This window comes from Stegodyphus dumicola, chromosome 5 (genome assembly GCF_044657685.1).
Source record: "Stegodyphus dumicola isolate Sdum_Otavi_A_Nest chromosome 5, ASM4465768v1".
NCBI lineage: Eukaryota > Metazoa > Arthropoda > Arachnida > Araneae > Eresidae > Stegodyphus > Stegodyphus dumicola.
This window is the reverse complement of record NC_140772.1, coordinates 19,668,835-20,707,952: the sequence shown is the minus strand read 5'-3', so window position 1 is coordinate 20,707,952 and position 1,039,118 is coordinate 19,668,835. Positions and strand designations below refer to the sequence as shown.

General features: G+C 34.0%; 7 protein-coding genes across 24 annotated transcripts; 5 read left to right on the top strand and 2 right to left on the bottom strand.

Moving 5' to 3' along the window:
* The first annotated feature begins 9,738 nt into the window (after positions 1-9,738).
* On the top strand, positions 9,739-226,386 carry LOC118182387 (NAD kinase-like). 8 transcript variants are annotated; one of them, XM_035351739.2, is made up of 13 exons: positions 9,739-10,009; positions 31,222-31,321; positions 146,205-146,288; positions 160,684-160,813; positions 164,699-164,807; positions 168,742-168,827; positions 176,117-176,219; positions 191,015-191,112; positions 200,525-200,624; positions 205,380-205,537; positions 208,516-208,598; positions 218,821-219,023; positions 225,996-226,386. In XM_035351739.2, the coding sequence occupies exons 2-12, from the start codon at positions 31,233-31,235 to the stop codon at positions 219,017-219,019; spliced, it is 1,239 nt and encodes a 412-aa protein (XP_035207630.1). In that variant the 5' UTR covers positions 9,739-10,009; positions 31,222-31,232; the 3' UTR covers positions 219,020-219,023; positions 225,996-226,386. The 8 variants fall into 8 exon arrangements, with proteins under 8 accessions (XP_035207630.1, XP_035207635.1, XP_035207649.2 ...); XM_035351744.2 differs by lacking the exon at positions 9,739-10,009 and adding an exon at positions 11,587-11,736; XM_035351758.2 differs by lacking the exons at positions 9,739-10,009; positions 31,222-31,321 and adding an exon at positions 44,869-44,892.
* A 20,052-nt stretch (positions 226,387-246,438) lies between these two features.
* On the top strand, positions 246,439-391,342 carry LOC118182432 (uncharacterized). Of its 3 annotated transcripts, none has more exons than XM_085816488.1 (16): positions 246,439-246,855; positions 266,107-266,294; positions 270,052-270,217; positions 283,275-283,427; positions 283,743-283,948; positions 288,436-288,636; positions 292,377-292,476; positions 304,857-305,165; positions 311,824-311,895; positions 313,339-313,494; positions 319,278-319,497; positions 326,230-326,346; positions 329,758-329,941; positions 346,915-347,115; positions 353,160-353,389; positions 391,193-391,342. In XM_085816488.1, exons 4-16 carry the CDS (start codon positions 283,326-283,328, stop codon positions 391,231-391,233), a joined length of 2,139 nt encoding a protein of 712 aa, XP_085672614.1. In that variant the 5' UTR covers positions 246,439-246,855; positions 266,107-266,294; positions 270,052-270,217; positions 283,275-283,325; the 3' UTR covers positions 391,234-391,342. The 3 variants fall into 3 exon arrangements, with proteins under 3 accessions (XP_085672614.1, XP_085672613.1, XP_085672615.1); XM_085816487.1 differs by lacking the exon at positions 391,193-391,342 and adding an exon at positions 362,545-362,824 and having other exon boundaries at positions 246,440-246,855; XM_085816489.1 differs by lacking the exons at positions 313,339-313,494; positions 391,193-391,342 and adding an exon at positions 362,545-362,824 and having other exon boundaries at positions 246,444-246,855.
* Positions 391,343-398,568: 7,226 nt separating this feature from the next.
* LOC118196090 (sodium/potassium/calcium exchanger Nckx30C-like) lies at positions 398,569-725,450 on the bottom strand. Of its 3 annotated transcripts, none has more exons than XM_035367485.2 (9): positions 725,319-725,450; positions 616,354-617,377; positions 516,106-516,208; positions 435,709-436,100; positions 430,592-430,795; positions 417,683-417,856; positions 412,576-412,695; positions 401,030-401,166; positions 398,569-399,350 (listed from the first exon to the last, which is right to left on the bottom strand). In XM_035367485.2, the coding sequence occupies exons 2-9, from the start codon at positions 617,191-617,193 to the stop codon at positions 399,089-399,091; spliced, it is 2,232 nt and encodes a 743-aa protein (XP_035223376.1). In that variant the 5' UTR covers positions 617,194-617,377; positions 725,319-725,450; the 3' UTR covers positions 398,569-399,088. The 3 variants fall into 3 exon arrangements, with proteins under 3 accessions (XP_035223376.1, XP_035223379.1, XP_035223378.1); XM_035367488.2 differs by having other exon boundaries at positions 616,363-617,377; XM_035367487.2 differs by lacking the exon at positions 725,319-725,450 and adding an exon at positions 691,169-691,349.
* Positions 725,451-752,897: 27,447 nt separating this feature from the next.
* LOC118196091 (ubiquitin-conjugating enzyme E2 J2-like) lies at positions 752,898-781,407 on the top strand. 4 transcript variants are annotated; one of them, XM_035367490.2, is made up of 8 exons: positions 752,898-753,093; positions 753,401-753,442; positions 756,285-756,416; positions 768,611-768,651; positions 768,735-768,928; positions 769,028-769,075; positions 776,808-776,888; positions 780,653-781,407. In XM_035367490.2, exons 3-8 carry the CDS (start codon positions 756,301-756,303, stop codon positions 780,857-780,859), a joined length of 687 nt encoding a protein of 228 aa, XP_035223381.1. In that variant the 5' UTR covers positions 752,898-753,093; positions 753,401-753,442; positions 756,285-756,300; the 3' UTR covers positions 780,860-781,407. The 4 variants fall into 4 exon arrangements, with proteins under 4 accessions (XP_035223381.1, XP_035223383.1, XP_035223380.1 ...); XM_035367492.2 differs by having other exon boundaries at positions 756,272-756,416; XM_035367489.2 differs by lacking the exon at positions 753,401-753,442 and having other exon boundaries at positions 752,899-753,093.
* An 11,306-nt stretch (positions 781,408-792,713) lies between these two features.
* On the bottom strand, positions 792,714-794,754 carry LOC118196094 ((3R)-3-hydroxyacyl-CoA dehydrogenase-like). The gene is made up of 2 exons (XM_035367495.2): positions 794,469-794,754; positions 792,714-794,356 (listed from the first exon to the last, which is right to left on the bottom strand). The coding sequence occupies exons 1-2, from the start codon at positions 794,623-794,625 to the stop codon at positions 793,764-793,766; spliced, it is 750 nt and encodes a 249-aa protein (XP_035223386.1). The 5' UTR covers positions 794,626-794,754; the 3' UTR covers positions 792,714-793,763.
* Positions 794,755-796,345: 1,591 nt separating this feature from the next.
* Fntb (Farnesyl transferase beta subunit) lies at positions 796,346-886,550 on the top strand. 2 transcript variants are annotated; one of them, XM_035367493.2, is made up of 13 exons: positions 796,355-796,610; positions 814,874-814,941; positions 819,652-819,727; positions 831,862-831,953; positions 835,955-836,004; positions 842,010-842,106; positions 864,890-864,973; positions 865,086-865,172; positions 866,242-866,371; positions 867,939-868,071; positions 873,867-873,978; positions 879,093-879,207; positions 886,378-886,550. In XM_035367493.2, the coding sequence occupies exons 1-13, from the start codon at positions 796,500-796,502 to the stop codon at positions 886,501-886,503; spliced, it is 1,281 nt and encodes a 426-aa protein (XP_035223384.1). In that variant the 5' UTR covers positions 796,355-796,499; the 3' UTR covers positions 886,504-886,550. The 2 variants fall into 2 exon arrangements, with proteins under 2 accessions (XP_085672612.1, XP_035223384.1); XM_085816486.1 differs by lacking the exons at positions 879,093-879,207; positions 886,378-886,550 and adding an exon at positions 874,328-874,541 and having other exon boundaries at positions 796,346-796,610.
* Positions 886,551-905,227: 18,677 nt separating this feature from the next.
* LOC118203698 (WD repeat-containing protein 48) lies at positions 905,228-1,019,162 on the top strand. 3 transcript variants are annotated; one of them, XM_085816485.1, is made up of 19 exons: positions 905,228-905,464; positions 910,910-911,050; positions 915,793-915,868; positions 923,608-923,690; positions 932,143-932,272; positions 939,467-939,657; positions 945,078-945,182; positions 949,773-949,892; positions 949,997-950,062; positions 955,590-955,677; positions 955,796-955,893; positions 969,187-969,294; positions 976,123-976,219; positions 978,861-978,950; positions 982,185-982,275; positions 991,309-991,423; positions 994,547-994,623; positions 999,912-1,000,119; positions 1,004,014-1,004,379. In XM_085816485.1, exons 1-19 carry the CDS (start codon positions 905,390-905,392, stop codon positions 1,004,044-1,004,046), a joined length of 1,992 nt encoding a protein of 663 aa, XP_085672611.1. In that variant the 5' UTR covers positions 905,228-905,389; the 3' UTR covers positions 1,004,047-1,004,379. The 3 variants fall into 3 exon arrangements, with proteins under 3 accessions (XP_085672611.1, XP_085672610.1, XP_085672609.1); XM_085816484.1 differs by lacking the exon at positions 1,004,014-1,004,379 and adding an exon at positions 1,009,250-1,019,162 and having other exon boundaries at positions 905,229-905,464; positions 978,861-978,941; XM_085816483.1 differs by lacking the exon at positions 1,004,014-1,004,379 and adding an exon at positions 1,009,250-1,019,162 and having other exon boundaries at positions 905,229-905,464.
* The last annotated feature ends 19,956 nt before the right edge of the window (positions 1,019,163-1,039,118 follow it).

The window sequence follows — 1,039,118 nt, the reverse complement described above, 5'->3', positions numbered from 1 at the left end:
GTTCTTAAGAATATTAATTTCTTACTTTTCAATTTCAAGAAAACTGATAATTGATATGGTGCATTGAAGAAAAGATTGGGGGGTCAGGAAGAAATGTGTATGCTATTACTTAACACTACATAGGCAATACCAAACAATGTTGAATTTAATTTTTATATGGTAAGTGCAAATAAAACAATGCTTAATAATAAAGTTAAAAATACCAGAAAAAAAAAGTTAGCAAGAATAAGTGCAACAGCAGACTGTTAAACAATGAGCTTAACAAAAGCTTTGAAGAAAAGGAAATAGTTAGAGCTTAAATGCAAGTTTACAGTGTTTTTCCCTATGAAGGTGCTAACCATTTTGTATCTCGAAGAAAGTCGTACACTTTTTTCATTTTCATGCACACATTTTAATTTTAATTCTAAAGATTAAATTGTTCTTGGCAGTTTGAATTAATTTTTTTTAAAGATTTTTTTCAGACTTTTTGAAGTTTCATTCTTTTTAAAGAAACTGATTTTGTCCTCACCAGTTTTTCTTCAGTGAATTTTAGAATGTTGATAAGAATTTTTTATAAAATTCTTTGATTATTGTAAGCAACCTTCTGTATTTGATTACGTTAGGTCTAGGGAGTTTTCCCTTTATGTTTTTTTTTTTTTTTTTTTTTTAATTCTTTGTAACTCTTGGGAGCTGCTTTTGTATCTTTATCAGCATTTAATATGATTTCGAGTAATCTCAGCAGCTTTTTGTTTCAAAGTTTATCTGCCCCCCCCCCCCGATTCAGATTAAAACTAATTTAACGCATTCAAGCCGTCCCTTTTTTGAGGATTCAAATTGTGACCTTTTTAATTTGATACTTGTTGTTCAGGGTTTACCCTAGTTGTATATGATTGTAATTAGTTCGTTTGGCCTTTTTGGCTTTCTACGCATATTGATTTTTCGGGTTTCCGGCTACAAATAAAAACTTGTTTTGTATTTTTGAATCTTAATTTGTATTCTTTTGTGTTTCTTCTTAAGTATTGTAATTTTGCTGTCTTAGAGGTTCCGAAGGCAAGTAGGGAAGAGATCTGAGCATTTGAGAGCCACTGAAAGTTATTTTAAATTGAAAATTTATTTTGAAAATTATGGTCATTACGAATTAAGTATTATTCGTAATTACTCAGATCAGATCAGATCAGTTGAATGGTAAGGACAGCGTATAGTAGCAGCTGCTACTTTAACTGTCTGTCGTGAAGGTTGCCCTAAGGCGTTGGTAGTGATTTTAAACTAAAACGATTAACGCCACGCCATGTAAGGCGAAGCTGGAATATGTACTTAATCAATCAATCAATGCACATTAAGCCGGGGTGAGCACGCGATGGCTCAATGATATTTACGCCGCTGGGGCACATAATAGTGCAGGTACAAGACGTGGTAGGAGAAATTTCGAATTTAGAAAAAGGAGGGTGTGATTACAGCAGAAGCAGTAATACTATCAAACTAGCTCAAAGACCAGGAGAGGCATTGTAAGAGAGGTGCATATGAAAGTGCATGTTCGTGACAAGTGGGTGGGAAACAAATCACATTACACACATGATAATGGAAATTTGATCAGGATAAGGTACATATAAATACAAATAAGATACTTTAAAATGCAATTAAATACATGAGAAATAATATAAAATAAAGAAGTAATCAAAATATCTACATATGTACAATGCTGTTGCATAGGAAATGTGTGAGTTAGGTAGGAAAATTTGAGTCACGGGTGAGTTGTTGGAACTTGTAATCTCAGGTAGAATCAAGTAATCGAACACATTTGAAAATTTGGAGGTGCGGGCAGTTGAGTGCCTTATGAAGGGACTTCTCCACATTGTCGATCTTTAAGTCCCTATGCAGGGTGTCATTCGAAACAAAGTAGTGCACGTTAGTAATTAAACACAAGAACTTATTTTGAGTAACTTGTCTTCCAGTCATTGTTTGTCAAAGTTGCCCAAGTAGGGGAGGTGTACGTGAATATCGGTCGTATTATGGCCGTATAAATATGTCTTTTCCGAGTCAGCTTCAATTTTGAAGTTCTGCCTATTAATGGGATAAGACTGTTAATTGCCGCGAGTGCTTTTCGTCTGGCATTATTATTTATGTGATCGTTCCATGTAAATCTGGTGTTGAGAGTGACTCCTAATAAGTAGCTTTTCTAACAATTGGAATGTCTTTGTTGAAGATTTTTATTGTATTGTCATATTAAGAGGAATTCTGGACTGTTTCTTTTTCATTACTATAAGCTGTGACTTTTGCCCGTTTATAGAGATCCGCCATTTGGCGCACCACTGTTTTATAGCAGGTATCATTTCTTGTAACTTTTTAATTGCGAATTCTCGGTTAATAGATTTCACGGCCAGAGCTGTGTAATCAGCATAGCATCCGAGATAAGTATTGTGGTCTGTACAAACCTTGCAAAAATCTGACACGTAAAATAAATAAAGTATTGGCCCTAAAATTGAGCTTTGTGTAACGCCGGCATTTAGACGTTTAGAATCAGAGTTATCATTACCGATACTTACCGGCTGGAAACCACTGTAGGCGGCGTCAACAGTGCGCGGGAGATCGTCGTAGGCAGTGGCGGAAGGCAGGAGACCCGGCGTTTGATCGAAGGGCAGGGGCTGTGGGAATGGTTTCAGGTTCTCCTGCTTGCGTCTCAAACAGCTCAGCCTCCTCGTGGCCCCGCTGAAAATATACGATGCCTTGGTCTAGGCCGTGGCTCGTATAGGCTAATGACGCTGAGCAAACCGATTCCAGGTGATAGACTAGTGGGAATTTCCGGAACCGACCATGTACGGGAGGAGACTCGGGGTTCTCCCAGACCACTGGCTGGACTTGTGTCCTGACAGCTTCGGTTTCTTGGGTATATAATCAAACTTCACAGGACTAGAACCATAGGTCCATCCTATGGTAGGCGCAGGCTTGGCAGGTACCGTACTGGTACTGTCGTGTTTGTTGCCTTCGCTGTGGGAACGCTCTCATGTAGATAAGTGCTGTTCCTTGGGGGGGGGGACGAACGGCTCTCTGCGCCATGGAGGTAGGAAAGGGAGGAGGGGCCATTCGACGCTAGAAGTGAAGCACTGCTTTGAAGCTTGGGTCACCAGACGGGGTTGTTCTTTGTTTACATTCAGAAGCTCGCTTGACAAGATTCTGATAGTATTTCGACACACGACAGTTCCATAGAAATCGAAAAAGGGACACTTTCGCATGAAAGAAACATTCATAGTGGGATGGATAATAGCAATTTGTATAGTTTAGTGACATTTACGCAAAAATCACATCTTGGTTATTTTTCGATAACTAACAACAGCGATTTTGATTATGAATTTGTTTTATAAAATTATAAGCTGTTGCACTACAAAAATATAGATTTTAAGAAAATTGCTAAAAGAGATCTGCCAAAATTTATTTTCTAGAAGATTTGAAAAGTTTGAAACTTGATGGCTAAATGTAAATATAAAATTATGTATGTTAAAATATTTGTAATTAGGCACATAGGTCAGATAAGTTTTTATTAAATAGAGTAACGCATGCAAGGGCTATCTGCCTAAAGAGAGAGATGCCATCGTGGAGGAATTTTGAAGAAAAACTGACCTTTGAGTGGGTATTAAAAATAATACTTATAATTTTCATTCAAATTATATTCATATATATTTTTATGTAAAACTTTCGGGTGTATGCTAAATTAGTGTAAATTACTTTACACGAAAAATATAGTGAATGCACAGAAATTAAAGATTTGCACATGCCGGAAATGATAAATAGGAAATATGTATGGGTATTTATGCATGTGCTTGCAAAAAGCATGTATCTGCCTTTGACAAAATACTTAAATATTCATTAAATTATTTATAAACGTATCTGAAATGAAGAATTTATTCACTTATAAACAACTGTAAAAGTACTGTGAAGAAATCTAATGATTAAATGTATCTAATTTATAATGATTATAAATGTTATCTAAATATATAATAACCTTAATATTGAATAGTAAACATAAATTGAAATCCTGTTGACAAATACGTTATAAAACTATTTAAGCAAAAATTGTTCGTATTGGAAAGCAATCTGTTAAAAGATATTGTAAAGCAAATGCTATGAGATGCGCACTTAAGAACGTAATAAAGAGTTTTGGAATATGTATTGTTGAAATGAAGGGTAAAAAAAAAAAATTCTGATAAGTATAATTAAAAGAATTATTCCCTTTACATTTTATAATAACTCAGTTACAAGTTTTAAATAATACTTAAAAAAAAACTTGTTTTATTCCCTTTCAGAAATGTTCAGAGAAAGTCAAATACTATTTAATTCCTAATAATTCTCTAATTTAAAATGAACCGAATAGAGCATTAATTATAAATTGACTTACATTTTTCTATTTAAAAGAAGCCAAAAAATCATGTCATATTTAAGAAAGTATTTTAGGAAGAAGCTCTATAAATAGAAAAGAAATAATGCATAATTTTAATATTAATAATACAATAAACTTTGATCTTAATTTTTGTACCTTAACCGAATAAAATCGTATTACCTTATTTTTTTTTTTTTTTTTTTTTTCTAATGTAATTAACGAAAACTTGTGAAAATATTTCATTCAAATTAAACCATTCTGAGAAAACTGTCCTGTGAAAAGTATAGCATTTAATTCCGTTCAGAATGAAATGTTGTTTAAAAATATGTTGTTTTCACATACTTAGGACTCTGAAGTGTTGTAAAAAAAGAAAATATATACATTTATATGTATATTTGCGACGTAATTACAAAATATTTATACCCGAACACGTCAAATCCCATAGAACTCAATGATAAATGACCCAATGTTTTGGTCACCACGTAGGGATCGCCGGTGCTTCAGAGCAGGGTACGGAGAAACTTGTTTAGGGCGACTCCTTCTTACTTCCTACCTCCATGCTCTGCGCAGTCCTCAGTGTGATGGATTGTGGCGATGAACATGAGAAGTCCCTGCGGGCTGTTCGGTGGGTTGGTGCCCCGCCGGCACAGTCGTCCAAGGGAGGCTGTGAATCATGTTAAGGCGCTCTAGAAGCAGCCAGGTAATGTAGCAGTCAGGCTTGGTAACGTCTTTGCCCAGTTTCGGCAGTAAGATAACTTTGGCCTTTTTTCAGTTGCTGGGGAAATAGTTATTTTCGAGACAGGCATTTAAGATGCTTGTAAACCTGGTGCTTTGCGATTTTTTATCCTTTTAATAATTTCTTTTATCTCGCTTTAGTGAAGTGAAATTCGTTTCGTTTTTGGCCCCAGGGCGGCAGATCCAATCTTTAATAAAATATCTTGTGTTAGAAGAAAAAAAATGATCACAGGGATCAAGATTAAGCATAAATAGTTTCTCTAGATGTTCCGCCATAACTGCGGCTTTGTCCTTGTTAGTAATTGCAATTTTAGCGTCACTATAAATAGGTTTATTGCAGTGCAGCTTTCTTCTGAGGTTCCTAGCGAATGACCAAAACGCGTTGTTAAGTTTATTAAAGCTAAGAATTTTATCATTCCAACATTCTTCTGTATGATTTTTAACCCTTTTTGCATACAAATAATATAGAGAAGTTAAACGAAAATGTTTGTATTTTTTCTACTTAAAATATCCTCAGTTATAATAAAAAAAATTAATTTTATTCAAATTTCGTTTTAAATAATTGATACAGTTTTTTTCACTACAGTGGACAGCATGTATATACGTACATGCATACAAATCTCTTCCCAACGATTTACGGTCATTGCATTTGAAATCATTTCCTGCCTTGTTTGCAGTGATCATTACCATCTTCTAAATGGTAATACTACAACTGACATACAGATCATATACATATACAGATCCCCCAAAATATCTCCATTTCGTCGATTATGATTGAATTCATTTTGCTACGATTTTGTAACCTGTACCTATTGGATTCAAATGTGAAATGTTCTAGAAATTCCTTGCCAAACATAAACATTTCCAGTGGTGTTTTGGCTTGATAAGCAGTACGTTTGGGTTTCAATTCACTCTTTTCGGTAGATTTTTATCTACCCACTCCATAATTTTCTCAAACTGACATTTAAAATAAAATGTCTAAAATCACTAATTATGAATAAAAAATGGCATTATAAGAAAATGTAAGCAATATTATATAATGTTTACTCTGAGAAATTGTACTAACTTGGAAATAGAAGTAGCAGCCATTTTCCAAATAACAATGCATTACATAGTGATGCTATCCAGCCGTCAATGATCGACAGTTGAAAGTTCTAATAATATAGAATGAATAAGCACATGAATGGAATCTGTTAAGGGGACTCATACACCTTAAACCCCTCATGATCTTCGAATATGTGACTATTGCAAGAATTGGGATATTTTATTTATTTTAAAAGCAATTACTTCCAACTTTTTACAGCTGACTTCATAATATAGCTGCTTTGGAAACTAGTAACCAGAAAATTTGTGTTGCCACAAATATTTTTGTAATTTAATCCTCTTTGTGACAAAATATTTCGCCATTTTAAACCTTGCGCGCATGATATTTTAAAAATGGCTAATGATACATACTTGAAATATGATGGAATTCTTTATATGGGCACTATTTTCTAACTGAACCAACAATCCGATGAACATTTTAATATTGAAAAATTTTATGGACGAAAACATTACAAATTTTTTTAATAAAATACATTTTATAAATCCAATTCAAAATAAAATGAAAATTTCTCATGAATTTTTTAGAATTTCAGGTTTACAGTAGTTTCGAGATGTTATGAAAGCTATATATTAAATATGGAATTAAATTATGAAACAGAATGTTTTAAACTGTGCACGCAAGTTGGAAACATGACGAAAAATGTTGTCACAAAGCGGATTAAATTATAAAAAAAATTGTGGCAACACAAACTTTCTGATTACTATTTCAGAAAGCAGCTATATTATGTAGTCATCTGTAAAAAGTTTAAAATTGCTTTTAAAATAAATAAGTTATCCCAGTTCTTACAGCAGTCCCCTATTCGAAGATCTTATGCGTTTTAAGGTGTATGAGTCCCCTTAAGGCATTTACAGAAGAATAAACAAATTACTTTTGTCTACTAGAGTGGACATGATGCAACAAAGGGTTAATACTCTCTTTAATTTTTCTTTTAAGTTTATTCATTTCTTTTTTAATCCTAGGGTTCCATGAGATGTTACAATGTTTGCATAGTGGAAGGTCTATCAGCGTTACTATCCATAGGAACCTTGTGAGTAGCCTTATTATAGGCGCTGAGAATAGCAGGATCAACGTCTTGGGGAGGAATTTCCTCTCAAAGTCTTCGATGTCCAGGTCTGGTTTGCTGTCTCTGAAATACTGTAGAACTGCTTCATATTCCTGCTTTCTCATGAGATGTTCGATTTCCGTATCTTTCATCTTTTAGACAATTATTCTGTTTAGCTTCTTTTAGCGTCTCGCTGGTTACTTCTATGGGAACACTGCTTTCCTGAGTGGAAATTTCTTATCGTTATGAATCGATATTTCCGATCGATCCGTATCCGTGATCTCGCTTAGTTCGTCATCAGAGTTGTCGCCAGGTGTCCTGTAAAAGGATATTTTTGTTTATCCGAAGGTAACTATACTGCATTCGAGAAATGTAATCACTGACCGCCTACTGGACTGGGTCAGCTCAGAACAAAGTAGGCTTAACCAAAGGGCGACCTGCTCGCTTGCTGTCACATCTCGAAATGAAAAATGTTCGTAATTACTAGTCAACGTATTCAGATTTTTTTATTAGCCCAATGGACGTTAGCCCAGAAGGGATATTAATATCGTTTGGGCATTTTGTGGCATTTCACTTTTCAAATTGTTGCCACCAAATATTATCGCCCTGTATTATATTTAAAGAAACTAAATAATGAAGAATCTGCATAAATGTACGTATGTTATGTTTCTCGTATTGTGATAAAACAACGGTACCTATCTAATTTTGAAAAACGTACGTCTCCACCCGAATATGGGCATCTGGAAGCCAAATTTGAAATTTGGAATCTGTTTCATTATCGATTTCATATTTTATAAAACATTTATGAGTTTTTGATTAAGAAACTCAACGATTTCAAAGCGAGCAATGGCAGCACTGTCTGGGAGGAATTATCTCCAACGCACGAGACAGTGTATGGGAAATTCTAAAGATATGCTGTTTTTAAATTACTTTGTGAAATTGCTGTTGAATTGAATTTTATAGTTTAAGTGCGAAGAACATGATATTTAATAAATAAAGGTAACACACAAAACATTAAAAAAAAAAAAAAGCTTCTTTAGACGTAATATGAAATCTGAAGAACTTGCACATTTTTTTATATACTTTTTCTTTGAATTTTATTTTAAAAAAAATTAATATTATTTTCAGCAGTGTTGAATTAAAAAAAAAGAACAGTAAAATGGTAGTCGCGCGAACTTTAGCTAGAGAAGCCGCGCAAACGTTAGTTTAAGGAAGCTAAAAAATGTGTTTAAATAAGCTATTTTCCTAGTGTTACAATTAAACGCAAGAGTATGAGATACACTTTTTGTCGAAGCACAGAAATATGATTTATCCTTCTCAAATGTCACCCTTCTTGATCAAGAACATTCGTATGGGAAATCTAATCCTGCACAAGGCGGCTTTGGTCTCAGAGAAGATTCAGTGTATTTCTCTTCGTAAATTGTAGAGATATTAGGTTATTTCGAAGCAGGAAAAATGAAAAATGAGCAATGCCTTCGCCGGGACTCGAACCACGGACCTCTCGAAAACGCGCCGAGCGTGCTGACCACTACACTACGAAGGCATGCTAAGAAGGCTGGAGAAATACCTTACATACTCTTCCTTCTAAAGGGCAACTGGGGATTTAGGGGACCCTATCGCCAAATTCTGTTGATGAAGAATCGTCATTCATCACCTTTTTAGTTCGGGCGCCATTGTAGAGACATTAGGTATTTTCTGAAAGGAGAGAATGTGAAAAATGGACAATGTCCTCGCCGGGACTCGAACCACGGACCTCTCGAATACGCGCCGAGCGTGCTGACCACTATACTACGAAGGCGGGAGAAATAACTTTTAAAATAATAACAGCATATACTGATATCATTTAATTATACTGAATATTTACCACCGAAAAAACCAAGGGGAGAAGAGAAAATTTTCAATTTTAGGAGGTTTTTCTACTTCAGTTGCTTCTTTAGAACTAAAAGAGCATGAAATAGAAAAAAATCAAAATTTTAAAAACTTACTATTTACATAAAACTTTAAAAATGGAATATATAGTGAGACTTGCAATCTGTTTGTGACTAGGAATCCTAGATTTATTTTTGATAGTCATCACAAAAAAGAAATTCTGCCGTCGAAGAATTTGCTCCTATTTAATTTCTGACACGCATGGTTTAAACTAACATTTATCAAAAATATTACTAAGAAGGGCAGATAAAAGAGCTTTCTAAGTTATTAAGGTATGCTATACTGAGCAACGCAGTTTTTATAACAATGAAAGGGGAAAAGAAAAGATCTTATCTACTACCATCGACTGGCAACAACCTGTATTTATCTCGGACATGCTTTTATGGAAAATGAAAACAGTAACACAAAGAAGAGGTTTTCTTCAACATTGTAAAAAAAAAGGGGGGAAGAGAGAGACAGAGAAAGATGAAAAAAATTTTCATAAGAGTAAAAGTAAACCTCAACGAGTGGCGGGGCTTCGAAGGGAGTGGATCGTCTGCTTCGCGGCGGTGCAGTGACCGCCGTTAGCAAGCCAGTTCCATCCGAAGTTATTTCCCGCCCGAGGCAATTTCTAACAGCGGGAAAGTTTTCATGTCTTTCCGGTGTTAGTAGTTCTTCGCACGCCTAGAGTGTATTCCATTTTAACAAAATGTGTCTGCGTAACTTTATTCGGATAATGCAGCTGTTGACGTCGAGATTCCTGTGAAATCGTCTGCAAGAAGTTCATTCTGAGTTAGACATCCAATGTTTTTAAGCATATTCTATTCGAGATTTATACAGTCCCACTCTCCAGTTTTCCAATTATCTGGTAAGTTAAGTGTTTTCATTTATTTATTATTTTTGTTTGTTTACTACGTATGACACACTAGACTAATATTTTGCTGATGGGGAATCTTCAGTTAGTCGAACTGAACTTTCACATAGTGCTTAATTATTAAAAATAAATTTTAGTTCGAAATTTGTTAAAAATTATTTTTTATTTTTCTCGGTGTATGCGCGAGTAAAACCACGTGTCTTTAAAATGTTGCTTTTTACATTTATGCTTTCATGTATTATTTCTACTAACTGGAAAGAAAGGAAATGTACTTAATGCAAAGATAACTTTAAAAAATATTTTTACTACCTTTTTTGAGTGGGCACATACCAACTTACGATTATCATCCTACATATTTTATTCTAATGCACAAATAAAATTAAAGCAGGTGTCTGTAAACTTTTTATAATGAGTCCTTTCAAGAATTTATCAACTCTGAATTTTTATTTTGATTCTGTTTTTGATTTCCGTTCTAATTTGATTGCATAATTATAACAGCCCAACAGCATCAAAATAAAATGCGGTTTTTAAAGTTTATTAGCTCAGAAGCGCTATTAATTTCGTTTTGGCATTTTGTGGCATTTCACTATAAACGACGTTTCATTTTTCAAATTGTTGCCACCAAATATTATTGCCCTGTATTATATTTAAGGGAATTAAATAATGATGAATCTGCATAAATATAGGTATATTTTACGCATTGTGATAAAACAACGGTACCAAGAGAAATTCAATTTTCAACAACGTACGTCTACACCGGAATATGAGCATCTGGAAGCCCAAATTTGGAATTTGTTTCGTCTACAATACAATGCAATTTGGAATTTGTATCGCATATTTTGTAAAGTATTTATGAGTATTTGATTAAGAAGCTCAACGATTTAAAAGCGAGCAATGGCAACAGTGTACGGGGAAAAAAAAAAAAAAAAGTATCTTTATCTCCAGCACGCGAGACTGTGTATCGGAAATTTCTAAAGATACGCTCTTTTTGAATTATTTTGGGCTATTGCTGTTGAATTGAATTTTATAGTTTAAGTGCGAAGAACATGATTTTTAATAAATAACAGGTAACACACAAAACGTTCAAAAAAGCCCCTTGGAAGTAATATAAAATCTGAAAACTTTCAGATTTTTTTTATTTATTTTATATTGTTTATTATTTTACAGATTACACGCATTGAATCTTAATTTTGTAAATTCTATTTTAATTTAACAGTTGTTTCTTCATTAAGAAAATGCTGTAATCTCTGAAGCAGAAATATCAAGCTATTTTAAGAATTAAACAAAACATTTCGATTCTAATAATCAATTTACCACAAGTTTATAATTTCGAAACAATAATTTAGTAAATCATGTATCTTAAAATTTAATAAAAACTTTCCGTAAAAAGAAGGCGAAGAAGTTGTTTGATTTATCGCCAAGTTGTTGTTTCATTTCTGGTAGCCTGAGTAGTTGAACGTTATGGAAACCCTATTGTGACGTAATCGGGTGCATGATTCTGGGAAATATTGAATCATGGGATGTTTCGTAAGTGTTTTTGTGGTGTGTGTTAAAACTGTTTAGATGGATTTAAATGGGTTTGTAGGAAGAAAGGTTCAGATGGTCACTATGTGAAGCGTTCGATCAGAAAGAGTACCTGGTTTGAAAAAAGTCATTTGAGTATGATTGATATTTTGGTTTTTACATGGCTCTGGGTGTACGAAGCGAACTCGAAAATCATGGTAAGTAAATATTTGCTTTCTGTAGTGCTTAAATGTGTAACATGTTTTTCCTTTTTTATGTTATTTTATTGTTTAGTTTAAAATGTATTTTATTGAGAATATGTATTTTTTGTTTGCCTATATTGTAGAATTTGGTATTCCATTGACTTTTTAAGTGAAAATCTATCGATGTGTACATGGACAAAGTAAAGGGAGTGCGCAATGCAAGTTTGTGCAATTCTGGGATTTCTTTAAGTGAAAATAGGTCGACGTGTACATGGATAAAGTCAGAGGAGTGCGCAATGCCATTTTTGTGCAATTCAGTTTTTTTTTTTTTTTTTTTTTGAGTGAAAATGAGTCGTGTACATGGATACCGAGTTTGTGCAATTGTTTGTCTTGTTATTTTGGCTTCGTGTAGCGGCGATTTTTGCCGCAAAAATCGCCGCTACACGAAGCCAAAATAACGAGTTAAAGAATTCGGTATCCATGTACCGCCAAAAATCGCCAAGTTTCGCCAAGGGGTACACTAAACTATACTTTTATCGGAAGAAATTTTAATCAGGTCTTTTTTAAAATAATTTGTTTTTAATATTTCTGGTTTACTTTCTCTCTTAGCCAACGGCTATTTACTCACTTCACAATAAAGTTTAATTATATTAATTTAAAGGCTTTTTATTTCAAAATTTTAAAATCTCTAATTTGCTTTAATTAATTATTGTATAAGAATCTTAGCAGTAAATGCTCTATAATTTTGAAAATCCTATTTACACACTTCCTTTATTATATACTAGAAAGCCCGGCGGTCATACGAAATGACCGCTGTTTTAGATATTATAAATTGTAATTAAAGTGATTTATGCAAAGGTGTCTGCTAATTCAAACTGAATTACCAGGGCAAGTTCCTCCTTCTACTTGCTTAATTGCTTAAAGTAGAGTGCAATGAAGGAAACCACTGGCGGTACATTTCTTAAGAGCCACCGCTAGCTCAATCAATAAAGGTGATCTAAATAATAAAATGTTAATTCACATGTCAAAGACACCTTTGTACGCAACATTTCTTGTGTAGATCTTTCCATCATTTTTAAGCTCGCCTTGCAGAGGACCATCCATTATTTTTACTTTTACGTCCGTTCTTTCACGAACTCTTGAACAGGCAACATAAAGTTGACCGTGTCCAAATGCAGGTTCAGTTAAAAAAATGCCGACACGCTTAAGCGTTTGGCCCTGAGACTTATTGATGCTCATAGCACAGGCAAGTTTTACAGGAAATTGTCTTGCTTGTGTCGAATGGAACGAAAGTGACAGCGCGCTGTTACTTTGCATCAGATAAAAGAATGTCTGGAACAAGGAAATTGTCTACGTCTCAATTGAAACGGCAACCCTGTGCCGTGTTAACTTCACCCCATTGGCTAGTACAGATACGCAAGCAACCAATAAACTATCGGCGACAAACAGACACTTAAGCCGCATATAATAAAGATATTTATTTATTTCATTTTATTTGTTTTTTCATCGTTGCCGGTTTTTGCCGGTTGCATATTTCCGCATTCTATTATATATAGATGTTAAATTTATTTATTAAATGTTAAATGCACGTGCTCTTGTATTTTTAATTTTTCCGGCTTAGCTTTCTTATAATATTCGTCATGCGCTGCACTGCACGGGGAATAAAACAATTTACAGTTACGCAAGCAACCAATAAACTGTCGGCGATAAACACTTAAGCCGCTTATATACATATAGGTATGTATCTGTAGGTTATAAACTATGAAAAAAAAGACTTCTACTTTTACTTTAGCTATATTCTTGTAGTTCCTCATTTTAATTTGGCCACCTCCCCTTTCTGTTCTAAACTGTTTGTAATAATTTGTCTGGACTGCGTCTTTCAAAATTAATTCGTTTCACGACTGTCTTTTAGCCATGCGGATGATAAATACTGTCGTATCGCAACTTTATATAACGGTTCCTTAATTGGAGAGACTCCGCCATTTCTTGCACCAAAATGTGCATTTTATTTCTTTAGATTCTACCTTACATTCCCTTTTTCCCAGTTTGCAATGTCTATATATACATCCCCTTCAAGAAAGCTGATTCTTCATGGGCTCCTCAATGGAGCCTTCAAGCACAGGTCCTTCAAGGAAGAAGCAGGATACAGGAGAATGAAATCCACATGTATGGGAGAATGTTCTCTAACCAGTGCATGGGAAAATGTTCTCTAACTCTGAGGAATTCCATAATTTCCTCAGAGTGATCCATAATTCTGTTGAATTAGGAGGTGTATGAATTTTGTATTCCGCAGAGCTTCGTATTAGGAGAAACCCAGATGTCTTCAATTGCGCTGAGATGTGGAGACTTTTAGACTCTCATGGCAAGACTTCCAGCTCAGGCGAGTGTTTCTCTAATCATGATTTGGTGTCTCTACATTCATATGATTACGCACTATCTTGTTTGAAGGAATTTACCAAAGTGAACACAGGACACGGAATAGTGTAACTCATCATAAAGGTCAGCTGCCAGAGACGTTTTGTAGATGTACTAGGGACTCTACTGAATACCAGCTGAATAAACTCCACCTCAGTGCGGAACCACCATAGCTTGAACTATTTACTGTTGAACTGTGCTATCTATAGATCTATTGAATTTTTTTCACGCATACATCTATCCATCTGCCAAAAATAGTCTGGAAAGCGACTTGTAAGACCAGGCTACTCATTTCCAGTCATCAAATGTCCAGTGTCTGAACTGCTGAGTCCAGATGAGCTGCATAACTCTAGGCTAGCATTCATCAGGTGCTTTTTAACTGGGTTCTTAAAGCTCATGTAATAAAGAGAAAGTTTCACTAGCTTAACTTTCTTGTAGTTTGCTTTAGCAATTCAAGAAGTATGAAAGATCCTATCAGATGACTTCTCCTCATCACGTGACAGTGCGCACCTACCTGCAGGCTTCGCGGACCAATCAAATGAAATGCACTGCTGCTTCTTACGTGACAATGGTCACGCCCTCTTGTCTACCTTCGCCTCTACGCCCAGCCAGGGCTCATTAGTTCGGAGCTTCCATCGTCATGTGTCGCATCGATATTACATCAGAGAGCCGGAACACGTTGTGTTTTCTCGCACAATAATCGCGGAATACAAGTGGAACAAGAAACAAGGAAAGTTTCACAGTCTTCGTGATGATGAATACTGTACCAACCCAGAAGCTGGAACTATCAGATAGCATTACTTAAAGTCGCTTAAATCACAAAATATTACCATTCTGCGAACAAAAATAGCTTTAGAAGCTTTCGAAGAAGTCTACAACGAGTATACGCTCTGGCAGTACGGTCGGCGCTAGAGCCAGGAGGCAGAGTCTAAGGCAGATAGCCCTTGTGTGCTTTGCTATAACTGAATAATCCTAATCCATCCCTTAGAACGTCCTTCACGAAGGCATCCCTCCTCTTAGCCAGATAGCCCTCGAGGCTTTGCTGTAATTAAATAACCTAACCTAACCTCAGGTACACAATATCACGCGCTGGAGATAATCCCCCCCCCGTACAGTGTTGCTATTACTGCAAACTTTGAAGGTACCGGTGAAGAGCTTTAACCAGTTTTAATGTCAGCACAATTATTGATGTACATAGGGATTTAGAACTTAACAAAAGCCGCTCTACAGATCAGGTATATTCCGAATGGTTTAACCTTAGGACGAGAGCCTGGTCTGTAGTGTGGTAGTAGTAGTCGTATAGTTCGACCGTCTGAAGCGCAACCCTGGTTGGCATTCTGCCAAAACACATAGACTCGTCCAAAAGGGGCGGTATTACTTGCTGCGACGTGAAAGGTCTTCTCTTCTCCAGAAAGAGCTATGCTGGAGGGAAAGAAAGTCTCCATCCTTCTACCCTATTTTGAGAATAATTCGGTCCGAATGGCGCATGCGTGTTTGCGCTCATGGTCGCGGATGAGGCGATCGAACTATAGTAGTAGTAGCGTTACGATGCATTCTGCATAGACTGAACTATCTTTTTCTGGAGGCCTACCAGCGGCCGAGCGGTAGGCCTCCAGAAAATGTCACTATACCCTGGTAGTTTGGTCCGAAGTTAAAAGCCCGCGAGCGGGCTGGCTGCATGGGTGTTTTCGTGGTTTTCCCTATATGTATTCCCCATACGTATAGGCGTATCTTGCGCTCCTGGCCACGAGGTACTTCGTGGGCTTATTCTGATGTTACTGTCAGACAAGTGAGATAAGCCACAAAAACAAATTATTACAACGAATCAGCTTTATAATTTATTTTAATTATAAAATAATAATTTATAGTTTAAAAGCGAAAAATACAGGATTTTATCTCATATGTAGCTGCTTTTTAATTTTATAGCCCAAAGGGCAAATTTGTCCAGAAGGGCTATTCATTTCATTTTGGCATTTTGCGTTGGTTTACCATAAACGGCGTTTCACTTTTCAAATTGTTGCCAACAAATATTAGAGCCCTGAATTATACAGAACTTATCTGGGAAGTAACTAGCTCCACTTGACTGTGAAGCGACTGTACAGCGCCGAGCGGTGCTACCGGTGAAGAGAGACCTTAAGCTTTTCAGCGGTAACGGGGTTAATCGCCTTCGTGCTCTTGGCAAATCAGGAAGTGCTGCGGCGTGAACAACTTTATAGTACCCTTGTCGTACTTACAATGTAGAAAAATTTAGAGCAAACGTCAGAGCAGGGTCGTCAGAATCCGAAAAAAAAAAAAAAAAAAATCAAAGGGTAATGGAAACTGCATCGTGGCATGACGTTCTACCTGAGCCGGATCGGCGTAGCAACGGTTCCCCACCCACCCTACAATCCCGACCTAGCCTCGGTGGACCTCTTTTTGGCCCCTCGATTGAAGCGGGTGTTTAAAGGACATCATCTGGGCACTGTGGACAACATCCCAGCAACCACGACGGCTCTTCTGAAGGACATCCCGGCGGAGGACTTTCAAAAGGCATATACAGCATGGGCAGAGCGCTGGCAAAAGTGTATCGATGCGGAAGGTATGTACTTTGAGGAATATTAAGTTGCTTTATGTGTACGGTCAATAAACTGTGAGAGAAAAAATGAGACTAGTGACTTTTCGGACAAACCCTGTATTAAAAGAAATTAAATTAGGAAGAATCTGCATGAATGTATGTATTTTTCTCACACTATAAAAAAACAACGGTACCTAGAGACATCAAATTATAAACAGCGTAGTCCTCCACACGAATGTGGACATCTGGAAGCCCAAATTTGCAATTTGTTTTATTATCTATCTCATACTTTGTAAAACTTTGACGAATTTTTGATTAACAAACTCAACAATTTCAAAGCGATAACAGTACAATAACAATACTGTACGGGAAAAAAAAAAAAAAAAAAAAAAAAGACTCCAGCGCGCGAGACTGTGTATCGGAAATTCTAAAGATATTCTCTTTTAAAATTATTTTGTGATATTGCTGTTGAATTGAATATTATGGTTTAAGTTCGAAGAACATGTTACTTAATAAATAAAGGTGACCATTAAAAGAACCACCCATTAAAAAAACGCCTTTTAAAATTTAGGCTAAAAAAAATTCTGAAAGCTTTTAGATTTTATATTACGCCCAAAGGGGTATTTTTTTAACGTTTTCTGTGTTATCTTTATTAATTATATATCATGCTTTTCGCACTTAGCTCATAAAATTCAATTCAATAGCAGTATCACAAAATAATATAAAAAGAGCATAATCTTTAGAATTTCAGGTACACAGGGCCCACCAGCGGCCGAGCGGTAAAATCGCTGCATAGTGGTAGCTCGGTCCGAGGTTCGAATCCCGCGAACGGGCTGGCTGCATGGCGTTTTCGTGGTTTTCCCCATGTGTAACGTGTATACGAGTCCGTTTCCCTTAGAAAGTTCTCCACGAAGGCATCCCTCCCTTTAGGCAGATAGCCCTTGTGTGCTTTGCCATAACTGAATAATCCTAATCCATCCCTTAGAAAGTCCTTCACGAAGGCATCCCTCCTCTTAGGCAGATAGCCCTCGAGGTTTTGCTGTAATTAAATAACCTAACCTAACCTCAGGTACACAATATCACGCGCTGGAGATAATTCCCCCCCCCCGGACAGTGTTGCTATTAATCGCTTTGAAATCGTTGAGTTTGTTAACCAAAAATTTGTTAAAGTTTTACAAAATATGAAATTGATACTAAAACATTTTCCGAATTTTAAATTTGGGTTTCCAGATGCCCATATTCGCAGGAGGATTACGTTATTCAAAATTGGATGGCTCTAGGTACCGTTGTTTTATCACAATAAGAGAAACATACATACATTTATGCAGATTCTTCATTATTTAATTCCTTTAAATATAACACAGGGCGAGAATATTTGGTGGCAACAGTTTGAAAAGTGAAACAACGCAAAATGCCAGAAAGAAATTAATAGTCCTTCTGAGCAAATTGGCTACTTTTGACTAATAATAAGCATTTACATTTTAGAAATCAATTCAACAGCCTCGAAACTGTTCTAAAAATGTTGTAATTGCATTTGTACATAGGGGGAACTGCATAAGAGAAATACTCCGTTCCGGATAAATATCCGTGTATGACAAAATAGTATTGCGTAATTGAGAAGTTTACTTCAAACTGTATAATGTCGCGTAAATTTATTGAAATCTGTATAATATTGCGTAACTGAAATTGACTGCATCTTATACGAATCCTTACACTTTGTTAAAGCAACTGGGCGGCACTTCTTGCTAAAACAAAACTTTCTGGAGCTGACAAGCGTCCTCTGTGAGCATCAGATCGCAACCGATTATCGGAAACCAGCGAAACCACTTTGCTCGTCTTTCGATGAGAGTTGTTATTTGCGAACTCCCTTCCCCTCCATCGGGACGAATAACCTGTAACTTTTTCTCCAAGCTCGAACAATTTTTAGAGATCACTCGCCTCACCACTTAATTTCTTACTTAATTCTGCCTTTGTGACCCCGACGGGCTTGCAGTGAAGACGGAAAGGGCAGCACACCGACCCCAAAAAAATCATTAAAATCTGAAACCTTTCAGATTACGTCTGAAAAGGGCGTTTTTTTTTAACGTTATGTGTGTTACCTTTATTTATTAAATATAATATTCTTTGCACTTAAACCATAAAATTCAAACTTTCTCGAGGTGTTTCACCATCAACACTAAAAAAAACCTGGAAATTTGCTGGAACGGCCCTCCATGGTTAGTCAAATCTCTAGAATATTGGCCCCATTCTGATACTATTTCTAAAGATTACAGTCATAACTTCGAGGCAAAGAAAGAAAAGGTTCAGACCCTTCACATCGTATCTACTCAACCAATCATAAAGGCTGGAAACTACAGTTCTTACATTCGATTGTTACGTGTAACATCTTGGATTCTTCGCTTTATTCACAGCTGTAGGAAACAAGAAAAGTTAGTTAGTGAGTTACATGCCACAGAACTGAATAAAGTTCGTATTTATTGGATACAGACCGTTCAGAAAGAATCCTTTCCTTCAGAATAGGAAGCTCTGTTGACAGGAAAATCACTCCCTAAGAAATCAAGGATAAAACAATTTAACCCTTTCTCCAAGAACAATATTATACTTCTTGGTGGTCGACTACAATTTTCTGATTTATCTCATGGTGAAAAACATCCCATATTATTGGAAAGTTCTCATCATTTTACAAGCCTACTGATACGCCAAACACATTTACGAATGCATCATCTCGGTGTTCGGATTGTACTTTCTCAGCTTCGTTCAGAATATTGGATATTAAGAGCAAGACAAGCCATTAAAAAGGGGACAAAGACTTGCCTTCCATGTAAAGTACTGAAACAAAAAAGAAGTGAACAGATAGAAGTTCCATTACCAGCTGAGCGAATTCAAAAGAATTTTGAAACTACCGGAATTGATTTTGCTGAACCACACTACGTAAAAAATAATATATCCGTTACAAAAGCTTACATTGACATCTTCACATGTGCTACAATTCGAGCTATCCACTTAGAATTGACGTCTTTCCACTTGCATTACAACGTTTTGTCTCTAGACGTTCACTTCCTCATACAGTGTACACTGATAATGCCACAACTTTCTGCGCTGCGGACAAAGAGTTGAAATTATTGTGGGATACTATATCCTCTGCCAAGGCACAATAGTTTTATGCCCACCACAACATCAAATGGAAATTCATCGCCCCCCGAGCGGCTTGGTGGGGAGGATGGTGGGAACGAATGATAGGCTCAATTAAGGGATGCCTTCGGAAAACATTAGGTAAGGCTCTTTTGGACGACGCTGGTTTGATCACTGTATTATGTGATATTGAAGCCGCTCTTAACAGTAGACCGATTGTCCACGTATACGGAATAAAAGGTGACTCTGAGGAAGCTTTAACCCACTCGCACTTCCTCATAGGAAAGAAATTAACTACTATTTCTTCCAGCCTCACAAATCCTGAAACAAATTTAAATCGTATGTGGAAGAATCGTCAAAATTTGATGGACTCCTTTTGGAAAAGATGGCAAAAGGAATATTTGATGGACTTGCGTACATTTCATCAAGTGCGGAATCCATCTGAAACAAATAAAATACTGAAAGGGGACATTGTCCTGCTACAAGAAGTTAGACTTCGCCACACCTGGGAAAAGGCCCGTGTTGAGAGCTAATCCTTGGCCGCGACAAGAAAGTCCGTACTTGTGTTCTGCGCACCAATGGACATACCATTACCCGACCTGTCCAGCTGGTCATTCCCCTGGAGGTTGACCAGGGTGGGGAGGTGTTGCGGCAAAGCCAACGAGCTATTAAAAATAACATTACCCTTTTTGTGAATGGCATCACTTACGTTTTTGTATTCATAAATGTCTTTTGCTTGTTCTGTACTTCATGTTTATGTTAGGAAATAAATAAGTATAAAATACTATCTCCTAATAGGAGCAATGTCGCAAAATAATTTTAAAATGAGCATATCTTTAGAATTTCCGATACACAATATCGCACCCGCTGGAGATAAAAAGGTTTCCCCCCCCACCCGTCATAGAGTGTTGCCATTGCTTGCTTTTAAATCGTTGAGTTTGTTACTCAAAAATTCGTTAAAGGTTTACAAAATATGTAATCGATAATAAAACGAATTTCAAATTCCAAATCTGGGCTTTCAGATGACCATATTCGATAGAAGATTACTTAATTCAGAAATAGATGGCTCTAGGTACCATTGTTTTATCCCATTGCGAGAAACATACATACATTTATGGAGATTCTTTATTATTTAATTTCTTTAAATATAACACAGGGCGATAATATTTGGTGGCTACAATTTGAAAAGTGAACCGGCATTTGTAGCGAAGCAACGCAAAATGCCAAAACGAAATTAATAACCCTTCAGGACAAATTGCCCCTTTGGGCTAAAAAAGCAAAATCTGAAAGGGTTTAGATTTTAACGATCGTCTAAAAGGGTTCATTAAGGTTCTTTTAGGCTTCTATCTTTTTAGCTTTATCATTAAGCATCATTTTCTTCACACTTATGCCATGTGAAATTCCACAATAAAAGTGAAAAAGTTTTAGAAGCAGCACAGCAACATATGTCTCATTAATGACAACATATCGTTTTCAGTCTTTTCTCACATTCGCCTATCAATATTCAGTTTACTTAGTAAGATGGCTTCCGAAATTATTTTTCTCTCTTTTTATTATTAATGTTTTGTGTGCCGTCCACCTGGGATAGTGATAAATTACTTTTACTATCGTACCGAAGGGCCTGGGTTCGAATCCCGGTGAAGGCATGGATGTTTGTAAATGTATAGTGTTTGTGAAGCATGTTTGCACTCTAAATATGCGGCGAAGTCCTCTCGAGAGCTGTGTGGCAGGGGGGAGAGAGGTGAGAGACCCTGTTAGCCCTCCCTTCGGAGTGCTCATGGAGGGAGGAAGTAAGATGGAGTCGCCCTAAACAAGTTTCTCCGTACCCTGCTCTGAAGCACCGGCGATCCCTACGTGGTGACCAAAACATTGGGTCATTTACCATTGAGTTCTATGGGATTTGACGCGTTCGGGTGTAAATATTTTGTAATTACGTCGCAAATATACGTATAAATGTATATATTTTCTTTTTCTACAACACTTCAGAGTCCTAAGTATATAAAAACAACATATTTTTAAACAACATTTCATTCTGAACGGAATTAAATGCTATACTTTTCACAGGACAGTTTTCTCAGAATGGTTTAATTTGAATGAAATATTTTCACAAGTTTTCGTTAATTACATTAGAAAAAAAAAAAAAAAAAAAAAAATAAGGTAATACGATTTTATTCGGTTAAGGTACAAAAATTAAGATCAAAGTTTATTGTATTATTAATATTAAAATTATGCATTATTTCTTTTCTATTTATAGAGCTTCTTCCTAAAATACTTTCTTAAATATGACATGATTTTTTGGCTTCTTTTAAATCGAAAAATGTAAGTCAATTTATAATTAATGCTCTATTCGGTTCATTTTAAATTAGAGAATTATTAGGAATTAGAGAAATACTTATTCCTAATAATTAAATAGGTATTAAATAGTATTTGAATTTCTCTGAACATTTCTGAAAGGGAATAAAATAAGTTTTTTTTTTTTTTTTTTTTTTTTTTTTTTTTTTTTAAGTATTATTTAAAACTTGTAACTGAGTTATTATAAAATGTAAAGGGAATAATTCTTTTAATTATACTTATCAGATTTTTTTTTTTACCCTTCATTTCAACAATACATATTCCAAAACTCTTTATTACGTTCTTAAGTGCGCATCTCATAGCATTTGCTTTACAATACCTTTTAACAGATTGCTTTCCAATACGAACAATTCTTGCTTAAATAGTTTTATAACGTATTTGTCAACAGGATTTGAATTTATGTTTACAATTCAATATTAAGGTTATTATATATTTAGATAACATTTATAATCATTATAAATTAGATACATTTAATCATTAGATTTCTTCACAGTACTTTCACAGTTGTTTATAAGTGAATAAATTCTTCATTTCAAATACATTTATAAATAATTTAATGAATATTTAAGTATTTTGTCAAAGGCAGATACATGCTTTTTGCAAGCACATGCATAAATACCCATACATATTTCCTATTTATCATTTCCGGCATGTGCAAATCTTTAATTTCTGTGCATTCACTATATTTTTCGTGTAAAGTAATTTACACTAATTTAGCATACACCCGAAAGTTTTACATAAAAATATATATGAATATAACTTGAATGAAAATTATAAGTATTATTTTTAATACCCACTCAAAGGTCAGTTTTTCTTCAAAATTCCTCCACGATGGCATCTCTCTCTTTAGGCAGATAGCCCTTGCATGCGTTACTCTATTTAATAAAAACTTAATCTGACCTATGTGCCTAATTACAAATATTTTAACATACATAATTTTATATTTACATTTAGCCATCAAGTTTCAAACTTTTCAAATCATCTAGAAAATAAATTTTGGCAGATCTCTTTTAGCAATTTTCTTAAAATCTATATTTTTGTAGTGCAACAGCTTATAATTTTATAAAACAAATTCATAATCAAAATCGCTGTTGTTAGTTATCGAAAAATAACCAAGATGTGATTTTTGCGTAAATGTCAGTAAACTATGCAAATTGCTATTATCCATCACACTATGAATGTTTCTTTCATGCGAGAGTGTCCCTTTTTCGATTTCTATGGAACTGTCGTGTGTCGAAATACTATCAGAATCTTGTCAAGCGAGCTTCTGAATGTAAACAAAGAACACCCCGTTTGGTGACCCAAGCTTCAAAGCAGTGCTAGCGCGGAATGGCCCCTCCTTCCTTTCCTACCTCCATTAGAGTGCTCTCTATCAAAACTGGGGGCGGAACGGAGCAAAGTCGTAATGTCACCTGCATGGTACCCAAAGCTAACGACAGGTGCCATGTTGCACTCCTTGCCATGATTTTTGTTGGCTTGTTCTGATGCTGCTGTCAGACAAATGAGATAAGTCACAACAACAATAACACTAATTCAGAAGGTCAAACAAAATCAGCATTATATTTTCGAAATTTTTACAGGACTAGTTTCGATGGTTTTACCGAACCACCATCCTCAGCTGCAAAACCGCAAATGAACAAGATAGGAAATAATGATTACATAAGATAAGAAAGCCTGAAAGAATAAGCAAGTGGCGCCATCTGTTGATGAAACCAGAACTAAACCATAATTTCTTTAAAGGCCGAAGGAAAAGTTGGATTGGAATTAGAATCGTTAACTAGAACAGAAAGATTTTTTTGAATGTGAAATGCCTCTAGAAAATCCAATTCGCCAATGGAAGATGTTTTTTGAATAATTTTGGCAGCAGAAAAATTGAAAGTGTGATTTTCGGACCCACAATGTTGAGCAACACAAGACTTCTGAGTTCCCTTTTTTCTAACATATACACCTCATGTTCCTTGACGCGAAATTTTAAGGCTCTCTTAGTTTGGCCAATGTAAATTAAACCACACTGGCAAGGAATCCTATAAATACACTAATTCAGAATTCATATCCGGAATGGGTTCCTTGAGTATGAAACTCGGAATTTTATTGATGGGAGAATAAACGACCCGAAAATTAAATTTCTGTAAATATGTGCAACTTTATAGCTAACAACAACACGTTTTGTGTGTTAAATTTATTAATTAAATATCGTGTTCTTACCCTGCACACAATTCAATGCAACTGCAAAATCACAAAATGTTTAAAAACACTATATCTTTAGAACTTCCGGTAGCAGGAACTTCTGTCTCAGGCGAAGATAAAAGTGCTTATTCCGTACACTGTTGCCACTGCTCGTTTCCAAACCTTTGAGTTTTTAGTAAAAAATTCATTGAAGTTTTACAAAATATGAAATATAAAATTCGAAATTCAAAATTTGAGTGTCCAGGTGCAAATGTTGAGGGGGAAGAAATTACCGGCTAATCTTTGGAATATGGTAACAGGTAGTTTGGCAATATTTTGGTAAGGCGATAAAGGTTACTAGGTAGGACTTTAGCAATAATCTGAGAAGTACACAGTTCGAATCACAGATTATTTTGTCTCGGAGAAATGAGAGATCGTGAGACATGTCATGTGACTTTTCCGGAAAATTCCAGACGTGATTTTAGCTAATAAGCCCTTAGAAACAATTTCGATGCTAAAGTGCAGAATCGTCCACTGATTTGTTTGACTCTTTTTACAAGAGTAAGAAGAATTGGATTTTTGTCAATTTTCTTTGACTTTTTAAGTGAAAATAGGTCAATGTGTACATGGATAAAGTCAAGAGTGTCCGCAATGCCATTTTTGTGCAATTCTGGGATGTTTTTTTAAGTGAAAATAGGTCGACGTGTACATGGATACCGCGTATGTGCAATTCTTAAAAACGCGCGAAGCAGTGGGCGATTGTGCACTTTCTCCCAATTTCGCACCTAATCTTCGGCATGATTAAGCAGTTTTGTTCCATAAAAGTTCTAGCATAAGCGTAATTCGGCTAACAAATTGTTGAAAAAAAAATGTTGAGTTAAAAAAAAAGAAAAAAAAAAAAAAAAAAAAAACATGCCTTTACTTTGTGAAAACAAAATGGCGTCCAAAAAAAGAGGGGAAAAAAAAAAAAAAACTAGCAGGTTGCTGTAGCAGGGTTGGTCGCCAATTTTTCGCGAAAAAATCGCCAAGTTACCATAACCCGAAGATTCACCGAATTACTTTGTTCAAAATTGGATGGCTTTAGGTTCCGTCGTTTTTTCGCAGTTGCGAAGAGCATACATAGATACATACATACTTCATTATTTTATTTCTTTAAAAATTATACAGGGCGATAATATCTGGTGGTAATAATTTGAAAAGTGATTCTCCGTTTATAGTGGACGACGCAAAATCTCATTTCGAGAATAATAGCCCATTCTGGCTAACGCCATTTTTTGACTTAAGAAAAGAGACTACTCGAATTATGTCAGAACTTGCTGTTAGTTTGAATTCACCTATTTCTGCAAAAATGGCTTGTCGAGAGCTGTAAAAGAGCCGCTGATAGCCAACGTCCACGTTTTGTTGGAATCAGGAGAGCAGAATTTGGAAAGTACACAGTATAAAATATGCACTTTTCAGTGATGAGTTCAACTTAACTCACCTTCTTATTCCTAGGAGCATTTAGTATGTGGAGAACTTGTTCGAAGACACGCGGATCACTCATGCCCTGAATAAAGCATGGAATTAATTGGATTAGTAACGGTTTACATTGTGAAGTTCTGTTAGAACACCTATTTCTATTGAGGCCAATATCATTTTAAAGGATCATTGATAGAGCACATTCATCACTTATTGAGTACATTATTTATTACCTTGTGTTAACTCTATAGTGTCTTTCTATTTGGTAACATAAACTACAATAACTTTTACTAAGACTTATTACTGTGGTCTTTAAAATTACGACAGAAACTCAGGAAAAGGGTTAAAAGGCCGTTTATTTAACTCAGATAAAACATTAACAATAGGCACAGATCGCGTATACAGAACCAGCTAGCATTTATGGCTGAACTCAAAACGTACGAGAATTTAAACTAGATTAAGCTCATCAAAAGGTAGTCGAAAGGGCTACACAGACAAAATATGTGCAAGTTGGCTCAAAAACCTAGTCTACTGTCGAGAATAATTCGACGCTGCAGATAACTAGCTCTCAAGAGAATGAAGAAGCAAACGTGGTCTTCAGCAGGCGAAACACGCTCTGATACTACAATCTCAAACCTTCCCTTAAATACCACCTTTTTCTACCTCGTTTGAATACGCGCGAACTAGTAACATTCTGGCAGGAAAATGGAAAGCAAGAAAGACAGTAAAGACAACCAACATAAAATAACTATGTTAGTAAAACTAAATGCATACTCTAAAACCTTGTAATTTATTTCAGTCATCTCTTCCGTGTATCAGGATGAAAATGTAGTACATTTTGTTTTAAATGTTGGTGTATTTAGCTGGGACATTTTGTTTTCAACCACAGTGTTTTAAAGAACATGAAAGTGAAATAGAACATTTTTTTTTGTATCCTGTGAAAATTCGGTGTCCGCCGATAACATCGCGGAAAAAACATCGGGGACGAAAACGTAGCAGAGAAAACAACGCAAGGCGAAAACGTCGTGCTACAAAACATCGTGGGAGAAAACATCGCAAAGAGAAAACATCGCAGTTTTAAAACATCGTGATACAAAACATCGACGTCGAAAATATCGTGGTAAAAAATAAAGAATCTACAAATCATCGTATGACGATAACATTGCAGACATGCTTTTTTCAGGCTTTTAATAATTGTAAATGGATATTCTCCCATAATGATTTATGAGCGCAAGATGTAAAGAAGGATAATTTTTACTTTCACATTTTTTTTATTAACTCATAAATTTTTGCTGAAAAATTCAGAAGGAAACTTAAGCATAGAAAATTAAATGCAGCTTATAGATTATACTTTTCATGAAAAATTACCAGTAAAAACTTTATAAAAATGATTTATTAATGGCCTTTGTTAGTTATCTATGTCGGTTTAAAATTCTATTAAGTGCTATAAGTTGCATTAACTTTCTATGTTTAAATTTCCTTCTTATTTTCTCAGCAAAAATTTATTAGTTAATAAAAAATATGAAAGTAAATATTATCCTTGTTTCCAGAATTATCAGTGGCTTTGACGGTTGAGGGTGTCTTTCGTTTTTGACTAATATCAGAAACAACTCCACTGAAATCTATCTAAAATGTCTGCATTATATTAGGTTGAAGTTACATTATATTATTTTATCATTTATTTATCAATCTATACCACTCGGTAACTGTTACTAATCCACGAATTTTTTTTTATTTATCTTGCATGTAAACAATGAGTTCTCAGAATGCCACTATTCCACACTGCAATTTATTTTTCACATTTAATTAGTCCATAATTGCATTACATGTTGAGCAACGTAAGATTTATAATCGTATTTCTTATAAGTTTATTCTTCCACACTGCACAAGTGACCGTCAACCCTTAAGTCGCCAACAAGCAATGATTTTAAAGGTCACCTACAGTTCAGTTTTACTTTAATTAAACGTATCCAATTTATATATTTTGAAAGCATTTAATACACTGACTACCAATAAGTATTTGGACGCCTGTGATAGAAAAGGAAAACTAGCTTTATTCAAAATCAATAGTTGGTAGGACCTCTACGAGAGGTAATTACAGCGTGGACCCTCCGGGGCATACTTTCCACAAGTCTTTGTATGATAGCTAGTGGTATTTTCTTCCACTCGGCTTGGTGAAGACATAGAAGTTCATTCACCGATTTTGCACGGGTAGTGAACCCCTGAATTCGGCGATGCAACTCGTCCCAGAGGTTCTCGATAGGGTTCAGGTCTGGATTTTGGGCAGGCCAGTCCATTCGATGAACTCCATTGGCACCATACCAATAACGTCGAAACATGACAACTGGCATTGTCATCCTGAAAGTAACAGGGGTCCAACCCGTAAAACTGCCACAACGTAGGAAGCACATTGTCATCCAAAATAGTGCAGTAGGCATCGGAGTTGAGCTTACCATGAATGGGGATCAAAGGTCCCAGCCCATACCAGGAGAAACACCCCCAGACCATAATTCCACCTTCGCCGAACTTGACTGTTGGCACAATCCAATCAGGCAAGAGATGTTCTCCAGGTAGACGCCAGACCCTGACCCTGCCATCCGAATGGTCAAGGGTGAACCTTGATTCGTCACTCCAAGGAACCCGTTTCCACTGATCAACGGTCCAATTTCGATGTGCTTTGTACCACATTAACCGAGCAGCGCGGTTGGACTTTGGGATCAAAGGCTTATGGGCAGCAGCACGGCCATGAAAACCAAGCAGATGTGCTTCCTTACGGATGGTATTCATTGAAAGAATATTCCCGGATGCCTGTTGAAACTCCTCGCGGATGAGGGCTATCGGTTGGGTGCGATTCTTCCGAATTTCTCTGAACAGCACTCGTCGGTCTCTATCCCCCAGTTTCGTTGGTCTGCCCCCAGTTTCGTTGGCTGCCCAGTCTTTCGTCGGGGCACATTCCGACAATCACCCCTCACCTCCCACTTCTTAATCACATAGGCCACTGTCGATATTGGGTACTTCAGATCGCTAGGTATGTCCCTTAAGGATCGGCCACATTTGTGATACCCGATAATTATACCTTTCTCGAAATCAGAGAGCTCCGAACTGCGAGGCATCTTGCATGCGACTAAAGTCGATGCTATTTCCTACACGATATATACCGGCGGAGTCCGTGGCGTACCTTGGGACCGCAAATATCGTCATTTGCATAGGTGTCCAAATACTTATTGGTAGTCAATGTATACGGCATATCTAACAAATGGTTGTGAATCAGGTGTGTACGACGAGGTATTTACGTACTACCCGTCGTCCATTGGCGGGAATTTCGGCAACATTCGCGAATCGCCTATTCGTTACTGCAGAATTTTGAATTTGCATAATTGACGCTAAATCGCGTAACTTGGGTGGTCGAATAGTACGTACTTTATACGTACCAATAGTACGTAAGAACTTACTTTTCATTTAATTAAATATGTTTTAATATAGTGAGTGGGTCAGCCTATCAGCTGCCGAGCGGTAGAACCCCCTAACCACTAGTAGTTCCGTTCGGGGTTCGAGTACCGGCTAACGGGTTGGCTGCATGGGACGTTTTGTGCTTTTACCGCGTGTGACCTGAATACGAGCCAGTTACCCCTGAAGAGTCCTCCACGAGGCATCGCTCCCTTTCGGTGCAGTGCCAAATGATCAAACACACAATAAATAAAATAAAAAATATAGCGGGTCTTCAAATTTTGCAGTGCCTACCAGCGGCCACGTAAATAAGAACGCTGAAATTTGGTAATTGCACACGTATTTAAATCCTAGTGAACCAACCAGCTGCATAGAAGTATAGTGGTTCTCCTCGTGTGTAACATAAATAAGACCTAGTTTGCCTTAATAAGTCTTCCTCAGAGGAAGTCCCTCCTTAGGTAGACAGCCTTGATTGAATTTGCCGTAACTATGAGGGCTACCTACATACGGGTAAACGTACGAGATACATAATGAAGCCAGACAAACTTTGTTAACTCGGAAATCCATAAAACCACTTTGTCAATTTACGGAGATAATAAAACTAATGCTCTTTTCATGGCGCCCTGCGATACTGAGAAAAGTAAAAGTTATAAACGTTGAAGTTAAACCTTAAAAATGTATCAATGTTGAGGACATTTTATAGGTAAAATAAAAAGAAAATGATTCTTTCTTTATGATTTTGCTCATGAAAAATGATTTATTTCGTATTAAGATAAAAGTAACAATAATAATGAACTAAATTTTATCAATGTTTTCAGGACATTTTTAGATAAAAAAAAAAATCTTTCTTTATGATTTTACTCATGAAAAATGATGCAAATCGTATTATTTTAGATAAAAAATAACAATATCAATGTTGAGGACATTTTAAAATAAAAAGAAAATCATTCTTTATCATTTTACTTAAAAAAATGATTTTTTTCTTTTACTTTAGATAAAAATGACAGTAATAATAAACAAAGTAATATTAATGATCAAGACATTTTAAAATAAAAAGAAATGATTCCTTATCATTTTACTTTACGAAAAAATTATTTATTTCGTACTATCCTAGACAAATAAATAACAATAACAATAAACAAAATATTATCAATATTCAGGACATTTTAAAATAAAAGAAAATGATTCTTTATCAACTTACGAAAAATTGATTTATATCGTATTATTTTAGATAAAAATAACAACAATAATAAACGAAATAATATTAATGTTCAAGACATTTTGAAATAAAATGAAAATGATTCTTTCTGTATGATTTTACTCATGAAAAATGATTTCTTTTGTATTATTTTAGATAAAAAGAACAATAATAAACAAAATATTATCAATGATAAGGATATTTTAAAATAAAAAGAAAATGATTATTTATGATTTACTTTACGAAAAAATGATTTATTTCGTACTATTCTGGACAAATAAATAACAATAACAATAAACAAAATATTATCAATGTTCAGGACATTTTAAAATAAAAGAAAAGGATTCTTTATCAACTTACGAAAAAATGATTTATTTCGTATTATTTTAGATAAAAAGAACAATAATAAACAAAATATTATCAATGATCAGGACATTTTTAAAATAAAAAGAAAATGATTCTTTATGATTTACTTACGAAAAATGATTTATTACGTATTATTTTAGATAAAAATGACAATAATAATAAACAAAATGTTATTTATTGAATTATTTTACATTCTATGTTTTGCGGTCTGCGTGGTATTCGAAATAAGTTTCGAAAAATTTGATGCTCTGAACGGGGGTTGCATGGAACTCCATGGCTCTGACGAACTGAGATGAAGACTACAGTTCTAGGCTAATACCTCTATACGGAATCGTTTGGTTATATTTTTCGTTGAAAAATTCTGGCTAATTTTGGAAATCTTTACTGACCAAGTTCTCATTATTTCTTTCAGATTAAAGTGCGATGGACGAGAATAATCACACAAACAACGAGCCCACGGACATAAAACTTTCTCCCGCTTCCGTGTTCAAGGAAAAATTCAAGGCTTTCCGGTAAGTATGATAACTGCTTTCCATTTTTTAAAGGTCTTTTAAAGGTCGGATTCGAAAGAATGAAGGGACAGCTTCTAAGACTTGTTTGTATAGCTAAAAATATTATGGAAACGAGAGGCTCAGGGGATAGAAATAATTAAATATAATTCTCCAAGTATGTTGACTAACTGGAACCTCAACTCACAAGGATATTCGAAAAATTGAATTGTGTTTCTTTCACATCCATGCTTGATTCGCCCTGCAGGCAGAAAGACTTAGCGGGTGAAAAACAGCCCATCTATCTTCTTTGTTTGCCTATCTGTCTCATAATGGTGTTGTTATTTATCTGTAGACTTACTTCAAATTTAGAGCAATGTAAATGAGGGAATTTAATTTTTGGATTTGTTGAACAATGAACCCTGTCTCAGGTGGCCACATATGGAATCAAAATTTGTTCTATGCAAGTGGTCGCTGCCTCATAGAAATGATGCGCAATACCAACATTTATTTATATCCTCAGAAATATAGTTCATTTTAAGGAATGTGTATTTTATTTAAAAAAAAACATCATATAACTGAAATAAACAAAATACTTTTATTCCCCTAAAACAAAATATAAAACATTTAAAAAGCAGTCTAAAAATTACTTTTCGAACATAATGTAACATCTCGAAGAAGCGTGTACAAATAATTTTTTTAGCATAAAATATACAAAAAGAAACCTTGAAATGTACAAGAGGAATAATATCTGTTGTTGCCAATACACAAAGATAAATTTTACTACTAAGCAAAATTAAAATTAAAAAAATAATTTGTTTTAAAAACTAGTTTTTGTTTCTATCGATATTTTTTGGACTGTGAATTGCTATAAATCAACGGTCTTAAGACTGCAATCCACAGCATGTTGGGGTTCGATGAAATTCCTCTAAAGATTCAGCAAATGAAAGGGAAGACTGTAGTTTTTTTTAATATTATGCGGACTGCAAAATGAATGGTCTCTAAAATAAAAAAAAATAATCACATTAAAAAAAACCATCTAGTAATATTGTTATCTAGAATACATAGTTTGAAGCCGTTTATAGTGATAGGGGATATATACATATACAAATTCCAAAATTTAAAAAAGGGAGGCTTTCTATTAAAATTTTAAATAACAATTATAATAATAAAAATTAAAATATTAAAAACATAAAAATCTTAATATATAAATGTTTAATATATATTAAATACATATTGAGATATATATCAAGTATAGTTAAATAATAAAAAGTACTACGGTAGCATTGCGTGTCAAGTTATGGCCACGTGTATACATATTTATCACAGAAAAGACTCCAATTGTTCGATCTTTTCAACGGATCGCTTGCGTTGAAGGTTTGCTACAAACATTTCTAGAAATGGAAATAATTTCTATTTTCCCAAGATAAGAAATAGGCGAATTAATCATAATAATTACCTTTTATAGCAACTTAAAAATACAATTTTATGGGTTTGGTGATTCGAGAATATCTGAGGACCATTCATTCAAGCTCCTCTCCTTCATATACAATATAGAAATGTTATTTTCTTTGTTTTTTTGGATTAATTACCATTCACCTGAAAAACATGGCTCATGTACGTGTACATGCTCCGAATATATGCGTGTATTTTAGAAGGGGAAAATGTATAATACGTTTACTTAAGGGGACTCATACACCTTAAACCCCTCATGATCTTCGAATATGTGACTGTTGCAAGAATTGGGATATTTTATTTATTTTAAAAGCAATTATTTCCAATTTTTTACAGCTGACTACATAATATAGCTGCTTTGGAAACTAGTAACCAGAAAGTTTGTGTTGCCACAAATATTTTTGTAATTTAATCCTCTTTGTGACAAAATATTTCGCCATGTTTCCACCTTGCGCGCATGATATTTTAAAAATGGCTAATGGTACATACTTGAAATTGGATGGAATTCTTTATATGGGCACTACTTTCTAACTGAACTAACAATTTGACGAATATTTTAATATTGAAAAAATTTATGGACGAAAACGTTACAAATTTTGTTAATAAAATACATTTTACATACCCCACTCAAAATAAAATAAAAATTTAACATGAAATTTTTAGAATTTTAGGTTTACAGTAGTTTCCACATGTTATAAAAGCTACATATTAAATATGGAATTAAATTATGAAACAGAATGTTTTAAACTGTGCGCGCAAGTTGGAAACATGACGAAAAATGTTGTCACAAACGAATTAAATTATAAAAATATTTGTGGCAACACAAACTTTCTGATTACTATTTCAGAAAGCAGCTATATTCTGTAGTCAGCTGTAAAACGTTGGTATTAATTGCTTTTAAAATAAATTAGTTATCGCAATTCTTGCACCAGTCACCTATTCGAACATCTTATGGGTTTTAAGGTGTATGAGTGTCCTTAAACGGAAATATACGTTTATTTTCGAAACTATATTTTTTTCACCTGTAGTTCACGTCCCGGACTCTTAAGTCCAATTTTGCAACTATTTAGAAAACTAAAAGAAATACTGTAGAACATTCGGCGTTCGAAATGTTTCCTTCTCCGAGTGCGAGCGCTGCCTCGAACAAAGATGACGTTTTGAAACGTCCCCGTTGCGAAAGATGCCTCTGAGGAACGACCTGTTTTTTCGGTAAGACACGCTGGCCCGTTACATAAGTTTCAGAAACTGGTGACGCATGTTACAAAACTCATTCACTTCTCGATTATCGGCCGTTGGAGCGAAAAGAAAAACAACAATAATAACAACAACTCTTCCCTCAATTTTCTCGGAAATTTCATTACCTGTGCTGTGATTGAAGCCAGTTTCAAACTGTGGAATGCGACCACACTTTCTTTGGATAAACTGTCACAATTTCAAGGTAAGGCCTTAGTATTACGTTTGAAGCGGAACGAATCAGGGCCCCTAATTGCTTCTAAATTTAATTAAATGTGTAAGTTTCTAGTATTTTTGCAGTTTTCGTAACTCTGAAAACAATCAGTTTTCTGTCTTACGTTAGACTGAATAACCTATGAGGTATTTCCCCCGCCTTCTTAGCATGCCTTCGTGGTGTAATAGTCAGCACGCTCGGCGCATATTCGAGAGGTCCGAGTTTTAAGTACCGGCGAGGGCATCGCTCGTTTTTCATAACCCCTGCTTAAAAAAAATTCTGATGTCTCTATAGTGATGCTCGAATGAAAAAAGGTGGTACATGATGATCCTCCTCCACCACTGGCGACTGGGTTCCGTAATCTCCAGTCGCCCTTTAAAAGGGGAAGTATATAAGGTATTCCTCCCCGTCTTCGTGGTGTAATGATCAGCACACTAGGCTAGTATTCGAGAGGTCCAAGGTTCGAGGGCATTGCTCATTTTTCATGACTCCTGCTTCAATAAAATAAATTCTGATGTCTCTACAAATTAACGAATAAACTTAAAACACTTAAGGTTTATAAGGGTAGGCATACTTTCTTGGAAGAGTTTCTAAGGAAAATTGGGTCATATTTATGCTACACATAGGAAAAAAAAAAAAAAAAAAAAAACTGAAAAGATCAGAACCAGGTTCGATATGATTTAATAGGCAGTACAAGGAAGTCATCATTTGAGATAGAGAATCTCCTGTGCTCCCATGAATAACATTCATATACACTAGCTAGAACAGAGGCAGTTTTTGGTCCCAGTTCTGATGATGCCTTGATGTGCATGCAGAAAGGTGGTTCTAATATTATTCGATTAAATCTCTCCGCCATGCCATCTGAGTCTGTACGTAAATGCGTGATTTGAATATTTTCCATACCGAGAATTAAACATAATCCTTGGAATATGATAATTGTTCCTTGGTCGGAGTGAATGTGAAGAGATATTGCAAATCGAAAAAAAAAAAAAAAAAAAAAAAAAAAAATATTTTTCTACTAGAACGTCTATGATAGTTAAAGCTTCTTGATTACGGATGGCATAAGCTTTTAGCCATTTGTTTTAACTGCCTGTGACAACTAAGTTGTACTTGCTACCATTAGTTGTACGTGATCAAGGTCTTAGAAATACTCATGGTTATCTTTTCGAAGGGTGATTCTACACTGTGATCTTCATCGTGTACGTGTTTGCGCAGCTTTTCTACATCTGTTTCAGCCGTGCCCCGGAAGAAACGCCTACGAACTCGCTTTTACACCAAAATGCCCTCTACTACGGTTATCGTGAAGTTTTAACAGAACAATAGATTCGACATCTCGATAACATGATTTGACATTTGATAGTCTTTCTCATTTGTGGCAGAGAAAACCCATCTCACATATAAAGTGAATATCATGAAACCTAGTATCTTTTTGTCGTTGGATTGCAGGTGTCAGACAACATATCTTGTCAAATGGTTTTTCAGTTTGCTGTTTCCATTAATTCAATTATTGGTCTCAAATCTTTAATTTGAGCCTCTCTCAGTTCTTCGCTTTTATCAGAGCTCTGAATGTTATATATTCTGTGTTGATTTGTTTAGCCACTGGGACTTCAATCTCAGTTGGTTGCTTGGCTTTCGAACAGTCTCAGCACTATTCTGCAGAAGGTCTGTTTGAAAGTACAACAGCATTCCCATGCGAAGTTCTTTTTCGATATCGAATTTCCATTACGTATTCGTAATAACTCTGTATCCATCTAACTATTCGACCTCTGAGACTTGTGAAACGAAGTAGCAAACTTGATGAAGTATGTTCACTACGCATTACCGAAAAGACAATGAAGGAGTTGTTCTGTTGTCTTTGCGATCGCTAACAATTCTTTCATTGTAACGCAGTAATTTCTTTTGACACAATAATATTTTTCTGGTTCTGAAAGGTTTTTAGTAATGCAGGCAATTACTACATGTACTTGGCAGTCAATTCCTTTCGCAAGAACATCTTCAATCCCTCCATTGCTATCGTCTATATCTAGAATAAAGTTGTATTCAGATTGGGGATCAACTGATATAGGAGCTGATTCAAGGATCTTTCAGAACTTTAAATACCTTTTCAAACTCATCAGACCATGAAAACGTTTGTTTTTCTTCTGTTAGAAGATGTAAAGATTGTGAAGGCATAGAAAAACCTTTAACCAATCTCCGATCATAAGTGCAGAGACCTAGAATTCGGAGCTGATGGAAGTATTGACGGCGAAACAACTCATGAAACGCTTTTATTTTCTCAGGATATGTACGTACATCTTTAGCAGAGGTAATTCGAGCACTGGCAGTTCGATTCATGTTCGAAAAATATCGATGTTAGGCCTACTTGCATGGGAGTTTTCATGGTTTTCCCAACGTACAATATCACTATCAGCCAGTTTCCTTTAAAACGAGCTATCTGCATGACTGGTTTCGCGACTTTACCGATGTATAATATCAATATTAATAAATTTTTTTAAAAAAGTCCTTTCCCTTTAGGCTGGGAGATTTTTATGCTTTGCTTTAAAAATTAACGTAACATTCCTGTGATAAAATTACTCTTCTTTTATAAGGTATTTCTCTCGCCTTCTTAGCATGCCTTTGGGGTGTAGTAATCAGCACGCTCGACGCGTATTCGAGAGGTCCGTGGTTCGAGTCCCGTCGAGAGCATTGTCCATTTTTCATGACTTCTGCTTCCAAAAAATCTTAATGTCTCTACAGTGGCGCCCGAATTAAAAACGGTGGTGAATGATGATTCTCCACCACCAGGATTTAACAATTGAGTCCCCTAATCTCCAGTCGCCTTTTAAAAGGGGGAGTATATAAGGTATTTCTCCCATCTTCTTAGCATGCCTTCGTGCTGTAGTGGTCAGCACGCTCGACGCGTATCGAGAGGTTCGTGGTTCGAGCCCCGGCGAGGGCACTACTCATTTTTCATGACTCCTGCTTCTAAAAAATCCTAGTGTCTCTACACTCTATGTTAGGGAGACTCTTTCAATAACAAAACAAGAGTTCCCACTTATAAAGGTTTTCTGCCTGAGAAGTCTAATTCAGCAGTATGGAAGGTATGGACATTAATTATGTATAATAATGTCCATACCCTCGGTACTGTTGAATTAATCCATTAACGTGAGGGTATGGGCAAAGACAATAAATTTTCTTTTACTGTTACATTAAACAAAGGCAATAAAATGAAATTTATTACCTTTCAAAATTTCGGTCGATGTAACCATCTGACCACATGCAGTTACTAATACAGCATTCCTGCCAACAGTCTGTACTCATGTTACCTGTAGACGAAGATTTTGTAACATTTGAATCTTGCGATTGATTTGAGATTAAAAAACTCGACAAATATTGAAATAGGATTCAAAATCAAAAAAATTAATTTTTGTATTATTCAAATCTCTCAAATCTTGACTTCAAACATCATAAACGATTTGACTCGATTTGACTCAAATGCACTGTTTTAACACTTTTCAAATATACTATAGCGATTTTATCATAATTAATTGAATGAAAATGAATGAATGTCAAATTTCAAGAGTTTTCATTATCTACTTCATTACTTCATTTACTAATATTTATTTGAAAAAAAAAAGAAAAAAAAAAAAAAAAAAACTGCATTTTAAAATTTGTTTTCTTTAGATATTCAAACTACGTAGGTTTGAAATTTTGTTTTAACTCAAATACTGTTAACCAGAGAACAGGGGCTTCATTACCTAGCTGACATGATGTTTGCCTTACACGGATTAAAGCCCCTGCCTCCAGAAGCTATTTATTATAACTAAGCAGAATAAGTTTACAGTGGCATACAAGGCCTTCAAGAACCCAAGAACATAAGTAATATAGTCATTAATAGACCCTAAAGAAAGCATGTTACAAGTAGTACCTATAGCATTCAAACAATAAACCGAGTATACTTTCATAATTTGTACTGAAAATAAGAAATACTTTCAAAACTGAGCCCAACTAATTTAAATAAAAAATATGGTACAAACAAACAAACAAAATATAATACATCCATTACTGTATTATACACAATTAATTTCAATTAGGTTCACAATTTCAAGAAGAACGATTCAATTTAGAAAAAATGCATAAAGATAAACTAAGACAATAATAAACTGCCAAATAAAATTTTTTCATATGAATTCAGAATTAAGAACCAATAACTTTGTTAACTGAACAATATTATCATAAAATACACTGAACCTGAGATTTTATTACAATACAAAACATAAATTTGGTTTTAAAAACAATAACTGAAATACTGAAATCTTTGGTTAAATAAAGTTTTGATTATTTTTTTTTTCTTTTTAGTATTACTGTTATGTGAAGGATTTGAGAAGTTCTCATTTCCACCTCTAGTCATATCCATCAGTCAGCCAATAAAATCTGTCAGCGCACAGGCGTTACCGTGTACTACAATATGTATAACATCTACGGATGTTACACGCATTGTACTTATACTAAATGTGGCATAACATCTACCTATGCCATACCTCCTAGAAAAGTATCTGAAATTTTAATTTATTGTAAAAGTAACACTATATTAAAAGTGTAGCTTTTTCACCAAATCTCTCGAATCTCAAAGCACGGATTTTTTAAAATAAATTTGTTATATAATCCTTACAAAATATACAAGTTGTATAACTGGCTGATTTCTGAGTCTTTAAATATTTATTAATAGTCCTTTGGATTTTAATAAGCTTTCTTGGTACTTACGTACTATCCCGGCGACCATAAAACTGTCGCCAAGCAGCGCGATTTATCTTCAGTTATGGATACGCGTGACATAATAGGACACTCATAACATCTACGCTTACATCTAATGTAACCTCGATTGGTTTTCGATAAGCCACATCTGTTTTTATGAACAAGGACATAAATAAACTATTGTACTTTTTCAAAGCATTTTGAAAGAAATGATTAAAATTTGAGACCTTCCTTCTACAGAACAGAAAGCAAAACACTTTCAAAGTTATGGAATCCTACCATAAAAAAAAAAAAAAAAAAAAAAAAAAAAAAAACAATGTGTACTAATGGACGCGGCATGGCCAGCGGAATGTGGCCGACCCCCCAATAATAATAATAATAATAATAATAATAATAATAATAATAATAATAATAATAAGATTGTAATAATTACCTGTGGCAGAAATGTACTAAAACCGTTCAAAACAATGCTTCCAAAAACCTGGAGGACTTAACAAAATAGCAGAAATGGACGAAAGCCTATTCACGAAACCCAAAAACGAATTGGCTGTAATATTGACTGTTTATTAATTAAAGATGTGTCAGTTCCTTCAGACTTCCGCAGGCGGTATCTCTGTCAACTTTCATGTTTCGATGGTAGACCGGGTAATACGCAAGTACTGCTTTCTCTCAATAAATATTTCTGAAAAACTTCTGCCACTAGTGGTCGAGCGACATAACCTTGGTAGTTCGACGTGGATCACAAACCCGGTGAATGGACTGGCTGCTGGAAAGATTTTATGTTTTCCCATATGGGGTAATATAAATGCAAGCCATTTTATCTTAAAAAGCCCTTCACGAAGGCATTCTTCCCTTAGGAAGATAGCGTTCGAATGTTTTGCCGTAATTTAAATAATCCGAATCTTTGAAAACTTTTTAATATGTTCTAATGCATACATTTCTCTATCTGTTTCTCTGTCCAGGCGCACGAGCTAGCTATTTGGGCTTTTTTCGTGGCTTTAGCTATGTGTAATGTAAATACAAGTCAGTTTCCTTTAGAAAGCCCTTCGACTCTCGTATGCCAGGTCGAACACAAATAACCTAACCTATCTTTATAATATCCTAGTTAATACTATTTCAGTTTTTTTTTTTTTTTTTTTTTTTTTTAATTTCCCGCTGAAACTTTTACAAATATGTACAACTCATAAACACAAAAATGTTCTGAATTATAGATTTGCATGTTTGGTAAATAAGTCAAACTTACTTGTATGCCATTGTGGAATATTAGGGATACAATATAAAAGTATCATTGAAAAAGGAAATGGCAATCTAAATCACTGTAATCTAAATGTATAGCATTAGAAGTATCTTTTTGTAAATTCCAATACTACTGAAATATTTTGTAAAAATTATAAAAGAGGTATATTATAAATCGCCTGAACTCTTTGCATTATAAATTACAACAGTTAGAAATATTTTTTAGCGTGATTTAACGATCACTTTTCTTTACAAAGAGTTTCGAATAGCTAATTTTACAAATAATTAAGCCTGGAATTAGATTGAAAAATAAGCTGCATGTGAAAGATTAATCTGTACCAAGGTGTTAGAAACATCTTTTCTCAACTAGAGTTATGATGCAAGACTTTATGAAAATTATCATTTAAATATAAATTTGCATCAATACAAGAAAACAATATATAAATTCGGCTAATCTTTAGAATATGGTAACAGGTAGTTTGGCTACATTTTGGTAAGGCGATAAAGGTTATTAGCTAGGACTTTAGCAATAATCTGAGAAGTACACAGTTTGAATCACAGATTATTTTGTCTCAGAGAAATGAGAGATTATAAGACATGTAATGTGACATTTTTCGGAAAATTCCGATCGTGATTTTAGCTAATAAGCACTTAGAAACAATTTCGCTGCTAAAGTGCAGAATCGCCCACTTATTTGTTTGGCGCTTTTTATAAGAGTAAGAGGAATTAGATTTTTGTCAATTTTCTTTGACTTTTTAAGTGAAAATAGGTCGATGTGTACATAGATAAAGTCAAGAGTGTGTGCAATGCCATTTTTGAGCAATTCTGGGATGTTTTTTTAGGTGAAAATAGGTCGACGTGTACATGGATACCGCGTATGTGCAATTCTTAAAAACGCGGGAAGCAGTTTGCGATTCTGCACTTTCTCCCAATTTCGCACCTAATCTTCGTCATGATTAAGCATTTTTGTTCCATAAAAGTTCTAGTATAAGCGTAGCAGAAGCAGATTGTTGGAAAAAAATAAAAAAAAAAAATAAAAAAAAAAAAAAAACATGCCTTTACTTCGTGAAAACAAAATGGCGTTTTAGGCATTTGTCTAAAACAGGTTGCTGTAGCAGGTTTGGTCGCCAAATTTTCGCTAAAAAATTGCCAAGTTACCTTTAAGATTCACCATAAATTCTGTAGATGCTCATCATTATCATCTATTATTAATTAAATGTGTCAAATCAAATATATTAAATATATGTCAGAGTAAGAGAAGAACAAAGTAAGCTCAAAATAGTTGGAAAACAATATAAATAGTTAAACGTTTTTAATATTTAAATAGGGAATTTGTAGGAAAGTTAAATAACTTTTTTTACCCAATGGCGTGCCCTTGCCCATGCCGGCATTGGCCACTCCTAAGCCCAGATATGGTGGTCTCTTTATAATGGAGACATCTAATAGGTGGACCACCATTGCCTTCTATGAAAGGACCGAAATTTTACATACATGCCTTCTCCGGGATGCATATTTCACAAGTGCACATCAGCATAGCCACTGAGGGAGGGCTTTGGAAAATGAACCAATGAGCTGCTATTGCTTTTGTGACGCTAAATCTTCGTGCATGTGAGCGTATGTTGTTTACACTTTAATTTGCATTTGTTTCGCAGTTATAAATATAGGGCATAATAGTACAAATCTTATTGCGCTTTCTTTTTCTGAGTTTAATTAATCGCTGACATTTCACTTTCGCGATTTTTATCGCGCATTAATATTTGGATTGATGTTCACGGCATGTTATGCGGATTAAGAGAATTCAAATGCATATTTTTTCAATTGAGCTGAGAATGACTGAAAGTGTTACAATGAAATTTTCTTATTTCAGTGCTTGCGTTCTTTTGATTTTTTAAAGTGTAAGATTCAGAATACATATAATCTGATTATATCCATTGTTAACATTAAAGGTTACATGCGAATAAATTGAATATACTCGTTGTGAATAAGATAAATTCACTTTGTTTGATGAGTATTTCTTGTGTAGACAGTACATTTAAGAGTGAGCATTTATTAAATGCGAAATTTAACGCACTAAATGTATACGAATGCAAATTAGTAAAGTTCACTTTGAATAAAATTCTGCATTGATTATTATTTTAGAACATCTTTTTCATATAGACTGCAATAAAAAGTGCTGACTTCTATTCTATCTAAAATTGGTGTAAATATTTTTCTCATGCGCATAGTTTTATGTAAAGATTGCATTTGGGCTCAGATGCTTATATCACATATTTCTTTCTTCATCTTATTTACCACTTATTAAGTAATATTTCACATTGATATTTTTGCGGAGTATCCAACGTGTGTTTGTATTTATTTCAACCAGATAGTGTAGTCTTCATAATTGCCTATATTTGATCTAACTTTGCAATGAACCTCTATTTGCAATATAGAAGTTACTATTTTTAGAATACAGAACGGAATTTAAGCTGCTAATTTAATCTTTTAAATATATATGTATATATACACTGCTGGCCACCGTAAATGCAACACCCTGAAAAAAGCATGCAAATAACATGAAATTTACGACATGCATTAGCGGAGGTGAGATATGCAAATGATTAGAATTTCAGCGCAGAAGCACATCACGCGCGCCTGTGGCGCCACTTCAAAGCGCTATTTAAGGCTTGAAGCTTTCGAAGATTTCACGTTCGGCAATTTGTGTTTTTCTTGTGGTTTTATATATATATATATATATATATATATACATATATAAAAGAGATCAATTATGCCTGGTAGTAAACAGCGATCATCGTTTGATCAAATATCCGAGTTCGATAGAGGAAAAATAGTGGCCTACCGAGAGTATGGATTATCTTTCAGAGAAATCGGTAGTCGTGTTGGACGAAAGCAAACAACTATCGTTGGATGCAGGAGGGTACGACGGACCAACGTGTTCGATCGCATCCACCTCAGTGCACCACTTCACATGATGACAGGAACATTTGTGCGCATGGTAGTGACGGATCGCTCAGTCACATCACGAACCATAGCACAGCATATTCAGTCTGTAACGCATCATCGAGTGTCTGCACGTACCATTCGACGCCACTTACAGCAGAGTGGTCTGTTCGCAAGACGTCCATTGCTTCGTCTAACCCTTGACGCAGGACCACAGACGTCTCTGCCGCCAGTGGTGCGATGAAAGAAGGATGTGGACGGCAGAATGGAATGAAATTGTCTTTACTGACGAGTCACGCTTCTGTCTGCAACACCATGATGGTCGGATTCGAGTCTGGAGACACCGTGGAGAGAGGATGCTGAACAGCTGCGTTATGCACCGCCACACTGGTCCTGCACCGGGTATTATGGTATGGGGCGGTATTGGATATCACTCTCGCACTCCTCTAATACGCATTGCCGGTACTTTAAATAGCCAGCGCTACATCTCCGAGGTGTTGGAGCCAGTTATCCTTCCTTACCCTCAGAGCTTGTCCACAGCCATATTTCAACAGGATAATGCGCGACCACACGTGGCACTCATTGTCCAAGGTTTCTTCGTCAATCGCCAGATTGAATTTCTTTCCTGACCGCTCGCTCTCCGGATCTTTTACCGATAGAAAACATGTGGTCCATGGTTGCTGAACGATTGACCCAGATTACATCCCAAGCTGCCACACCAGATCAACTTTGGCAACGTGTGGAAGCTGCTTGGTCTGCTGTACCCCAAGAACACATCCAAAGTCTCTTTGAATCAATGGCGAGGCGTGCGGCAGCGGTGATCTCCAACAAGCGGGGGGGGGGGGAGGGCTACTTTGGCTACTGATTCTGGAAGGAACCACACTTCACAAAAGTCTATAAATTTAATCATTTGGTACTTGGTTAACATGTTATCTACTAAATAAAGTTTGTTGTGATATCTCTTGTCTTTCTTGGTGTTACAATTTGGGTGGCCAGCAGTGTAATATATATGTCCACTTCCTTCACGCGGTTTAAAACCCTTACCCGGCATTTATTTTCCCAATCGTTGGTCGTAGTCATACGCTTTCAATTACAGAAATGTTTTAAATGACGAAAATGTTCATATTTTTGCAATGTCGAGTTAAAAAAAAAACCATTCTGGACAAATAACAAAATCTAACTCTTAAATGCGGTTACCCACTTTCTATACTTATACTTAGAAAAGTTTTATAATCGTTATGAAAAAATAAAATTATAAGAATTTTAACTCCCGTACGACAAAAATTGACAGGGGTGTTTAATTTCAAAATCTGCAATTTTTATTGTCATTTTCAACTTTCCTTGAGGGATCGGTTAATTAATTAAGAATAATTCAAGAAAATAAGTTTAAATGAAGTGCAGCAAAAATGTGTAAAATTTAATAGGGCGTGCAAGGAAGGTCATGTGGTGCATGCATCATTTTTTTATATTTATTTTTTGAGGTCCACTGAGGTTGATTGAAAAATTTCATTACCAAAACTTTGCAGACGTACTGTGTACAAATAAACACCGCGTTCGATCGATCAAAGAATGAGGGATGTCTGAGAGCAGTGACCCAAATATCACCACCCCCTTTTCGTTCTGCGTCGTTCGAAGCCATTCGATGACACAGATTTCGAAAAATGCGCGCCACGAGCGGTTTATTGTGCAATTCGCCTAGAGATGGGATGATCGCGAAGAGAACGCGACGCATGTCGGTAAACCGCGCGTTTCTGCAGGTCACAACAACGTTCGCCAGCCTCTGGTGAGTATTTTCGTTTTCATTCATTATTCGGTCTCGTGCTCTTTCATCCTTGTCTGAATTACTTTACATGTGATTAATACTTCAGTACACCTAACGTCATTCCTAAAATGTACGCTGGTGAATGGGATCCTAAGTTAAAGGGCGTCTGTTAGCTCGGTCTAAAAACATTACAGATTCGTACATAACAGAAAACCATTTATCAAAACTAATTAGGGCTAATTAATTTGGAATTATACTCTTTATTTCTGAATAACCCGTGATCAGGTATTTTTTTTTTAGTCCAATAAGGCTTTGTCCCTGAGGGACTATGGTTTTCGTTTTGCGATTTTGCGTCGAATCACTCTGAATGTCCGTTTCACTTTTCAAATTGTTGCCACCAAACATTATCGCCTTGTATTATACTTGAAGGAATTAAATAATGAAGAATCTGCATACATGTATATGTAAGAATCTACAAAGCGAAAGCATGTTTCCATGTACCGCTTCCGATAGTGAAGACAGTGACAGAGAGGTTATTGAAAACGAAAAAAATTTCGATTGACAAGTTAGTCGGTATTTTCGACACAGCAATTACAGGACTTGAACAGTGGAACTGAACAAGAAATTATGTCTGTTTATAGAATTAAAGAGGAAGTATCAGTACAAAAAACGAAGCAACTTAAACAACTTACACTGAAAGAAATGTTTAATAAAGTAAACAAATAAATATTAAGCTTTTTTTAAAAAAATTTGATACCCTTTAGATCATAATTGCTCTTTATTTCATAAATTACGGTTTCATATTTTTAATTTTATAATTTCTGCATGCCATCTTACCAGATTTAAATTGATGATCTATAATCCGGAAAACCCCCTAATCCGGAATCGCGACGAGTCCGGATTAAAGACTTTGTACTGTAAAACAAAATCGAAATTCAAATTCGGGCTTCCAGGTGATCACATTCTTGTAGAGTATTACGTTTTTCAAAATTTGATAGCTCTAAGCATCGTTGTTTTTTTAAAGTGCGAGAAACATACATACATTCATGCAGATTCTTCATTATTTAATTTCTTTAATTATAATACAGGGCGATAATATTTGGTGGCAACAAGCTGAAAAATGATACGCCGTTTTTAGTGATTCAACATAAAATGCCATTTCGAGACTAATATCCCATTCGGGGCTAACGTCCTTTTTGGGATAATAAAGATTATTAAATGCTGGCAACTAATTTATGAAATTATGGCTAACTTAATTCCCTCCCACTCCAGTCTGTTCCGTTTCCGGACTATCGAAGTTTGATCGGAATTAAAATGGATTTTGAACCAATGCAAAGTTCTTATTTTCCTGCGCTATTTGAAATCTTTCGAATCGCATTCGCTATCAGAATGCCCTTAATTGTCACTCAGTTATCGGCAATTCATGGCATCACAAACTTGACGAGTCATTCGAGTGCATATTCTAATGCATTGACGTAACCAGGTGATTAGGTAGTTGAATAAAATACACTTCTGTGATAACAAAATTTATTCTTGCTGCTAAAATTAGACCGTCGTCTGTCGGAACGGAAAATGCAACCAGTTTCAGTTTAAAATTTTTCTGTTTTTTCTACTACCCTGCAACTTTAGCTTGTTCAAAAGTATGACAATTTAAAATCAGTTTTTCGAAGAAGTGCTTGTCAAAGTATACAACTGCGTAACATATATGTCAGTAAAGAGCTCAAAGCATTGTGAATTTTGCTACCGTTTCTATACCTGTGCCTTAGCCATTCGAGGATTATAACGGATATCGCGCGAGCAAGGGTAAGTTACTTTAACCCTTTGCTGACAACTCAAGATGGATGCCGCGTATACATGGTAAATAAAAATTTAGGCTTTGATTATAACTGAATAATATATAGCAATTGTTCTTTGCATATGGCAATGTGTTTTTCTATTTTATTAACCCAAAAAGGACTATTAGTGTCGAATTGGGATTTTACGTCCGTTCACTTATAGAATCACTATTTAAATTGTTGCCACCATGCCCTGCATTAAAATAATGAAGAATCTGCATGAATGTATGTATGTTTCTCGCACTGTGAAAAAAACGACGGTATTTAGAGCCATCAAATTTTGAGAAACGTAGTCTTCCATCCGAATGTAGGCAACTGGAAACACGACTTTTGAATTTCGAGTTTGTTTTATTATTGATTTCGTATTTTTTAAAACGTTAACGAATTTGTTACTCACAAAATGATTTTAAAGCGAGCAGTGGCAACACTGTTCGAAAAAAAAACATTTTTAACTCCATTACGCGAGACGTTCTATTGAAAATTCTAAAGGCATGCCATTTTTGAATATTTTGTGATCTCTGATTTGATTCTTCGGGAATTTACAGCATACTTTGTCAGTGTGGTTTGCCATATTTCGCTATACTAAAATAGGGTTGAAATTTCTCATGAAAGTATACAGATGTGTTTTAAAGGAGCAATTAGCAAATCTTTGTTAACTAATCTTAGTTAAGCAAACCAAATCATAACCCTCTTTAGCAAAGCCAGCCATGATTTTAGATTGGGCTATCCGTAAAGTTACATCTATTTATGAACTCGTAAACTTCGGTCCTTGAAGCTTTTCATAGTCACAAACTACACTGGTGTGCAAAAATTAAGGACGAGACGGTTTTTTCAATGTAACTTTGTACAAAAGCTTTCCAAATCAACACATTTAATACGGTAAGATCCCCAATACGTAAGGACATGAGTAATGTAAGCAACACTTACTAAAAGAGAAATCAGAGGGATAAAAAGAAGCTTTATTGAAAAAGTAGCATGGAGCGCAATGCGACTGAAGGCCGAAACATCCCTGTGATGGGTGTCCAGCAAGAATGGATTGAGATCCGGAGATCGTGCCGGCCAATCCATACGTTCAATATCCTCACTCTCTAAGAGCTGTTGCAGCTACTGTGCGATGACATGGTGCATTGTCGTCCATGAAAAGGAACTGCGGACCCATAGCGCCTCTAAAAAGACGCACATATGGAAGAAGAATCTCGTTACAATAACGGGTCGAATCCCTGCGTCGAAGATGTGAAGGTCTGTACGACTACCAAGCATGATGCCTCCCCAAACGAGAACACCGCCACCTCCATACCTGTCCCTTTCAATGATGTTTGAGGGATGATTGCGGCTTCCCCGCTCTCCCCTGATGAGTATGCGATGAGAATCGCTACTCGGACTGAATCTGCTCTCATCTGTAAAGAGTACTCGTCTCCTTTCATTGTCTCTCGAATTCCGGTGTTCCCGGCACCACAGAGAACGCCTTCTCCGATGGGCAGGCTTTAGAGGTACACACCGTACAGGGCGTCGTGCAAACAGACCACCACCGCGCAGTCTTCTGGCCACGGTAAAACGCGATATCGGTCGTCCAGTCACCTGTGTCGTACGTCTAGCGATTTCTCCCGCTGTCTGCCGCCTGTTTCTTCTGGCCTGTAAGGCAATATACCGGTCATCTGCGGGTGTGGTTCCTCGTGGACGACCACTACTAAACCCCCGGATAGCTGTTCCTGTAGTTTGAAATTGTCTCCAAAGTCGTGAAACGATGCTGTGAGCAATTCCGAACTCTGCAGCCACACTTGTCACACTGCGGCCTTCCTCCAACTTCCCAATGATTCGACCTCGGGTAAAAGCATCCAGATGTCGTCTAACAGATTGATTATTCGCCATTTCTCGCCGAGGCAGCAACTCGGTGTGTTTTTAACTGCTATACTGCGTGCAATCTCTTTGCCAGAAATACTGATCTTACACCGACAACATGCTTTATACTACTCAGACACTCCCCCATTACGTCTACCTGCATATCTGCACATGTGCTACCGTACATCACCTTACTTAATCTCCTGATTGGTCTTTCTGTCCGCTCTGCCTCTTCGTTCAGCTAATATGCTAATTTTTCGACTTCGTCCTTAATTTTTGCACACCAGTGTATTCACCATCTTCTTCGTTTTACTTTTCTTTCTTTTGTTTTCTTCTTGCTTTTAATTCCCTCCTTTTGTTTCTTATTAATCACATTAATTCAAGTCCATTTTTTTCTTAAAGTTTTCAAAATTCTAAGAACTAACATTTCTCATATTTGAATGCCCACCAGCGGCAGAGCGATAAAGACGCTGAAAACTATAGTTCGGTCTATGGTTCAAATTCTGGCGAAGAGGCTGGCAGCATGGCCACTTTCGAGGTTTTTCCAGTGTTTAATGCGTATACGAGCCATTTTACCTTAGAAAGCCCTCCACGAAGACACCCCTTCTCTTAAGCAGATAGCCCTCGAGTGCTTTGGCATAATCAAAGAAACCTTCCAAATCAATTCTCATGTTTGATTCCTGTTTTCTTCGGCAGATGCTGATTCACTTTTAAACAGGCTCTGTCTAAGAAGCAATTTTAAATTCTTCATTAAGTAAAGCTGAAAAAATTTGAACTTACTTGAATAAATAAAATGATTAAGCTGTTATTTAGGAAAAGGCAATATCATTAGAATTATTATTTTTATCTCTTATGCTCAACGACAAATTAGGCCTTCTTTTAAATAACGTTACCAGTAGTCGCAAGTTCCCAATACACTAATTAAAAAAATCTGAAGTGTACACCACATGACTTCCTTGTACGGAATATTAAATTATACGCATTTTTTCTTGCATTTCATTTAAACTTATTGGATTGATTTAAATCGACTTCCCCGACAGCGCATAAATCGCAATAGAATAAATGCATTCTTTAAAAGTCACTCTGTTTGTTTACCATAGCGACACTCTGGCGCTAGGTTCACTAAACAGTATTATATTTCGTTCATAACTATGTCTGTGTCTATGTCTTATGACTTAGTAAGAGGTAATTGACCATTAACGGCCTTTACCAATATATTATATTATAACTCAGAATGCACAAAATTTATATGATTTAAAGAATTATCTAATCGTTGCCACATGTTCTATTCAAATACTATAATAAAGCTAGAACGATGTATAAAAGAAATTCAGCAAACAAAACAAAAAAGAAACAGTTTTTCACAGACGATTGAGTATTTCTCATTTAATTAATTCAGTTCTCACTTTGCGACAAGGCAAAAATACATAAAAACTCAAAATATCTGTATTAAAAATTACGAAGTAAATCTTAAACTCTTATCTCCTCGAAAAAATCCCAGAAAGGATTAAGCATGATTTAATTCGCAATAATAAACGAAGGCGTTATGTTTGTTGCTGCGAAGCTAAGTTTTTCTAAATTGGCAACAGCCCACCAACGGCCGAGTGGTAAAGTCGCTGAACACTGGTTGTTCGGTCACCGAGGTTCGAATCCCGCGAACGGGCTGGCTGCATGGGTGTTTTCGTGGTTTTCCCCACGTGTAACGTGTATACGAGCCAGTTTCCTTTAGAAAGTCCTCCACGAAGGCATTCCTCCCCTTAGGCAGATAGCCCTCGAGGCTTTGCCGTAATTGAATAACCTAATCTAACCTAAATTGGCAAAAAATCCACTATTCTCCTGTTTCACATGTAAACAAGCAATGACCAACATCAAAGAAATTATTAGGCTTAGCGGCACCTAAACAACTTTAAAATTGTTGATAATTCTAAAAATATTGCATACAGATTTACTAAAGGCATAAAAACCTTAGCCGGAAGATAAGAACAACATAACTCAATCGTTTTTAAAGCAAAAAATGTACAATTTACAAACATATAAGAGTAAAGAAACTGAGATCACTCAGCCGGGTAACAGAGTGGATATATTTATAAATATATTTATATACGTTTGTGCGGCCGATTACAAACAAAATACGAGGTGCACGTCTACATATTATAGTAGTCTTATTCACAAAATTTCAACGTTCTGAGGTTACTCGTTTTTGAGTTATGCGAGATACGTACGTACGTACGTACATACGTTCGTACAGACGCCACGAAAAATTCTCTTCAGAATTTATTTTAAAGCAGTTTTATATTTTTTTTGGAGGAAACGAGTATTTTATTCTGTCCTTACGTACAGATATCACGCAAAAACATCGTTAAATTGCATTCGATAGCCGTCAAAATGGATATTTTCGTTGAAATATGCTGCCTGAAAGTTTTCGCGATTACAATACTTCCTTTTTACTTCGTACAAGGATGTAAAAAACAAATATGACTTTTTGATCAATTTAATGTACATCACCGATGATAAATATTAGCTTAATTTAAAATGCACTCTAATATACTCAACTGATAATTCTCTCGAATATTTGCATCATTTTATAGCAAATGAACTACATAAAACGCTGCATATTATTACTGTGGTAGGGAATCATTTGACTTTTGTACATATCGTACGACGCCAGTGCGCATGAAATTTGTCTGTTTTGAATGAAACGCGTAGTTATAAATAAAGCGTTCGAAATTCCAAACAACTATTGATTTATTATTTGTGCATGCTAACCGGTGATGTACCGCATCGAATTTCCTTATCGGCTTCCGCGTTGCAAATCCGCTGTCAAACGAAGAAAAAAAAAAAAAAAGAAAAGAAAAGAAAAAAAAGAAAAACGATTAATGAGAGAAAAAAAAAAGGCAAGCTTGATAAGAGAAGGAAAGTTTGTATCGGCCTTGAGAAATTCCAGTTCTTTTATTACATTGGTAATTTTTCCCTCGTTGTCGTCTGCAGCACGCATGGAGGATCAGCCAGGGAACGAGAGTGAGAGGGTTGCGAGTTTGCATTCCGTGCGAAATTCCACAGTTTGGAGAAAATTAAGGTAAGTTCTTTATACCTGTGATGTTTTCTGAATGTCTGCTCCTCAAATTCGAAACAGTTCCTGTACTCACCAAAAGATATCCTACGCTTTTATTATAGTCCAACTCTTCCAATCGCTTAAGTTTGTATTTGTTAGAAACTGCACGTGGTAATTCCATAAATTCCCGTCAGATTGCAAAAGGAAAATGGCTTTTTCCCTAGTTGCAGTAAAATTTAACTGCTTAGCTGAGTGTCTGTAAATCACATAGCTCGCGATAACTAGCAATGCCCTCCATTGCCAGATGTAAAAGTTTATGTTAATAAATGATGAAATGACTTTAAATCGAGGTACGTAATATATGACGTCATACCAATAACAGTAGTGCCTTAAGTTCTCATAAATAATAAGTTCAATATATTTGAAATTATATCGATTATGCATTAATAAAAATACAATACAAATAAAAATTATTAAATATAGCATTTATTATTATTTTTTAAACTGCTGAGTTTGTTTAATGTATTGTTTTAATTTATTTAAGGTTAAATCAATGATTTTTATCTCTGCTTGAATGGCAGCATTTCATTCTGAAAAAAAGCCATTTGCAAGGTCGAGTAAGCGATAAAGGAAAACCTAATAGTTAAGCGATGTGCAAATGATTATTTTGTACTGCGGAACCGAGTATAGTTACGAACATTGGTTATTAATTTCAATAATCCCGTAAATATTTAAAAAACTAGTTAATTGCATATATTATAAACCACTTGAAGTAGATGCATTATAAAATACATGCCATTAGAGGTATTTTTTAAGGAATGAAGCTAAGTTATCACTTACTTAAAAGTTTGAATATTATTTTAATGCTCGATCTATTCAGCAGTTTAAAGTTTTAACTTGAGATATATACTTGCCAGCTAGTGGCTGAGTAGTAAAGTCGTTGAATACTGGTAGTTTGACCTAGGTTCGAATCCCAGTGAATGGGCTGGTTGGGTTTTTCTCATGTGGAACATGAATGCAAGCCAGTTCCTCTTAAAACGTTCTCCACGAAAGCATCCCTCTCCACCGGCAAATAGTCCTCGAGGGTATATTCCAACTGCGCGGATCAAAATTTCTCCCCCCCCCCCCGTTGCCTGCCGAAGAATTTAACGACCGCTTAAAGCAAACGTTTTCATTTCCCCTTAGAACACTACAGGGGGCCTTCACACTTTCCGAAGAAGACTTCCCTTTCAAAAAGGTTACAATTTTACTCTCCGAAGCCAAGGGGGGAAATAGTCAGATATTCTTTACTTGTTAGAACGAAGTAAAGAATGCCTAACAAGCAGGCTAATTACTTGAATAACACTAACAAATGCAAGAGCTAGCAAAGAAAATAAAATGTATTAGTAAAAACACATGTTAGGGTTAGACATATTTTTCATTAACGATTATTCAGTACTAAAGTTATAAGGTATTTCTCCCGCCTTCTTAGCGTGCCTTCGTGGTGTAGTCTGCACGCTCGTATTCGAGAGGCCGTGGTTCGATTCCCGGGGAGAACATTGCTCATTTTTCAAGTCTCCTGCTTCCAAAAAAAATCCTAATGTCTCTACAAGGTATGCTAAAGTGTACTAGAATTATTTTTTTAAATAAAGTAATCATATAATTTTTTACAGAAATCAGTAGTTAGTTAAAAAAGAAAACTTACAACAACATTATTATGCATTTGAAATATTGACGTATAATCTTAAATTTTAAATAAATTAAAATTATTATGCTAAGAAGAGTTTTCTAAAACTTATCTACAGTGTCTCACAAAAGTGATGGGACACTTGTGCTTTACAAAAGGAAACTGTAGTAAAATAAATTTAAAAAAAAAAATGTAAAAATTTTTTGTGGGTGTGTTTTATACTTAAATTTAGTTACAATTATTATATAACATATATTTTCTCAAAATATTAAAATATTAACTTAATAAAAATACAATTCTTTAGAACGGAGCAAAAAATGGCTCACATAAGTGATGGGACACTTACTTTTCCATCAAATATTTATCCAAAAATTTTACTTTTTAAAAGGTTTTAATATTTTGTTGAATTTCCTTTTACTTTTAAAACATGATTTAATCTTCTTGGGATGGATTCGACTAATTTGCTTGCGATTTCTGGAGTGATTTTACCCCATTCTTCTTGAAGCACCAATTTTAATTGTTGTTTTGAAGAAATGGTGTGTTTGCGAATTCTTGATTCCAATTCTTGCCAAATATTCGCTATGGGATTTTTTTTGCGCTTTCATTGCTTTGGCTTTATCAATTATCTTAACCTAAATTGAGAGATAAATTAAAGATGGTATATCTTGTTAAATGGGAATAATACGCTAGAAATTAGCTATTTGCTAAATCCCTAAAAATTAAGTCAAAGCTCTTTCTTTTGCAATGGCAATATCTGCCGAGTCGCGTAAAATGAATGACTGATGAATTGTGTAGTAGCATAATACAACCTAACGATACAAAAGATTTGGAGAGACGGTGTTAAAGACGTTTCTAACGTCAGTGTTTGAAAGTCAGTCACATGTCCTCTGTTTTGTTATTAACCATGTAAATTAAGTGTAAATAGATGTGTTGATATTTTAAGGAGAAAATATCCAGTGCAAAAGATGTGGCAGTTGCGAAATGATAAGATTGAAATGTTTCGTTAATTTTGAATTTATATTATTACTGTATTGCACTTTGATTTGAGCTATTGAAAAATACTGTACAATACTTGTTGATACTTTTTGATTTATGCGGTTTTTACATCCTGAAAATAAATATGAATACAAGCGCTCAGACTTTTAAAAATGAAAGTACTTTTTTTAAATAATTTCCTAATTTTAACGCCTTTTCTAAAATAATTTTGCGTAATAAGAAATATAAGAAATCATGTTTTAGTTGCCATAAGCTTGCTTTAAAATTATAGCAATTAGATATTTCATTTTTAACATCTAGTTCGAAGCTTCACAAATAATAAATTCTGAGTAATAAGTTTTGTACTTAACAAATGGCATCAGTTTTTATTCGTTTTAAATTAGTAGCATCTCTGGCTACATCAAGATCTGTTGAGAATCAACCTAACTTCTTTTCAGATTTTTAAACTTGAATTTCAATTACGTTTCAATTTTTGATACGATTATAGAGTTGGCTGTAACTGAAATAGCTAAAACGGATCTGAGGACGAATTCGAAATCTTCATACTAATCTGTGTCGAACGTCAACGAATTTTTGTTTTCGATTATTCCTAGCTATATCTGATAGCGCCAAAAATGTAAATAAACCGAACGTTCTTCAGAACGAAAACTGCCGTTACTTTTTTATATAGGGGAAGGTTGCTATCGATGAGCTACTTTTACAAAATGATCTTTAAAATCGTTAAATTTGGAAATTTTACAGATTTTAACATGTTAATGTGAATATTATTTTTCATACTACACATATTTTATAATAATGAAATGTTCAGTAAATATTAAAAAAATAAAAATAGGTTCCACTGGCCCAATGAAAGAAACCTGAGGTCATCATTGAGCCGGTGAGTTTCTATGAATGGGCCAGTAGCTATTTTCATTTTAATACGGTATCATTTTCATAAAACTCAATAAAATGTTTAAAACGTTTTTGAGCATGATTCGTAAGCATAAATTTCTGGTTAGAAACCATCACAGACCACTGAAAATACATTGAAATGCATTGACAGCTTCGCATTATTCACAAGGAATCAAGAGTTGGATTTTAGTTTAATCTTTATAATCACAAAATAGGCCTGACGTGGGAATCTATGAAATAACATTGAATTTCGTTTATCAGAAACAATTTAATAAAAAGGGGAATTTGAGGGTAATTTATAGTTAAACTAGCATAATAACCATAATTTTCAAATTTTCAAATAGCATAAAATAATTATTAAGCCTACTATTAATATTAGGCTATAAATTTTACACAAATTACTGCATCAATTATTCGTTCTTGATAAATTCAGTTGCATATTTTGAATTAATACATTTTGATCACCTTTTTGATGCCAGCACAATTCTCATGAACCCACTCTATACACCGCAGACTTTGAATCATATCTTTCTTGAAGTCATCATAGCAGATAGCACAGAACCATGAATCCTCGTTGGAATTGATAGACCTATTTACTGTTAACCAGAGAACAGGGGCTCCATTACCTAGCTGACATGATGTCTGCCTTACACGGATTAAAGCCCCTGCCTCCAGAAGCTATTTATTATGACTAAGCAGAATAAGTTTACAGTGGCATACAAGGCTTTCAAGAACACAAGAACATAAGTAACATAGTCATAATAGACCCTAAAGAAAGCATGTTACAAGTAGTACCTATAGCATTCAAACAATAAACCGAGTATACTTTCATAATTTGTATTGAAAATACGAAATACTTTCAAAACTGAGTCCAACTAATTTAAATAAAAACTATGGTACAAACAAAATATAATACATCCATTACTGTATTATACACAATTAATATTAATTAGATTCACAATTTCAAGAAGAACCATTCAATTTAGAAAAAAATTCATAAAGATAAACTAAGACAATAATAAACTGCCAAATAAAAATTTTTTCATATGAATTCAGAATTAAGAACCAATAACTTTGATAATTGAACAATATTATCATAAAATACACTGAACCTGAAATATTATTACAATACAAAACATAAATTTGGTTTAAAAACAAAACCACTCCAAGTAGTATAAAAACTCTACATCAGGTTTGCTGGCAGCGCTATAGAAATACAGTACAAGAATAATGCCAACCTAAAGATATGAAAAATTTCCAATTCCAAAAACCACATTCATTCAAAAATAAGTCAAACATTCAAAAATAAGTCAAAGAAAATTATTATAAAATACTGCCTTAAATGCACATTTTACAATAGAGAACTCAAGTAAAACCAATCAAATTCACAAAAACAGGTCAACTATTCAATTCAGAAAAGTGCAAAAAGGTATACAAAATAATTATTCTAGATTAGGTTTGCTGGCATCGCTAAGACAAATGCAAAACTAGAAAAATGCCGACATAAAATTTTATAGAATTTCAAAATCAAATACAAAATGCATTCAAGATTAAAATAAAGAAAATTAATATAAAATAACTATCATGAATGCAAATTTTTATAATAAAATGCACAATTAATGTCTATCAAATTCACCAAAGTGAATCAATTCAATTACAAAAGAACGCATTAAAAATATGCAAAATAATAAAATTGTCACAAAAATTTTCTGTTAAATTTAATTAACAAATACAAAACTGAACAAAATAATCATGATATATATATGATTAAGAACGATTTCAGTACCATACAACAAATACTATGTGCATCACAAATAAAACCGACTATTTGTACAATATAAGAAAGTAATAGGCTACAAGTAACCGTTACAATTTATAAGAGCATAGATGCATTCAATGTCAGATACGTCTGTTCTACGTAAAACCATTTCTAATTTTAAATCAGTAACATAAGTAGTGAAAACAACAAAACTGAACAATAATAAGCATCAAACACACAAAGTTAAACAATTACCATTATACAGTAAAAATCTAACAGTCGCTGAAAGTCAATTACTCACTCCCAATAGAGATGATCTGAGAGAATTATTTACTGAAGGCTGTAGGAAAAAGAGATAGAGGGTGCTGCGCCGCCCGTATGTTTAGCTAATTAAGAGTTTCGGCAGAGAGGGTTGAGAGGTTGATGAGAGTGGTTAAGAGTGACATAAACTAGATACTCTGTAATCTGTATATAATATTTGTACATAGTCTTCTCTTCATTAAATAGATTTAGTTAAAGGAAAGTGTCTTTGTTTGGCCAATAGAACACAAGAACCACCGATAAAGAAGATGTAAGTAAGTTATTACATACACCAAGTTTTGGTGCATCGGCCGGGAAGGTGAGTCATTTCATTTATCTGCATGCTATTTATCTTTGATAATGAGTTTTGAAGAAACCGTCGAGAGAAATAGAAAAATTAGAGGTTCGGTTCGTACCAGTATAACAAAATTAATAAGGAAATTAGATGAGGAATTGCAAAGCGAGAATCCGAACCTAGAAGTGTTGCAAGAATCACTTTCAGTGTTAATCGAGAGAGAAACTAGCTTGTTAAAATATGATGAAGTTATTAATGCTCAAAGCACTGTTCAGGAATTAGAGACAGAAGTAGAACATTGTTTAGAATACAGCGAATCCATCATTAGATGTAAATCTAAAGTCAATAGATATATTCAAAATGTGGGTAAAACCGGAACAACTTCACAAGTTTCGGAAATCAAAACTAATTATAATACTAAATTGCCTCGCATTACCTTAGAAACTTACAGCGGTGATTTATGTAAATTTACTGAATTTTGGGCTCAGTATAAAGCTGCCATTCACGAAAACAATACGCTTCAAGATGTTGAGAAGTTTAACTATCTTTACTCACCGGTTCAGCTGCAAAAGCCATAAGCGGATTGCCATTAATAGGAGAAAACTATATAAAGGCCATCGAAATCTTAACTGACAGATTTGGGAAAAAAGAAATATTAGTTAGCGCGCATATGAACATTCTCCTAGCTTTAGAGCCAGTACGCCGATCAAGTGATGTATCCAGTTTAAGAAAACTATATGATGAAATAACAGTTCAAACAAGAAGTTTAGAGACATTAGATATTAATTTTAATTCTTATGGCAATCTATTACTTCCTATTTTCTATAAGTGTATACCGCAAGATTTAGTGTTACAGTTTAGTAGGGAGCAAAAGGTCGACACAGAGTCAACAATGTCAGATTTATTGTTGTTTCTAAAGAGAGAAGTAGAAGCGCGCGAAAAGTCACTAACTCTGGGTCTTAAACAACAAACACTTTCGATAACCAGTGAAAGAAATACCGACAACTATCGTAAGAGTGTTGCTCCAATTAAAAAGAAAATGGTATCAGCGGCGACGCTTAATACATCAGTCGAAAATTATATGTGCGACTTTTGTCTTAAATCTCACCTTTCTAAAGACTGCGACTTAAGTATTTCAGAGAAAGGCAAAGCACTATACGATCAATTTAAGTGCAAGCGCTGTTTAAAAAAGGGTCACAAAAAACCATTTTGTAAGGCAAAATGGGTTAAATGTAATATTTACAAATCTTTGTCGCATTTAGAGAGCCTGTGTGATGCAGAAGGGTAAGAAAATAAATCCATTAAAAATACTGCGACCGCAGCAAAAGAGACAAACGTTAGTTTATCAGGTTCAATGTTTCTTCTAACCTTCTTCGGAAACATACAATGACCTGACTAGAACAGAGAGCTTACTAAAGCTATGTTCACTAATTGTAGTAAGTAGACATGATACAGACGAAGGGTATACAAAACCCTTTATTTTTTCTTTATATACAATGACTTCCGTACTTCGGAATACAATGACCCTCCACTCGGGGTCTAACTTAAAAGATATCAAAATAAAACTAAACTCTAATTTAACTTTAGAATAAGATTGGCCTTATAATAACAGGAAGCGTATGTAGCACAGAGACTGTGAACACTACAATACGTTTAATTTATCAAGAGGATTAAAACCTCTGGCCTGGAAGGCAAAGTAGCAACTGCGTAACTTCTAAGGTAAGCGGCCTGCTTCGAACTCACGACTTCCTCTCTTCTGCTTGGCAAAAAGGCCACACTTAAATACTTGGCGTTCGCCAGACAACTTTGCATAAACTCCTTCACGCTTATAATTCTGGCCGGAAGTAGAAAATAAGAAGTGATAGTAAAGATTTAAAATAAAATAAACGTTAGTAAAACTTAAGATCCTTACATACTTCCCGCCAGAGTTAATTAGTTTGAAACTGAGGTCTAAAACGACCTTGTTGAAAACTTTTAGCTCTAGAAACTAACGCGAGGCCAACCTTTTACAATCATAACTTAGCTAGAAACTAGAAAATTTTAAAAGAAAGAAATTTGTTACAATAGCAGCTCCCGGAATATACAACAATCTTTTTTCTTTTTCATCTGTACTGCATCTAAACAGGAGCTTTATTCAATTCTGGTTCCTTCCAGAGATCTGGAAGGAAAACTAGTTTAATGAAATGTTACAGAATGACATTGCAAATAACATATAGAATATACTTTTCTTAACATTCTTATTTCATTCATGACTATTTTAATTATCTCTCCCCGTGCTCTCTGACATGTGTTGTAAAAGAACACCAACCACGAATGTGTTTCTGTCTACGTGTGCCACACTTCCTCCTACAATCAAAACACTAACGTGTTAAAATTCAACATACGAGACCTCTTAACACACCCTAATTTCAACTCTAGACCCTGAGGTACTATTCTGAAAGTGGCTAACTCTAAAGTGTAGCGTCAGAGAGCCTAACTACATCATTCAACCTTTAACACATATTCACCATGATTTCATCTTTACAGTCACACGAATAACAAATTTTTAACATTACTTTCACTTTTACCATATCACGGTATTTCTTAACATTCAAAATAACAGTTCACATGTATACAAGAACATATCAACATGCCGTTAATTTTACACATTTGAAAACATACATTAGTAGTACATTGTTAACTTCTATTCTTTTCAAAGCAAGTGCCAATTCTTTCTACATTGAAATAATACTACATTTCAAAAAGTCTTTCAGACTAAAACTTCTTTCTTGTTAGAATGTTTTAAATAAAATTTATACAATAACTTTTTACAATATTTAAGTCTTTATACAACGCTATTATACATCAACTTTAGTTTTACGCGCGAGTAATTGAAAAACATAATAAGAAAATCGGTCACAACTCATTTCTCGCCCTTTTGGCGATAAAGGTAGACCTCGCATGAGGTAAAACTTCTTGAAATCTGCCACTTGCAGTAAGAATGAAAGATTAACTTAAGTTTGTAAAGTAACATAAAATTTTACTTATCTTTGTAATATTCAGACATCCTTTCCTGGGCCCAGTCTTTAAAGGTGCTGCAGACCGTAGCTTGGTTGATCCTCCTTCTTGTACAGGCTCGCCCTTCAGTGCTTTCCTCTGGAAGCTTCCGTTTTTCACCACTACGGCCACCCTTGAACATCTTCCTTTTGTGCTCTGCTTGTGGTCTTGGCCGTTTGAAGGCAGCTGGTCTTGGTGGAACCGGGAAACTTCTGTCGTGATCCTGCTTGGACCTCGTTGTTGGCCGTTCAAATTTTTCTTGTACTTTTTCCTCCGCCGCTGATGGCCCTTCCGCAGTTCGGCGACTTTTGCTGCGGAGAGTTCTGTCGGATGAGTCAATCTTCCGTTTCACAGCCGGGTTATAGTTGCCGTCCTTTCTCCCGGTCTTTTCCACATACGTCGTCCTTCTCCCTTCTTCATTCTGGGGGTGTTCGTGAACTCTGTTTTTTGGACGGTGGAACGGCTTCTTTTTCTTTTTACCTTCAGTTTTTCCGCGGGGCAATTTTCTTTTCACTTGCTTCTGTCTCTCATTGGCTTGCCCTTGTACTTGTCGTTTTCCCACCTCTGGAACTTGTACCTGCGGTGTCTGCCGTACCGGATCCTGCAAAAGATCTGAAAAGATTTTCATTTTATTACGATCGAAGTAGGGCTTAATTTGATCCATATTTGCGGAACAGGTTTCACCATTTCTTGCCTTTAACACTACAACAGCGTGAGTTATTTTTTCTATAACATATGGTCCTTCAAAGCGTGGAAAAAATTTGGCAGTTTTATCTTCTGGTGCTGAAGAAAGTGAATGCTTAATTTTTAAAACTTCATCCCCTACTTTATAAGTTACTCCCCGTCGTTTCAGATCATAGTATAACTTCTGTTTTCTTTGTGCTACTTCCGTATTCTTTTTTGCTTCTTTTATTAGTTTTTCTATATCACCCATTTTAAATTCTGGGGCTCTTTGTTGCACATAAAATAGTTTATCTAACGGTGTTATAACCTTTCTGCCTAGAAATAACTCAGCAGGAGTTTTGCCAGTTGTATCATGTTTTGCGGTCCTAAGGGCGAAAGCAAATTCATTGACATAGTTATCCCAGCTTTTATGAAAATTTTTAACATAAGTACGGATAATTTTCACTATATTTCTGTTGACCCGTTCCGCTATATTTGATTGCGGCCGATACGGGACCATTTTTAAATGACGTATGCCCAGTTTTTGGCACATGTCTTCAAATATATTACTTACAAATTGAGGACCATTATCCGATATAACTTTTAGGGGCGCCCCGTATTTTAAAATATATTTATTTAAAATAGAATCGGTAACTAATTTCGCGGAGGCTCGTTTTAAGGGAACAATTTCGGTCCATTTACTAAAATGATCAACTATAACAAGGAGATAGCGACTTTTGTTTAACTGACTTTTTGGGAAAGGGCCCAATAAATCGATGCCGATTATTTCATTTGGAAATTCGGATTTAATACTATTTAGAAACCCGGCCGGGCGGAAATTAATATAATTAACGGCTTGACATGTTGGGCAGGACTGGACATACGCCCTTGTTAACTTTTGCAGTTCAGGAAAGTAGACTGCCTCGCGTACGCGTTGAGTAGTTTTTCGCATACCAGCATGAGAAGCTAAAGGGCTGTCATGGAGCTCTTGCAGGATATTTAATCTAAGACTAGCTGGGATAACAGGTCGAAATTCGTTGTTGGAATTCGTAGTTTTTGTATAAAATAATAGACCATCTATTAGTTCGTAATGGGCCGCCCTATTTCTTATCGCCACAATATCTTGGTGGCTAAAATTTTCAGGATCCTTCAAATACTCATAAATACTTCCAAACTCAGGATCCTTACCCAGTTCGGTTATTACAGTTTCTCGGGAATTTATTGTACACGCTGTCAGCATTGCAACTTTTACGGTATTACCCTGTTCGTCTAATTTAATTCGTGACAGGGCATCTGCTACGATATTTTCCTTTCCGGGGGTATGCTTGATTACCAGATTATATTCTTGCAGCTTGAGTGCCCATCTTATTAACCTTGGGGATAAATTTTTCCCAGAGTACAATCTAGTTACCGCCGCATGATCAGAATATACTGTTATCGGCGCCTTTCCAAAATAGACTCGGAACTTTTGCACTGCTAACAGAACTGCAAGTGCCTCTCTCTCGGTCGCGGAATAGTTTCTTTGTGTTTGATTTAAAGTTCGGCTAAAAAATGCCACTGGCTGCTGATTTTGCGAAAGTACCGCTCCTACCGCATAATCCGAAGCATCCGCTGAAATTTCTAAATTTTCATCCTTTTCAGGAAATTTCAACACAGGGGCTTGCGTTAATGCTTGTTTTAATTTTTCGAAAGCACTATTGGCTTCGGCCGTCCACGAGAATCTTGCCTTTTTCCTTTTTAATTTTAACAATGGCTCAGCGATAGCCGCAAAATCTTTTATAAAGGACCTATAATATGAACAAAGTCCTAGAAAAGAAGAGAGCTTCTTTGCCGTGTTTGGAGTCGGATACTTTTGTACAGCGATTATTTTTGATTCATCTGTCTCGATCCCTTTTTGCGATATTTTGTAACCTAAATATTTTAATTCAGGGGCTGCAAATTTGCATTTTTCGACATTAACTTTTAGACCGGCCTCATTTAATAAAGAAAACACCTGTCTTAAATCCTGTACATGTTGGTCTAGATTATCACTAGTAATAATGATATCGTCTAAATAGATAAATGTGGACTTTCCGAGAACAGGTCTTAACACAATGTCCATGCATCGCTGAAATGTTGCTGGGGCGCCTGAAAGGCCAAACGGCATTCGCAAAAATGCATAAGTGCCAGACTTGGTTATAAAAGCAGTCTTAGACACGTCCTCAGGCCTGATCCCTATTTGAAAATAACCATTAAGTCTAAAGTCGTCATAAATTTGGTTGATTTTATGTTCCTTAAAATTTCTTCTATAATCGGTAACGGATATACCGGATATTTCGTTATGGAATTTAATTTACGGTAATCAATAGCGAATCTCCACCTTTTTGGATGCTCCAAAAGATAATCATTATTTTTCTTACATAAAACCACCGGACTAGCATAACTACTTGAGATAGGCGTTATGATCTTTTTACGTAGCATATCGGTAATATGCCATTCTATAATTTTTTCCTTATTCTTATCATACCGGTATGGTTTTTGACGAACCGGCAATGCATCTCCGGTGTCAATACTATGGATAGTAACCTGGGTAAATCCTGGAATATCACTAAATAAGGAAGCAAATTCACTTACCACTTGTCGGATTCTATCTTGCTCGTCATTAGGCAGGTGGTCAAAATTTAACCTTGGCGGTTCAACCTTTTTTTACACGCACTGGTTTCATCGTCAGCTTAAGAGACGCTTCATTAAAATCCAGTGTAGCTTGTGCGTCTGAAAGAAAGTCTATTCCTAGGATTAAGTGTACTTGCAAATTCTTTACTATAAAAAACATCACCTTTACTTGTTCGTCCTTGATACGGATGTACAAAGGTACTTTACCTACGCACTTACATTGTTCTCCTTGCGCCGCTAATACTGTTGTATTATCCGCATTATATATGCGGTATTTGCGAAAATACTTTCTAAAAAAGACTTCTGCCACACAGGAACACTGCGCGCCGGTATCCAGGAGTGCGGTGGCCGGGATATTATTTACCAAGACTTCAATCTTCGGAAGAGTTAAATTTTTCACCATTACTGTATTTAACTTGTAGGAAGAGGGGTTTTCGTGGCCTTCGGATTTCCGCACCCTCTCGTCAGCAGAAATCCGTTTTAGTTTAAATTATTTTTCCTTTCGGTGCTTTCCTTCTTTCTCCACTGGCCTTGAGACTTTTTTCCTGGGTTGCTATTGAACTGTCGACGTTCGCCGGCTGTTTTTGAATGCTCGGGTTTCCTTGCCCACTGATTCGCTTTTTCTCCGTAGCCATGTGCTTGAGTTTGCTGTAGTCTTGGCGTACCAAATTGGTTTCGCTGTTGATATTGGCGTCTTCTTTCGACGTCCGCCGTTTTTCTACTTTCAAACTGGATTGCTAGCTCAAATAACTTTTCCAGTGTAGTCGGATTTCGTAATTCAATAAAGTCTTGCACTTGGGGTAGTAACCTCGGCAAAATCACTTGAATTATTTCAGGATCCGGACGGTTTCCATACAAGAGCTTGAAAACGTGAATTTTTCTTAAAATAAAGCTCGAGAGGGGTTCCATTCTTTGTTGATATATACTGAAAAGTTCTGTTTCTAATTTCGCACGATCCCTTACAACAGGGAAGGCTTTTAGTAGGGCAGTCTTGAAATTTTCGTAAGTATAGGTGGGACTGCCTGCTTGACCCAAGAGACTTCTGCCGATACATTTGAACCAGTTAAGCGCTTGGCCCCTCAAAGCGCTGGTAGCTAAGGTAACTTTTTGAAACTCGTGCACGGGGTAGAGCATGAAGTGGTCCTCCAATTTTTCCAAAAAACTGGTTACCTGTGAGTTTCCATTAAACGTTGCTTCTGGTTTCATCGAAGCGCGCATGGTCTGGACGATGTACCCAAATCCTTCCAGGGCGGCAGCTGGCATTTCTGGATTCTGAGCCGTTTCTGCAGGCAGCACAGGTTCTTCCTGAAACTCGGCCATGGTTATTCTTCGTCGGGCGCCACTATCAGGTTCAATGTTTCTTCTAACCTTCTTCGGAAACATGCAGTGACCTGACTAGAACAGAGAGCTTACTAAAGCTATGTTCATTAATTGTAGTAAGTAGACAGGATACAGACGAAGGGTATACAAAACCCTTTATTTTTTCTTTATATACAATGACTTCCGTACTTCGGAATACAATGACCCTCCACTCGGGGTCTAACTTAAAAGATATCAAAATAAAACTAAACTCTAATTTAACTTTAGAATAAGATTGGCCTTATAATAACAGGAAGCGTATGTAGCACAGAGACTGTGAACACTACAATACGTTTAATTTATCAAGAGGATTAAAACCTCTGGCCTGGAAGGCAAAGTAGCAACTGCGTAACTTCTAAGGTAAGCGGCCTGCTTCGAACTCACGGCTTCCTCTCTTCTGCTTGGCAAAAAGGCCACACTTAAATACTTGGCGTTCGCCAGACAACTTTGCATAAACTCCTTCACGCTTATAATTCTGGCCGGAAGTAGAAAATAAGAAGTGATAGTAAAGATTTAAAATAAAATAAACGTTAGTAAAACTTAAGATCCTTACAAGTTCACTATTCCTCGAAACACTGAGCAAGCAAATTCCTAATGACGTGATTTATTATCAAACATTGAGAGGTCAACTGGTAGGAAATAATTCCACATTTAACGTTAGGTTGTTATGCGATTCTGCTTCCGAAAGATCTTATGTTTGTCAGTCTATTTCCAGAAAAGCAAGTTTACCAACTATTGGTAAAGAAAGATTAAGAATTCATACATTTGCATCTTCGAATCCTCCAGTACGAGAATTTAAAAGAAAAAGACTTTCTCTAAAAAATAAGACAGGGTTCACTCTAATCATCGAAGCACTCGAAGTAAAAACCATATGTTCCAATGCGTTACCCAGGCCATCTGCAGAAATTATAAACAATCTTCGCCAACAAGGATTTCACTTATCTGACAGCTGCGATAGTGAAGTGGCAGAGGTACAGATTTTAATTGGGAATGATTACTTGAACTGCATCTTAACGGGGAAAACACATCGGTTAACGGACTATTTAGTACTGCATGAAAGCATATTCGGTTGGACATTGAGTGGTAGAGTGGGGGGAGAGAGTAAGAAGTTAAGTTCAGGGTCAGACTCCACCGGCTTGTTTATACACATCGATTCGGAAGAGGAATTAAAAATATCGGAACAGATTCGTCAGCTTTGGAAGATTGAAAGTCTAGGAATCTCTGAGTGCGCGTCGGAAAGGGGTTCTGGCGATGAGCGAATAATTAAACAATTTGAAGAGGATTTGAAATATGTAGACGGGAGGTATGAGGCTCGCTTGTTGTGGAATAGGAGTCCAGAGCATTTGGAAAATAATTTTGGTTTAGCGAAAAGGCAGTTCGAAAGGGTGCAGCGAGAGTTAAAAGGTAACAGCTTTGTGAGGGAACAGTTTATGGAAATAATTAAATTTCAGACACAAAACAACATTATTCAAGAGTGTGAGGATACGAGAGAGGGATACTTTATTCCATTCCGAGCAGTGGTCCGTAAAGATAAAAAAAGCACTCAAGTTCGAATGGTATTTAATTGCAGCAGTTGCGAAAGAGGAAAGCTATCGTTAAACGATTGCTTAGAAAAGGGCCCAAACCTAAATCCGAATATTTTGGATATCATTCCTTTCGAAAATTTAAAATTGGATTCTGCGGTGACATAGAAAAGGCGTTTTTGATGATTGGGATAGCAAGGGAAGATAGGCAATATTTAAAATTTCTCTGGTATCCTGATAATGACAGTGAGGACTTTAAAATTATGCAAATGAACAGAGTATTATTTGGATGTAATTGTTCACCGTTTTTATTGAGTGCAACGATCAAACATCATTTAAAGAAATATACGGAAACAAACAAAAACTGTGTCGAGATGTTAAATAGCTCACTGTATGCAGACGATTTGTGTTATGGAGGGGAAAGTGTAGAATCAGCTTTCAGTCTTTCATCAGAGGCGGTATCTATTTTGAGAGACGCGAGTTTTAATTTGAGAAAGCTAAACACTAATTCTAAAGAGCTGTATGACTTGTGGGTTCAGGAAGGGTTGTGTGAAGAAAGTAGGTCTGAGACAGATAGTAAGTTGAAAGTGTTAGGTTTGGTGTGGAACTTAGAAGAGGATGGTTTGAAAGTAGACGTTACATCATTGTTGAGTAGTTTAAAATCGTTGAGAAATAGTAAAAGATCGGTGTTAAGCACAGCAGTTAAGGTGTTTGACCCAGTCGGATTTATTTCTCCATTTGTGGGGCGAGTTAAGAGACTGATGCAGGAAATATGGGAGAGAGGTTTGAAGTGGGATGCAGAGTTGCCAAAGGAGTTACGGTGCAAATGGATAAAGTGGTGCGCTGAAATTGAGGAATTAAACGCGTTGAAAATAGAGAGGTACTACTTTACAGAAGTTCTAAGTAAAGGTCAGTCGGTTGAAATTCATATTTTCAGTGATGCGTCAGTAGTGGCATATGGAGCGGTGGCATATTTTAAAGAATGAGAGAGGAGAGGTATGTACGTCGTTTATAATGTCGAAGAGTAGGATAGCTCCGTTAAAAAAGTTGTCCCTCCCTAGGTTGGAATTGATGGGGGCTGTAATTGCAGCTAGGTTAGGAAAATATTTATTGAAAATGTTTCAGGATTTGGTAGGTAGGTTAGTTCTGTGGACGGACTCCGAAATTTGCTTGTGGTGGATAAAGGGGTCAGCGCGTGAGTGGAAACAGTTCGTGTCGAATAGAGTTGCAGAAATACAAGACTGTACCTCGCCTGATAAGTGGAAATATTGTCCAGGGTCGGAAAACCCAGCAGATAAATTAACTCGTGGTGAAACAGCAAATGCATTGGTGAAAGATAATAACTGGTGGCATGGTCCATCATGGTTGAAAGATTCTGAAGATCAATGGCCTGAGCAGAAGTTTAAAGTAGAAACTGATACTCAAAATTTGGAACGTTTAAGCGCTTATGTTCAGGTGACTATTCCAGAAGAAGAAAATGCGTTAGACATTACCAAATTCAGCAGTCTCGAAAAATTGTTGAGAGTTACAGCTTGGGTAAAGCGGTTTGTCGCCAAGCTAAGAAAACGTGCCTGTGAAGAAGGTCCTCTTACTGTATTGGAGATCCAAGAAGCTGAGGAGTACTGGATAAAACAAGTACAGAGAGCGAATTACTTTTCGGATATTCAACAACTAGAGAGGAATAATCTAATAACACCAGATTCTAAGCTTTACAGTTTAGCACCATATCTGGACAGTAGAGGTATTTTGCGTGTCAGAGGTCGTTTGGAACAAGCAGAATTAATAGATGACGAAAAACATCCCATTATTCTGCCCAAAACGAAGTTCACCGAACTAGTGATATTTAGTGAACACATAAAAGTATTCCATTCAGGAGTCATGGCAACATTGTCCAAAGTAAGAAATAAATTTTGGATACCTAAAGGAAGACAAGTAGTAAAGAAAGTTATTAACGCTTGCCTGGTGTGTAAAAAGTTTGCAGTGAAGCCCGCCAAACAGTTAACGGGTCAGTTACCCAGAGATCGTGTAGTCCAAAGTAATCCTTTCACAGTTGTAGGCATCGACTTAACGGGAGCAGTTATTATTAGAGAAAAAGCGGGTAACCACAAAAAGGTGTATATAGCCTTATTTACATGCGCCGTCACTCGTGCTGTACACATTGAAGTGGTTTCAGATATGTCAGCAAAAAGTTTCATTTTTTCATTACGACGTTTTTTATCAAGAAGAGGGAGCTGCAAAGTGATTTATTCAGATAATGCCAAGAATTTCCGCATCACATGTGAAATAATTAAAGGATTTAAAAGAATCAAAGCAGATCCAAGTGTGAGTGATTTCTTGACATCCAAAGAGGTAACATGGAAATTCATACCTGAGCGTTCCCCATGGTGGGGAGGGTTCTGGGAGCGTTTGATGAGAAGCATCAAGGAACCTCTGAAGAAAATCTTAGGGAGAGCATTACTGACTTTCGAAGAGCTCTCTACAATATTACCTGAACTCGAGTGTGTGCTAAATAATAGACCTCTAACATATGAGAGCAACGAGCTGGGTGAACCTCGCCCGCTCACATCTTCACAGTTTTTATTGCCAGGACGTGGTACATTTAACTTTCCCGAGCATTTCTTGGAAATTTTTAACAAGGTATCCGACAAAGAGACTTTAACCAGAAGGAAGCTTTACCAATCTAAGCTCTTAAAATTAACATGGATCAAGTGGAAAGAGCAATATTTACTCCATCTTAGAAATGCGCATAACTTTGCTAATCCTAAAACTGAGCGGAACCTTAAGACTGGAGACGTTGTGTTGGTAGAAGGACCAAAACAATCCAAACTACTTTGGGACATGGGTGTAATTGAAAACGTGATTATAGGAAGAGATGGACATGTTCGAGCGTGCCTTGTTCGCACGCCCAAAGGACAATTCAGAAGATCGATCCAGATGTTTTATCCTTTCGAGATTTAATTTAGAACTTTTGATATTATTGAGTTTTATTATATTATTAATTATTATGTTCATTTGTGGCTTTGATATATACTAGTATAGATTATTCTTTTATATTATTCATTTATATATGTCATACCATTTAGTATTAATCCATTATTAATTAATGTTGATATTGTTATGTAAGTAAGTTTGTGTACTCTTGTTAAAGAGTACAGGTGGGGAGTGATGTAGGAAAAAGAGATAGAGGGCGCTGCGCCGCCCGTATGTTTAGCTAATTAAGAGTTTCGGCAGAGAGGGTTGAGAGGTTGATGAGAGTGGTTAAGAGTGACATAAACTAGATACTCTGTAATCTGTATATAATATTTGTACATAGTCTTCTCTTCATTAAATAGATTTAGTTAAAGGAAAGTGTCTTTGTTTGGCCAATAGAACACAAGAACCACCGATAAAGAAGATGTAAGTAAGTTATTACAAAGGCAATGGAAGTTTAGCCTTTAGTGTCTTCTCCGGTCCTGAAGTTTGGAATCGTCTGCCTGTTTTTGCTTTTGTTCTTTTAAGCCTCTTTCAGGATCTGCTTATATGGGGTTACTTGTTATCAGTATTGTTTTTTGAGCTTTGTTTGAGTCTTTTTCAGTTGAGAATTTAGATGGAATCGGAGAGATTTCACTCAAAGAAAGTTTAACTTTTGACAACCATGTTAATGCACCAGTTGTAAGCAGTTCTGATTCTATTCCACTGATGTTGCAACAGATTTTCTCCCTGGAGACTGCATGTCATGTAACAGTCCACTAGTTAGAAGTAGTTAGGCTTATGTCAGGAACTTCTACAACAGGAGCATCATTTGTCTCAAATTGCACTGCTGCGAAAAAATGAGAGCCTTGAAATACATCTCTGGTTCATTGGCCAAACCATTCATTGCCTTTCCTCCTGTTGCTGCTTATCCACATGCTTTCCCAAACAATCGTGCTATATGAAACCGAGTGACAACTTCTAATACTCCTTCTGTCTCTCTCTGTCGTGGAAACTTGTTGCTTAATGTTTCGGAATCTATTTATTATACAGAGACAATTTCAAATCTAGAAAAAATCATAAATTACGCAAGAAATAATTAAAATCATTAGATAATTTCAATAAAGTATTCATTTTACACTCGAGTTGAAGATACTCCGGTTTAGATTAAAATTAGATTAATAGCTTACAATTATTTTTGTAACAAAGACAATGAGGTCAGTGTCTAATTATAGATTTAATTACTCCTGATAGCTTTTTACTAAATCAGATACAGGGAAATTTTGTTCTTCAACTTGAAAAAGTTACAAAATATTTGCCTTGGTTTCCATGGTTGGGCCACCAGCTCAACCCTGGACCATTCATAGCACCACAGGCTGGCTTGCTTAAGGGGTGTTGGAACCCCAACATCTTCAAAAAATTGTGATTTCGGATTTTTGCATTTTCAAATTCTCTACACTTTTATCTTTCTAAAAATACCATTCTTTAATCTCTGTGAAAATTAGAACTGTAAAAAAAATCTAGTTTTAATTTGTCATCCACTGCTTTGATCAATGAGGATTTTTACATAAAAACGCGTTTTTCTCCAAACGTGATTTTTGTATACTCGATGTACCTTTTCTCAGAAACTACTGCTCACAGGTATCTAAACTTTTTATGGCTTATTTATTAGGTTCCCGAATATTTACTGAAATGAGCTTTTTGTAATAAACTTAGAAAAGAAAATTTTAATTTTTTTTTGTGTGAGAAAAGTGCTAAATTTTACTATGCCTAACAAAATATTCTGTAATTTACTCTAAAATTCAAAATGCTTCAAAAGCTCATTTCAGTATAATTAGATAGGTATACTTTAATTACAGAAAAATTTCAAGCTGGTATCTACTGCAGATTTTGAGAAAAGGTACATCGAAAATGTCCAATTTAACATTGTCGGTATAGGGGTTTCTGATACCCCTGAAGGCAACTTGCAGTTGGTATGCAGTACGTCCGAGATTTCGGTTATAACAAAGTAAATAACCATTGTTAATATAGCCAAATAATGCGGATTTAACACAGGTTTAAATGTTATCAGCAATAACTAAAACACTATTAACGTCTTACTGATATCTATATTTTCTTTACATTGATGAATTAAAAGAAAAGTACAACAATTTTACTTTCTTGTAAAGCAATATTGTTTGAGTGTGGATCTTCTCCTTGTCATGATGGTAGTTTTCAAGCTTCTTGTAGTATACTAAACAGTCAACAGGTATCGCCTACTGTCCAATAACTAGAAAATAATGGAGGTGGCTCCACGAGGGAGCCGGCCCATCGATAGCAATGACACCTATATACTATCCTTACCCTATATACTAACCTCGACTCCATCGATCCTATACTAGACCTAACTTTTCCAAATTCTAATTATCCTGAACTCTAACTATCCGGATTACTAGTTTTTTGTATGTCAAGTAAAATTAAGTTTGGTTGCTACAGTCCAGTATAATAAATGACATCAAGTCAGTTCAAAACTTAAATAAAAGACCACTTCTATTTATTCAATGTGAAGATATTTACTTAGAATTTATTATTCTTTTAGCTAAGAGAAATACATGATAAAAATGATGATGTTAATTTATTTATGTGTTTTCATTTTTTCTTTAAATAATTATTTTCGTAAAAAATTAAAATTTATTACAAACTCTAAATGCCAAACTTCAAATATATGTGTTATAATGTTAATTTTATAATTTGTTGCTGTAATTAATAAATAAAAACTATGTTTAAGTTAGGTCTTCATTGGAGAGAAAGAAGTTCGTATATTTTTCTTCATGCGAATGTATCAGAAGTTTTGTTTAATTTTAGCAGTATATACATAGTTAAAAAGATAAAAATTTGAAAGGATTCAGATTTTAACGTCGCACCAAAATGTCTGTGTTAAGGTCTTTTATGATGTTGTTGAGCATCCTCAGTTACCCATCTGCTCTTCGACAGATTCCTTCTAAAAAAAAAAAGTGTTTTTTTGGTTGTCTTTTTAGCTTTACTATTAAGCTTCGCTTTTTTCGCACTTATAAAATGCAATTCAACAGCAAAATTCCAAAAGTTTTTAAAGCACTTATATTTAGAGTTCCCGATAAAGCGTTACATTTCTCTGTTCTTTTTTAACTTCCTTGTATGAAGTAAAGGAAGTACTGTAATCGCGAAAATTCTCGGGTTTCGTATTTCAACGAAAATATCCATTTTGACGGCTATCTATTCCATTTGGACCATGTTTTTGCGTTACATCTGTATATACGAATAGAATAAAAGACTCTTTTACCAAAAAAGGATTGCGAAATGAATTTAAAATAGATTCAGAAGAGGGTTTTTTTGTGACATTATAAGGTATTTCCCCCGCATTCTTAGCATGCCTTCGTGGTGTAGTGGTCAGCATGATCGACGCGTGTTCGAGAGGTCCGTGGTTCGAGTCCCGGCGAGGGTATTGCTCATTTTTCACACCTCTCCTTCTTTCAAAAATATTCCTAATGTGTCTACAACGTCTGTACATTTGTATATATCTCGCATAACCTAAAAATGAGTAATCTCAGTACGTTGAAATTATGTATATGGGACTTCTGTAATATTTAGATATGCACCTACCCACTCCGTCACCCAGCTCGGTGAGCTAAGTTTTTTATTCGTATATGTTGGTAAATTGTGCAATGATTGAATTATACGGTTTTTATCCCTTTATTCAATCTGCATGCAATTGTTGTAGAATTATCAACAGTTTAAAAGTTGTTCAAGTTCCACTAAACCTAACGACGCTGCCATTTGGTTACATTTGAAACTTAGTTGCAGCATAGTGAATTAAGTCAGTTTCTGTACCAACTTCAGTGTCTTTTTGCCGTGTGGGGCCAACAGTGTTGCGCACCGAAAAATCTGTCTTTCTGCCTAATTTTAATTAATTTAAACTCTGATTGGTAATTGTAAAAACTGCTTTTATAACGGGTTTTAACTCTGTTGTTTTAGTTTTTCTGTGTTTTGCAATTTTTAATTTAGATGTTTAGAGTTTTTATGTATTTTTTCTTTGCCCCGAAGTGAGAACTGAATTGATTGAATGAGAAACATATCTCTAATGAAATTCGGTGAAATAAGTTTAAATGAAATGCTTCAAAAATGTGCATAACGTAATAGGCCGTACAAGGAAGTCATGTGGTATCCATATCAGATTTTTAAGTTTTTCCTGTTTTTCACATCAGTGTTAAGTTTTCTTAAAAAGATGACTTACAAAACGTTTCTTCTGTCTTTTTATTATTGACTTTTTGCGTGTTGAACATTATTTATTAATATCACTTTCCTCGCACTTAAACCACATAGAATTCAACAGCAAAATCACAAAATATTTTATCTTTATAATTCCCGATAGCGTGTTATGCGTTTGTATATACATTTTTTGCATTAACTATATATATTTTTTTTAAACTAGCCACTTGGGCGGTCAACTGAATGAAATAGTTATCATAAAAAAGTATATTCAATGAACCCAGCTAGTATAATAGTATTTCATAAAATAATATTTAATAATTCTAATTACACGTTTTATGATTTTCATGCATTTTTATTTAAATCAATCATATTAAAAAGTAGAAAAAATAATTACGACTTAAGAACTGCGTTTATAGCATTTAAAACTTATTATTTATTACTCTGTAACTTTCCACATTAAATTTGAAAGTAAAATGTTTTAGGTCTGGCTGAATGGGAATAATATGATAGAAGTATACGTATATATGTTACCGTGAAAGACCGAAATTGGAGAATGTCGACTTTCACCGGAGAATATCAACATTCACCAAATACGTCGGTGAAAGACCGAATATTTCACTACATTCTTGTATATTCGGACTCTCACCGGTGTATGTCGACAATCACAGATATGCTCTGGTGAAAGTCGAAAAGAGAGGTCATAAAGTGCCATAATAGTTTAAGTTGTTGCAATAAATAAGATTTGAATCACATAATTTAGTAAGTTTTTTATTACCGTTATTTTCTTTTCTCATTTAGAACGTACTGTATAATAACCTCGCATCCATCGATCCTGTACTAAGCCTAACTTTTCCAAATTCTAATTATCCTGAATTCTAACTATCCGGATTACTAGTTTTTTGTATGTCAAGTAAAATTAAGTTTGGTTGCTACGGTCCAGTATAATAAATGACATCAAGTCAGTTCAAAACTTAAGTAAAAGATCACTTCTATTTATTCAATGTGAAGATTTTTACTTAGAATTTATTATTCTTTTAGCTAAGAGAAATACATGATAAAAATGATGATAATTTATTTATGTGTTTTCATTTTTTCTTTAACCTTTTGAAGACGGGATGGCCATTATAGTGGCCATAGAGTCCTCTCTTTGAAAAGATGGGGTTGTCCACTTTAGTGGCCATGCTTTTTCCCCCATTTTCCAGGCTGAAAAGTAGGGTGAAATGTCAAATTTGATGTCCCTAGGGTTTTAACCACTTATCTCTTTCAAAGGTCTTTCTTTTGCGACATAGATGCACCCGTCTGAGAATCCATTAAACTACATACAAGAATCTTTGTTGCAAATAGGAGGTGATTTCTTAAAGGGGGGAAAGCATTCGGTTCAAGATTCCCTGTCCTTTGACAGCTTTTACTGCTACCAAAGCCGCGGCCTCAAAAAGTTAAATAATTATTTTCGTAAAAAATTAACAGGCATCCGGGAATATTCTTTCAATGAATACCATCCGTAAGGAAGCACATCTGCTTGGTTTTCATGGCCGTGCTGCTGCCCATAAGCCTTTGATCCCAAAGTCCAACCGCGCTGCTCGGTTAATGTGGTGCAAAGCACATCGAAATTGCACCATAGATTAGTGGAAACGGATTCTTTGGAGTGACGAATCAAGGTTACCCTTTACCGTTCGGATGGCAGGGTCTGGGTCTGGCGTCTACCTGGGGAACGTCTCCTGCCAGAATGCATTGTGCCAACAGTGAAGTTCGGGGGAGGTGGAATTATGGTCTGGGGGTGTTTCTCCTGGTATGGGCTGGGACCCTTGGTCCCCATTCATGGCAAGCTCAACTCCGATGCCTACTGCACTATTTTGGATGACAACGTGCTTCCTACATTGTGGCAGTTTTACGGGTTGAGTCCCTGTTACTTTCAGGACGACAATGCCAGTTGTCATGTTTCGACGTTAACCAAGGCTTGGTATGGTGCCAATGGAGTTCATCGAATGGACTGTCCTGCACAGAGTCCAGACCTGAACCCTATCGAGAACCTCTGGGACGAGTTGCATCGCCGAATTCAGGGGTGCACTACCCGTGCAAAATCTGTGAAGGAACTTCTGTGTCTTCTCCAAGCCGAGTGGAAGAAAATACCACTAGCTGTCAAAGAAAGACTTGTGGAAAGTATGCCCCGGAGGGTCCACGCTGTAATTAGCTCTCGTGGAGGCTCTACCAACTATTGATTTTGAATAAAGTTAGTTTTTCTCTTCTATCACAGGTGTCCAAATACTTATTGATAGTCAGTGTATTCTTCATACATATTTTTCATTATTTAATTTCTTTAAAGAAACAATGTGCGGCGATAACATTTGTTGGCAACAATATGAATAGTGATTACGACAAAAAGTGCGTTTCGAGACTAACAGCTCTTCTAGTGCTGAATAAAATAAAATAAAATAAAATAAAATAAAAGTTTTTCAGATTTTATATTACGTTCAAAGGGGATTTTTTTTAACGTTTTGTGTGTTACCTTTATTTATTAAATATCATGTTCTTCGCACTTAAACCATAAAATTCAGTTCAAAAGAAATATCGCAAAATAATTTTAAAATGAGCATATCTGTCGAATTTCCGATACACAGTCTTGCGCGCTGGAGATAAAAAAATTTTTTTTTTGGGGGGGGGTTTGTTTTGTTTTATTGTTGTTGTTGCTCGCTTTGAATTCGCAGTGTTTGTTAACCAAAAATTCGTTAAAGCTTTACATACATAAAATAGATAATAAAACAAATTAAAAATTCTAAACTTGGACACCCAGATGCCCTTATTCGAGTGGAGGACTAGGTTATTCATAATCTGATGGCTCTAGGTACCGTTATTTTTTCACAATGCGAGAAACATACATACATTTATGCACATTCTTCATAATTTAATTTCTTGAAATATAACGCAGGGCCCTGATATCTGGTGCCAACAATTTGAAATGTAAAACGCCGTTTTATAGTGGACAACGCAAAATGCTAAAACGAAATTAACAGCCATTCCGGGCAAATTGCCCCTTTGGGCTAATACAATCTGGAAACTTTCAGATTTTACATTATGTCCAAAAGGGCGTTTTGTGTGTTACGTTTACTTATTAAATAACATGTTCTTTGCACTCAAACAACATAAAATTCAGTTCAACCGCAATATCACAAAATATTTAAAAACATTATACCTTTAGAAGTTTCCATAAATAGTTATTCTCGCGGGCTGGACATAAAAATGTTCCCCCCCCCCGTATAGTGTTGCCATTGCTGGCTTTGAAATCATTGAATTTGTTAATCAAAAATTCATTAAGGGTTTACAAAATATGAAATAGATAATAAATGAAATTCGAAATTCAAAATACGGGATTCCATGTGCCCATGTTCGAGTGGAGGATTACGTTCAAAATTTTATGGCTCTAGGTACCGTTGTTTTATCACAATAAGAGAAACATAGATACATTTATGCCGATTCGTCATTATTTAATTTCTTTAAATTTAATACAGGGCGATAATATTTGGTGGCAACAATTTGAAAAGTGAATCAACGCGAAATGCTAAAACGAAATAAATGGTCCATCTGGGCAAATTGCCCTTTGGACTAAAAAGAAAAAACCGAGTTTATTAACTGGAAGTACTATTTAAAAGAGAAAAAGAGGAATTAAAAATGTTAGAGGAAAGGTAATTATGTAAAAAAATGTCTTCTTCTGTAGCGCACGCCTTCATGTAATCAGAAGTCTTACCTTTCCTGCTCCAGGTAATTCTAATGACACTTCAAGCAATGTCGTTGTGTTTTGTTTACTGATTTTAATAGTCTTTTTTTTTCTGTTCGTTGTTTGTAAAGTACAAGGGGTGATCGAATGAAAAGGTACGAAACCACACGTTGGGTACAAATGTAGACTTTATTCAAAATATACACCATAGGCCTGAGCACAATGATCCCACTGATAAACAAGCCGCAGGATTCCTTGTTCCTAGAATTCCTGTGGCCGTGACGAGGCCCAGTCCTTTACAGCGTTCTTGAGTACGTCGTCCGAGTTGAAGCGCTTCTCTTTCAGGTGTTTCTTCAGTGGACCAAACACATGGAAATCGCAAAGCGACATGTAAGGCGGATGGTCCAACGTCTCCCACTTGAACTTGGCCATTTCCATGTGTGTGACTCTGGAGACGTGTGGACGTGCGTTATCATGGAGCAGAACCACACCCTCCGCGAGCAGCCCCGGTTTTTTGTTCTTGATCGACCTGCGTAGGCGTCGAAGTGTCTCACAGTACACATCGGAGTTAATGGTTTTTTGTGCTCGAGGAATTCCACAAGTAGCGGACCTTGAACGTCGAAAAAGACGGTGAGCAACACCTTGCCTGGTGGCGGCACGGCTTTGAACTTTTTAGGGGGAGGTGACGACGCATGCTGCCACGGCATGCTGTCCTGCTTTGTCTCTGACTCGTAGTGATGGCACCAGGTCTCATCGCCTGTGACGGTCCGCTCCATGAAAGCGGGGTCTTCCTGATACCGAAACAGATGCTGCAGTACTAGCCCCATACGCAGTTCCTTTTGCTGGTCCGTGAGCTGCTTCGGAACCCAAGCGGCACACACCTTCCGATATCGCAACTCGTGAACAATTGTCCACACGATTCCATAGCTGAGATCCACCTTCACCGCCAACATTCGCAATGTGACACGCCGATCACTTCTCACTAGGTCGTTCACCTTGTCGATGAGATCGCTCGTGATGACAGTGTTTGCCTGGCCTGGCCTCAGGTCTTCCATCACCCACCCTCTCACGGCATGCACGAAAACGGGCACTCCATTTTCTGACAGACTTCTCAGAGACACATTTCTCCCCGTAAACTGTCACCATCCGGCGATGAATAGCTGTCGATTTCTCACCTTCCGCTGTCAGAAATCGGATAACATCTCGCTGCTCCTCAGTTGTCGAATTTTGCAATGCGAACGCCATCCTGTCCTCATACGGACTGCCGCATCATTTGGACGCCGCTTTTGATAAGAGCCTCAGCTTTCTCCTGCGCATGCTGCGATCCCAGTCAGAGACTCCAATCGCATCCCGAGATGTATCGCTACGTTCTTCCGTGGCGAAATATGCAAATATTTAACTGTTACGTTTTTACGTCGTTTCTACCTTTTCATTTGATCACCCCTTGTAAAATCTTTAAAGGAATTCCTGACCGATACCAGTGGACGAACGGCCAACATCGCTCGTTTACCGTCAATGGGTAATTCGCCCTGTATTCGAGTCCAGGAATAAGGTCTGACAACACAGCTGATTTTCGTGACAGCCTGGTTGGTTACCCCATGTGCAATGTTAATGCGAGCCAGTTTTCAACTTAGAACCCACAACAACAAAATTGCTAAAACGTTCCATGGTAAACAAAGGTCACTGGAAAATCATGTTATCAAAATTGCCACTCCTGATTTTAACGATCTTGAAAATATCAAAAGACCATTAGCAGTACTGAATACTTGGATATTGTAACCCCTGGGTTGGTGATTTCTTATTGTTGTATATATTATGCTCATTATTATTATATTTATTTATATTGCACTTTTGTTAAATACGTATTCGCAAGGTATTATTTCTATCATATTTTCCATATTTTATTTGTAAGTTACCTCTGCTGCATTGTTATCACTCTGTGTTCTCCCGCACAAACGGATCAAGGTGCCATTACCATTAACACTTGTAACATTAGGTACGCCCAGCATGCAAACCACTACATCACGAAGGCACGCTAGGAAGGCGGGAGAAATACCTTATATAATCCCCCTTTTAAAGGGCGACTGGAGTTTTTAAGGGACCCAATCGCCAAATTCCGGGTATGGAAAATTATCATATACCATCCTTTTAGTTCGGGCGCCACTGTAAAGACAACATTTATTTTTTTTTCAAGCAGGAAAAGTGAAAAATGAGCGACGCCTTCTCCGGGATTCGAACCACGGACCCCTGGAATACGCGCCCAACATGCAGACCACTAAACCACGAAGGCACGCTAAGAAGGCAGGCGAAATATCTTATACACTTGCATATTTATTTTAATTTCTGGTGGTTTTTCCAAAACAGCTCGACGGACTGCCAACAGTCATAGCTGCTGACAATGAAAGTGAAAACTATTCACAATCACATGCCATTAAATCAAATTTATGTAAAAGAAATTTTACTGAATTGAATGTAATCTTATATTATCAGATAGATCAAAAGACCTTGAAAGGAAAGTGATGTCATGTACTTGTTTGATATACTAATTTAATAAAGTAATTTTTCTTCGCGCAGGGGCAGTGATTTTCCTCCTTTATTATCTGCTTTTCTAGAAGGTAAAATCCCTTCTACCGACTAAAAAATATAAAATAAAGTATATATTTCAGAGTGTTTGAAATTCGGAAAGTTTTATTTAAATACATTAAAAGATAAAAGTGGTTTTTGGATATTATAGCATTCTTGATTTAGATGCATTACTAGATTTAGATTTAGATTCTTGATTTAGAATTTTAAAGAAAGTGAAACTGATAGCTTTTATACAGAAAAGGTAATTGCATTGAATTTCTTAATATTTTTCTTTGGCAATTTTCATTTAATACTTCTTATTGTCAGAAACTCATCGCCATTATCATTCTGATTTTATTTTAAATCCCATGTGATCGAAAACATTGGCTTATAATGTCTTATAATTTTTATTTATTTTGTTTAAAAGATAAAAGTGGTTTTTGGATATTATAGCATTCTTGATTTAGATGCATTACTAGATTTAGATTTAGATTCTTGATTTAGAATTTTAAAGAAAGTGAAACTGATAGCTTTTATACAGAAAAGGTAATTGCGTTGAATTTCTTAATATTTTTCTTTGGCAATTTTCATTTAATACCTCTTATTGTCAGAAACTCATCGCCATTATCATTCTGATTTTATTTTAAATCCCATGTGATCGAAAACATTGGCTTATAATGTCTTATAATTTTTATTTATTTTCTTTTACATTAATTAGATATATTATTAAAAGACAAATTTTTTAGTCTGTCATATAATATATAGTATTCAGAATAATTCAGTTTGAAATATGAATTAAAAATCTGAAATGTTGCGATGACATAGATCAGAAATCTTAAAAAATCTAAAATGTTGCAATTCTTAATGAATTGCAACATTTTGAGAAATAATACTGTGCGAGGCTTTTGGGAAAAAAATTAAACATCTTATATTTCCCGCAACGGCAAAAACGTTTGCCAAGAGAAGTATATTATATATATTCATGTTAACACATGGTAAAGCAACAGAACGGTTTGACAATTTCGGCGAAATTCCAATAAAGATATTTCTGCCGTCAAAAAGGATATATGCAATATTTGGCGTTCAAAACATGCTTTTGTTATTACATTAATGACGCAAATATCCAAAAAAAAGTAATCGACTTTGAGTAATGTAAATTAGACGCATTTTAATTTGTATTAATTATGTTTATATTAAAAATAAAATAAAATTCGAAATTATTAAAAATTATTTTTTAGCCTTGAAAGAGTTCTGTTTTGTTCACCTATTACAGACTAATTAAATTTGAAAGATTGTAGGGTTTCCCCTAGCTTGAATAACTAATTATTTAAATTTTGGAACATTTTCTGAACTTCTTATTTCCCTTCGCATTTCCTCGCCGGGAGCAAAGCATTTAAACAGACGAAACGAAAAGGTTTACACTAGTGATGGGCAACTTCGGTACATTCTTATACCCGGTACGAGAGTAACGGGTACAGACAAGTACCCGGTACAAAATACCCGTTACTCAAGTAACCGTTACTTTGAAAAGTACCGAAAACCGATTTCAAGTACCGAGTACCCAAGTAACGATTTGGAGTACCGAAGTAACGAAATACCGGAGTAACGATTTGCTGTACCGGAGTACCCTAGTAACGGTTTACTGTACCAGAGTACCCTAGTAACGATTTGGAGTACCGAAGTACCCTAGTAACGATTTGGAGTACCAAAGTACCCTAGTAACGATTTGGAGTACCGAAGTGCCCTAGTAACAATTTGGAGTACCGAAATACGCAGCTAACGATTTTGCGCACTGAAGGAACTCTGCCACGTCACACGTGTTTGATTTTATCGGTACGGAGTAAGATTTTGAATATGAGAAAACATGTCAACTACGGAAGTGTCTGAAGAGCAGACCATTCATGGACACAAGGACAGCATATCCACCATTTCGCAAATATAACCATATACTACTGTCCTCGTACCAAAACCGAAGTGAGCTGAACCCTCATCGATCCTCTAGTAACGGATACCGAGAAGAGACGCATATTTTCGTTACAAAGTAACGAATACCGAAAAGCACCCGTTTCGGTACAGAAGTAACGAATACCGAAAAGTACCCGTTTCGATACAGAAGTAAGGAATACCGAAAAGTGCCCGTTTCGGTACAGAAGTAACGAATACCGAAAAGTACCCGTTTCGGTACAGAAGTGACGAATACCGAAAAGTACCGATTTCGGTACTGAAGTAACGGGTACTTGGATGTACCGATTTTCAGTACCCGTTACAACTAAGTAGCCGTTACAAAATAGCCGGTTCGGTAGTACCGACTCATCACTAGTTTACACAGCGCATGATTTCGCTAGTGCAGTGCACGTTTGCTATTTTGTCTTCCATCTGTTAATCTTATTTACGGCCACGCGTTCTGGCCGTTTATTACGTCTGTTGTCGGTGTAGGTTGCTGAGTCAGGCTGTGAGATTAAATTAAATTGTGAAGTCTAGCACAACGTCTTATCTTTCGAATTTTTTGTTAAATTTATCTTAAGTTCTCACCGCAAGTTTGGTGTTTTTGTGAGCACGAAGTCCGTGCCGTTTTGTTAAAGACTTGTACTAAATAAAAAATCTGATGTGTACACCACATGACTTCCTTGTACGGAATATTAAATTATACGCATTTTTTTCTTGAAGTTCATTTAAATTGATTGGATTGAATTAAATCTCCTTCGCCGACAGCACATAAACCACAATAGAATAAATGCATTCTTTAAAATTCACTCTAGTATTTATTTATAATAGCGACACTCTGGCGCTAGATTCACTTAACAGTATTATATTTCGTTCATATTATAACTCATAATGCACAAAATTTATATCGTTTAAAGAATAGAATTATCTAATCGTTGCCACATGTTCTATTCAAATACTATAATAAAGCGAGAATGATGTATAAAAGAAATTAAGCAAACAAAAAAGAAACAGTTTTTCACAGACGATTGATTATTTCTCATTCAATTAATTCAGTTCTCACTGCCGGAGAAGGCAAAAAAACACTTATTTCCTGGAAAAAATTCCAGAAAGGATAAAGCATGATTTAATTGGCAATAATAAATGAAGGCGTCATCTTTGTTGTTGCGAAGCTATGTTTCTCTAGATTGGCAACAAATCCACTAGTCTGCTGTTTCAAATGTAAACAATCAATGGCCGCCATCATAAAAAAGGCTTAGCGGCACTTGAACAACTTTAAAATTGTTGATAATTCTAAATATATTGCATACAGATTTACTAAAGGCATAAAAACCTTAACCGGAAGATAAAAACAACATGATTCAATCATTTTTAAAGCAAAAAATGTACAATTTACAAACATATACGAGAAAAGAAACTGAGATCACTGAGCCGGGTAACAGAGTGCATATATATATAAATATATTTATATACGTTTGGTGAGGCCGATTGCAACGAAAATACGAGGTGCACATCTACATGTTATAGCAGTCCTATATACAAAATTTCAACGTTCTGAGGCTACTCGTTTTCGAGTTATGCGAGATACGTACGTACGTACATACGTTCGTACAGACGCCATTAAAAATTCTCTTCAGAATTTATTTTAAAGCAGTTTTATAATTTTTTTTGAAGGAAACGAGTCTTTTATTCTGTCCTTATATACATGTATCATGCAAAAACATCATTAAATTGCATTCGATAGCGGTCAAAATGGATATTTTCGATGAAATATGCTGCCTGAAACTTTTCGCGATTACAATACTTCCTTTTTACTTCGTACAAGGAAGTAAAAAGAAAAGAAAACCTTACAAGTTAGAATATTTTATTCTGACTTAGTAGGACTTCGAAACCGAACAGTTAATAGTAATAATGATTAACAGTTAATAGTAATAATAGTAGTAACAGCGATGGTTAATAGTAATAGTCAATAGAAACAACAGCGATAATTCGCCTCAGCTAAATCAGATTTAAGAGTTAGATTAAAAATGATAACTTTATAATACGACTTCGCAAAAGAAAATTAAATTACTCGTTTGCAGCGAATTGACGTTATGAATTTTTTTCTCGCGTTATTTACAATGAACGTCACTGTATCATAAGAAATTTACAGCGAGGCTATGAAGATTGGCCTCTCTCATCGGCTGAATTACAGATGAAACTTTATTTTCCAAAAAAGGTACAGATAAAGCACTGTCGTTCTTTCCTGTCTTAAAACATTCGATGAAAGAAGATAAATTCGAGCTTTATGACTTTGTTGTCAACAATATAACAAAGTAAGCATTGAAGTGGGTTGAAGACTGGTTGATGAACTTTTCTTCGAAGAATCAAACAAAAAGTTCTGTATGTGATGTCTTTTTTTCTCTAGTAAGGTATTCAGCTTACTTGGAAAGTTCTCAAATGTTTTTCTGTTTCGACAAATATTTAATTTATTTTTAGCTAAAATAAAACAAAATACTTAAATTTGATAATTTCAGATTTCAGTATAGCACTTCAAAAAAGAATCTTCGTTTAAAAATTAAATGAAATTAAACTAGATGAAAAATAGTAAAACATGTAAAATCACAGAAATACGCATTTGCTACGCTAGCGTACCGCTAAGAAGCACTGCTTAGTGTAATCTGAATAGCCCTGGACTGATAACATCTGATAGTAAGTTCGTATGAAAGAGGGTGAGCTGGTAAAAGGGGAAAGAAGTAGGCAAAAATACCAGCTAGACCCTACTGGAGAAAACTGAGGCATGACAATCAAAGTATACTGCAACTGGTGGAGACCAAAAAGTTGTGTGTTTTCTAACAGAAGTATAGCTTATGGGCATAAAAGGTAATCTTGAAGTATATTTTCATAGCCGAGAATCAGCATATAATCAAGCTTTTCACAATTTTTTTGCTTTTTGAGAGATTTTTGATGGATTCTGTAAAGGTGATTATTGAGGTATTCCACCCTTAAGTCTCTGCGGAGTGTTCAGTTTCTTGAGAAATAACGAACACCCATGACTCTTCCCAGGAATTTGTTTTGCTTTGCTTGCAGAGGATGTAATTATCCGTCGGAAATACAACCCCAAGCTGGAGATGCATATGTGATAACTGGACGAATCATCATCGTCATCCATGGTGTGACAGGCCAAGGTGGGCCAAGACTTTCTGGACTAGACGTTTCCAACTACCCCTACTAGCAGTCAAACTCCTCCAGTTCTTGTTTTTAAGGTCTAAACAATCCTTCTCTACAGCATCTCTCCATTGAAATCATGGTCTTCCTCTTGTGTTATTTAGCCTAACCGAAAAAAATTCCTTTTAGAATGTTACTGTCACTCATACCGATAATATATCCAGCCCAATTTGAGGTGGCTTATGTTAATGTAAGGAACAACATCTGGCTCTTTGAATATTCGTCATAATTCGATGTAATTCAGGAAAATAGTATTTTCTACGCCAGATACAATTTTCCTGAATTCCTCCGAAAACACTTCTCAAGACCTTGTGTTCGTTCCGAAGTACTCCAAATCCTTTCTTCCTTCACGGTCATAGTTCAGGTCTTCGAAGCTTAAATCAAGACAGAACAGATTAAGGTCTTGTAGAAATTGGACAAATCACTTATGTTCACAGATAAAATTTGTGCGCCAGTTCACGGAGATGTTTCGCTTTTCTTTTTAAACAGGAATAATATCTGTTGTTTCTAACTCATTTACCATTGAAAATATTGTTGCGTTTTTCTTTCCTTTGACACCACTTGTTACGTTATTTTCTTCCTTCACGTTCGTACGGGGTTCGTAGATTTGGAGTGAATAACGACGACACTGGATGTATCGAAACACACTTTATTGGCCGGTATTAATCAGGACAGCTCCAAAATCTCATTTACTGTCGTCGGACTGTTATAAACACGCTGATACGATCAGCGACACAGCTTTCATGTTATCAAGCTATCACGGTGGAGACAGCTTCACTGCAAAGCATCAGAATACAGCTCCCGACTCTGCTGGGTCGTTCTCGGAACTCCACGTACTCTCGAGACTCTCCACACTACAACTCGCGATGCACTCGACGACACACAGAGCACGGCTCCCGACTCTTCGGTACAGACGTTTCCGGAGCTCAACACGCTCTCTCGACGATGTACTAACCGCGATACACTAACAGACTCCTTCGGTGCACTCGACGACCCACTCGGCACTCGCTGCTCGGCTGTGAACTCGATCGACTCCGCAGGGATTGACTCGCTAGACGAGACACCAACTCGATAAACTAGACGAGGCACACTCACTCGCCCTCTCGATGAAGCACACACTAACTGACTGCAGACCAGCAGGGTTTATATAGCTTTCGGCTTCTGTTCGAGAACATTCTGGGCTAAACCGGTAGGAATTCGTTCCAGAAGGTTCTCCATCCGTCCATGGAATAGCGTCAATTTCGTCGCCAAATGGGCGATTTCTCGCCAAATGTGGCAACCCTGCTTCCTTTGCCATTTTATGGCAACCCTAAAACTGCTTTGCGGGGACGCTATCTCACTGCGCTTGTACATTTCGTAACAATATTAAAAATATAGGTGGTGGAAAAAACTGCGTTTTTAAAACTTTGGAGTTTTTTGCATTTACATTCTGGAATATAAAGAAGCATAAAACATATCGAAATATCTAAAATTATATTACTGTCTTACCAAAAAAAAAAAAAAAAGTAGAGAAAGCCATAACGAGACTTTTAATCTGTATATTAATTCAAAGTTTAATGAAAAACGTAAAATTATACTTTCAAAGCTAGTGTAGGCAAGAAGTAGAATTAGACACTTTACGATCGTCCTATTATAATTTACAGAAGCCTGTTTAACTTAGGACATTCATATTATAAAATAACAGTTGCTGCAAAATATTACCAAGAAGCCCATAAAAAATAAATTTTAAATGTTAATTAATCATGTGTTTAGGGAAACATTATTATAATGTTAAAGATAAAAAATATCTATCGTTGAATGGCAGCAGCAACCACTGATATTGAGCACGACTTTTTTATAGTAAAAACAATAATACCTTGAAAAATGTGAGTTAAAAACGTATTATAAGTGTTAAAAATTATAAAAAGTGTTTTGCGATGAATCTTTCAGATACTAGATTTAAGATAATATTGTTTATTTTAATTATGGAGACTGAATTTTTCTCCTTTTATCGCTCAAGATTTCAAGTTTCAAATGACTCTATAATGCATTTCTTGACAAAATAATTTTCACCCGCTATTTTTCTACAATAAGCAAAGTTTGGAGCCTTATCTTCTCTTATTCACATTCACGTTTAAATCTGGAAGGAAAAATAAAGTTTTATAAAAAAAAAAAGAGTTTTTCCTTTCCTAATTTTTTTAACAAATTCATAAAACAAATATATTAGAAAATTCTATAGATGTTTTTAAAAATAATATGATTTTTTTAAAATTTTACATTTAACTGATTTCTTAAAGAGGGATAAGTTTACGAGAGAATAATACTCGTAGAATTCTGTGAACACTTTTGTTACATTTGAAATACTTTCTTGACATATCTGCTTTTAAATAGAATGAAATATTTGATAATAGTTTGCTAGTCAGTTATGAATAGTTTTAAAATTTGAGTGGAGAAAGGAAAAAAGAGTTTTAGAATTTCCCATATATGTGCATGGCATTTCGTCATGGCATAAAAATGCCCTCAGGATATCGAAAGAATGTTGCTCACGGCCTCAGCGTACAAGGACATTTCGGAAAATACTCTAATTTTTCAAAAATATCACCCACTCCGACATTCTAACTGAAATGTGATATTATAAGGAGTTTAAAGTTTACTTAACTGCATCCTTAGGACATCCCTTAATATCCTCTAATTTTCAAAACTCCTCTTCCGTAGAATTTAATATCGCATTGATTTCTGCCTCCAGTGGAGCGGTGTTTGAGACACCAGGGTGCCTAGGCCAAAGGCCTTACCCCTTGTAGAACAATTAGTATCTTAGAATTATGTATCAGTAGCTAGCTAGTTGAATCAGCATATAAATTTCAGTTAGAATTTCATAGTTTTTTTTTTAATTACGAGGGTAAGTTGAAAAATAAGTTTCCCCTGTCGACTGTGGTCAGAGTTGTGTATGAAAGTCAAAAAATAGAATGAGACATTAAAGATATGACATACCTTTATTTTTCCACATAGGTACCAAGTACATTGAGACATTTGTCATATCGCTTGATAAGCTTCAAAAAGCTCTCCAGGAAAAAATCAGGGCTTTGCATATGGAAGAAGCGTTGAACGGCTTGTTTCACTTCAGTATTGCTTCCAAAGCGCCTTCCCCCGAGATTTTTCTTCAAAGCCGGAAACAGATGGAAGTCGCTTGGTGCGAGATCAGGATTGTATGGCGGATGGTGTAGGCGCTCCCAACCAAGAGTTGCAATATGGTTTTGCGTTGCCGTCGCCGAATGTGGTCTGGCATTGTCATCCAACAGCAGAACGCCAGATGTGAGAAGGCCAGGCCGCTTTTTAAATTTCGACAGGGTGTTACAGTAGCGCGTAGCATTGACGGTTCCAACCTCCAAAAAGTCCAGCAACAAAACTCCTTGGGCGTCCGAGAAAACCGTGGGGAGCACTTTACCTGCAGAGGGAGTTGTCTTGAACTTCTTTCGGACAGGTGATGATGGATGTTTCCATATGCAAAGCCCTGATTTTTTCCTGGAGGGCTTTTTGAAGCTTATCAAGCGATATAACAAATGTCTCAATGTACTTGGTACCTATGTGGAAAAATAAAGGTATGTCATATCTTTAATGTCTCATTCTATTTTTTGACTTTCATACACAACTCTGATCACAGTCGACAGGGGAAACTTATTTTTCAACTTACCTACGTATTTAGGATTAGATTTTGAATAAAAATCTTTGACTTAATGTATTGTTAGAATTCTGGGTAACGAGGCGAAAAAAGGCACAGTAAAGCAAGCCGTGACTTGGAGCATTAAGCCGTGACTTGGAGAGAAAACATGGTAAGTGACAAGTTCACAGTAGTCTGAATCCATAATAATGATATAAAAATTATTACATTATAAGGTATTTCTCCCACTTCCCTAGCGTGCCTTCGTAGTGTAACGGTAGCACGCTGGGCCGGTATTCTAGAGGTCCGTGGTTCGCTTCCCGGCGAAGGCGGTTGCATATTTTTCATCCTTTCTGCTTCCAATTAACCTAATGACCCTACAAATGACGCCCGAACTAAAAGGGTTGTGGATGATGATTCTCTGCACATAGGATTTGGCGACTAGTTCCCCTAAAACCCTAGTCGCCCTTTAAAACGGGGAGTACATAAGGTATTTCTCCCACTTCCCTAGCGTGCCTTCGTGGTGTAACGGTAGCACGCTGGGCCGGTATTCCAGAGGTCCGTGGTTCGATTCCCGGCGAAGGCGGTTGCATATTTTTCATCCTTTCTGCTTCCAATTAACCTAATGACTCTACAACATAAGATATACGCTGATAAAAATACGATAGGATACATGGTACAAGAAAACATTATATCCTCTAATTTTCCAAACTCCTCTTCCGTAGAATTTAATATCGCATTCTAGTGTATTCCCAGATCAACTTTGCCAGGTCATCTCGGCAGTGTACGGAATGTATCGAAGATTTATCACATCCTCAGGACATCTGAGAATATCCTTAATTTCCCAAACACATTCTCCCCAGAGCTTAATGTCCATCTCAGTATATCTGAAGGACATTCTTGTTATTTCTTTGTCCTATCGACAGTGTACGATAGCAGGGTTAAAGAGAAGGGCTAGGTCATTCTTTTGAGTGACCCCTCGTCGATGCGATCCGCGTAGGGGAAGTTAAAGGAAGTAGTCTGACGTCACTATGTTGCGTCAGCTCTGACTTCACCTGTTTAAAACCGTGGACCTTATAAGAGTCCATGTTTAAAACTGTACTTCCATTCTGCTGGGAAGCGGTATTCTCAGTGCAAGACTTATGTATAAGCTACACAAGCTATAGCTTAGGGCCCCAGCTTTTTGGGGGCCCATAAAACATTCTCTAGATATCCGAATATCATATTAGGCACTGACAAATAACATCTGGACTTATAAAGGGCCCCATATCTCAAATAGCTTAGGGCGTTATCAAGTCTAAATCCGGCCTTGGATATTCTAGCAATTTGGATGTCCCACTGTTTTTTCAGTAAAGCTGTGGTTTCGCACTGTCTGCCCATGAGCCTCGTGCGGCCCGTAAATACATTTCCCTTAACGTTATTAGCCTTATTATGACACGAATCTGAAGTAAAGGCTTACGATTTTAATGATTTGGAGTCCAGTTTTTTCAATTTGGATGTCCCACTGTTTTTTCAATAAAGCTGTGGTCTCGCACTGTCTGTCCATGAGTCCAGTTTTTCAATTTGTATGTCCCACTGTTTTTTCAATAAAGCTGTGGTCTCGCACTGTCTGCCCATGAGTCCAGTTTTTCAATTTGGATGTCCCACTGTTTTTTCAATAAAGCTGTGGTCTTGCACTGTCTGCCTATGAGGCTCGTGCGGCCCGTAAATACAGTTCCCTTAACGTTATTAGCATTATTATGACACGAACCTGAAGTAAAGGCTTACGATATTAATGGTTTGGAGTCCATTTTTTTCAATTTGGATGTCCCACTGTTTTTTCAATAAAGCTGTGCTCTCGCACTGTCTGCCCATGAGCCCAGTTTTTTCAATTCGGATGTTCCATTGTTTTTTCAATAAAGCCGTGGTCTCGCACTGTCTGCCCATGAATCTAGGTTTTCAATTTGGATGTCCCACTGTTTTTTCAATAAAGCTGTGGTCTCGCACTGTCTGCCCATGAGTCCAGTTTTTCAATTTGGATGTCCCACTGTTTTTTCAATAAAGCTGTGGTCTCGCACTGTCTGTCCATGAGTCCAGTTTTTCAATTTGGATGTCCCACTGTTTTTCAATAAAGCTGTGGTCTCGCACTGTCTGCCCATGAGTCCAGTTTTTTCAATTTGGATGTCCCACTGTTTTTTCAATAAAGCTGTGGTCTTGCACTGTCTGCCCATGAGGCTCGTGCGGCCCGTAAATACAGTTCCCTTAACGTTATTAGCATTATTATGACACGAACCTGAAGTAAAGGCTTACAATTTTAATGTTTTGGAGTCCATTTTTTTTCAATTTGGATGTCCCACTGTTTTTTCAATAAAGCTGTGGTCTCGCACTGTCTGCCCATGAGTCCAGTTTTTCAATTTGGATGTCCCACTGTTTTTTCAATAAAGCTGTGGTATCGCACTGTCTGCCCATGAGTCCAGTTTTTTCAATTTGGATGTCCCACTGTTTTTTCAATAAAGCTGTGGTCTTGCACTGTCTGCCCATGAGGCTCGTGCGGCCCGTAAATACAGTTCCCTTAACGTTATTAGCATTATGATGACACGAACCTGAAGTAAAAGCTTACGATTTTAATGGTTTGGAGTCCATTTTTTTCAATTTGGATGTCCCACTGTTTTTTCAATAAAGCTGTGGTCTCGCACTGTCTGCCCATGAGCCCAGTTTTTTCAATTTGGATGTCCCACTGTTTTTTTCAATAAAGCTGTGGTCTCGCACTGTCTGCCCATGAGCCCAGTTTTTTCAATTTGGATGTCCCACTGTTTTTTTCAATAAAGCTGTGCTCTCGCACTGTCTGCCCATGAGCCCAGTTTTTTCAATTCGGATGTTCCATTGTTTTTTCAATAAAGCCGTGGTCTCGCACTGTCTGCCCATGAATCCAGTTTTTCAATTTGGATGTCCCACTGTTTTTTCAATAAAGCTGTGGTCTCGCACTGTCTGTCCATGAGTCCAGTTTTTCAATTTGGATGTCCCACTGTTTTTTCAATAAAGCTGTGGTCTCGCACTGTCTGCCCATGAGTCCAGTTTTTCAATTTGGATGTCCCACTGTTTTTTCAATAAAGCTGTGGTCTCGCACTGTCTGCCCATGAGTCCAGTTTTTCAATTTGGATGTCCCACTGTTTTTTCAATAAATCTGTGGTCTCGCACTGTCTGTCCATGAGTCCAGTTTTTCAATTTGGATGTCCCACTGTTTTTTTAATAAAGCTGTGGTCTTGCACTGTCTGCCCATGAGTCCAGTTTTTTCAATTTGGATGTCCCACTGTTTTTTCAATAAAGCTGTGGTCTTGCACTGTCTGCCCATGAGGCTCGTGCGGCCCGTAAATACAGTTCCCTTAACGTTATTAGCATTATTATGACACGAACCTGAAGTAAAGGCTTACAATTTTAATGGTTTGGAGTCCATTTTTTTCAATTTGGATGTCCCACTGTTTTTTCAATAAAGCTGTGGTCTCGCACTGTCTGTCCATGAGCCCAGTTTTTTCAATTTGGATGTCCCACTGTTTTTTTAAATAAATCTGTGGTCTCGCACTGTCTGTCCATGAGTCCAGTTTTTCAATTTGGATGTCCCACTGTTTTTTCAATAAAGCTGTGGTCTTGCACTGTCTGCCCATGAGTCCAGTTTTTTCAATTTGGATGTCCCACTGTTTTTTCAATAAAGCTGTGGTCTTGCACTGTCTGCCCATGAGGCTCGTGCGGCCCGTAAATACAGTTCCCTTAACGTTATTAGCATTATTATGACACGAACCTGAAGTAAAGGCTTACAATTTTAATGGTTTGGAGTCCATTTTTTTCAATTTGGATGTCCCACTGTTTTTTCAATAAAGCTGTGGTCTCGCACTGTCTGTCCATGAGCCCAGTTTTTTTCAATTTGGATGTCCCACTGTTTTTTTAAATAAAGCTGTGGTCACGCACTGTCTGCCCATGAGCCCAGTTTTTTCAATTCGGATGTTCCATTGTTTTTTCAATAAAGCCGTGGTCTCGCACTGTCTGCCCATGAATCCAGTTTTTCAATTTGTATGTCCCACTGTTTTTTCAAGAAAGCTGTGGTCTCGCACTGTCTGCCCATGAGCTTCGTGCGGCCCGTAAATACATTTCCCTTAACTTTATTAGCATTATTATGACACGAATCTGAAGTAAAGGTTTACGATTTTAATGGTTTAGAGTCGAGTTTTACGTTAATTTTCATTACAAAAATCGAATGCGAGTAACTCTTCGGAAAATCTAGAAATACAGCAAATTAATTTACGCTGTGGTAAAAATCTTATTAAAAAATCAGAAGATACAAATTTGATTAACTTTTATTAATGCTTGTCAAACGATAAATATGTTCAGTTACGAATTTTGGCAATATGAATAGTCGCTTTGTTTTTGAGAAAAATTAACACCAGAACAGTGTTTTTTTTTTTTTTTTTTTTTTTCGTAGTTAAATTAAAGAAGTCAACGAAAAGAATCAGGCTGCCGATGAGTTTCTACAATGTGTGATGATTTTTTTCCCAATGGTGGGTCTGTGCCGGTTATTTTATACTAAGGATCACGCGTACCTCAATGGCATGCTTCTTGTAAACTTTAACTATCATGATAACTTATACGTATAGATGTATATATCAATATGACTGAGAGTATGTATACTTTTATTTGTTTCGGAATATATATGCAGTAAGTATGTATATATCTGTATCTGAGTTGGTATTTATATGTATACACATATACTTTGATTGTGCTCTTCTTCAAGTGCCTTTTATGCACATGTATATATTTCTTTGTACCTTGTTGTACTCTTCTTCAAGTGCCTTGTGTGTACACGTATATTTCTTTTTTGCATTTTATAAATGTCGTCTGCTCAACCGGGGCTGTCCAGGGCTGCGGCCTGGTAGCTAGTGGTTGACTCCCGCCGAGTTGGTAACCAATTCTGCATGTATATACTATCTATACCTGGGTCGGAAGCCAACTCAGCGGTTTACCTCTCCTAACCACTATACCGTTTGGACGACCCTTCTTTTATTAACAAAGGTTTTTCATTTATAATTTTATATTAGATTTAGTTATCAATTAAACAAGTTGATGAGTTAAATTTAGAAAGAAAGAAAGAAAACAGGAAGGGGGAAAAAGCCTTCTGTTTGGTATTTTTTTTTTTTTTTTTTTCTTATAAGCCTGGTAGCTAGTGGTTGACTCCCGCTGAGTTGGTAACCAATTCTGCATGAATATATCTATACCTGGGTCGGAAGCCAACTCAGCGGTTTACCTCTCCTAACCAATATACCGTTTGGACGACCCTTCTTTTATTAACAAAGGTTTTTCATTTATAATTTTATATTTGATTTAGTTATCAATTAAACAAGTTGATGAGTTAAATTTAGAAAGAAAGAAAGAAAACAGGAAGGGGGGAAAAACCCTTCTGTTTGGTATTTTTTTTTTTCTTATAAGCCTGGTAGCTAGTGGTTGACTCCCGCTGAGTTGGTAACCAATTCTGCATGTATATATCTATACCTGGGTCGGAAGCCAACTCAGCGGTTTACCTCCCCTAACCACTATACCGTTTGGACGACCCTTCTTTTATTAACAAAGGTTTTTTTTATTTATAATTTTATATTAGATTTAGTTATCAATTAAACAAGTTGATGAGTTAAATTTAAAAAGAAAGAAAGAAAACAGTAGAGGAAAAAAAACCCTTCCGCTTGGTATTTTTTTTCTCCCTTATAAGCCTGGTAGCTCGTGGTTGACTCCCGCTGAGTTGGTAACCAATTCTGCATGGATATATCTATACCTGGGTCGGAAGCCAACTCAGCGGTTTACCTCTCCTAACCACTATACAGTTTGGACGACCCTTCTTTCATTAACAAAGGTTTTTTTATTTATAATTTTATATTAGATTTAGTTATCAATTAAGCAAGTTGATGAGTTAAATTTAGAAAGAAAACAGGAAGGGGGGAAAAAACCCTTCTGTTTGGTATTTTTTTTTTTTTTTTTTTCTTATAAGCCTGGTAGCTAGTGGTTGACTCCCGGTGAGTTGGTAACCAATTCTGCATGGATATATCTATACCTGGGTCGGAAGCCAACTCAGCGGTGTACCTCCCCTAACCACAATACCGTCTGGGTGGCATAATCTGGTATGATACTTTCTAGTACAAAGCTGTGATGATACTTTTTAGTTATTTCCCTCCAAGATTACAAACTTCATGAGAATCGAACCGCCATGAGACGTTGCAGCTGTAAGGTGTAGTAAAGAACAAATGCGATTACAATAATTTATATACAATTACTTTTTTCTGTATGCGTCCTAGAAAAATCTAATGAATAAAAGAAAAAAATAATAGGCTGTCATTATTTATTCTCAAGTTTTGTCCCTCTTAGGAAGCTTTTTAGTTTGAGTTAAAAGTAAGTTATTTAGTAGGTACTTCAATCTATTATAATTAGTTGAATAATTAGTCCTCGAGATCAGTGTCACCATGATTACGTCATCACTCCTTCCTTTCAGGTGGAAAACTCTATGAGTACTAGCCCTTCTTTTCTAAGTCCTAGTACGACAGCGTATTGTGAAGACAAAGGCTTGCGTTGGGAAGGTCAGTAAGGGACAGAAGGTTTGTTCTGAGAATCTATGATGTCTCACATACGGCATCTCGGAATATCCTGAGGATTACATTGTAATATCCTACCGAACTTATGTGTTTTAGACCTTTTTCCTCTGAATAACAGTTTATTTCATGGAGGTAGGAAAGGGAGGAGGGGCCAACCCGCGCTAAAAGTGAAGCACTGCTTTGAAGCTTGGGTCACCAGATGGGGTGTTCTTTGTTTACATTCAGAAGCTCGCTTGACAAGATTCTGATAGTATTTCGACACACGACAGTTCCATAGAAATCGAACATTCATAGTGTGATGGATAACAGCAATTTGTATAGTTTAGTGACATTTACGCAAAAATCACATCTTGGTTATTTTTCGATAACTAACAACAGCGCTTTTGATTATGAATTTATTTTATAAAATTATAAGCTGTTGCACTACAAAAATATAGATTTTAAGAAAAATGTTATGCTTAAAGAATGAAAAATACCTTACGGTACATTTAAAATTGTATACGTCTTTCGATACCCTTGATAGAGTATTCTCTACTTTTATTTTATTTTCCAAACGTCAAAATGTTTTAAATAAAACAAATTTGTTTCACATCCATATATTATTGTAACATGTACCTTTTAAAATTTTTTAGAGGAGAGGTTTTACTGCTGCTCATTTTAAACCCATCGTTTTAATTTTATATATCTGAAAAATAATCACTTTGGGCTTACACGTTTTATAAATATAAAATTATGTATGCTAAAATATTTGTAATTAGGCTCATAGGTCAGATTAAGTTTTTATTAAATAGAGTAACGCATGCAAGGGCTATCTGCCTAAAGAGAGAGATGCCATCGTGGAGGAATTTTGAAGAAAAACTGACCTTTGAGTGGGTATTAAAAATAATACTTATAATTTTCATTCAAATTATATTCATATATATTTTTTATGTAAAACTTTCGGGTGTATGCTAAATTAGTGTAAATTACTTTACACGAAAAATATAGTGAATGCACAGAAATTAAAGATTTGCACATGCCGGAAATGATAAATAGGAAATATGTATAGGTATTTATGCATGTGCTTGCAAAAAGCATGTATCTGCCTTTGACAGAATACGTAAATATTCATTAAATTATTTATAAATGTATTTGAAATGAAGAATTTATTCACTTATAAACAACTGTGAAAGTACTGTGAAGAAATCTAATGATTAAATGTATCTAATTTATAATGATTATAAATGTTATCTAAATATATAATAACCTTAATATTGAATTGTAAACATAAATTGAAATCCTGTTGACAAATACGTTATAAAACTATTTAAGCAAGAATTGCTCGTATTGGAAAGCAATCTGTTAAAAGGTATTGTAAAGCAAATGCTATGAGATGCGCACTTAAGAACGTAATAAAGAGTTTTGGAATATGTATTGTTGAAATGAAGGGTAAAAAAAAAAATCTGATAAGTATAATTAAAAGAATTATTCCCCTTACATTTTATAATAACTCAGTTACAAGTTTTAAATAATACTTAAAAAAAAATATATATATATATATATATATATATATATATATATTTTATTCCCTTTCAGAAATGTTCAGAGAAAGTCAAGTACTATTTAATACCTATTTAATTATTAGGAATTAGCGAAATACTTATTTAAAGTATGACTTATTTAAAGTATTTCGCTAATTCCTAATAATTCTCTAATTTAAAATGAACCGAATAGAGCATTAATTATAAATTGACTTGCATTTTTCGATTTAAAAGATGCCTCAAAGCCAAAAAATCATGTCATATTTAAGAAAGTATTTTAGGAAGAAGCTCTATAGATAGAAAAGAAATAATGCATAATTTTAATATTAATAATACAATAAACTTTGATCTTAATTTTTGTACCTTAACCGAATAAAATCGAATTACCTTAATTTTTTTTTCTAATATAATTAACGAAAACTTGTGAAAATATTTCATTCAAATTAAACCATTCTGAAAAAACTGTTCTGTGAAAAGTATAGCATTTAATTCCGTTCAGAATGAAATGTTGTTTTCACATACTTAGGACTCTTAAGTGTTGTAGATTACGACGTAATTACAAAATATTTACATCCGAACGCGTCAAATCCCATAGAACTCAATGGTAAATGACCCAATGTTTTGGTCACCACGTAGGGATCGCCGGTGCTTCAGAGCAGGGTACGGGAGAAACTTGTTTAGGGCGACTCCAACTTACTTCCTACCTCAATGGTTTATTTAAGGGGGCTTATACACCTTAAACCCCTTATGATCTTCGAATATGTGACTGTTGCAAGAATTGGCATATTTTATTTATTTTAAAAGCAATTACTTCCAACTTTTTACAGCTGACTACATAATATAGCTGCTTTAGAAACTAGTAACCAGAAAGTGTGTGTTGCCACAAATATTTTTGTAATTTAATCCGCTTTGTGACAAAAGTTTTCATCATGTTTCTACCTTGCGCGCATGATATTTTAAAAATGGCTAATGGTACATACTTGAAATTTGATGGAATTCTTTATTTTCTAACTGAACCAAAAATTTGATGAATATTTTAGTACTAAAAAAAATTATACTCGAAAACATTACAGATTTTTTTAATAAAATACATTTTATAAACTCAACTCCAAATAAAATAAAAATTTAACATGAAATTCTTAGAATTTTAGGTTCACAGTAGTTTCCAAATGTTATAAAAGCTATATATTAAATATGGAATTAAATTATGCAACAGAATGTCTTAAACTATGAAAAAGAAGGTGGAAACTTGATGAAAAATTTTGTCACAAAGCGGATTAAATTATAAAAATATTTGTGGTAACAGAAACTTTCTGATTACTATTTCAGAAAGCAGCTATATTATGCAGTCAGCTGTAAAAAGTTGGAAGTAATTTCTTCTAAAATACATAAGTTATCCCAATTCTTGCAACAGTCACATATTCGAAGATCTTACGGGTTTTAAGGTGTATGAGTCCCCTTAATATAAGTGTATATTATATAAGTGTGCTACAAGCTTAAAATGAATCTTCAGTACGAAAGGCTACAAGTGGAGTTTGTGTACTTATTTATAAAAATCTACTGTTTGGGAATCATAATGATAAGATATCAAAGAGTAAACATTGATCAAGTTGGCACTGAAAGGGCCCTCGGAAATGTTTGTTTTGTTTATTTAAGAAAGAAAGAAAAAAAAAATAAGTAGAAGTGAAAGTTGTAGTGAGTTCGACTTGAATGCCCGGTTCTCTGGGGGCTGATTGACAGCTTTTTGGCTTCACCTCTGACCGCTGAGTGTATGCGCGTACTTTTTTTTTTTTTTTTTCTTTTCTGTTCCTGTTTTGTTAAAACTTGTTTCTTGAAAGATGTCCTCGTCTTGCGCGTTGCTTTACGTTAGGCGTTGAAAGTGATGAAAAGGGTGTTCGACGTCATCGCCTTATAACAAGTTTTAATCAAGGCGAAGCGACGACAGTATTTCATTTCTCCCCCCCCCCCCCTTCTTTTTTTTAGTCCAAAGGGATTTGAATCCCGAAGGACTATTAGTTTCGTTTTGGCATTTTGCGTCGGACTCATAAATGTCGGTTCACTTTTCAAACTGTTGCCACAAAATGTTAGAGTCCTGCATTATATTTGAAGAAATTAAATAATGAAAAATCTGCATAAATGTATGTATATTTCTCGTATTGTGATAAAACAACGGTACATAGAGTCATCGAATTTTGAATAACGTAATCCGCCAACGAATATGAGCATGTGGAAGACCAAATTTGAAATTTGAAATTTGTTTTATGATCGATTTCCTATTTTTTAAAACTTTGACGAATTTTGGTTAACAAACTCAAGGATTTCAAAGCCAGCAATGGCAACGTTGTGAAGAAAAAACATTTTTATCTTCAGCGCGTGAGTCTCTGTATCGGAAATTCTAAAGATATGCTCGTTTTAAAACTATTTTGCGATATTGCTGTTGCACTGGATCTTATGGTTTAAGTGCGAGGAACATGATATTTAATAAAGAAAGGTAACACACAAAATGTTAAAAAACGCCCCTTTGGACGTAATTTAAAATCTGAAACATTTCAGATTTTTTTTTTTTTTTTTAAATTTTATTTTTTTTTAGGATACACACGACTCTGTATGGAAGAAGTAATTTGCTTGTTTATTTAAAGGAATAAGGCAAAACATGTGAGGAGACTGCTTAAAAGAAAGTATGCTTTTGTCAATCGATTTAGAGGAAAACTGGTTCGTATTACATTATTAACAGGGAACATCTATGTAGCCATTGCATTCGTTTGTATTAGAAGCAGTGTTCAGTGGTATGCAGGAAGCAGATTTAGAAAATTTTGCATTTTTCTAACTACAATATGGCTATTTGAAACCTATTTTCTATGACATTTACGGTATGATACAGGGCTTTTATTAATAAAAAATTTTACCAGATAACTTGGTAGAAAGAAAACCCGGTACACCAACTTTCGAATTAACTTACGTCGATGAGTAAAGGCCCGTCCACACGAGTACGCTCGCGACGTAATTGCCACTACATTTTCTTCGCCGGCGTAGAGGTGCGTCCACACGACTATGTTAGCGACGTAAAATCACAGAACAAAACGTAATATCGCCGGCGAAAAGTAGTCCAAACGGAGACGCGAGCGAAGTCTGTGTTTAGCCAAAAGAATTATTGAAAAGAAGAAAATCATCTGTAAAACATATTTGTTATTACATATAAACCCATTAAAAAATCTGATGTGTACACCACATGACTTCCTTGTATTGGAATATTAAATTATACGCATTTTTTCTTGCATTTCATTTAAACTTATTGGATTGAATTAAATCTACTTCGCCGACAGCGCATAAGCCACAATAGAATAAATGCATTCTTTAAAATTCACTCTAGTATTTGTTTGCCATAGCGACACTCTGGCGCTAGATTCACTTAACAGTATTAATAATTATATAGCAGTTAACTTATATAATAATTATATAACGGAAACTAAGTTAACTGTTATATAATCCAATAATTATATAACAGTTAACGTATATATTTCGTTCATATTATAACTCATAATGCACACAATTTATATCATTTAAAGAATAGAATTATCTAATCGTTGCCGCATGTTCTATTCAAATACTATAATAAAGCTAGAATGATGCATAAAAGAAATTAAGCAAACAAAACAAAAAAGAAACAGTTTTTCACAGACGATCGAGTATTTCTCATTCAATTAATTTAGTTCTCACTTCGCGAGAAGGCAAAAATACATAACAACTCAAAATATCTATATTAAAAATTACGAAGTAAATCTCAAACACTTATTTCCTCGAAAAAATTCCAGAAAGAATTAAGCATGATTTAATTGGCAATAATAAATGAATGCGTTATCTTTGTTGTTGCGATGCTAAGTTTCTCTAGATTGGCAACAAATCCACTAGTCTCCTGTTATGTAAACATCAATGGCCGCCATTAAAAAAAGGCTTAGCGGCACTTAGACAACTTTAAAATGGTTGATAATTCTAAAAATATTGCACACAGATTTACTAAAGGCATAAGAACCTTAACCGGAAGATAAAAACAACATAATACAATCATTTTTAAAGCAAAAAATGTACAATTTACAAACATATAAGAGTAAAGAAACTGATATCACTGAGCCGGGTAACAGAGTGGATATATATAAATGTATTTATATACGTTTGGTGCCGCCGATTGCAACCAAAATACTAGGTACACATCTACATGTTATAGCAGTCCTATATACAAAATTGCAACGTTCTGAGGCTACTCGTTTTTTGAGTTATGAGAGATACGTACGTACGTACATACGTTCGTACAGACGCCACGAAAAATTCTCTTCAGAATTAATTTTAAAGCAGTTTTGTAATTTTTTTGAAGGAAAAGAGTATTTTATTCTGTCCTTACGTGCAGATATTACGCAAAAACATCGTTAAATCGCATTCGATAGCGGTCAAAATGTATATTTTCATTGAAATATGCTTCCTGAAACTTTTCGCGATTACATTACTTCCTTTTTACTTCGTACAAGGATGTAAAAAGGATTCTGATCCCATCAGTCGGCAACAATATGATTTTGTGCTCTTTATTTATAATGAATAGCACTTACTTGCCAGCTACCATACTTAGAATCGCTCTCACAGAACTACATCGCTCAACTCCTGATATCGCTCATCGAGAACAAATGTGTATGTGTGTGTGTGTATTTAATTATGGCAAAGCACACGAGGGCTATCTGCCTAAAGGGAGGGATGCCTTTCGTGGAGGACTTTCTAAGGGAAACTGGCTCGTATACACGTTACACATGGGGAAAACCACGAAAACGCCCATGCAGCCAGCCCGTTCGCGGGATTCGAACCTCAGACCGGTCTTTACTGCTCGGCCGCTGGTGGGCAGCGAGAACAAATGTCGCAAGTCTTTAGGTGTAGGTATTGATTTAACAGCAGCAAGATTTCTATCAAAGAATCTTTTTCGGGATTTATTGAAATACAAGCTAAAGATGCAGTCTCAGTTGAAAATATGATTTTGGAAATATTAAATTCCGATCAGAGTTCATTAATAAACTGTAAACCAAAGGGTTATAACAACGCTGCCGTGATGTCAGATCATATATGTAGCGTTCAGTAAAGAATTAAGGAAAAAAATGAAGCATTATTTGTAAACTGTGATAACTAGTCATTAAATTTGGTAGGATTTACTGCAGCTAAGCAAGGTCCAGTCATTGTAACATGTTCTGGAATAACTGGAAACATAAGGTCGTTCAGGGACATCTCGACACCTTAAGCGAAAATTATGAATAACTGGTTCACATTTAAGGATTTTATCATTTATTTTTACAGAAAATAATTATTCCTGTATTAGTAACACATTATGAAAAATTGGCTTACCTGAAAAACATCATAGGTCATATAAATGCAATGAAAAACATAAAAGCCAGATGTCCTCTTCTCCCTTAACTGCGGAAGATCTCGGCAGGTATCTACGGGGCGGCAGGTACAATTCAGAATAATGGTTTTTTTTTTAAGAAATAAGGACAACGCAGTATGGAAAAGAAAGATTGACGGACTAAATACAGATTAACAATGCAACAATATATAGCCTCCTTTTTAACTATGTACATTTGTTGCATGTAAACTGGGGTTGATTCCCATTTTGTACGCACGCCTCATGGAACCACGTACTACACTCTCCAACTCATTTCACCCACTTCTGTCCGACAGTATCATCAAAATTGTACCCACCGCACTCGCCACAGTAATTTTCACTGTCTTCGAGATCCCTCGAGGTACTGGGATGAGTTCCTCCTTGACGTGTAGGTCCCTGTGTTGGTTTTTTACTGCGCAGTTGACTCCTGTATTGTGCGGATGTTATAATGGCGGATTCTTTTTTTTTTTTCTCCTATTCCGTACACAGTGGTTGTCTTCTACTGGTACAGGAGATAATTCCGAAAATGATGTAGAAGCTGATGCGGTAGATGGTGATGATGACCTCTGGAGGTTATCGTCTTCCTCTACCATAACTGGAATGGTGCCATTTGTAGTAAATATGAGTTCGTATTCAAACACATTGTCTTCCAAAATATCGGGATTGTATGGATATATTCCACATTTTCGAAAGCCGTTGGCAAAATTGCCTGACTCGACTGTCGAGATCTCCCCGTAACCTATTGTCAAAATCTCCTCAAGTTACACATTTATATGAAAGATGGCAGCACCCCCCCCTCTGACTGGCTATGAAAACTTTTTGTGTAGACATCCAGGTTCCTGAATGCCTGATCTCACTAGCCAGTCATTTGGAAATCGCCAAAAATCGAAGCCACCGTCCACATTTATCATCGCTATCGAAGCCAATCTTATACTTTATGCATTGCAAACTATGAAGAACTTACCTGAAAGATTATTAATATTTATTTTCTTGATCACTCTGTGACTTTACAACACTTTCGATTCACAATGACGAAATACACTCTTAGGTTATTCCAATACAGTTGTTTCCATATGCGACAGCATGGTGTTGACCACTCTACTAAGGGACTTCCTTAAAAGTGTCGAGATCTCCCAAGTGTCGAGATGTCCCTGAGCGACTATATAGCTCTTTTACTCACATTCAACATTTCGAGGAAAATTTAAAAATGCTTTAAAGAAAATTGTTAAACATGAATCTGAAACAAGATGGAGTGCCAGAGAACAAACCGTTAGTGTTACTGTCGATGGATGGAAGAATTAGTAGAGTTATTAGAAAAAATAGCAGAGTCAGTTCTAATATAAATGACACCAGAAATGAAGCTTCGGTTTTATAGCAAAATATAATGAATTTTAATTTCATAACCATTTCAGACATGAACTCTTAAGTGAAATGGATCGAAAGAAGGCCAAATTACAAGATCCTAAAATGAAGTTTAAAGAAGCATGGGAAAAATGGATATTGATGCAGCAATCCGTGCTAGAAGACGCCGAAAAATGCTCGAAGAATTGGCTAGTGATGTTGAATTTTCCTCAGAAAGTGAAATTTCTCTCATTACAAAAAGCGTTCCTGATCGTCTGCAGCAGGAAATAAGTACACGATTAAGTGATCTTATTTCCAAATGTGGATATTTACTGTACGTTGAAAATTTATTAAACAAAGATAATGTTGATAACGATCTTGAAAAGAATTATAAAATTTTGGATGAATTTTATAATATAGATTTTAATGAGCCATAACTCTATGTCGAAATATGTGACTGCAAGATGTTACTCCACAGTAGAAAAGAAACTGAACCTAAAACTTCATTAGAGCTTCGTATTTCATAATGTCGTATGGATGCAATGTTTTTCAAAATCTGAGAATCGCACTTCAAATACTCTTTACTATTTCAGTGTCAATTGCTAGCTGTAAACGTTCGTTTAGCATGTAGGGTTTATATTTATTTTAACTAACATTTATTTTAAGTTTAAACTATCTTTCCTGTCAAGCCTTACTTTCCCCTGGAACTGCCAATGCCAGAGTATGTAAATTTTAGTAGAACGCGCAAGGATTCAAATTATCAGCGGAAGTATTCTGAGTTAAATAGAAAGGAAACGAGTTCAAGGTGTGCTGTTCTTACTTCACGAGCGCGGAGGTAGTTAGCCAGAAATTGAAGAACCCCGCGTTTCGGCCTGTGTGCTTGCCTGGAAGTATTGTTAATCGTTAAACGTGATCTTCAAGTTTGCTGAATTAGCAGCGGTATTATAAAACGCGGTGAGGTTAGTTACATTTAGAGAGCCTCGTAGTTAGAGTCTTGTCTTTAGTTTCTTTTCACGTTATTATTTTTATTTGACCGCCAAGTTGGCGCAGTTTGTGAGCGTCAAGAGCACGCACTTGTAATTTATTACGTTGAATAAAAAGGGACTTAAACCCTTAACAAGACTCTGTCTTTTATCCAGTTTTCACAGTCACCTCTTGGTTGCGTGCAAGTTGGAGGCGCGCAACGCTACAAGCAAATTAAGATTAATTTTGGCATATGTACGATCAACGATACGACAGCATCGCTTAAATGATCTAGCACTTTTAAATATGAAAAGAGAAAAATTTGAAATGATCGACTTTGGTTAAGAAACTGATAAACTGACTTCATCAAAGGCAGGAAAAATGTATGCATAGTGGTAAATTATATTAATGTATTATAGTATTATATTATCAAAATTAATAAATATAAATATATATTAACTTTTTTCATTGTTTGAAAACTGAATGTTTTTAAAACAATTGTATAAATATGCAAAATAAATAATGTGTTTTTAACTAATTCTAGATGAGCGTATGTCTGATTTTTGACACAGACACATATCTGAATCTATAGTCTTGATTTTTTTAACTAGAATTTGTTTTTGTCTCGAATAATCTTAGCCTGTCATCGCAGAAAACTGTATAGCATTTTGTAGAAGGTGTAGTTAGGTAGTGACTATTCGTATGTATTACTGGGTATTTTTAAGACAGAAAATGCATTTTATTGTTATTAGTCAAAAGGAGATTTGTCCCTGAAGGAATATCGTTTTCGTTTTGCGATTTTGCGTTGAAAACTTTAAAAGGCTGTATCACTTTTCAAATCGTTGCCACCAAATATTATCGCCTGTATTATATTTGAAGAAAGTAAATAATGAAGAATCTGCATAAATAAATGTTTGTATTGTTACGAAATGTCAAGGCGCGGTAAGATATCTTCCCCGGAAAGCAGTTTTAGGGTTGTCATAAAACGGCAAGGGAAGGCAGGGTTGCCATATTTGGCGAGAAAACGCCCATTTGGCGACAAAATTGGCGATATACCATGGACGGATGGAGAACCTTCTGGAACGAATTCTTACCGGTTTAGCCCAGAATGTTCTCGAACACAAGCCGAGAGCTATATAAACCCTGCCGGTTCGCACTCAGTTACTGTGTGTCTCGTCTAGCGAGCTGATAGTCAGTCATTGAGTGTCTCGAAGTCTAGCGCCGAGTTGGTCGTCGACTGCATCGAAGAGTCTCTTAGTATATCGCGGTTTGTGCATCGTCGAGAGCGTGTTGATCTCCGGGAACGACTGAACCGAAGAGTCGGGAGCCGTGCTCTATGTATGGCGAGCTGTAGCATGGAGAGTCTCGAGAGTACGTGGAGTTCCGAGAACGACCGAGCAGAGTCAGGAGCTGTAGTTTGCAGTGAAGCTGTCTCCACTGCGATAGCCTGATAAGCTGAAGGCTGTGTCGCTGATCGTGTCAGCATGTTTATAGTAATTTCATCGACGACTGTAAACCTGTTTTGGAGCTGTCCTGACAAATACTGACCAATAAAGCGTGCTTCGATACTTCATCAAGTGTCATCGTTATTCACTCCAGATCCACACGAACCCCGTACGAACGTGAAGGAAGAAAATAACGTAACAACTGCTGTCAGAGGAAAAGAAAAACGCAACATTGTGATAAAACAACGGTACCTAGAGTCATCCAGTTTTGAATGACGTAATCCTACTGCGAATATGGGCTTCTGAAAGTCCAGATTTGAAATTTGGAATTTGTTTTATTATCATTTTCATATTTTGTAAAACTTTAACAAAATTTTGATTGACAAACTCAACGATTTAAAAGCGAGCGAAAGCTTTAGCGCGCGGAACTGTGTATCGGAAATTCTAAAGATATGCTCATTTTAACATTATTTTGCGACATTGCTGTTGAACTGAATTTTATGGTTTAAGTGCAAAGAACATGATGTTTAATAAATAAAGGTAACACACAAAATTTTAAATAATGGCCCTTTGGACGTAATTTAAAATCTGAAACCTTTTTTCAGAAAACCTTCAAATTTTCTTTTCAACAAAACCTTCAGATTTTCTTTTTTTTCCTTTTCTCTTTCTTTTTTTTTTTTTTTTTTTTTTTTTTGTATTATTTTCTTATTACGGGTATATTCTATATATTATATTACTACATGTTTTTCGGAGGGGGACGCAAAAAAAGTATCAAGCCCTCGGCGCAAATTATGCTCGCTAAGCCACTGTACTTTACCTGAAAGTATCATAGAAAACATATCACATATTCTGATTTCGTGGCCAGGCCTTGGCCTACTTCCACCCAAGTTATTATTTGGCAGAAAAAAAAAAAAAAAAATCATCTCTCCCGCATTAAATAAATAAATAAAAAGGAAAAGACCTGGGGGGGGGGAAATTTCAAACTATTTTGTTCAGATAAACGTACTATACGGCATTAGAAATTTTTTTTTCCTCAATTAATTACGGTAATACTGATACTCCAACTAGGCGATTAATTCCAGCCAATATATGAATCAGTTTTCTACATGTAATCAGGAATTGACTTCTTCGAAATTTTGCAAATCGAATCTTCTCATTTTCTCGATCTTCATCAAATAACATTTAAAAAGCTCTAAAAGGAAAGTTCCTTCTGAGCCCTGAGCAGCTACGCCCATTCGAACTTATTCCATTAATGCTTTTCCTCGTCAGCTAATACTGCTTATTTTTTTTCCTCATCAGCCCTCTCTAATATTTACGTGTCGTTAATGAGGAATCGAACAGGCCTCTAGAAAACATCCCAATTTTCGATAGAGAATCTCGCCCGCTGGAGATAAAAATGTTTTTTCTGTACAACGTTGCCATTGCTCGCTTTGAAATCGTTGAGTTTCTTAATCAAAAATTTATTAAAGTTTTACAAAATATGAAATAGATAATAGAACATATACGAAATTCAAAATTCTGGCTTCTAGGTGCCCATATTCGAGTGGAAGATTACGTTCTTCAAAATTTGACGGCTCTAGACACTGTCGTTTCTTCACAATGCGCGAAACATACATACATTTATGCAGATTCTTCATTATTTAATTTCTTTAAATGTAGTACAGGGCGATAATGTTTGGTGGCAACAATTGAAAATGTGATACGCCATTGTAGTGAATCGAAGCAAAATGCCGCTTCGAGAATAATAGCCCTTCTAGGGCTGACGCTCCTTTGGACATACCAACAACAACAAATATATATTCCTTTTACAATTGAAATTTTGTTATTCCTGATTTAATTCCAGTCCCCGTTAAAACATTTTTAACAATTAACATTCAAGTTACTTCGAAACATCTTTTAAAATAGAACTTACTAGTATATATTCACTCTTTTAAGATAATTCTACTATAATTAAACTTAGGAGATAATATAATCAATTAATCAATATTATTTAGTAAATAAATTATATATATATATATATATATATATATATATATATATAATCTGAAAGGTTTCAGATTATATATATATATATATAATCTGAAAGGTTTCAGATTTTAAATTTCGTCCAAAGGAGCCTTTGTTTTTAACGTTTTATGAGTTACCTTTATTTATTAAATATCATCTTTTTCGAACTTAAACCATAAAATTCAGTTCAGCAGCAATATCGTAAAATAATTTTAAAATAAGCATATATTTAGAATTTCGGATACACAGTCTCGCGCGCTGGGGGTAAAAATGTTTTTTCTGTACAACGTTGCCATTGCTGGCTTTGAAATCCTCGAGTTTGTTAATCAAAAAGTCAAACGTTTTACAAAATATGAAACAGATAATAAAACAAATTCTAAATTAGGGCTACCAGATGCCTATATTCGGTGAAGGATTACGTTATTCAAATTTTGATGCCTCTAGGTACCTTTGTTTTATCACTACCGAAAAATTCGCCTCTTCACGTCAGTCAGTTGGGTTGCCATACAGGTTTACTGTTTCGCCAATTGGCGGTTTTCTCTAGAGTTTTTGAGTTTGTATCGCCTGTTTGGCGCTGCCGCTGCAGTGGCAACAATTTGAAAAATGAACGGACATTTATAGTGAACCAACGTTAAATGCCAAAACGAAATCAGTAGTGGTTTTGGGAAAATTGACTCTTTGGGTACTATTCGGTTTCGAGAGCCGTAAAAAATCGGCAAATTATTGCTGATGCCAATGCTGCCAAAAGAATTACGGTAACCCTAATAATTGCGGCAAGAAAGGAAGCATAATAGTAAATAACTACCTAAGATTGATGTTTTAATTTAGATGAAAGGTTAATTTCATATAATACATTTTTATTATTAAATTTATATAAAAAAGGCTAAACATGACTGAATGGAAGCATAAGAGTAAATAACTATTTTAAATCATTATTATAATTTATATAAAAATTGCTAAACATAAGTGAATGGATGCCTGCATCGCTATTTCGCTATCGACTTATCGCTAAAGCATAATTTCATCTCGTTGGTTGTTCAAACATAATTTTCTATTATGAATGATGCCTTTTCTTTGAAAATATTCTCGGTAAAGTGCAGAATCGCTCAGTTATTTGTTTGCCGCTTTTTTCAAGGGTAAAAACAATTGCATTTTTGTCAATTTTCTTTTACTTTAAAATAGGTCGATGTGTACATAGATAAAGTCAAGGGTGTGCGCAGTGCCATTTTTGCGTAATTCTAGGATTCTTTTTAAAGTGAAAATAGGTCTATGTGCACATGGATACCGAGTATCTGCAATTCTTAAAAACGCGTCAAGCAGTGGGTGATTCTGCACTTTACCCAAAATTCTATTGCCGACTTTTTGTCATAGTCAATTTCCAAATTGTTAAATTCATAGGATATCAAAAAAGGATTTAAAATAAAAAAAACTCAAAAAAAAAAAAAAAAAAAAAATCTGAAATGTTTCAGATTTTAAATTACGTCCAAAGGGGCGTTTTTTAACATTTTGTGTGTTACCTTTCTTTATTAAATATCATGTTCCTCGCACTTAAACCATAAGATCCAGTGCAACAGTAATATCGCAAAATAGTTTTAAAACGAGCATATCTTTAGAATTTCCGATAAGAGACTCACGCGCTGGAGATAAAAATGTTTTTTCTGCACAACGTTGCCATTGCTCGCTTTGAAATCCTCGAGTTTGTTAATCAAAAATTCGTCAAAGTTTTAAAAAATAGGAAATCGATCATAAAACAAATTTCAAATTTCAAAGTTGGTCTTCCACATGCTCATATTCGTTGGAGGATTACGTTATTCAAAATTCGATGACTCTATGTACCGTTGTTTTATCACAATACGAGAAATATACATACATTTATGCAGATTTTTCATTATTTAATTTCTTCAAATATAATGCAGGACTCTTAACATTTTGTGGCAACAGTTTGAAAAGTGAACCGACATTTATGAGTCCGACGCAAAATGCCAAAACGAAACTAATAGTCCTTCGGGATTCAAATCCCTTTGGACTAAAAAAGGATTTAAAAATTAAACTAATATTTCAATGGCGTCTTAAGAAATATAGAACTATATAAACTTACGCTTAATTTCACATTGCGTAAGTTTCGCTGCAATTTTCTTACGGCCCTCAAAATAAAATAGTACCACCCTTTGAAATAAAAATATGAAGCCTTTCAAATTTTATATTACGCCCAAAACGGCGTTTTTTTAAACGTTTTCTGCGTTAGCTTTATTTATTAAATATCATGTTTTTCGCACAAACCTTACTAAAATCCTTAACTTTTTGAGTGACCGTTAAAATCAGAATCATTTAAGATTTTATAATTGCTTTTTCATTAAGTTTTGAAGCTAATAATAGTAATTTAGAAAATACATATAATCAAATGTGATTACACTGGGCACGATGTTTGACTACTGGTCGCCGCCTCCGACCGGGTGTTAACCATGGGAAGCTTAGATGTCAGCTGGTCGGAAGTTACTAGGGCTATGATAGTGAGATGAGTATTAATAAACTGATCAAATGTAGCTTGGAACTTGTTAAAAGATGACAGTACACTTTGTTTTGTAGAAGACTTTGAGCACACAAATCACTTTGAACACACAGGGAGTGGCAAGACTATAACGGCGTTGTATGTGCAAAGTTAAATTTCAGCTGGGCATAAGCTAAAGACATATAATTTAAACATATGGGCAGGTGATAAATAATCAAATTGGAAGTATCGATTTAATACTGAATTGTGTAAAATGATGAAAATATTTTATTCCGTACAGTACTGCCACTGTTGCTTTCAAGTCGTTTAGTTTGTTAATCAAAAATAGTTTTACAAATTAGAAATTCAAAATTCGGACTTCCAGGCACCCATGTTAAGGTGGAGGACAATGTTATTCAAAACGTACCGTTGTTTTTTCACAGTACGATTAACATGCGTACTACATACATGCAGATTCTTCATTACCTCATTCAGTTTTTAAAGATAATGCGGAAAGATAGTTTGGACTAACAAGGAAAATTTAAAATTTATATATTTTGCTATTTTACTATTCAGCTGAATTTTATGCTGTGTAAGTTCGAAGAACATGATATTTAATTAATAAATTTCCCACACAAAACTTAAATAATAAAAAGATAAAAAAAAGTTCTGCAAGCCATCTTACTAAAAAAAACTGTACATTGATATTACAACCTGAGAAAAGACTGAAAAAGTAGAAAAATGCATTCTAGCACTTAACACTTCATCTGGAATTCTAAATACATGCTACTTTTAAAATTTTTGTAATTTTGCTATTGAATTGTATATGGGCGTGACTGAGATGAAAACAATTCTTAGTAATAAAGTAAAAAAGAAGAAAAAAAGAGGGAGGTTTAGCAGGAGTAAGTATAGCAGCAGATTGGTAGAGTGTGAACTCACCGAGAGACTCAAAAACTTAACAAACCCTTTTGGGCGACCGTTGAATCTGAAACCTTTCAGGTTTTTTTAAAATTTATTTTGATAAGCTCATTTACAGTGTCTTAGAAAGTCCTTCATGAAGGCATCCCTCCCATTAGGCAGATAGGCCTAGTGTGCTTTGCCATAGTTACATACACCAACACCATCTACAGTGCGACAGTGAGCAAAAAGTTTAATAAAAGCTCATAGCTGAACTTCAAAATCTAGCAAACGGCCTGGCTGCATGGACATTTTCGCAATCTTCTCTATCTGCAGCATAAATACGGTTACGAAATAGACAGGCGCGGTGGGATAATTTCCCCGCAAAGCAGTTTCAGGGTTGCTATAAAATGGCAAGGGAAGGCAGGCTTCCCACATTTGGCGAGAAATCGCCCATTTGGCGACAAAAGGGGCGATATGCCATGGACAGATGGAGAACCTTCTGGAACGAATTCTTAGCGGTTTAGCCCAGAATGTTCTCGAACACAAGCCGAAAGCTATATAAAGCCTGCCGGTTCTCACTCAGTTACTGTGTGTCTCGTCTAGCGAGCTGATAGTCAGTCATTGAGCGAGTGTCTCGAAGTCTAGCGCCGAGTGGGTCGTCGAGTGCATCGAAGAGTCTCTTAGGCTGCGTTCAGACGGCGACGTAAACGCCATAGAGGCATAGTCAAAAAAGCATAAAATACGGGAGTTCCGTTCACACCTGCGAGAACGATGTGTAAGGCGTGACCAATGCGAGAAGCTAAATTTGCGCATGCGTGAATGTGTCTATAACTTTCCAGCGCTCTTCTCCTGCTCGATTGATTTCCTGCCTTTGCTCTGCTTGTTTCGTGACAGGGAAATCTTCTGTAGAACACCGCTTCGTTTCAGCTTCGCTCTGATTGGTCAACGCTTATCCCAAACTTCGCGTAAAGTTGAAAACTTTGAACCCTATGCCACGAGCCCTAAACCAGATTTTGTGACGTAGCACAGACTGGTTGCCTTGGCAACGGAGTTCGGCTTTAACCACTTATGCCCTTTACGCCCCCGTCTGAACGCAGCTTTAGTGTATCGCGGTTAGTGCATCATCGAGAGAGTGTGTTAAGCTCCGGGAACGACTATACCGAAGAGTCGGGAGCTGTACTCTGAGTGTCGTCGAGTGCATCGCGAGTTGTAGCGTGGAGAGTCTCGAGAGTACGTGCAGCTCCGAGAACGACCAAGCAGAGTCGGGAGCTGTACTGTAGTGCTTTGCCGTGAAGCTGTCTCCACCGTGATAGCCTGATAACCTGGAGGCTGTGCCTCTGATCGTGTCAGCGTGTTTATAGTAGTTCATCGATGACTGGAAAACGTGTTTTGGAGCTTTTGGATCTTACTGGCCAATAAGTGTGTTTCGATACTTCATCAAGTGTCGTCGTTATTCACTCCAAATCTGCACGAATTCGTGAAGAAGAAAACGCAACAATACGAACGTTTCTCTTAGTCTTTCACGAAATCCAAAATCTTATGATTTTTATATTTCCTTAATCTTTAAATTTTGTAAAAATATTTTGGACATTTAGTTGTCAACTGTTTAAAGTTTTCAGATTTTAGTTTTGAGAAAAATTAATATTGCAAATTTTTGAATGGAATTTCACATAGGCTTTGACGAAATATCAGTTTACGTCAGTTTTCAGATTCCGAATTGTATATTGTTTTCTTTTGTTTTAAAACTATATGTTACGCAAGTAGACTTTGACAATTATTTATTTTTAAATCTATAGAATTATAGGATACGATTTTTCGTGTAGAACTTTCTACTCTGTAAAGGTGACAAATAATGACATCAACATCTAAATGGGATTCAACTACACAATTGACTGTTTCACTTATTTTTCAATCACCGTTTCACGTCACATCGCAGCGATAAAGCGATTGCTCATAAATTATTGTCGCTTCCTACCGGAAAATGCAGAAAATAAACAGAGTAATTTGCCTCGTTATAACTTTCTTTTTTAAAATTGCATTTTTTAGAAAATTAAAAATTTTATTTTATCCTTTGTTGCATATCACTTCCTTGTACGAAGTAAAACAAATATTGTAATCGCGAAAAGTTTCGGGTATCATTTCTCAACGAACATATCCATTTTAACCGCTCTCCAAACTATTTCAACATGTTTTTGTGTGATGTCTGTATTTACGGACGGAAGAAAAGATTGTTTTTGTCAAAAAGGATTGTAAAATGGATTCAGAAGATATTTTTTTTTTGACGCCTGTACACACGTACGTACGTAAGTATCTCGCATAACTCAACAACTAGTAGCCTTAGAACGTTAAAATTTTGCATATGGGCCCTGCTTTTAATATATAGCTGTACACTTCCCTTTTTCGTTGCAATCGACTGTACCAATCGCATATAGATTGGGAATATCTATATCTATATCTATATCTCTATATATATTTATTCCTATATGTTGGTGAATTGGGCATTTTATGCTTTAAAAGTGATTGAATTATGTGGTTTTTAATGTTCTGATTAAGGGTTTTATACCTTTAGTTAATCTGCATGCAATAGCTGTTGAATCATCAGTAATTTAAAAGTTTAGGTGACAAATAGTATCATTTGACTAAGCAAGTTTACAAGTTTCATCTCTGGAATTTGTCCTCTGATGTAGATTGGAAAACTTAATTGCAGAAAGTAAATGATATCGTGCTGATAATTAGAGGAATTCATGGCAGCAAACTCTAAAATTCTAGTTCTAAAACTCAGAATAAACATAATTTTCCTATGGAGTAGGGATTTTAGTTTGTGATATTGAATACATTTTTGAGATAACTGTATACAGTTTTAGTTAACGGTAACAAATGTTCCGCTTCCAAAAGTTGTTTTTCATTATGTGGAGAATTTAACAAATCGTTTAAAATATTCTGTTGTTTTATCAGAGTTCATTGCATGTTTGCAGTGAATGTGCCGCTTTCGTTATAATGGCTTCATGCTCTCCGGAATCAAATTTTTGTTGAAATTTACGCATTTTGTTTCACATCATTGTGATTATACCAACAACTGTATTTCGACAAGAATTTCCGTGATTACACTCATGGTCGGAAACACAGTTGCAGTTTGAAGGAAGGAAGTGTGGGATTAAAATGTTATTTGGAAGGGTAGAAGTCAGGAATAACAATACAAGATTAAAAAACAATAAATAGTGATGTGGTAAATATTTGTTGCACAATAAAAGTTGTACGACAAATAGTGTTTGTTACGTAACTTACCATAACGTTTATAACTCTTAATGGGACTTCGAGTCGCCATTATTTAGCTCGCGTTTTGCCGTATGTTGCGGCGGGGAATTGCAGAGGTTATTAACATAGTCTCCCGTTAACTGATCCTATGCAAATTGGCTTTTGGTTGTTATTTCTTGTAGATTTTGTGGTACAATTGAATCCAAACATAACACACATCCATCTGAACATGCGATGCGTGACAAAAGAACGTAGTTCATCTTCATCATCATCTTCATCTCATCATCATCAATTGTTTCGAATTACCTGCTACCATTCAGTATGACTACATGATACTCTCCAGAGTCACCAGTGCAGTTTGTTATGACTTTGCTGTGGTTTCAGGACCAGCCGACGTTACGATCTAAACACCTATGCTGCAGCGACATGCAACCGTCTGCTAATGTTACCAACACTCACAGAATGCTGCAAGGAAGAACTTACTGGCCTTTGAGTGTCCGCAACCGTGACAGATGGACGCTCGTACACGTTGGACAATTCTTCATTGTTCTCTCATTGTTTCTTGTAGAGGTCTCTGAGAGTCTATTTCCATGAAGGCGTATTTTCCTGAAGCCAATACCGTCAACAACATATTTACAGTAACATCCACCCTATTGATATGGACGCAGTACGATGACAGAACATTCACCTTAATGAAGTCCTACATTGTGACCTTTCTGGAAATCGTTAAGTTGCTCAAATTGCTGGCAGATTATCTCAAGTCTAATGACTTAAACAAAAAAACTAGTCACAATAAAAATAACGCACACCAGTACGACGTTTTAAATTGTGGCACGAATGATGACAATCTTTTGCCCTGCTTACGCCGTTTGCAGTAACATCCACCCTATTGATATGGACGCAGTACGATGAAAGAACATTCACCTTAATGAAGTTCTACATTGTGACCTTTCTGGTGGTGGTGTATTTAATTATGGCAAAGCACACTAGGGCTATCTGCCTAAGAGGCGGGATGCCTTTCGTGGAGGACTTTCCAAGGGAAACTGGCTCGTATACACGTTACACATGGGGAAAACCACGAAAACACCCATGCAGCCAGTCCGTTCGCGAGATTCGAACCTCGGACCGAACTACCAGTGTTCAGCGACTTTACCGCTCGGCCGCTGGTGGGCCGTGTGACCTTTCTGGAAATCGTTAAGTTGCTCAAATTGCTGGCAGATTATCTCAAGTCTAATGATTTAAACAAAAAAACTAGTCACAATAAAAATAACGCACACCAGTACGACGTTTTAAATTGTGGCACGAATGATGAGACAATCTTTTGCCCTGCTTACACCGTTTGCACGGATGAAGATGAAACTTAAATCTTTTGCTTGTCTAACAATGACAATGTCGCGTGTATTGCTGATTTTATTCAAGTAGGGATTTTTCTCTTGTGGGTTGGTTCACTTTATTTTGACAATGAGGTTATTTTCGCGAATATTAGGGTATTTTCTAAGATTTCGCCAATATAAGATCTTTCTAGGAATGCCAAAAAAAACCTGATAATCATGTATGTTTTGACTATTATTTTTAAAGTACTATTTTTTTTAAATAACTATATTATAATTTGACTATTATTTTTTAAATAACCATTAGATTGCTTTTGTATATAAATAATTTTTCTGTTAGATTTCATTAGAATCTCCGCTAAAATTCGCTACAAAGTAACCCTATTTTAAAATATCCAAATTGGAAATTTGAATTATAGTAAGTTTCGCAAGACTTCTGCACTAGAAGGGAAAGGAGTTTCTTGGAAGTATTGTAATCCCGAAAAACTTCAGGCAGCATATTTCAACGAAAATATCCACTTTGACCGCTTTCGAATGCAATTTAAAGATGTTTTTGCTTGATATCTGTACGTAAGGACAGATTAAAAGATTCTTTTCCTCCAAAAAAAACTAAAAAACTGCATTAAAATGGGTTCTGAAGAGAATTTTTCGTGGCGTCTGTACGAACGTATGTAAGTACGTGCGTACGAACGTACGTACATACAGGGGTTGGACAAAAATATGGAAACACTTTTAAAAAAACATGTTTCTTTGCTTAATATGGTGTAGGAAACCCGTTGGCATCCAAAACAGCTTGCAGTCTTCTCAGAATGGATAAATACAGTTTCTGTATGTTTGCCAAGGGAATATTATACCATTCTTCCTGCAAAACGGTGGCAAGTTCAGATAACGATGTTGGCGGTGGATAACGAGAACGCACTTTCCGTTCCAATGTAGACCACAAAGGTTCGCTAATATTCAGGTCTGGTGACTGTGGTGGCCAGGGGAGATGGGACAACTCATCCTCGTGCTCAGAAAACCAGTCCTGGACAATGTGAGCTGTGTGAACGGGGGTTTTGTCGTCTTAGAAGACACCATCACCATCGGGGAACAATGTTTGTACCATGGGATGGACTTGATCGGCCAAAATGTTCACATAAGTCTTGGCAGTCATGTGCCCTGACACAGTTATCATGGGGCTAGCAGAGAACCACGATATGGCTGCCCAAACCATAACAGAACCCCCACCATGTTTCACTCTTGGCAACAAGCAGTCTGTATTATAGGCTTGAGATGGCGTTCTCCAGACGTAAACTCGGCCAGAAGTGGGAAACAATGTGAAAGAAGACTCGTCAGACCATATTACTCGCTTCCACTGCTCTATAGTCCAGGCTTTATGACTTAAACACCACCTTTTCCTGTTACGGGCATTAGCATCACTGATGAATGGCTTTTCAATTGCAGCACGGCCAGCAATTCCCTGTTTATGAAGCTCCCTTCTAATTGTTTTGGTACTCACAGGGTTCGGTAACACAAGATTCATTTCAGCAGTAACTTTTGCAGCTGTGGTCTTCTTATTTTTCGTCACAATTGCCCTAAATGATCGTCTGTCACCATCACTCAGGACACACTTTCGTCCGCGCTGTGATTTAGCAGATGATGTTTTTCCGCTTTTCAAATATGCGTAATAAATCTTCGATACAGTACCTCTTGAAACACTAAACACCTCGGCTACCTTGCTTACGGAAGCACCTACCATACGTGCTCCAACAATTTGCCCACGTTCGAAGTCTGTTAACTCTGACATAATGCAATGACAACCTCACATAACAGTACTCCGACAACAACTGAACTGTTTAGCACATTTACGAAGTTGTATAGGTGGCGTCAGTAGTCAAAAACGCCAGCGCCACCTACATATTTCATTAAAATCAATCTTTCTTTTCAATCTTTCAATCAATCTTTTTTTTTTTGCATTTCACAAGGTGTTTCCATATTTTTGTCCATCCACTGTATCTCTCATAACTCAAAAACGAGTAGCCTCAGAATGTTGAAATTTTGTATATAGGACTACTATAACATGTAGATGTGCACCTCGTATTTTGGTTTCAATCGGCCGCTCCAAACGTATATAAATATATCCACTCTGTTACCCGGCTCAGTGATCTCAGTTTCTTTACTCTTAAATGTTTGTAAATTGTACATTTTCTGCTTTAAAAATGATTGAATTATGTTGTTTTTATCTTCCGGTTAAGCGTTTTATGCCTTTAGTAAATTTGTACGGAATATTTTTAGAATTATCAACAATTTAAAAGTTGTTTAAGTGCCGCTAAGCCTATTTTGATGGCGGCCATTGCTTGTTTACATTTGAAACAGCTGAGTAGTGAATTTGTTGCCAATCTAGAGAGACGTAGCTTCGCAACAACAAAGATAAACGCCTACATTTATTATTGCGATTTAAATCATGCTTAATCCTTTCTGGAATTTTTTCGAGGAAATAAGTGTTTAACATTTACTTAATTTTTAATAATTAGTAATTTAATTTTTAATAATTAGTAATTTTTAGTAGAAATATTTGAGTTTTTATGTATTTTGGCTTGTCGCCAAGTGAGAACTGAATTAATTGAATGAGAAATACTCAATCGTCTGTGAAAAACTGTTTCTTTTTTGTTTTGTTTGCTTAATTTCTTTTATACATCGTTCTAGCTTTATTATAGTACTTGAATAGAACATGTGGCAACAATTAGATAATTCTTTAAATGATACAAATTTTGTGCATTCTGGCTTATAATATGAACGAAATATAATACTGTTACGTGAACCTAGCGCCAGAGTGTCGCTATGGTAAACAAATAGAGTGAATTTTAAAGAATGCACTTATTCTATTGTGGTTTATGCGCTGTCGGCGAAGTAGATATAATTAAATCCAATAAGTTTAAACGAAATGCAAGAAAAAATGCGTATAAGTTAATATTCCGTACAAGAAAGTCATGTGGTGTACACCTCAGATTTTTTTCAAAACGTGATTTTTAACAAAGAAAATCTGTTTATGTACACTATAATGTACAAAAACGATCTGTATATGTATAATGTAAAAAAATTGTAGAAATAAATCGTAATATTTGTCTAAAATAATGGTATTGAATACGTTTCCGGCATTTTATGGGTTTATATCTGTAAACTTTTATTAAAAAATGTATAGAAGTATATTTATTTATTTGCATAACATTTCTTTAAATTTTATACTTTAGAGACATTAGGTATTTTTTATAAGCAGGAGAGATGAAAAATTAGCAATGTCTTCGCCGAGACTCGAACCACGAACCTCTCGAATATGCGCCGAGCATGCCGGCCATTACACCACGAAGGCATGCTAAGAAGGCGGGAGAAAAACCTTATGTATTCTGCGTTTGAAAGGAGGTAGGACGGGATTAGGAGATCCAGTCGCCAAATCCTGGTGGTTGAGAATCATCATCCACCACCTTTTTTAGTTCGGGCGCCACTGTAGAGTCATTAGGTTGTTTCGAAGCTGGAGACATGAAAAATGAGCAATGCCCTAGCCGGGACACGAACCACGGACCTTTCGAATACGCGCCGAGTGTGCTGAACCGAAGGTATACTAAGAAGGTGAGAGAAATACATTATAATATCTCTATTTGTTGTAGATATTATTCTGCATCCCATTTGAAATGTTAAAACAAATCCTCGAAAAATTTAAGCAAAGATTTTGTGTACTTTTTGTCTGTGTGGAAGGAGAGAGAAAATATCTCATCTCACGCTAAGAGTTACCAAAGCAAATTACACTGCTAACAACTTGTTGATTATTCAAAACATTACGCTACACCAAATCGCTCGTGCTGGCTGGTCCTACCGTAATGCAACTATACATGAAGAGCCTGGCATAAAACCTATTACTGTATTTATTGCAAATATTTCTAAAATAATGTTTAACAGAATTTCCAGGGTTAACAACCCCTCAATTCCAATGCTAAATTAGTTACAGTTAACAGAAGACCGCCTGGAGCCGTTGATAGACATTTAGACTGATTATTGTATTCATTTGTTGTGCTTCTATTCATTTTACTTGTATACTGTTATAAGCTGTTAAAACATGTGTTATTCCTGTTTGTGTTATTATTTGTGTTTTATTATTTGGAACAAGCTTGTAGTTTTCTGTGCTCTGCTGCTTTCTTTACTTTCAGCCAATAGTTAAGCTTCCACCTGCCAATCATTAAATCTTCAATCACGTATACCATTTGATCCATCTCATCGCTCTCACTTTTAGTGCATTTTATACAAGCTTCGACATTGATGGACATGCGTCATTTCGTATAGCCTTTATTATGAACATTTTGCCATAGTTTTTTTTTACCGTACATGGACTTGCTACAACGATTATTCCGCTTATTATACACTTATATTATTTATACGTTATGTTTTCATGCTACTTTTATCACATATCTTATTAGATTGAGATAGGGAACCCATGTTTCGTGGAATGCGGCCACTTAAGAAGCTAACGTTGATTCTTTGAGAATACAAAACTGCGGACGTAAATGCAAATATTATGGGAAAAAAAACTTGAAAAAACTTAGACATAATTCCTCCTAGTAGAAGAGGTTTCACAGAAGCAGTAAATGTAGGGTTTTGATAATATTTCTTCCGAAATCTTGGATAATACGTCCTGTATCATCTCAACAAGGTATTCTGGAAGAGATGAAAAACGTACTTTTCAGCTCACTCGTTTAGAGAAAGCAATGTTTCGCAGCCAAAGATCCTATATACAAGTTTAAAATTCAGGCACGAAATTAGTGAAAAATTCAGAAACATCTGAATACTCAAAGCAAAAATGCGCAATAATACACAGGCTGTTCGCACATTTTTTAGACGATTTTGGTAAGCGGTAATAAAAAATCGTTTGCTGCAAAGGAAGTAATTGCAATTGTACTATGTTTTTAAAAGTCAAAATTATCGTCTGTGGCTTGAAAGTTTTGTTTTTATTCAAAATGGCGAATTTAACAAAGCAGTGGTTCGAAGGCTACATTTACGCTCTTTCCGAAGAGAAATATGCATACTCCGTTATCCAAAAACGATGTGAGAGTCATGGTTTTGTGATATCTAAAGCGTCGATAGGTAATATCATCAACAAGAAAGAAAAAAAACGTCAAATTGGAGCCTCGAGTGGGACAAAAATTCCAAACAAGTATCCAAGGGAAAAACGGACATCTTCGACTATTGCAAAGGTACGTTGTTTAATGCTAAAAGAAAATCCCCCTAGTCAAAGGACAGTTGCAAAATCATTAAAATGCTCGGTGTCCACTGTAAACAAAATGATAAACGTTGATTTAAATCTTAAGAAAGCGAAAAAACGCAATGTGCATCGTCTTCTTCCAAAGCATATCGCTCAACGCAGGACACGCTGCAGAATTCTATATGAGAAACACTTATCCAAAGAAAAAAGGAAAACAATTGTCACAATAGATGTAGCATGGGCGTATTTAAATGATTGTAACAAAAAAAGAGCCATTTATTATCATAAAAGGGGAGAAAAAAATTTAAGTACATGGTTCAAAGAATCGAAAGAAAGTTTTTCTAAGGGATTCATGATTGTTGCTGGTTTTTCTTATAACAGCAAGTTAAAAATAAAGAGAGTGCAAAAAATGCCGATTAACTCCAAATACTATCAGGAACATATTTTATCGCCAATTTTTCTGAATGAAATACCATCGCTTTACCCACAGTGCCATCCATCTGTGAGACTCCATCAGAACAAAGCTAGCAGTCACACATCAAAATCCACTGTCAATTTCCTAAACGAAATGGAACAAAAATCTGGTATCAAGGCCATACCCTTCACTGATATCCCTACTAAATCTCCCGATGTGTCACGTATGAAGTTTTGTGCTTTCGGACTTTTAAAAACTGCATTATCCAATCGTTGTCCCAAAACCCTAACAGGACTGGAAAGCTGTTCGAGAGGAATGGAATAGAATACCTCTTCTGCCACTTCAAAAGGCATTATTATCCTGGAAATTGCGGTGTCGAAAGATAGTTCAGAATAAGGGATGTCAAATAGAACATTTAAAACACAAGAATTTTATGTAATTTAGTTTTGTGAATACAATATACATCGTCTAAAAAATGTGTGAACTGCCTCTGTATTTTTAATTTATTGTTTAATTTAATCTAGCTTCTGATAATAAATGTTGCATTATATATTAATTTTCTTTTGCTACTATTATTATGAAACAAATTAAATTCATCAACGGCTATTATTATTATGGGGCAGATGAAGTATTAAAGTTTTAATTTTCGATAATTAACCTGTTACTTTCTTTAAAATTCAAAACGTTTATGCAGTGACGTTTACGCATGTCGTGCAAACTGTGCATATTGCAACTGGTTTGTCCGGAAAAGTTTTTTTTCCACTATTCTGACTCAAATAAGGTGTTTTATAGCTTCTCAGCGGTTGGTAAGAGAAAGGAAATGACTAATTACGCTTACGTTTCGCTTTCGATTCTTATGGAAATGATTTGTAATTCTCAGAAATCGTGATGACTAATAGGGAAGACGTTTTTACATTTTTGCAGGATTCTGATGCAACAGAAATTAATTATATTATAAATATTATTTTCAAGGATGCAGTATAATAGGCCTTTCATTTTCTCACCAGCGGCAACTTTGTTTTCCTCATAAAAGACATTTTGAGATTTAGCATGAGGATTTTCCCATTGCTCTCGTATTGCTTTAATCATGTCTTTAGCTGGGGTGTAAAAAGTCCTTTTAATGCACATTTCTTTTAACCGCTCGAAATAGCAGCAGCCCATCGATGCTACAATAGGATACTTTTTCTGAATATATGAAAAAAGTAAAATAGAGAGACAGTATGGAAATTTGGAAAAGAATGTGATTCATGGCTTCCCGGAGAAGATCAGCTTTTTCTAGGTCGCGTAAACAAAGAAGTGCATCATCTATATTAAATATACTACACGAAACATTTTTTAACGGTATGTAAAGTTTACTTTTCTATTCTTTCGATTTTTTTTTAAATTATAATTTCCTTTTGCATGAAAAACCAGTTACATCCTTTGTCAGAAAATTTCTAGGACAATTTGTCTCATTTCTCAGTTTGCAGTACTAAAAAGGAACAAATGATGTATTTTGGCATGTATTCTTACTTGACATGACCTTGGTCATATTTCCACGCAAACTTATTAGGTGGTAGGGGCAGTGCTTAGCAACACGCTGTTTGGATTGTTGTCGCATTTGTTAAGGTTGTCAGGACTTGTGTTTCTCTTGATTTGACATGATGATCCTGAAACATGAATGATCCTGAATAGGAACAGGGAGCGTACTCAAGCTACGTTCAAGAAGGTGTGAAGTAGACAACACAAGCAGGAAGGGTATACGAAACCCTTTATTTTCTATCTTTTACAGGCACTTCCGACTTCGGAATACAGAGACCAACCACTTGTGGTCCAAACATAAGAATATAAAAACTACTAACTAAAACTCTAACTAAAAAGCTAACTTTGAATTAGTATACAAATGCCTAGCCCTAAGACTGGCCTTTATTTAAAAAAAGGTACGTATGTAGTACGCCGAGCTGCTGAAACTACGATACGTCTGCAAATATCAAGAGGGCTAAACCTCTGGCCTTAAAGGGCAACCAGCAACCGAGGGAAATCTCGTAAAACTACAGTGGCAAGCGGCTTGCTTCCTAAAACTCCTTCTCTCTCTTGCTTGGCAAAAAGCCACAACTTAAGTACTTGGGCGTTAGCAAGACAATTTGCACAAACAAGTTAATGCATTTAATTCTGGCCGGAAGTAGAAAATAAGAAGTGATAGTACAGTTTTAAAATAAAATAAACGTTAGTAAAACTTAGGATCCTTACAAGGGGAGGTGACACAATGGATGCTCATTGTGAGCAAAGAGTGAATATTAAGTTCTGCGTTAAGCTCGGGAAAACCCCTAGTAAAACGTGGAACATGATTAAGAAAGCATATGTTAAATAGGCACTTTCAAGAAGTCGTGTTTTCAAATGGCACAAAAGGTTCCGTGAAGGCAGAGATTCAATGAAAGACAATCCTAGAACGAGTCACCCATCTATAGCACATATCAACGCAAACCTGGAGCTCGTAAGGCAGTTATTGCTAGAAGACCGTCGTGTAACTGTGCGTACGATATCAGAAGAACTGAATTTGAATCGTGATGTTATCATAAGATTTTACACGAAGATTTAGAAAAACGGAAACTTAATGCAAAAATCATTCCTCGGTACTATTCGGTTTCGAGGGCTGTAAAAAATCGCCAAACTATTGTTGATGCCAGTGCTGCCAAAAATAATTGCGGCAACCCTAATAATTGCGGCAAGAAAGGAAGTATAATAGTAAATAACTATTTCACATTGATGTTTTAATTTAGATGAAAGGTTAATTTCATATAATACTTTTTTATTATTAAATTTATATGAAAAAGGCTAAACATGACTGAATGGAAGCATAAGAGTAAATAACTATTTCAGATCATCATTATAATTTATATAAAAATTGCTAAACATAACTGAATGGATGCCTGTATCGCTATTCCGCTACCGACTTATCGCTAAAGCATAATTTCATGTCGTTGGTTGTTCAAAAGTAATTTACTATAATGAATGATGCCTTTTCTTTGAAAATATTCTCGGTAAAGTGCTCACTTATTTGTTTACCGCTTTTTACAAGGGTAAAAACAATTGGATTTTTGTCAATTTTCTTTTACTTTTTAAGTGAAAATAGGTCGATGTGTACATAAATAAAGTCAAGGGTGTGCGCAGTGCCATTTTTGTGCAATTCTAGGATATTTTTTAAAGAGAAAATAGGTCGATATACACATGGATGTGCAATTCTTAAAAAACGCGTCAAGCAGTGGGGGATTCTGAACTTCACACAAAATTCTATTGCCGACTTTTCGTCATGGGCAATTCCCAGATTGTTAAATCCATAGGATATTAAAAAAGGATTAAAATTAAAAAATGATTTAAAAATTAAAGTAGTATTTCAATGGCATCTTAAGAAATATAGAACTATATAAACTTACGCAATCTGAAATCCGCGCTTACGCTAGATTTGGCGCGCTGTTAAATGGGCGCGTTTGCTAGATTTGGCGCTTTTGCGCGTACATTTTCGCTGCAATTTTTTTTACGGCCCTCGAAACCGAACAGTACCCATTTCTCACTCACTAACAGATGAATAGAAAGAGGAAAGACGAAGAATTTCTGCTAAACTATTGGATAGTGTCAGATGTGATACCATATTTGTGTCAAAGATTTGTTTCCGTGAGTGATAAAGGTGACTGAAAGGAAAACTTCACCAAGATTATTGCAGACATTCAACGGAATGTAACAAATGAGCTTGCAAGCATCGCAGTTGAAGATTTCTCTGCCTATTTCTAAGACCTTCATAAACGTCGGCAGCTGTGTATAGATAGCCTAGGGAACTGTTTTAATAGCATCTAGGATCATTATTTCATAAATGCAATTTGTCTATTTTTATGACCTATGTCCTGGAACTTTTCTGACAAAGGATGTACTATAATCAAAACCTTCTACTGAAAATTTCTTTACCCCTTTCAAAGTCTTTCTTTCCACTTTTACGAGAGTAAATTATTAGCAATTTCTGTTAAAATTATTCAAATGTAGCTATGCTTAACATTTAGACTGAGAAAATCTCAATTTTTCTCATGAAAGAGGCTTGTCGTAAAGAATGCTACACTTTTACACAGTAGCAAATGTTTCAGATGAAGATGATGAACATTACAGTTTTTGCTTCTTGAAATAATTTAAATCGTTGCTTTTTACTTCTTTGTAAGAAGTAAAAGAAATATCGTAATCGCGAAAAATTTTGGGTACTATATTTCAACAAAAATATCCATTTTGAGTGCTCTCTAATCCATTTGAACGATGTTTTCGCATGACATCTGTACGTTTGGACAGAATAAAGGACTCTTTTTTTTTTACTCAAAACGCATTTTAAAATGGATTCAGATGAGATTTTTTCGTGATGTCTGTATGTACGTATGTATGTATCTCGCATAACTCAAAAATATATATATGCTTTGTCACCCGGCTCAGTTTTTTTATTCTCTGTGTTGGTAAATTGTGCATTTTTTGCTTTAAAAGTGATTGAATTATTTGTTCTTATGCTCCGGTTAAATTTTTTATGCCTTTAGTTGATCTGCATGCAATAGTTGTAGAATTATCAACACATTGAAACTCTTAGTAGAACAGTGAATTAAGCCAGTCTGTGCACCAAATCCAGTGTCTTTTTGCCAGAAATTCAGTGGAAAAATGTTGAGATGTCATTTTAGAAAAAGTCCGGTTTTGAGTCAAAATACCTATATTAGAACAATGCTATATATAAATCTAATACATATACTAATTTGCGCTTTCGAGACATGAGAAATGCAATTTGAATTTCGTCAATCGGCCCAGTAGAACGGGAGATACAGAATCGTCCCCATTTTTTAAAACAACGGAAGCTTTTATGTGCAATCATCGTGTTTACATCCCACAGTTACATTTTGTTTACATCTCATAGTTTGGAAGACTTTCTTGTATGGCGTATTTACACATTTACCCTGCATTTCATTTAAACCTATTTCTTCTAATTTCATTAGAGATATATTCCTCATTCATTAATTCAGTTCTCCCTTCCTCACACAAGGCAAAAATATACAAAAACTCAAAAAATCTTTATTAAAAATTGAAAAATACAGAAAAACATAATACGTTAAAAATAGTTAAGGAAAACACATTTTACAATTAAAATCAGAGTTTCTATGCAAAAACAAGCAATTTGACCAGTGAGAAGAAGGTGTATTTTTCGTTGCTCAAAACGGAACATTTACTTTTAGTCCCACTCTGCAAAAAGGCACTGAATTTGGTGCAAAGATTGGCTTAATTCACTGTTCTACTAAGAGTTTCAATTTGTTGATAATTCTACAACTATTCCATTCAACTAGCATAAAAATTTTAACCGGAGCATAAGAACAAATAATTCAATCACTTTTAAAGCAAAAAATGCACAATTTACCAACACAGGGAATTAAAAAAACTGAGCTCACCGAGCCGGGTAACAAAGCGTATATATATTTTTGAGTTATGCGAGATACATACATACGTACATACAGACATCACGAAAAAAATCTCATCTGAAACCATTTTACAATGCGTTTCGGAAAAAAAGAGTTCTTTATTCTGTTTATATGTACAGATGTCATGCAAAAAGTTCGATTTTACGACTCAAATTATGCCAAACTGCCAAATTTTGTAAAAATGGCACCAGTAGTTTTTTAAAAATTAGATCTCAAAATTTTAGCTCCTGAATGTTAATTGAATTTGATATGTATTTATTAATACCTCTTTTTTAATTAAACTTACTTGGTTCTTTCTTCCAGAATTCGGAATTTAGGTTCATTCCAAATAATCCTATTTTTTACGATTTATTTTTAAAATTTGTATTTTAAATAATTTTTATAAATTTTTCGAAAAACATTTTGAATTATATCCTATAAAACGTTTACCAAAGATTAAAAAGTAGATGTATTTTTAAGCATATCTGCGAATTATTCTAGGAAATCCTAGGAAATTTTTATTCAAAATTTCCTTGGATATATGTGAATTTACGTACTGGCGCGTTTTGAAATCTGGCAAATTTGTTATAAGCGATAGTAACGCCAAATGTGTCTTATGGACTTTGTTAAAATTATTTGAAATAATGAACGATGACATTTCCCCCCTCGTTTACAATGAAAAAAAGGAAAGGAAAATAGGTTACTATAAATTAAGAATTCCACCAAGTGAATTATTCTTGGCGCAAACTGAAAAAAATCGGGCAAGATAAATTTTTAAATTTCTCCATAAATTTCTCACCAAAAATTACAAAATTTGAACAATTTGAGTCGTAGAATGGAAATATGAAAAAAAAAAATGATATGTTATTTCAGAAAAAGTCCAATTTTGTGTCAAAATACCTATGTTTGAAAAATGGTGTATAAAAATCTAATACATATCCTAAGTCGCGCTTTCGAGATATATAAAAAAGCAGTTTGAATTTCGTCAATCAAACCAGTACAATGGGAGATACAGAAGAACTGTCCCATTTTTTTTTCGCTGTGTAAATTGCATTACAGTTTCTACACCAGAAAGGAAAACAAAAGCAAAAATTGGTGGAAGGCAGTATTAAACTTGCAGGTGGTTTTGCACTAGGTGCAGGATGCAATATACAAAGTTGCCATGTCTGTCAGCAACAATGGCTTAATTCTGGGCTGGTCATTACGTCAAACTGAGCTTCGGTGATAAATACGGTTTCTTCATACCATGATTGGTGGAAGGCAGGATTAAACTTGCAGGTGGTTTTGCACTAGGTGCAGGATGCAATATACAAAGTTGCCATGTCTGTCAGCAACAATGGCTTAATTCTGGGCTGGTCATTATGTCAAACTGAGCTTCGGTGATAAATACGGTTTCTTCATACCATGATTGGTGGAAGGCAGGATTAAACTTGCAGGTGGTTTTGCACTAGGTGCAGGATGCAATATACAAAGTTGCCATGTCTGTCAGCAACAATGGCTTAATTCTGGGCTGGTCATTACGTCAAACTGAGCTTCGGTGATGAATACGGTTTCTTCATACCATGATTGGTGGAAGGCAGGATTAAACTTGCAGGTGGTTTTGCACTAGGTGCAGGATGCAATATACAAAGTTGCCATGTCTGTCAGCAACAATGGCTTAATTCTGGGCTGGTCATTATGTCAAACTGAGCTTCGGTGATAAATACGGTTTCTTCATACCATGATGCTTCAACTTTATGCTAGAATTCATAAATCGTAGCGTCTGGCTAGTCGTGGCGTGATACTCTTTCGCAATCCATGATTAGATGTTCTCAATCGGGGAGACAATGTGCTGGCAAGGCTACAGTCGATCACCTCTGTGTCGAGGAGCGTCAGGACAGCATGGGAAATACTCGGTCGCGCGTTGTCATGCTGAAAGATGGCGTCACACACTCAGAGATAGGGCACAACCACAAGCCTTAACACTTCGACAATGCAATGGTGTCTATCCATATTTTCGGGTATGCGAACTAAAGGTGGCCAGTATGTATATCTAATGACAGTCCATACCAGCAAATCAGGTGTTGAGCGCGTATGACGGTTACGAGTACAAGCTAGCAATGTTCGTTCGCCTCGGTGCCTTCTCACTCGGATACGATCAATTAAATTTGCCGGTTCCACAGTCTACTGTCCGAACTACCGGGTCTGAACCCCTAAATGCCTCCGTATGTGGCGGGAGGTGGTCATCAGACTAGATGCCCACGAAGAGCTTAGAAAAGTAACGATACACTGCCGCCTCGTCCCACACTTACGGGCGACGGATCAAAAATTTGCTCTCGCTCCTCACGGCTGAACGGGTCAACGGGGGTCACCACTCCCTGTAAACCGAGACCACAATGAGGTGTGGTACCTTTGAGCCTGGCCGCTCTACTGGTCGTTACTGCGCCCCCGCCAGTACTACACGGGGACTCCACCGGCAGAAGGTTTAACTTGGAATACCTGCGTCCGCTGCGGACTGGCCGCAGCATTGCCGCTACCGATATCATGGTCTTACACGGAATTCGGTTCAAGAGGCAAAGCCACGCCCGCTACCGATGCCACCTGCACGGTGGTCTATATAGCCTTCCCTCCCCCCTCGGTCCAACCCATTGAAGTAGGAAGTCTTTCTTGAAATCATCATTCCGTAGCCTCGCTCAAATTTCAAGCACCAATTAAAACACCTTGCTTCAAAATCTTGGCAAGATTTATGGAACAATGCTCCACAGGGAAGACGCACATATAATTTGATTCCCAATGTAAGCTTCGCATCTCTGAACTCGAATCCTTCACTAAGTTACTTTATAACAGGACATGGACCCTTCCCCACATACTTCTACGCAAGAAATTTGGCAAATTCTGCTACATGAATGCCACAGAAGACTACTGGTCGGTGGCGTAACGTGGCGGGGACGTGAGGGACGATCTGCTCCGGAACTAATTCAGAGAATTGATTCACTTTACCGAGTGATCTACGATCCAGCGAAAAATAGAGCGGTAGTTCTTTAACAGTTCACAGAGAGCTCTTGTTGGGAAGCGTGCCAAAAATTTGATTCCTCTTATATATAAACACTAGCATTCTTCGAAGGACATAGTGGCCATTTTGGTAATGATCAGGCAGATGAACTTGCCAAAGAAGCAGCTATTAATCAAGATGGTACTGAAATCATCATTCCGTGGCCTCGCTCAAATTTCAAGTACCAACTAGCTTCAAAATCTTGGCAAGATTTGTGGAACAATGCTCCACAGGGAAGACGCACATATAACTTGATGCCCAATGTAAGCTTAGCATCTCTGAACTCGAATCCTTCACTAAATTACTTTATAACAGGACATGGACTCTTCTCCACATATTTCTACGCAAGAAATTTGGCAAATTCTGATATCTGTATATGTGAGGAACAGGGAACTCCTGAGCATTACACTTTCTCATGCCCCTTAACTGAGGATACTCACATAAAATCCCCAAGAACTGACCTCCTGGCATTCCAAAGGTTTTTAATTAAAGATAAAAATCAATATCCAAAGTTTCAGAAAATTATGCAACGACTCTCTTCATACGGCCTAGATCTCTGTCAAGTGTAAGTCCACATACAGTTTAAACTTAGTGAACTTTTACATGCTGTGATTATGGACAAAATGGCTCCGCTCATGAACTTTATAAACTGCAATTAACCAATATATCTGAAATAACCAATGGACACCCTCTTTAGCATTATTATAACAATTCATTTTAACATTGTGTTGCCAGTACTAATTACAATTATCTCATTATGTTTATTTGTTTATTAATTATGTTTATCTCCTATTTTTGTTGCACCAAATCAGATGTTCAATTTATCTTGTGAATATCAAATTGTATTCCGACTATTTTGTAATCTATATATGCCCTATTCCATTATTTTTAATAAATACTGGATGCGGGGCGTACTGTGCAATTGCACGATGTACCATAATAGCAAAACTCTAGACCTTTTGGAAAGCTTCAGTCTATGCAAATTCTTATAAAACTTGCAATTACCCCCCTCTTTTTTTTTTTTTTTTTCAAAGTGTTAGTATGGGAAGGCATTACCAGTTGACCTATGGTACATCGCTGGTGTCCCCCATACTTTTACCTTTACTTCCATGGTCCAACCTTATAGATGGTCTTCCCTCAGGGGTTCTGGAATCGCGAAGCTCGTAATGCTTTTCCCCCAGAGTACTCCGTCAGGATATCGAATCCAGCCAGTTGCACCCCAGGGGGTTACACACACACTCGGATACGTCTATCATGACGCTGTATATAGAATCGTGATTCGTCTGAAAAGACGACGTGGTGCCAATTCTGTGTTTAGTATCGTCATTCGCCCCACCACTATCTCTGCTGCAGCATCAAGGGAAGCATCAACAATTACCGCTGTACTGGACGGGGTACTGAAGATGTCGTAGCACTGTCCGTGAAGACTCTTGTCGTCCTGTACAGGAACCAAGTTTCTGACTCAGTATACGTGACGTGTCTGTACGATCCCTCAAATCCTCTAGGACTTGCTGGATCTTGCTTGACGTCTGAATAATTTAAAATGTAAGTTGCCAGTATTCGTCCTCACGATATAGGTGGGAGAGAAACTAAGCTGTCCTTGAGGACACTTTGTCATACTGAACACGAACCAGGTTTCTGACTCAGGAAATGTGACGTTTTTGTACGATCAAGACTTGCTGGATCTTGCTGGATGTCTGAATAATTTAAAATGGGAGCTCCGAGTAATCGTCCTTCACGATATTGGTGGGAAAGAAACAAACTGTTACCTTTTGAGCAAAGACATAGGTTTAACTTAAGAGTTTATATTAAAATAATTTTAGTATTTCGATTTCAGTTTCATCTTAGTTATTTCAACGGATATAATTTTATTATTCGAGATGAGTGGATGTAAGTTAAGTGTCACTGGTTCTATTTTTAAAATTAATGCATCATTCTTCATTGACATGAGAAGCATTGTATATTCTTGTGAAGACCGCTTCGTTTTTTAAATTTAAATTTACATAATTACTACAGTAGAGATCGGTTGACAATTGTGATAAAAATAAATTACTTGGCTTTCTTCCAGGAGGAGAAGGTGCAGGAGAATGAATACCTTCTAGAAAAATTAATATTTATATAGTATGGACTTTTAAAACCACGCGCGGAACGAGAACTATTTATTCGTGTTTATAAATAGCCATATTATAGCAAAACTGCTTATTTAGTTTGGATGATTTTTGAAGAAACTCATCCAAATGAAGGCTACTTAAACGGGAACATCTTCTTTCAAAACATAATTAGTATTCACAAAACAGTCGAGTAAGTGTTTTGAAATTAAACATTTGCTTTTTATTTTTAAATAGAATTTAAATCATTCATGTCAAATTTTACTTTTAACTAAATTCCGATTTTAAAATATAATTCTGAATTTTAATTTCAGCAAATTGTTATTTTTTAAACTTAGTTAGTTAAATTTAACTTAAGTATGCAAAACAGAATCTGATTACAGGAATTTTATATCGGATTTTTATCATGTTCTCCCCGAAATCTTTGATTAATTGAAACTTTTATTCATTATTTAAAAGCTTTCATTACTTTAATCTTGTAAAAAAATTACTTAATATCTTAGAAATTGACCATACCAATATAAAGGCGATAGAAAAGGTGAACTAGTGGCTTTTTACTTCTTTGTACGAAATAAAAAGGAAGTATTGTAATCGCGAAAAGCTTCAGGCAGAATATTTCAACGAAAATATCCACTTTGACCGCTTTCGAATGCAATTTAACGATGTTTTTGCGTGATATCTGTACGTAAGGACAGAATAAAAGACTCTTTTCCTCCAAAAAACTAAAAAACTGCTTTAAAATGAATTCTGAAAAGAATTTTTCGTGGCGTCTGTACGAACGTATGTACGTACGTATCTCGCATAACTTAAAAGCGAGTAGCCTCAGAGCGTTGAAATTTTGTATATAGGACTCCTGTAACAAGCAGATGTGCACCTCATATTTTGGTTGCAATCGGCCGCGCCAAACGTATATAAATATATTTATAAATATATCCACTCTGACCCGGCTCAGTGATTTCAGTTTCTTTACACTTATATGCTTGTAAATTGTACATTTTTTGCTTTAAAAATGATTGAATTATGTTGTTTTTATCTTCCGGTTATGGGTTTTATGCCTTTAGTAAATCTGTATGCAATATGTTTAGAATTATCAAGAATTTAAAAGTTGTTTAAGTGCCGCTAAGCTTATTTTGATTGCCGCCATTGCTTGTTTACATTTGAAACAGCTGAGTAGTGAATTTGTTACCAATCTAGAGAAACGTAGCTTCCAAAAGAAAGATAAACGCCTTCATTTATTACTGTGAATTAAATCATGCTTAATCCTTTCTGGAATTTTTTCGAGGAAATAAGTGTTTAAGATTTATTACTTCGTAATTTTTAATATAGATATTTTGAGTTCTTATGTATTTTTGCCTTCTCGCGAAGTGAGAACTGAATTAATTGAATGAGAAATACTCAATCGTCTGTGAAAAACTGTTTCTTTTTTTGTTTTGTTTGCTTAATTTCTTTTATACATCGTTCTAGTTTTATTATAGTATTTGAATAGAACATGTGGCAACGATTTGATAATTCTTTAAATGATACAAATTTTGTGCATTCTGAGTTATAATATGAACGAAATATAATACTGTTAGTTGAACCTAGCGCCAAGTGTCGCTATGGTAAATAAATAGAGTGAATTTTAAAGAATGCACTTATTCTATTGTGGCTCATGTGCTGTGGGCGAAGTAGATATAAATAAATCCAATAAGTTTAAACAAAATGCAAGAAAAATGAGTATAATTTAATATTCCGTACAAGGATGTCATGTGGTGTACACAACAGATTTTTTAATTTCAGAAAGATCATCTTTTTTACGTTTTATACTGTAAAAAAGATGAAAAAAATATGACCAAAATTTAGCGGGCTTTCTCACTTTAATTGGCTAATTCATCTAAGGATCTTCCTAACCATTATGATGACAGGAACTGTTATGTTGTCAGTCGAGAGGTTATGATAGAAAAAAAAAGACGTCACTGTTCTAAAATGAAGATTGCTAACTTCCGTTTCTATTTCAAACTGGGTAAATAGTCACATTCAGTGATAATGTCTTGGTGTATCAAAATAAAAGAAAAATTCTGCTTTCTGAAAAATTAGTGAGAACTTCTCAAAAGGGAAAATATTTCAAGGTAGAACGTTTTACGAAAGAAAATTTAAGATTATTAAAAGTAGGAAAATATTTTCATGACTTTTTAAGAAGGGAGCATTTTAAGTGGGAAAACTGCTTTAACGGGAATATCGTAAATGGATTTATTTTGCTATGATTAAAAAACTACGAATTTCTTGTCACTTTCCTTGAAAGGTTTCTTTCTAAAAAATATTTACCATTTTTATAGAAAGATATAACTCCCCAGCTGCAGTTCCTGAAATTTCTGAATTTCCGCTTTTACGGATATAAAATTTGGCCACCTCTGCTATATACGGATTTTTACTCTTCGAAAGTATTATTGCACCTTAGACTAGTCTCCCTCTATCCAAGACGCATTTAGTCTGACGAAATATCTTCGCACAAGAGACAGGAGCGTTGTACCGTTTTCTGCGCCCCCTTCGGCAGATAGAACTGCGTGAGCTCATTTCCTCCTCCGCTCGTTATCTGTTGCTACACACCGTTGTTTTATCGTTACGTCACTGCCTCTCCAGAAGACATGGACCGGTGCCTTAGTGGAGCAACAGCGATCACTCCACTGACTCGCAGATATGCGTGACCGACACTCTTGTTTATTTCCCAGCTGCGTCGTGGAGCGGGTGGCATGTCGAGTAACTGCTCCGACTTTCGGCCAGCCTTCTGCTTGTCCAGCGTCAGCCCTTCTTCGCATTCTTCTTCCGAACAGGGGTAAGCTTTGTCACCTCCTCCATCTTCTTCTCATGCTATCTACGTGGAAGTACTCAGCTGACAAGTGACAACACTGATATATAGATATGCATCGAGCTCGGTAAAACCCCGCACTGATCCTTACGCATAATGGTTGGATGAAAAGGTTTCGTAAACAGTACGTTTATCTTCGATTGTGTAACGCTGATGCAAAGATTACAATTCTACTCAATCCGTATTGATTTGGGTAAAGCCATTTCGGATAGCACTTTATTCGGATAACTGCCGATCACGCCGATTTTCATAAAATAATGCAGATATTTTGCTTTTATTTATATCATTTTCAATAATAATGCTATTTTGTCTTTAGAAATATTTTAGCTATATATTTTAAATACTTTATGTTTTAACTATTTTAGCAAGTTTTTATAATTGTTAAGCTACGGTTAACAGTTTTTTAACTGTTAAGCCTCGGCAGGTACTGCCAAAGCCCGAAACGTAAGACTTTTTGTTTATCTTTCAAATTAGAATTGCTGAAACAAATTCAGTGATTTAAAAGCAATACATGTAGCATGAACTGCAATACAGAGGCTGTTCACACATTTTTTAGACGACGTATATTGTATTCACAAAACTAACTTATATACAATTTTTGTGTTTTAAATATTCTATTTGACATCCCTTATTCTGAACTATCTTTCGACACCGCAATTTCCAGGATAATAATGCCTTTTGAAGTGGCAAAAGAGGTATTCTATCCCATTCCTCCCGAACAGCTTTCCAAAGTCCTGTTAGGGTTTAAATTCTATCGCCTTTAATGCAGTTTTTAAAAGTCCGAAAGCACAAAAATCCATAGGTGACACATCGGGAGATTTAGTAGGGATATCAGTGAAGGGTATGGCCTTGATACCACTTTTTTGTTCCATTTCTTTTAGGAAATTTACAGTGCATTTTGATGTGTGACTGCTAGCTTTGTCCTGATGGAGTCTCACAGATGGATGGCACTGTGGGTAAAGCGATGGTATTTCATTCAGAAAAATTGGCGATAAAATATATTTCTCATAGTATTTGGAGTTAATCTTGACATTTTTTGCACTCTCTTTATTTTTCACTTGCCATTATAAGAAAAACCAGCAACAATCATGAATCCCTTAGAAAAACTTTCTTTCGATTCTTTGAACCATGTACTTAAATTTTTTTCTCCCCTTTTATTATAATAAATGGCTCTTTTTTTGTTACAATCATTTAAATACACCCATGCTTCATCTATTGTGACAATTGTTTTCCAGTTTTCTTTGGATAAGTGTTTCTCATATAGAATTCTGCAGCGTGTCCTGCGTTGAGCGACGTGCTTTGGAAGAAGACGATGCACATAGCGTTTTTTCGCTTTCTTAAGATTTAAATCAACGTGATATCTCTACGTAAGGACAGAATAAAAGACTCTTTTCCTCCAAAAAATTATAAAACTGCTTTAAAATTAATTCTGAAGAGAATTTTTCGTGGCGTCTGTACGAACGTATGTACGTACGTACGTATCTCGCATAACTCAAAAACGAGTAGCCTCAGAACGTTGAAATTTTGTATATAGGACTGCTATGACATGTAGATGTGCAACTCGTATTTCGGTTGCAATCGGCCGCACGAAACGTATATAAATATATTTATATATATATCCACTCTGTTACCCGGCTTAGTAATCTCAGCTTCTTTACTCTTATATGTTTGTATATTTTTTGCTTTAAAAATGATTGAATTATGTTGTTTTTATCTTCCGGTTAAGGTTTTTATGCCTTTCGTAATTCTGGAAGCAATATTTGTACAATTATCGACAATTTAAAAGCTGTTTCAGTGCGGTTAAGTTTTAAATAACATGGCGGACATATTTGTTTACATTTGAAACAGCAGAGTAGTGGATTTGTTGCCAATCTAGAGAAACGTAGCTTCGCAACAACAAAGATAACGTCTTCATTTATTATTGCGAATTAAATCATGCTTAATACTTTCTGGAATTCTTTCGAGGAAATAAGTGTTTAAGATTTACTTCGTAATTTTTAATACAGATATTTTGAGTTTTTATGCATTTTTGCCTTGTCGCGAAGTGAGAACTGAATTAGTTGAATGAGAAATACTCAATCGTCTCTGAAAAACTGTTTTTTTTTTTTTGTTTTGTTTTGTTTGCTTAATTTCTTTTATACATCGTTCTAGCTTTATTATAGTATTTGAATAGAAAATGTGGCAACGATTATATAATTCTTTAAATGATATAGATTTTGTGCATTCTGAATTATAATATGAACGAAATACGAGTATAATACTGTCAAATGAATCTAGCGCCAGAGTGTTGCTATGGTAAACAAATAGAGTGACTTTTAAAGAATGCATTTATTCTATTGTGGTTTATTATGCGTTGTTGGCGAAGTAGAGTTAATTCAATCCAATAATTAAAACGACATGCAAGAAAAAATTCACTGTATAATTTAATATTCCCTGCAAGGAAGTAATGTTGTGTACACATCAGATTTTTTTTTCCAAAATGCATTGTAAAGTGGATTTAAAATAGATTCAGAAGAGACATTTTCTGACGTCTGTACGTACGTATTTCGCGTAATTCAAAAACGAGTAACCGTAGAACTTTTAAATTTTGTATATCGGAGTGCTATAACATCTAACATCTAGTTATGCAACGTTTTTCGTTGCAATCGGCCGCACCAATAGTATATATAAATATGTACTTTGTTTTATAAGAATAAATAGTAAAATTAAATTAAATTTAAATAATTCTCTCGCGCCATTGCTTAAGCAATGAAATTTTAATTTAACAAACATTCTTTATTCGTATAAAGCTAATTTAAAGTTAATTAAAATTAAAATTTTAAATTATGAAATTTTAATTGCATACAAATAAAAGGTTAATTATTGATGCGAACATAATTTACAATATCAGTTAAATTCTGAGACTTAGGTTTGGAGGCAACTTCCCCTTGATAAGATCTGTCTCCTGTCTGCTCAACAATTATTCACTAATGCAAATTAATTTAGACTTAGAAATTTTTAGAAATATTTTAGGATTAATTTTTTTGGAATATTATATAATTTTTCATGGTTTTAGATACTTGCACTTAATTTACATATCTCAGAATTTAAATGATATTGTAAATTAGTTCGCAGCAATAATTAATCTTTTATTTGTATGCAATTAAAATTTCATAATTTAAATTTTAATTAACTTTAAGTTAGCTTTATGGCCTTTTATATCTTCATGTACATTCAATTTTCTTAGTATATATATTTTAAATTTAAATTTTTAGTCCAAAGGGACTTGAGTCCCGAAGGACTATTACTTTCGTTTTGGCATTTTGCGTCGGACGGATAAATGTCGGTTCACTTTTCAAACTGTTGCCATAAAATGTTAGAGTCCTGCATTATATTTGAAGAAATTAAATAATGAAAATCTGCGTAAATGTATGTATATTTCTCGCATTGTCATAAAACAACGGTACATAGAGTCATCGAATTTTGAATAACGTAATCCTCCAACGAATATGAGCATGTGGAAGACCAAATTTGAAATTTGAAATTTGTTTTATGATCGATTTCCTATTTTTTAAAACTTTGACGAATTTTTGATTAACAAACTCAAGGATTTCATAGCGAGCAATGGCAACGTTGTGCAGAAAAAACATTTTTATCTCCAGCGCGTGAGTCTCTGTATCGGAAATGCTAAAGATAGGCTCGTTTTAAAACTATTTTGCGATATTGCTGTTGCACTGGATCTTATGGTTTAAGTGCGAGGAACGTGATATTTAATAAAGAAAGGTAACACACAAAATGTTAAAAAACGCCCCTTTGGACGTAATTTAAAATCTGAAACATTTCAGATTTTTTATATATTTTTTATTTTTTGATTTGGTTTTGCAAAGATTGCATTATATTTCTTATATTTCGTAATTTTCTAATGTTTATTTCAATTACTTTGAGTTCTATTTCATAATGCCAATTTCCTATGTTTAATTTTTTACGAATAGTTTTGAATTAAAATGCATAAACACGAGGGTGTCGGGGGACAATTGCTCAAGTAATTTATCAATTTTACTGCGTGGATTGCTTTTCACTCAAAATTGAATTATCGAAAATGCTTAATCAGAATGAGTTCTTTGGTGCTCTGCATTGGTTCTTGATTCCTTCAATTCACGGAAATATTTGGCCTACTAAAATTGCCAGTTTGGCATCTCCTTATTACTTGAGTAAAGGACGAAACACCTTCGTATTTATTTCTTAATTATTGTTCATTGAACGGGAGTTGGTTTGTTCCCCTTGAAAAGTCAACTAATTTCCGATCAATGGCAAAGATTACTTGCTTTTAATTTAATTACTTGCTTTTAATTTAATTTCTTTTTACAACTGAAATTTTATTATTCATGATTTTCCCCTGTTAAACATTTTTAACAATTTACATACATTCAAGTTACTTTAAAACAATTTTCGGATTTAAATTTACTAACAATGAATTCACTCTTTTTAGATAATTACCAAAATTATATATATATATATAATTTATTTCCTAAACAGTATTGATTAACTGATTATATTATCTCCTAAGTTTAATTAAAGTAGAATTATTTTAAAAGTGTGCATCCATACTGGTAAGTTATATTTTGAAAGATGTTTTGAAGTAATTTGAAAGCAAAATGTTAATAATGTTTTAACGGGGACTGGAGTTAAATCATCACGAAGAATAATATTTCAATTGTAAAAGGAAAAATTAAAACATGTAATCATTGTCATTGATCGGAAATTAGTTGACTTTTCAAGGGGAACAAAGCAACTCCCGTTCAATGAACAATAATTGATAAAAATACGTAAATACGAAAGTGTTTCGTCTTTACTCGAGTTATAAGTTAAAGCCAAACCGGCAATTCTAGTCAGGCCAAATATTTCCGCGAATAGTAGGAATTATGAACTAATGCTGATACTCAAAGAACTTATTCTCATGAAGCATTTTAGTCAATTCAATTTGGAGTAAAAATCAATTACTGTAGAGAAATCCTGTAAAACTCGAGTAACCGTCCCCGACACTTTCATCGTTACGCATTTGAGTACTATATTATTTGTAGAAATTAAACATTGGAAATTGTCATTATGAAATCGAATTCAAAGTAAAGTTGAAATAAACATAGATTACAAAATAAGATAAATAAAGCAAACTTTGTAAAAACAAATAAAAAATAATATAAAAATAAAAAATATAATAAGAACAGTGAATGTACATGAAGATATAAAGGCCAGAAAAAGATAAAAGGCCATATATATATGGTTGAGAGGAATAGGAAGTGCATTAGTATTTGTAAATTGTGACAATTAATTGGTCTAAGTCAGAAAATAACCATTTTATGGTTAAAATGCCATTCAAGAGAAAATAATGTCTCATTATAAAAAAGATAAATAATGCAAACTTCGTAAAAACAAATCAAAGAAAATATAAAAATAATATAAAAATAATATAATATAAATAAGATCAGTGAATGTACATGAAGATATAAAGGCCAGAAAGGTATTAAGTAACTTACATTCTTTCTAGTGGGGGAGTTGGCAAAGTGTTCTCTTCGTGTCTGACTCAGAAGTGTAGGGTGTCCGAAAATTCTTAGCGGCAGTAGGGGCTTTGAATAATATCAGTCGGTAAGACTTGGGTGAAGTAATTTATGGTAGTGGGTGGGACTTGGAATTCTTGAGGGATGTATTTTGTGGAGTTCTTATCTGAGAGAGACCGTCTGTTAAGATTTTTTGAAAATACTAGTGAATGGAAATTAATTAATTTCTGGCTAATTGTCGTGTCGCAATGATTAAGAATTTAAGAAAAAGGCATATTCGCTGTCCAAGAGCTAATAGACAGTCTAAAGGCAGGAAATAGGCCCATTTTTTTAGTAACAGTATAGTAACAGTATATGTCTGAAGACAATTAGCTTTTTACAATATATACAATTGAGTATATATATATATATATATAATAGTAGGTAGAAACATTGCAGCGATCTTGCTAAAAGGTTACCAGGAGCTGTAGCTCCACGAAATAGTTCAACGCTGTATTACTAAAATATGAACTAAGAAGAATTTTTAAAAAAAATTTATCTGGAAAAACTGGAAAAAGACTGTAAACACGCGATGTGATTGATCTGAGCCTGTGAATCACATCGCGTGTTTACAGTTTTTTTCCAGTTTTTCCAGATAAAATTTTTAAAAAAAATTCTTCTTAGTTCATATTTTACTAATACAGCGTTGAACTATTTCGTGGAGCTACAGCTCCTGGTAACTTTTTAGCAAGATCGCTGCAATGTTTCTACCTACTATTATTTCGTATCTTTTTGCAGCATTATGCGCAAAAAAATTTTTGAGACCAAATAGGTCTTACGTCTCATTACTAGTTAGCTTTACATTTCTTTTTCAATTATGTATATATATATACATATTCCTAATTTGTTACCCGCCTCGGTGAGCTCAGGGTTTTACCTTATATATTGGTAAATTATGCATTTTTTGCTTTAAAAGTGATCGAATTATATTTTTCATATATTCCGGTTAAGGTTTTTATGCCTTTAGTTAACCTGAATGCAATAGTTGTAGAATAATCAACAGTTTAAAAATTTAAGTAGAGCTAGGCCTCACCAGGCCGCATTTCTTTATTGACCTCTTAGTAGAATAGTCAATAAAGTCAGTTGGTGCACCAACTGCAGTGTCGTTCTGCCAGTGAAAACAAACGTGTACTTTCAGTTTTGTCGTCCTGTCCGCTTGCCGAAGTGCTTGTTTTTGCGTGGAAACTCTAATTTTAATAGTAAAAGAAAATAATAATAATAGCTGTTTTTAACTGTATTTGGAATTTAAAGGTTTTTCTGTAGTTTACAAATTTTAAGGAAGATTGAGATTTTATGTATTTTTGCTTTGCCACGTAGTGAGAATTGAATTGATTGAATTAGAAGTATATCCTCTAATGGAATTCGAGGAAATAAGTTTAAGTGAAGTTCAGCAAAAATGTGTAAAATAGGCCGTACAGGGAAGTCATGTTGTGTCCGCATCAGATTCTGTATTTCGATGTGAGTCAATGGGAAACGAAAGATTAATGTTTGTATAAATAATTTATTTTTAAGATTTAGTAATTCAAATTTAATGCATGTTTTATTAATGTTTATGTCTTCTATGTTAAGTGCAATTTAAATACTTGCTGTCGTAGATAAAAACGGTTTATAAATACTGGTGATATCATCTTATATAATATCTGCTGTTACCTCCCTCATTACCATCTTTTTTTGTGCTTCCCGAAGGAATTTTCGTTTACTATGATGCTTTAGATTAGTAATTTTTGCATCTTTCCTGAATAAACAAAGTTAAATTTTTTAGACAAAGTCTGGTTAATTTGTTCCCGGTTAATCTGACGTTGACTGTGTGGCCCACCAGCGGCCGAGCGGTAAAATCGCTGAACACTGGTAGTTCGGTCCGAGGTTCGAATCCCGCGAACGGCCTGGCTGCATGGGCGGTTTCGTGGTTTTCCCCAAGTATAATGTGTATACGAGACGGTTTCCCTTAAAAAGTCCTCCATGAAGGCATTCCTCCCCTTAGGCAGATAGCCCTAGTGTGCTTTGCCGTATTCTCAATACACACACACACAAACACACTGACGTTGACTATACTATAGTATAAAATGCGTAAGTATTCACTGGAAGGAAAAACCTAAATTAGTATATAACACTGCAAGAAAGTGTTTAAAATTTTTAAAAATAAATTGAAAATGGTTAAAAAGTATACACAATCATGTAAAGTTTTATCAGATTTTGTAGGGAAAATCACAGGTATCCAGTCTTGAACCGAGATCTCAGGGCGAAAGTCTGAAGACCGTGGAGAATTCTTCGGCTTTCATCTTTCCGTCATAAGAATTGCAAAGGCAGCAACTTCATCCTAATTTCAGTATTGGAAACCTTGGGGTGTTATAAGTGGAGAGAGGCGTTTAAATCACTCTCCAAACGTGTGACGAAATTTCAGAATTGACCGTCTTCAATTATCCATTTTCGTGCCCCACTTTTCATTTTTGTGTTCACTGATGAGGGATTTGATCTTTCTCATGAGCCTATTAATGTCACTTTTGAGGTCAAGGTTCCATGTTTTGCAGTAAAGTTACCAGACTTTATTTCGTTTTGCGATTACACCTCTAATATGCTCAGGATAGATATTGTCCATGCGTATATTTTTGATTGGCAAAAGTCGTGGCTTGAGACTAGAGCTTGGAAGTGAAGTTAGGAATAGTTGTATCAATATCATACAGTTTTTAAGTTGCCACATTAAATGGGAAGGTCAAAGCGATATTGTGGAAAAGTTTCCAATTCACCATCTTCTTTTGGAGGGGGGGAGGAGTCTTTCCGCGTTGCTATGATCAGAATGTTATCCGATGATAAATCAATAATCATCTCTAGTTACATGGGAGTTCTAATGAACGTGAGGAAAAGAGCATATATTGATTTTACGACTCAAAATATGCCAAAGTGCCAAGTTTTATAAAATTCGCACGAGTAGGTTTTAAGAATTTAGCTCTAAACATTTTAGCGCCTTAATGCTAATTGAACTGGTATATATTTATTAATATCTGTTTTTTAACACGCTTATTAATTCCTTTTTTCACAGTTCGAAATTTAGGTACAGTCTAAATAAAGTTAGCATATATTTTCTGATTTATTTTTTAAAGTTTGTATTTCTTAGTAACTTTTATAATTTTTTCGAAAAAATTTTTAGGCCCACCAGCGGCCGAGCGGTAAAGTCGCTGAACACTGGTAGTTTGGTCCGAGGTTCGAATCCCGCGAACGGACTCGCTGCATGGGTGTTTTCGTGGTTTCCTCATGTGTAACGAGTATACGAGCCAGTTTCCTTTAGAAAGTCCTCCACGAAGGCGTCCCTCCCCTTAGGCAGATAGCCCTAGTGTGCTTTGCCATAATTAAATACACCACCAAACCACCGAAAAAATGTTTAAATTATAAACTATAAACATTTTACCATCACCTTAAAGTAGATGTATTTCTAGGCATACCTGAAAGAATCAGAGTTTTTTATTCAAAATTTCCAACGACACACGTGAATTTATATACTGACGCATTTTTAAATTTGCCACATTAGTTATAACGGATAATAACGCCAAATGTGCTTTACGCACTTTATTAAAATTGTATGAAAAAATGAACGATGCACTATTTTTCCGCTTGTGCATAATGAAAAAAATCTGATGTGTAGACCACATTACTTCCTTGTACGGAGTATTAAATTATATGCATTTTTTCTTGCATTTAAATTTATAGAATTGAATTAAATTTACTTCGTCGATAACGCAGAAACTACAATAGAATAAATGCACTCTTTAAAACTCACTATATTTGTTTACCATAGCGACACTCTGGACCCAGGTTCACTTAACAGCGTTATATTTCATTCATTTTTTTAAACTCAGAATGCACAAATTTTATATCATCTTAAGAATTATCTAATCGTTGCCACATGTTCTATTCAAATACTATAATAAATCTAAAACGATGTATAAAAGAAATTAAGCAAAAAACAACAACAAAAAAGAAACAGCTTTCACGGACGATTCAGTATTTCTCATTCAATTAATTCGGGTTTCACGTCGCGACAAGGCAAAAATACATGAAAACTCAAAATTATTTGTATTGAAAATTATGATACAATCTTAAACACTTATTTCCTCGAATAAATTCCAGAATGATTTAATTCGCAATAATAAAAGAAGGCGTTATCTTTGTTATTGCGAAGCTTCCTTTTCTAGATTGGCAACAAATCTACTATTCTGCTGTTTCAAATGTAAACAAACATGGCTGCCATGACAAAAATAATTATGCTTAGCGGCACTTAAACAACGTTTAAATTGTTGATAATTCTAAAAATATTGCATACAGATTTACTAAAGGCATAAAAACCTTAACCGGAAGATAAAAACAGCATAATTCAGTCATTGTTAAAGCAAAAAATGTACAATTTACAAACATATAAGAGTAAAGAAACTGAGATCACTGAGCCGGGTAACAGAGTGGATATATATATAAATATATTTATATACGTTTGGTGCGGCCGATTGCAACCAAAATACGAGGTGCACATGTTATAGCAGTCCTATAATACAAAATTTCAACGTTCTGAGGCTATTCGTTTTTGAGTTATGCGAGATACGTACGTACGTACATTCGTACAGACGCCACGAAAAGTTCTCTTCAGAATTCATTTTAAATCAGTTTTATAATTTTTTTGGGGGAAAAGAGTCCTTTATTCTGTCCTTACGTATAGATGTCACGCAAAAACATCGTTAAATTGCATTCGATAGCGGTCAAAATGGATATTTTCGTTGAAATATGCTGCCTGAAACTTTTCGCGATGACAATACTTCCTTTTTACTTCGTACAAGGGAGTAAAAAGGGAAAGGAAAATATATTTCTAAAATTAGGAATTTCAACAACTGAATTCATTTTTGGCGCAAGCTGAAAAAAGTGCGCCGAGAAACAATTTAAAATTTCTCGGTAAGTTTCTCACCACATTTTTCAAAATTTAATATTTGTGCATAGTTTGAGTCGTAGAATAGAAATATGGGGGTTGGGAAAAGGTGCGTAAATCTAATATATAATAATACTAAGTCGCACTTTTGAAGCATAAAAAATGCAAATTAAGTTTCTTCAGTCAGTCCAGTAGAACGGGAGGTGAAAACACTTTTTTTCTTTTTTCCCGTTCCTGGTACCAACTAATCTTAGAGTTTTTTTTTTTTTTTTTTTTTTTTTTTTTTTTTGTGTTTACTCATAAAACTGTTGTAAATGTTGGTTGTTATATGAATAATGTATAGCAAAAAAAGTGTTCATATGAATTTCTTCTCTGCTCCATAGACTGTTTTCTCTATTTTCAGGCGCACAAGGTCTTTAAATGCTCCGAGTCCTATCTGCCAGTTTGGACCTTGTGGTCGGATCATGAAAAATTCAGCCATGGTAATGTAAGTCATTTCATAACTTCATTCATTCAATACTTTCTTATGCTTACATTTAATACTTTATTATAATGCAGTATAGTGATCATAAAAATGAGTGAAATAGCATTTGTGTATCCAGAAGCAAGATATCCTAAACCTCAATTAGTAGAATCACTTATTGTTTCAATGCCGCTTAAAATTAAATAACGCAGCTATCGTCAGGAGTCTTTCACAAGTCTTTCTGATACGTTTGAAATTCATTACGTTTCGTTACGTTATGCTGTCATGCATTTATCATCCATGAAATTTAGCAAATATTACCCTTCCCCGAAACATTTCAATTCCTCATATAGGTGACTATTAATGTATATGGGTAACGTTTTCGACAGCCAGACAAGATGAAGCAATTACTTCAAGTGATAAAACAAGAGAGATATTAAATTAGCTAAGATTATAAAGTATTTCTCCCGCTTTCCTAGCGTGCCTTCGTGGTGTAGTGGTTCTGCACACTGGGCGTTATCCAGATGTCCGTGGTTAGAATCCCGGCGAAGGCGGTTGCTAATGTTTCATCTTGCCAGCTTCCAAAAAAAATGAATTTAAAATAGATTCAAATGAGATTTTTTTCGTGACATTATAAGGTATTTCCCCCGCATTCTTAGCATGCCTTCGTGATGTAGTGGTCAGCACGCTTGACGCGTATTCGAGAGGTCCGTGGTTCGAATCTCGGCAAGGGTATTGCTCATTTTTCACATATCTCCTGCTTTCAAAAAAATTCCTAATGTCTCTACAGTGGCGCCCGAACTAAAAGGATTGTGGATGATGATTTTCTACACCCAGGATATGGCGACTAGGTCCCCTAAAACTCTAGTCGCCCTTTAAAAAGGGGAGTATATAAAGTATTTCTCCCGCTCTCTGCCTTCGTGGTCTAGTGGTTCTGCACACTGGGCCGGTATCCAGAGGTCCGTGGTTCGAATCCCGGGGAAGGCGGATGCTAATGTTTCATCTTGCCTACTTCCAAAAAAAAATCCTAATGTCTCTACAAGATAAATAAGCATTTAATGTTAAAAGGGAAAAACAGATTAATAGATAAATAAACTAGGGTTGAAATAAAGTAATTAAAAAAAATGAGAGAGAGAAACAGTCTGAAAGATTTCAGATTTTATCGGTCACCCAAAATGCTTTGTTAAAGATTTTTTCGTTCTTGCTGAGCTTCGCAATCTACCAAATCTGCTGTTACATTCACTCCTATTAACCCCCCCCCTTTGTTTTTCGTTTTGGCTTTATAATTAAGCATAATTTTCTTCGCACTTAAACCATATACAATTCAACAGTAAAATTACAAAAATTCTAAAAGTAGCATAGCAGTATACGTTTAAAATTCGCGATGCAGCGTTAAGTATTGGAATACATTTTTCTGTTTTTTTTTTTTCCGGTCTTTTCTCAGTTAATCATATCAATGATCAGTTTTCTTACAAAGATGGCTTGCAAACATTTTTGTTTTTTTGTCTTTTTATTATTAGTGTTTAAGATTGTATGATAATTTTCAATACAAATAATTTTGAGTTTTTATGTATTTTTGCCATGTCGCGACGTGAAAGCCGAATTAATTGAATGAGAAATACTGAATCGTCCGTGAAAGTTTCTTTTCGTTGTTGTTTTGTTTGCTTAATTTCTTTTATACATCGTTTTAGATTTATTATAGTATTTGAACAGAACATGTGGCAACGATTAGATAATTCTTAAGATGATATAAAATTCGTGCATTCTGAGTTAAAAAAATGAACAAAATATGAAATAGACAGTAACACAGATTTGAAATTCAAAATTCGAACTTCCGGGTGGCGCATATTCGGGTGAAGGACTAAGTTATTTGAAATTTAATTACTCTAGGTACCGTGTTTTTTCCCCAGTGCGAGAAACATGTATACATTCATGCAGATTCTTTATTATTTAATTTCTTTAAATACAATACATTGCGATAATACTTGGTGGCAACAATTTGAAAAGTGATAAAAGGCATTTAAGTGTTTCGGCGTAAAACGCTGTTTCGAGACTTATATCCCATTCCGGATTAACATCTCCTTTAGGATAATAAGCTGGGGTTAAGATAAAATAATTACTAAAATGGTTAAAATAAGTGTTTTAAACAAGATTAATTTGCGTTATTAACTGGTGTTATAAATGTGTCAAAGAGCTAAAGTCATCTTTTTTTTTTAATAATAATTTTTCGATTATATAAAGAGTGCGTTAAAAATGTATGCTCATTTTCTCAGATAGTATTTGCTTATTTGTTTCGAGGTTGAATTGATTTATCACCACAATGTGTAGTAAGATGCTTGCTCATCACACGAGTGTGATATGGGACATATGACAAATGATAGGGAATCAAATGGTTTTGAGTTACCTTTAAGGACGACGTGTACTGCAGGCAGTCACTATACTGGATGTACTTTGACAACAAATACAGCTGTCCCTCCAGACACATTGACTGATGCTGTTCAGGAAACCCTCGTCGTTTTGCTATGCATCTGGCAGTTAACGGCCACCACTTTTTACACTTTAAACATTCTAAGTACTGTAAAGGTAATTATTTTCGCGATTTTCGCGAGCCCGTCGTAATCGCAAAAATTTAAGTCTCGCGAAATACTTTTTTTTTTTTTTTTTTTTGCGCCTCAAATAATAATAAAAAATCAAATTTTTCACTTAACCCAAAATTTAATGATTTATTGCACAGTTACAAGCTTTTCCTTGACAACTTTCTTTCTTATAACTATTTTTCGAATAATATACAACTATATTTCTCGAATATAAAACTATAAAATTAATAGAAGGCAGCTCATTCACTTCGAATACTATTTATACCAGCTTCTTTGAAGCCATTCAAAATTATCTCATGTTTGGCTTCAATACCGTTAAATACGCGCACAAGCTAAGAAGCGTGAATCGGTTTTAGTCGTAATATTCGCAAGTCCACAGATTCCTTTTCCTCTAGAAATTGAAGCTCATTAGAATACCACTCAATAAACTCATTCTTGAGCAAACGTTTGAACTCGCCATTTAGACGGGAACGGGGGAGGGGACGAACTTTTCGGACCAAAGGAAGTTTCTTAAAATGCTTTATGCTAAAGATGTACTTTTGGAATTTTTCAACTTTCACAACTTTACTTAGGTACTTTTGAAAATTTTCAACTTTCGGTTCTGCTCATATAAAATTCGCTAAATTTTCAGCTCGCGAGATCACCGATAAATTCATTTTCGCGAAAATTACGGCCCGCGAAAATAAGGGCCTTTACAGTAATTTTTTAAGTACAGGTGCAGGAAGGCTGTATTAAATTTAGCCTAATCTATGCTATGTATGCTTATATAAACCTATATATTTTATGAAGTTCGGTACAAACTCACAATAAATTCTTTTTATTAAAGCATCTGTACATTTTTTATATACCCTCTAGATATATTATAAGGCATTCCTCCCGCTTTCTTAGCATGCTTTCGTGGTGTAATGGTGAGCACACTCGACGCATATTCGAGAGGTCCGTGGTTCGAGTCTCGGCGATTGCATTGCACATTTTGAATCTCTCCTGCTTCAAAAATATCTGATAAATCTACAGTGGCTCCCGAAGTAAAAAAGTGGTGGATGATGATTCTCCACCACCAGGGTCCTCTAATCCCAAGTCACCCTTTAAAAGGGGGGATATGTAAGGTATTTTTCCGCCTTTTCGGCATGCCTTCGCGGTGTAATGGTCAGCACACTCGGCGCGTATTCGAGAGATTCGTGGTTCGAGTCCCGGCCAGGGCACTGCTCATTTCTCATGTCTTCGGGATCAAAATAACCTAATATCTCTACAATACAGTGCGATTAAGGGAATGTATAATTCAAAATTTTAGCGATATGGAAAGGCACGATCAATTAATAACATTAATTTATTGTTATAGTGACTGAAATTATTTTCTGCGATAGTATAAACAGGCTTTCTTGTAAAGTCTTTATATATACCTTTAATATCGATTGATGTGTTTTAAATTCGTAGAAACAATGTCTGCTGAGAGGAAAACAGCTATGCTTCGCCGACTCAAAGTTTCGAGTATTCTTAAAAGGTAACTGGGGGTAAGAAGAATATTCCTACCCGAAACGAAGCATGATAAAGGAAAATTTTTATTTAACAAAATTTTATAATGCTTTCTGTTTAGTATATGGAAAAGTGTAGTTCTCATTTAAACATGTGAACAGATGATAAAAAAACTAAGGTAAATTAAAAGCAATAAGTATGCAGTATCTGCTTTGCTAAAATGAGAATGGTAGTGGTATAGTGTGGTGTATTTAATTATGGCATAGCACACTAGGGCTATCTGCCTAATGGGGAGGGATGCCTTCGTGGAGGACTTTCTAAGGGAAACTGGCTCGTATACACGTTACACATGGGGAAAACCACGAAAACACCCATGCAGCCAGCCCGTTCGCGGGATCGAACCTCGGACCGAACTACCAGTGTTCAGCGACTTTACCGCTCGGCCGCTGGTGGGCCCTAAAATGAGAATGATGATGATGTATGAGAATAAAAAAAATATGAGAATAAAACATGTAGCGAAAAAGTAATATTTCATTTCATAAACTAATTTTAACTTACGGAAGTTTATTAGTATTAGGTAACAACAACTGCTGCATAAAAGTTATGGAAAATACATATAACCTCTCTGAAATATATAAAAAATGCATGCATAAGAAATATTTGCAAATTATCTCATTTGATGAATGAAAGCATACAAAATGCGCATAAAAATGCCCTCAAGATTTGATGATATTCTAATTCGGCGTCAAATAAAAGGGGGACATCAGCAAAGATTGAGTGTTGCAGAATAGCTTTTTATCCAATAAATTTCATCGAAAAAGTGTAATATGTATGCTGAAATTTTACAACCAAAAATACGATACCACAAAGTACTATATATTTTCTGAACGGTTTGTTTCTTTATTCTTTTGGGCACCTAAAATCTTGTTTCCAAGAGACGAAATCGTCGACAACAAAAGTCTACTGAGAATCCATAGCGCAAAAAACTTACAGATAAATCTATTTTTTATATGGTTCATTTCATATAGGTCACATATATCTAGATATTCTGTTCCGTCCGAAATCTGAGTTTCTTGGTGGGCTTTCCCTGTGGGTCTTGCTGGCTTATGGAATCAGTATGAAGGTACTACGTTGCACAAAAATGTTTCTACCTGTGATTTCCTTAGAGGCAAGATTTTGAGGTATGTATATATGCCCCTCGAAATGTTCTTAGTTTCTCCAGATGAGTCTCAGTCAAGAATCCATTGCACTGAGAAAAGATGTGATGCTTGCAATAGACTAGAAAGGCGTGATCGCTCTAATTCTTCACTGGATAGAACTAAAATATGTTTTATTTTTATTTTATTGCTTTATATTACATCTATTTTATGCTTTTTACTTCCTTGTACGAAGTAAAAAGGAAGTATTGTAAGCGCGAAAAGTTTCAGGCAGCATATTTCAACGAAAATATCCATTTTGACCGCTATCGAATGCAATTTAACGATGTTTTTGCGTGATATTTGAATAAAAGAGAGGAGGGAGGACAGAATAAAAGACTCGTTTCCTCCAAAAAAATTATAAAACTACTTTAAAATGAATTCTGAGGAGAATTTTTCGTGGCGTCTGTACGAACGTATGTACGTACGTACGTACGTATCTCGCATAACTCAAAAACGAGTAGCCTCAGAACGTTGAAATTTTGTATATAGCACTGCTATAACATGTGGATGTGCACTTCGTATTTTGGTTGCAATCGGCCGAGCCAAACGTATATAAATATATTTATATCTATATCCACTCTGTTACCCGTCTCAGTAATCTCAGTTTCTTCACTCTCATATGTTTGTAAATTGTACATTTTTGCTTTAACAATGATTGAATTATGTTGTTCTTATCTTCCGGTTAAGGTTTTTATGTCTTTAGTAAATTTCTAGGCAATAATTTTAGAATTATCAACAATTTTAAAGTTGTTTGGTGCTGCTAAGCCTAATAATTTTTTTGATGGCGGCCATTGCTTGTTTACATTTGAAAGAGCAGGATAGTGGATTTGTTGCCAATCTACAAAAACTTAGCTTCGCAACAACAAAGATAACACCTTCATTTGTTATTGTGAATTAAATTATGCTTAATCCTTTCTGGAATTTTTCTGGAAATAAGTGTTTAAGATTTAATTCGTAATTTTTAATACAGATATTTTGAGTTTTTATGTATTTTTGCCTTGTCGCGAAGTGAGAACTGAATTAATTGAATGAGAAATACACTGAATCGTCTGTGAAAAACTGTTTCTTTTTGTTTTGTATGCTTATTTTTCTATACATCATTTTAGCTTTATTATAGTAGTTGAATGGGATATGTGGCAACAATTAGATAATTCTTTAAATGATATAAATTTTGTGCATTCTGAGTTATAATATGAACGAAATATAATACTGTTAAGTGAACCTAGCACCAGAGTATCGCTATGGTAAACAAATACTAGAGTGAATTTTAAAGAATGCATTTTTTCTATTGTGGTTTATGCGGTGTCGGCGAAGTAGATTTAATTCAATCCAATACTTTTAAATGAAATGCAAAAAATAAAAAAATTTAAAAAATGTGTATAATTTAATATTCCGTACAAGGAAGTCATGTGGTGTACACATCAGATTTTTTATTCATTATTTTATACTTATTTTTGTTTACAAATTTTCTCGAGAATTATCATTCGGACATACTGTACATTAAATATATTGAAAATAATATCATTTATGTAGATTTTTAAAATAAAAAGTTGCCTCCTGTCATCTATGGATAGAAGGTCACCGGTGTAGGAATACTCAGGAAGTTTATATAAATTAATAAAATTAAATTAAACTAAAGATCAATAGTCGCTGGCGGTCGGATTATAGGCCATCGATATGATAAAGCGCAGTGAATTGAAATAAAGTTTTAAGAATTAAATTGAAAGTCACCGGTGACCTATAGACTATCAAAGGGTACCTGCACTCAACTATTGAGTGTGGGACGATGCAATAAATTTGGAGAATTAGCAAGGTAGCGGGTCATTGGTGTGCGGCGTTGCAATAAATTAAGTTAGTTAAGACACAATAACACGCCAAATAAATACTAATTCAGAAGTCAAACAACAAAAATCATCGTTATACCTACAAAATTTTCACAGGACTAGTTTCGATGGTTTTACCGAACCATCATCTTCAGCTGCAAAACCGCAAATGCGGTTGATGATGGTTCGGTAAAACCATCGAAACTAGTCCTGTGAAAATTTTGTAGGTATAACGCTGATTTTTGTTGTTTGACTTCTGAATTAGTAAACTAAGTTAGATTTAAAAAAAAAAAATTAAACTGATGGAACAGATCGCTGCTCGTATTGCAGCTTTCACAATGAGCAGCAGTGAACCATAGGTCAATAATGCGTAACCATGTAATAAATTTAGGGAAATTTTTAAATTAATATTAAATTTAAGGACAACAGTGCCCTTCAAAGCAGTTGAGATCGAAGTAAATTAAAATTAAACGAAGTAGATTCAAAAAATATTTTTAAAAAAATCTGAAAGGTTTCAGATTTTAAATTACGTCCAAAGGGGCGTTTTTTTAATGTTTTGTCTGTTACCTTTATTTATTAAATATCACGTTTTTTGCACTTAAACCATAAAATTCAGTTCAATTGCAATGTCGCAAAATAATTTAAAACGAACGAGCATATCTTTAGAACTTCCGATACACAGTCTCGTGTGCTGGAGATAAAAATGTTTTCTTTTTTTGTACGACGTTGCCATGGCTCGCTTTGAAATCCTTGAGTGTGTTACTCAAAAATTCGTTAAAGTTTTACAAAATATGAAATCGATCATAAAACAAATTCCAAATTTCAAATTTGGTCTTCCACATGCCCATATTCTTATAGGAGGATTACGTCATTCAAAATTCGAGGGCTCTATGTACCGTTGTTTTATCACAATGCGAGAAATATACATAAATTGATGAAGATTTTTCATTATTTAACTTCTTCAAACATAATGCAGGATTTTAACATTTGGTGGCAACAGTTTGAAAAGTGAAACGGACATTTATAGTGATTCAACGCAAAATCGCAAAGCGAAAACAATAGTCCTTCAGGGACAAAGCCCCTTTGAACTAATAATAAAGACCACAGCGATACCCATTCATAGTAGTTGGCCATTGATGACCTATATAGGCTGCTAGGGGCCGAAGACGGTTACTGGTCACTGATGGTCCGCACATATGTCATCACTGAGTGACGCTGCACTAAATTTAGAAATGTTATTTAAACGAAACTAAATATCTAGGTCCCGATGCCCATCGAATTGGTAACCAACTATAGTTAACTTACAGGTCAGCGTTGTTGAAGCAGGCAGTAAATTTAGCTAAATTATCTAAATTGAACAGTTACAAGGTAATTTTCACCGGTCACACATGGGTTGCCAATCACTGGCATTTATTTTATAGGTCACTAGTATACGGCACTTGAAAATGATTAGATTCTTAAAATTAAATTACATCGAAAGTCATGGGTAAATGTCAAACCTATTGATTGTCAGTGACCTGCGGATTTGCTGTCACTTGTCTGAGCAGAACATTGTTTCATAAAGCGGAAACTTTTGCCGAAGTGTATGGATGATAAATCATGATAGCGTAACAAAATGATGTAATGTAATAGCTTATAAAATTGATAAACATTAGTAAGGATATTTGTTACGTCAAACCTAAATTAAAATTAACCGATAAGGATCCAGTAAGGAAATCTGGAAACCTTACTGGATAAAATATCCAATAAGCATAAATTACCTTATCCTTGCTGGATAAATATGACCTTATATTTACTGGACAAATGGATAAATATGATATCTTAAGCTTACTGGATAAGAGTACTCTTGCTGAATAAAAGTATCCTTAATTATCCAGTAAAGTTATTTGTTACGTCAAACCCAAATTAAAGTTAACCTAATATAAATACTAGAAGCCTAAACAGAAACAAAAATATACATAAATATGATACAAAACTGCCAGTGAGTCTCTTTAGTGAGATTCCAGCTTAATACTTTAAAATACAAATAAGGCAAACAATTACACTGGTTATCATAAATTAAGGAAAAATCACAAAAATAGGGATAACTCCCTCAAAAATAAGCCAAACCGTGTAAAATTTGAATATGTTGCCAAGTAAGAGTAGCTGAATAAAACTGCAATATGCAAATTAGCGGCACTATACTCGGAATACGTCATCTGCGAGGAGAACGTCCATGTTTGAGAGCAAGCCCACATATTTCACTGTGATAGTGACATCAGAAATCTGAGATAGCCAATTCGTAACAATGACCTCCAGGCATCATTTGCCTGCAGAACTACGTAGGAGAGCCATTGGGAGACTAGAGGCAGGATAAAGTCAAACAGAAGTGACCAGATGGCTAAATGTGAATCCTTCTGTGGTTCATAGATTTTTGAGGCGATTCAAAACCACAGATTCGGCATCTAGGAGGTTCAGCCAAGGTCGGCCAATTGCTACAACTAGCGCCGATGACCGATATTTGACATTATGTGAACGCAGGAATAGAACCGCTACTCCGACTCTTCTTAGATCCTCCCTTGCTGCAGCCACCGGAAGGTTGGTGTCAATGTCAACTGTGCGTAGAAGGCTTCAGAAAGGTGGTCTGTATGCGAGGCGATCACCCATTTGCGTGCCGCTCACGTCACGCCATAGGAGGGACCATTTGCAGTAGGCACGACAACATGTCTACTGGACGCTTGAACAGTGGAGGGCTGTTCTCTTTACGAATGAGTCTAGGTTTACTCTAGAAAGCGATAGTAGGCGTTATTTGATATGGAGAGAACCTGGAACCCGTTATCATCCCTCAAACATCCGTGAAAGAGATGAATACGGAAGAGGCAGTGTCTGTGTTTGGGGTGGCATCTCTTTGGGTGGACGCACAGACCTCCATGTCTTTCCAACGGAAATTTTGAATGCTCCGGTTTATAGAGATGACATCCTTGATGCTTATATGCGCCCATGTGTGGGGCAATAGGTGATGCTTTCCTGTTACAGGACGATAACGCAAGACCACACAGGGCTCGCATCGTAAATGATTATCCTCAACAGGAAACAATTATGCGCATGGAGTGGCCAGCTCGATCCCCGGACTTGAATCCTATCGAGCACGTTTGGGATGCTTTAGAGAGACGTCTAACTGCTCTGAATCCGCCCCCTCAGACCCTTGCCGCGCTTGCAAGTGCTTTGCAAAGAGCAATGGCTCTCGCTTCTTATGGAACTGGTAGACCGTATAATTGAAAGCATCACGCATCGCTGTATGTCCTGTATTGCTTCTTGAGGCGACCATATTCCATATTGAAGGTACTTTTGCTATAGCAAACCGACACCTTCGATTTGTTCATTTTATACATGTGCTAATTTCTATACTACCATATTTGTCTCGTAATTTCTTTTTATGTTATTTGATATCTTACTATGTGTTGTATATTGTGGGTAAGTTTCATAAAATTCTACATGTAACCTTTTCAGTAATCGTGATTTTTGTGATTTTTCCTTAATTTATAACCAGTGTACTATAGTTCTACTAGTTAAGATTGAATCGTCAGATATTAAAGTTGAGAATATAAAATTATGCATTCAAAAAAGGGTTATTTAGAGAAGCTGTTCCAAATAATAAGAAAGATATATCTTGATTGGATAATATTCCATCCTCAAATAAGCAGAAAGAATTGAACAAGGAGTGGGATCGCTAGAATCAACTCAACCGCTCACTCCCTGGACTGATTTCTTTCAACTGTACTTTTTGGGATTCCTTTAAAAAAAACTTTCTACGTAGAACAGCGATAAAATTGTGGAATAAAAAAATGCTAAAAGTTAAAAATAGCGAAATCTAAACTCACTTTTGTTAAAGATTACATTATTTTATTACTGTAATTGATATCTTGTTGCTACTGCAAAGCACAGTGTAAAAATAAACTTTTAAATTGGAGGCAGATCCCAAAGAACAGGAAATTGTCTTCTGACAATTCCGGAATTTTTCTTTTTTTATTTAATTTTACAAAATGATACCCGATATCGCTTGAGGTTCGTCTATTAGACAGGATTCACATTTTGTTCTGCAACCTTGAAAAAATACATTAGATGAAAAGATTTATGTTTATAAATATATACTAATTCTAAAGAAGATTAAAGAGAAATTCAAAGCTCTTGATGTGTGAACGTAGTGCAAGAAAACTTGGCATTTACTCTTTAAATTACTCTTTAAACTTTAAATTACTTTTTACTCTTTAAACTTACTTTTGTTTATTCTTTAAGACGTTAGTAAAATAAGTAAATAAACAAAAATATAAGTTATTATTTTATATAAATATTACAATAATATTGAATAAAAAAGGTAATACCTAATTATACGTAGCTATACTACGACACAGACTCAAAGTATCGAACTGAAACTTAGAGGAGCACCTCCGACGCTTTCGAAAAAGCAATTTTATCTCAGCTAATTCCGAGACTGTTGCCACTCCGAAAAATGAATTAAAGTTTTCGCAGTTTTTAATTAATAACTCTACCGATTATTGTCGTACGAAGATGAGACCGGTATTGATGGATTCGTAGAATTTGGAATCCGGCGATATGCGTTTCGAATTCCAACTCCTCTCCCTTCCAAAGATATTCGAGAAAAACGAATTTGGCACTTCGCCAAATCCCTAAAATAGGGAAAACCCGTAAAACAAAGTGCAAAACATAGGGAAAGTAGGGAGAAAATCAGTTTTTAATTAATATCTCGGCTAATTAAAGTCGCACGAAGATGCCGATGGTCAAAATGGCTTCCCACCGACGCGACGAATCCAACGGTACCTTCCGCTAAGCTCAAAAGCACACATATATACTCTTACATACATAGCACACGTAAAAATATAAGTCAGAGGCGTTTCCGGTAAATAATAAAAGAAAAGACTTCTCATGTTTACAATAAAAGGAATCAATTTATCAGAGCGCTGATTCTTCTTCTGAGCTCTTTGAATCGGCTGAGTATGTTCTTTGAATCGGTTCCGGAGGGCGTAATGGCAAACCGCACATTGAGTTGATCAATGTTAACGAGTTTCGCTTACTGCGCATGCTCAATGGTCTACCGTTGGCGTGGGAGGAAATGCTGGCGACTAAGGCATAAGCAACCCTATACAAGCCTGTTCATCATGTAGGTCTTATCAACTGTTTACAATTGCAAAACTACTGAAATTTATTTGTGCTCAATGCATTTGCTTCTGTTTCATTTCATTTTGGTTAATTTTTTTCATAAACGTTATATTTAGTATCAGTTATTTATAATAATTTCCTTGACTTTAATTCAATAATTTAAACTGAATTTATTCTTTAATTTGTTAAAGTATATACGAATGGAACGTTTGGTAAATACGCAATTGCTTTTATCCGTCAGAAGTATGATCAATAAAGATTCAACTAATAATATCCTATCACGTTTCCTATTTTGTAATCATTCTTAAACGGAAATTTGCTTATTTTACAATCGATATTTACTCTCTAAGTAATGAAGCAACTTACAACCTAACAAGTTTGAAAACTCCGAACGCCCAGATGCGGCCCACTAGCGGCCGAGCGGTAGAGTCGCTGAACACTGGTAGTTCGGGCCGAGGTTCGAATCCCGCAACTGCTGGCTGCATGGGCGTTTTCGTGGTTTTCCCCAGGTGTAACGTGTATATGAGCCAGTTTCCCTCAGAAAGTCCTCCACGAAGGCATCCATCCCTTTAGGCAGATAGCCGTAGTGTGCTTTGCCATAATTAAGTACACCACACCACCGAACGCCCAGATAACAGAATTTCAACCACACACCGTATTTATCTTCTTTCAAAATCATACCAAAGCCATAATTGCGCCAAATTTTCTTCTGGGCATGCGCAGCATGAGAAATTCGTTTAACATTGATCAACTGAATGTGCTGTTTGCCATTACGCTTCCGGAGCGGCTCGTCCATTTCTATTGCATATCCCCTTTCTGCGAAGTGAGAACCTCTTGTGCTCCGAAAAAGAAAGGGCCTTCTTTAATAGAACTCCCTGAAAATAAAAGTTCAGGGTGACGGTTATTTTATTTATTTATTTATTTTCTTTTTGTTCTGTTTTTCTTACTTTCTGATTACTTGCGGTAGCTTTGATTGGGGGAGGGGAATTAAAGGGTTACAGCCGAAAACATCGCGGACAAAAACGTCGAGAATAAGGCAACGCAAGACGAAAATGTCGTGCTACAAAACATCATGGGAGAAAACATCGCAAAGAGAAAACATCACAGTTTTAAAACATCGTGGTACAAAATATCGTCGTCGAAAATAAAGCGGTTCAAAAACTTCGCAGTTTAAAAACATCGCCGTCGAAAATATCGTGGTAAAAAATACAGTATCTACAAATCATCGCATGACGATAACATAGCAGACATGCTTTTTTCAGAGTTTTTTTTTTAGATTATACTTTTCATGAAAAATTACCAGTAAAAACTTTAAAAAAATAATTTGTTAATGACTTTTGTTAGTTAACTATGTCGGTTAAAAGTTCTGTTAAGTGCTATAAGTTGCGTTAATTTTCTATGCTTAAGTTTCCTTCTTACTTTATCAGCAAAAATGTATTAGTTAATAAAAAATATGAAAGTAAAAATTATCCTTCTTTCCATCTTGCGTCCACAAATCATTCGAGGAATATCCATTTACAATTATTAAAGCCTGAAAAAAAGCATGTCTGCTATGTTATCTTCATGCGATGATTTGTAGATACGTTATTTTTTTCCACGATGTTTTTAAACTGCGAAGTTTTTGAACTGCTTTATTTTTGACGACGATATTTTGTACCACGATGTTTTAGAACTGCGATGTTTTCTCCCACGATGTTTTGTTAGCACGACGCTTTCTCCTTCCTTTGTTTTCTCCGCGACGTTTCAGTCCGCGATGTTTTTGCCGCGATGTTACCGGCGGACACCAGTTAAAGTATGCTTTAGAATGAAAACCGGAAGTACTTACCTCTACTCTGCTTGGGCTAATCATATGTTAAGTGTTTGAGGACACCGAATATAATCAGGCAAATCACTGTACGATGGTTTGTTTTCTCTTCCCGAGGTAACTCGGGTAAACCAGAGAAGGTCTTAAGTAGTAAAATTACAGATTTGTTATTTTCCCACTCTCAGTTGAAGAAGAAAGCTCTTTTGGGAAGAATAAATGGCAAGTTTTCTTGCTCTACATTTCCCACATTTACGTTTTTCTTAAGCCAAAAATCAATGTTTATGTTAAATTTATATATGTTATATCCATACAGATTATTTAGTGTTGATTAACATGCGAAGTGACGTCAATGTCTCTCTTTTATAGGACCATTCAAGATCCCGCTAGCCAGCGATTGACGTGGAATAAACCACCCCTGACGGTGCTGGTCATCAAGAAAATCCACGACTTGTCTGTCATTCAGCCTTTCATAAGCCTCGTCAAGTGGCTCATTTTTGTAAGAAATTCGATCATTTGAAATTACTTTATGAAGAAGAAAGGCCTTGTGTATTTATGGGGGATTTTAAAAAACAGATATTTATTTCTTATAATAATAGCTTTTATAGAGGAATCTTTTTTTAAAAAATTTTAAGCAAAATTTTAAATCTTTTCTTGGATTTTAAAAAATTTTATATGAATTCATGCTTTAACTAAGGTAGAAACCTTTGATATCATTCACAGTCGATTAAACAGCAAACACGAACATTTCCTTCTGGAAAAGTGGCTCCTAAAATTTCAACAATATGCTTTCTTTAAACTTGTTACCAGATTGTAAAAAATCACGAAATGTCACTTGTTGACAGAACTTTATCGCCAAAACAAGATAAGTATCAAAACATCGCATCTTCGTTTCTTTTTAAGTTATTTCCACAGTTCTATGGTCAAATTACTTAGAATTAATTATAAATAGTAGTTGAGTAATTAAACGTGTGAATAATTGCAATAAAATAGCGTAAAATATAAGTAATAAATAAAGAGAAAGAAATGGTTTTGTTCCATTAAGAGCTCATTTTTGTGACTGAGGAAAAATTATCTGTTATCTGGAGTTGTAAATATAAAACATTTTCAGTATACATAAGAAAGTAGCTAGTAAATAAAACAAAACAGTAAATGATGCTTCGTTGTAAGCCATAAATATATTTTAAAGTATTTGTATGAAGGAGTGGTATAAGATAATGAATACCCTATCACTACAAAAGTATACTTTAAAACTAATGTTTGATTTTTGGAGTAAATACTGCAGAAATTCTACTGCAGTTTACTATCAAAATTCATAATCTTCTGATTATTTTCTCACTTTTTTTACTATTCACTTTTTAACAATTTACACTTTTAAATTCTCCAAAACATTATTTTTTCGATAGTGCTTTATGAAACATTTTCTCTCACTAACTTTCAAAAGTGCCGCCCAGATGGGAAAGTAGTTAAACTCTTGACTGCCAATCTCGGAGGAGGCGTAGATCCAAATTGCCTGTCCCTTCACCGATGGCAACGATGGCCCACCTATTAGGTGCCTTAGATAAAGTGAATACCGCTTCCGGCACTTAAAAGTGGCCAGCGTCTATGACGACTTGTGCCCGCCACTGAAAAAAAAAAAAAAAAAGTGTTTCTTCATCACTAACTTCCTTCCAAAAGTAACAATATAACTTTTTTACAGAAAATTGATCGAGAATCTGGTAAAATCTGAAAACAATTTTTTTGTGTGCTTAAAGGCCAACTAATTAAAGGTCACCCGTGAACGGGCTGGCTGTTTGGCCGTTTTCGGGGTTTTGTAACAGGTGTACGAACCAGTTTCCTTTAGAAAGTTCTCAGGAAAGTTTGGTTTTGGTTTATTAGATTACGGCAAAGCACTCGAGGGCTATCTGCCTTAAGGGAGAAATGCCTTCGTGGAGGACTTTTTAAGGGAAACTGGCTCGTATACACGTTACACTTGGGGAAAACCACGAAGACACCCATGCAGCCAGCCCGTTCGCGGGATTCGAACCTCGGACCGAACTTCCAGTGTTCAGCGACGTTACCGCTCGGCCGCTGGTGGGCCTCTCCAGGAAAGCATCCCTTCCCTTAGGCAGATAGTCCTCAAGTTCTTTGGCATAATTAAATAAACCGAACCAAACCAACCTATTAGAAAACCAATAGGAAAATGGGTAGCTCACATTTGTCTGCCTTCTTAACTGAGTTGCTATCTGATGGCGTTGATTTCTATTCTTAGAATTTTTTTGACAAAATCTCAAAGATTATTTTCGAGCAAATTTTTGGGGAAAAACTTCTTTTCGCTTCAAGAAACAAATATATTTTTCACATTGCGAATTTGAATATTACTTGATAGTGAGCATCTCGGAATTGAATTAACAGGATATATTACATGGTCATAAAATAGGTCTTAATCAGCACCAAAACATTATGTCGTAAAATAAAAATGGTTATCTATTATGCGAGTAACCTTCTTATCTGTACATATCATTGAAACATCATTTAATTATTACTATAAGGCTGCAAATGTTCACAAAAGTTTTAAGCTGTATATTGTTACGAAATGTACTGGCGCGGTAAGATAGCTTCCCCGCAAAGCAGTTTTAGGGTTGCCATAAAATGGAAAGGGAAGGTAGGGTTGTCACATTTGGCGATAAATCGTCCATTTGGCGACATTTGGAGACAAAATTGGCGATATACCATGGACGGATGGAGAACCTTCTGGAACGAGTTCTTACTAGTTTAGCCCAGAACGCTCTCAAACACAAGCCGAAAGATATATAAACCCTGCTGGTCCGCAGTCAGTTAGTGTGTCTCAGAGAGTGTATGTCTCTCATCGAGAGTGTGTCTCGTCTAGCGAGTTAATCCCTGCAGAGTCCATCGAGTTGACAGCCGGGCAGCGAGTGCCGAGTGTGTCGTCGTCGAGTTCACCGAAGGAGTCTCTTAGTGTATCGCGGTTAGTGCATCGTCGAGAAAGCTCTGTGTGTCGTCGAGGGCATCGCGAGTTGTAGCGTGGAGAGTCTCGAGAGTACGTGGAGTTCCGAAAACGTCCAAGCAGAGTCGGGTGCTTTGCAGGAAGCTGTCTTCACCGTGATAGCCTATAAACTGAAGGCTGTGTCGCTGATCGTGTCAGCGTGCTTATAGTAGTTCATCGACGACTGTAAAACGTGTTTTGGAGCAGTCCTGACAATACCTGGTAAATAAAGTGTGTTTCGATACTTCATCAAGGGTCGTCGTTATTCACTCCATTTCTACGAACCCTGTACGAACGTGAGGGAAGAAAGTAACGCAACAACTGGTGTCAGAAGAATAAAAAAGCGTAACAACTGGTGTCAGAAGTGGAATAGAAAGAACGCAACAATATATTATTAATTAAATGTATTATAAAATGCATGATTTAGAGAGATTATTAAGTTAAATTGAATCAAAGGTGACCGAAAGGCTGTTGATCCCCAGAGACCTATAAATTGACGCTCTCAGTATGAGATAATGTAACAGACTCGGATAGATTTTTACCCTTTTGCATTGGAGAGCTGACTTTCGGGCACCACTTGATTTAAGGCGGCAACTTGATTTAAGGAGTTGACTCTCGATTAGCCAGTGAACAGCTTCCGGTTTTTTATCCTAAATAATTTTTAGATTTATCGGCCTTAGACGTTTAGTTCGAAGATTTAGATGCGTCTTCGACGTTAGTTCGAACTCGGCAGTCGTAGCTATAGGAATATTATTTTCAAAGTGACGGAGCCCACTAAGCATGGAATACGATGAAGGAATCAGTTCAAGTGAAGGTAAGTTTACTAATGAAGAACGAAATTACGTCTATGCATAATCTTCTTGACGACAGAGACAAGGAAAGTTATGATGAAGATGGCGATGAACTAAGAGGTGTTAGAAGGCAAAATATGTTTGTAAAAGTGCCGGTTATAATAAGTTTAACTTAAGTGCAATAAAAATGTGAATAATTTAATAGGCTGTACTAGGACGTCATGTAGTGTCCATATCATATTTTTTTGGAATAGGAGACGTAAAAAATCAGTTATGCCTTTAGAAGGGATTCGAACCAGAAAATCTTCCGGTACTAGCCAGACACATTATAAGTTTCACCATGTAAAGCAAGTATAGATTGTGTAGTATAGGTACTAATTAAGATTGTTTTAAATTCAAAGCAAGGTAAACCAAATCTTATACTATAACATTTCAAAATTTTCGAGGTTTCACTAACTGCATATCTAACTTGAAAACTACTGTAGAAACAAATAGGATCAAACAGATGGAAATATTTACGCAAAATATTTCGGAATTATTATCGCTTCGTGCAAGTTTAAAGTTTTGTGGATCTTTGTTCTTTATTGTTATGTTTATTTCTCCACAGGAGAAACACATGCTAGTGTTCGTCGAAGCCTCCGTATTGGACGAGGATTATCTTCAACTTTCTCCATCCTATTCATCCGTAAAAGACAAACTTTGCACCTTCAAAGAAGGTAAAATATTAAAATTTATGTAAATATTTATGCTTGCTTGTTTCTATTAGATTGTAATATATTTTATGAAATTGTGTTTTATTTAAATCCATATAAAGTAATGATAAAATACCTTTTTATGTCAGTCGACAAAAAATCTATGGTGACGTTATAGTTCTGAATTTGATGTATAAGAGACTAAATTATATCAAATTGGTACTTAACAAATTTTTGTGTTTTTACTTTAAGTACACTGCTGGCCACCCAAATTGCAATACCAAGAAAGACAAGAGATATCACAACAAAATTTATTTAGTAGATAACATGTTGACCCAGTATCAAATGATTAAATTTATAGACTTCTGTGAAGTGTGGTTCCTTTCAGAATCAGTAGCAGCCATTGTTGGAGATCAGCGTTGCCACACGCCTCGGCATTGATTCAAAGAGACTTTGGATGTGTTCTTGGGGTACAGCAGACCAAGCAGCTTCCACACGTTGCCAAAGTTGATCTGGTGTGGCAGCTTTTGATGTAATCTGGATCAATCGTTCAGCAACCATGGACCACATGTTTTCTATTGGCGAAAGATACGGACAGCGAGCCGGCCAGGGAAGCAATTCAATCTGGCGATTGACGAAGAACCCTTGGACAATGCGTGCCACGTGTGGTCGCGCATTATCCTGTTGAAATATGGCTGTGCGCAAGCCCTGAAGGTAAGGAAGGACAACTGGCTCCAACACCTCGGAGATGTAGCGCTGGCTGTTTAAAATACCGGCAATGCGTATTAGAGGAGTGCGAGAGTTATATCCAATACCGCCGCATACGATAATACTCGGTGCAGGACCAGTGTGGCGGTGCATAACGCAGCTGTTCAGCATCCTCTCTCCACGGTGTCTCCAGGCTCGAATCCGACCATCGTGGTGTTGCAGACAGAAGAGTGACTCGTCAGTAAAGATAATTTCATTCCATTCTGCCGTCCACATCCTTCTTTCATTGCACCATTGGCGGCAGAGACGTCTGTGGTTCTGCGTCAAGGGTAGACGAAGCAATGGACGTCTTGCGAACAGACCACTCTGCTGTAAGTGGCGTCGAATGGTACGCGCAGATACTGGATGATGCGTTACAGACTGAATGTGCTGTGCTATGGTTCGTGATATGACTGAGTGATCCGTCACTGCCATGCGCACAATGTTCCTGTCATCACGTGAAGTGGTGCACTGAGGTGGATGCGATCGAGCACGTTGGTCCGTCGTACCCTCCTGCATCCAATGGTAACATATCCACATTACAGTTGTTTGGTTTCGTCCAACACGATTACCGATTTCCCTGAAAGATAATCCACACTCTCGGTAGGCCACTATCCTTCCTCTGTCGAACTCGGATACTTGATCAAACGATGATCGCTGTTTACTACGAGGCATAATTGATCGTTTTTTTTTTTTTGAAAAAAAAAACCACAAGAAAAACACAATTGCTGAACTTGAAATCATTGAAATCTCCAAGCCTTAAATAGCGCTTTGAAGTGGCACCACAGGCGCGCGTGATGTGCATCTGCGCTGAAATTCTAATCATTTGCATATCTCACCTCCGCTAATGCATGTTGTAAATTTCATGTCATTTGCATGCTTCCTTCAGGGTGTTGCTTCCTTCAGGGTGGCCAGCAGTGTATGTTTAATTCTTTTAAATCGTTCAGCTTTTACGTAATACAACTATAATGCAAAATCTGAATTAATGATTTTATGTTACATCAAAAGGCAACGGTTTGGAAACTAGTTATTAGTCGGAGTGGGCGGTAAATCAAGGTATTGTGTTTCAAAACGGTAATAAAATTGACAGGTTACGTGTATGAGGGTTGTTTCCTTGACTGATTCATTTATTAATAAAAAAAAAAAATCCTAAAGTTATCTACCTGATGAATGGGATGGTTTCCCGGAGGTTTTTCTTGGGAATTGGACCTTACTGACGTTGGGATATTCGAATTCTGGCGAACGGGTTGGCTGCATGGGCGTTTTCGTGGTTCCCTCCCCCCATGTCTAACATGTATACAAGCCAGTTTACTTCAGGATACCTTCTACGAAGGCAACTCTCCTCTTAGGCAGATAGCCCTAGTCTACTTTGCCGTAACCTAATAAACCAAACCGAAACTTACAACAGAATCACCAAAAAGCCGATCAACGAGCTTCTGCACCTAGATCTACAGCCAGGTCGAAGTATTCAGCGTTCTTACTCATTCGATCACTGCTGACCCAAGTGGTTAAATAAATGACAATGTAGGTTTGGTTTATTTGATTAGGGCAAAGCGCTTGAGGGATATCAGACTAACAGGAGGGATGCCGTCGTGGAGGACTAAGGGAACTGGCTCGTATGTACGTTGTACATGGGGAAAATCACGAAGACGCTCATACAGCCAGCCCGTTCTCTGGGATTCAAATCCTGACTAAACTACCTGTGTTCAGCGACTTTACTGCGCGGCTGCTGGTGGGCCATGACCAGCAGTAGTATACTGTAACGTACTATAGTGTACTGTAACGTAATTTTAAAGACATTACGGCATTTCCTTGCGCGGCTTGCCGGATTTTAATTAATTTGAGTCGCAGAATCGAAACATGGATAACAGTTGGCTTGTCATTTTAGAAAAAGTTCGATTTTGTGTCAAAATGTCTATATTTGAACAATGTTATATATAAATATAATACATATCCTAATTAACGACATGAAAATGCTTTCGAGACATGAAAAACGCAAGTTGAATTTCGTCAATCGGTCCAGTAGAACGGGAGATATAGAACTGTCACCTTTCTTTTTTTTTTTTTACCATTTCAGAAAAAGTCTGATTTTGTATTGACGCACTGGGGAAACGGTGAAACACCAGAGTGCCTGGGTCAAGGACCCTAGCCCCTGTAGAACAGATATGTTATTTCGAATACTGCCATGAGTAACTAGTATATATTTAGAATTCTTTATATATATATGTGATGTATCAGCTTTAGTCGTAGCTTAAATAATCAGACGATAAGTTTAAAAAACAGGATCCATTTATTATTATTCAGGAGAAATAGCAGTTACAAAAATCAGATATCCGGAGTAAATAAAAAAAGAACTACTAATAACATTTTGTATGAAGGTTTACTGCATCGTGACATTTAAGAAAAAACCCCGATATTCCTTTTACGAGTCTTTTTATAGCCTCTGGAAAGGCGGAGCTTCCAAGAAATGACGTCAGCCTCGTCAGCCAATCCATTTCGCTTTAAATATCTCGAGAACATTCTATAACTGTACGTGTAGAAAAGGCGGGAAAAACAACTTGACTACGGGGCTGTGGATTTAATTCCACGTACTTTCAAATAAGAGAACGTCGCCATTAAAAATGAAAAGAACATACAATTAGAATTTCAAGCGTATTCTTGACTATGAAATTTTATTATATATATATATATATATAATTAAATCATGTTTTTAGCATTTTTTTTTTAAATTATAAGAATAGAGATAAGATAAGAGATAAATTTCTAAAAAGACTAAAGTGTGCGTCAAGTTTCAATAGACCTGAAGTGCTATTTGGGAAAACCGAGAAAGGAGGAATGAGCTGGCGATTTTGTATTAAAGGAGGGATAAGCGACTAGGATACTTGGAGGCCTGATGCTTGGAGTTTATTTATTATTATTTACGTGTTCCGCCCTAAGGCTCTACACGGAAGGTAGGGGTGCCTTCGTGGAGGACTTTCTAAGGAAACTGGCTCGTATTAACACGTTACGCATTCAAACCTCGGACTGAGCTGCCAGCGTTCAGGGATTTTACCGTTTGGCCGCCTGGTTGGCCATTATGCTTGAAGTTCTACTGCATTTTTATTTTTTAAAACAGGCGGGAGTGAGAAACTATACGAAGAGGTCGGAGAAGTGCGACGTTGTCTTGTGGCCTTAGTCAATGTGTGTTTCACCAAATTTTTTCGTTTTGCAGGTAAAGACGTGCTCACCGACAAGATAGATTTCATCATCTGCTTGGGAGGAGATGGAACGTTACTCTATGCATCTTCCCTTTTCCAGGTAACGAAATACTTTCTTTTTCATTCGCAAATAGCTCATGTTTTCTTTCTTTTTAACTTCTTTGAAAAAAATGTTATTGTTTTCAATGACCGAATTTCTTGTCATGGTGAAAGAGATATCAATGTGAAAATGAATACATTAAAAGCAAAAATTAACACAAATATGTAACAAGTTTTTCACCGACTGCTCTTTCATTGAGCTCGGTTTAACATGATCAAAGCTTGGCTGTTGCGATGGTGAACGCTGCAGATGTCGCAACCTTGAGGCAATCTTAATAATTAGTTGAAAGAAAAGAGGTGGAGATTTGAAACGCCTCAGACAGCAACGGAGCAGAAGTTGCATCATTCTTGATATTGCGCATTGGGAAAGTAACTCGATATCTGTTTTAGCAGCCGCATGATTTTATTTTCAGTCACATAGGGACAAAGATGGTATGGTGATAGAAGTACAGAGACTGTTCACACATTTTTAGACGATGTATATTATATTCACAAAACTAAATTACATAAAATTCTTGGGTTTTAAATGTTTTATTTAACATCCCTTATTCTGAATTATCTTTCGACACCGCAATTTCCAGGATAATAATGCCTTTTGAAGTGGTATTCTACCCCATTCGAGGTATTCTATCCCATTCCTACCGAACAGCTTTCCAGTCCTGTTAGGGTTTTGGAACAACATTTGGATAATGCAGTTTTTAAAAGTCCGAAAGCACAAAAATCTATAGGTAACACATCGGGAGATTTAGTAGGGATATCAGTGAAGGGTATGGCCTTGATACCAGTTTTTTGTTCCATTTCTTTTAGGAAATTTACAGTGGATTTTGATGACTGACTGCTAGCTTTGTTCTGATGGAGTCTCACAGATGGATGGCACTGTGGGTAAAGCGATGGTATTTCATTCAGAAAAATTGGCGATAAAATATGTTCCTGATAGTATTTGGAGTTAATCTTGACATTTTTTTGCACTATCTTTATTTTTAACTTGCCATTATAAGAAAAACCAGCAACAATCATGAATCCCTTCGGAAAACTTTCTTTCGATTCTTTGAACCATGTACTTACATTTTTTTCTCCCCTTTTATGATAATAAATGGCTCTTTTTTGTTACAATCATTTAAATACGCCCATGCTACATCTATTGTGACAATTGTTTTCCATTTTTCTTTGGATAGGTGTTTCTCATATAGAATTCTGCAGCGCGTCCTGCGTTGAGCGATATGCTTTGGAAGAAGACGATGCACATTGCGTTTTTTCGCTTTCGTAAGATTTAAATCAACGTTTATTATTTTGTTTACAGCGGACACCGAGCATTTTAATGATTTTGCAACTGTCTTATGACTAGGGGGATTTTCTTTTAACATTAAACAACGTACCTTTGCAATAGTCGAAGATGTCCGTTTTTTCCTTGGATACTTGTTTGGAATTTTTGTCTCACTTGAGGCTCCAATTTGACGTTTTTTCCTTTCTAGTTGATGATATTACCTATCGACGCTTTAGATATCACAAAACCATGACTCTCACATCGTTTTTGGGTAACGGAGTATGCATATTTCTCTTCGGAAAGAGCGTAAATTTAGCCTTCGAACCACTGCTTTGTTAAATTCGCCATTTTGAATAAAATCAAAACATTCAAGCCACTAACAATAATCTTGACTTTTAAAAACATAGTACAATTGCAATTTATTCTTTTGCAGGAAACGATTTTATATTACCGCTTACCAAAATCGTCTAAAAATGTGGGAACAGTTTCTGTATATTATTATTATTATTATTATTATTATTTGTGCAAATACAGTATAATATAAAAAATTTTAAGTGGCTTAGATAAACTAAACAGAAGTATTTAATAATATGAGCTTCTTTCACTAAGAACCTATTTTGGCAATAGAATCGTGTACATACCGAAATAAAAAGAGAAGTAATATATAAACATGCAAATGGAAGTTAAATACATAAAACACAGAAAAAAAGGAATATATATGAGGAAACTGCTGATGTATGAATGGTAAAGTAAATACTATCTCTCACACACACATAAATACAAAGTGAGGAAAGAAAATTTGGTTAATCTTTGGAATATGGTAACAGGTAGTTTGGCGACATTTTGGTAAGGCGATAAAGGTTACTAGCTAGGACTTTAGCAGTGTACATGGATAAAGTCAAGAGTGTGCGCAATGCCATTTTTGTGCAATTCTGAGATGTTTTTTATAAGTGAAAATATGTTGACGTGTACATGGATACCGTGTATGTGTAATTCTTAAAAACGCGGCAAGCAGTGGGCGATTCTGCACTTTCTCCCAATTTCGCACCTAATCTTCGTCATGATTAAGCACTTTTGTTCCATAAAAGTTCTAGCATAAGCGTAATTCGGCTAGCAGATTGTTGGAAAAAAAATGTTGAGTTTAAAAAAAAAAAAAAAAAAAAAAAAAAAGGCCTTTACTTCGTGAAAACAAAATGGCGTCCAAAAAAACTAGCAGGTTGCTGTAGTAGGGTTGGTCGCCAAATTTTCGCCAAAAAATCGCCAAGTTACCATAATTTGAAGATTAACCGAAAATTTGAAAGGATTCAGGTTTTAACGCCGCACTTGAGAGTTTGATAAGGTTTTTTAAGTTCTCGTTGCGCTTGCAGTTTATCTATTCGCTCTTGGACTCATTCTTGCGGGCACAACATTTTTTGTTTAATATAAACATGCAAATGGAAGTTAAATACATAAAATACAGGAAAAAAAAAAAGAGAACATATAAGAGGTACTATCTCTTATATGTTCTTTTTTTTTCCCTGTATTTTATGTATCACACAGAAATAGAATTCGAGGAAAGAAAATTTGAAAGGATTCAGGTTTTAACACCGCACCTGAGGATTTGATAAGGTTTATTAAGTTCTCGTTGTGCTTGCAGTTTATCTATTCTCTGTTTGACTCATTCTTGCGGATACAACTTTTTTTGTCAATTTAACTTTAATTATTAAACATTACTCTCTTTGCACATATATCACATACAATTAAACAACAAAATCACAAAATTCTTAAAAGCAGCATGTCCTTAGAATTTCTGCTACGGTGCAATATATGTTTTAGACCAAAAAGGCTATTATTCTGGAATTTCGTTTTTGGGTCGGATCTCATACTTTGCTCGCTTCAGTTTTCAAGCAGCCAATCGCCTAAAAGAGTTCTAATAAAAAGAAAAAAAAATAGATAATGCTTTTAATATATCCACCTAGTGTCATATCACAGGTCCATTTGATAATTAATATAAGAGATAAAGAACTGCATTTATTGCTATTAAATCGTTTAGCTTGCCAAACAGTGTCAGACAGATTAAATTGAGGAGAAAAATTAAATATGTTAAGCTTTGCCAAATGGCAACAAACTGGCTTGTGGAACTTCCACAAGCTTATTTAGTATCTTTAGAATTCTCGATAAAGTGTTAAATGTTGTCGTAAATATTTTTATAATCTTCATATTGGTTCTTTAAAAATAATACTTGGCTATACCATTTGGTGGCAACATTTGAAAAGTGATACGAACAAAAAATGAAGTTTGATACTAATAGCACTAAAAAAATGCTAACAATCGTTCTTAATTTTTAAAACTCAAAATAAAAACACTCTGTAAAAGCTAAGAAACAAAATCAATAGATAATTAATATGTCTCAAAAAGAGGCAGCACACGTACAGTGTCTCACAAAAGTGATGGGACACTTGTGCTTTATAAAAGGAAACTGTAGTAAAATAAATTAAAAAAAAAAAACATGTAAAAATTTTTTGTGGGTGTGTTTCATACTTAAATTTAGTAACAATTATTACACAACATACATTTCCTCAAAATATTAAAATATTAATTTAATAAAAATACAATTGTTTAGAACGGAGCAAAAAATGGCTCACATAAGTGATGGGACACTTACTTTTCAAATATTTATCGAAAAATTGTACCTTTTAAAAGGTTTTAATATTTTGTTGGATTTCCTTTTACTTTTAAAACATGATTTAATCTTCTTGGGATGGATTCGACTAATTTTTTTTTTGTGATTTCTGGAGTGATTTTACCCCATTCTTCTTGAAGCACCGATTTTAATTGTTGTTTTGAAGAAATGGTGTGTTTGCGAATTCTTGATTCCAATTTTTGCCAAATATTCTCTATGGGATTTAAGTCTGGAGATTGTGGTGGTGTTTTTATTATTTCAGGACAGTTATACAGCAGCCAGAGTCTAACGTTCAAAGCAGTGTGCTTGGGGTCATAGTCCTGGTAGAATTTAAAATCGTTATGAAAGTTCAATTTTCGTGCTGAAGATTTCAAATTTTGATTTAAAATGTCAATATACTGGTACTGATCCATTATACTGTCAATAAAAACAAGATTACCAACTCCAGCGGACGACATACACCCCCATACCATAACTCCTCCTCCACCATGTTGTACTGTTGGCACCAAGTTCTGTTTTCGAAATTCTTCCCTGGATTTTCTCCACACCAAGATTCTACCGTCAAACCCAAATATATTAAATTTACTCTCATCAGCAAATATAATTTCATTCCAGTAATCAGAATTCTTATTTATGTTGGATTTTGCGACCAGTCTGAGTTTTTCTATTCTTTTCATTTACAAAGAATTTTTTCCTGGCTGCTCTACCGTGATATCCAGCAGATCGAATTACTGTTCCAATAGTCTCAGGATTAACAATTACTCCATATAATGCTTGTAAATCAGCAGCAACTTTAGAAACACCCATTTTTGGAATTTTTTTAATATTTTGAACGATAATTCGCTTTATTCCATTCGATAGCTTTGATGGTCGTCCAGGTCTTCTTTTATCCTGAATCATATGATTCTTTTTATATCGTTTAATGATATTGACGATTCCGTTCTAGACAACTGTATTTTTATTAAATTAATATTTTAATATTTTGAGAAAATGTATGTGATGTAATAATTGTTACTAAATTTAAGTATGAAACACACCTACAAAAATTTTTTACATGTTTTATTAATTTATTTTATTACAGTTTCCTTTTGTAAAGCACAAGTGTCCCATCACTTTTGTGAGACACTGTATAATTAAATTAGCTGCCTTTTTGATCTCATCAAACGACTCATGAAGATGTTTTAGAAAATTTTAATAAAATAAAAGGCCAAAATTATTCATTAACGACAAATGAACTGATGAATCTACTCTATGCAGCTCTACAGCACATGGAATAAAAATTATTACAAGTCATTGAACATATCGAGAACAGCACGAGAGTTTATAACGTACAGTTTATAAAATCAAGAGCTTAATTTATGAGCTGATATAATTTTAAACTTATGATAAATATGTCCATTTACACCATTATAATTACTATTTATGAGAGATAATTATGACTATTTGCCGAGTATTACGATTAATAAAAATGTTTCTAATACAGTATATTATGCACTTGGTACAGAATCTTCATCTAATTCGTATGAGCAACACAGCCTTCAGGCTATCAGGATAAACAAAGCACTAAAGTACATCTCCCGACTGAGTCAGTCGCTCTGGATCTAATCTCTGAACAAGACAGAACTCAAGAATAACACCTACTCCGCGTATAGGCAGGGTATACGGCCTAATAGTGCTATAGCTTAGACCTGATAGTTATATTAATAGTCAAAAGATATGGGGTATATGTCAAATTATATTAATAGTCAAAAACTATAGGAATATTCTCGAAAAAACCGGTAAGAATTTCTTCTAAAATTTTCTCGTTCCGTCTATGTCGTATCGCCAATTTTGTCGCCAATTGGGCGATTTTGCTCCAAATCTGGTGCCCATGCCTTTCTTTGCTACTTTCTGGCAACCCTAAACACACTTTGCGGGAAAGCTATCTTACATTTCGTAACAATATATTAATATACAATTGTATTAAAAATCATTAAATGGGTCTTAAATTTAATTTTTCAAAGATTCGTAGCGTTTCTGTAATAAACAAAGATTGCTCCTTATGCCTATCTAATTCGTATCAAAATACACTGACTACTAATAAGTATTTGGACACCTGTGATAGAAAAGAAAAACTAACTTTATTCAAAATCAATAGTTCGTAGAGCCTCTACGAGAGGTAATTACAGCGTGGACACTCCGGGGCATACTTTCCACAAGTCTTTGTATGACAGCTAGTGGTATTTTCTTCCACTCGGCTTGGAGAAGACATAGAAGTTCCTTCACCGATTTTGCACGGGCAGTGCACCCCTGAACTCGGCGATGCAACTCGTCCCAGAGGTTCTCGATAGGGTTCAGGTCTGGACTCTGGGCAGGCCAGTCTATTGGATGAACTCCATTGGCACCATACCAAGCCTTGGTTAACGTCGAAACATTACAACTGGCATTGTCGTCCTGAAAGTAACAGGGGTCCAACTCGTAAAACTGCCACTACGTAGGAAGCACATTGTCATCCAAAATAGTGCAGTAGGCATCGGAGCTTACCATAAATGGGGACCAAGGGTCCCAGCCCATACCAGGAGAAACACCCCCAGACCATAATTCCACCTCCGCCGAACTTGACTGTTGGCACAATGTATTCTGGCAGGAGACGTTCTCCAGGTAGACGCCAGACCCAGACCCTGCCATCCGAACGGTAAAGGGTGAACTTTGATTCGTCACTCCAAAGAACCCATTTCCATTGATCTACGGTCCAATTTCGATGTGCTTTGCACCACATTAACCGAGCAGCGCGGTTGGACTTTTTGATCAAAGGCTTATGGGCAGCAGCACGACCATGAAAACCAAGCAGATGTGCTTCCTTACAGATGGTATTCATTGAAACAATATTTCCCGGATGCCTGTTGAAACTCCTCGCGGATGAGAGTCATCGGTTGGGTGCGGTTCTTCCGAATTTCTCTGAACAGCACTCGTTGGTCTCTATCTCCCAGTTTCGTTGGTCTGCCGACTCGGGGCACATTCCGACAATCACCGCTCATCTTCCACTTCTTAATCACATAGGTCACTGTCGATTTTGGGTACTTCAGATCGCTAGATATGTTCCTTAAGGATCGGCCACATTTGTGATACCCGATAATTAAACCTTTCTCGAAATCAAAGAGCTCCGAACTGCTAGGCATCTTGCATGCGACTAAAGCCGATGCTGTTTCCTACGCGATATATACCGGCGGAATCCGTGACGTTCCTTAGGACCGCAGATATCGTCATTTGCATAGGTGTCCAAATACTTATTGGTAGTCAGTGTATAATATAGTCTAAGTTTCATCTACGTGGGTTGAAATTTATTTTATGGTAAATCGAAGCTGATGTGACATTTTCGTTACAGGAAAGTGTTCCTCCCGTCATGGCATTCCATTTGGGATCTCTCGGCTTCCTAACCCCTTTCGAATTCGATAACTTCGAAGAACAAGTCACCAACGTTCTTGAAGGTAGGTTTTACAGCTATTTTTCACTAGCAAGATCATTTCTCTGAAACTTTGCCGAGTATTTTGTCTAGTAAGAGTAAAAATTGCTTAAGAGTAAAAACTGAAAAATTTCAAAACTTAGTAGGATTTTCTTTCTACTTCTTTATATCATTTTCTCGCAAGAAAAACAACTCTTAATTTTCAAAGAAAAGAATAAAATTATGAACTACACTTCGGAAACTTTAAAAATTTTTTAAATAGCAAGCTGATTTTGAGAAGTTTACAGAAAATCGACACTTAAAGCAAGATCGGTACAGGCAATAATTAGTGACACAATTAAGTAAAATGATCCCTTTATTATTTTAACCAAGTGATTAATTAATTATAATGATTCTTTTTAATGCAGTGTAAAATTTTTGATGAGGGTAATAAATTTGTTCTAAATCAGGTAACATTTTAAAAATAGACATGAAAAAATATACCTATTGCATTGAAATAAAAATTGGATGTAGGATTTGACATTCTGGATATATGATTGGAACCATTCATTTAAGTACTAAAACAATTCTGAGATTCATTCTGAGAAAATTTAGTTTTAGAGATGTGTCGGTTGCTGTTGTGTAAGTTGAAATTTCAAGATTAGGTTGTTCAGATACGGCAAAGCACGCGAAGGCTATCAGTCTATAGGGAGGATGCTTTCGTGTAGGGCTTTCGAAGGGAAAATGGCACATATTCGTATTACCCAAGGAAAAAACATCAGAAACCAATCATGCAGACAAACATTCTCGGGAAAACCGGTAAAAATTTCTTCTAGAATGTTCTCGCTCCGTCTGTTTCATATTGCCAATTTTGTCGCCAAATGAGCGATAGCTCAAAATCAAATGGGCGATTTTGCTGCATATCTGTTGACCTTCCTTGCTACTTTCTGGCAACCCCAAACACGCTCCAGTATATAGGACTATTAACAATTTGGTCATCAAAGATCCAAACAGTTCCGATTTTTGGTTACAGAAGATATCAGTACTTCTATAGCAGTTTAGAAAATATTTACGAAATAAAGTTTTTATTGAGAATGTCCGTCACTCTTTTGAAGCTTTCACAATATTGTAGGGCACGCGTAAATAATGCGCATTTTTTTTTATGCCAACAAAATCTTTTTATGCGGCCTTTAGGTTTTCAAACCATTGGCCCTAGATATGTAATTTTAATTGGTTACAAAATGTTTTGAATGACTTCAACTATTTATGTTTTTTGGATTTAAAAATTTAAAAGTCAGTTTTGTAAAAATGACGAAATCAAAATTTTTATATTGCCCACCGTTATAATTATTAAAATTTTATGACAATTAAAAAATTTGGCTGCAATAGTCTGATGTAGAGATAAATGGTCTTGAACCATAGGCACTCCGTAACACACAATCCTTGGTCTTGTATAATAAAAACTGATAGAAATATTTTATCTCAAAGTTTGCTATTTTCGCCTTTCTCTAAACTGATGTCTCAGATTTAGTTACGTATAAATGCAAAGATTTCACTGTTCAGTTTGTGTACACCTAAAAACTCGAAACCATTTGAACGATACTTTTGCGTAACATCTGTACTTACGGATAGAATAAAAAAACTAATTTTTGCCAAAATGAATTGCAAAATAGATTTAAAATGGATTCAGAAGAGTTTTCCGGCGTCTGTACGTATCTCGCATAAACATTATCACTGTATTACCTGGCTCGGTGAGCTTAATTTTTTATTCTTATATGTTGCTAACTTGTGCACTTTTTGCTTTAAAGTGGTTGAATAATGTTGTTCTTATATTTCGGTTAAGGTTTTATGTCTTTAATTAATCTGCATGCAATAGTTGTAGAATTATCAACAATTTAAAAGTAACGAGTTAAACCTGACGAACGTCATTTGTTTACATTTGAAATTCAGCAGAATAGTGAATTAAGTCAGTTTCTGCATCTTCAGTGTCTTTATGCCGAGTGGAACCAAAAGTAAATTTTTAGTTTTGTGCACAGAAATCTGCCTTTTTGCCCGCTGGCTGGATTGCTTGTTTTTGTTTAGAAACTCTAATTTTAATTGTAAAAATTGTTGTTTTTTAAAATTAAATTATACACATTTTTAACTGCATTACATTTAAACTTACTTTCCCGAATTTTGTTACATATATGTTTTATTTCTCATTAAATAAATTCAGTTCTCATTGAGCAGCAAGCCAAAAATATATAAAACTCAAAATATCTTCATTAAAAATTTCAAAATAGAGAAAAATCTAAAACAGCGAACACAGAAACGGTTAAAAGATCCATTTTTGGGATTCAAATTGGAGTTTTTACGCAAAAACAAGCAATTCGGCCAACGGGCAGGTAGACAAAATTTTCGATGCGTTAGAACTGACAATTAACTTTTTGTCCCATTGTACGTAACGACATTGAAGTTTGTGCGCCAACTGATTTAACCCTTTCCGGCACGCTACCTTTTAAAGTGCAGTTTTGATAAAAAAAAAAAAAAAAGAAAAAAAGAAAAAAAAAGAAAAAAAAAAGGCAGTCTAATTAGGCCTAGAGGAATACACAAGTAAAATTTTGTGAAGTTTAATCGTTTTATTTCTGTTTATTCTTACTTATCGTTTTAATTATGTGGGTGCGCCCAAAGTGGGCACACTGATTGAATAGAGCTTCGAAAAGAGTGCTGAAACGAGCATTATTATCAATGAACTGAACGATGAGATGCGGAGAAACAAAGAATACAGACTCTCAGTTGTCCTAGATGATCGGTGAGCCCGGTCTGGGGACATCTTGGGTTCGCCGTTTGATTTTAGGCAAGATTTCAAGGTAAAAATTTAAAACTAATATAGAATAAGGAGATTAGCATACAGCCACAAAAATAACATCGAAATTTCTTTTCAAACTATTCCTTTTATACCCTAAAAAAAATCTGGAAGATTTCTTTGAAAAATGAGGGTCTTAAAAAACTAAACATGGCTAAAATATAGGGGCTGGTTTGTGTTGAGCTGCCATCTACTATAAACAAAGAAGTTTCAGAGTAACCTATAGTAACCTATAAATCCTTTTTCATTCAATTTTTCTGTGCGTATAGAAGGAAATTTTTAGGTGAGTCCAGACCGGACACACTGTGCCGCAAAGGGTTAATTCACCGTACTACTAAGAATTTTAAACGTAAACAAATCGCTCTACATTAGGATTAGCTGTGCTTACACTTTTAAATCGTTGATAATTCAACACCTATTGCATGCAGATTAACTAAAGGTATAAAACTCTTAATCAGAACATAAGGACAATGTAATTCAATCAGCTTTGAAGCAAACAATGCACAATTTATCAACATATAAGAGTATAAAAACAAAGTTCACTTATTTGAGTAGTAGGGTGGTTTTTATACATATACACGTCTGTTGCGGCCGATTACAATAATTGAAGATGCTCAACTAGATATTATGACCATACCATAATTAAATTTTAACGCTGTGCTGCCAACGTTTTTGATACATATAATGGTGCCGATAAACAATCGCTTTTGAGATCATTTTAAATCCATTTTCGAAAGAAGGGTCTTTTACTCTGTCTGTATTTGCAGATGTCACGCAAAAAAGTCGTTTAAATTGATTCGGAAGTGGTCAAAATGGATATTTTCATTGTGATATGATAATCGAAATTTTTTGCGAGTACGATTCCTTTACTTCCGTACAAGGAAGTAACAATCCGTTGTTCCTCCTGCTGCTGTTGTTTCGAGATAAATCACTTATTTCGTCTTTTGTTTGCAGAAAAACAGGCAAGATTAGTAAAAATGAACGAATTAAATTGATGAATATAAATGAGGGTAAATAAAATTGCTTGCATTAACCCTTTGGCTGCTAACGGGATATATATGTCCCACCAAAAGTTTAAAAATTACTGCTGGATCGAAGATTGCTAAGAATCTTCTGAATGCTAGTGATCATCTTCTAACAGTAGGAAAATCAAGACACCGCTGTGCTTCTTGTACACAAATGAGCCTAGAGAATAGTATAGATATATGTATCCCACCATTAACTGGCTTGAAAACAAAACATTTGTCAAAAAATACCAAATTATCTTATGTACGACATATTTTGTTCACTTTTATAGAAAAAGGGTAAAAAAAAGTTTTTTTAGTCCAAAGGGATTTGAATCCCGAAGGACTATTAGTTTCGTTTTGGCATTTTGCGTCGGACGGATAAATGTCGGTTCACTTTTCAAACTGTTGCCATAAAATGTTAGAGTCCTGCGTTATATTTGAAGAAATTAAATAATGAAAATCTGCGTAAATGTATGTATATTTCTCACATTGTCATAAAATAACGGCTGTAATGTCATAAAATAACGACATAGAGTCATCGAATTTTGAATAACGTAATCCTCCAACGAATATGAGCATGTGGAAGACCAAATTTGAAATTTGAAATTTGTTTTATGATCGATTTCCTATTTTTTAAAACTTTGACGAATTTTTGATTAACAAACTCAAGGATTTCAAAGCGAGCAATGGCAACGTTGTGCAGAAAAAACATTTTTATCTCCAGCGCGTGAGTCTCTGTTTCGGAAATTCTAAAGATATGCTCGTTTTAAAACTATTTTGCGATATTGCTGTTGCACTGGATCTTATGGTTTAAGTGCGAGGAACATGATATTTAATAAAGAAAGGTAACACACAAAATGTTAAAAAACGCCCCTTTGGACGTAATTTAAAATCTGAAACATTTCAGATTTTTTTTTTTTAATTCGTAGTCAAAAGTGAAACATAAATAATAAGTGAATACATTGAAGGTATCCAACTGTGCTTATTAAAATTTCAAAGATTTCTATCCGGATGTATGCCATGCATTATGTTAGATATATCTTTCGTAAATTAAAATAGTGCTGCCGATATTCACAGAAGTTATGAATTAGATATGCCATAAAAATTCATTTTCATTTATATCAATTAGTTATTTTCAAAAAAATAATAATGTGTATATATTGTTACGTTATTTTCTTCCTTCACGTTCTTACGGGGTTTGTAGATTTAGAGTGAATAACGACGACACTTGATGAAGTATCAAAACACACTTTATTTACCAATATTAATCAGACAACTCCAAAACACTTTTACAGTCGTCGAAGATCTACTGTAAGCACGCTAGAACAATCAGCGACACAGTCTTCACGCTGTCAGGCTTCACTGCAAAGCACCAGAGTACAGCTCCTGACTCTACTCGGTCGTTCTCGGAACTTCACGTACTCTCGAGACTCTCCACGCTACAACTCGCGATGCACTCGACGACACAGCACAGCTTCCGAATCTTCGGTTCAGCCGTTGCCGGAGCTCAACACGCTTTCTCGACGATGCACTAGACGACCAACTCGGCACGGCCGTCTGTCAACTCGATCGTCTCCGCACGGACTAACTAGATGAGACACACACACACACACACTAGACGAGGCATACTGACACGCCCTCTCGACGAGGCAGTCTAACTTACCCTTTTGATGAAGCACACTCTCGATACTAACTCTCCGCGTACCAGCAGGGTTTATATAGCTTTCGGCTTGTGTTCGAGAACATTCTGGGTTAAACCGGTAAGAATTCGTTCCAGAAGGTTCTCCAACCGTCCATGGTATATCGCCAATTTTGTCGCCAAATGGGCGATTTCTCGCCAAATATGGCAACCCTGCCTTCCCTTGCCATTATATATATATATATATATGTGTGTGCGATATTTTCCAGCAGTTGTTACACGTGGCGCATGGTGGATTGGAACGGTCCGAATGCGTAACTACATTTTGCAAATTCAAAGAATCCCTTTATTGGGGATTACTAAGTGTTTTAGAACTGTTTCCACAGTAACTCTTCAGATTTTGGCTGGATGTCCTCCGATCAATATTTTAGCGGAAAAAGAATATGCTATCTTTAAATTAAAAGCTGGTAATAAAACTGTCGATTGTTTCAGTGAGATCTTCTCAGCTAGAGATTTTGACTTTTAGAAAGGTTTAGACATTCCTTCAGCTTTGTTGAAACCGTTAAATTGGCATAAAGGCCTCCCCAATATGACAGCCTACACACGTTTTTTACAGATGGATCTAAATTTAATGGTCATGTGGGGGAAGCCTTTTGTGTGTTCTCCGATGAGAAACTAAGCTTACAAATGAAATATAGACATACTTTCTGATAATGCTTCTGTCTATCAGGCAGAGTAGGTGGCCCTGCGAGAAGCCTTATATTGGCTTATATCTAATTCTGCGCTAGATCCTGTAGAAATCTATAGTGACTGCGAAAGCGCAATTGTTTCAATTACGGATGTTTGTCCAAGTAACGATCTAATTAAACAGATAAAAGATATGCTCATTTTTCTTAGCGCTTTCAGAGATATTAATCTCTTTTGGACGAAGAGTCATATTGGTACCATTGGTAACGAGTTAGGAGATAGATTGGCAAAGGATGCCACTGAAATTCAAATTATTGATTTTGAAGTAAAGACTTCCTTTGACAGTTTGAAATCCTTGTTCAAAATAGAAAGTTTGACTCTATGGCAAGCAAAGTGAAACGATCCAGACTCTAAAGGAAGATTCACATATAATTTTATCTCAACTGTAAGTGAGAGAAGATGCCTAAGTGACAAGTATCTAAACCAAGCTTTAACTAATCATGAACACTTTCCATTTTATTATAATAGGCTTTCTTTCGATTAAAAATTGTGCCTGTCCATGTGGCATGACTAATGTCGATATTGAGCACCTGTTGTTTAGAGGCTCTTCTATGAAAAATATTGTTCTAAGATTTATTCCAGATATTGCTAAATTTAATACTCTAAAGGATCTAAGTAAAAATAAAGTGACTAAATTTAAATTGTGAAATTTCATAAAATATGTATCTGTAAATGAAATGAATTTATATATTTATTGATTGTGTTTAAAATTTTACTGTCTGTTTTCAGAAAAACTAGGATGTTTATGATATTCTGCTATTTTATTTCTTTGTATATGTAAGTAACATATTGTTACAAAATGTACAGGCGCGATAAGATGGTTTCCCCGCAAAGCAGTTTTAGGGTTGCCATAAAATGGCGAGGGCAGGCAGGGTTGCCACATTTGGCATGAAATCGGGCATTTGGCAATAAAATTGGCGATATGCTATAGACGGATGGAGAACCGTCTGGAACGAATTTTTACCGGTTTAGCGCAGAATGTTCTTGAACACAATCCGAAAGCTATATAAACCCTGCTGGTCCGCAGTCAGTTAGTGTCTCAGAGTGTGTCTCGTCGAGAAGACGAGTGTGTGCGCCTCGTCTAGACTGCGAGATAGTTAGTATCGAGTGTGTGTGTCTCATCTAGCGAGTCAGTCCGTGCGGAGTCGATCCTGAGTTGACAGCCGAGTGGGTCGTCGAGTGCACCGAAGGAGTCTGTTAGTGTATCGCGGTTAGTGCAGCGTCGAGAGAGTGTGTTGAGCTCCGGGAACGAGTGAACCGAAGAGTCGGGAGCTGTGCTCATGTGTAGTCGAGTGCATCGCGAGTTGTAGCGTGGAGAGTCTCGAGAGTACGTGGAGTTCCGAGAACGACCAAGCCGAGTCGGGAGCTGTACTCTGCTGCTTTGCGGGAAGCTTGTCTCCACCGTTATCGCCTGACAGTGTAAAGGCTGTGTCGCTGATTGTTCCAGCGTGCTTAGAGTAGATTTTCGACGACTGTAAAAAGTGTTGTTGGAGCTGTCCTGATTAATATTGGCTAAGTAAAGTGTGTTTCGATATTTCGTCGTCGTCGTTACTCACACCAAATCTACGAACCCCGTACGAACGTGAAGAAAGAAAATTACATTACAACTGGTGTCAGAAGAAGAATAACGTAGCAATATTTTTATGCATGTAAGTAACATTTGTTATATTTTACAAAGTATGTAATAATGTGCTTTTGTTGGTGTAGCTGGTAAATCTAACCAGCTCTGTTAACTTTAAGTTCATATTTTAGTTGTTTATTCTATTTAAAGTTATTTCAGGTAGTATGGTGATAGTTCTACTGCTTAATGGGCCTGATTTAGGCCTTGTTTTAGATCTCAACGTTTTTTTAATTAAATAGCTCCACTAAGCCCTGTTAAGCTTCTAATGGCGGTACAGGAAGTTCGACAAGTCATACTATGTAGATGTGTGTCGTGTGACCAAAGGTGCACATATTGAAGGACTGTCATTAACGCGTCAAAAACGGACAGTTGCCTCCGTTTATGCTGAAGCTTTGTTCATATAAAGTGAAACATGGATTTGCTATTAATTTTTAAAACCGCAACATTCATTTTAAAACACCTTGTATTTCGCGTGTTACAGTTCTTTCTAGACTGCGTGCGGGAAAATTGGGTAATAGTTTAACGGATTGTAACTAACGGATTTTTTTCTAGATTCCTCTGATGACGTTTATAAATTCAAAATATTAAAATTAATTAATAAATAAATTATGTAAACTTAACCTGACATTGTCTCAAAGTAAGAATAAAAGTTACGGATATTCTGTCTCCTGGATAATTAGAATTTAACTGCACTTGAGGTGTTATAAATTTCTCCAAGAAATCCTATTCCGAAACAATTGGACCCAGTTTGAGACGGTGTGTTGTTTCTGCATTCACTGTGTTCGGTAAAAAATGCTGAGTGGTTTCATCACATGTTAGAAATGACGGCATTTGCAAGTTTGAACTTCTGACCGTGGCCCGAAATCATGAAGCGTGCAGCACACATAAGTGCGCAAGCTTCCAATAAAATTACAAATACAAGTATACGAATAAAAATAATAAATTTACAAGCTCAATTAATTCCGTATTTCGCTTAATGTAAATTAAAAAATCTGTTGTGTACACCACATGACTTCCTTGTACGGAATATTAAATTATACGCATTTGTTTCTTGCATTTCTTTTAAACTTATTGGATTTAATTAAATCTACTTCGCCGACAGCGCATAAACCACAATAGAATAAAGGTATTCTTTAAAATTCACTCCATTTGTTTAACATAGCGACACTCTGGCACTAGGTTCACTTAACAGTATTATATTTCCTTCATATTATAACTCAGAATGTACAAAATGTATATCATTTAAAGAATTATCTAATCGTTGCCAAATGTTCTTTTCAAATACTATAATAAAGCTAGAACGATGTAAAAAAGAAATTAAGTAAACAAAACAAAAAAGAAACAGTTTTTCACAGACGATTGAAAATTTCTCATTCAATTAATTCAGTTTTCACTTCGCGACAAGACAAAAATACATAAAAGCTCAAAATATCTGTATTAAAAATTACTAATTATCAAAAATTAAATTACTAATTATTAAAAATTAAGTAAATCTTAAACTCTTATTTCCTCGAAAAAATTCCAGAAAGGATTTAGCATGATTTAATTCGCAATAATAAATGAAGGCGTTTTTTTTTTTTTTGTTGTTGCGAAGCTTAGTCTCTCTAGATTGGCAACAAATCTACAATTCTGCTGTTTCAAATGTAAACAAATATGTCCGCCATGTTATTTAAAACTTAACCGCACTTAAACAGATTTTAAATTGTTGATAATTGTACAAATATTGCTTCCAGAATTACGAAAGGCATAAAAACCTTAACTGGAAGATAAGAACAACATAATTCAATCATTTTTAATGCAAAAAATGTACAATTTACAAACATATAAGAGTAAAGAAACTGAGATCACTGAGCCGGGGAACAGAGTGGGTATATATATAAATATATTTATATACATTTGGTGCGGCCAATTGCAACCAAAATACGAGGTGCACATCTACATGTTATAGTAGTCCTATATACAAAATTTCGACGTTCTGAGACTACTCCCTACTAGATTCACATAACAGTATTATATTTCGTTCATATAATAACTCATAATGCACAAAATTTATATCATTTAAAGAACAGAATTATCTAATTGTTGCCACACGTTCTATTCAAATACTATAATAAAGCTAGAATGATGTATAAAAGAAATTAAGCAAACAAAACAAAAAAGAAACAGCTTTTCAGAGACGATTGAGTATTTCTCATTCAATTAATTCACTTCTTACTTCGCGAGAAGGCAAAAATACATAAAAACTCAAAATATCTATATTAAAAATTACGAAGTAAATCTTAAACACTTATTTCCATGAAAAAATTCCAGAAAGGATTAAGCATGATTTAATTGGCAATAATAAATGAAGGCGTTATCTTGTTGTTGCGAAGATAAGTTTCTCTAGATTGGCAACAAATCCACTAGTCTGCTGTTTCAAATGTAAACAATCAATGGCCGCCGTAAAAAAAAAGGCTTAGCAGCACTTGAACAACTTTAAAATTGTTGATAATTCTAAAAATATTGCACACATATTTACTAAAGGCATAAAAACCTTAACCGGAAGATAAAAACAACATAATTCAATCATTTTTAAAGCAACAAATGTACAATTTACAAACATATACGAGGAAAACTGAGATCACTGATCCGGGTAATAGAGTGGATATATATATAAATATATTTATATACGTTTGGTGCGGCCGATTGCAACCAAAATACGAGGTGCACGTCTACAAGTTATAGCAGTCCTATATACAAAATTTCAACGTTCTGAGGCTACTCGTTTTTGAGTTATGCGAGATACGTACGTACGTACATACGTTCGTACAGACGCCACGAAAAATTCTCTTCAGAATTAATTTTAAAGCAGTTTTATAATTTTTTTGGAGGAAACGAGTCTTTTATTCTGTCCTTACGTACAGATATCACGCAAAAACATCGTTAAATTGCATTCGATAGCGGTCAAAATGGATATTTTCGTTGAAATATGCTGCCTGAAACTTTTCGCTATTACAATACTTCCTTTTTACTTCGTACAAGGAAGTAAAATGATCAATGGCTTTATGTTGCTGAGCTAAAATTTACCTCCGAATGTAGATCATATAAGGTTTCTTTAAAGTTTGTTTATTTATTATGGTAATGTTATCATTTGCTCCGCTTCAGCAAGCACAATAGTTTAAGATTTCGTTGTTTTTGTGCATTGCCTTGGATGGCTTTAATTAAGGAAAATACCTTATTTTTGCATTTGACAACACTTATAAAACGTCGTCTTTCGCAAAGCAGGGCTGTGCTTATTACCGAACGGCATTCTTCCTCGTGCAATTATATCGTCGTTTTGTTGGATAGATGTCGAGAACTCGAAATTATGACTTAGAAGCTGTAATAATTGCTTTCCTGTTCTCATACATTACTATGGGGAAAGTTTCAGTAACTCCCAAGTATCCGAATTAATTAGAATCAGAACTCATCTAGGTATTTAAAAATTTGGGATAATTCCCTCTCCACCCGCCTACATTTATTGTGATGGAACTGACGAAATTTTATTTTATTATTTATTGACGCTGCCAGGAAAATGTTACTTTTTTCTCTACGGCAATTTCGTATCCTGAAATAGAATTATTTTTGCATTTTATTTGCTGGAAATTTAAGGTGGTCGTGACGCGCAGACGATATAGTGGTTACGGGAGCTTACTACGGTACCAAAGGGCTCGGATTCGAATCCCCGAGAAGACATGGTTGTTTTTAAATGTATAGTGTTATCAGGACTGGTATTCTTCTTTACTTGCTTTGGAAACATGAACTGTCCTGACTCGGAGCAGGGAGCTTACTCAAGCTATGTTCGATAAATTGTGAAGTAGACAATACAATAAAGTAAATAACAATACAATAAAATAAAATAAACAATACAATACGGAAAATAAACAATACAATACAATACAATAAAGGGTTTCGTATACCCTTCCTGATCACAGGAAGGGTATTTTTTTTATTTTTCTATCTTTACAGAGCTTTCCGGAACTTCGGAATACAGAGACCAACCACTTGTGGTCTGAACGTAAGAATATAAAAATACTAACTAAAACTCTAACTAAACTAACTTTGGATTAATATACAAGTGCCTACTTTAAGATTGGCCGTTAATTAACAAAAAGCCGTATGTAGTACAGAGAGCTGCTAAAACTACGATACGTTTAAAATTATCAAGAGAATTAAACCTCTGGCCTTGAAGGCAACCAGCAAACGAGTAAAACTACTGTGGCCAGCGGCCTGCTTCTAATAACTCCTTCCTCTCTCTTGCTTGGCAAAAAGGCCACAACTTAAGTACTTGGCGTTAGCAAGACAAATTTGCATAAATAAGTTAAAAGCTTTTAATTCTGGCCGGAAGTAGAAAATAAGAAGTGATAGTAAAGATTTAAAATAAAATAAACGTTAGTAAAACTTAGGATCCTTACAGTGTCCGTGTGGCTGGAAATATAAGGTGGTCGTGACGCGCAGACGATATAGTGGTTACGGGAGCCTACTGCGGTACCAAAGGGTTCGGATTCGAATCCCCGAAAAGACTTTTGTTTTTTTTTAAATGTATAATATCCGTGTGGCATGAGGAACGCTCTAAATATGCGGCGAGCCGAAAGTCCTCTCGTGTGGTTTGGTGGAAGGGGAGAGGGGTGGGAGACCCCCGGGCCACCCCTCAAAGTTCTGGTGGAGTCCTCTCCCTTAAAAATTCTGGTGGAAAATAGAAGTCCAGCCTCTCTTTGCAGTCGGCTCTGGCAACCATTCTTCCATGTAATTTGAACAGGACAACAACACAACAACAATAGGGCGGTCATAAAAAATATTTCCCTACATATGAACCTCTAGCTGCCTGTCCGCAAAACCAACCGAAACGAAATTTCAGATATTGTTATCTGAATGTATATGCTCGAGATCGTAATGATTTTAAAGAAGAGAGCTCTCCCGGTTAAAGTTACAGTGAAAAAAAAATTGAAATTTTCGAATGCCAACACCCATTTTTTTCCTGTGCATATTAATTAGCGCATTTAAAAATCATAAGTGGCATTGGAATGATACACGAATTTATATATATATAAAGAAGAACATTGTAAACAACCAGTGACAGCAAAAGAAAGGAGAGATGTCGTCACATTTAATCGGGCGCCAGTGTATGATTCGAAACTCGAACCTTCCGATGCTTGACAGTCGCATTATCATCTGTACCATGAGAACACGAACGAGGAAAACGATTAACTTCTAATAAAATAATTGAAAAATACTGTAGTAAATTTCATTTAGGATGAGATCATATCATAGCAAGTATTTTTACCGACTGCTTAAGACTGCTATTTTAATGTATGATTTTTTTTTTTTTTTTTGCTTCGTGTCTTAAACTTCTATAGAATAAAACTTTTAAGCTCAGCATAGTCGTTTACTTCATTCCAGCATTGAGCTCGTATAGCGAATTTCTCGTATCTAGAAACAAGCTTCCCCATTCAAAATAATGAAAATCCAGTTAATCCGTTCCACCCCCCCCAAAAAAAAATATCAGCATAAAAATCAGTTTTTCTAATAAATGACACTGGTAAATAATATAGCCGTAGTTTAACTTTATGACTTTATGATGGCTTCCGACAAATGATAACTTCCGACATCGATTTTTTTTCCCTGCTTCTCGTTAATCCACAGCAACAATAGCTTATCAGCATCTAGGAGTTTTGGACGGTTCTTAGAAGAAACGGTAACTCTTTTGGCTACATCAAGTTTCTTAATTTCTTTTTGCTTCTTCAGAATAGTACAGATTGTTGATGTCGAAAGGCCGGAAGTCTTCGCCGATTCCGTGACTGTTACACCACGCTCATGTTTATCTATGATTAATTTCAACGGCTATAGCTTCCTTATTCTTCTTTGCAGCACTATCTGAGGCAACAATCTTCTTGGAAGACATCGTCAAACAATTATTTTCAGGTTAAATGTAATAAACAATTGACTCACAAGCGCACAAACACGTACATCAAAGAACACTGAGTGATCTGACGAGGAAATTTCCCCGAGTCGAGCCAAATCGGGAAATGGCCCCACGCATACCAACAGCCTTGCTCGTTGCTCTTTGCTCGATTCAGTTCTCGTATTTAGAGACAAATCTTTCGCTACTTTCCTCGTATCTCGTATATAGACGTGCTAGTATCTCGAGGCTCCACTGCATTAAACTGGAATCTGAATATGCAGATATTCTGTTAGTTTTAGTTTTTTTTTTTTTTTTTGTGCTTTTCTTTGTTTTGATAACTAACTCCACTCTGATTTTTAAAAGTGTTTCAAACGTTAAATTGGCGTGCTAAAATGTAGATCAAGTTGAAATGTTTTGTTTTGTTAGTATTCGTTTTTTAAATATTTTTAACCTTTTGAAGACGGGATGGCCATTATAGTAGCCATAGAGTCCTCTCTTTGAAAAGACGGAGTTGTCCACTTTAGTGGCCATGTCTTTTTTCCCCATTTTCCAGGCTGAAAAGTGGGGTGAAATGTCAAATTTGACGTCCCTAGGGTTTTAACCACGTATCTTGTAGGGTCATTAGGTTAATTGGTTGCAACCAATTAACCTAATGACCCTACAAGATACGTGAAACAAACAAAAGATGAAAAATATGCAACCGCCGGGAATCGAACCACGGACCTGTGAAATACCGGCTCAGTGTGGAGAACCACTACACCACGAAGGCTCGCTAGGGAAGTGCGAGATACACCTTATAACATCTTTCAAAGATCTTCCTTTTGCGACATAGATGCACCACTCTAGGATCCATTAAAGTACACACAAGAATCTTTGTTGCAAATAGGAGGTGATTTCTTAAAGGGGGGAAAGTATTCGTTTCCAGATTCCCCGTTCTTTGGTAGCTTTTACTGCTACCAAAGCCCCGGCCTCAAAAGGTTAACTACTACACTTGTTCTTGTTGTGTTAGAGTGTAATGCGAAGTTTTTAACTTGAAATTTATTTGTTCATTTGTTTCCACAGGTCATGCCGCTCTAACTTTACGTAGCCGGCTGCGGTGCATCATAGTACGACACAGCGAAACCGGGGAAAAAATTAACAAACCCCACGCAAGCTTCCTGGTAAATATTTTGCATGGCATTTTTTGATTTCGGTAATCTTTTGTAATTCATTTTTGACAAATATGTTAATTTATATTCTCTCATTTATAAGTTTTTCTCAGCTTTTATTACAAATATTTCATCTAAATTCACTGGTTATCATAAATTAAGGAAAAATCACAAAAATCACGATTACTGAAAAAGTTACATGTAGAATTTAATGAAACTTACCCACAATGTACAACACATAGTAAGGTATCAAATAACATAAAAAGAAATTACCAGACAAATATGGTATTATAAAAATTAGCACATGTATAAAATGAACAAATCGAAGGTGTCAGTTTGCTATAGGAAAAGTACCTTGAATATGGAATATGATCGCCTTTAGAAGCAATACAGCACATACAGCGATGTGTGATGCTTTCAATTATGCGGTCTATCAGTTCCATAGGAAGCGAGAGCCATTGCTCGTGCAAAGCAGTTGCAAGCCCGACAAGGGTCTGAGGGGCGGATTGAGAGCAGCTAGACGTCTCCCTAAAGCATCCCAAACGTGCTCGATAGGATTCAAGTCCGGGGATCGAGCTGGCCACTCCATTCGCATAATTGTTTCCTGTTGAAGATAATCATCTACGATGCGAGCCCTGTGTGGTCTTGCGTTGTCGTGCTGTAACAGGAAAGCATAACCTATTGCCCCGGCATATGGGCGCACATAAACATCAAGGATGTCATCTCTATAAATCTGAGCATTCACGGTTTCCCTTGGAAAGACATGGAAGTCTGTGCGTCTACCCAAAACAGATGCCACCCCAAACACAGACACTGCGCCTTCCGTATGCATGTCTTTCACGGATGTTTGACGGATGATAACGGGTTCCAGGTTCTCTCCATATCAAATAACGCCTACTATCGCTTTCTAGACTAAACCTGGACTCATCCGTAAAGATAACCGCCCTCCATTGATCAGGCGTCCAGTGGACATGTCGTGCCCACTGAAAACGGTCCCTCTATGGCGTGACGTGAGCGGGATACAAATGGCTGGTCGCCTCGCATACAGCCCACCTTCGTGAAGCCTTCTACGCACAGTTGACGTTGGCACAAACCTTTCGGTGGCTGCAGCAAGGGAGGATCTAAGAAGAGTTGGAGTAGCGGTTCTATTCCTGCGTGCACATAATATCAAATATCGGTCATCGAAGCTCGTCGTAGCAGTTGGCCGTCCTTGGCTGAACCTCCTAGATGCCGAATCTGTGGTTTGAAATTTCCTCCAAAGTCTATGAACCGCAGAAGGACTCACATTTAGCCATCTGGCCACTTCTGTTTGACTTTGTCCTGGCTCTAGTCTCCCAATGGCTCTGCATCGCAGTTCTGCAGGCAAATGATGTCTGGAGGTCATTGTTACGAATTGGCTATCTCAGATTTCTGATGTCACTGTGATAGTGAAATATGTGGGCTTGCTCTCAAACATGGACTTTTATGCTCCTCGCAGATGACGTATTCGGAAAGCAGCGCCACTAATTTGCATATCGCAGTTTTACTCAGCAACTCTTACTTGGTAACATATTCAAATTTTACACGGTTTGGCTTATTTTTGAGGGAGTTATCGATATTTTTGTGATTTTTTTCCCTTAATTTATGATAACCAGTGTTCTAACTCATCTAAAATAACCATAAATAAATAAATTCAAGTGCTGCAGTTGTGCCTACGCATCTGCGATTCAAAGTAGCAAAGAAAATAAATGCCAAGCACCATTTACAGTTATACAACTACACTAGTACTTAAAACATGGTCACATTTAATCGGGCGTTGCGAAAAGTGTCAAAGACAATATATCGTTGTGTGTCCGATGGTGACTTGCTATTCGCGTTGCGAAAGAACTCTACCTCAAAATAAATTTATAAAATGTTATAAATAGTCTCAGCTTATTGCAGAATAATTTTAAAAATTGTATTTGGGTTTTTCATAACGTTTTATGTTGATGTTATTCGTATGATGTTAAACAAATATAGAAACAGAATTGGGATTACTTTATTTCGTAATATGTTGCTTTTTAGAATTTTGTAAATATTATTCTTAGTTTGGTTTTTATGAGCTTTTCCCCAAACCTTAGCTCATGAAACTGGCCTGTTATTCCTGTACGTACGATACTTTCGCTAGGCACTAAAAGTGTCAACTCCTCTGATTTCGGCCGTAATTTAGCATGTAATGAATTGGAAGACATGAAATTTATATTACAGGGGCACAATGCAAAACTTACAGTATTAGGTAAGTGTAGTAAGCGATAAGCGACGGAGGACGTGGGTACTGTCCCTTTACCATTTGGGTTAATCAGTACAGCACCACGTCCACCTTTATCTTACATTTCGTATTACATTATATATTACGATACATGATTTACACATTGCATTATATGCTACATATCAAATTAATGCCTTACCCTAACATTACATTAACTTCACATCAACTTATTACATTAAAATTCTTTTCTAATAAACCCTATATTGGTACATTATAACAGGGTTATCTTGCACAAGATTCGCATTAGACACAGGATACGCATTATATCATTATTAAACACTGGGTACGCATTACATTATATACGGGGAAATTAATGATACATAGGAACATTATACACAATAGGGGGGTTATAAGCACGATACGGGTTAAATTATTCACAGGAAATTTGTTATACACAGATATTGCATTATACTGGATAAATTATACACATGATAGGCTTTATACATTGGATGCATATTGAATTGTCATCTGGACATGCCAATTGTAACCGTTACTCGATACACTGCCTACATCGTTATGCATAATACCATTATACAGTTTGCATTCACATTAACAAGATAGTTTATCAGTACATACTACATATTATATATTGCGATACATGGTTTACACATTACATTATATTCTACACATCAGATTGACAAGACGAAATAACGCCTTACCTTAACATTACATTAACTTCCCAATACTTATTACATTAATTTTTTTTCCTAATATACCGTATACTGGTAACAGATACATTATCATCAGATTGTAATAATGTTGTTTTGCACTGGCTGCGCATTAAACACAGGATGCGAATTAAATTATACACAGGGAAATTAGTGATACGTAGGAAAAACATTATGCACAGAAGGGGGTATATACATGATGCGTGTTAAGTTATACGCAGGGGAATTTGTTATGCACAGGTGAAACATTATGCAGGATAAATAGGAAAGTGTAGTAGCAAAAAAATGAATAGGACGCACACAGTACGAAACGAATAAAAAGGCTTGATTGGAAGAATGGCGTTGGTACAGTAAACTGTGTGGCCTACAGAAGCAACAACAAGCCAAAGGGGGATAAGGGATATGTCCTTCCTTAAGCTTCTGTCGGTATTCAACACCAGATTATCTAACAATTCTTGGGACATGAGTTCAGATTCTTCAAGGAATATTTCTTTCAGTTGTCTGATATTCCCTACACGGTAAGATCGTTCCATAAGGCGTCTCTTTAAACTACCCACACATGTTGGATGGAATTTAAATCAGAGGAGCACGCTGGTCGATCCATTGCGGATGTCTTCACTTTCCAGGAGCTCCACAACAGTATGAGTCTTGTGGGGCAGTGCAATGTTATCCATAAATACAAAATCGGGACCAATGGCACCTCGTAAAAGATGCAAGTAGGGGAGGATATAACTTTATCACAGCAATGATCTCCGGTAAGTAAATCTCTGTCGAAAATGTACAGCTTCGTCCGTCCGTTCATCATCATGCCTCCCCATACAAGCACGCCAGGATCACCCAGACGGTATCTTTCCCTTATGCTAGTGGTATGAAAGTGTGTCCCTATTTCTCTCCGCACCAGCTGGTGGCAAGAATCGTTTTGCACGCTGAAACGACTCTCATCTTAAAGAGAACAGGACTTCATTCAAGAGGTGTCCAGTCTTTGTGTTTCCTACACAAATGTAAATGGTGCCGCAGATAGGCTGCGGTAAACGGTATGCAGCATTCAGGACGGCGGACGAATAGGCCATCTTTATAAAGCTGTCTGCCACAGTAAACCGAAACAACTGTCGTTCGGATACTGTCCGCGACGTCTGAGCATGTTGCCCGCAGTGTTTGGTTTCGAACACTTTTCGCCTGCAGGATATATCGGTCATCAGTCACCGTTATTTTGCTCGGCCGATCACCACCAACTTTTTTTACATCTGTGTCTGTAGCCTCGAATGATTTTCAAGCTCGTCAAACAATACTTTTATCAATTTCAAACTCTTGGAGACAGACGTCAAACTACACCCATTTGAAGCTTACCAATCATACTACCTGAAATCCTGAAATCCGCTGAGTTGGCTTCCGTCCCAGAGTATTACATAATCCATACAGAATTGGTTACCAACTCAGCAGTTTAAGGCCCTTGATGATATTAATTGCACTGTACTTTTTAGGAAGCCGTAGCTCTTACCCATCGTACATAATACATGCATACTTACTAGTACATAATACAAAAATAAAATGTAAAACCAAAAATGTGATGCAATTACAGAATACAAATACATAAAACATTCTTAATACATTCTCGAATAAGTACTAAAACATAACTGAGTTATTAAAACATTATACAAAAGTGATTACATCTTATGCTAAAGTGCAGGATCGCCCACTTATTTGTTTGGCGCTTTTTACAAGAGTAAGAAGAATTGAATTTTGTCAATTTTCTTTGACTTTTTAAGTGAAAATAGGTCGATGTGTACATAGATAAAGTCAAGAGTGTGCGGAATGTCATTTTTGTGCAATTCTGGGATTTTTTTTAAGTGAAAATAGGTCGACGTGTACATGGATACCGTGTGTGTGCAATTCTTAAAAACGCGGGAAGCAGTTTGCGATTCTACACTTTCTCCCAATTTCGCACCTAATCTTCGTCATGATTAAGCATTTTTGTTCCATAAAAGTTCTAGTATAAGCGTTATTCGGCTAGCAGATTGTTGGAAAAAAATGTTGAGTTAAAAAAAAAAAAAAAAAAAAAAAAAAAAACATGCCTTTACTTCGTGAAAACAAAATGGCGTCCAAAACAAAACTAGCAGGTTGCTGTAGCAGGAGGTCACCAAATTTTCGCCAAAAAATCTCCAAGTTACCAAAATGTAAAGATTCACCCTATATTATTACAGAAATGCATTATACAGCATGTACAAATACAATATATTATCAATCTACTTCTTCACGAGTATTTTTACATAGTAATGCATTATACAGCAGGTACATGTACAGTGTTTTATCAATCTACTTCTTAACGAGTATTTTTTTGCATTAAGTAAATACTAAAACCTGTTTCAAGTACTGATACATTACACACATGCAAATTTACCTTACAGTATATAGTATCCAATCTCCTACACTTTACAATATTATTGGACATAATACAAAACAAAAACAAAAACAAAACTTCCAAGTATGTATATAATACAGTACATTATACAAATATGTTGTACCTGTACCATACATAGTTACCAATATTTAATACAATTGCAAGTATATTACAACTGGTACATTTGTGGATAAATGACAGAAGTGCATTAATTACAAATACATTTATGATATTTATTATCCACTTATTGATTAAATACTCATACATTACTAGATAATTGCACCTTACAATATCTAGTACATATTATAATCGCTATTACATTATACAATTACTATGCCCAATATTTCATCTACATATAACTTGAATAGATATGATTCTGATTACATACTAAAATTTTGTTCAGTTACCACTTCTTTTTGACATAAACTGAAACAAAAATACATATTCCATCTTACAAAATTCAGTACATTATACAATTGTAACAAGTCCATTACATTATGCAATTATACAACTGCTAATACTTAAACAGTTATTGTACCTTATAACGCAACCTCGGACTAATGATCTAACTACTAAATAATTACTCTAACTACTAAATAATTACTCTAACTACTAAATAATTACTTTAACTACTAAATAATTACTCTAACTACTAAATAATTACTTATATAATAGCTAAAATGTTAAAAGACCCTTACAAATGCCAATACTAATGTGCAATTTTCAAAAAAATAATTACCAACATATAATACATTATGCAGTGTATTGTACCAGAGTACAATACAAGTCTACTGCCATTGACATGGAGCATTCTAATTTTCTATAATTTTCGTACAATTATAAATGGACTATCTTTCATATTCATTTACAGTATTCCCTTAATGAACTGATTATGCTAAGATTGCTTGCCTATGCTAAGAGTATTTATCTACACACCAGTCAATAATGCTTTTGAGCCGAGTGGTTGCATATTTATTGTATTGGAAGCTTTTGTACCACATGGACTTATTATTATCACACGGCTGTCTGAGTCTCTGACATCTAAGTAGATTGCAGCTAAATGCAAAGAGGTCCGGGCTGCCTTCTTCACCACATTCACAAGAAGATCTCTAATCTTAAAGCGGTAGAGAGAAGAAGGAAAAGGGGCCGTGGCCTGTCAGAAAGGGAGTGGTATAGTAAGGCAGAATATGTCTGTCCAGGGAGACCCTAGGGATGTACTTATATACTCTTCGTCTCGTGGCGCTTCTATTCCATTCGTCTTGCCATAAGTTGAGACATAGTTCGTTGCTTGAGAAAAGAGACCGGTTTCAGAGCCGGTATTTCTGGGAGTGTGATAGAATATGCCGCTTCTTTGGCAATATGGTCAGCCATTTCATTGCCATATATGCCAACATGTGCGAGGATTCAGTGCAGATGAGGTCTATTGCCTGAGTGGAATACTTGTAACAGCAGATGTCTAATATTATTCACTAATGGACTGCGCGAAGCAGCCCCTGCTACTGCAGTTAAACTTGAAGCTGAATCCGTATAGATGTGATAAGATGCCAGACTTATTTTCGACAAATAAATTATGGCTGCTGTAATCGCTAGCAACTCTGCCTGAAAAGCTGAGTCAAAAGTACCCAGTTTCCTTTGCCACTGGTAAGTAACTCTATTGTTTTCGATATAGCAGATGCCACTGCCTGTTCCTTCTAGGGATTTAGAACCGTCTGTATATATACCATCTGCACTATTGAGGTCATTTGGTTTCGTAAGTGAGATGTACTCCTCCAGGCTATTTGCCGCTGGATGGCAGGGATCTTCTGGGCTATAATGTTCATAACCTGAATTGAAGTATTCTTGTCCCCATAGAGTAAATGTCATTCCAAGTCGGGACACCTTTACAGTGCCTCCGTCGGAGATGTGCGATATGCCCTGCAGACCATAAGGAGTTACTGACGCTGGATAGAATTAAGCATACGTCTCATGTGTGATGTGACATGTGTATCCCAGACCGCCGCTCCATATAAGACAATCCCTTCGGCCACAGTCGTGTACCAGATCTTAAGAAGCTTGCATGGGATTACCCATGCAAGCTTCTTAAGATCTGGTCAAGCTTTTTAAGATCTGGTAGTCATTTTCTGGTAGTAGTGAGGTAGTCATTTTCATGCTCTTAGTCAATGCAGTAATTCGTTGTTTCACGGACAATCATTCTACCACGTGTAAAAGCAGCTTGACATTTTCTTGTAGACATACCGCAGGTACAATCTCACTTTCACCTGCAGAAGAATGACTGAAAATTCGCCTTCATATCCTCGCGTTTTGTGTGCTCTGACGTATTCTCTGACGCCATGATGCTGATATTTGGCCACCTTTACGGATATGCATCACCTTTCTACTGCACATCATCTTCGTACGGATATGCATCACCTTTCTGCTGCACATCACCTTCCTACGGATATGCATCACCTTTCTACTGAGTTCTCGTTTCACTGTGCTGATCGCAAAAAGCTCTTACAATTTCATGGTTGTATGTTGGAAAATGAACTTGTTGCTTAAGGCTTAAGCTGTGCACACTAGTGTATAAGCGAAGCGGCAACAGTCCGTAACATAGCGGAAATATAACACTAAACACGCGCAATAGTATCCTTCCAAGTATATGTACGATTGTCTCGGGCCTATGAGAAGTACAAATGGTTACTGCGGAAATTATCTGTACCCTCAAGTTACAAGATAGCCCTGAAACTCCTAGCTCACACCGCAACTAGAAGTCATAAATGTGTTGATAGGGAATATTGGCTATCAATAACCAGACAGTATTTATTTCTGCACCCATATATATATGTGTGTGTGATGTACCAGCTTTTGTCAGGAATAAATAGATTGTTGAAGAAACATAAATGTAGTCGTAGCTTAAATTATTAGACGATAAGTTTAAAAAACAGGATCCATTTATTATTGGTCAGGAGAAATAGCAGTTACAAAATCAGATATCCGGAGTAAATAAAAAAAGAACTACTAATAACATTTTGTATGAAGTTTACTGCATCGTGACATTTAAGAAAAAGCCCCGATATTCTTAAGCGAGTCCTTTTATAGCCTCTGGAAATGCGGAGCTTCCAAGAAATGACATCAGCCTCGTCAGCCAATCCAGTTCGCTTTAAATATTTCCAGAACATTCTATAACAGTACGTGTAGAAAAGGCGGGAAAAACAACTTGACTACGGGGCTCTGGATTTAATTCCACGTACTTTCAAATAAGAGAACGTCGCCATTAAAAATGAAAAGAACATACAGTTAGAATTTTAAGTGTATTCTTGACTATGGAATTTTATTATTAGATATATATATATTTTTAAAAAATTTTTTAGCTGTTTTTTCTAGCAAACATTCTATTCCCATTGTAACACTTTGCTTAGTCTATTCTTAAAATTATATTATTCTAATGTTATTTTGCTAACGGTTATTTTCTAAATATATCCGAATTATATCGTATTTGAGAGAACTGTGTTTTTCATCATAGTCGTGTTTTAAATTTTGGGATTCATTTATGTACTAAAGTTGTCGATTTTAGTATAATGTTGGAACTTAGAATTTTGTTTTTCATATCTGCTCATACATCGTATATAAATTTTGGAACAAATTTTAAAACCGATTTTTTTAAATTTCTTTAAAAGCTTTTATTTATTTCTACTGTTTAAAAAACCAATATTTCTACATCGCCTCTTTGGCTTTGTAGTGAAATTTTTAAGTGAATTTCAAGCAAGATTTTTGATATGAAGGAAACTTTCTTACCGAGGGTGAAAGAATGGAAATTCTAAAACTTTCTACATTAAAAAAGACCAGTAGTTAAGAAAAGCAGAAAATATCTAAAATTATTTAATTATATACGCAATAAGTTATACATATAAGAATGCACATACAAAACATTTACACAAAATAAATGATACATATAAGAATATACATACAAAACATTTACGTAATATTTAATTCTAATAACGAACATGCGTCCATTGTTATTAGAGAAATTGTTACTAAGAATTTTTATTGTGAGTTTATTAAAATAATATAAATATCTCTTTATTAATTCAGGTGCTAAATGAAGTCGTTGTGGATCGGGGTCCTTCTCCCTATCTCTCCAACATCGACCTATACTTAGATGGAAAACACGTGACCACGGTGCAGGGCGATGGTATGAACATTACGTTTCACTCTGTGTGTCATTCAGTTGTAAAATCTGTTTATTTAAAACAAAGGGTTATTTGTTAAAAGCAAAGTACAAGAGCAACTGTAAAGTCAGTACGATTTCTGTGAACAAGGAAGCTTGTTAAATGAGCCATACCTTCGTTTAGTGTCGAGATCAGTTGCTAACAGAATATGCTGACCGTTTCACCATAAATTCTCACATGAGAAGAATGTCTTCAATTTCTTGCACGATGAGTTTTTAAAGCAAAGAGTTTTTGAAAGGAAAGCACAAGACTAACTGTAGAATCATTAAGATTTTTGTAAACAGGAAGCTTGTAAAATAAGCCATACCTTCGCTTAGAATCCAGCTCAGTTGCTAACAGAATGTGATGACCGTTACACCACAAAGAGTTTTTGAAAGGAAAGCGCAGGACCAAGTGTAGAATCATTAAGATTTTTGTAAACAGGAAGCTTGTAAAGTAAGCCATCATTCGCTTAGAATCCAGCTCAGTTGCTAACAGAATGTGCTGACCGTTACACCACAAAGAGTTTTTAAAAGAAAAGCACAAAACTGTAGAATCATTAAGATTTTTGTAAACAGGAAGCTTGTAAAGTAAGCCATACCTTCGCTTAGAAGCCAGCTCAGTTGCTAACAGAATGTGCTGACCGTTACACCACAAAGAGTTTTTAAAAGAAAAGCACAAAACTGTAGAATCATTAAGATTTTTGTAAACAGGAAGCTTGTAAAGTAAGCCATACCTTCGCTTAGAATCCAGCTCAGTTGCTAACAGAATGTGCTGACCGTTACACCACAAAGAGTTTTTTAAAGGAAAGCACAAGACCAACTGTAGAATTATTAAGATTTTTGTAAACAGGAAGCTTGTAAAATAAGCCATACCTTCGCTTAGAATCCAGCTCAGTTGCTAACAGAATGTGATGACCGTTACACCACAAAGAGTTTTTGAAACGAAAGCACAAGACCAACTGTAGAATCATTAAGATTTTTGTAAACAGGAAGCTTGTAAAGTAAGCCATCATTCGCTTAGAATCCAGCTCAGTTGCTAACAGAATGTGCTGACCGTTACACCACAAAGAGGTTTTAAAAGAAAAGCACAAAACTGTAGAATCATTAAGATTTTTGTAAACAGGAAGCTTGTAAAGTAAGCCATGCCTTCGCTTAGAATCCAGCTCAGTTGCTAACAGAATGTGCTGACCGTTACACCACAAAGAGTTTTTAAAAGAAAAGCACAAAACTGTAGAATCATTAAGATTTTTGTAAACAGGAAGCTTGTAAAGTAAGCCATACCTTCGCTTAGAATCCAGCTCAGTTGCTAACAGAATGTGCTGACCGTTACACCACAAAGAGTTTTTTAAAGGAAAGCACAAGACCAACTGTAGAATCATTAAGATTTTTGTAAACAGGAAGCTTGTAAAGTAAGCCATACCTTCGCTTAGAATCCAGCTCAGTTGCTAACAGAATGTGCTGACCGTTACACCACAAAGAGTTTTTTAAAGGAAAGCACAAGACCAACTGTAGAATCATTAAGATTTTTGTAAACAGGAAGCTTGTAATGTAAGCCATCATTCGCTTAGAATCCAGCTCAGTTGCTAACAGAATGTGCTGACCGTTACACCACAAAGAGTTTTTAAAAGAAAAGCACAAAACTGTAGAATCATTAAGATTTTTGTAAACAGGAAGCTTGTAAAGTAAGCCATCATTCGCTTAGAATCCAGCTCAGTTGCTAACAGAATGTGCTGACCGTTACACCACAAAGAGTTTTTAAAAGAAAAGCACAAAACTGTAGAATCATTAAGATTTTTGTAAACAGGAAGCTTGTAAAGTAAGCCATCATTCGCTTAGAATCCAGCTCAGTTGCTAACAGAATGTGCTGACCGTTACACCACAAAGAGTTTTTAAAAGAAAAGCACAAAACTGTAGAATCATTAAGATTTTTGTAAACAGGAAGCTTGTAAAGTAAGCCATACCTTCGCTTAGAATACAGCTCAGTTGCTAACAGGATGTGCTGACCGTTACACCACAAATCCACATGAGAAGAATGTCTTTAATTCCTTGCACAATGAGCATTTCCATACCTTTTACAAGTATTCGAGTGAAATGAAGGAATTTTCATTAATGCTCTTGAGTTTATTTTTTTCTTAATCAGGAGAATGTAGAATAAGATGATTTTCAAGAACAAATTCTAATGATGGTTCAGAACTAACATATATTATGTAAGCAGGAATTCATTCAGTTTGCTAAATTTCAGTTTGGAAATTTTTGATTTAAAATCGATTATTTTTAGTATCCCCTGGATTTTTAGTCGCATATAACCAGGAATATTCTGATAATTAAAACAAGTCTTCAAAAATTACTAAACTGTGAAAGTTTAGCCATTTGTTTAAAACAGTGTCTAAGTTAAGATTTTGATACGCATAATTTACTCCTTTTTTCAATTTTGATTTTTTTTTTGTTCTAAACCTATGAACTTTATGTTTTGTGTAGAAATATTTTCTTCCCTATCCCGAGTCAAGAATAGATATATTGTGAACGTCGTAATAAAATACAGACCCCGTGATTATTTTATTTTTCGATGCATATAAAATATAAATATAAATGCATATAAAAATTATAGTTGTATATGTATATAAAAATTATAGTTGTATATGCATATAAAAAATATAAATGCATATAAAAATTATAGTTGTATAAACGTTATCTAAACGTAAAAATTACGTTACATAAACCTTTTAACAAATAAGCCGTTGTAGGAAACAAAGCTAAATATGTGGAAAGGTGGTGGTTGCGCCATGAATTTTCATGATTATTGTACTAACTTTTAGAGGATATTTTCAGATTCCGCATGTATATTGTTTATCCAAATATTGTCAAAAGTAAATCAGCGAAATTCAAATGTATTTTATAAAAATTTCTATTATAAATGCTAAATTATTTTTTCGTATTTGAACAATTTTGATGCTAATTCCCGTTGTAGTTTAAAAGCAGACTGCAAAGTAATGCTGTGCTAAATTCCAGATTCAAACTTTGGATTTTTCTTAACGTTTTTAGACTTTTGTATCGGGAAAAAAGATAATTTTTCCGATTTATTATGAAGTCGCTTCCATTATTTATCAATACCAAAAGAAAATTTAGACGCGAAAGGCGCTTTTTCGGAATGTTAAAATGTGGTATCCAACGAAGATCATATTTAGAATGTGCAACACATTGGTGTGAGACTCCATGAGATTTCTGTAAAGTATGTATTAAGTAAAATTAATTAAAAGTGTTTTTATTTATTTGTTAATTTAAAAAACAAATTCCAGGTATAAAAATGAAAGAATTTCAGTATGTGCACTATTAACAGAAAGATATACGTCAAAGCGATACTCGGTTTCGGTTCATATCCCTGGTAAGATTGCCTGGCATTTGTAATTGCTCTTCTGATTTTGTCCTCGAAGATAGCCAAGGTTATTGTAAACCTCATTTACCACAAAGCCCTAGAAAAGGAGTCTTAGTGGGGTGTATTTTACCCAACGGATGCCGCTTGCCCTGATGGCAATGTATCATGAGCAATTCGCTTATTTCAACATCATTAAGCAAATCGAGAATATGCTAACTAAAGTATTAGAAAACTATTTCCTAGACCTCCCCCATCCCAAAGTAAATTAGTCGTTGTTTTCAAAACAGAAGAGTAGCACGCTAAAGTGAAACATAAAATTAGCAAAACAATAACCTTGTGTTTGGCGTAGATTTAGTCAAGATCTCAATGGTTTTCAAGGGCAAACAGGTAAGGTCCCTCTTTATCAGAAGCAAAGAAATATGCAACGAAGGAAAAACCATGTTTTATTTATACCCTGCAGGAGCAAAGCGAACGAGAAGGCAGCATAATCTGTAGGCAGAAATAGTAACGCAATTGAAAAATTAAGTTAATAGGATTTTAAAAGAACTTAATTTTTTTTCAATTCCGTTGCTATTTTTGCCGACAGAGGGAGCTACCTTCTCTTTCGTTTAGCTGCCATATACATAGCCCAACAGCTGCCGAGCGGTGAAGTCGCTGAACACCGGTAGCTCGATCCGAGGTTCAAATTTCGCGAACGGGCTGACTGCATGGGCGTTTTTGTGATTCTTCCCATATGTAACGTGTATACAAGCCAGTTTCCCTCATAAAGTCCTCCACAAAGGCATCTCGGTCTTCAGTTAGCCCTAGAGACTTTGCTGTAGTCACATAAACCAAACCAAGATATGGGCTATAATTACCGCCGTTGCACCTGCTTTCCAGTCTTGCGGATTTCCCTGCTCCTGACGAAGAGAGACCTGTGTTTGTTTGCCCCTGAAATCGATTGAGATCTTGACTAAATCTACGCCAAAAATAAGGTTGTTGCTTTGCTAATTTCATAGCCGTTGTTTTACAAAAGCAATGGCTAAAGTCTCATTCAGTGACTGAGTAAGACTTATATCTGTCATTTTTAGGAAGTGTTGAAGCAGGATTGGTTTGCAAAGAAACGCTTACTCATTATTAATAAAGTACTGCAAATAAAATACACATATGTTTCATTGTCCAGCGTGTTTAGAATTGCCGTTTAAAATTAGAAATTAATTTTACGCATCCATTTTTTCTTAATCAGGAGAATGTAGAATAAGATGATTTTCAAGAACAAGTTCTAATGATGGTTCAGAACTAACATATATTATTAAGATATATGCTTTAAGATCTCAAAAAGCAACGACTTAAATCAGTTATAAACGGCTGTCGATGTTTTCCAGGTTTAATCGTCTCTACGCCAACTGGCAGCACAGCATACGCCGTGGCAGCCGGGGCCTCTATGATCCACCCCAGCGTGCCTGCCATCATGATCACTCCTATCTGTCCACATTCCTTGTCCTTCAGGCCCATCGTCGTACCAGCGGGGGTCGAACTAAAGGTAATTTATTCATTTTTATGACGTATTTCATCATTCTTAGTGTGCCAAGAGTAGAAAACGATGAAAACATACTACATTTACTTGCATAATTTCCATTTTTTTCACTGATTTTAGTACAGTCTGTCTGTCATAAGAAAAGCTCTCGCCAGTTAGTCTGCAGCTGTCTGTTGTCGTAGAAACGAGCCTTGACCCATTTTCCGTAGGGGTGTCTTGAAGACGAATAACTCTTTTCCCCTCCGCCAACAGTCGCCGAAAACAAAATAACAATAAAGCAAGCTTTTGTCGCCCCTGTTTGAAAATTACTAGCCTTGTTGCTATAGCGACCACCGCCCGCCAGAGACTGTGGCGGGAGCTACTCTTCTCGTAGACAGACAGTACTCCTTTTTTAGTGGTTTTAGTTCTGTGGGCATTGCTTGTACATTCTAAGCGAGGAATCTGGCTATGCAGAGTTTGGACGGTCTTCATGGGACAGCCTGTATTGCCGAACCGATGCAAAAAAGACACAGATGTAATTACCAACAACGGATACCTGCCTTCAGTCTGTTTAGTCATGTGTGTCTGCGTTAAGAAAGAGTTTTGCACAAAATAAAATTGTGTTAAATCGGCAATCTTTGCTTCTACCATCCTTAGTTCACCGTCACTCTGTCATCAGTTTCTGCATCAGCAGCAGGTAAATCTTGCAAATATTGGGCGAAGGGGAGGCAACCCTAGCCCTTGGATTCTTATTGCAAATCTTCGTCGAAATGCTGACTTCTTTTCTCTTCCTCTTGTCTGAAGGCCGTGCTTAAGTGCCGTACTTAAATATGATAAAACACTCTGTGGAATACAAAGTAATCAAATTTAAAGCTAAGTATAAATAAATGAATGAATATAATCATTCTCATTCTTCTTCACTTTTCGGGACCACATTTTAATCTTAAATCGTATCAAAGAAAATTACATATATAAAATTTTTTTAAAAAATTAAAAAAATTTAAAATAAAAAAAAGGTTTCAGATTTTAAATTGTGTCCAAAGGGACGTTTTTTTAGCATTTTGTGTGTTACCTTTATTTATTAAATATCATGTTCTTCACACATAAACCACAAAATCCAGTTCAAGAGCAATATAAAAAAATAATTTTAAATTGAGCGTAATTCTTTAGAATTTCCGATACACAATCTCACGCACTGGAGATAATTTTTTTTTTTTTTTTTTTTCTGTACAACGTTGTTGCCATTGCTCGCTTTGGAATCCTTGAGTTTGCTAATCAAAAATTCGTTAAAGTTTTAGAAAATATGAAATCAACAATAAAACAAATTCCAAATTTCAAATTTGGGCTTTAAGATGCCCATATTCGTAGTATGATTGCGTCATTCAAAATTCAATAGTTCTAGCTACCGTTGTTTTATCACAATGCGAGAAAAATGCATACATTAATGCAGATTCTTCATTATTTAATTTCTTCAAATATAATACAGGGCGATAATATTTGGTGGCAACAGTTTGAAAAGTTAAGCGGACATCCAGAATGATTCGACTCAAATCGCAAAACGAAAACAATAATCCTTCAGGAACAAAGCTCCTTTGGAGTAATAGTTTTAGAGAAATGAAGCGCTGATAATAAAACAATTTAATATTTTGTTCTGATTTTATTCTAACTATTGTACAATTGTACTTTATTATATAATAATTAAATATTGTTTATAATTAAATTTATGTAACACAGCAAGATGCATTAGTTTTGTATTATGTACTAAACCACTGGCTATCAGGATATGACGCTTGTTGGGGTATAAACGAATATGAAAAGGTTATTTAAATGCTAAACAAAACACTTATGTAATTTCCATATCTATAGGTGAGCGATTACTAAAATTGAACTGGCTTAATTCTGAAATTTATTACTGAAATACTGACATAAATGACTAACAATTTACATTATTTACAATATAGTTGCTACCTACTGATTAATGCTGAAAATACTAAAAATACATAGGCAACAATTTATTTTATACTGAAAATAAATAAGTAACAATATTTAATACTGAAAATAATCCTTTGACCGCAACTAACAATGCTGCTATTTCAAGGTAATTCTGAACGTAGGAAACTAAAGAATAGGATTCTTTTTTGCGAAACTACTGCAAGACAAACTAAATATTCATCTATATTTCTTGAAAATTAATCATAAAATGTAAGAAGAGATTTTTATTTCCGAGTAAGTACGGTTATGAATATTTTGCCATGTAAGGATTATGTTAATTTTATTAACAGTTAAATTTTAAGTTAAAGTTCCTTTCCTGTCAAATTTTTAACTTCAACTACTACTTCCGGCTACTTCTACTTCCGGCCAGAACGTAGTTTTGGATTCTTGCTGAGTATTTAATGAGGAGAAGCGGTATTTAAACCACGAAGTTACTTACTGAGTCAGAGAGAATCAGAGTTTCTGATTTACGCGCGTCTGCCTTTTTGGCCACTCTCTCTCTCAAAGCTGTTATTACGCTCGGCCGTATTCAAGCCCTTGCTAAGCTTCGTAATCAAATAAGTTAAGGGGCAACTCGATTTGAACCTTGATAGCTTCGGCTATACTTCTTTAGTTAATCTTAGTTTTAGTTTAATTCTTAGTCTTTTAAGTTCAAGTCCAAGTGCGGGCTTTGCTTGTACACTCCCAGGCGGAGTTTTGTTAAATCTTATTCAAATAATAAAGAGTTAGTTACCCTTCTATCTTGTTGTTTCTTGTCACCGAACTCAAGCGATTATTCGCTTATCAGTTCTTAGATTCTTCACTTCCAACATTAATTTAGATTTCCAAAGTGAGGAACTCTACAGCCATAAAATGTCTATAACTACGATAGCAAAACTCTAATACTTTTAGTTTAATAAAGGTGCCGTATCAATCACAGGGAAAAAATCTATTGTGAAAAAGCTTTTTAAAACAATTGTTGGTATCTGATTTTAGATACATAAATTCATTAAAGTGCTGTTTTTCTATAACAGATCATGGTATCACCAGATTCTCGGAACCTAGCTTGGGTGTCTTTTGACGGCAGGAATCGACAAGAACTTCGTCACGGTGACAGGTAAGCTTTGACCACTTTATTTTCCGAATTTACATAGACAGCAAGACAAATAACACACTTGTATTATAGTTTTTATGTGCAACAAGAGTTCCACATAAACTAGAATAGACCCTATAAAAATGACCTGGCGAATTCTCGCACAGGCGTGAATAAAACTACCGACTCAGATGAAGGGTAAAACCTTCATCTGAGTCTTTATTAATTCAAAATACTTTATTAATTCAAAATAGTTAACAGAAAGGCACGGTTTTCGTGCGTTATAAAAGCACCGTCAACTTGCGGTAGAAACTAAACGTAAAATACGAGGGCTATCCAGAAAGTAGATTACGTTTTGGAATAAAAAAATAAACAAAGTATAGGAAACAAATTTTATTATATACAGATGAAAGCCACACTCAAATACTACTTTTCTACATAGTCACCATACAAATTAAGGCATTTATCGTAGCGATGTACGAGCTTGGAAATTCCTTCGTCGAAAAATTCGGCCGCCTGCGCCTTCAACCACTTCGTTACCTCTTCTTGCAGCTGTGCGTCGTCATCAAAACGCTGCATAGCCAGCCACTTCATCATTGCTGGGAATAGGTGGAAGTCGCTCGGTGCCAGGTCGGGACTGTACGGCGGATGAGGAAACAACTCCCACTTAAAAGATTCAAGAACTTTACGAGTGACATTTGCCGTGTGGGGCCGGGCGTTGTCGTGAATCAACAAGATCTTAGAGCTCAACATTCCTCTGCGCTTGTTTTGAATTGCTCTTCTGAGTTTTTGGAGAGTTTGGCAATACCTTTGAGAGTTTATTGTAGTGCCTCTTTCCAGGAAGTCCACCAAAATTACACCTTTTCTGTCCCAAAAAACAGTCGCCATCATCTTCCTTGCCGACATTGTTTGCATGCATTTCTTGGGTTTTTGGGGAGAACTTGTGTGCCCCCACTGCATTGATTGCAATTTCGTTTCACAGTTCACATGTTTCACCCATGTTTCGTCACCAGTAACGATGCGATCGAGTAAAGAGTCACCATCCTTATGGTAAGCGTCCAAAAAGTTCAACGCTGCAGCCATTCGCTGATTTTTGTGGTCCTCTGTCAAGATTTTTGGAATCCATCTTGCACAAAACTTGTGGTAACCAAGCTTTTCGCTGATGATTTCGTGCAACAAACTTCGCGAAATTTGTGGAAAACTCAAAGAAAGTTCCGTTATTGTGAAATTTCGATTTTCACGGACTTTAGCATCGACTTTTTCGAGAAGTTCGGCGGTCACTATGCTGGGTCTCCCACTTCGATCTTCGTCGTGAACATTGGTTCGGCCATTTTGAAATCTTATGACCCACTGACGCACTCCACCTTCAGTGATAATGTTGTCCCCATACACTTCACGAAGCTGCCGATAGATTTCTATCGGTTTACAGTTTTTTGCAGTCAGAAACCTTATTACTGAGCGCACCTCGCAGCTCGCGGGATTTTCAATTAACGCAGACATTTCAAACCGTCACAGTATCTGAACAGAGCACAGCACGAACCTCTCACTAGCACGGCTAGATGCAGACTGAGCTGCGCAACGCTCTGACCCCAAGATGGCCGCGCTAGCCCCGCCCCTAGCGGACACAGACGGAAACGTAATCTACTTCCTGGATGGCCCTCGTATAATTTAAGTCAAACCTAAATAGTGCAAGATAGCACTTAAGTTACGCCTAATACGTGGACTCACAGCAACCTAACCGGCGTGATACTAAATCTGATAAAGCCAACAGGCTTACTAGCACAACAGCGAAATAACAACGAAACGTGGGCTTGGCTATCGAAACTCGTTCTGAATAAACTGAGAGAATCACCCGTTTAAATAAGCACTTCACTTAACTTTAAATTTACATCCTGGCGAGAGAATGTGAGAGGAAGTTGAGAAGTCTAGAATAGGTATCAAACTTAAAATAAATTTGCTATGCAAAATACGGAAAACCCTACAGTATCCCGATTTAATGAACACTGATTTCGCGTTTTTCCAGATTAAAAAAAATTGTTCTCGAAAAACAAATTGATAAAAAATATTTCGATTCAATACATGTTTAGAACATACCATTCAAGCGGTATACAATTTAACGAATTGTCAAAGTGCTTCAAACTTTTTTCAGGTTATTACTCTTTAAAGAAACTCCCTGAAAGACAGAAAATTTAATAACTATCTTCAAACTGTTATACAGGGTGTCCCGTAAATGTTGCGACAAACTTCTAGGCGAGCTAGGGCACATCATAAGGATTAAGAATTGCATAGGAACCCATTGTCCAGAAATGTCAGGGGTAAGTGGTAGCAGAGGTAGAAGATAAGAAAGGAAACAAGCGAGTGATTAATTTGCGACAGTCGGAAAAACATGCGGAAATGATCTGTTCAAATGGCTAGGAACATCCAGTCCAAAATGAGCAGGCGCCCCATCATGTTCGCCCCATCATGTTGGAACCACATGATGGAACAAGCTCTCCGTTCGTATAGCGTTCCATGCTCTTCGTATGGGGCCTACCGCTCGAATCAGGCAATAGTGTACAGCAGCTTGAATGATACAACAGATGCTTGAAGTTTGCACCATCAGACGTCAAACATGCCTGACACCGACGGACCATTGACCGCCGGACGTGTTCAAACACACCGGGAGTTTCTTTGATTGTAGCATCTGCGCAGGCGAGTCTTGCCACGAGATCCATTTCAGACGCAACAGGATTCTGATACACGACACTTTTGGATAACCCCCCAAACACACACACACACAAAAATCAAGGTTTAATAAGTCCGCTGAGCGGGAGGGCCAAAGAACCGGTCCACCACGTTCCATCCATCGGTGGGGAAATGATCTGTTCAAATGGCTAGGAACTTCCAGTCCAAAATGAGCAGGCGTCCCATCATGTTGGAATCACATGTTCGCAAGCTCTCCGTTCGTATAGCGTTCCATGCTCTTCGTGTGGTGCCTACCGCTCGAATGAGTCAATCCTCACTTTCTACTAGCACTCTCCTATACAACACCCCGGTACAATGACGTTTCTGGGTAGGTGTTCCTAAGCAATTCTTAATTCTTATGACGTGCTCTACCTCCCCCAGAAGTTTGTCGCAATATTTACGGGACATCCTGTATTTCTACATTCATAAGCTTTAATGTAAAACTATTCGAGAAAAAATCATTTTATCGACGTAGAGTTTACGTAAAATTTACCGATTTCGAAGGCGATTTATAACAGTTATTTTCGTTCTGGAGAAAGAAAAAATATACATTCAACTACAAATCATCGCATGATGATACAACATCGCAGACATAAGAATGAACGAGAAATATCTTTACTTTTTCATATTTTTGAATTCACTAATAATTGTTTTACTGAAAAAAAAAAAAAACAGAAGGAAATTTAAGCACTCGAAAACTGAAAATGAGTAGAAAAATAATGCTAGATATATAGTAGTAGTTAATAGATTTTTAACTTACATAGTTAAATATTAAAGGTCATTAAATAATTAATTTTTTATAGAGATTTGCTGGTAATTTTTCGTGCAAAATATAGCCTAAAGATTAGAGAAAGGAAAACGACTAACTGCATTTCGTTTACTTCGCGAGCGTTTTCCATATATACGTGTAACCCTTCTTCGCATGCAAAATGCAGATAGGAATTATCCTCGTTTAGAGCTGTTTTTCTGCCACCAAACTGTACAAATTTACTATAATTTCTTGGTGCAGAAATAATTCCATCACCTAAAGGGATATATAGAATACAATTCGTCATGGTATATAGAAAACAATTCGTCATATGCATACGTATTTAACGATTTGAAATGAATATTATATTATACGATATTTAAGTTCAATGATAAATATGGAGAAAATCCTGAAGTTCTTTAAATCCGGTTTTGAAAGCTTGTCGTAGTTACTTCTCTTCTGCAAGCAAAAAAAAAAAAAAAAAAGAAAAGAAATATATATATATATATATGTGATGTATCAGCTTTAGTCGTAGCTTAAATAATCAGACGATAAGTTTGAAAAACAGGATCCATTTATTATTATTCAGGAGAAATAGCAGTTACAAAAATCAGATATCCGGAGTAAATAAAAAGAATTACTAATAACTTTTTGTATGAAGTTTACTGCATCGTGACATTTAAGAAAAAGCCCTGATATTCCTTTTGCGAGTCCTTTTATAGCCTCTGGAAAGGCGGAGCTTCCAAGAAATGACGTCAGCCTCGTCAGCCAATCCAGTTCGCTTTAAATATCTCCAGAACATTCTAAAACTATACGTGTAGAAAAGGCGGGAAAAACAACTTGACTACGGGGCTGTGGATTTAATTCCACGTACTTTCAAATAAGAGAACGTCGCCATTAAAAATGAACAGAACATACAGTTAGAATTTTAAGTGTATTCTTGATTATGGAATTTTATTACTACAAATATATATACATTTGCTAGTGTAAAAAAGTACTCCTTCATACTGCGGGAAAATATTTAGAAAACTTCAAGTTAATACTAAAAATTTTTAACGAAGTTTCAAACTTGTATTTAATGAAGAATAAATTTATGAATATAGAGCTAAGAATACGACTTATATTAAGTAAGAAAATATAAATCAAACTTAGCAATTGAAGTACATGGATCATGAGAATAATTTTTTCAACGTAGTCTGACAAAAAATAATTCAGTAAGAATTGAAATTTTTTGGCATTTTAAAATATTTTTTTAAAAATTATGTAATAAAAATAGAGTATTATTTCAAGAATTAATATGTATAAATTCTAAAAACACAGCTTTAATTCTGTGCAGAAAACTAAGAGGGTGGCTCCCAGACCCCATACGAAGATATCAATTAATTTGTACAGTCATTAGGGTTTTTGATGGGGGAGAAGTGAAAGATGAGCAATGCTGTCTCCGGGACTCGAACCTGGACATCTCGAATACGCGCCGAGTGTGCTACCGTTACACCACGAAGGCATGCAAGAAGGAGGGAGAAAATAACGTATATACTCTCTCTTTTAAGGGGCGATTGGGTATTAGGGGACTCAGTCGCCAAATCCCGGTGGTGAAGAGTCATCATCCACTACCGTTTAGATAGGTGTAAGTCATTAGGATATTTCGAAGCAGGAGACATGAAAAATTAGCAATGCCCTCACCGGGACTCGAACCTGGTCCTCTCGAATATGCGCCGAGTGTGCTATTGTTACACCACGAAGGCATACAGAAAGGAGGAAGAAAATATCTAGTAAGCTAGATCTAAAATTACAACATTCGCATTATTTTTTTAATGAACGTTCTTGTTGTAATCAATAAAACTAATCTTTCCAAAGTTTTGAATTAAAACATTTAATGGTTTTTTTAGATTAAAATTCGAAAGATGAAGACTGCGTTCGAATCCAAATCTTTTTCAAAATCGAGGGTGAATATCTCATCTTTGTTCAATGCTTTTGATGGGATGAATTTTCTTAGAAATTCATACCATAAAGATATATTTTCTTAGATATTCCTTCTTTTGCAATGTTTTCAAAATAATTCAAATAAAAAATCTCATGTGTACACCACATGACTTCCTTGTACGGAATATTAAATTATACGCATTTTTTCTTGCATTTCGTTTAAACTTATTGGATTGAATTAAATAAACTTCGTCAACAGCGGATAAACCACAATAGAATAAATGCACTCTATTTTACTACAGCGACTATTTAAAATTCACTCTATTTTACTACAGCGACACTCTGGCGCTAGGTTCACTTAACAGTATTATATTTCGTTCATATTATAACTCAGAATGCACAAAATTTATATCATTTAAAGAATTATCGAATCGTTGCCACATGTTCAATTCAAATACTATAATAAAGCTAGAACGATGTATAAAAGAAATTAAGCAAACAAAACAAAAAAGAAACCGTTTTTCACAGACGATTGAGTATTTCTCATTCAATTAATTCAGTTCTTACTTCGCGAGAAGGCAAAAATACATAAAACTTCAAACTATCTATATTAAAAATTACGAAGTAAATCTCAAACGCTTATTTCCTCGAAAAAATTCCAGAAAGAATTAAGCATGATTTAATTGGCAATAATAGATGAATGCGTTATCTTTGTTGTTGCGAAGTTTCTCTAGATTGGCAACAAATCCACTAGTCTCCTGTTTCAAATGTAAACATCAATGGCCGCCATTAAAACAGGCTTAGCGGCAATTAAACAACTTTAAAATTGCTGATAATTCTAAAAATATTGCACACAGATTTACTAAATGCATAAAATCCTTAACCGGAAGATAAAAACAATATAATTCAATCATTTTTAAAGAAAAAAATGTACAATTTACAAACATATAAGAGTAAAGAAACTGAGATCACTGAGCCGGGTAATAGAGTGGATATATATATAAATATATTTATATACGTTTGGTGCTGCCGATTGCAACCAAAATACGAGGTGCACATCTACATGTTATAGCAGTCCTATATACAAAATTTCAACGTTCTGAGGCTACTCGTTTTTGAGTTATGCGAGATACGTACGTACATACGTTCGTACAGACGCCACGAAAAATTCTCTTCAGAATTAATTTTAAAGCAGTTTTATAATTTTTTTGAAGGAAAAGAGTATTTTATTCTGTCCTTACGTACAGATATGACGCAAAAACATCGTTAAATTGCATTCGATAGCGGTCAAAATGGATATTTTCGTTGAAATATGCTGCCTGAAACTTTTCGCTATTACAATACTTCCTTTTTACTTCGTACAAGGAAGTAAAAAACCGGATAAGATGCCTTGTAACTGTATTCTTCCCGAAGCTTGCATCAGAAAGTTCCAAATAAACAAGGAGAATACAGGGACATACAGTAGGGTATGTTTTAATGCAATGTGTTAAAAGTACTTGAAACCTTGCTAAGCTGTTCTGCTTAATTAACTCATATAGCGGAACCAAAACATTTAAATTATGTAGAATAAAAAATGTTAATTCAAAATTAATTATCACTGGTGAGTTTATAGCTTTTGGTTTCAAATTTTATCAGTTCTACCATTCATAAATGCGTCACCGTGCTTGCTTACTGGTGAAGTAGCTGACTGGCGTATCGTCGGTTCTGGGTCCGAATCTCGGACAAGACAGGGATGTTTGTTATTGTATAATATCTTGGCAGCAGGGGACGCTTCAAATATTTTCGAATCGACTGTACTTTTGAGAGGCTGAAAGTAATGAATGACGGAGTTGGAGATCCTTAGATTTATCCTGCTGGGGGGGGTTCTCTCTCAAAGCTGGGACAGGTATGGTATTGGTATTATTCAATTATGGCAAAGCACACGAGAGCTATCTGCCTAAAGGGAATGATGTCTTCGTGGAGGACTTTCTAAGGGAAACTGTCTCGTATACACGTTACACATGGGGAAAACCACGAAAACACCCATGCAGCCAGCCCGTTCGCGGGATTCGAACGTCGGAGCGAACTACCAGTGTTCAGCGTCTTTACCGCTCGGCCGCTGGTGGGCCCCAAAGCTGGGACAGAGCTGAGCAAAAGGAATGTGTAAATTGTAAGGTTCCTAAGGTCAGACCAGCAATAGGCAGTTACTACGTCTAGTCCATGAGGAATTTCATGGATTTGAACAAAAGGTCCTCTTATATTAGGAGAATTCAAATATGAATGTATGGTAGTAGCATGTCTACGAAATGATGCTTATTCCTAAAAAGGTTAATGACTCTACATTGCCGATTGAACTTAAAATATGCTGGGAGATAATTCGTTATACCCATGTTTTGGTAACTGGGTCTCTTTTCTCCTCTATCGCTTTTAACTGGAGGGGAGGGAATTTAAAACATTTCTCCAATCTATCCTCTGACAGTACCCCCAGCTAACAGTCTAGAAGTTCGAACGTTAGTTTCCCAATGAGGTTCACCTGATTTTTTTTTGGTAATTCTTCACCGGCAAAACCTAATTATTTTACAAATTAATATAAAGCTCTATTCATAATTAATTTTATGACGGACTTTTATTACAAGGCAACTGAACGTGATATATCTTCTGTTATAAAGAATTGGAAAGAAGAAACTGTCGAAGGGTGGAAGATATTATTTTTTAAGGAAATATATTATGTATATCGTCATAGGATATGTGTCTACGTATTGCTCAGCAACGAGTTAGGGCCCACCAGCGGCCGAGCGGTGAACACTGGTAGTTCGGTCCGAGGTCCGAATCCCGCGAACGGGCTGGCTGCATGGGCGTTTTCGTGGTTTTCCTCATGTGTAACGTGTATACGAGCCAGTTTCCCTTAGAAAGTCCTCCACGAAGGCATCCCTCCCTGTAGGCAGATAGCCCTTGAGGCTTTGCCATAATCACACACACACAGCAACGAGTTATTACACAAGATTTTACCCTTTTTACTTCCTTGTACGAAGTAAAAGGGAAGTATTGTAATCGCGAAAAGTTTCAGGCAGCATATTTCAACGAAAATATCCAATTTGACCGCTATCGAATGCAATTTAACGATGTTTTTGCGTGATATCTGTACGTAAGAACAGAATAAAAGACTCGTTTCCTCCAAAAAAATTATAAAACTGCTTTAAAATAAATTCTGAAGAGAATTTTTCGTGGCGTCCGTACGAACGTATGTACGTACGCATTTCGCATAACTCAAAGACGAGTAGCCTCAGAACGTTGAAATTTTGTATATAAACCTCAGAACGTTGAAATTTTGTATATAGAACTGCTATAAGATGTTCATGTGCACCTCGTATTTTGGTTGCAATCGGCTGCACCAAGCGAATATAAATATATTTATATATATATCCACTCTGTTACCCGGCTCAGTGATCTCAGTTTCTTTATCCTTATATGTTTGTAAATTGTGCATTTTTTGCTTTAAAAATGATTGAATTATGTTGTTCTTATCTTCCGGTTAAGATTTTTATGCCTTTAGTAAACCTGTATGCAATATTTTTAGAATTATCAACAATTTTAAAGTTGTTTAAGTGCCGCTAAGCCTAATAATTTTTTTTTCATGGCGGCCATTGCTTGTTTACATTTGAAACAGCAGAATAGTATATTTGTTGCCAATCTAGAGAAACTTATCTTCGCAACAACAAAGATAACGCCTTCATTTATTATTGCGAATTAAATCATGCTTAATCCTTTCTGGAATTTTTTCGAGGAAATAAGTGTTTAAGTTTTATCTGAATTAACTGATTTTTAAGAACTGAATTTATTGAATGCGAAATACTCAATCGTCTGTGAAAAACATTTTCTTTTTTGTTTTGTTTGCTTAATTTTTTTTATGCATCGTTCTAGCTTTATAATAGTATTTGAATAGAACATGTGGCAACGATTAGATATTTCTTAAAATGATATAAATTTTGTGCATTCTGAGTTATAATATGAACGAAATATAATACTGTTAAGTGAACCCAGCGCCAGAGTGTCGCTATGATAAACAAATAGAGTTAATTTTAAAGAATGCATTTATTCTTGGTTTATGCGCTGTCGGCGAAGTAGATTTAATTCAATCCAATACGTTTAAATGAAATGGAACACAAAATGCGTATAATTTAATATTCCGTACAAGGAAGTCATGTTTTGTACACATCAGATTTTTTTTTCCTTACACGAAATAAAGAAAATACTGTAATCGCGAAAAATTTCATGTGTCATATTTAAACGAAAATAGTTATTTTGACCGCTCTAGAATCCATTTAAAAGATGTGTTTGCGTAATAGCTAAACTTAATTTTAAAGGAAAGCAGGCAATAATTATTATTTCGAATAATTCTAATCCTGACTATAAAAGTTCTACTTGGGATAAATGTGGTAAAATGTATTTTCCTTCCCCTAAAATGATGGGACATGGTATTAAAATGGTTCTACCCCTTTCAAAACGGGAATTTTGGTCAGGGTGCTATTTACCGACGTGGTCCATTAGTGACAAATTGTTAATTCCTTTCTATATTGATAGTTTATTCCGCTTTCTGTTCTTGGAGAAATGACTGATTTCATAAGGTTGTCATAATTTTCCGCAAATTTAATGCAAAACAATGACTTAAAAAGTCTTACACTCAGCTATTTCGCCTTTGTCAAATATCGTACTTTGCTTGAATTTATATCAACTAATTTTATCAATGTATTTAACAATGTATGAGTCAATTGATTTGTTAGACATCTGTAATAAAGGAATTCGGTATATATTTGTACGACCTGGAAAGGGATTTAAAAATATCTAACATTCGAAACTTTGTATCTGTTACAGCCTCCGCGTGACGATGTCCATTTACCCCATCCCGTCCATCTGCGCACAGGACCAGATCAGCGATTGGTTCGACAGTTTGGCCGAGTGCCTGCATTGGAACGTCCGTAAGAAGCAGAGGCAGCTCGACGAGTATTCAGATCTCGTCCATAGCTCTTCCAGCGACACCATCGATTCCCTGGACAGCAGACACGATTCCTAAAACGGTGAGTCCACTTCCTGCTTAATTTTATTTCTTTGCCAAAGACATTAATCTACCTGCCACAGATTTTTAGACATTCTCGGTTGGAGATAGTCTGAACTAAAGCCCTGAAATTTCGCGAAGCAGTCAGTGCTGGATTAAAATTCTATTAAGGGTGTCTCTTCTAGCTATATGCTGTTAAAACTCTTATTTTTAGGTGCCAAGGCCACAGACATACACGCATTATATGCCACTGTTGCGCCGAATACCATATATTGCCGGTATTAAAGGGGGAAGCATGCTGTGAAGTTAAGTTGCACTTAAGGGGTGGTCTATACGAGTGATCACCCAAGGTTCTATCCAAAATGGAGAGCCAAATCTATCAAAATTAATTTAAAGACGTCGTTTTACTTGTTCTAATATACGAATGAGTGAGCGAATGGGATCATTAAAGTCTAGTACCGGTGTCTTCCCCCCCCCGGCTGGTGGTCAAAATCAACCAACATATATGTATTAAGAAGAAGTTTCGGATCAGTGGTATTTTTATTTTCGAACATTCTATTAGTAAATAATAAAATAAATGCTGCAGGGAAATTTAGAACAAAAGTTTAAATCAAACTAAATTAATAAATCCAGTGTACCGTCTTTCTCACGCCTAGAAGGCTTCATAATAGAACACCATACAATTCATTTAAGATACTTAATTTAAGGATGCTGGAATTATCTGTCTTAATCCTGTGCTTTGTTTATATCTTTGGTATAAAACAAAAGATCATTTACAATTTCGAAGTTTTTTTGCTCTGTTCCTTATATTTACATGATACCATTCAAAATTATTGGAATCCTTTAAAGAAGCACAAACACTTTTAAACTCGAGATTCATCTTCAACTTATTAATTACCATCTTTTGAGTCTAAAATTTTTTAAGTCATGCTTTCCATTACCATATAACTTATTCTTGGCTGAGAATGAGCCACCACATTTTATTTACCAGGGGTATGTTCTGTATTTAAGTTGCACTCCTGATATTTGAATGCTTACCTTATCAGTCTTGACGACAGCTGATTCACGAATAGACTCGAATGATTATCGGCATGGTCTGTATACTCTGTTACGAAATTTCCTTTGAAATACACCTCGACTTCCTAACAGTTGGCAAGACGTCTAGTATTTCTCCTTCAGTAGCTGTGTCATTCCTTTGTCTTTGATTAAAAGACTTACTAAACCGTGCATCCTGCTAACCGTCCTGCATAAGCACAGCTTCTTCTGCTTAATCAGATGTATTGGCAGATAGATGTACGTTACCTTCAGGAACAGGAAATTTCGACGCCGAGGCTTGAATCAAAGCTGCCATTAGGTTCTCAGAAGGTGTATTTACTCCGCTGACCAATTAAAAGTGGACTTTTACTTCTTTAACTTCAACAAGGCTCTGCAATCTCTGCGAAATCTTTCGCAAAATTTCGCAGAGATTCAGAGCCATCTTGAAGCCTAACTAAGTTTAAATTCGCTCCCTGTAATGGTGTAAAATCTTCAGTGTGCTCATCAGTCGGGTTACTCATTACAATTGTGTCATTTAAGTAAATGAAAATTGACCATTCTACAGCAAGTCTCAAAATTATGCCCATTGTTGCTAAACCTTAGCTCGAGCTCTACGTAAAACCAGCTGGTAATCATCTTAGAAATACATGCACACTCGTTATGATGAATCCCATCTTTGGTACTTTCTTCAGGTCTTATATCAGCATGAAAGCATCCAAAAATTACTTCAAATGTCTTGTATCAAAATCCAAAAATCCAAAAATGACTTCAAATTACTTCAATGTCAAATAGTTGATATATATTTCCAAATTATTTCTTTAACTACTGGTTGGCGTAAACTGGGTATTTTTATGATATTAACCTCTTACAGTTGACAGCAAAATACCATGTTCTCTGTGCGTGTGTGGGGGGAGGGGCTACGTTATTCTTCTTCCGACATGAAACCACTAGAGTAGAAACTATTTTCAAGAGTTATCTTTATACGTTTCTCATTTATTTCCTTTTCAACGACATCTTACTCGTAGCCATATTTCATAAGTGCACATTTGTATCGCCACCGAGGAACGGGCTTCTAGAATGGACAAGTGGGCTTCCAGTAACATCTCCGTCATTTCACATGACTTTTGCCGCTCTTTTTAAGCAAGATGGTTAAAAATGTTTTGCCACACAACTTCCTGTGCAAAATAATTGAAGCAGCATGGATTTCTTGTGAAAATTTTCGGTGCGAAGTTAGATCAAATATAAACATATTATATACGTAAATAGTAGAAGTCTTATTCACATTAATAGCTGTTCACTCTTAAATGTATTACCTGCTTAAGAAGTACTCTTCAAACAGAATGACTTATTCACAACGAATATATTGAATTTATCCATATGCAACATTTAATGTTAACAATAGATATAATCAGATCATTTACAATATATATTGAGTCTTACACTTTCAAAATCAAAGGAATGGAAACATTGAGATAAGAAAATACTAGATTCATTACAATGCTTCCAGTTATTCTCAATAAAAAATTATACACTTGAATTCTCTTAATCCACAGGTGTTAGTAAATGCATAATATTCGTAGCTTAAAGTCATTTTCTCCATATAAAAAGCGATAATATCCCACAAACATTAATCTGAATATCTGCAAGTTTCGCCAAAGTGAAATGTTGACGATTAAATAAACTTATAAAATGAAGCATTACTATATTTTCTACTAAAATGGTTGTAGCATTTATACGTCATAGATTTGTAATTTCCAAACAAATACAAAATAAGTAAACAACAACATGCGCTCACATGCACAGTTTTAAAGTTTCAGCGTCACAAGAGCAATGGAAGCTCATTCGTTCATTTTTTAAACCCCTCCTTCAGTGCGATATTGATGTGCACTTGTGAATTATACTACCCGTAGAGATTGATCTTCAAAGAGAACTTTAACAGCGTTGTATAAAAATTTAAGGCATGGTTGATTAATCAAAGGGCAAATTTAACGCATGGTTGATTAATCAAAGGGCAAACTGCAGGTACGTTAATCTGAATATCAGTAATCAGAAGTGGGCGGAATATTAGAATTTTACGGTTTGTCTTACAGACGTAGTCCTATCTCACTGATTTCCCAGTTCCGCCTCAATTTTGATGCAAAATATTCCATTTACTTAAGGCGGCTTAACAATATCTGAGTGTACAGGTACAGGTAAAGGGACACGAGTGATGTACCATAAGTGCACATCTGTATCGCCACCGGGGGTCAACGGGTAATGCCTTCCCATACTAATAATTCCCATACTAATTAAAGAATAATTGCAAGATTTACGAGGGTTCACAAAGAAAATGTCGAGGAGATGCGCACCTGAAGTGGATGGAATATTAGAATTTTACAGTTTGTCTTACAGATGTAGTCCCATCTCACTGATTTCGCAGTTTCGCCTCAATTTTGATGCAAAATATCCCATTTACTTAAGGCGGCTTAACAACATCTGAGTGTACAGGTACAGGTAAAGGGAAAGAGTGATGTACCATAAGTGCACATCTGTATCGCCACCGGGGGGGTCAACGGGTCACCTGAAGCTTTCCAAAATGCGTAGAAATATGTGGAAAATGGTAGATGTCTTATTACGTAGTAATTTAATGAAAAATTCGAGTACAGAGATGAGAAGCTTACATTAGGGATCAATTTATATGTGCATCTTCCCTGTGAAGCATTATTCCACCAATCTTGCCTAAAATTTTGAAGCAAGTTATTTTAGTTGGTATTTGAAATTTGAGCGAAGCCATGGAAGGATGATTTCAGTATCATCTTGAATAAGAGGTACTTTTTTGGCTAATTCATCTGCCTGATTATTATCAAAATGGCTATTATGTCCTTTGGTCCATGGAATTTAAATACGTTGAAGTTTGGAATTAAAGCAGGAGGAGAATTTATGAATCTATGTCGGAAACTAATGGAGAGGAAGGTAAAAGATTCATAACCGCTAAGAAAGCAGCATGAGTCAGATTTTATGGTATATTTGTTGAGAGGTTTGAGAATGGCTTTTCAATTGCTGATTTTATGGCTGAGAATTCAGCGTGGGAAACACTGTTGCTAGTATAAAGATGACTTTTCCATTTGATGATATTTGAAAGTTTTGAAAGTGGTAGATAACTCGGCCAAAGGCCGAAATGACAGATTAAGGAAGTCAAGAAAACTGCCTAAGGATGTGGCCAACTATTTATGTTACACAAGTACTAGTACCAAATTAATAATACTATTCTAAAATACAGAGTAACTTAACAAATAACATTGAATGTACATGCAAACAAAATTAAATAAAATGTACAATAAAAAATACGTTGAGGAACAGAGTCTGAACCAAGTAACACAACAGAAATATGCGGAAAGCCAATCAAATGTTCAATGCAGAATGTAACGGAAACAATGCTTATGATATTGAGGTAAATGGCACTTACATATATTATACTACAACAGTTAACATATTTGTATATTATACTTGTTGCTACATCTAGTGCAGTTGCAAATAAAATACAATAAGGGAAGAAATATAATAAAAATAAATTATCTTCTGTCATAATATTGATGCAATAAACCAATCTATAAAAAATAAGGAATGCTATTGTAAAATATTAAATACAGTATTTAGAGATAGATTATACGGATAATTTGTTATGAATGTGAGTGGATACAAAACTACAAGCATTAAAAAGAATGAGCCTTAATATTAATTCACTTCACAGAATATGTTAAGAATGTTCCATATGCATTTTCACTATTTCACCACGTAATGTAGTAATGTATTGGCAGTATGTGTTGGTCAGTTGACTTCCAATGGTTTGGTCAGTGCCACCTTTTTGTCAAACAGCATTTAAACACAAAGTGATCCGCATTCACACTCACATATGTCATTGTCTCCTTAATAAAATGTGCACAAGCTGGGAAATAGTTTGGAATCCATTAGGAAGTAGGTTAGAGTTAATTTAGTGACTTCTAATTCTGTGCTAACTTTTGACATTAAGCGAAAAGTTTTCTTTCTGCGTCCACTGTATCGCAGAGTTCCTACCATTTATCTAGTAACTTGCACTCTGTAATTAGCTTCAACCTAGATATAGGAAACACCACTGTGACACTGTGCTTGCTGCTATTTTGGACACTGGCAGTTCGTTTGACTAGAATGTCAGGTATGGACAGCTCTAGGACAGCCAATAGTAACCTTTGAATTTGTAGAACTAACTGACTCCTGCAATGGTTGAGAACTTTTCTAAAGATGTCCAACATCTCCTGAGAACTTGTCTAAGGATTAGTCAGTTTGTTTGACTAGAATGTCGGCCTCTTCATTACCCATAATAAATATATGGATTATGGATTGAAATCTAGGATAGTTATGAACACATTTGCTCTAGGACAGCCAATAGTAACCTTTGAATTTGTGGAACTAACGGACTCCTGCAATGGTTCTCACCAATTGCTGTTAAACTGAAGGATTAGTCTGAATGGATAGAAAAGGCTATGGTAGCGGAGGTGGCATATTTAACATCTCCTGAGAACTTGTCTAAGGATCTTCCACCCTCTTCTCTTATCACCACAGAACTCAAGAAAACTTCCGGCTAGGGTCTTAAGACTGCACAGACACGGTACATTTACAAACATACGTTTCTTCTCCGGGATTCGATATCCAACGATACTAACCACTATACCGATTTCAACTATACCGAACCACTATACGAAACACTATACTATAACCACTATACCGAACGCAAAAGTACACTTCAGCCACCTGAAACGCTAGGCTAAGTGGAGCGTCAAAGACATAAAAAAAAATTAAATCGGTGGGTCTGATTTATTGTTCTGAAATTATACTTCTTCTGCTCTCGGGCATTTAGTAGAGTACAACTTGCAGAGCCCCTCGAGCCAGTTCTGTTTAAAGATATCTCCGATGAGTAGGCAGTAGCAACAACTTGGAAAAGAATATAAACATCCAAAGCATTAAGGGGACTCATACACCTTAAACCCCTTATGATCTTCGAATAGGTGACTGTTGCAAGAATTGGAATAACTTATTTATTTTAAAAGCAATTACTTCCAACTTTTTACAGCTGACTACATAATATAGCTGCTTTGGAAACTAGTAACCAGAAAGTTTGTGTTGCCACAAATATTTGTGTAATTTAATCTCTTTGTGACAAAATATTTCGCCATGTTTCCACCTTGCGCGCATGATATTCTAAAAATGGCTAACGGTACATACTTGAAATTGGATGGAATTCTTTATATGGGCACTATTTTCTAACTGAACCAAAAATCTGATGAATATTTTAATATTGAAAAATTTTATGGACGAAAACATTACAAATTTTTTTAATAAAATACATTTCATAAACTCAACGCAAAATAAAATAAAACTTTAACATGAAATTTTTAGAATTTTAGGTTCACAGTAGTTTCCAAATGTTATAAAAGCCATATATTAAATATGGAATTAAATTATGAAACAGAATATTTTAAACTGTGCGCGCAAGTTGGAAACTTGACGAAAAATGTTCTCACAAAGCGGATTTAATTATAAAAATATTTGTGGCAACACAAACTTTCTGATGACTATTTCAGAAAGCAGCTATATTTTGTAGTCAGCTGTAAAAAGTTGGTAGTAATTGCTTTTAAAATAAATAAGTTATCCCAATTCTTGCAACAGTCACCTATTCGGACATCTTATGGGTTTTAAGGTGTATGAGTCCCCTTAAGTAAAGAAGTCTGCTATTATGTGTTTTTAAGTGTAAGATGACATCTGTGTCTATAATGTTTAATAAAAATAACAAGCAAATAATAAATAATATGTACCTTTTTAACTGTCTTAAGTAGAGACAATCTCAATATTGAAAACAAGCAGAGTCAGAAAAATTTAATTAGACTTTTTTTATCGCTGTTCCTGTTTTTGATTACTTATTTATTGTTTTTATTCCTAATTTCAGGGGAAGCTGAACCAGCTTGTATCTCCCAAAGGTGTCTTTCCATCATAGAAACTTTATCACAGGTGTAAAAAGCGAATCATCCAGATCATTGTTTTGCAATGTTTACTATGCTTCGAAATAGTGTCGTGCTATCATACACTCTTACCATGGAACATTTCTTGCTGAAGGTGCTTGAGCACTCTGACGTAATTTCGAAGCCATATGAACATTCTCATTGCCTAAAATGTTGTATTTTTTTTAATGTATTCTGACTGTAATGGTAAATTCCTTCTTAATTTGAAGTCGCAATATCTTCAAGCTGAGAAAGATACATTTTTATTGCGTCTGTGATTTTCCAGTTGTTGTACTGAAGGATTTGAGACAATAATTAATAAAAATGATTAACAAAGAATATGGTGTTGCTCTGAAAGTCGAGGTAGGTTGTTTATTTTAGAATTACATTCTTAGATTACCTACTTTCTATAATTTTTTAAGCTCAGTGGTAACATTGGGAGGAGACTGAAAAGCAAGAGTGGAGAAATGAGACCGATGTCTCTTTGCTAAAGTTTTCTTAGATGATTTATTTCAGGTCCTTATGAATAAAAGTCACCGATTGTTAGTGACATCGTTTGAAAGGTAAAGCGATGCCGCAACCGGGAAGCAAACACAAACTAAAATAGAAAAAATACAATGAATACAAAAAGAAAAATGACCATGCATGCAAAAATCACCGCTTTTATTCCCGAGTCTGAAACTTTTCTCATATCAGTGCAATTGAAAAGGCGACATACAGGGGTTGGACAAAAATATGGAAACACCTTTAAAAAAACACGTTTCTTTCCTTAATATGGTGTAGGAAACCCGTTGGCATCCAAAACAGCTTGCAGTCTTCTCGGAATGGATAAATACAGTTCCTGTATGTTTGCCAAGAGAATATTATACCATTCTTCCTGCAAAACGGTGGCAAGTTCAGATAACGATGTTGGCGGTGGATAACGAGAACGCACTTTCCGTTCCAATGAAGACCACAAAGTGGTCTGGTGACTGTGGTGGCCAGGGGAGATGGGACAACTCATCCTCGTGCTCCGAAAACCAGTCCTGGACAATGTGAGCTGTGTGAACAGGGGCTTTGTCGTCTTGGAAGACACCATCACCATCGGGGAACAAAGTTTGTACCATGGGATGAACTTGATCGGCGAAAATGTTCACATAAGTCTTGGCTGTCATGTGCCCTGACACAGTTATCATGGGCCTAGCAGAGAACTGCCACGATATGGCTGCCCAAACCATAACAGAACTCCCGCCATGTTTCACTCTTGGCAACAAGCAGTCTGTATTATAGGCTTGAGATGGCGTTCTCCAGACGTAAACTCGGCCAGAAGTGGGAAACAGTGTGAAAGAAGACTCGTCAGACCATATTACTCGCTTCCACTGCTCTATAGTCCAGGCTTTATGACTTAAACACCACCTTTTCCTGTTACGGGCATTAGCATCACTGATGAGTGGCTTCTCAATTGCAGCACGGCCAGCAATTCCCTGTTCATGAAGCTCCCTTCTAATTGTTTTGGTACTCACAGGGTTCGGTAACACAACATTCATTAACAGTAACTTTTGCAGCTGTGGTCTTCTTATTTTTCGTCACAATTGCCCTTAATGATCGTCTGTCACGATCACTCAGGACACACTTTCGTCCGCGCTGTGATTTAGCAGATGATGTTTTTCCGCTTTTCAAATATGCGGAATAAATCTTCGATACAGTACCTCTTGAAACACTAAACTCCTCTGCTACCTTACTTACGGAAGCACCTACCATACGTGCTCCAACAATTTGCCCACGTTCGAAGTCTGTTAACTCTGACATAATGCAATGGCAACCTCACATAACAGTACTCCGACAACAACTGAACTGTTTAGCACATTTACGAAGTTGTATAGGTGGCGTCAGTAGTCAAAAGTACCAGCGCCACCTACATATTTCATTAAAATCAATCTTTCTTTTCAAACATGCATTTCACAAGGTGTTTCCATATTTTTGTCCATCCACTGTATGTGGTCGAACAAAAATTACCTAGTGTTACGTAACAGGTTAATATATGCCCTTACATTTAGAAAAGAAGCCTGTTCTTATTTGTCGTGTTCTATCATCCCTTAAAGTTTATTTTATTAATTTTGAAACACCTTGTATAAAAATTATATTAAATTTCTTCACATTTTGTAGCACTTATTCGTTTGATCTTTAACTTTCAGTATTTGCTGTATATTTATAATGGCCAATTAAAAAAAAGATTAAATAGGATCAGTTAAACACTGTTTATTCTTCACTACTCGATACTACTCTGTACTACAATTACAGGTACATGTTCTATGTTACAGTTACAGCTACATATATGACATCTTCCCTTTTAACAAAACTAAAAGTTTACACAAACTCTCGGTGCTACCCGATTGAGTAACATAGCTTTGTCCAGCTGTAGAATCTAGCAATACAACATCTCTTTCAGAATCTGGTGACATTTCTGTCAAGTGTAACCAGAGCTTATGTTCCAAAATTTAGAAGTGCCGGAGGCCTATGGAAGACTGTGAGGAAGGAAAGAAAAAAAAAAAAATTAAAATAATTAAATTATAAATTTAATTTAAAATTAATAATAATTAAATCAATTAATTGAATTTAAATTAAGAAAAACGTAAAGAGATAAAAAGAAATATAATTAATAATTAAATAAATTTTAAATAGTTAAATAGAAAAAAAAAGTATCGGACTTTGTCTTACTTGGGGGCGTTGGCTGGAATTACAATTCCACTTAGATGCTAAAAAGCAACTCAGCGATCTGCGTCTGAGTTTAAGCCCTGATTATACGTAAGATGTACTAATGCAAGGGATGACAGATACCATTTATTTTTGCAGCACACCAAGGAAAAAACATAAAACGGTTAAAGTTCCACTAATTGAGAATTCTGGAAACAGTAAGGAGGCTGTTCGCACAATTTTTTGACAATTTTGGTAAGCGGTAATAAAAAATCATTTGCAGCAAAAGAAGTAATTGCAATTGTACTATGTTTTTCAAACGCAAAATTATCGTCTGTGGCTTGAATGTTTTGCTTTTATTCAAAATGGCGAATTTAACAAAGCAGTGGTTCGAAGGCTACATTTACGCTCTTTCCGAAGAGAAATATGCATACTCCGTTATCCAAAAACGATGTGAGAGTCATGGTTTTGTGATATCTAAAGCGTCAATAGGTAATATCATCAACAAGAAAGAAAAAAAACGTCAAATTGGAGCCTCAAGTGGGACAAAAATTCCAAACAAGTAACCAAGGAAAAAAATGGACATCTTCGACTATTGCAAAGGTACGTTGTTTAATGTTAATAGTTCGGGAAAAAAGCTGTTCGGGAGGAATAGGATAGAATACCTCGTCTGCCACTTCAAAAGGCATTATTATCCTGGAAATTGCGGTGTCGAAAGATAGTTCAGAATAAGGAATGTCAAATAGAACATTTAAAACACAAGAATTTTATGTAATTTAGTTTTGTGAATACAATATACATCGTCTAAAAAATGTGAGAAGAGCCTCTGTATTTGCTCTTCTCGCTTTGTCGGAGGTGTTCCTTTGAGTTTCAATTCGATACTTTGAATTTGTGTCGTAGTATAGCTATGTATATTAGGTATTACCTTTTTTATACAATATTATTGTAATATTTATATAAAATAATAAATTATATTTTTGTTTATTCACTTATTTTAGTAACGTCTTAAAGAGTAAATAAAACTAAGTTTAAAGAGTAATTAAAAGAGTAAAGAGTAATTTAAAGTTTAAAGAGTAATTTTAAAAGTCTTAAAGAGTAAATAAAAGTAACTTTAAAGAGTAAATGCCAAGTTTTCTTGCACTACGTTCACACATCAAGAGCTGTGAATTTCTCTTTAATCTTTTTTAGAATTAGTATATATTTATAAACATAAATTTTTCCATCTAATGTATTTTTTCAAGGTTGCAGAACAAAATGCGAATCCTGTCTTATAGAAAAACCTCGAGCGATATCGGATATTATTTTGTCAAATTAAATAAAAAAATCTGATGTGTACACCACATGACTTCCTTGTACGGAATATTAAATTATACGCATTTTTTCTTGCATTTTATTTAAACTTATTAGATTGAATTAAACCTACTTCGCCGACACCCGCATAAACCACAATAGAATAAATGCATTCTTTAAAATTCACTTTGTTTACCATAGCGACACTCTGGCGCTAGGTTTACTTAACAGTATTATATTTCGTTCATATTATAACTCAGAATGCACAAAATGTACATCATTTAAAGAATTATCTAATCGTTGCCACATGTTCTATTCAAATACTATAATAAAGCTAGAACTATGTATAAAAGAAATTAAGCAAATAAAACAAAAAAAAAAAAAAAAACAGTTTTTCACAGATGATTGAGTATTTCTCATTCAATTAATTCACTTCTTACTTCGCGAGAAGGCAAAAATACATAAAAACTCAAAATATCTATATTAAAAATTACGAAGTAAATCTCAAACGCTTATTTCCTCGAAAAAATTCCAGAAAGAATTAAGCATGATTTAATTGGCAATAATAAATGAATGCGTTATCTTTGTTGTTGCGAAGCTAAGTTTCTGTAGATTGGCAACAAATTTTGCAACAAATCCACTAGTCTCCTGTTTCAAATGTAAACATCAATGGCCGCCATTAAAACAGGCTAAGCGGCAATTAAACAACTTTAAAATTGCTGATAATTCTAAAAATATTGCACACAGATTTACTAAAGGCATAAAATCCTTAACCGGAAGATAAAAACAATATAATTCAATCATTTTTAAAGAAAAAAATGTACAATTTACAAACATATAAGAGTAAAGAAACCGAGATCACTTAGCCGGGTAACAGAGTGGATATATATATAAATATATTTATATACGTTTGGTGCGGCCGATTGCAACCAAAATACGAGGTGCACGTCTACATGTTATAGCAGTCCTATATACAAAATTTCAACGTTCTGAGACTACTCGTTTTTGAGTTATGCGAGATACGTACGTACGTACAGACGCCACGAAAAATTCTCTTCAGAATTAATTTTAAAGCAGTTTTATAATTTTTTTGAAGGAAAAGAGTATTTTTTTCTGTCCTTACGTACAGATATCACGCAGAAACATCGTTAAACTGCATTCGATAGCGGTCAAAATGGATATTTTCGTTGAAATATGCTGCCTGAAACTTTTCGCGATTACAATACTTCCTTTTTACTTCGTACAAGGAAGTAAAAAGAAAAATTCCGGAATAGCATATGGAAAGTGTATCTTTGAAAATAAAGAGGGAAGAGTTCAAAACTTTCTGATTGCGATGCCCTGTCGCTATAATTCTAGCCGTCAAGCAGAAAGTTTTCCCGAATACCTTTCCTGAATAAATTTTCCTGAATACAATTTGAGAATAAACATAACACTTCTCTGTACAAGCGACAGCAGTACCCTCCTCGTTTGGTTACATCATTTAGAAAGTCTACAGCAGTTGTGTTGTAGGTAGTTAGTAGCGTGGAACGTGTACAGCCAGGGTATCACTTTTAGTTCTTTGAGGAATACAAAATTTACCCGCTGTCATAAATTCATTGCATATCCTGGAAAATAAGCCATTGACATATGATTGGAGAGCTTTTCTTTCTTTAAAAGTCTCAACCTCTTTTAAGGCTTGAGTGCGAGGGAAAGACAGGCCTTCATTAAGTTAGAATTGATTTTTAAGGCATGCTTACTATTGAAAGAAAATTTATGTGCTAACATTGTGGTTTACTTACATAAAAGAAGTGCCGGAGCCGTTTTACTTGGCTCCGTAGCACTCCTGCTGAAATTATAATTTAACCGAAAAACTGAGAAATACCGTAACCGGGCTCCAGCGCAATTTAAGCTCTGCGCGTTCCATACTTGCTCTGCGTAAACCATACCAACACGAACATTTATCTTTTCTTTGCATAAATCATATCCTTTATCAGTAAATAACCTTGATAAAGCTATAAAGAATTCATTCCCTGTTTTATATTTTATCTCAAATTGAAATAACTGCAGCAACATTTCTATGTACTGGTAAATTATTCCACAGTAAAGCTGCTTCCAATCTCCTTGAGATGCTGTGGTGTATATCTGTCATAATGCTATATAACTAGTTTATTTATTGAGACACTTTTTTGAGACACCTTAAAACCCATAAGATGTCCGAATAGGTGACTGTTGCAAGAATTGGGATAACTTATTTATTTTAAAAGCAATTACTACCAACTTTTTACAGCTGACTACAGAATATAGCTGCTTTCTGAAATAGTAAGCAGAAAGTTTGTGTTGCCACAAATATTTTTATAATTAAATCCGCTTTGTGAGAACATTTTTCGTCAAGTTTCCAACTTGCGCGCACAGTTTAAAATATTCTGTTTCATAATTTAATTCCATATTTAATATATAGCTTTTATAACATTTGGAAACTACTGTGAACCTAAAATTCTAAAAATTTCATGTTAAAGTTTTATTTTATTTTGCGTTGAGTTTATGAAATGTATTTTATTAAAAAAATTTGCAATGTTTTCGTCCATAAAATTTTTCAATATTAAAATATTCATCAGATTTTTGGTTCAGTTAGAAAATAGTACCCATATAAAGAATTCCATCCAATTTCAAATATGTACCGTTAGCCATTTTTAGAATATCATGCGCGCAAGGTGGAAACATGGCGAAATATTTTGTCACAAAGAGGATTAAATTACAAAAATATTTGTGGCAACACAAACTTTCTGGTTACTAGTTTCCAAAGCAGCTATATTATGTAGTCAGCTGTAAAAAGTTGGAAGTAATTGCTTTTAAAATAAATAAGTTATTCCAATTCTTGCAACAGTCACCTTTTCGAAGATCATAAGGGGTTTAAGGTGTATGAGTCCCCTTAACAGCTTTTTTCTTGACCTTTTTTCTACTTCTTTTCTGTTTCCTATTCCAAACCACTTGTTTTTTTCAACGAATTTCTTAAACAATATGTCAATTCTGATACGTTAGGCATGAATCAAGAACTATACGTAATCATTCCTTAGAACGATTCTAATTTTTGATATAGTTCAGAGCTTTTACATCTAGAATAGCTTTAATTTTATTTTCATTTGGGTTTAAATCTTTTTCGCGAAACACATGTCCCATATATTTGACTTCATTCAGTCCAATATTACATTTATTTAGATCAAACATTCTTTTCTCTGGTACTTTCCATCGCCTTCTTTAATCTTAAATCGTATTGTTTTTAATCTTTTCCCCAAACTAATAAGCCATCTATATACTTTGAACTCCCTCTGTATCTCCAAAAATTCCAAAAACCTTCTATGAAATACTTCCTTTGATGTATATCGTCCAAATAACTTTAAAAACAATCAAAGGGAGTATTTATGTAATGAGCTCATAATTTGAATTCGACACTTTAATTTGCCAAGATGTTTTGTTGGCATCTAAAATACTAAATAATTTTGTATTTGGCATTTTGAGATTACATTTCTTCGAAGGCTGGTATGTGATAATGTTTTCTCAGTATATTTTGGTTAAAATAAAGAAACCGAAATTCCTAAACTACAATATTTTTTCTCCCTTACTGCAACGAATAAATTCACAAATTCTATTGTTTGACTGACTGTCTTTATACTACTATCTTTTTTTTCATTCTTGCCAGCTCCTTTTCTAATGAATTAAATTTAATCAGGGAAATTTTCCTGCTGGTCTCTATCTCACCAATAGCTTATGGTTTTAAATTAATATAAGTATAACCAGTTAAATCCTTAATTACATTAAATAAGTCTTAATAACCATTTAAAGATTCTGGTAAATTTTCATTAAATTCAATATTTAGTGTACATATATTTTGCATTATACTTAATTTTCATAATGTAAGTAAATCTAAAACAACAGCAACAGATTTATCATATACTAGCAACTTCGCTGCCATCCTTCGTCTGGCTTTTAAATATACCGAGAAAATGGCTGAAGGGCACCAAATGTTAAATTTAAAAATTGCGTAGAATTTTACTCCGCAGAACAATCCATAAAAAAAAAGTTATTACATATAACAAAATTAAAATGAAATAAGCAATATACCTTAATACAAATATTAATTATCCTAACAAATAAATTAACCAACTTCCCTTTGCAAAATCTTAAGAACTCAAATGGTATAAAGGAGGTTAAGAACTTTGTTTCCTAAAAAAATCACTCGAAACTTTTCATTATCTTACAGACAGTGAAATGATCAATAAATAACATAAAAGAATACAAAAAACAAAAAATTCTGAAAAGCAAATTAATGATATTTTACCTTATATTTTCAAGAGAAAAAATTACAATGGAATAAGCTATATCCCTAATACAAATATTAATTATCCTGATTAAAAAATTAACCAACTTTCCGTTGAAGAAAAAAAAATCATGCAAAACTGTTCAATATCTTACAAATAGTAAAATAAGCAAAAAATAACATGAAAGAAACTCAAAAAACAAAAAAATCCGCGCAGAATTTTACGCTGCAGAACAAATTTATAAAAAAAAATTATTATATATATTAAAAAATGACAATGAAATATGCCAATCTCTTAAAAACAGTGACATAAGAAATACGATGAAAAATTGTTTCCAAACCCATATTTCTAAAAGAATGAAACTATTCAAAATGATGCGATTTCATTAAACATCTATCAACTACAATAAGAAAGGAAAATTGTTGCCAAAATCACATTTTTAAAGATGTGATATGTGAGAAGTGTACTCGGAAGCTTCATTTAATTTTTTTTTTTTTTTTAATACAAAATGTTATCATTTTTCCAAAATTCTTTTTGTAAAAGCAGTCACAAGGATGGAAGTTTAACGTGTCCAAAAATCAAAGAAAAATAAACTGGACATTTTTAAAAATAAACTTTTTTAGAAAAAATTCCTTAAAGGAAAAGGTGTTAAGCTCACTTTGTTAAATAAATTCGCATTTAATCGATTTATTGAAACACGAAATTAATTTTAAGTTCGTAAAATAGCCAAGTGCCTGCCTTTCATGACGATGTGAAAATGGAGTGTGTAGAGTAAAATCTCGCTTTCCTGTAGCCCATTATGTCTCAAAATGACGCGATTTCGTCACAAAACGTAAAATAAAAAAAATTCTAGTTCGAATTTCAGAAACATCGCTTCGAGGTGCACTGGCTCTTGTTTAGATACACCTACAGTTAGTCACAAAAGTCTGCGTACAGACTAAATTTGAAATTAAAAAAACACTTAAAGGATAGAAAAATGTATTTTAATCATTGCATTTTTTTCTTCTATTAGCTAAAATTGTAAGCTTAAATAAAAAGTAAATAATATCACTGTAATACTTTTTACATTTTTTCAAAAATATATTTTATCAAAAGAACTCAGAAATTCCTTCCAATAAGTCTGCGTACACTTTAAAAAAAAAGCAAAATATATGTTTTTTACATTACTTCAATACTTTGTAGGATATCCTTTATTCTTCAAAACAGCTTGCAAACGTCTGGGCATTGACTGAACTAGTTTTTCAGTGTCATCCGACGTAAATTTCGCCCATTCTTCCTGCAATTTACTAATTAGCTCATTTCACGACGTAATATTGTGTTTTCGAATTCGTTTCTTCAATTTGCCCACAAATGTTCAATTGGATTGAGGTCTGGTGACTGTGGAGGAGTACGCAACTGTATTGGAATGTGATAGAGGAGATATTCCTTCACAATTTTAGCTGTATGTTTCGGGTCGTTGTCTTGTTGAAAAATAAAGGTATTAGAAAGGTTTAAATTTCGGGCACTGTCGCGTAGATTTTTCTTCAGAATATCCAGATAAACATACTTATCCATGATTTTATCAATAATGTGAAAATTTCCAACTCCTTTCGACGACATACACCCCCATACTATCACACGGCCAGCTTCATGTTTGACAGTTGGATTTAAATTTCTCAGATTCAGTTCTGTTCTTGGTTTTCTCCATACAATAGAGTGGCCATTAACTTTAAATATTGTAAATTTACTTTCATCTGACCAAATTACATTGTTCCAGAAGTCCTGCGAAGAGTTTAAATGTGTTTTGGCAAAAGCAATTCTTTTCTTTCTATTTGTCTCGGAAATGTATGGCTTAGACCTAGGATTGCGTCCATGATAATCGGCCTTTCTCAGCACTTTTCGTACAGTTTCATTAGAAATTTCCTTGTTGTTAGTTAAAAAAATGTCTTTTGCAATGCTTGCAGCAGAAAATTTAGGATTTTGTTTAATTCGTAAAAGAGTTTTTCTTTCTTCTCTCTGCGTTAGCTTCTTCGGTCTCCCACATCTTGGTTTTACAGCAAGACTACCAGTGTCAAGATAGTTTTGAATAACTCTTTGCACACTAGAAAATGGTTTTCCAATGGTTTTACCAATATAACGAAGAGTTTTACCTTCATCTCCCAATTTGATAATTAGTTGTCTCGTAACTAAAGGAATTTCTTTATTGGTTGTCATTTTCGTCAAAGAAAATAGAAATAACAACTTCCAATCAACGTGAAATTCGCTTCGGAAGTCAATGACCTTGAAAGTGTAACCTTCTTTGCATTCTCAAGTTTGAAGTTTAAAAGTTAGATAAAAAATCCATCGCCTCCTTCGCGTTGTACGCAAACTTTATTGGCTTTGATTTCTGGCCACTTATCTTTTAAAAATTAGTGTGCATAAATTATTAGATATGAAAATATTACAGTTAAATAATTTCAAAGTCCCTTATTGAAATTAAATATTTAAAAAATAAAATTTTAAGAAATTACCCTTTTCGCACCTTAAAATTTGGATTTGATGTTACTTTTCTTGATGTACGCAGACTTTATTGACTAACTGTATGTACCAAATTTCGTAGCCGTGGATGTATTAGCTTACGCGCAGGGCGAACGAAAGACACACACACTGACACACTCTTTCTTTTATTTATATGTAGAGCTTACTGCTAGGTGATGGCAATGTATAACATTGAGCACCACTAGGTTTTCAAACTATTCTATTTCACATTTGAATAACAGATTCTATTCTATTATAGATCTTATTTCTATTATAGATCAGTATATTCAGTATTATTAAGTGACCCGTGTTCTAAATTATTCTCCGCAATATTAATATTTTTACTGATGCATTTTTTGGTAAAGTGATTTTTCCTTTTACAGTATAAATAAACCTTACTATAAATAGGACAATTATGCAAATTGTGGCAAGTTGCATATTTTCTATACAGTTTTGTATTACTGATCTGAATGTGAATTTTCTTTGGTTTGGTTAATCTTCGAATTATGGTAACTTGGCGATTTTTTGGCGACCAACCCTGCTACAGCAACCTGCTAGTTTTTCTTTTGGACGCCATTTTGTTTTCACGAAGTAAAGGCATTTTTTTTTTTTTTTAACTCAATATTTTTTTCCAACAATCTGCTAGCCGAATTACGCTTATGCTAGAACTTTTATGGAACAAAAGTGCTTAATCATGACGAAGATTAGATGCGAAATTGGGAGAAAGTGTAGAATCGCAAACTGCTTCCCGCGTTTTTAAGAATTGCACACACACGGTATCCATGTACACGTCGACCTATTTTCACTTGAAAAAACATCCCAGAATTGGACAAAAATGGCATTGCGCACACTCTTGACTTTATCCATGTTCACTGCTAAAGTCCTAGCTAGTAACCTTTATCGCCTTACCAAAATGTCGCCAAACTACCTGTTACCATATTCCAAAGATTAGCCTTTGGTTTTTATCACTTCTATTTTTTTTCCTTCACTTAAATTCCAGTTAAAGTTCTGCTGATTAGTATCTTAACACATTTTAATACATTTTTCTGTCGTTAACTGATCTTTCCGTAAAGAATTTTATCTAATATTTTGCTTATTATATCTCGAATAAAACTCTTGCATTATATCTCGAATAAAACTCTCTTTTACATCTGCAAATGCAGAATTGTCTCATAAAATCTATAACTCTATTACGAAATCATCGAACGATTCACCATCACCTTAGATTCAAGAGATGCCTATCAATATTTCATCTAACTTCGGTATGAAACAATTTTGGAAACTTTCAGTTCGCTTTCCTCCATCCAGTTTAATTTAAGACTTTATATAGTTTATACAGTTTATATAATCCAATTTAATTTAAGACTTAATATAGTTTATATAATCCAATTTAATTTAAGACTTAATATAGTTTATATAATCCAATTTAATTTAAGACTTTATACATTACGTCTTCATTAGCCATTCCAACTCATATTAAAAAACACACTTACTGTTGAATTTCGATTTCGACAGACATATTTAAACAATTTACAATAGTCACATATCAGCATTCACAGCGTCTTCAAGATTATTCACAAGCGACTGTTGAGTAGTTGATCTTCAAAATCTTTCCTGTACAGGAGCAATGGAGCATATTTATGAGTTAATAATAACTGGAAATAAGGTCACACAAGATAGTTAAACATTGTTTATTTGGTAAAAGTTTAAGATTGGGTGCCCCTTCTTTTCTGGCTATTCTTTTTTGACGCCAAGATCGGCGCCAGGAAGGCATAATTTCAAGATGGCCGCTACACAAAACCAAAATAGCAAGTCAAAGAATTGCACAAACGCGGTGCCCATGTACACATCGATCTATTTTCACTTAAAAAGACAACAGAGAATTGCACAAACTAGCCATTACGCACTGCCTTAACTTTGTCCATGTACACATCGATCTATTTTCAATTAAAAAATTCAAGAAACTAAAACAAAGTTAAAACTATCATGGTAACCAGAAATGGGATTTCATCCCTAAAATTAAACAAAATTTGTCGCTAATCGAAGGGGCACCCAATTTAATTTTTACTACTCGCTACTATTATATATTGCACTTACGTATTCTATGTTACAATTACAGCTACGTTTAAGCATTTTCACTAGATGCAACCAAATACTGAAGACCATGCCGACACAATTGCATGTTAAACATTGTTGGTGCACATTCTTCACAAACTCCAGTGCAAGTTGGCCATGTCTCAAAACTTTTCAATCACTCTTTTTAAATTATTTGTAGTTTTGTCCGGTAATTAGTTCAAAATGTAAAAAGGACGACAGAGAGAGAGAGAGAGAAAAATGTGTGTCTAGGAAAGGTGGATTTTATAGTGCACGAAAATCAATGGTTGCAAGTATTTAGAATTAGTTAGAACTGCTTGTTGATTGCGGCGAAGAGTTTTATTTGATATCGTACTAAAGTATTTAATTCTTGTCGAGTATTCTTGTTGATAAATATTTGTCTGAAATGATAATATTTTAAATATGAATGCTAGTTTTCTAAATTAATTCAAGCTCTGTTTTGTTCGGTTAATCGTGTTTTTAATATAATATTTTTCCAACAAAACATTATTTTAAAATATAGTTCCACACAAGAAGTAATTAAGATGCATTAATTTAGCCTGCTTCTTTGCTTACTGCGATATATCACCCTTTAATTTAAATTTAATTGATAAGAAAAATTAAAGTATGTAAGTAATTAACAACTACTTTAACAGATCGAACATAAAATGATGCAGATAACTTTAGTTGAAAAATAAATTTTCTGCTAAAATATTAGTTATATGTATTGGGGAAGAAGAGGGAATCATTCTAAATGAAATAAAAGATCGGAAGAAGATAGGAGGGGAAGAAAACTTCCATTTGTCAAAGCTCTAATTTTCAATTCATGCCTCGGGAGCTTTCACACGCTTATAATTTGGACACTAGATGGCAGCACCATATTGAATTTATCTTATTTGGAGGTTAGTGACCAGTTTTCGATCATTACTATGTTCCCGAAATTAATCCTAATCGGGGACGGCTCTAGCGTGACTTTCCAGAATGCCCTTAATATAAGACATAATTAAGATCGTCGGTGTGACTCATTGCCAAATGGCTGTCACGTGGTCAATTAACAGACGACTGTGGTTGTGATTATTTAGAATTTTGCTAATTCAATACAGTTCATGTTGTAAGGGACATAATCATTATACTCGTGAAATAACGACACATTTTCTGAATTTTGTGTCTCTCTCTTGCATGTTCCATCATTATTAAAAAATTTTATTGCCATTCCTGTCTCTTAAATCCTTAATTTATATTTGATTTAATAATAGATTTAAAAGGTTGAGATTTTGATTCTTAAATATAAGAAGAATATAAGAAAAAGAGTCATTTCCCATTAATACCTGGGTTGTGTCAGTCTCATGAATAAATTAAAACCTTCTTATAAGTATGTCTTATTCCACTTAGAAGGTAAGAAAGAAAGGTAAGCATTCTTAATATCTTTTTGACTCGAGGAGGTTGTTTGGAGTTATAGAACAGAACCGTAGAACTAGAAATGAGGGATTAAGGCTAATGATTCTACACGAGATAAGAGTCGTGAGAAATTCAGGGCGGAATTCGAGGATTGAAGTTTTACGACCACTTTCCAGAAGAAGATGGTATGGTTTCTCTTGAATAAATGCAATTTTTTGCATTTAAATAAATTAATAAATGCATATTCTTAAATATAATATGTGTGTAAATACAATTAAATACATAAATATATGTGTATAAATACATTTTTTTTAATTGGAAAGGCGTTTGATTATACATGCAACAAAGGTATTTTGAAATACATGCAATACATGAGATTGAAGCATGAAAAAAAATACAAAATTAAAATTACGAAGAGACAGAACAAGTCTCAATACACCAACAATAACTACACTGAAACTGGGAAATGAAAAAAAAAATTAGTCTCCGGATATCAACTGCATCAACTCTCTAGTCCGGCAATATCGACTATGCATGTTTTCTTCCTTCAACGAGGAACATTTTAGCAAATGATTCGCCTCAAAATTCTGGTTGCACAAAGGACTTTCATATAAACCAATATAGTGGAGAAGCTTATCGAGGCAATCATGTCCAATCTTCAAACGAAATGCCGCAACTGCGATAAATATTAGAGAGTTTCGAATATTACAAATCAAATCCCTCCACTTCTTATTCTTCCTTTCTTCATGTAACATCATAATTGTTTCCTCATGACATTTTCTACTATTCTTTTCAAAGCATTGCCTGTATTGGAGTGGTTTTCACAGCTCCAATAACAAACCTCACCCTCAGGCCCTCATTTTGGAAGACTTCAAGTTTCGAAATGTTTATATTGCTACAGGAAATTAGAGCCTCACAACAATTGTAAATTGGCTTGAAGTATAAATTATATGCTTTATTTAAAGTTTCTGTTCCTCTACCCCATTTTACCCCTGCGAGTCGTTTAAACACTGTTAGCTATTTTGAGCTCTATTATTCACGTTATCAATGCGACTGCCGTGCCGAAGGGCCAGGGTTCGAATCCCGGAGAGGACATGGATGTTTGTAAATGTATAATGTCGGTGCGGCATGGCGACACTCTAAATATGCGGCGAGCCACAAGTTCTGTGGTTTGCTGGAAGGTGAGAGGGATGGGAGATCCTCGGACCCGTCCCACCCCGGGGTGCTCTCCATCAAAATTGGGGGCAGAACTGAGCTAAATCTCACTGTCACGTGTACGGTGCTCAAGGCTGTTGCAATGCCAGGAGTGTGGGCTTGGGCTGATGTTACTGTCAGACAAGTGAGCATAAGTAACAAAAGGAACAACAACAACGTTATCAATATGTCTCTGCCAAGAGAGCTGTTTGGACCCGTCTCCTACCCGGGGTGCTCTCCATCAAAATTGGAGGCGGAACTGAGCTAAATCTCACTGTCACGTGTACGGTGCTCAAGGCTGTTGCAATGCCAGGAGTATCTTGCGCTCCTTGCCACGAGGAATTTCGTGGGCTTGGGCTGATGTTACTGTCAGACAAGTGAGCATAAGTAACAAAAGGAACAACAACAACGTTATCAATATGTCTCTGCCAAGAGAGCTGTTTGGACCCGTCTCCTACCCGGGGTGTTCTCCATCAAAATTGGAGGCGGAACTGAGCTAAATCTCACTGTCACGTGTACGGTGCTCAAGGCTGTTGCAATGCCAGGAGTATCTTGCGCTCCTTGCCACGAGGAATTTCGTGGGCTTGCGCTGATGTTACTGTCAGACAAGTGAGCATAAGTAACAAAAGGAACAACAACAACGTTATCAATATGTCTCTGCCAAGAGAGCTGTTTGGACCCGTCTCCTACCCGGGGTGGTGCTCTCCATCAAAATTGGAGGCGGAACTGAGCTAAATCTCACTGTCACGTGTGCGGTGCTCAAGGCTGTTGCAATGCCAGGAGTATCTTGCGCTCCTTGCCACGAAGAATTTCGTGGGCTTGGGCTGATGTTACTGTCAGACAAGTGAGCATAAGTAACAAAAGGAACAACAACAACGTTATCAATATGTCTCTGCCAAGAGAGCTGTTTGGACCTGTCTCCTACCCGGGGTGGTGCTCTCCGTCAAAATTGGAGGCGGAACTGAGCTAAATCTCACTATCACGTGTACGGTGCTCAAGGCTGTTGCAATGCCAGGAGTATCTTGCGCTCCTTGCCACGAGGAATTTCGTGGGCTTGGGCTGATGTTACTGTCAGACAAGTGAGCATAAGTAACAAAAGCAACAACAACAACGTTATCAATATGTCTCTGCCAAGAGAGCTTTTTGTCAAATTTCACTCCTAAATAAATAGTTTCCTCCGTCTCCCAAATGCTTCTACCATTAAACTTCATGTCCATTTCATTTGACTGATGATTCAGGGTAAAGGTTGACACATAGTATTGTCAACATTCTCTTCCATTTGATTTTCTGTAGACAATTCATATAAAGCTTTTAGAATCTGATTGATCCCAAGCACCATTTTATCAGCACGATTTTGCGTGCTAATGCCATAGTAACAAGTTATCAGCATGCAGAGCATATTAAAGGTCCTTTATTTTTTTAGTTCTGTCAGGAAGATCATTAACGTATGCATTAAAAGTCTTGTGCTAGTCAAAGCTCCCTGCGGTAGACCACAATGAATTTGTTTGTAACCAGAGATCCTGGATCCATACTGAACTGCACAATATCTTTGAGTAATGGTATTCTTTATCCATCGAAGCATTTTATCACCGATTGCCAATATTTAAATTTATAAATCAATTTAGTTCTCCAAATACTATCGTATGCTGCTCTGAAATCAACCAAAACTGCAGCTAAAGTTCCATATACAACCAAACTATCTTTAATTGCTTGTGACAGTCTTGTAATTTGTTGACTAGTAGGTTGTTGAATTCTAAATCCACTCTGAATATTTGTTAAAAGATAATGATGCTCTAAATTAAAAGAAAAAAGTCTCTCATGGACCATTCTTCCCATTACCTTAGCCATAATGGAGTTTAAGGTCTGTAAAATTATCAGGGCATCGTGCTGGTTTATCTATCGTTGCTGTGGGAATAAAAATAAAGTTTCACCAGGCTGCTGGAACGTAAGAATTCCAAGAGATATTGTAAAGAGTAAAAAGGGAATTCAAGACATTTGCACCTAACTGTTTAATAGCTTCTGCATGAATGCCATCAGGACCGGGACTCTTATTAATTTTTTGCTTCTGTATAGCATGACTCAGCTCTCTCATAGAGAATTCCATACAACATATATCTTCACCAATCGAATAATTACAATCAATTAATCTTTTCAAAGTTCCTTCATTTCTCTTCATTTCTGCAAACCTTTTCTGTTTGTCCGCGTAAAATTTCACAAACGCCTTCCCAATTTCTTTATCACCTGCTATTTGTTTATTGTTAAATAAAATTGGTTATGAAATAAATGCAATATTGTAAATGGATAAATGTTAATTGTCTTGTGCGAAAAAAAATTGTCATCTGAAATTAAGACCTAATGTGTGTTTTAAACAAAAAAAAAAAAAAAAAAAAAAAAAATATGGTCTTATTTTCCGGGAGGTAGTAAGTACTTTTGAACTAATAGCACAGTCTTGTGCAGGTGTGGAGTCACCAGCGGCTGGGCGGTAAAATCGCTAAACATTGGTAATTCCGATTCGGGTTAGTTAATAGTACTCCGAGAATATAATAAATAGGCAACTACCCATTTTCATATTTAAATATTAACCTCACTGTGATCAGATCGCAATTTTGGTTGCCTTATTCCAACTCTGTATGTATGAACTTTCCTTCATTTTTTTGAGACCATTGAAACAACTGATTAATTTAAATTCACAAACATAAGAAATTTCCACACTGCAAGGGTATCCAAAATATACCAAAATGCAAAATATATTGAAATGTCAATCAGTAACATTAAGGATGCATATTTTCATGTTTTGACACTGTTTCAAAATTAACAGAACACCTTTCAATTTTTCCTTCTTTTATTTTGTTGTTGTCTTGTCCATATTACATGGAACAGTGGTTGCCAGTGTCTACTCCAAAGAAAGGTTAGATTTCTATTTTCTACCCCAATTTTGAGGTAGAGCATCCCGAGGGGAGGGGTCCGGGTGTCTTTTCCTCCCATCCCTCTCCCCTTCCACCAATCCACACGACAGGACTTCCGGCTCGCCGCATATTTGGATTGCCGACATGCCACACCAACACTATACATTTAGAAACATCTATGTCTTCTCCCCGGTTCGAGTCTGGGCCATTCTGTACCGCAGTAGGCTCCCAGCGGATTCATCCACTTTGCGAGAAGTCCCGATCCTTAGCCCAATCTCGGACCTAAAGAGTCGGAAATTCCATGAGTATCTAAGAATATGGCAAGAAGGTTGGGATCATGCCTCCACAGGGAGAAGTGTTTACAATCTCATTCCCAAGGTCAAGACAACAATCCAAACTAATAGCAATTACATGACGTATTTCTTCACTGGTCATGGGCCCTCCCCTTCATACCTCTGCCGCTTTGGCTTCAGAGAGAATGGTAACTGTGAATGTGGCGAGGAGGTTCATCCAGATCATTTTGTGTTCTCCTGCCCACACACAGCACTTAACAGCCTCAAGCAACCAGGAGCCAGATTCTGGAGAAATTGGTTCCAGAATCTACAAAGCAACAGAGTTGCCCAGCGGAAACTGAAAACAATAATTGACTACTGTACTAGCAATTACTCTTCTGACGCTGGAAGAGAGTAGTCATAAAAGTCTATATAAGCTAGTTCAATATGTCAGCAACAGAGTTATGTGATATGTAGGCTCAATATGTAATTTTGTGTTTATGCTGTGCCAGGTTCTCATACATAAAGTTCGTACTGTATCTGAATGCTGCAATGTATCTGTACATGTTTATATCTTTTATTTATGGTACCTAATTTATACTAAGGATCACGCGTACCTCAATGGCATACTTCTTGTAAACGTTAACTTTCATGATAGCGTAATATATATAGATGTATATATCAATATGAGTGACAGTATGTATACTTTTATTTATTTCGGAATATATATGTATGTAAGTGTGTGTATACCTGTATACGAGTTGGTATTTATATATATATACCTATATTTTGATTGCACTCTTCTTCAAGTGCCTTGTATGCACATGTGTATATTTCTTTGTACATTGTTGTACTCTTCTTCAAGTGCCTTGTATGCACATGTATATATTTCTTTGTACATTGTTGCACTCTTCTTCAAGTGCCTTGTATGCACATGTATGTATCTTTTTTGCATTTTATAAATTTCGTCTGCTCAACCGGGGCTGCCCAGGGCTGCGGTCTGGTAGCTAGTTGTTGACTCCCGCCGAGATGGCAACCAATTCTGCATGGATATATCTATACTTGGGTCGGAAGCCAACTCAGCGGTTTACCTCCCCCTAACCACTATACCGTTTGGACGACCCTTCTTTTATTAACAAGGGTTTTTCATTTATAACTTTATATTAGATTTAGTTATCAATTAAACAAGTTGCTGAATTAAATTTAAAAAGAAGGAAAGAAAGAAAGAAAACGGGAGGGAAAAAAACCCCTTCTGCTTGATATTTTTTTTTCCTTATAACTCTATTAATTATTGTCCATGAAAGCAGATAAATTTTGTATAAAACTGATGCACTAATAGTGAATTATTTACAGTATTTTTGCAAAAGTAAGTTTATCTTATGTGCAAATATTGTTTGGCAACCAAGATTCTCTGCTGAAGTACCACTAAACTATAAAAATTGTTATTACCCATCCCATCAATAAATGTTTCTTTGTGCAGAACTGTCCTGATAAGTGATTAATGCGGAACCACGAAAACAGCATATTTAAATTTCTTTTTGACACATTTAATGCTCTATTAAAAAACGTCCACGGCGATCAACCGTAACTCAGCTGTGAACTTGTAATTGTGTAGGTTAAAAAACAATCCTACCAAGGGATCTTATGATGCAAAGGCCAGAGCGTTCAGCTAATTAAAAGATCTTTGATAAATTTAGGTTGTACAACTGACTCTTCAGTTTATTTACAGTTCTACCGATTTTGATAAAAAAAAGGTACGGTACAGTACTGACTCTTCAGTTTATTTCAGTATTTAGGTTGTTTATGTGAGTATCGTTTGCTTACTTTTATTGTTGCAAACAGCGTAAATTTCTTTTATTTTTCTTCCTTTAGTTTTGAACTTTATATGTGGCAACAAGATAATTGATTGATAGAATTGTGTTTGTGACAGCCATGTAGAATGGCTCGCTTATTTTGTATCAATTATTTCGCATTTCTGACATCTTATTTATAATTAGTGTAATGAAATAAAAGCGAAGGAATACAGCCCATGTGTTAAGTGATCATTGTTTGTGAAATATAGTTAGTAAATATAATTTATTATTGGTCAAAAGTCTAGCCGGAGTGCTAGTGAAGATAGTGACTATTCTAAGCGCATTGTAACAAGGCAAATATGCATATGGTTGGGGAAAAATTACTTCGCTTTGTGAGGTAAGTGGATTTTGAACATTTATATTCTACTAAAAATTCGTTTATAACTGATTTTAAGAACAATGTTGTGTAATACAGCATAGAAGTTTCGATTTCGTTTTAATAATAGTGTTAAGTGATTTAAGAACAATTATTGTTTTTGAATTGATCAATTATGAGGAACTTATAACTTTTAAAACAAAAAGAACTGTTTTACGCAGGAGTGTTACTAATTATGTAAAGAAAATTGAAACTACTTTATATGTAGATGAAATTAATTTAATAGAACTAGAGGAATGTGTCGAATTATTGAAACAAAAAGAAACTGAGTTAAGGAAGCTTGATTCTGAAATAGAAGTTTAATTACAGATACTAAAGAATTAGAAAACGAAATAGATAATGATTAGATAGAAATAGATAGATTTACAACTGACTCTTCAGTCAACTGACTTCTTGCTACTAGCAACTGACAACGGACTGTGTAATATAATACTCTTGCTGCCGTTGGACCTTGCCAGTCTTATGGCGCTATCAAATCTTATTTAGTAAATAAATTATTAGGTAATTATTGGTTTACGCAGCTTGAAGCTATTAATGAGGATATTTGCCGATAGGTGGCACCACTGTTGTCGATGTCTGTTGTATAACTGTGATTTCTGCGTTTATGAAGCAAAAGAGCGTTTTTGATTTTCCCATCGTTAACTATAGGGAAATATGAATACGGAATTTTCGAAAAGCTTAGTCGACTTATTCAGGCTTGTATGATGCAAGAATTTTGTTTCCATGTAACACCGCAAATTAATATTACTTACGAAACATATCTGGAAAAAAAAAAAAAAAAAAAAGATTTCTAAAGTAAAACTTTTAATGAAAAAAATTCTTATCTCTTTCTAAAGAAATTCTTAATCCTTTAAATAAAGCAAGGCAATTATTCAGAAATAAACATGCGAAGATTTCTGTACTATAGTAATAAGAGGAATATTCCTTAAATAAAGCTGACTCTTATTCAGAAATATTCCTTAGATGTATAGAAAAATAACGCATCGATTAAAGAAAACCTCACTTTTAACCTTCACATTAAAGTGGCATGGATTTATTTTAAACTATTCTTTTTAACAGATACAAAATTTACCTCAAAATCTCCCTGAGTAATTACACTGAATCTTTGCAAAGATTCGTTTATATATTATATCTGTTAATCTCAAGAACATAGACTTTATGTGCTTAACTGCATTCTAATTTAAGAAAATTATTTAAATTTCGGCATAAATGTGAGTATATTCACATTTCCTGAAATATATTATTTGATTAGATTGCATTAAAGTATATATCCCTCCGACTGTTTAAAGGCATTACTGCAAAATTAATATGTGTCTTTAGCATAAAGTCAAATTGGGGCCTTAAAATGTTTGGCAGGAGGCTCACTGTACACATTTGCCAGGGCCGCAGTGTCGTGAAAACCAACTCATGCTCTTTAGGTTTATGCTAGATTTCAACTTTGTTATGTAGTAATAATTAAGCAGTACTAGATGATAATTTACTAATCAGCCTTTACGAGCAATTCCAAGTTATTTTCAACATCTTTAACTATATATATATTTGTTCCAAATCATGTAAATACAACGAATGTTATTGTTTACGCTTTTTTAGTATTAATCTACTTTTTTTATTAACGTTAATAAGATTTTTGTTTATCATAATAACTAGTGTATATTTGCTATATGTTCCTCATTCATAATTATACACTGACGAGGCAAGACATTATGACCATCTCCAAATTTTTCAATGAACTCATTTGGATAATATGGATGGCACGTGACTAAGTAGGAATGGTATATAACTGTGGTACTACTTTGGTAGACGGTTGCACGGAATTTTGGCAATTTACGTTGGCGCAGTTGTTGGCGCGATTTTTACAAATGTCAGCCATCTTGAAAAACGCTGTTTTTACGAAAAGTAAAATATTCGAATATTAAAAAAAAAATAAATAAAATAAATAAATAAATAAATAAATAAATATCGTTAAAAGTAATGGATTAATTTTTTAATGAAAATGCTTCTTAAGATGGCAGGCAAGTGTAAATAAATACATTTACTATGAGTATAAAATACTAAAGTAAGGTTATTAGTACTTTCATATAGCAAAGACGAGAATAAAATTACCGCTATAAAAATATTGTGCCAACGTTTAATTAGATTAAAATATTACTGAAATTGAATATCGAATTAAAAACCATCATACCAACATTTAAAAGAATTAGAATATTATTAAATTCAAATACTTTAAAATAGGTTATATGGACAATAATTATCTCAGCAATTTTTGAAAATAGTGTATTAATTTTTTTAACAAAAATTGAAGTATAACAATTATAAAATAAAAGAAAAATATGTACTTACATTTTTTGAGTCATTTAACCTGTTGTTTAGTGATAAGTACCACAAAAAAATCGGAATCATAATTTAGATAACATCTTTGAAGTAATTCGAAGATACGAATTAAATTTTAAAACGGCGCGGAAATGCACAAATTGTCAGTAACCAATCAGGGAGCTGATTACAGCTCGTTAATGCACAAATATTCTATAACCAATCAGAGAGCTTATTACATCACGCCTAGAATTAAAATTATTTAAAAATTCATACATAATAAAATCATTTTTTAAAAAAATGCAAAATTAAATTGTATTTTGATATTTAACAGTCATAAATAATATTCAAAACATTAGATTAAATTTATACATATTAAAACTAATTACTTTTAAAGTAAGGGAACGTCATTGATTACATCATCCACAACATAAAATTTCTTAAAATATGATAAACAATAAAATTTTATTTCAAATAAAAATGCAAAATTAAATTGATTTTTAATATTTAGAAGCCATAAATAATATTTAAAACACGGAATTTATGCACAATAAAACACATTATTTTTTAAATACAATGACAACAAAGTATCGGTTACCATAAATAACTTATCCAGCAATAGGTTTACCATAGTTGTATTACTCGCGAAAAGAAAATCGCCAAAATCGTCTACCAAAGTAGCACCAAGGAATCATTCGTGCACTTATTTTTGCGAATGATGGGATAGGTTGCTGATCTACACGAATTTCGCGGAGGGCAGATTGTAATGGTCCTAAGACTCAGAACGAGATCTCCGAAACTACATGACTGGTAGGTTTCTCCTGATCTGTCGTTATTAGTATTTATACGAAATGGCTAAATGACGATGAAACCATTATTAGACGCAGGTCTTGGACGTCCACGCGTCATCAAAGAAAAATGACGTCGAAGATTATCTCGCTTGGTACAGCAAAATTGGCGTCGAACAGTTTCTCAGCTGACAGCCCAATACATTGCAGGTCCAAGCGCAACCTGTTGGTTATGGGAATGCGCAGCAGTTTTGGAACGTACAGTTCAGCGGACACTGTTGGATATGGGAATTCGCAGCAGACGTCCCACTCATGTTTCTCTGTTTACCAAGCTTCATTGTCGACTAGGTCTACAGTGGGCCTGTCTTGTGTGTGTGTGTGTGTTTGTTGTTTATTGTGTGTGTTTGTGTGTGTGTGTGTGTGTGTTTGTTGTTTATTGTTTTTGCTGTTTTTTAATTATATTTAATATTATGATTAATCCAGAACTCAGTTAATGTATTCCAAAATTTGTAATGTATTTGATCATCTTTACATCTGTACTTGATTACTATAGCACATCCTTAATATAACTGTATGCCTAACATGTACACTGCTCAAAAAAAAAAAAAAAAAAAAAGGGACAGTCCTATATCTCCCGATCTACTGGGCCGATTGACAAAATTCAAATTGCGTTCTTCATGTCTCGAAAGCGCGACTTAGGATATATATTACATTTATATATAACACTATTCTAACATAGGTATTTTGACACAAAATCGGACTTTTTCTGAAATAACATACCAACTTTTTTACATATTTCGATTCTACGACTCAAATTACGCCTAAATATGAAATTTTGTAAAATTTGGAGCGAAATTTACGGAGAAATTCACAAATTTATGTTGGCACTTTTTTGTCAGTTTGCGCCAAGAATACTTCACTTGGCGAACTTCTTAATATATGGCAACCTAGTTTCCTTAGGAAAAAAAGTCACCATCGTTCCTTTTTTCCTAATAATATTCTTTATATTATATTTTTAATTATAACTTATTATTTTAAGTAATTTTTTCTTTTCGAATTTCAATTTAATTGTTTAAGTTCCACGTTTTTTTTTTTTTTTTTTTTTTTCGAATAACTGTTTTAAAAATTTCTATTTACCTATTCGAACTGCGTAAATAAAGGTGCAGCGTTTATTTATTATTTTTTTTTTTCAAATAGTTTTCTTTATATATATTTTTCGTCATAGCTATTATTTTAGGTCATTTTAAATTTTTATACTTTTATTTTAATTGTTTGTGTTGCATTGTCTCTTCAGATAATTGTTTTAAAATTTTCTATTTATTCCTTCGAACTGAGCATTTTAAATATATTTATTAATATCAATTTTCCAGAATTTGATTTTATTTATTTGAACTGCGTTTTTTTCGGAAGAATACTTTGTAACCCAGACTACGATGCGTTTGAAAACTGCATACTATATTAAAAGAGAAAATACAATAAAGCACAGTTTTACACGCCTTTCAATGTTCCGTTCAGAAAAAATATATATAAATAAGAGAGATGTATAACCGATATTTTAACTTAGGATGACTTGCATACACTGCTTTAAACAGTTTTATCATTGTGCCCATTGCTTTACACAATTTTATCCTACATTTGGTTTCTTAAAATGTTATTCATATTTTAGTCAAATATTTTATTTTTGAAATCGCAAGAATCAAATATCATAAGATTGAAAAGTTTTAAATTTAAAAAAATACGAAAACTAAATTTTACGAAAAAATTTATTTTTCTTCTCTGTTTCTTTAAGCATTCTAAAAGTATATTGAAAAGTATCCAACTTTTCGAAACATTTTGGTATTTCTGACAATCATTTTAAATAAAGTTATCGCCTTCCATTTCATAAAGGCCCACAAACGGCCGAGCGGTAAAGTTGCTGAACACTGGTAGTTCACTCCGGGGTTCGAAGCCCGGTAAACGGGCTGGTTGCATAGGCGTTTTCGTGGATTTTCTCATGTGTACCGCGTATGACAGCTGGTTTCCCTTAGAAAGTTCTTCACGAAGTATTTCGTCAGAGCCTTTATCAGTCTTTAGAGGCTAAACATTTTGAAGCTATGAGATGAAAGGAAAGACTGGTTTCATCAAAAGGTTTTGATTTATTTTATTATGACAAAGCACACTACGGCTATTTGCCTAAGGGGAGGGATGCCTTCCTGGAGGACTTTCTAAGAAAAACTGGCTCACATACACGTTACACATGGGGAAAACCACGAAAACGCCCATGCAGCCAGCCCGTTCGCGGGATTCGAACCTCGGAATCGAACTACCAGTGTTCAGCGACTTTACCGCTCGGCCGCTAGTTCATCAGGAAGGGAAAAAAACATCTTTAAGTGACATCCACATGCATCACTGAATAAACTCCTGAATCTTCAAATAATTCGACTGAGGAAATCATGGGATTCACCATTTATGATACGATATGATGTTCTATAACGTAATTTACACAACCATATAGTTTAAAACCAGTCGCTCTTCACTTTAATCTGCAATGATATCGTTTTGTCTTTTCTGTTAACACAAGCTCCATTAATGGTATTTGCTGGTGTACTCGTCCAAGTGTTTTCTCTTTGAACACCTAAATTCTTTGAAGTATCCTGAAAGTATATTCGAAAGCGTCCAACTTTTTGAACATCTTGGTACGTCTGACAGCCAAATTTCCCTGCAAATGTTTGCTTACCTTTCTCCCTAATTTTCTTCTTTCCTTTCAGTGCTCACACAAGAAAATTAAGATTTTTCGACTGCTAAACTTCCATACATTTTGCATTCTTGTCAATTTTTTAAAATATCAATTATATGAATTGCGTTTCAGCTAAAGACAGCTTTTCATTTTCTAGTCATTTTAGCTATAAATAAATAAAGCGAAGTCCAAAGGATAAATAATTTAATTAAAAGTTTTTTGCTAAATGACAAAGAAATAAAACAGTCCAGCAGGGTTTATTCTGTACCACAGAGTAACCCGATTCTTATATCGGCTGAAACAATCTAAATCATATTAAAGATCATGTTTTTTTTTATACAATCTATAACGCGAGAGAAAAAATTAGCTTCTTAAAACATGCTTTCTAAGAGAATTAATATAAAAATTTATATTTATATATATATTTTTTAAAGTTGGGACTTGAACCAAACTGTCAGACTTTTAAAGCTTATTTTACATGGTGGTTATTATTAAAGTTCCACTTTGAAATGGTCATAAAAGGAAAACTACCGGACCAAATGTTATCAAACTTGGGAATCGTGTAAAGGAGGTTATGAGAATTTATTTTCGGCGGAAAAAAAAAAGAGTTCAAAAACTCACCACCAGTGGAAAAATGGCGCTGTATACAATATTGTTAAATGAAATAAGACACGAAAACATCTGTTTAAAATGTGTTTAATATTTTCCGAAACGTGTTACAAAGCATGTTCAATGTAGCGTCCAGCATTTTCCGAAAGCAAGTTAAATCATGTTACTGCATTCTCAACAGCAGCTCTTAGCATATCAGGTTTGGTTTTGGTTTGGTTTATTAGATTACGGCAAAGCACTCGAGGGCTATCTGCCTTAAGGGAGGGATGCCTTCATGGAGGACATTTTAAGGGAAACTGGCTCGTATACACGTTACACATAGCATATCAGGAGGAATGCTATCAGTGTATCACATTTTTCATTTCTGCCAAATTGTTTAGATTATCACCATAAACAGTGCTTTTGAGATAACCTCATAGACAAAAGTCACAGAGGTTGAGGTCTGGTGGGAAGAGGGGAAGTGTTGGCCTATAAGACGTTCATTTGTGAAATGTTGCCTAAGTAACTATGCGACACTCTTGAGGTGGTGCCCAGCCCTGCATAAAAATCGTAGTATCTAAAATGCCACGTTACTGCAGTTCATGTATCACGAAACATTTTAATATTGGCTCTAAGGAACTGCAATCGCAGTGGTCCAGCTGTCGACTGCTCTTCAGAAAAAAATGGTTCAGTTATAAAACTAGCTGTCATTCAACAGTAAACGGTGTGAAATGACTGTTATGCAATCGAATGCAGTAGGAGAATGCAATGGAACTAGATAGATAACATGAGAGATTTCTTTGGCCCAAATCGATTAAAAGCGATTTGAATCAGTATCTTCATGTTTTAGTGCCGAATTCAGGCTTAAAAAATTACAAATTAGCGATCTGTAAGAAAACGATTTCCAGATTGTACGCACTTGTGAGAGTGATTTTCGATTTCACATTTTCTAATCGCTAATTCATGGTTTTCACGGACGAAATTCTCACTTACAGGGATGGCGCACTCGACATTTATCGAATTTAACGTCTTTAAATAATAATTTGCCTACTTCAAAGTTTCTTAAGGGTATACAACATATTAAACCCGTTTAACAAAAGGTTAAGTTAGATTCCGACCCATATTTCGTTTAACAATATTGCATACAGCGCCATTTCCCTCCCTGGTGGTGAGGTTTCGAACTTCCTTTTTTTCGCGGAAAATAAATTCCCATGACCTCCTTTACACGATTTCCAAGTTTGATAACATTTGATCCAGTAGTTTTCCTTTTATGACCGTTTCAATGTGGAACTTTAATTATAACCACTCTGTATATTATTAAATTTTAATTTGAAGCTATGCGTTATATGTATACCATGCGTAAAATTTTCTCTTTTATGGAAAAATAAAAAATCGAAGCAAATATACTTAGTATAATGGACCAAAACTGAAAACATTTCCCCTCCCTCCGAAAATAAAATATTGAAATTTCGAACTTGAATTTACTGGGTTATCGAAATATTTAATTTGACTTATCTTCTAAGTCCTAGTTCCGACAACAATTCCGTCAAAAATTCCGAATTACTTAAGCTAAAGTAAAAGATTTAGTATATATTCACTGTATGTTAATAAAGTAATCAGAGTGTAATAAAAATAGATTATAGAATTTACGCTGATGTAACTTTTTGTCTGACTGCACAACATGTAATGGAAGAGAAGGTTTGTAGAGATCTGTTTTTCACATGCCTCTAAAAGTAGATGTCATATTAATTTCGTCTCTTCAATGTCAAAAAACTTTCCTTTGAGAGGCAACTTTAGTTTTTGAGAAAGAAAAAAAATCACAAGAAGACAAATTTGAAGAACATGCAGGACGATTGAATATACATACTTATTTTCCGAACACAAGCGGTTCTCCGACTGTTTATTGAATAATGAAAAGATGCATTGTCATGCAATACAAAACATTTGGAATACGTTTTCTGGCTGAATAACGTAAGATTAAAAGTCATCTGCTTAATTCACATCCATTTACAAGTCAACTACTCGGGCAATTGCAGAATCGTTTTGATCCTGAGCTTGTAAGACGAACCTAATATCACTGGATTTAAACACTTCTTTAATCTTCCGAGAACGTTCCTTCTTTAGCTCATATTCCAAGAATATTAAGTGAATACAATTATTGCCAAAGAAATTGAATATTCATTTGCACTACGGCTTGGTAGTTTACTAACGAGTTAACAAAAATTCTGCTTTTTGTGTCAAAGAATACAACAATATTTTAAATATTTACAAATAAAATATTAAATTGGAAATTTAATTGGAGCGTCATCAGTTGCCTAGCATTTGAAAAAGAAAATATTGTTAAATACTAATTGTTTGCTGCTCAGTCTAACCCAGGCTGCATGGTTGGTTTTCGTAGTTTTTTAGGTTCTCTTTACAAAGATTCTCTATGAAAGCATCTTAATCAAATAGCTCCCATGTTTTTTCTATGTTCAAATAACCAACTAACCTAGTTTAAGCGCGATTTCCGAGTGAAGTTACTAGTAAAATCCGAATACTCATTAAAAATCATGTAGCTAGCCAATCGGGAGTAACATGAAAGATACGGCGCCAATAATTGGAACGTTGTTACGGTACGCTGTTTCTTAACTTAGATGGTCATTCCTTAATTAAATAGCGCACCAACGGCCGAGCGTTAAAGAGGCTGAACTCTGGTAGTTCAGTCCGAGGTTCGAATCCCGCGAACGGGCTGGCCGCATGGGCGGTTTCGTGGTTTTCCCCATGTGTAACGTGTATGCGAGCCAGTTTCCCTTAGAAAGTCCTCCACGAAGGCATCCCTCAGGCAGATAGCCCTCGTGTGCTTTGCCATAATTAAATAATCCAATTCAATCCTTAATTAAATATAATTGATTTGTAAATTCTACTAGAACTGACGGTAAGAATTGAAGTGGAAATAAGTAATATGGTGTGCAATCTTGATTAATATAAAATTAAAAATATTTGCATAGAAAAATGTTTGCATTCAGACAGAAAGTTTTTTGAAATATTTGCAATTACTTTATAAGAAGGATTTATTAATAACAGCAATAATTACTTATTATATTACTGATGATTAGGATTCAGTTCTTGACAATTACATTCTAAATTAGAATTTTAAGGATATAATGAAAATACGCTACGCACAAAAATACATTTTAGGAAAAAAATGAGTTGATTTTTTATGTTTTAAAACTTCTTAATTCATTTAGTAAACATCGTATCCTCGTTGTTTACTGAATCCAGAATGTTGGTGTCGTTTATATAATTATTCTTACTTGTCCACAGAATCTGCTGACTTATCCAGCCATTAAGTAGCTGCAGATCATTTCTACATAACCATTGAACTTCCATTAATTCAGTCTCTAGAGGGTTGTATGTTTATATCATAATTTGACTTTTATAAAAAATGATTATTCTAAATATTATGTTTCTATAAAAATATATTGTGCTTTAAAAATATGGATAATAGTATCAGCCGCTCTTTCAGCCACTTCAAAAGCAACAGTTTGTTTAGAAATAAATTATGCAGTTAATGTCATAAAATTCAAATAAATATCAAACGAAAATTCTCAGTTTTAGACAATTCGATTTAAACGAAGTAAAGTAGCAGACGATAAAACGCCGAAGGTAAAAATTTACTCTTACAAAAACTTACTCTTAATTTTTTTAAAAAAAGAAAAGATACGAGAGAAATTTAAAAAAAAAATAGTTAAAAATTTGAATAATATCATCTATAATTTAAAAAATAGCCTTTCATATAGTATTAATAAATATTTATTACGCATCATTGAGGGAAAAAATGTCATATAATTAATTCTCCGTAAAATTTTACTTGAAGTTTAAGGTTAAAAATAGCTGTGGCAATTCAGTGTAACAAAAATCCATAGACCACATTTGGCGTTATTATCGCTCAAAGAAAAGGTGCCAAATTTCAAAACGCGAAATTATGTAAATTCGTGTATATCTTAGAAAATTTTGAGTAAAAAAGTCTAATTTTTTGCAGATATGCTTAAAAATACACCTACTTTAAGATGATGGTAAAAATTTTATAGGTTATAATTCAAAAATTTTTTCGAAAAAGCTATAGAAATTATTTAAAAATAAAAATTTAAAAAATAAAAGGCAAAAAATGGGTAAATTTTATTTGGAATGAACCAAAATTTCGAAATGTGAGAGAAAAAATCAAAAAAGTTTAATAAAAAAAGAGATATTAATAAATATTTGCCAAATTCAATTAACATCGAGGAGCTAAAATTTTGAGAGCTAATATTTTAAAAACTAACCGTACGATTTTTACAAAACTTGGTATTCTGGCATAATTTGAGTCGTAGAATCGAAATATGTAAAAAAATTGGTATGTTATTTCAGAAAAAGTCCAATTTTGTGTCAAAATACCTATGTTAGAATAGTACTATAAATAAATCTAATATATATCCTAAGTCGCGCTTTCGAGACATGAAAAACGTAGTTTGAATTTTGTCAATCGCCCCAGTAGAACGGGAGATATAGCACTGTCCCATTTTTTTTTGAGCAGTGTACCATAATAGTGAAAAGTGTTCCGCTTAGTTTCAGCAGTCCCCACATGCCCCTTCTTTCCCTGTTCTGGTTCTTATTTCAATGTACCTCGTTTCGTGACCATTCCCCGGAGGACACAGTAATAAGCTTCTTATTTATATTTATTCATATATTTATTTTTAATTCCATCGACGGGATCCAACAGGCTGAAAAGCACCTAACCCAGTGGGCCAGCTGTTCCGTCGATGGCGAAAAGAAAGAAAAGTGTGCCCGGGAACATCGAGACTGGACCATGGAAGTTTAAGTGGTCGAAGAATCACGAGTTGGAAGACAGTTACCTGGTCGAAGAATCACGATTTCTCATTCATCACGTCGGTGGTCAGGGTACGCCGTCTTCCAGGCGAACAGTTGCTCCCCCTTCCCGTACAGCGGGTCATATACAGGCTGATGGTAGCGGTGCTATGCTTTGAAGAACTTTCTCATGGGCGGCTGTGGTACCCTTAATTATAGTAAGACAGATCATGAAAGTTACGGGTTATCTGAGCATAACTGTGGATTAAATGCACCCTTACACAGAGTCTGTCTTCCCAACAAGAAATGGAATCTGCGAGCAGGACAACATCCCATGTCACAAGGCTCGAATTCTGCTGGAGTGGCTCGAGGGACATAAAGATGAATTTCAGTTAATGTCCTGACCTGACCAACGTTCCATATCGCAACCCGAGAGGGCAAATCTGGGACGTTCTGGAGCGGCAGCTCCGAGCTCAAACACCACCACGTCGGAATATCTCGACTTTGCTTGACCGGTGCTTAGACCATTTGATACAGCCCATCCACAGTCATTTACCAAGAACTTCTGGCATTTATGCCAAGGCAAGTTGAAGCTGTTTTGCAGACCAAACACGCGCATCACGTTATTGAGTAGATGGTCATAATGTTTTGAATCTTCAGTATTTATTATGTAGATAAATAAACCTGTTCAAGAAAGGATAGCATTGTTCATATATGTCTATATAGATGATACGATACATTAATATATAATCGAGCTTTCAGTGCTTTAAAACCAGCATACTGTAAAAGATTCAGCTTCTTGTAGGCTAACAATGAGTGACAACAATGTAAGTTATCATAACGAATGGTTCTTTAAAGCAAAAATAAGCTGTCATTATTGAATAAACTGTTCATTACGCAACACAAAGTTGGAATAAATTATCTGCAATAATTGAACTAATTTGTTGAGATACAGATTTCATTTCTCACCATTTTCTATTCTAAATTTTAATTCTGCATTAAAACTAGCTCATTTCAACGTAAGAAAATTAAAATTCTTCCCCGATTTTGATCAAAATGGACAAAGTATGTATAATTTTACATATATGTAGGTATATATTCTTTGCAAAGCTTAAATAGAAAACAAAAGTTTTCAACAACGCAAATTTTGAGCATGAAAACGATAAGATTTGAACATCTCTCCTTAACTGCAATGAGGCCTTTTACATGACTTTAAAGATGAAATATGTTCCCATTTATTATTGTAATAAAATAATATTTTTGCTTTATTTAATCTAAAGTGGATGGTAAAAATCAGTATAACTTAAATTCTGATCGATTCCTTTTTTATTTATATTTTTGTGGTGTGAGCTATATTTTTAAAACTGCAAAATTGTTATGTTACTTAAAGGATGTAAGACAACCAAATGAAAAGGATTTCAAAAGGAACTTATGCTTTGACAAATTTAGCTAGTAATACTAAATCAATAATTATATTTCTTTTCCACTTTTTATTATCTTTCCATTTAATGAACTTGATTAAATTTGAAACTATTATTGGTTTTACTTCGTATATCTATTCCACTATTAATCACTAACATGGAAAGCGAAACTATTGCCAAAGATTTCAAATAAATAAATTTATTGAAACAAAACATAAAAATTTCTGTGAAATTTACTTAGTTTTTGTTTCTAATCTTTGTATTGTTCCTAAGAATAAAATATTCACCCTAAAAATGAACACATAGTCTTTAAAAAGAGAAGTCATGTCACACGTCTTTGGAGTCTAATGAACAGTATCATCTCCTATAAATACATTTTAAAACTTATGACCTTTTTTTTCTTTTGCACTGAAGAAACAGGCAACATTTAAACATCTTTTTCTTGAATTCCTCAATTATCTTTTCTTGAACCTGTATTAATTTTTTTTGGTGTCTAGCTTGATGAAGATAGCATATGAAATTAAAAATTTATGTTAATTTTTAATTTTTATTTATAAAATAAATACATTAAACGGCATATACACATGAGTTAGTTTACAGAAGAGAGCATGTAGAATTTACATACTCTTAATCTCAGGTTATAGTGAAGAAAAGGGTGCCCTTTGATTTGGACGCCAAATACCGACGCTGATACCTGTTTTCTGGTAACACAGAATCGACTCTGTTTCCCCAATGTTATGGCAGCCACTTTGTTTTTTGTTATTATTGTTACGTACCAATGTTTTTCTGAAGTTTAATCTGATTGGAATTTCTTAGTTTAGTGATCGTATATGTATCACGTACTGCAAATCACGTATTTGGAATTATTGGAATTTTAATTGCCCTTAATTCCCTTTTGGATTTCGTCAGTTGGCTGGTTCTAATTAATCGTTGTCCCATCATTTTTAGAAGGAAGTATGACTGGTATGATAAATACTCTTTGCTTTTATTTTTTCGTGATTTGGAGTAAAATCATAAGAAAGCAACTGACTGGTGTGCGATTGAAGGTTCAATTAGCTGTCGTTATGAATGCCAAGTTTGTGCGAAGTAAATGCATCTGATTGAGCTTAAGGATCAATTGTATTGCTATGAGTGAGTTTGTCGCTAGAAAGGTGCCCGAAACTGGTGCTCATACCTAACCTACACCGTTGAGGGCATGTAGAGCCATATTGAGCAAGAGTTTCGCAAGTGGGGTCTTTGGCAATCGTTGAATGATATTTTGCATTACCAATTTGCGGAGTTTATGTGGAATCGTGTGTACCGGAATTGGGAGAAGGAGGATCATTTCCGGGATCACATGATTTCCATTATGTATGTGCAGCAGTCATCCGATGCTGACAATGAGACATAGCTAAGAACACATCAGGTGAAGTACTTTCATTGTTTCTGCAACATACGTTTTCGGCGTTGTTTTGAATGACGGCCATCTTTGAACATTGCTTCTTGCCGCAATAAAATCTTCCAAATATATCAAGGGGGCACGCGATTGTAAACTTTTGCCTGAGCTTAAATTATTTATTGATATTTATTAATCTTCAGTTAGAAAAGAAGACATGTATTAGAAATTTTGGGAGAAATTAAGGCTATCTTCTGCGCTGATGTGTTATAGGGCTTATGGCACATCGCAAGCAATTGTAAATTACGTGAGAAGTGCACAATTAATTTTTTTAATTTTCCCTGTGGAACGTAATTACCTTTGAAATTTGTAATGGTTAAACAGACGACATTTTGCATATAATAATACATTATTCAAAGTATGACAATATTAAAAGAAAAAATTCTAATGTGGGTACCACACGCCTTCCTTGTACGGCCTATTAAATTATACATATTTTTGGCTGCACTTTATTTAAACTCACTTCTTCAAACTTCATTTCAGATATATTTCTCATTCATTTCACGGCAAGGCAAAAAACTGGATACTTCTTCATTAAATATTGTAAAATACAGAAAAACTGCGAACACCAAATGCAGTTTAAAACAGTTAAAAAATAAAGCCTCGATTTAATCCTAAGCAAACAGATTTGATAAGCAATGGAATGTTAAGTTCTCAAACAGAATATTTTTATTAAACAGCAGTTACAATTTTTGATACAAAATGAGAGAATTCATGACAGAAAGATTAAACAGTTTTATTTTAATGAAAAATAATTCAAGCAGAATACTTCAATGATTTTATAAAAAAATGTGATTCGATTTTTGTCCAGTGGAACGGTCACTTTTGTCACATGATTTTCAATTCAAAAAACAAGTTTTTAATTTTTAATTTCAAGATTATATTCTTTATTTCACATCCGTATATATAGTATATAGAATGTTATAAGTAATCCAATAAGTTTAAATGAAATGCAATAAAAATGCGTATAATTTAATATTCCGTACAAGGAAGTCATGTGGTGTACACATCAGATTTTGTTTTCTGGTATCAATATACGACAGGTAAAATGCTTTAAAAAAATTTAAGTACATATTTTTCTTTTACTTTATAATTGTATACTTCAATTTTTATTAAAAAATTAATACATTCTTTTCAAAAATTCCTAAGATATTTATTGCCACATATGTTTTAATGTTAAATAATTATATCCTATAAAACGTATTTTAAAGGATTTGAATTTAAGTAATTGGAAAATTTTAATTCTTTTAAACGTTGGTATGATGTTTTTAATTCAATATTCAATTTAAATAATATTTTATTCGAATTAAATGTTGGTGCAATGTCTTTATAGCGGTGTTTTTATTCTATTATATGAAAGTAATAATTTAACCTTACTTTAGAATTTTATACTCTTAGTAAAGGTATTTATTTACATTTGCCAGCCATCGTAAAAAACAACGTTTTATACAAAAAAATGAATCCATTATTTTTAACGATATTTATTTCTTTAAAGTTTCGAATACTTAACTATGCGTGAAATACGTAAAAACAGCATTTTTCAAGATGGCTGACGACTGTAAAAACCGCGCCAACAATTGCGCAAACGTAAATCGCCAAAACTCCGTGCAACCGTCTACCAAAGTAGCATCTAAAAAAGTTAAAGTAATTGGTCTAAGAAGCAATAGAAATGAAAGTAACGATAGGTCAAAAGAGGCAACATATCTTGTAAAGTAAAGCAATTATAACAGTAGTGAGATTAAACAAGTTTAAGATCAGATTGGCTGCCTAAATAAGCAATAAAATTTACTCAAAATTATGTATATTTATATATTTCATGTTATTCTGTACTTCAGTTTAACTATGGTTGGTTATTTACGGCAAAGCATAAGAAGGCCTTCTATCTGAAGAGACATTTTGTTCATCCATCCAACGGCAGGACCTTTCAAAGGTCGTTATGTTGTAACTAAACAGGAAGATTCTCCAACTTTAACCTGCATTAATGCCGTGCGACCTTTGAATCGTCTATTGGCGACTTTGGGTCCTGCTGAAGGACAGGACACAATTCGTTGGCGGCGCCAACGAAACTAACAAGGAAGATTTTTCAACCTTAACCTGCATTCTGCTCCGACAGTAATAAGGATATTTCTAGAAAATGTAACAATATTAGGTAGCGTTTGCTGCTAAATTTCCCTAGGGTTGTAGGTCGCCAATCTTTTATCTTGGTAGCTAAATGTGTAGGAACCCTAGTGAACAGGTAAGAGAATATTTGCTTTAGTTCTCAAACAGATGCGTAAAACTCAAGAAGGGTTATTTACCCTTCATTTCTCAAAATAAACACTTCACAGATGGTCCTTTTTTCAGGACTTACAGTAAAGCCTCCACTTGGGCTTGAACTCAATGTAATAAGAAATAAAACTTAACTAAACTAAATGATATAGCCGAAGCTATCAAGATTTCTAAGTAGTTCGCCCCTAAATGTCAACTAAGCTGGCGAAGCTATCAAGGGCCCGACATACTGCCGAGTGTAGAAATAGCTTAAAGAGAGTATAGCCAAAAAGCAAACGCTCGCTACCCAGAATCTCTGGCTCTCTAACGAAGTCAGTGGAACTTCGACTTCAATACCGCTCTTACTCATTTGCATTAACCGCGATTCTTAAAACACTTTCTGGTAAGAAATTGTAAGCTGAAATTAAGAAGGATAGGAAAGAAGTAGCTTTCATTAAAGATAAATGTTAAAAACTTAGGATAAACCTTACACGGTAATCCTAAAAAAATAATTTAAAGTGAAGTTTTGTATCGTCAAAAGCTAATTTTATGATAAAATGTGGCAGCATTTTGAAATACCAGTTGTTCTATACCAGTTGGCGAAAAGGGAAAGGAAATAAAACTGCTTTGAAGCTTTGGAAAGTTGCAAAGTATGGCTGCTTCCGAAATACAGTTATATTATTAATACATTTATTTGTTTTTCTTGCTGTTGTGACTAATCTTGCTTGTCTAAAATCAGAACAAGCCCATGAAAGGCATTTTAAAAAAAGTGACAGAGTTTCAATAGAAAGGGACTTTTGAAATAAATTAATGAAACTTTCTCATTTTTTATAAATGCATTCAAATAAAATTAACCTAAGAAAAAATAGAGGGCATTGCTTTTTTAATTTCCTTCGTATTTGTACATTTTTTGTTGTCCCCACAACCACTATCTGCTTTAAAAACAGCACGGCCGTGTCAGTAATTGCCAGAAATGGAATTCTTTGCAATTTAATTTGTTACTCTGACGATAAGCGGACAGTATGAAATCAATTCAAGTATTACATATTTAATATAATTTAATTATTAAGAAATTGTGTTAGTAATTAATAAAGAAATCTGTCATTATATGGTTTCTATTTCGAAATGCAATTAAAATTAAAAAAATTAAACTACTATTTGTTGCATGCAAGTCGTAGTTAAGAGGCCAAAGAGGCTCGAGTACCTCGTGAACCACAGTTTGGCCATGTTATAGTATATTTCTAAACAAACAGAGTTGCTTACCGAGATTACATACCTTGTTTAGTTAGTCAGCATTGATAAAAAGAAAATAGTATATTTATCTATGCATGAACTGTTTAAAAGTGGGAGCTTGCATTCGCTGAAAACAGATATGTTAGTAATGAATATAGCATGAGTAAATAAAAATTACAAACGAATAAGATTTATGTAAATTAACAATTCGCTTGTAGCTATTTATTATCGTGTGCACTATTAACCGCTCAGTGTACTATTAGTGTCTTCGCATCATGTATCACCAACATCACCATTGCATCACGTATATATGAATGGACTATTGTGTGTACTATCAAGTTACGCGTGCCGTATCATCAACTGTATGCTACTACGAGTCTCATAATTTTATGTGCACCATATTAATGTTTATTTGCTTCATGTCTCTGCATCATTTAATCGTCTGTATCGTTTATATGTGTACTATTTGTCATCGAGTATACGTTTTGCATATATGTGTGTACTGTATCGTACAATGTAAACTATTAGCACCATTATGTCAAGTACTCTTGTCACTATGCTGTAACACGTACCTTTGTATGCTCACATGTGTTTACTATTACCTGTTATGTGAATTACTAACTTTATTGCATCATGTACTATTACCATTATGTTGCATCATGTATATCATTGTATCATGTACCTTACGTTGCATCTTGTATATCTGCGCGTTTTCTCGTGCGTACTATTATTATCATTGCTTCATGAACTACTGTCATCACATTGCTTCACGTATATATGCGTCCCCTATTGAGTGTCCTCTCAGTATCACGCCAGCTGTTTAAATAATTACGTGCTATTATGAGTCTCATAACATCATCAAGTGTTTCGCTTTTATGTGTCCGCATTATATAATTGTCTGCATCGTGTTTATCTATGTGTGTTCTGTGTTTAGTTCCGTGTATCTTAGTGTACCTTTTTGTATTTTTCTTTTTATATGTTTATGTCTTATTTTGTCCTACCTCTGTAACCATAACTTTCAGTTGTCTCACGTTCTTACAATGTACTTACATGTAGTCTAGTATGGCCATGTTAACTTTTGTTTTTTTAAGATCCTAATAAACTCCCAGGGCAGCCTCATGGGGCTCCAGGGAGTTGTTGCCTCTAGATAGTGGACGACGCGGGGCATATGCCTGTTTACCTATGTTAGACACCAGGTGCCCCCGTCCTCCGTCACCTATCACCTGTAAGCTACTTATTTATTATTTTATAATTTTGTTCGGAGAATTAGTCATCTGAAAATCAGCCGTCTGTCAGTCATACTTACGAACAACGTTCTGAAATTTAGAAATATTGCAATGCAACATTGAATCATCAGATACCATTGTTTCATTTACAGATATTATTTTTCAAATGCTTTCTTTGTCTACCTAAGTTTTAGCAGCCTTTTCTCTATCACATTATATCTTTAGATAAGCAGGTAAATGTATGTTGTTTTGTTAAAAAGTATTCAGAGTTCAAAACTGGAAGACCTTCCTTGTGAATTTGCATGCTTTTGGAACGGTGGTTGAGTCAGAAATGTGGCAAAATGGTTGAGAAAATTAAACCTTTAAATGTTTGTACAATTTGAAAGTACTGTACTGTGAACAGCTATGTTGATCTCTTTTACAGGCCTCAAATTCACAAGAGCAAAGCTGTAGGAAAACCAGCCGTGCTCTCTCATCGGCAGATCGAAATTCTTTCGCGAAGGCAAGAGAACGGGCTGAGACGCTGGCTGCCCTAATCGATGTTCCGAAGAATTTAAATGGCGTCAAGCAGCCCACACCCACCAATATCAGTGACGAAGAACACCACTCCAGGTAAGCTTTGGAAAACGGTATTATGATCTAGCCTATAATCATGCATGTTGTTATATATTCATTTGAATATAGTAGCGTATTAGTCATCCGTAATCCAGATGGGCCAGTTTTATTTAAAAAGTTCTTCACAAAGATATCCCTCCCCTTAAGCAGAAATCTTTCTTGTGTTTCATCATATTCAAGCAAAAAACAAATATATCCGGTTTATCAGTTATTCAGATGGCTTGTTCTTCTTTGCAATGGAGTTAAATACTCTGCTATTTTATTTACATTAGAAACGTCTCCAAAATCTTTGGAAAAGTAACCATAAGTTATGCTAAAACTTATTTATCATTCACTGACAAGCCTTGCCTTTGCTATAAATACAAGATCTTTAAATATCTTCTGTACGGTATGGAAAATAGCCATTTTTAGGAGTACTGATATTTGATGTGGTAAGAAGGTCTTTAACATACTTTCCAAATTTGAAATTTGAAACTTAAATCAACAATGCTCTGCCATTCGTCAAAATTCGACCTTGATACAAAAGTACAAATTCCATCAACACGCTACAAACTATATCTGGGGTTATATGTGATATACTGATGGGTCAAAGGGTCAACACGCTACAAACTATATCTGGGGTTATATGTGATATACTGATGAGTCAAAGGCACAAGGTGTAACTTCTCTATAATACTCTGTGACTAAATTTTGCCAATGGCGCGTTTCAGGCTGAGCTTGCAGCACTTAGAGTTGCAGTTCACTTTATCATTCTAGTCGAACAGCAATTGACTATATATTTTGATTCAGCACCAAACTTTCCTGCCATAGGGAGTTGGAAAAGAAGAATGACGTAGTCAAGGTGCTCTAGGGAATGATGCTCTTTCTGCTGGCAAATATCAGACAAAACCTCCAGTGGATCCGGGCACGCACTAGAGCACCCACCAATTAAAAATCAGATGAAATTACCAAATTGGTTGTCCCGGATGATTGTATGGAGATTTGTTGATGTTCACGCGTGGAGTCGCATATGAAAGTGACTACTAGGGCCCTTTTAAGGAAACAGTGTCAATGTAAATGGGAGAACGACGATACTAGCAGGAAAATCTATTGTTACCTTCTTCAAGATCAGAGGTAAATTAAGCAGTGGCACTTCTGACATGACTGGAATTCTCGACTTCCGGAACAGTGCGCAGTGCATTTGTGCTCAGAAACAAGAGCTTACTATTTTCGCCTTCCATCAGCTAAAAACAAACATATATGGGTAACATCTGCAGCAACACATACGTACTCTATTACCATAGAGTTCCTATTACCGGATATTTCCTATTCCTATTACCGGAACTGCACTGAAATAACAAATGGAATCGCATATGAAAGCGACTACTAGGGCCCTTTTAAGGAGACAGTGGCAATCTAAATGGGAGAACGACGATACTAGCAGGAAAATCTATTGTTACCTTCTTCAAGATCAGAGGTAAATTAAGCAGTGGCACTTCTGACATGACTGGAATTCTCGACTTCCGGAACAGTGCGCAGTGCATTTGTGCTCAGAAACAAGAGCTTACTATTTTCGCCTTCCATCAGCTAAAAACAAACATATATGGGTAACATCTGCAGCAACACATACGTACTCTATTACCATAGAGTTCCTATTACCGGATATTTCCTATTCCTATTACCGGAACTGCACTGAAATAACAAATGGAATCGCATATGAAAGCGACTACTAGGGCCCTTTTAAGGAGACAGTGGCAATCTAAATGGGAAAACGACGATAGTAGCAGGAAAATGTATTGTTACCTTCTTCAAGATCAGAGATAAATTAAGCAGTGACACTTTTGACATGACTGGAATTCTCGACTTCTGGAACAGTGCGCAGTGCATTTGTGCCCAGAAACAAGAGCTTACTATCTTCGCCTTCCATCAGCTGAAAACAAACATATATGGGTAAGTAACGTCTGAAGCAACACATACGTGCTCTATGGTATCCGGAACTGCACTGAAATAACGCATGGAACTTATAGTCGATTAATTAGCCAGATAATACCAGCAGCAATTCCGTTTTGTTGCAGCACATTGTTTTTAGCTTCTATCTATAATTAATAATTTATTAAAGAATCATGCATAATATATTCAGTATTTATGAATATATTATGTTATGTACCTCTGTCGAAATTCTATCATACCTGCAGATATGCTATCGATGGATGCTTAATATTTTCGATGTTGTGTGCTTGATTTAAGCATGCTAATTTGTGTAGTCATTGGCATTGTAAACCGCCTAGTGTATTTAGAAGTTTCAATATTAGTTCATTGTACGTATACTTTAGGCATAATACACATTGTTCTGCTTTTTTATATTGTATCTTTTATATTTTATCTTTCATAATGTACTTTTTATATTGAATTTTCCGTATCGTATCTTTTATCTTTTTCTAATATTGCAATATGCCATACATGCATACATATATAACATTTCTAATAGGGTAATATGCTATATTTTTCCACTTTTGTGTATAACTTTAAGATGAAAGTGTATGCCACCTCATGAAGCGTGCCACCCTTGCGATATATTATTTGTACAGCCGCGGTAGAGTTATTGGCTCATGCTCATGCTCAACGTTGTCTGTACTCGCTTTTTTTCTCTTTGCTTCGACTTAAAAAGCTCCCCATCATCACTTTGTCCTTCTCTAGCTGTACCTCCTTACAACTCCCTCTTGGCTGAATAGCTGTTCATTGCAAAAGTAGAGAATGTACCATGGCAGTCCATTGGCAATTCCTGGGAACTTAACTTTAAACGTTGACAGTCTCTGGAGACATATTCTTGACAAGCAAGGTAAATTAGAACAATCAACGTGACATAACTAGCTGAAATGCATATTTTACATGTGAAACAACCACCTCGTTAGCAGAGGAAACAGAAGAAAAGTAACAAAATACAGCAGAACTATACTGATCGGGCCTGTGGATGAGAAGAAACCTTCTGCGAGACTAAGTATACGTAAAATCTTTCTTACCTGTTTGGCTATAATTTACAGAACTTAATTCCTTAGAATTAACTGTGTGAAGGCTGTGATGATACATAGAACTTCTGCATGCATGAAAAGCACGATACTTTAATGAACATTAGTGATCATTAAGGATAGTTTGTAGAGTCCACTAGAGTAACTTCTGTGTGAAAAGTGTAAGAGTAGTAACTGCACGGAAGAAAGGTTAAAAGTTACCCTTTATTAACTCTTTAAAATTTGCAATGTGTCAACTCGACGCTAACAAACTACGCCTCTGCTTGGATATCAAAGAACTAGCCAAATATTTGAAGATATGCACAAGTCGTTGAACTAAACTACATGCCTCAGAATAATTCCTGTTTTTTAAGCCCCGTAGAAAACTAGTGGCAGAAAGTAAGTGTAATTAAGCCACGCGAACCAGCAATAGCCCTGGGGAGTAGACGTTTAAGCAACAGAGGTCACAGCAATAGTCTAACTCTTCCTCGTTGTTACTGAACCTCGGTTTTAAACTCTTTCTTCAAGGTAGAATTTGCATTCTTTCTTGCGCGCTACCAAATTTAAATATTCTAGCACTGACAATTAGAGGAGTGAATTCTTGTAGGAAAGAATAACAAATTAAATAAAATTGCTTATTTAAACTAAATATAAATCCCTACAAGTTATTCCACAGAATGATAGCAGTCTTAGGTAATTGCCGGAAAAGCGATCTAAGAAAATGTACTTCTCAAACGTATCATGCTTATAACTGTAACTGTCTATTGCAGACTAGGGGAGCACGCTGCCGCCCTCTGGAGGTACAATAAAATCACTGACGTAACTGTACGTTTGCGAGGAGTGGCATACCCTGCGCACAAGACAGTGTTGTCCTGCTATTCCAGGTACTTCAAGAATTTGCTTTTGGAAAGCAAAGGGTCGCCTTCTATTATTGACGTAAGTTCGCCACTGTCTTTTGATTGGTAGAGCAATTTTTAATATTATAAAAAACCTATAGAGGAATATTTCTTCGGAATATGTTTCTAAGAATATGTTCTTAGGCATTCATCAACTACGCGACTTGACAATTGCTGACATTGCTCAAGACGTACGCTCTTCAATTTATCATTTTACTTTAATAGATAACCGGTTTATAGAAAGCTACTAGCTTCATTCAAGTTTCCTAAAATCTTGAATTTCTTCTTCAAATTAAAAATATAGTGCATTAGGCTAAACTGTTTAAGAATAATAATTAAAATTATTAAAAAATTTATATTCCTTTTAATTCTTAATAATATATTTAATCTAGTAATATACTCAGCTCAGGGATTCTGAGTCAATAGAGAATTCTTTTCTGAAAGGTGAATTTCACACTTACGGGGAGGATGGGAGAGACTGGAGTAAATTTGTAGTAAAGACTAACAAAGGCATAGATTGACTAAAACGTGAGCACGTGAGCAAAACGGCTGAAAAAGATAAATTTAGGCACGTGAGCAAAACGGCTGGAAAAAGATAAATTTAGGCACGTGAGCAAAACGGCTGGAAAAGATAAATTTAGGCACGTGAGCAAAACGGCTGGAAAAGATAAATTTAGGCACGTGAGCAAAACGGCTGAAAAAGATAAATTTAAGAACGTGAACAAAGCGTCTGAAAAAGATAAATTTAGGCATGAGAGCAAAACGGCTGAAAAAGATAAATTTAGGCACCACGTCAATGTAATGAAATCAAGAGAAAATGTTTCTTTTTACATTCATTTAATATAATAATGAACCATAAATAAATAATTATTCAGTATTATAAGCTTTTCATGAATGTATTTATAGATACGTTTTATAATATCCTGTATTTCCAGTTTCAGTTTCATTCATCATTTGGTGTGCACCACTTTAATGCACTTGGGTTGAATAACATTCTATTAGTTAATGTGAAGTACTGCAATAAACGCTGAGAATCACTAATTTAATTCATTTAGTTAAGAACACATTAAATTTGCCATATTAGTCTGGAAATTTTAATGAATATTTGTTGAATTACTGATATTAATAAAAAGCACTTATCCCTTTAATTCAGTATAAAAACATTTTGTTCTTTTTAAATTTATTTTCCTTCATTATTATTTTACTCAATTTAATGAGTTATACCTTCTTATTGTAAAAAGACTCGATCTATTAAATTTTTAAAACCTTCCTCTTGCAGCAAATAGTAGAAGCTGCCTAACTTTTGCATTCCGCTGCGAAGTTAATGAGGAGGACCCAAATGGTTTTATATGAATAAAAACAATGATTTTATATAAATAAAATAAACATTCATACTGACTGCTTTGGAATTAATAAGAAAACCCCCTTCACTCAGGGTAAAGATGGAAAAATGTTATAGACCTTTTATTTATTTAGTTAGCTTCATTTATTTTAGTTGTCGTATTTCGGGAATGGCCAACAAGTTGATCGCGTAGAGTTTTGGTCGATCACGATCTACAAGAGACGATTCGAACACACAAGAGCCACTTAGTCATTCGTAAAAAACAAACTTTCATGGCTTATTTATTAGTTCACATTTCCTCGACAATCGAAAAACTCACATTTCCTGAGTTCACATTTAGCTCAGAGTAGAATTGAGTAATAAATGTGAGTTTAAACTCACATTTAGCTGAAACAACAGTCGAGTAATAAGGCAGATGTGGGCAACATGCATTTTTCGCCATCCTGTAAATCTGTTATGGATTTTTCTCCGTTCTTACCGCGGGACTTCATAGTGTAATTGGTAGCATGTCCGGCTGGCAATCGGAAGGTCTGGACTTCGAATGCCAGAGAGGGCATTGCTCATTATCTTACATTTCTTGATCCCGAAATTCCAAAACGACTCTACTGGTGGCGCCTGAAGTGAAGCGCCGAGAAGTCTCCTCCTTCCCAGCAGTCCTTTAATAGGGAAAAGTAAGTATTTTTTTTCTCTTTTTCGCCGAGTGTTTTCATGGTGTAATTCGAAAGCACGCTTAGCTAGCAACAGAAAGTTCTGGAGTTCTAATACCGCTGAGAGTATAGCCGATTTTTCCCGTTTCTTGCTCCAAAATGAAATTTAACGATTCTACAAGGATTTTATATTTTTGTTCTCTTATTTATGTAAAAAAATAGCATATATACAAAATAAACTCTATACACTTCTATAAATATATCTGCATGGGTTCGGATAAATGCATATCCAGCTAACTGTAAAAAGCATCCCAAATAAGAAGAGTAAGCACATGCGTGTTGAATTTGAAAATTAGAACTGATTAAATATTAGCGCGTATGTCTATTTACTTAGAGAAACTAAATATGTGCCTTTTAAGGTCAGTTGTAACTGAAATAATGACTAGACTCTAACTCAAGCTTGAAGTTGCAGAGCAAATTTTAAAACAACTAACTTAATTCATTGGAAACTCTGGTCTGCTCAAAGTCACGTAACATCGAAAAATATTCGGCATCGATTGGAGATTTAAATGAAGACTTTGAGGAAGATTTCAAGACTTCCCCCCCCCAAAAAAAAGAAATGCGTTTTGTTATATTTGTAATTCGATTTTATGGTGACATCAAATATGCTAACGAGCTTACAAATGCAATGTCCGTTGGGCGTAACGTAATGTCAATAACGTTAGGCAAATTTATTTAAACTGATTTGGTAAGCTGCAGCTACCTAAACAAAACTACCCGCGCCAAATGAGCCTTCTTTACAAAGAACGCACATTTGTGAATAACATTTCCTTTACGGGAAATAAAGTAATCACGAAACGTTCAGGCAAACAAACTGAATGTGCATTTCGCAAATGCGGGTACATTTATCTATGCAAACCTTTTTACTTCCTTATACGAAGTAAAAAAAATAAGTAAAGGAAGTGTTGTAACCGCGAAAAATTTCGGGTATCATATTTCAACGAAAAAATCCATTTTGACCGCTATCGAATGCAATTTAACGATGTTTTGGCGTGACATTTGTACGTAAGGACAGAATAAAGGACTCTTTATTCTGTCCTTACGTACAAATGTCAGAATAAAGGACTCTTTTCCCCCAAACCAATTATAAACCTGATTTAAAATCTATTCAGAAGAAATTTTTTCTTGGTGTCTGTATGTATCTATCTATTTATGTATGTATATCGCATAACTCAAGAATGAGTATCCTTAGAACATTGAAATTTTGTATATAGGACTGCTATAGCATGTGGTTGTGCACCTCCCTTTTTTGGTGGCAATCAGCAGCACCATATATATGTGTGTGTGTGTGTGTGTGTACCCACTTTGTTACTCGGCTCCGTCAGCCCAGTTTTTTTATTCTTATATGTTGGTAAATTGAGAACTTTTTTTTGCTTTAAAAATGATTAAATTATGTTGTTCTTCTCTTCCGGTTAAGGTTTTTATGCCTTTAGTTAACCCGAATGCAGTAGTTGTACAATTACCAACAATTTGAAAGTTATTTCAGGGCTGCTAAAGCTAAATTTTTTTTTTTTTATTTTTTTTTACCATGGCAGCCTTATTTGTTTACATTTGAAACTTAGCAGAATAGTGGATTTGTTGCAAATCTAGGGAAACTAAGCTTCGCAATAACAAAGATAATGGCTTCTTTTATTATTGCGAATCAAATCATGTTTAATCCATTCTGGAATTATCCTTTAAGTTATTATCCCATGTATAGACTTAGCATAGCATCCACAACAAATTAAGTCAGTTTCTGCGCCTTCACAGTCTTTTTGCCGAGTGAGACCAAAAGTAAACTTCAGTTTTGTTCACCGAAAAATCTGCCTTCTTGTCCGCTGGCTGAATTGCTTGTTTTTGCGTAGAAACTCCAATTTTAATTTTAAAAATCATTTCAAACTAAATGTAAATTGAAATAATTAATATAATGAAGCAAACGTGTATACGAAGAGACTGTGATTCAGATAGCACCTGTAGTAATAACTAACACAAACGTAATGTCGAAAAAGTTGAAAGAAATGCTCAAGAACATTCTGATTTAACTTGGCTTTGATTTGGTAAAACTAGCTAAGTACTGGGTTAGAAAGTTCTCGTAACCTTAAACCAAAAGGGGATCACTAGGAATAATCTAACTCTATATAAGATTCAGATTCAGGTAAATTTTGGACAACATTATTGCAGAGTTGAACAGGGCCTTCATGTAAAAAAAGGCTGCTAGTTACTTAGTCATCTTCGCTCTGTTGTAGAAAACCTACAGCTTACTTATGAGGCAGTGGAAGATATATGTATTCATTTGTTTACCATCAGAAGAGCAATTACGTCGCCCTGAGGACTATTCAGCTGTTATGAACAAGTGGTAGAAGTCCGGAATTGGTAGCAGTCCGTTTTATTGCAACCGCTAGAGTATGCAACAATAGTGCAAAATTTTCAGCTCTGCACTACTTTGCGGTTTCTTCGAGCCACATATTATGCACATTAGGTTTTGCATATTACGCAAACGTATTGTGCCACAATGGCATCTGCGGCAATTAAAACAAAACGTCTAGCTCCATTTCGGTTATTTCGGTAGACATTACTTCGGCTATGCCAAGTTGCATGAGTCAGGTGCCATACTTTTGCCACTATTTCGGGTAAACGAATTCAGATGATTCATTCTTCTTTGGTTTCCATAAGCTTCAGATTGCAGCCGTGTACCAAACTACATCCTCCGTGACAAAGAAACAGAATTAGACATTGGGTTGATTGTAGGATAAACAGAAGAAGGGACATTCTTATTTTGTCTATCAGTGGCTAGAGTTAACGAAGACCAGAGTTCCAAGGTCATCATCATCTTCTCTGACAGCAGATCAGCATTGCAAGCGATCCAGAAGGGCAAATGTCAACTCAGTCATCAGATCATCGAGCTCACAAACAAAATCATTGCTGCCCAGAAATCCTGCATCTTACAATGGATACCGGCTCATGTAAATATTTTTGGTAATGAGAAGGCCGATGAGCTTGCAAAGGCATCCCGTGATTCTCCTCAGCCATCCAACTGCCTGACCCTCGTTGATGCCAATGCAGTTGCCAGCCAAAGACTAATCGGTCAAGTTAAAGGAAACTCCATCCCGGAATTGAACTGTGACAGAGCCATATCGACTATCATAATTAGACTTAGGACAAATCACTTAAAAGGAATGAGGATTTCTGCAGACGGACAGCGTAGTTACACCAACATTTGTCCTCATTGCCCAGATGACATCCCCCTGTCTTGCCATCACATCTTCAGCTGCCCAGCAATCCAGGCCAAACTGTTTAGCATCGGCATTGAAGACCCAGTGGACCTACTTTATACTGATAGAGCTGCCGATATTGCAAAAGCTGTCTTTGACAGCTTTCGAGCTATATAATTGCACATTGCCATAGACACGACATCATCATCATCAGTGGCTAGAGTACTTTTTTCTAAAATTTGCTTTCCAAGCCAAATACATGCAAGTAGTAGAATGCACTTTGAGGTATCCTGGAACTTATTTACAGATGTACATGTAGATTTGCTGCTATGAAAAGCTAAATGCAGTTCTGTATATAGGTACATGTAGTACAGGTAGATTTGAAGCTATGAAAAGCAAAACGTTGCTTTAAATGCAGTCGATTTTCAAGGTCTGTAAGGATTTATTTTATTCTAAACAGTTATTTTTAGTTTAACTTTACTGTCGCTCCTGATTTTAGTTTCCTACCGGAATGTAAATTTTGTATGATGTAAATGCAAATTCTCAACCTGTTTCAGAAGCTGCGTTTCAAGAGTCCAAAATTAGTCGCAGCGGACATAGTTCCGATGTTTATGCTGCGAGTTTAAAATTAGCTCTCTATTTCGGTGTTCGACACCTTTTAGTTTACACTGATATTTCTCGGCTCGGCTTTGCTGTGAGCAGTAGATTTAGCGTTAGTTTATGCTAAAGAGTTAATCAATTAAATTATCTTAATTTACTAGTAATTTGTTACATTCTTATTTTCTGTTACGTAGCCACAAGTGGTGGTGATTTGTGAGCACGAAGCGGGTGCATCTTTTTTAATTTAGATTTCAATAAAAAGGTTATTTAAACCTTTCATCTGCAATATTTATTCTTAAAGATATAGCGAGAATTTGCTACTTTGTTTTCAACCGTAGAATTCAGGGCGTATACTACCAAAGAATACACAGACTCTATAAAGTCTAATTAGCGATATTTATTGGGGGAGAGACAAATTCTGCAGCTTGTAAATGATAGCTGTTCTCTACTGTTATCACCAAAAAATTTCAAAAGCAGTCTGCGATGCGTTCTTTCTCTGTTCAGCAATTGAATAACATACATGTTAAAGCGACTGATCTATATGAAAGCAGCAATCTCGGATTTGAAGCCCGGAAAGCAGAGCAGCTAAACAGGAGTTATTTAAAGGCACTTTATAACTCAGAATTCGCTTAAACTGAATATTTTTTTTTCTTTTCCTTACCCTGACCTTGATATTCAGCAGTAGCAGAAAGATTATGAATATTCGCTTGTTTTTCTAATGCTTTAAAGTCGTCAAAGCTTCCCGAACACTCTGATCATTTCAATAAAATGTATTAAAATTCAGACTCCAGTTAAAAATTCGCACTTCGTCTTTGTTCCCCACAGAAAGAAGATAATAGATGATAGTTACTTTTTGTAAGATAAGAATGTTATATTTCTTGTATAGGCAAGGGATTAAAATAATGTCGCTTTTTTCGCTAAGTATAATTTAAGAAAAGGTGTAAAACTCACTATGAGTTCAAAATAACTTTCCGATGTCTGTTACTGTAAAAGTTTACATTAGTTCTGTGTGGAGAATTATCATCACCAAAGAGATACCCGCAGAAAAACAAGCAAAGAATTAAAATACTAAGTTTATTCTACGCCACCACTTGAGAGGGGTTAAATTAAACTATACAAATAAATAAATAAATAAAAAGTCTGAAAGGTTTCAGATTTTAAATTCCGTCCAAAGAGACTTTTTTAACGTTTCCTATGTTACCTTTATTTATTAAATATCATGTTCTTCTTACTTAAATCATAAAATTCAGTTCAACAGCAGTATCACAAAATAATTTTAAAATGAGCATATCTTTAGACTCACGTGCTGGAGATAAAAATGTTTTTTCTGTACAACGTTGCCATTGCTAGCTTTGAAATCCTTGAATTTGTTAATAAAAAATTCGTTAAAGTTTTACAAAATATGAAATCGATCATAAACCAAATTCCAAATTAGGACTACCAGATGCCCAAATTCGCAGGAGGATTACGTCATTCAAAATTGGATGGCTCTAGGTACCGTTGTTTTATCACAATGCGAGAAACATACATACATTTATGCAGATTCTTCATTATTTAATTTCTTTAAATACAATACAGGGCGATAATATTTATTGGCAACAGTTTGAAAAGTGAAACAATGCAGAAAGTGAATCAACGCAAAATGCCAAAGCGAAATTAATAGTCCTTCTGGGAAAATTGCGCCTTTGGACTAAAAACAGGTTTACCTGTCAATTTGGACCTAGTTTAAAACTCAAAGCTTCCTTTCAAAAAGGATATAAATTTAGCAGGTTTGCTCTAAACCAAGCAGAGGCTACAAACTTAGCTATACCTCGACAAAATTCTGAACGCTCACACTTACCAAACTGGATTTAATCTCAGTTTAATGTGTTTCCAGCAAGACCAGCTTTAGTATGGTCTGTTTTCTTCGATTGGCAGGGCAGCAAGACGCAGGCCAAATTCAGACTAAACATTCTTATTTTTAAATCTCTAAACTTTATCATACAACTGCTTGCCACTCAAATCTACATAAATTATGAACTGAACGAATTTCAGGGCGAAAAGAGAGAGAAGAAAATAATTAAATTAAATAACATATACTTAGTAAACTTAAACGTAAATATCACAAAGGAGCAACTGTTGGTAATACGTAATGACTCTCGATATGTACACTAAATTGTAGTGTTTATATACAACACGTTAATTGTATTAATGTTTGTGTTATAGGCTGTATATCTGCTGAAAATTTTAATCAAGTGTACGCATTATGTGTGTTTATTTAAATTAATTTAATATAATCTTAAAAGATGCGTACTTTAAATGCATCATATTTTTATATAATTTCAAGAACAAAAAAAAAAAAAAAAAAAAAAAAAAAAAAAAATTAATAGGGAACTTAACTTCTTTTTGCACGAATAGATGAAAAATAGTACAGATGTTTTGGAGCTGTATGCTGCATTTTTTTACCTTAAAAAATCTCGAGCTTAAAAACCTGTCAAAACTGTTTTTGAAATCAATTAAGTAAATAGGATTTCGAAGACTTCTTATTGTACTTAAATACACACATAAAAAAATTAAATGTAGTGTTGAAGAGGTTCATCAAGCAAAAACTATTTTTTTTTATCTTCGAAAATCTGTTCGAAGACATAAAAATCATCGCTTTTATTTAATGCACGCATGCGCAATCGTCTCACCTTAAAAGAGGGAGGAATATGACTTCATGCGAAATTTGATTTTAAGTCCCTCGAATGAGATTACTGTAACACGCTTAAGGCCGAAATTCTTTTCTTTCATGTTGCCATTTTTTCGGAAAGAAATTCCATTATCTTTTGTCGTTGGCGAAAAGCCAAGGGCGTTGCTGGAATGCAATTCGATGTCAGAAGAGAAGGACTTCTTATTGAGCGAAATAACATTTATCCAGATTAGAAAAAAGTATTAGCAATAATAATAAAAGTATCAGAGGATAAACGCTATAATTTTCTTCGGAATGTCATCTATTGGTGAAAATTTGCGTTTTTGAGCTTTAGCCTTTCTTACTTTGGAAAGCCTTCATTTTTCCACGGAGCGAAAGTACATTAGACATTAATGGAAAAATGGAGGCTGTAGATTATACTTCTTTTAGAAAATCTGAGAAGTGTGTCTCAAAGGATTATTTAGGTACAATTAGCTTTACAATGAAGAAATAATACTTATGTTAGACAAACGTGACACTCTTGTGTGTAGTAAGTAATGTATTTGAAGGTTTTGCTTGTATAACAGAAAAATAAATAACGAATAAAACTGTTTTCAGAAACAGTTTCTTCTTTGTATTAACACTTGTAAAAATATTACCGTTTTCAGTTAGAGGTATGATCTTTGCTCATTAAAGCTGAAGGTCAAGAACAAAAAACACGTTATTTCCCATCCATGATGCAGAACATCTTTATTTTCGACACTGTAACAGTGTTGCTCTTCAGTATAACAAAGTAAATCACATAGAAAATGATATTACCTGTACTTCTTAAAAACAGCTTGCTACAAAAGTTATATTACACCAAAGTGTGGCAAATAAAATATATATTTAATACTTAAATTAATCGAAAATGCAGATTTAAATTGGGTGGGATACTGAATAAAACTATTGATTTCGAGGTTGATTATAGATCTCCCTACTTCGGTATAGGATAGATATTGCTTCAGGATAAGAAGATTCTTCAGCATATATTCATCTTCTTCAAGATAGATCCTTCGTTTTCAGGAAGCAAAAGTTTTGCATCTGAAGAAGAGGAGGATATATTTAATCGATCTCGAAATCAATTATCTATTAGCTATTATTATTCAAAATCTGGGCTAACCTAAGCCTGTTTTATTTACAAATTTGAAATTTTACCTTGTCGATGATAAAGTAACATTTTTTCCAAATTTATTTAAACAGTAATATTTTATGACAGTTTAAATATTTTGATGTTTTCCTATTATAAACAAGAACATTTCTTTCATTTTACATTCAACCAAAGGGGCCCACCAGCGGCCGAGCGGTAAAGTCACTGAACACTGGTAGTTCGGTCCGAGGTTCGTATCCCGCGAACGGGCTGGCTGCATGGGTGTTTTCGTGTTTTTCCCCATATGTAACGTGTATACGAGTCAGTTTGCCTTAGAAAGTCCTCCACAAAGGCATCCCTCCTCTTAGGCAGATAGCCCTCGAGGCTTTGCCATAATCACACACACACACATTCAACCAAATAAAGGAGAACCACATGTTTTTCAAATCGTAATTATGAAATTATATATTCGTTTTAAGAAAATAGATTAGAAGAAATACTATACTGAAGTCAAAAATCGTTAGACCGTTAAATATTTTTTTCTCTTAGATAGATGGAAATATCTTATAGTCGGAAATATTATAGGTGGAAGTATCTTTTAATTCTTCTTCTAATTATTTACATTTGTACATTACAGCCCTCAAGGATTTTCGTCTCAACAGTAAATTACTAAAAGTTTTCGTCGTAAAATTAACTCCAAAAATTGTAATAATAAATGAAGAAATAATTATTATTCTGAATTGTTTTGTTTGCACTTCAGAAGTTTTTCCCTCTTTGTTATTTTCCTCCTAGCATCACTGAGTTTATTAGTTAGTTATTTAATTTGGCTAAGCAGGCCAAAAGAGGAGTACGTTCGTGGAAGTCGTTTCGAAAGAAACATTCCGCGGAATGGTATGGCAAGTAGAGCAGGATTCATATATCATTAGGTGCAGATTTCATTCATTTTAAGACGCAGACATCTGCGAAAGTAGTGTTTTTAGAGACTGTATTCTGTCTCTAATTTTTGAGAGACGATCAAGGACTTGCTGAAGGCTCGATAATGTCGCTTTTTTGTAAGTCCTTTAGACGTTTTCCTACCTCTTCATGTTTGCCAATCAGCAGACGTCTTGGATGTGGCTGGACTGGTGAATTATCCAGCGTATCAATTTAATGCTGTGTGAAACCGCTGTGATCTACACCAGAAGATATGCGAAAGAAAACATCTTGAAATTCTTGAATGACACATTCTGCAGCATTCTTGTCTTCATCGCTTAGTTGTGCATTCAGCAGCAACTCCAATGTTAGCTTCTGCGAAGACACAGAGAAGGGAGGATTACTAGTTCGTTTAACGCAGGTCACTAAGGTACATGCTGCGACCACTTCGCCTTTCCTAAAGACTTTCACCTTATTATTTACGTTGTCAACTCTCAGAGGAATGAAAATGTTTGACAGGCCGACGAGTGCCAAAGCTGCTAGTAGCCATTTTGGGCTGTTACAGTTTAGAGGATATCCTATTATGTCATACCAAAAATTTCTATTTTCAGCTATGTATCCAGGTAGTAAAATATTTTTTGCTGGTACTGGGACATCATCTTGAGCAATTATTTGGTGGGCGGATTTAATTCCTTTCCCTGCTTTCGGGTGTTCTGTCATATGTGACCTTCCCCACTGCAGTTCCATCGATTTAGGATTGGGTTGCTGAAATTCATATTTAAGGATTCAGTTGCCTGGTTAAATCGTCTAGACGAGCAGTCAGTTGATCCACTACCTCTTGGACTTAAGCAGCCTTCCTTGAGTGGTGGTCCCTAAGAGTTACTTAAGGGATGCCTCGAATTTAATATCACACTCCAAAACGCGAGATGTGACAGCTTTCCAATATTTGAGCAAGTGTTTCCGTGAGCTTCTATTGGCGAAATTTCAACTTAAGCCTGCTATACTCTTTAAACACGTCTCACTAAAGCGAACTTTCATTGGGCCGGATAGATCTTTTAAGTCTAGCATTTGTTTTCCATGCAGAGTTTAAAGGACATCTGTAGCTTCTGCTCTCAGAGAAGCGGCGAAGTGGTTGACTTTAGTTTCTTAATCCCATACATTTGCGTTTGCCATTACAGAGAACTTAATCTTGTATTCCTGCCACGTGGCCTTCCCATCGTACGCGGAAAAAGGCCGGGACGACAGGACTTTGCACAGTTTTAGCAACAGTAGCAGAAAAATCAGCCATGGAATTGTTGTTCGGCAGCAGAACCTCTTTCTTCGATTTGTTGTTCGACAGCAGAAACACTTTCTTCAGTTTCTTTAGCTTTATTTTTAACTGCATCTATTCTGATTCCATACCCTCGAATTTAGTTTCTATTAAAGCTGTAATATCTCTTTGTATTTCCTCTTGATTCCCTTCAGTCCTTTCTTGATGTGATTTGACGGCCCCTTCCATCTTTTCTTGGTCTTCTTTAATCTCTACTTCTTCACCTCTTCTTTAACCTACTTGATGCTCCTTCCATCTTTCTTGAAATGCAGCAATGCTGTGACTAGATGTCTTGTTGCTTCTCTATTGTTATTGTCCTAATGTCATTGTCCTCCACTTCTGACGGGAAAATTTGTTACTTGCGTACAGGTTCGCAATAGATTGCATGCACAAAGTAAAGTGCTTCTTAGTATGACAGAGGACAATCAGCAGTTACCATTTCAAACTACTTAGAACACTAAACACAAGACCTCAATGCAAACTAACCCTAAAAAAAGCCTCAAATGCAATGATATCTCAATTCTTTCAATACTTTGAGCTAAACTCTGAACACAACACTGAGCCAGACTAAACTGATGCAGTCTCCGATTTTATATTGTTTTTCCGCTTCCACCAAGGATCTTCCATTACATTCGATTTCTCAAAACTGCTGGAAGGCTATACAATTACATTTAGGGCCGAATACAGTTGCTTCTTATATAGAGATATGACTAGTTACAGTTACGTACATATAGGACCAAACTGGCACCAATGTTGGCTACTTTTGGTTGCCATGTTGGCTACTTATGCTGACTTTTTGCCAATTATGGCGACAAAAGTAAGTCGTTAAAAGCATGACCATCTTGATTCGCCAATTTAGCGTTATCAGCCTGACTTTATCTCTCTATTCATCTCAAAGTTAAATGTACTTACCCCTGTAATCTTAAAAGACCATAGGGCGACGTAAAGTCTGCCAGGAGGGCCGGGCTGGTCCCTCATATCATATATCATTCCCTGTAATCTTATTTTTTCGGCAATGCTTCACACTTTTGAGGCCTTCATGTTGCATTATACAAGAAATACTACAAATCTGCATATAATTTCACTAACGTTACTTACATGTATAGAGAGTTTGTTACAGTATTTTGCATTTTACATTGCACATGAAGAAACATTTTATTTGCTTGTTTTATAGTATTGCATTCTCTACTTTATTTAGCGATAAAAATTAAATTTTTCGGCATGATTTCCTCTGAAATATGATTTTCTTCATTACAGTTGGAACTTGAATCTGTCACCAACGAAGCCTTTTCCGTTCTTTTGCAGTACATGTACACTGCTAATTTGAACTTGACATGCCAGAATATTGGAGAAGTGTACACAGCATCTAGGAAGCTCGGAATAGAAGGAGCACAACATCTCTGTACGGAAGTATGTACCGAATTCCTTACTGAGTATAAGAAAATTCATTACTGTTATACTCGTAGCAGATTTCCAATCAACCGATCTTCACAGAATAAGACCTTTAGCCGGATAAAAATAAATGCAAACAGTTTTGATCTCATTCACTGTTTATACCAGACAAGCAATGTTTCTCGGAGTACAAAATTCATCATCTAACATCAATGAATACAGCCTCAAATCAGTTATGATACACAGGATCGTTTTTGAATATTAAGAATATTTAGCGTATATAATTCTGTAACAAATTTGATCAGATTCAAAATTTTTTCCCCCATTTAATAGATTCTGACTGGCAAAACTAAACGTGAAGTTTATCCAGTCTACATCTACGTGACTGCTCGAAAACTGTGTTTGGACGATGCTGCAAAGAGGGCTCTGAAGACAATGACAGAACGATTCGAACACATTGTGGGAACCATCGAATTTTTGGATCTCTCTTGCGACCAAGTTATCGAGTACTTGAGTGCAGACATACTGGCTACCAGAAGGTAAGGTCGTTTTCCATGATATCTGTTATAACGAGTGATTAAATAATGCAGAATTTCAATCCTCCCAGACTTCGATATTTGGAATTTTTGATAAATGAAACTGAATATTTTTCCATCACCCGTGAAATTGATTAACCTTTTGTGTTCATTTCTGACAGATATGTTAATTTCCTAATAACTTAAATTTAATTTCACACTTTATTTTGCCTCTAATTCATTTTTAGTTCGGTGCTTCGAATTCCAGACAAAATGAAAATTTTCTAAATATTATTTAGTTGCACTATTTTTATTCTTTTTCTGTCGATAACTTGCTTTGAAATCTGTATAGTCTAAGTTAGGCCATTTGCTTAATTTCTGCTTATTGTTTGAGTACACCACTTACATGGCTTGACATGTATCCATGATAACTCCAAAGGAAATTTACCAATTGTAGGCTATATGATTGATTGATTTAGGTTTAGCAACATGGAAAAAATATGAATGGGAAAATTTTTAAACAAGGATAATTAAAAAAAAGAAGCAAAAATCTGTCCAATTAAAAACATTTTCTATTGATCACAGTAATGTTGCAAATTTTACTCGTTATGTTGCAAATATTATTAAAAATAACTCCAATTAAACCCTCATAACTTTGTTCTTTTTTTTTCTCACGAAACAAGCACTGGATTGCAAAAAGCGAACAGAGAGGGACCCGTGAAAACGGCGTAAGCCCAGAGCTTGATGTTGTCGTAAGTGGACATTGCAAATACTATTGAAAGTGGCTCACTATATTTAATTTCCAAATGCAGATTTCGAAAAGAGAAATTTTACATTAGAATGCCATAAATTAAGCAGCATTCATTTCAAATCACCATCTGAAGAAATAAGGAACTCTAAATTTTATGTTTAACGAAATTTAGCTATTTCCATACGATTTATAAAATTCGATACGTCTCGCACATTTTTTTGTTCATAAAATAAAAATGTTTTAAATTTAGTTAATTTAAACAACTTTCTCTGAATGACAATTTTGGATACCATATTCTTTCCTAAAAGGAACTTTAAGGGAAGAACTTTGTTAATCAGAATCTGTTCTGAAAACAGTGAAATTGTAGGTATTTTTTACTAAAAATTATTCAAATGACCAAACTTAGCTCAATCTGAAGGCCTAACTTATTTGATTTCTTAATCCGGAAGCAAGGCTATATAAGCAACTGTTCAATAATTATTTAGTCATGAAATCATTTTGAAATATTCTGTATAGCGGTAAATGACACACCAACTGAAACTGAAGGAAAACAATGGTTAGCAAGCAAGCAAATAAACTATCTATTACACAATATTGTTATTCTGCAAACCTAAAATTAAATTTTACTTCTGAAAAATCATGCAAAAATTTTCGTAAGCTAGTTAATGTTATGGAGGCATTATGGAGAATTTTCATATCCAAAAAACATTTTCTTTGTCAGTCAGTGATTTGAAATTTAACTGGTGCAGTTCTATAAACAGAACAGTTCTTAATCTGACTAGTTTTCCTCCTTGAATTATTTTTAGGGATATTATCATCCTTGCTTGTCAAATTATTATTACTAGCAAATAGCAGTATTTATTACTAGCAAATAGCACTGATTATTTATACTGAGTATTTCACAGTTTTCTATGATCTATCTATCTATATATCCTCTTATTCACATAAACACTGGTAATATAATTATAAAACAGAACATTCTATAATTTTGTAATTGGCGCGAACGTGTGCCAAAAAAAAATCTGACTTCCTTGTACGAATATTAAATTATACGCAATTTTCCTGCATTTCATTTAAACATATTGAATTAACAGTAAACGAATTTTAAATTAAATCTACTTCCTCGAGCGCATAAAACACAGTAGAATAAATGCACTCTTCTAGTTCTCAAATTCACTATATTTATTTACTATAGCGACACTTCGGCGCTACGTTTCACTTAACAGCATTAACATTCATTTTATAACTCAGAGTGCACAATACAAATCATTTGAAGAATTCTGATGAATTACCACAAGTTCTATTAAAACACTATAATAAAACTAAAACAATGTATAAAAGAAATTAAACAAATATAAAAAAGAAACAGATTTTCCCAAAGGGCTCAGCCTCAGCGTCGCTTACCTAATGCGCATGCGCTACACATTGATTCAGTTCTCACTTCTCGGCAAGGCAAAAATACATAAAAATTCAAAATATTTTCATTAAAATTTCAAAGCTGTAGAAAATCATAAAACACCAAATACAATTAAAACAAAAAAACAAACAAACAAACAAACAAAAAAAAAAAAAAAAAAAAAAAAAAACAGTTCTTACAATTAAAATTACAGTTTCTACTCCAAAACAAGCTAATAACTCAAATGTTAATTCCAGAAGGAATTAAGCATAATTTAATGCGCAATAATAATAAAGCCATTACTTTGTTGTTGCGAAGCTTAGTTTCTCTAGATTGGCAACAAATCCATTATTCCGCTAAGTTTGAAATGTAAACAAACATGGCTGCCATGGTAATCAAAAATTAGGCTTAACCGCACTTAAAAAAACTTTTAAAGTGTTGATAATTCCACAGTTATTGCATGAAGGTTAACTAAAGGCATAAAATTCTTAACCAGGACAGCATAATTCAATCATTTTTAAAGCAAAAAGTGCACAATTTACAAGCATACAAGGATAAAGAAACTGAGCTCACTGAGCCGAGCGACAGAGTGGATATATATACATTGCCGCAGATTGTAACCTAAATGGGAGGTGCACATCTACATGTTATAGCAGTTTTATGAACAAAATTTCAACGTTTTGAGGCTACTCGTTTTTGAGTTATGCGAGATAGACGCCACAAAGAAATCTCATCAGAATTCATTTTAAATCAGTTTTATAATTTTTTTTGGGTAAAAAGAGTCCTTTATTCTGTCCTTACTTACAGATGTCACGCAAAAACATCGTTAAATTGCATTCGATAACGTCAAAATGAATATTTTCGCTGAAATATGATACCCGAAATTTTTCACGATTACAATACCTCCTTTATGCTTCGTACAAGGAAGTTAAAAAGAACAAAAGAAGTTAGTTTATCAAGTCTTTTTATAAAAGTCTCGAGGTTCTTGTCGCATCAAATCAGAAGTAGTTAACTTCTCTTGTAATACACTTCTATAACTGACCTATTCAGAAATGCAGTTACTATTTGCTTTTGCTGTCAGAAAGTCCCCTTACACATCAAATTCCTTTATTTTTTGTGAAAAGATGATAATCGCTTAGGACAAGGTTGAAGTTCAGGACAAGTGTTTCCAAACCTCTTAGGCCTACCAGAGGCCGAGTGGTAAAGTCATTGGACACTGATAGTTCCACCCGGGTTGGAATTCTGGCAAACAGGATAGCCGTATCGGTGTTTTCCCCATGTGTAACGTGGATACGAGCTAGTTTCACTTACAAACTCCTCCAGGATGGAAATCCTTCACTTAGGCAAATAGCCCTCGTGTGCTTTGCTGTAATAAAGACCGGTTTCGGGCTCACGTTTTCGCGAAGATCTTTCTTTAGAATGTATAGTGTTTTCCATAGTTCAATTAACCGAATATTCAAATTTTTGTTATCCTTCCTGAACTCCTCAATTTCCTCTCCCATTTCCTCGCCAGGATGCTAATTTTAAATTAAGTGAAGTGAGTATTTAAACTGGTGACTCTTGGAGTTTATTCAGAGCGTGTTTTCTCTAGCCAGCGCACGTTACTCGTCTGTCCTTGCTGTTATGCAGAGTTGCTGATACGCCTTTTTGGACATTTGTGAAATTATCACGCCGAGTACGTTGTCGAGTCAGCCTTATTAGCCTTAACTTAAAGTCAACCGCAAGTTGTCGGTGTTATTGTCAAGCAAGAAGTATGAGCTCTTCTGTTCATAGTTGGGACTAGTAAAGGCTTATTTTCACGCTTCTTCTGTGCTGGTATTATTTTGAGCCTGTGCGAGAAGTCGCCAAGGTTCTTTGGTAGGATCTAGTAGAGTTTATGCGGCGAAAGAGAGTAAGATCCTATAAGAGGAGTGTGTTACCTCTAAGTCACGCAAAGTCAGTCTCATTATCTGTGGACTATGCGTGTTAGTTGGCATGTCCCTAGGGCCCCTGGTAGTTTTCTCAAAACGGAGATGAGCAACCATGTAGTTCAGCAATACCTTAAATACCTGTTGTACTACAGAAGTGCTGGACTAAATTCTATCTTATCTGTGACTGCTGTGTGATTGAAAGCAGGTCTAGGATTGATTACATAGGTCCTTTCTTATCTGCGTGATGGATTTAGCATTTTTATGTCAGCTGTTTTAATTGGCCAAATTTTGGTTAGTTGGAAGAGGGCATTTTGGAAGAGGCGGCTATTTTTATTTTTTAATTTTGATTTTTTTATAACTTAACTCGGTTGACGGTATAACAATGTAGCGTAGCATCTACTAGCGGCCCTTGTAATATTTGCCTTAAACTTAATACTTCTTTTCTCTTAAACAGTGAAGTCATCGTCTATCTGGCGGCACTGAAATGGTTGAGCGTTCGTTACTTGGAGCGCGAGAAACATGCCACCGATGTTATTAGCTGCGTCCGGTTTCCTTCCATGACCTTAAATGAGATCCTGGCCTGCTACTCACCACCATTATTGCCCGGCATTACAGAGATTCCCGAAGTCAGAGATTTGCTTTTGAAATCCACATGGTAAGTGTTTTTGATCTCTTAAATTTCCAACATAGCTCTAGGCATACCTTTCGAATTGTTTATAACGAAAGAACTTATGAAGTCCGAGTCTCATACTTATTATTAGATTAGTAATTAGTATTTTGTATACCAAAACAATTAGCAATAATCCGTAAAATAAGATCGACAATGATTTAGATTATCATAATGATATTATTTAAACCTGCTGAATGAGACCACCTAGAAAATCGCAGAATTTCCAGCAACAGTAACAAAGGGATCTCTGAAGAGCGTATGTTTACACTCGAAGTTATAACATCAGTCTCCTCTATTGTCAGTCTGTTTCTCCTCCGCTCTAACTGTGTCACCCCCTCTGCACTCTTGTGTTCATCCGCAGTGCGTTTCCATGCCGCCGCATGAGGCCAGTATCTCCAGTAACAGGCGCGATGGTTTTTTTATTACCACTTTATAAAATAGATAATAAAACAAATTCAAAAGTGGAGGACTAAGTTATTCAGAATTTGACGGTACCGTTGGTTTTTCACAATGTGAGGAACATGCATAAATTCATGCAGATTCTTCAATTTTTAATTTCTTTAAATATAATGCAGGGCTCTAATACTGGGTGGCAACAAATTGAAAAGTGAAACTCCGTTTGATAGACGCAAAAGCCGAGAAATGACGACTCAAAATGCCAAAACAAATTTAATAATCTTTTGGAGCAAATTACCCATTTGGGTTAAAAATGAAAATAGAAATAAAATTTTTAAAATAAGATTCCATATTTTAAGGTGATGACTCCACTTAAGCTCATCACAGCTGTAAAGCTCTGATCAACAAAGCGGATTGTCCCACAGTTAGAGCATGTCATAGAAAAGGAAAAGAAGAATCCTATAGGTCATAGCAAAGTTCGAAGTCTTATTTAGTGATAAGCTGGGGTTAAAGCACTAAAGGAAGAATAAAACCAGTATAGATCAGGGGTCGTCAACCTATTGAAATGGAAGAGCCAAAGTTTACAATTTACAAAATTTCCCAGTTTTTAAAGAGCCACTAAAATTTTCGTTTCAATATTAGAGTATATATTATTTCGTTTCAGTAAATACTATTTGAGGAACTTGGAACTTGAGCGCTGCAACTTTACATCAAAAGAGCCGCAAGTTGCCGATCTCTGGTATAGATGAATGGTGTGTGATTTGGTGGGGATACAGGCTCCTTATTTACTTTCTCCATTTCTATTGTTACTGTGCTTTCTTTAAAGTCTAATTTGGATTTAACTTTCTACATGAAAACTTCTTCCTATTTACAAATAACATTCATCTGCAAATCATTAAAGACTAAAAATCATCTGAGATTCATCTTTGAGCTTTATATTTAATGTTATGCTTCCGAGCGCAGTATATTGTACTCTTTGTGCTGCAACAATTTCTCCTCAAGATGAAATGAAGAAAATGCAGTTTGTTGCACCTAACGAAGAAGTGCTGTTATTTAATATGTCATGTTTAGCCTCTGATCGTTAACCCTTTGCGGCACAGTGTGTCCGGTCTGGACACACCTAAAAATTTCCTTCTGTACACACAGGAAAATTGAATGAAAAAGGATTTATAGGTTACTCTGAACCTTCTTTATTTATAGTAGATGGCAGCTCAACCCAAACCAGTCCATATATTTTAGCCATGTTTAGCTTTTTAAGATCCTCATTTTTCAAAGAAATCTTCCAGATTTTTTTAGGGTATAAAAGGAATTGTTTGAAAAGAAATTTCTATGTTATGTTTTTGGCTGTATGCTAATCTACTTATTCTATATTAGTTTTAAATTTTTACCTTGAAATCTTGCATAAAATCAAACGGCGAACCCTAGGTGTGCCCAGACCGGGCTCACCGATCGTCTAGGACAACGGAGAGTCTGTATTCTTTGTTTCTCCGCATCTCATCGGTCAGTTCATTGACAACAATGTTCGTTTCAACATTCTTTTTGAAGCACTATCCAATCAGTGTGCCCAGTTTGGGCACACGCACAGGATTAAAGGATAAGTGCTATCTTCACAAAATTTTACTTGTGTACTCCTCTAGGCCTAATTAGACTGCCTACTTTTTTTTAAAATCAAAACTCCAACTTTAAAAGGCAGTGTGCCGAAAAGGGTTCACAGATAAACAAAGTGAAGAAATTTTATGTGTTCGGAAACAATTAGCGTACGGAGAAGCTTGAGAAAGAGTAAATTGTGAAGTCTTTCGAGGCCAAATTTGGAAAGTATTCAATTTAGTAGCATCCATTCCGCTTCATTAAGTCCGTCGAGCATTTTTGGCTATTGAAATGAGATCGTTTTTACTTATGTCCGACCTGACAGCGGCGTAAATGGCAAACGCACAGGAAAGCCTAAATTTGACTCGTAAATTAGTAGTTTATCATTTGAAACAAGCAGTTTGTACCCCGATTAACTCTGGCAGACAAAATAAATTTCCAGCACCTTTATGCGACTCCACTAGCACAACGGTGCCATCACTATTATGCCTGTCATTCTAAATTGCTGAAAATGGCTTGGCTTTAAAAAAGTGAGTTATTCAGTGGAATGATTTGCAATTTTTATTTTTGATCATCTTTTATAAAAAAGCAGGATGGATGAATTTTTTTTTAAAATCAGTATGGTAATCCACCTCTTCTTGATTTAATCTTACTTTTTTTATACAATTAAGAATGTTATATTACCCAGAATTAGAATTAGAATCATTAGAAATTCTGTAAAATTAATTGTTTTTTATTTTCATTGCTCATCTTATTTTATTGCAAAAATGACTAAACAGTTATTACATTTTGTTCAACGAACAAACGCAAATTAAATTTATCTCATTCAAGTCATAAGCAAAAGAGTTCTTTTTTCACAAAACTGAATGATTTTGTACTTTTTTTAAATACACTATTAATTTCTATTATAATAAAAGTAAAACTGAAAACATATTTTTTTAAGGAAGTTCTAAATATAAAACAGTTTTGTTTTTGCTTTTACTACATTGAACTTAAACATAGAAATTGCTTTTAAAAACTATGTAAAAAATAAAATGCATAACTGTTTTTGGAAAATCAAAATTAGACTAAAACATTATGTTTTAATTTATTCAAAATAATATAATGCTTAATATTAAGAATTTTTAAACTTATCATTTAGGGTAAGTAATAAATGATTTTTGCGGAAAAACGTCATTCAGTTTTATTTAGTTTACACAGGAGAGTTTAATAATTACAACTAGACTCTAATTAAAATAATGTTAAGGAATACATACTCAATCATCTAGCATTTCAATTCTGCTTGACATAAAAAAGATAAAGCATCTGAAAGATTGAGTTTTCTGTCCGGATAGTTGCTCTTCGACTGCATTTAAGATGATATTAAAAATATTCAGTTCAAGGCTGCGTGAATCAATAAAAACGAATAAGAAATCCGGATAACTGAAATTCTGATCACCTGATTTATGAGGTTGTATAAACATTCGTTTACAAGAAAAGTGAGCTATTGGGAAAATTTCAGCTGCGGATATCTGATGCTCGGATAATTAGAGCTCAACTAGGTTTAAAAAATAATAAGTCTTCGCTTGATTTTAATTTTCTTTGACTTGAAAAGAAGAGCAGGTCATCCGGATAGTTGAAATTCTGGATATCTGAAATCCAAATAGGTAAATGGAGTTTGATAATATTAAAGGTTATGCTATGAAATGTAACCCTCATACCAAAACGTTGAGTTGTATTATTTTCTTCTCCTTTCTCTGTAGTTATGTGGCCTCGAAAACAGTTAATGAGGAGAAGCGATTCAAACAATATTCTTGTCCTCCTAGACAGTATCTCATAGAACGAGAGGCAACGATACTATGGGTAAGTACATAGAATTCATGCTCAACATTATGTTATGTAATAATTAGTGATAAATAGTATTCTTGCTATCATTAGGTAGCATTTAAACTTTACTGGTAGATGAATATAGAGGGCTTCATAATGTTCTACGGGACTTGACGATATAAAGTAAGGAATATTAGAGGGGCCGAAACCAGGAGGGAAAGCACATGATGGGAATACTGCTATTACAGTGTTATAGTATTGTTACGAAATGTACAGGCGCGGTGGGATGGCTTCCCCGCAAAGCAGTTTTAGGGTTGCCATATAATGGCAAGAGAAGGCAGGGTTGCCACATTTGGAAAGAAATCGCCCATTTAGCGATATTTGGCGACAAAATTGGCGATATACCATGGACGGTTGGAGAACCTTCTGGAACGAATTCTTACCGGTTTAGTCCAGAATGTTCCCGAACACAAGGCGAAAGCTATATAAGCCATGCTGGTTTGCAGTCAGGAAGAGTGTGTCTCTCATAGAGCGAGTCGATCGAGTTGACAACCGGGCAGCGAGTGCCGAGTGGGTCGTCGAGTGCACCGAAAGTGTCTCGTAGAGCATCGCGGTTAGTGCATCGTCGAGAGAGCGTGTTGAGCTCCGGAAACGACTGAACCGAGACTCAGGAGCTGTGCTCTGTGTGTCGTCGAGTGCAGCCATGCTGGTCTGCAGTCAGGGAGAGTGTGTCTCTCATAGAGCGAGTTGACAGCCGGGCAGCGAGTGCCGAGTGAGTCGTCGAGTGTACCGAAAGAGTCTCGCAGAGCATCGTGGTTAGTGCATCGTCGAGAGAGCGTGTTGAGCTCCGGAAACGACTGAACCGAGAGTCAGGAGCTGTGCTCAGTGTGTCGTCGAGTGCATCGCGAGTTGTAGCTTGGAGAGTCTCGAGAGTACGTGGAGTTCCGAGAACGACCAAGCAGAGTCGGGAGTTGTACTCCGGAAAGCAGAGTCGGGTGCTTTGCAGGAAGCTGTCTCTACCGTGATCCCCTGATAACCTGGAGACTGTGTCGCTGATCGGGTCAGCGTGTTTATAGTAGATCTTCGATGACTTTAAAAGTGTTTTGGAGCTGTCCTGACAATATTGTCTAAATAAAGTGTGTTTCGATACTTCATCAAGTGTCGTCGTTATTCACTCCATATCTACGAACCCCGTACGAACGTGAAGTGAAGGAAGAAAATAACGCAACAACTGAACTGTGAGAAGTAGTTTCAAAACATTACAGTGCGGCTGGCGGTATTGACAGATTACCAAAACTCTTGTTACCTTCTTATAGTGAGATTATGGGAAGTACAGGCTTGTATGTAGGATAATGCAAGTTTGTTTTTGAAAGTGTTTGCTGCCTATGCATGACAAAATTCAGCTACCTTTCGGAAATGATAGATGGAGGAAAATGGGCAATCAAATAAATGGTGTTCTCTGTCACGAATTCCGGAACATTTGCAAAGACCACTTTCTATTAAACCAAACTGATTAAGGTAGCTCACAAATGTTTCACGCAGAGCAAAGAAATGCGTGAGCTTTGTTATGCCACTTCTGAGAACTGCATCAACTTTTAGAAAGAACTGGAACACTCTTCTTCCTGTACCTTCACTGTTACAATCTACGTGACGTTTGTTATAAATAAGTTGACAAGTGGAAGATTTTAGATGAGAAGCTGGGAGTTTTATAACGAGAGTGCTAATTATTAATGTCTGATGCCGCTAATTTGGCCATCAGCTCAGCTATGACATTGCCAAAGGTTCCAGTAGGGACCGATACCCATTACTGCTTCCTTCTAATGTTACTGAGCAACGAGAGCGAAAGTGTTTTTTTAATGTGTTTCACGATGACATTTCTGGATTGATTTCCATTAATTGCCTTCAGGCTTAAGGCAAATTTCGTTTATATGTTGAAATAGGAAACTACAGATATGCAAAAGCTAGGTGGCATTCGCAAGACAGCCAGTCCCGCTTGAAAGACAGAGGTACTGTGGTTGAGATTTCTGGCGCATGTGCTTAGTATATTTGTACCATTCAGGACGCAATATCCTGTTCATGCTCATCTTTGGATCCATCGATGCATATATCCTTTAAAGTGAATGTAGCAGATGGCGCCCATTCTGCACAATAGCAAATTCAGCTGGGTAGCATGGTGGCAAAGGAATAATTTCTTCTTAATATCTATGAATAAATTTATTATTCCAGAGCTCACAATTCGCTTTCAGTTTGAGGGTGCACATGACAGCGCATTCTCTCTGAGCCACGAGCCACTAAATGTAGAGTGTTTTCAAGGACGTTCAGAGCACTGGTAGCAGCAGTACGAGAGCTTCAGCTAACGCCCGACGGGAAGGTGCTTTACGCAGATTTAGGATGATTCTACATCTGAGATGAGATGTGTGTTCCCCATACAGAGGGCCCCATATAATGCGATACTTTCTGCTACCATCTGATGCCAGATCGTGAGCATCCGCAATGACACCTCCTACGAAGGTGTTTAGTTCTATATAATGTGTCTGATATGTGGTTACCTCAATTGAGTTGCGTTGTCTGACAATTTTTTTAACTATTTGTTAGCGTAAAGTTTGACAGGAGTTCTTACATGTCACTTGCCTAGGCTTAATATCATTTCGCCGGGTTTGGCTGCAGAGGTCACTAGCTTGTGTTCCAGCGACCAGTTTATTCTAGAGTCATTGAGGTTATTTTTTAAGCAATAGACATGAAAAATGAACAATGTCCTCGCCGGGGATCAAATCTGGACCTCTCGAATACGCGCTGAGTATGCTACCTTTGCATCGAAATAGTAGGCTGAAAGGAGGAAGAAATACCTTATATACTCCCCTTTTCAAAGGGTGAATGGGGATTAGGGGATCTAATCGCCAACTCCTAGTGGTGACGAACTATATTCCACCACCTTTTAGTTCGGACGACATTAGAGTATTTAGGTTATTTTTGAAACAGATGAAGGGTAACGGTGAAATGCAGGAGGAATCATATCATATAGTCGATGCTTACTAGTTATAGTCATCCCTAACCTTTTTTTGGCATTAGTTACTTGCATATTTATCTGGACTGAGCTTTTGTGTTTGCGAAATGAAGGGTGCAGAATGCTTTTATGCTTGACCAACGAACAGAAACGCGAGTGTAAATAGTTAAAAAATGGCATTTTACGGAGTACTTAGTAAATATGGCTTGTGAAGCATCTTAAGTTAGTAAAAATAATTCTGAAAATTTGTTTTAAATTATTAGTTTTAAATTTGTTTAAATTACTACTTTCCTAGAAGGACTATTAATTTCGTTTTGGCATTTTGCGTAGTTTCACTTTTCAGATTGTTGCCGCCAAATATTACCGCCCTGTGTTATATTTAAAGAAATTAAATAATGAAAAATCTGCAGGTATGTGTGTATGTTTCTCACATTGTGATAAAACAACGGTACCTAAAGCCATCAAATTTTGAATAACGTAATCCTACGGCGAATATGGGTATCTGGAAGCAGAAATTTGAATTTTGGAATTTGTTTTATTATCAATTTCATGTTTTCTAAAACTTTAATAAATTTCTGATTAACAAACTCAAGGATTTCAAAGCTAGTAATGGCAACGTTGTACAGAAAAGAAAAAAAAACCATTTTATCTTCAGTGCGCGAGACTGTGTATCGGAAATTCTAATGATATGCACATTTTAAAATTATTTTGCGATATTTCTCTTGAACTGAATTTTATGGTTTAAGTGAGAAGAACATGATATTTAATAAATAAAAGTAACACACAAAATGTCAAAAAAAAAAAAAAAAAAAAAAAAAAAAAAAAAAAAAAAAAAAAAAACACCTTTTTCGAGTTAATTTAAAATCAGAAACATTCCAGATTTTGTTTTTTAAATAGTTTTTATTTTTTATTGTCAAGTTAAATTCATTTTGAGTTTCAGTACGTATACATTTTATTCTTAAGTTAAGCCTCAAGATTTTTGGAACGTATTTGTTGATTAACTGGCACCTTTTAAGGATTGCAATTTTCAAAAAGCACATTTATTGCTTTTAGTCTGCTTAGTTTAAGCAATTAATAGACTGAATAAATTTGAAAAGTAAATTTAAGCTCTTTTACCTTGCCGAGTGGCAACGCTCTAAGAAATGATTATTTGGTTGTCAGTCTGTGAAAGATTAATTGATTAAATTATGTCTCGTGCAGTGACAAAGTGACGGCGCAATTTAATATTACGACGTAAAATTTTGAAATCACTTCTCTGTAGATATTTTTACTTCCTTGTACAAAGTAAAAAGGAAGTATTGTAATCGCGAAAAGCTTCAGGCAGCATATTTCAACGAAAATATCCACTTTGACCGTTTTCGAATGCAATTTAACGACGTTTTGGCGTGATATCTGTACGTAAGGACAGAATAAAAGACTCTTTTCTCCAAAAAAAAAAAAAAAACTAAAAAGCTGCTTTAAAAGGAATTCTGAAGAGAATTTTTCGTGGCGTCTGTACGAACGTATGTACGTACGTGCCTCGCATAACTCAAAAACGAGTAGCCTCAGAATGTTGAAATTTTTTATATAAGACTACTATAACATGTAGATGTGCACCTCGTATTTTGGTTTCAATCGGCTCGCTAAACGTATAAAATATATTTATAAATATATCCACTCTGTAACCCGGCTCAGTGATCTCAGTTTCTTGACTCTTATATGTTTGTAAATTGTACATTTTTTGCTTTAAAAACGATTGAATTATGTGGTTTTTATCTTCCGGTTAAGGGTTTTATGCCTTTAGTAAATCTGTATGCAATAGTTTTAGAATTATCAACAATTTTAAAATTGTTTAAGTGCCGCTAAGCCTAATTTACATTTGAAACAGATGAGTAGCGGATTTGTTACCAATCTAAGATAAACTTAGCTTCGCAACAACAAAGATAACGCCTTCATTTATTATTTAAATCATGCTTAATCCTTTCTGGAATTTTTTCGCGGAAATAAGCGTTTAAGATTTACTTCGTATTTTTTAATACAGATATTTTGAGTTTTTATGTATTTTTGCCTTGTCGCGAAGTGAAAACTGAATTAATTGAATGAGAAATACTCAATTGTCTGTGAAAAACTGTTTCTTTTCTTTTCTTTTTTTTTTTTTTTTGTTTTGTTTGCTTAATTTCTTTTATGCATCGTTCTAGCTTTATTATAGTATTTGAATAGAACAAGTGGCAACGATTACATAATTCTTTAAATGATATAAATTTTGTGCATTCAGAGTTATAATATGAACGAAATATAATACTGTTAAGTGAATCTAGCGAAAGAGTGTCGCTATGGTAAACAAAGTGAATTTTAAAGAATGCATTTATTCTGTTGTGGTTTATGCGCTGTCGGCGAAGTAGGTTTAATTCAATCTAATAAGTTTAAATGAAATGCAAGAAAAAATGCGTATAATTTAATATTCCGTACAAGGAAGTCATGTGGTGTACACATCAGATTTTTTAAGTTCAAAGTAAAGATTTCGAATCGTCTTATAAGCTAACACTAACGCAATTAAAAGATTACAGATTGGTGTCTTCTAATTTGGCAGTATAATACTAAATCACCTTTTCATTTAAATAGTAAAACGAAATATTTTTTTAATATCTGAAACATCATGTAAGAAACAAATAGAAGATAAGAGACTTAGGAAAAGACGGTGATCTAGTTTGACACAAGTTGTGAAACCTGAAGTTTTTCGACAGTGTTTGACTTCACGATCCTTGATGGCTTGGAATTATCGCAGCTGAATTCATAGACGTTGTCACTTCAGAGGGATCATATCATAATTAGCCAGAAAACTTCCGACGGGAAAGTTTATACGTCTTATGCAAATGAGAGACTCTTAAGGAAGTGCAGACTTGGCTTTCTGTTTAAAATAGTTTGCTGAGAATTTCAGACAAATTTAATCCTACGGGTTTAATAAGACTGCTTTCCATTAAACATCGAGATTTCTATTCTCAAAGGGACTAAGATCATTTTCAAGCTAAACGGTTATACTGTAAAGAAGAATAAATGTATGGTGTTACGAAGATGAATCATCAACAATAATGGAGCGAATTTTCACGAAATTTATAGATTAAATATGTTATGAATTGCAAATATAAGCCAGGACGGTGTCCGCCGATAACATCGCGGACGAAAACGTCGCGGAGAAAACAACGCAAGGCGAAAACGTCGTGCTACAAAACATCGTGGGTGGAAACATCGCATAGAGACAACATCGCAGTTCTAAAACATCGCGATACAAAATATCGTCGTCGAAAATAAAGCGGTTCAAAAACTTCGCAGTTTAAAACCATCGTCGTCGAAAATATCGTGGTAAAAATAAAGTATCTACAAATCATCGCATGACGATAACATCGCAGACATACTTTTTTTCAGGTTTTAATAATTGTAAATGGATATTCCCGTAATGATTTGTGAGCGCAAGATGTAAAGAAGGATAATTTTTACTTTCACACTTTTTTATTAACTAATAAATTTTTGCTGAAAAAGTAAGAAGGAAACTTAAGTAAGCATAGAAAATTAAATGCAACTTATAGATTATACCTTTCATGAAAAATTACCAGTAAAAACTTTATAAAAAATGATTTATTAATGGCCTTTGTTAGTTAACTATGTCGGTTTAAAATTCTATTAAGTGCTATAAGTTGCATTTATTTTCTATGCTTAAGTTTCCTTATTTTCTCAGCAAAAATTTATTGATTAATAAGAAATATGAAAGTAAAAATTATCCTTCTTTCCATCTTGCGCTCACAAATCATTACGGGAATATCCATTTACAATTATTAAAACCTGAAAAAAGTATGTCTGCGATGTTATCGTCATGCGATGATTTGTAGATACTTTATTTTTTACCACGATATTTTCGACGACGATGTTTTATAACTGCGAAGTTTTTGAACCGGTTTATTTTCGACGACGATATTTTGTACCGCGATGTTTTAGAACTGCGATGTTTTCTCTTTGCGATGTTTTCTCCGACGATGTTTTGTAGCACGGCGTTTTCGCCTCGCGTTGTTTTCTCCGCGACGTTTTCGTCGGCGATGTTTTTGCCGCGATGTTTTCGGCTGTAACCAGCCATTTTAGTAAATGTTTTGTGAGGTCGATTTACATACGAGTTCCAAATGATTTAGAAATAATTCGATTACATAAATAATATCACAGAATTTACATATTATAGATCTCATAAATCATGTTTTAGGAAGAAAATATTTATATATTTTTCTCCAATATAAAATAAGCAATTTTCTTATAAGCCCAAAAAGGACGTTAGTCCCAAATGGGATATTTTGCGTTGAATCACTATAAACAGCGTATCACTTTTCAAACTGTTGCCACAAAATATTATCGCTTTGTATTATATTAAAAGAAATTAAATAATGAAGAATCTGCATCAGTGTATCTATGCTTATTGCATTGTCAAAAATCACTGGTACCTAGAGACCTCAAATTTCGAATAATGTAGGCCTACGGCCGAATTTGGGCATCTGGAAACCCGCATTTTGAATTTAAAATTTGTTTAATTACCTATTTTATATTTTGTAAAACTTTAACTAATTTTTTGTTAACAAACCCAACCATTTCAAGCGAGCAATGGCAACACTGAATAGAATGAAACATTTTAATCTCCAGCGGCCGAGACTGTCTATTTGAAATTCTAAAAATGCGTTGTTTTGAATACTTTGTAATTTTGCTGTTGAATTACATATGGCATAAGCGCGAAGAAAATAATGCTTAAAATAAAGCGAAAAAGGACAAAAAAAAAAAAAATAGATTACTAAAAGTGAGTGTATCAGCAGACTGGTAGACTGCGTGTTCAGAGAGAGCATAAGAAACATTAACAAACCATTTTGGGCGACAAGTTTAGTCAGAAACCTTACAGAATTTTTTTTTATTTGTATTTGACTGGAAATGTTTTAGCAATTCTCGTGTTGTGTATTATGTATTGAACAATATAACATATTTCATCTAACATTATGTGTACTAATTAACAACACTCGGAATTCTGGATGAATATTATCACGCGCTATTTCACTGTTGACGCTGCTGTCTTCCGACTCACAGATAATATCGTCTTCAGTTCCATTCACAGCACTGCTGGGAAAGAATTACTAATTAACAACACTTATAATATAATAGGCATAGCACTGAGTGTAAGTAAGTCACTAATTAATAAGGTAAATAGATGTTCAATATCTGTAAACAAATTTTCAGAGAGTAATTCATGTGTGCACAGTCAGTATAACAATTCGCTGTATAAGCCTTAAATGCGTTGTGGAAGTTTGCGATAACACAGTTAAATAGAAGTATATTGGTTCAGTGTCAAAGTCAAAAATTAATTAAATTTAAAACAATGCAAGTAAGTAAATAAAATCAACCTTACGTTTATTTAGTGACATCAAAAGTTTACAGTTACATTTTTAATTTGGTGGTGACGGGTCACAAAGTTAACATGGTTAGCTGACAAGACAAAATAAAGAGGCACGTACCTTCATAATTAATTAACATTCTAAAAATATTGGAAGGGCCCCTCTATTAGTACACTGGAGTTCTGTACATACAAATTTTTCATAGTTCAGTTGTTGGATACAATAAGCCGGAGAAGAAGTCTGTAAAGACAAAAGAAAAATAAGAGGAAATTATTTAAATGCTGGTCCCTGGAGCTGGGGCCTGGAACTCCGTCGTTCTGCAGTTTCTTTCAGGCAGACTCCTGGGCTGCTGGTTCCAAACAGTCGTTCTCATTTCGGTGAAAAAAATTAAACCTTCAGCTTAGCAGGGGTTTTCACGTTGGAGATAGTGTTTTAGCCTCCAAGGTTTGGCTTTCTTCTTTCACTGCTCCGCCATGCCATCTTTCACATCTCAGGAAGGAATTTTCCCGATTTTTTCAGTAGGTTCTATGACAATCCCGCTGCAAAGGTTTTTTTTTTTTTTTTGTTTGTTTTGTTTTTTCACCCTCCCTCTCTGTCCCAGCAATGCAGCACACTTTTTGTACACAAATAACACATAACAATTTTCCATAACACTCGGAATTCTGGATGAATATTATTAGGCTCTATTTCACTGTTGACGCTGCTGTCTTCCGACTCACAGATAATATCGTCTTCAGTTCCATTCACAGCACTGCTGGGAAAGAATGACAAGTTTTAATTTTAACCATCCTTCCTCCTCGCAAAAAATAATAATCCTCTGAGTTCCGCCATTTTCCACTTTAAGAATAAATAAAGAATTTTATTTTACTTGTTACAGCGAGAGGACAGCTTAGGAGGAAAAAAAAAAGAATATACGTCTTAGAAGTTGAATTGAAACTGAACCTTTATTTATTCTCAGAAATTGAACTTTTATTGAGAAAGTGAAATTTGCGCTGCTATTGCCAAAGCGCCAAATGATGCGCATGCTCGGAAGTTGAGAAGATTAAAAGAAACTGTTGACACCAAAACTGCCCTTACGAACTACAATGTTCTCATCCCTAATTTTGCCCACCGGCGGCCGAGCGGTAATGTGTCTGAACACTGATAGTTCTGTCCGGAACTACAATCGCTACGAACGACCTGGCTGTATGGGCGTTTTCATGGATTTTCCAATGCGTAGCTTGTGTACGAGCCAATTTTCCTTAGAAAGTCCTCCATGAAGGTTGTCTTTTCCTTAACCAGGAAAAAGGCACGAGCGTACCCCGTGCGTAAACCTTCATGGCATACGATTCATGAGACGTTTCCGCTACTTGGGTGTGATTATAGACGACAGATTCTCCTGGCTTCCTCGCATCAAGGATCTTAAAAAACGGCTACATAAATTGTCTAATACAATGCGGAGAACAGCTGCTGCTAACTGGGGAGTCTCCTCACAGATGCTTAAAATATGGTATGTCACAGTCGCTGAGCACATAGCTCTTCATGGCGTTTCCGTATGGGGCGTCAATGTCACAATTAATATGCAACATGCATTAAATTCCGCGCAAAGACCATTTCTTCTGGGCATCTGCAGAGAATTCCGTACCTCTCCTACAACTGCATTAAATGTATTGGCTGGGCTTCCGCCTCTGCACTTGATAGTACAGAGCGAGAGTGTTGTGTTGAAAGTGATCAGACTAAAACAAGACGTTACTATTTGGAGTAAGACTTATGTATCCTCGGACTACGAGAATCACATTGCCCACTCTCCTTGCCACCCTGCAGACTTCGATATAGAAGCAAACTGTAATCCTCTAAGTGCATTACAATCCTTAGCCGTATATACTGATGGCTCTAAAGGAGAATTCGGGACTGGCAGTGCCTGGTATGCAATGGAGGGTGACCACATAATCCATTCCTGGGCTAAGAAGCTTCATCCCAGTAACTCGGTGTTTCAGGCAGAACTTACAGCCCTAAAGGCAGCTCTGGACTTTACTGATTCCTTTGGGAGCTTCGCCAGAATCAAATAAAACAAACCAACCATCCATATTTTTCGAATGGTAATTCAAGGTGAACTGGAGTTAATCTTAAGCTCGTTTGATACATCTCGCGACATTATGTAACCGCAAATTATTTCCTCATGTGGTGATTTATAAAAATGGATTAAAAAGGTGATTTTGAAATCGCTTTATACGCGGCTTTTTAATTTTGGCTGAATTTTCTCAGCAAAGTCTTATCTATCGATTTGGATCGGTGTATATTCGGAATGTATGTCTTACAGATCAATTAAAAGTGCTGTTATAAATTATTAATTGTAACCCATGACTGCATTCATTCTATAAGAATTTCGGACGGCTGATACATTGTGGCAACACTCTGCAAATTAAAATCTGTCGTAAATTACATGAAACTATCGTAAAGATTAACACCACCGTTATGTCAAAGTGAACTAATTATTTAAATTTAGTTTTTTCTTATCTTTTCCTTCTTACTATTACTTTTAATTTAAATTTTGAAAGAACTAATAGCGAATTTAATCAATAGACCATTAAATGCTTTTAACTTAAGATGCATTCCATTGATATTTTATGAATATTTACCGCACTATTGTAAAAAGTAAAATGTGTCCTTAACGCCATATCTTACGTACGTCTGCGTAGAACAGTTCGCATTTTAAATAATACATGTAAGAGATGTAATTTAAATGCATTTGTTTATAATATAAACGTCTGATCATATTTTAGCCCAGCCAACTGCGAGTACTTAAGACTGCTGAACGCTTATAGTTTGACCCGGGTTCGATCCTAGGCGAAAGTGTTACCTGCATGGCTAGTTTTCGTCTTTCCTCCCATGTGTATCGTGAATACCTTATAAAGTCTTCTACGAAGGCATTTCTTCCCTTATCAGATAACCTTCGTTTGTTTTTCTGCATTCAAATAACCTAGCCTGATCATTTTTATAAACATTTATAAAGTTTATAATGTTCTTCAATGCTTTGTCTATGCTAAATGTAGAAGAGCCTAGTGAACTACGTAGCGACTTATCGCTGAGTTCGAGTATTTAAGACAGTGTTTAAAGAAGGGTTAAAATACTCTTTTGTTCACTCAGAGAAATAACAGCAGATGGCCCCTTCTCGGGCTTACAGAAAAGCCTCCAAGGGGGTTTTTAACTCAAGTTAAGAAAATAACAAACTAATCTAATACTGAACTAAGCAGACTTTGTCGAAGCTAGACACAAATACCTAACGTAGTTGACCCTTAATTTAACTTAGTCGGCGATTATCAGCAGGCACTTACAATACGGCCGAGTGCAGTAGATTTAAGAATGAAGTAGACAGACGGCAAACAAGCGCCACTAATGACTGCTAAGCACTCTCTCTCGAAGTAAGTTAAACTTTCCTTACATACTCCTAACTCATTTGGGTAAAACGCGGTACTAAAAACTCCTTCTGGTAGAGAATAGTAAATGGGAAACGAGAATAGGCAGTAAAGCTTGCTTAAACGTAAAATAATTGTTAGAAACTTAAAGTAACATCTACAATTAAGGTAAAATAATACGCCAGACGAGTATTAATTTAGAAGTCAAACAACAAGTTAGTTCTCGTTTCATCAATAGATGGCGCCAGTAGCTTAACTCCTGTCCTGTCATTCTGTTATTATCTTATCTAATCACTATATCTTATTTCGTTCATTTGCGCTTTGGCAGCTGAGGATGATGGTTCGGTAAAGCCATCGAAACTAGTCCTGTGAAAATTAGCAAATATAATTCGGGTTTTTCTTGTTTGGCTTCTAAATTAATAAACTCTACAAGTTATTATAATTAATATGATATTTTTATTACGAATATTTTCTAATTTGTCTCCCTTTAGACTCCTTCTATGCTTTTGTGTCATTTCTTGGACTCTCAATGAAAATTTTATTTATTTAAGCCATAGACAAATAATTTCCTGAATTTCTTCCTTTGGCACTCAGTTTTGATGACATTCTTACTAATATTTTCAGGACACGAATATCTTCGACGCCGAGCGACACGCCCTCTACGCAGAAGAGATGGCAGCTAAGACCATCCAGGCAGCTTACAGGGGCTACCAGGTTCGCAAAAGCATCCACGAGGCAGACTCGGCGGCCCGTACCATCCAAAAAGCCTATAGAATGTACTCGCAGAAAAGTCATCTTTCGGAAGAATCCTCAGAAGAAAGAGAAGCATCATATATCGGGCAGCCAGACAACGGAGTTCCATTTACGGAAAGATTCCGAAAATCTGTTGTGGGCATATTTAGACGGGCTATCGGAGTCGACGAAGAACAAGACGTAAGTTTCTCTTTCAACTTCTCTTTATCAGCGAGTAAATTCTTTAACTGCCGTCCTCGGATCCCATCGCTTAAGTTTCTTAAATGTGATTTTCCCATCCTTGTAAGCTTGTTTATTTCTCAAGATCCACTGGTATTGAACTACAGTTCTTGGACACTTGGGAGTTTATTTATTTCTCTAGTCTAGTAGGCTATTAACCCGCGAGCACACGCGGCGGGTATGTCATACCCATGTGCATTTTTCTTTTTGTATATTTCTCGACAATTCTTTCATAAAAGGATGAAACTTGGTGTAGCTGAGTTCAAGGTCACATACTTAAATGGGGGAAATTCCTGAGGTGGCAAGTGCAACGGTTTTTTAGGACCAGCATTGTTCGGGCATGTCATACCCGCGCGTGTACTGGCATTTCTCAGTGAGTCACTTCGCAACTTCTCGTTTTCAAGCTTTTAGTATAAGTTTGTCTTGAGTTGTAAGCATGGGGCCGTATATTCCTTACGATGAAGAGATGAAAAGATTGAGAAATCTCCTTGAAACAGTGTTTTCTGATGAGGATTCATTTAGTGAAGAAGAGGAAGAATATAATTAGTAATCATGATTCATCCATATAGAGTTAGTGATTCAGATACAGAAACATAAAATGAAACTCTGGAATGTAGCAATGAGTTTTATGTTGGAAAAAATGGAGTAAAATGGAACAAAAATAAATTCCGGACTAATGTTAGAATTGGGGCCAAAAATATAACTAAACTCTCTGGAAATACAAAGTATTCTAAAGACGTCTCAACACCTCTAGAGTTCTTGTCATTGCTTATCGATGAAGATATTTTAAAACACGTAGTTGATAATACAAATATTTATATTGATTCAATACGAGAAAATTTAACTCGTGAACGTGATGAGTACTTTTCTCAAAGCCTTAGGGATGCAGCTAATAGAAAATGTTCAAAATGAACGACGACGAGCATCTGTGGTTCCCGATTCTGGACGAACTCTGACCTAGATGAACATGTTAACAATGGACCGCCCTCCAAAAAACCTGAAATGACTTACAAGAGGTGTACACAGTGCTCCAAGAAAGACGATAGAAAGACTAGATTCATTTGTGAAAATTATAGCAAAAGTATATAAATGGAACATATGACCCCATTTTGTAAACAATGTTAAAAAAATTGTAAGTAAATAATTTTTCCTCTCCTTATTGTTTCCTATTTTATCTAAAATGAAGTATTAATTTGGTTTTACATTTTAATTTCTTTTAAAAAAACGATTAATGTTTTTCGGCAAATTTTTATTTACAATATTTTTATTCGGGTATGACATACCCGGCGCGTGTTCTCGTGTTCGTCGGATCAGTGCGTGTACTCGCGGGTTAATAGTGCTACAATTCTCTACACTTTAAGGTTTATTTCATTTCTTTAGATCATCCATTGAACTGCTATCCAGACCTCTCGGAATTTGTTCCTTTCTCTAGAATAGGAATGCTTAAGTTGTGATAGTCTGATCTCTATATGTGTCTTCATTTCTCTAGATCAGTCAGTCTTAAAGGATGAACTCTGGTAAGAAACACTGGAGACTGAGGGTTTATAGTCAGCAGTTAGCAACTGATTTTATTAAGTAAAATTTGATTCATTGTATTGAAGGTGTTTGAAATAGCATCAACTTTCCAATTTATATGTGAAGTTTTAAGCAGAATAATCTTCTCGATGCCCTAAAGTTTTGCGAAAGAATATAAACCCAGAACTTTTAGGTTAAACTTTCAAGACATTACTTTCCTTCTGCAAAATATATCTCCGCAAAAAGAAATTTTTTAGCGTACATATAAAACGCAAAATCATTTTGTTGCTTAACAAGATTTACGTACGTATTCACAAATATTCAATATTTCAATCATAAAACAGGTATCACGCATCCAATGAAAAACAATGACACTATCCTACCTTCAGCAGTAATAAATCATTTTACTTTACGTAAAATATGTTGTTATACATCAAAGCTTAGTACGACATTAATTTGCATACTTCGTATTCCTGAAAATATTTCCTTTTTTTTTACATTAAGAGAATGTACAAACTTTCGAGCATTATAGCGGCCGAGAGCTAGCTCTCGAGTGCAAAGGGTTAATTTGACGACTGTAAAAGATTAACGACAACAGAAAAAGAAAACATTTATACAGTATTATCTTAAAAATAAACTTTGCTTCACCTGGGTACTTTAAAAATTTAATTTATTAATAATTTTGTTTACGTATGTTAGACCAACCGCTAAGCGAGTATGCCACTTGTGGATTAAATTTTGCAACTGTATCCTTATCCTATCTCTTTAATACTTACGTTGTCACCCAGACGGTATAGTGGTTAGGGGAGTAAACTGCTGAGTTGGCTTCCGACCCAGGTATAGATATATCCATGCAGAATTGGTTACCAACTCAGCGGGACTCAACCACTAGCTGCCAGGCCGCAGACCTGGGCAGCCCCGGCATAGACGACATTTATAAAATGCAAAAAGGAGATATACATGTGCACACAAGGCACTTGAAGAAGAATACAACAATGTACAAAGAAATACACATGTGCATACAAGGCACTTGAAGAAGAGTACATTCAAAATATATGTATATGCATATAAATACAAACTCAGATATATACACACTTACATACATAGATATTCCGAAACAAATAAAAGTATACATACTCTAACTCATATTGATATATACACCCATATATATACGTTATCATGATAGTTAAAGTTTACAAGAAGCATGCCATTGAGGTACGCGGGATCCTTAGTATAAATTCGATACCATAAATAAAAGATATAAACATGTACAGATACATTACAGCATTTAGATACAGTACGAACTTTATGTATGAGAACCTGGCACAGCATAAATACAAAATTACATATTGAACATACATACACATACTCTGTTGCTGACATATTGAACTAGCTTATATAGACTTTTATGACTACTATCTTCCACTGTCAGAAGAGTAATTGCTAGTACAGTAGTTAATTATTGCTTTCAGTTTCTGCTGGGCAACTCTGAAGATTCTAGAACCAATTTGGCCAGAATCTGGCTCTTGGTTGCTTGAGGCTGTTAAGTGCTGTGCGTGGGCAGAAGAACACAAAATGATCTGGATGACCCTCCTTCCCGCATTCACAGTTACCATTCTCTCTCAAGCCAAAGCGGCAGAGGTATGAAGCAAAGGGCCCATGACCAGTGAAGAAATACGTCATGTAATTGCTATTAGTTTGGATTTTTGTCTTGACCTTGGGAATGAGATTGTAAACACGTCTCCCTGTGAAGGTTTGATCCCAACGTTCTTGCCATATTCTTAGGAGCTGATGGAATGACCGATTCTTTAGGTACGAGGCTGGCCTAAGGGTCGGGACTTCTCGCAAAGTGGATGAATCCGCTGCTTTCTATGCAGCAACATCTGCTCTCTCATTTCCTTCTATTCCCGTATGAGCGGGCACCCAGATGAGTGAGGATCTTGGCGAACATGTGGGTTAGAATGTTTCTAATGCTGCTGACGATAGGACTGCGAGGACTGCGACTGGTGGTTAGGGAAGCCTACTACGATACCGAACGCCCGGAATGAATTTCGGAGAAGACATGGATGCTTGTAAATGAATAGTTTCAGTGCGGCATGGCGGCACTCTAAATATTGTTATGATCAAAATCGTCATGGCTCCAATATGTTATGGTGAAATAATCACGGTACCAATAAGGTTTCCTACTCTGTTGACATAACACTTAAGATTTTTTTAACAGTAATATACTAACATCCATAAGCCCTGTACATTTGCGTTGTGTTTTCGGATTAACCCTGAAATCAATTTGAGAATGAGACGGGTGAAAATCATTGAGCACACACACAAAAGAAATAAATAAACATTGACTGATCTAGAAAAGTGAGCCTATTCATTAAAATTTTTAAGAGTTACTTAGTCCAGTAATTTGTAAGCAATTAATATTCAATCAGTACTGTTAACATATTGATTTTTACACAGTGCAGAATTAACTTAGTAAGCAAATCATATTCAAGCTGAACTGTAAAATATTGCTTTCTACAAAATGCATACCTCTACAGAGTAATATTACTTCTGTCTTAGACTCAATAATATCACACTATTATTGCTATTACATTCAGATAAATATGATTAGATAAAACTTTGGATAAATTAACAATACCCTCCCCGGGGAGAAAAAAAAAGAATAATTAACAAGTCATACATTCCAAAAAGAAAAAAACATTTCACACAGAGTAATCAATACCAATGTAATTCTGGTTATTGCACATAGTAACTTTCTATTTTCAAAAGAATGATTTAACCGGGTAATATGTTAATTAAATCAGGCTATTACATCCTACAAGCAATTTAACTCAGAATAATCAATACCAATGTAATTCAGGTTATTGCACATAGTAACTTTCTATTTTCAAAAGAATGATTTAACCGGGTAATATGTTAATTAAAATCAGCTATTACATCCTACAAGCAATTTAATCCCTAAGAGGAGCAAAGAAGCTCAACTAATGACACCTTTACCAATCAATCTTCACCAAGAAAGAAATTCACAAGTTCAATTAAATAATTTAATGAAGAATAAATTTCCTTAACCAATCTGACTAATTTACATTCACAGTTTCAATTAACTAATTTAAATAATGATATATTTCCTTGGCCAATCTAATAATTTACTTTATGGACAACAAAATGATTTCATTAGAATTAGGTTAGTTTACTCAACTACAAAATTTTTAATTCAACTAATTAAGTTATTTCAATCACTATTAACTATTTCAGTTGTTAGAATTACTTATTAGAAATGTCTAGTAAACTTTACTATAAGAATTACCTATTATAAATTTTTTCTTTTTTAAATATCCGACCAACAAATAAAAGAAAACAAATAAAAGGAACTTATGAAATACAAGCTGCAGATGAACAGGAGGAGGAGAAATGCCCTCATATTTAAAAATTATCAAGATGCCAAGGAGGACGGCTGCTGAGCGTAGTAGAAAATGAGAAGAGTTCGTAAGTGGATAGTTTTCAAAAAAGTCCGGCCATTTCCATTGATTTAAGAAGCACTACGGAGGTTCTCTTTGATGTCCAATCCAATATTGAAGTTAGCATTTTTGTCGTGGGACACCGGAACTAGCGATGCAGAAGACTCTTGATGGCGGCAATTAATTCTTAAAGATTAGGAAGGTCGAAGCAGATGGAAACTATTCATGGAGGAGAGACTGAAATTTCTTCTTAACGGCACTAGAACTAGGCATCACTAGCGATGCAGAAGACTCTTGATGGCGGCAATTAATTCTTAAAGATTTGGATTATCGATGTAGATGATACTCTATTCATGGAGGAGAGACTGAAATTTCTTCTTAACGGCACTAGAACTAGGCATCACTCTTCTTTGCAGTTTCCTATTTTAATTATCTTTGAGTAACTTACATATTAAGGCACGGCAATGAGGAGCCTATAATTTAGTCGAGGTCATAATTCGTGCAACTAAGTCCCTCGTTCAAAACTCCAGGGCAAGAGGCCCGTTAGATGCAAAGGCGGAAAAATGCATTTTCCGAGATGAAATTCTGCTGCCAACGAGACAGCGTCAGATGGTAAGTAGAAAGTGCAAAAAGTGTAAAAAAGAGCTCGTCCCCTAAAACAACCCGTTAAAAGGGAGAGCGCCGGACTGCCAAGTTGGCGCAACCCATTTTTCGCCGAAAGTTGAAATAGTTGCAACCACAGCATACCCTCATGTTATCAAACTCGCCAAAACCACTATTTTGAAACCTCAACGGAAAATCTATGTCGCCAAACCCTCGCCAAATAACCACCACCTGCGACCGGGGGAGATTAGGAATTTCAACAACCCTGCAAGGGTCCCAACGAAAGAACGCTGAAAACTCGCAAAAAGTGACTTTTCAACCGGAAAGAAGGCATTTCATCCCCCTTTAACTAAATCACAAGCGAAACGAAGAAAATCTACTAATTAAAAGCTCATAACTGAAATGCAATTAAAGTTAGAAAAATGAAAGTTATGCCAAATTAAAGAGCTAATTTTTCTGCAACTAATGATATTAAATACTAAGAAATCAAATTAATTTTTGACATGAAAAACTGAGTTTATTACGTAGAAACAAAAATACTTATCCATTGTTTGCGTGTACAAGATTGAAGACGCAGTTCGCGTAAACTCGGAAAGCCAAAATATATTACACTAGAATTAATAGGCCCAAAAAGAATATAACCAAACTTGTGTAGCTCAAATTTTGAATAATTACAAATTAAAATTTTGATTTTTATGAATCACTTAATTAAATTAAATTCGCTACACAACATCATGCGGCGAGCCGAAAGTCCTCTCGTGGGGATTGGTGGAAGGGGAGAGGGGCGGGAATCCTCCGGAATGCTCTTCCTCAAAATTGGGCTTGGAAAATCGAAGTCCAACCTCTCTTCGGAGTAGGCTCTGGCAACCATTGTTCCATGTAATATAGACAAGACAACAACAATAGTTGCGTTGCGATTCTTATTTGTTGTTTACACTGCAGTGATTTCATTTGTGATATTTTCGATGGTCCGTGACCGTTTCAACAAAATGTACAGTTCACTCTCTTTAGTAACACAAGAATTTTATTTCATTTTACAGGAGTCTAGGATGGAAGATGAAGAGCACGACGAGAAGCAGCCAAAGCGGAAAGTGTCTTCAACCGACCGATTGGTATGTTTAAAGCATTTTAAACCAAAATTTCTAGAACCTAAGTCTTCATTACTCTGAGAATAAATATGAAGGTTTAACTTTTAAATGTAGTTTGGCTACGCTTTCCTTTTCGCTTTAAACTTTAAGTCAGCGATGAATCTTCATTTCCAGACCTCAATATCTTTTAGTAACGGAATAGTTTTAGTAACTAAGCAGTTTTTAGTAACAAGCGATGTTTTTGTGTAATTTCATGTCAAAGATATATTAACGCCTCCAATTCTCAGTGCTTTACTAATAAGCATTCTCACTTATTGTGATGTCATTGTAACGACTTCGTAGTTATGAAGACACCGTTTGACAAAATAAAATAGAACATTTATTAACCTTTTGAAGACGGGACAGCCATTATAGTGGCCATAGAGTCCACTCTTTGAAAAGACGGGTTTGTCCACTTTAGAGGCCATGTCTTTTTCCCCCATTTTTCAGGCTGAAAAGTGTAGTGAAATGTCAAATTTGATGTCCCTAGGGTTTTAACCACTTATCTCTTTGCAAGGTCTTCCTTTTGCGACATAGATGCACCCCTCTGAGAATCCATTAAACTACACACAAGAATCTTTGTTGCAAATAGGAAGTGATTTCTTAAAGGGGGTAAAGCATTCAGTTCAAGATTCCCCGTCCTTTGGTAGCTTTTACTGCTACCAAAGCCCCGGCTTCAAAAGGTTAAAATAACGTTAAGGCATATAAATTTAACTCGGAGCAGAATATCGCTTTTACAGCACAGCAAAAGCGAGCACCTCGCTTCTCCGCGGTGAACGTTCAACTCCACTAAATGTAACAACCTTTTCGGGAAAAGAGGCGAGATGCACCAAGTGCGCTTTGTTGATCACCAAACAGTCGCCAGATATTACAGTCATGACGTTACCTTTACCAATTACCAAATTGTTAATAATATAAATGGACCTTATCGTCGTTACAATCACATACAAATACATGCAGTAACATTACTATTGCATTGGTTCATAGCTAACATGAATCTTAATTAAGTGAGTATTCCATAGTGAGTATTAAGTGAATATACCATTCATCCATTTTAGTAACTAAACTCCCTTTAATAATGGAGAAATCTGACATACTGAAAAGTTTCCTGTTGTCTGGAAACTTCATTTCAGCAATGAAAGTTCACCCTCTCTTTTGGGTAAAATTTCGGAACTAAGCAGTTTTATGTAGAGTGATATTGCTATCGTTAGAAAATTATATCAGCGATGAAACTGTGCTTTCCATTCTCTTTATCTCTTATTATAATACTCCGTAGTTTACCTGTCATAGCTGAAACACTAAGCGATGTCCAACATTACTGATGCCCCGGAGTTAGTACCAATAAACGTTTCTGTTCCATCTGTGAGACCACACTACGGCCTTACTCACTAAATGGTTGATGTGAAACTGGCACATTTTCTTCTCTAGGGTTTTATGAACTTCAAGAGAAGAGGAAGCTCAAGTGGATCATCGAGAGAAAGTGTCAGTTCTTTGAGCGGACAAGTTCCACAGAAGAGGAACAGTCTGGATGTTCTCTCTGCCAAACGCACTGCCAGGAAAGCTACTAAGCAATACCCATCCGATGTAATTATCACTTACATATTGTCTTCCATAAGGCTGATTTCTTTAAGTCTCGTATTTAGGAAGAAGATTGTTCAATGGCTCTATCTATTTAGAACGTACACTGCGGGGAGGGGGGGGAATAAAAATATTACAGTTCTGTATCTGCCGATTGGCAAAATTCAACTTGCGTTTTTCATGTCTCGAAAGCGCGACTTAGGATATGCATTAGATTTATATATAGCATTATTCTAATATAGGTATTTTGACACATAATCGGACTTTTTCTGAAATGGCATGCCAATTTTTTTTTCCATATTTCGATTCGACCATTCAAATTATGCCAAACTGCTAAGTTTTGTAAAAATGGCACGAGTAATTATAAAAAAAAATTAGCTCCTCAATGTTAAATGAGTTTGGTATATAGTATTTATTAATATCTCTGTTTTATTAAACTTATTTCATTCTTCCTTTCACATTTCAAAATTTAGGTTCATTCCATTTTTTCGAGAAAATTTAGGTTCCAGGAATTTTTATAAATTCGCTCGTTTTTACTTCCTTGTACGAAGTAAAAAGGAAGTATTGTAATCGCAAAAAGTTTCAGGCAGCATATTTCAACGAAAATATCCATTTTGACCGCTATCGAATGCAACTTAACGATGTTTTTGCGTGATATCTGTACGTAAGGACAGAATAAAAGACTCGTTTCCTCCAAAAAAATGATAAAACTACTTTAAAATTAATTCTGAAGAGAATTTTTCGTGACGTCTGTACGAACGTATGTACGTACGTACGTATCTCGCATAACTCAAAAACGAGTAGCCTCAGAACGTTGAAATTTTGTATATAGGACTGCTATAACTTGTAGACGTGCACCTCGTATTTTGGTTGCAATCGGCCGCACCAAACGTATATAAATATATTTATATATATATCCACTCTATTACCCGGATCAGTGATCTCAGTTTTCCTCGTATATGTTTGTAAATTGTACATTTGTTGCTTTAAAAATGATTGAATTATGTTGTTTTTATCTTCCGGTTAAGGTTTTTATGCCTTTAGTAAATATGTGTGCAATATTTTTAGAATTATCAACAATTTTAAAGTTGTTCAAGTGCTGCTAAGCCTTTTTTTTTACGGCGGCCATTGATTGTTTACATTTGAAACAGCAGAATTGTAGATTTGTTGCCAATCTAGAGAGACTAAGCTTCGCAACAACAAAAATAACGCCTTCATTTATTATTGCGAATTAAATCATGCTTAATCCTTTCTGGAATTTTTTTGAGGAAATAAGTGTTTAAAATTTACTTAATTTTTAATAATTAGTAATTTAATTTTTAATAGTTAGTAATTTTTAATACAGATATTTTGAGCTTTTCATGTATTTTTGTCTTGTCGCGAAGTGAAAACTGAATTAATTGAATGAGAAATACTCAATCGTCTGTGAAAAACTGTTTCTTTTTTGTTTTGTTTGCTTAATTTCTTTTATACATCATTCTAGCTTTATTATAGTATTTGAATAGAACATGTGGCAACGATTAGATAATTATATTCTTTAAATGGTATAAATTTTGTGTATTATGAGTTATAATATGAACGAAATATAATACTGTTAAGTGAATCTAGCGCCAGAGTGTCGCTATGGTAAACAAATACAAGAGTGAATTTTAAAGAATGCATTTATTCTATTGTGGTTTATGCGCAGTCGGCGAAGTAGATTTAATTCAATCCAATAAGTTTAAATGAAATGCAAGAAAAAATGCGTATAATTTAATATTCCGTACAAGGAAGTCATGTGGTGTACACATCAGATTTTTTATGATTTATTTTGGAAATTTGTATTTTTAAATAATTTTTATTAATTTTTCGAAGAACATTTTGAATTATAATCTATAAAATTTTTTACCATCATCTTGAAATAGATGTATCTCTGCTTAATACCTGAAAAAAAAAAAAAAAAAAAAAAAAAAAGAAAATTTTTTGTTCAAAATTTCCGAAGATATACGTGAATTTATATATTGGTGCGTTTTTAAGTTTGGCATATTTGTTGAAACCCATAATAACATCAAATGGGGCTTAGGCACTTTGTTAGAATTCTTTGAAATGAAAACGATGTGACATTTTTTCTGCTCATGCACAATGTCAAAAAGTAGGGAACGATGCGGCCTTTTTTTCCGGTCCTGCACAATGGAAGGGAAAAGAAAAATGGGTTGCCATATATTAAGAAATTCGTCAAGGAAATTATTCTTGGCGCAAACTGAAAAAAAAAAAAAAAAAAAAGACGCCAAGATAAATTTATGAATTTCTCCGTAAATTTCGCTCCAGATTTTACAACATTTAATATTTAGGCGTAATTTGAATCGTAGAATCGTAATACGTAAAAAATTGGTGTGTTATTTCAGAAAAAGTCCTGTTTTGTATAAAAATACCTATGCTAGAACAATACTATATATAAATCTAATATATATCCTAAGTCGCACTTTCGAGACATGATAAACGCAATTTGAATTTCGTCAATCGGCGCAGTAGAACGAAAGATATAAAACTGTCTCCCCCCCCCTTTTTTTTTTTTTCCAAATGTGCTTATCGTATGCGATTTCTGAATATTCTTAAGAAAAAGACAATTGCGTAGAAAGAGATTCTCATCATTTGAGAAATGCCATGTGTTATTTCATGTTTTTGAATCGTTCTTGGAATGTTGTAAAAAGATGTAATTTAGTGTGGAGGACTTTGGAAAGGAAATAAAGATGTAGGTCTATCGTCTGTGTTTGAATACAAATCAGCAACCTTAAAGTTTTTCAGCCAGCCTACATAAATTCTTAAAAACTCTTGAGAGCATTTTAGAGGTATATATTCCGTTTTAGATAAACTAAACGCATATATTCCGTGTTAGATAAACTAAACGTATATATTCCGATTTAGTATTTATTCCGTTTTAGATAAATTAAAGTATATATTCGGTTTATAGTAGTATATATTCCGTTTAAGATAAAGTAAACAGTATATATTCTGTTTAAGATAAATTAAACAGTATATATTCATTTTAAGATAAATTAAAGAGTATATATTCCGTTTATTACAAATTTATTACGTTTAGATAAACTAAACCGTAGTATTTATATTATGTTTTAGATGAATTAAACTTATATTCCGTTTTAGATAAATTAAACGTTGAAATGCGAAATAAACCAACATTTTCCTCTTAACATTTCTTTGGTTTATGCGGTTTTAGACTGACTTGTTTGGCATTACGTATTTATAACGTATAGTGCGTTGGTATATTGAACACAAAGGAATGGATAATTATCTTAGAAACGCAAAGAAAAAAATCATTAAATGCAAACGTGCTTTTATTCTACAATTGATTTGATTAAATAAAGGCATACTCTCCGTTAAGTGGCAGGCCTGGATCTTCTCATAACAAATACATAAATGGCCGGTTAATTTTGAAAAATCACATAATTTTGCATTTACGCGTTGTAAATCAGATACAAAATGTATGCATTATTATCATTCTTCTGTTGAGTTTTTCAGGAACAAACCTATGCTACTTTTTTTATAAAAGTAATAAATAGCAGATGAGATCTGTTGTACCCTTTGCTGGGCATTTTTCATTGTTCATTCAGTTGCCATGGCCGAATCCATCTATAAATAAAAAATTTGAGAATTTCCTAAATTCTCTTTTAGACAATTCAGATATGCGAAATTTTCAGTAGAAATTTCTCATAATCAGTTTTATCGTAAAAAGAAATTAATTTTGGAAAACTAGTTTCACATTACTGTTGGCAAAAATGCTAAAATTTGCAATTCCATACGTAATAAAATTAAAATTTATACTGTTCTGTATCGCCTTTCTCATTTGAATTCAACAGGCTAAACTGGGAAAGTTTTAGCAAGATTTTCCCATCCAAGGTTTCTTATTACCGACCAAAATTTTGGTTTTCCTAAGGAAGACTTAATTGGGTGATAGAGATGCTTACTTTTATCCTGTTAAATGAAATGTGGAGGGACCTAGTGAACTGGTAAGCGAAGAAGCGCTTAGTTCCAAAGAACAGAAAGCATAAACTCAAGAAGGGTTAATTACCCTTTATTCACTCAATATAAGATTAACAGTCGGCTCCTTTCTTCGGGCGTACAGCAAAGCCTCCACTTATGCTTAAACTCAATCGTAAGAAATGAGAACTTAACTAATGACCTACTAAGGGATTTAGCCGAAGCTAACACAGTTCTGTACTAGTTGGCCCGTAATCTTAAATTAGCCGGCGAACTATCAAAAGGTACAGGTACGTAATACGGCCGAGCGTAACAACAATGTAGATAGACGTAGCCCAAAGGCAAACGTTTCCTACTCAAAAATCCTCACTCGCTCTGTCGAAGTTATTAAACTTGACTTAAATACTATTCTTTTCCTCAAATGCATTCAACGAAATTCTAAAAATTCATTCTGGTAGGGAGTTTCAAGTTGAAGCGAGGTAAGACAGGAAAGGTTCGCTAAATTAAAATAATTGTTATAAAATTAAAATATATCTTACAGGGTAAAGAACAATGTACTGAAACTGCTTAGCCGGAGTAGTGGTTAGTGACTGTGACTATCGTACCGAAGGGTTTGGGATCGAATCCTGGAAAAGGCATGGATGTTTGGCAATGCATATAGAGTCTGAGTACAGAAGGCATGGATGTTGGACAATGCATGTAGTGTCTGAGCAGAGAAGGCACAGATGTTTGGCAATGCATATAGTGTCTGAGCAGACAAGGCATGGATGTTTGGCAGTGCATGTAGTGTCTGAGTAGAGAAGGCATGGATGTTTGACAATGCATGTAGTGTCTGAGCAGAGAAGGCATGGATGTTTGGCAATGCATGTAGTGTCTGAGCAGAGAAGGCATGGATGTTTGGCAATGCACGTAGTGTCGGAGCAGAGAAGGCATGGATGTTTGGCAATGCATGTAGTGTCTGAGCAGAGAAGGCATGGATGTTTGGCAATGTATGTAATGTCTGAGCAGAGAAGGCATGGATGTTTGGCAATGCATAGTATCTGTGCTGCATCTCGGCGAGTCGAAAGTCCTTTTGAGGATTTGATGGTAGAGGGAGAGGGGTGGCAGATCCTCAGACCTGTCCTCCCGGAGTGGGAGATTATTATCTCAAATTAATTAGTCTCAAAATTAGGGGGAGGGCGGAACTGAGCTAATGTCGGGCTGTCACCTATGTGGTACTCAAGGCTTTTGCCAATAACATGCGCATTTGACTCTTTACCACGATGATTGTCGTAGGTATGCGCTGACCATTGTCAGACAAGTGGTGGCAACAACAACACAATTTACTGATTGTAACATTTTTCGTAGACAACATGTGCAAAGGAGTAACTTTTGCAAAACGTTTTCTAAAAAGTGTCACATGGTGAAATGTATAGTGATTTGAGAGTCTTGTTTTATATAGGAATGCTTGCTTGAATGGGTTTCACTTTAAGGTGGTCAAGATTACTAATTCTTTCACTGTAAATCTCATTTTTGACAAAATTCCATAGTCATATCAGAACTTCTTGCGAGACAGAGAATAGGTTTATTTCTGTACCCTAGACATAGATGTTTAAGTCTGACGCATCGAATGTATAATAAAACGATTGCACTTAACCTTTTAAACTGACTGAATCAAATGAAGACACTCTCAGTCCATTGCAGATCATCTATATTTTATAAAGACCTTATAAAATCCCATTGTTCATTCTCGGAGACCCTGAACATTGCATACAATTTTCAAAAACGGATTTATAACACACCTGATACATAAATTTGATGATTTTTCATTTTAGGTCGGCATAGCAGAGGACGCCTCATTGAAACGGTCCCAAACAGTTCATCGAATCCAAGTCTATCCAACAGATGAAAAGGAGAACGGGCTCCAGGTTTCAGAATTCAAGCGATCGAAGAGTTACTCTCCTCGTCCATCCTTAACTGATGATGACATCCTTTACCGTGCCATTATCGTAACCGGAGGTTTCAACTCCCAAAGTGTTGAAGATGATAATTCCGGTGAGTAAGCTGCATTTTGTAATATTATTTATGACTCTCTCATAGAGTAATCTTAATGTCTGCTCTCGGGGTGTTGATCTCTGATTTCTCATGCATGTACTGAGCTCGTTAAACAAGAAAGTTCAAATTAGCCTATTAGATGAAATAGTTAAGAACGAATAGAAGAAACAGGCGCGTATTAACTGGGATTTGTATTGATTAATTGCCTGTGTGTAGTAAAAACACCGAATTTGTAGCACCAAGAAAAACGCAGAGCAATTTTTCATAAATTAATGGACTCGAATACTTGGGTAATAAATAGGATATGATTTAATTTTCTGAATATGATATAATTTTCTGAAGAAAGCGTATTTCGCCTGCATGACAGACATTTTAATACAGAAGTTATTAGTTTTGTAAAAATTTAATGTTTAAATATCTCATTAACAAACCATTTACTCTGAACAAATATTTTCTTCTATGATTCGACTGAAGTATATTGCAATTTGTAACACCTGTATTTGATTACACATCTTTCGTTGTACCTTACAAAAATGTATTGCTGTGCATAAGATGTACTTTTCACAGTGATATATATCACTCGCAAGGGATATTCGTCGTTCATATTTACGTACATATTTGTTGGAGATCTTTAGACCACCTGTAATACCATATTCAGGCACTTATAAGGAATTTTTAAAAAAATTAGCATTTTTATTTAATTAAATTTTCAGATTTCAATTCTTTTAATACATTCTTACTTCCTTGTACGAAGTAAAAGACTGTGACGATATCGTCCTGAAAGTAACATGAGTCCAACCCGCAAAACTGCCATAACGCATGAAGCACACTGTCATCCAAAATAATGCAGCAGGCATCGTTGTTGAGTTTACCATGGATTTGGACCAAGAGTTCAATCCATACCAGGAGAAACACTTCTAGATCATAATTTCACCTGCGCCGAACTTTACTGTGGGCACAGTGCATTCTGGAAGGAAGTGTTCTCCAGGGAGATGCTAGACCCAGACTTGTCTTCCGAATGGTAGAAGGTGAACCTTGATTCGTTGCTCCTGAGAACTCATTTCCATTGATCAAAGGTCCATTGTCGGCGTACTTTGTACCACATTAACCGAGCAGCGCGATTGGACTTTGTGATCAAACGCTTATGGGCAGCAGCACGACCATACAAACCACGCAGATATGCTTTCATACGGATGGTATTCATGGAAACAACACTCCTGATTGCTGTTGAAACTCCTGGAATATGTGGGTTATCGGTTGGGTGCCGTTCTTCCGAATTTCGCTGGACAGCATCCGTCGGTCCCTGTCTCTCCGCTACACGAGTCTGCTAACTCGAAGCACATTCAGATATTTACCGCTCACCTTTCACTTCTGAACCCCATAAACCATTGTTGAATTTGGATAATTCAGCTCATTAGACATGCCCTTTAAGGATCGGCCATTTTTGTGATACCCGACAATTAAAACTTTCTCGAAATCAGATAACTCTGCACTTCGTGGCAAGCCTGCCACGACGTGCATCCACCTCAGTGCACCACTTCACGTCATGACAGGAACATTATGCGCATGGCAGTGACGGATCGCTCAGTCACATCACGAACCACAGCACAGCACATTCAGTCTGTAACGCATCATCCAGTGTTTGCACGTACCATTCGACGCCGTTTACAGCAGGGTGGTCTGTCCGCAAGAAGTCCATGCTTCGTCTACCCTTGACGCAGAACCACAGACGTCTCTGCCGCCAATGGTGCGATGAAAGAAGGATGTCGACGGTAGAATGGAATGAAATTGTCTTTACTGACGAGTCACGCTTCTGTCTGCAACTCCAAGATGGTCGGATTCGAGTCTGGAGAACCGCGGAGAGAGGATGCTGAACAGCTGCGTTATGCACTGCCACACTGGTCCTGCACCGGGTATTATGGTATGAAGCGGTATTGGATATGACTCTCGCACTCCTCCAATACGCATCGCTGGTACTTTAAATAGCCAGCGCTACGTCTCCGAGGTGTTGGAGTCAGTTGTCCTTCCTTACATTCAGAGATTGCCCACAGCCATATTTGAACAGGATAATGCTCGACCACACGTGGCACGCATTGTTCAAGTGTTCTTCGTCATTCGCCAGATTGAATTGCTTCTCTGTCCGGCTGGCTCTCCGGATCGTTCGCCGATAGAAAACATGCGGTCCATGGTTGCTGAACGATTGACCCAGATTACATCCCAAGCTGCCAACCAGATCAAATTTGGCAACATGTGGAAGCTGCTTGGTCTGCTGTACCCCAAGAACACATACAAAATCTCTTTGAATGTGATCTCCAACAATGGCGGCTACTCTGGCTACTGATTCTGGAATGAACCACACTTCACTGAAATCTATAAATTTAATCATTTGATACTTGGTCCACATGTTATCTACTAAATAAATTTTGTTGTGATATCTCTTGTCTTTCTTGGTGTTGCAATTTGGGTAGCCAGCAGTGTATTTATAATTTATATACATATATTTTAATCTTTAAAAACTTTTAATGGATGCTCTTCTTAAATATTTAGACACTAATCGGAAGTTCTCAAACTGAAGATTTTTTTTCAGTTCATTCAACAATAAAATTTTAAATACGTACAAAAATCGATAGCAAGCTTTGCTTCGAACGAAAACCAAGTAACTGGGATAATTGGAATTTCAGATAACTCGAGTTTTACTGCAAACATAGAAGAGAAAAATCTACATTAAAAAAAGTCGAGGCGGAAGGTTCTTCAGCAGTGTTTTCACTATCGATTTTGATAGTTTCTTTTTACTTCATACGGTATCAGAAGAGGTCCTGTCAAATAGTCGACTTTGTATGACAAGATAAAGTTTCTTAGAATTTTATCAGTTTAGAGAGAACGTAGGAGAAAGCTTTTTTGCAAGAGACACGTATTGCAGTTTATGATAATAAATAAAATGCCGGGTATTATAAGATTCAGTTTAGAGCTACGATTTCGAAAGTAAAATCTAATCTATTTCAGCTATTACTATGATTAAATGCTTCAAGTTATAGAGAATGCTTTAATTCCTTTAATTAAATACTTATTTATTATTTTAATTAAATTTCTTTAACAATACTCCAATTTAATAGAGAGAGGTTGCTTTAAGAATGGAAGCATAAGTAGGTTTCGAAACATGCTTCCATTTCACGAAATGAATTCAGAAGTTTAATGGTCAGCCAATGATGTTTTTGGTCACATCAATACCACAAGAACTCGGTTTATTCGAATTAAATAGGTTTCGAATAACCATTATCCGGATCATTCATACCCAAACTAGTTCCATATATAAAAAGAAATGACTGGTTTTTGCATTCATCATCTATGGATTATTTTTTGGATGGATTCACCTATGGATATTTTTGTTGAAATTCGACAAAAATATTATTTTTTAAATTAATTGTAGTAACATTTCTGAACCCTTGTAGCAATCGGTATTTTTGTAAACCTTTTGTAGCAGGATTCAAGGTAATGGAAAAAGTGTTCCCATTCTTCTCAAGATAGCAAAATTACATTTGGGGTATAATGGATGATTTTAGAAAATGCTTTACTGGTTTCTTTAATGCTACAGTTTCTTGTAGTTTGTCTTTTATCAGAAAAATCTGTTATTGAGAGAAATTTTAATTGATATACAGCCAGTGATATACCGTCATTAACATGAAGTTAGCTATACAATCACTGTTTTACCATGAGTGCCAAAGATGACGTCCATAGTTGATTTAAAATCACCATAATTCAAAGGCAGTTAGAAAAACATGTGAAAGAGAAATAACCAATATTATAAGTAATACAGAAATACTACTGATAAACATTCATCTTCATGAAATTTAAACTATAGAATAGCTCATTTTGTACACTAATTAGATCTGTATTAAAAACAATACTGTTACAAATGGTAGAATTTATTAGAGGAGAAATAATCTTACTTATAAATAGCATGAAAGAACAGTTTTCTCTTTTTCGTTACCTTTTTGTATTTTGTATAGACAGTTTTGCTTTACGCTGATGATATATAATACTGCTTCCACTGTCTCGCAATAAATGAATTTAACACATTTTCTAGGCAGGGCACTGTTAATCCTGCCATGGTAAATCCATAATTAACTGTAATCCATCCACAAATCCTGGTACTTAAATGGGTCCTGTATTCGTCAACGGAGTCATCGATTTTCTGAGACGATGGTAATGTGAGGTACTAGAAAATCCTCCATGGTGACAGAATATGAGACGACGTGAATGTGATCTCATCGTCAAAGACCTGCTACGAGGAATACATTACAACAATAATGGGGAGTTATCCTTGTATAACTCTCCTTCATGTTAATTTAATCAGTTATTATGATTTAGATTAGTGGTGCCTAACCTTTAGTCTCTCGCAAGCACAATTTGGCCTATCGCGAGCTCATTTTGGCCTATGGCGAGAACATTCCAAAACATCAACATTTTTGTTGAACATATTTCCAATCTTATGTGATACATCTGAAATATTAATTCCGGCAAGTGGGTTTGAGATGAATAATAATATTGGTTGAACTTTATGGAAATCAGAGAAGCGGAGTTCAAAATTATTTGTCAGTGCATTTAGGTTTTCCGAGTATGGCTTGATGAATTCTGAAAAATGGGTGAAAATTCTTTCTTTCTTCTGATTTATCCACAAATTTAACTTTATCTGAAAAGCAGTTACAGTCCCAGTCAACTGTAAAAGGGTTTTTTTCCTCCCCTGGAGATTTTCGTTCAGCTTGTTCAGTTTAGCTGTTATATCCGTGAGAAAATACAGATCGGATAACCAATTATTATCGTCCAATTCTTTATAACTTTCGTTCTCGGATTCCCAAAACTGCTTTATTGGCGAAAGAAGTTATACAAATCGTTCAAATAGATTTCCCCTGCTGAGCCATCTAACATCGGAATGAAGCAATAAGATTCCATGTTCGCCATCAAGTTCGTCAGTCAACAATCAATTATTTTATAACGTCTTGCAAGATATCTTTTATGATTAATAACCATATCTAACAATTAAGAAATATAAATAACTTACCATATTTTAACAATTAAGAAATATAAATGAATAGTTATTTTTAAAATATTGTTTGTTCGTAGTACCTAATCGGGCTGGCGAGTGTATGCAAAACGATTGGCGATCACAAGGTTGGGCACCACTGATTTAGATTTTTATTTTCACTTACACCTTCCGTTTTTCTACCAGAATGCGAATTATTTTAGGGTATTTCAGCCTTCTGTTTTTCTACCAGAATGCAAATTAGCTTAGGGTAAGATCGTTGGTTTCTAAGACAGAGCATGTTCAGCCTCTCGAAGCCACGTTATAAGGTATTTCTCCCGCCTTCTTAGCATGCCTTTGTGGTGTGGTGGTCTGTACGCTGGGTGCGTATTCCAGAGGTCCGTGGTCCGATTTCCGGCAAAGGCGTTGCTCATTTTTCATGACCACTGCTTTACAAAAAAACCTAATGTCCCTACAACGTTACCGGGTTCTTGCTAGCTCGGACAGGATTTCATTCTTGGGCTTCGCAATATAGTGCCACCATTTAAATACTTACCCCGGTTAGATTTGCGAGCCAACTTAGCGTTAAATTGAACTGTGTAGTATCTGAATTAGTAGCTTAATCTTAAATTTGAACTTACCCTTACACTACGTTACATCGCCACAAGTGGTTGGCTGATTTGTAAGCATGAGTCGTGTGTTTATGTTCCAATTATGATTTAATAAAAGGTTTGTTTTAAAACCTTCTTAAGAATTTGTAGTTCTGTCCAGATACGGCTATAATTCGCTTAATGTCTGCTAGATGGCTGATGCTAGTTTATGTTACGAAAACATAGTTTATGCTACGAAAACATAGTTTATGCTACGAAAACATAGTTTATGCTACGAAAACATAGTTTATGCTTCGAAAACATAGTTTATGCTACGGAAACCTAATTTATGCTTCGAAACCCTAGTTTATGCTACGAAAACATAGTTTATGCTACGGAAACCTAATTTATGCTTCGAAACCCTAGTTTATGCTACGAAAACATAGTTTATGCTTCGAAAACATAGTTTATGCTACGAAAACATAGTTTATGCTACGAAAACATAGTTTATGCTACGAAAACCTAGTTTATGCTATGAAAACATAGTTTATGCTTCGAAAACATAGTTTATGCTTCGAAAATGCTTTGAAAACATAGTCTATCCTTCGAAAACATAGTTTATGCTACGAAGCTAAATTATGCTACATTTTATAGTGCAATATCTGCGCCACACCAACAGAAGTGGCTGTTCTGGTAGTGTATGGTGCCTTCAAGTAATTTGACAGATTGTGGCAGACACAGAAGGCAGTTATAATGAGTAACTCTAAAATTTACATCTACGGTAAACGTCAATTCAGAACTATTGATATCTTGCTACTACTTATTATCCAAACCATATTTACTGTTCAGACACTTTGTTGCGTGGAAATTCCATTCAAAGTTTAATCTTCTGTTTTTAGAACTTTTTCACACACTTGCTGGACATGTTCTCGATTTTGAGAAAATATATACAGTAAAATACAGAATAAATCATGTACTTAACTTTTTGGAGCGAGCTGTATCCTGAGTTTAACCTTCCTACGACATTATATGCGATGATTTTAACCTTTATTCAAAAGTGAGTGATCTAAGCTATAAATTTTTGTTGTGACTTAAAGCCCGAATTTGTTTCACCATTCATAGGTTGCGGCATGTACTTGTACGATCCAGCTCTTAACGAATGGAAAAGCATAGGACAAATGAAGAACCCTCGACATCATCACTGTATGGTTTACTTGAATGGATTTCTATATTGCATTGGTAAGCAATCTTTTTAATCAACAGATAGGTAATTACATTTCGTGTGTTTCAACAGATACCAACAGATAGGCTTAATCAACAGATATGAACATTTTCAGATGTTGAGTGCTCTGTGAGCCAAACGCTATGTCACGAAACTTTGATGCTAGAAATGCTTCTAGCGGAGCTTTTATAGAATCTTTAACCACTTAACTGTCCAATGCTTTGGAAATTGTTGTCACAGCGACAGCTATATTACGCTATATTGATGACTGAAAAGGTCACTGACAGTGACTAGTGGCCATGTTTTTGACGATGTATACTTGGGTTTCATTTTCATAAACATAAAGCGCACTCAATAATTAGCCAAAAATTTTTATGAAGTTTTAAGTTAAATTCTGTAACATTTAATAAGGTTAAATTAAGTTGTGAATTTTTAAATTGTCAGTTTTGGATTTTTCCTAAAATGCAGGCGATCTGTTCGCTGTTATAAAGAAAAATGAAATAGATACTTTCAAAGGGCCCAGTGGAAACTTCACAGAATGGCAGCTTTAAAGTTACATGTTTTACCGATATTTTGTTTATTACTTTTTATTTATTACTTCTGATTTATTTATGGTCAAATAGATAAAAACATCTGCCCACTGGTAGATCGATTTGCTGATATGGGTTAAAATATTCAGAACTAACTGGCAGCGTGGAATGTTTTCTCTTTTTTATGGTCACATATTTAACATAACTATGAGTAATTTATTCTTAGAAAGGCTTGCATGAAATCATTCCTCTACTTCGACCTCTACCTTGTTTACTCTTAATAAATTATTCTAATTTATCGACCTTCGAACTACAATAAAAAATAACAGAGCAATCGGTGGATTCTGTATTGATAATGAGAAATGTTTGGTTTATTTGACTATGGCAAAGCACTCGAAGGCTATCTGCCTAAGGGAGGAATACCTACATGGAGGACTTCCTAAGGGAAATTTGGCTCTTATACACGTTACACACGGAGAAGCCGCCGATAATGAGAAAGAGAGACAACAAGTCGTCTTTACAGGTTATTTTTTGGTCATTTTACCCTAATTTAGTACAAGAAAGCAGTACAGTAATATAGTCAAAAGCGCTTCTGAACAATACTTAATTCATGCTTCAGAGCGCTGAGTCAAAAGCGCTGATTAAATCATGCACTAACTTTATTGAGTTCATAAGTTTTATTAATTTTAATAGCTATAGCATTCTCCACTAATTTATTGGCCCTATATTGTATTGGATAAGGAAATATAAATCCTGTTCGCTGGTTCTTTCTTTCGGACTAGAAATAGCAACCTCTTTGATTAAAACTTTTTACCAAATGGCAACCATTTCAGCCATATCGGTTTAGGACATAGAAAACGATATTCTAAATAAGGGAAATTCAACTTTATTAAAGTTAACCCTTTGTTGCATCATGTCCATTGTAGTAGACAAAAGTTTAAATTTGTTTATTCTTCTGTAAATGCCTTAACAGATTCCATTCCTGTGTTTATTCATTCTATATTATTAGAACTTTCAACTGTCGATCCTAGATGGCTGTATAGCATCAATAAGTAAAGCATTGCTATTTGGAAAATGGCTGCTATACTTCTGTTTCCAAGTTAGTACCATTTCTCATAGTAAACATTATATAATACTGCTTACATTTTCTTATACTGCCATTGTTTTCCATAATTAGTCATTTTATACATTTTATTTTAAATGTCAGTTTGAGAAAATTATGGAGTGGGTAGATAAAGATCGACCGAAAAGGGTGAATTGAAACCCAAATGGACTGCTTATCAATCCAAAACACCACTGGAAATGTTTATGTTTGGCAAGGAATTTCCAGAACGTTTGACATTTGAATCCAATAGGTACAAGTTACAAAATCGTAGCAAAATGAATTCAATCACAATCGACAAAATGAAGGTATTTTGGAGAATGTGTATGTACATGTCAGTTGTAGATTTACCACTTAGAAGATGGTAATGATCCCTGCAAAGAAGGCAGGAAATGATTTCAAATGCAATGACCGTAAATCGTTGGGAAGAGATTTGTATGCATGTACGTATATGCATGCTGTCCACTGTAGTGAACAACAAACTGTAGCAATTATTTAAAACGAAATTTGAATAAAATTAAATTTTTTATTACTAAGGTTATTTTAAGTAGAAAAATACAAACATTTTTGTTTAACTTCTCTAGATTATCTGTATGTAACAAAACGTTAAGAATATAGTTGTTAAAGTTAGAATATATTTAGCCTTAGTTATCTAATTTTTTCAGCTAAAAATCTGAAAAGCTCTAAATGATAGGAGAATAAAAAATCCACCTTTAGTTAAAATTGTAATTAATGCTATAATTTTTAAAGGTTAACACGCTATGTTGTTTAATGCAAGTGCGTTATCTTGACGTATGTAATTAAAAAACAACAGCTTTGAATATTTTTTATGATTTAATTTTAAATGTGTTGCTAGAGGTGTTCAAAATGTTGATCTTCTGGTTACAACTAAAGAACAAAATTTGCGTTTATTATTGTTTTTTTAACATTATGAATTTAGTTATAATGCATACTATGTAATGAAATATGTTGAGTCTAATGTTTGTTTAAATTTTCGACTGGGAAGAATTATCTCCGGCGAAAAAATCAAATTTACTTTAGTATGGATTACATGATCTCCTTTGAACCAGATAACATTTTGCTATTTCAATAAATCTGCTGTTTATTGAAATAAGTTTATTTAGTGCAGATTCAATAATATCATATTCCTACAAGAGACACACACTTATAACTCTATTAGAAATTTACTAACAATGTCAGTTTGTATGACTGAGAAGTTCTTTTGTAGAATCTTCAGCCTACACAATTCTTGGTTTAACTTTAGTTGATTATTACAAAGAACGCGACAGCTATCGACCTAAGGAAAGGGATGTTTTCGTGAAGGAATTTCGAAGGGAAATTGGATCGAATTAACTTCACATGAAGGGAAAACATGAAAATACCCAAGCAGCCAGCCCATTCACCTGCAATAAAACTCATGTCGAACTACCAGTGACCAGTGAGTTTACCGTTTGGCGTCTGGTGAGGGCTTAAATTGTAATGGAAATTTTAAGGTCAGCATTTTTGACAGTATATTAAAATTTAGGAGAACGCCTGAAAATTTTTATTCGAGTTTATATGAGTTTCCATAATTGATTAACCAGTTATCCAGTTCTTACAGATCATTAGGTTGTAAATCTGAAAAACAGTTGCTTTCTATTGCTTTTTATTACATTTTAACTTACTGTAAAAATAGTGTTTAACGAAAGAGTGGCTTAACTCTTTCTTTCAATTGTTTAATCTTTTATTCCTCAATTTTCAGTCCTGTCTTTAGTTGCTTAATTTTGTGCCTTGTGATTTTTCTTCTTATCATACAGGCGGCTGCGATCCGAAGAATACGCAAAACGGGAAAATGGTTCCAACACAGTCTTGCTTCAGGTACGATATAGTCAACAAGAAGTGGCAGGGCGTGGCTCCCATGAAACGATGCCGAATGTATCATGGTGTTGCTATCGTCAAGGACAAGATCTACATCGTAGGCGGCAAAGACGAGACTGATAGGTAAGTGACTGGGGATAAAGGTGCTTCGTGAGTTACAAAAGACAGAACTTGCGACAATAACTGTAATATTCCCATTACTGGCACCTCAGAAAGTCCCTAAAATGTTGCAACATATGATTCAAAATTACGCATAAAGCAAACTTAGGTTACCCTATATTTTTAAATAATCCATTTCGAAAGCGATAGGACCCGCATTTTCAGGAGCGGAAAACATATTTTGCTCCTGGAGAAAAGGAACATATGTCGATCCGGCGTACAAATCAATACAATTTTATTCATAATCTATACCAACCTAATTTTGCTTTTTTTTGGCCAATTTTAAAATTTATAATAACGTGTTTCTCTTCTGATTTGATTTAACAAATGATTCGTCTGCTAATTATATTTAACTCTTGCTAAAGTGCATTAAGACATTTTCGCTTTTGATACGAGAGTTAAGGATAGAAGGGGATAAGGCGCCAATCCGTCTCCAACTGGCCACCAGGTAGCGCTTCTGACCACTAACCATCTTGGGCAGAGATGGGCAAAATACGGCGCGCGGGCCAACTCCGGCGCTCCCGGAAGGTTCTATCCGGCCCGCGCATAGAATTTTAATTTGCCGGTCCGAGGCAAATTAAAAGAAATATACAGATACAGGGTGATTATAATTACCCTGTATCTGTATATTTCTAATTATTATTAAACAAGTTTAAGTTTCAAAACGCTATAAAAAAGAACCACTCATGAAAATGACGTCAAATTTGAAAGGAATGTTATTGAAGAAGGCGGAAAGCGTATGGCAGAAGAAAAAATTTCGTTTCAAAAGTTAGCTACAGATGGCGCTGCAAGCGGAAGAAGACGTAAATTAAAATGTTAGTTAAATTTCAGTGTTATAAAGCCGCCAGGTACCAGGCTGTTCCTCATTTCGCGTCTCAGACGTTCGCCGTGGGTGTTTCACTGCAGGACCGCGCTCTGCTGGTAAAGCTGTATTACAAAAATTGTGCAAGAGTAGCTCTGCAAAAATTCAGGACACTGAACGGTATAAAAGAAGGCGTTGGTCCAATGAGTGTCGTAGGTCTAAAGAATATGATGCAAAAATTCGAAACGACAGGTTCGTTTAATGTGCAATCTGGTAGAGGGAGAAAACGAGTGCATTCGACGGTAGTTGAAGAAGTGGCCACAGCATTACAGGAGAGGTCGGCAGGTGGTGTGCAACCGTGCAGTGCACGAGGAATTGCCGAACATTGGACAGGCCTACGAGCACGGTGCTGAAAATTGTACGAAACATCCTGTAATGCTATCCGTACAAAATTGGCATGTGCAGGAGTTGCTTCCGTCTGACCTGACAGCTAGGGAGACGTTTGCGTTAGAATTCCTGTCTGTATATTTATATATTATATGTCCATCTCCTTTTCTAAACTTGTTTAAATATTATTTTTTCTTCTTTTTTTCAAAGGACTGATGATCTTTATACTTCCTTTATTTTTGTTCTACAAAACATAAATGGACGGAAATAGCAAGCACAAACAGCTTTCAATCGGTGAATTGTTAAAAGCGGAAGTTTTTTTTTATTAGTTATAGCTGTAGATTGGCACCAACAAGTGTTATCTCTTTCTCGGGGAGCAGACATATGGGAATCCAATATAGGTAAGCGCGCATTTTAAGCTCCAGCCAGCGGCATTTTCTTTTGGCGCGAGTTCTAATATTATTGATTGCGTATGGAAAGATTCTGGACATATAGCATTATTGTAAATAGTGGTGAAATTATTAAAAGTATAGCGTAGCTAGTGCTTGTTTGGGTTATTCGTAAAATATTTCAACCCAAAAATGGCTACTGAAAAACTCAAAGTTGATTCAGAGTGCCGTGCATTTAACGATGAATGGACCTGGAAATATTTTTTTACAGTTGTAAAAGATAAACCAGTGTGTCTCATCTGCAGTGAAGCTGCAGCAGTCTTCAAAGAAGCAAGTGAAAGAGGGTATTGTGTCGTTTATCCCATGAGGAACAGTGTTCTGCTGAGTGCGAAATGTTATAAGATGCAGAAGGGCTTTCGGGCATTGCATTTTTCACAGTTCTTCCTTTGTCATATGAGCAACTTGAACGTCAAGATACAAGGAAAAAATAAATTTACTGACAATACCTATGCCCATCTCAGAGCTTTCAAACTAAGTCTGTTTGCTGGACAGCTAGCTAAGCACGACTTGTCTAATTTACCGAGGTTAAATTCAATACACTCAGTAAATGAAGAGAAGCTTAAGAATTATGAATATGGCTTGACTCATTTGACAAAACTGCATTTTGCAAACTGCAACGCCAGATTTCAAATTTCAGGTGCCATTCAAACAAAATTGGATATTCTTACCATGCCTTTCAACGTAAATTGTGAAGCAATGAGGTGAGATCTGCAGCTTGAATTAATTGAGCTACAATGTAACAATCATCTCAAGCAGTTGTTTCTAAATATGCCAAAGTCAGAGTTTGGCAAATCATTATCAAAAGCAAGTATCCCAAATTTAATATCTCAAGCCCAGAAAATCAGTGCTATTTTTGCTTCATCTTATGTATATGAGCAAGTGTTTTCAACTATGAACCTTAGAAAGAATGATTTCAGAAGTAGACTGACAGATGAGCATTTAGCTTCGTTGCATAGCATCAGTACATCTCAATTCGAACCTCAATTTGAGGAACGTTTAAAAATGAAATCGCAGTTTCATTCATCTCATTAACGCATTTAAATTTAATACTTGCATATTGTTTTTAAAATTTTAGAAAAATTCATCTTGGCCCGCCAAACTTTTTTTTTTTTTTTTTTTTGTTTTTGGCCCGCGATCGAAAAGGTTTGCTCATCTCTGATCTTGGGCATCCAACGGCTGTTGTGAGCATCCGCACTCAACCAGACGCCTTGGTCCAGTCTTACTTGTCTGGTACTATATTACATAGCATATTGTTGAAATTTATTTGTTCTTTCCTATACATAAAATTTAATCTTAAAACAACTCAGGTTTAAACGCAGTCCTAATTACAGTCCTACTCTCCTGATACAAATATTTTTGAATGAAATACAATTTTAATGTAACTAATAATAAATAAAATAAATACAGTTCTAAATACAGTCCTAATACAAATATTTTTAAATAAATAAAATGATTTTAATGTAACTAATAATAAATAAAATAAAATACAGTACTAAATACAGTCTTAATGCAAATAGTTTTGAATAAATAATACAATTTTAATGTAATTAATAATAAATAAAATAACATAGAGTATTAATACTATCCTAATACAAATATTTTTGAATAAATAAAATGATTTTAATGTAACTAATAATAAGTAAAGTAAAATACAGTACTAAATACCAGTCCTAATGCAAATACTTTTGAATAAATAATGCGACAAATAGTAAACTCTGGCTGGCCTACTGATTCTGATGAGGCACGCCTGCGAGAACTTGCGGACAAATATCAGTATTATGTCGACATTAGTGACATGGCACTAACGTCTAATGTTAGTGCCATGTCCATTAGTCGCGCTACGCATCACATAAACTTGACGTACAAGTTCAGTCGATGAGTGTCACATGAGCGGAATAAAGTAGCTAAGGACAAATATATTCGGGCCTGCACTAATCTGCTGGAATATCAACGCAAGGAAACAATTCTGGATCAGATCGTCACTTGTGATGAAAAGTAATTTACTTCAACATCACAGGCCGAAACGGGCAGCGTCGCAAAGCTCAGTTTGATTAACAAAAAGATCATGCTTTGTATCTGGTGGGATTGCAGTGGCATTATCCTCAAAGAGCGTCTGGAAAAAAGATAAAACCTCGACAGTAAGGTGTACAGTGAGATGCTAGGCTGTTTTGACGCCACTGACAAGGAAAAGCATCGAACTTTATTCCGGCACAAAAAGATAATGTTCCATCAAGACCACATGTGTCTGCATTCGCCGGCTGTACTCTGCACAGACTCGAATGGGATATTTTGCTACACCCACCATATTGCGCCGGCATCTCTTATTCGGAGTTCTACCTTTTTTTCACATCTGTAGTTACATCTTTCTGGTGCTATCGTCCATTCCGCACAGGACGTCCAAAATGATGTTGATCTGTTTTTGGACTAGTGCCACCAAGTTTCTTCCCGAACCTGAAAGCTTTGAAAACTACCAAAACGTTAGCAGAACATCTTAGATTTGTGTCAAAATCATAGATTTGGGTGGTGACTTTCCGCACTAGACGTACTGCTTTCATGTTTCTTTTCTCTAACTTTATTAAAAGCATATTTGGTTTTGGCGGAAAACTTTCGTTACAAAAACGTTCGCTTTTAACGACAACTTTCGTTACTTTATGAGCGAATTAGCAGCTTTAGATAGCTGATAATTCACTCATAATAACCTTTGATTTCATGAATAAGATTAAATTTAATTTCAATTTGTTTAATGCTCAGACTGTAGTTGTCTACCTAGACTGTATGCCTAGACTGTAGATGAATTACCATTCGGTCTTAATTTAGAATCCAGTTTCACAAATATAATATAACAATACTGAAAGAGATTAAAGAGTTTATTTCTTCTTTGGTTGTAAATTGTGAAGGTCTATGTTACTCAGAATATGATGACTCCAGATACCGTTTTTTTTTCACAATGAGAGAAACATACATAAATTCATGTAGCGTTTTCATTATTTGATTTTTTTAAATATAATACAGGGTGATAATATTTGGTGGCAAAAGTTTGAAAAGTGATTCGGACTTTTAAATTGATTCGACACAAAATGCCGTTTCGCGATTAATAGCCATTCTGGGCTAACTCCCATTCCAGCTAATAGCATGTTTAAGTAAACCTTGTAACATGCATATTTACAAATAAAGATTCCCAATACCCAAAAATGAATTTTAACTTATGCAACGAATACAAAAGTACAAAAATGTGTGAAAAGCTTCCGCTGTGGCATAAACGTGTGTAGAATCAAAACCGTGAACTTTACAAAAAGAAAGAAACCGATAAATACTCCTAGCCCACTTACCAATCGTTCAGTATTATTGTTCAGTATTTAGTCTAAAATCATCAGAGAGAATTTCTTCTCTAAACTGTAGAATTAGATTTTCAGGCAGATTTTCGTATTTGCTGATAATTGATTGAGATAATTAAACCTAATAATAATCATAATGCTATGGCAAGCTCCTAATCACTTGCTTGGCTAAAAGCCACAACTTAAGTACTTGGCGTTCGCAAGACAAATTTGCATAAATAAGTTAAAGCTTTTAATTCTGGCCGGAAGTAGAAAATAAGAAGTGATAGTAAAGATTTAAAATAAAATAAACGTTAGTAAAACTTAAGATCCTTACAACCCTTCTATCTTGTTGTTTCTTGTCACCCGAACTCAAGCGATTATTCGCTTATTAGTTCTTAGATTCTTCACTTCCAACATTAACTTAGAATTCCAAAGTGAGGAACTCTACATTCTCACTCAAACCATAAAATTCAATCCAACAGCAATATAGCAAAGGATTTAAAAGAGCATATCTTTAGAAGTTCCGACACGCAGTCTCGCGCGCTGGAGATAATTTTTTTCCGTACAGTGTTGTGATTGTTCGCTTTGAAATCGTTGAGTTTCTTAATCAAAAACTTATAAATACTTTACAAAATATGAAACAGATAAAAAAAATTCCAGATTCCAAATTTGGGCTTCCAGATAGATGCCCATATTCGGGTAAAGACGTAAGTTTTTCAAAATTTGATGGCTCTATGTACCGTTGTTTCATCACAATGCGAGAGACATTTATGCAGATTCTTGATTATTTAATTTCTTTAAGTATAATACGGGGCGATAATATTTGGTGGCCAAAAGTGGTTAAAAGTGGTTCACCGTTTATAGTGAATCTACAAAAAATTCCAAAACTAAATTAATAGCCCTTGTGAGCTGACGCTTCTTTGGGCTAAAAAAAAGAGTGATTTGGATAACTGATGTACGGATAAAGAACTCCTTTCGCATTCGTTCATTCAGACACTTACACTTTTCATGAGCACCTGTAAAATTGGCGTTTCAACAAATGTACTGCCCATGTAAAGAAAATTACAACATTTCTTTCGTAAAATTACATTTTTAACGATATCTGTCTAAACATTCAGTTGCTAAGTGCAGTAAAAACGCTAATTAAAAATTTGTTAATTAAAATTATATGTAATTATTTCCCAGTTCCTCCTATATTCACTTGATATGTTTTGATATTAAAAATGGCTTTTATAAGACGTTTTCCAGATTTTTAGGATCGTTATATTGCATTACTACGCTGCTAAGTATTATGAATAGAAATAAGATCTTTAATTTATTTCCGTCGCAGCCTCGCTATTAGCCAGTTCTCAAAATGTTGCTTTTTAGTATACAGCTGTATAATTAATATTACTCACAAACTGAACAACTCAAAGACAATAAGTACACTTCCTAATAATTTAAACCTTTTTTTCGCTTTTAGTAACAAATTTATTTGATATAATGTAATAGATATTTGATCTATATTGCAGCCTGTTGATAATTATGAAATTTTTCAGGGTTATTGTAGTAATAAATGATGTTTTCATCTATACATATTACGTGCCTCAAGAAAGAATCATTTGGTTTTCTTTAGATTAGACTTTTGTATATGTCCTGAAATAAATCTTTATTAAGTTCATGATAAAAATATGTAGTATATTATTATCTTAAAGTTAAAACAAAAATAATGAAATTCTATACGCTTTTTCCTGGATTTTTTAGTCCAAAGAGTCAATTTGTCCTGCAGGACTATTAATTTCGTTTTGACATTTTGCGTATTATAAACGGCGAATCACTTTTCAATTTGTTGCCACGAAATATTATCGTCCTCTATTATATTTAGAGAAATTAAATAATGAAGAATCTGCCTGAACGTAAGAATGTTTCTCGCACTGTAATAAAACAACGATACTTGGAGCCATCAAAATTTGAATAGCGTAATATTCCATAGAATATGAGCATGTGGAAGCTCTAATTTGAATTTGAAATTTGTTTTATTATCGATTTCCTATTTTGTAACACTTCAACGAATTTTGATTAAAAAACTAAAAGATTTCAAAGCGAGCAATGGCAACACTGTAAGAAAAAAGAGAAAAAAAAAAAATTTTATCTCCAGCGCACGAGGCTCTGTATCGGAAATTCTAAAGATATGCTAATTTTAAAAAATTGTTTATTGATACTGCTGTTGAACTGAATATTTTGGTTTGAGTATGTAGAGCATGATATTTAATAAATAAAGGTAAGACACCAAAACGTTAAAAATACCTTTGGACGTAATTTAAAATCTGAAAACTTTCAGAATTTTTTTAAATTTGAATTTTTAAAAATTTTTATTTATTTATCTATCTATCTATCTATCTATTTATTTATTCATATTTTGATTTAATTTGAATTAATCTGACTTCGTTCGTGAGACTGCACCTTTAGTTTTACAAATACATGATCTTTTTTAACTTTGAGAACATGATTGCTTTGTCCATTGCTTTTGGCATAAAATAAGTTGCCGCATCTCTCGTTTTTACAATAGTTTTGTTGTTCCTGAAGAAGAGAAATTTGTGTGCGATCACTCTTGAAATCCAAAGTTTTATTTAAAATCTGCTCTAAACAAAATTTATCTGTTGCCTAATTTAAAATTTTATGTACGCGTATTTGTCTTCTAATTTGACATATTTAAAAGAAATTGTTCAGAATAGAAATGCTAAAAAAATTATATGGTATGTAGTCTATACTAGATTGACTGCTCATGAAAATTCTGCATTTTTTGAAAAATGGAAATATTTATTCAAGATATAACTTTTAATTTGGCACGAAACGTTTCACAAACAGTCTCTATAAGTAAAATGGTGAATCTTCTCTATTTTGGATGAACAACAGAACAACAAACATGTTTTCAGTAAAGTGTATTTTGGAGATTAAAATACTTTATTTTTTAATTGTATAATCTCTTAAATGAATCATGACAAAAATATAAAATTCCTTCTGTTACATTATAAACGAATTTTGTTAAGGTTATGAAGACAAGGGGATTGCTTTCTGTGGGCTTTTCCGCCACTCGTGCCATCAGAATCGTCTTTTATTAATTAAAAAATACTAATATTTGTAAAACATTTTAATTGGATATGTCGTAAGTAAAAACAGATTAACAAAGTAAAATCGTTTTTATAACAATATAAAATCGTCTAAGAAATGTGCGAACCGCCTTTGTACTATTAAAATCAATCAAAAAAATGTTGTTAACAAATAAGCCGTATTTTCCCATTAATTAAATTGGTGTTCGAAAACCAGAACTTTACAAATCATGGAAGAATAAATATCGATAGAGGTGAAGAGACTGAATTGTAATTGGCATTATTGAACAACAGTTATAAGAGAATTTAAGCAGCGTCTTTAAAAATCATATTCACGTGAAAGAGTGAGTCAAAATTATTCTTCCTGTTTTTCTTTTTCCTTTTCTTCTTCTTTCGAAAGTTTACCTGGCAAACATAATGTAATACTACTGATGTTGTCTGACTGATTTTTTAAACTTTTTTTTATCTAAAGTAGATATTTTTTTAATTCACGCAGAAGATTTGTGATTGTATACAGACTATTCTGTATGATATAGTATTATATCATACATATCGTTCATATTATAAATCAGAATGCACAAAATTTGTATCATTTAAAGAATTATCTAATAGTTGCCACGTGTTCTTTTCAAATACTATAATAAAGCTCGAACGATGCATGAAAAAAATCAAGCAAACAAAAAACGAAACAGTTTTTCACAGACGATTCAGTATTTCTCATTCAGTTAATTCAGTTCTCACTTCGCGACAAGGCAAAAATACATAAAAACTCAAAATATCTGCATTAAAAATTACGAAGTAAATCTTAAACACTTATTTCCCGAAAAAATTCCAGAAAGGATTAAGCATGATTTAATTCGCAATAATAAATGAAGGCGTTATTTTTTTGTTGCGAAGCTTAGTCTCTCTAGATTGGCAACAAATCTACAATTCTTCTTTTTCAAATGAAAACAAATATGTCCGCCATGTTATTTAAAACTTAACCGTACTTAAACAGCTTTTAAATTGTTAATAATTGTACAAATATTGCTTCCAGAATTACGAAAGGCATAAGAACCTTAACCGGAAGATAAGAACAACATAATTCAATCATTTTTAAAGCAAAAAAATGTACAATTTACAAACATATAAGAGTAAAGAAACTGAGATCACTGTGCCGGGTAACAGAGTGGATATATATATAAATATAGTATTTATATATATTTGGTGCGGCCGATTGCAAACAAAATGCGAGGTGCACATCTACATGTTATAGCAGTCCTATATACAAAATTTCAATGTTCTGAGGCTACTCGTTTTCGAGTTATGCGAGATACGTACGTACGTACGTACATACGTTCGTACAGACGCCACGAAAAATTCTTTTCAGAATTCATTTTAAAGCAGTTTTATAATTTTTTTGGAGGAAACGAGTCTTTTATTCTGTCCTTACGTACAGATATCACGCAAAAACATTGTTAAATTGCATTCGATAGCGGTCAAAATGGATATTTTCGTTGAAATATGCTGCCTGAAACTTTTCGCGATTACAATACTTACTTTTTACTTCGTACAAGGAAGTAAAAACGTAAGAATCCGGCCATGTTATTATGCCAAGTGAAAATGATGGTATCTGAAAATATGTCCAATCATAAGTACGGGTTTTTCCCTATGCGCATGGCGCGGTACAGAATGCTTATATGCGTTCTCGAACGCTGCATTAACGATATCTTCATGATGAAATCTTTCTGTTCAGCACTTGAAACCCTCTATCGGAAAATCCCTGCAATAAATGCTAAGTCGAACAATGGATTAAAACTTTAACAGAGCGTTAATATCCGACGACAGCCGGATCGATGTCTGTGCAAACATGCGTCCAAAGCAGCAGCGAGAAATTATTTGATGCATCACCGAGCGGTGAGATGCATCATCTCCAACATCGCCACCCTCTCGTCTGAAGGAGGAAGAGGGGAAGGAGCAGCAGAGCATTTTCGTATGATCTGAATTTCAGCGACGGTTAACCGTAACAACGACATTTCCTTCCTTTAGTTCAATCTTTTAGCGGTTATGAACAACTTAACTGTTTACTGTAGAATAGAATAGTTCTACGTTACCGCGTCGTAATTTTGAGGTTCATATTTTATTTCATGCATTAGTACTTTTTCAAATAAAATATGTAAAGCAACTTCTTCAAGAGTAGTTATTTGCAGAATATGAAAAAAAAAAAAAAAAAGACTTTTTCGGTGCTAATTTTTTTAAAATCTTATTTAAATAAGTTTTCTACTTTTCTCAGTTTATAATATCAATGTTAATTTTCATAATAAAATTCCTTTCAAACCTTTTTTACTTCCTTGTACGAAGTAAAAGGAAGTATTGTAATCGCGAAAAGTTTCAGGCAGCATATTTCAACGAAAATATCCAATTTTGACCTCTTTCAAATGCAATTTAACGATGTATTTCCGTGATATATGTACGTAAGGACAGAATAAAACACGCTTTTCCTCCAAAAAATTATAAAACTGCTTTAAAATTAATTCTGAAGAGAATTTTTCGTGGCGTCTGTACGAACGTATGTACGAACGTATCTCGCATAAGTCAAAAACGAGTAGCCTCAGAACGTTGAAATTTTGTATATAGGACTGCTATAACATGTAGATGTGCACCTCGTATTTTGGTTGCAATCGGCCGCACCAAACGTATATAAATATATTTATATATATATCCAGTCTGTTATCCGGCTCAGTGATCTCAGTTTCTTTACTCTTATATATTTGTAAATTGTAAATTTTTTGCTTTAAAAATGATTTAATTATGTGGTTTTTATCTTCCGGTTAAGGTTTTTATGCCTTTAGTAAATCTATATGCAATATTTTTAGAATTATCAACAATTTAAAAGCTGTTTAAGTGCGGTTAAGCCTAATTTTTAAGTAACATGGCGGACATATTTCATAGATAACGCCTTCATTTATTATTGCGAATTAAATCATGCTTAATCCTTTCTGGAAAATTTTTTCGAGGAAATAAGTGTTTGAGATTTTAATATAGATATTTTGAGTTTTTATGTATTTTTGCCTTCTCACGAAGTGAGAACTGAATTAATTCAATGAGAAATACTCAATCGTCTGTGAAAAACTGTTTCTTTTTTGTTTTGTTTGCTTAATTTCTTTTATACGTCATTCTAGCTTTATTATAGTATTTGAATAGAATATGTGGCAACGATTAGATAATTATATTCTTTAAATGGTATAAATTTTGTGTATTATGAGTTATAATATGAACGAAATATAATACTGTTAAGTGAATCTAGCGCCAGAGTGTCGCTATGGTAAACAAATACTAGAGTGAATTTTAAAGAATTCATTTATTCTATTGTGGTTTATGCGCAGTCGGCGAAGTAGATTTAGTTCAATCCAATAAGTTTAAATGAAATGCAAGAAAAAATGCGTATAATTTAATATTCCGTACAAGGAAGTCATGTGGTGTACACATCAGATTTTTTTCTCTTTTATTATCAACGTTTTGTGTATTAATTGTTGTAATTAAACATAATCAAACATGTTGTTCATACTTACTCCACATAAAATTCGGTTCAACAGCAAAATCACAAAATACTGAAAAAACCGCATATATTTAAAGTTTCACATAACATGTACAAATAAAGATTTATATTTAAGTAAGGCAAACTTATTAAACTGGCACGTAAACTGTTCTTCTTAGCAAGCCCTTCACGAAGGCATTAGTCCGTTTAGGTACATAGCCTTTCTGTACTTTGCCATTGTCAAACAAACAAACTGCGTCTTGCTTGTCAGAATTAACTCAAAATATAAATCAAACTTACTTTTTGACAAGTTATTATTTTACAATTTGTAATATTTTTTAAAATTTACTCTACAGTTTGTCAAACTATCTGATGTGGTCACCACATGTCTTCCTTGTACGGCTTATTAGGTGTTGTTGCGTGCGTATGGATTCATAATAGGTTAAATCTACATGTCTGATGAAAAGTTAATAAAATTTATTCTTATCACAAGAGATGAAAACAAAATGCTGAAATTTTTCCTCACAGATATTCATAGAATATCACAATATCACACAGTAGTTATATTTTTAGAAAGCTAATCCGATCACCCTGCGAATTCGCTACAATCAACAATAAAAACTTAGTGAACTACTGAACTGAGATGTTTTCCTCCGGCTTTAATAAGCTTTTTAATTAGTCACGAGAAGCTTCTCGTAATTTCTCGAGGTTTCTGGAAAGCAAAAGGGTAGAATTACAGTTACAGCTAACACACAAATGCATTATTTCAATTTAAATATAAATTATGATATATCTATTTATTAAATGCACCTGCTCCTGTATTTTTACTTTTTCGGCGTAGATTTCTCTTAAAATTCGTCACGCGCGCATGGGAAAATAAAACAATTTTCATTACAATTCTTCCAAAAAAATAGCTAGCTAAATACAAAATCCGTAACAATATACACATTTTTCCCTGAATTTCATGTAAACTTCACATAAAACTTCATTTCATTAAGGATATATTTCTTATTCAATTTTTTTCATTTCTCACTTAGCGACAAGACAAAAATACATAAAAACTCCAAAATATCTTCATTAAAAATTGAAAAATATGGAAAAACGTAAAACGCCACATACAGTTAAAATAATTAAAAAAACAATTTTTTACGATTAAAATTAGAGTTTCTACGCAAACGCAAGCAGTTTGACCAAAGGGCAGGAAGACAGATTTTTCGGCGCACAAGATTGGAAGTTTACTTTTGGTCCTACTCGGCAAAAATATACCGAAGTTGGTGCACAAACTGACTTAATTCACCCTCCTACTAAGAATTTCAAATGTACATAATTGGCAGCCTCATTAGGCATAGCACCACTTTTAAATTGTTGACAGTTCTACAACTATTGCATACACATTAACTAAAGCCATAGAACACTTAACAGGAAAATAAAAACAACATAATTCAAATATTTCGACAGCAAAAAAAGCACAATTTACCAACATATAGGGCTAAGAAACCTGAGCTCACGAAGCTAGATAACAGAGTGAGAATATATTATATATTCCTATACTTTTGGTGCGGCCGATTGCAACCAAAAATGAAGCTGCAGAACTACATATTATAGCAGTCCCATACACAAAATTTCAAAGTCCTAAGGCTATCCGTTTTTGAGTTATGCAAGATACATATATACGTACGTACGTAAATACGTATAGACATCACGAAAAGAATTATTGTCCACCACGTTTTTACTTCGGCCGTCACTGTAGAGAAATTAGGGTAATTTTTTTAAAGCAAGAACGTGGAAAATGTGCAAAGCCCTCACCGGGACTGGAACCTTGGATCTCTTGAGTGAAACCATTACACCACGAAGGCATGCTGGGAGGAGGGAAAAAATGCCTTATAAGGTCACCCAAGATAGCGGGATTTATTGGCGACCAGTAAATTTTTAAAGTCGTAGGTGCCTTTTGATTTAACAATCTCCCGAATTTTACTGCACCGGTGAACCATAGTTTGACTGCCATAGATAGACATCCTTCACTTGACCAGTGACTAACTGGCTAAACAATAAGTGACAACCTTCGGTTCTTTATTCGAATAATCTGTTCTAAGGTCAATGCACTACGTTTTACGTTTATTATTATCTGTCTACGTTTACTATTATCTGGCACTGACTACGCATATGTCATTGGTGAACAACGCTTTTCGCTGTTAGCTTCAGTTTAGTTTTATTTTATTAATATACTTGAAAGGTGAATGTTAAACACATGCCTTCTATATTACGAGATGAGTATTTTAACATCGGTCATCAGTAAGTTTCTTTTTTTTTGTCGCCATTCCGTAAAGTATAAAATGGTAATTTTTCAAATTTAATGAGGAACTTGGCGATATAAAAGAAGTCTGCTTCACTCACAATTTATTCGTTTTTTGAGTATACAAATTCAGCGATTGAAAAGAAATGTTTTCTCCCTATCCGAATTAAAATATTTTTATCTTCCACCCGGCAGTGCCTCATCGTTCAACAAAGTGGAAGATGTTTAATTTTTCTTTCGAATTTTTTCTCTTATTAGTTAACAAACTAAGCAATTTGAAAGCAATAAACGCGAATTAATTTCATCTATGACTAATTATTAGCTGTTCCCGTGAAATGTTCTTTAGTTAGATTCATTAAAATGCTCTCTAGGAACAAAGAAGAATATTTGTTTGTTTGTGTGTATATTCGCAGAAATATACATTCTTTTTTCGATCTTGATGAAATTTTGCACACGTAACCTTTGAAAGAAGAAGAAGGTCACTCACTGTCTGCATAAGATTTCGAAAAACTGCCTCAAGAGATAATCTGTCTGTTCACGTCGCCCATTGTGGTATTCCAGCATTCAGTTTCACTAAACTTTCGTTTACCCTTTAGAAATATAGAACTTTCCAGAAGGTGCAGAATTTCTAAGGAATTTAAGTGTTTGTTGGAGAGCTTAAAGAACAACAATCATATTTGTAAACTTTGTAGGAGTATAAGTGACAACAAGTACAATAAGAATGAAATACTGATATAAACTGCTCAAGCACATCCTATACATCGTCTTCCCACAGTATCCACTAACGTAACCAAATACGGGGGGGGGCGAAAAACGTAACCAGTAACTTTGCATTCCTTCTTAGGAATCAGATTCAGGACTCATTTTACCCCTGACACACATCCGCTTGATGTCTATAAATATATCAGCAAAGAACCGCAGTCAAAGAGAAGTTCTCTCTCACCAAGATTCCCCTCATTTTTTTGTTTCCACCCACTCATACAAATATGTTTCAATGGTTTTACTAAAATTACGTCCCTCAGCTGCCTAAGTAAAATGAACGAGATAAGCATTACAAATATAACGCTGATTTTTGTTGTTTGACTTATCCAATAATCATTATTCGGCGTGTTATTTTAACCTAAAGAATTTTAGTACTCAGTTTATCAGTTTTTCTTCAATATTTCAGAAACGGTAAAGAAATCGGCCATTTCGGAAAGCTCATTGCTGAAATAAGACACGAAAGATAACTAATCATGTAACAGATCTTACTAAAACCCTTACATAGAGCCGTGATAGTTTTACATTGATCTACCACTCATCAGTTTGTTCCGCAAAATTGATGACAGAGTGTTTAAAAAACATATTGAACTTAAACATTCCCCACTTCCAGCACAGCCATCACCATTACATATAATTACCAGAGAATCTGTATATGTGCTCTAGACAACAGAAATGGAAAAAAAGATTTCTTCTCCATCAGCGAAAAATAGCCGCTCTTTTGCTAGAAGAATGGCTATAAAGCTTTAATGACCAGAAAAGATCTGTATCTATGCTTTCTAAAAGGGCATCTCTGCAATATTTGTTTTCAAAAAAGGATGAATTTATGACGTATAAACCTACAACAAAGTATTACACTTCTATATGCAGATGTCTGAAATTAGTCTCATCATCCGTAATAAATCCACTGTCTTATGTATAAACCAGAAAGCCTGGCGGTCAAACGAAATGACCGATTGTAAATTGTAATTAAAATGATTTGCGCAAAGGTGTCCGCTAATTTAAACTGAATTACGAAGGGCAGACGGTGAGGACCCTCCTTTGCTTACTGCCTAACGGGGTTTGCCCCTTCTACTTGCTTAATTGCTTGAAGTAGAGTGCAATGAAGGAAACCACTGGCGGTACATTTCTTAAGAGCCACCGCTAGCTCAATAAATAAAGGGGATTTAAATAATAAAATGTTAATTCCCATGTCAAAGATCTCTTTGTACACAACATTTCTTGCATAGATCTTTCCACCACTTTAAAGCTCGCCTTGCAGAGGACCATCCATTACTTTTAATTTTACGTCAATTCTTTCACGAACATAGAGGCAACACAACGTTGACCGTGTCCAAATGCAGGCTCAGGTAAAAAAATGCCAACACGCTTAAGCGTTTGGCCCTTAGACTTGTGGTCATAGCAAAGGCAAGTTTTACAGGAAAACGTCTCAATTGAAACGGCAACCCTGTGCCGTGGCAACTTCACCCCATTGGCTAGTACAGTTACGCAAGCAACCCATAAACTATCGGCGACAAACAGACACTAAAGCCGGATATAATAAAGATATTTATTTATTTCATTTTACTTGTTTTTTCTTCGTTGCCGGATTTTGCCGGTTGCATATTTCCGAATTCTATTATATACAGATGTTAAATTTATTTATTGAATGTTAAATGCACGTGCTCTTGTATTTTTAATTTTTCCGGCTTAGCTTTCTCATAATATTCGTCACGCGTTGCACTGCACGAGAAATAAAACAATTCACAGTTACGCAAACAACCAATGAACTATCGGCGACAAACACTTAAGCAGCTTATATATATATATATTGTGGGTAGATGTATGTATTTCTGCTTTTCTCTGAAAAATAATCTTCTGCCCCCAAGAAATTATTTGAAAGCCGCCTTGAATCTGAACATATCACCAGAACCTTTTTTTAACTAAGTCCACAAGGCTTGGGTTTATGTCCTCAGATTTCAAGAAACCTTAAAATAATTAAATAACTCCTAATATAATTCCTTTTATCAAAAACATGGAAAGTTGAGACTTAAATTTCTGATAATCGGATCCTACAAATTATCTGTCTGAACTCTCTTAATTGGGTCCTACAAAATATCCATTTAAATTTGTCAAAGTTGTTTTCAGAACATGATACTGATAGAAAGTCCTGGATAGGATGCTGGTTTCAAATATATTTCACAGTGTAATGAGGTATGTCGAAAGGATTTACTAATTCCTGTAAGTGAGAATGGGTTGAATGCAATAGCGTTTACAAATTCCTGTAGATGTTGTATCTCAAGCTTGCCTTCCGCGATAAACTCCGACATTCTTTCCTCTTGCAGAATGCTTGATTCAGTAGAAGTGTACGACCCGGAGTCAAATTCCTGGGAAGAACTGAGCGAAGGTCTGAATACACCCACTATGGGCGTGGGAGCGAGCTCATACAAAGGAAAGTTGTGGGTATGTGGAGGTATGGTTCAAGACATGAATGGGAAGATATGCGTCGTTAAAGAAGTCCAATGCTACGATCCCAAAATAAAAGAGTGAGTATTCCTAGAACTGTTTATTCTAAAATGTTTTCTTACGATTTGCACTAAGTACACTGCGAAAAAAAAAATGGGACAGTTCTATATCTCCCGTTCTACAGGGCTGAATAACGAAATTCAACTTGCGTTTTTTATGTTTCAAAAGCGCGACTTTGGATATTATAAGATTTATATATATCATTGTTCTAATATAGGTATTTGGACACAAAATCGGACTTTTTGTGATATGACATACCAATGTTTTTCCATATTTCAATTCTGCGACAGTTATGCCAAACTGGCAAGTTTTGTAAAAATCGCACGAGTAGGTTTTTAAAAAATTAGCTTTCATAATTTTAGCTCCTCAATGTTAATTGAATTTGATACATATTTATTAATATCTGTTACTTTATTAAATTTACTTGTTTCCTTCTTCCAGAATTCAAAATTTAGGTTCATTTCAAATAAAATTCGTCCATTTTTTTATGATTTATTTTTTAAATTTGTATGTTTAGATAATTTTTATAAATTTTTCGAAAAACATTTTGAATTATGACCTACAAAATTTTTATCATCATCTTAAAGTAGATCTTAAAGTAGATTTTTTATTCAAAATTTTCTCGGTTGTACGTGAATTTACTTTTTGGCGCGTTTCGAAATTTGATATATTTGTTATAAGCGACAATAACGCCAAATGTGGTTTACGCTCTTTGTTAAAATTATTTGAAATAATGAACGAGGACTTTTTACCGTTCGTTTACAATAAAAAAAGGAAAGGAAACTAGGTTGCAATAAATTAAGAAGTTCGCCAAGTGAATTATTCTTGGCGCAAACTGAAAAAATTACGCCAATATATACTTTTACATTTCTCCATAAATTTCGCACCAAATTTTACAAAATTTAATATTTAGGCATAATTTGACTCGTAGAATCGAAAGATGGAAAACGATTGTCATGTCATTTCAGAAAAAGTCCGATTTTGTGTCACAATACCTATATTAGAATAGTGCTATGTAAAAATGTAGTACATATCCTAAGTCGCCCTTTCGAGGCATGAAAAACGCAATTTGAATTTCGTCAATTAATCCAGTAGAACGGGAGATATAGAACTGTCCTTTTTACTTCCTTGTACGAAGTAAAGAGGAAGTATTGTAATCGCGAAAAGTTTCAGGCAGCATATTTCAAAGAAAATATCCATTTTGACCTTATGGAATGCAATTTAACGATGTTTAGAGAATTTTTCGTGGTGTCTGTACGTACGTACGTACGTATGCATCTCGAATAACTCAAAGACGAGTAGCCTCAGAACAATGAAATTTTGTGTATAGGACTGCTATAACATGTAGATGTGCACCTCGTATTTTGGTTGCAATCGGTCGCACCAATCGTATATAAATATATTTATATATATATCCACGCTGTTACCCGGCTCAGAGATCTCTTTCTTTACTCTTATATGTTTGTAAATTGTGCATTTTTTGCTTTAAAAATGATTGAATTATGTTGTTCTTATCTTCCAATTAAGATTTTCATGCCTTTAGGAATTCCACAAGCAATATTTGTAGAATTATCATGAATTTAAAAGCTGTTTATGTTCAGTTAAGCCTAATTTTTAAGTAACATGACGGACATATTTGCTTACATTTGAAACAGCAGAATAGTAGATTTGTTGCCAATCTAGAGAGATTAAGCTTCGCAACAACAAAGATAACGCCTTCATTTATTATTGCGAATTAAATCATGATTAATCCTTTCTGGAATTTTTCGAGGAAATAAGTGCTTAGGATTTACTTCAAAATTTTTAATGCAGATATTTTGAGTTTTTATGTATTTTTGCCTTGTCGCAAAGTGAGAGCTTAATTAATTGAATGAGAAAACTGATTCTTTTCTGTTTTGTTTGCTTAATTTCTTTCATGCATCGTTTTAGCTTTATTATAGTATTTGAATAGAACATGTGGCAACGATAATTCTTGAAATGATATAAATTTTGTGCATTCAGAGTGCCGTTATAGTGAACAAATATAGTGAATTTTAAAGAGTGCATTTATTCTAATGTGGTTTATGCGCTGTCGACGAAGTAGATTTAATTCAATCCAATCAATTTAAATGAAATTCAAGAAAAAATGCGTATAATTTAATATTCCGTACAAGGAAGTCATATGGTGTACACATCAGATTTTTTTCCTTCTGTTTCATGGAATAATGAAATTATAAAATCTTTCAAAGATGCTGTTTATATCAAAAGCAATCTTAAGCGCTTAGATTTCATAAATAGCCGAGTTCATGAATTTAGTGCAAAAACCAAAACATGAAGATCTCGATCTAACCATAAAGGCATTGTGCACTAGTATGCGTATTATTATTATTGCAGTTTTGTTGCATTCTGTTCCTTTCATATTGCAGAAAATATTTCCTTTTCAAGTGTTACTTTTCGCCAGCTTGTACTCCAACGACGAGTTTATTGTAGAGTCATTAGGTTCTTTTTGAAGCAGTAGACATGGAAAATGAACAATACCTTCGCCGGTGCTCAAATCTGGACCTCTCGAATACGCGCGAGTATGCTACCTTTACATCGAGAAGGCAGGCTGAAAAGAGGGAGAAATTCCTTATATATACTCCCCCTTTCAAAGGGTGACTGGGAATAAGGGGACCAATAACCAAATCCTGAACCTTTTAGTTTGTCTACCACCTTTCAGTTTGGACGCCACTGTAGAGTATTTAGGTTATTTCTGAAGACACACCACGAAGGGTAACGGTGAAAGGGCTGGGGCAATACCTTCTAAGTTATATCGTATAGTCGATGCTTACTATTTATAGTCATCCCTAACCATTTCTCTGCATTAGTTGCTTGCATCTTTACCTGGACTGAGCTTTTGTGTTTGCGAAATGAAGGGTGCAGAATGCTTTTATGCTTGCCAGCGAAGAGAGACTCGAGTGTAAGTAGTTAACAGGGCATTTTACGGAGTACATAGTAAATTTAGCATATTAAGCATCTTAAGTTAATAAAAGTAATTCTGAAAATTTGCTTTAAATTATTAATTGGGATTATTAGTCCAAAGGGGCAACTTGCCCAGAAGGACTATTAATTTCGTTTTGGCATTTTGCGTTGATTCACTACAAGCGTTGTAACACTTTTCAAATTGCTGCCACCGTGTCTTTAACTTTTGAAACTTGCTTGCAAAACCATTTGAAAGTGTTAGGAGTGACTTGACCACTGAACGTATCTGTTTTCGTGAAATCCAAACTGCTGTTCTCTGCTTTTGTTCGTTTTATTTATGTATGCAACTTTTAATGTTTTAGTTAACTTACTTCTGTAAGCCCCGTGTTGTACATCTGTGTTTCACGGGGAATTTGTATGTTTCCAAATTAAAAAAAAAATTGTTGCCACCAAATATTATTGCCCTGTATTATATTTGAAGAAATTACATAATGAAGAATAATCATAAATGCATGTATTTTTCTCGAATTATGATAAAACAACGGTACTAGAGCCATCCAGTTATGAATAACGTAATCCTCCTGCGAGTACGGGCATGTGGAAGCCCAGATTTGAAATTTAGAATTTATTTTATTATCGATTTCATATTTTGTAAAACTTTAACGAATTTTTGATTAACAAACTCAAGGATTTCAAAGTAAGCCATGTCTTCGTTGTACAGAAAAAAACCTTTTTATCTCCAACGCGCGAGACTGTGTATCGGAAATTCTAATGATATGCAAATTTTAAAATTATTTTGCGATATTGCTCTTGAACTGAATTTTATGGTGAGAAGAACATGATATTTAATAAATAAAAGTAACAAACAAAACAAAATGTTAAAAAAATGCCCCTTTGGACTTAATTTAAAATCTGAAACATTTCAGATTTTTTTTTAAGTGTTTTTATTATTTATTGTTAAGTTAAATTTTTTTTGAGTTTCAGTGCTTATACATTTTATTCTAAAGTTAGCCTCAAGATTTTTGAGAACGTATTTGTTGATTAACTGGTACCGTTTAAGGCTCAGCCAATTTTCAAAGCGCATATTTATTGCTTTCAGTCTGCTTAGTTTAAGCAATTAATAGACTGAATAAATTTGAAAAGTAAATTTAAGCTCTTACCTTGCCGAGTGGCAACGCTCTAAGAAATGATTATTTGGTTGTCAGTGTGTGAAAGATTAATTGATAATGTCTCGTGCAGTGACAAAGTGACAGCGCAATTTAATATTACGACTTGAAATTTTGAAATCACTTCTCTGTAGATATTTTTACTTCCTTGTACGAAGTAAAAAGGAAGTATTGTAATCGCGAAAAACTTCAGGCAGCATATTTCAACGAAAATATCCACTTTGACCGTTTTCGAATGCAATTTAACGATGTTTTTGCGTGATATCTGTACGTAAGGAAAGAATAAAAGACTCTTTTCTCCAAAAAAAAGAAAAACTAAAAAACTGCTTTAAAAGGAATTCTGAAGAGAATTTTTCGTGGCGTCTGTATGAACGTATGTACGTACGTGCCTCGCATAACTCAAAAACGAGTAGCCTCAGAATGTTGAAATTTTGTATATAAGACTACTATAACATGTAGATGTGCATCTCGTATTTTGGTTTCAATCGGCCTCGCCAAACGTATAAAATATATTTATAAATATATCCACTCTGTAACCCGGCTCAGTGATCTCAGTTTCTTGACTCTTATATGTTTGTAAATTGTACATTTTTTGCTTTAAAAACGCTTGAATTATGTGGTTTTTATCTTCCGGTTAAGGGTTTTATGCCTTTAGTAAATCTGTATGCAATATTTTTAGAATTATCAACAATTTTAAAATTGTTTAAGTGTCGCTAAGCCTAATTTGATGGCGGCCATTGCTCTTGTTTACATTTGAAACAGATGAGTAGCGGATTTGTTACCAGTCTAGATAAACTTAGCTTCGCAACAACAAAGATAACGCCTTCATTTATTATTTAAATCATGCTTAATCCTTTCTGGAATTTTTTCGCGGAAATAAGCGTTTAAGATATACTTCGTAATTTTTAATACAGACATTTTGAGTTTTTATGTATTTTTGCCTTGTCGCGAAGTGAGAACTGAATTAATTGAATGGGAAACACTGAATTCGTCTGTGAAAAAGTTTCTTTTTTGTTTTGTTTGTTTAATTTCTTTTATATATCGTTCTAGATTTATTATAGTATTTGAATAGAACATGTGGTAACGATTAGATAATTCTTCAAATAATAAATTTTGTGCATTCTGAGTTAAAATACGAATGAAATATAACGCTGTTAATTTCATTCATATTACCTAGCGCTAGAGTGTCGCTATGGTAAACAAAAAGAGTGAATTTTGAAGAGTGCATTTATCTATTGTGGTTTATGCGCTATCGACGAAGTAAATTCAATTCAATCCAATACGTTTAAATGAAATGCAAGAAAAAATGCGCATAATTTAATATTCCGTTCAAGGAAGTCACGTGGTGTACACATCAGATTTTTTTAATTATTTATTTTTGTAATTGCATTTTTAATTTATATCTTTCTCTTTACATCGCAAATAGCCGGTTCTCAGAATTTTGCCATTCAGTAAAGAACAAATCTTTACCTTATCTTTCATACCTAATCAGTGTATAATTAACGACTAGACTAAACGACTTAATTTAAACTAGACTGAACGACTTAATTTAAACTCTCTTCTTAGTAATTTAAATATGAATCTTGTTTTCTAACTACTTCTCTAAGCGGTATAGCTAAAAGTATATTTAATCTATCCAACTGAATTCATTAATTAACTAAATCCTGTTAATAATGTTTATGAACATTTATAAATTATTGCAAATAATAAAAAATATATATTTCAAATCTGTAACAAACTAAGGCTGCTTTTTTTTTTTTTTACCTAAAATTAATAAAACGTATCGTTGGCGCCCGTGCTAGGTACTACAAAAAAGAATGACATTTTTTTCATTCGATGTTATCAGTTTTATATGGAATTAAGTCTTGAGGAAAAGCTTTGTGTGATTCGAGAAGTAGCAGAAGACTTAATACCCCCAAAGTTTAGTCATCTTTAGTGTCATTTATGCTACATTTCAGGTGGAGTTATGGAGTGAAGCAGCTGCCTTGCCCTCGCTCCTTTGCAACCGCCGTGCGATGCAAGAACCTTCTGTTCCTTGTAGGTGGAACATCTTATAAAAACGCAGAATGGGACTCAGAAGAGATGAAGAGTCTGTGCGATGTCATCTGCTATGACGACGCGCGACGAACGTGGTGCTCATCTACACCCCTGCCTTATCCGCGCCATTTTGTGGGAGCAGCTGTGATTGGTAAGATGACTTTTCTGCTCGCTTCTGCACGAGTAGTTATTATTATTTATCCTCTTGAACTAGAGATACCTACAGAAATCAGGTTCACATATTATTTATTAGTGGGCAAAAAGAAATAAGTATCTTGTAGGTTAAAGGTATGAATTCTGCCCAACTTCATCCTGATTCAAATGGACCAATCCATTTGAATTTGAATTTCAATTTTACTGCACTGGCAGGGCAGCGTCTTAGCGTATAGCTATTCTTTACCGGCAGTGGATTTTTCAAAATACAAAACCTATAACAGTCATATAATTCGGCTATGTTGAAATAAACTCGATGACAGGGCTGTGAAGTGAATCTCTGTTCACAATCAGTGTGAATATACACATGATACATAGGGTAACTGTTTGTAATAATCGGGACATCCTAGCAATAATATCCTTTAATTGCATTACAAAATATAATGGTGGCAGACCCCGAAAGCTTTGTAAGGTACATATTGGTCTGGTCTGGTAGAAATGTAATGGGACAACCAATGTTTACGATAAGTAATGTAGGTATAGTACCACAACACTTCGATCTAGAGAAAGCCCAAAAGATGACAGGGTTCACCAAGCTGTCGTGGCTCGAAACATTTATTTTATCTCACACTGACAGTCCCGAAACCTCTCGTGAACCTCGAGACTCGCAATGTTCACGGGAGGTCTCGGCACTGTCGGTGTATATTGGTGTCGTACAAAAACAACTTGATCAGTAATGCTCGATTTTGGTTTCTAAAGGCAGAATGAAGAATGGTTTTATGGCACTGTCAACTGGTATTTTAACCCTCTGAGAGGCCCGGGTTTTTGAATCTGTCATGAAGACCTGTATTTAAAGAGCCTTTATTAGATAAATATGTATATTTACCTATTTTAGTCTCTATTTTCATAAATTTACATTCATCCAGATGGCATTTATATTGTTAATGAAAGTAAGAAAGCAAACTATCTTAAATTATAAGCTAATGCATAACAAGTGAGAAAAAATCTCATGATCGGATAAAGCCGATCATGGGGCTCAGAGGAAACGCTCCAAATTTGTATAATGTCCTTTCTACATTGCACGAAAAGCTTCATCTTTCGATAGAAATTAACTAATATTTTTTACTGCAGTTTCCTTTTTCGTATGCTCCATATAACGTGAATACCAAGTTTCAACGAAATAGGTTTACCGGAACGTACTCTACATAGGTCTGAATAGAGAAACTTTAATTAGAACTATCCCGTATAGAAATATAGATTTAAGTATATAAACCCTTTAACTGCTTTTTTAAACGTTTTCGGAGTTTCCTTTAAAAATGCTTAAGACGTATTTACACGAATTTTAAATCGCACGAAAAATGTTTAAGACGTGTATACACAAAGCCCAAATTTCGCGAAAAATGCTTAAGACGTGTTTAGACGATGCAATCAGGTCTTCCTTCCCCTACCTTTCTGCAGGCGGCTGTCAGTTGACACAAATGTCTTAATAGGGTGTGAAGTCTGTTTGAAAAGAACACTTTACGGAAGGGTCCTGAGACTGAAGAATCACTGTCAGACAGCAGGTGCGCATTATATTTCCGACGACTGCAAGCTTGTGAATCGTTTTACAACAGTTTGCCTTGTGGTTATTTATACAAATAAAAGTCAAACAGAATCGTTCATTGTTATAGTACATTACCGAAATTTAGAAGAAACAGGAAAAAGTAACAATTCTAACGTAAAATGTACTTTTTAATAAATCATATATTATAACAATGTATTAAAAGTTGACTACAATTTCTGATTCGTCAAGAACAGGATAAAATGTAAAATGTTGCAAACACCTATTTTGTTTGCTCTCGTATTTCAAGTGCGGGTGTTTTTAATGATATATTTTTCCTTTTTACATTTTTAAATGTTAAAACTGTGCTTTCAGTATGCCTGATTTTTGTATTCGTATATGTGGCTGTGTCGTAAACGTGAACTGACATATAAAAATTTCTTGGATGTCGAAAGGAAGATATTCTACTCGGAAACTTCAATTAAATCGAATAAATTCACATGCTGAAAGAATTTCTAGAAATATTTGTTTTTAAAAATTTTATTATTAAGATTTGAAGTACAAAATAGTTTTAAAATCTAGGGAAAAAGTGCGCGTTTTTTGGAAAGAAATCTACCGGTATAAAATCGCATAAATTTAACGGAGTGTAAGTTAAGTAAAAAAGTTAGTGTATGAAAGGGTTACATATACTGCGCACAAATTTAGTCAGAGGAACAATACTCTGACTAGTAAGATAAAAGTAAGATAAAATTTTCTTTTTAATTTATGACAGTCTTAGTTTTATTTGGGTACCCCTCCATTCTGTATTAAAATTAGTGAAATATTTATAATACGCGTCATTTCAAAATTAATTCTGTAATGTGGTTCTTATACATCGCCTGATAGGAAACTTGCCACATTGCTAAGAAACAAACCTATTGCCACGCAAATTCGTACACTGCACATGTACATTATGAAAATGAATTCATTTGTAAGCCACCTAGACGATTAGATTACCGGATATTATGCATCCAAACAATGTATTGAGTCATCTCTTTTGGCATCATCACAGCTAAGATGTACGGGGGTTACCTGCTGTTTCTTGAGTATGGAAGTGCTACAAAACCTCGAGGTTACGAAGAACTTCATGTTAGGCCCTGTGTCTTTGTTTGGTCCTCGCTCCGTATTATAGAGGAAATTTTCGATTAATGTCAGAACTATTGATGTAAGTTGGGGACAATTGATTTAGAAAGGAAATGTGCAGCGCCATAGCTGTTCCGGAATAAGGAGACAGACATCAAAATGCACTAATCGACGCATACGACATCTGACCACGATCCACAACCGGAAATATTTTGCGAAATGTACAGGAGGGTGTATTGTTCGAATATCTACCGGGACACTTTCACAAGGACTGGCTGAAGCAGGTACGATTTCCAGCAGTCCTTAACAAATGGTATCATTAATAGTTAGCTATTGCAGGGTTCATTTGCAGTAGTGTCGCGTTGAGTGGATAGAATGTGCGTATTCAGCAACGAACCTCGCTTGCGTTATGTTTAGTACTCGTTGTGTCCACTTCTTCTCCTTTATCGTATCTTCATCTAGACATTCCAAATGTTATTCTTCAACAAGGTTAATACCTAGCCTCACACTCCTGCTTGGCTCACTTTGAATGCATTGCAAGGTTTGCAAATACACCTTTACTCAAATTAATTCCCGATGTGACCATTTGTGGACATGGGGCATCGGTTGAATTCCTCCCATCCCTTCCCAAACGAAGATGAATTACAAGATTACATAAGACACAGAATGCGCTTAATACCACACGTCAGGATTGGGAAACCACTCAGTGCAAAGATGTATTCATGACTGCATTGCATATGAAGCACTGAAGATTGTGGTACTTATCTTTCACTAGTAATGATGGTTTGTGCATACCCACAAGATTTGCACATATTATAAGGCCATTTTCTCCCTCCTTTCTGCATATCTTCGCAGCGTAACGGTAGCACAGTTGGCGCGTATTCGAGAGGTCCAAATTAGACTTAGCAAGGCATTGCTCATTTTTCCTGTAGTCCTGCTTCAAAAATACCTAATGCCTCTACAATATCATGATAGTCCACGGTCCTTCTTCTGCTTGAAAGTACAGTTTGAAATTGACATGGGAAGACCACTTCGTAATAATCCAGCCTCATTGACACCAGATATGTATGTTTTCTATAGTCACATTATTTTCGTCTGAAATTCTTTGAAACTGCACTATAAACTCGTTCGCAGACACTTCATCTGAAGTTCTCTGATCACTCAGCATATCTAACTTGCGAATTAGAGGCCTTTTTGGCCGGAAATATAAGATCTCACTCTGATCTTTTAAATGTAAACTATTCATATAATGTGATCTAATTCTTCCTGACGGGATTGGTGCATAGTTTTCCGACTTTCTGCAACTTTTGTACATTTTGTTCACATGAAAAAACTCCACAATGCCCACCTTTTTCTTTAGGTCATATAAAGTTCCAACTCTGTATTCGTCCACTAATTTCGTTCTGTTGATTCTTCTCTCCATTTTCTCGAACAATTCTAATTTTATCTTATTTAGCCCATTACCTATTTGTTTTATATGTGTAAGATAAAAAGTATGAAAGCAAACTTCTAAATTTAATTCACTATAACCTCTTTTATTTTCTATTTCATTTGGAAACTCCATCTCTCTGTTCTAAAAATAGCGCTTAAGTCTTAACTGCATCATTCAAATTAATCATGCAATCTTACGTAACCCTTAAGAGGGCTCATACACTTTAAACCCCTTATGATCTTAGAATATGTGACTGTTGCAGGAATTGGAATATTTTATTTATTTTAAAAGCAACTACTTCCAATTTCTTACAGCTGACTACAAAATATAGCTTCTTTGGAAACTAGTAACCAGAAAGTTTGTGTTGCCACAAATATTTTTTGTAATTTAATCCGCTTTGTGACAAAATGTTTCGTCATGTTTCCACCTTACACGCATAATATTTTAAAAATGGCTAATGGTATATAATTAAAATTGGATGGAATTCTTTATATGGGCACTATTCTCTAACTGAACTAAAACCCTGATGAATATTTTAGAATTAAAAAATTTTATGCACGAAAACATTACAGATTTTTTTTAATAAGAAACATTTTATAAAATCAACTCCAAATAAAATAAAAATTTAACATCAAATTCTTAGAATTTTTTGGTTTACAGTAGTTTCCAAATGTTATAAAAACTAGATATTAAATATGCAATTAAATTATGCAATAGAATGTTTTAAACTATGCGCGCAAGGTGAAAACATGACAAAACATTTTGTCACAAATCGTATTAAATTATAAAAATATTTGTATCAACATAACCTTTCTGATTACTATTTCAGAAAGCAGCTATATTATGTAGTCAGCTGTAAACGGTTGGAAGTAATTGCTTTTAAAATAAATAAGTTATCCCAATTCTTGTAACAGTCACATATTCGAAGTTCTTATGGGTTGTAAGATGTACAAGTCCCCTTAATGTAGATGCCTCTTGACCAATCACGAAATTGCAAACCAAAACTTTTCTCTTCGCGTGCTTCCATCTTGCATAACTACACAGTTCAGCTTTGCTCTCTACTGTGCTGAGATGTTATTTCGCTGGCTTGCTTTCTATCTCAACAATATAAAAAATGTAAATCTTCTGTGTAAAGGCACGACTAGACTGCCAAGTGATTGTGGCCACAAATACCAATTGCAAATAAAAATGGAATTAAAACTGCCTCGACAGCCAAGTTCTTTAGATATTACCAAGTTAACATTATGAGCATACTACGGAATCAAAATTCTTCTTCAGTATGGATCTAAGCACGCATCGACACTGCTCCGGCTTTTCCTTGTGCTTATATATATATATATATATATATATATGATGTGCCAGCTTTTGTCTGGAATAAATAGATTGGCAGATAATCATAAATATAGTCGTAGCTTAAATTATCAGACGATAAGTTTAAAAAACAGAATCCATTTATTATTATTCAGGAGAAATAGCAGTTACAAAATCAGATATCCGGAGTAAATAAAAAGAATTACTAATAACTTTTGTATGGAGTTTACTGCATCGTTACATTAAAGAAAAGCCCCCGATATTCCTTTGCGAGTCCTTTTATAGCCTCTGAAAAGGCGGAGCTTCCGAGAAATGACGTCAGCCTCGTCAGCCAATCCAGTTCGCTTTAAATATCTCGAGAACATTCTATAACTGTGCGTGTAGAAAAGGCGGGAAAAACAACTTGACTTCGGGGCTGTGGATTTAATTCCACGTACTTTCAAATAAGAGAACGTCGCCATTAAAAATGAAAAGAACATACAGTTAGACTTTTAAGTGTAATCTTGACTATGGAGTTTTATTATTACATATATACAGGCTTAGATTAGAAAAAAGACCGGAAGGTTGCTGTTAGAGGTGGATATGACTTGAAATCAAGATCTGGAGAATGTTTCAGTATAACAAGAAATCTCAGACTTGCAAACCGCCTTTATTTGGGCATAATTTGGGCATACTGAAGGAACGCGGCACATTGCTGCTGAAGGATTTCGAGCAGATGTTTCACGTATTGAGAATACTCCAAATAGTGATAAAGAAAAGGAGGCAGATTGCATGTTAGCGGGACAAAAATGCGCTTACGAACAGCACGATTATGTTATTTTATAGCATACTGAGGAAGGTTAAGTTACCTCATGTCTCAAATTGACATATTATCTGTTTACTATTGTTGTCTCAGTAAAAGATTCACTTGAATTATAACTTGACATAAAGTATTATGTCCAATTTTAAAATTATGCAAGCACATATGTCATTTGCTTTTCATAAGAATCATAAAGATAGCTCTCGAATTTAGGATGACGAACTTCATAATGTTTTCTTATAAGCAGTTTACTGTTTTTAGAACAGAAAAGGGGAAAGCCCCAAATCAAAACAAAGACTTTAGGAGCATAAATTAATGTTCAAATTTTATCTTACGCATTACTTTGATTTAATTTTATATATTTCTTGAAATATTTTACTTTTAGTATGCTATTAATTTCAGCAACTCTGATTGAGCTTTGAATGAAAACTTTTCCACTGACCTTTCAAATAATGTTTGGCTTATGCATAGATTGATGTTATTGATATAGAGCAATACTTTATTTTTAGACGTTCAGCTGTTTTCATTGTAAGGATTATGTTAATTTTATTAACAGTTAAATTTTGAGTTAAATTTCCTTTCCTATCGATTCTTAATTTCAACTTACCACTTCCGGCCAGAACGTAGTTTTAGAATCACGTCTGAATGCTAACGAGGAAGAGCGATATATAACCGCGAAGTTCTACAGTCTACAGTGAGAGAGATACCAGATATTCTGGCTGCACGCGTCCGCCATTTTAGGCTACTCTCTCGTAGGCTATTATTACGCTCGGCTGTACTTTAGGCTCTTGATAGCTTCGCAGTCAATTAGCATTAAGGGGAAAATTCTGTTAGAATTTTGATAGCGTCGGATATACCTCTTTAGTTAAGATTTAGTTTAATTCTTAGTCTCTTAAGTTCAAGCCCGTGTGTCGGCTTTATTGTACAACTCCAAGACGAAGTTAAGCTTTAATTGGAATGATAAAGGGTTATTTTACTCTTCTATCTTGTTGTTTCCTGTCACACGAACTCAAGCGATTATTCGCTTGTCAGTTCTTAAGATTCTTTACTTCCAACAGTAACTTAGAATTACACAGTGGAGAATTCTACATCATAAAATTTGTTGTTTTTCTGCTCATACCTCTTTGCGATCACAAAATACTACGACAAATAAACGCTAGAGCTGCCAAACTGATTTTTCAGTTGAATTTTAATTTTATTGAAAGTTAAGATTTAGTCTTAAAGGTTGGAAACATCAGGTATTATTAGCCCAAAAGAACAATCGTTTGCCCAAAGAGGGTCGTAGACTTAAAACGGGATTTTGCAAAGTCCATTATAAATGAAGTGTCACTTTTCAAATTGCTGCCATCCAATATTATCGCCCTGTTTTATTTTTAAAGAAATTAACTATTGAAGAATCTGCATATATGTATGTATGTATGTTTCTCATATTGTGAAAAAAACGAGAATAGCTGTGGCCATCCAATTTTGAATAACGTAATTCTCCACCTGAAGATACCTCGAAGCCCGAATTTTCAATTTCATATTTTATAAAATTTTAATGAATTTTTGATGAACTTGCGATCTGAAAGCGAGCAGTGCTAACTCTGTACGGAATTAAAAATTTATCTCTAGCGCGCGAGACTGCATATCAGAAATTCCAAATATATGATGTTTTCAGAAATTTTGTGATTTTTCCTTTGAATTGAATTTTATGTGGTGTTAAGTGCGAAGAATATGATATTTAATTAATAAATTTAATACAGAAATCGTTAATAATAAATAGACAAAAAAACGTTCTGCAAGCGATCTTACTAAGAAAACTGAACATTGATTTGATGAACTGACAAAAGAAAACTTAAAAAAATAAAAATGTGTAATGAAATTATGTGCCAGCACTTAGCATCCTAAACATATGCTGATATACTGCTTTTAAAAGTTTTGTAATTTTGCTGTTATATTATATATGGCGTAATAGCGAAGAACATGATGCTTAATAATAAAGCTAAAAATACAAAAAGAAATGGGTTAGTAGGGTTGAATGCAAGAGCAGAGCTCAGTGAAAGAAAAAGCGACCCTAGCAAATTCTTTTGGGAGACCGTTAAAATCTGAATCATTTCAGATTTAGTTATTTATTTATTTTATTTATTTCTTTAAAGCTTCCGTCACCTTATTAGAAAAGAATGCACTAGGAAATTTCGCAATCTCGCTTCTAAAATGCAATTCCTTTCTATTCATTTTCCTAAAACTGTAACTTAATATAAACTAAATTTAAGCTTAAGCAAGAAATGTTCATGAATATGCATTATTTATTTTTAAGCATTAAAATTTAATTTTAATTTAACAAAAGTTTGAACCTATTCTGCTATTTCTGAGTTCGGATAATCGAGTGCACATTTTATGTGAATTCATCCTGGTAAACTTGAGTTCGGATAATCGAGTAAACACTTTATATGAATCTGTGATAAGGTCGCATAAATCTATGACGAATGATTTCAAATTGCAAATTCAGAGTGCAATATAGGTGATGAAATCACGGGACTAAATGTAATTATTTAATTGTTATTAAAATAACATTAAGTTGCAAAAAAATAGTTTTTATTAAAATAATATTAAATTGCTGGCAATGTTAAAAACGCAGGCTCGAGAGCCACGTATGGCTCTCGCACGATTGATGTATAGAATTTGATTTTTTGAAAAAGATAAGTTAGTCTCTGCTTCTGAATTGTATGTAGCCATATTTTTAGCATTCAATAAATTTTTTATGCTGTGTTTGGTTTTCAACCTGATGTCACAACCCAGGGTTTGCATAGCGGTTTCAGCCACTACACCACAAACCCATTCGGGTAAACTTGAGTTCGGAAAATTGAATGTACACTGTGTACACTCTGGTATTTGTGTACTCGATTACTGTGGAGACAGTTTTCATTTCTTCTAAAAGTTAATCCTGAGGTATTTTTCAAATTTTAGGCAAGACCTTCTACGTCCTTGGCGGTTTGACATCATTCCAAAGGGACTTCATCGATGACGTCATCGTCCACGACGAAAGTAACGGCACCTGGCACGAATGTGCTCCCCTTCCAATCCCACTCTGTGGTTTCTCAGCTACCTCTGTTCCAAACGTAATATAGAATAAGTTTTGATCGAATAACAGTTAATACTTAGCATGAAAAGTACTCGTAAAATCTGAAATAATAAAAGCTGAATAAAATGTACCTTCCTTGTACGTGTGCTTGTTACGTTTATGATACTTCAAGAAAATAAATTCATCAGAGTTATATTGCACTCGACATGTCTAGAATTTAAACTCTTTTTATTATTACTTTCATTTATCCATTTTGCTCATTCTTTCTTCAGCGAACACATATCAGTTTTGTTTGGATTGGTTTAGTTGGTCATGGCAAAGCGCAGAACGGCTATCTGCCTAAAAGGCGGGTTATGAGAATTGTTTTCAATCGATGTAGCCAAAATGTCACATTTGTCTCTCGTGTTGTAAAAATATGTTGCTCGTGAGTTTCGCGACGGGAATGATGAAGTCATTTATTACTTTTGAATACTTTATTTAAAATAAGTTCGCCTAGCTAAATAAAATGTAATTTTAACTTTAGAAACAACTTCAGCAAGTGTTTTCAAATTTCAGGGCCACTCTATTACGTTACGCTAATATACCTTTTACCTTCCGCACATGATTCTTCAAGCGTTGGCATTTCAAGAAACACCAAATTTTAACTTTCACGCGGCAAGTAGCAAATTCTCATTGGGAATCCTAAGCATGTTTAGCATATTTTAGCCATTCGAGAAAGCAATAAATATATCAGTGGTTGCTCTTCCAAAAAAAGTGTAAAATCTTAAATTATTGCTTAAAATGTTTTTAAACTGTCACTAACAATTAAAAACAGTAAACGTGTTGTCACGAAATGTCTAGGCGCGGTAAGGTAGCTTACCCGCAAAGCAAGTTTAGGGTTGCCATAAAATAGCAGAGGGCAGGGTTCCCACATTTGGCGAGAAATCACACATTTGGCGATATTTGGCGACAAAATTGATGATAAACTATGGACGGTTGGAGAACCTTCTGGAACGAATTCCTACCGGTTTAGCCCAGAATGTTCCCGAACACAAGCCGAAAGCTATATAAACCCTGCTGGTCCACAGTCAGTTAGAGTGTGTGCCTCGCATAGAGTATCGAGAGAGTGCCTCGTCGAGAGGGCGAGTGCGAGATAGTTAGTATCGAGTTGGTGTTTCGTCTAGCGAGTGAATCCCTGCGGAGTCGATCGAGTTGACAGCCGGGCAGCGAGGGCCGAGTGGATCATCGAGTTCACCGAAGGAGTCTCTTAGTGTATCGCGGTTAGTGCATCATCGAGAGAGCGCGTTGAGCTCCGGGAACGACTGAACCGAAGAGTCGGGAGCCGTGCTCTGTGTCTCGTCGAGTTCATAGCGAGTTGTAGCGTGGAGAGTCTCGAGAACGACCAAGCAGAGTCGGGAGCTGTACTATAGTGCTTTGCAGTGAAGCTTTCTCCACAGGGATAGCCTAATAACCTGGAGGCTGTGTCGCTGATCGTGTCAGCGTGTTTATAGTAGTTCATCGACGACTGTAAGAAAGTGTTTTTCGAGCTATCCTGATTAATATTGGTAAATAAAGTGTGTTTCGATACTTCATCAAGTGTCGTCGTTATTCACTCCAAATCTACGAACCTTGTACGAACGTGAAGGAAGAAAATAACGTAACAACTGGTGACAGGAAAAGAAAACCGCAATAGTATTTTACTATAATATTTGAATTTTTATTTTCTCCTTCTTGAATAGTTCATCTAAAAACATTTTAAATACGTTTAATTTTTACCGTATCACATGATTTTTACGAACATGTAAACTGTGGTGGATTAATGACGAGGACTACCCTTTCACCTGAACTTTTGGCAGTTCTTAAAACACGCGGATTTGTTAAATAGTTAAGGTTTCGCAGACTCTTTAGAAAAAACAAGGTTTCTTTCAATTGTAATTTTCCTCAAATCTTTAAGCTTTAGATCATAAAAAATGCTTCCAGTGAGAGAATAATTTTTGAAGTCATGCAACAGAGAGATTTGTTTTCCAACAGAAACCTGAACTTAGACTAATTATTTTTTTAAAGTAATAATCATATGTTTCGCTTTAAAATGAGGGACTCTCAACTTTTCAAGTGACATGGATGAACTCAACTATATAAATCCGCCACTATTACGAACTTTGGTACAGAATAATTTTTTCTTTCCTTTTTAATATTGTTGTGTTCCTCGGGTTTGTGGATTTGGAGTGACTGATGACCCCAGTTTTATTCAGGACAGTTCCAAAAACACGTTAACAGTCGTCCAAAAGACTACGCTAAACACGCTGAAACAATCAGCAACACAGCCTTCAGCCTACAACTGTGACGACAGTTTCACGGCAAAGCACTAAAGATAGCTCTCGACTTTATTCGGTCACTCTCAAACTAATCTCTGAACTCAAAACGCTACTACTGAACTCAACATACTCTTAAGATACTTTGACGATAGGCTGCTACTCCATGTACAGGCTATTTATAGCTTTCGACCTGCCTTCGAGAATATTCTCCGGAAAACCGGTAAGAATTCGTTCTAGAATGATCTCGCTCTGTCTATAGCATATCGCCAATTCTGTTGCTAAATGTCCGATTACGCGCCATCGGGTAACCCTGCCTTTCTTTGCCACTTTCTGGCAACCCTAATCCCCGCTTTCCTGGGAGCATATTTCACAAGTGCACATCTGTGTAGCCACTGAGGGAATGGCTTCTAGGAAGGACCAATGAGTATCGAGTAATATTTCTGTCATGTCACATGACCTTCGCGTGCTTTAAGATTTAAGCAAGATGGTTGAAAATATTCTGCCACGCAATTTTCTGTACAAAATAATTAAAGAATCGTCGATTACTTCTGAAACTTTCCATTGCGAAGTTAGATCAAATATAGGCAATTATGAAGATTTCACTACCTGGTTGAAATAAATATACAAACACATGTTGGATACTTCGCACAAATATCGATGTGAAATATTACTTAATAAGTGGTAAATAAGATGAAGAAAGAAATATGTGATAAACATCTGAGCCCAAATGCAATCTTTACATAAAACTATGCGTATGAGAAAAAATATTTACACCAATTATGTAATTAGAAGGCAGCACTTTTTATTTCAGTCTATATGAAAAAGATGTTCTATAATAGTAACCGATGCAGAATTTTATTCAAAGTGAACTTTACTAATTTGCATTTAGTGCGTTAAATTTCACATTTAATAAATGCTCACTCTTAAATGTACTGTCTACACAAGAAATACTCATCAAAGTCATCAAAGAGAGTGAATTTATCGTATTCACAACGAGTATTTTCAATTTATTCACATATAATTTTTAATGTTAACAATGGATATAATCAGATCCATATGTATTCTGAATCTTACATTTTAAAAATCAAAAGAATGCACGCACTGAAGTAAGAAAACATTAGATTCATTGTAAAACTTTGTCATTCTCAGCTCAGTTTAAAAAAAATATACACTTCAATTCTCTTAATTCACATAATATGTCGTGAACATCAATCCTAATTAATATTAATGCGTGATAAAAATCGCGAAAGTGAAATGTCAGCGATTAATCAAACTCAGAAAACGAAATCACTACGAGATTTTCTACTATTACGCCATATATTTATAACTGTGAAACAAATGCAAATTAAGACGTAAACAACATACGCTGCTCACATGCACGAATATTTAGCGTCACAAGAGCAATAGCAGCTCATTGGTCCATTTTCGAAACCCCTCCCTCAGTGGCTACGCTGATGTGCACTTGTGAAATATGCTTCCGGGGAAGCTATCCTACCGCAGCTGGGCATTTCGCAACAACATACATAATAATGAATTTATAATAAATCTAAATGGAATTTTTGGAATATTTTCGAGTGTTATTATAATTAACAAAACACCTTTACTTTTGCCAAAAAAAAATAAATAAAATAAATAAATAAATAAAACATTTTTAGCGATTTTTTGGCCACATGGCATTGCAAAAATATGTGTTTTGTACTTTTTAAGGAAATAAAAAATTTATTTTCTTTTACTTGTGCAATATTTGTCAGAGTAAAACAAGCTGAACGAAAAAATCCGACTTTCTCCTTTGCGTTGCAATCAGTCCGTAGTTTGCTTGCAGAAAGGAAAAAGGCAAAGTAATTCTTTTGATATTCAGAAGCGATACACAGTAGTATTCCATCTTCGTTCTTAGAATATGATTGTGTTAAGTCAGAAAATGAAGAAATATGATTCTTTCAGTACTGCATTTTACGCTGCCTATTTCGTAATAAGGAATGTGGAAATTTCTGAAATAAAACTTGTTATGTATATTAATCATCAGTGAATTAAAAAAGGAAGCAGTCGGCTTTCTTCTTCCACACCCTTTCATTGACAAGCGCCATCTGAAGTGCGATACACAATCGAATTCCTACAACTGCTGCATCAACAAAATTGTCACCAGATTCAAATAAATGACAAGCAGGTGTTTCGGCGCTGAGTGTCGAGGAGACACAAACTGCATCTACCACTTGTTTTGTTCGGCGCTTTAAAGCGATCAAAATATGCCTATTGCTGAAAACATTTTTTTTTAAATCTTCATTTCTCATGAAAATATTCCGGAAACCTTTCTTAATACTGTTTAGTACGTGAATTTATTACAAAATTTTTAGATTAGTATTTGAATTCAAAGACAAACAATCATTGCCAGAAATTGAAAATAAAAGTGAAATAAATTTCAATATAATAGAGCCTAGATTATATGGAACTCTAGTTTCCAAAATTGCCGCCCAATCGGTATCGTGGTCAGGAAAGCTGACTGCGATGCCGAAGGACCTGGGTTCGAATCTCGGAGAAGGCATGGTTGTAACTGTCCGCTCCTTCATAGGTAAGGCGATAGTGGCCCACCTATTAGGTGCCTCCATGATAAATACACCACCACATCTGGCCTTGTATAGATTAACGAACTGGGTTACATTTGTAATTGTTGACAATCTGCCATTGGAAAAAAGAAAGTTTCCAAAATCGCTTCTTATTCTTTTGAACTAAACAAAAACACATTTGTTCTTAATTTATTCATATGTTTTAATATTAGAAACTTTTTGCTGGAGTCTCTAAAATGTGTGGATCCTTATTTTTATGTTACGAAACGCTTCCACGCATTTAACATGCAAATGTTAGCACTGGGCTAAATACAATCTCCTTAATGTTATCTTCTACTCAACTTAGCAAACATTACATTCTGAAAAATCTAGCCATTCGGGAAACAGTAAAATATTTATCTTGCAGATTTACAGTGCTTGCTAATGGCTGAATCTTCAAATTGCTGAACATTGATACTTCGCCAAAAAAGTTCCCACTCCGAGCTTGTTGTTAAGTGGTTTTGTCGATTTTCCGATTTATAACATAAATACTATACATAAATACATTTCCTTTTCTCTTAGAAAAGTCTTCCACAAGGGCAACGTTCTCTTACTCAGATAGCCCTCCTCTGCTCTACCATATACAATCGAAGAAACGAATATATACAGACTTAGTTACGTAATATGCTGACTGAAAAATATCGGATAACTTCGCCAAAGACGTTTAAAATTCAAAACATAACCACACGTGGTATTTACTCGTATTAAATGATTTAATTACTCAAAGCTTTCTTGAAGTAATTTTATGTGGTATGCTAAAAATCGAGATAAATTGTACTCTCTACTGCCGCACGAAATGCAATTTTAACAACTAAGCCATTGATAGACGAAAACAAATTTAATAAATACATTTTAGAAAATGCTATCAGTTTTGTAAGCCGATTAATTCATGCTGTCAATATTGTAAGCAGAAAAATCTCAGGTAATAACCCTGCTTCATAATCGAGGTCAAATCTCCTGATTTCGCATATTTTTTCAATTTGCAGTATTTTTGAAATGTAAGCGAAAACGAACTTACGAAATAATTGAATGTCAATGAATACACAGTGCAAATGATCATTGGTTAATTTACGAATCAACATGATAGTGGTGGTGTGGTGTATTTAATTATGGCAAAGCACACTAGGGCTATCTGCCTAAGAGGAGGGATGCCTTTCGTGGAGGACTTTCTAAGGGAAACTGGCTCGTATACACGTTACGCATGGGGAAAACCACGAAAACACCCATGCAGCCAGCCCGTTCGCGGGATTCGAACCTCGGACCGATTTACCAGTGTTCAGCGACTTTACCGCTAGGCCGCTGGTGGGCAAATCAACATGACAGAAACAAAGGAAAAAAGTTCTCTTTATTAGCTCAGTTAAATGTATATACATTTTAACCCATTTTTCTCACAATGTGTTACGACTGTGATGTGAGATAAAAATTTACGGGTTTGGGGCAAAAAAATGTAAACAATTCAAAAGAAATACATTCATTGATATAAAATGGTTTTCTATAAAGGATTCAGGATTTTTGTGGTATAATTTTGGACTTTGAAGTAGCTCCTGAATGTGTTTAGCGCATCTTTGTGGAAATTTTTGCTCTTCTCATGTGTACTTGTTGTCGTTATCTTAACTATGCATTATTAGTTATTCCGTTTTAATTTTTAATGCGATACGTTATTTAAATATGTATATTCAGCCGCATGCTGAGAAATCGAAATACATTATCATTCCACGCACTTCGCTGTCTTAACACATGCTGTCAGCGTCTTATTAGTCTAAAGGGCTTTGTCCCTGAAGGACTATTGTTTTCGTTTTGCGATTTTGCGTACTGAAAATGACTATAAATGTCCGTTTCACTTTGCAAACTGTTGCCACCCAATGTTAGAGTCCTGCAGTATATTTGAATAAATTAAACAATGAAAAATCTCCATAAATGTACGTATATTTCTCGCATTGTTATAAAACAACGTTACATAGAGCCACCGAATTTCGAATGAATTCGGAATTCCTCCTACGAATATGGGCATGCGGAAGCCCAAATTTGAAATTTGGAATTTGTTTTATTATCGATTTCCCGTTTTGTAACACTTTAACGAATTTTTGAGTAACAAACTCAACGATTTGAAAGCGAGCAATAGCAACAATCTACGGGGAAAAAACCTTTTTATCTCCAGCGCGCGAAACTCTGTATCGGAAATTCTAAAGATACGCTCATTTTAAAATTATTTTGCGACATTGCTATTGAACTGAAATTTATGGTTTAAGTGCGAAGAACATGATATTTAATAAATAAAGGTAACACACAAAACGTTAAAAAACGCCCCTTTGGACGTAATTTAAAATCTGAAAGCTTTCAGGTTTTTTTTATTTTATTTATTTATTTATTTATTAATTTTTGGTCTTATTTGGATACAAATACATGTAGAAAAAAGATCTGAACATTTGAAAACTACTAAAATGTTGTGTTAAAGTGAAGGTTTGATACTAAGAAGAAGTTTTGAGTCTCAAATAAAAGAGAGGAACGAAAGATGTATTTCGAACTAATTAATCAAGTTGGTTTAAGGCTTCAAAACACTTTTCCCTTGACAATTTCTGTTTGACTTAACATTTACTTAAACATTGCTTATTTACTTCATCCTTCGTTTATCTTGTACATCATATGTTAATGGTTATCTTGTACAAAATATGATTTAATCCTTCGTTTATCTTGTATATAGTTCGTCCGTCTTAAACGCAACTTTCTATATATATGTTACCGGCAAAATATGAAACGCCAGCATTCTATAGAACGCCTAGGCATTGTATAGAATGCCGGATGATATCTTAGGCAAAGTATGAAATAGCAGAATTGTTGCATACTTTACCTAGGCATTGTATATAATGCCTAGGCATTCTGAAGAATAAGCGTGCCATTAATAATTGTTCTTCGAAATATGTAACAAAAAAAGAGATAGTGAGGTGAAAAAAAGATAGTGAGGTCTTGAGACAGCGTAATTTTTTATTTTCTTTCCTATCTGGCTATGACTGGGAATCGGTAAGATCTACCTGAAACGGAAGTTAAATTCAGAAACAATCATAAGTTTCATATCCCTTTTTACTACCATTTTGTTTTTTCTGACAGGGCTTACAAAGGTGGTTGTTACAGCTTTTGTAATTGGTTGAAAGTTCTTTCGACATTCTGTCACATCGTTCCTTTACAGTACTCAAATGAGTTTTTGTGAAATACAGAAAATAACACAGCGTCCGTGACGCAGTACTGTATAGTAGTAACGCTTTCTTTAACAGGGTAAAATGAGTGCACTTTTGTTTTCTACAAACATCTCATCCTAGCGATTTGGAGGCCAGTAGTCCCGTGGGCGTAATGGCAAACCGCACATTGAGTTGATCAATGTTAAAGAATTTCGCTTACTGCGCATGCTCAATGGTGTACCGTTGGCGTGAGATTAAATTCTGGCGACTAAGCATAAGCAACCCTACACAAGCCTGTTTGTCATATTTGATTTACTGTTTACAATTGAAATACTCCGGAAATTTGTGTGTGCTTATTGCATGTGCTCCTGTTTCATTTCATTTTGGCTTATTTTATTCATAAACATTACATTTAATATCAGTTATTTGACTTTAATTCTGTAATTTAAGCTGAATTTATTCCTTAATTTGTTAAAGTATATAGAAATGGAACGTATGATAAATACTCAATTGCTTTTATTCCTCAGAATTATAATCAATAAGCATTCGGCTAATATATTTTGTAATCTTTCCTGTTTTGTAATCCTTTTTAAACTAAAATTTGCGTAGTATACAATCGATAGTTACATTCTATGTAATGAAGCAACTTACAACCTAACAAGTTTTAAAACCCCACACAGATAACACAATATCAACCATATTTATCTTCTTTAAGAACTGCGCCAAAGTTGCAATTGCACCAAATTATATTCTGGGCATGCGCAGTAAGCGAAATTCGCCTAACATTGATCAACTCAATGTGCGGTTTGCCATTACGCGTCCCGTGGTTCTTCCTTAGTAGTCACTTTAGCTTTTTTACGTCATTTACTAACTTCTGATAAGTAGTTTCGGTTCTTGAAACGAATCGGAAACGTATGTCATATTTGCCGGTTTGTCATTTGGCATTCTAGAGAATGCCTAGGAAATGTGTGAAATATGAGTCGTTTCATACATTGCCGGTTAGTTTTAGGCAATACATACAATGCCTAGGCATTCTATAGAATGCCGGATTTCGTACTTTGTCGGTAACATATGTTTAAACTAATAATTCAAAATAATTTATGATAAGAAAACTTTCCATGTACCAAACTCAATTTAAAGCCATGAATGAAAAAAACGTTTTAGTCAGAATTTAAATTAGCATTTTAAATGGTAATTTCAATCTCCTTGTTAAAAAAATAAAAACATATCTATCTATCTCTCTATCTATATATCTTTACATATATAAGCGGCTAAAGTGTGTGTCGCCGACAGTTTATTGTTGCCACTCGGAAAAATGAGCGCAGAAATTAACGTTTCCGCAGTTTTTAATTAATATCTCGGCCGATTTAAGTCGTACAAAGATGAAAACAGTATCGATAGATTCGGAGAATTTTTTTTAATCCGAGGATACACGTCTCGAATTTCAACTCGGCGCCTTTCCGTAGATATTCGAGAAAAAAGAATTTGACACGTAGCCAAATCCCACTAATAGGGAAAAACCCAAGAAAGAAAGGGGTAAATGTAGGGAAAACATAGGGGAAAATTAGTTCTTAATTAATATGTCGGCTAATTAAAGTCCCAAGATCACGCGAATGGTCAAAATGGCGTGCCACGGACCTGCGGAATCCAACGGTGTGTTTCGCTAAGCCCGAGAGCCAGCTGTTTCAGAGGAGATGATGTTACTTCACCCCATATATACATGCGGCTTAAGTGTGTGTTTGTCGCCGATAATATTGGTTGCTTGCGTAACTGTTCTAGCCAACGGGGTGAAGTTGCCACGGCACTGGGTTGCCGTTTCAATCGAGACGAACACAATTTATTGCCTTTGCTATGACCATCCATAATTCTCGGGGTCAAACGCTTAAGCGTGTTAGCATTTTTTTACCTGAGACTGCATTTGCACACGGTCCGCTTTTTGTTGCCTGTTCAAGAGTTCGTGAAAGAACGGACGTAAAATTAAAAATAATGGATGTTCCTCTGCAAAGCGAGCTTAAAATTGATGGAAAGATCTACACAAGAAATGTTGTGTACAAAGGGATCTTTGAAATGTGAATTAACATTTCATTATTTAAATCACCTTTATTTATTAAGAGCTAGCGGTGACTCTTAAGAAATGTACCGCCAGTGATTTCCTTCATTGCACTCTACTTTAAGCAATTAAGCAAGTAGAAGGGGGAAACTCCGTGGGGCAGTAAGCAAAGGGGCGTCCTCGCCGCCTGCCCTGAGTAATTCTATTTAAATTAGGATACACCTTTACATAAATCATTTCAATTACAATTTATAATATCTAGAACAGTGGTCATTTCGTATGACCGCCGGGCTTTCTAGTGTATAATATACATACCAGCCCATTTCATTACGATCCCGTATACATGTAACAATATCAATATAAAACGAAATGAAACATTTTATGTTATAAAATTTAGGGAAACATTTCTTTTTCCTAGAAAACATTTCTTCTGTTTTCATTAGATGTTAAATTATTAAATACAGTTGTTTAAATTAAACTATTGGTTGAGTTTTTTTAAAATAATTCCATACACATGTAACTAAAACTAGTTTGATATTTGTTACGTAAGCGAATTCAGGCTCATGAAATATGTTAGATCAGGGTTTCTTAAACTGTGGGTCGCGACCCTCAAGGAGGTTGCGGAACCTGCAGCAAGAGGTCGCCAAAACTTTTAGCACTTTTGATATTTCTTTAACGTATTATAATAATTTTACGATAACGATATTATTTAATTATTAATAATTTACGATAATATTAATAATTTACAATATTTTTGCAGCATGTATCTGAAAATAGATAAAGATAAGACAGTACAGACAAGGAAACAAATGAAAAAGTTTCGACGTATTCTTTTTATAATATAAACGTTCATTTTCCTTGCTTTGCACTTGACGCTGTCATTTCGTCTGTTACTTATTTAACATTTTCACATTGTTCTATTAATTAAATTAGAAATTAAAGTTAATGACCTAAAACTGCAAACGTACATTACAGTAATAATTAACAGTTTCACTCACGCGTGTGTCGGATTTGCGCAATACTTATGGGGTCGCACAAAATTTTTGTAAATATTATGGCGTCCTGAAAGTCGCGAAAAAATCTTAGTGATAAAAAGGGGTCGCGACTGAAAACGTTTAAGAAACCGTGTGTTAGATAATTATCGAATAATGAGTTTGGATTATATGAAAAGGTGGTAAAAGTACAGTTTAGGGTACCCCTTGGCGAAACTTGGCGATTTTTGGCCAAGTACATGAATACCGATTTTGTGCAATTCTTTGATTCGTTATTTTGGCTTGCGGAGCGTGTAACAGACCTATTTAAGGGTAATTGAACTATTTTATTCACGCCATGAACTCATGAACTGTAACCGAACTATATTATTTAAACGCCATCTCGTGGCGATATGAAAAAACGTAAGTCGACCTCCAGCCGCCATGATGATAGCTTACTATGTTATGTTATTCTCAATGTTTGATGTTCCATTTGGTATATGTTTCATTTTTATGTATATTTATTTTGTTTGTAACCGTTCCTGTGTGCTCTGTTAATAAATCCTTTAAAAGCTGCCCATACTACTGCTAAGGCTTCTTTTTCTATGGTGGAATAGTTTCGTTCTGATGCAGTCAGCAAGCGGCTGGCATATTCTATAGGGTGTTCTTCATTTTTCTCCCCTTGTAGCAACACTGCTCCAATGGCTACATTGCTAGCATCTGTGCGAATGATAAAAGGCTTCGTTCCATCAGCTTGCTTAAGAATCGGCGGGCTAATTAATTTGGATTTCAGCTCTTGGAAAGCATTTTCTTGTTGTGCTTCCCACTTCCACAGCGCTTTTTTCTTTGTTAAATCCGTTAACGGTTTGGCTATTTGAGAAAAATTTGGAATATATCGACGATACCAGGAACACGTTTGTACGAACGATTGCACTTGCTTAACAGTTTTCGGCGATGGCATGTCTGCAATGGCAGCAGTCTTGTGTGGATCAACAGCTATACCATGCTTAGTAATGTAATGCCCTAAATATTTCACTTTTTCACTACAGAAGTGGCACTTCTCACGATTAGCATTGAGCTTGAATAACGATAGACGTTGGAAAACTTGTTCTAAGTCAGAAAGGTGCTTTTCAAAGCTAGATGACAGCACGATGATATCATCTAAATATGTCAAAGCAAACACATTATTAAGTCCAGAACGGAACCTATCTATCAATCTAGAAAAAGTGGCAGGAGCGTTTCTCAATCCGAAGGGCATTCGCGTAAATTTATATGTACCAAAAGGGCAAACAAAAGCAGTCTTATTTTGATCTTCTTCAGCTACTCTCACCTGATGATAACCGGATCTCAAATCAATAGTTGACATATAAGGTGTCGGTTTTGCTTCACTCAACAAATCATCTATACGTGGCAAAGGATAAGTGTCTGGAACGGTTTGAGCATTTAGGTTACGATAATCAATGCATAACCGTACTTTTCCATTTGCCTTGGGAATCAGAACCACAGGAGAGGCATAGGGGCTTTCACATTCTTTTATGATACCTTGTTTTAGAAGGGAATCAAGTTCCTTTTTCAACAGTTCTTTCTTACTTGGGCTCATTCGATATGGAGGGACTGAAACAGGGGGGCTGTTTCTTGTGTTAATATGGTGTTCAATGAATGGAGTGGCTTCTCCCCCTACTTTGAAGACAGTGTGATATTTGTTAAGCAATGCATCAGTTGCAAGCCGTTGGGCTGCAGTTAATTGTTGTCCTTCATTTTCTCGTAGTTCGCAGTTGTTTACAACAACTGGGGTTTCTTCCAGTACTTGGGATTGATGAGGTTTCACGAAGCTATATTTTCTTCGAGGTTCATCAGAAAAGTTCCACCTATTTTCAGCAAGATTTAAAACAATTTTAGCTTTTTGAAGAAAGTCAGTTCCTAACAGAGTCGAGTTATTTTTGGCATCAGGCAACACAAGGAGCGGAGTTTTGAACTCTCTGCCTTCGAGAAGAATGATTTGTTCGGTGCGAAGTACCTCTTTTTCAGATACCAAACCATCAGCGAAAGACACCTCTAGTGTTGTCTTTTCAAATACTGCATCTTGTTTCTGCAGAATATGATAGAGGGATTCACTTGCAATTGAGTGACTAGCACCAGTGTCGGCGAAAGCTGTACCGGAAACACCACCAATACTAATTGGAAATACAGCAGTCCGAGTGGAAGATAAACAGGATCGGATTTGGATAGTGCCAAAATTTGATGAATTTGAAGTCTTTGGGGGGTTACAGTCTGGACATTTAGACTTGATAAAACCAGTTTTTCCGCACCCATAGCATATTAAAGGAGGTCGCGTTTCCTCTGTTTGTTGCTGACTACGATTTAAAAAGGTTTTATGAGTTCCCTGTATGTCACTTGTTCGATTTTCCACTTTGTGTTTGGATGGATTAGTCGATTTGTAAGAATAGTTCCGCCTGCCAGGAAGTTCAGTTTTATAGTTCGTATTTTTAACACGTACAGCTTCATAATCATCCAATTTCTGTACTAATTCAGATGAACTCTTTATTTTTCCCCAAGTATCAATAAAATGCTCCTTAACGTCACTACTGACTCTTCTTTTAAGCTGATCAGTCAGGACCAAGTCTTTGAGTGATTCAAAGTCTGTAACATCGAGACTATGGAGCCACTCTTCGAGATAATTGTTTAATTCGTAAGTAAAATCTTTCCATAAAGACCCAGGGTGTTTTTGGTGTGTAGTAAGTTTAATTCGAAATGATTCAGCATTTAATTTGAATCTTTGTAGCAGAATCTTCTTGATGTAAGAATAATCTTCTAATTTGTCTTTTGGTTCTCTTAAAATAATTTGCGAAATGTCTATAGGCAGAAGAGGTAGGAGATGAGTGATGTAATCTATTTGTTTTATATTAACTTTCTCACATTGTCTTTCAAAAATTTGCAGGTAGGTTGCAATGTCAGAAGTTCCTGTAAATTTAGGGATTAGGTGTTGAATATTTGTTCCAATAGCTGCATTTGAAGCAAAGGCGGCATAGTTAGGGTTTGAGCTAGCAGCTGCCAGGTTTAATTTTAAACGTTCCAATTCTAATAAAAGTTCTTGTTCTTTTCTTTGACGTGTCTCCAGATCGTTGCTTTCACGTTGTTTTTGTTGTCTAGTTTCGATTAAAGTTTCCAGAAGATTCCTGGTAAAAGCCTCATCATAAGTGTCAGAATTGACAATAAGATCTTTAAGATCTATTACTCGCATAGTGTCGTTTACAGTGAAACCCAGTTCTGCAGCGAGAGTTTTTAAATCCTCTTTTCGTGCTTTGGCAAGGTAAGCCATAATTATATGAGAGGTCAGGGGGGAGGGAAAAGATGAAGTTGAATTTGTTGCTATTTCGATTTTATTCACAATACAGTATTTTAGAATTAATAATTATACCTTTAAGTAAAATGTATATACCCCTATTAAACAGCATGTATGAATGTAAACAATATTACTCGTACATTTATATACCACAATTAAACAGTATTTATAAATGTAAACAATAATAATCACAAAGTTTATTATTTCGGAGTCGTAAAAATATCATAAAATGCCCTCATAAATTCAACTTGTATCAAGAAAATAACATATAATAAATTGCTCAAAAATTGTTTACTAGTTAGCAAAACATACAAAACATACATAAATGTCTTACCATAAGCTTTTATATTTAAGCTGAATTCTTCGAAATCTTAATCTTAACAAAATATTAAGCTGATTAAGCAATACACATTTAGTAACTCTTTTACTTTATTTAAATAGTCATTCGATTTTATTCATAATTATTTTCTTTCGCTTCAAGAAATATTTTCAAGACATGCATTCATTAAAGAAAAACAATCGTATTTTCTTAAAGTATTATACTATAATCATTTTCTCAAAATGTTCGTCGAAAGATAAATCAACAAGTACAATATTTTATTTTATGTAGAATAAAACATTTAATAAGGAACAACAGCACTCAAAGGAAATGAAAATAATAAAAGATTTGACGTAAACACATCATAAATCATCGCTAGTCTAAACATTTCCGCGGGGGGGAAAACATCTGCTGCTGTATGCAGAAGCGAAACTAATAAATTCTAATGAACAACGTCCATGAATATATTCAAACTTTAACATCAAAACATGTATTCAGTGAAACAATATTATCTACAAATTAATTTAATTTGCGCATTAACATTTTAAAATAACGCGCATTAACATTTTAAAATAACAAATTACAGTTCAAGAAATAACGTTTGGTTAACAGAAAGCCATTTGCTTTCGTTTAATATTCTTATGTAGTATCAATAAATGAGATTTCAGTAAAGAATTTACATTTGCTTTAAGAAGCAGCTTATAATAAATAATCAGTTTAAAAGAACTTTAAACTCAGATTAAACGATAATGTAAACGAAACTTATCTTTTCCGTTGAAATTGTCCAGTTGATGATTCGATGTGCTAGCAGCACGGTATGACAATTTTAATTCCAGAATTGGTTTCTAGAATTTTTGACCAGCAGTCCAAACCTGAAAAGAAACTGAGCCGATCTCCAGCAACTAAAAGTTAAATTCGGGAGTAAGAACTTGTTAAAGCCAAACAGAAATTCTAAACATTTTGTTGCGCCATTTTGGATTCAAATTTAGTTGGGCGCCAATGTGATGTAGCCGTTCCTCAATAGACACTAATGCCGGCTAGCTTTTAAAGGATTTATTAACAGAGCACACAGGAACGGTTACAAACAAAAGAAATATACATAAAAATGAAACATATACCAAATGGAACATCAAACATTGAGAATAACATAACATAGTAAGCTATCATCATGGCGGCTGGAGGTCGACTTACGTTTTTTCATATCGCCACGAGATGGCGTTTAAATAAAATAGTTCGGTTACAGTTCATGAGTTCATGGCGTGAATAAAATAGTTCAATTACCCTTAAATAGGTCTGTTACAAGCGGCAATTTTTGCGCCAAAAATCGCCGCTACACAAAGCCAAAATAACAATACAAACAATTGCACAAATTCGGTATCCGTGTACACATCGACTTATTTTCACTTCAAACCCCCCGCCAAATTGCACAAAAATGGCATTGCGCACTCCTTTGACTTTATCCATGTACACGTCGACCTATTTTCACTTAAAAAAAATCCCCGAATTGCACAAACTTGCATTGCGCACCCCCTTTACTTTCTTCACGTACACGTCGATATATTTTCACTTAAAAAGTCAAAGGAGCATCATATTTTTCGAGGACAATCGACTTCTTAGGGAAATGAAAGTTTTTAAAGTTTGGACAGTGAAACCCTTAGTTCATATCGGTTCTGTGCTTTGGGAAGAATTCGCTGTCTCGGCAAAATGAAAGTTCATAAAGTTTCTGGGTTTTTGAAGGATATCGAGTTTTTTATTGTTAAATCTCAAACTTTTATTTCTCGATTTTTAAGGACTCGATTTTTTGAATGGTACTTGTATTTGGAGGACACTCGATCTTTGATGGACATCGATTTATAGCTATTTGAATCTCGATCCTTAAGCATTCGATTTCTTAAAAATAGGAAAATTCACAAAGACTGTGTTTTTCAAAAACTCTCGATCTCTTTGCAAAATGAATGTTCATAATAAAGTTAAAGGTTGGGGAGAAATCAGATCTCTCAACAAAATGAAAGTTCATAAATTTTGGGTTTTAGAAGAACACTCGAACTTTAGAAGGACATCCATTCCTTGATCTCTGAATCTCGACCTTCGTTTTTGGAGAACATTCGATCTCTCCATTTTTTAATCTCCATCTCCGATCGCTGGATCTTTAAAATACTCCATTTTTGAAAGCAATCGGTCTTTCGAAAGTACTGTCTCTCGATCTTTTAAAGATACCGATCTCTTGATCTTCGATAAGTCACTCTTTTGCAGGACAGTCGATATCTTAGGAAAATGAACGTTCATGAAGAATCTAGGTATTTGGAGGACACTTGATCTCTTGAAAGACTTCGATCTCTAGAAATTTTGAAGAACACTCGTTTCTGGTAGAAACTCGATATCTTATAAAAATGAAAGTTCAAAAAAGATCTTTGTTTTTGGAGGACACACGATTCTTTAACAATATGAAGAAGACACTCTGTCTCTCAGCAGAATGAAAATTCACAAAGTTGGAGATTTTTGAAGGAATTCGATCTATCATCAAAATTAAAGTTCATAAAATTTCTGGGTTGTTAAAGGACAATCTATATCTTTATTTGTTCAAGGACATTCATTTCTCGGTCTTGAAATCTCGATTTTTTGAAAGACTCTTGTTTTTAGATTGCAATCGATCTCTATATTTTGAAGGAATTCGCTTGATCTTTTGAAAAACACTCGATCCTTTTGAAGGACAATTTTAGGAAAATGAAAGTTCATAAAGTTGGAGATTTTGGAGGAATTCGATCTCTCAGCAAAATGAAGGTTAATAAGGTTTCTTACCTTCAGAATCTTTTGAAGATCAATGATTTCTCGATCTTTTGGAGGACACTCTCTATTTTGCAAAATTTAAAGGACATTCATTTTCAAACGACACTTTATCTCTCGCTCTTTTGAAGGTCATTTTTCTTTCGATCTTTGAAACCCGATCTTCGATCCCTTGGTCTTTTGAAAGACATTCCATATCTTAATAAAATGAAAGTTCACAAAGAAACTGGGTTTTTGGACTGTCAATTTCTTAACAAAATACGAGTTTTATTTCTGGCTTTTTGGAAGAATCCCATCTCTTATAAAAAATGAAAGTACATAAAGTTTCTGTTTTTGAAGGTAACTCAGTATCTGGATCTCGCGTTTTCACACGAATTTTCTATTTTTGTAGGATCCATCTTTGAAGGACTCTCGATCTTTTGAAGAACATTTATTTCTTGTAACACTTATCGTCATGCGATGATTTATAGGTACTTTATTTTTTACGGCGATATTTCAACGACGATGTTTTTAAACAGCGAAATTTTTGAACCGCTTTATTTTCGATGACGATATTTTGTACCACGATGTTTTCTTTGTGCTTTATTTTTCCCAAGGACTTTCTTTTATTTTTTGTACCAGGACGTTTTGATCTTACTCTGCTTTCTCCAAGACGTTTTCGTCCACGATATTTTTGGCGCTATATTTTCGGCGGACACCTCACGAAACTTAAATAACCAGCGACGAATGTGTGTTAGCTAGCTGTATGTAATCTATTCACTGCGATAACGTCTGCTGCAGAAGGTACAGAATGATCTAATCAGAATTTGAGAAGAATCACCCTCAGCTAACAGCTAATCACTGTGTCCGCTCGTTGCAAGAGAAGACTTTTAACTCACAAAGCTATCAGCGCAACTTTTCAAAATATCAACTATTCTACCACAAAATCATGGGGCGAGTTAGAGATTATTTCCTACGTGTCTTCAGAGGTAGATGTCATTATTACTTGAAATCGATCATTTCTAATGCACCACTCAATATTTATGTTGCGCCGTCATAATCTCTACATATAATAAAACAAAGAGTCTGTCTGTGTGTATGTGTCTTTCGTTCGCGTTTTGCGTAAGCTAATAGACCCACGGCTACGAAATTTGGTACATAGGTGCATCTAGACAAGAGCCAGTGCACCTCGAAGCGACCTTTTCGAAATTCGAATTCGAATGTTTTTTATTTTATGTTTTGTGACGACATCGCGTCATTTTGAGACATAATGAGCTATAGGAAAGCGAGATTTTACTCTACGCACTCCATTTTCACATCGTCATGAAACGTAGGCACTAAGCTATTTTACGAACTTAAAATAAATTTCGTGTTTCAATAAATCGATTAAATACGAATTTATTTAACAAAGTGAGCTTAATATCTTTTCAACGGGATTTTTTCTAAAAACGTTTATGTTTAAAAATGTACAGTTTATTTTTCTTTGATTTTGGATACGTTAAACTTCATCCTTGCGGCTGCCTTTACAAAAGGAATTTTGGAAAAATGATAATATTTTGTATTTTTAAGAAATTTTTAAATGAAGCTTCCGAGCACACTTTTTCACATCTCACATCTTTAAGAATGTGATTTTGGCAACAATTTTTCTTTCTTATTGTTGTTGATAGATTTTTGATGAAATCGCATCATTTTGAATATTTTCATTCTTTTAGAAATATGGGTTTGGCAACAATTTTTCATCGTATTTCTTATGTCACTGTTTTTAAGAGATTGGCATATTTCATTGTCATTTTTACTTCCTTGTACGAAGTAAAAAGGAAGTATTGTAATTGCGAAAAGTTTCAGGCAACACATTTCAACGAAAATATCCATTTTGACCGCTATCGAATGCAATTTAACGATGTTTTTGCGTTATATCTGTACGTAAGGACAGAATAAAAGACACTTTTCCTCCAAAAAAAATTATAAAACAGCTTTAAAATTAATTCTGAAGAGAATTTTTCGGGGCGTCTGTACGAACGTATGTACGTACGTATCTCGCACAACTCAAAAACGAGTAGCCTCAGAACGTTGAAATTTTGTATATAGGACTGCTATAACATGTAGATGTGCACCTCGTGTTTGCATAAACCCAAACACTTTTTATCGGGAAAGATGCAGCCATAAGTTTCCAGAAACGTAAAATGTCCATGGCAACAGGAAGAAATACACAAATTTAATATTATAACGTTTTATTTTCAATAAATACACATAAATCTCAAACATAGGTGAACTAAGAAGTATTTATTCACAGTACATAGATTTTCAGTAGACTTTGTAATAAACAACAGAAGTATGATTGCAGTAACATCGATTTCCAACAAACAAAGTCATGATATACTTATGAAATATACAACTTGTTCCACACAGTATCGTTAAGTGGAGATAGATTCCTATTGCATTTGTATGTCTACAAAACATAGGCTTTGTGTGCAAATACATACAAAATAATCAGTCAACAGTCATAAATTCTTATATTACATAACTGCAGAAAGGTAAAGGGAAGAAAAGGGGCGAACGTGGTAGGTAATATGAATCCTAGATCTTAAATATTATTACACAGTAAAAAGTTTAAACAATCAACACTTAAATGTAAATTTTTTCGGCCGTTTAACCAGTAGTCAGGTTAAGATATTTCTAACAGCTGCAAAGTTAGAAATGTCTTTATCTCAGAGCAGTGGTTTCCAGAGTTTGGATTACGACCCGATAGTGAGTCAGGAAACAACGTTAGGTAGTAAATGGTGGTATGTTTTGAAGTTTTTGATCTTGTTACGTAGTTGCACATATATTTTTTAATTTACAATTAATTACTAACAATTGCATATATATTAATATATTTCATTTCTGTATCATACAATGGGTTCTGCATATATTTATTTTTTATTAACACCTAACAATAACATCAGTTTATATATCTTATTTCTGCATTATACATTGGAGATGATTCAGATTTCTAATAAAGAATTTGAAAATATATAAAAACATCTAACACAGATTTGCAGCGGATTTCGATTTCGATTCTCAAAAAATGGACACTTTCCATCTTCTGGCTGAAGGTAATTATATAACTCAACTTTTTAAGATAAAGAGCGTTGTATCATATCGCTAATATCAATCACTGGCAAAGAATAGTATTGAAACTTTTTCTTCGCACGTTGGAAGCCATTACGTTGTATAAAGGTTATGCAATATTATATTAAAAATATATTAAATTATATCCAGGGTATCTGCTACAGAAGATATTCAGTATCGTTTTTAAGGCGTGATATTTACTGTCGTTATAGAATAGCGGCCCTTTATCAGCGAAAACTTAAGTTACACAATTATCACCAGCCAAAACCAAATCAATTCCTTGAGATTAGTATCAGCTTCATTAAATCACAGTTCAATGAAACAAAAGCTAGATGTGCGACTATTTCCCCTTTTCACAACATTTCACATATCTAATATATATATTTTGGAACACAGCACCCATCTAATATCTTCCGTAAATTACAAAATAGCTCAAAACACTTAGAATACTTTATACCTTTTGCATAGTTTAGTTAAACTCCAAAGAAATGCATTTCGAACCATACACATTTAAAATGATGATATGACTGGGAATGTAAATGTAATCCCAGAAACTTACACATATATCTCAGCTAGAGAAATTATTTATAAAGACTAATTTATTCTTCGCAACTACGCACTTTGTACAAATAACTAACGAATGGGTACTTCATTGCACTAATATGTAAATAATGTTGCATATTTGTATGGACTTGCACTCATTCTTTATCACATGCCTCAAGAACTTATTTTGGAAACTATTTCTTTACCCCAGTTCCTTCAATTCTACAATATCTAGATTAAATAAAAGGAAACACAATTTTGCGAGAAATTTATCTATTATCTCAGTATTAAATGATTGAATTAATACTCCGAGCAGAGCAATTCTACCCCATAAGGAAGCTATCGAACTTCGTGCGATAATTATTCCGAAACTCTCGAGGTTGATGAAACACGTTAAAAAACCAACAACTGTAAAGTACGATATTTCCCAACCGTCCGCAACCTTCAGAACAAGGAATAAAGCGATGTGCAATCTGACAATATTTGCAGCCACCCGATTGATTAAATGTAATGTACCTGAGTTACAAGATCGATATATGATAAGGCACATTCCTGGCAGGTTGCATGAGTGCTATACGGCAGTGGCAATTGCTTATATCTTACCTAATTGTTCTCATTTCTTACTTAAATAGTGCGTATATAGTACTTAGTTAACCATCATACTGCGTATCAACAAACCCTGTAATGAGTTGATAAAAAACAAGTAACAAGTCATTAACATAAAAAACAAGTCATTTGTACGTATAGCTGTTAAATTTTCCGTATTTCACCGTGTTCGTAATTAATGAAACGATTCATTGATTGGCGCATTGTATACTGAATGGCGTATCGATTGTATATTTCCTGTAATTTAGTGTAATGCAATCCTTATTCTTGAATGCACGCCAGCTGTGCCACATCATGTGTTCTAAAGTATTCTCTTATATTGAAATTAACCGAGGTTTAAATCTACAGTCATCAGCCAATAATGTGATCTAGTTTTGTACAGAAGTTCATTACATCGTATAACAAATGTGGCATCGTATAGCTATTATTTTAATTAATTAGCTTGTGTATTCCGAATAACCGTCTCCTGAGTTACTGTTTTATTTAATTGTAAAACATTTCCCATATATCATTAATCAATATTAAGTTTCATTAGTGTCATCATTTGTCATCCCTAGAACACAGCCGGGCGTGTGATAACTGAACGTAAAACTTGTAGCTATGTAACCCTTTAGAAGCTGCCAATCAAAAGTCGAAGAATTTCTGGTATTGGAAGTATTCAGCTTCGACTAACAATTCTTATACAGAGTGCCATCTCGGCGGAATTCAGTGACTACTGCTTGGATAACGTGTCATGTTCGCCCGCTGGTGAATCTACTGTTGTGTAACAATAAATGTTCAGAGTGCGATTAATTTATTGGCGTTTAACTCCCATGCTATGATTCAAATATTGATGATGAAGATGACTACATAGACCTGGCAAACGACAGAGTTCTGACGTACAACTGAGAAGAGCTTCGCTTTGTGCGGAAGTTCTTTATCCAGGCCAATAATCCTTAGAAGCAATTGCTCGAAAACAAAACACCGCAGAAATGCAATAAATTGTCGCAGCTCTTGGAACAGATGATTCAATGAACACAAAGAAGCACGAATTTGGCAGCATATGTACATCAAACAGAAAAGGCGTAGCATGGGAATCATAATTCAAATACAAGCATTCAAACAACTGTGCCAAAGAAGCAGCTATTTCAAATTTAAATCCATCACATATTCTTCTTCAACACCTAAATGCCTTTTCGGTTCCAGACATAATTTTACTGTCTGTTATATATGTAACGCTCTTGCCTGTAAATCTAGTGTAGTCATTACCTACTAGTGGTTGCAGGAATGAACGTTTCTAGCAGCCCTGTCGTGCAGTAAGAATACCTTGTCGTGTAGTAAGAATGTATGTGTATATTATATGCAAATTTATGGTGAGTTACGTAATCTCTGTTGAGAACAAAATCCTTAAACGTCCTAGATACATTACGCTTGATCATAATTTATGGCTGCAAATCTTTCGAGCCCGCACCCCGCTTTATATGCCCTGTTCTTAGGGTTGCCAAATGTCATACTTGTTTTGCTCATACATTTAAACCATCCCTGAAAATTTCTTTGGGACTGTCGTCTGGAAGTTCGATCTCTTTTCTTGTTAGAAACAGACGTATATGTTGTGGCCAAAGAAGGAAGTGAAATCAGTTTTTGAAATGGGAGGCTATTTCGCGCTTTGGCAGTGGTTAAGCTGTTCAAAGTTCGAAATTCATAATAATTTGGCTAATCTTTGAATATGGTAACAGGTAGTTTGGCGACATTTTGGTAAGGTGATAAAGGTTGCTAGCTAGGACTTTAGCAGTGTACATATGTAAAGTCAAGAGTGTGCGCAATGCCATTTTTGTGCAATTCTGGGATGTTTTTTTAAGTGAAGGTCGACGTGTACATGAATACCGTGTATGTGCAATTCTTAAAAACGCCTCAAGCAGTGGGCGATTCTGCACTTTCTCCCAGTTTCGCACCTAATCTTCGTCATGATTAAGCACTTTTGTTCCATAAAAGTTCTAGCATAAGCGTAAATCGGCTAGCAAATTGTTGGAAAAAAATGTTGAGTAAAAAAAAAAAAAAAAAAAAAAAAAAAAAAAAAAAAAAAAAAAAAAAAAAACATGCCTTTACTTCGTGAAAACAAAATGGCGTCCAAACAAAAACTAGCAGGTTGCTGTAGGAGGGTTGGTTGCCAAATTTTCGCCAAAAAATCGCCAAGTTACCATAACATAATCTAAAGATTAACCAACAATGTAACAATAATTCGCAAAGCTACTACATAAATATTTTATCGAATATATAATATACTAAAATTAGAATATAAAGATGAATATTTTATAACATTGATTGAAGAAATGTAAAAATAATTCATCAGTACCCATTTCTTGTTCCCTTCGGGTTTGGGCCAGTTAGCAAACAAGGCTAAAAAGAATTAAACTTATCTATTTCTTTATAAAAATTTGAAACTGAGTTCATTTCGAGTGTACCATTTAGAATATCTTTCTCTAATAGACCAAAATAAATGTGTATGTGAAAATGTGGAGAATCAAATTTTCTTTCAACAAATTCAGAAATAAAGACGTCTTTGAAAAAAGTTTCTAAATAATAATAATTTAGATTACCAATTGCAAAATAGTATTTCTGTATAAACGGAGTCATTTTTAAAATGTTTATTCTAATTGGGAAATAACATACCATCGTTTAAAAAAGTGGACTTTTCAACTGCAAAAATATGAAATTTCGTTAATAGCATTCATTTAACATCCTTTTGGTAAATAATATTCATAGAAATACAATAATAAATATGTATATTATTTAAAACTTGGAAAATATTTAGCATGTTTTTGGCAAATCATTTCATGAGAAACTATATTTTGGTTTTGAGAGTAACATGCATATATACCTACATAAATGGGTTAGTCACTTTTAAAGCAAAAATACAGTAGAACTCCAACTATCTGAACTCCAAATATCTTGAGCCCATCTATCCAGAACTAGGTATCAAACTCGGTTGTTCTTTCTAGGCTCTGTTGATTCAGCGCATGCTTTTAATTTTTTTATTAATTACATTAATATGAAAAATAATACAGCACAGTCTAATACGCTTTTCAAATAATTTAAATGAATGAGCTTGATATGTATACTCAAGGATTTCAAAGCGAGCAATGGCAACACTCTACGGGTAAAAAAACCTTTCTAACTTCAGCGTGCGGAACTGTGTATCAAAAGTTTTAAAGATATGCTCATTTTAAAATTATTTTGCAACATTGCTGTTGAACTGAATTTTGTGGTTTTAGTGAGAAGAACATGATATTTAATAAATAAAGGTAGCACACAAAATGTTCAAAAACGCCCCTTTGGACGTAATTTAAAATTTGAGACCTTTCAGATTTTTTTAGATTATATTCTTTAATTTTCCTTGAATATTACTTTTTGTTTTTGTACACCATATTTTATTCTTCATGCTAGTGTCAAATTTTCAATACAAGATGTAATACATTTTAATTGTAATTTTTATAAATAGGATAAATGATAAAAAAAGTCGAAATTTCTATACTTGCAATACAGCAAATTTGTACTTGTTTTAAAGCAATTAAGACAATCTGATTATCTGGATGAACTTTCATGCCAGTCAGTGAGGATAGTTGGAGTTCTACTCTAAAACCAAAGTTCCTTGATGCTATTAGTATATAAAATTACCTACATCTTTCGAAACACTAATCAAAACATCTACGCACAGTAAAATGGAACGTTTTTACACCTAATTGATCAATACGATTGCTTTTAGTTATCACAAACTTTCCTTTACATACATTTTATCTCTTTCCTCATTATCATTATATTCCTGAATTTCATGTTTTGGTATTGAAGGCTGTTTCACAAAAAAGCAATAATTCGAAGATTGATCAGTACGAAAAAATTCTAATAATTTTTTGGACTCCAGGAAACTTTTGGACGCCTGATAATTATCGCTTTGTTTCATATTGTTTCTTCGTTTGATTTTAAAAGAGACAAATCTAAGGATTCCTCAACACCTTTGTTACAGAGCATTTTGACTTCAAATCGTGATATATGCTTTGCTGGCTATTACATCTGAAATTTTTATTCCCTCACCACTAAAATCAAAGAAACTTACACATCAAAGACAAAACGAATGAAATTATGTAACATATTTGTTACAAAATAGTTTTGCAACCAATCCTTTAACATGAACTGTTGGACTAACTGTGACAACAAGGCTGCCCTCTGGTGAGTAGCCAGAGAAGTACTTCAGTAAAAGCCAAGGCTCTAACTTGATAGGTCGTACCAGACTTGTGCTCTGTAATTTTCTTAAAGTTAAATGTAATGTTCGTGTGTAACTTAAACCTGTTAATAAATACTTGTTACATTATACAGGACTCTTCTATGACCCTATCTAAAACGACCCCTTCATAGTTCTTAGAAAAAACATACAAGATTTTATTGATGAAATTCTTTCAAATTATCGGACGAATTGTTCTGCTAACAGAATCAAGAATATCAAGGTGTAATACCAAGTAATGTCTGCAGCCATTTAGAAAACTCTTAGGTCGTTGTCAGCAGCACGTGGCTCGAATTTTCATAGAGTATATTGCCAAAGGGTCTTGTAAGCCATTTACGCTATCTCAAGTCACTTAACAGAAGCAAAATCTCCAATTTATCTCAAAACATTGAAAGCCATTTTCAAAATGTCAAGTTTCTAACATTAATATAATCTGTTGTTAACATTTCTTTAACATAAACTTTTAATTTATACTGAATATATAAAATAATTTCATTGTTTAAGAAATATATTCCAATATTTTACAAGAACGCCAAAGTTATGTACGTTTGAATCTAAAATATGCTACTGTCCTGGAAAACACGAAGAATTTCCAGCTTAAACGAGATGTTCAAATTATTTTCTCATTTAAAGGACTTATTTTTCCTTATTCTATTTTAATATATAGTTCAATATACAAATAAAAAGTGGGTAGCATAATCAACAGCGGGATCTGACGGTTTTCTGCAATTACTTAAATTCATCTATGACTTACTAAAAGTGATTGATATCACTCATAATTTCAGTCCCTATGAAAATAATCTTAATTTTCAAAGCAATCTTCAGTGGTTTGGTACGGATCCGAGTCACCCCCAACATTCTGCTTTACGAGTGATATTTTTAGTTAACTGGAGAACATGATACATATATCCTTGTCTTGATTATGCAGGGTGATCAGCGAATAAGCCCTGATTTCAAAATTAAATATCTCTACAACAAAGATCGATAGAATTATGCGGTAAACTGCATGTTTATTAGCAAAACTGTAAAAATGGTGTACAAAAGTTTAGAAAATTTAGTTACGAAAATCGTTAACAGATGGCGCTCTAATCGCAATGACCTATCAATAGCCTTTAAAAATGTGATTTGAATTCAAAAGTGATCAGTACGACTGTTAGCTAGTGAAAAAAGGCTCAATGTTCAATTGGCCCCGATTCAATGTTCCTATTGGCCCCGATGCGAAAGCCATTCGCATGTTCTTTGCGAAATTTGAACTGGCAGCGTGGCTGATGATCGAAAGGGAAATGTTGGGTCCAGGCAAACTGTAGTCACTCCTGAAAATTCAGCCAAAGTTTCTGGAATTGTTCAGCAAAATCCTAGGAAAAGCATCCGACGGATGGCATCAGAGACAGGTTTGAAGTACATAAGCACGCAAAAAATATTAAAAAATAGCCTACAGCTGTTTCCATACAAAATCCAAAGTCATCAGGCCATACCCATGAAAGCTGTGCAACAAAGGGTTGGCTTTGCGAATCAGATTCTAACAATGGTCGACAACCACAGATTTGATGTGAGCTGTATCTGGTTCACAGGTGAGGCACATTTTCATTTGAATGGAATCATTAATAAACAAAACTCATTTGTTTATTAACCGAAAATACTCATTTGTTTATTAACCGAAAATACTCATTTGTATGAAGATTGTGTGAAAGCACTGCATTCGCCTAAAATTACTGCATGGGCTACGGTATGCGCCAGAGGCATTATCGGATCATTTTTTGTACGAGAAATGATAACTACTGAACGTTACGTTACAATTTTGGAACAATTTGTCAGCACTTAACTAGCGTTGAAGGATCGACCAGGTATCGACTGGTTCATGCAAGATGGGGATCGACCACATCGAACAGTCAAAGGTTTTCGCTTTCTTCATGAATACTTTGGAAATAGTGTAATTGCGTTAGATTATCCGCAATTTACTGCAACAGGAATAACTTGGCTTCCATATTCTCCCGATCTGAGCCCTTGTGACTTCTTTCTGTTTGGCGCATTGAAAGACACTGTCTATCGAAACAATCCCGCTACTCTAGATGAGCTTGAATCGTTGATTGGTGTTGCATGTGACTCCATTTCCGTTGAGACATTGCAAAACGTGATGTCAAATTTCATTGTTCGTTTACGCCACCTCATTGTTTCGAACGGTGAACATTTTGAAAAAATTGTATTTTGATTGCAAAGTCTGCTTCACTTTATTGTTTCTTTTACTGCTTTCAGACAGTTTTCAGCGCAGAGCGCCATCTGTTAACGATTTTAGTAACTAAATTTTCTAAACTTTTGTACACCATTTTTACAGTTTTGCTAATGAACGTACAGTTTACCGCATAATTCTATCGATCTTTGTTGTAGAGATATTTAATTTTGAAATCAGGGCTTATTCGCTGATCACCCTGTATGTCAATGCTTCTCAAATTATTATTATTAATATTTTTGTTTACCTTAATAACATGTTTTCTTTCTTTGATTAAGCTGCTTTTAGTGGAGAAGCAGACATCAGAAAAACTGCTTAATCCTAAGATTGACACAACAGGTCAAATTGCATTTTGAGAAGATGAAACAGATATAATGGCTGACAAGAATGTACCCCTAAGTCAAAACTTCCTTCTCTTATTGGAATTACCTCACTGTAATAGAGTTGCTTTCTTCTACAATAAAAATAAGTTTTTAAGCTGATGCATTTTTTAACTAAGCTCTTCTGCCTTATCCACGTTTTTGCCGCCTAATGCCGATCTGGTCACATTTGAAGGCAAAGTTGTATGCTACCCTCTTTGTGTTAATTATTATCTCCCAATCTGGAGTATGAACGTTTAGGGGTACTTAAAAATCGCATATCGGAGAATAAAGGTATAAGCTTAAGTCGAGACGAGAGAATGCCCTAATTAATCCATGGAGTTTGGGTTTTTTATCAAAATAAAATATTCTAGTCCAATTCATAGATTTTTTTTCAATTAAGAAGGTGAGGTTTCCGCTAAATTCTAGTACTTAGTTCTGAGAAATGTTATCCACAGGTATTACAAGAACTTTCATTATTCCTGTGGTATTTATGACAAAACATACCAATGTTAGGAAAATTTTTTCAACGTCTAGTGAAACATGAGCATAGAAAGTATATCATTCTTTTTGCAGGTTAAGCGTTCTTAAACGCTGAAAAAAAGTATTATTCGAACGAGTTTTTAACATTAAGAGTCCCTCATATTTCCTGAAAAATATGTTTAAAGATCATGAAAGGTTTAAAAGTAGCATTTAGAGACGTGTTAAAAGTTTCCCAGTAGTAAATAAACCAAGAATACAAGAATTACAAAAAATGCACTAGCAATGCACCATTTTCTGTAATTTCCTTACATCCTTCGCGTTTTTTAATGCAAATATGTGTGTATATGTTACGGTGAAACACCGAAATCTGGAGAATGTCGACTTTCACCGGTGAATGTCAACATTCACATAGTCTCTTGGTGTATGTCCGAAATATTTTCCAAATACTCTTATTTCTGACTTACACAGGTCAATGTCGACATTCACCATGTACTAGTGGTGAATGTTGAACATATGACAATATTATATTTTCTTCTCCGTAATTCAGTCGCGAATAAACGCACTTGAAACTTGAAATAAGAACTTGAGAACATGAGAACCTAAAACATACAATACATTCAAAATGAGAAAGGAAAATAATAGAAGTTAAAAACTTACTTATTTATACAGTACGTTCTAAATGAGAAAATAAAATAACAGTAATAAAAAACTTATTAAATTATGTGATTCAAATCTTATTTATTGCAACAACTTAAACTATTATGGCACTTTATGACCTCTCTTTTCGACTTTCACCAGAGGATATCTGTGATTGTCGACATACACCGGTGAGGGTCCGAATAGACAAGAATGTAGTGCAATATTCGATCTGTCACCAACGTATTTGGTGAACGCTGACATTCTCCGGTGAAAGTCGACATTCTCCAATTTCGGTCTTTCACGGTAACATATACATACAGTCGGGTTTGCTTGTTATTCCATTGCGTTTTTTGATCTGCTCACCGAGTGTTTTTGACGACGTGATGGCAAATTTAAAATAGCAGCAAATATTGATTATAAATGTTTTTCTAACGCGACTGAAAAAGAGATGAAAATCTAATGTCTGATTAAATGAGAAAAGAGACACAAACATTTCTTTTGAACCCTTTAAAAATTACACACATTCTTTCTTTATTCACTACCATCTTATATCACTCATTTATCACAAGCAAAAATTCGTAATACGATAAACACATTTATGATTGCATCCATTTCAGCCTCTTAAGAAGTCCTTTATTTCTTAGTTCGCTCATAATAAGCTAGTAGAGCTATAAAGTAATTTTAATTGCATAGATATTGGGTACCTAATGTCCCATCTGAGGAGCTACCTGATTGTCAGAAATTTATTGAAAAATAATAACTCGAGGGATAATCTAAACGTAACGCATTTAATTTGTTTCCCTTTTTTTTTCTGATTTGCAAATAGCAAACTGGCAGATAACTGGTTTGACTGTCGCAGTACAGACCAGGTTTTTGATAAGCTGTCAGCCTCACAGAAAAAGCGCAAAACACTGTACAAAATATGTCATTTCTTAGTGTTATCGACAGTGCTGTCCTGAAAGATTAATGGAAGATAAATCTTCAAAACGGCTAAATAAATTCAATCGATCGTCCGCAAGCGCCTATATGGCCTGAAAATGGACTTTAATGAAAGCAGTATACTAAATATGTTACCTGTATGGAATAAATATCTTGAATGTTCTCGTGTACATTCAGAAGTTGAGTTTAAACATTTGGCAATAATAAATAAATATCTTTACGAGCCTGAGTTCTCTTCTCGTAATTAAAATTTGTTGAAAAATATATAATTTAAAAAATCAGTACTTTTTATTTATTCTTACGCTAGTTGAAAAATTTTTAATATATTTCATATCAAAAGTGAAAAAAATGCATATCGCCAAATAATATAAAATGTCAATTTTGGATCAGAAATATGCAAGACATGATTTGATGATACACGAATAATTTGGATTTATGGTTGCTGAAAGTAAGAAATGGAAATTAACTGTATGTATATATATTGCCTCTGTCTAAGAAACACGTGGAAGAGCTAATTTCAGTCAAGTAAGATGTTTTTTTATATTAAACCACCACGTCAGTCATGCCTTCCTTGAAGTTACTTTTCCAGATGCATTCGAAATAAAAAGATATACACAATAAATAACATTTATGAATATTTTTGCCTCTAGTTCTCTCTTTTGTTTCCCTTTTAGTTCATATACTAGGTTATAAAACATTTCAAATGAAATGAAAACACAAACTACTTGAAAATTCCTCACATTTTTAAACATTTACAGATGTAGTTACAAACGGAATTTTACTGATTTCTTCTTTTTACTCTTGTATTTTCTATCCCATTACTAATTAGTTAGAAGCAATATAGTCATTAGGGAATTCAAAATATATCGAACTCAAATTGTTTTAAACAATAGTGACGAAAGACACATTTTACCAAGTTATTGTCTGACGTTTCTAAACCTCTGGATGAAATGTGACCTCAGGTATACCAGATATTTTGACTTTTACGCTTCTGTTACAAAAACAAGTTTCATGTCACAGTAATAAATTTTTTTTAACTTCTTACAACTGCTGCAAAATAACAAGAGGAATGTAGTTTCGCAGAATACTGATAGACTGTAGATTAAGCATATTATCACACGCTTGAAAATGTTTTTCTTTCTTATGTACATATAAAATCAAATTATGCAGTCATTTCAATAACCCTTTGTGAAATTCGATGTTATTATCATAATTTGAAACAGACAAATGCAAACTTCTGGCCTCATACCAGTCCTATGCATGTGGCGTCATTCATGCCTTCATACATTCGACTTAATTATTTATATTCTCAGAATTCTATCGAATTTATGTCTGCGCATTCGACGTATTTTGGTCTTCGTATCGTAATCTTCGTTCATTAGACTTAATTTATGTCGTAGTAAATTAGTGCGTGTCGTCTGCATTCGACTTAATTCATATTCTCGTCGATTCGAATGCAATGCCTTAGATAAAAGGCCATGAACGACTCTTTTTATTACCACCCTCCCTCGAAGTACTTTATGACTTCGCACATAACAACATGTTCGTACGGATCTGGCGCAAAAGCAGAAGGTTGATACCCAGAAGATGGTATTTTATGCTGCTTTAAAGAAACTCAAATAGCTTATAAAACAACGATTCTCAAGCTAGAGACACAGTACGCCACAGATGGCTCTGTGATATTATTGGGGGTCACAAGAAAAAAAAATACATTAGGATGTATACAGAAATATATTTTAATGGGCCTTTAACGACTTTACTTTTAGAGGCATTAATTCTTCTTAATTTATAATATATATATATATATATATATATATATATCATAAAGCTATTCTATTCTAGGATGTAAAAGCATTTAAATGGAATATAACAGGACTCCAATTATTCACATTAATTGTTATTTTTAAAGGCATTTAATTGCTATTAGTTTACTTACTTAAAACTAATAATGAAAGATGTCATAATAATTCAATTTATATTTTTAAAAGCTACTATGTAAATTTCTATGAATGTACATATGTTTCGGCTTTAAAACGTAATCTATTTAAGGGGGCTCATACACCTTAAACCCCTTATGATCTTCGAATACGTGACCGTTGCAAGAATTGGGATATTTTATTTATTTTAAAAGCAATTACCTCCAAGTTTTTACAGCTGACTACATAATATAGCTGCTTTAGAAACTAGTAACCAGATAGTTTGTGTTGCCACAAATATTTTTGTAATTTAATCCGCTTTGTGACAAAATATTTCGCCATGCTTCCACCTTGCGCGCATGATATTTTAAAAATGGCTAATGATACGTACTTGAAATTTCATGGAATTCTTTATATGGGCACTATTTTCTAAGTGAACCAAAAATTTGATGAATATTTTAGTATTAAAAAACATTATGCACGAAAACTTTACAGATTTTTTTAATAAAATACATTTTATAAATTCAACTCCAAATAAAATAAAAATTTCACATGAAATTCTTAGAATTTTAGGTTCACAGTAGTTTACAAATGTTATAAAAGCTATATATTAAATATGGAATTAAATTATACAACAGAATGTTTAAAACTGTGCGCGCAAGGTGGAAACTTGACGAAAACTTTTGTCACGAAGCGGATTAAATTATAAAAATATTTGTGGCAACATAAACTTTCTGATTACTATTTCATATAGCAGCTATATTGTGTAGTCAGGTGTAAAAAGTTGGAAGTAATATCTTTTAAAATAAATAAGTTATCCTAATTTTTGCAACAGTCACATATTCGAAGATCTTATGAATTTTAAGGTGTATGAGTCCCCTAAAAACTATAAATGTCATGCACGTTTACATAATTTATTTCAGGAACATGTCATTAGTATCATTTGGGAAGTAGGTATGTTTTTAACGTTGCGTCATCATATGAAAATTTGGCAAGTATCTAACATACAAATGCTGGCTGACAAGAACTTTCATAATGTGTATAGGCATGTTCGTATCTATGTATATTTATGAATACCATAGGATTACATAATTAGAAGACTTTGCATCATATTATTAATTTCATTATTTTCCATGAATTAAAATAAACCCTTTGTTTTATTTTAATTGAACAGCAGTACGTTATACTTTCTGTTTAACATAAATAAAAAATCAATTTATTTAAATCTAATAAATTTTAGAGATTATTAAATTTTCAGAACCACAACAAATTGGAGAAGCCATCGCTTAGAATCGAACTACAAATCTTTCAACAGCTACGTGCATACGCTAGACATTACAGTACCAAAGCAAGAAACATGATTATAAAGAAAGGTGAAAACATAATTATGTGTATAGTTTTAGGGCCTATGGAAATCAAAATTAAATTGTTTGCTTAATGTTAGTTAAAAAGAATATGTTATGAGCTTAAGCAAATAAAAAATATTTCCTCGTTCAGGCTTTTGGTAAAGGGAGTCTTTTCTAGTTATTTTCAACAGTAATAAAAACCATTTTACTTATTTCAATTCCATAATCTACTCTAACGAAAGCAGGATAAGTAATATAACTCGCTCACTTTTATGATAGACAGTACACATGTGCACGGTAATAAAAAAGTCAGACCAGTTTTCCGAATTACTTAATCATATGCATGTCCCCAGTTAATATGGATAATTAGAGTCCTATTGGGCTACAGAATAAATATATTCTTTACTAATTCAGAAGACAAACAACAAAAATCAGCGTTATATTTACAAAATTTCCACAGGACTAGTTTCGATGGTTTTACCGAACCACCATCCTCAGCTGCAAAACCTCAAATGAACAAGATAGGAAACAATGATTAGATAAGATAAGAAAGCCTGGACAAGAATAAGCAAGTGGCGCCATCTGTTGGTGAAACCAGAACTAAAACATAATTTCTTTAAAGGCCGAGGGCAAATTTGGATTGGAATTAGGATCGTTAACTAGAACAGAAAGATTTTTATGAATGCGCAACATTGTTGGTCCGAAAATCACACTTTCAATTTTTCTGCTGCCAAAATTGTTCAAAAAACATCTTCCATTGGAGAACTGGATTTTCTAGAGGCATTTCACATTCATAAAAATCTTTCTGTTCTAGTTAACGATCCTAATTCCAATCCAAATTTGCCTTCGGCCTTTAAAGAAATTATGTTTTAGTTCTGGTTTCACCAAAAGATGGCGCCACTTGCTTATTCTTGTCCAGGCTTTCTTATCTTATCTAATTATTTTTTCCTATCTTGTTCATTTGCGGTTTTGCAGCTGAGGATGGTGGTTCGGTAAAACCATCGAAACTAGTCCTGTGGAAATTTAGTAAATATAACGCTGATTTTTGTTGTTTGTCTTCTGAATTAGTATTTATTCGGCGTGTTATTGTGTCTTAATTAAATATATTGTCTTTATAGAATGTTCATAAAATCTTTCCAATAAGAGTTTTAATACGAGGTAATATAATTACTTTAGGATCCGCAGTTATATGAAACGCTTAAATTTGTTTCAGCGTTCAAAGAAGATGCTTCTATATTTGCCAACATTGTTTCCCTTTCTATTTCCTCTTGAAATGTGTCATATTAATTAATTATGGAACGGAAAAGACTGAGAACCGTTGCTTCAAAAAGCTGAAATACTTTCTCTTAACCATAATGTTTTTAAAACTTCACGTACAGAAGTAGGATGAAAACCCTATGGATGCTTCGCTATGTAAATCGAAACTGAAATGAGACTGTATGATTTCTTAGAATGCAAATTGTATCCACTCAATTCCATTTCCAGTAAGCACATGTAAATTGGCTGAAGCTACGATCATTTGAATTCTGTTGATCTATATTCTATAAAATGAGCTTCAGCGTACTTTTTTTGTGAGGATGAAGTCTGGACACATCAAAGAGGAGGAATCTGAAGGGAACTTTGTGCACACATCCGATCGAGGAGGCACTCTTCCTCTCCTTACCTTCTTTCTCCATAATAATGATATATTGCTTCAAGATCAATAAAATTTAAACGATCACGATTACGGGATCAGAATCTCAACAGATGCTCTACGTATCAATACGTATAGAATCTCTACGTATAGAATATATACGTATAGAATCTCTACGTATCAATTCAATGTTTATTCATAGTGGCAAATCATTCTGCAACTCTGCACACATATACAGTCAGTTCTGAAGACTAGATATTTTTCCTGGACATTTATAGATAGATGAACTCTGAAAGTCTGGAATTCATAATATAAGATGAAAGCATAACAAACTTTCACTTTTTTCCCTTCGGACAGCTAAAGAATTTATTGAAAATCCCACCGGTATTCTAATTTCCAAAATAAAAATTTGCAATAGAGATCACCTGAGTGAGCGGCAGTTCGAAATAAAACGCTTTTGAAAACATTTTAACAAAGACCTTCCTAGATCAAATGTCAGTTTATTAATTAATTTAGAGGAGACGGTATCCTGCTACAAACAGTTATACGTTTGCATCTGCTGTCCAGCTATTTTTGCTCCAGTTGACCATTTCCATTCACCATTGCACTGAATTGTAATTCGCGCTCAAGTGCCGTTGCGCTAGATTGGTATCCACATTCAGTGGTCATTGCATCAACTCTTGTTCACGCCAACGTCACGTTGCAACAAACTGTTATCCACATTAAATAATCGTTGCATAACTGTTATCTATGGTAACAAGTTTGTACTAAACTGTTATTTATGGTCAATAGTCATTGCACTAAACTGTTGTGGAAGTCAACAACTAGTTGCTCCAAACTGTTGTCGACCGAAGGGTCATCATTGGCCAGTAACGTAGGCCATGATGATCTCACAGTCGACGATTCTGTACTCCAGTAAAAGACTCATGGCAACAAAAGCGAAGTAGAGGAGGAACATGACAAGAGCAAGACCGATGTTCATCTTCCACTTGAAGAGGGCAATAGACACTATGACGAAGATCAACATCAGGAAGAGGATGACGATGGAACAAGCCATACCGGAGCTGCTCACCTTCACGGGTCCGAACACAAGGGCCGACAAGAGCCACGGTAAAGGAAGCCTGCATGTAAATAAATATAAAAAAAATCATTTTTGTTATTAAAAATTATAATGAAATGAATTAAGAACACTTTCCTTGCACACTACACTTAAAATGTGTTATTTCTACCTTAATTCCTTTGGTACAGAATGTCTTCGAAGATTATGTTTCCAAGATTTATTTCTTTAAATAATGATTCCAGGCACATACCTCCATTGTAGAGTTTCACAAAATAAGACAAAGGTAAAAAATGCTTTTGAAAACAGATTTTAACAGATTTAATGGAAAAGAGTTTTAAAGTATGACCCCGTAAAGCAAAAATTCTAGCTAATATACTATTTATTCATAATTTTTGTAATGGATTATTAAATCTACAGTAGCAATATTTTCAATAAAGAATAATTTGTTGCACATTATTCTTGTTGTTAGTAATGCTCAATTATCTACATAGTTGTTGTTGTTGTTACTAACGCTCACTTGTCTACATTGTTGTGGTTGTTACTAATTGTCACTTGTCTACATAGTTGCTGTTGTTACTAATGCTCACTTGTCTACATAGTTGTTGTTGTTACTAATGCTCACTTGTCTACATTGTTGTTGTTGTTGTTACTAATGCTCACTTGTCTACATTGTTGTTGTTGTTGTTGTTACTAATGCTCACTTGTTTACATAGTTGTTGTTGTTACTAATGCTCACTTGTCTACATTATCGTTGTTGTTACTAATTGTCGCTGTCTACATAGTTGTTGTTGTTACTAATGCTCACTTGTCTACATCGTTGTTGTTACTAATGCTTACTTATCTGACATATAGTCAGCCCACGCCCACGAAATTCCTCGTGTCAAGAAGAGCACGTTACGTCTGCCTTTGGCAACAGCCTCGATACTGATCCAGTAGAACGGGAGATATAGAACTGTCACCTTTCTTTTTTTTTTTACCATTTCAGAAAAAGTCTGATTTTGTATTGACGCACTGGGGAAACGGTGAAACACCAGAGTGCCTGGGTCAAGGACCCTACCCCCTGTAGAACAGATATGTTATTTCGAATACTGCCATGAGTAACTAGTATATATTTAGAATTCTTTATATATATATGTGATGTATCAGCTTTAGTCGTAGCTTAAATAATCAGACGATAAGTTTAAAAAACATGATCCATTTTTTATTATTCAGGAGAAATAGCAGTTACAAAAATCAGATCTCCGGAGTAAAATAAAAAGAACTAATAATAGCTTTTTGTATGAAGTTTACTGTATCGTTACATTAAAGAAAAGACCCCGATATTCCTTTTCAAGTCCTTTTATAGCCTCTGGAAAGGCGGAGCTTCCAAGAAATGACGTCAGCTTCGTCAGCCATTCCAGTTCGCTTTAAATATCTCCAGAACATTCTAAAACTGTACGTGTAGAAAAAGGCGGGAAAAACAAATTGACTACGGGGCTGTGGATTTCATTCCACGTACTTTCAAATAAGAGACCGTCGCCATTAAAAATGAAAAGAACATACAGTTAGAATTTTAAGTGTATTTTTGACTATGGAATTTTATTATTACGTACTAAAATATACTCAATTAAAGATTTCATTTGAATTAAATAAATAAATAAGCTTTATATATGTATATACATTTAAGCGTGACTTGCATCCCCAAACGCGATAGCTATTCTACCAGAAAGGAGTTAAGAGGAAAAAAAAGAAGCAACTCACCCAACTGTGACGTCAAAGATATTACTGCCAATAGAACTGGAAACAGCCATGTCGCCGAACCCTTTTCTGGCGACCAGGACGCTGGTAATAAGGTCCGGAATACTGGTGCCAGCAGCCAGGAACGTCAGCCCCATTACCTGGAGAACAGTAATGTTTCAAAATCCAAAGGAAAAATACATTAAATCTGCCATGACAATCAGCAATGTCAATGTGCCAAGCTTTCCGTATGAATTTTAAGTCCTTACCAATGAGTGCCATGTGTTGTAACTATCACTAAAGATCTTTAAATTAAGATACCGTTGGCTAAAATTTGATTGGCTTTTAACTTTTCAGAAATATAAACCAGCTTTTTAGTTCTTCTATAGATAATTATAGGCAACATATAAACACAATATAAACACGTTAATTTTAATATAAAGGACACGAACTCATAAATAAACGTAAATGGGTAAATATCTCCTATGGCTCATATGGGTAAATATCACATATTTGGAAGCTTTTATTGGTATTTTGTATCATAAAAATTAAAATTTACAAGTAAATTTTATATATTTTAAACTTTTTTCTGTTGAACTTATAAGTATACAATAAAATCCAGATTTAATGAGATTCATAAAACAGAAATGTTTCGTTAATTTGGTAGAGATTAAAGCAGACATACAGATATGCAATGAATACACTGGCGTGCAAAAATTAAGGACGAGACGGTGTTTTCAGTATAACTTTGTACAAAAGCTTTCCAAATCAATACATTTAATACCGTAAGATCCCCAATACGTAAGGACATGAGTAATGTAAGCAACACTTACTAAAAGAGAAATCAGAGGGATAAAAAGAAGCTTTATTGAAAAAGTAGCATGGAGCGCAATGCGACTGAAGGCCGAAACATCCCTGTGATGGGTGTCCTGCAAGAAACATCCGGTCTTTAATAGGGGATATGATCTCCCCTGACTGCTAGGCAGGTTTCACAGCGTCGGCCCATGCTGAGAATGAGAGTGTCAATGAGTTGTTGAGGCATTGCTGCTCATTCGTCTTGCAGCGCCAATCGAAGCTCCGGAATCGTTACTGGTGGTAAGGTACGAACTGCCAAGCGTCTGCCTAGAAAATCCCATACATGCTCGATGGGATTGAGATCCGGAGATCGTGCCGGCCAATCCATACATTCAATATACTCACTCTCTAAGATCTGTTCGGCAGCTACTGTGCGATGACATGGTGCATTGTTGTCCATGAAAAGGAACTGCGGACCCATAGCGCCTCTAAAAAGACGCACATATGGAAGAAGAATCTCGTTACAATAACGGTCCCGTTGACTGAACCTGCGTCGAAATTGTGAAGGTCTGTACGACTACCACGCATGATTTCTCCCCAAACGAGAACACCGCCACCTCCATACCTGTCCCTTTCAATGACGTTCGAGGGATGATTGCGGCTTCCCCGCTCTCTCCAGATGAGTATGCGATGAGAATCGCTACTCAGACTGAATCTGCTCTCATCTGTAAAGAGTACTCGTCCCCATTCATTGTCTCTCCAATTCCGGTGTTCCCGGCACCACAGAGAACGCCTTCTCCGATGGGCAGGCGTTAGAGGTACACACCGTACAGGGCATCGTGCAAACAGACCACCACCGTGCAGTCTTCTGGCCACGGTAAAACGCGACATCGGTCGTCCAGTCGCCTGTGTCGTGTGTCTAGCGATTTCTCCCGCTGTCTACCGCCTGTTTCTTCTGGCCTGTAAGGCAATATACCGGTCATCTGCGGGTGTGGTTCCTCGTGGACGACCACTACTAAACCCCCGGTTAGCTGTTCCTGTAGTTTGAAATTGTCTCCAAAGTCGTGAAACGATGCTGTGAGCAATTCCGAACTCTGCAGCCACACTTGTCACACTGCGGCCTTCCTCCAACTTCCCAATAATTCGACCTCGGGTAAAAGCATCCAGATGTCGTCTAACAATTTGATTATTCGCCATTTCTCGCTGAGGCAGCAACTCGGTGTGATTTTAACTGTTATACGGCGTGCAATCTCTTTTCCAGAAATACTGATCTTACACCGACAACATGCTTTATACTACTCAGACACTCCCCCATTACGTCTACCTGCATATCTGCGCATGTGCTACCGTACATCACCTTACTTAATCTCCTGATTGGTCTTTCTGTCCTCTCTGCCTATTCGTTAAGCTGATATGCTAATTTTTCGACTTCGTCCTTAATTGTTGCACACCAGTGTATATCGGGTCAGTCCATAAGTTCGTGCGCATTAAGAGTATGCGTGGAATTCACTATGACGCATTTACTAAAACAATACAATTTGGAACCTGCTGAAAATTGTCATCGTTTGACTAACATATTATTCAGTTTATCACCAACTTTCGTAAATATCGAACGCATTTTAATACCCATAGAAGAGGAATATAGATAATCAGTATAAAAGTTCTGTGCTACATTTTTTATCTTCGTGTGGTGAATCTGCCATGTTTGCAGCGATGAATATTAATAGTGTACATAGTGAATACACCATTAGCGTAAGGACTGTCCAGAAATGGTTTAAAAAATTTAAAGTTGTAAAAAGCCGCATTGATGATGAACCCCATTCAGGACGTTTTGAACTGTTAGAATCAAATCAAACGATTCATTCAGAAGTTTATAGTGAACAACTTTGTCGTCTAAACTCAGAATGGATCAAAAAACGCCCACGATTGCTGAATATCAAGAAGTTGTTGTTTCATCGTGATAACGCTAGACCGCATACGACTCGAACAACGTTGCAAAAAATGAGTGAATTTAATTGGGAGCTTTTGCCACATCCTGCTTACTCCCCAGATATTGCCCCAAGGCATTTTCACTTATTTCATGCCTTACAAAATTTTTTACTGGGAAAAAATTAATTCTAAACAGGATGTACACAATGAACTTTCTGGTTTTTTGCATCAAAACTAGAGCCTTTCTACAGCAATGGCATAAAAAAGCTGGCTGTAAGATGGCGAGACATTGTAGATAATGGAGGAAAATATATAATTGATTAAAATGTTAAATTGTGTTTTTTTTATATTATTTAAAAATTTGTAGTGTTGCGTGGCCCCAACTTGTCAGCAACTATGGTAGTGACTGCTATGAACTGTAAATTACACAAACTCGTAAGAAGGGTTTAAATCCCTTTTTATTCTACTTTAGAAATAACAGCTGCGTTCACTTGACGCTCACAAACTACGCCGACCCGGCAGTTTAACAAAAACAGAACTGTGAAACTAAAAATTAATGACAGGATGAATAAACAACTGGATCCCTACCTACGTAGAGCCCACCAGCGGCCGAGCGGTAAAGTCGTTGAACACAGGTAGTTCGGTCCGAAGTTCGAATCCCGCGAACGGGCTGGTTGCATGGGCGTTTTCGTGGTTTTCTCCATGTGTAACGTGTATACGAGCCAGTTTCCCTTAGAAAGTCCTCCACGAAGGCATCCCTTCCCTTAGGCAGATAGCCCTAGTGTGCTTTGCCATAATTAAATACACCACCACCACCAATACACCACCTACCTACGAGGCTCTGAAATCGTAACTAACTTAACCGCGTTCTAAAATACAGCTGAGATTCAGCAAGCTTACTGATTAAGCAGTTGAAAGATTCAACGAACTGCCGAGATAGGCACACAGGCCGAAACGCGCAGTTCTTAAATTTCTACCTAGCAACCTTCACGTTAGCGATTCAAGAAGCACACACACAATCTCGTTTCTCTTCTAATTAAACTCATCTTACTTCTGCTAATAGCCCACCAGCGGCCGAGCGGTAAAGTCGCTGAACACTGGTAGTTCGGTCCGAGGTTCGAATCCCGCGAACGGGCTGGCTGCATGGGCGTTTTCGTGGTTTTCCCCACGTGTAGCGTGTATACGAGCCAGTTTCCCTTAGAAAGTCCTCCACGAAGGCATCCCTCCTTTTAGGCAGATAGCCCTAGTGTGCTTTGCCATAATTAAATACACACACATACACACACACTTACTTCTGCTAAAATTTGAATATACTGCGCGTTCTAAGCGATTTTGCAATTTTAAAGGTTTGCTTTCTGTGAGTCCGGTGCAATGTTTCTGCTCTGATTATTCCATGCATCAGCTTTACTATACTCCAGGATCCTAGCAATAGGACTCATTGCTTGCTTCACTTTCTTCACATTTCAACTAGAAGTCAACATTTCAGACAATAATGTTCCTAAATACTTTGTCTAGATATAAATCGAGGAACCTAGTCAATTATGTTGGGAATTATTACTGAGTTCCAATAGTTATTACAGATACGTGAGAAGGGTTAAAATACCCTTTATTCATACTCTGGCATTGGCAATTCTAGAGGAAAGTAAAGGCTTGACAGGAAAGATAGCTTAAACTTAAAATAAATGTTAGTTAAAGTAAATATAAACCCTACAAATTTACCAAAAAATGGACGCATTTTCTGCACCAAAATTTATGGACTGACGCAATAGATTTAGCAAATCTTTAGATGAACAAGAAATAAAATTTGTCTAAATCGAGATCTTTTATTGAGTCAGAAAGGAAGACTAGACAGACAAATATTAAAACAGACAAGCAAATATACTATGAATACAAAATTCACTCGGGGATGGATCAAAATTCATGAAATTGGGAGACGACGTTGAAATAGGTATGCAAATATGTACTGAGACACAAAATTTAAATCCTCTCACCAATGTCGCAGTCTCAGTTAGAACTGCAGTACTCGCGATGTCACTAAGAATTGTAAATCGAAAATACTTTATGCACAAAGAGAAACTTTTCGAAATTTAGTTTCAGCCATAGGCTATGGTCTAGGAAAGGATTCTAATACTCAGTCCACAATTGTTTCAGCGACTTTTTTCTTCAAATCAACGAATACTTTTATCAATATTTTGAAAAGCTGCACATGCTCTGTTTCCTAATTACGTACAATTACTACTGTTAATGCTTTTAAACACCTGTGGATATCATTGTATTTCCTTTTTCATATTCAACATGGGACCTATTGCATTGACAGAAAAATGGCATGATAATCAAAATTAGTATGATCTGTAAACTAGTACAATCTGAGAAAACAACGAAATGTAGATTAATTAGAATAGAAGCGATTTTGCAATTTTAAAGGTTTGCTTTCTGTGAGTCCGGTGCAATGTTTCTGCTCTGATTATTCCATGCATCAGCTTTACTATACTCCAGGATCCTAGCAATAGGACTCATTGCTTGCTTCACTTTCTTCACATTTCAACTAGAAGTCAACATTTCAGCCAATAATGTTCCTAAATACTTTGCCTAGATATAAGATCGAGGAACCTAGTCAATTAAGTAGGGAATTATCACTGAGTTTCAATAGTTACTATAGATACGTGAGAAGGGTTAAAATACCCTTTATTCACTCAAAGAAATAATAACGGATGGCCCCTTCTTGGGCTTAAAGGAAAGCCTCCAATCGGGCTTTTAAATCAGAATAAGAAAATAAGAAACTAAATTAACTATTATAGACTTAGCCGAAGCTAGACACAAATACCTAATGTAGTTGGCTCTTAATTTAAACTAACCGGCTATTCCCAAAAGGAACGTACAAAATGGCCGAGGGTAATAGATTCAAGAACGAAGTAGTCCTTAGTGGCCAGCGTTTGCCACTAAGGACTCCTAAGCACTCTCTTTCGAAGCAAGTTGAACTTCCTTTAAATACTTCTTCTAACTCTTTTGCATTTAACGCGATTCTAAAAGCACTCCGGTAGGGAAATTAGAGTTGAAAGGTTTCAAAATTAATAATAACTGTTACAAAATTAAAATACACCTTCCAAGGTTGATAACTAGACTTCATCAGATGATTAGATTGCACGACGGAATAAAAATCATTCATAATTCGATTACTCGCAGCATTAGACATCAATTTATGAGATTCTCTTTTAATTATTCTAACTAAATAACTCAATTTAACTCGTTTACATGAATTGTTATTGCCACAATTAAAATGATTTGCAATATCATCTTCAAAAATAATTACAAATAAATTTCAACTAGAGCTCTTTTGTCTACAACTCACTGGAGTGTACAATTCAGAACAAGGAAAAGTTACTCAACATAACTTTTTCTAGCTCTGAATTGTACGCTAGTAGTATAAAATAGGAGGTTCAGGACCAGAATCTTAGAGGGAGCCATCTGGACAGCGGCTCCTAGCGCATTTCCAACCTGCGCGCTATCATTGGTGGATTCGAATTGCTTGCAGCTCGAACGTTCTATAAACGTAAAAAAAAAAAAAAAAAAAAAAAAAAAAAAAAAAAAAAAAATTTTTTTTTTGCTTTTCAAGAAAAATATGCCAAGGTTCAATAGATTCCATTTTATCTTCTGCCTCATCAATCATCTAGTGCAAAAACTTTGAGAAAGTAAGTTTAATTTTTTAAAATTAAGTTTGTAACTGGGGGGATTACAAGGAATTATTGATTCAGTTAGGAAGTTTCTCTATACTTTATATTAAAAATAATAATAAAACTCAGTAGTTTTTTCTATCGTACCTATTTGTTATCTTTAAATTAAATATCATCATTGTGAAATGCTTCCGCACTTGATGACATGTTGTGTCGTCCAGAGAGTTCTGTGGTTTTTCAAATCGAAGTATATTTTCTTCTAATTATTTTATTACTGCTTATAAGAAGTGATCTTAATCGAGGCAAATGTTTAAATATAATCTTTTCTGCTTACATTCTGGAATTCTAGCATGTATTGCTGCATAATTTTTGTTTCAGGGCAGTGCTAAGAATGAAGAACCTAGAAGTTAATTTTTTTTTAGTCAAAGGCAATTTTTAAGGGACAATTAGCCCTGAAGGAATATTAATTTCGTTTTGGCATTTTGCGTTGAAACCTATAAACGCGAATCACTTTTCAAACTGTTGCCACCAAATATTATGGCCCTATATTATATTTAAAGAAATTCAACAATGAAGGATCTGCATGAATGTTACTGACAAAGACCGAACTTGGAGAATGTCGACTTTCACCGGAGAATGTCAACATTCACCAAATACGTCGGTGAAAGATCGAATATTGCATTGCATTCTTGTATATTCGGACCCTCACCGGTGTATGTCGACGATCACAGATATGCTCTGGTGTAGTTCGAAAAGAGAGGAGTTTATGTACGTGCTGTCATTGCAAAGGGAAGTGTTCCACAAATAAATGCAGTTGTAAAAGCAAGGACCTCTTGTGCAATTCAAAGTGTCCTAATAGTTTAAGTTGTTGCAGTAAATAAGATTTGAATCACATAATTTAGTAAGTTTTTAACTTTTATTATTTTCCTTTCTCATTTTGAATGTACTGTGTGTTTTAAGGTTTTATGTTCTTAAGTTCTCATTTTAAGTCTCAAGTGCGTTTTTTCGAGACTGAATTACGGAGAAGAATATATAATATTCTTATATGTTCAACATTCACCATTAGCACATGGTGAATGTCGACATTTACCGGTGTAAGTCAGAAATAAGAGTATTCGGAAAATATTTCGGACATGCACCAAGCGACAATGTGAATGTTGTCATTCACCGGTGAAAGTCGACATTCTCCAGATTTCGGTGTTTCACCGTAACATATATTTCTCGCACTGTGATAAAACAATGGTACCTAGAGCCATCAAAATTTGAATAACGTAATGTTCCATAGAATATGGGCATGTGTAAGCCCTAATTTGAATTTAAAATTTGTTTTATTATCGATTTTATATTTTTGTAACACTTCAACGAATGTTTAATTAACAAACTCAAAGATTTCAATACGAGCAATGGCAACGCTGTGCGAAAAAAAAAATTATCTCCAGCGCACGAGACTGTGTATCGAGAAATCTAAAGATATACTCATTTTAAAATTATTTTGCGATATTACTGTTGAACTGAATTTTATGGTTTGAGTACGTAGAACATGATATTTAATAAATAAATATAACACACAAAAGACTTTCATTTTAATTTTAGATGTAATTTTTAACTTCTTTCGTACATTTTAACCTTTTTAACTTTCAACATGCTTTGAATTTCAACCTGTTAAATTTTATGAGCGTAATTTTTCAGAAATAGGTTCTGTATTACATTATTTAAATTATTTAATTGTTAGGAAATTTATCTTTTGAATTTTTTCATACTTTCTAATCGGGCACACCAGCGGCCGAGCGGTAAAATCGCTGAACACTGGTAGTTCGGTCCGAGGTTCGAATCCCGCGAACGGGCTGACTGCATGGGCGTTTTCGTGGTTTCCCCCATGTGTAACGTGTACACGAGCCAGTTTCTCTTAGAAAGTCCTCCACGAAAGGTATCCCTCCCCTTAGGCAGATAGCCCTAGTGTGCTTTGCCGTATTCTCAATACACACAATACACACATACTTTCTAATCCTCAACACACTCTGAATTTAGAATTATTTCTTGCATATAACTTTAACTTAATGGTTGTAATTTTTAACTTCTTTTTTTATTTTTAATATCTGTAATTTTCTGCTCATTCTTAATTTTAACTCATTTCTTATAGTTTTCGATCATAATACCGCTTTTGATTTTACTTATTATATTTTTCACTTAATTTCCCATAGAATGTTTTCTCTCATTCTTAAACATTCCGAGATTTTTAAATACAATATTAAATTTTAATAGTTGTCAGTTACTATTCTTATGCTCTTCATTTAAGTCCTTAGGGGCTTATACTATTTTTGATTCCATAGTAACCTTGTCCTTTCCATCACTGCCATTTTAAATGCACTGACCATTGCTAATTATACATTATTACCTTTTTCGAAGCTAATTAACTAATAATATGTCTAATTTCTTATAAGGCAAACCAAGAGTCATCTACAATATTACATTTTTATTATTATTTATTATTTATCATTATGTACAAAGAAATTTCTAGGACCAGCACTTTCAGTACCGAACCAGAAGTGAGGAACCCAGTGTTCAACAATTTTACCCAGTTGGTCACCAATTCCTCTCTTTATAATTTATTTTATTGATATATTTTTATTAACCTCAGCTCAGAAGGGCTATTAATTTCGTTTTGGCATTTTGCGTCGATTCCCTTTCTGCGTTGATTCACATTTCAAACTGTTGCCACCAAATATTAGATTTAAGGAAATTAAATAATGAAGAATCTGCATGAATGTATATATGTTCCTCTCATTGTGATAAAGCAACGGTACCTAGAGCCATCCAATTTTGAATAACGTAATCTAATTTCTTATAAGGCAAACCAAAAGTCATCTACAATATTACATTTTTATTATTATTTATTATTTATCATTATGTACATTATTATTATTTATCATTATGTACAAAGAAATTTCTAGGACCAGCACTTTCAGTACCGAACCAGAAGTGAGGAACCCAGTGTTCAACAATTTTATCCAGTTGGTCTTCAATTCCTCTCTTTATAGTTTATTTTATTGATATATTTTTATTAGCCTCAGCTCAGAAGGGCGATTAATTTCGTTTTGGCATTTTGCGTCTATTCACTTTCTGCGTTGATTTACATTTCAAACTGTTGCCACCAAATATTAGATTTAAAGAAATTAAATAATGAAGAATCTGCATGAATGTATGTATGTTCCTCTCTATTGTGATAAAGCAACGGTACCTAGAGCCATCCAATTTTGAATAACGTAATCCATTATGGACATCTGGAAATTTGGAATTTGTTTTATTATCGATTTCATATTCTGTAACACTTAACGAATTTTTTATTAAGAAACTCAATGATTTCAAAGCGAGCAATGGCAACACTGTACGAAAAGAAAATATTTTTATCTCCAGCGCGCGATGCTGTGTATCCGAAATTCTAAAGAAATGCTCATTTTAAAATTATTTTGCGATATTGCTGTTGAATTGAATTTTATGGTTTGAGTGCGAATATATGATATTTAATAAATAAAGGTAACACAGAAAACGTTAAAAAAACGCCCCTTTGGGAGTAATGTAAAATCTGAAAGCATTCAGATTTTGTTTCCGAACTTATAATCATTTTAACCGTTTTAATTGCTTTTACTTTTAGCTCTGGTATACAATTTTAATCCTTTCATTTGAGCTTAATACAGCACCAACCTGATTCATTTAGCCAACTCCACTTACATTGTATTTTATAATCTCTCATACTATGATTTTCATTTACGAACGAAAGTGTAAATAATATTTTAATCCAATTCCGCAACACATATTCCAATATTTTAACTTTTAATAACTTTCCTCCACCTCGAACACAGAACTGCCTTCTTAAGATCCTGATTATATCAGTCTAAATGATTCTTAACAGCACCCATTTTCACGAGACATAACATCTTTTCAATAAAACATATCGCATAAATAATGTAACACGTTTTCATAACTAAAGATGTAAGTTTATATGATAGGAAACGTGTACATATTTTTGAGGATTGTAATTATTTAATGATGCTAAATAGTTAGCCTTTTTTAAAACTAAAATATCAAATGCGATCTTACGTACTGATTCCAACAATGCCTCCACTAACATAGCGTGCAGTTCCATTAGAAAAATCTGCTTAGTTTGGTTCCGTCTGTTTGCTTTTATATTCTGTCAGATACATTCATCTTGATTGAAATTTATGCATTTTTTTAGAAAAACCCTTAACCATTAGATTTAATTTTGATGCTAATTATATTAGACAGACGTAGAAGAGCTGAGATTATTGCAGCGCACAATTTAGGAGAGTAATTTATTTATCACACTCATGTTATAAAATAACACTTGTTGCCAAATTCTTTATGGTAAAATATCTTTTTAAATGATTCTTTATTATGCACTGAGCAGTGAATATTTATAACGCCGAAGTATAAATAAAAGGTATTCTGCTTCACTGATTGGCAATAACGTGAGGTTTGTTTCCGACAGATAAGTATTTACGTAACCGAAAACAGTAACACCATTTCGATGTGTTGAAAATTCATTTAAATTGAACGTAGATTATTACGCTGATTTTCTCCTTTTTCTGAAATTGGATAGACTTTTACCTAATTAAGCTACAGTCATATTATCTTACGGTATGACTCACTGCTAACCTTTTAGCTTACGGTATGACTCATTATTGTACATAATTCATTGCTATCATCTTAGCTTAGGGTATGACTCATTACTGTACATAATTCATTGCTATCATATTATCTTACGGTATGACTCATTGCTGTACATAATTCATTGCTATCATTTTAGCTTACGGTATGATTCATTACTGTACATAATTCATTGCTATCATTTTAGCTTACGGTATGATTCATTGTTGTACATAATTCATTGCTATCATTTTAGCTTACGGTATGACTCATTACTGTACATAATTCATTGCTATCCTCTTAGCTTAGGGTATGACTCATTATTGTTCATAATTCATTGCTATCATATTATCTTACGGTATGACTCACTGCTGTACATAATTCATTGCTATCATCTTAGCTTACGGTATGACTCATTCCTGTGCAAAATTCATTGCTATCATCTTAGTTTGCGGCATAACACGTTACTGCACACAACCTACACTACATGAGAGAGGCGTGAAAGCTTACCTCGTTTGGAATTCCAATGGTTTGTCCGACGACAGTTGCCCACCAAACCATTAAGTAAGAAAATATAGCAATCCATAGAATGCTCCCGAGGAAGGTAATGAAGAACCATTTCTTTTTTTCCTTGAGAAAAAGAAAATAGAACGAATTAACAGAAAGACAAACTACACTGAAATATGCTTCTACAGTAAACAGGTGGCGATGGATGAAGTCATTTGATCTTTACCACAATGCAACAACATTATTTAAAGATTTTATTCAAACAGAAATACGCGTAATTATTTCATGAAATTCCAAAACTTAGTATGTAATGTGCGCAAATGTATATGCTAATGAAGGACATTAAAAAAGATACAGAATCATGATTAAGGAAAAAAATTAAAAACTGATGATAGCAACTTCCTTTTCGGCAAGTTTCTGGGTGTGAACAAAATAGCACGTAATACAGAGGCTGTTCGCACATTTTTTAGACGATTTTGGTATGCGGTAATAAAACATCGTTTGCTTCAAAAGACGTAATTGCAATTGTACTATGTTTTTAAAAGTCAAAATTATCGTCTGTGGCTTGAAAGTTTTGTTTTTATTCAAAATGGCGAATTTAACAAAGTAGTGGTTCGAAGGCTACATTTACGCTCTTTCCGAAGAGAAATATGCACACTCCGTTATCCAAAAACGACGTGAGAGTCATGGTTTTGTGATATCTAAAGCGTCAATAGGTAATATCTTCAACAAGAAAGGAAACAAACGTCAAATTGGAGCCTCAAGTGGGACAAAAATTTCAAACAAGTACGCAAGGAAAAAACGGACATCTTCGACTATTGCAAAGGTACGTTGTTTAATGCTAAAAGAAAATCCCCCTAGTCAAAGGACAGTTGCAAAATCATTAAAACGCTCGGTGTCCACTGTAAACAAAATGATAAACGTTGATTTAAAACTTAAGAAAGCGAAAAAACTCAATGTGCATCGTCTTCTTCCAAAGCATATCGCTCAACGCAGGACACGCTGCAGAATTCTATATGAGAAACAGTTATCCAAAGAAAATGGAAAACAATTGTCACAATAGATGAAGCATGGGTGTATGTAAATGATTGTAACAAAAAAAGAGCCATTTATTATCATAAAAGGGGAGAAAAAATTTAAGTACATGGTTCAAAGAATCGAAAGAAAGTTTTTTAAAGAGATTCATGATTGTTGCGTGTTTTTCTTATAATGGCAAGTTAAAAATAAAGAGAGTGCAAAAAATGTCAAGATTAACTCCAAATACTATCAGGAACCTATTTTATCGCCAATGTTTCTGAATGAAATACCAACGGTTTACCCACAGTGCCATCCATCTGTGAGACTCCATCAGGACAAAGCTAGTAGTCACACAACAAAATCCACTGTAAACGAAATGTGGAACAAAAAACTGGTATCAAGGTCATACCCTTCATTGATATCCCTACTAAATCTCCCGATGTGTCGCCTATAGATTTTTGTGCTTTCGTACTTTTAAAACCTGCATTATCTAAACGTTGTCCCAAAACCCTAACAGGACTCTGGTAAGCTGTTCGGGAGGAATGGGATAGAATACCTCTTCTGCCACTTCAAAAGACATTATTATTCTGGAAATCGTGGTGTCGAAAGATAGTTCAGAATAAGGGATGTCAAATAGAACATTTAATACACAAGAATTTTTTGTAATTTAGTTTTGTGAATACAATATACCTCGTCTAAAAAATGTGTGAACAGCCTTTGTAAGCAGAAATACAGTAATAAGCGGACAGCTTCGTGCTACAAAAACAGAATCGCAGATGATGACTTTACGGGAAGTGCCTGAATGATATAATCGTACATCACACAGAAAGGACGTTATCGGAAGGGCCGCTGTGTTGAATAGCATTAGTAGTCTACATTTTTGTAACGTTTTATTTTTACCATGAAGGCGATGATGAAAACTGCGTCGTGTGACAAGTGTTAAGAGAAAGCTACGTCGAAAAAGTAAAAATACAGCAGCACGCGCATTTAATATTTAATAAATAGATATCTCTAATTGTACTCTTTTGCTCACAGAATCCTCGAGAAAATACAAGAAAGATCTCGTGCATGATTAAAAAGCTTATATAAAGCGGAGAAAAACATCTCAGTTCAGTTGTTTACTAAGTTTTATCGTTGCTGATTGTAGCGAATGCGCGTAGAGATCGGATTAGATTTCTCTGCGTTTTCGGATTGAGTTTTATTTAGCGTTTTATTAGGTTAAAATATAACTACTGTGTGATATTGTGATATTGTACGAATATCTGTGAGGAAACATTTCAGCATTTTGTTTTATTTCGTGGGATAAGAATAAATTTTATTAAATTTTCATCAGACTTGAGCATTCAATCTATTACGAACCAGTACGCACGCAACAATATTTTCTGAAGCCTCATTTTTGTTTTGTAGCAAAGCGATTTCCCACTTGAATCACGTGAATTTGAGGATGTTGACATTATCAATGTTCTGTTCATGCATGCATCGTTAGAAAAAGAAAAAACTTGTAAACGATTTTAGAAGACATATTCACTATAAGCTTATTACTCGTATTTACAAAGCAATACCCATTTTCAAATTCAGCGTCACATGTGCGTGCACGTTTGTACACTTTTAGGTCACACCCACTGGCACATCGAAGGTTTTCAGTGCTACGTTCCGAACGGGGGATAGAACAAGCCTATAACCACCTTTTGACCTTATAACACCTACCACTTAAAAATAAACCCAACTACAAGTTAAACAAATTTTGGAAATTATGTAAATTTTCTAACAATGCCACTTTGTTACTGTCTCTTTGGTTATAGTCGCGATAATTCATCCAGTTCAGAAGTTTACGAAAATCTTAGCTATGCAATACTGAAATTATTAGGTCTGAAACTTAAAATAAGAGATTGACTTTAAAATTGAGATAAACTGTTGATTTAATTACCTCCAACATTTGTTCCTCGGCGTTATATTTTGTAAGTTTGTAAGTTAAATGATTATGTTAATTTTATTAGCAGTTAAATTTTGAGTTAAGCTTCTTTCCTGTCAAATTCTTCCAGAACATAGTTTTAGAATCACGTCTGAATACATAATGAGGAGGAGCGGTATTTAACTGCAAAGTTCTACTTGCTGAGTTAGAGAGAATCAGAGTTTCTGATTAGCCGCGCGTCCGCCTTTTTGGCTACTCTCTCTCAAAGCTGTTATTACGCTCGGTCGTACTCAGGCTCTTGATAGCTTCGCAGTCAATTAGCGCTAAGGGGACAACTCTGTTAAAATCTTGATAGCTTCGACTATATCTCTTTGGTTTAGATTAGTTTTAATTAGTTCTTAGCCTCTTAAGCTCAAGCCCAAGTGTCGTCTTTTTGTACACTCCAAGACGGAGTTTTGTTAAATTTTATTTGAATAATAAAGGGTCATTTACCCTTTCATCTTGTTATTTCTTGTCACACGAACTCAAGCGATTATTTGCTTATCAGTTCTTAAGATTCCTCACGCTCAACTGTAACGTAGCATTTACAAGCGGGGAACTCTACAAGTTATACGAGTTTTGTTAAAGTCTCACAATATCGTGCCGCATTAATGGTTTCACCTCTGGGAAGAAATTCAGTAAGCAAAACGCCTTTCCTATCCCAGAAGACAGTGCACATGATTTTTTGTGAAGACATTGTCACTTTGAATTTTTGTTTTTTCGGAGAATGAGTGTGTCTCCACTCCATCGATTGTTGTTTCGATTCTGGTGTGAAATGACACACCCAAGTTTCATCACCTGTCACAATTTGGTACCGCGTGAGAAATGTCAGGGCACTACCAAGTCGCTTTGTTTTGTGAACATCAGTGAGCATTTTTGGAACCCATCGGGAACACAGTTTGCGATAATTCAAGCGGTCAGACACAATTTCGAACAAAACAGTACGTGAAATTTCTGGAAATGCCTCTGAAAGAGTTGTGATTGTGAAGCGTCTGTTCTCATGAATTGCTTCATCAACTTTCCTTACCAAATCATCGGTGACAACAGAAGGCCGACCACTCCGAGCCTCGGCGTGGACATTTGTTCTACCTGCATTAAACATTCTTACCCACTTTCTCACCATTCCATCACTTATCGCGTATTCAACTTAAACTTCTGTCACTTGACGATAAATTTCGGCCGGTTTAATATTCCTCGCGTTCAAAAATTTAGTCACGGCACGAATGTCACATCAGCGGGAGAACTAATTGTCTTAAACATTTTGAATGTGCATAGCAAACTGAAAACACAACATAGAGCAACCAAAGTGGCGACAATTGAAAGTCAGTGAACAAGAAAGACTAGTGCCCATGCGCGGGACGCCTACCACAGCGCTGCGACGGCGCTTGAATGAAACGGTTCTTAGCTTCCGAATACGCTACGTATTTTAGTTATTATTGTAACAGCTTTAAATAATATTAAAATCTTGTAGTTTAAACAATTTAAATAGATGAACATTAAGGTATTTGTGTATGGCAATATTTGAAACCAGACTCGAGTGCCACGTGCGACTATCGCACGAAAAATGTAATTTATTTTTAAATGATAGAATATGTTTTCTCTTCTTGTTTGTATGTCGCCATTTTTTTTTTGAGTGTTAAATAAAAGTTATTGCTGTGTTCCATCATTGGAGTTGCTTCATTTCGCCAAAGAAGTATCACATTATTAATGAGGTTCATTCTTTGATGCGAAAGTACTCGTCATTGTCGGAAGAATATTCCTGCGTCGCTAGTTGGTTGGGAATGAGCCTGTGTTTCCACGAGTAGGTTTAACTCCAAGAAACAGAGGACATTCAGGTATCTAACACACTACTGAGATAAAATTAGAAACTTCTTAGCCTGGGTAAGCCATTAAATATTACACATGTACGCAAGTTAACGAAATCTCCAAGTTTTATATTGCGCATTGTCCTAAGTTAAACCATCGGTTATGGTTTCACAGTTGTACACAATACTATAATTGTTAATTCCTGATAATTGCGTTAGCGATAACTCGTCTTGTGGTCTACGTTAGGATGCTGTATTCAAGAAAATCTGATATCTGGCAAATGTAAAGAGATTTAGAAGCTGCAGATTAACTCAAAACAGCTGAAAAGTGACTCACATCTCGTCTGACATCGGGAAGTGTGAGCCAAAGAGGGAAGATGATTGGAGCCATGAGGATGTACGTGATTCGTTTCTTGTTGGTTGTTGGCCATGAGATATCTAATGGTTCATCCACTTCGATCTCGGGTTCAGGTTTCGCCTGAAGGGCTGCGACAACTTCCTGGACGTCAGCCTGGAAAATAAAACAAAACTTACTTTATTCAACTCATATTTTTAACGGTTGTTGCACTAAAAATGTCACCAAACATTTCATGGGCTAAATTCTTTAACGGCATTTTATATCAGGTTTGTTGAGATGTCAGTTTATTGTTCTATATCTTACACTGGAAAATAGTCCGAGTTGTTGTAATTTAAAAAAAAAATGTTTAAGCAAATAATAATAGGGATACCAGAAAGTAATGTCGCTTTCTTACATTAAATTCAAACGAATACATTTTTAACAAGTTTTTTATATTTAATCAATAATATAATCACCCTCGTTATCAACAACCTTGTGCCATCCAATGTGCATATTTTCAATCCCGGACCGACAAAAATCAATTGGTTTTTGAGTAAAATATCTCGAGAGGACATTTTGGACGTCATCCAAATTTTCAAATTCTTTGCCACTAAGAAAATGTTCTAGGAATTCGAATGAATGGAAATCCAATGCTGCGATATCGGCCGAGGATGGCGGGTGAGTATGGCAGTACCCTTCCACCCCAATTCATTCATTTTTTTCCAGTGGTCGTCTTGCAGAGTGCGGTCTTGCATTGTCGTGTTGCAGAATGACGCCTTTTCTGTTGACAATTGATATTTTTCGATTAAAGATAGGTTCACTGCATCCAGTTGTCCACAATAAAGGTCTGCATTATTAGTTTGTCCAGGTTTCAACACTTCAAAATGAACAATTCCGCGACTACTCCATCAAACACCCAGAAACGCCTTTTCGGGATGTAAACCCTTTGTAACCCCTATTAAAACTGCCTTTTGAGCTTTGTATTATCATATAGGACTTATGATTTCGTCTCCATTAGTCAAACGATCAAAATAGGGTTCTGTAGGGTGCCGTTGAAGCAATACGTTGCATGTGATGGAAAGGTTGGCTTTGTTCTTTTCGGACAGATTATGGGGGACTCAAACACCTGCTTTGCTTATTTTTCCATTCTGCTTTAAATGTTCTTGGAGGATCGACCAAGGTTGGTTAAGAGTGTTTGACATGGATTGGCTTCCACTTCTGCTCTTAGAGCATGTTGTTGTCGGCATGCGCAGAAACGACATTACTTTCCGGTCCTCCTATTATATTTCAGTTTTTCAATCGAAATATTTTTACATCTTCCAACAGTTAAATGTCTCTAAATGTGCTTTTTAACACTGGTGCCAAATTTTCATTTATTTTCAACAGAAAACTCTTCATATTTTTGAAACACTGTCCTCTAATCTCTGCATTGTCCTAATCTAAACATTGTCTGTGGAATATAATGACCAGATGCCTAACTTTAAATAACGCATCGTAAATCCAAGAAGGTATATATTAGCTTCTTTAAGACAACGATGACATCTTCTAAACTGAAAATGGTTTGCAATCACATTTCAAAAAACAATTTTGAAGCGCAATCCTGTTTACAATCATTAAAATGTTTTTTAATTTCATTTTTTAACTCAAAAACTTTGGCTCAGGAGCTTTCCTTGAGGAAGCCAACGCACTTTTAAATATAGAAGCAAAGTGTTAAGGTCCACGGAAATTCACTTCACAACAAAATAAATAATCTTGAATTTGATTCTCTGAATTTAATAAATTTCACATATTTACTATATCATCTGAAACATTCTTTCATGTATTAGGTATTCATTTAACACGAGCGCATAACAATGTAAAAGGCAATGAGCATGCTTAATGTAATTGAAGTTTAGCCCCTTTGTTCGGACCCAGTACTGATTTACTTCTTATGTGCGAATATATACAGTGGTGGCCAAAATTGTGGACACTTTTGGAAATTTTTATGTTTTTGAACTTTGTATGCTTATAGAAAACGTTACGTTTCACAAAATGCAAACTTGTATAAATCATTTATTTTAAAGAGAATTTATTACTGAATTCAATACAAAACACAAAATTCAATTATTTGCAATACAAAAAAATTAAACGATAATAGTTATCGATATACATTAGATAGTGATGATTGCAGTGAGGTATCAGTACTTAGTAGGGTATCCTTTATTTTTGATTACAGATTCACATCGACGTTTCATTGAGCTGACAAGAGTTTTAAGCTCTTCTTTCGTTATTACATGATTCCAGGAAACAATTATAGCCTCAATTAGTTCCCGTTTATTTAATGGGCGCCTCATTCGGACAAGAGTTTTCAAACGGTGCCACAAATTTTCGATAGGATTGAGGTCAGGACTGTTTCCTGGCCATGATTACAATTTAATGCTCTTTGTACGAAACCACTCTTTCGATATTTTGCCCGTGTGGCAAGGAGCAGAATCCTGCTGAAAAATAAACGAAGCATTGTTGGAAAAGAGATCTCTGATGGAAGTTAGAAGTTTTGGTTCTAGAATAGTGTCAATGTATTTTCTGGCATTCAGTGTCCCATCGATGACATGAAGGTGACCAATACCATCTGCTGACATGCATGACCAAATTATAACACTAACTGGGTTCTTCACAGTTGCTTGAATGCAGTCAGGATGTAGCTCTTCTCCTATTCTAAGTCTTACATATTTTCGCCCATCACCACCGTATAACGATATCTTAGTTTCATCACTCCATATAACTTGTGACCACTGATCATCTGTCCAATTAATGTGTTCCTTTGCCCACTGTAGTCTTTTTTTTTCGTTGCTGAAAATTAATATAAGGCTTTTTTCGTGGAATCCAGTCCAACATTTGTTGATCTTCTCCTGATTGTTCTTGAACTGACACAAACACCAGCATCATTCAGATCACTTCTGATGGCCGCTGATGACATTTTTCTATCTTGGAGACATAGTCTTTTTATTCTTCTGTCATCAATAGATGTGATGCCCTTTTTCGGCCTTTTCCTTCTTTGTTTTTTATTGAATTTGTCTCCTGATATCGTAAACAAAACTTTCGGACTCCAGATGTAGTCAGTGAACCACCCACCTGTCTTGCAATTTCAGCATAGGAAAGACCACTTTCTCGTAACACAATAATATTACATCTCTTTCTAGGTGTCAAATCTACTCTTTTATTTGATGTCATTGCTTCTTGACTAAATATTAAAATTTTTACAAAAATTCCTACTTGTAATTGCATTGTATAAGAAACAGGTCCTCCTTCTACAGAACAAAGCAAAATAATGAATTGTTTCAAGTGTAAACATGATGTCAGCTTCTACTGGCAGTTACTAACATTTGATTGGTTCTCAGAAAAAGAACAGTGATTGGCCAGGAGAGCTAGACATTACAAACCACTTCATAACTGTGTTTTTTATTTATATTAAAATACATATAACTTTTTTTGTATTGCGAATAATTGAATTTTGTGTTTTGTATTGAATTCAATAATAAATTCTCTTTAAAATGATATATACAATTTGCATTGTGCGAAACGTAACATTTTCTATAAGCATACAAAGTTCAAAAACATAAAAATTTCCAAAAGTGTCCACAATTGTGGCCACCACTGTATATGAAATCCAATGGCGTGCACTTGCCTGATTTCAGCATTGGCCATTTCTAAGGTCAGAGAATTCTGTGCGAATATAAATACCAAGGAAGCTCGTATCTTTTTAGTCTAAAGGGGCTTTGTCCCTGAGGGACTATTGTTTTCGTTTTGCGATTTTGCGTCGAATCACCCTGAATGTCCGTTTCACTTTTGAAACTGTTGCCACCAAATATTATCGCCCTGTATTATATTTGAAAAAATTAAATAATGAAGAACCTGCATGAATGTATGAATGTTTCTCGCATTGTGCTAAAACAACGGTACCTAGAGCTATCCAGTTGTGAATGACGTAATCCTACTGTGAATATGGGCATCTGGAAAGCCAAATTTGAAATTTGGAATTTGGTTTATTATCCATTTCATATTTTGTAAAACTTTAACAAAGATCAAATATCAATCAATGTCAAATATCTTCTAATAAATGATCAAATGTCAAATATCTTCTATGATAAAAGGAATACAACACCTTCCACTGCGCTAGGAAAGATGCACTGCAATGCAACGTGGTTTCTTGAAATAGTGATATATTTTACAAGCATGCCTATTGCTTAGTACCATATTTGAAGGCTTTAGTACATATAATATGCAACAAGATATGCAGTATGATCTATTTCATAAACATTTGCAGTATTATGCAATTAATAAAAGATGATCGTACATGTCATACCTGGTACGAAACGTTTTTAATAACAATATACCTAATTGACTCATAGATCAACTAGCTATATAGGTTTATTTCCAAGCAAGTTAAACATTTTTAAGAACTCACGACAAATAAACCACACAACTGATACTAAATTTTGTAATAACATACTCATTAAATTTTTTTTTTACATACTCAAAAAGCTAAAAGTGTGCATCTTCATTAATACCGCAGACGTTTTTAAACATTTATTTGGGCATATTTAAAAGTTGGCTGATATTATAATTAAATTAAAAGAATGGGGATTATCTTTTTTTAACAAGGAATAATTTAGCTCACTACTACTCATAGTTTAGCTTACTGAAGACTATTATCAAGATTATATCTCAAACAAATTCTTCCAGAACGATAGAGACGATTTGCGGGAGTATCTCAATCCAAATTTGCCACTGAAGACATTCGTATCAGGCGGGACGTGAGACTGCCAGTCAAAAAGCACTTGAGAGGTTTAGAATGCCTCCCTTGCCGTACCCCGGGCCCCCACTTCCTGAAAGAGGAGACTTTTATCAATCCTTCTCTTGCCACACCGCTAAATTTGCCATCAGGGGTCACAACTTCTGCGGCACAAAGACCACGCTGAGGTGGACCTAAGAACCTGGAGCTGAACCACTAAACCACTGGTCTATGAACTGAGGTGAAGAGGGCGTACGGGACAAGGAGGATGACGTCTAAATGTGTAGGTCACAACAGTTTTCGGTTTTGATCTCATGTGATCTTTTGTGGGCATTTTTCAAAGATCTTGATATTTACCTTCTATTCTCACTTTTAGGACCTTTGCAACCACTTAACCGATACTGTGGTCGTGGGTGGTATACTGGCAGACGTGAGAGACGAAATGTTTTAATGGATAGAAGTTCACCATATGGGCAAAGATGGACATACTGAGCGTTTGTGAAACATGCGAAATAAAAACTCACTAAGCTAACTTTACTGAAGACACATTGAAGGCAATAACAGATACACAGTTCCCACAATTATTATCGAAATCAGATCTCTTATGGAGGAGGAGAAAATAGTAAACTCTTTTTGGATTTAAAGCCTTATGAGAATTAAAAGGAATGAGTGAACTGACTTAAGTATCAAACATGTAATATTTAAATGACGTTTCTTGAAAATTTAAACTACATCAGAAGACTATCAAGTCTTTTTAAAGAATTTTTACTTCCTTGTGCGAAGTAAAAAGGAAGTATTATAATCGCGAAAAGTTTCAGGCAGCATATTTCAACGAAAATATCCCATTTTGACCTCTTTCAAATGCAATTTAACGATGTATTTCCGTGATATATGTACGTAAGGACAGAATAAAACATGCTTTTCCTCCAAAAAAATACAAAACTGTTTTAAAATTAATTCTGAAGAGAATTTTGCGTGGCGTCTGTACGAACGTATGTACTTACGTACGTATCTCGCATAACTCAAAGACGAGTAGCCTCAGAACGTTGAAAGTTTGTATATAGGACTGCTATAACATGTAGATGTGCACCTTGCATATTTTGGTTGCAATCGGCCGCACCAAACGTATATAAATATATTTATATATATAATCCACTCTGTTACCCGGCTCAGTGATCTCAGGTTCTTTACTCTTATATGTTTGTAAATTATACTTTTTTTTGCTTTAAAAATGATTGAATTATGTTGTTCTTATCTTCCGGGTAAGATTTTTATGCCTTTAGAAAATCTGTATGCAATATTTTTAGAATTATCAACAATTTTAAAATTCTTTAAGTACCGCTAAGCCTAATAATGTTTTTGATGGCGGCCATTGCTTTTGTTTACATTTGAAACAGCAGGATAGCGGATTTGTTGCCAGTCTAGAGAAACTTAGCTTCGCAACAACAAAGATTACGCCTTCATTTATTATTTAAATCCTGCTTAATTCTTTCTGGAATTTTTTCGAGGAAATAAGCGTTTAAGATTTACTTCGTAATATTTAATACAGATATTTCGAGTTTTTACATATTTTTGCCTTGTCGCGAAGTGAAAACTGAATTAATTGAATGAGAAATACTCAATAGTCTTTGAAAAACTGTTTCTTTTTGTTTTGTTTGCTTAATTTCTTTTATACATCGTTCTAGCTTTATTATAGTATTTGAATAGAACATGTGGCAACGATTAGATAATTCTTTAAATGATATAAATTTTGTGCATTCTGAGTTATAATATGAACGAAATATAATACTGTTAAATGAACCTAGCGCCAGAGTTTCTCTATGGAAAACAAAGTGAATTTTAAAGAATGCATGTATTCTATTGTGGTTTATGCGGTGTCGGCGAAGTAGGTTTAATTCAATTTAATAAGTTTAAATGAAATGCGAGAAAAATGCGTATAATTTAATATTCCGTACAAGGAAGTCATGTGGTGTACACATCAAATTTTTTAGTATGTGAGAAGAGCTATGGGTGCAATAGGACAAAGGCATATAGACCTTTTTCTTCCCTGAAGTTAAGGTAAGAATATTGCGAAGTAAATATACTTTGGATTAAGTGCTAATAAACTCAGGATATTTTAATAATTTCAAGATTCAAAGTAGCTTGTACTTATGAGCCTTGAGTCAGTAGTCTGTCGCACCACCTTGTTCTCTTCTTTTGTGATGCTTTATATTATATACAAGGAAATATTTTCTTAGTTTGAATATTAAAGAATTTGTAAGGATTATGTTAATTTTATTAACAGTTAAATTTTAAGTTAAAGTTCCTTTCCTGTTAAATTCTTAACTTCAACTCACTACTTCCGTCCAGAACGTAGTTTGGAATCTTGCTGAATATTTAATGAGGAGGAGCGGTATTTAAACCACGAAGTTACTTACTGAGTCAGAGAGAATGAGAGTTTCTGATTTACGCGCGTCTGCCTTTTTGGCCACTTACTCTCTCAAAGCTGTTATTACGCTCGGCCTTACTCAGGCCCTTGATAAGCTTCGTTGTCAAATAAGTTAAGGGGCCAACTCGATTTGAATCTTGATAGCTTCTGCTATACTTCTTTAGTTAATCTTAGTTTTAGTTTAATTCTTAGTCTTTTATGTCCAAGTCCAAGTGCGGGCTTTGCTTGTACACTCCCAGGCGGAGTTTTGTTAAATCTTATTGGAATAATAAAGGGTTAGTTACCCTTCTATCTTGTTGTTTCTTGTCACCGAACTCAAGCGATTATTCGCTTATCAGTTCTTAGATTCTTCACTTCCAACATTAACTTAGAATTCCAAAGTGAGGAACTCTACAAATTATTAAGTATATTTTGCCATTTTCTAAATTACAAGTAAGCAGAAATTTAGGAACGTTATTTGATGTTTATGTTCTGGTAATGGTGCCATTTCCAAACTAATTTTTATGAACTTTTAAAGTATCACACAGATTAATGAATAATACTGGCGGGACAATAAAATATTTTCTCTGTCTTCACCGAATTTTGTAAACAGCCACACCTCTTCCCGACACTCAACATTTTTTGACGTTCGCCTATTCAAAACCCAAATGTGTGCCTGCGTTCACTTAACATGCTCTTCAATCACTTGTCTGCGTAGGTGGAAGACCATGATGCGACATTCCTTCCCAGCAGCTACCTTAAGAGCAAAGAGATAGTAATTCCCAATTAATGGAGTCCTAAAAGCGGCTATTAAAAGGGCGTTTCCAGATCCCGGGGTCGTTACCGGGGGCACTCAAGAAGCGGACACAATGAAAGTTTTCAGGATTCGATCGATTCATCGATGAGGCAGAAAAGTGGATTATCTGTCTGTCGAATGGCGGAATTCGATAAAAGGAAGGCTTTTCCTCAGGCTGTTAAAGAAAGATTGGATGAAGAAAACGTACTTGTGGTCTATTTTGACGCGAGTAATGTCTTTAGAGCAGTTTTGAATTTTGAAGGAATTTCGTTACGTTACGTTACCCTGTCATGCCATTTATCATTAACACAACCTAGCAAATATTTTCAGTGAAAGAGAAATTAACATCTCTTATCTTATCTTAACCCGGCGGAAGGTGCACCAAGAAAAGTTACTAGAACGGGCGCGTGGGGTATCACATACCCCAATATTTAAAATACAATAAAAATAGTATTATTTAGTTTTAAAACTTTTTTTTTTTTTTTTTTTTTTTTTTTTTTTTCTCGTGTATTATAAATAAGTGAATAATAATTGGGTTTCAAAAACTTAATTTCCGAAATAATCTTAGAGTTAAAATTAAGATAAATGAAAATAATAAACATCATGCCTCTAAGTTTCATTGCATCTCTAATACACCATGCTTTTTTTTATTTCTTCACACTTTGAACGAAATACATTCATGTGTTCTTGGCACAGAATGTTTTCACATTTTAAACATTGCATTCACGTTCTTCTGTCCTTGGCGCGAGGGCAAAAAATTTAACACATCTTTCATACTTAGTTGTTTCTAATTTCATGTATTCGTTTTAGTTCTTCATCGAAACTTCTGCTTTTGTTTTGCATGCAGTACGTCAATTTCTTGGAAAAGTATTAATCTCTGATCTTTGTTCAATACTTTTTTTCATTAATTGTAATGCTAAGTCTTTCAAAAACAGACTTCTGTTTCTTGTTGGTGGATTAGCAGTTGAATGTAATATAATTCAAGCATTTATTACAGCAACATTCAGTGCAAGAAAGAAAATTACCATTGGCCACCTTCTCGTTATTCTGGCAATTGACTAATTGGCTGATATTTCATCCTCCATATCCACTGCTCCTTTAGTCATATTATTAAAACATATAATTCCTAACGTTTTATTTTCTCCAATAGTATCATCTATAGTATGATCGTTATATAACGTTATAATGTTATAATGATCGTTATATAAAGCATAAGAACAGTTTTTCCTTTTTTAGGAACATCAGGAATTAATGTTTTATCTTTTTCGAAACCAAAACATTGTAGAAAATATTCTTAGTTTCATCTTCAGTTTCCGAAATGCAATCTTCATCGCTTTCAAATATTTCTAATAAATCTCACATGCGTTGCATCTCCAGTTCACAGGAACTCATTCTTTTTACCATAATGCAGTTAGAAATTTTTAAGAATTTAATGTCAAGAACTTTAAAATCACTTGCGAGTAGAAATATTTACTGCTACACTCTAGAAATAAATTTCTGAGCTAAATATTCGGTCAGAAAAACACTTACACGGACAGGCGCGTGGGGTGTGTCATACCCCAGTTCCAACAAAATACCAATAAATTTTTTTCTGAAACACACAGGCAAAGAAAAAGCGGTTCTGAAAGTCAACCACAACTAGAAACTCAGCTACTGAAAGCAGCACAGAATTTCAGTTTCACAAGTTAGGAATACTCCACTTTTATGTAAGGTTGGGGTATGATACACCCCACGCGCCTTCCCGCGTGTTAAATTCATATTCCATGCTGCATGACACGAAGCCAATTTTCAGGCAGTTGCCATTTCGTATAATATAAAATCATAAATTTACTTTTCAAATAATAATTGTATTGGTTAATAAACTGAAACATTTAAAAGCAGTAAATGCACTTCATAATAACTTCTTTAACTGGTATTTTAATTTCCTAGCACTTTACTTATCCGGTATAAATTGTGTATTATTTAATAGGCATACAACGAAATCATGTGGTGTCCGCATTACATTTGTTTCCTTATTATTCCTATATTAAATAATCCAGAACGTTTTAGAATTAAAATGTTAAACAAATGTGATAACGCTGCAATAAAAAATGATACAATCATTCGTAAGAGCATTCTCTCCGAAACAGAATAGACTGCAAGTAGTCCGTAAACAGATTCACATTTTTTTTTTTTTTTAAGTGGGATCAGTTTGGCAATTTATTCCAAATTATCACGAATTTTTTGACAGTATTAATTCATCTTTCTTGATGAAGGGCTTCCCCAAATCCCTCTGCTGCCAGATTACCAGTTACCTTGAAACCATAGACATTTACATAAAAAATTATGTTATCTTACCTCAAGCTGTGTAAAAAAGCTTAAAACAATTGAAACCAAACAAAAGCTTGCTGCAAAGATACACCTAACCTGCAGTCTCAATATGTGTCTTTTCTGTGGTGAAATAATCTGTTCACCTGAATGAAGTTGACTAGAATAGGACCGTATTACTGCATGTCAATAATTGTCGGAGTTTCTCTCTTTGCTGCAGCATTTTTACGGATGCATAAATTTTTCTAAATGTATTCCTTTAGGGTGAAAGTATGAAAGTATTTGTTTTTGTTTATTTCATTGGAAAGCTGTTTAGCTCTATCTTTCGAAAAGTTCCAGATAGTTAAGTTTCCTTTGATATTATGCATTTATCATTCCATATGACTCCTGAAATTTTACAGTTCTACGAAGCACAAGATATTTAACTTTTAACAGGCCTTGGGCATAGCCCAGAGTTATACCGTCGAAGTTAAGTGTAAAATTTTTAACTGAACTTTCACATTTAATCAATCTCTATTGCTTAAAACCTTAAGCAGTAAAAATATTCAAAACCAATAAAAAGTTAAAACAATAAAAGCATATATAAAAAAATCTGATATAGACACCACATAACTTCCTCGTACGGCTTATTAAAATTATACAGATTTTTCCTGCACTTCACTAATTCTTAGAATTTTATTAGAGATACATTTCTAGCTTAATTCAATTCGCTTTTCGGTTCACGGCAAGGCAAAAATATATACATATTCAAACTATCGTCATTAAAAATTGTTAAATACAGAAAAAAAAAAAAACTCTAAACACCAAATACAGTTAAAAACAATTTTTTTGGAATTAAAATCGGAGTTTTCTACTGAAAAAAAGCAATTCGGCAAGAAGACACAATTTCGGTGCACAAAATTGAAAGTTAACTTCTGGTCCCACTAGGAAAAAAGGCACTGAAGTCAGTGCATCAACTGTCTTAATTCACTACTCTACTAAGACTACTCTTATTAAGATTCACTACTCTACTAAGTACAAATGTTAAGAAAAGGCGCCTCCTTAGACCTAATGCCACTTTTAACATGTTGATAATTTACAACTACTGAATGCAGATTTAATTTACAACTATTGAATGCAGATTTAATTTACAACTATTGAATGCAGATTTAATTTACAACTATTGAATGCAGACTTACTATATCCATAAAAACCTTAACGGGAATATAACAACATAATTCAATCACTTTTAAAGCAAAAAATGCACAATTTGACAACATGTAAGAATAAAAATACTGAGCTCAGTAACGGGGTGGAAATATATGATATGCGTTTGGTGCAGCCTATTACAACGAGAAAGGCATGTGCACACCTACGTAGTATAGCCAGTTCCATATACAAAATTTCAACGTTCTACGGCTACTCGTTTTTGAATTTTGCGAGATATACACAGACGTCAGCAAAAAAATCTCTTTTGAATCCATTTCAAATTTAATTTACAATTTATTTCTGAAAACCAAGAGTCCTTTATACTGTCCATACGTACAGATATCGCGCAAAAAACATCGTTCAAATAGATTTTAAAGCGGACAAAACGGATATTTTCTTTGAAATATGATAACCGAAAATTTTCGCGATTACAATACATCCTTTAATGCGTACAAGGAAGTAAAAGCATTTCTATGTAATTTAAGTTTCTATTTTAATTGTTACTAATTAAGATACATTAATTTTGCAAAACATACGTTTGACAATTATGAACATTAAAATATTACTATAGTTAACCGAAAGTATTTCTGGCGACAGATATTGCGCATCGCGGCACTCAATCGTTTGGTTTACAGTTTCTGATATTCTTTCTTCAATAAAACTGCATATAATCAGGATTTTCTCCATCAATTATTTGCATATCTTTACTTAGTTATAAAGCCCTGAGATGAAGGCGCTGGCAAAAAATATCTGTGAAATTCTGAAAAGCCAATTTCATCAGAAATATTAAAATTATGTTTTCCAAATTTAATAATAATATTAGGATGTTTCCGTCTTCTGCAACTAACATAAAAGGGTCTGCATCTTTATGCGAAAATAGCGCACCAGCATAAAATTACCTGCACTGCTGCACAAGAGGAAGATAGTTTAATAAATGTGCCAGGTTGACTAGGCATAGAAAGGTGGTGTGGTGTGGTGTATTTAATTATGACAAAGCACACTAGGGCTATCTGCCTAAGGGAAGGAATGCCTTCGTGGAGGACTTTCTAAGGGAAACTGGCTCGTATACACGTTACACATGGGGAAAACCACGAAAACGCCCATGCAGCCAGCCCGTTCGCGGGATTCGAACCTCGGACCGAACTACCAGTGTTCAGCGACTTACCGCTCTTCCGCTGGTGGACCTAGGCATAGAAAGAAACTGACACCCTTGTGCAAGATGCCAACGTCATTTACAAGACAAGGATATCTTCTTAAATGTATAAGTACACCGAAGGTTCGAAATACGTATGTAAAAAATACCTGGCAGTGTTATAGGTTCTTCTGTATGTATGCTAAACTCTACACTCAAATCGTTCCCTAAATATTTGCCCTCACTGTTGGCTCGCAAACCATATCGAGACACTAATTAATTTTTACAAGAAAAATGGAAACTCTCACCGCAGGGTTGGTGCAAGGACTAACTCCAGGCTGTATGATGGTCACTGTGGGGCTTTCGCTCATGATGGTGCTGATGAGGGGTGGCGTAACGTTGCTTTTGACAGGTGACCTACAGGTGACGCTGTTGCTGCAGAAGGAGGTCTCCTCGTGCTTCTCCTTCTCGCCAGTGGACCCGTTGGCCAACGTGGTCGGAGACGTTGATGACTGCAAATAAAGTTACATACGATTTGCGGTCAAAGGAGGACATTAAATAAAAGACCAAGGTAAAAATTAGCACTGAGACATATAAAATTGAAACTCCGACTGCAGTTTTATTGGTAATCATTCTAACTTTAAGAAACTGCATTTGATTTTTCTGCTAAGGTTTTCAGTGAAAGCTGTAATTTTGTATTCACACTGTAAAGTAGCTTGTTTGGGAGAAAGTAGGTTATGGTTCAGACCGGAATTTCTACGCCTCCGACAGGAATGATGCAGGGCACACTTTATTCGCAGAAAAAATATTTCTTCCTCATTCCCTTCTCTTTCTGTATGGACTGATAATAATGAATTTGTTGTATCTTTGCCGTCTTGTGCTTGCTTTATTCATCCATATTAACAGAACCGCATGGCAACATAACGTAACATGTAACGTAAAGGTAAAAATTTAGAAAAGATCTTTTAACGTTAAAATTAATTATCAGTCTCTGTAAACCAAATGATTGTACAGAGATATGTAATATGTGATATGAAAAACTTACTTTTTCACTACATTAATAGCTACAATGTTTATAAAAATTAACGTGTACTATAAATAACGCGCCTTTTAAAACATATTAATTGCATATACTATTAAAAAATAAAATTTAAATTATTAAACAGAGGACATATTGCTTTTAAATCTAATAAATTATTAAGTAGTTACTGATAATTAAATCAAAAAAAATCTGAAAGTTTGCATATTTTATATTACGTCCAAAGGAACCTTTCTTTAACGTTTTGTGTGTTACATTTATTTATTACATATCATGTTCTTCGCACTTAAACCATAAAAATTTAGTTCAACATCAATATCACAAGCTATTTAAAAAGAGCATATCTTTAAAATTTCCGATACACAATCTCGCGCGCTGGAGATAAAGATGTTCTTTTTTCTTTGGGACAGTGTTGCCATTGCTCGCTTTTAAATCGTTAGTTTGTTAATCAAAAATGCGTTAAAGTTTTACAAAATATGAAATGGATAATAAAACAAATTTCAAATTAGGTCTTCCAAATGCCCATATTCGTGCGGAGGATTACGTTATTCAAAATTTGATGGCTATAGGTACCGTTGTTTTATCACAATGCGAGAAACATACATACATTTATTCAGATTCTTCATTATTTAATTTTTTTAAATATAATACAGGGCGATAATGTTTGATGGTAACAATTTGATAGGTGATACAGCCTTTTAATGTTTTCAACGCAAAATACCAAAACGAAACTGATACCCCTTCTGGGCTAACGACGTAATAAATTAAACCTATTAATTTGTTGAGATAACAACCCTCTGTCAACTGTCCAACTGTGATGCTTTCTGGAAGATAAATTTATAAGCTTGTGTTTCGTGAAACGAAAACTTTTTCCAAGTCGCATGTATGCAGAAGACATGAAAAATGAGCAATGCCCTCACCGGGCCTCGAACCACGGATCTCTCGAATACGCGCCGAGTGTGCTGACCATTACATCACGAAGGCATGTTAAGAAGGTGGGAGAAATACCTTACAACATAGCAAACGTAATGGTCTAAAATAGTCTAAACATTTTAATTGCTTAAGGGATGTTGAAACCCTAAAATCTTCAAAAAATTGCGATTGTGGAGTTTTGCATTTTCAAATTCTTTACACTTTTATCTTTCTAAAAATACCAATCTTTAATCTCTATGAAAATTAGAACTGCATAAAAATCTAGTTTTAATTTGTCATCGAATGCTTTGATCAATGAGGATTTTTACATAAAAACGCGTTTTTCTCCAAACGTGATTTTTTTACACTCGATGTGCCTCTTCTCAGGAACTACTGCTCACAGGTATCTAAAATTTTTATGGTTCATTTATTAGCTTTCCTAATATTTACTGAAATGAGCTCTTTGTTATAAACTTGCAAAAAAAAAAATTTAATTTTTTGTGTGAGAAAAGTGCTAAATTTTACTATGCCTAACAAAATATTCTGTAAATTACTCTAAAATTCAAAATGTTTTAAAAGCTCATTTCAGTATAATCAAATAAGTATACTTTAATTATTCAAAACATTTCAACCGTGTATCTACAACAGATTTTGAGAAAAGGTACATCGAAATTGGCCAATTTAACATTGTCGGTATAGAGGTTGCTGATGCCCCTTAATCCGGCTCACTATGAAATTCTATGTAACGACATTTTAATCTCTCTTCTACCTGATTTTGAGACAAATACTGAAATCAACAGCACGAGAGCTCATCTGTTCTTATAATGTATATGCCCATATATATGCATGACAATACTAGCGAGCAACCTTAGCTGATTGCCCTAGATATGCTATAAAGCAAATACATCCGCCGACGAAAACAGTTCTATAATTTCTAGCAACTGTAATCTTTGCCCTCGAGTGGTAACTATCGGTCACCACTAGAACTGATGTCGTGGTGATTCTCTATCACCACGTGGTTTAGCGTGATAATTCGAATGGTAACGATGTTTCAGATTTGGTTCGGACAATATTGCTTCACGAGTGTATTCAACAATAGATACGTTATAAGAAACTGCCAATCTTTAATCTTAAATATGTTTATTTAGATTTACTGCTATATACGTGTCTTCAGTATTAGTTCGAACTCAATAGGCGTGGCAATAGGAATATTATTTTCAATGTTATGCAGCCCAATATAGTACCTGGAACACGATGAAAGAATCAGTTTAAGTGAAGATGAGTTAGATTTTTGTTGATGGACTTACATCTATGCATAGATAGACTACAGAAAAACAGTGAAGAACTAATAGGTGAAGGAGAAAAAGATCAAGGTAATAGATACTGAACGTGAAAGCGACGGTGATTCCACAGAAGAGACAGAAAACTCAGAATGGGCAACGTGTACAGAATCCGAACAAGCACCGCGGAGAATACAGTTCGTATCAGGCGAAAGAGGCGTATAACCACAAGGTATAGTTAGACATAAAAAACCTTTAGACTTTTTTTAACTATGTGTGAAATCATTTTAAGTTTGGTTGTAGGAAAATCTTCTCCTGCTTCTAGTTCTTCCGAGCAATAAAGACCTGGAGTGCAAAACAAAGAAGTTGAAAGTGTTTTTAAGCTTTATCTTTTTGTAGTGAAATATGGAAATCTCTAAGGTTTCTACTGTTGTAGTTGGACACGTTTTTTTTTACTTCAGAAGGCCATTGAAAATGAAAGAAGGAAATTTATACTTCGTCTATAAAAATATTAGGCGGAATGTAAAAGTCAGCGAAAATTTAAGGAGGATCAAATACATGAACCTTTCCGTGTTGTGAGAATGGAAATTTCTCACACCACGCAGCTCATTCATCAGGGACAATATCCAAACAATAATCGGAATCGATAAACTGCACGTGCATATATAAACACCCACCAGACGGGATTTTCCCCTTTTCCATCTCTCTTGGCTGACTTCGGGTTCGCACGAGCATGCGAAGCTGTGGCCGTTGCATATCTCACACGCATGGAGTGACGTCGTTATTTTGGATGGAAAAGGAGGAGCTGCCTAAAACAAATTGCACGAATTAGCTGAAAATTATTAGGTTGAAAATTAATCCATATTGGAGAATCGTGCCAGATTTAACCTGCATAGAAGTAACGTGTTAATGTGTGTTTCGCATCAAGAATCTGTTACCATTTTGTCATCAGTTCGTCTCCTCGTGAATTTTACCTTGTGCTGAACAGAAAGAGGTGTGTGAAAGATATATCTGCACGTATCTCCATCTGCAATATGTGTGATGAACGTGAAAATATTTCCAGTAAGCATGTCAGGACTTGTGTTTCTCTTTATTTGCGTTGGAAACATGAATGATCCTGAATAGGAACAGGGAGCTTACCCAAGCTATGTTCAAGAAGGTGTGAAGTAGACAACACAAGCAGGAAGGGTATACGAAACCCTTTATTTTCAATACTTTACAGGTATTTCCGAACTTCGGAATACAGAGACTCGTGGTCTGAACGTAAGAATATAAAAACTACTAACTAAAACTTTAACTAAAAGCTAACTTTGAATTAGTATACAAGTGCCCAGCACTAAGACTGGCCTTTATTTAAAAAAGGTACGTATGTAGTACGCCGAGCTGCTGAAACTACGATACGTCTGCAAATATCAAGAGGGCTAAACCTCTGGTCTTAAAGGCAACCAGCAACCGAGTGAAAACTCGTAAAACTACAGTGGCAAGCGGCTTGCTTCCTAAAACACCTTCTCTCTCTCTTGGCAAAAAGCCACAACTTAAGTACTTGGACGTTAGCAAGAAAATTTGCATAAACAAAGTTAGTTTAAAGAGTTAAAGCATTTAATTCTGAACGGAAGTAGAAAATAAGAAGTTATAGTACAGTTTTAAAATAAAATAAACGTTAGTAAAACTTAGGATCCTAACAAGCAAAGTGCACGATGTCAACAGATTTGAATTTTGCTTTTGATCTTCGCTAAACGGCGCCGTCTTGCCGTTCTTCCGCCTATCCGTTCTAGTGTTCTTCCGTTTCTTGTGTTATTGTATTCCGTTATTGTGTTCTTCTACTTGTGTGTGCTATGTTCTCAAGTTGAATAATATCTAACCCACATTAAATATTAATAATTAATTCAATAAAGTCAGATTAAGCAAACAAGTTGTTCTCTGAAGTCCTTTTGACATGTTTATGGGTAAGTGAAGAATTGTGTTACTCTTTCAACGCAACCTTTCGTTTTTCAGGCGAGCAAATATTGGACACATGTAAATTGATTTGTTACTTATAGGTATCTAGTTAAGATAGATGGTTACCCACAACACCACACATGTTTAACATACAAATACCTTCCCATGTTTGCCTGGAGCTTCTTAAAATATACGATATTAGCGACACTTAATCCGTAATGTGAATGCAGTCTTACAGCTACATTGAACTACTCACCTGCAGGCTCTGAACATTGGTAAGCGGGTCCTGCTGTGGCAACTGCGGCGGCCGCTTGGCTCCTGTGCCAGGTACGCTTGTCCCTATGGCGGGCAAATGGGCGTTTGGTGTAGGATAATGAACAGGGCCTTCGTTGGCCGTGACAATGTAGGAGTTCAGTGTCACTGGATTGGAAGGGTCGGTGGTCTGAGGTGGGATAATGGGCCTCATGAGTGGCCTCTGGCACGTCGGGCACGACAGACATTGCTGGCATGATGCGCAAGAAGAGCAACAACCACCAGTGGGTGGGACAGGCACACCGCTGGGGTACCCGCCGTTTGCCTTGGCGGCATCTAGGAGAACCCTTAGGGATGCTATGGCGTGCAGCTGGGAAGCTTTCTCGTCCAGTTTACCTGTAAAAGGAAACAAATCTAATAAGATAATGAACCAAATTCGTAAGAAATGATTACAAAAATCTCCAGACACTACTTCTGTTATGTTCTTAAAAAAAACTGTATTGCGCGAATTTGTGTCATGCAAACCAGAAAACTGATACAAAAAAAAAAAGATTAAATTTAGAAAGGTAAAAAAATACTTTTTCGTTATGTAACTGAGAGAAATATATATATATAAAGAACAATCAGTCACAAATATTAGATTTTAGCATCACATAATATCTCCTACAATATTCCTACTGAACATCATTAAAAAAGGCGAGGACATATATCCATCTGAATCTTCTGCAGCCAAAGTCTTGACTTGACTGCTATTCCTTTCACACAAAAAAATTGCCATGAATTCTTTGGTTTCAGTCGAAAGATCTTTATGATTTTTGTTGTATGAAGCTAATTATCGCAGCGGTGGGAAGTTATGTGCCTCTCAGAAGAAGAATCTTCTTCGTTTAGGAAATGTTACTTTAGGTGTTAGGCTAAGGTAGCGTAATAACCTACTACTTCTACTTTCTTCTTGAATCACTTTAGTTTTGCCTTGATGATGATTTCATGATTTCTGAGTTATGTTGTGTTTTAATATGCCATGTTGTCCAAATAATGACTCTTTTGGGTTAAATACTCCAGAAGGGTAATTTGTTTCGTTTCCGGTCTTTCATTTTTAGGAAATAAACTAACAAAATATCTATAACCAATTAAGTTAATTGAATGATTTTGGCACGTTAATGATGCCATTACAAGATGTATAAAATTTACAAGATAAATTTTTAATTGAAACCAGATAAAATATGATGAACATGAAATACACTAAGCTATTGCAAAACAAGTTCAAAGTTTAAAATTCGAGCACTCTGTGAAAGTTTTGTACGCTAATAAAGAGCATATGGATTCTCTGTCGGCTTTTGAAAGTTACTTACGTGCCATTCGAAAGTACCTGATTCTAAGAAGAGATAAAATTTTTCCTATTCCGTTTTTCTGGCAGTCTTCCAATACCCCCTTTAAATTTTATGGTTCTAGGCTTATTATGGTGCTGAATATACCTTGTCTCTGCCATTTATTCTGAACTTGATGACAATAGCGATGTCTTCAGAAGGGCGAATCGATTTTACAATGCAGCACCAGACTTTGCTATGACGTCTGCTAGATCATTATTTCCCATCTTGAAATGGAAAACCAACAGTGAAAAATCTCATACGCATGGATGCTTAAGCTTAAATTTAACTTTATAGCTTCAACAGCTACCGGACTTTGCGAATCAGAAAATGTTTCTAAACCTTCTAGTTCTTTAAAGGTATAAATTATAAACTTTCTCCGACATACTAGTTCCCATGTGAACGAAAATTCACATTTTGCAGCAGTCCAGAAGACAGCACTAAACAAGCATCATTCAAACCGCTTGCCCTCCAAGCAGTTGCAAATCACAAAATATATTTCAGCAATTCTTTAGATCCACCTGTGTATATAGCAATATAATTGATGTATTTAGCTCTATTTATCGATTTTTTTTATTTCCGTGCTTAGTAAAAAAGATGCTTACACACGATCTCATTAGCATTTCTTTTGTTATGATAGTATAAAATTCCGAAAGCTGCATTTTCACAAATTCCCAAAATGGTATATTAAAATGGCATAGTGTTTGGATGCACGCATCAGGTATGGAGTTCTTCAGTGAGCGGACCCTTGAACAGAAAGATGGCCCAAAGAAATGCTCGGTAGAAGTATTTTTCAGCAGAAACGGCAGCCAATAATGTCTTCAATATCTTCTGTGATACTAACAACTCGCCCATCCTATGGAAAATGAATGCTCAGTCTACATTCCGAATGCTTTTCTAAAGCTTTCTAAATAATTTTAACTTGTGTAGAGGATGTTATTGGTGACATTAAGAATGTCCCCGACCTGCTGTGGCTTTGGTATTTCAATTTTCTTGCGTTTTCTTTGATTTTTAAAGGCTACGAGGTTTAACAAAACGAGGTATTACCGATAATCTCTTCAAGATTTCCTTTGTTCTCTCAGCGGTTCTTGGCATCCGAGATTACACCAAAACTTTCAGCATTTTAGAAGCTTACTGGCACACAGACTGTAGTTGTCTGAATCCAACTAATATCAGTAATATACTATATAATTGTCAGAAGCATTTTCATTGTTTCTTCTTTTGTAAATTCTGTAAAAGATGAGAGAATTTCATAGTTTGCTCTAACAATTATGAAAACAGGATATATTGATATGAGGTTTACACCTCTTCATGAGGACTTCAGAAATACAAAAATAGGGAATGATCTCTAAAATGCACAAAAAAACAAAGACGGTGAACAAATGGCAAGATCAAGAGCGTGGAAGGTTCTTGTAGGCTCAAGGAAGTAAGTATGCTATCTATTATCGAGGAGAGAAAGCTGTTACCTTCTATCATTTGCTCAATTTGTTCGCATCGATGATTTGTATCTTTACTTCCCGGAATGGAATATTGTCTTTAAAGTCTCCTATTATGGTAAATTGTTCAGGCAGCTGCTCTGTAAATCTCGTTGATCGCTGTGGTCATTTGGAGTCAAGTAAACAGCTGGTTTGATTTATTTGGTCATGCGAAAACAGATAAGACTTATCTGCCTTATATGAGGAATTAATTCAAGAAAGATGCTTTAAGAAAAACTGGCTTGTATTCAAGTTACACACGGGGGAAAACTGCAGAAATGCATATCTCTGATGTTAATAAAATTTTGGTGGAAGCCACAACATTTCCATGAGATTAGAGTGGTCATTATGCGGGATGTGTTTTCTTTAGGTGCAATTCTCTGGTTTTACGCGGAAGATGATGTTTTGAAATATCTAGTTCCTTTTCCATTCCATCCAGAACCTAAATGTTCTGAACTGATGCTATTTAAGAGACTTACGTTCTGGTTTCTGGTCGGTTTTGATTTTTTTTTTTTTGCTTAATGTTTTCGACTTTAGGGTCTTTTATTCTTACGTATGCCATAGTTTGTCAGTGGCCATCAAATTATAGCTTTTTTGTGTGGTCTCTTGAAGGTACCCTTCCTTCTAGGGTAGTCCGTGTTTTCCGTGAACCATACTAAAAATTAGTTTCCTATTATTTTCATTGATTTTGCAGCAAAGCCGTGTGCTTGTTTTTCCAGTTTCCACAACGCTGCTTGGTAACTGAAATTTTTCACTGTTGTGGCTTTTCAGATGACAACGAGCATATGTGAGTTGACCATGGTAAGACATATTTCAACTGTCAAAGTGCTGGCACTGAAATTATCCCAAACGGTTTGGCATGTCTTAATGGTCAAGATAAGAACTCAGCCTTAATACCTTTTGGTAGATAAAACGTGAGGAATACCTGCCTCGTAATGATGCCATTCAAGATGCCTCGCAATGATTAATTGCCTTAGGTGTCTTCATCCGCCTAGCAGAATGTGCATTCTGGTCAGACAACTCAGAGGGACTTTTCTTCTCTTCAACGAAGAAAACGTCGGCAATCACGACAACACTTTAGTGTTTTATGCCCTGACATACTTACATTGACTTTCCAAGGTTTTTTTTAAATCCCAGAGCAACAGAATGAGTTGCAGGAACTGTTTCAATTACATCTCCAAAGCTCAGCCGTTTGATGTTCTGTGGCTCGCCTGTACAGGAGTGTGATGATAATCATGCATGGTCATATTTTCTGATAACTGACTGTTGAATTCTTAATAAACAAATAATACGATTGTTTTTATTGGTATTTACATTCCTTTTTATTTAATCTAAGAAAGGAACATTTTCCTTAAAACAAGTTTAGTTTAGAAAATCTATAACTGACAGAAATAATGATAGGTAAATACGAAATGCAGGTTCTTGTGCCAGAGCTATCCGTGTCTACTCACTCACTCCAGCTCCATAGTCGGCATTCCCGAAAGCAGGAACTCTTGATTGGCGAAGCCACTGACCAGCCGATTGATAACATAGAGGAAAAGCAAAGCAGTTTGTTGGAGGCAGTAAATCGCCCAGTCGCCACACATGGACACTCGTACACTTGGTCAGCCACCCCACACACGCAAACATGTAGGACGTTTTCAGTCCATGAGAAGCTAGAAGCAATAGGGAAGTGATAACAACTCACGTGTAGCCAAAATTTCAGTAAAGGAAACCACTGGTAAGAAAACAGAGGAAAAAGCAAGATAAGACGAAAAGGAAAGATCACCGGGGGGCGGCGTAATACCTGTGCTAAGAAAGAAGGACATCCCTCGAGAGAACGATGTAGTTGGGGGGCTGTAAGTAATATTTTAAAGTTAAACGTCAGTAGGTTGTTTCCTATATTAATGCTTGAAGTCAAGGTTACTTTACTATAATAAGCTTCCTCTTTTTACTCAACTCACCTGGCCGCAGCGTATATATATGTCACTCAAAACTGACTGTAACATGTGTTTGTGCTCCCATAGTGCAAACCGTTATTTTTTTCATTTTTGGCAGTTATTTCACCATATAAGATATTTCTCCAGCCTTCTCAGCATGCCTTCGTAGTGGGGTGGCGCGTATTCCAGAGATCCGTGGTTCCATTTCCGACGAAGGCATCGCTCATTTTTTACATCTCCTGCTTCCAAAATACCTAATGTCTTTACAGTGGCGCCCGAACTAAGAGGGTGTTAGATGATAATTCTCCCCACACAGGATTTGGCAATTGGCTTCCCTATAAACCACAGTCGCTCTTTAAAAGGAGGAGTATATAAGATATTTCTCCTGCCTTCTTCGCATGCCTTCGTAGTGTGGTGGTCTGCACGCTAGGCGAGTCTTTCAGAGGTTCGTGGTTCGATTCCCGGTGAAGGTGTTGCTCATTTTTCCCATCTCTTGCTTACAAAATACCTAATGTCTCTACAACTATAATGTTTTAAAAGCATAAAATTCACCCTCAAATTAAATGCATATTTATAAAAAAGAAGCAAGAATGAGCATATATTTCTACCAAATTGCGTCTATGTATATTATTCCCAATTTTTTTTTTTTTTTTTTTCAAATTAAAGAGCTGTATAAAAGCCCCAATGCAGGAATTTTTCGCTAACCCCCAAACATTTGGGAGTGGAGGAATTTTATTTTTTCCACTTTTCCCTATATATATGTATATATAAATATATATATATGTATGTAATAATAAAATTCCATAGTCAAGAATACACTTAAAATTCTAACTGTATGTTCTTTTCATTTTTAATGGCGACGTTCTCTTATTTAAAAGTACGTGGAATTTAATCCACAGCCCCGTAGTCAAGTTGTTTTTCCCGCCTTTTCTACACGTACAGTTATAGAATGTTCTGGAACTATTTAAAGCGAACTGTATTGGCTGACGTCCTTTCTTGGAAGCTCCGCCTTTCCAGAGGCTATAAAAGGACTCGCAAAGGAATATCGCGGGCTTTTTCTTAAATGTCACGATGCAGTAAACTTCATACAAAAAGTTATTAATAATTCTTTTTATTTACTCCGGATATCTGATTTTGTAACTGCTATTTCTCCTGAATAATAATAAATGGATCCTGTTTTTTAAACTTATCGTCTGGTAATTTAAGCTACGACTACATCTATGATTCTTCATCGATCTATTTATTCTGGACAAAAGCTGATACATCATATATATATATTTAAAAAAAATTTCAGTATTTGATATCAACTCAAAAGATGAAATTTCCAATATTTTATACATAGGTGTTTGCTTATTCAATCTAAAAGAAACAATAATTACACCTTCGTTTCTGAACCAGATCCTGTTTGATATTTATACAAATGTTTAAATGCATTTAAAAAATATCAAAAATACAGTGGTGGGCAAAATTGTGGATACTTTCGGAAATTTTTATATTTTTGAACTTTGTATGCTTATAGAAAATATTACGTTTCGCAAAATCCAAACTTGTATATATCATTTTAAAGAGAATTTATTACTGAATTCAATGTACCCTTTATTTTTGATTACAGCTTCACGTCGACGTTTCATTGAGCTGACAAGAGTTTTAAGCTCTTCTTTCGTTATTACATGATGCCAGGAAACAATTATAGCCTCAATTAGTTCCCTTTTATTTGATGGGCGCCTCATCCGGACAAGAGTTTTCAAACGGTGCCACAAATTTTCGATAGGATTGAGGTCAGGACCGTTTCCCGGCCATGACAACAATTTAATGCTCTTTGTACGAAACCACTCTTTCGATATTTTGGCCGTGTGGCAAGAAGCAGAATCCTGCTGAAAAATAAACGAAGCATTGTTGGAAAAGAGATCTCTGATGGAAGGTAGAAGTTTTGGTTCTAGAATAGTGTCAATGTATTTTCTGGCATTCAGTGTCCCATCGATGACATGAAGGCGACCAATACCATCTGCTGACATGCATGACCAAATCATAACACTAACTGGGTTCTTCACAGTTGCTTGAATGCAGTCAGGATGTAGCTCTTCTCCTATTCTATGTCTTACATATTTTCGCCCATCACCGAATAACGATATCTTAGTTTCATCACTCCATATAACTTGTGACCACTGATCATCTTCCAATTAATACGTTCCTTTGCCCACTGTAGTCTTTTTTTTTTTTTTTTTTTTTTTTTTTGTTGCTAAAATTAAGATAAGGCTTTTTTTGTGGAATTCTACTTCCCAGTCCAATATCTGTTAATCTTCTCCTGATTGTTCTTGAACTGACACAAACACCAGCATCATTCAGATCACTTCTGATGGCCGCTGATGACATTTTTCTATCTTGGGGACATAGTCTTTTTATTCTACTGTCATCAATAGATGTGATGCACTTTTTCGGCCTTTTCCTTGTTTGTTTTTATTGAATTTGTCTCCTGATATCGTAAACAAAACTTTCGGACTCCAGATGTAGTCAGTGAACCACCCACCTGTCTTGCAGTTTCAGCATAGGAAAGACCACTTTCTCGTAACACAATAATATTACATCTCTTTCTAGGTGTCCAATCTACTCTTTTATTTGATGTTATTGCTTCTTGACTAAATATTAAAATTTTTACAAAAATTCCTACTTGTAATTGCATTGTATAAGAAACAGGTCCTCCTTCTACAGAACAAAGCAAAATAATGAATTGTTTCAAGTGTAAACATGATGTCAGCTTCTACTGGCAGTTACTAGCATTTGATTGGTTCTCAGAAAAAGAATAGTGATTAGCCAGGAAAGCTAGACATTACAAACCACTTCATAACTGTGTTTTTTATTTATATTAAAATACATATAACATTTTTTGTATTGCAAATAATTGAATTTTGTGTTTTGTATTGCATTCAGTAATAAATTCTCTTTAAAATTATATATACAAGTTTGCATTTTGCGAAACGTAATATTTTCTATAAGCATACAAAGTTCAAAAACATAAAAATTTCTAAAAGTGTCCACAATTTTGGCCACCACTGTGTATAAACATACACACAAAAAGTAAAATAAACTGAAGGCGCATAAAAGTTCAAAATGAAATTTAAATGGCAAAATAAAATATCAAGTAAGACGATGAGTCTACACTTACACAGCTTTATTGAAATATTGAAATCTGTGTCACGAGAGTCGATAACTACATGTTTCTTCAGTGTAATAGCCATCATTTTTAATGGATTTAACAAGATTGCTGCATTTAAGGGGACTCATACACCTTAAAACCCATAAGATATTCGAATAGGTGACTGTTGCAAGAATTGGGATAACTTATTTATTTTAAAAGCAATTACTACTAACCTTTTACAGCTGACTACATAATATAGCTGCTTTCTGAAATAGTCATCAGAAAGTTTGTGTTGCCACAAATATTTTTATAATTTAATCCCCTTTGTGACAACATTTTTTGTCATGTTTCCAACTTGCGCACACAGTTTAAAACATTCTGTTTCTTAATTTAATTCCATATTTAATATATAGCTTTTATAACATTTGGAAACTACTGTGAACCTAAAATTCTAAAAATTTCATGTTAAATTTTTATTTTATTTTGAGTTAAGTTTATAAAATGTATTTTATTAAAAAATTTTTTAATGTTTTCGTCCATAAAATTTTTCAATATTAAAATATTCATTAGATTGTTGGTTCAGTTAGAAAGTAGTGCCCGTATAAAGAATTCCATCCGATTTTAAGTATGTACCATTAGCCATTTTTAAAATATCATGCGCGCAAGGTGGAAACGTGGCGAAATATTTTGTCACAAAGAGGATTAAATTACAAAAATATTTGTGGCAACACAAACTTTCTGGTTACTATTTCCCAAAGCAGCTATATTATGTAGTCAGATGTAAAACGTTGGAAGTAATTGCTTTTAAAATAAATAAAATATCCCAATTCTTGCAACAGTCACATATTCGAAGATCATAAGGGGTTTAAGGTGTATGAGTCCCGTTAAACAAACGTATCGACACATAACAAAGGGCAACAATTTTCCATCTCATAAGAAATTGCATTAATTGACAAAGCGCTGACGTAAATTAGTGAACTTGTGATCCCAAGTTCATTAAAAAACATATTTTTAAAAGTTCTACTAACTCGTGGATCATGCAATAAAGTTAGGAAAAGTCTTACTCTCATTCAGCTACTATTACATTTTATTGTACATCCTGAAACTGGACTCCCTGAAAACATCTTCATGGAAACACTAACATTAACTATAACCTTTTTAAGAAATCGAATGGCTTACAAAGGAAGATCGTGTTGACACATAATGACGCAGCTGCAGAAATAAACGAACTTGCTATCAGCAGACATTTTTGTTCCTCTTTTTAAAAAGCAAATTCGTTTGATTGTTTAAAAACGTCTTCCTTTGCACCAAATCTGGATTGATGATCTGCGCAACACGCTGAAGCTTTCAAGTAATTTGGGGTTCGCTCGCGAGAACAAGGACTTTCCATAAAAACAGCTCTCTAGTAGACTTCTTAACTCCCAAGAGAAGAAAAATACAGAACAGAAAAAACGAAAGAGAAATTTTGCCATGCACTTAAAAACAAAAGAAGGACATAAACAATAGCCTCTTTTTACCTATCAAGACTCTTAGCACCGGAGAATATAAAAAGGTTACTTCAGTCTTCAATTTCGTTCAAATTGGGGATATTTAAAAATTTAAAATAAGTTTAATTTATGAACTTCGGTTTACACTTCAAAGAGAAGTCCAGCCCCAAAAATTCGAAATAGCTAACAAAATAATTTAATAAATAAATAAAAGAATTTTGACATATAAAATTTCATAAAAATTAAATATAATGAAAATTTTAAAACGGATCCGTAACAGATGTATTCTAAAACGGAGTTATAAACACGTTCTGTTAATGAGAGCAAAGGGGTAAATATTCAGGAAACTTATCATTTGGATATATTGTAAATTAAATCTATTTTAGCTTACATCGATCAGATACGATAGTAAAAAGAATGAAATAAATACCTAAAGTGTTAGAACTGTATTATTTGATTTTAGATCACTCTGTTTGCTTCAAAGTAAAGCTGATAAAATTTAAAGCCAAATTAAAGATCTTATTCTTGACAGAACAGCAGCTTTTTACAAATCAATTATACGGGAGCAAGATATACTCGTAGTGGTTACAGCCAAAAACATCGCGGACGAAAACGTCGCGGAGAAAACAATGCAAGGCGAAAACGTCGTGCTACAAAACATCGTGGGAGAAAACATCGCAACGAGAAAACATCGCAGTTCTAAAACATCGTGGTACAAAACATCGTCGTCGAAAATAAAGCGGTTCAAAAACTTCGCAGTTTAAAAACATCGTCGTCGAAAATATCGTGGTAAAAAATAAAGTATCTACAAATCATCGCATGACGATAACATCGCAGACATGCTTCTTTCAGGCTTTAATAACTGTAAATGGATATTCCCGTATTGATTTGTGATCGCAAGATCGCAAGGATAATTTTTACTTTCATACTTTTTATTAACTAATAAATTTTTGCTGAGAAAATAAGAATGAAACTTAAGCATAGAAAATTAATGCAATTTATAGCACTTAATAGAATTTTAAACCGACATAGTTAACTAACAAAGGCCATTAATAAATCATTTTTATAAAGTTTTTACTGGTAAATTTTTCATGAAAAGTATAATCTATAATTTGCCTTTAATTTTTTATGCTTAAGTTTCCTTCTTACGTTTTCCGCAAACATTTATTAGTTAATAAAATATGTGAAAATAAAAATTATCCTTCTTTACATACTGAGCTCACAGATCATTATGGGAATATCCATTTACAATAATTAAAACCTGAAAAAAGCATGTCTGCGAAGTTATCGTCATGCGATGATTTGTAGATACTTTATTTTTTACCACGATATTTTCGATGACGATGTTTTTAAACTGCGAAGTTTTTGAACCGCTTTTTTTTTCGACGACGATGTTTTGTAGCACGATGTTTTAGAACTGCGATGTTTTCTCTTTGCGATGTTTTCTCCCACGATGTTTTGTAGCACGACGTTTTCGCCTTGCGTTGTTTTCTCCGCGACGTTTTCGTCCGCGATGTTTTTGCCGCGATGTTATCGGCGGACACCACTCGTAGTAGGTGGCTTGGCAAGTGTGATCAAGAGCATGAGACTGACGTTAATTACAGAAGGGGAAAGTAAACGGCTGTGTTAGGGATCATACGAGGAGATATATTTTAAAAGAAAAGTGTTTTTAGGTCTCATTCAGTATCAGTATATCAGGAATATATATCGCGCGGTGGAGTTAAAAAAAATTTATTTTTGTACAGTGTTGCCATTGATCGCTTTGAAATCGCTGAGTTTGTTAATCGAAAATTCGTAAGTGTTATAAAATATGAAATCGATAATAAAACAAATTTTAAATTCAAATTAGGTCTTCCACATTCCGATATTCTATGGAAGATTACGTTATTCAAAATTTGATGGTTCTAGGTACCGTCGTTTTATCAAAACATACATACATTCATGCAGTCTCTTTATTATTTAATTTCTTTAAATATAATACAGGGCGATAATATTTGGTGGCAACAATTTGAAAAGTGATTCGCCGTTTATAGTTTTCAACGCAAAATGGCAAAATGAAATTAATAATCCTTCTGGGCAAATTGCCCCTTTTTACTAATAATGTATTCTAAGAGCGATGGGCTGATGCCTAGTAGTAAGGGTTTGGAATCAAGAATATATTTCGCAGAACCATTATATTACTTGCAAGTATTTCATTAACTGATATCGTTAAATTTTGAAATTTCATATAAACTAGAAAAGGGATATAAAAATTAGGAAATAATTTATTTTTAAGTAAACATTCAATTTATGTGTAGATAGCTGCAAATATTTTACTCGGTTGTTGTAGTAGAGCTGTAATTTTATTGAGGGAGGGGAAACTAGGAAAGTCCACTGGTTAAGTAATGAAAAATCGAGAAATTTTTGCGATCGAGGAGCAAAACGCTTTTTTCTGGGAGGGGGGTCTATACCAGAAACGAAGCAATAACGCAGATAACTAGCATGTAACTAAATAAAATATTATACATTTTTTTAAATTACAAATTTACATTTATTAATCAATTCAAGACTATTTTCTCAGATACTCAGCTACTTCGCATACATGGAACATAGCATTCGAAATGAAATATTCAATATTTACTACAAATTCATTGATGTAACAAATATCTTTCTACTCCTACTTTAAAAAAAGATGTTATTTGTCTTACAGTTTATAGTTCAATAATACATTTTCATTGTACAAAATTGTATTCATTCAAAGAATTCCATTTGTATTTTTCTATGTATAAAAACTGGGTGTAGAGAAGTTAGATGTTTAAACGACCCCCACATTTTCTCAAGACCAGGAGCAAGATTATCCCCTTCTTTTCAGCCCCCCCCCGTGAAAAAAGGGGTTCTAAATTTACGACCTGATCGCATATGAGGTGATTTCTCGTAGTAAGGTTCTATGTTTCGAGCAGTTGCAACCCTTGCCGAGCCGCGAGATGATAAATAGTGATTCTGGAATCTTTCTGATAATCGCTCTCAGTTATCAAGGAATTATCATATTCTAGGGTTCCTAACTTCTTGTCTAAGATGAAACATTAAGGAACCTAGTGAGCTAGGTATCAACTTATTGCTGAGTTCAAATACCTAATACGTAGACTCGAGGACGATTAAATTACCCTTATATTGATTCAGATAAGAATAACACTCAGCCCCTTCTCGGGTTTAGAGGAATGCCTCTACTCAGGCTCTAATTCAGAATAAGGAATAAGAGCTAAACCTAAAAATTTACTAAACGTGACTTAGCTGAAGCTAGACACAATTGCCCAACGTAGTTGGCCCTTATATTAAACTAGGCGGCGAATATCAGTAGACACGTATAATACGCCAGAGAGGAACAACTTCAAGAGTGACCTAGCCAGAAGGTAAACACACGCGCCACCAAGGAATCCTAGCAATCTCTATCGGAAGATGAACCTTTCTTAAATAAACGCGATTCTAAAAACTCATTCTGGTTGAGAGTTGTAAGGGGAAACAAGAACTGATAGGAGAGGGCTTAAAAATTAAAATAACTGTTATAAAATTAAAATAACTATGTATTTTATTTCACTGGGACGCGGTAAAATATGTTGCCTGAAAACAATATCAACTTGGAGGCGGCAAAAAAAACCTTGCTCAGATAAGAATTTTTATTTTCCCCTTCTAAGAAATGTTGTGTTCAAAGTGCCGAATTAAAACTCAAAAGAAGCAAATAAATTTTCTGGAGCTATTTAATCTACAATATTTTTTAACTCTTTGAAAACCGAAGTTTTCGCTAACCTGTACGCATAAAATACCGAACCGCCCGAAAAGGTTTTCGAGAGTCACAGTAATTTCCTCCCCTCCCCATCCAGTAACGCACAAAGAAGAGTGAAGATTTCAAATGTCATCCTGTCTGTTTCCTAGCAAATAAAGATAAGAAACCACAAATAAATCCTTTTAGAACAAGCTGTCTGCAATAAACTGATACAACGCATTTGGGGAAACTGCACCTGCTGCTGCAGACCTTAGGGAAGGGTAGAAAACAACATCGGAATTCCGGCCGTTTTGGGCGGTTGTGGTCGTTTGAGTGAAAGGCCGTCTGGGGCGTTATGGTCTTCAAAGAGTTAAAGCTTTTCCCTCGAAAAAGTCAAATTCCATGACACCTCCTTTAGGGTGTAATTGGAAGTTGACTTTAAAATTTTTATGAAACTCACTAAATTGGGTTTTTGAAAGTATGCAAACAAAATATTCATTTCCTTGTAGGGATTTATATTTATTTTAACTAACAATTTAAAGTTTGAGTTTAGACCTTTCCTGTAAGCCTTCATTTCTCCAATTGTCAGTGCCAGAATAGTTAAATGTTGTAGCGCGCGTGAACGAATACAAATTTTCTACTTTGAAGGAAGTAGTTAAAAGCCGAGTTTCGGTAGGATAAAGGAAGAGTTATGCTCTAGCCGCCGTCTCTGCCGTAGCTACGTTTGCTTATTGCTGCTTCAAGTGGCTTAATTGCAGTTATCTGCTGCCACTAGCTTCGAAGTGGATTTAAGTTACGGAATCTCGCTGAGCTCTGTAGTCTAGGTCTATCGTTTTTCAATCTTCAAATTTTAGTTTAATTATGTGATTTTCAGCTACCGCCCAAACAGAGGCGACGTTTATTAGCGCCGAGATGACGCATTGTAAATTTTTCAAAAATTTAATAAAGGGTACATCAAACCTTCTCCTGTGTAGTTTTCTGCTACTCCAGTATATACAGACAGAAGTTCATTCACTGGATTCTACATCCTTCTAAAATGGATAACGTTTTTCGGACTACCGAGTCGGAAGACAAGAACGTTAAGGTTGTAAGGTATTTCTCCAGCATTCCTAGCGTGCCTTGGTGGTGTAGTGATTCTGCACGCTGGGCCAGTATTCTACAGTTCCGTGGTTCGATTCCCGGCGAAGGCGATTTGCTTATTTTTCATCTTGCCTGCTTTCAAACCAATAGCTAATGTCTCTGCAGTGGCGCCCGAACTAAAAGGGTTGTGGATGATGACTGTCCACACCCAGGATTTGGTGATTGGGTCCCCTAAAAACCCCAGTCGTCCTTTAAAAGAGGGAGTATATAAGGTATTTCTGCCGCCTTCCTAGCGTGCCTTCGTGGTGTAGTGGTTCTGCACGCTGGGCCGGTATTCCAGAGGTCCGTGGTTCGATTCCCGTCGAAGGCGATTGCTATTTTTCATCTCTCCGGCTTTTTCAACTAACCTAATGTCTCTTATTATGTATGTTAATATGTATCTAATTATGTATGTTAATATGTATGTATTTAATTATGTATGTTAATATGTATGTATCTAATTATGTATGTTAATATGTATGTATCTAATTATGTATGTTAATATGTATGTATCTGATTATGTATGTTAATATGTATGTTAATATGTATCTAATTATGTATGTTAATATGTATGTATCTGATTATGAATGTTAATATGTATCTAATTATGTATGTTAATATGAATCTAATTATGTATGTTAATTAGTATCTAATTATGTATGTTAATATGAATCTAATTATGTATGTTAATATGTATCTAATTATGTATGTTAATATGTATGTATATGATTATTTATGTAAATATGTATGTATCTAATTATGTATGTTAATATGTATGTTAATATGTATGTAAATATGTGTATGTATCTAATTATGTATGTTAATATGTATGTATGTTAATATGTATGTATCTAAATATGTATGTTAATATGTATGTATCTAATTATGTATGTTAATATGTATGTTAATATGTATCTAATTATGTATGTTAATATGTATGTATCTGATTATGAATGTTAATATGTATCTAATTATGTATGTTAATATGAATCTAATTATGTATGTTAATTAGTATCTAATTATGTATGTTAATATGAATCTAATTATGTATGTTAATATGTATCTAATTATGTATGTTAATATGTATGTATATGATTATTTATGTAAATATGTATGTATCTAATTATGTATGTTAAATATGTATGTTAATATGTATGTATGTTAATATGTGTATGTATGTTAATATGTGTATGTATCTAATTATGTATGTTAATATGTATGTATGTTAATATGTATGTATGTTAATATGTATGTATCTAAATATGTATGTTAATATGTATGTATCTAATTATGTATGTTAATATGTATGTATCCAATTATCTATGTTAATATGTTTGTCAAGGTATGCATGCTTGCATTACTGTTGTCCATTGAAATGGAAAACCGGAAATCATGCATGATTCTGAAATTTACATGATCCATAAATTATATAAAGGCATCTAAGCGCAGCACAAAGGAAGTGATTAGTAGTGCAGCACAAATGAAAATCCTGTGGTCCTTATCTTCCCCTCCACTCTCCAACCAGTACTTCCGTTTTCTCTAAAACGGAAAACCGTAATCATAATATGAAGAATGTATGACACGGTGGGTAAGCACATTTAACCTGCAGCTGGAATATGGGTGGTTCGATTCCCGGCGAGGACATATTTGATCATATGTTTCTCGAAATGAATCTCTAATAACCTCTGCAGATGCACCCGAACTAAATGTGACAGGCGATAATCCAGTCTCGTCTTCTCTACCCAGTCACTCTTTGAATTAGGAAGACGCAAGGAATTATATTCTCCCTCTTGTGCGATCACCAATAGTGTGATGACGAGCACATCTAACTAGCAGTTGACCATTCAAGGGCAGGTGAAGTCAGGTGATTCCATTTACCATTCAAGGGCATAGATGATTTTTCTATGAACGATCCATGCCCGATGTGGACACAAGATGACTTCCTTGTACGGCTTGTTAAATTATACACAGTTTTTACTGCACTTCATTTAAACTTATTTCCTCGAATTATTCTAACGTAATCACTAATAATCAATAATTCTAACGTAATCAACCGATCTCTCAAGGCAAATTGAAAATGACTTCAAAAATTATCAAATTTTGAAATCTCGGTTAATCTTTGTCGTACGGAAACCAAACTTCTTCCAATTCAATATTCTCATAACGAGTATAAAACTTTCTCAAATATAAGCACAGGAACCTGGTGACCGCATCATAAATTATATTTCGCTGTTTGTCGAAAATTAAATTCCAATATTAATTTTTATTTGTATCTGACGTTACCAAACCATGACTATTTTCGTCACTTGAAACAGTTCTGTAATTGGAAGTATATGACTAACGATTAGACGTATATGACCAACGATTGCGAAATGAAAAGCTGGGTAAGGTCTTGGGGTAAGGCGATTGGCATATATACAATATATATACTTTTGGTATTGCCGATTGTAATGAAAACGGAAGGTGCACAACTAGATGTTGTAGCAGTCACATATGCAATTTCAACGTTCTAAGGCTAATCTTTTTTGAGTTATGCAGGATACATACGTACGTACGTACAGAAGTCATAAAAAGCCATTTTGAATCCAGTTTACGATTCGTTTTGGAAAAAAAAATAGTCCTTTATTCTGTCCGTATGTAGAGATTTCAACCAAACAAATAGTTAGAATGGTTTCAGAAGCGTTCAAAATGCCTATTTCCATTGAAATATCATGCCGAGCAATTTTTGCGATTACAATATTTTACTTCGTATAAGAAAACAAAAAAAGAAAAGATTATGTACCAGAGTTTGTAAAAGAGGCTGTTCGAAAACATATTTTGTTTATTACAGTCACGCTACGTCACCCAAAATTATTAGTTAAATATAACATAAATCATATCAATTAGATATTTTATTTTAAAACAACTTAAAGACTTGTGTCAACAAAAAGAATGTTTATCTATGGTTTTCAAATTGCTTACTTTTTTAAGATATTACACTGTGATTAAATCCGAAGATAGACATCTTACGTTTTGCTGAAAGGGAGCACTCTAAGAACTTGAGTTTCCACTTTGAAGCTGAATTAAAAATCTGACTTTTCGCGCCATGGCGGCAGTTGCGGAATCACGCGAGCCATAAATGCGCATAGCATAATGAGATACAAAGAATGTAGTGATCCAAACATTTTGTAAACTTTTCCAAAAATTTGTAACATCCCACCATCTGCAAAAACAGCAACCTTAAGACTTATCTTAACCACAAGACCTTTTTTCACCTACCAAAGGGTACTTACCACCAAGACGCATATTTTTAAAAGCAAACTTCTTAGCATTTCTAATAGCAGCAATGTTCAAGGTAGTAGATCATATTGTTACGAAATGTCAAGGCGCGGTGAGATGGCTTCCCTGCATAATATGGCAAATTAAGGCAAAGTTGCCACATTTGGCAAGAAATCGCGCATTTGACGACATTTGGCGACAAAATTGGCGATATCCCATGAACGGATGGAGAACCTTCTGGAACGTATTCTTACCGGTTTAGCCCAGAATGTTCTCGAACACAAGCGGAAAGCTATATAAACCCTGCTCGTCCGCAGTCAGTTAGTGTGTCTCGTCTAGCGAGTCAATCCCTGCGGAGTCGATCGAGTTGACAGCCGGGCAGCGAGTGCCGAGTGGGTCGTCGAGTGCACCGAAGGAGTCTGTTAGTGTATTGCAGTTAGTGCATCGTCGAGAGAGCGTGTTGAGCTCCGGGAACGACTGAACCGAAGAGTCGAGAGCCGTGCTCGTGTGTCATCGAGTGCATCGCGAGTTGTAGCGTGGAGAGTCTCGAGAGTACGTGGAGTTCCGAGAACGACCCAGCAGAGTCGGGAGCTGTACTCCGGAAAGCAGAGTCGGGTGCTTTGCAGGAAGCTGTCTCCACCGTGATAGCCTGATAACCTGAAGGCTGTGTCGCTGATCGTGTCAGCGTGTTTATAGTAGTTCATCGACGACTGTAAAACGTGTTTTGGAGCTGTCCTGATAATACTGGTAAATAAAGCGTGTTTCGATACTTCCTCAAGTGTCGTCGTTATTCACTCCAAATCTACGAACGTCGTAACAACTGGTGTCAGAAGAATTAAAAACGTAACAATATTATGCAAATTAATGTGTATAACTAATATATAAACTTCTTATATATTTCTATTGGGTAACACAAATGGACATCGTAAAATTATTCTTGTCTTAGTACAAAGAATGCAGGGACTATGTCTGAGAACCTTCTCATACTTTTCAAGTTACCTTTAGTTTAAGAGTTCGAATTTTAAAACGATTCAGTTAAAACATTGAAAATGATTAATAACCTTTATTAAGCTAATTTGTAAGACATTTATAGAGACTTTAGTTATTTGAAACCAAGAAATATCTTTCAACCGTTCTTTGAAATGTGAACAGTTTGTATCTATTTAAGAAACTGGGTAATTTCAAAACAACAAATGCATTTCTGAATAATTTAAATTTTTATTTACATGCTGATACATTTCACCATTTTTAGCATGTCAGTAGAGGACAGTGTGCCATTAAAGAATACCTTTCCAATTTCAGGAAACGATGCACATAAAATGGAACACAGCCAGAAGTACTGATTTAATACGACCTGTTTAGAGCAATGATGCTTACATATTTAATAGAGCTATCAGATCAGATCTAATAATGCTGAGTGTTTAAAAGTTATACGTAAATATAGTTGTGTGCTATAGGATCTTAGAGATCGCTTTAAATAACTGAATTCGATAATCAGAAAGGCCTTGAAACTTTATTGAAGCAAACAACAGTTCTTACTGGAAAGATGAGCAGATACAAACCACGCAAGCAGAAAACCTGATAGCAGAAAAAGAGATAAATTCTCCTTAACACACAAAGCTGAACGGTATAAAATAAGTTAGGTAAGATTATTTGGGTATGGCATACCACAGCAAAACTATCTGCCTAAGTAAACATAGCTTCGTGGAGAATCTTTTAAGGAAAACTAACTCGAGATTACTTTCGCATGAGAAAAGATTTGCATCCAGTACGGCTTCAGATCCGGTGTAGCTACCAATATTCAGGTTTCTTTAACTACTGAGACACTGGTGGAACCATCATAATAAAGACCAAGACATATGACCCAACACAATCCCAGCTGCTCAGAGCTTCGTGATTCATACCGCGGGTCAAGCGGATGAGTAAGCACTTCTTTCTGAAAGCTTCGAGAAAATTCGCTGTTATAGCTTCGAAAATTCATTTTCCTGAACTCCCAAAATAATCACCAAAGAAAAAAAATTATGTGATGAAAAATTTTGCCAAGGTCCGTTCAGAAGGTTTTTAACCAGCTGTTCGATTCGACCCGAGCTTCTCTTAAAATTCCAACATCTGTCGCGCAGAATTAATGTATCTACGATATTCTGTACAAAATAAATATACGCAAATGTAACATCATAAGTAGCTATAAATTCAAAATTAAATAGAATTAAACGTAAAATCACTATGCGAAATGCATTAAACAAATAAATGAGCGAACGCAAATGATACATAAAAACCAAATTAAAAGCGAGTAAATGTTCGAAAACATTTTGCAACAGTATTATGAACTTAAAATTAAGCAGTTTCTTATTCGTCTGCATGAATCCTTCATTATTTTACAGCATTTTTGTGACTAAAGGATGTTGTTTATGACGTCATATATTTCTTATCTGAATACAGAAATTTTTCGTCTTCCCCCCCCCCGTTTTCTTATTCCTTTTTTCTCTGTCATCTTGTAAACGATGGCCGGTTACGGAAGAGTTGCTTCACAGCCTAAAGAAGGCGGCGAGGGCTTTTGTGCGTCGGGCCAAGAGATGATAGCGCGGCCTATAAATCTCCAGGGGCTTTTAGGCATCCGAAAAATGACGATTGATTATCTGTTGAAGTGGGATGCCCTCCGCTGGGGAGTTGCATCAACATCGACCCGAAATCGATTCGCACCAGATCTTGCGAGAGCAGAACCTTTTCTCCCGACTCGGTCGACTCATAGTTTCTCAAAGTTACCGTCGTCTTTTCTGGAAGAAAAGAGTTATAGGCTCGTCTAGAGATGTTGCGATTAATCTTAAGCAAGGTCGCCGAAATCTCCACCGACTTCGCGGTTTATGTCATAAATTATTCACAGTAGTTTAAAGCATAGATGCATTCAATGTCAGATACGTCTGTTCTACGTAAAACCACTTCTAATTTTAAATCAGTAACATAAGTAGTGGAAACAACAAAACTGAACAATAATAAGCATCAAACACACAAAGTTAAACAATAATTAAAATTAACAATAATTAAATTTAACAGAAAATTTTTGTGACAATTTTATTATTTTGCATATTTTAATGCGTTCTTTTGTAATTGAATTGATTCACTTTGGTGAATTTGATAGGCATTAATTGTGCATTCTATTATAAAAATTTGCATTCATGATAGTTATTTTATATTAATTTTCTTTACTTTAATCTTGAATGCATTTTGTTTTTGATTTTGAAATTCTGTAAAATTTTGTGACGGCATTTTTCTAGTATTGCATTTGTCTTAGCGATGCCAGCAAACCTAATCTAGAATAATTATTTTGTATACCTTTTTGCACTTTTCTGAATTGAATAGTTGACCTGTTTTTGTGAATTTTATTGGTTTTACTTGAGTTCTCTATTGTAAAATGTGCATTTAAGGCAGTATTTTATAATAATTTTCTTTGACTTATTTTTGAATGTATGTGGTTTTTGGAATCGGAATTTTTCATATATTTATGTTGGCATTATTCTTGTACTGTATTTCTATCGCGTCGCCAGTAAACCTGATGTAGAGTTTTTATATTACTTGGAGTGGTTTTGTTTTTAAACCAAATTTATGTTTTGCATTGTAATAATATCTCAGGTTCAGTGTATTTTATGATAATATTGTTCAGGTATCAAAGTTACTGGTTCTTAATTCTGAATTCATATGAAAAAATTTTATTTGGCAGTTTATTATTGTCTTAGTTTATCTTTATGCATTTTTTCTAAATTGAATGGTTCTTCTTGAATTTGTGAATCTAATTGATATTAATTGTGTATAATGCAGTAATGGATGTATTATATTTTGTTTGTACTATAGTTTTTATTTAAATTAGTTGGACTCAGTTTTGAAAGTATTTCGTATTTTCAGTACAAATTATGAAAGTATACTCGGTTTATTGTTTGTATGCTATAGGTACTACTTGTAACATGCTTTCTTTAGGGTCTTTTATGACTATGTTACTTATGTTCTTGTGTTCTTGAAGGCCTTCTATGCCACTGTAAACTTATTCTGCTTAGTCATAATAAATAGCTTCTGGAGGCAGGGGCTTTAATCCGTGTAAGGCAGACATCATGTCAGCTAGCTAATGGAGCCCCTGTTCTCTGGTTAACAGTAGTTTAAAGCGGCGTTTGATGCTGTCGTAATCAACGTGTGTTTCGATCTTGTACGGCAGAACTGAAAGCATTTGAACTAACACGGATCACAGCTATAAACACATTCTAAAAATCTGGATAAATGGCTTGTTTTAATTGTGTGAGCAAAATACGTATTGATAAAACAACCAAGAAATTAACAACCGAAATAGGCGTGAGTATAATTTGTAGGCACTTGTTTCGAAATTACGATGAACTATAGTAGATAGCACATTTTAATTGTGTGGGTTACAGTGCGCTTTCTAAACTATAGTCCTACAAATTTACTCGTATTATATCTTCACAATTCCTATTGTTTATAATTACTTGATTTAACATTGGATGTGTTTGTTCTGTTTTCTTTTGATAAAATAATGCATATTTCTTTAATGCAGTCTGTGGATTTTATTTCTTCTATTGCGGTATTTCATTTCTAAATAAAAACAGCATAGTTAAAAGAAATTGCAGTCTAACGATTTGAGATTGTTCTAATATTTCAACAAAGCATTTACTTTAAAATGTGTATAAAAAATTTGCTGCGAGCACCAAATGGCTTCCTTGTATAGAATATAAAATGATATGCATTTCATTCAAAGTTATTTCCTCGAATTTCATTAGACATAGATTTGTCATTCAATTAATTCAGTTCTCATTTCGCCGTAAGGCAAAAATGCATAAAAACGTGAAAATATCTTCATTAAAATTTGAAAAATATATAGAAAAACATAAAACACCCAATACAGTTAAAAAACAACTTTTAAAATTAAAATTAGAATTCCTAAGCAAAAACAAGAAGTTCGGCCAACAAGCAACAGGCCAGCTATTTCGGTGCACAAAACCGAAAGCTGGGTTTAGGTTCCACTCAGCAAAATAATAATAATAATAATAATAATAAAAGGTGTTAAAGAAAGGGTAAAAAAAAGAAAAAACACATTGAAAGTGCAGAGAAGCTGAATTAAACTATTCTGCTAAGTTTAAAATGTTAACAAATATGGTTGCTATAATAAACAAAAATTAGGCTTAGACGTACTTAAAATACCTTTTAATTGTTGATAATTCTACCAATATCGCATGCAGATTAACTAAAGGCATAAAAACTTAACCGAAAGATAATAACAACATAATTCAACCATTTTTAAAGCAAAAAATGCACAATTTACCAAAATATAAGAATTTAAAAAAAAAACTGAACTCATAGAGCCGAGTAATAGAGTAGGTATATATACTTTTGATGTGACCGATTGCAATCAAAACGGAAGGTGCACAACTACATGTAATAGCAGCGCCATATACAAAATTTCAACGTCCAGAGGTGACTCGTTTTTGATTTATGCGAGATACCTATATACATAAACACATACGTAGGTAGAGACGTCACGAAAACATCTCTTCTCAATCCCTTTTAAATCAATTTTCTGATACGTTTGGAGAAAAAGAGTCTATTATTCTGTCTTTACGTACAGATATCACGCAAAAACATCGTTAAGTTACATTCGATAGCGGTCAAAATGGATATTTTCATTGAAATATGATACCTGGAATTTTTCGTGATTACAATACTTCCTTTACTTCGTACTAGGAAGTAAAAATGAGAAGATTAAAAAATAGGAAAAAATCGCAAAACTGCGATTTGAACTTTGAATTCAGTTTGCAGTTTAGTATCGTAAACTGAGGTTTTGGTTGAAGAACACAATGAGATACATTCCGCAAGAGAAGAAGAGGAAGAATGACCTTGCTTATTTGCATTAGCTGTACATAAGTCACGTGATCTCTGAGACCATCTGCATTGTTTATTTACAAAAGGTATACATAAGTCACGTGATCTATGAGGTCAGCGGAATGTATCTCATTTTAGATAAATAATTTGAGAATGAATCTCCAGAAATTCAAGGCCCAAAAAGTGAAATCATGGGTATCTAAAATGAGTTACTCAAACAAGTAATTCCAAACGATAAGGAAACCTCATGCTGTAATATTATTACATCATGAAGTAGAGCAACCTCAACTGCAATTTTGCGCTTATTTAATGAAGAAAAGGACGAATTAAGGACTTATTTATGCAATGTTTCTTGCTCTTGTCTTGCGCACGAGGCTTGCAATAATTATTTTCCGCAAATTCAAGTGATGGCAATTGCTAAGGCAACTCGCAAGACGCGAAATTCGCGTAGTGAAAGGACTAACACATTTCTCCGAGGTTGTTAAAAGAGGTCTCTGAATCTATATTCAGAGACCTAATTTATGACGTTAGAGACATATGCTTTTAGCTGCGTTATTATTGAAAATCACCTTATATATATGCAGCTTAAATGTTTGTCGCCGATAGTTTATTGGTTGCTTGCGTAATTGTAAACTGTTTTATTCCCCGTGCGGTGCAGCGCGTGACGAATATTATGAGAACGCTAAGCCGGAAAAATTCAAAATACAATAACACGTGCATTTAACATTTAATAGATAAATTTAACATCTATATATAATAGAATTCGGGAATATGCAACTGGCAAAACGGCACAGGGTTGCCGTTTCAGTTGAGATGTAGAAAATCTCCTGCAAAACTTGCCTTTGCTATGGCCATCCATAAGTCTCAGGGTCAAACGCTTAAGCGTGTTGGCATTTGTTTACCCGAGCCTGCATTTGGACACGGTCAACTTTATGTTGCCTGTTCAAGAGTTCATGAAAGAACGAACGTAAAATTAAAAATAATGGATGGTCCTTTGCAAGGCGAGCTTAAAAATGATGGAAAGATTTACACAAGGAATGTTGTGTACAAAGAGATCTTTGACATGTGAATTAACATTTTTATTACTTAAATCACCTTTATTTATTGAGCTAGCGGTGGCTCTTAAGAAATGTACCGCCAGTGGTTTCCTTTATTGCACTCTACTTTAAGCAGTTAAGCAAGTAGAAGGAGGAACTTGCCCTGGGTAATTCAGTTTGAATTGGCAGACATCTTTGCACAAATCATTTTAATTACAATTTATAATATCTAGAACAGTGGTCATTTCGTATGACCGCCGGGCTTTCTAGTGTTAGTTATAATCAACTGGACATGTTATGAATGAACTTCCCTTTCAATTATATAAATGAAAACACTGAAGTGACAAAAGTCATGGGATACCTCCTAATATTTTGCCCGCGAAGTGCAGCAACTTGACGTGGCATGGACTCAACAAGTCGTTGGAAGTCCCCTGCAGGAATATTGAGCCATGCTGCCTCTATAGACGTCCATAATTGTCAAAGTGTTGACGGTGCAGGGTTTTGGGCACGAACTGACCTCTCGATGATGTCCCATAAATGTTCGATGGGATTCATGTCGGGCGATCTAGGTGGCCAGATCATTCGCTGGAATTGTCCAGAATGTTCTAACCAATCGCGAACAATTGTGGCCCGGTGACATGGCGCATTGTCATCCATAAAAATCCCATCGTTGTTTGAGTACGTAAGTCCATGAATGGCTGTAAGTGATCTCAAAGTAGCTGAAGGTATCCATTTCCAGTCAATGATCGGTTCATTTGCACCAGAGGATCGAGTCGCTGCCATGTAAAAACAGCCCAGACCATTATGGAACCACCACCAGCTTGAACAGTGCCTTGTTGACAATTTGGGTCCATGGCTTCGTGGGGTCTGCGCCACACTCGAATACCATCAGCTCTTACCAACTGAAATCGTGACTCATCTGACCAAGCCACGGTTTTCCATTCGTTTAGGGACCAACCGATATGCTCACGAGCCCACGAGAGTCGCTGCAGGCGATATCGTGCTGTCAGTAAAGGCACTCGAGTCGGTCTTCTGTTGGCATAGGCCAAGGAAGACAAATTTCGGCGCACTGTCCTATCGGACACGTCCCTCGTACGTCCCACATTGATTTCTGCGGTTATTTGACGCAGTGTTGCTTGTCTGTGAACACTGAGAACTCTACGCAGACGTCTCTGGTCTCGGTCGTTAAGTGCAGGTGGTCGGCCACTGCGCTGTCCATGGTGGGATGTTATGCCTGAAATTAGATACTCTCGGCATACTCTTGACACTGTGGATCTCGGAATGTTGAATTCTCTAACGATATCCGAAATGGAATGACCCATGCGTCTAGCTCCAACTACCATTCCGCGTTCAAAGTCTGTTAATTCTCGTCGTGCGGCCATAATCACGTCAAAGCCTCTTCACGTGAATAACTTGAACACAAATGAAAGCCCTGCCAAAGCACTTCGCATTTATACATTTTCTACGCGATACTACTGCCATCTGTATATTTTCATATTGCTATCCCATGACTTTTGTCACTTCAGTGTATGTTGAAGATCTTATACCTTGATCTGAACAGTGAGTAACTTTCCTATACAGCTAGATGAAACCTCGTTCGATTTTACTTCCTTCTACGAAGTAAAAGGAAAGGAAGGGTATATATATATATACCCAGTCCCTTACCCGGCTGAAAAGTGCTTATCCGGCCTTTATATTCGCAGCCGTTAGTTATAGTCACATTATTTCTAGTTACAGAAGTATTTTAATTGACGAAAGTATTCATGTTTTGGCAACGTCATATTAAAAAAAATTAATTTTTGACAAATAGCGAAATCTAACTTTTAATGCGATCTCCCGGTTCCTATATTTATGTTTGGGAAAGTTTTAGATTCGTTGTGAAAAAATAAAACTACAAGAAGTTTGATTCTCGTGCGAAAAAAAAAATGGGCGAGATATTTAATAAAAAAATTTGCAAATTTTGATGGCATTTTCAACTGGCCTCGAAGAACCTGTTAACGAAATTTAAATAATTCTTTAAATAAGTTTCAATGAAGAGCAGCAAAAAATGTGTATATTTTAATAGGCCGTACAAGAGAGTCATGCGATGTTCACATCAGATTTTTTTCAGATTTTTTACTTAGAATCCGCGTATGATGACAACATAAAAGTGACTGGAGCAAGCATGAAAGTTATTATAATATTTTTCCTATTTTTTAAACATCTGTATTTACAATACTTAATCAAAGGTTATGAAACTAGCTTCTAACGTTTAGTGTCTTTTAACGTAACTACAGGTGAAAGCTAAACACACTATCTACCAGCAAATAAAAATCGCACATACGAAAAAAAAAAAAAAATCAATGTTACAGGCTTCTAACTGAAAACGCCAACGTTCTCTCACTTAACTTAGATGCTGCTTGTTATTTAAATTAAATTACTTTCCATTTCTGGTGGAGTCAACAGAAAATAGAAATGAGTAAAGATTTAAGATAAATTACGTGTTAATTAAAATAATCATTATAATGCCATTTCCATTTGCAACATTCTTAGAAATATTTGCCAGGTCGTGTAGAACAAGATTTTAAGTCCTTATGTTTGAAGAAATTATAAAAATTATAAAATGTAAACACCTTCTCTTCAACCTTTGTTAAATGCAGAATAACCTAACCTAATGAAACAGCCAAAAAATATTGAAAACACTAAGGTTACGTTAAAAAAAACAATTTCGGCGAAAAAATTTGATTTTCTTTTAATTGCCCAATTTGAAAGGTCAGTTTTGTAGGATTCCGAAAATGGTTCATTTTTACGTTTGTGATAGTTAGAAGAGAAGATATAGCCAATTAACTGCACTGAAAGTGAAAGCAGAAAGACCGGAAGTGCCATTTAAAAGGCTCCACATAAAGGTAAACAATGTTGTTATCCGTGTTTTTTTTTTACCCGTTTGTGTGTAAATTGTGCTAAAACATTTCATTTTATTCCTGGGTCCTTTTTTTTTTTTTTTTTTTTTTTTTTTTTGTTTCTAACAATAATTATTTGCCTTAATTTTTTGAACTGGGACTGGCAACATTGCGGTTTTTTGAATTGGGTCTGGCAACATTGCGATTAGGTATAAAGACTATGTTGCTGGGTGCATATATAGCAGTTTTACTTTTTAATTCAGGGTATCTTGGATTACTTCCTGTGTTTGAACATTTAGGCATATCAATTGAACAAGAAGTGATTAAAAATTACTTTGGAATTGATAACGAAAAAATAAAGAACTCGAAACGTCATTCGTCGCTCATTTCGAAAATAGCCAGAAAAAAATTAAAATCAAATAGGAAATCAAAATTACTGAAGTATAAAGATATGGAGGGTGTGATGTACAAATGCGGAGAATTTTAAGTGTGTAAATACAACTGAACAGTTTTTCTGTTAATGTGAAATCTTTAAATGCGTTTTCTGGAAAACTAATTTTTCTAGTGTTTTTACATACAAGAAATGTAATTACTCAAAATGTTCTAAAGGTATCTCTATTAAATTTCCCTATACTAGGTTTTAAGCTACAATCTAAGTTATATTTATTAATTTGATTGTTTTATAAGTATTTCTATATAAAACGATAAGAAATATTTTACAAAAAACTGTGTTTTTTCATGTAATTACACATATTTTAGTAAATTTTAGAAATATCATAAAAATTTTAGTTCATAACACAGATGAGTGTTGTAGTAGTATACAGTATAAATAAAACTGAAATATATACTGTGGGGAAAAATATACGACATTTAACGTAAGTGTTAAATTCTCCTAAAAATGTGCATAAAATTGCATATATCTCAAAAATTTATGAAAATATTCCTAAAAATTTACCTATTTTCATGATTTGATATCATATTTTGACTAAATAAATATATATTTCATCAGAATTCTATGTTTTTAAAAAAAAAGTGCTCCGAACGTAGGCAGATACCTTAAGAAAGTTTCGTAAGTCAAAACAGTGATTCTTTAAACAGTTACATCTTCGAAATAAGAGGTTCGAATCCCGCGAACGGGCTGGCTGCATGGGCGTTTTCGTGGTTTTCCCCATGTGTAACGTGTATACGAGCAGTTTCCCTTAGAAAGTCCTCCACGAAGGCATCCCTCCTCTTAGGCAGATAGCCCTAGTGTGCTTTGCCATAATTAAATAAACCAAACCAAACCAATCTTCGAAATAAAGAATCCTCGGAAGTCTACGACAAGGAATAAATGAAGTACCAAAATAATGTATTTTAAGCCTTCTTGGAGTTGCTACCATTACCTAAATTAATTTCTTATTTTGATTTCATTCAAACAGTCCCTTTTTATTCATATTTAGCACGTCGTATAATATTTACTGCTATTTTCCTGTTTATATCAGTCTACGCTCCGAAATAAAATGCGGAAACAGGCCCTGAAACTTCCAGAAATGAGTTTCTTTTATTTCGGGGGACAGAGCTGAATTCTAATTAACTGAATATATTTTCTTTAAATTACTGCTTGTTGGAATTTCGAAAATTCTTGAGACAATAATTTATATCTGAAAATTCGTGATTATTTTCTTTTCCAAAAATCACTGGAAATCTTAGAAAAATGAGAAAGGCTAGAAATGCTACTTAATAAATTATGCATATATAATATACACACTCCCGCATTTGAAATACATTTACTTTATATTAAATCCAAACGCTAGCTTTTAGTAACATTTGGACATTATTACAAGTAATGAAACATAAATTGTAAACTTGTATATTTGGCATCTCTTAAAATGTTTTTTACTATCTCAAAAAAAAAAAAATGTTTGTTTTCACTTGGAAATTTGTTGTCCAGGCAAAAGTAGAAACAACTGAGAGACAATAAACTTTTACGGGAAGTATTTGTTGTAAAATTTGTGTGTAAGAGATTTAGTTTAAAATAAATCACAGATGCATTGTAAGGAATTATCTCATTTTTCCGGGCTTGTTTCTACGAGTTCAGATAAGAACGAGAAGATTTATGGCTCGAATCCTGATGACGCTATAATAGATTTTCACATTTCTTGCCCCAGAATTATGGCCTCTACATTATCTTGAATGATTAAGTATTTTTTATTGAATAAGTGCAAGAGTCTATACATAGTGCTAATTAATTGGGAATTAACGTGATAATATGCCCACTATCGTTTATACTCCTTATTTGGAACTTTTAAATACATTAATTTACGTTGCGTATCTTTCATTTCTCGGAAAAGGTCTATAATGTAACTGTTTGGTACAAACTCTTTCAAAATTGAACCAAATTACTTTTACAAAATATCTGATGTGTACACCACATGACTTCCTTGTACGGAATATTAAATTATACGCATTTTTTTTCTTGAATTTCATTTAAATTGATTGGATTGAATTAAATGTACTTCGTCTACAGTGCATAAACCACAATAGATTAAATGCACTCTTTAAAATTCACTATATTTGTTTACTATAACGACACTCTGAATGCACAAAATTTATATCATTTGAAGAATTATCTTATCGTTGCCACATATTCTATTCAAATACTATAATAAAGCCAGAACGATGTATGAAAGAAATTAAGCAAACAAAACAGAAAAGAAACAGTTTTTCACAGACGATTGAGTATTTCTCATTCAATTAATTCAGTTCTCACTTCGCGAGAAGGCAAAAATACATAAAAACTCAAAATATCTATATTAAAAATTACGAAGTAAATCTCAAACGGTTATTTCCTCCAAAAAAATTCCAGAAAAAATTCAGCATGATTTAATTGGCAACAATAAATGACAGCGTTATCTTTGCTGTTGCGAAGCTAAGTTTCTCTATATTGGAAACAAATCTACTAGTCTCCTGTTTCAAATGTAAACATCAATGGCCGCCATCAAATTATACTTAGCGGCACTTAAACAATTTTAAAATTGTTGATAATTCTAAAAATATATATACAGATTTACTAAAGGCATAAAACCCTTAACCGGAAGATAAAAACAACATAATTCAATCATTTTTAAAGCAAAAAATGTACAATTTACAAACATATAAGAGTAAAGAAACTGAGATCACTGAGCCGGGTAACAGAGTGGATATATATATATATAAATATATTTATATACGTTTGGTGCGACCGATTGCAACCAAAATACGAGGTGCACATCTACATGTTATAGCAGTCCTATATACAAAATTTAAACGTTCTGAGGCGATTCGTTTTTGAGTTATGCGAGATACGTACGTACATACGTTCGTACAGACGCCACGAAAAATTCTCTTCAGAATTAATTTTAAAGCAGTTTTATAATTTTTTTGAAGGAAAAGAGTATTTTATTCTGCCCTTACGTACAGATATCACGCAAAAACATCGTTAAATTGCATTCGATAGCGGTCAAAATGGATGTTTTCGTTGAAATATGCTGCCTGAAACTTTTCGCGATTACAATACTTCCTTTTTACCTCTACAAGGAAGTAAAAACTTATGAATTTTGTTATATTTTATTGTTCTTAATTTTAATTCAATTTTTTAAATTTTCATCCTAATATGAAGTTTAGTTATATTTTGTTTGAAATCTAACGCTTAGCAATATTTTGTGCAAAATTCTGCTTCAACTTATTTCAGCAAGAATTGAAACTGATTTACCCAGCGTTACTAACTTTCTTAAGACCTTTCAAACGGAGAGTTTTTCACCTTATTTATCATGCCAAGCACATAATGCGCTTGACAGTTTAAATTTACTGCTCGGCAGAGAGGGCACAGAATGCTCTTTTTGTTCGGATAACGGAAAATAATTTCCTCTCGTGAAGTCTAGGATCTCCAAGCACCGCATAACCCAATCCCGTTCTTTCCATAAATAGAAGAGGGCACTGAGAATAAAAGTTGTTAAACGGACCAATAGCGCCTTACAGCTACAGTTTTTCTTTTTCTCCCCCTTTCTCTCTCACCCCCTTTTTTGTAAAGGGGGAGGGGTATTTGTGCGTGCATTGACAGGGATAATAAATTATACAGAATGATTCATACCAAATCAAAACCGAAGTTTTTGGTGTACATCAGGAAGAAACGGGGAGAAATGGCAAAAACTGTTTGGAAGCTTTCACTATAAGAAATTTCTGCCATTTTATGTGCACACTTTTATGGTTATTGTATTCATTTAACAGTTGAAAGTACTGTGGTTCAAATACCGGCAAACGCACAGCTGTTTCTTCGTGTTTTTCTGCTTTTACAGTATAGTGGTTAGTGAGACTGCTGCTGTACCTATGGGACCGGGTTCGAATCACAAAGAAAGCATAGATGTTTATAAGAGTAAAACGTCTGTGCAGCAGGGGAACACTCAGAATACATCGCGAGCCAACAGTCGTTTCGAGTGGTTGGTCATAAGGGAAGAGTATCACTCAGACCATCTAAACGGATGTTCTGCATTGAGGCAGATCTTCACAGCTAGTGCAATGGGACTCTACCTGAACAAATAGTGGTGAAATTCTGGTCTCCCGCCCACTTTTGCCTGTACTAAAAGGCATCATAATCATCTCTTGCCAAATACAGCAGAACCTGCTTAAAGATGTTTCGCTTGAATGTGGTCACACTTTTTCCTGGCATAAGAAGTTCATGCTTACTCAAGTTTTTCAGATTTAGAAGTCGATGTCGATTTCTTACAAGACTAAGCATTTTAATAAATACTTTAAAGTCGGCATTTCCGTCATTTCAGATGTGGTGGTAAGAGAAGGTGGTAATCATTGGACTTGGGTTCACATCCAGCAAAAGATACAGACGTTTGTATTTGCCTATGTTCTTTTACCTTTGCATATGTAGAGAAAGACGTGAGCTAGAGTTGTGGTTGATTTCCAGATTAAACCACCAGATTTCCACATAAAACTACAGGAATAAAGTATCTATCATAAAATTTGAAATAGAAACAAAACAATTAAAAACAATCTTGAAGGTTTTAAACAAAATTACGGCCATACAATTGCTTTCTAGTCGTGCATTAGTCCCGCATGCAATCTGAGTATGAGACCGCTAATATATAGCAACAGCATTAACTTTGATTAATTAAAGTAATTCGGTAGATGTTTGTAAAAATTACCACTTAGCCATGTCAAACATTTTAAAATTTATATAGATTACATAAATTGTTAACATTAAATTAAAAGAGAGATGATTATCAAGACCAATTTTGTAGAGGTCAACGGTCATCTGTGTAGGGCTGTTAAAATTCAGATACACTAATTAAAATATAATTAAACCGAGGAATATCGGTGGCCTTCGTTGACCACTCATAAAGTTTTGACAATTACAGTTATGGGTTACACAACAAATTTCGACACTTCCGAAGGTTTTGTATTTGCCATTGGTAAAGGGGTAATTAGTTAAGAAGTATTTCATTAGTAATTCATCAATGGCATTGGTTAGCGCTAGTCTACACTTTGACAATGAAAAGGTACAACGTACGTAATACGACACTAAGTGGTAAGACACAGTAAATTACCCCAAAATGCGTTTATTAGCTTTAAATATTTCATTTGTTAAATAATTATATAGGTTCATTTCATTTGAAAAACAGTGTACTGACTACATTATGTTTCCCAACGGCAACACTCTGAAGTTTGCGAGATCACGTGAAAGATAAATTAAAGTTCTCAAGGCAAATAAACGCATGGTAATATACACTCATGTCCATAAATTAAGGATAATGCAAACTCAGGCAAAGGAAGAGTCAGAAGCAAAACAAATTTGACTTATTTGTAAAGATCATTAATTAAACAAAAGGTAAAGAGCAAAAAAAGATGCTATATGTTTGATATTATTACAAAAATTAGCGATTTTTTCTCCCTGAAGCAAATTACAAAAAAAAAACCTATTTACAAAAAACCAATATTACATGGTTGGTATGATTGTTAATACATTGTATGTCTCCCAGACGATGCAATACAGTCCGTACAACGCCTAGTCATGCTGAGTATCAAATTATCGATCTGATCTTGGGGGATATTACACCACTCAAAAAGCAATGCTCTCCGAAGTTCCGGTAGACATGTAGGAGGAGGTTAACGGGCTGCAACTCGTCAGCCAAGCATGTCCCACACGTACTGTACTGGATTCAAGTCCGGTGAGAATGCTGTCCAGTCCATACGGGTGATATCCTCCGATTGAAGGCATTCACTTAGGATATTTGCACGATGAGGACGAGCGTTGTCATCCATAAACACAAAATTTGCGCCCATGGCGCCCCCAAACAAACGTACATGTTGTTCCAGAATGATGTTCCGATAGATTTGGCTTGTCATGGTTCCAATTTGAACATGCAGGTCAGTTCTGGAACCCAGAATAATTCCACCCCAAACAAGCACTCCTGAACCACCGTAACGGTGTCGTTCAATGATGTTTTCTTGGTGGTAACGGGTACCTGGAGCTCTCTATATGAAAGTCCGGCGAGAATCAGACTGCAAGCTAAATCTGGACTCGTCGGAAAACATCACACAAGCCCACTGTTATGATGTCCACAATGCATACTCTCTACTCCAGGCTAACCGCAGGCGACAGTGAGTTGCAGTAAGTGGGCAGCATCTGACAGGTCTACGAGCATATAGACCAATCTGCTCTAAGCGTCTGTACACGGTCTGCCTTGAAATTGTCGTACCAGTAGCTAAAGAGAGCTGAGGAGACAGGTCTGAGGCTGCGCTCCGCCTGTTTCTTTTGGCAGTAACTGCCAAATACCGGTCCTCATTCGGCGTTGTAACTCTGGGGCGACCTGTGCTGTAACGTCTACTCACATTACCATCATCTTGGAATCGTTGCCAAAGCCTGGAGATGACACTCTGGGCAATTCCAAGTTCGTCTGATACTTCCAGTTGGGTGTACGCCCACATTCCAGACGCCCGATAATTCTACCACGTAAAAAATCATCCAAATTCGTCCTTTGTGTCATAACTATTCGGTTATTGCACTGAAATGCTTATAAAGCGCCTGCGAACAATTTTACTTCTTTGCCTGTATTCCTTATATATCACTCTCTTACACTCTCGTCATTGTGACGTACCATCGGTGTCATCTGGTTACTTCCTGAAATTTGCATATGATTCTTGAAGATGTGTGTAGTGATTTTACAGATGATATATGTATTTTAGAGCTCGATTTCCGCGTGACTCCGAATTATCCTTAATTTATGGACATGAGTGTAGTTCAAAAACTTTGCAAAGAATGCACTGCATTTATTTTTAAGGACAAAATAGCAATAGAAAGCGAAGAACCTAAATAGAAAAAAACAAGGATATACAATTTTCCAACTTGTCTGTACTCGTAAATAAAAAGGAGATGAATTCGAGGCCTTTTCAAATACCTCTTCCATTGAAATGACAGCAGCAGACACTTTTATTCAAGATATATTTCTGAGTATGACGGGATAAACTTCAGTTATTGGCTGTTTGATGAAATTGAGAAGGTAGTTAGCTTCCTCGTCAAAACAGAAATAACCACAGACTAGAAAATCAAAATAATACTAGGTTGTGACTCTTTATAAAGGCCTTTGTTATCCTACATAGGTATCGAAAGACGAGTGTTCGCCAGCACAAGAATAAATAACTTGCAACGCACATAAGTTAATAATAACTAAAATCTTTCTGGAACCACAATTTGTGGTCTACATAGGTATCAATAGACGAGTGATCGCCAGCACAAGAATAAATAAATTACAAAGCACCTAAGTTAATAATAACTATAAGCTTTCTGGAACCACAATTTGGTGTCTAACGTAAAATAACGTGTAACACATAAGTTGCAGATTTCACTAACTTGTGAAAAATTGAATGAAGTCCTGGCCTAATATCTGACAGTTCATAAATCGAGGTGACAAAACAAGTGGAAACAAAAACTATTCTAGTTCTCTAATTTAAACTTCCATCATTCCATAAAAGATCGTCAGAGTAAACTCCCAAAAGAAACGAGCACTTCCTCGAACTGGAATAGTTTAAGATCGCAGTACCGCAGTAGCTTACGTTCGCATAATTCAGATCTGGGCAAAATTTCTGGCGAATTGTAGTGAAGGAACACAAGATGAACGGGACAGTGTAAAAACCTGAAACTTAATTATTACGAAAATAACGTTTCTCATGTTTGTGGTGAAATATTGCCAATGAATTTCAGGACTTTGCACTATATTAGAGACCCTATGGCATATCACAACTATGTTGACGACTTCTCAACTGCAGCATAAATGTAATCAAAAGCACTGATTTTTCAAAAGCAGTAATATGTTTGTGAAATTATTCTTCGCTTACAGGAATTGCATGCTGTTGAACTCAAACTTTTCGATGTATTTTTTTATTAGAAGCACATTAAAATGCATGTTGATTTCGGAGCACTTCAAAATGCATGTCGATTTCGGAGCACATCAAAATGCATGTGGACAGTGCAACACATGGGCATGCATGCAGAAAATTGACCAGTAAGCGATGCGTATGCAGTAGATAAGACAGCAAAGAACAATTCTAGACTTATTTTCTACAAAGAATGGTGTTAGTGATAAAATTCCTCTCATCACGAGGAAAAATTTTCGCATTGATACAAACACTCATAGCAGTGGTGCTGCATTTTAAAAATGTGAGTATTTTTATACGTGTCGGAAGAATTACCTGAGAAATCTTCACAACATTGTCTCTCCGTAAGGATGCCAGTATTTTTATAAAATATTTAACTTAAATAAGGTTGCCAGCTACCAAACTTTCAAACAAACTAAACAGCATCAATCCCTTAGCAGCCACTCGGGAATTTTAGAATCAATAGCGAAATACTTCTCTTTACTAATTTTGCATTTAGATAAATATACTATTCAATTTGGAAACAAAAATCTCTCTTCTTGTCCGGAGTTTGTGCACATTAGATAGGCTTTATATTCACCGACTAAGTATTCCGGTTTGGTACGTTAAATATCAAAAAGTGGTGTAATAGAGCGTTTTCTCTTGCTCATTTCCCACTGCAATTCACACTGGAAAAGTGTACACACCACTATTTTGACCTTCCTATTAAATAATCCATTGACGCAAAAACCTTGACAGAAAACCACGAGACACTGCAGCTAACTTAATAGCGCTACAATGGTCTTCAAAGATATATTTCCAAGATAAATCACTTGAATTCAATGAATTTGAATCAAATGATTTCCAGGATAAATCATTTGATTTCATGCGCACACTTGGCAGTTTTATTGGATTACTTGGCATAGAAATATATGCGTGCATTGTAGCAATCTCATTTTTCAAGCTAGTGTAAATAGATACAGGCATTGACTTAAAGGATGCTAAGTATGCCAACTCTATAATGTGGTAATCAAGCATTAACATCAAGTATTACCTATTTAGAACTACAGGAATTCAAGTAATATTCTTTGACGTAATGTGTTCACAGTATAAAGCCTTAGTGAAATGTGCATGAAATTCTTTTTTATAACTACCAATTTAATCTTCTTTCTATGAAACAGAGCTAAGAATCAAAAATGATATACATATTTTTGAGCACCAACACAACTTGAGCAGTTAAGCTTGAGTATCTTGAGAGCAAAGATGTCCATTTTCAGCAAAGTTTTAAAAACAGTGGCAGTGTCCAAGGTCCAGTGCTAAAAAGCTTAATTTCAAGTCTGAAGTCAATTCTAGAAAGCTTTGTGGCAATATCTGAAGATGTAAAGCAGAAGCCACAGACAAATCACAAGGACAAATGTCTGCTAAATTACCTACCTAAGAAAGCAAATATCATCATGCCAATTTTCTGTCTTTTAATCCTAAATCGGATCTACAGATTCAACAAATTCTTATTAAAAGAAGAATTCTTTAATAGAAAACTTCTGTAGAAATAAATAATCTTTCGTAGAAATTCTAAGAAAAATATTTATTGATTAATTTAACAAATCTTCAGACTGCTTGTAATCACTGTCTGACGCTTTAACATCAGACAAAGAAATGTTTAGAAACTAAGAGTGCCGAAAGGAGATAATTGATACACTCGTAGGTACTAGAAAGTAAGACATCCCATTAGTGGATATAGGCAAACAGTTAAAAGATAGCCGATAAAAAAAGATTGCTCTAGAATGGAATTATCTTTCCCATCAAAGGCTGACACTGAAATTAAAGAATATTTCCAAAAATTTTCCAAAACCTTATCCTGAAAATATCAAGCTGGAGCCAGCAGAATAAATGGTCTGGGAGAGTATTTTCTTGCAGATTTTTAAACTGATAAAATAATGGCAGCATCACGATCCCAGACACTTCCTTTTCAACATGTTGTGCAATCAAAGTTTCTAAATATTATGATAGCGCTGATAATTTAATTTTTATTTTTAAGTTTATGCATCTTTCCTATATCTCCTAGCTTCAGCTTACAATTCCTTACCAGAATGAGTTTTTAGAATCACGTTTAATGCATGTGAGAAGAAGTGGCATTTAAGCCACTAGCTTCGATAGAGAGAATCAGAAGTTCTGAATAGCGCGCTTTTGCCTTTTGTCTACGTCTCTCCAAGCTCTTACTACGCTCGGCTCTTATAGCTTCGCTAGATAATTCGATATTTAGGGGCCAACTAGGGTAGATTTGTGTTAGCTTCGGCTAAATCTCTTTAGTTATTCATTAGTTAGTTCTTATTTCTTACACTTTTGAGTTTAAGCCCAGGTGGAGGCTTAAGAAAGGCCTAAGAAAGGGGCCGCCTGTATATCTTTATTGGGAGCAATTAAGGGTAATTAAACCGTTGTACCATAGTTTTTATCTCCGTCAAAGAAACAAGACCTGTTCTAGGCTAAATATTTATCTTTATATACAACTACAGATTACAATTTAGAAAAACTTTAAAATACATTTTCACTACAGTAGAGCGCGCAAAACAGCGTCCGCTCCTTTCTCTTTCACATCTCAATCTCTTCTTTCTTTCTCCCACCTCCAACCAGGGGGGGAAAGTTCACTCCCCTCTTCCGGCCGAGGCGAGAAGAGGGTCCTCTGTCCCTTCTTTGAAGGTGGGTGACCAAGTGTTCTTCAGAGAAAGAAAACGTTACACCGTGTTGAGTTTACGTTTCTATTTCTGAACTCAAGCGATTATGAGCTTAGCTGTTCACTAGGTTCCTCAACATTGAGTTACCAATTAGGTACTATGAACAAAAAATATTTTAAAAATAAACATTCATTTATATTTCTTAATTGTTTTGCGAAGGAGCTCTTGAGTTTACGACAACGAGTTAGTATCCTCTAGAGCAGCGGTGCCCAACCTTGTGCTCACCGATCGTTTTGTATGTGCTCGCCAGCCCGATTAGGTACTATGAACAAAAAATATTTTTATAGTAACCATTCATTTATATTTCTTAATTGTTTTGCGAAGGAGCTCTTGAGTTTACGACAACGAGTTAGTATCCTCTAGAGCAGCGGTGCCCAACCTTGTGCTCACCGATCGTTTTGTATGTGCTCGCCAGCCCGATTAGGTACTATGAACAAAAAATATTTTTATAGTAACCATTCATTTATATTTCTTAATTGTTTTGCGAAGGAGCTCTTGAGTTTACGACAACGAGTTAGTATCCTCTAGAGCAGCGGTGCCCAACCTTGTGCTCACCGATCGTTTTGTATGTGCTCGCCAGCCCGATTAGGTACTATGAACAAAAAATATTTTTATAGTAACCATTCATTTATATTTCTTAATTGTTTTGCGAAGGAGCTCTTGAGTTTACGGCAACGAGTTAGTATCCTCTAGAGCAGCGGTGCCCAACCATGTGCTCGCCGATCGTTTTTGTATGTGCTCGCCAGCCCGATTAAGTACTATGAACAAAACATATTTTTAAAATAACCATTCATTTATATTTCTTAATTGTTAAACTATGTAAGCATTTATAGTCATAAGAGATATCTTGCAAGACGTTATAAAATAATTGATTGCTGACTGATGAACTTGATGGCGAACATGGAATCTTATTTCTTCATTCCGATGTTAGATGGCTCAGCAGGGGAAATGTACTTGAACGATTTGTAGAACTTCTTTCGCCAATAAAGCAATTTTTGGAATCCGGAAACGAAATTTATATGGAATTGGACGATAATAATTGTTATCCGATCTCTATTTTCTCACGGATATAACAGCTAAACTGAACGAAGATCTCCAGCGGAAAAAAAAAAAATCCTTCTTCAATTGACTGAGACTGTAACTGCTTTTCAGATAAAGTTAAATTTGTGGATGAATCACATGAAAGAAACAGATTTCACCCATTTTTCAGAATTTATCAAGGCATATTAATAACCGCACGGCAATTGAAGCAGAGATATACTCGAAAAGCCAAATGCACTGAAAAATAATTTTGAACTCCGAATCTCTGATTTCCATAAAGTTCAATCAATATTCATCTCAATCCCATTTGCCGAAATTAATATTTCAGATGTATCACGTAAGATTGGAAATATGTTTAAAAAAATTGTTGATGTTTTGAAAATGTTCTCGCCATATGCCAAAATGGGCTCCCGATAGGCCAAATTGTGCTTGCGAGAGACTAAAGGTTAGGCACCACTAATCTAAATCATAATAACTGATTAAATTAACATGAAGGAGAGTTATACAAGGATAACTCCTCATTATTGTTGTAATGGATTCCTCGTAGCAGGTCTTTGGCGATGAGATCACGTTCACGTCGTCTCATATTCTGTCACCATGGAGGATTTTCTAGTACCTCACATTACCATCGTCTCAGAAAATCGATGACTCCGTTCATGAATACAGGACCCATTTATGTACCAGAATTTGTGGATGGATTACAGTTAATTATGGATTTACCATGGCAGGATTAACAGTGCCCTGCCTAGAAAATGTGTTAAATTCATTTATTGCGAGACAGTGGAAGCAGTATTACATATCATCAGGGTAAAGCGAAACTGTCTATGGAAAATACAAAAACGTAACAAAAAAGAGAAAACTGTTCTTTCATGCTATTTATAAGTAAGTTTCTTTCTTCTCTAATGAATTCTACCATTTGTAAAATTTTAATACAGATCTAATTAGTGTACCAAATGAGCTATTCTCCAGTTTAAACTGCACGAAGATGAAGGTTTATCCGTAGTATTTCTGTATTACTTATAATATTGGTTATTTCTCTTTCAAGTGTTTTCTAACTGCCTTTGAATTATGGTGATTTTAAATCAAATATGGACGTCATCTTTGGCACTCATGGTAAAGCAATGATTGTATAGCTAACTGCATGTTAATGACGGTATATCGCTTGCTGTGTATCAATTAAAACTCTCAATAACAGATTTTTTTCTGAAAGAAGACAAACTACAAGAAACTGCAGCATTAAAGAAACCAGTAAAGCGTTTTCTAAAATCATCCATTATACCCTAAATGTCATTTTGCTATCCTGAGAAGAATGGGAACACTTTTTGCATCACCTTGAATCCTGCCACAAAAGGTTTACAAAAATATTGCTACAAGGGTTCAGAAATGTTACTACAATTAATTAAAAAAATAATATTTTTGTCGAAATTGATGAATGCAGAAACGAGTCATTTCTTTTTATATATGAAACGAGTTTGGGTATGAATGATCCGGATAATGGTTATCCGAAACCTATTCAATTCGAATCCACCTTATTTAATTCGAATAAAACGGGTTCTTGTGGTATTGATGTGACCAAAAACATCATTGGTGACCATTATCCTTCTGAATTCATTTTGTGAAATGGAAGCATGTGCTCGCTATAGGCCAAAATGTGCTCGCTATAGGCTAAAATGTGCTCGCGATAGGCCAAAGGTTGGGCATCACTGCTCTAGAGCAGCGTTCACAACCTTTTGACTAAGGCGTCGTACCATCTAAACAAAAATTTAAAAATTTTAGTACCACAACTACATTTTACAATAATTATTTTTTAACTTTTCAATAGAAATATTAAAACAAAATTTCGCCGTTTGCACAACAACTTATTAGCTATTTGTATTAAATATGCACACATAAAAATAACAGATTAAAAATTGGTTTTTTTAATCATCAAAATTTAAGTTGTAATACTTTAATTTCTGAAATTTAGCTTGAAATTTGGGCCTGTTTAAGAGAAATCAATTTCTTTGTCTGGTCTCATTTCACTTCGTTTCAACCGTAAATTCGGATCCACATTTAATTTTGTTTTGTATATATAATATGTAAGAAAATCCTTATTCAGATAAACAGGTTTTGCAAAAAGGCAATAAAAATTTAATAGCTTTATTTGAAATGCCTTTGAATTCTTTTTTTTCTTTTTCGGTTCAGCCAAAAGTTAGCAATGCTTTATTTTATAACTCTGCAGTTCGATCACAAGAAATTTCTATCAATTGTTGTTTTTCTTCACTAGATAAAATTTTAGGTACATTTGAACAAAATGGAGTTTTAATCCAATTTCCTTTTCCATAATCTTAGGAAAAATAAATGTTGAAATTATTTATCAACGAAAAATCATGATTTTTAATATCGAATGTTAATTCTCCCTTTATTTCCAAATTATTTCCGATTAGAAATCTTTCTAAAAGTGGTAAACGAATATTAAAAATTAAAATATCATCATCCAATTCGTTGATCACTAGCTAGCTTTTTTTTATCATTGTATTAATTTTATTTCTAATTGAAAACAAATTAACTCTTTTTCCTTGTAATCCTAAATTTGATTCATTTAGCCTTCCAAAAATATCAGCTAAATATGCTAAACGCGCCAACCATAATTCACTAAATAAGCACTTTTGCAATTTAAATTTTGAATCACAAAGGAAAATTTGAATTTCTGATCGAAGTTCAAAACAATTGTAGGTGATAGAGACATTAAATCGAGGTAAAAATATTAGTCTAATTGAAAACAGAGAACTATGAGCTTAAAAATATTGATGACATGAAGCTTAGACATATTAATAACTCGATCAACTCTAGAAGAATTAATGATCTTTATATAGGAACTCATTTTTATTTCTATTAAATACAAAGTGGATTTCTATTACTCTTTCAAAAAGTAGAATTTTATTATGTCTATGGCTAAAGGAATATTTGTGAAAATAAAAACGAATTATTTTGCTAAAGCCTAGCGGCTATTGACCTTGAACACAGCTCAGATAGCAAAAATGTGCGAGTGTCATAGAAGAAAACTTAAACAGGATGTTGGGGTATTAAGGTTTTGAATTTAGTAGTTAAAAATACTTGGTTTCTTTGTGTACTACATATTTTTCTCTTATGTACCACCACTGGTATTCTTCCACGGGCTGAGAATCGCTAATCTATAGGATTGAATCTAGGACTGAATTTCATTCAACACAAGAAACATTACCAACCTTAATTCCAAATTCTCCATAACGTCATTGCAACTTTCGAAGTGTCGGAGAACCGCTGCTCTATAGGATTAAATCCGGGAGATTGAATACAGGACTGAGCTTCATTCAACACAAGAAACATTACCAAACTTAATTCCAAATTCTCCATAACGTCATTGCAACGTTCGAAGTGTCGGAGAATCGCTGCGCTATAGGATTGAATCCGGGAGATTGAATCCAGGACTGAGTTTCATTCAACACAAGAAACATTACCAACCTTAATTAAAAATTCTCCATAACGTCATTGCAACTTTCGAAGTGTCGGAGAACCGCTGCTCTATAGGATTAAATCCCTGACATTGAATACAGGACTGAGCTTCATTCAACACAAGAAACATTACCAAACTTAATTCCAAATTCTCCATAACGTCATTGCAACGTTCGAAGAGTCGGAGAATCGCTGCGCTATAGGATTAAATCCGGGAGATTGAATCCAGGACTGAGTTTCATTCAACACAAGAAACATTACCAACCGTAATTAAAAATTCTCCATAACGTCATTGCAACTTTCGAAGTGTCGGAGAACCGCTGCTCTATAGGATTGAATCCGGAAGATTGAATCCAGGACTGAGTTTCATTCAACACAAGAAACATTACCAACCTTAATTCCAAATTCTCCATAACGTCATTGCAACGTTCGAAGTGTCGGAGAATCGCTGCTCTATAGGATTGAATCCGGAAGATTGAATCCAGGACTGAGTTTCATTCAACACAAGAAACATTACAACCGTAATTCCGAATTCTCCATAACGTCATTGCAACTTTCGAAGTGTCGGAGAATCCCTGCTCTATAGGATTGAATCCGGGAGATTGAATCCAGGACTGAGTTTCATTCAACACAAGAAACATTACCAACCTTAATTCCAAATTCTCATAACGTCATTGCAACGTTCGAAGCGTCGGAGAATCGCTGTTCTATAGAATTGAATCCGGGAGATTGAATCCAAGACTGAGTTTCATTCAACACTAGCAACATTACCAACCTTAATTCTAAATTCTCCATAACGTCATTGCAACGTTCGAAGTGTCGGAGAATCGCTGCTCTATAGGATTGAATCCGGGAGATTGAATCGACTGAGTTTCATTCAACACAAGCAACATTACTAACCTTAATTCCAAATTCTCCATAACGTCATTGCAACGTTCAAAGTGTCGGAGAATCGCTGCTCTATAAAATCCGGGAGATTGAATCCGGGACTGAGCTTTATTCAACACAAGAAACATGACCAACCTTAATTCCAAATTCTCATAACGTCATTGCAACGTTCGAAATATCGGAGAATCGCTGCTCTATAGGATTGAATCCGGGAGATTGAATCCAGGACTGAGTTTCATTCAACACAAGCAACATTACCAACCTTAATTCCAAATTCTCCATAACGTCATTGCAACGTTCGAAGTGTCGAAGAATCGCTGCTCTATAGGATTGAATCCGGGAGATTGAATCGACTGAGTTTCATTCAACACAAGCAACATTACTAACCTTAATTCCAAATTCTCCATAACGTCATTGCAACGTTCGAAGTGTCGGAGAATCGCTGCTCTACAGGATTGAATCCGGGAGATTGAATCCAGGATTGAGTTTCATTCAACACAAGCAACATTACCAATCTTAATTCCAAATTCTCCGTAACGTCACTGCAACGTTGGAAATGTCGATTTTTCAGCAAAACGTTTCAAAATGCCTAAAAAGCATCAATGGCAAAAAGACTATCAGTATGTTACTATTTTTATGTTTTCATCAAATACAGCTTTCATGGCCGATAGCATCGTTTACCTTTTTCTTCTCTTGGCCATCGACTGCATTGATGATTACTTAGGGTTTGAGCTGAAGAAAGTGAAATCCCTTTTGCCAAAGAGGCGCAAACGACGAAAAATTCAATAAGCGTATCTTATAGGAGCATAGGAATGCATTATGTACTTGACGAAACAAAATTTCCATTAGAAGAGGTGGAAGAGAAGAAGTAAAAAAATCTCAACTTCCCTTCGCCAGCAGAATTTACTTTCTGATTACAAGCTGTCAAAATGGAGGATAGATGTTATTTTGATGTTCATTTTATTGAAAAATCTAATGGTTCGTAGTCGCCCGTCTTGCTGTTCGATATTGACTTTTTAACCGGCTTTTCATAAAAGACTGATCGGCAGGTGCTCTTCCAAAGAAAATTTAATAATCCGGAATCCTGTGTAAGTTCCTATCAACCTTGGTAGAACTCAACAAGCTGAAGCCAAGCATAACCTTTTGGCTTTAGGAGAAGGATTTTTAATGTTCCTTTCAACATTTTAGTATCGCTTCGTTTTCATATAAACTGTCCCAATCGATAAAGAAATTAAATATTTAGTTTTAGTTTCATGGTGAGGGCATCAGGCTAACGCACGTAGGTCTGGGATTCGACTCCTGGAGTGCCTTTTTAATGGTAATATTTTTACTTTATTATTATATTTAATTTATATTTTATATTTATTTATATTTTATATTATATTTTATATAATATTTTATATATAATTTATATATATAAAATATTCTCCGGTATAAAATATATTTATACCGGTATAAAATATTCTCCGGTATAAAATATATTTATATTTTATATATATAAAATATATAAAATATTATATAAATTTATATAATTTATATATATAAAAAATCTGGGATTCGACTCCTGGAGTGCCTTTTTAATGGTAATATTTTTACTTTATTATTATATTTAATTTATATTTTATATTATATTTTATATTTATTTATATTTTATATAATATTTTATATTTATATTTTATATTTTATATAATATTTTATATTTATATTTTATATTATATTTTATATAATATTTTATATATAATTTATATATATAAAATATTATATTATATATTAATATATTATATATTTTATAATATATAATTTTATATAATATTTTATATTTATATTTTATATTATATTTATTATAATACTTAATTATATTTAATGGTAATATTTTTACTGGGTAGATAAAGTACGAAGCGCATTTTCTCGTCAGAAGTAAGACGATCTCCCATGGTTAATTTTAATCATCCGTAGAAGATGTTATCTTAGAGAGGTGAAGTTTATCATACCAATTTCACATCTCAGAAATGAGTTGCGATCGTTTATATGGAAGATAACTGCCGTAAAACGGTTCACATCACATTAAGATTCTATAGCTAACGTCTTATGAGAATCAACCGATGCTTGTGTAAAAAAACTGAAAGTTTTCAGATTTTATATTAACCCAAAGGGGCATTTTTTTAACGTTTCGTGTGTTACGTTTATTTATTAAACATCATGTTCTTCGCACTTAAACTACAAATTCAATCCAACAACAATATCACAAAATAGTTTTAGAGTTTATTAATATTTTTATAATAAAATAAAAGAATTTCCGATACATAGTCTCGCACGCTGGAGATAAAAATATTTTTTTTACAGTGTTGCCATTGCTCGCTTTGAAGTTGTTGAGTTTGTTAATCAAACATTCGTTAAAGTTTTACGAAACATGAAATCGATAAAGCAAATTCCGAATTCAAAATGTTCGGGTGGAGGATTACGTTACTCAGAATTTGGTGGCTCTGGGTACCATCGTTTTGTTCACAATGCGAGAAACATGCAGACATTTATGCAGATTTTTCATTATTTAATTTCTTTAAATATACTACAGGGCGATAATATTTGGTTGGAAAATTTTGAAAAGTGATTCAACGGATTTACATTTTCAACGCAAAATTCCAAAGTGAAATTAATAGCCCTTCTGGGCAAAATTGCCCCTTTGGGCTTTAAAAAAAAAAAAAAAATGTCAGAAAGCTTTCAAATTTTATATTACGCCTAAAGGGACTTTTTTTTACGGAGGATTCAAAACGGGATTTGAAAAGTGATACAGGCATTTAAAGGCATTCGAGGCAAAATAACGTTAGGCATTATAACGTCTTTGAGTTGCTACGCTACCAACATAATATCAGCAAGAAATGTTAAAGAAACATCGTGCTTAGAACATGTGTAGTTGAAGATGTACGCTATGTTAATGTTAATGTAACGCTTTGAAATTTTTGAGTTTGTTAATCCAAAATTCGTTAAAATCTTACAAAATATGAAATAGATAATAAAACGAATTCAAAATTTGGGCTTCCAGATGCCCATATTCGTGTGGAAGATTACGGTATTCAAAATTTGATATCTCCAGCTACCGTTGTTTTTTCACAGTGCGTGAAACATGCATACACTCGTTCAGATTCTTCATTATTTAATGTCTTTAAATATAATGCAGGACTCTAATATTTGGTGGCAACAATTTGAAAAGTGATTCAGACTTTGACAGTGAACCAATGCAAAATGCCAAAACGAAATTAATATAACCTCTCTAGACTAACGCCCGTTTGGGTTAAAAAAGGAAATCTTGCTTTTTGATAAACGATGGCGAAAAATTACTTCAAAATTACTGTCCTAAATCATTAATGTAAAACAAAAATGTCTTTAGGATATTAAAAAGGAGGAAAGAAAGATGCCTACAATGGGGGTTAGTTTGGTTTATTAGATTACGGCAAAGAACTCGAGGGCTATCTGCCTTAAGGGAGGGATGCCTTCGTGGAGGACTTTTTAAGGGAAACTGGCTCGTATACACGTTACACATGGGGAAAATCACGAAAACACCCATGCAGTCAGCCCGTCCTACGATGGGGGAAATATCTGTAATAGCAGATGATACTGTAGTATCTGAGAGCTCTGATTGACAGCAACACATTTAACTGTCCGTAAAATGTTATATATAAAGATTGCACAGCTAGAAATGAAGTTTCAATCCACTATTTTCTGCGATTTTGAATTTAGCGCTATTTTCCAAGCTATCTGGTACGTGTAATGCCATTTATAACTTAAGGTCATCCTTTCTATGTTTATTATTCAATTATTTGCAGTATTGTTTTGAATTTTAACACTAGTTTCCTCTACATTACAAAATTAGTTATTCTTTAGATTAAACTGCTTGAAAATAGAGGCAAATTAGTAGAGAAATTAGGATATTTTTGAAGCAGCAAAGAGGAAAAATTAGCAACCGCCTTCTTCGGGAATCGAACCACGGACCTCTGGAATACCGGCCCCGCGTGCAGAACCACTACACCACGAAGGCACGCTAGAAAAGTGGGAGAAAAACCTTATATACTTCCTTTTTTAAAGGGCGACTGGGGTTTTCAGGGGACCCAATCGTCAAATCCTGGGTGTGGAGAAACCTCAACCAACACCTTTGTAGTTCGGGCGCCACTGTAGAGACATTAAGTAATTTGGAAGCCCGAAAAATGAAAAATTAACAACGCCTTCGCCGGGAATCGAACCATGGATCTCTGAAATACCGGCTCAGTGTGTTGACCACTACACCACGAAGGCACGCTCGGAAAGTGGGAGAAATGACTTATAAATTATTGAGAGTATTTTTCTTTTAATTATAATAAAAGAGCTATTTGTCCTTTTTATGTTTACAATTGCCATAGGATTAATTGTGAATTTGAGTTAGAGTTGACTGCATGCAACGGATTCAAAGAACTCATTTATTGCCAAGGGAAAATAGTTTCAGAAGAACAATAAAAGCTAGCTGAAATTTAAAATACGATAAAATTGCTTCAAAATGACTACCCACGATTGCAGAGTATTTTGACATTTTGCGTAGGATATGCATTTTAATGTTGCAGTTGAATACCAATTCCCATTCAAGCTCTAAATGATATGCTAGCCACTTTCGGGTGTGGGCGTTTTACAAGAGCTGCTCATCATAAAAATTAAAAAAAAAATGATAAGAAATAAATACTTATTTATTTATATCTTTTCTCATTTTTCTTTCTTTTATAGTTCTCGTATACTATAAAATCTCGTAACAACAGGTGCCATCATTAAAAGAATAGCATCTAAAAATTTAGATATTCTAGGTTCGTCATTAAAATTTTCCTTAACAAATAATGGAATTTGTCAAAAGATGTATTGACTATTTAGTGTGTTCAATAATGTTTAAGAAAAAATTTTAATAAAATTAAATATAAATTTAATAAAGATATTTTGATTTCATATCAGATTTCAAAATTAATTATTTAACTGTAAAATCTTTAAAAACTTAAAATATGCATGGCTTTCGAATATAGCTACAGTTAATGAATCCGCTAAACACTTTTTATAATTAAAGTGGCTGGACATCCTTTTTGAAATAATTCTTTCCCTGTATCTACGTGCTTATCAAGCGTTAACCTAATTTATCTCAAGTAGTCATGGAACGCAGATCAATAATGCAAGTAATTACTTTAGTAATTATAAGTACTCTAAAAACAAAACAAAATAAGTTCAGATTTCTATTCAGCGCAAAAATAAAAATAGTAAGTTTTTAACAGTCATCGAAAGGTTATCAAATTAATTGCATTTAAAGAATTTCAGAATTTTAATACTTGGTATACTGTATTTTTAAACAAACCATCAAACTTTTTTTATGATTAGAAGAGAAAGCTTAGAATATATCATTATAATATATCCTTATTAATGAATTATTTTCAAAACCTTGTAATGTTCTTTAATTTATAAAAAGGATTTTACGCCCAAATGATGCTGTTAGTTTTGAAACGGGATTTGAAACGGTTCACTATATGGCAAATCACTTTTCAAATTGCTGCCACCAAAATCATCGCCCTATATGATATCTAAGGAAAATAAATAATTATGAATCTGCATGAATGCACGCATGCTTTTCGCATTGTGAAACATCGATGGTATAGCAATTAAATTTGAAGCAATTAACTTTTGAATAACGGTAATCCTTTATCAGAAAATCAGCATCTGGAAATCCAAATTTCGAATTTCAAATTCGTATTATTATTTAATTCTTATTTTATAAAACTTTAATGAATTTTTGATTAACAAACTTAACGATTAAGATAGAATAACGCGCCGAACAAATATTAATTTAGAAGTCAAACAACAAAAATCAGCGTTATATTTTCAAATTTTCACTGGACTAGTTTCGATGGTTTTACCGAACCACCATCCTCAGCTGCAAAAGCGCAAATGAACGAGATAAGATATTATGATTAGATAAAGATAAGAAAGCCTGGACAGGAGATAAGCCACTGGCGCCATCTGTTGATGAAACCAGAACTAAAACATAAATTCTTTAAAGGCTGAAGGCAAGGATTGGCTAAACTAAGATTTACATTTGCCAAACTAAGAGAGTCTTAAAATTTCGCGTTAAGGAACATGAGGCATATGTTAAGAAAAAGGAAACATAGAAATCTTCTGTTGCCCAATGTTGCTGGTCCGAAAATCACGCTTTCAATTTTTCTGCTGCCAAAATTATTCAAAAAGCATCTTCCATTGGTGAACTGGATTTTGACCAGTGTTCAGTGATTTTATCGCTCGGCCGCTGGTGGGCACTTGCGACGTAATCAAAGCGTAATTAACGCAAACAGGGCAAACCGGGCATTTGAACAGTACTTCAATTTCAGAAAGATTCATAATCCTCCTACAATATTTAAAACATGTAAAGCATTCCTACTTTTTTCAGTTCAAGTTTTGAAAACATAACATCAGAAGTAGAAAGCTTTTAAACTCCGTATTTCAGTTTCTTAAGTCTTTAAACATAAGCATTGCCTACTTATATCACATTCTTGCTAGAGCTATACCGTATTGTAAAGCCTCGATGAGAACACAAATTTTTATTATTCGCAACCTTGATTAATAAACTGCAGTTTAATTGCATAAATTTGGCAGTACCTTTGTAATTGAAATAGCTGTAGTTTATAATAAGTGTGAATTCTTTACGTTAAACTTTTCCCAATTTTCCCAAATAAAAGGAGCAACACCCTAGTTGAAAGTTTTTCTATATTTTATATAGACCCAAAATAAACTAAAATTATGAAAACACATATACTTGTTTTTGAATTACTTTGAAGAAAGAAGCACTGAATCGGTATATTATTTCTTGAAATACTTTACATTATTCGTATCAGTTGTAAGGATTATGTTAATTTTATTAACAGTTAAATTTTAAGTTCCTTTCCCGTCAAATTCTTAACTTCAACTTACTACTTCCGGCCAGAACGTAGTTTTAGAATCACGTCTGAATACATAATGAGGAAGAGCGTTATTTAACCGCGAAGTTCTTTGGTCTTAGCGAGAGAGAATCAGAGTTTCTGATATACGCGCGTCTGCCTTTTGGCCACTCTCTCTCTCAAAGCTGTTATTACGCTCGGCCGTACTCAGGCCCTTGATAAGCTTCGTAGTCAAACAGAGTTAAGGGGTCAACTAGTCCAGAATCTTCATAGTTTCGGCTATATTTCTTTAGTTAATCTTAGTTTTAGTTTATTTCTTAGTCTCTTACGTTCAAGCCCAAGTGTCGGCTTTGATTGTACACTCCAAAACGGAGTTTTGTTAAATCTTATTGGAATAATATAGGGTTAGTTACCCTTCCATCTTGTTGTTTCTTGTCACACGAGATTATTCGCTAACTAGTTCTTAAGATACAGTAACTGAGAACTACACTAAGTGAAAATCTTACACAGTGACGTCATGAGGGTAGGATTTTAATTCCTTATACTAGTATCCAATATATTCAGTCGCACATAACCTTTCCTGCGAGTTTACCGGGAATTACAATAAAAACTCAAGAGAATGTGTTTAGGAAACTAAGAGGATGTTACGTAATTCCTGAGAATATGGTAAGTAGGATTTAGGTCCTCATAACATCCCTAACTGGAACAAAGAACTAGCGAAAACGTTCTAAGAATATACTAGAATTTAACAGTAGATACTCGAGGGGATGTATTTCTGAGGATGTGGTAAGTAGAGATTTAAGTTCGTGCACTGCCCGAGAGGACTTTGTGAGGATGTCTGCGGAGATTCTGGGATATGACATTAAAAACCCTCTTACCGGCACGGAGCTTCGCTAAAAAAGCCCAAATGTCCCAAAACTGCCATGAAAAAAGGTATTTTCTTGATTTTAATGCCAAAGTCCCCTGTGAATTTATACTTTGATTTAAGTATTTTGAATATATTACCTTAATTTCTTGAGATTATAAGAAATTAAGATTAAATACTATAAGATACATGTAGATATATTTTCTTAAACGCCGCCCAGATGGTATAGTGGTTTCCGGAGCCGACTGTGATACCACACAGCCAAGTTTCAAATCCCAGAGAAGGCATGGTTGTAACTGCCCGTCTCTTCATAGGAGGCAAAGGTGGCCCACATATTAGGTGCCTCCATACTATACCCAGAAGTTCTCCTATAGCCAGAAGTTCTCTTATAGCCAGAAGGTGACCACCACTTAGTAGGAGCAAGCCGAAATCGGCTAAGTTAAGAGGATACTCCAAGATATCCTAAAAATATGCTGGTGTAATTGGCATCATAGAAAAGATATACAAATTTTATAATTTAATTTATCTAGAGCGCATAGCTGATGATTTTTACTTCCTTGTACGAAGTAGAAAGGAAGTATTGTAATCGCGAAAAGTTTCAGGTAGCATATTTCAACAAAAATATCCCATTTTGACCGCTTTCAAATGTAATTTAACGATGTATTTTCGTGATATCTCTATGTAAGCACAGAATAAAACACTCTTTTTCTCCAAAAAAATTATAAAACTGCTTTAAAATGAATTCTGAAGAGAATTTTTCGTGGCGTCTCTACGAACGTATGTACGTACGTACGTACGTATCTCGCATAACTCAAAAACGAGTAGCCTCAGAACGTTGAAATTTTCTATACAGGACTGCTACTCTTATATTTTGTAAATTGTACATTTTTTGCTTTAAAAATGATTGAATTATGTTGTTCTTATCTTCCGGTTAAAGTTTTTATGCCTTTAGTAAATCTGTATGCAATATTTTTAGAATTATCAACAATTTTAAAATTGTTTAAGTGTCACTAAGCCTAATAATGTTTTTGATGGCGGCCATTGCTCTTGTTTACATTTGAAACAGCAGGATAGCGCATTTGTTGCCAATCTAGAGAAACTTAGCTTCGCAACAACAAAGATAACGCCTTCATTTATTATTTAAATCATGCTTAATCCTTTCTGGAATTTTTTGGAGGAAATAAGCGTTTAAGATTTACTTCGTAATTTTTAATACAGATATTCTGAGTTTTTATGTATTTTTGCCTTGTCGCGAAGTGAGAACTGTATTAATTGAATGAGAAATACTCAATCGTCTGTGACAAACTGTTTCTTTTTTGTTTTGTTTGCTTAATTTCTTTTCTACATCGTTCTAGCTTCGTTATGGTATTTGAATAGAACATGTGGCAACGATTAGATAATTCTTTAAATGATATAAATTTTGTGCATTCTGAGTTATAATATGAACGAAATATAATACTGTTAAGTAAACCTAGCGCCAGAGTGTCGCTACGGTAAACAAAGTGAATTTTAAAGAATGCATTTATTCTATTGTGGTTTATGCGCTGTCGGCGAAGTAGGTTTTATTCAATCTAATAAGTTTAAATGAAATGCAAGAAAAAATGCGTATAATTTAATATTCCGTACAAGGAAGTTATGTGGTGTACACATCAGACTTTTTATTAACACCGTAATTGCTAAAAGTTATTTCTTATATACCACATATTACGTAAGGTAGTCTCCAGAACATCATTTGTGCACCGTCCAGTAAGAACTTTAGCTTTTCAACTTAATATTTTATGCACGTTGGCAAAAACCAGCATTCATTTACTATTAAAAAAGGCTAAGTTATAAAATTTAAGTGCTCGATGGGAACTCTAGCCCTCCCCTGTGCCCGTTCTCTCCTTCTGCATTTTGGCGCGCAATGCAGTAGCGGGCACAGCGATTGATTTCGAATTCTTTTTCCTCCCACTTGGCTCGTGACGTAATGGCATTGATCTTTCTTTCTCTCCCCCCCCCGCATTTGCTCTGTTCCCTGATCCCTGAGTCGAAACTTCCCGAATTCTTGTGGGAAAACGTGCCATGCAAACTCGCGATACGAGTTTACGTGAGAAAATGCCCCACGGATTGTGGATGGAGAATCTTTTACGTGATCATGAACGTCCTCGCCTTAAAGGGGGCGTTTCTGAGTTGAGAGCGAATTTCTTTCGGCAAATGATTACCCTTCGCGCCAGGGAACCACGAAGTTAAACTGAGAAGTCATTTGCATGAGGTGATTCGATATCACACTGGAACTGTTAAAAATTATGTACAATAAATTCCCATTTAACCTACCGTCATTTAATCCAGCGTTTCTCAATTTTCTCGATTTCTTTCATTTTGTGGGTTATCCCCCAAAATAATGATGAGTTAACAAGCATGTGTTCACTTATAGTACATATGGCAAGTACGCATATGTAAGTACGAAAAGTCCGTATACATAAATGCTCCTTAACACATCTTCGCCCACCAGTGGCCGAGCGGTAAAGTCGCTGAACACTGGTAGTTCGGACGGAGATTCGAATCCCGCGAACGGGCTGGCTGCATGGACGTTTTCGTGGTTTTCCCAATGTGTAACATGTATACGAGCCAGTTTCCCTTAGAAAGTCATCCACGAAGGCATCCCTCCCCTTAGGCAAATAGCCCGTGTGCTTTGCCGTAATTAAATACACCAACACCTTAACACATCTTCAAAATGTTATTTTTAGATGAAAGGAACTTAGTCCAGAAGGTGTATTAGTTCTCGAAACGAAATTTTGCGTCGGTTTACTATAAATGTCGTATCACTTTTTAAATTGTTGCCACCAAATATTACCGCCCTGTATTATATTTAAATAAATTAAATAATAAAAAATCTGCACGGACGTATGTATGTCTTTTGCACTGTGAAAAACGACGTTACATCAGATTTTGAATAACGTAATCCTCCACCCGAACATGTGCACATCGAAGCCCACATTTTGAATTTCGAATTTGGTTTATTATCTATTTCATAATATGTAAAACTTTAACGAACTTTTTATTAACAATCTCAATGATTTCAAAGCCAGCAACGGCAACACCGTACGAAAAGAAAATATCTTTATCTCCAGCGCGCGAGACTGTATATCGGAAATTCTAAAGTTACGATCTTTTTTAATATTTTGTGATATTTCTGTTGAATTGAATTTTATGATGTTTGAGTGCAAAGAATATGATATTTAATAAATAAAGGTAGCACACAAACAATTAAAACACGCTTCTTTGGACGTAATATAAAATCTGAAAGCTTTCAGTTTTTCTTTTCAGCTAATGATAAAATTCTGCCCATGAGATAAATACAAGTAGCTTGAAAAAAAATGTTTTTGCCAATAGAGGGTGCGTGAGATCTTTTACTGGCCTTTGGCATCAGAATTCTGAAATCATTTTTATGATATATGATTTCAGAATGTGTGAACAGCGAATATGAGCTAGCTAATGAGCTATTTATCAGTTGCGTAAGCATAGCGTTTAAAGAGGTAGAAGAAAAGAAACTCAAGTAGGTCATTTCAAATTGTAATGGAATAGAAATATAAATACGTAATAAACGCATAAGTGCAATTATCAGGACTACTGAGTCCTGTAGCACAGTATGTGAACTTGGTTATTTCGACAGCCATTTACAACGTAATGAGGGTTTGATTTTGCGAGATTCAAACTTCACCAGATGGAAAGCAGAAAGTCTTTGGGAAACAAAAAAATTAACGTTACGTTTTTAATAAGCGATGGGATCTCAGTTCCCCACAATTCGACCAAACCTTTCCTACGATGTAGAGAATAAAATTTACCACATATAGGTGGATGTGATATTCTTCCACATTCTTTTGCAGTCGGAGATTAACCTCCAGTGTCATTATAGTGCGTAAAATGTGGAAACGCATCCAAAGAAATACTTTCTTTGAAGATGAGTAAAGATTTTCGAAAATGTTCGGGATTGCAGAACATCGAAATTAACGAAACAATGACTTGATGTAGGATTTGGGATTATTATATTACTGCAAAAAATTCTAGGATTGCTTGTTTAAGGCAAGGGATGACATTATGGAGGACGTTTAAATGGAAACTGGCTATTATTTACTTTACACTTTTTATAATGTTCCTCGATACTTAGTCTAGGTTGAATGTAGAGGTAGCCAGTGAACTGGCTATCGACTTATCGTTCAAGTTTTTAAGTACAGAGTCCAAAGAAGGGTTAAAATGCCCTTTTATTCACTCAAAGAAATCATCATCACAGATGGCCCCCTTCTCGGGCTTACAGGGAAGTCTCTACTCGGGCTTCAAATCAAGATAAGAAAAATAAGAAACTAATCTAATACTAAACTTAAACTAACTTAGTCTAAGGTAAACACAAGAACTTAATCCTTAATTTAATTTAGCCGGCGATTATCAACGTACAACACGGGCGATCGTAGCAGATTTAAGGACGAAGTAGTCACGCGCCGCTAAGCACTCTTATGCTCGGCTTAATCCTAGTATACGGTGCACATGAGAGTTGGCGAAATTCGGGCTTAAGAGACTAATAAGCGCGCCAATTGTTGTAACCAAGCCGATTTTGCCTGCTCTGGAGGAGAGTGCATTTGATTTGGGAGCATTTTCGCGCATGCTAATTAAATATTTTAAAATGAGAAGTTTTGATTGGTGCAGATGGAAGAGAGGAATTATTTCAAACCATTGTTTGAAGTTCCGTTAATCTGTCTTCGGCTGAACTGAATGAGAAAGGATAACGTATGTTCAGGTAAAATTTATTTATCTTTTATTTTTTGTATTTTTTAAAATAATAGTAGTGGTTCCGCTGAGTTTCTGATTGGTTAATATTTTTTAATTAATCGGTTTTTGGTCAGATACTGAATATGATTTTAGTTTGGTAACGTCTTTTATTCTACAGTTCGAGTTGCTAACGTATTTTGTTCTACAGTTCTATTTGCTAACGTATTTTGTTCTAGAGTTGGATAACGTTACCTTTCGATTATGATGTGCAGTGCTATGAATTGCGAATATTTAAACACGAAATTTTTTTGGAAGTTAGAACTGGAAGGAAAGCTTGCTGTAATTCAATGGGCAGTAGATGCCGGATTGCTGCCGAATTTTAAAAATCGCGCCATGGGCGCACCGTATACTAGGATTTGGAAGGAACGTGGAGTGCTGTTAAGCATGGGATGAAGGGGACGAAAAAGGTAAGCGAAGAGTTTGACTCTTATTTCGTGGAATATATGTGGCGGCGCCTGAAAAATAATAAATCGTCATCCGAAAAAATGAAAGACTTTATATTTGCAATAAAAGCAATATATCCGCCGAGTTTGAGGGCCATGGCATTTAAGTTATGATATAGACCCTAAAACATATGTGACACTGAGCCATGGTATTTAATTTATTATATTTGATATGAAAATGTTTTGTATTTGTTGCGATGCATGTTGAAAGTTATATTTTTATTTGTTATAAAGTCTGTTAAAAATTATTTTCAATTTCTAAATGCTTGCTTTTTTTCTTGTGTCTCACCGTATGCTTAGAATTTATTATCTTATGATTATCATTTTGTTTACTTTTTTTGCCAACTCAAACTTGTGGTGACGCTTTACTTTGAGGTTGCCAAAAATTTGGCGACAAACGTAAACGCATCATTTTGGTGTTGGCGACAATTTTAAAAATCGCGCCAAGGCCGCACCGTATACTAGGATTTCTCTCTCGAAGTAAGTCGAACCTTCCTTAAATACTCCTTCTAACTCATTTGCGTAGAACGTGATACTGAAAACTCATTCTGGTAGGGAATAGTAGATGGGAAACGAGAATAGGCAATAAAGCATTTTTTAACATAAAATAACTGTTAGAAACTTAACCAGGTAACTGTGATTGACGAGTATACTCGTTATGAAGAAGCGATACGATTTTGTGTCTTGACGAATATACTCGTCATGCGTATATTATGTTAATGAAATGGAAAGATAAGAGGGAGGTTTATTTATTAAGTACTGTACATAATTACAACGTAATAAAAAGAGAGAAACGAAAAATAATAACAAAGAAACTGGAGCTAGGGATTGATTATAAAATTTTAAAAAAATAAAAAATGGGTGGAGTGGATACAAGCGATGGAATTATCATAGCGTGTTCCACAGAAAGAAAACGACTCAAAACGTACTACAAAAAATATTTCCCCATTTCTTAGATATGAAATGTGTCTGAATGCATTCATATTATATAAAAAAAAAGTAATGGAACATTATCGCGTATCAACTTTTTGCTTAAATTGGTTTAAGGGGTGTTGGAACCTCAAAATCTTCAAAAAATTGTGATTTCGGATTTTTGCATTTTCAAATTCTCTACACTTATGTTTCTAAAAATACCATTCTTTAATCTCTATGAAAATTAGAACTGTAAAAAATCTAGTTTTAATTTGTCATCTACTGCTTTGATCAATGAGGATGTTTACAAAAAAAAAAAAAAAAAAAGGCGTTTTTCTCCAAACGTGATTTTTTTATACTCGATGTACCTTTTCTCAGGAACTACTGCTCACAGGTATCTAAACTTTTTGTGGCTTATTTATTAGGTTCCCTAATACTTACTGAAATGAGCGTTTTGTAATTAACTTAGAAAAAAAAAATGTTTTAACATTTTTTGTGTGAGAACAGTGCTAAATTTTACTATGCCTAACAAAATATTCTGTAATTTACTCTAAAATTCAAAAAGTTTCAAAAGCTCATTTCAGTATAATCAGATGGGTATACTTTAATTACAGAAGAAATATTTCAAGCTTGTATCTGCAGCAGATTTTGAGAAAAGGTACATCGAAAATGGCCAATTTAACATTGTCGGTATAGGAGTTTCTGATACCCCTGAAGACACTTTTGCGACGTATCCAGTTGAAAGAAAGAAATCGACACAAACTCTGCCATTCAGACCTAATATAAGCCAATTAGGCGGGAATCGTGTTCCGGATCATATACCCGGAACATCAAAAAAAAAAAAAAAAAAAATTCCTACTCGAAGGTGTTCGCATGGCTACAAACGTAAGATCAGGAAGGAATCGCGTTACTGGTGTTCGATTTGCAAAGTCCCATTGTGTATAGTACCCTAGTTTGCTGAATATCACTCCACAGCAGGAATTTAAATTCTTACTTTCTTATATGTATAACATTTAATTTAATTAGTTGCGTTTTTAGTTTAATATCTGTGTAATATATGCTTATAACCAAATAAGAAATATTAGAATAAAATTTTCAATTTTGTAAAGTAAACCTATCTTTTTCATCCAGTATCTTACCAGAGCAACTTACTCTGTGATTGACGAATATACTCGCCATGGCTCCATTCTGGCGACACAAAACGGTGCGCACTCTTAAACGAGAGGGCTACAGTTAATTGGTTAACGTAACCTCTACAACATAATGACTTGAAGTAATTTTCTCTGCAGCCAAAAATACGAAAATTTTCCATTATGTAGAGGTATAGAATTTTTTCGTTTTCAGAAATTTTAGCACGCCACAGTTTCACACGTTTCATGATTTCAACAGTTGTCATATTTCAGTGGCCTATTTTTAAAACGTGCATACGTAAATGTGCTATGCAATATTTCTTATTTATTCATACCTTTAATTCACAAAATCATTTATCATCAGTTACTGAAAAGACTTGACATCCGAATTGGTTCTGCCACAAATAATAAAGGGACCGAAAAGTAATGTCGCTTTCTTACATTTAATTCAAACGAATACATTTTTAACAAGTTTTTATTTTTAATCAATAGTACAATCACCCTCGTTATCAACAACCTTTTGCCATCCAATGTGCATATTTTCAACCCCGGACCGATAAAAATCAATTGGTTTTTGAGTAAAATATCTCGAGAGGACATTTTGGACGTGATCCAAATTTTCAAATTCTTTGCCACTAAGAAAATGTTGTAGGGATTCGAATAAATGGAAATCGAATGCTGCGATATCGTCCGAGGATGGCGGGTGAGTATGGCAGTACCCTTCCACCCCAATTCATTCATTTTTTTCCAGTGATCGTCTTGCAGAGTGCGGTCTTGCATTGTCGTGTTGCAGAATGTCGCCTTTTCTGTTGACAATTGATGTTTTTCCATTAAAGATTGGTTCACTCCATCCAGTTGTCCACAATAAAGGTCTGCATTATTAGTTTGTCCAGGTTTCAACACTTCAAAATGAACAATTCCGCGAATACTCCATCAAACACACAGAAGAGCCTTTTCGGGATGTAAACCCTTTGTAACCACTATTACAACTGCCTTTTGAGTTTTGGATTATCATATAGGACTTATTCTTTTTGTCTCCACTCATCAAACGATCAAAATATGGTTCTGAATGGTGCCGTTGAAGCAATACGTTGCATGTCATGGATATCTTGGCTTTGTTCTTTTCGGACAGATTATGGGGTACTCAAACACCTGCTTTGCTTATTTTTCCATTCTACTTTAAATGTTCTTGGATGGTCGACCAAGGTTGGTTAAGAGTGTTTGACATGGATTTGCTTCCACTTCTGCCCTTAGTATGTTGTTGTCGACATGCGCAGAAACGACATTACTTTACGGTCGCCTATTAGTTTCCATAAACGCTTCCCTAATCATATGCATTCTGTTTTAAAGCGAGCTTAATGTTCGGTGCTTTCGTATTAAAAAATTAAAAACCCAGGCATGCCACTAAAATGATTCCTTCTACGTCATACTATACAAAGTGATTTCAGATATCTTACTTAAGCCAACTTTAATGGTAACCAGCAATGCAAAACGAACCATTTTTCCATAAAAATCTAATCTTCCAAATAAAAAAGATTAAGCACAGTTATTCTTACAGAACGTTTTAAAAGAATCTTTAGATTTTGTCTGTTATTGCGTATATAATATATACGAATTTCTGCATCGTACGATCAGTCATTCATAAGGTCTTGAAATTTTCATCTACTTAAAACTGACTGTGTACCTTCTTCTTACAGAATAACGATAAAAACATTCATTATATAATTGTAATTTACAGATCCTTTAATACATCACGTTGCTATTAAACAGCACTACATGTGCTGTTAATTCTTTTAGTGTTGGATTTCTTTTAGAGGGCCACTGATGGAAGAATGGACAAAGTAACTGAAACACCGTTAATTCATCACGAAGTTAATACCTTGTTAATGAAACGGATGCATGGTATTTTCAAGTTTTTCCTAATTTGCAACGTAAATAGGAACCGGTTTTACCTCGAAAATCCTCGATGAAACCATTCCTTTGTTAAATAGCCGTCGCGTGCCAAATAATCAAGCGCATCAGCAATTGAAAGGAGAGGACTTGAGCAGTGGCACTTCCACCCAGTTCAAATTCCTATGCGCAGTAAGGCCACATAAGAACTTTAATGATTTTCTTCATTTGCAACCTGACTACCAGATAATTTCTCTTAGAAAATGTTCCATGACATACTCTTTCCTCTTACGACTACGGCAAAGCATACTAGATAGCTCTATTGCACTTCGCCATAATTTAACAAATCTTGTCGCAACCGAAGAGCAAATTCTTCCTTCAACGGTCACATGATACCGCTTAAAAACTTCGAAACAATAGTAACATTATGTACGCCTCGCACAAGAAGAAAAATCTGATGTGTACACCACATGACTTCCTTGTACGGAATATTAAATTATACGCATTTTTTCTTGCATTTCATTTAAACTTATTGGATTGAATTAAATCGACTTCGCCGACAGCGCATAAACCACAATAGAATAAATGCATTCTTTAAACTTCACTCTAATATTTGTTTACCATAGCGACACTCTCGCACTAGATTCACTTAACAGTATTATATTTCGTTCATATTATAACTCATAATGCACAAAATTTATATCATTTAAAGAATTATCGAATCGTTGCCACATGTTCTATTCAAATACTATAATAAAGCTAGAAGGATGTATAAAAGAAATTAAGCAAACAAAACAAAAAAGAAACAGTTTTTCAAAGAAGATTCAGTATTTCTCATTTAGTTAATCCAGTTCTCACTTCGCGACAAGGCAAAAATACATAAAAACTCAAAACATCTGTATTAAAAATTACGAAGTAAATCTTAAACACTTATTTCCTCGGAAAAATTCCAGAAAGGATTAAGCGTGATTTAAATCGCAATAATAAATGAAGGCGTTTATCTTTGTTGTTGCGAAGCTACGTTTCTCTAGATTGGCAACAAATTCACTACTCAGCTGTTTCAAATGTAAACAAGCAATGGCCGCCATCAAAAACATTATTAGGCTTAGCGGCACTTAAGCAACTTTTAAATTGTTGATAATTTTAAAACTATTGCATACAGATTTATTAAAGGCATAAAAACCTTAATCGAAAGTTAAGAACAACCTAATTCAATCATTTTCAAAGCAAAAAATGTACAATTTACAAGCATATAAGAGTAAAGAACTTGAGATCACTGAGCCGGTTAACAGAGTGGATATATATATTTACATACGTTTCGTGCGGCCGATTGCAACCAATATACGAGGTGCACATCTACATGTTATAGCAGTCCTATATAGAAAATTTCAACGTTCTGAGGCTACTCGTTTTGGAGTTATGCGAGATGCGTACGTACTTACAGACACCACGATAAATTCTCTTCAGAATTCATTTTAAAGCAGTTTTATAATTTTTTTGTAGAGAAAGAGTCCTTTATTCTGTCCTTACGTACAGATGTCACGCAAAAACATCGTTAAATTGCATTGTATAGCGGTCAAAATGGATATTTTCATTGAACTATGCTGCCTGAAAGTTTTCGCGATTACAATACTTCCTTTTTACTTCGTACAAGTAAAAAAAGTTCGGGACAGGTCTATGTCTTCCGTTCTCCTAGAGCTATTCTCGAAATTTTACTTTAATTTCCCATGTCTCAAAAGCGCAACTTAGGAGATACATAACATTTATATATAGCATTGTTCTAACATAGGTATTTGGACAAAAAATAGGACCTTTTTCTGAAATAATATACACAGATTCTCCATAATTCGATTCTACGACTCAAATTATGTCAAAGTGCCAAGGTTTGTAAAAATCGCACCAGTAGTTTTTAAAAAATTAGCTCTCAAAATTTTACCTCCTCCATGTTAATTGAATTCGGTATATATTTATTAATATTTTTTATTAAACTTATTTGATTGTTCCTTTCAAATTTCGAAATTTAGGTTCATTACGAATAAAATTTGCCCATTCTTTGTGATTTATTTTTTTAATTTGTATTTTTAAGTAATTTTTATAAATTTTTCGAAAACAATTTTGAATTATAATCCATAAAACTTTTACCATAATATTAAAATAGCCGTATATCTAAGCATACCTGCAAACAAATAGAGTTCTTATTCAACATTTCCGAAGATATATATGAATTTACATATTGACGCGTTTTGAAATTTGCCATATTCGTTGAAAGTGATAATAACATCAAATGCGTTTTACGCCCTACGTATGAACGGTAACCTTTTTTCTGCTCATGCAGTATGTTAAAAGGGAAAGCAAAATAGTTGCCATAAATTAAGAACTTCGCCAAGTGAATCATTTTTGGCGCAAACTGATAAAAATTCGCCAAGATAAATATTTTAATTTCTCCATAAATTTCTCACGAAAAATTACTAAATGTAATATATAGGCATAATTTGAGACGTAGAAAGGAAATATGGAAAACAAATTGCAATGTTATTTCAGAAAATGTCAAATTTTGTGTCAAAATACCTATGTAAGAATAATACTATGTATAAATCTAATAATATATATCCTTAGCCGTGCTGTCGAGACTTGGATACATAAGTTTAATTTCAACAATCGGTCCAGTAGAACGGGAGATGATAGAACTGTCACTTTTTACTTCCTTGTACGAAGTAAAAAGAAAGTATTATAATCGCGAAAAGTTTCAGGCAACATATTTCAACGAAAATATCCATTTTGACCTCTATCGAATGCAATTTAACGATGTTTTTGCGTGATATCTGTGCGTAAGGACAGAATAAAGGACTCTTTTCCTCTAAAAAAATGCCCACCAGCGGCCGAGCGGTAATGTCGCTGAACACTGGTAGTTCGGTCCGAGGTTCGAATCCCGCGAACGGGCTGGCTGCATGGGTGTTTTCGTGGTTTTCCCCATGTGTAACGTGTATACGAGCCAGTTTCCCTTAGAAAGTCCTCCACGAAAGGCATCCCTCCCCTTAGGCAGATAGCCCTAGTGTGCTTTGCCATAATTAAATACACTACACTACACTACCTCTAAAAAAATTATAAAACTGCTTTAAAATTAATTCTGAAGAGAATTTTTCGTGACGTCTGTACGAACGTATGTACGTACCTGCGTGCGTACGTACGTATCTCGCATAACTCAAAATCGAGTAGCCTCAGAACGTTCAAATTTTGTATATAGGACTGCTATAACATGTAGATACACCTCGTATTTTGGTTGCAAATCTTCCGGTTAAGGGTTTTATGCCTTTCGTAATTCGGGAAGCAATATTTGTACAATTATCAACAATTTAAAAGTTGTTTAAGTGCGGTTAAGTTTTAAATAACATGGCGGACATATTTGTTTACATTTGAAGCAGCAGAATTGTAGATTTGTTGCCAATCTAGAGAGACAAAGCTTCGCAACACAAAAATAACGCCTTCATTTATTATTGCGAATTAAATCATGCTTAATCATTTCTTGATTTTTTTCGAGGAAATAAGTGTTTAAGATTTCCTTCGTAATTTTTAATGCAGATATTTTCAGTTTTTATGTATTTTTGTCTTGTCGCGAAGTGAGAGCTGAATTAATTGAATGAGAAATACTCAATCCTCTGTGAAAAACTGTTTCTTTTCTGTTTTGTTTGCTTAATTTTTTTCATACATCGTTTTCGCTTTATTATAGTATTTGAATAGAACATGTTTCAACGATAATTCTTCAAATGATATCAATTTTGTGCATTCAGAGTGTCGTTATAGTAAACAAATATAGTGTATTTTAAAGAGAGCATTTACCCTATTGTGGTTTATGCGTAATCGACGAAGTAGATTTAATTCAATCCAATCAATTTAAATGAAATTCAAGAAAAAAATTCGTATATTTTAATATTCCGTACAAGGAAGTCATGTGGTGTACACATCAGATTTTTTATGGTGTGTATGTCTGTTTAGGTGCACATTGTTATTAGAAAGGATAAGAAATAAGAGTAGAAATACCACAGCTTTAAATTGCTCAGTTAAGAAGCCCCACTAAATAGCAAAATAAATAAGTAAACAAAAGTAACATTTCGATTTTTACAGCACTTTTAATCACACATTATTGAAAAAAAATTAGGAGGAAGAGAGTAAAGTAGTGTATTGAGATATTAACGGAATATTGTAGAAGCAACATGACACAGAAAGATATGTATAAGAATTACTGAATTCTCCTACTTCAAATTTCTCTTTGACTATTCTGGTTAGCAGTCCTGAGCTTTTATCTTTAGGTGCATATAAATCAAGAATATTGTTATTGCGAAAAGCAATTGCTTTTAACTTTCAGTTCATATCATTAAAACTGTGTAACGATTTTTATCTTAGTTCATTTCGATAAAACTGTGCAATGCAAAAGCTTTTTCTTAAAATGTGGTACATTGAATTGCACTTTACCAAACAGTTTACGTACTACGCACATGTATTTTTTCTACCACTCTTTTCTTAAGAGGGGAAGCGAAGCAATATTTTGCCATTCTTTGACTGAAAATCCTAGCACGCATGATCTCGTGCTAAAAATCATGATCGCATGATCTCGTGTTCTTACCTTCTCGAAACATTTTCTTACTTATGCAGGAAAAGTTTGGACGCATTTTGAAGTGGATGTTAGTTAAATACTTAAGGTCTGCAACAGCTATCACATTTTATCTTATTCAGAACATTTCGGAAAAATTGCACTAATAAAGAAACTCTTAAGAGTTTATCTAAATCATCCAGTGCTACTTTGAGAAAGAGATCAAAGCTTTCACACTTCGGCAATTTGCTGACATTAAACTCTCAACAAAAATGTACAAAACTTAAATTTTTTTAACTTGTCTTCTACAGAAAAATCTTCATCTATTAAGTTATACCGTATACTTCTATTATACATCTTAGGTTTAGTTTGGAAGAGAAATTTCAATCTGGAAATTTCAGAGCACAGTGAAGCACTTCATTAAAGCGTTTAATAATAAATATTTTTAAATTTAAAAAATAACAAAAATATTTCGCTTCCTTTCTTAAATAAAAAAATATCTAGCATTGTCAACTCATGGCACTAAATCACTATTGTTAAATAAAATTTTAATTCGACTCAAAATAAATAAATAAACAAGAAAATGTTTTTAGCTTTAATTTTAAAAATTTCAATACCTCTTTAAGCCTTCCTGTTTTTAACAATAAATAATACAGGGAGAAAAGTATCAAAATATTAAATAAATATATTACCTTTTGAGGAAAATAAAAAGAAAGAAATATACGGAGAAGCTTGCAGTCTTACACTTACGACAAAATATCATTATCCCCGTTTGATTTTATAATTGATGCAGATAATTATAAGAAGAACAAAAAATGTTGCATTTGGTCTATAGTAGTGGTTTTGGAAACCACCCTTTACTTAGGATAGTCATAGTATAAAGCGAAGTCTGTTGCAGTGCACTATTACATCTTATATATATGCGGCTTAAGTGTTTGTCGCCGATAGTTTATTAGTTGCTTGCGTAACTGTAAATTGCTTTATTCCGCGTGCAGTGCAGCGCGTGACGAATATTATGAGAAAGTTAAGCCGGAAAAATTAAAAATACAAGAGCACGTGCATTTAACATTCAATAAATAAATTTAACATCTGTATATAATAGAATTCGGAAATATGCAACCGACAAAAACCGGTAACGATGAAAAAATAATGAAATGCGGCTTAAGTGTCTGTTTGTCACCGATAGTTTATGGGTTGCTTGCATAACTGTACTAGCCAATGGTGGTAAGTTGCCACAGCACAGGGTTGCCGTTTCAACTGAGAAGTAGACAATTTCCTGTAAAACTTGCCTTTGCTATGACCATCCATGAGTCTCAGGGCCAAACGCTTAAGCGTGTTGGCATTTTTTTACCTGAGCCTGCATTTGGACACGGTCAACTTTATGTTGTCTGTTCAAGAGTTCGTGAAAAAACGGACGTAAAACTAAAAATAATGGATGATCCTCTGCCAGGCGAGCTTAAAAATGATGGAAAGATCTACACAAGAAATGTTGTGTACAAAGAGATCTTTGACATCTGAATTAACATTTTATTATTTAAATCACCTTTATTTATTGAGCTAGCGGTGGCTCTTAAGAAATGTACCGCCAGTGGTTTTCTTCACTGCACTCTACTTTAAGCAATTAAGCAAGTAGAAGGGGGAAACCCTGTGGGGCACTAAGGAAAGGGGCGTCCTCGCCGCCTGCCCTGGGTAATTCAGTTTGTATTAGCAGACACTTTTGCACAAATCATTTTCATTACAATTTATAATATCTAGAACAGCGGTCATTTAATATGACCGCAGGGCTTTCTAGTTTACAGATAAACATCTTTTGAGTGAATGTCCAAACAAAATGACTGATTCTCTGATGCTGATGAACAACGCTCTTTTATAATATCGAAGATAAAAATGATCATATGCATCAACGATCGGTAAAATTGAGCTACTGTGTTTCTGTTTTTCATTTGCTAAGGACGGCATTTTTATGGTCAACTAAAAAAAACCCTTTTTTCAGGTCTTAAAAATGAATATATTTTTAGTTATTTTACTGTTTATTATAACAATCGAAAGTGAAAACACAACTACTATTGGCATGTAATCAAAAGCATGGTTTTGTTTAATAATGTAATATATAGAATAGAAGTTTATAATAAATATGTTTAATAATGTAATATATATACACTAAATGCAAGGTTGTTATTGCGATTTTGAATGAAACACATATTTATTTCTATTTTAAAACTGCTTTAGAATCCGCAAAAAAAAAAAAAAGGATTATTAGAAATTGTTTTGCCTAATAAGATAAATCGTGCCCTGCTGGAATTAATCGGCGAAAATAATTACTATGATTTCGGAAAAACAGTGTTATCCCAAACACCGTTTTCTAAAGTGATTCGGATTAACAAAGATTTACTGTAATTAACTATCGAAAATGACTGCTAGACTCCAAAAAAATTTGTATCGCAAATTACTTTTTCCAAATAATTTGGGTAAATGGGGACCTTTTGCTTCTAACTGCTAACATAATTACTATGGATGCGATAAAATATGTTATCCGAAACGACATTTTCTTAACTGGTTCTTATAAGCGACAATTTAATGTAATTAACTAATAACAACAATTGCTATGGATGTGAAAAAAATAAATGTTATTCGAAACGCTTTTTTTTTTTTTTTCAAAATAATTCAGATAAATGGAAAAATACTGTAACACACAGAAAAAATAATTATTTTTCACTCAAAATTAATGTTATCCGAAATGCCTTTTTCCAAAATAGTTCGCATTATTGGCTCTACTGTTCGCATTATTGGCTTATTACCGAGGAAAATTACCATAGCTCAGATGGAAGTGTTACTCGATGAAAGTTTGTTTCAAATAATTTGGATAAACGTATATTCACTAAGCCAAACCCAAAACAAATCCACAAATTCAATCGATTAATCGAATGTTGATAGGCGTAATGTTCTTTCCTCTTAATTAGTTAACCTAACCTAACTTACTGTGCCAACAGTGAGAGATCTCTTAGTTCAGAAAGGGCTTTGCAGTCGTCAATGTGACATTCGGTAATCAAATACAGCGGACTTTAGATTTGTTACAGGAAATAATAAAATATCTCCATAAAAAATTTCCAAACTTCTTAAAGTCCTGGTAATGAGTGAACGGTCCCCGCCTTCAAAGATGTAAAACGAAGTTGAGGGAAATACTATTTTAACGTAACTTTTCTTTTACTGAGAGAAAAATAATGCTGTAATAATAGCGTTACTTACACAGCCAAGGATTCCACGCACGCATCCTTTACCCTTTGCAAAACTACTTTGGTGAGCCGTTTATGATGTGCTTTAAAAAAATCCGATTCTAAAGATGCCACATTCTCACTAAATACGAGAACCATTATTTTCGATTTAAGAGCCTTTTTACTTCCTTGTACGAAGTAAAAAGGAAGTATTGTAATCGCGAAACGTTTCAGGCAGCATATTTCAACGAAAATATCCATTTTGACTGCTATCGAATGCAATTTAACGATCTTTTTGCGTGATATCTGTACGTAAGGACAGAATAAAATACTATTTTCCTTCAAAAAAATTATAAAACTGCTTTAAAATGAATTCTGAAGAGAATTTTTCGTGGCGTCTGTACGAACGTATGTACGTACGTACGTATCTCGCATAACTCCAAAACGAGTAGCCTCAGAACGTTGAAATTTTGTATATAGGACTGCTATAACATGTAGATGTGCACCTCGTATTTTGGTTGCAATCGGCCTCACCAAACGTATATAAATATATTTATATATATATCCACTGCGTTACCCGGCTCAGTAATCTCAGTTTCTTTACTCTTATATGTTGGTAAATTGTACATTTTTTGCTTTAAAAATGATTGAATTATGATGTTTTTATCTTCCGGTTAAAGATTTTATGCGTTTAGTAAATTTGTGTGCAATATTTTTAGAACTATCAGCAATTTTAAAGTTGTTTAATTGCCGCTAAGCCTGTTTTTAATGTCGGCCATTGATGTTTACATTTGAAACAGGAGACTAGTGGATTTGTTGCCAATCTAGAGAAACTTAGCTTCGCAACAACAAAGATAACGCATTCATTTATTATTGCCAATTAAATCATGCTTAATTCTTTCTGGAATTGTTTCGAGGAAATAAGCGTTTAAAATTTACTTCGTAATTTTTAATACAGATATTTTGAGTTTTTACGTATTTTTGCCTTCTCGCGAAGTGAGAACTGAATTAATTGAATGAGAAATACTCAATTGTGTGTGAAAACCTGTTTCTTTTTTGTTTTGTTTACTTAATTTCTTTTATACATCATTCTAGCTTTATTATAGTATTTGAATAGAACATGTGGCAACGATTAGATAATTCTATTCTTTAAATGATATAAATTTTGTGCATTATGAGTTATAATATGAACGAAATATATAAGTTAACTGCTGTTTAATTATTGGATTATATAACAGTTAACTTAGTTTCCGTTATATAATTATTATATAAGTTAACTGTTATATAATTATTAATACTGTGAAGTGAATCTAGCGCCAGAGTGTCGCTATGGTAAACAAATACTAGAGTGAATTTTAAAGAATGCATTTATTCTATTGTGGTTTATGCGCTTTCTGCGAAGTAGATTTAATTCAATTCAATAAGTTTAAATGAAATGCAAGAAAAAATGCGTATAATTTAATATTCCGTACAAGGAAGTCATGTGGTGTACACATAATATTTTTTAAATTTAATCTTAAATGCTCATGGAACAGATATTTAAAACAGAAATTGGGTTATTCGGTTCCGCAGCTAAAAAAAAAAACTGCGTTTTTTTTACAATCTGTTAATTTTCGGCATACGAGACGTCCTTATTGAAGTCTGTTCAAGAACCACTAAACTACTTTGCTACCAGGCATTCAGCATTCATGTGCGGTAGCTAATGTTGCCACTGCACAAAGGACTGTATCTTATCCCTTAAAAATTTTGATTCTATGTTATATTACGGTTATACTATGGTGTACTACGCCACTCTATATTTATTATCCGTATGACCTTTTTCAAAACGTAATATCTTTAATTTATCCATCACGCAGGATTGTTCACAGAGTACTACAATTTGTAGTACTCTGTGAACAATCCTGCGTGATGCTTTTATCCTGCGTGCTTTTATCCATCACGCAGGATTGTTCACAGAGTACTACAATTTGTACAAAACTGTGTTTTAAACTGTACTCAAGATCTCAATTCTCTGGCTCAGGCCCATAATACCATTAGTTTAGTCTGGGTCCCAGGTCATTGTGATTTTGCTGGAAATGAACTAGCTCATAAAGTAGGTAAAGATGCTTCGCAACTACCCATGTCTGGCCCAGAACCATTTTACCCAGTTTCATATCAAACGGTTAAAAAAGATGTAAGAAGCTGGATAAAGAACAAACATGATGATATATGGTCTAAACTACCAGACTGTGCTCATTCTAAATTGGTGCTCAGTACACTTAACTTTTCAGGTAAACTCATACACCTCAGTAGAACTAACTTACTCCAGGTAATTCAAATTGTTACTGGACATCCTTATCTAGCTAAGCATCTCCACAAATGTGGTCTTGCCGAATCTCCTCTCTGCCCAGCTTGTGGAGAAGAGGAAACACCTTTTCACTTTCTGGGACGATGTCCGGTGTTCTCTGTCCCTAGAAACAAATTCCTTGGGTTTCCCTATATTACCTTTGATCAAGCCCTTTTATACAAAGGGCTCTCTGGCATAATAGGGTTTCTGATGTATACTAAACACCTACAGGTAAGGTGAATATGAAACCACAAGAAACAAGCATTGAAACGCCCTATGAGTTCTTTTTTTTTTTTTTTTTTTTTTTTTTTTTTTTTGAAAAGAAACTATGCAGGGATTTCCCTCTCATAGCTGTGTTTTGGAATATAATGATACCAAATCTTTATACACTACCTGGCCATTTGGCTTGAGAATGCACCTCTGCCCTCCTTATTTATTTATTTATTTATTTATTTGACTCTCCATCGCACTCTTGTTTGGTCAAGAATTTGCGTTTGGTGGTTTGGGAGGGATTGAATCGGTTTTCCATCCAATAGGGAAGTTTTCACGATCCAGCCGACACCTTGAACTTAGAGATGGGATCTTTTGCTGATACTATAGATTTGGTGTCAGTTTGAGATCTTATCTATTTATTACTTACCTTTTACGGGAGTTACCATATAAATCCCTTGATCCCTTGATTTAAATGATCAAATGGCGGAAGAGTAATGGGCAATTTTGCCTAATTTCTTTTCCTTCTTTTCATAAGAAGGAAGCGCCCCAATTGTTATGTTATGTTACTACAATTTGTATCTCCGAATGCTGCTGGATGGAGTATAAGACCTTCGATTTACTTTCCAAATTTAATCATTTTATATTACTCAACAAAATGTCTCGTTTAAAAGGCAATATAAACGTATTTTAATTATATGCTCTGTTGTATCCGAGTGGCTCTTATTAGTTATTTCGTATTAGAGCTAGTACATTTTTAAAGTTGCAGTATTCTAATACATTTATTGTCTGATTTATTGTCTGATATATTCTTTCAGAATAATAACAATAGAACTAACATGACAGAGTTAAACATATGAATTTATACTTCATCTTGAGTTCAGTATGATATTTAGCAAGCATACTATTATATTTTTATATTATAAATTGAAAATACATAAAGAAGTTTGAGTTCAATACGTCACTTCGAAATTTCATCATAACCACTCAAGTTTATTAGGATGCAGTGTACAGAAAGCGTAGGGTTAGAAATTTTACAATAGATCTATTTGAATGGCGTTAGAAATGTATTTTATGCATAACACTCATTCTATAATATCTGTCAATAAGTATTTGAATACCCATGCAAGTGCGATCTTGATATACGTCACGCCCTCGGCCATTAAATATCGTGAAGGAAAGAACATAGGCATTACTCACATTCAAGGTGCCATGAAGTGCAGAGTTATCTGATTTCAAGAAAGGTGTAATCGTCAGGTATCACAGAAATGGCGGATCCTTAAGGGTCATATCTAGTAAGCTGAACTACCCAAAATCGACACAGAAGTGGAAGGTGAGCGGTGATTGTTGGAATGTGCCCCGGATCGGCAGACCCAAGAAACTGGGATATAGAGGCCTTCGGGTGATGTTCAGAGCATTTCGGAAGAACTGCACCCAACGGATGGCCAATATAATCCGAGAGTTTCAACAAGCATCCGGAAGTGTTGTTTTGATGAATACCATATGTAAGGAAGCACTTCTGATTGTTTTTAATGCTCATGCTACCGCCCTTAAAATTTTGATCACGAAGTCCAACCTCACTGTGCGAAGCACGTCGACAGTAGATGGTAAATCAGTAGAAACGGGTTCTCTGCGGGGCGACGAAACAAGATTTATCCTCTACCGTTCGGATGCCCGGTTCTGGGTCTGGCATCTTCCATGAGAACACTTTCTTTCTGCCAAAATGTACTGAACCCTAACGTTCGGCGGAGGTGGAATTATAGTCTGGGGTTTTTCTCTTGGTGTGCTCTGGTCCAGATTCATGGTGATCTCAACGCCGACACCTTTACCACACTATTTTGCATGACAGTGCTTCCTACGTTGTGGTACTTTTACGGGTTGAGCGCGTGTTACTTTCAGAATGATAATGCCAGCTGTCATGTTGCGAGGTCCACCATGGATTGGTAAGGTGGCAGTGGGGTTTACCGAATAGACTGGTCTGTGTCAGACTTGAATCCTATCAAGAATTTGTAACAATTTATAACAATAACAATCCAACATCAGTGAAAGAACTTGCATGTCTTCTCCAAATCGAATGGAAGAAAGTACCGATAGCCGTCATACAGGGACTTGCAGAAAGCATGCCCTGGAGGTCTGAAGAAGTAACTGCCTCCCGTGGAGGCTCTACCAGCCTATATAATATTAATAAACTTTGTTCTTCCCTCCTATCACATATGTCCAAATATTTATTGAGAGATAGTGTAATTAATTTGCTTTTATGAAATTTTCGTTATGAAGTTGTTGAGACATTAGGTATTTTGGAAGCAGGAAAGATGAAAAATATGCAACGCCTTCGTCGGGAACCACGGACCTCCGGAATACGCGCCCAGCGTGCAGACTAACACACCAAGAAGGCGGGAGAAATACCTTATATACTCCCCCTTTTAAAGGGCGACTGGGGATTTTAGGGGACCTAACCGCCCAAATCCTGGGTGAGGAGAATCATTATCCACAACCTTTTTAGATCGGACGCCACTGTAAAGACATTAGGTACTTTGGAAGCAGGAAAGATGAAAAATATGCAACGTCTTAGCCGGGAATTGAACCACGGACCTCTGGAATACGGACAGAGCGTGCAGACCACCCCATTACGAAGGCATGCCAAGAAGGCCGGAGAAGTGCCTTATATGTCTGATAAAAAGAATAATAAAGGTCTGATAAAAAGAATTTTTAAATGATTAATTAATATTGCACTTGTAAAGACACTTTAGTCATATTGGTGATAAATGAAAGGTATTATTCCTTACCCATTGGCAACAATATCTATTAAAGATGGACGCAATTTTTATCGAAAATGGAAAAAAAAAAAAAAAAAAAAAAAAGATGCTTTTTTTTAGGTTTGAAAAGTCTATTTGGTAAAGCTCATTTGCATCAAATTTACCTTTACATGAAGGTAGTTGCTATAAAAATGATTTCGGTAGGGCAAATTTTGAAGTTATGATGGAATTTGGCACTTGTCTTTTCATTTTCACAGTACAAATTACAGGAATGTTTAAAAATTTGCTCATATTTAAAAAGCGAAATTGCTATTGAGTGCGCTGATAGAATGCCTTTAGTTCTTTGATTTATATAAAAGCTTGTGACAATTAATGTAAGTTCCACTAGCAATTAAGTTGAAGTTAAATACTATCTTTTTTTTGTTCAGCTTCACATATATTCTTTCAGATTGGAACGTTATTGTAAGTGTAAAGCGCGTGCGGATAAGATAAAATACAAGTGACAGTTAACTGCAGCTCATACCACTTTGTACGAAACATTTCCGCGAAGTTCGCGCAGATCAAACTGACTAGATAAATCGGAATGAAAGAAGCAGCAATCGGCAAATAAAACGGCTATTTACATCCTTTTATAGAGTTTGTCTGCCTACTGTTAAAAACCTGAGGATAATTCCTCTACAGTCTTTCTAAAACTCGTAAATTTATGTTACCAAAGAATACAAGACTCTATAAAATAATAACTAAAATAAACGATAACTAAAGTAGGTAATAAATAAAGTAGTGCCATAAAGCTCATTTATCTTAACATCAAACCAGTTCACAGACTGCAAATAATAAAACTAGACCACATTAGTAAGGCTTATAACATCATATTGATTGTATTATTGGAATCTTAAAATTCACGATTTTAAATACATAAAATTAACATCTGACATGCTTTCCAAAATAAAAGTTAAGCTAACTTAAGTTTAAAGTTAACTTAAGCTTCCATTTTAAATTGCTTTAGTAATAGTCGCCATGCTCTGATCGAAACAAAAAAGTAATTAAATTAAACATTTTGATATTTTTTGAAAACACAAATAATATATATTTGTTTTTTTTTTTTTTTCAAATACTGAGTTAATATTTTTGCGCATTAATAATTCGCATAAACTTTATGAATAAACATTCAAGAAGAGAAAAGAAATGACCAAGAATTTGAACCTTTTTGTACAACTTCGAGCTATAACAGATTTTACAGATGAAAATATCCCAAGGAAATCTGGATATCTTCATCAGTTTGTGTCCTAAACATAACTAGCATAGAGAATATTAAAAACAGGATTGATACGCTTAACCCCTGTAAATGTAAACATTGATCAGTTGAGTGAATCCATATCACAGGCATTTTATACTTTTCGTCTTTTTCTAATATAATACAATCCACATATTTGGTTTTTGAATTGCAAGTTTGAGTTGCTTTTATATTTTTTAAAGCAGTGATCTGAATGTATTATCAATTTTTGTGTCGAATCGTTTCTTTAAAACCACATATTTTTCTCTTTGGTTGTAATCCACAAATCGTGAATCTACGTGTGTAGGCTGTTAGTTTATGTTGGAGGGGGATTGTTGGCTGTTAGTATGTGTTGTCTGATTTTAATCAAGGTTATTTAAGGGGGCTCATACACCTTAAACCCCTTATGATCTTCGAATATGTGACTGTTGCAAAAATTGGGATATTTTATTTATTTTAAAAGCAATTACTTCCAACTTTTTACAGCTGACTACATAATACAGCTACTTTAGAAACTAGTAATCAGAAAGTCTGTGTTGCCACAAATATTTTTGTAATTTAATCCGCTTTGTGACAAAAGTTTTCATCATGTTTCCACCTTGCGCGCATGATATTTTAAAAATGGCTAATGGTACATACTTGAAATTGGATGGAATTCTTTATATGGCCACTATTTTCTAACTGAACCAAAAATTTGATGAATATTTTAGTATTAAAAAAATTTATGTTCGAAAACATTACAGATTTTTTTAATAAAATACATTTTATAAACTCAACTCAAAACAAAATAAAAATTTAACGTGACATTTTTAGAATTTTAGGTTAACAGTAGTTTTCAAATGTTATAAAAGTTATATATTAAATATGGAATTAAATTATGCAACAGAATGTTTTAAACTGTGCGCGCAAGGTGGAAACATGACGAAAAATGTTGTCACAAAGCGGATTAAATTATCAAAATATTTGAGGCAACACAAACTTTCTGATTACTATTTCAGAAAGCAGCTATATTATATAGTCAGCTGTAAAACGTTGGAAGTCATTGCTTTTAAAATAAATAAGTTACTAATACTTAATACTAAAATATTCATCAAATTTTTGGTTCAGTTAGAAAATAGTGGCCATATAAAGAATTCCATCCAATTTCAAGTATGTACCATTAGCCATTTTTAAAATATCATGCGCGCAAGGTGGAAACATGATGAAAACTTTTGTCACAAAGCGGATTAAATTACAAAAATATTTGTGGCAACACAGACTTTCTGATTACTAGTTTCTAAAGTAGCTGTATTATGTAGTCAGCTGTAAAAAGTTGGAAGTAATTGCTTTTAAAATAAATAAAATATCCCAATTCTTGCAACAGTCACATATTCGAAGATCTTATGGGTTTTAAGGTGTATGAGTCCCCTTAAACAAGGTGATTTTAACACGCTGATATTTTTAAAGAAGCTCACAGACCATTAGAAAAGCAACTACATCAATATTGTCCTGGGAGTTAAAACACTAACAGTCTAATGGATTTAGCTCTAGTGGCTAACGTATCGTTGTATCCAGACCCGAATCTCGGAGAAGACATGGATATTTGCAAGTTTTAGTGTTTATGTGACAAAGAGTTCTTTTTTTATGAATTCTTATTATCTTTACGACCATTAGTGAGAGTCTGGTGTCCCATCCACTTTTACCTGTACCCGTAGATATCATATGTGTTGTTAATGCTAGGCAGCAAAAATGGAAAGATTTGTAATACATAAAAATGTTTGAAAAGCGTGCACTATATAGCAAGCAATCCAGCTCCTTTTCTGATAGTATATGGAAATAACTTTTAAGGATCCGTAAATGTTTAAAATTAGTTCAGCAAGTTTTGTATGAAACGACAAGAAGATAAATATCGCGAACCAGAGACAGGGACAGGGAAAAGTGGACGGAGCACCAGAACTTCGTCAGTGACTTTTACAGGTGTTGCCCCGCCGCACTACTGTACCCCGCTGGGCTTTTAGTTGGCCCATATCGGATGCTAGCCTACCAAGACATTTACATAGGAATTTTACATCAATACTAGACTTACGTATTGAATATACAATTACAAAGACACAGTATACAATTATTACAAAGAGATTGACCTATTAACAAAAGTTGGATTATGGCAGATTAATATAACCTAATTACTTCGAACATGCATACAAACTTTCATTTTACATTGTACTTCATACAAACAATATATTTACATTAGTATATCTAGTTATATCGAATTACAATAAACATCTTTTTAAGAAACTAATTAGGGAAGGATTTTTTTTTTTTTTTTTTTTTTTGTGTGTGTGTGTGTGTGTGTGTGTGTGTGTGTGTGTGCATCTTATTATACTTAGTTGAATTACTAAGGCGAAATATCTTATTAATACATTTCCTTTCATTTTTTAACTTGTTACACACAACTGCATCAGCACTGAAGTCTTACATTATTATTTTTGTATATTAATGTATCATAAACACAGAAAATATATATTAGAAGATCGCGAGTACTTACATTTACTTCCCCCAGGGGAAGTTATTAGCTCTTATAAAGTGATTGGAAGCGATATTTATTGAAAGTATTTTATTTACTTGCAAATTTTGATAAGCTAATTGAAGAAAACTTCCCAGGAGTTTGGAACCTTGTCGTGGTCTGGGGGCTCCTCCTCCTAAGGGGGGAGGTCTAATCCAAACTCCACATAGAGTGCTTGATAATGGATGAAAGTGTACAGACAGAGACTGCTGTTCAATCAGAACTTATTGAGGAGGCTCGTTCACTTATTAGTGAACTAGAAACTTGTCTAGAAGACGCCTCTAGAGTTACAATACCTCTTCGTAAGAGGATTTTTAAAGCACAAGAAGTGCTATTTGGTTATATTGTTTCACAAGCGTTGGAAATAGAGAACCTGAAAGGAAAATTAGAAGTTGTAAAGAAACCACAACCTATTATTGAAAAGTCCTTTGCTGAAATCGTTCAAGAACAAAGAGTTGAAAAGAAATTGATTCAAAAGAAGGATAAATTTAAGAAAAAAGAAGAACATGTAGCATTGTTATACCCTAAGGTGAAAGGGGTTTCATCTGAAGAAGTGAAAATGAAGGTGGTTGAAGCAATAGATCCGGCTCAGCTGAAGATTGGAATAAAAAATGTGAGAAAAATTAACAACGGAGGAATTGTTATTGAATGTGTAAATAAAAAAGAAGTTGAAATTTTAGAAGAAGAAATAAGATCAAATATATTGGTGAAAGAAGATGTTGAAACAAAGGCTCCAAAAAAGAAAAGTCCAAAGATAATATTGTATAATATAGAAGCTGATTTAAAAAAGAAAGAGATTCAAGAATCGGTGATTAAACAAAATCACATTTTTGAAAATGGAGGTTTTGAACTTTTGTTTTCAATTAAAGCAAAGAATAATAAGTTGCATTGGGTGGCTGAAGTTCAGCCTGCTAAGTTCAAATTTATTATAAATCAAGGAAAGATTAACTTAAAATGGTTCCGAATATCGATTAAAGAGTATTTGAATGTTGTTAAGTGCTTCAAGTGCCAAGAATTTGGCCATTTTCATAAAAATTGTATAAAAAGTCAGATTTGTGCTAGATGTGCTCGAGAAGGTCACAATCATTGGGATTGTAAAGAAGATCCAGAATGTATTAATTGTAAAGAAGCCAACAAAAAATATAAACTTGGGTTGGATTCTAGACATTCTAGTCTAGATAAAAATTGTGAATGTCTAAAAAGACAATATGACTTATTGATTAGAAGAACTGATTATGGTTAATGGTTCTATTAAATTAAAATATACAAAGGATTTGTATTTTTGTTTGAAAATGTAATAAGTTATTAATGAGATTAATAGTTTGTTTATTGAATTTGTAAGAAAAGAATATTTTTAGTCTCTGTTTTAATTATAAAATAATTTTTGTTATTTAAAGAAAATGATCTATTTATTTTATGGAACACAAATTGTATAAATGATTTATTTTATGTTTGAAATACAAGTTGTATAAATGTTTGTTTAAAAAGTCGTAATCCTAAATAGGATATTTTGTTATGTAAAATTTTATGTAAATATGTAAATTTAATTATTTGTATTTTTGATTTTGATTAATAAAAGAATATTTGTTGGCGGGGACAGTGGATCTTTCGGCCAGTGGAGAGTACGGTATGGTGATGTATTTATCCGAAATAGAAGTTCCATTAAACTCTGCATATACCAAAAGGTTCGCAGGATAGATTACCGGTCTTACCGGTCTTACATTTACACTAATATATCTAATAGAGTCGTATATTATTTTTTTAATTAATGATTTAATTATTACAAGATTTTCCCCCTCATGTCCTAATACAGTTCAAATTCTTAATGTAATTATTTTGTAAAAACTATTCATACCATATTTAGCCTGTTTCAGACATTTGCAATATTTCTGAAATCTTGCATTAATATTGCAAGTTATGGAATAAGAGGTATTTATACAGATGTGGTAGCATCTTGACATATGTCTTCTCTTTTATATGCAAAAAGTTTCTTCATAATCAAGGAAACCTTTTGTTGTAATTGAGGGATCGTTAGCATGCATTTAATTTACTCAGGCGTAATTTGTGACCTTCCCTTGCAGTGTAGCTCTTTTGTGAGCTGGCACTTGAAAATATAGTGTTCTGGGTCTCCCTTTTCCCCACATACGCACTTGTCTGAATCGCTCAAATTTCGTGCAAAGTAGTACGTGGGGAAAGGACCATGTCCAGATAAGAATGTATTGATGAAGAAGTTATATGAGATTGGATCATATGTGGGTTTCTTGTATAAGTTAAAAAGTCTTCTACCTACTTCTGCATTTTCCCATTCAGCTTGCCATTTCTTTAATGTAATTTTTTTCAACATGTGTTTCGCATACGATTTAGGTATCGCATACGATATCGGGAACCATAAGTATGATAATTATATCATTAGATTTTCGCTAATTAAAGTAGAGCAGACTACACTATATCATAATCCCCCTCAATATGTCTGCGGCGAATCACAGATTGTGGCAAAATGGTACAACTGAGTGTAGCTATGTCTATTAATTACTGTACAGCTGATTACATTCTACAAGAATGTTCAATTAATGTTGTGCTGAGAAATTATAAGCTATAACAAAACCCTACAGCTAAATATATTTATGCTCAAAACTTCCATGAGCAGTTAATGACAGTTACAATTACAGGCAATGCAAAAGACAATTACAGCGTGTAATGCAGATAAGGAAACTGACTCACCGTCATGCAGAGGGTCGATGGAATGTATCATGAGCTGTAGAAGACCGTGTCTGAATTTGCTGCCGGCATGCAGGATGGGTGTGCTGGCTCGTCGCTTCTTCATCTGTGGAAAAGAAAATAAACAAGTTGCACACACAAAGCTGAATAAAAAGGCGTAAACATTTAAGCAAAAATCTATCTAGAAACAAAAACTAAAATTCAGGCAATAAAAGGTGGCCAACAGAAACCAGGCGTTCATAACCTACAGATTTCAATTCTGAAAGTCATATTACACATAATCTCATAGATTTCAATTCTGAAATTCAGATTACACATACTCTTATCTCTCAAAACTTTTAGGAAAAATCTTTGTAGCCAAGAGAAAAGATAAGGAACAACATATCTAATAATATAAGCGATTCTGTACTAAGCACACAAACAAATGCAATTAGTAAATTTTTATCAATTACAAAACGTTGTAAGTGTTCTTGAACTTTACAATCTGGACAAATTATAAATTAAATGTCTTTTAAATTATGTAAATTGGCTAAATATTTAAATTTTGGTGTGTGTACCACATGACTTCTTTGAACAGCATAATAAATTATACATTTTTTGCTATACTTCATTTAAACTTATTTCATCAAATTAATCTTACTTAATTAACCAATCACTTAAGGCAAGTTGAAAATGATATCAAAAATCAAAAATTTTGAAATCAAATATCGGGTCGGTTTTTGTCATACGGGAGTCAAATTTCATCTACATTTACTTTTTCATAACAAGTATAAAACTTTCCCAAATATAAAAATAGGAACCGAGAGATAGCATTAAAAGTTAGGTTCAGTTATCTGCCAAAAATTAATTTATTTTAAATCTGACATTGCCAAATATGGATATTTTCGTAATTTGAAACATTTCTCTAATCGGAAGTATGTGACTACTACCAACGATAGCGAAAATGAAGACCGGTTAAGGATTTTTAGGCGAGGTAAGGAGGTGGATGTATACATATATGCGTTTTGTTTTGCTGATTGCAATAAAAAGGGGGAGGTGCACAACTAGCTGTTCTAGCAGTCATATAAACAAAATTTCAGCGTCCTACGGCTTACGATTTACGGGAAATACGTACATACAATACATATGTACATATGTCACAAAAAATTCTTTCCTCAATCCATTTTAAATGCATTTTACAATCCGTTTGGGGAAGAAAGAGACCTTTATTCCTATTGAAATATGATACCCGAAATTTTTCGCAATTACAATAATTTTTTTACTTTGTACAAGGAAGTAAAGAACGAGCTGAAACTGCCCATCAAGATCTTTGATCGCCTAAGAACTACTGTGTGACAATAACCGTCGGAAGACGCTGCAGTAAACTTATAACGGATGATCAAAGTGAAAATAAGCGTGATTTCAGAACTGGTAAAAGTCATTATTTGTTAACCATCAAGTGTAAGCGATCACTGGCGGCCAGTCCATAGTTCTCTAAATGAGGGGTAGGGGAAGTGAATTTAGGCAAGTAAAATTAAAACCAAAGGGAATTACTAATTCAGAAGTCAAGCAACAAAAATCAGCGTTATATTTTCAAAATTTTCACAGGACTAGTTTTGATGGTTTTACCGAACCACCATCCTCAGCTGCAAAACCGCAAATGAACAAGATAGGAAATAATGATTAGATAAGATAAGAAAGCCTGGACAAGAATAAGCAAGTGGCGCCATCTGTTGGTGAAACCAGAACTAAAACATAATTTCTTTAAAGGCCGAAGGCAGAGATGGATTGGAATTAGGATCGTTAACTAGAACGGAAAGACGTTTTGAATGTGAAATGCCTCTAGAAAATTCAGCTCTACAATGGAAGATGTTTTTGAATAATTTTGGCAGCAGAAAAATGGAAAGTGTGATTTTCGGACCAACAATGTTGAGCAACAGAAGACTTCTGTGTTTCCTTTTTTCTAACATATGCCTCATGTTCCTTGACGTAGTTTGTCCAATGTAAATTAATCCACACTGTAAAGGAATCCTATAAAATATCCAAGGAATTCATATCCGGAATGGGGTCCTTGAGTACGGAATTCGGAATTTTACTGATGGAAGAATAAACAACCCGAAAGTTAAATTTCTGTAAAATATGTGCAACTTTATAGCTAATTGAAATTAGTTAGCTGTCATAAAAGCCACTGTACTCAAGCGAACCGTTAAAGTCATTATCCATTACAAACCTATATATTGACAGATAAATAATATGAAAAAATACAATGTACAATGCAGCATGCAGCGGAAACGCTTCGCAAGGCACGTGCCATGATAAATGCACGTTAGCGTAGCAAAACGTAACGTAGCGTAAAAATGAGAGACGACTCTATTTATATTTTACAATATGCTATGAATTATACAAAGCAGTTGGCAATTTTTTAAAACCATATGACTTAATTTAGGCAAAGAGTACGAGGACTACATTCCTAATCTCCCATCCAAGTTTTGACCAAGGGCTTCCGGGAATGGAATCCGATAGCCTCGTACCTTTGTTTTCTTATCACTACCTTGCGAAAAAGGCTTTAGTCTGGACACGCTTTAACTGCTTCAAATCTTACGTCAAGGGAGAGTTATAATTAAGGGTCTGAGGTATATTATTTTGTTAGTAAGGAATGCATAACGTGCGTTTTAAGAGGCCAGAAGGGCTATTAATTTCATTTTGGCATTTTGCGTTGATTCACTATAAACAGCGAATCACCTTTTAAATTGTTGCCATCAAATATTAGAGCCCTATTTTATATTTAAAGAAATTAAATAATGAAGAATCTGCATAAATGTATGTAGGTTTCTCGCATTGTAATAAAACAACGGTCAAATTGCGAAAAATTTGGGTATCACATTTCAATGAAAATATCCAATTTGACCGTTCCCAGTTCCATTTGGACGATTTTCTTGCATGATGCTTGTACGCATGGACAGAATAAAGAACTCTTTTTTCCTCAAACGGATTGTAAAATAGATTAAAAAGAGAATTTTTCAGTACATATGTATGTACGTACGTAGTTTTCGTAAGCCGTAGGACGCTGAAAGTTTGTATATATGACTGCTAGAACAGCTAGTTATGCACCTCCCCTTTTTATTGCAATCAGCAAAACCAAACGCATATATATATATATATATATATATATACCTAGACCCATCGAATTTTGAATAACGTAATTGTCCACGCGAAAACTGGGTATCTGGAAGCCCTAATTTGGAATTTGTTTTATTATCTATTTCATATTTGGTAAAACTTTAATGAATTTTCGATTAACAAACTCGACGATTTAAAAGCGAGAAATAGCAACACTCTACAAGGGGGAAAAAAAACTTTTTATCTCCAGCGCACGGAACTGTATATCGGAAATTCTAAAGATATGCTCATTTTAAAATTATTTTGCAATTTTGCTGTTGAACTGAATTTTATGGTTTCATGGTAGCGAAGAACATGATATTTAATAAATAACGGTAACACACAAAACGTTAAAAAAAAAACGCCCCTTTGGACGTAATTTAAAATATGAAAACTTAATTTTTTTCAGATTTTTTTATCTTTTTTTAAATATTATTTATTCATTTTTTTTTTATTCTTTTGTGGAATTTCGTTCCTTGCTTTTATTTCACGTTCCAGTATGGATCGTGCAAGTATTACACGTGTGTAACGAAGTCCATGTCTCTACAAATTTTTTTTAAATACTTTCTTGCAAATATCACAAGACAAAAGCCTTCACAATTATTTTTATGGCAGAAGGAAACATTTTAAACAGAACTTGTAAAAATATCTAACATTATGTTATGCTGTCATATATCATCATTTATGCTAATTTGTAGGTATTACTGTGGAAAAAAAAATATGAAATAATTAATTAACCTTGCTTTGTCTTCGCGAAAGGGCAGTTTTAAGGCTATTTCTATTCGGCAAAGCATACTATCATTCTTTTCTTGTTTTATAATTAATCAATCTGTAACTTCTTATTAAACTCAGGGGTATGTTAGGTTAGGTTATTTTAATTACGGCAAAGCCTCGAGGGTTATCTGCCTAAGGGGAGGGATGCCTTCGTGGAGGACTTTCTAAGGAAAACTGGCTCATATACACGTTACACATGGGGAAAACCACGAAAACACCCATGCAGCCAGCCCGTTCGCGGGATTCGAACCTCGGACCGAACTACCAGTGTTCAGCGACTTCGGCGCTGGCCGCTGGTGGGCCTCTCAGGGGTATGAAAAAATTCAAAAACAATTCTCAATTATTTACACTTTCATTTTATTTTTCAAAAATCTTAGTTAAATGCTATAATTTAAAAAGAATTCTTATAATAATTATTATTTTAACAATTTGTATGAATATTTTGAGCGTCTTTTGTAATTTAAATTATATCTAATATCAGATATTACGTAAATCTCGGTACAGAACAATAGGTTTGTTTTTTTAGGTACATCAGAGGAAGCCTATTAATTTTACTTTGTGGTAAAATCGTCTTCGTGGTTAATAGACGTTATTGCCAATACGCGAAACTAAATTTTTCTTTTATTTTCAATATTATAAAACGTGTTAATCAATGCAGCATAAATTACAAGTCCTCCTACCTAGATTTCTTAACAATGTTTGATAAGAAAGTTATATACATTATAAACATTTCTAAGTCATTATAATAGGTGGAACTGCAAAATTTCTACTTGCATACATTATCACCTGCATTTAGAATAAAATCTACTGCTTATGATGCAATTTTATTGTAATCTATAGGTTGTAAACTCTTCAGTATATATTTTTGCTTTTAATTTGTTCAAAATTAATAACGTTTTGATATTTTTATGTATTTCTGTTTACACCTTTAAATGAAATGCAGAGACAAGAGCAGAAGTATTTATTTTTCAAATGAATTTTAATTACATTCTACAGACAAGATTCAGTTTCATGGTTCGGCAGCAGTAAATATTACTTTAATTTAAGGACAGAAGGGGAAATGCTCGAATGGTGTTTCGCGTGTATTTTATGTATGTTTTTATTTTTAAACTCTAATGTTAAACTACTCTTTAAAGTGTATGACTGTCATTTTTAGTTCAAATTGCTGGTTTTTCAAAAGCTTTTATTTAGATCAATTATGGTGTTTGTCGCTATGATCAAAAGTTTGTCATCGAATTTTAAATTACTTCCTTCTAACCTATCGCCCACCAGCCGCCGAGCGGTAAAGTCGCTGCACACTGGTAGTTCGGTCCGAGGTTCGAATCCCGGGAACGGGCTGGCTGCATGCACGTTTTAGTGGTTTTCCCCATGTGTAACGTGTATACGATTCAGTTTCCCTTAAAAAGTCCTTCACGAAGGCATCCATTCCCTTAGGGAGATAGCCCTAGTGTGCTTTGCCATAATTAAATAAACCAAACCAAACCAAACCTTCTAACCTATCTAGTTCAAATTCTGAGTACACACAGTTTCTCGATAAGAACACAATGTGGGGAACTAGCTGTTTCAAAATTTGATTTAGAAATTTTAAAATTTATTGTTGAAAAAATGTTTCACACATATTTTCCTTTTACGAAAACACTAAAATTCTCAGAATCTTACTGTTTGCATCATTGGATAGAAGAGGGACAAAAGTCTTTTTAATTAAATTTGTACAAAATTTTGTTACTAACACTGGTTGTTTTAAACTAAAAAATTAGTTAACCTAATTTCTGATTTTTTATCAAAAATAGCTGAAATAGCATCATTTGATGAAGACTATATTGCAAGTAAAAGAATGATTACTCATTCCTGGAAAATATTTTTCAATTGAACAATTTGAATATCATTGAGACTGAAAAGATGAAAATAAAATTAAGGGTAAAGATTTTATTAAATAAACTTTTATTTAAAACTCACATAATAATTAATAAACTAAAAGTAGAAAAAATATATACTTTAATGAAAGCAGAAGATAAAATAATGCTCTTTGTAAAATTCATCTACAATTTTACTAATAATCACTAATAATAAAAGAGTGAGAGTCTAAATAACGAATTCTAACAATCAAAATACACTCTCAGTCATTAAATTTACACATATATTATCTAGGCACCTCATTCTTTTGTTTTTCGTGATACAAAATTGTAGTTGAATATTGTAAAGAGAATTATTTAATATTAGCTTTCCTTAAATTGTGTGTTAAATTATTTTACTACTCATTCAAGAATAGGCCCACCAGCGGCCGAGCGGTAAAGTCGCTGAACACTGGTAGTTCGGTCCGAGGTTCGAATCCCGCGAACGGGCTGGCTACATGGGCGTTTTCGTGGTTTTCCCCATGTGTAACGTGTATACGAGCCAGTTTCCCTTAGAAAGTCCTCCACGAAAGGCATCCCTCCCCTTAGGCAGATAGCCCTCGTGTGCTTTGCCATAATTAAATACACCAACACCATTCAAGAATAATTTGTTCATTAAGAATTTGTGAGTTTTAAATAAAAGCTTATTTTATGAAAACTTTTAATTTTTATTGATACATATACTACTAGTAATACCTCAATTAAAACTCTTATCTACTCTCAGCGAAAATAATTTGCGGCTACATGTTAATACTTCTATAAAAATTAATAGAAGGAGAAAGCAAATATGTTTTCTTCTTTTCTAAGCAAAATACATCTTTTGATTTATTTTCTGTTTCAAAACGGGCAGATTCAGTTCCACCACTGTGAAACAACATTCTGATCTAAATCACAGTCCACGTCTTTTATTGACATATTAGATAATAACGCCCACATGCTTAATTTTTCACAACTACGACAAACAGCGAGTCGAACACACACAAAACCAAATGCATTACCGGAACTGTGTGTGCACTTCCTTTATAAGTACTCTATATTGACTTTGGAGAGTATATGTACACACTGAATCTGGGAAACAATCTCAGTAAAGCTGACAAAAGATAAATAGTAACAGTTTAGTTAGTGATACCTATCCCCTCTTTAACTTATATGAATTGAAAGTTTGCTGAATGATTGGAATAGCATTTATTAAATAACGAGAAAACACACTATAGTTATTTTCTAAGCACGCCTTCGTGGAAGACTTTGATCTTTCACGTAGTCTTCGCAAAAGTTTTGGATCGTTACATTACAAGCCCACCAGCGGCCGAGCGGTAAAGTCGCTGAACACTGGTAGTTCGGTCCGAGGTTCGAACCCCGCGAACAGGCTGGCTGCATGGGTGTTTTCGTGGTTTTCCCCATGTGTAACGTGTATACGAGCCAGTTTCCCTTAGAAAGTCGTCCACGAAGGCATCCGTCCCCTTAGGCAGATAGCCCTAGTGTGTTTTGCAATAATTAAATACACCAAACGTTACATTACAAAAGGCTATCATGAATTCCTACTCCAAGCACCTTGGCGAATTTTGCCACTGCACGAATTTACCCCACAACGTGTGCTGCCAAATCATTAGACACCTCACAGTGTGCACCCTCACAAGGTGTACAACTTCACAATGTGTATTGCCAAATCATCAGATAATGTATAGATGGAAAGTGCTTTAACAGTTGTCAATATTCTTAGTTTAATTTCACATTTTCGTGTATCTTAGCAAAATTTATAGCATTCATTAATTTAAAAATCTTTGTAATTGTTATGTTAACACTACCATACACTACTTCCTTTCCTACAGTTTCGAAGTTTTTCCTTTGCGCTAATGTAAAATCAAAAGGAAATAAAATCTGATGTGGACACCCTCATCACTTCTTACGGTTACAACCAAAAACACTGCGGCAAAAATATCGCGGACGACAACGTAGCGAAGAAAACAACGCAAGGCAAAAACGTCGTGGTACAAAACACCGTGGGAGAAAAGAAGCTGTGAGAAAACCTCGCAGTTCTAATACAATGTGGTACAAAATATCGTGGTTGAAAATAAAGCGGTTCAAAAACTTCGCAGTTTAAAAACATCGTAGTCGAAAATGTCGTGATAAAAAAATAAAATACTGTTACGAAATATACAGGCACCGTGAGATAGCTTCCCGCAAAGCAGTTTTAGGGTTGCCATAAATGACAAGCGAAGCAGGGTTGCCACATTTGGCGACAAAAATGGCGATATAAGATGGACGGATGGAGAACTTTCTGGAACGAATTCTTACCGGTTTAGCCCAGAATGTTCTCGAACACAAGTCGAAAGCTATATAAAGCAGTCAGTTAGAGTGTATACCTCGTCGAGCGAGCTGATAGTCAATCATTGAGCGAGTATCTCGAAGTCTAGCGCCGAGTGGCTCGTCGAGTGCACCGAATGAGTCTGTTAGTCTATCGCGGTTAGTGCATTGTCGAGAGAGCGTGTTGTGCGCCGGGAATGACTGAACCAAAGAGTCGGGCGCTGTGCTCATGTGTCGTCAAGTGCATCGCGAGTTGTAGCGTGGAGAGTCTCGAGAGTACGTGGAGTTCCGAGAACGACCAAGCAGAGTCGGGAGCTGCTCTCTGGTGCTTTGCAGAAAGCTGCCTCCACCGTTATTGCCTGACAGTGTGAAGGCTGTGTCGCTGAACGTGTCAGCGTGTCTATAGTAGTTCATCGACGACTGTAAAAACGTGTTTTGGAGCTGTCCTGACAATATTGGTAAATAAAGTGTGTTTCGATACTTCATCAAGTGTCGTCGTTATTCACTCCAAATCTATGAACCCCGTACGAACGTGGAGGAAGAAATGACGTAACAACTGGTATCAGAAAAAAAAAGAAAAAAATCGTAACAATACTTACAAATCATCGCACACATGAGTTTTTCGAATCTCATACTGACTAATAAGTCAGTATACGTAATAACGTAGCCAGTAATAACGTAGTCAGTATACGTAATACGTAATAACGTAGTCAGTATACGTAATAACTGACGTTCGTCATAAGTAACGAATCGACATCCAAAAATTGATTGCACACTATATATGAAAATGTTAACGACACTTTAATAATAAACGGGAACAAAACGAAATATAACTTTTTGTAAAACAATATCAGGTTAACAAATGTAAACGAATATAATTTAATAATTAACTAAGCAATTTTTATAAAGGTAGCCTTATGCAGTTATTTATCTTCTTTTTTTTCGAAGCAATTTCAGACTATATTTTTCATAAAAAAATATCAGAAAAACTTTATAAAAAAAGGTTAATTTATTAATGACCTTTGTTAATTAACTATGTAAATTTAAAATTCTGTCAAGTTCTATAAGTTGCATTAATTTTCTACTCATTTTCAGTTTTTAAATGCTTAAGTTTCCTTCTTATTTTTCTCAGCAAAAATTTATTTTGTTAATTCAACAATCTGAAATACAGAAGTAAACGAATCCCTCTTTCCTTCATACGCTCCCAATCCGTCATGCGAACATGCAATTTACAACTTTTAAAACCTGAAAACGCATGTGCACGATGTTATCGTCATGCGATTATTTGTAGGTACTTTATTTTTTACCACGATATTTTCGACTACAATGTTTTCAAACAGCGAAGATTTTGAATCGCTTTATATGCGACCACTATATTTTGTACCACGATTTTTTAGAACTGGGATGTTTTCTCTTTGCTTTCTTTTCTCCCACGATGATTTGCACCACGACGTTTTCGCCTTGCGACGTTTTCTCCGCGACGTTTCCGTCCGCGATGTTTTCGGTGGACACCCTTCCTACTATGATTATTAAATTATATGCATTTTTTGCTGCACTTCGTATAAACTTATTTCCTCGAATAATTCTAATTTACTTAGATCCATCAAGGCAAATTGAAAAAGACATTAAAAATTTCAAATTTTGAAACTAAATAAACCCAGCTAATTGTTGTCTTAAGGGAATCAAACTTCTTATAATTTTATTTTTTCATAACGAATATGAAACTTTACCGAATATAAATATAGGAACTGGTAGACTGCATTAGTCAGATTTAATTATTTGTCGAAACTCATTTTTTTTTTAATATGACACTGCCAAAGCATGAATATTTCGTCATTTAAGACACTTCTGTAAATGAAAGTATATTACTACGACCAATGATTACGAAAATAAATGCCCGGTAAGGGGATGGGCATATACATATACATATAAATATATATCATTTTGCGCTTTTTGCAGCTGAGGATGATGGTTCGGTAAAACCATCGAAACTAGTCCTGTAAAAATTTGAAAATATTACGTTGATTTTTGTGGTTTGACTTCTAAATTAATAATCACACTATGTTGAGCTAAGTATCCAGATTGCGCACGAAACGCGCCGTAGCTCTGCAATTCAGAATATATGCTATTTTGTTGATTAAAGTGGGGACAGCTCAGCCAGAGAAAGTCTTATATGACTTGGCAGATGTCCTGTCCCGCGGCTGCAATCGTAATGATAACCTGCAGCAAATCGAATTCTGGATTTCTCGACTGCAAGCCGGACGTGCTTCTATCTGCACCACAAAGCCAGGTGAAAAGCTGAGTGAAAGTACCTTATGTTTTTTCTCACTTAAAGGAAGACAGGGAAGAAAGGGACCCAGTCATCAAATCCAGATAGTGGCGAATTATCATTAAGCACATGATATTTTAAATGATTCATTAAATGATATTTTCTCAAAGTCGAGAAACGTGAAGAGTAACTATTCCCTTTCCGGGGATTTTAAATTCTACATGATTCGATCCTAGCCGGACGTGATTTCAGTTACACTACGAAGGCACCCGGTAAGGAAGGAGAAATTTCTTACAATCCTTAAATAGAATACCGCTCGAATCAACAATGTAAGCCTTTCTTTTACATTTAGCATTAGTGATCAGTCACTGCTATAAATATGTGCGCTTATTATAAAATTGCGTTCATGCATTAAAAGCGAACAAACATGTAATTTTGTGACCCAAATATCTACATTTAACAATAATAGCACTCCAAATATGCATGTTCTGCTGCCCACAGTATAACAATTTAGCAGTTAATGCTTCCCTCAAGAGAAACATCAGTTTGAAAACTTATGAATAATAGCTCAAAAATTCCTTCAGATCGATAGAAAACTCCAACAACTCAACGTAGAAGAATTTTAAGCTTTCACGTAAACAAAGGCTTAATTTTAAATCCATTTCAAATCCTAGAAGTCAAAAAAATAGAAATTCAGATGTGACCGTAATCATCTATCAAACCGTAATCGCCTCTCAAACAATTATTTCATCTGGTACACCAAATTCTATTCCTCGGCAACGTAATATTCCATCTATAATTTTTGATGATATTAAAAATACAAATAACTTTTTAGAACCGATTCATTAAATAACTGGATCAAAAGTTATCGGTATATTCAGTGAACAAAATCTAGTCTATTAGTCACTGCAAAGTCCAAAAAAATCATTCACGATCTCAGTGCGGCTGGATTAGAACAGACAGCGGGAATCTGTCTTTATATATATTATATCTCCTACCCACGGAAGGAAACAAGTATAATCGCATTGAGCTGACTACTTCAAAATCAAAACTGAAAACCCCAAGGAAAAGACATGCACCAACGCAGTGACGACGTCAGGAATTTCATCATAGCTCTGTCTCTCTACTGTACAATTAATCCACTGTGTGTCAGATGCTGAGAAGTCCATTTTCCAAATACATGTAAATTACCTAAAGACTCCCCAGAGAAGAGTCATGAATCAAACCTGGGATATTATACAGAATATCCTCACTATCTACGCCGGAATAACTCAGCTCCAGCAATCATCACATCAAATCAACTTTATTCCCAGGGCACCTGCGACCATGAAGCCTTGTACTGTAAGGAATACTCAACTATTTCCTTATTTCTTGGCATAAGTGGTCTTGCTTGCAGTGAAAACAAAGCTAAATGTAACTTCAGACATCCCAGGATCAACATTACAACGTAATACAGCACTATACATTGATAATACAATCATGCATGTTTAACCCTTTGACGCGCGAGATATTATTTTTATAATTTGTTTAACTAAAAACTCTAGAAATTGAATATTATGATCCTAGATACAAATAATATATGAATTTAAAAAAATCTACTCTTGCCCATTGTTCTGTGGGTGGTGGTCGCACTGTGAAACCACCGCGCGTCTAGGACTTTGAAACTTACCTAGGTAGTAGGAAAACAAAACTTACCTTTTTCCGTGCGCTTTTTCAATAAATGACGAAATTTACGAATTTTTTAAACCAAATGCATGTAAGAATTGCATAATATATATATTTTACATTATTTTGCAAACTAAATCGTCAGAAAAAAATTTAAAATAAACATTTATGTAATTTTTCTATAGCAGGGAAAATATAAGTATCTACATAATAAGGACGTTTGGCTACATGGATTAAAAAACTCAGTAAAATAAGGATAAAAAAAAGACTCAGTGTTTGTTTTTCTTTAATTTCAAAGAACAAATATTGTTGTGACACTGTTCAAAGCATGTTTTGTCTTTTTAGTACATGCATAGACCCACATTGCATGTTTCGCACATGTATCTTCCATGAGGTTTCTTCCTTGTACTACAAAATGTACACTGATTGGATCTAAATTTCCCCGATTTATATCCAGCGTTATTTAGTTTCTTTTTATCTGGCACATGACATTTGTGGTTTTTTTATGTTAATGAGGGGGAGGGCTTGGTCTTTTTGGATTTGGTATGGATCATTCGTTTCCCATTCATACTTATTTTATTCGTATTTCGTCTCAAAATATTCAGAAAATATTTTTAAATTAAATAAAACTTTACGCAGTTTCTATTTTTAATTACAGCAAAGTATATTTACATTAAATTTAAACCACAGAAAATAATTTATAAAATCACAATACTAGCTCTGGGAGCAAGTGTGTTGAGGTCAGAGAAAAGTTTCTGGAAAAGAAAGACCTTTTTACTGGGCAGGTGCATGTATTGTTTAGTAATAAAATAAGTCTCTGATTTCAAAACCCCTTATCTTTATCCGGGTAAAAATAAACATTCCTATTTGAGAAGCAAGCAAACGCCATTGTAAAGAGCAGTGGTTTCAAGGCGCGACCACCGAGAAGAGCACCAATCTAGAGCATTGTGATACAATGCTCTAGTGGGGCAGTGGTCGCGCCTGAAACCAGAAAGCAAATGCCATACATATAGGGTTTTTTTATATATATATATGCAATTTAATTATTGCTATTTTTTATTGTTTATGATCAGAAATCATGATGTGCGATGAATAACTTTTGAAATTTAAAGTTATTTATATTAATAAAAGTAAGTTATTTTGTCTCATTGAAAACGAATTTTAAAAGGCATCCGATTTGAAATACTAAGACCTAAAACATGTATGATTCTGTAGTCATTTTGTGTTATTTAGAGATCAAAGATCAGTAATCAATTGATTTTCACTCATAAATTTCCGAAGGAAGAGGAGAAAAAAATTCGAAAATTGGTGGTTTCAGGCAGCGACCACCGCGCGTCAAAGGGTTAAGCAAACAGATCGCGATTATCGATACACTCCTTCGTCAACAAATTTGCCTTTGTTGCTCCACCTTCTATAATAAGGAATACTATAAGCAAATTTAAAACTCGTAAAGTTGGTGGGCATGAAAAAAAAATGAACATAGTTTTAAAAAGTATGCCAAAAGTATCATAAGCATTACATATATTATAATTCCGTCCTCAGACTAAGTAACTTCCCTGGTTGTTCAAATCCTGCAATTTTAACTACTGTCTTTAAACCAAATCAAAATACTCGTTTTCCTCAAACTATCTACCAATCAGCGTACTTAGCTCTCTGTCTAAAATTGTCGAAAATGTCCTACTCTATTACATACAAACTAACATGCCACCTTCTTTCCTACCACAGAAGTGATCTGGATTTAGGGTAAAAACGCTAAACATTTCCAAATTTTCAACGCGATAAATATGAAATATCGAAAGTAAAAGAAATTATCACATTTCTCTATGCGTGTTCTTGTACTGTAAGTGGTTAGCCCCTTTATCTAGCAGTTGAAACAACCATGATTCGAATTCCTCATGAGAGCATAGGAGATTTTTTTCCGTCTCCTGTTACGGAAAACTGATGGCTAGTAGAATGGCTCTCGAAATAAACGTAGTGGACAATTAATATTGCATTGCCTGGACTTGGTTGGCTGGGATTCTTGCCTCTTCCCAATTATACTTTAAGTATGAAGGGGAAATAATAAGGAAGTTTTGCATTATCCTACGCAATGCTCTTAATGTATAACCGATTACCCCATCCAGCTAGAAAATGGAAAATGAGTCTTCCAGTTTCTAGCTACAACATTATTTTCTAAGCCTACATGGCTTCCAAACAGCACAGCTGTGCAGAAATTACAAGGCACCTTAGATAATCCATTGCATTGGATCATTTTTTTCTTAGCACAGGACTTGAAAGTTTTAAGCATGTCTTATGACATAACGATGTCTCATTATAGCAAGGAACTTTTACAAATCACTTGTGGTAGCTATGTCATAATGCGAATAGGCAGTTGCGGACATACGTCGATTGCCGACAAAGAGTTAAAAAGTGCCCGACATAGACACTCCTCGTCTCAAGTATTTAACCTTCGCTTGCACTGCGCTTGCGGGCAAAACTTCAGGAACGAGAAAGGTAAAATGAGTTTGAAGGAAGAGAACGCAAGGTGACGATTTTCATCGAACAATCGCCGTTCCATTACCCCTTTGACGTCAAGTATGTCATTCGAATGACGCAAGGAGAGCGTTTGATGGACGGTTCCGTGCCAAGAAGGTTCGACTTTCTTTTCTCCTTTACGAAGATCGGATGAGTCACGAAAGGGAAGAAAGTTTCACAGACAGACGATCGGGCAGAAGATCCCCCGGATCAATAATGTAACCCGGTATATTTTTTTCCTTGTTCCTCAGGAATAACGTAGCCTACGGCGCGGCCGAATCGTCTCGAATTGCTGCTGCGTGATTGGGTAAAAACTGACTAAGCCACTTTATTTGTTAGGTCTGCGAAATGTCTTCGTTGCAATTTGCGCCATTCCTTAAGTGCTGTATAGAAAATATCTTTTCCGAGAAACAAAAAGGGTAATTAAGATGTGCGGAAAACATAGATCAGTTTAACGCGTTGGAAAAAAAATTACCATAAATATTTAACTGGAGCGGAAATTTTTTAATTAGGCAAAGAAGCAAATTTAACTTGTCTTAGATTGGAGGGGAAGGGATTTTATTCATTTCAAAGACGATCAGACATGATAGTGATCAGAATAAGCTTTGATAAGTAACAATTGGTCACATGCTTCTAATTTCATTTTGACTCAGAATTATCCACAAAGTTTCTTCATTAGGCGAAGTGGATTTCCTTGAAATTCACATTCGCAAAAATTTAACTTCCTCCCAGTTAATGACTTTGATTCCAACATAATTCTTCTTGATACTTCCAAAATTCTAATTCCTTAACATTTTCACGCTTCAGACGCGGTTTTCTTCCATATAATAGCGCTACGTTCAGTCTGCTTCGCTGTGCCCATTCATTTCCATACATGGTAGTTTTCCCTCTCGCCCTTGAAAAATATTTCTTCTGGAAAAAGGGATCTTATGGAAAGTACGTAGCTAAACACACATTAGTCGTTCCTACACAATCGAAGGCCCTAAACTAGCGATGAAATTGAGGAAATCAATAAAATATCAATTCCTATGATGCAGCGAATATTCTCTCTGCAAAGCATGAAGACTGAGACTTTTGCTTAAGACCATCGCAAACTAAATGGTTGGCTGCTTAGGATTTCGAAGTTTTTCCTAAATATAACGCAAATATTAGGCAGCTTCTCTCAAAAAGTGCTCTACGAAGGCATCCTTTATCTAAGCACATAATTCATATGTATTTTGCCTTAATCCCTTAATATATTGCATGAAAGTTAAAGATGTAACTAACCTTTATCATACTCGCTTATTTCCGTTAATTGCTCTCGGAATGATATAGTTTTACTTAAAAACGAACTAGGAATTGTAGAATGAAGTTTTCGATATGTATTTTATTACGAAATATCGTCATCATTACACAGTCTTATTTTTTTAAGTAGCGGATGATGTGTAGGAGTCCTCAGAAATTTCTCAGTCCGAAATTCGAGACTGGCCCAACGTTATGGTATCCTACATACCGATCTGGGAGACGACGTATTACATAATGCCACAAAGCGCATTTTACACATGACGTTTATGATATACCGTATTTATGCGAATCTAATGTGCCACCGAATCTAACGCGCATCCCCATTTTAAAACTTTAAATAATAAAAAAATTGTTTGTCGGCGAATGTAATGCGCATCAGTGGTATGAGGAATTTATTGAATCTTATTTTATACAACAATGGATTTGTATATAAACTATCAGTCAATGGTATGATAATTTTATTTAAATTTAGATACCATATTTTATACAACAATGGATTTATACATAAAGTAGCAGAACATAGAATTAACCTATTAGTGGGCTATTGTGATGTGAAACAATCATTGTTAATTACCACTACCGTATATACGATACATATCGTAAAGTATGAACATTAAATCGTAACATTTCTATCTAGCTAACAGTTTCTACAATCAGTGATTAATAGTAAACGTCTTTATTCACTATTTTGATGATAACTTCCTTAGTCCCCTTCTCTGTAATCGTGTAGTTACGAGGCATATCAAACCAAATTGGCGTCGTCAGCGTTGCCAATTTGCCCCATTGAAAAATTCTTTTCCTTCCGAAGTGCGGTGACACCGCTAAAATGTTAGTAGTTTTCCCTCAAAATCTGCAGGAAGCTTTTGGCATATTGTTGTACGGCGTCTTAGAGATAAGCCCATCCGCTTCATAAACCGATCCACCCATCCACGACTAGCTTTAAACTCTGGTTTCGGTATTCCAAGAACTTCAGCCTCCTCTTTTGCTTTATTTCTTATGGTGTCGCTAGTGACAGGTTGTCCATTCTTCCTCCTTTCACGTACAGATTCCAAAACGTTTTCTTCAATTTTAGGGTGTCTTCCCTTGCGAGGGCCAGTGAATTTCTTTCTACTAATTTTAGTTACAAACAGTGCCAATTTCTGTTGCCGCCACAAACGAACATTGCTCTCAGCTACGTTTAACTCTCTCCCAGCTTTTCTATTGCCATTTCTTTCAGGATAAAGAATTACTTTACGTTTGAAAGTAGCGTCATATGACATTCTTCTCTGCTTGCCCTCCATTTCGTGACTACGTACTCTGCAGTTTGTATCCTCTATGCAATAATGTGTCAACGATAAATGTAACGGTAAATGTAGTCGAGAAATACAGTAATCCATTGTTACGATTTAAATTTGGTTGACGTCATCGGCGAACTGCTGAAGTCAACGGCGAACTTTGCACTCGAATCTAATGCGCACCCGAATTTTGAGTACTACATTTGGCCAAAAACGATGCGCATTAGATTCGCGTAAATACGGTAATATAAAAATTGTCCCGAAGGCCTAATAAACTATCCAAGCTAACAGCTTTTTAATGATTCATTGTTTTATGACAATGAGCAATGCAGATTCATAAATTTAAAATTTAAAAGATTTTCTTCATCACTGATGGTCAAAAATGCCCTTTTGTTTTTCTCAGGTTGTTGCAAATACTTGTTGTAGACAAAAGAATTTCGTGACTGTAAGCAATGATATGTCTCCGAAGTATTAAAAATTTATTAGGTAATAAATCTGATGATCCCAGTGGCCGATTCTGCGAACAAATGGCGTCGATTCTAGAAACAGATCCCCTCCATAGGTTGTAGAGGTCTTTCTAAGATTCCACGTAATATTTCTTATTGAATGTTATGAAAAATTTGTCGTTCTTTTTGCATAATAAATTACTGGGAGGCCTTTTCTTGTAAACCTTCGGTATTAATATTTTAGAAATTAATGTATAAAAAAGCAAATATCTTGTACAACTGCATTTTTAGCCCAAAGGGCGTTAGCCCAGAAGGGCTATTAATTTCTTTTTGGCATTTTGCGTTGAAAGCTTTAAAAACCTGTATTACTTTTCAAATTGCTGCCATCAAATATTATCGCCCTTTGTTATATTTAAAGAAATTAAATAATATAAAATCTGTATAAATGTATGCATGTTTCCCGCATTGTGATAAAACAACGGAACCTATGGCCATCAAATTTTGAATAACGTAATCCTACATCCGAATATAGGCATCTGAAAGACCTAATTTGGAATTTGTTTCATTATCTTCTCTATCTCTGCATATAATAAAAGAAAGAGTCTGTCTGTGTGTGTGTGTGTCTTTCGTTGGCGTTGTGCGTAAGCTAATAGACCCACGGCTACGAAATTTGGTACATAGGTGCATATAGACAAGAGCCAGTGCACCTCGAAGCAATGTTTTCGAAATTCGAATTATAATGTTTTTTATTTTATGTTTTGTGACGAAATCGCGTCATTTTGAGACATAAATGGGCTATAGGAAAGCGAGATTTTACTCTACACACTCCATTTTCACATCGTCATGAAACGTAGGCACTTAGCTATTTTACCAACTTAAAATAAATTTCGTGTTTCAATAAATCGATTCAATGCGAATTTATTTAACAAAGGGAGCTTAACACCTTTTCATTGGGATTTTTTCTAAAAAAGTTTATTTTTAAAAATGTACAGTTTATTTTTCTTTGATTTTTGGACACGTTAAACTTTCATCCTTGCGACTGCTTATACAAAAAGAATTTTGGAAAAATGATAATGTTTTGTATTTTAAAAAAATTTTTAAATGAAGCCTCCGAGTACATTTCTCACATCTCACATCTTTAAAAATGTGATTTTGGCAACAATTTTACTGTCTTATTGTTGTTGATAGATTTTTGATGAAATCGCGTCATTTTGAATAGTTTCATTCTTTTAGAAATATAGGTTTGGCAACAATTTTTCATCGTATTTCTAAAGTCACTGTTTTTAAGAGATTGGCATAGTTCATTGTCATTTTTACACAAATACATTTTATTGATTTTTTTTTTCATAAAGTTGTTCTGCAGAGTAAAATTCTACGCGAAATTTTATGTTTTTTGAGTTGCTTTCATGTTACTTTTCGCTTATTTCACTGTTTGTAAGATATTGAAAAGTTTTGCATGATTTTTTTCTTCAACGGAAAGTTGGTTAATTTTTATTATGATAATTAGTATTTGTATTAAGGGATATAGCTTATTTCATTGTAATTTTTTTCTCTTGAAAATATAAGATAAAATATCATTAATTATACTTTGCTTTTCTGAATTTTTTGCTCTTTTGTATTCTTTTATGTTATTTATTGCTCATCTCACTGTTTTTAAAATATTGAAAAGTTTTGAGTGATTTTTTTAGGAAACAAAGTTCTTAACCTCCATTATACCATTTGAGTTCTTAAGATTTTGCACAGGGAAGTTGATTAATTTATTTATTAGAATAATTAATATTTGTATTAAGGGATATTGCTTATTTCATTGTAATTTTGTTGTACGTAATAACTTTATTTTTATGAAGTTGTCCTGCAGAGTAAAATTCTACGCAGTTTTTAAATTTAACGTTTGGTGTTCCCTTCAGCCATTTTTCCGGTACGTTTAAAAGCCAGACGAAGGCTGGCAGCGAAGTTGCTAGTCTATTTCATATTTTGTAAAATTTTAACGAATTTTTGATTAACAAAATCAAGGATTTTAAAGCGAGCAATGGCAACACTGTACGGAAGAAAACATTTTTATCTCCAGCGCGCGAGGCTGTATATTGGAAATTCTAGTGATATGCTTTTTTTAAATTGTTTTGCGATATTGTAGATTAATTTTATAGTTTAAGTGCCAAGAGCATGATATTCAATAAATAAAAGTAACACACAAAAGATTAAAGAAAGCCCCTTTAGGCGTAATATAGTATCTGAAACCTTTTTTTCTTGTACCGTAGTTTTATTTTATTTTTTTATTTATTTGTATATAAAAACGCTTGAGCTCCAAACAATTTCATACACTCTTTTTCGGTGCAGAATACCTCATCCTAATAACAAGTGATAAAAGTGTTTCTGCGATTTTACAGATTTCCTGCTTTAATTACAGTCATTGTGCAATCACAAAATGATAGGCTAGTAATGGTCATCTATTACAGTGTAGCAGCAAACAACAAGCTCCGATCTGCCGTAACTAAAATGTGGTGTTGGAAAATGAAATAATCCCGAAATGTTCATAAACATATTAACTGGACATATTACAAATTAAATATATTTTAAATTTTAGTATTGACATAGATTATTAAAGTTAAACGGAAGTCGACGGTTTGAGGTAGTTAGAAATTTAAATAAATTACGGTGCTATTTTGGTAGACGGTTGCACGGATTTTGGCGATTTCTTGGCGATTTTCCTTTGGCGATTAATACAACTTATGGTAAACCCATTGCTGGATACGTTATTTATGGTAACCGATACTTTGTTGTCATTTTATTTAAAAAATAAGGCGTTTTATTGTGCATAAATTCCGTGTTTAAAATATTATTTATGGCTTTTAAATATTAAAAATCAATTTAATTTTGCATTTTATTTGAAATAAAAATTTTGTTTTATGAAATTTTATGATGTGGATGATGTAACCAATGACGTCACCTTACTTTAAAAGTAATTGGTTTTTATATGTATAAATTTAATCTAATGTTTTAAACATTATTTATGGCTGTTAAATATTAAAATACAATTTAATTTTGCATTTTTTTAAATGATTTTATTATGTATGAATTTTTAAATAATTTTAATTCTAGTCGTGATGTAATAAGCTCTCTGATTGGTTATAGAATATTTGTGCATTAACGAGCTGTAATCAGCTCCCTGATTGGTTACTGACAATTTGTGCATTTCCCCGCCGTTTTAAAATTTAATTCATATCTTCGAATTCCTTCAAAGATGTTATCTAAATTATGATTCTGATTTTTTTTGTGGTACTTATCAATAAACAACAGGTTAAATACTCAAAAAAATGCAAGTACATATTTTTCTTTTATTTTATAATTGTATACTTCACTTTTTGTTAAAAAAATTAATACACTATTTTCAGAAATTGCTGAGATAATTATTGTCCATATGTTTTAATGTTAATTATATTCTGTATAACGTATTTTAAAGTATTTGAATTTAATAATATTCTAATTCTTTTAAATGTTGGTGTGATGGTTTTTAATTCGAAATTCAATTTCAGTAATATTTTAAGCTAATTAAACGTTGGCCCAATGTTTTTATAGCGGTGTTTTTATTCTCTTCTTTGCTATATGAAAGCCTTACTTTAGTATTTTATACTCATAGTAAATGTATTTATTTACACTTGCCTTCCATCCTAAAAAACGACATTTTCAACAAAAAATTAATCCATTACTTTTAACGATATTTATTTATTTATTTTTTTAAGTTTCGAATACTTTACTATGCGTAAAAACAGCGTTTTCCAAGATGGCTGACGTTTGTAAAAATTGCGCCAACGTAAATCGCCAAAAATCCGTGCAACCGTCTACCAAAGTAGCACCTAAATTACAAAAATGGAATTAAACTTTAGGACATCGGTGACTGTCACCGGTGTCCTGTAAGATGCCAGTCGCCGGTGTTCTCCAGTAGTCTAATTTATGTATTCTATATGATGTATTCCAATATGATTTCTGACCAGTACAATTTGAGTCCAATATTCTAATTTCAGACTTTTATGAATCTAGGTTTCAGAGGACTTTGCATATAATTCTTACTCTACCTAGAAAAAGAATAACCTGAGGATTTCTACTGCCAGCTATCAAGTTCTCTACAGAATAATACTGCATGTAGACGGCTAAAAGACGGCTAACTAGGACATTGAGTCATTTTACCATCCCGGCGGAAGAAGGCGTTCGCGAAAATGACAAGATTCTGTCGGATCAATTTCTTTCGGACCAAGAAAAGAAAGAACATAAAAGAGATACTGTCTGTATGGAGCATAATGCCACAGAATGCTGCTTAGCGAGCAGAAGTGTCATATTTTTTACACGAGTTAATCAATGTCTTTTTTTTTTTTTTTTTTTTTTCTTTATATCTGTCTGTTTCGGTCATATTTCGAAATCAATTTTTGACCCATTTTTGTTCTTTTGTTCAGCGATTGACTTTTCTCGAAATTTAGCACACATGCGAATTTGCAATCGGACAAAATTTTTTAACGATATTTTTAAGATTCCGTACAGATTTTTTTATTTACTGTTGGAATAAAGTTATTTCTTGACTTTTTGCACATATCCTTGCTTAACGTTTTACTATTTAATCATCGAAAAAGTTTGAGAGTTGTAGCATAGTTTCTAGAAACCTGAAACGTAATTTAATAATCTTTTAGCAATTTTTCTGAACTTAAATCGATGGGCTACTATCAGTGACGGATTACTGAATCAAACTTACAGAACAATTCAGCAAAACTCAATGCATTTTTAACCATCGCATAGATCAGAAGACTTGAAAGTAAGCTGACCGGAAGTAATTTATTGCTACGCTGATTTGATGAAATATTTAAATATTATTATTATTTTCGGATATAGTAAATTGAATGTTTTTTTTCAGTTTTTTCCCTGTGATGACTAAAAGGTTGTAGAGACATTAGGTATTTTTGGAAGCAGGCAAGAGAGATTGCATAATTAGCAACGCCTTCGCCGGGAATAGAACCGCGGATCCTTTAATACGAGCCCAACGTGCAGACCACAATACCACGAAGGCGCGCCAAGAAGGCGGGAGAAATACCTTATATACTGCCCCTTTTAAAGGGCGACTGGGTTTTTTAAGGAACCCAATCGCCGAATTGGTGGTGTGGAGAATCATCATCCAATACCCTTTTAGTTCGGGCGCCACTGTAAAGACATTAGATATTTTTGGAAGCAGGCAAAAGAGATTGAAAAATTAGCAACGCCTTCGACAGGAATACGCGCCCAGCGTGCATACCATCACACCACGAAGGCACGTCAAGAAGACGGGAGAAATGCTTTATAAGGTATACAGCAAAATTAAGCTACACAGTTTTAGAAAAATATACTAAAATGTAAAAAGAAATTATCGAGCTAATGCAACGTTCTAAGTTATACATGACTAAAATGGAGTCATGATGACCCAAACCAATTATAGATTAACGGAATTTTAATGAACAGTAGAAGTAACATCATATAAAAGATATTTACAAGAATGATTAAATTCAATTCATCTAAGCTTATCAATAATCATTTGGATTTAATACCCATCATTATTAGTAGAGCCGTGATTTTATTCCAGTCGCAGATAACCAGAATATTTTCGCAGTTATTTTTACTTCCTTGTACGAAGTAAAAAGGAAGTATTGTAATCGCGAAAAGTTTCAAGCAGCATATTTCAACGAAAATATCCATTTTGACCGCTATCGAATGCAATTTAACGATGTTTTTTGCGTGATATCTGTACGTAAGGACAGAATAAAAGACTCTTTTCCTTCAAAAAAAATTATAAAACTGCTTTAAAATTAATTCTGAAGAGAATTTTTCGTGGCGTCTGTACAAATGTATGTATGTACAAATGTATGAGATACGTACGTATCTCGCATAACTCAAAAACGAGTAGCCTCAGAACGTTTAAATTTTGTATATAGGACTGCTATAACATGTAGATGTGCGCCTCGCATTTTGGTTGCAATCGGCAGCACCAAACGCATATAAATATATTTATATATATATCCACTCTAATACCCGGCTCAGTAATCTCAGTTTCGTTACTCTTATATGTTAGTAAATTGTACATTTTTTGCTTTAAAAATGATTGAATTATGTTGTTTTTATCTTCGGGTTAAGGATTTTATGCCTTTAGTAAATCTGTGTGCAATATTTTTAGAATTATCAGCAATTTTAAAGTTGTTTAATTGCCGCTAAGCCTGTTTTTAATGGCGGCCATTGATGTTTACATTTGAAACAGGAGACTAGCGGATTTGTTGCCAATCTAGAGAAACTTAGCTTCGCAACAACAAAGATAACGCATTCATTTATTATTGCCAATTAAATCATGCTTAATTCCTTCTGGAATTTTTTCGAGGAAATAAGTGTTTGAGATTTACTTCGTAATTTTTAATATAGATGTTTTGAGTTTATTTTTGTCTTCTCGCGAAGTGAGAACTGAATTAATTAAATGAGAAATGAACATGTGGCAACGATTAGATATTTCTATTCTTTAAATGATATAAATTTTGTGCATTATGAGTTATAATATGAACGAAATATATACGTTTACTGTTATATAATTATTGGATTATATAAAGTTAACTTAGTTTCCGTTATATAATTATTATATAAGTTAACTGTTAGATAATTATTAATACTGTTAAGTGAATCTAGCGCCAGAGTGTCGCTATGGTAAACAAATACTAGAGTGAATTTTAAAGAATGCGTGTATTCTATTGTGGTTTATGCGCTGTCGGCGAAGTAGATTTAATTCAATCCAATAAGTTTAAATGAAATGCAAGAAAAAACGCGTATAATTTAATATTCCAATACAAGGAAGTCATGTGCTGCACACATCAGATTTTTTTTTTTTTTTTTTTTCCCGTTTTGGTGCATATGATAAAAATCGTGTAGTTTGAAAAGACTTTTACATGTAAAACCAGGTAGTTTCTTTGTTTTATCGTCGAAACCAATAAACAGAAGCTCTCAAAAAGTTGGAACATTTTAAATCGTTCTGTAAAATTAGTATCCAAGAGAATTATCTTTAAATACTTGTGTCATATTATTTGATTCTCTTCATACTATACTACATAATTTAGTTCGTTTAGTTTTTTTTAATGAAAAATTCGTTGAAGTGTTACAAAATATGAAATCGATAATAAAACAAATTTCAAATTCACATTAGCGCTTCCACATGCCCATTTTCTATGGAAGATTACGTTATTCAAATTTTGATGGCTCTAGGTACCGTTCTTTTATCACAATGCGAGAAACATACATACATTCATGCAGATTCTTCACTATTTAATTTCTTTAAATATAATACAGGGCGATAATCTCATAGGGAATGAGAGGGTGGATTCCCTGGCAAAGGAATTGCTCTGGGGGATGGGATCTCTGATGGTGATCTGCAACATTCTAAAAAAGTTACAATTAGCAAAATGAAAGATCACATGTATAAAACCTGTGATCTGATCAATGGAATGTGTCTGATCAATGGAATGGGATCAATGGAATGTGTCTCCTAGACAATTCCATTGATTAGATAATCTGGTGTGATCAATGGAATGTGTCTCCTAGAAGATCAGAGGCCTTGTCAAATATAATAATTAAGAAGAATATGCCTATATTTTGCGATAAAGACTATAATCAATTAGTAACAGGGCATGGACGCTTTCCTATGTACTTACAGAGATTCTACCTCCAGGGGGTAAATTTATGCCTTAAATGTGATACTGCCGGTGACTGCATTCATTTTATTGAAAAATGTACACTCACAGGGGGGGGGGGGGTAAGAGCCTTACATGGAATCGGAAGTGTAAGAAAAATGATTCAAAATTATAAAAAAGGAGTAAAATTTGCACAAGACTTTATGAAAGTCAACAATTCTCATAAACTTGTCATCGGTATCTCTGATTGATCGAGCTAACATACTGAAAGCGTTCAATTTATGGAAACTACCCCTAAAGGGAGAGAAAGACTTTATATGCAAAGGTCCAGGGACAGCTTAAATGTTTTTGTGTTTTTATGTGCCGTGTTATTCTTTTTAGTATATTCACCTAATTTTCTTTTCTTTCTGTTAAGCTGCTAATTTTTTTTTTTTTTTTTTTTTTTTTTTTTTACACGGCCGGCTTGCCGGTCGTGTCGTTTGTTGTTGGAAGGGTTGCGCCTGCTTTTCTTCATAAGGTTCAACATTAACACCAAGTCGGGCCACATTCCCTGGCTGTCTCTTGGACTGCCTTAACATGATCATATAGCCTTCCTCAGACGACTGTGTCGACGGGGCGCCAACCCACCGAACAGCCCGCAGAGACTTTTCATCGCCACAATCCATCACTGGGGACTGCGCGGGGAGACGCCCCCCCCCGACACAGCGCATATATCTACATGAGTAACTCTCCCACAGCGAAGGCAACGGACACGACAGTACCAGTACGGTCCCTGCCAAGCCTGCGCCTACCATAGGATGGACCTATGGTTCTAGTCCTGTGAAGAATGATTATTTACCACGTCGAATCGAAGCTGACAGGATACAGATCCAGTCAGGGGTCTGGGAAAACCTCGGGTCTCCTCCCATAAATGGTCGGTTAATAAGGTTCAACAAACCAGGCGGAAGGGCTGCGCCCGTATATAAAAAAAAAAAAAAAAACAGGGCGATAATATTTGGGGACCAACAATTTGAAAAGTGATTCGCCGTTTATAGTTTTCAACCTAAAATGCCAAAACGAAATTAATATTCCTTCAGGGCAAATTTCCCCTTTGAACTAATATTACCAAAGTTAAATAAAATATAGTATGCATCGTAGACTGCCAGTCACGTTCTTTGGTAGTTTCTAAACCTTATCTGTAATGCAGCAAGAATCTGTAACCAAACCACAAAGAAATATTAATTAGTGCAAAGTTTCTGAAACACCTATTCATTCCCAGAATTAAACAGGTCGAAATGTGATATTTCTGTCCATTGTGGGCAATGCCATTATTATGATGTTTAGTGATGTGATATTATTATGGTAATTTTTTAAACAAACAAACTAAAACTGGAATGGTAAATTTCTAAATAATAGAAGTTTTGTATGGCTGAATCGAGAAAAGAAGTTTAATATCTAGGAATAATACTTCCGAGAAATTCTATTTAACCTTTAGAAATTGTACTTCCTAGAAATTATGCGTAAGTTTCGAAAGGAAACGTAAGCTATGTAAGTTTCGCTCTTGGATGTCTCCAAGGAGCCTACGTGAGCGCAGATCTCTAGAACATTACATTCAACGATATCATAAACTAGAAATGGACCAACTTAGCCAAACGTACAGCGTTGAAGACGATGTTGCTTTTCTGGCCAGCAGAGGAATACAAAAACGTCCTTCAGGAAAATTGCCAAGAAATAGTTAATGTACTCCAGCATCACTGCAAGAGACGTAAATTAGAAATCTTCATCCCAAAGTCGCAAATAATGATTATTAATAAACCGGGACAGAAAATTACAAAACAATTCTCAATAAAAATAGAAACATATCAAATTAAAAACGTCAAATCCTTAAAATATCTTGGGTTACTGCTCGACCAAAATTTCAACATCAAAAAAACAACTCCAGGATATAAAAGTTCGCACCCACCAAATTGGACAGGACCTTCGCATCATGCAAGGATCTAACTTGTAAATGAACCCTCACATCACCAAGATCCTACACAAAACCGTTAGCACGAAGATCGTCAGATTTGGAGCTGCGATATAGGCCCTACCGTCGATAGAAAGAACAAAGAGATTGCTAACATCTATACAGTGACACTTCATGTTAAACATCACTCGTGGCTTTCGGACCACCTCCAGCTCAGCCCTGAATGTCTTGGCAGGCATTATACCGCTACATCTTCAATCAATTGATGAGGGTATTTGTTCTTCAGTCCTTCAACTCAGAAAAAGCATAAGCTTTAAGGATACCATCTATTCTGCAGATGATTACGAATAACGACCTCCTCCATACAAAAGACATCCAGCCAAGCTCAATACCAAAATAAAAATCCACAGGACTTCGACCCAAGAAACAAAGAAATTGAAACTTTCACTTCACTTCAAAAATCGAAGGAAAAGTCGTTTTCAATGCAAAAACATCTGGACTCTGAAATAAAATGGAAAGGGTACTTAAACAAATAGAATAGCATAGATCAAGCGAAACTCTCAGAATTAAAAGCTGCCATCAACAATGCGTCAATAAAAGGTTTCCGAAAAATATCCATTAACTCAGACAGCTAAGCAGTCATACTCTCCATCCGAAATCCAGACAATCGTTCTCACCGGGCCCATGAAATTAATAAAATCGCTAAAGATCTCAATACTGAAATAGCATAACTTGGATGAAAGGGCACAGCAAAAACTTTGGCTACGACACCGCCGATAATCTGGTAAAAACAGCAACTCTTTCCCAAGAAGGCGATTTCCTCAACATCAAGCTTCCTAAATCGCAACTACGATAAACCTTAAACAAACATCTAAGCTACGAGGGGCAAAGAATAGCGGAATAACGCCCCAACAGGCCGGCGAACTCACTCGTTCTTCCCAAAACTCGGCACCGAAATCAGAAGCTCCAAATCCTTTCTAACTTATTACCTCACCGGTCGCGTTTGTCTCACCGTAAAGAAACCTCTCTAATAGCGACAACTGCGTCTATGGAGTCAAAGGAGATGGAGACCATAACCTATTCTTCTGCCCTCTTACAAGTGACCTACGCATTCGGAAACCCACCAATCTAGAACTTAACTTTAAAAGACTGGTGATATATCAACGCCACCTATATCCAAAAATTATGAAAATACACCAAAGGCTCAGTGCTGTAGGACTAGACATAAGCAAGCCACACCTTAGGACCCAAAACAAAAAAACGGAAAGAGCAATAACCAGGCTACACCCCAATAATTGATTCGGAGCATAATTAACAATTTCCACAATACTTTAAAACACCAGACATACTGAGCTGAGCCCATGAACTTTGGAATTTGGACTGATAGATCCGAGTAGAGTTTTATCTGTAACAAATATCCTCACATAACAAGAATCAGACTCCGAATATATTATCAAAATTAAATCCCATATGTTTATCAACTTACATAAAGATGCAAAAAATTCCAGGGCAACAATATCCAAAATATCAGCTCTACTTAATCGAATATTCTAATGAGTATACTCAATAGTTTGTGTTACATTGTGTAAATTTGCCTAATTTTATGTTATTATCCTCTTGCGATTAAATGTAACAACTCCAATGTATCCCTCCAGTCTTGCTTAACAGAAATATCATTCCAGGTTTTCATACTCTAGCTGGTTAGAGTATTGGGGGCCACACCTATACGATTCTGTAGTGAATTCTCTGGTGCTCCATGCACTTTTACCTATTTACCTGTAGGTTTCGAAAAAATACTCGAATGTTCGACGCAAATGCTTCCTGGATAGCTGGACATGCTCTAGCATGTCAAGCTTTTCCATATAGGACACGTAAGGCCACCGGACTGAGAGCACACGCTTTTATAAAATTTTAGGGTTTAGTTTCAAGGACATGTATGCAAAATATTTAATTTCTTTCCAAATGAAAAATTTTCCAAACTACCCCAGTCTGTTGCAATCCAATAAATGAATTTTGCTATGAGCTTAAACGTCTCTGCTTAAGCGACAGAAAAACGAAAGTTTCGGAAGATTCCACACTGTTTTTAATTGAAATGACAGAATTAACTTGGATGACAAGATGCTGCTTACATCATTTCATTGTCCTCTAATGGTTGTGTGCACTGACTACTGTAGATTGCTAAAAGCCTACCAGTGGTTGAGAGATAAGAACTAAACAATGATTGCTCAAGTTGATTCAAATACGGGCGAACAGGCTGGCTGTATTGTATTTTTTGTGGCTTTTCCCTATATGTAACATGTTCCCCGTTCTTCAGAATAGCCTCCATGAAGACCTCTTTTTCTTTAGACAGATAATCAAATTGTTTAGCCCGTTTGAATTCTGACAAAGGAGCTGGGGGACCCCTTTACTCAGACAAATTGATGTATTTCGCACGTTTTGCCTTATTCAGTCAAACAAACAAATGTAAGATCTTAATTATGCTGATATATCTGCCGTTGTTTATATTAATGCATATTTGTATAATATGTAAGTGAGTATATATTGAGTGGATGTGTTACAATCTGTGTAGATAGACTTTATTACTGAATTCTGTACGTCAGAAAATTAATGAAACTTCCATTAAGTTGCAAACATTATGCTAATGAACAGTTTGAGCTCCAACATTTCCTGTCTGTAAGCGATTAGTACATTTGGCACTCCATATAAATTATACATTAAGAATAAAATATGGCTTAAATTAATCGTCACATGCGACAAGACCTTAGCTGCTGCCCTCCAAAAATAGGCGCTTTGGTACTGCCTCTGTTAAAGAAAATACATTAATAAGGAGTTAATTCTATCGAATTAACTCACTGATTCTGCTCAAACTAGAATAAACACTGCCAGAGAAAACATAGACTAAATAAATTTACTGCAGATACTCGGAACAAGTCTATAAGTTTTCCCTTTTGCTGCTTTTAATGTTTTTTAAAAGTGTTCAGTAACTGTATGTTTTAATGCGCTTTTAGCCCTAGTGCCGGGGGAGAAGTTCCTAATCTCTTTCCCTAAGAATTGTTTTAAATTGAAGTCCTAGTGCCATATGACTAAATGTGACATCACCGCCAAATGTTGTCTTTAGTTCTTGGTAACAGCAAAAGTTTTATCACTTTCTTTATGCAATGGAATTTAATGCTTTAATTGTAATTCAGCCTTCTATTTTTCTGCAATCAAAAATGAAATTTTTAACTTTTGTGAAACACTAAGTTTCGTATCATCCTATTCTCTTATATCGCGCAAATGCTGGACACTTTAAAAGAATGCAGTCTAAAATCCTCAGGTTACAGTCTACCATCTCAAAAATACGTATCGTGTGTACGTACCTGTGGTACGTCAAAAATACGTACCGTGTGTATGTAAAAATACGTACCAGTGGCCGAGAGATAAGAACTAAACACTGATTGCTCAAGTTGATTCAAAAACCGACGAACAGGCTGGCTGCATTGTATTTTTTGTGGCTTTCCCCTATATGTAACGTGAATATGATCCCCGAAATTAAAAATATTCAAGGTTATAAAATTTAAATAGAAACATTTTTCTGCACCTGCTTCAAAATACATGGCGTCAGAATCATCTTTTACTAACGATAACATAACTTCATAACTTCAAATTTTCACAAAAATTAATAACTAGTTATATTATAAATATATACAATTAGACTAGAAGAGAAACACGCTAACGTGACAATCAAAATCGTAAAAGCAACCTTGTATTTAGCGTAGGTATAATGAAACATTCAATCGATTTCGAGTGCAGCTAAAGGTCCCTCCTCATCAGGAGAAAGAAATACATAGAAAGAAGAAAATAAAGTAGAAGTAGTCTCAGAAACACGTGGTCCTTATCAACACTGCACGTGGTTATAACTGGATTTTTAATCAGAGTTGCACTGGCCGCCTACTTTTACTGAGCCAGGCTATCTGATCAAGCCTGAAGGACAAGAAAAATTAGCGAAGTTAAACTAGGGAGCGAGGGGCAAATGCCCCTTCACGCTCGAAATCTGAACTTCAAATGAAATTGTTGCCACCAAACATTATCGCTGTGCGTTTTGTTAGTTTAACTTCGCTAATTTTTCTTGTCCTTCAGGCTTGATCAGATAGCCTGGCTCAGTAAAAGTAGGCGGCCAGTGCAACTCTGATTAAAAATCCAGTTATAACCACGTGCAGTGCTGATAAGGACCACGTGTTTCTGAGACTACTTCTACTTTATTTTCTTCTTTCTATGTATTTCTTTCTCCTGATGAGGAGGGACCTTTAGCTGCCCTCGAAATCGATTGAGTGTTTCATTATACCTACGCTAAATACAAGGTTATTTTTACGATTTTGATTGTATACAATTACTTAGAAAGATTATAAACACTTTTAAAAAACGTAAATTATTCAGATATGCGTTTATTTCTCTTACATCATTCAGTTCGTTAATCGATAATACACATAAAAATTCCGAAAGATAAGTTGAATTCTGAAAGATAAGTAATGAGCTTATCCTTCGCCAAACGTTAATATTTTGAGAACTGTCTACGTCTTACGGACCGTGCCAGATAAAGATATAATGTTTACTGCAACAGAAATATTTGCCAATAGTAATTCTTCAATATTTTACTTCTCGTCTCTCACTTTTCATGCATGGTCTTCTCTACGTATTTTATCCTGAGAGGACGTGTTTTTATTTTTTCCGCTCATTTTGACTTAAAAACTAATACCTCTTCGAAATGTTAACAAATAAATAAAGAAAAATGAAGTAAAGAAAAATCTGAAAGCTTTCGGATTTTGTTAAACTTTATACTGTATTAAACTTTATACTGTGTAAATTTTATATTAAACTTTATACAGATATTAGTAAACTTTTTATATTACACACAAAAGGGCGTTTTTAACAATTTGTGTGTTACCTTTACATATTCAATATCATGTTCTTCGAACTTAACCCATAAAATACAATTAAACAGCAATATCACAAAATATTTAACAGAGCATATCTTTAGAATTTCCGATACACAGTCTCGCGTGCTGGAGATAAAAGAGTTTTTTTTCGTACAGTGTTGCCATTTCTCGCTTTGAAATCTTTTATTTTGTTAATAAAAAATTCTTTAACGTCTGACAAAATGTGAAATAGATATTACAAATTCCAAATTCCAAATAAAGGCTTCCAGATGTCCATATTCGGTTGAGGATTACATTATTCAAAACTTGATGGGTCTAGGTTCCGTTGTTTTATCACAATGCGAGAAACATACATACATTTACGCAGACTCTTGATTATTGAATTTCTTTAAATATAACGCAGAGCGATAATGTTTGGTGGCAACAATTTGAAAAGTGCAAAGAACATTTAAAGATTTCAACGCAAAATGCCAAAACGAAATTAATAGCCCTTCTGGGCTAACGCCTTTTCGGCTAAAAATAATTTTTCTCTTACCCCAAAAATTGGAAGACTTGCGAGAAATATGTAATATTTATTTGCCTCTGCTAAGGTATTTGCAGGTAAGGTGAATTTTGGATTGGATTGGATTATTTAATTATGGCAAAGCACACGAGAGCTATCTGCCTAAAGGGAGGGATGCCTTCGTGGAGGACTTTCTAAGAGAAACTGGCTCGTATACACGTTACACATGGGGAAAACCACGAAAAAGCCCATGCAGCCAGCCCGTTCGCAAAAGGTGAATTTTGAACTGTTGAATAAGATTAATCAAAGTTTTACGATATATCATCGAGACTTAATATTTTAAATTTTCAGCATTTCTGAAATTTGTGATAATGTACCTTTTTCTCAAAATGAACAGATTTAGTAGAATTTTTGAAAGAAAGCTTAAGCCAGAAATTTAAAATTTAGGAGAAGGACTTAAAGACATTTTTTTATTTAATTTTATTTGTTTTATAAGTTTCTGTTCTCGTTTTCACTTTATTCTGTACAGACATTTATTATTTTGAAATCATCTTAAAGTTAATTAAAATAGCAATAATTGTAATAGTCAAAATGAACATATTCAGTGTTCAGATTCCCAGTATATGTCGTTAAAAATAACTTTTATTCATTACAGACACGCTGTAAATTTGCATAAAAATTATCTGTTAGCTATAAGATTAAGCTATAAATTTAATTATTTAAATACATTATTAAAAATAAAATTAATATTAAAATTCTTAACAAGTGAGTTTATTGCTTTTAAATCTCCCCGTTTATTAAGCAATATAATTTATATCTAAATGATAATTAATAACTACTGCATTATGTTTGAATGGCAATGTTGTAAAAACTGGTTGTTTCTCAAGCGACGTAAAAGATAAAATAAAGCGTTATGTTTCGCACAAAGCGAACAGTTACCAAACCGCTTAGGTGATATCCGAATACATAGTGGCATAACGTAACGTAACGTCTGAAGATTCTGAAGCGACTGCGCTAAGGTCGTTTCTAACGTCAGTATGCATTTAGTTCAAGTTCAGATTTAATGATGATGAACAGTGTGTTGTTTTGCTACACCGCTCAGATACTGAGAACCAAATTAAGATAGCTTCGAAATTCCATATTAATTCTTACATAATTAAGGGAAATTCAAAGAACGCAATTTCTGAAACATTCCAAAGAAACATTTTTCTGCGTTCAAATTTTCCGAAATCGAAGGTCACCCTTTTGTTTCTGTTTTGTATCGTGGGATATGTTCCGACGGTGAGCGTTGCGTAGAAACAACTATTCGAAGACAATTTTTCTGACCCAGTTTCTGCATTTTGCGAGAAATTGGAACAGATTCACCTACTGAAAACACTTAGTTGTCTCAAGTGTCATGTTTGGAATGGGGAAAGGTCATTGCCAAATGAAACAGGGTCGGCAATCACTCTAGAAGAGGGGAGGTATTGAGTCGAGATGTTTCTGCTTTTTTCCGCTTAATAGGACAAATCGAACCAGACATTCCGCCTACATACAAACACGCATACGCGAAAAAAATATATGAAAAAAATATGATCTGCTGAATTGACTTATTCGGAAGCTGCAGTAGTTAAAGGTATCCGAGTATGTTAGACACCCAAACTTTGGTACAAGCACAAAACTTTAGTACAAACAAAGCTATTATTGGCGTTATTTTTTAGCAGAATACTACCTAAAATAATAACAGAAGGTAAACATATTATTAAAGTAAAATTTTTAGTTCTTTCTTACATTTTGGGTTAAAGTACAGGTATTCTACATATATATTCCCCAAAAATGTTTATAAATATTTTTATTTTAATTTTGTCGCTTATATTTATTAAGGTATAGGGAATTAAACGGATTAAAATCCAAGTGATAAAGCAAAATGTCTATAAAATATAACTTTTTAAGTACATGCACTAGCTATTTTTCGAGAAATTTCTGTCATTTCATTTACAAAATCATCTGAAAAAATTTAGATACGTACCTAAACCTAAATTTTTAATTCACAATATTTCATAGAGTATTTGTGGAAAGTTTCATTAAATTACTATTGTAATATTTTAAGCTATTTATTTATTTTTTTGTTACAGAAAAGTTGAAAAAAATCAAGTTTTCAAAAAAGTAGGTTTAATGTAATGCAGACGCAAACAGAAGGAATAAAAAGTGTTGCCAAGTATGAAAATTAAATTGCAAAACTAATCGTGCCGAGCGCTTAATAACAAATATAAAAATTCAAAATCATGCTTTGAGCATCACCAAAAGCATTCAAATGAGTATTTTGACACAAAATCGGACTTTTTCTGAATCATATATCAAATTTTTTCCATATTTCGATTCTACGACTCATATTATGCCCAGATATTAAATTTTGTAAAATTTGGTGCGAAATTTACGGAAAAACTAAAAAAATTATCTTGGCGCATTTTTTTCAGTTTGCGCCAAGAATAATTCACTTGGCGAACTTCTTAATAATGTATGGCAGCCAATTTTCCTTTCCCTTCCATTATGCTAGAGCGGGGAAAAAATCACATCGTTTCTACTTTCAGATAATTTTATCAAAGTGTCTAAACCACACTTGATGTTTTATCGCTTTCAACAAATATGCTAAATTTTAAAACGCGCCAATTTCGAAATGTGAAAGGAAAAGATTCAAATAAGTTTGATAAAAAAAAAGAGAAATTAATAAATATATACCAAACTCAATTAACATTGAGGAACTAAACTTTTGAGAGCTAATTTTTTAAAAACTACGCGTGCGATTTTTACAAAACTTAGTAGTTTGGCGTAATTTGAGTTGTAAAATAGAAATATGGAAAAACAATTGGTATATTATTTCATAAAAAGTCCGATTTTTGTGTCAAAATACCTATATTAAAATAAGGCTATATATAAATCTAATACATATCCTAAGCTGCGCTTTTGAGACATAAAAAACGCAAGTTGAATTTCATCAATCGGCCCAATAGAACGGGAGATATAGAACTGTCCCAATTTTCCCCCTTTCCAAAGAGGCTTTGTCCCTGAAGGACTATTGTTTTCGTTTTGCGTTGGTTCACTAGAAATGTCCGTTTCACTTTGCAAATTGTTGCCATCAAATATTAGAGTCCTGCATTATATTTGAAGGAATTAAATAATGAAACATATGCATAAATGTATATATATTTCTGGCATTGTGATAAAATAACGGTACATACAGCCACTGAATTTTGAATGACGTTATCTTACTGCGAATATGGGCATGTGGAAGCCCAAATTTGAAATTTGGAATTTGTTTTATTATCGATTTCATATTTTGTAAAACTTTAACGAATTTTTGATTAACAAACTCAAGGATTTCAAAGCGAGCCATGGCATCGTAGTAAAGAAAAAAAAAATTTATCTCCAGCGTGCGAGACTGTGTGTCGGAAATTTTAAAAATATGTTCAATTTAAAACTATTTTGCAATATTGCTCTTGAACTGAATTTTATGGTTTAAGTGCGAAGAACGTGATATTTAATAAATAAATGTAACGCACAAAATGTTGAACAAAAGTCCCTTTGGACGTAATTTAAAATCTGAAACATTTCAGATTCCCCCCCCCGACACAGTGTTCAGACATCAACTTCGGAGTTTCTAAGCAGAAATTTCCAGTATAGAATAAGAATGGCCATAGTTCTGCTTCTAAAGACCGGAGAGACAAAATAAAAGTAGCTTTGCGAAACTAAATATATACGCTTTGAAAAAGAGTAATAAAAATATTTTTTGAAAAATTTCATCAAAATTGAAGATTAGAACGTAGTTGGATAGCTTAAGATAACGTAAGCAACATATAACTCTGCTACTCAACTATTTTTCCAACGTATACTTACCTCAGAGTATTTCATAAACATTTATTTATCTATCGAGTTATCATTCTCACTGTAATAACTCGCACACAACTCGATTTAAAATCAACAAAACTCTATTTGTCTATGACAGGTGTGCTATATCTAAAACTAGAATGGACATCTCAAGACGATTAAAGTCTGGACAGTAACGTCAACAAGAAGGCAACCTTCTTCGAAGTAATTACCGCAAAACAGTTTCTCTCAAAGGTGACATATATTTCTCCTCTCAACTAACCACTGATGAGTCACTCAAAAACCTCGAACGACAAAGAAAAAAATCTACGGCTTTTGACAAATACAGATTGGAGCTAAATTCTTTCAGGCAGCCTGACAGGCTTTTAATCCATTCGGTATGGTTTTGGTTACAGCAAACACCGGTAAGGCAAAATAATGATATATCAGGAAATAATCAATCATATTTAATACTTCTTCAGAGAATGCCATTATCGAACTCAATTTCATCAGTCTGTATCTAAACCCTAAATCCAAAACTGTGGCCAGCATCTTACTCAAAGTTACGTTTTCTTCTAACCCGTTCTAAACCTCAGGCTCTGATTTCAATACTTATTAAAGATAATTTTTAAGGCCACATTTGGAAGAATTTTTGAGCTAGAAATCTATCTCGGCTTAGAAATGCGGAACTCAACTATGCAGGGGAAATAGTTTAATGTTTAAAGACAGACGTTCTCTCCTCTTTCGAACAATTTTAAGATTTCTAAAGCTGCAGTGGAACAAGGTCATAGAAGAAAATAATTATTATCAGGAATGCTTTCCACCGGTCAGTGCATTTGCTTTAAGTTTCATTGCCAAGCACTCCATCTGTGCCCGCCACTATTACTTTTGTACCGTTTCGAAACTCTGTACGTAATTTTAATGAGAAAAGCCTACAGCAAAAAGCCAATGGTCTGAGTTTCATTGGCTTCACAAAAAATGAGAGCCAGTCTCAGCTGGCGCAAGTAAGATCTGAGTTGGAATTTAAAAATGGGTCCCTGTGGTCACTTCAGTGATGTTTCTACTTCAGATTAAAGTCTGATTTTATAGTGATTGATAACTATAGGGAACTTCCAAATTTGCGGCGGGCAGATATGATGATAAGGAACAAAATAATAATCTTGCATGTTTCTCCAAAGATATCCAGATGAGAATTTTAAACAAATGATAAGTACGTTTTTCAGACAGCATCTGGATTTGCCTTTCCTTTCAATAATGATAATATCATGCAATGCCACATTTAACGTACCTAGGTGATGTCATTAAGCGAATAAATTGGCCAATGAGATCTTTTGATTTGAACCTATAATTTATTGGACACTCTACGAAGAAATATCGCGCAGCTTTTAGAGAAGTGTTTGCTTAAATGTCTGCTTTTAAAAAACTCAGTGCATTGAAGGTTAATTTAAACTTATATATGTCGGAGGAGTGGAAATAATGCTCTGAAACTTGATGATCGCACCAGTTTGTTTTGTTCATTCGCTTGGCAAAACGCATTAGGGTATACTTTTATGTGAATGGATGTCTTCCTAAACAGCTTTCTAAGGAAAACAAGCTCGACGATCCACATAGAAAGAACACACCAAAAGCCTTCGTTCAGCCTATTCATCAATCGAGGATCGGATCCGAGGCGAACTACCAGTGTTCATAGGTCTTGATCACCTGGCCATTCTTCGACCGCATATGAGCTAACCCCTTAATCTACAATGACGGGCATAGCCCGCGTACGATGGTCGGGCCAAACCTAACTTTCACGGGCATAGCCCGCGTACGATGATCGGGCCAGGAATATTACGTGGAATATTTGATACGCAATTACAGTCTGATGCAATAATTGTGGTAGACGCAAGTATTACAAAACGTTTATTTATACAAAACTCCAAAATACAAAATTAGTAATCTGTAACGATATGATATATTTCAAAGCATTCTGGTACATGTAACGGAACTTTACACTTTTTACACTCGTGTTCTATGTGGATTTTCTCGTACTTGATCTGCATACTGATTCGTTTCGGTTACAATATTGTTCCAAAATATGTCATCAAATATTAGATTAAATATATCAAATTCTCCTCTGCTTCCTCCTAATTGGCATAAGGCTTCCTTTCTTATGCCAGGTCTCATCGTATAGTTCCAGATTTTTGGACTATTTCCTACTTCTTTCCAAAGCCAGGACTCTGGTAGTTGATCGTCATCGGATGTATCATCAATAATTATTCGCCTATACTTTCTTCGAAAAGTACATAATTCGTCATGTTTACGATTGCCCGGATTAACGTGTTACACAAGTCGTGCAAATGTCTCAAACGCTGCGCGAGCTTGTATACAATTTCGGCTCAACATCTTCGAATCTAAATCGTAGGTTAAGGGGTTAACCAGTTTCATTAGTTGATGTCAAATCTGCATTTGTTTCGGAGGTATTCACTTTTCTGTATAACTTCATCGTCAAACATTATTTTAATGTAATTGTTTCCATACACAGTTTTGTTTCGCAATTTTCAGTTCGTATCTGTTTTACGATCACCGAAATTAATTGATCGCATTTTATCTAATAGTTTTGGGAAATATTTATTTACGTTTGTAGAGATACCTATGGACTCTAGTGTAATATATCATTAAAGATTAATGTTTGCATATTTCCTTGCCTTCTCTTATCTTTATTTATTATGAACTAAATGTCCCCCATTCTCATGCTGCTTCGTTTAGGGATAAGTTTCCTAGAAGTACATGGTAAGTTTTGGACAAAAATTCCCGTGTTAATGGGTAAGGCAAAATTCCAAGTTCCTTGACGCTGGATCACTAACATAATTCACCTGTACCAGAAATAAAAGCAATAAGGCAAAAGGTTAACATCAAGGTCATCTGTTTATTAAACCTATCACTTGCGACAATGTTTAGCAGGTGGCCGTTATGTTGCTCAATTGATTATTCCTTTTCCAGTTTATGGGCTCCAAAGCTATTTGCAGGAAAGATATTCGACAAAGCTAACAAGTTGAACAATGTCTCCCCTCTCTTCTGCAAACATACCTCTCGGCAGGTGTGTCCACACCACCTCCCACGCTTACGAGAAGTTATCTGGACCTTTCCCTGCAGTGTCAACAACTGGAGCTCGTCTGTGTGTGTGTCTTCTAAGATTGGAGAGCGGATATTGCTTCCAGCCTCTTCAGAATGTTTTATATCCATTCTTTTGTTTAATGGAAGATCAACATCGCGGGTTAAGAGTAAACTCCATTCCAGGCGACTGTCTGGACACATCACTGGAAATGACTTCAAACGGGAAGGACGCGGGTGTGAAGACACTTTCGTGTAAACGACTTTCGATTTAAAAGATGTCGCCAATGGTAAATAACTATATCGCCCGACGAGACATTTCTTTCCATTCCATTTAAAGTGCCCATCGAGAAATGAGAGCCATATATTAGCACCATGTCCTGCAAAAAAAAAAGCAAGACTGCTGGGAACATTTTATTGCAGTCCTTCGAATTTAAGTGAATCTTCATTTAACAAATCCCGACTTTCTCGAGAGAATACGCTTTCCCTTTTTGTGACAAAAATAAGCCGCAAACGAAATCGATCTTAAAACTTTAGACTCCAATGTAAGCATCTCAAAAAATACTTTAACAATTAATACAAAAAAATTAATATTATAAACAGAAAAATTATGGAAAGAGATGCAAGTATTTCCTCTTTCCGTTAAACAAAAATGCAATATCTGTTCTTGCCAAAACATTTTTTTCAATATTAAGATAACTTAAAACTGCATACGAAAAGGGCGTCCATTTTGAAAGCTTCCGTACTGTTTCTAAATTTTACTTTAAAACAGAAAATAGTATCAACAGAATAACAGTATATTAAAAACATATACTGATATTTCAAAAATATTCAGAAATGAAATATTGAAGTGTTTCCGATTAAAATATCAATACAAAATTTAATCATAATTATTAGCAGAAAAGGACTACCTAGTCTTGAAACGGACTTTGCGTTGTTTCACTTTTCATTCAAGTCTTGCGATTTGGCAAAACGTAAGACATTTATTTTTTAATTTAATCTATGTATAACTTATCAATAAACTGTATTCTTTAAAAGAAATAGATGCAGTTCTTAAGAATAGTATTTTTTAGCTTTTTAATTTGATTGATTTAAATAAAAATGAATTTAATACATGATCTATCTAATTAAAAACATTAAATATTTTTATAGTATTTTATTAGTTTTTTTATTTTTTTATTTTTTAAATATATTTCTTCAGTTTAATCCTTTGTTTCAGTTTCCATTCGTGTCTATTGCCATTCAGGAAAACATAACATATTATTCTTTCACATTTAGTTTGTCTGCCATTAATTAGCGAATTAACTGTTTAAAAAACAATAGATGTAATTTTTGAAAATATTATTTTTTTGCATTTTAATCTGGTTGAGATAAATAAAAATGAATTTAATTCATGATATAGTGAATTAAAACATGAAATATTTTATAGAATTACGTAATTTACATCTATTGTATTTTTCATTTTATAAATATGAAGAAGATATATAACGTTCCCATGTTAGCCTAAATGCATATTCATCTAGCATCCTATGTTTCGCTATTCCACTTGTGTCATGTCTATTGATTATCTCTATTGATAAACCATATTAAACTTTAAAAGAGCCCTCCTTTTGGGAGATCATAAAAATCCGGGCCCTTTCAGATTTTATTTTTCTATTTTGGATTTTATTTTGGGTGCAATGAATAGCGGACATAAATTTGAAATTTTGCGATCAATATTCTAAAGCAGTGGGTTCCCAACTTTTTCCCCCCTCTAAAATACGAAAGAAATTAGAGAACCTCTTGTCGCAAGTTACAGAAAAGAACACAAAATTTGATAGAACATTTATTTTCCATCTTGCACAATAGTTAATAACAAGAAACGGAAACATAATCGTAAAACATCTAAATACAAGAAAATGAATACAAAATTAATTCAGCAAACCTACCTTAAGCATACATTAAATATGAAAAATCTTTCAATAAAATATTTTCGACTGTCAGATGGAATAAAGAAATTTAAAGTTTAGCTCAATGTTTCACAGTTTCTGCGTTTAATCTGTTTCTGTATTTGAATTTCACATAAATATGTGTAGAAAATCATTTCTCAAATAGACATATTGTGCAAAAAGGTAATAAAACTTTAATAGCTTTTTTCGATAAAACAGTACGCTTATGTAAGAGGGATCTTTCAAAATAGCTTTAAGCAACTGTCATAAGATAACTCAATGAGTTTCACCCTATAACTTGATGCTTGAGATACAATACAATAATATTGTATTAAACTTTAATATAATAATAATAATGTTTAATACAATGATATTGTATTAAACTTTAATATAATAATAATAATGTTTAATACAATGATATTGTATTAAACTTTATTTATTGTTTATAAACTTTATTTATTGTATTAAACTGGCCCCGAAAAGCTTTTAAGTTAAAATATTAAAACAAATATGATCTGAAAACTTCAGATTAATTTTTAACATTTCAGAGAACTCTCTCTTAAAAATTTCAAAAAATTTAAAAATGCTGTCAAAAAAATTCCAGACTTAAAAATAATGAGGTATCAGAAAACATAAAAAAGATTCTGTTCCATTTAAGTAACTTATGTCGGTAAAGACAGCGTTTTTTTTTAAATTTCTATCAAGTTGCAAGCGTTTATAAATATTAACAATCAGATACAAAGAGTTATTCATAATTCGGTGAAACATTTATAAAACTCCTAACATTCACAACCGATGCAGAATTTTATTGCTCTCAAAAATTAGATCAAATTGAATACGTCAACTGAAATATGAAAAAGTACAACCGCTTATTATGCGGATGGTTGAGAAAATAAAAGTACCCAAGAATAACAGCTGCAAAAGTTAATATTGAAAAATCTACTCGTAGGAGCTTTTCAGTGTAGAGACATTAGGTGTTTGTTGGAAGCAAGAGAGATTGAAATATGAGCAACACCTTCGCCGGAAATCGAACCACAGACCTCTGGAATACCCGCCCAGGGTGCAGATCACACCACGAAGGCATTCGAAGAAGGGGGGGAATACCTTATATCAGGACTAACAAAGGTTACAGACAAGAAACAATATTACTTCTTTCGGCTTGATAGAAAATGTGCCCATTTTTGGCAGCAAGAATATCGCCGTTGAATACCACAACTTCGACTTGGGGTTCATACTATAACAGTACGGCCAGGATGTATGGGTTTTCATTATTTTTACCCTATACGTGACGCAATGCTAATTATCATAGTTTCTTTTAAAAATTCTGTCTATTCTAAAATGATTGAAAGAAAATATTTCCGCAATTTTGAAGGAAGATAATAACTTAATTACTTTCCTTTAGGCAGCCAGATCTCGAAAATTTTGTCTTCAGTCAGGCATAAAGAGAAAATGTGCATGTATTTGTTTTCAGTTCTGCAAAGAAACTTTTGTTCAACCAACTCGAATCTTTTTCCCTTTTTACGTTTTTAAAACTGAGTTAAATTATTTTAATTACTTTTACCATACACAGTGAACCTAAACGCTTATTTTGATTTTAGCACGGTATGCTATTTCATTGGTGATACATTTGGAGACTCCGTTTTGCAGGTAAAGGTTTCTGCATTGTGATGTCTTAGGTAACGTTTTCCTCAAAAAGGAGCATTATATTATTCTTGCATTTCTTTCAAAAGGGATTCTTTACATATTGGCAACAAAAGGCTCTAAATCATTGTGAGTTTTGCAAGAATAAAATCCACATGTTTAGATTAAATTATAAAATGGAAGTGAAGCTAGTTATACAGAGGCTGTTCACACATTTTTTAGATGATGAGGGTTTTGGGACAACGTTTGGATAATGCAGCTTTTAAAAGTCCGAAAGCACAAAAATTCATAGGTGACACATCGGGAGATTTAGTAGGGATATCAGTGAAGGGTATGGCCTTGATACCAGTTTTTTGTTCCATTTCCTTTAGGAAATTTACAGTGGATTTTGATGTGTGACTGATAGCTTTGTCCTGATGGAGTCTCACAGATGGATGGCACTGTGGGTAAAGCGATGGTATTTCATTCAGAAACATTGGCCATAAAATATGTTCCTGATAGTATTTGGAGTTAATCTTGACATTTTTTTGCACTCTCTTTATTTTTAACTTGCCATTATAAGAAGAACCAGCAACAATCATGAATCCCTTCGAAAAACTTGCTTTCGATTCTTTGAACCATGTACTTAAATTTTTTCTCCCTTTTATGATAATAAATGGCTCTTTTTTTGTTACAATCATTTAAATACACCCATGCTTCATCTATTGTGACAATTGTTTTCCATTTTTCTTTGGATAAGTGTTTCTCATATAGAATTCTGCAGCGTGTCCTGCGTTGAGCGATATGCTTTGGAAGGAGACGATGCACATTGCGTTTTTTCGCTTTCTTAAGATTTAAACTAACGTTTATCATTTTGCTTACAGTGGACACCGAGCATTTTAATGATTTTGAAGCTGTCCTGTGACTAAAGGGATTTTCTTTTAACATTAAACAAAGTACCTCTGCAATAGTCGAAGATGTCCGTTTTTTCCTTGGATAATTGTTTGGAATTTTTGTCCCACTTGAGGCTCCAATTTGACGTTTTTTTTTCCTTTCTTGTTCATGATATTACCTACCGACGCTTTAGATATCACAAAACCATGACTCTCACGTCGTTTTTGTATAACGGAGTATGCATATTTCTCTTCGGAAAGAGCGTAAATGTAGCCTTCGAACCACTGCTTTGTTAATTCGCCATTTTGAATAAAAACAAAACTTTCAAGCCACAGACGATAATTTTGACTTTTAAAAACATAGTATAGTTGCAATTACTTCTTTTGCAGGAAACGAATTTTTATTACCGCTTACCAAAATTGTCTAAAAAATGTGCGAATAGCCTCTGTATTATAGATAAGTTTCTTATTTGTAATTTATGACTTAATATGGGTTCAAAGGTAAGAACCATAAATCCTATACTTCACACTATCCATTGAGTTTTGATATTAGGCTTATCTCTGTAGAAACTATCAGGATTTTCGGGCAGAGATATCTTAAAAATCAAATGTGCCCGACTTGAATTCGAACCACGGATGTTCCAGTTGTTATTTAGATTGTATATAAACTGGAATTTAGCTAATTCTCAGAACGCCGCCATTCGGCAAAACATAAGATGTTTGGCTTTCATCTACCTTGAAGCCATTAATTAATTAATTGATTTTAGAGGAACAAATACAAGTAATTTTAAACTTTTTTTCCTTAGTAATTTAGCTAATTAATATAAAGCAAAATACACATAATTTATAATATATTTAACTGTTAGTTTTAAAAACATTTGCAAAATTAATTAAATGAAATTTTTTTCTAGTGCTATGTGCTACTTATCACGATACATCATCTTATTATTTTCCAACTATGTTTCCCATAGTTTACAACACATATAATTCACGTTATTTACCCAACTAGTAGCTTTTATGAACATTATCAGCATTGTTATAATTAACAAAAGATGTTTCTAACGCCATATGTCACTGAATAATTGTTTACACGCCTCTTAAATGGGCTATTTTTAATCGAAAATAGTAATTTTTATGAAGCTAATTTCAAAGAAGATTGTGACGAGAATTACATCAAACGTGCTGAGATAAAGGTTTCAGATATATTCTACTGTCGACTGCTCTGAAACAATTAAAAATTTTCTGCCGAAGGTAGGCCTATACACTCTTCCTTTAATACGTTATAAATTATAGTTTCAAACTTTGGATAGTTCGGGTGAAGGGAAAAAAATGGCGGTAATGCAAATAAATAATACAAGCTGCCGTAAATCGAAGATATTGATTTAGTCATTAGCAAGGTTTCTTTTCGTTTCCGCTCAAGAATTCTCAGCTCGGAATTTTAAAAGACATAACATGCGTAAAACACATTTTCAAACACTTAATGGGTTTTTTGAAAGATTTATCTTTTAGGAACTTAAATTATCGTTTTTCTAACTCTTTTCCCTTAACGTGTGCCCCTAGCACTTCATAGCTAGATGCGAATACAATTTGTGTTTCAGGTTTAAATATGAATTAAATACTTGTATTTGTAAATCTTTAAATTATCTTTTTGCAGACTTAGAGATTCTTACTGATATTTTTGGTAACAGAAACGTCTTTTGTGGAGTCTCTAAAACATTTAAGTTACGTTACATGCTATGCATTTCTCTTCCCACGCACTATTGTTGCCACTACACGAAACTTTCAAACAATAATATGCCGGCGACCAACAGCCTTGACGGCCACCAATATCCTTCATTTAATTTTATTTCAATAATATATTTAAATCTGTTTCATCTCCCAAGCCGGCAACGGCAATCTGTGACCAATGGCTTTGACAGTGGTCCATGTCCTTTGGCATCCTTTAGACATTAGAAACTCCCCCAGGCGAAAGTTTAAAAGTTTTTCGTTAGCTAGTGCTTCAGCATTTCAATCTGTTATGAAACTTGCTTTTACCATAAGCGTGACTTGACGGTTTTTGACAATTCGAAACGTAAGATTAATTTATCTTTAAGTAGCCTGGTATATAGCCTAATAAGTAGTCTCCAGAGTGTCGCAGTTCGACCTTGCATGAGTTATTAAGTCTATATCATAAAATATAACTGCTAAACAAATTCATCAACTGAAAAGTAATGAATGAACTTTTCGATATAAAGTTTTAATTTTTTAATATCTAGGATATAATTTAGAATACATTTAATTTATTATAAATCTATTTAGATAATTAGGAATACTTGCAGTAGTACTACATTCAGTATAAGATGAATCGATCTCTGTGTACTAGGTACAATGAGAAACAATCATTTGAATTCTTCCTATTAAGCACGTACCCTTTTGTTTACCCACTTAAGCCCGATATATATCCTCTTACACACATAGCAGTCGTCTGCCTTACTGCATTCAAACGACCTAACTTCATTTTGTATCCGCCGCTTCACTTTACGACCCAATATTTAATTCAATTTTTCTCTTTCTATTAACCAAATTTGCGTTGAAAATTTTAAAATAAATGCACATTGCAGTGTACTGAAAGGACTTGCTTCTCGAGAAAGAAAGGAGAGATAAAGAGAGCAGATTCAAATAGGAAAATGTTAACTAATTTTATTTATTAGTAGCTACTAATTTCACTAATTCGTGCTTATAGTAAGTCGATCGCTACGTGTGGGACATAGTCTGTATCCCACCATTCAACTACGGCTGGGACGTATGTGTCCTAGCCTTTGGCTTGAAAGCCGTTTGTCAAAAAAATCCCAAATGTTAAATTTAACTTATTTAGGACATATTTTGTTCATTTGGATAGAAAGTGGGATAATTTTTAATTAGTTGTCAAAGGGTTAAGGCATCAGGTTTTTAAAGTTAATTTGAAGCAATGAACTTGAAAAAGTGGAAATGGAAAGTATTAACTATTCAAATAAATAATGAAACTGAAAAGGTGAAGAATGGGACATGAGACCCCAAACCTCGGTCTTAAATACTGTTTTAACGCAATTAAAAGTATTTTAAATGATATTTTACTTACAAATGAAATTTAAAAATCTGATGTGTACACCACATGACTTCCTTGTATTGGAATATTAAATTGGAATATTAAATTATACGCATTTTTTCTTGCATTTCATTTAAACTTATTGGATTGAATTAAATCTACTTCGCCGACAGCGCATGAACCACAATAGAATAAATGCATTCTTTAAAATTCACTCTAGTATTTGTTTACTAGAGCGACACTCTGGCGCTAGATTCACTTAACAGTATTAATAATTATATAACAGTTAACTTATATAATAATTTTATAACGGAAACTAAGTTAACTGTTACATAATCCAATAATTATATAACAGTTAACAGATATATTTCGTTCATATTATAACTCATAGTGCACAAAATTTATATCATTTAAAGAATAGAATTATCTAATCGTTGCCACATGTTCTATTCAAATACTATTATAAAGCTAGAATGATGAATAAAAAAAATTAAGCAAACAAAACAAAAAAGAAACAGTTTTTCACGGACGATTGAATATTTCTCATTTAATTAATTCAGTTCTCACTTCGCGAGAAGGCAAAAATACATAAAAACTCAAAATATCTATATTAAAAATTACAAAGTAAATCTTAAACGCTTATTTCCTCGAAAACATTCCAGAAAGGATTAAGCATGATTTAATTCGCAATAATAAATGAAGGCGTTATCTTTGTTGTTGCGAAGCTACGTTTCTCTAGATTGGCGACAAATCCACTAGGCTGCTGTTTCAAATGTAAACAATCAATTGCCGCCATAAAAAAAGGCTTAGCGGCACTAAACAACTTTAAAATTTTTGATAATTCTAAAAATATTGCATACAGATTTACTAAAGGCATAAAAACCTTAACCGGAAGATAAAAAAAAACATAATTCAATCATTTTTAAAGCAAAAAATGCACAATTTACAAACATATAAGAGTATAGATACTGAGATCACTGAGCCGGGTAGCAGTTATATATATAAATATATTTATATACGTTTGGTGCGGCCGATTGCAACCAAAATACGAGGTGCACATCTACATGTTATAGCAGTCCTATATACAAAATTTCAACATTCGGAGGCTACTCGTTTTTGAGTTATGCGAGTCGTAAAGACGCCACGAAAAATTCTCTTCAGAATTAATATTAAAGCAGTTTTTTTGGAGGAAACGAGTCTTTTATTCTGTCCTTACGTACGGATATGACGCAAAAACATCTCATATTTTAGCATATTTTATCGCACATTTTTATAATTTGTGTATTATATAGGTGTGTAATTCAAGTAATAAAAGTACAATATATAACTGTGGCTCGCTAAAATATAATTGTGGCTCGCTAAAATTTAGAACTTTTAAAGTTCTAAATTGGCTCTCGTCAAGGTAAACGTCGGCACCACTGCCCAGAACTAAAGGTTCCTATGCAACAGTAACAAGAATGGCCATTCCTGTTAATGCATGAGAAACATAATCAAATGATGGAATCCAAAACGTCCGTTTTCTTATGCTCCAAAGCATTAACTATGTATTATAACAGCAAATGCATTTATTGGGTTTCATTTTCCAACTAAAAGCCAATTTTTTAACCATCTTACTTATTGTGGATTAAAACATATGAATGATGAAAAACCAGTGAATCTGATATGCAGTGACCTAGATGCTGCAAAATATCATGGCAAAAACCGTAAATAGTTTTCAGTTACAAATTTCAGAAATTTTCGTAAGCAAACAGAATAGAAAACCAAACTCTCGAGAAAGCAGCATAAAAAGGCAAAAAGGAATTGCAGTTATTGATTTTGTATTACGGATTATATAGAGAAAAAATTAATCACCTGGCAATACTACTATATTTGTGAAAAAGTAATATGATTTTACTTTGCAATAAATATTTAAATTTAAAAAAAGGAATGAATATTAATGAAAATAAAAGCTTACTAAATATTTTATACTGCATATGTAGACTAAAATGCCAAAATAGAAATACCATTGAAGAAAGAATAGCAACACTTCGCGAAGTAGCAGAGTTTTGGATGACAAATACAAAATGAGGTTTCAGAACATGAAATATCAAGCAAATATTTTTGCCTGACTCTTAGTTCCCAATACGGCTAAACTTCGAGACCCATCTGGGTTTAAATATGCTATGAGTACATTTTCTAGAAGAGTGGTTTGCACAATTCAGATCAATTCAGCATGATCATTGATCCCGTTTCGCCAGCTCTAGCGAATGTCAAGAACATATTGTGAGAATTCTACGAATGATATTTCCACTCGTTGGAACCTGAAAAGCGGAATCAATGCTGCTTGGAACGACAAGTAATGAATCACATACAGATTAAAATGTCTAAAATTTCTGAAGATTTCAGTGTAGGCTGTTTCCGGAGTGTATCGGAAAGAACTGCTCTTCACTACCTACAGTCTTTGAAATTTAATAGTCATAATGCCGACTTTTGATGAAATGTCACAGAGATTTACATTGGCATAAATGCGGAATGGAGAATCTGGGCGGGAAACTAGATTATCACCAGTGGTTTTAAAGATAATATAATGTAATATACTAGTGTGCTGCAACCCTCCTGGGCGATGATAATCGGTCTTATGGTATGCGCAGCACATCCAACACAGACAAACAAAAATACGGTTAAAAGATTAAAACAAAAGATTAAAACACAGATTAAAGCAGAAAAACAGTCAAAAACACCAAACCAAAATTCCCAATACTGTTCTATTGCCATTCATAAAGTTCATCAAATGCTTTGCAAATCTAAACTATTTATTGCGGCAGTAGAATTCCCTTATGTTACCATGCTTTTCCCTAACATTTAGCAATAATACGCAGTCTTCGAAATGTCGTGCATTGTCTTCAGCACTACAAAAACTATAGAGACTATTATTTTGTAAATTAATTCTTTTCAGGTACGCCGGGAAGCACCCGTGTCCAGAATTTATTCAATTGTAATCAAAATCACATACCATTCTCATATTTTTACAGACTTCCCCAAAAGTTTAACAAATAATCCTTCCTTTTTCTCGAAATGTTCCATTTCTCTTTCCAGCAATCATAATAAAAGTCCTTGATGTTACCAATGACAATTCTTTTTTATGCTTGAATACTGAACGCATCCCCGGCATTACGCATAGCAGCCCATGGTGTAGTCTCACTGCACTTACTAAACAATGCCGTTCTAATTGTTTGGTACAACACCCCAGGTAACAGAACAGAGATTTTCTTTTGAAGTGTTGTCTTCGTTGAGAAATTTCTGTTACACACTTGCTCGCATGTTCACTCCATATATAAGAGAAAATACTAAAATAAACATGTAGTCAGTTCCTTCGACAGAATTTAATTCACTTAATTTTGAGCTACTAATTAATTAATTCGAAGAGAGCTATCACTTAATGGCTTACCTTAAATCAAAGCAAAGCATATGAAGGCCATCTGCTAAAGAAAAAATACCTTCCTGGAGGATGTTCTGTCCATTCCGCCAACTCATTCGCCAGGATCTGAGCTCAGATGCAGAGGTCATATCCATTCGACCACTAGTGAGATTGGCAGACCCAAGTATATATTAATCTTCAGTTGTATTTATTAATCTTCAATAATTTGGAGACATTTTCTCAAAAATGGATTGTGAATAAAAAGAAAGGAATGCCCCTCCGATATACAAGCGTTGCTGTAATTATTATTCTTTCAAAATTGCCTCAACAGATAGTGAGGAAGCGTTTGTGTATATAATAAATTAATAGATTGTTGTGTTGAAGGTACTTATCACGGATAATATGAAATTACCTTTTACGTCTTATTTACCCTAGTCAGTAACATGGCAGGTTCATCCAAATGGAATTGAATAAGCTATGAGAATTTAATAGAGGGGAATGGAATGAAGAAGAACTCTGAACAGAAAAATAATACCTCTTCCTTTTGCTTCCAATGACGAGCAACTTGGCATCGTTTCGGTGCATTTAACTGAAACGGCGATTCATATTTAATGCCCGCCCTGAAGTACCCCACCCTCGTGACGTCATCCTCTTCCTTTTGGCAAAGGATGCTAGTCCTCCAAATGGATATCTTCAGGGATGCCCTTTTCGATCCGAATTTCTCATGCATTTTATTTATATCGCGTGATTCCAGAAAGAACTTTTCTGAAGGCCTTAATCCTTTGCAATCAAAATATTCTTCCCACGCACAACAGTTGGCACCTGACTCTAAATGTATCTCAAAGTAAAACAGTAATATGCAGTGTAATAGTGTATTTTGAACCTCTTTGGCAGAAGTTTTCCAAATTTATCCTCAGTAACATTATAGAGCCTTTTGTTTTTTCAGAGTTGAAAATACAATAATTCACGTGTGCCCTCGCTAGGATATGAGTTACGCATCTTCCAGTTCCTAGTTGAATAGGCGAACCTCTAAAATCATGACACAACACACACGATAATTATTAAGTGTGTCATTACTATGCCATTTACCATCGAAGAGAACTATTAAATATTGCTGTTACATGAGAAGACCTTTTATCTATCTTCCAAGCGGGCTGATAAAAGGCCAGTTTTGACAATGCTGTATTTCGACCTGGTATAATATTTTAAAATGTTATAAGTATAATTTTAGTGCTGATACTTTGAATAGAAAGAGTTCCACCCTGAGAGAGATATTTAGAAATGTGATCATCCCTAAAATATTTTATGGAGTCGGAGCTTGGGGTTGCCTTGCAGAGGAGGTACTTTGGATTAGAATGAAATTGGACAACCTACAGAGAGGCTGGATGCTTTCCATTACAAGAGCCTTCAGAACCGTTTCGACTGAAGTTGCCTGCGTCCTTGCAGGTATTCCGACTCTCTCGATTCCATACAAATTTTACTACAAAATGTTTCTATTAGCTAATACAACTATTATAGATGCTGAAATTGGACAAAACGTACTCACAAATAAGGCCTTTCAACAAGAGAATGAGGATATTATTCACCCAATGACACGATTTGGATTATTTTATGATCTCGAGTTTCCTTCTGGTGGCGAAATAGACATTTTTACAGATGGTTCTGGAATTGATGAAGAAGTGGGTAGCGTTGTGGTAATTTATTTTCATAGAGTGCAAATAGACAATGAGAGAATACAATTTAAACAATGAATTCGGATTATCAAGCGGAACTATACGCGTTAGAGGCTTTGAATTGGATTAATAAAAAATTAACAGTTCGATGTTTTATAAATATTTATACTGATGCCCTGTCTGCGCTCCAGGCACTCTCCCAACCAGATCATAAAAATCTACTAGTTAATGAAATAAAAGACTTTTTAAAAAGGCTGAAAGAAAACCTGTTGTTAAATTGCACGGGGCGAAAGCACATAGTAGAATTATCGGAAATGAAAGAGCGGACACCCTTGCTAAAATGGCGGCACTTGGGGATGGGACTGATAATTTTGATATTCAAGATTCAAGAAAAAGACCATTGCTGAAATGGAAAACTGGATTTATACAGAATGGAATTTTTACTGGGAGTCGTCTAATAAGCAAAAAGGAGTTAATGAAAAATCTGAGGTTAAACAAGAAGATGAATATTATAAAGAATGCTGATATAAATCAGGTACTGATTAATTAATGGCGTTTCCCGGCTTATTTTAACCGGTTCCACCTACAGAATAATGCTAAATGCTTAATTTGTGATACGTGTGGAGACGCCAGGCACTTCGTCGATGAATGTACGCTTACCCGGAGTGCAAGAGAGAAATATAGAAAGAATTTTAAAGATTTTAAAAAGAACTGTTCAAATTTGAAACATTTTGCAGAGACAATAATGAAGATTATATATACGAACAAAGATAGAGTTGGAATTCGGCACTGAGACTCAGATTTTGGATTTTATATATTTGTAATAATAAAATTCCATAGTCAAGAATACACTTAAAATTCTAACTGTATGTTCTTTTCAATTTTAATGGCGACGGTCTCTTATTTGAAAGTACGTGGAATTAAATCCACAGCCCCGTAGTCAAGTTGTTTTTCCCACCTTTTCTACACGTACAGTTATAGAATGTTCTGGAAATATTTAAAGCGAACTGGATTGGCTGACGAGGCTGACGTCATTTCTTGGAAGCTCCGCCTTTCCAGAGGCTATAAAAGGACTCGCAAAAGAATATCGGGGCTTTTTCTTTAATGTCACGATGCAGTAAACTTCATACAAAAAGTTATTAGTAATTCTTTTTTATTTACTCCGGATATTTGATTTTGTAACTGCTATTTTCTCCTGAAATATAATAAATGGATCCTGTTTTTTAAAACTTATCGTCTGATAATTTAACCTACGACAAAAGCTGGTACATTACATATATATATTTTTTTTTTCTTTTTTTCCTTATATATATATATATATATTTTTTTTTTTTTTTTTTTGTGGCTAGTCCCATTTTTTGATCATACGGCCAGCTAGGAGGATCGGGGTTGTGCCCCTATAATTATAATAATAATAACAATTATTATTATTACTATTATTATCTTAAAATTATAGTTTACATAATAACTGCTTACTGAGCGATTTAAAATAAATAGCATATACTTCCTAGTATTCACCATTTTAATTTTTAACAATTTATCAAACTTCTTTGAAGTCTAGAAAAGAATCTAAACGAAGAATGTCTGTGCGTGTGTCTTTCGTACAAATCTACAGTTTCATTCCGATCTTGATAAAACTTGGCACATTCGACTTTCTAAACGAGAGGAAGTTAACTATCTACATAAAACTTTTCAAAAACCACACCATGGAGACTCCATTCTTTATATATACATATTTTTACCCTAATTTAACAAACCTTTGATTGAAAACTCTGCGATTTAAAAACTTTGTGTTGCTACTCTGCAAAGCGTTAGATATTTAGGTTTAGAATGTAATCAGAAACTTCATCTAGAAATACGTTGCCTTTCGGGAAAACGCAATATATGTATTTGTCTTTAGAATTTAAGAGAAATATTATGCCATTACCCAAATTAAAATATTTTAAGTGTGTTATCGTTAGGCAAACACTAAGTTAGTTAATGTTTTTTTAATGTACTATGTTATTGATAAATAAACTCTGCGATTTAAAAGCAATAAAGGCATATTAATATCAATTATTATTAATTACTAGCTGAAGCTGTGAATTTACATTAGCTTGATTCATTAAAACCACCTACATATATGTAAAATATAACAAAATACGATAGCTGCTTTAAAAAAATAACTGGCGACCTCAAAATTAGCATTCTAGGTTTGGTGATCTCCCCCTAAATTCTTCTGTTCTCCCAAATTCCAGATTTTTCTCTGTTACTTAAAGTTTTAATGCAGATACCCCTTTTTCAATCAAATTAATTGTAAACCAAAACTTTCTTTAACTCGAACTGAAACTATCAACTTCTCCCTTCTTCCCTCGAAATGATGCGTTCTCTTTCGCGTATGCTTTCCTGCTGGCAACACGTTATTTTTCCATGCCGCTGCTTATTTGCCTAAGATGACGTCGTACTTTAAAATGTAACTTATTGTATTCTACTTTAATTAAGAAATATCTTGTCTGCAAAAGTATGATTTGATATACGTAAAAAAATAAAGATTGTGATTCTTCAAGCTCAGTTGTGCTAAATGCGCCATTATGTTTTTCCACTCGGTCCTACCTTCAAGCCACTACGGTCTTCTCGGCCATCTACGCAATATCGAAAGCTGTTAAAAGTTTCAATGTTTTCATCTACACATTTTGAATCATTACATATATATAGATAGGTAGATAAATAAATAGATATTTATGTTTGTGTGTGTGTATATCATGAAGAATGTCCGTTTTTCATGCAAATCTACACTTTTATTTTATTGATGACATTTTGCGCACTTAACCCAGAGGAAGATCACTGTCTACATAAGATTTCGAAAAACCATCCCACGGTGTCTATAGGGCGTTTATATTATAACGGTGCCCTCACCGCATCCATCTTACACACACATCACCAGGCTTAGGTTCTCGTCCACTACTGTTATATTTCCGCTATCAGTAGAAGTCATACGTGTTAGGAAATGCATATTGTTTTTAAGACACAATAACACGCAAAATAAATACTAATTCAGAAGTCAAACAACAAAAATCAGCGTTATATTTACAAAATTTTCACAGGACTAGTTTCGATGGTTTTACCGAACCACCATCCTCAGCTGCAAAACCGCAAATGAACAAGATAAGAAAAAATGATTAGATAAGATAAGAAAGCCTGGACAAGAATAAGCAAGTGGCGCCATCTGTTGGTGAAACCAGAACTAAAACATAATTTCTTTAAAGGCCGAAGGCAAATTTGGATTGGAATTAGGATCGTTAACTAGAACAGAAAGATTTTTATGAATGTGAAATGCCTCTAGAAAATCCAGTTCTCCAATGGAAGATGTTTTTTTAATAATTTTGGCAGCAGAAAAATTGAAAGTGTGATTTTCGGACCAACAATGTTGGGCAACAGAAGACTTCTGTGTTTCCTTTTTTCTAACATATGCCTCATGTTCCTTGACGCGAAATTTTAAGGCTCTCTTAGTTTGGCCAATGTAAATTAAACCACACTGGCAAGGAATCCTATAAATACCCCAGGAATTCATATCCGGAATGGGGTCCTTGAGTATGGAACTCGGAATTTTATTGATGGGAGAATAAACAACCCGAAAGTTAAATTTCTGCAAAATATGTGCAACTTTATAGCTAATTGATGGAAAGAAACTGGAGAACTGGATTTTCTAGAGGCATTTCACATTCATAAAAATCTTTCTGTTCTAGTTAACGATCCTAATTCCAATCAAAATTTGCCTTCGGCCTTTAAAGAAATTATGTTTTAGTTCTGGTTTCACCAACAGATGGCGCCACTTGCTTATTCTTGTCCAGGCTTTCTTATCTTATCTAATCATTGTTTCCTATCTTGTTCATTTGCGGTTTTGCAGCTGAAGATGGTGGTTCGGTAAAACCATCGAAACTAGTCCTGTGAAAATTTTGTAAATATAACGCTGATTTTTGTTGTTTGACTTCTGAATTAGCATATTGTTTTTGTCAAATACAAATATTAACATTTGTACACAGTTTTGATTTTGAAATCACGTCACCCGTCCATAGGTTTCCATCCCCGTTTTTGCCTTTCCATTATCAGTTCTTATTAAAATCGTTAGATGGTGTCGGGTTAGTTTACTTTTTAGAACAGTGTAAAACATTTAACGGGCTGTATCAGTTTGAATAATTCGTGAAGAAACTGGCTATGGGTGGAATGCTGATTTTCAAAAAAAGGCAAAAAGGCGTGAAGGATAGGAAACTTAACTCAACTATTTGAACAATGGATCGAAGAAAGGATACTATTTCACAATTACAGTTATTTAACAAACTTATTAAGAGAAATGTTTACCGGCAACTTTGTCACTTTTTCGTCCTTTGTTTCAGTAATAGATACAAAGCAATCTGCCCATTGTCTGACAGAATTTTAAATGCTCTTTGAGCTCGAATTTAATACAGGCCACTATCATCACGGGGTATGCCGCAGTTGAAGATGTATTCATTCTTCGCATTCCGTTAATGCCCAGAATTTCAAATATGCTCCTCAATTTTAAGCGACTGCAGTTTCCGCTCCAGCTTGCATTTACTGTCGTTATCAACAAGGCACTAAGGCAATCATTTTGCGTAGTAGGTATTAGCTTGGAAGAACCATGTAATTTCGACACACTATATTTTTCACATGGCTTGCTTAAGAGTCGGCACGCCGAATTGTTTGTTTATTAATTCTCCGGGCGGAAAAACGAGATGTGTACCTTCAAGATTTGCGATGAAAGGTGAAAAAAAATAATCTTTGTTTTCTATCTAAATAATACCTAAAGCTTCTTTCGAGCTTGGTAAAATTTTTCTCAATTCTCCTTGAATCAAATTAAGGAGAGAATCACCGTCTACCTGATATCAAAAAACCTACGCTCATCGCCCTAAATGAAGCCTCTTCATTCGGCATAAAGACCGGGAAATGCTTGGTACATCAGCTAAGAAATAAATAAAATAAACAATGTTTCTAATAGCATTATGTATCTTGTTAAAAAATGACCTTTCTTTTTACTTCCTTCTACGAAGTAAAAAGGAAGTATTGTAATCGCGAAAAGTTTCAGGCAGCATATTTCACCGAAAATATCCATTTTGACCGCTATCGAATGCAATTTAACGATGTATTTCCGTGATATCTGTAAGTAAGGACCGAATAAAATATTCTTTTCCTTTAAAAAAACTATAAAACTGCTTTAAAATTAATTCTGAAGAGAATTTTTCGTGGCGTCTGTACGAACGTATGTACGTACGTGCGTACGTACGTATCTCGCATAGCTGAAAAACGAGTAGCCTCAGAACGTTGAAATTTTGTATATAGGACTGCTATAACATGTGGATGTGCACCTCGTATTTTGGTTACAATCGGCCGCACCAAACGTATATAAATATATTTATATACATACCCGGCTCGGTGATCGCAGGTTCTTTACTCTTATATGTTGGTAAATTGTACATTTTTGCTTTAAAAATGATTGAATTATGTTGTTCTTATATTCCGGTTAAGATTTTTATGCCTTTAGTAAATCTGTGTGCAATATTTTTAGAATTATCAGCAATTTTAAAGTTGTTTAATTGCCGCTAAGCCTTTTTTAATGGCGGCCATTGATGTTTACATTTGAAACAGGAGACTAGCGGATTTGTTGCCAATCTAGAGAAACTTAGCTTCGCAAGAACAAAGATAACGCATTCATTTATTATTGCCAATTAAATCATGCTTAATTCTTTCTGGAATTTTTTCGAGGAAATAAGCGTTTGAGATTTACTTCGTAATTTTTAATATAGATATTTTGAGTTTTTATGTATTTTTGCCTTCTCGCGAAGTGAGAACTGAATTAATTGAATGAGAAATACTCAATCGTCTGTGAAAAACTGTTTCTTTTTTTTTTTTTTTTTTTTTTTTTTTTTGTTTGCTTAATTTCTTTTATACATCATTCTAGCTTTATTATAGTATTTGAATAGAACATGTGGCAACGATTAGATAATTCTTTTCTTTAAATGATATAAATTTTGCGCATTATGAGTTATAATATGAACGAAATATATAAGTTAACTATTATATAATTATTAGATTATATAACAGTTAACTTAGCTTCCGTTATATAATTATTATATAAGTTAACTTTTATATATTTATTAATACTGTTAAGTGAATCTAGCGCCAGAGTGTCGCTATGGTAAACAAATACTAGAGTAAATTTTAAAGAATGCATTTATTCTATTGTGGTTTATGCGCTGTCGGCGAAGTAGATTTAATTCAATCTAATAAGTTTAAATGAAATGCAAGAAAAAATGCGTATAATTTAATATTCCAATACAAGGAAGTCATGTGGTGTACACATCAGATTTTTTATTTAAATACTTCGAAGGAAAACCCTTTTTAACGTTTAAAAATTAACAAAAATGCAATCTTGGATTTACTAAGATTTTGAACAAAACTCTATCAATTTCTAGGACCTACAGCTTCTTTTTCAGGAGCAAAAATGTTTTTTCAGTGGTAGGAGGAACGGAAAACAACCATTTTAGTAATGAAAGCATTAGGTGAAGCAAAGAGAAAACGAATGTGATATTATATGTCCACGAAATCTGTAATGAAATGTTCAAATGCTGAGGTGTTAGAATTGTTTCATAACTCTAACGCAATGTTCGTATTTTCTTTGCTCGTCCCCATTGTTTTTTTATTAATATAGCTGTTGTTTCTCTCACCTCTGCAAATACGTTTTTTTCTCTTGAAAGAGAACGTATGTCTGATAGCTCTGGAAATGGATAGAGTTTGTTTAAACATCTGGGACAAACTAAAGTTGCAATTTTTGCCTGATTTTAAGGTGTCCGCCGATAACATCGCGGCAAAAACATCGTGGACGAAAACGTCGCGGAGAAAACAACGCAAGGTGAAAACGTCGTGCTACAAAACATCGTGGGAGAAAACATCGCAGTTCTAAAACATCGTGGTACAAAACATCGTCGTAGAAAATAATGCGGTTCAAAAACATCGCAGTTTAAAAACATCGTCGTCGAAAATATCGTGGTAAAAAATAAAGTGTCTACAAATCATCGCATGACGATAACATCGCAGACATGCTTTTTTCAGGTTTTAATAATTGTAAATGGATGTTCCCATAATGATTTGTGAGGTGTAAAGAAGGATAAATTTTACTTTCACATATTTTATTAACTAATAAATTTTTGCTGAAAACGTAGGAAGGAAACTTAAGCATAGAAAATTAAATGTAACTTATAGATTATACTTTTCATGAAATATTACCAGTAAAAACTTTATAAAAATGATTTATTAATGGCCTTTGTTAGTTAACTATGTCGGTTTAAAATTCTATTAAGTGCTATAAGATGCATTAATTTTTTATGCTTAAGTTTCCTTTTTATTTTCTCAGCAAAAATTTATTAATTAATAAAAAATATGCAAGTAAAAATTATCCTTCTTTCCATCTTGCGCTCACAAATCATTATGGGAATATCCATTTACACTTATTAAAGCATGCTTGACAAAAGCATGTCTGCGATGTTATCGTCATGCGATGATTTGTATTTATTTTTTACCACGATATTTTCGACGACGATGTTTTTAAACTGCGATGTTTTTGAACGCTTTTTTTTCCACGACGATGTTTTGTACCACGATGTTTTAGAACTGCGATGTTTTCTCTTTGCGATGTTTTCTCCCACGATGTTTTGTAGCACGACGTTTTCGCCTTGCGTTGTTTTCTCCGCGACATTTTCGTGTGCGATGTTTTTGCCGCGATGTTTTCGGCTGTAACCGATTTTAAATTTTACATTGGAATACTTTGCTTTCAATTAAATTGTTGAGGCTTTTATTGTTATAAATTTGTCATAAATAGGTACTATTCTAAATTGGCCTCGCATAAGACTTTTCATTAATTTTCAACAATATACAGTGTCTGTCCAGAAAGTTATGAGACTGAATTTTCCCCGCCAAACGGGCAGCGTTTGCTGGTGGTACGGGTGGTGGGAGCTGTAAACTACAAAATTTGATGGAAGTCAGTTGGCTTGAGCCTTTGCAGTATAAGGATCAATCATGAAGCAGACACGAGTTTGAAAGTGGCGTTACGTTTCCAGAATGCAGTACAGTGTCGAGCAGTACAGTGTCGCCATAAGGTTTTGGGTAAAGCTAAACAAATCGTCTACTGAGACGTTTGTCATGTTGCAAGAAGCCTACAGGAAGAATTCTTTGTCCAAGGCTCAAGAGTGACATAAAGCCTTCAAAGATGGAAAGGGGGTTGTTGTTGACGAACAACGCCCTGGCCATCCATCAAGTTCCCAAACTCCAGACAGTGTGACTAAAATTAAGACTGTTTTTGGCTCTGTTCGTTGGATGAGTGTCTGTATGATTACGGAGACGTTGGGACTTACAAAATCGATTCTGCATCAAATCGTCAGGAAACAAGTTCAGCCGCAGAAAATTTCTGCTAAGCTGGATCCATGGATTTTGATGGATGGATAGAAAGAAAATCGTGAGTCAATTTCATGGGAATTGGACTGCGTAACAAGTGATCCTAACTTTTTGAAGTGAGTGATTAGTAGTCAAGAAACAGAGATCCCGAAACAGAGAGACAAAGTGGCATATATTCAATCTCCTCGTCAAAAGAAAGCTCGAGTGAGCAAATCGAGACTGAAATCCATGCTTATTGTCTTCTTCGACACCAAAGGAACAGTTCACAAAGTGATTGTGCCATCCAGAGAGACAGTTAGTCTATTTTACAATAAAGTGTTGAGGAATCGAATCGTGCTCGTCCACCCGTGCTCGTCAATCGAGCTCAAAAATAATTAGGTTCTGCAGAACGATAATGCATCAGTTCACACATCATTCACAAAGTGGCTCAGTTCCTGGCATAACACAGCGTTGCAACGCAGCTCCAACCACCGTACAATCCCGATCTGTCATCGCGAGACTTTTTTTTTTTTTTTTTTTTTTTTGTTAATTTAACTTAAAAGATCGTCTTTTTGACAATCTGGAGAACTTGCAGTAAACTTTAACGGAACGTTTTGAACAGCATTCTAGTTGAAGACTTCCCGGCGGGCATTAATGAGTGGCAGAGTCGTTGTCAACGGTATATAATGTAGAAGCCGGCTATTTTGAAGAATATTAAGTGTCTACAAAATTATCTTCAAATAAACAAATTTTATAGAATCAGTCTCATTACTATCTGCACAAAATCTGTATAAACGCGTTGCTCAATACAACATAAGTAAACGATTTTAATGATTACATAACTTCATTCTAAAAATTAATTTTTAAATCCATTACGTAAACTTCGCGACGGCTAGAGAAGACGTGCTGCGCAAGGCTCTCAATTACACTGCCGTCAATGAATGGAAGAATGAATTTGAATAATCATACTATCGCCCTAATATCCAAGATGTACGGCCAATAACATCTCGTGACAATCATGATTATTCATGGACTTGTCTCTGTTTATGGACTTGAAGGAACAGTAACGTAAAACTTTCTCTCAGAAATTCTGCAACATAACCTTATACAGAATAATTTTGCATTTTATACGAGCTGTGAATATTTGAAATACTATGTACCATCGTCATAAACATGCATTTCTGTTTAAACCTTCTTTTTTCCCAATTTACATTCTTTTCTACAATTCAAAAATTTCACATAACGACAGTTTTCGGTTGCAAAACTTTCTCCCTTCATCTCATTTTTTTTCTCTCGGCGAGACGATGGGCGTTCATTTGCCACAACTCAGTTTAAGTCGGTTTCAACGATAAATGGAAACAAATAAACCGCAAAATAAGAGCAGGAATGTTTCGGCAGCGAAAGTTGGCGAGATATGAAAAGATTTATCAAAAGATTTATCAAAAGATTTATCGTAAGATTTATCAAAAGCGTCAAGCAGTGGAATGCGATTTTGCAATCTGAAAAATTTAGATTTCACTTTAACACTAAAACTTCTAGGAATTCGAAGAAATGTCCAGGAATTTTAAGATATGGGACATAAAATCCTTGCACTTTAACACTAAAATTTCGAGGAATTCCAAGGAATCTCCCTTAATTTTGAGATACGAAACATAAAATCCTATATTTAAAATAAACTGTTTAAATTAACTTTATAAATGGTAAGAAAACAGAATTTACTACGATATTATCTTTTTAACTTATAACGTGCTCCGGCCTTCGGCACTACACGGAAAAGGAGGAATGCCCTTCGGAGGTCTTTTTAAGGGAAAGTAGCTCGTATCCACGTTATACTTAGGGAAAACCACGTAAACGCCCATGCAGCCAGCCCGTTTGCCCGGATTCGAACCCGGGACCGAACTACCAGTATACTTCGATATTATTGGATCATAAATTACGAGCACTTAGAGGAGTTTATGGTGTTAATAAAGAAAATACTTAATTATTGAAAATGTAGCTGTGCACTTCTTATAGACTTGTGTAACCCATGATGCTTAGAAAAACATTTTTTACAAGTGAAGTAATGATTGTTTTTTAGAGGCAAAAAAACTCGTAATGAAAATAATAACACATTACGGGAAAGTGTTATTGAAAGTATCGAATCACAGCCACCAGTTGTATTAACATAGGCTATATTTTGCCGAAAGTACTATCTTAATGTTTTAAGGATCAATGGGAAAGTCTGGATCAAAAGAATGTAAAGAAATGGTTAGTTTTTAACTTTATTTGGCAGCAGAATACTGTCGCAAATTGTAAACGACAAAAGAAAAGAAAAAAGGAGGAAAGAAGAAAGAAATTCTGAGAAAAATTCTTTTTATAGAACAACTTAATATCGGCAACTGATAAAACTAATCTCTGCTGTTGAGTGGCATTAAATCTCAACGAGAAGAAAAATTCACTTTCTAAAGCTCCGGTGTTTGCTTCTGCAATTCTTTTTTTATACAAAATCGCATAAATAGAAAAATATCAAATATTTAAAAGTGATACTATTCTTTGAACGAAGTCAAAAACACGAGATATATTTGCAATATATTAATTGCTGCAAAATTTCAACATAGACATCCGACCAAACAACCGTACGCATGGACGTAATCAGACTATACACAAAGGATCACAACCCACATTCCGCAGTTCACACCATTAGATCCGGCGCCTTTAACCTCCTGCAGATTTGCTCGTTTTATTATATTAGTTATATCATCAGACAAAAATATCTTACAGAACTAACTCGCATTCATCTTACATAAGGAGAAAACACTAAACAAAAAATCTGATGTGTACACCACATGACTTCCTTGAACGGAATATTCAATTATACGCATTTTTTCTTACATTTCATTTAAACTTATTGGATTGAATTAAATCCACTTCGCCGACAGCGCATAAACCACAATAGAATAAATTCATTCTTTAAAATTCACTCTAGCATTTGTTTAATATAGCGACACTCTGGCGCTAGATTCACTTAACAGTATTAATAATTATATGACAGTTAACTTATATAATAATTATATAACGGAAACTAAGTTAACTGTTATACAATCCAATAATTATATAATAGTTAACTTATATATTTCGTTCATATTATAACTCATAATGCACAAAATTTATATCATTTAAAGAATAGAATTATCTAATCTTTGCCACATGTTCTATTCAAATACTATAATAAAGCTAGAATGATGTATAAAAGAAATTAAGCAAACAAAACAAAAAAGAAACACTTTTTCATAGACGATTGAGTATTTCTCATTTAATTAATTCAGTTCTCACTTCGCGAGAAGGCAAAAATACATAAAAACTCAAAATATCTATATTAAAAATTACGAAGTAAATCTCAGACACTTATTTCCTCGAAAAAATTCCAGAAAGAATTAAGCATGATTTAATTGGCAATAATAAATGAATGCGTTATCTTTGTTCTTGCGAAGCTAAGTTTCTCTAGATTGGCAACAAATCCACTAGTCTCCTGTTTCAAATGTAAACATCAATGGCCGCCATTAGAAAAAGGCTTAGCGGCACCTAGACAACTTTAAAATTGTTGATAATTCTAAAAATATTGCGTACAGATTTACTAAAGGCATAAAAACCTTAACCGGAAGATAAAAACAACACAATACAATCATTTTTAAGCAAAAAATGTACAATTTACAAACATATAAGAGTAAAAAAAACTGAGTTCACTGAGCCGGGTAACAGAGTGGATATATATAAAAATATATTTATATACGTTTGGTGCGGCCGATTGCAACCAAAATACGAGATGCACATCTACATGTTATAGCAGTCCTATATACAAAATTTCAACGTCCTGAGACTACTCGTTTTCGAGGTATGCGAGATACGTACGTACGCACGTACGTACATACGTTCGTACAGACGCCACAAAAAATTCTCTTCAGAATTAATTTTAAAGCAGTTTTATAATTTTTTTGAAGGAAAAAAGTATTTTATTCTGTCCTTACGTACAGATATCACACAAAAACATCGTTAAATTGCATTCAATAGCGGTCAAAATGGATATTTTCGTTGAAATATGCTGCCTGAAACTTTTTGCGATTACAATACTTCCTTTTTACTTCGTACAAGGAAGTAAAAAAAAACTCTGCGCAGCAACCTTTTTTTACCCGGGTTTGAGTCCATAAGCCAGTACTGTTGAGTGGTTTTTATCCATTCTGACAGTGGATTTATCCATTTGTGAAAAAATTGGATTCTTTTCTTTATCATCGTCTGCATAATTTACCAAAAATTTTTCATCTATATTTTGTTTCAGCAAACAAATTTTTAAATGAATTAAATTTGTTATAACCCCAATCCCTTGCATTTACGTAAATTATGCGTATCTTTTTCCTTTTATAAAAGATTAGTAAAATTCATTTTAACAGTTAACAATAGTTTGTTAGCTACTGTTTCCTTATGTTTTGCATATTTGTTTTAGTCCTTAGATTATTTATTTTTGCATTGTTATTTTATCAAATTTATTTAATAAATCAAATCAGTGAAATATCTGATGTGGACATCACAAGACGTCCTTGTACGGCCTATTAAATTACACGCAATTTTTCCTGGACTTTATTTAAACGTATTTCCTTGAATTTCATCAGATATATATTTCTCATTCAATTAATTCAGTTCTCGCTTTGCAGTAAGGAAAAAATACCAAAAAAAAAAAAAAAAAATTGAAAACATCTTCGTTAAAAATTGTAAAATGCAGAAACATCTAACATACTAAATATAGCTATAAACAATTAATTTTTTTACAATTAAAATTAGAATTTCTACGCCGAAACAAAAAACTCGGCCAACGGGCAGGAAGGCAAATTTTTCGGTACACAAAACTGAAAGTTTACTACTACATGGTATATATACCATAACAAAATTTCAAAGTTCTACGGCTACTAGTTTTTGAATTATGCGAGATACATGCATACGTACGTACCTATGTACGTACATATGCATGTATGTCATGAAAAAATCTCTTCTGAATCTACTTTAAATCCATTTGAACAATCCGTTTTGAAAACAAGAGTCCTTTATTCTGTACGTATGTATAGATGTCTCGCAAAACCATAGATCAAATGGATTCGAGAGCGGTCATAATGGATATATTCGTTGAGTAACAAGAGTCCTTTATTCTTTACGTATGTATAGATGTCTCGCAAAACCATAGATCAAATGGATTCGAGAGCGGTCAAAATGGATATATTCTTTGAGTAACAAGAGTCCTTTATTCTGTACGTATGTATAGATGTCTCGCAAAACCATAGATCAAATGGATTCGAGAGCGGTCAAAATGGATATATTCGTTGAAATATGATACCCGATTTTTCGCGATTACAACACTTCCAAGAGGAAAGTCAAAAGAAATATTTAAAGGAAAAATTAAGAGAACAAATCAACATATTATGAAACAAATACTGCTCTGAAACTAAAGGATATTGCTAACAATCTATAAAAGCTCCACCTCAAGTTGTACGTTTTAAAAAAGATAGCAAAACCAAATTGCCACCGATACGTTTAGGCAAATATAAGCATAAAAAGAAATACTCTGATTGAGAAGAATTTATAAGAATGATTCTGGAAAATGTACATTTAAAATAATTAGAAGATAATCATACCACCCAGCATCAGTACGCCGTCTGAATCTTCTGTACGCTTTCTGTAAAAAGACGCCTTCTGAATGTTGGAATAAAAGCTTATAGACTATGTAAAAAATCTAAGCTTACGTTTCCATGATACAGAGTTGATTTTTTTTTTTTTTTTTTTTTTTTTTCCCCAGCTCAAAATGGAAGAAAGCCCAAAAGAACTATTATGGAAATGGGATTTTGCGTCTAATTTCTATAAATGCACCGTTTCATTTTTCATTCGAGTCTGGTGCCATTCGGCAAAATGTAAGGTATTTGTCTTCCAAACCGAATCTGCCTGTTATGGATTGACAAACTAATGTATTTGAAAACAATAGATGCAGTTATTAAGAATATTCGTTTCTTACTTTTGAATCAGATTGATTTAAATACTTAAATGGCGTTTAATTGACGATCTACCTAATTAAAAATATATGGCGTTATAAATGGCGTCCCACTTTTCAAATTGTTGCTACCAGATATTATCACCCTGTATTATAAAGAAATTAAATAATGAAAAATCTGTATTATCGTATATATATTTCTCGCATTGTGGAAAAACGACGGTATCTAGAGGTATCAAATTTTGAACAACGGAATCCTCCACCCGAATATGAGCACCTGTAAGCCCGAATTTTTGAATTTGTTTTATTATCTATTTCAAATTTTAGTTAAATTTTAACGAATTTTTAATACTCACATACTTAATGATACTTAAGAATGAAGCTAAAAAGACAAAATGAAATGAGTTATCAGGAGTTATCAGCAGAGTGGTAGATCGTAAACTAAGTAAGTTTGTAAAAAAAAAAAAAAAACCTTTTGGGTGACTGTTGAAACCTGAAACCTTTCAGAATATTTTCCTCCAAAATTGAATAATTTTTCATACTCAAACTAATTTTCCTCACTTTTTAATATTACTCTTAATCTATTGCTTACCAGTTGATTAATACTTCTATCATTATTCTTAACAATGTTTTTTGCTAATAGGTTGCCTTTCCCACTGAACTTCAGTCCAAATACTTAATAACAAATTTAAAGATATTTGTAAGGGCCAAAAAGCAGCAAACGCAGAAGTCTGCAGTTTCAAGATCAAATAGCTAGGAAATGCAAATCTTAAGCAACAGAAGATCTAAGAAAAATCCCAGTAAAAATAATACAAAAATATCTTTTAAAAAGGATGTTTCTAAGAAATGTATCGCTGTTCAAAAATTTCACAGAATCATACGAAAAAGGATAGGATATGCATTATTTAGTTTATGACACAGTACTCAAATCTACCTGCCTAAAGGAAGGAATGCCTTCCCTGAGTATTTTTAGAAGAAATAGGATAGTATTTATGATACACATGGGAAAGACCACGAAATCTCCTATGCAATAAGCCCTGTTACAAGGATCTGAATCCGGTAATAAGCAGTAAAGACGCTTAGCAATGCTCAGCTGGCTGCTGGTGGACAAGGGTAAAAGAAACAAATCAGCAAGATCAAAAGGTCTGTAATACAAGAAACACTCGAGAAATTGTTGATGCGCAACTTACCTGTGCGATTAACATACTTGAACTCCATGTTGCAGAGTTTATGTACAGGATTACGGGAGCAAGGGGTATGTTTAGCGTATGATTTCATAAATCCGTTACGCGCCACTGGTTGAATTCAGTCGGTTAGAACAACTGGTTTGCTTAAATTGTTCTTAAAACTTTTTTAACTCGTTCAAACCGTTGTTACAAGAGTTGTTCTCCGTCGCCTTCGTTAAAATTCAATACAACTATTGATTTGTGGAATTTATCGTATTTTTGCTATGAACAAATTTGCAATTTCAATCAAAACGTCAAAAGGATCCCGCTTGAAATAGTATATCTTCCATTAGGAATTCCGCATTGGTCCGGATAAATATTGGGTTGAAATATATCTAATGGCCGTTTGGACCGTGTTTAAAATTACATGATAAAATGTATTGACATAATGTTTTATGTTATTCGAAAGAAAATCTTTCCCTCTACAAGATGGCGTATTTGATGTATTTTGTCTGAGCTGATTCTAGTTATTTTTCTCATCATTAAAATGGAGTGTCAAGTCGACAAAAATAAGCATTTTTGACACCTTCTTTTTGCGTTTAATCGAGCTGCCAACGCTGCAGAAGCTGACCGAGAGATTTGTTAAGTGTAGGGAGAAGGTTCAATGCCTGATCGAACTATAAGAATTTGGAAATTCGACCTAAAAGACACTGCTCGTTCTGGACGACCAAATGAGTTTGATGAAGAGCATTTGAGTCAACTTCTGCACGAAGACGCGCGTCAAACCACTCGAGAATTAGCCGAACGAATCAATACGGTTGTAGTCGGTTGTAGTCAAATAACTATAGTTCGACGTCTATGGGGAAAGTCCAAAACTCGGATATTATTGACTAGTTTATTGTTTTTTGTTTTGTTAAAATAAAATGTTTTTAAATTAAAACAACGGCCATTACTTATGTTTCAACTCAATAGTTGGTAACCAGCTAAAAAAATACCGGGTGATCAAAAAGTCAGTATAAATTTGAAAACTTAATAAATCACGGAATAATGTAGATAGAGAGGTAAAAATTGACACACATACTTAGAATGACATGGGGTTTTATTAGAAAAGAAATAATTAGCATAACAAATTAGGACAAAGCAATGATGATGTTCTTTACAGGAAATGCTCAATATATTCACCATCATTCCTCAACAATTGCTGTAGTCGAGGAATAATGTTGTGAACAGCACTGTAAAGCATGTCCGGAGTTATGGTGAGGCATTGGCGTCGGACGTTGTCTTTCAGCATCCCTAGAGATGTCGGTCGATCACGATACACTTGCGACTTCATGTAACCCCAAAGCCAATAATCGCACGGACTGAGGCCTGGGGACCTGGGAGGCCAAGCATGACAAAAGTGGCGGCTGAGCACACGATCATCACCAAACAACGCGCGCAAGAGATCTTTCATATGTCTAGCAATATGGGGTAGAGCGCCATCCTGCATAAAAATCGTAAAATTTTTTGAACTTTTTTTTGATTCTAATAAAACCCCATGTCATTCTAAGGATGTGTGTCAATTTTTACCTCTCTATCTACATTATTCCGTGATTTATTAAGTTTTCAAATTTATATTGACTTTTTGATCACCCTGTACAAAGAAGATTTTTAACAGCACATCTGGTAGTTGCCAAGATAACTGCATTATATATTTTGTCCCTTATTATTCGTACAGGATATAATATGGAACAACTTTGAGCCTCTTATACTGGCAATTCTCAACCTGATTTTGTTAGAGGTTTACACATGCAGTCAGTCAGTGTCAGATACCGAAAAGATTTTCTTATAAAGTTGAAAATTTTCCATTTCTTTGCAAGCAATCTGTGCACAATTTTGTAAGTTTTCCCGTAAAAAGGAGGAAACGATGTAGGGAAAAATCTTAACTTTTCATGCCTCGCAAATTCATGACCCATTTAAAGTGAAATATTAAATTAAAATAAAAAACTGGCAACATTTTGGCAGCTTATATAACAGTCAATCGCAGAACGAAAGAGAGTGCGCAAATGAATAACAATATAACAATAGCGCGACTGTTAAATTCTTACTCTTTTAATATTATTATTATTTTTATTAAACCCTACGATTTTTCTCGAAGTGCCATTATGCGTGAACAAATGCTGCAAAAAAACACATAAATTTATAAACAACATTGCTTTTTATGGGTCAGGAGCAGAGATTTAAAATGTCACTTGAGCAGCGAACCGTTGTTAAATGATTCGAATCACAAAACTGGTACTTACTACGATCAGATGGATACAAGGATAAATTATTTATGGCGACAGCCGTGGTTTGAAGAGCTTAGCGTAAGATCCTCGTTTACAAAAGAACTGAAATGTCATATGGCAGTCCCATTGTTCTCTTTCATCCTACACGGATCGCACAAAGGAATAAAATTTATTTCCAGTATCGATGTAGGCAGAGCCGACATCATATATAATAAAAATCGGCATTGTAACTGAAAGCAATTCACTTTTACAATTTTGATCCGGAATTAAAATTTTGATTTAATGTCCAGAAAGATCAGGAAAAGTGAAAGATTTAAGCCTAGTAGAATCTTAACGGGATAAGTTCACATAATCAATTTTCAAGTTAAAAAAAGATGAATATTTCGGATAAAACGCTAGTTGTACTATACTTCAGTTTGACATTAAAATGGTCTTAACGGAATCTTTCCTAACTTTTAGGCTTTTACATTCCGTAACGCTACAATATCATTTATCCTCCGTGTTACATGATAACTTTTGCCATTCACTGCACTACATAAATGTATAGAAAAAATCTGATGTGGACACCACATGACTTCCTTGTACGGAATATTAAATTATACGCATTTTTTTCTTGAATTTCATTTAAATTGATTGGATTGAATTAAATCTACTTCGTCGACAGCGCATAAACCACAACAGAATAAATGCACTCTTTAAAATTCCCTATATTTGTTTACTATAACGACACTCTGAATGCACAAAATTTATATCATTTGAAGAATTATCTTATCGTTGCCACATGTTCTATTCAAATACTATAATAAAGCTAGAACGATGTATGAAAGACATTAAGCAAACAAAACAGAAAAGAAACAGTTTTTCACAGACGATTTAGTATTTCTCAATCAATTCATTCAGTTCTCACTTCGCGACAAGGCAAAAATACATAAAAACTCAAAATATCCGTATTAAAAATTACGAAGTAAATCTTAAACACTTATTTCCTCGAAAAAATTCCAGAAAGGATTAAGCATTATTTAATTCGCAATAATAAATGAAGGCGTTATTTTTGTTATTGCGAAGCTTAGTCTCTCTAGATTGGCAACAAATCTACAATTCTGCTGTTTCAAATGTAAACAAATATGTCCGCCATGTTAATTTAAAATTTAACCGCCCTTAAACAGCTTTTAAATTGTTGATAATTGTACAAATATTGCTTCCAGAATTACGAAAGGCATAAAAACCTTAACCGGAAGATAAGAACAACATAATTCAATCATTTTTAAAGCAAAATATGTACAATTTACAAACATATAAGAGTAAAGAAACTGAGATCACTGTGCCGAGTATCAAAGTGGATATATATATAAATATAGTATTTATATACGTTTGGTGCGGCCGATTGCAACCAAAATACGAGGTGCACATCTACATGTTATAGCAGTCCTATATACAAAATTTCAACGTTCTGATGCTACTCATTTTCGAGTTATGCGAGATACGTACGTACATACGTTCGTACAGACGCCACGAAAAATTCTCTTCAGAATTAATTTTAAAGCAGTTTTATAATTTTTTTGGAGGAAATGAGTCTTTTATTCTGTCCTTACGTACAGTTATCACGCAAAAACATCGTTAAATTGCATTTGAAAGAGAACAAAATGGGATATTTTCGTTGAAATATGCTGCCTGAAACTTTTCGCGATTACAATACTTCCTTCGTACAAGGAAGTAAAAATGACGGTTCCAAGAGACATCAAATTTTGAATAACGTAATCTTTCACCTGAACATGGGCAGCTAGAAGCCGGAACTCTGAATTTCGAATTTCTTTTCCTATCTGTTTCATATTTTGCAAACCTTTAACGAATTTTTGATTAACAGACTCAACGATTTCAAAGCGTGCAATAGCCAACACTGTACGGAGGAAAAAATATATTTTATCTCCAGCGCGCGAGACTTTCTAACGGAAATTCTAAAGATATGATGTTTTTTGTGATATTGCTGTTGAATTCAATTCTATGTGCTTTAAATGCGAAGAACATGATATTTAAAAAATAAAGGTAACACACAAAACTTTAAAAAAAAAACTCTTTTTTGTGTGTAATATAAAATCTGAAACTTTTAAACTTTTTCGGAGGGGGCGAAATTAGAAGGTGCTTCTTTGCAAATCCCTAAACAGGTAAACAGGAAGAGGCACTTGTCTGGGGTGTTTCAAGGAACAAAATTGTCGTTCAACTGCTTACTTTTGCCATGAAAACTTAAAATTGATTATTCTCACTGGTCACTGTTGGTATTCATGTTTTTAAAATGCTAAGGTCTTTTTACTTCCTTGTACAAAGTATCGATATAGACATTTATATACTGAATCAAAAAATATCCCGCCTGCGAAATGTAATAAAATTAAAATTAAAATTACATTTTTTTACTTCCTTGTACGAAATAAAAAGGAAGTATTGAAATCGCGAAAAGTTTCAGGCAGCATATTTAAACTAAAATATCCATTTTCGCCGCTATCGAATGAAATTTAAGGATGTTTTTGCGTGACATCTGTACGTAAAGACAGAATAAAGGACTCTTTTCTCCCCCAAAAAAAATTGCAAAACTAATTTAAAATGAATTCTGAAGAGACTTTTTCGGGGCGTCTGTACGAACGTATGTACGTTCGTATGTATCTCGCATAACTCAAAAACGAGTAGCCTCAGGACGTTGAAATTTTGTATATAGGACTGCTATAACATATAGATATGCACCTCGTATTTTGGTTGCAATCCGTCGCACCAAACGTATATAAATATATTTATATATATATCCACTCTGTTACCCGGCTCAGTGATCTCAGTCTCTTTACTCTTATATGTTTGTAAATTGTGCATTTATTTGCTTTAAAAATGATTGAATTATGTTGTTTTTATCTTCCGGTTAAGGCTTTTATGCCTGTAGGAAATCTGCATGCAATAGTCAACAATTTAAAAGTTGTTTAAGTGCATCTAAGCTTAATGAATTTTGCGATGGCGGACATGTTTGTTTAAATTTCAAACTTGGCAAAATAGCGGATTTGTTGACAATCGATAGAGACTAAGCTTCGCAACAACATTTATTATTGCGAATTAAATCATGCTTAATCCTTTTTGGAACTTCTGGAATCTATTGTGGTTTATGCGCTATCAGCGAAGTTGATTTAATTCAATCCAAAACGTTTAAACGAAATGCAAGAAAAAATAGGTGTAATTTAATATTCCGTACAAGGAAGTCATGTGGTGCACACATCAGATTTTTTAAAAGTGTCTTTATCGCTTTCACATCCTCAGCTTCCATAGCAGTTTATAACTTCAAAGAAATAAGTTACCTAACGTCACCTCGACAGGCAACAACATTCTACAGCCCGACTATTTGGAACATAAATTAAAGATGCTGACATTACATACAAAAGTAAGGTTTTCTAAGCCAACTGTGAAGCATAAAATGAAGCTACCAACATTACACACAAAAACAACATTTGCTAAGCCACCCAAATGATTAAGAGCATGACAGCATAATGTAATATGATGTTACTGTCTAAAATATTTGCTTGGATTCCCGTAAAATATTTCTGACTTCGATAAAAGCAACACCGGCAAAAGACCATTGTTCATTTGCTCATTGGTAAATGTTATGCTATCTTTAAGAGAGAACTCGGTTGAATTTAGTATTTAAACAACAATTGGTTGTTTGGCATTCCAATGACTAACGAAATTTCCTCACTTTGCAAACATTCGCTCTACGTAAATTGCTCTCACGAAAGATCTGGTTATACAGAGGCTGCTCACACATTTTTAGACGATGTATATTGTATTCACAAAACTAAATTACATAAAATTCTTGTGTTTTAAATGTTAGATTTGTCATTCCTTATTCTGAACTATCTTTCGACTCCGCAATTTCCAGGATAGTAATGCCTTTTGAAGTGGCAGAGGAGATATTCTATCCCATTCCTCCCGAACAGCTTTCCAGAGTCCTGTTAGGGTTTTGGGACAACGTTTGGATAATGCAGTTTTTAAAAGTCCGAAAGCACAAAACTCCATAGGTGACACATCGGGAGATTTAGTAGGGATATCAGTGCAGGGTATGGCCTTGATACCAGTTTTTTGTTCCATTTCTTTTAGGAAATTTACTGTGGATTTTGATGTGTGACTGCTAGCTTTGTCCTGATGGAGTCTCACAGATGGATGGCACTGTGGGCAAAGCGATGGTATTTCATTCAGAAACATTGGCCATAAAATATGTTCCTGATAGTATTTGGAGTTAATCTTGACATTTTTTTGCACTCTCTTTATTTTAAGTTGCCATAATTGTTGTTAACAACAATCATGAATCACATAGAAAAACTTTCTTTCGATTCTTTGAACCATGTACTTAAATTTTTCCCCACTTTTTATGATAATAAATGGCCCCTTTTTTTGTTACAATCATTTAAACCCATGCTTCCTCTGTTGTGACAATTGTTTTCCATTTTTGTTTTTGGATAAGTGTTTCTCATATAGAATTCTGCAGCGTGTCCTGCGTTGAGCGATATGCTTTGGAAGAAGACGATGCACATTGCGTTTTTTCGCTTTCTTAAGATTTAAATCAACGTTTATCATTTTGTTTACAGCGGACATCGAGCATTTTAACGATTTTGAAACTGTCCTTTGACTAGGGGGATTTTCTTTTAACATTAAACAACGTACCTTTGCAATAGTCGAAGTTGTCCGTTTTTTCCTTGGATACTTGTTTGGAATTTTGTCCCACTTGAGGCTCCAATTTGACGTTTTTCCCTTTCTTGTTGATGATATTACCTACCGACGCTTTAGATATCACAAAACCATGACTCTCACATCGTTTTTGGATAACGGAGTATGAATATTTCTCTTCGGAAAGAGCGTAAATGTAGCCTCCGAACCACTGCTTTGTTAAATTCGCCATTTTGAATAAAAACAAAACTTTCAAGCCACAGACGATAATTTTGACTTTTAAAAACATAGTACAATTGCAATTACTTCTTTTGAAGCAAACGAATTTTTATTACCGCTTACCAAAATCGTCTAAAAAATGTGCGATATTCGTAATTTTGCTGTTGCAGTGAGATTTAGCGAACTGAATGACAGACACGGATTATCACCAAACTGAAAGTGAAGTCTAGTAGCGAATGCAACAAAACTTGTAAATGTTGAGCAGAATATTCTGCATCACATTGTGACAAGTATACCTAGGATATGGCAGCAGAGTCTTCATTGTAAGAAGAAGTGAAGATACGTAACTGAAGAAGTGAGGGCGTTTCGTGAATCCAGCATACAACTAACCAATTGCCTTCAGCTGTATTTTTTTTTTTTTTTTTGTTCAATAATTCTGCTTTGAAAATTGGTAACCTTAAATGCTGCACCCTATAAATCACCTCTTTAATGTACTTTCATGAAGGAGAAGTAGAAAGAAAAGATACTGACGTAAGGACTTCAGCCCCCGAGTAAACTACGAAGGTGGACCGGAAGTCTGTATAAAAGAAAATTCTTCCTTACCATAGATAAAACCAGAAAATAAACCAAGGTTAGGATACCAAAAGTATTTTTCTCCTTCTCCGACTCTCTTTTTAAAAATAAAACTCCAATCGAGGCCATAAATTTCAGACCCAGAACAGAATTTCAATAACACTGATTTAATATATGGCCTGCTCTTGGAAAACACTTTCAACAGCAAGAAGTGGAAGAAACTCGATAAGACCAATACTCGAAATATGGAGCGATCCAAAGCCGATTCCTTAAAATATTATAAAAGCTGAGGTTTCTTGGTATTTACCCTTTTCCCCCAGTCTTTTCATACTTTTCTCTTTTCTTTAAATCTGGATGCTCCTGAACTGAATTTAAAAATCTCGATATTCCAATTTTCTTCGGCAAATTTCTAGAACACATAAACTGTGAAACATATTTTGCATTAAAACAAGATCTCTTTTGTTAAGAAAAAAACAATATGAAACAGACAAAATCATATCACCACATGACTTACTTGTACGGCTTATTAAATACACATTTCTCGCTGCATTTCATTTAAATTCATTTAATCTAATTTCATTAGAGATATATTTCTCACTCAACTAATTCAGTTCACAATTCTGAAAAAACATTTTTACAGTTAATATTAGAGTTTCTACGTAAAAACAAGCAATTCGGCCAGCGGGCAGGAAGACCGATTTTTCGGTACAAAAAACTGAAAGTTTATTTTTGGTCCCACTCGACAAAAAGACATCGAAATTGGTGCACAAACTGAGTTCATTATTCTTCTAACAGTTTCAAACGTAAACAAATGGTGACCTCGTTAGGCTTAGTACCACCTAAATAACTTTTAAATTGTCGATAATTCTACAACTATTGCATTCAGATTGACTAAAGTCATAAAAACTTTAATATAACCGTACGTAAAGATGTCATGAAAAAAATTTCAACAAAATCCATTTTAAATACACATTGCAATCCTTGTGGGAAAAAGGAGTGCAGATTATTTAACAACTCAATTTACACAGCTCAACCCGGATAGTGGTTAGCGACTCGGAATACCGAAAGGACGGGTTCGAATCCCGCAGAAAGCATGTAAATGTATTGTGTCTGTGTGCTAAGGAGCACTCAAAATATGCGGCAAGCCGAAAGCCCTTCCGAGAGTTTGATGGTAGGGTGAGAGGGGTGAAAGAATGTTAGCTCAATGCCCATGCGTGCTCTTCTTCAAAATTGGGAACGGAATTGACCAAAATTACACTGTCACCTGTATGTTGCCAAAGCTCTTGTCAACGACAGGCGCATTCTTGTCTGCTTGCCACCATGAATTTCGTACGCTTGTTCTGACCTTTGACAGACAAGAGAAAATTAGTAACAACAACAGCAATAATAATAACACCTGAATTTATTTCTATTCTGATCCAACAAATATACATTCATGACAGCACACAGTAAAACTAGAGAAATTAATATCGATTGTAAAGTTCAAGAATGATACGGAATTCGGAAAATTTTTCAGGACAAAATGTGAAGCGGACACTACAGTAAAATACGATACTGTTGTGCACAGGACCCCTTGATTATTTCAGTAAAAGTAAACTATATATTAGAGTTTCAGTGAGGTTGTTCTGTCAGCCATAAAATATGAAGTTTATCCAACCTTTCACTACTGCTAAACCCTCACTTTTCAGAATCTGGATAATCTAATGTCTATGTTATTCTCCTGTTGAACAGAGATTCAAAGTGCCTAAAAATCGCAGTTTGTCCGAAGAAAAACGAGAACTACTCTATTAATATATTCGCAGAACAGATGAAAAGAAGATAGTGTTAAAACTTCGTGAGCCTGCATAAAGCTAAATCCCCGCATACCATAACAAGCGTTTCTGAAAGATAATTTAAATTACTGTTCTAAGTCAAGCACATAATTTAAGTATTTTATTAAGCAATTATGTGTTTTAAAAACTTCAAAAGTTCTTAACAGAATTGGAGTCCCTAAACCTAAAACCGAAGACATCAAAGAAAGTTCGTAAATAAATAAAATAACGAGGAAAGCTTTACAGAACGGAATATTTTAACTGAATTACCATTTTAGCTCTTACAGGAAAATTTAAAATTCTTCAGAGATTTCCAAGACGAAGAGAAATCAGAATTTCAATCAATTGCATGGAAAATATTCCAAATTCATTATCATAAAGATAGCCTTCAAATTATTTTAAGGAAGTAAATTTTACTTTGTTTTTGAATTTTTAAGTCCTCGATTAAAGTACTTTTATATCAAAAGCAGAATGGGTCTCAAAGGATCTGCGGTTACATATTCAGCATGGAAATGAATTAGAAGTAATTCTGTAATTTTTATTAAAAGTGAGGATCCAAATTTGTATGCTGCCTTTTGGGAAATTTATTCCAGTTTAATTCAATGGGTTTCCTTCACGTTTCGAATAGAATCGTGCATAATAGTGATAATTAGAATTAGAACTGGAGTTAAGTTGTTTTGTCGCTAAAAGTGACTTTGGTGAAATGTTCTCAAAAATTCTTCGATCATCATGTTAACGTTACAATAGCAATATTTTTAATTTATCTCCTATGCGATCCAACACATAGATAGATCTCAAAGCAAATAAAAAAGCGTATCATTTTAATTTATCTTTCAAATTCAATCATTTCTACAATTACTTAATAAAACATGAGGCTTAAAAATACACTGAAGTGCCAAAAGTCATGGGATACCTCCCCCTGCAGGAATATTGAGCCATGCTGCCTCTATAGACGTCCATAATTGTGAAAGTGTTGACGGTGCAGGGTTTGGGGCACGAACTGACCTCTCGATGATGTCCCATAAATGCTCGATGGGATTCATGTCGGGCGATCTAGGTGCCCAGATCATTCGCTGGAATTGTCCAGAATGTTCTTCTAACCAATCGCGAACAATTGTGGCCCGGTGACATGGCGAATTATCATCCATAAAAATCCCATCGTTGTTTGAGTACGTGAAGTCCATGAATAGCTGTAAGTGATCTCCAAGTAGCTGTAGGTATCCATTTCCAGTCAGTGATCGGTTCAGTTGCACCAGAGGGCCGAGTCCATGCCATGTCAAAACAGCCCAGACCATTATGGAACCATCACCAGCTTGAACAGTGCCTTGTTGACAATTTGGGTCCATGGCTTCGTGGGGTCTCCGCCACACTCGAACCCTACCATCAGCTCTTACCAACTGAAATCGTGACTCATCTGACCAAGCCACGGTTTTCCATTCGTTTAGGGAACAACCGATAAGCTCACGAGCCCACGAGAGCCGCTGCAGGAGATGTCGTGCTGTCAGTAAAGGCACTCGAGTCGGTCTTTTGCTGGCATAGCCCAAGCAAAAGAAGAAGAAATTTCGCCGCACTGTTCTACCGGACACGTCCCTCGTACGTTCCACATTGATTTCTGCGGTTATTTAACGCAGTGTTGCTTGTCTGTGAACATTGACAACTTTACGCAGACGTCGCTGGTCTCGGTCGTTAAGTGCAGGTGGTCGGCTGGTCGGCCACTGCGCTGTCCACTGCGCAGCATATCTTTGTCAATGTATTTATAAAGGAAATTGTTTTGATTCATGTTGCATATGGGATAAAACGTGGAACGCTCATTCGATCTTTGGCATTTGAACACAGATGGAATTAATAGATAGTCAATGGTTTAGTCCAAAGAGTCATTAATAGCTCTCTAATTCATTGTCATCACAATTGTTGTTAGTGAAGTCTTTCGAGAATTTCCGTATTTAGGATTACCAACTGTCCTTTTTTTCTGGAAATCAGCTCTTTTGGAAAGGATCTTTAATCAACTTCCTTATCCTTGTCCTCTCTTGAGTTTAGAAAAAATGACAAATGTCCTTCATTTCGAAATTAAAATTCCCTTACGGCTATTGACACTCGGCGTTATAATATGAATAGTTGGTACAAAGAGGATGCTGAATATTATCGCCCTTACTGCTCTCTGTTCGACGTATTCTTTCACTTCGTAGTGATTCGATGAAAAGTTGCCACAATATTCATTTATTTCGGTTTTTTCCGCCAACTTATACCATGATCTTAGGATGCCAGAAAGCATTTTGATTGGCTAAAAGAGAAATCTGTACTTCCTTATATATAAGTATTTGCAATTGGCAACAATTCTTAATGCAATTAGGCCGATAATTAGGTATGCTTCTCGTGCGAGGGCAAAGGCTCTTACAGGGTTCATTCTCATTTTTCAAGGGTTGCAAAATAATCAACTGGTGCAAATCAGAAATCACATAGAAACATGAAACTGCCTACCACTCCTTAATTTATTAATGATGAAAGTAAAACATTGTAAGTAAAGCACGTCAAAGTAACCTCCTCAACCTTGTAGATAATTTGAACTGTGTAATTGAAGATTTCTACATGAGACCTTATGTGACTCCCATCTTCCTCAACTCCGTTCCGAGATAAGTATCTATTTCTTCCTTATATGTTATGTTATTATTCTAAGTTTATTATGATGAGAAATTTTAGTGGAACTTTTCTATCAAGATTCTTGTGTTCCATTAAGCACAAGTTCTTACGTAACAATTTACATCACGTTTCATTGCATTTATCTACCAATCTTGTATTTAGTGACGTCTGTTCATTAGTAATCATGTTGATACTGAATACTTTAAAACTTTGTACACGTACTGTACTGTTTTGAAATTTGTATCCCTTCACACATTCTCAACTCTGGCTTTTCGATCAGCATTTCTATAAATGTTTCATATTTGCGCAGGCAATGCCTACTCTTCTTTCACCAGCATCAGTTTTCCTCCTTTTGTGGCACCCACAGCTCAGGACTTTGCAACGTCAAGCCAGCCCATTCATGTGCAAGTTTAGTTGACCCTTTCCGGCACGCTCTTAAAGTCGGAGTTTTGATTTAAAAAAGGTAGGCAGTCTAATTAGGCCTAGAGGAGTACACAAGTAAAATTTTGTGAAGATAGCACTTATCGTTTTAATTCTGTGGGTGTGCCCAAAGTGGGCACACTGATTGTATAGAGCTTCGAAAAGAGTGCTGAAACGAGCATTGCTGTCAATGAACTGACCGACGAGATGCGGAGAAACAAAGAATACAGACTCTCAGTTGTCCTAGATTGTCGATAAGCCCGGTCTGGACACACCTAGGGTTCGCCGTTTGATTTTAGGCAAGATTTCAAGGTAAAAATTTAAAACTAATATAGAATAAGGAGATTAGCATACAGCCAAAAATATAACATAGAAATTTCTTTACAAACAATTCCTTCTATACCCTAAAAAAATCTGGAATATTTCTTTCAAAAATGACGGTCTTAAAAAACTAAACATGGCTAAATACTGACAGCACGACATCGCCTGCAGCGACTCTCGTGGGATTGTGAGCATATCGGTTGGTCCTTAAACGAATGGAAAACCGTGGCTTGGTCAGATGAGTCACGATTTCAGTTGGTAAGAGCTGATGGTAGGGTTCGAGTGTGGCGCAGACCCCACAAAGCCATGGACCCAAGTTGTCAACAAGGCACTGTTCAAGCTGGTGGTGGTTCCATAATGGTCTGGGCTGTTTTTACATGGCATGGACTCGGTCCTCTGATGCAACTGAACCGATCATTGACTGGAAATGGATACCTACAGCTACTTGGAGATCACTTACAGACATTCATGGACTTCACGTCCTCAAACAACGATGGGATTTTTATGGATGACAATGCGCCATGTCACCGGGCCACAATTGTTCGCGATTAGTTAGAAGAACATTCTGGACAATTCCAGCGAATGATCTGGGCACCTAGATCGCCCGACATGAATCCCATCGAACATTTATGGGACATCATGGAGAGATCAGTTCGTGCCCAAAACCTTGCACCGTCAACACTTTCACAATTATGGACGTCTATAGAGGCAGCATTGCTCAATATTCCTGCAGGGGACTTCCAACGACTTGTTGTGTCCATGCCACGTCGAGTTGCTGCAGTTCGCCGGGCAAAAGGAGGACCGACAAAATATTAGGAGGTATCCCATGACTTTTGTCATTTCAGTGTATAATGTTTACATTGTTCACAACAGAGCGAAATGTGCTATGGAAAACTTAAATGTGGATATAAAAACACTTCCTAAAACTCTCTGGCTATTTTTCAATGGCAACAGATTCGCGAAACACTTAAGGAGTTTCATTTATTTGTGGAAACAAAAGTTTTTCAAATTCTCAGTTATGTGCCTACTGGGTGGCTTTCTGTGAACGACACAGGAAGAATTTTAATTTCTCGGAAAATCTTGAGTACTTATTTTATAAGCAGACCAACTGGTTATTATAAATAGTTGTTCAAGCTGCTTTTAATTGATATGAATCCTGTAGAAATTACATCGGATACTAAAATATGTTTATTGTTCTCACAACATTTAGTGCCGATATTTTCAGCTCATCTGTTGATGAACTAGAGAAAAATGAGACTGCAGATGCAGATGTTTCCATTGTTTTGACCAAATTTTTAAGAAATAAACTTAAATCTTGATATACAAGGAAATTTTTCATTTTCTAATATTTCAAAATCAACATTTGAATCAATTATATAACTCAGATTATCCAAAGACTTAAAATTATTTCTTTCTTCAACCATTGCTTATTTAAGAGAAAACTTTGCCAAAAATTTTACATTTGGCAGATTGTCAAATCTAAGTCTATTTATGGATTCAATTCTAACATAAATAACAGAAATTTATTGAAGTTAGTAAAGTTTCGAAGCTAAAAAAAACTACATTTGAATATGGATGAGCTTCTTAAAGAAGTGACATTAATCCAAAAATCTCCGACCCTGTTGAAAGTTCTGAATATTTTACAAAATCCAAAACATCAAGAAACACATCATATTAAAAAGTCCTGATTATAAATTTCTGCAAATTCTAAAAATGGTTTCGTATATTTTTTCAAATCCAACATGTACTGTAAAGCAAATTTTAGTGCCCTTTCAAGTAAATAAAGAAATGAACGAAAGAGGTGTTCGATTGAATTTATAAGAATGAGTTATTTATTTAAAAGAAAGTTGTTCAGAATTTGCGAAAAAAAACTTGTTGCACATTTTCTCAAAACTACTAACAACCAAAATAAGTGTAATTTTAAAAATTAACAAAAGTTTGCTTTAATTTTAAAAGTTTCAAGTTTTTCTGCATTTTTATTACAATTTTTTAATGTTAATGATTATTCTAATAATGCATTTTTTTTGTTTAATGACTCGATATATTATTACATAAATTACTAAAGTAAACGTTTTTACTTCCTTGTATGAAGTAAAAAGGAAGTATTGTAATCGCGCAAAGTTTCAGGCAGCATATTTCAACGATATATCATAAAATATCCCATTTTGACCTCTTTCAGATGCAATTTAACGATGTATTTCCGTGATATATGTATGTAAGGACAGAATAAAACACTCTTTTCCTCCAAAAAAAACTAAAAAACTGCTTTAAAATTAATTCTGAAGAGAATATTTCGTGGCGTCTGTACGAACGTATATACGTACGTGCGTACATACGTATCTCGCATAACTCAAAAACGAGTAGCCTCAGAACGTTGAAATTTTGTATATAAGACTATTATAACATGTAGATGTGCACCTTGTATTTTGGTTTCAATCGGCCGCGCCAAACGTATATAAATATATTTATAAATATATCCACTCTGTTACCCGGCTCAGTGATCGCAGTTTCTTTACTCTTATATGTTGGTAAATTGTACGTTTTTTGCTTTAATAATGATTGAATTATGTTGTTTTTATCTTCCGGTTAAGGGTTTTATGCCTTTAGTAAATCTGTATGCAATATTTTTAGAATTATCAACAATTTTAAAATTGTTTAAGTGCCGCTAAGCCTAATAATGTTATTGATGGCGGCCATTGCTCTTGTTTACATTTGAAACAGCAGGATAGCGTATTTGTTGCCAATCTAGAGAAACTTAGCTTCGCAACAACAAAGATAAAGCCTTCGTTTATTATTTAAATCATGCTTAATCCTTTCTGAAATTTTTTCAAGGAAATAAGTGTTTAAGATTTACTTCCTAATTTTTAATACAGATATTTTGAGTTTTTATGTATTTTTGCCTTGTCGCGAAGTGAAAACTGAATTAATTGAATGAGAAATATTCAATCGTCTGTGAAAAACTGTTTCTTTTTTTGTTTTGTTTGCTTAATTTCTTTCATACATCGTTCTAGCTTTGTTATAGTATTTGAATAGAATATGTGGCAACGATTAGATAATTCTTTAAATGATATAAATTTTGTGCATTCTGATTTATAATATGAACGAAATATAATACTGTTAAGTGAACCTAGCGCCAGAGTGTCGCTATGGTAAACAAAGTGAATTTTAAAGAATTCATTTATTATATTGTGGTTTATGCGCTGTCGGCGAAGTAGGTTTAATTCAATCTAATAAGTTTAAATGAAATGCAAGAAAAAATGCGTATAATTTAATATTCCGTACAAGGAAGTCATGTGGTGTCCACATCAGATTTTTTTTATCGTTTTCGAAATATTAAGAAACTATTCGATCACATGAACATTTATTCTAAAATTAAATAATATACAATAATAATAAAAGAAATTAATATAAATATATTTTGCAGTATCCTTTATTGCGAATCAACAGAGTTTCCAACGCAACACGTATCTATCCTGCATGCGAGTCTGTAAGTGTTAGCATTAAGCAAAGCGTAAGATCGTCAGTTCATTTCCCCTTAGACTTACAAATAAATTAATCTTCCGAAATGCTCCATTGGGAGTGACATAACGTCTTCAGGTAACGTTTCAAGCTATAATTGTATTGCTTAATATAAAGTGGGATTTGGGACCATTAAATGCATTTTCTTAACTTAGGTTTTAAGAATATAATTATCTGATGCAATTTAAAATACGCTTCGTTTAAAATAATAGCCCTCCAAAAGTTTAGGAATAAATATATTTTACATCGTAACCATTAATATAAACAAGGTATAACTGAAAACCAGATAATATAATCGTTTACTGTATTTTACAAATCGTATGTTTTGAACTTCTGATAAAAAAATTATACTATTTTGAAAAAAAAAAAAAAAAAAAAAAAATCTGAAATGTTTCAGATTTTAAATTACGTCCAAAGGAGCGTTTTTTAACATTTTGTGTGTTACCTTTCTTTATTAAATATCATGTTCCTCGCACTTAAACCATAAGATCCAGTGCAACAGCAATATCGCAAAATAGTTTTAAAACGAGCATACCTTTAGAATTTCCGATACAGAGACTTACGCGCTGGAGATAAAAATGTTTTTTTCTGCACAACGTTGCCATTGCTCGCTTTGAAATCCTTAAGTTTGTTAATTAAAAATTCGTCAAAGTTTTAAAAAATAGGAAATCGATCATAAAACAAATTTCAAATTTCAAATTTGGTCTTCCACATGCTCATATTCGTTGGAGGATTACGTTATTCAAAATTCGATGACTCTATGTACCGTTATTTTATGACATTGCGAGAAATATACATACATTTACGCAGATTTTCATTATTTAATTTCTTCAAATATAATGCAGGACTCTAACATTTTATGGCAACAGTTTGAAAAGTGAACCGACATTTATGAGTCCGACGCAAAATGCCAAAACGAAACTAATAGTCCTTCGGGATTCAAATCCCTTTGGAGTAAAAAAAAAAAAAAAACATGAGATAAAAAGTGCACAAAATCAGTTTCATGAGTATAATAAAAAAAAAATATTATACCGAACATTTTCAACCATTGACGTGACCTCGTCTAGATTTTTCGACTTCCTCCTGAGAGCTCGCATCCAATTTCTATGCGTCTTTCTTGCACCATACACAGATAGAAAACTCGCTTCTTACTTGCTATTGAATCCTCACCGGCCTTCATCCTGATTTCTTACACTCTCCTAGCTTCCGTTTTCTTACACGCTCGTCCCGGCGCTTTATTTCGATTTCTGATTCGCTCCTGCAGCGCCTTGCTGCTTATTCTATTCCTTCATCCTGAATTCCATCCCGATCTCAGACTTAAATTTATAGATTCGTTCTGTTTCTTAATCTCTCATTTTGGTCTTCCATTCCAGTTTCTGACCCGCTGTGGTCCGATTCGCTCCCGATTTCTTACTCGATCCCCATGGGAGTCCATCCGCATGAATTTCCATCCAACTTATTCCTCCCGATTATCGCTTCTGATTTCTTCCTCACTCACTCCAGCACCCCATCCCGTTTCTGACTCGCTGCTCCTAGGCTCGCTTCTAACTTCTTAGTTGTTCTGTCTGGGAATCTATCCCGATCTCCCAAATTTTTATTCGATTTTTCACAGGCCTTCATCCAGATTTACGACTTTGAACGCCCTTTAACGACGGCGGAATTGATAGTCAAGCATCACCAATTAAAGGAGCATCTTGCTTAAGGCGCACTATATACCATAATGAGTATCTGGTTGGTGAATGCAGGATATACTTGGATTTAGGATTTATAAATTAAAGGATCATTTTGTTAAATGCGCACTATATACCATAATGAGTATCTGGTTGGTGAATGCCTTATATACTTGGATTTATGAATTAAAGGATCATTTTGTTAAATGTGCACTATATACCATAATGAGTATCTGGTTGGTGAATGCCGGATATACTTGGATTTAGCCACTGTTAAGAATGTAATGGTCATCGAATATATAGACGGCACACAGGAAAATATTGATTTTACAACAGGAAATATTGGTTTTAAATTATATAGAGATTCTATTGTAACACGGTGTGCTTTTGAAAAATTTGATTTAAATTTGATTCACTCTGCTGAAAGAGTTTTTATTCCGTATTATTTGGATGCTCCAAAAACAGGAGAAATTGACATTTATACAGACGGGTCAGGTCTGGAAGACGCCATTGCTTTCGCATATGTTATATATTATTATGGAACAGAGATGGAGAATAATAAATTTAAACTCAATATTTATAAACCAGTTTATCAAGCGGAAGCTATGGCTATTTTTTATTCACTGAAATGGATTAAGAAGACACTTAAAGGAAAATATGATATACATATTTATTCCGACAGCCTGACAGTTCTTCAAGCTCTCTCACGACCTGATCAAGACAACCCTTTAATGGTAGATATTAGACAATTATATAAAGACTTGAGAGAAGATCAAAATATTGTGTTTAATTGGGTGAAGGCACACGTTGGACATTTTGGAAATGAGAGAGCAGACGCACTGGCCATGGAGACAATTACCGATGTTAATGCTCGTGATATCAATGTACAGGGATCAACAAGGAAAGCTGTGACTATTATGAAAAATTATATTTATGATAAATGGAGGGAAGATTGGGAAAGGTCTGATCAAAATAAAGGTTATGTGAAATTTGTTAAACTTAAAAAAGGTTTATGTTATTCAGACATTGACGTTAACCAAACCATTACAGGTCATGGTCGTTTTCCTTTCTACTTTAAAAGGTTTAAATTACAAGAATCTGACCTGTGTGATATCTGTAAAGAACCGGGTACTGCGGAGCATTATGTGGAAACATGTCAATATTTTACTGCTATCAAGAACGAGTTTAAGGAAAAGGATGTTTTTAATATATATATGATATTTTAAATGATTTTAAAAGACTGAAAAAAATTTGCCAGGAAAATGGTGGAGAAGATTAATCATGATAAGCTTGCAGTAGGGATTTTAATTTTAATTTTGTTTTTTTAGTTATGTTCTTTATATCTGCTTGTTGGAAGTGTTTCTAGCTTGCTCTGGCGCAGCCCGCAAAAAGGTCATAGGGTGAGGTAAAGTCTGCCAGGAGGGTCGGGCTGCAACCCTCATCTCATATAGTCAGCACTAAAACACTCTGTGGATGCCAGATATTAACAGTGTTAGCCACTGTGAAACATTTTCAGTATATGAAATGTAGCCAGACAGTTATGAAAGATATGATTAAAAAACTTTTGTTCTAGTTTTTTATTTTATGTTAGCTGAAAAATATGAAATGTGGTAAAGGATTAGGAATGAAGGGAAGGATTAAAAACTCTTTGGAGACAATTGGTTCTTCGAGAAATCTATAAAGAAAAAAAAACCAGTCACAAGTCTTCCAATTGCCTTTGCAATACTAGAAACATTGGACACTCTATGCATCATCAGCGTGTTGAGAAACAAGCTCTCATGAAGTTTCACACCAAACTGACGTTCCATAGAAAACTATACGGAGGGCACTAATACTAGTTTTTGCAGATATTTTTACGAAATTCGACAGCTTTATGAAATTCATGTTATATTGCAAATGAGGTACAACCTATTGTACTTAACTATTGAATCAAATTTTATTAAAAATCATCTTAGAAAACAGCCCCATAACTTTATGCATTTCTAAGAAACCTGCTTTAAAATAATTTGTAAAATCCACTCGAATGTGATTTTTTTAAACGTATCTTACTTTTGAATCTCTTCGAAATTCTTTCTGAGTTTTAGGTTTGTAACGTGTGCAGACCTTTTGCAAATGTAAGAAATACCTATGTTATAATACCTAAATATAAGAAATACCTATGCCTATATATAAATATTTCAATCTGATTATTATTGAATACTTACCTTTGCTCTCACCCAAGTTTATTTCAATGTTCTACAACTGCAGAACAAAAACCAACGAACTTTATTTGCAGATTGTATAACTCAGTGTCAAATGAAATTATGCAAGTGACACTAAATCAACAAATGTAATATTATCATTTCCAGCAGGAAGAAAACTTTAAAAAACTAAGAATGTTAATGCAATTCATGCTCTATGTTAGCACTAAGCCTCCCTAGAGGAAGCACTATGTCGAAGTTACGATCAAGTCACCAGGCAAATGAAGTCAGTTATATAACAGCTAAATTATAGTTCCTAACTCTTTTTTAGTCACACTAGTTTGAATAATCAAGAGCTTCAAAGCAAGTTTTAATTACATTAAGCATGAAGATTAAATAACATTACGTCTGAGCTGCAAACCTATGGTACGCTTTCATAACTGTGCCCTGTCCAACAAATTTTAACTTGAAGACAATAACTTTCATAATGCCATTTTTATCTCACAAAGCAAATTAATAGTCATAGCAATAAGTAATAGTCATAGCATAATAAGTCAATAACAAATTAAAACACTATTGTAATAGCATAACTCAATAACGATGCCGATACTCTTATGAAGGTATAGGAAATTTAATTTCTACATATTACTCAAGTCTTTTATGTCTGAAATTAAGCAATCCTTGCTTCTATGCAAGTCTTGCGTAACAAAAACTAAATCAGATATTTCTTCAGTCTTCTGATTTAGTCTTGCGTAACAAAACTAAATCAGATATTTTCTGTTAGAAAGTAAAATGAATAAAAGATTTGGTATGGATTTTCTCACTTATGAAAACATGTACGAAAGAAATCAAGTAGTTTATAATTAACTAATTGTTCCGCTTCGTAAGCTGAACTATTTAGTTCTAAATTGTATTGTGAAAAATAGCTAAACGCTTCTCATTTCAATCGATATATCGAAAGTTCTTGGTTCGTAGTGATCCTCTTTTTATCGTTATAGTTCCTACAGACTATTTAAAAAAACATCCAAACATTGTTGTAAATGGCTGAGAACAGAATCATTAAAACAGATTAATACTACTGCTCATGTTTTATTCTGGCCATACGAATGATTTTCAAATACACTTGCAGACGGATACTTTAGTTAAATTAGGGACAGTGCTTTATACATGATTCCATACGAATATTGCTGTTCACAAAGGAACTGCTGTAGATACGTTTTGAGAAAAGAACTGGAATCGTGATTACCTTCTGTTTCCAATGGACAGTGAACTAGATAGCTTCCATCCATGTCAAGACAGATGAAAAACAAGCATTGTAGGACAATTTTAGCTACCGTAGTTCCTTGTACATCACAGGGTCTTTAACTACCTATTCAGATTCGATTTTTTTCCCTACAAGTGTTGAGAACAGGAAATATTTATTATTGAAGTGGTACTTATTGACACCTCAGTAACAGATTTTCAGGATTATTTGAAACTTCAGATCATTGAATGGCTACCGATGTTTTCTGGCCTTATTGGAAATTTTATATTAGAAAAGGCGAAGTGTGTGTGCTTTTGTAGGGTGTAGGGTGTTATAGAGTGCTTCCCTGCAACTTGTACGAACTTCTGGGAGAGGTAGGTTTCCAAAGACGAATCGAAATCATATAGCTCAGAAAACCGTGAATTGCTCACAGAGCTAGTAAAGTGAACGACTATACAGAAGATCAATTATATCAGCAGAATTAGGTGGTATGCATTTTGGCATACGGAGCTGTAGAATATAATGAGCATAGCACAGTGAAAGAATTATATCCGATGAAGCGTACTCTCAATCGTCAGATGTTACTCCTGCATCTGCGATCATGCAAAACTGGCTTCATTCAAAGATCCGCTATGAATCAAGAATGATGGATAGGGACCCGTGAAAGATTGTGCTCCGTGTCATGCAGAATACAAGTGCCAGCACTCGAGGAGTCGCATAGTCTAAGTCCTGGTCCAGCACTGTCGAGGACCTCGTAATAAGCTCATACCTTATGCCTGTTCGAAGACAGGATGAAGTTACAGAGTATTTCTGGAAGAGGTCTTGCAAAATATCTAAAATGAACTACATCGCAGAGCTCTGAAATGCGGTTCCAGACGCTTCCACCCATTTTTAACAATAGCGTTAGTCAATACTTAAACTTGACATCTGATGGTTGGTGGACCGATTGCAGTTGTCCCCTTCACTGACCTTTACCAGATTTCTTCTGGCTTGACTCCTTTTCTTGATATCACTTGAAAGCTCTAGAATACGACACCCTCGTGACCAGGGATGACGATCTCGTCTCACGCATCTCTGGAAGCTGTCACAATGAGAGATACGTGCAGAATCTTCCAGAATACTTGTGATTCCATGTGCAAATGATATCAGGCATCTGGAGCTAATCCAACACTTTGTGTGACTGTATTTCGAAAATATACCTATTGTTATTATTAAAATGCATTTTGTTCACGCTTTCATTTTTTGCGTTCTCTCTTTAGTAGTAAATAACTATGGCGTTTCAGATCCTACATAATTACAAAAACGAATGGACAGAAAATATCAAAATCTTTTCAACATTTGCTTCACGTCATGATAAAAAAGTATACCTCATATCGTATTCTGAAAAATACTTCTATCCACTTCAAACAGCGTGGTGATGCAGCGCTGGATGGAAAATGGGAATTGTGCCATAGCAGTCAATGTTTCCAGCCTCACCAGCAGTCTTCAGACTCAAGGTCTTCAAGTATCTTGACTTTAATAAAAATCTCTTTCTCTAATGAGAGTCAAACAGAAGTAAATCTGGCATTGGTCAGTTGGGGGTCATTGTGATGATAGTATTTCCTCCGCAGGAATTTTTTTAATTTTTATTTAACATTTTTGGGCATTTGCTGGGAAAATTAATTAGGATTTTCAGTGAAGCAATGTGCAATAATCTCAGGAAAAAGAAAGTGGAATAACTTCTTGCCTTTTGTAATTTTACCGACTGAAATACAAAATAAAGTGATCGAGAGATGATCGACAAGAGTGATCGATACCTCTTTCGGAAGACAGCTAATATAATGTTTTCAGTTGTTAATAACTGATAGAGATCAGAAGTTAATGTTCTAATTACGTCAGTTAATTAACTTCAAGAAATCAATTAAAACACTAATATTAATGAATACTAACTATAATGAGATATACATCAGCTGACTACTGAATCCTAAATTCCAAAAATTTGTTCGAATTTGCATTGTTATTGGCAATATGTTAAAAGGGTATCATTTTACAGTAAGTTAATTATACCAATACATAAATAAAGATCCCCTTAAAAACTTAATTATATTTAGAGCAATACATTTATAGCTGTGCGATATTCTCCGATTATTTACATGAATTTTATGGGATGTTATAAGATTTAACATGCATTAGAATTTTCTGAGAATATCGAATTGATTACTATTACTTTCTCATTGATAACATAATCCTTACCTAATTGTTATTTGTGTATGTACAGTAATAATTTGTAGAAACACAATCCAGTTAATTTTCATCTAAAACTATGGTGTCGAAAATATTCAGAATTTCATTCATTTATAAATGTAAACTTCGGTTAAAAAGCATATACAGTCGAATTCCACTCTAACGAATTTCAAGAGAACGAAAGTTTGGTTCGCTGTGTCTGGTCGTTAGTTATATTCGAAAAATGGACCCTTTCACAAAGACGTATAAGAATTGATTTTTCCTCTATGTTTATTCTATGTCTATGTCCTCTATGTTATCTCTAGCTTATGCTACCAAAGAGAAATAACTCTCTTTCTTGCATAAACTAGTATCGAATTCGTAACAGTTGTAAAGCGGCGTATCGCTCGTCTGAAGTAACAATAGTCTTGAAAAGGTTTAAACAACCTTTCTAGTAAAACAGAACTTGAACATAAATGCAGGTCTCGTGCTTAAAAGTCAGCATCAATTGGAGCGATGTAACTTATTTGACATTCAATTTCAAAAATTAAACCAAGTCTAGTAGTCAAAAACTACACAATTTTATTTACCATGGAGTTGGCTCAAAACTTCTCACCCGCGTAACAATTTAAATATAGGCAGCAATGTGCAATGCCGAAGAATTACAATCCTATCAGAGGTGGCGAACATAGAAACGTCGCCTCGAATGGCAGAAACATGCACAATCTTACAATCCAAAACCCTCGAATTGAATACCCTTAAACTGATTTACATTCAAAAGAGGAAAGGGAAAGAAGTGACGGTAAAAGCTGAAATTATAAATAACTGGTTAATTGAAATGATAATAACCCTACAAATTGTATAATGAACAAAGAAAAAACTTATTAACTTAGCTATATTTATCAAAATAATAACAAATGTAAATTAAAAGAAATCATTTTTAGATTTACTTGCAAATTTAATTGAAATTATTATTACACACCGTTATTATATTTGTTGCTCGTTCTTTTCCATACTTTAAAAGCTCTCTGACAGATTTATTGGCTTTGTCTCAACTATTTCGTTAGATATTGGAAGATTACTGCCTTTTATGAATGGTGAAGCTTTTCCGCAATACATCTTCTACATCTCTGGGCTCCATCTGTATCAATTTTTATTCTGTCCATATTCCATGAGCAAAACATTATTCGATTTGTTTTTTCTGAATAATGCTCACTTTATTTTCAACGCAGAAGCTTTGCTTTTATAGCTCGCCATATGAAAGAATTTTTTGTTGGTTTGTTGTTTGGTTGGTGCATTTTATGGTGCGTAAGGAAAACGTTATAATGCGCAAACATGTGATCAGTCCTTTCTACTTTGTTCAATGTGCCGATAATAATATAAAACTATAAAATTATATTAATGACGCTATCAGTATAACTTTACAGTTTTATATATGAATCTTTAGGGTTGATTATCTCACACAGAAACAGAGTGCAGGGAGCCTGGTCAAAGAGTACGTAAGAGTTTTGCTCTACTAGAACAGATAAAAATGGACGATAATGTCGTTCCCTAGCATTTTATTCACTGTCTAATGATAACACAGTCATTCCACCGAAGTTTTTCCGTTTACAACTCAAAGAGTCAATAACCATTATAAAGAATATTTTATGTCTTACAAAAGAACTAAAGAATACAAAACCCCTATTTGAAGGACAGAACATAGAAAGCATTTATACTAAAACGAAGCAAATCGAGAAGGATAAAAATTATCATTTTGTAAAAGAGGAGTGATCTCAGGCTGGTATGATTCTCCATTTCTTCTAAAACGAAGCAAATCGACAAGGATAAAAATTATCATTTTGTAAAAGAGCAGTGAACTCAAGCTGGTATGATTCTCCATTTCTTCTTTCTCTGAATAACAAAAAAAAAATTTAATTTCCGTTGTAGTGTCAGCTTTCAATAAAGTTCTATCTGACAGCGCAAAGAATCTGAATGCAATCAAAGAACCTATTTACAAATTTTGGTTCAGTATGTATACACCTCATGATATCTTAAAATATAGTTATTATATTCTCTTTCTCCTAGAATTAGATGTCATATCTGTCTCGCATAGCTTTGGTTTAGAACAGGGATTCCCAATCATTTTCTCGCATCGAGCCTTCCCTCTAGAATAGTTTCTTCATCGATCTCTACATTTTTCATACAGCATCCAACATAATCATGATAAAAATAACTGCGCATATGCATATAAAGACAGCAATAAGATTAAGTAAATAAATAAACGTTTTGGGAAAAAAAAGGATTTCTTAGGCTTACGTTTTATGATTTTTTTTATTATTATTTTTAATTTTACAAATAGAAACAAGTTATAAGATACAAAAATTCCAGATTCTTAAGCGTTCTCTGCTCAAACAGCCAGCATTTCTAGCAAAATCTGCAAGATAATGCAAAAACTGGAGGAATTGGGAACAGATTTTTACAGTGTGGAATAGTTCCTAGTCAATCTCTCTTCTCTCTTTTTTTTTCTTTTTCTTTTTTTTAATTGTATATATTATGAAACATGTATGTATTATGGCCCACTGTTTATATTATGAAACATGTATGTATTATGGTCAATGAAAATTATTATGAACTCTCTCTCTCTCTCTCTTTTTTTTCTTTTTCTTTTTTAATTGTATTATTATTTAATTGTAAATTTATGGCCAATGAAAATTTATGGCCAATGTATTATGGCCAATGAAAATTATTATGAATTATGTATGTATTATGTAACAGGCTCAATATATTATAAATTATCTAAGCAAGCATGAACTATCTAAGTATGTATATGTATGAACTATCTAAGCATGTATATGTATGAACTATGTAAGCACGTATCATGAAAGATCTATGTATTAGAACTACTTGTATATAAGCATGTACTATGAACTATGTCTGTTATGAACTACTATGTAACTATGTATGCATATATTAGGAACTATGTAAGCATATATACAGAATCAATATATGCCCTTATAGGGCCCATGATGTGTTGCCCCGAATAGTTACGGAACCTGGACTAGACCCGAATACAATCTGTTTCTTCTTTTCCGTAGCAAATTATTGACTTGACTAAACCCTGCTTCCACTGGGTAAGAAAAGAGAAAAGTTTAATAATGTTGGGCCTGTAACAACTTTAAACTGACGATCTTTCTGTTGGATAGCTTTTAAATTCCAAACTTAACATACCTATGTGTTTTGAATTAGACTTATTCATAGGAAGTTTGAAGAAGTTTTACATCAATTTTGTTAATATGCATTTTCTAATCAATGGAATCTTGATTATGTTTAATCAGTTACAGATGCACATTCGATTATTGACGCTCAGACGACTCCCTGATCACCATAGACCCCCTTTAAAATTGCGTCGAACCCCGGGGACCCATACCGACCCTGTTGGGAACCTCTGGTTTAGAACAAGAGAAAACTGAGAATAAAGGTAAAAGAAAAATAACGTAAAGCTGTTTTTTGTGGATGTGATGCGGATCCTAGTATCCAAAACGTGAATGTTTCTAACGGTCAATAATGTTTTTCGTTTAAACTAGCAGAAGTTCTAGAAAAATGTGAAAAATCCAAAAACATTTCAATCGAAGATATCCATATCATTCGCTATATTATATCCGATTTCCATATTCTTGGAGGTTCTTTATAACAATATAAAGTAACATTAAATGAATAAAAAACTGGACAAGTCTGATAGGATCTTTCGATGTATCCGGGAGTTCTTTATAAGCAGCGTTCGTTATAGCAGGATTCGACTCTAATTACCAACAGTTGCATAATATATTTGGGCTATTACTCTAGCTTTTGACATACATTCCTCCGAAATTTTAAATTGGTTCTTAATCGCGAAATTAGTAATTTTTTCTCCTACGAACGTTTTGCGAGTTTTCATTACTTACTCCGAGATTGGGCGTCTTTTTTTTAATGAAAATACATAAAATTATTGCCTATATATAAATAACTTCAACAATTTATAGTCGTCTCTAAGCACTCTTTCTGTTTTTGACTTATGATTATATCGTTTTTAATTTATTTTCAGTGTTAATATTTTTTTCTCGGCTATGAATTATATAATCCTTCGGAAGTTGTTTTTCATTGTATTACTTGATAATGAAACAGATTTTAAACAAACATGGCATGAATGCGTCTAGATATACGAACACTGACAATGAGCATGCAACCTCGGCATGCCATTTCATGCTCAATGAAAAATGTCCATAAAATTAATTCAAATAAGCCAGTTTCTGAATTTTTGAGATAATCAAACAAGACGATGAGGATGCATTTCCTTTCTGATGCCTGCATGAAAGTGTTATTTTTTTTCACTGCGCGAGGCAACAAAAAATAAATAATAAATAAAATAAAATTTCCGTTTTAGTTGCGCGACATATTTGTTGCAAGCCGGATTCGCAAGTTATCTATTAAAAGTAATGCACGGTGATTTCTTGAATAATTAAGTTCCCGATTGTATTAAGCAACTGAAATTGCCTCAGACGGAGTTTACTTATAATGAATTAATATCACAGCAAGTTCTTCTCTACCACCATCTGGGATTTTTATTTTCGAACTTCAGATATATAATAAATGATTTGACATTCTGTATTTTCAGTTTCAATGAGTTCTTTGTTGAGTCAGTAGGCTTATCGTTAACTGCTTAGAATTATATATTTTGAAATGTTTAATAGGAACCTGAAAATGAAGATAAGATTGCTATGATTTGATACTTTTTACATATTTTTAAATTTATTTAATATTTTTCAAGTTTCTTGAAACTTTAAACTCATTTTTATTGAAAAGATGTAACTTTGAACTGGACTTATGATATTAGGCAGATACAGATAGCTTAAAAATATTAACGGGAAAAATTATTTTGACCCATACAGAGGAGACACGTTTTCATGCAAAATAGTTTTCAGTTTCTGTAAATGAATTCGCAGTACAAAAGAGTTATTACAAGCAATTTCTAAAGGAGATAAATGCGAAAATAAAACTTACAGATTTGATCATTTGCCTGGTGACTTCAATGTAACTACTTTTGGAGGGCATTATGCAGAAACATTGTTTATAAATATCATAACATTCTAAGTTAATTTCAAAACATATCTTTGAAGGCTTCTGTACTTAAAGCAAAAAGCTGATGGAAATCAGATAAAAACATTAAAAAAAATAATAATTTAAAAAAAAAAAACGAAAATTTTTTTTTCGGAATTTTTCAGCGTGACTAATTTTGGCTCTATTTATCATTTTTAAATTTTGCAGTGATTTGTAATGCAGTCTGTGCAATTGAGGACAGATCTTGAGCCAAATTTCAAAACTCTGTTACATTTACGCTATTTTACGATAATTCACTACATAATATACCTTATACATTTCTGTTCATTTCAAATATCCCCAACTAAAATTTTTAAGATTTTGCTTAATACTTTGTAGTCCATTTCCTTGCAAAACCTGTATATTAATTCATCACTTACTACAAAACACAGTCCTATATGTTGAGCATTTCTAAACACCTTTGTCGGCATTCCCTTCCAACACCCACCACACATACAAAATTTTTTTTAAGTTTTATGTATTTTAAAATATTTTGTCGCCTGGATCTTTCTTTACCTCTGAATTTTGTTTTTGCAATTTCACCTTTTTTGTACCTGAATACAAAGTGTTTACGTGTATTATTTAATTTTAATAAAAACATGATATATCAGTTAACCTGTTCTTGATACGTTTACATTCGTCATGAAAATTTTCAGGACTAAAGACTTAAAACGCTTTCAACTTTACATTTAATTTATCGATCAGAATAGAAGCACTTTTGATCATTATTTCATAATTCTATTACGCTAAAGAAACCTTCTTAGGCTAGTCAACATCCTTTAGCGTGAAATTTGGAACTTACATGGAAGGTCTACCAATCTTACCTCCCAGCATTTCAGAGAAAAATATATATGAGCCTGCCTGTCTGAAAATGCATATGAATAAACCAATTAGGCACTAAAACGCTTTAAAAAATAAATAAAATTATGTAAATTATAACGATAATTGGCACTTTTCTAAAATTTCTGAACATTACTTCCTGAGTTCCCAGATAAAAGATTCTCCGAGCGAAACTATAGCATTGCTAACATGTAGATATAAGCAGAATCTTATTTTGCATGCATTAATTGCGTGCGTCTCATTCCTTTATATTACCAATAAGTATTTGGACACCTGTGATAGATAAGAAAAACTAACTTTATTCAAAATCAATAGTTGGTAGAGCCTCCACGAGAGGTAATTACAGCGTGCACCCTCCGGAGTATACTTTCCACAAGTCTTTGTATGACAGCTAGTGGTATTTTCTAGAAGACATAGAAGTTCCTTCACCGATTTTGCACGGGTAGTGCACCCCTGAATTCGGCGATGCAACTCGTCCCAGAGGTTCTCGATAGGGTTCAGGTCTGGACTTTGGGCAGGCCAGTCCATTCGATGAACTCCATTGGCACCATATCAATCCTTGGTTGACGTCGAAACTTGACAACTGGCATTGTCGTCCTGAAAGTAACAGGGGTCCAACCCGTAAAACTGCCACAACGTAGGAAGCACATTGTCATCCAAAATAGTGCAGCAGGCATCGGAGTTGAGGTTACCATGACTGGGGACCAAGGGTCCCAGCCCATACCATGAGAAACACCCCCAGACCATAATTCCACCTCCGCCGAACTTGACTGTTGGCACAATGCATTCTGGCAGGAGACGTTCTCCAGGTAGACGCCAGACCCAGACCTTGTCTTCTGAACGGTAAAGGGTGAACCTTGATTCGTCACTCCAAAGAACCCGTTTCCACTGATCTACGGTCCAATTTCGATGTGCTTTGCACCACATTAACCGAGCAGGGCGGTTGGACTTTGTGATCAAAGGCTTATGGGCAGCAGCACGACCAGGAAAACCAAGCAGATGTGCTTCCTTACGGATGGTATTCATTGAAACAATACTCCCGGATGCCTGTTGAAACTCCTCGCGGATGAGGGCCATCGGTTGGGTGCGGTTCTTCCGAATTTCTCTGGACAGCACTCGTCGGTCTCTATCTCCCAGTTTCGTTGGTCTGACGACTCGGGGCACATTCCGACAATCACCGCTCACTTTCCACTTCTTAATCACATAGGCCACTGTTGATTTTGGGTACTTCAGATTGCTAGATATGCCCCTTAAGGATCGGCCCTATTTGTGATACCCGATAATTATACCTTTCTCGAAATCAGAGAGCTCCGAACTGCGAGGCATCTTGCATGCGACTAAAGCCGATGCTGTTTCCTACACGATATATACCGGCGGAATCCGTGACGTACCTTAGGACCGCAGATATCGTCATTTGCATAGGTGTCCAAATACTTATTGGTAGTCAGTGTATGTTATTCAGTGAAGTTTATACATTTAAGGATGGTACATTCATGAGTGATCCATTCATTGATATGCATTCATATGCGATACAATAAACTGGTAAATACATATATTTAATGATATAGCGCTCTTTTTTTCGAATTTCGCACATTTTGCAAAAACGTTCATCTTTGGAGATCAAAATTTTAATCTTTCATATTTTTCTGGTTTATCTATTAACATTTAGCAGCTAATTTAAAGTAATGCCCTTCCTTTCTTAAATACAGACTCAATTATATTTTTCAAACCAGTTAGGAGTTCATGTTTGATAGATCATCCTTGTAAGGTTCCAAATTGTGTTTTCGTTTCGCTATTTTCCTTTCATTTTCACCTAACAACTCGTTTGATTTTCTAGTCCTTTACCATTATATTCTTGGTAGATTTTACATTATTTTTATGCTATTTTTGATAATTTATTTCATAGACTTAGTTAATATGTACGAAACCGGTTTTCTGTTATTAAATATAAGTAATTACAGTTTGAAAAATACATATTGTCACCAATTTTTGGAAAAGCTTTGCCTATTATGATGATTAATTTTGATAAAAAGAATTTGCCATTTTTTCATTATAAATTATAAAATAATACACATCATTTATTTTCATTTAAAAACCATTGTTGTTAGAAAAAATAGCATGATGTTAGAAGAGAAGTACTTAGCTTACAAGAAAATAAAAATGTAACCCAGAACCTATTACTGCCATTATATACGCTATTTATACTTCAATTAAGGTTCAGATAATTTAATTTCAGACTGGCCGCATTATGATCAAGCTAAATTTACCTTATATATATATATATATAAGTCTTCAGACCAAAGTAGACGAGTCCTTTAACTGATTAGGTTAAAGCAATTTCCTTGGGAAATCTCTAGAATTAATTTACTCTGTGCATTATTCTTTGCGCAAAAGTTTTGGTCCTCTTAAAGATTCTCAGACATTTCCTTATAATTCCTCTGAAATTAATTAAACCTTCATGTGTTTCATAATGCTACAATGTTTTTGTTGCTTAAAGAGGGTTGGTTCAAGAATTTTCCTTATTGCCCTACTAAACGCAATTTATCCTGGACATATTGCATTCCAGTAGAAACGGTTTGGTTCCTTAAAGTGGTTGAGTTCGATTAGAATCCAGTTTATGTAATACATTCATCCTACAGAAAAGTTTTAATTGCTTAGAGAAAGTTAATTTTAGACATTTTCCTTAATATCACTCTTATATCAATCGCATTTAAATAGATTTCATTAGCCGACAGTAGTCACTTTAGGCTGTTTAAACTAATTAAGTTTATAGAAGGTTCAGGCTTGAGCCCGAACATCTGCATAATACCTCCCAAGCAAAAGAGAACAACTTACGCTAGGTACCAGATGGTCTTTGCTGCCGACTCTGGTGAATCTGCTCCTATTGAGAAGCTTTCGGACTGCCTTTTCTGTAGGTTCATTGTACTTCATGAAGGTGACATAGGCGGCATAGCAGGCGAGCAAGACGGTGGCCTCGTACCAATAAATAATGTTGTCCTTGAAACAGACTATCAGCACAATAAGACTTACTGAATAGAAGGTCACGTCGCGAAACAATGGCCACCAAGTCAAGCTGAGAACAGTTTTGCTGAAGATGGCACACATTGAGATGACAAACAAGATGTTGAAGACGGCAGAGCCAACAATGGTTCCGATGCCGACATCATCATACGATATAAAGACACCGATGACACTAGTGAAGAGTTCCGGGGCACTACCTCCCGCCGCCATGAACGTCGCACCGGCCACATCTTCCGAAATGTCCAACTTAACGGTGATTACATCCAGAGCTGGCACGAAGAACTCATCACACACGATGGCCAGTGCGACAAACATATACACAAGACCAAAGACATGAAGGATAACAGCCCCGTGCCTCCGCTGTTGGGCAGTGAAGATGTCCTCCGGGAACTGGGCTTGGGGAGGTTCTTCTTCTTCGCTGCTGTTTGCCCTGCTTTCATTCCCGGCACTCTCCAAAAGGTGCCGCGTGACATGTCTCGCATAGGCATAAACAGATTCATCGTCTTCGAGGAGCAAGTGGCTGGTGGAAAAACGAGCACAAGTTCCTTTTCTTTTGTATCCAGCGAAGAGAGAGAAGTAAGTTATAACAAAAACAGCGGACAAGAAAACTAATTTCGGATCGCGCCATCTCTGACGATATAGCTGGGGCCGCATGATTCCTTCCGAGTCGAAATGTCTAATATTACGTCTGGATGTCGTAACTGCCGAGGAGGGACGTCCTGTCTTCAAAAGACTTGACGCGATGCCGACGAGAGGAGTCTTTTACATGGCCATGAGCTGCACAGGCCATTTGCTCCATATTTAGAAAACTTTCGGTGAGCTCAGATCACTGTCTTGCCTAAAAAAATAAAAAAGGTAAATAAGTAACTGCTCATTGATTTGTATCATACGCATATTAACTAGAAAAAACGGAAATTAATTTTCCTTTTGTAAATACATTTTTTTACAAAAGCCGAAATACAGTAAGCCCTCCTATGGACATCGTTTCCCTAAAATTGTCACTTCTAAAAATCACCAGTATTCCCAAGAACATAAATAGGCATAAAACATAGAAAAGGAAAGTATAACAAAAGACTTTTTTAAAAATCACAGAGAATGAAAGTTATCTGAAACCTGGAGTGTAGGGTCTCTCTATTTACGCTTTCATAACTAAGACATAAAATCTTAAAAAGAAACTTTTAAACCTCAGACCAGCTTCACAAAGCACAAACAGAAAGAATATTTTAGTTGTCTTTTCATACAAAAATATTCTCGCCACGTCATAAAATCATATCTTCAACCTTTAAATCAGGGACGTCCAACACGCGCTGCGTTAGTCCCAAAGCAAGTCCGAGTTGGAAAGAAATAAAATGTGTTTTGAATGGAGTAGAATTAATAGGGGGCAAGATACTGTGTGTTCTCAAAGTTTTCCAAGGTGTGTTTATTGAGGCGTGATGTTCTCAAAGCCTGTAAGGATCCTAAGTTTTACTAACGTTTATTTTATTTTAAAACTGTACTATCACTTCTTATTTTCTACTTCCGGCCAGAATTAAATGATTTAACTTGTTTATGCAAATTGTCTTGCTAACGCCAAGTACTTAAATTGTGGCTTTTGGCCAAGGAAGAGACAGGAAGGAGTTATTGGAAGCAAGCCACTTGCCATTGTAGTTTTACGAGTTTTCGCTCTGTTGCTGGTTGCCTTCAAGGCCAGAGGTTTAGTCCTCTTGATAATTCCAAACGTATCGTAGTTTTAGCAGCTCGGCGTACTACATACGGACCTTTGTTAAAATAAAGGCCAATCTTAATGCTAGGCACTTGTATACTAATTCAAAGTTAGTTTAGTTAAAGTTCTAGTTAGTAGTTTTTATATTCTTACGTTCAGATCACAAGTGGTTGGTCTCTGTATCCCGAAGTTCGGGAATACCTGTAGAGATAGAAAATAAAGGTTTTCGTATACTCTTCCTGCTTGTATTGTCTACTTCACAATTTCTTGAACATAGCTTGAGTAAGCTTCCTGTTCCGAGTCAGGACCATTCATGTTTCCAAAGCAAGTCAAAAGAAACACAAATCCTGATAATCTGTCAGGACTTGTGTTTCTCTTGATTTGCTTTGGAAACATGAATGATCCTGAATAAGAACAGGGAGCTTACTCAAGCTATGTTCAAGAAGGTGTGAAGAAGCTAACACAAGCAGGAAGGGTATACGAAACCCTTTATTTTCAATCTTTTACAGGCACTTCCGAACTTCGGAATACAGATACCAACCACTTGTGGTCTGAACGTAAGAATATAAAAACTACCAACTAAAACTCTAACTAAAAGCTAACTTTGAATTAGTATATAAATGCCTAGCACTAAGACTGGCGTTTATTTAAAAAAAGGTTCGTATGCAGTACGCCGAGCTGCTGAAACTACGATACGTTTGCAAATATCAAGAGGGCTAAACCTCTGGCCTTAAAGACAACCAGCAACCGAGTGAACATTCGTAAAACTACAGTGGCAAGCGGCTTGCTTCCAAAAACTCCTTCTCTCTCTCCCGCTTGGCAAAGGAGCCACAACTTAAGTACTTGGGCGTTAGCAAGACAATTTGCATAAACAAGTTAATGCATTTAATTCTGGCCGGAAGTAGAAAATAAGAAGTGATAATACAGTTTTAAAATAAAATAAACGTTAGTAAAACTTAGGATCCTTACAAGCCTATTTCAAGCTGTGTGCGAAATAATTTTATAAATTTTGTTATATTGTTTAACTAATTAAGTCATTTATTTATATATTTATTATTCCGAGTTCCGCCATTAGGCACTGCACGTAAAGGGGGGATACCCCATGAAGAACATTTTAAGGAAAACTGGCTCGTACCCATGTTACACATGGCGAAAACCATGAAGAAAATGCTCATGCATCCAGCCGATTCGTGAGGACTAGAACTCTGGGCTGGACTACCAGTATTCAGCGGCTTTTACCGTTCGGCTGGAATTTCGACATTGAATATGTAAATGAAAAATCAGTTTAGTGATTCAACGTTGTGTACATATGGATACCGTGGTGAATAATATTATTTCAACTGTGATTCTTAACTTTTTTAATTTTCTTTGTTCTGATTTTTATTGCTTTGGGGTTCCGCAAAATAAAGGTACGCCACATATTGCTATATATCGCGAAATGTATAATAGTAATAATAATATAATAATATATAATAATCGCAGAATATTGCTATATTCCGCGAAATCAATTCTTAAATGAACGTTCACGATTAAAATTGTCATTTTATCATCGTACTACTGAAGCTTGAATATATTATAAGGATTTACATCCTGCCTGGGTTTCTACGCATGCGTGCACACTAATGACAGCAGTTGTAATTATTGCTGTCTTCGCGGATACAGTAGTTTATGAGTGAAATTAATTTTGTTTTAGTAACTGTTGCTCTATTCATTTAGATACTGATCCAGTATTTTTAATTAATAGATTTTTCCTTTATGCATGTTATTTTTCCTTTAATATTAAAAAAATAGGAATTGTAAAAATCTTACAAAATTGGCTTTAAGTATACTTAAAATTATTTATTTTTATGTGTCTTCTGTCTTATGTGTCTTGTGTATCTACAGGGTGGTTATAAAAACACGTGAGGTATTTAGAGCCCTGTAGAGACTAAAATATTGAACGAAGCATAATGAAATCTGATGAGCGACCATGGGATTTCTTTTTCTAAATAATAATGATAATAGTAATGTAGTTGCTGATTACCGAATCAAATGCATTAATTTGTACAACCGCGTTCCGTGTAGCGATCATGAGGCCAAAAGGAAAAGCTGGGAGAATTTTTATCATTCTGAGGCCAACTGCCTTTCTATGGCTCTTACCTTACGTGCCCGTGCTTTGTTGGTCAAATCGTTTTTTTCAGTCCAACGAGAATACCAATACTAGTATTTAATCATTCATTATGCGTACTAATACACTTTTACAGCGCCAGTGTTTCCCCTAGTGACAAATTTTTGTACTATGTTTTTCAGAAATAAAAATCGCATGGTCGATTATGTGCGTCCATCAAAATTGGTTATGTTTCGTCTAATACTTTACTCGTTAGAGAGCTCTGAATACACTCGATACATCGAAAATTTCCTTATTTCTACGCAGTTCATCCACAGTTATATGGCAAGACAGTTGAATGGTGAAGTTTAATTGTACGACAAAACAGCTGATTTAGACTGTCTGTGTTTCTGTACATTAAGCGAAAATGGTTAACAGTGTATCGGAATTTAATTGTTTAAACTGTAAAATTTAATAAAAGTTTAATAAAAGTTTAATAAAAACTGTTATGTTACAGAAAGAATGTAACATAACAGTTTTTATTTAAGACAAGTAAGTAGGTATTTTTTACTTCATTATCGAGCATTTTTATCTGCATTCGTGTGGTTACTTAATAAAAATAAGAAACATTTAGCTCTATTATTAACTTAATGTTTGCATTTGCCAGATATATAGGCATGTAGTTTGAAAATCTTCCTTTCAACATGAACTTCGGGTCTCAACAAAAAGCCATATACAAAAAAGAAGATATATCTGTGAAAGAAAATCCTTCAATTAAAAATGGACAGATTTCTTTTACATGCTTCCAATTTCGATGCCTATCAAGGAATGTTTCGTAAGAACAAAGTAGCGATACCGAAAAAAGACATTATATTTCAGCATGCACAGAAAATGTGCCAGATATAACTTGCCATGATTAATACAGGTGATAGTTCTGAAATCAGTCTGTCTCATCAAACAATTATCAGAATAATTAACGAACTTGGGAACATTTGTCGAAAAGGGATTGAAAAATGAAAACTGTAGTTTTAAAATTTTATTCTTTGACGATGGATGAAGATACTGGTGCTACTGATATGGCTCAATTTGTTATAACTGAAGTAACGGTATCTTTAGTATCATTAAAAGATGATAACATAGACATACAAAGAGCATTATATTCCATAGGAGTATAGATTCTAAATGACTTACCGGAAATCAAATGCTCTCCGGACATCGTAAGTCTGCTACAAGACTATCAGAGATCGTTATCTCCAGTTCACAACGGATGCCGGTATAAGAATTTTCGTGATACTGGTGCTACTGATATGGCTCAATTTGTTAAAGATGGTAATAACGAATGTATTATAACTGAAGTAACGGTATCTTTAGTATCATTAAAAGATGATAACATAGACATACAAAGAGCATTATATTCCATAGGAGTATAGATTCTAAATGACTTACCGGAAATCAAATGCTCTCCGGACATCGTAAGTCTGCTACAAGACTATCAGAGATCGTTATCTCCAGTTCACAACGGATGCCGGTATAAGAATTTTCGTGATACTGGTGCTACTGATATGGCTCAATTTGTTAAAGATGGTAATAACGAATGTATTATAACTGAAGTAACGGTATCTTTAGTATCATTAAAAGATGATAACATAGACATACAAAGAGCATTATATTCCATAGAAGTATAGATTCTAAATGACTTACCGGAAATCAAATGCTCTCCGGACATCGTAAGTCTGCTACAAGACTATCAGAGATCGTTATCTCCAGTTCACAACGGATGCCGGTATAAGAATTTTCGTGATACTGGTGCTACTGATATGGCTCAATTTGTTAAAGATGGTAATAACGAATGTATTATAACTGAAGTAACGGTATCTTTAGTATCATTAAAAGATGATAACATAGACATACAAAGAGCATTATATTCCATAGGAGTACAGATTCTAAATGACTTACTGGAAATCAAATGCTCTCCGGACATCGTAAGTCTGCTACAAGACTATCAAGACAAGATCGTTATCTCCAGTTCACAACGGATGCCGGTATAACAATTTTCGCGACCTCAAGAGGTTGCCCATAAGGCCTCTTCTTAGGACAAAGCATTTTCGAATTTAATGGCTAATACAGCTTTAAAAATTTCAATGGAACTTCGCATACACAGACTCAGGCCTACGGGAACTATTGTCTGCTGGTGTTAAGTGATAAAAGCAGAATAATTCTGGAAGCAAACGCAAATAAAAGCATACAAAATTTCATGATTTTTCAAGCAAACATAAAGTCTTAACAGCAAAATTCCAAGCTTCCTTCGTCTCCTACTGAGGTTCTAGATATCGTCATCCAATAGGTTTTAGCAGGAGAAAAATTAAAATAGTCAACGAGCTAAAATATCTTGGCTTATTAATAAACAACCACTTCTTATGGCACCAATATATTAAATATCTAAAAGGAAATTGAACTTTTAGCTAACTATCTACGAAGAACGAATGCCCCTACATGGAACGTTCCCTCTAAGCTTTTCAAACTGCTGTACCAAGCAGTCATAGAAAAGATAGTAGTCCAGGGAACATCGGTTTGGGCCTTCGTATAAACGCTAATGTAAGACGTCAACCTGGGTTCTATACAGCAACTTTTTCGTTTCAAAATCACCAGAGTTTATGAAGCAAGCCAAACACTACAAAACCTCGCTGGTACGCCTCGTCTGTTTCTGGCACTACAAAAGGAAGCAACAATGAACCTAGTAACAAGAATAAGAAAAGCAACGTATGGGACTAACTTTATGTTAGCACTGACTATGAGCACCACAAGAAAAATTTGGTATTAATCCTTCCAAAACAGATTTCAAAGGCTCTCTTACTGAAAATGAGTACATATATGTAGACAGAGACAGCTCTCAATCATAAAATGGTACCGGAAGCGCTTATTGTGCGTATGAGAATGCAATTCTTGAACTGAAGTGGAAAACGGACGGCGTTCTGCAAATACAGTTTTTCAAGCAAAGCTGTTAATAATAAAGGAAGCTCTTAAATATGCAAAGCTTACAATAAAACGCACATCTATCCTAAGAGACAGTGAATCAAATCTAAAAGCAGTTCTTGGTTATTTTAAAGCTCCTGTGGTTTTAGATATCTGCAAACAGCTATTATCCTTTCCTTCAAATTATCTACCTTGTCTAACATGAATCCTTGCATTCGACGAAATAGATTTAATTCAATTCAGTAAATTTAAATGAAATGCAGGAAAAATGCGTGTAATTTAAGATTCCGTACAAGGAAGTCATGTGGTGCACACATCAGATTTTTTTTAATTAAAGTTACTTGATTCCTTCTTTCTAAAGTCCAAATTTAGGTTCAGTCAAATAAAATTCATAGCTACTTTTTTATTTTTTTCTAAAATTTTTATTTTTTAGTAATTTTTATAAATTTTTCAAAAACATTTTTGAATTATAACCCATAAAACTTCTGTCATCCTTTTACGGATGTGTAAGTAAAACATTATTTCTGTCCGAAATATTAATTAAACCTCTAAGGTACTATCTCCCTCCTTTCCGCATGTCTTCGTGGTGTAAGTGGAAGCATACCTGATGCATATTCGAGAGGCCCAGAGTTAAAGTGCCGGCGAGGGCACTCACGTCACCTGCTTCAAAAAAAAATCTAATATCTCTGCAAAAGGCATCTGAACTAAAAGGTGGTGGACGATGTTTTGTCATCAACAGGACATGGCTAGTGGATACCCTAATCCCCAGTCACCTCCCTCCTTTCTTTAGTGACATAATTGGAAGCAAACACGATACGTCTTCGAGAGGTCCAGGATTCGAGTCTCGGCGAGGGTAGTGCACATTTTTCATGTATCCTGATTCAAAATAATCTACTGACTCTACAAACCTTTGCAGTATGCAAAATATGTTTCTTTAACCCGCGAGAAAGCGCGTGGGGTGTACCATACCCCAACCCTACATAAAAGTGGAATATTCGTAACTTGTGAAACTGAAATTCTGTGCTGCTTTCAGTAGCTGAGTTTCTAGTTGTGGTTGACTTTCAGAACCACTTTTTCTTTGCCTGTGTGTTTCAGAAAAAGATTTATCGGTATTTTGTTGGAACTGGGGTATGACACACCCCACGCGCCTGTCCGTGTAAGTGTTTTTCTGACTGAATATTTAGTTCAGAAATTTATTTCTAGAGCGTAACAGTAAATATTTCTACTCGCAAGTGATTTTAAAGTACTTGACATTAAATTCTTAAAAATTTCTAACTGCATTATTGTAAAAAGAATGAGTCCCTGTGAACTGGAGATGCAACGCATGTGAGATTTATTAGAAATATTTGAAAGCGATGAAGATTGCATTTCGGAAACTGAAGATGAAACTAAGAATATTTTCTACAATGTTTTGGTTTCGAAAAAGATAAAACATTAATTCCTGATGTTCCTAAAAAAGGAAAAACTGTTCTTATGCTTTCAACATTATATAACGATCATACTATATATGATACTACTGGAGAAAATAAAACGTCAGGAATTATATGTTTTAATAATATGACTAAAGGAGCAGTGGATATGGGAGATGATATGTCAGCCAATTATTCAATTGCCAGAATAACAAGGAGGTGGCCAATGGTAATTTTCTTTCCTGCACTGAAGGTTGCTGTAATAAATGCTTGAATCATATTAAACTGCTAATCCACCAATCGGAAACAGAAGTCTGTTTTTGAAGGACTTAGCATTACAATTAATGAAAAAAAGTATTGAACTAAGAATCAGAGATTAATACTTTTTCAAGAAACTGACGTACTGAATGCAAAACAAAAGCAGAAGTTTCGACGAAGAATTAAAACGAATACATGAAATTCGAAACAACTAAGTATGAAAGATGTGATAAATTTTTTGCCCTCGCGCCAAGGACAGAAGAACGTGAATGCAATGTTTAAAATGTGAAAACATTCTGTGCCAAGAACACATGAATGTATTTCGTTCAAAGTGTGAAGAAATAAAATAAGCATGGTGTATTAGAGATGCAATGAAACTTAGAGGCATGATGTTTATTTTTTTATTATTTTCATTTATCTTAATTTTAACTCTAAGATTATGTCGGAAATTAATTTTTTGAAACCCAATTATTATTCACTTATTTATAATACACGAGAACAAAAAAAACAGTTTTAAAACTAAATAATACTATTTTTATTGTATTTTAAATATTGGAGTATGTGATACCCCACGCGCCTACTCTAGTAACTTTTCTTGGTGCGACTTCCGCCGGGTTAAATGTGAAATTAATTAATAATAGAAAACGTAAGCGGAATGTCTTATGTATCTTCTAGCTGCTCTATTCTTTTTACATGATTAAAAAATATTTAAAACTGTATTATGTAAGTAGAAAGGTGTAATTTGGGAAAGAATTAATACGATAATGAATATGCATTTATCATGTGTAAAATATGATTTTTTGATTGATATACTGTAATAATCAGTATATCTGTGTTATATAATGGTACGTAATAAAAGCTGTTAGCTTACAGTGGAACAGCTGCCTATTGCATGTTTACTGCAGTGCAGTTAATACAATGTACTGTAACGGGCAGACTCCGTTAAACTTCAAACTATATATAAATCTGACTCCCTGTCTATCCTCTATCAGATTTAATTGGCTGTCATATCTTTAACATATGTTTCACGAGATAATTTATCATTAACGAAGGTGTTAATTTGTCAAAAAATAATTTGCTCAACATATCAGCATTTATAGAAAATTTCTTAACCAAAATAAAAGTTACTTCAAGAAGAAACAACTCCTTACCTCTTTCTTCGACTCACCAACTAACTTCCTATAAAACGTTCTATCAAAGAAATCAAATTGAAAATATTTCGAAATTCTTCCCGCCAGAACAGAATCAATATTTGTACAATGAAATGGATAACGAGATACAGAGCTGTTTCAGCTAACAAAGAAGAATAAGACTTAAAAGCCTTAATGTTTATTTAACATTTCATTTTTATGTAATTCATGATATCAGTTAAAATGTTCATGTAAGTATTTTCTCAAATAGTGTACGCTGCAAATTTTTTAGTATAAATGCTATTGAATTATGGGGATTTTCAGTCATTAGAGAAGATCTCCCTATTTTTGAAGGTTAGCAGAATAAATAACAGTTACAAGTACTACACACTGAGAATCAATACATAATTTCATCTTCTTATGCCTATATCATTTCCTTATTAATATATAATTTTTTATCTTTATGTTACAATGTTGTAGCATCATTACACAATTTTGCAGCATCTTTAAGTAGTTTTATCTTTTCAACCCACGTCATTTTAAAATTATTACATTATTTAGCATTTCTTTATCTTTGCTACCGTAATTGTAAGTACGTAATTTTCTCTGTCTATTCTTTGTTGCATTATTACGTAATTATTACAATTAAACCATCACACTGCTCCCGAACTATTATGTAACTCTATACGCTTAGACTTGCATAATGTCAATATGAATAATTTCCTATGATATGAATTATTAAATATTATTCATTTCATAGAAAATTAAAATTAATACTGCTGCTATAATAGTTCAGGTGTAAAACAATCAGTTTCATCGTTTAATATTTATTTTACCATCGTTACAGTGCCAGTGCAATTTTATCTTTTTATGCCTAGACTAGCAGCTTCGCTGCCAGCCTTCGTCTAGCTTTAAAATGTACCGGAAAAATGGCTGAAGTGAACACCAATCGTTAAATTTAAAAACTGCGTAGAATTTTACTCTGCAGATCAACTTCATAAAAAAAGTTATTACGTATAACAAAATTACAATGAAATAAGCATATCCCTTAATACAAATATTAATTATTATAATAAATAAATTAACCAACTTCCCTTTGCAAAATCTTAAGAACTCGAGTGGTATAAAGGAGGTTAAGAACTTTGTTTCCTAAACAAATCACTCAAAACTTTTCAATACCTTAAAGACAGTGAAATGAGCAATAAATAACATAAAAGAATACAAAAAACAAAAAATTCTGAAAAGCAAAGTATAATTAATGATATTTTATATTATATTTTCGAGAGAAAAAATTACAATAAAATAAGCTATATTCCTTAATACAAATATTAATTATCTTAATAAAAAAATTAACCAACTCTTCGTTGAAGAAAAAAATCATGCAAAACTTTTCAATAGCTTACAAATGTGAAATAAACAAAAAATAACATGAAAGCAACTCGAAAAACATAAAATTCCGCGCAGAAGTTTACTCCACAGAACAACTTTATCCAAAAAAAAAATCAATAAAAATGTATTATATATATATATATATATATGTATATAAATGATAATGAAATATGCCAATCTCTTAAAAACAGTGACATAAGAAATACGATGCAAACCTTTTACCAAGCACACACTTCTAAAAGAATGAAACTATTCAAAATGATGCGATTTCATCAAAAATCTATCAACAACAATAAGACAGAAAAATTATTGCCAAAACAACATTTTTAAAGATGTTAGAAGTGTACTCGGAAGCTTCATTTAAATTTTTTTTTAAAAAAAATACAATATATTATCATATTTCCAAAATTCTTTTTGTAAAAGCAGTCGCAAGGATGAAAGTATAACGTTTCCAAAAATCAAAGAAAAATAAACTGTACATTTTTAAAAATAAACATTTTTCGAAAAAATCCCGTTGAAAAGGTGTTAAGCTCTATTATTAATATATTATATTTATCTCTCTCGTATTTAATCGATCCAGAATCCAGAGGTCCGTGGTTCGATTCCCGACGAAGGCGGTTGCATATTTTTCATCTCTCTGGCTTCCGATTAACCTAATGTCTCTACAAGTGGCGCCCGAACTAAAAAAGGGTTGTGGATGATGATTCTCCGCACCCAGGATTTGGCGACTAGGTCCCCTAAAACCCTAGTCGTCCTTTAAAAAGGGGAGTATATAAGGTATTTCTCCCACTTTCCTAGCGTGCCTTCGTGGTGTAACGGTAGCACGCTGGGCAGGTATTCCAGAGGTCCGTGGTTCGATTCCCGGCGAAGGGAATCTTTGTTGCTTCCAAAAAATCCTAATGACTCTACAAATTTATCAAAAAATGCAGCTCTTAAATTCTACGTTGGATTGAAGAAAATGAAAGCATATATTTCGGAATATAAAGACAATTGATTCTTTTCGGAGAAGCATCTTAACCTGCCAAAATATTATTCTAAAAAAATCTATAATTTCATATTATTGCATTAATTTATATTTAAGACTTATTCAAAACCTACAGATAGAACTGAACATTGAAATGCTTAACACACCGGCTGCAGCAGCAAAATCGGGTAAAATATTCTGTCGGTCCATACTTTAATTCTAGTGTTTTCTTGTCCCACTTATCTTAAAAATCACTTCTATATCTTGTTTGAATATACGTTTTTGAATATTTGATAAGTATATAAATAAATAGACAAACAGATAAATAAATAATAATAAATAGATGAATAGATTACAATTTAATTCATTGTAAAGTAACAGAAACGTTCACTGGCTTTATATTATAAAAATTAATATAAAACAATTAGCCAAATAATATGTTACAGTACAGCATATATAACCAAAAATAAATAACTTGTGTGTATAAACATCTTAAAACGTACCCTTAATCTCGTACTCCTTCAATAAACAACACAATCTCCTTTAATTACAACTTCGTTGTCTTATTTCCACATAAGAAATAATTAATTAAAAATTATTGCAGCTAAATATATATTAAAAATAATAAAATCATATATCAATTTATAAATAAAAGCTTCCTGAAGTCAGAAACAAGCATACGGAGCAACTTTCTGAGACCGTAGACACATTCGATGCACACAACTCCAAAAGGCAAGGCCGCTGTGAATGATAGGTGATGCAAATTGCAGTCAGTATGGTTAATGACGGTTATTAAATTGAATCCCGCGAACAAAACAAAAACATATTACCAACTGTCTTGGAGCAAGAGAAGACAGGCGCAAACTCTTAGCTAGTTATCGTTTTTTTCTTAGAGTCAATAATATTTCTACACACAGAAAATTGAACGTAATTTTATTTTTTCATTCCATACAAGATTATTCGGTTGGAAATTAAAAAAGGTCCATTACGAAATACATAAGGCGATTAAAGGAGAGGTAGAATATAGAAAATATATTTGGTGGGTAAAAGGTAATGTAGCAGAATCTTCCTTATCCAAACTCATTGCATAGGAGCCAATTATTTTCAAAACCCCATTATGCTTTGAAATATAAGAGGATATATAAATGCCCCTAACTACGTTAAATAAATATATATACCGGGCGGCCATAATTAAACTGACAGTGTTCTGTAGCGCGATCTATTTGCGAGAATGACGCCACATTTTGTAGGAAGATTAAACAAGACGGGGACGAAGGATTCCGCGAAAAAAAAATTAGTTTCAAAAGTCACCACTGGGGGAATATTTGGCGCTGTGTAATAGAAAATAGAGTGTTAACAAATGCAAAATAATACGGAATAAAATTACCTTTTATTATGGATATGCCTTATGGAATATGGATATGCCTTACAGTACGGTATGGAAAATCTTACGAAAGATTATCAATTTCTATCCGTACAAGATCAGCCGTGTACAGAAGTTACTGTACCCCGACCATGATAAGCAACTGACTTTTGCTCTCACCTTTTTTGCCAGAATGGAGGTGGATGATGCTTGGCCGTGATGGATGATCTTATGGGGTGACGAGGCCCACTTTTACCTGAATGGAACTGTGAATACCAAAAACTGCCGAATTTGGGACGACAAATCACCACATGCAGTCACAGCAATTCCCTTACATTCACCAAAGGTAACTGTTTGGTGTGGGTTCACAGCGGAATTTATCGTAGGTCCATTCTTCTATGAGAACATTACCCCGACAGGACCGGAAACCTGTTCTGTTACCGGAGAGAAATATGGCCACATGTTGAACAGCTTTGTCATTCCGCAAACTTCAGCAAAGACAATGTCTGGGGAAAATCATTTTCATGCAAGATGGAGCCCCTCCACACGTTGCTGTACGGGTGCAACAGATGCTACGACAGAAAGTCACAACAGAAAAAGTCATTAGCCGCTACTTTCCAACTGCATGGTCACGGTCGCCTGATCTTACTTCATGCGACTTCTGGCTATGAGGTTACCTTAAGTCCAAGGTCTATCAAGGAGTGGTCCAGGACCTGGCTACGTTGAAGGATAACATATCACAGACTGTACGGAAGATTCCTGCAGACATGTTACTTTCTGCTGTTGTGCATACTGTGCATAGAATGCAATATGTGGTCCACAACAACGACAGCCACATTGAGCCTCATTTGAATGCAAAATAAAAGGTAATTTCCGTATTGATTTGCATTTGTTAACACTCTATTTTCTATTACACAGCGCCAAATATTCCCCTAGCGGTAACTTTTGGAACTAATTGTTTTTTTTTTTTTTTTTTTTTTTTTCGGAATCCTTCGTCCCCCGTCTTGTTTAATCTTCCTACAAAATGTGGCGTCATTCTCGCAAATAGATCGCGCTACAGAACACTGTTAGCACTGTCAGTTTAATTATGGCCACCCGTTATATAATATTTAACTTTCCAACATCTATCGGATAATATTTCGATTACTTCCCAATCATCCGAAGCAATGATTGATCTGCAGATGTTTTGTCAGAACGCTTATTAGTAACTCTGATCGTCAAAGTTTTAAAAGAAACTAGTACAGATTCATTTCTGTCTTCAGAGAAACTTAAGGACAGTCTGAGTCCCAACAATGTTCGAAAGGATAAGACCGCTGAATATCCTTAGTTCGGATCGAATTCGAATTCCAGTGAACGAGTGTCTGCGTGCTGTTTTCACGGTTTTTCATACGTGTCTGTGCAACTGAGAAAGTCTTCCATGAAAGATCCCTTTCCTCAGATGAACAACTGTTGCGCGTGTTTTGCTGTAATCGGTTAAGCAATAGGTTAGGTTAGGTTATTTAATTATGACAAAGCCACGAGGGTTATCTACCTAAGGGGAGAGATGCCTTCGTGGAGGACTTTCTAAGGGAAACTGGCTCGTATACACGTTACACATGGGAAAAACCACGAAAACACCCATGCAGCCAGCCCGTTCGCGGGATTCGAACCTCGGACCGAACTGCCAGTGTTCAGCGACTTTACCGCTCGGCTGCTGGTGGGCCCAGTTAAGCAATAAACCATTCAATAAAGTATCAGTATACCAGAACCAATAACACAATTTCTTTCGTTGTTACAATCACCGAACTGCAATTTATGCTTTTTAATAAAATAGGTCTCTAAAAAGAAAGTTTCGGACCCCAATACATATTTTGATTACTTCTGCAATGAAAAAAAAAAAACAAAAAAAACTTTATGAGTTACAGGATCTTTGGGATCTCCTAAAATATGGTACTCTATTTCCGGCACTTTTGGCCTTTGGTGTTAACTAGGCCTTAGATGTAAAAAAAAAAAACTGAACATAAGTTCAGAACCTCAGAAACAACTATAAATTCTCAGAACAAACATCTCAGAAATTATTTTCAAATTTAAACCTCGCGGAAAAAAAAAAATGAAAGCTTTCAGATTTTATATTACGCCCAAAGGGTTTTTTAACATTTCGTGTATTACCTTTATTTATCAAATATCATATTCTTCGCACTTAAACCACACAAAATTCGATTCAGCAGCAATATCACAAAATATTTATAAAAAAGCATATCTTTAGAATTTCCAATAGGCAATTTCCCGCACTGGAGATAAATCTTTTTTCGTACAGTGTTGCCATTTCACGCTTCGAAATCGTTGAGTTTGCTAACCAAAAATCGTTAAATTTTTACAAAATATGAAATAGATAATAAAGCAAACTCAAAATTCGGGCTTCCAAGCGACCATGTTCGGTTGGAGGATTTCATAATTCAAAATTTGATGGCTTAACCTTCGCTTTTCACAACTCGAAAAACATGCGTACGTTCTTGCAGGTTCTTCATTATTTGATTTATTTAAATGCAATACATAGCGATAATATTTGTTAGCAACATTTTTAAAAGTGTTTCTCGGAGTGATTCAACGCAAAAGGCCCTTTTCGAGACTAATAGCCCTTCTGGGATAACTCTCTCTATTGGCCTAAAAAAAGAGGGGGACTGTTTTATATCTCCTATTCGATTGTTCCGATTGACAAACTTTTACCTGCGTTTTTCATATCTCGAAAGCGCTACTTACGATATATATTAGATTTATATTTAGCATTGTTCTAACATAGGTAATTTCATGTAAAATCGAACTTTTCGGAAGGGACATACCGATTTTGTTTTCCATATTTCGATTCTAAGACTCAAATTATGCCTAAATAATAAATTTTGTAAAATTTGGTGAGCAACTTACCGAGAAATTAAACAATTTATCTTGGCACACTTTTTCCAGTTTCCGCGAAGAAGAATTTACTTCGTGAATTCTTAATTTATAGAAACCTATTTTTCTGTCTACTTCTTTTTCATTATGCACGAGCGGAAGAAGAAACCGTATTGTTTATACTTTCAAATAATTTTAACAAAGTAAGTAAACCACATTTGGTGTCATTATCGCTTTTAACAAATATGCCAAACTTCAAAACGCCTAATACTCGTATGTAAATTCACGTATACCTTTGGAAATTTTCAATAAAGAAACTCTAATTTTGGAGGTATACCTAGAAATGCATCTACTTTAAGATGATGAAAAAATTTAAATTAAAAAATGTTTTCGAAAAATTTCTAAAAATTACTAAAAAATACAAATTTTTAAAAAAAATCAGAAAATAGCTGCGAATTTTATTTAGATTGAACCTAAGTTACGAACTTTGAAAGAAGGAATCAAGTAAGTTTAATAAAAAAAATCTGATGTGTACACCACGTGACTTCCTTGTACGGAATATTAAATTATACGCATTTTTTCTTGCATTTCATTTACACTTATTAGATTGAATTAAACCTACTTCGCCGACAGCGCATAAACCACAATAGAATAAATGCATTCTTTAAAATTCACTTTGTTTACCATAGCGACACTCTGGCGCTAGGTTTACTTAACAGTATTATATTTCGTTCATATTATAACTCAGAATGCACAAAATGTGTATCATTTAAAGAATTATCTAATCGTTGCCACATGTTCTATTCAAATACTATAATAAAGCTAGAACTATGTATAAAAGAAATGAAGCAAACAAAACAACAAAGAAACAGTTTTTCACAGAAGATTCAGTATTTCCCATTCAATTAATTCAGTTTTCACTTCGCGACAAGGCAAAAATACATAAAAATTGAAAATATCTGTATTAAAAATTACGAAGTAAATCTTAAACGCTTATTTCCTCGAAAACATTCCAGAAAGGATTAAGCATGATTTAAATAATAAATGAAGGCGTATTCTTTGTTGTTGCGAAGCTAAGTTTCTCTAGATTGGCAACAAATCCGCTACTCAGCTGTTTCAAATATAAACAAGAGCAATGGCCGCCATCAAATTCGGCTTAGCGGCACTTAAACAATTTTAAAATTGTTGATAATTCTAAAAATATTGCATACAGATTTACTAAAGGCATAAAACCCTTAACCGGAAGATAAAAACAACATAATTCAATCATTTTTAAAGCAAAAAATGTACAATTTACAAACATATAAGAGTAAAGAACCTGAGATCACTGACCCGGCTAACAGAGTAGATATATTTATAAATATATTTATATACGTTTGGGCGGGCAATTGAAACCAAAATACGAGGTGCACATCTTCATGTTATAGTAGTCTTATATACAAAATTTCAACGTTCTGAGGCTACTCGTTTTTGAGTTATGCGAGATACTACGTACTCACGTACGTACATACGTTCGTACAGACGCCACGAAAAATTCTCTTCAGAATTTATTTTAAAGTAGTTTTATAATTTTTTTTTTTTTTTTGAAGGAAAAGAGTACTTTGTTCTGTCCTTACGTACAGATATCACGCAAAAACATCGTTAAATTGCATTCGATAGCGGTCAAAATGGATATTTTCGTTGAAATATGCTGCCTGAAACTTTTCGCGATTGCAATACTTCCTTTTTACTTCGTACAAGGAAGTAAAAACTACTCATGCTATTTTTAGAAAACTTAAGCAGTTTGGCAAAATTTGAGTCGTAGAATCGAAATATGGAAAAAAACGTTATGTTATTTCAAAAGAGACCGATTTTGTGTCGGAGTACCTATGTTACAACAATGCTATATACCTAAGTACTAACCAATGCTATATGTCTCCATGTGTAAAATGCATAAAGGCTATTTTGCCTTAGAAAGTCCTTCACGAAGGCATCTCTTTCCTTTAGATAGACAGTCCAGACGTCTTTGCCATAATCCAGATATAATCTTACCCAGTTTTATGAAATACTGTCAGCATTGGTAGGTTGAAAATGTGTAATACTTTTTCTTGCAGTTACTCATCGATTATCAGTTAAGAATGTTTCATTAATATAAGTCAGATTATATCAGGTAGCTATATTATTAAAAATTGTTCTTTACCAAGGGAACTAAATATAGCACGGGAAGCCGCATTTTAGTTTTACACAAAACGCTGCATATATTCAAGAAAATTAACAGTTCGTTATACTTTAAATTTAAAAAAAAAGTATTCTATCAGTTATCTCTATCATTAGAAAATGAAATAAAGGTATAAATAATTTAATAGCATATATTGTTGCTTTCAAATCGCACAGTCTGTTACGCAATTTACAAGCTTATTAAATGACAAAACTAAATTAAGCATTCTGTGCTTTGTTGGCTATCAAACGCATGGAAACGGTTCACATATTTAGCCGTGTGTGAAGAAGCGCATATTAAGTCAATACAATAGCAAAGCCCACCAAATCTTGTGCATGGCAAATGTCTTAAAATAACGAAACGTAAATATACAAAAAGCTCTGCTAAATGCGTTTCTTACATATATTTAACTTTTTTATATTAAATATGCACCAATTTAACTGCTACGAACAACTTTGTAAAAATTGTAGTCGTGCTTTTGAAAATCTCCAAGCTCGTGATTCTTTAACCGTCATCATCTGAAGTTTCGCGGAGATTTTCCGCCAGTTTAGAAACACACAAACTGAAAATACGCAGAAAGATTATACAACGCGTTTTGTTGATACACGGCGACTGAAAGGTAGGATTGAATGCAGCAGCATATTCATCAAATACGAAATCGAGCAGATAGATCTCCGATAGTTTTGAAAAGTACAGCAAAAGCCAATAATTACATTTTCCAAAAGACAACATGGCGCTCCGGAAGGCACGCGTCGGTTGCGTTGCCAGATTAAAGTCGAGCGGCATTGGTTAAATAAGGGAAAAAATAGGACATTAATTTCCAGATTACAGTCGATGAAATATCATTCCTCGAGGAAGCGTTTGTCACTACTCTTTTAATTATAATTGCTAAAAAAAATTTTAATGAAAACTCCAACAAATATGTCACTTTTGATGTTAATTAAACATATTCAGAATTCAAAGAGCAAATTTTAAGAAGTGGTAGAGCACACTACAACCAACATTCTTTTGTGTAAGAATGTATAGGCACAAATAACGTGTTGAGAAACAAATACAAAAAATAAGACATGAAACCCAACATTAATTATTAATTATTTACTTACTTTAATTATCGTCAACAAACGCTTCTCTGAAGCAGAGTTTACAGCAATTGCTCAAACGTTGTGTTCACCAACATTAATATTACATGCTTTTAGTTTCTTAGCTTCGATAGAGTAATTAACCTGTAATATTTCAGTTAGAAGTAAATAAATGGCTTACCGCCTGATTAGGCATTTGCTGGGAGGAGCCGTTTTTAACTAATCTAATGTACCGGGCTGAAAATGGTAAGAGAAAAGCAGCGGTACGCATGTCTCAGCATAGACAATAAAAGAATGTCGATAAAATAGAAGAATGTCTGTTCATCGGTTTTGCTACCAACTTGGAAAGAGGTTTCATAGATATCAGAAGAGAAAAGATGGGTCACCAGTCCAGAAATAGTTGAATTATCTCTAGACTTGTGGGAGACAGACCCGGCACATGTACAAGAACTATTGCAAGGAACGTAATTGTGACTCATCTTACCGTTTGCAGAATGCTAAATAAAGAAGGATTACAACCAGTCCAATTCCGAAAACGTGAAACTTTGAAAACCGAAGATTCCGGATTGTGCCAGCGGTTTTTTGCAGCAGAGGTCATTGCAGTCATACTTTACAGCTCATGTGCTGTTCACTGATGAGGCGAGGTTTACGTGCCGAAGTAATTTTAATGTGCATCGTTATCTTGTGTGGCCACCTCAAACCCACAAGCTATACAACCACATGTGTTCTAAGAATAATTCTTTGTGAATATATGGGTAACTACTGTGAAGAATTTTCTTTGTAAGTTACACATAATACAAATACAAAGCGACGGTAGATGGGATTGCATTTTTTGGAGGAGATTTTAAGCCAATTGTTTCAAGTTGTTTCAATTGTCGTTCGTAGTTTCATCTTGATGGAGCGCAAACACATATCAGCCCTGATGTAGGCAATTACTACCTGGATATCACTTCTGAGCACAATAGATTGGTAGAGGAGGACCAGCCCATCGTCCACCCCTATCCCCAATTTAGGAAATCTGAAGAAACATGTTTCCTCGCCGGAATAGAACTACGGCTCTTCTAGCAGTTAGTTGTACAGGTTAATTACTTATGCTTGGTAAAATACAATTACAGCCCAGATAGTATAGTGGTTAGGGGAGCCTACTGCAGTACCGAAGGGCCCGGCATGGTTGTAATTGCCCGTCCCTTCAGAGGCAATGGTGACCATCCATTAACTGCCTAAACAATAAAGTGGGTATTCCTTCTGGCCTAGTAGTGACCAATGCCAAAGAGGCAAATGCCCGCGCTTGGATTTAAAAACCATTAATTCGTCCTATTATTATATATTTAATATTTTTGAAAATACAGTGTTTTGAATTCTGACGAAGCATTTACAGTAGCCCTGTAGAATGATGTCGGAATAAAGAACAATAAAGGATAATTATCAAAAACAAAGTAAACTTTTAACCCAGTGCTAAAGATCAGTATACGAGCACTAAAGATCATGCTGCAAACGTACATAAACATTTATACATATATATCAAAATGATGCGGACAAAAATACAAGATTTTAACTTACTTAAATTCAAGCGGATAGCAATTATACAAAATTTTACAGATTACTTTTCTAAACTTTATTAATTACCTTTCGTTAAATTTATTTATAAATAAATGATCATCTGAATTATTATCAGCTGAATATTCTCCGAATCATTCTATATGAGTTTTGTTTACACATTTAGGCTGTTAAAAGTTAGTCAGAAGGCTGTATTTTTTAGTATACTCAAATGCTACCAGTGAATCTCAGTCAGCATCAAAAGTTATTTAAGTAGTTTTGAAACGAAAATTTTTATCTTGAAGAATAAGTTAGAAATGGTTTTCAAATGAAACAGAACGATCTGAAAATCCTGATGAAATCAAATCACTGTATCCCCAGGATAAGGGAGTAAAGACTTCACAGTGTACAACCAACAGCAATTAATAACTCAGAATAAACAGAAAAGTTTCCTTGCACTGGTAAAAAGGTGTTACTTGTCTATGCGCCATGGAAAGTAAATTTAAAGTCTTATGTTTTGAGACAACACCTTGCAATATGAATGCATTATTAAGATTATGGCAACGCATGCGTTGTATGCGACAGGATCGTATCTATGGATTTGCCAGCGCCATCATCTCACCTGAAGCACGCTCTACTGGACAAGGCGATCCAAAAATGGCAATTGGAATGGGACCCAGACGAAGCAAGTTTATATCCCTAAGAAGAGAGATGCCCTTGCGGAGTCTTTGGGCAACTGGCCTGTAGTCACTTTACACACGGAAAAGCCACGAAAACTCTCATGCAGCTAGTTCATTCGTCAGGATTTGTACACGTATCGAAATGCCATTGCAAAATATTTTACTGCTCGACCACTGATAGGTTGCCATTACTTATAAAAGGTTACTGCGAGATTATTTCCAGTCTTGGCCTCCAACGGCTTCCGCGACAGGATCGTGTCTATGGATTTGCCAGCGCCATCCTCGCACCTGAAGCAAGCTCTACTGGACAAGGCGATTCAAAAATGGCAATTGGAATGGGACCCAGACGAAGCAGGAAGACGAACATTGGGTTTCATATTGAAAATCTCATCAGCACCTCAGATTATCATCTCATAACTAACCAACTATATTACTGGCCATGGCCCGCTTCCAACGAACTTCTATCATTTTAATATCTCAGACACAGATGTCTAAGTATTCGGAAATAAAGATCAACCTCATCAGTATGCTTTCCACTGCCCGTTAACGGAAGGTACTAACAAATTCTCCCCCTCCCTTGAGAATTGCATCTTCGCAGCATAATTTCAATAGCAAATAAATCAAAGTGGTGGGGAGATGTCTTACAAAAGTGGAGTACGTTGAGCTGACAACTCGCAGTTACTAGAGCAACAAATTAGTGTAGTTGTCTCTTGCAGTAATATCTAAGTAGTTGAACAGTAACAAAGATACTCCCTTGATAAGTACTACAACTTTAATGGTAGTTACAACTTTTCCAAGCAATTTAGCTAAAGTACCAGAAAACTGAGTCACGTTAACACCCTATCCAGTTTAAGCCAGATAGTACTACAACAACTGAAAATCAACATTAGAAAAATTGTTCACCCCGTAGAATAGTAACAGGAGTGTAAGAGCAAAACCTATTGTAATGTAAACTTATTACTATCCATTTTGTATATACTTGTTAAAAATGTTGTAAAGCAATTAAAAATGACATAGAAAATCGAGTCAACGTGTAAATTATTTTATAAGTTTACTTTGATTATCTCAGTAAAAGTATTGTAAATATGAATTCAGATAATGTTCAAATGTGCACATAACTGTCATGATTTTATTGAACTATCACATGTAACTTGTTCAAGACAATGTTTATAATTAGCATATCTGTGCTTATACACAGTCCTTGTATTCCCGTGTAATATTTATATATTTTTATACGGAAGAAATAATCCATTCTGCCATTCTGTCTAGGATGACTATTAACACTGTAAGACTTTTACTACAAAGTCAGGTCAGTGGTTATCTCAGGCGGCTCTCAGTGGGAAACGATATCTATGAACATCTCTAGGCAAATCAGGGGCACTTCTTTCTGAGCTACACATCTTTCCAACAGTATGTGTGATAATAATAAGCAATACGGTTTTGAAATTATGGACCTAAGATCTTTCAACCAATTTTATTTTAGTTTTATTTTGTTTTTTATTGTAGATTTTTTTAGTTTTAATTTAAATTTAATATAAATTTTAATTTAATTACTATTATGTTATACATTATAATCATAACTTACGATTTTGATTGTCACATTAGCGTGTTTCTCTTCTAGTCTTACGTGTTTAGTTAGAAAACCCTCTTCTGTAAGACGAAACTGGTCATTATGTACTGAAAAATAAATCATCTGTAACTTTAGCACTTGTGTACTTTCAGCCCTTGTCTGGCTATGTCAAAATTACTTTTGTAGCACTAAACTCCTGACGAGAGGGTGGAGACAATTCCTACTAAACTTTAGCAACTGACAGGAATTTCTGCTCTTCGTCACTTGTCTCCTGTCTATGGATTTTATTCTTGCCAGGATGCCATTCACGTGTGAACTGAAACAAAAGACCGCCTAAGAAATGCAATAATTTTTTCTACCTCGTATTATTATAAATATGCATATGGCCTATTGAAAGAAGTACATTTTTCAGTTTACTTCAAATATAGGCATAGATTACTATTCCAGGAGTTGTACTTTAACCAAATTTTTTATCTCGGACAGAAAGGACAAGTGTAAAGAAATAGCATGAATAAAGAAATCTAAGAAAAAGGCAACAATTGGCCAAGCATTCAAACTTTCCAAAAACAACATTCAGACTAAAGCGTTACCGGAAAAAAAGTAGCCATTGAAATCTCCGATATAAAATTCTTTGTAGCTGTTCTCCTTTCTAATAAAAAAGTAAGACTTCTTCGATACACTTAAGTGCTTCTTGAAGCATTTATTTCGAAAACGTTCGAGAGCACAGTGCTGGATTTTACAGTAATAAAATACAAAAGCTCAGCTGAAAAGAAAATAAAAATCAAAGGGGCGAGAGAATTCCAAACCTCCTTCCACATTTGCACATACGTTTCCCAAATGAGAAAGAAGTACCATTTTCGGAAGACTAGGAATGAATCCATTGGACAAATGACGCAAATTAGTGCTGCGTTTTTGGAGGTACGCAGACATTTCAGCGATTTCTCTGACTTCTTTGGGATGTACCGAAACTCACGAATCAATAAAAACTTTCCCTCGTTATAGTTCTTTAACTATCTCCCTTCTCTCTCTTCTTCTCCTCCAAAGAAGAAGAAATGATTAGAACTTTTATTTCAAAGGGTACTTTTGTCCTCATGCGGTGTACTTCAAAGCTCTTGCAGAACTTATCGTCGCTTGGGTAGTGTCTGATAGACCATCTGTTCATAGTTTCGGGAGAATATTGCGTAAAACACGTGGATGTTCGTAAAAGAATTTCCAGGAGAGTTTCCATAAGAATAAAAAAATAATTACATCAATAAATTTTTATTTAATTTGTAAGGACTATGTTAATTTTATTGACAGTTAAATTTTAAGTCAAATTTTCCTGTCAAATTCTTAACTTCAACTTACTACTTCCGGCCAGAACGTACTTACAGAGTCAAAGAGAATCAGAGTTTCTGATTTACGCGCGTCTGCCTTTTGGCCACTCTCTCTCTCAAAGCTGTTATTACGCTCGGCCGAACTCAGGCCCTTGTTAAGTTAAATAAAGTTAAGGGGCCAACTCGATTAGATCTTGATAGCTTCGGCTATATTTCTTTAGTTAATCTTAGTTTTAGTTTAATTTTTAGTCTCTTAAGTTCAAGCCCAAGTGTCGGCTTTGATTGTACACTCCAAGACGGAGTTTTGTTAAATCTTATTGGAATAATAAAGAGTTAGTTACCCCTTTATCTTTTTGTTTCTTGTCATACGAACTTAAGCGATTATTCGCTAACTAGTTCTTAAGATTCGTCACTTTCTACAGTAACTGAGAATTACACCAGTGAAAAATCTTACAAATTATTTAATTTGGAGGTTCACAGATTACAGAATACGGTATGGAGTCCCTAAAAAGTTTCATTTACTATACACGCACAAAAATACGCATTTTTTACTCGATTCCAGGCAAGGTCAACAGATTTGGAGTCCCGAATACACTCCCATAATAAGATAATTTTAAAACTCAGGCAACTGAGGTCTCATCACACTTTGTATTACTCTCTCTCCACCACAAGAAAAAAGAAACGGAATCAAGGAATGCAGCACATGGAATAATAGAAATATTGTCTATTCATAATAATAATGCTACTCATGTTCATGATTACCAGTTAAATATACTTTTAATTTTATCAGTGAGATATATTGTTCAAAATAGAATCGAAATAATCGCGTGCCAAAGTACTTATCATCTACAGTTACAGACATCTTTTATATATTATAATTAAGGCATATGGTCTTTAAAAATCGTCAGTTGCACAAATTATTATCCGAATGTATTTAAAATTATATCAACTAAATGCATTACTAAAATAAAACAAAAGCGATGGTGACCGTCAACTGATAAATAATGACTTGTGAATCATAGATTGTCAATCGCTCTTTTTTGTCCTACCAAGCACTATAACTTCCATTGCATTCATCACACAGGCTTTGATAAAATTGGGTGACCTCCAGCAAACTTGAGTCAAAAAGAATGTGTTGTTGTTAGTCCTGTTGTTATGGGGGTATTTGCTTGTTGGTGCTAATTATTATATTGAATGTCCACATTTCCTTACCTTGTCACTTCATTTGTTAACTTTGTTTACCATTTATTTACCTTTCACTGGAAATATCTTACTATACGTCATTTATTAATTAAGTGTACAGTGCTCAAAAAAATATAGGACAGTTCTATATCTCCCATTCTACCCGATTGATGAAATTCAAACTACGTTTTTCATGTGTCGAAAGTGCGACTTAGGATATATATTAGATTTATATATAGCATCAATCTAACATAGGTATTTTTACAAAACATCGGACTTTTTCTGAAAAGACATGCCAATTTGTTTTCCATATTTCGATTTTACGACTCAAATTATGCCTAAATATTACATTTTGTAAAAATTGGTGCGAAATTTACGAAGAAATTTAAAAATTTAGCTTGGCGCATTTTTTTTCAGTTTGCGCCAAGAATAATAGGCTTAACGAACTTCTTGATTTGTAGCAATCTAGTTTCCTTTCCTTTCTTTCATTGTAAACGAGCGAAAAAAAATGTCATTTGTTCATTAATTTCAAATAATTTTAATAAAGTGCGTAAACCACATATTTGGCGTTATTATCGTTTATAACAAATATGCCAAATTTCAAAACGTGCCAATAAGTAAATTCACGTATATCCTAGGAAATTTTGAATAAAAAATTCAAATTTTTTTTGTAGGTTTTAATTGAAATTGTTTTTCGAAAAATTTATAAAAAAATTACCTAAAAATATAAATTTTAAAAATAATTCATTAACAAATGAGCGAATTTTATTTGGAATGAACCTAAATTTCGAATTGTGGAAGAAGGATTCAAGTAAGTTTAGTAAAAAAAACAGAGATTAATAAATATATATCAAATTGAGTTAACACTGACGAGCTAACACTTTGAGAACTGATTTTTTAAAAACTACTTGTGCGACTTTTACTAAAGTTGCCAGTTTGGCATAATTTGATTCTCAGAATCGAAATATGGAAAAAATTTGGCATGTCATTTCAGAAAAAGTGCGATTTTGTGTCAAAATACCTATATTAGAACAACTGCTGTGTGTAATCCAATATGAAGTCGCGCTTTTGAGACATGAAAAACAGAATTTGAATTTCCTCAATCGGCCCAGTAGAATGGGAGATGTAGAACTGTCCCATTTTTTTTTCGCTGTGTATATCTGTACTTTGTACATATATCACGTTGTAGAGACATTAGGTATTTTTTGGAAGCAGGCAAGATGAAAAATTACCAACCGCCTTCGCCGGGAATCGAACCACGGACCTCTGGAATACCGGCCCAGCGTGCAGAACCACTACACCACGAAGGCACGCTAGTAAAAAGCGGGAGAAATATCTTATAACGTTATCTAAATAATTAGGATATCATGTCTTGTTATGCCAAATATTTTATATTTAGAGCAATTCAAGCGAAGAAATTCTAATCTTTCAATTATTATACTTTATTTCAACAAACGCTACACTTCGAAGACGGTTTGTAAACTAGAAATAAACTAGAAAACGTACTTTTCCCTAAACATAATTAAATCGGGAAATTATATATTTAACAAGCAGCTCATTTCGATTTCAACTGAAAAACAGCGATCTTAACTTTTAAATATACAGCCTCTGAAATTGAGCAGAATCTTTTTTTCTTATTTCCATCGCACCAAATTTAACGGGAAAATTATTTTTTAGAACCTTGTTAATTAGCTTCTTGCGAATAGATGACCTTTATAAGTATTTCGTATGACAGCATGAAGCTTGTAATTAACGTAGAAATCTGCAAATTTGCCAGAAGTGTTTACGACTGCACATTATGGTGAATTGTCTTAGACCGTTACCTATTAATCCTGAAGTTATATTCTCCTAAACTATAAATTAAATTTGAACTGTCTTACAATAGCCGTAAAAGTTTGGCAAGGAGGCCAGTATCTCGAGGTCAGTGTACCAGATATCGAGATCTTGACGAAGGACACTATTCCTAATAAACCTAGGAGCATTTGAATTTATTTCCCGATCTTTAAAGTGGAAGTCTTAACTTTAGTAGTAACTGCCCATGCAAGTGAAATACATAGTGAAGCTGATCATTTCTAGGTAGATAACACTCTTAATTTCAATATTTAGCTCGAAATTTCTTTCAGGTATCGAATAACTACTTATATCCACCGTATGAGCCTTATCTCTTGCATAGTTAATGTGATTCATGAAAGTTCATTTTCATCAAAATATTAGTTAGGTTAGACTAATATCTTTTAATATAGCAAAGCGGCTATCTAATTAAGGGATTCCTTCCTGCACGACATAAAGAAACTGGCTCGTATTCACATCGCCCATGGAGAATCCCACAAAAACCAACCATGCAGTCATCCCGTTTGCCTGGATTAAAACCTGGATTGAACTAAAGGGTGTCCCAAAATTAACGCAAGATTTGAATTTGGCGCCATTTTTTAATTAAGTTGTTGGCAACCCTGAAAAAAGAACAGTTTGAAAGCCGAGAGTTTAGGGTTAGTGAAAATGGAGCGTTATACGATACACCAACGTGTCTTCATTATTGAACAATATTTTTTAAATAATGAAAGTTTCGCGGCCGCAGTTCGAAAATTTTATACAAAATATGGTAAAAATGGTGTTTTAACGTCGTCAACTGTGAAAAGATTAATTGAAAAATTCGTTGAGACTGGATCAATTGGAGACGCTAAACACACCGGTCGTCCAAAACCAAGCCGTTAAAATGTCAGTATTGAAGCAGTGCGTGAGAGAGAGTGTTGGTGAAAACCCAGGAACATCAATTCGGCGTCGTGGACAAGAACTGCAAATTTCAAGAAGCTTTCTACATCGTAAACTCACAAGAGATCTGTGTCTTCATGCTTACAAAATTCAATTAACACAACAACTGAAGCCTAATGACCATGAACAGAGAAGAGAGTTTGTGGAATGGATTATTAATCATCAAAAGGTGGATGCTGAGTTTTCGAACAAAATAATCCTAAGCGATGAAGCATATCTTCACCTGGATGGCTTTGTTAATCGCCAAAATCGTGATGTTTGGGGTTCGGAGAACCCACGTGTGATTAACGAAAAACAAATGCCCCCCCCCAACGTGTCACTGTTTGGTGCGGAGTTTGGGCAGGAGGCATCATCGGACCATACTTTTTTGAGAATGAGACTGGTCAAGCAGCAATTGTTAATGGTGCTCGATATCGCGACATGATAACACAGTTCTTTCTGCCGAAATTGGATGACATTGATGTGGCCAATATGTGGTTTCAACAAGACGGCAGACGGCGCCACATGCCATACAGCCAATGAAACAATTCAATTACTGCATGAGACATTTCCTGATTGTGTAATCTCTCGTTTAGATGCTCAGAATTGGCCCCCTAGATCATGTGATTGAACACCATTAGGTTTCTTCTTATGGGGTTATTTGAAGTCAAAGGTCTATGTCAACAATCTCACAACTACACGTTCATTACAAGAGGAAATTAAACGCTGCATCATCGAAATTCAGCAACACTTATGCAGAAGGGTCATGAAACATTTTGACGAAAGGGTACGTATGTACCAGCAAAGCCGTGGAGGCCATTTACCCGATGTGTTATTCCATAAATAACCCTATCCTATGTACTTTATGACTCACTTAATATCTAAATACTAAAAATTCTCTTTTATATTGAATTCAAATCTTGCGTTAATTTTGGGACACCCTTTATTAGCGTCGCCCAACCGGTAGAGTGGTTAGCATCGCTGACTGCCGTGCCGAAGGGCCTGGAGTCGAATTCCTGAGAAGAAATGGATGTTTGTAAATGTATGGTGTCAATGCGTCATAGTGCCACTCCAAATATGAGGCGAGCCGAAAGTCCTCTCGAGAGGCTGGGGCTAGGGGAAAAGGGTAGGAGATCCTTGGACCCGTCCCCCTGGGGTGCTCTCTATCAAAATTGGGGGAGGAACTGAGTTAAATCTCGCTGTCACTTATATAAGGTGCTCAAGGCTGTTGCCAACAACAGGCGTATCTTGTGCTCCTTGCCACGAGGAACTTCGTGGGCTTGGGCTGATGTTACTGTCAGACACGTTATAAGGATTTTAAGTTTTACTAACGTTTGTTTTATTTTAAAACTTTACTGTCCCCTTTTATTTTCTACTTCCGGCCAGAATAAAGGCGGTTAGTTTTAGTATGCAAATTGAGCTTGCAAACTGTTAAATACTTAAGTTGTGGCTTTTAAGCCAAGAAGGAGTTAGAGAAAGAGAGACTTCTCTCTACCTTATCTTCCCGCGCTTTTCAGTCAGTTGCTGTCCGCCTTTATGGCCAGAAATTTAGTCATCTTGATACAAAAGACGTATTGCAGTTTTCCCGCATTCTGCGTACTACATACGTAAAGATTAAAAGGCCAATCTTCGCGTTAATAATCTTTGTAAAGCATTTGAGTTAAGTTCTTACTTAATTTAGTTAGTTTGTAGTTTAATTTTTTACGTTCAGAGCACAAGTACTGGTCTTTATATCCGGAAGTACGGGAACAACTGTAAACTGTGAAGAATAAATGTTAATTAAACCCTTCCCATTTGTGTCGCATATTCTACAGTTTCAACGAACATAGTTTAAAGTAAACTCACAGGTCTATTCAGGACACCAACATGTTTGCCAAAGCAATTAGACGAAATAATAGTCTTGATAAAGTGAGCATTAGTAAGAACAACAATAGAAGTACTAGCATTCAGTTTTCTTAATCTCCAGGTCACTGGTGAGGATCTTTATCAACTGTTATACTTGGAATTTTACCAATATATCTTTCATATTGTTGCGTTTTTCTATTCTTCTGACATGAGTGGTTACGTTATTTTCTTCTTTCACGTTCGTACGGGGTTCGTGTGGATTTGGAGTGAATTACGATGACACTTGATGAAGTATCGAAACACACTTTATTTGCCAGTATCGTCAGGACAGCTCCAAAACACGTTTTACAGTCGTCGATGAACTACTATAAACACACTGACACGATCAGCGACACAGCCTTCAGGTTTTCAGGCTATCACGGTGGAAACAGTTTCACTGCAAAGCACCAGTGTACAGCTCCCGCCTCTGCTCGGTCGTTCTCGGAACTTCCCGTACTCTCGAGACTCTCCACGCTACAACTCGCGATGCCCTCGACGACACACAGAGCGCGGCTCCCGAGTCTTCGGTTCAGTCGTTCCCGGAGCTCAACACGCTCTCTCGACGATGCACTAATCGCGATACACTAAAAGACTCCTTCGGTGAGCTCTACGATTCTGGTTCGAGAACAAACCGTAAGAATTCGTTCCAGAAGGTTCTCCATCCGTCATGGTATATCGCCAAATTTGTCGCCAAATGGGCGATTTCTTGCAAAATGGGGCAACCTTGCCTTCCCTTTCCATTTATGGCAACCCTATAACTGCTTTGCCGAGAAGCCATCCCAACGCGCCTGTACATTTCGTAACGGTACTATTGTGTTGTTTAAAATAATTACAATCATTTTTGAACGTGAAATATTTGTCTGAAGGAAACTGCTGTGTTTTTTAAAGTGTTGACTTTACCAGCGGTCAAATTATGGGAAAATGACGCTGTTGGCATCTTTAATTTTATGCCAGCATGTAACCGATTCACGAATATTGCCTGAAGTGTCATCGGCAAATTATGGATAGATTATTCCACCAAGTTTCAGAATATCATTGATATTAAAAAACAAGGCCCTATGCGAGGACCTGGAGGAAAACCCCATTTTGTGCTTCTTCTGGTAGAATTTTATTTAAGTAACACAACACTCATAAACTACTTACGTGCAACTTAAAACTAAATTAAAGCAGTTTCTATACTGATATAAAATAATACACTATGCACAAATACAGATTACTAAAAGTTAAATAAGAGAACTATTAATCATTGTTTTGAAAGTTTTCCAGAATGCAAAAAGATTTTAAGTGTTCACAAACAGCGATTTAAATGCAATAAAAGCATTTCTTTATAATTTGGATCTTTATTTCCCTTATTAATTATATATCAAGCTGCTATAATTAAGAAGGCATTTAACTTACAATGCATCCTTTAGGTTATAATAAGCATTTGCATTACTGGAATTAATAAAAATATAATTTACGCTGTATATAGTATATATACCTCAGTACGGAATAATTTGTTTTTTAAATAAATAAAAAATACATAAAAAATATTCATATTCAACATACTTAAAATTGCAAATTAATGTAAATAATGTTGTTATTTTTATGTTATTTGGCATCATAAAATTTTATTTACTTAAGTTAGGGAAATTTTTATGAAAATATTACTTTTAATTATCTTTTATTTAATCGAATTGGGAGCCACTTAACATGCTTGTATGTACTTATTTCCTGTATTAAGCAGATTTTCAAAGTCTGGTTCAATTGATTTTAAATTATTAGTTTAAATAAAACCACAGGACAGGACAGGAACCACGCCATTGACAAAAATGGTATAGCCCCCATGCACTACCTCTCTAGCGTACCGCCCCTTCTACAGGGGACCTGATTGCGGTATACATAGGACATAGTACTAACTACATATAAGACATAGCACAACATACTGTTACAAAATGCTTCGAGACATAGGACATAGCATTAACATATTGTTACAAATTATTTACAATGCAAGAAGTTATGTTCATTATACAGCTTGTTGGTTTTGGCACCGCCCCTTCCACAGGAGACCTGATTACAGTAAACATAGAACATTGCACTAACAACGTATACGACATCGCGCAACAAATACTGTTACAACATACAACATACTTCAATACATAAGAATGCAAGATGTTATGTTCATTATAGAGCTTGTTGGTTTTAGCATAGCATATGCTTTATGATACCCAGGGTGTTATATTTGCATTATGTATTGAATGTTGTAGTGCGGTAGTTATGCACAGTAATTCTCTTACAGGGTCTTGACGATTATTTTTGTTGTCAAATTGCCTAAATTTGACAATTTCTTGCCGACTTGGCCACATTCCTGTTAAAGCCCTAACAGCGATTTTTTTCGAAGCTTTCAGAAGAATTTGTCTCTGTCCTTGACAAACTTAAGGGGACTCATACACCTTAAAACCCATAAGATCTTCGAATATGTGACTGTTGCAAGAACAGAGTTAACTTATTTATTTTAAAAGCAATTACTTTCAACTTTTTACATATGACTACATAATATAGCTGCATTCTGAAATAGTAATCAGAAAGTTTGTGTTGCCACAAATATTTTTATAATTTAATCCACTTTGTGACAAAATGTGTCTTCATGTTCCCATCTTGCGCACACAGTTTAAAACATTATCTAGCATAATTTAATTCCATATTTAATATGTAGCTTTTATACCATTTGGAAACTACTGTGAACCAACAATTCTAAGAATTTCATGTTAAATTTTTATTTTATTTGGAGTTGAGATTATAAAATGTACTTTATTAAAAAAAAATCTGTAATGTTTTCGTGCATAAAAGTTTTTAATATTAAAATATTCATCACATTTTTGGTTCAGTTAGAAGGTAGTGCCTGTATGAAGAATTCCGTCCAATTTTAAGTATGTACCATTAGCCATTTTTAAAACATCATGCGCGCAAGGTTGAAACATGAGGAAAAATTTTGTCACAAAGCGGATTAATTACAAAAATATTTGTGGCAACACAAATTTTCTGGTTACTAGTTCCCCAAGCAGTTATATTATGTAGTCAGCTGTAAAAAGTTGGAAATAATTGCTTTTAAAATAAATAAAATATCCCAATTCTGGCAATAGTCACATATTCGAAGATCATGAGGGATTTAAGGTGTATGAGGCCCCTTAATAAATAAGAAGCTCTAACAGCCCCCAAATCATTTACTAATTTAGTGATTGCAGTAGTAATAGCTGGATTGAGACTGTTAGTGTGTTTATACTACTAATCTTCTGCTCTTTTATTACTGTTTTGGACACTAGTCTACGATATTCTTCCTATGTTAAGGAGAATTCCAGTCTTATTTCTCTTTTCCATCTGAGGCTATTTATTGCATCTGAGGCTTTATACTGCTGGTAACAGCCGCTATTTTTCTTAATAAAGATTCAAGTCCTTGAGCGTGTAAAATTACAAAATTGCAAGTCTTCGTCTAGTTTACTTATTTTAAGAAATGTCTAAGCATCCGTAGCACGCAATCATATGTGGAATAATTAGCAATCTCATGTGCAAATTTATGAAAAATATAGGTTACACAAAGATGAATCGATATCAGTAAAAACCGGAGATCTCTTTCAGAGGAGAAAAAAATGACTGTGGGCTTCTTATCCCTCTGCTCCGTTTCGACTCCGCAGCAATAACATTTTTTCCCTCTAGCCAAGGATTTTCTTTTTTTTCTTCGCTTTATCCAATATTGATGCACCAACCGAAAGCTCCTCGTTCTTAAGGGATACACTTTCTTCTTTTTCCCCCATCTCCTTACCACCTGTTGGGAAATCAATAGCCTCGAAAGGCAGCAGAGCTCAAGGGACTGTTTGAAGCATTGGTCTTCAGCCATTTTTGGCTTGCAGCACACTTTCTATTCACAGTACATAATTTTACATTTATCCCACACTACCTTATTACATCTTATTGAATCTCTCTTCTTCTCACGGCACATCTATGAATTTTTGCGGCACACTCTTTGAAAGCAAACTGCTTAGAGCCCCGTTTCTCCGACAGAATTCGCAGGAACCTTAATAAATATCGAAGTGCTAAAAATTCAGAATAAAATAGTGATTAATAAGCTATTCATCTTAGGTAAATACCCTTATGATTCCTCTCTGCACTCGGTTTTATTTTCGTACATTTAATAATTTGCTAAGATGTACAAATCTATATTAATTACCGTAATTTACCTTTTGTCTGATGCCAACGTTATCAACAAATAATTAACTTATTGCAGTAGCTATTATAAATGGGTTCTCTACAAAATTATTTATACATGTTAACTTTATGTTTATTTATATACTTACCAATTTTTGCATGAATAAAAATATATGTATAAAATATCTTCAACAAGCTGAATTCTATTTGTAGAGTTCTGTTTGCATATAAGCTTAGAGTGACTTAAAGTAACCTCGTTGTTTATTCTCTAAATTTAACAAAAGGCACCACTTATGCTACAAAATAAAACTCCGCCACTTACGAGTATTGAAAATTATACATAAATTTTAATTTAAGTTTAAAAACTCAGTCTGAGACTGCACACAATATACTCTCTACTATAGCTGGCTAAAGTAATTAACAGCGCGTATTTAACACCGGCTAGCAAAATGGCTAAAGTCGAAGTAAACTTTGGTAGAGCTGTGGTCGAAGGGTCGTGAACTTCAAGCAAGGCTGCCAGAAGCTCTAACTTTTAAAACATTCAAGCCCTCGGCATAAATATTCTGCAAATAATTTCCGCTTCAAAAAAAAAAGAAGTTATAAAAAAAGTTTCAGATCATAATAATTGGTTAATTAACATAAAATCCTACATAATGCTAACACCTATCTCAGTGGTTCCTATACCTTTTCAATTCACGGCTTTCTTAATGAATCAAAGTATTCTTCAAGGTGCTCAAAAGTATACGGGCTTACTTAATTGGTTGTAATTTGCAGTTATTGCAGAAAAATTAGTTAGGTTAAAATATTTATACTTATGAGATTTGAATTTCTAATTCACGAACTATTTGCGCAAAAGATACAATTACGAATTCTGTATTGTAGAATCATTAGGTTACTTTTAAAGCAGGAGTGATGAAAAATGAGCAACGCTCTCACCGGAAATCGAACCACGGATCTCTTGAATACGAGCGCAGCGTGCAGACCGCTACACTACGAAAGCATGCTAGAAAAAGGCGGGAGAAATGCCTTATTATACTCTCCCTTTTAAAGAGAGACTGGGGTGTTTAGGTCACCCAATCGCCAAATCCTGAGTGTGGAGAATCATCATCCACCACCCTTTTAGTTCGGGCGCCACTGTATAATCATTAAGTTATTTTTAAAGCAGGAGTGATGAAAAATAAGCAACGCCCTCGGCGGGAATCAAACCACGGATCTCTGGAATACGAGCGCAACGTGTAAACTATGACACTACGAAGGCATGCTAAGAAGGCGGGAGAAATACCCTATATATAATCATACCATTTAATAAATAAGGTTTAATTAATGAGATGCATGAACCTGTTGTTCAAAGCAATTTTTGAAATCATTCTCAACGCAGTTATTTCCATTTCTCTCTCCCCAATAATGCTGGAATGATTTTCGATATCATGAAAATATGTCCAAAATCTAACACCATGCAAATGTTGTAAGGATCTTAAGTTTTACTAACGTTTATTTTATTTTAAATCTTTACTATCACTTCTTATTTTCTACTTCCGGCCAGAATTATAAGCGTGAAGGAGTTTATGCAAAGTTGTCTGGCGAACGCCAAGTATTTAAGTGTGGCCTTTTTGCCAAGCAGGAGAGAGGAAGCCGTGAGTTCGAAGCAGGCCGCTTACCTTAGAAGTTACGCAGTTGCTACTTTGCCTTCCAGGCCAGAGGTTTTAATCCTCTTGATAAATTAAACGTATTGTAGTGTTCACAGTCTCTGTGCTACATACGCTTTCTGTTATTATAAGGCCAATCTTATTCTAAAGTTAAATTAGAGTTTAGTTTTATTTTGATATCTTTTAAGTTAGACCCCGAGTGGAGGGTCATTGTATTCCGAAGTACGGAAGTCATTGTATATAAAGAAAAAAATAAAGGGTTTTGTATACCCTTCGTCTGTATCCTGTCCACTTACTACAATTAGTGAACATAGCTTTAGTAAGCTCTCTGTTCTAGTCAGGTCATTGTATGTTTCCGAAGAAAGTTAGAAGAAACATTGAACCTGATAGTGGCGCCCGACGAAGAATAACCATGGCCGAGTTTCAAGAAGAACCTGTGCTGCCTGCAGAAACAGCTCAGAATCCAGAAATGCCAGCTGCCGCCCTGGAAGGATTTGGGTATATTGTCCAGACCATGCGCGCTTCGATGAAACCAGAAGCAACGTTTAATGGACACTCACAGGTAACCAGTTTTTTGGAAAAATTGGATGACCACTTCATGCTCTACCCCGTGCACGAGTTTCAAAAAGTTACCTTAGCTACCAGCGCTTTGAGGGGCCAAGCGCTTAACTGGTTCAAATGTATCGGCAGAAGTCTCTTGGGTCAAGCAGGAAGTCCCACCTATACCTACGAAAATTTCAAGACTGCCCTACTAAAAGCCTTCCCTGTTGTAAGGGATCGTGCGAAATTAGAAACAGAACTTTTCAGTATATATCAACAAAGAATGGAAAACCTCTCCAGGTTTATTTTAAGAAAAATTCACGTTTTCAAGCTCTTGTATGGAAACCGTCCGGATCCTGAAATAATTCAAGTGATTTTGCCGAGGTTACTACCCCAAGTGCAAGACTTTATTGAATTGAGAAATCCGACTACACTGGAAAAATTATTTGAGCTAGCAATCCAGTTTGAAAGTAGAAGAACGGCGGACGTCGAAAGAAGACGCCAATATCAACAGCGAAACCAATTTGGTACGCCAAGACTACAGCAAACTCAAGCACATGGCTACGGAGAAAAAGCGAATCAGTGGGCAAGGAAACCCGAGCATTCAAAAACAGCCGGCGAACGTCGACAGTTCAATAGCAACCCAGGAAAAAAGTCTCAAGGCCAGTGGAGAAAGAAGGAAAGCACCGAAAGAAAAAATAATTTAAACTAAAACGGATTTCTGCTGACGAGAGGGTGCGGAAATCCGAAGGCCACGAAAACCCCTCTTCCTACAAGTTAAATACAGTAATGGTGAAAAATTTAACTCTTCCGAAGATTGAAGTCTTGGTAAATAATATCCCGGCCACCGCACTCCTGGATACCGGCGCGCAGTGTTCCTGTGTGGCAGAAGTCTTTTTTAGAAAGTATTTTCGCAAATACCGCATATATAATGCGGATAATACAACAGTATTAGCGGCGCAAGGAGAACAATGTAAGTGCGTAGGTAAAGTACCTTTGTACATCCGTATCAAGGACGAACAAGTAAAGGTGATGTTTTTTATAGTAAAGAATTTGCAAGCACACTTAATACTAGGAATAGACTTTCTTTCAGACCCACAAGCTACACTGGATTTTAATGAAGCGTCTCTTAAGCTGACGATGAAGCCAGTGCGTGTAGAAAAGGTTGAACCGCCAAGGGTAAATCTCGACCACCTGCCTAATGACGAGCAAGATAGAATCCGACAAGTGGTAAGTGAATTTGCTTCCTTATTTAGTGATATTCCAGGATTTACCCAGGTTACTAACCATAGTATTGACACCGGAGATGCATTGCCGGTTCGTCAAAAACCATACCGGTATGATAAGAATAAGGAAAAAATTATAGAATGGCATATTACCGATATGCTACGTAAAAAGATCGTAACGCCTATCTCAAGTAGTTATGCTAGTCCGGTGGTTTTATGTAAGAAAAATAATGATTATCCTTTGGAGCATCCAAAAAGGTGGAGATTCGCTATTGATTACCGTAAATTAAATTCCATAACGAAATATCCGGTATATCCGTTACCGATTATAGAAGAAATTTTAAGGAACATAAAATCAACCAAATTTATGACAACTTTAGACTTAACGAATGGTTATTTTCAAATAGGGATCAGGCCTGAGGACGTGCCTAAGACTGCTTTTATAACCAAGTCTGGCACTTATGCATTTTTGCGAATGCCGTTTGGCCTTTCAGGCGCCCCAGCAACATTTCAGCGATGCATGGACATTGTGTTAAGACCTGTTCTCGGAAAGTCCACATTTATCTATTTAGACGATATCATTATTACTAGTGATAATCTAGACCAACATGTACAGGATTTAAGACAGGTGTTTTCTTTATTAAATGAGGCCGGTCTAAAAGTTAATGTCGAAAAATGCAAATTTGCAGCCCCTGAATTAAAATATTTAGGTTACAAAATATCGCAAAAAGGGATCGAGACAGATGAATCAAAAATAATCGCTGTACAAAAGTATCCGACTCCAAACACGGCAAAGAAGCTCTCTTCTTTTCTAGGACTTTGTTCATATTATAGGTCCTTTATAAAAGATTTTGCGGCTATCGCTGAGCCATTGTTAAAATTAAAAAGGAAAAAGGCAAGATTCTCGTGGACGGCCGAAGCCAATAGTGCTTTCGAAAAATTAAAACAAGCATTAACGCAAGCCCCTGTGTTGAAATTTCCTGAAAAGGATGAAAATTTAGAAATTTCAGCGGATGCTTCGGATTATGCGGTAGGAGCGGTACTTTCGCAAAATCAGCAGCCAGTAGCATTTTTTAGCCGAACTTTAAATCAAACACAAAGAAACTATTCCGCGACCGAGAGAGAGGCACTTGCAGTTCTGTTAGCAGTGCAAAAGTTCCGAGTCTATTTTGGAAAGGCGCCGATAACAGTATATTCTGATCATGCGGCGGTAACTAGATTGTACTCTGGAAAAAATTTATCCCCAAGGTTAATAAGATGGGCACTCAAGCTGCAAGAATATAATCTGGTAATCAAGCATACCCCCGGAAAGGAAAATATCGTAGCAGATGCCCTGTCACGAATTAAATTAGACGAACAGGGTAATACCGTAAAAGTTGCAATGCTGACAGCGTGTACAATAAATTCCCGAGAAACTGTAATAACCGAACTGGGTAAGGATCCTGAGTTTGGAAGTATTTATGAGTATTTGAAGGATCCTGAAAATTTTAGCCACCAAGATATTGTGGCGATAAGAAATAGGGCGGCCCATTACGAACTAATAGATGGTCTATTATTTTATACAAAAAGTACGAATTCCAACAACGAATTTCGACCTGTTATCCCAGCTAGTCTTAGATTAAATATCCTGAAAGAGCTCCATGACAGCCCTTTAGCTTCTCATGCTGGTATTCGAAAAACTACTCAACGCGTACGCGAGGCAGTCTACTTTCCTGAACTGCAAAAGTTAACAAGGGCGTATGTCCAGTCCTGCCCAACATGTCAAGCCGTTAATTATATTAATTTCCGCCCGGCCGGGTTTCTAAATAGTATTAAATCCGAATTTCCAAATGAAATAATCGGTATCGATTTATTGGGCCCTTTCCCAAAAAGTCAGTTAAACAAAAGTCGCTATCTCCTTGTTATAGTTGATCATTTTAGTAAATGGACCGAAATTGTTCCCTTAAAACGAGCCTCCGCGAAATTAGTTACCGATTCTATTTTAAATAAATATATTTTAAAATACGGGGCGCCCCTAAAAGTTATATCGGATAATGGTCCTCAATTTGTAAGTAATATATTTGAAGACATGTGCCAAAAACTGGGCATACGTCATTTAAAAATGGTCCCGTATCGGCCGCAATCAAATATAGCGGAACGGGTCAACAGAAATATAGTGAAAATTATCCGTAGTTATGTTAAAAATTTTCATAAAAGCTGGGATAACTATGTCAATGAATTTGCTTTCGCCCTTAGGACCGCAAAACATGATACAACGGGCAAAACTCCTGCTGAGTTATTTCTAGGCAGAAAGGTTATAACACCGTTAGATAAACTATTTTATGTGCAACAAAGAGCCCCAGAATTTAAAATGGGTGATATAGAAAAACTAATAAAAGAAGCAAAAAAGAATACAGAAGTAGCACAGAGAAAACAGAAACTCTATTATGACTTGAAACGACGGGGAGTAACTTATAAAGTAGGGGATGAAGTTTTAAAAATTAAGCATTCACTTTCTTCAGCACCAGAAGATAAAACTGCCAAATTTTTCCCACGCTTTGAAGGACCATATGTTATAGAAAAAATAACTCACGCTGTTGTAGTATTAAAGGCAAGAAATGGTGAAACCTGTTCCGCAAACATTGACCAGATAAAACCATTCTATGACCGTAATAAAATGCAAATCTTTTCAGATCTTTTGCAGGATCCGGTACGGCAGACACCGCAGGTACAAGTTCCAGAGGTGGGAAAACGACAAGTACAAGGGCAAGCCAATGAGAGACAGAAGCAAGTAAAAAGAAAATTGCCCCGCGGAAAAATTGAAGGTACAAAGAAAAAGAAGCCGTTCCACCGTCCAAAAAACAGAGTTCACGAACACCCCCAGAATGAAGAAGGGAGAAGGCCGACGTATGTGGAAAAGACCGGGAGAAAGGACGGCAACTATAACCCGGCTGTGAAACGGAAGATTGACTCATCCGACAGAACTCTCCGCAGCAAAAGTCGCCGAACTGCGGAAGGGCCATCAGCGGCGGAGGAAAAAGTACAAGAAAAATTTGAACGGCCAACAACGAGGTCCAAGCAGGATCACGACAGAAGTTTCCCGGTTCCACCAAGACCAGCTGCCTTCAAACGGCCAAGACCACAAGCAGAGGACAGAAGGAAGATGTTCAAGGGTGGCCGTAGTGGTGAAAAACGGAAGCTTCCAGAGGAAAGCACTGAAGGGCGAGCCCGTACAAGAAGGAGGATCAACCAAGCAACGGTCTGCAGCACCTTTAAAGACTGGGCCCAGAAAAGGATGTCTGAATATTACAAAGATAAGTAAAATTTTGTGTTACTTTACAAACTTAAGTTAATCTTTCATTCTTACTGCAAGTGGCAGATTTGAAGAAGTTTTACCTCATGCGAGGTCTACCTTTATCGCCAAAAGGGCGAGAAATGAGTTGTGACCGATTTTCTTATTATGTTTTTCAATTACTCGCGCGTAAAACTAAAGTTGATGTATAATAGCGTTGTATAAAGACTTAAATATTGTAAAAAGTTATTGTATAAATTTTATTTAAAACATTCTAACAAGAAAGAAGTTTTAGTCTGAAAGACTTTTTGAAATGTAGTATTATTTCAATGTAGAAAGAATTGGCACTTGCTTTGAAAAGAATAGAAGTTAACAATGTACTACTAATGTATGTTTTCAAATGTGTAAAATTAACGGCATCTTGATATGTTCTTGTATACATGTGAACTGTTATTTTGAATGTTTAGAAATACCGTGATATGGTAAAAGTGAAAATAATGTTAAAAAATTTGTTATTCGTGTGACTGTAAAGATTAAATCATGGTGAATATGTGTTAAAGGTTGAATGATGTAGTTAGGCTCTCTGACGCTACACTTTAGAGTTAGCCACTTTCAGAATAGTACCTCAGGGTCTAGAGTTGAAATTAGGGTGTGTTAAGAGGTCTCGTATGTTGAATTTTAACACGTTAGTGTTTTGATTGTAGGAGGAAGTGTTGAACACATAGACAGAAACACATTCGTGTTTGGTGTTTTTACAACACATGTCAGAGAGCACGGGGAGAGATAATTAAAATAGTCATGAATGAAATAAGAATGTTAAGAAAAGTATATTCTATATGTTATTTACAATGTCATTCTGTAACATTTCATTAAACTAGTTTTCCTTCCAGATCTCTGGAAGGAACCAGAATTGAATAAAGCTCCTGTTTTGATGCAGTACAGATGAAAAAGAAAAAAGATTGTTGTATATTCCGGGAGCTGCTATTGTAACAAATTTCTTTCTTTTAAAATTTTCTAGTTTCTAGCTAAGTTATGTTTGTAAAAGTTTGGCCTCGCGTTAGTTTCTAGAGCTAAAAGTTTTCAACAAGGTCGTTTTAGACCTCAGTTTCAAACTAATTAACTCTGGCGGGAAGTATGTAAGGATCTTAAGTTTTACTAACGTTTATTTTATTTTAAATCTTTACTATCACTTCTTATTTTCTACTTCCGGCCAGAATTATAAGCGTGAAGGAGTTTATGCAAAGTTGTCTGGCGAACGCCAAGTATTTAAGTGTGGCCTTTTTGCCAAGCAGGAGAGAGGAAGCCGTGAGTTCGAAGCAGGCCGCTTACCTTAGAAGTTACGCAGTTGCTACTTTGCCTTCCAGGCCAGAGGTTTTAATCCTCTTGATAAATTAAACGTATTGTAGTGTTCACAGTCTCTGTGCTACATACGCTTTCTGTTATTATAAGGCCAATCTTATTCTAAAGTTAAATTAGAGTTTAGTTTTATTTTGATATCTTTTAAGTTAGACCCCGAGTGGAGGGTCATTGTATTCCGAAGTACGGAAGTCATTGTATATAAAGAAAAAAATAAAGGGTTTTGTATACCCTTCGTCTGTATCCTGTCCACTTACTACAATTAGTGAACATAGCTTTAGTAAGCTCTCTGTTCTAGTCAGGTCATTGTATGTTTCCGAAGAAAGTTAGAAGAAACATTGAACCTGATAATGTGACGTTCACCTTGCTAAGTTCTGCCATTTGGCAATAAATATTCTTCGTTTAGTGATACCGAGTTAACAAGTCCCATACTTATATATTCCATATGGATATAATTTAATAGGCGTATTTTACTTTTAGTTAAGGAGAAACAATTAGTGGCTTCTACAATATATATTAGACGTCCCTCGTTTCATTGCATTAACACCTTAAATATTCCGATTCTAAATATAAATGAACAGAACTAAAAATTAAAGAACTAATAATAAACAACTGAAATCAAAGTAACGTGAATAAATTTGCAAGACTATAGCTTCCAAAAGTTAAATAGAACATTTCTCTTCAACTACAAGAGTAAAAATGACGCAAAGAATATGGGATAAGCAAGAATATGAGGAAATACGAGAAGCTTTTAACTATATGATGGAAAAAAGAAGCCAGCGTAGCAATCGTTTGGGGTCGTAATCATATAATTCCAATCACAAAAGGTTTTTAAATGATGAAAATTATCATGTTTTGGCAATGCCAAATTTAAAAAAAAATCATTTTTTTAAACAGAGAAATCTAAATTTTGATACGATCTTCCAGTTCCTATACTTATATTTCCAAAGGTTTTATACTCGTTATTAAAAAATAATAATATAAGAAGTTCGACACCGGTATTACAAAAATTGACCTCGACATTTAATTTCGAAATTTGCAATTTTTGATATTACTTCCAACTTACTTTTAGGGATCGGTTAATTAAGTAATTCGAGGCAAAAAATGGGTATAATTTAATAGGCGTACAAGGAAGTCATGTCCACATCAGATTTTTCATATGTGTGTAACAAATTTAAAACATTTCATTCTCCAACGAAATTAAATGGAATTTAAAATATTTTTGCTGCGAAGTAACGGAAAATGTGATATTTTGACCAGCAGTGATGTGCAATGGAATTGTCAAGGGGTTCCCCCAAAACATAACTTTCATGCTCCTTGGTGTAAAAGTTCAAGGCTCTTTTTGTTACACCAGTTAATACTAAGCCACACTGGGGTGAAATAATGTAAATATATCACAAGATAATAATGCAATTTTATAACTAATAGACGGAAAGAAAGAAATAGTAGCTCAGTTCTTGTGGTTGTTTAAAGCTAAAGAATGTCTTTTCTTGTGTTGTCATGAATTATTTTCACTCTAAAATGTTCAGGTTTACTCATGTTGAAGTTGCCCCGATTCCTGTTGCTTATTATTAGTTTCTTTGATATTCAAGCGTATGTTTATTGTTTCTAAATGCCTGAGTTTATTAAACAATGACATTTTAATCTGATAGATGAAGGATTTATTCCACTCCGGAAGAAAACCTATGGAACATTTGCTGCTGGATGACAAATGTTTTGATAGCGTAACACCAATGTAATGGTACAAAACATCGAAAAGATCGTATGATCTAAATTGTTTTTAATATAAATAAATTAGAAACTAACTTAGCTTTACTTATTGTGGAAAGAAGGAACAGAGATCCTGATGGTTAAAGATATACAGATTTCGAATAATTGGGGTTTAACTGACTTGAAATGCACGGACTTTAACATGCTGCGCAATTCTAAACCTGTGTAAATTGTTTTAGTCTCCAAAAGTATAACAACTTATAGTCTTGAGTCTTACTGATAACATAAACAGTGAAATAATACATATTATTTGTTAAAAAATTTTGTATACATGTAAATAATTTCAGTGAAATTTCATGCAAATTGTAGTATCTCTTGTAGCAATTTCGAGAAATCAAAGCTGCTGGAAATTTCTCGGTGGCCGAGGGAACACTACATAAGACAGGATGTAGCATTAGTATAGTTTTAGTCCAGAGTTTAACCCGAGAGCATTGAGAGATTCACTGTGCGAATTTAACACATTTGTGGCTTTTTATATTGTCTTGTGTCTAACGTTCTCAGTAGCTTGAAGTGGTAACTACTCATTGTGCTCTGTCATAGTGAGAAGATCTGTACGTTTGTGAAAAGGGTCTAAAACTGTAAAACTGTTCCTTTTGGGAAAATTAATTTCATCAAACTATCATCGATTGTGTGTGCATTCAATCCTTTAAGAACACGTACATACTTAACAATATCATATGTTGCACTTGACAATAAAGTAAAACAGAGAAAATAATTATAAAGAAGAAAATAAATAAAAGGAAATACATGCAAGATTACTAAACGTCTTTCACTGGTGCCTAAGTTTAGATTATCTGTTATTAACAAAAGATAAAGAGTCTGTTGCTCATCACTCACGTTTATATTGTTTTATAGATCAGGTACTATGTAGGCGTTGAATGCTAGGCATTAAAAATGGACTGTTGCAACAAATGAAATATTTAAAAAAGTCTAGGGTACATATTAAGTAGTTTAACCTTTTCTTCAGACGGGATTTTACTATGTGTCGTAGGAGAAATATTAGCATAAGCAGTAGCATTTTGTATCTGAATTATTCCATTATTTAAGGCTGAAGAGTCTATTAGGTTTCCCGAAGCAAAAGACATAAAAATTTTGCAGTGGCCTCACCGGGACTTTAATTTCTGACCTTCTATTGCTAGTCAAGCGTGCTTTCCAGTTACACCACGAACGCACGTGGTAAGAGGAAGAAACAATATGTATGGTTACTTGCATTTCTTTTTCTACTATGACTCAGCTTACTCAATTGAGGGGTTATTCAAGCGAAGATATCCAGCCTCATATGATACATTTTTAAAATTTATAATACCCAAGTGAGTTCACTCCAGTAATAGCATCAGGATTTGGTCTGCGCAGTCATTTCAATAGTAAAATACATATTGCAGTTGATTTTATCTGCGCTTGCTTACGTCTCACATTCTGTCATTACCAAAATATGAATGTATCCGTGTGTTAACATGTATTGATGAATTGCAACATTTTAGCGTAGATTTTTGTATATATTATGGTCATAAATGCATAAATGCAAAAATAATACTGCTATCTTAGACATGCATGGTATATTTCAGACATGCAGAATACACTTAAATATTTATAGCTTTCTTGACGTTTGTAGATAATGCAATTAGCTTGCTGGTGTTTTCAAATTGTTTTAAGTCCCTAAAACATTTACTAAAGCATTTACAAAGTGTACTTTAGTTAATCTTTTATTTTTATGTTAATTCTTTTCGGTACTTTCTGTTTCTTCCATTCCTTTCACCATAATCAGATTTCATTTTGTTTTAAACAGAGAGTGCATTTGTAGTTTAGGGGGATACTGTGGCAACCACCTTCCATAGCTGTTTACCCTAAGCACTGCACATATGAAATTAAATTGTGAATTAGGTTTAACTTTATACATTTACCAAAGAAACACCTGCATATAATCGAGAGCGCGCAGTCCAAACTTCCGGTCATCCAAGGATCAGCTGCATATGAATTACGCATCATTTCAGACACCACACTTCGAGTTAACTAACGATAAACCCCACCGCCGTCTCGGGCAGTCAGATCAGTTTCCGATAAACTGCCGTAAAGCTGTCTGAGACTTAGGAAACGAGAAAAGCATTTCTTTCTAACGGCTCCCATTTCATCAGAGCGGTGGTGGCACAGATTTTGAGGTTGTTGCAGCAAAAAGCACAAAGCGATCAATAGAAAAAGAAAAAAAAACGAATCGGAGAGGCAACAACAAGTATTAATGGCGGCGGGGGAAAACTCGATGATTTGCTTTCGAATGGACTCGAGCATTAAGCAAGATCCTTTTATCTTTTAGTACTGTTTCATTTCTATGCATTTTTTATTTATTTATTTTCTTCTTATTATTATTATTACTGTTACGGACATAGAGAGGGAAAAAATGCAATATCCTTCTTCAAGGATAAGAAAGAGTAACACGTTTGCGTAGTACATAGAGCTTTTATAAAGTTTCAAGACAGAATTTTTTCTACAAATCTCGGCGAACTCCCAGTCGCTTACCAAATCACACCAGTTTGTTTCCTGTAAAATATCGCATGTTAACAGTAAGGAGTATTAATGGATTTTTTTCTCATACCGTTGATTTATGCTGATATGATGTCATGGACTGGAAGATTTAGCAGTACTAAGATGCAATAAAACTGATAAATGATAAAATTATCTTTCACCAGTCTTTTCCCCTAGTCAGTATCTTTCACCAGCAAAGGAATGTATGCCTGTTCTTAATCATTCTCGGAAGCGTAGTTATGAAGCTGCACGAGTCCCACTGGCGAGGGACTCACAAATCACTTTACAAATTCAAATAAAAGCAGTAAAAGTGTAAAAATTAGTAAATATATAATTTCCCCGCTTTTTACGGCCGACAGTTGGTCCTTTGAGAGATTGCTTATCAGCCTCTAAGTCTTGGTCGATAGGTTCAGCTATCTCAGTATGAACTAGAAACATGTCGTCTGAAGCTTCCAGGATGAAAATGAGAAAAATTCAAGAAGTTGGCATAGTCTGAGGGAAACAAGCAACTTTATCAGAATATGATGAAGGGTTCTTTCTATACGAGAAGAATTTTGCTGGAAAATGTATAGTTAATAATACAGTGGGTATGGATAAGCTACGGTGCAATAAATTATATATATACATGTAATAATAAAATTCCATAGTCAAGATTACACTTAAATTTCTAATTGTATGTTTTTTTCATTTTTAATGGCGACGGTCTCTTATTTGAAAGTACGTGGAATTAAATCCACAGCCCCGTAGTTAAGTTGCTTTTCCCGCCTTTTCTACACGTACAGTTATAGAATGTTCTGGAAAAATTTGAAAGCGAAGTGGAATGGCTGACGTCATTTCTTGGAAGCTCCGCCTTTCCAGAGGCTATAAAAGGACTCGCAAAAGGAATATCGGGGTCTTTTCTTTAATGTAACGATGCAGTAAACTTCATACAAAAGTTATTAGTAATTCTTTTTTATTTACTCCAGAGAACTGATTTTTTGTAACTGCTATTTCTCCTGACCAATAATAAATGGATCCTCTTTTTAAACTTATCGTCTGATAATTTAAGCTACGACTACATCTATGATTCCTCACCAATCTATTTATTCTGGACAAAAGCTGGTACATCACATACATATATAAGTTCATACACTTATAGATATACAATACGATAATTAACAGTTAACCCAAATAAAAAATTTTATGCAGGTATTAGTGATAGTTAAGCAATGACACATGAAGAGATACATACATGTATGTAATAGGATATATATAATGACAAATGGATATAGATATACATGATTATATGATCCTAGGTAATGTTACTTAATTATAGATGTGTTAAAAAATAAGGACAAAATCACAGACACATAAATAAAGAGTAATGGGCAGTTTCGCATTACTATGAAGAGGTACAGTTTCTCGTGATTCTTATACAACTACGCATATGCGTAAGATGTACAATACACTGTCTATAGTTTACACATTTAAATAATAATAGTAAGCAATTTTCAGGTACATATAATTTGTCACTTGTATATAATGATCGACAACTTGCTGGAAGAAAGTCATCCGAAATGGCGTAACTCGTTGGTCATTCACCAGTCTCCTCTGAGACTGAGAGTACTGAGAGCACTGGCCATCGTGCCTCAGATTAGATAGATAGTGCATCTTTAAAAGGAGGAGAAGGTCACATTTAAATACATAGCTTTGCTATAGGAATTCGAATCCATACCTTGAAGTTTGAAATAGCAGCTGTGATATCTGGCGACTGTTTGGCGATCAACAGAGCATGCTTGGCGCAGGTAGCTCTTCTTCGAGAAGGGTTAATGTATTTATTAGGAGTTGCATGTTAGCCTCGGAAGAGGAAGGTAGTAGATTGTACTATGCGGTAGGAGCGACGTACTGCTCTGAGTAACTATTATATTATGCTTTGAATTATATATTTAATAAATTTTTGTTTCGTCTTGCTAAATGGTGCCTTGTTAAACCACGAAGTCATCACAACACGCTTTCTTTCGAGATAACCAGAGAGGTTAGAAGCTTAGAGCGTTGAAAACGGAAGAGGCGTAAAGTTAAGCCTAACTAACGAAAGAAGTGTTCATTTGCAAAAGAGAGTAAAAACGTGAGAATTATTTAATCGAGAGTTTGAAAGGCTTGATTCTAAAGGAAAATAGAAGAAAATGTTCAAAAACGCAAAGAAAGAGGATTTAGTAACAGTTCCTGCTTTCGGACAACCAATTGAAGCAAAAGTTTGCCGTGTACCTATTTACCATAAAGATCATGGAAGCAATATATTTAATTTTGTGGATACATTAATTGCAGTGACTGATAAGCTAAATGTGCCTTGCCTAATAACTCCAGAAATATACGAACTGTTGATTAATCCTGCGGCAGAAGAACCAAACGCAGAAAGAAATAATTACGGAAGCGAAAACTTACAAACTTTATTCGCCAATGCACAGTCAAACGACAGCGTCGATTCTCCCCCCGCTAATGCTTATGGAGGAGAAAAACGAAGAGGAGGAAGTCAAGAAGGCGAGTGTTTATGTAAACACAGACTTATCGTCTGCTGAACGCCTACGCGAAGAGCAAGTTAACTGTCCCTCGCTGAGAGAAGCATGGAAGCTAGCAATAAAAAAAAAGGAAATTATTTATTTATTGATCATCTTTTACATCACCAAGAAAAAATATTAGGACAGAATGTTTTTCAGTTAGTGCTTCCACTTAGTAGAAGAGCACAAGTGTTGGAATTAGCACATAGTTCCATTTTCGGTGCACATCTTGGGATAAGAAAAACAAAGGAGCGAATACGATATTCATTTTATTGGCCTGGATTAGCACAAGATGTTGAAACCTTTTGTAAAACGTGCAAAGATTGTCAGTTGAAAAGTCCAGAAAAGCGATCTGACAAGATTCCCATCACACCGGTCAGAAGGCCAGGATTACCTTTCGAAACAGTTAACATCGACATTATTGGACCTATTGAACCTTCCTCTGCTAGGAAACATAAATATGTGTTATGTCTGGTAGATCAACATTCCCGATGGCCAGAAGCCATTCCACTGAGAAGCTTGACAGCAAAAGCCACTTGCGACGCGCTTTTGGAGATTTTCATGAGAACAGGAATCCCTAATACAATAGCTAGTGACAACGGAAGTAAGTTCGTTTCAAAATTAACTAAAGAATTCCAGAAAAGACTAGGTTCTCACCCTAGGTTCTCTACACCTGCTTACAGTGCTTCAAATGGATTAGTAGAAAGATGGAACAAGTCCTTCAAGCAAATGTTACATCATGTCATCAGGACTGATCCTTCGAATTGGGATAAGCACATCCCATACCTGCTCTTTGCATACAGAGAAGTACCAAACTGCACCACGGGTGTCTCACCATTTCAGCTGATGTATGGAAGACAACCAAGAGGTCCTTTAGCAGTACTGAAGTCTTCATGGTCAGGAGAAATACCTATACCACCTAATCTAAGTGAATCGGTAGTGGATTACTTACAACTTTTAAAAATAAGGTTAGAACAAGCAGCTGAACAAGCCAATTTAATTGCAAGTGATAAACAACAAAAATATGCTGAGTACTTTAATCGGAGATCAATACCAAAAAATTTCAAAATCGGAGAACAAGTTTATTTACTCATACCAGATTCAAATAACAAACTCTATGCACGATGGACTGGTCCAGGAGAAATCGTGAATCATTGCCCACCTCATTCCTATAAAGTAAAACTACCTGATGGAAAGATCAAACATGTTCATGCAAATAAAATTAGAAAATTCCAAGCTAGTGTCAATGCAGTTGGAGTGATATTTGAAAATGAAGAAGAATTTGGAGAAATTATAACTTTACCAGGAAAAGTTCTCTCGACCCCCCTGGAAGATTTTAAAATAGATGCAAATCTGAATTTAGAAAATTTGAATCCGTAGCAGAGAAGAAAATTGATAGCTCTTATCAACAAACACCGAGCACTATTCACCGGAAAGCTGAAAATAGCTAAAGTTGAAGATCATAAAATTAGATTAATACCCAATATGGAGAGGAAGAAACCTTACATTTATAGGATTCCTGAAGCATTGAAACCCAAGGTCGATGAAGAAGTAGAAGAATTATTGAAATCGGGACTAATAGAAGAAAGTAATGCAGAAATAGCTCATCCAGTAGTTTGTGTAAGCAAAAAAAATGGAGATATCAGATTGTGCTTAGATTATCGAGCTTTGAATGCAGTGACGAAGCCAGATGACTTTCCTATGCAAAATGCCATTGATTTAATGTACAGTATAGGAAGAGCCAACGTCATAACAACTTTAGATTTGCTGAAAGGATATTGGGCAATTCCCATGGAGGAACAAAGTACACATCGTTCAAAACTCATCGAGGTCAATATCAGTTTAAAGTGCTACCCTTTGGATTAAGGAACGCAGCAGCAACTTTTCAGAGAGTAATGAATAACGCACTGAAAGAATTTCAACAATTTTCAAGAGCCTATATTGATGACATAGCTATATTTTCACGGATTTCGACATTCATCTCCGACATCTGGATAAAGTTTTTACCAAACTAGAGTCACTTGGATTTACTATCAATTCGAAGAAATGTTCGTTTGCAAAACCTCAAATTAAATATTTAGGACACATTATTGGATCAGGAAAACATCAACCAGATCCCGAGAAAATAGAGGCAATCAAGAAGCTGGAAACGCCGAAAACGAAAAGAGATCTTAAAAGTCTGTTAGGACTATGTAATTATTATCGCGATTATATCCCAGCGTATGCAGAGATCGCCTACCCACTCACAGAACTCACGAAAAATAAACAACCGGAAATACTCGAATGGAAAGAAATTCATGAGTCAACATTTCAACAACTGAAGGAACGATTAGCGATGTCAACGGAGCTGATCACCCCAACACTGCAGGATCCGTTTGTCATTCATTCTGATGCATCCCAAATCGGAATAGGTGCATGTTTGTCACAGCAAAGGGGAGAGAAGCAATTTCCCATCTGCTACGCGAGCAAGAAATTATCGAAACCTCAACAGAGCTGGCCGACTATAGAGCGTGAAGCTTATGCTATAGTATGGGCATTGAAGAAGTTTGAACCTTGGATATTCGGTTCATCGGTGAAAATTGTGACTGATCATAATCCTCTAGCCTTTATAGTGAGAAATGCTCCGCAATCGTCCAAATTACAACGATGGGCCATAGCTTTGCAGAAATATAATCTCGAAATAGAACATTGCCCTGGAAAAAAACTGTCAAACGCGGATGCATTATCCAGACTTCCCACTTGTGAACTTTGAACATTAATTTACTGTTCATCTTCACGAACATTTTGTATAGTTAATAATTAGATAGTTTTCTTTGCTTTTCATAATCATTTTACAATTTTGTGCAAATAAGATGTTTATGTAATTTGAAATAGATAGAGAAATTATTGGATAACAAATATTCGAGGTAAGTGGTAAATTTAGATATTTGTCTCCCAAGGATTTAAATCATGCTGCAGCATCATTAATTAAAAGGAATGTTAAGAATATAATTTTATATATATATAAGAAACTTAATAATTTTACTGTCATCATTGGAATAATACTAGGGTATATTTTAACATGTTTATAAAAGAAAATATCAACTTGGTTTCTTTGAATTAAGAATTGATAAATTGTTACAATAATAATAAGGTTCGGAACAAGTGATGTTAAAAATGATTTATCTATGTTTATATATAAAAATGTGTTATCTATGTTTATGTAGTAAATTGAGGTATGTCTATAGTAATTGAGATTTGAAAATTAGGATAGAATGTATAAAAGTATATGTAGTTTTTTTTTCTTTTTCACGTTGATCGCAAACAGTTGCTAGATTTTAGTTTCCAGATTGCTGATTGATTTGTAAATAATATCAACAACAATCTTACGACGGGGGTGTGATATCTGGCGACTGTTTGGCGATCAACAGAGCATGCTTGGCGCAGGTAGCTCTTCTTCGAGAAGGGTTAATGTATTTATTAGGAATTGCATGTTAGCCTCGGAAGAGGAAGATAGTAGATTGTACTATGCGGTAGGAGCGACGTACTGCTCTGAGTAACTATTATATTATGCTTTGAATTATATATTTAATAAATGTTTGTTTCGTCTTGCTAAATGGTGCCTTGTTAAACCACGAAGTCATCACAGCAGCCAGCCTCTACTAGTATATCATTCAGGGCGACTTGTACGTAGGATATAACTTAGCGTTCTGATTAATATATAACTGGAAATTTTTACGTCAGCATAATACAAAATATAAGCAAATGTAATTACATTCGCCATACTTTGGCAAAGAACTTATTTATAAAATATATACTTCAAATACTGACGGTATTCGCCACTCCAGCGTTATGCTAAGAGTAACTAATTCTCGGTGAAGAGAGAATATACTAATCGATTGACACGATGGTAAACGTTGAAGAAAATGATAACTTACAGAATTTTTAATTTCTTTGTACGAGGGCAATCCCAAAAAAAAGGTCTTCTAGATTTTTAGATATACAAAGAACCGTTTATTTTCTATAATTGCTACATCACTTTAAAGATTGCAGAATGCTTTATTTTTCAACATAATCGCCATTTCGGTCGATGCATTTTGGTAGACGCTGTGGCAGTTTTACAATGCCCATGTCATACCAGCTTGCCGCCATGTCCTTCAGGAAGCGTTGAGGAGCTTCAGGAGCATCCATATGATCCTCCGATCTTTACGCATTTTACGAACTCAACAATTGCGAAAGTTGAGTTGTCTCGTCGGCAATTGACGGCCTCCCGCTCCTTTCTTCGTCATGAATTTCAGTACGACCGGCTGTAAACTCTCTACACCACTTGCGAACGTTTTTGACATCCATGCACGACTGTCCATACACTTCTGTCAATAGGCGGTGAATTTCAACCGGTTTAACGCCTTATGCGTTCAAAAATTGAATAACTGGGCGCACTTCGCACTTGGCGGTAACGTTTATCGGGAGCTGCATTTCGAATGGCTGCCAAGCCAAGACTGAGCATCCGAGAGAAGCGCCTGCGTGCTTATGTGGTAGCGGAGAAGGCACCACTCACAACAGTGTTGCCAACAACCGTATTAAAACTTTCTGTACGTCCCCAAAAAATAGGAGACCTTTTTTTGGGGGATTGCCCTCGTAAGTATTAGGTATACCATTACATTGCCTTCGACTGAAAATTGGATCTCCGATGATATTACTTAGAAATCTCAACTCACCACACCTATGTAATGGATCAAGCATGGTCGTCAAACAGCTATCTAACAACATCATCGAAGCCGAACTTATGACTGGAAAGGACAAAGGACAAACAGTACTTATCCCCAGAATACCACTGACATCTACTGAACTGCCATTCCAATTTAAAAGACTCGAGTGAGCCTTTCGGGTCTTGCTCTCGCGAGCGTCGGCTATTGCGTCGGATTTGGAGACATTTGAGTTGCGAATATGTAACGCAGTAAAAGACAAAGTTCGGTGGGGCTTGAACTACTGCGGGGTGCTTGCACCTCGGTCTGAGGCGAGGTTTCTCGCCCCTTTCCCGCTGATGAGAATTTGTTCGAACGGAGAAAGTGCTCTACGCAAAATTTGATTTTACCGTTTCATCGTGTATTTTGTGATCTTTGAATTGTCATGTTAGAGGCTTTCTACTTAGAATTGTTCTTCATAGGCAGGAGAAATTGGTTACAGCTAAGAAGTTCGTGCCAAAAGTGCTCTACGCCAAATTTAGTTTCGCCGCTTCATCGTGTATTTTGGAGAACTTGAATAGTCATGTTTGAGACATTTCAGTTGAAGGAATTTGGCAGGAGATACAGATTTGTTCCAGAAGGAGCTATCATGTTGTCCTTGTTCCTGAGATCAATGGACGCCTCCGAAAGTGTTTTGACAGAAAAAAACAATTGTCTTAGCTCATTTCCCTGTGGAATAGATTGGACACTAGAGATCTTTCTGTTCGGAAATTGTCTCTCACTTAATGGACATATTTAAAGCGGTTCCTGAATCAATGGACGCTTCTGAAAGTGTTTTGAAAAAAAAAAAAATATTTTAGCTCATTTCCAAGTGGATTGGACACAAAAGATCCTTCAATCCAGAAAAACTGTCTTCCATCTGTTTTGTCTACCTCTCTATATTTTCAAATTACTTAAACGAAAATTATTTATTTTATATATGTAATCTACCAAATGATTAGAATATTTTGAATAATGACCAATTAATTTAAAGTCTGTAAAGGAAGGTTTAAAGATTTGTTTTACCAGCTTAATTAGTGAGCTATTGAATGTCAAAAATAGTAAGCTTACAAATTAATATGAGTATGTTAATTTTGGAATGAGATATGTGTTATTTTTCATCTTAAGGTATATTAATTTTTGTAAGCTGTAATTGCGTGTGACATTATGTGTTACTTTTCATAGAAAAAATGTGGTAGGATTACTGATCAGTTATCCATTATTTAGTAATATAATAATATTCTAGAATTTAATAAATTTAATAAAAGACAAAGTTCAATAAATGTGTGTTTAAAATTTAATTGCATTTGTATATTTATCTTGTGTGTAATTTACTGTGGTCTGTCATGTCCCTCCATTTGTTTCAACCGGGAGGCTTTTAAGAAATATGAAGTTTTATTGAATTGGGTTATTGATTTTTTCCTAATGGGCTTCAAAACGCGCACTATTGTACTAAACCAAATCTACTATACGATTGATAAGATATGATATACGATTGTTTATTCGATTAATCTTTTTTTTTTTTTTTTTTTTTTTTTTTTTTTTTTGTCGCCACACCAAGTAGTCAGCTTAAAAGATTGTTAAATGTAAAAAGTAATTTTTCCTTTTTTCTACGTAACACAGAGCACAGCTCCCGACTCTTCGGTTCAATCGTTCTCGGAGCTGCTCAACACGCTCTCTCGACGATGGACTAACCGCGATACACTCCGAGACTCTTTCGGTGCACTCGACGACCCACTCGGCACTCGCTTCCCGGCTGTCAACTCGATCGACTCCGCAGGGATTGACTCGCTAGACGAGACACCAATTCGATACTAACTAACTCGCAGTCTATGCGAGGCACTCTCACTCGCCCTCTCGACGAGGTACACACACTCACTGACTGCGGATCAGCTGGGTTTATATAGCTTTCGGCTTGTGTTCGAGAACATTCTGGGCTAAACCGGTAAGAATTCGTTCCAGAAGGTTCTCCATCCGTCCATGGTATATCGCCAGTTTTGTCGCCAAATGGGCGATTTCTCGCCAAATGTGGCAACTTTGCTTTCCCTTGCTATTTTATGGCAACCCTAAAATTGCTTTCCGGGGAAGCCATCTTACCGCGCCTGTACATTTCGTAACAATACCATGAAAAGGAAACTGAATAGCAAGATAAGGGCATATACGAGACTTACTATTAAAATTTTGGGGATGATACTTTCCTACATACTCAAATACAATAGATTTATAAATATTTATAAGCAAATATTAATGTACAACAAAATAATCTAATTGAGGTAACATACATAACGGAAATGAAAAATGTATCAAACCAATCATGACTTATTTCAGGAACTGCAGTACAAGATTCGTGAATGATATTACTTTACTAGAGGAACTGTTATCAGCTTTCAGTAATCTGTTTACTAGGGTCCAAAAGTAGAAAAGCATGGAATACTATATATTACAATGGAACTAGGCTCCATATTACTAGACATATTGGAAATAGTCTATAATACTATGGTATTATGGCTCTGTAATATTATAACTCGCTAATAGTGTACATATTAGCAATTAATTATCGCCCAGGAACTAAATTAATTATAACTCAGTTTAAATAATAACTAAATTATTTATTAGGATTTTGATGGGTGGATGTCTCAGAGAAATTTCTTTTGACAAGACAAATATGCACCTTAAGCCCTACAGTTAGACCAATCAGACTTTTTATATACAAACATCTGAAACCGTTACGTATTGATTACGTATAATTTCAAAATGCGACATTTAACTCTAGCAATAAGATCCTCTTAATGCATAGTAAATCTCCAACCAGTTGTGAAAGAGTGGAATAATCTTCTCTTAGCAACATTTATTTTCAAACAAGTTAATTCGTCGAATGAATAATTACGGCGATTGGTTAGTGAACTGATTATATCAAAGTATGCCAAGGTTATTTGCCTTACGAAGGATGTTTGTTTAACCGAAAGCTCGTGAGCGCTATTTGCCTAAAAGAAGAGCTGCAGAAATAGAGGGGTTTCTAAAAGCTCACATTCATATTATTCACGCGGAAAATCGAAACAACTTGTACTAATCAATTATTTTCTTTTATTTTATGAAACTTTCCTTTTCCTTCTGATCTCAATTTCCTGCCAGAATGCAAATTTAAATGACGTATATTGCAAATCTAAATGAGTTTGGAAATAGCATTTAAGTAGTAGAATTTGAGATTTTGCGGTAGAAAAGTTAGTTACGAGTTTATGCCGCGGGTTTCCAAGTATCTCTGTCGCTGAATATTTTGTGCTAGGCACTTACTTTAATTTATATTGATATTCTAGACTCGGCTTTGCTGCGTGCAGCCGATGAGGCGAATTTGGATTAATGTAACGGACCAGTCCTGTAGTTAACCATTTGATTCATTCTGATTGTATATGTTTCCGAGAAAGACCGAAATTGGAGAATGTCGACTTTCACCGGAGAATATCAACATTCACCAAATACGTCGGTGAAAGACCGAATATTTCAGTACATTCTTGGATATTCGGACCCTCACCGGTGTATGTCGACAATCACAGATATGCTCTGGTGAAAGTCGAAAACAGAGGTCATAAAGTGCCATAATAGTTTAAGTTGTTGCAATAAATAAGATTTGAATCACATAGTTTAGTAAGTTTTTTTTATTACTGTTATTTTATTTTCTCATTTAGAACGTACTGTATAATTAAGTAAGTTTTTAACTTCTATTATTTTCCTTTCTCATTTTGAATGTATTCTGTGTTTTAGGTTCTCATGTTCTTAAGTTCTTATTTCAAATCTCAAGTGCATTTATTCGCGACTGAATTACGGAGAAGAAAATATAATATTGTTACATGTTCAACATTCACCATTAGTGCATGGTGAATGTCGACATTCACCGGTGTAAGTCAGAAATAAGAGTATTTGGAAAATATTTCGGACATACACCAAGAGACTATGTGAATGTTGACATTTACCGGTGAAAGTCCACATTCTCCAGATTTCGGTGTTTCACCGTAACATATGTACTATTTTGTGTTAAGTTACTTAGCCACAAGTGGTGTTAAATTGTGAACACCACATGAATACGTGTTCTGTTCAATTTAGTTAAAATAAAAAGGTTGTTATAAGCTTCGTCGGTAGTCATCTGTTTTTTTAATTCAAGAGATAGCGAGAATGCGTTATTTCGTCTTCAGTATGGCCTACATTTTATGCTCCCAAAAAGAACAAGACTCTACAAACTGTCTTGCTATTGGCATGCAAACTTGTTTCGAAACCTAGTCAAGTTACTTATTTTCAGTGGTCTTACCCTTTTGGCCACTTTGTGGGCATTTTTTACAATGAAAATATTCCAAGATTATAAAAAAATATGATTCGTATGCATATTGTAAGCCACGAAAACCCATGTAATCCGCCCGTAAGCTGAGAAGCCAACCCCAGAAAAACTACCATTTTTCACGCATTCAAGAGTATTTACAGTAAATATGAAATATTTAAATCTGTTTTTCAAATTTATATCGAATAAATTATTTATTGCATCAGTCTATTTTTTAAATTTATATATAATATTTATACGTATATCGAATCAGCTAATTAACATCTTTAAGAGTTAGTTGTTGTACATTCAGAATAAAATTGAGCTGAGGATGAAAAGATTCATATGCAACTGTAGAGATAGAAATTACTTTTTCCCATCTGAGCTTTCTATCGAAGAAAATAAAGAGGCAGAGAAATTCCTTTGGTCAAGAATTCAGTTAGAAAATTTTGCTGATGTCGCAGATCGTTCTTGTGAAAGATCAAAATAACATAATCCGAGTGAAAACCAAGTTGTTTGAACATAATAACCAATTTTCATTCAAATATCCAATTTTGTTGCTATCAAAACATGACGTAATAACTTTCTTAATACGAGACTGCCATTTAACGAACTGTTATGTTCGTTAAATTATATCGAATACTATAATACGTATATCGAATCAGCTAATTCGGCTGTTATGTTCGTTAAGTCTCCAGACTGCTAGTTCCATCCTGCGAAAAGATCCAATTTTGTTGCTATCAAAACATAACGTAGTAACTTGTTTAATACGAGACTGCCATTTAACGAACTGTCATGTTGGTCTCCAGACTGCTAGTTCCATCCTGCGAGAAGATCCAATTTTGTTGCTATCAAAACATGACGTAGTAATATTTTTAATACGAGACTGCCATTTAACGAACTGTCATGTTGGTCTCCAGACTGCTAGTTCCATCCTGCGAGAAGATCCAATTTTGTTGCTATCAAAACATGACGTAGTAACTTGTTTAATACGAGACTGCCATTTAACGAACTGTCCTGTTGGTCTCCAGACTGCTAGTTCCATCGTGCGAGAAGCTTATTGGATAATTTCTGCTAAGCGTAACATTCGAGATGAATTATCAAAATGGATGAAATGCAAAATGTTTACCGTTTGTCACTCCACCCATTCATCTTCCATTTGACCGAGTCAGAGACTCGAAAGTTTTTGAAAAATTAAAAGTAACTGATTAGGAGCTTACATTAAAGTACAGCTTAAAAAGGTATAGATTTCTAGACGAATAAGAGCCTAATAAGATCCTTTGGAAAATTAGTTTTGATTACGGAATCGGATGCCAGAGAGGGAGTAGAAATTAGAAACAATTGATTAGATGTTCACCGTAATCACTGAAAGATTCCTAAACGAAATAAAAGGCGAATAAGGTCCATAGTAAAGCAGTTTAAGATATTTACAAAGTTGTCCAAAACACCTTTGAAGGTAGCTCATTTTTCTTAGTTATTGTACTGTAAACGACCATTAAATTATCTGCTGGTGAATACTTCGCATGAATAACATCATAGATAAACGAAAACCATGTCAATGCAATACATTTTAAAAGAAAGAGCCTCTCAAGAGAAATGTCGAGTTGTGACACATGCTGCTGGGTTTAACGAATGCTTCTACGATGAAAAGGAAACGCAGTCAGAAGTAGCTAATTAAGAATTGGCATCTCTTGAAGTGAAGCGGAGAATTCATCAGGCCAGAAATAAGCGGCCAATCAAAAGAAAATCCATTCCCAAGAAACGGGCGTAAATTCAGAAAGGGCTTCCGTTTTACCTTGATCCAGAAAAAAGGAAATAAAAAGGATTCTTCTTGATATATTTTGGTGGAAATTTCACTGCTCATTAAAATGCGGCTGCTTCAGTGCGAATTCTTCCCATTAAATTGCGGCTCGTCTTCATTATCTAGATAAATGGGAAATCAGTGGCAGAACAACAAAAAAGAAATAAAATAAAGAGGGAAAAGGTATGAAAAAAATTTCAGGTTACAGTTTAAATCTCTCAAAGGTTTACCCTTAAAAATTTTCAAAACTTAGGCAAAATAAGAGAATTATTGCGGTACAAATTTTAAGCAATGACCGTGTAGCACATACGTAACATATGACGTTAAAAATTAATTTTTATGAATGAAACCCTGAAGATGTTCATACATATTATCAGTTAGATATATTATAAATTAAATATACAAGAGAAATACAAATGCCTCACTTCGGGAAGGAATTCTCTGAGCGAAAAACGCCTCGTATGACAAACACTGTCTCGAGTTACGAACACGCACGTTGGTAACATATTATTTTCAAACGGGTTTCGAGGTAACCTGTGCCACATAATGTAACTCTCAGAGACTTCAGGAAACATAATTTTATTATTTTCCTTTTCTTAACTTTCATTAACGAAGCTTTCCAGCAGAAGATTTAAAGGACCATGGATTCGGTTTGGAAGAAATTATGGCCGGATTGTGTTGCAAGTAGAGATTTAAAGCACTTTGACACATTTTTTTAAAATTTTATTAGCCCGGAAGAGACGTTATTTCCGAATGAGATATTAGTCTCCAAAAGGCATTTTGCGTTGAATCAATCGGATGCGTCACTTTTCAGATTGTTGCTACCAAATATTATCACCTTGTATCGTATTTAAAGAACTTAAATAATGAAGAATCTGCATGAATGTATGCATGCTTCTTACACTGTGAAAAAACGGCGATACCTAGTCATCTAGTTTTCAATAACGTAGTCCTCCACCGGAACAGGGGCAACTGGAAGCCTAAATTTTGAATTTCGAATTTGTTTTGTTATCTATTTCATACTAGCAGCTAAGCTGCAAGCCTTCGTCTGGCTTTTAAATGTACCTTAAAAATGCCTGAAGGGAACACCAAACGTTAAATTAAAAAACTGCGCAAAATTTTACTCTGCAGAAAAGTTCAGAAAAAAAAAAAAAAAAAAAACACAGATTTTTAAAAAATATATTACCCATAAAACAATTAACCAAATTTCCGTTGAAGGAAAAAAATTATGCAAAACTTTTCAATTTATTACAAACAGTGAAATAAGCAAAAAATAACACGAAAGAAACTCAAAAAACAAAAAATTCCGTGGAGAATTTTGCTCTGCAGAACATCATATATATATATATATGATATATATATGATGTACCAGCTTTTCTCGTAGCTTAAATTACCAGACGATAAGTTTTAAAACAGGATTTATTTATTATATTTCAGGAGAAAATAGCAGTTACAAAATCAGATATCCGGAGTAAATAAAAAGAATTACTAATAACTTTTTGTATGAAGTTTACTGCATCGTGACATTTAAGAAAAAGCCCCGATATTCCTTTGCGAGTCCTTTTATAGCCTCTGGAAAGGCGGAGCTTCAAAGAAATGACGTCAGCCTCGTCAGCCAATCCAGTTCGCTTTAAATATTTCCAGAACATTCTATAACTGTACGTGTAGAAAAGGTGGGAAAAACAACTTGACTACGGGAAAACAACTTGACTGTGGATTTAATTCCACGTACTTTCAAATAAGAGAACGTCGCCATTAAAAATGAAAAGAACATACAGTTAGAATTTTAAGTGTATTCTTGATTATGCAATTTCATTATTACAAATATATATATATATAAATGACAATGAAATATGCTAATCTCTTAAAAACAGTGACATAAGAAATACAATGGAAAATTGTTGCCAAACCCATCTTTCTAAAAGAATGAAACTATTCAAAATGATGCGATTTCATCAAAAATCTATCAACAACAATAAAAAAGGAAATTTGTTGCCAAAATCACATTTTTAAACATGTGAGATGTGAGAATTGTACTCGGAAGCTCAATTTAAATTTTTTTTAAAATACAAAATATTATCATTTTTCCAAAATTCTTTTTGTAAAAGCAGTCGCAAGGATGAAAGTTTAACGTGTCCAAAAATCAAAGAAAAATAAACTGTACATTTTTAAAAATAAATTTTTTTAGAAAAAATCCCGTTGGAAAGCTGTTAAGCTCTCTTTGTTAAATAAATTCGCATTGAATAGATTTTTTGAAACGCGAAATTTATTTTAAGTTCGTAAAATAACTAAGTGCCTACGTTCCATGACGATGTGAAACTGGAGTATGTGGAGTAAAATCTCGCTTTCCTATAGCCCATTATGTGTCAAAATTAAGCGATTTCATCACAAAACATAAAATAAAAAAATTCGAATTCGAATTTCGAAAAAAAATCGCTTCGAGGTGCACTGGCTCTTGTCTAGATGCACCTATGTACCACATTTCGTAGCCGTGGGTATATTAGCTTACGCGCAAGCGCGAACGAGAGACACACACACAGACAGACTCTTTCTTTTATTATATGTAGAGATTTTGTAAGCCATAAACGAGTTTTGGGTTAGCAAACTCAACGATGTCAAGGCAAGTAGTGTCAGCAATACTGAAGTGTACGAACAATGTACATTTTTATCTCCAGAAATTCCAAAGATATGCTGTGTAAGAAGATACCTCCTAAACATATTAGGAGTTTATCTGATGTTTTTAAGAAGTAATTTCTCATGCAAACAATAGCATTTCGCCTTTCCTCGTCATTTTGCATTCAAGCTGTTCACTCACTCTCTTTTGAACATATACAGAAAAATTAAGTTTTCCTCTTTTTGAATACTATGTTTATTTTTCTTATTTCATATTTAATGTTTTGGGTTATGAACTTCTGCACAATGCACTGTTGTAAAATTTAAATAAGCAGATATTTGTTCGACACGAGCGAATTAATTCAAATTACACTAACTGCTGTGGGAAACTTTATTTCGGTTTATAAACATTGCGGTTCAGAAACGGCTTTCAGGGACAGATTAAATTTGTGAATCGAGATTTCACCATATTTTAATTTATATTGATTAAATACATTATATCAAAAATGTAAATTAAGGCTTAAATTATTTCGAAACGTGTTTATTTCTCTTAAATTGCTCGGTTTCATAAGCGCTAGCAGAGTGGTGAAATATGGAATATTAAAGGTCTTTGAGAAATGGTAACACAATAAAACTTGTGTTCAAAGGCACACGGAAGTTAAATCAAGGTCTAATGTTTTGCGCAGTGACATTTCTTGCAAGGACTGTTTCTGGAAAATTTTCCTTCTTCTTTATAATGTATTTCTCCCACTTGCCTAGCGTGCCTTCGTGGTATAGTGGCTCTGCATTCTGGGCCGGTATTCCAAAGGTCCGTGGTTCGATTCCCGGTGAAGGCGTTGCTAATTTGTTGCTAATTTTTCATCTTGCCTGCTTCCAAAAAATACCTAATATCTCTACAGTGGAGCCCAAACTAAAAGGGTGGTGGATGATGATTCTCCACACCCAGGATTTATCGACTGGGTCCGATGAAACCCCAGTCGGCCTTTGAAAAGGGGAGTATGTAAGGTATTTCTCCCGCCTTCTTAGCATGCCTTCGTGGTGCAGTGGTCTGCACGCTGGGTGCACATTCCAGAGGTCCGTGGCTCGATTTCCGGCGAAGGCGTTGCTCATTTTTCATTCCTCCTGCTTCCAAAAAATACCTAATGTCTCTACATCTTGTCCATCAGCATTTTTAATCGCGATCGCTGGTATAGATTTCGTTTTACCAGGGAGTAGTTTTGCACAGTAACTGAAAACAATACATCTCCTTAAAAGTGTAATACAATTCTCTATTGGACGTTGTTGTGAATATACACATGGCTTCAGATAAGCGAGATTAATCACAATGGCATAGTATACGGTCTACAGAAAGGAGAATGCTTCTGGATTCTCTAAATGTCTGAAGAAGCTATGGTAGAAAGTGGTCCATTTATTTTGAGACATACTAATAAATTTGCAATTATTATCTCAAATAAAGAAGAAGAATAGAAATTAAAAAATAAAATCGAAATAAATTACGAAGTACTTCCACCAAATTACTTCATAGTTGTACTCCTTTCATAAGAAATCGAGGATTATTCGATACACTTCACCGCTTAGGGTGCTCTTTTCGAAAACGCTCGAGAACAAACCGTAGGACTTCATTTCAGTAGAAAATTTATGCTTAGTTACGATAAAAGTGTAAAACGTAGGAGGTGAAACGTTCCTCTACATCTGAACACACTTTTCCCATAAGAGAAAGAAGTAACAACTTCAAGAGGCTAAGAATTACTGCAATCGACAAATGACGTAAATTATATCCGCTATGGACTTGTTTTAGTCATTTCTCTGTTTTATAAGATAATGGAACTCGCGAGTGAAAGAAATCTTTCCGTCTGTTCTTTCCAGTTTGACTGTCTCCCACGCCCCCAAGAAAACAGCTTAAAATTTTAATTTCAAAAAATGAGCAATTCAAACTCTAGCGCTGAATTTCAACGCTACTGAAGCAGTGTTGCATTCCTAGCATATGTTCCCTTTTTGTTTCAGCAACTGCTCATTATGTTCATCCGCATATTTTAAATCAATACTGTATTTTTTTTTTTTTTTAATTCTTTCAGTCCCCACTACATTCTTGAAATGCTCATTATGAAATTTTGCCTGTGTTCCAAAATGCCCAGCTGCGGTAAGATAGCTTTCATGCAAGGTGGGGTTAAAGTTTCCAAAAATGGCAGAAAAAATCGGCTGGAAATCGCCCATCTGGAGACAAAATCGGCGATATATCATAGACGGAGCGAGATCATTTTACAAAGCATTCATAGCGGTTTTCCTCTAGAATATTCTGGGAGGTAGGTTAAAAGCTATATATGCTCTGCCTATACACGGAGAGTAGAAGAGTATATTGAGTTCAGTAGTAGTATCTTGAATTCAGAGATTAGCTCGAGAGCGACCGAACCGAATCGGGAGCTGTAACTTAGTGCTTTGCCGTGAAGCTGTTTCATCGTTATAACCTAATAGCCTGAAAGCGGGGTTGCTTATTGTTTTAGCGCGTTTGTCGTAGTTTTTCGACGACTGTAACGCGTTTGGAAATGTTCTGAGTAATACAGACGAATAAATTGTGTTTTAATTCTTCATCAAGTGTTGTCACCAATCACTCCAAATACACGAATCCATAGATCGCAACAATAACATATCTCAGGATATCTAACTATAAATCGTGCAAATTTATTATCATACACATTCATAAGACAGAAATAAGTTTTAAAAGCTTTCACAAACGTCTATGACTGTATATATATATATATATATATATATATATATATAAATGCATTTCTAAAATGCATTGGTTTCTAAAATTTTTCTGGAAAATTTAATTTAAAAAAAATTAATTTAATACTAGACTTTACATTGCTTATTCCTCAAAATACTTCTTTATTGGTAATTTTCCTTTTAGACCTTTAATTTTTAATTGCTAATTTCTCAAGATACCACTTTATTGGTACTTCTTTTTGAACATTCTTCACTATGCATTTACTTTTGGTTTTGACTTTTAACCTTGCCTGCATGAATGACGAAACACGAATTGAATGATTGAAGAGTTAGGTTTGGAGGCAACTTCCCCTTGATAAGTCTGTCTCCTGCCTGCTCAACAGTCATTCACTTATGCATTTTTCAAAAAATTTTTAGATTAATTTTAATTTGCTAAATTGGTGAATTTATTTTCATGGTTTAGTTTTGCACTTGATTTACTTATGCTATCTGAATTTAAATGATATTGTAGATTAGTTCGAAAATTAAATCTTTTATATGCTTGCACATTTTTTTTAATTATTCTAACTTTAAATTTGTTTTTTACGTATTTACATGTTTGTTTAAATATATATATTTATATATATATATATCACTACCAGTAGTAGTTAACTATGTGCATAGGTAGCTTTACGTATTCTGCGTAAACTCATTTTTATCAGATTTTCCGATGCTTAGCGCAATTTGATGTTAGAAATCTCCTCAGCACAGTCTTTCAAAATGTTTTCGACGGCTCATAAGTTATGTTATATGAATACGGGCTGCATGTGTATGTGTTATTCCCAGTGGCTCTTTGGGTAGCGAACGGCACGGGGGCCTGGATCAGACGGTGGGCTTCGGCGCCAGGTGGGGGGGCTCTCATGTGTAGATCTCTTCGTTTTGGTGTTGTCTCTAGACAGGGGTGGACGCGGTGCTATACCGATTAATCTAATGGTAAAGGGACAGTGCCCGCGTCCTCCGTCACTTGTCACTTGTGTATGTGTTATCCCTCCCCTTGGTAGGTATTACATCGATCGCCATCTGTGGTTCATCCTCGGCAACATTCTCATCATCTCTGTAAATATAAAACCGATTGTGTTAATGATAACCGATAAATACCTGAAGGAGTTAAGCTCCCATCCAAAGCTTTTCCTGCAAATGGCTGACCATTGAATTGAAAAAAAGTAATAAATTCTAATTCATGGAGTGTTGTTTGGGAAAACATAATTCTTTTAACTTATTTTTCAAATTTAGGCAGTCTGTGATCTAATGTAAGCTAGAATACATTTAATTCATAATATTTCGTTTAAATTATAATATTTCAATTATCAATTCTATCAAATATTGAAAAATTTCACGGTACCCCTATAGGCCACATTCGGCGCCTCAAAACGCTACTGCACTTAGTTTGGGTAGTATTGCTGTAAACTTTTATAGCATTGACAAGAAAATATTGTTATAATAAAATATACATATTAATGTCAAAAATGTGCTTAGTGGAATTTTTCCCAACGTTTTTACAAAGCTATGTTTACAATATCATGCATTTATCACACACGTAATTCGGCATGTATTGCCAATGTCCAAAACATTTCATCGCCCCATTCCCGTAACAGTTAGTCCCTATGTCATTTGATGAACAATGGCCTTCACGCTCATATGTAGTCTTCTATTTTATTTTAATAAGCTTACTTAAATTTACTGTACCACTCCGAACTGGTGACCCGTCAAGCCACTGGTCTCCGATAAGTCACAATGAAAGGTGATCAACTGTCCTGATGACTGCATTTTTAGTTGGATTTTACTGTAGTATATTAATATAGTAATATATTAATAAAAAATCTGATGTGTACACCACATGACTTCCTTGTACATAATATTAAATTATACGCATTTTTCTTGCATTTCATTTAAACTTATTATATTGAATTAAACGTACTTCGCCGACAGCGCATAAACCACAATAGAATAAATGCATTCTTTAAAATTCACTTTGCTTACCATAGCGACACTCTGGTGCTAGGTTTACTTAACAGTATTATATTTCGTTCATATTATAACTCAGAACGCACAAAATTTATATCATTTAAAGAATTATCTAATCTTTGCCACATGTTCTATTCAAATACTATAACAAAGCTAGAACGATGTATAAAAGAAATTAAGCAAAAAAAAAAAACAAAAAAGAAACAGTTTTTCACAGACGATTGAGTATTTCTCATTCAATTAATTCAGTTCTCACTTCGCGAGAAGGCAAAAATACGTAAAAACTCAAAATATCTGTATTAAAAATTACGAAGTAAATCTTAAACACTTATTTCCTCGAAAAAATTCCAGAAAGGATTAAGCATGATTTAATTCGCAATAATAAATGAAGGCGTTATTTTTGTGTTGCGAAGCTTAGTCTCTCTAGATTGGTAACAAATCTACAATTCTGCTGTTTCAAATGTAAACAAATATGTCCGCCATGTTATTTAAAACTTAACCGCACTTAAACAGCTTTTAAATTGTTGATAATTGTACAAATATTGCTTCCAGAATTACGAAAGGCATAAAAACTTTAACCAGAAGATAAAAACAACATAATTCAATCATTTTTAAAGCAAAAAATGTACAATTTACAAAAACATAAGAGTAAAGAAACTGAGATCACTGAGCCGGGTAACAGAGTGGATATATATATAAATATATTTATGTACGTTTGGTGCGCCGATTGCAACCAAAATACGAGGTGCACATCTACATGTTATAGCAGTCCTATATACAAAATTTCAACGTTCTGACGCTACTCGTTTTTGAGTTATGCGAGATATGTCCGTACGCACGTACGAACGTACATAAGTTTGTACAGACGCCACGAAAAATTCTCTTCAGAATTCATTTTAAAGCAGTTTTATAATTTTTTTGGAGGAAAAGAGTGTTTTATTCTGCCCTTACGTACAGATATCACGGAAATACATCGTTAAATTGCATTTGAAAGAAGTCAAAATGGGATATTTTCGTTGAAATATGCTGCCTGAAACTTTTCGCGATTACAATACTTCCTTTTTACTTCGTACAAGGAAGTAAAAGTAATTTATGTAGTTTTTAATATATTTAATATATGGTACTCTGTTGCATATATCTGTAATTATTTAAATCCTTTTTATTACACTGATGTGTTATTTACTCAATTATTTGTTTTGTATTTAACGCCACTTTTATTTCTTTATATGTGTGTTTGTTTCTAATATGGATATGGATATTTTGTCGATCTGAGAATGGCAACAGTCAGATTGCAAAAATAGTAAAACGACTACATCAGGAAATACAATAAGTTTAAATGAAATGCAAGAAAAAATGCGTATAATTTAATATTCCGTACAAGGAAGTTATCTGGTGTACACATCAGATTTTTTTAATTTAAAAATGCCAAACAAACGGTTACAAACAGCAGTTGCGAAAATAAATTATGTATAAAACGTTTTGTGAACACGCTGGTGATGTGAAATAATTTAACATTAGAGTCTAATATCTATCCGTACAAAGTACACATGGCAATCTATTGTCTCTGTTTAACTGTTAACACAATATGTCAACTCAAATATAAAACGCAGAACTCAGTTCAGCCACTTTTGGGAGTTTTGTAGAAACAAAAAATAATAATGTTAACTAAAACAAGTTCTCTTACAAAACTTACAAATGTAGGTGGCTCCGCTTAGTACTAAATTTCTGATTATTTACAACAACAACCTAAACCTCAAACCTAGAGATACTATAGTCGGATCTGATGTAATTGACTTCCTAAACACCTTATCATGCACAATACTTCTCCGTATCTTCTTCACAATTATTGGATGAAACCATACTGAGGCACGGTTTGTATTATTGTACTAATTATTAATTTTATTACAGTATTTACAAAATTTAATTTCGCATAACAATTATAATAAACTTTATGGTCTGAGCAAATATTATGATCATCCAAGAAGAGTAGGAGAGGGCAGAAATTGGTACTTGTCTTCTGCAGAGGTTTAAGCGAGAGAAGCTGGTGTTGGCGCAATTTCGGCTCAAGGAAATGCGATTTGGGTACTATTCGGTTTCGAAGGCCGTAAAAAAATTGCAGCGAAAATGTATGCGCAAAAGCGCCAAATCTAGCAAACGCGCCCATTTAACAGCGCGCCAAATCTAGCGTACGCGCTGATTTCAGATTGCGTAAGTTTATATAGTTCTATATTTCTTAAGACGCCATTGAAATACTAGTTTAATTTTTTAATCCTTTTTCTGATTTTAAATCCTTTTTTTGATATCCTATAGATTTAACAATTTGGGAATTGCCCGTGACGAAAGGTCGGCAATAGAATTTTGGGTAAAGTGCAGAATCACCCACTGCTTGACGCGTTTTTAAGAATTGCACACACTCGGTATCCATGTGCACATCGACCTATTTTCTCTTAAAAATAAATCCTAGAATTGCACAAAATCGGCACTGCGCACACCCTTGACTTTATCTATGTACACATTGACATATTTTCACTTAAAAAGTAAAAGAAAATTTACAAAAATCCAATTGTTTTTACCCTTGTAAAAAGCGGGAACAAATAAGTGAGCGATCTGCACTTTACCGAGAATATTTTCAAAGAAAAGGCATCTTCCATTATAGAAAATTATGTTTGAACAACCAACGAGATGAAATTATGCTTTAGCGATAAGTCGGTAGCGAAATAGCGGTGCAGGCATCCATTCAGTTATGTTTAGCAATTTTTATATAAATTATAATAATGATCTGAAATAGTTATTTACTCTTATGCTTCCATTCAGTCATGTTTTTAGCCTTTGTTATATAAATTATAATAATAAAAAAAGTATTATATGAAATTAACTTTTCATCTAAATTAAAAGATCAATCTTAAATAGTTATTTACTATTATACTTCCTTTCTTGCCGCAATTATTAGGGTTTCCGCAATTATTTTTGGTAGCAATGGCATCAACAATAGTTTGGCGATTTTTTACGGACCTCGAAACCGAATAGTACCGCGATTTGTTGCCAAATGCTATAAGCATGCACAAAAAAGAAACTGACTACGGTAAACGGTAATTCCTTCAGTATCTGCATAAATTATTTAATATATGCATATAGGAAGAATTTTATATAAGTGTGCAATTTATTACAGTATTTAATTAAATAAACTGTAAAATTTCATTCACTGTTTTATTGAATACAGTTTTGTTAACAATTTATTCAAAGAAATAATTTAACGTACCAAACGGCATGAACATACCAAAAAATTCATTTCTCACAAACCGTTTCTGGTGACCACCGTTCAGCAATTGTTGCTAATAATGCCTCATACTCCATATCACGGTGCCTCAACATTTCCAACAACCAAAGATTGCTCTTATGTAACATATAATTGCATAATTATACCAATTTTCATTAATTTTTTCGCTTGGTAAAATGCACTTTTTGGAAAAACTAAGAATCTTTTTCAGTTTATGTTTATTGAAAATAGTAAGTATAATAAGTATTTGCAGTAAAAAACTTATATCTTAAAAGCGAAAATTTTCGCTATCCGGAAAAACGTGGGTGCTACTTTGGTAGACGGTTGCACGGATTTTGGCGATTTTCCTATGGTGAGTAATACAACTTATGGTAAACCCATTGCTGGATAAGTTATTTATGGTAACCGATACTTTGTTGTCATTTTATTTTTAAAAAAATGCGTTTTATTGTGCATAAATTCCGTGTTTAAAATATTATTTATGGCTTTTAAATATTAAAAATGAATTTAATTTTGCATTTTTATTTGAAATAAAAATTTTATTTTTTATCATAATTTATGAAATTTTATGTTGTGGATGATGTAATCAATGACGTCACCTTACTTTAAAAGTAATTCGTTTTAATATATATCAATTTAATGTAATGTTTTAAACATTATTTATGGATCTTAGATATTAAAATACAATTAAAATACAATTTAATTTTGCATTTTTTTAAAAAATCATTTTATTATGTATGGATTTTTAAATAATTTTAATTCTAGCCGTGATGTAATAAGCTCTCTGATTGGTTATAGAATATTTGTGCATTAACGAGCTGTAATGAGCTCCCTGATTGGTTGCTGACAATTTGTGCATTTCCGCGTCGTTTTAAAATTTAATTCATATCTTCGAATTCCTTCAAAGATGTCTTCAAAGATGTTATCTAAATTATGATTCTGATTTTTTTGTGGTATTTATCAATAAAAAACAGGTTAAATATTAAAAAAAATGTAAGTACATATTTTCTTTTATTTTATAAATGTATACTTCAATTTTTGTTAAAAAAAATTAATACACTATTTTTAGAAATTGCTGAGATAATTATTGTCCATATGTTTTAATGTTAATTATATTCTATATAACGTATTTTAAAGTATTTGAATTTAATAATATTCTAATTCTTGTAAATGTTGGTATGATGGTTTTTAATTCGATATTCAATTTCAGTAATATTTTAATCTAATTAAACGTTGGCCCAATGTTTTTATAGCGGTGTTTTTATTCTCTTCTTTGCTATATGAAAGTAATTATAACCTTACTTTAGTATTTTATACTCATAGTAAATGTATTTATTTACACTTGCCTGCCATCTTAAAAAACGACATTTTCAACAAAAAATTAATCCATTACTTTTAACGATATTTATTTTTTTTTTTAAGTTTCGAATACTTTATGCGTAAAAACAGCTTTTTTCAAGATGGCTGACGTTTGTAAAAATCGCGCCAACAATTGCGCCAACGTAAATCGCCAAAAATCCGTGCAACCGTCTACCAAAGTAGCACCAAAACGTGAACTTCGACGACATAGGAAAAGCCGTTATCTTTTAAAATGACATTAGAAGAAACGCGCATGCTTAAATCGCTGACTGTAAGTATTTGTTTCTCGCACCTTGTTGTTGTTGTTGACTGATACTCACTTGTCAAAACCTATATTCAGCCCAAGGCCGCGAAATTCCTCGTGGCAAAGAGCGCAAGATTACGCCTGTAGTTGGCAACAGCCCTGAGCACCTTAGAGGTGACAATGCGAGGTGCTACTTTGGTAGACGGTTGCCCGGATTTTTGGCGATTTACGTTGGCGCGATTTCTACAAACGTCAGCCATCTTGAAAAACGCTGTTTTTACGCATAGTAAAGTATTCGAAACTTTAAAAAAAAAATAAATATCGTTAGAAATAATGGATTAATTTTTTTGTTGAAAATTTCGTTTTTTAAGATGGCAGGCAAGTGTAAATAAATACATTTACTATGAGTATAAAATACTAAAGTAAGGCTATTATTACTTTCATATAGCAAAGAAGAGAATAAAAACACCGCTATAAAAACATTGGGCCAACGTTTAATTGTATTAAAATATTACGTAAATTGAATATCGAATTAAAAACCATCATACCAACGTTTAAAAGAATTAAAATATTACTTAAATTAAATACTTTAAAATAAGTAAATAAGAACGCTTAGTACACTAGAGCTAAAATGACAGCAATTAGTTTATTGTTGTTAAAAAAGGAGGAATGTCTAATAATTTTCTTACCGTTACAACGGTTATTTCTTCCAACATGACCACAATATCATATACGGCCGTCTCAGAATCGGCTCTTCTAACGGTCTTCATCCGTGATCTACATTTTCGCACTTCATTGAAGAAACAATTAGCGACGTTTCCTTCAAAAATTTAAAATAAATTTCCTCCGACCCTTGTAAGAATTTATAAATAAATCTTTGATTAGGAAAGTCAGGCTGGCGAAAATAAGGTCTCAAAGGACAATTTTTTGATTCCGAAACCAAAAATTCTTGTTACTTATCAAAAACAACATTCATCTTTGAAGGAGACATTTTTGAAGGAATTCGAAGATATGAATTAAATTTTAAAATGGCGCGGTAATGCACAAATTTTCAGCAACCTATCAGGAAGCTGATTACAGCTCCTTAATGCACAAATATTCTAAAACCAATCAGAGAGCTGATTACATCACGCCTAGAATTAAAATTATTTAAATAATCATACATAATAAAATCATTTTAAAAAAGAAATGCAAAATTAAATTGTATTTTAATATTTAACAGCCATAAATAATGTTTAAAACATTAGATTAAATTTATAGATATTAAAACCAATTACTTTTAAAGTAAGGTGACATCATTGGTTACATCATCCACAATATAAAATTTCATAAAATATGATAAACAATAAAATTTTTATTTCAAATAAAAATGCAAAATTAAATTGATTTTTAACATTTAGAAGCCATAAATAATATTTAAAACACGGAATTTATGCACAATAAAACACATTATTTTTTAAATAAAATGACAACAAAGTATCGGTTACCATAAATAACTTATCCATCAATGGGTTTACCATAAGTTGTATTACTCGCCAAAAGAAAAATCGCCAACAAATCGCCAAAATCCATGCAACCGTCTACCAAAGTAGCACCATATTAAACAGTAAAACTTTTAAAAACAAACACAGTATTTCAAAATTAAATTTTAAAAAATCTGGCTACACTAAATTTGCGCTCTTATAGTTACCGAAATAAAGCCGTAGGTTTGCCACAAGAAAACATACAGCCGGAAACCACAACCAAATTAAAATCGCGCCAAATAAAAAACTCTCGCCTAGCTTGGCGCTCACCCCTATTATGGAATTTTAACCATAATAAGATTAAAAAATTTTTTTAACAAATTTATTATCAATATTCACTCATTTCTGTCGTTTTCGTGCCAAAAACGGTAATATAACGGATGTCGTAAAAAATACGACGCGCGCGTGCTGGAAGGTTTAAACTAATTATTAAAGTTAAAAAAAAATTTCGGATACGTATTGATACAATATGCTATTATATCGGATTTTGAGTCATTGATGGTATATTATGAATGAAAAGAATTACATATTTCTACTTATGATGCTCTTGATTGCAGATTATTGAGCAAAATCTGTGATGAATTTATCTAGAAATAATTGGAATGTTTAAAATTAACGAACAAAGAAAATTATAATTACTAACAGTTATCTAAAATAGCAATGTATGCAATTTAAAAGGAATTCGGTAATTGCGCTTACTTTTTTTAGAACTTTCCAAGAAGCAGCCGATGAACTTTTACGAAAACAGTTCTAATTTATTAGTTTCTTAAGGTAAACAAAACCCAATCCGAATTTTAATCTTCTTCGGTCATATTTCCGATTAAATCGTCACAGATTTCAATCTATAAGATGACAGATTTTAATAAAACATTGCAGCGAGATTGGAAATGTTTCAAACGGAACCAAACGATAGCGCATAAAGCTTTTACGAGGAAACGTGTCTATGCGAAGAAGCCTGTCTGTGTTGTAATAATGCTTCTTCTCCAAGTTATTCAAAATTTGTTTCAGAATTCTATTCTTTCATTTTTGTTTTGTTTTTTTGTTGAGATTGCCTAAGTGTAGTATTATTTCATGCATTATTTCATTTTATTTGACTGCCTCTGAAATCGTTAAAAAAGGAAAACGTTCATGAAATATTAGTTTTGAAAAACTGAAATCTTAAAATAACCATAGATAAAATAATAATAAGAGATCGCTCATTGTGAAATAAAACCTGATACTAGCCAGAAAGTTGGCAACAGCCTCACCACATGACTTCCTTGCACGGAATATTAAATTATACGTATTTTTTCTTGAATTTCATTTAAATTGATTGGATTGAATTAAATGTACTTCGTCGACAGCGCATAAACCACAATAGAATAAATGCACTCTTTAAAATTCACTATATTTGTTTACTATAACGACATTATGAATGCACAAAATTTATATCATTTGAAGAATTATCTTATCGTTGCCACATATTCTATTTAAATACTATAATAAAGCTAGAACGATGTAATGTATGAAAGAAATTAAGCAAGCAAAACAGAAAGGAAACAGTTTTTCACAGACGATTTAGTATTTCTCATTCAATTAATTCAGTTCTCACTTCCTGACAAGACAAAAATACATAAAAATTCAAAATATCTATATTAAAAATTACGAAGTAAATCTTAAACACTTATTTCCTCGAATAAATTCCAGAATGGATTAAACATGTTTTCATTCGCAATAATAAATGAATGCGTTATCTTTGTTGTTGCGAAGCTACTAAGTCTCTCTAGATTGGCAACAAATCTACTATTCTGCTGTTTCAAATGTAAGCAAATATGTCCGTCATGTTATTTAAAACTTAACCGCACATAAACAGCTTTAAAATTGTTGATAATTGTACAATTATTGCTTCCAGATTTACGAAATTCATAAAAACTTTAACCGGAATATAAGAACAACATAATTCAATCATTTTTAAAGCAAAAAATGCACAACTTACAAACATATAATAGTAAAGAAACTAAGATCACTGAACCGGTTAACAGAATGAATATGTATATATATATATATATATTTATATATGTTTGGTGCGGCCGATTGCAACCAAAATACGAGGTGCACATCTACATGTTATAGCAGTCCTATATACAAAATTTCAACGTTCTGAGGCTACTCGTTTTTGAGTTATGCGAGATACGTACGTACGTACATACGTTCGTACACACGCCACAAAACATTCTCTTCAGAATTCATTTTAAAGGAGTTTTATAATTCTTTTGGAGGAAAAGAGTCTTTTATTCTGTCCTTACGTACAGATGTCACGCAAAAACATCGTTAAATTGCATTCGATAGTGGTCAAAATGGATATTTTAGTTGAAATATGATGCCTGAAAGTTTTCGCGATTACAGTACTACCTTTGTACTTCGTACAAGGGAGTAAAAAAGGAAGAAGAGGAAAATTAATATAATTAAAAAAAAGAAAAAAAATCTAGCTTTTTGGTCAGAAATTTCTAAGACTTATTTAGCTCTAAAAAGTTTTTCAAGCTTAAAAGCTTATTCCAGATGTTGGGTACTGTGTTCTGTTTTTGAGAATATAAAATGTTACATATAAAAAAACATTCATAATACTGTTGACGCTCATTACCATTTGAATAATTAAAAAAATATGAATAATTGATATCTACCTCTTTAATCACAGATTATGGCTTAGAAAAATATAATTCTGTTTCAGTGGTAACAGATTTCGAGCCGAAACCTGTCTGGAGAATTGCCAGATCCTTAAGAACCAAAAGGGCTCGATAAGTGGGTCCTCTTGAACATCATGGACACACTCACTTCGCTTAAAAATAAGTGTCCGAAGAAGTACATAACACTTCATAACCTAGAAAGTGGATTTTTCTGCATTTAATACGCACTGAATTTTTGTAATGCGACAAATATATACCACAGTAAAAATACTTGCCCACAGAAATTTCTGAGCGCCTTTATTTTTACAAATGTTAATTCTAGATATACAATTCCAGGTACAAAAATATATGAAGAAAGGCAAACATTCGCGTTTTAGCATTTTTACTTCCTTGTACGAAGTAAAAAGGAAGTATTGTAATCACGAAAAGTTTCAGGCAGCATATTTCAACGAAAATATCGCATTTTGACCTCTTTCAAATGCAAATTAACGATGTATTACATTTCTGTATGTAAGGACAAAATAAAACACTCTTTTCCTCCAAAAAAATTATAAAACTGCTTTAAAATGAATTCTGAAGAGAATTTTACGTGGCGTCTGTACGAACGTATGTACGTACGTATCTCGCATAACTCAAAAACGAGTAGCCTCAGAACGTTGAAATTTTGTATATAGGACTGCTATAACATGTAGATGTGCACCTCGTATTCTGGTTGCAATCGGCCGCACCAAACGTATATTATATTTATATATATATATCCACTCTGTTACCCGGCTCAGTGATTTCAGTTTCTTTACTCTTATATGTTTGTAAATTTCACATTTTTTGCTTTAAAAATGATTGAATTATGTTGTTCTTATCTTCCGGTTAAGGTTTTTATGCCTTTAGTAAATCTGTATGCAATATTTTTAGAATTATCAACAATTTTAAAATTGTTTAAGTGCCGCTAAGCCTAATAATGTTTTTGATGGCGGCCATTGCTCTTGTTTACATTTGAAGCAGCAGGATAGCGGATTTGTTGCCAATCTAGAGAAAATTAGCTTCGCAACAACAAAGATAACGCCTTCATTTATTATTTAAATCATGCTTAATCCTTTCTGGAGTTTTTTGGAGGAAATAAGCGTTTAAGATTTACTTTTTAATACAGATATTTTGAGTTTTTATGTACTTTTGCCTTGTCGCGAAGTGAAAACTGAATTAATTGAATGAGAAATACTCACTCGTCTGTGAAAAACTGTTTCTTTTTTGTTTTGTTTGCTTCATTTCTTTTATACATAGTTCTAGCTTTATTATAGTATTTGAATAGAACATGTGGCAACGATTAGAAAATTCTTTAAATGATATAAATTTTGTGCATTCTGAGTTATAATATGAACGAAATATAATTCTGTTAAGTAAACCTAGCGCCAGAGTGTCGCTATGGTAAACAAGGTGAATTTTAAAGAATGCATTTATTCTGTTGTGGTTTATGCGCTGTCGGCGAAGTAGGTTTAATTCAATCTAATAAGTTTAAATGAAATGCAAGAAAAAATGCGTATAATTTAATTTTCCGTACAAGGAAGTCATGTGGTGTACACATCAGGTTTTTTAATTTAAAAATTCAATTTTGTAAAAATTACGAAATTAAACTTTTAATATCATCTTCCGTTTTTATTCTAGCACAAAATGTGGAACACTCCTATGACAAAAATAGACTGAGATATTTAATTTTAAAAAATATGACATCCTGTTCAAGCCTAGTAGAGAGATTGAAAAAAGAACTATTAGAATGTGTACGTAACTAAGAATGAAGTATCATTTGAGAAAAATGTTGATAATATTAATAAATTAACTGATTACAAATTGTTTCAACAAGTAAAACTTGTTTAGAGAATCTTATAGAACTCGTGTTCTAGAATAAAATGGCAGATTTTCCTAAACCTCAGCGGATTTGAAGTGAAGCGATAGATGAATTCTTTTACACCAGCGTAAAAGAACTGAACTGAAGAAACAGTTTTTGTTTTCGACTCCCGACTGTATGCGCGAGTCTGCGACGCAGTAATGATGGATATGATGACTTTAAATGTATAATGTATTTTGCTATTAATTAAATGGTATTTAATCGTTAACAGATCTTTTAATGATTTATTTCAACAACTCGACAGTTGTTAAGCATCGGCTAGATGCGTAATAGCCCCTTTAGAATATTCGATCCTAAAAGCAGCCTTTAATATCGATATATAACCAGCTCGTAACGTTTTTGCATACATTTAAAATGAAAAACATTTTTATTCAAATAACTTTTTTAAACTTATATCATAATAAAACTACATCATAATGCTCATAGCGCAATTTTATCATTTGAAAACTTGTAAATTATCTGTGTGAAAATTTTTTTAGAGGATCAAATACAACAAAATTATAAATTAAAGTATGTTACACACTAGTAAATCGCAAAGAATATCTCTGAATAACATTAAGGAGGAGGAAAAAAAACCTACTTCAAGTTACCCTAATTTATTTTTTAACTGACTGCTCAAAAAACACCAGAAAGATGTCAGTTAAAATTTTAACGCAAAATACGTAATTAAATATCTCGGTCAATTTTTGTTGTAATGAGAGTCAAATCTTTTGTGTTTTACTTTTTTAAATAAGTATAAAAGTTTACTAATATAACTGGGGGGACCATAAGGAAACACTAGATTTCATAATTTTCATGCAACTGATTTTTCCTTCACGTTTTAAAATGCCATAAGATGAACTTAAAACCTTTTTTAAACCATTTTTAACATACCTATGATCAACGCTTACGAAATTAAAAGGCCGCGTATGTATTTTTATGGATACGGTGTATATTAAGAAGGGAATAATGTATTTGATTTGCTCTATATGTTTTATTTGTGCGTTAGTATATCTCTATGCTCTAATATGCACATTTTTCCTCTGCATATAAATTACTATGTCGAAATTGTGTTTCAGATACTGATTCAGAATATAACTTTCATTAAGCTAGCGACAATAGACTAAAGCTCGACTCTTACGCAATATCATGTTTCAACACACAAGTCTGAAATTCTTGAAAAGAGCTTTCTGCAATCAGTATAAGCGGAAAGCCAATTCACTTCAAAAGTGATATGTATGCAAATATCAACCCTATGACGTCAGAGGATATGTCACATGGACCTTATAAGAAATAGACTAACCCAAACGGGTTTTCTCCCTCGTCTGAAGCGTTGCCAGCTGTCACCTTGATCACATCCGGAGGAGTAGGGACGACTTGCAGAAATTTAACATTGCTTGCCTATTGCAGCGTGTATAATTGTCAAGAAAAAGCTGGTTGTAGAGCCTCATTTCACAAATTAGAATTTCTACATATTTTTATTTTTGAAATTGAGATCGATTTTTAAAAATTTAGCATATTTATCGAGCATAATTAACGTTCCAAATAATTATAAAGCTATTGCATGCTTTCAGGACTGGATATCTTTTTAGCTTTTCCTATGCTGTAAGGAAATTAGTAACTACTTCTTTTTAGAAAATAATATTTCAAATCTGAACTAATAGAAAATTTCCAACAAGCAATTTTCTCTTGCAATTTTTATGCTTTTTATTGGCGTAAATAAGTAAGAAATACTAAAATATTTAAAAACAAATTTTTGAAAGTTGTGTTTAAAATTCTAAATTGTGCTGCTTTTTTTAAATTATCGATGAGTATTATAGCACAATTTCTATAAAGGAATTTTATTTCAATTATATTTCATAATACATCATAGTGATAAACACTTTTGACTCCTTAATTTTTATACACTTAATATTAAAATTGTATTTAACAGTAATAATTAATTTTGCTTGTATTTTATAGTGATTATTTTTTTAATTTATTTTTAGTTCTGCATAAGATTTTTTTTATTTGCTGTTAATTTAATTTATTAGCCCAAAGGGCCAGTAACCTAGAACGGCTGTTAGTTTCGAAGTGGTATTTTGCGCTATTTTACTATAAATGTCCGTGTCTCCTTGCAAATTGTTGTTACCAAATATTATCGCCCTGTATTATATGTAAGGAAATTAAATAATGAAGATTCTGCGTGAATACATGTATGTTTCTCGCACTGTTACAAAAACGACGGTATCTGGAGCCATCAAATTTTAAATAATGTAATCCTCCACCTGAACTTGGGCATCTGGACGGCCAAATTTCGAATTTGTTTTAATCTATTTCATATTTTGTAAAACTTTAATGAATTTTTTATTAACAAACTCAACGTGTTCAGAGCGAACACTGTACGGAAAATAACAGTTTTATGTCCAGTGCGGAAATTCTAAAGATATGCTGTTTTCAAATGTATGTGGTTTACGGGCGAAGAACATGATATTCAATAAATGTAGGTAACACACTAAACATTAAAAAAAGGTTCCTTTTGGGCGTAATATAAAATCTGAGTACTTCTAGATTTTATTTTATTTTTTTTTCTTCATTACGCTCAGAAAATTTCTCCGAATTTTATGAATTATTAAAATAACTAATCCACTTTAATGTTAATAATTTAATGATCATATAATCAAATAAATATGATCGTTTTGTAATGTTATTATAGTTTGGAAAATCACTGCCTGAAAATGTTCGTTAAATTTTAAAAAAAAAATTATCAGATCTTGTTTAATTTTACCTTATTTATTTCAAAGCATCGCGTACTATCAATCTTATTTAATTTTACTTTATTTTACGCAAAATTAAGTTCATAAATTTTGTGCTTAGAGTTTTTACCGTTTTACCGAAGTAAAGATGTACAAAATGTACAAGAGTTATGCGTAAAAAAAATGGGCGAAATGCAGTAAAAAGTGCTTTAATGAGATATGTTAAATCCTATTTGGAAAAAACTGTGGCTTTTATAATCTCATCACTATACAACGTATCACATTTAAGGTATGTGCCTACATACGGAGCACTTTTTTTTAAATACATAAAATTTTAATTAAATACACATGTTTTTGGGTAAGATGGGATATAAAACTATGAATTTAAATGGGATTTTATAGAACTTTTTATTATTTTTTTAAATATAGGCAATATTTGGTAAAATTTTAGGGAAAATTTTCATTTACGCAAGATCTCCTGTAATAGATTCTAATGAATATACTTCAATAATCTTTACACAGTACATAAATAACATACTTACCTGTGTTCTGTAGCAAAAGATGTGCTGTACTTATAAAACGTTTTGAAATATTCAAAACTTGGTACAAAAACTCAAAATTAAAACAAAAAATGGTCTTTCTTCAAATTTCTATCAATAAAATCAATAAATAAATACAAAGAGGTCCGATTTTGCTACAGAACACAGCTAAAGATGAATAAAACATTTTGGCAAAATTTCATTTCAATATTCTAAATACATTTTGAGAAATTAACGTAATCGCAATCAAAAGTAACGAAAAACACAATTTCTCAGAAAACGCATTTAAAGATTTTAATACAGCACAAAAAATTTTGTAGCCACTTTAGACCTTTAAAACTCGCCGTATTTGTATATTAGGCCTTCTTTTACTTCCTTCTTAACTAATTTTGACTTTCTTTTAGCATTTTTCTGGATAACTTTGTTGCTTGTAGAGAATGGCGTTTAGATTTCTGAATTCGCCATTTGTCTATTCCCATGTAGCTTTCAAGCATAATGGGATTAATTTCAATTTCTATATACCTGAAAATAGGTAAAAGTCCTGAATATCTTGAATTAAATAGTAATACAGCAATATGGGCACCTAAAAGCAATGTTTTCAGTTGGACAAAAGTTTCTTTAGGTAAAATAGCTCTGAAAAGGTTATTAAAACACTCATTATTGTTTTGAGTCTTCCCATGTAGGCATTTTATCAGAAACGTGTCCCACAGTGAAAGATGTGTTGCTTTTACAGCTTTTATATTGTTTAATAATTAAAAAATAGTCGTTTAAATTTATTGTTTACATTTTTACGACCATTTAAATGCCAACTTCCGGCATCCAAAAATTCACTTCCGGTTTATTTTTTATACTATAACTTTGCTTCTCGTTATCGTAAAAACAAAAATAAAGCATTTTTGGAAACCTAAATGTATGGCCTATAAAATGAATAAATAAAAAAATTTTCACCAAAACGACGAATTTAGGGTAGGCACATGCCTTAATAATTAAAAAGAGTTATGTGATACAAACGCCAAAGGTTTCAGTGTTAAAGTAAACCAGATCGTCCCTACTCTTTCTTGCCGACATGTAGGTGACGCGCGCCCCGACCACTGGGTTAGTCTATCTCTTATAAAGTCCATGGTATGTCAGGACACGCAAAACGCGAGTCAACGCGCGCAGTGCAAGGCAACGTAAAATGAAGAACGGAAAGCGCATTGTCAGGCATTCTTCTGCAAGTGAAAGTGAAATTGTACACTGCGGGGGAAAAACTGATTACGCTCAAAAGGTACTTTTTTAACGTTTTGTGTGTTACCTTATTAAATATCATGTTCTTCACACTTAACCCTAAAATTCAATTCAACATCAACATCGCAAAATAATTTTAAAAGGGCATATCTTAAGAATTTCCGATGCGCAGTCTCGCGCGCTAGAGATAAAAATGTTCTTTTTTTTTTTTAGTCCAAAGGGATTTCAGTCCCGAAGGACTATTGCTTTCGTTTTGGCATTTTGCGTCGGACTCATAAACGTCGGTTCACTTTTCAAACTGTTGCCACAAAATGTTAGAGTCCTGCATTATATTTGAAGAAATTAAATAATGAAAAATCTGCATAAATGATTGTCTATTTCTCGCATTGTGATAAAACAATGGTACATAGAGCCATCGAATTTTGAATGACGAAATCCTACTGCGAATATGGGCATCTGAAATCCCAAATTTGGAATTTGTTTTATTATAGATTTTATATTTTGTAAAACTTTAACGAATTTTTGATTTACAAACTCAATGCTTTAAAAGCGAGAAATGGCAACGTTATATAGAAAAAAAATACTTTTATCTCCAGCTCGCGAGACTGTGTATATCGGAAATTCTAAAGATATGCTTAATTTAACATTATTTTGCGATATTGCTCTTGAACTGAATTTTATGGTTTAAGTGCAAAGAACATGATATTTAATAAATAAAGGTAACACTCAAAACGTTAAAAAAACGCCCCTTTGGACGTAATTTAAAATCCGAAAAATTTCAGATTTTTTTTTTTTTTTTTTTTTTTTTTTTTGTACAGAGTTGCCATTTCCCGCTTTGAAATCATTGAGTTTCTTAATAAAAAAACTCATACATGCTTGCCAAAATAGGAAATAGATAATAAAACAAATTCCCAATTTGGGCTTCTAGATGCCTATATTCGGGTGGAAACCAACGTTATTCAAATTGGATTGCTCTAGGTACCGTTGTTTTATCACAATCCACATACACACATTTATGCAGATTCTTCCTTATTTAATTTCTTTAAATATAGTACAGGGAGATACATATTTGGTGGCAACAATTTGAAATGCGAAACGTCGTTTAATATTATATTAATTATAATATATTTAATCTTTAATTTATCGACTTCCCATATAGCCAGATCTTAGAGTATAGCTATTTCGCAAAAATCATGAATTTATCTTCCAATTTCAATCAAACAGCTTCATCAAACTGACCGATTTAACGCACATCGTAGTAATTGCATTCTTTCTTTTATCCTTCTAATAAAATATGTAGTTACTCCAAATTAAAAATTCATGTTTTGTTTGAAATACATTTCACATAATTTTAATAAGTACATTCAGTTGAGAATATTTGTTGGCAACGAGTTTAGTATTGAAAAGAACTCAAAGAACTGAACAACTCAACTCAGCAGAGCCATGCAAAATCTCAACCTTCTACAACCGAAGTTCAATAAATAATTCAGTTAATTCCTATTATTACGAAGTGAAACCCTTCTTTGAAATTAACAAAACAGAAAAAAAAAAGCGCTTGCATGAAACAGCCTATGAGAAATGAACGTGGCGGTGGTGGATGTGGTGGGAGCTGAAAGAAGCAGAGCTACTTTAGTATTTATGATCAAACCAAGAAAGTTTTTTCCCCCGGAGTTGCTAACGTGGGTGATATTACTGAAATGCAGTGAAAATTCCTCCGCAGGGAATTGTGGGAGATTATTGTGCTCTGGTTGAGTATGAAACGTTTGAGAAGGGAGTGTATTCCTTTTTTTCCCCTTCAGCTCCTTAATAATCGACTTTCTTCCACCATTTCATTTAGAAGTGGTTCGCTAATTCTTCACATGTATAGTCTTGCAAGGATATTCATTGAAGAAATGTGGGAAAAGAAGTGCAAATAAACCTCGCTTAACGCGAATCCGATGTGCGCCATTAGCAATTAGCGTGATTTAATAAAATATGATATAACTCTTTAAGCTAGTAAATACTCAGTTAATACTTTCAATATTTTAAAGAAAATGTAATGTTTTCAATAAACATGCAAAATCACATTCTGGCAAAACAAAACCCGTAGACTAGATTATGCTTTGGAAATTTGGCCTATCAGAGGCCAAGCGCTAAACCGCTTTTCATTAAATATCATGTTCTTCGCACCGAAATCATAAAATTCAATTCAATAGCAATATCACAAAATAATTTAAAAAGAGCATATCTTTAGAGTTTCTGATACACAGTCTGGTGCCCTAGAAATAAAAACGTTTTTTCTTTTCCCGTATAGTGTTGCCATTGCTCGCTTTGAAATCGTTGAGTTTCTTAATCAAAAACTCCTAAATGCTTAGCAAAATATGAAATAAATAAAACAAATTCAAAATTCCAAATTTGGGCTTCCAGATGCCCATATTCGAGAGGAGACTTACGCTATTCAAACACCGTGTACTACACACTCTAGATACCGTTGTTTTATCACAATGCGAAAAACATACATACATTTATGCAGATTCTTGATTATCTAATTTCTTTAAATATAATATAAGGAGAAAATATTTGGTTGCAACAATATGAAAACTGAAACGCCAAAAATTGCCAAAACGAAATTAACAGCCCTTCTGACCTAACGCCCCTTTGGGATACAAATTAGTTTATTTGAAGAGAAAAACAATTTTGAAAGTGATGACATGACAGCATTTTTTTGAATCAATGTTCTATACAAATAAATTGCACCATTTTTTTAAATTGATATTTGAGGAAGTAATGTTTGCTGACTAGTTTGTTAGCATGAAAACAAATAATACCTAATTTGTCTATTTTAAAACAAGCAATGGTCCTCAAACTTAATTGAATCAGGTAATCGATAAAACGGCAGTTTTTTAAGAGAAATTCTCCCAATCCTCCGTAAGTAGTAAGCGGCCGTAACCGCGTGGCGGATGTGACGTCACAGAAAAGGTGCGTGGCCGTCGCCATCTTGGATCACATGACAACCAGAAGTAAATGAAATGACGTCATGTATAGTTTCGTTTTTACCGTGTGGCAACGAAAATATGTTTTCAAAGTTTTTATTTTTTGTGGCAATGACCTATTTTTTTTTTTTTTTCAAGTTTTATTTGTTGTGACAACGAACTTATTTTTTTAGTTTGTGGAAACGATTTCATGAACCACGTGCTTGGCATGACATTACCAGTTTCTTATTTGATCATGTTATCTTGCAAAATGGCGTCTGCCGTATCACGGTTTCGTATGCCTCCGCTTAGGTGTACGGATACATTTTTTGTAGGCCAATCACATTCCCTGAAAAATGACCTCACCGCCTCTTAACCGATCACCATTCAGATGGAATAAAGAGTTCCTACACGATATAAAGCTATCCCGAGAAACATTCAGGATTTCTTTCGTTGCTGTAGCCCAGTCTACGCACCTTTTTTGCTTAGACAACCGTCTATCATTCTTCATAAGATTTTTGATTCTTCACCGCCTTGAGCATGGATCAGCCACGAAACAACAGCGCTACATATGTAAGTAACTTTTTTTTTTTTTTTTGAAAAATACTGTTTTTACAATTTTAATTTTTTTAATATTTTTTTAGTTCTAATCTGTGCTTAATTTGAGTTTACTTTTCCAGATGGAAAATTTGTTTGAGAAAGAAACTATGCCTTTGAATAATAAAGTGCTAAGCACTGAAGCCTTATTCGAACCGAAGATATCCCTTGAAGCACAAGAAGCAACCCATTTCGAGAAAAAGTATGCATTTGAGAAGTTTAAGTTTATATTGTATGTGACTCCATTTTTATGTATGTTATTGGTATATTGCCTGATTTATTTTTTTTCAGCGCAAAAGACATTTTATTGAAGATATTTTTCCAGAGGAGCTCATTCGTATGGCAAGGTCTTTGTGGGATCCACCATTTACAAGAGAAAAGTTACTGTGCACATCCAACAATATGTCAAATATGATAAAGCTTACTATCTGACAGGATGTGGAGTGAATTTTGAGCCATGGTGTTTGAATGTTCTCGCAACCAACATAACAGTGTAAGAACAAGTTCTGCTTACACACAATCCAAGAACTTTGTGGTCAACGTATAAGGATTCCCACTTCACTTTGAAACAACTCTCTCCTAAAGGAGATTAGCCTCAGTAAGACCGCGCATTGGGAAGAACTGATGGTAAACTTTAGCCATATCAGTGATATTGTCACCAACCTCGTTTATCAAAACATGAACTTTTGTGAAGCTTACGAAAGCGTATCTGAAGAACCTATAAATGAGGAAAATCTTCCAGAATCCTTCGACATTTCTATGGGAAGAGTATATCTCTAAATCATTCTAAAGACATCGCTTGAAGAACTTCTTGAACAACAAGAAGAATTGAAATATCCCAAACTCGAAGACTGTGAAGAACTCATTTATAAAACAGAATTCCGTTGCTATGAGGTTAAATGCTGTTGACATCGCTAAAGAATTTTACGGAAATATTTGGTATGAAGAATCCTATTTCATGGTAACGAAAAATGCTCACTACATTACCAAGGTCTTTTTGAAATGTGTGTGCCAAGCCTTTCCAAAGCACTTTTGGTTGGTTAATATTTTAAGGGCACTTCATGTTCATGTTCAATGTACACTTACAAATACCCAAACCTTCTCAGGGATTCGAACACAGGCCAAAATATACGGCAAACAGAAAGGCTAACTGTTATATTAATCAGGTTATTTTTTAACTAATATTTTATTTATTATATTAAAATCTGTCCTACACACCTAATGCCTCATCTACTCCAACAGAATATGTAAATGAAAAGAGTTTTAAGTAGTAGTAACTATCTAAAACAGAGAAAGAGAGATATATCATCTTAAAGTGTCTGTAATTAAACTCTTCTACTGTTGTCCAGCGTGAATAGTATCTCTACCAGTTAGTGATCTTCCTCTGTTTAAAAATTTCTTTTAGTGGTAGCCGTGCAAATATAGCCGGGCCAGATACTAGAATCTGAAGTGAAACTTCAGTTGTAAATGAGCTCATTCCGTGTTGTCTGTCATTACCGCGAAAAGTAGTGATAAATTAAGTTGGGTTGTTTTATTTCAGAACTCATAGCCGAATCCAAAATAAATCTGCAGTAGTTTTATGTCTGTTGTATTTACTTAGTGTTCTGGTATTGATAATCCAAGGAAGGACGAAATCCATTTGGAAGTCTAGACGGTTAGAGTAGAACTCAGGTTAAGCTAAACTGGGTTAAACATTACTTTCTTGATCTTTCAAAAGTATTGGTTTTCTAAAGTTTAGAGAGGAATGAAAATCAGATAAAAAGTCATGGGTAGCTCGGGATATAATGTAACACTGGTTTATATAGTGTAGATCATCAGATTTTTTTATGTCAAAAGATAAAAAAAGTCGCTGGATTTCGTACATCGGATCTCTCGAATACGCGCCGAGTGTGCTTTCAGATACACCACGAAGGCATGCTTAAAATAGGGAGAAACTACCTTATATACTCCTCCTTTTAAAGGGCGACTGGGAATGAAGGGACCCAGTCGGCAAATCCTGGTCGGAGACTCAGTGGAGCGGTGCTTTGGTACACCAGGGCACCTAGGCCGAAGGCCCTACCCCTTGTAGAACGTTTAGACATTTCGATTAATTAATACAATTATCCTTATTAATTAGATGGGTTTTTTTGTTTTTTGAATTTATACTAGAAGTTAGAAGTTTGTTTGAGTTAGCATAACTTCACTATATTCATTTATATAATTCTTTAATTTATTTTTTATTTTTTGCTTTTATATATATATATATATATAAAACCATATACAGTAAGACCCCGCTTAACGCTGTTTCGTTTAGCGCTGTTTCAGTTTAGCGCTCTTTTATTTCAACCCGGGGATTCCACGAAATCGCTCGCAGCATACGGGGATTCCCCGAAATATTATGCAGCGATAGGTTTCAAATACATATCCGAAAGAGTGTACTTGTATTTCTTGTTTGGTGCGGTATTGTACAGACATATTTTGAAGGGGTAAATGTGGAAGATGTCGAAGAAATAATTCAAGAAGCAGCGGCTAGTCTTTCTAATGATGAGCTCAAGGAATTAACTGAACAAGAAGAAAACAAAAATGTTGACAGCAGTGATTCAGAAGAAGAGCAAAAAGAACTTTCGATGGCGTTTGTAAAAAAGGAGTTTGTCTACCATAACTGAAATAATGGATCAATTCATTGAAAATGATCCGAATTTTGACAGGAGCTCAAAATTAAGGCGTGGTGTTAGAGATGCTCTATCCGTTTATGAAGAACTTTTAAGAGAACAACGCAAAAGAAAAAGGCAAACAACATTAGATGCTTTTGTCACAAAAAGGCAGAACACGGAAAACGCGGAAGGCTAACTAAATATGACTGACTTAGAATTTTATTTGTTTTTTTTTTAAGAATATTCGTTTTGTTATTTATATTTTGTTTTTATTTTTGCAAAAAATAATAATGTGGTATTAATTTGGGCTTTAAGAAATAAATGTTTGGTTTTATTTTTATTAAAAAAACATACTTTTTAAATTTAATACCTAACCAATTTCCTAGCCATCTTCCCCTAACCCCAATATTTACATGTAAAGATAGCCTCGTTTAGCGCTGTTTCGCATTACGCTCTACTTTGATGGAACGTATCCCCCGCGTTAAGCGGGGTCTTACTGTATATATATATATAGATATATATATATAATATTAATTATTATGAATTTCTTATAATTTCTTATTCTTAGCTGTAAAGAGCAGAAAGATACCGAGCTGGGTGTAGTTAATGGCAAGAGGTTAGACGTAAGGAAGTGCAAAAGTATTACAAGTGCCCTTGATCAGAGGAGTAAGACAGAGAGGATGTTGGTAAGATAAACAATTAATACATGAAATGAGATATGCAATACAGATTTAATAAATTTGATATGAAGGTACACAATTACTAATATTATACTGAATAAATGAAATGCATTACTATGCTATGCTTACAAAAAGAAAAAGAATTACATAATCCATTCATTGAGAATGGACAGTGGTAGTAGGAATTTTGATAGCAGGGTTGTTTATCATAAGTTGCCTATTGTAAAGTATTTTGGCAATTCTATAATAAAATGATTTGAGGGGGCGTACGCCCAGTTCCTCAAGAATTCTGTTGTTTCGAACATACCAGGGTGCATTAACAATTTGTCTCAGAGTGGAATTTTGTGCTATTTGCAGTTTGCCTCTGTAGCGATTACATCAATAGGCCCAGACAGGGCATGTATAGCATAGTAATGGACGCAAAATGGATTTATAAATTGAGTAGCTTGTTATCTATTGATAAAACATTGTTTCGAGCAATTAAGGGGAAGAGGTTTCATGACAAAGTTTTACTGAGGATCACCCCAAGGTAAGGGACTTGCTTGGCCCAGGGAATTAAGTTTCCATAGAGCAGTGGGTTTTTTTTTTAGTCCAAAGGGATTTGAATCCCGAAGGACTATTAGTTTTGTTTTGGCATTTTGCGTCGGACGGATAAATGTCGGTTCACTTTTCAAACTGTTGCCACAAAATGTTAGAGTCCTGCATTATATTTGAAGAAATTAAATAATGAAAAATCTGCATAAATGTATGTATATTTCTCGTATTGTGATAAAACAACGGTACATAGAGTCATCGAATTTTGAATGACGTAATCCTCCAACGAATATGAGCATGTGGAAGACCAAATTTGAAATTTGAAATTTGTTTTATGATCGATTTCCTATTTTTTAAAACTTTGACGAATTTTTGATTAACAAACTCAAGGATTTCAAAGCGAGCAATGGCAACGTTGTGCAGAAAAAACATTTTTATCTCCAGCGCGTGAGTCTCTGTATCGGAAATTCTAAAGATATGCTCGTTTTAAAACTATTTTGCGATATTGCTGTTGCACTGGATCTTATGGTTTAAGTGCGAGGAACATGATATTTAATAAAGAAAGGTAACACACAAAATGTTAAAAAACGCCCCTTTGGACGTAATTTAAAATCTGAAACATTTCAGTTTTTTTTTTAAATTTTTTTCTTCCTGGTGAAGAGTATCGCCTGCGTCTTATTTACGTTTACTTGAATTTTCCATTGCTCTAGCCAAGCCTCTAATGCCTGTATGTAATTTTGTAGATGTTGGATAGCTGAACCAGCAAAATTCACTTTGTGTGAGGATTGCTGTGTCATCTGCGTACATAGCCAGTGTTGTAGGGATGTCGTTCACGTAGATGTTGAAGTGGACTCCGGCCCTAATGGGATGTTTGGTGGAATTTGTACCAGAGACGTGAACGACAAAATTTCTACCTGTTAGGTAGGACTTGGTGATGTTTGTGATGTAACCTGGGAATCCCAGATTATGTATTTTGTAAACGAGTGCCTCCAGCCAAACTCTGTCGAAAGCTTTAGCTATGTCAATAAACAGTCCTCCAGTGACTTTGTTGGTTGTTAGACCTTCAGAAATCATCTCCACAACCCTATAGAGCTGGTTGGTTGCACCAAGTCCCTTCCTAAACCCGAACTGGCTTGGGATCAGAATGTCGTTATTTTCCAGGTGGTTGTTTATTCTTTGTAGTATCGTGGCGTCGAAGAGTTTGCATAATCTTGTGTAATCTAGCTTGCAGACAACTACACCACGAAGGCACGCTAAGAAGGCGTGAGAAATACGTTATAACAGCAGGGACGGATTAATTGAACCATGTTTAAAAAACTCTGATGTGGACACCACATGTCTTCTTTGCACGCTTACTAGATTATGTATATTTTTGCTGCACTTAATTTAAATTTATTTCCTCGAATATCATTATACATATATTTCTTATGCAATCAATTCAGCTCACAATTCGCGGCAAGGCAAAAATACATAAAAATTCAAAATATCTTCATCAAAAATTGTAAAATACAGAAAAACAGGAAACAATAAACAGAGTTAAAAAAACAGTTTTTACAATTAAAATTAGATATTCTACGCATAAACAAGCAATTCGGCCAGCGAGCAGGAACACTAATTCTTTTCGTGGAGAAAATTTGAAGTTTACTTTTGGTCCCACTCGGAAAAAAAGCATTGAAGTTGATGCACAAACTGAATTAATTCATTATTCTGCTAGTGTCTTCTGAGTTTCAAATGCCAACAAAATTGAAATTGTTAATAAATCTACAACTATTGCATGCAGATTAACTAAAGGCATAAAAACCGTAAGAGTAACATAAAGAAACATAATTCGATCGCTTTTAAAACGAAAATTTCACAGTTTACCGACATATAAGAATAAAAAAAAACAGAGCTCATACAGCCGTATAAGGTATGGGTGTATGTATACGTATGTACGCGTTTGGTGCAACAAAAATGTGAGGTGCACAACTAGATGTTACTCGGACATATTATTCCCATATACAAAATTTCAACGTTTTACGGCTAATCATTTTTGAGTTATGCGCTAAAAAGATGTCACTAAAAAGTCCCACTGAATCCATTTTAAATCTATTTTAGAACGTTTTAGAAAAAATAGTCCTTTATTCTGTCCGTACGTATGTCACGCAAAAAGTCCTTTAATTGAATTCTAGAGAGGTCAAAATGGATGTTATCGTTGATATATGATACCGGAAATTTTTCAAAATCACGATACTTCCTTTACGTGGCACAAGGAAGTAAAACGTTTTATTGCGGACTGATGGAAAAATTGTTATCATAACCGTGAGTGCCATTCAATACTTTCTAAGGAAACTACAAAAATAATAAATGCGTGAAATAACAGCAATTACAACTGATAAATTCGTAGCGTTTGGGATTATATTTTTTACAACATTACGTAATTTAATTGTACGCAATCTGGAATATGCACTGAAGTGACAGAAGTCATGGGATAGCAATATGCAAATATACAGATGGCAGTAGTATCGCGTAAAAAATGTATAAATGCGAAGTGCTTTGGCAGGGCTTTCATTTGTGTTCAAGTTATTCATGTGAAGAGGCTTTGACGTGATTATGGCCGCACGACGAGAATTAACAGACTTTGAACGCGGAATGGTAGTTGGAGCTAGACGCATGGGCCATTCCATTTCGGATATCGTTAGGGAATTCAACATTCCGAGATCCACAGTGTCAAGAGTGGGCCGAGAGTATCTAATTTCAGGCATAACATCCCACCATGGACAGCGCAGTGGCCGACCACCTGCACTTAACGACAGAGACCAGCGACGTCTGCGTAAAGTTGTCAATGTTCACAGACAAGCAACACTGCGTCAAATAACCGCAGAAATAAATGTGGGACGTACGAGGGACGTGTCCGATAGGACAGTGCGGCGAAATTTGTCTTCCTTGGGCTATGCCAGCAGAAGACCGACTCGAGTGCCTTTACTGACAGCACGACATCGCCTGCAGCGACTCTCGTGGGCTCGGGAGCATATCGGTTGGTCCCTAAACGAATGGAAATCCGTGGCTTGGTCAGATGAGTCACGATTTCAGTTGGTAAGAGCTGATGGTAGGGTTCGAGTGTGGCGTAGACCCCACGAAGCCATGGACCCAAGTTGTCAACAAGGTTTTCAAGCTGGTGGTGGTTCCATAATGGTCTGGACTGTTTTTACATGGCATGCACTCGGTCCTCTCGTGCAACTGAACCGATCATTGACTGGAAATGGATACCTTCAGCTACTTGGAGATCACTTACAGCCATTCATGGACTTCACGTAGTCAAACAAAGACGGGATTTTTATGGATGACAATGCGCCATGTCACCTGTCCACAAATGTTCGCGATTGGTTAGAAGAACATTCTGGACAATTCCATCGAATGATCTGGCCACCTAGATCGCCCGATATGAATCCCATCGAACATTTATGGGACATCATCGAGAGGTCAGTTCGTGCCCAAAACCCCGCACCGTCAACACTTTCACAATTATGGACGTCTATAGATGCAGCATGGCTCAATATTCCTGCAGGGGACTTCTAACTACTTGTTGAGTCCATGCCACGTCGAGTTGCTGCACTTCGCCGGGCAAAAGGAGGACCGACAAAATATTAGGAGGTATCCCATGGTTTTTGTCACTTCAGTGTATAAGCATTATATGATTAAAAAAAAAGATTTAATTGTTTTTTTTTCCTGAGAGTTTATGAACGGTTCAGAGACATGGTTCAGCGGTATGTCTAAAGTTGTTTTGTAAATGATACATTTTAAAGCCATTTATAACCTCATTTCTTCTTGTTTAACGGTAGTTATACTTTAGTTACTGAAAATGTGATTTTTCTGTTCTAAATGCTGATTTAATTAACTAATTGTGCTTATTATTCAGACTAAACTGCTTGAAAATACATATAAAGTGTTAATAGCACTTATCTCTTAATTATAATAGGCTATTTCTGTTTATTTTTTGTTTCTGTTTTATCTAACTGCCTTCTAATTGCCGTGATTTTGAGTCAGCCATGGGCTTCGTCCTCTGTTATTACCGATGTCATTCGGGAGTTGACTCTGTTACTTTTGTTACTATCAATTTCTATTACTTTTATAGTTTATGAAAATAGACGATCGAATAGAGCACAAGTCAAGAGATTGAAATAATTATTCTTAATGTCACAAATTTTCGCACGGCGAAACTTAAGCAAAAGGAAAGATTTACAGGTTCCTCATACCGTATTTAAGTACTACTTACAAAATTTCGTGATAGGATTTTCCCCAGAGCCAATCCACGATACGCAAAATATCTTCAAAGCCATTAATCATCTGCAGAAGTCCGTCTTCGTTTACAGATCGATGTCGAAGACGTTTGATAATAAGAAGAATCTTTCACCCTCCTCGTGACAGTTCTCTAACGCACCACAAACACGACACTTTACGTGCATGACGTCACTAAGTCCGATATTTTTCAAGGACTTCGATGAGAACCACGAAAAAGTAAGAGCGATCATTGCAAATAACTGCTTTCATCATTTTCCAGTAAACGTAGACATTCTACGTCTGGACACGATTTGGAGTTTCTTCTCCTACGCAAGACATGACAGCAGAATGCAGTAATGAAAAATTTGAGTATTCAATCTAGCTGAAATTTTGTGCTTTATATCTGGCAATTTTAGTTTACTTTTTAATACTTTCTTCTTTTTTTAGCGCTTTGTTTCCTTTTAGTTTTTTTCCTGCCTTCGCTATCTGTAAAACATATTACAAACCATTGTTATTATTCAGCGATTCATAAAATACTTCATTTGATCTCTATGCTATGAAAGTTGGTTGCTGTTGACAAAAGTAAATAATTTAAAAATTTTACCATTTTATCTATACTTCTTAACAATATTAGGTTTTTGGTTTGGTTTTATTAGATTACGGCAAAGCACTCGAGGGCTATCTGCTTTAAGGGAGGGATGCCTTCGTGGAGGACTTTCTAAGGGAAACTGGCTCGTATACACGTTACACATGGGGAAAACCACGAAAACGCCCATGTAGCCAGCCCGTTCGCGGGATTCGAACCTCGGACGAACTACGAGTGTTCAGCGACTTTACCACTCGGCCGCTGGTGGACTAACAATATTAGGGAACCAGTGTTATTTTATACAGCCACCCAGGCGGGAAAGTAGTTAGTGACTTTTGACTGCCATACCGAAAGGCCCGGGTTTGAATCCCGGAGAAGACATGGATGTAAACTGTCTGTCCCTTCATAGGAGGCAGCCTATTATGTGCCTCCATAATAAAGCGATCACCGTGTAAAGACATTAGGTATTTTGGAAGTAAAAGACGAGAAAAATGAGCAACGCCCTCGCAGGGATTGGAACCACGGACCTCTCGAATACGCGTCAAGCGTGCTGACCACTACACCACGAAGTCATGCTAAGAATGCGGAAGAATACCTTATATACTCCCCCTTTTAAAGAGCGACTGGGAATTAGGGGACCCAGTCGGGGATTAGGGGTCCCCTAATCCCCAGTCGCCAAATCCTGGTGGTGGAGAATCATCATCCACCACTTTTTTTACTTCGAGCGCCACTGTAGGGACATTAGGTATTTTGTAAGCAGAAGACGTGCAAAATGATCAATGCCCTTGACGAGACTCGAACCGCGGACCTCTCGAATAAGCGTCGAGCATGCTGACCACTGCACCACGAAGGCATAATAACAAGGCGGGAGGATCAAAAACAGAATAGCCCTTGATAAAATAGAGAAAATCTCAAGACACTGCCTAAGCAGAAACAACCGTGGATAATATTATAATGTTTCAAATGTTCAGAACTTAAAGCAGATAACCAGAATAACGCTTAGTGCCATGCGGTTATCAATATGTAAAAACTGTTATTAGTATATAATATTCAACCTTGTTACTCTGGAGTCTTCCCCTCCGTGATGGTATATAATTCCCTTTGGTTCACGTGATGGTATATAATTCCCTTTGGTCGAAAGCCATCATATCGGTGCACTCACTCACTCACTCACTCACCTTATAACCACTTTCTGCATTAACAGCCATCGCCTAGTGCCAGCCATTCGAAACAAATAATAATAATAAAGTTAAAAAAAACATTATTTTATATTAAAGCTTCATTAATAAAATACAAATCTAACATTCCATAATATGTCTAATTCCGCTTCTTGTGTAATAAAGATATATCAGGCTTATCGATGCGGTAAACGTGAAAACTCAACTTTACCCTCACTCTTAAGGAGCCACAGATCTTCCACTTGCTAGCTGAATGTGAGAATTTTATAACCACTAGCCAGAATTTTCAAAGCGGTAACCATGAAAAAATGCTCCTTTGCTGTAGTCCGAATCATTGATCTTTCAGTTGTTGGGAGGGTTGTTCTGTTTTATTTATCATCTAATGCTTATATATTCCAGATTATGTGTTATTAAATTACGTTATGTTATAAAAAACTAGCAAGTTCCATACACTATGACTTTAACTGTTGTCACTTTTGTTAATTCCACGCATATGTCTTTTCGTAGTTTAATTTCCATTGGCGCTTATGGTTATGATAACAATTTTTTCGCTTTTCAACGAACATTATTGTCAACATCTACAAATAAAATGGAAGGTTATTATAAGTATATATTAAATGGGTTCTTCTGAACATAAATTTAAGTCAAAATCTTTTTCAAACGATCATGCATTTTGATGCAAGATTTGTTTACAGCATGTTACACATCTAAAAAGAAATATTTGTCTGAGCTACCAACATTGAAATGCACTTTTTGAGTTTTAATTCTGTTAAACAGTAAATATATAATTTTATTATTGCCGCGAACTAGGATAGTGGTTAGCTACCCTGACTGACGTACCGAGAGAGAGAGAACGGAGGACGTGGGCACTATCCCTTCATCAAACGGTTAATTAGTATAGCACCACGTCCACCACTATCTATAGCACCCCTTCAAAATACATAATACCACCTGAAAGGTATTCAACGTGCACGACAAGACATACAATATAATATGTTACAGAGTTACAGATTAATATTCAAGATACATTACTGGTACATTACTGATACAAACATGACAGATGCTGAACTGATAAAAGGCTGATATAATACTAATATTAACACTGATTAATACTGCTACAGTACTGATGCATTGATATAACACTGAATATTATTACTGATTAAATGGGAATGATTTTGCATTAGTCGGTAAATAAATCCACGAAATAATACGTTACAGAGACTCAAAATATTGCGAATTAAAATATCACAAATGAATGTTCTACTGTTACATTTCTTGTACGTACTATTGTACTATCTATAGCACCCCTTCAAAGATACATAATGCCACCTGAAAGGTAATCAACGTGCACGACAAGACATACAATATAACATGTTACAGAGTTACAGATTAATAAAGACACATTACTGGTATATTACTGATGCAAATATGACAGATGCAGAACTGATTAAAGGCTGATATAATACTGGTACTGATATTAACACTGATTAATACTGCTACATTACTGATACATTGATATAAAACTGAATATTAATACTGTTGAAATGGGAATGATTTTGCACAAGTCGGTAAATAAATCCACGAAATTATACGTTACAGAGATCCCCCCCACCAAAAAAAAAAAAGAAAAAAGAAAAATGAGAATTAAAATATCATAGATCAATGTTCTACTGTTACATTACTTGTACATTACTGATGAAATATAACTGATACACTACTGATACAAGGCTGATATATTAGTGATACAATACTTTACTGATTGTAAGACTGTTTTTATTGCTCATGCGATATATGCATGAGCAAATATGCATATACAATACTTTACTAGTATTAATACTCATACAATACTTAACTGATATTAATACTCATACAATACGTTACTGATATTGATACTCATACAACACTTTTATTGGTATTAATACTCATTCAATACTGACTAATAGTGATTAATTGTAAATGGGAAATACTGACTGACGTACCGACGAGCTCGGGTTCGAATCCCGTAGATGGTATAGATGTTTGTAAATGTATAGTGTCTGTGCGGCTAGGGGACACTATAAATATGCGGCGAGCCGAAATTCTTCTCGAGAGGTTGCTGGCAAAGGAAGAGAGGTGGGAGACTCTGGGACCTGTCTCCGCGGGGTGGTCTCCATGAAAATTCGGGGTGGAACTGAGAAAAGTCGTACTATGTATGGTGCTCAAAGCTTTCGCTCCTTGCCACGAGAAATTTCGTGGTATTGTTCTGATGTTACTCTCAGACAAATAAAATAAGTCGCAAAAACATACATTTATTATTTGGCAAGAAAAAGGTTTTTATTATTATTATTTTAATTCATAGTAAAATTTCGCTTAACACCATTAATTAACATATAAAAGCTAGGCTAAATTGCACTAAGCGAATGCAATAAAAAAAATTCGCATTACAGTGCAACATCTCAGAAATGTATTTGCCATTAAAATTTTTTTTAACTTAAAAAAAAAAAAGTAAATATTCTTTTAAACAAAAACGAAAAATATTACAAAAACGTTCAAACTGCCCACTGCGTATATTGAGCCATACATCCACACTCCGTTGAATAGCTGACAACCCACGTTGCAGCAACATTGTGTCCACCACAGTATACGCAACATGAAAATGAGCAACTATCTGTAGTAACTAGGTTTCGATAGACCAATTCCTTCAATGTTTTCGAATTATTTTTCACATAATTCGAAACCATCTTATACGAAAGCAATGCCCTTGCAAGGAGTCGAACCACGGACCTCTCGAATACGCGTCGAGCGTGCTGACCACTACACCACGAAGTCATGCTAAGAATGCGGAAGAATACCTTATATACCCGCCTTTTAAAGAGTGACTGGGGATTAGGGGACACAGTCGCCAAATCCTGGTGGTGGAGAATCATCATCCACCACTTTTTATACTTCGGGCGCCTCTGTAGGGACATTAGGTATTTTGAAAGCAGAAGACGTGAAAAATTATCAATGCCCTCGACGAGACTCGATAGACCGATAGAGACTCGATAGAGGTTTCGATAGACCAATTCCTTCGATGTTTTCGAATTATTTTTCACATAATTCGAAACCATCTTATACGAAAGCAATGCCCTTGCAAGGACTCGAACCACGGACCTCTCGAATACGCGTCGAGCGTGCTGACCACTTCGATGTTTTCGTATAAGATGGTTTCGAATTATGTGAAAGTAATCTAAAAAAGTGTCCAGATCTAGCGATTGTGGTGACCATAAAACCGGACCAATACGTTCAATACAGCGGCTTCGACGCAGAGGTGACGGGGGGGGGGGGCATTTTAAACATCTTTATATGTAAACACATGCATATAGGATGTTCATGTTTCCAATTAAGTTTTTTTTTCCTTGCACTGGATATTGTTCTTACTTAGTAAGAACTTTTTCTCGTGAACAGAAGGCATTCACCATTTGTCAAAACGGTGATTTCTGATCATAACTGATGCTGATCAAAAAAGCAATTTTAGAACTCATTAGAATTTGACGGGACATTTAATAAATATGTACCAATAATAAAATATAGTACTAGTTAGTATATATTTTATTGCATATATAGTTATAATACAGTTACTATAGTATAGTAATAAAATATATACTAAAAACCACGATAACAATGTCAGTGACATCTGGGCTGCTATATCAAGTACGATACCCAAGGCAGTGGACTATTTTGTAACCAATATCTCGAACGTCCCTTAGTTACTAATCTCGGTGACGAAATTCGTGTCCTTGGTCCCGCAAAAGTAACGCACGTGCGCTCGCGTGACCAATTCGCCACACTCCGCGGCACGAGTTGGTTACGCTTTAAAAGTCGCGCTCCCACCCCCGAAAGCAAGTAAATCATAGTATTGAGAAAAACAAGTTTTCATCAAATAACTCTGATGCAAATCTGGTAATATATATACTATATAAAGAAAACGTTTGTGTATTTTTCCTCTAATAACTCAGTCACTACTATAGCTATCGTTGCCAAACTTTCTACGAAAATTGTCGACGTCCACTTTTTTTCAGAAAAAAAAAAAAAAAATAGCTAAAATCAGAGATATTAATTAAAAACTCGGAAAATCGATAATTTTCGCCCTCATTTTACCGAGTGGCAACAGTTTCGAAAGCTGGAGTAGAAAATATGCTTTCGAAAGTTGTTACCACCTCTGTTCGCTTTCAGATCCTAGAGTTTGTTAATAAAAGATCGTTGCGATCATACATTCTATGACGAATATTGCTCGTATAGCTGCCTTCTGTCCCCCCCCTAAAGTTCTGCCCACTTGTTCAGATTCATCCTGTACGTCTACTACAGCTACCAGAGATCTTCTGAAGAAGTGAAAAGTAAGACATTTATTAATTCAAAAATGTATTTATTTGGAAGTTGGAAAAGTCGACGTCCAAACAATAACACCTCGATACGCTAAGATGAAAACAGATTAATTATGAAAACAGATGTCTTAATTATGAAAACAGATGCCTGATCTTTTCAAAGACAGTTACATGCAGCATTTCAGCACTATATTCATGAAGATAAGAGTTCACTTTAAGCAACTCCTTGAAACCCAGACTTTGAAAGGTCGAGAAGGGATATGGACAGTCAAGTCTTCCGTTTGTAGTAGAAGTCTAAGAAGACCAAGACTGAACAAAAAAAGTGTACATATGTTACGGTGAAACACCGAAATCTGGAGAATGTCGACTTTCACCGGTGAATGTCAACATTCACATAGTCGCTTGGTGTGTGTCCGAAATATTTTCCAATTACTCTTATTTCTGACTTACACCGATGAATGTTGACATTCACCATGTACTAATGGTGAATGTTGAACATATAAGAATATTATAGTTTCTTCTCTGTAATTCAGTCGCGAAAAAACGCACTTGAGACTTAAAAAAAATATAAATAAATAATTCAAAATGAGAAAGAAAACTAATAGAAGTTAAAAACTCATTAAATTATATGATTCAAATCTTATTTATTGCAATAACTTAAATTATTATGACACTTTGAATTGCACAAGAGGCTCTTGCTATTACAACTGTATTTATTTGTGGAACATTACCTTTTGCAATGACAGCGTGTACATATAACTCCTCTGTTTTCGACTTACACAAGAGCATATCTGTGATTAGACTAGAAGAGAAACACGCTAATGTGACAATCAAAAACGTAAAAAACAACCTTGTATTTAGCGTAGGTATAATGAAACACTCAATCGATTTCGAGGGCAGCTAAAGGTCCCTCCTCATCAGGAGAAAGAAATACATAGAAAGAAGAAAATAGGAGAAGGAGTCACAGAAACACGTGGTCCTTATCAGTAAAAGTAGGCGGCCAGTGCAACTCTGATTAAAAATCCAGTTATAACCACGTGCAGTGCTGATAAGGACCACGTGTTTCTGCGACTCCTTCTCCTATTTTCTTCTTTCTATGTATTTCTTTCTCCTGATGAGGAGGGACCTTTAGCTGCCCTCGAAATCGATTGAGTGTTTCATTATACCTACGCTAAATACAAGGTTGTTTTTACGTTTTTGATATCTGTGATTTTCGACATACACCGGTGAGGGTCCGAATGTACAAGAATGTAATGAAATATTCAATCTTTCACCTACGTATTTGGTGAATGTTGATATTCTCCGGTGGAAGTCGACATTCTCCAATTTCGGTCTTTCACGGTAACGTATACATACTGTAGGTACATTTCTGCAAGAAACAAATCAATCGATTCGGAGAGATTTCAACACTCATGGTATTTTTAATATTCTCTGAACTTCTTTTATATTTCGCAATTTTTGACACGGTTTGAAAACGGATTAAAATTATTCCCATCATAGCTTAATCAGAGAAATGTATTCGTTCGCCTAAGCGGAAGCACACGATAGCGTGATACGGCAGATGCCATTTTTTAAAGAATATGCTGAGACAAGAAACGAAACTGATGATTAAGATAAATAAATAATATATTGTTGCTTTGTAGGGACATTAGGTATATTTTGAAAGCAGAAGTGATGAAAAATGAGCAACGCCCTCACCGGGAATCGAACCACGGACTTCTGGAATACGCACTTAGCATGCAGATCACTACACTACGAAGGCATGCTAAGAAGGTTGGAGAAATGCCTTATATACTCCCCCCCTTTAAAGAGTGACTGGGGTTTTTAGAGGACCCAGTCGCCAAATTCTGGGTGTGGAGAATCATCATCCACCACCCTTTTAGTTCGGGCGCCACATTAGTTCGGCCCACAGACATTAGGTACTTTTTTATAGCAGAAGTGATGAAAAATGAGCAACGCCCTGGCCGGAATTGAACCACAGACCTCCGAAATACGCTCCCAGCGTGCAGACCACTACACTACGACGAAGGCATGCTAAGAAGGCGGGAGAAATACTTTATATTTTAACATTAGATAAGATATTTACGCTTCAAATTTAATCAGAAAACTCGAAGATTTAAAAGAAACATATTGCTCCTCAGCAATGATAAATTCAAAGACTCAGCAAAGACTTTCAAATTTAATCAACAAACTTAGAGATTAAAAAGAAATGTGTCGCATCTACCTTAGATAAAATAATTTTATCTTCCACGAGTAATTGTGTTATTCGACAAATCACAAGACATTTCAATTTTTGCAGATTGAATCCGTGTATTACTTACTAGCAGCTTCGCTGCCAGCCTCCGTCTGGCTTTTAAATGTACCGGAAAAAGTGGCTGAAGGGAACACCAAACGTTAAATTTAAAAACTGCGTAGCCCACCAGCGGCCGAGCGGTAAAGTCGCTGAACACTGGTAGTTCGGTCCGAGGTTCGAATCCCGCGAACGGGCTGGCTGCATAGGTGTTTTCGTGGTTTTCCCCATGTGTAACGTGTATACGAGCCAGTTTCCCTTACAAGGTCCTCCACGAAGGCATCCCTCCCCTTAGGCAGATAGCCCTAGTGTGCTTTGCCATAATTAAATACACCAAAAAAAAATAAAAACTGCGTAGAATTTTACTCTGCAGAAAAACTTCATTAAAAAATATTACGTATAACAAAATTACAATAAAATAAGCAATATCCCTCAATACAAATATCAATTATCCTAATAAATAAATTAACCAACTTCTCTTTGCAAAATCGTAAGAACTCAAATGGTATAAAGGAGAGTTAAGAACTTTGTTTATTAAAAAAATCACTCAAAATTTTTCAATATCCTAAAAACAGTGAAATGAGCAATAAATAACATAAAAGAATACAAAAAAAAATCTGAAAAGCAAAGTATAATTAATGATATTTTATCTTATATTTTCAAGAGAAAAAAATTACCATGAAATAAGCTATATCCCTTAATACAAATATTAATTATCCTAATAAAAAAATTAACCAACTTTCCGTTGAAGGAAAAAAATCATGCAAAACTTTTCAATATCTTACAAACAGTGAAATAAGCAAAAAATAACATGAAAACCACTCAAAAAACATAACATTCCGCACAAAATTTTACTCTACAGAACAACTTTATCAAAAAAATCAATAAAAATGTATTATATATATATATATATATATATATATAAATGACAATGAAATATGCCAATCTCTTAAAAACAGGGACATAAGAAATACGATGTAAAATTGTTGCCAAACCCATATTTCTAAAAGAATGAAACTATTTAAAATGATGCGATTTCATCAAAAATCTATCAACAATAAGACAGGAAATTTGTTGAAAAAATCACATTTTTAAACATGTGAGATGTGAAAAGTGCATTCGGAAGCTTCATTTAAAATTTTTTTTAAAATACAAAATATTACCTTTTTTCCAAAATTCTTTTTATAAAAGCAGTCGCAAGGATGAAAGTTTAACGTGTCCAAAAATCAAAGAAAAATAAACTGTACATTTTTTTAAATAAACTTTTTTAGAAAAATCTCGTTGAATAGGTGTTAAACTCCCTTTGTTAAATAAATTCGTATTGAATCGATTTATTGAAACACGAAATTTATTTTAAGTTCGTAAAATAGCTAAGTGCCTACGTTTCATGACGATGTGAAAATGGAGTGTGTAGAGTAAAATCTCGCTTTCCTATAGCCCATTATGTCTCAAAATGACGCGATTTCGTCACAAAACATAAAATAAAAAAATCCTAATTCTAATTTCGAAAAAATCGCTTCGAGGTGCACTGGCTCTTGTCTAGATGCACCAACGTACCAAGTTTTGTAGCCGTGGGTCTATTAGCTTACGCGCAGCGCGAACGAAAGACACACACACAGACATACTCTTTCCTTTTATTATATGTAGAGATAACGAGCTATACTAGAAGCGAAGCATTTTAAAAGTTAATAAAAACACCATCTTATAATCTATCATCTTACTTCTTTCTCTAGAGATTTGCGACACGTACAAGAATTGAAACGTTACCTTGGCCTCGAATAATTTTGTTCACGCTGAAGCTGAAAATGTATTATTAAATTGTAGCGGCATTAGGTTGTTTCGAACCAAGAAAGATGAAAAATGAGCAACGACTTAGCTGGGACTCGAACCACGAACCTCTCGAATACGAATCGAGCGTACTGACCACTACACCACGAAGGCATCTTAAGAAGGTGGGAGAAATACCTTATATACCCCTTTTAAAGGGCGGTTGGATTTTAAGGACCCAATCGCCGAATCCTGGTGGTGAAGAATCATCATTTTCCCCTTTTAGTTCGGGCGCCACTGTAGAGATATTAAGTTATTTCGAAGCAGGAGAGTTGAAAAACGAGCAACGCCTTCGCCGGGACTCGAACCACAGACCTAAGTACCTTTCTCAAGTACTTTCTAAGAAGAAACTGGCTCGTGTTCAAGTTACGGTTGCAAAAAAATTGCAAAATGCTTTTGTATTTATGTGAAAAACTACAGAACAAAACATCTAATACTTCGATTAATACAATCGAATTAATTCGAATGGTCAAAAAAAAATTTATCTGAAATATTTTTAACTGTATATTTCGTCGGGAAGCGCCTTCATTTCGACATGTCGAAAATTTTTATAGATATGCGAATAATCGAATTTCCATTCTAAACAGTTTTTAGGAATATACAATCGAATATAAGCACTAATTAAGAGAATCGAAAATGAAACTGGAATCTTAAATCTTTAAGTTATAATCTAGAATTTCAAAGTATTAAGTTGTGCTATGAGAACTTCAAAGTGTTTAAGCCATTAAAAAAATTTTTTTTAAATATTCAAATTTCAAAACATCATAAAAACTGAAACTTTTCACTCTAATCTTTTGGACTTTTGGTTCAGTTAAGCACCTGAAATAGTTTTAAACTAAGTAGTTACGATAGGTGCATTATTTAAAGAATGTATCCTTATAAATGCAATGTGCAGAACTTAATATCTTGTACTTGAAATGAGGTGGCCAATCTAGAAAAGCCAAAGTGTCGGGAAAAAATTATTTTCTATGCTATTATTCCAAACCAAATTCGGAACATGAACAATCACATTACGGATAAGGAGATTTTTTTGCATTTGTTCAACAAAGAATAGACGGAATTCAAGACGGAATTGTGTACTTATTTTCACCGCATTCGGAATTCAAGACGGAATTGTGTACTTATTTTCACTGCATTGCCCAAGCAATGCAGTGAAAAAAAGTGCAACTAATATTGCAACCAATATTTCCTCTCAGTAAAATGGCAACGACTTTTGTTTTGCTGAGATAAAAAATTCGTTTAGTGAAAACAAAAATAACTTCTTAATTAAATTTTTAAGTGAGAGAAAGAATTCGAGTAATTTCTTTAATAACTAACGAGCAGTTTTAAGGGGGCTCATACACCTTAAACTCCTTATGAGCTTCGAATTATGTGACTGTTGCAAAGAATTGGGATAACTTATTTATTTTAAAAGCAATTCTTTTTATGGCTGACTACATAATATAGCTGCTTTCTGAAATCGTAATCAGAACGTTTTTGTTGCCACAAATATTTTTATAATTTAATCCGCTTTGTGACAAAAATTTTCGTCATGTTTCCACCTTGCGCGCACAGTTTAAATTTATCTGTTGCATTATTTATTTCCATAGTTTATATATAGCTTTTATAACATAAACTACTATAAACCAAAAGAACTGAGAATTTCATGTTAAATTTTTATTTTATTTGGAGTTGAGTTTATAAAATGTATTTTATTAAAAAAAATCTGTAATCTTTTCGTACATAAAATTTTTTAATATTAAAATATTCATCAGATTTTTGGTTTAGTTGGAAAATAGTGCCCGTATAAAGAATTCCATCAAATTTCAAGTATGTACCATTAGCCATTTTTAAAATATTATACGCGCGAGGGAGAAAGATGGCGAAAACTTTTGTCACAAAGTTGATTAAATTACAAATATATTTGTGGCAACACGAACTTTCTGGTTACTAGTTTCCAAAACAGCTATATTACGTAGTCAGCTGTAAAACGTTGGAGGTAATTACTTTTAAAATAAATAAAATATCTCAATTCTTGCAACAGTCACATAATTCGAAGCTCATAAGGGGTTTAAGGTGTTTGAGTTCCCTTAAGGAAGAAAGCGAGAATGTTTTAAAAAGTAGGTTTTAAAAAAAGAAAACACGAAGAACTCCAGTAATTGGTGTCATTATGTGGAGTAATTCGGGTTAAAAGAACTTTAGGAAAAAGCATTTTACTCAGGAAACAGCTAGGATTATTTATAGATATGAATGCAAATATATCTATCGGAGCAAACGAAGCAGAAGTGTTAAAATGTAAATCAAGTAAAAAATTTAATTTTTATTCGTATATTTTCATAGGAAAAATATTCGCAAAATGAACAGTTGCACGAAAGCATGAGGTTGCTGGGAAAAATTGCGACAGCACAAGCCCACATCGAAGTTAATTAAATGTTATTGTTTATACACAACATAATATTTACCCTTCCTTTTTTCCTGCCGTAAGTAAATATTTTAAAGAATGTTATCTATCTGTTTATTGAAAACAAAGTACTAAGTGCTTTATTACGTCGACAAAATAACGAACAGCTTAGTTTTGCAAATAAATAAACTGCTAGAAAATTTTCTAAAATATTTCAAATGAAAATAATAGCATAAAAATTACATTTTTTTCCCAAAGTGGAATTTTAAAACCTACTAAGAGTAAGACACGATTGTTCGTAGGATTACTAAATTACTAAATTGTTCCTGAAACCATGAGATTGCAAGCTACTGTTTTCAGTCACATGTTATAAAAAGGAAGAATTCCGAATAATTGCATTTTTTAGATATGTAGCAGATACGATAAGGCATTCAATGGCTTCCTGGTGGAGGACCTTTTTAAAACTTCTAATTTTATCTTTTAGTGCTTCATTGACACTGTCAAGCCTGTGCAGAGAAAGGACGGTTCTTGGAAACTTCAGACAGCTTAACGTTGGAAAAATAAAAACACTTTAAAAAAATTACAATCTGAAAGTTTAAAAATGTACAAAACTTAAATCAGTTACAAAAATTAGAGAAACGTTGCAATCTGATCTTCGCATTCAGTAACTTGAAATTCTTTTAAGCTAAACAACAAGAGTTTAATAGTTTAAAAATTAATCGCGGAAAATTCAAGATAGAGCGTAAATTCCTATATTTAAAACTAATAATATAAAAACATAAACTGCTATGATAGTATTTCTCTATAAATGAGAGCCACGTGGAAATGTTTGCAGTCTTGAATAAATAAAAGACTTTCGTTTTTTCGAGACAGAAAGTGAGCATTTATTTTACTGGCTCGTTCGTGAAAGGAGACTGAAAACAAATATTTCTCTCAAGCAACAAATTCTGTTTTTAGAAGATAAGAAATTCTATAAATTCTTTTAGTGAACTAGTATCTTCGAGATGGTAAGAATTTCACATTATTATACGAATGAAGAGAAGAGAGCGTACCTAGAGAGTTAAGCCCTCTTCTCAGTTTAGGACGACCCTGACCGTGATAGCCGTCGGTGGCTAATGCTAAGAATTTTTCTTGAACAAAGTGGTTTCCATTCTACTCTTCAGTGGTTACGATGATCACAAGCCCATGGTCGTACCTTTCTAATCAGTGATGACCCTTCTACTCTGAACGTAAACAAGAGTCATAGACACTTCACGTGAAGGTCACGGGTGGGGAACGGTTCAATAATCCCCTCATCTATCATATATCTGCTGTGCTCTGTAATATAATTCTAACACCGTCATGTTCGATTACTTTTTGAACATTAAAAAGTCCAACTGGCAAAAATGAACGATCCACAACAATCCACTTGAGTAAAGAATGCGTCTAATGCAACAGCTTGTGGTTTGATCTGCTGGGAGGTCATAACAGAATGCAGTCGATTTAAATGAGGGAGGGATGACGAAATGATGGAATTTACAAAGAAGATAACAGGAATCTCCACTCACCTCGAAACCAGATCAGTAGTCCTCCGTCATGGAACGTTTCCTCCGAGGAGTCGACAACCGCATCTACAGACAACCATCAAGATACGAGGATCCATTCGATACTGGATGGAGCACAGATGAAGCCTTGATGCGGGGGCGAGACAAACCGACTTCCGCCAATCGCTGCGAGGTGGCGGTTCGGCGCATGCGCTTCTCCTAATAGTTGAGTTCTCGTAGCTTTCTGGAGGCAGCAAGCAGGCCGTGAAAATTTTAAGAGGCTATTTTGCTGAGTTTAATTTGTCATGAAACCGGCCGAATGAGAATTTTTTCCCTTCCTCCCCCCCCCCTGAATTCAGTCCATTAATCTATCGGATTGCTCTTGCTGTGTCAATGCTAAACAACAAAAAAGAACACACATAGCCACATTCTTGTTTAAGGATTCCACATACAGTGCAAATCCATTATACGGACTCCAGTTAACCAAAGCTCAATTATCCAGATCCTTCGCTGTTTTCCAAGCATAATAAAAAGATAACAAAATGAAACAAAAAATAGAAATAATTTTTCTTCGAAGTTAGTAAAGACCATCGAACACTAATAATTTAATTCGACTTGGTGAAATTCTGATGAAAATGCTTCTATGTGACTGCTTTCATTGTTTCCCCTATGTGTAATGGAATTTCAACAAGATTCCCTGATAAAATCTCCTACGAAGATATCCCTTTCCTAGGCAGATTGCACTTTGGTGTGTTTTACTACTGCAAAATAAGTAAACGAACTGAAAAAGAAATTACATTTTTTTAAAAAATCCTGTTCTTTAAATTAGTCAAATTCTTGATATCAGAGACATTTCCAAATTTGGGGACGTAACGGTGCTCTTTTATAGGATTTGAAACTCGCTAGATGCATATTCGGGAGGTTCGGAGTTCGAATCTCGTCGAGGTCAATGCGGATTTCTTCAGTTTCCCGGCATCGAAAATTTTAAACAAGTGGAGCTTGAGGGATGGTGGTGGGTGGATGGTGGTGGATGGAAAGTGGTGGATGATAATTCGTCATTAAGATGATTTGGCGATTGGATCCCCTCATCCCCACTCGCCCTTTAAAAGATGGATTACATAAGGTATTTTATCCCACTTCTTCTCATGACTTCGTAGTGTAACTTAGAAGCACGCTCGACGTGTATTCGGTAGGTCCTGAGTTCAAATTCCGTGTCCAACACTGCACACATCTCACGTTCTTCATCATATTTTGTTTCGGGGAGTTCCGAGTTCGATTCCTGGTGAGGGTACTGCGGATTTCTTCAGTTTCCTAACCCAGGTGAAAACTTAATGCCTCTAGGAAACTGAGTCCTTCAGAATTGACCAGAATCTTATGAATGCTGACGTAATTTTATTAATTATTTTTATTAATTAACGTTAATACGGATTCTTAACCCCCATTAATATAATTTAATTATAAGACATTCTCAGGTTATGTTTGATGGTGCATTCCAAACAACTAGCGCATCATTTATTACAGCAAAATAAGATTCTCCGGTCTACTGACTGTTGTTATTGTTGCTGTGATTAATCTCGCTTGTCTGAAATCACAGCCATCAACCTCTCGATAGGTCTTTCGGTTCGCTGCATATTTTGAGTGCCCCCATGCCTCACAGACAGTATAAATTTACAAAAATCCGTGCCTTCGCTAAGATTCGAACCCGGGCCCTTCGGTACGATAGTATCGTCGGCCGTCCAACCGAACATGAACTCAAACGTAAAATGTAAATTAAAATTAAATTTTAGTTAGCCAAATGCCACGCAGATATATTTAAACGTTCAAGTTGGCTGTTAACCTTGCACCAGCGTGATAGCAGATTCTGCAAGAATAAAGCAAGCGGTAGATAGGAATGCTTACTATAGAGTAACGACTATTAACGTGGCCTTCAGCAGGCGGAAGACGCTCTGACTAACTCAATTTACTCGGATTACTTTTCATGCGTAAGCATTAATTTTTTTTATGTAATTTAGTTGTAAATTGAAAAACATCTCGGTGTCAAGTATTTTCTATCCTAATATGAAAAAAATCTGATGTGTACACCACATGACTTCCTTGTACAGAATATTAAATTATACGCATTTTTTTCTTGAATTTCATTTAAATTGATAGGATTGAATTAAATCTACTTCGTCGACAGCGCATAAACGACAATAGAATAAATGCACTCTTTAAAATTCACTATATTTGTTTACTATAACGACACTCTGAATGCACAAAATTTATATCATTTGAAGAATTATCGTTGCCACATGTTCTATTCAAATACTATAATAAAGCTAAAACGATGTATGAAAGAAATTAAGCAAACAAAACAGAAAAGAAACAGTTTTTCACAGACGATTCAGTATTTCTCATTCAATTAATTCAGTTCTCACTTCGCGACAACGCAAATATACATAAAAACTCAAAATATCTGCATTTAAAATTACGAAGTAAATCTTAAACACTTATTTCCTCGAAAAAATTCCAGAAAGGATTAAGCTTGATTTAATTCGCAATAATAAATGAAGGCGTTATTTTTGTGTTGCGAAGCTTAGTCTCTCTAGATTGGCAACAAATCTACAATTCTGCTGTTTCAAATGTAAACAAATATGTCCACCATGTTATTTAAAACTTAACCGCACTTAAACAGCTTTTAAATTGTTGATAATTGTACAAATATTGCTTCCAGAATTACGAAAGGCATAAAAACTTTAACCGGAAGATAAAAACAACATAATTCAATCATTTTTAAAGCAAAAAATGTACAATTTACAAAAACATAAGAGTAAAGAAACTGAGATCACTGAGCCGGGTAACAGAGTGGATATATATATAAATATATTTATATACGTTTGGTGCGGCCGATTGCAACCAAAATACGAGGTGCACATCTACATGTTATAGCAGTCCTATATACAAAATTTCAACGTTCTGAGGCTACTCGTTTTTGAGTTATGCGAGATACGTACGTACGTACATACGTTCGTACACACGCCACAAAACATTCTCTTCAGAATTAATTTTAAAGCAGTTTTATAATTTTTTGGGAGGAAAAGAGTCTTTTATTCTGTCCTTACGTACAGATATCACACAAAAACATCGTTAAATTGTATTCGATAGCGTTCAAAATGGATATTTTTGTTGAAATATGTTGCCTGAAACTTTTCGCGATTACAATACTTCCTTTTTACTTCGTACAAGGAAGTAAAAAGGACTTAATAATAATCAAATAATATTAAATACAATTTCCTGTTCCTGTCTGTAACTGGTGGCTTTGTTCTTTAACATGATATACGCTAGGATTAATGATATGCGTAATTATATACTGCTCTAGGATTTAAAATACGCTTGTTTGATCGTTTTTAATAATTTCTTTCATAATTCCTATGAAAAGTAAAAAAAATGATTGTTACTCTTTTTATGAATCCTAGAAGCGCTAAATAAAGTAATTTTTTTCTTTGTGTATTAATTATTATTCATTTATGTGTATTGTAAAGAATTATGAACATAATTTTTCCTTCTGATCAAGATAAACTGTTGTTTATCTTGATCAGAATAAATCAAATCATATCAATCATATCAAGATAAACTGTTGTTGTTAAAAATTGTTTGCGTAAGCTTACAAAGCTTTTTAGACAATATAGAATTAAATATGTGGAAAGACATATCCAAACATTTATGTAAATATATTTCTGTAATTCAGCTTAATTCAAGATAATTTCTTTAATCGTGATTCATAAATATTAAACAGCTCATAAATATGAAAGTAGCTTGGGTAATGAGCTATTTCAATAACATTACTGTACTCAATAAAAAAAAACATGATTTTCTGCTTTAGTGCATTACAACCTAAAGCTAAACTACTTAACATACTAGAATAAAATAACTTTCTTTCCTATTCCTAAAAATACTTTTATATGATAAGATTCTTTAAAAAATTATGATAATATTCTGAATAAATCAGAAATATCTGTTTTTAAAGCAAAAAATGGAACGTACTACCCAACATATAGCTAATAAAAACCTAAACAAATTCTTGAAATATGCAGAAACATCATTTTAAAGGTTTTAATGTTATGCATATGCATTTTGATTTCGCCCTATTTCTTTAGAATACAGAAAGAAATATTATATAAAACGGTATTGAGAAATGCAATTTTGCTTTTAAATTGGTACAACACTAGGGGTACTAAGCCAGCCTCACCATTTTTATATACGCAGTTTACATTTTAGATGATAGAAAAAGAAGCTTTGCTGAGAGAGATGACTCTCCTTGGCAGAGCAAGCAGCAAACGAATGATGCGTAATAACTGCAGTAGTATTTATAAGCACGGAAAGGTCTTTATTTTAATCCTGAGCGAAAGATTTCGCATTGCGGTTACTGCAGGGAAAGCATGATGTAATATAGTGCAGTGTGGAGCATTGAAGAGGGGATGTGTGCAATTAAAATTAGAATTTAAAGATCCCTCCCAATTAAGTTTAAATTGGTAAAAACGCTTTCTTCATATTTTGATATCTCCCCTTCCCTTCAATGAGAAAAAAGCAGTGTGTTATCAAAAGATTGTATTATTTAATTATGGCAAAGCACACGAGGGCTATCTGCCTAAAGGGAGGGATGCCTTCGTGGAGGATTTTCTAAGGGAAACTAGCTCGTATACACGTTACACATGGGGAAAACCACGAAACCGCCCATGCAGCCAGCCCGTTCGAGGGATTCGAACCTCGGATCGAACTACCAGTGTTCAGCGTCTTTACCGTTCGGCCGCTGGTGGGTCGTGTTATCGAAAGAAAAGAGATGTCGTAGAACAGAGTTTCCCAACCCTATGCCCGCGAGCACCATGGTGCCCGCCGATCGTTTAACGTGAGCTACATTGGTAATGTATGAATTGTATAAATCAGTATCGTAATATATAGTGCATGCTGCAAAATTAGTTTTTAAATGTATTATAATTGAATCATTAGTATCGTAACGTACTGTAAAAGTAGCATGTTAAAAAAGCCCCTGTATGGCCATGTATTTATATTTTTCTCAGATATCAACAAACACTGGGACCCGGGCAGTTGGACGGCAGCGAACCCCATTGGCGGCTCTGGATAATGGCGGACGTGGTGCTGTACTGATTAACCATTAAGGTAAAGGGACAGTGCCCACGTCCTCCGTCACTTATCACTTAACGTGAGCTTAAGCCACTGTGCAATCACAATAAAAATGTTTTAGATTTTCAGTTCTATATGAAAGTTTTCTCAATTTTAATGAAATAGGTATTGCGTTCAACACAGACCAGCACAAAGCGAAATGCGACCGATCTCTTTATGTGCATGTATCCAACTATAAATTCCCATTGAAAACGTAAATGGTGTCCGCCGTCCAACAGATATTCTAGAACGTGCTTTTAGGGACAAAAAGGTTGGCGACCCCTGCTGTAGAATATTTACAATATTTACAATTCCGATTAGAAAGCAAATGAAGTGGTTCAGAGACATGGCATTTAGGTTTCACTAGACCTTGATTAGTCACTAGGATTTTTGAAAGCCAGAGAGATGAAAAATTAGCAAACGCCTTCGCCGGGAATCGAACCACGGACCTCTGGAATACCGGCCCAGCGTGCTACCGTTACACCACGAAGGCACGCTAGGGAAGTGGGAGAAATACCTTATATACTCCCCTTTTTAAAAGGCGACTATGGTTTTAGGGGACCTAGTCGCCAAATCCTGGGTGCAGAGAATTATCATCCACAACCCTTTTAGTTCGAGCGACACTTGTTAGGATTTTTTGGAAGCAGAAAAGATGAAAATTATGCAACCGCCTTCGCCTGGAATCGAACCACAGACCTCTGGAATACCGGCTTAGCGTGCTACCGTTACACCACGAAGGCACGCTAGGAAGTGGGAAATAGCTTCCCTTTTTAAAGGGCGACTAGGGTTTTAGGAAACCTAGTCGCCATATCCTGGGTGCGGAGAATCATCATCCACAACCCTTTTAGTTCGGTCGCCACTTGTAGAGTCATTAGGTAAATTAGAAGCAGAAAAGATGAAAATGCAACCGCATCCGCCGGGAATCGAACCACGGACCTCTGGAATACCGGCCCAGCGTGCTACCGTTACACCACGAAGGCACGCTAGGGAAGTGGGAGAAATACCTTATAACCTCGTCATTTGTTTCATAAGCTTTCTCATATTTGAATACAGAAAACATACAGAAATATAATTTAGATATATAATAACAAAGTATTACATGATACGGAAATGGAATTAAAGTTCAACTTGAAAGCCTCTAAGAGATAAGTTTGTAATGTTGGCCATTCAGATATTGCCGAAACATTTTCTCCCAATGTTCTGAATTTGGAATATTAACCATTAAAAAGGTTCTGAAATGTTCCTGAAAAAAATCTTAAGAACAAACACATCATGAATTTTACAGTCAGTTGAAAGTGTCGTAAAAAGCATGCGTTATAATCTACACGAAATCAAATTGTTTCTAGTATATAATTATAAAATTGTATTTTACGCAGTATAAAACTAAAACAGATTTTGTTATTCTACAGCAATGTAATAAATGATGTACCAAAAAAAAAATACAATACAGTAATAAACTTCAATGAAAAATGGGAGGTCCTTTTACAAGCGAATCAGCATGACTACTTGCTGATGGCTGTGGGAGGCTTATGCAACTGTACATAAAAACCTCCATATCCTAGAAAAGGTAACTGGTTTTTAGTATTGTGAAATAAAATACAAGTTTCGATTTAATTTTATGGCCATAAAAGTCTTTATAACTAACTAAATTTAAATATGAGTTAAATTCAAATATTTTACACAGACTAGTAACACTAAGATTGGCCTTTACGTATGTAGTACGCAGAATGCGGGAAAACTACTACTATACGTCTTCAATATCAAGCGGACTAAATATTTGGCCTTAACCCTTTGCGGCACAGTGTGTCCGGTCTGGACACACCTAAAAATTTCCTTCTGTACGCACAGAAAAACTGAATAAAAAAGGATTTGTAGGTTACTATAGGTTACTCTGAACCTTCTTTATTTATAATAGATGGCAGCTCAGCACAAACCAGTCCATATATTTTAGCCATGTTTAGTTTTCTAAGACCCTTATTTTTCAAAGAAATCTTCCAGATTTTTTTAGGGTGTAAAAGGGATTTTAAGGGTTTTAGGGTTTGATAAGAAATTTCTATGCTATTTTTTGGCTGTATGCTAATCTCCTAATTCTATATTAGTTTTAAATTTTTACCTTGAGATCTTGCCTAAAATCAAACGGCGAATCCTAGGTGTGCCCAGACCGGGCCCACCGATAATCTAGGACAACTGAGAGTCTGTATTTTTTGTTTCTCCGCATCTCATCCGTCAGTTCATTGACAACAATGCTGGTTTCGGCACTCTTTCCCAAGCTCTATTCAATTAGTGGGCCACTTTGGGCACACCCCCAGAATTAAAACGATAAGTGCTATCTTCACTAAATTTTACTTGTGTACTCCTCTAGGCCTAATTAGACTGCCTAACTTTTTTTTATCAGAACTCCGACTTTAAAAAGTAGCGTGCGGGAAAGGGTTAAAGGCGGTCAGCAACTGGCTGAAAAACGCGCGTGAAATAAGGTGACCAGAAGTCTCTAACTCCTTCTTGGCTAAAAGCCACAACTTAAATATTTAACAGTTTGCGAGCTCAATTTGCATACTAAAACTAACCGCATTTATTCTGGCCAGAAGTGGAAAATAAGAGGGGACATTAAAGTTTTAAAATGAAATAAACGTTAGTAAAACTTAAAATCCCTATAACATGATACGGATAATTTGGATTAAATAAAGTTAAAGCAGGTCTGGAAATTAAGATATCGTTTAAATTTTGAAATTTTTGGCATTCTCTAACCAAGCTCTTTTAATATCAAGTTATCTACACCACATATACATGTTTTTGTACTACCGATTGCAATTAAAAAGAGAGGGACGTTACAGCAGATCCCCTGTACATAATTTCAACTTTCTACGGTAATCTTTTTGAGTTATGCGAGATACATACGTATGTACGTACGTACATATGTCACGAAAAAATCCAATTTAACCAATTTAAATCCATTTTACAATCCGTTTTGGAAAAAAGAATCCTTATTCTTTCCGTACATACAGATGTAAAGCAAAAAAATAGTCTAAATAGATTCGGGAAAGGTCAGAATGAATATTTCCTTAGAAATATGATACCCGAAAATTTTCGCTATTACAAAATACTTCCTTTACTTTCGAGCAAGGAAGTGAAAAGGAAATATGTAATTGAACCTGCAGTTTATATCTTACTAATAAAATCGTCAGAACCATTAGATTTACTTTCGTATACAGATGATAGTGGACATAAATGAGAACATTTGCAACCCACCTTTTATAGGTTGTTAGAAATTTATTTCATTGAAGAAACTCGTTACATAAAATAACACTTGTGAAGAAGTTCATATAAAATGACTTTTTTAAATAATTAACGCACACCGTTTGGAGTAAAGTAGCATTACAATAATTAAATAATAAAATAAATTAATTAATTAATTAATAAAATAGATTAATTAATTAAATAATAAAATAGAGAATAAAGATCTTATTTAGCGTTGAATATAACATGTAATTATATCGGAACTTAAATAATAGCACATTAAAGGGTTTACTTTCAAAGTATTAATAAGTAAATAAATAAAAGCATACATTCTGAAATCTTCAGTTTATAGTCGAACACCTCGTACAGGATTCATACGAAAATGCATCGTTCAAATGGATTCAATAGCGGTCAAAATGGATATTTTCCTTCAAATAATGTACCCGAAATTTTTGCGATTACAATACTTCCTTTACTTCGCACAAGGAATTAATAGCAGGTATAAAAAATATTGTTAAGAAGTGACAATAATATTATTTTTAAAGGAAGAGTATAAGGCTTAATTCAGGAAAGTATTGTGACAATACCTAAAGATATTATCTACCGTCGAATGGCAATAACGTCTATTTACTTTCACTTTGGTCTGTTTGTTTTTCGAAACTTAAAACAATAATACTTCCTCGAGGAATTGAAAAGACGGTAACTAACACTAATGCTAGTTTATTTGCTTATATATGCTTTGCAGTATATAAATTTAACTTTCACTTTTTCTTTTAAAAAAAGAAAGAAAAGAAAACCGTGTAATTTTCCTTTTTAGCGTTTTAGGCAGTATAATTGGAGAAAAAAGCAGGAAAACTATACGAAAACTGTAATTTTGTTGTAAGAGTATAATAGAGGAAAACGAGCTTCCATCTTTTGAAGATAATTGAGTAATAGACGTTCAAAAAAAATTAAATGGGATTTTTCTATTTGATAATTTGAATAAATAGCCCATCAATAAACGCAGTTAAGTATTAATTTCCTGTACAAGTTATGGAAAATATTTATTGACTGTGAATTACAGGTAGAACTGTATCATAAAATAAACGAAACCAATAAATTATCCTGCAATAAAACTTTTCTTTCTTTCTTCCTTTTGTTCTAAATTGAGATTTCGCGAAACATTCAAAACTTTTTGATCAAATAAAATTGCAAGTGAATCGAAAGTTCAAGTACGATTTTAGCAGACTGAGTTCTTGATATACGGAAGAGTAAGAATCTATAAGTTATTTATTGGGAACTATTTTATACTTAAAAGCCAAGTACTTTAATTTATATCAATTAGATACATACATTATCAAAAAAATAAGATCTTTTTTTTAAATTTATTGCGCGTTCAGCCACTAGTCATTACAAGGGACTCGAGCACTGAAGCGAACAACCAGTGTTCAACGGCTTTTACCGCTCTATCGCTAGTAGAAAATTGCGTCCTATACGCTTGCCAGGAGGTCTTACCATCATAGTATGTGGATAGCTTCAAAGAGAGACGAGAATGCATGGGTAAAACTTTAAATCCATTAGAATTGCTTCTTGCTATGAATTTCTTTGATATATCAACTTCTTTGGCGACGGCAGCAGAAACCCTGTCTTTATTTGTTGCTCGATATGTTCTTGGACTTCAAAAATTCTTTCTTTCTTGAATTTCTGCAACTTTGTCTTCAACTGTGTCTATTCTGCCTTCCATAGCCTCTAATTTGATTTCTGCGGGTAATTTCTCTTTTGATTTCCTCTTGACCTGCTTCGATCTTTTCTTCCGTTGCTTTCATCTATCTTTAACAAATTTTTGAACAGCTGCCATCTATATTTGACCAGATTCCGCCATTTTCTTCAATGGCTTTCATCTGTTTTTAATGGGTTCTTGACCAGCTTCCATTCTTTTTTTTTAATAATTCTTGAACAGCTTCCATCATTTCTTGGAATGCAGCAAAGGTAGTCACGAGCTGTCTTAGTTGTTCCTCCATCGGTCTTGTTACCGGCATTCAATCCCACTTCTGATACCAAAAAGTATTGCGTGCGTACGAGTTCGCAATAGATTGAATGCACATAAATTCGACGATAGATTGATAAAAATTAATTTCATCAAAAGAAACATTTCAGAGCTTTGGAATATTCCACAGAAATACTCGTACAGGTTCACAGAGTTTCTCGTATTCACACTTTCACAGAGTACAATCAGTAGTTACACTTCAAACTACTGAGAACGTTAAACACAACGCAATGCGAAGCGCATCTAAAGAGAAATCTAAACTGGAGATATCTCAGTACTCCGAACTCACGCTGAACAAACAGCTAGTAACAACTGCTCATAGCAGATGCTCTCATTGGCTTTTAGTTTTCACCCGGCCGCCGAGATATTTCTAGTACTTTCTGCTTCTCGGGATTACTGGAAAGCAATATGAGGGTCGAATTGCGGTTGCAGCTAATATAGTGATCAATTAGAATTATTCGATTAAAATACGGATTACGGTGATAGAGAGACCGGACCAAAATGTCACCAAATGATCGCCAAACTTGGCGACAAAATTAGTAGCCGAAACGATTGCCAACTTGGCGATACCTCGCCAAATTACCGAGATAGCTATTTACTCAATGTTATACAGTCTTGCCCTGTATTCTTACTTTTCTGGCAAAGATACTTTTCTCTCTCGATTTTTCATGTTACATTACACAAAAAAACTATAACAATTTCACATGTAATTGCACTAAAATCGTTTATCTACGCACAAAACTCGTAACAGTATGCTACCGGTTAGCCATCTTGAATAAGCAGAGCACCCAGTGCAAAATCAGACGCATCTGCCACTATTTCTAACTTCATTCGGGTTCGAAAATTTCAGCTTAAATCAATACCGTTTTGAGTTTTTCGAAAGCAGTCTTTGCTTTCACCGACTAAGTAAATTGTCTTTCTCCCACCACCAAAATGAAAATCAATAGGACACTGCAATGTTAGCGAAATCCTTGGTGAATGCCCTATAAAATAAGCACAAGACAAAATAGATTATTTCTTTGTGGTATTCGGCGGCGGGAATTCTTAATTTCCAAAATTTTCCGTTCAAACCTTTCAGTCGTAGCCTGTGATATTCTGTACCCCAAGTATCGAAGATCTTTGACCGCAAATCTGCACCCTGTACACCATATATGGTTTTGGATTTATTTAATTATGGTAAAGTACTCGACGGCTATCTGCCTTAAGAGGAGGGATGCCTTTGTGGAAAACTTCTAAGGGAAACTAACTCGTATACATATTACGCATTGGGAAAACCACAAAAACGCCCATTCGCCGAGATTCGAACTCCGAACCACTCGGTCGCTGGTGGGCAGGTTCACCATATATGACATTAGAAATGTTATTCGATAGCAACAATAATGAAAATGTTCGTAGTTATGATCAGCTACATATTACTGCGTGCATACGGGCTAGTAATAGATTGAATGCACAAATCCGATTATAGGTTAAGTTAATAATATTGGTACTATTGGCCGTAAAAAATCGCCAAACTATTGTTGATGCCAATGCTGCCAAAAATAATTGCGGCAACCCTAATAATTGCGGCAAGAAAGGAAGTATAGTAAATAACTATCTAAGATTGATGTTTTAATTTAGATGAAAGGTTAATTTCATATAATACATTTTTATTATTATAATTTATATGAAAAACGCTAAATATGAGTGAATGGAATCATAAGCGTAAATAACTCTTTCAGATCATTATTATAATTTATATAAAAATTGCTAAACATAACTGAATGGATGCCTGCATTGCTATTTCGCTACCGACTTATCGTTAAAGCATAATTTCATCTCGTTAGTTCAAACGTAATTTTCTATAATGAATGATGCCTTTTCTTTGGAAATATTCTCGTGCAGAGAATCGCTCACTTATTTGTTTGCCGCTTTTTACAAAGGTGAAAACAATTGGATTTTTGTCAATTTTCTTTTACTTTTTCAGTGAAAATTTAATTAAGTAAGTGAAAATAGGTCGATTTGTACATAGATAAAGTTAAGGGTATGCGCAGTGCCATTTTTGTGCAATTCTAGGTTTTTTTTAAGTGAAAATAGGTCGATGTGCACATGGATACCGAGTATGTGCAATTCTTTAAAACGCGTCAAGCAGTGGGTGATTCTGCACTTTACCCAAAATTCTATTGCCGACTTTTCGTCATGGGCAATTCCCAATTTGTTAAATCCATAGGATATCAAAAAAAGAATTTAAAAATTAAACTAGTATGTCAATGGCGTCTTAAGAAATATAGCTCTATATAAACTTACGCAATCTGAAATCAACTCGTACGCTAGATTTGGCGCGCTGTTAAATGGGCGCGTTTGCTAGATTTGGCGCTTTTGCGCATACGTTTTCGCCGCAATTTTTTTACGGCTCTCAAAACCGAATAGTACCATAAAATTTATTCTTATCAAAAAAAATATATCAGAATTATGAAATTTTCCTCTGATACATTCGCATAAATGTTCACAATATCACGCAGTAATAATCAGTAGTTATACTTTAAATTACTAAAACCGTTAAATAAAACTCAAAGGAAAGCGCATTTAACGAGAAGGCTAATCTCAGTTCTCGCAAAGCTAAACAACTCGCAACAACAGTAACTAAGCAACTAAACTCAAATGCTCTGTCTCCGACCTCTTACAGTTTTCAACCGGTCGCGAGAAATTTCTGGTACTTTCTGCTTCTCGAAAGCTATAAGAGGATGAATTACGGTTGCAGCTAAGATAGTTGTCAATTGCATCTATTCAATTTCAATACAAATTACCGAGATGTCTATTTATTGCATGTTAAATACAGAGGCTGTTCACACATTTCTTAGACGATGTATATTGTATTCACAAAACTAAATTACATAAACTTCTTGTGTTTTAAATGTTCTGTTTGACATCCCTTATTCTGAACTATCTTCCGACACCGAAATTTCCAGGATAATAATGTCTTTTGAAGTGACAGAAAAGATATTCTATCCCATTCCTCCCGAACAGCTTTCCAGAGTCCTCTTAGGGTTTTGAGACAACGTTTGGATAATGCAGTTTTTAAAAGTCCGAAAGCACAAAAATCCATAGGTGACACATCGGGAGATTTGGTAGGGATGTCAGTAAAGGGTATGGCCTTGATACCAGTTTTTTGTTCCATTTTGTTTAGAAAATTTACAGTGGATTTTGATGTGTGACTGCTAGCTTTGTCCTGATAGAGTCTCACAGTTTGATGACACTATGGGTAAAGCGATGGTATTTCATTCAGAAAAATCGGCGATAAAATATGTTCCTGGTAGTATTTGGAGTTAATCCTGACATTTTGTTTTGCACTCTCTTTATTTTTAACTTGCCATTAATAGAAAAACCAGCAACAATCATGAATCCCTTAGAAAAACTTTCTTTCGATTCTTTGAACCATGTACTTAAATTTTTTTCTCCCCGTTTATGATAATAAATGGCTCTTTTTTTGTTACAATCATTTAAATACACCCATGCTTCATCTATTGTGACAACTATTTTCCATTTTTCTTTGGATAGGTGTTTCTCATATAGAATTCTGCAGCGTGTTCTGTGTTGAGCGATATGCTTTGGAAGAAGACGATGCACATTACGTTTTTTCGATTTCTTAAGATTTAAATCAACATTTATCATTTTGTTTCAGTGGACACCTAGCATTTTAATGATTTTCCAACTGTTCTTTGACTAAGGGGATTTTCTTTTAACATTAAACAACGTACCTTTGCAATAGTCGAAGATGTCCGTTTTTTCCTTGGATACTTGTTTGGAATTTTTGTCCCACTTGAGGCTCCAATTTGACGTTTTTTCCCTTTCTTGTTGATGACATTACCTATCGACGCTTTAGACATCACAAAACCATGACTCTCACATCGTTTTTGGATAAAGGAGAATGCATATTTCTCTTCGGAAAGAGCGTAAATGTAGCCTTCGAACCACTGCTTTGTTAAATTCGCCATTTTGAATAAAAACAAAACTTTCAAACCACAGACGATAATTTTGACTTTTAAAAACATAGTACAATTGCAATTACTTCCTATGCAGCAAGCGATTTTTTATTACCGCTTACCAAAATCGTCTAAGAAATGTGCGAACAGCTTCTGTACACGTGCCTTTGTATTCTTACTTTTCCGGCACAGCTTTCTCTTAAAATTTGTCTCGCCTTGCATTGCAAGAGGAAATACAACAAGTTTAATTATAATTATATTAAAATTAGCTATCTAAATACCAAATTCGTAACAATATGTTATAACTTAAACGCATATAGAAATTATATCAGTTCATTATATTTGAAAAAGATGTATAATGTAAGTTATTAAGACGGGCGTTGAATTTTTTTTTAATCGCTTAATATCTTAAACAATCTGTACTGTTAAAATCTTTGCATGTCTGTCTGCTTGTTTTTAATCTTATCTGCTCCGGAACAGCAAAGAGTTGAGTTTCGAGATTCCAAAAATTCGTGGCAAGCCATTTTGATAATTCTCTAGCCGTACAATTTTAATTAGTCGAAATATTAATGAAAAGCTCTGAAAACTCTGCATTGGCAACACAAAATTTATTTACGAATTCGTTGTTGTGGGTTGCGCGAAATATAAATCATTAACTGCTGCCGGTTGCAGAGAGATATTAATAACACTGAAAACGCTAATTTGGCAAGAAAAATTTATTTACAAATCAGCTGCTGCGGGTCACGCGAGATATTCACTTCTTTCATTCCTTTTTATTTTTGCGGTTTTTTGCGAAATGTTAATTAAAAACTCTGGAAACGCTAATTTGGTAAGAAAATTTTATTTACGAGTTTGTTGTTTACTTGAGAAGCCCACTCAAACTGGAGGCTTCGCGCGCTAGTTATACATAGTTTGAAACCTAAATTAAAGATCTTATGCTTATGTCATTGCAACTCTCTTAACAACTGCCTGTTTAACAGAAGAAATTGAAATTACATTAAAAGACTTGTGTCTCTTGTAACTGAATTTTTTCTCCTTGCATTACCAATGTGACAAATACTACAATGTGTGAATTGTCTTCTTCTTAAAATATTCCACCTTATTTTAAAACATCATATTTTACTTATTTTATTTCTTTGGAAAATTTTGATTTACTCTCTTTTATTGTTTAACAATCCCATGGTTTTATTTTTAATCGCGTATGATCAAGTATGTTCTACAGCTAAATGGATTCCTTTTATATTTAAATAAAACAGTGTAACTTAAAATTTCTATATACTAATTTTTATTAATAAGAAATAGTTTGAAAGTATTTTCGCAATTTTATTTTAGAAGCTGTAATTGGAAAAATCGTAGAGCTAGAAAGGATGTAGAGCAAAAAAGCTATTCCCTTTTTTTAATGTAATTTTCCCTGTTTAATTGTGCTTAGTTGTTAGATCATGACTTTGTTCGTGTTTGAGTTATGGTTTCCAATATATTAGCAACAAGCTTCATTACTGCAATTTCAAAAATTGCACCCAATTCTTAATTATGACTTTAAAAATTGTTTTATTTCAAAAGCGATAGTCAGTTTGCGTTCTAATCAGCAAATGGTAACACCAAATAGTTGAGCGAAGGTTTTACGAACTTTAATTTTTTGCTCTGTCAACAGATGTCAGCACTAAAATCGATTTCTTTAAATTAGCTATCTAAATACCAATTTATTTAGGTTCAAAATTTACACCCGCCTAGTTGATTGGGATATTGCATTAAATAGCAGAACCGGATGTGAAGGGAAGCAGAGTAAGGCGATAGAATTTTGCAGACAACGGACGAACAAAACATCGAATTTTATCTGCTGCTGCCATCTAGTGACAAGATAGAAAGTATCGATTAATAAAAGCACCGTAGAACTATACGCTTAAAAATCATTACATTGAATCTTTGAGCAAATAGTGCTGATAAATACCATCTGAAAATAAGCAGATAATAGGCTAGTTGCAGATGCTAAAGTTCGGAAGCTCCCAGTCGTGGTAAGGATTGAAGTAATTATAAATTACGGTGTGAAGGTTTTATCTCACCGGCAGTGACCACTGAACTCTGATTCCCAAGTAAGGTTATTCAAAGAGATTAGAATAAATTAAGATGTTAACAATGCAACGGTGAATTAAAACAGCCAACGACCCTTTACAGTAACGTTTACGTGTCGTTTTTAAGAATGTATTTATACACTTGCAAGCTAAAATCAGAACCAAAGCTCAAGTGTAGTAAAAAATAAACATACATAATTGTTTGATGAAAGAAATATTTCAGTAAAATATGAATGCAATGTTTAGATTTTTAAGGAAATTCTAAAATTGCGTTATAAGTTTTTAATAACATCAAGCATAAAATACATAAAAATAAAAATTATAGCAAAGTAAATGTTTTATGAAAACGAAATGTAAAATGCAGAAATATTTTAGAAAATTCAAACAATATTCTACAGCATTTTATGAAATGTTTTTAATAAAATAAAAGTTATAGCAAAGCATTTTATGAAAACGAAATGTAAAATACAAAAACAGGTAAAAGTATAGTTTAAGGGGTACTTACGTATTAACGCAACCAGGCCAAAATTCGCATAAATTGCGAAATTTGGCGACCCTACTTACGGCAACCCTACGTGTTATACGTAGTTTTGTAAAAAGAGCATGTGGAGATTCACAAAATTTTCCTGCATTTTCGTGCAAATTTTTGTAATTGAGAAAATAGCAGTGTACATGGATAAAGTGAAGAGTGTGCCCAATGCCATTTATGTGCAATTCTGGGATGTTTTTTTTAAGTAAAAATAAGTCGACGTGTACATGGTTATGGCGAATACGGTTTTTAATCAGTGCTAAAAGCAATAGCCAAAAGATTTCCGACGAAAAAATAATTCTGCAACTTATTCAAATTCCAAACCGGAAGGGTTTAATTGCTATTTTATATTTTAAAACAAAAAAAAAATATAAAAAACTGTATTAAAAATTATCTGTAATTAATAAATGTACATTTTCTTTCTATTCATACTTTTTTACTCAAACTTACAAATAGCGTCAACCTGGTTGCGATAATACGTAAGTACCGTTTAATAGCCCTTGGTGAAACTTGGCGATTTTTGGCGGTACATGGATACCGATTTTGTGCAATTCTTTGACTCGTTATTTTGGCTTGCGAAGCGGCGATTTTTGCGCCAAAAAGCGCCGCTACACGAAGCCAAAATAACAAGACAAACAATTGCAAAACCTCGGTATCTATGTACACATCGACTTATTTTCACTTCAAAAAAAAAAAAAAAACCCGAATTGCACAAAAATGGCATTGCGCACTCCTTTGACTTTATCCATGTACACGTCGACCTATTTTCACTTTGAAAAAAATCCCCGAATTGCACAAAAATAGCATTGCGTACTCTTTTAACTTTATCCATGTACACGTCGACCTATTTTCACTTAAAAAAAATCCCAGAATTGCACAAACTTGCATTGCGCACTCCATGTACACATCGGTATATTTTCACTTAAAAAGTCAAAAAAGCACCAAAGTCTACAATATAGGCAAACAAAAAATGCATAATCTCAGTAAAATACATTTTAAACCAAACAATAAAATAACATAAAAAAGGAAAAACGTGTTATACATTTAAGCACTACCAAAAGCAAATATTCACTTACCATGATTTTCGAGTTCGCTTCGTACACCCAGAGCCACGTAAAAATCAAAATATCAATCATACTCAAATGACTTTTTTCAAACCAGGTACTCGTTCTGATCGAACGCTTCACATAGTGACCATCTGAGCCTTTCTTCCTACAAACCCATTCAAATCCATCTAAACGGTTTTAACACACACCACAAAAACGCTTACAAAACATCCCATGGTTCAAAATTTCCCAGAATCATGCACACGATTACGTCACAATAGGGTTTCCATAACGTTCAACTACTCAGGCTACCATAAATGAAACAACAACTTGGCGATAAATCAAACAACAACTTCGCCATAATACAAGGGGTACCTTAAAGTCTACTCTACCCCCAAAAACAATCTAGGGAATTCAAATAAGGTTGATCTTTACAATATGGTAACTGGTGGTTTGGCGACATTTTGGAGGCGATAAAGGTTACTACCTGAGACTTTGGTAATAATGTGAGCAGTACTCAGTTCCGATTACGCATTATTTTGTGTGAGGGAAATGAGAGATCATGGGATATGTCATGTGATATTAATGGACGAATTACGGTTCTTTAATCGGAAAACGGGGGAAATCGGGAAAAAATCTGGAAATTTTGTATTTGGCTTTATTCTGTGTTGTGTGAAACAGTGTTCGTGAATTTTTGGATCCTATGGCCGTAACTAAAGTGAATTCGAAATGGGTATTTATGTATGTATTAATTTAATGTATGTGCTCATTTATATTTTAAGTAGTGTTTTTGAATTTAATTATATTTTAATTAAATGAGAGTTATTTTGTGAATTTTATGTTTGTAGGAATTTGGTATACGTTTTAGTTGAAGTACACGTGCATGGAAATAATTTAAATATCTGACACTAAGTATTTGTAATTGTTGCGGTATGAATTCGTTGGTGACGTGTATAATGTAATAGATGATTTAGAGGTAAAAGTTTTTGGATATTTTATTTATTTTATATGTGAAAATGTTCATATTTGGAAAGGGTAAATACTTTTTCGCGATCAGGTAATTTCATATATGTTCTTTTTACCGGGTTTAAAGATTGAGAAAATTGTCATGTATTTTCGTGAAATTTTTCTAATTTATGAGAAAAAAGCAGTGTACATGGATATAGTGAAGAGTGTGCGCAATGCCATTTTTGTGCAATTCTGGGATGTTTTTTTAAGTAAAAATAAGTCGGCGTGTACATGGTTTATGTGTATGTGTTATTTTGAAAAACGCGTAAGGAGTATGGTATTGTGCACTTTTTCCCAATTTTGCAGTGAATATTTGTCATGATTAAGCAGTTTTGTTAGATAAAATTTCTAGCATAAGTGTAATTCGGCTAGTAGATTGTTGGAAGAAGTGTTCAGTAGATAAAAAGAAAAGAAACATGTCTTTACTTCGTGAAGACAAAATGGCGGCGGGAAAAAAAAATGGAGGGTTGCTGTAGGAGAGTTGGTCGCCAAATTTTCGCCAAAAAAACGCCAAATTACCATAATGTAAAGATCAACCTCAAATAATATTCTACAGCATTTTATTAAATGTTTTTCACAAAATAATAATTATTTGATTAATATGTTAAAGAAATATGAAGTAAAAAAATAGCCATTTCCCCTTGATTTCTTTTTATCAAATTCAGCAATTATTTTTTAAATATTTGTATTATGCACTATTTCTTTCCGATATTTCGTATTGCCAGACTCTTTAACCTTTCTTCAAACATCATATTTCTCAGAGAATTTTCTAACCTTCTACATAAGAAAAGAGGAACTCGAAACACGAGAGAAGAAAGTGAGTGAGATTTTTTGGCTCAAAACCAAAGATGATTATAATGCGCCAAACATAAGGTAGGATGATCTAATTTGATGAAATAAAAACAATTGCTTAGAAAATAAAAAAGGTGGACAAATGTACCAAATCCAGAGAATGAAGTAATAAAAGCGCGTATTAAAATACAATACACAATCTTTCAAAATATATTAGATTAAGTAATAAAAGCCGGTCTCTTTTTAATAATAAAATTAATTACAATTGACCTCTCTTCCGATTAAACGGTCGAGAGGTAAGTCACAGCTATTAAAATATTTCTGAGGAAGACTATTAAAACATGGGGTTAATCTTTGGAATATGGTAACTTGGCGATTTTTGGCGAAAATTTGACAACCAACCCTGCTACAGCAACCTTCTACTTTTTCTTTTTTTTCGACGCCATTTTGTCTTCACGAAGTAAAGACAGGTTTCTTTTCTTTTTACTTACTCAACATTTTTTCCAACAATCTGCTAGCCGAATTACGCTTATGCTAGAAATTTTCTGGAACAAAAGTGCTTAATCATGACGAATATTAACTGCAAGATTGGGAGAAAGTGCAGAATCGCAAACTCCTTGCCGCGTTTTTCAGAATGACACATACACAGTAACCATGTGCATGTCGACGTATTTTTACTTAAAAAAAAACATGCCAGAATTGCGCAAAAATGGCATTGCGCACACTCTTAGCCTTATCCATGTACACTGCTTTTTTCTCATAAATTAAAAAAATTTGCACGAAAATGCAGGAAAATTTTGTGAATTTGTGAAAGTCGGTAAAAATGACATATATGAAATTACCTGATCACGAAAAAGTATATACCCTTTCTAAGGATGAACATTTGCACGTATAAAATAAATAAAATATCCAAAAACTTTTCCCTCTAAATTATCTATTATAAACGTCACCTGCGAATTTATAACGCAAACATTAAAAATGGTTGCAAATACTTAGTGTCAAATATTTAAATTATTTCCATGCACGTCTACTTCTACTGAAACATATTCCAAAATGCTACAAACATATAATTCACAAAATAACTATCATTTAATTAAAATATAATTAAATTAAAAAACACTACTTAAAATATAAATAAACACATATATTAAATTAATAAAAATTAACTTAAAATCTTAATTACTTTAAACTAATTCATTGCTAATAAAAATTTTCCAATAATAGCATATTAATTTATTTATTCCTTATATTTAAAACAATGCATAAAAATAATATCCTCAAATGATTAAAAATGCTAACTTACCTAATCTTCTACAGAATCTTGAGTGCATGGCGGATTACAAAATGTCCATTTTCATCAGATTTCTTGCACCGCCATTCAAGCTTATCTGTAATATCCTTCCTTTCATACAATCTCATTTCATTCCCACACAACACACAATGAAGCTAAATACAAAATGCTAAACGCCATGGGATCCAAAAATTAAGGGCCATGGGATCCAAAAATTAAGCAACACGTTTTCACAAAACACACAATGAAGCTAAATACAAAATACTTGCAGATATTTTTCCAAATTTTCCCCCTTTTCCGATTAAAGAACTGTGTTTCGTCTATAAATGTCACATGACATATCTCATGATCTCTCATTTCTCTCACACAAAATAATGCGTAATTGGAACTAGGAACTTCTCACATTATTGCCAGTCCTAGGTAGTAACCTTTATCGCCTACCAAAATGTCGCCAAACTGCCTGTTACCATATTCCAAAGATTAGCCAAACATGAACACTCGATTAAAATATAACGGACTGACAGAACAGGAACAAGTACAGGGGGCACCATATCATCACTATGAGCAAAAATGGTATTGTCCCGGTGTACTACCTTTCCGTATTTATTGAGAATTAAAGAAGGTGACATATAATCATACAGATGTTATACATTTGGATATACAGAGCTACATATCGTTACATTTGGTGATGGTAATGTTCATAAATAGGTGAGATCAACAATTTAAGGATAAACTCATTTGGACGCCATCCTGTGTTACTCTTCAGACTGTGTTGGATGATAAAATCGACATAAATGGAAAATTAAACGTGAGCATCACGTTTGGAAGTGCTGCCTACCATCGCACGGCATATGTGTCGGATATTACAGATCCATGAATACTCGGATTGGACTTTTTAAGGAAATACAATTTTTTTCTTAGACTTAAAAAATAACAGACTGCTTTGAGCATCAGAGGATATCACTATTCATCATCAGAAGCGATCCTCACCTGGAAAAGCCGACATCTTCTCTGAAAGACTCTACTCAGAAAGCTACCGAAATCATACTAGAGTGGAAGAGAAATACCAGACTAACGTAGCGATTATCCAGAATAAATAGATCGTAGCTTAAATTATCAGACGATAAGTTTAAAAAACAGGATCCATTTATTATTATTCAGGAGAAATAGCAGTTACAAAATCAGATATCCGGAGTAAATAAAAAAGAACTACTAATAACTTTTTGTATGAAGTTTACTGCATCGTGACATTTAACAAAATGCCCCGATATTCCTTTGCGAGCCCTTTTATAGCCTCTGGAAAGGCGCAGCTTCCAATAAATGACGTCAGCCTCGTCAGCCATATCAGTTCGCTTTAAATATTTCCAGAACATTCTATAACTGTACGTGTAGAAAAGGCGGGAAAAACAACTTGACTACGGGGCTGTGGATTTAATTCCACGTACTTTCAAATAAGAGACCGTCGCCATTAAATATGAAAAAGAACATACAGTTAGAATCTTAAGTGTATTCTTGACTATAGACATTTTATTATTACAAATATATATATATAATGGAAGGAAAAATTACACAACTGCACATTAAGTGAATGGAAGGATTTTCTGCTTCTATAAATGATCCTTGGCATTCTTCCGTGTCATTAGGTGCAGTTGTAGATACGTGGGTACCATCTACAGCGCCGATGACACCAGGAAATCCAAACTTTCGACTGAATCGTAATTCGATTTGATTTTGTTGAAAACTCCTTACCGTAAATTTTATCCATATGATGGAACTACCAGAACAAATAGCATCTGTAACTTCTCAAATAACCCAACTGATATATTTCTGGCTCAGCTCTATATATATGTCAGTAACAACATACCTCTGGTAACTTCAAGAAGCAGAAAAGTTTAAGGCACACAAAACCTGTTCTAAATAAATAAATAACTGTACACATATATATGTAAAAACTGTATTATAAATATATTAACATATGCAGTGGAAGAAATTGCAGTACATATTCCTATTTATACCCTTTCTTAAATCGATCCCACCAGCGGCCGAGCGGTTAAATTGCTGAACACTGGTAGTTTGGTACGAGGTTCGAATCGGCTGCATGGGCGTCTTCGTAGTTTCCTCCATGTGTAACGTGTATACGAGATAGTTGCCTAAGAAAGCCCTTCACGAAGGCAACCTTTACCTTAAGCAGATATCCCTCGAGGCTTTGCCTTAATCACATAAAAAAACACTTTTTTAATCTGAATAAAAAATACACAACGGAGATTTAACACCTAAAAGCAGATCACAAAAAAAAATTTCATAACTAATTATAAATCGTTCATTATATATATTTAAAAGAATTTAAATAAATTCATATTTAAAAGAATTTAATTTAATTGGAAATTATACAGGAATTTAACTTGAATTATACAGGAGATTCTAAAAACTATTGGATATTCACATTCATGTCGGTACAGTTAAAACGACTTAAAATCTTTTTAACTCAAAGCAATTTAACATGAATGTTGAATTTAGGATGTGCATAATTTGAATATATACTTCATATTTATTAATACATTTGTTAATGTATTAAACTTTTATATACTACAAATTAAAATAAAAGTAGAGGGAAATACATTATAATCTAAAACATAAAAATTCAAAATTAATCATCAAAACATGAAATTAAGTACATTAATATATACATTAGTTTAAAAAATTACAATTTTAAATTAAAAGTAAGCACTCCTTCTTTATATGTGAATACCGAAAACACCAAATATATTGTTTTCACTAAAATTGAATTAAAAAATTGCTTTTCTGATAGATATATAGCTAGAAGCCTATAGCATACTGATATGAAAACATGCGAATTATTTCTTACCTTTAATTTAGAAGTTAATGCTGTCTTTGTTGTGGATGCTCCGGTAAAATATGGCCTTAATTTATTGATGAGTGTCCATGCTATAGGTTTGTCGAAATAATCCAATAAAAGTAGAACCGTTAGCATCAAATGCGTTATTTCTATCGAGAAACACTCGAGTTTTTCGCAAATCTTAAGAAATTAAAATATCTATTACGTACACTTCAGAAACTATTCGTAACCTCCGCCACCTTCAGTTTAGCTCAAAATCGACACTCAGAAAGTTAAACGGCAGATACACAGCTGAAGGAAAAATTTCCGACGCGTCCCAGACTCACTCTCTGTCGAGTAGATCGCAAAAAAAACGACCAGTTCTTCCATCTCGACGGTGTCCACGCAGACTGCATATTTCCAAACCCTACCCCACTTTTCTAATTTTTGACGTCACGGAAAAAACGACTACTGTTTGTCTACGAGAAGATGTCTGGCGGGTGGCGGTGACTATAGCAACAGGGCTAGTATATTTCAAATAGGGGCGAATCAATAGTTGCTTTATTGTTATTTTGTTTTTGGCGACTGTTTGCTGAGAGGAAACGAGCTTATCGTTCATCTTCAAGACACCCCTACGGAAAATGGGTCAAGACTCGTTTCTACGGCAACAGACAGCTGCAGACTAACTGGCGAGAGTTTTCATATCATAGACAGACTGTAGTTTCACCTGGCAAACAGAAGACGGCGTACGCCACTTTTGACTACTACGGCGCGTTTTCGAAAGAATTGTGGTGCTGAATAGTGTGCTTAGGTGCTAATTGTGAGATTTTCGCAATTTAAATTATTATGATTGGAAATTTACACAAAATCTTTAGTGAATGGTTATTGTTTATCGCTGTAATTTATTGGTGGAAAGAGGAAAATAATTCACTGCTAACGTATGCATTAAGAGCATGAAAAATCTGGAAGGTGATACTAAGCAATAAATGGGATGCATTCATCGCAGAATTCAGCGACGCCAGTAAAACAAACGAGATTTTTCGAAAAACTTCTCCATATCTGAAGTTACCATATAAAAATTGTACGTGTGCCAATACAGCAATTTTGATTAAAAAAATTTTCACAAAACTTCAGATCAAGGAATAAGAAAGAATTGCAGTGCCTCTGCGTGCTTAAAAACTACGAAGCATTCTGCAGACTTTTGTGCCAAAATCAAGGTTGACAAATAGATTAATAGATTTTAATGTTTCTTTTAGAGTTATACATTTCAAAATTATTAAAATAACTTGCACAGTTGTTTAATTGCTTAAAACAGCAATAAAGCTCATCTATAAAAATATACAAGGCACTTCATATTTATCAAAATATTTCATTTATAACACTAAATATCTTCGTAACTGAAGTATAGTCAAATTCCGGACTCGTCCGGACTTCGGCGATTCCGGATTATCGGTTTTTCCGGATTATAGATCATCAGTTTAAATCTGGTAAGATGGCACCTAGAAATTATAAAATTAAAAATATGAAACCATAATTTATGAAATAAAGATCAATTATGATCTAAAGAGTATCAAAATTTACGAAAAAAAAAGCTTAATATTTATTTGTTTACTTTAAACATTTCTTTCAACGCACGCATGTGTAAAGCATACATTACGCATAGTCGAAATTAGAAAATTGCAACCAGAAAACTATTTGATGTGTATTCGTGATATTTAAAATGACGAGGAAATTTATTTAAATTACATGTATCGGAGTATATCGGTGTATATTGGAGTACATCGAGGTGAAACACTACATTTAGTGAGGAATTATAAGCCGAATAAAATAAAAACATCTGCCCTGAAGATGAGGATAGGGCTGACAGATCAACTTCCAGTTCATTGAGCGCCGTGACGTCCCCCCCCCTCGCAGAGCAGCGCGAAATTGATAAACAGATTTCAGAATGGTTAGAGAAACAAATCAACTCTCTGTCACTATCTTCATGCCTTTATCCATTTTTTTGCAGCAATTCCACTTTTTGTTTAATGGACATCGAAAAATGATTTCGCTTTGTAGATCCTTTGGCAGCTCTAGAACTGGAAACTCTTTTTGACATAATCGAAAGTTCAAGCTTACTTTTTATAAAATTTCTCTAACAGTCTGCAAAAAATAATAAGCCGGATCCAATTCGAAGATTAAAGAACAACGCAATCTGCAACATTAACTGAAATAGATAATTAGATAATTTTAGCCTAGCTTATACCGTCCGTTATATATTAAACACACGTGCGTAAACGCATTATGCGCATGCGTAAACGCATATGAGCATGCGTAAACGTATTATGCGCATGCGCGGAAAGTTTGTAGCTTTGAAGTCCGGATTAAAGACTTTTGACTGTATTTTGTTCTGTTTGATAAAAGCTTAACTACTTTATTCATTTGTTATACATTAAAATATTTTCTGATTTATTTAACATAATTATCAGTATTACTAAATGTGTTAAGAATTTCCATACATGCTTGTGCAGTGTGATTGCATGTTTGTGTAATGAACTTTGATTTTCATGAAAGAAATGCAATCTCCGAATAGACACTTTTTTGTTTTCCAGTTCCTGTGTTTAAAGGTTTTTCGAATTATTAGTTGATGTGAAATGCCATGAGAATTTCTTCATATTAAAGCGTAGAATGATTTCTATGATAATTTTAATAACATCCGCGTCTGATAGATAATACGGATATGTATAGTACTATATATTAAATCTTTCATAATATTTTGGAAAATATTCATGATTAGTCAGATTTTTATTCAGTTATCTGAAATACATCTTATATGAGAAATTTTAGCAGAAAATATGGGCTTGAATCTATTTTAGCATAACTGGATCATATTATCTGTTCTACACTTCGTTCATGAAAATTGATTTTTATAGATTTTTTATAGTTATAATCGGAGATTTTGTTGCAAAGTCGATATTGGGGCTACAAACTTCATTCTAGTTGCATCATCCACTTTTTAGAACTACAACTCCGTGCCTTATTTTTAAAGTAATATACTTGCACTGGCATTAGGAATAATATACTATGTCATGCGGATAATATATCGCATATCTTGTTGAACCAGTATGTAGAACTGTCTTTAACCCCTTCGCGACGCGTTTATCATATATGCATCAGCAGTTAATACATATCATACATACATCAGCAGTTTTTACTGGAAAATACATGCATGGAAAAGCTTAGAAACACGTAACGTTGCACTGCCGTAATGCAATATATTGACAGAACGAACATGGACGCCGCTTGTTAAGTAGGGTTTCATTTCCCGATAGTGGAGGAAACTGTGATCTCTCCCTTCTTCTATTCTCTAACCCCCTTGAACACGGCGCCCTATCTCAATCAAATCAAATAAAGAAAATCAAATATTCTGGAGAGAATTTAAGGAACAAATTATATATAATAAAATATATATTGTGTGTTACGAAATGTTACATATAGTCTTCCGTAAAAAAAAGGGGGGTCGAAATGTATTTGCTAATAGGGGCTCATCTTCTTCAAGTTATCTCTTTATATGCATAAAAAAATTTTTGTTTCATGAACCAAGGTTTTTTTTTTCTTTTTTCTTTTTTTTTTATTGCGAAGTATTAAAATCATTTCTTTGATCGTAACTGCAACAGTAAAAAAAAAAAAAAAAAAAAAAAGTAGCAATAATAAAACTCTCCACATATTGTTATTTTAATCCAGGTGTCTTTGGCAAAAATTGAGGTGAAGGGATTTGGATGTGATGTTATTTCACGAAGATTAGGTTGTTGCGTCACCTGAAAATTATTAATATTTAGTTATATAAGTGTTGCGAAATTTACATTAGAAGTAAGCTATTGCTTTATTATGCGTAGTCAAGAAAATATCGGTGAACTGTTCATAAAATTTAAACACGTAATGTGTAAATTTAAAATATTACCTTATTCAATATGTACATAAAGAATTGAGATAAACATTTGTATAAATAATTTTTAAAAAACCGTTGAATACGTAAATTGCCTTGCTAAAATCTTAAGCGATATGCTATATGTATTGCATTAAGTACTCCTTAACTTGTTTACAGAAACGAATTTATTTTAATAACATACATTCTCTCTAAAAGTTTCTTTAACCATTCTTTCCTTTCTACTTTCAGCATCTCGTTGAAATATGTTACAACTGAAAAGTGCACTATCGTGTAAGTCAACCACAATTAAAGCAATGTTTTTTAAATAATATTGCCCGGCAATATAAGATTATGCCAAGTCTGTCCGGCAATATTTAAACTGTATTTAAGAAAAAGAAATTAGGAAGTCTATAAAACCATATATAAATACAGAGAGAGAATAATGTGTGTGTGCTCTATACTTCATATTCTGTACAATCTGTATCTGTGTAAGGAACAATCAGTATATTGTATTCTGTTTATGTTTAGCATATCGAAGATCAGTTTATCCTTCTTATATGTATTCCTGATCACTACATGATGTTGATTATTATTGTATTTCACGAATGGAGCAATACAATTTGGATTTTTCCTAATTCTTTGTAATTTTTTCCAGTATTCTTAACTTGACATAAATGAGAAGTTTACATTTAAATAGAGCTAATACTGAATGCATTTCTTCAATTATTCATGATGGTAATGACTAAAATTTTCTGTTTAGTGTGAAAGGAGAATAGTTATATTTTTTACTTTATAAATTAAAACTGGATCAGTTTGGTAGTGAATTGAAGGGTGAAAAGGTTATATGTAATAATATAGATTTCTGAATATTAGATATTGTTTTTTATCTCTATATAAGAAATATAAAGAAAATGGTTAATCTTTGGATTATGGTAACTCGGCGATTTTTTGGTGAAAATTTGGCGACCAACCCTGCTACAGCAACCTGCTAGTTTTTGTTTGGACGCCATTTTGTTTTCACGAAGTAAAGGCATGTTTTTTTTTACTCAACATTTTTTTCCAACAATCTGCTAGCCGAATTACGTTTATGCTAGAACTTTTATGGAATAAAAGTGCTTAATCGTGACGAAGATTAGGTGCGAAATTATGACAAAGTGCAGAATCGCCCACTGCTTGCCGCATTTTTACAAATTGCACATATACGGTATCATCCATGTACACGTCGACCTATTTTCACTTAAAAAAACATCCCAGAATTGCACAAAAATAGCATTGCGCACACTCTTGACTATATCCATGTACACTGCTAGCTATATCCAAGTCCTAGCTAGTAACCTTTATCGCCTTACCAAAATGTCGCCAAACTACCTGTTACCATATTCCAAAGATTAGCTAAGAAAATATCCAAATTTCAACATTTTGCATAAATTGGAACATTTATGTTTGGATTTTCCTTTGCTGTAACCCTCTTTGTGGCATATCTTTATGAGTGTGCTTTTGAAGATCTGTGTAAGAGTGTAATATAATTTTACACAGTAGATAAAACCTTTAATAGGTAAAGGACTAAAACTGTATTGTTTTGTTAATGTTAAACTGAATGATTTGCTAAAATCTGAATTTTATTCTTCAAACTATTGTGTTGCACAGAGAACTACTAAACTGAAATTAATTGATTAAAACTGAAGATCTCAAATGAAAAAAATTTTCTAATATTGAAAATTTTGTTACCTATGAGTATATTAATACTAGAAGTTTTCATTGCCATTTATTTTGTGTGATATTAGTCTACAAGCCAGCATAAATAATTTATGGGCTTGCATCTGTCAGTCATAATGTGACATTAAATTTACTAGCTGTATGGAAAAGATAAGTTATATGAAAAATAGCTAATGTGTTAGTCTGCATTTTAGTTGACTGAAATAATTATATTCATCACAACTGTGCTGCATCATTCAAGAAATATAATATATAAAAATGATGCTTGTCCACTTTGATTATTGAAGTGGATGGAAGGTTATTTATTATATGTAAAATTCAAGCTGGTCATGGTCTTTGCGGAAATGAATATTTCGTACCTGATGAGAGATCTCAGAATATTATAGTGTTGTCCTGAAATTTCTGAGTTCACCAGAATCTCATGAATATATGGTATTTCTGTGATTAAAATTCCAAAATGACTCCCTTCACTTTGTACTTTACTCTTTTTCTTCCAGTTTACATTGAATGCAAAATCAAATACTTCAGAAGCTGGCAGAAATTTTCAAGTATAATGGATTGGAAAGCCATTTTTTCATACAGAATTTTACATTTATAACCCTTGGGGAAGTTAATGAGTGTTTTCTTCCTCGAATATTTAATCATTCTAATGAAGGATCCATAATATGTTCAGATACTTGGAAATCTCCCCCAACAGAGTTAGAAACGGTTAAAAAGTATGCCTTTAAAGTCAATTTAAATGCATTCTGAGATCTAAACTTGGCTGCTATTAATGTGTGGTACCCTATTTTTATTGAAAAGAAACAGCCCCTTTTCTTTGGCTTATCTCATGGGTTTAAGAGATACAACTGTTGAAAAATACTCACTGAAACTTACTGTCAAACGATTGGAAGGATTTCCTGGCATCCACTTTCGCACAGACTTAACCTCTTGTACCAGCAAAAAGATATATGTAACCAGATAATCTTCGGCAGTTGCACTGGAAACTTTAAATGGCCTTCCTGTAATGCCCTTCAGATTTTCACTGACAGCAGTAAAAATGAATGTGGGAGTTGCAGTAGGGGAGTTTTCATTGGAACACCTGTTAATAGCATTAACTTTAAGACTAGAAACCCTGATCACTGCTCTGTTTTTTTTTTATTCTGAATTTATAGCAATTGAAGGCCTTAAGGCTGGCTGCATACACTTGCACTGCCAACAAAGATATATTTAGTTGTTCGTCCTTTTCTTTTTAACAATATATAATAGTATGAATACTGTTTGAATAGCAGTAAAGTGTATTCTTTTAATTATTTTCATTTGCATTACTTGTAATGTAATGTTTCTAGTTATTTCATCATATTACAGAATTTGTAAAGCTGTTTCCATATCATATATATATATATTGTAATTTTATATTAACAGGAAACATTTTCAGGTATCCATAAAAAAAAATGAATAAACGGGGTAACATGGCAACACGTCGTCTCAGGCAAGACTACATGAGGATTATGAGGGATCCTGTTCCTTATGTTAAAGCTCATCCTCTCCAACAAAATATTTTAGAATGGTAACTATGTATTTCAGATGCTCTTCTCTTAAAAAAATTTCAGTTTTCATTATTGAGTATATTCTGTTTACTGTTCTGACTTTGGAGCAGAATTGACTTTCTACTGGAAAAGTGAACAATCTTGAAACTGGTAAAGCAGTTGTTCTCAACCTGTCTTTTCCTGTGCACCCCTTTCTCCATTGCTGGATCATTCCCCATTCCTTTTCAAAATTTTAAAAATATATGCATACATTCATTTAGATTCCCTTTGATGTATTTTTATGAGTTAAACAACAAAAAGAAAATGTTAATAAACATCAAAACTTTAACAAAAACAGTTTTTTATATTCATAAACTAAATATATAATGGTTAAATAAAAGGCTTACTGCATTCCCCCTGAAACTTTGAAATTCCCCTTTGGTTGTGAATTCCTGGCAGAATACATTTGTTAACAATAGTCTAAACTTGTTTGAAAATCTGGTTGATCTTTACATTATGGTAACTTGGCAATTTTTTGGCGAAAATTTGGCAACCAACTCTCCTACAGCAACCCTCTATTTTTTTTCCCCGCCGCCATTTTGTCTTCACTAAGTAAAGACATGTTTCTTTTCTTCTTATCTACTGAACACTTCTTCCAACAATCTACTAGCCGAATTACACTTATGCTAGAAATTTTATCAAACAAAACTGCTTAATCATGACAAATATTCACTGCAAAATTGGGAAAAAGTGCACAATACCATACTCCTTACGCGTTTTTCAAAATAACACATACACATAAACCATGTACACGCCGACTTATTTTTACTTTAAAAAACATCCCAGAATTGCACAAAAATGGCATTGCGCACACTCTTCACTATATCCATGTACACTGCTTTTTTCTCATAAATTAGAAAAATTTCACGAAAATACATGACAATTTTCTCAATCTTTAAACCCGGTAAAAAAAACATATATGAAATTACCTGATCGTGAAAAAGTATTTACCCTTTCCAAATATGAACATTTCCACATATAAAATAAATAAAATATCCAAAAACTTTTACCTCTAAATCATCTATTACATTATACACGTCACCAACGAATTCATACCGCAAGCATTACAAATACTTAGTATCAAATATTTAAATATTCAACTTAAACGTATACCAAATTCCTACAAACATAAAATTCACAAAATAACTATCATTTAATTAAAATATCACTAAACCATGTACACATCGACTTATTTTTACTTAAAAAAAACTAAATCATTGCTAATAACAATTTTCCCAATAATACCAAATTCCTTTCCACCTTACATTTAGAACAATGCATAAAAATAATATCCTCAAATAATTAAAAATACTAACTTACCTAATCTTCTTCAGAATCTTGATTACGTGGCAGATACACTTTTCTAATTCATTCAATAAAATTATTGAAAGATTTTTTCTGCGAATTTTTCCTCCATACTTCCTCCGCTAAATAAAAAGTAAACTTCTCTTTATCACAATGCCTAAATACCCATTTCGAATTCACTTTAGTTAGGGCCATGGGATCCAAAAATTAAACAACACTGTTTCACACAACACAGAATAAAGCTAAATACAAAATTTCCACATTTTTTCCCGATTTCCCCCCTTTTCCGATTAAAGAACCATAATTCGTCCATTAATATCACATGACATATCCCATGATCTCTCATTTCCCTCACGCAAAATAATGCGTAATCGGAACTGAGTACTGCTCACATTATTACCAAAGTCCCAGGTAGTAACCTTTATCACCTCCAAAATGTCACCAAACTACCAGTTACCATATTGTAAAGATCAACCGAAAATCTCAATAAAAATACTCACTGAAACTTACTGTCAAACAGTTGGAAGGATTTCCTGGCATTCACTTTCACATAGACCTAACCTCTTATACCAGCAAAAAGACAGGTACCAAGTAATCTTCAGCAGTTGCACTGAAAACTTTAAATGGCATTCCTGTAATGCCCTTCAGATTTTAACTGACAGCAGTAAAAATGAATGTGGGAGTTGCAGTAGGGGAGTTTTCATTAGAACACCTGTTAATAGCATTAACTTTAAAACTAGAAATCATTATTACTGTAATAGAATGCAAAGTTGTTACATAGTTTTTCTCTAAAATAATTAATTCAAATGTATGTTTTGTTCTTTTTAAATAACTATATTAAATTTCTATTTTTTTATTATTGTTATGAATTGAAATTCTGCTTTAAAAATCCATCCTAATTCTTGTAAAAGCACATCTTGTAGCAAGTATATATATAAGAAAAATAAAGAATATGTAAAAAATTAAATTAGCAGCATAAATTAATTTCCCTTCTGTATTCTAAAAATAGCAACATCTATTTGTGCTGCGCTGCGTCATTTCGAGAAAAATCTATGTCGTATGACTCTTATGTAATTCTGGTGATGTAAATTGAACTGAAACTCAAGCAGCCAATAATAATTTTAAATATTAACTATCCAATCAAAATGCTTTGAGAACCAAAACTAACTCGGTTTGAATTAAGAGTTTATCCTGAACATTATGCACTTTCTTTCTACGCTTTGCCTTAGCTGGACTGCAGTCTGTGTGCTTCTTTTTTGCTGCAAATCTATCAAAAATGTAAGCTATTTGGAATAGGCACATTTAATGTTGCAACTTGTGTGTAGCCATAACATGTTGCTGAAAATAAAACTGAAGATTTATCTGCATTCGCCTCCAATTTCCTAGTCATTATGGATCAACACTTCTATGCCATCAAAATTCCTACTCCTGAATATATTACATATATATATACACTGCTGGCCATTGAAATTACAACACCATGAAGAAAAGCAGATACAAAAAGATATTTTTTGCACGTAAACAGTATGGCATGAAGATAAAATGATTAAATTTATAAGCAGTTTGGAGGTTTACAGGGGTGCGAAATTAGTAGAAACAGCTGCCATCCATGGCAGCTAAAACGGCCCTTGCCCCATTAGGCATGGAATCAAACTGGGCTTGGATGACAGAAACAGGCAACTCATTCCATGTTGCTTCAAGTCTATGCTACACTTTATCAACCATATTAGCTGGAGAGGGGTGGCAGGCCAATCTCTCAGCAACCCATGACCAAATGTTTTCAATGGGTGACAAATCTGGAGACCAGGCAGGCCATAGCAGCAATCGAATACGTTGTGTATCGAGGAAGGTCAGAACACGATGTGCAACATGTGGTCTTGCATTATCTTGTTGGAAGATGGCATCTGGAGGCCTCAAAGATAAGGCAGAACCACTGGACATAAGTTGTCTGAAATGTATCAATCTGCATTCAAATTCCCGTTGATCTGAACTAGAGATATGCATGTTGATCTGAACTAGAGATATACTTCAGTCATGTACCAAATGGATGCCCAAACCATCACACCAGGTGCAGGTCCCTATGCCGATATCAAAGCAAACGACGTTCCGTCTTCTCGGATACTCCAGACACAAATACGGCCATCAGAATCCTGCACGCAAAACCGGGACTCATCCGAAAAAGCGAACATTGTGCTACTCCTGTATCCAGCTTTATTGTCTGGCTCACCAGAAATGCCATCACTCTGTATGCTGCATTGTCACGGGAATACGAAGTAATGGTTGCAGAGCTGGTAATCCACGCTGCTGTAAACGTTGACATACCATACGAGCTGATACTGGACATGCTGCAAACATGCCCATTTCCTTACTAATGGTTCATGATGTGGTCGTACGGTTTGGCTGTGCTGATCTCACAATATGTCTATTCTCTCGGGCATTAGTCATGGGAGGGTGTTGAGATTCTGCATGCCGTTCAGTATGACCCTCAGCAACCTATTAATACCATATTCACATGGCAATGGTTGGATGTCGACCAGTACAATGGGCGATATCACAGTACGATACTCCACATTCTCGATAGGCAACGATCCTGCCTCTATCGAATTCCAACACTTGCAGTTAAGCATTTGCTGTTCGTATCCGAGGTGTAACATGATATGAGCAAACTCCAACCTTACGAAGCACTTTCCGAATGAGAAATAAAAACTTAAAGCACAAAATGTTAGACTTCCGTGACCTCACAAAAATTGGTCAAGGAATTTGAAGTATGCGATTTTCATGAATTTTACAATGTCAAAAAGTCAAACATATCATCCTTCGTAAGGGGCGAGTTGAAAAATAAGGATAAATCAAGGTTATTTTTATTTTCATTTAAAGTCTTTCAATGATATCCCATTGGGATTTAATAATTTAATTAAGTTTGTGGTTTGCTTCTTTAATTTGTAACTTTATTAAATGTGGTATACCAAAATAATTTTCATGCAAGTAATTTCTAAGTTTTCTAACATTAAAAACCCATTAATAATATTCATATGCAGTTTTATCAGAGAGTATTATCTAATAGTCATATGGAAAATAAACTTAATGAGAAATATTTTTCAGTTTTAATTATGTGAACAACAATACGAGTTGTCTAGGTGCCAATGGTAGTGTACTACCATTTCCTACAACACGAATTCCTCTCTGAAATTTTTTTGCCAAAAAAATAAAATAAATGGAAACTAAAACATGTGCTAAGTACTTCTTAAACTATTGTGTGTTATTCCTGTTCCTGTTATAAGATATGTTAGGTCAAATGTGCAGTAATAGTCAATATTGCAAAATAATTATACTATACATTTTAATGAAGTTTGTGGTTTGCTTCTTTAATTTGTAACTTTATTACATATGGTATACCAAAATCATTTTCATGCAAGTAATTTCTAAGTTTTCTAACATTAAAAACCCATTAATAATATTCATATGCAGTTTTATCGCATTGAGAGTGTTATCTAATAGTCATATGAAAAATAAACTGGATGAGAAATATTTTTCAATTTTAATTGATGCGAACAACAATGTGAGTTGTCTAGGTGCCAATACTGAAGTGTACTACCATTTCCTACAACACGAATTCTTCTCTGAAATTTTTTTGCCAAAAAAATAAATTATATGGATACTAAAACATGTGCTGAGTACTTCTTAAACTATTGTGTGTTATTACTGTTCCTGTTATAACATATGTTAGGTCAAATGTGCAGTAATAGTCAATATTGCAAAATAATTATACTGTACATTCACAAAATAATATTCAATTAAATATCCTAATAATTAATATTCAATACATAATTATTTTAGATGTTGTAAAACATCCAGGAAAAACTGATATGTGCAAGTCATCTTTGATCAGGAAGATCTAAGAGCTGTATTATATTGTTAAATTTCAACACATTCTTCAATATGCTCTTGCACATCCCAAATTTGCTATCAGAGAAATAAGCAAATCATCTGAAAAATAAAAATCCTTTGGGATGAATTTTATAGGAAAGTATATACTTATGTATTAATGCAACTACCTTGGCGCAGTGTGGCAGTTTTTTACACATGAAGAGGTAACAGTTGGTTGGGTTGATCTTTACAATATGGTAACTGGTAGTTTGGCGACATTTTGGAGGCGATAAAGGTTACTACCTGGCACTTTGGTAATAATGTGAGCAGTACTCAGTTCCGATTACGCATTATTTTGTGTGAGGGAAATGAGAGATCATGGGATATGTCATGTGATATTAATAGACGAATTACGGTTCTTTAATCGGAAAAGGGGGGAAATCGGGGAAAAATCTGGAAATTTTGTATTTGGCTTTATTCTGTGTTGTGTGAAACAGTGTTCGTGAATTTTTGGATCCCATGGCCGTAACTAAAGTGAATTCGAAATGGGTATTTATGTATGTATTAATTTAATGTATGTGCTCATTTATATTTTAAGTAGTGTTTTTGAATTTAATTATATTTTAATTAAATTATAGTTATTTTGTGAATTTTATGTTTGTAGGAATTTGGTATACGTTTTAGTTGAAGTAAACGTGCATGGAAATAATTTAAATATCTGACACTAAGTATTTGTAATGGTTGCGGTATGAATTCGTTGGTGACGTGTATAATGTAATAGATGATTTAGAGGTAAAAGTTTTTGGATATTTTATTTATTTTATATGTGGAAATGTTCTTTACTTTTTCGCGATCAGGTAATTTATATATGTTCTTTTTACCGGGTTTAAAGATTGAGAAAATTGTCATGTATTTTCATGAAATTTTTCTAATTTATGAGAAAAAAGCAGTGTACATGGATATAGTGAAGAGTGTGCGCAATGCCATTTTTGTGCAATTCTGGGATGTTTTTTTAAGTAAAAATAACTCGGCGTGTACATGGTTTATGTGTATGTGTTATTTTGAAAAACGTCTAAGGAGTATGGTATTGTGCACTTTTGCCCAATTTTGCAGTGAATATTTGTCATGATTAAGCAGTTTTGTTAGATAAAATTTCTAGCATAAGTGTAATTCGGCTAGTAGATTGTTGGAAGAAGTGTTCAGTAGATAAAAAGAAAAGAAACATGTCTTTACTTCGTGAAGACAAAATGGCGGCAGGAAAAAAAAATAGAGGGTTGCTGTAGGAGAGTTGATCGCCAAATTTTCGCCAAAAAAATGCCAAGTTACCATAATATAAAGATCAACCGTTGGTTGTTTTCATGACTTTTTTCAAAACGATTCCCAAAGTATTGATAATTATTGTAAGTCAAAGTCAACATTAAAACAAAAATTCGAATTTTTAAATAAGAATTACATGATATATTAAAAAAAATAAAATGCTTACATTTTTCTCTGAATCTTCCTGTAATTTTTCCCTCTATTCTTCTCCTCAAGTTCACCACGATCTGTTTTCGTGCAAGAAAACATAAGAGATTAGACATTGCTCAAATCTCAGCAGCACCAGCTGTCTACCAAATGCATCTCCTCATTGTTCGCTTTAAAGACTTTGCATTAAAATTCTGTGTGGAGAAATTTTGCTGTACTCTATTGCTGGCAAATTTCACAAGTGTATATTTTAAAATTAAGTTCAAGGCAAAAATATCGCAGTTGGTTTATAAAAGCCGTTGGAATGCAACAAAAGAAATGCATGCAAAAATGGTGATGTTACTTGATTAAAGGATTGTTATGACCATGGTTGCCTGACGAATCGTTATGCACATGGTTGCAGAGTTCGGCACATTCTTAAAATTTGTATACTTCTGCTTAGTGCAACAATAAATGCCAGAAAATGAGGCACAATGTTTTGCCCAACGTTGTTTTTAGAATTTATATGTGAAGATAAAGTTCATTGATTTTATTTTAATAATTTCATTTTAAATAAGTTAAATGATAATCCATCATTTATAAAAGAAATTCTTTAGACAGATGAATGTTAGTTTACTACAACTGGCATTACGAACTTGCATAATAATAATTCAGAAGACAAACAACAAAAAATGAGGCACAAAGTATTTGAAAACTCTGAATAATTGCATTGTCTTTTACTGTAAGATAAACAAATACATTTCTTTTAATGTAATAGGAGGAGTTTCATATTTTCATTATTTTTTTAATTTTAAAATGTTGTAAACATATGTAGTTGAAAAATGGAATAATTTTTTGCTCATAAAACAGTATAAAATGTGTCTTTTTTCTGACAAAATTAAGCAGTGGAATTATTTTTATTTTCTTAAATACATTTGCATTTGAAGTAAAATCAATAAGTATTATTAAGTTTTAATTGTATAGATTCTAAAATGAAAGATTAACCGTGTGTTTATATTTACTGTGTTAAAAGTAACTAAAAACTATTTTTTAGGTTAAAGAAATTGCATAATCTATTACCCTTCAATTAAAGTTATACTAAGAAAAAGTTTCTTTCTTTATTACTCGTCTGGTAATAAGATACTCTTTTGGCACTTAAAAGCTTGTGATGAAACCATTTCAAATTCTAATAAGGAAAATCAAATCGATACTTTAAAGAAAGTTCATCTGTTTAGCATCAGAGCCATGCTATCAGATTTTAATCCTTGAAACAATTCTCATAATTGCTTTTCCTTTTGCCTTTCAAATCCTTATTTATGCAGCATTTGTGTCCCATTACTGGCAAGTGCGTGACTCGCCCAAAAACAGTATGGCTCAGTGTTGCACAGATTCATCTAGATTAAATTAACACCTTTTTAAAGGTATGCATTGTAAAATATATTTTCAGATTACTTAAATCAAAGAAAAAACTGAAATCATGTAAGAAATGAAATTAATTTCGGATAATGTAGAAACAATAAATAATCTGCCTAACTAGAAAGTTGGATGTCTTGTTTTGGGTAATTGGAACTTTTCTCGGGTTTCATATTTATGTTAAGCGAGAAGATTAGCGTGAAGTACGTATCTCATGTTACCTCAGAACTTACTTCAAAATATATTTTTCAGAATTTTCACCTTTGGTCTTTAAAATGATATTAAAATAATTCCAAATGCCCAAGCTAAGAAAAAATGGTTTTATTTTCATTTTATAATTGCAGAAATGTGTGGATACCAAAGAATCTTCCTTAATTTTCTCGCACTACAAAATTCATGCATCTTGTGTTCATGCATCACTAGTACAAAATTCATGCATCTTGTGTTCATCATTCATGCATCAGGTGTTTTTCTTGACACTAATCATTTCATTCTTAATGATTTATAGTCTGTAATGTTTTAGTACCTCAAAAAAAGTGCTGGCAGCGAGCCTTCTCCCCTATCCCCCATTTTCTTCTTTTTTTCTGTGTGGGGAGGAGACTACACAATGTGATTTTAAAGGGCCTAATACAGTCAAAAGTCGTTAATTCGGACATCCATAATCCGGACCTCAAAGCTAAAAACTTTCTGCGCACGCGCCGCATTGACACATGCGCGTAGGCATTTATGCATGCGCGTAAGACTTTTACGACTGCATATACGTGTGTGCGCAAATGCAGAATACGTTTTTGCATGCGTGTTTAATGTATAATAGAGTAATACGGTATAATAGTACGGTATAAGCTAAAATTATCTATTTCAGTTAATGTTGATGATTGCGTTGTTCCTTAATCTTCGAAGTGGATCCGACGTATTATTTTTTGCAGACTGTAAGAGCAATTTTATAAAAGTAAACTTGAACTTTCGATTATGTCAAACAGAATTTCTGATGCTGGAGCTCCCAAAGGATCTACAAAACGAAAGTATGTTTCGATGTCCATCAAACAAAAAGTGGAATTGCTGCAAAAATTGGATAAAGACATGAAGAAGGTGACAGAGAGGTTAGTGAAAACGAAAAAATTTCGATTGACAAGTTAGTCGGTATTTTCGACACAGCAATTACAGGACTTGAACAGTGGAACTGAACAAGAAATTATGTCTGTTTATAGAATTAAAGAGAAAGTATTATCACATGAAACGAAGCAACTTAAACAACTTACATTGAAAGAAATGTTTAATAAAGTAAACAAATAAATATTAAGTTTTTTTTTTTTTTTTTTTTTTTTTTTTTTAAATTTTGGTACCCTTTAGATCATAATTGTTCTTTATTTCATAAATTACGGTTTCATATTTTTAATTTTAGAATTTCTGCATGCCATCTTACGAGTTTTAAATCGATAATCCGGAATCGCGAAGTCCCAACGAGTCCGGATTAACGACTTTTGACTGTACTCTTTCATAGCATCACTCATAGGACTTGCCTCCTTGATAGTACTATCATTGATCATGCTATCAGACATTTACATTGGCATTGTCCATTTGGTTTCATTTCAAGTTCCGTTTTTGATACTGTGTGGTGCAGTATTGCTGTTTTCTTTCAAACACTCACAAGTTTATCATCTTCAAGTATTAGTATGAAAGACTTTTTTTAGTAAAGGGTGTAATGATTTGATATTTTGCAAAACAGATAATTGATTATTCTGTGTATCTCGAGGAAAGTGCATCAAGCATTTTAAAATATATTATATATTTTTAAATACAGTCAAAAGTCGTTAATCCGGACTCGTCGGGTCTTCGACGATTCCGGATTATCGATTTTTCCAGATTATAGATCATCAGTTTAAATCTGGTAAGATGGCATGCAGAAATTATAAAATTAAAAATATGAAACCGTAATTTATGAAATAAAGAACAATTATGATCTAAAGAGTATCAAAATTTACACAAAAAAAAAAGCTTAATATTTATTTGTTTACTTTACTTTCCTCGCTATCGGAAGCGAATTATAATGACGAGGAATTTGATTTAAATCATATCAAAGACAGAGTACATCGATATAAAATACTACATTTAGTAAGGAATTATAAGCCAAATAAAATAAAAACATCTGCCCTGGAGATAAGGATAGTGCTGACAGATCAACTTTCAATTCATTGCGCGCCGCGGCGTCCCCCCGCCACAGAGCAGCGTGAAATTGATAAACAGATTTCGGAATGGTTAGATAAACAAAGGATATGCCTTTATCCATTTTTTGCAGCTATTCCACTTTTTGTTTAATGGACTTGGAAACATACTTTCGCTTTGTAGATCCTTTACATAATAGTAAATATATATCGGAAATTCTATTTGACATAATCGAAAGTTCAAGCTTACTTTTATAAATTTGCTCTAACAGTCTGCAAAAAATAATAAGCCGGATCCAATTCGAAGATTAAGGAATAACGCAATCTGCAACATTAAGTGAATTAGATAATTTTAGCTTAGCTTATACCGTCCATTATACATTAAACGCGCATGCGTAAACGTATTTTGGGCATGCGCACATGCATATTCGCAGCCATAAAGGTCTTGCACGCATGTGTCAACGCGACGCATGCGCAGAAAGTTTGTAGCTTTGAGGTCCGTATTATGGGTGTCCGAATTAACGACTTTTGACTGTGTTATTTTAAATAACATATATGTGTGTGTGATGAAAAAGATGCATTAATGTCGATGACATAGAACGTAGATCCATATTGAAGAGGAAATTTGGCAGGCAAGTAACATTAAATATTCAACTGACATATGCAGCTATAATTTACTTGGCATTCTAATTGTGTGTATTAAATTACATTTACATTTTTGGTACTGTTGTGATAAGAAAAGAGCAGAGCTAAATATCCTCTTAACAGGAAGAGAGGTAGAGGCTAAAGTGCATAATTATCCAATATGCAAGCTCACCAAGAGAAGGCTTTGGTTTAGGTTGCTAATTAAGAGAAATGTTTCAGTTCTCAAAGTTTTGAGTTCACATTTCGAACTAGCTACGTCATCAGCATTATGCAAGCCATACAAAAGGGATTGATCTAGAAATGACACAATCCAGAAAAAGGCATTACTATTTTTAAAGTAAAGAGGAGGAATTGAGAGGCTATTGCTAGTTTAAATTATAATTTTGATTTACATAATTTTTATCTTGTAATTTTGATTTACATATTATATATAGAGAAATATAATTTTCCATTCTTTTTATATGTAATATATATATATATATATATATATATAAATTCAAAATAAAGTAATTAAAACTAAATTAAAAAGCCTATGACTTGCGTTAAAGCTGCAAAGCAATAAACTAATAATTTATAAGAAAACTTTCCATATATCATCTCCAAAGAACACAAATTCAATTTAAAACTATGAATGAAAAAAATATTACACTGTTTGACTATTTTACTACGGACTGCCTCAGCTGCCAAAGCATAGGCAGCTGAGGAAGATGGTTCGTTAGTAAAGCCATTGAAACTAGTCCTGGAAAATTTGCAAATATAATGCTGATTTTTATTGTTTCACTTCTAAATTAATCGCTATTCGGCGTGTTATTTTAACCTAAATTCAATCTCTCTTAAAACATAGATAACCGTAAGTATGTTTTTATAGACTTTAGTATTGAAGCATCTCTCTGTGAGGTAAAATCAAGCCTTAATGTACTTTCTGAAGTTAGTATCATTATAAAAGTACTATACTTTCTAAAGAAAATAACAGCTGCAAGCCTGAATTAAAAGATTTAGATCACAACTGTAATGCAGTTGAGGACTTAAATAATAATGTCACACTCACAGCCGGGAATGTTAAAAGTAAATTTGAAAACTCAACCAAAAATGTCAACTTCAATCATCCAGCATACTGGCCAAATCAATAATAGATAAAAATGATGACATCATTATGAATTTTTAATTATTTGTGTCATTGAAACATATGTATATCAATATTATTATTATTATTTTTAATTAGAAAGAAATGTTTGCTACTTGTATTCATTTATTATTATTCTGTGTATATGTTTAATGCTTGAAAAATGTTTAAATAATGTATCTTTGTATTAATAGTATTAACTAATATGCTTCATTAGGCATTTTGCTGTGCTAGGACCAGATGACACCCCTTACAAAGGTATGTATAAACTAAATAAATTTATTTAGTTATCATTTAGTACAAATTAAATATATTAACGTAGAATATTCTGCGATTCATAGGTGGTGTTTATCATGGTAAACTTGTCTTTCCTGGAGAATTTCCCTTTAAACCACCAAGTATCTACATGATCACCCCTAATGGTAGGTTCAGGTGCAACACACGTCTTTGTCTGAGCATCAGTGATTTTCATCCTGATACATGGAATCCTGCATGGTCTGTAGCTACTATACTAACTGGTCTTCTGAGCTTTATGGTAAATATCAAGTTTGACTCCAAAATGAAACTGAATGCATAGGTAATAATATTATTTTTGAACAGTATTCTTATACAGAGCTTTTTTCTTGTGTTTTAGGTTGAAAAAAATCCAACTTTAGGAAGTATTGAAACATCTGATTATGAGGTAAGTCTTCTGTTGTGACATATTAAAAGTCCCATATTTTTGTCCTGAATCATTCAAACTAAGCATTTTTTCAAAAAAAAAGTAGACGGAAAAAAATTATATCTTAATCAAGAGATAATAAACAAAAACTGAATCCTACACAGTAGGATTTAATTTTAGTTTATTTTATCTTGATTATTTACTTGATTTTGAAATATTTTGCATGACTAATGGCTAATAATTATTAATATTTCCAAATTCCTTATCTGAAATATGTATTTGTGTATTGAAATGCTATGATACATATATATTATATAGCATAGTGTATGTGTGTGTGTATATATATATATATATATATATATAATCAAGATATAATAATTAAATCAAAATTGGTGGCTAATAAAAAGAAATACATCAGAACTGAAACAAAAATAAAACTCTGTAAAAACCATAATAATAATATAACAAATTGTTGAAAATCATTTGGTCTTTTTCAAGGAGCAGCCAAAAAAAATTTTAACAAAACCATGTTTCTGAATTCACAGAGATTATTCATGAAATAATTCAAGTGTTAATTCTGAATGAAAATAAACTGAATTAATTAAAAATAATAATGTAAGGTCATGAAACTTTTTTTTATAATACTATAATACAATGAAATAAAATATAAATTTTTTTCTAATAATTCATTATAATATAATCCACTTCAGTATGACCCTAAACAAGTGTACTGTAAAAAATGAAACAGTAAAAATTCGAAAATTCTGAGTTACAAATTGGAGAAAAAGTTGTGCAAATTAATATTCAGTTAATAAATGTAAAATCAAACAATTGGCAAAACTGCTAAACAACTGTTGCAAAACAAAAGTAATTAATTTTTTTAATTAAAATGTAAGTTAATGAAACCAAATTATTTAAAAAGGTAATTTACCTAAACGTAAAGCAGAAAAAAAAACTCAGCTAATTCTTGTTTAAAAAAGTTTTCCATATTGAAGGAATAGAAGAAAAACATAGTAAGCCTAAATTTGGGGGATAATTCCAAAGGCAATTAGCTCAGTTTTTTTGGGGTGGGGAATAATTAAGTAAGTAAATAAAAATGCAATTTAAAAAAAAAAAATGAAGGCTTTATAATTTTACATTATGCTATTAAGGGATTCAACCCCCCCCCCATTTAAGAGATTTTTTTTAACCTTTTGTGTGTTCCCTTTAATTATTAAATATCATGTTCTTTGCGCTTTAACCATAAAATTCAGTTTAACAGCAACAATATCACAAAATAATTTTAAAATGAGCATATCATTAGAATTTCCGATACAGTGTCTTGCGTGCTGGAGATATCTTTTTTTCCTGTACAGTGTTGCCATTGCTTGCTTTGAAATTGTTGAGTTTGTTAACCAAAGATTCATTAAAGTGTTACAAAATATGAAATTGATAATAAAACAAATTCCGAATTAGGGCTTCCAAATACTCATATTCGGTGGAAGATTACATTATGCAAAATTTGATGGCTCTAGGTACTGTTGTTTTATCACAATGCGAGAAACGTAAATTTATGCAGATTCTTTATTATTTAATTTCTTTAAATATAACACAGGGCAATAATATGTAGTGGCAACAATTTGTAAAGTGAACTGACATTTATAGTGAATCAATGCAAAATGCCGAAACGAAATTAATAACCCTTCCGGGCTAATTCCCTTTGGGCTAATAAATAGACGTGACCGTCTACAGATAATATTGTGAAAATTTGAACAGTAAAAATTAGAAAATTCTAAATTAGAAGCCATATAAATAACGGGACAAATTAATATTCAGTTGATAAACATAAATAGGTGAAGATCTTTTTACGGTAACTTTTCCCTTTTGTTTTGACAGTTTTTCTTCTCATCATTCAATGCAAATACTTTTCACTTTTAATTAATAAAATTTAAGGTTAAAATTAAATACTATCATTAAATGTTCCATTTTTTTCTCTTTTCTACAATATAAATTTAACTAGCAATCACTTACTTCAAAATTTTAAAAACAGTATAATTTTCACACATAATTTAAATCAAATTTAGTTTCTTATATTAATTCATTTTAATTTTTCAGTTAAACAATTTAATTTCTGTACTTACATTTTTAAAAGTTCAGTCATTATGATTTCCTTATCGACCTTTTTCTTTCTTGCAAATTACATTTGTACAACCCAACTCAGTTCTGGAATTTTTATTTTCTATCTTATCTAATTACCACCTTTTAACTCAGTTGTTTCATATCTCACAGTCTTATAGATTTTGTTCCCAGGATTTCAAGAGAAAATATTCATACAGTTTATTTTCTTTTTACTGTTCCATTCCATTTACAGTATTACCTCCCAATAAGGGGCACCCACCAGACATTTTGTCCCATAAATAGAGGTGTACATACTAAAATAAACGTAATTTAATTTGAAATTCACATTTATCAAGCTTTACATGAATGATATATAAATAAGTAACTTAGTCACAAGTATTTGTTTGAAGTTAATAAAAAAATTTAAATCCTTAATTTAAAAAGCTTAATTATTGCAAAAAAATGGATGAAATCAGTGGCAACAGTGGATGGAAATTTTGTACTTACAGAAATTTATTGAAAAAAAAATCTATTATGCAGGTTTGTTTGGAAATCTGTATTGCAAACGCTTTTACCATGTGCATATTAAAATCGCTGATGATCTGAAGTCCTTTCCTGTTACCAACAGTATCATGAATCTTTTTTTTAATTGGGAGATGTACTTTAAGGCATTTGTGTAGTTTTCTGTCACACCTTTTGTGTGGCTTTTCTTTGTCTTCCTCACTGCTTTCCCAACTATTTTTTAAAGCTCACATCATCAACTGCAGTTGAAATAAGAGATTTTATCTCATTATTGGTATCTTCAGCACACAAGTTTTCATCAGTTTCTAAATATTCTAGCATTTGAGCACTGCCACTGATTTTGACAAATTCAAACAATTCATTTTCATTAGTAGCATTTTCACCAAGGATGTTCTAAAGTGGAAAGTCTGCTCTTAAAACAGTGCTGAACACAACTTTGTGATACCTTTGTTTTCCACTAAAGGGCATTCTGTATGTTGACATATTTTGTGAGCTGATCGTTGTTTCATCCAGCAGCTTGACAAAAAACATGCCATAAAAACAGTTTTCTGTAATGAATGTTGAAACTTCTAATTATACCTTGGTCCAAAGGCTGTAATACTGATGTAGCATTAGGTGAGAAAAACACCGATTTCACAAATTTCAATTTTAAATTTGGTGAGTGGGCTGGTGAATTGTCAAGAAATAGCAGAATCTTTCTGTTTTTTCTAGACATTGTTTCATCAAGAGCAGTCAACCATTGTGACATTATGCTTTATTTCATTATGATCCCAATGGATCCATAAAGGTTTTGGAATGAGGTGTTTAAAGGATATTTGTTTTTTGGCTTTTCAATTACAAATGGTTGCTCAAACTCTCCTTAAATGTTAAAAGAAAGTAGGACACTGAGATGTTCCTTGGAACTTTTACCACCGCAGGTTTTTTTTTTTTTTTTTTTTTTCCTTCTTTGAAATATGGTTTTATTAGACAAAATTCGATAAAATAATTCAGTTTCATTGTTGATATATTTAGCTTCATATCTTTCATGAATTTTATTTAGCTTTTTTTATCCTGTCTTTTACATGTTGCATGTCTACTGGTTTTTCTTCAAATAGTCTTAAAAATATCATTATGTCTTTTCTTACTCTCTAACCTAGGGGTCTTCAACCAGTGGCTCGCTAAAGGCATTTTAGTAGCCCCGCATTTCAATTTGAAGAAAAATTTGAGTTTTAAAAAATTTTGATTTCAAGACAAATTGCATTGTCAGATATTTGTTGTAAAAAAAAAATCATTTTCTCTTATTCTTGATATTTAAAACATTTTATTGACATGCCTGAAATTGAGATAAAATTTTCTAAAAATAATGATTTTTAGAATTTTCTAAAAATCATTATTTTTAGAAATAATGATTTTCAAGAATGATTTTAGAAATAATGATTTTAGGAATAATGAAAATCAAATTTTCTAAAAATAATGATTTTTCAAAAATTTTACTTTATCTTATGTAATTTTAAAAATAAAAATTTTGAATCCACCTAAAATCTCAATTCCATAAAAAGGGTAGATTCTTATTTCTGTTGTAAAAGTGGTTAATTTCATTCTGTCTATAGGACTTAAACACAGGCAATTTCAATATTTCTTAAGTGATTTGGAAGCTGAATATGGCGATGTTGTTTAAAATGCGGAAGTACATTGGTTGAGCCAAGGAAAGATGCTTCACAGTCTATTTTCTTTGAAGAGCGAAGTTCAACATTTCATGGAATATAATGAGAAATGTATTCACAAGTTCAGTGATGAGAAATGGTTGAGAGACTGCATTTCTTGTCGATATTACAGGTCTTCACAATATTTGAACTACTGCTTACTAGGAAAAGTTCTACTTGTTCATAATCTTTATTACTTTGTGAGGGCTTTCGAGATAAAATTAATCGTGTGGGAAAGTCAGTTGCTAAATAAGAATTTCACTCACTTTCCAAAACTGATGGAGTGTCTGAAGAATTCTACAACATGGAATTCAAATAATTATGTATAATGCATTTAAAAGTTGAAAGAAGAATTCAAAAGCAGATTTTCATGAATATTTCATGTTCATGAGAATTTCGCTATTTTCAGTAGACGTTAATTAGACGTTAATTCAATTAGAATTTACAGATTTACAGTGTGACTCTGCAGTAAAATGCAAGTTTCTTGAAAATTCTACATTAATTGTTTTTTATTCGAAGTACATGACCGAAGACAAGTATCCAGGAATTCATAAACATGCACTCTTCATGTTTTCTAACTTTGGCAGTACCTACATATGTAAACAACATTTTAGTAAAATGAAAATCCTAAAATGAAAAACAAGAATGCAGCTTACAGACATACATTTGGAGAAAACTTTACGAATTGCAACAACACAGATTAAACTGGATATTGAAGCTTTAATCAAGCAAAAACAATGTCAAATTTCACATTAAAATTAAAGTAACTACTATCTCCCTCCAATAATGTAAGTCTTTTTTTAATTGCAAATGCATTTTATAACATCGTTCTGTACAATCATCTTTATACTTTTTTTCATAGTTAGAAATGTTGCAATCGATTTTAATTCAATTTCCATTTGACCTTTTTAGAACCAATTGTATATATATATACAAATGTGCAACAGTATGTCCTTGCTTGGAATCATCTGTAGTCTTGTAAAACAAACTTCCCTTTTTCATGTAAATTTTCTGACTACACTATTTTTTGATAGTGGCCTGCGATCTTTGCGAATTTATTGATGTGGCTCTCAAGTGAGAAAGGTTTAAGACCCCTAGTCTAACCAAACATTTATTGCTTTAAAGTTCTGGAGTCCCGGACTTTTGGAAACTTCTTTTGCCTTTTGTTGCAGTAATTCTGCACTTACAGGAATACTGTTTGCTCTTACAGGACAAAACCAATTGAACATTACACTATCAGTTTCAGAGGCTTCAGTTTTTTCTAAATTTTATAGTCTTAGTAATCTGTAATATTTTTATTTCTTATGTATCATTTAGTACATAGCTTGCTTTCCACTCAGTCCAAATTTCTGCCCTAAATCTTTTAAACTAAGCTTTTCAGTTTCTGTTATATGAATTATATCACCTATATTATATCCCTTACATGAAGTATTAATGTATTTATATAATTAATTCCTTTTCTTTAATTGGGCTTAATGCTTTTAGAGTTTTTCCATAGTTTAAACTTACTGACTTATTTAATCTTTCCTCTGTTTATTAACTGAATATTAATAAACAGAGACCACTTTTATATAACATAACTCTGTTCTGAAATTATTATTTTCCATTTTATCTGACTACCATTCTATTACAGAATTTATTTCAGTTCTCACGTGTGGTTTCAATCTTGTGGATTCTGTTCCCAAGATTTTAAGAGAAAATAGTATTTTTTTTTAACTATTTCATTCCATTTTTTATTTAATTTGGTTTTTTCTGAATTTCTTCAATTTGGAAAGCTTTTTTTTAAACAAAAATTTTCTTATAAATTCTTTTTTGCTTTTAGGTAAATTACTTTTGTTTTTGCAACAATTATTTAGAAGTTTTACCAATTCCTAAATTTTACATTTATTAACTAAATACTAATTTGTCCAATAGATTTTGGGGTTTGTCATTTAGAATTTTCTTATATTTACTATTTAATTTTTTACAGTATTATTTGTTTAAAGTCATGTCAAAGCAGATTACATCTTGATTTATTTTTAAAAATTTCTTTTAATTTCGTGAGTTTATACTCATTTAGATAGAATTCAGAAACGTGTGTGATGGAAAATTTTCAGCTGTTCCTATAAAAAGACAAAAGATTCTTCAACTATTTGTTGTATTATTATGTTATTTTATTCAGTTGTTTTGTTTTAGTTTAAATTTTAATATATGTTCTTACTTGTTAGCCTGTTAACCACCAGTTTTGATTTTATCTGTAATATCTTGATATTTAATTAATTTTGCAGCATAACTTTGTGACTTTATAATTTTAATTTTGAAATTTATATATATATACACACACATCGTACATACATACTATTTTCCTGAAGTTTTTTTAATTAAGGCATGTTTTAATCAAACTGGTCTTGCTGAAATAACTCCTCATTTAGGATGATAGATGCATTCAAATTCTTCTTAATTTAGCAATCAACTTTTTCTGAATCAAAAAATATCCTCATATTTTGTTAAAAAAATTAATTAATTACATCATTACAAATTAAAATATGAGCATGTTTTTCATGCTTAAATTTTAAGGTGTTTAAATTTTCTTTATATTAAATTTAACATCACACAATTTCTAAAAATGTATGTATACGTATATACAGAGTGATTCATACTTCTTTTGGGGGTTTCAAAAATTTTTAGTATAACCGTTACAATTACAGCAAAAAAAGTGCGTATTCATGCATAATTTCTTTAAGTTCTCATATAAAGTCCTATCCCTTAATTGCAGATTTATCTGTCATTGGCTATTTTTCTTTGTGGACTGTATACTAAGCCATATTGCAGTAATTGCTAACATCTCACTGGAAGACAACGAAGTTTTCATCTTTCAACTTTAGGGGACCCCTACATTTTCATGAAGGCATCTGAGCTCAGTGCTGAAATTCCTGGTTGTTTGATTCTATGTATTTGATTGATTTTTTCCCCTTACATAGTTGCATCAAAGATTATGGGTTCAAGTGTCCCTTTTCTATATGATTTAGCATGATTGTAAGAAGGAATTGTTCGTGAAGTTGCTAATTACATGTTGGGACATATGTGGCAAGAACTTGAATTCAGGATTGATGTCTACTATGTTTTATTATTGCACTTTATTGTTTATCAAAACTGAAAATTCAATAAATATTTCTAATAACTTAGAAAGTATCAGGAATAAATATTTCTGAAATTTTTAATGGATATTCATGTACTGTAGAGTATCCCCTGAAAAATTTAACTGCAAACTTAGAATCATTGTGTTCTGTTTTTAAATATGTTTATAGCATCATATTTTAACTACTTGGTGATTCATAAAAAGTGGTATTCTAAAGTGTGCTAGTTTTAGGAATATGTTTGTGCTTTATATTGTGATTAAATAATTTCCCCATTCTTATATAGAAGAATGAAGCGAGCAAAATAATAATATGCGATTCTTTCTGCCCTTTTAGAAACAGCTATTAGCTGCTAGAAGCCTTGAATTTAACCTTAATGATCCCATCTTTTGTGAACTGTTTCCTGATTTAGTTGAGGTAAGTATTTTGCCTCTTTAAATATAGTATATGTTGCCTTAGTGTGCAAGTAAATGATAAAATCATACAGTAAATGTGATCACTTGTTTTTATTCCATTTTAAAGTGTGTTTGTTTTTATAATTTATGGGCTAAATTGATGAATTAAACGAAGAGACTAACAGGTCATACGTAAAGAAGGGAATTTAAATGAATGTGTGTGACTTGTTAGCTTACAATAAAAAATATATCATACATATTTATCTTATTTAATTTGACAGTGTTATCTTTACATATAAAAACATTTTACATCCCTGACGGGAGCACAAATGTCACAACTCCAGGATGCCAGTGATCTTCTTCTTTCCGTTTTTTTTTTTTTTTTTTCTTTTTAGCCTTTTTCTTTCATTTCGTTTTTGGAAGTTGAGGTTCAGCGTCAGAAAATGTTGTGAGATCCCTTGTGTTCTATTTTCCCATGGAGGAAAAAATGCTGTGCATGGAGACATAAGCTTGGAAAGGAGAAGCCTGATAGTTGAAGAGTAAGGTACTGCTCCAACATGCTGCTTAAACATTTGCTTAGTGGGAGACATCTCCAATTTCAAATTAGTGTCATTAGGTGGCCTCTTGTCCTTAGTATCAATGGCTTGCAGATAAATGAATCAGAGTTCTTGAATATGAAAAAACTGTATGTGTAGGGCTTCAGTGAACAAATAACCCTGATGTAAAATCTGTGTCCTCTTGTTGGACTCCATTTCCGCGAAGTCCGAATCTTCCTTAATTTTCAAATATGCTTATATAAATTTCTTTAATTGAAAATGTTTCGTCAGTTAGAAAAGTCAAAGCAAATGTAAATATAAATAAAGAATTAAAAAACTGGAATTTTGATTATTAAGAATTCAGTGTCCGATTTGCAAAACCTTTTGACTTTTCATCATATACAAGCAGAACTGTGAAGTCGGTAGGGAAAATGACCGACTTAAAATCCGATGAAGGAATTGGAGTTTGTAGGGAAAACTCCCAACTTCCTCTTGTATATGTAAACATACACACATATCTTATAACTTATTTTTTTAAACATAAAAGAAGTAATAGATGCTATAGAAAATAAATTGATGACATAGCAGATTATTTATATTAATTTATCATTTATTATGAAATAGGAAAACTGGTATTAGTATTTTCTAAGAAACAATATAGCTTCAGCTAGATCTTTGTTACAGGACCGTAGATCTGATTTGATAAACTTCAGAGCCAAGAAGAGTCTTTCCACACTAACTTGAGTAGAAGGAAGAGCTATTACTGTTAGGGCTACTTCTTTTAGATTTTTGTGAGTTCTGAAAGAGGTGTCTTGCAAGAGTAATCATATTTCTCTATTTCTTCAAAGGCTGTGTAGAAATCTTGTTTGTATTTTTTTCATTTTTATATCTAAAGACTCTCTTTATTTTCATTCGCTTTGCCTTAGCCTTTTCAATATTATCCAAGTATTTCTCAAAATCTAACTCATTTCTGGAAGAAGATGATAAAGACTCAGTTGCAATGTCTGCAGTGTGACTGTCCATTCCAGGTAAACAACCTGGCTGCATAGACATTTTCATAGTTTTCCCCCATCTGTAACACAAATACGAGCCAGTTTCTCTTAGTACCTCCATTAAGGCATTCCCTTCCCTTAGGCAGATAGCCCTCCTGTGCTAACCCTGATGTTAGTGCAATGGTTTATATACCTGACCTTTTTCAGGTGTAAAAGATTTAAAATCAAATGATAAACTGAGTTTTATCTCATTATCAAAGAGAACCCAGGTTATAGATTTCTGATGTTCTTTATACCAATTCAAGTGAGGCATTCATAAGTATGAAATCATTGAAATACATAGCATTTTAGCACCAGCTGCATGTTCTTATACCTTGCCATGTTAATCCTATATTAGCATCTTGTTGCATTTTCGCTCTTGCCGTGCATTCCTTTTTTATGAGGTTTTTGAATTCTCTATGTTAATTTAAAAATAAATTCATAGCTTTTTTTGTGTGAATATGATGTTAACAATCTTTAATTTACCATATAATGAGGTGTGAGGTGGATGCCAATTTTTTTTTTTTTTTTCTTCAAAAAAGAGATCATTTATCTGACAAACGAGTATATGAAAATGCCCATAACATGAAACTATATTAACAACAAAACCATTTGGATGTGTAATGTTAAAAATTGCAAAAAGAGTAAGAACATCCGTGTTGGAAATCGGTTTAGTGGTTTCAGAATATTGTTCGTCACTATATGTATTCTTGAGCAAAGGAGTTGACATCCATGAAATGGTGTAACGAACAGCTTAATATGTGTGAAAGTGCTGCAGTTGACTAGAACAGTTACAGGTGATAAAATAATAGTGATAAGGATTCTTAAAAATATTCTTAGAAAATGACATGTGCGTATTGTTTAGTTTTACATTCGGGCTTCATGAGCTTGGTGAAATTATAGCTGAGATCTTCACGAAAATCTAAAATCACCAAATATGGTTGGGGTCACTATAATAAAGAAATAACAATATTATAAATGATACTACATACCATAAAAAGATTGGTTTGATTTCTTAAATATATATATCAAACTTTCAGTTGTAGATGTTTGCAGAGAAATATTCTTGGTAGTGCTTACCACACCTTTGTATAACATCATGCCATTATTTGTATTAAAGAAATGTTGTATTAAATTAGATTAATCATTTCTTTATTAAAAAGATTAGCCTGAATGGTTACTTAATCACTTGAGTGTCAGGATTGCCTCAATCCAGTCATGAGATATTTTGTCATTTAGTATATTCTGGCAACCATCACTTGGCTTATGCTTTCTTATTTTCTTTAAATGATGTATAAATATGGTCTTAATGGAAATTTATGAAAATAAAGATTTAAACAGGGAAATTATTGTAGAAAAGCTGGTTTGTAAAATAGGAAAAATTACATCTATCATAATTTCAGAATGAGAAATGTTTTTAAAAAAATTATAAAATTCTAGTTTGAATGTCATCCTAAAAGCATAGAGGTTTTGTTTGACTGTCAACAAAGTTTAATAAGATTGAATATTTTACTAACTTTATTCGGAAACCATGGCTGTACAAATACACTTTTAATTAATCATCATTTCATTATTATTATCTCAAGCCAAATTAATTCAGGCCTTTTGTTTAATAAATAATAATAGATATCCTTTCTTAATTCTATATTTATATATAGATTGTTTCTTTAAATTGAAGAAATTGTTTCTTCATATAAAAATACTGCTTCTTTTAATGAGTACACAGCAAACAGTAAAAACTTTGTCATGAAAAATTACTTAGAATTGTTAGAAACTGTTCATTTTTAAATTGAATTTTAGTGTTTATTTCACTGAAAGTATTTGGTAAAATATTTCTAATAAATGTTTTTCAGGAACTGAAAAAAGATGAAAGATTACTGATTTTTATTTTTTAAGTGTTTTTAGTTTAATAATTATCAGTAATGAATGTGGTAACAGTAGTAGCAAGAGCTGTATCTTTCGTTTAATTAGAATTTGAAATATTTCATTTATTGCTCATTTCATATTTTTAAAATGTATCACCATCTGAAAAATCTTCAGTTGCAAGTTGTAAGTAGAATCATGATGAAAACGAGTAATCAGTTAAAATGCAGATTTTTTGTTAATCATATACTTAAATGTTTAAAATTTGTTTACTTGACAGAAGTTATTACAAGCATTTATATTTTGCTTTTAAAAAGTAAAAGAAAATTTTTTTAATATGTTTTGTATAATTTTAGGAATCAAGGCGAAAAATTAATGAGCGCCAACTTTTGAGCACTGCCAGAAATATTGAAAGTAATACAGATTCAAGCACAGAAGTACACAATTCCCAATTTCAAAAGGGTCAAGCTTTGCTAAGTGCACTCACAAATGTTGCTGTTATTGTTGGATTTGCTGCTTTTGCATACACAGTGAGATATGTTCTTATGAGTATTATCAAATGATCCTGTTTTAATTGTTTTTGAATGAGTACTGTAAATGGAAAGGATACACTGGTTTATTAAAAGTTTGGGCCAAAAGATGCATATTATTTTGAATTATGATTCTCAAATATGAAAACAACAAAATCTATTTTAATAGCTGTTATTTTTATTGTTCTAAAAATTATTATATCTTTTTGTAATTAATTTTAATTAAATATCCTCTGTCAGCTCTAAATTTTCCTCCATTTTTCGGTTCAGCCATCGTGAATAAACTTGCAAATTTGTAAGTAGTTGTGCTGTAAGTAAGGGCAACATTTAGTAATATTTCTATTTTGTACATATATAGTATACATGCCACCAGATTTGATACAAGTTGATTATCCTGTTTTAAATGTATAAATGTAATATAGTTATCTTAAATGTGTTGTATGTCCTTTATATTACAAAGTGAGAATTTGTTTCATGATAATTTTTGTTTCAAATTTGTACTGATGTTTACTGGGAGAAAAGGTTACATGTTTCAAAAAAGATTGTCAAGAAGACAAAATAAATTAAGAATTTATTGATAAGTTTTTGTTTCATTTATTTTTAATATATACCTTTATGCTGTTGATTTAAAATACAGTAAAATGTTTCATTTAGTGTTCACATTATTCACTAATTTTATTTTAAAACCATAATATGAAAAAAAAAATTTTAATTTTTCATAAAATAAAGTGTTTTCTTATTTTTAATTGAAGGTTTGTGATATGTAATACCACCATGACTTAGTTCTGGCTTAACAATATTAGAAGCAAAAAATTCAGACCCAGAATAAAATGAACTGTTTATAAACTGATCCAGTAAATAGATCATAACTTCTGACTAAATCAACTCTATCTGATGGTTCCCTTGTATCTCCCAGACTTCTTACCAGCATACTAAAAAATACAGACATATTAGAACATATCAGAAAAGCTGTAAGTCAGGTGCTGAAGATCTGGTGTGTAGTTTATTTAATGTGAATGTGCAGAGTATTCAGAAAATGTTATATGAATTAAATATCTCTTGACAAACTATTGGTCTTAGATACTTAAACTTTAGTTTAAGAAATTAATAAAATGAGGTAGGCTTTCAGGACATAAGAACTCTATTCATGTGGCACCTTTTACTATATAACTATAAATTATAACAATATTTTACTATAAAACTTAAAATTGTAAATACCCATTGAAAAATTTTATACTTTTTAAGTGCACATAAAGATTTAAAGGGCCCTTTACGGAGAAAAAAGCTCAGTAGAAGGTTTTTTGTAGTCTCAGTAATCATGCAATAAAAAATCTGTCCTCATGCATAGGTATCCATAATTAAATTTTAGGTTAGGCACTATATATATATATATTGATAACAACAAGCTCTGCAAATTTTTTCATGTATAACTTTCTAAAATATAGTTTTTTGAATCAGTGAAAGATTTGTATTAATAATGAAGAATCTAATTATGTATATAAGTTCTTTAGATTATGAAAAAAGTGTCCTCCACATGAACATGTGCACCTTAAAGCTTGAGTTTTGAATTCTGAAAAAATTTTGTATTTATATCATACAGCTGTATACGCCCACGTAATGTCCGCACTTTTTTACTAAAATTACATCACTAACATGCAGGTGCGGACATCACATGGATCATTCAAATGTCGTGTTTTTTCTTGGGAATAAATTTCATTTCAAACAGCTAAGTTCTAAGTGGAAGAAAATGGCATAAGTAATAAAAGTATCAAATTTTAAGTTATTTAATAGTTACCTAAAATTTACAAACTTAACTTTTTCACATCCACATATATAATATAAATTACCCCATTAACATTATCAACACTCGGCACGTATTAGTTCACACAGGAACATAGTATAGAGGCACAAATTAACCAACATTTGCAAATTAAAAAAAAATGTTGGCTCTTTTAATATCTTGCACACATTATTCTTAACAAAATCTTTTCTGATACGCTGTATGAAAATTTTGGTTGTTATGTCTGCGTGTGTGAATGTAAAATATTTCTGCTGCAAACAGTAGCATTAAATATATATAAGATAGCAGTGCAGGCACATAGAGAATCAGTGAGCAGTATTATTTCTAATTTCAAGTTACCGCAGGAGAAAAAAAAAAAAAGCATTGGGAACAATACTCAGTATATGAGTGCAAATAAATTAAACTTTTTTTATCTCACCTTTATTCCGCCCTTGCAAATCATTTCCAATTGCATCAGCACATACTAATTGTTAACACAATTAAATATAAAAATTCAAATTCTAAGCAGCTTTTAAAAACTTATCACAAACAATTTTCCAACACATACATAGTACCAGTATTTTTGTTCCTTTTTCCATGTATTCGTTATCATCATTCCTTTCTTCACTCACATCTTCATCAGTTTCTTCATTCACATCATCTTTCTTGTTTTCCTCATTCACGTTATCCTACCAAAGAAGATCATCTTCTGTTCCATCCAAAGCATTTGATATGTCAGTTACTTTAAAACTTTTCACAATCACATCATCGGATATGCTTTTCTACGCAGCAATAATCCACGCACACACTTCCGAGATGAATGCCTTTCTCGAACGTTCAGCTGCTGTGGTTCCCCTGCCCTGGAAGTCATCCAATTACGGTAGCTTCGTTTGAACGCCATTTTAAATGGCTTGTTTATGCAAACATTAAGTGGCTGAAGAATGGAAGTAAGACTTCCTGAAATCACAGCAAGATCAGTTCTTGAGGTTTCAAGATTTTGTTTCACTGTGTCTGTGAGATGCCCTTTGAAGCTGTCCAACAAGAGAAGAGAAGGTAGCTGCAACAGAGCTCCAGGTTGTTTATACTACACGCTCACAACCTGAACAAAAGTGTCTGCCATCCATCCACCTTTTCTCTTGAACTCTTACCACAATTCCTGGTGGCAGTTTTTCTTTTGGCATTGTTTTTCGCTTAAAAAGCACATACGGCAAAGTTTTTTGGCACCGGCAGTAACTACTAACATAACAGTTGCTCTTTGTTTTTCATATCTGCATGTGCATAATGGTACAAATCCCCTTGCATTCCGTACATTTACGGTGTAATTGTCTAGAGCATCAAAATAAATTGCCGTCTGATTGGCATCCGCAATTAGTGAAGCGAAATAATGATTCGCGATAATGAAGCAATGAAAGGACAACTTATCTTCATAGTCACTGGGCATTTTTTGACATACTGTTGTACAACGCCGAAACGAAAATTTATTTAGTTTCATCATTTGCCGCAACTAGCCTTCATTCATCTTGAATTGCGATGTAGGAATGTCTTCTCATGCCGCAGCAAGCACTATTATTTAGTACATTTCCTGTGTTACTGCGTACCCTTGAGCATTCATATCACGAACACATGCAACTACTTTTTTTCTAAATTCGGAAACTTGCATTTTGAACCATGAAACACACGTCTTGTTTTGTTCATTAGTGTGAGTTGATCACGCTGTTTGCTCCAATAGCGCACACACTTTTCATCCACCTTATATACTCTTGCTGCTGCTGAGTCAGAGAACTGAAAGTCATAGAATTTGCTTTTCCATTTTCCTGCACAAAGTCTATGACTTTCAGTTTAAAAGTCGCTGTATTTTCCCATTTTAGGCACACCACTTGCTAACTACCACGAATTCCAAATGATACTATGAATGAAAAGAGTAAGCTTGAAGTATGCGAGTGCTCCAAGGAGGAAGGAGGGGAAAGTAATTTCATTACAAAACAGCATTTCCTGCAAGCCAGTGTGGTGAAAACCTGTTTAGACTACCTTCATTTATTATCTCGTCTGCCGAGTGGATTGCTGGCGCCGATGTTATGGCTGAACAGCTGCACCAGAATGCAAGGAGTCTGCTTTTCATCCTGGTGCCAACCAAAGACAAAACAAATGCATATTCTTCCTTTAAAGATGTTTATTGACTAATGTTGTTGACTGAAGGGGAAAAGGCGATGTTAAAAATAATATATTTTAAAGTAAGACATTCTTTAGTTTTGGAGATGCGGACTTTGTACGGGGTCACTTTTGTTTTTACGTAAATTTTATCTGCAAAGTTGGGGTGCGAACATTACACGAGCATATACAGTAGCTGAAATACCTGGTATTGCCTGGGCTTTATGCAAAGTGCAGAGGCTTCATTTATGAGGATGGGAAGTTGAAAGATTTTTCGAAATCCGAGGTAGACAGTGGCCTCTTAGTAACTGTAGTTCAAAGTAAATTATGCAAAATTTACCAAGCGTAAATAAAACTGGAGATTTTATTTAGATAGAGAACAAACATTATTTTTATCCCAAAGCTTACGGATACACTATGTTTTTTGTTTCTCTGTCTGGAGTATAATAAACAAACTATTTGGTGTATCGTCTCTTGAGCAGGCCATGCATTACTGTCTATGGGAAAACTATGGCATTTCCAAGTTAATACCTGCCATACAAAGTGATTCCACGTGCCTTGTTGATATTCATAGCAAATGCAAGCCACATAGGGAAACTCCAGTTGCTTGAAATTAAAGGGCATATTTGAATCATTGGGTATCAGTAAAGTGAGCTTGTGTGGCAATATTGGGGAGGGTTCATCAAGAGCATTTAAAAATTCTGTTAGATAACGCACAGCTTGATCTGTATCTATTACAGAATCAATGGATTAAAAAAAGTGACAGTGTTGCCAGGAAGCACTTTCTGGATAATCTTGTTAACATATTTAATGCTGTTGTTTTTTGGCTCTAAACTGGTCTCTTCATGTAACCATCAATGTTGAGTTGCAATTTTCTGATATATCTGGAAATGCTTTAGCTATTAAATCGTCACGTGACTTAACTATTGCAGATACATGAGAAAACTATTTCTTTTCTTTGGTCACATTTTTGTGGGTATGAATTGATACCTAGTTTACATAACGTAACTACAGAAAAATATAAAGAAAGGAAACAAAATAAGAAAAAGACTACAAATCAGCACTTAAAAATACTAAAAATTAACAAAACTTAGCTGGGTACTTTTCCGTTTCGCCGGCGCAAACCTCGCCATTTCCCTTTCTCCGGCGCAAATCTCGCCAAGCAGACTTTATTGGCGACAACACACAGTATACACATAAAAAAATGTTAACAAATGTTAATTCTAAGAATTTTTTTATTATTTTTTTATTTTGGAGGCATAAATATTTTAATATCGTTTAGAATTTTTTCAAATGGGTCTTTTGTGTCCTTTCGCCACATAAATTCGGCGAGGTAACTTTCCAGATGATGCCGAGCAGTTCCTCTGTGTTTCTTATTCCGCCATTTTGCCTTCCCCATAGTCTTTCAATTTTTTGCGTGTGCGTCAAAGTTTCCGGATCTACAAAATTGATTCTCTTTCCTCTTCCTAATATTTTTCAGTGCAATATTATTTCCATAAATCAGAATACATTGTAGTTCCTTTTTCGATGTTTTCATTTATTGCCTCTGATATAATACTCGTGGATCAGTTTGGAACCATCACAAGGAAACATTCGTTTGTTTCACGACAAACTCCACCAAAGATCCACTGTTGTGGTAAAATCCGTCCCGTGTTGTTTTTGCGCTTCGTGAACATACTTTCATTCACTTCAATGATCATACCAGGTCCTCCTATTTTGCGTTGTTGACGTTTAACTAAAGAATCCACACAAACCTCTCGCATGTAGTTATTCCAATCCACAGCTGTTCCTTGACTGATTTCCAACTGCTTTTCACACCATTTAACTGAAGTTAATTCTTCACTCCAACCATAAATGAATCTTAAACACTTCAAGAAACTCAATCTTGATGATTCAAACCATGTGCCTTTCCGTATACTTCTTTTACTGCGGCAAGTTAAAAGGTTGCAACGCCATTGAATTTCGTCTCCGAAATATAATTTCATTTCATGATTATTTTCACAAATAAGCAATGTTAGGCAAAATGCCTTTCGCTTGAAAGAATCTGACGGATTCTTCCTCTGTCCTGGGCAAATCCCGAATTTTCATTGGTTTTTCATCCATTTTTGACATATTTGTAAAAGACGTTAATTTAAGAATTTAAAGACGTTAAATTAGATTTACTATGCTTTCATGGTATAACCTCTTGATTCGCCGGTTAATATCACGTGATCCCAAACGATCTCATCTCACGTAAAATACGCTACAAAAATCTGATTCTCTCAGGAATTATCTACATTAATTTCAAGTTAAATCTCAGTATGGAATACGAGTTTAAATGCAAGAATTATTTCAATATTATAATTAAAAAAATTGTATGCCAATATTGAAAAAAAAAAAAGGTAAATCTGATAATAAATCTCAGCGACTTGTTTTGAAAAAGTGCCGCGAAAGGTTATCAGCGAAGATATTCGCTCTGGCATCAGTTCTACCATTTTCGGCGACTTTATCGCTTGCGCCGGCGAAATGGGAAATTGTGCCGGCCAAACGGAAAAGTACCCTTAGCTGATATATGCTTTTCCAAACTGAGAACCATGCTAATCAACTCAAAGTCGGGCAAAATCTAATCAGAGCATGTAACTGGACTTGGATTAGGCAGTAGCTTTGCAGTTACAATGTTATTATAATTACGTAATTATGAAAGTAGTTGCCATTGATAATTTCAGTTGCATAGCCTAGGGAAATAGTGATCTTAATTGAATAAGACCATATATCCAAAATAGTACAGTCAAGTCGTTAATTCGGACACCCATAATACGGAATGATCTATAATCCGGACCTCAAAGCTAAAATCTTTCTGCGCATGCGCATAGGTGTTTTACTCATGTGCCCAAAACATTTACGACTGCGCATATGCGTCTGCGCAAGTGCAGAATACGTTTTCGCGTGCGCGTTTAACGTATAACGGACGGTATAAGCTAAAATTATCTAATTATCTATTTCAGTTAATGTTGATGATTGCGTTGTTCCTTAATCTTCGAATTGGATCCGGCTTATTATTTTTTGCAGACTGTAACAGCAATTTTCTAAAAGTAAGCTTGAACTTTTGATTATGTCAAATAGAATTTCCGAAGCTGGAGCTCCCAAAGGATCTAGAAAACGAAAGTATGTTTCGATGTCCATCAAACAAAAAACGAATTGCTACAAAAAATGGATAAAGGCATATTCTTTGTTTATCTAACCGTTCCGAAATCTGTTTATCAATTTCACGCTGCTCTGTGCTGGGGGGGGAAGACGTCCCGGCGCGCAATTAACTGGAAGTTGATTTGTCAACACTATCGTTATCTTCAGAGCAGATGTTTTTATTTCATTCGGCTTATAATTCCTTACTAAATGTAGTATTTAATTTCGATGTACTCCATCTTTGATATGATTTAAATCAAATTCCTCGTCATTATAAATACCACGAATACAAATCAAATAGTTTTCTGGTTGCAATTTTCTAATTTCGGCTATGCGTAAGGTATGCTTTACGCATCCGCACGTTGAAAGAAATGTTTAATAAAGTAAACAAATAAATATTAGGCTTCTTTTTTGGTAAATTTTGATACCCTTTAGATCATAATTGCTCATTATTTTATAAATTACGGTTTCATATTTTTAATTTTATAATTTCTGCATGCCATCTTACCAGATTTAAACTGATTATCTATAATCCGGAATTGCCGAAGTCCCGACGAGTCCGGATTAAAGACTTTTGACTGTATACGGTAAGACCCCGCTTAACGCTGTTTCGGTTTAGCGCTCTTTTATTTCAACCTCGGGATTCCCTGAAATTGCTCGCAGTGTGAACTACAGGGATTCCTCGAAATTGTGCATAGCGGTAGGTTTCCAAATAACATATCTGAAACTTAGTTACGTTTCTTGTTTGGTGCGGTGAGGTGCTGTACGGAAGCATTTTTATCATTTGAAACATTTGTTGACATTATTGTAAGTATAAATTTACGTAATACTATAACGATTAATACAGTGACAAATATTATGATCTTTAGTTTTTATCATGGGTGATAATAACAAACAAGAAAAGAAAGCAACCAGAAAAAGCATTTCACTGGAAACTAAAATGCAAGTGATTAAAGATTAGATTCTGGTGAGAGTCAATCTCAAATTAGTGCTGCATTGAATTTGGCAACTTCAACAATAAGGACAATTCTTAAGAATAAAGAAAAAATACTGTCATCGGCAACTGCAACTGCGTCAAGTTCTGCAACTAGAATTACCTGTTTTAGAAATAACATTATACAGGAAGTGGAAAAACGACTATCTATATGGATTGACGACGAAATTGAACGCAATATGCCACTAAGCTAATCTATCATAATGCCTTCTTGAAAAAAAAAGGCAGAAAATTGGAAACACAGAATAGACTGAATGATCTGACTGGCTTAGAATTTTATTTGTTTTTATAAATATATTCGTTTATATTGTTTTTATTTTTGTAAGAAATAAATGTTTGGTTTTATTTTTATTAAAAAAACATTGTTAAATTTAATACCTAACCAATTTTCTATCCATCTTCCACTAACTCCATTATTTACATGTTAAGATAGCCTCGTTTAGCACTGTTTCGCATTACACTCTACTTTGATGGAACGGATCCCCCATGTTAAGCGGGGTCTTACTGTATTCTCATTCACCAAGATTTAAACCAGGGTCAAACTAAAATTGTTAGCGATCTTACCACTTGGCCGTTGATGGGTGCTAAATGCAGAAATAACATATTCCATCCAATATCCTCCTGCATAATTTATTCAGTGAATTCCAACCTGTGTTTATGATATTAACTATGAAATAGGCTTTCGTTAAATATAATCCATGTTTACAATAGGTAGTTAAAACATTTTTTTGCAAGTAGATTCACCTGCTCAAACTATCGGGTTTTAATGAAAGCTTCCCACCACCACAAATATCGTCTGATCAAACAGTTCACGTTGGTGTATTCAATCATATTTTGTCAAACGATTTTTTCCATTTGAAAGAAAGAGAATTGCATTAGAATACGTGCTGTGTTCTGAAATTTGTAAAAAAAAAAAAACATCGTTATCATTAAATACAAGGTGTTTGAAATGGAACTATCACACTACTATTAGAACCGTCATTTACTTCCAGTTCTGTTGCAAAAAGTCAGCTACAGAATGCCACAAAATTACACCGTTATACATTGAACGCGCATGCGTAGACACATTATGCGCATGCGTAAAAATATTATGCACATGCGTGAACGCATTATGCATTGACACATGCGCAGAAAGTTTGTAGCATTGAGGTCTGGATTATAGATCATTCCGAATTATTGGCGTCCGGACTAACGACTTTTGACTGTATACACTCTTTTGCAAAAAAAAATCGAAGCACCATGCAGGAAGTGGTTGTTTTTGATGAAATTGAATATGTGTATAGCTCATACACAGATAATTAAATGATTAAAAAATCAAGGTCATAGTACCTGCTCATGGCTCGCAATCACCCATTGACTGTTCAAATTAGTAGTTGGTCGGACTGCCCCTGGCGGCAATGCATGCTTGAAATCATCAAGGCAAGGAGTAATAGAGGTTTCTGATGTCATCCTGTGACATATTCTGCCAGGCATTCATCAGTTGTCGCTCCAGATCTGTGATATTTTGTGGTGCTTGAATCTGGCGGCCTACCATGTCCCAGACATCCTCAATTGGTGGAAGGCCTGGTGACCTTGCTGGCCAAGAAAGAATATCAACCACATGGAGCCAGTCCAGAGATATGCGAGCCTGGCATTATCTTGTAGGAAAATGTCCCCAGGATGACGTGCCTTGAAGGATAATGCAACCGGCCGCAGGATGGTATCAACATATTGTTGAGCTGATAAAGATGTACAGAGGATGACTAAAGATGACCTGCTGTAATAAGAAATAGCACCGTATACCATCACACCAGGGGTTATGGCTGTATGCCTTTGTAAAACAAAGGCTGATTGAAACTGCTGGCTCCGTCCTCTCCAGATACGAACACAGTGGTGATTTACTTCAAGAGTGAAGCGGGATTCATCGCTGAACACTAAACGATGCCAGTCTGATGGCAGCCATGATGATCCGCTGCGACACCACTCCAGACAACTCCACCAATATTGTTGAAATCGCTAAGTTTGTTAACCAAAGTTTGTTTAAGTTTCACAAAATAGGTAATAAAACAAATTCCAAATTTGGGCTTCCAGATGCCCATATTTGAGTGGAGGACTACATTATTTAAAATTTGATGTCTCTATATACCATTGTTTTTTCACAGTGCGAGAAACGTACATACATTCGTGCAAATGCATTAATGAAGGAAAGCTTTATTAATTTCAATTCTTCAAAATATGTTTTTTTTAGAGAAAATAAACCTGAATTAAATTAATAAGCTTCCACTATGTTAAATTAGGAACAGTTCTGGTATAGACCATTATTCAAAATTTGTTTTGAATAATGATAAATAATTTTTGAAGAGAAAAAGACCATAAAGTCTTGTTTTCTCTTCAAAAATGTCATATTAATAAGGAGAAAAATTTTGGATTTCCATGTTCGAATATGCTTTTCGCGAAAGGTTTTGAGAATTCAAGTAATCTTTTGTAAACTTATGAATTGTCAGGAGAAAATAAAATATAGTATTTTTGAGCAATTGTAACATACTTGAAGTTTCCTGTGCACGAAAGAGCTTCAGTTTCCATGCCCAGCTACTAGTTTACATTTGGAAGTGTTACAAAATCTGTTTCAGACAAAAAGCATTAACCAACCGAAGTTTTCTAGCTATTCCCAGAATAGACAGGGCTAATTTCCATACAGGCAAGTTTCCTGAGCCTCCATTTCCCTTATAAGCTCCAAGTGAGGCTCGAAATTGTCCTTTAATGTTAAGAGATATTTGAATTCTTTAATGTCCAGAGATATTTGAAAAATCTTTAAAGTTATTTCTGACAACTTTTCCTTTTTGATTGTCAACATTTGACTACTTCCAACTGGTTAGTAAAAAGCTGACTAAGAAGTGCTATCAATAAGAAAATAACATTAATACCATTCTTAAATTCATTTTTGGGAGAAAGTGCAAAATCACTCACTGCTTCGTGCACTTCTCAAAATCGGCAACTTGAAAATAGCAAGCCAAAGAATTGCACAAACTCGGTATCCATGTACACATTGACCTATTTTAAAAAAAAAATCTGAGAACTGCACAAACTTGGCATTGTACACTCCCTTTGTCCATGTACACATCGATACGTGCCATGTAAGTGGGCGATTCTGCATCAACTTGAAAATAACAAGTCAAAAAATTGCACAAACTCGGTATTCATGTACACAATGGCTTATTTTCACTTCAAAAAACATCAGAGAATTGCACAAACTTGGCATTGCGCACTCCCTCAACTTTGTCCATGTACACATCGATATGCGCCATATAAGTGGGCAATTCTGCACTTTACACGCATTTTTTTAACAGCTTAGAATGATTTTCAATAAGAGATAGTGCTAAAACAATAAAAACAGGATCCTAAAACATTTTTAGACCATTTGAGATACTTTTCTTAAATTATATTTTAATAATTTAATATAATAATTATTACCCTTAATAATTTACCAAGAAGTCATAAAATGCCATTTTGCAAAATTTTATCTTGAATAATCATATTATATACAGTATATTAAGGAAAATTAGATTTTACATTTAGCCATTATTTAAAATATAGAACTATTATTATAATAAAAACAATCACTAAACTGTCATTTTTCTATATTTTGCATATGAGTTATATATTTTTTACTTTATATTCATTTTCAGAACTAAAAATTTCAAAATCTGAAAATAGCATAAATTTTTCATACAAAGTATCATGCCATTTTAGAATAGAAATAATTTTATTGCTAAATTTTTAAAAAAAAGCAAATTAAATTTTTTCATAATCAATAAAACAAGCAATTAATTAAAAATATTTATTTAAATTCTACAAATTTGATTCAGATTCAATTAGTGAAATAAAGCATAATGAATTTATAATTAAAAAAGTCACAACTTCAAAAAAATAAAAAATATATCCCATGTGCATTTCTGAATTGTCTAAACCAGCATTTCTCAACCTTTTGACTAACATGTACCATCTTAACAAAAATTGAAAACCTTTAGTACCACCACTACAAAGTACTACCACCACCGTTCTTAAACAAAGCTCAAATCGCATAAATTTACGGGTGTTAGAGAAAAAAACTCAATCAGGATGTTGGGGTTTTAATTTTTGAATTTAAGATAAAAATACCTTACTTCTTTGTGTACCACCGGTTAAGAACCCCTGGTCTAAACCAAGCATTCCTAATGAGATCAGTATTAATCCCCTGAGGGTGTGTGAAAAGTTAAGTCTATGATGATCAAGGGGCCAACAGCCAAACTTGCATTTGCAACTTATCATCATAGTCAAACTCCCATTGAATAGAACATATTAATAAAATTGATAATTAATTTTTTGTTGATAGAAAGTTATATAGCAAGTTTATTTCAAAATGCATAGTTATGCTAAGTTTTGAAATTTAAGTCATTCCAAAGAATTACCCCAAAATAAAAATTATTAATGAACTATAGATTTTTCACTTTTCTTACCTTTTGAAGCACACTTAAGTCAATAATTTATTATGGAAAACAAGAAACAGGATGAATATTTTTGAAATTATTTTAGAATTAAGAAAGAACAGATTAAGAAATTTATTAAAAAAATATTTAAATAATTACATCAGTAAATTGATTAAGATCGAATTTTTGTGCAATTGGAATCTGTGATTTTGTTTCTATTGTAAAATTAATAATAAATATAATAATCCATTTTTCATAACTTTTATAGTTTTAGTCCAATTGCTATCTTCAGTTTATTTATATGGAATTATCTGTATTACTATTATTCCGAATGTTGCATATTATAGCGAGAAATGGAAGGGAGTTGATGTAAGAAAAGAACTGAGAATCCCTGGTTTAAACAAATAATTACATGTAAAGGCCGCCAGATACTTGAATAATCCCACCTGTAATATAGGAACTTCTTCTGGATGCTAGAAATACACAAACATCTGCTATTTCTTCAGGTGTGCCTAAACGTTTCAATGGAATTTCTTTTTTGATTCGATCCATTACTTTATCAGGAACACTTTTTACCATGGGTGTATCAATAAATCCTGGCATTACTGCGTTGCATCGTATATTATATTTTGCAAGTTCGCGAGCAACTGTTTTCGTAAATCCCTCCACCCCTGCTTTAGATGCGGCATAATTACATTGGCCAAAATTCCCTATTTTTCCAGAAATACTAGAAATATTTACTATTGATCCATCATCAACTTTCGTTTCTATCATGAGTTTGCTCAATGCTTGCGTCATGAGATAAGTTCCTTTTAAATTAACTTTAATAACGTCATCAAACATGGCCTCCGTCATATCAAGCATTAGGGTATCTCTGGTAATTCCAGCACAATTTACCAGAGTATTAGGAAACAGGGAATTCCTTTTTATTTTTGCCATCAAATTAGTGACGGATTCAGAGTCTGAAACATCAACTGCCTCAGCAAAATGTTTCCCAGCATCTGAAAAATATGATTCAGTAAACCGTAATTTCAAATTATTCCAATATTCTTTTATTTATGAAATTAAAATAACACTAAATGAATTTACAGATGTTCAAGGAAATTATTAGACCTGGAAGATTTTGCACTGTTTCTTTACTCGCGTCTTCGTTTATATCAGTGGAAATGACGATCGCGCCTTCTTTCGCAAATGATAAGCAAACAGCTCTCCCTATTCCACTTCCTCCTCCAGTTATAAGAGCTATCCTTCCTTGTAATAAACATGCCATATTAAAATTGTAGCTCAGGACAGTTATCCTAGGATAATATCTCTGCTACTACTAACACTAGTAACCAACTCCGCACACAAAACGAAACAAACCCCTCACGCGATACTGAACTCTATTGTTGCCAGATTTATTTTCACTAAAAGCTTCTAGACCAATCAACGTCTATATCTATACCACGGAGTATTACGGACCCCGTGGTCTATACATATTCTTTGGCTAAACCCACTAGTTCAATTTTTTTTTTTTTTTTTTTTTTTGTCAGGGGAAGGTGCGGATGTTTACTTGCTTTAATATCATCTTTTTTGTTTAGATTTGTGATACTTTCTATCTTCTGCTTTTATAAAAGGCAGAATGAATCTGGAAAATTCGCTGGATATTCATGTGAAATGTGTCACAAAGTTCACAAGACAAAATAAAAAATACAAATGAAAAACTTTAGCCTTGTTCATAGAGTCGACTATGCTAAAAAACAAAAGAACTGTCCGTTGTATATTTGAGTAGAAGCAAGGCCAAACTAGATCTTGGTAGAAGGGTGCGAGCACCACGAAGTAAAGTTCTCATGGCAACACGTAGGCGACTTTATTACGTACTAAGAACATATAGTATAGATAGATGTTGAACTGGGGTGCTTAACCACCAGGGTGCCTGGGTGCCATAGCCCTACCCCTTGATAAAAGTTTCGAATTATGAGAAATATAACTGAATGTGCTAAATAATTAAATGAGCAAGAGTTTAAATTCATAATCGCTAATAGTTAAATACATATTTTTTCTCTTAAGTACCTAATTACTAATCCATACATAATTAACTATTTTTTTAACAACTATTTCACAGAAGAATACATGTACACACAAGAGAAACAAAATACGAAGTGCGACGCCTTAGTGCCACTAGTAAAAACAAAAAGCAATCAGGAGGAAAAAAGAACAACATACAATAAAGAATCTGAGCAACAATTTGCATTACACATTACTAACATTTAGGATCGCCCTTAGGCGTTTACTGAAATTGGGGTCCCTAGTATCATAACAATAGTTTTACAATCTTTATCTTCGTAGGTGTTGAAACTAAATAACGTATGCATAATCCGAGTTCAGAAAACAAAACATTTATTTTACATATTTTAAAGAAATAACGTTCTGAAACAACATGTTTCATCTACACAATCAATCGACGCTTTCACCAGAGCATTACGCCATCAAACCTGGCACACATCCAAAAGTTCAAATTGAAGAATTACAGAAGCGTTGTTGCCACACAAGAAAAGACATATAGTTACAACTTCACACAATAATAAAACAAAAACACACTTTTGAAAAATAGACAATAATAATAAAAAATAGTAATAATAAAATTCTTAACAATATTTTCTCGATTATGCAACAGTAGGTAACACGGGTAGAAATCTTCGTGAATAGCAATAAAAGCAAATAAATAGCATTTCACTGAGTCCTGCAGCACAAAATCCGATAGAAACACATATATGATAAAAATATGAGAAGTAAAATAAAATTAATATGTACAAGTCCCATTAAGTTTAAATTTCACAGCTTAATTCAAACTTAATTCTTGAAGTCAATAAAACTGAAAAAACATGAAAGCACTGTAATCTTGAATAGAAGAATAATATAAAATAAAGATGAAAATACATAGAAGTCAATTTTTTCACTCTGAGTTCGTCTTGTATCGAACCGCAACTTTCTTAACAGGTTGAGTTACAGTATGCGTTAACGAAATTGAAGATAGTATTTGGTTAACCATAGAATAAAAAGTATAAAGTTATACGGTTACGTCATGAAATTATTCCAACCGGTGAAAAAGCGGTATTAGCCAATAGAAAATAAGTACTGTTTCTATGGGCAACTATTAACAACATGGACGAATTTTGTGAAAATTTGACCGAAAAACTTCGATGTTTATCCTCCGATTTTGATGAACAGCGATACGACGATGATGATTTTGAGACTGCAACATCAGCGGAGCAGGTATCTGGATGTATTTTGACATTCGTTTTACAATTTATCCATTGAATGTTGTAGAACATAGGAAATCTCTGAATTCGAGAAGTCAGTAGAAGTTCAAAATTTTAATGCTTCGAAAGTATCAGAAAAGCGGCTCTTGGGATACAAATCTAACTTAATTAATGAATTGATAAATTTTTTTTTTAAGTATTGTTTTCTATTAAAAATCAGGTGTTTGTTTCTTAGAACACCCTTTCCCAGCCTTAAGAATAATTGCATCTTGTTTTAAAATGATATAAGTTCAGCTGTTAGTTGTAATATACCTGTTTGCAAGATGAATATGTAAAAAATAATTATTTACCCTTTCGTCTGCATAATTTCACGTAGAAATATATGCAACTCAAAACAGCTTAAACTCTTCCAATATGCGAAACCAAAGAAAACCGAAGAAAGTGCTTAAAGTAATATTTCAGAGTGCCGGTAATTTGCTTATTCTAAATGCAGCCTGGGAAAATGTGTTTAAGAATACACTTATCTCGATTAAATTGTAAAATTTGATAATTGTGTGTTAGCACAATTACTTTAGTAGAAGTCGCCAAATTCGGGTAATCATATATGTAAAAATCTTTTCCACGTAACTAACACAAGAGTGCAATTTAGAATTTTTTTACTCAAAAAAAAAAAAAAAAAAAAAAGAGTGAAAACTTATAATTGCAAAAAATTACTTTTTGTTATATATACCGTATATTCCGGTGTATAACACATTTAATACATGTGCATTATATGCCAGATATAAAAACGATAGCTTAAATAAATAAGGGCAAAATTAGATTTTTACATTCACCAGAATGCTGCTTATATAAGAGAAATGTCATACCTTATGAAATTAAACATTTTCCTTATCGAATAACATCATGAGTTCGTCTGCCATTATATCTTCAGGCATATCATCTTCACCATCACTGTTATTTTGATACATAAATAAACCATTCTATCTTTCACCAACACCAAACATCTTTGCTGCAGCACGATTTCAATTTTCTTTCATAAAATGAATGGCTTTGCATTTAAAAACAGCATTGTGTTTTTTTCTTTTCTCAGAAGCCATATTTACCATATTTATTAAAAGAAGCTGTAGATCAACTGTATTTCAACTAAAGCAAATGTGATTCACTTAAAAATATGCCTTCAAATGACTACAGAAAGAGAAAACATCTAACTGAATGAATTCTGCAAATTCATTCAGGTTAGAGGTGCTCTACAATAGCATTCTCTTGGACAGTTGCATTAAATACAATCCACCCTCTTTGCCAGAATATTTACTCCCTCAGACATTTAACTCACACACATATTGTTCCCCTTATCGCTTGTCAATGCGGTTTACCATTCTTCGAAAGGCTAGGACAAATGTTCGAATAAGTGAACTCATAAGAGCATTACATGTGTCTTTTAGGTTTCTTCGTGAAGAATTGGGTGTATGTTATATAGTGAACATACCTAAAAATTAAAAAATGTAGCTTGAAATTATAGATTCGTGTTATACGCCAGAAAATACAGTATATAGACTGCATATTAGTTAAAAATTTATGGTGAAATGCATAATCACCCACTTATTTGGCATCTTGTACAAGAGTAAGAATTGGATTTTTCTCAACTTCTTTTGACTTTTTAACTGTAAATACATCAATGTGTACATGGACAAAGTCAAGGGAGTGCGCAATGCCGAATTTGTATAATTCTCCGATATTTTTTTTAAGTGAAAATATGTCTATGTGTACATGGATATCGAGTTTATGCAATTCTTAAAAACACACCAAGCAGTGGGTGATTCTACACTTTTCCAAAAATTTATACTAAGAAAACAACCTGTAAAGTTACTTATGAGCAGGTTCTTCTTTCTTTCACGCAGTTGGAAATTTTATGCTGATTATTTTGATATTAAACTAAAAGCAATTGTTCCTTTTAGCAATTTTCTAGCAAAATTCTGTATTCCTGCAAAATATGTTACTGGAATTTTTTCTGTTGGAAGCATATCAAGCATAGCTTAAATTAATTAAGACAAAAATCTTCGGCGATTCTTTACATTATGGTAGCTTGGCGATTTTTTGCCGAAAATATGGCGACCAACCCTGCTACAGCAACCTGCTAGTTTTGTTTTGGACGCCATTTTGTTTTCACGAAGTAAATCATGTTTTTTTTTTTTTTTTTTTTACTCAACATTTTTTTAACAATCTGCTAGCCGAATTACGCTTATACTAAAACTTTTATGGAACAAAAATGCTTAATCATGACGAAGATTAGGTGCGAAATTGGGAGAAAGTGCAGAATCGCAAACTGCTTGCCGCGTTTTTAAGAATTGCTCATACATGGTATCCATGTACACGTTGACCTATTTTCACTTAAAAAAAATCCCAGAATTGCACAAAAATGGCATTGCGCACGTTCTTGATTTTACCTATGTACACATCGACCTATTTTCACTTAAAAAGTCAAAGAAAATTGACAAAAATCCAATTCTTACTCTTGTAAAAAGCGCCAAACGAATAAGTGGGCGATTCTGCACTTTAGCAGCGAAATTCTTTTTAAGTGCTTATTAGCTAAAATCACGATCGGAATTTTCCGGAAAATGTCGCATTACATGTGTCATGATCTCTCAGTAATTAAGTAAGGACTTTTACCATTGTTTGAACAAAGTTTAATGAATGAGGATTATTATTATTATTCCTCCTTTCCCATTACATGCTTTTTTCCATGTCATGAGTAAATGAATTTTAGCTTTCACTAACTGAAAGAAATGCTTCTCACGATTAAGAAAATTCTGCTTCTTGAATTGCTTTCTGTCTTCTATAGCTGTATTTTGCAGATTCAAAGTATGTAATGTAACAACTTCATGTGTGTTAACTAAATCTGATTCATAAGGTAATACGTTTATGACATATCCAGTGTTACTTAATAATGTTCACCTCATGTACTTTGAATCTTTTGTAAAAAACTACCATTTCTAATAGTACATTTCAAAATCATAAATAGACTTTAAATTATTTCATATTAGATCAAAAATATGTGATACTTTTAACATTTCTCTAACATAATTTTTTATCATTTGAATGTGAACACATACAATTTAAACTGTAGATGCTTAGTATTCATTCATGAAAATCAAATAAATATGAACTAATAGTCATATAAAATTTTAAAATTCTAAGCATTTTTAAGTCAGACGTTTCATATTCCAATTATTATCACCCATGCAATTGTTGCCAATTCATAATTTCATCAAAAATGTCATCTGTAACAACTGAAGATTAACACTCTGATCATATAATCCCCTCCACTGGCCAAGCAGTTGAATGGTGTTGAATACTGGGAGTTTATCCTGGGTTCATTTCCAGATGAACAGGCTGGCTGCATGGTTCTTTTTCATGTTTACCCTGTGTGTATTGTAAATATGAGTCAGTTCTCTGTAGAAAGTATGAAGGCATCTCTTCCATTAGGCAGACAGCCTTTATGAGCTTTGACATTTTCGAATAACACCATCTAATCATTTACAAGCATTTGCATTAAAATTTCTTTTTTTAGCTCTGAATATGTCTGTTAAAGAAAAATATGAGCATATGTACTACTGGAAGGGAAGTTCCCATGTGATTAGAGTATAATTGTTAGTCTTGTGGATGGTTTTATGTAGCTTAAAAAATTTCAGTACTTACATGTTTTTTTTACTCTGAACTACTACTTTTTGTTGCCCCATGAACTTTACTAAGTGTGACTTCAAATGATGTCATGCTTTTCCCATATGTTTCTTTTCCCACCATTTTGAAGAAGTCCATACCTGCTCGATCTTTTGGGTATGACCTCTGGAATGTAGATTTTCAAAGTTGAATTTGTGGTTCACATTGAAAAGCTCAAAACCAGCTTTTTGGAATTCTTGCTCTTGATGCGCTCTTTGATTGTCTTGAATAAAAGTTCATTTCATGCAAATTGGAACATTGGTGGTTACTCAGCAAAATGTTATAACATTCAAGAAACTAATAACAGCACCTTCATTGTTTGGTAGATCCCCAAGACCCATGATCGAACTATAAACTTAAAAAAAGGAACTCCATTCTGAAAACTGCAGCTTATAGGCCTATTTAAAACTTAGTGACATCATATAGTTGCTGTAGTTATTAATTTGGGTATTGTTCTGTTGTTGGGGCTGGATTCAAAGATGTATGTATGCATGTGTGTAGATGTATGTGTTCATATGTACATACACATATATGTGTATATACACACATATATGCACATACATACATTTCTGAATCCAGTTAATGATAACAGAAGAGTACCTTTATTTGTGTTAGGGTGTCAAAGCCGGCAACTGTTCCCTCTTTTTTTTTTTTTTTTTTTTTTTTTTTTGTTTTGTTGTTGTTGTTGTTGTTTTGTGAATTTTCGCTTTCTGTCTGTTAACACTTAATTTGAGAATATGAATTGGATCATCCAGGAAGTTCTGCAGTTTTTCGAATTGAAGCGTGTTTTCTTTACTAATTTTATTACTGTGATAAGATGGATCTTGATCAAAACAAATAATTAAATACTGTCTTTTCTGCTCACATTGCATAGTTCTAGCATTTGTTATGGCATTATTTTTGTTTCATTGCAGTGCTAAGTATGGAGTACCTAAAAATTCATTTTTATTAATTAAGTCTTTTGTTTTAAAAGAGGAAAGAATGTTAGAGAAACTACTCATAAAATTTGTGCTGTTTTCTGATGACACATTTTGAGGCTTACTTAAGAGTTATTTTGGGAATTATTTAAGCATTTAAATTTCAGCTTCGAAGATTTTGCCTGCTCTTGATGACAATTTTTTATAAACAAGGACTGTTAAAAAAAGCTATTGTTGAAAATTCATATGACGCATTTCAGGAACTATCAGACAGAGTAAGTATTCCAAAACAGTATAGTACATGATCATTTGAAGAAGACTGGCTGTGTAAGCTGCTGTGATGTACCCTGTCCGTAACAGAGCAGATTATGCTTGCTTGAGTTTTGGCATGTGTTTCTTTGCTGAAAAGAAATAAAGAAGTTCTTTTTTAAAGCAGCTGATTACTAGAAATGAGAAGAGGATGCTTTACTAGCCGATTACTAGAAATAATATTAACAGAAAATGATCATGGTACAAGCAAAAAGAACTACTTTAGTAACAATATAAGGGGGAGCTGCATCTAAAATAACATTTTGTATATGATGGAACTACAAAGGAATTGTATACAGTACAAAGTCTTTAATCCGAACGTACATAATCTGGACCTCAACGCTACAAACTTTCTGCACATGCGTAAACGCATAATGCATTTACGCATGCGCATGATACCTTTATGCACGCGCATGTGCATTTACGCATGCGCGTTTAATGTATAACGGACGGTATAAGCTAGGTTAAAATTGTCTAATTATCTATTTCAGTTAATGTTGCAGATTGTTTTGTTCCTTAATCTTCTAATTGGATCCAGCTTATTATTTTTTGCAGACTGTTAGAGCAATTTTAGAAAAAGTAAGCTTGAACTTTCAATTATGTCAAAAAGAGTTTCGATTCTGGAGCTGCCAAAGGATCTACAAAGCATGTTTCAATGTACCGCTTCCGATAGTGAAGAAAGTGACAGAAAGGTTATTGAAAACGAAAAAATTTCGATTGACAAGTTAGTCGGTATTCTTGACACAGCAATTACAGGACTTGAACAGTGGAACTTTGTAACTGAACAAGAAATTATGTCTGTTTATAGAATTAAAGAGAAAATATTAGCACAAAAAATGAAGCAGCTTACATTGAAAGAAATATTAATAAACTAAACAAATAAACATAAATTTTTTTTTAGTAAATTTTGATACCCTTTAGATCATAATTGCTCTTTATTTCATAAATTCCGGTTTCATATTTTAAATTTTTATAATGCCATTTTACCAGATTTAAATTGATGATTTATTATCCGGAATTGCCGAAGTTCCGACGAGTCCAGATTAAAGACTTTGTACTGTACTTTAAATTGTTTTCACCAAGGCAGATTTTGAGCAGATTACCCAGATAGCAGTTTTAAAAGCAGAAATTGAAACAAAGCATTCAGAATTGACCAGTTGTCAAGTTATTTATCTTCCATCACGACACTGCTTAGCCTGGCATTTCAATGATTGTCAGAATGAGACATATTGAGTGTGGCTCCATTCCTTCCCTTCAGGTTGCTGCAAAATTCTCTGTATGGAGTTCCTTTTTTTTTTTTTTTTTTTTTTTTTTTTTTTTGGAGACTATCAAATAGCACCTTAATAACTTCTTTCCGAATAAATCCAATCATTTTTTTAAAAAATCTGAAGTGGATACCCGATGACTTCTTTGTATTGTAAGAATCCTAAGTTTTACTAACGTTTATTTTATTTTAAATCTTTACTATCACTTCTTATTTTCTACTTCCGGCCAGAATTAAACGCTTTAACTTATTTTTGCAAATTGTCTTGCTAACGCCAAGTACTTAAGTTGTGGCTTTTTGCCAAGCGAGAGAGAGGAAGGAGTTATTGGAAGCAAGCCGCTTGCCATTGTAGTTTTACGAGTTTTCGCTCTGTTGCTGGTTGCCTTCAAGGCCAGAGGTTTAGTCCTCTTGATAATTACAAACGTATCGTAGTTTTAGCTGCTCGGCGTACTTCGGTACTACATACGGACCTTTGTTAAAATAAAGGCCAATCTTAATGCTAGGCACTTGTATACTAATTCAAAGTTAGTTTTAGTTAGAGTTTTAGTTAGTAGTTTTTATATTCTTACGTTCAGACCACAAGTGGTTGGTCTCTGTATCCCGAAGTTCGGGAATACCTGTAAAGATAGAAAATAAAGGGTTTCGTATACCCTTCCTGCTTGTATTGTCTACTTCACAATTTCTTGAACATAGCTTGAGTAAGCTCGCTGTTCCGAGTCAGGACCATTAATTTTTCCAAAGCAAATCAAAAGAAACGCAAGTCCTGATAGTGGCGCCCGAAGAAGAATAACAATGGCCGACTTTCAAGAAGAACCTGAGGTGCCTGCAGCACTGGCTCAGAATCCAGAAATGCCAGCTGCTGCCCTCTGGAAGGATTTGGTTACATCGTCCAGACCATGCGCACATCGATGAAACCAGCAGCAAGCTTTGATGGAAACTCATTGGTAACCAGTTTTTGGAAAAATTGGATGACCACTTCATGCTATATCCAGACCATGAGTTCCAAAAAGTCACCTTAGCTACCAGTGCTATGAGGGTCCAAGCGCTTAATTGGTTCAAATGTATAGGCAGAAACCTCTTGGGTCAAGCGGGAACTCCCACCTATACTTACGAAAATTTCAAGACTGCCTTAGTAAAAGCCTTCCCTGTCTTAAGAAATCGTGCAAAATTAGAAGCGAAATTCTTCAGCATATACCGGCAACGAATCGAAAATCTTTCCAGCTTTATTTTAAGAAAAATTCACGTGTTTAAACTCTTGTATGGAAGCCGTCCAGGTCCTGAGATAATCCAAGTAATTTTGCCTAGGTTACTTCCCCAAGTACAAGACTTTATTGAATTAAGGAACCCGACTACACTGGAAAAGTTATTTGAGCTAGCAATCCAGTTTGAAAGTAGAACGGCGGACATTGAAAGAAGACGCCAGTATGAGCAACGAAACCAATTTGGTGCGCCAAGAACACGGCTACGGAAGCAAGTCGAATCAGTTGGCAAGGAAACCTGAGTATCCAAAAACAACCGGCGAACGTTGACAGTTCAATAGTAAGCCAGAAAAAAGTCTGAAGGCCAGCAGAAAAAGAAGGAAGGCATAGAAAGGAAGAAAGAAGATTTAAACTAAAACGGATTTCTGCTGATGGGGGGGTGCGGAAATCCGAAGGCCAAGTAAACCCCTCTTCCTTCAAGTTAAATACAGTTATTGTGAAAAATTTGATTCTTCCAAAGATTGAAGTTTTGGTAAACAATATTCCAGTCACCGCACTCCTGGATACAGGCGCGCAGTGTTCCTGTGTTGCAGAAGATTTTTTTAGGAAATACTTCCGTAGATACAGAATATATAATTCGGATAATACGACAGTGTTAGCTGCGCAGGGGGAAAGATGCAAATGCATAGGTAAAATACCACTCTTTATTCACATTAAGGAGCAAGTAAAGATCATGTTTTTTATCGTAAAAAATCTCCAAGCACATGTAATTTTAGGGATAGATTTTCTTTCAGAGGCAGAAGCAATGCTGGATTTTAACCAAGCGTCCCTTAAGCTGACTATGAAACCAGTGCTCGAAGAAAATAGAGAACCACCCACGTTAAATCTCAACCACCTGCCTACGGGAGAGCAACAAAAAATTCGCCAAGTGGTAAGTGAATTTGCTTCGTTATTTAGTGATATTCCCGGATTTACTCAAGTGACTAACCATAATATCGACACAGGAGATTCACTGCCAGTTCGCCACAAGCCGTATCGGTACGATAAAAATAAAGAAAAAATTATAGAGTGGCACATTCGAGATATGTTACGTAAAAAGATCATAACGCCCATCTGAAGTAGTTATGCTAGTAGCGGTTGTGTTATGTAAGAAAAATAACGATTATCCAGTAACACATCCGAAAAGGTGGCGTTTTGCGATTGACTATCATAAATTAAACTTCATGACTAAATATCCGGTATATCCGTTACCTATTATTGAAGAAATTTTAAGGAACATAACTTCTACAAAACACATGACTACGTTAGACCTAACTACTGGTTATTTTCAAATAGGTATAAAACCAGAGGATGTGCCTAAGACTGCTTTTATAACCAAGTATGGCAGTTATGCATTCTTGCGTATGCCGTTTGGTCTTTCAGGGGCACCTGCAACATTTCAGCGATGTATGGACATTGTGCTAAGGCCTGTTCTAGGAAAGACGACATTTATATATTTAGACGATATCATTATTACTAGTGATAATTTGGACCAACATATAAAAGATTTAAGAGAGGTGTTTTCATTATTATATGAGGCCGGTCTAAAAGTTAATGTCGAAAAGTGCAAATTTGCAGCCCCTGAATTAAAATACTTAGGTTACAAAATTTCTCAGAAAGGAATCCAGATAGACGAATCAAAAATAATCACTGTTCAAAAGTATCTGCCACCAAATACGGCGAAGAAGCTGTCTTCTTTTCTAGGACTTTGTTCATATTATAGGTCCTTTATAAAAGACTTTGCAGCTATTGCTGAACCATTGTTAAAATTTAAAAGGAAAAAGGCAAGATTCTTGTGGACGGCCGAAGCCAATAGTGCGTTTGAAAAATTGCAAGCATTAACGCAAGCCCCTGTTTTGAAATTTCCTGAGAACGATGAGAATTTAGAAATTTCAGCGGATGCTTTGGATTATGCGGTAGGAGCAGTACTTTTGCAGAATCAGCAGCCCATGGCATTTTTTAGTAGAACTTTAAATGAAACTCAAAGAAATTATTCCACGACTGAGAGAGAGGCACTTGCAGTTCTGTTAGCAGTGCAAAAGTTCCGAGTCTATTTTGGAAGTGCGCCAGTAACAGTGTATTCTGATCATGCGGCGGTAACTAGATTGTACTCAGGGAAAAACTTATCCCCAAGGTTAATAAGATGGGCACTCAAGTTACAAGAGTATAATTTGGTAATTAAGCACACCCCCAGAAAGAAAAATATCGTAGCAGATGCCTTATCCAGAATAAAAATAGATGAAAAAGGTAATACTGTAAAGGTGGCAATGTTCACAGCATGTACGATACATTCCCGAGAAACTGTAATAACCGAACTGGGTAAGGATCCGGAATTTAAAAATATTCATGATTATTTAAAAGATCCTGAAAATTTTAGCCACGAAGATATTGTGGCGATAAGAAATAGGGCGGCCCATTACGAACTAATAGACAGTCTATTATTTTATACAAAAACTATGAATTCCAACAACGAATTTCGACCTGTTATCGCAGCTAGTCTTAGATTAAATATATTGCAGTAGTTGCACGACTCGCCTTTAGCTTCTCATGGTGGTATTCGAAAAACCATCCAACGCGTACGCGAAGCAGTTTATTTTCCTGAGCTGCAAAAGTTAACAAGGGCGTATGTCCAGTCCTGCCCAACATGTCAAGCAGTTAATTATATTAATTTCTGCCCGGCTGGGTTTCTAAATAGCATTAAATCAGAATTTCCAAATGAAATAATTGGCATCGATTTATTGGGCCCTTTCCCGAAAAGTCAGTTAAATAAAAGTCGGTATCTCCTTGTTATGGTTGATCATTTTAGTAAGTGGACCGAAATTGTTCCCTTAAAACGAGCCTCCGCGAAATTAGTTACTGATTCTATTTTAAATAAATATATTTTAAAATACGGGGTGCCCCTAAATGTTATATCGTATAATGGTCCTCAATTTGTAAGTAATATATTTAAAGACATGTGCCAAAAACTGGGCATACGTCATTTAAAAATGGTCCCATATCGGCCGCAATCAAATATAGCGGAACGAGTCAATAGAAATATAGTGAAAATTATCCTTAGTTATGTTAAGGGAGAAGTTCGACTAACGCAAAGAGAGCCAGGAGAAATGGCAGCAATCATAACACGGCTCCAAAACGGAAGATCTAGCCATCGGACAGGAGTCTATGCAGCAAATGTCGACGATTTGACGAAGGAAAACCAGCTGCAGATGCAAGGAAGCAAGAAAAGTTTGAACAGTCAGCAACGAGATCCAGGCAACAACGAGACAGATTTGTCCTGGTTCCGCCAAGACCAGCTGCCATCAAACGGCCGAGACCACAAGCAGATGCTAAGAAGAAGGTCTTCAAGGATGACCGAACTGGAAGAAAAAGGAAGCACACGGAGGAAGGAACCGAAAGGCAACCCCGCACAAGACGGAAGATAAACCAGACGGTAGTCTTCGCCACTTTCCAGGACTGGGCAGCAAAAAGGATGTCTGAATATCACACAGATAAGTAATACTTTATGTTACTTTGAAACTTTAAGTTAAATTTTTCATTCTTACTGCAAGTGGCAGATTTTAAGAAGTTTTACCTCATGTGAGGCCTACCTTTATCGCCAAAAAGGCGAGAAATGAGTTGTTACCTATTTTGGTATTATGTTTTTCAATTACTCGAGAGTAAAACTAAAATTATTTAAAATTATTGTATAATAGGAATGTGTGAATACTTGAATATTGTAAAAGCATTGATAATCTTTGAGAAAGGTACCTTAAGAAAGTTGTAAAATTATTGTATAAAATTTTATTTAAAAGATTCTGGCAAGAAAGAAGTTTTAGTCTGAAAGACTTTTGAAATGTAGTATTTCAATGTAGAAGAATTAGCACTTGCTTGGAAAAGAATAGAAGTTAACAAACAATGTACTACTAATGTATGTTTTAAAATGCGTAAAATTAATGGCATGTTAATATGTCCTTATGTACAATGTGAACTGTTATCTTAAAAGTAAAGAAATACTGTGCTATATTTAAAGCGAAAATGTTAGAGTAATACCAAAATTTTAACTTATTCGTACGACTGTAAAAAGAGCAAATTATTGTGAATATGTGCTAAAGGTTGAATGAATGTAGTTAGGCTCTCTGACGCTACACCTCACAGTTATCCACTTTTCAGAATAGTACCTCAGGGTTCAGAGATGAACACAGTCAAAAGTCGTTAATCCGGACTCGTCGGGATTTCGCGATTCCGGATTATCGATTTTTCCGGATTATAGATCATCAGTTTAAATCTCGTAAGATGGCATGCAGAAATTCTAAAATTAAAAATATGAAACCGTAATTTATGAAATAAAGAACAATTATGATCTAAAGGGTATCAAAATTTACAAAAAAAGCTTAATATTTATTTGTTTACTTTATTAAACATTTCTTTCAATGTAAGTTGTTTAAGTTGCTTCATTTTATGTGATAATACTTTCTCTTTAATTCTATAAACAGACATAATTTCTTGTTCAGTTACAAAGTTCCGCTGTTCAAGTCCCGTTATTGCTGTGCCGAAAATACCGACTAATTTATCAATCGAAATATTTTCCTTTTCACTAACCTCTCTGTCACCTTCTTCATGTCTTTATCCACTTTGCAGCAATTCCACTTTTTGTTTTATGGACATCGAAACATACTTTCGTTTTGTAGATCCTTTGGGAGCTCCAGCATCGGAAATTCTATTTGACATAATCGAAAGTTCAAGTTTACTTTTATAAAATTGCTCTTACAGTCTGCAAAAAATAATAAGCCGGATCCAATTCGAAGATTAAGGAACAATGCAATCATCAACATTAACTGAAATAGATAATTAGATAATTTTAGCTTATACCGTCCATTATACATAAAACGCGCACGCGAAAACGTATTCTGCGCTTACGCACACGCATATGCGCAGTCGTCAAGGTCTTACGCGCACGCGTAAATGCCTATGCGCATGTGTAAACGCGGCGCATGCGCAGAAAGTTTTTAGCTTTGAGGTCCGGATTATAGATCATTCCAGATTATGGGTGTCCGAATTAGCGACTTTTGACTGTATAAGGTGTGTTCTGAGGTTTTGTTGTGTTCAATTTTAACACGCTAGTGTTTTGATTGCAGGCAGTAGTGTTGAACACTTGTACATAGACACGCACGTGTTTGGTGTTTTTCTTTACAACACATGTCAGAGAGCACGGGGAGATAATTAAATAAGGGCGTGAATGAAATAAGAATAGTTTTAAAAGAAAAATATACATATTCATGTTACTTGCCATTTGATTGTTTAACATTTCATTAAACTAGTTTTCCTTCCAGATCTCTGGAAGGAACCAGATTCAACTAAGAAACTCCTGTTTATAGATGCAGTACAGATGAAAAGTAATTGTCCATGGAGTTGATCATGTAAAAACGACTTTTTAATTTCTAGATTAAATAGTTTCTAGTGAGAAATGTTTGTAAAAGATTGGCCTCGCGTTAGATTCTAGAGCTAAAAGTTTTCAACAAGGTCGTTTTAGACCTCAGTTTCAAACTAATTAATTCTGGCGGGAAGTATGTAAGGATCTTAAGTTTTACTAACGTTTATTTTATTTTAAATCTTTACTATCACTTCTTAATTTCTACTTCCGGCCAGAATAAAACGCTTTAACTTATTTATGCAAATTGTCTTGCTAATGCCAAGTACTTAAGTTGTGGCTTTTTGCCAAGCGAGAGAGAGGAAGGAGTTATTGGAAGCAAGCCTCTTGCCATTGTAGTTTTACGAGTTTTCGCTCTGTTGCTGGTTGCCTTCAAGGCCAGAGGTTTAGTCCTCTTGATAATTACAAACGTATCGTAGTTTTAGCAGCTCGCCGTACTACATACGGACCTTTGTTAAAATAAAGGCCAATCTTAATGCTAGGCACTTGTATACTAATTCAAAGTTAGTTTTAGTTAGAGTTTTAGTTAGTAGTTTTTATATTCTTACGTTTAGACCACAAGTGGTTGGTCTCTGTATCCCGAAGTTCGGAAATACCTGTAAAGATAGAAAATAAAGGGTTTCGTATACCCTTCCTGCTTGTATTGTCTACTTCACAATTTCTTGAACATAGCTTAAGTAAGCACCCTGTTCCGAGTCAGGACCATTCATGTTTCGAAAGCAAGTCTTAAAAGTATGACTATTAAATTATGCACATTTTTATTACTGCATTTTGTTTAAACTTGTTTCCTTGTGTTAATCTAACTTAATTTATAAAGACATTAGGTTTTTTTTTAATGTGGGAGCCGTGAAATATGAGCAATGCCCTTGCTAGCACTCAACCTGGACCTCTCGAATACATGCTGAATGGGCTTCCATTACACCATGATAGGCATGATGGAGGGAGGGAGAAATTAACCTTATATACTTTAAATACCTTTTAAAGAGCAACTGAGGATAACAGAACCCAATTGCCAAATCCTAGTGATGACAAATTATCATCCACCACTTTTTATTTTGGGTGCCACTTTAGAGACATTAGTTTTTTTTTTTTTTTTTTTTCCCTGACATAAATATGAGCATTGCTCTCACCAGCATTTGAACCTGGACCTGTCAATTGTGCACCGAGTGTGCTACCACAAAGGCATGCTGGAAGGAAAGAAAAAATACCTTATAATTAATCAATTATTTAAGGCAATTTGAAAATGGCATAAAAAATTGCAAATTCTGAAATTAAATATCCCAGTCAAATTTTGTCGTATGGGAGTGAAACTTCTGTTATTTTTATTTTTTCATAATGATTGTAAAGCTTTCACAAATATAAGTTTTGGAATCGGTAGATTGCATTCAAAGTTAGATTTTGTTATTTGTCCAGATTTTTGTTTTAAAATTTGAAATTGCCAAAGCATGAATATTTTTATCATTTAAAACACTTCGATACTGGAAGTACAGTCAAAAGTCGTTAATCCGGACTCGTTGGGACTTCGGCGATTCCGGATTATGGTAAGATAGCATGCAGAAATTCTAAAATTAAAAATATGAAACCATAATTTATGAGATAAAGAATAATTATGATCTAAAGGGTATCAAAATTTACAAAAAAAAAAAGCTTAATATTTATTTGTTTACTTTATTCAACATTCCTTTCAATGTAAGTTGTTTAAGTTGCTTCGTTTCTTATGTGATAATACATTCTCTTTAATTCTATAAACAGACATAATTTCTTGTTCAGTTACAAAGTTCCGCTGTTCAAGTCCTATAATTGCTGTGTCGAGAATACCGACTAATTTGTCAATCGAAATTTTTTCATTTTCAATAACCTCTGTCACTTTCTTCGCTATCGGAAGCGAATTATAATGACGAGGAATTTTATTTAAATCAATCATATCAAAGACGGAGTACATCGAGATGAAATACTACATTTAGTAAGGAATTATAAGCCAAATAAAATGAAAACATCTGCCCTGAAGATAAGGATAGTGCTGACAGATCATCTTCCAATTCATTGTGCGCCGGGGCGTTAAAGATAAACAAAGTTTAGATAAACAAACATTAAAGTTTAGATAAACAAAGGATATGCCTTTATCCATTTTTTGCAGCAATTCCACTTTTTGTTTAATGGTCTTGGAAACATACTTTCGCTTTGTAGATCCTTTACATATTAGTAAATATATATCAGGAATTCTATTTGACATAATCGAAAGTTCAAGCTTACTTTTATAAAATTGCCCTAACAGTCTGCAAAAAATAAAAAGCCGAATCCAATTCAAAGATTAAGGAACAACGCAATCTGTAACATTAACTGAATTAGATAATTTTAGCTTAGCTTATACCGTCCATTATACATTAAACGTGCATTCGTAAACATATTTTGTGCATGCATATTCGTTGCCATAATGGTCTTGATGCACACAGAAAATTTGTAGCTTTGAGGTCCGGATTATGGGTGTCCGAATTAACGACTTTTGACTGTATATATCTACGACCAATGATTTCAAAAATAAAAGCCAGTTAAAGGATTGGGTATATATTAAGGTGACCAGACGTTCTGCTTTTGGCGGGACAGTCCCGATTTTTAAAAATTTGTCCCGTGTCCCACAGCGTTTTAAAAAAGGTCCCGATGTTTTTTAAAGAATGCATGATAAGCTAGGGAACAATGGAAGAATATGTTTTTCGGCGGCGATGTGGCTACTTTACCAGGATATGAGTCTTATATTATTTTTGTTAATTTTATAATGTTAAATTTTAATAACAACAAATAATTGTTGACAACTGATTATCAAGACCTGCTTATCAAAGTTCGCATTGTTGATCAGTTGTTAGAATTCGACCATCATTGTTTGGACTTCTTGGCAATGATGAAAACATTTTGTAACTCTCTCTCAGACGCTACGCATCATTGATGCACAGCTTCACTTCTTTGTTCGATGTCCTTGTCCGGAGCCTGTGGCTTCACGTTGCCATCTGAAGTAGCAGCCATATGAGGTTCATAGATTACCGGTGCAGACGGAACCTCGCTCCCTACCGATCTGATCTGATCAACATGTCGGCACAGTAAAGTTCCTTGAACGCCAATTGTATAATGCAGCGCTCTCTCCTTATTTGTCACTCTGCCAATTTTCCATCGGGAATTTGCCGATCTATAATCCCGAATGGTAATCTTTTCTCCAATCTCAAAATTTCTGTCTTTGAAATCATAAGTATTCCTTCGGATGCATTATTCCACTCTTCATCTAAGATTTGGAACAACTAAATCAATTCGAGTTCTAATTTCTCTTTTTAAGAATAGCATTGCTGGACTTAACAAGGTTGTCAAGTTCGGTGCCTTTCTATAATTCATGAGGAATATGGCAAGTGTTTGTTTAATATTTTCTGGATAACCTTGCATTGCACGTAATGCTTGTTTAACTGTGTAAATGTACCGCTCTGCTTGCCTGTTACTTGCTGCTTTAAACGGAGCACACGTTTTGTGTTTAATTCCATTATTCCTTATAAAAGTTTCAAATTCCCCTGATGTGAACTGAGGACATTGTCACTCACTACTACTAAAGGCAGTCCGTATCTTGCAAAACAGTCTCTCAAACATTCAATTGTCTGAAAGGAATTTGTTGACTTTAGGGTATACACTTCTAGCCATTTAGAATGTGCGTCAATGATAATCAAGAACATTCGTTCAAAAATAGGGCCTGCAAAATCTACATGAATGCGTTCCCGAGGCACACTTGGATATTCCCAGGGATAGACCCTTGTCCTTACTGGATCTGATTTGAACTTAATACAACTGACACAGTTCCTAGAAACTTCTTCAATATCATGATCAATTCCCTTCCAAAAGGCGTAATATCTGGCGATTGCCTTCATTTTAACGATTCCTAAATGCTCTTCGAGAATTTTAACTTGGAGTTTTTTTGGAACAACTACCCTCTGACCACTCATTATACAGTCATCTTGTAAGGTGTACTCTCTGCTTCCCTACCGTCCAAACTTTCTCCAGATTTTAATTTCATATAAAGACTATTTAATTCTTCATCAGCTCACGTTTCCCGAGCTATCTCCCTAGCTGTTACTGGAAGAGTTTCAATTTGGGAGAGTTGGAATATTTCAACATTATCCTTAATGCTTAAATCTTCAGATTTAAGAGGCAGGTGTGACAGGCAATCAGCATTACCGTGTTCCTTGGTATTTCGATACACAATATCAAACTGATATGCCTGCAATATCAGTGCATAATGTTAAAGTCGGATGGCTGTGAAAATAGCCACTAAAGGTTTATGATCTTTGACAGTGCTTCTTTATCGATTTGGGCGTATTTCTGTTTTGCGTTAGTCAGTGTCCTCGATGCGAGATAGCACTCGCATCGAGAAACTCTTGAAAATGAAAAACTCTTGATCGTTTGAAAACTCTTGTCCGAATGAGGCGCCCATCAAATAAAAGGGAACTAATTGAGGCTACAATTGTTTCCTGGCATCATGTAATAACGAAAGAAGAGCTTAAAACTCTTGTCAGCTGAATGAAACATCGATGTGAAGCTGTAATCAAAATTAAAGGGTACCCTACTAAGTACTGATAACTCACTGCAATCATCACTATCTAATGTATATCGATAACTATTATCGTTTAACTTTTTTTGTATTGCAAATAATTGAATTTTGTGTTTTGTATTGAATTCAGTAATAATTTCTCTTTAAAATGATATATACAAGTTTGCATTTTGTGAAACGTAACGTTTTCTATAAGCAAAGTTCAAAAACATAAAAATTTCCAAAAGTGTCCACAATTTTGGCCACCACTGTAAATGCTAGGCCTTTTGATAGTTTATTTCTTCCAGAGATTTATTATATGTTAAAACCAGCTTTAAAATTAGAATGTGATTTCATTTTAATACCTTGTAGAGACATTAGGTATATTTTTAGGAGCAGGAAAGATGAAAAATAGCAACCGCCTTCGCCAGGAATCGAACCACGGACCTCTGAAGTACCGGCTCAGTGTTCTGACCACTACACCACAAAGGCACACTAGGAAGGCAGGAGAAATACCTTATATACTCTCCCTTTTAAAGGGCAACTAGGGCTTTTTAAGGGATCCAATCGCCAAATCCTGGATGTGGAGAGTCATCATCCACATCCCTTTTAGTATCGGGTGCCACTGTAGAGACATTAGGTATATTTTTGGAAGCAGGAAAGATGAAAAATGGGAACCGCCTTCGTTGGGAATTGAACCATGGAACTCTGAAATACCGGCTCAATATGCTGACCACTATACTAGGAAGGCGGGAGAAATACCTTATAACCTACAAAATGTATCTGCTTATGAAATATATTTATTATTTTAATTTTTTTTTTCTTTTAAGTATTAGCATTTTACTTTTGGATGTTTTGCATTACAGATTGAAGTGGAAGATTCTGTACAAAAATGTATCCAAGTAATAAAGAATATTGTTGAAATAGACCCAAAGTACGTATTTTTTTAATTTAAGATTTTATTCTGATCTCTGCAGGCATTTTACATTGAAATGCTGCTAATATTGCCAATAAAATGTCTTCTCAAAAAATAATTAAACAAATTTCATATTCAAATGTGCAATAAAAAGGTGGGGAAAACTGGTGATTAAATCAATCCCCATCTAAAAAATAAATGACCCCATCTAAAAAATAAATTACCAACTAAAAGTGATGGTTTGCATTCTGTGTCACTACCAATATTTTTTTTAATATCCTTCAGAATGGTTTTAAAAGGATCATTTATTTTCTTCCTTAATGTAAATTTTTTGTGAGATAGGATTCTGAGTAGTGACAGGGCATTTTTTGGTATTTTTATTTTGCTCTTCCTCACTTCTTTTAGTTTTTGTATCAATTTTTGTATCTTGAATATTAGTTATGATAAAGTATACAAGTTATATATTAGTTTGCCCTATAAGTCTCGGCATTTTTTTAAGTGAAATTTTGCACGAAAAAAAGTGCTTTGGCAATGTGTTTAATGTTATTTGATAGAGAATTATGTGCTCTACAAATTAGTGTGTTTAGTTTTTTTTTATGCTGATATACTTTTTGTTCTTTCCAATTCGTTAAAATGAAGTGTCAAGTTGAGGGGGGGAAACATTTTCAACACCTGCTTTTTGCGTTTAATCAAGGTGCCAAAACCGCTGTTCAAAAGATTTGTAAAGTGTATGTCGAAGAAACAATACCTCTTAGAATGTATTAAAATTGGTTTAAGCAAATCAGAGACAGCAATTTTGACCTCAAAGACATTCATCGCACTAGATGCTCCCTTCAGTACGATGAGGAGTGACTGAATCATTGTATTCACGAAGAGATCCGTGCCAAACGACGAGGGAGTTGGCAGAGCTAATGGAATGCTCCGATAGTAACATAGACCTTCACCTGATCAAAAAGGTTAAAAAGTTAGGCATATGGATTTTGCATGCTTTTAATGACAACAAAAATAAATAATAAATAAAAATAAATAAATAAATAAACAAGCTGTGATCTCCACTGGTTTGCTTGTCATCATTGGTCAACTTGGTGTATACAAACAGCAATTTCTCTACTCAATAGTTACCAGTTACAAAAAATGGTGCTTGTATGCCAATATGAAGCAGTGCAAGCAATGGCTTAAGGCCCGCCTACACGTAGTGATTTCCTCGGCCGACTTAGCTGGCCGACAATATCTGAGATAGCTCGCCTGCCCACACAGAACGATTTTCTCGTTAGTACAGAAATTCACTCAGCCAATCACTGTGAAAGGAAGTGTTCCTGCCCTCTACAACATCACACTGCCTACGATTTGTAAACAAAGCTTACGGTGTTGTCAAATAGTCAAAATAATGGATGACTATTTTACTTTAAATTGGTACTATAGATACAGCTGCAATTTTGAACTTAGCTACTGCTACAAAAGGGGGAAAAAAGTTTAGACCGGAAATTGGGTCAAACGACGAGAAATTCGTGGTCCCTTCATAATACCCTGCTCCTGGAGTTGTGTATTGAAGACACGGTACAATTTGGAAAGTGTTTACGGATGATGCCGCATGATTTTGATTTTTTTGTTAAATTTAGTTTGCAGCAAAATTTAAAAAAAAGAATGCTTTTCCTTTGTGTACTGAGTACACAGATTAATCTTTTTCTTTTATTTATTTATTTGTTTATTTTTAAATTTCATTTCCTGGCACTCCTATTTGTGCACTTAAATCTTGAAATAATAAAATAACCATGTTTCAGAAAAAATAAGCAACTACTGTGCTTTAAATCAAAACCTTTATTAATGACAATAATGTCATGAAAATCAAACCAGTATGAGTAAAAAGCAGTAAAAAAGAATAAAGATTACTACATTACAAAGCGACAGTGTAATTTCAGTGCAAAAATTTCAAATAAGAAATATCATAAAGGTGTAAAGTAGTATATTTATTGAACATTAAAAAAAAATATCAGCATAATTAAATAACTAATACAGTCTGAAAACTATGATCATATGACTCTATCAGTTAATCAGCTAATAAAATTTAGCAATATTGTATTAAATTTAAAAAGTGACTTTTAAGTCATGCAATTCAAATTTAGTGATGGAGAAACGAAATTAAAAAGTCCTTGCAGGCTCGGAAAGTCCAAAATTAGTTTAGGGGATCGAACCTACGATCTTGATGTACGGAGAAAACCTGCTCTAGTCTTTACCACTGAGCTATGATAGCTCATGTGGGAGGTGTTGGAAAAGCTATGTAGTTCATCACGTGATTCACTCCCATTTTCGGGAAAATCAATGAGTCTTTGCACTGCTTTAAATCGGCCCGTAATTTCTCGACTGGAGATTTTGCATTCTGAATTTTTTCAATAAGTGCGACCACAGTTTCAAGTAGTTTCTAAATGTTTTCATCTAGTATCCTTGACATGACATCATTAATAGTTTTTGGAACTTTTCTTGGGGGTGTTAAAATAATTTTCATCCCGAATAGAAAATATTTGAATATATAAAGTAATGGGGAAGACAAAGCTTACCAAAATAAGAGAATCCCTTAATTTTTTATTTTTAAAATTTACATTACTCGTTTCCCACAACACAACAAAAAATTTGAGTTTCGCTCCAACGAGATGCAGCCATGTTTATTATTCCAAATGAGGAGAAAAGCACATGATCACTCAAAGCAATCTTATTGGCTAGCGACTCCAATTTTATCGTGCGCTAGTGAGCAGTGGACACCATTTCTGAAATCACAGCAGAGAACATGACTGATTTTTGGCGCATGCGCAGATCCTTAAAATTGTTACTCTACGAGAAAGTTGGCCGAGAAAAATCGCTTCGTGTAGACGGGCCGTAAGTCCCAACAAACAGGCGATACCATGAACAAAACATGGTCGTTACTTGTGCAAAATGATGTTGTGCATATGGTGGGATTGGGAAGGCATCACCCATTTTGAATTGCTTCCTTGGAACCAAACTGTGAAGGCAGAACTTTACGTCCAACAAATGCAATGACTCGATAACACTGTCCAGCAAAAATGACATGATCGGTGCAACATGCTGTTCTTCTGTAACAGGATAACACCTGCTCTCACATTGCCAATACAACAAAGGAGGCCATTCAAACGTTTGGCCAGGAAGTGCTGTCACATCCTCCGTGTTCTCCTAATTTGGCACCTTCAGATTTTCATCTGTTCTAATCTCTCTCCAGTGCAGTTTCTTTCAATAAGACGTGAAACTGAAGGCTTGGCTGGACGATTTCTTCGAGTCAAAACCAGTTGATTTCTACTGTCCAGGCTCTGAACAGCTTGTTGGATGTTGGGAAGAAGTTGTAAAAAATGAAGGAAGATGCATTATTAATGGATTTATTGTTTATTTCTTTTTTATTTTTGTGGAAACCTGCACTTAAAAAAGCCAGAACTTATGGACCAATCCAATACAATGATAGTTAACTTCAAATTCCTATTTTATTGTGTTATGCAGTAAGATTTCTAAGAATTTAAATAAATTATGGAACCTTTATTATATTTCTCTTATTATCTTTTGCTGGTGTGCACAATGAACAATGAGGTATCTAGAAGACCCACTAATGTGGAAGTATATGGCCAATATATTGGAGTTTATTTGCTGCTTTATGAATAATCATTTTATCAGTGTCAATGATGCCTCTTCTGTTAACATTTTTCTAACACATCAGCATTTGAATGCCTTGCATGTGTAATTGTCCCTATATATATCTTTTGAGTCTAACATTCCAAGCTAAATTTTGCTGCATTTAATGTGAATAGTTTCTTCACTCCCACTTTTCCCGAAAAAAAAATGCTAGTGCTGTTACAGAACTAATTTTGATGTCTTGAACATATAACACCATGAATATGTATTGTGCTATGATATAACTGATGATTATGTATGCTGTGATTTATGTCTGTATCTTGCACCACTGCTATATGCAATTTTATTAAATGTTTGTTTTCGTGAGTTATATTTAGCGGCCATATGGAATATCCAGAAATGGCCAATATATTTGGCAAACACATAACTCCTTTTTCTAATGTAAATAAATTGCAAATCAGAATTTAGGTTTAGCATGACTTCTTGAAAAGTACATAAAATAATTATGTGTAAAATGTAATTGTGTGTATCTGGGAATCAAAAGGTACCCACATTAGTTTGGTACTGTTAAAAAAGCCAAGGGTTTAGCATGACGGAGAGTTGATATAAGTATTGTAAATAATGATATCAGTAGTCGAATGTTTTATACAGAAATTACTTTGTCATTTGATCTCTTAAATTTAGAAGAAAAAAAAAGAAATGAATGAAAAATGATTAAATCACTTTAAAATTTTGAGTTTATTAAAATATGTTATGTAAAACTATAAAAATATGGTCTTAATTTTAACTTTTTTTTAATCTGTTCAGTATATAATGTTTTAATAGCCCCATTTTGCATCTTCTGTACTATTTTATTTGAGGATTACATATGTTGTTTTTCTTTTAAAACATTATGGTATGCTAACATCTTTGTTTGAGGACTGTTTCTTTTTAAACCAATCATGATGAAATGCTTTACAAGGAATATTGTTCTGACCCGAAGTAAATCATTTGGTTTCTATCTGAATATTTGCACAAATGTTTTGACCTGTATTGCAAATTATGTTAAGTGGTTGTTTACTACATAAAAAACTGTTGGCGAATTTGGTTTATTTAAAGGTGCCCGACATTATTGAGGGAGAAGCATTTGCAGTTCCTTAAAAAAGGTTTAAATGTGTTGCCAACTACATTGCAGGTTAGTACTCATTTGCAGTTTATACTGATTTGAGACTGTTCTAAATTTTTAATTGATTTTAACATGTAAATAATCTTTATAATGTTTTCGAATAAAAAGGTTATTTATAAGTACATGGCTAAATTGAAGACTTTTTAAGACTTAATTCCTATACTCAGAATTAGATCTATCTGCTGAGACCTATACAGTCAAAAGTCGTTAATTTGGACACCCATAATCCGGAATGATCTATAATCTGGACCTCAAAGCTATAAACTTTCTGCGCATGTGTCGTGTTGACGCATGCGCGTAAGACCTTTACGGCTGCACATATGCGTGTGCGCAAGCGTTTACGCATGCGCGTTTAATGTATAACAGACGGTATAAGCTAAAATTATATAATTATCTATTTCACTTAATGTTGCAGATTGCATTGTTCCTTAATCTTCGAATTGGATCTGGCTTGTTATTTTTTGCAGATTGTTAGAAGAATTTTATAAAAGTAAGCTTGAACTTTCGATTATGTCAAATAGAATTTCTGATGCTGGAGCTCCCAAAGGATCTACACAGCGAAAGTATGTTTCGAAGTCCATCAAACAAAAAGTGGAATTGCTGCAAAAAATGGATAAATGCATGAAGAAAGGGACAGAGAGGTTAGTGAAAACGAAAAAATTTCGATTGACAAGTTAGTCGGTATTCTTGGCACAGCAATTACAGGACTTGAACAGCTTAACTTTGTAACTGTACAAAAAATTATGTCTGTTTATATAGAATTAAATAGAAAGTATTAGCACATAAAACAAAGCAATTTAAACTACTTACATTGAAAGAAATGTTTAATAAAGTAAACAAATAAATATTAAGCTTTTTTTTTTTTTTTTTTTTTTTTGTAAATTTTGATACCCTTTAGATCATAATTGTTCTTTATTTCATAAATTACGGTTTCATATTTTTAATTTTATATAAGCCGGAATCGCCGAAGTCCGGACGAGTCCGGATTAACGACTTTTGACTGTATTATTATCATTATTTCAAAATATATACCTTTACATTATTTATAAACAATATGAAAACATGAAAATAGCCCCCATTTTGTGGCAGCCCTTTAAACACAATGGTTATATCCATTTTCACTTCTTCATCTAAAGGGAATTTTCTTTCAGAATTGCATTTTCAGTGTTGGAAATGTCTAGAAATCATTTGATTTTACATCCAGGCCATATGGAGAGTATGCTAATACTCTCTCATCGATCATTGACAGTAATATCAGTACCACAATTGAAACATGGTATGAGTATTTTTATGGAGCAATTTCTTAAGGAAATGTGGTGGTGTTTTTTTTTTTTTTTTTTCCCCTCAAAATCGGCTCTGTGCAAGTGGGCTTTAAAGGCAGTAATTGCAAAAAATCCGGTACTTTCTAACTATATGTACCCACCACCAAAGAGTTGCAATAAAGTATTCATGAGGCTGTAGAGTCATTAGGGTTTTTGATACTAGAGACATGAAAAATGTTCACTGCCCTCCAAGGGGATTCGAACTCTGAACCCCCTGAATACGCGCTGAGTATGCTTCCAATTACACCACGAAGGCATATGGAGAGCAGGAAGAAAATACCTTATATGCTTTCCCTTTTGAAGGCCAACTGGGAATTAGGGGACCTAGTCGCCAAATCTTGATGGTGATGAATTATTATCCACCACCTTATAGTTTGGGTACCACTTGTAGAGTCATTAGGGTTTTTGATACTGGAGACGAGAAAAATGTGCACTGCCCTCACTGGGATTCGAATTCTGGATTTCCTGAATACACATCGAGTATGCTTCCAATTACACAATGAAGCCATGTGCAAAGAAAGGAAAAAATACCTTATAAGGCAAAGCAGTATGTCACCAAAATAGTTATGTGGCAACCCAGATGAGGCAAAGCAATTTATGTGGCAGTGTTCAGTGCTGGGTTTATGAAATCTCTCTCTTTTTATTGTAAATGAAAACAAATCGCTGTGTATATGAGGACAACAATGGTGTTAAAAAAAGTAAGAGTTTTATTACCTTTATTTCCTGCTTTTTAAAATTTTATTGATTGAAATTATTATTTTAAAAATAACTGTTGCCTTTCTCGCATTGGCATGGAAAATGGATTCTATCCAGGATGCAGCATCTCTATTAATTTTATGAAATGAGAGCTTTCCAGACCAGTGCTTCTCAGCCAGTGGTATGTGTACCACTGGTAGTACACAAGGGAAAAATTGGTGGTACACAAAGAAATAAAGTATTATTAACTATTAAATTTAAAAATCTCATGAAGAAAAAGAAAAATTTATAGATATTTCCTGTGATGGAACTTTCAAATATAACACACTTGTTAACTTTTGGCTGAAAAAAAGAATTTAAAGGCATTTCAAATAAAGCTGTTAACCCTTTCGCAATGGTGCACCTTTGTTTAAGACTCTCTTGTGGGATGGAAGAGAATCAAAGGCAGTCACCATACAGGAGAGAGGTTTTGCACCGCTAAGCCTAATTTTATAAAAAACTTAGAAAAAAAAAGTTTCACTTCTAGCATCGTTATTTTTGGTATCATTTTAGATTATTACTTGAGCTCTTATATATGATAAAATTAGCACTTAATAACCTTTTTTCCTTTATTTTACATGAAAATATACTTAAAAAATTGCTTGTGTTATAAAATAATTTTCGGAAGCGCTATTCAAATTACTCCAAAGTTTTAATTGATAAAAATCCATCAATAAAGTTTAAAATTAATAAAACAACACAATAAAGACTATTTACAGTAGGAAGTAACAAAATTTAAAAAAGACCAAGTGTGGTAAATCTCGAAGCATGGAGAAGTATCACTTTCTAACTCTTAGAAAAAGCATTGCTTTCTAACTCTTTAGAAAATGAATCATCACTCTCATCTGTGTTAGTAAATGTTTCATTAACCATACGAGGGTATTCTTCCTCTGATAAATAGTGCCTTCCCACCATATTAGACTGGAGTGAGGATTTCCGAAATAAAAAGAGAAGAAACGAAAATATATCTGAAGGCAATGCAAAACGTAACAAAACTCCACATAGTAGCACTAAAAGACCATACATAGTAGAGGGAAAAAATAGAATAAAAAAAGGAATTGGATATAAATCGGACATGTGAATGTTTATATAAGCGGCAATTTAAAGAGTCCATTTCTGTTTATGCTTTCCTCCCCCCCCCATCCTCGCAACAGTGGATGAGTAAAATACCAAAGTCAAGCAGAATATATCAAGGTCAGGAACCTAAAACTGTGTTCATTTCAAAAGTAATGGACATAGGATGCCATCTAGTGGTCTTCAGAAAAAGGTTCCAGCTTAAGATGCGTATACGCATCACCTGTCCTCTGAATGTAATTTCTAGTGATGCGTGGATGGGACACCCGGCTGTAAGAAATGTTCTTAGGGAATGCATGTATGGACACCTGTCCTGAAAGTGTTAAATTTTTATTGCCATCTTGCACAACCTATTTGTGTTAACAAGTATTTTCTTCCATGTTTTATTTGAAAAAAGTAATACAGAACAAAATTTAAATTGGATCTTAATTTATTGTTAAATTTAAGTGAAATAAGGTCAGACATAAAGAAACTGATCTCTCTTAAACAGGCCCAAATTTCACACTAAGTTTTAGAATTGAAGTACTATTATAACTTAAATTTTGATAATTAAAATCAATTTTTAATCTAACATTTTTTTATGTGTACACATTTAATATAGCCATTAGGTTGTGCAAATGGCAAAATATATATATATATATATTTTTTTTTTAATGTTTCTATTGAGAAATTGAAAAGTAATCATTGTAAAATGTAGTGGTGGAACTTAAAGTTTTTCAATTTTTGTTTAGACGGTACAAAAAAAAGATTAGTCAAAAGGTTGAGAACTGCTGTTCTAGACTATGAAATAATGCATTTGTAACCTAAAAATGTGCCTTTTTCATAACCTCTTTTAAATTTTGGAGATGCTGATTTTACAGCTTAGATTATGAATCATGTGTTTTGAATTAATGCACTCATCATAAGATTTAGGCGTAAGAGTAAGCATATTGTCTTGCACTACTAACATGGCTTGTGTAAAATATTTTGGACAATTTTACTTTTTTAAAAAGCTTTTATGTTTTGTATTCACTAATTAAAATTCTTTTTAAATTCATTACAGATTATCTTAAACTTTGAATTTAGCACATCATTTAAAAAATTAGATACTGTTTGATTTTAATGTGATTTTTTTTAAATTTAGTCATTAAAATCACTAACACCATATTTTAAGATGTTTTTATAAAGATTTGCGTTCATTTTCTACTCATGGATTGCCAGTGTTGATATCTGTGGCCACAGTGTTCCATCTAGAATATGCTTTGCCAATACTTGCATGTTTTATTACGGAGGCATTTTAAAGTACCTCCATTATTGAAATATTGAAGCATGACTGTAGTGTCGCTTCAGTTCCGTTACATTTCTAATTAAATTTAGTTAAAGCGGAATGGCAACACCTTCTAGTCTCCGCAAAGAACGAAGTAAACAGAACTCCGAGTTTTTGTCACGCGATGCTACGTGCATGTAAAATGTAAATAAATCTTATGAATAAGAATCTATAACATCGTATGGAATAAAATATTGGTTCCATAGGAGTCAGAGAAGTGTTATTTTTCTATATTTGTACACCAGACACTTCACTGGTGACCCGGACGTGATCGAATTCTACAATGGCTGACGAAGACGAAACCGAAATTAAAGCAACAACTGCATCTGTCGCCAAGGTAAGCGTTAAAGTTCCTCCTTTTTGGAAGCCAGATCCTAAAATATGGTTTATTCAACTAGAAGCACAATTTAGAAATGCAAAAATTAGTGTAGATCAAACAAAATATGATTATGTTATAAGTTCCATTGAACCTGATATTTTGTCACAGGTATCTGATATTCTGCTAAGTCCACCACAAGATAATAAATATGAGGCAATTAAAAATAGACTAATTTCATTATATGCTGATTCAGAGACTCAAAAAAAAAAAAATTACTGAGTGAGTTAGAACTGGGTGACAAAAAGCCATCTCAATTACTGTGTGAGATGCGTAATTTGGCTGGCGATAAAGTAACAGATACTTTCCTAAAAACATTGTGGCTACAACGTTTACCCGTTAATATGCGTAGCATTATATCTGTAAGTAGTGAAGATTTGTCAAAAGTGGCTACAATGGCCGATAAGATTTGGGAATTAAACCCTGTTACTCCCCAAATAGCTGCTGCATCATCCATAACGGTAAAAACGGAAGTGATTGAAAGTTTACAAAAACAGGTTAGTGAACTTAGCTTACAAGTTTCTGCTTTAAGCAAGCAACGTCATAGTCGTCCCTATTGTCGTAACCGATCCAAATCAAGAGATAGGAGTTACAGTGGTAACAGATCTAGTGATATTTGTTACTATCATAAAAAATTCGGTGATAAGTCATTTAAGTGTAAACAACCCTGCAACTACTCATCAACATCACAGACAAATAGTCCGGAAAACCAGCTCCCTGTCTCTCATTGACGACGGAGGGACAAGGGGTGCAGCTGAGTCGTCTTTTCATCAGCGACAAAGAATCGGCTACCCAATTTTTAATAGATACTGGGGCAGAAATTTCTGTCATTCCTCCCTTGCCTGCAGATAAAAAAAACATCTCAAAATTAGAACTCTTTGCTGCAAATGGTACGAAAATTAAAACATATGGCCAAAAATTACACAAGCTTGATCTTGGACTCAGACGATCATTCACATGGCCTTTTGTAATTGCGGACGTAAACAAACCGATAATAGGCATGGATTTTCTTGCAAATTTTAACCTTTTGGTAGATTCTAAAAATCGCAAGTTGATTGATGGTACTACATTCTTAACAACCAATGGAACTCCTTGTTTTCAAAATAACAATAATAATATTCCGATTTTAAATGCCGTAAATGATCCATATAAACGTATCATTAACGATTTTCCGGATTTGTTAAAACTCAATGTAGTTAATAATAAAGTTAAAAATCATAACATCGAACATTATATCGAAACCAGAGGTCCACCAGTTTTCGCTAAAGCCAGGAGACTATCAGCTGAGAAACTTAAAGCGGCTAAAAAGGAGTTTGAATTTATGCTCCAAATGGGTTTATGCAGACCATCCAAAAGTAACTGGTCGAGCCCACTACATCTCGCTATGAAGAAATCAGGTGATTGGAGACCTTGTGGAGACTATCGAGCGTTAAACAATGTCACGATTCCTGATAGATACCCTCTACCATTTTTAACAGATTGCAGTTCCAGTTTAGCTGGAAAAAGAGTTTTCTCATCCATAGACCTCATTAGAGCGTACCAACAAATTCCTGTTCGCGAAGAAGATATACCGAAAACGGCCATTCTCACTCCCTTTGGCTTATTCGAGTTCCCATTCATGACGTTCGGCCTACGAAATGCGGCCCAAACGTTCCAACGTTTCATGAACAGTGTGTTGAATGGACTAGAATTCGTGTTTTGCTATTTGGATGACATTCTAATAGCCTCCCCAGATGAAGAAACTCACCAAAAACATCTACGAGCAGTCCTTGAGAGACTAAACGAATATGGCCTGTGTATTAATGCGGCAAAGTGTAAATTTGGTCAAGCAAAACTTGCATTCCTGGGATACGAAGTGTCAGCTGAAGGACTTAAACCTCTCTCAACGAAAGTTGATGCCATCAAAAATTTCCCAGAACCAAAGTCATTTACTAGTTTAAGACGATTTTTAGGTATGGTGAATTTTTATCACAGATTCATACCAAATTGTGCGAAATTGCAACAACCTTTAACAACATTGCTCAGTGGTATTAAAAAGAACTGCAGAAAAGAAATAACCTGGACGGCAGAAACAAGAAACGCCTTCCAGATCTTAAAAGATGCACTTATTCATGCCACAAACTTAACTCACCCATCCGAAAAGGCTGAAATATCGCTAACAACTGATGCTTCCGATACTGCCATTGGAGCCGTTTTACATCAGATTGTGAATAATGAAAAACAACCTTTAAGTTTCTTTTCCCGAAATTTGACATCAGCACAACAAAAATATAGTGCCTACGACAGAGAACTCTTAGCCATCTATACAGCAGTAAAACATTTCAAATACATCTTAGAAGGGCGAACTTTTGCAATATACACGGATCACAAACCACTAACATTTGCCTTCCAACAAAATTTGGAAAAAGCTTCGCCACGACAAGCTAGACAACTGTCATATATTGGCCAGTTCTCAACCGATATCCGATTCATACAAGGGCATGAAAATACCGTCGCTGATGCTCTCTCTCGCATAGACACCATTTCTGTACCATCTGCAATAGACTTACAAACTATAGTAGACTGTCAAGAAGATGACGACTTGGAGATACTTAAAAACAACCCAAACTTAAAAATCCTACAGATCCCTATACCGGACAGCGACAAGAAAATTTACTGTGATACTTCTACAAATTATAATCGACCATACATCCCTGCAAAGTTTCGGCAGAAAATATTTTCTTCAATCCATAATTTATCTCATCCTGGAATAAGATCCACGATAAAATTGATAACACGACGTTTCATATGGCCCAATATGAATAAAGACTGCCAACTATGGACTAGAGCATGTTTATCTTGCCAAAGATCTAAAGTTCACAGACATACACATTCATCTTTGGGAGAATTCAAAGTACTTCCACACAGATTCCAGCATTTAAACGTAGATCTGGTGGGTCCGCTACCTCCTTGCAAAGGATTCAAATACCTTCTAACCATCATCGATCGTTATACACGATGGATCGAAGCGGTACCGTTAGAAGATCAATCAGCAGAATCTATTGCTAAAGCTTTGATTTATACTTGGTTTTCACGCTTTGGAATTCCGAATCACATAACATCTGACCAAGGTCGGCAATTTGATAGCCAACTTTTTCAAGCTTTAGGAAAATATCTTGGTTTTCATACAAACACTACAACTGCGTACCATCCACAGGCAAATGGCCTGATCGAAAGACAACACCGAACTTTAAAAGCAAGTCTCAAATGTCATCTACTCGAATCAAAATCATGGCTGGAAGCATTGCCTTTCGTTCTATTAGGCATAAGATCTGCCATCAAGGAAGACTTAGGTTGCTCATCCGCAGAACTTGTATACGGAACTCCTTTAGCATTACCTGGTGAATTCTTTTCAACAGTACCTCATATGAAACAGTCTGAATTTTCTCAAAACCTTCAGAAAATAATAAGAGCTATGAAGCCAAGTTCTACCACCACCCATGGAAATAGAACAGTCTTTGTTTCTAAACATCTTTCCAACTGTTCTCACGTATTCCTATACAACAACATTAATAATTCGTCGCTACAGCCTGTCTATCTTGGACCGTATCCTGTAAGAGCAAGAAAGGATAAGTACTTCGATATTGAAATCCAAGGAAAAGTTAAAAGAGTTTCAATAGACAGACTAAAGCCATGTTTCCTAGCGCAAGATTCTGATATTCCTTTTCAAAACTCCCATTCCAAGAAAGCGGAACTTTGGGAAACACCTTCACTCAAGAACACTGAAGGAACTTCAGAAAATCATCATGAAACTAAGACTACTAGAACCGGCAGACATGTGAAGTTCCCCAATCACTTTAAAGACTATTTTCCATAATCGCTGTCACTAGGAAGGGGGTGTGTAGTGTCGCTTCAGTTCCGTTACATTTCTAATTAAATTTAGTTAAAGCGGAATGGCAACACCTTCTAGTCTCCGCAAAGAACGAAGTAAACAGAACTCCGAGTTTTTGTCACGCGATGCTACGTGCATGTAAAATGTAAATAAATCTTATGAATAAGAATCTATAACATCGTATGGAATAAAATATTGGTTCCATAGGAGTCAGAGAAGTGTTATTTTTCTATATTTGTACACCAGACACTTCAATGACAAACCGCTTCACTATTTATGCATGTTATAACATTTCAGATGTTTCAGTATTGTTCTTCCCAAGTTTAGCACAAAATTCTTATGGGCTGTGTCATATTCTCCTTTAATTTACTTCTTGTGTTGCCAAGAAAAAGCATGTTAGAGTCTTCCACTTGCTGTGGTCAAAAACTGAAAATCATAGCTATCCAACTGATTGTTTCTGAGATATTCTCATGGATCGGTTTGGCACCTTCACAGGAAAACATCTGTTTGTTTCACAGCAAACTCCACCAAAGATCCACTGTTGTGGTAGAATCTGTCCCGAATTGTTTTTGTGCTTTGTTAACATACTTTTATCCACTTCGATGATGATACCAGGTCTTTCTATTTTCTGTTGTTGACATTTAAGCAAAAGAACAACACAAACCTCGCACATGTAGTTATTCTAGTCCACAACTGTTCTATGACTGCTTTTCAAACCATTTAACTGAAGTTGATTTTTCACTCCAACCATAAAAAAACCTCGAATTTCAACTCAGTTTTGATGATTCAAACCATGTGCCTTTCTGGATACTTCTTTTACTGCAACAAGCTGAAAGGTTGCAGCACCATTGAATTTCATTCCTGAAATACAATTTAATTTTATGATTATTATTACGAGTAGCAGTTTTAGGCAGAATGCCATTCGCTTGAATAAATCGGACAGATTCCTCTTCTTTTCTGTGCAAATCCCAAATTTCGATTAGTTTTTCATATTCTTCTTCTTCACAAGCACCGCAGCCTGTCTTTCCAAGTTCCCTCCACCTGACCCCTTTCAGTGTAATAAATCTTCCATTGGTTAACTCCAATTAACCTTCGATATCACCTATCCATCTAGTGGGTGGTCTTCCTTTTTCATCTTAACCCTCAGTTCTCGAAAAGGTTATCTTTTTTGTTGGAAATGCATCATCATATCTAAACACATGGCCCAGCCATCTGGTACGAGATGCCTTTACGATTCTCACAATATCAGTTTCACCATATTTCCAATATTTTCTATTTACCATTTTGTTGTCCCGGTCCAAAGATTTTTCTTATTATTCATATTATATTTTTCATTAACATATTAGGAAAAAACATAACTGATAAGAAATGACTGCAACTTGTTTTGAAAATGTGGAGGTAAAAGGTTATCAGTGGGGATATTCCATTTGCATCAGTTGTACCATTTTCGGTGGCCTTTATCACCTGCACCGGCAAAATGGAAAAGTACCATTTTTTTTTAGTAAAGAATTATTCTCTGCTGAAGTACATATTATATTGTAATGAAGGTATTTGTTAATTATAATAATAATGCAAGTGTTTATAAAAGTCATCATTTAGGTATATTTTTCAAATTATGTAGTTTTTAAGAAATGTATAATTTATATTCAGAAAATAAATTCAAAAGATTTTATGTTGTAATAAGAAAGAGGGTATTTGTTATAAAACTGTTGAACGGGATGTTTCAGAGCTATAGGACAAACATTAAGTAGAGTACAAGTGACATGTTAATGCACAAACTCATGAAATTAAACATAAATTGTTTACTTACAGTATCATTCACAAATACTTTTTTTTACAGCAGTACTTATTTGTGCATTCACCAAAAGTAATACAGTACAAAGTCTGCAATCCTGAACCATTGGGACTTAGATTTTAGATTTGAGATCCTAAACAATTTTGGATTTTGAAAATTTCCATATTTTAGATCATCAATTAAAATCTATTAAGATGACATGTAGAAATTACAAATTAAAAATGTAAAGTAGCTGTTTGTGAAGTAATAGAACATTTATGACTGTGGAATCAACTGTGAAACTTGACTGTGAAAACAGCATTTTCTGCATTCTTAAGTAGAAAATTGAAATGGCAGGGGAACATATCGCATCTTAAACCCAAGGCTGTTCCTTCTCAAAAATGCTCCTTCTTTGTAGTATAACAACTATCTGCATAACATCTTCACATTGTATGCTTGTGTTACAGAATATCTGCATAAAATTCAAAATTCTACACACACACACACACACACAAAAAAAAAAAAAAAAAATTCTGCCTGATGACCAAATGTTATTTTCTTATGGCTTGGAAGTCAAATGAAGGAAAAAGAAATATTTTGGAAAAAATTGCACGGGGAGAGGGGGGGGTCAAAACACGATTTTTCGATTCAAATATTCAACTATGTCCAAATGTCTAAAATAATATGCAGTTAGAAACTTCAATTGGGCTGCGGGTTGGGGCATGTCTGCTCTGTGATTATGTGGATGGATGTTGTGAATAATTTCCTGGTTGACTCGTATCTGCTAGCAACATGAGTTGGTAGCAGATTTATACTGTATTTTTCTTAAAGTTTCACACCAAAAATTCTTCAAGAAGTTCTAATAGCAATTCATAACCAACTGTGGCTTAATCATGACAAGGGGTGAACCTATTTTAGCACTGATGCATGTAATTACCTAGAAGCCACATTTGGAGCACAGTGACTTGGCTGTAGTAGACCAATATGTTGGCCACATTGATCACCCCATCAAGCCTGAATTCTCATATGGACATCCAAAAGTTCTTTACAAAAATCTAGTTTATTCTTAATGCATAAATATACTCTAAGTATGTTCAAAATGTCTCGAATCTTTGAAACTTTGTACTGAAGACTCCTTTGACACTGTAAAATATATATTATCATTGACAGGTGCAACTTTGATCAATTATTGTAAATTCTGCTGTAACAAAGAACATTTTGGTGATATAAATAAACAATTGAGGTTTCTTGTCATGTGTTATTTCTTGTATTTATACCTCAATGTTTCACTTGCGCCCATAAATTCCATTAAAAAACATTTTGTTATAGTATACTCTAGGGCAGCTTAAAGCTGTCCCATGAGTTCTGAGTTACTCTGTCTACGGTTATATGTATCTTATGTGCTTTCCAAGGATAGATAAATCTAAACAGAAATTAGTTATGAAGTGTTGAGAATTTTGTTAATACCAGTTATCTGCCATATTAATATTTTGGTCTATATTGGTATTATAAATACCATGCAAAATATAGTTAATTTTTGCTTTATTTTATAACAGGATATTTCATGATATATTTTAGACATTTTTAAATTGCATATGTTAGAATTTTTTTGCTCTTTCTCTGATTCAGTAATACTCTTTAACTTAAATCTGTTATATGCATCTTCTTGATGTGTTTTGTTGCAGGTGCTGGATGCAAGTCGAGCATGGTTAATTTATTGGATACTACATTCAATTCAGCTTTTAGATGAACCCATTACAGAAGAATTAAAAACACAGTAAGGCTAAAAAATTATGGATATATGTAAATTCTTGAGAATGGTTACTTTTCTGTTAATGCCACCTAAATATTTTTTTATTATTATTTTAGGGTTAAGTAGAGTGAGTGGTGTGTAATGCACTAACTGTCTGTGCAGTTTATTTATGCTTTAGTAAAATATTATTATTTTTTTATTTTATTTATTTATTTATTTAAACTTTTCTGTTATGCTCCTGACACATGTCAAATGAATTGACATGAATTGAATGTGCATGAATTGACAGATGGTTTGGTCCCCAGATGGCACTGTTGTTGTGTCTTGGCATGCATCATGTAAATGAAAGAAATACAGTTAAAAGTCGTTAATCCGGACTTGTCGGGACTTCGGCGCTTCCGGATTATCGATTTTTCCGATTGTGTACTAGTCTGCTGTTAGAGAATTGGTTGGGATAATTTTTTTGTCGAATTTTATGCTTTGGAAGGTTTAGAAGGATTTGAAGACAAGATTTATATACCTATGATTCCAAAAATTGTGATAAAATAAAGTCTTCATGTTATTAGTGTGTAATGGATGTATTTTACAGAACGTTTATGGTAAATTTTGTACTTTTGGTGGAATTTTTTGAAGACCTAATTGCTTGAATTTTCTGCTTCTGATCCAAGAAGTCTTTCTCTTAACTTGTTCTTCCCTTTATTTTATCTTTCCTTCAATAAACACAAACATGAAAAATATCAGGAATGCTTCTAATCTTGCCACATGAACTGGCATCTATAGAAAGAAATTTTTCTATTAATAACAAAATTGGAAACTGTATAAAAGATTCTTCTTTTATGTCTCAATGCAATCATACACAGGGTTGGCACTAGGCATTTTTACCACCTGGCGCAATCTGTGTCAGTCCTAAATTCTGCTGTCTATTGTCTCATTAAATTCTAAAAGTTTTGCCATTTCTAGATTTTTTTTGCTTGGTATTTCACTAAATTCTAAAAATTCTCCTACACCAGCTTTAGTACTGCCCTGATCACATATAATTTCATATTTATTCTCAATGTTCGTATTACTTAAGAAATAAAATTAGCAGTTTCTTCTATACATTCTAAATGGATGAAGTTTTTTAGAATACCAGAAATCTCTAATCAAATCCCAAAATTATAAAAAGGGGAAACTTATTGAGGAAGAGACTGAATATATAAAGGAAAAGGAAATTGCTCTTCGGTATATTGTTGAGACATTGACAAGTTAGAAGATCAAACAGAAACTAATGGGAACATTGGTTTGCTTACTGAAATAAATTTCTTATTTTAAAAAAGATGTTTAAAAAAACGAAATTGCTATAAATTAGCCATAATGTCTGAGAAGTTTTCATATTAAAAAGATACACAGATATTTTGTTGTGTGTTGTTGCTATAAAATATAAATGATTTGCAGCTTTTAATATATAATGGTTCTAATATTGTTTAAGAATCAAAATTGTGTTTTAAATGGTTAAATGGTCTTAGTTTGTTATTTTAATAGTGCTTTTATAACAGATATTTTTTAAAAAAATAAATTCATTAATAGTGAGCATGTAAATCTGTAATGACTGAGAGTATTAACTACTTAATTATTTGTAACTGTTGACTTTTAAAAGTCACTTAAATCTTTAAAGTGAGTAATTGCATTCCATTAATCCTTGCTGCAGTCACTAGATTCAACACAAAAATGTAAAACTTATTCCTTACAGCTAGTGAGACTTAAAATAATACAAAACAACTTACCATCTTTGGTGCTTTAGTGGCTTATTATAACTTTAAAGTATATTAACTGGGTTACAACTAATGAAACAGAAATTCTATGCAAAGCTACAACATTAACTGTTAACATAACTAACTGTTAACGCTTACCGACCATACCAGTGTCAGACATTCAGGTCTCTTCTAATCAGCAAGTATGTGTCTAGGCAAGCAGCAGTGGTGGCTACAGCCAGGCTTCTCTTACAAATTATAGTGATTATGATTTTATTTCTCATTTTAACCTATGCCATTTGACATAAAAATCTGTCTGCATTTACTCAAACCTTTCGAATGAACAAATATGTGACAAAACAAGAATGCAAGGGAAAAAAAAAAATCAGAATAGAGCTAACTGCTAACAAAATGTAAATATAATGTCATTAATCTAGTACTTTAAATTATGCCTAACCATTATAAGAGTAAGATATTTAATACTACTTGATAAATTTTACAAAGTTTATTTCATTATCAAATTTGTTTTATAATTGTGTTTAATAATAATGCATCCTACTTACAGATCTGTTTTATTCTTAGGATAGTATTACAAAAATCAAATTTGGATACAGATAATATCTTTAATTGAATTTATTCAATTTCAAATTGCTAATAAATCCTTTTTTTTTTTTTTTTTTTTTTTTTTTTTTACTAATGGTCCTTAAAAATTTTAATGTGTGGAAATGTGTATGAACCCTGAAAATTGTGATGAGGGTACACTTTCTTTAAAGCTTATAAATTAATGAATGCATGCAAGATTTTTTAAAGCAACTCTTAAACTGCTAATTGGGTTCAGTTTGTTATAAAAAATTTTCTTTTGCAAATTGATTTTATTGGCAATCAAAAGTGCTTTACATCTCTGCAATATTCTAAAAGTCTATAGTCAAGACAGTGTGAATTATTCAATTAAAAAGTTGTTTTAATTATATTTTTTGTAACAGTTGTTATTTTAAACCACGAGTGTCATAAATGAAATGGATTTCTAGCACTTCATAATTGATTAACTGCGAAATTTCTGTTTCTAGATTCAAAAAAAAAAAAAAAAAATGTAGAAATATGGGGAGTTTTTAAAAGTGAATCTCTTTTGAAGTTTTTATTTTATTCAAAAGCAAAACTAATTTCATAAGTTGACAGCACTAGATATTATTTTTAAGTATGTAAGGTATATTTTAATTTTATAACAGTTTTTTTAATTTAATTGTGTTTTCCTATTTTTCCTCGTTTCAACTTACTATTCCCTACCAGAATGAGTTTTTAGAATCACGTTGAATGCAAATGAGTAAGTTTTAGTATTAAAGGAAGATTCAACTTACTTCGAGAGAGAAAGAGCTAGGAATCCTGAGTTGTTCGACTTTTGCCCAACTACATTAGATTTGTGTTAGCTTCAGATAAGTCTCTTTGAGTTAGTTCTGAGTTAGCTCTTATTTTTTATTTTGATTTTAAGCCCAAGTGGAGGTTTTGCTGTAAGCCCGAAGAAAGGGCAGACTGTTAATCTTATTTTGAGCTAAATAAAAGGTAGTTTACCCTTCTTGAGTTTAGAACTTCTGTTATTCAAACTAAGCGATAATTTGCTTAACAATACACTAGGTTCCTCAACATTTACTTTAGTAGAATAAGAGTGAGGAACTCTACAAGTACTTATGCATTATCCCGTCTACTGGCCAAGTAGCGCCAGTTATGGATGACTGACTGAATTCCGCAATAGCGACTGGCAGCCATTGCCGAAATTTCCATCAGTGCTTGATGGTATAATATGTAACTTTCTGTTTTTTATTTAAAAAGCATAGCAAAATATTTGCATGGTTTCCCATATATTTGTAATTTTTTATTTTCCATATTTAAACAAAATATCAACTTTTTAAAGGGAAATTCATCTTTGATATGTTAGACTGTGATCTGAAGTTTTCAGATTGCAAGATTTCTTATGTGGCTATTTTTAGATCCTGTATTACATAATATGAGGGTGTTAGTTTGTTAATTATTTTAAATTTATTTATATTATTGTTACTGCAGTTTAAATATAAGACAGTGTGTTTGGAAAATTTCCCACAAATTTGTATTCAGCATAATTGATTAATTTTGAGACATTGAAAAAAGGTTAAAGACTGTTGTTAAAACACTTATATGTCCTCTAAAAAGTGCTCTAAAATTTTGCAAAAGTTCATTCCCGTTAAAAAAAAGTAAATAAAATAAAATAAAATAGTGCTGTTTTAATACTTAATGCGTACTTTTTTTTTTTCCTCCTTCTTTCAGCATTATTGGATTCCTTCGTTCATGTCAGCATCCTGATGGAGGTTTTGGAGGTATGAAAATTTTCTTTTGCTAAATACCTATTTGATTGCATATGTTTTATTACAACTAGACTGCTATCATTTTTCCTTCAAGCAAGACCAAAACTAATTTTGTAACTTAATAACAAGTGCTAAATCTTTAGGTATTCTTATTTTAAAAATATTTTTAGATTGGGAAAGCAAACACTTTCAATCATTGCCAGAGTTGCAGTTGATAATGATGCTTAGGGGTGATGCGTAACTATGTTGTTGTAATCAGATGTTAGCCACTGTGCTGATGTAGCATGTTTTATTTTAAGATAAATCCATTCTTTAGAAGCATATTTTCATTTTAAGTCACACACCACATTGGCCACAGTCTGCACCCATTCTTCATCACACTTTGGTGCCTTTTTATGTTATGATTAATGAAATAAAGAAATGAGTGGCAACAAGTTAGATGGGAAATAAAAAGAGTATATGTGATGCATTTCAAAAAATATTCCAAAAAAAGTTGCTATTTTAATGTCTTGTGCTTATATAAGTACCTGCATCAGCAGCATTATGTAAGATCATACATATGGTGGGGATTAATTTGGAAATGACAGTGTTTAAGAGATTATAATCAGTTACTAATTTTAGGACATAAAGGGCAGGTATATAAACTAAAGAGAGAGTATCCAAAATATTAAGAGTAAAGCTAGGATTTTGATTTACATAATTTTTATGTTACATGTATATATATATATATATATATATATATATATGAAGGAAATTGAGATGATGTTACTCATTAACTAATGAGGAATCCTTTTCACCATAACAGAACATTTAATAATTTTATAACAGATTACAGTAAAATAAAACAGTTGTTTAATGCCTCATCACTCTAGCTAAACACAAATAAATTTTTGCATCACTTTATGTGTTTACAATGTCTCATGGTACCTACTTGCGCTCATGAAATCAAATCTAACCCGAAAGTCTATCGCCACCTTCATGTGGTTTGGCCAAGTAGTTGCCCTCTGGTGACTGCAGACCTTAGCATTCTTTCAGATATATATAATAAAACTATTAATAATATATAAATTATAAAATATATATGTAAAATATAAAAAGCACAGTGGCTTTGCTCTATGCGAACAAGCAACCTCTAATTAACTTTCCGCAATTTCAGGATCTTCTCCCTAGACCAGTACTTTCAAGAACATTCCAGCCTATTACGTAACCACTTCTATATAAATAGAGAACCTCGCCAGAGAGACTGCTTTCTCCATCTGCTATTAAGATCTGTTCTGCTGCTCTCATCTGCCTCCCTTTGTTAAACTATTATGACACATTGAATTTAATCTTATTTTAGTAAAGAAATGATAATATGCCTTTCAATTGAATAAAGCTGTGGAATCAAAACAATTAACCTTCTGTGTCATTATTTCTGCCAAGCTTCATCCATGTGCCTGACTGCCGAAATATTACATATATATATATAATAAAATAAAGAAAAAGATGTGGCAAATGATGAAGGCATAGAATGTAGATCAATACTGAAGAGGAAAAATTCTGATTCCATAGAATGCTAAATTGTTGAATCCATAATGTCTAGGAGACTTAACAGCCGAATAAAATTAAATATGCATTCTTATTCCAGTTGACATTTGTGACTACAATTTACTTGGCACACTTATCATGCCTTTTCAGGAACATTTACATTTTTTAACCCTTTGACACGCGCAATATTATTTTTATAATTTTTTTAACTAAAAACTCTAGAAAATGAATATTATGATCCTAGAGACAAATAATATATGAATTTAAAAAAATCTACTCTTGCCCATTGTTCTGTGGGTGGTGGTTGCACTGTGAAACCACCACGCGTCTAGGACTTGAAACTTACCAAGGTAAGTAGGGAAAAAAAACTTACCTTTCTCTGTGCGCATTTCCAATAAATGACGAAATTTACGAATTTAAAACAAAATGCATGTAGGAATTGCATAATATATAATATATATATTTTTAACATTATTTTACAAAGTAAATCGTCAGAAAAAATTAAAAAATAAACATTTATGTAATTTTTCTATAGCAGTGAAAGTACCTACATAATATGGATGTTTGGCTACATGGATTAAAAAACTCAGTACAATAAGGATAAAAAAAAAGACTCAGTGTTTTTTTTTTAATTTCAAAGAACAAATATTTTTTGTAACATTGTTCAAAGCATGTTTTGTCTTTTTGGTACATGCATGCCCACATTGCACGTTTCACCACATGTATCTTCTTCTATGAGGTTTCTTCCTTGTGCTAGAAAATGTACACTGATTGGATCTAAATTTCACTGGTATATGTCCAGCGTTATTTAGTTTCTTTTCATCTTTCATTTGTGGTTTTTTTATGTTAATGAAGAGGGGCTTAGTCCTTTTGGCTTTGATACGGATCATTCGTTTCCCATTCACACTTATTTTATTCGTATTTCGTCCCAAAATTTTCAGAAAATAATTTAAATAAAACTTTATGCGATTTCTGTTTTTAATTACAGCAAAGTATATGTACATTAAATTTAAACCACAGGAAAGAATTTATAAAATCACAATACTAGCTTGGAGAGCAAGTGTGTTGAAGTTGCTGGAAAAGAAAGACCTTTTTACTGGGCAAGTACATGTATTGTTTAGTAATAAAATAACTCTGTGATTTCAAAACCCCTTATCTATATCCGGGTAAAAATAAACATTCCTATTCAAGAAGCAAGCAAATGCCCACTGCCCCGCTAGAGCATTGTGCCACAATGCTCTAGCGGGGCAGTGGGCGCGTGCTGAAACCACAAAGCAATTGCCATACATATAGAAGGTTGTTTTTATATATGCAGTTTAATTATTGCTATTTTTTATTGTTTATGATAGAAATCATGATGTGCGATGAATAACTTTTGAAATTTAAAGTTTTTTATATTCATAAAAGGAAGTCACTTTGTCTGATTGAAAACAAGTTTTAAAAGGCATCCGATTTGAAGTACTAAGACCTAAAACATGTATGATTCTGAAGTCATTTTGTGTTATTTAGAGATAAAAGATCAGTAATCAGTTGATTTTCACTCAAAAATTTCAGAAGGAAGAGGAGAAAAAAATTCGAAAATTGGTGGTTTCAGGGCGCGACCACCGCACGTCAAAGGGTTAATACTGCTGCAATAGGCAGAGAGCGAGGGATTTATCCAGTATGGAAGCTCACCAAGAGAAAATTTTGGTTTAGGGTAGAAAAGTGTCAGTTCTCAAAATTTTGAGTTCAATCTTCGAATAACTACATTATCAACTTTATGCAAGCTCTGTGGCATAGATTAATCTAGAAACGGTGCAGTCCAGAAATTTTATTTATTTATTTATTTTTAGAATAAACAGAAAATAACAAAATTAAAAGTCTATTACTGAATTAAATTATAAAGTCGATTTACGTATTTTTTATCATATTTCCTCTCCCCCCCCCTTCATAGAGAATAAGGCTTGGCGACAGAAACACCTTTTTACAAGAAGGTTTTAAAGTATTAGTGAAGCAAAGGAAATACGATTGTGAAAAAAAAATCATAGAATTTTGATCTAAATAATTTTTAACATAGCAAAATCTTGTAAATATTATTTTTTACAATAAATGCAAATTGAATATTATATTGAAAGTTTGCAAGTTCATTTTTCTGAGAAATCTTGTAGAGAGAGTCCCAATGTTTTTAAAAAATAACGGGAAAAGTTTACAGTTCTAAAAAAATCTTTGCTTGAATATCATAATCATAAGCAAAATATTTTGCAATGCTTAAGCTTGAAAGTTTTTCATAAAAATTATTGTTGTCAATATAAAACCAAAATTTTCTTTTATATATTTATGAAATTTGTATTAAAATTAATTTAATGCTTATAAAATAATCCACATTTTCTTTCTTGTAAGGCAATGTAAAATGGAATTTAGAACTCATTGAACATAGAAAAGTAACAAAATTTCGGTACAATAACGAAATAAACTTTGATAAAAATGGGCAAGTCCTCTGCAATGCAAATCAGTGTAACTACTTGCTGATGTCTGCAGAATGCTTAAATACAATAGTCCTAAGAACCTCCATTCCTTAAAAAAGGTAACTGGCTCTTAATATTGCATAAATATCAAAGTTTGCATTTATAACTTAACAGCCATTAAAAATTTTCATATTTGTTAATTGAAATAGATATGCAAAAATTAAAATTTTTAAGACATATAACTTGTATACACAAACTAGGTCTTTTAAATTTTAAAAATAATATTCTACATTGCCTTACAATAATATTGTTACGAAATGTACAGGCGTGGTAAGATAGCTTCCCCGCAAAGCAGGTTTAGGGTTGCCAGATTTGGCAAGAAATCGTCCATTTAGCAACGATTGGCAACAAAATTGGCATTATGCCATAGACGATGGAGAACCTTCTGGAATGAATTCTTACTGGTTTAGCCCAGAATTCTCGAACACAAGCCAAAAGGCTATATAAACCCTGCAGGTGCGCGGAGAGTTAGTTAGTGAGAGTCGTTGGAGTTGATGGTCAGTCAGTGAGTGCCGAGTTGGTCTTCAATTGTATCAAGAGAGTATCATGAGTTAGTGCATTGTCGAGTTTTATCTTATAGTGTGTTGAGCTCCGGGAGCTGTACTGTAGTGTATCATCAAGTGCATCGCGAGTTGTAGCGTGATGAGTACGTTGAGTTCCGAGAATGACTGAGCAGAGTCGGGAGCTGTACTTTGCCATGAAGCTGTCTTCACTGTTATAGACCTGATTGTCTGCAGACTGTGTCGCTGATTGTTACTGGTGTCTATAGTAGTTCTTCGACAGCTGTAGAAATGTGATTTTGAAGCTGTCCTGAGAATACTGGCCAGTAAAGTGTATTTTGATACTTGATTGAGTGCTGTTGTTATTATTCACTCCAAATCCACACGAACCCTCTACATACATAATGTAAAGAAAGAAGAAATGCAGCAATATTATGAACCATATAATTTTGTGAATAAAAATATGAAAATAAATAAATTTCATAATTATATTTGTTTAGGAAAGGCTTGCAATCTGCAGCTGTCTGTAATCGCAAGAAATTTTGAAGTATTATTGGTAGCTGGCTCTTTTGAACTGCACTATAACATTCCATATATATATATATAATTTAACTTCATTCTATTATATTTTAAAAAAATAAAAATAAAAGTGGCAAAAAAATAAAAGTGGGACCTTTCAAAGTTTATCCCTCCATAAATTTAAAAATTAGTAAACATAACTCCATACAATTTATGATAAATCATTCAGAGTCGTGAATTACTCACAGTTTTATACATTATTGCACTATTTTATATTAGAACATTTAATATTTCATGCAGTAATACTCAAAAATACTATTTGCTTATCATATTCTATACTAATTTTTCAAAATTATTTCATTCACATAAAAATTCTGATGAAAAAAAGATGAAATTTTCCAATTAACGCATTTTGTAAAGAAATGTGGAGAACTGGTAATAAGTGAAGATGATGTCAAAGAAGTTTTTCATTGTGATGTTCTCAATCATCAATCAATTAATGAATGGTGAAATCTGTAATATGGATGTAGATCCAGAAAATACCACAACCAATAGTGAAGAAAATAACAGAGAAGTTACTGAAAATGAGAAAATTTTGATTGGCAAGTTATTCGGAGTTCTCGAAACAGCAGTTACAGGACTTCACCTTCTGAGCTGCTGGGATGCTATTTTATTGCACTCTCTTCCTATCACAACGATCAGTATCAAAAGTGTAAATATTTTGAAAATAGGCATGATTAAAGTGCCAAGTAAATTGTGGCCAGAAATGTCAATTTAAATAAAAATTGAATTTAATCCACCTCCACTGCCAAGTTTCCTGTTCAATATGGATCTACAATGTTCTGTGAATTCTATATGCTTTGCCGTCAGTGTGTCTACATCTCAGTGTTGATACATCAGTACTTCTTAATTTGTTTTTATTACATATATATATATATATTATTCAACTCGTAATTTTTAATTTTAGGTGGGCCAGGTCAGGATGCTCATTTAGCACCAACATATGCATCTGTCAGTGCGTTATGTATTCTGAGAACTAATGAAGCATATGCTGTTATTGATAGGTAAGTTTAGATGAATTGCATAAACTTTTGAGCACATAAACAAAGCAAAGTAATGCTACTTTTTTACTTAGTATGTGTTAAATTTTAATGGAATCTCAGTCACTTGTAAGTGTTTGTTAATTGCTGGTGTGTCATAAAACAGATAGATATAGAAGGATTCTGCTAATCTGCAGCTGTCTGTAATCTGTGCATATTTTTAGATACAGTCAAAAGTCGTTAATTCGGAATGATCTATAATCCGGACATCAAAACTAAAAACTTTCTGCGCATGCGCCACGTTGACACATGCGCAGAGGCGTTCACGCGTGCGCGTAAAACCTTTTACGACTGCGCATATGAGTGTGCGCAAGTGCAGAATACGTTTTCGCGTGCGCATTTTATGTATAATGGACGTATAAGCTAAAATTATCTAATTATCTATTTCAGTTGATGTTGATGATTGCGTTGTTCTTTAATTTTTGAATTGCATCCGGCTTATTATTTTTTGCAGACTTTAAGAGCAATTTTATAAAAGTAAGCTTAAACTTTCGATTATATCAAATAGAATTTCCGATATATATTTGTTAATATGTAAAGGATCTAAAGCGAAAGTATGTTTTGAAATCCGAAATCTGTTTATCAATTTCACGCTGCTCGGCGGCGGGCGCCTAATGAATTGGAAGTTGATTTGTCAGCACTATCCTTATCTTCAGCGCAGATGTTTTTATTTTATTTGGCTTATAATTCCTTACCAAATGTAGTATTTCATCTCGATATGCTCCGTCTTTGATATGATTTAAAACAAGTTCCTCGTCATTATATTTCGCTTCCGATAGCGAAGAAAAGTGACAGAGGTTATTGAAAACAAAAAAATTTCGATTAACAAATTAGTCGGTGTTCTTGACACAGCAATTATAGGACTTGAACGGCGGAACTTTGTAATTGAACAAGAAATTATGTCTGTTTAATAGAATTAAACAGAAAGTATTATCACATGAAACGAAGCAAAACTTAAACAACTTACATTGAAAGAAATGTTTAATAAAGTAAACAAATAAATATTAAGCTTTTTCTTTTTGCAAATTTTGATACCCTTTAGATCATAATTGTTCTTTATTTCATAAATTACGGTTTCATATTTTTAATTTTAGAATTTCTGCATGCCATCTTACGAGATTTAAACTGATGATCTATAATCCGGAAAAATCGATAATCCGGAATCGCCGAAATCCCGACGAGTCCGAATTAACCACTTTTGACTGTATAAGCAAACAAAACTTCATTTCTCAGAAAATTCAGTGTGAGGGCAATTTTTATGCATATATACAGATAAAATTTTTAACAAAATTATGCTATATTAATATATTTTGATTGAAAAGCAAACATATTTTATTATATATTTAATTTATTCATTTATTAATATTTTTTGTTAATGTTATTATTATAGAGTGACTGCATCGCAAGAGCCTTTCATTTTGGGTATTGCATCTTAAAATTAAATTTGAATTTATATGCTAAATATGTATAAAGCATTTGTCTCCTAATGCACTTTCAAAGCTCCAGGGGCAATTTTTCTTGAAGTTTCCACAAGGCCAAGCAACATAATTAGGTATCTGACCTTTTTAAGATCTAGATTTAAAATGCATAGCTAAGCCTCATCATAATTGGTTTGTTTACTGTCTGTGCAGTTCAAATAAGAATTGATTCTAAAGAATAGCGTTTGTTGAGTTTTAGGGGGGTTCGCAAATGAGTGGCAAAAAGAAGGAAAAAAGTTGAAGGATATAGAACTCTTTTAATAAATTTAAAATTCAATTTTAGCATTTTCCATCCTAGCTAATAGTGCATAAGTATAGAATATAATTACAGAAGTAGAATGAGAATGCATTTTAGAGAAAAGCTATTGATATGATGTTTGGAAAACAGTATGTTTATTTATTTTTTGCTTTAATTTATGAGCATAAAAAGTATATGGATTTACAGTTTTGTTAAGTCAAATGTTTTGATGTGTTTTTTTAGTCAAATGTTTTGATTTGTTATTTTTAAAGAGTTCTTTTGTTCTTTACAGAAATACATTCTTTTCTGTCTGCTTCATTTTCTCCTTAAGCTCGCATTACTTTTGTTTTTGATTTGAATTTTATCATTGCACCTCCTTTATTAGCAAAGGGAATATATATAATATTTTTCATCTGTTTAGGGATGCTCATCCTGTGTGTGCCCGTGAGTTATTTAAGCAGTTTTTTTGCTTTGTGCTGTTGTTAATTACCATAAATTATCAATTTATTTCTGGGTAATTATTTGAAGAGATAGATTATCCATGGATTCTATAGCTTGCAACGATATAGAATCAGTAAAGTTTTTTGTGAGGTTTAAAAGAGTAAGGAAGAATTTCAATTTCTTTCTGCTCATCTGGAGTAATTATTTGAAGAGGTAGATCTCCATGGACTCAATAGCTTGCAGAAATATAGAATTAGTAAAGCTCTTTATGAGGCTTAAAAGAATAAGGAGGAATTTCAATTACTTTCTGCGCTGGATTAATTATTTGAAGAGACAGATATCCATGGACTCGACAGCTTGCAACAGTATAGAAACGGAAAAGCTTTTTGTGAGGTTTAAAAGAATAAGTTGGAATTATTAGAATTTGATGCTGATGGTGACTCTAGTACGCACATTGCAAAAAGAGAACTGTGGAAGAATCGAAATGTAAAAACTAATTGTGATTTTGTATGAATAATTTGAATAAAGTAAAAATGTTCTTGTAGCAGGACAACCCTTGCAGTAAAAAGCTTAATTCATAGATAGTTGGAATTTGAAGAGTCATGCATTTTCCCCTCTTAATGGCCAACTCTATAATGTTAAATTTATTATTCACTGCCCTTGAAAATATTTAGCTAATGGATACGAGGCAATACCTAAATTTGATACAATAGGGCGGAAAGGAATACCACTTTTATGAATTTTGGGAAGAGCATATAATCTGGCACAATTCGCAACAGATGGGATAAGCAAATGTTTTAAGTTGCTTGAAATGATTTGTGAAGATTTGATCACAGTTTTTATTTTTGAGAGGTCCGAAGGTGAAGAATCTTTAGGGATCGGATTATATGATCCTTCGTTTAAGAGTTTAGTGACGCCATCGATGTATGTGTTCTTATCCATGACGACTATCTGGCCACCTTTGTCGGCCTTTGAAATGATAATATTCGGTTTGGAATTAATTTCACGCATTGTAGCTCTTTCTCTCGCAGTTAGATTTGGTTTCAAAGGTTTATTATTGAATTTCACATTATGAGCGATAAGATGCCTTAATCATTTCTTTCTGTGAATCTGAAACTTTACTGAACTCGAAAGCTTTTTCGGTAGGAGCCAAAATCTTTGGAATCGAGGGTTTACAGGTTTGTGAGAAGTTAAAATTATATTTTAGAATTCTCTCTTGTTCTTCTGATAAACTAACATTAGAAATATTAACTATTGGCTTAATGTTTACAATGGGAAGATTTTTTTGAACTACTTGAACTGGAAGACTGTAAAAGAAGTTTTTTGAATTTAACTGCAAGGGTGTTTTTATGACGGTTAACTGCATTCTGCGTTCTAGACCAAGACTTTTGTTCAAGGGCAGTGAATTTTGGATATGAATTAGCGAGTTCCAGATGAAGCTTATAGAGTTCATGTTCAATTTTGGACAATTGTTGATGTGTATCCCTTATGATGGAACGAAGTAAGGCAAAAGGCAAGCTTGCAGTTTAACAGAATTCTTGAAACGCGACTGGAAGGTTTTTGACTAGATTTTATTTGGATGAAATTGGGGATCAATTTTTTACATTTACACTTAAGTAAAAAGTCAAGATGATTCAGGAATTTTTGCCGTTTCAGGCATAATTTAGTGAAACAATTAACGGATGAGGGCATGATAAACAATGCAGAATATCAAACTAAATTAACTAACCAATAATAAAGCACGCACAAAACAACAGAAAAATCCCACACTGAAACGAATAGAAAACAAAATGTTTGCAACCAAAATGCATGAAATCAGACAAGCAAAGCACAATATCCAAATATGCGAAACACAAACAGAACTTCAAAATTGCCAAAAAGATCAACAGATTCTGGTCACACATAACACATCCAACTTCAGTACTACGGTTTACTGTAAACCTTCATTGATTTGCCTTCCACCACACTTTAAATCATGTCATCCGACTAAACAAAAGTTAACTTCATTTTATTCCTATGTTTTCCATGTTAGGACATTATAAAAATTCTGTTGTCATTCCCTTCTTTCCATCAATTAGCTATAAAGTTGCACATATTTTGCACATTTATTCTCTCATCAATAAAATTCCGAGTTCCATATTCAAGGACCCCATTCCAGATATGAATTCCTGGGGTATTTATAGGATTCCTTGCCAGTGTGGTTTAATTTACATTGGCCAAACTAAGAGAGCCTTAAAATTTCACATCAAGGAACATGAGGCATATGTTAGAAAAAAGGAAACACAGAAGTCTTCTGTTGCCCAACATTGTTGGTCCGAAAATCACACTTTCAATTCTTCTGCTGCCAAAATTATTCAAAAAACATCTTCCATTTCTTCCATTGGAGAACTGGATTTTCTAGAGGCATTTCACATTAAAAAAAATCCTTCTGTTCTAGGTAATGATCCTAATTCCAATTCATCTTTTCCTTCGGCCTTTAAAGAAATTATGTTTTAGTTCTGATTTCATCAACGGATGGCCCCACTAGCTTATTTTCTGTCTAGCCTTTATTATCTTGTCTAATCATTGATTTGACAAATGTAATCATGTCTAATCATTGATTTGACTCGTTGATTAGAGCTTTTGCAGATGAGGATGGTGGTTCGGTAAAACCATATTACTAGTCCTGTGAAAATTTGAAAATATAACGCTGATTTTTGTTGTTTGACTTCTGAATTAGTATTTCTTTCAGTGTAAGTTGTTTAAGTTGCTTCGTTTTTTGTGCTAATACTTTCTCTTTAATTCTGTAGACAGACATAGTCTCTTGTTTAGTTACATTGTTGAAGTCCTGTAGCTGCTGTTTCGTTAATTCCGACTAACTTGTTAGTCAAAATTTTCTCGTTTTCAGTAACTTCTCTGTCACTTTCTTCACAATCGGTAGCGGTATTTCTGGATTTAGAACCATACTACAAATTCTGCCATTCATTAATTGATTGATGATTGAGAAGCATTGTTATCTTAATAAAAAACTTCTTTTATATCATCTTCACTTATTAACGCTTCTCCACATTTCTTTACTAAATCCGTTAAATGGAAAATTTCACCTTTGTTTTGCGATATCCGAAAACCTTTTAAAATTAGCGGCTATCATCATCAAATTTAGCTATCGTTCACTATATATATTTGGCTATGCATATTTGGCTATGCTTGGCTACTAACGACAAGTTGTTCCGTTAAATTTTATCTCTCTTCTATCACGCACTGAGACAATTAAGCCTGAATTGTATTAGTTTAGTTATTTATTATACTTATGTCTATTTCTTGCACATGCTTAAGGCTTATCAGAGTTCTGAATAAATAAATTCCCTTATATACTTAAGACTTTTAGGAGGCCGGCGCTAGATATCTTATCTCCTGATGCGGTCTCTGGGTCCCAAATTCTGAGCCTTGGCACAGCCATACAAGCCCTGATGCTGGTTCTGGATTTATGTGAAAAACAAATCAGTTATGATTACTTAAAATAGCCTTAAATATAATCTTTGGGTCCATGAGTATCATCAAAGAAATCTATTTTTAGCATATGGAAAGAAATTTGTGGTAAATTTTTCTTCGTCAACATTTTTTAGCGCATTTAACTTAAATCTGTAATTTTTGCCAAGCCTAATGTCAACACAAAAGGTTACCATACTCCTTTATTCAATTACGAACATAAAAAAAATTGTTTAGGCATCGCTACATGAGTCATTACTCAAGTTGTCATGTTTTGATAAACATGTGGTGATGAAAGGATAGTAAAATAAGTATAATGATTCGCCAGTTTGGTTTCAGATCAACGCTGTATCTATGTGGAATGTTTTGGTTTGAGATGGGTGATATGCAGATACACAGCAATGGAGCCAAATTATTGATTGTACAAATTTATGCTAAAAAGATTGTTTCTTCAATAACAAGGTATTTAATTTAGTGTTGAAGTAAAATTAAGAATCAGAACTCTCCAGATGTTTTATTATACGCGGAGAGGGGAATCAAATGCTCATGTGTAAAGCCTACCAGAAAAACGTTGTTGGTGATTTTTGAGGTTGGAATTATAGACCATTCGGGATAATGGACGTCCGGATTTTGGACTTTGTACTGTATATGATTTTCAAAAAATCTACATTTGCTTATTGATCTGTGGGTTGTCTCTGTCTGAAGCCAGTGCACATCTAGATCTTTGAAACTTACTGAGGTAGTAAGGGGAAACTTACCTTTTTCGGTGCACATTTCCAATAAATGACAAAATTTGTGAATTTAAAAACAAATGTATGTAAGAATTGCATTATATGTAAATTCTTTACATTATTTATAAAGTAAATCGTCAGGAAATATAAGCATTCATGTAATTTTTCTATAGCAGTGAAAACATATTGTTGTGATGTAATGTGAATGAATTTGATACACATCCTCATTTTTAAACACAATACAGTCAAAAGTCTTTAATTCGGACACCCATAATCCGGAATGATCTATAATCCGGACCTCAAAGCTAAAATCTATCTGTGCATGCGCCGCGTTGACGCATGCGCATAGACGTTTACGCGTGACCTTTACGACTGTGCATATGCGTCTGTGAAAGCGCAGAATATGTTTTTGCGTGCACGTTTAATGTATAACGGATGGTATAAGCTAAAATTATCTAATTATCTATTTCAGTTAATGTTGATGATTGCGTTGTTCCTTAATCTTCGAATTGGATCCGGCTTATTATTTTTTGCAGACTGTAAGAGCAATTTTATAAAAGTAAGCTTGAACTTTCGATTATGCCAAATAGAATTTCCGATGCTGGAGCTCCCAAAGGATTTAGAAAACGAAAGTATGTTTCGATGTCCATCAAACAAAAAGTGGAATTGCTACAAAAAAATGGATAAAGGCATATCCTTTGTTTATTTAACCTTTCCGAAATTTGTTTATCAATTTCACGCTGCTCTGGGCGGGGGGGGGGGGGACATTGTGGCGCACAATGAACTGGAAGTTGATCTGTCAGCACTATCGTTATCTTCAGGGCAGATGTTTTTATTTTATTCGGCTTATAATTCCTTACTAAATGTTGTATTTCATCTGGATGTACTCCGTCTTTGATATGATTTAAATCAAATTCCTCGTCATTATAAATATTACGAATACAAATCAAATAGTTTTCTACTTGCAATTTTCTAATTTCGGCTATGCGTAATGCTTTACGCACGTGCACGTTGAAAGAAATGTTTAATAAAGTAAACAAATAAATATTAAGCTTCTTTTTTTGTAAATTTTGATACCCTTTAGATCATAATTGCTCATTATTTTATAAATTACGGTTTCATATTTTTAATTTTATAATTTCTGCATGCCATCACCAGATTTAGACTGATGATCTATAATCCGGAATCACCGAAGTCCCGACGAGTCCGGATTAAAGACTTTTGACTGTATTAAATAATTGCACAATATAAGTATAAACAAGAAAATAACATATAAAACTTGTAAATACGAGAACAAAACAAAATTAATGAAAAATAGACAGCATTCCAGCTGCCTTGTGTTTAGTCCTGACTGTTCAACTGAATTAAAGGTTCTTCGGCATAGTTCTAAAAGCGAAAGTGTCAGGTTGAGGTTTATCTGTTCTGGTGCACCGGAACACATATGATAATAAAGACATTTGGATAAATGGATTTAAAAAACTCAGTAAAGTAGGGATAAAAAAAAAATCTGTGTTTTTCTAAACATCAAAAAACTTTTCTTTTGTGATACTGTTCAAAGCATGCTTTCTCTTTTTGGTACATGCATACACCCACATTGCACATTTCGCACATGTATCTTGTTCAATGATGTTTCTCTCTTGTGCTACAAAATGGACACTGCCTGGACTTTCATTTTACTGGTATATGGCCAGTGTTATTTACTCTCTTTTTGTCCGGCACATGAAATTTGTGATTTTTTTATGTTAATTGGGGCCTTGGTACTGATCTTTCGTTTCCCATTTGTACTTATTTTATTATTTTCTCCCAAAATATTTATAAATTATTTTTTATTGAAATAAAGCTTTTACTCGATTTCTATTTTTAATTATAGCAAGGTATATTTACATTATATATAAACCACACGAAATAATTTTTATAAAGTCACTATAATAGCATAGGAAGCTAACATGTTGAGGTCAGAGAAAAATCTCTGGAAAAGTAAGACCTTTTTACTGGGCAGGTGTATATATTGTTTAGAATAAAATAACTGATTTCAAAGCCCCTTGTCTATATCCCGGGTAAAAATAAACATTTCTATTTGAAAAGCAGCAAACACCAATGTGAACAGCAGTGGTTTCAAAGCACGACCACTGAGCCTATAGAGGATTGTGAGCATTGTGACACAATGCTCTAGTAGCTCGGTGGTCACGCCCTGAAACCACAAAGCAAATGCCATTAATATACATACAGGGGTTGGACAAAAATATGAAAACACCTTTAAAAAAACATGTTTCTTTGCTTAATATGGTGTAGGAAACCCGTTGGCATCCAAAACAGCTTGCAGTCTTCTCGGAATGGATAAATACAGTTGCTGTATGTTTGCCAAGGGAATATTATACCATTCTTCCTGCAAAACGGTGGCAAGTTCAGATAACGATGTTGACGGTGGATAACGAGACCGCACTTTCCGTTCCAATGTAGACCACAAAGGTTCGATAATATTCAGGTGTGGTGACTGTGGTGGCCAGGGGAGATGGGACAACTCATCCTCGTGCTCAGAAAACCAGTCCTGGACAATGTGAGCTGTGTGAACAGGGGTTTTGTCGTCTTGGAAGACGCCATCACCATCGGGGAACAAAGTTTGTACCATGGGATGAACTTTATTGGCCAAAATGTTCACATAAGTCTTGGCAGTCATGTGCCCTGACACAGTTATCATGGGGCTAGCAGAGAACCACGATATGGCTGCCCAAACCATAACAGAAACCCCTCCATGTTTCACTCTTGGCAACAAGCAGTCTGTATTACAGGCTTGAGATGGCGTTCTCCAGACATAAACTCGGCCAGAAGTGGGAAACAGTGTGAAAGAAGACTCGTCAGACCATATTATTCGCTTCCACTGCTCTATAGTCCAGGCTTTATGACTTAAACACCACCTTTTCCTGTTACGGGCATTAGCATCACTGATGAGTGGCTTCTCAATTGCAGCACGGCCAGCAATTCCCTGTTTATGAAGCTCCTTTCTAATTGTTTTGGTACTCACAGGGTTCGGTAACACAACATTCATTTCAACAGTAACTTCTGCAGCTGTGGTCTTCTTATTTTTCGTCACAATTGCCCTTAATGATCGTCTGTCACGATCACTCAGGACACACTTTCGTCCGCGCTGTGATTTAGCAGATGATGTTTTTCCGCTTTTCAAATATGCGGAATAAATCTTCGATACAGTACCTCTTGAAACACTAAACACCTCGGCTACCTTGCTTACGGAAGCACCTACCACACGTGCTCCAACAATTTGCCCACGTTCGAAGTCTGTTAACTCTGACATAATGCAATGACAAGCTCACATAACAGTACTCCGACAACATTTAGCACATTTACGAAGTTGTATAGGTGGCGTCAGTAGTCAAAAATGCCAGCGCCACCTACATATTTCATTAAAATCAATCTTTCTTTTCAAACATGCATTTCACAAGGTGTTTCCATATTTTTGTCCATCCACTGTAGATTTTTTTATATATGCAGTTTAATTATTGCCATTTTTTATTGTTTATGATAGAAATAATGATGTCTGATCAACATCTTATGAAATTTAAAATTGTTTATATTAATAAAAGGAAGTTATTTTGTCACATTGAAAATGAATTTTAAAAGGCATACGATTTGAAGTACTAAGACCTAAAAAATATATAATTCTGCAGTCATTTTGTGTTATGTAAAGGTAAAAGATCAGTAATAAATCGGTTTTCACTAAAAAATTTCAGAAAGAAAAGGAGAAAAAAATTCGAAACTTTATGGTTTCAGGGTGCGACCACCGCGCATCTAAGGGTTAAGTAGGTTTATTGGGGAACTGCAAAATTTTACTGCTCCTCAACAGTTGTACTACATATCTTGAAGCCAATGTTTTTACTGAAAAGAACCACAGCTTGTTTTTTTTTTTTTTTTTTTTTTTTTTTTTTTTTTTTTTTTTTTTTTTATCTTCTGATACAACCGCTGTACTATATCTTATGAATCAAGGTATTATTTAAGTTTGAAAAGCCAATATAAATTTGAATTTTTGTGCAAGTAATTAATACAAGTCCTACGCTTAACATAATTGAAGATTTTCAAAAACAGTTCAGCATCAAAGATGTATTGATCTCTTTTCTGAGGCAAGGAATTCTTTATCACAAGATTAGTACATGCAGAGGTACTTTTTATGGCCACTGCCACTCCTTGCTGAAACAAAGCGCATTGCAAACTTTTCTGTTTTTAATTCACGTAAGTACAAAAGCAGCAGAATTGCTTTTATTTGCCAAAAATGGAACTTCAGATTTGCCTGAACATTCAAGAGAAGAAAATATTTTACAGTCAATGACTTAAGATGTGAATCTTTTTGACTGATTATGAAGTTATTTCAAGTGTATTAAATCCATTTGAAAAAAATTCAGATGATAAGTCTAATGATGAGAAAATTAAAAGAAGGATTTGCCCTTAGGCCAAAAGTATCGAAACTTTCTAGGCAAACAAAATTTTGTTACACGTTAGGAAATAATGACAATGTATAGATTTTAGGAAAAAATAAATAACAAAAACTTTAGTGTTAAAGCAAGTAATTGTACTTTCTAATTAACAATTGGCAGCTAATTTTTCACCAAGCTGAGACATGAAAACAAGACATCAACGAGAAAGACAACAACCATCTTCAAAAGTGGCAGTACACTGAGAATTATGTAAAACAGGGGCCAGTTAGTAGAATTAAAAATGCAAGAAATATCCATAATTAAACTTTTTTCACTGTTCATTTATACAGAGATTTGTTTTAGCTTAAAAAAGTTACTAGAAAACTGCACATGTAAAACGTGGCGCTGTGCCACTGTCATTCTCTCCATGTATACAGCATTTTTTTTTTTTTTTTTTTTTTTAATCTTAGTTCCATTTATACCATCATAATTATGTTAGAATCATATGACACAGATTTTTCTCGAAATGACGCATGTAATTTCAAAAATAAGTTTTATAATAAATTAAAGTTAATTATTCTGAATGAAAATACTAATAAAATATGCACCACAACTGTACATTTTCCTTTGGAACAGAATGCTTATGTTATATGTGTACAGTTTGAACAAAATACAGTCTAAACATCTCATTCAAGTTTTTCTGCCCCTAGTTTGAAAACATCCATCACATCTTGTATATGCATTCTTTTCAAATTTCAGGGATTTGTTTGTAACATCCGCTCTTCTTCTGCATGCAGCAGCATGTAAACTTGTTAAAATCTTAATCTCTGGTCATTGTTCAATACAATGTTTGGTTAGCTTTAATGCTAAATATTACATAAACAGATGTTTGTTTCTACATTCTTGATGAATTAGCGGTTTGAAGCAATAAGACCCAAACATTTATTGTTACAACATTCAGTCCAAAAGAGAAAATTACCATTGGCAACCTTTTAGACAGTGGTATAATATATTGCATCATGGTTATGCATTGTTAAAAGCATGAGAATGTTTTCCCTTTTCTAGCAACATAAAAAATAAATTAGTGTTTTATCTTTTTTTTTTAATACAAACAGTGTAAAAACTTGTTCGTGGACACTTAACCGACACCAGTTAGCCGACAAGACATTTAACTGGCATGGACACTTAGCCAACAAGGACAGTTAGCTGACACAGACACTTAGCCTACATGGACACTTAGCCAACAAGACATTTTGCCGACACAGTTAACCAACAGGACATTAAGCTGACAATGAGTCTCACTCTTCCCAATTTTTTCAAATTTCTAATACTTTCACATTTCATTACTACTTTGCTAAACACATCACACTACATTCATTCCCATATAAAGTCATTTCGCTCCTCCCACTAATGAAATTTCTTTTCCTTGTCAGGAAGTAGAGTGATTTGCCCTACTCTTCAGTACACTGGAACTTTTTTTTTTTTTTTTTCTAAAATTCTATTTAACCCATGGAATGCTATTTACACGTTAGACATTGCATATTTATTAATCTGGGATATTGGCTCTGGCACGGAAATTCGTACCCCATGACCTGCGGCCACCTAACAGAAGTAAGTTTAGTTTATGTAATTATGGCAAAGCCAGAGAGCTATCTGCTTAAGGGGAGGGATACCTTCGTGGAGGACTTTCTAAAGAAAACTGGCTCATATACATGTTACGCATGGGGAAAACCACAAAAACACACATGCAGCCTCTCCGTTCGCAGGATTCGAAATTCGAACCAAACTGTGTTCAGTGACTTTACCGCTCGGCCACTGCTGGGCCTAACAGAAATAGAGTGACCAGTTTACTTAATATATAACCAGTCTCTTCCGATGAAAATGACTTTAGGCTAGAACTTTATAAATGCATTCAGGAAAATAGGCACCAAAAAGTTTCCCATTACCATGTAGCTAAGCCAAAAACAAGAAAGAGAAGGAATGAAAGAGAGGGAAAAAAATATAATTAATGAAAAATGAAATGAAAATTTATACATTTTCACAGATATTCAGATATTGAGAAAAGTTGCATTTTATAAGAAAAACATTAATATAACATATTATATTGAAAATTACACATCGCGACTTTCAAAAGAGAGTACGTAATATTATCTAGTTACATCGCTTATCTAGATTGCGCATTTTTTCTATTACATATTTCAAATCTGCATATATTTTAGAGTTAAAATATGCAAAAAGTTTTTGTAAAAAAGTTTTTTTTTTTTTTTTTTTCAATATAGAATTAGATCATAGAAAAAGGTTGTACTGAAATTGAAGAATAATGATATAAAAGGAAAATTCTGAAAATTAATATTGGTTAAATTATGATTTATTTTATAAAATACAAAGATAAAACATATATATACTAATGAAAATATTTACATAATGTAATATTTTGCATACAAATTTTGCGCCACTGTCCAACATTTTCAATAGAAACTGAATTTTCAGATTCATCATTATCTGCAGAGGAATCCGAGAAATTCTCATCAGTTTCGCTCTAAGTATCTTCAATATACTTGAAATCAGAGTCAAAACTACTATCAGTGTTGAAATATCGTCGGGAATATAGGTTATATCACTCTCGAAACGTTTCCTGCCAGACATCTTTGAATTCTGAAAAGCACGAGCAAAATGCTACATTACGTATTCTTGTATATTTGGCAGAAATGTGGGCAACTAACACCATCTGTTAGTACACATCTAAATAAACAATTAAACATCACAGAAAAGCTGAAAGGAAACTTTGAACTAGGAAAGAGTGGCAAAAATTCATCCCCGCGGGCTGCGCAAATTTTTCTACCTCTACATTGCCCGTGGAAATCGTGGGATGCACAGCGAGAGGATTAAATCTATCATCGATAGATGGCACCACATTACGGTGACTTTTCAGGATGTCTCACTTTGCTCCGCCCTGCATGGTTTGTGGTCCCTCCTTCTGCAGCTTTCTCCGATTTCTCTTTGGAGATTTTTCCCACATCCGGAACTTCATATTAGTAACGTTTTCGATATATGAAGAGTGAAAAATGTAGTTTTTGCAGAAATGTATTCAGTTATGAATAAAACAAAACCTTAAAGAATATTTTACTTCTAAATTGAACATTATGTACCAGTTTAGTGCTTTAAACATTAACCTAAGTAAGAGAGAGATGTGGTCAGTGCTTGAATACTAATTGCTTATGCATATTAGCCCGGTTGGGCTTTAATAAGCTATATTGATCTAATCCCCTAAGGACAATCAGAGTGTCAACTATCAGCTAGTTCCCAGCCGGGAAATCGAAGCAGGTACGCATGGTCAATAAAAATGTTACCGAATTTTTATCTCAAGAATGGTGGCATGAACAGCTCATTATAGAGGTCACAAATAATTTATACCTTTGGTTGTCTTAAAAATTTCACTTTTTTAAAATTCTTTTTAGTAACATAATAAAATATATTTGCTAAACTAACCCTCACCACCATATGTTTCCATAAAAAGTATAATTCAAGAATAACAATAATTTTTATTGCATTATTCAGATTTCTCATGACAGGAAAAGGAAATTTCCTTAGTAGGAAGAGCCAAACGATTTTGTAAGGGAAAGAATGTAACATGATGTGATGTGTAAAATAGTAATGAAACGTAAAGGTATTAAAAATCTGAAAGCATTTGGAAGAACGAGATTGGAAAAATAATATCATTAAGTAAGCAAGAAAAATTATTAATGATGTGAAAGTGTTCAAAAGAACCCAGTTGATTAAATGAAGAAGCTTTGCGGATAATTTTTGAAGATCCCATATTAAAATGTAATTAAGTGACCTCCGTACTTAGCTAAAAATATTCTTTTTTTCTTTGGAAATTTAATTCATATTCCCTGACAAGAAATTTCAGCACTATTTCAGTTTGGCCAATATACACCAAACAGCACAATACATATCAAACAATGCTAAATTAACACAATAATTAAAAGCACATATGAGATCTTTAAGAATGGAAAAATGAATTTTACTGATAGGTGAAAAAAATAACTTAAATATTGAACTTATGGATAAGTCGAGAAATTTTGTAATTGATAGTAAGTTTAAATAATTATTGGGTATGTGTTAGTTAAACGCCATTGTTGGCTTAGTAGCCTGTTGCCCAAATGTCTTTACAGTTAAGTGTCCCATAGCTAAATGTCCTGACAGCTAACTCTCTGTGTTGGCTAACTGTCTGTGTCGGCTAAAGTGGACTATTGCTGATTTTTAGCAATAATCTGGTTGTGTACCACAATATATTTCCCTAGTATCAATATGAAAATTTTTAGAAAGTTGGAGTTAAAGTCTTGATTCTGTACTTCTCTGGTCTGTTTAGCATATGTTGACAGAACCTACATCAGCCATGAAAGGGTTTGAATTTCTTGTCAGAACTGTCAAAGAAATCCTTAATTGCGGCTGTTTTATCAAAGCATTTTCTCTGTGTTTTGTCTACCAAATTATCTAAATGCATGCAACATAAAAAAAAAGTAATAACTGCTTGTAGAATATAATTTTGATACCTGTGTTGTCACTGGTCTGAAGATACTTTACATTGAGATGTGATGACTTTTGAAGGTCAAATAAGTATAAAAGTCCTACAAAAGCTTTTATCTTGATCACATCCACAGTTTTTGCATCTTTTGTGTTGATAACATGGAGCTATATCAGAAATACATGAATTTGTGCATTCTGCAATCCTATTTTTGATAATATTGTATTATCAGAAAGATCCCGCTCGAAATGGATGAGTAACTTTACTCACTTCTCTTACAGGCTTTGGAAGATGAGTTGTATTATTATGCGAATGGAAAATTACATTTTGTTTAATTTTTTTTTCACTCAATTTCTTCCATCTTTTCTAACAAAAGCATCTAGCTCAGAAACATTATTTTCACATATTTTATCATCTTTTTAGCCCAAAAGGGCTATGAGTCTTAAAACAGAAATTTGCATTGAATCACTATAAAAGTCTGAATCATTTTTCAATTTGTGGCCACCAAATATTATTACCCTATATTGTATTTTTAAAGAAATTAAATAATGAAAAATATAAAATAGAATGTATGAATGTTTCTCACATTGTGAAAAACAACGGTACCTAGAGCCATCAAATTGTGAATAAAATAGTCCTCCACCAGAACATAGGCACCTGGAAGCCCGAATGTTGAATTTTGACCATTTTATTGTGTATTTCATATTTTATAAAATGTTTAACAAATTTTTTACTAACAAATTCGATGGTCTGAAAGCGAGCAATGGCAACACTATATGAAAAAAACATTTTTACTTCCTTGTACAAAATAAAGGAAGTATTGTAATCACAAAAAATTCCAGGACTAGGACTGTTTTTCGCCAAATGAATTATCAAACTGATTTAAAATGTATTCAGAAGAGATTTTTTTCATATACGTACATATGTATCTTGCATAACTCAAACACAAGTAGTCTTACACTGTTCAAATTATGTCTATAGGTCTGCTATAACATATAGTTGTGCACCTCCCTTTTTGGTTGCAATTGTCCGCACCAAAAGTGTATAAATATATATACATAGATATATGTAAGATTAAAAAATATGAAAGAAAACTTCTAAATTTCATTGCTTATAACCTCTTTTATTTTTCATTTAATTTGGGGACTTCTTCTCTTTATCTTAAAAATAGCACTATAGGTCTAAACTGTGTCATTCAAATTAATCATGCTATCCTACATAATGCTTAATGCTCTTGACCAATCACCAAATTGTAAACCAAAACTTTTTTAACTTGAACTAAAACTTTTTGACATCCTCCCTTCTTCCTCTGAATTGCTGCGACACTTTCACGTACGCTTTCCTCCTGAAAAGACGCTTGTGCAAATATCTATGCACTGCTATCTTTTCCTGTCTAAGATGAAATCTTGCTTTTTAACCTGTGTATATAAGAATTATTGTATAAAAACGTATATTGCCTATAAAAAATTATTTTGATGTGCCTAAAAATAAAGATGGTGATTCGCCGAACTTAGTTTTGTTGACGTCTTCTTCCTGTCTTTCCACTCAACCATCACAACTATGCAGTAAAATGTGACATATTTCATACTAATTCTGTTACTTGGCTCAGTGAGCTCCATTTTTTATTCTTATATATGTTGGTAAATTGTGCATTTTTTGCTTTAAAAATGATTGAATTATGTTCTTATATTCCAGTTAAGGTTTTTATGCCTTTAGTTAATCTGCATGCTGTAGTTGTAGAATTATTAACAATTTAAAAATTTGTTTAAGTGTGACTAAGTCTTTTTTTTTTTTTTTTTTTTTTTTTTTTTTTTTTTTTTTTTTTACCATGGCAACCATATTTGTTTACATTTGAAACTTAGCAAAATAGTGAATGAAGTCTTTCTGCACTTTCAGTGTCTCTTTGCTGATTGGGACCAAAAGTAAACTTTTTGTTTTGTGCACTGAAAAAAACTGGTTTTTTGCCTGCTGGCCGAGTTGCTTTTTTTTTTTTGCATAGAAACTGTTTATTTTAATTGTAAAAATTATTTTTTAAATGTTTTAACTCTATCTGGTGTTTTATGTTTTTCTATATCTTTCAATTTTTAATGAAAAATAATTTGAGTTTTTATGTATTTTTGTCTTGCCTCGCAAAGTGAGAACTGAATTAAGTGAACAAGAAATACAGTCAAAAGTCGTTAATTCGGACACCCATAATCCGGACCTCAAAGCTAAAAACTTTCTACGCATGCGCCGTGTTGACACATGCGCATAGGCATTTACGCGTGCGCATAAGACCTTTACGACTGCGCATATGCGTGTGCACAAGCGCAGAATACATTTTCGCGTGCACGTTTAATGTATAACAGACGGTATAAGCTAAAATTATCTAATTATCTATTTCAGTTAATGTTGATGATTGCGTTGTTTCTTAATCTTCGAATTGGATGCAGCTTATTATTTTTTGCAGACTGTAAGAGCAATTTTATAAAAGTAAACTTGAACTTTCGATTATTTCAAATAGAATTTCCGATTCTGGAGCTCCCAAAGGATCGTACAAAACAAAAGTATGTTTCGATGTCCATCAAACAAAAAGTGGAATTGCTGCAAAAAATGGATAAAGACATGAAGAAAATAACAGAGAGGTTAGTGAAAACGAAAAAATTTCGATTGACAAGTTAGTCAGTATTCTCGGCACAACAATTAACGGGACTTGAACAGCGGAACTTTGTAACTGAACAAGAAATTATGTCTGTTTATAGAATTAAAGAGAAAGTATTATCACATAAAACGAAGCAACTTTAACAACTTACATTGAAAGAAATGTTTAATAAAGTAAACAAATAAATATTAAGTTTTTTTTTTTTTTTTTTTTTTTTAATTTTGACACCTTCTAGATTATAATTGTTCTTTATTTCATAAATTACGGTTTCATATTTTTAATTTTAGAATTTCTGCATGCCATCTTACGAGATTTAAACTAATGATCTATAATCCGGAATTGCCGAAGTCCCGGCGAGTCCGGATTAACGACTTTTGACTGTATATCTCTATGGAAATTCGAGAAAATAATTTAAATGAAATGCAGGGAAAAAGTATGTATAATTTAACATTAGGTGTAAGAAAGTCGTGTGGTGTACACATCAGATTTTTATATTGAGTGCGCAAAACTGTCTATCGGAAAATTCTAAAGATATGCTGTTTTTAAGTATTTTATTTTGCATTTCAAATTTTGTAAATCTTTAACAAATTTTTCATTCACAAACTGAATGATTTCAAAGCAAGAAATTGAAACACTGTATAGGGAAAAACATTTTTATCTTTAGCGTGTGAGATTGTGTATTAGAAATTGTAAAGATAGGCTGTTTTCAAATATTTTTAGCCCAAATGCTCTCAAAACGTGTATGTGTATGTAAATGAATTTAAAAAAAAAAGCCCCTTTGTGTGTAATATAAAATCCGAAAGCCTTTGGATTTTTTATTAGCTTGCCCCCTGTCTGTCTGTATTATATTTACTGTTGGTCTCATCTTCAGTTTCCAGAATGCAGTCTTCATTTCCTTCCACTGATTCTAATGAATTTCGCTGTTATTGCATCTGCAGTTCATACGGACTCATTTTCTATGCCTATGCAAAGATTTCTTTGCCAATGCACTTTAATCTTAAAAATGTAAGTTCACATCCTTTAAAACGTACAAAATCTAGTGAGTAAAAATATTTATATTGTTTTTTACTGATGAATATATTAATGAATGAATTATGAATATATGAAGTTATATTGTTTTACTGATGAACTGCAAGAAACAAAATATAAATATGCAATTAATTTTGTTCTTTTTTCATGGTGGGGGAGTATAGATTTTTCTGTCTATTTCTGTGTTTTATTCAGTGATGGATAACGAAAAGTTTCTTATATGTCCATTTAAAAAGTGCTATGTGAAATGTTGTGAACATTTCTGTACCATTGTTTAAAACTGAAAAATTCCATAATTGTTCAATATACAGTAGGAAGTCTGAAATACATGCTCGTTGAGACTTTGGTGATTCTGGGTTTTCTGGATATTTGATCATCAGTTTAATACTAATAAAATGACATGTTGAAATTGTAAAATTAAAAGTATGAAATAGTGATTTATGACCTTAAGGTAATCAAAATTAAAAAAATGCTAAATATTTATTTGCTTTATTGAACATTCCTTTCAATGTTTGTTTCATTTACATTCTTGTTTTGCACTAATACATCTTCTGTATTTCTATAGGTAGACATAATTTCTTGTTTAGTAACAAAATTCCATTCTTCAAGTCCTGTACTTGCCGTGTCGACAGTTCGCACTAAATTGTGAGTCGAAATTTCATTCTCAGCTACTTCTCTGTCACTTTCTTCATTGTTGGTAGCAATATTTTCTGAATTTAGAAACCACACTATGCATTTCGCTTTCTGTTAGTTGATTGATGATTGGACACTATCATTGCAATGAAAAACTTATGTTATATCATCTGCATTTGTTACCATCTCTTCGCAAATTTTGTCAATTGGAAAATTTCACTTTTTCTTCATGATATCTGAAAACCTTCAAATTCACAGTTATGAGATCGGCGACTAAAGACATGTTGTTCTGCTAAATTTTGTCTTGTTTCTATGGCACACTGACTAAGTTAAGTTTGAATTATATTAGTTGTTATACTTATGCCATTTCTAACATAGTTATCTGAATCCCGAATTAATAAGTTCTCACATATGCTTAAGACTTATCCATGGTGGGTGCTAGACATTTTGGGGCCCAGTGCAGTGACTGTAGGTCCTGAATTCGGCCTTAAATTCTAAAAGATTTGCTGATGATAAATTTTGCATAATAATCCCTTTCCTAAATTCTAAAAAATTTGCCTCCTTTAAATTTTACCACCCAATGCAGCCACACCAGCTATGTTGCTTGTCCTCTGCCTCTGCTTATCAGAATAACAAATGAGTTCTCGATTCAAACAGCACTAAAAGTTATCTTTTGACCTATGAGTATCATTTATAAAATCTGTTTTTTGCATATGGAAGGAATTTTTTGTTAAATTTCTCCTCGTTAGCACACATAACACATTACAGTAATGTCAACATAAAAGGTTGCCTTGCTATTTAGTTTTCAAATACTGGTATTTTAAAAATTCGCTTAAACATCGTTGCATGAATCATTTCTCCAGCTGCTGTGTGTTCACTGTCGTGCAGTAATAAAAGCAAAAACTGATAAGTAATAATTTGCCAGGTTGCTATCAGGCATATAATCTATTCAAGGGGTGTAAAATCAATGATGTTTTGATTTAGAATGCTTTGGTTTGAGGTGTATGCCAAGCAAAAATGCAGCTATTATTGATCATATGATTTATGTTACTAAAAATTGTTTCTTCAACATGATAATATTTTATTTAGTTCCAAAGTGAAATTGAGACTCTCCATATTTTATTATGAAAAAAATATTAAACATGCATGCAAATAACATACAAAAAAGTTTTTAAAAAAAGGGAGGGACAGTTTGGAGGACCGAGTTTTAGATCATTTGGATACCGGGCATCTGGATTTCAGACTTTGAATTGCATTTGGAATAGTTTAACTACATGTCTGATAGAAATTTTATTTATGCTGAATTCTTAAGTTTAGTTGCATTTTGATGAAATTATGCTTTGTAATATTTTGGAAATTAAAACTTTTTTATTTTATTTTATTTATTTATTTTATTTTATTTTGTTTTGTTGTTGTTACTATGTTGCATCTTCCTTCCCTTGTGAGCATAATATTATTTCTTAAATATCCTCAATGATAAAGTGATCAAATGACTGAGTAGTTTAGCCATAAATCATGGCAATGCTTAATTACCAGCTGTGCAACCATTTAAAGTAATAATATATGCTGTTTTAAAACTTCCTTTGAGAGAGAAGAAATGTCTACCATACGAGCACTAATTATTATCTCTTATTAATGTAATCGAAGGATGATTGAAATAAATAATGTGTCAGCAAAAGTTCAAATAAAAATGCCGCGGCACACAATGAATTGGAAGTTGATCTGTCAGCACTATCTTTATCTTTAGGGCAGATGTTTTTATTTTATTTGGCTTATAATTCCTTACTAAATGTAGTATTTCATCTCGATGTACTCCGTCTTTGATATGATTTAAATCAAATTCCTCTTCATTATAATTCGCTTCCGATAGTGAAGAAAGTGACACAGGGGTTATTGAAAATGAAAAAATTTTTATTGACAAATTAGTCGGTATTCTCGACACAGCAATTATAGGACCTGAACAGCAGAACTTTGTAACTGAAGAAGAAATTATGTCTGTTTATAGACTTAAAGAGAAAGTATTATCATATAAAACGAAGCAACTTAAACAACTTACATTGAAAGAAATGTTTAATAAAGTAAACAAATAAATATTAAGCTTTTTTTTTTTTTTTTTTTTTAAATTTTGGTACCCTTTAGATCATAATTGTTCTTTATTTCATAAATTACGGTTTCATGTTTTTAATTTTATAATTTTTGCATGCCATCTTACCAGATTTAAACTGATGATCTATAATCCGGAATCGCCAAAGTCCCGACAAGTCCGGATTAACGACTTTTGACTGTATATATTTTATTCATTTTTAATAAAAGGGCAAACAAACCTGTAAACAAATTTTGTCACTTTTGATAAATAAGATCATCTGTGATTCAGAAAGTAATAACTTGAAACCAAGTAAAATTTCAGAGAAAAATAAAAAAATTATGTTTTCCATTTCTTCATATTTTAGTGCTGACAGTTTTACGCAAAGAAGGACAAACATTCAGGCATATAATAGAAATATAAAGGCTAGAGATGAAAATATGACATTGTTTCACAGCCTACCTCAATAAATTTCATTCAGTTTTTTTTGGTTAATTTGTTCTCATATTAATCAAACCATTTTCATTAGATTTGCCTATTCATCATTAATATTAATTTGCTTTCCTAAGTGTATAAATATAAATTTGTAAATAAACATGCGAAATACAATATAGATTTCAATAAGCAAAATAAGGGATTTTGTAAACAAGTGAAACCTATATTGATAGCAGAATTGTTATTTGGAGATTTAAACCCTCCCTTTTTTTTAAGTTAAAACTACTTGATCATAAGTGGTATGTGTATTAAAAATGTAAATTGTAATAATTTTTAATATTGTAATAATGTAATAATTTTAAGAATTCGAATAAAAAGTTTTCAAAAAGGGCTTAAATTGCAGGAAAAGAAAAGTGGATTTTTCTCTCTTAAATCATTTAAAAAAAAAAAAAAAAAACTTTCATAAAAACAGAATTTAGTGTTCAGGAAACATGAAGTCATATGATTAACACTATAAAAGGAAGTGTTTTAAAATTTTTCTTAATATAGTGCTGAGATATGTGGCTATTTCTTATGTATCTTGCTGTTAAAAATAAATATTCTATCTTTATAATGCAGGGAAAAACTCTTACAGTTTCTGCTGAGAATGAAAAAGCCTGACGGATCTTTTACTTTGCATAAGGGTTCTGAAAGTGATATTAGGTAATATGCTTATTGGTGTATCTAAAAATCATCTTTTTAAGTCCATTCAATACTATTACAGAAGATTGTCAGGGGTGTATATATTTATAAAATAATCCATTTTTTTCCATAGAGGTGTGTACTGTGCTTTATCTGTGGCAAAATTAACAAACATATGGTGTCCAGAATTGATAAAAGGAACTGCTCACTGGGTTTCACGGTTTGTACCTTTTTCATATTCATTTGAAAAATCATGAGATTTTAAAATAGTTTCTTTGTACATCATTTTAAGACAGTTTGGCATATGTCTATCTTTTCTATTAGACAAATATATTCTGCTGAATATTTTGCCTGAATTACATTATATTACTGGAATATGAATTATTTGGATTTATTTATCAGACTGCTTGTTGTAGACCGTGTAAACTTATTAATTTATACTTGTGTTTTAATGTGTAAATAAATCTGTGCTTCTCTTTAAGAATCTGTGTAATTGTAGGTATTGTTATTTTATCAAGAAAAAATATCTTTATGTAGTTTGGGTTAAGTAAACTAGGTTATGTATTTTGAAAATAATAATAATAATTTTTTGTTTAATTTTTAATATAGTACTTAGTGCAAAAAGAGAGTCAAACAGTCAAAAGTGTCTGGTTAATGTAATAATGAAATTAATTGTAGTGCATAGTATCAGAGTGTTGAGATAAGGAAAGGTGTTAAGCAGCTTAGTTTCCATTGTCAACTAAATCACAAGAACAATTAAATTCATAACTGAATAAGATGTTTTTTAATTGATCTGCCTTGTCATAAAACATATGAAGCTTCTGCACTACTGTTGTTTCTCTTTTTTATTATTGATTTTATTATATCACTTTAAATGTAATATTTCTAGTAAGATAGAGCAGAATTTTTTTTGCTCTTTGAAGAAGATACATCTATGTAAAATTCCGTCAAAGTGTTTAATTTTTTCCAATAAAACTTTCGCCAAGATTGGATAGTCTTGCTTTTGTAATTGACATATTTTTCCTCCGTTTATTAAATGTTGCTCATTAGATAAGGAAGGGGGATAAAATTGTTTTAGTTGATTGTAAAAGTGTTGTACTGTTGTATTTCTAATATTTCACCCCCCAGCAGTTGTCTTAGCAACATTTCAATAAGACTGCACATTTGAAAGTAATGTGAAGAAATCCTTTTTGTTTAAACTCATGTATCTAAAATCAGATGCTTGGAAAGCATTTATTAATTTGATTGCAAATATTAATTCTATCTTTCTTTCTTTATTTTAAGTATAGATGTCAAACGTATGAAGGAGGTTTTGGTGGTGTACCATATATGGAAGCACATGGAGGCTATACATTTTGTGGGTTTGCTTCTTTAGTTCTCATGGGTCAAGAAAATTTAATTAATATTAATAATTTATTAGTAAGTATCTCATTTTTTTGTAGTCATTTTAATTTATCTGCCTTCAGCCTTTTAAGATTAATTCTGATTTAGTTACAGTAAAGCCCAATTTATCCAAACTAATTGCAGCAGAGCAATTTCAAAAAAACTTGACCAACCATATTTTCATAAAATAAAACTGGCTCTTTTTTGCACATCTTATTTTTAATAGTAATACTATTTCTCAATATATTTAGAATAAAGTAGATTTTTATCTACTGATAAAAATACAGAAATACTTTTCTGTGCTAAGCTTACTTTTTAGACACACAAAAGTAATGGTATATATTTGAAATTGCAAAAAAAAATTCCTTCTGCATATGGGAAGATTCAGGCAATGGGTGACTTTTCTTCCACCTTCTTAAGTGCAAAAATTGCATTTCGTTATAGAATGGCAAAAATTCACAATGCAAGATATTTTTTTTATTTTATTGAAATAATTAATACTTAAATTTTTAGAAATTTATTCACTTTCAAAGAAATCTTTTAGTGCACTGCATAGTTTTACTAACAAATCCATCAGCAATATAAATGCATGAAACTGATTACGTGGAAAATGATTTCTTAGCATACTCATTTTTCACACGAGTATATTGCGGTCACTTGTTTACATTTGAATTATAAAAAAGTGAAAAAATTTGGAAATGACTATTTGGTAGGAGGGTATTTATTTTATCTTCCTGCACTTTTCTTCTTAAACTGAGTTATATGACAGTTAAAGCAGTTTTTATATTTTGATGAATTGTGCTGGACAACTTAATAGCATATAGTCATGTAATGATAAGGATAATGGGAAAGAAAAAGGTTTGTTGATACAAAAACAGTTTAGGATTGAACGTATATGTTAGTTTCATCATAAATTAACACTTGGTTGACATCTACGTAAATTTAAATCTAAATTCAAGCTGTGAGTTTAAATTTTTATATTAAACATGGTAAATGTCACATATGATTAAGTTTTTAAGTAAATATAATAGTAAATTTTGATAGTAGAGCTGAATTTGTTTTATGGAAGTTTCAGTGGACATAATACATTGCTACCATATGTTGTTACTTAATATTTGGGTTACTATTAGGCATTTTACCCTATATTTTCAATTTAAAGCTGTTTGATTGAATTTGAATCATAAGATGATAAATATATTTAAGAAATACGAATTTCGAACAACCTCACTAAAATATTTAATATTTATTATATTTCTTGGAAGGTGTTTTTTTTTAATCACTGCATTTTATGAAATGGTGCAATTAAATATCATGGTCAGACTATTTTATAATGAAATCAAACAAACAGGGGGGAAAGTTCAATATGTTAGCAAATTTTATAATAAAATAGATAGATGAAAAAAGATGGAAATCTGAATAAAAGGTGTAGAAACATGCCTTATATTTTTCTTAAAACCCTTTATTTAGTTCTGTTTTTATTTAGTTGTATTTTTATTGTAATTTTATGTATCTGTATGTTCAATTATCAAATTCTATGTTTAGCTAAAGATGTATTAAAAGTCTTATTCATAGTTTGATGTAAAATTAAATAATGTTAATTTAGAGGTGGCTTGTGCATCGACAGATGAAATATGAAGGTGGTTTTCAAGGCAGAACTAACAAGTTAGTTGATAGTTGCTACTCTTTTTGGCAAGGTGGCACTTTCCCTCTGATGCATAGAGTCTTGTGTCTAATGGGTAAGTTAAGTGCTTTTAAACATTTACACACGTGGGATATAGTTACTGAAAAACAAAATGCTTAAAAATGACATTATGTCATGAATTGAAAATGAATCAGATTATGGTTTTATACACGTAACGTATATGAGTACTAGCAGTTAAAAAGACATAACTTTAATAACTAAATGCAGAGATACTTTGAGAGTAAAAACAACTATAGCTTATTCTTTTGATCATTTTGCAATAAATATGTTGCTTTTCCAGAGCATTTATCATTCACATGGCTTCACAAGTGTTGCCATTGTGTGAGATACAAGGCCTTTAATTTCATTTTCATGCAGCCTGAAAACAGGCAGTAGAGTGTTGGCATGCAGTATGGCTTAGATCTTTAAAACCGTAACTGTAGTTGCTTAACAAATTGAGCAGGATAAAGGAAGCTCAATTTGTAAAGCAATTACAATTGAAATTTAGTTTTTAAATATTTTAATTTTTATTTCATGTATTAATAATATATCTAACTGATGTACTTTATCATGTAGTTAATATAATTTACTATGTATTCAGTAAAGGAATTTTATGAATATTTACATAATTATTCTAATGAATGAAAGGTTATTCTTTTTCCATACAATACATACCCCCAGTCATTCAGTTTGTTAATATTATTTTATATCATTTTTAATGTGACATAGTAGCTATAGCTCATAATATAAATCACAAAATTATATATAAAAGTGAAGCTTGAATTTTCACGAATCTTTGTTTTGAAAGGTACTATGGTTGCAAAAATTCCATACAGCTCATCAAGCATCAAAACAGCAAATACACACAGTACATCAAAACTCATGACAACAATTTGGCCATAAAAAGATCACATGTTTATGACCACCAGCAAATCACTTCATGTGGAGCAGCACTGCTTCAATTAATATTAATTGTTTAAGTCTCAGGGGGTAATGAAAAAACTCATGTTAAAAGGAGCTAAACTGTGCTGTAATCTTTCTTTTCATTTTATGCCAAAAAACACCATGGAACACAATGGTGCTTGACTTATTGACGTCAAGAAACGCCAAGCCATTTTTATAGTAGAATTAACTCTATATTTTATAAGGTTGTTGATGTATCAGTTTGTACAGAGTAGAAGAAAGTATTAATTCAGTATGCTTTGACAAACATAAATGTTACAAAATTAATTATTTTTTAACTGAAAAAGTGGGGTTTTTTTAATTTTAAAATATTTTTATTTTGTAATATTAGTTAATGTTTAGTATCTAATGTACTAGTATTATTGGTTTATAAATAATTTCAATATGTATTGAATAAAAAATTGAAAATAGTGGCAACTAGAAATAAAATATATTTCTTATATATGGATTACACACACACATGCACAAAATAAATAAATAAAGATGCAAATAAGAATGAGTGAACTAAAGCATGCCAAATTCAATAAAATCCAAACATGTCATTAGTTATAAACCAAATGTTTTGACATGGATTTGAAGGGTGTAGTTGAGCTGATTGAAAATCAGATGGCTAAAATTCAATGCGAGGGCCTCAATAAACATTAACATGAGAACAATGGAATGTACCCTTCATAGTGCAGATTTCAGGATCAGACTTCTAGCCAGAATACACCTGATGAACACACAATACAAACCTATGCCACTTAAGAAATACAGTACAATGTCCGTAATTCGGACTCGTCGGGACTTCGGCGATTCCGGATTGGGGTTTTTTCCCAGATTATAGATCATCAATTTAAATCTGGTAAGATGGCATGCAGAAATTATACAATTAAAAATATGAAACCATAATTTATGAAATAAAGAGCAATTATGATTTAAAGGGTATCAAAATTTTCAAAAAAAAAGTTTAATTTTAATTTGTTTGCTTTATTGAACATTTCTTTCAATGTAAGTTGTTTAAGTTGCTTCGTTTTTTGTGTTAATACTTTCTCTTTAGTTCTATAAACAGATATAATTTCTTGTTCAGTTACACTGTTCAAGTCCTGTAGTTGCTGTGTCGAGAATACCGACTAACTTTGTCAATCGAAATTTTTTCATTTTTAATAATTTCATTTCTCTGTCACTTTCTTCACTATCGGAAGCGGGCACGGGTAAACGCTTTACGCGCATGTGTAGCGGATGCGCGCATTAAACGCACATGCGTAAGTTTGTGTCTTTGAGGTCTGGATTATAGATCATTCCGGATAATGGACATTCATATTATGGTACTGTACCTCCATTGGATACCTGATGACTAAATATAAGTAGTCTAGTCAGATCAGTTGTGTTTCTCTTTGAAGCAGATAAAAGAATCTGCGTGCTTAAAAAAAAATTCATCAAGCCATGGAGACTACATGTCAACAAGAGACTGTACAAGTCCTGTAATAGTTTATGATTTATTTAGTTGGCATATTGAGATTATGGTATGTTTATAAATGTTTCTGACAGGTGAGCGTAATGTATTAACCATTTCTGGAAAGTTAACTTCTTTCATTCTCTGCACTCATTCTGATAGGTTTGATGACTTCTTACAAGACTGTACAACCTTACAAATCTAGCTGCTCAAAAGTATAACTAGGCAAACTCTTCAACACTTTTTATCTGCCTGAATTCTTGGATCTGAAATGCCATATACTATAGGCTACAGAAATTGTGCTCTTCCAAATGCAACTAAATTATGTAATACTTTGCAAGAAATATGGTACTCATTGTGTACAGATTACTTCAGCATAATCATGGAATCCATGCCTCATCATATTTTTGCAGTTTTCTTCTCATGTGAGAGCCTAAAATAATATTAAAGGGAGGTTAGGGGAGGCATTTAAGTGTATTAGTAATATTTTTTTAAATAAATAAAGTAACATTAAAAAATTATGATGTTTATTATAAAAGTAAGTTCTTTCAATTGCAAGAATAGTTGAAAATCACTTGGAATCAGTCAGGGCTGTACGGCAGATGATTCATTTGTTCTAAACCGAAGAACCAATGACATTTTGAATCACATGAACAGAATGTGGCCTGGTATTGTTGTGCAATAAAATGACGTCATCTCTAAGCAAGCCACGTCTCTTGTTATGAATGGCATGTCGCAGGTTTTTCAGTGTTGCACTTTAAGCTGTAGCATTGACAGTTTTGTCTTTAGTTGTGAAATCTGCCAATATTACACCTTATCCATCCCAGAAAACAATGCACATGATTCTGCATGTGGAAATGGTCTGTTTGACCTACCACTGGATCAGTAAGGCAGGGTGCTTCCATTCCGCTGATTGTTGTTCCAATGATAGCCTGATATATGAAATCTAAGTCTCATCACCAATGATAATGTGATTCAACAGTTCATCCCCCTCAGTATTGTACCAGCTTGGAAAGGTCAAAGCAGCAGCAAAATGTTTGCATTTATACTTCTCAGCAAGCATTTTTGGTAGCCATTGTGGACAAACTTTTTGGAATTAATCCTGTTTGTTAATCAAAAATCCATTGATGCTGGCTGCTAAAGAAAAGGTATTTTAAATACCAAAATTTAGCCTTGATTTTTCTCATTTAATTAAGAGGTAGAACTCTCTATGCAGAATTTAAGATTGTGAGTGAGGTCAAGGTAATTAAAGGCCTTTCATTGTTAAAAAAAATGAACAAGGTATCCGACTAAGTTAATTTTTCATTGTAATTTTTCGCCTCTGATGATAAGAATAAAGGTTTTTCAATTTTTTGCAAGCTTTCGTAAAAAGAGCTTCCAAAATCTAAAGTATTTTACTATGTAGCTTCTTAATTAAGAAGTAACTATATAGGACTGTTTGAGAGGCTTCAGATTAATTAAGCATGACAGAACTTCAAACATTTGTATAATATATCTTGCTGCCAAACAATAACTTAATGTAGTCAACATTATATTTTGCTTACCTTTTATGATATAAATAGGTGCAGTAGCTAGCAAGTTGCATAGCAGCACCACAGGTCTGAGGTTCAATTGTGGGGCTGGGCAGGGTTTACTCAGCTTTTCATCCCTTGAGTGGGGAGATAAAATGAGTATCCCAGTGTTTAGTCCTCAAGTTAACTTGAGGACTAAACACTAAGAGTCCTGCGACAAGCTGACAACTTATCTAAGGTATCTGCTCATGCGCCCCGCATCTCACAGTCAAAAAAGCAGATATCAGGGCACTGCAGGCCATGGCTCACTAAGGGTTGTTGCACCATTTAGTTTTTATTATTATTATTACTGATATAAATGTCCCTTTTATCACTGTGAAAGAGTATTATTTATGATTGTTTAGGTAATTTAACCATCACGTTGTGATTCACTTGTATATACCCCGTGTCCTCAAGTGCTTGATATATGATTATAGGCAATATAGTCAAAAGTCGTTAATCCGGACTCATCGGGACTTCGGCGATTCCGGATTATAGATCATCAGTTTAAACCTGGTAAGATGGCATGCAGAAATTATAAAATTAAAAATATGAAACCGTAATTTATGAAATAAAGAACAATTATGATCTAAAGGGTGCCAAAATTTACAAAAAAAAAAAAAAAAAAAAAAAAAAGCTTAATATTTATTTGTTTACTATATTAAACATTTCTTTCAATTTAAGTTGTTTAAGTTGCTTCGTTTCATGCGATAATACTTTCTCTTTAATTCTATAAACAGACATAATTTCTTGTTCAGTTACAAAGTTCTGCTGTTCAAGTCCTATAATTGCTGTGTCGAGAATACCGACTAATTTGTCAATCGAAATGTTTTCATTTTCAATAACCTCTGGGTCACTTTCTTCACTATCGGAAGCGAATTATAATGACGAGGAACTTGATTTAAATCATATCAAAGACGGAGTACATCAAGATGAAATACTACATTTAGTAAGGAATTATAAACCAAATAAAATAAAAACATCTTCCCTGAAGATAAGGATAGTGCAGACAGATCAACTTCCAATTCATTGTGCGCCGCGGAAAAACTGTTTCTTTTTTGTTTTGTTTGCTTAATTTCTTTTATACATCATTCTAGCTTTATTATAGTATTTGAATAGAACATGTGGCAAGGATTAGATAATTCTTTAAATGATGTAAATATTGTGCATTCTGAATTATAATATGAACGAAATATAATACTGTTAAGTGAACCTAGCGCCAGAATGTTGCTATGGTAAACAAATAGAGTGAATTTTAAAGAATACATTTATTCTATTGTGGTTTATGTGCTGTCGGAGAAGAAGATTTAATTTAATCCAATACGTTTAAATGAAATGCAAGAAAAAATGCGTATAATTTAATATTCCGTACAAGGAAGTCATGTGGTGTACACATCAGATTTTTTTACTATAGCAAATCTGGAAGATCCACTGTCAAGAAATTAAAAGAAAATGTTAGTAGCAAGATGTTAAAAAGCTAATGAATGAAAAAAAAATTAAAGCAAATGCAATAAAATTAAATCTCGAATTAAATGAAGATAGGGTATGGTTATATGTATTTTTAACACTAAGATAGGCAATTACTGTTAATATATCAGCAAGGTGACATCAGTATCAGTTAATAGGGTATAAAATCATATTTGCTGAAGAGCAGCATCCTATCTATATAATATAATTATGAAGTAGTTGATAATAATAACTTTGAAGTGAAGACACGAAAAATGAAAAACTTAATGGAATATTTTAAAGTATCATTTGTATTCAATTTAAAAAAGAATCTATCCATAATATTTAATGTCTAATAACAGTACATTAAATATCTAAGTAATGAATGTTTAGGGTACAAGTCTTACAGTTTTATATGCAGTAATTATCTAATAATCTAATTTTTTTTTTATTTAGAAAATGAAACAATGAGCACAGACAATTGGTTATTTAATCAAGGAGCTCTGCAGGAATATTTGCTAGTCAATTGCCAAACTCCTCACGGTGGTCTCATAGATAAACCAGGAAAGTGAGTTGAACACTTAACATTGATATCTTGATTAGTGTTTTTATGATAATTGCATAAATCAGTTAAGTCGAGGTTGTTTCTTAATGCAACTGCATTTTAATTTTCATATTTAGTCACATATGGTAACATATAATATTTTTATGTTTTTTTATCATAGTAGTTAATTCATTTTGATTTCTTTGTAAGTCTTGTACTTTTTAGAAACTATTCAAAATGTATCTGATATTTGAAAACAGCTTTCTAGTTCTTTCAAATTTTTTGTTCTCTTTTAGTGATTTCTGTTTTTAAAGTTACATTTTTTGTAATTATTACTGAATTTTCTGATTTAAACACACTTGAGGCTTTGCAGAATTTGCCAAATCAAGAGGGAAAAAAATATATCCAGAAATTTAGTGGTACTATTAGTGTCAGGTATGAATCATACGTATACAGTAAATTTATGTGACCTGTTTTGGAATAATATGTATTCCAAATGTTTATATATATGTTTTGGAATAATATGTATTAATATGTTTGAGATATATTATGTATATATATTTAGATTTTAGATGCATTAAAAGGGGGAAATATATGTATTCTGAGTAGTAAGCATATAATGTTAGAAATGTGTTAAGCAATTTGATATTCTTTTCTGATTGAAGAAATTGAAATCTGTTTGGATTTCAGCTTCTCTTATTACATTTTGGAAACAAGCATTTCATTGAGTACTTTTACAGTTGAAATGAGTACCGTAATTTCCGGAAGAAAGGCCGCATCAGCGTAAACGGCGCACTCGAGAAAAATGGTGGGAAAAAAATTAAAATTACACAGAAACGCCGCAATAGATTAAATTGCGCGTGACATCATCATGGGCCGTATAGATGCAAAAACTCAACCTAAGTCCTGATATATGACATACCAGTTAAGAAAAATGCATGAAATGAAACCATAACTCAAAAATAAATTAAAGGTAAGAAATGTTTAGCTTCTGTGCCGTTTAGAGACATTTTCAAAAATTTTCCGCTCCCTTCTTACTTAAAAACTATCCAACAAGTACTTGTACCCAAACTGATGGGATCTGTATTTGGCAGAATGCCAAGATAAATCCATTCATGCTGAAGGGGAAATACGTCAGAGTTCGTTATTGCGAGGCAGGTGAAGTCGTGTTCGCCTTTGAAAAAAATTGCAGAAAAGGCAGGGGTGGGGGAGAGGATGGGTCTTGGAAGATTCATCCAATAGCAGAGGAGAGAGACTATTCAAACTGATGAGAATATTGATTTGAAAGGGGGAAGAATGTTATTGTTCTGAGATCTCGTTTAGGGTGAATAAGGCATGTAGGTCCGTTCAAGGGAAAGAATGTAAACAAAATAACGTTTGCAAAAAGCAACTGAGTGGTCTTTTGTGTGGGAACCAGTCTATGCACAATGACAAGGCCATCCAAACTATGTACAATGACCATCATAGGAAATATTTTATTTTTAGTGCACCTAAACGCCACATGGGTAGAAACGCCGCACCCGCTGAAAATTTAAGTTTTAAACACGTAAACGCCGCGGCATTTCTTCCGAAAATTACGGTATATATTGTTACTATTCTAATTTGATGTGCTTTGGCAATTATAATAGTTAAGTGGTATGATTTTTTTCATTGAAATTTGAGATTGTTTTCTAATTACCAAAGCTTAAGTTGCATTAAATTGTTAAAAGGTTATTATGGTATGGCACTTGCATTTAGTTTGCAATCACAGACTGAAGTTTCTTTAAATTAATATTTTAAGATTTCTTGGCATATTAATTTCCCAAAAGAAATCTTACAGTATTTTTTATAATAAATATTTTAATAATATTGTAGCAAATCAAAAACCCACATGGTATTGGGCAGGTTAAAAAAGGGGGAAGAACGAATAATAAATGAAGATAAGTTTAAATAAATCATTAATTTCTTTTTGACTTTTTTAGACGAGTATGTATTAAATGTATTATACTTTTGTGTAAAGAAGGAATAAAAAGGGAAAACCATATTATTAAAATTATTTTTTACATTTTTCAAACATCTGTTTTCAGTAGTTTGTTTTTAAAGCTTTAGGATATTCTGGTTTGATTCCCTCCCACTGAAAAAATTATAGTCTTTGCTGTGAATTTGGTGAGAAGTTGATGTGATTGCATTATTAAAAGCAGCTGTCTAAACTAACATTTATTGAAACTTAACAAATAAATACAACTAAGGAAATAATAATATGTACTTACTATTCTGCCTTGGTATTAGCACTGTTATATATATATATATATTGAAGAAAGAAAGAGACTTGCCTTTAGAACACTGTGCTGTGAAATTTGTAAACAAATATCATTATCATTAAGTACAAGGTGTCTAAAATGGAAACCATCTCACTACCAGATTACAACCATAATTTATTTCCAGTTCTGTTGCAAAAAATCAGCTGCAGTATGTCACCAAATCATGTGTACAGCGTTAGGTACTAATGTTGTATCAATAGGACACTGTGAAGCTTTGGTGTTGAAAGTTAAAAAACAAGGACTATGACATTCGAGAAGCAGATCGTTGTGGCTGGCCTACTGATGTTGATGAAGCCTGCATGCGGGAACTTGAAGAAGATCAATATATAAGGACTTGAGAGCTTCCTATGGACATTAGTGCCATGCCCATTAGTCGCGCTATGAATCGTATAAACTTGACATACAAGTTCAGTCGCTGGGTGCTGCATGAGCTAGCTCAAGCAGATAAGGACAGACGTGTTCGGGCTTGCACTAATCTGCTCGAATCTCAACATAAGGACAAAATTCTGGATCTGATCATCACTTGTGTTAAAAGTGGATTTAGTTCGAAACACATGCCGAAAAGAGGGTTTGTCTGCGCCTGGTAAGCCCATCGGCAGCATCGCAAATCTCAATTTGACTAAGATAATGCTTTGTATCTGGTCGGATTGCTGTGGTATAAATAAATACAACTAAAGAAAAAATTATACACAAAGAGTATCTGGAAAAGATAATGTAAGTTGTACAGCAAGATGCTAGTCCGTGTTGACACCGCTATCAAGGAAAAACATCGAACTGAGTTCTGGCCACAAAAGGTAATGTTCCATCAAGATAATGCAAGGTCACATGTATCTGCATTTGCCAGCTGGATTCTGTACAGACTCAAACGGTATCTTTTGCACACCCGCCATATAGCCCCGACGTCGATCCTTCGGACTTCTACTTTTTTTCACATTTGCAGCTACATCTGGCTGTTGCTATCTTCCATTCTACATAGGATGTCTGAAATGAGATTGATCTGTTTTTGGACTCCCGCCCACCGAGTTTCTGGTCAGAAGACTTTGAAATACTTATTGGCAGAAAAATCGTAAATTTGGGTAGTGATTACTACCAGCAATAAAGGTTCTGCTTTCAAGGTTCCCCCCCCAACCTTTATTAAGAATGTTTTTTGGTGGAAAACTTATGTTACAACCAGAAATCATAGGATAATTTACAATTCATTCATGTTGCAGTACTGGTCAAGATCATTCTATATAGCTATGTATAAAATAATAATTTTAATTGCTGTGCATAACATTTACAGTTTAATATAATGATTGCAAATACTTTTTACTATAGTGATTGTAATTACTATAGTAATTACAATCACTATTAAATTATATTGTACAAAACTAATTAAGGTGTATAGAGGACAAAGTATTATAAATGAAAGCAATGATCATGCATAGTACTCAATCAAAAGCAAAATTTTTGGAAACTTAAATAACTAAAATTGATATGGAGAAATAAGCTAAAAATGCAAAATAAAGAAAGTTATAAAGAAATGAAATCTTTTTTATGTTTCATGCTTATCAGTGTAACGTACTAAACAATTTTAAACTAGTGTAGTCGAAGACTTTAATCAGTACCTCCCTGTGAAATGGTATGACTTCCTGGAAGACCTTTGTAAGACAAGCCAGTCTGTGCTTAAATTGCACATAAGAAAATTTCTAAAAACTTCAAGTGATCTCCTGTTTGATACCTGGAAAAGAATCTGGAATAAGTGTTTTGCAAGCTTTAACCATTTAATTGATAGTCAACTGGTAAATAATGAAATAAATATCATAAAACTGCAAAAGTTGCAAGTTATAAAATGTCTCTTTACTTGTGTATCTTGATAAATGTGTGACACAATTTATGCTCATATTTACTTTTTATTGAAATATTGTGATAATGATGAATTCTGGATTTAGCATTCCGTCAAGGTTAAAACGAAAGAATGTTTCTTATGCGAAAGAAACAGTTCTTTATCTTAACCTTTTTCTTGAATGAAATGATAATAAATGATTAAATATTTTTGAATTGTTAATTGATGACAAAGATTACATGAGGATGATTAAAGCAATATCATTGATGAAAGTGAAGCTTTAGAAGAAAAATATATGAAAATTCTAGAATAGATAAACAACGTTTGTGTAACTGCTTGTGACTGTACGTAATTTAAAAGAAAAGACCTCAGATAGGAACATGTTAGTTTTAAAGCAAACTATTCAAAAATGCATGTCTGATAAATGTAAAAATGGTAATTTTTTATCTCTATCTTTATATGCTTTTTATCTTTATGTTCTTTTTGTTGTTCCTTATGTAAATATTTAAAAAAAAAAAAAAATTTTTTATCCTATGAAAATATTTTTTATGTTCTTTTTGTTGTTCCTTATGTAAATATTTAAAAAAAAAAATTTTATCCTATGAAAATATTTTTTAAAAACAATGTGCTATCTTTGTTCTTAGTCTGCTTAAAAGTTATCCTTCACATTTTGTCTAGTAATAAGCTTACTAACTGTCACTGCTGCTGTGTTTATTTTAATAATAAAAATTTGAAATTTTTAGATTTTTAAGTTTTTTTTTTTTTTTTTTTTTTTTCCAAAACTGAGAAATTAAAAATTCTCCTTTTGCTTTTGAGAAATTTCCAAAAAAGAATTCTTAATGTAAAACACTGTGCATATTATAGTAGTACATATGAACTCGTAACTGTGTACTTCTATTGTAAACAAGTCTCATGACTTCAGTTTTCCATTACAAGATTTTAATGTTCATAATAATCAATGTGTATTATCTGTTTTTCTTGTAATGATAAAGAATTTATTAATATGTTTTCAGAAACAAAGATTATTATCATACTTGCTATGCTCTTAGTGGGCTTTCTATCGCACAGCATTTTGCAAGTGGCCACATAGGAAAAATTAGAGTTGTTGGTAATGAAGAAAATGAACTTGTGAGTATCAGATGTTTAGCATTTCATATGTAACATAATTCCCTTATTACGTCTGAGATTATGGGTAATATTTCATGTATGTAATGACAAAATTTGAATAATATTTGCATTGAATAGAAATGTTAAAAAAGAAATTATTCGTAAAATTAGAGGTAAGAGGAAAAAATCATGAAGTAGTTGAGTATGTAATGATTTCAATTCCCCCAACCCTATATAATTCATTCAAATATTATAAGATTATTTGATTTAGCATAAAGCATTGCTTTGGTAGCTAGGAAGGATTACTTGGTTATATATTGGGTTTAAGGGCCAATCTGCTTATAGAATGGCATACTTTTCTGAAGGACCATTTTGGAACAATATTATATAAGATAAAACATTATATAAAGATACGAGAAATACATTATATACACATTCAGAGTAAAACACTGAAAACCTCTTACAACCATTGTTTGGTACCTGGAATAGAACTTCAAGACAACTATTGGTATTTTATCAATTGGCTACCAGTTAGAAAAATTTCATGCTTAGAAAATATTTTAACTTTTTGAAATCCAGACCCTTCGCTAAGTGTATCCTCAAAATACCTGAACCGCCAACAATACTTTTCCAGTTTCACAGCAGTTTCCTCCCCTCCCCGTTCATTAATGCAGAAAATAGGTGTGAAGATATCCAATGACATCCTTTGTACTTTCTAACAAAGATTCCAGCTTTGTTATGATCACGACTGAGATTTTGTTTATTTCCGTTATTTTCATAGGAAGGAATAAATTGTTTAAAAATAAATATAATCCTTAAATTTTTAAACTGCTCTTTTATTGCTGTTTAAAGCTTAAAAGCACACTGTACCACAAAAGAATCAACAACAAAATGTCACAATCAACCAAAAGATAAAAAAACTCTTGGGACAAGCTGTCTGCAGTAAACTGATACAATGCATTTGGGGAAAGTGCACCTGCTACTACATATCTTAGGGGGAGGGAAGAAAAGAAGATTACAATCTTGGCCATTTTCGGGCGGTTCTGGTCGTTTCAATGTAGGGCCGTGTCGGGCGGATTGGATGTGAAGGAGTTAAAAATATGCAAATGTCTATAAATAGTGTATTTCTTTAGTGAGAAAATTGAATGAAAGTTTCTGCATCAAGTTCATACACAAGGCTCATTTTAGCTATATTTGTACTCTGTGGTTGCCAGCTGTGTTAGGTGATCTAATAGTGTCTTCTTTAAGACTGATGCCTAATTATAGGCCTAGAACAGAGTACCTTATATTGATGTCTGTATCTGAATGCACATAAAAAATGAATTGTGCATTAGTGGTGCAATGTCATCTAGAGTGGCAAATTAGATCTCCAGTGCAACAAAGAATTGATATGTTCATGATGCTGACAACACGGGATTCAAACCTCATCCTAAAATACAGAACAACTTATTGCTGTTATGATATAATCTGCAAGTGTATCTAAACTGGTATTCAAGAGTATTCCCATCAAACCTATTTTACAATGTATTTCTCCTTATTATTAAAGCATTTGTGATAGTTATGTAATTTGGCATAATATTTTATAAATTGCATTCAAAAATGTCATTTCTAGTATTTGAAATATAACCCCCTTTGACTACCTGCAAAAGAAAAATATTTTATCAGTGAGACAATGTAATGTGCTACTGCCAAGTATGTTTAAAAATAATTTCTACTGTAGTACATCCCCTTCTATATCCTTTCCTCAAAGCCAGTGGTCTTCAGAATGTGTGCCACAGAATACTGAGGTTGAATTGAATAACTAAAAATCAAAATTCCCCAAAATTTTTTAACACTTGTGAAATGCTGAGCTAAACATCTAAAATAATTATTAAAATAGATCTGTTTTACAAGCTAGAGGGATCTGTTTTATAATCAGAGGCAAATAAAGCAACTCTTGAGAAAACAAAGAAGAATGAGTCATCTCTGTTTTTGCATTTAAGTCCAGTAACTACAAAATAAAATGATACATAAATTTCTGATTGACATTATTTGTTGACTTATATTATTAGTTGCTCCTCACTTTCAGCTTGCAGGAACCTGTAGTGTAACAAAACTGAGTTGAAGCACATGTGTATCTTGTGTGTAAAGCATCTGTCAGAGTGAAGAGAAAGATGATTGTTCAGTGAAAAATTATAATAAAATAAGTATTTTCTTTTCTTTAACCACAAAGGTATAGGCAACACTAATAAATTTTTAATGCTCTTTTAGTATTTATTTTCCTAAGTGCAATGGCAAAAATTTAAAAAAGGGCACACTTTATGGATTCCCTGAATTGACTAAGGTGGAAGACCACTACTCTTAATAATATACAAATATTTATTATTTAATATTACCAAGGAGTGTATATTTATATTATACACTCTTCAAGGAAATAAAAAAAAAATAAGAAGAAGCACCTTTAAAAAATAATCCGATCATCTCAAAATTTTGTATGCAAATATTCAAGACCAGTGAGTGTTCACTTTAGTCATAGTATCATAATCAGAGTTAACTTTAGTCATTTCTACCATGCAACTAGCATCATATAAAACAGGTAAACTGCTGTCCAATGTGCTAATTGTAGACACTTTATCTTTTCTCATTGTCAGTGTTGTGGTTCTCTGGAGAAGCAGTGAGTAATGCCCTTATGATGTTGTCAAAGACTTTATAATAATACAAAGACTTTATAATTTGATGTCTTCTAATGTGGTTGCATGGTAGGGATGTGCGAAGCAGATTGGTCATATCTAGCAGTAGGCTGCCACCTGCACCATATAGACATGGCTGTGAAGAACTGCTGACAGTAGTGGTTGGTTCAAAATACTCATTGGTGGAATCAAGGCTCTGGAAAGCAAAAGTGCACAAATGCAAGGCAAGATGGGATGATTGTGTAATAGGTCTGGAACTGTCCCAACAGCATTCTCTTCTATTATCCAATGTGCTAGCAGCTTCTTCCATATGAACCAGAGTTGCCACGCTACCTGGAAAATCGGGGAAAACCGGAAAAAGTCAGGAAATTCGAAAATTGACCAGAAAAGTCAGAGAATTTAAATATTTTAGCCAAAATCTGGAAAAGTCAGGAAATGTCATACGGCAATCCCCCAAAAAGCGAGTTTTGCACCGATGTTGGAAACGATCACTTTGTTGGTGAGTTATGTATCAGATGAGCGTCGTTCGGGCAGCTGGCGTAGAGCCAATTTTCGCAGCTCCAATCAGATTGTTTTTTAGAAAGGCAAAGCAAGTTTCCCCAAAAAGCGAGTTTTGCGCCGATGTTGGAAACGATCACTTTGTTGGTGAGTTATGTATCAGATGAGCGTCATTCGAGCAGCTGGTGTAGAGCCAATTTTCGCAGCTCCAATCAGATTGTTTTTTAGAAAGGCAAAGCAAGTTTTCGGCAAGTTTGGTTTCCAGTAACCGCGAGAATCCTAAGACTCACATGTGCAGATTATATTGAACTAAAGAAAATATCTTCCCATTCTCGTATACAACAAAAGGGGTTTAATCCTAATATACGGTACCATGGGGGCTATTACTCTGTTCTAATGTAAGAATGTCTATGTAAAGAAAGAAAGGTCCCATAGACGTAATGTAAATCAGTTTGCTAGAGTACCGCTAGAAAGCGGAGGGAAAAACTCGCCAAGGGGATTTGGCGACGGAACCTGGCGGCAACAATTACCCCCCTCCCCCTCCGCACACGTGTACAGGAATTTGTGGAGCATGTGTTAAGAAGAAACGTTCTTTGACTTTCATGATAATTTATACTCAGATTTTTGTACTTTTTTTTTTTTTTTTTTGTTCAAAATAACTAATCTATTAATTTACTCGCTTAAAAAAACATTTTCTTTTCCTTTAAAGTTTAAGGAAATTTAAAACGATATTCGTTTTATGTACTCTTGATAAACTTGACATTCGAATTTCGGGAGCTTCGGCGACAGATATTTCGTGCATACAGAGCTGTTTCCCTCTACGTTGGGACGGAGCTATTTCTGTTGCAGAGAAGTTTTTTTGTCTTAACAGTACATATTTTTTTTTATTCTAACCTCCATGTACGGTACATATGGGATTTGGTGACATTATGATGAGTAACAAGTTACTTCATTCTGTCTCTTAGTCACTGTTTAAGAAGGTGTTGGGCAATAAACCAGCCATTTTGGTGTTGGCGGCAGTTTTCAAAATTCTACCAAGGCCGTAGCAAAGACTAGGATTTTATCGCAAAATCTTTCTAACTTTTTTTTCATTTTAATAAATGCCTTATTTTTCATTTTTCAGTAAAATAAAAAATAGTAATCAATCATCTAGGCTAACGTTTAATATGACTATATTCGCCAAAATATCATTGATTATTGTAATTCAATTTTTAAGTAACTAACTTCATTTTAATGTTATTTATATCATTTAATGTTCTTCCTCTAAATTTATTTATTATTAGTTAATAATACTTTCAAATTTCAGGCAAATTTCTCTGGCATAATTCTGAAACTAAATCTAGCAGTATGATGACATACTATCACGAAATTTAATGCACATATTTTTGTTTATGTATGCTGCTAAATAAATATAAAATACCTGAATTTATTTTATTTCTTTTGTTTAGCTGCAAAATGTCTGCAAAAAACTCATTTTTTAATCCAGATTGGGCAGATTCTAATCTCAATCTTCAGTGGAGAAAACAACTCCTATTATAGCTATAATAGTAATGCTTTCAGGATTATATATATAATAAGTCTGACACAATTGGCAAATTTTTTAGTTTTCAAGTGGTACCATAATTAATTTACTTCTCAGTGCAGCAAACACGCACTATGCGGATAGACTGGAATTTTCTCAAAACACACCTAGAAAACCTGGAAAAGTCAGAGAATTTCATTCTCCTCTTTAAGTGACAACCCTGACTAACCATGGCACCTGGCTGAGGCAGGATTGTGCTCATAGCAGCCTTTAAGATTACTGTCTTTAACCCCACATCTGTTTTTAACATCTTACTTCACTCTTGGAGCAGATAACTATCAGGTTCATGCATGGAAAGGTCAGAGCCAGTGCTCCCAATCAGCCTATGTTTTACAGAAGCACACATCCATTACTCCTGGTATGATTGTATGGATTGCTTATTCTTACGACAGTAGGTTGACCCTAAGTTATCCTGAATACAACTCAACAGATGTGGCCGTTTGTATTACCATTCATTGCATGTCGTCCTGGAGCCATTTTCCAACAGGATAATTCTGGACCCCGTAGGGCTCACATATCTTTGCACTGTTTGAGCTGTTGATAACCAGCAAGGTCACCAGACCTTTCACCAGTCAGACATGTATATGATATGGTGGACCAGATTTGGGCATCCCAAAATGTCACAGATCTTGAGATATGCCTGGTGGGATGAGTTAGGAATCTGTATCGTCCCTTACCTCAATGTTTACAAGCTTGTGTCATTACCAGGCAGGGTTTCACCAGTTACTGATTTGAACATTCAGTATTCAATTGCTTGCCACTGGTATGTCCTATGGTCTTGAATTTTCCCCCCGCCCCCAAAAAAGTGTATGAAGGAGAAGAAAATGCTTCTTTTATTTGTTGATGTGTATAAAATTGGCTGTTTCAATGTTTGCGAGATGACAGCATCAGGAGCAAATACTGTTTAGTTATTTTTTTATAAATCTCTCTGGAGATTGCAGTGCATACTGAAGCAGTATTTTAATGTTTATTTCATCTAGTATCTCATTTTTAAACATTAAAAATTTTCATGCAATGTATTACTTTTTCAAATTTTTATTTTGTTTTTCTTCTAACTGTGTGTTCTATTTGGCAGAAATTATCTGTGTATCTATAAGCCTTGTGTCAATCTGATATTCACATTTGCTTATTCTGTATTTGATATTGTCCTCCTGCTTTGTCATATATATTCGTTCTTGGTTATGAGAAATAAAAAAACATTAACCTCAACTCCGTAGTTTCTTTTCATTCTTCTGTTATGAGATTTTGGTTTTTAGAATTTAAAATTCTGAATCTGCTGCATAGTGATGGGTTTTTGTTGTGTGAGGAAATAACATTCTCTTTTGAAAATAGATTTATATGTTCTATGTATGTGATTACATGAGATATGACATAATGTTTGAATCAAGTAGTGTAATAATAGATTTATATGCTCTATGTATGTGATTACATGAGATATGACATAATGTTTGAATCAAGTAGTGTAATAACTTTTTTATCCTCAAAATTTCTCAGTAATGCAAAAATTCTTAAGTACATGCAAATTAGGAAACAGTGTTATATTTTTATGCAATGTTAATGTATGACAAATCTATAGGCTGATCACTTTTTTAGAATGAGTTTCAAATGAATTGTAAATTGTCATTATAAATAAAAAATACTTTATATATGTTCTTTCTGGTGGCTGTTTCTGTGGGTTTTTCATCTTCATCTTCACTTTCAAAATGATGTTATTTACAGTTAGCAATGGTGTTTTGCTTTATTCCCTTCCTTCATTTTATTTTTATAATACTTTCAAGATTTTAAATCTCCGTTTAGACTGTGCTCATTTTGTTCTGAGGTGCAATAATTCTATGATGTGATACATTGATGTATTTTTATCTTCGTTCTACATTGATGGAAGAGGTTTGGGGAAAGGTATAAATTTCATATCTGTTTCTTTTTCTATCTCTCTCTCTTTTTTTTTTAATAGCATATTTGGGTACATGAAAGACAGACTGCTTTATTGTCACCGAATAGCTTTGTAAACAAAGAGCTGAAATTTTCTTCTTTAAACATATTAGCTAAAACATTTATTTTGACAATTAGAAAAATATTCCAGTCTGCAAGTTTCAAATTACTGTCTAACATCTTAAAGAAAATTAGTCATTAAGAATTTATAAAAATGTAAAGAATTTACAAATACGTCTCTTCTGGAGTAAAAATAATATTTCCTCATGACTTTGGGCCCAATATTTATTTAAATGATTCATTTTTACAAGAGGTGTTATTTAACTATATACGATTGTAATTCAGTTTCAGAATGATAGGTTATTGTAAAATAATTCTTTTTATTTATTTTATGTTTTTAAATCTTTTTTATCAAAATTAAAGTAAAAATGTGTAAACAGCCTCTATATATGTGTTGATTTAAGAAAAATTAATTAAAAAAAATTTTTTTTTCACATTTTCTTCCTCTTTTAGTGCCCAACTCATCCTGTGTATAATTTATGTGTACAAAGTGCATTAGAAGCTGTGGAATATTTCAAGAATTTGCCAGTCCCTAGTGTACCTTCAGAATATCAGAATGATTCCAATAAAAATGTTTGAGACTTTGTATGAAATTAAGAGAAAAAATAAATAAATGTTTTATATCATTTGATTTGTATGCTAGAAATAAAATTCTCACATTACTTTTTCTCATGTTACGTTTGTATAGCTTTCTTTGTGGGTATGTGGATATGTACAAAGATTCGGGTTTAAATCACTAAGATTTAAAAAATAATAATAATAATAATCATTGGAAGAGAAATCCTCTAGTGTAATATGTAAAATTAGGCAAAAAATTCTTGCTTCTGAATAAAAGTGACTGATATCTAAATACCCTTCATTTAGTTTTATTTAATGTGCATTAATCTGAGTTGCCTTTTTTTTTTTTTTTTTTTTTTTTTTTTTTGGGAGGGGGACTGATTTTAAACTTCTAGGCTGAGTGGGAATTAACTCCCTGTTGAAAATATTTTATAATTTTTAAATCTTTTATCAGTTTTATTAAAACAAAAAGAAATTTCTTCTTTAATAGCAAAAGTGTTATGTTTTGCTAAGAACTCACATAAGCACTACCATTATCCCCTAATTTTCATAACTGCAGTTTTTCAGTGGGAAATGTTTACAAGAGATTTTTGGAGATACTCCAGCAGTATGTTTTCAGAAACTTCGCTAATTTGCTTCTCCAATTCTTCAAGAGGTGTTTTTTTTCGGAGGGGGGGGGGTAATAAACATCCTCTTTTTTTTCATCCCCAGAAGTCTGATAAACTAAATCAAGATTTCTTGCTGGCCATTCAAGGGTGCTTCAGCATCTCGACCTGTCCTGAAAAATGGTTCTGAACCATATACAAAATAAGGAAAGTCCCTCTTGCATAAAGATTAAATTATTGCATTTATCCATGACATAAGGACAATATTGTTGCATAGATAATGTGATCTTCAAAGGAAGAGGCAAGTATTCAAGTCTGAACTCAAGACTTTATTATTTAAACTTAATGAGTAACCTATTATATATATACGTGATGAACAAGCTGGAACATTCTAGACTTGGAATGTTCTAGGAAATGGAGAAAACTCTCCAATAGGTGGAACATAAAGGAAACAAATTAACAGGAAGGAAATGTAAACAAAACTAATTTTTGGGGCAACTTGCCTTTGGTGACCCACTGAGCCTTAATGCGCTCAGTGGATAGGAACAATTTTTGCTACATTTCCCTCTTCTTAGGAAGAAGCAACATCCCGCTGTGATCTGGTCTCTCATCTTGTAACAGATTTCCTGGAAATATTGGGCCATCTTTCATTGTCTAGTTGTCCTTCAAGATAGATCAAGATAGGGCTTCAGTCTCAATATGTGAACAATGTCTTTTGAATTCCTTCATTTCCTATTTTGTTCTAAACTTTCTACTTCAGACGTCACATCAGAGAGCTGTCATGTTATTTAGTGCAGTCCAAAGTAACATCTTAGGAACTTTTCAGATAATCCAAACTTTTGTACTGAAAATCCAGACTAAGTTTCTGATATTGTAGCTGACAGGTCGATACTTCTTGTCATATTGGCTCTTCTCTGTGGCTTGTTCCTTAAGAATATGGAGTTTTGCAAGCTGTCTAGCTTCTTCAGCTCTAGTGATCAGATGTTGCAACTATCGTTGGGATCTTTGGTATTGGAGGGGAAAATTACATCAAGAGAAATCTGGATATCTTTACCATAAACGAGAAAGAATGGGCTAAATCCCATTGTGTCTTGTTTTGCTGAATTATATGCAAAAATCACAAATGGTAGTATAGTATCCCGATTTCTCTGTTCAACGTCTTTGTACATGAACAACATGTCTGCCGATTATTGAATTTTTTACTTAAACCATTAGTCTGTGGGTATGCATTCGTCAGAAGATGAGATGTCTGGCATAATTGAATGATTTCTTTAACAACAGTGATAAGAATTTGTGTCCTCGGTCACTTATCATCTCTTTACTGGCACAGTGCTTCAGTATAATTTCTTCAACTAAAAATTTGGCAATTTTGATGTTCTTAGCAGTTGGTACTGCCTATGTGACTGTAAATCTAGTAAGGTAATCTGTGCAAACTATAATTCACCAGTTCCCATTGATCAAGTAATAGGAAAACATCTAAGTAGATCTATTCCAGTTTTGGTAAATGGTATGCCATGGGGTTTTATCGGATGAAGCAGTCCTGGTGGAAGTTGCAGTGGTGATTTCCATCTTTGGCATTCTCGACAGTGTGATATGTACCATTGTGTGGTCCCATATAGCCCTGGCCAATAATACTTCCTCCTTATTTGGTTACTTTCGGTTGGAGCATCATGAAAACTTTTTAGAACATCGTTACGAAGTTGTCTTGGTAATATTAAGAACCATTGCTGTCCCATAGGATCATAGCTTCTTTTGTACAGTATACCATTTCTTATTTGATAATTTTGGTATGTGTTCTCTCTCTTGAGAATTGTAGTGATGGACTTCAGCTGTTTATTTGATTTCTGAGGACTTTAACTGAATATTTCAATTTCATTCGCATATTTCCCTATGTAGTGAATTTTGAGGACGTTCATGCCTCCTAAATCTGCTATAGAGCTGTTTCCATTAGCTTTGAGTTGCAGTTCCTTGTGGTAATTGCATCTACCAAGGCATGAAATAATTTCACACTTCGTCACCATCATTTTACTTTTACCATAGGTTCCCATACTTTGTATCGGATTGCCATGTGAGCCCACTCTCGTGAGGTTCAATATTGTATCATAATCTGCTGTTGGTACCTGCAGTGACATAAATGAGATATCGTGTAATAAATCTGCCATTGTAAGGAAGAAAATGTATTTTGTTTTATATAAATTGATTAAGGGTTAAAAGGTTATAAACAGTTTTCAATAAGAAGTTAATTCTTCTCCTGTATATATATATATATTTAAGTAAGAAAGGTAATTATTAGTAATAAATTGCCTAATACTTGCGCTAAAGCTGCAAAGTAATAAAATAACAATTTATTTTCTAGTAGTTATTGAATATATATTATCTCCTTTGAAAATAAATTAGTTAAGTTAGAATTTTATTGAAATGAAATTACTTGTTAGCATATTTAAAGCTGAATTATTAAAATGGAATAATTAAAAGCAGAATTGTGACTAACAAGCTAAGTAAGTATCGTCATTGACTGGAAATTGGTTGACTTTTCAAGGGGAATAAACTAATTTACGATCAATTAACGATAATTTATAGATGCAAAAGTGTTTTGTCTTTTTCTCAAATAAGAATCAAGACTAAAAGCTGTTTAATAAGATTGAGTTAAAATTATTCAGATTGCTTATAAGAAGCAGTAAGAAATTGGTGGTTCTGTCTAACTTGAAATGCAATTTTCTAATCGGAATATATAATTGTTGTAAGAGTGAGTTTTATTTCCTTACTTGAGAAAATGGTTTTTGACACTTTCGCCTTTTATCATATTAAAACAATTAAATAATGAAGAACAAGTGTGCAAAAATGTTAACTTTCTACATACATTTTCTTCTAATGGTTTGAACAGTAATTAATTTTTAGAAAGTGACCATTAAAAGATTTACAGATTGAAGATTTCACTCATCGGACTAAAAATGCTCACTGATTTTCAGTTCGACGTGTAAGAATTGAAATTATGAATTACTCCCCCCCCAGAAAATATACTAATTAAGGTAAAATAGTTGATCACACACAAAGGCTCAAATTGGCTTATTGCTTCTCAAAGCTCACTCTTTGAATTTGTATACATCAAAATTCTGTTCAAATTTCTTCCTGCAGGCAAATGTTATTTTATAATAAAAAACTTAGTTGTGTTTGTACTTAATGCCACTAGTTAATATTTGTTGTACTGTATTCATATTTATCTTTGCCAAAAACATATTCTTTCATTCTGTAAGTTATGGATTGAATACTTTTTGTAAAAAGTTTTAATTAACAAAAGTATAATACATTTTTCATATTTTGTATGTTTAAAAAATAACTTGAAATTGATTTTTAATAGATATGTAAAGAAATAAAGTATTTAATGGAAAGATTAGCTGGTATATATAACTGTGTTTAAAAGCTGATATATTCTTTAAATGTAAAATACCATTTCGTAGCATTAAAACTGTTATATTAAAAATATTCTTATAATATTTTCCATAAATAACTTGTTTTCCTTTACTATAAAATTGTTTCTTTAGCAATTTGTTTCTGTTTGTCATATTTTCACCTGTAATGGAATTGTGTTCTATATATATGTTAATTTTCACATTTAAAATTTGTGCATTGTTGCAAAATGGGGTACGTGTTGGTTTCTGAAATTGACTGTGGCAAGAAATGGAGGGATGCTTGCCTAGATGGATTTTCAAGTCTTTCTCACATTATAATTCATATCAGGAAGAGCCATGAAGACTTTCCTGCAGCTAGCCAATAGCCTTCAAAATTAAAAATGGGTTATCTCTGTTTAGCCATTCATTGATGGGCCATTTGAGGGGGGAAATGTATAGCTTAAAACTAATGCTGTAAAATTTTGTAAAAAAGAAAGAAAAAAAATTCAGGCCTCTGAAGGCATTTTATTAATTTAAAACATTGCATCAAAATTGGATAAAATTCAGCCTTACAGTGGCAAAAAATGAATTATTTTTAGACATAGTGATATGCTTGCAGTTTGACATTTTGCAATCAGTTGGTGCTGTAAATATAAAGTATATGTAGTCAAGCATTTTGCTATACAGTCAAAAGTCGTTAATCCGGACTCGTCGGGACTTCGGCGATTCCGGATTATCGATTTTTCCGGATTATAGATCATCAGTTTAAATATGGTAAGATGGCATGCAGAAATTACAAAATTAAAAATATGAAACCGTAATTTATGACATAAAGAACAATTATGATCTAAAGGGTATCAAAATTTACAAAAAGAAAAGGCTTAATATTTATTTGTTTACTTTATTAAACATTTCCTTCAATGTAAGTTGCTTCATTTCATGTGATAATACTTTCTCTTTAATTCTATTAAACAGACGTAATTTCTTGTTTAGTTACAAAGTTCCGCTGTTCAAGTCCTATAATTGCTGTGTTGAGAATACCGACTAATTTGTCAATCGAAATGTTTTCGTTTTCAATAACCTCTGGGTCACTTTTTTCACTATCGGAAGCGATTTATAATGACGAGGAACTTGATTTAAATCATATCAAAGACGCAGTATATCGAGATGAAATGCTACACTTAGTACGGAATTATAAACCAAATAAAATAAAAACATCTGCTTTGAAGATAAGGATAGTGCTGACAGATCAACTTCCAATCCGCAGACTACGGATGGTGTCCTGAAGAATGGCTCTCCCTTCCCTCTCAACCATTTGCCATAGTCTGTCTCTTGAATGTGGTAAAGGCAGGGTCTTCATTCAATTACATCCCCAAAGTGTTTGATTGGTGAGAGATCACGAAAGAACGGAGGCCAGGGAAGCATCTGTACAACTTGCACAGCACGTTGGCTCATGCGAGCAGTGTGTGGTTAGGCACTATCCTGCTGATAAAGGGGACCGGCCACAGCACATCATCCACATATCATTCAGCTATCATAATGCCCTGAATACGAACTAGAGGTGACCTGGAATCATACGTAACTGGTCCCAAAACATGATGCTGCATTATCTCGCGGTGTGGCGTTCCACAGTTGTAGCCAGATTGTACCCATCTCCTCAATGACGCCACATTCGTACATAGTGACTATCACTGCAAAAACAGAAGTATGACTCATCTGAGAACATGACCCTGTGGCACTCTGTCAGCCACATAGCTCGAACCGGGCATCATTACAGACATTGATGTCTATGATGGGGTCAATGGCAGTTTTCTTAATGCCACAAGTGCAGGTCATTAACCATTAATAGATAGCAAATGGTTCTGGTCAATATGGGAACATCCAGAGCGTCTTGAATATGCTGCAGAAAGGAGGCAGAAGTGGCTTGTAGGTGCACCACTGCTTGTCAGTGGATGCATAGATCCACACATGCTCATGTCACTGTGGCTGCATTGGCACCCCTCAAACTTGCCAATTTTCCTCACTTTAACCATTGTCGCCACAGCTGGTGCACTATGGATGCATCCAGGTGTGTGTCAGCTGAGATTTGCCATGTGGAGCAGCCTACCCTCCTCAGACTGATCACAATGCCCCTCATCTGTCTGCTGGAATTGCTTCCGTTGACAATGGCCTGGCATTCTCTGCTATTTACACACATCCTCTGAGACAAGAAAAAATTTTCTATTATGATTACCCTAGCAGAAATAATGGCACGAAAATTGAACATTCTCCAGGTTCCTTCCCTTATATCTTCAATGTGTGGAGAAACCAGAAACAAATTTAATTTATATCAGGATAACGATTCTACGCATACTGCCCTCAACGTTTGCCTTTTGGGTGTCTATAATTGTCCACAAGTTTTGAAAACATTACCTCAGTCATTAGATTTTAACCCAACAAAATACATTTGGAGGGAATTGGAGGTTAGATTACGAAGAAGCAGCATTAAAACAAAAAATGAGCTAAAAACAGTAATGATGGAAGAATGGAGGAACACTAATGCAGATATTAACAAAAAAAAAAAAAAACTGGTGAACTCTATGGCCAGACGTTTGAAAGCTGTCATGGTTGATCTTTACAATATGGTAACTGGTAGTTTGGCGACATTTTGGAGGCGATAAAGGTTACTACCTGGGACTTTGGTAATAATGTGAGCAGTACTCGGTTCCGATTACGCATTATTTTGTGTGAGGGAAATGAGAGATCATGGGATATGTCATGTGATATTAATGGACGAATTACGGTCCTTTAATCGGAAAAGGGGGGAAATTGGGAAAAAATCTGGAAATTTTGTATTTGGCTTTATTCTGTGTTGTGTGAAACAGTGTTCGTGAATTTTTGGATCCCATGGCCGTAACTAAAGTGAATTCGAAATGGGTATTTATGTATGAATTAATTTAATGTATGTGCTCATTTATATTTTAAGTAGTGTTTTTGAATTTAATTATATTTTAATTAAATGATAGTTATTTTGTGAATTTTATGTTTGAAGGAATTTGGTATACGTTTTAGTTGAAGTAAACGTGCATGGAAATAATTTAAATATCTGACACTAAGTATTTGTAATGGTTGCGGTATGAATTCGTTGGTGATGTGTATAATGTAATAGATGATTTAGAGCTAAAAGTTTTTGGATATTTTATTTATTTTATATGTGGAAATGTTCATATTTGGAAAGGGTAAATACTTTTTCGCGATCAGGTAATTTCATATATGTTCTTTTTACTGGGTTTAAAGATTGAGAAAATTGTCATGTATTTTCGTGAAATTTTTCTAATTTATGAGAAAAAAGCAGTGTACATGGATATAGTGAAGAGTGTGCGCAATGCCATTTTTGTGCAATTCTGGGATGTTTTTTTAAGTAAAAATAAGTCGCCGTGTACATGGTTTATGTGTATGTGTTATTTTGAAAAACGCGTAAGGAGTATGGTATTGTGCACTTTTTCCCAATTTTGCAGTGAATATTTGTCATGATTAAGCAGTTTTGTTAGATAAAATTTCTAGCATAAGTGTAATTCGGCTAGTAGATTGTTGGAAGAAGTGTTCAGTAGATAAAAAGAAAAGAAACATGTCTTTACTTCGTGAAGACAAAATGGCGGCGGGGAAAAAAAATAGAGGGTTGCTGTTGGAGAGTTGGTTGCCAAATTTTCGCCAAAAAATCGCCGAGTTACCATAATGTAAAGATCAACCCAAAACTTTGTTGTAAAACGTCGAGGTGCCATCATCAAAATTCGCGAAGTTTGGACATTATCGCAGCAATGGGTCAAGATACACTGGTCATCAGAATTAAAGTATGATGGAAAATATGCTCACGAACTTAATGTTGCAACCAGTGCCCAATGCTGTAATTAAATACAGTCAAAAGTCGTTAATCCGGACTCGTCGGGACTTCGGCAATTCCGGATTATCGATTTTTTCGGATTATAGATCATCAGTTTAAATCTGGTAAGATGGCATGCAAAAATTACAAAATTAAAAATGTGAAACCGTAATTTATGAAATAAAGAACAATTATGATCTAAAGGGTATCAAAATTTACAAAAAGAAAAAGCTTAATATTTATTTGTTTACTTTATTAAACACTTCCTTCAATGTAAGTTGCTTCGTTTCATGTGATAATACTTTCTCTTTAATTCTATTAAACAGACATAATTTCTTGTTTAGTTACAAAGTTCCGCTGTTCAAGTCCTATAATTGCTGTGTTGAGAATACCGACTAATTTGTCAATCGAAATGTTTTCGTTTTCAATAACCTCTGGGTCACTTTCTTCACTATCGGAAGCGAATTATAATGACGAGGAACTTGATTTAAATCATATCAAAGACGGAGTACGGAATTATAATCCAAATAAAATAAAAACATCTGCTCTGAAGATAAGGATAGTGTTGACAGATCAACTTCCAATCCGAGGCGTGAAATTCATAAACAGATTTCGGATTTCAAAACATACTTTCGCTTTGTAGATACAAATTACATATTAGTAAACATATATCGGAAATTCTATTTGACATAATCTTTCTAATCTATCATAATCTAATAATGACGTTTCCGCCCCCCCCCTCTGCCGCAGAGCAGCGTGAAATTGATAAACAGATTTCGGATTTCAAAACATACTTTCGCTTTGTAGTAAATATATATCGGAAATTCTATTTGACATAATCGAAAGTTCAAGCTTACTTTTATAAAATTGCTCTAACAATCTGCAAAAAATAATAAGACGGATCCAATTCGAAGATTAAGGAACAACGCAATCTGCAACATTAACTGAATTAGATAACTTTAGCTTAGCGTATAACTCCGTTACACATTAAACGCGCATGTGCACAAACATATTCGCAGCTGTAAGGGTCTTATGCATCTCGTAAACGCCTGTGCGCATGCGCAGAAAGTTTGTAGCTTTGAGGTCCGGATTATTATAGATCATTCCGGATTATGGGTGTCCGAATTAACGACTTTTGACTGTATTTTGATCTGCACCTGCTTTGTAATGCTCTGCCAATAATTTATTTTGAATGAAAACATAAACATCTTTTAAAAGAAGGATTAATCTCTCATCTGAGTATGATTTTGTAATTCTTTCTTTATTTTTTGGTAAAAAGATAATATTTTTTTATTATGATTTGGTGTGTTCCCTTGAATTAAATGTGTTTGTATTTGTTACAACGTCTATCAAATTAGATAGATACCAAATATTTAATTAATTTTAAGCTGAATATTCAGGCATCTGACTTCCAAATATGAAATTTATTTTAAATTCAGTGTAAAATAATGCTGAATTTATTGCCATGTATAACATTATTATGGCAAGTAATAATATACTGTTACAATATATTAACAAGTAGTAATAATATATTAACAATTATTAACACAATATATTATTACTTAAAACAAGAAACAGAATTTATATAATATAAGCTAACCATGTTCTTGATAGCATCCATTTATTATTATTGTTATTGGATACTTGTTTTCTGCAAATTTGTGTGGATCTTTCGGCAGGAAGTATTACATTTTTGTTTTGAATATAACCCATTTTTATGTAGAAATTGTCGTTAACTTTTCAATATCAGATCGAATCTTCTAAATCTGATTTCACAGATTATTATTTTTTCATTTACAGTTTTCTTTTAAGCTATGAATCTTAATTATTCTAAATATAATTTATTTTTCAAAATGAAGTATTCAAAGTAGTTCATAATTCTTAGTTAATAAATTAACTCAAAATATTACCAATACATTATTTGATTATTAGTAACATTTTAATTTCATTGATGTGTGTGATTCAGATATCATATTAACTGTCCATGATTATTATTAGAATTGGTTTCATTCTCTGTCAGATCCATGCTTTAATCTCTTGATGAGTTTAAACATATGAAGTTAAGTTTGCGGAGTAACAAGTGACAGCATTGCAGTAGATAAAAGTGCCAGTTATTGGTAGTTCTTGCTAAATTCAAATCACGAACTGAAATTTTTATGACTTTTGCTATATGTAACATAAATATGAGCAAGTTTCCAATGGAAGGCATAGAATAGAAAGACAGTCCTGTAGGCAGGTAGCCCCCATTTGTTTTACCTCAATTATTTTCTCATTCCATTCATTAATTTTATCTTCAGATTTAAACATTATGTGATGAACTAATAATGCAGAAATTCGAAGAAATTATGTTTAAAATCACAGATTAAAACAAAAAATTGCCAGTAAACCCTTTCCTAAAGGACAATCTGCAGTTCAAGACGATTTTTTGCTTTGGAAATGAGTTGTTAGAGATGTGATGTTCAGTAGTGATATTTGTTTATTTTCAGAAATACTAATCACTTTCTGCCCTGGTTTCATAAGCAATGTTCACTGTATTTTTGTAATTTCGATGTAAATAAGAAGTTAATTGCAATTTAGTAAGCAACAAATTTCTAAACCTTTATTAAATAAACCTTGAATAAATAATTTATGTAAGTATAATGTATTTTTAACAATACATATACTAATATATTAGAATAGTATTGTTCAGGATTTTTATATTGTAAATTACAGAAAATTATTCTTCATTGTTAATCAGTTATAAAGTGCATTTTAAATTCATCTAGGTATTGTAACCTGTATTCCTTCAACATTTTCTTATATCTAAAAGCAAGGCAGAAGTATAATTGTGTGACTGAGAAATATATTAATTTTACAGTATATTATTTGGATCATAAAATGTTTTTTTATAGCATAGCAGCAGTATTTCTGAAAAAATATGCATTAATCTGCTTAATGCATAATCATAAACAAATTAGGAGCTAAAACACTGTAGATGTTAAAAAAAGCTAAAACACTATGTAAAGGGTATAGAATAGCAGCAACAGTGCTACATCTGTTCCGACTGCATCTAAGAGCGGAACAGGTAGGAACACATATTATATCATACAGCTTCGAAGAGATACCACATTTTGCTACAGCCCTGCTCAGTACGAACAAGAAGAGAACACCATCCAGGACATAAAGGCATAGCAGTGCAAATCACTATTGGCAAAACCAAGAATGTTATCATCCCACAAGAAGAAAATATAATCGTTACTAATAGATCGAAATCAAATGAAGGAGTGGGCAGTGTATATGCCTGGAACATGGGCAACAGCGAAACCAGCGCATCCAATAAGTCACCTCCATCCATGGAATAGTATCTTCCAGATGGAAGCTTTAACAATCAGAATAGACAGCACATAACAGCAGCACTAGTAGTATGGTCCGGGTATCGAATCCAGGCGAACAGGCTGGCAGCTTGGGCTTTTCGTAGTTTTCCGCATGTCTAACCTGTATACGAGCCAGTTTTCCTTAGAATGTCCTTCACGAAGGCATCCTTTCCCTTACACAGATAACCTTCGAGTGTTTAGCAGTAATGAAATGTATCATAGCATACCATCATTGGTCATGACCCATTTCTCTTCTATTACAAGAGCCACGATCTGTGTCTGTGGTCAAAAGGGCAGCACTGAGACTATGCCTACAACTGTCCCTTAACAGATTCAATATATTTATTACTTCCATCGAACAGCATGGAAGCATATCAAAACTTGGTTGATCTTTACAATATGGTAACTGGTAGTTTGGCGACATTTTGGAGACGATAAAGGTTACTACCTGGGACTTTGGTAATAATGTGAGCAGTACTCAGTTCCGATTACGCATTATTTTGCGTGAAGGAAATGAGAGATCATGGGATATGTCATGTGATATTAATGGATGAACTACGGTTCTTTAATCGGAAAAGGGGGGAAATCGGGAAAAAATGTGGAAATTTTGTATTTAGCTTTATTCTGTGTTGTGTGAAACAGTGTTGTTTAATTTTTGGATCCCATGGCCCTAACTAAAGTGAATTCGAAATGGGTATTTAGGCATTGTGATAAAGAGAAGTTTGCTTTTTATTTAGCAGAGGAAGTATGGAGGAAAAATTCGCAGAAAAAATCTTTCAATAATTTTATTGAATGAATTAGAAAAGTGTATCCGCCACATAATCAAGATTCTGAAGAAGATTAGGTAAGTTAGTATTTTTAATTATTTGAGGATATTATTTTTATGCATTGTTCTAAATGTAAGCTGGAAAGGAATTTGGTATTATTGGGAAAATTGTTATTAGCAATGATTTAGTTTAAAGTAATTAGGATTGTAAGGTAATTTTTATTAATTTAATGTATGTGCTCATTTATATTTTAAGTAGTGTTTTTGAATTTAATTATATTTTAATGAAATGATAGTTATTTTGTGAATTTTATGTTTGCAGGAATTTGGTATACGTTTAAGTTGAAATAAACGTGCATGGAAATAATTTAAATATTTGATACTAAGTATTTGTAATGCTTGCGGTATGAATTCGTTGGTGACGTGTATAATGTAAGATGATTTAGAGGTAAAAGTTTTTGGATATTTTATTTATTTTATAATTTCATATATGTTCTTTTTACCGGGTTTAAAGATTGAGAAAATTGTCATGTATTTTCGTGAAATTTTTCTAATTTATGAGAAAAAAGCAGTGTACATGGATATAGTGAAGAGTGTGCGCAATGCCATTTTTGTGCAATTCTGGGATGTTTTTTTAAGTAAAAATAAGTCGCCGTGTGCATGGTTTATGTGTATGTGTTATTTTGAAAAACGCGTAAGGAGTATGGTATTGTGCACTTTTTCCCAATTTTGCAGTGAATATTTGTCATGATTAAGCAGTTTTGTTAGATAAAATTTCTAGCATAAGTGTAATTCGGCTAGTAGATTGTTGGAAGAAGTGTTCAGTAGATAAAAAGAAAAGAAACATGTCTTTACTTCGTGAAGACAAAATGGCGGCGGGGAAAAAAAAATAGAGGGTTGCTGTAGGAGAGTTGGTTGCCAAATTTTCGCCAAAAAATCGCCGAGTTACCATAATGTAAAGATCAACCCAAAACTTTGTTGTAAAACGTCGAGGTGCCATCATCAAAATTCGCGAAGTTTGGACATTATCGCAGCAATGGGTCAAGATACACTGGTCATCAGAATTAAAGTATGATGGAAAATATGCTCACGAACTTAATGTTGCAACCAGTGCCCAATGCTGTAATTAAATACAGTCAAAAGTCGTTAATCCGGACTCGTCGGGACTTCGGCAATTCCGGATTATCGATTTTTTCGGATTATAGATCATCAGTTTAAATCTGGTAAGATGGCATGCAAAAATTACAAAATTAAAAATGTGAAACCGTAATTTATGAAATAAAGAACAATTATGATCTAAAGGGTATCAAAATTTACAAAAAGAAAAAGCTTAATATTTATTTGTTTACTTTATTAAACACTTCCTTCAATGTAAGTTGCTTCGTTTCATGTGATAATACTTTCTCTTTAATTCTATTAAACAGACATAATTTCTTGTTTAGTTACAAAGTTCCGCTGTTCAAGTCCTATAATTGCTGTGTTGAGAATACCGACTAATTTGTCAATCGAAATGTTTTCGTTTTCAATAACTTCTGGGTCACTTTCTTCACTATCAGAAGCGAATTATAATGACGAGGAACTTGATTTAAATCATATCAAAGATGGAGTACGGAATTATAATCCAAATAAAATAAAAACATCTGCTCTGAAGATAAGGATAGTGTTGACAGATCAACTTCCAATCCGAGGCGTGAAATTCATAAACAGATTTCGGATTTCAAAACATACTTTCGCTTTGTAGATACAAATTACATATTAGTAAATATATATTGGAAATTCTATTTGACATAATCTTTCTAATCTATCATAATCTAATAATGACGTTTCTGCCCCCCCCCTCTGCCGCAGAGTAGCGTGAAATTGATAAACAGATTTCGGATTTCAAAACATACTTTCGCTTTGTAGTAAATATATATCGAAAATTCTATATGACATAATCGAAAGTTCAAGCTTACTTTTATAAAATTGCTCTAACAGTCTGCAAAAAATAATAAGCGGGATCCAATTCGAAGATTAAGGAACAACGCAATCTGCAACATTAACTGAATTAGATAACTTTAGCTTAGCGTATAACTCCGTTACACATTAAACGCGCATGCGCACAAACATATTCGCAGCCGTAAGGGTCTTACGCGCTCTCGTAAACGCCTGTGCGCATGCGTGAACGCGAAGCATGCGCAGAAAGTTTGTAGCTTTGAGGTCCGGATTATAGATCATTCCGGATTATGGGTGTCCGAATTAACGACTTTTGACTGTACAATCCAACACAAAATTCCACTTCTGTGCCAACTTTAGCGCCTGAGATATAAAAATTCTGTGATTAACAATGTGGTGCGCAACTGTAGCATATTCAAATTCCGGTTTGTAGTGTAATTTAAAGTGACTGTGGTTTCTGAGAGTGATCAGTGTTCAGTAGTTGTGGCTCAAAGCTATCATTTAAGTGAATATCAAAAGTGGCGAATCCCGCGAACGGGCTGGACGCATGGGCGTCAAATGACAGATATATCATTAGTAACTTCCAGAAGCATAGAAGTTTAAGGCACAGAAAATCTGTTTTAAATATATATATATATATATATATATATATATATATATATGAACAGATGCAGTGAAAGAAATTGCAGTACATATATATTTATACCCTTTTCAAATCGATCTCACCAGCGGCCGGTAAAATCGCTGAACACTAGAAGTTCGGTCCAAGGGTGGAATCCTGCGAACGGGCTGGTTGCATGGACGTTTTCGTGGTTTTCCCCATGTGTTACGTGTATACAAGCTAGTTTTCCTTAGAAAGTCCTCCACGAAGGCAACCCTCACTTTAGGCAGATAGCCCTCGAGGCTTTGCCGTAATTACATAAAACCAAAACTAAGAACGTTTTTAATCTGAATAAATATACACAAAACTGATGTAATATCTAAAAGTAGACCACATTTAAAAATCTGATAACTAATTATAAAGCTTGCATTATAATATTGACAAGAATTTAACCGAAAATTATACAGGAATTTAACTTGTTTTATACAGGAGATTCTAGAAACTATTGGAAATTGACATTGATATCAGTACAATTAAAACTACTTAAAAAATTTTTTTAACTCAAAGCAATTTAATATAAATGTTGAATTTAGGATGTGCATAGTTTGAATTATATAGGCTTAAGAAACTTAGGCAATACTTTTGGCTGTAATATTTCAATACAAAATTATAAAATTAAAACTAAGCCTAGGCTAAATAATAAGGCGAGACTACACAGTGGTAATTAACGCGAGTTGGCTTTTAACCCTACCACCGACATACACAAACCGGGAATTAATATACACGTTCGTAAAATAGCCAACTTGGAATATCAGCGAAACAATGTGGCCAAACGGCAGAAAACACTTTGCCTGAAGTGTCTCAGACGACAGCTTAAATGGCATCTTTTTACCCTATTTCGCATAATGCGCGAAACTGAAATATAATTCTGGCAGGAAATTACAGAAAATAGAAAAGGTAAATAACTAAACAAAACTGGTTATTTCAAAATCAAATAAGTTTTTACAGGCTGATTTCATTGTCCCTAGTTGAGAACCCCTGCTATAATCTGAAAAAGGGTAAAAAATAAAACCCATTATTAGCCCTTGTAGGAGCTGCGGCAACTTTAATAGCCGTCTCGGATTGCTTTAGAAAAATGAATCTTTTAAATTTTTAGTCCAAAGGGGCTTTTTGTCCCTGAGGGACTATTGTTTTCGTTTTGCGTCAAAACACTATAAATGGCTGTATCACTTTTCAAACTGTTGCCACCAAATATTATTGCCCTGAATTATATTTGCAGAATTTGCATTAATATATGTATGTTTCTCGCATTGTGATAAAACAACAGTACCTAGAGCCATGCGAACAAGGGCATCTGAAAGCCCAAATTTCAAATTTAGAATTTGTTTTATTATCGATTTCATATTTTCTAAAGCCCACCAGCGGCCGAGCGGTAAAGTCGCTGAACACTGCTAGTTCGGTCCGAGGTTCGACTCCCACGAACGGGGCGGCTGCATGGGCGTTTTCGTGGTTTTCCCCCATGTGTAACGTGTATACGAGTCAGTTTCCCTTAGAAAGTCCTCCAGGAAGGCATCCCTCCCTTTAGGCAGATAGCTCTCGTGTGCTTTGCCATAACTGAATAATAATAATCCTAATCCAATCCAAAAAAGAAAACTACGAAAATCCGTTTTTAAATTATTGCGAAAAATCCAAGAAACGTTTTATCAAAGAACGTTTCTTCTTGGATTTTTCGCAATAACTTTAAATACAAATGTTCGTAGTTTTTTTTCCCCTCAAAATAACTAATCGATGAATTAATTTACTTGCGCCAAAAAATATTTTCTTTTCCTTTAGAGTTTAAAGAAATTTTAAACGATATTCATTTTATGAACTCTTGATAACGTGACCTTCGAACTTCGACACCGGTTTTAAGGTTTGGCGACAGATATATCGCGCATGCGTAGCTGTTTCCCTCTATTATGGAATGGAGCCACGTCTGTTGCAGAGAGGTTTTCCTTCGTGGTACCGTATACTAAGATTTAACCCATTTTGTTTTATACGAGAACAGGTACTTTCTTTAGTTCATGCATTGCACATGCGATTCTCTCGATTCTTGAGGTTCCTGGAAACCCAAAGTAGTGGGAAACTTGCTTTGCCTTTCTAAAAGACAATCAAATTGGAGCTGCGAAAATTGGCTCTATGCCAGCTGCCCAAATGCCGCTCACGTGATACACAATTCGCCAAAAAAGTTCTCTTCCGACGTCGGCACAAAAATCGCTTCCCACAACTGGGGTGGGAAAAAAATTGCCCCAACTGGGGTGGAAAAAAATCGCCCCAACTGCATATTCTTTAATGCATGTCTAATGTGTTACATTTTTATGCACTACAAATTCAAATAAAAGTAGAGGGAAATATATTATAATTTAAAACATAACATTTCAAAATTTATAAATTACTCATCAAAACATGAAATTAAGTACATTGATATATACATTAGTTTAAAAATTACAATTTTAAATTATGCACCCCTTCTTTATATGTGAAATAGGAAAACACCAAATATATTATTTTCACTAAAATTTAATTAAGGCATTGGGAATGTAGAATAAATAAATAATGTAGAATCATCAGAATCAAATGCGTTATTTCTATAGCGAAATACTCGAGTTTTTCACAAATCTCAAGAAAGTAAAATATCAAATACGTACACTTTCAAAAACAATCCGTGACCTCCGCCGTCCTCAGTTTAGCTCTAAAACGACAGTCAGAAACTTAAACGGCAGCTGTCAAGCTGACGGAAAAGTTTCCGACGCGTCGATCACTGTAATGATCGAGACGATGACACCAGACTCGCTCTCTGTCGATATAAGCACACGGATATAAAATGTACAATAATTTTAAAAACTCTTTAAACTTATGTTATTTCAGTTTTTTCATGTCATCCAATATTTCGACGAGAATAGAAATCGCCCCAACTGGGATGCAAAAAAATTGCCCCAACTGGGGTGGGAAAAAAACTGCCCCAACTGGGGTGGGAAAAAAGTTGCCCCAACTGGGGTGGGGAAAAATTGCTCCAACTGGGGTGGGAAAAAATTGCCCCAACAGGGGTGGGAAGAAAAAATTGCCCCAACTGGGGTGGGAAAAAAATTGCCCCAAGTGGGGTGGGAAAAAATTGCCCCAACTGGGGTGGGAAAAAAATTGCCCCAACTGGGGTGGGAAAAAAATTGCCCTAACTGGGGTGGGGGAAAAAATTGCCCCAACTGGGGTGGGAAAAAATTGCCCCAACTGGGGTGGGAATCCTGCATGTCTAATGTATTACATTTTTATATGGTTGCACGTGTAGGCTCCCTTTTATTTTTTGTTTATTATCTCCGTCTTTAAAATATATTGAACTCGCATTCTCTACATTGATTATATGTTCTTTATGAAAATGAATTTTTAGACAAAATAATGCATAAGACAGATATAACATTACAGAACTAATTCTAGAATGGCTACTATGTGGAAGGCTATCAAATACTGCATTTTTAAAGTAAATAATAGAAGCATATTTTTATCGTAGTTATACGAGAACTGAATAATATGAGATTATAGTATAGTTAGTTATACGAGAATATTTGAAATAATATTTTCACAAGCATACACATAATGTTTCAATACTTGGGTTTTCAAAGCAGAAAAAGTTGTAAAATAATACATATCCAGAAATAAGTGTCAAAAGTAGCTAGTTATCTGATACATATGTAGATCATATGAGCAGGAATGTGATATATTAATACATATATAAAATCGCATCGAAAAGTAATTGCCCTGCGTTTTCGCAATAGACGCACATTACTCGATTTTTAATGCTAATTTAGCAACATAACAGAACCAAATTAGCAATCAGATACCAAAGAAATATAAACACATCTTAATCCCGTTTTCCCCATGTATTTTCCTTTTATCGCTAGCACCTATTCCCCACATGATATTTACTTCCGTTGGCATAATGAAATGTCGCCCATATCCTTGAAGGAGCCAAGTTGCAACACCGATTCTAGAGTCGGTGTTGTTTAAATCCTTTCATTTCTCCTCTAAACTACTATGGGCCAATTTTTTAAAAATTTATTGTGCTCCAATTTTTCTTCCAGGCTTTTTGAACTCGTATAAAACAATACGAAGTTCTTTTTACTCTCCTCTGGAAACCGAAATTGCCCCCCCTTTCTATATACCTTTCCTTCGCACCAAGCTTGATTTTCGCCCATCTGTGCAGGAAGACTTATCGGGTGCAAAACAAGACATTTGTCTACTTTGTCTGTCTATCTGCTTCGCAATGGGTAATGCTTGTAAAAAAATAATCGGAAAGGATTTCTTTTCCAGTTTTCATGCTTGTTTAATCGTTTAATGATTCAATTTAGATTAGGACAATAAATCAACAATGTTGACTCCCGCACCAACAAGTATGGCGCACCATAGACAGGCAAGCGGTCATGGAATGCGTAAGAAAGTTCAGGTATATATTTTGTGGAAATTTGTTTACTTAATTTCCTTGACATTTCATATGTATGAGATGTAAATATTATGTATAACTGCCTAACTAACTGATGAAGCAATTCTAAATAGTATAAATAATTAGAGTTATATCTAAAATAAACCATCTTTCATTTGTAATATACAATGGCTCACAAAAGTGTTCGTATATTTACGAGTTTCAGTAAAATATCGCTTTATTCATTAATAAAAAGAGTTTTCATCCCCAGAGAACCCGTTGGCGCTTCGGGAAAGAACCCGTTGGCGCCGTTACATTTTTACTCGCCAAGCTCGCGGTTTATCGACGATGAGCCGAGCCGTGAAGGTGATATTTTGTAAGCGTGATTTTTAGTGCATGTAAATTTAAGTTAGCGGACAAAACAATATATTAAGCATACGGTGGCGCGCAATAAATTGGAAGTTGATCTGTCAGCACTATCCTTATCTTCAAGGCAGATGTTTTTATTTTATTTGGCTTATAATTCCTTACTAAATGTAGTATTTCATCTCTCCGTCTTTGATATGATTTAAATCTAATTCCTCCTCATTATAATTCGCTTCCAATAGTGAAGAAAGTGACACAGAGGTTATTGAAAACGAAAAAATTTTGACAAATTAGTCGGTGTTCTCGACACAGCAATCATAGGACTTGAACAGCGGAACTTTGTAACTGAAGAAGAAATTATGTCTGTTCATAGAATTAAAGAGAAAGTATTATCACATGAAACGAAGCAACTTAAACAACTTACATTGAAAGAAATGTTTAATAAAGTAAACAAATAAATATTAAGCTTTTTTTTTTTTTTTTTTGTAAATTTTGATACCCTTTAGATCATAATTGTTTTTTATTTCATAAATTATGGCTTCATATTTTTAATTTTATAATTTCTGCATGCCATCTTACCAGATTTAAACTGATGATCTATAATCCGGAATCACCAAAGTCCGACGAGTCCGGATTAACGACTTTTGACTGTATAAGCATTTATAATGGAAATATAAATTATTATTAATCTACTGAAATTAACCGGTTAAATGTGATATACGAAAAAAAAATTTGTCTTAAATTCCAGTTAACATAGAAAACGATATATTCATTACACCAGCAGTAGTTTGCTAATTTTGATGACCATGGTGATGCATCAAACTATTCTGTCATCTTAGATAATCAATAATATTTTTTATTTCAATTTAATCATCTATTTATGTCACACCTGCTATCATCTGAGAGGTTATTGTTAGAAAAGCATTAATAATATATTATCTTGTTAAAATTTTACGCCATAAAATTGATTTATTCTCATAATTGTAGATGACAATAACCAATAATAAAAATTAAAAGCATTACTTAATTATTTAAAATGCACTTGCACATTTTTGCGGCCTATGAAAACAAATTATTTTAGAGGTTGGAAACCTCATGGTTCTGCTCGTTGTTCTTAGAGCCGTTAATAATTAAGAACACAACGTGAAAAGTCGTGTTACAAGTTAGCATTACCCCTCTCTCCGTATTTTTTCCTTTCATCCTGAACCGAGAACTGGCATCTATCTACGAAAATATTTCTATCTACTCGTTGTTAAAAAATTCAGAAAAAATAATAGTAAATAAGAGAAGAATAATATAAATCTGCAAATGTGAACAACAGTGATAATTCAACAAAATGAATGCAAGAGGAATGTTTGCAAACTTACAAGCAAATAGGATAAATCCGATGGATTACCAGGTTTGAACTATTATCACCAAAGTTGGCGATGTTTACATTTACCGGGTTCTCTGTGGAAGTGCTTTCAATAAAAATTAAGGGTAAAGTGCAGAATCGCCCACTTATTTGTTTGGCACTTTTTGCAAGAGTAAGAAGAATTGGATTTTTGTTGATTTTCTTTGATTTTTTAAGTGAAAATAGTCGATGTATACATGGATGAAGTAAAGGGAGTGTGCAATGCCATTTTTGTGCAAGTCTGGGATTTTTTTAAAGTAAAAATAGGTTGTTGTGTACATGGATACCGAGTACGTGCAATTCTTAAAAACGCGCCAAGCAGTGGGTGATTCTGCACTTTTCCAAAATTAATATTTTAGAATGAAATTTTTAAAATAATATCCATAAATTTCTCTGAGCAAATCTACATTAATTATTTTATAAGCATTAAAACTTTTGTTTGGAAAAAGAATAATAAAAAAGTAACAGAAAAGTTTCCTCACAAAAGTCTGTACGCTTTAAAGGAACCTGCACATATTCAGAAATATTATAGTATTCCTGTCAGTTAGTATTCTGTAGTATATACATATGTAATATAGTATTTATGACAGTGGTTGATCTTTACATTATGGTAACTTGGCGTTTTTTTTGGCGAAAATTTGGTGACCAACTCTCCTACAGCAACCCTTTATTTTTTTTTCCCGCCGCCATTTTGTCTTCACGAAGTAAAGACATGTTTCTTTTCTTTTTATCTACTGAACACTTCTTCCAACAATCTACTAGCCGAATTACACTTATGCTAGAAATTTTATCTAACAAAACTGCTTAATCATGACAAATATTCACTGCAAAACTGGGAAAAAGTGCACAATACCATACTCCTTACGCGTTTTTCAAAATAACACATACACGTAAACCATGTACACGCCGACTTATTTTTACTTAAAAAAACATCCCAGAATTGCACAAAAATGGCATTGCTCACACTCTTCACTATATCCATGTACACTGCTTTTTTCTCATAAATTAGAAAAATTTCACGAAAATACATGACAATTTTCTCAATCTTTAAACCCGGTAAAAAGAACATATATGAAATTACCTGATCGCGAAAAAGTATTTACCCTTTCCAAATATGAACATTTCCACATATAAAATAAATAAAATATCCAAAAACCTCTAAATCATCTATTACATCATACACATCACCAACGAATTCATACCGCAAGCATTACAAATACTTAGTATCAAAAATTTAAATTATTTCCATGCACGTTTACTTCAACTTAAACGTGTACCAAATTCCTACAAACATAAAATTCACAAAATAACTATAATTTAATTAAAATATCACTAAACCATGTACACGTCGACTTATTTTTACTTAAAAAAAACATCCCAGAATTGCACAAAAATGGCATTGCGCACACTCTTCACTATATCCATGTACACTGCTTTTTTCTCATAAATTAGAAAAATTTCACGAAAATACATGACAATTTTCTCAATCTTTAAACCCGGTAAAAAGAACATATATGAAATTACCTGATCGCGAAAAAGTATTTACCCTTTCCAAATATGAACATTTCCACATATAAAATAAATAAAATATCCAAAAACTTTTAGCTCTAAATCATCTATTACATTATACACATCACCAACGAATTCATACCGCAACCATTACAAATACTTAGTGTCAGATATTTAAATTATTTCCATGCACGTTTACTTCAACTAAAACGTATACCAAATTCCTTCAAACATAAAATTCACAAAATAACTATCATTTAATTAAAATATAATTAAATTCAAAAACACTACTTAAAATATAAATGAGCACATACATTAAATTAATACATACATAAATACCCATTTCGAATTCACTTTAGTTACGGCCATGGGATCCAAAAATTCACAAACACTGTTTCACACAACACAGAATAAAGCCAAATACAAAATTTCCAGATTTTTTCCCAATTTCCCCCCTTTTCCGATTAAAGGACCGTAATTCGTCCATTAATATCACATGACATATCCCATGATCTCTCATTTCCCTCACACAAAATAATGCGTAATCGGAACCGAGTACTGCTCACATTATTACCAAAGTCCCAGGTAGTAACCTTTATCGCCTCCAAAATGTCGCCAAACTACCAGTTACCATATTGTAAAGATCAACCATGACAGCTTTCAAACGTCTGGCCATAGAGTTCACCAGTTTTTTTTTTTTTTTGTTAATATCTGCATTAGTGTTCCTCCATTCTTCCATCATTACTGTTTTTAGCTCATTTTTTGTTTTAATGTTGCTTCTTCGTAATCTAACCTCCAATTCCCTCCAAATGTATTTTGTTGGGTTAAAATCTAATGACTGAGGTAATGTTTTCAAAACTTGTGGACAATTATAGACACCCAAAAGGCAAACGTTGAGGGCAGTATGCGTAGAATCGTTATCCTGATATAAATTAAATTTGTTTCTGGTTTCTCCACACATTGAAGATATTAGGGAAGGAACCTGGAGAATGTTCAATTTTCGTGCCATTATTTCTGCTAGGGTAATCATAATAGAAAATTTTTTCTTGTCTCAGAGGATGTGTGTAAATAGCAGAGAATGCCAGGCCATTGTCAACGGAAGCAATTCCAGCAGACAGATGAGGGGCATTGTGATCAGTCTGAGGAGGGTAGGCTGCTCCACATGGCAAATCTCAGCTGACACACACCTGGATGCATCCATAGTGCACCAGCTGTGGCGACAATGGTTAAAGTGAGGAAAATTGGCAAGTTTGAGGGGTGCCAATGCAGCCACAGTGACATGAGCATGTGTGGATCTATGCATCCACTGACAAGCAGTGGTGCACCTACAAGCCACTTCTGCCTCCTTTCTGCAGCATATTCAAGACGCTCTGGATGTTCCCATATTGACCAGAACCATTTGCTATCTATTAATGGTTAATGACCTGCACTTGTGGCATTAAGAAAACTGCCATTGACCCCATCATAGACATCAATGTCTGTAATGATGCCCGGTTCGAGCTATGTGGCTGACAGAGTGCCACAGGGTCATGTTCTCAGATGAGTCATACTTCTGTTTTTGCAGTGATAGTCACTGTGTACGAATGTGGCGTCATTGAGGAGATGGGTACAATCTGGCTACAACTGTGGAACGCCACACCGCGAGATAATGCAGCATCATGTTTTGGGACCAGTTACGTATGATTCCAGGTCACCTCTAGTTCGTATTCAGGGCATTATGATAGCTGAATGATATGTGGATGATGTGCTGTGGCCGGTCCCCTTTATCAGCAGGATAGTGCCTAACCACACACTGCTCGCATGAGCCAACGTGCTGTGCAAGTTGTACAGATGCTTCCCTGGCCTCCGTTCTTTCGTGATCTCTCACCAATCAAACACTTTGGGGATGTAATTGAATGAAGACCCTGCCTTTACCACATTCAAGAGACAGACTATGGCAAATGGTTGAGAGGGAAGGGAGAGCCATTCTTCAGGACACCATCCGTAGTCTCGTTGACTCTGTACTTAGATATGTTGCTTCGTGTTTTTCCGTGTCGGATAGTGTAGTTCTATATGTCCCTTATTTTGTTATTATTTATAAGAGATTCTGTAAATATAGATTTTCCTGCTTTATAACTTTTTCTTTGTGGAAAATGCATTATAATTTAGTGAATAATTAGTTATAGTTTACTTACTAGTAATCTAAAATTTTTCTTTTATAGGTTTCATTTGTTATCCGTGACGAAGTTGAAAAATATCATAGATCAGGGGTTAATTCACTTCAATTTGACGGGTATCTTGGTAGGTTATACTCGGCTGGTCGTGATTCTATTATTAGGATATGGAATGTCCGAAATTTGAAGGTACTTTGAATCAAAAATTGAGTATTACTTTGTAGTAAAATTATTCAAGTCTGCTTTAATTTCTTTTATTATTATATAAGTTTGCTTTGTTTTAGTTTCTTTGCCTCCCCATAATTATGCTGTAAAGAGAAAAATTTGATTTGGAGGGAAAAATTTATATGCATCATTACTTCTTGCGTTTTATTATTAAAGTTGTGCAATGAAATTATCATTTTTAACAATTGAATTGCATTTATGACTTCAGATAATGTAAATAATTTACAATAATGATAGATATAATTTATAATAATGATATAGATGGGCTTCAACTAATATAAATAATTGCATTTATGGCTTCAGGTAATATAATTGATATAAACATTTTCTTACTCCGACTTCACTGAGATTTTTAAAATTTAAGGCTCATAAATTCTAAAATATTTCTGATTATTTAAATAGGTGCAATTTGACATAAAATATAATTTTGTTTCCTTTTATCAATTTGACAGTTAGTTTCAAGCTTTTTGCTATAGAATATAAAATTAATTTTGATTCCTAAGAGAGAACTGTGTATAAATATAGCGTTTAAGGGTTATAAATGTACATTTTCAACAAGAAAAATAGGTCATTAAACATTGTGAGAAATCCATAAATTTACAGTTTCAGTGTGTCGCACATGCATTTTGTTAGGTATACAACAGTAGAATTATGATAATTTGTTCTTTTTGGGACCAAGAATCACACAGATTATATGTCATATCTGAATTTTGTTTGGAACATTAAGTTCATTTTATTTGTATTTAAATATAACTTTTAAAATGCACTTTTACATGAAAAATTATTTAAAACAAAGCAGTTGTAGTTTTTGGTTCTTTCTTGCTAAAGTGGTTGCTGATATAATCAGCAAAATTGGCGAACTTAACAGCTCAATCTATAGTAGGCAAATTTCAAATATCAAAATAGGGTTATGTAGGGGCCTCTTTAACAAGACGGTAACTGTAAAAATATATACACTGATTAACATTAATTAAGGACAAATCACAAAAATGACAAACTGATCCACAGTATACAACACATAGTAAGGTATAAAATAACATGAAAAGAAATTATCAGATAATTATAGGAATTAGTATAAAATGAAAAAATCGTGTGTGTCACTTTAGCATAATAAAATTGGGTACTATTCTGTATCAGGACCGGGTTCAGAAATCTATGTATAAATGTGTATATGTAAGTACAAATGTGTGTGTGTATACATATATGCACATACAGACAAACACACTTTCATACATTTTTTAATCTAGTCCCGATAACAAAACAGTATCTAAAATTGTCCTCAATGCAGAATAAAGTCTCCCCTAGAAGCAATACCACATGCACAGTGATGTGTAATACTGTCAATTATACAGTCTATAAGTTTCGTAGGAACTGAGAGCCATTGCTTTTGCAAAGCAGTTGCAAACATAGCGTGGGTATGAATAGAACTGAGAACTATTCTTTTTCCCAAAGTATCCCAAACATGTTTGATAGGATTCAGGTCCTGGTGATCAAGCTGACTGCACCATGTGCTGAATTGTTTGCTGCTGAAGGTAATCATCTGTGATCTGAGCCCTGTGCAGTCTTAACGTTGTCATCCTATAGCAGGAAATCATCATCTACTGCCCCCGTATATGGGTGCACATAAGCGTCAAGGATATCATCTCTATAGATCTAAGTGTTCATGGTTCTGTTTGGAAAGACATCGGAGTCTGTGTGTGTCCACCCAAAGAGAATACCACCTCAATTACAGACATTGCCTTCTCCAGATGCATCTCTTTTAAGGATGCTTGATGGATAATAACAGGTTCCAAGTTATCTCCAAATCGTGTAACACATCCTATCGCTTTGAAGGCTCTCATCCATAATGAGAACAGCCCTATAATTGATCAGCCATCCCGTGGACATGTTGACATGCCCACCTCAAAAAACGTTCCCTTTTAATGATGTAACATGAGTGGCAAACAAATGGCCGGTCACCTCGCATACAGACCACCTTTGTGCAGCCTCCTGCTCACAGTTGATGTTGACAGCTACCTTCTGGTGGCTGCAGCAAGGGAGGTTCTGAGTCGAGTTGCAGTTCTATTCCTTCATGTGCATAACAGCAAATATTGGTCATTGGCACTCATCTTAGCTGTTGGCCATTCTTGGCTAAACTTCCAGGATGCCAAATCTTCGTTTAGAAATTGTTGCTAAAGTCTATGAACTACTGAAGAACTCACATTTAGACATCTGGCCATTTCTGTTTGACTTTGTCCTGCCTCTAGTCTCCTAATAGCTCTCCATCTTCACAAATTCACTTAAATACAAATCTAAGTAGGGTCATATCATTCCATGGTATCTTATTGCACCATTTTGATGAGTTTTTCAATGTTTTGAGTATGCATACCAGTTAAACTAATTTTGAACCTGTAAATAAAAGTTAAAATGTAAGTAACAGTTAACCTGTAATTTTGAAAATATTGCACTGCTTGATGTTCTATGCAAGGTTGATTCCAAATTTTAATCCTTTTCTTCCTAAAATGCATGAGAAAAAACAAATAAAAATTGACTTATATCCTGTTTTACAAAAACTTAACTGGTTTGTTGAGGATTAATTGGGGCTAATAAAATCGAAACAAAGTTCTAATAAATGTGTTTTGATCATGCTTATCCATTGTTGTTGCTAAATTGTACTGTTTGGTTACTATTTTTGTTGAATATGGTTGATGATATAATAAGCAAGTGTATTTAACAACAAAATTGCTTTCGCTTCTTAAATGATAGTCAAAATAAATTAATCCATTACTTAAAAACTTCTTAGCAATATCCTAAAATGAATGCCTGTGCTATTACTATCATTAAATTCCACACATATACCATTGGATTAATAACACTATTAGCAATAAAGAGTAAATTAAAATTACAAATTTATGAAAGAAAATTTGTGCATTCTTTATCACGTTTACTTTACTTGCAGGGAAAGTTGTATGTTTAAGAATTACTTCAAAGTCTGCTGAAATTAACTTAATCAATCCTTTACTGAATTGAGTTCAAGTGAAATAACGAAACAATAAAAAAAAAAAAAAAAAAACTTTTCTGTGGGTAAGATGTTTTCTCTGAGGCAGTTTTTCTTTGCCAATTTTTCTATGGCAATATTTTTATTTCTTACCAGAGTATGTATCATTCACCGAATTTGGTAAGCATTTTCCATTCTAAGAGGCATGAAATTTTTAATTCTACGTAGTTTGATAAATAGCCATCTTATCATTATGTTGCCATTCAATTTTTTTAAAGATTTTTAATGTATCTTTCAAATTATAGTTGCGTAACAAATTGAGTAGACTGAAAAGAGTGATTGTACATAATAATTTGGCTTTATTTTTGTGTAATTAATCTCTATTGATATAATTAATATAATTGATATAAACTGTAATATTTCAAACTGATAATTTTTAAGAGCTGTTTCACCATTATTATAATTTGTTAAATGTATTTTCATACCCCTAGAATACATATCTCGGCAGAGTATTTTTTTAACCTTTTCTGGCATGCTACCTTTTAAAATTGGAGTTTTGATTAAAAAAAAAGGTAGGCAATCTAATTAGGCCTAGAAGAGTACAGACTCTCAGTTCTCCTAGATGATCGGTGAGCCCGGTCTGGACACACCTAGGATTCGCTGTTTTAGGCAAGATTTCAAGGTAAAAATTTAAAACTAGTATAGAATAAGGAGATTGGCATACAGCCAAAAAAAAAAAAAAAAAAAAAATAGAAATTTCTTTTCAAACGATTCCTTTTATACCCTAAAAAAAATCTGGAAGATTTCTTTGAAAAATGAGGATCTTAAAAAACTAAACATGGTTGAAATGTATGGACTGGTTTGTGTTGAGCTGCTATCTACTATAAATAAAGAAGGTTCAGAGTAACCTATAATAACCTATAAATCCTTTTTCATTCAATTTTTTTGTGTGTTCAGAAGGAAATTTATAGGTGTGTCCAGACCGGACACACTGTGCCACAAAGGGTTAATCACATTGAAATAATTCTGTTTAGTGTTGATTATTTTGAAATTTCAAGACTTTTTGGTACTTTCTGAATATCCGCACCCCCTTAAAAGTATTCACAAATGGCACCAAAATAGGCAACCCACCAAAATGTATTTATGTGGTAACCCTGGTATTGTGTGCATGCTGCAAACAGTTGTTGATTTCCAGCATAAAATTTGTTTGTTTGTGCTGAGTGTGCGTTTTTTTTGTTTGTTTGTTGTTCGTGGTTGCTTCAGAAACATGGCATTTTACCGAACAGTAGAATGCAAAAATTTGCATATTATGAAGTTCAGCTTTGTAAATGATCAAATTTTATAGATCAAAATTTGTGTACTGATGCTGACTTTGTACATTTCTTGGATTTTTTGAAGTAAAATCAGCTCATTATATATAGGGAAAAACAACAGTGTGTGCAATGCCCAGTTTGTGATGCAATTCTGTGATATTTTTTTTAGCAAAAACAGATCACTGTGTATGTGGGGAAAAGCAATGCAGTGAAAAAATAAATGTTTTGGTATAGATATTTCTTGCATTTAAAAATTTTTTGTTATGTTATTGAATCACTATTTTTGAAAATGATTGTTGCTTTTCGTGTCTTAGCTTGGTTGAAAATTATATGCCAGTGGTTGACAACTTTTCAGAAAGCCCTGATTTTTTACTTAATAATTATAGTATGAATGTGTACTTTTCTCTTCTCTCTAGGAACCGTATATCCAGTCTATGGAACATCATACTGATTGGGTGAATGATATAGTATTATGCTGTGGAGGAAAAAATTGTGAGTTTAAATACATTTTTAAATGAGCAGGGAATGCATTTTTATTTCAAAATTATGATATTAAATATTTTATTTTATGAAGTAAGTAAAACAAAATAAGCATAAACTGTAAATTTATGAGTCGTACTGTTGTGGCATTGTATTTTGAGATTTCATTTATACATCATGTTTTGTTTAGCCTATCAGGAGTGTTTTATTGCTGTATGCAGAAGAATTGCTCCCGTTATTAATTGATGGTTAATCTTCAATAACTATTTTTTGACTATTGCATAAATATGAAAAATTATTTGTTGAACCAGAGCTTCCCAAAATGTGTGCTGGGGTACCACGAGGCATCTCTGGCCTTGCTTGATAGTGACAAGACTTGCATTGGCCGTATTTTCATTTATTATATGTTCATTAATATTTTTCGTTATTTTTTATTCTATTTTTTAGAATAATAGGTTCTAAAGTTTCTCTTGATACTTATATTTTGGTTGTTCACCTGATTCCATTAAAATTATATTTTTAACATTTTTATTTCTCCTTTTAATCTTAAGTAATTATTGTTCTGAATTTCATTTTTTAATATGCAATTTTATTCTATCACTAAGTTCTTTAATTTGCAAATAAATCTATGTTATTGCATCAGATTTGTACTAAATAATTGTCTTACTTTTGCACCTGTTATTTTCTGTCACAAGATTGCTAAAGTTGTCTTCTCAGCATTAGCATCTGTTGATGTTTCTTTTTTCCATGCATAATCATCAGTGAACATGAGGGAAAAGTTGTGCATTTATAGAGTCTCACTTTCTTTTGTAGCATAAAGTAATGAGCTCTAGAAAGACTACAGAAGAAGTATATTCTTCTCTTAAACTGTAGACAGACAAAATCAGAAGAAGGTTGTTAATAGCCCTTTTATTTTGAACACTGACCTAACTTGGGTTTACGCAAGCCAACACTTCTGGCTTAACTTAAGTATGTAATGCTGTATTAGGTATTTCTCCCGCCTTCGTGGTGTAGTGGTTCTGCATGCTGGGCCGGTGTTCCAAAGGTCCGTGGTTTGATTTCCAACAAAGACTGTTGCTAATTTTTAATCTCTCTGGCCTCCAAAAAAATCCTAATGTCTTTACAGTGGTGTTCGAACTAAAACAGTGTTGGATGGAGGAATCTCCACACCGAGGATTTGGCGATTGAGTCCCCTAAAAACCCCAAGTCGCCCTTTAATAGGCGGAATATGTAAGGTATTTCTCCCACCTTCTTGGTGTGCTTTCATGGTGTGGTGGTCTGTGCCCTGGGCCGGTATTCCAGAGATCCATAGTTCGATTCCCGGTGAAGGTGTTTTCTAATTTTTCATCTTGCCTGCTTCCAAAAAAATACGTAATGTCTCTACAGGGTACCCAAACTAAAAGGGTGTGAGATGATGATTCTCCTCACCCAGGATTTGACGACTGGGTCCCCTAAAAACCCCAATCACCCTTTAAAAGTGGGAGTATATAAGGTATTTCTCCTGCTTTCCTAACGTGCCTTTATGGTGTAGTGTGTTTCTGCACGCTGGGCCGATATTCCAGAGGTCCGTGGTTCGATTCCTGGTGAAGGAGATTGTTAGTTTTTCATCTCTCCTGCCTCCAAAATATCCTAATGTCTCTACAGTTGAACCCTTTGACGCGCGATATTATTTTTATAATTTTTTTAACTAAAAACTCTAGAAAATGAATATTGTGATCCTAGAGACAAATAATATATGAATTTAAAATATCTACTCTTGACCATTGTTCTGTGAGTGGTGGTCGCACTGTGAAACCGCATTGCGTCTAAAACTTTGAAATCTACCTAGGTAGTATGAGGGAAAACTTACCTTTCTCTGTGCGTGTTTTCAATAAATGATGAAATTTACGAATTTTTAAAAAATGTATCTAGGAATTGCATAATATATAATTTTTTTACAATATTTTACAAAGTAAATCGTCAGGAAAAATTAAAAAATAAACATTTATGTAATTTTTCTATAGCAGTGAAAATATAAGTACCTACATAATAAGAACGTTTGGCTAAATGGATTAAAAAACTCAGTAAAATAAGGATAAAAAAAAGACTCAGTGTTTTTTTTTAATTTCAAAGAACAAATATTTTTTGTGACACTGTTCAAAGCAAGTTTTGTCTTTTTGGTACATGCATAGACCCACATTGCACGTTTCACACATGTATCTTCTATGAGGTTTCTTCCTTGTGCAACAAAATGTACACTGCCTGGATCTAAATTTCATTGGTTTGTGTCCAGAGTTATTTAGTTTCTTTTCATCTGGCACATGACATTTGTGGTTTTTTTATGTTAATGGAGGGAGTTTGGTCTTTTTGGCTTTGGTACGGATCATTCGTTTTCCATTCATACGTATTTTATTCGTATTTCGTCCCAAAATATTCAGAAAATATTAAATAAAACTTTACAAAATTTCTATTTTTAATTATAGCAATATATATTTACATTAAATTTAAACCACATGAAATAATTTATAAAATCACAATACTATAACTTGGGGAGCAAGTGTGTTGAGGTAAGAGAAAAGTCTCTGGAAAAGAAAGACCTTTTTACTGGGCAGGTGCATTTATTGTTTAGTAATAAAATAACTCTGTGGTTTCAAAACCTCTTATCTATATCCAGGTAAAAATAAACATTCCAATTTGAGAAGCAAGCAAATGCCATTATGAAGAGCAGTGGTTTCAAGGTGCGACCACTGAGCCTCTGGAGCATTGTGTTACAATGCTCTAGTGGTGCAGTGGTCGCACCCTGAAACTACAAAGCAAATGCCAATACATATAGGGTTTTTTTTATGTATTCAGTTTAATTATTGCTATTTTTTATTGTTTCTGATAGAAATCATGATGTGCGATGAAAAACTTTTGAAATTTAAAGTTGTTTATATTAACAAAAGGAAGTTCTCATTGAAAATGAACTTTAAAAGGCATCCGATTTGAAGTACTAAGACCTAAAACATGTATGATTCTGCAGTCATTTTGTGTTATTTAGAGGTAAAAGATCAGTTATCAATAGATTTTCACTGAAAAGTTTCGGAAGGAAGAGGAGAAAAAAAATTCGAAAATTGGTGGTTCCAGGGCACGACCACCGCACGTCAAAGGGTTAACTAATTCAAATGTACTAGATTAGCCCAATAGTTCACAGGATAATTTAAACATGCAGGAAGGGCTCTGGTTTGTAGAAAATCAGTGAGACAAGCTAAAAGGCTAGAAACACTCAACACCACGGAATCAAATCACTAATAGTCACAGTACAACGTGGCTTGGAATACGCAGAACATGCTCCAAAATTAACTTGCTTAACCTTCGCTTAAATAGCACTTCTTTCTCCTTAATCTAAATAAACACTCACTATCTCCTTTACATTCTGGCATAAAAAGCATGGGTGAAAAGAGAGAGACAAAAAAGCAGTAAATTTAACTATTAGTTAAAAATAAGATAAAACCTCACATCTTTCCTTGCCATAATTTAAGTACACATAAAAGGACCTTAATGACATCGTTAAATCTCGTCTTAATGGGCGTTTTAAATTCTAACTATCTAAACTGCCTAACCTTACCCAGAGCCCACCTCTTACAATTAGGGAATCTGGAAGGGAAAGGACTTTAGAAAAATGTTCTGCACACATAATAAATAATTTTCACAAAATATTTCATTATATTTTCTCTCATGCCACACATTTATTCCACAACTAAATCTCTTCACCCATTGCTGTCCAGAAAAACTGGAGTGTAACAGCGAAAACAGCATCTTTTGTAAGTGTGTTACAGACTTACCAAGTAGCCAACAATCTAAGTGTTAGTAGTACATGTCACTCAAGACCTCAAAAACACCCTATTTGCAAAACTGCTTCTAATGTGCTATTAAAATTGTGCAATTGTTAAAACTTTTAAAGGGTGACTTGAGTTTTGGTGAGCTATTCTAACTTAACTCATGCATACAGCTAATTTTACTTTAATTTTTCTCAATTTAATAGCTTGCATATCACATTTCATTCATACAGTATAATTAAATTCTTATAACTAGTCAAGTCTTATTAAACTAAACATGTATTTGAGAGTACTTTTCACAAGAAAACAAAATGTAATACATTGAATAAGCTACTAACAATAAAATTCAGCTTGCGCTTTACATCAAGATACACGAGTTGCTTTGAAATTCTTAGTATTTGCACTCGCATTTCCTGATAACAGTCTCTCAGACTAAAATTGCATTCTTATTTCTTGAGCACATTAAAATAAACACAGTTGGGTACAGTTTTATTTCTGAGCTGTTTTGCTCTGGAAAAGAACTAGAATAACCTCACTTGAGGTAAAACTTAAATTAATTTAGCAACTAGTCCTTTTAGATATAAAATAAAACTTTGTCGAACTCTCCACTGGTCTTTCCTTCCCTCAGTCATGCAGGTCTTTCCTTCCCTCAATCATGCAATTGGCCACGCTGGATTTTCCATGGGGCATTCGCAGCTTGTTCTGCTGGATGTTTGTTTCTTAGTTGTCTCAACATTGGTTCCTTTCCATATTTGGAGTCTGGTACTTGAAACTCCTTTTTGGCATTTTTTCATACTTCGCACATCTTTTGGTGGTTTCCATTGCCTCATGGAATCGCTATGTGTTGGCCACTTTGGCTTCCTTGCTTCCATTTGATTTATGGCCTTCTTTGCATGTTCTAATTTGCTCATTATTGCTTTTCTTTTCAACGATGACATTTTCACTTCCATCTGAGTTTGCACGCTGTTACTGCTCCTCGCGGCATTCGCATTTTCGCCTTGATTTTCCTGTAAAATACTTTTAAATATTTTAATTTTATTTCTGTTATAGTAATGTTTAATTTCATCCACATTTGCAACTACTTGTTCCCCAGCTTTACTTTTCAAGTAGACTACGACTTCCCTAATCCTTTCTACAATGCATGAGCCTTGGAATTTAGAACATAATTTGGCAGTTCTCTTGTCACCTGCTGATAATAATGAGTGCTTAATTTTTAAAACTTTTATCTCCCACTTTATAATGAGCCTCTCTGCAATTTTTATCATATTATGCTTTTTGTTTCTCCCTTGCCCTATCTGTACTTTTAAGTGCTTCATCTGTTAGCTTTTGGATATCTTTCATTTGGAATTCTGGGTCTAACTTAAAAAAATAACTTGTCCAGCAGCATAATTAACTTTTGGCTTAAGAATAAAAGACTTTTCCCCGTAGTATCATGCTTCGCTCTTTGTAATGCATAAGCTAACTCACTGACCCCACCCCACTGTCCCAGCCCTTGTGATAATTTCTCACATAGCAGTGTATTATTTTCACTATGTTCTTGTTTACCCGTTCTGCTGTGTTGGCCTGCAGCTGGTAAGGTACCATTTTTAGATGACATATGCCAAGTCCTGTACAGAGCACTTCAGATATTTGGGAAACAAACTGTTTGCTGTTGTCAGAAATTAATTTTAACGGACCTTGGTATTTTAAGACATATGTATTTAAAAAGGAATCTATTACTGTTTTTGCAGAGGCTATTCTCAGGGAGACTATTTTGACCTATTTAGAAAAATGATATACAGTCAAAAGTCGTTAATCCGGGCTCGTCGGGACTTCGGCGATTCCGGATTATCGATTTTTCCGGATTATAGATCATCAGTTTAAATCTCGTAAGATGGCATGCAGAAATTCTAAAATTAAAAATATGAAACCGTAATTTATGAAATAAAGAACAATTATGATCTAAAGGGTATCAAAATTTGCAAAAAGAAAAAGCTTAATATTTATTTGTTTACTTTATTAAACATTTCTTTCAATGTAAGTTGTTTAAGTTTTGCTTCGTTTCATGTGATAATACTTTCTCTTTAATTCTATTAAACAGACATAATTTCTTGTTCAGTTACAAAGTTCCGCCGTTCAAGTCCTATAATTGCTGTGTCTAGAACACCGACTAATTTGTCAATCGAAATTTTTTCGTTTTCAGTAACCTCTGTCACTTTCTTCGCTATCGAAAGCGAATTATAATGACGAGGAACTTGTTTTAAATCATATCAAAGACGGAGCATATCGAGATGAAATACTACATTTGGTAAGGAATTATTAAGCCGAATAAAATAAAAACATCTGCGCTGAAGATAAGGATAGTGCTGACAGATCAACTTCCAATTCATTACGCGCCCGCCGCGGCGATGCCCCCGCCGAGCAGCGTGAAATTGATAAACAGATTTCGGATTTCAAAACATACTTTCACTTAGATCCTTTACATATTAACAAATATATATCGGAAATTCTATTTGATATAATCGAAAGTTTAAGCTTACTTTTATAAAATTGCTCTTACAGTCTGCAAAAAATAATAAGCCGGATTCAATTCGAAAATTAAGGAACAACGCAATCATCAACATTAACTGAAATAGATAATTAGATAATTTTAGCTTATACGTCCATTATACATAAAACGCGCACGCGAAAACGTATTCTGCACTTGCGCACACTCATATGCGCAGTCGTAAAAGGTCTTACGCGCACGCGTAAACGCCTATGCGCATGTGTCAATGTGGCGCATGCGCAGAAAGATTTTAGTTTTGAGGTCCGGATTATAGATCATTCCGAATTAATGACTTTTGACTGTACTATACTATAAAGAGTAAAAAACGGTTTTTATTAATTTCGCTGCACTGAAATGGGCCCAACAATTCAAGCCCGACCATTTAGTTGATAGAGTAATGGGAAGAATCAGTTTCTAATTCCCATGAGGAGCCCATCAGGCCCATAAATGTGTTCCACTTGAGCAATTTTAACAATTAAGCATTGTCATACTCAGAACTGATAGATCAGCAATTTCATACCAGGAACAAATTCTTACATGCAAAAGATAAGGCCACAAATACAAAACAGATCCTAAAGGCAACAAATAAATAACTGAATAAATAAATCAGTGTACACTATTACAATGTGATACAAATTATTTAAATATTTTGAAATGTATACAGCAATATTATTTTGGGAACTCTAATGAACTTTATAATTGGCACAATACTGTATGGCAAGAAAAGTTTGATGGCCTGTCTAAATGCAGAAATAACCATCAAGCTCAAAGAATGAGAAATGGACAACTTCATAATGATGAAGGAATGATGAGCGACATATCATTCCAAATAATTCTGCATTCACAGGTTTGTGTTTTGAATATACTGTATTAACAGAAACTGTGTAGGTATTAATTGCTTAACTGAATCACCTCAAGTATTTCTAAATTATTTGTTACAAAATGCCTGAGGCAAAATTTTAGTCATTTTCTGTGCAGAACTTCTCTGTTCTGTCTTCCTGGATGAATTTTGCTATACCTTTATCAAGATTTGTATTGGCTTTACTTTGCTGTCATATTATCATAACTTCACTTACAGTGCTTTAAGTTTAGCTGCCTCATAATAAAGTGTTATTCATTAACCCATGGCTAATTCATGCTGGAATGCAGAAAATTGAGGTCTGTATGTATAAAAATTACTGATAACATTGTAGATCTTCTGACCTGTATATTTTACCTTTTGCATACATTTATTGCACTTATATCGTTAATACTTTTAATAATTTGTTGTATATTTGGAATTTTTATGAAATGTCTTATAAGTACTTTTATTAACTGCTTTAGTATAATTTTGGTAATTAATTATTATTTTGGAAGTTATAAAATATTGATTGGAATAATTATTATTTGTTTTTGAAAGTTGTAAAATAATATTTCTTTTTATATAGTAATATCTGCATCAAGTGATACTACTGTTAAAGTATGGAATGCTCATAAAGGCTTTTGTATGTCTACATTAAGAACACATAAGGTAAATTGGTAGCTACTGTTTGTAAGACTTTAAAAATTATGGCTTAAGTTATGATGTATAAAATGAAAAATCTTTATTATAACTTCAAATTTTATAGGGTTATTTGCCTGTTTAATGTACAAATCATAATTTAATGATTTACTGTATTTGTTAGCATATAAGATGCACCCCCTTTTTTATGCACATTTTTTAAGGATAAAACTTTTATTACTGATCATTATAATAAATTTGCGATATTTTAAATATAAAGTAATACAAAGTAATACTTTCTAAAAATATCAAATTTATCTGGGAAAGGCCACCTTTCAATCTCCTTCATGAAAATGCAGACAGTCTTCTCCAGAGCTAAATGAAGAGCCACTTGAAACCTCTTCTAAATCAGCATCTGAGTCTTCATACAACAAATTGTACTCTGTACTTTCCAGTGCATTACTAATGTCACACTTCTTAAATGATTTAACCACTATCTCTGTTTACACAGCATCCCATGAAGCTTTGACACTTTCACAAACAACGTATAAGACTCAAGTATCGGACGCACTGCGTTTTTCAGACCTATTTTCATAGGAAAAAAAAAAAAAAAATGTGCCTTATACGGTGGCAAATATGGTAATTCTTATGAAGGCAACAGCAAAACAAATATATGCCTGAAAATCAAAAATACATCAGTAAATTGTTTTTATTTAAATATGCATTTTATGCTACTTAGAAAAGCTATACCAAAAATTTCATTGAATATTTATTAAAGCCATTATTGCTTTTTTTTTTTTTTTTTTTTTTTTTTTTTTTTAAGTCCAAAGACGACGACTATTCCACGACATACTATTTTGCTTGTGTTTATGTTTGTGACTAATATTATACCACTCAGTTTTGTTTTCATCTTGATAAAACAGCTGCAGAAACTTATAAAGTATTTCAGTCAGCATATAAGTGTTCTGCAACTCGATATTGCTCTCTTTCTAGATTTTAAAATATGAAGTACATTTAAATTCATTCTGATTTTCTGGTCTCTTTTGTTACTTAAGTTCCCAGCCTTCATTCATCTAAGAGGACTAGACATTATACCAGTCCAAGTGGCACAGTAGATAGCACTTAATTGGAAATGTTTAAAAGCTGCCTCAAGTGTAATCTTGCTTGTGTGGGATGGCATTAAATGGTATAATAAACTACAAGTCTATTCATAAATAATGGCAGTGTATTATACTGTGGATAACAACATTGTTCAATGTGATGAGAGCCTGTTGTGAACTAATTGTGCCTTGCAGTTATATTCCTTAATTATAATGAAAATCTTCCTGATGTTGATGTGAATACTGATGCAATTACTTCTGCCAGTCTAAAACTGAGGAAGAAGAAAATTGCAGAGTATATCTTTTGTTTTCGTAGTATTCTACATAACTAGTAATTAAAGGTGAACTACAACCACACTAGGATGAAATTTGATCCCTACAGCTGTATTGTGCTTTAGAGGAGAGATGTTCACTGTCACATTGCATAAAGTTGTCTTAAAGTGACCATTTTTATTAGTACTTTCTTTCAGATTAAAGCTTCTGGAATACTCTGTGCTTAAGAGCAGCTGGCATTAGTAATAACCAATTCTATGAGCAGGATCTGATGTCTCTATTCCATATTGTTCGTTGCTACCGCTTTCTGAATTCTGGGAAAAAATGTTTGAGCCTTCTTTGTGTCTGCCCTCATGCTATAGAGAAGACACTCAAATCATGCCAAACATATGATGTCTAGAACAACTCCAAGCAAGATTAACAGGATAAATATAGAGCCAAAATAAATAAGAATAAATAATAAATTATTTCTCTTTTTGCCCTAAGAGTGGTGGGAGAATGGTTCAGCTAAAATTTTTAAGCATTGAACAAAAAGCAACATTTATGCTTGAGCAAACAGGTTTTGGTGTGAATAATTTCAGGAATTGATCATCATGGGGGAGAGTTCACGTCCTGAATTTAAGAATTTAATTGAAAATTAAGATAATTATGCATTAAAAAAGCAGGAGAAAATTCAAGAATAAATTCATATTACTGTCATGCATTGTTTGCATTTCTAGTTTGTTTTACAAGTTTATTAGCTTAAAATTGCAATTTTAACAAAGTTGCAGAATGTTTTTGATTGTTAACTGATGTTTGATTAGGAAGAATGTAAGTTCATTTATGCTTGAGTGGCTATAAAGAAAGAAGTTAGGAAGGTGGTGGATTTTGTGAATGCATAGTGTAGTGCTAAATGTGGATGTAACAACAATTTATGCTAAATCGTCTGCTCTCCTTCTTAAAACAAATAACAAATGAATTTGTGTGGTCGATTTGAAGTAAATTTGAACTTCATAAATGTTATCACTTGCAACAAGATTTTTATCTTCCTACACTATCTTCAGATGAAATGAAATTGTAAAACTTGGGCATTACTGGGGGAGAGGCGTTACAAAGCAAATCTTAATTCAATATTTTCTATGATGTTAAGGGTCTTAGATATTTTTAAAGATGGATTCATATTGAATCGCAGAAAACCATGGCTGAAAACTTGTTATGCGCCGAGCGTGCTGAACGTTACACTATGAAGGTGGGAGAAATGCCTTATATGTTCCCCCTTTAAAAGTAGGTTTCTTTCCAATTCTGGGGGTGGAGAAGGCCTGCTTAAAAAGGTGGTAGAAATACCTTGTAGATGTATACCTACCGGATGGCCATCTAGGATCATACAATATGTATACACTTTGTTTGAAATTGATGCTAAATATAATTTTTTAACCCACATCGTAAAATTTTCTGAATGTACTTTTATGTGAACATAGGTTCAATAATGCCAATATTATGTCATTTTTATATTAAGGAGTATATATATTTATGATTTAATGTTTGTTGATATTTTAAAAATGTATTACACTGCATATGCATATATTAAAAAAATCTATACTATTAAAATCTGTGTGCCTCTGTCTGTTTGTGTGTTTGTAACATCATCTCCTCGGGAACGGCTGGGTGTAGAGCTTAGCGGAAGGTACCGTTGGATTCAGAATGCCCGTGGCTCGCCGGATTGACCATCGGCATCTTTGTGCGACTTTAATTAGCCGAGATATTAATTAAAAACTGATTTTCTCCCTACATTTCCCTACGTTTTGCACTTTATTTCACGAGTTTCCCCTATTTTAGGGATTTGGCCGAGTGCCAAATTCGTTTTTCTCGAATATCTGCGGAACGGCTCCGAGTTGCGATTCGAAACGCATATCCCCGTATTCAAAAAAAATCAACGAATCCATCGATACCGGTCCCATCTTCGTACGACAATAATCGGCGGAGTTATTAATTAAAAACTGCGAAAACGTTATTTCATTTTTCGGAGTGGCAACCGTCTCGGAATTAGCTGAGATAAAATTGCTTTTTCGAAAGCGCCGGGGGATGACAATTGCTTCCGCTCGAGATTTGTGCTGGCGAAAGGTCACGTGTCAATTTCTTTTTTCTTAAATATCTATGGAACGGCGCTGAGTTGGAATTCGAGGCAGGTGTCTGCGGATTCCAAAAAATTCTACGAATCCAATGATACCATTCTCATCTTCGTAGGACGTTAATCAGCTGAGATATTAATTAAAAACTGTGAAAACGCTAATTTTCGGGCTCATTTTTCCGATTGCAACAGTTTCTTGAATCGCCGCAGATACAAATCAAGGTTATATTCTAAAGTTGAATAAAGCACGTGATTGCATGTTACCTAACTGTATTTTAAAAATATTTCGTTAATGTAGGCATTTTAAATAAACAGCTGCTTTTCACAATTTTTTTTTAATTTCAGGTTAGGATGATTGTCACGTTAATTCTTTTATTGATATTGAATAAAAGTTATTATATTACATTAAATTTAAATGATGACGTTCTTGAAGTTGTACAACTTTAATCAGCTGGGATATTAATTAAAAAATCTGAAAAAGCTATTTTTTAAAAATATGTTGTTATTTTTTTAATAATAAATTTGATTTTTTGGAATAATATATTTTTTTATGTTATTAGATACGTGCACTTAATTTAGATATTATCTTTTAATGCAAATGATATTTTAAATAAGTTCGCACCAATAAAAATTAAATTCACACTTTTTTTTTTTTTTTTTAGATTAAAGATTTTTCTTTGCTCCTTTGAGATGGTATACGGTAACTTTCGAATCCCGGTGAGCAGGCAGGCTACACTCATGTTTTTTGTGATTTTACGCATATCTGTTGTGTATGCAGTGTCTTCTGGATGCATAAATGAATAAAGCTGAACTCTGGTAGTTCGGTCCTAATTTCGAATCCCGGCGAACGGGCTGGGTTCATGGGTGTTTGCGTGATTTTACGCATGTGCCTCGTGTACGCAGCATCTTCTGGATGCATAAGTGAATAAAGCGGCCGAAATTCGCTCAAAACCTCTGATTACTGGTAGTTCGGTCCAACTTTCGAATCCAAGCGACCGTGTTGGCTCAATGTGTGTTTTCGGGATTTTTCGCATGTGTAACGTGTATGCGGTATCTTCTGCATGCATACTTGAATAAAGCGGGAGCAGCCCGCGCAAAACTACAGAACACTGGTAGTTCGGTCCAACTTTCGAATTCCGGGGTACTGTACATAAAATTTGGTCGCATACGTGAATACAGCGCGCGGATACCGGGTAAAACCGCTGAACACTGGTAGTTCGGTCAAACATTCGAATCTCTGCGAGCGGGCTGGCTGCATGGGTGTTTTCCTGATTTTCCGCATGTGTATAGTGTATAAAGTGATTTCTGGATGCATATGTGATAAAAGTGGGCGCAGCCTGCTCAAAACCTCTTAACGCCGGTAGTTCGATCCAACTTTCGGTGTCGGCGAACGAGCTGGCTCCCCGGGTGTTTTCTTCCTTTAACTCATGTGTATCGTTTATGCAGTATCCTCTCCATGCTTATGTGTATAAAGCGGGCGCAGCCCGCTCCACAAAATCGCTGAACACTGGTATTTCGGTCCTACTTTCGAATTCCGGGGTACTGTATATAAAATTTGGATGCATACGTGAATACAGCGCGCGAATACCGGGTAAAACCGCTGAACACTGGTAGTTCCCTCAAACTTTCGAATCTCGGCGAGCGGGCTGGCTGCATGGGTGTTTTCGTGATTGTTCGCATGTGTATCGTTTATAAAGTATCTCATGGATGCATACGTGAATAAAGCGGGCACAGAATACTGGTAATGCGGTAATTTCGAATCCCGACGAACTGGCTGGCTCCATGGGTGTTTTCGTGATTTTACGCATGTGTATAGTGTATGGAGTATCTTCTGGGTGTATATGTGAATAAAGCGGGCAGAGCCCGCGCAAAGCCACATAACACTGGTAATTCGGTCCAACTTTCGAATACCGGCGAACAGGCAGGCTCCATGTTTGTTTTCGTGATTTTACGCATGTGTATCGTTTATGCACCATCTTCAGCATGCATACGTGAATAAAGTGGGCACAGCACGCGCAAAATCGCTGAAAAATTGTATTTCGGTCCAACTTTCGAATCGGCAGCGGGCTGGCTGGAGGGGTGTTTTCGTGATTTTACGCATGTGTACGGTGTACGCAGTATCTTTTGCATGCACACGTGAACACTGTTTTGGGCGGGCTCCCGCCCAAAAGCGCTGAACACTGGTATTTCGGTCCAAATTTCGAATACCCGCGAAAGGGCTGGAAGCATGGGTGTTTTCGTGATTTTCCGCATATGTATAGTGTATGCGGTAACTTCTGGATGCATAGGTGAAAAAAGCGGGGGAAGCCCGCGGAATGCCGCTAAAAAATGGTAGTTCGGTTCAACTTTTCAATACCGGCCAAATTTAACATAGGATATCTTTTAAAAACGAACAATGATAAGCGGGCTTCAGCCCGCTCAGCTGGCGGGCTTGCCCGCTAGTATTACAATAAAAGTCGTTAATTCAGACACCCATAATCCGGAATGATCTATAATCCGGACCTCAAAGCTAAAAACTTTCTGCGCATGCGCCTCGTTGGCACATGCGAACAGGCGTTTTATGCGTGCGCGTAAGACCTTGACTACTGCGCATATACGTGTGCACAAGTGCAGAATACGTTTTCACCTGCGCGTTTAATGTATAACGGACGGTGTAAGCTAAAATTATCTAATTATCTATTTCAGTTAATGTTAATGATTGCATTGTTCCTTAATCTTCGAATTGGATCCCGCTTATTATATTTTGCAGACTGTAAGAGCAATTTTATAAAAGTAAACTTGAACTTTCGATTATGTCAAATAGAATTTCCGATGCTAGAACTTCCAAAGGATCTACAAAACGAAAGTATGTTTCGATGTCCAACAAACAAAAAGTGGAATTGCTGCAAAAAATGGATAAAGACATGAAGAATGGGACAGAGAGGTTAGTGAAAACGAAAAAATTTCGATTGACAAGTTAGTCCGTATTCTCGGCACAGCAATTACGGGACTTTGCAACTGAACAAGAAATTATGTCTGTTTATAGAATTAAAGAGAAAGTATTATCACATAAAACGAAGCAACTTAAACAACTTACATTGAAAGAAATGTTTAATAAAGTAAACAAATAAATATTAAGCCTTTTTTTTTTTTTTTTTTTTGTAAATTTTGATACCCTCTAGATTATAATTGTTCTTTATTTCATAAATTATGGTTTCATATTTTTAATTTTAGAATTTCTGCATGCCATCTTACGAGATTTAAACTAATGATCTATAATCCGGAATCGCCGAAGTCCCGACGAGTCCGGATTAACGACTTTTGACTGTATAAAAATTTATGTGTTACATTTGGCTATAAAAGAGACGTTTTTAAGATTGAAGTTAAGTCATAACGTGATGTATTTTGCAATCATCCACTGTGTTCAGACTCTTGGTAGACATTGAGTAAATTACTGCTAAGTAACAACTAAAAAAAGACCTTTATTTAAAACTAAATAAGAATAGAATGCACATTTTTTCTGTGTAACTCATCTAACCACTTGTGGTGACCTTTGTAAAGTTTTTAAAACATTAAGTCTTAAACATGAAAGAATGACCCTCTTTATGTTTTAAAAAATATCAACGATCATCGTCATCTTTGTTACTGATAGTAATCTGAATTTTTGTTATCTGGACTGACTCTTTTTGACAAAAGTGAAATTCAATTGACTTTTTGAAATTCAAATTAAAAAAGTGAAATTGAAATATGGCAGAAATTTGAAAGAACACAATTGGCATAATCTAAAGTATTGAATTCCTCTGCTCCTGTCTACAAATTGATTACAGTGCTAAAACATTTGTATAGTTACTTATTAGAGTATAAACTTAAATAATAAAATTATTAAATAGTTTTGCTCACCAGCGGCCGAGCAGTAAAGTCGCTGAACACTGTTAGTTCGGTCTGAGATTCGAATCCCGAAAATGGGCTGGCTACATGGACGTTTTCGTGGTTTTCCCTAGTGTAATGTGTATACGAGCTAGATTCCCTTAGAAATTCCTCCACAAAGGCATCACTCCCCTTAGGCAGATAGCCCTCAAGGCTTTGCGATAATCACACACACAAAAAAATTTTAAAATATTAAATAGTTTTGGTTAAGCATTCACTACTTTATTTTTCCTAGATGTTCCGATATTAATTCAAATCATAGCAGATGTAGAAATTTGAACAATCTCTCTATCTTTTATTTCCAGGTATGGGTACTCAAATAAATTAATTATTTTGCATTTGAAACTCTATATTTTGGGAATCTGTCTTACATAGTCTACAGAATGGAAATGCACATTTAGTATAATGCCGAGATGACTTTTAATGGCGTAATAAATATTTTCTTATGCCTGAAAATATTCTGTTTTTACTTTGTAAATATGCTTCGTTCATTTCACACATAAATAGCTATATTTTTCAGTTTGTAATAAAATATTCTTTTTATGAATGACTATGGGCAAGCGGATAAGACTTTTGTGCACTGATAGCTGACCTAAGTTTATCTTCCTGATAACTGAATAGACTAGCTGAATGGGATTTTTCTCCTCTTTAATATAAATAGGGCACATAGTTTCCATTAGAAATTCCTGCACAAATGCATTCCTTCTAGGGCAAATAATGCTTGAATGCTTTGTCATTATTAAATAACCTAAACCTTTCTTATGCATTTTTATTGAATATTTGTAACACTCTTTTAACATCTCTCCTTTCTCCTGCTTAAGATAAATGCATCTGCTTGTAACTAAAGAAATGCAATAGCAGAATTCTGACGACTGTGTTCCATTTTCAGTTGTCAGTGTCAGATTGCATTGACTATATAAATGTTTTGACTATATATAACATAAGGATATGCTTTCTTCCACTAAAATTCTTAGTACAGATAGCTTTTTGATGCTCTATTGTAATAAGTTACCTGCTTACATAATCACTTGCAAATGAACTAATGTTTATAAATTGATAACAAGAATTATTATTATTATTATTATTATTATTGTAGGATTATGTGAAAGCACTGGCCTATGCTAAAGATCGGGAACAAGTTGCTTCAGCAGGCCTTGATAGAGCTATTTTTTTGTGGGATGTAAACACATTAACTGCATTAACAGCTTCAAATAATACTGTCACTAGTAAGTGTTAAATTAGATATTATTTTATAAGCCATCCCCAAATTAAGCAATTTTTAGTTTCTTGTTGCCTTTAAAGAAATGGAATCAAAAGAAAAAATGAATTTCATATTTGTTAAATTGTATTATGATAATTTTTAGGTTGTTCTTGATGAAGTGATTTCTTCTAATTTGGAAATTTTCATTCTTATAGTGATCAAATTGCAGTAAACTGGTACCTTTAATTAATTTGAAAGTTATAATTAAGTATTAGTTAAACATTTTTCATTGTCACTCATTTCTGATCCTTTTAAAATGAAATAAAATAAGAACAGACCAAATTCAAACTCTTACATTTTTATGAATGAATTTGAATTGAGACATTGTAGCAAAAGCTACTCAAATTATGTAGTAGCTTTGGAAAGTTCAAGGATTGATGTTGTATTACTAAATTAGATGGCATGCAAGTACACTGGTGGGAAAAACTAAAAGAGCAATCATAAAAACTCATGCAATTTGAATGGTTTTGCAGCAAAGAGCATGAATCTTTATTCTGTCATGCTTGGTTTCTTCAAATTGCAAAATTGCCTATTTCTGCAAAAAATAAATAAAAATACAGGAAATACGATGTAAAATAGTGTAGGGAAACATTAGTGTTACTACTTTTTAAAGATACATAGAAAGAATTAATAAGGTGTATGGTTATCGTGATTGAAGCTTTATCCCAATTTTCTATGCTGTATATTAGATTGTGAAGGAGTTTCTATGATAACAAAGTGTATTCGTGGTGAATAATGTCTTAAAGCTCCTAAAGGGTACTCATTGAGGTCTTCAGTGGTGATAGAAGGCTTCATAGTGAGTCTCATGCATGCTAATAGGATTTAAATCCAGAAACTATATGGGCTACTCCATCTGCTGGATTCCTTCACGCTGAAGATAATTGGTCACTAATGCTATGTGATGTAGACAAATTTAATAGTTCATTAGGAGACACCAGTTGCACCTCTAAATAACTTGACATAAGAATCAAAAACATCATTTCCCTCGATTTCAGTGTAGTAGAATTAGTAAGAATACATAACTCCGTGGAATCGTTCAAAGTAATGTCCACTCACACCATGATTCCACTAACATTGCACGTACAGCCTTTTACTGATGTTTTCAGGCTTATTGTGTGCATTTTGCCTTCAGATTGTAGCACATCTGCAATCACTTTCCAAACAAAAATGAGAAACGTTAAAGAGAACTTGACTCCTTTCTGTGTTGCTGTAGCCATGAAAACCTTCTTTTATGCAGCCATTCATTCATAGTGTATCTGAATAATCAAGTTCCTGTAGCTCCAGTGAACTTCCTTGGAATCTAAGCTGATGTTAGTTGACATTTTCTTTTAGCAATCATTGTCAAATAAGGTCCTAAGAGTCTGTTGTGGAATTTTTTGCCTTTGACTTGGTTTTCTGTATACATAACCAGTATCTTTGAGCTGTTTCTAGATTCTTGATTTGATTCTTTTGGCTGTTTTGGGGTCTGTATAGATGATGTATGTCAGTGTCTCTTTGTTTTTATTCTCCCATTCTCATACCATTTCTCATAATTCATCAAATCCTTTTCAACAATATTTTCTACCATATGTATGTAAACAGTTTACTCAACTACTGGTATGATCTTTGAAGTTAAAATTCTTGCACTTTTTTTTGACACATGCTGAAAGACTGGGTACAAATAATTTCACATTTCTGTGTAACAAAAGTGAATTATCTTTGAACTAAGAGGTGACATTGGCCTTGAGCTACCAATCACCTTTCACTGGACTTCGCTTAACGGAATAACATAAAGCACTTTTTTTACATTTGTTCCTTTAATTCTTCCTGTTACATCCAGTTGCTATTCTGCAATCATGTAATTTTGCCTACTCTCATGCAACTATTCAAATTATTTCAGGAGTCCCTTATTAGGAATATATTCTATTATACCCTTCTTAACAGTCTTTTTAGCATCTTCATCACAGAAACGGTCCCTACGTCTATGGGAAACAAAAGTTGCATTGTATGATGTCTCTCATTAAAGAGGATGTGAGGTTCATATTAACCAAGTTATTGTGAACAGGCAGTTAATGATACTTTGTATTGTGGCCTTAGGGATATTATCATGAAAGACTTCCTGGAGGGAATATTGTCTCATATCCATGTTAGGTGTATGGAAAACTATGAAAACCTCATGCATTCCTATTGCGTAAAATGAACATGGGATAAGTTATCAATGTTTACTTTTCACTTTCCCATGGGTAAGTTCCACAAATTTGGCTTGATAGTTTTAAAGAAAAGAGTGTTTTGTCCAAAAAATCATGCTCAGTTGCTGGGCAGGATTAAAACAAAGTGCTCTGAAAATTGTAAATACTCTGTCCAAGATGCACACTTTCATTTTTGTTGCCTACGCTTTATAGCTAAAGGATATCTTTTCACTTGACTTCTTCAATTCATTAAAACTGTAATATGTCGTAATTAAAATTGTGGGTTGCAGATTGCCCCTACTGTGCTGTGCCGTGCCATAGAGTAATCAACAATTAATAAAGGTATGTTTTGATTACAAAATGAGTTCTGAGTTTTTAAAAGTTACAATGCAGGGTTCTATTAAATTCTCTCCTCAGACCAATTTATTATTACATATAGGATATGTATATATATTGTTTCAATCCTGTGGATTGCAATAAAAAAGGGAGTTAGAGCAGTCCCACATCAAAATTCAGCATTCTGTGGCTAATTGGTTATGAATTATGCAACTGACATCACAGAAAATCTCATTTTATAGCCCATTTTTGGAACAAAGAATCTTTTATTCTGTCCCTATGTACAGGGCCTTGTACGATCCTTAAGAGCCCTTAAAAGTCATTAGATTTTTTGGAATTGATTTTTAGTCCTAAAAATTGTCCTTAATTTTGGCCAAAATCAGCAGAAGGTCCTTAATTTTAATCATCTGAAATTTCTGTCTGTTTTTACGACTGCCATTTTGAGTGTGAATTAGCATTTTGGAGATTCACTGATGTATATATGGTTATCTTTTGAATGGGTTCATGAGTTATAATTTGTTTCTATTTCTAATATAAATGATGGGATACTTGAGTTTCTAAGCAAGAATTGAAACATAAGCATTTCAAAATTCATTTTTTCTAACAAAGAGCTTTTCGCTTTCGAGGATGTGAATTCTTTAATTAAACGGTTCTAAATTTGGCAGCTTATTAACATTTTTGCAATTTTTAAGATTAGCTTTTGTAGAAAATTTTTAATTCCGAAATCTGAGAATTTTTTCATGATTTTTTTAAAAACATTGTAACAGGTAATAAGGTAATAACATTGTAACAGGTAATAACATTGTAACAGGTAATTGATAAATTTCATTAAAATAATGGTAATATATTGAAATTATATTTAAAAAATAACATTAAAATAAAACATTTTTATTTTTTGTTGTTATATTATAAAGTTTCATTTTGGCATCTTATTATACAATATTTTGAATCTGAAAAATAAATAAGGTATAATGCTATAAAGTACAATTTACGAAACAGTACATAGCAAAAGCAAAATTGGCGATGTAATTAATTAAAGATGTCTTCTTTTTAATTTTTTAAGGGTTTTTCCCATTTAATTGTCTCAGAAAAGGCATCAGTTTTCTCTATAAAATTAATTTTACACTTTTTTCCTCCTTTTTTTTCCAAAATATTTCTGCCTTTTTGCTGTTACAGAATTGGTGGGGATAATTTTTCTTTAGGATTTTAGAAGGATTTGAAGGCAAGATTTATAGACCCACGATTCTAGGAGATTCAAGAAATATGTGACAAAATAAAAAATGTCTCCATGGTATCAACACGTAATAGATGTATTTTACAGAAAGTTTGCAATGAATTTCTTACTTTTTGGAAAACGTCTGGAAGAACACTGAAAACATAATATTTGAATAATTTACTTCTGATACTAGAATCTTAACATGTTTATCTTCCCTTTATTTTCTCCATTTTTCACTAGACACAAGCATGGAAAATATCAAAAATGCTTGTAATCTTATCACATGGGCAGGCATTATAGATAGGGATTTTTTTATTAATAAAGAAATTGAAAACTTACAATTTAAAAGATTCGTCTAATATGTCTTAATGCATCATACACATAGCTGGCACTAGACATTTCCCACCTGACTAGACATTTAGCTGATGCAATCTCTGTGTGATCCTAAATTGTGCTGCCTAGTGCCTTTCTAAGTTCTGCTTCCAATGCCTGCTCTAAATTCTAAAAGTTTTGCCATTTCTAGAATTTTTTTTTTCGGTGTGTCACTAAATTCTAAAAATTCTGCCACATCAGCTCTTTAACCGGCCTGTACCATATATGTTTCATATTTCTTCTGAGTGTTCATATTATTAAAATAAAATTAGCCGCATTTTTTGAAAATTCTAAATGCATTTAGTGTTTTTTAGAATAACAGAAATCCTTAATTAAATCCAAAAATTCTAAAATGAAAAGGAAACATGTGGAAGAAAGAAAATGAGTACATAAAGAAAATTAATCTTCAAAGATATATGCAGTTATTATTATGTAAATTACCCAATTGTTTATGATTTCAGTCTTTATTATAATTTCCCGTTTCTATTTCCTCATATGATAGAGTTACTGAGCCAGATTAAATTAAAATTAAATTGTATAATCTTTGACCAGTAGTCCATATTATTAGTTTGAATTTGACTGTTCTTGTTTAATTTCGTCACTGCGAGCTGTAATTGATTTTGTTAGCATCAGAACATGGCTTTATGTTCAAAGTTCTTTTTTAAACAAAAGGCTTATTTAAACTTTCGTCTGATATTGTAGTTACTTTCAGACATAGCAATAATATGCTTCACATCTGTCGACAGTTTTCGGCTATATAACTTTTACCAGGTCAAGTAAACCATTATAGGTACCTTGTGGAGAGGTTGACAAGTTAGGAGATAAAGCATGCAGAAACTAGCGAGAGCATTGGTTTGCATATTGAAACAAATCTAATTGTTAGAAAAGATGCTTAAAGAGAAAGAAATTGATATAAACTAGCCAAAATGTCTGGGAAGGCTTCAAATTAAAATAACGGATAAATATTTTGTTGAGTGTTGTTGTTACAAAACGTAAATGTTTTGTAGCTTTCAATGTGTAATTATTCTAATATCGTTTAAAAATCAATGTCAAACTGTGAAATTTTTTTAGATTTTGATTTTAATAGGGCTTTTTTAACAAATATTGTTAAAAAAATAAAATTTAATACTGTCATGTAAATCCATAATGACTAAGGTTATTAAACGACCTAATTTAATTATTTATAACTAACTGCATACCCTTAAAAATTATCTCTACATATTAAAGCGAGTTATTGCTTTTCAATAATACTCTCTATGGTCACAAGATAAAATACAAAAATATAAAATTTCAAGTAAAACTTATTCTTTGAATCTACTGAGACTTAAAATAATACAAAACAACTTATCACCTCTGGTGCTTTAAAGCCTTATTGGAACCTTAAAGTTTATTAACTGGGTAAGAACCCCTCTTAAAATAATACAAAACAACTTATTACCTCTGATGCTTTAATGCCTTATTGGAACTTTAAAGTATATTAACTGGGTTACAACCCCTCTACATGAAGCTATGACACTAACTGCATCAAACGGAGCCTGACTAACTTTCAACACTTGCCAACCGGGGCTACATCAGGCCTTTCAGGTTTGTTCTAATCAGCGGGTCTCTCATTAGACAAGCAGCAGCAGTGACAACATTCAGTCTTTTGTCTTTTACTCTGAATCATGCTGATTATGATCTTCTCATTTAAACCCATGCCATTTGACATAAAATCTACCTGCTACTAAACCTCTAGACTGACTAAGTATGTGACAAAATGAGACATAAAAAATCAACATAAAGCTAACTGTTAGTAAAACGTAAATGCCACTTATCTTCTTTCAAGTATTACCAACTATTATAAGTGTAAAATATTTAATGTTACTTGATAAATTGCGTAAAGTTTATTTTATTCTCAAACTTATTAGTAATTATGTTCATTAATTTATGTTTAGTAGTAATGCATACTACTTAGGGATCTATTTTATTTTTAGGATGATGTTACAAAAGTGAAATTCAGGCTTAGATATTTTTAATTGAATTTACTCAGTTCCCATTTGCTCATAGGTCCTTAATTTTTTTCATTAATCTTCCTTAAACGTCCTTACACATTTCTTCCGTGTGCAGAAATGTGTATGAGCCCTGATGTATAGTCGTCAATTGAAAAAAAAGAGTCAAAATGGATTTGGGAATGGTCAAAATGGATATTTCTGTTGAAATCTGATAACCAAAATTCTTTGTGATTGCAGTACTTCATTTATTTTATACAGGAAAGTAAAAACAAAGTATACACAAATACAAAATTATTATCACAAACAAAACACGCTTGTTTTGGTTAGATTGTACATGCCTGACAATGCTACTGTACTGCAGATGGGTCTAAACATGAAACAAAAGAATAATATTACACAGCACTGGAATCTGCAACTAACATCACAGGCTGCTGTACCATTCAATTTTATTTCTAATAAAACATATAAATCTCTTTTGTAATTAATAACACAATTTATTCACAGAATTGAAAATAAAATCTATTAATATAAAATATCAAAGATTGATTTGGCAACAAATTTAATTTATTATTACTTTTCAAATATTCAAAAACATAAAAGTAATGGGCCCTTAAACATTGCCTAGTGTTACCTATCTATAGCTATGCCGACTGACAGTTATTTCTTCCCCATGTAATTCCCATTTTCCTCGCCGTATAAACATGAGCCAGTTTCATTTAAAAGTTCTCTATGATGCATTTGCTAATTTATTTTTCAGCAAATAATATATTCTGATTTATATAAATTTATGTAAAATTAAAATGAGTAAAATTAAATTATCTTTTGATGTTGAAAAGTTAGAATTTTTTAATTAAGAGTATTTGGTTCTTCATATAAAATCCTGCCTTCTTTTTTCTGCTTTTGACATTTTAGTATGACACTGTTTTATACTTACAAAACATTGGATTAAGTATTTATTAACGCATATAAATTTTGTATATTTTGTTATGCTTTTATGATTTTAAATATTTAGGACACTATGTGCATCCTTAAAATATATTTTAAATATCAAGTAACACGATTTTTTTTTATTTCAGCATCATCATTATCAGGCAATAAAGATAGTATTTATAGTCTTGCAATGAATCCTCCAGGTAATGTCATTGTTTCGGGTTCTACTGAAAAGGTTTTACGAGTGTGGGATCCTAGAACTTGTCAAAAGCTGATGAAGTTAAAAGGACATTCAGATAATGTAAAAGCTCTAGCCATTAATAGGGATGGAACACAGGTAGCTTAATATGTAATTTATTATCTTTTATCATGTTTTGCTCTGATAATAGAATTATTTATTTAATTAATGAAGAGCTCTCTTCCCGATAAAAATTTTCCTGCAAAAGATTTCCAGGAATATAACAAATTTATCTGTGTTAGATCTGTTATACTTTTAATAATATGTGATTTTGTATTCAGTCGATGTATGTAAAAAGTGTGTAAATCAAGATGTAATATAAAATATTAAAACTATACAAAACATTTTTGGACTGTTATGTCAGAAAATTAAGGATTATAAACAGACTACGTCTATCGTAAAGGAAAAGTAAATACATGCTGAAAGCAGAATAAAAAAAAATTAAATTATTAAAATTCTTCATTAATAAGAAGTTACCAAATATAGCATTGTAAGTATCAAAGAAGTTTTTTTTTTTTTTTTTTTTTTTTTTTTTCTGCAAGTGACTTGAACTAAGATGCCTGCCAGTGAGAAGATGGCTGGGAGTCAAAATTTTTTAATCTTATGTGACTTCTTACCTGACTATTGGAAGTAACCTCAGTGGTTATCTTCAAGAAGTTCTTAAAAAAATATCCTTCTCTTAAGTATGTTTAATTAGGAAAACTTCTGCTTGTCATAAGTACCTGATATTCATGATGTTTTTAACTATCATTCAAACATGAAAACAAAGTTAGGATACAAGTTATATTAATTTACTTATTACTGTGAGTGTGCCGTGGACGCAAGTATTAACATAATAATTAGTACACTAAAGAATTTTCTTTGTTCTTAAGTAGCAGGGTTTTTAATTTAAAGTCCTTCTGATGCTTTTGTGCAGAAGACACTATGAGTTGGAAACTGAGGATAATGTCCTCAAAAGCATTGCCCTCAGTTTCTCACTTAGGATAATCTCAGTTTCTCCAAAGGCATGAAGCAGTTTCTGTGAATTCTGTTTTCTTAAAAAGGCTGGATTCTGATCAGATAAAATGATGCCTTTGTTGAAATATATTTTAACTTTTGTAGGTTTTGTAGGTTCTGCCATGGAATATAAACTATTAAATAGACTTTTGGGTCCTTCTAACATCAAGACCTGCAATTAACTGTGCCAATAGAGCTTTGGAATGCAGCTGTAATCATGGAGTAGCTGTTTGCTTTAATGGAGAAACTTTGGATTTCCATGCTTACTGTTAAGTCTTCGGTACTGCTTTTACAGTAAATCAAAATGCTCCATAAGCATTCTTAGAAGCATCTGTGGAACCATTATCTCAATTGGTGTACATGCAGTATAAAATCTACTTTTCATTTGTGAGCCCCTTTTTAGTTAGTTTATAACATGTTTTTATTATTCTAAGACATGTTCTAATAATTAAGTAAAAAGGGACATTCTATGCATGTAGCACTCAAATAAGTCTTAAAAATTGGCCCCTATGTATATGAATGTTGGTCACATGTGATTAAAAGTTTTTTTGATGTAGAAAACATTAATAATGTCAGATAAAATTAGTAGAAGTTTTATAAGGAGCAAATAAATCTGCAAGACTGCACTCTTTGCTCCTGATGAAGAGGGACTTTAAACCTGCTTGCCCTTGAAATAGATTGAGAACTGGACATAAATCTAACAAACTCCAAGGTTGTTGTGTTATTAATTTTATGTTTCACTTGGCATGTTTCTCTTCTGGTTTCATTAATAATGTTGTCAATAATGAGGACTGTAGCAGTAAGGGAAAACTAAAATGACTGTGTTTCTAATCATGAAATGATAAAGTGCTGACATTTCTCTTTTTACTTCCTTGTACGAAGTAAAAAGGAAGTATTGTAATCGCGAAAAGGTTCAGGCAGCATATTTCAACGAAAATATCCATTTTGACCGCTATCGAATGCAATTTAACGATGTTTTTGCATGATATCTGTACGTAAGGACAGAATAAAATACTCTTTTCCTTCAAAAAAATTATAAAACTGCTTTAAAATGAATTCTGAAGAGAATTTTTCGTGGCGTCTGTACGAACATATCTTGCATAATTCAAAAACGAGTAGCCTCAGAACGTTGAAATTTTGTATATAGAACTGCTATAACATGTAGATGTGCACCTCGTATTTTGGTTGCAATCGGATGCACCGAACATATATAAATATTACATTTATATATATATCCACTCTGTTACTTGGCACAGTGATCTCAGTTTCTTTACTCTTATATATTTGTAAATTGTACATTTTTTGCTTTAAAAATGATTGAATTATGTTGTTCTTATCTTCCGGTTAAGGTTTTTATGCCTTTCGTAATTCTGGAAGCAATATTTGTACAATTATCAAAAATTTAAAAGCTGTTTAGGTGCGGTTAAGTTTTAAATAACATGGCGGACATATTTGTTTACATTTGAAACAGCAGAATTGTAGATTTGTTGCCAATCTGGAGAGACTAAGCTTCGCAACAACAAAAATAACGCCTTCATTTATTATTACGAATTAAATCATGCTTAATCCTTTCTGGAATATTTTCGAGGAAGTAAGTGTTTAAGATTTACTTAATTTTTAATAATTAGTAATTTAATTTTTAATAATTAGTAATTTTTATTACAGATATTTTGAGCTTTTATGTATTTTTGTCTTGTTGCAAAGTGAAAACTGAATTAATTGAATGAGAAATACTCAATCATCTGTGAAAAACTGTTTCTTTTTTATTTTGTTTGCTTAATTTCTTTTTTACATCGTTCTAGCTTTATTATAGTATTTGAAAAGAACATGTGGCAACGATTAGATAATTCTTTAAATGATATACATTTTGTGCATTCTGTGTTATAATATGAGTGAAATATAATACTGTTAAGTGAACCTAGTGCCAGTGTTAAACAAATAGAGTGAATTTTTAAGAATGTCTTTATTCTATTTGGTTTATGCGCTGTCGGTGAAGTAGATTTAATTCAATCCAATAAGTTTAAAAGAAATGCGAGAAACAAATGTGTATAGTTTAATATTCCGTACAAGGAAGTCATGTGGTGTACACATCAGATTTTTTTCCAATGTTGAAATGGTAATAATGAGTTAAAAAATTAATTATCAAATAAGATATATTGATATGATTAAAAATGATTGCAAGTTTAATTCTAAAATAAAAATACTTAAAAGTAATAATAGATTTTTATATTTTATTTATTTTTTAAATTAGGAATAGTACATGTTATAAAATTCAAATTCAAATTAGGAATAGTACATTCATGTAAAAAATGTTATAAAAATTTCATGTTATAAAACTGTTAAATACAGCTTAATGCCTTCATGGCAGTGAAAATGGGAGTTTTATTATAAGCTTCTTTTAGTTAATGCTAATATATCTATGGCTCTTTTCATGTTAAAATGGGTCATCAAATACTTCAGAGTGGGTTATAAGCCTATTAATATCAACTGAAATGTTAAATTCTATATCATTTACTGTTTTGCTTTTATCTTATTTTTAATGAACATATATTTATTTTAGTAGTTAAATGGGTTTGTCGTAGCAGTTTCAAATAAAAAACTGTATTTATTTTATACTATCTGATTAATAATTATATTAATAAAATAGGCAGTTTTTATTTTCATAGCATGGTCATTTTAAGCAGTTTTCACTGTATATTACACTGTCTATATGAATTAGTAGTTTTTGTAGATTTCCTGAATAAATAGACCAGAGGAAAAAGAAAACAGGAACTTTTCTAAACTAAGCAAAACAGTTATTGTAAATAATGGCTAAAGATCGCCCTAGCACTACTGAAAGCTATTACTTTAATCATCCTAATGCTAGAATAGTATAGCCCAGACTTGAACATATAGGATGCATTGATAGGATAATTTGCTGTTATGACACATACTGTTAAATTTGAGAATTTTTTTATCATAACCTTTACCCCGTTGTGGATTCTAATTATTGGATGCCAATAAATTCCCTGCACAAGTTATCATGAAGAGAGTGAAATGAGCTAATGCAGACAAGAATACTGAATTAAATTCAGCTTGAATTTTAACAAGTCTCTATATGAGCTCTTAACATAAAATTTTATTGCAGAGAACCTATGTGACTATGCATTAATTTCAGGATAAAATTTACAATTCAGTTTTTACTCTAAGAGGAAGTACAAACTTCTGTTTAATATTAAGGAGTTAAACTTTCAACTGCAGTTTACCATTGTGGGCTGACTTCTCAGGAATCTTATGTACTAGGATTAAACAGCTTCTCGCTTGCTCAATGCACAGGCTCGGTCTGACGCTTTCAGACAAAAGGCAACTCTGCTGTTCCAGTTAGAAACCTATTTATACTCCTATGCTTCTCTTATAAAAAATCTGCATAATTTCCTGTAAGGAATGAGCTGCATGACTAAGTAAAGTTGCAAATTAAAAACCAATTTACTATTCTTAAACTAACTTGTCATACTGTTATAAGTTCAAATGTTAGATTTCAGAAGATAGAATAGAATTACAAATTTAGTTCATACATTCATGCTATTCTGAAACTGATTAAAAATTATTTCTAATACCGTATTTGACGGCATATAAGATGCACTGGCATATAAGACGCACCCTTATTTAGACGGCCACACACAAGGAAAAAAAGTTTCAATAGCGTGGTTTCTTTTAGTTCTCACGTTTCGTAAAAGCCAAATAAACAATTATTGAATGCAATTACGTATAAGACGCAGGTAACTTTTTGAGACCAAATTTAGGAAAAAAAGTGTGTCTTATATGCCATCAAATACGGTAACATCTACTTGTTCTTTTGATAAAGGAAAATGGGGCTGCTGAATATTCTATAGCAAAAGAAAATAATATTTTTACATGTTTCTCAGTTTTTGAGAACTTGTTTCTAGAATCTTCCAAAATGGAGTCAAATGTCACCAGTTCCGTGACGGAATTTATCTCCAAAGTTTAATTGATAAGCAGTTATAACATGGTAGGCACATGCTGTAACTTTGGTTCTCCTTTTACTGTCTATTCAGTTTCAATATATATGTGTGCAGATGATCATATACTGAGGAATAGCAAACTAATTTAGCATATAAAAGTATAATAGTTACTCGCATATATAAAATTATACAAAATGTACAAGAACTGCCCATAAAGCTGGTAATAAATAATGGTAAAAAAGTTAATGAAATTCACAGTAATACTAAAGAAATAATGGCTAGTACATAATAAATAAAAAATAAATATAAACAGAAATATTTACCTACAGTATGCTTATATGATTGTTTAAAACCTACAATACTGGCTAAGTAATCTTCCTGCCTTTGTGAGAATAGTGGCCTCTAAAATTAGATGAGAGCTATAAAAAATATGTAATGTTTATTGTTTAAAACAAAGTAAGTTGAATTTTATATAGAGAGATTTGTACTTTTTATGATAATTAATTGCATTCAGTATCTCTTTAGAAAAACTTATAAGCAAAATATTCCCCCTTTTTTAAGTGCTTATCTGGGAGTTCAGATGGTACCATTCGTTTATGGTCTCTCGGACAGCAGCGGTGTGTTGCAACAATTCGAGTTCATGATGTAGGAGTTTGGGCATTGCAGGTATGTTTCTTTATGAAGTAAACTTAGCCATGATAATATAAACATATATATAAAGATTTTAAAATATGGATACTTTGCTCAACATAAGACATTTTGAAGAATCTGAAATTTAATATTGTGTTTTAACCTCTTTTACACTTCATGACACTTATTGAAGTAGTGATTGTATTTTGCTTCATTTATTTCATTTGTTTCCATAGTCTTTTTTAATATCCAAGGTTTGCATCTAGAAAGTAATTTTCAATCACTGTGAAAGGGTTTACTTAATTGAAAAAACATCAATGAACTTTGAATTTATATGGAGGGATGTAGATTTAATGTTTGTCATGTCATTCCACCCCCCCCAAAAAAAAATTGGAGATGCTTCGGAAAGTTTGGAAAGTAGCTTTTATCATGATAAAGTTGTTTTCACTGAGTTAGATGAAAAAATGGTATAGATACTGCAATAAAGAAATAGAATTTCATTCTTATGTATATATGTCTTATATTCTTATGTTATAATAATGTAACTGATTTGAACATTTTTTTCAATTTTTATTAACATTATTTTTCAATTTTATAAGAACTCAACATTGATCATCTTTTTAAAATTTCCTTTGAATTTTTTTAATTAAATTTGTAGATCTTCATTTTTTCACTGAGTTAGATGAAAAAATGGTATAGATACTGCAATAAAGAAATAGAATTTCATTCTTATGTATATATGTCTTATATTCTTATGTTATAATAATGTAACTGATTTGAACATTTTTTTCAATTTTTATTAACATTATTTTTCAATTTTATAAGAACTCAACATTGATCATCTTTTTAAAATTTCCTTTGAATTTTTTAAATTAAATTTGTAGATCTTCATTTCCATGTTTATGATAGGAAATTGATTGTCTTTTTAACAGCAGTCATTTAGATAATTCATCAAATTAAAAAATATATATATTTCATTTGCTTCCACCTAAATAATTTTGGCAAGGAGTTCAACAACATGCTCTGCATTAAACCATTGTCTTGATTAAAGACCATGAGCATTATCCTTTTCAGAGGTTTGAATCTTTATTTATGATTTTGTTTGCTGTTAGTGCAGGGGTATTTAAAGACACTGGAACCGATCTTTGAACTGTAATATTTTTAATATATATATTAAGACCAGAATCTTTGTTGAAAATAGTTATAAAAATACACAGCATTTGTAGATATTTTTTTTTAACTTTTATTTCCGATGTGAAAACAATACTTTGAGCTTCCTTTTTATTGTGAAAAATAATATACATTTTGTAATTAGAAATGTTAACCCTCTGACTGCTCAATTTGTGGACCGAAATCGCATAACAAATTGTGTAAATTTTTTTTTTTTTTTTTGCATATTTTAAATCTATATATATTGGAGAATTGAAAAATGCATTTTTCCATACTAGGAAATATTTTTTTATATAGATTTTTATCACGAGAAACTAAGTTGCCAGAAAAACCAATTTTAGATGTTATCACCAAAAAAAAAATTATTTTTTTAAACAAATTTCAGTCGAATTACAGTTAATTTCTATATATTGCATAATATAAAAAAGTAAAATAAAATTTAAGAAAATATAAAGCACTGGGGAAAAAATACCTTAGAAATGCAGTTTAGTATGATAGAGTTCAAAACAGGGTTCAAGGCAAAGTCCAATTTCACAGTCTTTGCACCAGATTCGATAAATCTAATTATTAATCTAATCAACAGATCTAATTAATAATTGAATAATTTAATTAAATAATCAAGATAATTACTGAATGTTTTCTAGCAGCCATTTGTCTAAGCAAAAAGCGGCAAAATGTGGAGTTTGAGCTGTAATACCACGTGGCTTCAAAACACCGCAATTGAGTGGACAACTAACGATATCTGTTGGCCAAAACATAAACTAAATGTCTAATACTGTATATAATTTATTTCAGTGGTTAAACGGGAAAAAAAATAGGATGCACTGCTCAGTAAAGGAAGAAAAACACATGCCTGCGGAAATCGCAGGATGAGCAGGTTTTGCTACATTTGAGTTGCCTGTGGAAATCGCGGCATGAGCAGCCAAAGGGTTAATTCTTCACAGCATTTTCTGTATTAAATGTTTCTCTTTAAAAGATGAAAAAAGCATTTCTTCAGTCCAAAAGTAGTTCATACATGACAATGTAAAGCACATTATATTTAACCATGCTAAATAATTTAAATTCAGAAGTAAATTGTTCCAAAATAATTCTTTTGAAACATTTTCAATTTTATTTTCCCATCAAAATTATTCTAAAAATGTGAAAACAATCTCTGTATATGCTAGTCATTATTTTTCTAAAATTTAAGTGTCCGCTTATGGAGTTTGTTCTCACATTTTTAGACAATTTTCATTGTCATTGTTTCATATAAAAATTTGTTTAGGCATCACTATTTATGCCTATGTTTATTATTAAATTACTAATGTAAAAATTGTTTAGGCATCACTATTTATGTCTATCTTTATTATTCAGTTACTAATATAAAAAAATTGTTTGAGCATTACTGCATAAGTCATTATTTAAGTTGTCATGTGTTCATAAACATGCCGTCATGAAAGCAAAATATAATAAATAATGATTTGCCAGATTGAGGTCAGGGATATAAAATACTAGTAAGTGTAAAATCAATCAATGTAAAGCACATTATATTATTATACAATCAATGATGTTTCTATATGTTTCGGTTTGAGATGCATGCCTAGCAGATATGCAGCTATAGAGCCAAATTATTGAACACATAAATTTATGCTAAAAGGATTCTTTCTAATGAGGTGTTTTATTTAGTACTGAAGTGAAATTTGAGAATCGGGACTCTCCATACACTGGTGTGCAAAAATTAAGGAAGAGACGGTTTTTTTCAATATAACTTTGTACAAAAGCTTTCCAAATCAACACATTTAATACCGTAAGATCCCCAATACGTAAAGACATGAGTAATGTAAGCAACACTTACTAAAAGAGAAACCAGAGGGATAAAAAGAAGCTTTATTGAAAAAGTAGCATGGAGTGCAGTGCGACTGAAGGCCGAAACATCCCTGTGATGGGTGTCCAGCAAGAAACATCCGGTCTTTAATAGGAGATGTGATCTCCCCTGACTGCTAGGCAGGTTTCACAGCGTCTGCCCATGCTGAGAATGAGGGTGTCAGTGAGTTGTCGAGGCATTGCTGCCCATTCGTCTTACAGCGCCAATTGAAGCTTCGGAATCGTTACTGGTGGTAAGGTACGAGCTGCCAAGCGTCTGCCTAGAAAATCGATCGACATGCTCGATGGGATTGAGATCCGGAGATCGTGCCGGCCAATCCATACGTTCAATATCCTCACTCTCTAAGAGCTGTTTGGCAGCTACTGTGTGATGGCATGGTGCATTGTCGTCCATGAAAAGGAACTGCGGACCCATAGTGCCTCTAAAAAGACGCACATATGGAAGAAGAATCTTGTTACAATAACGGGTCCTGTTGACTGAACCTGCGTTGAAGATGTGAAGGTCTGTACGACTACCAAGCATGATGCCTCCCCAAACGAGAACACCTCCACCTCCATACCTGTCCCTTTTGATGATGTTCGAGGGATGATTGTGGCTTCCCTGCTCTCTCCAGATGAGTATGCGATGAGAATCGCTACTCAGACTGAATCTGCTCTCATCTGTAAAGAGTACTCGTCCCCATTCATTGTCTCTCCAATTCCAGTGTTCCCAGCACCACAGAGAACGCCTTCTCCGATGGGCAGGCGTTAGAGGTACACACCGTACAGGGCGTCGTGCAAACAGACCACCACCGTGCAGTCTTCTGGCCATAGTAAAACGCAATATCGGTCGTCCAGTCGCCTGTGTCTTGTGTCTAGTGATTTCTCCCGCTGTCTGCCGCCTGTTTCTTCTGGCCTGTAAGGCAATATACCGGTCATCTGCGGGTGTGGTTCCTCGTGGACGACCACTACTAAACCCCCAGATAGCTGTTCCTGTAGTTTGAGATTGTCTCCAAAGTCGTGAAATGATGCTGTGAGCAATTCCGAACTCTGCAGCCACACTTGTCACACTGCGGTCTTCCTCCAACTTCCCAATGATTCGACCTCAGGTAAAGCATCCAGATGTCGTCTAACAGATTGATTATTCGCCATTTCTCGCTGAGGCAGCAACTCGGTGTGATTTTAACTGCTACACGACATGCAATCTCTTTGCCAGAAATACTGATCTTACACCGACAACATGCTTTATACTACTCAGACACTCCCCCATTACGTCTACCTGCATATCTGCGCATGTGCTACCGTACATCACCTTACTTAATATCCTGATTGGTCTTTCTGTCTGCTCTGCCTCTTCGTTCAGCTGATATGCTAATTTTTCGACTTCGTCCGTAATTTTTGCACACCAGTGTATGTTTTATTATGGGGTGGTGAACAAATGCGTATGAACAAAGAAAAATTCCTAAAATAAAAATAAAGCAATTAATTTAAAATAAAAAAGTATTATTTCACATATTAAAACCATCCTAAAATAGCTTATTTTTTTAGGCAAATGAAAGTTTCATGACTGCATTTCACATATTAAAACCATCCTAAAATAGCTTCTTTTTTTAGGCAAATGAAAGTTTCACGACTGCATATTCTGGTGGGAGAGACAGAAAAATTTTTAAAATAGACTTAAGGAATACAGAGATAAAAGCTTTGATAGGTGAAGAAACTGCACCCGTTTTAAAAGTAAGAAATCATCAACCTTTTCAAAACAGTGTGTATTGCATGCATAACAAAAGCATGATCATAAAGTTCATATTTTTAATTTCCTCTCCTAAAAATTATTTTAGATGATTTTAACTCCAGATTCATCATCGCTGTGGGTTGCCACGACTGATTCAAGTATAAAAAATTGGGTAAGTAGCTTTTTTGTTTGTCTAACATCACCACTATTCATTTTTTTTAATGTTTTGTATTTAAATGAAGAAAGGGAGTTTATTTAACTTTTTAGTAGTTCAGAATATTTCTTTAGTAATTATTGAGACTTTTTTTAAAAACTTTGATACATACTATTGTTGCTTATTATTATTATCTGATGCAGTAGTACTTTAACCCTTTGACTGGCGTCCCACCTTTTTTTATCAGTTTTTACTCCCAGATGAAATCTGCAAAATTCCATTTAAAATACAGACAATTATGCCTTTTAGAATCTCTAAATGTATAACAGATGGCAGCACTAGTATTCATTCATGGAAATAATGTAAAATAAAATTTCTTTGTAGGTCTAATTTTGAAGCAGCTTTTTTTTTTATTATTTATTTATTTCTAATGCAATTTAAATCATCTGAACAATAACTTTTGGTGTTAGAATGAATATTTTTATGTGAAAGTTTCTTTTTCTAAAAAAAAAAATTATTATTTGAATTCATATATATTAATTAAGAATGGTTGAAATTAAAAGGGGGGCCAAATAAATGCCACCGTGCATGTTGGAATTGCTGCTACTAGATGGCAGCACCATTCAAATATTTTTTAATTCAATTATCATGTTCGTTTTATATGTCGATAATGCAGACTTTTTAATAAATTGCAATAATGTTGAAACTTGAAAAATATTTAGTATTTTTACCAAAAGAAATGAAAATATAACTCTGTAACATGAAATGACATTGAATACTGAATGCATATGTAAGCATAGAAAAATATCCTAAGCAGAGGAAAGAGAGGTGAAATGTAAATCATGACGACCTTCTAAATATCTTCATTTTCGTACCTGTAGCAAATAAAGTAATGGAGCGAAAATCTTCTCTGTTTCGAATCTATTATGAAATCATTAAAAAATATCTAAAAAGTCGTACAGAGAGCAATTTTTTTTAAATTATGTAATTTTTTTGAAAAAAATATTTTTTATTTTGCGAATATGATTAATGTTTTCTAGATAATTATTCAAAAACGTTTTTTATATCTTGCATTTTTATTTGGTTGTTAAAACTAGCACTTTAGATAAGCATGTTAGGAGAATTTACGCTGTGGCAAAGACGCCATTTTATTGCTCTAGGTGTACAGTGGGACAAGCGGTATCCCACTATGTCATGAATTACCTTAAAGGTTTATTTATTTATTTATTTATTTATTTTGCATGAAATAACATTGTATTAGGGTCTAATTATCTATGTGTAAAGTAATTTTTTCCAAAAAAAAAATTTTTTTTTTATGCACCGAACCTCAAAGTGTTAAAGAAAGAGATGTATGAAAATAATTTGTAACTTTTATATGTAATATTATTGCATTATAGCTTATTATTATTATACTTTAAAGAAAGATGTATGAAAGTAATTTGTGAATTAAATTATCAATTTAAAACTGAATTTGTGTTTCATTATTTTCTTTTCATTCCAATTTGGGAAGGTTTTTTTCAGTCTAATGAAAAAGAATTTTATTCCTGCAAATTAGAAATTTAATAAATGTTTATGTAGTTATAAGTTAATATATTTTTCATCAAGTTGTTCTCTTGCTAATTTATTTTATATTATATCTGATGAAGTAGTATGTATGAATTATTGTTAGATTATATCTAATTTCAAATTTATATTTAAACTTTCAAAAATATGACGTTATTCTTTAAAACAGAGAATAATAATTATGATGAAACATAATTTTACAAATTTAATTTGCAAGTAATTTGGGTATTTTTCCATTAATGTGACTGTGGTCAACAACAGATATAAATGTTGCACAAAATATAGCTTGAACTAATAAATGGCATCAGAATTCCCTGAAAGAATTTAATGACAGAGTCTTCATCATTTGACAGTTGCTGGATTATAAAGTTAATCTCATTTCCTTCATAAGAAAATTATTAATAAATCAAAATCTTGCATGAAAAAATAGTGAGTTGCCATATTTGGCATGATTTGTAATGTATGGTAGCAGTCATCAGCACCTAGTGATTTTTGAAATGAATATACTTTTAATTTCTGTAGTTAAATAATGTGCATCCTTATGTTATGCAGAAAGCTAATGAAGCAGCAACTTTTTTATTAACTCTTAAAAAAGGCATGCCAATGCATGCTGAGTACACACATTATGAAAACAGAAAACCTTCATTATGCCTTAAATATCTCTTAATATTTCATTCATTTTTATGTTAATTATAAACTTAAACTATAATTTTATATATATATCAACTATTTTGAATATTTGATTTATTGAATTTATATTATTTTGCTCACTGGGTTCAGATGTTGTGCACAAATACTTTCCAGTATTTTTCATTGTAAAACAGAGTTTTCTCCTATTTCTCTGAGCATTTTGTGTACATTTTATAAATTCTTTTGAAGTATTTTTACTGTTCTAGAAAATTAGCATCACCGTTCTCTTTATTTTTAAATGTAAATGGCTTTGACTTGATTCTGTGTACTCATTTAAAAGTTTAAAGTGCTTTAAGAGCCTTAGAAGAAACACCTGTTCCAAAACTGAATGGATAACTCTATTGCAGATAATCAATAGCTCTTTCATTAATTGCTGCAATATTTAGCAAATAAATAAAAATTCAAACCTAAAATATATAAATAGAAAATTATCATAGCCACTAATTAAGTGTTCAAGCTACAGTTGTGATGTTGCTATTCTGTCAATGTTTTCAATTTCTGTTATCAAGTTGTTAAAAGATATGATTTCAAGGTTTTGTTGAGAAATTTGAATAATTGTCCATTTAAATATCATTAGACATTATAATTAATAGGGCAGTATTTTTTCCTTTGATGTGCAAAAAACAACTGCTGCTTGCTTTTGTATAGACAAATAAAAAGAGAACTATCTTTTTTGGTATGGGAAAAATTAGGGTTAGTTTGTCTTGTTTTGAAATGTTATTTAATAATTTTCTGGCTATTATATTTTTTATTTAAAAAAAAAAAATTGTTGGCAGTTTTTTTTTCCCCCCCCTTTCTTTCTTCTTATGCAGTAGAATCCAAGATCCAAACTCATCAGAACTTCCGCAATCTTGGATTTCAGATCCATCAGTTTAAATCTATGTTAATTTATTTTCTTCCTTCTTTATGCATGCCTTCATGGAGTAATGGTAGCACACTTGGCATGTATTCAAGAGGTCCAGGTTCGATTCAAGAAACCTAATGACTACAAGGTATCGCATACATATAGTATTGGGGCTTCACTTATTATTTAAATCAGAAAGGAAAATACTATTTCCCCAGGTACATGGCTGGCACCAGAACTGGTGCAATCAGTGTGGTCGTATCAGGAGTGAGAATTAAATGGGTGGCCAACGTTTTAGAATTTAGAAGACCACCAAGCAGCAAATATTAGGGATGGCAGAATTTTTAGAATTTAAGATGGATGGTAGAGTTTATGGCAGTACTGGCTAGCAGAATTTAGGATCTGCAGAGATTGTGTTGGCTGGCAAAATGAGTAACACCGGCCCTTCTCCACCACACAACTACTCAAAGACCGGAAGTGTATGATCCTAGCCAACATCAATGCAATGTCAATCAAAGCTTATTGGGTATGGTATGACTTCCTAGCAAGCAAATGTTTGAAAGTGGCATGCAGGAATCTGGGTTAGTATAGGAAAAAATTCATTTACAGCACACCTGCTTCCTTTTATCATCATATTCTCCATTCCTAGACTTTATAAGGGAAATATTTTCATTACTATGGTTTATTTTTTTGTTTGGCAGTCTGGAAGTGCGGATATTGGATCATTCCAAAAATTGAACATCTATATTTTGGACTTTGTGCCTTTTATTGACTAATCACTGTCAGAATTTATTCCAATTTGTGTAATAATCCAATCAAGCATTTCCAGATTTACACTGACATGAATTATTGCTAATTTAAAATGATTTATTGGACTATTTCCTCCTAATAAAATTTTCATTTTTCTGATATAAAAGTGCATCAGAATCAACTAACTTATGGAAATATTTTTATCCATACATGATTTAACAAGAAGAGATATAATGTTAAATTTTGAGCAAAGAAGTAAGCTTGCTTTTATCTAATATTTTTAGTATGTTCTTCTAAGAAAAGTATTGCACTGTTTCCTCCAGAAGATTTTGTGTTCAAAGAATGTACTCCTAAATTTAGCTGCAAAAAATTTCATCTTTTTTTTTCAGTTGAAATAAACAGCAAAGAATCAAATGGTGTACATAACATACCAAAATTTGCATGATGATGTTATGAATCCTATGCATATTTCTATGCATATATATTAACATCCTATGCATATTCTTTAGGATTAAGGAATTTCCAAAAGCAATTGCCAATTTTTATTAAATTTTGGTATTATGTGTGTAAGTATGCTAATATTTTCAACCTCACATACATGAAAAATATTAATCATATATGGTGAATTGTGCAAAACATTGCAACTCACTATCTTTCAATTTCTGTTAATTGTTCTTATTATTGTTCAGTAAATGGGATGAATTTTACAATTTGGCAAATGCTAGGTGATGGAGTTGCTATCACTTTGGTTTAAAATTGCATTCTCGATTGCTTTTGCTGAGACATTAATGGCTAAAACTGAGGAAAATGTTTGGTGAAAGTATTATTATTTTTTATAAAGATTGTTGAAGACAAAAATGATGAACTGCAAGCTGCGGTTATGAACATTTCGCTTTGTCATATCAAAGTATTTGATCCCTTGTAAGACAGTGCGAAATGCCATACTAAATGCTAGAAAAGCACTTTTCATCATCATTTTTAGAGTCAGCAAAATTGATGTGGTACAAAGTGGTAAAACTGTGCATTAAAAAACTGAAATGCTAAATGATAATTAACAGTTTCATGGCTCCTGTTTTAACCTTGCATCATTTTTCCTCTTTTCATATTTATTTGATGCAATAAATTTATTTCTCATGACTCGGGCTTTTCTATTCTTACATTTACGCTTGGTGATGTTAATATCAGTGCACTTGTCTACATTTGGTTTGACATTCCATGAACTGAAAAAAATCTGTTAATGTGAGTGCAATCAAGCTGTTTTAGAAAAAGGTACCATGTACATCTCAGACATAATAATAAACATAATCAGATATTTTAAAAGCAAATAGATGCTCTCTCATTTCAAGGCAATAAAAGTGGTAATTACTGGTTTTCAGTTTTTGTATTAGTTCAAACTTAATTTGTATTTAATAGATTAGTACATGTATTATATTGATGTATTGATGTTTGACTTTGTATATAAGTTTACCACATTTCTTTTGTAGCTGCTAATTTATGAATATTGAAATAATGTTTGAATATTTTTGGAGTGCATTATTACTCAAGGGTGTTGGATTATTTCAAAGAACATTAAGATCCATATTTGAAGTTACATGGGAATGTTTTGTTCTTGATATGCTTTTTTCTATTGTTCTGTTTAACAAATTGTTTAAATTTATGCAATTTTCTAGGGTTTAATTTATTTCATATTTATTTTAGTCTGTAAATAATCGAAATTGCAGAATGGATGATTATGATACTGAAACTTTACCTCCATTAAACCAGCATCCTGATCATGTGATCAAAGGTAAAACAAAAATGCTTATTTAGCTGATTCAGTACATTTCAAAAGTGTTAATGCACTTTCTGGTTTCATTTGTATATGTTAATTCTTTCATGTTTTAGTCAAATATTTATCATTGTAGGAAATCCTAGCATAAGACATTATGCTGTTCTCAATGACAAAAGGCATATTCTTACCAAAGATACTGACAACAATGTTCAGCTGTATGATGTTTTAAAAGTATGTTTAATTTCTTGTATATTGCCTTTATCAAATTTTGATGTTTAATTTTTTTTTTCTAAAGTCCACCTGACAGTTATATATAGTTGTTTTGCTTTTTTTCATTTCCTGTATACATTTAAATTTTTATGAATTGCTTTTAATTTTGTGCACATATTTCATATTTTCTTTATCTTGGTGTATGTATATATTCATAATATTACATCCATATTTAGCCTCATATTCATAACATCATCATACTCTACTATTTTCCCTTATTTTTAAGTAACACTTAGCACAGTAATTTATTGTTTGTTTATTGTTACTTTATGTTTCTTGTTATTATATATATATATATATATATATATATATTTTTTTTTTTTTTTTTAATGGCAAAAAAGAAAGGAGAGACAGTTCTATATCTCCTATTCTACTGAGCCAATTCACCAAGTTTGTTTTTCATGTCTCGAAAGCCCAACTTAAGATATATATTAGATTTATATATAGCATTGTTCTAATATATGTATTTTGACACAAAATTGGACTTTTTCTAAAATGGCATGCCAATTTTTTCCCCTATTTCGATTCTACGATTCAAATTGTGAGTAAATATAAAATTTTCTAAAATTTGGTGTGAAATGTACAGAGAAATTCAAAAATTTACTTTGGCAAATTTTTTTTCAGTTTACACGAAGAATAATTCACTTGGTAAACTTAATTTATAGCAACCTATTTTCCTTTCCTTTTTTTCATTGTAAACGAGCAGAAAAAAAAATCATCTTTCATTATTTCAGATAATTTTAACAAAGGGCATAAGTAATTTGCCTAGTTTTTTTAGTGCCATATATTCTAGCATACAATCTGCGCCTATTATTTCAAATTACATTTTTTTTTTTTTTTTATTTTTAGTATATTCACTGTATTACGTGCACCCTTTTCTTTATGAAGAAACCTCAAAATACACGTGCACTTTAGAAGTCATTCATTCAAAGATTATTTCCAGGCTTTTCAAACATTGGTATGCTGATTTGATAAGCGATAAGGAGAAGAACATGTGTGTCGGAAAAATGCTTGAGGGAGTAAAGAATTCTCCAATGAGGGTGGGTTGTATTTAATGCAGGTTTGCACAAGAATGTTATATTCTAGGGCTTCAAGAAAAGGTGGACATAATTTAGGGTAGGAATGCACTTCTGACCTGGCTGAATTCACGAATTAGGAATCAGCTGTTTTCTCTTTCTGAAATCTTCAAATGATTTTGAAGTGAACATTGAAAGCTTTAGTAAATTACATTTCTGTCAGTTGAAATACAGTTGATCTAGTTTCCTTTTAGTAATAAATATGGTTCCTGCCATATGAAACACACACAGTGTTGGTTTCAAATACAAAGTCGTTCAGTTTGAAAAGAAAATGGAAATCATGCCGCAGCAAGGATGGCCTAGGTGAAATCTCCAAAGTGAAATTAAAAGAGACTTTGGTGTAGTCAATTTATGACATGGAGTAATTTAATTCTATGAGAAAAAAAAACAAGTTTTGCAAAGACTTCCAAAAGATTTTGACAACAAATTGATAAGTTTCCAGAAGTATATTGTTGACCTATGAAGGGAGAAAAAAAAAAAAAAGAATCATTTACTACCACATATTGGAAATATGGATGAAACTCTAGTCAGGGATTGGAAGCGTGCAAATACGGCTACTTCACAACATGAAAACTGACTTGAACTTTAAAGGATTTACTTTGATTTTGTCCAAAATCTCTACAATTTTTTCTCATCGTCAACACATTATTGAGATATACTGGCTTTAAATTTGAATTTTGATAAAAATAAAAATGTACTGAAAAGCTTATCAAAAACACATCGGTCTTCACATGCAGATACAAATAACATAACATAACAATGGTGGCGCTTCCTTCTTATAAAAAGAAGGAAAAAAGCTTAGGCAATGTTGCCCATTACTCTTCCGCCATTTGAACATTTAAAACAAAGATTTTAAATGGTTATTCCCGTGTAAGGTAAATAGAAGATAAGATCCCAAACTACCACCAAATATATAATATTAGTTAAAGATCCCATCTTTAAATTCAGGGGGTCAGTTAAATCGTTAAAACATCCCAATTAGATGAAGAGCCGATTCAATTCCTCCCAAACCACCAAATGCCAACTCTTGACCAAGCAAGGGTGCGATGGTGAGTCTGAAAAATAAATTAAATAAGGAGGACAGAGGTGCTTCCTTAAGCCAAGTGGGAGAGGGAATTTCCTGCATAGTTTCTTTTGCCAAAAAAAAGGGGGGGGCTCACAGGGCATCTCATTGCTTGTTTTTTTTTTTTTTTTTTTTTTTTTTTTTTTTTTTTTTTTTCAAATTCACCTTACCTGTAGGTGATACATTAGGAACCCTATTATGCCAGACAGTCCTTTGTACAGAAGGGCCTGATCGAAACTGATGTAGGGAAATCCAAGGAATTTGTTTTTATGAATAGAAAATACTGGACATCGTCCCAGGAAGTGAATAGGTGTTTCCTCTTCTTCTCCACAAAAGCAGAGAGGAGATTTGACAAGACCACATTTGTTGAGATGCTTGGCCAGATAAACATGTCCAGTAACAATTTGAATTACCTGCCGTAGGTTAGTTCTACTGAGATGTATGAGTTTACCTGATAAGTTAAGTGTACTGAGTACCAATTTAGAATGAGCACAGTCTGGTAGTTTAGACCATATATCGTCATGTTTGTTCTTTACCCAGCTTCTTACTTCTTTTTTAACAGTTTGATATGAAACTGGGTAAAATGGCTCTGGGCCAGACATGGGTAGTTGCGAAGCATCTTTAGCTACTTTATCGGCTAGTTCATTTCCAGCAAAATCAAAATGACCTGGGACCAAAACTAAACTAATGGTGTTATGGGCCTGAGCCAGAGGATTGAGATCTTGAGCATAGTTCAAAATATAGTTTTGTAACTTGACATGATTAGTCAGAGCAAGGATGGCTGATTCTGTGTCAGAAAGAATATATATGTTCTTGTCAACCATATTCTTAGCTAAGAGCTCCTTGACGACCATATTGGTTGCCAGAACCTCCGCTTGGGAAACAGTTGCTAGTTTACCCGGGTATAGATGAAATCTAATGAAATCTCCAGATCCCTTGGTTCTTATAATAAATAGCTCCAGCTCCAGTGAAATTGGATTTTGATCCATCTGTGTAGCTTTCAACTGATCCTGTTGGGATTAGGTCAATTAGAGATTCTATCTCATTCCTTTTTGGTAAATAAGTTAAGAATAGTTTATCTGGAGCTATTGTTTTAGTAATTGCATCTTTGGGCATATATATTATAGGGATCTCATTGCCCAAGTCAAGGCCGATTCAAAGTCAATGTGGCTTTTATGACTGAAACCTGTCCTTTGGCACCATGTGCCATTTTTATTCAACCTATGCATTGCTTTAATTTCTTCTCCACTCAAGAACAGTTTCAAGGGTGGAATTTGCAGTAAAAATTCTAATGCGCCAGTAGGGGTACTGTAGTCCCACTAATGCATAGACAAGCAAGTCTTTGCACCTTCTGCAAAATGTTTACATATGTGCTTTTGTTAATAACATTGATCCATACCACACATCCATAAGAAAGCATTGGCCGGATTATGGCAGTATAAATCCATAGAGTAGATTTTGAGTTAAGGCCCCCATTGTTTGCCAACGATTCACCTACAAAGTATTCGTACATTTGTGCTGTTTATGTACCTCGTATTAGAATGGCGCCGACATGGATGACGCAGTTTCGACTTTGATTATACTTAATAAATTCAGCCACTCTCGGTCTATTTCAACCAAACTGAATACATTTAATAATATAACATTTAGTAATAATTCAGGAGTACAAATAAGCATAAAATAATAATTACAACCGTTACCGCTACGCTTTTAGCAACCGAATCCTACGAACGACAAATCTCAAAAGCATGTTGCCAACGAAAAGGTAGAAATTAATTCGATAGGCGTGGCAGTGAACATGTGCCTTTCTTTTATATGGGTGACCCATGTGAGTTTACTGTCCAGGTAACATCCTAGGTATTTAACGCATTCCTTACATCTGATAATCTGGTTACCTAGATACAAATCTGCCAGTTTCCATTTCCTGTTCCACCTGAAAACTATGACCTCTGATTTTTCAGCAGAGAAAGATAGGCCATTTGTTTCACCCCAGTGTGATACTTTATTCAAGATTTGCTGAGCTTGATTGTGTAGGGTTCCAATATCGAAACCCTGTAGTAACACAATAAGATCATCTGCATAAGCCTGTGACAGGCCGGGCTCCTCCTGTAGAAGTACTAAGAGTGAGTTGAATACCAGGTTCCACAGGAATGGAGAAAGAATACCACCATGTGGACACCCTTTAGTAATATCTCTCTTTACTTCACAGTCAGTTAGACTAATGCAGATATTCCTGTTTTTAATCATAAAGATGACCCATCTTGTTATCATAGGGTTAATATGACTTCTAATGAGGGCTTTATGTATTTCCTCGAAGCCGATGTTATCAAAGGTTCCTACAATATCCAGTAGAATTCCAATTGCAAAGTGTCCGTCTATAATTGTTTTTTTCAATTTTCCACACCAGTTTGTGTGGGCTGACTCAGTGGAGAAGTCAGGTGTAAAACCATGTTGGTCTAAGCCAAAAATATGGTTCAGATTATTATCTGACTGGAGGTGCCAGAAAATCAATCGCTCCAACAACTTAAGCTGGAAGGACGTTAGTGTGATTATTCTAAATGAGTTTGGTCTCTCATATGTATCTTTTCCTGGTTTGGGGAGAAACACACCTCGTGAAGTTTTCCATACCTTAGGAACATATCCTAAAACCAAGCTGGATTCGAATATGTCCACGAAAAAGTGGCCAAAAATGTCCCAGCCTTTCTGGAGCAGAATTGGGTAAATACTATCATTCCCTGGAGATTTAAAGGGAAGAAATACATCTAGGGCCGCTTTAGCTTTTTCGAAGTTCACTATTGTTTTAGCAAAATCCGAATTTAATGTACTATGAAGGCATTCCAATAAGTTTTCATGGGGGGTCAAAGATGACACTTGTGTTCCCCAGGTGAAAATCAGCATGGTCGATAGTGTATCCAGAGGGTTTATAGTATAACTGCCATCTGGTCGCATAACCGATGAGAGTTGAGATTCCTGAGACCTCTTAAGAATCTTATATACTCTGGCAGTCTCATGATAGGACTGAATATCTGTGCTGAAGGATCTCCATGAGTTGGATTTGGTTTTCCTGATTTCACTTTTAAATTTCCTTTATAGGATTTTAAAGTTAGACCAGTTAACTTCAGAGTTATTTCTGACTGCTTTCCTATGAGCTCTCTAAACCTCTAGGTGGAGGCTTTCAAGCTCATTGGTCCACCAGACTCTTGCTAGAAGAGTACTTTCTTTGTTTGAGAAGGCATGATGCATGATAGGATTCAATAATGATATTTGTCAGGTTGTTTGCTTGGATATCAAGCTCCTCAACTGAACAATTATTGTCTAAAGCCTGAAGGTTAATGAGATTATAAACCAGGGAGTCCTTATAAAGGTCCCAATTTGTGTTTTTAATGTTTCTGAAAAATTCAGCTGGAATTTCATCCCTAATACCAAATTGTATAAGGCGATGGTCTGAAAGTGAGGGATTGTCACTTACATGCTAATTCTCAATAAGATTATAGATATCAGATGCAGTTAGTGGGAGGTCAATGACCTCTTCTCTTCTTCTGTTGACAAAGGTGGGGCGATTTACCCTGTTTACCCAAGTTAGGTTGGTGTTCATTATAAGTTTCATGAGTTTTTCTCCTCTAGGATTGGTATCAGAACTGCCCCATGATAGATGGTGAGCGTTAACATTACCACCAATAATCATAGGAATATTGTTGATTTCACAGAAACTCACAAGATCTATAAATTCTTGTGGAATGTTAAGGTCATAAGCCATGTAAACCGAGCAGAAACAAATGTTTCCTCTTAGTAAACTGTTTATGTCCTTGGTTAAAGTAGTAATCACATCCTCTGATGTGATTTGAGATAATTTCATAGCCTTTATATTTTTAGAAATGTAAATGCTAGTTCCTTGTCTTTAATTATGTCCTTCTGATGAAAAGAAGTGTGCGTCCATGGGCCTACCAAGGATTTTACCCTTGTAGACCCAAGGTTTTTGAATTAAGGCAACAAAAGTGCCTTGTTTACCTAATTGAGCAGCTAAATTGTATGAAGCTGCTCTACTGTGTTGCAGGTTTAGTTGACTTACCTTAACCATTAAAACTGGTTAAATGAGAGTTAAGAATTTACCCTGAAGGATTTTAGGAGAGAGACTTGGTTAAAAGCCACCTCCTTAACCCACGACTTCCATGAAGTCGTGATGGGGGAAACCTTTTCAGAGGTCTTTCCCTGAGCCTCCAAAGAAGGGTCTAGTTCTGACTCCTTTTCGGTTTCCCCTTCTTCCATCAGCTGTTTCCTCGGAGGATCCTTGGGTGGAGGAATTGACTCGCTCTGTTGCCTCAGCTTCTTCAGCTGTACAGAGCCACGGGCGCCACAGAAAAGCTTGATGTTCTGGGCCCCCAGGTAATCCATGAGCTCAGGATCCACTCCCAGCACCAGAGTGTTACCTCCGTCTTCAGGTATGACTGCCTTGATGGCGATCTTCTTAACATCCAGGCCCTTGTTGCAGACTTCAAGGAGCTTGACATTATCTTTTGGTGACCTGTTACCAGGAAACCAAGCGAAAAATCGAGGATGAGGTCTGTCTCCAGGAGCCAGGGTGATTTTCTCCAGGGCCAGGTAGATCATTGATTAGTGTCTTTAAGACATTCACAGTCTCCTGGTCCTCACACGCAATGTTGAGACCATTTGGTTGTAGGACTGCCTTGTGGACCCTACAAGTGGTGTTGGAGTCGTTGATAATTTGGTCATCAATCACAGAAGTGATGAAGTCTGCATCCGCCGACGTTATGTTTCTGGAATCATCCTTGCAGATGACCCACAGAGTGATTGCCTTCCTCACAGTTTGACTATAAAGGTGTTGTTTCTTAAGGGCCATTTCCGTGTTGTTACCAGAAATGCGTCTTCTCTTAGGAGAATCTTCATTGCTTGGAAGACTCTTTCTCAAGTTTCGAGGTCATACCAGAGGTCTCAGCTTTAGCTGTTTTCTCCCTCGCTCCCTTCTCCCCGGTGATCGAGATACCTTCCAGGGCCCTCTCCAACCTTTTCCGCTCCTTCTGGCATTATCTCTTTTCTCTTCTTTCATTTAAAATCTCCATCATTGGTGACTGAGCATCCCCTTGTGTATCTGACGCAGCACTTCTGACAGAGGAGTCAGAATCCACCCCCACCGGGTTCAAGGCATCAGTGCCCGAAGGCACATTCACCTCCTCACCAGCAGTTCAGTTCTGTAGTCCTAAAGAGAAGAGTGTCTGCACCCAAAGGCACATTCACTCCCTTAGAAGGAGCTACAGTGGTTAAAGTGGGGGGTTTTAGAAGATGCGCTTTTATCTGATTCTGTTTTTTTGACATCCATCTTGGTAGCTGATTGAAGAAAGGGGGAGAAAAATTCCTTCTGATTTTCTAAAAGCCAGTTCGGTTTCTAAAAGCCAGTTCTAAATCCAGGACTAGCCCCGGATTTAGCAGCCAGCAGTGACCTCGCAAGAGCCCCTCTGCTCTGCCACCCAGGTATCACCTGGAACTACAAGGCAGGAGAGATTATAGAGCAGCCAGGACATGCTGGTTAGGCTGCCCCGGGCTCCTGTACTATCTGGCGGCTTGAGACGCAAAACTCAGTTTTTCTCCTGTATCCTCTACACGGCTGCTTCCTCCAAGACCCCTCCTCTCCAGACCAGAGGTCCTTGAAATTTCAGATCCTCCCCCCGATCGCCGGTTTTCCTAGGAAGTAGCAGTCCGTTAAGTTGTCATTATTCATCATCAGACTGAACCTCATCCCACTAAACCCCGGTATGCCACAGGACTTTGTGGCAATTCCCAATTTAGCACCACCCAGGGGGCACGTGTGACTTAAGTATGATCACGAATGTTGACAACGTCCCCCCTCAGATGCAATTAAAGCTTTACCTGAAGATACAGAAATTGTCATGAGCCTTGATTGTTTAATTAATGATGAGTCACAGATAGTGGATACTCAACTTTCTGCAAAAAACTTGGAAACTTCTTTTTTAACTATCTTTTGAAATGATATTTGTACTCATATTGACAAAGTGAATTTATTCATCCAGAGTAAAAATATGGTTTTGTCGAAAACAGAGCAATTGTTAAAATCTTTACTGGCATATATAAAACTCAAAAGAGACTCTTGATTTTTATGAGTCAAAAGCCAAGCGAATATCTTTATTAAAGAGTATCAAAATATTCACAAGCGTGTAAGACCATGCAATGCTAGGTTAACTTTCCTTGAAGGAGATAAAGACACAGATGTAACTTTTGAAGGCAACCACAGCCAGAAATTTTTAAAGTAGAAATCTTTTTACTAATAATCAACCATCTAATTTACAGCATACAAAAACGCGGTAAAAAATATGAGGAGGTATTTGAACTGTCTTTTTTTTTTTTTTTTTTTTTTTTTAATATTTGTAATTTGGATGAGAGTGGAATTAAAATGGCATGAGAAAATATCAAAATTTTATGATAAGGTGTTCATGTGGAGGAACTGAATTTAGAATGTCAATAGTATCAAAACATAAGTCATGTCTAATTACTGATGGTGAAAACCCAAAGAAAAAATAAAGATAAGACATGGAAAAAAGGGTGATTTATAAGAAATATAATTTTAGAAATGCGGACGACGATGAACAGTTGTTTGATAAGGAGATTGGGATTAGTATCAATGCACTCTATACATACCTGTATAATAAGACTATTTACAATGTTCGCAAATATTGAAATACAGTCAAAAGTCGTTAATCCGGACTCATCGGGACTTTGGCGATTCCGGATTATAGATCATCAGTTAAAATTTCGTAAGATGGCACGCAGAAATTCTAAAATTAAAAATATGAAGCCGTAATTTATGAAATAAAGAACAATTATGATCTAAAGGGTATCAAAATTTACAAAAAAAAAAAAAAAAAAAAAAAGCTTAATATTTATTTACTTTATTAAACATTTCTTTCAATGTAAGTTGTTTAAGTTGCTTCGTTTTATGTGATAATACTTTCTCTTTAATTCTATAAACAGACATAATTTCTTGTTCAGTTACAAAGTTCCGCTGTTCAAGTCCTGTTAATTGCTGTGCCGAGAATACCGACTAACTTGTCAATCGAAATTTTTTCATTTTCACTAACCTCTCTGTCACATTCTTCATGTCTTTATTCATTTTTTGCAGCAATTCTACTTTTTGTTTGTTGGACATCGAAACATACTTTCGTTTTGTAGATCCTTTGGAAGTTCCAGCATCGGAAATTCTATTTGACATAATCGAAAGTTCAAGTTTACTTTTATAAAATTGCTCTTACAGTCTGCAAAAAATAATAAGCGCGATCCAATTCGAAGATTAAGGAACAACGCAATCATCAACATTAACTGAAATAGATAATTAGATAATTTTAGCTTACACCGTCCGTTATACATTAAACGCGCAGGCGAAAACGTATTCTGCACTTGCGCACACGCATATGCGCAGTAGTCAAGGTCTTACGTGCACGCGTAAAACGCCTGTGCGCATGTGCCAACGCGGTGCATGCGCAGAAAGTTTTTAGCTTTGAGGTCTGGATTATAGATCATTCCGGATTATGGGTGTCCGAATTAACGACTTTTGCCGGATTATGGGTGTCCGAATTAACGACTTTTGACTGTAGTAAGAAATTTCTTGTTGATGATGATTACTAATGCGAACAGTGAGCATTCATTTTCAACACTCAATCTAGTAAAAAATGAATTGAGAAATCGTATGACTCAATTTCATTTGAATAATTTAAGTTTAATGAGTGTTGAAAATGAAATATTACTAACAGTTGATTTTGAAGAGATAATTAAATATTTTTCAAAAATTATTATTTAATTTAAATAAAAATGTAAAAGCAAAACTTCATTTTATTACGTATTGCTTTTATTAAACATAACATTTAATGAAATAAAAGGGACTCAGGTGGGAATCTTTTGCATAAGGGGCTTAGGACCTCAAGAAATCTTAAGGTGTCCCTGATTCCACTAATGTTTGATATGATCGAAGATAAAATAATTGATGTGAAAGGAACAAAAATGATTTGCTTGGATGACGATGAACAGTTGTTTGATGAGGAGATTGGGATTGATATCAATACCAGCCAGATGAGGGATTCATATCATACATACTTGTATAATAAGACTATTCACAATGTTCGCAAATATTGAAATAATAAGGATAATTTTCTTGTCGATGATGATTACTAACACAAGCAATGAGCATTCATTTTCAACACTCAGTCTAGTCAAAAATGAATTGAGAAATCGTATTACTCAATTTCGTTTGAATAATTTAAGTTTGATGAGTGTTGAAAATGAAATACACTGGTTATCATAAATTAAGGAAAAATCACAAAAATAGTGATAACTCCCTCAAAAATAAGCCAAACCATGTAAAATTTGAATATGTTGCCAAGTAAGAGTAGCTGAGTAAACCTCCAATATATACAAATTAGTAGCGCTGCACTCGGAATTTGCTTAAAAACAACGGTTCACAAAAAATCTTACTTCACCATGGTGCTTTTCTACTTAACGGGCAGTACAAAATTTTAATCCATGCTTATTTTTTAAAAGCAATGATGCAAAAATGTAATTTCCTAGATTTTCATGCTCATGAGAGAGTATGAATGAATGGAAATGGTCACAAATTTTGGATAAGAAATGTGTGGCAAAAGCATTCTGTTGCCATAAAGAATCCAGGAAGTCTTTTAATTTGGGACATATTCGTATCTCCTCTAACAAGTAATATGAAGAAATTGTCGAAAAAATGTAATACAGAAATGGCAGCTATTCCAAACAGATCTATGCCATTAATTCATCCTTTATATGTATGTATCAACAAACCATTCAAAGAAAATTTAAAATGACAGTGGAATACATGGATGTTAGAAGGTGAAAAAACATTTGCAAAAGGCCAAATGCCTCATAACAATATAGAAATAGTGTGGATAATAAAAGCATGGATTAAAATGAAATCTGGCATAATTCAAAAATCATTCAAAAAATGTAGTATATCTAACAATCCAAATGGAGTGGAGATAATTATTGTTTATGAATCAGAGTAACAATGATGACAAAGATGAAACAAAATTCGATGACATGCCTGAAGATATAATAGAAGACAAATATGACAAACTTTTCATGTTATCCAATAATGAAAATTTTTAAGTTCATAAGGTATATCATTTCTTCTAAATAAACAGCATTTAAGTTCATATAAAAATCTAATTTTTGTATGCTTATCTTTTCCTTATTTCAAAATTTATTTTTATTTTATTTATGTATTTTTTTTATTTTTATATCTGGCATATAAATGCACACCTGTAAGCTTCAATCCTATTTTTTGTATTAAAAGTGCACATTATATGCTGGAATGTATAATAATTACATAACGTACATTCTTTATTTTCATAATTTTTTTTTTTTTTTTTTTAATTTATTTTTTTCCAGATATCCTCAAAATTTCGATTTTGTATTTATCAGCTTTCATTTTATATAGTAAATCTAGTCCAAAATTACTGGAATAAATAGATATATATGCACAATAAAGTACATGATAGTTAATGTAAACAAAGAAGAGAAAAATAAAAGGAAGGAGGAGAAGTACAATTTAACGTAAACCAAAACATTATAAACAATCATAAAAATAGTATAATTTATTTCATTAAAATTAATAGATTACTTAAGTATCAAAATATACAACAGTTAAATGAAGCCTGCTCATCTGGTCTTAAAATTAGGTTTTGTTTTAAAATTTTCAATATTTAATAAGAGATTAATAATATATATTCTATAATAAATAAATAGAATAAATAATTAAATATTAAAATATGACTGCTAAGATATCAAGATAATCTCTCTTGTTGCAATGAGTTAAACTGTTGAGCTAATGACAATTTCTGTCAGATTGTATAGAAAAAGTAAGATTAAATTAACTATTAAAATGAATATGAATGCTAATATATCAAGGTCTCTCTATCCTTGCAGTGAATTAAACTGTTCAGCTAATGGCAATTTCTGTCATATTGTATAAAAAAAATAGGACTTAGAAAATCGAGTTTTGAAAAAGAGTTATTGATAGTTCTGAGAAAAAGAGGAATTAAGTAGCATTTTATTTTCTAAATGCCAGATTTGTGTATTAAAAACATTCTGTGATGAATATTGTGTTAACTTCTTGAATCTGTCTTTATTTTGAAATTAGATACATTTTGTGATATCATCAATTAAGTGACAAGATTTTAAATGAAACCTTCATTGAAAAACAGCAGTTATTTATATGGAAATTTTGTCCTGCTGCTAATTTCTATGATTATTTTCATGAATTTTTTGTGAGATTTTGGAACTTACCATTAAATTTATAAATTAAAAATTTTTCTCGAGTTTGTAATTTCTGTTAAAATTGTGGATATTTTTCATATTAAAGTAATTTTAGTTGCCAAGGTGCTTTTACTAACTATTAAAATGCAAAGTAAATAATTTTAATACTTGTGAAGATGCCTTTATTAATTCTATAAATGCATTACCGGTGATAATTGACATTGCGTTCAAGAAGAAAATGAGTGAAAGATAAAGAACTCTTTAGGTCTGATTATGGTAAAGCACAAGATATTTTTGCCTGTAGGAAAAAATGCCTTCATGGCAAACTTTCTTAGGGAAACTGGCCAGTATTTTCATGAAGGAAATCACAAAAGCTTAATGCAACCAGCCCATTCAGTTGCCTAAAAATAGAATCTGGAATAGATTACTAGTGTTTAATGGTTTTAGTTTTAGACCACTATTAGAATTTGACAGGTTAATATCCCAGATTTTTGCAAAATTTTGCGAGAAAAGCTATCCTATACCAATTTTTGTGGAATCATTAGTATAAATTGTAGATTTCAAAATTTTTCCAAAATTTCATGAGATCGTAGTATAAGTGCTGGGCTATAAAATTTCTGTATTCTTTAACCTTATGAATTTTGAGTCAATTTTCTATCTGTTTTTTTCAAAATTTCATGAAATTGCAGTAGTTGCTATCATGATAACATATGTATATAAATGAAAATGTCATTACTTTTTTATTTCTATTGCTTAAAATATTTTCTTTGAAGACTACTTATACATGTATTTATTCCTTATGTCTTTTAGGCATCAAAACTGGAGGATCTGGGTCAAGTTGATTTTGAGGCTGAGGTTAAAAAACATTTCAAACTTGTTTATGTACCAAATTGGTTTTCTGTTGATCTTAAAACAGGGGTAAGTTCACTATTAATATGTGTGCCATTTTCTTGAAAACAAATTTTCATGCATTTATATAGTGAAATTTTATAATTATAATTTCTTGTGTTAATGAAAATATCCTTAAGATTATCTTAATGTATTTCCATTTTTTAAAAGTGTTTAAGCTATTTTATGTACTAAGAAGAAAAGGAAAGTATTATATCTTTTTTCCAAGGAAGATGCATTTTATTTGGTAATTAGATATGCAAAAATGACCATTAACTAAAACTGCCTATCAATGAATGCATTTGGAACTACATTGTGAAAAGTTTCAAATGAAGGAATAGCTTATGTTTGATAACTGTTTCAGTGGTTTCAGATTGCGGTTTCTAAGAGTGCAGTAATTTATTTATTGTTAGGCAAAAGAACTGACAGTAATTAAGTAATGGGAGAAGTCGCTCAACACTCAACCTTCATGAAAATACAATTCTTGGCTGGAACAGTTTTATGAGAGAGATGTATTATCTGTATCTAATATGTTGACCAAATTAACTAAAAGGTGGTTCTGAAAAAATTGCAACATAAATAAACAAGAATCTAGTCATACGAAGAAAAACAAAGCCGACAGGGTTCTTCCACATACTAATATTTGGCAGGTTATGCCAGGAAACTGGCATTCTTTCTCGTTTAGGTTCTGAACTGAGAGGCAACCACACTCGTGGCAAAAAATATCAAACACATACAAAAGGGCTTGATGATTTATTCAGATTGTTGGCGAGTATATAAAACAAAGAAACTGGGAAAAACATGACATTTTACTTGGAGCCATAAATTTTGTTGTTTCAACTACTGCTACTCATATGCAAAATATTTAAATATTGTGGCACTTTGCTAAGTGGCAGAATAAAAATCAGCAAGGTGTGATATACCATCATCACGACTCTTACCTTTTGGGGTGAAACTCCTTGGGATGAGATGTTGCTTCTGATGCTATATTAAAAATTATCATGGGTATGGCAGCCACAAATTATATATGAAAGTTAAACAGGAATTTGGCAATAGTCAGGGTGCCAACTTCGCATTTAAAAATGGAGTCTTCTTCATTTCATTATTTCAGCTGCTAATATAAATATACCCAACATATATGATAAGGAAATGAATTTTTTGGATGCTGGTTGAAAAGTAAAAAAGTATGAGTGTTGTGGTACTTTGTCATATCATTTGTCAAATAAATTTTTCATGTTTACCTTGTGGTGTAAAATACTGGTTAGAATTTTAATTTCTATTTTCATTCCATGATGGGGATTTTTCAAAATCTGAAACAAAGGATTCTAAAAACTAATTTTAAATATATAGTTTGAGCACAAATAATGAACCATGAAAATTGTGTTCCTTTGATGTTACAAATGGTGTTTAAATTCAAAATGCATAGCAGCTCTGTCTGGGTACCCAGATAGCTTAAGAGACTTGGCTTTGACTGATTTTAGGAACTACCTTTATCCTACCTGTAATACCCAACTTGAAATGAAATCTATTTAAACGTTCTCTTACTGAAAGCTGAAAGTAAATGCAGAATGTTTCATATTTAGTTTGGAAATCTAAGCTGTCAGATTGTCTCTACAAAGAATATTCATCTAACTTAGTAAATCAAAAACAAAGCTATATAGAATAAAAACAACAATCTTTGAAAAATCTAGTCAGAATGCAGGGAATTTTATAAAAATATCTCTCCTGTTGTGTAGGGATAAATAATCTGAATGATTATATAACACCAGCTACATTTATAAACTGAATTAAATTATGAATTGCTGAATTGTAAGTAACTGCATTTTGTATAACAAACTGAAATTTAACTAACAGTTTGTTTTTATGTAAACATGTGCACTAAACGTTTTTAAAATATTTGGTAATAAGCTCATGAACTAAAATTTAAGTTATTATATGGGAACCAAAGAGAAAAGCAATCATGTTCAATTTTCATCATCAGTTTTTTCATAGCAAATTAATTGAAAAATTAGCCACTTGTAATCAAGATTATTCAAGATAATTTAAGTAAAATTTTTGAAGTGATATACGAGTATTCCTGAAAACAGATATGTATGTGAAGTTTTGAAAGAGGAAATTAATGTATTAAATAATTGATATTGTTTCTGAAGTTATTATGGTTGGTGTCACCAAAAAAATTGGGATGTGGTTTTTTATGCTTTTATAAAGGAATTGTGAAATATGCATTTCAAAATCCAACAGGTTTCACCATTCTTAATCTAATGACTGTTTGAATAATTCTTCAGTAACTACCTTACCATACTTAGTATTGATGCATCAGTTGTTACGTAAGAAACTTTTTATTCATTTCATATGATTAATGTTTTGTGAAAAATAGCTTTTAGCAAATATATGAATAAAACAGATATATTCCATTGCATTTGTGGGAATTTTATTGTGTTAAAAGAAAGAATATTGCAAGCTTCAATAAAAAAGGATATTATGCTTATTCTTACATTTAATTAGGAAACTTTGGACACTTGGCTAAACATTCCAAATAGTGTTTGAGCTTTGAGATTTTTACTAAAAATATAAAAAAAGTCTTCAGCGCTATTTACTGTTTCAGCGGTTTGGAAGAAATCGCAGGACCATTATGATATTTGCTATTTTAAATGATGAATGTTAGAAATTACAGTGCAAGGTTTGGGGGGCAGGATATTATACATCTGAATGCATCTTCATTATTAAGACTGGTAGCTAATGAATATCATCTTGTTTCTGAGCCACTTTCTCTCCTGCAAAAATAAACAGCTCAGAGAATGAAGCAGATGCAATGGATAAAAAACAAGAAGTCCAAGTACCCTCCAGTAAATTATATTGCTCTTATATTATTTGATCAGTGTGAAGTGAATATTTTTATGAGAAAACTGAATTAACCAAAAAGGAAGTTCTGAATTTTGTAGTTGGTGATTAAAAAAGCACAGATTTATTGCCATCAGGAACACAATCTACATAGGACAAACCTTTTTAAAAAGAGTGGTATCTATATTTTCTGAATGCAATAAATATATCTGTTGCAGTAATGAAAATGATCTAATTATTAAGTTATTGGTATCTCTAATGATCTTAGAGTGCTTTTAGATTGATTTTAGGTATATATGTTAGAAGCTGAAAAATTTTATATCATATTGGAAAACAATGTAAATCTATTTGTTTGATATGTTTAATGTACTTTACTAAATTGCTTAATATAATACTGAATTTTTGCTAGATAAAATGAAGTATAATGTAGTTACTTTAAAGTTATTGGAATGTTATTGGACAGCAGTCTAAATACATAAAATTTCCATGTATTTTAGTGTGACATTCAAGGGAGGTAGGGATTCTAAAAAACAAAAAGTTAGCCATTCCATACAATTATATCACTTGAATTGAAAAAGTATTCAAAAATAATTAATCAGCTCTAAAAACATGCTGTCATTACTTCTTTACATTGAATTACAATATCGAAATAGTTTTATAAAGCTCGTCCCCCCCCCAAAAAAAAAACTTAAAAAATCTGAAAGGTTTCAGATTTTTAAAAGGTATGCTTTAAAGTTTAGTATGGATTATCAGTAGAGATTGCCAATAGAGATGGCCCAAATGGAATAGTGAAACATTTATAGAATGCTATATGAGTATGCATTTAGACTAACATAGAAGCATATGTCTTCTATATATTTAAAAGTTGAAAAGATATGTAATGTAATTCTGTAAAACTATTTAATGTTTTAATTAGATATATCATGAAATAAATGTATTTTGTATTTAAAATCAATCAGGTTAAAAAGTTCAAAAAAACTGCATCTGTTTGCATAAAAATGGTTTAATTTAATTAATAACAAGAAGATTAAATATGAAATAATAACATCTTATGTTTTTCCCAATTGCAACAGACTCAAATGTAATGGTGCAAAATCATGTTTCAAGACTAATAGCCATTTTGGGCTAAAATGTTGTTTCAAATATACTTATTGATTGGAAGTTCTTTTCTGCAACTCGTGTCAAGAAAAAGGATGAAAATTTTTTTGGACTTTTAATTTCAAAAACAGTTTGTAGGGTATTGCATTTCAGGCTACTGTTAAAAACTCAAAAGGAAGCATGGCTAAGCAAAGGAAAAAGAAATACCCCCAAATTACAATGCAGTAATAGGAATATACAAAAAATGCAAAGCCTGGTTGATTTCAGCATGAGCATTATAAGTTGTGATTTTGTTTTTACAAAAGAACACTTTTCAGAAAATCTTGGCACAGTTTTCAGGAAACAAGGTGAGATAGTTAATTAGGATGTGAAAGACATGGAAAGAAAGTATCAAGGAAAATGGAATAAAATCTTGATGACAGATTATCATATAGTGCTAAAAAATTGGTATATATGGAAATGCAAATGAGAGTAAATCTCCTAAGCAAATTTTGGTACTTTTCCATTTTGCTGGTGCAAATCTTGCCAAGCATACTTTATTGGCGATAACACACAGTATACACATAAAAAAAATTTTAACAAATGTTAGTTCCAAGAATTTTTGTATTTTAGAAGCATGGGCATTTTAATATCATTTAAAATTTTGTAAAAAGACAATAAATAAAGACAATTTGTAAATAGACATTAATTTAAGAATTTACTCTGCTTTCATATTACAACATCCTGATTCGCCAGTTCGTATCACATGACCCCAAGTGATCTCATCTCACGTAAACTACGCTACAAAAATCTTATTCTCTCAGTAATTATCTACATTCATTTCGAGTTAAATCTTAATATGGAATACAAGTTTAAATACAAGAATTATTTCAACTCGTACGAATAACTTACTCAGAAATTATGTAAAACCGCAGTGCTTTACTTCGCTGGGGCATTCTCATTAGAATTGATGAATTTAACCCTTAACTTTGCCTTTTCTGAATTTTTGCCTTAGGCTGAGTGGTGTGATTGCATCCTAATTAATTACCACAAGTGGCCTTAGGGCATAAAATTGAATTCTCTGGTGAAAATTCTATGTAATAGTATGACAGTATTGAAAGAAACAATCTATCTGATAAGAAATGGCTGCGACTTGTTCTGAAAATGAGGCGTAAAAGGTTGTTAGCGAGGATATTCCATTTGGCATCAGGTGTACCATTTTTGGCGACTTTATCGCCTGCACCGGCAAAGTGGAAAAGTACCCAAATTTCTATCACAATAAATTATTGGCAGTAAAATTTCTGAATAAATGCAGATGTTTATGGAAATTTATTTGTTTTAGTATGTTAAAAATTTTTAATATTGTTTTGTATGATATGATATATTTTATTCCTAAATGTTTCTATAGTACAAAAACCGAGATTCAGAATTGCCAGGACTTTAACGATTCCGAATTTGGGAAATTTCCTCATTTTAGATCATTTCAAATCTAGTAAAGTGAATTGTATACAAGGCAACTTTGAGGCTTCACGTATTGTTTCTATCAGAAAGAAAAATGCTAAACTCCTGACAATTACTCAAACACAGAAATTTTATTCTGGCCAGCATCAATATGTCAATCAATTCATTGTCATTATCCATTGCCCCTTTTCCTAGCCAGCAGGTGTTTGAAAGTGACATGCCTACAGGGAATCTCAGTTAGTGGGATGAAAAAATGGCATTTATGGAAGCCTGCATTCTTTTGCTAAGTATTCTCCATTCTTAATTTTTCTCATTATTTAAATTTTATTTATATATTTATTTACTTTTTGGATTGGTGGTTCGTAGATTTGCTAATTAAATCATTCTGGATATTGGGTGTCTGGATTTCCAATTTTATACTACCATTCTCTTTTTGTGTGCGAATTCGTTGTGTGATTTAGTTATCTATGCAAGAAAATATATTTGTTGTTACAAAAAGCTTTATGATATTCAGAAATTTCTGAAATAGCATTTTAAAAATCACTAACTAAAAATTATTAAAAAAATATTAAGAGCTTGCAAAATAAAAATTTTATTTTTAGTTTAAAATTTTAATTTTAGTGGATCTACATATTTAAAATTTCACTTCATTAGCTTTTCCTTAAATTCATATTTATATTTGATCTATAAGATTTTTACAGTTTTTTCTGTGAACTTTTGTATGTTATGGATTACGCTGCATACTGTAAAAAGTATTTAGGAGCTTGAAAAACAACTTAAATACTCTGCATAAGTAACTAATAAATAATCACCAATGTAATTAAATGTAATCAGTTTGAAATCTTAATTACAAAGAAGGAATTGTAAATTTTGTGTAGTTTTGCATCTTTTAAGAATGGTTTTTGGGAAACTGTGAAATAAACAATGATAAAAATGTGTCAGACCTTTTCAGAAACATTGCCTCAGGCTATCAAAATTTTATAAATATTTTCTCAGATATGTATTGGGATTTAGCAACTAGTTTTAATTGACATTATCTTACTTTTTGAATATGTAGAATTAACAGTATTTCAATGTTATATCCCAGATTGGAAGAGGTACCTTATTAAATTTGTGTTAATGGATACCATTTCTTTTATGAAATTATAAAATTGTCAATACTTAGTTCTCGATTTTTCTCACAAAATCTTTGTTGTGTCTATCTATAAGCGTGTGCAGTGTCTGTATTATAAAATGTGAAAAAGAGGATTCACATTCACCTGCTTTGTTATCACCCTTAACTGCTCCAGTTTTTATTGTGACTGTTTCTAAATATAAGAAGTTGAGCCATCTGCTATGTGCATTTTTAGTGCAGTCACATGTATAAAATGTTCTTTTTAAATGCTCCAAAAGATTTCATAAAACTGAATTCAATGAGACAAAAAAATATGTTTGTAACCTTTGTAATAAGTTTCATCAATTTGTTAAATATCTTTTTAGCTTCTTTGTATTCATATGGATGAGCCAGATAGTTTTGCTGCTTGGGTATCTTCTAGGGAATTTGGCTTAGGTCCTACTGAGGGACCTGATCCAAAAGGTATGCAATGCTTAATATGTGTAACTTCTGTTTAATGCTTTCTCCCTCTTTTGATGGTGCTTTTAAATTTTTATCATCAAAAATTAAAATCAAAAATAACCATCACAGTTTAAAAATTATTAATATCTGTATATTTGTTTTGAAATAAATAAATTTCCATCTGTAGTAAAGATGTGGGTAAAAGATAAACAGGCATGAAGTTGATAGCAATATTAAAAGTATTTAAATTGTTAATCTTTGCATTATGAGGTTTTAGGAAGTTTTATGTTATTTCTTTCCCCCCTTCCCCGGGGATTTCTTTGCAATAAATTTAAGATGCTAATTTAATAAATTATTATCTTTATCTTTCATTTGGTCTGGAGCTTATTGCAATTCGAAACACAAATTAACACGCTCTGTTATTCTTAAAGAACTTTTGTATCTTGCCATCTTTAATTAAAATTTGTGACATGAAAGCACAAGTCAAGCTTCTTTGAATAATGATTCTTTGCCAGCTTTTAAGAATAATATCTACTTATCAACATATCAGAATATCATCAACTAGTACTTAAAAAAACGAAGGTTTAAGCTTCTGAAATAATTTAAAAAAATAAACAACAATTTTCAAATATCAAAAATATGATACTGAATATTTGTTTAGAATGATAAAAGAGGTAAAATTTGCTGATCTAGTAAATCAGATTAAGAAAACATTAATTGTTGATTCAACATTCAAAGTAAAACTTCTGAGAAATTTAACAAATTGGGGAGATAAAATTGCATGTCTGCACTTAGTCAAGCAAATTTGCAATATTCATCCAATCAGAAGAATAGATTGTATCAAAGGCTGCAAATACATATTGGTACTGCTGATGGCATTGTTATTTGATAGGAAGAGGTTTTGCTCTGAGAACACTCTCAAGGGCAAATCTTGAGAACAGTTTTTGTACATCAGTCTCGACCATTTCTATTTCAGGTGTTCAGTAATGTTTTATAGCAGATTTCAATTATTATTTTTATTGCGCTGAAAGCAATCAGTCTTGATTCCTTGAAAAATCTCCCAAAAAGGGGTCATCATCTTCTCAGCCAACAAAACAATCTTTGCTTTCATTGGCATACTTTGAGCACCTTCTGTTTATTGGTTTAATTACAATGTATAATCCATATTTCATCTGTGAATCAATATAATAATCCTGCAGATTTAGGTTTAACATCAGTGAACATTTCTTTGAAATCTTCTGTCTGCTACACTTTTTTTTATCAACTGACTGTCTTGGTATCTGTTATGCATGTAACTTTTTCATCCATAATGTTTTGTTTAGGATATTAATCTATTCATTTATTTGAGATTTCTATGATCTCAACATTCTGGAACCTTTCATTTGCTGGTCTTCCATAATGATGTTTTGAACTTTTTCAATTATATCAATATTGTGATTTCAGCTGGGTATCCAGAATGTGTTTCATTTTCAGTCATGTTTAAACTCATTTAGCTAGAACTAAGCTGTTTTAATTCTGAAGCAGAATCCACAAGAACATCACTCAGTCTTATCTTTAAGAAATCATCCACTTCTTTAAAAATGTACTATCGCTGCATTAACTCCCCCCCCCCAAGATTTTTATATCAATACTGTAATGCTTCCTTTAATTTCTGTAGAACATGAAAAATGTATCTCTGTTGGTTGAAGTTGACTCAGAACTAAATTGAAAGGTGGCATCTGTCTGTAATGATATCACCAAAAGGATTGTTATGTTCATCTCACAAGAGGCCTACTAATGGCCAAGCAGTAAAGTCTCTGAACACTGGTAGTTCGGTCCGAGTTTCAAACCCCATGAATGGGCTGGCTACATGGGTTTATTCATGGTTTTTCCCATGTGTAACATGCATACAAGCTAGTTCCCCCTGGAAAGTCCTCCACGAAGACATCCCTCCCCTTAGGTAGATATCTCTTGAGGCTTTGTCATAATCACACAAATCAAACCAAACCATCTCATAGGAATTTATTGAACCTGTATCATGTTGATTCATTTTATTTTCTTATATATGTTTCATTTTTGCCATTGCTGCTTCCTGTATATTTTTGGTTATAATTGCATGTTGGAATTTAATAGCTGACATCTTTCATTCTTTCTTCTGAAAGTAATGATTTTTCACAAGTGTAATGATAATGATTTTTTTATCATCTAAAAAGTACTGTTTTGATATCATTTCTTGTATTTTAAATGCATCCTTTTTGCAATCATTTTTATATTAACATAGAAAATGAAGTAAAAATTCTAAATACTAAAAATGTAGGAATTTTTTTTTTATTATGAAGAATAAGTTGAAGCACAAATAAGCTTTAAAACTAAATGGGGTTTTTAAGAGAAACTGTTTTACTATTTTGATTATTTTTTGCTTATTATACAGTATTTGATTGAATCTTTCTTTATATTTTTAATATTTTATAGCATAATCTTTGTTCGCCTTGCCTTTAGTGTGAAAAATATTTCCCACTCATTAATTTTACACTTTTCAACATGAAACATTTTGATATCATTTACAGTTTGCTTGTTTGAGGCTTTCTTCTTGGGGATTTTATTCTTCAGAATTTTAATTATATTTAACTAATTTATTGTAAACTTTATATTTAAATGCATTTTCTGTGTATATCAATTGCAGTTAACTTAGGAGGATTACTACTTCAAGCTCTTCTTGAACACTGGCCTGCTACATACTCTGCCGATGAAGAGTTAGACAATGGTGATAATGGTTTGCAATTTTTGTAACTTTTTGTTTTAATTTTAAAAATAAGTTGTGAATTTACATGGATTTGACCTTTGCTACAAAAATTTTGAATAGAAATTTGTGAAGAATATTTATATGAATAATAATTCTTTTGTGTGGCATAACCATTTTAAAATCTTTCAACTGCAATGAAGGAACTAAATAATTTTAAATACTTGAAAATACAATTTATAAGTATAAATCTTATGATATAATCTTATTTCCAGTAGTTTTCTTGCATGTTTCCTATGATGCTATGATTGTTACATTTTATTAACATTCTTTCAAATATTATTTTATTTCAAGATATATTTTAGGATTTTGTGTTATTTTTGTCATATTACAGTAGAAAATTGAAAATCTACTCTGCTTAGGACCTGAGTTTATATGGGTTTTAGAGGTTTGCGGATTTCAGGTCATAAATGAAAAATAAAAACAAAGGAGATAAAAATAAATCAAAGCAAAATAAAAGTTTTTTTTAGCTTTTTAAACAGAGGAATATGAATCAAACTATAGAGAGTCGTTACTTTCTGGTCAGTTAACACACTTTTGATGTTTTAATCATATTTTCTCCCTCTTACTCACAGCAAAATCATGAGTTTATTTTAAAACTTAAATTTTGCTTTCAGTTCTAATCATAATATAAATTAAAAATTCTGGTAGTAATTTTCTATTAACAGAAAAACAGTGGTTGCCACACATAAATATTGGTACAAAACATGGCCTGAAATTGTAATATCTAACCCAGTGATGTGTTCAACATGCATTGCTGCTTGAAAATACGATTAACCCTCTGACGGCTCAATTTGTGAACCGAAATCGCTTCGAAAATTGTGTATTTATTTATTTATTTATTTCCCCATATTTTAAATCTATATATATTGGAGGATTGAAAAATGCATTTTTCCTTTCTAGAAAATATTTTTTTATATAGATTTTTTATCATGAGAAACTAAGCTGCCAGAGAAACCAATTTCAGATGTTATCACCAAAAAAAATTTTTTTTTTAATAAATTTATGTCAAATTGCAGTTAATTTCTATTTATTGCATAATATAAAAAAGTAAAATATAAAGCACTGAGGAAAAAATATCTTGGAAATGCAGTTTAGTATGATAGACTTCAAAACAGGGTTCAAGGCAAAGTCCAACTTCACAGTTTTTTGCACCAGATTCAGTAAATCTAATTAATAATTCAATAATTTAATTAAATAATCAAGATAATCACTGAATGTTTTCTAGCAGCCATTTCTGTGAGAAAAAAGCCGCAAAAATTTGAGTTTGAGCAGTAATACCACGTGCCTTCAAACACCTCAGTTTAGTGGACAGTTAACGATATCTGTTGGCCAAAGCGTAAACTAAACGTCTAATACTGGATATAATTTATTTCAGTGGTTAAATGGGGAAAAAACGGGTGCGCTCCTCAATAAAGGAAGAAAAACACATGCCCTCGGAAATAGCAGGATGAGCAGATTTTGCTACATTTGAGTTTGCCCGGGGAAATCACAATGATGAGCAGCCAGAGGGTTAAACATGAATCTTTGATTAAAATATTGCAAAACTTTTTTTGAGTAAATAATTCTGTTGGATCAGTTTTGATTTCATAGTTTTTTCTTCCTTGTTGCCTAATCATTAGCTGCAGTCACATTTGAATGCTGCATTTGCACTAAAACTTTGTCTTGGGATTATTTGAACAAAATCTGTCATTATGGATAGTTCCTATTTTCTGAAAGAATTCGATTACAGAGCTTAAAAATTTGTTCCAGTTCTGACATCAAATCTTGTGTGAAAAATGTGTCTGGATAAAAAAAGACATGATGAGTTACAACATTTTATACAGTTTGCAATGTAAAGTTGTTATCGTTGGTGGGCTTGTGCACATTGTGGCTGCTGCCCTGTTTATGGAAGAGCATCAGAATTCCAGCTATTGCAGTCTTACTTGGTAAGGATACCCAGGAACTAATCTTCAGTTATGGATATGGGTTAAATGACTCTGGAAAAGTATTTATTTGGCAGTAATTATAAAAGCAGCAATTAATAGAATATTGTAGCATGCTTCAATGTTGAATGGGAAGATCTGTCATCAGTAATGTTAAAAAATTGCCAAAGCTGCCTATATTTCACTGCTAACATCTGAGAAACTGCATAAACTTTCAGATTATTTATTACATGTAAATGGTTCATCCTCAGTCTCTTGAATTTTCCTCACCAGAAATAAGAAAAATTTAACCTTTATTGAAACTCCAAAGTAGTTACAAGTTGTTTCACTTACTGAAGAAAATAGCTTCATAGTGGCTGAAAGAATAGAAAATATTTCTCAAGATGATTTCCAAAATGCAAAACTTCCAAAGGAGGAGGGAGCACTTACAAGTACATAGCATTAAGTGTCAGAGGTTAAGGCTAACATTTCAGACTTTTTGTAAAGCAAAAATAGCAAAAGTTTGGAAAACCAATCATTGGCTACCGTGTTGTGAAATAGTCTCTGCAGTCACCAGGGCTCACTATGGTAGATTTCTTCTTCTGGATTATATCTAGGATCCAAGTGTATGACATCATATACTAATCTCTGAGATCTACATCATTATATCACTGATGCATTCAGTAATATAATACCTTCCCAATCTTGATGAATGTGCATGTAGATATATTCATGAAAACAAATCTGCATTATAGCCATTTGCAACTTCTTCAAATAGGCATGATATTAATTTGTAGGCCTATTATTTTAAGTCCATTTGCATGTTTTATTATAATAATATATATCATTGGTATGTTGACATAATGCATAATGTTTATCCATTAAATTATATTTTTATACTTGTACCTGCATCTTAACTCTTCAAATATTGTAACAAAGTATCCCATATTGGTTTTGGACATACTGTACCTTTATTTTTCATAACTTATAATACCAAGTTGTTGATCATAACAGCTTTATAAATGACGTTTTCCCCCCATAACATAGTTTTTTAGATAGAATCACCAAGCTCTAAATTTTGCTGGTATAGGGTGCTGCAGTTGATATCATTTTGTACAGTGGTCCTTTTACTATAGCTGGACGTTACAATCATAGCTGGCTGTGTTTATGACAGAGCAGACATAAACAGCTGTAACATTTTTATGACAGCTTAAAATGGCTCTGTTCATGAGGCATTCAAAGATGAATTTCTTATTTGGCCTGTATATTTGTATTGTGTATTAAATAATTTTTATTGGAATAGGGACTGTAGCAGATGGTCCTGTTAATGGTGAAAGACAAAGACCTGGAAATCCATATTTTAGTGTTCCTGAGCACACACCTGTTATCTTTAGGTAATTTTCATTTATTCAATTCAAAGCTAAAGTTAAATTAAAATCTTTATAGTTTAAATTGCAGTAATAGCAATTGTAAAATTTCTGTTTTATGTTCTTGGAGTTCAGGATATCAATCTGTGATCTAAAGACCATAAGTTCAGTAAGAGGTGTAGTAAATTTTCAGAGATTTTCCATTTCCAAAATATTTTGGTGTCTCTTTAGTATTCCATCTTTAAGATCTCTGCTGACAAATTTTAAGCATTTTATGTGCCAAGATAACTAAAATTTAAACATGTTGTGTGTTATGCTGTGCATAGAAAACATGTCAGACAGAGATAAAGTATGTTAATTATCATGATGGGATTGAAGAACAAATTATGTGTGCATAATAAAAATTTAAATACATGAAAAGTGTCTCACATATTGGTAATTTGCTATCACAATTCTGTGTTATAAAAGTGAAGGAGCATTTGAGGCTTGTTAAAACTTGTGCAGAAAACACTGAAATCTCATTGCTATAGATTCCTTTCAATTATGGAAAGGCCACCAAAAATAAATTCAAAATTTATAGTTTCTTAAATAGTGGTGATATTGGGAGAGTATGCATATAATGTGGAAAAGGTAAAAAAGTCGAAATAATTAACATGCAATTTATCTCAGCTCCATACTTTTGATATTTTAGATATTCTATACTTTTTAAAGTGACCATAGCCATCTGAAATTATGTAAATACATTGTTTATGCTTTTGACAAAATTTTCTTTCTTCAGTTGTCCTACTGTTTGTGGACTGTCCTTATGACATGACCTGTGTTCTTTCAGATTCCCCCCCCCCACTCAGAGAAACTATGGTTTTCAAGAAAGGCTAGAAATTAGTTAGCATTGTATCAGGAATTTAGTGTGTAATATTCATACATAGTACATGGATTTATTTATTTTATTTATTTATTTATTTTTTTATTTTTATTTATTTTTTTTTTGAAGAAATTCTTTAAAAGTAGTGGGTATGGCAGTTAAATTAATAAGTGCTTAACAGCCAAATTTTCTCAGAAAGAAAAGCATAATTATATATAAACTCCCGTTCAATGAACAATAATTGATAAAAATACGTAAGTATGAAAGTGTTTCGTCTTTACTCGAGTTATAAGTTAAAGCCAAATCGGCAATTCTAGTCAGGCCAAATATTTCCGCAAATAGTTGCTACTCAAAGAACTTATTCTCATGAAGCATTTTAGTCAATTCAATTTGGAGTAAAAATCAATTACTGTAGAGAAATCCTGTAAAACTCGAGTAACCGTCCCCGACACTATCATCTTTATGTATTTGAGTACTATATTATTATTATTACTAGAAATTAAACATTGGAAATTGTCATTATGAAATCGAATTCAAAGTAAAGTTGAAATAAACATAGAAGATTATAAAAAAGATAAATAATGCAAACTTTGTAAAAACAAATCAAAGAAAACATAAAAATAATATAAAAATAATATAAAAATAATATAGAAAATAATATAAATAAGATAGTGAATGTACATGAAGATATAAAGGCCAGAAAGGTATTAAGTAACTTACATTCTTTCTAGTGGGGGAGTTGGCAAAGTGTTCTCTTCGTGTCTGACTCAGAAGTGTAGGGTGTCCGAAAATTCTTAGCGGCAGTAGGGGCTTTGAATAATATCAGTCGGTAAGACTTGGGTGAAGTAATTTATGGTAGTGGGTGGGACTTGGAATTCTTGAGGGATGTATTTTGTGGAGTTCTTATCAGAGAGAGACCATCTGTTAAGATTTTTTAGAAAATACTAGTGAATGGAAATTAATTAATTTCTGGCTAATTGTCGTGTCGCAATGATTAAGAATTTAAGAAAGGAAAAAGGCATTTTCGCTGTCCAAGAGCTAATAGACAGTCTAAAGGCAGGAAATAGGCCCATTTTTTTAGTAACAGTATATGTCTGAAGAAAATTAGCTTTTTACAATATATACAATTGAGTAATTACACTATATACAAATCTTTCAACTGATAGTCATCCAACTTATACCGCCTTCTCAGGTTTAGGAATAAATTATCATATCCCTATCAGTTAAATGATTTAGAGTGAGTATTTAACGCCTGCTCTTTTAAGGCAATGGTTGATAAATTGAAAGGGAATTAGATTATTTTTGAGAATTTTGATAAGGATCAAAATTTCGCGTTCTAAATCTATTGTATCTGTGCATATAGTTTTAATACGTTGTATTTGATTAATTATAGTATTGTTTATTACTTTTTTGGATATGTTGGAGTTCCAATTTATTAATTTGTTAGTATTGAAATTGAAGTTTCTTGTTTTGTCAAAAAGTAAAATTTTTTTGTAGTTAATGATTTGAAGATCTAGAAAGTCTATGCTATTTTGTGAATTATTAGTTTTATTAAGTTTAAGACAATTCGGATAAATGTCGGAGTTTTCAATTTTACCAAAATTATTAATTGTAATAAGGTCATCAATATATCTGTAGGTGTGTTTGTAGTAATTTAACTCTTGTGATTGTAGATTTTTTTGGAAGTTAAATTCTTTGACAAATAAAAAGATATTACAGATCGAGGTGCTGGAATGTAAGCCCATTGGCAATCCTCTGACTTGTTTAAAAAGTTGATTTTGAAACTTGATGTAGTTATGAAAAAGTGTGCATTTTAGGTAGGTTTTCCATTTGTCAAGAGTCATGATATTGAGTATATTAGGGAAAAGTTTTGGTAGATCAAGTAGACTGGTATAGATTTCTTCTAGAGGAAGTGAGGTATATAAGTTTTCAAAATCATAGCAGTTAATGTTTTGGATGTTAATGGTATGAATGGTATTAATGACAGGAGTGTTATTATGAATGATCCAGCAATAGTTATGATTAGTGTTACAATCATTGAAAATATAAATTTACAGATTTTATTAAGTTGAATTGAAAAATAATAGTCTATATTTTTCTTGTAATTATTAGTTCCATTAGCTATAAATCTAAATTTTAATGGTGTTTTATGGAATTTGGGAATCGCATAAAGATTAGTAAATCTGTTGTAGTTAGCATTGAAAGTAGTATTCAGTTTCTTATGAAAAGTTTTAATCCTGTTTATTATAGATGTTTCTGTAAGGTTGGCTGATTGATAAGTAGTTGCGTTGAGAAGTTCTTTATGAATAATCTCAGTGTAGAATTGTTTTCATATAATGCTAAAGTTATTAGTTGCTTTATCTATTTTTGTAATAGTAAAAAGCTGTTTTAATTTACTAATATCTGATGTAAGTTGCGACCAATTCAGTGTACTTTTAAATTTGAGGTGACTGATTTCTGTGGATATGCGTTGAAGAATTTTAGCTTTCCATTTTAAGAAGGTATCTATGGGTAAATTCAGTTGATAGCTTGCTTTAACTATAAATTCGTTGATGTTGTTTTCAAAAGTCTTGTAACAGTAGTTTGTAGTAATGTTTCTGACTGGTCTAAATTTTGTACCATAACTCATTAGTGTTTTTAGTTGATGGTTTTGTATGATATTCAGGTTGCCAGTAATTATGTGCTGGTGATGAGAATCTACGTAATTGCTGTAAATTGGTGTCTTACAGTGTCATTCTGCAGTTTCATCTATTTCATGGTGGTTAGTAAGCAAGTTGCTTAAGGTCCTTTGATATTTAAATGCAATCATTGGTATTGTGTCAACTGCGGGGAAGTAATCTTTACAATCTCTGATGATTCTTGAGAAATGAATATTGTCAAACTGCGGATGCAGAAAATTGACTTTAAAATAAATTTTGCGTTGAGTGAGACTATTAGAGAGTCTGAAAAGACTAAAATCAAGAATCACGTCTTTAATGATTTGTATGTCGTCGTAGCTTTCTTGAATGAATTTTTTTAGTTTGATAAGGAATTTATTAGTACAGGAGTGTAACCAGTTGAGAAGTTTCTTGGGAAAGCAGTCTGAGTCAAAAAAACATTTCAATTGTTTTTTCAATGCAAGTGTATTCAAAGTGGATAAAAATCTCGCATTATTTTTTATTTTGCTTCCTCTTTTTCCTCTTTGCGTTTTAATGCTGTAGAGTTTAAATTGGCTGAAAATAGACTTCTTAGAAGTATCTCTATGACTATGTATATAAGTGTTAAGTCCATATGGATAAAGTGAACGTTGTTTTAGTATATAGAGAGATTCCTGAAAAATTCGTGTTTTGTGATTGGGTATTATATCTAGTATCTGAAGTTGAATAGAGTTGAAGTCATGGTGTTTAAAGTGTTCTAATTCTGCTGTATTAAGTTGTGATGGTGTACTTATTTTAATGCTATTTTTTTGTGCGTTGAATTTTTTGATTTGAGCTCTATGGTTATTGATTCGAAAGTTAAGATTGTTTTTAGTCTGTCCTATATATTTAATATGTCAAGTACCGCAAGTAATCATGTAAATACAGTTAAATGTTTTTCATAGAAATTGTTTTTTGGGTTTACCTGTTGCAGGCATGGCGTTAAATTTTCAAGTTTGTCATCTAGTGGAATGACATTTAGTGATTTCAATATGAGTTAAACTAGCAAGATATAAAAGTAAGGAGGCTGCTAACCTTCAATACAGTAAAGTTTTTGTATAAGAACTTTAAAACTTAAAAAGGATGGAGATAATATATAAAGTGGGTACATTATGTAAGAGATAAATAGCGCTAATAGCTGCTATTTAGCATATCAAATGTTGTATGAACTTAAATCCATTTAGTGTGAATACAAGTTATTATTACTTGCGCAATTGCTGCAAAGTTAGTTAATAATAATTTATTTCCTAAACAGTATTGATTAATTGATTATATTATCTCCTAAGTTTAATTAAAGTAGAATTATTTTAAAAGTGTGCATCCATACTGGTAAGTTATATTTTGAAAGATGTTTTGAAGTAATTTGAAAGCAAAATGTTAATAATGTTTTAACGGGGACTGGAGTTAAATCATCACGAAGAATAATATTTCAATTGTAAAAGGAAAAATTAAAACATGTAATTATTGTCATTGATCGGAAATTAGTTGACTTTTCAAGGGGAACAAACCAGCTCCCGTTCAATGAACAATAATTGATAAAAATACGTAAATATAAAAGTGTTTCGCCTTTACTCGAGTTATAAGTTAAAGCCAAATCGGCAATTCTAGTCAGGCCAAATATTTCCGCAAATAGTTGCTACTCAAAGAACTTATTCTCATGAAGCATTTTAGTCAATTCAATTTGGAGTAAAAATCAATTACTGTAGAGAAATCCTGTAAAACTCGAGTAACCGTCCCCGACACTATCATCTTTATGTATTTGAGTACTATATTATTATTATTACTAGAAATTAAACATTGGAAATTGTCATTATGAAATCGAATTCAAAGTAAAGTTGAAATAAACATAGAAGATTATAAAAAAGATAAATAATGCAAACTTTGTAAAAACAAATCAAAGAAAACATAAAAATAATATAAAAATAATATAGAAAATAATATAAATAAGATAGTGAATGTACATGAAGATATAAAGGCCAGAAAGGTATTAAGTAACTTACATTCTTTCTAGTGGGGGAGTTGGCAAAGTGTTCTCTTTGTGTCTGACTCAGAAGTGTAGGGTGTCCGAAAATTCTTAGCGGCAGTAGGGGCTTTGAATAATATCAGTCGGTAAGACTTGGGTGAAGTAATTTATGGTAGTGGGTGGGACTTGGAATTCTTGAGGGATGTATTTTGTGGAGTTCTCATCTGAGAGAGACCGTCTGTTAAGATTTTTTAGAAAATACTAGTGAATGGAAATTAATTAATTTCTGGCTAATTGTCGTGTCGCAATGATTAAGAATTTAAGAAAGGAAAAAGGCATTTTCGCTGTCCAAGAGCTAATAGACAGTCTAAAGGCAGGAAATAGGCCCATTTTTTTAGTAACAGTATATGTCTGAAGAAAATTAGCTTTTTACAATATATACAATTGAGTAATTACACTATATACAAATCTTTCAACTGATAGTCATCCAACTTATACCGCCTTCTCAGGTTTAGGAATAAATTATCATATCCCTATCAGTTAAATGATTTAGAGTGAGTATTTAACGCCTGCTCTTTTAAGGCAATGGTTGATAAATTGAAAGGGAATTAGATTATTTTTGAGAATTTTGATAAGGATCAAAATTTCGCGTTCTAAATCTATTGTATCTGTGCATATAGTTTTAATACATTGTATTTGATTAATTATAGTATTGTTTATTACTTTTTTGGATATGTTGGAGTTCCAATTTATTAATTTGTTAGTATTGAAATTGAAGTTTCTTGTTTTGTCAAAAAGTAAAATTTTTTTGTAGTTAATGATTTGAAGATATATTTGTTCATCTATATCTGTATAGAACCTTTTTAATAATAGCTTTCTGTTTTGGAACGGAGTGCATTGCATGGAGCTTATGTAATGCAAAACAGGTTTACATGTGTTTCAATAATTTTAAGTCTTTTGTCCATCTTTCTCAGTCTGTATCCATTTGGATTGCAAATCCATCAGTAAACAGTTTTTCTGCCATATTTTCAGAATTTTACAGAACAAGAATTTATAATGAAGTTACTATTTTATGGAGAGGGTTATTATAAGAAAAATAGTTAAATAAATTAAAAAATAGTTATAATAGTTCTACTAGGTCAACTATGCATTTTTGAAAGCCTCCAGTTTGAGCATTTGATGAACATTACTTAAGGTCTCTAAGAGTTTCGTAAAATTGTGAGGCTACTGTAGTTACTCAAAACTGCTACTTTTATCTGATATTAAATCATTAATCTCCAGAGTGAGTCTTTTCTTTTCAGTTTTCTTACTAAATTTGATCAAAATGTCCTAAATGTTAGGTATTCGAAGAGTCAGTGTATTAATTTTATGATAGCCCACAAATTTAGCATGCAGAGAGATGAAACCCTTTGTATGTAATTTATTAAAGCAAAATTTACATTTGGTATATAGGCACTGTATTAAGAACTAAATCTTTTATTTATATTTTTAAAAAAATTCCCTTGTGCTGAAACTGTTTTTATGAAATTTTCTTATTTCATAGAAATCCGTGATCGGAAATATGCATCTTGGTTCAATACTCAATAAAGTGTATATTCCTCCAAATTTAGAATTTTTATATTACTATACAAATAATTCATCAACTGATATAAACATGCTGTATTTATTAAAGTTTACTTGATTGTTATTTATACATGGATTCATATTAGGGCAGTCATGCAGAAAACTAGCCAACAGGAAATGAAGTAGTTTTCGGGTAACCAGAAAGTGCTCAAATCAGTCTGCTTTCATTTTTCAACAGCTTTGTGGGCCTATTGTAGGCATTGCATGTAGGCTTGCATGGTTGCTTGACTGCTGATTTGCTTTTTTTTTATTTGTCATTATTCTGTTTGCCACTGTTTTCTTTGCATTTCTATGATTAGAACTTCTGGACACTTTTTCATGCTTTGTTTTTTCAGTGGTGAATGTGTGTCAGATTTCATAATTAGTTTGTATGAGTGAATTATGAAATCTCTAATAAATTTATAATTTGAACTAAGCACTTTTGCTGCCAGCTGCCTGAAAAAGTATTTATAAAAAAGGCAAAAAGTAGATAATGATTTTAATGAATCCAGCTAATAAATTTATTAATTAAATTTAAAAGACAAATGTATTGTATTTTGCCAAGTGGTAAGTTCTTTCGCCGAGTTTTCTGATCAAATTTGAAACATATCTTATGATTTACCAAATGGCAACATAAAACTTTTATATTGCTGAGTTTTTAATCAAGACTTCTTTAAAGTTTCTCAAAATATGAAATAATTTTTAAAAAAATCAAAATTTGGGTTTTGAGGTGCACATGTTTGAGTGGAGAATAATGCCTGTTCAAAATTGGGTGGTTCTAAGCGAGGCCATTTTTCCACAATATGATTAAATTCAAAAGGCAAATATGGTCTGTTTTGCAGAGTAGCTGCACACTTCTTCTATGTCACTGAGTTTTCTGATTAAATTTGAAACAAAAATATTTTATGAATCATTGAATGGTAGCATATTGCTTTTAAATCACTGAATTTAATCAAACATTCATTAAATTTGCACAAAATGCAAAATAATAAAAAAATTCAAAATAAGGCTTCTTCAAGGTGTATATGTTTGGGTTAAGGACTGTGTGTGCAAAATTTGGTGTCTCTAGGTGCCACCATTTTTATACAGCTCTCCTTACACCCTTTCAGCTTGCCACATATTTAGAGCATTTCCATGCTGCACAGACACTGTGCATTTGCAAATATCCATGTCTTCTCTGGGATTTTAACTCGGGCCCTTTGGTATGCATTCAGCATCACTAACAACTGTCCTGGTTGGGCGGTATAAAAAAATCTTTATCTGACGATGAACAATGTTATCAGTGAATTATTAAATTTGGCCAAGAATACTTGTGGGTTGCTCAATTTTTTTGGATCTTAAAGTTTTAATAAGTTATTGCTCTCAAAAGATACCTTTTAAACGAGTAAAAAACAAGTTATGTAATATTTTAGTTTTTAAAAAAAATCAGTTGTCGTTGAATTGTGAAAATCGGTATAGTAGTTTTAAAAATACTGGTGCCAAGATTCTAATTTAAATGAATAGAAAATAATTGATTTGACTATTTTCAAGCCATACGAAAAATTGTAAATGTTGTCAAGACGTGATTAATTGCACAGCTTATGTACCCAGTTACAGCACCCAATAATCTCATAGTAATAGAATCATATTTATTGGGTAACAAAACAGAATACTGATTAAAATTTTAGCCTATTAGTTTTATATTTTTCATATATTAACCAAAACTGAAATAAATGTAGCTTTGTTTTGGATTAAAAAAAAAAAAAAAAAAAAAAAAAAGAAAGAAAGATCATTAATTTTTTTAGAATGAATCCTGTGTATATTTTATGATCATGTATATTACAATTATATCTGCTAGATGAGGGCATTTTTTGGTATGAAATTTCTGCCTGGTGATTTCTTTTAATTATAAATGTCTAAACATTGTGTGTCATGTAAAATATATATGTTATTTTATTGAAATCATTTCAAACTTATAGTGAAGTTGGTGGTCGCACTCTTTTGAGACTTTTAGTAGGGGATGCTGGACGAGAAACAGAAGAATTATTGCTTCATGAAACTGTTCCTGCATGGGTAACAGATGTTGTTGTAGCAGTATGTAATTTTTAACATATTTTTTGGGTTTTTGCTAATGTTATATAAAATATCTTGCCTGTCTGTGTTTGCATATATGTATATACAGGTGATTATCAGAATAATGGAAACACTCTAGAATCTAATCTTTATTAATATAGCGTGGGATTTCTAAGGAATTCTTTATTAATATAGCATAGGACTGCCTTTGGCATGTAATACAGTTTGGATTCACATGGGAATGGAATCATACAAGTGCTGAATAGTGTGTAGAAGAATATTATATCATTCTTTATGGAGATACTGTAAAAGTTCTGAAAGAGTATATCAATGCTGATGGAGTAGATCAATTCCAGATCGAACATTCTAAAACAGACCATAATAGTTCCATTATATTGAGATTGATGGACTGTGCAGGCCGAGGTAGATATTTCACTTCATTCTCATATTCATCAAACCAAGACTGGACAAGTCTCACTGCATGAATAGGAGCATTATCATCCTAGAAAATTCCATCAAAGGACCTGTTTGGCTAAAACTTCTCTATACTTTTCCCCACTGATCCTTTCTTGCAGGGTTACAGTTGGGCTAGCAGAAAACCAAGACACAGCTGCCCCTACTATGATGGATCCACCTCCATGCTTGACAGCTGGAAAGAGACAATCACAATTGTATGCTTCTGCAGGTGTTCTCCAAATGTGCATGCATTCTGCTGTAGGGAAAAGTGTGAAAGATGATACATCTGACCATATAACAGTCTTCCACTTATCAATCGATCAGGTTTTGTGTTTGTAGCACCACTGTAGACAATATTTGACATTAACATTCATGACAAGTGGCTTGGGAATTGCTACTGTGACGTAAATATTCTTTTTATGAAGATGCCTCCTAACTGTAATTATTGACACTGGAGAATTCACTTGCTTGATTGAGCTGTATAGTCACTTTGGCTGCAGTTGTTTCATTTTTAGACATTATAGCCCGCTTGAACACCCATTGATCTCTTTCATTCAGCTTCTGTTTCTGTCCACTATTTTGCTTTGTCAAACTTCTTTTGTGCTGTATGTACACTTGTCATGACTGTAGACATTGTAACTCTAGGAACACCTAAATAGCTCGGATGTTTCAGTCACAGTTGTTCCAGCTAGTCGGGCTCCTACAATATATGGCCTCTTTGAAACTATGAGATCTGACATTTTATGCTTCTAATGAAAATCCAAGAGGTTTACAACTTCACTAGAGCTGTCTCATGTTACTGAGGTATATATTTCTTATATTAAAAAAAAAATAATAAAACTGGTAGCTAGGATTATATTTTATTGCTTATGAAAACACATACTTAGATGTCATTTTTATTCACCGGTGTTTCCATTATTTTGATAACTACCTGTATGTATCAGAAAAATTTTGCCTTTCATTGTTAGTTTAAAAATGTTTGAGTGTTTTTATGTAAATATCGGGTTTTATTGAAAGTTTTCTGCCACGTCTGGACAAACAGTTCGCATTGGCGTGTTTAATCATAGTTTGTGAAATGATTTTTGTTATTTAAAGAAAGAGGCTTGCTTTAGAATACTGTGTTGTGAAATTTATAAAAAATATCTTTATTATTAAGGTGTCTGAAATGGAACTATCACACTACCAAATTAGAACCATCATTTACTTCCAGTTCTGTTGCAAAAAGGCAGCTACAGAATGCCACCAAACCATGTGTACAGTTAATGTCATATAATATGATACTGTAAAGGTTTGGTACCAAAAGTTCAAAAACAAGGCCTTTGACATTCAAGAAGCAAAGCTGATGTTGATGATGCCCGCCTGTGAGAACTTGTTGAGGAAGATTATTATGCAACCACTCGAGATAGAAATAACTTATAAAAAGTTAGGTGTTAGTGCTGTGTCCATTAGTCATGCTGTGCATCGCATAAACTTGAAGTACAAGTTCAGTCGCTGGGTGCCACATGAGCTGACTTGAGCAAATAAAGACAGACATGTTCAGGCATACACAAATCTGCTTGAATATCAACGCAAGGGCAAAATTTTGGATTAGATCATCACTTGTGATGAAAAGTGGATTTATTTCAACAATACAGGATGTAAAGGAGGTTAGTCTGCACCTGGAGAGCCCATCAGCAATGTCGCAAAGCATAATTTGACTAACAAAAAGGTCATGCTTTGTGTCTGGCAGGATAGCTATTGTATTATCCACGAAGGGTATCTGGAAAAAGGTAAAACCATCGACAGTAAGATGCACAGTGAGCTGCTAGTCCGTGTTGGCACTGCTATCAAGGAAAAATGCCGAACTGAGTTCCAGGGCAAAAGGGTAGTGTTCCATCAAGATAATCCGAAACCACATGTGTCTGCATTCACCGGCTGGACTCTGTACGAACTGAAATGAGATCTTTTGCCATTCTAAATGAAATACCTCCAAAATTGCTTCTTCAGACCTTTTTTCACACTTGCAGCTACATCTTGCTGGTGCTATCTTCCATTCTGCACAGGATGTCTAAAATGAGGTTGCTCTGTATTCTTAAATTCTTATGCAGACAGCCATTGTACCTCTAATTAAAATTTATGGATAGACAGCAGTCTGCCAGTATCGAACATAGCATCATTACTCATCTGGTGCAATTTCACTGTTGTATGTGTTCATGGGGTTTTCTTCGGCACTTCCTTCATATAGATTGATTTTAAAAAGTTTCGTACCAAGCAACCACGTTTAATACATAAAATTAAGCAAATGGGGCAAAATCTATCAATAATGTTAAAAGTCTCCTCAGAAATCTCTTGGAAACATCCTTGGCATGTTTTTATGATTATGTATGTTTTGAAACATTCTCACATTTATTGTAGAAACAGTTCTTTTCTCATCCCCAGCCCCAAAGTTTTAAATTTGTTTTGTGTGTTTGTTGTAAAAAATGAAAAATGAGCATCGCAATCAAACAACATTTTAAGTTTTAATGTTCGTAGTTTGATCTAATACTGCAACTTCATTGTACATTCCATTAAATTTAGAAAGTACGATTAATCTTAATATTACAATTTTCAATTTCCTTAGTCATATTGCAAATATTTATTGATATCAATTTAGAAACATATAACTTCTAATTGTGACCTGTTTTAAAAATGCACTTTTTCTTTTTCAAGAAAAATATGCCAAGGTTCAATAAGATTCCTTTTTATCTTCTGCCTCATCAATCATCTGGTGCAAAACCTTTAAGAAAGTAAGTTTATTTATTTTTTTTATTAAGTTTGTAAATGGGTGGCAATACAAGAATTACTGATCAGTAATTCTTGTATTGCCACCCATTTACAAACTGAAGTTTCTCTGCATTTTATATTAAAAATAATAATAAAACTTGGAATTTTTTCCTACCATACCGATTTGTTACCTTGAAAGTAAATATCATCATTGTGAAAATCTTCTACTCGTGATGATATATTGTGTCATCCAGAAAGTTCTGCGGTTTTTCAAATTGAAGTACATTTTCTTCTAATTATTTTATTACTGCTGATAGGAAATGATCTTAATCGAAGCAAATGTTTAAACATGGTCTTTTCTCCTTACGTTCTGGAATTCTAGCATGTATTGTTGCATAATTTTTGTTTCAGTGCAGTGCTTAAGAATGGAGAACCCATTTCATTCATACAGAGTTTATTTTCTTTTCGTACTGTGCTTTTTTATTTTAAAAAAGACTGTTAGTCAGACTGCTTGTAAATTATGCTGTATATGAACAACATATTGTTTCTGATACCATATCTCAAAGGTGGTTTGAGAAGTGTAAGCATGGAAATTTAAGCCTTGAAAAATTATGTCCACTGTGGACAACCATGCTGTGTAAATAAGGACATAATAAAAGAAGCTATCGCTGGAAATTGACATGGATTTAAATCCCAGCAAATAGGCTGGTTGCTTGAGTGTTTTCATGGCTTTCATAATGAACATGAACATAAACCAGTTTCCTTTAGAAAGCCTTGCACAAAGGCATAAGGAGATAACTTTGCCTCAATTAAGCAAACTCTATATCAGTGCCATAAATATGTAAAGAGCTATGATTTTCCTGTCTTTAAGACACTTTGTGGAGTTATAATATGATTTTTATATCATGTTAATTATATTCATGATATTTTGCTGTGAACTTCTTACTGGTATAAAAATTCTGTGTAGGATTTTATAAAGTAACAGGAGATGACTGTAAAGGAATTTCAGTATCATATAGACTAGGGATAGTCAACCTGGCCCCTACCACACATTAGTTTGCAATTTAAGCTTTAATGGTGGGTGGTAAAGGCTTTTATCCATTCGATGAAGAAAGTCTGTTCTCCAGGGTTCGTACAGCCCTTTAAAAGTCCTTAGGTTTTTTTGGGATCAATTTTTATCCTTAAAAGTCCTTAATTTCAACCAAAATCGGCAAAAGGTCCTTAATTTTAATCATCTGAAATTTCTCTATTGTTTTTACAACTGCTGTTTTGAGTGTGAATTATCGTTATGGCGGAATATTTTTGACAGTTCACTGATAAAGTTTTCATGGATTATAAACTGTTCCTATTTCTATTGTAAAGGGTGGGATACTTGGGTTTCTGAGCAAGGAGTCAAACATAAGCATTTCAAAATTATTTCATTTTTTCCTAATGAAGAGCATTTAAATGACTTTCTGCTTTTGGGGATGTGAATTCTTTTATTAAACGGCTCTAAATTTTGCGACTTATCAACATTTTGGCGATTTTAAGATTAATTTCTGTAGAAAATTTTTAATTCAGAGATTTGGGAATTTTTCTTTCTTACGTTTTGGAGAATTTTTGGAAGGACAATAAAAACATAATGTTTGAATGTTGTACTTCTGATACTAGAAGTCTTTTTCTTAACATGTTTTTCTTCCCCTTATTTTCTCAACTTTTCACTTGACACAAGTATGGAAAATATCAAAAATGTTTCTAATCTTTTCACATGGCAGACATTTATAAAAAAAGAATTTTTCTATTAATAAAGAAATTGAAAACTGATAATTTAAAAGATTCACCTGATATGTGTCAATGGATCATACACAGAGTTGACACAAGGCATTTGTCCCACCTGATGCAATCTCCGTGGATCGTAAATTCTGCTCCCATTGCCTGCCCTCAATTCTAAAAGTTTTGTTATTTCTAGATTTTGTTGCTCATGTATTGCTAAATTCTAAAAATTCATCCTCATCGGCCCTGAAACCAGCCCTTACTATACATCATTTCATATTTATCAGCTTTTTCTGTACATTCTAAATGCATCTGTTTTTTTAGAATAACAGAAATCTTTAATTTATTCCAAAAATTCCAAAGTGAAGAGGAAATGAATTGAAGAAAGAAACAATGCATAAAGAGGAGGAAAATTATTCATTGATAATATGTGCAGTTATTATTATGCAAATTAACCAGTTGTTTATAATTTTAGCCTTGACTATAAGTTGCCATTTCCGTTTCCTCACTGTAATGCAAATCAGATAATTTTTAAACTGAGGTTTTGGGACTGAAAGACAGAGTGTTTTTGCCCTCCACTTGGATGTTGTATTAGTCTCTGCCAGCTCTGATAATTTGTAATTTATTCATCTTTGTGTAAGCGCCGCTAACATTTGAATTTGTTACGACAATAGCCAGCTTAGATTAAAATTAAATTATGTAGTCTTGACTACTAGTTCACATTTTTAGTTTGAATTTGACTGTTTGTGTTTAATTGCATCACCACAAGCTGTAGTTGATTTTGTCAACATAGGAACGTGCCTGTATGTTTTAAGTTCTTTTTAAATAAAAGGTTTATTTAAAAAGAACCTTTATGTGACTTCTAGTGGAAACATTGGTTTGTGTATTGAAACAGATTTTTAATTCTTAGGAATGATGTTTAAAGAGAAGAAAATTGATATAAATTAAGCCAAAATGTCTGGGAAGGCTTTAAATTAAAAAGATGCATAAATATTTTATGTGTTATTGCTACAAAACATAAATTTTTTATAGCTTTTAATGTAGAATTACTCTAATATCATTTAAGAATCAGTGTTATGACATTGATTTAAAACTGACAATTTAAAATTACATGCATTTTAAACTGTGAAATGTTATTAGATTGTGATTTTAATAGTGCTTTTTCAACAAATGTTTTTAAAAATAAATAAAATTTAATAGTGGTCATGTAAATCTATAATGATTAAGGCTATTTAATTACCTAATTTAATTATTTGTAACTTACTGCTCACCTTTAAATGTTATATGTGCATTTTAAATCAAGTTATTGCCTTTCATTAATCCTTACTGTGGTCACAAGATACAGCACAAAAATGTAAAAATTAATGTAAAACTTATTCTAATTAAAAAATTAATGTGAGGCTTAAAATAGTACAAAACAACTTATTACTTCTGGTGCATTAGTGGCTTATTGGAACCTTAAAATATATTAACTAGGTTACAATGCCAGGAACTCTACATGAAGCTGTAACACTAACTGCGTCAGATGGAGCACAACTAACTTCCAAAACTTGCCAACCTCAAAACTATATCTGGCTTTCAGATTTGTTTTGAACAACAGATCTGTCTCTGGGCAAGCAGCAGCACTGGCAACAGCCAATCTTCTGTTACAAATCATGCTGGTTATAATTTTATTTGTTATTTTAATCTATGCCATTTGACATAAAATCTACCTGCTATTTACTAAATTTCTAGAGTAAGTACATGGCAAAATGAGACATAAACGAAAAAATCAACATAAAGCTAACTGTTAGGTAAAACGTAAATAAAATGTCCCTAATCATCTTTTAAACTATGTCCAACTATTATACGTGTAAAACATTTAATGCTACCTGATAACTTTTATAAAGTGGATTTTATTCTCAAATTTGTTTTATAGTTATGTTTATTAAATTATGTTTAATAAGAATGCATCCTACTTACGGATCTATTTTATTCTTAGAGGGTTATTACAAAAACGGAATTCAGACATAAGTTGATTGAATTTTAATTGAATTTATTCAGCTCCCAGTTGCTGATAGGTCCTTATTTTTTTTTATTAATGGTCCTTAAAAATACTTAATGTACCATGTGCAGAAATGTGTACAAACCCTGGTTCTCCCAAGCTCAACTCTCCTGTTTCCATACCTTTATGAGGCTTTGCTACTTCTCTTAGGTGTTGTTCTGTGACTATAACATGCATAAAAGATTATGACATCTTAACAAAGTGTGAGGCTAGGAGAAATTTTTCAAGAAAACAAACTTCTCTTTTTCCTGCTAGTGAAGGATTACTAACCAAAAAAAAGTTCATTGGAACCAATGAAACCTGGCTAGCTATGCAGGACATAAAATTTTTTATCTCTTATAAATATAAGTAAAGTATAAATGAATAGATAATTTTAATATATATATTTTTACTAAGCCTCCACTCGAAAAATTACTTTGCATTTACGCTAAACTAAGTTACTGTGAAACCGGTGGATCATAAGGAAATTTTACTACCTACAAAATGGGCAATATGTGTAAAAAGGATGACTACCCCTGATATAGGCAGTGGAAAGATATAATCATTTGATTATTTAAATTTAGGGTTATGTTCCTAAAGATATAGTGGTTAGTTTAGCCAGATGTTGCCTGGATGATATAGTCATTAATTTAGCTATCTGCTATTTTAAAACTAAGCACAGGAGTTCAGTTAGCTTTTAAAGTTTGATTGCTTTTGTGCTCCTGCAGTTATGCTTGGAGGTGCAATATTTTATACCTGATGTATTGGATTTTAAACAGCATGCTTGTTGAAGAAACAGTTAAATAGCTAATGGATCATAAGTGCAGGTGCTTCATTGGGAAGAGTCCCATAGTTTAAAAAGAAGGGACGGAATCAATAAGCCTAAAATTATATATTTTTTTAAAAAAAATTGCTGACTTTCAACTATTATTAACAAAATTTTTGTAATGCAGAGTTATACTCTTCCTTCAGTTCCTTAATGTGGGCACAGATTGTCCCTATTTTGTTTTGTAAAAATAAGTGAGCATACATAATCACTTCTTTGCCAAATCATTCAAATCTCTTATTCTAATTCAGATATTTTTATATTTGAATAATATGCTGTTAAAGTGAACTGGAAAGTTAATTTCAACAGGGTAAATTTATCTGATTTTGATTTGTTTACATAATTTATTTTTTAATAGGTGCAGAAAGAAAAACGTTGTTGTAATGTGCTTATTCATTTGTACTGATAAAAATAGGGCACAATAAAATAACTAGTTTTACTTAGTTTCAGTCTTTCATTAGTTATTTTTATGTGCTGTTGCACATTGTATTATACCATGTGAAAAGAAATATTTTCCCCCTTTTTATTCTGTTAATCACAAGAAAAACCATAGCAGGTATTTCTAGCTGTGCTGTGATCTGAAATGATTTTAAAGATTTCTTTATAGTTAGAAAACAAATTTGATCACTCAACAACTAATGACACATATATCTTATCCCAGTGTTTTTTCCTAGTTATTTCCTCAACCATAAACAGTTGCTTTTTTCTAGAGAACGCTTATCTGCGAGTGATATGCTTCAAGTTCGTAAAGTAATTGAACATGTTTATGAAAAAATTATGGGAGCTGGCTCCGATGCAGGGTCTCAAACAGCAAGTCAGTCAGGAGGCTCTGGTGGACAAGATAAAGCTGAATCTGAAAAAGATGAAGAACGAACATCAATTGCAGAAGAAAAAGTTGAACTCTTATGTCAGGATCAAGTAAGGCTGATTGCTTTGCTATATAATAAAATCAATTGTATTAAAAGTTATATTAATTCATTTGATTATTTGAACTTTTAATAAAGTTTTCCTTTTCCTAGTACTTAATAGGGTTTAGAATGCGGAAATTAATGTAACTCTTTGTGTCTCTCATTATAAATAAAATCATAAAAAAGTCTTAAAAAGGTTATTTAATTTTTTTTTCTGAACAGTGTTACATCATACTGTCTATTTATATCTAAATATGTTAAAATCTTTTATATTTGAATTTATATTAAATATTCAAGGCTGGCATTCTAAAACCATGTTTAAACATATGGAATGTTTCTATTGCAACACAATTAAGTGGTGATTTCTAACGCTTCTAGAATTTTGAGGCTGCTTTCATACCAGGGTTTGGAGGTGATTAAATGTTCTCTCATTTACTTATTGTGTTTGAATGCTCCGAGGAACATTGAACCTTGTACTGATTTACTGGTTGGTAGAGATCTTGCAATTCTCTGCCGACAAGTAAATCAATAAAAATAGAACATCTTTGATTAATACATTTTAGAGCATCTAAACTCAATAATTGAATGGGACAAAGCCAAAACCTGGAAAGTGCTAGAAATCACTTTTAAACAGTGTTGCAACAAAGACTTTTCTTTCGACCTACCATATATAGACATCACTTCTGAGAAGTACAACAAACCTACAGAAAGAATGAAAGAAGGCAAACTTGACCAAGCCATTCATTCCAGCTTGCAAACCGGTGAAGCAGACGGGTCATCTGCGAAGGCTCCCACTTATGTTTTCAAATGCCATTTTATTTTGTTTTTCACGTCATTTTAACCCCGCATATGCTTTTTTTATTGTATGTTAGTCATCATTCAAGAATACTGCAAACCTCCCCACCCCCACCCCCAAAATGGGAATAATTTTTTCTCTTCACTATTTATAAATACTTTCTTTTGGCATTTCTCATTTAGCTCATAGAAGACAGACTACTAATCATTACTTTTCAACTGTGCATGTGTATGTTGATTGCTGTGATAGTTGTATTAGTTTTCTGTCTTGGTTTTTGTTAATTCGTATGAAAAAATGTAATTGTGCATTTTTTATCTTATTGTGTAATTGTTAATTTATGATGGTGAGCTACTTTTCAATCTGCTTGTGATCATCTTTAGATAATTCTCTTTATGAGACAGTTTGCTTGGTTTTAAGGACAGGGTTTGGTAGCTTTTCAGGGAATAAGGGTGGAGCAGCTATGCAGTGTCTCAGAGGAGGGCCATCTAGAGATTTAAGGCAAATTCATTTTAAATAAATGAGCAAAATAAGCAAATTCATTTCAAATAAATGAGACACTTGCTTTTGCTTATTATGTGATAGCTTCTCCACATCAGGTGAAATATTTGTTGATGACAGGAGCAAAATATAAATCAGCTGATCATCAGCAAACCTTTTTCTTAATTGATTCTGATTTTATTTTGTTTTGAAAGAAGTTGTTCTCAAGCATATATGCTTCTGAATTTCCAAACATTGATGTCATCAGTTTTACATAATCAGGATTTTTGTGTTATACAGTTCTTCGAGCAATTTGTTTGATGATGATCTTGTAAATGTTATTGGGCTGCTAACTAATCACTGTGTTGAATGATCATAGCAAGGAAATAACTTTTGCCTGCATTCAGGTGAAAAATATTGAGAACCCATGATACCAAATAAAATTATACATATTTTTTTTTTTTTTTTTTTTTTTTTTTTTTTTTTTTTTGCAGTGGATATGCTGTGTAAGGTAACAAAAAAACATATAATTAGAAAGTCATTACAAAAATGGGTCAAATACCATGTAATTAACAGATTACCATTTCTTAGAATTTTGTTCCTCCATCTTAAAAAAAAAAAAAAAAAAAAAAAAAAAAAACCCTCTAGTGTGTTTTCTGCTGTTCTAAAAAAATAGGCAACAAGACAAGAAATGAAACAAAGTATTTTTGCCAGTTCTGCTCTGCAGGATCAACATTACAGGGTAATTGTAATTTTTATCTCTGTATATATACTTCATTTTTGATATACAGGTGATTTTCCATATATAATCATCTAAAAATGCAGTTTTCTTTCAAATTCTATAGTAATAAAAATATGCAGTTTAGGGATAGTTTACTGAAATTTATTGAGCAGAGAAATGGTTAATGCATGTGTAAAACATGCAGTGAAGAAAGCAAAATTTTTATGTTACCATATGCTTCAGTAATTTCTAGCACATTATTCAAGAAGTGCAGTCTTTCATTGCCTTTCAGATGTTGAGCTATGCATGATGAGTTTTTTAGTAAGATGCTGTGATTGCTGTCAATATAGTTTTGCAGCAATATTGATGAAATCATACTTAAAACCTAAGTTATATCAGAATTATAACTTAAAGATCTTACTATATGATTCACCTGCAACATTTTGATTATGTATGGTTAAGTAAACCTGTGTGTTAAACAACATGCACAAACTCAATTAATACACAATAACATAATATGTTCATTATAATGTAGATTTTTTGTGGCAACAGTGATTTTTTGTGTACATATGCTTTGAGCGTGATAACGTACGGAATGATTATTTATATATATATATGTTTAGAATTTTAAATAAATAGGCACGTTGTTAATTAAAAAGGTTTTCTCTGCAAAATATATTTCCATTCATCTGAAGTTATTAAAATAAGTTAAGAAATTAATTAATTTCAAACAACTGGCGTCTGTGAAAGGAGACCCGAAATTGATTAGGATTTTGGAGACAGTTTAAGAAGATCAACGAAGATGTAAATATAGATAATGATGATAAATTTCAGTACGTATTGCAGGCAACTGTCGTTGGATCCCCAGCGAGAGAGTTCATAGATAGTTATCCTCCGACAAGTGCAAATTATAAAGAAGCTATCAAGCAGCTAAAATCTCGATTTGCACACGACGAATTACTGGTAGAAATCTATGTTCGCGAATTATTAAAGTTGGCTTCGGCTCAAGCTGGCAAAAAAGGAACAGGGTACGTATAGTCCTTAAGAGTCCCAAGTCTTTAGATTTTTTTGAATCGATTTTTGGCCCTTAAAAGTTCTTAATTTTGGCCAAACTCAGCAGAAGGGCCTTAATTTCAATCATCTGAAATTTCTGTCTGTTTTTACGACTACCATTTTGAGTGTGAATTAGCATTTTGTAGGAATATTTTTGGCGTTTCACTGACATATATGCTTATTTTTTGAATGGGTTCATGGGCTATAATTTGTTTCTGTGTCTAATATAAATGATGGGATACTCGATTTTTTGAGAAGTGAAACATAATCATTTCAAAATTCATTTTTTCTAACAAAGAGCTTTTCACTTTTGAGGCTGTGAATTCTTTAATTAAACGGTCCAAAATTGGCGGCTTATTAACATTTTTGCAATTTTAAGATCAGTTTTTATAGAAAATTTTTAATTCCGAGGTCTGGGAATTTTTCGATACTTTTTTTTTAAAAACATCGTAACATTGATAAATTTCATTAAAATAATGGTAATATATTGAAATTATATTTAAAAAATAACATTAAAATAAAACATTTTTATTTTTCGCTATCATATTATAAAGTTCCAATTTGGCCACTTATTATACAATATTTTGAATCTGAAAAATAAACAAGGTGTAATGCTATAAAGTACAATTTAAGAAACAGTACATAGCAAAAGCAAAATTTGCTATGTAATTATTTAAAAATGTCTTCTTTTTAATTTTTTCATACGCATTTTTCCCATGTAATTGTCTCAGAATGGGCATCAGTTTTCTCTATAAAATTAATTTTACACTCTTTTCCACCTTTCTTTTCCAAAATATTTCTGTCTTTTTGCTGTTACAGAATTAATTCGTGGGGATAATATTTCTTTATGATTTTAGACATTGCAGCTTGGAAGGTGTAGAAGGATTTGAAGGCAAGATTTATAGACCCTCGATTCTAGGAGATTCGAGAAATATGTGACAAAATGAAAAATGTCTCCATGGTATCAACACGTAATGGATGTATTTTACAGAAAGTTTGCAATGAATTTCTTACTTTTTGGAGAAAACTTACTTTTTTACTAGAAGAACAATGAAAACATAATATTTGAATGTTTTACTTCTGATACTAGAATCTTAACATGTTTATCTTCCCTTTATTTTTTCTACTTTTCACGAGACACAAGCATGGAAAATATCAAAAATGCTTGTAATGGCATGCATTATGGCATGGGCAGGCATTATAGAAAGGGTTTTTTTTATTAATAAAGAAATTAAAAACTTAAATTTAAAAGATTCATCTAATATGTCTTAATGAATCATACACATAGCTGGCTCTAGGCATTTTCCCACCTGATGCACCCTCTCTGGCTCCTAAATCTGCTGCCTAGTGCCTTTCTAAATTCTGCTTCCAATGCCTGCTCTAAATTCTAAAAGTTTTGCCATTTCTAGATTTTGTTATTTGGTGTGTCACTAAATTCTAAAAATTCTGCCACATCAGCTCTGTGACCGGCCTTTACCATATATATTTTATATTTCTTCTAAATGCTCATTTTGCTAAAGAACTAAAATTAGCCACTTTTTCTATACATTCTAAATGCATTTTTTTTTTTTTTTGGAAAAATATAAATCCTTAATTAAATCTAAAAAATCTAAAATGAAAAGGAAACATGTTGAAGAAAGAAACTGAATACATAAAGAAAATTATTCTTCAAAGATATGTGCAGTTATTATTATTTAAATTACATAATTGTTTATGATTTCAGTCTTCACTTTAATTTTCCATGTCTATTTCGTCATATAATAGAGTTACTGAGCCAGATTAAATTTAAATTAAATTGTACAATGTTTGACCACTATACATTTTTAGTTTGAATTAGACTGTTCTTGTTTAATTACGTCACTGTTAGCTGTAATTGATTTTGTTAGCATCAGAACATGCCTTTATGTTCTAAGTGCTTTTTAAATAAGAGGCTTATTTAAACCTTTGTCTGATATTGTAGTTACTTTCAGACATAGCGATAATATGCTTCACGTCTGTCAGGGGTTTGGGGCTATTTAACTTTTACCAGACCAAGTAAACCCTCATAGGTACATTGTGGAGAGGTTGACAAGTTAGGAGATAAAGCACGTAGAAACTAGCGAGAACACTGGTTTGCATATTGAGACAAATCTCTAATTGTTAAAAAAGATGTTAAAAAAGATCCTTAAAGAGAAGGAAATCTATATAAACTAGCCAAAATGTTTGGGAAGGCTTCAAATTAAAATGACGGATAAATATTTTGTTGAGAATTGTTATAAAACATAAATGTTTTGTAGCTTTTAATGTGTAATTGTCGTTTAAGGGTTTTTGGAACCCGAAATTCTTCAAATGGTGATTTGGGATTTTTGCATTTTCAAATTCTCTACTCTTTTAGCTTTATAAAAATACTATGCTTTAATCTCTATGAAAATTAAAACTAAAAAATCTTGTTTTAATTTATCATTGAATGCTCACATGCTGCTCACAGGCATGTAAAATTTTTATGGCTTAATTATTGTGTTTTCTAATGTTTACTGAAATGAGCCTTTTGTGACAAACTAAGAAAAAAATATTTCGCAAATTTTTTTGTGAGAAGATTGCTAAATTTTACTATGCCTAATATGATAGTCTATAAATTACTCTAATATTCAAAATGTTTCAAAAGCTCATTTCAGTATGATGAGAGAGGTTTACTTTAATTACACAAAAAATTTCAAGCGTGTATCTACGGTAGATTGTGAGAAAAGGTACATCGAAAATGGCCAATTTAACATTGTCGGTTTCCAACTCCCCTTAAGAATCAATGTCATAAATTACATGTATTTTAAATTGTGAAATTTCATTAGATTTTGATTTTAATAGGGCATTTTTAACAAATATTGTTGAAAATAAAATTTAATGGTGGCCATGTAAATCCATAATGCTTAAGGTTATCTAACTACCTAATTTAATTATTTATAACTAACTGCTTACCCTTAAAAATTATCTCTACATATTAAAGCGAGTTATTGCCTTTCATTAATACTTACTGCGGTCACAAGATAAAATATACAAAAGTGTAAAAATTCAAGTAAAACATATTCTTTGCATCTAGTGAAACTTACAATGATACAAAATAACTTATCACCTCTGGTGCTTTAATGGCACTTTGGATCCTAAAAGTATATTAACTGGGTTGCAAGCCCTGGAACTCTACATGAACTAACGACACTAACTGCATCAAACAGAGCTTGACTAACTTTCAAAACTTGCCAACCGTGCCTACATCAGGCTCTTCAGATTTATTATATTTTTATGAAGATACAGTTTAAAAAAAGGATGAGCAACAAAACCTATTATGGAATATGGATTATACTTTTTTTTTAAATTTTAGCTACTTTTGTAGGTGTATCTAGCGGCATTTGAAAGTGAGAGTTGGCATCCATGGATATGCTGCTGTTATCAATAATAGCACGAACTGGAATTATCTTTCCTTTTGAATTACAAACATATGCTATTGTGATCGTTAATCACAAGTGATTTTGATATTGAGCGTGTCAGAGAGACATTTTTACACAATCCTAGAAGATCTGTGAGATCAACGACAAGAGAATTGAATATGCCAATTTCGATGGCGTACAAGGTTATTAAGAAAAAATTAAGACTGCATGCATACAAAGTTCAAATTGTTCAGGTTTTGGAACCTAATGATGGGCCTAGAAGGATGGCCTTTGCAACAGATATGCTAAGGAAGATAAAAGATGATGCTGAATTTTTGAAGCGCATAATGTTCTCCAACAAAGCATCCTTTCATCTTTCTGGCATTGTTAATTGCCATAATGTGCACATATGGGGATCTGAAAACCCCCATGAATACTGTGAAACAGAGGGATTCCCCAAAGGTTAATGTGTGGTGTGGACTAATGCATGACCGAGTCATTGGGGCCTTTCTTTTTTACAGAAAAGACAGTCTCATCAGTCATATACTTAGACATGTTGGAAAACTTCGTATTTCCACTACTAGAAGAGCTTCAGCCAGATGTCTTTTTGCAACAAGATGGTGCACCACCTCATTGGGGTACCATCGTTCGTAGTTCTTTGAATGACCATTTTACAGGAAGATGGATTACGCGAGGAGGTCCAATTCCTTGGCCACCCAGATCACCTGATATAACGCCGCTGGACTTTTTCCTTTGGGGATTTGTAAAGGACAACATTTACAGGAGAAGAGTGTCGAACATTGATGACCTAAAAGACAGAATTACAACCACAATAGCCTCTGTGGATGCTGACATGCTTGCCGGTAGCTGGCGTGAAACTGAATATCGACTTGATATTCTCCGTGCGACGAAGGAGGCACATGGGAAAGTTCATTGACAATGGTCATGAAACTTTTTGAGTCTATCTAACCATTTATGTTATTAATTTTAATCTATCTTTATTATTTTATGAGTTATTAAACATTAAAATGTGTCCGGGACTTTATAAACACCCTGTATATTTCAATTTTTCAACTTTGATTTGATTTGTTTTTGCAAAGATAACATAGTTATGTTTGTTATTTTTCTCATGTTTATTTCAATTACTTTGAATTACTTTATATCATTATTCCGGTTAAGATTACTACTGTTTCTTATGTTTATTTTTATAAAAATAGCCTTGAGTTAACATACATAAAAGTGAAAGTGTCGGGAGACATTTACTCAAGTATCTTGTAAATTTCACTAAATAAATTGGCTATACATTCAAAATTTTAAAGAATCTTGTATTAGCGAAAATGCTTCATTCAGAATGAGTTCTTTCATATCTACATTGGCTATAATCCCATCACTTCATGGAACTACAGTTTTGGCCTAACTTAATTTGCCAGTTTGGCATAATCATTTTTACTTGAGTAAAAGATGAAACACCTTTGCGTTTATTAATTATTGTTCATTGAACGGGAGTTGGTTTTTTCCCCTTGAAAAGTCAACTAATTTCCGATCAATAGCGATAATTATGTATTTTTTACTTTCTTTTTCAAAGTTTGAAATTTTGTTATACATGATTTAAATTCAAGTCCCTTAAAAAGTTTCTTTCATGATTTACCTTCAAGTTCCTTTAAAACATAATTTTGGAATTAAACTTCCTACATGTGGGTTCCCTCTTTTTGATACATTTTACTAAATTTATATTATTAGATAATATAATCAATATTTCTTTAGTAAATAAGTTATATATATATATATATATATATATATGTTTAGAATGCTAAATAAATAAATCTGTTGTTAATTAAAAAGGTTTTCTCTGTGAAATATAGTTCCATTCGTCTGAAGTTATTAAAATAAGTTAAGAAATTGATTAAATTCAAAAACTCTCATTGAAGGTGACTAATATATAATCATGTTAAGCTACTTCTGCCATGAAAACTAATCAGGTTATCTGTGATCTGTTGTGGAATCAAGGTGCCAGATCTAGTTAAATTATGGTTGGAACTATACTGCTGGTGTTTTCTAATAACTAAGTGTTCCTAGATTAATCTCAATTTTTTTACATGCTGCGTAGTTTTTCAAATGTTGACTGTTCTGATAAAAAGATTTTTCTCGAAGCTCTAAAATGGCTTATATTTCGCCAGCGTGCTTTATATAGCTTCTACATTATGAACATAATTTCTTTAGGATAATTAGCTTTATATTATAACAATTTCTGAAACATAATTTAGATTAATTCAGAAGTCAAACAACAAAAATCAGCGTTATATTTTGTTTATTTGTATATATGTTGTTTGACTTTTGAATAAGTATTTATTTGGCGTGTTATTGTGTCTTAATAAGTTAGATTGTTTTGAGATTACATATATTTTTCATTACTGTTCATGCTTTATGCACCTAAGTAATTTAATACATTAAAATTTTGGAAACAAAGAACACGTTTAATGTCTGTTCGTATAAAGGAGCCTGCCGTGTTACAAACGAAGCATATTTCATTCTTTTGTTCATGATTACATGCTTATAAGAAATATCTTAAATTTATCTGTGTAAAGTTATCCATAATTTTGTTTATGAATTAGGTTATTTACTATTATTTTTAATGTTCAAATTAAGATTGTTTAATTTTACTGGAAGCTAATGTTTTTGCTTTCTTCCCTTTTAGGTATTAGATCCTAATATGGATTTACGAACTGTGAGGCACTTCATATGGAAAAGTTCTAATGATTTAGTTCTGCATTATCGTGCTATAAAATAACATATTTTTCTTTTACAAAGTTTTTTTAATCATCTTTTATGAAATTTTCATATTTTGTGTGTTACAAGTTAACATATTGACTGGAACTGTAATTCACATTCATTTCTAACAATCTTGCACAAAAAAAGGGGGGACAGTTCTATATCTCCCGTTCTACTGGACCGATTGTCGAAATTAAACTTGCATTTTCCATGTCTTTAAAGTGCAACTTAGAATATATATTAGATTTATGGATAGGATTGTTCTAACGTAGATATATTGACACAAAATCGGACTTTTTCTGAAATAACGTACCAATTTTTTTCTATATTTCAGCTCTACAACTCAAATTATGCCAGGTATTAAATTTTGTAATTTTTGATGAGAAAATTATGGAGAAATTTTAAAATTGTTGAACTGTTGAATTCACTTGTTGAACTTCTTAATTTATAGCAACCTGTTTTAATTTCCTTTTTTTTTTTTTTTTTTTCCATTGTACAACTGAAAAAGTCATCGTTCATACTTTCAAATAATTTTAAAAAAGTCCATAAACCACATTTGGCGTTATTATCACCTATAACAAATATGCCAAATTTTAAAACGTGCCAATATGTAAATTCACATATAAGAATAAGAAAAAATTAAGAAATTTTGAATAAAAAACTGATTTTTTGCAGGTGTGCTTAGAAATACATGTACTTTAAGATGATGGTAAAATTTTATAGGTTATTGTTCAAAATGTTTTCAAAAAATTTATAAAAATTATTTTAAAATACAAATTTAGAAAATTAATTGTAAAAAATGGGCAAATTTTATTTGGAATGAATCTAAATTTTGAAATGTAACAGCTTAATAAAAAAAGCTTAATAAAAAAAGAGTTATTAACTCATTAACCACCAGAACTACAAGGAATGTTTCTTTTCTCGTGAAAATAATAACAAATATTAAATTAAGCATTTATAACATAAATTTACATTGAAAATAAAAAGAAATGCTCTTATCTGTGGAAAAAGCGAGTGTTACCTTCGCGCAACGTCAGCGGAATAAGACTATGGATGTTTAGTGAGGAGGATTGTATTCGTGTGATGTTTCTTTTGAGTGGAGTGCAGGATTTCTTTTTAGCTGTATAACGTTTTATAAATCTACAAATCACTTTACTTGTAATTAATTTAATATTAAAATATACATTGTTACAAATACAGATTATTTCAATTGAAAGATTCAAGCATGAAAAGCTTGATTACAATCATGATGTAAAGCTACATTACATACTTTGCATCTATAAACAGTCTGGCTATGGTACTCTTTACAACAAAGTCTTTTGTTATCAACGTACGATAAAATGCCTACCGTCTCCATTCAATAGTTTTTGAATGCTGAATTTACTAGGTCTTCCTGTTGCTGATCTATTTCTGGCTAATTCTACACTCTCAGTAGGAGTTTGCAAAAGGAATAATGCATTCTCGCATCTGAAATCTAAAAGAGACTTTATATTTAAAGTAGATATCTAAAAGAGACTTTATATTTAAGGTAGTAAAAAGTGGTGATGTTTAGTAAGTTTAGATACTGTCTCACCTCGTATAATTTATCAGTATTGTCAATTTGACTATTGTCAAATGCAAATTCTGCTTCATATTCCTGTGCTGCAAACGTGATATTGATTCTCGTACAACAAGAACAGAAGCGTTCTTATCAAAAGACCGATACATTTTTTCTTGAGGTAAAGAATGATATCCTGTAAGCAATAATATTCCAATAAATCTTCTCATATAGGCTTCAGATGCAATAAACTTTTTTTTTTTTTTTTTTTTGAGCGTATTTATTTGTCTGTTCAACGAGAAGAAAGTAAATGTCTAAACCAAGAAGAAAATCGAAAATCTGTGCACTAGTTTTACCTTGTATTTTGTCTTTTATAATTTCTCTTCTATCTCTTTCTTCATGTTCTTACTGAGACATAACTAACAGTTCCTTTTTTATCCACTTCAAGATTTCAGTCTTCTGCCTTTTAAACTTTTTAGTATGACTATAAATGCTTTTAGAAGGCTGAAACTTACTTCTTACATGAATTTCAACTTCCCCAGCAGTATCATTTGGTAAAATATCGTTATCATTATTTAAAACATTGCCATTCCTTTCTTCTTCGTCACTAGCTCCTGCAATTTCTGGGGGAATAACAACAATATCAGTTTCATTCTGGTCATTATTAACATTATCATCATCTGTTTCTTCATCAAAAAATCTTTGAAGGGCTTCTTCTAATGTAAGATACCTCATTCTAGGCATTTTTAAACAACCAGAAATCGAAAGGAATGAGTGAAAAAGGAGATTGACTACCCATTTCCTGCTGACGTTGCATCAGCGCAACACCTGTTTTCCCTTCCTTCTCAACACAAATATAAACATCTGACTGATGTAATGTTCTGATAAAGGGTGACCTTGACTAAAAATAGATCACTCATAAAGACGGCGACTCTTTCGTTAAATATTTTCAGCAAAAATACCCGGTTGAAAATTTTGCTTAGAGTATGAGATTAATTATTATAAACAAAATGATTGTTAGAGGCAAATATTTTTTTACAGAAATAATCTTCATAATATTCCCTACACAAAATCATCTGTTAGTATAAAATATCTTAGGTAGTTATATTTATATAATTATTTATTTTGACCATTGCGTCAATGCAACACCAGCAGCTAATGGGTTAATAAATATACACCAAATTAAATTAACATGGAGGATCTAAAATTTTGAGAGCTAATTTTTTAAAAACTACTGATGCCATTTTTACAAAACTTGGCATATTGGCATAATTTGAGTCAGAGAATCGAAATATGGAAAAAATAGGTATGTTATTTCAAAAAAAGTCCTTTTTTTTTTTTTTTTTTTTTTTTTAAATTCCTATATTAGAACAGTGCTATATATAAATCTAATATATGTCCTAAGTTGCACTTTCGACACATAGAAAACACAAGTTAAATTTTGACAATTGGTCCAATAGAATGGGAGATATAGAAGTGTAACCCCCCCCCCCCTTTTTTTTTTTTTTTTTGTGCAAGGTACACTTTACTTACTTTAACAGTGGTAGGTATAAATGTGGTGCTTTACATTTATATGTTTTTGATGATGTATCTTACAGAATTATTATTCATATAAGTAATGAAAGATGCATTCCTTTAATATGACAGTGCAATATAATAATAATTGTAATAGCATTTAAAAAAAATTAAGATTGATTTTGTTTTATCCAAAATTATTTTAAATTTTGTTTTAATTATGGTTTTTTTAAATAGCTTTACTGTATGCATATTTTGCAGTGTTTTAAGGCTTTTGCTTGCATTAATTAATTGTTATTCTATATAAAATTTTATTTTTTACTGTTCGGTAGCTGTGGTCAAATTGTGATCCAGTTAACTGTGGTTTTTCTCCGAGATAGCAATTCATTTTTCATATATTTATTAAAACACCAAAAAATGTTAAAAATTAAAGTAAAAATAGGAAATATTGAGGAGACTGTTACTTGATATTGTGCACCATTTTAAGTGCATTATCTTAATGCAAGTACTGTAAAAAAGACATAAATTGAACATTAAAATGTAAATTATCTAAATTCAGAGAATACTGAATTCCTAATTAAAAATTAACTCCCATTTTAAAAATATTAAAATTTACTATCAAAATAAGAAGTATATTCTGCTAAACTGCAGTTTAAAACTATATTAAACAATCTATATTGTTTTAAGAAAATAAATAATGATTTATCTAAAAGGTGCATTTTATGCAGTAAATACTCTACTATCCCGAATGCTCAGGAAAAGGCCAAATTCCAGATAGTTGAGTACATACAAAATGCAATTCATGGTAGAAAAACCATGTGAATGGAAGAAATTTCAGGTCTAAAATTATAAAAACCATCATCTTATTTATTATCAGCTTAAATATTAAAAGCTTAAAATTATGTAAGATTTTGAAAAGAAATTCATTTTGTACATAAAATCCTATGTATTTTGTAGGCCTTTCAGCATGTGAAATTAAAACTTCTCATTCGATTATAAAATGTCATCAACCATAAAAATTGGCAGAGATGCCACCAAATGTGCATCAATCATTTCACTAGATGCTTAAAGGGAATAGATTGTTCTTCATTTAATTAGAATCATATGATTCAAGTTGTGTAGCATCTAAAAAAACTTAAATCGCGTTTATTAATTTTGCAATTTACATCGTCATTATATATTAATTTTCAAATAAAATCTCATGCTGAGGCAGTTAACCTTTTGACTACGAATTTAAGAGAAAAAATTTTATTTACCCCGTTTTCTATCCAAATGAACAAAATATGTCATAAATAAGGTAAATTTAGCATTTGAGATTTTCTTAACAAACAGTTTTCAAGCCATTAACTATGGCTGGGAAATACATGTTTTAAATCATTTTTTTAAACTGTGGGGAGAAACTTACTTAACTTATAATCTTCTGTACAAAAAGTAAACCAGCTTATCAAGAATTAATTTGGTTTACGTAATACTAAAGCAAAGATCATATGATTGTGTTGTGATATTATGTATATACATTATTGGTGCTGATTCGCACTATTTGGCTGCAGTTTTATTTTTTGGAAGAATGTTTTCTCAAAAATAGTCCATGGTGAAGCACATTAAATACCAATTTTTTTAAATAACAGTAAGGCTTTTAATCAGAATGAATTTAATAGAACTGAGAAATACTTTTGTTTTATATTTTTCCAGAATTAATGGAATTCATAAATCCATAATACATTAACATTATTCTGATGCAGTTGACATTCGATTGAATAAATTGCAAATGTCTGTTTATTTCAGTGAAAGTCCCCCCCCCCATAAGTGTCTGTTTCTAATGAAAGGCAGTCCCAAAAGATCTCCTTTGGCGTGTTGAGAGTTTTTTTCATAAAATAGCAAAAGTGTCAAAAGACCTTTCTTTGCATCGTCCCAAAAATATTTTTTTCTTCTTTTTATAATGATGCATTTTGAATTAAATTCTCTTCTGTTAACATTTCTGTTACAGGTTAATTTTTGTCACTATCAAACCATGTCTCTGTATCAAACAGAGGTTCTTAGCTATGTTTTTGCTTGTTAAGGCTTTTAATATTTTTGTTAAACCTAGTTCTTTTGTTTTAAAACTGTCAAATTATTTATCAGATGATTCTGAAAGTTAACTGAAATAGATATAATAATAGTTAACTGTATAATAAATAATGAATAAAAGTTAACTGAAAAAAAAATATTCTACCATCCTTTCCTACGAGTCCAATTTATAACGGAATTCTAAGAATTCATGAGCCCTTAAATGGAATCTTTTATTGAAAATGATGACTGAAATTAAGTCAGGGGGCTTTCAGCATTCACAAGTCTGTTCATAAAATTTTTTTGATAAATCATTTTTAAGTTTTGGATAATTCCTTAATTCATTGGCTGGATCAAAGCAACATCATTCTGATGTTGCTATAAACATAGTTTCTTTTTTGAGGATGTGCTTGGCAGTTATCAGTGAGTATAACGATTTGGCTGTCTTTAGGTTTTCTTTTTGACTTCAACTCATTCACAAGATACGGCGCAAAAGTGCTTTTGAACCAGTAAAAAAAAGTATCCTTATCCATCCAAGCATTCTTTTGATGTGTTTATGCCACGGAGATCCACGATTCCTGCCAGTGCTCGAGGATGTTTAGATTTCCCAGTCATCAATAATTTTTGTCTGTGTGATCTAGTTTCATTGGCACAGGCCAAAATTGTAAATCTGTACTTACCTTTTTCGAAACCGCAAATAGATGTTTCATTAGCACCTGCTAAATTTGAAGTCGGAAGACAATGAAATAGCAGATCCATTTCATCTGGATTATAAATATTGTCTAGTGCTATGTTACAAAGTCTTCGAAAAAAGCAGTGTATTCAACATCTTCTCTATCAGTCGAATGTTTTTCACCGGACATATCAAGCTTGTGAATTCCATAACTTTTTTCTAAACAAGCGTGCCATCCATTTGGAAATTTGCAATCTTTGCAAGCATTTAGCTTTTCAAAGAATCTTTTGCTTTTAGAGTAAGCATCGGCCCAGAAACATGAACTCTGTCTTATCATTTTAATACAAACCACTCATACAATACCTTATCTACATTTCCATTTTTAAGGTTGCTGCAAAGTTTTTCTTTCATTGAAAACTTGTCTCTGCACAGGAGGCAAATTTCATTCATTTTTCCTCTTGTGATTTAATATCATGCAGAAGCTGTTAGCATATTTTTTAGATGATTTTCATTGTATTTACAGAAATATTTTACCTAATATTTTTGTGTTTTAAATATTCTAACCCTTATTCTTCACTATCTTTCTATACTCTAATTTCCAAGACAGTAATATCTTTTGTAGTATCAGAAGAGGTATTTTATCCCATTGCTCTCGAACAGCTTTCCAAAGTCCAAAGAGGTAGGTCGACATTTGAAGAATCCACTTTTTAAAAGTGCAAAAATCTATGGAAAATGCAAAACTGTTTTCCTTTATGGAAAGATAGTGGAGTGGGGTTTCTAATATGTATCCTAACCATGGATGATTTTTAACAATTAGCCATTTCGTTGAAACTTGCAGAAATTTTGGAAATAATATAAAAAGGTTTCAGTTCCAGTTATCTATAAAGTTTTTTTATATGCAATTTTCATACTCTTCATTATAACTTTATAAAATAATATAAAATCTTTTGGAAACTGGACAGGACCAAATGGTACATTTCTTGCCCCTGGGATCAATGGTTTTCATCTTACAATCAAATTTTTGTTCTTTCTACTGCTAGGAGCACTAAAGAAGTAAGGCACATGTGTGTAACATTGCTACTCTATTGATTGTATAGGCAACTTCAAATGATATTTCACAGATTGCCACACCGACGGAAGAGTCAATTGGTGATCAGATAATAAATTTTAAAATTATAAAGGTCTGCCTTTTTCAGCTGAGTATAGCAATATGTAATAAATATGTTGTATTTTGCATAATACATTTGTTAATTTTTAAGATAAGAGCATTGTGCTGAATGCAAATTCTGTCAGTTTTTTTATAATCAGAATTCACAAAGCTGGAGTGATTTTTATATGAAATTCAGCATTTTAAAATCGTTGTTCATATATGTAAATATGATGTACTGTATTCTTAAAATCTGTGTAATGTTTATAAAATCCAGCAGTATAGCTCTTCCAATATAATTCTTCTGGACTGAGATAATGTAATACATGACAGTAAAAAGAAATTTATTCATTTTATAAAAATCGTCCAGATATTTGCAAGAAATTTCTGTTAGGTTTTATTATAAATCTTATAAAATGGTATATTCTTGGAATTTAAGAGATAAATTAATTCTTTAAAAGTAAATTAGAGCTATAAATTATGAAGAAGTACATATACTGCTTCATATAGTACATATACTACTGTACATATACTAAAATGTTTAAAAATAATCCTGAAAAATTTAGTGAGAGAAAGTAAAAACAGAAACAGAATTTAATGAATCTGATATAAAGTTATTCCTTTTCTCAATAACAGTCTATTTTTGTGTGTCACTTACTTTGCTTGCTGTACAATAACTATGGTGGCAGTCAGGCTGACTTTCTTTATTTCTGATGGATACTGCCTAGTTGTCACTAACAGTAGGTGGGGGAGGGACAGATTCATCAAACAAAAGAATATTCATCACTGAAACTTTTGAATTTATCAACTGTGATCTTGTAATTCTATGTCTTATGCACTTGAAATCAGGGAGAAAAGAGTTTTTCTTATGCTGTACATCAAATATTAAGGACATGGTTATAAAAAGGAAGCAAATATATTGGCAAGTTATGCTTTTCTGGCACTTTTGATAGCAATTTCTTGATAACCTACAAATACAAAGATATATCTGTTAACATTTAGCAAACCCATTTCATTTATAAAAAAGGTGTATGCAATATATGTAGTAGGACTCCAGTTATTCAGACTATCTTGAACAGAAAGAGTTCTTCCTTTTCTCCATAAATACAAAGAAGTGTTTCTTGTAATGTGAACATGGGAGTTTTATTTTGTTTCAACAATTAAAAAATAAAATCCTCTTATTTTTCTTAATTTAAACTTAACAGTTATACATTAATCCTCTGATTTTTCTTAAATATAAACACTGCAGTTATACATTTTGATAAGCAACAAACTTATTTATTTCCATTTCAAGTAAAATAAAACTATATTAATTTTTCTTTACATTGGCCCTAAAATTAAATGCATAATCTTGTTTTTATTTTTCGTGTAGCAGAGTAATGGTTTATTTGCATGAAGTAAAGTAGAATAAGTGAATGTGTATGGCATATTATTTAGCTTTTAATAAACTGTATTACATGCCATATGCATTCAATTAATTTTTCTTAAAAATATACCTGTTTTTCTTAAATCCATGAAGAAATTCAAAGTACTTAAATTATCAGTAAATTTTTTTTGGTGTCACAAGGTGAACAAGTTACTTAGATGACTAGACCTCAAACACCTGTAGTTCTGTTGTACACTTAGAAAACTATCTTAATGCAATCTCTCTTTCTCTCTCCCCCCCCTTTTTTTGGCCATAATTGTTATATTATCATACATATCGTAAAGAAAAAAAATTAGTTGTTAAATAAATTCTTTATTTCTATTGATTATTTATGTAATATTTAACTATTGATTATCTAACATTGCTATCTATCTAACATAATTTGTATTAATATATATGTGTGTGTTTAAGATAAAAATTCTAACTTTAACTTCAGTAATCCCTCCGTTTTAATTTAAGTATTCTCTTTTCACCCTAAAAGTAATAATTGCTTAAAATAAATCTCTTTGAAATGTACTATTTCAAAATTAATCCATGTCATATGATTCTTGCATAATTATTAAAGTTCAAATATTTACATAATTTCAAATATGAGAACTATCTTAATGTTCTTAAGTTAATATTAGCTTGTGGTGACAAATTTGAGCCAAAATAAATCATTCCGAACTCAACTTTTGTTTTAGATTTGTTGCATTTTCCATCTCTCTCTGGCTTTGCTACTGCCGACTTGCTAATGCCTGCTGCTGCATCTATTACTAAATATATTTAAAAACCGTATAAGGTATCGATGTAGTTATTCAAGAATAGGCATGCTTTTTGTGCTGATTTATCTGTGTTGGCTTAAATGTGTGTTAATGAAATTAAATATTAGATCAGCCATAATTGCGAGTATCTCAGTCTTTTCTTATAAGTTATTACATATAGCATTTCTTTTCTGTGTTTTTTTAATTGCTGTAGGAACTTTTATCTGTATGGTATAACTATATGCTTGTCGTATAGCAGTATGATTGAATTTAAATTTTATTGCTCATATTTGTATTTTGCATCAGACATTTTTCTATCTCTTCATTAGTGTGAAAGTGAGTGTGTATGAGTGTGCATATAAAATGAATATGTTTCTTCATTCTCGTGTCATCTAGTAGTGCTTTTAGCAATTATATACATGATTAAATATTATGTATTGTAATGTATAATTAGGTATGAATGTTGTCAATGGTGGGATTCAGCTAGTTTGCATAAAGGGCCGAATCGCTTCTTAATGTATTTAATTGAATGGACCCGGTTTTAAAAATTGAATTTTTATATTATTTTAAGCTATTGTTATGTAGTAGCTAATTTTATTCCTTATTTAGGCAGCAAACTGGTTCTTAAAACTGAATCCCGCCACTGAATTTTATGATTATTTTTGTACAGTTATTTATTGAAATAAATAAATAATTGATATATTTGTAACCAGATTGATTAATATGATTAATAAATAAAAAAGATAAATGCATTTTTTCTACTTTTGCTTAATAATTCTTATTGCGAGAGAGGGAACTGAAATTTAAATTTGGTTTTGTGAATCATTTTTGTTGCGTATTCTATAGGTGTAATTTAAATAACATTTCTGATTCATTGCTCTAAAACAGAGGTTCCCAAACTTTTTTGTCCCGTAGACCACTTGCCGATTTTTTCTGTTTTTCTTAGCCTCTTCCTAGGAGTCGTTCCAAAACCACTTCAAACAATGTAATATATATACTTGAGCATTGCAAAACAGGGTGAAATTGTCGTTATTGTTAAAGCTTCACGCAATGCATTCCAAAGCGCTCAGATGATAGCAAAGTGTATGGAAATGTGAAATTTAACCTGGTAGTGACAACTATTAGGTGAAATTTTACAGTGGCTGAATGTGATTTTGGAACGCTACCCCAATACTGAATTTTTAAACATGTTTTTAACAGCAACACAGAGCTACTCACTTGGTAAGGTTTACTATAAAGTGGGGAAAAAAATGTAAACCTTTTTGTTTATATGCCGTTATTAATCAAAATGACAAAAATACAAATCTGTAACATTAATAATATTTTGTATTCATCCGTAATATTAGTACGTAGCAGGATTCTTACTTAAAATAAGTACACACACACACAGGGAAAAATAAAACAGTACTTTTAATGGGAGGGGTAAACCTCATTCTTTAACTACACATTTTTACTTCCTTGTGCGAAGTAAAAAGGAAGTATTGTAATCGCGAAAAGTTTCAGGCAGCATATTTCAACAAAAATATCCATTTTGACCGCTATCGAATGCAATTTAACGATGTTTTTGCGTGATATCTGTACGTAAGGACAAAGTAAAAGACTCGTTTCCTCCAAAAAAATTATAAAACTGCTTTAAAATTAATTCTGCAGAGAATTTTTCGTGGCGTCTGTATGACTGTATGTGCGTACGTGTGTATATCGCATAACTCTAAAACGAGTAGCATCAGAACTTCGAAATTTTGTATATATGACTGCTATAACATGTAGATGTGCACCTCGTATTTTGGTTGCAATCAGCCGCACCAAACATATATAAATATATTTATATATATATATCCACTCTCTTACCCGGCTCAGTGATCTCAGTTTCTTTACTCTTATATGTTTGTAAATTGTACATTTTTTGCTTTAAAAAGGTTTGTATTATGTTGTTTTTATCTTACGGTTAAGGTTTTTATGCCTTTAGTAAATCAGTATGCAATATTTTTAGAATTATCAACAATTTTAAAGTTGTCTAAGTGCCGCTAAGCCTTTTTTTAATGGCAGCCATTGATGTTTACATTTGAAACAGGAGACTAGTGGATTTGTTGCCAATCTAGAGAAACTTAGCTTCGCAACAACAAAGATAAATCATGCTTAATTTTTTCTGAAATTTTTTCGAGGAAATAAGTGTTTGAGATTTACTTCATAATTTTTAATATAGATATTTTGAGTTTTTAAGTATTTTTGCCTTCTCGCGAAGTGAGAACTAAATTAATTAAATGAGAAATACTCAATCGCCTGTGAAAAACTGTTTCTTTTTTGTTTTGTTTGCTTAATTTCTTTTAAACATCGTTCTAACTTTATTATAGTATTTGAATAGAACATGTGGCAACGATTAGATAATTCTATTCTTTAAATGATATAAATTTTATGCATTATGAGTTATAATATGAACGAAACATATAAGTTAACTGTTATATAATTATTGGATTATATAACAGTTAACTTAGTTTCCATTATATAATTATTATATAAGTTAACTGTTATATAATTATTAACACTGTTAAGTGAATCTAGTGCCAGAGTGTCGCTATGGTAAAAAAATACTAGAGTGAATTTTAAAGAATGCATTTATTCTATTGGGGTTTATGCACTGTCGGTGAAGAAGATTTAATTCAATCCAATAAGTTTAAATGAAATGCAAGAAAAAATGCGTATAATTTAATATTCCAATACAAGGAAGTCATGTGGTGTACACATCAGATTTTTTTATATTTGGCTTCAAATTAATCAGGTGCAACTGTAAATCTTCTTGGCCAGTGATTTCAATATTTCTTTTATTTTCCCCTTAATGTAAGAAAATCAGCAGCTGTGCTGAGCTCCTTCCCTCGAGGTATGAAGATGGAAAGGCTAGCAAAAACTTAGTCCATAATGCAGGATAAGTAAAGGTATGTTTCTCTGAATCCAGAATTGCTGATATCCTTTTTTAAACTGCATCTTGAGTTCTTCATTAGTGCTTATTCCAAGTTCATTAGTGCTTATTACAGTTCTTCTTGTAACATGACATCTGATTCTTCAGTGTCACCATATAGATTGATAATCCATTGTAATATTTCCATAGTGAAAACATCCTAAAGTCTAGTTTTAAAGTCTGTGTGAAAGGCACTTAAATGTTAAACATAGGCCAAAGTGTCATCATCATAGCAGTTTGTCTGTGACAAATCGGGAAACAGAAAATTATTGCCTCCAAAATTTTGCTTCATTTGGTTAATTCTGGCAAGAAAAGCTACAGTGATGGACTTGGTTTTTATTAAATTTAGTTTTTCATTTTGTAACTGCAAATTAGTCTCATTAAATTTAGTAAACTGATATGTTAAATAAGTAACGTCTGGTTTCTATCTGATTAAATTTTCTTCTAAAGTATAACCTTTAACATACAAAAATTCTAAAGCAGTCTAAAAAAGTTTTTAAAAAAATTCTTATAAAACAAACTTTTTGACAGCTAGCATACATAGCGTGAAGGTGAAAGTTCTGATTTTCCTCACAAATTTGCATCAGTAACATAGAATTAAACACATGCAATCTGTCGCTCAGATTTTTAGCAACTAAATGTTGATGGAAGATGCAGTGAACGTGCTGAGTATTGCAGCGCTGACACACCGAGTACATTTTATTTAAAATGGCTTATAAAATCGTAATACTGACTAAAGAGAGCAGATGCTCCATCTGCTTCTGTTGATGCTATATTTAAATCATTAAACTTTTATCAAAAGTGATGCTTTTGATAAAAGGATGACTTTTTCCATGAAATAATCTCTCAGAACATTGAATATTGATTTGTTTTTAGTGTGTTGTCAAAGTTCTCACGAGAAATAGTTCTTCACGTATTTCTTGATCCATAACATAGTGAACTATGCCAATAAGAATACAGTCAAAAGTCGTTAATCCGGACTCGTCGGGACTTCGGCGATTCCGGATTATTGATTTTTCTGGATTATAGATCATCAGTTTAAATCTCATAAGATGGCATGCAGAAATTCTAAATTCTAAAAAACATGAAACCATTATTTATGAAATGAAAAACAATTATATAAAGGGTATCAAAATTTACAAAAAAAAAAAAAGCTTAATATTTATTTGTTTACTTTATTAAACATTTGTTTCAATGTAAGTTGTTTAAGTTGCTTCGTTTTATGTGATAATACTTTCTCTTTAATTCTATAAACAGACATAATTTCTTGTTCAGTTACAAAGTTCCGCTGTTCAAGTCCCGTTAATTGCTGTGCCGAGAATACCGACTAACTTGTCAATCGAAATTTTTTTGTTTTCACTAACCTCTCTGTCACATTCTTCATGTCTTTATCCATTTTTTGCAGCAATTCCACTTTTTGTTTGTTGGACATCGAAACATACTTTCGTTTTGTAAATCCTTTGGAAGTTCCAGCATCGGAAATTCTATTTGACATAATCGAAAGTTCAAGTTTACTTTTATAAAATTGCTCTTACAGTCTGCAAAAAATAATAAGCGGGATCCAATTCGAAGATTAAGGAACAACGCAAACATTAACTGAAATAGATAATTAGATAATTTTAGCTTACACCATCCGTTATACATTAAACGCGCAGGCGAAAACGTATTCTGCACTTGTGCACACGCATATGCACAGTAGTTAAGGTCTTATGTGCACGTGTAAAACGCCTGTGCGCATGTGCCAATGCTGCGCATGCACAGAAAGTTTTTCGCTTTGAGGTCCGAATTATAGATCATTCCGGATTATGGGTGTCCGAATTAATGACTTTTGACTGTAGTACTTCATTACCAGGTAAAGCTGGCTGATCCAATTTTATGGAGAAGTGGATCATTTGCAAAAAATTATACAAGAAGCTTTCAGTATCATCATTCATGTCTTTGAATTGTTGGTCAAAGGAATTCTTGTGAATGCCCTAAGGGTCATCATATGCAGGTTTATCTAGAACAATAAAACTTCTGCAATAGTTGACAAAATTAGCTATTCTGCACTATTATGTGACTTTACTGGTTTTGCTATAGTGTATTGTAAGACACCTGCAAACCATCATTATCTCTTTTTTGATGTCAAATTGAATGTTCTGTCCACCATGTGTCTCTCCTGGAGTATTTCTTTCAATGTTTGAAAATATTTCAAATCTTTAGTTATTTTATTAGAGTGACACCTTCTGAGGTGATCCTCTAGCTTGGATGGTTTCATTGCTTAAAGTTTTGTTGCATAAAAGGCACATGGGCAGGTGTTTATCTAATTATGATGGAATTCAAATATTCAGTGCCTACAACCAAATAACTGCCTACCTTTCCTTTTATATTCAGCCATGTTTTGTAGCAATTATCTTTGGACAAAAATTAAGCTTTTTAAATATAAGACATAGCAATTCAAAATAAAATACCAGTGTAAAATTTTATTTTCGTCTTAGTTAGGTGTACAGGTTGGTTTTTTAAGTTGGAGCATTATTTTTACCAAGTGTAGTGCTCAATAAAGTTGCTCTGAAAAATTTACCTTATACAAAAGTGTTAAAAAACCTTTTTCCAAAACAAAAGAGATTGCTTACCTTTTTCCAAAACGAAAATGCTTCTAGTAGCACTTCGTTAGAAAATGTGCAAATTTTTTGGGAAATGGAAGTCTCGGTTTTTTTCTTTTTCTCAATTCATGCTTTCTCTTTTCAGGACGTCCCATATTAAGCAATTTATATTAACTCAGCACAAATTAAAGCATTATTTATAGTAACACAAAGGCAGCAAAATTTGTAAGGAAACATAGTAGCTTTCCAAGGCGTTATATCTGATCCATTACTTTTAATTTTCTTATGATCAAATTGGCCAGACCTCTCACAGTTTATCCCTAACGGCTGATTGGACCTCCTATAGCACTTCTAGCAATTTAGTTAAATGCCTTTGTTCTTAAAAGAAGAGTACAAAGAATATATGCCTATGTTTACTTTTTTTGTGTATAAAAGAATAGAAGCATTAAAACTGGAAAAAAAAAAAAAAAAAGCAGTTTTAAGAATTTTGCAAAAATTGGTGTTCTACATTGCAGAATTTGAAAATGAATAACCATCATTTTAAAATTTTAGACCATGAATCCAAACTCTTATATGATGTAAATGAACCAGGGAAAAAATGAACAATATTTTTGCATTTAAAGACAATAGTGATACTTTTTAGTATTTATATTCATTTTTTCCCTGCTTTGCATTATGATCAAAAAGTAAAATGCATTTTTAGTAAACATATCTAAGTCCTCGAGGATACTGAATTCTACTGCAGCTCAAAAACTAAAAGAGGTTTGAAAATACATTGTTACAGCTACAAAAATAATTCATTCTGCTCTTTGATTAAATAATATCTCACACATTTTATAATATCAGAAAACACATATGATCACTCTTAGCCATATAATGCTAAAAATAGCTATGGGAAAACTACATAATGATTTTTTTTTCATTTTGATACACATAAAAAAAATAATTTTTTTTAAATTTAAAAGCTTCTTTTTGACCTAATAAAATATGAGAAAAGATATCTAAACAGACAGACACAAAATCTTTCCATTTTAACTTATTTAATATATCTGTTACCAGGTTTTCCATGCATCATTTTTTAGACATCAAAAGTCAAATGTTTATAATTACAATAACAAATATATTTTATTTTGATAAAAAAAATCAAGTATGCTTTCATCCATGCATATAGGCACTTTCACGGTGGGTTTTTTTATGTGTGTGAGCTTTTATCAGATGTCCTTTTGTTTAATGAGCTTTTATCATATGTCCTTTTGTTTAATAAGCTTTTATCAGAGAACCAACTTCTATCTGTTGATTATTAAACTATATAAAGAGGGATGTGTTTTTTCAGACTTCTGCAGTATGATTCACTAAATTTCATGATAAATAGAATTTTTATTATCATTTAAGATGTTTTACTTCTTTTTTTTTTTTTTTGTTTAAAGCCGTATGAAAATACATCGGTTTTTAGGCCCAATATGCATTTTTTTTTTCAAAATTTTACATAATTTAAACAATGTATTCTTTTGATAACAAATCAAATAACTGTTTTTATTAATTTTAAAACAGAAATTTCTACTTTCATTAAGATGGCTTTTCTACCATGATATGCATTCAGGGTAAAGAGCATTCTTTATCTTGAATTTTCCTGCATCCAACATTTCTTGATAGTTACTGCTCATCATCATGTTGCCAAATCCCATGTGTACCATATACTAGGATCAAACTGTATATATCTCTTAAAAATGCACTTTTTATTGACTTGTTACACCACACAAATGAAGCTGAATAAGTATACGCTTGTTTAAACTACTATAATGCCTAAATGACTTGGCACATATTTCATTAACATGAGGTTTCTCTCTGTATGCATAAGCATGTGTTCCTTTAAACCACTTTTCTGCCTACATACTTGTAAACCATTTCATACATGTGAGGTTTCTCCCATGTGAAGATTCATATGCATATGTTTTTCTTTAAATGATTTGTTACATACTTCACACACATGTGGCCTCTTTTGTGTATAGACAAGCATATGTCTCTTTAAAAAGCAATTTTTATTAAATGACTTGTTACACATCTCACAAAAATAAGGCCTCTCTCCCATGTGAATAAGCATATGCTCCTTTAAACTGAACATTTTCCTAAATGACGTACTACATACTTCACACACATGAGGTTTCTCCTCTGTGTGAACAAGCATATATTCACTTAAATCACTTCTTCGTCTAAATGGCTTGTTACACGTCTCGCATACATGATGTTTTTCTCCTGTGTGAACAAGCTTATGTTTGTTTGTCTAAATGGTTTGTTACACACCTCATACACATGAGATTTTTCTCCTGTATACATAAGTATGTGTTGCTTTTTAAAGCACTCTTCTGCCTAAATGACTTGTTACACATCTCACACACATGGGGTTTCTCTCCTGTGTGAACAAGCATATGTTCGCTTAAATCACTTCTTCCTCTAAATGACTTGTTACACACCTCACATAAATGAGGTTTCTCTCCTGGGTGAACAAGCATATGGTTGTTTAAGTAACTTTTTTGTCTAAATGACTTCTAACTCATTTCACAAACATACAGTTTCTCTCCTGTATGAAAAGCATGTGCTTATTTAAAGCATTCTTCTGCCTAAATGACTTGTAACACATTTCACAAACATGAGGTTTCTCCTGTGTGTGAACAAGCATATACTGTCAAAAGGCGTTAATCCGGACTCGTCGGGAATTCGGCGATTCCGGATTATAGATCATCAGTTTAAATCCGGTAAGATGGCATGCAGAAATTATGAAATTAAAAATATGAAACCGTAATTTATGAAATAAAGAACAATTATGATCTAAAAAGTATCAAAATTTACAAAAAAAAAAAAAAAAAAAAGCTTAATATTTATTTGTTTACTTTATTAAACATTTCTTTCAATGTAAGTTGTTTAAGTTGCTTCGTTTTATGTGATAATACTTTCTCTTTAATTCTATAAACAGACATAATTTCTTGTTCAGTTACAAAGTTCCGCTGTTCAAGTCCTATAATTGCTGTGTCGAGAATACCGACTAATTTGTCAATCGAAATTTTTTCGTTTTCAATAACCTCTGTCACTTTCTTCGCTATCGAAGGCGAATTATAATGACGAGGAATTTGATTTAAATCATATCAAAGACGGAGTACATCGAGATGAAATACTACATTTAATAAGGAATTATAAGCCAAATAAAATGAAAACATCTGCCCTGAAGATAAGGAGAGTGCTGACAGATCAATTTCCAATTCATTGCGCGCCGCGGTGTTTTTCCCCGCCGCAGAGCAGCGTGAAATTGATAAACAGATTTCAGAATGGTTAGGTCATTTTTTGCAGCAATTCCACTTTTGTTTAATGTACTTCGAAACATACTTTCGCTTTGTAGATCCTTTACATATTAGTAAATATATATCGGAAATTCTATTTGACATAATCGAAAGTTCAAGCTTACTTTTATAAAATTGCTCTAACAGTCTGCGAAAAATAATAAGCCGGATCCAATTCAAAGATTAAGGAACAACGCAATCGGCAACATTAACTGAATTAGATAATTTTAGCTTAGCTTATACCGTCCGTTATACATTAAACGCGTTTACGCATGCGGACACACATATTCGCAGCCGTAAAGGTCTTACGCGCATGCTCAGAAAGTTTGTAGCTTTGAGGTCCGGATTATGGGTGTCCGAATTAACGACTTTTGACTGTACTTGTTTAAAGCACTTTTTCCTCTGAATATCTTGTTACACATCTCACACACATGAGGTTTTTTTCCTGTGTGAACCAGCATATGGTAGTTAAAGTCACTTTTTCATCTAAATGACTTGTAACACTTTTCACAAACATCAGGAGTTTCTTCCCTGTGTGAACAAGCATATGCTTGTTTAAATCATTTTTTGTCTAAATGGCTTGTTATATATCTCACACACATGAGTTTTCTCTCCTGTGTGAACAAGAATGTGGTGGTTTAAGTCACTAAATGTCTTGTTGCACAGCTCACATGCATGAGGTTTCTCTCCTCTGTAAATAAGTATATGCCTATTTAGATGACATCTTTTTCTAAATGACTTGTTGCATACCTCACACATGTGAGGTTTCTCTCCTCTGTGAATAAGCATATGCTCCTTCGAAGAACTAATTTGCTTAAACGATTTATTACATAATCCACACATATGAGGTCTCTCCTGTGTGGACAAGCATACGCATTTTTGAATTATACTTTTTTCCGATTGACTTGTTACATTCCTCACACACATGAGGTTTCTGACTTTCTTGATTATTCATTTGTTAAAATAACTTGTTACATACCACAAATTTTTTGTAGTCTTTTCATAAATCATTACCTATGCTTTTAAATACACATTTTTTTTCCTAAGACCTGTAATTTAACCCATACAAGTTTTTCACATAAGTTCATTTTAAAAATTTATTTTCATTAATTCAGATATAACTTCGTTTTGTTCAATTTGCCACATACCTCGCAATGATGTGTCTTTTCTGCATCAATATAAATCTAGTTCTTAAATTTTGGAAGCTTCACATTAGCTTTTTATATACAGTACAAACACACACGATTATCTTTCTGAAAATATTCATGCATACTCTCTCTATGTGTGATATAAGTATGTCACAATTTCCAGAAACACTTCATTGAAAAATAATTTGATTGTATGCTAAAGAATTTAGTTTTTAATAGTAAATTTATGCAATGATGTTACATAAGTTACGTCAGACGAACTTTCGATTCCTCTAAAACACTGTTTGAAAGTTTTTAGAAGTTACTGATATTTTATATATTTCTATTTAGTCAGAATTTACTAATATTTTATATACTTCTGTTTGGTCAGATTATCAATTTCCTGGTTTTGACAGGACTTCAAATAAGTGAATCAATGCAGCGTATTGTGAGCTTTTACCGAATTTATATTAGATGTTTCCCATATGAATACAGAAACATTTAAATTAGTTTTTTATACTAACTTGCATGTGCCTTGTTAACATGCAGTTTCTGTGCTACAAACAAACATTTGAATACGTTATATTGATATATTTACGTTTCTGTAAGAAAAAATATAAAACAGTTTTTGACGATGCAGTTTGATCCTAAAGTAATACACAGTGCTGGGAGAAAATATTGCCGGGTGCGCATGCCATGTGGGTAACAGTTATTAGCATGCAAGTAGGAGTAAATTCCTAATCTCTGCCTCCGTGGTCGTTAGGTCTTAGCGTTTAAGCAAAAAAATCAGCGCATTACATCCAGTCGTTTTCTAGGTGATCCAGAACTTAGTTAAGTTATGAGGGAAATGTTCGGAGAAGAGGTAAAGGACAGGAAAAAAGAATCGCAGCTGTTTCATTAGATGATCGGTGACAATCAGTCTGAGTTACCACAATAAGCTTTTTCTCCCTTGTTTGGTATCAAGGCTGTTCTCCGAACAATATCCGTTTCTAGGGAAATCGAAGAGCCTAACAAAACAGTAGAAACCGGGGAACGCCTTTTTGCGAAGCGCAGAAACGAAAGGGATTGAGTATTGATTGTTTGTTAAATAAAAAGCTGCCAATTCGTTCTGAACTCTTCTGGAAGGATTGACGCAAATTTGACCGAATCTCCGCCCGATGGTAGCGAAAGCTTGCACGGTCGACGGTTTGTGATTATCTCTTGTATTTGAGTCCTTGTGTTGTTATGCTCTTTGAAACTGCCCATTAACGTGTCCTAGCTCGCTATATAATTTTAAATGATCATAAACATAATAATAATAATTCAAAAAATCTCCAGTAGGCTGAGCCTTCTGGTTATTCATTAAGAAAGCTTTTGACAGGGTATGGCATCGCGGCCTTATTTACAATCACTCTCAATTTTTCAGCTCGTTTTATTCGCTTAATAGCCTCTTTTCTCAGCAACAGAACATTCAGGATCAAAATCGGTACTGCTTACTCAACCACCAGAGTAACCAAAGTTGGTGCCCACAGTGGTCGGCATTTTCGCCGTATCTTTTTAATATTTATACACAAAGACATCCCTAAAGACCCTTCTGTTCATCTTACACTCTTTGCCTGTGACACCGCTATACTTACTAAAGCCTGCACGGCAATCACCGTAAGAAACCAACTCCAAAACTATCTCATAAAACTGGAAAATGGCTCACCCTTCGGAGGACTAAAATTAACACTGATAAAACCAAGGCAATAATTTTCCGTAAAGGAAACATGAAATACTATCCTCCACCCCCTGAAATATTTGACGAAGAAATAGACTGGATTAATGAAGCTAAATACCTTGGAGTCAGCCTAGACCAAAAACTTACCTTCAGAACCGACTTCCGCTCTGTAGCACAAAAATTTTAAATCACCACAGCTACCATGCGACCTCTTCTTGGTAGAAGAAACAACTTATCTATTTTAAACAAATTAATTTTATATGGTTCCATACTTCGTCCAGCCCTCCTTTATACAGCTCCGATCTGGAGACATGCAGCTAAAACCAATATTAAACAATTACAAATTCTGAAAAATAAAATTTTACGAGAAATTATCAATGCTCCTTGGTATATTCCAAACATCTGCATTCACAGAGACCTTCAAATCGAACTTATTAAAGAGTATATTAAACGATTAACGGTCAACTTCTTTCATTCAGTACAAACCCACAGTAATAGCCTTATTAGCACTCTCAGACACTCCCTGCATCCCGGTGAAAAACATCGGTACCCTTGTGACATCCTACCCACATAAGAATTACAACCTTAATTGACTCATTAACGCTAAACTGACTCAGCGGTCTTTCACCCACTTGTCACAAAATTTGTAACGACACTGACCTCACCTCACCCCAGCGCGAACCTGACTTCCTCCCACACCTCCTACTGCACTACTCCTCTTTTTTTCCTTCCATATTGTTATCAGAAGTCGAGTAAAAAGATCTTTCTACATCTTTTTTGACACTCAATCTGTATTATTAATTAATTTCAGAGCTACTCATTATAGTTTGTTACAGGGCCCTACATGCCACGTTCTAAAATCTGCAAAACTCATTTGTATTTCGTAAAATCTGGCAACCCAACTTTAGTTTGGAAGATTTTTTTGTATTATGTCCTTCGCATGAGATACTCTTTAAATTATTACGTTCTTTAAATATGGAGTAATTAAAGTTTTTATTGCAAATTAATATAAAGTTTTCTTCCTCAGTGACAAAATATGTGCAGCGTTTTTTCTTTGTTCTGCCGGACTACGATCCAAAATGTCAAATTATGTTATAATTTTTTTACTACCATTCATGAGTTATATTAGTGAAAAGATTCTCCAAATAAAGTTATGACGTCTGTCTACAGTACAGAATCTTCACATAAACGATGCATCTGAAAAGTACTTTGAAAAGTTATTATTTAAGTGTGTGTTTATGTCATATGGGAAACGTACCTTGATTATTATTCAGAATCTGAAGTCGAAACAATATGTATTGAACAAGTAGATGAAGCTTATATATATGTAGTGGCAATAAGTAACTTGTTGATATTGCTAAAACTCTGTAACCACATTTCATAATTGGTAAGTCTGAAGTCTTACGTACATTAATATGTTTAGAGAGGTAATCACGTGTACTATGGTCAGAAATCTAATGTTGATGCATCTAAAGCCTAATTTCGATAGAATTTAGTTCATCCTATTTATATCTGTGCAAAACATGAACATCATTGTGAGGCACATAGCAAATCGTATGTCAAGGCTGTTTAAAGCATATTCTTATTTATTACTTCGTACGTATGACATATGGTAACAGTTCTTTTGGGAAAAGGGTATTTTAAAGATAAGTAATGCATAGTCATATAAAAGAGCGACTGCATATGTGTGTCATATGTAACAAAACATTTAGGCAGAAAAGTGTTTTAAACAGGCATATGACCATTCACAAAGGAGAGAAGCCTCATGCCTGTGAGATATGTAAGTTGACATTTAGACAAAAAGGTATTTTGAAACAGCATACACTCATTCATTCAGAAGAGAGACCACAAGTGTGTGGAATATGTAATGAGTCATTTAAACAAAAGAGTAGTTTAGATGTTCATGTGGTTCTTCACACAGGAGGCAGGCCTTATGTATGTGAGGTATGTAAGAAGACATTTAGACAAAGAAGTGTTTTATACAGGCATATGACTATTCACACAGGAGCGAAACCACATGTGTGCAAGGTGTGTAACAAGGCATTTCGAATAAAGAGTATTTTGACAACACATATGCTTGTTCATACGGAAGAAAGACCTTATGTATGTGTAGTATGTAACAAATCATTTAGACAAAAGAGTAATTTGAACCAGCATATGCTTAACCATACAGGAGAGAAACCTCATGTGTGTGACATATGTAGCAAATCATTTAGTGTAAAGGGTAGTTTAAACATTCATATGCTTACTCATACAGGGGAGAAACCACATGTGTGTAAGGTGTGTAATAAGTCATTTTCACAAAAGAATAATTTGAAGGCACATATGCATATTCACACAGAAGAGAAAATGCCTCGTGTCTTTTGGATGGGAAGTTAAGTGAATAAGAATATCAGCTTATCAATGTGAATAAAGACTTGTCCATACTTGATTATGTATGTTAAGAATATGCAATTTGATATAAGTACTTAATAAATCGGTCATTTAATCACTGAGGAGAGGAACTTTGTATATGCCAAGTTGACCTATAATTCATTTTGAAGAAAGGTTGATTTTAAAATAATATTTGCACGTCCATAGTGTAAAAGATGTCTTTCACATAAAAGAAAAATATAAAGCAGTATATATCTAGCTAAATTTTAGTCCTTTACTCTGAATTTTACTCTTCGAAGTGATGTATAAACAGTTCAGAATCCTGAAATGTAATTTTTTTGTGATGTAGTATTTAGGATTGCAGGTGTAGAGCTGTCATTTCCTCTTAGCATATAATTGCCTTTCCACTGTTGAGGATGCCAAGAAATCATATAGCACCAGGTCTGTGTCATTTATGTAATGCCCAGTTTACAAAGGTGTGATATACCTGTTACTACAGCCACAATAACATAATTCAGCATAATAGAAGCCACTCATGTAGACTGTGTGTCATGTAAAAAAGAGTTTATTTCACACTTTTATGCATTTTATTTTTATGGTTTGACTTTAAAATATGTTGTATAGAATATAAACTAGGTTTAATCGTATTATATGGTGCACATGGGATTTGGCAATATAATGAGTAGTAAATGGGTCATTTTGGTGTTGGCGAGAGTTTTCAAAATCGTGCCAACACTGTACCATATACCAAGGATTTTACCTAAACCCATGCATTTTAAACCAATATCTTCTCCCTCTTTCCTGATGAAAATGTCTAAAAATGGAAAAATCTGAAAAATTCTTATTGATTTTTCTCTGAGCCTGTTGTAATTAAACATTATAGAAATACAACTAAATTAATGCATTTGGTTTATTTATCAATTCAGTAATTAAATATGAATGAAATACAACATTTAAAAAAAATTCAGTTTCTTTCAAAAATGGAAAAACTATTTAATACTTTTTGATTATCCATACCCAAAAATGCATTTAAGCTTCCCATCGTAATGCCTTTAATTATGAATTGGTGATGCATGCTTTTTAATTTTTGCCTTAGTAAAATACTTGCTGTAATAAAAGTGGTAAGTGCTTCTGGTTTGCCTTGTGAAACTTCCATGACTTACCCCCGTTTGAAATGTAGGCTTGTTACTTAAAAGACTGCTGCTAGTTAGATACATTGACAAGAGTAGTTCTTGTGAAAGACAGTATGTGTAGCTTTATATGCTTTGTATTTTTATCATTCTACTGGCTGTAAAAATGTAAGTATTGGCTATGTAGATTTCCTTCATAAAATTAATATCTCTTATTAAATGCTTCTTTTTTATTATTTAGACAATAACAATGCTTTTTGAGCTATAATACAAGCTAATAAAACAATTCACTACTGTTTTGGCCAACTTATGTAGGCTTGCAGATAACTGGAAAGTAACAAACATATCTTTTGATTAGTTATTCACTGGTATTTATTTATATGTCCTGGACAGTTTAAAAATTAATTTTGGAATAGTTTAGAAAATTATAGTTCAATAAGGAATGATTTCAAATGAAAAAAATGTGATCCCTTTTTAATACTCGCCAGTTTCAAAGATTCAGTACGTGATTTTGAAGGAAAGGCACAAAAAATTAAAATTCATAGTTTAACATTTCTGCTTCTAATTTTATATAAAAGTTAGAATTGGGAAAAAAAAAAAAAAAAAAAAAAAGGTGTTTTTCTGTTATCAGGGTAGGATTTAGAAAATGTATATACGCACATACAAAATAACATACATAAGTACATGCATTTCTGAATCTAATAATGATAACAGAAATGTACCAAAAAATACAGAATATTTTAAAAGCTTTCTCAAAAGTGAAGGCGGAGTTCATACATTAGATTTACTCATATGAAAATAGACTATAGTTAAATACAAAGTGTGGTTAGATCCCTTAGCACGAACAATTTTGGTTATGGCGCGTATCAATGTGTACATGGATAAAGTCAAGGGAGTGTGCAATGCCAAGTTTGTGCAATTCTCTTATGATTTTTTTAAGTGAAAATAGGTCTATATGTACATGGATACCAAGTTTGTGCAATTCTTTGACTTGTTATATTCAAGTTGGTGATTTTGAGAAGCTTGCGAAGTAGTGCGCACTTTCCCAGTTTGTCATAAAGGGTGTGGCCTGTCTTAAGATTTAACCCAAAGTGTTTTAGTGTTGAAAAATTGATTTCAAATGATACTGTCGATGCCACAAAGACAATATGCATGTTTTGGAGCAAAACTATGAAATGAACTACGAAACTACTAAACTATGAACTACGAAAGCTATGATGCAGTCTTTGATTCATCATAGCTTTCGTAGTTCAGCGCAAATCATTTTCAAGACATTCATTAATAGTTACTCTTCACTATCTGCCTCTAATTATGCATTGTTGACATCTATAGATGTAGTAGATAACCTACTAGAACATGCTATGTGGATCATAACCTTGAAATATCTTACCATTGTAATACTGAAGCATGACTGTTTCATCACTCTTTACGTATTGGATATGACTTAATTTTCATGGCTAAACTACCTGATGATGTAAAAAAGTGGTACTTTCATTTTTGACTTTTATTTGTCAAATTTAAAGAACTGCGTGATACTGTATTAGTCTTTTTTTTTTCCCTTCTTCTTCTTCTTTTTTTGATTTAAACATTGTAAAATTTTTTTCCAAATTATGTAAAAAGTGGTACTTTCATTTTTGACTTCTGTTTGACAAAGCCTATGATATCAAGAGTCTTTTTTCAGTTTAAACATTGTAAAAAAATGTTGACAATTTACCGAGGAGTAAGGTAGATGTATAATTTTTCTAGGAAAAAGATATACCTTGCAATGGAATGTGTACAAATGTCTACGAAATAAAACTATATGTAAACAAAAGTATGTGAAGGTGTGACGTGAAAAGTTGTAGACAAAAAGAAAGAGCATTTGATCCAAAAATTGGTGTAGTCGTTCTAGAATACAATTCCTAACAGTGCTGCGTTTTATCTGCTTTTGTGCAGAGGAACTAATTTGTTTGAGTAGTGAATAAACAGCTTAACATCTGGCAAATGGCAAAATACCACGATTTTATGAGAGAAGTTTGTTCATTATATTATTACGACAACCTAAAGGATAGTAGGTAGTTCTGACAAAATAATTGAAATTGACGAGAGTTTGTTCTTGTGCCAAAAAAACGATGCTGGCCGGATACTTCCATAACAGGTGGATATTGGGTGGATAATGTGTGAAAGTGGTAAGTGCTTTCTTGTTCAGTTTCCAAATCTCCCGATTTGAAAACATGACTATGGACCAAATAGTGGAAGAATTAACAATATGTTCAGATTGTTGGCAAGTCTGTGAAAGAGAAGCTTAAGAAGGCTGGTTACAGCCATTTAAGTGTGAGTCACACTTTTAATTTTCTCCATCCAACAGTGAGTGCTTGCATCCAAAATGTGGAAAGATTGTGGAGCTCTATTAAATGATGAAACAAAAAGCAAAGGGGTGTGGCTCGACATCATCTAGAGTCATACCTTTTTAAATTCATATGATGGAAATTCTTTGGAAAAGATAAACATTTTGATGCCATGTTAAAATCATTTGCGGAGGTATGGCAGCCACAAATTATATGCAAGTAAATCTTGTTGCCGTGAAAATCGAGTTGTACTACATACTATAACTTATGAAAGTTATCTTTCTTTTTGGGTATTTTAAATCAAATATAGGTCTTTTGGAGTTAACTGAGAATTCAGTCCTAGAGATGAAAAAAGAGGGAGAAGAAGATGTCAACCACCGTAACAAAATATATTACGCATTTTCTTTTACTCTAATTGGATACGGAAGACTTAACTTCTAGTTCGAACATATCAATGTATAACATTCACAAATACCAGTCAACTTCTCTCATAAAATTATTCCAGTCAATCGTGGTATTTTGCCATTTGCCAGATTTTAAGCTGTTTATTCACTAGTTGAACAAATTAGTTCCTCTGCACAAAAGCAGATAAAACGCAGCACTGTTAGGAATGGTATTCTTTAAGCCTAAAATGAACTGTCTTGTCTAGTATTATGAAACAGAAATAGAAGCAATCTCTAAAGTATTCTCATTATAAAGGAAATTCATATAGTTAAAACGGCATTTGGAAAAATGAATCGCCTTAAAAAACATGTTTTTCATGCGGGGAAGAATCTCGTACATCAAACTGAAATCTTTCCAGAATAATGTTTCCCATGGCAACATTCAAAAACTTCCACAATTATGATGCACTAAAGGCAAGAACAGACATCAATGTAGTGAACCACTACTAATCTTGTGAAGGAGCAACAGATCACTAAACTTTCACATGCAAGAAATAACAACTAAGAATGAAACAAATATAAATTTTATATTATATATAATTTGTTTTCTGGTCTATAGTCTATGTTGGTTTCTGTCTGGAGTTCCAGTGGCTTTCTATATTTTTTACTTATTTGTTGGTATCTTTTTAAGTTTTGTTAGTTTTAATGTTTTGTTGGTGTTTTTATAGTTTGATATTTTTAAAATAAACAGAAAAAAATTGCATCTGTTCCGAGTGTGTTTATACCTTATTCATATCATAAATCATTTTAAAATTTAAGTTAAAAATTCCATTTAAAAATGAAAATAATTCATTCTATTTAATCCCAAAAGAAAATGTTTGTGATTTTGTAATGTTTTTAAATACTTAAAAAGCTTAAGGTTTTTAGATTTTGATGTTCATCACCAAAAAAAGTTGAGGTTTAACATTCTCAGAGCTCGCATTCTACCAGTCTTTTTTTTATTTTTTTTTTTTTTATATTAATCATTGTTTTTTTTGCACTTATGATACACACAGTTCAACAATAAAATCACAAAATTTTTAATGATACACACAGTTCAACAATAAAATCACAAAATTTTTAAAAGCTGCATATGTTTAGAATTCCTGATGCAATTTTAAGTGTTGGCATACAGAATTCCCCAGAGGTTAGAGGTTCCCATATGTATTTTTATGTTCGCTATATTATTTCTTTAAAAAATAGCCACTTGCGTTGCTAGACACCCAAAATAGTTATCATAAAAAAAAATGTGTATAATGATTGTTATGAGCCCAGCTAATGTTATTTCACAATAAATAAGTTTTTAACTCAGTAACCTTTAAATCTGTAAGCATCTTAGGTTTTACTGAATGGCAATACACTGGCATGTGGAAGATAAAACTATTTTATTTCTGGCATTGGCAACACATTGCTTTCATAGAGCCGAATTTGTTAGTTAAAATTTAAAGATTTATGTTTTTCCAAATGGCAATAGCTTCATGTGCTGAAGATAAAAATGTGGAATTACTCTTATATGCGCCCTCAGGTCGCCAAATTTCATGCCAAACATTTTTGGCGAAAAACTCCACGGTGCCATATTACTATCTAAATTTTTTGTTTACATTTCGAACTTTAAGCTTAAAATGTCTCCAAAAACCACATTTTGAACACGCAATTTAAGCTAAAAATCTAAAACAAAAACAAAAAAATTTAGATAGGAAAAAGTTTCTAACCAAAAATATTTGACAAGAATCCATGTACACAGCAATATGTTTTAATTTTTAAAAAATCTACGAATTGCACAATCTAGGCAGTGAAAGAATCTATGAACTACACACACCTCGCTTTAATACAAATTAACAAAACAACAATAAATTTCAAAGAATACCATGTACACAGCATTCTGTTTAAACTTAACATCTACAAATTGCACAATCTAGGCATTGCGCACAAATCAGCAAAATAAACTAAAATAAATTGCAAACAATTCAAATAATAACAGAAATTCATAGTAAAAAAATAATGAACATAACATTCTACAAAATAAAAACAATAAAATAAAATGCTGAAATCATAATACATACATGAATAAAATTTCGCCAGTCACACAACGTCTGTCAACAAAAGTACCACGATTTTTCTATATCGCATATCTTTCTGTGATTCAAAATTTCAAAAGTAACGATAAAAACTTCCACCAAAGTTAACTTAATACACGAAAACCACAATCTAAATCCTAAACTCCGCTGACATCCACATACTTTAGCTGCAACCATTTGACTGCAAACCCACACAAGTCTCCTTTTAAAACTAAATAATTAATTAAAACTTTTAAAACTAATTAATTCATCGTGTCAAATAGTGATTGAAAAATAATTCATCTTCATGCAAGAATTTATATTATTGATTAACAGTTATCTAAGAGAAAGAGCGAGTACTTTCATAAGACTATTGAATTTTTCTATATAAAAAATTATTAATGCAGGATAGATAGCTCCTTATGACTCCATGCTATCATCAATGGAGTTGACTACACATTGATATTAGGTAATTTTCTTTTATACTTTTCCCACCCACCAGTAGATTGCAATTAAATTGATTTACAATTACGAAATAGCCAGGCTGTCTTGAAGTAAACATTAACAATATATACAAAGCATAATCAAACAATATATACAACAAAAGCAATACATACAAAGCAAACAACAAAAATCAGTGTTATATTTGCAAATTTTCACAGGACTAGTTTCGATGGTTTTACCAAACCATCATCCTCAGCTGCCA

Coding starts and splice junctions, on each gene's coding strand:
- LOC118182387 (XM_035351732.2), top strand. CDS start 51,422: ATGAGAGAAAAAAAAAAGGCAAGCTTGATAAGAGAAGGAAAGTTTGTA. Junction 200,625..205,379: donor GACCACGGTGCAGGGCGATG/GTATGAACATTA, acceptor GATGTTTTCCAG/GTTTAATCGTCTCTACGCCA. Junction 208,599..218,820: donor GAACTTCGTCACGGTGACAG/GTAAGCTTTGAC, acceptor TATCTGTTACAG/CCTCCGCGTGACGATGTCCA.
- LOC118182432 (XM_085816487.1), top strand. CDS start 283,326: ATGTACACTGCTAATTTGAACTTGACATGCCAGAATATTGGAGAAGTG. Junction 283,428..283,742: donor CACAACATCTCTGTACGGAA/GTATGTACCGAA, acceptor CCCATTTAATAG/ATTCTGACTGGCAAAACTAA. Junction 288,637..292,376: donor TTGCTTTTGAAATCCACATG/GTAAGTGTTTTT, acceptor CTTTCTCTGTAG/TTATGTGGCCTCGAAAACAG.
- LOC118196090 (XM_035367485.2), bottom strand. CDS start 617,193: ATGCGGCCCCAGCTATATCGTCAGAGATGGCGCGATCCGAAATTAGTT. Junction 516,209..616,353: donor AAGACCATCTGGTACCTAGC/GTAAGTTGTTCT, acceptor TCTTTTCCACAG/ATGAAGAAGCGACGAGCCAG. Junction 436,101..516,105: donor CATCGACCCTCTGCATGACG/GTGAGTCAGTTT, acceptor TTCCTTTTACAG/GTAAACTGGACGAGAAAGCT.
- LOC118196091 (XM_035367490.2), top strand. CDS start 756,301: ATGAATAAACGGGGTAACATGGCAACACGTCGTCTCAGGCAAGACTAC. Junction 768,652..768,734: donor AGATGACACCCCTTACAAAG/GTATGTATAAAC, acceptor TGCGATTCATAG/GTGGTGTTTATCATGGTAAA. Junction 768,929..769,027: donor CTGGTCTTCTGAGCTTTATG/GTAAATATCAAG, acceptor CTTGTGTTTTAG/GTTGAAAAAAATCCAACTTT.
- LOC118196094 (XM_035367495.2), bottom strand. CDS start 794,625: ATGGCATGTTTATTACAAGGAAGGATAGCTCTTATAACTGGAGGAGGA. Junction 794,357..794,468: donor AACAGTGCAAAATCTTCCAG/GTCTAATAATTT, acceptor CATATTTTTCAG/ATGCTGGGAAACATTTTGCT.
- Fntb (XM_035367493.2), top strand. CDS start 796,500: ATGGACGAATTTTGTGAAAATTTGACCGAAAAACTTCGATGTTTATCC. Junction 819,728..831,861: donor TGTTGCCAACTACATTGCAG/GTTAGTACTCAT, acceptor GTTTTGTTGCAG/GTGCTGGATGCAAGTCGAGC. Junction 879,208..886,377: donor GTAATGAAGAAAATGAACTT/GTGAGTATCAGA, acceptor TTCCTCTTTTAG/TGCCCAACTCATCCTGTGTA.
- LOC118203698 (XM_085816483.1), top strand. CDS start 905,390: ATGTTGACTCCCGCACCAACAAGTATGGCGCACCATAGACAGGCAAGC. Junction 939,658..945,077: donor TTAATAGGGATGGAACACAG/GTAGCTTAATAT, acceptor CCCTTTTTTAAG/TGCTTATCTGGGAGTTCAGA. Junction 994,624..999,911: donor GGTGCAAAACCTTTAAGAAA/GTAAGTTTATTT, acceptor GCTTTTTTCTAG/AGAACGCTTATCTGCGAGTG.